Below are 977294 nucleotides of genomic sequence, written 5' to 3' on the forward strand. Positions count from 1 at the left end.
CTATACGAAGACTTGGACCTGCCTAGACAATTTTCTGTATGGTGGGCTGTAGTACCCAATACGAACTTTGAATACGAAATTTCAGACCATTTCGGTGAATATTGTACTTAAGGTCGTCAAAATACCTAATATCGGGAGCGACATTTCGAAATTTCGTATTTAAAGTTCGTAATGAGAACTACAGTCTATGTCAGAAAATTGTCTATGCAGGTCCAGGTATGCCAGATATGCGTCTTAAAAAAACCAAACTTCTTGGTCTGACAAACCCTTAAAGGGTCTTCTTTAAAACTCCTTTTTTTGTCTGAGAGTCGCTTAAAAGTCCATGCATATTGGTCTGACAGTCTTTTAAAAAATCCAAGCTTCTTGATCTGACAGTCTATAAAAAACGTCCTAAAAAGTCCACACTTATTATTCTGATAGTCCCGTAAAAAGGCAACACTTCTCGGTCTGACAGTGCCTTAAAAAATCTCCAAAAAAGTCCATGTTTTTTTTGTCTGTCAGCCCTTAAGAAACCTTCTTAAGAAGTCCGCCCTTTCTGACAATCTCTAAAAAATCTTCTAAAAAAGTCTAATATTTTTGGTCTGTCATTCCCCCAAAAATCTTCTTAAAAAGTACACTTTTCTTCGACTGACAGTCCCTTAAAAAAATCTCTTTAAAATTTTCAAGCTTCTCCAAAATTAATGATTAAACAACAACATAATTTATTTAAGCGAGGCGTCATGGAGCTGTTATTTTCTGTTATCAAAGGGTGTGGCTCCAATTTGGTATAGCTTGGCGTTGTTTTTTTTTCGGTTTTGTTTTGAGTCCGGCAGCAGCCGTTTGTTGCTCATGCTGTCAATTTCATGCAGACGATTACGCCGACATTCAAACCGAGTAAATAATGAAAATCAAATTTAAACATAATAATAATGGAGGATATACACACACACACACACATGCACACCGCAAATTGTACATAGAGCGATAATGATGATGACAGAATATGACGTAGCATTCATTCAACGGCCAGAAATGTTGGGGGGTGATGACCCCAAAAAACCACACCAAAGATGGGAATGAAATGGAGAGAACTCAAACAAAGCCAGACGTTGCAACAGAGATTTTTTGTTGGTTTTTGAATTATTTTTTACTTCGAGTTTTAAGGGAGTGGAGCCATAGAGGGGTCTTCTTTTTTCTGTTGGTGGGTAGGTTGGGTTAGGTTCTAATTAAATTTTGCAAAAAAAAAGACAAGCGTTTATTTTCCATAGAAAGTTTTGTTGTTTAGATTTGGGCTTTTTTCGTGTTGTTGTTGCTGTTGTTCTGAAAGTTAATTAAGGCTAATATGACCAAGTAACCTTGTAAACGGTTTGTTAGCAACAAGCCCAACCGACCGGCTGACTGACAGACTGACTACTGCCACTCGTCTGCTAGCCCATAATTGTTTGCCTGTCGTTCTCTAATGCTGTCATTATGCTATTTTGTTACACTCGACTGTAATTAACAGAATTGTGCAAATGTGGCGTTAAATGTTTTCTGAACTGGACATCATTATTCTCACGCATGTCTCTCCATTGTTTGTTTGTTGTAATGTTTGTTGTTGTTGTTGTTCTTAGTTTAGATTTGCATAAAAATGTAAGCAATTGTTTGTTTTTCATTTAATTAATTCGTTTACACCCTGTTTTTAATCTACGCCGCGCCGGTTGGAACTTTGTAGTTTTTGAATTGTTATTTTGAAATTTTAATTGCGTCGTTTTTTAGGTTAATTTAAAACGCTCACGTGATTCTTAAAAAACGGAGGTGGCAAGAAGAGAAACTAAGTATAGTGGGGAAAGGAAGAAAATGTCCCTTTAGAGCCATTTTATCGGAGGTAGAGGCCGGTCAGGAGCATTATATCGGAAATAATATACGGTCGGAACAATTATCTCGGAGATAATGGCTGGTTAGAGCCATTATCTGTGAGATAATGGCCGGGTAGAGCCATTATCTGGGAGATTATGGTCGGTCTTGACCATTATCTGGAAGATAATCGTCTGTCAGAACCATTATAAGGAAGATAATATCCGGTCAGGATATTATCTGGGAGATACTTTGCCATTATTAATGGTCCTGACCACTATATTGTAGGTAATGGTCAGTCAGGACCACTAAATTGGAGATAATGTCCGGTCTGCATCATTACCTCGGATATATTGTCTCATTATCTCGAAGATAATGGTCGGCCAGGAACATTATCTCGGACATAATGGCCGGTCAGGACCATTATCTGGAAGATAATGCCCAGTTAGTACCATTATAGGGGAGATAATGGGCAGTTAGTGCCATTAACTCGGAGGTAATGGCTGGTCAGGACCATTATCTGGGAGAAAATGGTCGGTTAGGACCATTATCTGGGAGATAATGGCCTGTCAGGACCATTATCTGGGAGATAATGGCCGGTCAGGACTATTATCTGGGAGATAATGGCCTGGCAGAACCATTATCTGGGAGATAACTGCCGGGTACAGTCGTTATATGAGAGATAATGCCCGGTTAGTGCCATTATAGGGGAGATAATGGACAGTTAGTGCCATTAACTCGGAGGTAATGGCCGGTCAGGACCATTATCTGGGAGATAATGGCCGGTTAGGACCATGGCCGGTCAGGACTATTATCTGGGAGATAATGGCCTGGCAGGACCATTATCTGGGAGATAATGTCCTGGCAGAACCATTATCTGGGAGATAATGACCGGGTAGAGTCATTACCTGGGAGATAATGCCCGGTTAGTGCCTTTATAGGGGAGATAATGGGCAGTGAGTGCCATTAACTCGGAGGTAATGGCCGGTCAGGACCATTATCTGGGAGATAATGGCCAGTTAGGACCATTTTCTGAGAGATAATGGCCTGTTAGGACCATTATCTGGGAGATAATGGCCTGTTAGGACCATTATCTGGGAGATAATGGCCGGTCAGGACTATTATCTGGGAGATAATGGCCTGGCAGAACTATTATCTGGGCGATAAGGGTGGGCAGGACCATTATGTGGGAGATAATGGCCGGTCAGTACCATTATCTGTGAGATAATGGACGGTAAGTGCCATTATCTGGAAGATAATGGTCGACTAGTGTCATTATCTAGAAGATAATGGTCGGCAATTGAAATTATTTGGGAGATAATGGCCGGCTAGTGCCATTATCTCGAAGATAATGGCCGGTCAGGCCCATTATCTGGGAGAAAATGGCCGGTCAGGACCATTATCTGGGAGATAATGGCCGGTCGGAAGCATTACCTTGGATATAATGAACGGTCTGGCGCATTATCTCGGAGATAATGGCCGGTCAGGAGCATTATCTTGGAAAAATAACTTGTTAGGTGCATTAACTCGGAGATAATGATTGGTCAAGACCATTATCTCGGAAAAAATGGCTGGTCAGTGCCATTATCTGGAAGATCATGGCCGGTCAGGACCATTATCTGGAAGATCATGGCCGGTCAGGACCATTATCTGGAAGATTATGACCGGTCAGGACCATTATCTGGAAGGTAGTGGCCGGTCAGGACCATTATCTGGAAGATAGTGGCCGGTCAGGACCATTATCTTGAAAAAATAACTTGTTAGGTGCATTAACTCGGAGATAATGATTGGTCAAGACCATTATCTCGGAAAAAATGGCTGGTCAGTGCCATTATCTGGAAGATCATGGCCGGTCAGGACCATTATCTGGAAGATCATGGCCGGTCAGGACCATTATCTGGAAGATTATGACCGGTCAGGACCATTATCTGGAAGGTAGTGGCCGGTCAGGACCATTATCTGGAAGGTAGTGGCCGGTCAGGACCATTATCTGGGAGATAATGGCCGGTCGGAAGCATTACCTTGGATATAATGAACGGTCTGGCGCATTATCTCGGAGATAATGGCCGGTCAGGAGCATTATCTTGGAAAAATAACTTGTTAGGTGCATTAACTCGGAGATAATGATTGGTCAAGACCATTATCTCGGAAAAAATGGCTGGTCAGTGCCATTATCTGGAAGATCATGGCCGGTCAGGACCATTATCTGGAAGATCATGGCCGGTCAGGGCCATTATCTGGAAGATCATGGCCGGTCAGGACCATTATCTGGAAGATTATGACCGGTCAGGACCATTATCTGTAAGGTAGTGGCCGGTCATTATCTGGAAGATAGTGGCCGGTCAGGACCATTATCTGGAAGATAGTGGCCGGTCAGTACCATTATCTAGAAGATAATGACCGGCTAGTACCATTATCTGGGAGATAATGGCTGGCTTGAACCATTATCTCGGAGAGAATGACCGGCTATCGCCATTATCTGAGAGATAATGACCGGCTATCGGTATTATCTGGGACATAATGGCCGACTAGTGCCATTATCTAGGAGATACTGCCCGGCCAGGACCATTATCTGAAAGATAATGGCAGGTCAGTGCCATTATCTGGATGATAATGGACGATCAGGACCATTTTCCGAAAGATAATGGCCCCTCAGTGTCATTACCTGGAAGATAATGGCCGGCTAGTGCCATTATCTGGAAGATAATGACCGGCTAGTGCCATTATCTGGAAGATAATGGTCGGCTAGTGCCGTTTCCTGGGAGATAATGGCCGGTCTGGACCATTATTTGGAAGATAATGGTCGGATAGTGCCATTACCTAGAAGATAATGGTCGCCTAGTGAAATTATCTGGGAGATAAAAGCTGGCTAGTGTCATTAGCAGGGCCATTATCTAAGAGTTAATGACCGGTCAGGCCATTATCTGGGAGATAATGGCCGGGTTGTGTCATTATCTGGGAGATAATAACCTGTCAGGATGAATAATCTCGGAGATAATAACCTGTGAGGATAATTACCTCGTTGAAGATAACCCGTCAGGACAATTATCTCGGAGATAATAACCTGTCAGGACAATTATCTCGGAGATAAAGGCCGGCCGGATCACGATTAAAATTCGTTTTTTAGCCACAATGTATATAATACGTACTGTCACAAAGACCAGCACATTGATCTGTGCGAGACCCTAGAGATTTCTAAAAAACAAGCCTTTAAAGGGTTCTTTAAGTTATTCTTAACATAGCCCCATGCTCCGCCATATTATTTATGATTTATTCCATTTCAGCTGTTCTCTGTTTTGCAGATGACGAATTCCTGTCTTTGTTTAAATGTAATCACCCCTGCCACATAAATGTATTTATTTTTTTGGACTTAGTTGCTTTGGATGATTCATTCAACATGACAGACATTAAGACAATTTAGGGGGGGAGACTGCCAACTACAAGTAAATCCTTTTTTTCAGCATTTACTCATTAATGTTGCTGCACCCACCCTGGACGATTCGAAATTTCTTGAATTCACCAAAAAAAAAAAAAAAGAAAACTGCAACCACCCCAAACAGAAGTTGTGGCTTAACATTCGAGGACGGATATTTTGTGATTCGATTAAGGAAATGCACATACCATAAGTATGTACCCATCATTATAATGCGGGTGGAAGATGGTCCTACATGTGTACATACATACTCCACATATGTACATGTGTATGTCTGCATGCACATTTTTGTATTTTTTTGGGATATGTTTTCGGGAAATAAAATATTGCAACTGCAACATAATTGAGCTACGGCAAAACCATAAAGGCGTGGTTGAGTGATTGAGAGAAATGAGGAGCATGGCTTCCATGGTCGAGTGGCTATGACTTTTGCTTTCTTGCCAGCTATTTTCGGTGTGTGGAGACTCATGCCCCCAACGATCAGTATGAAGGGTATATTAATTCAATATAGTTTTGTACGTGGTCTTTATGTAAGCTTTAGAGATTTCTATTATAAATGGACCTGAAAATAAATAGCATTGGCCTATGAGGCAACAGACCACAATGGTTAAGTTGTAGATGATGTTAATTTTGAATTAATAGATTGCGGCTATAACTCTGCAGAGGTTTGAAAAATAGAATTATTTAAAATTATTCTGCACCAAGAACCAACATTCCAGTGGCTATAATCTGTAATGCTTTACGTAGCCACAAATGGATCATAAACTGACACACATACACAAGCTAAGCAAATTTATAGGCATAAAATGAAAAAAATCAGATGTCAATTTTTTATACAGGGTGAGATAAAAAAAACTGCAACAAAGTCAAACGTCATAACTTTTACATTTTTTTAATTTTTTTTGAATGAAGGCAAAACTTGTCGGACATAGCATCAAATTTTAGAATAAGTTTAGATTTGTTCGAATTATGGCCTTCAAACGGCCAATGAAACAGTCACACGCTGCCCGAATATTGCTCTGCCATATTTGGACATATTCCCTGGCGAAGCGCTTGCTTGAGGTGATCGACACTTTGGCATTTTTAGTGCCAACCTTGCTTTTCAAAATACTTCAAAATACAGAATAAAGGGAGATACCGTTGTATGGGGGCTATACAAAGACATGGACTTGCATAGACAATTTTCCGCCATAATTTTTATTGAAAAATGTGGCTCAAATCGTGAAAATACCGGAGGTACCGTTAGATGGGGGCTATACGGTCTCGTGGACCTATATATACAAAGTGAGATAAAAAAATGCTACAATAAAGTCAAACGGCATAATTTTTATATTTTTTCTTAATTTTATTGAATGAAAGCAAAAAATTTGGGAAATAAGTTCAAAATTTTAGAATAAGTTTAGATTTGTTCGAATTGGTCACCTTTGGTACGAATTATGGCCTTCAAATGACCAATGAAACTGTCACACACTGCCTGAATGTTGCTCTGCGGTATTTTGGCCCATTCCCGGCGAGGTGAAGCGCTTGCTTGAGATGATCGACACTTTGATATATTTTAGTGTCAACCTTGCTTTCCAAAATCTCTCCAACGGATTGATATCCGGAGATTTTGGTGGCCATTGTGCGCTTGGAATGAAGCGAGGAACCTCATTTTGTAACCATTCTCCTGTTGGAATGACCAAGGTCTACGGCCAAAATGTTGGCGTGCCCAAGGCTTGAATACACCCTCCAGAATATTGTCGCGATAATATTCGGCATTTATTCTGATGCCATGGACGATTAATACAAGTGAAAAGCGACCATCGGCTGTTATGGCGGCCCACACCATCTCCATGGCCGGCGCTTGAGTTCTGGTGGCCAACTGAAGGTGCACATTTTCATCTGACCTCTTTGGCAAGTAAACACGACCATTTTGTTTGTTTACAAACAGCTGGGCAACGACAACGAATGTTTTCTCATCGAAGAAACCCAAATTCGGCAGTTCACTCTTTAGCTCTTTTGAGTCTATTTTCTTTCTGCTGCGGTGTAAGTTCTTGCACTTTTTGGAATTTCAATGGCTTTATCCCGAGCTCTTGATCATTTTTCAATATTTGCCGAATGGAATATTGCGATATTTTCTGCTCACGAGTCATTTTTCGACCATTGCGACGCGGGTTTTCGGTTTCAAGTCGCTTTTATACTTTTCGAACCATTTCTGCTGATGTTGCTGTTGCTGTCTCCCGTCCACTTCCTTGACTTCCTTGTCGGACTACGCTACCAGTATTACGGTAACGAGCGATGGTACGAGACACAAAAGATTTATTCACATTTAAATGCTGGAGTGCTCTAACGATCGCCACTTGTGGTTTTCCAGCCAAATATGAAGAGATCACACTATCACGCTTGAATTCCACCACGAATAACTTTTTTTCCGGAAAATTCTCACCAAAATGCTTTTGTACGCTAATTTTAACAGCCGTCGAACGAGTGGCTTAGAAATGACAGCAGTCTGAAATAGGTTGCAGTCTTTTTCGTCTCACCCTGTATGCATCTGATTTTTAAATGAAAAGTAGACAGATTATCAAAGTATTTTTTTTGTTGTTTCTTATTTTTTTCGGGATCCAGCTCTATGCATTCATTCAATACCAAAATTTGTACCATTAGTACTTTTCGTACAAATATAGGACGAATTTCCGAACCACCACCACATCTCAAACACAGACACCAGCAGTAATCTAAATATCAAGTTTTAGAATTTCATCACGATCCTGTCACCCGATACCAAGCACAGTACGATTCATTATTTTTCGTACAATTACAGTACACATTCCTGAAACCTCCTCTATGCCTTTACCAAAAACTCTAACAGTGACATCTTGCTACCTTTCGACTATTTGGTACTTTTCGAACAACTAAAGTACGCATTTCTACACCCACCACATTCTCTTAACCTCTGACACCAACAGCCACCTCATTGTAAAATTTCAGGATTTCAGCTATATTCCTTCACCCAATATGAAATATAGTACTATTTAGTACTTCTCGTACAATTATAGTAGACATTTCCGAATCAGCTCCATAACTCAATTCTACATACAAACAGAGACCTCAATATTAAATTTCAAGATTTCAGCTCTATACCTTCACCCAATACCAAATGTAGTACCATTCGTACAAATATAAGACGGATTTCCAAACCACAGGCAAATATCAAACACAGGCACCATCAGTCACCTAAATATCAAATTTCTGATTTTTATCCTTATTCCTTCACTCAATACCAAATATAGTACCATTCAGTACTTTTTGTACAATTATGGTGCACATTTCCGCAACAACCTTCATATGTCCAGCCCTAAAACAAAATTTCAGATTTCAAGCTCTATCTGTTCACCCAATACCAAATTGTACCAAACATAGTACTGGCTAGTACTTTTCGTGCATTTATAGTACACAATTCCAAAACCACCTCTTTATTACAAACCTAACACCATCAGAGACCCCAATACAAAATTTAAAAAAAATTCCAGCTCCATCCCTTCACCCTAAACCAAACTATTCCATATTTAAAACCCTACACTCTGCCAGTAATATTAATATCGAAATTCAGGATTCCAGCTCCATTCGTTCCTTCAAATTCAAATTGTACCAATTTTAGTACAGTTTAGTACTTTTCATATACATGAGTATACACTTCCTAAACTACCTCCTTACATAGACTCTACTCCTCAACCTTGGTTCCCACTCCAAAATTTCAAGTTTTTAGCTCTCACCGTCCACATGATACGAAATAGTACCAAATGTTGTACATTTTAGTACCTTTCGTACATTTATGATGTGAATTTCCAAAAACGCTTTGGTACATCCATCATCATACACTCCATCAGTGACCCTCATTTCAAGATACGAAGATGTATATGGGGTCAATGTCTAAATTTAGGACGATCGCCAAATATTTTTATCTGTTTTCGGCATTTGTGTAAGTTTTTTTACTTTTGGTGTATTCTGAGTCCTAGAGTAAAATTTTGGGACAAAAATGTTTTTGGAATATTTTAAGCTGATACGACCACGTCGTAGGGGAGTTTTTAAACATTTTTGAAACAAGTTAAAAAGTATCAGTCGGTATTGCCGCCAGATATATACCTATGTTCGATTATTTAAATATATTTTGACTAGTTTTAAGATTATTCAAACGTTTGACCCTCTATGGAGCAGGTCCCGAAGGAATGGGCCAAAATTGCCCATTTCCTATCGGACCCAGATGTGCCAAGTCTAAATGGCATCGGATGTTAATTTGTCGTTTTATGAGCTTCATGGTTACTCAAAATGTCAATATTTTGTGGGGGAGGTACCAGAAGGAGTGGACCGATGTATTCCCCCTTTACATCAGACCATGGGTTAATACAAATATTAGAATGTGTGAAATTTGAAGACAATCGGACTTTTACATCACATTTAATGAGATTGAAATTATTCAAAATTTTGACCATTTGTGGGGGAGGTACTTGATGGAGTGGACCTATATTATCCATTTTTGCACCTGATCTAGATCTGACGTAAATATTAAGATTTGCAAAGTTTGAGCAAAATCGGGTTATCGTTTCTCTTTCTGTGCAAAAAATATTTATTTGTTAAAATTTCGACCATTTAGTGGGGTAGGTACCAGAAGGAATGGACTGATATATTCCATCTTAACATCAGACCTTGGGCTAACATAAATATTGGCATGTGTGAAATTTGAAGGCAATCGGGCTCTAACATCACATATTATGAGAGTTGTAATTATTAAAAATTTTGACCATTTGTGAGGGAGGTACTTGATGGAGTGGACCGATATTGTCCATTTTCACACTTGACCTAGTACTGACACAAATATTAAGATTTGCAAAGTTGGAGCAAAATCGGATTATTGCTTCTCTTTCTGTGCAAAAAATACATTTTTTTAAAAATTTGACCTTTTGTGGGGGAGGTACCAGAAGGAGTGGACCGATATTGCCCATCTCCAAACTCGATCTAAGTTTGACAAAAATATTACGATGTACCAAGTTTGGACCAAATCGGATACTCCCTTCAAGAGTTATCGTGCGCACTAACCAGACAGACAGACGGAAGGACGGACATCGCTAGATCGACTCCAAATGTTCTGAAACGGATTTGGTCCAAAGAGACCTAGGGTCTAAAACCGTTATTTCGACTAGGCACGTTTTGACCGTATCAAATGATATATACCCTCTGTAGCCATATGGCTGAGGGTATAAAAATGACCAAAAATACATCTTGAATGACTCTTTTTATTAGTTTAAAAATTCGGACCAAACTAATCTTTGTATTGTTATCTGTAATATTGCCAAAGACACTGTATATCTAAAATGAACGGATTCCAAAATGTTAAAGAGTACGGAAATTATTCCTTTATTTAAGTTACTTTTAAAATTCCGATACAGGAGTCTTCTATTTTTAGCTTTACTCTTATATTCGACGGAGTTTATCCTGTAACTCAATGAAACTTAATCTCTAAATATAGAACATCCAAATCTTCCTATAGAAAGTCGTCGATTATTTCACAATTCATGCATTGAAAATTGCTTTTTCCATTTTCTCCCAAAAAAGCATGCCGTCAAACTTTACCAAAAATTAATTAGTTTTCCCCCAAAAAATTAAAAATAAAATTACTTTCAAATTTGCCAAAAACGTAGACAATGTGGTCCATTAATTTTCAACTTCAAAATGCATTAAAAACGATACGAAGAAAATGCTTATTCTTCGTATGGTAGAAATTCAAAAAAAAAAAAAAAAAAAAAATACCGAAATAAAAAAGAATTTTAACAATTTTCTTCCATTTAACGAAACAAAACTTTTTTCATTGCCAACGAAAAGCAAAAACCAAAATCAAAAAAAAAATTGAATAAATATTTTATTACACGATATCAACGCTAATGATCGCAAAATGTGTTTGAGCAGCCATCACTCATGCCGATTATAATCACTCATAATCGTGATTTATTTCACAGTTTTTTTTTCTTTCGTAGACTTTGGCAAATTAAAACAGAAAAGAGAAAAAAAAAATCTCAAATATAGTTGGTACCCTACAAAACTGCAAGGGGTAAATTAATTTAAAATACGATAGAATTATAATTTATAATTTTTATACCCTCCACCATGGGTAGGAGGGTATATTAACTTTGTCATTCCGTTTGTAACACCTCTAAATATTCGTCGTAGACCCCATAAAGTATATATATTCATAATCAGCTTAAAATTCTAAGACGATTTAGCGATGTCCGTCTGTCCGTCTGTCTGTCTGTCTGTCTGTCTGTCTGTTGAAATCACGATAGAGCCCACATTATTTGACGTAGACCTTTGAAATTTGGCACAAGTGTGTGTATTGTCCCTAGGATGGTTGGTATTGAAAATGAGATATATCGGTCCACGTTCTGGTATAGTCCCCATATAACGGTACCTCCCGATATTCGGTATTTTGATGATTTATGCCACATTTTTTCACGGATTTGTCTGAAAATTGGTATTTGTAGGTCACAACGGGTCCCTGAGCGTGTGGCAAAACATTGCATGTATAGGTCCACGTTCTGGTATAGTTCCCATATAACGGTACCTCCCGATATTCGGTATTTTGATGATTTATGCCACATTTTTTCACTGATTTGTGTAAAAGTTGGTATTTGTGGGTCATAATGGGTCCTAGTTCGTGTGGCGAAACATTGTAATTATAGGTGCACGTGTTGGTGTAGCTTCTATATAACGGTACCTCCCGATATTCGGCATTTTAATGTTTTTTGCCACATTTCTTCTAATGTTCTTTTACCCTAGGGTGGAGGGTATTAAAAGTTTGGCCCGGCCGAACTTAATGTTTTTTACTTGTTTTTTTTATAATTTTTTCGGAGATCATCAAACTTTATATAATGATTTTTTAATTAATTTTTTTCAGAGATATAAGAATATAAGATTCGTAAACGTGAAACTGCTCTAAAGCCGAAATACGCATTCTAAAACAAGTTAAAAAGCAGTAAATTCGGCCAGTCAGAACTTTGAATACCCTCCACTATTTGGAACGAATTTGGAAATTTTCGAAAAATAAAATCCTTAAAAAATTCTGTTAAAATTTGAAAAATACCGAATATAGCCGTTATATTGGGGTCTTTACGACGTGGACCTACATAGGCATGGTTGGTCATAAGCCATTACCATATTCAAGTTCGAAACTTGAAATAAAAAAACTTCAAATACCAAATTTGAAGCAACTCCGGTGAATAATGTCGCTAAAATCATCAAAAATACCGAATATTGGGAGGTACCGTTATATGAGGGCTATACGAAGTGGTGGAGGATATAAAAAAGGTTCATAGTTGGTATAACCTAATTCATAAAAATTCAAATAAATTCCCAATATAAACGTTTCTTTGTTACGGGTAGCCCTACTAAATATGCAGTGGTGTAGGGTATCATATAGTTGGCCTCGTCCTTTTGACCTTTCTTTATTGGTTAGGGATCTCTAGTCTCTCTCTGAAATTACTGACAGAGGAAGAAACATTTGAAGCTGGAATCTTGAGATTTTGCACAGTCTTGGTGCGTAGGCGTGTGATGAGGCTGGGTTTTGAAAATACATACTGAAATGGTACGAAAAGTACAAAAATTTACACAAAATTGAATACTTAATTTTTGAAATTTTTGAAGGTTTGAAATTAAGATTTATATGTGACGGTTGTTCTGGAAATGTGTACTAAGTGTACTAAATGGTACAAAATTTGGAACAGTTTGGTTAAGGGTGAATAGATGGAGGTGGAATTTTGAAATTTTGTATTGAGCCCCCTTTTGGTGGCAGGTTTGTGATAGCAAGGTGGTTTTGGAAATATGTACTACAAGTGCACGAAAGGTACTAAATAGTAATAAATTTAGTACAATTTGGCATTGGAAGAACCGAAGGTGCTGGAAAACTGAAAATTGGTATAAGGGTTGCTTTTCATGTGTAGCCTGAACACATATGGAGGTGGATTTTGAAATTTGTACTATAATTGTACAAAAACTACTGACTACGAAAAGTACTCAATAGTACCAAATTTAATATTAGATGAAGAACTAGAGATAAAATTAGGAAATTTGATATTTAGATTATTTATAGCTTCTGCGTGATTTAATGGTTTAATGGAATTGCGTCCTATATTTGTACGAAAAGTAATAAATGGTACGAAATTTGGTATTGGATGAAGGGATAGAGATAAAATTCTCAAATTTCATGCTTATATAACTGATGGTATCTGTGTTTGAGATTTGACAGTGGTTATGGGGTAATGTGTACTAAAGTTGTACGAAAAGTACTAAATTTTACTAAATTTGGTCTCGGTTGAATGGATAAAGCTGAAATTCTGAAATTTGATATGGATGTCACTATTGGTGTCTGTGGTTGAGAGAAGGAGCTGGGTTTGGAAATGCATACTATATTTGTAATATTTGGTACTAAATTTCGCAATGGGGGAACTTACAGAGCTGAAATCCTGAAATTTGATATTATGGTCACTGCTGGTATCTAAGGATGAGATATGGAGATTGTTTTGGAAAATGCGTATTATAATTGTTGGAAAAGTACTAAATATTACTAAATTTGGTATCTGCATAAGGAATGGAGCTGAAATTTGATATAGATGCCACTGTTGGTGTCTGTGTTTAAGAGATGGAGGTGGTGTTGGAAATGTGTGCTATAAAAGTACTAAGTGGTACTAAATTTGGTATTGGGTGAAGGGTCTGAGGTGATTGAGGTCTCTGTTTGTATCTGGGATTGAGGTATGGAGGTGGTTTTGCAAATGCGTACTATATGTGTGCGGAAAGTACTAAATGGTACTAAATTTGCCGTTGAGTACTTAGATAGAGCTTAAATTCTGAAATTGATGATATTATGACCACCGTTAATTACATATGGAGACGTTGGAAAAATTTTGAGCAGAAAAATTAGATGTGTTTCCATTGTGCAGTAGTTTCGCTAATATCCTCTTCGGTAAACTTCAAAATTAAAGATTTTGAAGACTTTTTGGTGTTTTGGTTAACATTTTCCTATTATTTTTTCCGAAATAAGTAAAAAATGAAAATTATACATAAACCTTGAATGTCTGAAAATTCAGAACGATGTATGAAGTTTTAATTAAAAATTTTTGTAAAACTGAAGAAATTGTGCAGTTTGAGTACTAACAAGTAAAAAGGCTGTAAGTTCGGCTTGGCCGAAGTTTTAATACCCTCCACCATTTGGTACAAATTTGGCAATTTCCAAAAAAAAGCCGTTAAAAATTCTGTTAAAATCTTAAAAATACCGAATGCTTATACGTCGACGTGGGCCTGCATAGGCAACTTTTGTCATAAATTATTACAATATTTAAATGCGAAACTTGAAGAAAAATCTGTTTATAATGTAGCTCGTCAAATCGTCAAAATACCGAATATGGGGGGTACCCTTATATGGGGGCTATACGAAGACGTGGACCTGCACAGACAATTTTCTGGCATGGGCTGAAGTATCCATTACGAACTTCACATGCGAAATTTGAAACAATCCCTGTAAATAATGTCGCTAAAATCATTAAAATACCGAATATCGGGGGGTACCGTTATATGGGGGCTATATGAAGACGTGGACCTGCATGGCTCATTTTTTGACTTTGGATGAAGTATCCATTACGAACTTCAAATACCAAATTTGAAACGATTCCGGTAAACAATGTCGCTAAAATTATCAAAATACCGAATATCGGGGGGTACCGTTATATGGGGGCTATATGAAGACGTGGACCTGCACAGATAATTTTCTGTCTTAGGCTGTAGTATCCATTACGAACTTCAAATACCAAATTTTAAATAGTTCCGGTGAATAATGTCGCTAAAATCATCAACATATTGAATATCGGGAGGTACCGTTATATGGGGGCTATATGATGACTTGGACCTACATGGCCCATTTACGAACTTAACCTGCCTAGTGGGAAAATATACATGTGTGCAAAATTTTAGCCTTCTATATCAATTTGTTCGAAAGATAGCGTGATTACAACAGACAGACGGACAGACAGACAGACAGACAGACAGACAGACAGACAAACAGACAAACACACAGACAGACAGACGGACATGGCTAAATCGTCTTAGAATTTTACGCTGATCAAGAATATATATACTTTGTTGGGTCTGACATGAATATTTCGAGGAGTTACAAACGGAATGACAAAATTAATATACCCTCCATAGTATGGTGGAGGGTATAAAAAAACGGAATTTAGCCATTATATTAGCCTGCATAGGCAACTTTTACCATAAGCCATCAAATGCGAAACTTAAAAAGAAATCGATGGATAATGTAGCTAAAATCATCAAAATGCGGATTATCGGGATGTACCGGTATATGGGGGCGACACGACACAGACACAGGGGCTGCACAGACAATTTTCTGTCTTTGGCTGTAGTATCCATTACGAACTTCAAATACCAAATTTGAAACAATTCCGGTAAATAATGCCGCTTAAATCACTAACATAACACCGAAAATAGGGAGGTACCATTATATGAGGGGCTATACCAAAACGTGGTCCTACATGGCCAATTTCTAATTCCAAAAGTCCTGCAGAGATAATATACATGTAAGTAAAATTTTATCAACTTACCTCATTTCGTTCGAAAGCGAGAGTGATTTCCACAGACGGACATAGCTTTAGAATTTTATGCTGATCAAGAATATATATACTTTGTGGGTTCTAAAATGTATATTTCTAGGTGTAACGAACGGAATGACAAGCTTATACCCTTCATACTATGGTGGAGGGTAAAAAAGGCATAACAAGAACTGTTGCAACGAATCTAAAATTTTAAAGTGGACTTTTCGCTGACGAAGTCTCGGGCACTAGCTAATAGGGCCATATGTATGTAGTTTTTAATTTTTTCGGAGATTATCAGTTTATAACCAATGATGTTTTAACGATTTAGATTTATAAACGCGGGTTTTTGAGGATTTTTTAAACAACATCACATAAAAAGGATATAGTCCTTTATTCTGAAAAATCTTTGTTTTAAATTTTTTTAATTTTATTTTTTCAAATACCAAATTTCTTACTGTAGCGTATCCAAACATCCCCACCCTGACTAAACTCATTTTAGTTGTATTTTTTGTTCAAAATTTTTTAACAGCATTGCCACGGTCTGTTTCATGGATATTTAAAAGCGTGTGAAAACATTCCACGCTTTTGTAAACGTCAAACAAAACAGACAAAAAAACTAAACATCCAACTCTAAGCTTTTGTTTAGACTTACGTTGTGCAGCTGTTAAAACAAATTAAAACAACAAAAACGTTATATTGCAGGTAATAAAAAAAAAAACTATTAATTAGAGGTTGCTAATTTTGATTAGAGTTCGTTATCTGCGATATTTCTTGTTTTTTGTTGTAAGATCAGATCTGATTTCATATCTTAATTGTAGTTTAACACATTTTATTGTGATCATTAAACAATAAATAAAAAAAAAATGGAAAATGTATTCGATAAATTAATTAAGCAAAGGTGTGTAGGGGGTGGAAATTACTATAAATTAATAAACAATACATAGAAATAAAAAATATAATGAAATAAAATAAAAAAATTAAATAAAATAAAAATAATCAAATTACCGTTAAAAATCAATAATTAAATGTCTAATTAAAAAAAAAAAAAAACAGTTAAAAAGTATCAGTCGGTTTTGCCAACAGATCTATACCCTTAGCCAATGTTCGATTATTTAAACATATTTTGACTTCTGTTATGATTATTCAATGTTTGACCCTCTATGGAGTAGGTTCTGACGGAGTGGGCCAATATTTTCCATTTTGTAAAATTTTGTGTGGACAAAAATGTTTGGATGTGTGAAATTTGAAGAGAGTTGGATGCTTATCTTGCTTTCTTTAAACGTTTTGTTTTTCAAAACCATGAACCCTATGTGGGGGAGGTACCAGAAGAAATGGTTTGATCTCTATTATCTTTACAACAGATCTTGTGTGATGGAAATATTGAGCTGTGCCAAGTCTGAATGGAATCGGATGTTAATTTTACGTTTTATGAGCTACATGGATATTGAAAATGTTGACCCTTTGTAAGGTTGCTACCAGAAGCAGTGGACCGATATTTCCCATCTTCTCAGCAGATCTTGTGTTAGTAAAAATGATGGAATGTGTGAAATATAAAGAGAACATGATTTATTTCGGGTTTTATAAAAGTTTTGGATATTCAAAACATTGACCATTTGTGGGGGAGGTACCAGAAGGAATGGTCCGATCTCTACCATATTTTTAACAGATCTTAAGTGAACTGATATATTTCATAGTCACACTAGTCCTAAAGTTAATAAAACTATTGTGATGTGTGTAATTTGAAGATAATCGGATGCTTGTTTCGAATTTTATGATCGTTTTTTGTTATTCAAATCTTTGACCCTTTGTGGGGGAGGTAACAGAAGGAATGGTCCGATCTCTACCGTTTTTATAAAAGATCCTGTGTTTATAGAAATATTCAGATGTGTTATGTCTAAATGGAATCGGATGTTAAGTTCGCGTTTTATGAGCTTAATGGATATTCAAAATTTCGAACTTTTGTGGGGGGGTAACAGAAGGAGTGAACCGACATATTCCATCTTCACACCAGACCTTGGCTCAATAAAAATATTGGGATGTGTGACATTTTAAGATAATCGGATTCTGACATCACATTTTATTAGATTTGTAATTATTCAAATTTTTTCCCCTTTGTGGGGGAGGTACTTGAAGGAGTGGACTGATATTATCCATTTTCGCACCTGACCCAGCACTGATGCAAATATTAAGATTTGTAAAGTTGGAGCAAAATCGGATTATCGTTTCTCTTTCTGTGCAAACAAAAAAAAAATATATATTTTTGAAAATTTGGACCATTTGGTACCTCCCCCGTACCCTAAAGAGTAAACCGATATTTTCCATCTTCACATCAGACCTTGGGTCAATAAAAATATTGCGATCTGTGTAATTTGGAGACAATAACAATAATTATTCAAAATTTTGATCCTTTGTGGGGAAGGGCCTGTTGGAGTGGACCGATATTGCCCATTTTTGCACCTGATGTAGCACTGACGCAAATATTAGGATTTGCAAGGTTGGAGCAAAATCAAATTATTGCTTCTCTTCCTGTGCAAAAATATTTTTTGGAAAATTTCGACCTTTTATGTGGCAGGTACCCGAATGTGTGGACCAAAATATTCCATTTTAACACCAGATCTTGAGTTAATAAAAATATTGTGATTTGTGAAATTTGAAGACAATAGGACTCTTACATCACATTTTATAAGAGTTATATTTATTCAAAATTTTGACCTTTTGTGGGGAGGACCGATATTGTCCATTTTCGCACCAGACCTAGCACTGATGCAAATATAAGGATTTGCAGAGTTAAAGAACAATCGGATAATTCTCTCTCTTTCTGTGCAGAAAATGATTTTCTTTGAAAATATTGGCATATTTTGGGGGAGGTACTAGAGGGAGTGTATCCATATTACCCATCACCGAGCTCGAGCTAAGTTTGATAATAATATTATAATGTACCAAGTTAGGACCGAATCGGACACTTTCTTCGAGAGTTATCGTGCGCACCAGCCAGACAGACGGACCAACAGATATTGCTAGATCAACTCCAAATGTCCTGAAACGGATTTGGTTCAAAGAGACCTAGGGTCTTAACCCGTTATTTCGATAGGGCACGTTTTGGCCGTATCAAATGATATATATCCTCTGTAGCTATGTGGCTGAGGGTATAAAAAATGTAAAAATTATGGTTTTTGACTATGTTGTAGTTTTTTTAATCTCACCCTGTACTTCCAAAACTAAGTACTTACATCGACTCTACCCTACAACCTTGTTAGCCATTCCAAATTTCACGTTTTTAGCTCTAAGCTTTCATATGATTTGAAATGATACCAAATGCAGTACATTTTAGTACTTTTCGTACATTGGTCGAATTTAAAAAAAAAAACCTTTGGTACATCTATCATACACTCCCTCAATGACCCTCATTCCAAATTGAAGAATTCTGGCTCTACTGCTTCCTCAAAAACAATGGGTACCATATTTAGTACCTTTTAATACTTTTCATAACGTACTAGTACGAATTTCTTACCCCTTCGGACCAAGAGTGATCCTCACCCAAAATTCTAGCTTCGTTTGGGTGTTGATGAATCTTTAAATCAATCAGTCAGTTAGTCAGTCAGTCAATTACTTTACTATTTTATTAATATAGATTGTTTATACGCATTTCAACCCTTAGAATAATAAATATTCCAAAAATTTCAAAACAGATAACCCATTTACAATAACAACAGAAAACTATCACCCAATACGTGTTTTATTCCACATTATTTAAAAAAAAATAATTATTTACATTTTGAAATTTATTTACAATCGTTAATATGGAATTCGAAATATTGTTCAGCCGTTAGCTGAGAATCGATGACTCAGTGTTGTTATTAAATCGTGCCTAAAGACGCTCTTTTCAATTTGCATTCCAACGTCAACTTATATTTCCCATATTTTGTTTATGAATACTCAGTGTGTTTGGTTTTTGTTGTATTTTGTATTCAATGATGTGTTTCAATTCGTTTATATTTTGAAATGAAATGAAAAAAAGCAAAATTCAAATTGCCGTTAAACCCCCCAAAGGTCTCTTGGCTACTAGCGTTGTCTCAATGCCGATGGCGTTGATGATGATGATGACGCTGATGAGAATGATTCATAAAAATTTCAATTTTATTTAGTTTTACTCATACCGTTTTGTAAAAAAAAAAAATAATATTAAAATAAATAAGAAGTGTGTAGATCGAGGTGACTCATTAAAATGTAGTATGTCGTAGTAGAAATAGATATTGGTTTTATTGAGTTTTTGAAAATAATAATAGAAGTTCGATGAAATAAATGGGTCAGTGAGTTTGAAAAGAGGGCTGAAAACCTCTATCGCTAAAAAATAAAAAAAAATTAAATTAAAATAACAATTTAAAAATATCACTGGGTTTTGCCGATAGATGTTCGTTATGATTATTGAAATGTTTGGCCCTCTATGAAGTAGGTCCCGAAGGAATGGGCTAATATTAAATATTTCGTATCGGACCTAAATAAATATGATACTAATATTGGGACGTTCCTTCACTTTATATGAGATACGGGTAATTTTTAGAAAATATTGAAATGTGCGTATCATAGTCGACCGATACCAGATATAGTCGACCGAAGTATATCATTTTCATGCTTCATCATGCTATGGAAAAATTTCAATTTAAAAATCGAAAATCTATATCCAATTTTATGCGAAATCATAAGTTCGCAAAGTCGTAAAGAATCCCTGAGTTGTTTTGCAATTTATGACAGATAAAAGTATTAAAAATTGTGACCCTTTGTGGGTGAGGTAAAACAAGGGGTTCGCAGGTACATATCATGTTTACAACAGATCTTGGGTTAGCAAAAGTCTTTGTTACCATGTCTTGAATGGAATCGGATGTTAATTTCGCTTTTTATGAGCTTCATGTATATTCCAAATTTTGAACCTTTCTGGGAGAGGTACTAGAAGGAGTGGACCGAAATATCCATCTTCACAACAGATCTTTTATTTGTGGAAATAATGGGATGTGTGAAATATAAAGAGAAAGTGATGCCTATTTCGGATTTTTTAAACGTTTCGGTTGTTAAAAACGTTGACCTTTTGTGGGGGAGGTACCAGAAGGGATGGTCCGATTTCTACCGTTTTTATAAAATATCCTATGTTGATAAAAATATTTAGATGTGCCAATTCCTAATGGAGTCTAATGCAAATTACGCGTTTTATGATATTCAAAATTTCGACCTTTTGTGGGGGAGGTGCCAGAAGGAGTGGACCGATATATTCTCAACACCAGATCGTGGGTTTACAAAATTTTGGGATGTGTGAAATTTGAAGACAATTGGATTCTTACGTCATATTTTTTAAGAGTTATAATTATTCAAAAATTTTACCCTTTTTGGGAGAGGCACTTGATGAAGTGGACCGATATTATCCATTTTGGCACCTGACCTAGAACTGAGGCAAATATTAAGATTTGCAAAATAAGAGCAAAATTAGATTATTGCTTCCCTTTCTGTGCAGAATATTTTTTTTGAAAATTTTGATCTTTTTGCTAGGGGAAGCACTAGAGGGAGTGGACCGATATATTCATCTTAACAGCAGACTTTAGGCTAATAAAATTATTGGGATGTGTGAAATTTGAAGGCAATCGGACTCTTACATCACATTTTATAAGAGTTGTAATTATTCAAAATTTTGACCCTTTGTGGGGGAGGTACCTGATGGAGTGCACCGATATTGTCTATTTTCGCACTTGACCTAGCACTGATGAAAATATTAGAATCCGCAAAGTTGGAGCAAAATCAGATTATCATTTGTTTTTCTGTGCAAAAAATATATTTTTTGAAAATTTCGAACTTTTGTGGGGGAGGTTCCAGAAAGAGTGGACCGATATATTCCATTTTCACACCAGACCTTGGGTTAGTAAAATTATTGACATGTGTGAAATTTGAAGACAATCGGACTTTTACATCACATTTTATAAGAGTTGTAATTATTCAATATTTTGACCCTTTGTGTGGGAGGTACTCGATGGAATGGATCGACATTTTCACACCTGACCTAGCACTGACGCAAATATTACGATTTGCAAAGTTGGAGAAAAATCGGATTATTCTTTCTATTTTTGTGCAGTAAAATATTTTTTGAGAATTTCGACCTTTTTTTTGGAAAGGTACCAGAAGGAGTGGACCGATATTGCCCATCACCGAGCGCGATCTAAGTTTGACAAGAATATTACGTTGTACCAAGTTAGGACCAAATCGGATACTTCCTTCGAGAGTTATCGACAGACGGACGGACAGCCAGACAGACGGACGGACATCGCTAGATCGACTCCAAATGTTCTGAAACGGATTTGGTCCAAAGAAACCTAGGGTCTAAAACATATATGTCGATAAGGCACGTTTTGGCCGTATTAAATTATATATACCCTCTCTAGCCACATGGCTGAGGGTATAAAAAATGTAAACATTATGGAGTTTGTTACTCGTAAGAATTTGCAAACTCTCAACAACTCTCCTATAAAAATGGCACTCCCAACTCTCTCTCTCTCTCTCTCTTTCTCTCTTATTTACTGAACATTTGAGTTAACGAACCACATCTAGTAACAGTTTGTATAAATTGTTACTTATTATTGCAGTATCAAAACATAGAGTCCTCTTTTTTAAACATCTTTTTTTTAGGGGAATTATTAATGTAAATTTATTTTGCATTTATGTTTATTGATTAATATTTATTGATTAATTTTAAGCCATAGACTTAAGAACTATTGTTAGATAATAAGTTATTGAATAACTATGTTTAGAGATCGATGGAAAAAATAAACTTGAAACGGTATCAAAACACACCTATGAGCGATTCAATCTCAAATCTTTTTCATTGCACGTACATATTGTCATCAAATATAAAAAAAGATATTTATCTTTCACAGCAATTTAACTGGGGCCTCAAATAAAAAATAACTGCTTCACAATTTTTTTCCCATTTTTTTTTTTAAAACCTTTCCATACACTGCCTTCAAGCTCCGAATATGGATACGATGAAGAGTGAAAGGAAACCCGTAAAAATACAGTTGTGACCCAGTAACTAACTTTGTTGGTGGGGTCATTGGCACACATTTCACATTTTCCCATCAATTGTCTATTGGCCATTCACTTTTTTATTTCTCCCCAACCGAATGGGCGCATTTTGTTATTCATATTTGATAAAAACGCTTGTTTTTCTGATTTTGTTATAACTTCAAAATTCTATCAAATGAAAAAAAAAAACGGTGATGAAAAAGTGTCATATAACGGTTCCGAACTTGGTTTCATTTCTTAAACAAATGCAAAGTTATTAGTTCACGCTTCTACTTCTGCTGCTTCGTCTTAAAGTTGATGGCTTAATTTAATGAAAAAGTAAAATACACAAATTTTGATTGATTCGCCTGTGTCGAATGGGAATAACCTTTGGCCATTAAAGTCGCATCAACAAACATCTGTTGATGCTATTTTTATGGACCCCATGCAGCTAATTTGATTAGCTGTTTTGTATTCGAACAGGTGCTGTTGATGTTTACAAAATATTTTTTATTTAATTTAAAACAAAAAGTTTTTTAAAGTTAGATGGAGTGAAAAAATAATAATAACAGTGTCTTAAGTTCAGGGTATATGTTTTAGGCAGAATACCTGCAGATATGGTCAAAAAGGTCTCAATTATGGGACTTTTCTTTCGATGGATGGATGCTTATAAATTGGGTTATTCAGAGAGGAAATATCCCAAATCTCTTCTTAAGAAAATTCCACCAATAGCCGTACATACAATACCATCAGATAAATCTTCTTTAAGAAGAGATTATTACACTGTGCGACAAATGCATTTAGACCAGATCAAGTAAAAAAGAAGCTAAGTTCGGGAGGGCCGAATTTTTTTATAACCTCCACCATTCAGAAGTAAATTGAAAAATTAAAAAAAAAAGTAAAGAAAGTCTTAAAGTCGGGCGGGTCCGACTTTTTGATACCCTACACCGCTTTGCTAATTTAGTAGAGCTCCACTTAATAATTAAAAGTTTTGATGGGAGAATTGAATCATACACGCTATGATTATAATTTAAAGTTCAAAGGACTAAATATGCCGAAGCATTTGTAACTTTTAAATTCGGACATGTGTTGCCCATTTGGTGCACAATTAATTTGAAATCGGATAAAAATATATATGGGAGCTATATCCAAATCGGAACCGATCTCGATAAAATTTGGCAAAGATATTTCTGAGCTGCATTTAATATATTTCCCTGAATATCATTCTTACGAAATGCATATTATGGCTGTGGGTAACAAATACAACTAATCGGATGAACAATATATATGGGAGCTATAGCTATATCTGAACCGATCTGAACCAAATTTGACATACTAGCTTCTAGACAAATTCGGTCGTATGTCCATCCCATTTGGCCAAATATTAGACGTTTGGTGCACAATAAAAGGCAAATCGGACGAAGTTATATATGGAAACTATATCCAAATGTGAACCGATCTCGATAAAATTTAGCGGAGGTATTTCTGAGTTGCATTTGATAAATTTCCCCAAATATTGTTGTTACAGAGTGCATATTACGGCTGCGGAGGACAAAAATAACAAATCGGATGAACAACATATATGGGAGCTAAAGATATATCTGAACCGATTTCGATCACAATAAAAGGTAAATCGCACAATAAAAGGTAAATCGGACGAAGATATATATGGGAGCTATATTTAATTTTTTACCGATTATCTCGAATTTCAATAGGGTTCGTCCTTAGGCCAAACAAATGATCTGTGCAAAATTTCATCTGGACCGGGCAATAAATGCGACCTGTACTTTGTTAACAAAAATACATGGACAGACGGACGGATGGACAGACGGACGGACGGACGGACGGACGGACAGACGGACTGACATGCATAAATCAACTCAGAAAGTGATTCTATGCAGATCATAAAAAGGAACTATGGGTCTATCTCGTTTCCTTTTGCCTGTTACAAACAAATGCACAAAGACATAATACCCTGACCACCTTGTGGTGTAGGGTATAAAAAATATTTTTTTCAAGACCCATAAACGTTGGTAAAAAATATTTTTCCTCGAGCCACAACAGTGGAATTTTTTAAAAAATATTTTTCCAAGACCCTTAGATCAATAAACGTGGATTTAAAAAAAAAAATATTTTTCCAAGACCCTTAGATCAATAAAAAATATATTTTTTTCAAGAACCTTAGATCAATAAACGTGGATTTAAAAAAATATATTTTTACAAGACCCTGAGATTAATAAACGTGGATTTAAAAAAATATATATTTCCAAGACCCTTAGATCCATAAACGTGGGTTTAAAAAAAAAATATATATATTTTCCAAAACCCTGAGATCAATAAACGTGGATTTTTTAAAAAAATATTGTCACAAGACCTTTAGATCAATAAACGTGGAAAATATATTATTCAAGATCCTTATATCAATAAACGTGGATTTAAAAAAAATATATATATATTTTTCCAAGACCCTTGGATCAATAAAAGTGGATCTTTTTTCCAAGACTCATAAACGTGGAATTTTTACAAAAATATTTTTCTATGGTCTATAGTCCCATAAAAAATTTTTCAAGACCCATGGATACATAATTGTGTGTTTAAAAAAATATTTTCCAAGACCCATAAACTTGGATTTTTTAAACAAATATTTTTCCAAGAGCCACAACCGTGAATTTCTTAAAAAATATTTTTCCAAGAGAGACAACCGTGGATTTAAAAAAAAAATTAAAAATTTTTAAAAGAAATTTTTCCATTTATTTCATTTTTCGAATTGGAATATGACAAACAATGTCTATGTAGGCCCACGTCATATAGACCCCAATATAACGGCTATATTTGGTATTTTTAAAATTTTAACAGAATGTTTTAAGGATTTTATTTTTTGAAAATTTCCAAATTCGTTCCAAATGGTGGAGGGTATTCAAACAGCTTTTTAACTTGTTTTAACTTTTTATATGCCATTTCATTGGAAATATTTATTTATATATTTGTTTATATCATTCAAATAGTTTTGACGTAAACCTAGAAATGATAACGTTCTTTCCATAAAATTTTTATCTTGGCACCGAGGGCGTCATTCTCAAAGTAAGAAAAATCATTTAGATAGTCAAAGGTCTATTTTTTGCTGAATGGTATAATAATTTTTTTTTATTAATATCTCATGATATAACAAATTGAAATCATTTCGAAGGCAGATAACGAACTTTTCATGGCCAAAAATGGAACGAAATCGTTCAAAAGATTAGCGAGCGGTAAAAAAAACGCCAGTTAATCTTATCATAATTTTATTTCAATGACTGTTTTATTTCCAAAAGCAATCTTTTTCTAAAACCCAAATATTATCAAGAACTGTGGTTGGAGTGCTTAAAAGAAGAATATGACTAAAATAAAATATGATTGAATAAAAAAAATTGAAAACATGAAGGGCCCACTGATAATTGACCAGAAGTATTTTGGACAATGTCAAAGATAGGCTGCTGCTGCTGACACATGCTTCAGTTTATTCTTTTAAATTCCAGAAGCCATAATGAGAGATATAATTTATTTTTATTCTGCCTTTTGTTTATAAAAATAAACACAAATTTCAGTTGCATTAATTATCTGCATCACCACTTGCATTATTTTGTCAAAAAAATGTGGGGGTTATCGAAAAAGGATGTTGTTTTTTTTTTTTTTTTTTTTTTTTGTTTCAGGGGATTTTTTTTTGGTCACTTATCCACTTCCAAATGTTATCATCTGTCTGCCTGCCTACCAGCCAGCATTGAATGGTACCTCCTTGGGTTATCATCAATTGGTTACTTAAAGAGCAAAAAAATAAACATAACAATAAAAGATCTTTAAATAAAGACTGCGGGGATAGGGGTACTTGAGGCTAGAGTTTATGACACAATGAAGTTTTATGAGGCGGCACCGAAGTATGTATGTAATTCGTTTTCAAATAAACAATTACTTTTTTTAAATATTTGAGCATGAAATTTAGAAAAAAAAAAAACAAAAAAGCTATAAGTTCGGCCGGGCCGAACTTTGAACACCCTCCACCATTTGTTACAAAATTTAACAATTTTCAAAAAAAAAAAAATCCGTTAAAAATTCTGTTAAAATCTTAAAAATACAGAATGTAGCCATATATTAGGATCTATACGACCACGTAGACCTGCATAGGCAACTTTCAAATGCAAAACTTGTAAAAAGAAAAACAAATCTGTTTATAATGTAGCTAAAATCATCAAAATTCGGAATATAGGGAGGTACCATTGGGGTTATAAAACGTGGACCTGCACAGACAATTTTCTGTCATAGGCTGTAGTATCCATTACGAACTTCAAATACCAAATTTGATACAATTCCGGTAAATAATGTCGCTAAAATCATCAAAATACCGAATATCGAGGGGGGGTACCGTTATATGGGGGCTATACGAAGACGTAGACCTACATGGCTCATTTCCTGTCTTAGGCTGTAGTATCCATTACGAACTTCAAATACCAAATTTTGAACAATTCCGGTAAATGATGTCTCTAAAATCATCAAAATACCCAATATTAGGAGCTACCGTTATATGGGGGCTATACGAAGACGTGGACCTACACGGCTCATTTTTTGTCTCAGGATGTAGTATCCATTACGAACATCAAATACCAAATTTGAAACAATTCCGGTGAATAATGTTGCTAAAATCATCAAAATACCGAATATCGGGGGGTACCGTTATATGGGGGCTATACAAAGACGTGGACCTACAAGACTCATTTTCTGTCTTAGGATGTAGCATCCATTACGAACTTCAAATACCAAATTTGAAACAATTCCAGTAAATAATGTCGCTAAAATCATCAAAATATCGAATATCTGGAGGTACCGCTATATGGGGGCTATACGAAGACATGGACCTACATGGCTCATTTTCTGTCATAGGATGTAGTATCCATTACGAATTTCAAATACCAAATTTTAAACAATTCCGGTAAATAATGCCGCTAAAATCATCAAAATACCGAATATTGGGGGTACCGTTATATGGGGGCTATACGAAGACGTGGGCCTACATGGCCCATTTTCTGTTTTATGCTGTAGTATCTATTACGAACTTCAAACACCAAATTTGAAACAATTCCGGTAAATAATGTTGCTAAAATCATCAAAATACCGAATATCGGGGGGTACCGTTATATGGGAGCTATACGAAGACGTAGACCTACAAGACTCATTTTCTGTCTTAGGATGTAGCATCCATTACGAACTTAAAATACCAAATTTGATACAATTCCGGTGAATAATGTCGCTAAAATCGTCAGAATACCGAATATCGGGGGGTACCGTTATATGGGGGCTATACGAAGACGTAGACCTACAAGACTCATTTTATGTCTTAGGATGTAGCATTCATTACGAACTTCATATACCAAATTTGATACAATTCCGGTGAATAATGTCATTAAAATCATCAAAATACCGAATATCGGGAGGTACCGTTATATGGGGGCTATATGAAGACGTGGACCTATATGGCCCATTTTCTGTGTTAAGCCGTAGTATCTATTACGAACTTAAAAAACCGATGTTCGATTATAAAAAAAAATATGTTGACTTCTGTTATATTATTAAAATGTTTAACCCTTTATGCAGTAGGTTCCGAAGGAATGTAGATTCTATTTCGTATCGGACCTAAATAAATATGATAAATATTGCGACGTACTAGGCTCGGACTGTGTTGTGTTGATGGAAATATTTGGATTTATGAGCTTCATGGATATTGAAAATTTTGAGCCTTTGTGGGGGAGGTACCTGAAGGAGTGGACCGATGTATCCCATTTTCACAGAGGATCTTTTGTTAGTGGAAATAATGGGATGTATGAATTATAAAGAGATGTTTTTTTCGGATTTTATAAACGTTTTGATTATTTCACACTTTGACCCTTTGTGGGGGGAGGTACCAGAAGAAATGGTCCGATCTCTACCTTTTTTTTTTAACAGATCATGTGTTTATAGAAATATTCAGACGGGCCAAGTCTAAATGGAGTCCGATGTTAATTTCGCGTTTTATGAGCTTAATGGATATTCAAAATTTTGTTCATCCGATTTGTTATATTTGTTACCCACAGCCGTAATCTGCACTCCCTAACAACGATATTCAGGGAAATATATCAAATACAGCTCAGAAACATCTTTGCAAAATTTTATCGAGATCGGTTCAGATTTGAATATATCTCCCATATATAACTTCGTCCGATTTACATTTTATTGTGCACAAAACGTCTAATATTTGCCCAAATGGGATGGAATTTGGCACTTACAACCGAATTGAGTCTAGAAGCTAGTATGTCAAATTTGATGAAGATCGGTTCAGATATAGCTATAGCTCTCATATATATTGTTCATCCGATTTGTTACCTACAGCCGTAATATGCATTCCGTAACAACGATATTCAGGGAAATATATCAAATACAGCTCAGAAACATCTTTGCCAAATTTTATCAAGATCGGTTCAGATTTGGATATAGCTTCCATATATATATATTTTTCGGATTTCAAATAATTGTGCACCAAATGGGCAATACAAGTCCGAATTTTAAAGATACAAATGCTTCGGCATATTTAGTCCTTTGAACTTTAAATTATAATTATAATCATAGCGTGTATGATTTAATTATCCCATAAAAACTTTTAATTGTTATGCGGAGCTCTACTAAATTAACATAGTGGTGTAGGGTATCATAAATTCGGCCCCGCCCTACTTTAGGACTTTCTTTACTGGTTTTATCTGTATTAGATGAAGTATGAAAATGGAATACTTCGGTCGGCTATATCTGTTATATCTCATATAAAGTATAGGAAGTATAGTTTAAATCTGGCACGTTGTAATATTTTAATCAGTCTTAGGTGAGATACGAATTGGTCAATATTGGCCAACTGCTTGGGAACCTCCCTCGTAAAAAGTCTGGTCGTGGAAAAATATTTTATTTGATAAATATTACGAGAACCACGTTTGCAGATCTTATATTGCTTGAAAACAATTTTTCGTAAAAATCCATTTTTTTGATCTGAGGTTTTTTTTTTTTTGAAAAATGACCACATCAGGGTCATGAAATGATTTAACATTATTTTTTGACATTATTGATAAATTAATGTTTATGTTTTATTTTTTCCTCAGAATGTGGTAAATCATAAATTAGTCAACACTTAAATTTTTTCAAATATTTCATTCAACGATAATTTTTGTAAAGATAACAGAACTATTACTCACAGGGTCTTTGACATTCGACATACCCTTTCCAAAGAATGTAGTTTCTCATTCATTTTCAATTTGACGATAACTAATCATCCTCCCTCTCTCTCTCTCCCTCTCTCTCTCTAACTTCTCCCCCACCCCTTCTTCATATTTCAAAATGTTAGTCATTGAAAAGTGGTGTATGATTAAACTATTTACCAAGGCCTTATATATTTACAGCGAAATTTCCCTTAATATTCCTCCGAAAATTGTTAACAACAACACTTCCAATCACATCAATTTCCAAAATTCGGAAATGACCGTTAAGATAATGAAAAACGATAAGAATTGCTTGAAACGAATTGAACAGAAATAGAAGTGAATAACCGCAAAAAAATATGTGAGGCTAAGGCACAAAAGAAAACCGGGTCGGGGCCGACTTTATGATACCCTACACCACTTTGCCAATTTAGTAGAGCTGCGCATACTAATTAAAAGTTATTATGGTAGAATTTAATCATACACGCTATGATTATAAGTTCAAAGAACTAAATATGCCGAAGCATTTGTATCTTTTATATTCGGACTTGTATTACCCATTTGGTGCACAATTAATTTAAAATCGGATAAAGATATATATGGGAGCTATATCCAAATCCGAACCGATCTCGATACAATTTGGCAAAGATATTTCTGAGATGTATTTGATATATTTCCCTGAATATCGTTGTTACGGAATGCATATTACGGCTGTGGGTAACAAATATAACAAATCGGATGAACAGTATATATGGGAGCTATAGCTATATCTGAACCGATCTTCACCAAATTTGACATACTAGCTTCTAGACTCAATTCGGTCGTAAGTGTCAAATTTCATACAATTTGGGCAAATATTAGAAGTTTGGTGTACAATAAAAGGTAAATCGGACGAAGTTATATATGGGAGCTATATCCAAATCTGAACCGATCTCGATAAAAATTAGCAAATGTATTTCTGAGATGTATTTGATATATTTCTTCAAATATTGTTGTTACAGAGTGCATATTACGGCTGCGGAGGACAAAAATAACAAATCGGATGAACAATATATATTGTAGCTATAGCTATATCTGAACCGATTTCGATCAAATTTGGCATACTTATTTTCAGGTCCAATCTGATCGTATGTGCAAAATTTCATACTATTCGGGCTGATATTACACGTTTGGTGCACAATAAAAGGCAAATCGGACGAAGATATATATGGGAGTTATATCTAAATTTTGACCGATTATCTCCAATTTCAATAGGGTTCGTCCTTGGGCCAAACAAATGATTTGTACAAAATTTCATCTGAATAGGGAAATAAATGCGAACTGTACTTTGTTTACAAAAATACATGGACAGACGGACAGACGGACGGACGGACGGACATGCATAAATCGACTCAGAATGTGATTTTATGCAGATCATCAAAAGGAACTATGGGCCTATCTCGTTTCCTTTTGCCTGTTACAAACAAATGCACAAAGACATAATACCCTGACCACCTTGTGGTGTAGGGTATAAAAATTGGACAACCACCACCAGCCACCCTCATTTCTTTTCGAAACCACCCTCATTGTTTTTACTTTTTTCTCCTGCTTGAAAAGGAGCCTGAGCCTTCGAAATGAAAGGAAAAACTCAATACATTTTTATTTCTGTTATTTATTTGGATTGTCAACTTCTGCCATTACGATTGCTCCACATTGAATGCATTAACCTAGGCCTTAATCTCCCTTCTTTGGTATGGTATGGCATCGGCTTAATAATGTTCCGGCCGGATTGGGAATTATACTTTTTTCTCTTATTTTTTGTTGTTGTGGTACGTTGGGTACTTAAATGTTGTTGCATTTTATTTGTTATTGCGCTGCCATCTGATGATGTTGATGTTGTTGCCAACATATGACTCACTCACATGTGTACAGATGGTGGGACCATGAAATCGAATACCCTTTTTGGGAATGGAATAAACGGGAACAAAAGGGTGGGTGGGTGATGGTGGTGTTCTTCAATTTTTATGGTGGTAGGTTAATGGGAGAACATTGGAGAATGAAATTTATTTTCCTTCAAAGAGTATTTAAAAAAAATATAGACTTTCAATATTTTCGAACAAAATCGGAAGTATGGCCGTAATAGTCCTCGCAAAATAATTCTCAAAAAATAGTGGTAATCTCTAACACATTTTTTGAGTTACCGACAAATATCGATAAAATTGAAAAGAAAAACCAATAAGGAAAAGTCAAAAGTCGGGCGGGACCGATATGATATCCTACACCACTATGCATATTTAGTAGAGCTCCCGTAACAAAAGAGTTTATTTCAAGTAGATCATACCGCCTATCAACATTTGGCTTTAGAGCAGTTATAGTTTGCTTGATATCACTTAGAGAAAGATTGGAGTCGAGTTGGACAAAATGGAAACGTACGTCCCGAAATTCATTCCATTTTGGACTGATATTAGCCATTATTTGCACAATAAACCTGAAATCGGATTAAGGATATATATCCAAATCTTAGTCATTCTCGATGAAATTTGGCAAAGGTATTTCTGATCTCCATAAGATATCCGGTATCAGAGATCATTGTTGTGGAATGCATATTACGAATTTGAGTGACTTAAACACGAAATCGGATGAAACATATATATGGGTGATATAGCTATATCTTAACTGATTCGATGTACTTGCTTCTAGCCTATATTCGGTCGGATGTGCCAAAATTCGGGTGATTTGGACTGATATTGGCCATTTGGTGCGCAATTAACCCGAAATCGGTTGAAGATACATTTGAGACCTATTTCAAAATCTGAACCGATCTTGATAAAATTTGGCAAAGGTATTTCAGGGCTGCATCTGATAACTGGTATCAAATATCATTGTTGTGAAATGCATATTACGAATATGAGGGACTTTAAATCGCAAATCGGATAAAACATATATATGGGAGGTATAGCTATATGCGAACCGATTTTCACCAAATTTGATGTGCTAGTTTCTAGCCTGAATTCGGCTGGATATACCAAAATTCAGTCCATTTTGGGCTGATATTAGCCACATGGTGCACAAAAAAAAAAACTCACATCGGATAAATATATATATGGGAGCTATACCGCAATCTGAACCGATCTCGATGAGGTTTGAAAGAGGTATTTTCGAGCAGTATCTGATGTCCAGTACCAATATCATTCCTCTGGAGTGCATATTACGCATGTGAAGGACTTTAAACCCCAAATCGGATGAAATATATATGTATGGGAGCTATAGCTATATCTGAATCGATTTTCTCCAAATTGTACCAAAATACAGGGTATTTTGACTTGTATTAGTCATTTGGTGCACAATTAACCCGAAATCGGTTGAAGATATGTGGGAGCTATATCTAAATCTGATCCGATTATCAGCAATTTAAATAGGGTTCGTCCTTGGGCCAAACAAATATTGTTTGGAAAACTTTAAAACAATTGGACTCTTATATAACCATTTTTAGGAGTTACAATTATTCAAAATTTTGAACCTTTGTGGGGGAGGTACTAGAAGGAGTGGATGGGATATATCCCATCTTCACAGAAGATCTTGTGCTAATATAATAATGGCATGTGTAAAATATGAAGAGAACCGGATGCTTATTTCGGATTTTATAATCGTTTTGGTTATTCAAACCTCTGACCCTTGTTGCGGGATGTACTTGATGGAGTGGACCGATATATTCCATCTTTACACAAGATCTTGTGTTGATGGAAATATTGAGGTGTTCCAAGCCTGAATGGAATCGGATGTTAATTTCGAATTTTATGAGCTTCATGGATATTCAAAATTTTGACCCCTTTGTGGGGAGGTACCAGAAGGGGAGGACCGATGCAATTCACATTTACAGCAGATCTTGAGTTGGTAGAAATAATGGGATGTGTGAAATATAAAGAGTATCGGATGCTTATTTCTAATTTTATGATCGTTTTGGTTATTCAAAATTTTTACCCCTTGCAAGGGGAGGTACCTGAAGGAGTGAACCTACGTATCCCATCTCCACACAACATCATGTGCTAAAAAAATATTGAAATGTGCTAAATCGGAATTTTATTTCACATTATTTAAAGGTTATAATTATTCAAAAATTGTAACCTTTGTGGGGGAGGTACCAATTTTCTTACCTGACCTTGCACTGATGAATATATTGAGATTTGCAAAATTTGCGCAAATTTGGCCGATTTTTTTCTTGTTCTTCTAAGTAAATTATTTTCCGTGAAAATGTTGACCTTTTGTGGCGGAGGTACCAGAAGGTGTGAATCGATATTGCCCATCTCCGAAATCGATCTAATTTTGATAAAAATATTACGATATACTAAGTTTGGCCCAAATCCGATACTCTCTTCGAGAGTTATAGTGAGCACCAACCAGACAGACAGACAGACATACGGATGGACATCGTTAGATCGACTCCAAATGTCCTGAAACGGATTTGGTCCAAAGAGATCTACGGTCTAAAACCGTAATTTCGATGAGACACCTTTTGGTCGCATGAAATGATATATACCCTCTGCCATATGATTGAGGGTACAATAAGTCAGCTTAGATCTCTCTCATTGTCTCTTTCCCTCTCGTTATTCAACCATCTCCTTAACTGCAATGTTTTGCGGCACCCGCTTTCCATTTAGAAGAACCGAGTTCAATATCCTCATTTTATGGACATTTCTTATCGATCTATCAAAATTGCCCTTTTCCCCTTCACTAGTTTTCCAATTTTCACACATCCACAGCCCACATCGAAACAAAATAAAAATGGAAACACTTCTCATGGGGGTGTTTCCACTATCCTTAATATTTTTTTGTTGTTTCTAGTTTTCAACGAAAATCTAATTTTCATTATTCTCAAAAAAACGTGATGGGATGATTGGAATACGCCATGTGTAATTTTCGGAAATCTACGTTTGAATCATTGAATGGTTCACACTTCTCTTTTGTTGCATTTGGCTCATTAAAACATTTCACAAAGGATGTGCGTGCATGTGTGTGTGTGTTGACACGTGTCCTTAGACAATGGAAAAGAAAAGGAAAATCCAGACACAAACAGTACCTACCACCAAAATATATTAATTTTTTTGCTAATGGCTTAAATGGCCCGTTGGAGGTTTGACAAGTCATCAATAATTTGATTTTCGTAATGAGACAATCGGAATCACAATGAGTTTCCCATTTTCCGGATGTTTGTTTTAAAAATTAATTATTGTGGATGCAACTTAGAAACATGAAAATTAGAACAGCTGAAATGTTATTTTATGTCCTCAGCCATACGACAACACAGGGTACAGATGATTTGATAGGCCAAAACGTGCCTCATCGAAATAACGGTTTTAGACCCTAGGTCTCTTTGGACAAAATCCGTTTCATGACATTTGGAGTCGATCTAGGGGTGTTCGTTCGTCTGTCTGGCTGGTGAGCAAGACAATTCTCGTAGGGAGAATCCGATAGAGTCTAAACTTGGTAAATCGGAATATTATTATCAAACTTACATCGAGTTTGGAGATGGGCAATATCGGTCCACTCCTTCTGGTACCTCCACACAAAAGTTAAAAATTATGCAGAAAATAATTTGCCTCATAGGAAGAGAAAAAAACCATCCGATTTTCTGTAAACTTTATAATACCCTCAGACACATGGGTAGAGAGGGTGTATATCATTAGATACGGCCAAAACGTGTCTCATCGAAATAACGGTTTTAGACCCAGGCCTCTTTGAACCAAATCCTTTTTAGGACATTTGAAGTCGATTTAGCGATGTCCGTCCGTCCGTCTGGCTGGAGCGCACGATAACTCTCGAAGGGAGTATTCGATTTGGTCCAAACTTGGTTAATATTCGAAGATGGCAATATCGGTCCACTCCTTCTGGTACCTCCCACACAAAAAATCTAAAATTTCAAAGAAAATATTTTACTGCCCAGAAAAAAAGGATAATTCAATTTTCCTCAAACTTTGCAAATCCTAATATTTGCGTCAGTTCTAGGTGAGGTGCGAAAATGGACAATATCGACTCACTCCACCAAGTACCTCCACCACAAAGAATCAACATTTTATTTTATAATGGCTCTTATAAAATCTGATGTAAGAGCCCGATTGTCTTAAATTGTACACATCACAATATTTTTATTAACCAAGGTATGGTGTGAGAATGGAATATATCGCTCAACTCCTTCTGGTACCTTTCCACAGCGGGTTAAAATTTTAAATATCCATGAAGCTCATAAAACACGAAATTAACATCCGATTCCATTCAAAGTAGGCACATCTCAATATTTCTTTCAACACAAGATCTTTAACAACAAGTATAAAAACATTAAGTTCGGCTGGGCCAAACTTTTAATACCCTCCACCTTAGGGTAAAGGAAAAATTAGAGCCCATTTATACCCACAAATACCAATTTTTAGACATATCCATGGGAAAATGTGCCAAAAATCATCAAAATACCGAATATCTGAAATACGGCTATATGGGGCTATACAAAAACGTGGACCTAAACAAAGGAGCTAGAACGCCAAAGGAGCAAGAACCCATTAGGATCCACAAATACCAATGTTTAGACAAATCGGCGAAGAAATGTGGCAAAAACCATCAAAATTCCGAATATCGGGAGGTACCGTTATATGGGGGGTATACCAAATCGTGGACCTATATATGCAATGTTTCGCCACATGAACTGGAACCCATTATGACCTATAACTACCAATTTTCAGATAAATCCTTGAAAAAATGAGGCAAAAACCATCAAAATGGTAGAGATCGAACCATTCCTTCTGGTATCTCTCCCACCATTAATATTCCAAAAAGTGCAAGAACTTACACCGCAACAGAAAGACAATAGATTCAAAAGAGCTAAAGAGTTGCTTTGCTTGGCCGAAAGTGGTGAACTGTCGAATTTGGTTTTCTCCGATGGGAAAACATTCGTTGCCGTTGTCCAGCAGTTTGTAAACAAACAAACTGATCGTGTTTACTTGCCAAAGAGGTCAGCTGAAAATGTGCACCTTCGCCACCAGAACTCAAGCGCCGGCCATGGTGATGGTGTGAGCCGCCATAACAGGCGATGGTCGTTCTCCGCTTGTATTTATTGACCTTGGCGTCAATATAAATGCCGAATATTATCGCGAAAATATTCTGGAGGGTGTATTAAAGCCTTGGGCACGCAAACATTTTGGCCTCAGACCTTGAACATTCCAACAGGACTCAGCACGCGCCACCCAAGAATGGTTACAAAATGAGGTACCTCGCTTCATTTCCAGCGCACAATGGCCACCAAAATCTCGGGATACCAATCCGTTGGACTATTGTGTCTGGAGAGATTTTGGAAAGCAAGGTTGGCACTAAAAATATACCAAAGTGTCGATCAGCTCAAGCAAGCGCTTCGACGGGAATGGGCCAAAATACCGCAGAGCAACATTCGGGCAGCGTGTGACTGTTTCAGTGGCCATTTGTAGGCCATAATTCGTGCCAAAGATGGCCAATTTGAACAAATCTAAACTTATTCTAAAATTTGATGCTATTTTTGAGGGTATAAAACCTCCACCATACCATGGAGGGTATATTAACTTTGTCATTCCGTTTGTAACTCCTCGAAATACTCATGTCAGACCCAACAAAGTATAAGTCTTGATCAGCGTAAAATTCTAAGTCGATTTAGCCATGTCCGTCTGTCTGTCCGTCTGTTTGTTGTAATCACGCTATCTTTCGAACGAATTGAGATAGAAGGCTAAAATTTTGCACACATGTTTATTTTTCCAGTAGCAGGTTAAGTTCGTAAATGGGCCATGTAGGTCCATGTTTTCATATAGCCCCCATATAACGGTGCCTCCGGTTATTCCATATTTTGATGATTTTGGCGACATTATTCACCGGAATTGTTTCAAATTTGGTATTTGAAGTTTGTAATGGAAGCTACAGTCTGTGACAGAAAAATGTCTATACAGGTCCAGGTCTTCGTATAGCCCTCATATAACTGTACCTCCCGATATTCGGTATTTTGATGATTTTAGCTACATTATTCACCGGAATTGTTTCAAACTTGGTATTTGAAGTTCTTAATGGATACTACAGCCTATGTCAGAAAATTGTCTGTGCAGGTCCACGTCTTCGTATAGCTACGATAGAACGGCACCTCCCTATGTACGGTAATTGGATTATTTTAGCTACATTATTCACCGGAATTGTTTCAAATTTGGTATTTGAAGTTCGTAATGGAAGCTACAGTCTGTGACAGAAAAATGTCTATACAGGTCCAGGTCTTCGTATAGCCCTCATATAACGGTACCTCCCGATATTCGGTATTTTGACGATTTTAGGTACAATACTCACCGAAATTGTTAGAGATGTCGTATTTCGAGTTCGTAATGGATGCTATAGCTTGTGGCAGAAAATTGTCCATGCAGGTCCAGGTCTTCGTATAGCTCCGATATAACGGTACCTCCCTATATACGGTATTTGAATGATTTTAGCTACATTATTCACCGTTTATTTCAAGTTTCGAATTTGACTATGGTAATGGCTTATGACAAACAAAGCCTATGTAGGTTCACGTCGTAGAGACCCCAATATAACGGCTGTATTTGGTATTTTTAAGACTTTAACAGAAATTTTAACGGATTTTATTTTTTTGAAAATTTCCAAATTCGTTCCAAATGGTGGAGGGTATTTAAAGTTCGACCCGGCCGAATTTACTGCTTTTTACTTGTTCTACCATGAGTTAGTTATACACTCCATGTAAATCAAAAGAGATGTTTCAACTAGTTTATCGTTGGACTAGTTTATCGTTCACACTGCTGGCTGGCGAGGAATCGTTTCACTGCTCGTAGTTTGTCTTCAATCGATAAATAATTTGATAAAAGTACTACTCGCTCGCTCACCTCTATGAAACCCTAAAACTCGCTTACAATGAAGCTTGTTTCCACATTCTAGTCCTACTTGTCACACGTCCATCGTTGTCGGTTGAACAACTGCCTAAATTGTAACAGTACAGAGCAAGCATTTTAATCAACGATTGTAGACAATTGACGTGCCCCACGGTTTTATTTTATTGTAGTCTAGTCTTGTTCAGGCATATGTTTATAATTCCCACGATTGTATCTATTTTATTATTTATTGGTTTTTAGTACATTTATCTTAAACTTGGCAATGTATGTTTAACTTAAAGAGTTTTTTACCTTTAAAGCCTTTTTTATTTAGGAAAACCTCTTCAAATAATGTCAGAGTTGTTATTCGGCTGCATGTCTGTATCTACTGTTGTTATTGTTAATTTTGTCGACAGGTTTTGTTGTTTGCGATGAGAATTTAGTTATACCGTAACTGTTGTCGATAACAGACGTTAAAGTGCGGTCGGTGTCAATGAGAGAGAGAGAGAGAGAGAGAGAGAGAATAACTGTCAAAAGAGAACATTGTTGAGAGGCATAGAAATAGGAATTTTGTAAAGAACACAAAGTGAAGAGGTAAGGAATATTAAAAATCGTATTCCACAAATATTAATAAAATGTCTGATTTTAACAGATGTCTGTCAAAAGAAGTCGAGCTTCAGCCAAACAAATCCAGTATTTGGTTGATTTCATGGCGCACAATAAAACATTTGCCAGCGGAAAATTTGCGATATTGCATGGCAAACATGCGAGCAATAAGAAATGGAACGAATTGGCCACGGCACTCAATGGTCTGGGAGGGGCAAAGAAATCGGTAGCCCGATGGCATATAGTAAGTTTGTTTGGTTATATATATATATATATATATACAGGGTGAGATAAAAAACTGCAGCAACGTCAAACGCCATAATTTTTATATTTTTATACCCTCCACCATTCTATGGAGGTTATATTTTAACTTTGTCATTCCGTTTGTAACTCCTCGAAGTATTCATAATATGCCCTACAAAGTACATATATTCTGGATCAGCTTAAAATTCCAAGACGATCAGACGAACATCGGTCTGTCCGCCTGTCGGTCTGTTGTAGTCACGCTATCTTTCGAACGAATTGAGATAGAAGGCAAAAATTTTGTATACAATCATAGTTTAGCAGTAGGCAGGCTAAGTTCGTTAATGGGCCATGTGGGTCGTATAGCCCCCATATAACGGTACATCCCGATATACGGTATTTGGATGATTTCAGCAACATTATTCACTGGAATCGTTTCAAATTTCGTACTGGAAGATCCTAATGGATACTACAACTTATGGCAAAAAAAAATCGTATGCAGGTCCACATCTTCGTATAGCCCCCATATAACGGTACCTCCCGATATTCGGTATTTTCATGATTTTGCCGACATTATTTTCCGGAAATATTTAAAATTACGTATTTGAAGTTCGTAATGGGTACTACAGCCTATGACAAAAATTTTTGTATGCAGGTCCAAGTCTTCGTATAGCCCCCATATAACGGTACCTCCCGATATTCGGTATTTTCATGATTTTGCCGACATTATTTAGCGGAAATATTTAAAATTATATATTTGAAGTTCGTAATGGGTAATACAGCCAATGACAAAAATTTTTGTATGCAGGTCCAAGTCTTCGTATAGCCCCCATATAACGGTACCTCCCAATATTCGGTATTTTCATGATTTCAGCAACATTATTCACCGGAATCGTTTCAAATTTCGTACTGAAAGATCTTAATGGATACTACAACTTATAGGAAAAAAATGCGTATGCAGGTCCACATCTTGGTATAGCCTCCATATAACGGTATTTTCATGATTTTAGCGACATTATTCCCCGGAATCGTTTCAAATTTCGTACAGGAAGATCCTAATGGGTACCACAACTTATGGCAAAAAAAATCTTATGCAGGTCCACATCTCCGTATAGCCTCCATAAGACGGTACCTACCGTTACTCCATATGTTCATGATTTTTGCGACAATATTCACGGTAATTGTAACAAATTTCGTGTTTGAAGTTCGTAATGGGCACTACAGCCTATGAAACAAAATTTCGTATGCAGGTCCACGTCTTTGTATAGTCCCCATACAACGGTTTTCATTTAAGTGGTAGTTTTCGGATTTAATTTTTTTGATATTTTTCAATTTCCTTCGAAATGGTGGAGGGTATGAAACGTGTGACGGTTTCATTTGGATGTTTGAAGGCCATAATTCGTGCCAAAGATGACCAATTCGAACAAATCTAAAATTTGATGCTATTTCCGACATTTTTGCTTTCATTCAATAAAATGTAAAAAAAAACACAAGAACTTATGAAGCCTAGTTCGGCCCGGCCGATTTTTAAAATTTTATTGAATAAAAGCAAAAAATGTCGGAAATAGCATAAAATTTTAGAATAAATTTAGATTAGTTCGAATTGGTCACCTTTGACACAAATTATGGCCTTCAAACGACCAATGAAACCGTCACACGTTGCCCAAATGTTGCTCTGCGGTATTTTGGCCCATTCCCGGCGATGCGCTTACTTGAGGTGATCGACACCTTGGTATTTTTTGGTGCCAACCTTGCTTTCAAAATACTCCAGACACAATCCAGACTAGGTCCAACGGATTGGTATCCGGAGATTTTGGTGACCATTGTAGGCTGGAAATGAAGCGAGCAACCTCATCTTTTAACCATTCTTGGGTGGCGCGTGCCGAGTGCCATGGTGCTGAGTCCTGTTGGAATATCCAAGGTCTGCTGCTAAAATGTTTGCCTGCCCAAGGCTTTAATTCGCCCTCCAGAATATTTTCGCGCTAATATGCGGCATTTATTCTGATGCCACAGTCGATTAGTACGAGCGCAGAGCGACCATCGGCTGTTATGGCGGCCCACACAATCACCATGGCTGGCGCTTAAGTTCGGGTGGCCAACCGAAGGTGCACATTTTCAGCTGATCTCAATGGCAAGTAAACACGATCATTTTGTTTGTTTACAAACTGCTGGACAACGTATGTTTTCTCATTGGAGCGGAGAAAACCAAATTCGGCAGTTCACCACTTTCGGCCAAGCGAAGTAACTCTTTAGCTCTTTTGAGTCTATTTTCTTTCTGTCTGTTGCGGTGTAAGTTTTTGCACTTCTTGGAATTTTAATGGCTCTTACAGCGATCTCATTTTTCAATATTTGCCGAATGGAATATTGCGATATGTTCAGCTCACGAGCCATTTTCGGCCACTGCCACGCGGGTTTTCGTTTCAAGTCGCTTCTTTACTTTTCGAACCATTTCTGTTGATGTTGCTTCTCCGTCTTCTGTCCACTTCCTTGACTTCACGGTAACGAGCGATGGTACGAGACACAAAATATTTATCCACATTTAAATGCTGGAAAATAATAATAAAAAGAAATAGCCACTTGTGGGTTTATAGCCAAATATAAAGAAATCACACCATCGCTTGAATTCCATCCCGAATAACTTTTTTCCGGGAAAATTCTCACCAAAATGCTTTTGTACGCTTGTAAACAATATAATGAGCTGTCACTGGAATAATTTTAATAGCTGTCGGATGAGTGGCTTAGACATGACAACAGTCTGAAATTGGTTGCAGTTTTCTCATCTCAACCTGTATTACATATACATTTTTTTTAAAGGTATGGAGAGATCTGAAAAGTCGTATCAGCCAGAAATACAGAGAGAAAAAACGTGAACAGGCTTTAACAGGGAACAGAACATTAACCGATGATCTCATGACAGATGTAGAGCTGAGAGTTGTGAAAATTTTGGGTAATTCTTGTATGGAAGACGATAACTTAGTACAGGAAAATGTGGTGGTGAAAGAGGTAAGCTAGCGTCATTAGCTTGAAAAAAAATTCAAATTATACATATATATATATATTTACACAGGAACCGCAACTACAATATATAGTAAACGAAATCCCACAGAGTCCAAGTACACCAATAGAGCAAGACCCTAGAGAAACTAGAAGGAGCGAGGATAAAGAAGAAGTGCTATCGAAAATTTTGGATATTGTAAATAAACAGGCTGAATCGTTAAAGGTAAGGAGGATTTGGTCCAATTGCTATAAGTTCTCTCAAATTATCTCCCTCTCTCTCTTTTCTAGAACTTGACCGAGTGCAACGCAACTAATGCTGAGAGCATTAAAATGATGGCTCAAGCTGTGCAAACGATGGGAGAGGGTTTCAAAGCCACTGCTGAATCCTTGAATAACATATCTAAGGCTCTTAATAATATGTATAAATTTAATTAATAATATTTAAGTTGAGTTTATCTTTACTATTCTTCAATAAATAGATTTTAAGAACAATTGTTATTTCTTCATTTTATAAAAATTATAATAAAAAATAATAAAATTATAAATTCCATATGTAACAAGTAAAAAAAGCAGTGAGTTCGGCCGGGCCGAACTTTGAATTTCCTCCACCATTTGGAACGAATTTGGAAATTTTCAAAAAAAAAAAAAATAAAATAAAATAAAAAATCAGTTGAAAATTCTGTTGAAATCCTATAAACGCCGAAAATAGCCATTATATTGGGGTCTTTACGAAGACGTGGACCTGCATAGGTATATTTTGTCATAAGCCATTACAATATTCAAATGAAAAAAATCCTGTGCATAATGTAGCTCAAAATCATCAAAATATACAGGGAGGTACCGATATATCGGGGCTATACGAAGACCTGGATCTGCATAGACAAAGGCTGTAGAACCTAGTAGGAACTTCAAATATGAAATTTCAAACAATTTCGATGAATATTATGCCTAAAATCGTCAAAATACCAAATATGGGGAGGTACTGATATATGGGGCCTATACGAAGACTTGGACCTGCTCAGACAATTTTCTGGCAAAGGCTGTAGCACCTATTAGGAACTTTAAATACGAAATTTCAAATAATTTTGGTAAATAATGTCCATAAAATCGTCAAAATACCGAATATAGGGAGGTACTGATATATGGGACCTATATGAAGACCTGGACCTGTATAGACAATTTTCTGTCACAGCTGTAGTACCTATTAGGAACTTCAAATACGAAATTTGAAACAATTTCGGTGAATATTGTACCTAAAATCGTCAAAATACGGAATATAGGGAGGTACTGATGTATGGGGCCTATACGATGACATGGACCAGCATAGACAATTTTCTGGCACAGGCTGTAGCACCTATTAGGAACTTTAAATACGAAATTTCAAATAATTTCGGTAAATAATGTCCATAAAATCGTCAAAATACCGAATATATGGAGGTACTGATATATGGGACCTATACGAAGACCGGGACCTGCATAGACAATTTTCTGTCATAGGCTGTAGCACCTATTAGGAACTTCAAATACGAAATTTAAAACAATTTCGGTGAATTTTGTACCTAAAATCGTCAAAATACCGAATATAGGGAGGTACTGATGTATGGGGCCTATACGAAGACGTGGACCTGCATAGACAATTTTCTGTCATAGGCTGTAGTGCCTATTAGGAACTTCAAATACGAAATTTCAAACAATTCCGGTAAATATTGTACCTAAAATCGTCAAAATACCGAATATAGGGCGGTACTGATATATGGGGCCTATACGAAGAACTGGACCTGCATAGACAATTTTCTGTCATAGACTGTAGTTCCCATTACGAACTCTAAATACGAAATTTGGAACAACTCCGGTGAATAATGTCACTAAAATCAGCAAAATACCGAATATAGGGAGGTACTGATATATGGGACCTATACGAAGACCTGGACCTGTACTTATTAGGAACTTCGAATACGAAATTTCAAACAATTCCGGTGAATATTGTTCCTAAAATCGTCAAAATACCTAATATAGGGAGGTACCATAATATGGGGCTTATGCGAAGACTTGGACCTGCATAAACAATTTTCTGTCACAGGCTGTAGCACCTATTAGGAACTTCAAATATGAAATTTGAAACAACTCCGGAGAATAATGTCGCTAAAATCGTCCAAATATCGAATATCGGAGGGTACCGTTGTAAGGGGGCTATACGAAGACGTGGGTCAGCATACACAATTTTTTTGTCGTAGTACCCATTACGAATTCTAAATACGAAATTTGAAAAACCCTCGGTGAATAATAATCCCAAAATCATCAAAATACCGAATATCGGGGGGTACAGTTGTATATGGGCTATACGATATCGTGAACCTATAGATATTTCTATCCGTGGGGTAAAGTGCAAGTACAATTCCATTAAAAAATGTAGCTAAAATCATCAAAATACCGAATATATGGAGGTGCCGTTATGTAGGGGGATATACGATATCGTGGACCTATATAGGCAATACTATTCCAAGGGGGTAAAGTACTCAGAAGGAGCTCCTTGTGTGGATTTTAAGACAATTTCATTGAACAATTAGGCTACAATCATAAAAAGACAGATTATCGGGGAATACCGTTATATGGTACCGGACGGTCGGACAGTTCTAAATCGTCTTAGAATTTCAAGCTGATCATGAAAATTACGCTGTTATGTCTAAAATTATTATTTCGATGAGTTACAAACGAAATAACGAACTTAATATACCCTCCATACTACAGGGTGAGATGAAAAAACTGAAACCAACTTCAGACTGCTGTCATTTCTAAGCCATTCGTCCGACAACTGTAAAAATTATTCCAGTGACAGCTCATTATATTGTTTACAAGCGTACAAAAGTATTTTGGTGAGAATTTTCCAGAAAAAAGTTATTCGCCATGGAATTCAAGCGTGAAAGTGTGATTTCATTATATTTGGCTGGGAAACCACAAGTGGCTATCGGTAGAGCACTCCAGTATTTAAATGTGAATAAATCTTTTGCGTGTCGTACCATCGCTCGTTACCGTGGCATCAGCAGAAATGGTTCGAAAAGTAAAGAAGCGACTTGATCGAAACCCGCGTCGCAATCGCAGGCTGAATAATGGCTCTTGAGCCGAACACATCGCAATATTCCATTTGGCAAATATTGAAAAATGAGCCCGTGGTAAAGCCATTGTAATTCCAAAAAGTGCAAGAATTTACACCGCAACAGAAAGAAAATAGACTCAAAAGAGCTAAATAATTGCTTCGCTTGGCCGAAAGTGGTGAACAGCCGAATTTGGTTTTCTCCGATGAGAAAACATTCGTTGTCGTTGTCCAGCAGTTTGTAAACAAACAAAATTATACTGTTTAATTGCCAAAGAGGTCAGCTGAAAATGTGCACCTTCGGTTGGCCACCAGAACTCAAGCGCCGGCTATGGTGATGGTGTGGGCCGCCATAACAGCCGATGGTCGATCTCCGCTCGTATTAATCGACCGTGGCATCAGAAGAATAAATGCTGAATATTATCGCGAAAATTTTCTGGAGGATGTATTAAAGCCTTGGGTTTGCAAACATTTTGGCCGCAGACCTTGGACATTCCAACAGGACTCAGCACCATCGCACCCAGCAGGCGCCACCCAAGAATGGTTACAAAATGAGGTTCCTCGTTTCATTTCGAGCGCACAATGGCCACCAAAATCTCCTGATACCAATCCGTTGGACTATTGTGTCGGGAGTATTTTGGGTTGGCACTAAAAAATACCAAAGTGTCGATCACCTCAAGCAAGCGCTTCGCCAGGAATGGGACAAAATACCGCAGAGCAACATTCGGGCAGCGTGTGACGGTTTCATTGGCCGTTTGAAGGCCATAATTCGTACCAAAGGTGACCAATTCGAACAAATCTAAACTTATTCTGAAATTTGATGCTATTTCCGACATGTTTTGCTTTCATTCAATAAAATTTAAAAAAAAAAATAGAAATAATGGCATTTGACTTTGTAGCAGTTTTTTTTATCTCACCCTGTATGGGGTCTATACAAAGACCTGGACCTGCATAGACAATTTTCTGTCATAGACATTACGAGCTCTAAATACGAAATTTTAAACAACTCCGGTGAATAATGTCGCTAAAATCATCAAGATACCGAATACAGGGAGGTACTGATGCATGAGGCCTGGATCATAGAAAATTTGGGGGCTATACGATATCGTCGACCTATATAGACATTTCTCTTCAGGGGTAAAACGCTTAGAAATAACTTCTAGTATTTATTTTTAGAAAATTCCATTGGAAGATGTAGCTAAAATTATCAAAATACCGAATATAGTACCTTTATGTGGGGGATATACGATATCGTGGACCGATATAGTCCATCTTCAAACTTGATCTGCCTGCAGACAAAAGACAGTTCTGTGCAAAATTGTAGCTTCCCATCTTTATTCGTTTTGACTCTAGCGTGATTACAACAGACGGACGGACGGACAGGGCAGTAATCGTCTTAGAATTCTACGCTGATCAAGAATAGATATACTTTGTTGGGTCCAAAATTATTATTTCGATGAGTTACAAACGGAATGACGAACTTAATATACTCTCCTATGTGTGGTGGAGGGTATAAATAGAGGTATTTTTAAAGACCTTTCAAATCAAATCTAAAAACCTGGATTAAAAAAAAATTCAAGCCGTTTTTAAATTATTGGATTTACCTACGTCCATTATTTTAGTTTATTTTAAAATTTAAAATTTATTTTTAAAAATTATAAATACATAGTCAAAATTCTCAATTTTTGTTTTCTCCTCCCCGTTTCCATTTTCACTTCCGATTTCTGAACTATTAATAAACCATTAAAAACAGTAATAAATCATAAAACAAAAAACAAGAAGTAGAAACTCTTCAAGCCGACTATAAATAAACCCACATTTTCAATTTAAAATTTTTAAATGCTAACGGACATCCCGACAAATTAGGAATGCACAACGCATTCACACATTTCACGAACGAAACATCAATGTCCTCTCCTTACATCCTCAACGAATATCGGAAGACGACGACGGATGGACGTGTGGATGGCTGGCTGAATGGAGGTAACAACTACAACAATAAAAAAATATATGTTCATAAATTTTACAGAATATAATTATCCACATAACTTTGCTATTGTTGTTGCTTGGTGCTTGACATTGATTAAAAATTCTCAAAACGTACAATAAGCATATAAAAATAAAATACACACGACTCGGACGACGAAATTTAAAAAGGCATTCAACGGCCGTTTTGTGGATATTATTCAAAATCTAAAAAAAATAAATAAAACATTGAAAACCATGCCAAGAAGGAAGACCTTAAAAGGCAATAACATAATCCCAAATGCAATACCAAAAAAAAACACAACTTTAAATCGAAAGAGAGACGCAAAGCATTTCCTTTAAGAGCAACTTTTTTGATGGAGAGAGAGAGTGAGAGAGAGCGAACTATTTCGTTGAATGACCTTTTGGGTGGTGGTCTTAGCAACAACAACACCACATAGTTTGACTTGGATGGGTGCCCGATAATCCCCCTCCGAAAACGTTGATTGTTTATTCATAATGCCGGCCGGCCGGCCGGCATTTTATTCCTCCATTTAGTCACTTGGCTTCATCGTCGCATCGCCGCCAACAAAGAAGAACTATTGACAAATTGTCTGACAATAGTTGAGAAAAAAAAAAACCTATGAAAGAAAATACAAGCAATTAAGTCGTAGTCTCCATGGGAGGAGGATGAATTTAAAGTACAATGGTTAAAGAGGCGCATTGTTGAGGATTTTTAAGGGCATTTTTCAGGGACACAAAAATAACTATTGAAATGAAGATTTTTTAAGCAAACTTTTTGGGGACCTTATGAACTCTGGAACCTATAATATTAAATTTTTTTTTAAAAATCCATTTATATGGATCCTTGAAAAATATTCATTAAAAATCCACAATTATGGATGTTAGAAAAATAGTTTTTTTTTAAATTATGAGGACCCGTAGAGTCCTTCTAAAAAATCTTAGAAAATCTATGTTTGTGGCTCTATGGTGTCTTAAAAATATTCCTTACAAAAATCACGTCTATGGATCAATGGGTCATGGAAAAATAATTTTCAAAAAAACCACGTTTATGGTTCTGGATCTTGGAAAAAAAAATACTTTAAAAAATCCACATTTAAGACCTTAGGTTTTGGCAAAAATATTTGGAAAAAAATCTCTATAAAATCCACGTTTAAGACACAGGTTTTGAAAAAGATATTAAAAAAATCTTTAAAAAATCCACGTAAGACCCTGTGTCTTGGAAAAATATTAAAAAAAAAGTTAAAAAATCCACGTTAAGGACCCTGGTCTTGGGAAAAATATTTGAAAAAAATCTTAAAAAATCCACCTTAAAGACCCTGGGTCTTGGGAAAAATCTTTAAAAAGTCCACATTCAGGACCCTGGGTCTTGGAAAAAATCCACGTTTAGGACCCTGGGTCTTGGAAAAAATCCACGTTTGGGACCCTGGGTCTTGGGAAAATCATTTGAAAAAAATCTTTAAAAAGTCCACGTTTAGGACCCTGGGTCTTGGAAAAAATCCACGTTTAGGATCCTGGGTCTTGGGAAATCATTTGAAAAAAATCTTTAAAAAATCCATGTTTATGGTCCCGGAAATATATATTTTTTTAAAAAAATATTTTAAAAAAATCCACGTTTATGGTCCCGGATATATATATGTATTTTTTCAAAAATACTTTTAAAAAATCCACGTTTATGGTCTCGGAAATATATTTTTTTTCAAAAATATTTTTTTAAAAAAATACACGTTTATGGTCCCGGAAATATATATATATTTTTAAAACATTTTTAAAAAATCCACGTTCATGGTCTTGGAAATATATTTTTTTTTCAAAAATATTTTAAAAAAATCCACGTTTATGGTCCCGGAAATATATATATTTTATAAAATATTTTAAAAAAATCCACGTTTATGGTCCCGGAAATATATATATTTTATAAAATATTTTAAAAAAATCCACGTTTATGGTCCCGGAAATATATATATTTTATAAAATATTTTAAAAAAATCCACGTTTATGGTCCCGGAAATATATTTTTTTCAAAAATATTTTATTTTAAAAATACACGTTTATGGTCCCGGAAATATATATAATTTTTTAAAATATTTTTAAAAAATCCACGTTTATGGTCCCGGAAATATATATATTTTATAAAATATTTTAAAAAAATCCACGTTTATGGTCCCGGAAATATATATATTTATAAAATATTTTAAAAAAATCCACGTTTATGGTCCCGGAAATATATTTTTTTCAAAAATATTTTATTTTAAAAATACACGTTTATGGTCCCGGAAATATATATAATTTTTTAAAATATTTTTAAAAAATCCACGTTTATGTTCCCGGAAATATATATTTTTTTTCAAAAATATTTTAAAAAAATCCACGTTTATGGTCCCGGAAATATATATTTTTTTAAAATATTTTAAAAAAAATCCACGTTTACGGTCTCGGATATATATTTTTTTTTCAAAAATATTTTAAAAAATCCACGTTTATGGTCCCGGAGATATATATATATATTTTATAAAATATTTTAAAAAAATCCACGTTTATGGTCTCGGAAACATATTTTTTTTAAAAAAAATATCATGGCCTTAAGTCCAGGAATATAGTTAAAAAAAATATTTTTTTAAAAAATCCACGTTTATGGCCTTCGGTCTCGGAAATATATATTTTTTTAATATTTTTAGAAATTCCACGTTTTTCGGAAATATTTTTTAAAAACAATATTTTTTTAAAAAATTTACGCTTTTGGCCTTGGGTCTCGGAAATTTATTTAAAAAAATATTATTTAAAAGATCCACGTTTCTCTGGGTACTGGAAAAATATTATTTAAAAACAAATCCACGTTTCTCTGGATCTTGAAGAACTATTCTTCAAAAAAAATCACGTTTGTGGTTCTATGGGTCTTGGAAAAAAATTAAATCCACTTTTATGGCTCTATGGGACAATGAAAAACATTTTTTAAAAAATCCACTTCTGTGTTCCTATGAAAAAAATGCAATAATAGGTACTACCTTCTATAACAGAAAATTTCCTATACAGGTCCACATCTTCGCATATGTCCCTTATAACTGTACCTCCCAAAATTCGGTATTTTGATGATATTAGCCACATTTTTCAACAAAATTATCTCAATCTTGGTATTTGCACCACCTTCTCTGGCAGATAATTGGCTGTAGGGATCCTTGGTTTATCGAAGGCCCCATATAACTGTACCTGCAGATATTTGGTCTTTTGATGATTTGTGTCACACTTTTTATCAGAATTATTTCAAAATTGTTATTTGGTTTGTAATTGGTACTATCTTCTATGATAAAAAAAATTCTTATACAGGTCCACGTCTTCCTATAATTCCCATAAAACTGTACATCCCTGTATTCTATATTTTGACGATTTTAGCAACACATTTCACCAGAATTATTTCAAATTCAAAATTAGAGTTCGTAAGGGGTATTACAGCCTATAGCTGAAATTTGCCTATGCAGGTCCACGTCTTCGTATAGCTTCCATATAATGATACCTCGAAATATTCGACATTTTGATCATTTTAGGGGCATTATTCATCAGAATTGTTTAGAATATCATATTTGAAGTTCGGAAATAGTGCTACAGCCTATGACAAAGAATTAGTAATAAAGGATCACGTCTTCGAATAAGCTCCATATAAGGGATTTCATTTGACAGGTATTTCTCTGTGGATCTGTTTTTTTTCTTTTTGATATTTCTTTGTTCCTACGAAATGATGGAGGTACGAACCTGTCGAACTTATAGTACGTTTACGCTGTAAAGGATTTAGAAAACCCAGTCGGTTTAAATTGTCAATTCCATTGCATATACCTCAAATAAATCTTCATGACGAAGGTTAACCCGGAAAAATGCTCTAACGTAAACATGCCTTTAGATGATTATTTTTACTTTTTTACATTTTGCAAGTTCCTTCTAAATGGTGGAGGGTATTAAAAGATAGGCACGACCAAATTTAGCTGTTTTTTTTTAATTCCCTCCACCAAACATAGTATGGAGGGTATATTAAGTTCGTCATTACGTTTGTAACTAATCATTTAAGACCCAACAAAGTATATATATTCTTGATCAGCGTAAAATTCTAAGACGATTTAGCCCTGTCCGTCCGTCTGTTGTAATACGCTACAGTCAAAACGAATTAAGATAGGAAGCTAGAATTTTGCACAGATCTCTCTTTTGTCTGCAGACAGGTCAAGATGGGCTATATCGGTCCACGATATCGTATAGCCCCCATATAATGGAACCACCCGGTATTCGGTATTTTCATGATTTTAGCCACATTTTTTAATCTAATTGTCTGAAATTCCACACTACGATTTCTTTGTGAGTACTTTACCTAAAGATATAGATTTGTCTATATAGGACCACAATATCGCATATCCCCCCATATATCGCCACCTTCCGATATTAGGAATTTTAAAAATTTTAACAGAATTTTTAATGAATTTTATTTTTTGAGAATTTTCTTATTCCTTCCAAATGGTGAAGGGTATTCAAAGTTCGAACTTACTGCTTTTTTTACTTGTTACTTCTTAACTCAACTTTCTTAATCTGCTGGGCTTTTCTAGAATTTTTGAAAATGTTGAGTTTGAAGCTATATTGAAAATAAAAAAGCAAACACTGCTTCAAAAACTGTTTTTAATAAATCCACGTTATGGGGTCCGGGCAAAATTTCTCTACAAAAGGTTACGTTTGTGGGCCCTGAAAAAATATATCCTTAACCAGTAAAGAAAGTCTTAAAGTCGGGCGGAGCCGACTTTATGATACCCTACACCACTTGGCTAATTTAGTAGAGCTCCGCATAGCAATTAAAAGTTTTTATGTTTAGTTTTTATCATACAAGCTATGATTATAATTATAATTTAAAGTCCAAAGGACTAAATATGCCGAAGCATTTGTATCTTTTAAATTCGGGCTTGTATTGCCCATTTGGTGCACAATTAATTTAAAATCGGATAAAGATATATCCAAATCGGAACCGATCTCGATAAAATTTTTCAAAGACATTTCTGAGCTGTATTTGATATATTTCCCTGAATATCGTTGTTACGGAGTGCATATTACGGCTGTGGGTAACAAATATAACAAATCGGATGAACAGTATATATGGGAGCTATAGCTATATCTGAATCGATCTTCACCAAATTTGACGTACTAGCTTCTAGGCTCAATTTGGTAGTAAGTGCCAAATTTCATCCCTTTGGGCAAATATTATATGTTTGGTGCACAATAAAAGGTAAATCGGACGAAGTTATATATAGGAGCTATATCCAAATCTGAACCGATCTCGATAAAATGTGTCAAAGATATTTCTGAGCTGTATTTGATATATTTCCCCAAATATTGCTTTTGCAGAGTGCATATTACGGCTGCGGAGGACAAAAATAACAAATCGGATGAACAATATATATGGGAGCTATAGCTATATCTGAACCGATTTCGATCAAATTTGGCATACATATTTTCAGGCCTAATTTGGTTGTATGTGCAAAATATCATATTATTCGGACTGATATTACACGTTTGGTGCACAATAAGAGGCAAATCGGACGAAGATATATATGGGAGCTATATTTAAATTTTGACCGATTATCTCCAATTTCAATAGGGTTCGTCCTTGGGCCAAACAAATGATTTGTGCAAAATTTCATCTGGATAGGGCAATAAATGCGAACTGTACTTTGTTTACAAAAATACATGGACAGACGGACGGACGGACATGCATAAATCGACTCAGAATGTGATTCAATGCAGATCATCAAAAGGAACTATGGGTCTATCTCGTTTCCTTTTGCTTTTTGCTTTGTTACAAACAAATGCACAAAGACATAATACCCTGACCACCTTGTGGTGTAGGGTATAAAAATCCATATCGGATGGTCTTCGAAAAATGATTCTTAAAAAATCTAATTTTGGAGGTCCTTGTACAAAAATTGTCAAAAAAAAATCTAGTTTTGTAGGTCCTTTAAAAATATACCTTCTTAAATGCAATTTACAATTCAAAATTTTCATTTTTGCTTCAAAATCTTTAATTTTGAATATGTCCTTTAATTCATTTCAATATTGTCGTTTATAAAATTCTTCCTTTTTTGAATAATTTTCATATTTCCAAAGATGTGTTTTCTTTTGGAGAGTGGTAAAAGTTCAAGTTCAAATTTATGTCTTCTTCAGACTTTCAAAGTCTGGGTACATTTTGTTAACGTCTGTCAAATGGTGGTGGTGGCGTCGGCGTATGTGAGAATGTGTGACTCACATGAGGAGAGGAACAAAACAATGCCGGAAGTTATGTTTTTCGGTTATGGTAAATTTTGTTTTTGGGACTCTGACAAACCGAAAAAAAAATACAACTGCACATTGTGTCATTGACAGTGAGGAATGAAGAATAGAGGGAAGAGAATCGAAAAAAAAACAATGTGGGGTGTTGTCACTCTACTCTAGTGGCGGGAACACATGGTGTGGCATGGCCAAATGTCGATGATGAGGGTGGGTGGCGGCGGCGGTGGTGATGACGATAATGCCGGCAAAATGCCACAGATGATGGTGGTTGCCGTTAATATTTGTTTTAGAGGGTAAGGTCCTTTTGCAAATCCTCTGTACATACACATACATATATTTACATTAATATTAGGTATATATTTTTATTTGTGTTTTTATTTACCCTACTTTACTTAGACCTGCTCTTCGGTGCGGGAACGAAGAAAAAAGGTTCTGATTTTTTTTCGTGTGGAAAATTTCGCTTATTTTATGTGTAAATAAGATCCCATGTAGTACATGGGTGAAAGGTCTTGTTTGTCTCCTCTACACACACACACACATACATACATACCCCGCAATGTATGTAAATATGTTCTGCATTTTATGTATTTACACACCCATTTACCAGGCAGCAGCAGGGTGCGGCTTTATGCTTTTCAATGTAAATACAAGGAATGAAATGCAAAAAAGGTTCCCCGGGACTAGGACTTTGGCCTGGCACCCCTAACTCACCCACATGCGTCTCCTATTGCGGGAATACCAAAAAAAAGAGACATTATAGTTTTGTTTTATTTTTATTTTTTTTTTTTTTGGTTTTTGCCGCTGTAGACGAAAAAAAGGTCCTGTGGCGCATGTTTGGTTTATATTCGCCACCAGCAGACATTGGCACGCGCTCTTCAACTCCTCGTTCTCAGACAACAAAACGGACAGACGCATAAAAAGTGAAATTTTTCCAATCCTCAGCCGGCAGACAATGACATTTTTTTTGCCGAGAGACAGAGATGGTGGTGTTTTTAAAACCGTAGAGCCGCTCCCTTAAATCTCATCCATGGCAAAATGATTAAGGGTATGGGGGAACATTCTCAGAGGGTAAGTTGTGCAAATATGTATCACAAAGAAATAACAATTTTGGGAGTGGGCAAATTCCTGGCAACAATAATAAGAGAATACTTGGAGGATTGGAAATTGTCATGCTCTTCTAAATGTGGGACCATCTAATCACAGATTGCGCACATGGTTTTTTTCGCGATAAGATAATCTTTTGGGTAATAAAGAGATAAAATATTAATAAAAGATTGAAAAATAATAATAATGATTAACATTGTTATATTGAAACTATGTATTTATCAGTTATTTAGAAATGCTGTATTCCTGGTCAAAATTCGATAAGCGTTCTGTAACAGACAATTATCCAGAATGTTATCCCTGAGACTCAACTCAACGTCAAAGTTCAACTTTTCGTAATTTATTTTTAGTTTTTATAACCTCCACCATACTTAGTATGGAGGCTATATTATGTTCGTCATTCCGTTTGTAACTCATCGAAATAATAATTTCAGGCCTAGCAGAGTATATATATTCTTGACCGCGTAAAATTCTAAGCCCTGACCGTCTGTTTTAATGACGCTAGAGTCAAAACGAATTAAGATAGGAAGCTTAAAATTTGCACAGATCAGTTTTTCGAATGCCGGCAGGTCAAGTTGGAAGATGAGCTATATCGGCCCATGATATTATATAGCCCCCATATAACGATACCTCCCAATATTCGGTATTTTGATGATTTTAGCTACATTATTTACCGGAATTGTTTCAAATTTGGTACTTATAGTTCGTAATGGGTATTACAGCCTGTGACCAAAAATTGCGTACGCAGGTCAATGTCTTCTTCATATAGCCCCCATATAACGATACCTCCCAATATTCGGTATTTTGACGATTTTAGCTACATTATTTATCGGAATTGTTTCAAATTTGGTACTTATAGTTCGTAAAGGGTAATTACAGCCTGTGACAAAAAAATTGCGTATGCAGGTCAATGTATTCATATAGCCCCCATATAACGATACTTCCCAATATTCGGTATTTTTAAAATTTTAACGACATTATTCTGCAGAATTGTTTTAAATTTCGTATTTGAAGTTCGAAATGGATACTACAGCCATTGACAGAAAATTGTCTGTGCAGGTCTACGCCATCGACCCATTTAACGGCACCTCCAGATATTCAGTATTTTGATGATTTTAGGGACATTATTCATCAGAATTGTTATAAATTTCGTATTTGAAGTTCGCAATGGATACCACAGTCTATGACAGAAAATTGTCTGTGCAAGCCCATGTCTTCGTATATGCCCCATATAGCGATACCTCCCAATATTCGGTATTTTGTCAATTTTAGGGACGTTATTCACCGGAATTGTTTCAAATTTGGTATTTGAAGTTCGTAATGGATGCTACAGCCTGCGACCAAAAATTTCGTATGCAGGTCAATGTCTTAATATAGCCCCCATATAACGATACCTCCCAATATTCTGTATATTGTTAATTTTAGGGACATTATTCACCGGAATTGTTTCACATTTGGTATTTGAAGTTCGTAATGGATGCTACAGCCTGTGACAAAAAATTGTGTATGCAGGTCAATGTCAGCCCCCATATAACGATACCTCCCAATATTCCGTATTTTTATAATTTTAACGACATTATTCACCGGAATTGTTTCAAATTTGGTATTTGAAGTTCGTAATAGGTATTACAACCTGTGACAGAAAATTGCGTTTCCAGGTTCATGTCTTCGTATAGCCCCCATATAACGGTACCTCCCGATATTCGGTATTTAGATAATTTTAGGGACATTATTAACCAGAATTATTGATATTTGAAGTTCGTAATGGATACTACAGCCTGTGACAAAAAATTGCGTATGCAGGCCCATGTCTTCGTATAGGCAACTTATAACGAGACCTCCCGAATTTGTAGCGAGATTATTATTTACCGGAATTGTTTCAAATTTTGTATTTGAAGTTCATAATGGAAACTACAGCCTACGACAGAAAATTGACTGTGCAGATCTACGTCTTCGAATAGCCCCCATGTAACGGCACCTCCAGATATTCAGAATTTTGATGATTTTAGGGGCATTATTCACCAGAATTGTTTTAAATTTCGTATTTGAAGTTCGTAATGGATACTACAGCATACGACAGAGAATTGCGTATGCAGGGCCACGGCCTCGTATAGCCTCCATATAACGGCATCTCCCGATATTCGGTATTTTGATGATTTTAGCGACATTAATCACCGGAATTGTTTCAAATTTCGTATTTGAAGTTCGTAATAGATGCTACAGCCTATAACAGAAAAGTGTCTGTGCCTGTCTACGTTTTGGTATAGCCCCCCTATAATATATATATTTATATATATTTTTATTAACCCAAGGTTTGATGTGAAGATAAAATATATCGATCCACTCCTTCCGGCACCTCCCCTACAAAGGGTCATATATGAGTATCCATCAAAGCTCAAAAAACACGAAATTAACATCCGATTCCATTCAGACTTGGTACATCTCAATTATTTCCATCAACATAAGATCTGTTATACAGATGGTAGAGATTGGACCATTCCTTCTGGTACCTCCCCACAAAGGGTCAAAGTTATGAATAACCGAAACAATCATAAAATCCGAAATAAGCATCTGGTTCTCTTGATATTTCACACATCCCATTATTTCTACTGACACAAACTCTGCTGTAAAGATGCAGTATATCGGTAGACTCTTTCCGGTAGCTCCCCCACAAAGGGTCAACATTTTGAATATTTTTGAAGTTCATAAAACGCGAAATTCGGTCAGGCTTCGTACATCTCAAAATTTCCATCAAAACAAGATATGTTATAAAGATGGTAGAGATCGGACCATTTCTTCTCGCACCTCCCACATAAGGTTCAAGATTTTGAAAAAAAAAAAAAAACGCTCAAAGGCAGCTAAATAAGCATCCATCTCTCTCTCTAAAATCGAGGTATGTTCTGTCATCAGAGGTCATTTGCTGCCGACCTGCTTCTGCATACACTCTCTGGTCATTAAAACTGCCAGCACTGGTTAGGTTAGGTTAGGTTAAAGGAAGTTTAGTTGACTTAAGACACTCGAAGATCTGCTGGTATAACACTGAAATTTATTTAATGGAAAATTAATTAAGTGTTTTTAGGGCCGCTTGGCTATCGATGAATATAGTCACCGTATGTGAATGTGGCCTAGTGACTTGAAGTTCAGCCGTGATGACATATAATCACTGGTTTTGACCACGCCTTCTATGTGCTCCACACACCCTAAAATCGCTGAAAATGCCCAAAAATTGTCTGAGCCATTGGTTTAGTTTTCTGAATCTCAGGACGCACCTGACTGCCTATTTCTCTACAAAAAGACTCAATGGATTTAAGTGAAGTTGGGGGGGTTTCCAATGCATCTTGGATAGCTTTATCAATGCAGCTGTATGATTTTCCTTGCGAATGCGCTCAAAATAAGAGCAAATTTTCTTTACCGCTCTGATCTACATATGTATGATGGGTTGTATGAAGAAGTTCTTGACCACAGAAGTTCTTGAGCCACAACAACGTATCGTCAAAAATTCTATCTATGACCGGGGGGAACTAGATCGCGGGCATATTTGGTCCAAATATCTAATGGTTTGAGGGCTTCCATCACTGTTTCTCTCAGCGTGGATGGGCACAAACCAAAGAACGAATTTCTATTTGCTCCGTAGATGAAATACATTTATCATTTTATTTCGTGCTGTATAACTAAGAGATTTTGTGTCCATCACTCTCTTTCTCTTGTGCGATAAATTATCTGGAAAAGAGATTTTTAGATAATTTTGATTTCTTAAGAAAAACTTTCGCTTAAAATTCAAAAATATGAATATATACCAGTGATATCTTGGTAAATCCTATTCCCTTTTTGCTCTTCTTTTAACCACATGAAATTTGGCAACATGGCATTTTAACTCTCTAGCTAATATTCTCTCATGGGACATGCGTTGACAGTGTTTCAACTACCCTTTGAACTTTTGCCGGTTTACCTTTCACCCTTGCTCTCTCTCTCTCTCTCTTTGTGTATTGCTCTTTTGTCTGGAACAAAACGGGAATATTTCCATACTCTCTCTCTCCTCCGAAAAAGTAGCAATCACATGGAGAGGGAGAAATGGCAATTTATTCCCGAACAATTATTATTTTTTTTTTTCGCCGCACTCTTCCTCATTCTCTGTGCATTTGCCGGCAATTGTGTGTATTGATTGTCGTTGTATTTATTAGGTACATACATACATATGAGTGTGTATATGTGTGAGTGCGAACCATTTTTCCATCCATGTCCTTTTACGGAAGTTTAAAAGGATTCAATGAGTACAATGTGCCCGATGATGTGCTTCTTCTTGCATTGCAGACTTGTCCTATGGGCGGTGGTTTTTTTTTTGTTGGTTGCGATGGGTTGATTTGATTTTGCAGATGCCTGGCCACCCACTTTTTACTATGGCTTAGAAATTTGCACTTGGTAACTAAAAAATCCCGCCGTTTTACAGGGTATTTTCCTTTTTTCTAGACTGTCATACAAATACATACATACACACACACATAGGAATACACACATTCTCATCGACATTGCTAGGATTCCTGTAATCAATGATTGTTTTAATTATTAATTTTTAGATTATGTTTGTCTTTAACCTTCGCTGTTGATTCTATTTCATTTCAATTTTTTTCCCATATCTCCTGCCATAGCCTAATCAGCAATTGAGTTTTCTTTGCCTGGGTAATTCACCTTGATTCGTGTGTGTGTTTTTTTACAACACCATGTCATGATTATGAGTTTTATGAATTTTTATCAGTCACCTGTTCTCTGCTGCGCCCTTTACTCCTGCTCCAGCTACTTTAACAATTTCAACGTGACCAATTATTCGAGCAATATCATTCATGATATGACTGAAATCATATCAGTCAATCGGGCTATTGCGATATTATTAAAAGAAAAGAGGGCTCTTGTCGCCATATCACATGAATTTAATGAACACCAACCACCAGCTCGGCTGACGATGATGACATATTTTTGGGGTTTTAGCTTGGGGCCTATGTCATAAATTATGTATCGGGGTTAATGGTTTGTTTTCGCCTCTTTTGTGTGATAAAGTCGGTTTTTTTTGGGACTTCCAAAAAAAAAAAAAAAAGATTTATAAAAGATTTTCTATAATTCCAATTTTAATTCGCCTGACTTATACGGTGGAGGTTTACTGGGTGTTTGGGGCTTTGGTCAGACATTATGAGAGAAGAACAAGTCATGAGATTCAAATTAAAAAATCCCATAGGCTGTGTAGGCTAGTTCTGATAAAGTCTAAGGATGACTGGAAGGGTGGTGTCATCCTGTGAATGGTCTGGTTATATCTGCAGAGGATTTCTAGGTGGATGGATGTACTGATGCATGTGTGTTCCGCTCTAAATCTCTTATTAATAAAACAAAAGAGGACCGCTGGAATCATCAAAATACCGAATATAGGGAGATACCGTTATATGAGGGCTATACGAAGGCGTAGACCTGCACAGACAAATTTCTGTCATAGGCTGTAGTATCCATTACGAACTTCAAATACGAAATTTGACGCAATTCCGGTGAATAATGTCGCTGAAATCATCAAAATTCCGAATATCGGGGGTACCGTTGTATGGGGGCTATACGAAAACGTGGACCGACACAGACTACTTTCTGTCATAGACTGTAGTACTTATTAGGAAGTTCAAACTCGAAATGTGAAACAATTCCGTTGAATAATATCGCTGAAATCATCACAATACCGAATATCGGAAGTTGTCGTTATATGGTGGCTATACGAAGACCTGGACCTGCATAGACAATTTTCTGCCATAGGCTGTAGTAGCCATTACGAACTTCAAATACTAAATTTGAAACAATTCCGGTGAATAATGTCGCTAAAATCATCAGAAAACCGAATATCGGGAGGTACCGTTATATGGAGTCTATCCCAAAACGTGGACCTACATGACCCATTTTCAATACCAAAAGTCCTGCAGACATAATATATATATTTGAGTAAAATTTAATCAACCTACTTCATTTCGTTCGGAAACTAGAGACGGACGGACATCGCTAAATCGACATAGAATTTTATGCCGATCAAGAATATTTATACTTTGTGGGTCTAAAATATATATTTCGAGTTGTTACAACCGGAATGACAAACTTAATATACCCTCCATACTATTGTGCAGGGTATAAAAATATATATCGGAGCCAAGTTTCGAACATCTCGAAATTTATTCCATTTTGGCTGATATTAGCCATTTGGGGTATAGCAAACCTGAAATCGGATAAAGATATATATGGGAGCTATATCCAAATCTATAGCTATAACCGATCTCGATAAAATTTGGCAAAGGCATTTCCGAACTTCATAAGATATCGGGTACAAAATATTATTGTGGAGTGCATATTACGCATGTGACCCAAATCGCATGAAACATATATATGGGAGCTATAGCAATATCTGAACCGATTTTCGCCAAATTTGATGTACTTTCTTCTAGACTCAATTCGGTCGGATGTACCCAAATTTAGGACTTTTTGGCAGATATTAGTAATTTGGTGCACCATTAACCCGAAATCGGTTGAAGATATCTATGGGAGCTATATCTAAATTTTAACCGATTTTGATACAACTTGGCAGAGGTATTTCTGGGGTGTATCTGCTATCTGGTACCATATATCATTCTTCTGGAGTGCATATTACGCATGTGAGGAACTTAAAATCCCAAATCCGATGAAACATATGTAAGGGAGCTATAACTATATATGAGCCGATTTTCATCAAATTTGATGGCTAGCTTCTAGACTAAATTCGGTGGGATGTGCCAAAATTCAGGTAATTTGGACTGATATTGCCCATTTGGTGAACAGTTAACACGAAATCGGTTGAAGATATCTATGGGAGCTATGTCTAAATTTGAACCGATTCTCACCAATTTCAAAGGGGTTCATCCCTGAGCCAAACAAATATTGTTTAGAAAACTTCATCTCAATCGGATAATAAATGCGACTTGCATTTTGTTCACAAAAATACATGGACAGGGGGACGGACAGACGGACTGACATGCATAAATCAACTCAGAAAGTGATTCTATGAAGATCCTCAAAAGTAACAATGGGTCTACCTCGCTTCCGTCTCCATTTTACAAACAAATGCCCAAAGACATAATACCCTTACCACTCTATGGTGAAGGGTATAAAAGGTTGTTGGTAGACGTTATGAAATTTTCTGTCATTCCAGAGATGACATCGAAATATTTTACTTCCCAACTCTAATTTGTAATCGAACTGCCATGCCATTCAATTTACAATTCTTTCATTCAAAATAATGATGTCAATTGATTGGTACTCCGAATAGTTTTCCTATCTTATCTTTTTCTATTAGAATTCTTTACAATGTTTTCAATGTAATTACAGCTAACGATTTCAAAAATGGTTGTAATTGTTTTTAAAACAACAAAACTCTTATCAACTGAAACCCAAAATCAACTGCTGATCGGTAATGAAGGCTATGTGTAATGTCTTACAAATAACAGCTACCAAATGATCCAACTATAAGGCTAAACTAAATGCTAAATTCTAATTCACTAAAAAAACAAGTAAAAAAGCAGTAAGTTCGGCCGAACTTGGAATACCCTCCCCCATTTGGAACGAATTTAGAAATTAAAAAAAAAAAATAAAATCCGTCAAAATTCTTTTAAAATCTTAAAAATACTGAATATAGCCGTTACATTAGGGTCTTTACAAAAACTTGGATCTGCATCAAATACGAAACTTGAAAAAAATCCGGTGAATAATCATTAAAATACCTTATATCGGGGAATATCATTATATGGGGGCTATACGAAGACGTGGGCCTGCACGGAAAATTTTCTGTAATAGACTGTAGTATCCATTACAAATTTCAAATACCAAATTTAAAACAATTCCGGTGAATAATGTCGCTAAAATCATCAAAATACCGAATATTGGGAGGTGTCGTTATATGGGTGCTATACGAATACGTGGACCAGCACAGACAATTTTTTGTCTTAGGCTGTAGTATCTATTAGGAATTTCAAATACGAACTTTTTAACAATTTCCTTGAATATCGTACCTAAAATTGTCAAAATACCGAATATAGGAAAGTATTGATATATGGGACCTATACGAAGACCTGGACCTGCATAGACAATTTGCTGTCATAGACTGTAATTCCCATTACGAACTCTAAATACGAAATTTTAAACAACTCCCGTGAATAATGTCGCTAAAATAATCAAAATACCGAATATTGGGAGATACCGTTATATGAAGGCTATACGAAGACGTGGGACGTACGCCATTTTTTGTCATAGGCTGTAGTACCCATAACGAATTCTAAATATGAAATTTGAAACAACTGCGTTCAATAATTCCCCTAAAATTGTGAAAGTATCGAATATGGGGGCCGTTGGAAGTGGGCCATACGACCTATAAGGACATTTTTCTTCCAGGAGGTAAAGTGTTCAGAAAGAACTTCTATTTCTAGTAGCGACTTGATCTAGAAGTGGCCGAAAATGGCTCGTGATCTGAACATATCGCAATATTTCATTCGGAAAATTCTGAGAAATGAGCTCGGGGTAAAGCCACTGAAAGAAAATAGACTCAAAAGAGCTAAAGAGTTGCTTCGCTTGGCTGAAAGTGGTGAACTGCCGAATTTGGTTGGTTTGGTTTCGTTGTCGTTGTGCAGCAGTTTGTAAACAAACGAAATGATCGTGTTTACTTGCCAAAGAGGTCAGCTGAAAATGTGCAACTTCGGTTGGCCACCAGAACTCAAGCGCCGGCCATGGTGATGGTGTGGACCGCCATAGCACCCAATGGTAGCTCTCCGCTCGTATTAATCACCCGTGGCATCAGAATAAATGCCGTATATTATCGCGAAAATATTCTGGAGGGTGTATTAAAGCCTTGGGCATGCAAACATTTTGGCCGCAGACCTTGGACATTTTAACAGGACTCGCAACAGCACCATCGCACTCAGCACGCGCCACCCAAGAATGATTACAAAATGAGGTTCCTTGCTTCATTTCCAGCACACAATTGTCACCAAAATCTCCAGATACCAAAATCTGTTGGACTATTGTGTCTGGAGTATTTTGGAAAGCAAGACCTCAAGCAAACGCTTAGCCGGAAATGGGCCAAAATACCGCAGAGCAACATTCGGGCAGCGTGTGATGGTTTCATTGGCCGTTTGAAGGCCATTATTCGTGCCAAAGGTAACCAATTCGAACAAATCTAAACTCATTCTAATATTTGATGCTATTTCCGACGTTTTTTGATTTCTTTCAATAAAATTTAAAAAAAAAAAATGTAAAAATTATGCCGTTTGACTTTGTTGCAGTTTTTTATCTCACCCTGTATACTTTGTTATGTCTAGAATTATTACTTCGATGACTTGCAAACGTAATGACGAACTTAATATACCCTCCATACTATGTATGGTGGAGGGTATAAAAAGGATTGAAAAATTTACTAAAAATGTTTAAACTTCTAAATAAATAAATGTTAATTATTTTTAATGATATGCCTTCAAATCTCTTACAAACGTGCTCTGCTGTCTTAAAACTATTTCCGTAAAAGCACATCTGAAATATATCAATTGATTTCCTTTCATTTTTTTTATTTTACCAAATATGAACAAAAACAATTTCTTAAGAAAACAGTTATTATTTGTCTGTTTGTTTTTTTTTTATAAAAAAATACTATTCTGCAACCATATTTGTATTTACGTTGCTTTTTTCAACTAAATTTTACCCCACACCTCATCAGCCACTGAAATAGACAATTTTCCAAAACCGGTAAAATATTGAATTTTCCATTGGCGTCACAAAGTCTCCGAGCAGACTGGCTACCCATTTTTTCCACAATTCAACCAGTTAATTAAGAGTTTTTGTTTTTGTATTGACTAGGAAAGCAAATTAAACAAAAACACTACTAATCTATGATTAATTAATTAAACTTTTCAAAAAGTTTGCCACTATTTCAACGAAATAAAATGCAGCCATATATGGTGTGGATTTTTTCAATGCATTGTCTGACCAGAGTATGTGGTTTAATAGCCAAAATCATTTGGCTGTTGTTGTTGCTGCTGCCTCGGCTAATGTACCGCCAAAAAAAGATTTTGTTTTATTTTTTGCATTCACGACTGAATGCCTTTGAATTAGAGGCAAATACAAAATCAAGCGCCAAAAAATTACAAACAATTTACAAATTTGGTCAAATCTTTAATACGCTCAACACTAACAGCAAGCAACACACACACATACATGAAAGCTTTGTGGGGACTCCAACCCCATAGACTTGAGGCAAAAAAATGGAGTGTTGTTGATTTTTCGGATATGGTATCGTTGCTGGCTTTTAATCAAAATAAACCCAAAAAAATGAAAAAACACACAACAACAATTCAATTTTAATCCACTTTTTTTTTTTTTTTTCAAAAGACCCGCTCAGTATTAGAGTGATTTGCCATATGAATATCCCATAAAGAGGTTTTTCTCTATGTCTGGTCTGGTTGTTTTACCACCACATGGATACTCGTTTGTTTGTTGAATGGATGGCTAGTTGCCCAAAAGATGAATGAATCAATGGCTGAATGAATGTTGTTGGCGTTGCTGTTTTTTTTTTCTATAGCCGTCTTTAACAATTCATTTAAATATTTTGCTCTAATTTGGATGTGTTTTGTTATTGTTGTTGTTTGCTTTTTGTTATTAACGGCAAATATTCAAACTGGTTTTTTTCAAATATATACCATACCATCTGTTAGCTATCGATGTTTAAAAGCGGTGTGCTTTTCAAGCTGTCATAATTTCATACCAGTTCAAGTTATTAACAACAGGTCGTTTGAAGAGGGTGTACAAATCGGAAATTGTGACTAATTGCCGACATGTGTAATTAAAAAATCTGTTGGGAGAATAGTGCGGGAATGTGGTAATACCTTCTATGACTAATTTTATACCTATGTGATGAATATTTCTAAATGGTACCTTTATATAATGCTTCGTAAGTATTATCATAGAAGTAGCATTCGAGACTCCATTTGGAACAGAAAAAACATTGGAAGCTTTGCGATGATTGGAAGTCTATTGGAAGTTTTACGTAAATTTAGGATTCTTTTTCCATCATATGTTATTGTCTATTAGGTTAAAATTCGGTAAAAGAACTTGCGGTTGCATTAGGGTAACCGCTCTACTCGGAGACCTGATGGTCCATTGTGTTCATCCTAAATTAAACAAGTAAAAAACCACCATTTGGAACGAATTTGGCAATTTTCAAATATGTAAAATAAAATACGTTAAAATTCTGTTCAAATCTTAAAAATACCGAATGTAGCCGTTATATTAGGGTCTTTACGACGACGTGGACCTGCATAGGTAACTTTTGTCATGAGGCATAACAATACTCATATACGACCTGCAAAAACAGTTTTCTGTTCTTGGGCTGTAGTATCCATTACAAACTTCAAATTCCAAATTTGAAACAATTCCGATGAATAATGTCGCTAACATCATCAAAATACCGAATATCGGGAGGGACCCTTATAATGGGGGCTGTACGAAGACGTGGACCTGCATAGACAATTTTCTGTCATAGGCGGTAGTATCCATTACGAACTTCCAATACCAAATTTGAAACAATTTCGGTGAATATTGTCGCTATAATCATAAAAATACCGAAAATAGGAAAGTACCATTATATGAGGGCTATACGAAGACGTGGATCTCCACAGACAACTTTCTGTCATAGGCTGTAGTATCCATCAAAATCTTCAAATACCAAATTTGAAAATAATTCCATTGAATAATGTCGCTAAAATCAACAAAATACCGAATATCGGGAGGTACTGTTATATGTGGGTTATACGAAGATGTGGAACTGCACAGATAATTTTCTGTCATAGGCTGTACCGAAAATAGGGAGGTACAATTATATGGGGGCTATACCAAAATGCCAAAATGTGAATGCCTTACAGAATCTTGGTGGTTTTTTAACCTGACTTATTTTTGAAGTTGGTCAAAGCTTGTAAGGCTCCTCGATTCTTATTCCAAGGAGTATCTTTACCCATCTACAACTAGACAGTATAAATTTTCGGCTGTTATAACGAAAAAAAGTCTAAAATATTTTAAATCTCTATATCATTCTTGCGACAACCCTTGTTCCTTTACCACTCCATACTTTTTCTGAAAAAAATAACCTAACTCATTCTTCACTTCAGTTCATACAGTATAAAAGTGTGGCAGGACCAAAAGCAATAACTGGAGTCTACCGTTTCATGGAGCCACCGCCATTTCAGGGGGCTGTGAATGTCTTGATTTCAAGCTAGTCAAAATATATAATACTTGTAGCGTATTCGACTATTCTTCCAAGGAGTGTTGTTTCTTATATTCCCCTTCTTTCCACTATTTTAAACAAGTTCTAACAGAATTGGTTGTTCTTTCGAATTTCCAGTTCTCATTGGCAAAATAGTTAGGGTCTTGGCAAATTTTAACATATCCCTCATATGATAGTATGCGACGCCGGAAGATTAAAGATATCCAAGTTGAGAATTCCAATTGTGTCAAGATAAATATTTCTTATGGGATCTACGTCAATTTAGAACTAGTTAGTAAATATTTTCGATTGTTAGATTGGAACAACAATTTTTGTTTTGCAGTTTGTCTTGTTTTTCTTTTTTAATTAACAGATTTTTGGTTTCTAGCTTTCCTCTTTCACTTGTTCTTTATATTCCTACTTTCAAGCATTAGAAACAAACTTACCACATAAGTCCTTTCCATTATGTTGAACATTTTGTAACAGAATTAGATGTTCTCTGTGATTTCCAGTTTTCACAGGGCAAAATAGTTAAGTTCTTGCTAATTTTTAACATATCCTTCACATGACGGTATACGGTGCCGGAAGACTAAAGGTATGCAAGTTTCGTTTGGAATTACAAGGCGAAATTCATTAATATGTGTAGCCGAAGAATAACTAAGATGGCTAAGAGTAGTACTGAAAATCTTTTTCTTTAGATCATAGTATTGAACATCCGTATGAGTTTTCTTTGTCACACCTTCAGCATTCACCTGTTGAACAATTATAACATTAACAATGCGAATAAAAAAATATCATTTTAATATTAACCTTTTTTGATAGCCAGAACGGTGGATTCCTTACTCGTGGGGAATTTCAATGAAAAGGAAATCATACAGCAGGGACTTCGACATTCAAACGTGACCTTATTTAAATATGGACGTTCAGAGGTATACCAAACAGAAGTTCACTTCTTATAAGGATCCGCCAAATATATTTTGAAAGTCGATTTAGTTTCGGCTTCGCCGTCCTATTGACACCAAATGTTGCTAATATCCTCCTTTTAAGTTTTTGTGAACAAATATCAGTTCAACATGGCCGTATAATGTAACGGCTGTTCCTTTATTATTTTCGAAGAAAATGGCCATTTGCCTTTGGGCCAAAATCCGAACAGTGTCTGGTTTTGGGTGCATATTTCATATTTCCAATAACATTTAAGTTTTCGATAAAGTGTCGTTGCAGTATTGGCGTCTTCAAACTTCCATATGACAAAACGCTTATTTCTGGGATGTCATTATCTGAACATTACCATCTCTGCTACTGCAGACTTAATTCCTTGCTTGATTTTTGCTAAGTTTTGATAAATTATAAGTTACACCACTATATGTAATAGATTGCACGAATTCTATTAATTTCTATTATAAGTTCATTTATTTATATTTTATTCCGTTTTTTAAGGATTCTGCTTTGCTTTTTGGCACAAAAGCTATTTTAGGAAATAAATTGCGCCATTTCCTGCTTGTCTTGTTTCAACTGTCAAATTGTCTTTTCTCAATTTTACTCTTACGTTACGTTCTCTCCCATAATCGGTTTTCTCACTTCTATGTCGTCTATTGTTAATGAATGCAACATAGCTCATATTTAAAAAAAACACTTTTTTTTTTCTTTTTAAGTTTGGATTTGTGAATTTTTACATACTTATTAAATTACGCTTCCTTCAAAAAATCAATTCTTGTTTAATTTTAAATTTAAAATTTTTAACTTGTTTATTGTTTACGCTACGTTTCCCCAATAATCAACCTCTCTCTCAATTGTGAATGACCCCTGAGCTAACAGCTGTTAAGACACATTGTGGTGACAAAATATCGATAGTTATTGCTGTTGTTTTTGCAATCGTTACTCTTATTTATCGACTGCTTACCATTTCTAGTGGAGGCCGGGGCACTGCAACATTTGGGTTGTAAAATTAAAAGAATTGAATGAAATTTTAACATAAAATGGCATTTAGCAGTCTTTTGGTGAAAACACAATTACCCCAAAGCCTACGGCAATCAACCCCATTGATATTGGCATGTCGTCAGGGACATACGGTACGTGGTAAGCCTGTCGGTGTAGCCAAAACATTGGAACAACGTTTGGCAGGTGAGAAATTGTTTTGTAATCACCCACAAGAGAATTGAATAAATAATTTTATGTTTAATTTTATTCAACACAGAGGAAAATAAACAGGATCCCGAGCTGACAGCTCGCGTTAATATTGGCTTGCCCAAATTGAAACAATCACGTTCTGAATTGTTCAAAGATCGTTGGGCTCACATTAAGGCACAACGTGCCAACACAGAATTGGAGAAGAAGACCAGGAGTCAGCAGTGTAAGTAAAAGCAACAAAAATTGAATGTGTTGTAATTTGGATATTCATTTTTTTAAATATCACTCTATTCAATTTCAGTACTCATTGACTTGAAACAAGTTGACCAGGATTATGGTCTGACAACTCGTGGTTTTGATTTGCGTGTTATTGCCGATCATTATGGCATTTTTGAAGATTTGTTTGGTGCTGCCTATTTTATACCCAGAGTCAATCTTAATATACAGGTAAATATAAAATTTAATTTTATTATATAAAAAAAAACTGTTAAAAAATTATTTTGAGTCCCGCTTAATAGATTAGCAGTATAACTAACATACCAGCAATAGGTAGTCTATTGATCAGAATAAACAGTTAAAAAACCAGAGAAACTGCGTGAACTTCCAACTTGTCGAATTTATCATGCCCTACCCCGCGAAGAGCACCACATCGATATTAGCTACAGACGAGGATAGATGATGATATACTACTGATTAAAGGAAGGAAAAAGAGATGATGATCCGATTTTGCTCCAACTTTGTAAATCTTAATATTTCCATTAATGCTACGCCAGGTGCGAAAATGGACAATATCGGTCCACTCCATCTAGTACCCCTCCCCCAAAGAGTCACAATTTTGCCTAATTATAACTCTTATAAAGTGTGATGTAAGACTCCAACTGTCTTCAAATTTCACATATCACAATATTTTTATTAACCCAAGGTCTGGTGTGAAGATGGGATATATCAGTCCACTCCTTCAAGTACCTCCCCCACAGAGGGTCTAAATTTTGAATATCCATGAACATTATTGAACGCGAAATTAACATCCAATACCACTCAGACTTTTCACATCTTCTATCGACACAAGATCTGTTATAAAGATGGACAAGATCGGACAATCTCTTCTGATACCTTCCCCACATAGGGTTTAAGATTTTGAAAAACAAAACGCCCAAAGAAAGCGAATTAAGCATCCAACCTTCTTCAAATTTCACACATACGATCTGTTGTGCAGATGATATATATCTGCGAACTCACAAAGGGCCACAATTTTCATTTTTTTTTATACCCTACACCACAAGGTGGTCAGGGTATTATGTCTTTGTGCATTTGTTTGTAACAGGCAAAAGGAAACGAGATAGACCCATAGTTCCTTTTGATGATCTGCATAGAATCACATTCTGAGTCGATTTATGCATGTCCGTCCGTCCGTCTGTCCGTCTGTCCATGTATTTTTGTAAACAAAGTACAGGTCGCATTTACTGCCCAGATGAAATTTTGCAAAGATCTTTTGTTTGGCCCAAGGACGAACCCTATTGAAATTGAAGATATTCGGTCAAAATTTAGATATAGCTCCCATATATATCTTCGTCCGATTTGTCTTTTATTGTGCACCAAACGTGTAATATCAGCCCGAATTTTATGGAATTTTGCATATGCACCCAAATTAGGCCTGAAAATATGTATGCCAAATTTGATCGAAATCGGTTCAGATTTGGATATAGCTCCCATATATAACTTCGTCCGATTTACCTTTTATTGTGCACCAAACGTCTAATATTTGTCCAAATGGGATGGAATTTGGCACTTACGACCGAATTGAGTCTAGAAGCTAGTATGTCAAATTTGGTGAAGATCGGCTCAGATATAGCTATAGCTTCCATATATATTATTCATCCGATTTGTTATATTTGTTACCCACAACCGTAATATGCACTCCGTAACAAAGATATTCAGGGAAAAATATCAAATACAGCTCAGAAATATCTTTGCCAAATTTTATCGATATCGGTTCAGATTTGGATATAGCTCCCATATATATCTTTATCCGATTTCAAATTAATTGTGCACCAAATGGGCAATACAATTCCGAATTTAAAAGATACAAATGCTTCGGCATATTTAGTCCTTTGAACTTTTAATTATAATTATAATCATAGCGTGTATGATTGAATTCTCCCATAAAAACTTTTAATTGTTATGTGGAGCTCTACTTAATTAGCAAAGTGGTGTAGGGTATCATAAAGTCGGCCCCGCCCGACTTTAAGACTTTCTTTACTGGTTATCTGTCATAACTTGCGATACAAGTCAGCGATTCTTTACAATTTGCTACATCTAAATATTTCTCTCCAATATAGTCTAAACCTGACATGTCGCAATATTTATATCACATTTGTTTATTGGCAACAATTTGAATAATCATAGGAGAAGTCAAAATATATTTAAATAATCGAACATTGGCTGAGGGTATACATCTGTAGGCAAAACCGACTGATATTTTTTAACTTGTCAAATAACACAAATATATTTTCCCGTTTTAGTATGAAGCTGATGCCGAAACCCTGGTACCAGTTTACAATGGCAACGTCATTAAACCGAAGGAGGCAAGGAATCAACCTTTGGTAAGCTTTGATGGTACCACAGATCCCATTACAGGAAAACCACAAAAAGAAGATTCCTATTGGACTCTGGTTGCCACAAATCCTGATGGCCACTTCAATGAAGGTGATAAGGAATATGTACATTGGTTTGTGTAAGTTAATAAACACATTTTGTTAGAGTAAATAACTCATTATTTTCAATTTTTCTATCTTAAAGATCCAACATTCCTAATGGTGATGTACAAAAGGGTGATGTGATTGTTAATTATTTGCCACCATTCCCACCCAAAGGCATTGGCTATCAACGTTTCGTATTCATTTTGTATAAACAAAATAAGAAACTAGATTTTAGTTCCTTGAAATTGGCCGAGGCTGACTATGCGAACTTGGATAAACGTACATTCAAGACCTATGATTTCTATCGTCAATATCAAGATGAGATAACGCCAGCTGGTTTGGCTTTCTATCAAACGGATTATGATAAATCGCTGACGAAATTCTATCATGATGTGTTGAGTAAGTTTTTGGTTACTTTTAAAAATTAAATTTAAAATTTATGTATTTTCCAGACCTAAAGGAACCCATTTTCGAATACGATTTCCCCGAACCCTATCTGGCTGACCAGAAATTCTTCCCCCTGCGCCAGGCCTTTAATTTGTACATGGATCGTCATCGTGACATCAAACAAGTGAACAAAGAATATTTGGAGCAAAAATTGGCCAAAACACATCCATTCAATGGCCCAGAGCCCGAGTTACGTTATCCTAACGCCCATCCCATTAAGAATAAACCATCATGGTTACGTACCGAAATCAGAAAGCAACGTTTGCGCATGGGCCGCATTAATGATTATGTGAATTAAATTGTTGGTTACTTTATTTATAATTTGTTGTGCTTTGATATTCAAGGGATGGAATAAACAAATGTAATTTCGAAAGCTGCGAATATGGAGAATAGGAGGCAAGACGTTTATTTAACTTAGCCGGAAATTTTGAGAATTGTATGTCATACTTACACATAGCTACATTCAATCTAAATTTAGCGTGATGTAGGGTGAATGTACCACCTTAATACTAAAATGACATTTTAACAAGTTCATTTTGACAGTCTCGTTGAATAAGCAGTTTCTGGATCACTTATCTGCAAATGTTACTTAGATTAAATATCATCAAATTGGTACTTTGGTTTTGCCGACAGATGTATACCCTCAGCCAATCTTCGAGTATTTAAAAATATATATTGACTTATGTTATGATTATTTAAATTGTTGATCCTTTATGGAGTCAGTTCCAAAAGAATGGACCAATATTATCCATTGCGTATCAGATCTAAATAAGTATGATAGAAATATTACGAGGTGCCAGATTTTGACTATACAGACTTCACTTTATATGTGATGTGTGATACTTTTTAGAAAATGTTAATATGTGCATAAGGTACCAGATATAGTCCACCGAAGGATTCAATTTTCACACATCATTTAATACAGATAACAAATATCGGAATGGGCAAAATTTCAAGAAAATCTAATATTTATATACGATTTTATGCGAAATCATAGATTACACATTCTTCTAAGGTTTCTGGTTGAGAGAAATTCGTAGATATAGCAAGTTGTGAAGAATCGCCGACTTGTTTTACAAGTTACAAAAAAAAATTGTCACCTTTCATTAGTGAGGTACCAGAAGGTGTTCGCAGATATATATCATCTTCACAACAGATATTGTGTTTGCAAAAATGTTTGTATGTGTGAAATTTAAAGAGAGTTGGATGCGTATTATCGCTTTCCTTGAGCGTTTTGTTTTTAAAAATCTTGAACCCAATGTTGGGGAGGTAGCAGAGGAAATGGTCCGATCGTTACCATTTTTATAACAGATCGTGTGTTGATGGAAATATTGAGATGTAACAACACTGAATGGAATCGGATGTTCATTTCGCGTTTTATGAACTTCATGGATATTCAAAATTTGACTCTTTGTGGGGGAGGTACCAGAAGAAGTTGACCGATATATTCCATCTTCACACCATACAAATATTGCGATGTGTGTAATTTTAAGAGAACCGGAGGCTTATTTCGGATTTTATGGTCGTTTTGTTTATTCAAAAATTTGACCTTTTGTGGGGAGGTATCAGAAGGAATGGTCCGATCTCTACCATCTTTATAACAGAACTTGTGGTGAAAGAAATATTGAAATGTGCCAAGTCGGAATGGAATCGGATGCTAATTTCTTGTTTTTTGAGCTTCATGAATATTCAAAATTTTGAGCGTTTGTGAGGGAGGTACCAAAAGGTATCCCATCTTCACACCAGACCCTGGGTTAATGCAAATTTTGTGATGATGAAGACAATTGGGCTGTTACATCACATTTCAATAGAGTTATAATTATTTAAAATGTTGACCCTTTGTGGGTACTTGATGGAATGGACCGACATTGTCCATTTTCACACCTAACCTAGCACTGATGCAAATATTAGGATTTGCCAAGTTGCAGCAAAATCGGATTATCCTTTCTCTCTCTGTGCAGTAAAATATGTTCTTTGAAAAAGTTGGCATTTTGTGGGGGAGGTACCAGAAGGAGTGGACCGATATTGCCTATTTCCGAACTCGATTTAAGTTTAACAATAATATTACAATGTACCCAGTTCGGACCAATTCGGATACTTCCTTCGAGAGCTACCGTGCGCACCAGCTATCCAGCTAGAAAAACGGACGGACATCGCTAGATCAACTCCAAATATCCTGAAACGGATTTGGTCCCAAGAGACCTAGGGTCTAAAACCGTTATTTCGTATCAAGTTATACGTAGCCTCTCTAGTCATATGGCTGAAGGCATAAAAATCGGAATAGGCTCACTTAGTTGTTGCTGTAACAGCTAAAATGTTTTTTTGTTAATTTCTGCCTATCCGGTTCTAACTCCAGGTTCAAAAATTCGGCTACTTTCGTTAGCTGTAACCAAAGATCTTCTGGAGTGTGTGGGTTATGGGTGGTTTCCAATGTTGCAACACTTCAAATAGTTTAGCCACTTTTTCCTTTTAGAAGTAGTCTGTAGCAACAGACCGAAAGCTTAAATTACTGTTCCATAACCTCTATTTATCGCGAGATTTTACTTCCAATTGAAGAGGAATTTTCCTTATTTATTGGCCTAACGATCCCTTTGATTATGAAGGCTATACGTTACCTAAAGTCGAACCAAACTTCCTTTCTTCATTTTCCACTTCTTTTGGTCTTCTTCGCCTATTCTTTTAGTTTTTAATAAAAACAACTTGAAATTACAATTTTCATTGGAATAATTTCCTGTTTTTTTTATTGAATTTTAAGGTTATGTATTAATGGGTTTGTTTTTAAAAACATTATTTTCGGTTTTAAATAAATATATATTTGGCACAACATTTGCACGATCCTTTAAAAAAAAGATCGAATACATTTTGTAAATGAAAAAATATTAACTGGAGTTTCAATAAATTAATTAAAAAAAATAAATAAAAGTAGTTAACAATAATAATAATTGAAATAAATAAATAAATTTATTATACAAAAGTAATTGAAACTAAAAAGTTTAACATTCGACGATAGGCATCTCTTACAAGGTATGAGGATTATTTGAGATAATCGTATTTTCTTTTCGTTGTTAAGATGACCCATCCTCCTTCTTCTCCTCATGTCGTCTTGAGAGTTATCACCCGTTTTGTAAACTGAAGTACATTATGATTGCTATTATATAGGTATTTGTAAGTATGTGTGTGTGTATGTGGTTTTGAAATCGTTTCACATGATTAAAGCGTAATTACTAATTATGCCATGTGAAGAGAAATGGGTGATTTGGATGTTATATTCAGACTTTCAATTAGTTTACTTTGGGAATTTGAATGTAAATAATAATTACTGAATTTTTCTGATACACTTTCGCATAAACATACAGAAACAGTTCCTTAACATAGGGCAAATTTTTTGTATTTGATATCGAAAAAATGTCGATTGAAATTAATGTCTGTATGCTCTTCTTAGATAAATCAAGTAAAAATAGTATCAGGCGGTTTTGCCGACATTTATTTATGCCCCCAGCCTTGAGTTATGATTATCCAAACTGTTGACCCTTTATGGGGGGAGGTTCCGTAGCAGTTGGCCAATATTGACCAATTCGTATCTGACCTAAGACTGATAATAGGAGTGGACCGATATATCCCATCTTCACAGCAGACCTTGGGTTAATAAAAAAATTATGATGTGTGTAATTTGAAGAGAACCGGATGCTTATTTTGGATTTTATGATCGTTTTGGTTAATCAAAACTTTGAACCTTTGAGGGGAAGGTACCAGAAGAAATGGTCCGATCTCTATCATCTTTATAACATATTTTGTGTTGATGAAAATATTGAGATGTGCCAAGTTTGAATGGGATCGCATTTTAATTTCTTGTTTTATGAGCTTCATGAATATTTAAAATGTTGTCCCTTTGTGGGGGAGGTATAAGAAGGAGTTGACCGATATATTCCATCTTCACACCAGCCCTTGGGTTAACAAAAATATTGTGATGTGTGAAATTTGAAGATAATCGGACACTATTATCACATTTTAGAATAGTTGTAATTATTTAAAAATTTTACCCTTTGTGGGAGAGGTACCAGAAGGAGTGGACCGATATATCGCAATTTCACACCAGACCTTGGGTTAATAAAAATTTTCTGATGTGTGTAATTTGAAGAGAATCGGATGCCTGTTTCGGATTTTATGATCGTTTTTTGTTATTCACAATTTTGACCCTTTGTGGGGGAGGTACCAGAAGGGGTGGACTGATATATCACAATTTCACACCAAACCTTCGGTTAATACAAATATTGTGATGTGTGTAATTTGAAGACAATCGGACAATTCAAAATGTTGACCCTTTGTGGAGGAGGTACTAGAAGGAATGGTCCAATCTCTACCATCTTTATCACAGATCTTAAGTTGGTGTAAACAGTGTGGTGTGTCTAGTCTGAATGGAATCTGATGCTAATTTCGTGTTTTATGCGCTTCATGAATATTCAAAATTTTGACCCTTGGTGGGGGAGCTACTCGATGAAGTGGACCAATATTGTCCATTTTTGCACGTGACCTAGCACTGATGCAAATTTTAGGATTTGCAAAGTTGGAGCAAAATCGAATTATACTTTCTCTTTCTGTGCGGTAAATTATTTCCTTTGAAAATATTGACTTTTTGTGACTGGTGGTCAATTCCAACATTTAAGTCGCTTTTAACTAAATCTTGGCATATTCAAATTCATTTCGATCGAACTTTTTCGATGTCGAATGAAAGAACTTGTCCCTTGTATTTGGAACTATGTTGGACACATGGACTATTTAATAACATTTAATGAATTAATTCCTTATCGAAAGTATAAAATTATAAAATTTCGAATTTCACCATTCTCTTCACATGGCCTTCTACTAAAATTCTAAAACTTATCGCGTTTTTTTCTTTTCTTTCTGTTAACAATAAATATTTCAATTTCATTTCCTTTTTTTCGAAATTCCCCTTCATAATCTCACTGTTTCTTTTACGTTTCAGCCTTACCATATGCCCCCACCGGTGGCCTGTACATAACCGGTAGACTTAATACTTGTGGCAAATTGAATGCATATTTACGCTTATCGATACTCTTGAATACGTTGTCCATGCGACAGCCTTCGCTACGCATTGTATTCAAAATTTGTGGTACATTTTTGGCTGGCAATTGGAATTCCTGCACCAGGACACGACATTGTTCCAGAGTAACAGCCATTCCGGTTCGATCTTTGGCACTTTTACATGAGGTAAATCTCAGACCAGACATAAGACGACAGACGTCCTCTACCAAATGTAAGATTTTAACATTTTTCGATACGTTCGCCTTGAGTTGATCCTCGAGGAAATTTAAAATATTCGCCAGTATTTGTGGTGCTGGCATATGGGGTTCATGTTTGCTGGGTGTTTCCGGCAGGGTTAGGGGTAATTTACGAAAACGTGTATAGTATTGTTTGAGCCGTACATAATTATCCCAATTTGAACGATGTTGTTCCCGCGTTCGATTCATTGCTTCGGCCAGGGTGGCTTTTTCATTGATGCCGATGTTAAAGAATACGGGAGTTACTTTGAAATTTACCGTTTGTTTGGTGGGTAACAGGGCGTAGACATGTTCCGGTACTGGAAGATAAACGGTAAGGGATTGCCGTGAACCCGTTATGCGAGGTGTGGGTGTTGAATCATTGCTGAAAAGACAGAAGAAGAGGGGAGAAATTAGTCCATAAGCCATGAAAAGAGACAATGCGCTGCATCACCAAATGTTCTTCGCATTTTCTCTTTCTGCGAGACAAAAATTACAGGAAAAACTAAAAGTTTATGAAAATAGAGCTAAAAATATGAGACACGTGTATGGGCGTTTTGAATATATACATCGGGATGTATCCAAAATGGGGTAGAGACCATATTTGAAACAATTCCAGTGAATGGGGGCTATGCGAAGACCTGGACCTGCACAGACAATTTTCTGTCATAGGCTGTAGTATCCATTACGAACTTCAAATACCAAATTTGAAACCATTCCGGCAAATAATTTAGCTTAAATCATCAAAATACCGAATATCGGGAGATGTCGTTATATGAGGGCTATGTGAAGTTGTGGACCTTCACAGACAATTTTCTGTCATAGGCTGTAGTATCTATTACGAACTTCAAATACCAAATTTGAATCCATTCCGGCAAATAATTCAGCTTAAATCATCAAAATACCGAATATCGGGAGATGCCGTTATATGAGGGCTATACGAAGACGTGGACCTGCACTGACAACTTTCTGTCTCAGGCTGTAGTATCTATTACGAACTTCAAACACCAAATTTGAACTAATTCCGGTGAATATTGTCCCTAAAATTATCAAAATAACGAATATCGGGAGGTGGCGTTATATGGGGGCTATACGAAGGCGTAGACCTGAACGGACAATTTTCTGTTATAGGCTGTAGTCTCCATTACGAACTTCAAATACCAATTTTGAAACAATTCCGGTGAATAATGTCGCTAAAATCATCAAAATACCGAATATCTGGAGGTACCATTATATGGAGGCTATACGAAGACGTGGACCTTCACAGACAATTTTCTGTGATAGACTGTAGTATCCATTACGAACTTCAAATATCAAATTTGAAATAATTCCGGCGAATAATTTAGCTAAAATCATCAAAATTTGGAATATCGGGAGGTACCATTATATGGAGGCTATACCAAACCGTGGACCTACATGACCCATTTTTAATACCAAAAGTCCTGCAGACATATTATGCATTTAAGTAAAATTTTATCAACCTACTTCATTTCGTTCGGAAGCTAGAGTGATTTCCACAGACGGACGGACGGAAATCGCTAAATCGACATAGAATTTTATGCTGATCAGGAACATATATACTTTGTGGGGTCTTAAAGGTATATTTCGGAATGACAAACTTAATATACCTTCCATACTATAGTGGAGGGTATAAAAACTTACCCATTGCACCGCACCAGCTCAAAATCAACACCCAACAGATCTTCAATGGCAATACACATATCGCCCCACATATCAATTTCACTGCCATGCAACGAGAGTAGACCCTCAAAATAGGCCAGTGGACCCAGATCACATAGGATGCGTATGAAATTATCGGTTATCTCATTGCCCCACAATTTGCCCATCAGGGCAGTTATCAATGACGTCAGTGATTGCGAGAAACAGACATCACGACGATACATTGTTTCCAGATTTATGCTAATCCTTTGCATATCCTGTTGTAGACGTTGTACCGAATGCATTAGACGGGCCGTCTTCAATAGGCCATCCATGGCATGGCGTAACTTACGCATAGAGGGACGTAATTCGGAGGCCCAATCGGTTGTTAGAGATAAGTCCAGACCTGAAATGTGGGAGATAAATGAAATTTGATGTCTTCATTTTAAAGGAGTTATGGTTACGAACCATCGGTAAATTTGTTTCCCTTTTTAACGGGTTGATTCTCCAGGCCAGCAGTTTGAGTTAAATCTAAATTCAAACCATTACTATTGCCATTGGGTGAGGTACCTTCAAGATTGGATTCTTGTTTCGTCTCATCTTGCGTGCCATATTCCAGAGCTGGAGAATTACCATTATCCACAACATCAGGCACGGGGTTGTTATTAAAGCCCGAACGTTTCATTGAACCCTTGGCATGTCGTAACCGTATGGCCGGTGAACCACAGCGTCCACACAGAAATTTAATTTTACTAACCAAACACATGACACTGGCCTCAATATTTAGTTGTGTCAGATCCAATGGCTCCGGTTCCTCTGTGGGCCTGTAATAATTGGCCGAGGGTGAGGTACTCATCATTTTCGTATCCAAAAATCTGGCATTGTGCGTTGCTAAAATGGAACAATGTGATGATGATTCATAATCATGACTGAAATTAGGCGGCATGGAATTGCGATTGGAAGTAGTCCGTATTGGTCTCGAGGATGTGGTTGGTATATCCGACAACTGACTAGTGGAATTATTTTCATCTAAATCTATTAGTTTTATGGAAGTATTCATTTGTTCTTCATCGTTATCATCTTCAATTTGGCCCTCCTCTTCCTCGTGGAGTTCATTGAAATTGGGTTCATGGTATTTGGTTTGGGAATTTATGTAGACTGGCAGAGATTGATAGGTTGCCTCTTCATCATCGAGGTCTTCGATGGGTTTTTGCATACGATTAGCAATCTCTTGTTTTGCCTTCCGCTGCAAATGTTCATTGTAGGCCCTTACCGTGTGCTGGAGATTGTGTATGGCATCAATGTCGAGATTTAGTGATGGTGATGTTCTCAATTGTGTCAAACTATTGGAACGTATCAAACGATTGCCCCCATAATGAGCTGTGGGAGTTTTTGCCCTGGGCCATAAATCTGGTGGGGCTACCACAGGTGTAGAGAAATCTTCCAATTCAGGAGATTTTAATTCCAAATCATTCAACTGTTGAGTGATTTTGCGGAATGGTGACATTGGCTGAAAAGGAAATGAATTTGAAATTAAAACAAATTTAATTTTGGGTATGTGTGTTAGGGATCTTACCATGAGGACATTATCTGGCTCCTCAATGATCCTGTGTTGTTCTATAAACGAAAATGCCTCCTCCACAAGACTAGGTTCCCAAATATTCAGCAAGGTCTTGGTTTTAGTTATCATTTCATTGCACAAGGGCATCATACCTTTGGGATTCTTAGACTTGGCCAATGTCAAGAGTTGTGACATGATTTCAACAATTTCCTTGCGCAAATGTTTTATCGCCTGAACTGCATCATTGGCTGCCAAAACTTTGCAATTGTTGCTGGCTTCAAATTTCGAAGGAGATTCTTTGGTGTCTTGCAAAAGTCTGTAAGAAAAAAAAATGATATTGGGGTATAAATCAAACCTATATAAACTGGGATTTCGGGAATATATTTCAACTTTTTCGACTTTAAATATATTGGCATAATAATACCAGATAGGAAGGGATCTGAACCTTTAAATATATTTTTCTCGAAATGTTATTCCACGAAAAAAAAAATTTGGCTAGAGCCCTTACTTTATTAAACCGCCAGTCCTTTTCTTTAGACCCGCATGCCGGGTAAATGCCCCCACGGTGACAATATCCAAAACCGCCGAACGATTTAGAGAGTCATTTTGTACCCACATACGTTGGAAATGTAAATTTACTGGTATAAACTCCAACGATTCATCTGTTTTGTCCGATGAACGTTTGAAAAATGGACCTAAAATCAAAAAAGGTTTTTAAAACCCTAACCTCAAATGAGAAAAACATTTTTGATCATTACCCTCCTCCTTTGTTAATTGTTGTAGATTTTGTTTGGCCTGTGAATAGTCTTTAAGCAATTTCAAATGTTTATCGAGTAGATCCATTTGGCGTCGTCGCCATTCACCACCCAATTCACCCATGCCCGATATTTCTTGTAGCAACTCCTTTTCACGTAATATCCAAATGGATCTGGAAGGAGATATGAAATAAAAAAAATGTTAGCAAAAGCATGCGAGGGGCGATTTACAACTTACAACAACTGCTGTGGTATATTAAAACACAATTTTGACTCCATCATTGTTTCATGGACGCTTATGTCAGCTCCTAAACTGGAATTCAAACGATAAGTGTGGATCTGGAAAAATTAGAGATAAAACATGTTAGAGAGGGGAGAAACAGAGAAAGATATTGAAAAAGACTACTTTTTTAAATTGATTGGGAGAGGGGCAGTAAGCATCGAAAACATAACCTAAATAATATAAAGACATAGGAAAGCCACCCGGTGGGAAAAATAAAATGTCCCACTGGTCGTCCCGCACCAGTTTTGAATACGAGAGTACTCTCCTTAGTATCAGATATCTTCCCGCCGAAGAGTCATAAAAACCTTTTACCATGACTGATGTTGGAAATGTGATCCAAAGCGGGCCCGGGGGAATCTCAATGCAAACGTTAAAACAGCTGTAAATGCCGGGACTTGAATACCTGACAAGTACTCAACCTGTTGTTCCTGAAGCCTGGAAAATGCGTCGAATGGTCCCGCCTATGAAGCCAGTCGAGGATGTCAGCAAAGACGAATCATACAGATCGATGTCCCTTTTGTCGCCAGTAGTGAAGATTCTTGAGGCTTTATTCCTCCCTAGCATTAGAGGAAGCCATCCATCATCAAAGCGGATTCAGTACACAATATAGTACGTTTTGCGAAATGCTCCCTTAGACGGCATTGAGATCGTAACTTATGCGGATGCTTGCACGATGATGGTTCCCACCGTAGATGACATATGTGTAAGGCTGAACACTTATCGCAGCACTTGCAGCCTTCCTCCAGGCGATGAATATTAAATTATACGCCATTAAGTCAACGGCTACACTTTTGACTACATGAGAAATTTAATTTCAACCAGGGACTATCCCAAGATTCTAAGGATCACATTCGACATCATGTTTAATTCGTCAACGTAAGCCACAGGTATCTGCCATAAATTGAAGAGGAGGAACAAGTACAGCCGGCTAGTGCCTTTAGAACTTTGGATGCAGACAAGGAGACCTTATTGATCTCTTGTAACGCTATGGGCCGGTCTGTGGTGAGTTATGTGGTCCCAGTTTGATCAGCGTATACAAATGATACGCTGTGGAAAAATATCCACATTTGCAAGAATGCTGCCCTGAGAACTGCAAATGGGTGCCTCCTCACGACAGCATAACCCTATGCTTTCGTTGAAGTACCAGGCAAGAGCCTATAAATTAAGAAGCCTATCTAAGTACCATTCACGCTGTTGGCATTAGAAATTCATTGCAGCTAAAGAACGTCGGCTGCCTTGACAAACCAGGTTATTTTTGACTCCATTACGTTCAGGATGGTGCACTCACCTAATTTCGCATTGAGAACGAATTGTGATGATGTGCGAAAAATCTGCCCAACGTGCGATTCCCTTTAACAATTCCACAATATGATGCACCCTTTTAATTGCCCTGCTAAACTTTCCCGACTCACTCCACAAGCTCTTTGGTTATAGTCTGCGAAGGTAGCCGAATTTTTGAATTTTTTGAACCACCCTAGTATAGCTGTTGAAACAACAACACAAATCATTAAACTACCGAATATAGTTAGGTATAGTTCTCTGGGGGATATACATATAATTTTCTATCAGAGAAGATAGTGCCATTTGTCAACACCAAATACCAACATAAAAACAATTCCATTGAACAATATCGATAAAATCATCAAAATGCCGAATTTAGAAAGGTCCATTGCATGGGGCTATACGAATACGTGGACCGGTATCGGCAATAATAGGTGTAACCCATTACAAACTCCAAATACCAAATTTAAAAAGTGTGGCACAAATCATCAAAACACCAAATTTTCGGAGGTACATTCATATTGGGTCTATAACAAAACTTGGACCACCTCCGCGATAATTTTTCCTATATACTGGACACAATAAGGTAGCAATATTCGGTTTATAATTGTAAATAAAACATCTTTCATCTGTCGGTACAGATATATGGGAGCTGGACCAAAACGTGGACCTATATTCCAATTTTCAATGCCAAAAATTATACGGACCGAAAATACACTTGAGTGAAATTTTAGCACCATTCCGTTCGGAAGCTGTTATTGGGCATTGAGTTTCAAAATTCCCTGCATCTCCAGAAAGAGTCACACGGATAATTCTCTTCTATAAAAATTTAAACTATTAGCTCTTTATATTAATATTAAGAATAACCAACCTATATTCCATTTCAAATCTAAAGCTTGTTGCCTGTGTGTCACACCGATTTCCTTACATGTGTAGTTGCCCTTTGAAAAACACTTACCCTTGGATTTGCAAAGACCCTTTGTATGCTGCCTTGAAATGGTACAAACAATTTGACACCCAACTTGGGTGGTAGCGATTGTGTGCGGCGATGACCTTTGCTCTGTTGCTCGAATACCTGTGTCGTTGAACGTGGCGGTGGTTGCAACTGCTTGTCGGTGTCAGGGGCCCATGAGGCAATATTAATGAAACCACAATCACCATGTATCGAACGTAAGGGTAGGCGAAAACGTGTGGCATCCTATTACAACAGAAAATATATTAATTCTCAAAAGAAGGAAAGTTTTAAAAATTATTGTTTTATTATTACTTGTATGGCTCCCAAAACCACTTCCGCATAACCAATTGGCACTGAGGTCTGTGAAACCTTTTCACGGACATCGTATACGGTAAACCTGAGCGGAGTATCAGCCGTAAAACCATCGCTTTGTTTAAAAACTAAAGTGCACAGGAATTGAGGGTTTGCAGAATTTTCAATAATTTCGGTGCGTGCATAATCCTGCCATATGATGTCATCTCCGGATCGCAGTGTAGAGCATACAACACGAGGACATGGCAGACGGCCATTATCGGCACTGGGTAGATTATCACAGGATATGGCCGATTCACACAAAGGTATCTCGGAGAGATCTAGGCAAAAGAAGGGAGTAGAAAAACGGAAGAAGTAAGAAAATATTTAATTATTTGTTTTTTGAATTACCTCGAGATTTGTTTTTGTTGGTTAATAATAAAAAATCGTTAGGAATTTGTGTTAAATTATAAAAACTTAATAGTTTATTTTTAAATTCAATTTTTTTTATTTTGGTTTCTTAAAAATAAGTAAAAATAATTTTTATAAAATTTAAAAAAATAACAGAATTTCAGACTCCTGGATTTGGTTTTTTGGAAATCAATTTTAAAAATATCTTTTTACAACTCTTTCGCGTTTTTAGTACTCTATAATCAATACAAAATTTTACTGTAGTAAATAATTATAAATTAATACAACCAACTTATAGTCCCTGTTTTCTTTTTTTAATTACATATTTTTTTCATTGTAATTATAAACAACTTAAATTTATTTTGTACAAAGAAAATTAAGATGTGTTTTTCTTTTTTTTAAATCTGGTGGGAAAGAAACGATGGAAGGCAAATGAGGGTTTGGTGAGAAGGCTATTTACACACTTTGTTTTTAATAAATTTCAATAAAATGGGAAGTGTAAAACCAGCACCATATGGGTAGAAGGATAGTTAAAAACCTTCATTTTTATAAATTAAAAAGGTTTTTGTATAAAATAATAACATAATTTTTTATAAAATCTTATTTGGTTTTCCATAATTAAAGTATGTTGACATAAAACGACGAAAACGACATTTAAAATACATTTCCTTTTTTTTTAGTTCTTATACCCACACTATGTGTTGGGGTATTTTAAGTTTTCTGGACCAAAAATTATTTAACACCTCGAAATATTGGTTCCCCACATGGGAACCTACATATGGATCTTCTTATCTCGCCGAGCTGAGTCGATCTAGCTATATATATCCGTCCGTCCGCCTGTCCATGTTAATTTATAATCAAGCTACAGGTTGCAATTATGGCCCGATCCTCAGGAAATTTAAAATGTAGGTGGGGTTAGGGTCAGAACAGAAGCCTTGGATATGATCGTTAAAAGGGACCAAAAACAGAAAAAAATGAATTTTTCTGTTGCTCTAGAGGCCATAATTATAGACCAATCGACACGGAATTTTGCATGTAGTTGGAGTTTAGAGCTGGCAGAGGCCTACCAAATTGTCATCGGACAATATTTAGCGAGTAAAATAAAACATAACTTTTATGTAGAAAAATAAGAAAATTTTAACGAAACCACGAATATTTTTTAACCCGAAAAAATCACAAATACAATAAAAGGTCACTTCAGAACATTATAGTTATGCTGATTGTCAAGATGTCGGATATATAGGAAAATAGGTAGAATATATGTAAAAGAAATATATCTTTGTTAGTTTAGTTTTTACAATTCTCATCAATTCGTAATGGTCCCTTGCCAGAAAAGGGTAACATCCAAGAAAATCGCGTTAAAATAAGACAATAAAAAAGTGATAGATATCCTCAAGATGGGACAACAGTGTTCCTGGCTACTGTAGACAACATGAAGATGAAGAAGAAGTATAGACGATTGCACATTTAATTTGCTGATGACCTTTGCTATCCAACAAGACTATTTGGCAGGTGGGAGATAGAAACTCTTAGGCTCTTCTCTAACATAAACCCCATCATCATTGACAAAGGAATTTCCTTTCTTTCCATCTAGAAGAAAATAACAACCTCCCTTCTATCATTTAGTGGGCCTGATCTAAGAATCGTGACTGGTCACTGCAGTATTAGATATCTGACCTCAAGATGGGACAGTAACACTGTTTCCAGGCTATTGTAGACAAGATGAAAATTAAGAAGAAGTAGAGAATATTGTACATTTACATCGCAAATGACCTGTTATCCAACAAGAGACAAGAAGTTATTTGGCAGGTGGAAGATAAAAACTCTAACGTTCTTCTCAGACATAAATCCCATCATCATTTATCAGTTTGCTGAAGGCATTCCCTGTTTAGGCAGACCATTCCAGCTGGAATAAAGTGGCAACAATAAGCTATTATGTCTGGCACTTCGAATACGCTGAGGAGTTCCTAAGGCCATGTGGCCGGCAATCTAGAGCAGAAAAAACTCACTTCTATCACTTAGTAGGTCTGGCCTAAGAATTTTGGCAGACATACTACGATATTTGCTCTCAAGATGGGACAACAGTGTTCCCATATGTAAAGATGAAGCTTTGCATATGATCCATGTTATCCAACAAGAGAATAGGTTATTTGGCAGGTGGAAAATACTCTTACGTTCTTCTCAGACAAATATCCCATCATCATTTCTAAGTTCGCTAAAGGCATTCCCTGGCTAGACAGACCACCATGCTAACTATTCTGCTCTCAGTAAAACTTTTCCTCTCCTTCTCGCTTCTAAATTTCTACTATTCCCGAAAATGTTTATTTCTTTCTAGGACTAACACAAGTGAGACAATTTTCGAGTCAAACCAAAATAACTTTCAGGACTTCTGGAGTTATTCTACATGGAAGACTATATAGTATTCTATAGACCGAAGGCAATTTGGTCTAGAGAAAGAAATCTGTTTGTACGAAGAATTTGACACTTGGGCATCTGTGCGGTAATCTCGAGGAGAATAACAAGCTCCTTCTATCAATTGGTAGATCTGTAATGGGATTCTCTAATTAATTTTTAAGTTACCGACAAAAATCGATAAATTTAAAAAACAATTGTTTTTGACATAAAAAAGAAGTTAATGTTGTTAACATTGGTATCTATCGGTAGGTCTTAGCGACTACTTTGATTTCGTCGGTAACATAGTGATAAGTTTCCTTAATTACCGAAATTATAGGCATTTTAATTTTACCGGTAACTCAAAAAATGAGTTAGAAAATTCCACTACTGATCAAATCCGAATCCCGTGTAACTTCACATCCTTAAACCAAACAAAACCAAGATATCTTTCTGGACTTCTGGAGTTGTTGTATATAGAGGACCATACAGTATTCTATAGATATAAACCAATCCGACCTATACATAGATGCCAATTTGAACATTTACGGTTAGAATTCTTGTGGTCTTCTATATGCATACCCATCTTGATATCTATTGGGGGAATCACATTTGGCCTTCTAAGGACAAAGGTTTGTTTTTTAGCAGTTTATGACTAAGAGCTCATTGTTTCATATTGCGTCCACATTTGAAACATTTGTCTTCCTTATGCCATGTTTACGTTAGAACTTTTTGTAGGGTTAACCTACTTTGAGAGGATTTATTTGAAGTAAAAGTAATGGATATGACAATTTAAATCTAAATCCAGTGGGTTAACCCTCATATATATAAACGTACTATTAGTTAGAAATATTTCTGATCCCCTTGATCCTTCCATAAATAGAAGGCAGAGTTCTAACTAGCCTCCAATAGATAGAAGATCCTTAATCTTCCAGGCATGAACGGCTCTCTGGCCTTTTTATAGAGGAGAGAACTATCTGTGATATTGATATGATGATAATATGGCATCTGCTTTTGTTTACAAATGGAACCCATTTTAACAGAGAGAAGGCAATGTCAACACAAAAATTATTTTTTTGCCATGCCCGGGTAAAAAATATGTTCTTCAGCTTTTAATGACTCGGTTAATAATTTAATCGGTAAATATATAATGAAAAAGAAAATGAGTTATTCAAAAAGATGAAATATGTATGCCAGATGGTTCTACATTTTTGTGGTTTTTCTGTGTCAAGCCTGTTGGACAAATAATTTTTGTGTACAGCTCAAAATTAAAAAAAAAATCTCCAACACCAAAATCATTTCCTTCCACCGATACATAAATAAAAATAATAGAAAAAAATGGAACAAAAAAACAACACCAACTTAAAATTGTATAAGATCACCTTCTTCAACTTTTGTAACAGCCTTCGCATTTGATGTTGTATTTAAATCCAATAGACCAGCCATTAGAGTAGCATCACTGGCTGGGGCATAGAGGGGCAGACCCTTTTCTATGCGATTGCCCATGGCTAAGGCGATTTGTTCTTCCAAATATTGTATTTGGCGATTTAAATATGAATAGGAAGCTAATTGAATGCTTTTCACCCACTCCAAACGTTCCTGGGAGGTGCGTGTTGAAATGCGTTGCGGTAAACTGCCTTCAAATTCTAAAATTGAAAGAGAAACATTAAAATTTATTTCACTTTCTAGAGATATTGAATAGTTTTAAGCTTACCTAATATGAAAACATAACCATCAAATTCACGGGCTTCATTGCGTATAAATGGTCGACAGTTTTCCAGTACCAAAACACCGGCCGGCTGGGAATTTGGATCGTGATCCTTTAGATAAAACAAGAGATTGCCACGTAATTTGCACCAACGGGGATAGTTGACTGTAACAACAACAGATCATAAATCATTGGATTCCAGGAGAAAATTTCAAATTCTGTCTTCCAACTTACCATCAGCTTTGCGAAAGAAACCTTCTTGGCGTTCGGTGATAATCAATAAACCTTCTTTTTCAAATTTTGTTGCTGAATTTGAGACCAATGTTGCTAATTCGGCCTTATTGAAACGCATATTTTTGTGGTTTGTAACGCAATAATGATGACGCTGCTGCTCCGGCTGCTGTTCTCGTTGGTGCAAAATCTACCACTGCATATGGTGGAAACATGTAATCTCATCAATGGCAATGTTATCCAAAAGAAGATATAAAACAGAATAGTTGTCGATCACCAAAATGGATATTTCAAAACCACACACGTTGTTTGTCTGATCGCGAGAGAGAACAATAACAACTTGAATGAGTCTTTAAACGGGCGTGAATTGTAGAACGACAATTATGGAAAACTGTCAGTGGTTTTTATTGCCTGCTTTTCTGTTTTCAATGTGCAATGTTATTATCTGCAATTAAAAAGACAGAAAGAAAGAAAAAACAAAGAGATTAAGAATAATGTAAAAAGTGCAAGTGTTGGAGTGATCCGATAAAGGTAAATAAATAGAACAAGAGAAGAGCACTACTTTGAACACAAAGTAAATTGTTTTATATTTCTTAGATCACTTTCAAATTTTAGTATGGCAATATACAAGAACGTAAGATCTGTAGGAGAAGGTCTGGATATATTTTCGATGGCTAGAAAACCTTATATTCGAATAGGGGGTGAAACTGTACAGGGTGAGATGAAAAAAACTGCAGCTAACTTCAGGCTGCTGTCATTTCTAAGTCACTCATCCGACAGTTGTTAAAATTATTCCAGTGACAGCTCATTATATTGTTTACAAGGGTACAAAAGCATTTTGGTGAGAATTTTCCAGAAAAAAAGTTATTCGTGATGGAATTGAAGCGTGATAGTGTGATTTCTTTATATTTGGCTGGAAAACCACAAGTGGCTATCGTTAGAGCACTCCAGCATTTAAATGTGAATAAATATTTTGTGTCTCGATCCATCGCTCGTTACAGGTAGCCTAACCCGACGTCCAGGGAGTGGATGGAAGAAAACAGCAACATCAGCGGAAATGATTCGAGAAGTAAAGAAGCGATTTGATCGAAACCCGCGTCGCAGTGGACGAGAAATGGCTCGTGAGCTGAACATATCGCAATATTCCATTCGGCAAATATTGAAAAATGAGCTCGGGATAAAGCCATTGAAATTCCAAAAAGTGCAAGAGCTTACACCTCAACCGAAAAAAATAGACTCAAAAGAGCTAAACAGTTGCTTCGCTTGGCCGAAATCTGTTGCAGTGGCCGAATTTGGTTTTCTCCAATGAGAAAACATTCGTTGTCCAGCAGTTTGCAGCAGATAACAAACAAAATGATCGTGTTTACTTGCCAAAAAGGTCAATTGAAAATGTGCACCTACGATTGGCCACCAAAACTCAAGCGCCGGCCATGGTGTTGGTGTGTTTGAGGACTTTTGTAATTGAAAATAGGCCATGTAGGTCCACGTTTTGGTGATTTAAGCGACATTATTCACCGGAAATGTTTCGAATTCGGTATTTAAAGTTCGTAATGGATACTACAGCCTACGACAGAAAATTGTCCGTGCAGGTACACGCCTTCGCATAGCCCCCATATAACGTCACCTCCCGATATTCGGAATTTTGATGATTTTAGCGACATTATTCACCGGAAGTGTTTTAAATTCGGTATTTGAAGTTCGAAATCAATACTACAGCCTATGACAGAAAATTGTCTGTGCAGGTCTACGTTTTGGTATAGCCCGATTAAGGAGAGAGTTGGGTGCTTTTTTCGCTTTCTTTGGGGGTTTTGTTTTTCAAAATCTTGAACTCTATGTGGAGGATGTAACAGAAGTTAATTCGGGGTTTTATGAGCTTGAAGGATATTCAAAATGTTGACCCTTTGTGGGCAAGGTACCAGAAGGAATGGTCCGATCTCTACCATATATTTAACATATCTTGTGTTTATGGAACAATTGAGATGTGCCATATCTGAATGAATCAGATGTTAATTTCGTGTTTTATGAGTTCCATGGATACTCAAAATTTTGACCCTTTGTGGGGGAGGTACCAGAAGGAGTGAACTGATATATCCCACCTTCATAGCAGATTTTGTATTAGTAGAAATAATGGGATGCGTGAAATATGAAGACAATCGGATGCTTATTTTGGAGTTTATAATCGCTTTGGTTATTACATATTTTGACCCTTTGTGGGGAGGTACCAGAAGGAGTTGACCATCTTCACACTAGACATTGGTTTACTAAGAATATTGTGATGAGTGTAATTTGAAGAAAATCGGACTCTTACGTCATATTTTATAAAAGTTATAATTATTCAAATTTTTGACCCTTTGTGGGGGAGGTACTTAATGGAGTGGACCAATATTGTCCATTTTCGCATCTGCACTAGCACTGATGTAAATATTAGGATTTGCAAAGTTAGAACAAAATAGGACTATCCTTTCTCTATATAATATTTTTTTTTGAAAAGAGACCTAGGGGTCTAAAATCGTTTGCAGTCAGGTCAAGTTCGAAGGTGGGGTATATCCGTCCACAATATCGTATATCCCCCATATAACGGTACCCCCCGATATTCGGTATTTTTCATTAAATTGTCTGTAATTCCACGAAAGGAGTTCCTTCTGAGTACTTTACCCCCTGTAAGAGAATTGTCTATATAGGTCCACGATGTCGTATATCCCCCATATAACGGTACCTTCCTATTTTCGGTATTTTGAGGATTTCAGCTGCATTATTCAATGAAATTTTCTAAAAATACTAGAAGTTCTTTCTAAGCAATTTACTCCCTGGAGGAAAAAATTCTGTATTGGTAGACGATATCGTATAGCCCACATACAACGATAACCTCTCTGCGATAATCGATATTTTGACGATTTTAAGGAAAATATTCACCAGAGTTGTTTCAAATTTCGTATTTAGAATTCGTAATAGATCCAACACCCTATGCAAGAGAATTGTCCATGCAGATCCAGGTCTTCGTATAGGCCCCATATATCAGTACCTCTCTATATTCCGTATTTTTACAATTTTAGGTACAAATATTCATCGAAATTGTTTGAAATTTGGTATTTAAAGTTTCTAATAGGCACTACAGCCTATAACAGAAAATTGTCTATGCAGGTCCAGGTTTTCGTATAGCTCCGATATAACGGTATTTACCATGTTGGTTCAGTGGGTGTTGTAGCTTCCAAAATAAAAGTAAAATAAACTGAAACTTGACATTTCATTTTAACAAGGGAAATTGATTGTTCCATATTCTTTGTTTAATTTTTCGGAAGAAAATGACCAATCACCGAATTTTTCGTAATATTTGTTTGATTCGGGTAAATATCTTTGATGGCTCGTGGAAGTGTAGTCATTTTGTTTCTCTGAAAGAAGTCCCATTGTAGATTTAGAATGAAAGCCCTCCTTCATTTCATAACACACTTATGTATGTACATAAATTACTCTTGAATTACCCTACTTCCATTAACAAAACACAGCAAACCCCCCAAGCCCTCCACAACACAACTTTGGACATTAAGTCAATTGTTTATGTTAAGACACAAGTTGCAGTTGGTTGGTTGTAAAGACGACAAGTGATGTTAATTCTTTTGCGATTTGATGTTACACTCGCTCACATATCAGTCGAGATATGTATTTGTTCTTCTAGGTTGCATTACATTTCATTCCCCTGCTAGAATCTTGATTGCCAGCGATGGAGGAGAACTGCATAAAGGCTGAAAGTGTTTTTTGGAGGCATTCTGGCGCATTCAGGCCTTACTTCTCTAGTCAAGAAATGATGTTTGGTGTTGTTTTGCAAAAAAAAAAAAAAAATAAATAAATAAATAAAAATCTTATAAATATTTATATAAACATTTGTATTTGTTCCATTATTCCGCAAACGAAGACAGACAATGTGATGGTGACTGCAATGGTGTGCTGGAAGTTTTTTTTGTGTGCTTTTTGCAAAGCGTGGGAAGTTCTCTTCAGAGTATTAATTTGGCATAGTTATATGAGTAGGATTGTTGAATAAGCACAAAATGTGTGTGTGTATCTGTACGTATGTATGTATGCATTTAATGTGTCAGTTTATAGTTTTGCATGATGTCGTACAAATCTGTGCATAATTGCGGTCTAAATAAATGCGTTGTGTGGTGCTAAATTATACAATTTCAGAAACACACAAACCCCTCTTGACATTGAAAATTCAAGTAGAAAATTATTTAAATTATGACAATTGAAATGGTGGAGGCGATGATGAAGGGGGTTAATCAAGTCTCGTAGTGGACAGATAATATCAACATAATAGGTCTGGTTGACAACTTCTTAATTTTAATAACAAAGAGAGAGAGAGCAAGAGGGAGAAGTAGTAAAGCAGAGAAAAATTAAAGGTATTTTCATTTATTTTAATTTTTATTAAATTTCAAAAATTTCCCTACAAATTTCAAATTTACAAAGAAATCGCTAAATAAAAATTTCCGATTTAGGATTTTTTCGAATTTTTTGAAAAGTTATCGCTCAATTTTCTCAGTTTCTTTTTAGTGGGGTTTAAATGTAGAGTTGGGGGTTTCAAACTTCTTCAATGTACAGGGTGAGATAAAAAAACTGCAACAAAGTCAAACACCATCATTTTTACGTCTTTTTTAAATTTTATTGAATGAAAGCAAAAAATATAGGAAATAGCATCAAATTTTAGAATAAGTTTAGATTTGTTCGAATTCGTCACCTTTGGTATGAATTATGGCCTTCAAACGGTCAATAAACCGTCACACGCTGCCCAAATGTTGCTCTACGGTATTTTGGCCCATTCCCGGCGAAGCGCTTGCTGCAGGTGATCGACACTTTGGCAGTTTTTAGTGCCAACCTTGCTTTCCAGTCTCAATAATCCAACGGATTGGTATTCGGAGATTTTGTTGGCCATTGTGCGCTGAAAATGAAGCGAGGAACCTCATTTTGTAACCATTCTTTGGTGGCGCGTGTTGAGTTGAGAGTCCTGTTGGAATGTCCAAGATCAGTGGCCAAAATGTTTGCGTGCCCAAGGCTTTAATACACCCTCCAGAATATTTTCGCGATAATATTCGGCATTTATGCTGATGCCACGGTCGCTTAATACGAGCGGAGAGTGACCATCGGCTTTTATGGCGGCCCACACCATCATCATGGCCAGCGCTTGAGTTCTGGTGGCCAACCGAAGGTGCACATTTTCAGCTGACCTCTTTGACAAGTAAATACGATCATTTTGTTTGTTTACAAACTGCTGGACAACAAATGTTTTCTCATCGGAGACGGAGAAAACCAAATTCGGCAGCTCACCACTTTCGGCCAAGCGAAGCAACTCTTAAGCTCTTCCATAACGAATAACTTTTTTTCTGAAAATTCTCACCAAAATGCATTGGTACGCTTCTAAACATTGCTGAGAGCTTTCACTGGAACAATTTTAACAGCTTTCAGATGAGTGGCTTGGAAATGACAACAGTCTGAAGTTTGTTACATTTTTTTCATCTCACCCTGTAATTTTTTATTATGTTTTTATTTAGCAATTTCATTGTAAATTTGAAAATTTGTACGGAAAATTTTGAAATTTGATAAAATTTAAAATAAATAAAAATACGTTTAACTTTTTTCTGCTTTTTAACCCTTTCTGAACGGAAAAAAATCACATTGGTTTGTGTCTTTGATAATTAAATTTATATTGACGGACATAGACGAAACGGCAAAATCTTGAATCTTCAAACTGCACGAGGGTCAGTATTGGTATGGTACGAAAAGTTCCAAAAGGTACTAAATGTGGTACGCTTTGTATTTGAAGAACCAGTAGAGCTAGAACTCTTAACTCTGAGGGTTACTGATGGATGTATTAAAGGGTTATTAGAAATTCAAAGTATAAGTGTACGAAAAAGATTATAGTTGACATATGGAGTTTGATATTGAGATCTTTGTTGATGTCTGGCGTTAAGATATGGAGATGATTGTTCGAAAAGTACTCACTGGTGATGATGGAGGTATAGGGCTGGAGTCCCTAAATTTCATATGGAAGTCTCTGTTTATATTTGTGATTGAGGGGTGGGTTTGGAAATGCGTTCTATTTTTTTTACGAAAAGTACTAAATAGTACCAAAATTTGGTATTGAGCGAAGGGATTAAGATTTAATTTACTTTAATTTAGTATTGGGTTAAGATATAGGGCTGGAATCTTCAAATTTGATATTGAGATAGATAGATAGATAGAGAATAGTTGTATACGAAATACTAAATTCGGTATTGGGTGAAGGAATGAAGATGGAATCCCGAAATTTGATGTTGAGATCTAGGGTATACATATGGAGACGGTGAAATAGTTTTGGCCAGCGAACTTGGATGTGGGTCCATTGTGCAGTGGTTTTACCAATATCCTTCTCGGAAAACTTCAAAATGAAAGATTTTGAAGACTTTTTGGTAATATGGAAATATATGAAAATATATAGAAGCTTGAAAGTCTGAAAATTTAGAACGATGTATGTAGTTTTGATTAAAAATGTTTTTTGAGTACCAAAAACTTGGAACTCTTGACGCGAATCTAAAAATGTAAATCAAAGAAGCAAGTGCTTTTTTCACTCATTGATCATTAGACGTGGATTTCTTCTATATTTCCCATTAAAATCTATCAACGGTACATCAATTTGAGACGTCTGTTACTTAAACACTTCGTCCATTAGTAGTAAAAAGGGTCAGTTATTTTCGTAAGCGATAATTTAAATCTTAATGACATTCTAACAGAACTGAAAATTTCGAAACTGAAATTTCGTGGTATTAGTAAGTTTTTCTAAAAGTCAATGGCCTCCCAAATCCTCTATTACCCAAAACACACAGAAAACTTATGCCTATGAAAAAGTTTATAATGCGTCTTCAAACAAAAGGTTATTTAAGAATTGAATTCGATGACAATTACCAAAAACCACTAATGACAAGGGAAAGTCCACAAATGGCAATAAACTTTGTATGGACGTCGGTACTATGTAAATAATCAATTTTCTTTGGCTCATGCTAGACATGCCAGCCAACTAATGCCGGGGAACGGTAATTGCGGTGAATTCAACACCCCAAAGGCGGTCAAATGTTCAATAATTGTGAATGCCAACAAAACAAAGTCAAAGAAAGGTATGCATGTATGTATGAGTATGTGTACCTAAAAAAAATACACAAACATGTCACATATATTTTTTCTAAATTAATAATTCATAAAGACGTGTACACGGGCCAAGCACATTTTTTTGGAAGAAATAAGTTGTTACGTTTACCAAATGTTTCCAAAGGCCGGGTCATTACATGAAATGCCTCCCACAAAAAAGGCAAAGATAGGCAATATATCGTCATATGAAATCAAAAAAGGCGTAAGTTACAAAAAATTCAAAATCGACTTTTTGATTGATTACTATGTAATGCATCAAAATACACGTACCTGCTAAGTTTTACAGTCGTACGACTAAAAACGAACATTTTATTAACAAAATTCTAAAAGCCGTAACTGCAAGCGCAAACATTTCATAAACCAAACAGGTAACTTACGCCTTTTTAAAAAAAATAACTACCGCAAGTGAAGAAATAGAATAGAAAAGAAACAGACAAAAGAAGAGAAGCATGCCATGGGTTTTTAAAAACAGTTAGTTTTTGTTTTATTGTTTTTGTATTAGAGATCTTTCTGTTTTTGGTATTTCTGCATTTTTGGTTAGCAGTTAGTCTTTCTTTCATTGTGTTTCTAATAAAAACTATTTCATAAAGCAACTGCTTGCTTTTTCAAAGTTAAATAAAAAATCTCGATTAAAGTGCATTAATTTAATATGGAAATTGAAACAAATTTAAATATGTTAGTTAAGGACAGAAAAACAAATCAAAAACATTTAAATGCTAAAGACCGAATGACTGGTAAAATGTATACAGGCCTCAATAAAGGAATTGTGTGTGTAAAAAATCCTCGAATAATGGGAAAAATATGTCAATCTAAATTTTGTGAAAAGAGCTCATTGCGTCATTGCTCCCACTTTGCTGAAAATATACGCCAACAAATATTTGATCGATTTTGGAATATGACGTGGGGAGAAAAAAAGGTGTATGTAAGAAGTCACGTGGTCGTTTCTGAAAAAGCACGTAATGAGAACATTATTTCAAGGCGATCGCTTTCCAAACGTTATTATTTGCAAGCTAAGACAACACGTATCCAAGTCTGCCAGAAAATGTTTACGTCAACTCTTGGAATAACTGAAAAAACTGTAAGAAATTGGGTAGATGAAATCTTTTTAAACAGGGAACAACCGGATTTAGCTATTCCGAGAAGAAATACCTCGATTAAAGATAAAAAATACGAGAAGCGTCATAACTTTTTAAAAAATTGGTTAAATGATATTCCGAAACTTGAATCCCATTACCGAAGGCAGTACACCAAGAAACTTTATTTGCAAACAGATTTAAGATCATACAGCCAAATTTATAAATTATATTGTGAAGAATGCATTAAAAATAGCGATGATGAAGTTTCTGCAGTATCGTATCCAAAGTTTATGCTTACAGTAAAAGAACAAAATATTACATTATTTAAACCAAGGAATGACATGTGTAATACTTGTGTATCATATGAGGCAAGAAACATAACTGAGGATCAATATATCAGTCATAGATTAGAAGTTGATGAAATGCGAGATGAAAAAGCAAACGATATCGAAAATGCAAAGTCTGGTCTTTGCTTATTATTATGCATGGATATGCAAGCCGTAAAATTGATTCCTCAAACAAACGCAAGTGCTTCATATTATAAAATGAAATTGCAGGTACACAACTTTACTATTTATAATATCATCAGCCATGAATCTGACAATTATATCTGGGATGAATCTGAAGGGAATTTGGTAGCGTCTACTTTCACAACATGTATTATAAAACACTTAAAAAAATGTATACTTCAGTCACCAGATATTAACCATATTATAATATATTCGGATGGATGCTTTTATCAAAACCGCAATATCATATTGTCAAACGCATTACTATCCCTGTGTATTGAAAAAAACCTAACAATTGAGCAAAAATATTTAATAGTTGGACACACCCAAATGGAATGTGATTCAACTCATTCGATAATCCAAAGAAAAATAAACAATAAAAAAATTAATCTTCCTTCTCAATTCGTTGAATATGTAAACGATTCCCGTAAGTCTCCATTTCCACTCAACACCCATCATCTTACCCATTCATATTTTCTGGATTATGATTCTGTTCCTAAGCTTTACTCTTCCATTCGTCCAGGTAAAATTGTGATAATAAATATTTATGACCTGTTAATACAATCAAAAATATTTTACAGGAAAAAAAGCTGGAGATCCCACCGTTAACATGATTCGAGCATTGGGATACGATACGTCTGGAACTATTTACTTTAAAACAAACATTAAAGAGGAATATGCAATTCTTCCAAACCGAAAAGAAAAAGATACTTATAAAAACGAACCTGCTCCATTACATTCTCAGAGACTAAAAATTTCTAAAAAAAAGTGGGAACATCTCCAGGATCTTAAATCCTTCATACCAGAAGATTGCCATGATTTTTATACAAATTTGCCCTATGAAATTTAGCAATCAAACACTATCCTATACTATATTCTAATTTTTATCTATTTATGATATGAAATCTTTTTACTTTAAATGTTGTTTTTTTTTTGCTGAATTACTTTTTATGTTTTTTGTTTACTATAAGTATGTTAATAAAAAACAAAATAAAATAGTGAATCTAATTAATGAAGAACATTGGAAAACACTTCCTACATCGTAGCTAAATTGTTTTTATTGTAACTTACGCCCTTTTCGGATTCAGAAAATCTAATCCTCAAAAGGCGTAAGTTTCATAGCTCTGCAAATAATACAAAAATTCAAATTTTTTCTTCAAGTACTAATTCGATAGTGACAACTAAGCTTAACCTACAAAAATTTTGAAACAATTTTGTGTATTATCCATTTTCGGAAGTTTTTTGCTTCTCCTCTAAAATTTTTGAAATGTAAGTTACGCCTTTTTTGATTTCATATGACGATATTCTCTTGGCATATAGGCAAGTGAGAAAGTGTGTGTGAGTTGGGCGGTCATGTGCATGTAAAATGTGATGCGGTGTTTACCTCACACTGAGAATGCCAAGATAGAAAATGCCAAACGTTCATCTGTACGAAAAATGTGACGACAAAAACCAAAACAGTCCCACTCACATTCCCAACCCCTCTCCCCCAAATGCCAAACAAATGGTTGCATAGAATGAAAAGAAAAATCTGTACAGTGGGACGAAAAAGCACATATATTGAAAACTAAAACAAATCAATGGGGTTTATTAGAATTGGAATGGGGGAGTCTTCGATGAACTTTATTGGCAACGAGCTGAACATAAATTCTTTATTACCGACAAGCTTTAGGCAAGCTGTATCAATGAAAAAATTGATTCTGAAATCTTTCAGCAGCCTCTTTAATTTCGGCATATAGTCTAGAGTATTTTGCACGGATTTTATTCATTTTTCAAAAAAAAAAAAAAAAAAAAAAAAATGGTTAAAAAGTATTTGTTATTTTTACCAACAGATGTGAACCCTCAGCCTACAGGATGAGATGAAACCAGTAAAGAAAGTCTTAAAGTCGGGCGGGCCGACTTTATGATACCCTACACCACTTTAATAATTTAGTAGAGCTCCGCATAACAATAAAAAGTTTTTTATGGGAGAATTCAATCATACACGCTATGATTATAATTATAATTTAAAGTTCAAAGGACTAAATATGCCGAAGCATTTGCATCTTTTAAATTCGGACTTGCATTGCCCATTTGGTGCACAATTAATATGAAATCGGATAACAATACATATGGGAGCTATATCCAAATCGAAAGCGATCTCAATAAAATTTGGCAAAGATATTTCTGAGCTGTATTTCATATATTTCCCTGAATATCGTTGTTACGGAGTGCATATTACGGCTGTGGGTAACAAATATAACAAATCGGATGAACAGTATATATGGGAGCTATAGCTATATCTGAACCTATCTTCACCAAATTAGACATACTAGCTTCTAGACTTAATTCGGTCGTAAGTGCCAAATTTCATACCATTTGGGCAAATATTAGACGTTTGGTGCACAATCAAAGTTAAATCGGGCGAAGTTATATATGGGAGCTATATCCAAATCTGAACCGATCTCGGTAAAATTTATCAAATGTATTTCCGAGCTGTATTTGTTATATTTCCCCAAATATTGTTGTTACAGAGTGCATATTATGGCTGCGGAGGACAAAAATAACAAATCGGACGAACAATATATATATGGGAGCTATAGCTATATCTGAACAGATTTCAATCAAATTTGGCATAATTTTTTTCAGGTCCAATCTGATCGTACATGCTAAATTCTATACTATTCGGGCTGATATTACACGCTTGGTGCACAATAAATGGCAAATCGGACGAAGATATATATGGGAGCTATATCTAAATTTTGACCAATTATCTCCAATTTCAATAGGGTTCTTCATTGGGCCAAACAAATGATTTGTGCAAAATTTCATCTGAATAGGGCAATAAATGCGAACTGTACTTTGTTTACAAAAACACATGGACAGACGGACGGACGGACGGACATTCATAAATCGACTCAGATATTACACGCTTGGTGCACAATAAATGGCAAATCGGACGAAGATATATATGGGAGCTATATCTAAATTTTGACCAATTATCTCCAATTTCAATAGGGTTCTTCATTGGGCCAAACAAATGATTTGTGCAAAATTTCATCTGAATAGGGCAATAAATGCGAACTGTACTTTGTTTACAAAAATACATGGACAGACGGACGGACGGACGGACATTCATAAATCGACTCAGAATGTGATTCTATGCAGATCATCAAAAGGAACTATGGGTCTATCTCGTTTCCTTTTGCCTGTTACAAACAAATGCACAAATACATAATACCCTGACCACCTTGTGGTGTAGGGTATAAAAACTGCAAACAACTTCAGACTGCTGACATTTCTAAGCCACTCGTCCGACAGCTGTTAAAATTATTCCAATGACAGTCTATTATATTGTTTATAAGCGTACAAAAGCATTTTGGAAAAAAGTTATTCGTGATGGAATTCAAGCGTGATAGTGTGATTTCTTTATATTGGCTGCAAAACCACAAGTGGCTATCGTTAGAGCACTCCAGCATTTAAATGTGACTGAATCTGTTATGTCTCGTAATCGAAACCCGCGTCGCAGTGGCCGAAAAATGGCTCGTGAGCTGAACATATCGCAATATTCCATTCGGCAAATATTGAAAAATGAGCCCGGGGTAAAGCCATTGAAATTCCAAAAAGTGCAAGAACTTACATCGCAACGGAAAGAAAATAGACTCAAAAGCGCTAAAGAGATGCTTCGCTTGGCCGAGGCGGAAAGTGGTGAACTGTCGAATTTGCTTTTCTCTGATGAGAAAACATTCGTTGCCGTTGTCCAGCAGTTTGTAAACAAACAAAATTATCGTCTTTACTTGCCAAAGAGGTCAGCTGAAAATGTGCACCTTCGGTTGGCCAACAAAACTCAAATCTCAAGCTGGCCATGGTGATGGTGTGGGCCGCCCAGAACAGCCGATCGTCGCTCTCCGCTCGTATTAATCGACCGTGGCATCAGAATAAATGCCAAATATTATCCCGAAAATATTCTGGAGGGTATATTAAAGCCTTGGGTACGCAAACATTTTGGCCGCAAACTTTGGACATACCAACAGGACTCAGCAACATCGCACTCAGCAGGCGCCACCCAAGAATTATTACTGGAATGAGGTTCCTCGCTTCATTTCCAGCGCACAATGGCCAACAAAATCTCCGGATACCAATGGAATACTGTGTCTGGAGTATTTTAGAAAGCATGGTTGGCAATAAAAAATAACCAAAGTGTCGATCACTTCAGACAAGCCAAATGGGCCAAAATACCGCAGAGCAAAATTCGGGCAGCGTGTGACGGTTTCATTGGCCGTTTGCGGACCATAATTCGTGCCAAAGGTGACCAATTCGAACAAATCGAAACTTATTCTAATTTTTATACCCTACAACACTATGTGTTGGGGGTATTATATGTTTGATTGGGCCAAAAAATAATGTAACACCTCGAAATATTGGTTTCCCACACAGGAAAATATATATGGATCTTCTTATCTCGCCGAGCTGAGTCAATCTAGCTATGTATGTCCGTCCGTCCGTCTGTCCATGTTAATTTGTAATCACTCTACAGGTCGCAATTATGGTCCGATCTTCACGAAATTTAGAATGGAGGTGGGACTAGGTACCCTATTTCTTTTGGAGATAAATCTAGGTGTTGAAATGGACCAAAAACTGTAAAATTTCCTGATTTTGCAGCTGCTTTACAGGTCGCAATTATAGACCAATCGAAGCGGAAGTTGACATGGTTCTAGAGCTTAGGGCTGGGCAGAAGCCTTCCAATTTTGATGGTCATCGGGTAAAATTTAGTGGGTGAAATAGGCCATAACATTTGTGTTAAATAAAAATCAAAATTTCCATTAAACCGCGAATATTTTTAATCCCGGCGAAATCTCAAATAGACGAACATGTCAGTACTGACCGTTACCTAGGATGCCGATAGTAAATATATATCGGATATATATAGCGAAATATATACAAGGGAAGGAAGTGGATGTTAGTTAGAATGCTTATATCTTAAGAATGGGTGGACCGATTTTGACAAATTTTATCAATTCGGAATTTCCTCTAACAAAATCGCAGAAAAATATGCCAATATTGATGTTAATATAGATTTTGTAGTATTTTGTGACATTATTTTTATTTTTTTCATATTTTTTCTCACAGGCGATTTTTTCAATTTCACTTAAAATATTTTGTAAATTTTTTTAACCTTACAACACAGGTTGGGGTTATATTCAGAAGGGCTAGGCCTATTGTTTTCAAAGATGTCCGCAATGTATTAGGGGTTGAAATGGTTGAAATGGACCAACAACTAAAAATTTTCCTGGGTTTGCAGCCGTTATAAAGGTCACAAATTAGGACAGCGGGTACAATGGACCACTAATTTTGTATGAAAAAATACCAGCATTACTTACAGGCGATATCCGAAATACACAAAAGGCGATCTTCTGGCTTTTTTTAAGCTGACATATTGCAGTGTTGTAGGGTATAACGTAGTCGGCCATGCACGACTATAGCCTTTGCTTACTTTTTTTTTTGCTTTCATTCCATAAAATTTAAAAAAAATGTAAAAATTATGGCGTTTGACTGTGTTACAGTTTTTTTATCTCACCCTGTATAACAAATTTAGTACCATTTAGTACTTTTTTAAATATCAATCCTAAACACTAGCAGAGACCCCAGCCTCAAAATGTCAAAATTCCAGCCCTATCCGTTTAACCAAATTCAAATTCTACCAAATCTAGTACCATTTAGTGCAGCTTGAACAATTAGTACAAATTTCCAAATGGACCGTCTTATATCTCCAACACAATTCTTATACCAAATGTGAAGATCTTAGCTCTATCCGTTTACATAAATGGTACCAAAATGTTCAAATATTTCGAATTTCAAAAAAAAAAAACGTTTAGTACATCAATCCTACATCCCATCAGCGACACTCATTCCCAATTTCAGAATTCAGTACACTTATTGTTCGGATTTCCAAAAACGCAGCCCTATTTCACCTATGTACACCAATATTGATCTACATGCACATTTTCTAGGCTCTAGCTTCAGCTGTTTCTTCTGGACGTTGATGATGCAGAGACGACGATTGTTTACAGACTTTATTCAGTTCCACCCTGAAGACATGGAACCCATGGTACAATAAAAAGCTAGGGTAGAGCCACCAAGACGCGTACATTGCGAGACGCGCATTAAAGCTATTCGCCAGTTTTACCATGGAATTGAAAGATAGAACTGTCTCGATCATATTTTTGAAAGAAAATCCAGGCATTTCATTCATTTTTCCCGCTGTATATCTGGTTCTAAAAATAAGGAAAAATATTGAATAAATTAAAACAAATTGTTACATGCAAATTTGACAGGAAGCGGGCATAGCCTCAGGGCTGTATTTCTGTAGTTTTACGAAGCAGTTCTAACTCCTTATTGTACCATGATGGAACCTTGTGAAGTCCCTTCATCTCGCCTATAATTTGAGTCTTAATGCAGTGCCTATAAATCTCGTCTAGGGAGTTTCTCTCTGCGGGTTCTTTCTAGCTCGCCAAAGCAATTCAGAGGCTCTTAAATTCAGCTTGTCTAAAAAAGGTGATTTTTAATGACTCCCACCATCTCACCTTTGAAGACTCCCTGCCTCCAGTTGTTCTCAACAAACTCACTTCAGTTTTGTAGGAATTTCGACTTAATGTGAGTCTGTAATATTACATTTCAGCTGATTCGGTTCGAATTTTTTAGCTGAAACATTCAATCATCAAATATTTTAAGGAAAAGTTGCTCATATAGGGGAATATAAACGTAAACCTTTAAAGACAATATTCAATACAAATATCTCTAGTCGTAATACCCTTTATTGTGCCAAATTTCTTCTTTAAAGACTCCCTTCAATCCTTTGTCTGCCCACTGATTCCAACATTCTAAAAGATTTTCAAAATACAAAATTTAATATCCAATTTAACCCACTGTTGTTCGCTGCTTTGCTTTGAGGCACAGACATTGGGACACCGACACTTAAACTCATCAAGCAATTAGTAAAACGGATGGAAAGAATACATCTCCCCAGGTACGTGCCTACGTCTGCCAAAAGAGGAAAGAACAAAAAAGCAAAAATTTGGTTGGTTATGGTAAAAGCAATGTCTAGCGTGGATAGAAAAAGGTAAATAGATTGGCCACAAGGGGCGGAAAATATCACCATTAGAGATGGTTACACAAAAATTATTTGAGTCGAAAAAAAGAAAAGAACGACAAACATAAAATGTAAATATTACGGTATGTTTTCCCCAAAAAACAGGGACCGAAATAAAAATGAAAAACATGCAAAGGGGACGAAGGAGGATGCAGAGTTGAAAGATTTTTGGTACACTGTAGGCAAAGATATCACGTCCTGGCATGATAGTAACAAAGCCATAAAATGTCCTCCCACAATATATGCTGTCCCAACCTGTAATTGTATTGGAATTTGAGAGGTAGTTTTGTATATGATAATGGAGGAATGAAACAAAAACTAGTATAAAAAATTAATATGGAAGGACCCCAAGGTCAGGATAAACATAAATGGAAAAAGGTTAAATTGATTCTCAAAAATGATATTTTCTCTGGCCTAGACGGATACTTGAGATGTTCACAGGGCCAACTCTCTTCTCTCCAATTTGTTGGTATAGTGCAATTCAGCATTTTCCATGCAGTTTCCCTACCGCCAACACCACTCTGGTTATTCGTCCTCGTCGGGAAATTGTGTAATTTTCCTATTAATTTAATTTAATTAATTAATTTAATTTAAATTAATTTAAAAATACGTTGATTTATCCAAAAAATGGTAAAAATCATTAATATTAAAAAAAACTATTTTTCAATTAACCCCTTGCGCACCAACACAAAATACAAGTGACTTGTGTCTTTGCATTTATATTTTAAAATTTATCTTCACGGGCATCTTCAGACTGCTGTCATTTCTAGGCCTCTCGTTCGACAGCTGTAAAAATTATTTCAGTGACAGTTCATTATATTGTTTACAAGCACACAAAAGCATTTTGGTGAGAATTATCCAGAAAAAAAGTTATTCGTGATGGAAATCAAGCGTGATAGTGTGATTTCTTTATATTTGGCTGGAAAACCACAAGTGACTATCGTTAGAACACTCCAGCATTTAAATGTGAATAAATCTGTCTGTGTCTCGTGCCATCGCTCGTTATTGTGATACTGATACTGGTAGCGTAGCCGGACAACGAAGTCAAGGAAGTGGACGGAAGAAAACAGCAACATCAGCAGACATGGTTCGAAAAGTAAAGAAGCGACTTGATCGAAATCCGCGTCGCTGTGGCCGAAAAATGGCTTGTGAGTTGAACATATCGCAATATTCCATTCGGCAAATATTGGAAAATGAGCTCGGGGTAAAGCCATTGAAATTCCAAAAAGTGCAAGAACTTACACCGCAACAGAAAGAAAATAGGCTCAAAAGAGCTGAAGAATTGCTTCGCTTGGCCGAAAGTGGTGAACTGCCGAATTTGGTTTACTCCGCTCCGATGAGAAAACATTCGTTGTCTTTGTCCAGCAGTTTGTAAACAAACAAAATGATCGTGTTTGCTTGTCGAAGAGGTCAGCTGAAAATATACACCTTCGGTTGGACACCAGAACTCAAGCCTCAAGCCGGCCATGGTGATGGTGTGGGCCGCCCACAACAGCCGATGGTCGCATAAATTCCGAATATTATCGCGAAAATATTCTATAGGGTGTATAAAAGCCTTGGGCACGAAAACATTTTGCCCGCAAACCTTGGACATACCAACAGGACTCAGCACCATTGCACTCAGCAGGCGCCACCCAAGAATGGTTACTGGAATGAGGTTCCTCGCTTCATTTCCAGCACACAAGAATAATTGCCGAATATTATCGCGAAAATATTCTGGAGGGTGTATTAAAGCCTTGGGCATGCAAACAATTTGGCCTGAGACCTTGGACATTCCAACAGGACTCAGCACCATAGCACTCAGCACGCGCCACCCAAGAATTGTTACAAAATGAGGAATGGCTACTAAAATCTCCGGATACCAATCCGTTGGACTATTGTGTCTGGAATATTTTGAAAAGCAAGATTGGCACTAAAAACTACCAAAATTTCGATCACCTCAAGCAAGCGGGAATGGGCCAAAATACCGCAAAGCAACATTCGGGCAGCATGTGACGGTTTTATTGGCTGTTTGAAGGCCCTAATTCGTGCCAAAGGTGACCAATTCGAACAAATCTAAACTCATTCTAAAATTTGATGCTATTCCCGACATTTTTTGCTTTCATTCAATCAAATTTAAAAAAAAAATGTAAAAATTATGGTATTTGACTTTGCTGCAGTTTTTTTATCTCACCCTGTACATACGCAATTACAGGATTAATGCCATCCTCGGAGTCCACCCCTCCTCCACCCCAGCTGAAGAACGTCAGCTACGTAGACAAACCATCGTAGTTGTGGATGGTGGAGTCGTCTCAATTCGTATTGGGCACGAATTGACGATGATGTGCGTGACGTCAGCCCGGCGTGTGATGCAGGCCTGCACAATACGCTTCACATCTTTTATTGCACTGCCAAACCTACCCAACTGACTCGAGAAGATCTCTGGTTACAGCCCATTAAGGTAACCGATTTTTTAAACCTAGAGCTCGAACATCTGCATGTATTACTGCTACACCAACAATAAATTTTAACATATTTGTTAGAAAGAATTAGCTTTTTTCGCTGATACCAAGACTTCTCATGCCGTATTTTGAGTGATATTTTCTATAGTTCAAGTCATCAAATAAGTCGATTTTTCTACAGAGCTTTAAATGCCGAAATTCCTCCGAAAATTTTACGATCAGCAGACGCCTTGGACCTTGTAAACATTTGCATCTTTCCAGCCTCTTAAATCGCCACCAAATAAACAAACAAACACAACATCTGTTTGTTCGACCGAAAAAAAATCTTTCACTCTATGTATCTACCAAAAGACATTGAATGAATGGGAATATACCACCTCCCAGCAGGTGACGTCCAAAGTGTTCCAATTTATTCGACCACAGCATATAATAAAAAAAAGAACATCATCGCTAGGCCCGAAAAGGGAGGTAGTTATATACATATATATAAAATGAACAAAAAATAATGAAACCACAAAGACATAACCCAAATAAAAGATGGAATTGCCAGTTTGTTTCTATTCACAATCTGTGGATGGAGGTCATAGGGTGGTGGTAGTAAAACAAAAAAGAACACCGCACACATAAACATGCCGACAAGTGCATAGATGCAGATACAGCAGATCTGAATCGATGGCGCAATACTTACTGCAGCGTCAGAAGTCTTTGGGCTGTGTCTACTGCCAAATGAAATGAAGATGTCATATCTACATAAATAATTTGCATTTTTTTCGTGTTAGCTGGTGGGGAGTTATGTCGTTAGGGTAGGTTCCAATGGTATTCTAATATGGAGGGGAATCTGCTGTTTTTTCTGTTTTGTTGCGGTCGCCAATTTTTCGCGTACATCATGAAATGGCATTTTTAATTGACCAATGTAGCCTAATTAAAATTTTAATTACAGATTTCATGCTGTTTTTTAGTTGCAATGGTTGTGGGAGGTATTCATTATCATTTGTGGTGTCTTTATGCATTCCTTATCTTTATTAGAGAATGTTCGAGAATAAAGCGTGTGAAATATATGTTATATTTTTTTTATAGGATTTGGGTACTTTTATACCCTCCACCATACTATGGAGGGTATATTAACTTTGTCATTTCGTTTGTAACTCCTCGAAATACTCATGTCAGACCCAACAAAGTGTATATATTCTAGATCAGCATAAAATTCTAAGTCGATTTAGCCCCGTCCGTCTGTTGTAATCACGCTATCTTTCGAACGAATTGAGATAGAAGGCTAAAATTTTCCACACGTGTTTATTTTTCCAGTAGGCAGGTTAAGTCCGTAAATGATTCATGTAGGTCCACGTTTTCATATAGCCCCCATATAACGGTACCTCCCGATATTCGGTATTTTGATGATTTTAGCGACATTATTCACCGGAATTGTTTCAACTTTGGTATTTGAAGTTCGAAATGGATGCTACAGCCTATGACAGAAAATTATCTGGGCAGGTCCACGTCTTCGTATAGCCCCCATATAACGGTACCTCCCTATATTCGGTATTTTGATGATATTAGCGACATTATTCACCGGAATTGTTTCAAATTACGTATTTAGAGTTCGTAATGGGAACTACAGTCTGTGACAGAAAAATATCTATGCAGGTCCAGGTCTTCGTATAGCCCCCATATAACGGTACCTCCCTATATTCGGTATTTTGATGATATTAGCGACATTATTCACCGGAATTGTTTCAAATTACGTATTTAGAGTTCGTTATGGGCATTACAGTCTGTGACAGAAAAATGTCTATGCAGGTCCAGGTCTTCGTATAGGCCCCATATATCAGTACCTCCCTATATTCGGTATTTTGACGAGTTTAGGTACAATACCCACCGAAATTGTTTGAGATATCGTATTTGACGTTAGTAATGGATGCTATAGCCTGTGATAGAAAATTGTCTATGCTGGTCCAGGTCTTCGCACAGCTCCGATATAATGGTACCTCCCTATATACGATATTTTGATGATTTTAGCTACATTATTCACCGTTTATTTCAAGTTTCGAATTTGAATATGGTAATGGCTAATGGCAAACAAGGCCTATGTAGGTCCACGTCGTATATACCCCAACATAACGGCAATTTGGTATTTTTAAAATTTAACAGAATTTTTTAAGGATTTTATCTTTTTTTAAATATCCAAATTCGTTCCAAATGGTGGAGGGTATTCAAAGTTTTGCCCGGCCGAACTTACTGCTTTTTAACTTGTTTCTTCTAATGACATCCTTTGAGAGCTTGAATTGACGTATACCCCCAATTTTGAGTTATGATTATTCAAACTGTTGACCCTTTATGGGGGAGGTTCAGAAGCAGTTGACCCTTATTTACCAATTCGTATGTGACCTAAGACTGTTATTACAGCGTGTCAGATTTGGACTATATCGACTGATTTCTATACTTTATACGAGATATGTGCCAATTTTTGAAAAATGTGGGAAAATACGTGATGTAACAGATATAGCGGACCGAAATATTCCATTTTCTTACTTCATCTAATACATATAAAAAAGTTGCAAAGAAACGCCGACGTGTTTTGTATGTTATGGAAGATACAAGTATTGAAAATTGTGGTGAGGTACCAGAAGTGGTTCGCAGATATACAGCATCTTCTCAACAGATCTTTTGTTAACAAAAATGCTTGTATGTGTGAAATTTGAGGAGAGCTGGATGCATATTTTGTTTTCTTTGAGGGTTTTGTTTTTTAAAATCTTGAACCCACTGTGGAAGAGGTACCAGAAGAAATGGTCTGATCTCTACCATCTGTATAACAGATCTTGTGTTGATGGAAATATTGAGATGTGCCAAGTCTGAATGGAATCGGATGTTAATTTCGCGTTTTATGACCTTCATGGATATTCAAAACTTAGACACTTTGGAGGAGGGACCAGAAGGAGTGGACCGACATTTCTAAGTTACACACCAGACCTTGGATTAATAAAAATATTGTGATCTGTATAATTTGAAGAGAATCAGATGCTTACTTTGGTTTTTATGATCGTTTTTGTCATTTAAAATTTCGACCCTTTGTAGAGGAGATTCCAGAAGGAATGTTCCGATCCCTACCATATTTATAACAGATCTTGTGTTTATGAAAATATTGAGATGTGGCAAGTCTGAATGGAATCGAATGTTAATTTCGTGTTTAATGAACTTCATGATTATTCAAAATGTTGACCCTTTGTGGGGGAGGTGCCAGAAGGAGTGGACCGATATTGCCCATCTGAACACCAGACCTTGATATTGAGATGTGTGAAATTTGAAGATAATCGGACTCTTATATCAAATTTAATAAGAGTTATAATTATTCAAAATGTTGACCCTTTGTGGGGGAGGTACTTGATGGAGTGGACCGATGTTGTCCATATTCGCACCTGACCAAGCCCTGATGCAAATATTAGGATTTGCAAATTTGGAGCAAAATCGGATTATCCTTCCCCTTTCTGTGCAATAAATTATTTTTGAAAATGTTGACAATTTGTGGGGGTGGTGCCAGAAGGAGTGGACCACCTCCGAACTCGATCTAAGTTTGACAATAAAATTACGATGTACCAATTTTGGACCAAATCGGATACTCTCTTTAAGAAGTATCATATGCCATCTTCGACTCCAAATGTCCTGAAACGAATTTGGTCCAAAGAGACCTAGGGTCTAAAACCGTCATTACGATGGTTTTGGTCGTATCAAATGTAATATACCCTCTGTAGCCACATGGCTTTATAATGTAGTATGTATTTTATACCCAATATGTGTTCTTTTTCGACATTTTAGGTGATTTTCAAAAAGTTTCGGTACAAAAATACCAATTCTCTTGTATTATTCCGGAACTGGTTTAAACAACACCATCATATTACCACTTTGGATATATATTTTCATAAGCTTTCAAATGACAGCGATTTTGTAGAAGTGCATAAATTCCAACTTTTTTGTCCGAACTTTCGGGTCGAAAAACTGGGAGTTTCCCTCATATTGTAGTGTATGCAGATGAAAATATTAGTTTGCCGTAATCAGGTTAAAAAACACCGAAAGTGGTTCCTTTTAAAGGGGAATATACCACAAAGGGGCCCACATTTAATACTTTTTTGGATTTGAAATTGTGATTTTAGATGTTGATTTGTTTATACAGGTGGCGCAAATCCTCCTCTCAGAAAATGTTATAAATTTGGCCCCTAACGTTTTAATAACAGCCGAAAACATCGGAATGTCTGTTAAGTACATATGTAGGTACAAAGTAAACTTCCGATTTTTTGGCTGCGATTAAGACTTTAGGGGCCATTCGTAAAATTTATAGCATTTTCTGATAGGAGGATTACTTTTACGCCGTGTTTGGATAAACACGATCTGATTTTACATAAAAATATCCCTGGAGTTGTTCCCAATTACATGTCTTAAAACATTAGAAATTTAAGTTATTATAGATACTGTAAGGACATTCATATGCCTATTTTTAACGCTAATTGTTGGATAGAAATTCATGCCAAAGGTCAGGTAGCAATTCCAAGCTTGGAATCCAAAAATGATTTGATAAGTTTGGACAAAAGAAATGTCAAGACACATCAAATGTTCCGATTAAAAAATCGACATTTTGCCGTTTACGTATACTGTTGAAATTAGAATCATAGGTGTTGCTGGAGATAAAGGCTTCACAGCCGGATTTTGCGTTTCAACAACATATATTTTGTGACTCCAGCCAAGTCTCTATCATGGCTTATGGTTCATTCACGGATAATTTTTAAAATATTAACACACCTAGCTCTTGGGCTTTACTTACAATAATGTAAAATTGTACTTGCAGAAGTTTCTAATATTCGGTCCATATATCGGAAAGTGTGGACCTCCAAGTTTTGTAAATTTCGTATATTTTCTCAAATTTTATTCTCATAGACGGGGTGCTATCGATATCATTTAAAACTCTTCACTTTCTCGCGTTTTATATTTCCAATTGTTTCCTGTATTCCTGAATACCACATGCAAACGTCGTACCACTCCCTCATTTGATAACGAAATCATATAATTTGCAAAAATATTTCAAAAAATTTCATCAAGACTTCTTTGCACACAACCAACATTCTGTTACATGTTAAGGTGACGTTGCGTTAACCCGTTGTCTATTTCTTATACCGTTCTTTCACTTGCAGAGAATTATTTCTTTTTTATTTTCTTATCAGATTTGTTTAATTTGCCTTTGTTATTGTTGTTATTTTGTTGTTGTTTCGTGTGTGTGTGTGCGTTTTTTTTTCTGATTACACTTGCTCTTTTCTCTTGTATTAAGAAGTAATCACTCATTCAACTCACTTTTCATGAAATAAATTGTCTACGTTGTTGTTTTTTTGTTTTTCTTTATTTCTCCTGGTTGATACACTTTCGAAAAAGAAGACTCTTTTTATTAACAAATTTTTGCACTTTTTATGAATATCAATTACACTTTTTCTCAATTGTTGTTTTTGGTATAAGTTGTTAATTATTTGTTTTATATGTCTTTTTTTGCAACACTTCCAAACGGCATACACCCGACACGACCTTTTACAACAATAAAATAATTTTGAAGACTGTCGTTTTTCAAGGGATATCTACGTCGACTTTCGACTCTAGGTGTTCAAAAGTCTACACACAGTCATTCAAAGCTGTCGGTTTATCAGTAAAATCGATTGTTTCAGTTGTTTGGGTAGTTTCAAGGTAGAAAAATGTAGGTAGACGCATCGACAATGAACTGTCAAATCAATTTTGGAACTGAAAATGTTGAATGAAAAATTATTTAAATTTGTAAAAATTGTTGAAAACGCGAATAATAATAACTTCCGTAAAACATATATGAATCTACTTATATTTGAAAAAACATGCAAAATGTTTTGACATACAATGTTCCCAAGCGTTGATGCATCTATCTGTATTCTTCTACCATGGGTAGGATGCGATATAAGCATCCAACTCTCTTCAAACATCCAAATATTTTTGCTAACGCAAGATTTGTTCTAAAAATGATATATATCTGCCATCCGCTTCTAGTACCTCCTCCACAAAGGGTCACAATTTCCAATACGTATATCTGCCATAACTTGCGAAACATGTCAGCGATTCTTTACAACGTGCTATATATAAATATTTCTCTCAACCAGAAATCGGATATCAATTTGTGATTTATCGAAATTTATGATTTCGCATAAAATTGGATCAAACTTATCGCACCTTGTATTTATTGTACTATGATTATTTACACAGTCGTTAGCTTTTGCATGCATCATACAACGTTGTTGTCTTAGATGAATCAGTATGGGTACCATCATAATAAAAGATAAAGTAGATACTTTATCTTTTTCGCTTGCAGTGTCATCTATTAGAAACATTCCAATTTAAATTTGCATCGTTGTTTATGTCTTTGCTAGAACAGCATCGAATACACAAACCTTCCATTGACGACTTCTATTTAAGCGGAATATTGTGTAATGCAACCTAATGCCTGTGAATTTTTATACCCTCCACCATAGTATGGAGGGTATATTAAGGTTGTCATTCCGTTTGTAATACCTCGAAATATACATTTTAGACCCTACAAAGTACATATATTCTTGATCGGCACAAAATTATATTTCGATTTAGCGATGCCCCTCCGTCTGTCTGTCCATCTGTGGAAATCACTCCAGCTTCCGAACGAAATGAAAAAGGTTGATAAAATTGTACTCAAATGTATCTTATGTCTCCAGGACTTCTGGTATTGAAAATGGGCCATATAGGTCCACGTTTTGATATGGTCTCTATATAATGGTACCTCCCTATTTTCGGTATTTTGGTGATTTAAGCGACATTACCCACCGAAAATGTTTCAAATTTGTTTTTTGAAATACTTAATGGATACTACAGCCGAAGACTGAAAATTGTCTGTACAGGTCCACGTCTTCGTATAGCCCCCATATAACGGCACCTCCCGATATTCGGTATTTTGATGATTTTAGCGACATTATTCATCGGCATTGTTTCAAATTTGGTATTTGAAGTTCGTAATGGATACTACAGCCTATGACAGATAATTGTCTGGGCAGGTCCACCCCTTCGTATAGCCCCCATATAACGGTACCTCCTTATATTCGATATTTTGATGATTTTAGCGACATTATTCACCGGAATTGTTTCAAATTTGTTATTTAAAGTTCGTAATAGATACTACAGCCTATGACAGAAAATTGTCCGTGCAGGTTCAAGTTTTGGCATAGCCCCAATATAATAGTATCTCCCAATATTCGGTATTTTGATGACAACAGGTCTATACTGTCTTAAGTGTATGTCCTCCAGAATGTACGGTGGCTCCTCATTTCAAGCTAACCTAAGATAGCATCCATACTATGTGTGGTGGAGGTTATAAAATGTTAAGGTGAGAGTACGTAAGAGGCTTTTTATTAATTGGCTTAATTCATCGACTGGCTCATTCGTAAAATAACAAAGGAGTTTTAGGTTGACATAGTTCTAATTTGGTCTTACACTCCTTTGTTCTTTTACGTAGCAGCCAGCCGATGACTTAAGCCAGTCCAAAAAGCCTTTCATGTACTCTCACCTTTAAGCCTTTGCATTTTGACTGCCTTAAATGTACTTTCACCTTTAGTCATTAAATGCCCAAAACTCCTTTAGAAAGACAAAAATCAATTTGCTGCCACTAATTTAGTTAAGTAACCACATTTTCCCACTGGCTACTTAAAAAATACATACACCTTAACATTTACGACTCTGCATTGCTTGCATGCACTGAGAGATGGAGAGAGAGAACACATAATGTAATGACTTGTTAAGTGATGCACTTTAGTTTCTCATTAAATTAAGATCACTTGTTCTACCCATAACAAAACAAAACACACACACCTATATCTCTCGTGCAATGAGAAGTTGATTGGTGTGCTCTTGCTCTCCATACTAGTTTATTTACTGTAGGTTACGGATGTTGTTGTTTGGCTGGAGAAAGAAGTCCCACTACTATCTCTCCCACTCTCTCTTCTTTGTCTTTTTCCCCAGCTCTCAGTACTCACGTAAGTAGAACCTTTTTACAAATTAGTTTTTAGTGGTCGGCCCAAGCAATATGACGTGACGTGTTTTGGAGTACGGGAGAAAGGTAAAAAAACGAATGTCAATGTGCGAATGAATAGAAAACACAGCAAACCCTTGAGCAAAAAATAGCAATAACAACCATAGTGTAGTGTTTGTCCCAAGCACAGTAAAAGTAAGAAATTCAAAGAATTGTGGGTTTTGCAATAAAGAAACGACCAAGAAAAAAGGTTTTGTGTGTGTGTGCGTGTTTCGAGCGGTTCGTTCAAGTAGCAGGAGGCGGTTTGGCTGATTGAAAAAGTAAACGTAGCCTGCTTTGCCATTTTATTTCAAAACAAGTGTTAACATCTTAATGGCCAGTAAAAAAATAATAATAACAACAACAACAGCACATTATTAATCTACGTAGCTCGGTCAAAATCGGTACATGATTTATTGTGAATTTAAAGCAGCGCAGTCGTCAATGTTGTTTGTGTGTGTGTGTGTGAAAATATTTAAAATGTGCTAATTAATGGGAATAAATGAAGAATAGTGCAACCACAAAAAAGTCATAATTAATTGTGAATAAGCAAAGTTTGTTTTTTTCCCAATCGTTAATTGCATAGCGTGAATTTGGGATTTATTTCTCCTACCCTAGAATGTAATCTCGAATTACAACAAGTTGAAGTGTCATTTTATAAATGAATGAAATAAAATATTGAATTAAATTACCGAATAGTGTTTTTATTGTTAGTGTAAAATAAGTGGATTAGTTGGGTTCAAAAACCTCTACACAAAGCCAGCCAATCAATCGTGTCATTTTATTAATTGATTTCGATTTTGACTAGATTTACATTTTGGAATAAACAGCAACATCGGCAGCATCGGATTTCGAATCAAAATCAACGTTAAAAAATTCAAACAAAACTGGTAAGACAATAGACCCCCACTTCTCTCTCTGATCCCAAACCGAAAAATAACAATAAATTTATTCACATCAATAGTTTCTTTTTTAATTTTGATTTTTGTTTTGTTGATTTTTTCAAATCATAGTCAGAAGTTTTTTGAAATGAGCATCGAATACCATTTCTGTCTTATCATTATCTACCTGTGTTTCAACAAATAGTTAACCTATCAGAAGTAGAGAGACAAAAACACCAACATTCATTTATCTTCTTTCCATTCTCTTTGTTTATTTTTTTTTTCTTTGACTTAAAAATCTTGTTTTGAATGTGTGTGACACAATGCCGCTGGACAGAGAAATTGATGAAATAAAATGACATTCTTCTTTTGCTGGGTGTTTTGTTCTCATCTCTTTATCTCTCTCCTGGCTGTGATTTCAAAACGTAACGTCTTTACGTAGTACACATACCTATGATGTACGTATGTACGATTGTGCATTATCGTGTATTCTTTGAGAAGTACCAACCAGTACACTAGTAGCTTCACTTCCAGCTCAAGTCGCAGAGCATCCAAACTTCGTTGGTGTTGTACTTTTTTCTACGCTTGAAAGAAATTCGTTGTGTCACTGTCAAATGCCGGCAAGCAAACCGGTCTTCTATTGGCTCTCATCACATACAGTGTTGCCAATTTAGAGTTTTTCTACCAAAAGAAATGGCAACAAATGGAACACCTCCAAATATACATTTTAGACTCCACAAAGTATATATATTCTTGATCAGCATAGAATTCTATGTCGATTTCGCGATGTCCATCCGTCTATGGAAATCACTCTAGCTTCCGAACGAAATGAAGTAGGTTGATAAAATTTTACTCAAATATATATTATGTCTGCAGGACTTTTGGTATTGAAAATGGGCCATGCAGGTCGACGTTTTGGTATAGCTCTTATATGACAGTACCTCCCTATTTTCGGTATTTTCGTTATTTAAACGACATTATTCACCGGAATTGTTTCAAATTTGGTATTTTAAGTCTACGACATAAAATTGTTCGTGCAGGTCCACGCCTTCATATTTATAGGCCCCATATAACGGTACCTCCCCATATGCGGTATTTTGATGATTTTAGCTACATTTTTCACCGGTATTGTTTCAAATTTGGTATTTGAAGTTCGTAACGGATACTACCGCTTAGGACAGAAAATTAGCCGTGCAGGTTCACATCTTCGTATAGCCCCCATATGATAGTACCTCCTTATTTTCGGTATTTTGGTTAATTAAGCAACATTATTCACCGGAATTGTTTCAAATCTGGTATTTGAAGTTCGTAATGGATACTGCAGCCTAACGCAGAAAATTGTCTCTACAGGTTCACGTCTTCGTATAGGCCCCATATAAAAGTACCTTCCCATATTCGGTATTTTGATAATTTTAGCGACATTATTCACCGGAATTGTTTTAAATTTGGTATTTGAGGTTAGTAATGGATACTACAGCCTATGACAGAAGATTGTCTGTGCAAGTCCACGTCTTCTTATAGCCCCTATATAACTGTACCTCCCCATATTCGTTATTTTGAGTTTTTTAAATACATTATTCACCGGTATTGTTTCAAATTTGGTATTTGAAGTTCGTAATGGATACTACAGCCTTTGAGAAAATTGTCTATGCAGGTCCACGTCATCGTATAGCCCCCATATAAAGGTATCTCCCCATATTCGGTATTTTAATGATTTTAGCTACATTATTCACCAGAATTGTTTCAAATTTGGCATTTGAAGTTCGCAATGGATACTACAGCCTAAGACAGAAAATTGTCTGTGCAGGTCAACGTCTTCGTATAGCCCCCATATAACGGTACCTCCCCATATTCTGTATTTTGAGGTTTTTAGATACATTATTCACCGGAATTGCAACTAATTTGGTATTTGAAGTTCGTAAAGGATACTACTGCCTATGACAAAAGATTGTCTATGTAGGTCCACGTCTTCGTATAGCCCCCATATAAAGGTACCTCCCCATATTCGGTATTTTGATGATTTTAGCGACATTATTCACCGGAATTGTTTCAAATTTGGTATTTGAAGTTCGTAATGGGTACTACAGCCTATGACAGAAAATTGTCTGTGCAGGTCCAGGTCTTCGTATTTCCCCCAAATAACGGTACCCCCCGATAATCGGTATTCTGATAATTTTTGCGCATTTTCATAATGGGTACTACAGCCTAAGACAGAAAATTGTCTGTGTAGGTCCACGTTTTCGACCTCCATATATTCGGAATTTTGATGATTTTAGCTACGTTATTCACCGAATTTTTTTATTCTAGTTTCGCAATTCGTGTTTCGAAGAAAAAAGGTCCGAAGACTCCTCCAGCAACACCACACCATACAGTGACTTTGAGCGGGTATAGTGGATCCTCGTGGGTTACACCCGGATTTTTAGCGCCCCAGAAGGGTAAATTTTGCTTGTTTGCGTAGCCGCTATGATCACTCATGATTATTTTTGTTGAAAAATCATCTTCTTCTTCTTGTTAGTGATTAGGGATGACTTGAGCGTATGTTAGATGCGATTGGTAGTCAGCAGTTGATGCACCATCTGGACTTTGTACGGATACACCATAAAATCTTGCACCAAAATTCGCTGTAAAGATCGTCGACTGACACCCATTTGCGTGGCACGTCCTCTGGTTGATATCGACGGTGCTTCCTTGACATCCTCGGCTACAGCAGCAATATTTTCTGCAGAACGTATACTCCGCGGTCTGCCACGCCTGGCAGCATCTTTTGTTGTGCAAGTCCCCTCGAGGTATTTCACCAGTAGGCGTTGGACGGCATGGAAATCTGCGACGAAACTCTCATTGTGCCAAAGTCACCGACCGATTATTGGTCAAATAAATAGTCAACCATATTCCGCGTTCTGGAGCAGTGTAGCGTAACATTGCTTATTAACGTGAATTTCGCAAACGAAAATATCAAAACAGAACTGATATTAGGGAACTTGATATTATAGCATTTTCTGATAGGAGGATTATTTTGCGCCACCTTGTATATACACTGGTGGCCAAAAGCAAAGTAAATGAACTTACAAGAAGAATAAATGCCCTGTAACTTTATTAAAAATTAAGAAAATGAGAAAGTTTTTATGAAAGTCGGTTTTATGAAACTGGAGGGGTAGTAACAGTCTATAACGGATGAAGGCCGTTTATTTTACGGTGAGAAGACCAAAAAAAAATGAAAGACTCAGCCGCAGTGCTGCAAGGATACAGTAAAGCATGAGGGAGGCATAAAAATGATATGGCGCTGCTTTTCTTTCTATGGACTTGAGCCTATCCATGAAAAAAGAAAATTATGGATCAGTTTGTTTACAGAGATGGGTGTTGCTGCATGACAATGATCCCAAACATGCATCAAAACTTGTCAAAGATTGGTTGCTAGAGTCAAAAATCGGTGTTTTATCATAGCCGGCACAATCATCTGACCTAAACCCCATAAAAAACCTTTGGAGTATCATAGATAGGAAGATCAAGTGAGATTCGGAAAGAAATAAACACAACATTTTCTAAAGAATTCAAGGTGCCTGGAAAAGCATAGCTAAGGATCAAATTGAGCGTGTTATAGATTCAATGCCTTATAGGGGTGCAACTGCTATCAAAAATAATGGATGCTATCGACTACTAGCCAAATTTTAATTATTTTAAAATAAAAAATCAAAAAGTTGCTTTCGTTTTGACCAAACAAAAATTGGGTCATTTTAGTTTTCCATATATTATTTTTCATTCAAAATTATTTTTGTATCCTTATTTGTAATTTTTAAAAGCGAATTAAGTACCTTATTTAAAACTGAAGAAATAATTACGATTTGTTTATTTTTGTAAAAGTTACAGGACATTTATTGTTTTTGCGATTTTAGTTGCTTAAGTTTCCAGTGTATAGCTCTTTTAATGACTGCTGTTGGAGGAACTCTTGATATTGTCTCATATTTATGAGAAAAAAAGTCTCACTAACAAAAATCTGGCAACTCCCCGCATCATCAAAATAATCAAAAATTTGCGCAAATTCATGCAATTTCATACTCTTTTTCCAATCATCGCCGACGAAGTTGCTTGCAACTCACATATTTTGCCACAAAAAAAAAAGTCCCTCAACTAACCGGTATGGAGACGGACGACAGCAGGCAGACATCTCACTGTCTTTTTATTCAGGTTGTTTTGGCATGGCTGGTTGGATGGATGGACGGACGGCCGAACATACATGCATGTCGATCGTACGCTGTGCTAACCATCATTAATGCTGATCACTTTGGTATGTGATCGGTCGTTTTACCGGTTTATGTTGTGTGGCACACGTTTTTTTTTTGCAGTTCACTCTGTTTTGGATGAAATAAGGCCAGAAGAAGAAAAAAAAAAAAAAAAAACAGAAACACAACAAATCCGAATTGTCTTTCCCCATATATGCTCCTCCGTCGGAGTCTAGTTTGGAGTTTAAGGACGGACTATGTACACCCAACCAATTTGGATGATACTTGAATTGAACACACCCGCATTTTGCGTTGAATGTTGTAACTAGTAAAGTTGAATGGCTTGGTGGAGGTGTCTTCTTAAAGACAGAGAAAACGAGGAAGAATGGGCAATTTGGGAACTGGAAATGTTGCACACCAAGAGAGGTAGATTGGACACAATGATGGCATATTAAATAAAGTGCGTACAATATCGGTTAGAACTTCAGTTCGATGTGAAATTGTATTCTCAACAGGTTGCTCTGAACTAATGAGTATCAGACACGAAAGGTATGTGATTATGATTTTCCTACAGTTGCTGGGATAATGTTGCGCCCTGGATGGAGCCGTCTCTATCACGTTAAACCTTCGATTTTGTTGTCATTCAGTTCGATGATCTTAAATTTTAATGAATCAAAATTGTTTCCTTTACCCTCTGAAACCACTCCATTCATCTAACACTACGATCAACTGTGGATAGTGGTTAGAAAATTCTCCTCTTAGCCAGATTTTAGCGACAAATTTAAATTTTTATACCCTGCACCACATAGTGGTAAGGATATTATGTCTTTGTGCATTTGTTTGTGACATGAAGAAGGAAGCGAGATAGACCCATACTTACTTTTGAGGATCTTTATAGTATCACTTTCTGAGTCGATTTATGCATGTCAGTCCGCCCGTCCGTCTGTCCATGTATTTTTGTGGTCGCATTTATTATTCGATTGAGATGAAAGTCTCCAAACAAAAATTTTTTGACCCAAGGACGAACCCAATTGAAATTGGTGAGAATCGGATAAAATTAAGATATAGCTCTCATATATATCTTCAACCGATTTCGGTTTAATTGTGCACCAAATGGCCAACATCAGTCCAAATGACCTAAATGCTGGCATATCCGACCAAATTCAGTCTAGAAGCAAGTACATCAAATTTGGTGAAAATCGGTTTAGATATAGCTGTAGCCCCCATATATATGTTTCATCCGATTTGGTGTTAAAATCCCTCACATTCGTAATATGTAATCTACAACAATTATAGTTCATGCCAGATATCTTATAGAGCTTCGAAATGCCTTTGCCAAATTTTATTGAGATCGTTCAGATTTGGATATAGCTCCCATATATATCTTCGACCGATTTCACGTGTACAGGGTGAGATAAAAAAAACAACAACAAAGTCAAACGCCATAATTTTTTAATTTTTTTTTTAATTTTATTGAATGACAGCAAAAAATGTCGGAAATGGCATCACATTTTAGAATAAGTTTAGATTTGTTCGAATTGGTCACCTTTGGCACGAATTATGGCCTTCAAACGGCCAATGAAACCGTCACACACTGCCCGAATGTTGCTCTGCGGTATTTTGACCCATTCCCGGCGAAACGCTTGCTTGAGATGGTCGATACTTTGGTATTTTTTTAGTGCCAACCTTGCTTTCCAAAATAATCCAATAGTCCAACGGATTGGTATCCGGAGATTTTGGTGGCCATTGTGCGTTGGAAATGAAACGAGGAACCTCATTTTGTAACCATGCATGGGTGGCACGTGCTGAGTGCTGAGTGCGATGGTGCTGAGTCCTGTTGGAATGTCAAAGGTCTGCGGCCAAAATGTTTGCGTGCCCAAGGCTTTAATAAACCCTCAAGAATATTTTCGCGACAATAGTTGGCATTTATTCTGATGCCACGGTCGATTAATACGAGCGGAGAGCGACCATCGGCTGTTATGGCGGCTCACATCATTACCATATGGCCGGCGCTTGAATTCTGTTGACCTCTGCAAAGGTGCACATTTTCAGCTGACCTCTTTGGCAAGTAAACACGATCATTTTGTTTATTTAGAAATTGACGAACAACGAATGTTTACTCATTGGAGCGGAGAAAACCAAATTCGACAGTTCACCACTTTCGGTCAAGCGAAGCAACTCTTTAGCTCTTTTGAGTCTATTTTCTCTCTGTTGCGGTGTAAGTTCTTGCACTTTTTGGAATTTCAATGGCTTTACTCCGTGCACACTTTTTTAAATATTTGCCGAATGGATAATTGCGATATGTTCAGCTCACGAGCCATTTTTCGGCCACTGTGACGCGGGTTTCGATCAAGTCGCTTCTTTACTTTTCGAACCATTTCTGCTGATGTTGCTGTTATCTTTCGTCCACTTTCTTGACTTCCTTGTCGGGGCGCCACCAGTATCACGGTAACAGGCGATGGTACGAGACACAAAATATTTATTCACATTTAAATGCTGGAGTGCTCTAACGATAGCCACTTGTGGTTTTCCAGCCAAATATAAAGAAATCACACTATCACGCTTGAATTCCATCACGAATAACTTTTTTTCTGGAAAATTCTCACCAAAATGCTTTATCACGCTTGTAAACAATATAATGAGCTGTCACTGGAATAATTTTAACAGCTGTCGGACGAGTGGCTTAGAAATGACAGCAGTCGGAAGTTGGTTGCAGTTTTTTCATTTCAATTTGTACGTTTTATCCGATTTATATATTAAATTCTTCAAATTGGCAATGCGAAGTCCAAAACAATGATATTTTGTATCAGATATCTCATACCACTGCCAAATTGTATCGAGATCGGTTTTGATTTGGAAATAGCTCCCACATGTCTTCGTCCGATTCCAATTTTATTGGGCGCCATATGCTCGAAGGTTAAAATTGTGTACCAAAATATTCCTGGTATTTTTAACTGCAATATTGCCAAAGACACCATATACCTAAAATGCACGGATTTCGAGGAATCTTAATTAAGGTTGCTTTGCGATGTAAATCTCAAAACGTTGATACACGTGTTTTCCTGTTTTAGCTCTTGAACACTTTCCATCTAAAAAAAGTCCGAGGAAAAATTTATAAAAAATGGAAAATATTTTTGGGAACTTGTGGGAACATAGGAAAATAATTTTGATTTGCTACGATTCCGTTTAAAAAATATTCCACGAATTTTTATCTGCCGAAGACACTATATACCTAAATAGCACGGATTCCGAGTGGAAATGGTGGGGGAACTTGTCCCCTCTATTTGGGCTACTCTGCGAGGTAAACTATCAAAATGCCAATGCCCGTGTCTTCCTTTTTAGCTCTACTTACATAATCTGCTGTATATTCCCTGTGATTATTGAGAATATTTAATTTTGTCGCACAGTGTTATTATCATCACTGCCATACATTTCAAACCACCCGAGTTCCTCCTGCATATCTAAGCGTTCATTTAACTTTGATTTTGTGTTTGTTTGTTTGTAAGTATCTATTTCTTCTCCAAAAAAGAGATCGTCAAGTAGAGCCCAACATTCAAGGCGGAGGTGTCATATTGAGCCACACCATCCAACTACCTACGCATTTCTTTGAGTCTCTTATAAATTCTCTGTTTCGTGGCAATGAACCTTTGTTTTCTGCTTCTTGACTTGATGTCGTCTTTGAAGCGTGTAAACACATATTGATGTTTATCGCTTTTGAGAAGAAGTCATGTCACGTCAGAGCAATAAAGAAAAGGTGAGATTTTTAGTTGTTTTAGATTTTTCAACAATTTCTTCTTCGGGTAGAATGGTTGAATTAAGAAGGTGAAGTCAGGCGTCTTTACAATTTTTTTAAATAAAAAAATATTCATTTGATAACGTCTAATTGTTAAAATGTAGATCTACAAGGTGAGATGAAAAAACTGAAACCAACTTCAGACTGCGGTCATTTCTAAGCCACTCGTCCGGCAGCTGTTAAAATTATTCCAGTGACAGCTTATTATATGGTTTACAAGCGTGAAAAAGCATTTTGGTGAGAATTTTCCAGAAAAAAACTTATTCGTGATGGAATTCAAGCGTGATAGCGTGATTTCTTTATATTTGGCTGGAAAACCACAAGTGGCTATCGTTAGAGCACTCCAGGATTTAAATGTGAATAAATCTTTTGTGTCTCGTATCATCACTCGTTACCGTGATACTGGTAGCGTAGCCCGACAAGGAAGTCAAGAAAAGGGATGGCAACATCAGCAGAAATGGTTCGAAAAGTAAAGAAGCGACTTGATCGAAACTCACGTCACAGTGGCCGAAAATTGGTTCGTGAGCTGAACATATGACAATATTCCATTCGGCAAATATTGAAAAATGAGCTCGGGGTAAAGCCATTAAAATTCCAAAAAGAGCAAGAACTTACACCGCACCGGAAAGAAAATAGACTCAAAAGAGCTAAAGAGTTGCTTCGCTTGGCCGAAAGTGGTGAACTGCCGAATTTGATTTTCTCCGATGAGAAAACATTCGTTGTCGTTGTCCAGCAATTGGTAAACAGACAAATGATTGTGTTTACTTGCCAAGGAGGTCAGCTGAAAATGTGCACCTTCCGTTGGCCACCAGAACTCAAGCGCCGGCCATGGTGATGTGTGGACCGCCATAACAGCCGATGGTCGCTCTTCGATCGTATTAATCGATTGTGGCATCAGAATAAATGTCGAATATTATCGCGGAAATATTCTGGAGGGTGTATTAAAACCGTGAGCACAAAAATATTTTGGCCGCAGACCTTGGACATTCCAACAGAACTCAGCACCATCGCACTCAGCACGCGCCACCCAAGAATGACAAAAGAGGTTTACAAAAAGAGGCTTCTCGCTTCATTTCCAGCGCACAATGGCCTCCAAAATCTCCGGATACCAATCCGTTGTACTATTGTCTTTGGAGTATTTTGGAAAGCAAGGTTGGCACTAAAAAATACCAAAATGTGGAAGCGCGTCGATGGGAATGGGCCAAAATATCGCAGAGCAACATTCGGGCAGCGTGTGACGGTTTCATTGGCCGTTTGAAGGCTGCAATTCGTGCCAGAGGTGACCAAATCGATCAAATCTAAACTTATTCTAAAATTTAATGCTATTTCCGATATTTTTTGCTTTAATTCAATAGAATTTAAAAAAAAAAATTAAAAAATTATGGCGTATGACTTTGTTGCAGTTTTTTATCTCACCCTGTATATTTCCAATGTATCTACACAAATCAGAGATGGAAAATTGAAATTCTATTGCTGCTGGAATTAGTTGCATTGGGAGTTTTTGGAATTTTTTCTAAGATACCCATAACTCTGGCCAAGTGTTGGTAGTGGTTGTTAAAACTATAGTCTCATGAATCTATGACTTAATTCCCAATGTTTGTGGTTTGAGCAGTGGAATTCCATGGCTGAGTTCTTTTCATAGACTTTGTGCTCATTAAGAGGGGGTAATTAATATTTAATTTGCGGTATTAGTTTCCTTTTTGTCCGAGGGTTTCCACCATTGCGTAACCTCAGTTGCAATGTGTCTTCTTCCCCCGGGGCGTGTTTTAATTAGGTTCTTAAACATGTATGTTATTTAAGTTGCTATTTTTTTCTCCCACTTCGTGGTTCTTAAGAGTTCAATGACAGTTTTGGAATATGCAGGCGGATCACCAGAGTTGCCATTTTTAAAGGCAAATAAAAATTTGCAAAAATGATTTTTAGATCTCCGACATTTTTTTTGCGTTCCTGTGAAATTTGTAAAGTAGGGTGGCATTCATTGACTGTAAATGTTGATGGTATCTGTGAGTGCATCAGAATGAATGCCACTAAGAACTGCCTGATAAGCTTCTTGATCTAGAGGCTCTCTCTCATAGAGTTGGACCTCTACCTCTCTATTAAAATCTTAAAAATACCGAATGTAGCCATATATTAGGGTCTATACGACGACGTGGACCTGCATAGGCAACTTTTGTCACAAGCTATTACAATATTCAAATGCGGAACTTGATAAAATATAATAATGTAGCTAAAATCATCAAAATACCGAATATAGGGAGGTATCAGGGGGCTATACGAAGACGTCGACCTGCACGGACAATTTTCTGTCCCAGGCTCTAGTGCCTATTACGAACTCAAAATACCAAATTTGCAACAATTCCGGTGAATAATGTCGCTAGAATCCTCAAAATATGGAATATCGGGAGATGCTGTTATATGGAAGCTATACGAAGACGTGGACCTGTACAGACAATTTTCTGTCTCAGGCTGTAGTATCCATTACGAATTTCAAATACCAAATTTGAAACAATTCTGGTGAATAATGACGCTAAAATAATCAAAATACCGAATATAGAGGGTTCCGTAATATGGGGGCTATTCGAAGACGTGAACCTACATGGCCCATTTTCGGTTTTATGCTGTAGTAACTATTACGAACTTCAAATACCAAATTTGAAATGATTCCGGCGAAAAATATCGCTAAAATTATCAAAATACGTTTTTTTTTTTTGGGTGGGGGGGGGGGTTACCGTTATATGAGGGCTACACAAAGACGTGGACCCACATAGCCCAATTTCAATACCAAAAGTCCTGCAAACATAATACACATTTAATTAAAATTTTATCAACCTACTTCATTTCGTTCGGAAGCTAGAGTCATTTCCACAGACGGACAGACGGACGGATATCGCTAAATCGACATAGAATTTTATGCTGATCAAGAATATATATACTTTGTGGAGTCTAAAATGTATATTTCGAGGTGTTACAAACGGACAGACAAACTTAATATACCCTCCATACTATGGTGGAGGATATAAAAATAAGTTTCTGTACAAAATTTTACGGGCGGCCAATTCCCCCCTTTTCAACACTTTTGGAAAATTTTCAGATGAAGATTCCTTGAAATTCGCGCATTTTGGGTATATAGTGTCTTTGGCAATATTTCAGGTATACGAGGAATATTTTGATGGAAAATTTGCACCCTCGAGCGAGTCATCAAAGGGTTCTTTTTGGTCCTTTTTCACAAAATATGCTTAAAACTCCCATTAAACGGTATCATAGCAAGTCAAAATATTCCACAAAATTATTTGTCATAAAATTCTACTATAGGTCCTAGAAGACGTCAAGTGTCTAAATCGTAGCTAGACGCCAGGAATTCAAATATATTAACTAGGCATTTTAGGGTTAAAACTGTTTTTTGTTCCCCCTATTTCAAACTTTTGGAAATGTTCGATTTTAGATTCTTCGGAATCCATGCATTTTAGGAATATAGCGTCTTTGGGAATATTGCACGTAAAAATATGAGGAATATTTTGGTGCATAATATTAAACCTCGAGCGAGCCAAAAATGGATCTTTTTGGTCGATTTTTCTAAAATATGGTTAAAAACTCCCTTTAAACGGGATCGTAGCAAGTCAAAATAATCTACAAAATTACTTATCATTAAAGTCTATTATAGGTCCTAGAAGACGTCAGGTGTCTAAGTCGTAGCTAAACGCCAGGAATTGAAATATATTAACTAGGCATTTTAGGGTTAAAACTGTTCTTTGTTCCCCTATTTTACACTTTTGAAAATGTTTGAATTTAGATTCCTCGGAATCCATGCATTTTAGGAAAATAGTGTCTTTAGGAATATTACAGGTAAAAATATAAGGAATATTGCAGGTAAATATTTGAGGAATATTTTGGTCTAATATTTTAACCTTCGAGCGAGCCAAAAAATGGGTCTTTTTGGTCGATTTTTCTAAAATATGGTTAAAAACTCCCTTTAAACGGGATCGTAGCAAGTCAAAATATTATACAAATATAATTGTCATAAAATACTACTATAGGTCTTAGAAGACGACAAAGGTCTAAATTCTACCTAAACTCCAGGAATTCACATTTTAGGGTTAAAACAGTACTTTGTTCCCCCTCTTTCACACTTTTGGAAATGTTCGAATTTAGATTCCTCGGAATCCATGCATTTTAGGAATATAGTGTCTTTGGGAATATTGCAGATAAAAATACGAGGAATATTTTCGTCTGATGCTTTAACCTTTGAGTGAGCCAAAAAATGGGTCTTTTTGGTCCATCTTTTAAAATATGGTTAAAAACTCCCTATAAACGGGATCATAGCAAGTCAAAATATTCCACAAAATTATTTGTCATAAAATTCTACTATAGGTCCTAGAAGACGTCAAGTATCTAAATCGCATCTAAACGCCAGGAATTCAAATACATTAACTAGGCATTTTAGGGTTAAAACCGTATTTTGTTCTCCCTCTTTCACATTTTAGGAAATGTTCGAATTTTGATTCCTCGGAATCCATACATTTTAGGAATAAAGTGTCTTTATTTGGTATTTATCCTTCTTTTAACCTTAGAGCGAGTCAAAAAATGGATCTTTTTGGTCCTTTTTTTAAAATATGGTTAAAAACTCCCTATAAACGGGATCATAGCAAGTTAAAATATTCCACAAAATTATTTGTCATCAAATTCTACCATAGGTCCTAAAAGACGTCAAGTGTCTAAATCGTATGTAAACGCCAGGAATTCAAATATATTAACTAGGCATTTTAGGGTTAAAATCGTACTTTGTTCCCCCCTATTTCACACTTTTGGAAATGTTCGAATTTAGATTCCTCGGAATCCATGCATTTAGGATATTGTGCCTTTGGGAATATTGCAGATAAAAATACGATGAATGTTTTGGTCTGATACTTTAACCTTAGAGCGAGCCAAAAAATCGGTCTTTTTGGTCCTTCTTTTGAAATATGGTTAAAAACTCTCTATAAACGGGATCGTAGCAAGTCAAAATATTCCACAAAATTATTTGTCATAAAATTCTACTATAGGTCATATAAGACGTCAAAGGTCTAAATCCTAGCTAATTCCTGGCTAATTCTGTGCATTGTAGGTATATAGTGTCCTCGACAATATTGCAGATAAAATTGGGGGGAATAATTTGGTCAGTTATCTCAATCCTCGAGCGAGTCAAAACAGGGGTCTTTTTGGTCCTTTTTTTAAAACATGGTTAAAAACTCCCTTTAAACGGGATCGTAGCTAGTCAAAACCCAGGGTGAGATAAAAAAAAAACTGCAACAAAGTCATACGCCATAATTTTTACATTCTTTTTTTAAATTTTATTGAATAAATGCAAAAAATGTCGGAAATAGCATCAAATTTTTGAATAGGTATAGATTTGTTCGAATTAATCACCTTTGACATAAAAAATGGCCTTGAAACCGCCAATGAAACCGTCACACGCTGCCCGAATATTGCTCTGCGGTATTTTGGCCCATTCCCGGCGAAGCGCTTGCTTGAGGTGATCGAAACTTTGGTATTTTATAGTGCTAACCTTGCTCTCCAAAATCTCTCCAGACACAATAGTCCAACGAATTGGTATTCGGAGATTTTGGTGGCCATTGTGCGCTGGAAATAAAGCGAGGAACCTCATTTTGTAATCATTCTTGGGTGGCGCGTGCTGAGTGCGATGGTGTACTGGTGTTGGGTCCTGTTGGAATGAACTGGTGCTGAGTCCTGTTGGAATGTTTGCGTGCCCAAGGCTTTAATATACCCTCCAGAGTATTTTCGCTATAATATTCGGCATTTATTCTGATGCCATGGTCGATTAATACGAGCGGAGAGCGATCATCGGCTGTTATGGCGGCCCACACCATCACCATATGGCCGCGCTTGAGTTCTGGTGCCCAACCGAAGGTGCACATTTTCAGCTGACCTCTTTGGCAAGTAAAGACGATAATTTTGTTTGTTTACAAACTGCTGGACAACGGCAACGAACGTTTTCTCATCGGAGAAAACCAAATTCGGCAGTTCACCACTTTCGGCCAAGCGAAGCAACTCTTTAGCCCTTTTGAGTCTATTTTCTTTCTGTTGCGGTGTAAGTTCTTGCACTTTTTGCAATTTCAATGGTTTTAGCCCGAGCTCATTTTTTCAATATTTGCCGAATGGAATATTGCGATATGTTCAGCTCACGAGCCATTTGGCCATTTCCGCCACTGCGGCAACGCGGGTTTCGCTTTCAAGTCGCTTCTGTACTTTTCGAACCATTTCTGCTAATGTTGCTGTTTTCTTCCGTGCATTTCCTTGACTTCCTTGTCGGACTACGCTACCAGTATCACGGTAACGAGCGATGATACGAGACACAAAACATGTATTCACATTTAAATGCCAGAGTGCTCTAACGATAGCCACTTGTGGTTCTCCAGCAAAATATAAAAAAATCACACTATCCCGCTTGAATTCCATCACGAATAACCTTTTTTCTGGAAAATTCTCACCAAAATGTTTTTGTTCGCTTGTGAACAATATAATGACCTGTCACTGGAATAATTTTAGCAGCTGTCGGACGAGTGGCTTAGAAATGACAGCAGTCTGAAGTTGCTTGCAGTTTTTTCATCTCACCCTGTATATACTTTGTAGGGTCTGTAATGAATATTTCGAGGAGTTACTAACGGAATGACAAAGTTTTTACACCTTCCATGGAATGCTGGAGGGTATAAATTCTCACTCGAGGGTAAAAATTCTATTCGAATGTTTTTCTCGTATTTTCGTCTGAAATATTGCCGAGGACAGTATATACCTAAAATGCACGGATTCCGAGGTATTTTAATCTGAAAGTGTCCAAAAGTGTGGAAAGGGGGGGGGGGGCTTGTTTGCAGTTTTTTCAGCTAACCCTGTTTATATCCGTATATTTTAACATATTTTTCGCAATATTTAGGATGGAGCTTTGAAATTCGACAGAGATATTTGAATTACACCCAAAATTATTGGTACAGAAAATGGGTCAGATCGGTCCACTTTTTGGAATATTCGCCTTGCAATGATAACTAAAGCATGGTACAATAAGGAGGTAGAACAGCTTCGTAAAACTGCAGAAATACAGTCCTGAGGCTATGCCCGCTTCCCGTCAGAATTATTCAAAATTATAGGCAACAAGTTGTTTTAATTTATTTGATATTTTTTGTTCATTTCTAAAATGAGTCAAATAACGCGAACAATGAATGAAATGCCGGGATGTTCTCTCAAAAATATGATCCTAAGTGTTCAATCTTTCAATTCCATAGTAAATCTCGTTAATATTATTAATGCGCGCCCCGCAATTTAAGTTTCTTCCAATCATTGATTTAGAAAATATTTTGTTTTTATTTTTCAAAACAACAAATACATACACAAAACTGGCAGAAGTCGGGCACACTTGGAAAAAAATTGTAATCAGCTGGGAGCTCTACCTTACCTTTTTATTGTACCATGAACTAAAGTATTTTTACGTTTTTTTGCCATATTTCCCATTTAATTTCACCAAATGTTGACACTATTTACAAAAACTATCAATTTTATATTATTTTCCATTTTTCGCAAACCCCCAAAAAAACGCCAATTGGCAACCCTGCCTTAGGTTTTTATTCCATTCTTTCATTCTCTTCTTCATCGTTACAACGATTTTATGTTAACCGGGTGAAATTCACGCACGCACGCCTGCGCCATAGAAAAAACATCGTGATATTTAATACACCGGATTCGGTTCGTGACAATTTCTAAAGAAGTTGGCAGCTAATAAAGAGAATTTTATTTAGTTTTCAAAGAGGCGAAAAGAAGAAAGAAAAAAAAACCTGAACATTTTCTGTGTGACTTTTGTGAACGGGGAATATAGAATTACACTAATTACCGTCATTCGAAAGGAGGAATAATGATGGGGGAACAAAATGCGAAGCACAACGTGAATGAGGTATTTGTTTTGTTTTTGACACAAAAAGGACTATTCGGATATCCTTAAAAATTTTAACGGAAGTCGTTTTTTCCAAAGGCTTAGTAGCAGCTGGAATTTTGAAAAAAAAAAAATCGAAGGAACGTGTTATAGAAGAAATACATATCACCTGTTTATTTAGAACGCAATTGAATTAACAGCTTCAGCAAATACACCCATAGATTGAAGAAAATGTTGATCAGAAATTATTTTCTGGGAGATCCTCCAATTATGTGTTTGAAACGAATTTGAAAAGTCCAAGTAAGTAACTACGCGAAAAGTCTACCCTAAAATTTTAGTCATTCCACGGTTCGTGTTAAGCCTTTTTATAACATCCACCAAGTATGGAGGGTATATTAAGTTTGTCATTCCGTTTGTAACACCTCGAAATATACATTTTAGACCCCACAAAGTATATATATCCGTTCTTTTATCCGTCTGTGGAAATCACTCTAGCTTCCGAACGAATTGAAGTAGATTGATAAAATTTTACTCAAGTGTATATTATGTCTGCAGGACTTCTGGTATTGAAAATGGGCCATGTAGATCCACGTTTTTGTATAGCCCCCATATAACGGTACCTCCCGATGTTCGGTATTTTGTTGATTTTAGCGACATTATTCACCGGAATTTTTTCAAATTTGCTATTTAATATTCGTAACGGATACTACAGCCTATGACAGGAGATTGTCTGTGTCGGTCCACGTTTTCGTATAACCCCCCTTTTACGGTACCTTCCGATATTCGGTACTTTGATGATTTTAGCGACATTATTCACCGGAATTGTTTCAAATTTGGTATTTAATATTCGTAACATATACTACAGCCTAAGATAGAAAATTGTCTGTGCAGGTCCACGTCTTCGTATAGTCCCCCTTTTACGGTACCTCCCAATATTCGGTATTTTGATGATTTTAGCGACATTATTTATCGGAATTGTTTCCAATTTGGTTCGTATTTGAAGTTCGTAATAGATACTACAGCATAAAACAGAAAATAGGCCATGCAGGCCTACGTCTTCGTATAGCCCCTATATAACGGTACCCCCCGATATTCGGTATTTTGATGATTTTAGCGACATTATTTACCGGAACTTTTTCAAATTTGGTATTTGTATTCCATAATGAATACTACAGCCTATGACAGAAAATTGTCTGTGCAGGTTCAAGTTTTATAACCCCCATGGTACCTCCCTATATTCGGTATTTTGATGGTTTTAGCTACATTAAAAACAGATTTTTTTTCAAGTTTCGCATTTGAGTATTGTAATAGCTTGTGACAAAAGTTGGCTATGCAGGATCACGTCGTCGTATTGATCCTAATATGCGGCTACATTCGGTATTTTTAAGATTTTAACAGAATTTTTAACGGATTTTATTTTTTTGAAAAGATTTTCTGGTCTTTTATAAATGTCATGTTTTCCTATTCATTCATGTTTTTCTATTTTCGGAACGAATAGTAAGAAAATGTTTACCTTTTACACCAGAAAGTCTTCAAAATCTTTAATTTTGAGGATTATCAAGGAGGATATTAACAGAAGCATTGCACAATGGACCTACATCCAAATTTTCCGTTCAAAACTATTTCAACTTCAAATTTCAGAATTTCGGCTCTATTGCTGAACTCAATACCAGATTTAATAACATTTAGCATATCTAAAACAATATAGATCCCCCTATTCTAGATATAAACAGTAATCCAAAATTTCTACCATTTAGTATTTTTCGAACAAATATACCAATACCTCCACCAAATACCAACACAGACTTCAATATCAAATATCGGGATTCCAGCTCTATAGATTCACTCAATACCCAATTTATTACTACTTAGTACTTTTCGAACAGTTTAAGTTCACATTTCCGAGTGAATAACCTCCATATCTCAATTCCAGATACCAAAAGTAACATTTATATCAAATTTCAGGATTTCAGCTCTATTTCTTCGCCCAATACCAAATTTAGTACTATATGTTACATTTCGTACAATTATAGTACTCATTTTCAAAAACACCACCATACCTCAATTTCAGTATCAACAGTTATCGCAAGGCAAAATTTCACGGTTTCAGCTCTATCACTTCACCCAATACCCAATTTGGTACGACTTAGTACTTTTTGTACAAATATAGGACGCAATTCCAAACATACCTCCATATCTCAATTCCAGGTAACAACAGAGGCCTCAATAACAGATTTTAGGATAGGTTAAGCAGTTCACTCAATACCAAATGAAGTACACCTCCATATTTCAATTTTAGATACCAACGGAGACCACATTAACAAATTCGCGGATTCCAGCCTTGTCCCCTTACCCAACACCAAATTTAGTACCATTTAGTACTTTTAGTTTTCAAAACAACCACTCTATTTAGATTCCTGATATCAGAGACGTCAATATAATCAATTTTAGGATTCCCTTCATCCAATATAAAATTTGGTACCATATAGTACTTTTCGTACAATTATAGTACACATTTTGAAGACCACCTCCATATCTTAATTGCAGATGCCATCGGAGATCTCAATATCAAATTTGACGACTCCAACCCAACCCCTTCATCCAATACCAAATTTAGTACCAATACCAAAGTACATTTTCGTACAAATATAGGACGCATTTCCAAAATCACATCCTTATCTCAATCCCAAATACCAATAGAGACCTTAATATCAAATCTCAGGATTTAAGCTCTATCTCTTTACCCAATACCAAATTTAGTACTGTTTAGTACATTTATTTAGGGACCTCGATATCAAATTTGAAGATTCCACCCCAATTTATTATCATTTGTACTTTTCGTTCAACTAAAGGACGCAATTCAAACTTCCGCCAAATCTCAAACACAAATAGCATCAGTAATCTAAATATCGAAAATTCATCTCCATCCCTTTACCCAATTTAGTACAATTCAGTACTTTCCGTACAATTATAGAACACATTTCCGAAATCACCTCCATATATCTCCATTCTCCATATATCTCCATTCTGCTCATGAACAGCGAGCTTATACCAAATTTCACATTTCAAGCACCAGCTGTTCATCCAATACCTAATTGTACTAAATATAGTACTTTTCATGCACTTGTGGTAGCCCAATACAAAATATCAAAAGTCCAGGATCATCCGTTCACCTAAAACTAAACTACTCCAAAATTTAGTTCCATTTAGTAAAGTTCGCACACTTAGTACCGATTTCCAAATCCACCTTTAGAATTTCAGTCCTTTTCCAATACCAAATTTAGAACTTTTTGTACAATTATAGTTCAGATTACCAAAACCACCACCATATCTCAAGCCCAGATACCAACAGAGGACTCAAAATCAAATTAGGGTTACAGCTCTATCCCTTCTCTCAATACCAAATATGGTACTATTTAGTACATTTCCGCCAAATCCAATTTGAGAATTCCAACCCTATCCTATCACCCAATACCACATTTAGTATTAGTTAGCACTTTTCATACAATTAAAGGACGCAATTCCTAGCCACCGCCAAATCTCAATCCCAGATACCAACAGATACCTCAATATCAAATTTCATGACTTAAGCTCTATCCCTTCGCCAAAAATCTAATTTAGTACCAATCAGTTTTTCAGTTCACATTTGCAAAACCACCTTCACATATCTAGGCTATACATGAACAGCGACTCTTGTACCAAATTTCAAGCACTATCTGTTCAACCAATACCAAATTGTACCAAAAATATATAACTATTTAGTACTTTTCGTGCATTTTTAGTACATTTCCAAAACCACCTCTTTTTCATAAACCTACCACCAACAGGGAGCCCAATATAAAATATCTAAATTCCAGCTTCATCCGTTCGTTTACCATATACCAAATTGTTCTAAATTTAGTATCAATTAGTACATTTCAAAAACAACCTTCATGTATCAAACTGACATTCCAACCTTGATTCTTGCACCAAATTTCAAGTTTTTAGCTCCATCCAATCAATGATACCATTTTAGGAGTTTAGTGCTATTTTAAAACTTTTTGTGACTTTACAGTTCGAATTTCTAAAAGTCACTTGGTACATTTAATTGTAACTTTGAGAATTCTAGCTCATTCAGTTTGCCCAGGACTAAGTTAAAATTTTTAGTACTTTTCGTACCCTTTAAGTACGAATTTCCAAAAAAATGGTACATCTATCCTGCACTCCGTCAGTCACTCTCATTCCAAACTTCAGAATTCTAGCTCATACCGTTTGTCCAATACAATTCTTCGTAACCTTTTAGTACGAATTTCCAAAAAACCCAGCCTTATCACCCACCTTCGCACCAAGACTAACCCTTTGGAAAATTTCAACATTCTAGTTTCAGCCGTTTCGTCTGGGCGTCGATTTTCTTTCAGTCGAATTATTTAAAAAAATGTCTCTCGGTACCTAGTGACTCGCTTGAGGGTTAAAATTTTCCATCATAACGCTGACTGCCGACCGATTTCAAGTTTTGAATATAAATTAGAGTGACCATCTTGTTTTATTTCTGTTGCAATTGTCGTACACAGATTATCTACAACAACAAAAAACTGCTCCTATATTGTTGTTGTGTTCTCTTTTCAAAATACTCTTATCTGTCCTTTACTCAATTCAATTAGGCATTACAAAATCCATGCAGATTACAACACGACATGACATGGTAAGAAAATTATGTTTGAACTTCATTTGAAAAAAACAAAAACATTCACGTTTTTTATTTGGGTGACTGTGTGTGTTTGACTTCTCTCCCACAAACCCATCACAGCAATCAGTGAGAATTATCATCAGAATTCATTTGGAAAAGTAAACAACAATTGAAATGTGCGTTTCACTCACACATAAATCTGTCATCAGAGAACTAAACTAGAATTTCAAATGCATTGCAACACAACATTGCCGGGAGAAGGGGAGAGAGAGAGAGAGAGAGTGCGATTAGCCTAGGTAATGAAAAATCATTTCCCAATTGTTGTGTTGTGTTACATTCACATTGCGACTGGTCAACCAAGGTCATTGGTTCGATAACTACAACAAAAACATATCCGACCTATTTGATATGGAATTGTTTGGTAACACTGATAATATTGGAGTATTTATTATTTTTTAATCTATTTCTTTTTTTAATTTTAAAGGTAGTTATTAATACAAAGACTAACTAATGACAAAGCAATGACTATTTAATGGCAAGTTTTTTTAATTATACCCTCAGACATAAGACTTCTAAGGGTACATATTATTTAATACGGCCAAAATGAGTGTCTGTGTGGCTGTCTGGTGCCTACGACAACACTCCAAGGGATCTAAATTTCTGAATTACTAATATTTTAGTCAAACTCAAATCAAGTTTGAATATGGGTAATATTGGCTCTCCTTGGACAAATTGTAAAAATTAAGAAAAATACAAAAATTTGGTATCTCGTAGAAAGTAAATAAGTTATCCGATTTCATTCATATTTGGAATATACAAATCTTTTTAACATGCCTAGCTTAGGTTGACATGCCGACAAAGTCGTCCCACTTCTTCTGGCACCTTCTTCATTAAGAGCCGACATTTTGAATAACATAACATAATTCTTATTAAATGTCAAAAGAATTACTGATATTCTTCAATATTGGTCATATTGGTCCACTCCTCGTGGTACTTCCCCCGCAAATTGTCAAATATTCCAAAAAATTATGAATCTCAAATAAACCGTTAGGATTTCCCGATTTTCCGATTTCCATGAATCTTCAAGAATCGTAATATTTAAATCAATATTTTAAGTCAGGTACGAAAATCGGCCAACTTCTTCTGGTAACTCTCCCATATGGGATCGAAATTTAAAAAAAAGGTCAAATAGTATCAGTTGGTTTTGCCGACAGATGTATACCCTCAGCCTTCACATTTAAACTTTTGACTCTTTATGGAAAATTTTCGAAGCTGTTGACCAATATTGAACAATTCGATTGATATAAATGTATTCCATTTTCATACTTCATCTAATACATATAAAAATATCGATATATGTAAAATTTGAAGGAAATCCGACATCTACTTCTAATTTTACGCGAAATTATAAATTTCGATACATAACATATTTAAATCCGATTTCCGGTTAAGAGAAAAATTTAGATATAGCAATTTGTAAAGAATCGTCGATTTTTTCGGAAGTTATGACAGATATTAGTATTGGAAATTGTGACCCTTTGTGGGCGAGGTACCATAAAGGGTTGGCATACATCTGCCATCATCTTCACAACATACCTTGTGTTAGCAAAACTGTTTGTGTGTGGGAAATTTGAGCAGATGGATGGATGGATTTGCATGCTCTTTTTCGCTTTTTTTGAGCGTTTTGTTTTTCAAAATCGTTATCCCTATTTGGGGGAGGTACCAGAAGAATACTGTGATATGTGTAATTTGAAGAGAACAGGATGCTTATATCGGCTTTTTTGATAGTTTTGGTTATTTAGAATTTTAACCCTTTGTGGTGGAGGTACCAGAAGGAATGGTCCGATCTCTACCATCTTTATAGCAAATCTTGTGTTGGTGGAAATATTGAGTTGTTCCCAGTCCGAATGGGATCGCATATTAATTTTCTGTTTTATTAGCTTCATGAATATTCAATATTTTGACCCTTTGGTGGGGGAGGTACCAGAAGGTGTGGACCAATATATTCCATCTTCACACCACATCTTGATTTAATAAAAATATTGTGATGTGTGTGATTTAAAAAAAAAAAAAAAAAACGGATACTTACTTCGGATTTAATGATCGTTGTGGTTATTCAAACTGTTCATCCTTTGCGAAGGAGGTACCAGAAGGAATGGACCGATATATTCCATCTTCATGCCAGACCTTGGATTAATACAAATATTGTGTTATGTGTTATTTGAAGCCAATGGGGCTCTTACATCCCATTTTATAAGAATTATAATTATTCCAAATTTTGACCGTTTTGAGGTACTTGGTGGAGTGGCCCGATATTGTCCATTTTCATATCTGACCTAGCACTGATGCAAATATTAGAATATGCAAAATTGGAGCAAAATCGGTTTATCCTTTCTCTTTCTGTGCAGTAAATTATTTTCTTTGAAAATATTGACATTTTGTGGGGGAGGTACCAGAAGCAGTGGACCAATATTATCCACTTCTCATCCCAATTAACTTCCGATTTTGACTATTTTTATGTGAAATATGTGATATCATAATTTTGGAAAATCTTGAAATGTGCGTGTGGTACCAAATATATTGGACTACTTCCACTTCTCCACAGATGAAAATACGAAAATCAGACATCTATAACCATTTTTTTGGTAATAATTATCAATCATAAGTTTACCTTTTGTCGGGGAGGTAGGAGGAGGAGTGATATTATTTACATCAGATCTTTTATTGAGTTAAATATAAATATATGCCAAATTTGAAAATAATCGCCGACTTTTTTTTGAGCTATAAGTATTGCAAACTCTGAACCATAGTGGGAGGGGGTAGTCCTATATCATTAATTTTCATACCATAACTTGGATTAATAAAAATATTGGAATATATGAAGTTTTAAGAGAATCGGATTCTTGTTTCGCATTTAATAAAAGAAAATGTAATTATTCAAAATTTTGACCCGTTTAGGGGGGGGGGGGGAGTAAGGTACCAGAAGGAGTGGATTGATATCTACAATCTTTACACCAGATCATGTGCTAGTACAAATATTGGGATGTGTGAAATTTGAAGAGGATATGAGGCTTTTTACGCATTTTATAAGATATATAATTATTAAAAAAATCTGACACATTGTGGAGGAGGTACCAGCTGGAGTGGTTCGACACATTCCATATTCCTACCGGGTCTTGTGTCGATAGAAATATTGAGATGTGTCGAGTTTTAAAGAAATCCGATGTTCATTTTGCGTTGTACGAACTTTATGGCTATTAAAAAATTTTGACCTGTTGTGGGGGAGGTACCAGAATAACTGGACCTATATATTCCACCTTCACACCAAATCATGTGTTAATAAAAATATTGACATGTATGAAATTTTAAGGCAGTCGAACTCTTATTTCCCTTTTTATTAGATTTATAATTACTCCATATTTTGACCCTTTGTAGGGGAGGTGCTTGATGGAGTGGGTCGGTACTGTTAATTTTCGTACTTGACAAAAATATTGCTATTGCTATGCAAAGTTTGCACAAAATCGAATGATCCTTTCTCTTTCTATCAAGGAAATTATTTTCTTAAAAAATTTTTACCTGTTCAAGGAGTGGACCGATATTGCCCATCTCCGAACTCGATTTTAGTTTGATAATTATATTACGATGTACCAAGTTTGGACTAAATCGGATACTCCCTTTGAGAGTTATTGTGCGCGCCAGCCAGCCAGACAAACGGGCGGACGGACAGTCGGACCTAGCTAGATCGACTTCAAATGTCCTGAAACGACTTTGGTTCAAACACGCCTAGGGTCTAAAATCGTTGTTTCGATGAGGCACATTTTGGCTGTATCAAATGCTATATAGAAGGTATGGCGGGGGGTATAACAAAAACTTAAAAAACTATGCCTTAAATAAAATGCTATAAGGAATTCACATCAATTCGATTTTTCTTGGCTACTCCGTACCAAAAGAATTTATCTCCTGTTTTCCATCCAGTAGTGAACCTCACAGAAAAAAAGAACATATATGGCGAATCTTCAATAATTCCATATCTTTACAGTCATTCGATACTGTCAAGTGACAGCCGTCTCCGCTCCGCTACAAAACAACGTCACTGCGTTTAAATTTAGGTTATCGCACAATTAGTCGTTGGAAATCTTCCCTCGACGCTTTTTAAGTGACTGATTAAATCATAAAAAGAGCTAGATTTGCAAACAACCCAAGAAAAGCATGGCATAATGTTTATTTAAATGTTGGAAAAAACATAATTTTTACATTAGTAACATGTTTACAATGGTTATCCCCTTCCGCAACCCTACAGAAGGGGGATTTTGTTTTAAACGTTTTTTTTTTTCGTTTCATCATTCATTTGACTTTCTTTATCTCCGCCACCTGTTAAGTTCTCCGTGTAGTTATACACATACTCAAGTTTTTTTAAAATACTATCTTATCTTCGGAATACAATCAAAACAATGAACACATATCTGAATATTTTCATTTCTCAGCCATTTCATTTTAGACCAGAATTTATATGCCCCCGAGACTTGTAGAAATAATTCAAGGAATTAACTTTCAGTTTTTTTTTTCAGAGATAATTTGTCGTTCATAATTCATTTTTAGATTTTTTTAGTCACACATTCTAATGAAGTGGTGATTGTACTCGAATGTGGGAAGGAGGAAATGGTCGCATTTTTACTGAGTCAGGTAGACTTGGACTCATTCAGAAAGTTTTAGAATGTTTTTTTCAGAATATTTTTTTTCAATAGAGCAAACAATTTGAATTTTTTGAAAAAAAAAAAAAAAACAAAAATATCAAAGGAGGATACATTTTTCCTGAGGTTAATATTCGTCAGCATGTTTAGGTCACCCACGCAAGTTACAGCTATCTGCCACAAAATGAAAAGTAGAAAAAAGGTCCTGAAGGGGCCAACCGGCAGCACTTGGGGTGCGGACAAGGAGAACTTGTTGACCTCTTATAACGCGAAAAGGCCATTCTATGGTTAGGTATGCGGCTCAGTGTGGTCTGCGACTATATAAGTGCTACGAGGTGAAAGACCTACAATATTGCTGCCACGAGAACTGCGAAGTCATCTACATGACGAGACAAAGATCCTTCCCATAAGTCAACATAATCATATGCTTCTGTTACAATACCTGCTTGGCTGCTATATGAATGGTGGATAAAACTCCCACACCCAGGCGGGACAGGAAGGATATACACGATCTAAAGAAAAAGGGCTTCAACGCTATAATTAAGAGCCTCTAGATCAATAAGCCTATCAAGCAGGTACGAGTGACATTCATACTGATGCCGTCACAAATGCCATCAACAAATACAGTATGAACAAGTAAAAACAAATAAAAAGGCCGTAAGTTCCGCCGGGTCGAACATTGAATACCCTCCACCATTTGGTACGAATTTGGAAATTAAAAAAAAATAACTTTCGCCAAAAATTCTGTTAAAATTTTAAAAATATTGAATATAGCCGTTATATTGGGGTTTAAACGAAGAAGTGGATCTGCATAGGCAACTTTTATTATAAGCAATTACAATATTGAAATACGATACTTGAAATAAGGTCTGGACCTGCATCGACAATTATCTATCATAGACTGTAGTTTCGAACTCTAAACTCCGGTGAATGATATCGCTAAAATTATCAAAATACCGAATATTGTGATGTACTGTACAGGCAATTCCATTGGAAAATATGGCTAAAATCATCAAAATACCGAATATCGGGGGGTACTGTTGTATAGAGGCTATGCGATATCGTGATACCGATATAGCCCAGACAAAATACTGATCTGTGCAAAATTGTAGCTTCCTATCTTTATTCGTTTTGACTGTATCGTGATTACAACAGACGGACGGACAGGGCTAAATGAGTTACAAACGGAATGACGTACTCAATATACCCTCCATATTATGTATGGTGGAGAGCATAACAAGTAAAAAAGTATCAGTCGGTTTTGCCGACAGATCTATACCCTCAGCCAATGTTCGATTATTTAAAAATATTTTGACTTTTTTGATTATTCAAACCGTTTGAGTTCCATGGAGTTCCAATAGAGTGGAGCAAATAAATATGATGTAAATATTGCGACGTTCCAGGTTTATTGCGACGTTCCTTCATTTCATATGGGATATGTGATAATTTTTAGAAAATGCAGGGTGAGATGAAAAAACTGCAACCAACTTCAGACAGCTGTCATTTCGAAGCCACTCGTCCGACAGCTGTTAAAATTATTCCAGTGACAGCTCATTATATTGTTTACAAGCGTACAAAAGCATTTTGGTGAGAATTTTGCAGACAAAAAATTTTCCGCGGTTGAATTCAAGCGTGATAGTGTGATTTCTTTATATTTGGCTGGAAAACCACAAGTGGCTATCGTTAGAGTACTCCAGCATTTAAATGTGAATAAATCTTTTGTGTCTCGTACCATTGCTCTTTACCGTGATACTGGTAGCGTAGCCCGACGTCAAGGAAGTGGTCGGAAGAAAACAGCAATATCAGCAGAAATGGTTCGAAAAGTAAAGAAGCGACTTGATCGAAATCCGCTTCGCAGTGGCTGAAAAATGGCTCGTGAGCTGATCATAGCGCAATATTCCTTTCGGCAAATATTGAAAAATGAGTTCGGGGTAAAGCCATTGAAATTGCAAAAAGTTCAAGAACTTACACCGCAACGGAAAGAAAATAGACTCAAAAGAGCTAAAGAGTTGCTTCGCTTGGCCGAAAGTGGTGAACTGCCGAATTTGGTTTTCTCCGCTCCGATGAGAAAACATTCGTTGTCCAGCAGTTTGTAAACAAACAAAATGATCGTGTTTACTTGCCAAAGAGGTCAGCTGAAAATGTGCACCTTCGGTTGGCCACCAGAACTCAAGCGCCGGCCATGATGAAGGTGTGAACCGCCATAACAGCCGATGGTCACTCTCCGCTCGTATTAATCGACCGTGGCATCAGAATAAATGCCGAATATTATCGCGAAAATATTTTGGAGGTTGTATTAAAGCCTTGGACACGCAAACATTTTGACAACAGACCTTGGACATTCCAAGAGGACTCAGCACCATCGCACTCAGTACGCGACACCTAAGAATGGTTACATAATGAGGTTCCTCGCCTCATTTCCAGCGCACAATGGCTACGAAAATCTACAGATACCAGTCCGTTGGATTATTGTGTCTGGAGTGTTTTGGAAAGCAAGGTTGGCACAAAAAACTACGAAAGTGTTGATCACCTCAAGCAAGCGCTTTGCCGGAAATGGGCCAATATACCTCCGAGCAACATTCGGGCAGCGTGTGACGGTTTCATTGGCGTTTGAAAGCCATAATTCGTGCCAAAGGTGACCAATTCGAACAAATCTAAACTCATTCTAACATTTGATGCTATTTCCGACATTTTTGGCTTTCATTCAATAAAATTTAAAAAAAAAAAAACACGGAAAAAATATGGCGTTTGACTTTGTTGCAATTTTTTTATCTCACCCTGTATACCTTCAGCCAATTTTCGATAATTTAAAAATATTTTGACTTCTGTTTTGATTATTAAATCCGTTGGAGTTCCATGGAATTCCGAAGAAATGGGGAATGTTCCGATCTCTATCATCTTTAACAGGTCTTATGTTAATACAAATATTGAGATGTACCATGTCTTAATGGAATCGGATGTTATTTTCCCGTTTTATGAGCTTCGTGGATATTCAAAAATTTCACCCTTTGTGGGGGAGGTACCAGTAGGAGTAAACCGATACATTCCATTCTTACACCAGACCTTAGGTTAATAAAATTATTATTATGCGTGTAATTTGAAGACAATCAGACTTTTACAACACATTTTATAACAGCTATAAAGTTTGGGCCTTTTTGGGGTAGGTACTTGATCGAGTGCACCGATATTGTCCATTTTCACGCCTGACCTAGTGCTGATGTAAATATTACGATTCGCAAAGTTGGAGCAAAAGCGGATTACCCTTTCTCTTTCTGTGCAGTAAAATAGTTTTTTTTTGGACAATTTCGACCTTTTTTGGGGGAGGTACCAGATGGAGTGGACCGATATTGCCCATCTCCGAACTCGATCTAAGTTTGATAACAATATTACGATGTACCAAGTTTGTACCAAATCGGACACTCTCTTCGAGAGTTATCGTGCGGGGCAGACGGACGAACGAACATCGATGGATCGACTCCAAATGTCCTGAAACGGATTTGATCCAAACAGATCTAAAGTCTAAAGCCGTTATTTCAATGAGGCTCCTTAAATGACTAGCCTGATTTCTACCACGCAGACTACTAGTAGTTCTTCTAGATATCATCTAGAGGCGGAAAGCTAGTCATGAAACTCGATTTTTTGTTGTTTCACTTTTTGATAGAACTTCCTGTCCAGTTTTTTTATCTTCCTCCCACGAATCTCTCTTTTTCGTCTCACACGCTTCCTAAATATTGTACACCTAATGAATACTCCTTCCTCTTCATTCGTTTGTTGTGCATTTCTGGTATTATCAATCAACCAGGTCTTATTTGTCATTTTCGCTGACAAATTGACATTTGTTTCAGAAAAATAACCAATCCATTGGACGTTGGATAACCAATAATGAGATTGTCATTTTCAAATGACAAAACATAAATTTCTTGTCAAAGTTTTTAATTCATAACCAAAATTATCTTTTATTTTTCACCACCACCGCTGATAAATCATATCTTCATTCGTGGCCTTCTTCCCCTTCCTCCATACGTAGTTGATTGGCTGTCTCTCGTTTGGTTTTTTTTTCTTTTTTTAATTTAATTGAAATCATATTTTTATGCCAATATGTCAGTCGGAAAAGATAAGTCCACAAGACCAACAAAAAAACAGAGACATCATTTGAAATTATTCAATTTTTGTTTGGTTGATTTTTTTTCATTCTAGGTAGTAGTCATTGTCTGAAAATTTGCTGTCATAAAAAATATATTTTCAAAAAAAAAAAAAAAAAAAAAAATGGAACAGTTATTTGTATGCATGTTGCCATTCTGGGGCACAGTGCAGTTGAATAGATCGTTTTTATAGCTTACAATGTACATGGCCTACACCACATAGTGGTAAGGGTATTATGTCTTTGTGTATTTGTTTGTAACATGGAGGAGGAAGTGGGTGATAGACCAGTAGTTACTTTTCAGGATCTTCATAGAATCACCTTCTGAGGCGAATTATTCAAATCAGTCCGTCCGTATTTTTGTGAATCAAATGCAGGTCGCATTTATTATCCTATTGAGATGAAATTTGAAATTGGTATGAATCGGTTCACATTTGGATATAGCTCCCATATATACAGGGTGAGATGAAAACAAGTAAAAAAACATTAAGTACGGCCGGGCCAAACTTTAAATACCCTCCACCTTAGGGTAAAAGAAACATTAGAAGAAATGTGGCAAAAACCATAAAAATGCCGAATATCAGGAGGTACCGTTATATGGGGGCTATACCAAAACGTGGACCTATAATTTCAATGTTTCGCCTCACGAACTAAGACCCATTATGACCCACAAATACCTATTTTTAGACAAATCAGTGAAAAAATGTGGCAAAAACCATCAAAATATTGAATATTGGGAGGTACCGTTATATGGGGGCTATATCAAATCATGGAACCATACATGCAGTGTTTCGCCACCGGAGCTGGAAACCATTATGACCCACAAATACCAATTTTTAGACAAATCCGTGAAAAAAATGTGGCAAAAAAACTAAAATACCGAATATCGGGAGGTACCTTTATATGAGGGCTATACCACAACGTGGACCTATACATGCAATGTTTTGCCACACGCACAGGGACCCGTTATGACCTACAAATACCAATTTTCAGACAAATCCGTGAAAAAATGTGGCATAAATCATGAAAATACCGAATATCGGGAGGTACCGTTATATGGGGACTATACCAGAACGTGGACCGATATATCTCATTTTCAATACCAACCATCCTAGACACAATGCAAATTGCTCTGCTAAATCTTGGGCAAATAATGTGGGCTGTATCGTGATTTCAACAGACTGACGGACAGATAGACAGACGGACAGACATACAGACGGAGGTCTTTAAATCGACTTAGAATTTTATGCTGATTATAAATATATATACTTTATGGGGTCTAAGACGAATATTTAAGGATGTTACAAACGGAATGACGAAGTTAATATACCCTCCTTTCCAAGGGGGAGGGTATAAAAACAGTAACCAACTTCAGACTGCTGCCATTTCCAAGCCACTCATCCGACAGCTTTTAAAATTATTCCAGTGACAGTTCATTATATTGTTTACAAGCGTACCAAAGCATTTTGGTGAGAATTTTCCAGAAAAAAAGTTATTCGTGATGGAATTCAAGCGTGATAGTGTGATTTCCTTATATTTGGCTGGAAAACCACAAGTGGCTAATGTTAGAGCACTGCAGCAGTTAAATGTGAATAAATCTTTCGTGGTTCGTACCATCGTTCGTTACCGTGATACTGGTAGCCTGGCCCCACGTCAAGGAAGTGGACGGAAGAAAACAGCAACCTCAGCAGAAATGGTTCGAAAAGTAAAGAAGCGACATGATCAAAACCCGCGTCGTAGTGTCCGAAAAATGACTCGTGAGCTGAACATATCGCAATACTCCATTCGGCAAATATTGGAAAATGAGCTCGGGTTAAAGCCATTGAAATTCCAAAAAGAGCAAGAACTTGCACCGCAATAGAAAGAAAATTGACTCAAAAGAGCTAGAGAGTGGCTTCGCTTGACCGAAAGAGGTGAACTACCGAATTTGATTTTCTCCACTCCAATGAGAACACATTCGTTGTCGTTGTCCAGCAGTTGGTAAACAAACAAAATGATCGTGTTTACTTGCCATTGAGGTAAGCTGAAAATGTGCAACTTCGGTGGGCCACAAGAACTTAAGCGCCGGCCATGGTGATGGTGTGGGCCGCCATAACAGCCGATGGTCGCTCTGTGCTCGTATTAATCTACCGTGGCATCAGAATAAACGCCAAATATTCTGGAGGGTGTACGCAAACATTTTGGCCGCAGACCTTGGATATTCCAACAGGACTCATCTCACCATCGCACTCAGCACGCGCCACCCAAGAATGGTTACAAAATGAGGTTCCTCGCTTCATTTCCAGCGCACAATGGCCACCAAAATCTCCGGAAACCAATCCGTTGTACTATTGTGTCTGGAGAGATTTTGGAGAGCAAGGTTGGTACTTAAAAATACCAAAGTGTCGATCACCTCAAGCAAGCGTTTCGCCGGGAATGGTCCAAAATGCCGCAGAGCAACATTCGGGCAGCGTGTGACGGTTTCATTGGCCGTTTGAAGGCCATAATTCGTGCCAAAGGTGACCAACTTGAACAAATCTAAAATTATTCTAAAATTGTATGCTATTTTAATCCTAGAAATCTGTTCAGATATAGCTATAGTTCCCGAATATATGTTTTATCCGCATTGGGGTTTAAAGACCCTCACGCACTTAATATGCACACCAAGAATGGTATTTGGTACTAGATATTTGGTATTTGGTACATGGATTTCAAAAATACCGCTGTCAAAATTAATCGAGATCGGCTCAGATTAGGATGTAGCTCCCATATATATTTTCAACCCATTTCGGGTTAATAGTGCACCAAATGACCAACATCAGTCCAAATGACTGAATTTTGGTTCATCCTACTGAATACCGTACCAGATATCTATAGAGCTCAGAAATACCTTTGCCAAATTTTATCGAGATCGGCTAAGATTTGGATATAGCTCCCATATATATCCTTAATCCGATTTAAGGTTTACTGTGCAAATAATGGCTAATATCAGCCCAAATGGAGTGCATTGGCAGAAATCTGCTCCGATATACATATTTGTATACCCTCCACCATAGGAGGGTATAATAAGTTTGTCATTCCGTTTGTAACACCTTGAAATATACATTTTAGACCCCACAAAGTATATATATTCTTGATCAACATAAAATTCTACACCGATTTAGCGATCCATTCTTCTGTCCGTCTATCCGTCTGTGGAAATCACTCTAACTTCAGAATGAAATGAAGTAGGTTGATAAAATTTTACTCAAGTGTATATTATGTCTGCAGGACTTTGATATTTGAAGTTCGTAATGGATATTATAGCCTGTGGCAGAAAATTGTCTATGCTGTTCCACGTCTTCGTATAGCCCCCATACGACGGTACCTCCCGATATTCGATATTTTGATTATTTTAGCGACATTATTCACTGGAATTGCTTCAAATTTTGTATTTGAAGTTCGTAATGGGTACTACAGCCTGTAGCAGAAAATTGTCTGTGCAGGTCCACGTCTTCGTATAGCCCCCATACAACGGTACCTCCCGATATTCGATATTTTGATGATTTTAGCGACATTATTCAGCGGAATTGTTTCAAATTTGGTAATTGAAGTTCGTAATGGATACTACAGTTCATGACAGAAAATGATCTGTGCAGGTCAACATCTTCGTATAGTCTCCATAAAACGGCACCTGCCGAAATTCGGTTTTTCGATGATTTTAGCGATATTATTCACAGGAATTAGTTCAAATTTTGTATTTGAAGTCCGTAATGGATACTACAGCCTATGCCGGAAAATTGTCTGCGCAGGTTCACGCCTTCGTATAGCCCCCATATAACAGTACCTCCCGATATTCGGGGTTCTGATGATTTTAGCGACATTATTCACCGGAATTGTTTCAAATTTGGTACTTGAAGTTCGTAATGGATACTATAGCCTATGACAGAAAATTTTCCGTTCAGGTCCACGCCTTCGTATAGTTATTTGGTATAAAATATAAAAATGTCTCCGTCAGATTATGTGAAATGTGAAACCAAATTATAACTGCTCTAAAACAAAATGTTGGTAATATTAAATAGTTGGTTGGGAATATTTAATAGTAGTCCCCGCACGGCGATTGACTTTTCCTTACTGGTTGTAGTTTATACTTGATATACTGTCATCGTCGGCACCTGTCTCTTTGGAGAGCACTACACAAATGTTCATATACAAAATGCGACAATAGCAGAGACACGAATTGGTCTGGGTATTGATGTCTGATGTCCATGCCTACCAAGTACTTAGAACATGTGCCATGCTCTGATATCCATTCTTTAAAGCAATACGCTTTCTCTATTTTTATAACACTAAATTCAAATGACATGCAAGTAATGTTGTATAGTATTATTCTATGTCATCTTAGACACATGGACTGGGCGGAGGAGATTCCGAAATGTTTATGTCGGTCATACTACGCAAATGACAAACATGAATAAGCTGCACACCATGACAGACATGCGGCACATGTCGAAAAGTTTATTCAATTCGGGCAGTTCATTTCCAATTCATCCAATTCATTCAATTCGTGCATGCAGTTCATTCAATTGTTTCACACCTCAATTTGAACATATATTCCACGTTTCCAATGCACACATAAGTCCTTACAAACTAGCCTTTTTGTAATTAAATATTCATAGATAAAGGCTTTGAAAAATAAATATCATTAAGATGTCCACTCCGTCTATTCAAATCATTACAGAATCGCTTACCTAGCGATCTCTTGTATGAGACTGTCTCCATGTAAATGAATACAATACATCTATCCACATCTTTATCCGCAACATATATCACACTGGTCACATTTTGTGAGTGATCTCACAAAAGTATGGCAATGCGTTGCTGGCCGACCGACCGGCCAGCAGCCCGTTTGCGGCTTGCCGATCATCTTGGGCTTTTCAGTTCAGTGTCATTATTATTCGCATGTGAACTGAACTGAACTGTGTGTGTGCGCATTGCTAAATTGTCATCAATTGCAGCCAATTTAAATATGAAAAGGCGAACATGTCAAATTCTCGACTCCGCCAGCGATTATCAACGCAGTGAGTGGTTGTTCCTTTGCTGGTTTGAGCTACGGAAGATAAATGTTCTCCTAAGGCAAATTCAATGGAATTTTAACAAGACAATGAATAAAAAATGAATGGATGAATGCATAAATGAATGAATGAATGAGAAGAGATGTGAAAAGATGAAACAAGGAAAAACATTTGTACTGATGGGGATTATTTGAATTCGTAACTACTGATGGCTGTAGATAGAAGATGAGAAGAGGCTAAAAATAGGTTGTGAGTTGCCGTTTTTGGGGAAATCGGGCCAAAAAATGGTCAAGTGTTTTAAGAAAACCTCAAGGTATCAACGATGGCCTTGCTTTCCAATAAGCACTATGGTCTACAACAAAAATGTGCGCAACTAACTTGAGAGTGAATGTATGAGCGTAACTGGGTCTTCACCATCAAACCAGTAAAGAAAGTCTTAAAGTCTCCCGACTTTATGATACCCTACACCACTTTGCTAATTTAGTAGAGCTCCGCATAACAATTAAAAGTTTTTATGGGGAATTCAAGCATACACGCTATCATTATAATTATAATTTAAAGGTCAAAGGACTAAATATGCCGAAGCATTTGTATCTTTTAAACTCGGGCTTGTATTGCCCATTTGGTGCACAATTAATTTGAAATCGGATAAAGATATATATGGGAGCTATATCCAAATCGGAACCGATCTCGATGAAATTTGGCCAAGATATTTCTGAGCTGTATTTGATATATTTCCCTGAATATCATTGTTACGGAGTGCATATTGATGAACAGTATATATGCTATAGCTATATCTGAACCGATCTACACCTGATTTGAGATACAAGCTTCTAGACTCAATTCGGTCGTAAGTGCCAAATTTCATCCAATTTGGGCAAATATTAGACGTTTGGTGCACAATCAAAGGTAAATCGGACGAAGTTATGTATAGGAGATATATCCAAATCAGAACCGATCTCGATAAAATTTGGCAAAGATATTTCTAAGCTGTATTTGATATATTTCCCTGAATATCGTTGTTACGGAGTGCATATTACGACTGTGGGTAACAAATATGACAAATCGGATGAACAGTATATATGGGAGCTATAGCTATATCTGAACCGATCTTCACCAAATTTGACATACTAGCTTCTAGACCCAATTCGATCGTAAGTGCCAAATTTCATCCCATTTGGGCAAATATTAGACGTTTGGTGCACAATCGAAGGTAAATCGGACGAAGTTATATATGGGAGTTATATCCAAATCAGAACCGATCTCGATAAAATTTGTCAAAGATATTTCTAAGCTGTATTTGATATTTTTCCCTGAATATCGTTGTTACGGAGGGCATATTACGGCTGTGGGTAACAAATATAACAAAGCGGATGAACAGTATTTATTGGAGCTATAGCTATATCTGAACCGAACTTCACCAAATTTGACATACTAGCTTCTATACTCAATTCGGTCGTAAGTGCCAAATTGAGTCCCATTTGGGCAAATATTAGACGTTTGTTGCACAATCGAAGGTTATTCGGACGAAGTTATGCATGGGAGATATATCCAAATCTGAACCGATCTCGATAAAATTTAGCAAATGTATTTCTGAGCTGTATTTGATATATTTCCCCAAATATTGTTGTTACAGAGTTCATATTATGGCTGCGGAGGACAAAAATAACAAATCGGATGAACAATATATATGGGAGCCATAGCTATAACTGAACCGATTTCGATCAAATTTGGCATACTTATTTTCAGGCCTTATTTGGTCGTATGCGCAAAATTCCATACTATTCGGGCTGATATTACACGTTAGGTGCACAATAAAAGGCAAATCGGACGAAGATATATATGGGGGCTATATCTAAATTTTGACCGATTATCTCCAATTTCAATATGGTTCAAACAAATGATTTGTGCAAAATTTCATCTGGATGGGGCAATAAATGCGAAATGTACTTTGTTTACAAAAATACATGGACGGACGGACGGACATGCATAAATCGACTCAGAATATGATTCTATGCAGATTATCAAAAGGAACTATGGGACTATCTCGTTTCCTTTTGCCTGTTACAAAAAAAAATGCACAAAGACATAATACCCTGACCACCTTGTGGTGTAGGGTATAAAAACGAAAAGAGAAGGCCCGTATAACCATCCTGTAGGAAGGCTGTCGTTTTTTGTCTCTATGTTACCAATTTTGTCTACAAACTATGAGACAATTGCTCTGTTTCAGAACTGCAAGAATGTTAAAGTTTTTGGTACGATAAACGATTCTCTCTTTATATCCTCAGCCCATGTTCGATTATTTTAATATATTTTGATTTCTGTTATGATTATTAAAATTGTTGACCCTCTATGGAGTAGGTTCCAAAGGGATGAGCCAACATTATCCATTTCGTATCGGACCTAAATAAATATGATATAAATACAATTACGACGTGCCAGGATTGGGCTATATCGATTACTTCTTTCACTTTATATGAGATATGTGATAGTTTTTAGAAAATGTTAAAATGTACCCTTTTGTGACCCTTTGTGTATGAGGTACCAGAAGGGGTTCGCAGATATATGTCATCTTCACAACAGATCTTGTGTTGGCAAAAATTTTTGGATGTGTGAAATCTGAAGAGAGTTGGATGCTTATATCGCTTTCTATGTGCGTTTTGTTTTTTTTTTTTTTATCGTGAACCGTTGTGGGGCAGGTACTAGAAGAAATGGTCCGATCTCTACCATCTTTATAACATATCTTGTGTTGAGGGAAATATTGAGATGTATCAAGTCTGAATGGAATTGGAAGTTAATTTCGTGTTTTATGAGCTTCATGGATATTCAAATTTTGACCCTTTGAGGGAAAGGTACCAGAAGGATTAGACCGATATATCCCAACATCACAGCAGATCTTGTGTTAGTAAAAGTAATGGGATGTGTGAAATGTGAAGAGAACCTGATCGGATTTTCTAATAGTTTTGGTTATTCAAAAGTTTGACCCTTTGTGGGGGAGGTAGCAGATAGAATGGCCCGATCTCTACCATATTTATAACAGATCTTGTGTTGATGGAAATATTGAGATGTGCCAAGTCTGAATGGAATTGGATGGTAATTTTGCGGTTTATAGCCTTCATGAATATTTAAAATGTTTAACCTTTGTGAGGGAGGTACCTGAAGAAGTGGACCGATATATTCCATTTTACACCAGACCTTGGGTTAATAAAAATATTGTGATGTGTGTAATTTGAAACCAATCGGATTCATAGGTCACATGTTATAAGAGCTATTATTATTCAATATATAGACCCTTTGTGGGGGCAGGTACTTGATAGAGTGAACCATTTTCGCGACTGACATACCACTGATACAAATATTTTGATTTGCAAAGTTAGAGCCAAATTGGATTATCCTTTGTCTTTCTGAGCAGTAAAAAATTTATTTGAAAATTTTGACCTTTGGCGGGGGAGCTACCAGAAGGAGTGGGTCGATATTACCCATCTCCAAACTCGAACTAAGTTTGATAATAATATCACGATGTACCAAGTTTGGACCAAATCGGATATTTCCTTCGAGGGTTATCGTACTTACTAGTTAGCCAGAAAGACGGACGGACATAGCTAGATCGACTCCAAATATCCTGAAACGGATTTGAGCCAAAGAGACCTAGGGTATAAATCCGATATTTTTAAGATGTACGTGTTGGCCGTATCAAATTATATACCCTCTAGCCATTTGACTGAGTTGTATTTCTAACCATTGTCCTGCAGTTGGGTCGGAAAAATGAAGCCAGGATACTGTGAGGAATCTCTATGGGTTTGCTGTTGGAATTTTATTGTCTAGAAGCATCATCGATGCTCTTTTCCAAAATAGATACAAAAAAGTTGTATTCCAGACCTTCTTCTTACAGAGGATCCCAAAAAGTTTCATTTAGAAATTCCAATATTCCGACAATTTTACTTTGGCTATTGTAAAGCTTGATAACCCAAAATCTCTGGCCTGAAAATATTTTTTTGTGCTCCTACTGGAGGCCTAAACCAATTTCACCTGCGAAAATCCATGTAAAAAGTCTGACCTTTGTGAGTCTTCACGATTGGCTGTTCATCCCAAAATTTAGTGTAGAAGCATTTGCGATTATCTTTTCATCCTCAGTCATTCGGCTACAGAGGGTATATATAATTTTTTACGGCTAAAGCGTTCCTTGTCGAAATAACGGCTTTAGACCCTCTCTTTGGTCTCTTTGGACATTTGGAGTCGATCTAGCGATGTCCGCCCGTCTGCTTTGCTCGTGCGCCGATAACTCTTGAAGTGTTCATCGATTTGGTCCAAATTTGGTACATTGTAATCCTATTATTAAATTGAGTTCGGGGTTCTGTACCTTGCTCACAAAAGTTCAAAATTTTCCAAACTTTCAAAATCCTAAAATTTTCATCAGTGCTTGGTCGAGTACGAAAATTTACATAATCGGCCCAAGTACCTCTCCCACAAAAAGTCAAAGTTTTGCATAATTCTTACTTTTATAAAATGTGAAATAAGGGTTCGGTTGTCTTCAAATTTCGCACATCTTAATATTTTTACAAACAAAATATCTGCTAATAAGAACGGATAGAAAGGTCCACCATTGGGTCACACAATGGGTCACAATTTTTAATAACACATGGGTGTTTTGGTCAAGGTCATTGTTCCGAATATATTTTTAGTTTTTCAATAAATAAATATTTTGGGTATTTTTTTGGTCATTTTAAGTTCGAAAATAATCTCGGGCAACACTGGCAAAAAGTTTGACAAATTGAACGCCATGTAGGCGATTGTTATTAGCACCTTAAGCAGCACGTGTCTTCCGTAATGTCTACATTCAAAATAGGGGCGGCAATTGTGGATATTACATCTTTGTCTTTTGTTTTCGAATACATTTGATTTCCGTTAGCCCCCATCATAGCCTCATAACTTCATCCACTTAATATCCCCCCAAAAAATATGCATTCTAACTCAAATTTTTACCCCAAGCATTTTCAGTAGTGATTATCACATTAAATTCTTGTTTTCTCACTTTCTGGGCTTCGTGTTTTGCAGCGTCTGCTTGTCTGTCTGCCTCTCTGCCTTAATCTATGGTCAAGGTCAAGGTTATGTTTGTAGTTGTATTTTCTTCTTCGTCAGCATCAGTTGATAACCCAATTTTCTCTGATCGCTGTCTGATCTCTAATGGACATGCATGCCAATGGAGATGCCATAACCATTGAAACTCTAATGGAATGGTGTGTCGTAGGTAGCAGAGAAAGAGTTAATTGGTTTTTAATTGTCTTGACAGTAGCTACTACGCCTCAAATGAACGAACGAACGAACAAAATGAAGACCTATCGCAATAATTACACTTGTCTGGGCAAAAAAACACCCTAATGGACTCAATCAAAAACATATTCAAGATATTATAAATGAGCGGATAAATGAAAAAACAGAAAACCTAGAGAAAATTTTCGATTTACTGTCCTACTGCAGCACGCGCAGTGTGAAATGGGGTAGATAACTTTAGGTTTAATTGGATAGATAAAATATCCAAATATAACAAGCAAAAAAGCAACTAAGTTTGGCCGGAGCGAACTTCTAATACCCTCCACCATTTGGAAGGTCCTTCAAATTTTTGAAAAAAGAAATTCGTCAAAAAATGGTTGGTTGGTGTAGCATTTCTACTTCCAGGTCGCCGTTCGTTTGATGTCCTCAAGAGTTTGTCGAGCAAACGTCGTATTCTCTACATCACCACTGCCTGCCTGTGTGCCACGCTGCTAATTATAAGTAAAAAAAGCAACAAAGGTCGGCCGCATCGAACTTCTAATACCCTCTATCATTTGGAAGGACTTTTAAAAATTTTGAAAAAAGCAATTCGTTATGGGGCCGCAGACGGATTACGGATTTTTTGTCATAGCCTGTGGTACCCATTAGGACCTTTAAATACGAAATTTAAAACAATTCCGGTGAACAATGTAGCTAAAATTATCAAAATACCGAATATGGGGAGATACCGGTAAAAGTCACTTAACCTGCCTACTGGCAGATAGTCTCATTCAAATAGCCCCTTCAGATATAGTTAGAGAATCCATGCTCAGATGGAATTTTTGAAAAATATTTTGAAAAAATCCTAAAAGACTTTCAAAAAATATTTTCAAAAAATTAAAAAAACACAAATCGGAAAAAAATGTGGAAAAAAGAATAATTTATTTTTTAATAATTTTTTAATTTAAAAAAATATTTTGAAAAAACCAAAAAAGACTTTTCAAAAAAATTTTCAGAAAATTTAAAAAATCCAATTCGGAAAAAAATTGAAAAAGAATAATCTACAATAAATTTCATTTTCAGACAAATTTTCAAAAAAGTTGAAAAAATGTTCCTTCCATGAAAGATTCATAAAAATCCTCGTGTAATAGGTACTTCAATTATATTCTGAAAAAGTCAGAAGGTCTATTTGACGATGTGCGTGAAGATAAAAACGTTTTTAATTTTCGAACACTTTCAGTTGTATAACAGTGTATAACAGTTCAAAAACGTTTTTGTATATGAACGGAAAATAAAAACGATTTTCTAGGTTATAATAAAAACGTTTTTCAACGTGTTAGACTTTTAATCTTAGTCATTTGTTTGATTTACGAAAAACGATTTTTATTATCTCCTAGTAAATAAAATACTAATACAATACAATATGTATTGATCTAAGCATTTCATTGTAGAAATTTTGAGAAAAAAATTTATCATCGAAAAATACGATTTTAAAGGACAAAATATGTTTTGGCCTATATCTCAGGATCAAAAAAGGATACGCGTATATGGAAGGTATCGTTAGAAAGGTGATTGCTTCTACTTTCCGAATATGTATTGATCTAAGCATTTCATTGTAGAAATTTAGAGAAAAAAATTTATCATCGAAAAATACGGTTTTAAAGGACAAAATATGTTTTGGCCTATATCTCAGGATCAAAAAAGGATACGCGTATATGGAAAGTATCGTTAGAAAGGTGATTCCTTCTACTTTCCGAATATGTATTGATCTAAGCATTTCATTGTAGAAATTTTGAAAAAAAATTTATCATCGAAAAATACGATTTTAAAGGACAAAATATGTTTTGGCCTATATCTCAGGATCAAAAAAGGATACGCGTATATGGAAGGTATCGTTAGAAAGGTGATTCCTTCTACTTTCCGAATATGTATTGATCTAAGCATTTCATTGTAGAAATTTTGAGAAAAAAATTTATCATCGAAAAATACGATTTTAAAGGACAAAATATGTTTTGGCCTATATCTCAGGATCAAAAAAGGATACGCGTATATGGAAGGTATCGTTAGAAAGGTGATTCCTTCTACTTTCCGAATATGTATTGATCTAAGCATTTCATTGTAGAAATTTTGAGAAAAAAATTTATCATCGAAAAATACGATTTTAAAGGACAAAATATGTTTTGGCCTATATCTCAGGATCAAAAAAGGATACGCGTATATGGAAGGTATCGTTAGAAAGGTGATTCCTTCTACTTTCCGAATATGTATTGATCTAAGCATTTCATTGTAGAAATTTTGAGAAAAAAATTTATCATCGAAAAATACGATTTTAAAGGACAAAATATGTTTTGGCCTATATCTCAGGATCAAAAAAGGATACGCGTATATTGAAGGTATCGTTAGAAAGGTGATTCCTTCTACTTTCCGAATATGTATTGATCTAAGCATTTCATTGTAGAAATTTTCAGAAAAAAATTTATCATCGAAAAATACGATTTTAAAGGACAAAATATGTTTTGGCCTATATCTCAGGATCAAAAAAGGATACGCGTATATGGAAGGTATCGTTAGAAAGGTGATTCCTTCTACTTTCCGAATATGTATTGATCTAAGCATTTCATAGTAGAAATTTTGAGAAAAAAATTTATCATCGAAAAATACGATTTTAAAGGACAAAATATGTTTTGGCCTATATCTCAGGATCAAAAAAGGATACGCGTATATGGAAGGTATCGTTAGAAAGGTGATTCCTTCTACTTTCCGAATATGTATTGATCTAAGCATTTCATTGTAGAAATTTAGAGAAAAAAATTTATCATCGAAAAATACGATTTTAAAGGACAAAATATGTTTTGGCCTATATCTCAGGATCAAAAAAGGATACGCGTATATGGAAAGTATCGTTAGAAAGGTGATTCCTTCTACTTTCCGAATATGTGCTGATCTAAGCATTTCATTGTAGAAATTTTAAGAAAAAAATTTATCATCGAAAAATACGATTTTAAAGGACAAAATATGTTTTTGCCTATATCTCAGGATCAAAAAAGGATACGCGTATATGGAAGGTATCGTTAGAAAGGTGATTCCTTCTACTTTCCGAATATGTATTGGTCTAAGCATTTCATTGTAGAAATTTTGCGAAAAAAAATTTATAATCGAAAAATACGATTTTAAAGGACAAAATATGTTTTGGCCTATATCTCAGGATCAAAAAAGGATACGCGTATATGGAAGGTATCGTTAGAAAGGTGGTTCATTCTACTTTCCGAATATGTATTGATCTAAGCATTTCATTGTAGAAATTTTAAGAAAAAAATTTATCATCGAAAAATACGATTTTAAAGGACGTAATATGTTTTGGCCTATATCTCAGGATCAAAAAAGGATACGCGTATATGGAAGGTATCGTTAGAAAGGTGATTCCTTCTACTTTCCGAATATGTATTGATCTAAGCATTTCATTGCAGAAATTTTGAGAAAAAAATTTATCATCGAAAAATAAAATTTTAAAGGACAAAATATGTTTTGGCCTATATCTCAGGATCAAAAAAGGATACGCGTATATGGAAGGTATCGTTAGAAAGGTGATTCCTTCTACTTTCCGAATATGTATTGATCTAAGCATTTCATTGCAGAAATTTTGAGAAAAAAATTTATCATCGAAAAATACGATTTTAAAGGACGAAATATGTTTTGGCCTATATCTCAGGATCAAAAAAGGATACGCGTATATGGAAGGTATCGTTAGAAAGGTGGTTCATTCTACTTTCCGAATATGTATTGATCTAAGCATTTCATTGCAGAAATTTTGAGAAAAAAATGTTAAAAAAAAGCCGTCACTTTTATGCGAAGAATCGTAAATTTTTGGACTTTTTTGCTTTGGGAAAATTTTCAAAACAGTTCCCAAATAATGGCACCATATTGTGTTAGTTTCATTTTCGAAATGAAACAAGAATATATGAAAGTTTTTGGTAATATAAAAAAATAAAGCTTATTACAATTTTATAACAACGTCCATGTCGGGATTTGAACCCACGACACAGTAAATGTCAACAGAACTACTTAGCCGACTCGACCACAGCTTCGGTATGGACGGGTGGTATACTGTTGTTAATACTACTGAACGTAGGATAATACGTAGATCTCTTTTTGCTGTTGTCAACTTCGAAAATCAACACAAAATCGGTTACGTTAATCTCATTGATTTAACCCCTTAGACAGTGTGTTACAGGTCAACGTATGTAGGCATGTTTAAGAAACTACATATTCGCAACTATTTTGGTATTTATAATAATAATTGTACTTTTATTTTTAATTTGTATATATTTAAATTCTATAAATTATCCTATAAATTTATTGATTTATGTTAATATTTGTATAATTCCGTATTTATTTAATTTTATTCCGTATTTATGAATTAAATTTTTTGTACTGATAATTATTTTTATATTTCATTTAATTATTATATACATTTTTACTGGTAATTTTATTTTAATATTTTTATTTATTTTTATCATTACAGTTTTACGCTTGCATATCTATATTTTTACGTTAATTTATATTCGTGTTTTCATATTTTTATTTACGGTTTTATGTACAGTTATAACTTTTTTTATATTTTTGTACTTATATTTATATGTTTATTTTATTTATTTTTATACTTAAAGTAATACCTTTTTACATTTTTATTAATTTTGTTGTTAAATTTAATCATTTTATTGTATTGTAATACCAACACCACGTTATTTTACACATGCTGGTATCACTTCATATTTTTTATCCATTTGCATTTATGCGGCATGCCCTATCTAAAAAGCAAAAATGCAAAGAATGTGTGAACCGTTACTTTTCGCACGTACCATTGTTGTTGTGTGTGTTTCAAGTTGATCGTTTGACAAACAACCCTTTTTTATGTTCCCACGAAAAAAATGTTTATTTTACTTTTACAATTCTTGTTCCCCGTCACTGCGAGCAAGTGATAGCTCAAGTGGTAGAGCGGTTGTGTTTTCGTGTCCTGTGTCGCGGGTTCGAGCCCCGGTCAAGGTTTAGTTTTTTCTAAATATAATTTTTTTGAATATATTTTTTATTAAGAAAAATATTTTTCAAAGCAAGTACAGAATACAACTACTGTAGTACTCTTATATGGATTTATGTAAGTTCTATTATTGAAGTTTATATGTTGGTTGTATGTACTTATATGTATGACGTTTTAACGGTATGCAAGTTATTTGTAACTGATACAGTAACCTTATGTTGTATAACTTATTCTGCAAAAAATTTTCGTTAATAAAAACAAAAATAAAAAAAAATCCTATTTAAAAAAAAATGAATAAACACACCATGACCGGGGCTCGAACCCGCGACACAGGACACGAAAACACAACAGCTTTACCACTTGAGCTATCACTTGCTCGCAGTGACGGCGAACAAGAATTGTAAAAGTAAAATAAACATTTTTTTCGTGGGAACATAAAAAAGGGTTGTTTGTCAAACGATCAACTTGAAACACACACAACAACAATGGTACGTGCGAAAAGTAACGGTTCACACATTCTTTGCATTTTTGCTTTTTAGATAGGGCATGCCGCATAAATGCAAATGGATAAAAAATATGAAGTGATACCAGCATGTGTAAAATAACGTGGTGTTGGTATTACAATACAATAAAATGATTAAATTTAACAACAAAATTAATAAAAATGTAAAAAGGTATTACTTTAAGTATAAAAATAAATAAAATAAACATATAAATATAAGTACAAAAATATAAAAAATATTATAACTGTACATAAAACCGTAAATAAAAATATGAAAACACGAATATAAATTAACGTAAAAATATAGATATGCAAGCGTAAAACTGTAATGATAAAAATAAATAAAAATATTAAAATAAAAGTACCAGTAAAAATGTATATAATAATTAAATGAAATATAAAAATAATTATCAGTACAAAAAAATTAGTTCATAAATACGGAATAAAATTAAAAAAAACGGAATTATACAAATATTAACATAAATCAATAAATTTATAGGATAATTTATAGAATTTAAATATATACAAATTAAAAATAAAAGTACAATTATTAGTATAAATACCAAAATAGTTGCGAATATGTAGTTTCTTAAACATGCCTAGTTTCTTAAACATGTAGTTTCTTAAACATGCCGTTGACCTGTAACACACTGTCTAAGGGGTTAAATCAATGAGATTAACGTAACCGATTTTGTGTTGATTTTCAAAGTTGACAACAGCAAAAAGAGATCTACGTATTATCCTACGTTCAGTAGTATTAACAACAGTATACCACCCGTCCACATCGAATCTGTGGTCGAGTCGGCTAAGTAGTTCTGTTGACATTTACTGCGTCGTGGGATCAAATCCCGACATGGACGTTGTTATAAAATTATAGTAAGGTTTATTTTTTTATATTTTATTTCATATATTCTTGTTTCATTTCGAAAATGAAACTAACACAATATGGTGCCATTATTTGGGAACTGTTTTGAAAAATTTCCCAAGGCAAAAAAGTCCAAAAATTTACGATTCTTCGTATAAAAGTGACGGTTTTTTTCTTAACATTTTTTTCTCAAAATTTATTCGGAAAGTAGAAGGAATCACCTTTCTAACGATACCTTCCATATACGCGTATCCTTTTTTGATCCTGAGATATAGGCCAAAACATATTTTGTCCTTTAAAATCGTATTTTTCGATGATAAATTTTTTTCTCAAAATTTCTACAATGAAATGCTTAGATCAATACATATTCGGAAAGTAGAAGGAATCACCTTTCTAACGATACCTTCCATATACGCGTATCGTTTTTTGATCCTGAGATATAGGCCAAAACATATTTTGTCCTTTAAAATCGTATTTTTCGATGATAAATTTTTTTCTCAAAATTTCTACAATGAAATGCTTATATCAATACATATTCGGAAAGTAGAAGGAATCACCTTTCTAACGATACCTTCCATATACGCGTATCCTTTTTTGATCCTGAGATATAGGCCAAAACTTATTTTGTCCTTTAAAATCGTATTTTTCGATGATAAATTTTTTTCTCTAAATTTCTACAATGAAATGCTTAGATCAATACATATTCGGAAAGTAGAAGGAATCACCTTTCTAACGATACCTTCCATATACGCGTATCCTTTTTTGATCCTGAGATATAGGCCAAAACATATTTTGTCCTTTAAAATCGTATTTTTCGATGATAAATTTTTTCTCTAAATTTCTACAATGAAATGCTTAGATCAATACATATTCGGAAAGTAGAAGGAATCACCTTTCTAACTATACCTTCCATATACGCGTATCCTTTTTTGATCCTGAGATATAGGCCAAAACATATTTTGTCCTTTAAAATCGTATTTTTCGATGATAAATTTTTTTCTCTAAATTTCTACAATGAAATGCTTAGATCAATACATATTCGGAAAGTAGAAGGAATCACCTTTCTAACGATACCTTCCATATACGCGTATCCTCTTTTGATTCTGAGATATAGGCCAAAACATATTTTGTCCTTTAAAATCGTATTTTTCGATGATAATTTTTTTTCTCAAAATTTCTACAATGAAATGCTTAGATCAATACACATTCGGAAAGTAGAAGGAATCACCTTTCTAACGATACCTTCCATATACGCGTATCCTTTTTTGATCCTGAGATATAGGCCACAACATATTTTGTCCTTTAAAATCGTATTTTTCGATGATAAATTTTTTTCTCAAAATTTCTACAATGAAATGCTTAGATCAATACATATTCGGAAAGTAGAAGGAATCACCTTTCTAACGATACCTTCCATATACGCGTATCCTTTTTTGATCCTGAGATATAGGCCAAAACATATTTTGTCCTTTAAAATCGTATTTTTCGATGATAAATTTTTTTCTCAAAATTTCTACAATGAAATGCTTAGATCAATACATATTCGGAAAGTAGAAGGAATCACCTTTCTAACGATACCTTCCATATACGCGTATCCTTTTTTGATCCTGAGATATAGGCCAAAACATATTTTGTCCTTTAAAATCGTATTTTTCGATGATAAATTTTTTTCTTCAAAATTCTACAATGAAATGCTTAGATCAATACATATTCGGAAAGTAGAAGGAATCACCTTTCTAACGATACCTTCCATACACGCGTATCCTTTTTTGATCCTGAGATATAGGCCAAAACATATTTTGTCCTTTAAAATCGTATTTTTCGATGATAAATTTTTTTCTCTAAATTTCTACAATGAAATGTTTAGATCAATACATATTCGCAAAGTAGAAGGAATCACCTTTCTAACGATACCTTCCATATACGCGTATCCTTTTTTGATCCTGAGATATAGGCCAAAACATATTTTGTCCTTTAAAATCGTATTTTTCGATGACAAATTTTTTTCTCAAAATTTCTACAATGAAATGCTTAGATCAATACATATTCGGAAAGTAGAAGGAATCACCTTTCTAACGATACCTTCAATATACGCGTATCCTTTTTTGATCCTGAGATATAGGCCAAAACATATTTTGTCCTTTAAAATCGTATTTTTCGATGATAAATTTTTTTCTCAAAATTTCTACAATGAAATGCTTAGATCAATACATATTCGGAAAGTAGAAGGAATCACCTTTCTAACGATACCTTCCATATACGCGTATCCTTTTTTGATCCTGAGATATAGGCCAAAACATATTTTGTCCTTTAAAATCGTATTTTTCGATGATAAATTTTTTTCTTCAAAATTCTACAATGAAATGCTTAGATCAATACATATTCGGAAAGTAGAATGAATCTCCTTTCTAACGATACCTTCCATATACGTGTATCCTTTTTTGATCCTGAGATATAGGCCAAAACATATTTTGTCCTTTAAAATCGTATTTTTCGATGATAAATTTTTTTCTGAAAATTTCTACAATGAAATGTTTAGATCAATACATATTCGCAAAGTAGAAGGAATCACCTTTCTAACGATACCTTCCATATACGCGTATCCTTTTTTGATCCTGAGATATAGGCCAAAACATATTTTGTCCTTTAAAATCGTATTTTTCGATGATAAATTTTTTTCTCAAAATTTCTACAATGAAATGCTTAGATCAATACATATTCGGAAAGTAGAAGGAATCACCTTTCTAACGATACCTTCCATATACGCGTATCCTTTTTTGATCCTGAGATATAGGCCAAAACATATTTTGTCCTTTAAAATCGTATTTTTCGATGATAAATTTTTTTCTCAAAATTTCTACAATGAAATGCTTAGATCAATACATATTCGGAAAGTAGAAGGAATCACCTTTCTAACGATACCTTCCATATACGCGTATCCTTTTTTGATCCTGAGATATAGGCCAAAACATATTTTGTCCTTTAAAATCGTATTTTTCGATGATAAATTTTTTTCTTCAAAATTCTACAATGAAATGCTTAGATCAATACATATTCGGAAAGTAGAATGAATCTCCTTTCTAACGATACCTTCCATATACGTGTATCCTTTTTTGATCCTGAGATATAGGCCAAAACATATTTTGTCCTTTAAAATCGTATTTTTCGATGATAAATTTTTTTCTCTAAATTTCTACAATGAAATGCTTAGATCAATACATATTCGGAAAGTAGAAGGAATCACCTTTCTAACGATACCTTCCATATACGCGTATCCTTTTTTGATCCTGAGATATAGGCCAAAACATATTTTGTCCTTTAAAATCGTATTTTTCGATGATAAATTTTTTTCTTCAAAATTCTACAATGAAATGCTTAGATCAATACATATTCGGAAAGTAGAAGGAATCACCTTTCTAACGATACCTTCCATACACGCGTATCCTTTTTTGATCCTGAGATATAGGCCAAAACATATTTTGTCCTTTAAAATCGTATTTTTCGATGATAAATTTTTTTCTCTAAATTTCTACAATGAAATGTTTAGATCAATACATATTCGCAAAGTAGAAGGAATCACCTTTCTAACGATACCTTCCATATACGCGTATCCTTTTTTGATCCTGAGATATAGGCCAAAACATATTTTGTCCTTTAAAATCGTATTTTTCGATGACAAATTTTTTTCTCAAAATTTCTACAATGAAATGCTTAGATCAATACATATTCGGAAAGTAGAAGGAATCACCTTTCTAACGATACCTTCAATATACGCGTATCCTTTTTTGATCCTGAGATATAGGCCAAAACATATTTTGTCCTTTAAAATCGTATTTTTCGATGATAAATTTTTTTCTCAAAATTTCTACAATGAAATGCTTAGATCAATACATATTCGGAAAGTAGAAGGAATCACCTTTCTAACGATACCTTCCATATACGCGTATCCTTTTTTGATCCTGAGATATAGGCCAAAACATATTTTGTCCTTTAAAATCGTATTTTTCGATGATAAATTTTTTTCTTCAAAATTCTACAATGAAATGCTTAGATCAATACATATTCGGAAAGTAGAATGAATCTCCTTTCTAACGATACCTTCCATATACGTGTATCCTTTTTTGATCCTGAGATATAGGCCAAAACATATTTTGTCCTTTAAAATCGTATTTTTCGATGATAAATTTTTTTCTGAAAATTTCTACAATGAAATGTTTAGATCAATACATATTCGCAAAGTAGAAGGAATCACCTTTCTAACGATACCTTCCATATACGCGTATCCTTTTTTGATCCTGAGATATAGGCCAAAACATATTTTGTCCTTTAAAATCGTATTTTTCGATGATAAATTTTTTTCTCAAAATTTCTACAATGAAATGCTTAGATCAATACATATTCGGAAAGTAGAAGGAATCACCTTTCTAACGATACCTTCCATATACGCGTATCCTTTTTTGATCCTGAGATATAGGCCAAAACATATTTTGTCCTTTAAAATCGTATTTTTCGATGATAAATTTTTTTCTCAAAATTTCTACAATGAAATGCTTAGATCAATACATATTCGGAAAGTAGAAGGAATCACCTTTCTAACGATACCTTCCATATACGCGTATCCTTTTTTGATCCTGAGATATAGGCCAAAACATATTTTGTCCTTTAAAATCGTATTTTTCGATGATAAATTTTTTTCTTCAAAATTCTACAATGAAATGCTTAGATCAATACATATTCGGAAAGTAGAATGAATCTCCTTTCTAACGATACCTTCCATATACGTGTATCCTTTTTTGATCCTGAGATATAGGCCAAAACATATTTTGTCCTTTAAAATCGTATTTTTCGATGATAAATTTTTTTCTCTAAATTTCTACAATGAAATGCTTAGATCAATACATATTCGGAAAGTAGAAGGAATCACCTTTCTAACGATACCTTCCATATACGCGTATCCTTTTTTGATCCTGAGATATAGGCCAAAACATATTTTGTCCTTTAAAATCGTATTTTTCGATGATAAATTTTTTTCTCTAAATTTCTACAATGAAATGCTTAGATCAATACATATTCGGAAAGTAGAAGGAATCACCTTTCTAACGATACCTTCCATATACGCGTATCCTTTTTTGATCCTGAGATATAGGCCAAAACATATTTTGTCCTTTAAAATCGTATTTTTCGATGATAAATTTTTTTCTCTAAATTTCTACAATGAAATGCTTAGATCAATACATATTCGGAAAGTAGAAAGAATCACCTTTCTAACGATACCTTCCATATACGCGTATCCTTTTTTGATCCTGAGATATAGGCCAAAACATATTTTGTCCTTTAAAATCGTATTTTTCGATGATAAATTTTTTTCTCAAAATTTCTACAATGAAATGCTTAGATCAATACATATTCGGAAAGTAGAAGGAATCACCTTTCTAACGATACCTTCCATATACGCGTATCCTTTTTTGATCCTGAGATATAGGCCAAAACATATTTTGTCCTTTAAAATCGTATTTTTCGATGATAAATTTTTTTCTCAAAATTTCTACAATGAAATGCTTAGATCAATACATATTCGGAAAGTAGAAGGAATCACCTTTCTAACGATACCTTCCATATACGCGTATCCTTTTTTGATCCTGAGATATAGGCCAAAACATATTTTGTCCTTTAAAATCGTATTTTTCGATGATAAATTTTTTTCTCAAAATTTCTACAATGAAATGCTTAGATCAATACATATTCGGAAAGTAGAAGGAATCACCTTTCTAACGATACCTTCCATATACGCGTATCCTTTTTTGATCCTGAGATATAGGCCAAAACATATTTTGTCCTTTAAAATCGTATTTTTCGATGATAAATTTTTTTCTCAAAATTTCTACAATGAAATGCTTAGATCAATACATATTGTATTGTATTAGTATTTTATTTACTAGGAGATAATAAAAATCGTTTTTCGTAAATCAAACAAATGACTAAGATTAAAAGTCTAACACGTTGAAAAACGTTTTTATTATAACCTAGAAAATCGTTTTTATTTTCCGTTCATATACAAAAACGTTTTTGAACTGTTATACATTGTTATACAACTGAAAGTGTTCGAAAATTAAAAACGTTTTTATCTTCACGCACATTATTTGACGTAGATTTCCAAACAACATTCGTTCAATGAGTCCTTAAAAATTTTGTAAAGAAATGTAAGTTCAGATGGATAAAAAAAAATCTAGAAAAAATGACGCCAAAAGAATTAACTTCGTTTGAAAATATAATCCCGATTTAAAGATTCCGTGTTTTAATATTTCTTGAAAAAATATTTCGAAAACATCTACATGTGTAGCTTGGATAATCCTTAAAAAATATTAACTAAAAAAATAAGTCGATGAGATTTCAAATCTAAAAAAAAAGAAAAATAAATAAAATTGATCTGAAATAACCTTTGAAGATAATATGTAAAAGACCCTGTTTTAGCTAAAAAAAAAGTATTCCCAAAGAAAAAAAATTGAAATCCAGATAGTCCTTGAAAAATTCAGCGTTTTGAGCTCACATATTCCTTAAAAAGATACAGGGTGAGATAAAAAAAACTGGAACATAGTCAAACGGCATAATTTTTACATTTAATTTTTTAATTTTATTGAATGAAAGCAACAAATGTCGGAAATAGCATCAAATTTTAGAATAAGTTTAGATTTGTTCGAATTGGTCACCTTTGGCACGAATTATGGCCTTTAAACGGCCAATGAAACCGTCACACGCTGCCCGAATGTTGCTCTGCGGTATTTTGGCCCATTCCCGGCGAAGCGTTTGCTTGAGTTGATGGACACTTTGGTATTTTTTAGTGCCAAGCTTGCTTTCCCAAATACTCTAGAAACTACAGTCCAACGGATTGGTATCCGGAGATTTTGGTGGCCATTGAGCGCTGGAAATGAAGTGAGAAACTTAATTTTGGAACCATACTTGGGAGGCACGTGTTGAGTGCAATTGTGCTGAGTCCTGTTGGGATGTTCAAGGACTGCGGCCAAAATGTTTGCGTGCCCAAGGCTTTAATACACCCTCCAGAATATTTTCGCGATAATATTCGGCATATATTCTGATGCCACGGTCGATTAATACGAGCGATGAGCGACAATCGGCTGTTATAGCGGCCCACACCATCACCATAGCCGGCACTTGAGTTCTGGTGGCCAACAGAAGGTGCACATTTTCAGCTGACCTCTTTGGCAAGTAAATACGATCATTTTGTTTATTTACAAACTGCTGGACAACGAATGTGTTCTCAACGGAGAAAACCAAATTCGGCAGTTCACCACTTTCGACCAAGCGAAACAGCTCTTTAGCTCTTTGAAGTCTACTTTCTTTCTGTTGCGGTGTAAGTTCTTGCTCTTTTTGGAATTTCAATGGCTTTAATCCGAGCTCATTTTCCAATATTTGCCGAATGGAATATTGCGATATGTTCAGCTCATGAGCCATTTTTCGGCCACTGCGACGCGGGTTTCGATCAAGTCGCTTTTTTTACTTTTCGAACCATTGCTGCTGATGTTGCAGTTTTCTTCCGTCCACTTTCGTGGGCGTCGGGCTACGCTACCAGTATCACGGTAACGAGCGATGGTACGAGACACAAAAGATTTATTCACATTTAAATGCTGGAGCAAGTGCTCTAACGATAGCCCCTGGTGGTTTTCCACCCAAATATAAATAAATCACACTATCACGCTTTAATTCCATCACGAATAACTTTTTTTCTGGAAAATTCTTACCAAAATGCTTTTGTACGCTTGTAAACAATATAATGAGCTGTCACTGGAATAATTTTAACAGCTGCCGAACGAGTGGCTTAGAAGTGACAGCAGTCTGAAGTTGGTTGCAGTTTTTACATATTATACCCTGTACGTACAAATTTCCATAACCTTCATCATACGATCCAATAAAAAATATTAGTTCGCAATTACAGGATTCCTCCTCTTATCGGTTCATTCAAATCCAGATTGTACCAAATTTAGTACCGCATAGTACACAAAAGTACGAATTGCCAAAGCTTCCTACATACTCCAATCCTACAATCCCACGGTAATCCCAATTCCAAATTTTAAGATTCCATCCTAATCGATTCGCCCAAATCCAAAATGTATCAAATGTAGTACATTTTAGTACATATAAGTGAAAATTTCCTAAACTAATTCCATATCCCAATCCTGCACTCCGACAGCAATCTTTTTTTTTCCAAATTTCAGGATACCAGCTCTATTGGTTTACCTAAAATCTAAATTTTACCAAAATGTAATACCATTTAGTACACATAAGTAAAATGTCCCTAGCAACCTGCAGCATACGATCCAATGGAAATCTCATTTCTAAATTTCAGAATTCCAAATCTATTGGTTCTCCCAACATTTAAATGTAGTACCATTTAGTACTCATACGTTGTTCCAAATTTCATTATTCCATTTCTACGGGTTCTCCAAAAGTTTAAATTGTAACAATTTAAGTACCATTTAGTACACAATTTCCAAATTTCCGCATTCTAGCTTCATCGGTTCGCCCACACCCAATGTGTACCAAATTTAGTACCATTTAGTCATTTTCGTGCATATAAGTACACATTTCGAAAACTACATCCATATCCCAATCCTACATTCTGTCAGTATTGTTAATTTCAAATTTCAGGATTGTAGTTCCATGCGTTCCTCCAAATATCAATTGTTGTACCAAATTAGTGCTATTTAGTACAGATAAGTACAAATTCTCTTAACTGCCTACAGCACACAATTCAATGGAAATCTTATTTCCAAATTCCAAGTTTAGGATTCCAATTTTACGGGTTCTCCAAAAATTTAAATTTTCTCCCAAAATTTAGTACCATTTGGTACACATGAGTACGAATTTACAAAACTTCCTACACACCCCAATCCTACAATGCAATAGTAATTTTATTTCCAAATTTCAGCATTCCTTCTTATTTCCGAATTTCGTGATTCCATTTCTACCGTTTCTCCCAAAATTTAAATTTTCTCCCAAAATTTAGTACCTTTTAGTACTTTTCGTGCACATAAGTACAAATTTCGAAAACTAGCTCCAAATGCCAATCCGACACTTCGCCAGTAATGTTAATTTCCAAATTCCAGGATTTCAGCTCCATTCGTTCCTCCATATTCGAATTGTACTAAATTTAGTACTATTTAGTACACATAAGTGCAAATTATCTTAACTGCCTACAGCACACAATTCAATGGAAATCTTATTTCCAAACATTTAGGGTTCCAATTCTACCGGTTCTCCAAAAATTTAAATTGTACCAAATTTAGTACCATTTAGTACACATAGATACGAATTTTCCAAAACTTTCTACGTGCCTCAATACTATCCTTCTTATTTCCAAAATTCGAGATTCCATTTCTACCATTTCTCCCAAAATTAAAATTGTACAAAATTTAGTACCTTTTAGTACTTTTCGTGCACATACGTACAAATTTCGAAAACTAGCTCCAAATGCCAATCCGACACTGCGTCACTAATGTTAATTTCCAAATTCCAGGATTCCAGCTCCATTCCATCCTCCAAATTCAAATTGTACCAAATTTAGTACCATTTAGTACACATAAGTACACATTTCCTTAACTACCAACCTCATACAATTCAATATAAATCTTATTTCCAAATATTCAGGATTCCATTTCCACCATTTCTCCCAAAATTTAAATTGTACAACATTTAGTACCATTTAGTACTTTTCGTGCACATAAGTACAAATTTCGAAACTTGCTCCATACCCCCATTCCTACAATCCGCCAGTAATATTAATTTTTAAATTCTAAGATTCCAGCTCCATTCGTTCCTCCAAATTCAAATTGTACCCATTTAGTACCGTTTAGTACTTTTCTTATGCATGAGCACAAATTTACAAAACTACCTTCGTTATTCGATTGCCTTTCTCAACCCTGATTCCCATTCCAAATTTCAAGTTTTTAGCTCTAATCGACCACATGATACGAAATGGTACCACATGCCGTACATTTTAGTACTTTTCGTGCACTTGTGGTACTACTATACTATTTCCAAAAACCCTTTGGTACATCCATCATATACTCCATCAGTGATATGCTCTACTGGTTCGTCAAATACAAAGAGAACCATATTTAGTACCGTTGAGTACTTTTCGTACAGTTCTAGTACGAATTTCCAAAAACCCAGCCTTATCTGACTCCTTTGGACCAAGTGTGACCCTCACCCAAAATTTCAAGTTTCTGTCGATTCGTTTTTATGAATCGAAAGCTGTTAAAAAATATTTAAAAATATCTCGAAAATATATTTTGAAAAATCATTTAAACCCTGAATAAAAATTGATGAAAAATATTTTGAAAACTGAAAATTTAAAGCTCGAAAATTAATTTTTCTCTTTCTCTCTCTTTCAGAATCCGCCAAATGATAATGTTCAATAAAATATAGATGCCATAAAAAAAGTGAAAATAAAAACATTAAAAAAAATGTCCATAACTCCCCAAAAGTATCGTCCCAGTATTGCCTCCATTGACGAAGTAGATGATCGTAATTTAAAAATGGATGATGCCAAGCAACAGATCGAGGGTAGTGAAACTGCACCGCTGACCACAAATCAATTGAAATTGAATATCGATGCGAATGTGGCGGCCAAAGATTTGGAGGCGCAAAATGCTCAACATGAAAACGAAGCTCAGGCTGAGACACCAATATCCGGAGGGCCGGGATCGATAAATGGTTTTAGAGGTATACACCAGATTTTCTCATTTTCATTTCATAATTCACCTACATTTGTTGTAAATAATTCACATTCATCATTAATTCATGGACATTTTGTTGTTGTTGTTTTTCTTCGTTTGCTTCGGGTGTTTGGTTGGTGTAGCATTTCTACTTCCAGGTCGCCGTTCGTTTGATGCCCTCAAGAGTTTGTCGCGCAAACGTCGTATACTCTACATCACCACTGCCTGCCTGTGTGCCACGCTGCTAATTATCATCATCATGATGATTGCATTCTGGCCCGAAGTGCCATTCTATTTGAAGGCTGAGTTATGTTTGGAGAAAGAGTGCGTGGAGGCTAGTCGCCAGATACTGTTGTGGTCGAATACAACGAAATGTCCCTGCCACGAGACGTATGAATGGGCCTGTGGCAATTTCGATCGTGAATATGGTGAGAATGATTATTATGTCATCAAGAAAGGGGAATGGAATTATAAGACTTTTAATGAATATCAAGGTGGGTTGAACGAGAGAGAGAGAGACTTGGATGTGGAAAATGAGAGAGAGTAATTTTATGTTTTTATTTTCTTTATATTTCCAGAACTCAACGAATTAAATCGTTTCATATCCATGCTGCCAGCCTCGACGGGTTCATATTCCGTTGAATCAATGATATCGAATTTATATCGTTCCTGTCGCGAAATTGACTCCCTGGATAAGTCACAATCGGAAATGTTACTCAAAAAGGCAATGCAATCAATAGGTAAGTGATTTTTTTAATTCAGTTGACAATAAATTGAAAAAAAAAAAAAAAATAAAATAAATAATTTTTTTTCTTTCGGGAACTTAGATAGTCTTGGGAAATATTTAATTAATTCACGATTGAAGCTCGGTTATTCCTTAAAAAAATATTTGAACATTTCATGAAGCAAAATATATTAAATGCAGGCCTCCGAAAAACTCGCTCGAATCTGTACAAAGAGCATAGCTCACTCGAAATCGAGCGTGGGCGCTCCTGGGAGCAAAAAAAAAATCGAGAAAACTCTATTTTTCGATGTCTCTCGAATATTGGAGAGCCTATTTTCCCCGCTTTTGAGTGAGAGCAAAATTCGTTCAAAATCGAGTTCTCTTATTTTTTGTCATACCGTCAAACCCTCTGCCCTGTTGCTGTAACCAGCTAGACGGACGGGCATGACTATATCAACTCCAAATGTCCTGAAACGGATTTGCTCTAAAGAGAACTAGGGCTTAAAACCAAAATTTCGATGAGGCCGTATCAAATGATATATACCCTCCTCATCGAAATGTTGGTTTTAAGCCCTAGTTCTCTTTGAACAAAATCCATTTTAGGACATTTGGTCGATATAGCCATGTCCGTCTGTCCGCCCGGCTGACTCTAGCAACAGGGCTGAGGGTTTGACGGTAAGACAAAAACTAAAAGAGCGCTCGACAAGAAAAAATAGTGACGGAGAAGAAGAATCGTGAATTTGGAGATAGGAATAGAGAAGTTGGTAGGTTTGTATCCACGGTGTAATCAGCGTGTCGTTCTTAGCCATTTTAGTCTTCTTGTTAACTAGAGACTGACCACTGGCTCGGTTTCCTCCCTCGGGCAGAATTTGCTTACTCAGTAGCATCTGTGTCACTCCGATAAGAGTTGGGCAGTGGCAGAGTAAGTGCTTCACCGTCTCAGTTTTCTACTAGTCCTGACAAAGCCGTATGCAGTATTCACTATCGTCACCCCCCCATTTGGAAGTCATGCCCCAAGCCACAAGCTTCAAGTCCGACTTCGTCATGGATATGGGTGACCGTGATCTCCTTTCGGAGTTCACCGGCCAAATCTATTTGCAGATATTACATCCCCCTCCAGTTGGCCAGTTCTTTTGTAATCTCCCAAGATAATGTTTAGTAGTATCAGTATTTGGAAGAAATGGCATAAAGATGGCGGACGTCTGGCCAATGCCTCAGCGGACTCTTTGCCAGATATGTTACAGCGTCCAGGGACCCAACAGAGTTTGACAAACGACTTAACCTTTTCTAGAGCATTACTGCTATCCAGAACTGCCATAGATTTGATTGTAAAACGATTAAGAGCCTTCAGGGCCACTTGACTATCGACATATATAGTAGTCACCGGTCCATCCAGCTCATTGATTCTGTTTGCCAGCAGCTCTATGGCCTTCCTGACAGCAAAGATTTTTGCCTGCAGATCATAATATTTTTACTAACCCAAGGTCTGGTGTGAAGATGGAATATATCGATTTACTCCTTCTGCTACCTCCCCCACAAAGGGTCAAATTTTTGAATATTCATAAAGCTCATAAAACACGAAATTAACATCCGATTCCATTCAGATTTGGTATATCTCAATATTTTTAGCAATTAAAGATCTGTTATAAAGATTGCAGAGGTCGGAACATTACTTTTGCTACCTCCCCCACAAAGGGTCAAAGTTTTGAATTACCGTAACGAATTTTAAATCCGAAATAAGCATCCGGTTTTCTTCATATTTCACACATCCCATTATTTCTACTAACGCAAAGATGGGGTATATCGGACCACTCCTTCTGGTATCTCTCCCACTAGGTTCAAAATTTTGAATATTCATGAAGCTCATAAAACACGAAATTAAAATCCGATTTTATTCAGAGTTGGTACATCTAAATATTTCCATCAATGCAGGATCTGTTATAAAGATCGTAGAGATCGAACCATTCCTTCTGGTACCTACCCTACAACGGTCAACCATTTAGAACAATTATAGCTGTTATAAAATGTGAAGCATGAGTAGATGGTCTTGACATTTCGCAGGTCCTAATATTTCCTTAACAGAATATCTGGTATAAAGAACCGATATAACGGCCCACTCCTTCTGGTACCTCCCGCACAACGGGTCAAAATTTTGAATATCCCCGAAGCTAATAAAACACGAAATAAGCATCCGATTTTTTTAAACTCGGCACATCGGAATGTTGTTATCAACGCAAGAGCTGATATTGAGATGGGATATATCGAACCACTAATTCTGGTACCTCCCCCACAACGGGTCAAAGTTTTGCATAATGATAACTCTCATAGAGTGCGAAGCAAGCACCCGATTCTCTTTAAATTTCATACATTCTAATATTTTTAATAAGGCAAAATCTGGTGTGAAAGATGGCAGGTATCGGCCCACCCCTCCAGGTACCTCCCCCACAAAGGGTGACAATATTCAATACTTATATCTCTTATAACTTGGGAAATAGTTCAACGATTCTTTTCAAACTAAGTATATTTAAATATTTCTCCCAGCCAGAGATCGGATATGAATATGCAATTTATCGTCCCACACCTTCTCGTACTTCCTCATAAAAGTTCTCCATTCCCTTGCATGGAGCCCATAAAACGCGATTCCATTCAGACTTGGTGCATTTCAATATTTTTATCAACACAAAATGTGATCGGTCAAAGGGGTCAAAATTTGGAATAACCAAAACAATCATAAAATCTGAAATAAGCATCTGGTTCTCTTAGAATTTCACACATGCCTTATTTTTACTAACACAAGATCTGCTGTGAAAATGGGATATATTGGCACACTTCTACTGGTACTTCCCCACAAAGGGTTCAATATTTTGGTAATACTGGATCTGTTGTGAAGATGATGGATATCTGCCAACCCGTTCTGGTACCTCAACCACAGAGGATCACAATTTCCAATACTTATATGTGCCATAATTGCGAAATAAGTCGGCAATTGTATATAACTTTTTTTGTCTCTAAAAGGCCTGTGATATTCCCACTACCCATAGCAGGCTTTCAAATTTCTTCTGCCCAGATCTTTTTGGGTTTTTCTTGAAATGTTTAAAAAATTAAGAATTAAATATATATATTTTTTAAATATATTTTATTATTTTATGAAATACTTGATTTTAACAAAACTTTAACAAAATAAAGTTAACAAATAACGAAAAATGCTAATTTGCCTTTAATGGCTTGCCGGAGGCAAGTAGGCGGAGCTTTGGCCACCAACAAAGCCTGAGGAGGAGCCACTGGTGCCTCCAAAGGAACCCGAAGCTGCACCACCTCCCACAGCACCAGCGCCAGCACCATCCAAAATGCCCACAACAGATTGTTGGGGAGCCACACCGGCATCGGTGTGTTCCGAGGTACCTTGGATTTGATCGTATTCAGCTGGGAAGAGAATAAGTTAATAACAGTTATCTGAGGGTTCCCATTTTTTTTAGTCTGAATAATGCCTACCTTGAATTTGCCTCTGGGCATGTTGAGCCTCGGCTTCAGTCTTGTATTTGATGAAGAAGACCTCAGGTTTGCTTGGCACCGTGGGTGCTGGTGTGGCAATGTCATTAACTTCCAAGGCACTATCCTTTTTGGCCAAAACATAAATGACAGTCTTCTCCTCTTGGGGAGCATATTCAGCGGACAGCTTGACATTGGCATTGTTCGAAGAGGGAGCCTTAATGAAGACGACACGATAATTCTTTTGTGGGCGACCAATTACCAAATGTTTGGATTTGGATAGGCTATCATTATCCTCCGGAGCGGCAACGGTAATGAATTGTTTATGCACCAAGGGAGCTTCGAAATGACCACCGCTTTGGGCCACAGAGCCAGATTGGTAGCCGCCAAGGGAGGAGCCGCCGCCAAAGGAAGCACCGCCAAATGAGGAGCCACCGCCAAATGAAGAGCCTCCAAATGAGGAACCTCCTCCAAATGAGGAACCTCCTCCAAATGAGGAACCTCCTCCAAATGAGGAACCTCCTCCAAATGAGGAACCTCCTCCAATGGAGCCTGAGCCAAAGGAAGTTCCATGCCCACCAAACGAGGAACTTCCACCAAAGGACGAACCACCACCCAAGCCAATACCTGAGCCACCAAAGCTTCCCGAAACTCCAGAGCCATAGTTGTACTGAGGTTTAGCCAAGGTTAAGGCCACCAGGGAACACAGAACCTAAAAATAAAAATTGCATTTTTTAATTTTTTTTTTAATCCTTGATTTTTTTTAAACCAAAAAATATTTTATTTACCAAAAATAGACGCATTTTGTGAAGAGGAGATTTTTTTGGTTTGATCTGCAGCTGTCTTGAAACTGATACCCTCAACTGTAATTTTCAAGATTTTTATACAAAATTTCATAAATTGATATAAAATGTTGATAAATTGCAAGAAAATGGAGAAGAAGCAAAGGAAGGAAGATACATCTGCATCAGGTGTTTTCTTGCAGATTTTGGCTACTTCTTCTTTTTTTCTTGTCTTTTTGAATAGAGCACGCGCATGTCGGATTTTTTGTTTGTTCGTCTTCTTAAAAGGTTAATAATTATGTTTGTTTTTCCCCCACCTAAAAAGCGTTGCATTTCATCATTTGATGAATTCATTTGACAGCTTAATTTATATAATCGACAAATAAATAATGCGTTGTCTGTGCTCTGTCGAAATGGGAGGATAATGCGACCGTTTTTTTTTTTCAAAATTATGACTTAGCAAGGTTAATTATACTCTGATAAAATATATTTACTCTAAAGAACAAATCCAATGCAAACGAAAGAAGTTCAACATGAGCAAATGCTGTAAGAATGTTTCTTACCCTAAAATAATGAAAAACCAATAAGGAAGGCTCAAAAGTCTGGCGGGGCCGACTATATGATACCCTACACCACTATGTATATTTAGTAGAACTCTCGTAAAAGAAAGGTTTATATTGCAATTTCTGAGCTCTATGACATATCTGGTACAAAATATCACTGTGGTAGAGTGCATATCCCGAAGGGTGGAGATTTAAAAACCAAATCCCATGAAACATATATATAGCGGAGCAAATTTGAAATTCTTCCTTCTATGCTAAACTCGGATGAATTTCGAAAATTCACTCCATTTGGGCACAATAAACCTGAAATCGAATAATGATATATACGGAGGTTTTTATTCAAATCTGAACCGATCTTCATAAAATTGATAACAGCTATTTCTTGGCTGTCTCTGATATCTGGTACCAAATATTATTCTTGTATCGTGCACCAAATTTGAGGTACTTATTTCTATACTAAATTCGGTCTGAAGTGTCAAAATTCACACCATTTGGTCTGGATATTAGCCATTTGGTGCACAAGAAACCTAAAATCGGATGAAGATATATATGTGGGTGCTATATCCAAATCGGAACCGATCTTGATAAAATTTGAATCATAAATTGCTAGGCTGTATCTGATATCTGGTGCAAAATATGACCTCTCGTGGAGTGCATATTACGAATGTGAGGGACTTAAACACAAAATCGGATGAAACATATATATGGGAGCTATAGCTATGTCTCAACCGATTTTCACCAAATTTAAAGCACATGCTTGTAGGCTGAATTCGGTCGGATGTAGTAACTCCATTTGGACTGATATTAGCCATTTGGTGCAGAAGAAACCTAAAATCGGATGAAGATATATATGGGAGCTATATCTAAATTTGGACCGATTTTCACCAATTTCAATAGGGTTCTTCATTGAGCCAAACAAATGTTATTTAGAAAATTTCAACAGTGACAGCTCACTATATTGTTTAAAAGCGTACAAATGCATTTTGGTGAGATTTTTTGCAGAAAAAAAGTTATTCGCGATGGAATTTAAGCGTTATAGTGTGATTTCTTTATATTTGGCTGGAAAACCATAAGTGGCTATCGTTAGAGGTCTCCAGCATTTAAATGCTTGTTACCGTGATGCTGGTCGCGTAGCCCGACAAGAAAGTCTAGGAAGTGGACGGAAAAACCAAAAAAAAGCAGCAACATTAGCGGAAATGGTTCGAAAAGTAAAAAAGCGACTTGATCGAAACCCGCGTCCCAGTGGCTGAAAAATGGCTCATGAGTTGAACATATCGCAATATTCCATTCGGCAAATATTGAAAAATGAGCTAGAGGTAAAGCCATTGAAATTCCAAAAAGTACAAGAACTTACACCGCAACAGAAAGAAAATAGACTCAAAGTTGTTTCGCTTGGCCGAAAGTGGTGAACTGCCGAATTTGGTTTTCTTCGATGAGAAAATATTCGTTTCTTCGATGAGAAAATATTCGTTGTCGTTCTCCAGAAGTTTGTAAAGAAACAAAATAATCGTGTTTACTTGCCAAAGAGGTCAGCTGAAAATGTGCACCTTCGGTTGGCCACCAGAACTCAAGCGCCGGCCATGGTGATGGTATGGACCGCCATAACACCCGATGGTCGCTCTCCGCTCGTATTAATCGACCGTGGCATCAGAATAAATGCCGAAAATTATCGCGAAAATATTCTGGAGGGTGCATAAAAGCCTTGGGCACGCAAACATTTTGGCCGCAGACCTTGGACATTCCAAGAGGACTCAGCACCATCACACTCAGCAAGGGCCACTCAAGAAGGGTCACAAAATGAGGTTCCTCGCTTCATATCCAGCGCCTAATGGCCACCAAAATCTCCGGATACCAATCCTTTGGTCTATTGTGTCTTGGCACTAAAAAATACCAAAGTGTCGATCACCACAAGCAAGCGCTTCACCGGGAATGGGCCAAAATACCGCTGAGCAACATTTGGGCAGCGTGTGATGGTTTCATTTGTCGTTTGTAGGCCATAAATCATGCCAAAAGTGACCAATTCGAACAAATCTAAGCTTATGCTAAAATTCGATGCTATTTCCGACATGTTTTGCTTTCATTCATTTAAATTTCGAAAAGAAATCTAAAAATTATGGCGTTGGACTTTGTTGCAGTTTTTTTTTAATCTCATCCTGTATATATCGTACATACAGGGTTGCCCATATTCGACGTACCTTTGGGTCCTTTGGGCTCATTCCAATCGACGAGGCTTGTCCGCAGGCAACATTCTTTGCGTCAATTGAATTTTGTACGGGAACAAATGCAAATCAATGCGAATAATCCGTTGTAAAGTGGACCGAGGCATGCTCAACTGCTGAGAACGGCGTTTTTGGGATGTTCTTGGGGACCTCTCAACACTGGCTCGTACGACAGCGATATTCTCGGCCGATCGCCTTGGTCGACTTTTATATGGCCTCTTCGGATTAGAAAGAGCCTTACCAGTCGAAAACTTTTCGTATAAACGCTTAATGGTGTTCTTAGAAGGCGCACTTCTCACATTTTTTAATGTTTTAAAAGCACGTTGAGTTTTCACAATTGACTTCTTCTGTTGAATGTAAATTTCAACTATTTCAGAGCGCTCGCGTGGCGTGTATTGGTTCATGGTAAAAATCTGCTTGGACTGACGCTTCAAACGCGGTATGTCATTAAGCGATGTGACATATCTGTCAAAAGTTATGGCGTTGCCAGATGGATCCGTCGGATATGGGCAACCCTGTATACCATTAGTAAATATAAAATATCAAATTTCGGATTTAATCCCTATGCCTTCACCCCATATCAAATATAATACCATTCTGTACTTCTCGCACTATCATAGTACACATTTCCAAAATCACCTTCGTATGTCAGGCTACACATAAACAGCGACACTTATACCACATTTCAGATTTCAAGCACTTACGGTTCATATTGTACCAAATATTGTACTATCAAGTGCTTTTAGTGCACTTGTGGTACATATTTCCAAACAAACCTCCATATCTCAATTCCAGAGCCCAAGAGAAACTCCAATATCAAATTTGAGGGTTCCACGCCTTTTCTTTCATCCAATACCAAACTTGGTACAATTTAGTACTTTTCATAAAAAATAAAGGACGCCTTTCCATACCACCAACAGATATCAGCAGATACCATCAGCTATCGAAATATTTAAATTTTAGAATTTACCGAATATGGTACCATCCAGTACTTTTACAATTATAGTACACATTTCAAAAACCACCAGATAGCAACAGAGACCTCACTATCAAATTTCGCGATTCCAGCTTTATCCCTTCACCCAATATCCAATTTAGTACCATTCTGTACTTCTCACACTATTATAGTACACATTTCCGAAACCACCTTCGTATGTTAGGCTACACATGAACAGCGATACTTATACCACATTTCAGATGCCAAGCACTATCTGTTCGCCCTGTACAAATTGTACCAAATATTGTACTTTTCTTGCACTTGTGGTGCACATTTCCAAACAAACCTCCATATCTAAATTCCAGAGGCCAAGAGAAACTCCAATATCAAATTTGAGGGTTCTACGCCTTTTCCTTCACCCAATACCAAACTTAGTAAAAATTAGTACTTTTCATAAAAAATATAGGACGCCTTTCCACACCGCCAACAAATACCATCAGTTATCGAAATATTTAAATTTCAGAATTTCATGTCTATCCCTTCACCACATCAGTACTTTTCGTACAAATATATCTCAATCCCAGATAGCAACAGAGAATTCACTGTCAAATTTCGCGATTCCAGCTCTATCCCTTCACCCAATACCCAAATTAATACCAGTTAGTAATTTTCGTACAATCATACTTCACATTTCTGAAGCCACCTACAGGCTATAGACCGATGTTCATGCGACCTTAATACCAAATTTCAGATTTCCGTCACAATCTCTTCACCCAATATCAAATTGTACCAAATACATATTTTCAAAACCACTTCTTTATCCTAAACCTACTGCCAACAGGCATCCCAATACAAAATGTCAAGGTACCCCAATACAAAATATCAAAAGTCCAGCTTCATCCATTCACCCTAAACCAAGCTGTTCCAAATTTAGTACCATTGTGTACATTCTGCACACTCTGTACACGTTTCCAAGACCCCCAGTCGTACATCAACCTAACTTTTCAGCCTTGATTCTCATAAAAAATTGTTAGCTCTATCCGTTCACATTCAAATGGTACCAAATTAAAAGTTTAATACCAGTTTAGGACTTTTCGTAACCTTAAAGTTCGTATTGCCGAAAACCCTTCTGTACATCCATCCTACTCTCCATCAGTGACTCTCATTCCAAATTTCTGAATTCAAACTCATTTCGTTTGTCCAATACAAAACATTAAATTATTACTACTTTGTATGCTCCGTTAGTAAGAATTTCTAATAATCCATATATATCGGAGCTAGAGCTGGACCTTCTTGTTTAAAGTTCCTCCATATATGTTTTAATACCCTTTACAAATAATAGAATCCAATTACACCATTTTTACAAAATTTATTTTATTCGATATTGAAAATATCAGAACATATATTGAAATTAATTTTCAAAATTATAAAAAAAAAACATAACAACAAATTCGCCTCCGTTCCGCTAATGGCATTTATTTGCCTGGTGGCAAATACGAAGAACCGGCATTAGCAAAGCCGCCGGAAGATCCAGTGCTGGCAAAAGAACCAGATGAACCCGAACCGATGGAAGCACCAGCACCACCATTGTCCAATACACCGACCACAGATTGTTGGGGTGCAACACCGGCATCGGTGTGCTCCGAGGTGCCTTGAATTTTGTCGTATTCGGCTGTAATGAAAGAGGGAGGGAAAATTCGATTTATATGTCTTTAATTTTCCAAGGGTTTTAATTTAAGGTGTCTAGAAATTGAGAGCAAGATGAAGAGAGAGACAGAGAGAGAGAGTTTATGGGAGAGTAGGGCTCCCTTGTTAAACAACGGATGGAAAAGAGTAAAAATGTTGGGTTGTTATTATGGTACCGTGTATCAATGGATACCGATGGTTTTAATGAATTTGTAGGTTTACGACACTGTGTTGTAAACGTCGTAAAATGTATAAAATATTTAAAAACATTAAAGTATTATGTCTTAAAAATAAATTCTATCGGTATTCGACTATTTTATAGTGTGGAAGAATTTTCAATCCATTTTTTTACGTTTACGACAGTTTTATACATGTATAAAACCTATAAATGTAAAAAATATTGTATAAAAACATAAAATAGCGTGCTCATTTATTCCGAAAGTCATTTTATGGACATATTATAGGTTTACGACATTATGTCGTAAACGTCGTAAAATGTAAAAATGTCAAAAAGTATAAATGTTGAAAATATGTTGTATAAATTGATCTATTTTGTTAAAATTCGTTCAGAAAAATGTTTTACAGGCATATTATAGGTTTGCGACATTATGTCGTAAACGTCAAAAAATTTATAGAATGTCAAAAACATTAAAATACTATGTCATAAAAATAAATTCTTTCATTATTCGACTCTTTTAACAAAGTGGCAGAATTTTCAACCACATTTTTTACATTTACGACATTTTTTTACACGTATTAAATGTATAAATATTAAAAATATTCTATAAAAGCACGAAATAGTGTGCACATTTAATGAGAAAGTAATTTTATGGATATACTATAGGTTTAAGATACTATGTCGTAAACGTCGTAAAATGTATAAAATGTCAAAAGGTGTAAATGTTGAAAATATGTCGTACAAATTGATCTATTTTGTTAAAATCTGTTCAGGAAAATGTTTTATAGACATATTATAGTTCTACGACAGTATGTCGCAAACGTCAAAAAATGTATAAAATGCCAAAAATATAAAATTACGGTATTATAAAATAATATTTTACTGGTATTCAATTGTCGAATGGTATTTAACAATTATTTAAACAAGTTTCTTAAATTTGCGACATTTATACCTGTATAAAAGGTGTAAAAATGTCATTTTAGACATTTTCACATGTATAAAAGGGTGTAAATGTTGAAAATTACATTTACACAATTTTATATCGTAATGAATAACATCCAGAACTCATTTTCATTGTAGATTTTTGATTCTACGTCACATGTCGTAAACGTCATAAAATGTAATAAACTTCATTTTGCAACATTATGAACATAGTTATGTCATTATACGCCAGCTTTTACAATTTTACACATTTTTGTACATTTTTCAAACTAATTTTACAGGTTTACGACATGTATCGTAAAATGTATAAAACGTCAAAAACCATTATTTTACCTCATTATGAACATAGTTTATTTGTTATGGGTCTACCAAATGGTTTATGACATCTTTGACGGATTGCGACATGTGTCGCAAACCTTGTAAAATGTATAAAACGTCAAAAATTTGAGTTACCGAGGTGTGAAATGAGTTCGGCAGATGTAAAATGGAGATTTTGACGTTTTTGACAAAATGTATAATTGTGTCGTAAAAGTCGAAAACATGTATAAAACGTCAAAAACTTGTTTATATCACATTTTGAACAAATTCTAACGTTATATTACTCTGTCGTAAACATTGTAAAATGTATAAAACCTTAACAACTTGAGTGTATCGAGGTGCAAAATCAGTTCAATAGATATAAAAGAGTTGTAATGGCGTTTTGGACAGAATGTATAATTATGTCGTAAAAGTCGAAAACATGTATAAAAGTTCAAAAACTTGTTTATATCGAATTTCTAACAAATTCTACCGTTGTACGACTCTGCAAAGGTTTACGACGTTTTTGACATTTTTTCGACATGTGTCGTAAACGTCGTAGAATGTATAAAACGTCAACAATTTGAGTATACCGAGGTGTAACATGAGTTTGGTAGGTGTAAAAGAGTGGTAATGACGTTTTGGACATAATGTATAATTATGTCGTAAAAGTCGAAAACATGTATAAAACGTCAAAAACTTGTTTATGTGGTATAAACAAAAATGGAACAAATTCTACCGTTATTTGACATTGCAAAGGTTTACGACGTTTTTGACATAATTTCGACATGTGTCGTAAACGACGTAGAGTGTATAAAAAGTCAACAACTTGTGTATATCGAGGTGAAAATGAGTTCGGTAGGTGTAAAAGAATTGTAATGACGTTTTGGACATAATGTAAAATTATGTCGTAAAGGTCGAAAACATGTATAAAACCTCTAAAACTTGTTTATACCGTATTTTTAATAAATTCTACCGTTATGACTCTGCAAAGGACTTACGACGTTTTTTACATAATTTCGACATGTGTCGTAAACGTCGTAGAATGTAACAAACGTCAAAAATTTGTGTATACCGAGGTGTAACATGAGTTTGGTAGGTGTAAAAGAGTGGTAATGACGTTTTGGACATAATGTATAATTATGTCGTAAAAGTCGAAAACATGTATAAAACGTCAACAACTTGTGTAGACCGGATTTCGAACAAATTCTAACGTTATATGATTCTGCAAAGGTTTACGACGTTTATTACAAAATTTCGACATGTGTCGTAAACATCGTAAAATGTATAAAACGTCAACAATTTGAGTATACCGAAGTGTAAAATAAGTGCAATAGGTGTAAAAAGTGGGACTATGAGGTTTTTTACATAATGTAAAATTATGTCGCAAAATGTATAAAACGTCAAAAACTTGTTTTTACCACATTTTGCACAAATTCTACTGTTATGTGACTCTGTAAAGGTTTATGACGTTTTTGACATAATTTCGACATGTGTCGTAAATATTGTAAAATGTATAAAACGTCAACAACTTTAGTATACCGAGGTGAAAATGAGTTCGGTAGGTGTAAAAGAGTGGTAATGACATTTTTGGCAAAATGTATAATTGTGTCGTAAAAGTCGAAAACATGTAAAAAACGTCAAAACGTTATACTGCATTTTTCGTTTTTGCTATAATGTCACATACTAATTTGAAAAATATTTCTATGTTGTAAAAAATGTATAAAACGTCAAAAGCTTGATTATACTACATTATTGAAAAAATTCTACCGTAATATACCCCTTCAAAGGTTTGAAACGATTTTGACATACTGTCAAATACAAATTTCAATAAATTTTCTCGGTTGTAAAAAATGTATAAAACGTCAAAAACTTGATAATACCGCATTTTGAACAAATTCTACCGTTATATGCCTCTTCAAGGGTTAAAAACGTTTTTGACATATTGTCAGAAAATAATTTGACTAATTTTTCTGTGGTGTAAAAATGTATAAAACGTCAAAAACTTGATTATACTGCTTTATCAAAACAATTCCACAGTAATATACCTCTTCAAGGGTTTAAAAAGTTTTTGACATACCGTCAAATACTAAATTGAAATTTTTTCTAAGTTGTAAAAAATGTATAAAACGTCTAAAACTAGATTATACCACATTATCAAAATCAAATCTGTCATAATATATCCTTTCAGAGTTTTAAAATGTTTTTGACATAATGTCAAATACAAATTTGAAAAAATTTTCGCGGTTGTAAAAAATGTATAAAACGTCAAAAACTTGATTATACTGCAATATCAAAAAAGAGTAACCTAATATACCTCTTCAAAGGTTTAAAACGTTTTTGACATACTGTCAAATACTACTTTGAACGATTTTTCTCTGTTGTAAAAATGTATAAAACGTCAAAAACTTAGTTATATATCTTTCCAAAGGTTTTTGTCATTCTGTTCAATACTGTCAAAAAAATGTCAAAAACTTGATTATACAACCCATTCCTGACATAATGTCAAATGCTTTTTTGAATAAATTTTCTCGGTTGTATAAAATGTATAAAACGTCAAAAACCTAATTTTAATTATTTTTTTTCTGTCCCCCTGTCATTTATGATTTTTGACGTTTTCGACATTATGTATAAAACGGTATATGATAACCTTCCCTCCTGGCATGTACTTACATTGAATCTGCCTCTGGGCATGTTGGGCCTCAGCTTCGGTTTTGTACTTGATGAAGAAGACCTCAGGTTTGCTGGGCACCGTGGGTGCTGGTGTGGCAATGTCATTAATTTCCAAGGCGCTATCCTTTTTGGTGAGAACATAAATGACAGTCTTCTCTTCTTTGGGAGCATATTCGGCGGACAGTTTGACATTGGCATTGTTCGATGAGGGAGCCTTAATGAAGACGACGCGATAATTCTTTTGTGGGCGACCAATTACCAAATGTTTAGTTTTAGACAAGCTTTCATTATCCTCGGGTGCGGAAACGGTAATGAATTGTTTGTGCACGAGGGGAGCTTCAAAGTGGCCAGAGCTATGAGAACTGCCATGATAACCGGAGGAAGCACCGCCAAAGGAAGAGCCCCCGAAAGAGGAACCACCAAAGGACGAACCACCTCCTAAGGAAGAAAATCCGCCGGAACCAAAGGATGAACCTCCACCAATTGCTCCAGAGCCTCCAAAGGATGAGGCTCCACCAAATGATGATCCCGAAGAGAAACCACCACTGCTACCACCAAATCCTAGACCACCACCAAAACCTCTGCCACCACCAGAACTGCCAAAGGTGCCGGACACACCACTGCCATAGTTATATTGGGGCTTAGCCGCGACAAGGGCCACCAAGGAGCACAAAGCCTGTCAGAAAAAAGGAGATTGTATTAATAATAGGATAACTCCTCCTTACCTCCCTCCCTCCCTCAATTTTAAACTTACCAAAAAGACACGCATATTGTTGAGATTTCAAAGTTATGTTCAATCTGCCACAGCTACTGAGGAGAACTGTTGATTTATTCCAACTCCGGCCAGAGTTTTATAGCCAAAAAGAAATTCCAAAAAATGTTTGAAAAGACAAGATCAAGCGATTGATAATTGCCCAGCCAAAAAGTCAAGAAACTCCATTATCATGGAGGTTTACTTCCAAGAAATCAAGCATCACCACCTTAGCCATCAGTATCGTTGCCATCGCCATCACCACCAATCGCAATTTGTCCATTAGCCCTTTCGTGCTGCGCGTGTGTGGATGTGTGCGTTGTGTCAATGCAATCGGGTGCGACCACCATTATCATCATCACCATCATCCTCATCATCATGGTTTTTTTTCTGTAATACCATTTGATTTGCATACCGATAGTATTCAAAATTTATTAATTGCAGTTATAAAAATTATTCGAAATCAGATGCAAACGCAACTGGAAATTTGATGATTGGAAATTACCAGTCCAGCACCTGGTTTTTAAATTTCATTCATCACTTTGACATGTTATGTCAGTTTTTCGATGCGATGTGTTTAGGTCATGGGGCGTCTGGCTTTTATTTCGAGTCAGCGTGACGCTTTGTTGCGCTAGCTCAGACAAGCTAAGGTTTAGAGTTCCAAATCCGAGCTAAGTGTCCAAAACGTGGTCAGTAGCAGAAATATTAGAATAAATTGGTAATTTATGGAAAATGGGGTTCGACAGTTAGAGAGTAAAGTAATTGACTGACTCGAGGATTCGTCAATACCTAGAAAATTATTAAAATTTTGGGTGAGAGTCTCTATTGGCCAGAAGGTGTCAGATAAGGCTGGGTTTTAGGAAATTAGTACTAAAACGGTAAGAAAATGGTTAAAAGGTACTAAATATGGTACCCTTTGAATTTGACAAATCAGTAGAGATAGAACTCTTAGATTTGGAATGAGGGGCACTATGAGTGTAGAACAAGTAAAAAAACATTTAGTTAGGTCGGGCCTCCACCTTAGGGTAAAAGAAACATTAGAAGAAATGTGGCAAAAATCATCAAATTACCGAATATCGGGAGGTACCGTTATATGGGGGCTACACCAAAACGTGGACCTATAATTACAATGTTTCGCCACATGAACTAGGACCCATTATGACCCACAAATACCAATTTTCAGACAAATCCGTGAAAAAATGTTTCAAAAATCATCAAATTACCGAATATCGGGAGGTACCGTTATATGGGTGCTATACCAAATCATGGACCCATGCATGCAATGTTTCGCCACCGGAGCTGGAACCCATTATGACCAACAAATACCAATTTTCAGACAAATCCGTGAAAAAATGTTTCAAAAATCATCAAAATACGGAATATCGGGAGGTACCGTTATATGGGGACTATACCAGAACGTGGACCGATATGTCTCATTTTCAATACCAACCATCCTAGACACAATGCAAATTGCTTACCGAATATCGGGAGGTACCGTTATATGGGGGCTATACCAAATCATGAACCCATACATGCAATGTTTCGCCACCGGAACTGGAACCCATTATGACCTACAAATACCAATTTTCAGACAAATCCGTGAAAAAATGTTTCAAAAATCATCAAATTACCGAATATCGGGAGGTACCGTTATATGGGGGCTATACCAAATCATGAACCCATGCATGCAATGTTTCGCCACCGGAACTGGAACCCATTATGACCTACAAATACCAATTTTCAGACAAATCCGTGAAAAAATGTGGCATAAATCATCAAAATACGGAATATCGGGAGGTACCGTTATATGGGGACTATACCAGAACGTGGACCGATATGTCTCATTTTCAATACCAACCATCCTAGACACAATGCAAATTGCTCTGCTAAAATAATGTGGGCTGTATCGTGATTTCAACAGACAGACGGACAGACAGACAGACGGACAGACAGACGGACGGACAGACAGACAGACGGACAGACAGAAAGACGGACATCGTTAAATCGACTAAGAATTTTATGCTGATTATGAATATATATACTTTATGGGGTCTAAGACGAATATTTAAAGATGTTACAAACGGAATGACAAAGTTAATATACCCTCCTTTCCAAGGTGGAGGGTATAAAAAGTACTAAAATGTACCATTTGTAAAATTTGTATCATGTGAATGGTTAAAACTAAAAACTTCACATTTTGGAATGGGAATCAAGGTTGAGGAGTAGGATCGATATAAGGAGGTAGTTTTGAAAGTGTGTGCTCACGTAGACGAAAAGTGCTAAACGGTACTAAATTTGGTACAATTTGAATTTGGAGGAACGGATTGAGCTGAAATCATTAAATTTGAAGTTAACATTACTGGCGGAGGGTAGGGTTGGAATTGGAGGTACACGAAAAGTACTAAATGTACTTAATTTAGTAAAATTTTGATTTGGATGAACCGATAGAGTTGGAATGCTAAAATTTGAGAATAAGATTACTGTCGAAGTGTAGGATTGGGAATAGAGGTGGTTTTGGGAATTCGTACTTTTGTGTATTAAACGGAACTAAATTTGGTACAATTTCGTTTTGGGCTAAACCGATAGAGTAGTAATCCTGAAATTTGGAAATAAGAATACTAGTGCATTGTAGGACTGAGGTATCTAAGTAGTTTTAGAAATTCGTACTTATGTGTACTAAATGGTACTAAATTTGGTACAATTTCGATTTGGGTGAACCAATAGAGCTGAAATTTTGAAATAAGATTACTATTGTATTTTAGAATTAGGGTATGTAGGAAGTTTTGGATATTGGTACATATGTGTACTAAATTTGGTACAATTTAAATTTTATGAAAAACGGTAGAATTCGAATCCTGAACTTTGAAACTAAGATTTCTATTGAATTGTATTTGTTCTTAGGTGTACTAAATTGTATTAAATTTGGTACGATTTGGATTTGGGCGAACCAATAGAGCTGGTATTTTGAAATTGGGAAATTAGAATTCTATTGCATTGTTGATTTATGGTATGTAGGAGGTTTTGGGATATTCGTACTTATATGTACTGAATGATACAAAATTTGGTACAATTTAAATTTTGGCAGAAACAATAGGGGTGGAATCTTGAAATTTGGATTTGGGATTACTGGGATTGGGATTACTGTGGGTCTAGATTTGAGTATTAAGGAAGTTTTGGAAATTCGTACTAAATGAAACTAAATTTGGTACAATTTAAACTTCGGGAGAACCGATAGAGTTTGAGTCCTGAAATTGGTAAATAAGATTTCTATTGGTCTGTCTTTTGCAGATTGTTATGGAAATTTGTGCTTGAGTGTACAAAATTGTACTAAATTTGCTACAACTTAAAGTTTTGGTGAACCGATAAAGCTGGAATTCTGAAATCTGGAAATAAGGTTTCTATGGGTTTGTGTTGGAGTATAGGACAATATATTATAAAAGAACTCTTGGAAATTCGTATATATGTTTACTAACTACTACCAGATTTGGTACAAATTGGATTTGAGAGATCCTATAGAGCTGGAGTCCAAAAATTTGGAATTATTTTTGAAAGTAGTACTACACGGGAACAGAATTTAGTATTGATTTCACAAAGAGAATTAGATTTCTGAATTTTAGTGTAAGGACCAGAATCGGCGTGTAGTGTTGCGATATTAAGGTGGTTTTTGAAAAACTTACCGAAGATGTACCAGAGTTACTAAATGGTACTAAAATTTGAATTATATTTGATATCAGGGTGTAGACTTGAGATTTGAAATGGTTTTGGAAATGAATACTTATGTGAACGATACGTGTATAGGAATAAAGCTGAAATCCCAAAATCTGAGATCTCTGAGCTAAAGAGTTGATTCGCTTGGCCGAAAGTGGTGAACTGCCGAATTTGGTTTTCTCCGATGAGAAAACATTCGTTGTCCAGCAGTTTGTACACAAACAAAATAATCGTGTTTACTTGCCAAAGAGGTTAGCTTAAAATGTGCACCCTCGGTTGGCCACCAGAACTCAAACGCCGGCCATGGTGATGGTGTGGGTCGCCATAACAATACATGGTCGCTCTCCGCTCGTATAAATCGACCTTGACATCTGAAAAATGCCGAATATTATCGAGAAAATATTCTGAAGGGTGTATTAAAGCCTTGGGCATGCAAACATTTTGGCCGCAGACCTTGGACATTCCAACAGGACTCAGCACCATCGCACTCAGCACGCGCCACACAAGAATGGTTACAAAATGAGCTTCCTTTCCAGTGTACAATGGCCACCAAAATCTCCGGATACCAATCCATTGGACTATTGTATCTGGAGTATTTTGGAAAGCAAGGTTGGCTCTAAAAAATACCAAAGTGTCGATCACCTCAAGCAAGCGTTCGCCAGGAATGTGCCAAAATACCGCAGAGCAACATTCGGGCAGCGTGTGATGGTTTTATTGGTCGTTTGAAGGCCATAATTTGTGCCAAAGGTGACCAATTCGAACAAATCTAAACTTATTCTAAAATCTGATGCTATTTCCGACATTTTTTGCTTTCATTCAATAAAATTAAAAAAAGTAAAAATTATGGCGTTTGACTTTGTTGCAGTTTTTTTTAACACACCCTGTAAATTCTCTTCAATATCGAATTCTTCCTTTTTTTATTTCTAAGAAATTTCAAATTTTTTGAACTTTTCCATTTGTGGTGGAAGAATCAGAAGAATTTGACCGATATATCCAATCTACACTTTAGATCAGGTTAGGGTCAAATAGTTGCACTTTTGCATTCTCCCAATCTATTTAATCTCTGATTATGTTATCTCTCAATGCTGTTGATTGAGTGTGAGGAGAGAGTTACGATCATTGAAGGCACCCGTGCCTGTGTTTGCCTGTCTCTGGTCTAAATCTTATGATGGTAGAAATATTAAAATGTGCAAAGGAAGGAAGTCGAAGGATTTATTCGCATAATATTTCGGTTATAATTATTTAAAATTGTTGAAATTAGTTGTGAGAACCTCTGTATAGTTGACAGGTCTCAGAACTAATTCCAACAACTTTAAATAATTATAACCGAAATATTATGCGAATAAATCCGTCGACTTCCTTCCTTTGCACATTTTAATATTTCTACCTTTTCTCTGAAATTTTCCTAAGGCGGGCCCCCAGTATGACTTTTTTTGCACATAATTGGAAAGTAGTCCGTGAGACTATTTCTTGGAAAGATGAAGAGCAAAGGAAGTAGCCGATTTCATTAAAACTTGGAATAGCGCAATATTTTTATCAGGTCTAAGTAGGTGCGAAAATAGTTTGATCAGCTTAAAATAACGCAAATCCCAATATTTCTAGCAACTCTATATGCTTTATGAAGATGGCATAGATCTGACCATTTCTTCTGGTACCTCCCACACAACGGGTCAGCATATCCATAACCCTCATAACATGCAGAAATGGCATCCGATTCTATACAAACTTGCCATATCCCAATATTTCTAACTTTCTAACCACATTCTAACAAGATCTGATGTATAGGTGGGATATATCGGACCACTCCTTCTGGTTATTTCCCTCTTTCTCTCTTTCCCTCTCTCTCTCTCTCTCTCCAATTACCATTTCTGAAACCTTGAAGATAGAGAGTGGTTTGTATCTTTACTAGATCTATTTTTAATTATCTTTTCGGTCATTCATCCGTGATCACCCAAAGTGGTTCCACTGTGTAACTATTTCTAACTATTAAAAATTATTTTCTTTAAAATTTTTCAAGATTTTTGTAACAAAAATATTTTGCTAAATTATTTATTTTTAAAAAATTTTTACTATTTTTCCAAAAGAAAAACAAAAAATAACAAATAAAACTTGTTAGTTTCAAAATATTAATGGGTGGTGGTGGGTGGCAAATAGGCAGCTGATTTAACAGCAACCGAATCGGAATTGCCAGTAAAGGAACCAGACGATCCACTACCGAAAGATCCCGAAGAAATACCACTGCTTCCAGAACCAACAGAGGAACCACCAATAGACGTAGCAGCACCACCAACATTGCCGCCATCCAAAATACCAACAACCGATTGTTGGGGAGCAACGCCAGCATCGGTGTGTTCAGAACTGCCTTCAATTTTGTCATATTCAGCTGGAGGGGGGAGAGAGGGGAGATTTATTTTTTTATGTTTTGATTTAAGATTTTCTAATTAAACTCACCTTGAATCTGTCTCTGGGCATGTTGAGCCTCTTCTTCGGTCTTGTATTTAATGAAGAAGACCTCCGGTTTGCTGGGCACAGTCGGAGCTGGGGTGGCAATATCATTGACCTCCAAGGCATTGTCGTTCTTGGCCAAAACATAGATGACAGTCTTCTCTTCTTTGGGTGCAAATTCGGCGGAAAGTTTAACATTGGAACTGCTGGCCGATGGTGCCTTAATGAATACGACGCGATAGTTCTTTTGTGGGCGACCAATTACCAAATGTTTAGTTTTCGATAAACTATCGGAGTCTTCGGGGGCGGAGACGGTAATGAATTGTTTGTGGACAAGGGGGGCTTCAGCAGCAGCATGACCACCGGAATAGCCCTGCTGATAGTTGTTGCCATGTTGGGCGCCAAATGAAGAGCCACCAAATGAGGGAGCACCACCAAGAGAACCACCAAATGATTGTCCTGCTCCAAATGCGGGACCTCCTCCAAATGAGGAGCTACCTCCCACAAGGCTGCTGCCGCTGCCAAATGAAGCACCACCTCCAATAAGACCGCTGCCACTGCCAAATGAAGAGCCACCCAAGGAGGAGCCCGCAGAGAATCCTGCACCAGAGTTGCCAAAGCTACCCGATACACCATTGCCATAGTTATATTGGGGCTTGGCCAAACCCACAGCCACCAAAGAACACAAAGTCTAGGAAATTGAAAAAATCCACAGTAAATTTTCAAAATAGGCCTTCTAAAATCTGAGGATGATCGAAAATTACCAAAAACACACGCATTTCCTTTCCTGGTACTTTAATGACAGTCGTAATAAAACTGATACTCCAACCCAATAATTTTGCTCATTTTATAGTTCCCAAATCAAAAGATGCCAAAACAAGCAGATATTAGTTCAAGAATGGTTTAGATGAAGTTCACGTCAGTTTTTTTTTTTGGTTTTTTGGCCAAAATGTCATGTCATGTCAATGAAGATGACTAATAACCACCGGCTTTATATTTGGTGCGCGTGCGAATGTATGTGTGAGTGTGCGTTTGATTGTTTTCGGAGTCTCTGATTACCGGCGATATGTTTTCCTGTTCGCATAATTTATGAGTTTGGCTTTGTTTTGTTTATCTTAATCCCAAATTTTGTTTACATTTAAACGGGTCACCCTATAGATGGTAGTTCCTACCTAATATTACATTCTGATTTTTCATATTTTGTTCCAAATTTTCAGTTAAATAAGCCGAAATAATTTAATTTTATTTCATTTAATTCTTTTCTAATCGTTACCGAGCTCGCAGTTTAAAAACGGATCGAAAAAACGTGACATTAACATTTGAAAATGATTTCGGGCATATGGGCACCGCGGCTGTTTTCTGACGAAGTGCATTCTGGACGTCCAATTTTTGGCCACTTTTTCGAGCACTGCTGGCCGTATGTCACGAAAAACACGAACAATGCTGGCCTCCAAGGCGTCAATTGTTGCTGGTTTATCAGCATAAACCAGTGACTTTACGTAGCCCCACAAGAAATAATCGAAAGGTGTCAAATCGCACGACCTTGGAGGACAATTGACAGGTCCACTTCTCGAAATCAAGTTATCGTCAAATTTTGATTTCAATAAGTCGATGGTTGTGTTCGCCGTATGGCACGTAGCGCCATCCTGTTGAAACCACATCTCCTCCGGATCAATGTCATCCATATTTGTAAACAAAAAATCATTGATCATGGTGCGGTAACGATCTCCATTGATTGTAACGCGAGCTCCGGCCTCATTTTTGGAAAAATATGATGCCACCAGCGTGAAAACCGCACCATACGGTGCATTTTTCTGGACGTAATGGAGTCTGTAGGGTCTCTTGTGGATTTGTCTTACTCCATATGCGGCAATTTTGCTTATTAACAAACCCGTTAAGCCAAAAATGCGCCTCATTGCTGAACACAATTTTGCGATAAAACAACGGGACATTTGCCAACTGCTCTAGAGCTTGATTTTCAAAGTAAATCTGGATAATTTCGTAGCGTTGTTCAAGCGTGAGTCTATTCATGATGATTTGTGTGAGTATACTGAAGTTTCATCACAATTTAATTTTTAGTGTTACTTTTTACAATTTAAAGTTCTATCTACCTTAAAAAAAAACACCCTTTATAAACTATTCTATTTTAAGAAGTCAGTACCCGAAATAAACTTTATGTACGGAATTTCAAACAATCCCATTTAAAAGTGTGGCAAAAAACAATAAAATACAGAACATCGGGTGGTACACTTATATGGGAATTATACCAGTAAAGGAACCAGACGATCCACTGCCAAAGGAACCCGAAAAAACACCACTACTTCCGGAACCAACAGAGGAACTTCCAATGGAAGTAGAAGCACCACCAGCATTGCCACCATCCAAGATACCAACAACAGATTGTTGGGGAGCAACACCGGTATGGGTGTGTTCAGAACTGCCTTCGATTTTGTCATATTCAGCTGGAGGGGGGAGAGAGGGGAGATTTATTTTTTATGTTTTAATTTAAGATTTTCTAATTAAACTCACCTTGAATTTGTCTCTGAGCATGTTGAGCCTCTTCTTCGGTCTTGTATTTAATGAAGAAGACCTCAGGTTTGCTGGGCACAGTCGGAGCTGGGGTGGCAATATCGTGAACCGATATATCCCATCTTTGAACTTGACCTGCCTATATATATATATATATATATATATATACACGTGTAGTGTCTTAAATCATTATTTCGATGAGTAACACACGGAATGACAAACTTAATACGCCCTCCATAGTATATATGGTGTAGGGTATAAAATGGGCTTCCAATAAGAGGTGCTAACATTTGAGTTTTGAAATGCTCGGTCGAATTCGAGGAGAGAACTAGTTTCACTCTCTACTCGAATTCAAGCGGGAGTACTCTCACGAGTAGAAAGAAGTAAAATCTGAGTGTCTTTGCTCGTTTTCAAATTGGTGTCAAAAATGCTGTAAATCGAGCTGATTCTACTATTGGCGAGTACTCTTTTCGGTTTTGTTATACCACCCAGTCCACATCTACATTCAAAACTGCTTGTACACACAAATCTATAAAAAATATATATTTATTTTTCCAGAGTTAACTCATTCTCTATTTCAAACATTTTGACTCCCCCTCTTTTTTTTTTCAAATAAGTCTACTCGCAATCGAGCATGAAAAAAAAAACGGTATGTTAATATCCTTCGTACGTTTCGAGTACTTCAGTAGCAAGAATTTTTTTCACTCGGAAGTGAAGTCGAAGTAATCGGACCTCTTGTTACAAATACCAATAAAAAATTATATTTATGTTTCAAAACCAAAAGGAAGGTTTGTCGTTAGTAACGAAAAATTATATCTACCGAATGTCCACAATCAGCACCCCCATAGGTCCAAATCCTTGTTATGAAATTTTGGAATAACCAATTTGCGAGTGACATGATCCGAAAATGTTTCTTGTAAAAAGCAATAGCTTCGTTGCTTGTTTAGTATGTAGCGCCATAGTGTTAAACGTAAACGTTGTTCTGTTCAATACCATCCACCTTCGATTATGAGAGAATTCCCAGTTATTGCTGGGCCTGGCTTTTTCGAGTATCAGATTCGAAAATTTTACTCGATGTAGCTACCGAGGTGGAAAAAATACTTTAGTTTTGCGGATTTTTTACATTTTGTAGTGAATTATAATAATCTCACTGCGTTGTAGAAGTATTATTCGATTCTTATACCTCACAATAGCGATGCTTATATATTTTACATGGAAACAATTTTTTTAGTTGCCTCTGCGAAATTGTTTCGAAATACGCCCTTATCCTGACATGTTGTGAGAGCATTATGCGTTTGTTTAGACCTATTATATTATTATGGGTCTATTATATCGCGACGAACTGAGTCGATCGTGTTACGTGTGCCGGTCGGTCGGTCCGTCTGTAAATGTTAAATTACGTCCTGTTGAGTCACAATTATACACCGATCCACACGAAATCAATGTGCGGTCAAAATAGAAGCCTATAATTTTTTGATTACAGAATTTCCCCAAGGGGAAAAAAATGGACCAAAAACATATTTTTCCTGATTTTTTTCTGTAGCTCTAAATGTCGCAATTTTAGTTTAATCACTGCAGGATTATAGCATGGAGTCAGAGTATAGGAAGGGGTAGTATGAGAAATGGTTCAAATGAGCCAAAATAAAGAAATTGACACTTCTGACCTCTTTATTATCGATGGTTAGATATTGGAGACAGAAAATTACACACACACATACATAGAAAGATTCAAATACTATGGATAAACTGCAGTGTAATCTTGAACAAATTCTAAGAGGCCTATCCCTCAGTCCGTTTGTCTTTCCGTCTATTGAAAAAGTTTATACATTTTCTTGTTTTGACTACATTTTCCAACAGAATTAGCAACGTTTTCATGGGTGGACCGATATTGTTCGTTTTCTCACCTGACCTAGCACTGACAGAAATATTGGTATATATAAAGTTTACACAAATCGAATGATTATTTCTCTTTCTATGAGGTTTGAAACTGTAGACCTTCTGTGGGAGAGGTACCAGAAGGGGTTGGCCGATATTGTCGATCTCCGAACTTGATCCAAGTTCGACAATAGATAGATCAGATACTCCCTTCAAAAGTTATAGTGCGCATCAAACAGACAGACAGACGGACGAATGGCATCGCTAGCTCGACTTCAAATGTAATGAAACGGATTTGGTCAAAGAAGTCCCAGGGTCTAAAAAAACCGTTATTTCGATGAGGCACGTTTTGGCCGTATCAAATGATATATACCTTTTGTTGTCATATGGGGTATAAACAGGCTTTCATTAAATTTTTAGAAAACTAGAACCATTCCTATTGTTACCTAGGGACATATGCTGAGTATGAACAATACTTGTCAATGTTGAGTGATATTTCGTTAACTTTTTTCGAAACAAATTAATTTTCACGACGTTATGTCGCTTTATAACTACAGTAGGGTACCCTAACTTTAGCTTCTGACCCATGACAACAACTTGTCAATGATTTATTATCACTTTTCATTTCATTCAGCCTATCGTTGATTTTTTTGTAGTATTTTTATATTTTTTTCTAGTTAATTTGAGCTGCTTCCTTCCCCCTTTTTTCTGCTAATCCAAAAAAAGGTTATGCTATGACCTTAATGTGTAAAAAACACCAATCAAACGTAATTTATTATAAACTTTGATAAAAGCAACACCTCACCATTAGATCAGCTGTGAAATCAGCTGGTTTATCTGAAAAACAAAAAAAAAATAAATAAATAAATAAAAAAATACAATTTTAGATAACACCAAGCAATAAGAAATTCAATTTGAACCAAAAAAAAAAAATGGGAAAAATAAAATTTTGAAATCTTTAAAGAAAAATATATTGTTGCCACATTGATTGGCGTATTTTTTCTACCAAATGATAAATGGGTCAAGAAAAAAGTATTTTGAGAATATAAAAGATAAAAAACCTGTAAGTTCGGCCGGGCCAAACTTTGAATAACCTCCACTATTTGGAATGAATTTGGCAATTCTCAAAAAAAAAAAAAAATAAATAAATAAATAAATAAAATAAAATCCGATAAAAATTCTTTTACAATCTTAAAAATACCGAATGTAGCTGTTATATTAGGGTATATATGACGACATGGACCTGCATAAGTAACTTTTGTCATAAGTCTTTACAATATTCAAATGTGAAACTTGAAAAAAATCTGTTTATAATGTAGATAAAATCATCAAAATACCGAATATAGGGAGCTACAATGGGGGTTATAAAACGTGGACCTGCACAGACAATTTTCTGTCATAGACTGTAGTATTTATTACGAACTTCAAATACAAATTTTGAAACAATTCCGTTGAGTATTGTCGCTCAAATCATCAAAATACCGACAATTTTCTGTCATTGGCTGTAGTATCCATTACGAAATTTGAAATAATTCCGGTAAATAATGTCGCTAAAATCACCAAAATACCGAATATTGGGAGGTACCGTTATATGGGGGCTATACGAAGACGTGGACGTGCACAGACAATTTTCTAGCATAGACTGTGGTATCCATTACGAACTTCAAATACAAAATTTGAAATAATTTCGGAAAATAATGTCGCCAAAATCATCTAAAGACCGAATCCCCCCGATATTCGGTATTTTGATATTTTTTTCCCGTTATATGGGGGCTATGCGAAGACGTGGATCTGCACAGACAATTTTCTGTCATAGCCTGTAGTATTCATTACGAAATTCAAATACCAAATTGGAAATAGTTCCGGTAAATAATGTCGCTAGAATTATCAAAATACCGAATATCGGGGAGGTACCGTTATATGGGGGCTATACGAAGACGTGGACCTGCACAGACAATTTTCTGTCATAGGCTGTAGTATCCATTACGAACTTCAAATACCTATTTTGAAACAATTCCGGTGAATAATGTCCCTCAAATCATCAAAAGACCGAATCCCCCCGATATTCGGTATTTTGATGATTTTTTCACCGTTTTATGGGGGGTCTATACGACGACGTGGACCTACATGGCCCATTTTTCGTTGTATGCTGTAGTATCTATTACGAACTTCAAATACCAAATTTGAAACAATTCCGGAAAATAATGTCGCCAAAATTTTCAAAATACCGAATATCGGGGAGGTACCGTTATATGGGGGCTATACGAAGACGTGGACTTACATGGCCCTTTTTCTGTCATAGGCTGTAGTATCCATTACGAACTTAAAATGGGAAATTTGAAACAATTCCGGTAATTAATGTCGCTAAAATCATGAAAATACCGCATATCGGAAGGTATCGTTATATGGGGTCTATACGAAGACGTGAACCTACTTGGCCCATTTTCTGTCTTAAGCCGTAGCATCTATTAAGAACTTTAAATTCCCACTTTGAAATAATTCCGGTAAATAATGTCGCTAAAATCATAAAAATACCGAATATCGGGTGGTACGGTTATATGGGGGCTATACGAATACGTGGACCTGCACAGACAATTTTCTGTCATAGGCTGTAGTATTCATTACGAACTTCAAATACCATATTTGAAACAATTCCGGTAAGTAATGTCGCTAAAATTTTCAAAATACCGAATATCTGGGAGGTACTGTTATATGGGGGCTATACGAAGACTAGGTGCACGCCTTGGTACATTTTCAATATCAAAAGTCCTGCAGACATTATAAACATTTGAGTAAAATGTTATCAATCTACTTCAATTCGTTCGGAAGCTAGAGTGATTTCCGCAGACGGACGGACGGACAGAATTTTATGCTGATCAAGAATATAGATACTTTGTGGGGTCTAAAATGTATATTTTGAGGTGTTACAGACGGAATGACAAACATAATATCCCCCCAATCTATGGTGGAGGGTATAAAAGGACAACGAAACCTAATAAAAATCCAAAGTCTTTGGGCCCCAAAAAAGAGCATGTCCTTACATAAGCCTGGGAGATAAAGGTCTTCTTTACATCTTGTCACATATTTGTATCAAACCACCTTCCGAATAGGTTTGATACAAAAAAGTTTATGTGACAAAATGTTAAGAAGACCTTTATCTCCCAGCCTTATGTAAGGACATGCTTGGGGGCCTAAAAGTAGAAAATTTTATTGGAATTTTTCATTTTTTAGTGGTGCAGGTTGCAATTAGAAGTTTGAAAATATTCTAAGGAAAATATTGAGAAATATTAAAACCGACCATTTTCCCCATAGAAATATAAACCGACCAAAAATTTTACCCCCAAAATTTATTTCCCTCGAATTCCAAATCCATCTTCCCAACATTAACTCAGAAAATGATTAATCGCTTGTTTTTGTTTGTTTTGTTTCTCTGCATTTATTTGTTATTCGCCAAGCACGAATTAAAACTCAATACATCATCCGACGGACATTCAAAAACTCTTAAAGAAGCGAAGAAAACTCCTTGGCTCATGAGAAGCCTCAGTTGAAAAGATGATGTTTTGATTAAAATTAGTAACTTTTTTTTCTTAAGAAAACTAAAAACCAGTAGACCCTAATCAGTATTTTATGTAAAATAGGCAAATACAAAATGCTCAAAAAAAAACTTCTAACAAAAATACTAACGGAGTTGATTTTTGTAAAAACTAATTGATGCCTCTTCCAATTAATATTTTTTTGTTTGAGAATAAGTTTGTTGCCCTTTGAGGAGTTTGAAAAATTCAATTCAATGTCATTGTCAGTTTTAGCCGAAGGGGGCTGGTGTCTACCAAAAGATGAATGAATTTCTTGCAAGCTATAGATGTATTTAAATATGGGTGTGTAAATGTGACAGGGATGCGATAAAACAGATTATGAAAATCTTATACATAAAATATAAAAATTAATTTTTTTTTCAATAATTACGGGAAATATCCAGCAGATTATGAAAGTAAAGCTAATAAAGAGGACACGTGTATTGGCGTTTTGAAAGCTTACAGCGCAAGGTAATGTAAATGGTGGGGCAAGTTCCCCTCTCTTCCACATTTTTTGGAAATTTTTTGATTACGATTCTTTGGAATCCGACATTTTGATGTATATAGTGTCTTAGGCAATATTGCATATAAAAATACGAGTAATATTAGGGTCGACAATTTTAACCTTAAAACGAGTCAACAAAGGGACCTGGTATAAAACTCCCTTTAAACGGAGCTATAGCAAGTCAAAAAAAAAAAAAAAAAAAACAAATTCCACAAAGTTATTGTTCATAAAATTCTACTATAGGTCCTTGGAAACTTCAAAAGTCTTAAACACATCTTAAAGTCAGGAATTCGCAAGAGACATTTTAGAATTAAAACCCTACTTTGTGTGATTTTGTGGGAAAATCTCCAACAAATCATCATTTTAGAAGGATGATGCCAAACCAAACATATTCTTTTTCTATTTTGCTATACAGGGTAAAAAAAACGGCAAAAAAGTCAAACGCCTTAAATTTAATTTTTTTTTTTTGTAAATTTTACTGTCGGAAATAGCATCAAATTTTAGAAAAAGTTTAGATTTGTTCGAATTGAACCTTTGGCACGAATTATGAACGGCCAATGAAACCGTCACACGCTGCCCGAATGTTGCTCTTCGGTATATTGCCCCATTCCCGGCGAAGCGCTTGCTTGAGGTGATCGACACTTTGGTATTTTTAAGTGTCAACCTTGCTTTCCAAAATACTCCAGATACAATGGTCCATCGGATTGGTATCCGGGAGATTATGGAGGTCATTGTGCGCTGGAAATTAAGCGATGAACCATATTTTGTAAACATTCTTGGGTGCTGAGTGCGATGGTGCTGAATGTCCAAGGTCTGGCTTTAATACATCCTCCAGAATATTTCCGAGATCATATTCGGCATTTATTCTGATGCCACGGTCGATTAATACGAGCGGAGAGCGACCATCGGCTGTTATGGCGGCCCACACCATCATCATGACCGGCGCTTGAGTTCTGCTGGCCAACCAAAGATGCACATTTTCAGCTGACCTCGAATGTTTTCTCATCGGAGAAACCCTAATTAGGCAGTTCACCACTTTCGGCCATGCGAAGCAACTCTTTAGCTTTTTTGAGTCTACTTTCTTTCTGTTGCGGTGTAAGTTCTTGTACTTTATGGAATTTCAATAGCTTTACTCCGAGCTCATTTTCAATATTTGCCCAATGCAATATTGCAATATGTTTAGCACACGAGCCATTTTTCGGTCACTGCGACGCTTCTTTACTTACAAGTCGCTTCTTTACTTTTCGAACCACATCAGCAGATGTTGCTGTTTCCTTCCGTCCACTTCCTTGACGTCGGACTACACCACCAGTATCACGGTAACGAGTGATCGTACGAGAAGACACAAAAGATTTATTCACATTTAAATGCTGGAGTGCTCTGACGATAGTCACTTGTGGTTTTCCAGCCAAATATAAAGAAATCACAAAATTCTCACCAAAATGCTTTTGTACGCTTGTAAACAATATAATGAGCTGTCACTGAAATAATTTTAACAGCTGTCGGACTAGTGGCTTAGAAATTACAGCTGTGTGAAGTTGGTTGCAGTTCTTTCATCTCAACCTGTATTTCATCTTCATGAAGGCAAAATTCTGAAATTGTCACTTTCTCCGGTTTGCAAAAAGATTAAAACTTCATATTACTTGAAGGGACTGTTCGAAAGAAAAATCGCAACAATTATATTACTCCCAGCTAGGTATATGGGGCTAAAAATTTTGAATACTACCAACTCTCAAAAAGCTGTAAATTTGGACTATGATTTCCCTCATCCCAATGTTATTATCAACATTGGGCCAACATGACCTCCAGTTTTGGAAATTAAAAAAGTAAATAAATAAATAAAATAAAATAAAATAACATTGGTTATCTTAATCTTAAAAAAAACCGAATATAGCTATTATATTAGGGTCTATAAGAAGACGTGGACCTGCATAGACAACTTTTGTCATAAGCCATTATCAAATTCAAATACGAAACCCGAAAAAATCATCAAAATGCCGAATACCGAATATAGGGAGGTACCGTTATATCGGGGCTATACGAAGACCTAAACCTACGTAGACAATTTTCTTTCACAGGCTGTAGTACCTATTAAGAACAAAAAAATACGAAATTTCAACCAATTTGGGAGAATGTTGTACCTAAAATCGTCAAAATACCGAATATAAGGAGGTGCTGATATAAGGGGTCTATAGTAAGACTGGAACGTTATATCGGGGATATACGAAGACCTGAACATAGACAATTTTCTGTCACAAGCTGTAGTACCTATTAACAACATCAAATACGAAATTTCAACCAATTTGGGAGAATGTTGTACCTAAAATCGTCAAAATACCGAATGTAGGGAAGTGCTGATATATGAGGTCTATACGAAGACTGTAGTCCGGCGAATAATGTCGCTAAAATCATTAAAATACCAAATATTCGGAGGTACCGTTATATGGGGGCTATACGATGACGTGGGCCTTTATACGTCTTTAGGCTGTAGTACCCATTACGAATTCCAAATACGAAATTTGAAACAACTTCTGTGAAAAAGTCAAAATATCGAATATCGGGGCCTATCGTTATATATGGGCTATCCGATATCGTGGACCTTTATAGACATTTCTCTTTCAGGGGGTAAAGTGCTTAAAAAGAACTTCTAGTATGGATTTTCAGACAATTCCACAAAAAAAATGTAGCTAAAATACCGAATATAGGGAGGTACCGTTATGTGGGGGATATATAATATCGTGGACCTATATAAACAATACTCTTCCAGGGGGTGAAGTACTCAGAAGGAACTCCTTTTGTAGATTTTCAGGTAATTTCATTAAAATTTTTGGTTACAATAATCAAAATACCGAATATCGGAGGGAGGGGGTGGGGGTTACCGTTATATGGGGGCTATACTATATCGTCAACCGATATAGCCCATCTTTGAACTTGACCTGCATGTGAAAAATTTTAGCTTCCTATCTTTATACATTTTGACTATAGCATGATTACAACACACGAACAGACGGACGGGCAGGGCTAAATCGACTTAGAATTTTATCAAGAATATATATACTTTGTTATGCCTAAAATTATTATTTCGATGAGTTACAAATGGAATGTCGAACTCCATGCTATGTATGGTAGAGGGTATAAAAATTGTGTACAGAAATATATCTACAACCCTGGATTTAGGCCTCAATTTCGTATAGATTTGCAAATACCATTTTCACATTTGGAAGATGATTATGAATTGTATAGTCATTATGAAGTTTATATCATTTAATAAATGCCTAAAAGTATGCAACATTATTCTAAGATGTGGTGTTGAATGCATTAACCAATAAACAATCGGTTTGGCGAAAGATGTATGTACTCAACATATGGTGATTATATATATATATATATATATATATATATATATATATATATATATATATAATAGATATAATCCAAAATATTCTGGAAATAGCATTTTGTAAAAAAATCTTAAATATATTCTTAAAAAAATAATGCACTTTTGCCGAATTGTTTTCTTTTTTTAATTATCTGAAAGAAGTTGGACCTGCGATATGAGTATTACAATGATGACCTTAATTAGAATGGTACTAAGGTGCGTAACTGACCTAAACCAGACATAAATATTACAACAGTCGAATTTGGACTATATCGAGCACTTCCTTCACTTTGTATGAGATTCGTGATAATATTTGGAAAATGTTGAAATGTGCTTCGTCTAATGTTGATTAAAATATTGCGATGAGCAAAATTTAAAGGAAATCGAACATTTATTGCCAATTTTAATCGAACAATTGCTAATTTTTAAATCAACATTTTATCCGTTTGGCTGGAGATCCCAGAGGGAATGGGCTAATATATTCCATATTCACATCAGATCTCTGGTTGAGTGAAATATTTAGATACAAAGAAGTTAAAAAACAGTAAATTCGGCCGGGCCGAACTTTGAATACCCTCCATCATTTGGAATGAAATTGGAAATTTTTAAAAAATAAAATCCTTAAAAATTCTGTTTAAATTTTAAAAATACCGAATATGGCCGTTTTATTGGGGTCTTATGACGTGGACCTACAAAGGCATTGTTTGTCATAAGCCATTACCATATTAAAATCCGATAACTTGAAATATACGGCGAATAATGTAGCTAAAATCATCAAAATATCGTATATAGGGAGGTACCGTTATATCGGAGCTGTGTGAAGACCTGGCCAGCCAGACAATTTTCTGTCAGAGGCTGTAGCATCCATTACGAAGTTTAAACGACATCTCAAACAATATCGGTGGGTATTGTACCTAAACTCGTCAAAATACCGAATATGGGGAGGTACTGATATATGGGGCCTATACGAAGACGTGGACCCGCACAGACAATTTTCTGTCATAGGCTGTAGTATCCATTACGAACTTCAAATACCAAATTTTAAACAATTCCGGCGAATAATGTCGCTAAAATCATCAAAATACCGAATATAGGGAGGTACTGATATATGGAAGACGTGGACCTGCACAGTAATTTTTCTGTCTTAGGCTATACTATACCTTTGGAACTTCAAATATCAAATTTAAAACAATTCCGGTGAATAATGTCGCTAAAATCATCAAAATAGCGAATATAGGGAGGTACAGTTATATGGGGATTATAGGAAGACATGGACCTGCACAGACAATTTTCAGTCTTAGGCTGTAGTATTCATTACGAACTTCAAATACCAAATTTGAAACAATTCCGGTGAATAATGACGCTAAAATCATCAAAATACCGAATATCGGGAGGAACCGTTATATGGGGGCTATACGACGACGTAGACCTGCACAGACAATTTTCTGTCATAGACTGTAGTATCCATTACAAACTTCAAATACCAAATTTTAAACCATTCCGGTGAATAATGACGCTAAAATAATCAAAATACCGAGTATTCGGAGGTACCGCTATATGGGGTCTATATGAAAACGTGGACCTATATGGCCCATTTACGAACTTAACCGGCCTACTGGAAAAATGAACATGTGTGCAAAATTGTAGCCTTCTCACAAAGTTAATATACCCTCCATATTATGGCGGAGGGTATAAAAAGGAGCGCTGAATTGTTTGAGGTACCAGAAGGAGTGGGTGGATAAATATTATGATCACACCAGATCTTGTATTGGAAGAAATATTGGGATGTGTGAAATTTCAAGAATTGTAACCCCTTCTGGGGGAGGTGCCAGAAAGAGGTGGAACGATATAGCCCACCTTTACACCATGCCTTGTGTTAATAAAACTATTGTGATTTATGAAGAATTATAAAATCGGATGCTTATTTCGCGTTTCAGAGAAGAGAAGTGAGTATTCAAAGTTATGACCCGTTGGGTGGAGGTATAAGAAGGAGTCGCCCGGTTTATTATATCTTCACACAACATCTTGTGTTGATAGGAATATTGGGACGTGCCGAATTCGAAAGGAATCAAATGCTCAGTTCGGATTTTCAGAGCTTCTTGATTATTTAGAATTATAACTCTTTGTTGGGGAGGTTCTTCTTCTTCTTCATATCAGACCTAGAATTGTTGGAAATATGTATTATGATATACGAAATTTCAAGAAAATTGGACTCCTATTTCACATTTTATGGGCGTTAAGATTATTCAAAAATTTGGCCCTTTGTGAAGGAGTTACGAGAAGAAAATATTAGGATTTCCAAGGTTCCTTTCTAGTTCCATGAGATAAATTATTTTCTGTGAAAATTTTCACTTTTTGAGGGAAGCTACCAGAAGGAGGGAATCGATATAGCCCAAATACGAACTGCCTTCGACAGTTATCCTGCGGAGTACCAACATCGACTTCAAATACCCTAAAACAGATTTGATGCAAAGAAACCTAGGCTGTTTTGAATATGGTAGATATCGGATCATTTCTTCCAGTACCTCCCCTACAAAGGGTCCACTTCTTCTTGTACCACCCCCCTACAAAGGATCAAAGTTTTGAGTATCAATGAAGCTCATAAAACGTGAAATTTACATCAGATTCCACTCAGACCTCTGGTGCATCTCAATATTTCCAACAACACTCATTCTGGTATCTCCCCCACAAAGGGTCGAAATTTAGAATATTTGTGAAGGTCATGCAACGTGGAATTAACATCTGATTCTATTCAGACTTGGTACATCTCAATTTTCAAGATCCGTTATAAAAATGGTAGAGATCGGACTATTTCTTCTGGTACCTCCCCCACATAGGGTTCAAGATTTTAAACAAAACGCTCAAAGAAAGCAAAAAAAAGCATCCTCTTCATACTAATATTTTTGCTAACGCAAGATCTGTTGTAAGGATATCTGCCAACCCCTTCTGGTACCCCACTCACAAAGGGTCGCTATTTCCAATATTAATATATGTCTTAACTTGCGAGATAAGACGGCGATTCTTTTCCTGAAATGTGATATGAATATGTCATTTATCGGCATTTATGATTTCGCATTGAATTGGATACAAATGTTCGATTCGAATTCCCATTATTACAAAATTCCAAAAATTTCGATTTCAGTTCGTTTTATTTTCCTTATTCCGATTTTATTTAAATTCGTAATACACAATTCAACAAATAACTTGTGATAAAAATACGGCAAACTTTGGTCTTGACAAAGTTTTGCACACATTTTTAAACAGTTGTGGGTGGCAAATAAGCGGAGGCCTTGTTGCCAGAGCTGCTAGAGGTGCCAAAGCTACTGCCGCCCAAAGAAGAAGAGCCACTGGTGCCGAAAGAACCACTGCTGCCAAAAGAGCCACTGGAGCCAAAGCTACCACTGCTACCAGCATTGCCGCCATCACCCAAAATACCAACCACCGATTGTTGGGGAGCAACACCGGCATCGGTGTGTTCAGAGCTGCCTTCGATTTTGTCGTATTCGGCTGAAAAGGAAAGATTTTCATTGAATTCGAAATATTTTTGGTATTTTTGTCTTAACCTCACCTTGAATTTGTCTTTGGGCATGTTGGGCCTCTTCCTCGGTCTTGTATTTGATGAAGAAGATTTCTGGCTTGCTGGGCACTGTGGGAGCTGGGGTGGCAATGTCACTGACCTCCAAATTGTTATCGTTCTTCGAGAGTACATAAATGACTGTCTTTTCTTCTTTGGGAGCATATTCGGCGGACAATTTAACATTGGCATTGCTCGATGAGGGAGCCTTAATGAAGACAACACGATAATTCTTTTGGGGACGGCCAATAACCAAATGTTTGGTCATTTCCAAATTTTCATTGTCTTCGGGGGCGGCAACGGTAATGAATTGTTTGTGCACCAAGGGAGCCTCAAAACCTTGGCTGCCAGCCGAGCTGGAACCAAAGGAAGCACCGCTGGAGCCAAAGCCGGAGGAGCCGCTGGAACCGAAGCCAGAACCAAATCCTATGGAGCCAGAACCAAAGCCTGAGGATCCAGAACCAAAGCCAGATCCAAAGGAGGAACCTGAGGAACCAAAGCTGCCGCCTCCCACAGACCCAGAGCTAGAGCCAAACGAGCCTCTTATTCCCAGGCCACCAAAAGAAGATCCTCCTCCAATCGAGGAAGAGCTGGGGAATTTTATGGCTCCCGAGGAAGAAGAGCTGCCAAAGGTACCGGATACACCACTGCCATAGTTATATTGGGGCTTGGCCAAAGCCACAGCGGCCAGACAAGAAAGGACCTAAAAAAATATGAGTCCTCATCACGTTTTATCGAATTCTTTATCTCTTTAAAAATAATTACCACAAACAAACGCATTTTCTGATATTTTTTTTTCGTTGAAACACTTTTTGCTTCGGAAACTCCTCACTGCAAACTGATGCTGCACCTTGCGATTTTGGTGATTTTTATATAAAAATAATAAAACCTTCCCCAAACTTGGCTGGCTGTCTGACTGGCCAATCAATAATCACAATTTTTTGATAAGATTTAACGCATCAAGAAGCCACCTGTCAATCATTCTTTTGTCGATTTTCTATCTCCTCCTCTTCCATGGCTGCGGGAAGCTGCAGCCATTGTCATTTTCTAACGAGATTCTCCCCAAATTTTTCTTAGTCAATATTCAGCTTCTAATTCAGAAAACATGACATTTCTTGTATTGCTGCTGCTGCATACCAGCTAAACTGGTTGCTTCTATTTTTCCCAGGCCATGTTCTTGACTTCTTGTTCTTGTTGTTGTCGTCGTCTTCGTTGTTGTCTTCTCGATTTTTGTTGTAGCCACATCAGCTCTGCGGCTAATTATGGTTTCTCACCGCAAATTCTTTTGCGGAAATATGCGTTTCCTTTAATTGTTACTTCGAAAATCACACCTTCTTCTTTGTCTTTTTCGTACAACAACATTTTTAATTCGACCTTTAATGTCAACAACAACATCAACAGCTATAATTATTGTATTTGTCTTTTCATATTAATAACATAATTAATATAAAATCTGAAATGTGTAAACAAACGAAAGATACGAGGTTCGGTGGGCATGTCATGCAAAAACTGCTGCACAGTGGGTGCAATGAAATAAAAATTAACAAAAAGGTTATACCTCATCTCTAGGTTAGCATCAGAGGACATGTGCCTATAGATACAAAGGGGCTAATTTGGAGCAAATGTGTTATCCCCTCAGTTTAAATTGGGATGAATTTTTATACCCTTCGCCATTAAAAAAAACTGCAAAAACTGATGCTTTTAAAACAGCAACATCAGCAGAAATGGTTCGAAAAGTAAAGAAGCGACCTGATCGAACCCGCGTCGCAGTGCCCGAAAAATGGCTCGTGAGCAGAACATATCGCAATATTCCACCGAACTTACACCGCAACAGAAAGAAAATAGATTCAAAAGAGCTAAAGAGTTGCTTCGCTTGGCCGAAAGTGGCGAACTGCCGAATTTGGTTTTCTCCGATGAGAAAACATTCGTTGTCCAGCAATTTGTAAACAAACAAAATGGTCGTAGTTACTTGCCAAAGAGGTCAGCTGAAAATGTGCACCTTCGGTTGGCCAACAGAAATCAAGCACCGGCCGCCATAACAACCGATGTTCGCTCTCCGCTCGTATTATCGACCGTGTCATCAGAATATATACAAATCTAAACTTATTCAAAAATTTGATGCTATTTTGCATATTAGCTTGCATTGTATGTCGGAAGTAGCATTAAATTTTAGAATAATTGGCCTTCAAAGGACCAATTAAACCGTCACACGCTTCCCGAATGTTGCTGTACGGTATTTTGGCCCATTCCCGGCGAAGCGCTTGCTTCAGGAGATAGACACTTTGATATTTTTAGTGCCAACCTTGCCTTCCAAAATACTCCAGGCACAATAGTCCAAGGATTGGTATCCGGAGATTTTGGTGTCCATTGTGCGTTGGCCACCAAAGCGAGGAACCTCATTTTGTAACCATTCTTGGGTGGCGCTGAGACCCGTTGGTGGTGCTGAGACCCGTTGGAATGTCCAAGGTCTGCGGCCAAAATGTTTGCGTGCCCAAGGCTTTAATACACCTTCCAGAATATTTTCGCGATAATATTCGGCATTTATTCTGATGCCACCACCATCGATTAATACGAGCGGAGAGCGGCAATCGGCTGTTATGGCGGCCCACGCCGTCTCCATTGCCGGTGCTTAAGTTTTGGTGGCCAACCGGTGCAGGTGCACATTTTCAGCTGACCTCTTTAGCAAGTAAACACGATCATTTTCTGCTGGACAACGAATGTTTTCTCATCGGAGAAAACCAATTTCGGCAGTTCACCACTTTCGGCCAAGCGAAGCTACACTTTACATCTTTTGAATCTATTTTCTTTCTGTTGCGGTGTAAGTTCTTCCAATTTTGGAATTTCAATGGCTTTACCCCGAGCCCATTTTTCAATATTTGCCCAATGGAATATTGAGATATGTTCAGCTCACGAGCCAATTTTCGGCCACTGCGAAAATTTTTCGAACCATTCCTGCTGATGTTGCTATTTTCTTCGTCCACTTTCTTGACGTTGGGCTACGCTACCAGTATCAGGGTAACGATGCCGGAGTGCTCTAACGATAACCACCAGCGGGTTTCCAGCCAAATATAAAGAAATCACACTATAACGCTTGAATTCCATCACGAATAACTTTTTTTCTGGAACATTCTCACCAAAATGCTTTTGTACGCTTGTAAACAATATAATGAGCTGTCACTGGATTAAGTTTAACAGGTGTCGGACGAGTGGCTTAGAAATGACAGTTGTCTGAAGATGGTTGCAGTTTTTTCATCTCACCATGTATATCATTTGATGCGGCCAAAATGTGTCTGATCGAAATAACATTTTTAGACCCTGGGGTCGAACTAGCGATGTCCGTCTGTCTGTCTGGCTGGCGCAATACGATAACTCTCGAAGGTAGTATTCAAACTTGGTGTATTGTAATATTATTACCAAAATGTCAAAATTTTCAAAGAAAATAATTTACTGCACAGAAAGAGAAAGGGAAATTCGAAACCAACTTTGTAAATCCTAATATTTGCATCAGTGTTAGGGCAGGTGCGAAAATGGCCAATATCGGTCCACTCCATCAAGTATCTCATCCAAATGGTCAAGTTTTCAATATTTATAATTCTGACATTTAATCTTTTTATTGTTGTTTTTAAAAACAAACAACGTTCGTTTATTAGTAGAGAACGATGGTAATGTTTACCAGGGGGTAAGGCAGGGAATACCTAGGTTTCGGAAAGAGCCACCAATCCTCATCAGTTCAATTTGTTTTTGTCTGGGATATTCTCCCCAGAAGTTATTTTAAAAATAACTTCTATGACAAAAAACTTTTTAACCCAAGTGACGAGATCGTAAGCTCAATAGAAGAGGTGTGAAAATGAGATTTATCGGTCCACTCCTTCTGGTACCTCCCCCAATAAAGGTCAAAACTTCGAATATGCATAAAGCCCATAAACCCCGAACTTAACATTCGATTTCATTCAGACTTGATACATCTCAATATTTCTATCAACTCAAGATCTGTTATAAAGATGGTAGAGATCGGACCATTCCTTCTAGTACCTCCCCACAAAGGGTCATAGTTTTGAATAACCAAAACGAGCATCCGATTCTCTTCAAATTACACACTTAACCATATTTTTATTTACCCAAAGTCTCGCGTGAAGTCGGAATATATCGGTCCACTCCTTCTGGTACATCCCCTACAGAGGGTAAAAATTTTGAATAGAGATGAAGATCGTAAAACGCGAAATTAACATCTGATTTCATCCAGACTTGACACATCTCAATATTTACATAAATACGATATCCGTTATAAAGATGGCACAGATGGGACCACTTCTTCTGGTATCTTCCGTACAAAGGGTCCACATTTTGAATAACCAAAACGATCATAAAATCCGAAATAAGCACCCGTTTCTCTTCAAATTACGCATGTCACAATATTTTTATTAACCCAAGGTCTGGTGTGAAGTCCAAATATATCGGTAGAGGTGGAGATCGTAAAACGGAAAATTAAAATCCGATTCCATTCAGACTTGGTACACTTCAATATTTCTATCAACTCAATATCTGATATGAAGATGGTGGATATTGCAACATTTCCTCTGGTACATCCCCCACATAGGGTTCAAGATTCTGACAAGCAAAAAGCTCAAAAAAGTAAAATAAGCATCCAACTCTTTTCAAATTTCACACATACAGACATTTTCGCTAACACAGGATCTGTTGTGAAGACGATATATATCTGCGAACCCCTTCTGGTATCTCACCCACAAAGTGTCACAATTTTGAATACTTTTATAGAAAGAATATTTTATTTCACATTTTAGTACGGAATTTACATAACTTATATAATAGCTGATTTTCTGTATATTTGTGCTTCATTTTTTTACCGATCATTAATACTAGTTTACTCGTTTTCTTTACAGGTAAGCGTTTGCTCAAAAGTCAATTGCAATAAAATTGTGTAAGTATTGCTAGTAAATTTATTCTAAATGTTTCCACAATAGCTGGAAGTAGCTACGTTTAGAATAGATAGATTTTTTCGATAAAAAATAAATTGAAATGTACATCAATGTCACTTGCCGGTTAATTAATAGAAACAAGTTAAAAAGTATCAGTCGGGGTTTTTATTAAAATATATTTTTACTTGTGTTCACTCCCATTATGAGGAAGTTAACAAAGGGAGGAGTCTCAAAATTACGAAACATGAATTTTGGAATACATCGACTACTTCCTCCATTTTAACGTTCGTGACGGAGGTACCAAAAAGAGTGGACCTAATATTCCATTCTCCAATACTGATGAAAACATTGGGATGAGCAAAGTTTACTTTCAATTTTATGCAAATTTTGATATTTTTTTAGATAGGTTGGTAGATATTGTTCCACTCCATCTGATACCCCCTACAAAGGAGTCAAAATTTTGAATAGCCATGAAGCTCGTAAAACTCCAAATGAGCAGCTGATTAATCACAAACTCGGCACATCTCAATATTTCTATTAACACAAGATCAGATGTGAAGATGAAATATGTCGGACCTCTTCTTCTCCCCCACTACGGTTCTACATTTTGGATGACTGTATCTTTCATAAAATACAAAATAAGCATCCGATTCTCATTGAATTTCACACATCCCAATATTTCTACTGACACAAGATTTGCTGTGAAGATATATCGGCCCATTCTTTCCCCCACCAACGTCACAATTTTCAATATTTACATACCTCTCATAGCATACGAAACAAGTCTGCGATTCTTTTAAAATTTGGTATGTCTTAGATATTTCTCTCAAACAGAAATCTGATGTTAATGTGGAATTTATAGGTCAACTCCTTCTGGTACCATCTCCCCCAAAAAAGTTCAACATTTTGATTATCATTTATTCGCATAAAATTATAAATAAATAATAAATATTCTTTTAAATTTTGCTCATCTCAATATTTTTATCAATATTAGATGAAATGGGATACTTCGGCGCACTATGTCTGGTACCGGACGCACATATCAAAATTTTCCAAAAATTGATGTATAAATCATATAAACTGAAGGAAGGAGTCGATTTAGTCCAAATCTGGCACTTATGACTTAGGTCAGAAACCCAGTGAAAACATTGGCCCACTTCTTCGAAACATCCCCCATAAAACGTCGACTAAATCTTCAGACTTTGAAATTTTTTTGTACGATTCAATATTTTCCTTTTCCGGAAAGAATAATAGGAAAATGTTTGCCTTTAACACCAAAAAGTCTTGTAAGTCTATCATTTTGAAGTTTACCAAAGAGGACATTATACCTAGGAGCCAACATTGGTGACTTCAATATGAAATTTCAGAATATCAACTCTATACCTTCAACCAATAGCAAATTTAAGATACCAGCCTCATCCATTCACCCAATACCAAATTTAGTACCATTTAGTACTTTTCGTAGAAAAATAGGACGAATTTCCAAACCTACCTCTAAATCTCAATCGCAGATATCAACAAAGACATCAATATTAAATTTCTGGATTCCAGCCCAATTCGGCACCACTTAGTACTTTTCAAACAATTTTAGTACACATTTCCAAAAGCAGATACTAATAGTTACCTCTGTATTAAATTTGGGGATTCTAGCCTATTCCTTCGCCCAATACTAAATTTAGTACCATTTAGTACTTTTCGTAGATAAATGGGACACATTTCCAAACCCACCTCTAAATCTCAATCTTAGAACCATTTAGTACTTTTCATAGAAAAATTTAACACATTTCCAAACTCACCTCAAAATCTCAATCCTAGATACCAACAGTAACCTTTATATCGAATTTCTGCTCTTTAATTTGCCCCATTACCAAATTTAATACCATTTAGAACAATTATAGTTCGCCTATCCAAAACCAGCTCCTTCTCTCAACAACAAACACCGACAGTGACCCTAATATCAAATTTCACGATTTCATCTCTATTCCATCCCCAAATACCGAATATATTGGAATTTAGCACTTTTCGTACCATCATAGTACACATTTTCAAAACTTCCTCCATATCTCTTCAATATCAAATTTGACGATTCACTTACCCAATACCCCCCCACCTTGGAATGGAGTGTATATTAACTTTGTCATTCCGTTTGTAACATCCCTAAATATTCGTCATAGACCCCATAATGTATATATATTCATAATCAGCATAAAATTCAAAGCCGATTTAACGATGTCCGTCTGTCTGTTGAAATCACGATACAAGCCACATTATTTGACGTAGAGGGTCAAAATTTAGCAGAATAATTTGTATTGTGTCTAGGATGGTTGGTATTGAAAATGTGATATATCGGTCCACGTTTTGGTGTAATCCCCATTTAACGGTGCCTGCCGATATTCGGTATTTTAATTATTTTTGCCACATTTATTCACGGATTTGTCTAAAAATTGTTATTTGTTGGTCATAATGGGTACTAGTTCGGGTGGCAAAATATTGTACGTATGGGTCCATGCTTTGGTATAGCCCCTATATAACGGTACCTCCCGATATTCGGTATTTTGATGATTTTTGCCGCATTTTATCATGAATTTGTATAAAAATTGGTATTTGTTGATCATAATGAGTTCTAGCTCCGTTGGCGAAACATTGTAGGTATAGGTCCTCGTTTTTGCATAGCCCTATATAGCGGTACCTCCCGATATTCCGTATTTTGATGATTTATGCTTCATTTTCCCACGAATATGTCTAAAATTTTGTATTAGTGGGTCATAACTGGTTCTAATGTTTCCATTACCCTAAGGTGGAGGGTATTAAAAGCTCGACCCGGCCGAACTTAATGTTTTTTTTACTTGTTAAAACTACCACAGATACCGAAAGTAACATCTACACTTAATTTCAGGATTTCAGCTCTTTTCCTTCACCCAATACCAAGTTTGGTACTATTTAGTACTTTTCGTACAGTTATAGTATACATTTGCAAAAACACCTCCAGATCTCAATACCAGATAAAAACAGGGAACTTAATATGAACTTTTGGTATTCCAGCTCTATCCCTTTACCCAATATCAATTTTAGTACCATTTAGTACTTTTTGTACAAATATGGGACAAATTTCCAAACCACCGCCAAATCTCAAACATAGAAAATACCATCAGTAATCTAAATATCAAATTTTAGAATGTTATCTCTATCCCTCCACCCAATACCAGATTTGGTCCCATTTAGTATATTTCGTGCAATTATTGTAAAAATGTTCAAAATTAATCACAGACACCAAAAGTAACATCTACATTCAATTTCAGAATTTCAGCTGCATCCCTCCGGCCAAATCCAAGTTTGGTACTATTTACTATTAGTACAATTAAAGTACGTTCTTCCAAAACCAACTCCATATCTGAAATCCATATACCAACAGAGACCTCAATACCAAATTAGAGAATTTCTGCTCTATCCCTTCACCCAATACCAAATGTAGTACCATTTAGTACTTTTCGTACAATTATAGGATGCATTTCCAAACCACTGCTAAATCTCAAACATAGATACCATCATTAATCTAAATATCAAATTATAAAATTGTATCCCTATTCCTCCACCCTATTTGGTACTATTTTTTGGTTTGGTACTATTTTCTACATTTCGTGCAATTATGGTAAAAATGTTCAAAACTACCTCAAAACTAACCACAGACACTAAACCTAACATCTACATCAAATTTTAGAATTTCAGCTGCATCCCTCGACCTAATACCAAGTTTGGTACTATTTAGTACTTTTAGTACACTTTGATATTGAGTGAACAGATAGAGCTTCAATTCTGAAATTTGGTATTAGGATCGCTGTTCATGTATATGAAGGTTGTTTCAGAAATGTTTACTTTAGTACACATGTGTAGTAAGTGCGAAATATCGTACTATTTGGTACGTTTCGTTCACTTATAGTACACACTTCCAAAACTACGTCTTTATCACAGAACTCACAATAAGCAGAGACCCCAAAAACAAAGTTTTAAATTTCAGAATTCCAGCTTATTTCGTTTGTCCAATACAAAGTATTACATTTTTAGTACTTTTCGTACCTTTTTAGTACGAATTTCCAAATTTACATAATTTTTTCCTCTTCAGATACCCCTCAGACATATCTTGACTTGTGTGTTTTTAGTTTTCGTTTATTTTAAATTCATTAATTTTAGTTTCAACAAAACTTAACATTTGGACAAAATACTTTTTTTTAGTGACCAGAGAACATTTTAAACAGTTGTGGGTGGCAAATAGGCGGAAGCCTTGTTGCCGCTGGTGCTGCTGCCAGAAGTAGCAGTGGTGCCAAAACCAATGCTACCCGAGGAAGAAGTACCACTGCTACCGAAAGAACCACCAGTGGTGGTAGTGGAACCAAAGGAGCCAATGCTACCACCAATGCTGCCGCTGCCAGCATTGCCGCCATCACCCAGAATACCAACAACGGATTGTTGGGGGGCGATGCCGGCATCGGTGTGTTCGGAGCTGCCTTCGATTTTGTCGTATTCAGCTGAAAGGGGGAGAGAGGGGAGAAATGTTATTATTTTTTAGTGTCTCTTGTAGTAGTTGAGAAACCTACCTTGAATTTGTCTTTGGGCATGTTGGGCCTCTTCCTCGGTTTTGTATTTGATGAAGAAGATTTCTGGCTTGCTGGGCACTGTGGGAGCTGGGGTGGCGATGTCACTGACTTCCAAGTTGTTATCGTTCTTGGAGAGCACATAAATGACTGTCTTCTCCTCTTGGGGAGCATATTCGGCGGAGAGCTTGACATTGGCATTGCTCGATGAGGGAGCCTTAATGAAGACAACGCGATAATTCTTTTGGGGACGACCAATAACCAAATGTTTGGTCATTTCCAAGTTTTGGTTGTCTTCGGGAGCGGATACCGTGATGAATTGTTTGTGGACCAAGGGAGCTTCAAAACCGGCATGACCACCACCAACAGAGCCACTGGAGCCGAAGGAAGAGCCGCTGGAACCAAAGCTAGATCCACCGGAACTGAAGGAGGGACCCGAGCTGAAGGAGGAACCACTGCTGCCACGAGAGCCAGAACTAAAGCTAGAGCTGCCACCACCCAAGGAGCCAAATGAGGGCACGGAGCCACCAAACGATGAACCACTGGATCCCGAGCCAAAGCTGGGACCACGGCTAATGGAGCTGGTGCCAAAATTGCCACCAGCAATGGAGCCCAAATTTCCACCGGAGCTGCCAAAGGTACCGGAGACTCCGGTGCCATAGTTATATTGGGGCTTGGCCAAGGCCACGGCAGCCAAGGAGCACAAGGTCTAAAATTAAAACCAAAATTGGTTAAAAAGTCCATTATATATCCTTTGATAGTCCTTTAAGGTAGCTCTTCGTTAGCTGATCCAATTTAATTACCAAAAACAGACGCATTTTGTCAGCAAATGGCAGAGATATTCCAAAACAAATGTTAATTTGCAGATGTAATTCGAAACTGATGATTCCATACCAAATACCCAACGTTTTTATAGCCAGTGCAGAAACTATTTTCTGCGGAGAGGTCAGTTTCGAAGCAAAACCCCAAATAATTTACCGGCAAAATTTCTCATTATGAGAAGGAAAAGAAGAAGAAAAAATACTATCCACAATAAATTATCCATCCAAAAAATTTTTGAAATGGTCTTGGAGATCTCATAATTTTCGTATTGCCATTGTTGTTGTGAGGGTTTCCTATTTTGTTGTTATTTTTGTTATTGTTGTTGTGACTATTTTAATCTCTTGTACTGCTATTTTTGTTGTTGTTGTTGCTTTATTAATTGATCAATTAATTTTCTCGGTAAACAAGCATTGTTAACTAAAAGAGGGAGAAAAAAGTCAAGCGTGTCTGGTGTTAATATCTTCAAAACCATACCCTGCAGTCTAAACCGACAAAAAATTCAGAAATTGTATGAAACAAGTATTTCTGTTTTTTTTTCTAATCTTTTTTTTTTTTTTTTTTAAAGATAATCTTAGTCTGACTTGTTCAATAGTTTGCCATTATTTCGTTTTTCTTGTTCTTTTATCTAAAGGGGATTTTGTTGCTTATCTTTTGATATGTCTTCCTTCAAATCCGTTTGTGTGAATCATTAACTCAGACCTTTTGCTGGAGGGGGGTAGTTGGCTACAAGCAAAAAGCTCAAAAAAGTAAAATAAGCATCCAACTCTTTTCAAATTTCACACATACAGACATTTTCGCTAACACAGGATCTGTTGTGAAGACGATATATATCTGCGAACCCCTTCTGGTATCTCACCCACAAAGTGTCACAATTTTGAATACTTTTATAGAAAGAATATTTTATTTCACATTTTAGTACGGAATTTACATAACTTATATAATAGCTGATTTTCTGTATATTTGTGCTTCATTTTTTTACCGATCATTAATACTAGTTTACTCGTTTTCTTTACAGGTAAGCGTTTGCTCAAAAGTCAATTGCAATAAAATTGTGTAAGTATTGCTAGTAAATTTATTCTAAATGTTTCCACAATAGCTGGAAGTAGCTACGTTTAGAATAGATAGATTTTTTCGATAAAAAATAAATTGAAATGTACATCAATGTCACTTGCCGGTTAATTAATAGAAACAAGTTAAAAAGTATCAGTCGGGGTTTTTATTAAAATATATTTTTACTTGTGTTCACTCCCATTATGAGGAAGTTAACAAAGGGAGGAGTCTCAAAATTACGAAACATGAATTTTGGAATACATCGACTACTTCCTCCATTTTAACGTTCGTGACGGAGGTACCAAAAAGAGTGGACCTAATATTCCATTCTCCAATACTGATGAAAACATTGGGATGAGCAAAGTTTACTTTCAATTTTATGCAAATTTTGATATTTTTTTAGATAGGTTGGTAGATATTGTTCCACTCCATCTGATACCCCCTACAAAGGAGTCAAAATTTTGAATAGCCATGAAGCTCGTAAAACTCCAAATGAGCAGCTGATTAATCACAAACTCGGCACATCTCAATATTTCTATTAACACAAGATCAGATGTGAAGATGAAATATGTCGGACCTCTTCTTCTCCCCCACTACGGTTCTACATTTTGGATGACTGTATCTTTCATAAAATACAAAATAAGCATCCGATTCTCATTGAATTTCACACATCCCAATATTTCTACTGACACAAGATTTGCTGTGAAGATATATCGGCCCATTCTTTCCCCCACCAACGTCACAATTTTCAATATTTACATACCTCTCATAGCATACGAAACAAGTCTGCGATTCTTTTAAAATTTGGTATGTCTTAGATATTTCTCTCAAACAGAAATCTGATGTTAATGTGGAATTTATAGGTCAACTCCTTCTGGTACCATCTCCCCCAAAAAAGTTCAACATTTTGATTATCATTTATTCGCATAAAATTATAAATAAATAATAAATATTCTTTTAAATTTTGCTCATCTCAATATTTTTATCAATATTAGATGAAATGGGATACTTCGGCGCACTATGTCTGGTACCGGACGCACATATCAAAATTTTCCAAAAATTGATGTATAAATCATATAAACTGAAGGAAGGAGTCGATTTAGTCCAAATCTGGCACTTATGACTTAGGTCAGAAACCCAGTGAAAACATTGGCCCACTTCTTCGAAACATCCCCCATAAAACGTCGACTAAATCTTCAGACTTTGAAATTTTTTTGTACGATTCAATATTTTCCTTTTCCGGAAAGAATAATAGGAAAATGTTTGCCTTTAACACCAAAAAGTCTTGTAAGTCTATCATTTTGAAGTTTACCAAAGAGGACATTATACCTAGGAGCCAACATTGGTGACTTCAATATGAAATTTCAGAATATCAACTCTATACCTTCAACCAATAGCAAATTTAAGATACCAGCCTCATCCATTCACCCAATACCAAATTTAGTACCATTTAGTACTTTTCGTAGAAAAATAGGACGAATTTCCAAACCTACCTCTAAATCTCAATCGCAGATATCAACAAAGACATCAATATTAAATTTCTGGATTCCAGCCCAATTCGGCACCACTTAGTACTTTTCAAACAATTTTAGTACACATTTCCAAAAGCAGATACTAATAGTTACCTCTGTATTAAATTTGGGGATTCTAGCCTATTCCTTCGCCCAATACTAAATTTAGTACCATTTAGTACTTTTCGTAGATAAATGGGACACATTTCCAAACCCACCTCTAAATCTCAATCTTAGAACCATTTAGTACTTTTCATAGAAAAATTTAACACATTTCCAAACTCACCTCAAAATCTCAATCCTAGATACCAACAGTAACCTTTATATCGAATTTCTGCTCTTTAATTTGCCCCATTACCAAATTTAATACCATTTAGAACAATTATAGTTCGCCTATCCAAAACCAGCTCCTTCTCTCAACAACAAACACCGACAGTGACCCTAATATCAAATTTCACGATTTCATCTCTATTCCATCCCCAAATACCGAATATATTGGAATTTAGCACTTTTCGTACCATCATAGTACACATTTTCAAAACTTCCTCCATATCTCTTCAATATCAAATTTGACGATTCACTTACCCAATACCCCCCCACCTTGGAATGGAGTGTATATTAACTTTGTCATTCCGTTTGTAACATCCCTAAATATTCGTCATAGACCCCATAATGTATATATATTCATAATCAGCATAAAATTCAAAGCCGATTTAACGATGTCCGTCTGTCTGTTGAAATCACGATACAAGCCACATTATTTGACGTAGAGGGTCAAAATTTAGCAGAATAATTTGTATTGTGTCTAGGATGGTTGGTATTGAAAATGTGATATATCGGTCCACGTTTTGGTGTAATCCCCATTTAACGGTGCCTGCCGATATTCGGTATTTTAATTATTTTTGCCACATTTATTCACGGATTTGTCTAAAAATTGTTATTTGTTGGTCATAATGGGTACTAGTTCGGGTGGCAAAATATTGTACGTATGGGTCCATGCTTTGGTATAGCCCCTATATAACGGTACCTCCCGATATTCGGTATTTTGATGATTTTTGCCGCATTTTATCATGAATTTGTATAAAAATTGGTATTTGTTGATCATAATGAGTTCTAGCTCCGTTGGCGAAACATTGTAGGTATAGGTCCTCGTTTTTGCATAGCCCTATATAGCGGTACCTCCCGATATTCCGTATTTTGATGATTTTTGCTTCATTTTCCCACGAATATGTCTAAAATTTTGTATTAGTGGGTCATAACTGGTTCTAATGTTTCCATTACCCTAAGGTGGAGGGTATTAAAAGCTCGACCCGGCCGAACTTAATGTTTTTTTTACTTGTTAAAACTACCACAGATACCGAAAGTAACATCTACACTTAATTTCAGGATTTCAGCTCTTTTCCTTCACCCAATACCAAGTTTGGTACTATTTAGTACTTTTCGTACAGTTATAGTATACATTTGCAAAAACACCTCCAGATCTCAATACCAGATAAAAACAGGGAACTTAATATGAACTTTTGGTATTCCAGCTCTATCCCTTTACCCAATATCAATTTTAGTACCATTTAGTACTTTTTGTACAAATATGGGACAAATTTCCAAACCACCGCCAAATCTCAAACATAGAAAATACCATCAGTAATCTAAATATCAAATTTTAGAATGTTATCTCTATCCCTCCACCCAATACCAGATTTGGTCCCATTTAGTATATTTCGTGCAATTATTGTAAAAATGTTCAAAATTAATCACAGACACCAAAAGTAACATCTACATTCAATTTCAGAATTTCAGCTGCATCCCTCCGGCCAAATCCAAGTTTGGTACTATTTACTATTAGTACAATTAAAGTACGTTCTTCCAAAACCAACTCCATATCTGAAATCCATATACCAACAGAGACCTCAATACCAAATTAGAGAATTTCTGCTCTATCCCTTCACCCAATACCAAATGTAGTACCATTTAGTACTTTTCGTACAATTATAGGATGCATTTCCAAACCACTGCTAAATCTCAAACATAGATACCATCATTAATCTAAATATCAAATTATAAAATTGTATCCCTATTCCTCCACCCTATTTGGTACTATTTTTTGGTTTGGTACTATTTTCTACATTTCGTGCAATTATGGTAAAAATGTTCAAAACTACCTCAAAACTAACCACAGACACTAAACCTAACATCTACATCAAATTTTAGAATTTCAGCTGCATCCCTCGACCTAATACCAAGTTTGGTACTATTTAGTACTTTTAGTACACTTTGATATTGAGTGAACAGATAGAGCTTCAATTCTGAAATTTGGTATTAGGATCGCTGTTCATGTATATGAAGGTTGTTTCAGAAATGTTTACTTTAGTACACATGTGTAGTAAGTGCGAAATATCGTACTATTTGGTACGTTTCGTTCACTTATAGTACACACTTCCAAAACTACGTCTTTATCACAGAACTCACAATAAGCAGAGACCCCAAAAACAAAGTTTTAAATTTCAGAATTCCAGCTTATTTCGTTTGTCCAATACAAAGTATTACATTTTTAGTACTTTTCGTACCTTTTTAGTACGAATTTCCAAATTTACATAATTTTTTCCTCTTCAGATACCCCTCAGACATATCTTGACTTGTGTGTTTTTAGTTTTCGTTTATTTTAAATTCATTAATTTTAGTTTCAACAAAACTTAACATTTGGACAAAATACTTTTTTTTAGTGACCAGAGAACATTTTAAACAGTTGTGGGTGGCAAATAGGCGGAAGCCTTGTTGCCGCTGGTGCTGCTGCCAGAAGTAGCAGTGGTGCCAAAACCAATGCTACCCGAGGAAGAAGTACCACTGCTACCGAAAGAACCACCAGTGGTGGTAGTGGAACCAAAGGAGCCAATGCTACCACCAATGCTGCCGCTGCCAGCATTGCCGCCATCACCCAGAATACCAACAACGGATTGTTGGGGGGCGATGCCGGCATCGGTGTGTTCGGAGCTGCCTTCGATTTTGTCGTATTCAGCTGAAAGGGGGAGAGAGGGGAGAAATGTTATTATTTTTTAGTGTCTCTTGTAGTAGTTGAGAAACCTACCTTGAATTTGTCTTTGGGCATGTTGGGCCTCTTCCTCGGTTTTGTATTTGATGAAGAAGATTTCTGGCTTGCTGGGCACTGTGGGAGCTGGGGTGGCGATGTCACTGACTTCCAAGTTGTTATCGTTCTTGGAGAGCACATAAATGACTGTCTTCTCCTCTTGGGGAGCATATTCGGCGGAGAGCTTGACATTGGCATTGCTCGATGAGGGAGCCTTAATGAAGACAACGCGATAATTCTTTTGGGGACGACCAATAACCAAATGTTTGGTCATTTCCAAGTTTTGGTTGTCTTCGGGAGCGGATACCGTGATGAATTGTTTGTGGACCAAGGGAGCTTCAAAACCGGCATGACCACCACCAACAGAGCCACTGGAGCCGAAGGAAGAGCCGCTGGAACCAAAGCTAGATCCACCGGAACTGAAGGAGGGACCCGAGCTGAAGGAGGAACCACTGCTGCCACGAGAGCCAGAACTAAAGCTAGAGCTGCCACCACCCAAGGAGCCAAATGAGGGCACGGAGCCACCAAACGATGAACCACTGGATCCCGAGCCAAAGCTGGGACCACGGCTAATGGAGCTGGTGCCAAAATTGCCACCAGCAATGGAGCCCAAATTTCCACCGGAGCTGCCAAAGGTACCGGAGACTCCGGTGCCATAGTTATATTGGGGCTTGGCCAAGGCCACGGCAGCCAAGGAGCACAAGGTCTAAAATTAAAACCAAAATTGGTTAAAAAGTCCATTATATATCCTTTGATAGTCCTTTAAGGTAGCTCTTCGTTAGCTGATCCAATTTAATTACCAAAAACAGACGCATTTTGTCAGCAAATGGCAGAGATATTCCAAAACAAATGTTAATTTGCAGATGTAATTCGAAACTGATGATTCCATACCAAATACCCAACGTTTTTATAGCCAGTGCAGAAACTATTTTCTGCGGAGAGGTCAGTTTCGAAGCAAAACCCCAAATAATTTACCGGCAAAATTTCTCATTATGAGAAGGAAAAGAAGAAGAAAAAATACTATCCACAATAAATTATCCATCCAAAAAATTTTTGAAATGGTCTTGGAGATCTCATAATTTTCGTATTGCCATTGTTGTTGTGAGGGTTTCCTATTTTGTTGTTATTTTTGTTATTGTTGTTGTGACTATTTTAATCTCTTGTACTGCTATTTTTGTTGTTGTTGTTGCTTTATTAATTGATCAATTAATTTTCTCGGTAAACAAGCATTGTTAACTAAAAGAGGGAGAAAAAAGTCAAGCGTGTCTGGTGTTAATATCTTCAAAACCATACCCTGCAGTCTAAACCGACAAAAAATTCAGAAATTGTATGAAACAAGTATTTCTGTTTTTTTTTCTAATCTTTTTTTTTTTTTTTTTTAAAGATAATCTTAGTCTGACTTGTTCAATAGTTTGCCATTATTTCGTTTTTCTTGTTCTTTTATCTAAAGGGGATTTTGTTGCTTATCTTTTGATATGTCTTCCTTCAAATCCGTTTGTGTGAATCATTAACTCAGACCTTTTGCTGGAGGGGGGTAGTTGGCTACAGCCAACATACAAGCGGTCTTCGTCATGTTGCCTCAACACATGTTTCGGTTTGATAATTTCAAGGGATTCCGTATTTTTTTTTTTTCGAAAAAAATATTTTTAATTTTTTTGTGTTTTTTTTTTTAATTCGTCATGACGGCTAACTCAACACCTTAGTTTTTTATATTTTCTGATAGTATTTGACCTCTGTTACATATTATTTATTTCAATTCGATTATCTTGTTCCGTTGCAATGTTCCAATATGTTTGAAATAAAATAAAACGACATTGGGTTTGGCTTAGTCGAAATTTTATTCGATGGTGGACATGTAAACTTAAAACTTTTGGGCCACAATCTTCAAATTTTGCATTTAGGTCAACATTGATTAAAGGCATCAGAAAAAGTGATTTTCTTGGAAATTAGTTTCAAGTAGGTCCTAAATATTAGTGTAAGGGTTCTGAGAGGTGATTTAAATATTTTTCTGGTGATGCAAAAATATTCTGTTGTTATACCAACAATGGTTGTAAAAGGTTACTTAATTTTATAAATGTAGGTAGTATTTAGCATGGTGGTCGGTTCTGGTGTGATATTAGGAAATTTTGCTAACAACTTTAAAATATTAAAATTACTAAATAATGATATTGTACATTTGGTACTAAAAATTACCAAAATCTGTGCTTTTTAGATTTAAGTTCTCGCAATAAGGTGATAATTTGCGGAAGGCATCAGAAAAGGAGATTCGTTTCAAAAAGGTTTATTGCCAGAGTTAGGGATCTGAAAGGTTATTTAAATATTTTTCTGGTGATACAAAAATGTTCTGCTTTGCTACAAAAATGCTTCTAAAAAGACACTAAATGTGAAGTAACGTAGATAGATTTTTATTGGGGTCTCTGTAGGTGTGGAGGTGTGATATTGGAAAATTGTACTAAAAACTTCAAAATATGGTTTCGGGGAAGAACAAACATAGGTTTTCTAAAAAAAGAAAAACATATTTTGAAGGACCTACAAACGTGGATTTTTTTTAAAAACTGTGTTTTTCTCCTTGATTTTTATAAAAAATGCTTTTCAGGAACCCATGAGTCACGGATTAAAAAAAATATATATATATTTTTGTTTATATATTTATATATTATATATTTCCGGTACCAAAAATTCGATGATCCTTTAACATGTCTAGTGTAGTTAAGAATATTTCTTAAAAATATTTTTCAAGGACCAACAGACGTGGATGTTTTATAAAAATATGTTTTTTTTTTTTCAAAAACCAGCAAACGGCAATATATATATTTTTTAATGAACAACACATGTGGATTTTTTAAATATTTTTGTAATAACGCGAATTAAAAAAAAGATTTGAAGACCAAACAAATGAGCATTTTTTAAAGTATTTTTGCGAAGACGAATTTTTGTTTAAAAATATTTCTTTTCGATTTTGATTTTTTAAGGACCCAAAAATCTGGATTTTTTAAAAATAATTTTAAATACCATAAAAACGAGGATCTATATATTTTTAAGGACCTACAAATGGGGTTTTTTTAAATATTTTAATGGACTTGAATTTATTAAATTAATTTTCAAGGGACGTGGATTTTTTAAACAATTTTCAAAGGACCTCGATTATTTTAAACAATTTTCAAATGAATTGAACTTTATAATAATTTTCAAAGGACTTCGACTTTTTTAAACAATTTTCAAATGATGTGGATTTTTTAAAACAATTTTCAAAAGAAATGAAGTTCTTAATAATTTTCAAAGGGCGTTTGTTTTTTGATAATTTTCAAAGGACGTGGATTTTTCAAACATTTTTGAAGGACGTGGATTAAAAAAAATGGAAGACGTGGACACTTCAAAAAAAAAAAAAAAAAAAAAAAAAATAAGGTCGTGGATTTTTCAAAAAATTAAGGACTTGAATGTTTTAAAAAAAAAAATAAGGACGTGGATGTTTCAACAAAAACAAAAAAAAAATAAGGACGTGGATTTTTAAAAACAGAATTGAAGGACATGGATGTCTTAAAAATAATTTTTAAAGGACGTGGATTTGAAAAAAAATTAAGGACGTGGTTGTTTTAAAAATATTTTTTAAAGGACGTGGATTTTTAAAAACAGAATTGAAGGACATTGATTTTTAAAGGACGTGGTTGTTTTAAAATCATTTTTAATAGACGTGGTTGTTTTAAAATTAATTTTTAAAAAATGTGGATTTAAAAAAAATTAAATGACGTGGAAAAGGACGTCACGTCACAAAGGACGTGGATGTTTAAAAAAAAATTAAGGACGTGGATTAAAAAAAAAATAGAGGACGTGGATTTAAAAAAAATTGAAAGACGTCGATTAAAAAAAATGAAGGACATTGATTTAAGAAAATTGTGGAGTGGATTTAAGAAAAAATAAAATAAAGGACATCGATTAAAAAAATTGAAGGACGTGGATGTTTTAAAAATCATTTTGGGCGTGGATGTTTTAAAAATAATTTTTAAAGGACGTGGATTGAATTTTGGCATTTTTTTTTTAAGTATTTGCATTTTTTAAGTAATTTTGAAAGGCGGATTTTTGTTTAAATTTTTTTCTTTCGATTTTTATTATTTTTTTGAGGGCCAACAAATCTAAATTTTTTGTTTAAATAAAGGATTTATATATTTTTAAGGACCTAGAAATGAGGATGGCGTGGTTTTATTAAATTAATTTTCAAGGACGTGAATTTTTTTAAACAATTTTCCAAGGACGCGAATTTTTTAAATTATAAAAAGAACGTCGATTTTGTTTAACAATTTTCAAAGGACATGAATTTTTTAAATTTTAAAAAGAACGTCGATTTTGTTTAATAATTTTCAAAGGACGTGGATTTAAAAAGGCTGAAGGTCATGGCTGTTTTAAAAATAATTTTTAAAGGATGTATTTTTTTTAAAGGACGTTTTTTGACAATTTTTTATTGGACGTGGATTTTTTACAATATTTTAATGGACGTTGATTTTTAATATATATTTTTAAGAACGTCAATTTTTTAAAATTTTTTTTAAAGAACGTTGACTTTTTAAATGTTATTTAAAGGACATGGATTTTTTAAATATTTTTAATGAACGAGAATTTTTTTAAATATTTTTAAAAAGATGTGGATTTTTTTTTAATTTAATTAAATTTTTATTCAAAGGACATTGATTTCTTTTGAATATTTTTGAAAAGACGTGGATTTTTAAAATTATTTTGTGAGTATTATTTAAATGTCATGGATTCTTTAAATACTTTTAAAGGACTTTAATGCTTTTGAAAATTTTAAAGTGTTTTAATTTTATTTCTAAAGGATATGTATTTTTAAATGTTTATAAAGGACATACAAAATTTAAAAGTATGTTTTCAAGAATTTATCCTCGTTTTTTACTATTATTTTGCTAATGGATATTTCCACAAACCATGTGCTTAGCACAAGTACGAATTCTATTGAAATTGGAGATATCGGTCCAAATTTAGTCAATTTTGGTGAAAATTGGTTTAGATATAACTATATAACGTCGGCTCAAATTGCATGGATTTCGCCGCATGCAACCGAATTTATCCTGGAAGCAAATGCGACATTCGGTGAAACAGTTTTTCCTTTATATTTAAAGCTCCGATAGTAATTTAATTTGGTACGAGTGGAACTGGTGCCTCCGTAAAATTTGGCGGAAAAATAGTGAAATAACTGACTGATCTAAAGTCAATGCGCCAGGGAAGTTAGAATCTTGAAATTTTACACGAGGCGTGTGATAAGGCTGGATTTTTGGAATTATTTGTAGTTAGCTTTGAAATTTGGAATGAGAATCATTGAAGGCTTGTACCAAAGGGTTTTTAGAAATTCGAAATTTAAGTATACGAAAAGTTCTAAAATGGTACTAAACTTTTAAAATGGTACCATTTAGTATTATGTGAAATTTTGTTTTTGGGGCCTCTGTTGGTGGTAGGTTTGTGATAAAGAAACGGTTTTGGAAATGTGTACTATCAGTACACGAAAAGTACTAAATAGTAATATATTTCGTTCAATTTGGAATTTGGTGAAAAAAATTCTGAAATTTGGCATTAAGGTCGCTGTTAATGTTTTTCTTTAGAAAAAAAATATTTTTATACTCTCTCAAAGTTTCTTGCAGTATTTGTAATTTTTAAAAGCTTTTTGACTTTCGGTCCCAAAACAAACGTCTACAACCCTTCTGCTTGTGAAACAAATACTTAATCCGCAGATAAATCAAGTTTCCTCTCTGAATCATCAATGTCCAATTAAATTGATCGAAAAAGTATTAGATGATTTGATCATGATTTCCTCTACCCATAATTGATGTCGAGAATAGCGAAAGATGAATTGCACATCATGTCATGGAATAGTGACATGAATTTGCATTAAATTCGCATAAATTTGTATTTTGTGGTTTCATTATTTTTATTTATGTCATTTCGTTTAATTCTATTTTTTTTCGTTTGGCTGTGTTGTTGGATATTTCCTTCTGTTTTTTTTCTCTCTCCTTTTTTTATCTGAAGAAGTGCATTGAGCTTATGCAAATTTTGACAGCTAAAGACTTAAACGGAACTATGGCCCGGCAGCAAAGTATCATTTAATTAATTTGATTTCCCAAAAAAAACGCACAAACAAACACATTCACACACACACACTTGACAATTTAACAATGGCGCCTAAGAAAGATAAATGTGCAGTATAAACCCAGCTACTCTCCTCCTCCCACCCTCTAACAAAACAAATAAATCATATGTAAATTGGCCGCCGTCTTGGAAGATTAACGATGCATTCAAATTTGCCATTCGGCTTCATTTCTTCAACCACAATATCTCAGCTCAACAAAATGTTTTCCTAAATGACCATTTAATTTATAGCAGAAAATCTGCTTAAAAAGAGCTTTACAAACTTTTAGGTATTGAGAAAAAATAATCTGCAAAATACGAATAAAAGAGGTTTAAATGTCACACATGACGTATTTCGTTTTTTCGCCAATTTTTTTGCACCCTGCAAGGTGATTATTAGTTGGAGATGATAAATATGATTTTAATAAAAAGTTTATGTCAGGTCAAATCATCAATGAAATTTATGTTTGAAATAAATTGCCATCAAATAAAAAAATATGTTTCAAATTTTTATAGGGGCTGTCTTTAAAAATATACATATCTTTGAAGATAATCAATTGAAACCGTGGGATTAGGGTTAATAATTGTGTTGATGTCGCTTTGTATAAACATGAGATGAAAAAAACTGCAACAAAGTCTAACGCTATAATTTTTACATTTTTTTTTAATTTTATTAAATGAAAGCAAAAAATGTCGGAAATAGCATCAAATTTTAGAATAAGTTTAGATTTGTTCGAATTGGTCACCTTTGGCACGAATTATGGCGTTCAGGAATAACGGTCAATGAAACCGTCACACGCTGCCCGAATGTTGCTCTGCGGTATTTTGGCCCATTCCCGGCGAAGAGCTTGCTTGAGGTGATCGACACTTTGGTATTTTTTTAGTGCCAACCTTGCTTTCCAAAATACTCCAGACACAATAGTCCAACGGATTGGTATCCGGAGATTTTGAGAGCCATTGTGCGCCGGAAATGAAGCGAGGAACCTCATTTTGTAACCTCGAGGAACCTCATTTGGTGGCGGGTGCTGAGTCCTATTGGAATATCCAAGGTCTGCGGCCGAAATGTTTGCGTAACCAAGGCTTTAATACACCCTCCACAATATTTTCGCGTTTTTTCTGATGCCACAGTCGATTGGTGCGAGCGGAGAGCGACCATCGGCTGTTATGGCGGCCCCCACCATCACTATGGCCGGCGCTTGAGTTCTGGTGGCCAACCGAAGGAACACATTTTCAGCTGACCTCTAAACACGATCATTTTGTTTATTTACAAAGTGCTGCACAACGAATATTTTGTGTTCGGAGAAAACCAAATTCGGCAGTTCACCACTTTCGGCCAAGCGAAGCAACTCATTAGCTCTTTTGAGTCTATTTTCTTTCTGTTGCGGTGTATGTTCTTGCACCTTTTGGAATTTCAATAGCCTTACCCCGAGTTCATGTTTCAATATTTGCCGAATGGAATATTGCGATATGTTCAGCTCATGAGGCATTTTTCGGCCACTGCGACGCGGGTTTCGATCAAGTCGCTTCTTTACTTTTCGAACCATTTCTGGTGATGTTGGCTATTTTTTTTCCTCCACTTCCTAGACGTCGGGCTACGCTACCAGTATCGTAACGAGCAATGGTACGAAACACCAAAGATTTATTCACATTTAAATGCTGGAGTGCTCTAACGATAGCCTCTTGTGGTTTTCCAGCCAAATATAAATAAATCACACTATCACGCTTGAATTCCATCACGAATAACTTTTTTCTGGAAAATTCTCACCAAAATGTTTTTGTACGCTTGTAAAATATATAATGAGCTGTCACTGGAATAATTTTAAGAGCTGTCGGTTGAGTGGCTTAGAAATGACAGCCGTCTGAAGTTGGTTGCAGTTTTTTCATATCACCCTGTATTTCCAAAACCATCTCCATACCTCAACCACAGACACCAAGTGTAACATCCATATCAAATTTCAGGATATAAGCTCTCTTCCTTCACCTAAAACTAAATTTTGTACTATTTAGTACTTTTCGTACAATTGTACTACTATCTCAATCCCAAGTACCAATAGAAATCTCAATATCCAATTTGAGTTTTGCAGTTCTATCCCTTCACCTAATACCAAATATAGTACAACTCAGTACTTTTCGTACAATTATAATACAGCTTTCTGAAACCACCTCCATATGTCCAGGCTCTCCACGCTCCCCCCAATACCAAATTTCAGAATTCAACACCATCTGTTTACCCAATACCAAGTTGTACCAATTATGGTACTATTTAGTACTTTCCGTACAAATTTAGTACACATTTCCAAAACCACCAACAGAGATCTCAGTATCAAATTTTGGAATTCAAGCCATATCCTAATACCAAACTTAGTATTACTTAGTACTTTTCGTATGAATATAGGACGTATTTTCAAACCATCACCAAATCTCTAACACAGTAATCTAAACATCAAATTTCAGATTATCTCTATCCCTTGAACCAAGAACTAATTCAGTACCATTTAGTTCTTTTCGTAAAATTTTAATACACATTTCCAAAACCCACCTCCATATTTTAATCCCAGATATCAACAGAGATCTCAGTATCAGATTTGAGGATTCCAGACCTATCTCTTGATTTAGTATCAAATTTATTTTATTTTATTTTATTTTGGTACTTTTTATAGACCTATAGTACGCATTTCCACACCCACCTCAACCTCAGATACCAATAGTTATGTAAATATCAAATTTTAGACTTTTATCCCCATTCCTTCATCTAATTCCAAATGTAGTACCATTTAGTACTTTTCGTACAATTATGGTACACATCTCCGAGACTACCTCCATCCTTCCAGGCTACACAGGAACAGCGACCCTAATACCAAATTTCAGATTTCAAGAACTATTTGTTCACCCAATGCTAAGTTGTACCACATACACGTACACTTGTGGTACACATTTCCAAAACCATCCTTTTATCAAAAACCAAAACTACCTCGTTATTCCAAATTTAGTACCATATGTTCAACGTACTTTCCAACCTTAATTCGCCTACCATATTTGAATTTTTAAGATCTATCCGTTCACCAAATGGTGCTATTTTAGAAATTTAGTACCATTTTAGAACTTTTGGTAACCTTAATGTTCGAACTTACCAAAATCCATTTTATATATATCCTACACCATCAGTGACTCTCATTCCCAATTTCAAAATTTTGGCTCATTCCGTTTGTCCAATACAACGTATTAAATTTTTAGTAAATTTAGTACTTTTCGTACCATTTCATTACGAATTTAAAAAAAAATTATTCAAATACTCTTTTATATGATAGGCAAAACCTACTGATACTTCGTAACTTGTTTACTTGGAGTTTGACAAGGATTAAAAATAAACAGTGTATTGAGTTTTTGAAGCACTTCAAACTATGCATTATTAAGTTTTGTTTGAAAACAATATGATCTAATGATCGAATTATAAACATTTATTAAAACACAGGTTTTCAATGGAACTAATCACGGAGAATATGGAAGAGAATTATCGCTTTGATTAATTGAAACCATTTTTAATGCCAATTTTTATGAATTAAAATTCATTCAATATTTTTTTCATTTGGAATTGACTTGTTTCTGGTTTTTGCAGAAGTATGAGGAAGTTTGTGCAATTTTTTGACGAATGCTTCAGCGTTTTAGATTTATATTCGCTCTGGTAGAAACGTGAAATAGTGGAACCAATAAAATCGGGTTGTATTCATGGATGTGAAAAAATCCCTATTTGTTCTGAACTTATAGGAAAAATCGTCACTTCTATGTTGGAACCAAATGGAATTTTTATTCTCTATAGTATGTGTTGGGGGTATTAAAAGTTTGATTGGGCCAAGAAGTTTGTAACACCTCGAAATATTGGTCCTGCACATAGGAAACTAAATATGGATCTTCCTATCTTGCCGAGCTGAGTTGATCTAGCTATGTATATCCGTCCGTTCGTCATGTTAATTTGTAATCTCGCTACAGGTCACAATTGTGGCCCAATTCGTAGGAAATTTAGCATGGGTCAGAATAGAAGCTTAGAGATGATCCCAAAATATTTAGGGGTTCAATTTTAATATTTTTTTTTGGAATTTTTGAATATTTTTCCTAGATATTTCGAATTTTTAAAATGCAACATTAAACATGCAACATTAAACGTTGTTTTTATAAAAACAACAATTAAGGGATAAAGCCTGACCATTTTGCAACAGCAAATTTTTAAAATTGTTTTAAATTTTGGATAATATTTCTTCAAGATACCTTCCATCAATAAATAACGATTTTTGAGAATATTTCTTGAAGGACAATCTGATTAAGAAATCTTGGATATTGGGAATATTTTTAAAGGGCATCTGATCAAAAAATTCACTATGCTTAGAAATGTTCTTATGGACCCTCTGTTCAATAAATTAAATATTTATAAGGCTATATCTTCTATGACTAATAAATTGTGGTTTATTGAAAATATTTCTTTATGGGTCATATGGCCAACAAATTTAAGATTTTTGAGAATACTTCTTCAAGGACCAACTGACCAAGAAATCGTGAATATTAAAAATATTTTTCCAAGGGCCATCTGATTAAAAAAATCATGACTTTTGAAGAATATTCCTTCAAAGATCATCTAATTTAAAAATCCTGGAATTTTGAAAATATTTTCCCGAGGGCCGTGTGACTATAAAAACGTAAATTTTTAAGAATATTTCTTTAAGATTAGAAATCCTGGAATTTTGAAAATATTTTCCCGAGGGCCGTGTGACTATAAAAACGTAAATTTTTAAGAATATTTCTTTAAGATTAGATCGAATTCTGGATTTTTAAGATTTCGAGGATTTCTAAGAATATTTCAATAAAGGGCAACTTACCAATTGCCATCTGATTTAAAACACTTGGATTTTGAAGCGACAGGGGCAATCTGTCCAATGAATGGTAAAAATCGACCATTGTTGAGTTCTGAAAATATTTCATTATGGGTCATCTGACCGAGAAATTGTTAATTATTGAGAATATTGTTTTAAGGACCCTTTAACTAATAAATCATGGATTTCAAAGAAATTCCCGAAATTCGAAGATTTTTCTTTAGGGGTCAGAAGACCTTGAATAAAAATCTACAATTTTAAGAAAAATTCTCAGACAAATATATCGTGAATTTCTACGAATATTTCTTGAAGGACAATCTGACGAAGGAATCGTGGATTTCAAAGAATATTTCGTTATAAAACATTTGTCCCCAAATTCGTAGATTTTTCTTCAGAAGCCAATTGACCAAGAAATCGTGGATTTTGAAGAAAATTTGTTCAAGGACCTTCTGACTAATAATCGTAGATTTCTACGAATATTTCTTCAGGGACTATCGGAGCAAGGAATTGTGGATTTTTAAAAAATAATTTCTCAAGGACCCTCTAAAAAAGATATCGTGGATTTCTCAGAATATTTCTGAGCAATGAATCGAATCGAAGAATATTGTTTCAATGACCAAAATATATTGAATTGGATTCTTCAAGGACCATTTGGCCACGAAATGGTACACTTTCTTCGATAGCAAAAAAAAAATGTCAACAATTTAAAATATTTTCTTTAGGACCACCTCACCAAGATAAGTGGGTTTAAGGATTTTTTTTTTCGAGGATGATAGAAATGATAGAATTTTAGCGAATAAGAACTCCTGACATTTTAGAAATACATAAAAGAAAGAAATGTTAAGATCCCTTATGACTAAGAAATAGTGTATTTTTGAACATATTTTTTTTTAAGACCAAGAAGGACATTTACGTTTCTCGAAGACCATTTGACCAGAAAATTTTGAATTTTTAAGGAATTGTTTTCTTTAAGAAACATCTGACAAAAAACTTGAATATTTTGGAATATTTTTTGAGGTCCGCCTAAGAAGAAATATAGTTTTTAGGAGTCTTTCTTAGAGGACCACATTCCCAAGATATGTGGAGTTTTAAGAGTAATTTTATTGTCAAACTTAGATCTAGTTCGGAGATGGGCAATATCGGTCCACTCCTTCTGGTACCTCTCACACAAAATGTCAACATTTTCAAAGAAAACAATTTACTGCACAGAAAGAGAAAGGATAATCCTATTTTGCTCAAACTTTGGAATCATAATATTTATATCAATGCTAGGTCAGCTGCGAAAATGGACAATATCGGTCCACTCCATCAAGTACCTCCCCCACAAAGGGTCAACATGTTGAATAATCATAACTCTTATAAAATGTGATATAAGCGTCCGATTGTCTCGAAGATGAGATATGTCGGCTAACTCCTTCTGGTACCTTCCCCACAAAAGGTCAAAATTTTGAAAATCTTTGAAGGTCATAAAACCCGAAATTAACATCCGATTCCATTCAGCCTTGGTACATCTCAATATTTCCATCAACACAAGATCTGTTATGAAGATGGTAGAGATCGGACCATTCCTTCTGGTACCTGTCCCATAAAGGGTCAATGTTTTGAATAACCAAAACGATCATAAAATCCGTAATAAGCATCGGGTTCTCTTCAAATTACACACATCACAATATTTTTATTAACCGAAAGTCTGCTGTGAAAATGGGATATATCGGTCCTCTTCTTATGGTACCTCCCCCACAAAGGTCCAAAATGTTGTATATCCATGAAGCTCATAAAACGCGGAATTAAAGCTCCCAAGGCCATTTAGACTTTGTACATCTCAATGTTTCCATAAACGCAAGAAATGTTAAAGAGAATTTAGAGATCGGACCATTTCTTCTGGTACCTCCCCCACATAGGGTTCAAGATTTTGAAAAAAAAAAAAAAAACGTTCGAAGAAAGCGAGATCCAAACATTTTTGCTAACGCATTGAAATCGAATCAAATAATTTTTTAGGGACAAATCATGGATTTTTAGGAATATGTTTAAAGGTCAAGTAGGACGTCAAATGGCCATTGGACTAAAAATTATTTTTTTTAAAGATCATCTGACCAGGAAATTTTAGTTGTTTTTAAGAATTGTTTTATTTTCAAAACAATTTTTTGAATATTTTGTAGATTTTTTTGATGATTTTTTGATTTGAAGAGTATTTATACCCTACAACACTATGTGTTGGGGGTATTATAAGTTTGATTGGGCCAAAAATTATGTAACACCACGAAATATTGATTTCCCACATAGGAAAGTATATATGGATCTTCCTAGCTCGCCGAGCTGAGTCGATCTAGCTATGTATGTCCGTCCGTCCGTCTGTCCGTCTGTCCATGTTAATTTGTAATCACTCTACAGGTCGCAATTATGGCCCGATCTTCACGAAATTTAGAATGGAGGTGGGTCTGGGGTCAGAATAGAACCCTATTTCTTTTGGAGATGATCGCCAAATGTTTAGGGGTTGAAATGGACCAAATACTGAAAAAATGTCGGATTTTGCAGTAGCTATACAGGTCGCAATTATAGACCAATCGACGCGGAATTTCGCATGTAGCTAGAGTTTAGGGCGGGGAAGAGGCCTACCAATTTGGGTGGTCATCGGATAATATTCAGCGGGTAAAATAGACCATATCTTTTGTGTTGAAAAAATTCAAAATTTTTCATTAAACCGCGAATATTTTAAATCCCGGCGATATCACAAAGCCATGACAAGGTTACTTCTGACCTTTACATTGATGTTAACATCCAACAAAACGGATATATAGCAAAATATGTGCGATATATATGTCTATCAAAGAAGATATGCTTGAAAGATGTCATATATGTCGAGAACGGCTGAACTGATTTCGATAGTTCTCATTAATTCAGAATGGCTTCTTGGCAGGAAAGAAAAAACGTCTAAAAAAATCGCATAAAAATATCACTCTAAAGATGAAAATATTGATTTTGTAAAATTTTCTAATATTTTTTCAATTTTGTCATATTTTTGGCATATTTTCATTTTGAATTAAACATTTGGTAATATTTCTACAGCTAACAAAACTAAGTAGTTAGGATATCAGGATATCATATACAGATCGCATTTATGGCCCGATCCATACGAAATTTTGCACGGAGATAAGATGAGGGTCAGAATAGAAGCCTACTCTTTTTGGAGATGATCGCCATATATTTAGGGGTTGAAATGGACCAAAAAACTGCAAAATTGTCAGCAGGTCGTAATTATCGCCCGATTCTCACGCACATTTGAATGGGGGTTACCGGGCAAGCAGTTTTGGATGGCCATCCAAAAATATTCAATGTGTGAAGTAGTTTGCCAACTTTTGTAGACAAAATACGAAAATGTCCATTCCAGTGACTTTTTTGACACAAATACTGGAAAGACGCACTTTTGACTATTTCGTTAACGCTGATTTCGTTGAAGAATATATTCAAATATCTGTATCTCATATAGATGCGTTTCAGTCAAAAACCAATAATAAATGTTAGTCTTTTGCCACTTCTGAGAGTTTATAGGTCTTTAGGAAATATTGGTTCAAGATCTAGTAAGACCATTTACGTGCAAAACTTACCAATAAATTGGAAATGAGCAAATTAGTTTAAGTTGCTATTATTCGAAAATTAGAGAACGAAACCCGATGGTTTTCTTTTATTATTTGTCACAAAATCTTGCGGAATTCTTTCGAGTATCTCGCCTATATAAACTGTATGGTTTATTATAGTGTTGTAGGGTATTCAACGGTCGGCCCCGCTCGACTGTAGCCTTTGCTTACTTGTTTTTTAGGTAAAATCGAGCCAAATTTTTTTAAGGACAATTCATCGATTTTTAGAAATATGTTTGCAAGACAAGTAGCCATCAAATGGACATTAGACGTAAAATTAAATTTTTTAAAGACCATCTGACCAGGAAATTTTAATTGTTTTTTAGATTTGTTTTCAAAACAATTTTGGGATATCTTGGATTTTTTTTTGACCAAGATATGTCGGATTTTTGAAGAGTATTTTTTAAAGTCCACCTGTAATATTTTTGTTAAAGACCTTCAGACCATGCATACCTTATTTTTTTCTTTTGAGGATTTTTTTCAAGGACCAATTGTCATCCAATTGTCAAATTCATTAGGGTTATAGTTATTCCGGCCTAAAATCTTCCCTTTATCTTGAAATGAAATAACTTCTAAGAAAACACACTTAATAATCCATTGCAATTATTATGCCTCTGACCATACACATAACCTTTGAATATAAATAGGAACCTTATCAATCCGGTAGAAACATACAGCTAGCAATTAGAATCTTAGAAATTTGTAGAACACTTTTTATATCTCACACAATTTTTTCTCTTCATTTATTCACCCCAAAACCCCAACCAGAGGATTCACCAGAATTTCATTCAAGTATTCTAACACGCAACGTACAATTATTATCAAATTTAAAATTTCGTCATAAGTTCGATGAGCTGACCGTTGATACCTCCCATCTTGTTTGTACAATATTAGTTTTTTGCTGTTCATCTTTTGTTTTTTAAGAAATCCCCTAATTGGCAATAATGTTCAACAAAATGATTTTTATTGTTGCTAATTTTGCTTCTTTTTGTTAAACGAAATGAAAAAAACGTGTTAGAAATTCCCAACTATTTCTAGTTAGTTGCAAAATTTTATTTAACGTGTTGTGTTAACAAATTATTTATGACATAAAAATGATGGATGTTTTCACATTCGATTAGGATCTGGTTTAGCTACTTGTCGAAAGAAGACAAAAAATAGATATCGGGACGGTAAAAGTGTGTGTGGATCAGTTTATGGCTATTTAAAGATTTGAATAGGAATGACATTAATTTAGGAAAAAAAATATTCGAAATTGGGAATGCTAACAATGATGGTAGATTGGAGTTGTGGGTCTCAGAGTTCCAAGTATTTTTAAATGGCTGTCAGTGGCATTACTTGGTCCGTTGGGAGAGATTCTGCTGCGTCGGGTTTTTTTGGATTTACGGAAGTCAAGCATCTCTGTAAAATAGGATTCCATTGAGAAAAATTAATAATATTTGAGGTAATGAAATGTTTGTGTTATGTCGACTTAAATTTTGAATGTTAGCATTTTTAAAACTATTTATTTCCCTGGAAAGGATTCGCCTCCAAAATCGTTGAGTATTTCTCGTTACTTAGTTGGATTTTCTTAAAATATATTTTCAAGGATAAATAGGATAAAGATAATTGTGAATATTTTAAAAATATTTTCTCCAGGACTATCAGGCCCAGAAATGATTTTGATAATAGTTATTCTCAAAAAAAATCAAAATATTGTGGTTCCATGAAATTTTTTGAACAACTGTCCAAATAATCGTGGAATTTTAAAAATATTTCAATGCCATAACTGACCAATAATTTGTGGATTTTAAAGATTTTTTTCCAAAGGATTTTCTGGCCAATAAATCGAGAATTTTTAATGTTTTTTTCTTAATGGCCCTTTGACAAAGATATCCTGGGTTTTCAGATTTTTTCTGAAGGACCCTCTGAAGAATAAATCGTCGATTTTAGGAATTTTGTTTTTTTTTTTTCGAAAGTACCCTCTGATTTTTTCTTATGGACCCTATGGCCAGTAAATCTTGGATTTTTAAGAATTATTCTGAAGGGTCCTCTGAAGAATAGATCGTGAATTTTTGAATTTTAAGATTTTTTTTAAATGACACTCTGACAAAGGGATCGTGGATTTTTACGTTTCGTTTTCGAAGGGCCCCTGGTGAATAATCTGTGGATTTTAAGGATTTTTTTCAAAAGACCCTTTGTCAAAGAAATTTTGGATTTAGGATTTTTTTTTTAAGATTTTAAGACTCTTTGACATAGAATGGATTTTAATTTTTTTTTTTTTCCAAAGGACACTCTTATAAGGAAATCTTTGATTTTTAAGATTTTATTTTTATAAAAGAACCCTCTGAAGAAGAAATTTGACATTTTAAAGGGCCCCCATATAAAGAAATCGTGGATTTTTTAGTTTTTTTTGTGAAGGATCTTCTGGCCAGCAAATCATTTATTTTATGATGTTTTAAAGGATCCTATGGTAAAGAAATCGTGAATTTCAGGAATTTTTTCTTAAGGAGGACCCTCTGACAAGTGAATCATGGATTTTATAATTTTTTTCTAAAGGACACGCTGACAAAGAATTTGTCGGTTTTTAATTTTTTTCCGAAAGACCGTTTGACGAATAAATCGAGGATTTTAAGATTTTTTCCAAAGGACCGTCAGATAAAGAAATCGTGGTTTTTAAAGAATTTTTCTAAAGGACCCTCTGATAACGAAATAGTTGATTTTTAAGATTTTTAATCATCCTCTACGAAGGAAACGTGAATTTAGGATTTTTTTCTCAAGGACGCGTTGGCTAGTAAATGGTAGATTTTAAAAGTTGTTTTTTTAAAGGACCCCCTGATAAAAAAAAAATCGTGGATTTTTAAGATTTTTTCTAAAGGACGCGCTGACGAATAAATCTTGGATTTTAAGCTCTCTGGCAACTAAATCGAGGAATTTAATATATTTTTTCTGAAGGACCTTCTGGCCAGTTAATCGTGGATTTTAAGAATTTTTTTCTGATAATAAATTGGAATTTTTAAAATTTATGAAGGATAAACTGTGGATTTTTTAAAGGACATCGTGGATTTTTTTAAAGGACCATCCGACGAATAAATCTTGGATTTCTGATTTTTGATTTTTCTTTTCTAAAAAAAATTTTGACAAGTAAGTCGGCATTCTGACAGTTAAATTATTGATATAAGATTTTTTCTTAAGGACCCTTTGACAAAGAAATCCTGGACCCTCTGACAAAAAAAAACCGTGGCATTTGAGAATGTTTCCCAAACTATTCTCTGACAAGCATATCGTGTCTTTCTAAGATTTTTCTTCTAAAGTACATTATGATAAAGAAATGGTAGATTTTAGGAATTTTCTCTTATAGACCCTCTGACCAGTAAATCGTGGATTTTTAAGGCTGTTTTTTTGAAGGACCCTCTAACCAACAAATCGTGGATTTTAATAATTTTTTTTCTCTGACGAATTAATCGTGGATTTTAGGAATTTTTTTGTTAATTGCCCTGTGACAAGTAAATCGTAAATTTTTTTTCCAAAGGACCCTTTTTGAAGGACCCTTTGACCAAAAAATCCTGGACCCGGTGACAAAGAAATAGTGTATTGTAACATTTGTTTCTAAATGACTCCCTAATAAAGAAATCGTGTATTTTTAGGATTTTTTTCTGAAGGACCCTCTGACCAGTAAATCGTGGCCTTTAGGAATTTTTTCTTAAGGACCCTCTGACAAAGAAATCGTGGATTTTCGATTTTTTTTCTGAAGGGCACCTTGCAAGTAAATTGTGGTTCTTAAAGATATTTTTGAAGGACCCTCTGAGGAATAAATCGTGGATTTTTTAGTTTTATGTTTCTTACGGATGCTCTGACGAATAAATTTGGATTTTTTCTGGACCCTTTGACTAAAAAACGTGGATGTTTAAGATATTTTCTGAAGTAACTCGCCAGTAAATCGTGAATTTTTAAGAATCGTAAATTTTAGATTTTTTTTTACAAAGGAACCTCTGAGAGTTTTTAGCTATTTTTCCTGAAGGATCCTCTTGCGAATAAACAAATTGAAGATTTTTTCTTAAGGACCCTTTGACAATGAAACCGTGGATTGTAAGGGTTTTTTTTTCTAAAGTAGACTCTGAGAAAGAAATCGTGGATTTAAAGATATTTTCCTTAAGGACCTTCTGAAAATAAAGTCGTTGAAGAATACATCTCTGAAAAGTATACCTTGGATTTTATGATTTTTTTTAAGGACTCCCCAAAGAAATCGTGGATTTTAAGATTTTTTTTCTAAAGGACATCTGATAAAGAAATTTTGGATTTAGGATTTTTTCTCAAGGACCCTCGTACATTTTAAGATCTTCTCATAAAGAAATTCTCGAATACAGACATCGTCGATTTTTAAGATTTTTTTCTGAAGGGCCTCTGACGAATAAATCGTAGATTTTAGGAATTTTATCTTATGGACCCTCTGATCAGTAAGTCGTTGATTTTAAGTTTTTTTTTTCTCAAGGAGCCGCTGACAATGAAATTAAAAATCTCCCTTTGAAGTCATCTCACCAAGAAATCGTTCGTTTAGGTATATATTTTAATTTCGGGTTTAAGAATATTTTCTTGTGTATTTTTAAGAATATAACTTCATAAATCATCTGACCAAGGATTTTTGGATTTTTACGAATATTTCATTAAGAGTGATTTGACTGAAAATCGTAAAGTTTTAAGAATATTTCTTTACGGTTTTAATTTTTAGGATTTTTTTCTTGAAGACGCTCTGATCAAGAATTCGTTGATTTTTAAGAACATTTCTCTTGGAAACACACCGTGGATATTTTTAGGAAAAAATAAAGGGCCTTCTAAACTAGATATGGCGGATTTTTAATTTTCTTACTGACCATGTGGCCAAATATCAAGGATTTTAAAGATTTTTGTTTTTTTGATCATTTGTCCAAGATTTGTAAAATTTGCAAATAGTCAATATTTAAGAATTCCTTTTTATGGACAATTTAACCAAAAAATATTTGACTATGAAAAGTATTTTTTTTTAATCCAAAAAATCATCTGATTTTTAAGAGTAGATTCTCATTGTCATTTCAGGACAAAAGTGTTCAAAGAACCACAAATTGTTAATTTTTTTTTTGTATAATTTTTTAGAGGACTTCTGAGAAAGAAGTTGTTTAACCCTTTAACATTTCGTCTATTTCTTACAATAAGGTTAAAAATATTTATATTTCTTTTTTTTCTATTTTCAGGTAAGGCTGAACCAAAAATCAGGTTTGAGTTCTTAGAATTTAATAATGGTTATTAGCATAAATTTTCCTAAGTCGATTATTTTAAAACAGTAAACTATTATATGACACTTCATCACAAGCATTAAATTCCGATTCACTACCCATTACCTCAAAACAAAAGACTTGGACAACAAACTTGATTTATATTTTTATATTTTTGTAATTTCTGTTATACCTATAATTTCCCGCTTAAAATTAACCATGAATACCTGTATCTGGCCTACCAAACATTTTTTAATGGCCATACTTTTGTCTCTTCGAATTACCAAGAAATACATCGCCTAAGGTGTAATAAATCATAATTTTTTTGTTAAATTAGTTCTATGCCTACGAGGTAGTGTGGTCATTAATTAATAACATAATTAATCATTAATAGGTTTTTTGAACCATACAGACGTCACATCTAGTCATAGTTATATTTTTATGAAGTAGTCATTTTTTGTTCATTGTTTCTTTTGTTTGAGTGTCTCTCTTCTTTTCTTTTTTCTATTCTTCTTTTGTTTCATGGAAATTATTAGTTTTTCTCTGTTTTCTTTGGTGGCTTCTTTTGATTTTATGTAAATTTTGAAGCTGGCTTTGCAACATGTGTGTTATTATATGTTTGTTTGCAACATGTTTTGTTTCCAACCCTTTGGTGTGATAGCGAACATGTTGCGGTATGATTGTGCTGAAATTTAATTTTTAATTTTTGAATAAAATCTTCACATGTTGGCTCATACAAGTTTGAGTTGCATCATGTATTTATTGATACTTTTCGAATGCTTTATAAATTGTGTGCAGTCAAATCGCAGGTCATAGTCTTTTGGATAGCTTTCAAAGAATAAGAACTTTAAGAGGTGGTAAAGATTCGAGGTTTGGGTGTAGAGGATAGGACTTAAAATTGATTTCAAAAATTATTTTGGAAATATTTTCTTTTAAAAATTAAAATTAGAGGTTAATTTCAAACATCGACTTAGGGGTATAGTATGATTGTCAGTTGCTGTATAGTCTCTTTAATTACTTCAAAGTATGAGTCCAAAAGTCAACACTCATAACACTGTGCGACAAAATTTAAATTGTTTTTTTTTTCAAAAATTCCAGCAGAAATGAAAGTAGTGTTCAAAAGAACAAAAAAAAAAAGGGAATTGGCATTTCGAAAGTTATCATCGCACAGTAACATAAAAAGAGGGGGCAAATTCATCCTTCTTTCACTTTTTTTGAAATTTCCTTGGAATATTTACATTCTAGGAATATACTGTCTTCGGCAATATTTTTAATAAAAACGACAGGATTTTTTTTTTTGATTGAAAATTTTAACCTTCAACCGAGTCAAGAAAGGCACATTTTTGGTCATTGGTTAATGCCCTCAGCCATATGGCTACACAGGGCATATATCATTTGATACGGCTAAAACGTGTCTCATCGAAATAATGGTTTTAGACACTAGGTCTCTAGCGATGTCCGTCTGTCCGTCCGTCTGACTATCTGGTACCTCTCCCACAAACTGTCAACATTTTAAATAAAATTAGAAATAAGCATCCCCGGTTCTCTTTAAATTACACACATCGCAATACAGGGTAAGATAAAAAACCTGCATGAAAGCAAAAAATGTCGGAAATAGCTCCAAATTTTAGAATAAGTTTCGAATTGGTCACCTTTAGAACGAATTATGGCCTTTAAACGGCCAATGAAGTCACACGCTGCAAGAATGTTGCTCTGCGGTATTTTGGCCCAGTCCCGGCGTAGCGCTTGCTTGAGGTGATCGACACTTTGGTATTTTTTAGTGCCAACCTTGCTTTTCAAAATACTCCAGACACAATAGTCCAACGGATTGTTATCCGGAGATTTTAGTGGCCATTGTGAGCTGGAAATGAAGCGAGGAATCTCATTTCGTAACCATTCTTGAGTGGCGCGTGCTGAGACCTGTTGGAATGTCCAAGGTCTGGGGCCAAAATGTTTGCGTGCCCAAGGCATCCTTCAGAATATTTTCGCGGTAATATTCGGCATTTATTCTGATGCCACGGCCGATTAATACGAGCGGAGAGCGACCATCGGCTGTTATGGTGGCCCACACCATCACCATGGCCGGCGTTTGAGTTCTGGTGGCCAACCGAAGGTGCACATTTTACGCTGACGTCTTCGGCAAGTAAACACGATCATTTTGTTTGTTTACAAACTGCTGGATCACGAATGTTTTTTGCGTCGAAGAAACCCAAATTCAGCAGTTCACCACTTTCGGACAAGCGAAGCAACTCTTTAGCTTTTTTGAGTCTATTTTTTTTCTGTTGCGGTGTAAGTTCTTGAACTTTTTGGATTTTCAATGGATTTACCCCGAGCTCATTTTTCAATATTTGCCGAATGAAATATTGCGATATGTTCAGCTCAAGAGCCATTTTTTGGCCACTGCGACGCGGGTTTCGTTCAAGTCGCTTCTTTACTTTTCAAACCATTTCTGCTGATGCTTTTTTCTTCCGTCCACTTCCTTGACTTTCTTGTCACATTATCACGCTTGAATTCTGATAAGGAGATGGTTTTGGTAATGTGTACTACAAGTGCACGATATTTGGTATTGAGTTAACATTTAGTGCTTTAAATCTGAAATTTGGTATTAGGATCGCTGTTCATGTGTAGCCTGGATATATGGGACTAATTTCGGAAATGTGTACTATAATTGTACGAAATGTACTGAATGATGCGATATTTGATATTGGGTGATATTTGGATTACTGATAGCTTCTAAGGTTTATAATGGTTTTAAAGTGTCCTTTGTTGGTGTAAAAGGTAGAGATTTTCCTATTATTCTTTCCGAAAATGGAAAAAACTTCATTAATATATAAGACCTTTATTACACACCTGAAATATGGACCATTATCCCCCCGCCATCCCCCACAAGAGTTATAACAAGTACGCGAAGGTTTTAGTCGGGCTGGGCTAGGCTGGAAATTCCTAAAGATGTGATTCCCTCGGAATGGCATTAACAAATTTCTCAAGATATTGGTATATATCGGTCCACTCCTTCTGGTACCTCCCCCACAAAAGGTCGAAATTTTCAACAAATATATATTTTTTGCACAGAAAGAGAAACGATAATCCGATTTTGCTCCAACTTTGCATATCCTAATATTTGCATCAATTCTAGGTCAGGTGTGAAAATGGACAATATCGGTCCACTTCATCAAGTACCCCCCCCCCACAAATGATCAACATTTTGAATAATTGCAACTCCCATAAAATTTGATGTAAGAGTCCGATTGTCTTCAAATTTCACACATACCAATATTTATATTAACCTAAGGTCTGGTGTTAAGATGGACAAAATCGGCCCACTCCTTCTGGTACCTCCCCCACAAATGATCAAAATTTTCTGCACAGAAAGGGAATCAATAATCTATTTTTGCTCTAATTTTGTAAATCCTAATATTTGCGTCAGTTCTAGGTCTCGTGCCAAAATGGATAATATTGGTCCACTCCATCAAGTGCCTTTCCCACAAATGGTCAACATTTTGAATAATTATAACTCTTAAAATATATGAAGAGTCCGATTGTCTTAAAATTTCACACATCCTACTATTTTCATGAAACCAAGATCAAGATCCTCCCCCACAAACGCTCAAAATTTTGAATATCCATGAAGTTCATAAAAAGCGAAATCAACATCCGATTCCATTCCAGACGTGGTACATACATCCATCATACATCCAGTCTGTTATAAAGATGGTAGAGGTTGGACCATTTCTTTTGCTAACGGCGCAATAAGCATCCAACTCTCTTCAAATTTCACACATACAAACATTTTTGCTAACATAAGATCTGTTGTGAAGATGCTATACATCTGCGAACCCCTTCTGGTACCTCATCCACAATGGGTCAAAATTTTCAATATTTTTATCTGTCATAAATTGTGAAAGAACTCAGAGATTATATATATATATATATATATATATATATATATATATATATATATATATATATATATATATATATATATATATATATATATATATATATATATATATATATATATATATATATATATATATAATATATATATATATATATATATATATATATATATATATATATATACATATAATACTATTTATGTCACATACGAAATCGACTATATTGACCCATTCTTTCCAAACCCACTCCATAGAGGGTCAAGAGTTTGAAAATTCATAACAGAAGTCAAAATATTTTAAAATAATCGAAAATTGGATGTGAGGGTATACATCTGCCGGCGAAACCGGCCGATACTTTTTTACTTGTTAAACGAATTTTTAATAGTAATGAATCTGTATTTGTCGAAGCACAGCTACAGCACCGCAAGTGGCTCCAACAGAAATATCTCAATACTATATTTTCTAAGCACAATGAACATTTTTATTTTATAATTTTAACAATTTCGGAATTTATCACATAACCATCCAATGACCATCCAAAATTATTGGTCTCTATCCTGTCCTGAAATCCAACATCATGGTAAATTTCGAGGCTATTGGTGGCTATTGCTACAGTTCATTCTTTCCCTATCAAAAAGTGTAAATATTTTTCCTGCAGTTACTGGATTTCTTAATTTTATATATTAATTTCTAATTTATTTTATTATTTTTATACCTTTTCACATCCTCTCGGAATTCTGTACATATGTATATATTGCATAAATATGTATTTGTCACTTTTAATATTGAATCAAAAACACACGTCGCCTCCTTATCAATAAATCAACGGAGTTTAAAAAAATGTGAAACTTGTTTCATTCTATTCATCCTCGAATTTCATTGAAGAATAAATCTGCACCAATAAATCAAATATTTTTTATGTGTCCATCAACAAAAAAATTTCATTCAATTTTATTTTTTAAGATTTTTTTTGTGCAAAAAGAAACCTATTAATGAAAACAATGGCTAATAGTTTTAAATGTCTGTTGTTCATAAAAAAGTAGCCATTGTATAGAACTAAAAAACAAACAAAACTGAAAGTAAATTGATATGAAGATGAATGTATGTGTGCGTATGTCTTTTGAGAGTGTGTGAGTTTGATTGATAATTCAATGACTGGGTTTGTTCTAAAGCATGTGTCGATATCTGAAAGAAAGCCTTGGAATTTAAATGTGGTTTCTTGAGAGAAGGTATCTATTTTTGTTAAATTCTTGGTGAATGAAGATGATAAAAACTAGTTAAAAAGTATTAATCGATATTGTCGACAGATGTATACCCTCAGCCTGGGTTCGTTTATTTTAATATATTTTGACTTACATTATGATTACATAAATTGTTGTTTTCAAAACCACCTCCATATCTCAATTCCAAATACCAACACACACCTTAATATAAAATTTGAGGATTTGAGCTCTATTCCTTGATTAACCCTCAGCCATATGGCTAGAGAGCGTATATATTATTTGATACGGCCAAAACGTGCCTCATCGAAAGAACGGTTTAACACCCTGGGTCTCTTTGGACCAAATCCGTTTCAGGACATTTGGAGTCGATCTAGCGATGACCGTCCGTTCGTCTGTTTGTCTGTCTGGCTGGTGCGCACCAAACTTAGTACATCGTAATATTTTTGTCAAACTTAGATCGAGTTCGGAGATGGCCAATATCGGTCCACTCCTTCTGGTACCTCCCCCACAAAATGTCGAAATTATCAAAAAATATATTTTCTGCACAAAAAGAGAAAGAATAATCAGATTTTGCTCCAACTTTGCAAATCCTGATATTTGCGTCAGTGCTAGGTCAGGTGCGAAAATGGTACCATCAAGTACCACCCCCACAAAGGGTCAACATTTTTAATAATTACAACTCTTATAAAATGTGATGTAAGAATCCGATTGTCGTAAAATTTTACACATCCCAATATTTATATTAACCCAAGGTCTGGTGTTAAGATGGAATATATCGGTCTACTCTTCCTGGTACCTCCCCCACAAAAGGTCGAAATTTTGAATATCCATTAAACTCATAAAACCCGAAATTAACACCCGATTCCATTATCACTTGCCACATTTGAATATTTCTATCTGTTATAAAGACGCTAGAGATCGGACTATTCCTTCTGGTACCTCCCCCATAAAGGGTCAAAGTTCTGAATAATGAAAATGATTATAAAATCCGAAATAAGCATCAGGTTCTCTTTATGTTGTGAAGATGGGATATATCGGTCCTCACCTTCCGGTACCTGCCCCACAAAGGCTCAAAAATTTGAATATTCATGAAGCTCATTAAAAGCGAAATCAACATCCGATTCCATTCCAGACTTGGTACATTTCATAGGGTTCAAGAGTTTGCTGAGGGTATACATCTGTCGGCAAAACCGACCGATACTTTTTTTCTTGCTCAATACCTAATTTAGTACTTTTTGTACAATTGTAGTACGTTTTTTTCGAAAACACCTCTTTGTGTTCACGCTATACATGAACACCGACCATAATACCAAATTTTAGATTTCAAGATTTATCTGTTCACCCCAAACATTTCCAAAACCACCTTATTATCACAAACCTACCACCAACAGTGATCCTAATATAGTATCATTTAGTACAGTTTCCACACTTAGTACACACATCCAAAACCATCTCTATATCTCAATTCCAGACACCAACAGATGCTCAATATTATATTTGAGGATTCCAGCCTCATCCTCCATCCCTTCACCCAATACCAATTTTAGTTCTATTTAGCAATTGTCGTACAATTATAGTACACATTTCACTGTTCTTATATAGCCTGGACATATGGAGGTCAGGCTACACAAGAACAGCGACCCCAATACCAAATTTCAGATTAGAAGAACTTTCCGTTCACCGAATATCAAGTGTAGTACTATTTTGTTTAAAAACGAATCTTGGACCCGGATATTTTAGTCAAATACCGGATCAGTCCACCGAAAAAAATACTTTCCCGGGATCAGGATAAAAATGCATAACTAGAAGGTCCGGGTCTAACACGAGTCATGAACGCGGATATTTTGGTTAAATATCCGGATATCCGCATCCGTCCCCCAAGAAAAAATACTTTCTCGGGAACAGGGTAAAAATACATACCTAGAAGGTCCGGATCTAACACGGGTCTTGGACACGGATATTTTGGTCAAATATCCGGATATCCGGATCCGTCCCCAAGAAAAAATACTTTCTCTTGATCAGGGTAAAAATACATACCTAGAAGGTCCGGATCTAACACGGGTCTTAGACACGGATATTTTGGTCAAATATCCCGATATCCTGATCCTTCCCCCGAGAAAAAAATACTTTCCCGGGATCAGGGTAAAAATACATACCTACAAGGTTTGGGTCTAACATTGGCCTTGGACCCGGATATTTTTGACAAATATCCGGATCCATCCGCCGAGAAAAAATACTTTCCCGGGATCAGGGTAAAAATACATACCTAGAAGGTCTGGGTCTAACACGGGTCTTGGACCCGGATATTTTGATCATATATCCGGATATCCGGATCCGTCCCCCGAGAAAAAATACTTTCTCTTGATCAAGGTAAAAATACATACCTAGAATGTCCGGATCTGACACGAGTCGTGGACCCGTATATTTTGCTAAATATCCGGATATCCGGATCCGTCCCACGAGAAAAAAATACTTTCCCGGGATCAGGGTAAAAATACATACCTACAAGGTTTGGGTCTAACATGGGCCTTGGACCCGGATATTTTGGACAAATATCCGGATCCGTCCCCTGAGAAAAAATTCTTTCCCGGGATCAGGGTAAAAATACATACCTAGAAGGTCCGGGTCTAACACGGGTCTTGGACCCGGATATTTTGATCAAATATCCGGATCCGTCCCCAAGAAAAAATACTTTCTCTTGATCAGGGTAAAAATACATACCTAGAAGGTCCGGGTCTAAAACGGGTCTTGGACACGGATATTTTGGTCAAATATCCGGATATACGGATCCGTCCCGCGAGAAAAAAAATACTTTCCCGGGATCAGGGTAAAAATACCCACCTCTAGAAAATTTCAAAAAACCGAAAGTTTTTACTAATCTAGAGTTGCTCCACACCGCATCAGTGATCCTCATTCCAAATTTAAGAGTTCTAGTTCTATTGGTCTGTCAAATACAAAAGGGTACCATATCTAATACTTTTCATACCGTTTTAGTATGAATTTCCAAAAACCCAGCCTTATCACCCACCAAGACTGACCTTCGTCGCAAATTTCAAGATGTTAGCTGTAGCCGTTTCGTCTGGGCGTTGATTCTAAGTCAGTCAGATATTTCACTACTCTTTTAAGTGGTAGGCTTCTGCCCGGTCCTAATCTCTAATCCCTCCCAAAATTACTCTATAGTTGTGACTTATATAGCAATTGGAATATCAGCAAAAATTCAAATTTTGTCTGTTCCATCCTCTTAATATTTTGCGATCATCTCCCCAACAATAGGCTTCAATTTTCAAAATTTTATGCAAAAATTCATGAGGATCGAACCATAATGGCGATTTGTTGAGTTAATTAAAATTAATATGGACAGACGGACGGACGGACGGACGGACAGACTCACATAGCTAAATCGACTCAGCCCGGCTAGATAGGAAGATCGTGTGATCGGGTGTTTCAAACATGATGACCTAATCAAAGTCTGATACAATGCGAAATCATAAATTTCGATAAAAATTTACGTTTATATCAGATTTCTGGCTGAGAGAAATATTTAGATAAATCAAGTTGTAAAGATCGCTGACTTGTTTCACAAACTATGGCAGATAAAAGTACTGAAAATTGTGACCCTTTGTGGACGAGGCACCAGAAATGGTTCCTAGTTATATATAATCTTCACAACAGATCTTGCGTTAGAAAAAATATTTGGATGTGTGAAATTTAAAGAGAGTTGGATGCTTATCTCGCTTTCTTTGAGTGTTTTGTTTTTCAAAAACATTGATCCTTTGTTGGGAAGGTACTAGGAGGAATAGTCCGATCTCTACCATCTTTATAACAGATCTTGTGTTTATGGAAATATTGAGATGTACCAAGTCTGAATGGAATTTGATGTTAATTTCGTGTTTTATGAGCTTCAAGAATATTCAAAATGTTGACCCATTGTGGTGGAGGTACCAGAAGGAATGGACCCATATATTCCATTTTAACACCATACCCTGGGTTAATAAAAATATGGTGATGTGTGTAATTTGAGGACAATAGGACACTTACATCACATTTTATAAGTGTTGTAATTATTCAAAATGTTAACCCTTTGTTAGGGAGGTACTTGATGGAGTGGACCTAGCATTGATGCAAATATTAGGATTTGCAAAGTTGGATCAAAATCGGATTTCCTTTCTCTTTCTGTGCAGTATATTATTTTCTTTGAAAAATTTGACATTTTGTGTGGAAGGTACCCGATGGAGAAGACCGATATTGCCCATCTCCGAGCTCGATTGAAGTTTGACAATAGTATTACGATGTTAATATATTTGGATCAAATTGGATACTTTCTTCGAGAGTTATCGTGCGCACCAACCAGACAGACGGACGAACGTACATCGCTGGATCGACTCCAATTGTCCTGAAACGGATTTGGTCCAAAGAGACCTAGGGTCTAAAACCGTCAATTCGATGAGGCACGTTTTGGCCGTATCAAATGATCTCTGGCCATAGCCATATGGCTGAGAGGAAAACGTTTATTTTTGTCACACAATATGTTAATAACAGCTCTAATTTTTTCAAACTCGGTCTTTCTAACTTTTCCTTAAGAATTTAGCGCTCTGTCTTTCAAAAAAAAGGACAAAAAAAAAAAATAAATAAAAATGTCCTTACCTTAGAATTACCCCGATCACATATCTCTCAGCAATTTGAAACGTCAAAGTCAGATAACAAACGCAACCAAACAACTTGTTCTCGTTGAAAAGATAGCTAACAACTGATTTCACTTTTCTGATAACGCAAAATATCTTCATAATCTATAAAAAAAATAATTTCGCCCAAAACACAAACAAGAACACTAAATATTCATGTGGCTGTGTTGGCATGGCCAAAAAGAATGCCGCCGCCGCCTCAAACACAATCTCGAACTAATTACCAATTCAGTGCATCTTCGATTTAAACACTCAAAGCGAAAATCACTCAAAATTAAAAAAAAAAATACCGAATTGAGTGATTTCCTCATTGATGCTGATCCACATTCCATAATCGGCGCTTCGCCGGCCGTTTGCTTCTTTAGGGGTTCTCGTCATCTTGTTTTTCTTCTATTTTTGGTCACCTCTGTGGAATTTGAAAAATCCACAATTTATGGGAATTCCATGGTAATTTGTTGTGATTTTTGATAACGGGAGCTAAATGGACCTGCATCATCAACAATGTCATCTGGAAATTAAAGCCATATTTGAACTTGAAATATTTTTCCTTCTAAAAAAATGAAGATACTTTTTATGGCTTTGGGAGGTCAAGTTGTTTTTTTTTTATTTTTGTTGTCAACGCCTATTTGGGCTGCCATAAAAAGTCAGCGCCAATCATCTAACCCTAGTTGTTTTTGTAGTCTTGCTCGTTTATTTTCAATCGACCAATAACCAACCAACCAACCACCTTGGTGGTGGTGGTGGTGGTTGGTGGCTGTAACAACTTAATTGAAATTTATTTATTGGAAAATAATTATTGGATCACATTCGTTTTTTGGCAACAAGCTAATCAGCTAAATGTTTAGCGGAATGGCGGAAGGGGTGAGGTGTTTGGGGGGAGGAAACCTCTAATTGTGTATGGGTGTTGATAATGTTACCGGTTTCTTCTTCTTTCGGAAATCGATGCTTCTTAATTAGTTTTTGTTGTTGTTGCTATTTTTCCAAAACAAAATCTCATTGATTTATGGGACAGTTGTACCTTGATTCAATTTCGTTAAGCCAGAGACACGACTACACCTTTACGTTATAAAGCCGAATGGCTTGCCGTCGCCTCTGCCTGTCTGTCTTTGTTTTTGGACTAAAAGAGTTTTGATGGGAAATTCCAGAATTTCATATGCAAAGTGCTTGACTTTTTCACCAAAAACGCACAGTGTTACAAATTCGAAAAAAAGTGTGAAATCTATTTTTATTGTGAAAAGTAGGAAAAGTACTAAATGGTACTAAATTTGGTACAATTTCCATTTTGGGTGAAACGATAGAGCTGGAATGCTAAGATGTGGAAATAGGATTACTATTGTATTGTAGGACTAAGGTATGTGGGTAGTTTTGGGAATTCGTACTTTTGTGTACTAAATGGTACTAAATTTGGTACAATTTAAATTTTTATTAGAATCGGCAAAGTTGGATTTCTGAAATTTTGAAATAAGTTTTCTGTGGGATTGTATGATGTAGGTAGTTATAGAAATTTGTACCAATGTGTACTAAATTGTACTTAATTTGGTACAATTTGGATTTGGGTGAAGCGATAGAGCTGTAATCCTGAAATTTGGAATTTACTTTTGGATGAAGGAACTTTTGGAAATTCGTACTTATGTGTTCTAATTTCGAGTTATTTTGGAAAATGAGTACTACAAGAATACCAAAATATACTAGAGGTATTAAGTGGTACTAATATTTAAATTACGGTCGATATTGGTGTGTAGGGTTGAGATATGAAATATTTTTGGAAATGAGTACTTCCTTGAATGAAAAGTACCAGTAACAGTAACAAGTTACGAAAAGTACGTAAAGTAAGAATACTTTGCATTGATAAAACGAAACGACCTAGATTTTGACTAAAATTCGGAATGATTTTCACTGATAGAGTGCAGGATAGATGTACCAAAGGGTTTTCCGAAATTCCTACAATAAGTGTACGAAAAGTAATAAAATATTTGGTACTATTTCATATCATATTTTGGTTTGAGCAAAAAACTTGAAATATGGAATGGGAATCAAGGTTGAGGAGTAGGGTCGGTGTAAGAAGGTAGTTTTCGAAGTGTGTATACGAAAAGTACTAAATAGTACTAAATTTAGTACAATTTGATTTTGGAGGATTCCAATGGAACTGAAATCCAGAAATTTGAAATTAATATTACTGGCGGAGAGTAGATTGGGATATGGAGGTAGTTTTCGAAATTTGTACCTATGTGCACAGAAACGTACTAAATGGAACTAAATTTGGTACAATTTCGATGTAAAGTGAACTGATAGAGCTGGAATGCTAAGATTTGGAAATAAGATTACTATTGCATTGTAGGACTGAGGTAGGCAGGTATTTTGGAAATTCGTACTTGTGTGTACAAAATAGTACTAAATTTGATACATTTTAAATTTTGGGAGAACCGGTAAATTTGGAATTCTGAAAATTGGAAATAAAATTTATATGGAATTTCATGATGTATATTGTTATGAAAATTTGTACTCATGTGTACTAAATTTGGATGAACCAATGGAGCTGGAATTCTGAAATTTCGAAATAAGATTAGTATGGGATTGTGTGATGTAGACAGTTATGGAAATTTGTACTTATGTGTACTGAACCGATAGACCTGTAATCCTAAAATTTGGAATTGAGATAAATATAAGATTGGAGTATAGTATTGGGTTATGAAGGAACTTTTGAAATTTGGATTTGGGTTAACCGATAGTCCTTAGTACTAAAGGTACGGATAGAGCTAAATTCCTAAATTTTGGTGTTGGTTTAAAGTTATCATACCCCATTTAGATGTCATGGCCCCAATGTTACAGTGACCTGTGATTGAAAGTTGGTTTGTTACAGGTCCGGTCGTGCCTGTCTGGTATGTGGACGTCTAGTAGCTTAAAGTTCAATAGTGGAGATATATAATCGCCGGTTTGGAACCTGCTTCCTATGTGCTTAAAATCGTATAATGTCCAAAGAACATTCTCTGAGTCCCCATGCGCATCTAGCTGAATTTAAGGGATTAAGTGTCTAGTGCAGTTTGGGCTGTATTCGGGAATTAATCTGTGATCAATAGAGATGACGTTTTTTATATCCTCCACCATACTTTGGAGGGTATATTAACTATGTCATTCAGTTTGTAACTCCTTGAAATTTTCTAAGCCGATTTAGCGATGTCCGTCTGTCTGTCTGTCCCTCTGTCTGTTGTAATCACGCTATATTTCGAACGAATTATAGAAGGCTAAAAGTTTGCCCACATGTTTATTTTTCCAGTAGGCAGGTTAAGTTCGTAAATGGGCCATGTAGGTCCACGTTTTCATATAGCTCTCATAAAATGGTACCTCCCGATATTCGGTATTTCGATGATTTTAGCGACATTATTCACCGGAATTGTTTCAAATTTGGTATTTGAAGTTCGAAATGTATACTACAGCCTAAGACTGAAAAATGGCTGTGCAGCTCCACGTCTTCGTATAGCCCCCATATAACGGTACCTCCCAATATTCGGTATTTTGATGATTTTAGCGTCATAATTCACCGGAATTGTTTCAAATTACGTATTTAGAGTTCGTAATGGGAACTACAGTCTGTGACAGAAAATTGTATATATCAGTACCTCCTTATATTCGGTATTTTGACTATTTTAGGTACAATACTCACCGAAATTGTTTGAGATGTCGTATTTGGCGTTCGTAATGGATGCTATAGCCTGTGACAAAAAAATTGTCTATGCTAGTCCAGGTCTTCGCACAGCTCCGATATAACGGTACCTCCCTATATACCAAATTTTGATGATTTTAGCTACATTATTCACCGTTTATTTCAAGTTTCGAATTTGAATATGGTAATGGTTTATGACAAACAATGCCTATGTAGGACCACGTCGTATAGACCCCAATATAACGGCTGTATTCGGTATTTTTAAAATTTTAACAGAATTTTTTAAGTGTTTTATTTTTTGATAATTCCAAAATTCGTTCCAAATGGTGGAGGGTATTCAAAGTTCGGCCCATCCGAACTTACTGCTTTTTTACTTGTTTAGCTTTATTAATGCTTCTCTTGTAAGATGTTTTCCCCAACTAGTGTAACCAACGTGTGCTCCATATGTGTTTTTGTAACTATATTTTTCCGTTTGTTCGCAAATTTTGTCGAGAAGTAAATGCTTTTTCCGTAACTAACACATGCAGCTTTTATTTTCCCTTCTTGTGACAAAAATGTAAAAAAAAAAAATGTCACAAAATCACGCTAAAATTGTATAATCTGTTGAAGTTGGCATGATCACAAATTTTCTATTGGTGCATTTGACAGGACCACGTTCTTCTAATATTTTCTACACAGTTTACAGTTTAATTGCACATTTTTATAAATCTTAAATTTATTGGGGTTGCCACAACCTTAAGAGAAATATTAAAAAATAATAAATAAAATATAAAATTTGTTTTATACTAATAAGAAAAATATTATCTTAAATACAGTTGTTTGTTTAAATTCTTCTACATTTCACAACACTGTGTTGGCACCTAACCCTCAATAACATTTAGACTAAGTATTAAAAAAAAAACAATGTATAAATTTTCAATAACTCATCAGATTTTGTCACGACAAAGTGATTTTAAGCGTCGGTAATTACAAAATAACAAATACAAATAGGCCGAAATATAGATAACCTTGTTTTGAGATTAATTTCATTTGACCAAGTCGTCAAAGAAATAAAAACAAAGGGTTGTCGTATTGTTATTAAAAAAAACTAATTTCGGAAAATTTCGGATTATGTCAAAATTTTGAAAAACAAAAAAAGGAAAATGTAAATGTTTATAAATGCGGTAGTAAGATAAGGAGACTTTCCAAAATAATTTTAGTTTTATTTAATTCTTTGGTTCCTCTTCTATTGAGCTTACGATCTCGTCATTTGGGTAAACAATATTTTTTTTTTGTCATAGAAGTTATTTTTATAATAACTTCTGGGGAGAATATGCCAGACAAAAAACAAGGGGACTGATGACGATTGGTGGCTCTTTCCGAAACCTAGGTATTCCCTGCCTTAGCCCCTGGTAAACATTACCATCTTTCTCCACTAATAAACAAACGGTGTTTATATAAAAACAACAATAACGGGATAAAGCCTGACCGTTTTGCGACAACAAAATACTACGGTATCCGGAACAAACAAGCCAACACTGTTCTATAATTTTAAAAAACAATAGATTAAACATAAATATATTTTCTTCGAACGCTATTATAATTGAATGGCCCGAGAAGTTGGGTGTCCTTCTTTTCATACCTACCTCTTAATAGTTCAAATTTTGTAATTTGTATCTCAAAGGCATGAAGTTGTTGCGAAAGCATATCAGGACCATGCCGATTGTCAAGCGGAACTCAAAGCTATCACGTAAACTGTCATTAAATCGAGACTCACTCTTGACTGGAAGAAAGTCCTCCTTGAAACACGTGGACTCATTAAACTTTGTTGGGTTCCAGGATACAGCAATGTAGTAGGCAATGAAGGGACTGATGAATTAGCAAGCGCATTCCAGTAGATTGATGAGACTGTTAATCCACAAATAAGCTATTACATTAGCTGAATCAAAAAAATCTCATCGTAGAAGCCAGAAGAAGATGGCATTTGAAACCCAGTTGCAGGTTATCTAAGATCATTTGCCCGGCAATTTCTAGGAGAAGAACGAGCTCCCTTCTATCGCTTTGCAGGTCTGATTTAATAATCTTGATGGGTTACTCCTTATAGGACGGGACAACAGTGTTTCTGACTTCTTCCCATATTAAGCCATTTCGTTCCGAGATTTAATTAAAATTAAAAAATACTTTTTTAGGGTAATGTGGGCTTACTGATGTCAAAAATTATTTCAGAAAAAATTTTCGATTTTTCGTTTTTTCGTTTTTTCTAGAAACCAGTGTTCGAAATCTCGAACTGTTGACTGTGGAAATCACTCTAGCTTCCGAACGAAATGAATTAGGTTGATAAAATTTTACTCAAATGTATATTATGTCTGCAGGACTTTTGGTATTGAAAATGGACCATTTAGGTCCACGTCTTCGTATAGCCCCCATATAGCCCCCGATATTTAGTGTTTTAAGCGACATTATTCACCGGAATTGTTTCAAATTTGGTAACGAATGCTACAGCCTATGACAGAAAAGTGTTTGTGCAAATCCACGTCTTCATATAGCCCCCATATAACGGTACCTCCCGATATTCGGTACTTTGATGATTTTAGCGACATTATTTACCGGAATTGCTCAAATTTGGTATTTGAAACTCGTTATGGATACTACAGCCTAAAACCAAAAATTGTCTATGCAGGTCCAGGTCTTTGTATAGCCCCCATATAACGGTACCTCCCGATATTCGGTACTCTGATGATTTTACCTACATTATTTACCGGAATTGTTTCAAATTTGGTATTTGAAGCTCGTTATGGATACTACAGCCTAAAACCAAAAATTGTCTATGCAGGTCCACGTCTTTGTATAGACGTTACCTCCCGATATTCGGTACTTTGATAATTTTAGCGACATTATTCACCGGAATTGTTTCAAATTTGGTATTTGAAGTTCGTAATGGACACTACAGCCTATGACAGAAAATTGCCTGTGCAAGTCCATGTCTTCGTATAGCCGCCATATAACGGTACCTCCCGATATTCGGTGTTTTGATTATTTTAGCTATATTATTTACCTGAATTGCTCAAATTTGGTTCCTAATGGATACTACTGCCTATGACAGAAAACCACATGGGTACCTTTTTTTTTGTTTTCGTATACTTAATGTCATAGATTCCCAAAAAATGATTGAATGAATTTACTCTACTCCAATGTGAGACCTCTAAAAATCCAAATTTTTGAATTCAAGCTCCATCCAAATGGTATCATTTTTGGTAGCTTTATAGCAGTACAAACGGTAGCATATTTAGTACTTTACGATGGAGCTTGCACTTTAAAAATTAAGAGCATTGGATGTTTCAAATCAGCTGTAATTTGACATTTTGCGATCTTTGTGTGTATATTATTTTTACTGCCAAAATGGCCAACATATATAGAGCCCCATATAAAAAGGGGCTCAGCAGGACTAAATCTTATGTCTTTTTTGATTTTGATATTTTGAATATTTTTCCCACATAGAATTCTATTTTGATCTGTTCCAGAACTGCAAGAATGTACATTTTTTGCTGTGAGAATTTTATGAAATCAAAAAAAAAAAAAAAAAAAAAAAAAAAAATGGTAGATTTTTGCAGGTTCTGGAACAGAGCATTTATTTAATTTTCAAAATCTCACCATTTAAATTATTATTGGTCCATTGAAATATACAACCTCACATGGCAACACTGCTGCTCACTCATGTCAATACCATCCAAATTTAGAAAACTCTCCACACATTACTACCTATGCGATCGGTGGCCTCCCCCTCGACGATGCAAAAACCCCATCCAATATTCATTCGGAAATATTTATGTTTTCTCATTTGCAAATTGATTAACAGTTTGGCATTCATTTTATCGTTTCTTTAAATTTTCGTAAATATTAATTCTCCTTTTATTTTCGACTTTGTCGGCAAAATTTACAAAATGCTTTTTTAAAATTCAATAAATTCAATTTTATGCATTTTTAATACGAATTCATTTTTTCCGCCTTTGATTTGAGTTTTTTTTTTTCTTAGCCTAGCTTAGCTTAGCTGTGGTGGCACAGCTGTCAGACAAGCTGGGGCGATTGAGAGAGGTGTTGTTGTTGGTTTTGTTTTTTTGTTGTAGATAAAATTATTTTTGGAATTTTTCAGCGTATCATTGCTTGGAATCATGATTGGTGGGCATATTTGAACCAAAGGGGAATGGCAGAGAATAGGGGAGAATGAGGGGGGCTGGGTGGTGGATTAGTCGTCTTCGGTGAATATTTATGGGGAGTGAAACAATTATGATGATTTTGGCAAATTATAAATGTTTTTCTAGCACCGTTTGTTGTTATCCAAATTATTGTTGAAAGAGGCCGGTCGGGCCGAGCCATGCCGCCAAAGTGTGAAAAACTATTTTATTTTCTGAGGGCGGCCGTTATCTTTTGATCTTTGATTTGCCATCATGTCCCATGATCCAAGAGATCTGTTTTAGATTCCATTCGATAATCGTTTAGTTTGAAGTTTTCGATTCGTGTCGTTTATAAATGGCGATTAAAGAACTCTCATCTCGGCTAAACAAAAGACTTAGGCAACAAACTTGTTTTCTATTTTTTTTTTTTTTTTCAATAGCCTAGACACCACTGTCACAACCAACTAAAAATGTTTCATTTGATCAATTCATTTCAACGCAAAAAAAAAGCTCAGCTGCCTGCCTCTGTGTGTGCGTGAGGTGTGTTGGTTTGTGTGCCAGCCGCCGAGCCAATTAAGGGTTTATATCCGCTATTGACGTTGTGGCTAATTTAGCAAAACAGCAAAGAACCGGAAGTACGCCCATCAGCAAATTTGTGATTGTATTTTTTTTCTGCAAATCTCGTTGCCTGGCAGAAAAACATTCTAAGCAGAGCACTTGGCGCCCAATTATCAACGGCTTAGAATAAATTGTGACATTTTCTTTTTGTTGTTATTTTTTTTTTGTTTTTGGTGTTTTTTGCGAATTTTAAGAACATAAGGAAGTAGCCAGCCGTCTGTAGACTTTATGAGGATGGGTCATTGACACAAATGCTGTGATTCGTCGTCGTCGAAATCATTGATGGTTTTTTAAGAATGCATTCTAATTCCACTTAAAATTGATGAAATTCAATGAAAACCCGTTGAGACAATAACAATTAGGCGGAATTATAATTTATTTGTGAGAAATATTTTGAAAATTTATTCAATTGACGTAGTTGGATTAGTTGGCGGGCGATATGCGAAATAAGTTAAAAGCTCAAACACTGGGTAACAAAATAAAACAAATATGCCATTTTTGTAGAAAAAAAAAACAAGTTAAATAGTATCAGTCGGTTTTGCCGACAGATGTATATCCCCAGCCTAGACTTATGATTATTCCAACTGTTGACCCTTTATGGGGGAGGTTCAGTAGCAGTTGGCCCATATTTTGACCAATTCTTAAGCGACCTAAGACTGATATAAATATTAAAACGTTCCATACTTGGACTATATCATCTACCCCCTATACTTTATATGAGATATGTGCACATTTTTGAAAAATGTGGAAATATGCGTGTACCAGATATAGCGGACCGAAGTATTCCATTTCACCTCTAATACAGATACAAATATTGGTATGTGCAAAGTTTAAAGGAAATCGAACATTTATATCCAATTTTATGCGAAATCATAAATTCTGATCTATTACATATTCATATATGAAATATTTAGCCATAACAAGGTATGTGGGTGAAGTAGCAGAAGCGGTGCGCAGATATATATCATCTCTATAACAGATCTTGTGTTTAAGGAAATATTGAGATGTGCCAAGTCTGAATGGAATCGGATGTTAATTTCGTGTTTAATAACCCTTTTTGGGGGGGAGATACCAGATTTAGTGGACCGATATTGTCCATTTTCGCACTTGACCTGATGCAAAGTAGGGGCAAAATCGGATTATCCTTTCTCTTTCTGTGAAATAAATTATTTTGTTTGAAAATCTTGACATTTTGTGTGGGAGGTACCAAAAGGAGTGGACCGATATTGCCCATCTCCGAACTCGACCGAAGTTTGACAATAATATTACGATGTACTAAGTTTGGATCAAATCGGATACTCCCTTCGAGAGTTATTGTGCGCATCAGCCACACAGACGGACGGACGCTAGATCGACTCCAAATGTCCTGAAATGGATTTGGTCCAAAGATATCTAGGATCTAAAATCGTTATTTCAATGATGCCGTATCAAATTATATTATTATAAAAAAACAAGTTAAAAAGCAGTAAGTTCTGCCGGGCCGAACTTTGAATACCCTCCACCATTTGGAACGAATTTGGAAATTTAAAAAAAATGTAATCCTTAAAAAATTCTGTTAAATTATAAATATACCGAATATTGCCGTTATATTGGGGTCTATACGACAGGAGCCTACATAGGCATTGTTTGCCATAAGCCATTACCATATTCAAATTCAAAACTTGAAATAAACGGTGAATAATGTGGCTAAAATCATCAAAATATCGTATATAGGGAGGTACCATTATATCGGAGCTGTGCGAAGACCTGGACCAGCATAGACAATTTTCTGTCACTGGCTATAGCATCCATTACTAACGTCAAATACAATATCTCAAACAATTTCAGTGGGTATTGTACCTAAACTCGTCAAAATACCGAATATAGGGAGGTACTGATATATGGGGCCTATACGAAGACCTGGAACTGCATAGACATTTTTCTGTCACAGACTGTAGTTCCTATTACGAACTCTAAATACGTAATTTGAAACACTTCCGGTGAATAATGGCGCTAAAATCATCAAAATACCGAATTTTGGGAGGTACCGTTATATGGGGGCTATACGAAGACCTGGACCTGCATAGACATTTTTTTGTCACAGACTGTAGTTCCCATTACGAACTCTAAATACGTAATTTGAAACAATTCCGGTGAATAATAGCGTTGAAATCATCAAAATACCGAATTTTGGGAGGTACCGTTATACAGGAGCTATACGAAGACGTGGACCTGCACAGACAATTTTCTGTCATAGGCTGTAGTATCCATATCGAACTTCAAATACCAAAATTGAAACAATTCCGGTGAATAATGTCGCTAAAATCATTAAAATACCGAATATCGGGAGGTACCGTTATATGGGGGCTATATGAAAACGTGGACCTACATGCCTACTGGAAAAATAAACAGGTGTGCAAAATTTTAGCCTTCTATCTCAATTCGTTCGAAAGATAGCGTGATTACAACAGACAGACAGACGGACAGACAGACGGACAGACAGACAGACAGACGGACATGGCTACATCGACTTAGAATTTACGCTGATCAAGAATATATATACTTTGTTGGGTCTAACATGAGTATTTCGAGGAGTTACAAACGGAATGACAAAGTTAATATACCCTCCATAGTATGGTGGAGGGTATAAAAAATAGAAAAAGTTTCCCGCATAGCCCCCAAAAAGATTTCAAGAATTTTTTAGGTTCTAGTCAACATTTCGCTAAAATATATTAAGTTCGGAGCTAGGCATTATCGGTCCACTCCTTCTGGTACCTCTATCTCTACCACAACCCGTCATCTATATTAATAAAAGAGTAAAGTAATTGACTGACTGATTTAAGGATTCATCAAAGACCATACGAAAAGGCTGAAGTTAGAATTTTGAAATTTTTGGTTCGAATGGATCAGATAAACCTGTGTTTTTTTTAGAAATTTGTATTTGAGGAAACAGTAGAGGTAGAGCTCTTAAATTTGGAATGATGTTCACTGATAGAGTGAATGATAGATGTACCAAACGGGTTTTTGAAAATTCTCAACATGAGTGTACGAAAAGTACTAAAATGTACTTTGGTTGGTACCATTCTAGTATCATGTAAACGGTTAGAGCTAAAAACTTGAAATTCGGAATGGGAATCAAGGTTGAGGTATAGTCGATTTAAAGAGGTAGTTTTGAAAGTGCTTACTCATGTAAGCGAAAAGTACTAAGTGTTACTAAATTTAGTTCAATTTGAATTTGAATGGAGCTGGAATCATGAAATTTGAAATAAATTATTAGTTTTCGAAATTTGTACTTACATGCTCGAAAAATACTAAATGGTACTAAATTTGGTACAATGACAATTTGGATGAACCGTTGGAGCTGCATTATGCATCCTAGGACTGATGAATGTATGTGGTTTTAAAAATTCGTACTTATGTGTACTAAATGGAACTCTGAAGAGCTGGAAATCTGAAATTTAGATATAAAATAACTATTGCATTATTGGACTGAAGCATGTAGAATGTCTTGAAAGTATACTATATGGTACTAAATTTAATGCAATTTAAACTTTGGGTGAACCGGTAGAGTTGGAATCCGGAAATATTAGAAAAAGATTTCAATTGGACTGTATGATGTAGGTAGATAAGAAAATTTGTACTTAAGCGTACTAATTGGTACCAAATTTGGAGTTGGGTTAACCAATACAGCTGGTATCCTGAAAATTGGAAATATGTACTTTTTTGTACAAAAATGTACTAAACAAAGTAAAATTTGTATTTGGGCCGATCAACAGGGTGGAACCCTAAAATTTGGAAATGTGACAGTGTAGGATTTGGGTATGTAGAAAGCTTTGAAAATACGTACTTATATTTACTAAATTATACTAAATATGGTACAAACTGTCATTGTTATGAACCGATAGAGCTGGAATTCTGAAATTTTGGTATAAGAGTCTTTGTGGTGGCTTCGAAAATGTGTTCTATAATTATAAGAAATGTACCAAATGTACAATAATATATTTGGCATTGGGTGAAGCGATAGAGATAAAATTCTAAAATTTGATATTTTGATCACTGTTGGTATCTGGTTTAGAAATTTGGCGGTGATTTGAAAGTGCGTTCTATATTTGTCCGAAAAGTACTAAATGGTTCTAAATTTGGTATTGGGTGAAGGGTATTAAATTTGGTAATAGGGGAAATTACAGACCTGAAATGTTGGAATTTGTCTGTGGTTAATATATGGAGGTACTATTGGAAAGGGTTACTATAACTGTAGGAAAATTACTAAGTTGGGCTGAGCTGGAATTTGAAATTTGATATTGAGGTCTTTGTAGGTATCTGGTGGTGGTCTTGCAAAGGCGTACTTTAAGCGTACGAAAAGTATTAAGTGGTACTACATTTGTTATTGGGCTAAGTGATATGGCAGTTGCTATCTGGAGATGGAGATTGAGAGATGGGTGTGGTTTCAGAAATGTGTACTATAATTGTACGGAAAGTACTAAAAATCCTAAAATTTGATATGGATGTCACTCAAAGGACTAGTTTTGAATATGTGTACTATAATTGTACTAATTTGATACTAAGGTCACTGTTGGTATCTGGGGTTTAGATATGGAGATTGTTGGTGTCTTGGATAGGGAGATGGAGGTAGTTTTGGAGATGCAGAGTATAACTGTACGAAAAGTATGGTAAAAAATTGAGATTGGGTACTACATTTGCCGTTGAGAGAATAGAGAGAGCTTGAATCCTGAAATTTAAAACTAAAAATTAATATTGACAATTTCGGTGAATATTGCACCTAAAATCGACAAAATACCGAATATATGGAACTACCAAAATTTGAAACAATTCCGGTAAATAATGTCGCTAAAATCGTCAAAATACCGAATATTGTGAGGTACCTTTATATGGGGGCTGTACGGAGACTTGGACCTGCACAGAAAATTTTCTGTCGTAGGCTGTAGTATCCATTACGAACTTCAAATACCAAGTTTGAAACAATTCCGGAGGTATCGTTATATGGAGGCTATACCAAAACGTGGACCTACATGCCCCATTTACGAACTTAACCTGCCTATTGGCAAAATAAACAGCCTTTTTTCTCAATTGGTTCGAAAGATAGCGGGATTACAACAGACAGATGAACATTGCTAAATTGGCTTAGAATTTTACGCTGATCAAGAATATATATACTTTGTTGGGTCTGACATGAGTATTTCGATGAGTTACAAATGGAGTGACAAAGTTAATATACCCCACCCCAAGTATGGAGGAAGGTAAAAAAAAGGACCAAAAAGACCTCCTTCTTGACTCGCTTAAGGGGTAAAATTTTCTACCAAATAGTCCTCGTATTTTTTCTGCAATATTTCCAAAGAGAGTATGTACCAAAAATGCATGGATTTCGAGGAAACTTAATTCGAAAATTTCCCAGAGTGTAGAAGAGGGCAGAACTTGTCCCCACTATTTTAGATACTTTTCGATGAAAACTTTCTTTATCTCGTAATATTTTTTTGCACAGTAATATTGTATTGTTGTTCGTTTTTTGTGCATAATGATATTGCCTAAGGCACTAAGTACCAAAAAGGAAAGAATTCCAGGAATCTTAACACTAGACTTCCAAAAATTTGGAAAAGGCCGAACTTTTCGCTCTGGTCTGATTAATTTGCTATTTAAACTTTAAAACCCCCAAATAGAAATGTCTTCTCTTGTCAGCTCAACTTTTATAATCTGCTGGATTTTTTTAATGTAAATATTTTTTGGGTTGCACTGTGTAATTAGATTAAGGGAGTTCCCTAAATTTTGTTTGTCTAACAGAATGTTAATAAGGTATGTCTGTCCGCTCAAAATTTATAGCATATGAAACTCTTGGCGCCGTCCTAACCCCTTTTCCCATGGTCATTCATGACATGTCCCACTGTATTATGTTGCATGCGTATTTATTGTTATTGACCTGCAAAACTATTAGCAATTCCATTTTTTTATAGCTTTTTAATCCCACCATAAAAAAGGTATTTGGCTAATTGAAATTAGGGATTTCCTGCACAATAAAAGCCAATGCAAAAAATAAATCGCATAACACCAAAAAAAAACACATCCATATAAATATTCAATAAAATTTCATTTGGCCTTGTGGGGCCTGCAACACCTAATCGTCTACACTTAATACCGATAATGAACCGATCAAAATTTTAATGTCCCCCCCTCGAAACATGACCGAAAACGCACTCATGTGCGTCATTGCCATGAAGAAGAAGACGAAGAAAGAAAAACAAAATGTTGTATTTTATGTGAGCGTGTGGCATTTTGATGATTGACTACTGGTGGTGAGGGTGGAAGTGTGGTGTGCGATGCAGGCTGCCCGAGAGACTGGCCAATGCAAATAAACAAAGTCATCATCATCGCCAATCAATATTTCAACAAATATTTTGACACATCCAGCAGACGGTAATTAATTAAAATGTGAAACGAAAAACAAAGTGAGGCGCCTACGCACCCACAGAGCCATCCCCCACCTCCCCCCTCGCCACACCGAAAGCCACATTAAATGTCTGTGTTGGTAATCAATCTTCGGTCTATAATTTTTGCATATAAATCGATTTTAAAGTTTTTTTTTAAATAGATTTTCAACAAAACAAAACAATATCAATAAAAATGTTGTTTATTTTTATTGTTATTGTCTTTTTTTGTTTGTTTTTTTTTTTCTTATTTGAACAAAGCCGATGCCGGTGCATCGTAAAGTGGATCAAAATTTGCATGATTTTGCATTTGAAGACATCTCAAGTCGGAAGTTGCGGCCAATGGTTTTGATTGCATTTTCTGCAACAAATCGTTTGATCTACCAGGTGTTGGCATGATGTTGAATTTTTTGTTATTGCCGTTTTGCATCCATTTGCCATTGGTGTCTGTAACGGCTGCCAGAATCGACCAAAGGTCTCACAAATCTAAAATGAAACAGGAGTGCTTATAATTCCTATAATTTGTATACCCTCCAACATAGTGTGGAGGGTATATTAAGTTTGTCATTCTGTTTGCAACACCTGGAAATATACATTTTAGAACCCACAAAGTATATATATTCTTGATAAGCATAACATTCTATGTCGATTTAGCAATGTCGTCTCTCCGTCTGTGGAGATCACTCTAGCTTCCGAACGAATTGAAGTAGATTGATAAAATTTTACTCAAATGTATATCATACCTGCAGGACTTTTGGTATTGAAAATGGGCTATATAGGTCCACTTCTTCTTATAGCCCCCATATAACGATACCTCCCGATATTCGGTATTTTGAGGATTAAAGAGACATTATTTAACGGAATCGTTTCAAATTTGGTATTTGAAGTTCGTAATGGATACTACAGCCGGAAACAAAAAATTGTCTATGCAGGTCCACGTCTTCTTATAGCCCCCATATAACGATACCTCCCGATATTCGGTATTTTGAGGATTAAAGAGACATTATTTAACGGAATCGTTTCAAATTTGGTATTTGAAGTTCGCAATGGATACTACAGCCTAGGACAAAAAATTGTCTATGCAGGTCCACGTCTTCGTATAGCCCCCATATAACGGAACCTCCCGATATTCGGTATTTTGTGGATTAAAGAGACATTATTCACCGGAATCGTTTCAAATTTGTTATTTGAAGTTCGTAATGGATACTACAGCCTAAGACAAAAAATTGTCTATGCAGGTCCACGTCTTCGTATAGGTCCCATATAAAGGTACCTCCCTATTTTCGGTATTTGTTATGATTTAAGCGACATTATTCACTGGAATTGTTTCAAATTTGGTAGTTGAAATTCGTAATGGATACTACAGCCTAAGACAGAAAATTGTCTGTGTTGGTCCACGTCTTCGTATAGCCCCCATATAAGTGTACCTCCCGATATTTGGTATTTTCACGATTTTAGTGACATTATTTGCCCGAATTGTTTCAAATTTGGTATTTGAAGTTCGTAATGGATACTACAGCCTAAGACAGAAAATTGTCTGTGCAGGTCCTCGTCTTCGTATAGCTCCCATATAATGGTACCTCCCGATATTCTGTATTTTGTTGGTTTTTGCGACATTATTCACCGGAATTGTTTCAAATTTGGTATTTGAAGTTCGTAATGGATACTGCAACCTATGACAGAAAACTGTCTGTGCAGGTCCACGTCTTCGTATAGCCCCCATATAAGGGTACCTCCCGATATTCGGTATTTGGTGATTTTAGCTATTTTTAGATTTTAACAGAATTCTGAACCGATTTTATTGTTTTTGAGAATTGCCAAATTCGTTCCAAATGATGGAGGGTATTCAAAGTTCGGCCAGGCCGAACTTGTACCTTTTTTGCCTGTTATAATATTCTGGTATCTACAGTACGAATAATATCTGGGGAGTATGGAATGGAATATATAATAAGTGTACTGCCTCGTTGGGGGTATCGGCTCGTTGGCAATTGGGTGTTGTTGTCAATTCCATGGTAGTCGACCTGAGAATTTTGTTTTTCAAAAGAAGTGCACCGACATATTCCATCTTCACAGCATATGTTGTGTTAGTCGAAATAATGGGATGTGTGAAATATGAAGAGAACCGGATGTGTATTTCGAACTTTATAATCTTTTTGGTTATTTAAAACTCTGACTCTTTGTGGGGCAGGTACCAAAAAGAAAGGTCCGATCTCTACCATCTCTATAAAAAATCTTGTGTTGATGAAAATATTAAGTCTGATTGAAATCTGATGTTAATTTTGCATTTTATGAGCTTCATAGATATTCAAAATTTTGACCCTTTGTAGGGGAACTACCAAAAGGAGTGGTCCGATATATTCAATCTTCACACCAAACCTTGGGTTAATAAAAATATTGCGATATGTGTAATATGAAGTCAATCGGACCCTTGCATCACATTTTAAAAGATTTATAATTATTCCAAAATTTGACCCTTAATGGGGGAGGTACATAATGTTCATTCTCGCACCTGAACCAGCACTGATGCAAATATTGGGATATCCAAAGTTGGAGTAAAATTGGATTATCCTTTCTGTTTCTGTACAGTAAAATACGTTTTTCAACCATTTGTGGGGATGGTACTGCAAGGAGTTGGACGATATTGCCCATCTCCGAACTCGATCTAAGTTTGAGAAAAATATTGCGATGTACCAAGTTTGGACCAAATCGGATACTCCTTTCGAGAGTTATCGTGTGCACCACGCGGACTGAAATCTCAAGATCGACTCCAAATGACCTGAAACGGATTTGGCCCAAAGGTATCTAGGGTCTAAAACTGTTATTTTTCTAGCCATATAGCTGAGGGTATAAAAAGTGACACGTGTATCGGCCTTTTGAGGATTTTCATCGAATAGTAAACAAAATAGAGGAGGCCAGTTCCCATACTTTTGGAAATTTTGCGGGTTAAGATTCCTCGAAATCTATGCATTTGAGTTAGACTTTTTATGTATTCTGGGACCTATAGTATTTTATGCGAAATAAGTTTGTTGATTATATTTTCCTGCTACGATCCTGTTTTAAGGGAGCTTTTAACCATATTTTGAAAACAGGACCATAAAGACCCCTTTGACGACTTATTTTAGAGTTTAAATATTCGTCCAAAATAATCGGTATATTGTTGTCTGTAATTGTGCCATCTAAAGGGTACGGATTGCGAGGGATACTAATCTGAAAACTTTCAAAAGTGTAGAAGAGGGGGGAGCTTGCCCCCTCTATTTTGGTTACTTTCCGATGCAATCTTTCAAATTCGACTATATTTTCCTGCTACGATTCTGTTTTAAAAGGAGTTTTTTTTTACCATATTTTGAAAGCAGGACCATAAAGACCCCTTTGACGACTTATTTCAGATTTAAATTTGTATCCAAAATAATCGGTATATTGTTGTCTGTAATTGTACCATCTAAAGGGCACGGATAGCGAGGGATCTTAATCTGAAAACTTTCAAAAGTGAGGAAGAGGAAGGAACTTGTCCTCTCTATTTTGGTTACTTTTCGATGCAATCTTTCAAAACGCCGATACACGTGTCATTTATTTTAAGCTCCACTTTCATAAGCTACTAGATTTTTCCTGTAATTCTGTGTTCCACTGTGATACACACCTATCAGGGATCGGTCTCTGTCATCACCTCAAAATTGTCAATTAATCTCGATTTCCGGTAGAAAGGGAATTTTTGTGTCATGCAAATAATTTAATTCCCCGTTATATATTCTCCAATTCAAGTCAAAATATTTTGAGTGTCCCTGAATGCGATGATGATAAAGATGATATATTGCCGATTATGTTTTTTTTTTGTTGTAGTTAAAACAATATCTGCCAACACCCATATTTCAAAAAATCATGGCAAAAGTGAATCCACAAAAACCGTTTCTTTACAAATCCAAACAAAAGACTTAGGCCACAAACGTTAAAGTCCCATTGTCTGACCAACACAAATCAGGCTTAATTTCATGATTTGTTACTCTTTCTATTGTCTCTTTTGTGTGTGTGTGTTTGTGTATCTGCGCGAAGGTTCCGAATTGCGTTAACACCAGTAGTTTATTTTCATCTGAATCTGTTAAATTTTATTGACCAATTTAACAGTTTTCAATACTTTGGCCGGCCATTAAAATGTTATTTTTTTAAGATGTTCTCATAACTTTTTTTTCTGATTTGATTTCAAAGGTCAGTTAGGCGTTGACATATTTAAATCGTTAAACATTTTTATTTAAAATTCAAGATTTTTTTATGGATTTCTTTTGTTCGAATTCACTGTGGGTTGATGCGATAGCTAATAGCCTATCATTTGGTTTTGCGTTTTTTTTTTATTTTTTGCAATTTCATTGTTTAAGTGTTTCCTTATGTTTCCACTTTTTCATGAGTCGAGACGAAAAGCAGAAGATGGCTTTTAAGTTTTTGCATAGATTAAAGCATTTGGGCATTCCCCGTTATAATATATTTAATTTATTGCGATAGATTTAAATTAGAACATTGAAATATATAAAAGATTGATATTTATGCTTTTTGATTTGTTTGCCATAAATGGGTTAGGCCTTTTGAGGGGGAATTTTTGGAAAGAACTATATTTGTATTTGAAGGTGTAATGAGTTGATTAAGATTCAAATTTTGTTATGAATCAAAACAAAAAAAAAAAAAAGAATATATTATTCATACCCACCTTATGTTCTCTTCATTTATTTAATAATATTTTTTCCTCTTTTAGGTAAGTCTCGTCGGGCAATAGTTTTTTTTATGAATATGTAAGGAATGTTCTGGTAAGTAGTATACCTCTGACTATTTCAAATTCGATACTTAGAAGACACCTGAAACAATATGCTGGTTATTGAACAATTCTTGAAAACACATATACAGGGCGAGATAAAAAAAACTGCAACAAAGTCAATAATTTTTATACCCTCAGCCATATGGCTACGGAGGGTATATACAATTTGATACGGTCAAAACGTGCCTAATTGAAATAACGGTGTTAGACCCTGATCTCTATGGACCAAATCCTTTTCAGAACATTTGGAGTCGATCTAGCGATGTCCGTCAGTCCGCCTGTCTGTCTGGCTGGTTGGTGCGCACGAAACGAAACTCTCGAAGGGAGTATCCGATTTCGTCCAAATTGGGTATATTGTAATATTTTTGTCAAACTTAGATCGAGTTCGGAGATGGACAATATCGGTCCACTCCTTCTGGTACCCCCCACAAAAGGTCGAAATTTTCCAAAAATATATTTTCTGCACAGGAAGAGAAAAGATAATCCGATTTTGCTCTTACTTTGCAAACACTAATATTTGCGTCAGTGCTAGGTCAGGTGGGAAATGGACAATATCGGTCCACTCCATTATTACAACTCTGATTGTCTTCAAATTCCACACATCCCAATACTTATGTTAACCCAAGGCCTGGTCTTAAGATGGAATATATTGGTCCACTCCTTCTGGTACCTCCCCCACAAATGGTCGAAATTTAAAAAATATATTTTTTTTCTGCAAATAAAGAGAAACGATAATCCAATTTTGCCCCAAATTTGCAAATTCTAATATTTGCAACAGTGCTACGTCAGATGTGAAAATGGACAATATCGGTTCGCAGCATCAAGTACCTCCCCCAAAAAGGGTCAACATTTTGAATAATTACAACGCTTATAAAATGTGATGTAAGAGTCCGATTGTCTTCAACAACTCATGCTTCAGATGAAGCATGAAAATAAAACCAACAGTGAACTCAATATCAAATTTTAGGATACAAGCTCCATTCCGTCAGCGAATACTAAATTTAGTAACATTTTTCCAAACAAATCTACATCTCTCCATTCTAGGCACCAACAGGGCTCCAAAATTAGTAACATTTAGTACTTTTTGAACAATCATTGTACGCACTTGTCAAACCACCAACAGAGATCCCAAAATAAAATTTCAGGATTCAAACTCCGTGCATTGACTCAATGAAAAATCTAGTAAAATTTGGTACTTTTTGAACAAAAATTTTGAACACATTTCCAAAAGAATTTCCATATCTCAACTTTAGCTATCAACAGTCGTTTTAATTTTCCCCATTTCCAAATTTGGTACTGTTTGGTACACATATTCAAAGTCAGGACCTTCTTTTATCCACAGAAACCACCAGTGATATTCCTATCAAATTTTAGAATTTCAGCTTTATTCCTTCAGCCAATACCAAATTTAGTACATTTGAATACTTTTTGTACAATTATAGTACACATTTTCAAAACAACCTCCATGTGTTAACCACCTCAATATAAAATTTCGGGATTCGACCTCTATCTCTTCACCCAATACCAAATTTAGTACCCATTGGTACTTTTCGAAAACTTATAGCACACATTTCCAAAATCGCCTCCATGTCTTTACCATAGACGCCAGCCGTGACATCTATATGAAATTTAAGCATTTCAGCTCTATTCCTTCAGCCAATACCAAATTTTGTACATTTTAGTACTTTTTCGTACAATTATAGTACACATTTTCAAAATAAAAGTCCACATCTCAATCTCAGATACCAGTATAAAATTTCAGGATTCGAGCTCTATTCCTTCACCCAATAGCAAATTTAGTACCCATTGGTACTTTTCGTAAAATTTTAGTACACATTTGCAAAATTGTCTCCATTTCTTAACCACAGACGCCAGCAGTGATATCTATATGAAATTTCAGGATTTCAGCTCTATTCCTTTACCCAATACCAAATTTAGTACTACGTAGTATTTTTCGTACAATTATAGTACACACAATTGAGCTCTATTCTTTCACCTAATACCAAATTTAGTACTCATTGGTACTTTTCGAAAAATTATAGTACACATTTCCAAAATCGCCTCCATACCTTAATTTCAGGATTTCAGCTCTATTTCTTCACCCAATACCAAATTTAGTACTACTTAGTATTTGCCCACAATTATAACACACATTTCCAGAAACCACTTTCATATCTCAATTCCAGATACGACCAGAGACTTTAAATTAAAATCTCTTGAACAACGACCCTAATACCAAATTTCAGATTTCAATCAACATCTGTACAATTTAGTACCTTTCTTACGCTTACTGTACGAATTTACAACCCCAACTCTTTATCTAAACCTTAACAATCTGCAGTGACCAGCTCATTTCGTTCACCCAAATTTAGTACAGTTCTAGCTTTAGCCGTTTCGCCTAAGCGTTGACGGCCAAAACGTACCTCATCGAAATAACGGTTTTAGACCCTAAGTCTCCTTGGATCAAATCCGTTTTAGGACATTTGGAGTCGATCTATAGGTGTCCGTTTGTCTGGCTGGCTGGTGCGCTCGATAACTCTCGAAGTGAGTATCCCATTTGGTCCAAACTTAGTACATCGTAATATTATTTTCAAGCATAGATCGAGTTCGGAGTTGGGTAACATCGTTCCACTTCCTCTGGTATCTTCTGGTACAAAAGTTCAAAATAATCCAAGAAATGGACAATATTTGCCCCTCTCCATTAAGTACCCTCCCACAAAGCCTCAACATTTTGAATAATTATAAATCGGATAAAATATGAAAAAAAGGGTTCGATTGTCTTCAAATTTTCACATCCATACAAATATCTGGTGTGAATATGGAATATATCGGTCCACTTTTTCTGGTATCTCCCCCATAATGGGTCAACATTTTGAAAAATTCCCTTGAAATTTCACACATCTCAATATTTCTACCAAAACAAAAGATGAAATATAAAGAATTACTACTTTTGGTACCTCCCCTACAAAGGTTCTAAAATTGTATATTTACTAAAATGCGAACCAATTATTTGATTACTTTTAAAATTTAGTGCAATTCTTACACTAAGAACGCATTTCCAGAACCATCTCCTTATATCAACTATATTTCCATATCTCAAATCTGGTGATATAATCGTCAGAATAATGAAGATTATACCTAAAACATTTGCGGGCATAAACCCCATTACGGGGTAGGTATTGTTAACCTGACTACAATACCTTTTTTTTGTGGGGGAAAACTTATGGGAATGCTTACCCAACAAGTGATCATTTGATGGGGTTGTTTGAACCGGTTCCGGAGCAATACAAGAAAATTGGTATTTTTGTACCGAAAGTTTTTGGGGTATTAAGATATTCGCCGATATATGCCTTTCCAAAATGTTTTCAAATTTGCTGATACATCTTATAGTTTTTGGATAAAAAACCCTTATTTTAAATCCGAACTTTCGGGACGAATAACCGGATATTTCCTCCACGAAAAAATACTTTGCGTAATAATATCTACTGTGATAAAAATTTCAATTTTTCATTATATCAAAATTTCAGGTCAATCCGAGCACAGTCTGTAAACTCAAGAACTCATAGGCATTATGTCTGTTTTGGAGGCGGAAATAATCCTCAAATTATTATGGGGGTTATAAAAAAAAGAAGCGGCCATAATCCCCATAATTGCAATGTGTGTTATGTCCACGGGGATTATGTCCGGGACCCTGAAATATTATTCTAAATTTCAGGATTTTAGCTCATTCTCTTCACATTTTGATATTATGCTAAAGTTGAATCAGTCAGTTACTCAATGATATATTTGCAGAGATCGTTTATGCATTACAAAAATTTGTTCGAAGCTTTCCAGAGAACATCAATTACTAAAACAATGCAACTTTTTATACCCAAGATAAGGGTATAGAGGGAGGGTATAACAAGGAAGGATAGGTGTTCGATGGTAAGAAGAAGGTTTTTTTTTTTGTTTTTTTTTTGTTTTTTTTTTTTTTTTTTTTTTGGGATGGGGGAGGTCTTTCTTTAAATTTGTAGATTCTGAAGGCCTTTTATATAAATTACAAAAAGTTCGCACTATCAATCTTCCTTGAGGTGTTTTCAAAGGTGTGCTTTATACAGATAATGGCCATAATAGAGTGAAGAAGAAAGCTCCTTAAGTGGATTTTCCGATGAATCCTTATCTCGAATAAAAAAAGTCCTCTTAAAGTATGCTCTTCTAGACAAGACAAAAGGGTATAGTAGATGTCTCCCTAAAATATGCCAACCAATTAAATAGGTTGATATTTTATGGGTTAGGTTTACTCCAAATTTGGACTCCTGCAAACTATTTTCTGAATATTTTTTTTTTTTTCAAAATAAAAATTAATAAATAAAATCGTTTGTAATTTTCGCTAAATTATTTACATAAAATGTATTTCGTATATTTAAAACAGGAATAACAATGAAAAAAAAAAAAACGATTCAAATAAAAAACAAAAAAAGTAACAACAAAGGAACTAAATAACCTAAAATCAAAGCAACAACTCAAAATTTGCCTAGAGCCTATTTAGTGATAGGAGGCAAATATTGGCTGATGGCGGATTTTTCCGAAGAGCTGGGGGCAATGGGTTGATAGTTGTAGGCACCATCGGGAGTAAGGCCATCCAAGGCACCAACAACGGAAGTGATGGGAGCAACACCTTCATCGGAGAATTCGTTGGTGCCACCCAATTTGTCGTATTCATCTAAAGAGGGGAGAAGATTTTCGATTAAAATTTGAAAAGGAAATTCTTGGGAGAGGAAATAAAAACTTACTTTGAATTTCTCTTTGGGCAGCCTCAGCCTCTTCGGGGGTCTTGTATTTAATGAAGAATACCTCAGGTTTGCTGGCCTCTGTGGGTGCTGGTGTGGCAATATCGCCGGCATTCAATTCATTATCCTTCTTGCTCAATACATAAATGACAGTCTTCTCCTCTTGTGGAGCATATTCGGCCGAGTATTTGACATTGGCATTATCCGAGCCAGGAGCCTTAATGAAGACAACGCGATAGGTTTTTTGTGGGCGGCCCAAAACCAAATGTTTCTGTTTGGGTTGGTTTTCACTGTCATCGGGTGCCGAGACCAAATAGAATTGTTTGCGCACCACAGGAGCTGGGGTTGTGCTGGCGGGTGGCAAATATTTGTCACCACCCTGATATCCGCTGCTGGCAATGGGGGCACTGGGCTGGGGTTGATACACCACGGGAGCAGGTTGTTGGACTTGTTGATAGCCATAACCACCGAATTGTGGGGCAGCTGAGGCCACGGCCACCAGGCTGAGGGCAACTAAAGCAAAGGTTCTCATTGTAATTTTTTCAGTTTTTTTTTTTAATTTCTGTTTTTTTTTTCTTTTCTTCGTTTCTTCGTTTTTTCAACTTCTTAACACACTTCTTTGTCTGAATGTCTGTATTCCTGAACTGTTTCGGTTGCACTGTGTCTTCTGCCAGTGGCTGCATAAGTATTTATTTGAATGCGAAATTTTTTTCACCATCCAACTAATTTTAATGCAAATCTAGATCGGTTTATGTTCGGCCATATGTTTTTTTTTCTAATTCGAATTCTATTGTGACGGCATTGTTTTGGTTTGACAATTTTTTTTTTGTTTTTGAGTCATTTGTGTATTTTTGTTGTTGTCGCCGTGCGGCCTGAGTCACATCATTTGAATATAACTCAATTGTGGCTAAGGGTGAGAGCTGAGCTTAACTCAAAATTTGTGACCATTTTTGGTTTGGCTTTTTTAGAAGGGGTTAATAAAGTTGGAGCTTTAATATTTTTTTTTTTTTTTGCATAAAAATCTGACGAAAGATCTGCCAACGATTTTGAAATGTCATTAAACTTTAATCTCTTTAACGAAAATTTGTGATATATGCCGCTGATCGTGATTAGTTGTCACGCTTGTCCACAAATCATTTGTTTGGAATTTTTGTGTTTGCGCCCAGAGACAATGACAAATATTATAAAAATAAAACAAAATATTATAATTATATATTTTAATTTTTATGTTTCCAAAAAAAAAAAAAAAAATCCCGTCCGCTAAATATTTCCGGATATGATACATTGAGATGTTTGGATACCACCCAAACACAGGCCAGTCGTTAATGTGTCATCTAGTTATACATTCCTCTGTACGTACTTATAGCATGGGAATTTAAGTTCTTGACCACTTGAGGGCCCCCTCCTCTAAAAGGATTTGAAAAGGGCATTTCTGCCTACACTCTACAACACATAAAATAATTACAGAAAAAAATCCAGCAGATTATGAAATTAGAAATAACAAGAAAAAAGGCTGTATGTTCGGCCGGGCCTAACTTGGAATTCCCTCCACCACTTGCAACTAATTTGGAAATTTTCAAAAAAAGGAAAAATAAATAAACAAATTTAAATAAAATATAAATTAAATAAGAACTATTAAAAGTTCTGTTAAAAGTTTAAAAATACCGAATATAGTCGTTGTATTGGGGTCTAACGTGGACCTGCATAGGCAACTTTGTCATAGGCCATTACAAAATACGGCATGTATGTGGGGGTTATACAAAGACCTGGACCTGCATAGACAATTTTCTGTCACAGGCTGTAGTACCCATTAGGAACTTCGAATAAAAAATTTGAAACAATAGCGTTAAATATTGTACCAAAAATTGTCCAAATAATTTTTTAAAAATGTTGACCCTTTGTGGGGAAGGTACTTGATAGAGTGGGCCGGTATTGTCCATTTTCGCACTTGAATTATCACTGAGGCAAATATTAAGATTCGCAAAGTTAGAGCCAATTCCTTCTCTTTCTATGTAATAAAATATTTTTTGTGAAAATTTCGACTTTTTGTGGGGTAGTTACCGGTAAAAGTGCACCGATATCGCCCATCTGAGTCTTTGAAAAAAATTAAATTTGTGTATTAAATATGTGCTATAGAAAAATATTACGAACTTTTGTTTACCTTTTATTTTCGGCAAATTAAGCACTTTTTTTAAATTTGCTTCGATTTTTTTATTTTCACTGTCAAATAGTCAGTTTGGGTTGTGAAAAATTCCAAGTGGATTTGAATATCGAGTTTTTAAAGACATATTCTTTAAAATTATTTTTAAAGACATACTTTATGTGAGTTTATGAAAAATTATCCTACAAAGCATCGCTTTACAAAGATGATGTCTAAGACAAAAAATGTTCTGCATCCAATTTATCTATAAGTCACCAAAGAGAAGAAGTTTCTATCTATATCTATAAAAGAGAAGAATGTTTGTATGTTTGTTTGTAATTTATGGACTCGAAAACAGCTGAACAGATTTTCCTAAAAATTTCCAAGTATACTACAACATCGCCTGAAAGTAACATAGGCTATATAAAATTTTGAATTTCCACTTGAAACTGGAGATATGGCATCCGAATCGGAGGTACCTCCAAAAATTTAGATTTTATATGCACATATCTATTGACAGATTGCAGACATAGTCTTCCAAATTTGGAATGCATAACGGAATTTGGAGCAAAAATAAATTTGCCAAATTATATTGAAATCGGTTCAGATTTGGATAAGCTCCCATATATATTTTCGGCCGATTTCATATATTTGATGCATTTAACACGTTGATGCTGTGATGGAATTTGTCTAAAAAAAAAAAATACTTGCCAAATTATATTGGAATCGGTTCAGATTTGGATATAGTTCCCATATACATAATTTCGACCGATTCCGTTTATTTGATACACCAAACACGATATATATGTTCTATTTTAATGAAATTTAGAATGAGGGACGGGATTTGATAAGAAAATAAATTTGCAAATTATATTGAAATCGTTTCAGATTTGGATATAGCTCCCAAATATATAATTTCCACCGATTTCGTTTATTTGATGCACCAAACACGATACGTATGTTCGATTCCAATGAAATTATGAATGTGTGACTAAATTTGGTACAAAAATAAGTTTGTCAAATTATATTCAAATCGTTTCAGATTTGGATATAACTCCCATATTTATTTTCGGCCGATTTCACATATTTGATGCACCAAATACTGTATGTACCTCCAATTTCAATGAAATATGCAGGGTGTGACGGAATTTGGTGTAAAAGTAAATTTACTTTAATTATATTGAAATCAGTTCAGATTGGGATATGAATGGTATTAGGCTAACAGTAAAAAACTATACAACAATTTAAATGAGGATACTATTATTACGGGAATGTGTGTTGCTACCTCGAATTCTCTAATTGCACTCAACTTCAAAAGATTATAGCTTCCTGTACGCTTGGCATTTGTTATAAAATTATTAAATCCAAAGGACAAACCTCTAGTGTATGCGGACTAAATGTGGCATGTTCCTACTTTTCTCCCGGTCAGCTGGTTCTGGCATGTTCACCCGTTGGAAGACAGAGCTATTTGTTTGTTTACGCATACAAGTATTACAATAATAACATTTTTTATAGTATTTGAATTTATAAAATTTTGAAGGCATATAAAATCAAAAGGTGTAGCGAAGCGCACCGGGTTGAGCTAGTTTCCCTTATATATCAGGACAATATTTGCAACAATTACTTATACAACTTATCAAAAAACAAGTAAGCAAAGGCTATAGTAGTGCGGGGCCGACCATGTGATAACCTACACTACCAAATGTTAGAAGCCACCTTGTGTCCAAATCCATTTTGGAAGATTTCGCTTTTGAAATTTTGTCACGAAGCACTGCCCAGATATTAGCCTTAGCATTTTGACCAAGGACATTTGCCCAATATTTACGCACTCCGCCGTGCTGCTAGACTTTTTCCCTGTCCTTAACTCTCTTCTCATGCAATTGGTTTCAATTTCAATTAATTTGAACCCCTAATTATTTTGTGATCATCTCCAAATGCAAGAGGCCCCTCTATATCTCAAAATTTAAACTCATCTATATGATTTGCTTGTCTACGATATTTGGCTATATTCGTCAACGAAATCAGCAAAAAAAGCCAGAAGTTCGCCTTTTGTGTACTTCGGATATCGCCTGTAAGTAATGTTGATACTTTTTCACACAAATGTAGTGGTCCATTCTACCCGCTGTCCTAAACTCTAACTTCATGCGAGATTTCATGTTCTTTAGTTTCTATTTGTGACCTTTATAGCGGCTGCAAAACCAGGAACATTTTTAGTTGTTGGTCTATTTCAACCCCCAAATATATTGCGGAAATCTTTGAAAACAATAGGCCTAGTCCTTCTGAGCCTAACCCTTCTGAAAATTTTCGTGGGGATCGGACGAAAATTGCAATCTGCATATAATAACACCAAACTGTGTTGTAAAAATAAAAAAATATTACAAAATATACACTTCAATATTTTCAGTCAAATTGAAAAAAATCGCATGCGATTAAAAATATGAAAAAATAAAAAAAAAAAAAAAAAACGTCACAAAATACTACAAAATCTATATTAACATCATTATTGGCATGTTTTTATGCGATTTGTTTAGATTTTATACTTTTATGCCAAGACAAAATTTATCAAAATCGGTCCAGCCATTCTCAAGATATAAACATTCTAGCTGTCATCCCCTTCCTTTGTATATATTTCGCTATATATATCCGATATATTTACTATCGGCATCTACGTAACGGTCAGAATTGACCTATTCGTCTGTGATTTCGCTGGGATTAAAAATATTCGCGATTTAATCGAAAATTTTACTTTTATTTAACACAAATGTTATGATCTATTTCACCCACTAAATATTACCCGATGACCATCAAAATTGGAAGACTTCTGCCCAGCCCGAAGCTCTAGCCCCATGCTAACTTCGGCGTCTGTAGCAGCGACCGGTAGAGCAACTGCAAAAGCAGGAAATTTTCCATTTCTACCCTTAAATATTATGCAATCATCTCCAAAAGCAATAGGGTTCCATTCTGACCCTATCCCCACCTCCATTTTCAATTTCGTGATGATCGGGCCATAATTGCGCCCTGTAGAGTGATTACAAATTAACATGGACAGACGGATAGACGGACATACATAGCTAGATTGACTCAGCTGGGCGAGATAGGAAGATACATATATACTTTCTTATGTGGGAAATCAGTATTTCGAGGTGTTACATAATTTTGGCCTCATCAAACTTATAATACTCCAACACATAGTGTTGTAGGGTATAAAAAGACCAAAAGACTTGAGCGTTAAAATGTTCGACTAATTTCTCGTATTTTTATTTCAAATATTGCCAAAGACATATACCTAAAATGCAAAAATTTCGAGGAATCTAAATCCGAAAATTCCCAAAGTTGTTGAAAAAGGGCTAACTTACGCGGCTCTATTTTTATTACTTTGCGATGAAAACTTTCAAAACGCCGATATATGTGTCTTCTTTTTTAGCTATTATTTTATAATGTGCTGAATTTTTCTCCTTAATTATTTTTTGTGTTGAACAATGTAAACAAAGTGGTGCATAAATAGATTATTAGAAATTCAAAGGGGTACATAAAGGGTATGCTTGGTATTAAGCTATAGTTCTGATTTTTTCCACATTTCCACGTACTATATGTGTACAGGGGGTTTCTTTTTATAACGGACCCAATGACACTTCATTGAAATTTTGCTATTGGAGTGTAATAGTACGAGAAGTAAGTTTTGGCGCAAATGCTGTGCAGTACCAGTGCTATATCCTAATTTTCCCATATTGAAAAAGAATTAAATATTTATTCATTGTTATTTGCAATATTTAATATAGTGTAGAAGTATAAAATAACCAACTTTATATTTTTCATCTTTATTAAATACATTTTTTTTTATCATTTTTTAAATTATCGTTTTTATTTTTAGAACAATGCCAAAACGATACTAAAAATATCAACTCGAATTGACAAAATATCAATGTGTTGTCTTTTGACGTCTTTCCGTCACCCACAACTCGAGACTGAACAAAAAACAAAAAAATTGTTGATTGAATTTTTATTTTTTCAATAGCCATTTGGTGGCCAACAACAAAATATTAATCACTTCTTGATTGAATCGAAATTATGCAAATTCCTTTTTTGTGCGGCGTGAAATTAATTTGCTCTCGAAAGCCATGATGAGTGTGGCTGTGTGTGGTCTGAGACGACAAGGCGGATATTTAAATTTTGGTATCTCCGTCTTTTTTTCGGGGAGGAAATGTTTTTTTTTTGCGCCATTTAAAGTCGACGTATTTTCCCACAGTTTTGTGATTTTGTTGTGCAAAATGGTACATTTCCAAAATTGGCATGCCAATGCGTTTTTTTTACGGGCAATGAATAACTGTGTAGAAAAAGGTTGGAAAATTGTGCATAATGTAATTGATTTGCTATATCTGTATAAATAAAGCTGTATACCTTTATTATTTATTGATAGCCTGGGGTTGACTCCTGACAGTAGATAGGATACGGGGAGAAAAGCAGTGAGTAGATAGATTTTGGGGATGTTGAGTTTTCACCACGGTAAATTTTTATGGGGATGCTGACACGACAAATTCACTACGGTAAAATTTGATGGGGATGCAGAATTTACAAGTTTTACTATGTACCACTAATGGCGCTGCTTTTTAATTTAGCGTAGACACACTCCAAAACTGCTGTAATTCATATGACAGCAGTGATTTGAGAATCGAATCCAATGTTGCTCTTCGATTGTCAAGCATGGTCAGAGGATCAATGTTAAAATGAGAAGAGAATACAACCGCTTCCCTTGGGTGTAGATTCAATTCCAGTTATACCCTCCACCATACTATGGAGGGTATATTAATTTTGTCATTCCGTTTGTAACTCCTCGAAATACTAATGTCAGACCCAACAAAGTATATATATATATATATATATATATATATATATATATATATATATATATATATATATATATATATATATATATATATATATATATATATATATTCTTGATCAGCGTAAAATTCTAAGACGATTTAGCCATGTCCGTCTGTGTGTATGTCTGTCTGTCTATCCATCTGTCTGTTGTAATCACGCTATCTTTCGAACGAATTGAGATAGAAGGCTAAAATTTTGCACACATGTATATTTTGCCAGTAGGCAGGTTAAATTCGTAAATGGGCCATGTAGGTCCACGTTATCATATAGCCCCCATATAACGGTACCTACCGATATTCGATATTTTGATGATTTAAGCGACAATATTCACCGGAATTATTTCGAATTTGCTATTTGAAGCCTAAGACAGAAAACTGTATGTGCAGGTCCACGTCTTCGTATGGCCCCATATAACGGTACCTTCCGATAATCCGTATTTTGAATGCCTGTAGCTACATTATTCACCGATTTTTTTCTAAGTTTCGCATTTGAATGTTGTAATGGCTTAAGAAAAAAATTACCTATGCAGGTCCATGTCGTCGTATTGACCCTAATATAACGGCTACATTCGGTGTTTTTAAGATTTTAACGGATTTTATTGTTTTCGACAATTGCCAAATTCGTTCCAAATGGTGGAGGGCCGAGTTTATAGTTTTTTTACTTGTTTTTATTTAAAAATATGTTCCTTCAGTACTACCGAAATATGTATAATATATCATAACCTAATCGCAGCCACACAATTATTCTTATTTATTCTAATATTGAATGGAGAACATTGCAGGGCTGCCTGTAATTTTATTCAAGTGGTCTTGTACATCTACAGAGCGCATCGATATATGTGCGTGTAGGCCATAACCTTTACTATCTCACACATTATCGTATACGTCAGCGCACAAAATCACCGAATTGTTGACTTGTAATATTTTATGGCTGCTGGGAAATATGTAATTTTAGAATATTTATTGTTTATTGCTAGATTTTTCCAGTGCCTCAATCGCACACAAAAGTATGTACAAAATATTTTGTACAAGCAGTTTGGAGTGTGAATATGGGATGGTGAAATTACAAGTTTCAATACGAAGCACTAGATGGCGCTGTTTCTGAATATAGCATAGGCACACTCCAAACTACTGCAATATGATCATATCGCATAGCATAGTAATTTCAACATCCCCATTAAAATTTACCATGGTGAGTTTCTCCTGTCAACATCCCCATCAAAGTATACCGTGGTGAGTTTCTCGTCTCAACATCCCCAACAAAATTTACCGTGGTGAAATGTCAACATCCCCATACTCTATCTATTCACCGCGTTTCCAATCGCTGGAAATGGACTTGAATTTGTTTGCTCTACATAAAAAGGGTGGTCATTATTGCTCAATTGATGTTTTATCTTTCAATCCACATAATAATATTTTTTTTTTTGCTTTTAAAAATTATTATTGAAATTGTTCAGCAGACCATTTTTATGACCACACAAATTCGATTATAACCGACATCATCTAATCCAGTTTACTCTGAAAAGCGATTAAATGTAGCCCAATATCGTCAATAAACACCTTGTATTTTTAATTGAGTATTTAAAAACGGTAAAAAAAGCGCTTAATGTTTTTCCTATCATCACCTAGTGATTAATGTTGAACCATAAAGACTGACTGGTACTCGTATGTAGATGCGTCGTTTTTAATAGACACATAAAATCGACGGCAAATAAAACACATCTTTAACTTTGACATAAGCGATTCAAAATGATTCAAAAAAAAGTTGAACAAGAAATATATAAACTTAAAGAAAAAAAAAATAGAAAAAGGTTATTTAATAAATGGCATCGGTTAAGATGATCAATAAAAAAGAACAAAAGCCACAAAAAATGAAATCAAATGATAAGTTAAAAAAATCCGTTAGAGAAATTACAAAACAATGGAGATCGACAAGAAGAAGCTTTAAATTCGTTATCTAAGGAAAAACTGAAACATTGAATATGTAAAAATTTCAGAAATAAAGGTCAAACATTCAGAGGCGAAATATTCCATAGCATGAAAAATCTATCTTACAATATATACAGGGTGAGATGAAAAAACTGCAACCAACTTCAGACTGCTGTCATTTCTAAGCCACTCGTCCGACAGCTGTTTATATATTGTATCATGTAGTTGTATTATATTATATTACACAAGAATGGTTACAAAATAAGGTTCCTCGCGTCATTTCCAGCCCACAATGGCCACCAAAATCTCCGGATACCAATCGGTTGAACTATTGTGTCTGGAGTATTTTGGAAAGCAAGGTTGGCACTAAAAAATACCAAAGTATCGATCACCTCAAGCAAGCGCTTCACCGGGAGTGGGCCAAAATACCTCAGAGCAACATTCGGGCAGCGTGTGACGGTTTCATTGGCCGTTTGAAGGTCATAATTCGTGCCAAAGGTTACCAATTCGAACAAATTTAAACTTATTCTAAAATTTCCGACATTTTTTGCTTTCGTTCAATACAATTAAAAAAAAATGTAAATGTTATGATGTGTGAAATATGAAGAGCACCGGATGCTTATTTCGGATTTTATGGTCGTTTTGGATATACTTTGACCCTTTGTGTGGGAGGTACCAAAAGGAATGGTCCTATCTCCATCATCTTTATAACAGATCTTGTGTTGAGGGACATTTTGTGATGTGACAAGTCTGATTCTGTTATTTTTGTGTTTTATGAGCTTAATGAATATTCAATATTTTGACCCTTGGGCGGGAGGTACCAGAAAGAGTTGACCGATATAATCCATCTTCACACCAGACCTTGGGTTAATAAAAATATTGTGATGTGTTTAATTTGAAGACAATCGAACACTTACATCACGTTTAATAGGAATTATAATTATTCAAAATGTTGACCCTTTATGGGGGAGCTGATGCAAATATTAGGATTTGCAAAGTTGGAATAAAATCGGATTATCCTTTCTCTTTCTGTGCCGGAAATTATTTTCTTTGAAAATATTATTATTTTGTGGGGGAGGCACCAGAAGGAGTGGACTTATATTGCCTATCTCCGAAATAGATTTAAGTCTAGCAATTACGGTGTACCAAGATTGGATCAAATCGAGAGTTATCATGCGCACTAGGCAGACAGGCGGACGGACGAACATCGCTAGATCGACTCCAAATGTCCTGAAATGGATTTGGTCCAAAGAGACCTATGGTCTAAAACCGGTACCAGGCACGTTTTGGCCGTATCAAATGATATATACCCTCTGTAGCCTATTTGACTGGGGGTATAAAAAATCTTGTTCTTTCACGTCATACTTCTAAAAACTATGCATTGTTGGAGACTTTTTTAAAAACTCAATAAGGGAATATTTATTTATTTATTTTTTTTTTTTTTGGACATTGGGGCTAATGTTTTATTTTTAATATGCATCGGAAATAGAGATTTCCTGTCTTTGCTGACTTATAGTAAAATTTAATGAAGAATATTTTTGCCATTGACGACATATTTCTAAAATTATGAATTGATGGAGAGTTTTGTACAAACTCGAAAAAGTCCGAGAAAAAATTGATCACAGAATATTGAACTAATATATTGTGCTAATATATTGAGCTAAAACATTGAGGCTAATATATTTTTCATACACAGTTGAAATGGAGATTTCCTTTGTTTGGTGACTTATAGTAAAATTTGATGAAGAATAATTTTGTCTCTGACATCTTCACTCTAATATGACGCTCTGTGGGAGATTTTTGTACAAACTTGAAAAAAGTCCGTAGAACAATTGATGAAAAAATTAGGGCATATTTTCGTTTTTGTTTTTTTGGGAACATTTTGATACAGAGTGGAATTCCAGTCTTTGGCTACTTATGGTAAAATTTTATGAAGAATAATTTTTTTCTTTGACTTCATCCTTCTTGTGAATGATGCTTTGTGGAAAATTTTGCATACACTCACACAAGTACGTCTTTAACCCTAAAATGTGTTTTTAACACATATAATTTCTGGCGTTTAGGTAAGATTTGGACTTTTGAGGTCTTCGAGGACCCTTAGTGGAATTTTATAACAAATAATTTTGTAGAATGTTTTGATCCCGTTTAAAGGAAGTTTTTTTACCCTCGGTTCCAGTTTCGATCCCGCTTAAAGGAACTTGTTTACCGTATTTTAAAAAAGGACCAAAAAAGGATTATATGTTGAATCGCTTGAGGGTAAACATTCCTCGCATTTTTATCTCCAATATTGCCGAAGACACGATATACCTAAAATATACGGATTCCGAGAAATCTTAATCCGAAAACCGTGACCAAAGAGTGCAAGAGGGGGAAATTGGCCCCTCAATTTTTGGTTACTTTTCGATGTCGATTTAAAAGAGCCGATACAAGTTTCTTTGTTTTTATAGCTCTATTTTAATAATCTACTGGATTTTCTCCGTAACTATTGCATTTTTATTGAATTTTGTCGCACAGTGTTATAGACCTAACTGAAGATGATTAACAGTGAAACAAAACACGGAAAGTGCGTGAGTTGTTTAAACCAATGTTGTCAAAAAGATAATCGCCCAAAATTCACCCTTTACAAGGTTTATACATATTTTGTTGCAGACCCATATAGGGGAACCCCTTAAATTTCAATATTTTGAAGGTTTCCAACTTCTAATCAAAATGGCTGAAATTTGATATTTCAGTTTCTTTGGGAGTATATTATCTCCTGCGCTCCCATGTATGCATCCCTGTCCTTTTTATACCCTACACCATACTATGGAGGGTATATTAATTTTGTCATTCCGTTTGTAACTCCTCGAAATACTCATGTCAGACCCAACAAAGTATATATATTCTTGATCAGCGTAAAATTCTAAGACGATTTAGCTATGTCCGTCTGTCCGTCTGTCTGTTGTAATCACGCTATCCTTCGAACAAATTGAGATAGAAGGCTAACATTTTGCACACATGTATATTTTGCCAGTAGGCAGGTTAAGTTTGTAAATGGGCCATGTAGGTCCAAGTTATCATATAGCCCCCATATAACGGTACCTCCCGATATTCGGTATTTTTATGATTTTAGCGACATTATTCACCGGAATCGTTTCAAATTTTGTATTTGAAGTTCGTAATAGATACTACATCCTAAGTCAAAAAATGAGCCATGTAGGTCCACGTCTTCATATAGCCCCCATATACCGTACCCCCCGATATTCAGCATTTTGATGATTTTAGCGACACTATTTACCGGGATTGTTTCAAATTTCGCATGTGAAGTTCGTAATGGATATTTCAGCCCATGCCAGAAAATTGTCTGGGCAGGTCCACGTCTACGTATAGCCCCCATATAACGGTACCCCCCATATTCGGAATTTTGATGATTTTAGCGTGATTACTCACTGGAATTGTTTCAAATTACGTATTTAGAGTTCGTAATGGGAACTACAGCCTATGACAGAAAATTGCCTATGCAGGTCCAGATCTTCGTATAGGCCCCATATATCAATACCTCCCTATATTCGCTATTTTGATGCGTTTAGGTACAATACCCACCGATTTGAGATGTCGTATTTGAAGTTCGTAATGGATGCTACAGCCTGTGACAGAAAATTGTCTATGCTGGTCCAGGTCTTTGCACAACTCCGATATAACGGTACCTCCCTATATACGATATTTTAAGGATTTTAGCTACATTATTATTTTTTTCATTATTCACCGTTTATTTCAAGTTTCGAATTTGAATATGGTAATGACTTGTGACAAACAATGCCGATGTAGGTCCACGTCTTCGAATAGCTACATTATAAACATTTTTCTTCAAGTTTCACATTTAAATTATTGTAATAACTTATGACAAAAGTTGCCTATGCAGATCCACGTCGTCGTATAAGCATTCGGTATTTTTAAGATTTTAACAGAATTTTTAACGGATTTTATTATAATTATTTTTTTTTGTTTGGAAAATGCTAAATTTGTACCAAATGGTGGAGGGTATTAAAAGTTCGGCCCGGCCGAACTTACAGCTTTTTTACTTGTTCAACCTCAGAAAGGAATTTTTCACCCCCAGGCATTTGGTGTTTTTTAATTGTTGAAAATAATCTTTATTTTCTAGAATTATTTTCATGCAATTCTCCCTAAAACTAATTCTTATTGGCCAAGGTCAGGGTCAGCCCTGTTAACGATCATTTTCTTCTTCTTCTTTTTTTTTTGACAAATATCTTTGCGAAACAAACATATGTTTCTAATTAACATTGGATATTCTCACAAAACCAAATCTTTTTTTAAATGACTTTGGGACCAAATTTGGTGCCTTTTCGAGGCAAACCTAGCCAACACTCTGCACATTATTTCTCTCAGGCCTAATTTCTGTGGGTGTGGACATCAATTCTAAGTTTTTTTTGTTTTTGTTTCAAAAACTAATTTTTTATTCCCCTTAATTTACATTTCGTTGCCGTTGTCGTCGTGCCACCGGACAAGTTAATTTGGTCAGTGTGTTTGTTCGTTGTTCGCCTCGTGACCTTCTTACTATTTTTGGATGATCATAATTTAAATATATTTGTTGTTGGTGGTTGTTGTTTTGTTTTTTTTTGTAAATCTTAATATGATTTATTGTAAACGGCCAAGTGACAAAAAGACAATCAAATTGAGGTAGGTAGGTGTCGGCGCGACTCAAATAGAATGTTTGTGTCTTAAGTCTTTTGTTTGCTGGTCTCTTGCGTCTGCTGTAATTCTTTGATGTAACCAGAAGGTAGAGACAGATACAAAAAGCGAACGCAAGTTGCTGTTGCCATGCCACGCCATGCCATGGTTAGGGGACCTCACGCGGTTGAATACATTAAACATTCCATTGAGTATTAAAATTAATTTATTATGAATAAATATCAATTCTTCTGAGAATTCAAATAAACAATGATTATTTCCATTATCACAGTGCGTGGTGTTTTTTAACATTTTTTTGGAATATTCAGCTTCATGGTATTCATCACATGTTAGATGGGAAATGTACCATATCAAAAGGACGGGTTTGGACAAAGCTAATTTTGGAAGATTTCCAATCAATGCTATTACATATTATTTTCGTTAAATCGGTGCAACTTGTTTTCATCATCGGCTGAGGCAAACTTGATCGCTGACAAGTTCTCCATAAAAATCCAATAAACTTTATAAAAACAAGATTAGAATTTTCCTCTCCTGGAGGTAACAAAAAATTACTATAGGTACCAGAAGACATAAAGAGTCTAAATCTAACCTAAACCCCAAGAATTCCTATAATACAGGATGACACCAAAAAAACTGCAACAAACTCAAATGCCATATTTTTTACATTTTTTTTAAATCTTATTAAATGAAAGCAAAAAATGTCGGAAATAGGATCAACTTTTACAAATAAGTTTAGATTTGTTCGAATTGGTCATCTTTGGCACGAATTATGGCCTTTAAATGGCCAATGAAATCGTCACACGCTACCTGAATGTTGCTCTGCGGTATTTTGGTCCATTCCCGGCGAAGCGCTTGTTTGAGGTGATCGACACTTTAGTATTTTTTAGTGCCAACCTTGCTTTTCCAAATTCTCCATACACAATAGTATAACGGATTGGTATCCGGAGATTTTGGTGGCCATTGTGGGCTGGAAATGAAGCGAGGAACCTCAGTTTGTAATCATTCTTGGATGGCGCGTGCTGAGTGAGTGCAATGGTGCTGAGTCCTGTTGGAATGTCCGAAGTCTGCGGCCAAAATGTTTGCGTGCCCAAGGCTTTACCTCCAGAATATTTTCGCGAAAATTTTCGACATTTATTCTGATACCACGGTCGATAAATATGAGCGGACATCGGGCATCGACTGCTATGGCGGCCCACACCATCACCTTGGCCGGCGCTTGAGTTCTGGTGGCCAACCGAAGGTGCACATTTTCAGCTGACCTCTTTGGCAAGTAAACACGATCATGTTGTTTGTTTACAAACTGCTGGACAACGACAACGAATGTTTTCTCATCGGAGAAAAACAAATTCGGCAGTTCACCACTTTCGGCCAGGCGAAGCAACTCTTTAGCTCGTTGGGGTCTATTTTTTTTCTGTTGGGGTGTAAGTTCTTGCACTTTTTGGAATTTCAATGTTGTTGCCCCGAGCTCATTTTTCAATATTTGCCGAATGGAATATTGCGTTATGTTCAGCTCACGAGCCATTTTTCGGCCACTGCGACGCGGGTTTCGGTCAAGTCACTTCTTTACTTTTCGAACTATTACTGCTGATGTTGCTTTTTTCTTCTGTTCACTTCTTTGACTTCCTTGTCGGTCTACGCTACCAGTATCATGGTAACGAGCGATGGTACGAGACACAAGATTTAATCACATTTAAATGCTGGAGTGCTCTAACGATAGCCACTTGTGGTTTTCCAGCCAAATATAAAGAAATCATACTATCACGCTTGAATTCCATGACGAATAACTTTTATTCTGAAAAATTCTCACCAAAATGCTTTGGTACGCTTGTAAAAAATATAATGAGCTGTCACTGGAATAATTTTAACAGCTGTCGGACGAGTGGCTTAAAAATGGCAGCAGTCTGAAATTGGTTGCAGTTTTTTCATCTAAAATTTGATGCTATTTCCGATATTTTTTGGTTTCATTCAATAAAATTTAAAAAATATATATATAACAAGTTAAAGAGTTCGGCCTGGACGAACTTTGAATACCCTCCACCATTTGGAACGAATTTGGAAATTTTCAAAAAATTAAATCCTTAAAAATTCTGTTAAAATTTTAAAAATACCGAATATAGCCGTTATTTAGGGATCTGTACGACGTGGAGGCATTGTTTGTCCATATTCAAATTCAAAACTTGAAATAAACGGTGAATAATGTAGCTTAAATATTCGAAATGTCGTATATAGGGAGGTACGGTTATATCGGAACTGTACGAAGACCTGGACCAGCATAGACAATTTTCTGTCACAGGCTGTAGCATCCATTACGAACTTCAAATACGACATCTCAAACAATTTCGGTGGGCATTGTACCTAAACTCGTCAAAATACCGAATATAGGAAGGTACTGATATATGGGGCCTATACGAAGACCTGGATCTGCACAGACAATTTTCTGTCATAGGCTGTAGTATCTATTACGAACTTAAAATACCAAATTTGAAACAATTCCGGTAAATAATGTCGCTAAAATCATCAAAATACCGAATATCGGGAGGTACCATTATATGGGGGCTATACGAAAACGTGTACCTACACAGACAATTTTCTATCACAGACTGTAGTTCCCATTACGAACCCTAAATAGGTAATTTGAAACTACTCCGGTAAATAATGACGCTAATATCATCAAAATACCGAATATTGGGGGGTACTATTATATGGGGGCTATACGAAGACGTGGACCTGCACAGACAATTTTCTGGCATAGGCTGTACAATCCATTACGAAATTTAAATACCAAATTTGAAACAATTCCGATGAATAATGTCGCTAAAATCATCACAATACCGAATATCGGGGGGTAACGTTATATGGGAGCTATACGAAGACGTGGACCTACATGGCCCATTTTCTGTTTTATGCTGTAGCATCCATTACGAACTTCAAATACCAATTTGGAAACAATTCCGGTGAATAATGTCGCTAAAATCCCCAAAATACCGAATATCGGGAGGTACCGTTATGTGGAGGCTATACGAAGACGTGGACCTGCACAGACAATTTTCTATCTTAGGCTGTAGTATCCATTACGAACTTCAAATACAAAATTTGAAACAATTCCGGTAAATAATGTCGCTAAAATCATCAAAATACCGAATATCGGGAAGTACCATTATATGGGGGCTATACGAAGGCGTGGACCTACATGGCCCATTTACGAACTTAACCTGCCTGCTGGAAAAATAAACATGTGTGCAAAATTTTAGCCTTCTATCTCTATTCGTTCGAAAGATAGCGTGATTACAACAGACAGACAGACAAACGGACGGACAGACGGACGGACGGACAGGTGGACTGACAGACAGACGGACATCGCTAAATCGACTTAGAATTTTACGCTGATCAAAAATATATATACTTTGTTGGGCCTGACATGAGTATTTCGAGGAGATACAAACGGAATGACAAAGTTAATATACCCTCCATAGTATGGTGGAGGGTATAAAAATGATGGCTTTGGACTTTTTGCAGTTTTTTTTTATAATATTGACCAACTGCTTCGGAACCTCCCCCATAAAGGGTCAACTGTTGGAATAATCATAATTCAAGACTGGGGGTATACATCTGTCGGCAAAACCGACTGATGCTTTTTAGCTTGTTTCGTACCAATTTGATAACCCTCTATCCATTAACTTTTATATCTTGATTATCGACTAGAAAAAAAAAATAAATGAATAAACATTCAAGCAATTTGCAAAATTCTATGAAATATTATCAAGCTATGATATTAAATTCTTATTAATCATATAATGGGCTCTTTTTCTCGGTCAAAAAATTCAAAATTAAAAAAAAATCAACAACAAATACCACTCAAACGATTTGTCTAAAAGTGTCTAAATTTGGCTATGAAACTATAAACTTTGTCTACATATCTATTTGGCGAATTAAGAATTTCGGATCTTCATCCAAAAAAAAAAAAAAAAAAACTAGAAACTGAAATTAAAACTATTCTACAAAACTGGCCAAGAGCTGTTTCACTGATATCGAGTCGATCGAATTTTTTTTTTTTTTTTGGTATGCAAATATATTCAATGTATGGCCAATGTGTTGATATTTTGATGTTGTGATTATTGCGAATGGTAAAAGATTGCCAAGCCACTATTCTCTTGGCATCCTCTCCTCCCCCACTCATTAATTTCATTGAATTTACATAAACACGTTTTTTTTTGTTGCAGTTTTTGTTATATCTTAAAGTTTTTTTTGTTCTCCATAATCTCTTGTTGCTATTTTGTTTGTTTGTAATCAAAGACAACGGCTTATCTGTCGCCGTTCAAATTCAAGTTCAATGCTAAACTAATTTGTAGTTTTAATGACATGCGATTTTTTTTTTTGGCTGCCTAACGAAGTGGGAATTGGTATTTTTTGTAATACCTTAATAATCCACGGAAATTAGCTGGCTATTAAAAGATTTAGAGTCGCATCAAACGATTTGCCGCATTTAAAGATATCGAACATTTGACGATGTCAGATTATACTATATCCGAATCATGGACTTATTATAGATTCATATTGAAATAGAAAAACCTAATCGATTTTTTTTTTTGGTGTAGGATCAAATATTTTGGAGTAATGAAAAAAAAAAAAAAACATTTGGCAAATCGAACATATGACAACTTATTGAGGATATTTCTCTAAAGATGGCGAAGTCGATGGTAGTTTGACCGGTCATTTATAATTTAAATATGTTTCCCTGTTTTTATACCCTCAGCCATATGGCTGGAGAGGCTATATATCATTTGATACGGTCAAAACGTGCCTAGTCGAAATATCGGTTTAAGACCCTAGATCTCTTTGGATCAAATCCGTTTTAGGACATTTGGAGTTGATCTAGCGATGTCCGTCCGTCTGTCTGTCTGGCTGGCGCGCACGATAACTCTCGAAGGGAGTATCCGATTTGGTCCAAACTTGGTACTTCATAATATTTTTGTCAAACTTAGATCGAGTCCGGAGATGGGCAGTATCGGTCTACTCCTTCTGGTACATCCTCCACAAAAAAGTATCGGTCTACTCCTCTGGTACATCCTCCACAAAAAATTCAAATTTTCTAAACATATATTTTCTGCACATAAAGAGAAACAATAATCCGACTTTGCACCAACTAAGCAAATCCTAATGTTTGCGAAAGTTCTAGGTCAGGTGCGAAAATGTACAATATCGATCCACTCCATCAAGTACCTCTCCACAGAGGGTCAAAATTTTGAACAATTACAACTCTTATAAAATTTGATATATGAGCCCGATTGTCTTTAAATTTCACACATCCCAATATTTATGTTAACCCAATGTCTGGTGTTAAGATGGAATATATCGATCCACTAATTCTGGTGCCTCCCCCAAAAAAGATTGAAATTTTTAATAATATATATTTTTTTTTTTGCACAGAAAGAGAAAGAATAATCCGAGTTTGCTCCAACTTTGTATATCCTAATATCAGGTGCGAAAATGAACAATATCAGACCATTCCATCAAGTATCTCCCCCACAAAGGGTCAAATTTTTGAATAATTTTGGAAGAGAAATTATTATCCGATTTTGCTCCAACATTACAAATCCTAATATTTGCATCAGTGCTAGGTTAGGTGCGAAAATGAACAATATCAGACCACTCCATCAAGTACGTCCCCCACAAAGGGTCCAAATTTTTGAATAATTATAGCTCTTATAAAATGTAATTTATGTGTCCGATAGTCTTCAAATTGCACACATCACAATTTTTTTATTAACCCAAGATCTGGTGTGAAGATAGAATACATCGGTTCACTCATTCTGGCACATCCCCCACAAAAGGTCGAAATTTTAAAAAAAAAATATATTTTCTGCACAGATTTTGCTTCAACTTTGCAAATCCTAATATTTGCATCAGACCTAGGTCAGGTGCGAAAATGGACAATATCGGTCCACTCCATCAAGTACCTCCCCCACAAAGGGTCAACATTTTGAACAATTACAACTCTCATAAAATGCAATGTAAGAATCCGGTTGTCTTAATGTTTCACATATCCTAATATTGTTACACAATCAAGATCTGGTATTCAGATGGAAAATATCGGTCCACTTCTTGTGGTACCTCGCCCATTAAAGGTGGAAATTTTGAATATTTTATAAAACTCAAACTGAAAATCCGATTCCTTTTACACTTGGCACTTCTGAATATTCCTATCAACACAGGATCTATTATAAAACCGGTAGAGATCGGACCAATCTTCTGGTACTTCCCCTACTAAGGGTTAAAATTTTGAATATCCATGATGGTCATAAAACGTGAAATAAGCATCAGGTTCTCTTTATATTTCACACATGCCATTATTTTTACTAACACAAGACCTGTTGTGAAGATGGGATATATCTGTCCACTCCTTCTGATACCTCCTCCACATAGGCTCAAATTTATATTATATTCATGAAGTTCATAAAAAGCGTAATTAACATCCGATTCCATTCCAGACTTGGTACATCTCAATATTTCCATCAACACCAGATCTGTTATTAAGATGGTAGAGATCGGACCATTTATTTTGCTACCTGCTACCTAGAAAAAAACAAGTAAAAAAGTTATAAGTTCGGCCAGGCCGATCTTTGCATACCCTCTACCATTTGGAACGATTTTGTCAATTTTCAAAAAAGAAAAAAAAAATGCGTCCTCTTAAAATCTTAAAAATACCAAATGTAGCCCTTATATTAGGTTCTATATGACGACGTGGACCTGCATAGGCAACTTTTGTCATAAACCATTACAACACTCAAATGCGAAACTTGAATTCGGTGAATGATGTAGCTAAAATCATCAAAATACTGAATAAAGAGAGTAACCGTTATATTTGGGGCTATACAAAGAGTAGTCCTGCACAGAAAAATTTTTTTCATCGGCTGTAGTATCTATTACGAAATTCAAACACCAAATTTGAAACAATTCCGGTGAATAATGTCGCTAAAATCATTAAAATACCGATTATCGGGAGGTACCGCCATAATGGGGGCCATACGAAGACGTAGACCAGCATAGACAATTTTCTGCCTTAGGCTGTAGTATCCATTACGAACTTCCAATGCAACAATTGAAACAATTTCGGTGAAAAATGTCGCTAAAATCACCAAAGTACCGAATATCGGGAGGTCCCGTTACAGGGGGGCTTTACCAAAACGTCGACCTACATGGCCCATTTTCAATACCAAAAGTCCTGCAAATATAATGTACATTTGAGTAAAATTCTATCATCCTACTTCTTTTCGTTCAGAAGCTAGAGTGATTTCCACAGACGGACAAACGGATAGACGTACGGACATTGCTAAATCGACACAGAATTTTATGCTGATCAAGAATATATATACTTTGTGGGGTCTTAAATGTGTATTATGAGGTGGAATGACAAACTTAATATACCCTGCATACTATGGTGGAGGGTATAAAAATGCAATTCTACAATAAAATATAGAAAATATTTCTGAATAATCAATATATTTATACCCTACAACACTATGTGTTGGGGGTATTATAAGTTTGATTGGGCAAAAAATTATGTAACACCTCGAAATATTGGTTTCCCATATAGGAAAGTATATATGGATCTTCCTAGCTCGCCGAGCTGAGTCGATCTAGCTATGTATGTCCGTCCGTCCGTCTGTCCGTCTGTCCGTCTGTCCATGTTAATTTGTAATCACTCTACAGGTCGCAATTATGGCCCGATCCTTGCGAAATTTTCCACGAAGGTGGGGTTAGGGTCAGAATAGAAGCCTATTTCTTTTGGAGATGATCGCCAAATGTTTAGGGGTTGAAATGGACCAAATACTGAAAAAATGTCGGATTTTGCAGTAGCTATACAGGTCGCAATTATAGACCAATCGACGCGGAATTTCGCATGTAGCTAGAGTTTAGGGCGGGGAAGAAGTCTACCAATTTGGGTGGTCATCGGATAATATTTAGCGGGTAAAATAGACCATGTCTTTTGTGTTGAAAAAATTCAAAGTTTTTCATTAAACCGTGAATTTTTTAAATCCCGGCGAAATCACAAAGTCATGATAAGGTTACTTCTGACCTTTACATTGATGTTAACATCCAACAAATCGGATATATAGCAAAATATGTGCGATATATATGTCTATCAAAGAAGATATGCTTGAAAGATTTCTTATATGTCGAGAACGGCTGAACTGATTTCGACAGTTTTCATTAATTCAGAATGGCCTCTTGGCAGGAAAGAAGAAACATCTAAAAAAATCGCATAAAAATATCTCTCTAAAGATGAAAATATTGATTTTGTAAAATTTTCTCATATTTTTTCAATTTTGTCATATTTTTGGTATATTTTCATTTTGAATTAAACATTTGGTAATTTTTCTACAGCTAACAAAACTAAGTAGTTAGGATATCACGATATCATATACAGATCGCATTTATGGCCCGATCCTTACGAAATTTTGCATGGGGATAAGATGAGGGTCAGAATAGATGCCTACTCTTTTTGGAGATGATCGCTATATATTTAGGGGTTGAAATGGACCAAAAAACTGCCAAATTGTCAGCAGGTCGTAATTACCGTCCGATCCTCACGCACATTTGAATGGGGGTTACCGCACATTGCAAAAGCCAAGCAGTTTCGGATGGCCTTCCAAAAATATTCAATGTGTGAAATAGTTTGCCAACTTTTGTAGACTAAATACGAAAATGTCCATTCCAGCGACATCTACCAATAAATTGGAAATGAGCAAATTCGTTTAAGCTACTATTATCCGAAAATTAGAGAACGAAACATGATGGTTTTCTTTTATTATTTGTCCCAATATCTTGTGGAGTTCTTTCGAGTATCTCGCCTGTATAAACAGTATGGTTTATTATAGTGTTGTAGGGTATTCAACGGTCGGCCCCGCTCGACTGTAGCCTTTGCTTACTTGTTTAATAAAATATAACATAATTCTTTAATCACCAAAGAAAAACCAAATTATATCTTTGCGTCATAAACAAAACAAAAGACTTAAGAACCAAACCTTATAAATTTGCCACATATAAGGAAAAAGACTTAAGAAACAAACCTTCAAATGTTTGATTTACTCCCAAAAACATTTCTCTCTCTCTTTTTCTCTCTGAGTCCACTCGTACCAGTGTTTGCAAAAACAAAGCATATATTTTTGCGCAAAAAACGAAAGACTTAAGAAACAAACTTCAAAGGCTAAACATAAAGACGACAAAAGACTTAAGAAACAAGCGTTAAAATTTTCTTCTTCATTTCGATACTCTTAATCATGCTAGCAACAGCAAATCTTTTTCACCCAAAAAACGAAAGACTTAAGAAACAAATTTTTGAAATTATGCGAATTCTTTAGCAAATAACAACAAAAACCTTAGGAAACAAATGTTAATCATTTTTTTCTACATTCCCCGCTAAGGTGACATTTTTATTATTTAATTTTTATTGTTCTCTCAAAATTTATGACAAATATTAAAAACTAATTATAGACAAACTAAATCACTTTCAGTTTCACAACAAAAAAATAATTCTTGGCGTTGATTAAAAATAAACGTTGGCCAAGTTATAGATACGTTGAAACTTCTTGTGTGGTAGCGGTTTTTTGGTTTTATTTTAATTTTTTTTGCTGGCCATCTTAGCTTGAAATCGAAATTGAAAATTTACATAAATTATGGGTCAACTTAATCAAATGGCAAAAATTCCAAAACTAGCTGACGGCTGCATGGACAACCACAACTCAACTCATCTCATCTCGAAAAAAAAAAGATCAGAATCAATTCAATAATCTAAAACAACAACAACAATAACAATGCTAATAATAGTAATGCTATCTGGTGACACTAACAAAAAACCAAAGGCGTAAAATTGTCTTTCAGCCAAATCACCTTAAGAAATCGAAAAAATAGTAGAGTAGGCTTCAAATTCATTTACGAACATATTTACCTTTTGTTATTCATTTGGGATAATTTGCATATTTTTTTTTTAACTTTTTTGTTGTTTATCAATTTGTTGGACGATGGGGACAAGTTTTGAGAGCTACATTGAAAATAATTTATTTTTTGATATTTTCGTATAAAAGTTGAATGATCTTCGGGAATTAGTATGCAGTGAAGTGTAACAGTTCAAGAGACAAAGAAGTCTCCAAGACAAAAAAGTAAAAAAGACAAGAACTACAAATTTAGAAAAAAAATCGAAACGAAACGAAAAAAGTGCAAAAAAATCGAATTAACGAAAACCGAACGAAATCCTTTGAAAATGCGTGCCTTGATTGTGTTCTCAGCATTGTTGGCAGTTTCCTGTGCTGCCCCTCAATATGGTTATCTGCAACCCAACCCCCATGGATTACCTCCCACCGTTGCCAGCCATCGTGGTGGTGATAAATATTTGCCACCTCCCGGCAAACCCCTGGATCCAATTGTACGCAAGCAATTCTATGTGATCTCAGCTCCCGAGGATAGCGACAGCCAACCCAAACAGAAACATTTGGTATTGGGTCGCCCACAAAAGAACTATCGTGTTGTCTTCATCAAGGCTCCCAACCCTGGTGCTGGTAACGTTAAATACTCTGCCGAATTTGCGCCACAGGAAGAGAAGACTGTCATCTATGTTCTCAACAAGAAAGAAAATGAATTGGATGCCAGTGATATTGCCACTCCAGCACCAACTGTGCCCAGCAAACCCGAAGTCTTCTTCATCAAATACAAGACCGATGAGGAGGCTAAACAGGCTCAAAAGGAAATTCAAGGTAAGTAGCCCAAAAGGACAATCTATAGAAATGGAGCATAAAATAATTGTTGTTTTTTTGTACTCCTTCCAGATGAATACGACAAATTGGGTGGCACCAACGAACTTGCCGAAGAAACCACTGCCCCCATCACCTCAGTCATTGGCTCTTTGGACAGCCTTAATCCTGATGGCAGCTACAATTACCGTCAAACCAACGACAATGCCGGTTTGGTTGAAAAACCCACCAGCCAATACTTGCCCTCGTTGTTGAAACATTAAATATTGTTTTTGTTTTTTTTTTTTTTTAGTTTAGTTGTTAGTTGTTTTTTAGTTTTATAAACAAATTGTTCATTTTTTCATTGCCATTATTTTCATAGGAATACTTCAATAAAGTGTTTAGTTAAATTTTATAAAAAAAACTTATTTTTTTTTAATTTTGTAGAAATTATTGTTACACCAAGGGATACAATTTCTAGATTAAAAAAGGAAACCTTGGTTTACCTTGGCAATAGTTCTGAAAATTATAAAAGACAGATTTTAAATGGAAAACCAAAAATATCAGAATTTTAACCTCACAGTGTTTCAGAATCTTGTTCAATAAACTGCAACCTTTTTAATAATATGGTTAAAAACTACCTTTAATTAGGATCTTAGCTAGTCAAAATTCTACACAGTGACCTGTCATACAATTTTACTATAGGTCCTGGAAGACTTCACAAGTCTAAATCACACCTCAATGCCAGAATTGGACTTGTATTCGGACTTGTATTGCCCATTTGGTGCACAATTAATTTGAAATCGGATAAAGATATATATATAGGAGCTATATTCAAATCTGAATCGATCTCGATAAAATTTAGCAAATGTATTTCTGACTGTATCTGATGTATTTCCCCAAATATTGTTGTTACAGAGTGCATATTACGTCTGCGGAGGACTAAAATTACAAATCGGAAAAACAATATATATGGGAGCTATAGCTATATCTGAACCGATCTTCACCAAATTTGACATACTTGCTTCTAGGCTCAATTCGGTCATAAGTACCAAATTCCATCCCATTTGGGCAAATATTAGACGTTTGGTGGACAATAAAAGCTAAATCGAATGAAGTTATGTATGGGAGCTATATCCAAATCTGAACCGATATCGATAAAATTTAGCAAAGATATTTCTGAACTGCATTTGATATATTTCCCCAAATATTGTTGGGGCTGTGGAGGGCAATAATAACAAGTCAGATGAACAATAAATATGGGAGCTATAGCTATATCTGAACCGATTTCGATCAAATTTGGCATACTTTTTTTCAGGCCTAATCTGGTTGTATGTGCAAAATTCCATACTATTCGGACTGATATTACACGTTTGGTGCACAATAAAAAGCAATTCGGACGAAGATATATATGGGAGCTATATCTAAATTTTGATCGATTATTTCCAATTTCAATAGGGTTCGTCTTTGGGCCAAACAAATGATTTGTGCAAAATTTCATCTGGATAGGGCAATAAATGCGAACTGCACTTTGCTTACAAAAATACGGATGGACAGACAGTCGGACGGGCATGCATAAATCGACTCAGAATATGATTCTATGCAGATCATCAAAAGGAACTATGGGTCTATCTCGTTTCCTTTTGCCTGTTACAAACAAATGCACAAAGACATAATACCCTGACCACCTTGTGGTGTTGGGTATAAACACATTATGGGCTTTAAACCCAACTTTTTGCGAGTTTGTGCAAAAATCTCCAACAAAACAATGATTTTAGAAGGATGACATTCAAGACACAAATATTCTTCATGAAATTTCACTATAAGTCACCAACAAAAAGAAATCTCTACGGGGTGAGATGAGAAAACTGCAACTGCAACTTCAGACTGCTGTCATTTCTAAGCCACTCGTTCGACAGCTATAAAATTAATCCAGTGACAGCTCATTATATTGTTAACAAGCGTACAAAAGCATTTTGATGAGAATTTTCTAGAAAAAAAATTATTCGTGATGGAATTGAAGCATAATAGTGTGATTTCTTTATATTTGGCTGGAAAACCACAAGTGCCTATCGTCAGCCAGAGCACTCCAGCATTTAAATGTGAATAAATCGTTTGTATCTCGTACCATCGCTCGTTACTGTGATACTGGTGGCGTAGCCCGACATGGAAGTAAAGGAAGTGGACGGAAGAAAACAGCAACATCAGCAGAAATGGTTCGAAAGGTAAAGTAGCGACTTGATCGAAACCTGTCGCGTCGCAGTGGCCGAAAAATGGCTCGTGAGCTGAACATATCGCAATATTCCATTCAATCCAACAATTTCAACAATCGGGCTGTTAATTCACATATTATAAGAGTTATATTTATTAAAAATTTTGACCCTTTGTGGGGGAGGTACTTTATGGAGTGGAGTGGTCAATTTTCTCACCTGACCTAGCACTAATGCAAATATTAGGATTTGCAAAAAGATGGAGCGAAATCGGGTTATTCTTTCTCTTTGTGTGCAGTAAATTATTTTCTTTGAAAATGTTGAAATTTTGTGGGGATATTGCCCATCTCCAAACTCGACCTATGTTTGACAATATTATTACGATATAACAAGTATGGATGAAATCGGATACTCCCTTCGAGAGTTATCTTAAACTCCAGCCAGACAGACATATTTTGAGAAATAAATTTGAAATGAAGGCGACATTGCTTTATATTTGTTAATTTGTTGCAATCTGTTAGAGTTAAACATTTAAATGAAATATTTATAAATCAATTAGCTCTTAGGCCATATATATGATTATTTTCCGAAAAAAAAAAAAACGTAATCGCATAGACATACTTGTCGGTTAAAATAAAATGTTTCAACTGCAACTCTTAGCTTGGAAAGCTAAAAAAAATTAATTAACCCTCAGATACTGCATGATGTCTGGAACTTATTTTCTTTGTTTTTTATGTACAAAATCCACAACTTTATTCAATTTTTATATCTTTTCACCAGAAATAAAAAAAATAAGGTGTAAGGATGTTACTAATAAATCCCTTATTTGGTAATCATTTTTTTTTATTTTCGATATTTCAAAATTTTTTTTATTCTAAATATTCCAACCATTATGTTGTCTAATTGAATTGAAAATTGCCGTAGCAAACATTTTCACATCGATCTACTTTTTGACTCTGATCTAAGGTGTTTTTTTAAAGTCTGGATCATATTTTCCTGCTGAAGAGGATGTAATGTGATGGAAACAAGTAAAAGAGCATTTAAGTTCGGCCGGGCGGAACTTTTAATACCCTCCAGCATTTTGAATTAACCTGAAAATATTCAAAAAAATCTGGCTAAATATACCGCTCAAAGGTAAACCATTATATGGGCGCTATATGTAGACGAGATTCTGCATGAGTAATTTTTTATCATCGGCTGTAGTGCCGATTCCGAACTTCAACATAGAAATTTGAAACAATTCCGGCGAATAACGTCGATCATATCATCAAAATACCGGGTAAAGGGAGGTATCGTTTTATGGGGCCTTTATAAAGACATGGACCTACATAGACAATTATCCGTCATAGGCTGTATCCATTTCGAACTTTAAATATGAAATTTGAAACAACGGGGTACCGGTGTATGGGGGATATTCCATATCGTGGGTCGATGTAACCCATCCTTGAACTTGACCCGCCTGCAGACAAAGGACTAATCTGTGCAAAATTTTAGCTTCTTATCTTAATTCGTTTTGATCCTAGCGTGATTGCAACAGACGGACGGATATGGCTAAATCGTCTTACAATTTTACGCTGATCAAGAATATCTAGACCTAAAATTATTATTTCGATGAGTTACAAACGGAATGGCAAACTTATCTTGTATGGTGGAGAGTATAAAAATACATCCTTGCAATAAAATTGTGAAAGGTGCTGTTTTGGAGTAGTAGGAATTGGAATTTTCACTTCGTAACGGGTCGAAATTTGATTGGCAAAAATTTAGAGTACTTTTACTAGATAACATGCCATATCCGACCCAAAATAGGGCCAGCCCGTTTTGCACGTACCTTCTGATATTACAGTACTACGGAAGTTTCAATCTCAATTTGCAACCGAATTGACTGTGCTTAATTTTCAGACGAAGAGGGTAAAATTTTTAAATCATAATGGATAGAGCCCACCCTTGTTATAAATATTTAACAGGACAGTTCAACAGTTTCTTTTTTTTTTTTGGGTTCAAATGCTACTAGTGAAAATTTTAAAATATTTTACCTTTGTAGTTCATATCCAGAGCACAGATTTGCTCGCGAACAGGATTGTTCGAAGAGTGGGAGTATATTTAGGGAATCTACTCTTCACTCTTTTGTTTTATTTGGGAACACTCCTGAGTCACTCATGAAAAAAACTTAAGAGTGGAAGCAGAATCGCTGAAAATAGAGCAATGGTTTGCTTGTAAATAAGTGGATAAAGATGTTTAGTTCTGTGATTCGTGTGTGTGTAACAGAAAACGGGTTTTGAGGGTGGTTTTGTACAGAAAAATGAAAATGTACAGAAATAGAACGACGGTATAACAAAAACAAGGAAAATACAATAACTCATATTCGAGCGATATCGAAAAATTGAGTCCGCTCCATTTTTTCTGCTCCCAGTAGTGCACTCGCTCAAATTTGTTTAAAGAGTGAAAATCACTTAGGCAAATGAGATATACAGACATCCCTTAAAGGTGGGGGAAAATATTTCTTCATGGAATTTTAAGAAACTTCCCGTTTTTCGATTTTGTTAAGAATCCCAAGAAGGGACAAATTGATGGAGGAAATCGGAAAAATTAATCTGTCATGACAAGAAATTGTTATTAAGAAATATTTAAAATTGCTTTCAAAGTAAAATTCAGAGGGGTGGGGTGTAACACATACAAGTGTGTATGTATATAACATATGAATGTAGGCACCCTCTGGTGTGATTGAATAAACGTAGGCATTCCATGGATAAAAGAAGAATCATATGAAAAAGACCTCTAGGTCTTCTAGGGGACTAAGACCACTAAATCTTCTAGGCGAAGAAGACATCTAGGAAGGTCTTGTGTGATCAGAAAAAGAGAGTTCTTCTTTGACTAGAAGACCAAGAGGTCTTCTTAGCTCAGAATACCTCTCCTCTTCTGATCACACAAGACCCCTAGTTCAAGAAGACCTTTAGGTCTTCTGGGCCAAGAAAATCTCTTGGTCTTCTAGGGGAAGAAGACCTCCGGGTCTTCTAGAAGAAGAAGACCTCTAGGCCTTCTAGTCCAAGAACACCTCAAGGATTTTTAACCGAAGTAGACATCTGGGTCTTTTAGTCTTTTTCGTCGAAGAAGACCTCAAGGTCTTCTAGTCCAAGAATACCTCTAGGTCTTCTAGTCGAAGTAGACCTCTGTAGGTCTTCTAGTCAAAGAAGACATTGAGGTCTTCTAGTCGAAGAAGACATTGAGGTCTTCTAGTCGAAGAAGATCTAAGATAAAATATACAGAAATTAAAGAAATACATTTTTATTGGATTTTTTTTATTTCTTTATCAAGTATACAACATTACAAAAATATCAATTTAACAACAAACACCACAAATATTTCTCGAAAAAATAAAAAGCAAATTAATTATCAATTCAATATCACCTCAAAATGCAAACTTATTTATGATTGGCTGGCAAATAAGTTTGTTGAGTATTGGTGCCGGTGTGGGCAACTTGAACGGGACCAACATATTGACTACCATTGTCACCATCCACCAACTGGGAACCGGCGCTACCATCATCCCCCTCAGAACCACCACCCAAACTGCCAATTACCGATGAAACTGGAATGGGTCCCTCATTGCTGACATCTGAGCTACCGCCCAGAGCATCATACTGAGCTTGAATGGTATGTTGGGCATGAATGGCCTCCTCGGGTGTCTTGTATTTGATGAAGAACACCTCGGGTTTGTTATTAACTGGAGCTGGGGTGACAACTTCAGCGCTGACATCCAAAGCATTGTTCTTCTTGGAGAGTACATAAATTGCGGTCTTCTCTTCGGTGGGTGCAACATTGGCAATAATCTTAGCCTTGTTGTGGGTGTTCGAGGGTGCATCAATGAAGACAACACGATAGTTCTTCTGTGGGCGACCAATGTTGACATAGCGTACAATTTGTTGTTCATCACTGTCGACGGGAGCGGTGTGCAGATAGAAATGTTTGGTCACCAACGGAGCTTGATGATTTTGTAAATGGCCTAGGAATGCCTGTTGTTCTTCAACATTTACAGCGGAATTTTGAGAGAAGGATGAGCCGGAATTGTATTGTGAATTGCCAAAGGAACCACCGACGGAGCCGCCACCAACACTGCCTCCGCCAACACCAAAGCTGCCAAAGGATGGAGCAAATCCAGAGTTTCCGAATTGTCCCACCGATGGTTGGGAGGCAAAATAGGCATTACCGGAGGCGGTGGGGCTATAGGAGGACGAAACGCCGCCGGGGGCACGCAAAAATGAGCCGCCTCCACTGCTATGGCCTTGATTGTAACGATAGCCCAGGCTCAGATCCGGACGGGCATTGGCACAGCTTAAAAGCACCGTAGCGCAGGCAAATAACTGAAAGGAAAAAGGGAGAAGGATTAGAAATGGCAGAAAATATTAAAACAATTAAAAAATCGAATTAAATAGAAATCTTTTAACTCAATAACAAGAAAGCCTCCGAGAGCTTTACGAAAGTTTCCGTGAGCTTTTTTAAATGGTACTACATATGGTACCCTTTGTATTTGAGGAAGCAGTAAAGATAGAACTCCTAAATTCGAAATGAGGGTCACTGATGGAGTGTATTATGGTTTTTGGAAATTTGTACTAGAAGTGTACGAAAAGTACTAAAATGTACAACATTTGGTAGCATTTCGTATCATGTGAACGGTTAGAGCTATAAACTTGAATTTTGGAATGGGAATTAATGTTGAGGAGTAGAGTCTCGATGTAAGAAGGTAGTTGTGGAAGTGAGTACCCATATGTACAACAAGTACTAAACAGTACTAAATTTAGTACAATTTGAATTTGGAGGAATGGATGAAGCTGGAATTCTGAAATCTAAAATTAATATTATTGTCGAAGTGTAGGATATGGAGGCAGCTTTCGAAATTGGTACAATTTAAAGTTTTTGGGGGAACAGTGTGGCTTGTATGTTCGGGATACCGTAGTATTTTGTTGTTGCAAAATGGTCAGGCTTTATCCCTTTTTTGTTGTTTTTATAAAAACAACGTTTGTTTATTAGTGGAGAACGATGGTAATGTTTACCAGGGGGTAAGGCAGGGAATATCTAGGTTTCAGTTCCCTTGTTTTTTGTCTGGGATATTCTCCCCAGAAGTTATTTAAAAATAACTTCTATGACAAAAAACATTTTTTACCCAAGTGACGAGATCGTAAGCTCAATAGAAGAGGAACCAAAGAATTAAATAAAACTAAAATTCTTTTGGAAAGTCTTCTAAATCTTACAACCGCACTTATAAACATTTACATCTTTCTCCACTTGTTATGCTTTCGTTCAACCTGAACGAAGTAGCAATAGAGTTGGAAGCCTGACATTTGGAAATAAGATTACTAATGGATTGTAGGACAGAGGTATGTCGGTAGGTTTGGAAATTCGTACATTTGTGTACTAAATGGTACTAAATTTGGAAAAAAATTAATTTTGGGTGAACCGATAGAGTTGGAATCGTGATTTTTTTTTAGGTAGTTATGAAAATTTGTAATTAAGTGTTTTGGAGAACCAATAGAGTTAGATTGGAGAACCAATAGAATTGGAATTAATCTTACTATTGCCTTGTAGGACAGAGGAATGTAAGTAGTTTTGAAAATTCGTACTTATACGTACCAAATTGTACTAAATTTACAAAAAAAAATTATTTTGGGTGAACCGATAGAGTTGGAATCCTGAAATTTGAAAATTAGATTTCTATTGGCTGTAAGATGTGGGTAGGTATGAAAATTTGTACTTAAGTGTACTAATTGACACTAAATTTGGTACAATTTAGATTTAGGTGAACCAATAGAGCTAGTATACGGAAAACTGGAAATAAGATTACTGTCGGAGTGTAGATTTGGGATATGTTGGCAATTTTGGAAATTTGTACTTATATGTACTAAAATGTACTAAATAAAGTACAATTTATACTTGGGAATTGGAATTGGGATTACTGTGGGAGTGTAGAATTGGGGTATGTAGGAAGGCTGGGAAATTCGTACTTATGTGTACTAAATGGTACTAAATTTGTTACAAATTGGAATTGTGAAGAATCGATGGAGCTGGAATTCCAAAATTTGGAATGAGAGTCACAGACGGAGTGCAGCATAGATGTACCAAAGGGTGTTTGAAAATCGAACTTTAAATTTCGAAAATGTTCTAAAATGTTACTAAACTTCTGAAATGGTACCATTTTGTACAATGTTAACGGAGAGACCTAAACATTTGTATTTGATTTGAGAACCATCGTTGGAAAGTAATTTTCAAAATTTGAAGCTGGTTCGGTAATGTGTACTAAGTGTGCGTACTGTATTAAAAAGATCTAAATTTGGAAGCGTTTGTTTTGGTTTGAACGTATGGAGGTGGAATTTAAAGAAAAAATTATTAGGCTACCGGTTGGTGGTAGGTTTGTAATAAAGATGTGGTTTTGGAAAAGTGTATTATAGGTACATGAAAAGTACTAAATAGTACAATATTTGGTACAATTTGTGCTTAAAATCTGAAATAGGTACAGATAGTGCTTAAAATCTGAAATTTGGTATTATGGCCGATGTTCATGTGTAGCCTGGACATATGGACATGGTCTCGGCAATGTGTATAACTATAATTGTACTAAAAGTACTTAATTGTACTAGCTTTGGTATTGGATAATGGAATAGAGATAAAATTCTGAAATTTGATATTTAGTTCACCCATGGTATCTGCGTTTGAAATTTGGCGATCGTCCAATATTTGTACAAAATGCGTTCAATGTTTGTACGAAAAGTACTAAATGGTACTAAATTTGGAATAAGGTGAAGGGATAGGGCTGGAATCCTCAATCCTCAATTTGAGTTTGAAGTCTCTATTAGTATCTGGAATTGAGATATGGAAGAGGTTTGGAAATATTTACCATAATTGTACGAAAAGTACTAAATTTGCTATAGGATGGAGGAATCCAAAAATTTAATATAGATTTCACTGTTGATATCCGTGGTAAACATATGGAGGTGGTTTTGGAAATGTGTACTATAATTGTACGAAAAATACTAAATAGCACTTAATTTACAGTTGAGTGAAACAAAGGAGCTGAAACTCTGAAATTTGATATTGAGGTCTCTGTAGTTATCTTGAATTGAGATATGAAGGTGTTTTTTTAAATGTACTCTACAATTGTTCGAAAAGTACTAAATGACACTATATTTGGTTTGGGTGAAGAGATAGAGTTTAAATCCTGAAATTTGATATACATATTACGTTTGTTGTCTGTGGTTAACATATGGAGATGGTTTTGGGAGTTACTACTATAATTGTATGAAAAGTACTAAATAGTACTATATTTGGTACAATTTGGTATAAGGTGAACAGATAGTGCTTGAAATCTGAAATTTGGAAATATGGTCGCTGTTCTTGTGCAGCCTAGACCAATGTAGCTGGTTTCGAAATGTGCACTATAATTGTACGAAAAGTATTAAAAGGTACCATATTTCGCTGACGAAGTAGCGGGCAACTGCTTGTAAAAATATTGTTTTATTATTCTTTTTTATTTGCATAATATAAAAAACGCTAAGTTGGATCCGTTTTGCCTTCGGAGCTTTGTAAACAAAATGTCCATGGATAAATGCCGGAAAAAGCATTTTGGAAAAATTTTATTATATTTTTTCATCAACTGATTATTGGCTTTTTTTAAGTCTTTTCAACTTCAGGCATCAGCTGCAAATTCCATCAGTTTTTTTCTTGAAAACTTCCAAAGCTTTTGTTCCTTTTAAGGCTTTCACTAATTCGAACCCGAAATTTAATTCGAACTCGAAATTTTTTTATGGATAAATAAACTTAAAGCTTTTAAAAGCTTCAATATGAAATATTTTTTTTTTACATAAATTTTGTTTTGAAGCTTTGTTTGAGACTTTTTCGATTAATATTTTTAAGGATTAAAATGAGTTTGTTTGCTTTTATAGGCAATTTTGATATTTATGTCAAAATAATTTATAACAACTTAAGCCGAATTTTTTTGTCTTCTGAGCTTTCTTAATTGATATTCGTTAAAGTTTTTGCCTTCATATTTTCTAAACAGATTTATGTATGTAGCTTCCAAGTAACTTATCTGTATAAAAGCTTTCCGTTTAACGGCTTGAAATCGAATCCTTCTCTAAATAATTAATATTCATATGAAACAATTAACTGAAAATATATTTTTTAACTTTGATATTTATAAAAAACTTTAACTGAAAAGCTTGGAGAGAAAAGCTTTGGAAATTTTCATACTTGATTTTAACACATTTTATTTAAAAGCTTCTTTGATTGAATTTTTATATCGCAAAAAGCTCATTAACTGAACTTTATATAAGCTTAGAGTGAAAAGCTTTGGGAATTTTTGGGTTAGATTTTAACACATTTTATTAAAAAGCTCTTTTTGTTCGATTTTTAACTGATAAACTTGGAGAGGTCTGTTTTGAGATTTTTTGCACTTAATTTAAATACATTTTATTTAAAAGCTTTTTTGATCAAAATCTAAACTTCGGTGCAAAGCACTTTACATACTAACTGGTATTTATTAAAGCTTGGAGTGGAAAGCTTTGAGCGTTTTTGCGATTGCTTTTAACACTACCTTAAAGCTCGTTTGGTTAACATTTTAACTTCAGTGAAAAGCTCTGATATTTAACTGATACTTATAAAAGCTTAGAGGGAAGTTTAGGGAAGCTTTCAGAATTTTTTGCCCTGGATTTTTTAATACTTTTTTAAAAGCTCTTTTGGTAGACATTTAATGAAATTTAATATTTATAAAAGCTTGGAGCGAAAAGCTCTGGGAATTTTCGCGCTTGGTTTTAACACATTGTATTTTAAAAGCTCTTTTGGTTAAAATTTAAAGTTCGATGAAAAGCTCTATATATTGCATATGTAACTCAAGGAGCTTTTTTCTAAGTTTTCATTTTCACATATTTCACAACACATTTTGAAACACTGTACACTGTTATCCTTTAGTTCTCCCAATGTGTAATCCAAATCTAGTAGCTGTTGTTGATTTCTTTTTTGTTCCACTTTCAAACTCACCACAAAAGAATTCATGCTCAGGCTTAATTTAAAATCCTTCCCTCTAAACTTAAGGACGAAAAATCTGTTCTCTCTAAGACAGTTGTTGATGAACTACTGATACCAAATACCAGCCAAACAAACAGTTTTATACCAAAACTTTTCGAAATCGAAATCCAATCAATCGAACGGCTAATAAAAACTCCCCCAGAAGTTCCGTCCATAGCCGCCATGTAAGAAATGTCCAACAATAAAGTCTAGGAACAACAAATTCACAAAATCTTTAATTTAAACTAATTAAAGAAATTTCAAACAAAAAAATCTCACCAGAAGGCAGACATCATCACCAGCAAAGTGTCATAAATCGATGACTCCAAAATGTGTACGATGTCCGGTATTTCCAAAATGGTCTAAGCTTGGTGTTCTCCAACAATATTTGGCATCAATAGTTGCCCAACTGGTGGCACTAAAAGGTGCTAATTTTTTTCAGTTTGACAGGTTCAATTTGATGTTGCTCTTGATGGCTTTAGATCAAAATGGCAAGGGGGATTTGTGTCCAAATCGTAGAGAGTAGAGTCACCGCCAACTGTTGGCTTTGTCACACAATTAGTTATTAATTAATACAATTCTGCATATGATGAGCCAAAGAGTGGTGCGGGATATCGCGACATAACTTTATTTTCTGATTTTTATTGATAATATGTGATTTTATTTAGAGCTCCGCTATTGTGTCGAAATGAATGCATGACACAGAGAAATCTATTGTTTTAAGTTCAATGATATTTATATTAACACTAATTAAGTATTTTTTTTTTTTTCATTCCAAACCAGAAATGGAAAATTTAGTGATGCATGTAATCAGCGCGTAGACAGGATGCATAGTTGGGGTGACGTGGGAGGGGAGAGAAGAGTATTTGAGAGACCTTTTAATTTTTTATTCTTTGAGAAGACCAATTGCTCTTCTTTGAGAAGACCACTTGCTCTTCTGTGAGAAGACCACTTGCTCTTCTGTGAGAAGACCAATTGCTCTTCTATGAGAAGACCAATTGCTCTTCTATGAGAAGACCAATTGCTCTTCTATGAGAAGATCAGTTTCTCTTCTATGAGATGACCAGTTGCCCTTCTATGAGAAGACCAGTTGCTCTTCTATGAGAAGACCAGTTGCTCTTCTATGAGAAGACCCTTTGGTCTTCTATGAGAAGACCCTTTGGTCTTCTATGAGAAGACCCTTTGGTCTTCTATGAGAAGACCCTTTGGTTTTCTATTAGAAGACCCTTTGGTCTTCTATGAGAAGACCCTTTGGTCTTCTATGAGAAGACCCTTTGGTCTTCTATGAGAAGACCCTTTGGTTTTCTATTAGAAGACCCTTTGGTCTTCTATGAGAAGACCCTTGGGTCTTCTATGAGAAGACCCTTTGGTCTTCTATGAGAAGACCCTTTGGTCTTCTATGAGGAGACCCTTTCTTCTTCTATGAGAAGACCTTTTAGTCTTTTAGGAGAAGACCATTTGGTCTTCATCACCTAGTTATTCTGACAGCTTTTGAGACATAGAAAGCAATGCCTTTAGTCTTTGTCAGAGCGGCCATGGAGATATCGCCAACTCCAATCACTAGGAGAGTGCCATCTTCTCCTCTCTGTGGAAGACTTTCTATCTCTTCACGTCCAAAGTCTTGTTTTGTCTTCCAAATACTTCGATCATACGTTCGCTCTCGAAGTTGGTGCCAAATCCTCTGACGTACACAGTCGTTTTAGTTAGGCGAGGAATTTCGCTCCTCCTCATCAACTTAAGGCTACCGTTTTCCCAAGGTGGTTTTATCTTACCGAAATCTCCCTTAGGACGGCAGTGTTTGCATGTGCAGCAAGCTTAAAGAATATGATGGGAAGTGGCTTTATCCCGAGCTCATTTTTCAATATTTGCCAAATGGAATATTGCGATATGTTCAGCTCACGAGCCATTTTTCGGCCATTGCGACGCGGGTTTCGATCAAGTCACTTCTTTACATTTCGAACCATTTCTGCTGATGTTACTGTTTTCTTCCGTTCACTTCCTTGACTTCCTTGACGTCGGGCTACGTTACCAGTATCACGGTAATGAGCGATGGTACGAAAAACAAAAGATTTATTCACATTTAAATGCTGGAGTGCTCTAACGATAGCCAATTGTGGTTATCCAGCCAAATAAAAAGAATTCACGCTATCACGCTTGGATTCCATCACGAATAACTTTTTTTCTGAAAAATTCTCACCAAAATGCTTTTGTACGCCTGTAAACGATATAATGAGCTGACACTGGAATAATTTTAACAACTGTCGGACTAGTGGCTTAGAAATGTCAGCAGTCTGAGATTGATTGCAGTTTTTTCGTCTCACCCTGTATATTTCTTGGAGCAATATTTCACGGTGTTATATACTTTTTTTGCCCAGTCAAACTCATAATAGGTCCAACATATTGTGTTCTGGAAAAGCAATACTTTTACGCCGAAACATAGTAAAGGGAGATATATAGAGATATGGGAAAGTTAAAATTCTGAAAAAATGAAATATTTATCTGAATTGTCATTAAGGTCCATATAATTTTATTTTTGAAAATTGTTTCATGCAAATGTTGACCGCGACTGCGCCTAAAATGATACATCCGCAACATTGAAGCATGTAATTGTGACATACCGGCCGAAATGTTGGAAAGAGTATGCCAAAGTTGGACTAATCGGATAGACCATTTGTGGTGCAGTATCGGTCAGTATTTGCATGAAACAATACTCTAACATCAAATGATACAAATGGACCGTACTATCAATTTAAATAAAGTATTTTTTGATTTTTTTTTCCGAATTTTATGTGCTTTTTTAATTTCCTATTTCTTCTACACCTTTCCAAAAAAAAAAAGTCTGGGAAAGTATGCCAATTATTTTTCATTAAATATTACATTTACTATTTAATACATAGAAAGAGAAACTACATACATATTCAGTTCCTAGAAATGTGAAATCATACAAAATCTCAAAATTCAAAATTTTATTTGGCGCCATATTAATTAAACACTACAATTTTTTTGTTATTGCAAAATCACCTTGTAACACTTTTGTTTTAATTTAATTATCACTAATTCTGAAATTTTATTTTCTTTCTTACTTCTTCTTCTATTTACAGAGGGTTGGCAGGCATTACGCGATACCAAGAGCATACAATTTTGGGATTATCGTAAAGCGTTGGTTCACTTACAAGCGGCCTATGGCATATTTCCCTACTACAAGGTTTCCGTTGAGAATCGGTATGTAGAAAGAACTTATTACCTATGATTTGAGGCCTATAACAATTCTGTTTTTCGTTATTTTTATTGCAGTTTCAACAAGCCCCACGAATACATTATTACATTAGATGAAGGAGAATTCGGTTTGCCGGACAAATATTTCTATAATGCCGATCGAAATGATGAGGTGGGTAGTTTTTGTATAAACAATATTGATAATTTTATTTAATATTTTAATTTTTAGTTATTTAATTCGACCTTTATTTTTAATTATTTCGAGGCATTTGTTTTTTTTATTTTTTTTATTATTTTCGATGGAAAACATCATCGGGAACAATAATATTTAAACATATAACAAAAATGTACAAAATCTTGCCAAGTGCCGAAAGTGAGTGACGAAATATCAAAAATAATAATGTCTTTGTACATTTGTTTTTAACAGGCAAAAGGAAACGAGATTGATTATCTGCATAGAATCACATTCTGAGTCGATTTATGCATGTCCGTCCGTCTGTCTGTCCGTCCGTCTGTCCATGTATTTTTGTGAACAAAATGCAGGTCGCATTTATTATTCGATCCAGATGAAATTTTGCACAAATCATTTGTTTGACCCAAGGACGAACCCTATTGAAATTGGAGATAATCGTTAAAAATTTAGATATAGCTCCCATATATATCTTCGTCCGATTTGCCTTTTATTGTGCACCAAACGTGTAATATCAGCCCGAATATTATGAAATTTTGCACATACAACCAGATAAGGGCTGAAAATAAGTGTGCCAAAGTTGATCGAAATCGGTTCAGGTATAGCTATAGCTCCAATATATATTGTTCATGCGATTTGTTATTTTAGTCCTCCGCAGCCGTAATATGCACTCTGTAACAACAATATTTGGGGAAATATATCAAATACAGCTCAGAAATACCTTTGCTAAATTCTATCGAGATCGGCTAGGATTTGGATATATCTGCCATATATAACTTCGTCCAATTTATCTTTTATTGTGCACCAAACGTCTAATATTTGCCCAAAATGGGATGAAATTTGACACTTATGACCGAATTGAGTCTAGAAGCTAGTATGTCAAACTAGGTGAAGATCGGATCAGATATAGCTAAAACTCCCATATATATTGTTCATCCGATTTGTTATATTTGTTACCCACAGCCGTAATATGCACTCCGTAACAACGATATTCAGGGAAATATATGAAATACAGCTCAGAAATATATTTGCCAAATTTTATCAAGATCGGTTCAGATTTGGATATAACTCCCATATATATATATATATATATATATATATATATATATATATATATATATATATATATATATCAAATGGGCAAAACAAGTCTGAATTTAAAAGATACAAATGCTTCGGCATATTTAGTCCTTTGAACTTTAAGTAATAATTATAATCATAGCGTGTATGATTGAATTCTCCCATAAAAACTTTTAATTGTTATGGGTATCATAAAGTCTTTAAGAATTTAAGACTTTCTTTACGGGTTTTTAAACTTACATTTAAAAGAATTTTTAAATATTTTTTTCGAACATCTTCTTCTACGGAAAAAAGAAAATCTAAGAAAAAATTGCCCATTCACTTTTTTTCTTAACTTATCAAATTTATATTTCTTTTTCTAGATTGTCAAAGGCTATATTTTGTTGCTACGCGATTTTGCCATTAACATGGGTAAGTCCTCAACGATTAAAAATAACAATTTTTTATTTATTTAATTTTTTTTATTGATTTTCAGGCATTGTTTCCAAACAGGCTGAACTCTTTGCCGATGATGTTTTCAATTATGAGAAACGTATTGTAAATCATTTGGATGTTGTCAAATCGTCATCTGGAGAAAAACGTTTAAATGAAATCAAGACTTTAGTGGAAATAAAAACCATAGCTCCATCGGTAAGTGAGAATATTAACAAAGGCATAACAAATCATAAAAACGTATCCATAAGCGGTCAAACTAACATCCCCTTCTTTGATATATGAAATTGTATATATTTTGCTATGTATGCGATATATGGGATGTATGTCTGACAATGTAATTGTCAGAAGTGACATTTTCGTGTATTTGTGATTTCGTTGAAATTTAAAATATTCGCGATTTAATGGAAATGTTTAAACTTTTTAATATAAAAGATGTTGTATATTTCACTCGCTATATATTATTCGAAACTCTAGCGCCATTCAATATTCCGAGCCGGTTGGTCTATAAATCATTTCAATCCCTAAATATTTTGCAATCATCACGCCCAAGAATAGACTTCTCCATGCACAATTTCGTGAGGATCGGGCCATAATTGCGATCTGTAGAATGATTACAATTTAACATGGACAGACGGACGGACGGGCACAAAAAGCTATATCGACTCGGTGAAGATCCATGAAGATCCATATATACTTTCCAACCAATATTTCGAGGTGTCCATAATTTTTGGTCCAATCAAACTACGGCACTTTAATTCCATAACACATTTTTTCCCACATTCTATGATTTTGAGATTTTAATAATCCTTTATACCAATATTAGATCCGAAAAGTACGATTTTTATGCCCTCGGCCATATGGCTAGAGAGGGTATATATCATTTTATACGGTCAAAAGTGCCTAATCAAAATAACGGTTTTAGACCCTATGTCTCTTTGGACCAAATCCGTTTTAGGGCATTTTGAGTCAATCCAGTGATGTCCGTCCGTCCGTCTGCCTGGCTGGTGCGCACTATAACTCTCGAAGGAAGTATCCGAATTGATCCAAACTTGGTACGTCGTAATATTATTGTCAAACTAAGATCGAGTTCAGAGATGGGCAAAATCGGTCCACTTCTTCTGGTACCTCCCCCACAAAAGGTCGAAATTTTCAAAAAAAAATATTTTTTTTTTTGCACAGAAAGAGAAACTATAACCCGATTTTGTTCCAACTTTGCAAATCCTAATATTTGCATCAGTGCTACAGCAGGTGCGAAAATGGACAATATCGGTCCACTCCATCCTGTATCCCTCATAAAGGGTCAACATTTTGAATAATTACAACTCTTATAAATGTGATGTAACATTTTTAAAAACCAAAGGTCTGGTGTTAAGATGTAATATATCGGTCGACTCCTTTGGGTACCTACCCAACAAAAGGTCAAAAGTGACAAAAAATAGTTTTTGCACAGAATGAGAAAAGATGATCCGATTTTGCTCGAACTTTGAAAATCCTAATATTTGCATCAGTGCTACGTCAAGTGCAAAAATGGACAATATCGGTTCGCTTTATCTAGTACAACTCTTATAAAATGTGATGTAATAGTCCGATTATCTTCACACAACCCAATATTTTTATCAACCCATGGTCTGGTGTTAAGATAGAATATATCGGTCTGCTCCTTCTGGTACCTCCCCACACAAAAGGTCGAAATTTTCAAAAAATATTTTTTGCACAGTATGAGAAAGGATGATCCGATTTTGCTCGAACTTTGCAAATCCTGTCTGTAGTATCCATTACGAACTTCAAATATCAAATTTGAAATAATTCTGGTGAAAAATGTCCCTAAAATCATTAAAATACTGAATATCGGGAGGTACCGTTATATGGGGGCTTTACGAAGAGGTGGACCTGCACAGACAATTTTCTGTCTTAGGCTGTAATATTCATTACGAACTTTAAATTCAACATTTGAAACTATTCTGGCGAATAAATTGTCTAAAATCATCAAAATACTGAATATAGGGAGGTACTGTTATATGGGGGCAATACGAAGACGTGGACCCACACAGACAATTTTCTGTCATAGGCTGTAGTATCCATTACGACTTTCAAATACCAAATCTGAAACAATTCTGGTGAAAAAATGTCCATTAAATTATTAAAATACCGAATATCGGGAGGTACCGCTATTTGGGGACTCTACGAAGACGTGGACCTGCACAGACAATTTTCTGTCTTAGGCTGTAGTATCCATTACGAACTTTAAATTCCACATTTGAAACAATTGCGGTGCATAGGTTCGCTAAAATCATCAAAATACTGAATATCGGAAGGTACCTTTATATGGGGGCTATACGAAGACGAGGACCTACACAGACAATTTTCTGTCTTAGGCTGTAGTATCCATAACGAACTTCAAATACCAAATTTGAAACTATTTCGGTGAATAATGTCGCTAAAATCATGAAAATACCGAATATCGGGAGGTACCGTTAAATGGGGGCTATACCAAAACGTGGACCAACATGGCCCATTTTCAATACCAAAAGTCCTGCAGACATAACATACATTAGAGCAAAATTTTATCAATCTACTTTAATTCGTTCGGAAGCTAGAGTGATTTCCACAGACGAATAGACGGACGGACAACGCTAAATCGACAAAGAATTTTATGCTGATCAAGAATATATATACTTTGCGGGGTCTAAAATGTGTATTTCGAGGTGTTAAAATGAAATGACAAACTTAGGGTATATTAAGTTTGTCATTTCATTTTAATACTATGATGGAGGGTATAAAAAATATAGCTGGTGTTTTTTGCACATACATATAAAAAGCCCTTTATTGTTTTATAGCACAAAATAATTGGATTTACTCTTTACAGCTACCCATAGCGGAAACCTTGCAAGCTCTCTTCCCTCATACCAAAATTAACGATGATACAGAAGTTTTGGTAAGAGATGTTGATGTGCTAAATGAACTGTCTACGATTGTTTCCACCTCTGACAAAAAGTAAGTCCAATTTCTCTACAATTTTAAAATTTACCAAGTTCTAAATAAAAAAATAATTTTCCCTTTACAGGCCCATAAATAATTTCATTATTTGGTCGCTGGCACGCCACCTACTTCCCCATTTGTCAATGGAATATCGTAACCTGGTAGAGGCCTTTGACCACTCAGTGTATGGAAGGACTTCCACATATCCACGATGGATGGTGTGTGCAAAAACTGTTCGAGATTGGTTACCCTTTGCCGTGGATGCAGTCAAGCAGAAAAATCAAGAGGAATTGGTAAGGGATGGTATTTGATGAAGGAAGGAGATTTTGGTAATGATGTGTTTTTTTCGTTTTTCCATAGGCATCGAAGTTTCTGCCCTCTCACCTTAAGGACAACAATGGCTTGAATAAAACATCGGGCAATGATGAGTTCTTGAAGTTGATGTACTATAGTTTACGCAATCAATTGGAACAATCTGTTGAGGAAGCCAATTGGATAAGTGGAGATGTTAAGAAGTACATCAATGAAAAAGTAAGTCCAGTGGGAATGTTTTTAATGATAATTGTGTATAATATCTGTTCCGTATCTTCCAGCTTACCACAATGCGTTTACAAATTGGCATACCCGAAGAAGTTCTATCGAATAAAAGCTACACCAAGGATTACTACAACGAACTGCTGCTGAGCAATTTGTATTTTGTCGAACATCTACAATCGATTTGGAGTTTTCGTATGGCTCGCATGGAAGATAAACTCAAGGCATTGAACATCATTGATACGTAAGTGCCGAAATTTTGAATTAAAAATCTAAAAATTAAATATATGAAATTTTTAAAATATTATTTTGAACAAAAAGCTCAAAAATTTAATTAGCATTCAAAATTAATTATATGTTTTTATTTAATTATATTTCCGGGTTATAAATTTAGATTAATAAGTGCCGACATTAATCAGTGTGATTGTGAAAATTATTTTGATTTTATTTATTAGCTTCATCGAAAAGCAAAATTGTTGCTTTTAAGCGAAGAGGTACATTGCACATGTCGTAAATTAACACCTTGGTGCAATCGTCAGGGGCATTTTAATAGGTAAAATATTTCGAAACGCAATCTATGCATTTAAATAACCGGATCAATCTGGAAGTTTAAGAAAATTATTTAAAAGGCCAAAGAGTACACAAATGAGGATTTTCCAAGAACAGGATTACAAAGATCAACAGACCCACAAATATAGATTTTTAAAAATATTTTCAATGACCAAATAACCTAGAAAACCCCGATTTCTTACAAATATATCAAGGATCAAGAGATCCACAAAACAAAAGTTTTTAAGCGTATTTTTTTCAAGGGCCTGAGTAGACACAAATTTACATTTAAAAAAAAAATTGACCAATGGAACCGCAAACCTGGATTTTTTTTATTAAATCTTTCAAGGTCAAATGGAGCCACAAATGAGGTCTATTGAAAATGTTGTTTTTTCTCGGAGACACAAAATACGCATTTTTGAAAAATATTGTCCTGATTTTTTTTAATTTATCCACAAAGTGTTAATAGATCCGCAAACGTGGTTCTTTTCCGATAATTTATTCAAAGAGCTATGGAGACACACAAGTGGGATTATTAAAGATTATATTTTGAAGGACCAATAGTAATGCCAATATCGTATCGTGGATTTTTTAAAGAGTATTTTTGTGGGTTTTCAAAGAATATTTTTTTAAGGGCCAATGGAGCCACAAACGCCGATTTTTTACGAATATTTTTTCAAGGTCCAATTAAGGCACACTTGTGCCTTTTTAAAGAATTATTTTTCTAGGATCAATGAACCACACATCCGTGGATTTTTAAAGAATATTTTTTTAAGGATCAATGAACCACATACCCGCGGATTTTAGAAGAATAGTTTTCGAGGACCAATCTTGGCACACTAGAGGATTTTTTAGATAATATTTATTGCTAGACCAATGGAGGCACACGCGTGGATTTTTAAAGAATTTTTTTTTTTCAAGGAACAATGGGGCTTTCAAAAATCGTTTTTAAGAGTCACTGGAGCCCAAATCGGCTATATTTTACGAATATTTTTTAAGGATCAATAGTGGCACACTCGGGGATTTTTAAAAAATATTTTTAAGGATCAATGGTGGCACACTCGTGAATTTTTATAGAATATTTTTTAAGGACCAATGCAGGCCACTCGTAGACTTCTAAAGAATATTTTTTCAGTGGCCAATATATATTTTTTAAGAGCATCTTTCAAATAAATTTAAACAAAATATAAGGACCCAGAGGCGCAATCGATGATTTTCCAAAGTGCTAGTATTTTTTATTTATTTTTTTTTAATATTTGTCGGGCTAATATTTAAATTGTTAATATTTTTTATGATTTTTAAGATTCTTTTCCTCCAATATTTAAATATTTAGTAAATCCTAGAAACCAACAGTGAACCTCAATATCAAATTTGAGGATTGCGGCCTTATTTCTTTACACAATGCCATATTTAGTAACATTTAGTAGTCATATCCCAATCAATGTACTTCTCTCCAGCCTAGACACCAACAGTTATTCAAAATTGGTACAATTTAGTACTTTTTGAACAATTCAAGTTCGCATTTGCAGATCTCAACACCAGATACCAACAGACACCTCATTTTAGAATTCCAGTTATATACATTCACTCAATAACAAATTTAGTACTATTTAGTACTTTTCGTACAATAATAGTACAAATTTCCAAGCCAACGCTAAATCTTAAACAAAAACGACAACAGTGACATTCATATCAAATTTCAGGATGTCAGCTTTTTTCCTTCACCCATTACCAAATATAGTAACATTTAGTACTTTTCGTACAAATATAGGACGTATATTAACCCACCGCAAAATCTCAAAAACATATATCATTAGTAATGTAAATATCAAATTTGAATTTGATTTCAATTATGGTACACATTTCCAGAACCACCTACATATCTCAATTCCAGATACCAACAGAAATCTCCATATAAAATTTGAGGATTCCAGCAATATCCCTTCACCCAATACCAAATTTGGTAACATTTAGTAGAAATTTCCAAACCCACCTCCAAATCTCAAACTTAGATACCCACAGTTGCGTTAATATCAAATTTCAGGATTTCAGCTCTATCCTTTCACCCTATACCAAATATAGTACCATTCAGTACTTTTCGTACAATTATAGTAGACATTTTCAAAACCACATCCATATCTTAACCACAGACAGCAACAGTGGCTTCCATATCAAATTTCAGAATTTCAGCTCTTTTTCCATCTCTCAATACCAAAATTTAGTACTATTTAGAAATTTTCATTCAATTATAGTACACATTTCTATAAGCCAGCGCCATTTCTCAATCATACAGACCTCAATGTCAACTTTGAGGATCGGTCCACACAATTTTCAAAACTTCCCCCAAATTTCAAAAACATACCCCAATCCTATAGTCCAAATTTCTAAACAATCTCATAGAAGTATTATTTCTAAATTTTCAAAATTCCAGCTCTATTGGTTCACCATAATTCCAAATTGTACTAAATTTAGAACCATTTAGTACACATAAGTACGAATTTACAAAGCTTCCCGCATGCCCCAATCCTACACTCCCATAGTAATCTCAATTACAAATTCAGGTTACATCCCAATCGGTTCACGCAAATTCAAATTGTGTGATATTTAGTACCATTTAGAACACATAAGTACGAATTTTCTAAGTTTCGTACATACCTCAATCCCCCAATCCGGCACTAATCTAAGTTTCAAATTTCAGAATTCCAAGTGTATCGATTCACCCAATTCCAAATTGTACCAAAATTAGTACCATTTAGTACACATAAGTTCGAATTTCCCAAACTACGGACGTACCTTAGTCCTACAATAATACCTCAGTCCTCAGTAATATTATTTCCAAATTTCAGCATTCCAGCTCTATTGGTTCACTCAAATCCAAATTGTACCAAATTTGGTACTATTTAGTAATTTTTGTGTACATAAGTACAAATTTCGAAAACTTTCTCCACATAACAATCCAACACTTCGCCACTTTCAGGATTCCAGCTCCATTCGTTCCCTAAATTCAAATTTTACCAAATTTAGTACCATTTAGTACACATATGTACGAATTTCCAAAACTACCTGCATACCATGATCCCACATAGCAATCGAAAATTATTTCCAAATTTCACTCCATCGGTTCACCCAAAATGGTATTATTCAAAATTTAGGACCATTTAGTACGTTTTGCGTACATAAGTACAAATTTCGAAAACTTCCTCCATATTCCAATCCTACTCTCCGCCAGTATTGTAATTTAAAATTCCAGGATTCCAGCACCATTTGTTCCTCCAGGTTCAATGTGTACTAAATTTAGTACCATTTAGTACTTGTCGTACACTTAAGTACACATTTCCATATTTAACTTCATATCCCAATCATACACTTCGCCAGTAATGTTAATTTCAAATTTCATAATTGTGGTACATTTACTACTCATCGTACACTTATAGGGCCGATTTCCAAAACCCCTTTGGTACATCTATGCTGCAGGCCAACAGTGAGCCTCATTCTAAATTTCAGAAATCTAGTTTATTCCGTTTGCCCAACACAAAATGTTAATTTTTTAGTATATTTTAGTACTCTTCGTACCCTTTTAGTACGACTGGCCTTCGTGCAAAATTTTAAGATTCTAGTTTTAGCCATTTCCGTCTCAGTCAGTTATTTCACTATTCTTTTATAGAGTTCTACAAACATAACCCAGTGATTTTAAATCAATTCCAAAAATTTTACAATAATTGACTTTAACTTTCTATTATTCCAGCATCATTTCCGAAATGTATACCTCCGAAGAACCGCCATTGGTTGCCTATTCCAAACTACTCAATATGTTGGTCATATCCCGTGGCATAGCCTCATCTGGTTATTACGATTATCGCTATCCAGTTGCTGTTAATTTTGCCCGTATCGGCTCCGATATCTTGGAGGTCCTAATGGATGCTGTAATGACCTTCGTTGAACAGTACAAAGCCGATAACAATGATTTACATTTGCACATCGATTTGGGTAATGTTGATATTGGTTGTATCACCGCTGAGGAGCATAATCGAGAGGAGTTACAAGAATTATCAACGAATGCCCTCAAAAGTTTCCACATCACACTGAGTGGGGCAAAAATTACAGCCAAGGCATTGAGCTCATTTCTGGCGGCCATTGACACGGCTTCACCCATTGTGGGGGCCTCTTTCGACCAGCTGCATACCTATGAAAGTTTAAGGCTTACTCAACGTCTACGCATCCCCGGTCTGAGGTCTTATAATGAAAATGAACTCTTCGCCTTAGCCTATATGCAGAAACATTGTAGTACTTCAATAGCGGATAAGGATTATGCGAAAATTAAACCCCATGTCGAACAACAATTGGCTGAGAAATACTTGTGAGTAGAGATGTGGAACATTTGGAATTTAATATTTTAATACTTTTTTCTTTTTGTTTTTTACAGATTTAATGCCACCTGGAATCATATACAATTTCTACCCCTCGCCTCTAGTTGTAGGGTTCCACCAGTACGCTGCTCAAATATTCTATAATTTATTATAAATTTTTTTTTAAATTTCCTAACTAGACTTTGATGCCTGAATTTCAATAAAATGACAAGGCTAAGGGCAAAATAGAGGTCCAAAAAGGTTTTATGATTTGTTTGATTTTGAATTTTTGCCAGAAAGTGATTTGTATCCAAATTGTATTGGCTAGCAAAATTCTTTATCAAACGAGCTCATAAGACCTTCAAACACCTTATCCCACAACTTGCCATTATCCAATTTACACATAAAAAGAAACATACACATACATATAAATATGTAACACCACACCACACAAATATGTAACACCACCATCATTCCGATTCTCCTCTTATTTCCATACCCCATAGTTCCATAGTTTTCACAGTTTAGACTAAGAGACAAGTTTTTTTAAGTATTTTCCTTCTAAATATTTTTTTACACAATGTTCACATTTAACAATTCTAGTTTTATATATATATATATTTGTATATCTATAAATACTAGTATTTTTTAAATAACTTCTGATACTAGAAATCACAAATTTTTGAAATTTTTTTTGTTAACTATTCCATAGGTATAGAGTTTAAACACCTACGACTTACATTACAAACAAATAATTATAACTGAAAAAATAAAGAAAATAAAAAAAAAATAATTTATTTTTATTTTTTTGTAGAATTAAATACAAATTTAAATTAGCAATACAAACAAAAAAAAATAATACATTTTGTATGAGATATTAAGAATAATATTTAAAGTAATTTATATACTTTTGTCATAAAATTAAAATTAATAAAGAATATTTAGTGTGTGTATTGACACTAAAAAATAAATTATATATTTGTTAAACTATTTTTCTATAAAGAAAAATGTATAGAATGAAATATAATGATGTGTAATTGTGGATTTAAGGAATATTTCGACGAAGATTTTTACGAAAATTTTTCTCAAAAATCAAACTTTGATTTTTTTAAGAATATTTTTTAAATAGTATTTTTTGGGGAGTTACAAACAAGAATTTTTAGGAATATTTTTTCCAAGTATACTTTTAGGGAATATAATTGGAAGAACCATCATAACTGATCAGGGGTGTCACAAACTAAATTTTTAGGAATATTTTTTCAAGACCATTGATCTTGAATTTTTATGATTTTTTTTTAATTTTTTTGTGAAATAACAAGGACTAACGGAGACACAAACATAGATTTTATAGAATAAAATCTATTTTTTTTTTTAACAACGATGCCACCAACACGAATGGTTAGGACTATTTTTCCAAGGCCACAAACGATTATTTAAGGGAATATTATTGGAAGGACCAATAGAGCCACAAACATGGAGTTTTTAAGAATAAAATTTTAATTTTTTAAGAATATTATATAAATAGAATTTTTGGGGGACCAACTGAGCCACAAACACAAATTTTTAATTTTTTTTTTTCCAAAGCCACAAACGTTTATTTTAGGGAATATTTTTTGGGAAGGAACATAAAAGCTGAAAATAATATTTCAAGGATCAAGGGTGTCTTACACGTAAATTTTCAGGAATAAATTTTCAAGACCATAAACGCGAATTTTCATGATGTTGGGAGATCAAGGATCAACAGAGCCACAAACATGGACTATTTAGAAATATGTATATTTTTTTTCAAGAATTAAATTTTGATTTTTTAGGAATATTTCTGAAAGAGTATTTTTTGAGGGGAAAGATTTTTACAGGGGGACCAAAGGAGCCACAAACAAAAAAATATTTTTCCATTTTTAAAAATATTTTTCCAAGGCCCAAAAAAGTTTATTTTTGGGAATATTTTTTTGAAAAGACCAACAGAGCTGAAAAAAAATTTCAAGGATCAATGGTGTCACAAACGTAAATTTTACGGAATATTTTTTCAAGACCATAAACGCGAATTTTTATGATTTTTTTAAATTTTTGTTTGTGGAAGAGCAATGAATAATAGATCCACAAACGTGGAGTTTTTAAAAATATTTTTTTCAAGAATCAAACATTGATTTTTTAGGAAAATTCTTAAAGAGAATATTTGGGGGACCAACGGAGCCAAAAACACTGATTTTTAGGAATATTTTTACAAGGCCACAAACGATTATTTAATGGAATATTTTTAAAAGGATCAACAGAGCTGAAAATGATATTTCAAGGATGAATTGTTTCACAAACGTAAATTTTGAGGAATATTTTTTTCGAGACCATAAACGCGAATTTTCATTTTTTTTTTTGGAAAGGACTTCAGAGTCACTATCGGGAATTTTTAAGAATAAAGAAGATAGCAGCCACAAACCTGAATTTTTAAGATTATTTTTGAAGGGACCGTCAATGCCACAAACTTTGATATTTTTGGATGGAAATGCGAACTTATTAAAGTATATTTGGAGCCACAATATATTATTTCAAAGACCAATGGACCAACAAACGTGAATTTTTCAAGTGGCCAACGGAACCATGAATTTGGATTTTTAGAAATATTTTTTCCAAACCATAAACGCTAATCTTTATTAATTTTTTGGAAGGACCATCAGAGACACAAATCGGGACTTTTAGGAATAATTTTTCAAAGAAAATAGCAGTCACAAACTTGAGGGAATGTAAGAAAATTAGTCCAAAGACCAATGGACCAAAAAACTTGAATTTTCTCAAAATATTTTTAAAGGACCAACAGAACCACGAAATTGGATTTTTGGGAATATTTCTTCAAGGCCAGAAAGGTGATTTTTTTAGAAAATTTTTGGAAGGAAATTTTAGAATATTATTTCACAGATCAATGGATCATGAACCCTAAATGGGAATCCTTTAAGTAATATTTTTGAAAAGAGCAGCATTGTCAGAAATATGGATTTGTTTTTTTTTAATATTTTTCAACAGAATAACAAATTTGAATTATATTTTAATATTTTTTAAAGCCACAAAAAGTGAAATTTTAAGCTTATTTTGTCACGGCTGGAGCCACGTACTCGGATTTTTAAGTCATTTTTTCATGGACATGTGGAGCCTGTAACCTTGGTTTTTAAGAATTTTCTTTCAAGAGCCAATGGAGGTACAAATCATATTTTCGGAGCAACAAAGCCTCAAATATAAATAAACACCATTTTTCCAAGGAGCATTTTAGTATGAATTTCCAAAAACCGGCCTTATCTCACTTCTACATACCAAGACTGGCCCTCATGCAAAATTTTAAGATTCTAGCTTCAGCCGTTTCGTCTTGACGTTAATTCTTCTCAGCCAGTCATCACCTAGAAAAACTCCTTTGTGACGTCATTCACATCTGAAAAAGTTGATTTTTTGCAATTTCACCAAATACCAGGCAACCAGAACTAAAACGTAAGTATACGTAATGGCAAAATAATTCTTTACACACACTGTTTTGCCTGGCAACTCCGTGTACGATGATAAACCACGTTGCAAAGCATGATTTCAGGCGCCAATTGAATTTGTATTGTAAAGAGGGTACGTCCTCCCCAAAAATAATTTTATGCTATATGATCAAATAAAAATTTTCGAATCCCAAATAGATTTTTTCATTCAGATATTTACTTAAAATTTAAAAAATTGCAATATTGCAATAACTCCTTAAATATTGACATTGCGGTTTCTTCAACATGTTTTTTCATTCAGGCATTAAAGGAGGAAAAACAGACTATTTTAAAACTGCCATAACTCCTGAAATATTGACATTTCGGGGTTTTTAGCATATTTCTTCATTAAGGAGGAAAAATGGATTTTTTTAAATTTGCCATAACTCCTTAAAAATTGAAATTTCGGGTTATTTACCATATTTTTTCAGTCAGAATTTTTAAGAGGAAAATAGGCTCTTTTGAAATGTACCCATAACTCCTTAAATTTTGACATAACATAACATAATTCCTTAAATATTGACATTTCAGGGTTTTTAGCATATTGACGATATTAAATGAAAAATATGGTCGAATAGTAAAAAAATTCTTGAATTGGGAGTTGTCCTTACATGGGGACTATTCCAAAAAGTTGATTGGTATGTCCCATTCTTTGTACCAATGACTGTGAATTAACGACCTTAAGAAACGGCTGAAGCTAGTATATTGAAATTTTTCACGAGGGTCAGTCTTCATGCGTAGGCGATGAGGCTGGGTTTTTAAAAATTCGGACTCAGAGGGTAGGAAAAGTACTAAAGTATACTTAAAATTTAATACTTTGTATTGGACAACTGAACTATCTAAAATTCTGAAAAAAAATGAAATTAAGGTTACGAAAAGTATTTTAGAACTTTTTAGTACTAAACTGCTAAATATTACTATATTTGGTACAATCTGGTATTGTATGAACAGGTAGTGCTTGAAATGTGAAATTTGATATTAGGGTACCTGTTCATGTGTAGCCTGGACATTTGTAGGATGATTTCGGAAATGTGTGCAATATTTGTTATTGGGTGAAGGTATAGGGATTAAATCCGAAATTTCATATTTTATATTTTCTGAATTTATATGTGTTTGAGTTTTGGCGGTGGTTTATAAATGTGTCCTATATTTTTACGAAAAGTACTAAATGATACTAAATTTGGTGTTGGATGAAGTGATAGGGTTGTGATTCTAAAATTTTAAATTAAGGTGTCTGTTGGCATTTTGGAATTTAGATATGGAAGAGGTTTTAGATATATGTGCTATAATTGTTCGAAAAGTTCTAAGTGGTACTAAATTTGGTATTGAGTGAAGGAATAGAGCTAAAATCATGAATCTAGGCGTTTGGCCTTAGACCTCGAAATTTCTATGGAGTTTTCATCTACAAACTAGTACTTGCTATTGTTCTGTGAAAATATGAGGATTTTTTTTTTAAATTTAACAAGTTTTTTTTATTTACAAAAGCTGCTGATATTTTTTTAGGGTATACATTGAATATACAAATTTCTTTTATTCAGCGACTGACAATGAAATTCGATATAGAATAATTTTTACTTAGACACTTTTCCCAAAAAAATTAGATTTTGACTCGGATGGGATACGTATTAAATTAACAGTAAGAAAAGCAAAGACATAATTTTCACTTTTTGTACATGCATTTTGAATTTAATTTTCGGAAAAAAATATTTTACCCAGGCATATACTTTATTTTGAGATTTATAGTGAAGTTTTTAGAATATTTCCACTTTAGGGCACCTTTTGCCTAAAATGAGATTTTATGTTACATTCAGGCGTAAACTCGAAAAAAGACCAATGAAAATTTATCAGACAAAATTAGGAAATATTTTCGCGTATTTTTAGAAGATTTTTGCACAAATCCGCTTTAGTCCTAAAATGTGTTTTTAAGAAACAATGATGCAAATATTTTTTTAATATCCAATGGAAATAGAGTTTTCTTTTCTTCGATGACTTATAGGAAAATTTTATGAAGAATATTAAAAAAAATCTAGAATATTTGGCTAGCTACGATCCTGTTTAAATTACGTTTTAAATAATATTTTGAAAAAAGAACAAAAAAAAAAAATAAAATAAGTAAAAAGCTGTAAGTTTGTCCGGGTCGAACTTTGAATACCCTCCACCATTTGGAACGAATTTGTCACTTTTCGAAAAAATAATATTTGTTAAAAATTCTGTTAAACTCTTAAAAATACCGAATGTAGCTGCTATATTTTAAGGTCTATACATATACTTGTCATAAGCCATTACAATATTCAAATGCGAGACTTAAAAAAAATCGGTGAATAATGTAGCTATAATCATCAAAATACCGAACAGCGGGGGTACCGTTATATGGTGGCTATACGAAGACGTGGGCCTGCACAGACAATTTTCTGTCATAGGCTGTAGGATCTATTACGAACATCAAATACCAAATTTGAAGCAGTTCCAGTGAATAATGTAGCTATAATCATCGAAATACCGAATATTGGAAGGTAAGGTTATATGGGAGCTATACGAATACGTGGACCTGCATAGACAATTTTCTGTGGACCTACATGACCCATTTGTAATACCAAAAGTCCTGTAGACATAATATACATTGGAGTAAAATTTTATCAATCTACTTCAATTCGTTCGGAAGCTAGAGTGATTTCCACAGACGGATAGACGCACATCGCTAAACCGACATAGAATTTTATGTTGATCAAGAATATATGTATTTTGTGGGGTCTAAAATGTATATTTCGAGGTGTTACAAACGGAATGACAAACTTAATATACCCTCCATACTAAGGTGGAGGGTATAAAAATCTTGAGGTTTGGAGAAATTGTTTCAAAACGCCAATACACGTACCTTCTACAACCTTCTATTCTTAACTCTTTTAATTTAATTTGGCAACACCGTATACAAGAATAAACCAAAAAGCAGAGCATGATTTTAGGCGCATATTGAATTAGCTTTTAATATATTTGAACTAATGTTGAAATTTATATTAAAGTTAAATTTTCTTTTAAATTACATATTTTTTACCCTGCATTTTTTTTTTTCAAAACTATTGGAAGTTTTCAGGTCATTTTTTGCATGAAGAGTTTTAAAATGTTCCTTCTTAAATAATATAGTACATCAAAACTTACCTTTCCATTTTCCCAAAATTCTACAACAACAAATGAAATTAAAACAAACACGTATGTATTTTTTTACAATAATTTATTTATTAGTTTTCTTGTATTTTTATTAAATTTTTCATTTATTTATTTTATTGTATCATAAAGGAATGCCTTTGTTTTTTTTTTTCTTGGTAATGGAATTTTGAACGGATGGGGTTTGGGGGGGGAGGGAGGTATGAAAACAAAAAATGAAAACATAATATTTGCTATTATTAAAAATAAAAATAAAACTGATTCTATGTTTTCAGTATTGAGTGGTGTTTTTGTTGTTTGGTCATTATGGTAGTGTGGGTGTGTGTGTGTGTGTCTGTGTGTCTGTAGTGTATATCTTTTTCTTTTTGGGATTTATAAGTCTAACATTGTTTCTATATTTGTTTTATTTTGCAAAATATGGACTCGTTTTTGTTATAGAATTTAAATAGCTTGGACTTGGACATTAGATTTTGATTATTTTTGCCTTTGGTTTCTGCGCTCTATAGAGTATTCTTCTTTCCTAAAGTTTTGTGTTGTTAGTTTCTTTTGTGGAAAATGTGTGAGAAATTTTGTTAAAAAAATAAAGTATTAATAATTAAAAAAAAAATAAATGTTATTTTTTATGTGAAGGAAAAAGGGGGAACTTGGTTGGAGGAAGTTTAGTTTATTTAGTTGACATTTTTTCGGATTTCTGATAGATTAGAGTTTTTTTGTTGGTTTTTGGTTTTAACGATTTATAAAACTTTTTTCTTTAGAATATTAACAACATTTCTTTTTTTTTGGTTTTCTTTTGCTTTTGGTTTTTCATATTTTCTTTTGGTTTTCCTCATCGTCGTGTTTTGTAATTGTTTTTTGTATTTAGCCATTATTTGTTGGTAATTATTTCTTCTAATGATTTGTTTAGCTTTGACTAGCGTTAATTATTTAGTAAAGAGTTCTTTTTTGGGGGGGTTATCTTTGGGTCATTCCTTTCCTAAGTGAGGATAGGAGGCAGGAATATCCTCGTATTTTGTTAAAGAGTGAAGTGTATTGTATGTGTGTGTTTGTTTGTTTTTATTTTGGGGGGACCAAGGGATACTTGTTTTTGTCGTCTTGTCGTTATCGTTTTATTTTTGTGGAAATTGTTTTTATTTTAATTTTTTTTTTTTGTATTTTTTTCTTTTTGTTATTGTTATGTTTTGTTTGGTTGAGTTCTTGCTTTTTTATTTATTTTTTTTTTTGTGATAAATTTACATTAGATTTTTTTATTTGTTTTCTCTTTGGTTTTGTTTCATGTTTGTGGTAGTTACAGTTTGTTTTTGTAATTTTTTATTTTATTTTTTAATTTGTTGTTCTTATAAATTTTATAGTTAATACTTTTGAGGGATTTATTTTAATGATTTGCTTTTTTATTTATTATTATGTTTTTAATAGTTTATTTATTTCTTCGTTTTTTTTTTTTGTTTTTACTAAATTATTATTTTTTTTGTATATATATTTTGTTTTTTTTTTGTATTTAATTTAATTATTACATTTAAAAAATATCATAAGCATCATTTGTTTTTCTTCATTTATTTTATTCATAATTTTTATTTATTATTTTGCAATCTTACATTATTTGAATTTTTTTTTTTTTTTTTTTCAAAATTATGTAAAAAAAAATTGCTCAAGAATATGTAAAATTTGGAAAAAACATTTTCAAAGACTGTAATACAAAAATGTAAGAAATAAAATAAAAAAAATAAAACCAAATAATAATTTTTTGATCAAGAGATTTTTGGAAACATTTCAAAGATTGTAATAAAAAATGTAAAAAATTACATAATTTTAAAATTAATATTTTGTTGATGTAGTTTTTGATCAAAGATTCTTTTTATAAAGAAATATATTTATTTGAGACCCAAAAAGAAATAATTCTTAAACACCCAAGAAAGGGACAATTTTTAATAGAGTTCCTTTTCATTTCATGAAGTCCGCAGTGTGTATACACATATAGGACATGGAATTGCTGCCGGAGAAATCTGATATTAAGTTCTCACGATACATACTTTTTCAAATAAATTGAATTTAGAATCGCGGAAAAGTTCTCGTTAATTGCAAAATGAAGAAGGTATAGTCTCGCAATTTAGGATGGACATTAAAAGACCATCGGTGGATATTTTTTAAATTTGGTCATTGAAGTTTTCATGACAAGATTCTGAACCCCGCTCAGTGAATTTCTCCAAAAAAATTTTTTTCTAGAGATGGTGAAATATACCGACTTAAATGCCAATCTCACATTTGAACTCAGATAACATTGATTAACAATTTTCAAAAATTTTCGATAATTATTGGAAATATCCTGCAGATTATGAAAATAGAGCTAAAAAATAGATCGACCTTAGAAATGAAGACACGTGTATCGGCGTTTTGAAAATTGACATCGACATGTAACAAAAATAGAAGGGGCTAGTTTCCCCCTCTTTTATATATTTTTTAATTGTTCGGATTAAGATTCCTCGGAATCCATTAATTTTTGGTATGTAGTGTCTTTGGAAATATTTCAGATCAAAATACGGGGAATATTTTGGTCGAACATTTGAAACCTCAATAGAGCCAAGAAAGTGTTTTTTTGGGCCACTTGTTTTTTGGCATTTTAAAAGTTTATATCGCAAAGCTATCTAAATAGAAGGAATCTTCCTCTTTTACATTTTTTTGATTTGTTCGGATTAAGATTCTTCGAAATCCATACATTTTAGCCATATAGTGTCTTCAGAAATATTTCAAATAAAAATAGGTCAATATTTTGGTAGACATTTTTAACCCTCAAGCGAGTCAAGAAAGAGGTCTTTTTGGTACTTTTTATAAAAAATGGCTAAAAAGTCCCACTAAACGGATTCGCAGCAAGTCAAAATATTCCACAAAATTATTTATCATAGAATTGTGTAAGAGATCTAGAATAATTCTTCCTTTGAAAATTTTTCCAAATTGAGTGAAAAAAAAAAATCCTTATAAAACTATTTATATGGTTTATTCTGAGATCAATAGTAAAATATTCTATAGAGTATTTTTTTCATTGACACCTTTCGCCTAAAACGAAAATGTATGTCAATTTCAGACATCAGTTCGAAAAAAGCCCGAGACTAAATTGATAAGAAAAATAGGCAATATTTTTGGGTTTTTTTGGGAACATTGATGGAAATATTTTTCAAATATATAATCGAAGTAGAGATTTCTTTTCGTTGGTAGCTTATAGTAAAATTTAATAAAGAATATTATTTCTTTGAATTTTTCAAAAAAAAAAAAAAAAAAAAAAAATAGAGAATATTTTCGGTTTATTTTATTTTTTTTTTTTTTTTGAACATTGATGCTAATATTTTTTGATACACAATCGAAATAGAGATATTTTTACGTGGATGACTTATAGTAAAATTTGATGAAGAATAGTTTTGTCTTTGACGGCATACTTCAAAAATAATGCCTTCTTGGCGAGATTTGTTCAAACTCGAAAAGAATCAGTGGAAAAATTTATCACAAAAATTAGGGAATTTTTTTTTTTGAAACATTTACGGGTTAATATTTTTTAGATATAGATTGGAAATACAGATTTCTGTTCTTTAGTGACTTATAGTAAAATTTGATGAAGAACATTTTTGTCTTTGAAGGCATATTTCTAAAATTATGCATTGTTGGAAAAAAGAGTCAGTGGAAAAATTGATCACAAAAATTAGGAAATAGTTTCAGTTTTTTTTTTTGTTTTGGAAATATTTTTTGATACAAAGTCGAAATAGAGATTTCTTTTCTTTGGCAGCTTATAGTAAAATATGATGCAGAATATTTTTGTCTGTGGCATCATCTTTCTAAAATCAGGCTTTATTGCACAAACTCCCACAAAGCACTTTTTTGCCCTAAAATGTGTTATTAATATATAATTGTTGGCGTTTAGGTTAGATTTAGACTTTTGAAGTCTTCAAGGACCTATTGTAGAATTTTCTGGTAAATACTTTTGTAGAATATTTTGAATTGCTACGATCCCGTTTAAAGGAAGTTTTTAGCCATATTTAAAAAATGACTAAAAAGACACCTTTATTGACTCGCTGGAGGGTTAATATTTCTGACCAAAATATTCTTCATAATTTTATCGGCTATATTGCCGAAGACGCTATATCCTACAACACAGGGATTCCGAGGAATCTTAATTCGAAAACTTTCAAAAGTTTGGAAGAGGGGAGAACTTGGTCCCCTCTATTTAGGTTACTTTGCGGTGTAAACATTCAAAACGATAAAACACACGTATCTTCTATTTTCAGCTCGACTTTCATAATCTTCTGGATTTCCCATGTAATTATTTTTTGTGTTGCACAGTGTAATCTTAGAATGATATTTTTTTATCCCTCAAATGACTTTCCTAAAAACAATCTCTGATCAAAATTTTGTTTGAAAATAAAATTAAAATTTTTTTATTTTAAAAATAATTTTCTAAATAAAATTAATATGTTTAATGAATTTAATTTAAATTAATTTTATTTTTTATTTTAAAATTAACACTTAATGAAAGCAATATTAATAGAATTGACTAATTTGTTGGTTGTAGTGTGCAAAGGTAGGCAAAACATAAATACTTTTTCAATATTAATATTTTTTTTTGTATTATTTTCGTTTGTTTCATGCATTTGATTCCAGTCTTTGTTGAAACTAACATAACTTTTAGTTTTTTTGCTGTCATTTAAAAATAAAAGAATGCGGAAAATATGTTTTAAATGTTTTTTTTTTCGTGGTAGTTTTTTAATTATTTTTACAAATTTTATTAAATCTGGCAAAGCTCTGTTATTGTTTAGTATTTTATTAGATTAAAGTCATAAAATATTATTATGGAGATCATTTGTAAATCTTTGTTTTTTTAGATGAACTATTATTTGGTGAATTTATTATTTTTTATTGTTTAATACAATAAGTTTTGGCAAGGTATTTATTTTTATTATATATTATTTGTTGCTTTTTTAATATTATTTAATATTTGTTGTAGTATTTTCATTTCTAATTATGGTTTTCCTGTCTCTGATGATGATTTTATTGACTATTTTTATTAACTATAATAATTTAGGGCTTGCATTAGTTTTATTTTAATGGATTTTTTTAATTAAGCTACTCTTTTCTTTTTTCATATATAAAAGAAAAATACTAGAACATGGGAATTGCTTGCTTTTTTATTATATATAAAAAAAAACGGAACTAATAAAAATAATGTAATTTCGATATGTTGATTTATTAATACAAAATAAAATTCCATTCTAATGATTAAATTTCTAGTTGAGTTTTTTTCACCTCACGGAAGTAAAGCTATTAAAAGTATTGGAAAATTAATAGAAAAACAATGTTTTACATAAATTTTGAACTTTTTACATGAAAAATTTGGTAAGAATTTGGAGTTAATTAATTTTCCCTTTTTTTGTTACTCTTATATTTACAATTTGTGGAAAAAGTCAAATGAAATTGTCTTAGTCAGTACAAAAGAATCTCTAATGGCAGCTTTATGTTTTTTGTTTTTATTTTGTTTTACATTTTATTTAAAGAACAATTTGTTTAAGAAGTATATAAAACAATCAATGGCGAAGAAAAAATAATTGAAATAATGATTTGAGCTAATGTTATTTTGTATATAGAGAGCCTGAAAGTATGCTTTGAATATTGAACATTTATTTCTTTGATTAATGGCAGTGTTGCCTTATTTGTTTTTTATTTGGAAAAAGATAATCGTCCAAAAACCAAATCCCCTAGAAATCAGTAATTTCTTAACTTGGTGTTTACACTGTTTCAAATCAGTCATATCCAACAGCTAAATACTATACTATACTGCTGCTATTACTTTCGCACTAGTCGAATATTTTGCAAACACAAATTCTAACAATTATAGATATTTCGAAAGGAAGCAAAGACATGTAATATAATAACATTACATGGGGCATTACATTATTAATTTTCTGCAATAGAAGGCGTTGGTAGTGGAAAAATATGTTATGTCACGATATCGTTACATAGCATTATGTTATAATTTAACAGATATGACACATTTTAAGGGTTGTTGTTGATTTTTATGGATTGAATGTACAAGGAAATGCTCTGGAATAGATTTTTGAGAGCATGTCTATCATACCTGATATTTTTTCGGCGATATCGGAATAACATATTTTTTTAAATTTCCAATGCATTTCTGTTATGTGGCCTGCCATCTATTACCTAATAGAAAAAGTAAAGCCCAAATGCATTTTCTCTAATCTTTATAGTTTTATGTCTTTGAAGAGAGTCTCTGCAATCGTTTTATGACATTGAAGTTTTATTTACAAGTTGACACGGTAAAACAAAAAAAAAAAAAAAACAGAAAAACGTGAAAGACAACAGGAACTAGATAAACTAAAAACTGGATCTAGTTTCGATCGTTCCTTTGGCGGAATAGTTTATTCGAACTAGTCCATTTCGGAACAAACCAACTCTAATTCAGTATATGCGTACAAGAACGCGAAAGTTAAAGAAAAGCGTACCAATCTATGGCAAAACATAAAATTAAAACTTATGTTGAAATATTTAAAAAAAAATTGAACAAAAATAAATTGTTTGTTTCAAATTAGTAGCAAAGATTCATTTAGAAGAGGTGTGGAAAAAACCAACTAAGGTTCACATGATGTGGAAAATGACATTTGTTCACAATCTCAAATAATTGAGAAAAAATTTTACTCTGTACAAGAAATAATTAGGTTTTTTTTTTTAAATTTTTATTCTTTTTTTATTATTTGTGAAATAGGAGTTAATTTTTTTCCATATAAATTGAAATTAATTCAAATCCATTTATGTTTGCTTTTTGAAGGGACTGCATTTTTCATTATACTTTGAAAACCGAAAACCGGTAAATAAGCTATATTTTTGGATGCAAACTTTTTATTTGGAAGTTTATTTAAATAAGAACAATTTAAGTCAGATTGGGTTTGGTAGTACTTGAGAACATTGTTAAATAAAAACCAGAATTGATTTTACACTCGAACGTGTATCTTTTCTCGCTTTTACAATTTCGAAGATTAATGTTTTCAATTTCCCACTAAATCTAAATTTTGTCCATGTGCAATCGGACACACAAAAAAGAGTAACTACCCAGTCAGTAAAAATGGTTTAAATATGGAGCCCATAGGAACTGAAATAATTCAAGGTCTGTAAATTGTTCCTCAGTCAAAATCCAAATACCGGTTATCGGATAAAGTTCACTCTTTATAAAATTCAGAAGGGCTAACCTTAACGGAATGACTTTTAAGGGAAATTCACTTAGAGATCCATAATTTACCTCTCAATTAATGCTTAAATTGACGTTTTGTGTTGTAAAGTAGATGTCTTCTTGCTAAGCTTTGGTACTTAAGGTACGGTCACACTGGGCAAATATCTGATATAAATTTGTTTTATACAGAGTTGATTCGGTGTTCATATTACACTCAAATATTTAACAAACTTTGCTTATCAAATAGCGTCAAATAATGCTATGCGAAAACACGTTTGGCGTGTATTCTCCAAGGTAGAATTAGAAAGGTAAAGTCTTGCAATCATAGGTTTACAAATTTTTCAAAATTATTCATTTGACAACATCTCATTGTCAAAATTTATATTTATAAATCTATTGTATACAAAGAAATCAGAGATGGGAACCTGTTTCTTATTATGTGAAATTTGACAAGGTAAATTACAGAAATGCAGAGATGGATAGTCTTATTTGAAATGAATTTCCCTTCTATATTTTGCCGTGGTATTCACTTTTGAAAAAAAAAAATATTTGATACATTGAACTTGTTTTATTTGATGATTTATTTGACCGGGGGGGGGGGGGGGGGGCGAATGAAAAAGAGAAAGGAAAGAAAGAAAATGGAGTTCTGTGTACTGTTTGCCTTAGAGAAAGACAAGTTATTAAGGAATGAGTGTCTTTATAGTCTTTTAAGCAAAACAGTAGCAATTTAACTTGTAAAGATAAATCGGTAGTAGGAGTTCTGTAGACAAGTTAATTATTGCATCGAATTTAAAATCCTCTTTCATTCCACTTTCCTTTTATTTTCGTTTGTACAGATTTTTGCCGTTAGTTGGAACCAAAATTAAAATAAGGATTTTATTTCTTATGCCCTGGCTAGATTTAATTTTTTTTAATACCATTTGTTGATGTTACATCGCTTGGAGAGAAATGCACCGGGTTTCATAGTGTCCTGTCCATGACAAAACAATAAAGGTATACTATTCTGCTAAAACGAATATAGCAACCCTTTTATGACGTACTCGATATTGTCATTTTTCGAATAACATTTATTTTCAAATCTTAAATATTTAGGTATGTCGAGTGGCATATGTTATAATAATATAATAATAAATCATCTATTATATATATATTTTTCCAAGGTCCAAAATGGGTGACAACATTTGGTCGGATATAAATATAAATTTCTTGCCAGCTGTACGTCCATATTTAAGGAAGAATTACAAAATATAAATTTGGGACATAAATTAAAACAATTGTAAACGTTTGCTTGCATAAGATCAACATGGTCCTGCTTTAAAAGCACAATGCTCAAATATGAGTGGATAATATTCTACTAATTCGTCGAAATATCCAAAATCTGAAATGTATATATTAAACGTTAAGAATTGGTCTATTTTTCAGAAAATCAACAAAATGAACATTATTGACAACACTGAACATCAAAATTTTGTTATGGCAATGCTGTAAGCCAAAATAAAAAAAGTTTGATACATATCATGGTCTACTTTAAGCAGTAATGTAATATGTTGACTTGTAGGTCGTTCCTAACGCTTTGTGTTGCATACTTTCAGGCATCATTGAGAAAAATAACATTTTATGTGAATTTCAATAATTTTTATTTTTGATTATTATTTCTCTTCGGTTAATCATCTAAAAAAACTTCAACTTTTGCTAGAAAAAAAGAGATTTTTATATTTTTTTGTATGGGATATTTGAAATTATTTTCAAATGAATTTTCTAAATAACAATTTAAAAAATTTTAATTCATTTCGTAATTTACACATAATTTGTTTTTAATTCAATTAAAATAAGGCCTTGTTAAAATTATTCAATTAACTAACTAATTCATTATTAATTTGTTTAATAAATTTTGTTTGTAATTAAATATATAATATCTGGTTGTTGTTTTGGTTTCCTTTCGTTCTTGGTTTTTGGATGTGTGTATGTTGGTTGCTAGTTGTTGTTGTTGGTTTTGCTGTTTTAGGTTTCAAAATCATTTCATATTTTTTTGGTTTTTGTTTTGTTTGTTTTGTTTTTTCCATTTGGTTTGTTGTTGTTGTTTGTTTGTTTCATGCAATCGCGTGGACGGTATTCAAAGCTTTTTTAGATAACATTTTATGTTTGTTGTTGTTTTTATTTTTTTTTTGTTTTTTGTTATTATTTTTATTTAGTTTGGTTTTATACATGATTATCTCTATATTTATAGTATTGTAAATGGTTATTGTGATTTTATTGTTTTAATGTTGTTGTTGGATTTTTTTCAATTAGTTTACATATATACATTATTTTGGGTTTTTTAATAATTAATAGTTTTTTTTTTGTTTAATTTTTAATCATAATAATATCATAAGAAGCTGAAAAAACCAGGATCAAACAAAAGGTCATTAATTTTTAATTATTTTGAATACAATATGTAAGAGTTCCAAGCTTCGAGATCATCAAACTTTTGTGATCGGTTTGAAATATTTTAATATTTTCTTATTATTTAGAATTATTTCTGAAGGAAATAACTTTTAAGCAGCTCTTATAGAGATCTCGAGGTTATAGAGCACATTGGAAGTAATTGTGTATTGAAAAATTACCCTCAAGGGTTCTTCTTCTGAGAGATATAATGTGGATAGAAGAAGGACTTATAGAATAATTTAGTAAAGCCCTTTCAAACAGCCTTCTAAAGACATAACGCCTCTTTATGTGCCCTTAAAATTTAGATACTTTTTTTTTGCAAAGATCTAAAGGATATCTCTAATTGTCGATTTTTTGCAGAAGGCTCACGTACCTTTACTGTATATAATTCTCTCCTCCCACACAATCAGAAGCATTGAAAAAATATATATAATCTGTGAGTAACAAAATTGTAAGAGCATAAAAATGCGTTTCTCTTCCCGCCCTTGTTCTAGTGTTGACTTTTCATAATCGACTTCGATTTTCATATGCGCCAAAAAGTATGCAATGACTTACTTTTTCGACTTTGTGTGGAAAGTTAAATTAAATTTTTATGTTGAAATTAAATTTTGAAATTCAAATCTGAAAAATTACAAAAATGGATTCGAATTCCAGATGAAATATTTTGAATTTCTAATAGAATTTAAAGAATTAAAATTTGAATTCTCGAATTACTGAAATCTCTGAATTCGTTTATATGAAAAATCTGTGTACGAGTGATATGAAATATCTGAAATCACTCATACTTTTAGAAACTGGTGTACTGAACCAATGACGTGCATAACTAAATTGAGAATGACTGTATGAGCGTAACTGAGAATTAATCATTAAAAATCGATGGCGAAAAGAGAGAAGAGAAGACGAGGTTAGATTAAGATCCGTAAGATTTTATTTTAGCACCAAGTTCCCATCTCTTCCAAATTATTTGAAATTTTCGCTTAAGGTTCTGGAGGGATGTACCAGAAGCAGTGGACCGATATATGCCATCATAACACCAGATCTTGCCTTAGTAAAAATTATTTCGTATTTCATGAGAGATATAATTAATCCAAATGTTGACCCTTTGTGAGGGAGGTACTTGATGGTTGCACCGATATTGTCCATTTAAGCCCTGACCTAGCACTAACAAAAAATATTTGGGATTTTGCAAAGTTTGCACAAAATCGAATCATCCTCTACCTTCCTATGAGGTAAATTATTTTCTTTGAAAATTTTAACATACAAGCGATGTTGCTCATCTCCGAACTCGATCTAACTTTGACAATAATATCACGATGTACCAAGTGTGGATCAAATCGGTTACTCCCTTCCAGAGTAATCGTGCGCTCCAAACAGGTAGATCAACTCCAAATGTCCTGAAATGGTTTCGGTCCAAAGAGACCTATAGTTTAAAACCGCTATTTCGTTGAGGTACGTTTTGTTCGTATCAAATGAGGGTATGAAAATACTTGAGATCTGGGTTTACCTTTTCAAGTATTTTAATAACCTACACCATACAATGGAGGGTACATGTTAATGTAGTCGAATACCCCAAAAAGTATATACATATCAGAATAAAATTTTAAGGCGATTTAGCGATCTCCGTCTGTATGTCTGTAACGGTACTTGCCTATTTATCTTTTTTTTTTGAAGGGTGCTACCACAATTTCCAACGAAATCATGGGAAACTTGACAATTGGGGTTCTCAGAATGTCTATTCCTTCTTTGGTATAGCCCCCACATAACGGTTTCTCCCGATTTTAGTTATTTTGAAGGTTTCTGCCACAATTTCCAACGAAATCACCTGACAATTGGGGTTCTCGATAGCTCTGTTCTCTCCTTGCAAAAAATGTTCCATTCAGGTCCACCAATTGGTATAACCAATATATAACGGTTACTCCCGATTTTCGAAATTTTTGATGTTTCAACCACAATTTCCAACAAAATAAAATGTGGCGTTCTTGAAAGATCTGCTCTCTCTTGGAGAAAAATTTTCGATTCAGGTCCACTATAGCGATACCTTCCGATTTTTGTTATTTTGGAGGTTATTGCCAGGTTATTATCGAAGAAATCAGATGACAATTGGGGTTCTCGATAGGTCTGTTCTCTCCTTGCAAAAAATGTTCCATTCAGGTCCACTAATTGGTATAGCCCCCATGAAACGGTAGTTGCCGATTTTCGGTATTTGTAAGGTTTCAGTCGCAGTTTCCAATCAAATTCGATGAAACTTTACAAATGGGGTTCTTCCAGTTCTCTCCTGGCATAAGATATTCGATTCAGGGTAACTAATGGGTATAGCACCCATATGACGGTACCTCCCAATTTTCGGTATTTTGAAGGTTTCTGCCATCATTTCCAACCAAATCAGCTGAATATAAATATTTGGGATTTTTAAACGGTCTGTACTTTCCTGGCGAAAAATTTTCGATTTAGGTCCATTAATTGGTATAGCCCCCAAATAATTGTACTTTTCGATTTTCGGTATTTTGAAGGTTTCTGCCCCTATTTCCAACAAAATTAGGTAGAAAGTGTCGGTTTTTGGGTCAATTTTTAATAATTGAGTTAATAATTAAAACGGATTGATATTCTAAGTTAAGACATTCGACTCTTTTCATTATTTTATTTTACTTTGAATGGTGTTTTTCTTCATAAGGACTATATTTTTTCTTCCAAATATTTCGATACATTTTCAAATATATCTCAAAACATTGGTGTCCCTTTGTATATGGCCACAGCTACATAAAAGACTTCAAAAACCTTTTTTGAGTGCTATCAAATCCACTTGAAATTTTTCACAGCAGAGGCTATTCTACCAATTTTAAATATGGAAATTTTTTGAAAAATTTGAATTCGAAAAAGTGCAAAATTTATTGAAAATAAAAAAGGGATTTTTATAAATCCAAAATTGATGATATTTTTGAATGGTACATTTTGGGTATATACATTTAAGGTGTTCTGGGACTCACATTAAAATTTGATCTAGAATATTTCTAAATTCAATTAAAAATAATCCGAACTCAAGGGGACATCTAAAATCCACACCGATCTACGTATGACAATCTCAATGCTCTTTGGTCAGTAATCGAAAAGTGAATTGAGTGCGGTGAATTTGAAATATATTTTTTTGGGTGAAATTGTGTATTCCTCTTTTATTGTGGTTGTTGTTCTTCATCAGTTTTTTATTTTTTGCTGTGAGTTATTTATTTTTGGGTTCAGTCATTTTATTTTTAGAATATTTGATTATTTTTTTTTTTTTTTTTTTTTTTTTTTTTTTTGGTTTATATATATAATAATTTGTTATTTCTTTTTGTTGCATTATTTTATTTAGGATATTTTATCAAAAAAATTATGGTCCGAAAGATAGATAGATAGACAAAGACAGAGTAGAGATAGAGTAGAGAGAGATAGTAATAGTTAGAGTATTGTAGTTCATCAACATCATTATCATCGTCGGCATTGTCATCATGATCATCATCATTATTAGCAGGGTTATTATCATCAGTAGTTCCTTTGTTGTTGGTTTTTTTATTTTATTTAAATATTTTGTAGTAGATTTCATAAATAATTTGCATTTAACCTGATGTCTGACACAATAAAGCGCAAATAAAGTTATAAAAATATTTCTTTTTTTTTTGTAGAAAAAAAAAAATGCAAAAAAAGTATATAATTTTTTATTATTTTTATAAAAAAAAAAATAAATAAACTAATGGTAGACAAAAGTTGAAGTATTTTTGTTTGTAATTTATATTTAATATCTTTCGCTTGTTGCTGTTATTGCTGCTGCGGCTTAGTTCAGTATTTTACAATATTTTTTTTGTATTCATATTTTTTTATTTTGTTATTTTTACAATAATAAAAATTATTATGAAATAAAAAACAATAATAATAACAATGTATATAGCATTAAACTTAGTGGGCAAAATTGATTTTTCCTTTCTTTTTTGTTGCTGCTGTCTTATCCACATTATTTGTTTGTATATTTTTTGTTATCATTTTTAGCAGCATCATCATAATCATCATCATCATAATTTAATAATAATATGCAAATTTTATTATCTTAGAAGTTTTGTTGTTTGTTTTGTTTTTCTTTTTCATTTGACTTGAAGATGGAAGATTCATTATTGAATTTATTGCATTAAATTATTGATTTATTTTTTATTTGTTTTTTGCATATTTTTAATTTCATTTGCCTAGTATTTACAGTTTTTGGTTTTGGGTTTTATGTTTGTCTTTAAGGTATTTTGTGTTTCTTTGTTTTAAATTATTTTCATATTTTTTTTTTTTTGGGTTTGTAATATTATTTAAATTAACGGCAGTTTTGTTTTATTTAATTAGCATTTATTCCTCTAATATCGTTTTGAGAAAACAAAACATTATTAAACATAATTCACTTTCTTTGTGAGGGGGTTTATTTTAATGAAAAAAAAAAAATAAATAAATTTAAAAATATATAAATCAAAAAAATCAAAAAAAAAAAAAAAAAAACAACGAAGAGAGATTTTTTTGTTAAGACATAATTTTCAGTCTTATGTTAATATTAATTTATTTAGCTTTAAAAAAATTAAATATTTTTTTGTTAAATTTGTTTTGATCGTACTGAGTTCCTGATTGGCCTTTAGTTATGAACTCTTAGTTACCAAAAAAATAAAAAAAAGAGAAAACATTATGAAATCGATCCACTCTATGTTAGTTTTTTATGGACATTGTGAGTGGATATTGAAACTTTAATTGCAAGAGAGAAGTCTGCTAACAGAATATATAATTATCACCAAAAAAGATTTTAGTTTCCTTTTTCTCCTAGTTTCCCTTTTCTCCACAATTTGCGTTAATTTCTCTTTCTCTCTTCCTAAGTAGACAAACTTTTTCACAATCCAGCACCAATTTAGTTTTTTTTTTTGTTCTTCGTCTCACTCTCTTCTAATCATCGATCATCGAACGATAATCGATATATGATTCTTTAAGAGAGTGAAATTTGTTTGGTATAGAATACTATCGATTTTAAAAAGAATATCCATAATATACAATAATATATAATATATAAAGTTCGAGAAGTTTTTATGGATAGTTTTATCTTTCGAAAGGACGTGAGAAGATACAAAACGTTTCAAGAGTTATTTTTTCATAAATTCAAATTTATTGTCTTATTATTCTCTGCTTTAGCAATATTTGTTTGACAAAATCTCTTACACTCCATCATCAATGGGGGTGGTTAATTTTGCATTTTTTGTTTTGCCAAAGTCTTTGGCCACAATATTGATTTTCAAGGGAAAGAGACTTCTGAGAATAAGAATATTTCGAATATCTACTCTAGATCTTTTGTATATAAAAACAAGTTAAAGATGTATACCCTCGGCCAATGTACGATTACTCAAAAATATTTTGACTTCTGTTATGATTATTCAAATGTTTAACCCCTTATGGACTAGGTTCCGAAAGAATGGACCAATATTGGCAATTTCGTATAGGATTATAGGATAAATATTGCGACGTGCCAGGTTTGGACTATATTGTTAAATTCCTTCACTTTACATGACATATATGATAATTTTTAAAAAATGTTAACGTGCGTGAGCTACCAGATATAGTCGATCGAAGCATTTCATTTTCATACTTCATCTAATACATATTAAAAAATATTGGTATGAGCAATTTTATGACCAATTTATGGGAGATCAAAAATTCCATACTCATTTAAGGACTCTGGCTGAGAAACATATATTTAGATTTAGAGCAAGTTATAAAGAATCGCTGAGTTATTTTCTAATGCTTATTTTGGATTTTATGAACAAAAATTTGACCCTTTGTGGGGGAGGTACCAGAAGAAATGGTCCGATCTCTACCATTTTTAACAGATCCTGTGTTGATAGAAATATTTAGATGTGCCAAGTCGAAATGGAATCCGTCCATATTCAAAATTTTGACCTTTTTTGGGGTGGTACCAGAAGTAGTGGACCGATATTTCCCATCTTAATAACAGATCTTGAGTTAATATAAATATTAGGATGAGTAAAATTTGAAGTCATTCGGACTCTTCCAGCACATTTTATGGGAGTTTTAATTATTCCAAAATTTGGCCATTTGTGGGGGAGGTACTTGATGGAGTGGACCGATATTGTCCATTTTCTCACCTGACCTAGCACTGATATATAGATTTGCAAAGATGGAGCAAAATCGCACTATTGTTTCTCTTTCTGTGCAAAAAATATATTTTTTGAAAATTTCAACCTTTTGTGGGGAGGTACCAGGAGTGGACCGATATATTCCACCTTAATACCAGATCTTGTGTTAATATAAATATTGGGATGTGTGAAATTTGAAGACAATCGGACTCTTATATCACATTTTATGAGAGTTGTAATTGACCCTTTGTGAGGGAAGTACTTGATGGAGTGGACCGATATTATCCATTTTAACACCAGATCTAGCTCTGACGCAAATATTAGAATTCGCAAAGTTGGAGCAAAATCGGATTATCGTTCCTCTTTCTGTACAGAAAATATAGTTTTTGAGAATTTCGATCTTTTGTGCGGGAGGTAGTAGAAGGAGTGGACCGATATTGCCCATATCCGAACTAGCCGGACAGACAGACGGACATCGCTAAATCGGCTCCAAATGTCCTGAAACGGATTTGGTTCAAAGAGACCTAGGGTCTAAAACCGTTATTTCGACTAGGCACGTTTTGACCGTATCAAATGATATATACCCCTTCTAGCCATAAGGCTGAGGGTATAAAAACAGTCGTAGAATACAAAGAAAAAGAGAATATTAATTTTCTCTCAAATGTTCTCTTTTGGGATCTCAAGTGCTAGCACAAGGTTTTGAGCAACTATATTATGATTGTTTGTTTTTTTCTTTGTGTTTCGCAAGAGAGGCATAGAGTGGTATTTTTATTTCTTCTTATGTTTGCAAATATGTGAGTCTATTCAGCGTTGTTCAAAAACCAGACCTCGCTCCAATACTCGCCCAATTTTTCTTAGTTGTCAAATCATCAAAAAATCTGTGTTAAAATTTATTTAATGTATACAAATTTTTAAATAATTGGCTTTATTAATAATTTTGGAAAACATTCAAGTTTAAAAAGAATGAATGGATAAAAACTTTTTACTTTTTTACTTTCTCTTAAATAATCTCTTTTTTGGACTCATGTGCTAACACACTGTTTTGAGCAGTAATGGTAAATTGCTGCAATGCTCGAAAGCCAAACCTCCCCCACCAGTCCAATTTTTCTCAGTTTTTAGATGAAAAATCAGTGTTGAAAAGTAATTTATAATTTTTTACAATAATTCGCTTTATTTAGAATTTTGGACGTAATCAAAATTTATAAACAATTGATTTGCTTTTCAACGGCTCTATATGTATTAGAGAGCAGCCTTGCTACAATCTGCTTACGTTTCTACGATCGCGAAGTTTTTAAAAGTTTTTCTTTAAAAAAAAAGCGTTGTCTACCTTTCAAGATGACATTTAAAACATTTTTCTATAAAGGGATGCTCTTCGCTCAAAGTTAGTGTATAATACATGTGCTAAATCATTAAGAGGTTTGCAATTGATGGAGGCCTGGAAAAGACGCAAGCCATCCAAGAAGTTCTCTTGGGAATTAATTCCCATCCACAATGAGGTAAACTAGTTAATAATTCACTCATAAAAAATTGAGACGTAAGTAATGTCTTAAAATGTAAGCCCTTTAGAAAATCAAGCTCTAAAAATGAAATATTTTAAGACATTTTATAATTGAGTCCTATCCCGAAATGTGGTGCCATAATAATATCTTTTATTGCTCTACACTCATACCCTTTCCAAAAATAGGTATTGCTTCTTTTGCCATTTTCTTGTTCTTTCCGATCACCTACTATCCGATCGTCATAAGTTTCTTCTATGGTGAGACAACTAAAATTGCGTGGAATTTGGTAGTGATCCAAAATTTCGTCCATAGCGTGATTAGATGGCAAATATCTAGATCGATCCTTTCCACATATTAGTGTAAGGTATAAAAATATATAATTACCCGGAATTTGGCCACAGTCCAATGCTTTAACTGGATCAGAAAGTGTGACCTTCAGAAGTGTTGTGAAGTGCTTTTTTCAAAATATAAATTATAAAGTTTGATTTTTATTTTTTTCTTATGCAGTTGAAAGATTTGAGATCTTAATGATTGAAAACGGAGCTTTCAATTCTTTTCATGATTTGCAGTTATTATCCCAGCACAAAATTTCAGAATCATAATATGATAAAAAATAAAAAATGTTGCATTTCAAAATTAATTTTTCTTATGTTTTTTGAGCAAATTTCTTTTTTTTTCCATATAAAAAAACAAGAATTTTAAATTAAAATCCTAAATAATACCCCGTTTCAAAATAGTGAATCATGTTTCATATGGTTTTGTTTATTTGTCTTTTGTTGTTTTTTTTGGTTTGTTGGTAGTTCTTTGTTAATTTTAATTGTCTATATAAATTAAAAATTTGAACATAAATTTTATGTAATAATAATAATATTTTCATTATTTATTATTTTGTTTCTTTTTTTAGTAATTTTATTAATAATAATAATAATAATAATTGTAATAATTTAAAATTAATATCTAACATTTCACATCAGTGTGTGTGTTTGTTTGTTTCTGTGTCTCCTCTCTTTGTGTGTTGTTGTTGTTTTTTTATTTATTTCTCTTTTATTTGACTATTAATTTGTTTTATAAACCAATTGTTCTAATTAACCTTTGTTGTTTACTTCTTTTGTTGTTAATAAATTTAAGCTAATTTGATTTATATTATTTTTATAATTTTTTTCTTGTTTAGCTTTTCTTAAAAAAATTGTTTTTGCTTGTTTTTATTTTCTTCTAGATTTTTATATATTTCCGTTTCAGTTATTTGTGTTTTTTTTTTTTTGTTTACTTTAATATTTTTACTAACAGTGATATTTGCTAAATGTTTTCAAATTTATTGAATTTTCTTTTTTATATTTGGTTGTCTAAAAAATTAAATTAAAAAAAATTAAACATAACTATAATAAATATAAATTTATTGTTTTCTTTTACTTCTCGGCTTCATCTGTTGCTTATTTGCTTTTGTTATTTGTTTTCTTTTTTTTTAATTAAATTTATTTTTCCTCTAAAAAAAGAAAACAAAAAAAAATATTTTTACTATTTTGCTTTTTGCGTCACTTTCATTTCTATTCTATTTATGTGTCTTCATCATTTTCTTTTCGTTTTCTCTTGTTTTTTTTTTTTGTTTCGAGTTGTGTTTGTTTGTTTTCTTTTCTGGTTTTGTAATAATAAAAACATTCATAACAGCGCGATCTCTTAGACCGCCTTTGATGTTGTTTCAGGCATCCAGCGTAACATTTCACGACGCCAATTAATACTATGCTCCACGTTTTTTACTGAAAGAGAGATAGAGAGAGAGGGAAAACTATTAATTTTATGCCTGATTAAATTTATTTTTAATTAATAAAAAAATATCACTATTTTTTCACAAAAATTAAATATTAGAAATTAAATGTTGTTTATTGGTAACCTTAAGAGCTTAAATCCCATAAATTGCCACATCGTCTGAAAGATCTGACAAAAATTGCTGGATATCAAAAATGAAGAAGACAAGTTCAACGAAATTCACTTCTTCTATTTTACTAGCAAGTGGTCACTACTTCGTCAGCGAAAAGTCCATTTTATAATTTTAGACTCGCTCCAAAAGTTCGTGTTAGGCCTTTTTAGTACTCAGAACGCACATTTGTTCAGTTTAATTTTTTTTTTCAAAACTTCATTTGGCGTATGAAATTTTCCGATTTTCAAGATTTTATATATTATTCAAATTTTTCCAGTTTCGTTAAGAATAATAGGAAAATGTTTACCTTTTACACTGAAGTGTCTTCAAAATCTTTAATTTTTAAGTTTACCAAGGATATATTGGTAAACCCATTGCTCAATGGACCCACATCAATTTTTTTTGTCCCAAAATATTTCAACTCTATATGTAAACCTTGGAAATTAACAGTGACCTCAACATCAAATTTCAGCCCATCCCGATACGAAATTTAGTAACGCATATTCAAAACAATCTACATCTATCCATTCTAGACACCAAAAGTGATTCGAAATTAGTACAATTTAGTACTTTTCGAATAATTATAGTACGTATTTCCAAAACCAACACCAAATACCGACAGAGGCCACAAAATCAAATTTCGCGATTCCAACTCTATGCGTTCACTCAATACCAAATTAAGTACCAATTAGTAGTTTTGTATAATTTTAGTACATATTTGCAAAACTGTTCCATATCTTAACCTCGGATACCAAGAATGACTTTAATATCAAATTTAAAGATTTCATCTCTTTAATTTCGTCTTATCCTAAACTTAGTAGCATTTAGTACCTTTCGTATTTTTCGAATTTCAGCACTTTTCCTTCACCACATACCAAATTTAGTACCAATTAGTATTTTTCTCACAAATATAGTACAAAAATTCAGAACCACATTCATACCTCAATTCCAAATAACAAGAGTCCGCAGTATCAAATTTGAGAAGTCCAGCTCTATCCCTTCACCCAAAACTCAATATTATACAATTTAGTACTTTTCGTACAAATGTAGTACACATTTTCAAAACAACCTCCACATCTCAATTCCAGATATCAACAGAGTCTTCAATATCAAATTTGAGGATTCCAGCTCTATCCCTTCACCAAATACTAAATTTAGTACCATTTAGTACTTTTTGTACAAATATAGCACGAATTTCCAAAACCACCTCCATATCTCAATTCCTCAATACCAAAGAGTCCTCAATACCAAATTTGAGGATTCCTACTCTGTTCCTTTACCCAATACCAAATTTATTACCAAACTTAGTACCATTTAGTACGTTTCGTATAATTCAAGTACATATTTCCCAAATCACCTCCATATCTTAACCACGGCTACTAACAGAGACCTCAATATTAAATTTGAGGATTCCAGCCCCTTCACTCAATACCAAATTTAGTACCGTTTAGTACTTTTCGTACAAATATAGCACGAATTTCCAAAACCACCTTCATATCTCAAGTCCAAATACCAACAGAGTTCCAATACCAAATTTGAGGATTCCTACTCTGTTCCTTTACCCAATACCAAAGTTAGTACCAAAATTAGCACAATGTAGTACTTTTCGTATAATTCAAGTACAAATTTCCCAAATCACCTCCATATCACCTCTTAACCACAGATATCAACATAAAATTTGAGGATTAGGGATGGAATCCTTTTACCTAATACCAAATTTAGTACCATTTGGCACTTTTAGTACAATTATAGTACACATTTTTGAAACCACCTCAATATCTCAATTACAGATACCATCAGTAATCTAAATATCAAATGCCACAATTTCAACTCTATTCCATCACCCAATACCAAATATAGTACCATTTTGTACTTTTCGTACAATTCAATACACATTTTCATTTTCTCCATATGTCCAGGCTACACATAAACAGCGGCCCCAGATTTCAAGCACTCTGTTCACTCAATACTAAATTGTACCAAATATAGTACTATTTAGTACTTTTTTTACATTTATAGTACCCGTTTCTAAAACCTTACTTACTTTGCAACCTTGATTCTCTTGCCAAATTGTAAGTTTTTAGCTTTATGCTTTCAGAAAATATGAAATGGTGTCATTTTAGAAGTTTAGTACCATTTTAAAACTTTTTGAAACCTTAAAGTTCGATTTTCCCATAACCCTTTGCTACATCTATCCTGCACTCCATTCCAAATTTCAGAATTCCAGCTCCATCGGTTCATGACAATTCCTATTTGTACCACATTTAGTACCATTTAGAATACATAAGTACAAATTTCCAAAGTATCCTACATACCCCGATCATACATTCCCACAGTAATCCCAATTCCAAATTTTTGGATTACATACCCGTTGGTTCTTCCAAATACGACATTATAGCACATATATGTACAAATTTCCAAAACTATCTACATATCCCAATCCTATATTCCGACAGTATTTTTTTCCAATTTTCAAGATACCAGCTCTATTGTTTCACCTCAATCCAAATTGTACCATAATTAGTACCATTTAGTACACTAAAGTACAAATTTTCATAACTACCTACATCATTCAGTCCAATTGAAATCTTATTTTCAAATATCAGGATTCCAACTCCACCGGTTCACCCAAAATCTAAATTGTACATTTTTTTAAAACTAACTACATACATCAGTTCTACATTGCAATCGTAACATTATTTCAAAATTTGAGGATTCCAATTTTATTGGTTTTCCCCAAAAATTAAATTATACCCAATTAAGTACCATTTAGTACACTTAAGTACACAATTTCCAAAACTACCTACATACCTCAGTCCTACAATGCAATAGTAATATTATTTCTAAATTTCAAAATTCCAGCTCTATCGGTTTACGTAAATCGAAATTGTGCCAAATTTAGTCCCATTTAGTACTTTTCGTACACATAAGTACAAATTTCGAAAACTTCCTCCATATCCCAAATCTCCACTCCTCCAGTAATGTTAATTTCAAATTTCAGGATAACAGCTCATTCCCTTCCACCCAAAATTAAATTGTACAAATTTAGTACCGTTTAGTACTCGTCGTATACATGAGTACACATCTAAAATTACCTCCTTACATCAACGCTACTCCTCGACCTTGATTCCCACTCCAAATTTGCAAAGTTTTTAGCTCTAACCATTCACATGATACGAAATGGTACCAAATGAAGTACAATTTAGTACTTTTCGTACACTTATGGTGCGAATTTCCAAAAACTCTTTAGTACATCCATGGAATACTCCATCTGTGACCTCTATTCCAAACTTAAGAGCTTTAGCTCTACTTCCTCTTCCTCATAAATAAAGGGTATCATATGTAGTACCTTTTAATACTTTTCCTGCGAATATCCAAAGACCCAGCCTTATCTGACCCCTTTGGACCAAAAACGACTCTTATGCAAAATTCCAATATTCTAGATTCAGCCGTTTCGTCTAGGTGTTGATGAATCGTCAAATGCAGTACATTTTAGTACTTTTCGTACACTGAAAGTGCAAATTTCCAAAAACCCTTTGGTACATCTTTTATACATTCAAACAGGACCCTCATTCATAATTTAAGAGTTGTAGGTCTACTTCCGCTTCCTCAAGTACAAAGGATCCAAAGCGACCCTCATTCCAAATTTAAGAGTTCTACTTCCATCGTCAAATACAAATGGTACCATATTTAGCACCTTTTAATACCTTTCGTACGAATTTCCAAAAAAAACCTGCCTTATCTGTCTCTTTTAGACCAAGAATGACTCTCATCCATAATTTCAAGATTCTAGATTCAGCCGTTTCATCTGGGCGTTTATGAATCGTCAAACGTAGTACATTTTTGTACTCTTCGTACACTTAAAGTCCGAATTTCCAAAAACCCTTTAGTACATCTATCATAGGCTCCATCAGTGACCCTTATTCCAAATTTAAGAGTCTGGGCTCTACTGCTTCCTCAAATACAAAGGGTACCATATTTCGTACCTTTTAATACCTTTCGTACGACTTTCCAAAGATCAAGCCTTATCTGTCTCCTTCAGACCAAGAATGATTCTTATTCAAAATTTCAAGATTCTAGCTTTAGCCGTTTCATCTGGGCGTTGATGAATTGTCAATTGTCGTTCAAAATTCAAGGCTCAAAAAAGGTTTCAGCCGTTTCGATTGGACGTTAATGAGTCAAACAGATTTTGAAATATTTTTAATTAAAAAATAAATAGATTTTTTCAATACTTACCCAGTAGTCAGACATCGGTTTCAATACTGACCGCCATGGCACTATTGTGCCTCTGATTTAAATTGCTAGACCCTCGAATGCCATTCTGTTGAGGTTGTTGTTGCTGTTGTTGTTGTGATTGGAGCTGCAGCTGTAGCTGCTGTTTTTCGAATGACTGTTGAGTCCTTAGAAATGGCGCTAAATGACGACCTGGATGATCAGTCAGGCCCGGTGTACCGATGCCATCATCTAAATCCATAATATCTGACGATGATTCAGACAAGGAAGATTTTCGATAATGTTGACCTGTGAGGACGACAGATTACAAGTGGATTAGATTTTTGTTTTCAAATATTGGAAATAGTTTACACAGAGAAGAGACAATGGGAAACTATTCTACAAAGAGTACACTAAGAGAGAACGGGTAGAGAGAGACAGTGACAGAGACAACAAAAGGGTGACAGTTACCTAACGCACCAGGCATATATGAACAGCTTGTAACGTGATTGAAGTTTTGACTTTGCATCTCCTCTTGATCCGTTTCGCGATGGTAGAAATAATTGAAATTACTCACAATAACGGGTACGGGCAGAGCGATTGTCAGCACACCAGCTATCACACATAGCGAACCAACGATTTTGCCCCAGAAGCCAACGGGTCTGTAGATGGTGTTTTTTGTTTTTTTTTTAATTTAATGAAAAATAGTAAATATTATTTAAAAATATTCAAGAGATTTTCAGAAAGAAGGGGTTAGAGAAAGAAGGATAAAAAATCATACAAAAAACAGAAAATATTAAAAACACAAAACAAAGGAACGTGGGAAATAAAATTTTAGTTTTTTTTTTAAGAAAAGAGAAAGGGAGAGAGAGACAGAGATTTACAAAAAAGAAAACAACTCAAACGAAACTCCAAAGTAAAGACACCAATTTACAAAAGACTCAAAGAAAAAAAATGAATTTCAAAAAACTAATGAAAATTTGTTTGAAGTTCTAAAAAGAGATTTAAAACTAAACGAAATATTGAAAAAAGAAATGAAAATTTACACTTAAAGTTCAAAATGAGCGACATTATGAGAGTTAGCGAATGAATAGATACATATCTAAAGAGATCGACAGAGAAAGAGAGATAGAGAGAGAGGGAGATAGTTACAGATACAACGACAAATATTTGCTAATGAATGAGAGAGAATGAGAGTTGAAATGATGATCAGTTAAATGTTTGTTATGACAAGAGCTTTTGAAATACAACTCAAAAGAGGGAGACATTTATATAACGAGCGAGCGAGCGAGAGAGAGAGAGAGGGGGGGCTTTACACATTTCATGAAACAATTAGTGATTTACTGAGGGCGAGCGAGAGATTTGTTTTAAATTATGAATGATACACTCAATCAATTTCGTGGACACTATGTTCTCTTCGGGTTTTACTCTCGGTATTCGTTGAAAGTCCATCTCATTGTTACAATTCTTTTACTGGTTGCTCTTCTAGATTTCCTAAGGCTACAGGATCTGTATTCGGTGTTATTAATACACTCACACACATATAAATAAATATATTTACCATTTTCTTTCATATTTTTTTTAAATTATTTACATACTTAATAAAAATTATAAAACATTAGCATTCAATAAATCGAAAAAAAGCTTTAAGTTATTTTCTCTTGCATGGCAAAGCTTTATTTATTTATTTCTTTTAATTCTCAAAGGCAAACTCGTGCTTAATGGCTCTTTTAGAACTAGCTAGCTTTTTTTTAAAATCAAACATAACTTTCAAAAGCTCATGCATTTGCAAGGTGCTTTCGTTATAAAAGTAAGATGATCAAGATTTGTTGATGATTATTTGTTTTTTCTTCTTGGGGGTTTTGGGGGAAAAGTAGAGGGCTAGGGGGTGGTGGTGGTAGTGTCATTGAAAATATTTTTTTTTTTTTGGTGAAATAGATGATTTGCTCAATATGAATAATTTAGCTTTTTCTAGATTTTTTTTGGTGTTTGCAGATTATTTTTTTCATAAAAAGTAATAGTGTAGACACAGATAGAGCTTTCACAATAAAAACTTAGTTTTTGCTACAGAATGAAAAAAGTTAAAAAGTTTCAATTAGATTTTGTATATAAAAATATCACGTTTGTCACTTACCCAATTACCTGGATGTTGTTGCATGGCCTCCGTAAGGTTGTCAATATTTTTTTTGTTTATTTTTTAACTACTAATTTCATGGAAGTAACAAATGGTATTCAAATATCATTTAAAAGAACACATAATGCTATGTTGCCTAAATTATTAATAAGCCTTAATATTTTCCACTTGATTCTAAACAAATAAATGTGAAGCGTTAATATTTAAGCATAGCTGAGCTTCCTATAAGTTTAACTAAAATAACATTTTTGGCACTATTTAGAGCTAAATGGTTTGAACATTTCTAACACCTAACCAACAAATGAATGCTTAACCAAATGTTTAACCCTAGATAGACCTGTCAAGTAATATATTGCCTTGGGAGTTAAAATATGTTCCCAGATTATTGAAAAGAAGGGCTTACCCTGGCTGGAGAATTTATAATTTTGTTCGACTATGTAGAGGCAGGATGAAGGAAATTATTTTGGAAAATCTTTTAAGGATGGTTTCGTCCAACAGAAACAGTAATAATTATTGGGAGAACCTACCAGATTATGAAAATAGAGAGTCTAAAAATGGCTTAAAAACTAATTATCGGTTAAAATTCTACTATGGTCCCCAGAAGACGTCGAACACTTTATATTTTTATCAAATCACACATTTTAGAGCTTTTATCCGAAGTTATTTTAGAAAGATGATGTCGAAGACAAAAATATTCTTCATGAAATATCACTATAAGTTACGAAAGAAAATAAATCTCTATTTCCAGTACTTATCAGGAAAACATTTGGTTCAATGTTGCAAATCATTGAAGGTGAAAATATATCCTATATTTTACTTTCGATTTTTCCTCAGTGTTTCTTATCATTTGATACCATTTGATACGTTATATATCATTTGATACGACCAAAACGTGCCTCATCGAAAATAATGGGTTTGGACCTTAGTTCTCTTTGTACGAAATCCGATTCAGGACATATGGAGTCAATCTAGAGGTGTCCGTCCGTCCGTCTATCAGTCTGGCTGGTACGCAAACTGTCGAAGGTAGTATCCATCGTAATATTTCTGGCAGCATAGAAACTGGTTGCAACAACGGACATAACAGACCACTCCTTCTGGTACTTCCCCCGCAATGGGGTCAAAATTTTTGATAACAAAAGGCTCATAAAATGCGAAGTAAGAATCCGATTCTCTTCAAATTCCACGCATCCAAATATTTCTTCTAACACAAAATTTGCTGTAAAGACGCGAAATATCGGCCAACTTCTTTAGAAACCTCCCCCACAAAGTGGTCAACATTTGTCGAGATCAATCTATATTTAATTTTATATAGGAATCTAGTATTTTAATGGGAATTGGTTATAATTTGGTATTTATGGTTATTTGGTATTTATGGTTAGCATTTGGCATTGGAATTGGTTATAATTTGGTATTTATAGTTCTCATTGAAAATGCCAACCCTGGAAAATAGAGTGTAGGTTTGGTCTAGCCCTAAATTTGTTTTCCGATTCCAGGTATATTTTTGGGGGTTTCTACTTATTTTGGTCAGATATCTTTTACAAATTTATATTTAGAGATTTCAATTGATATTAAATATCGTAACACAAAGTATCCTCATCGGCTTTTAATTGGATATGAATACTACATATAACGGTACTATACGAAATTCGGAAATTCGAGGGTTTAAAAACATTTAATAATCATATGGATATTTATTTTCTAATATTTTCATTCCAGAATGGTGGAGTACATCAATAGTCTGTCTCTACCGAACTTAAAGCCTTTTTTACTAGTTACAGATACAATTGGACGATAATTAAGGGCTTTAACAGAAAAATGTAAACAAGTGGAATTGTCCATGCCGTCCCCCATATGGACATCTTGTTTTGGTCAAATCAGTTATCCACAAAATCCCGAACATTTATAAGGGAGTTGTATTTAAAATGCTTATTTTTGGAAATAGAGCAAAAACTTTCTTTTAGGAATTTAGTAAGATCCTAAAGATTCAAGGATGAGTCGTGTAGCATAGTGGTGAGAGTGCCCCCTGACTTTTCCTCTCTACAGCAAATTCATATCACTCATCACGAAAGAAAAATAAAACAGTTAGAAATAATTTGGGGGTCAGTAGGTGAAGCCACTAAAAAATTAAAAAAAAAAAAGATTTCTTTTTACTTTCTATGACCACATCTAAAGATTTTTGATTTTTAAATATTTTTTCTGAAATTTCAAATTTGCGATTTTTTTATTAATTTGTGTTTCGTGGAGAATATTGAATCTTCTTGAAGGACATTACAAATATTTTCTAAAAATATTATAAATTTTTATTTATTTTAAATTCTTCAAATAAAGGAAGTTGTCATTGCCTCTGCAGGGTAATTTTTACATTTTCTATCAAGGCAATATTGGCCATTTCCAAGATAGTTCTTAAAAAAATCCTTTGAAAACTACTGATAAAATCATACCGTTATATTGGGTTCTATACGAAGACGTTGATCTGTATATGCAACTTTTTTCACAAGCCACGACAATATTCAAATATGAAACTTGATCGCTAAAATAATCAAAATACCAAATAAAGGAAGCCAACGATACATGGGGGCTATACAAAGATCTTAAATTTTTTGTCAGAGGTTGTAGTACCCATTAGAAAAATCAAATACGATATTTGATACAATTCCAGTCAATAATGTCGATGAAATCATAAAAATGCCGAATATCGGAAGGTACCGTTATATAGGGGCTGTACGAAAAAGTGGACCTATATAGTCAACTCTATGCAAAGGTATTTCGTACATAAAAGCAACACATGCTGCCAATTTACAACAAATTCGGTTTAAAACTTTGACTAAAACACCAAAAAAAAAAAAAAAAAAAAAAAAAAAACAGTAAAGAAAGTCTAAAAGTCGGCCGGCACGACCTTATGATACCCTACACGCCTTTGCATATTTAGTACAGCTTCATATAACAAATCGGTTGAACAATATATGGGAGCTAAATCTGAACCAATTCGACATACTTGTTTCTAGGGGTTGCCCATATTCGACGGACCTTTGGGCCCATTCCAATCGACGAGGCTTGTCCGCAGGCAACATTCTTTGCGTCAATTGAATTTTGTACGGGAACAAATGCAAATCAATGCGAATAATCCGTTGTAAAGTGGACCGAGCCATGCCCAACTGCTGAGAACGGCGTTTTTGGGATGTTCTTGGGGATCTCTCAAAACTGGCTCGTACGGCAGCGATATTCTCGGCCGATCGTCTTGGTCGACTTTTATATGGCCTCTTCGGATTAGAAAGAGCCTTACCAGTCGAAAATTTTTCGTATAAACGCTTAATGGTGTTCTTAGATGGCGTGTGATTCTCACATTTTTTGGTGGTGTTCTCACATTTTTTAATGTTTTAAAAGCACGTTGAGTTTTCACAATTGACTTCTTGTAAATTTCAACTATTTCAGAGCGCTCGCGTGGCGTGTACTGGTTCATGGTAAAAATCTGCTTGGATTGACGCTTCAAACGCGGTATGTCATTAAGCGATGTGACATCTCTGTCAAAAGTTATGGCGTTGCCAGATGGGTCCGTCGAATATGGGCAATCCTGTATGCTCAATTTGGTCGCAAGTACCAAATTCCATCCAATTTGGGCTAATATTACATGTTTGGTGCACAATAAAAGGCAAATCGGAACCGATCTCCATAAAAACAGGAAAATGTATTTATGTAATGTATTTGATATATTTCCCAAAATATCGTTGTTACTGAATGCATATTACGGCTGCGGAGGACAAAAAATATCAAATCGGATGAAAAATATATATGGGAGCTACAGTTACATCTGAACCGATTTCCATCATACTTATTTCCAGGCCTAATTTGGTCGTATATGCCAAATTCCATACTACTTGGACTTACATTACATGTTTGGTGCACAAAAAAAGGCAAATCGGACGAAGATACATATGGGAGCTGTATCTAAATTTTAACCGATTTTCTCCAATTTCAATAGGGTTTGTCCTTGTCAAACAAATAACTTGTGAAAAATTTCATCTCGATCGGGCAATAAATGCGACCTGTACAAAAATACATAGACAGACATCAAAGGGAACTAAGAGTCTATTTGATTTCCTTTTGCCTGTTACAAATACATACGCAAATACATAATGCCCTGACCACCTTGTGGTGTAGGGTATAAAAACATTAAATATGTGGGTACAGTTACCAGAACGTGGACCTATATAGCCCATTTTCTACACCAAACGTACTACAGACCCAACATACATCGTTCGGGAGTTAGTGTGATTTCTACAGATGATGATTATTCAACTTCTCATAAAAATTTTGTCAGAAGCATTATAGATATGTTCTGGTAGTTATAAGGATTTCCAAGGAATCCCCTTTAAAAATTTTGAAAATGATATCTTATTGTACTTCTGAGGCGGTATATTCTAACTATCTATATTTCTAAATAGTTTGACATAAAAATTTCTCAGAAATTTTAACAATTCGTTGCCCCAAGATTAATAATAAACTGCATTATTCTTAATTCTACAGTTCGAAAATTGTACTTCCTTGAAAATTACTGCCTCAATTTATTCTGCTACAACGAGAAAACAATAATACCAACAGACTTTTCTTTTTAAAAACTTCCCAAATTCTCATACTTCGTCCATTAAAAACTAATATGACACATAACTATGGTACGTAACCCAGTAAATGTATGAGGTTGCGTATACGTTATTTTTCATATTGAAGCTTATAAAGTATACGCCACCTACTTCAATAAGGCAATGCACTAACTCATTTTTTAAACTATACTCTCATTGGCAATTAAAAACGTAACGTAATGCCAAAAATACCTTAACAATTGTTTAGTTAAAAGAATAAATAAATAAAAAATAAATGGAGGAGAATTTATAATTCTATTCAATGCGCACGGCTTCTCACTATTCTTTTTGTATAGCTATATTCCTATATGAAATGATAAAGTCTTACTCTAATAATATTTTTTTCGGAATAAGCCGCAAAACAAAAAAAAAAAAAAAAAAAAAATACAATAAAACAACCAATTGAAGACATGACATCTCGTATTTTTTTTTGTAATTTTTTAATAATTTTTATTTTTTTCTTCTCTTTTTTCGCAAATCACTTAATGTTGGTTGTTGTTTTTTTTTTTTCATTTTTTGTGTTAAGTATTGTTATTATTATTATTATTGGCTTCATTTGCTTTGTTGATTATTTGTGTTTTTGTTTTAAATATAATAATAATTATAATTTATAAAGAAATTTTTGTTGTTATTTTATTATTATTATAATTTTTTGTTGCTGTTAATGTTAGTTGTTATCATAATTATTTTCTTTTGCACTTGTCTAATAATAAATAATATTTAGTTTTGTTGTTGTTTGTTTGTGGTAGTTGTTGTTATTTTTTAGGTTGTTAATAAATTAGCTTAGCATTGAGTTTTGATGTTGTTGGTTTTTTCTTTCTTATTTTTTTATTGAAAACGCAGTATTTTTTATTTGGTTTTAAAAAGAGGGGATTTAAGTTAATATTTTCATTTTGTAATCAGCATATGTTTTTCTTCTTCTTCTTCTTTTTTTGTTTTTCTTAGAGAAGGGAAGTTTTATTGAAACTAATATCCAGTGTAGGTGTTTGAGTGAATTTCTTTTTTTAATTTATTTTGTTTTGGTTTTAATGATAACGATTATAAAACATTTTTTGTTATTATTTTTTTAATTCTTAACAACAATTTTGTTTTGTTTTTATTATAGTATTAAGCTGGGATTATTTTGGATGTTATTCCTTTTTTTCAGAATAATACAAAATAATAAATTTGCAAAATTTTTTCAAATGTTATGTGTTTGTATTTGTAATATTTTTTTGTTTAAAGTATTACTGGCATTGTATCTATTTTTGGTTTATTTGTTTTTGAAAAATACCTTTTCATTGTTGTTAATTATATTTTTTTTTTCAAGTTAGGACCATTTTTGCAAATAATTAAACAATAAAAAATATTTGGCTAACTAAATTGAAAAAAAAAAATAATAGAAATTAAATATGTAATGCCTATTTATTTAAATTATTTATTTTTTCATTTGCGTTTTATTCTATTTTCCAGTCTTTATATCTTGTTGTAAATAAATTAATTGTTGTTTTTCTTTTGTTCTTTGTTTGTGTTTTTCCTTTTTTCGGAATAAAGATTAAATTGAATTTTATTTATAAATATAAAATTTAATATAATTTTTTGTGTTATTTAGTTAGTGGAAAACTTGAAACGATTGTTTTGAGTTTATGTTACAAAAGAGACTGATTTGTTTTTGGGCTGTGATTTAGGTAATTATTTATACACACCGTAAGTTTAAGGTTCCGAAAAAGGGAATGCAAAGTCATTAATTCGAAATTTCAAAAAAGTTGAGAAATGTTGTAGGAAAATATAATTGGAACCAAATTTTGGAAATTTGTAAAAAAGACGGAATGTAATTAAAATCGTTTGTTATTCAGATAGGTCAGAAATTTGTAATCATTTAACGAAAGATCATACCTAAAAAGGATACATGGAGGTATACGTAATACTCGCTAGTTATTAAGAATACGTTAAAATAGTCCCTCGGGAATGCTCATGTTGAGAATGAAACTTCGAGTTCTACCGGTAGCACTACAGGTAGCAGAAAAAAATCGAGCATACTCTATTTTTCGATGTCACTTGCAAAAGAGTAAAATTCTCTCAATAAAATTCTCCCATAATCGAGTAGATTCTACTCTTGCCGAGTACTTTTTTAGTTTTTGTCATACTGTTATTGTAATTTTAGATATGTTTATTTTTAATGTTGAAGAGCATGAGCAAAACTCACCGTCCCACTGTTTCTTCTCTATTTATGCTTCTTGGCTTTTGTGGAGAGTAAACTTCATATAAAGCTCCCGCTATTCGAGCACTCGCGCTCGTGATTGAAAACTAGCAAATCTGAACACTGATTAAAATTCATCGAGTGTTATAGAAGTACGAAGATACAATATTTAAGAATATTCCATTTCCTTCGGACGTACATGACTATGTCATATCCGACACCGAAAAGTAACAAAAGAAACAAAATTGTACAACTTTGTTTTCTGACCAAACAACAAGTCTTAGAATATCGCACATTATGCAGAGGGTCACTCATTGTTGAGGCGCGGCAGGATTTTCGCAACAAAGATCTTTAAAGGTGGGTGTGACTTTAAAAATTTCGTATTTTAGAGGCACGAAATGTAATGAAAGGTACAATAAGGTACAGATTTATTACACAACATAATAATTACAGAAAAATCTAAGCAAAATAAGTCACGTACATCGGCGTTTTGAAAATTTACATCGAAAAATAACTCGAAATGGAAGGGGAAATTTTCCACTACCTCTTTCCCTTATAAACTTCAAATTTCTTTTAAACTTTCAGACTAAGATTCTTTATAATCCGAGTATTTTAAGTATAGGGCAGCATTACTGATAATAATGATAGATTTTTTTGGTGGAAAATTTTAACTCTCTATAAAATCAAATTATGGGTAAAAATTCACTTTAAATAAATAGCTGTAGGTCTCCAACTTGGTGGAAAGCCAGTACAAATTTAGGGCCTGTTCCATGTGCTAAAATCTTTTAGAACATTGAACTGTAATCCATTCAGATGAGGAAATGAATAGAACCTTAATAATATCCATATTCAGGAGGTTACCATTTTATGGGGTCCAATCCATTATCTCGACCTAAATTGAGGAATTTTTATTAGGATGTCTTCTATGCATTAAGAAATGGTAGAGTAGTGAAATAAAAGACTGACAGACAGACTGACCGAGAATTAACGCCCTGCCGAAAGGTTGAAGGTAGAATCTTGAATATTTGCACGATGGTGAGTCTGCTTGGGTTTTTGGAATTGCGTACTAAAAAGTACTAAAATGTATTCAACACTGAATACTGTACATTGGACAAATGAGAGTGACTAATGAAAGGGCTTTGGAAATTCCAAGTGAAGGAGGTTTTGGAAATGTGTACTGTCCTAAATGGTACTAAATTTGGAACAGTTTAGTTAAGGGACAACGGATGAAGCTGGAATTTTGAATTTTTTTTATTGGGCTCCCTGTTGGTGGTAGGTTTGTGATAATAAGATGGTTTTGGAAACGTGTACTACATGAGCATGAAATTTTTGGAACAATTTAGTATGGAGTGAACATACAGAGTTTGATCTGAAATTTGGTATAAGATTCGCTGTTCATGTGTAGTCTATATAGTTGTGCGAAAAGTACTAAATGTTACTATATTTCGTATTGGGTAAAGGGAAAAGGATGGGGGTGGGTCTGGAAATTCGTACTATAGTTGTTCGAAAAGTACTAAGTGACACTAAATTTGGTATTGGATGAAGGGGTAGTGCTGGAATCCTCAAATTTAATGTTTCTGTTGGTTTCTGAAATTGAGATATGGATGTGGTTTTGCGAAATATTTAATATAAGTGTACGAAAAGTACTAAGTGGTACTAAATTGGGTATTGGGTGAAGGGATGGACCTAAAATCCCAAAATTTTAAACAAATGTCATTGTTTGTATTTGTTGGTGGTTTGGCAAATGCGTACTATAATTTTTCGAAAATAACTAAATTGTACTGATTTTGAGTCATTGTTGGTTCCTAGGATGAGGAGATGTATGTTGTTTTGAATATGCGTACTAAATGTGACATTGTGTGAAGGGATAGAGAATTGATATTGACGACGCTGTTGGATTCTAGAGTTCTCATATTCAGACGTTCAAATAGTCTTGAACGGAAAAATTGGATTGGGTCCGTTGGGCAATTGTGCATTTTTTGTACTAAAAGACCTAACATGAACTTTTGGAAAATTAAAAATATAAAATTTTAAGGTGAACTATACGTCGACGTAGTAATGGGCTCTTGCTAGTGGAGTGAAATTTTATTTGATTTAAGTTTATTGTGTCTTTGACATCATTCTTCTAAAATGATACTTTGTAGGAGAACTTTGCATTAAATCGTTAGGAGTACGACTTTTACGAGTTTTTTAAATTTATGAATTATTGGCTTTTAAGTAAGAGCTAAACTTTTTTATGCCTTGTGGCAAATAAATTTGTAGATTTTGACTCGCCAGTTAAAGGGAATTTTTAAATACTCCTCCAAAAATACTCCTTTGGTGACTGGCTTGAGGGTTAAAACTCTAAATAAAATAATCCTCGTATTCTTATCCATAGTATTGCCGAATACACTAACAAATATGGAAAGGGATAATTAGGTGCCTCCATTTAGGTAACTTTGTTATGTAAACTTACAAAGTACATTTGCCTATACAAGTTTCTTCTATTTTTTTAGCTCTACTTTCACAATATACTTATCTTTTTCTGTAATCACTTATTGTTTTGCACAGTGTTGTAATAATACGTTAGTGTTAGGTCAATCTAGTTCAAAGTTCAGTGCACCAAGACGTATAAGTGATTTTATCAATTTCATAAAACTCATACGCAGTGTTTTTCTTTAGGACAGCTGATGGTATTCGTAATGTGTGTTGTCAATATTACGTATACGCTCCACATAACATTTTTAAAGAGTCTTAAAATGTTTTTAAATTTTAAAATTGTATTTTCAAATACGATGATTTTTACGATGTTATTTATATTTAAATAAGGTATATTATATAAGAGGCTGTTATAAATCGCTTAGCTTTAAACTATAATTGAAAGTTAAGATAACGGAGTGCTGAGTTTTTCAAGGAATTTTAGTTTTAAGGGTTTTTTTATTTCAACGATATGTTTGCTTCTTTTCTACTTTTTTTTGCTTCTTATTTTCTTTTGAAAGAAATGCTAAGATTGGCTTGGGACTTAAGCAAGAAAAATAGTTTTTTGTAATATTTTTTTATGGGGAAATGCATAACATGACCGACCGAAATTATTATGTTAAGCTAGACTATTGAGAAAAAATAAAAAAAGAAATAATTAAAAAAAATTATATTAATATTTCGTTAACGTGTTATCTGATTTTTGTCTTGTTGTTGTGGTTGTTTATTTTACTCTGGCATTAGTTTTGTTTTCTGTTTTCTTTCCATCTCTATTTACATATTTTACATGAAATTATAAAAAAAGTGGCTAAACTTAGCTCTGATTTTATTGGCTATTTACATGTGGTTAATGGCATTTTCTGTGATATCTGTTAATATTTTTTTTTTATATATTTATATAATTTCAAATTACAAATAATCTAAACTACATTTACTAAGTAAGTTTTTGTTATTTTATTTTAAATTTAATTTTAAGCGTTTTATTTCGAGGGTGTTACAATACAATAACAGAACAACATTAAAAAAAATAAAAGTAAAACAAGTGATAAAAATAAATAAAAATTAATATGTAGTTTGCAGGTTAAGTCTAAGAGCAAAATTGAAAATACTATATTTCTGGTATTGATGTTTATCTAGCTGGAATATTTTCCAAAATTCAAATAAAATTTGATTAAAATAAGGTGATTTTCTTAAACTTTTCCGAATTCGGATGAAATAACTAATATCCTACATCAGAAGAATTCGATCAATATTTCCAATCCTCTCACTAGATAAAATATGAGCAAAAATATTGTAATGTTTTCAGAAAATCGGACAAAGAATTTCCAATTTCATATTTTTTTTCATGAAGGGTGTGCAAAAGGAGCAGACCTTTGTTGTCCATTTTTGGATCGGATTTGGGAGTGATATTATACATATCAGATTTACACCTTGCTTACTGTACGTTATGTAACCGTCACAAAATTTGAAGAAAATCGGTAAGTTATTTCGCATTTTATATGAGCTAAGTTTATACCCTACGCCACAAAGTGATAAGGGTATTATGTCTTTGTGCATTTGTTTGTAACAGGGAGAAAGAAGCGAAATAGACCCATAGTTACTTTTGAGGATCCTCATAGAATCATTTTTTGACTCGATTTATGAATCCCAGTCCGTCCGTCCGTCCATGCATTCTTGTGAACAAAATGCAGGTCGCATTTATCATCCCATAGAGATGAAATTTAGCAAACAATGTTTGTTTGGCCCAAGGACGAACCTTATTGACATTGGTGATAATCGGATCAGATTTACATAGATATAGCTGCCATATATCTCCAAGTGATATCATGCACTCGATAGCAATGTTATTTGGCATAAAAGGTTGGGTTTATAGATGGGCCATTTCTGTCTACATTGTCGTATAGCCCCAATATAACGTTATCTCCCAAGATTCGGTATTTTGATGTTTTTAGATACATTATAAGCAGGAATTGTTTAAAATTTCGTATTTGAAGTTCGTAATGGAGACTACAACTGTGACAGAAAATTGTCTATGCAGGTCCACCTCATCGTTTAGCCCACATATAACGGTACCTCCCTTTATTCGGTATTTGGCTTTAGTGACATTATTCACCAAAATTATTTCAAATTTCGTATTTTAAGTTCAGAATCGGTACTACAGCCCTTTGACAAAAATCTGATGCAGGTCCACGTCATCGTGTTTTCATTTAAGCGCCATTTTTTTCGACACATTTTTTTATAATTTTAAAGTTCCTTCGTCCTGGTCGAACACACTTCTGTTTGGCTTGTTAAATTGGTTATGAGCAGTTATAATTTGGAATCAGAGGGAACTGCTATATGAGAGGTATATCCAACTCTGAATCGATTTCCACCAAATTCGATGTAGGCATTGTACCTCTCCTACCAAATTACATTGCCATAGAGTGGATGATAAGACTTCGAGAAGGATTATATAAAAAGACATATATATGTATGACAAAAACCGGAAATCGGACCATTGTACTGTATCATTGTTGTACAGTGCTTACCACACCGGATGAAACATATATATGGGAGCTCAAGGCATATATTAACAAAATTTGCTTGTAGTCTAAATTCGTTCGTATTTTTCATAATTCACTTCTTTTGGACTGATATTAACCATTTGGTGCACAGTAAACCTGAAGTGAGACGAAAATATATATGGGAACTTTATCCAAATCTGAACGGATCTTGATACAATTTGAGACAGGTATTTCTGGATAGCACATAATATCTTGTACCGAAAATCATAATTACGGAGTGAATATTCCGGATGTGGAGGACATAAATATGAAATTGAATGAATCATAGACATGGAAGCTAAAGCTACTTCTGAATCGATTTTCACTGAATTTTAAGTAATCGGTTCAAAGCTCAATTCGGTACGATATGCCGAAATACGTCCATTTGCACGAATGCTACGCATTTGGTGTACAATACTTATGAAATCGTTCTACACTACATATATGGGAGTTATAATCACATCTGATCCAATTATCACTAATTTCAAACGGGGTCGTCCTTGGATAAAGCAAATGACGGACATCTATATATCGACTCAGAGAGTCATTCTATGAGGACCTTAAAAAGTAAATATGGGTCTATCTCGTATTTTGCAAAAAAATTAAGAAGGGCATAATACCCTGACCCCCGCGTGTGGTGTAAGGTATATATGAAGAGAACACACAATGTTTGTTATACCCACTCTGTGGTAATATTCCAGAAACCTTTATTCCAAGACACATGTAAAACTTAGATCAAGCTCCAGGCCCATTTTTTTTATAAAATTTCAGGCGAAAATGGTTTGTCGAACTAGAGACTAAAAAATGTCATTCAGTGTCATGTGACTCAAGTCATAAATTGAAACTGTCCGTGAAATTTAAAATTTATTCCTCTGACAGAATTCCGTCTATCTAAACAAAAAGGATTTTTTTTCATACTCCAGACAATTCTCTATTAAATCAAACAGGAGTCGATTTTTAATTGTTTATAAAATATTAAATGCTTTGATATTTACAAAAGAAATTCCATGAAATTGTGAAATTTGTATTTAAAGGATTTTGAAATTGTGATATCCTCTTGGATATCGAAAATAATGATTTTCGATTTTTTTCTAATGATTTTCAGGATCTTAGGCTTTATTTTGAGATCTAAATGTAGAAAAAAATTCAAAAAAAGAAAAAATCTTATTAAAAAATATTTGGAAGCTACAAAACTATTGCGATTTCTATCTCTTTACTTTATTTACTTTTTTATCACAAATTATTCAAAATAGTTAATTACCTCTCTTATTTTTCATTTTTTTCTATCAAGCTGACCAAAATTTGCAAAATATTTTATAAATTTATTAAATGAAACTGAATTATTTTTTAAAATTTTGTTTTGTGATTTTCAGACTAGAAACTAGCTAATAAAGAAATCTCTCCATTTGAAATATTCTGCAAATATTTAGAATTAATCTAAAAAAAAGAATAAGCATGGCTAAAATTACAAAAAAAAAAAAAAATATATATATATAAATAAATAAAAAAAAAAAACGATAAATTACTTTGTTAAACTAAACGGACGGAAGTGCTGTGTTGCTGTGGAACAAAATTAATAAAACAAATAATTGGTACAGAACAAAAAAAAAAAAATATAATAACAAATAAATAAATTGTAAAATTAAAAAAAAAAATGCAAAAAAGCATAATTAAAAATAAAACTAAATAGGAAAAATTAAAATACAAGAAATAATAATTTATTTTCTAAATCACAACAATAATAATGAAATTTTGAAAAATAATAACAAAATCAAATTCTTTTTTTTTTAATTTATATAAATTCATTTTTATTTTCTTTCTTTCATTTTTTTCATTTTATTATATTACTTTACTTATAATTGTTAATCTAGGCTATAATTATATTACATTTCTGGTTGTTTTGCTTTCTTTAATTTATAATATATTTACAAAGGTTCTTTTAGTTTATATTAAATTTATTTTACATTTGATTTTGTCGTATTAAATACTCAAATACAAGGTTTCTCTTTTTGTTGTTGGTTTATTACATAATATTAATAATAGTAATAATAATTAATTAAATAACATTATATTTAAACATATAATAACATGGGATTTCATTTGTTGTTTTGTTTTTTAATTTAATTTAATTTACTTGCATTATTATAATTTTTGTTATTTAGTTTTTGAACACATTTATTCCAAACTCTCAAAAAACACATTCATATTTTTTTCTGGTAGGATTTCGGTAGTTGTTTTTTTTTTTAGATTTTTTGCTGTGACAATTTTTGAAATAAAAAAAGATTTTGTCAAAGGGGAAGTTTTGATTCAGCGGAATTTTAAAAGGGGAAAATTAAATGAATATTTTTCTAGAAAAATTATTTAAAAATATTAAGCGAATAATTATAAATTTTATGAATTTCAAAATTTAATAATTCCAAAGAACGAAATTTTTTAGTTGTGAACTTTGAGCAACTTGCAAGGAACAATTTTTGCAGAATTCTTGGGACCGAAATTCTATTTTTTTTTTGGCATTGCCATACTTCTATAGACTTGCCACTATACCTCCATTTCAAAAAAGCCGTTAAAAATTCCGAAGTTTTGCAAAATTCTGTTGACAAATATACCTAAAATCTTCGAAATATCCGATATAGGAAGGTACAATAATATGGGAGGTATACGAAGGCGTGGCTCTGTACTTTTCATTAGTGGTATTACCCATTACGAACTCCAAATACCAAGTTTCAAAAAATTCCGGCGAAAAGTGTGACACAAGACATTGATATACTGAACATCTGGAGGTTATATAGGGTCTATATCAAAACTTAAACATATATGGTCAGATCTATGTAAGGATGTTTCTGGTTAAAATTGTGACTAAAACAACCAAAAAGCCTTTAATCAACCTGTATAGTTATATTGGGGCTACACGAAAACGTGGACTTATATAGCCCATTTTCAATAAAAAATCTGAGAAGAATTGTATCAACCTAACTTCATCTCGTTCACAAGCTAAGAATATCGATATCGAATTCTACATCGATTTATCAATGCCAGTCTATCGTGTCTAAAAAGTATACTTCGAGGTGTCGCAAATGAAATGACCAACCTAATAAACCCTCCGTACTATGGTGGAGGGTATAAAATACTTGTTCTAATTTCTTTTATTGTGTAAATATTTCAGACAAATCCGTAATAGCAATTTATTCAAAAGTAAATTTTTAGAGGCTAATTATATAAAAAACACTTTCTTTCAAATGTCGAATTCAATCCCTTTATTTGAATTGAATGAAGAAATGTTGCTTTTTACACGAGCATGAAGCATTTTTATGATAATTTCAATAGTGTAAATTTAGTTTAATTTTCCCATGAGCCTAAAAGTATGCTACGGCCAACGAGCTTTTACTCGAAATTCTGTTTTCCCATACCATATCTACTTACTATGACTCTAAGATGCTTGTTATTCAGTTAGAGGAACAGTTTTTTTTTTTTTTTTTTTTTTTTTTTTTGAAAAAGCTGTAAAAATTGGATATGAGTAAAATTTTTCTAGGGTTCGGCAACAGAGCCTCTCATTTCTTTAAATCAATTATTCAAAAAATTTCTTTTCCAAAGTCGAATTCAAATGACTTTTTCGTAACCGACATTCAATTATGTGATAAAAGTTTTCTGACCGATTGTTAATATTAGATTTACACTATTACAATTTTTTCAATATACTTCACACTCGTGTTAACACCAACATTTATGGATCAAAGTATTGTTCAATAAATTTTGAAAAAATGGAGGATTTTGAAGAGAATTTTTATTATAAAGATTTATTTATTGGGGGAAATCTAGTTTAATTTTCCCATGAGCCTAAAAGTATGCTATTATTAACAATTTTTTACTCTAGGTTATGTGTTCCCATACTCTACCTATTACTAGGGTAGGTGTTCCCATACCCTACCTACTTACTATGAATTACTTCAATTACGGAAAACAGTTTTTTTACCGAAACAGTTTTTTGAAGTAAAAAACTGTAAAAATAAGAAGTGTGTAGTACATTTTATGCGTTCGGTAACAGAGCCTATCATTTGCTAAAACTGATTTAAGTATACTTTGAATTAAAAGTAAAATAATCGATTATTAACTGATTGAAGTAAATCGAAAAGTCTACTTTTATCTGAAGACCAGAGTCGATGGGTTTAAAAATGGGATGTATATTAATTTTCGTAACCAACATTCGATTATAAGATCAACGTTTTTTGGCCGGTTGTTACCTTACCTACTTACTATTACTCTGTGTTTTGTTAGTTATTCAGTTACGGGAACAACATTCGATTATGAGATAAACCTTTTTTGACCGGTTGATAGTTTTCCCATGAGACCAAAAATAGGCTACGATTTACGAGCTCTTGCTCTAGATTCTCTTCTTTTATCACAATTACTGTTTCCCCATACTTTATCTACTTACTATGAATCATAAGATTTGCTAATTATTTAGTTACGGGGAAAAAACTTTGTTTAAGATATTTATGTTTTTTTGTAGGATTTCAAACTTTCCAATGACCCTTAATGTATGCTACGATTTAAAAGTTTGTACTGTACATTATCTTCTCCTATCCCAATTGCAGTTTCCCCATACTCTACCTACTTACTATGACTCGTAAGTTTTGCTAGTTACTCAGTTACGGGAGCAACATTCGATTATGAAATCGACGCTTTTGACAGGTTGATAGTTTTCCCATTAGACTAAAAGTATGTTTCGATTAACAAGTTTTACCCCTAGATTATCTTGTTCTATCACAATTACTGTTTCCCCATTATTTACTTACTACGACTCGTAAGTTTTGCTAGTTATTCAGTTACGGAAACAAAAATTGATTATGAAGAATTTCAAATTTTCCCAAGAGCCTCAAATTATGCAACGATTTACAAGTGTTTACTGTAAATTATCTTTTCCTATCATAATTGCTATTTCCCCATACTGTACCTACTTACTATGAATCGTAAGTTTTGCTAGTTACTCAGTTACGGAAAAACCATTCGATTATGTGATCAAAGATTTTTTCACCGGTTGTTAATTCTCCCACGAGCCTAAATGTATGCTACGATTACAAAGTTTTTGCTCTAGATTCTCTTCTACTATTATATTTGCTATTTCCCCATACATTATCTACTAACTATGACTTTTTTCCAACAAGCCTAAAAGTATACTACGGTTTACAAATTATTACATTAAATTATCTGCATCTGTGACAGTTTCTGTGTTGCCATACCTTATCTACTTAGTTTGGTTATTTTTTTTTTAGTTATGGGAACAGATTTAGTTTTAGTAAAAATGGGTACCTCCGAAATTCGGTATTTTGATGATTATAGAAACATTTTTTAATGGAATTGTCTGGAAATTTACACAAGGAGTTCTTTATGAGTGTTTTCCCCCTGGAAGAGAATTATCTATATAGGTCCATTATATCGTATATCCCTCATATAACGATACCTACCGATATTCGGTATTTTGATGATTGTACCCAAATTTGTCAATGGAATTGTCTGAAAATCCACACAAGTAGTTCCTTTTGAGTAGTTCGCCCCCTGGAAGAGAATTGTCCATATAGGAACAAGATATCGTATATTTCGATGATTTTAGCCATATTTTTCAACGGAACTGTTTCAAATTTCGTATTTTAAGTTCGAAATAGCTGCTACAGCCTATGACAAAAAATATTATGGAGGTCCACGTCTTCGTATAGCCACCACATAAGGGTTTTCATTTAAGTAGTATTTTCCAAGGAAATTTCTTTTTTTGAAAAAATTCAAGATCCTTCAAAATGGTGGAGGGTATTAAAAATTCTGCTCGCCAGAACTTAGCTGCTGTTTTACTTGTATATTTTTTAAGGTTGTAAGCTTTCGAAATTTTTACTTATTTTAATATTCCTACACAATTTTTATAATAAAGGCAGAATTTTTCCCCTTTTAAAAATTCCTTTTAATCCAAACTAAGCCTTGAATGTAATTATTATAATTTTTTCACTAATTTTATAATACTAAAATGTATTAATAAAAAAATTCTCATTATTATTTTTTTACTTTTCTTTTTTTTTAATAATTTTTAGGTTTCCTCCAATTGTTTTTTTTTGTATTACATAAAATACTAGACACTATCATTTGGTTTTAAATAATTTAATTAAAAATTTATTGGATGTTGTTTTTTTAATTTTTAAATTATTTTGTTTTTGTTTTAAGAATTTTTGAAATTTTTTTACTCATAGTTATAGTTTTTATTCTTTAATTTTTTGTTTTGTTGCTTGTTGGTGTTTTTGTTTGTTTGAATATTTCTAGTATTATTATTAATAATAATAAATTTAATTTTTTTTGTATGTTACTTAAAGTTAAATTAAATTTGATTTAATTTTAGAATTTTTTCATCAAGTTTAGTGTTTTTTTTCTGTTTTGTTTTTTCTTTCTGAATTTCCTAAATTAATTTAGCTTTAATTTTGAATTTGATAATTATAAGGATTTCAATAAAGATTTATTTGAATTAATTATATAGGTTTTGTATTTTTTCTTTTTTTGTACAAAAACAAATGCCTTTCATGAAACAAATGAGTGTTTGGGGAGTGGAGCACGAAGGTGAGGGCAAACAAAAGGAGAACGCGCCTAACGAAACCAAATTAATTCGTGAATGACGTGGGGTTTTCTGCTGCTAAATGTTGGCGATGAATCGATTTACTATTGTTGCTAACTTTAATTTGGAAATATTATTTTACAGCTGCACACATAGTTCTTTTTCTGAGTTACAGTCAAGATTTTGCCACTGGATTAGGGTGTTGGACTTATATAAATTCAAAGGTCTCCAAAAAAATAAAAAAAGAAACAAAAAATAACAGGTTCAGTCTTTCTTATAAACAATGCAAGATTTTTGAAAATTTATTCTCTCTTTTATCCACAATCCGTTAAATTTTGTACTCATTCATAACTCAATGATTTTTTGAGTAGACATTTAATAATTTTCTTTAAATTTCCTGATTTTTTTTTGCAATTCGTTAAAATTTTCTTCAATATTAACGCATATTTGAACGTCACCTACATATTTCTCAAAATATATATTCTAATACAGAATAAATTAGAGAACGGAAGGAATATGTTTCCATTTTCTAAGGATAAAAATAGAATTATTACAAGGGTGAGTTCAAAAAACCCTATTAAAGAAACTCCATAGCGCCATCTAAATGCAAATGCCAAATATATTCCTTCGTGAAAATCAAATAAAGCAGTAGACTACCCTTACACGAATTGAGCAGAAAGTATTCAGGCCAATATACTTCTTTTGAAACTTATTTTTAATAAATATCTTTTTGCAAGTATAGTATGGTCAGTATCAGCATTAAGATGGCGCTCAAAGATTACCACTCTACCAAATGTCGTAACTAAACTAAAAAATGCTTTTGTAATAACTAATAATTAATATTTATATATTTACGTTCTTCCACCTCAAAAGAATACTCCACACTTAAGTTTCTTAAACAAAAATACTACTTCGTGAAATATGAAATCTAGATGGCATTTTATATGAATGACCAAAAATAATTTTCTTCCTTTCGAGCTTTTTTGTTCTGTAGAAAATACCTCAAATTAAAGCTTCTCGTTATCAAGATGCCATTTTTATTGCCAAGAATAATTTCGCAAATTTTAAATTATATTTACATGAATTGGGCGATACGAATTTGGTCAATATTATCGACAAGATGGCGCTCTTTATAACCAAGTTAACAATTCACACTACCTTTGTGAAGAATGTCATAGAAAAGGTACATTTTCTTGCTCAGAGAGGGAGGTCTGGCAATAATTCCTATTAAGAATTTTTCTCAAAAAATTCTATCCTTCTTTTTTTTAAAAAAAACCCTATTTCACCAAATATAAAATCAAGATGGCGCTATTTATAACCAAGTTCACAATTCACACAACCTTTGCGAACAATGTCGTCGAAAATTTTTTTGTTTTACGAAGACTAGGAGGTCTGTCAGTAATTCCTGCTTAGAATCCTTCTTAAAAAAATCCTATCCTTCTTAAAAAACGCTCCTTCTGAAAGCAATACACTCTTTCACCAAAAATAAAATAAATTATAAATTGCAAAAAAATAACTTTGTCTATTTCGAAATGTAGGTAATTTTCCAGGACATTGTCATTTATATTTCATTTGAAGCCATTGGTAGAATTCCGGTTATAAGTTTTTCTCATTCGATCACTGTAAGTGCTGTGCTCCTTGTAACAAAGGTAAGAAAACAAATGGCTGTTAACCATTGTATAAGGATGCTTATTAATTTAGGTTTCACCCAATGTCGGGATGTAAATGGCGCCCAATACAACACATGGTATGGTAACTAAATCATTTTCGGATACAAATTCCTAAAATCTCTACGTTAGCTCCTACCAACTCCTCATTAATTTAGGTCTCGTCGAATACCAGGATATAGATGGCGCCCAATACAAAGTTATGGCATTGCCACATTTTTCCAAAATTAATTTCTAAAATTCTCACTCACAATTGAAATCAACTAATGCTTCAAATCATCCGCCAAACAATATGCCTACTCAAAGTCTGAGTAGATTACTATTCTCTTGTCTAATATCAACATAAATATGACACTACTTAAAACATAGAGTTTAATATCGATCGCTATCTCATATGCTGCTTTTTAATTGTGGCATCGCTCAAGTAAAATTTTAAGACCTTAGTTTGGCCACTGGTGAACTGAAAATTTGATTGACGATATTTAGAAAGCTTAATGTGAATTTCATATCTGAGGATCAAAACTCATGGGAAGTACACCAAAAACTTATCCTACTTGACTCTTATCTATATTTTTTATCCGATTCTCTCATTGTTTGTATAATTTCTTTAACCGCCTAAAAGGTATACTCATCGATTTATATGTTTGCAGGTAACTGCTCCTTTCCTCTCTCTCTCTCTCTCTCTCTCATTTTTCATTTCTAACTTCAGTTTTTAATTCGATTCTTTAACCGCCTGAAAGTATACTCCTCGATTTATATTTTGCAAATAACTACATATAGATGGCACTTTTTGGAACAAAGAGCTCGACACGAATTCTTACCTCGCATTCTGCTTCTTAATTGTGGCGAAGCTCAAGCATAGTTTCAAATTCTTAGTTTTAGTCTGAGCACTGCTGAACTTACTCTCACTTTTTAAAGCCAGAAAATTTAATAGGTGGTATTTCCAAAACCTCAATGTGAATTTGATGTCTGAGAAATTTAACCGAAACATTGGCCTATATGCCTCCCCAATAGACAAATTCTATCATACCCATTTTAAAGAAAAATCAAATAAAATTTCTGAAAAAAAATTTTATTTGGTCTGAAGAGTCCCGATTTTTTTTCTACTTAAGTTACTCTTTTCTGTTTGGAAATATGGGTTTTTTACGAAAGTAAAATGTCTTGGAAACGCAGATATATTTCAAAAAATCTTGCATTGTAAAGCCTTAAGATTTCGCAAAAATAAGAATTTTTACTAAAAAAATACTATTAGCCATATTTATAAGAGAACATAAGATTTCATGTGCGCGTGGACGGTTTTCAAAGCTTTTTTTACACAATTTTAATTTTTCAATTATTTTTTTTTCTTATTTTGTTTTGGTTTTTATTTAAGTATTTACAATACATATTTTGATATTTATCAGTTTAAATAATGCAACTTAAATATATTGCATATTTAGTCAGTCAATATATATTTTAATAATTCTTTTATACACAATAGAAAAATAATAATTATTAAAAATAATAATTAAATTTTTTATTATATTAAAAATATATGAAAAATAATAAATACATTGTAATAAATAATAATAATAATAATAATATTAATATTAATAATAATAATAATAATAATAATAATAATAATAATAATAATAATAATAATAATAATAATAATAATAATAATAATAATAATAATAATAATAATAATAATAATAATAATAATAATAATAATAATAATAATATAATAATAATAATAATAATAATAATAATAATAATAATAATAATAATAATAATAATAATAATAATAATAATAATAATAATAATAATAATAATAATAATAATAATAATAATAATAATAATAATAATAATAATAATAGTAATAATAATAATAATAGTAATAATAATAATAATAGTAATAATAATAATAAAAATAATAATAATAATAATAACATTAAAATAAAAATATTAATTTAATAATAATTAAAAAATAATAATAACAACAATAATAGTAAGAATAATACAAATAATAATAAAATTAATAATTATAATAAAAAATAGTAATATTAATAGATAGATAAACAGAAAACTAATTAATATAAAAATTAAAAAAAAGACTGATTTATTAATAAATAATTATAACAATATTTTTCAAGTTCAACACCCAAATCCATTGCCTTAAAAAACCTTGAAAAACCTACAGTAATTTGCTGAAATAATATTCTTCCATTCTTCCTTAAAAATTTAAATCATAAGAGAATTTTTCGTGTTGTTGCTATTTTTTAATTTAATTTTACTCCTTTAATTGCTTTTACGGTTATGTTTTTTTTATTATTTTGTTTAATATTTTACATCTGTTGTTATTGTTTTATTTATTTTTTTCCTTTTTTTATCTGAAGATTTGTACTATATTTGATCAGTATTTAAATGATGGGAACTGGATGGCTGGCGGCGGGGGGACAGGGGGTGTGGTGTGTGATGTTAAGCAGAAACATGTGAAATAATTTCAAAATGTGAGTTATTTACTTGTTTTTTTTATAACTGACTAGTAAAGCTGTTTTGTTGTAGTTAATTTTTTTTTTAAGTTCTTCTTCATCATCTTTTTTACAATGGGGACAAAAAGTTAATTTGGGAAGCCAAAAATTTAAATTTGAAGTAGTACCCTTGCATTTAATATTGTTTTAAGTTTTATTTGCTATTTTAGTATTGTTTTTTTTTTTGTAGTTTTTGTTGAATGTTTTTTTTTGTTAAATGCGTTGATTTGATTTTAAATTTTTCTATATTTTATTTATGTATGTATGTGAGGGTGTCATGTTTGGGTGAAATGTTAGCTATTTTTTATATTTATTGACTTTAATTTACATTTAACAATTATAATTATTATTTTTAGTTTATTTATTTATCTTGTTATAATCTAATTAAATCTGACTATTGAACCTAGTTTAAGAAGTTGTCCTTGTTGGTTGTTGGTTTATTTTCTTTATTTATTAATAATTATTGACGGCAGTATTTATACATGTATATATTTATTTTTTGGGGAGTTTTTTGAGGGATGAATTTGAATTATCTGATTCTTGAAAAAATATAAAATAATAAATTTGAATTATAACAAAAAAAAAAAAAAAATAAATAAAATAATAATAATAATAATAATAATAATAATAATAATAATAATAATAATAATAATAATAATAATAATAATAATAATAATAATAATAATAGTAATAAATAAAAAATAATAATAAATAAAAAAAAAAATAAAAGAGAGGATTCGTTTCTAGTCTTAGAGAGAAATGGTTTTAATGCAAATTAACACAGACAACGGCTAAAATGTTTTGAAAACAATTATATTTAATTGGTAGGCAGCAAAAATGGCATTTGAAAAGATTTATTTTTTTTGTTAAGAATCCCTAGGAGGACCCCTTTTTATGAATATTCACTGATCAAATGTTACAGAATTATGGTTCAGAAAAAAAGGATTCTTAATCACCAACATTTTTCAACAAGCGCCGAAGATCAGCAAAACTTAAATTTGGGTTGAAGGCTATTGAAAGATCAAAAGTTACAGAATTATGGATTGTTAATTCTTCTGTAAAATGTTCAGAACTTGCGAAAAGATCAGCAAAAATCACATCTGATTTTTTTTATAAAAAATCCTTAGGGTATTTTTTAACTATTAAAAGATAAAAAAATAAGAAATATGGTTTAGAAAAAAGGATTCTAAGTCACCCTTTCTGTAGGCTAACACTCTGCATCCTTAGATCTTCCAATAGCCAAAAGAGATCCTTCTTAGGATCTGTCGCACAAAAGCTAATTTACTTGCACTGAAGATCAGCAAAACTGACAGATCAAATGTTACAAAATTATAGTCTGGAGAAAACGTTTCTGAATATCTCTTTGTTTTGCAAAAGGTCTTTAGAAGGACCTCTTTTGGCTATTAGTAGATGAGAGCTTGCAAAATTATGCCCTAAACTTTTGATATTTTTCATAAAAAAAATATATAGAAGGGCACTCTAAAAATTCGACCATACAAATGCAGACCAGACCTCCCAAAGGCCGTATATGGGTCATCAATTCAAAGAGGATTTCCCCACAAAGAATACTTTCCTAATGTGATCAAAGCAAAGTGGACCTAAAAAGGATTTTTAATAGAAGAGACGTCTTCTAAATATGTTCGCCTAACTATCGTCTATTTATAGAATGTTTTTAAAGGCCAGTCACAGAAAAATTATCGTCCAAAGGACATTAATTGAAAAATAACCTGTGGGGCCTTCTATAGAAAGGCAAATCACCAAAAGAAAAAATCCAATCTTTTTCGTTTCCTTTCTAAAAATACCTTTTGAAGGCCTTCACTAAAAAAAGATCGTCAAACTGGCTTCTACAGAAAAAATAACAGGGGACTTCAATAGATGGGAGACATCCTAAATCTCTTCTATAGATAGGTGATAAAGGTTGTGTAAAAATCTTCTACACAAGGAAGACCTTCTTAGAACCTTCTATATACATAATATTCTTAAAGGAAGGGTCTTCTAGAGAAAGAAAAAAAGATATTTTTTAAAAAAGGCACTCCAAAAGGTGGTTCTATCAAAAGAATAAAAAAAAGCCATTTCAAGAGCCGCCATAAATATAAGGTTAGAAAATATGCTATATACAGGGACTTCAAAAGACGACCTTATTAAATCCTCTTTGATCTATGTATCGTATGTACGTGTAATTTTTTCCATACAAAAAAAAAAAAAAAAAAAAACATTTTAAATATTAACTATAAAATAACCTTCTTTCTGTCCAAATCCGTAGAAAATCTTCTAAAGGTCGTATCCGTAGAAGACTTTCCAAAGAGGTTTTCTGTAGAAAGAAGACCTTTGAAGTGTCTTAAATAAAATTATCAAGTCGTGCTCTTAATGTATTCCATAAGAGATACAAATATCGCCTTCAATGAAAATCTTCTACTTATAGAAGATAATCTAATCGTTTTCTACGCAAAGACTTTCGGAAGTTCTTATCCCTAGAAGACTTTCCGCAAAATTTCTCTTTAAGGTTCAAATCCTATCATACCCCAAAAAACATATTGTTTTGCAGAAGAGTTCTAATTTCAGTTTTCAAAATGGAAACAATCCTCTTTAATATTTTAAAAATTTATGACAAATTTCCTTATAGACATTGTGAATAAATTAAATAAAAAAATGAAAATAATATTTTTCTTTACATATTTATCTTATTGCTGTATTATATTTTCTCTCAAATCATTCATTTCTATAACTATTTTCAGCTGTCTGGATCACCCGTTGTAGATCAGTTGAGTGTGTATGTGTTGGCTCTTCTATTTTCTGTTGCCAAAAAATACTCCATAATGCATTTATTGAGATCATAAATGTGGGGCGATGTTGCCTATTACTTTCTGGGCTGCTTACTATTGTTACTATGTCATATGTTACAAGTGTATGTGTGTATCTATGTATGTAGTGTTCCATTTACATTCGTTTTTTGTCCCACAAAGGAAACTATTTAATTTTCCTTTTTATATTTTTCTGCTATTTTATTAACTATTTTCTGAGGCATTTATTTATAAGCCACTTTTTATTTGGTTTAACTTCGATTTAATACTTTTTTTTTAAATGACTGCGACTTTTTCGCTCAAAATAGGACAGCTCTCTTTATCTACAATTTTGGGGGGGTGGGTGGTGGTTTGATGGTGTATTTATCTGTACATTATTAATATCGTTGCTGTATGTGTGTGGGTGTGAGTGTGTGTGTTTGGCTTTGTAAAATTTGGTTGTTTGACGATCGTCAATGGCACAGTGGTTTCAAAAATCGGGGGAAATATGAGGAGGAGAAGGGATAGACTGGCGTCTGTCTTCTTCTTTTGAATTGTCGGAAACAAATATATCTCAAACTGTAGAGGACCTTTTCTATGTGGTCAAAACTCTAACAACCTTTTGGCTGAAGAACCTAGAACTGTATGCACTTTTTCTATGGTACATATTAAGTATACAAATTTCATTTGTTCAGAGACTTACAATGAAATTTGATCTAGAATAATTCTTACTTTGACATTTTTCCCGAAAAATGAAATATGAAGGGAGATTTTAACTTAGATTGAATATGTCTTAAATTAACACTGAAAAAAGACAAGACATAATTTTCACTTTTACTATATGTATTTTGAATGTAATTTCCATAAAAACTATTGCACCAAAATATATAGTTTATTCTGAGATTTATAGTGAAATTTTGTGTAGAATATTTCTTCCTTTTACATCTTTCGCCTAAAATGAAATTGCATGTTGCTTTCAAGCGTCAATTCGAAAAATGACTAAGGATAATTTGATCAGAAAAATTAGGGAATATTTTTTTGGAACATTGGTGGAAATATTTTTTTTAATACATAGTGGAAATAGAGATTCCTGTTCCTTGGTGACTTAAAGTAGAATTTGATACGGAATATTTTCGTCTTTGGTGTCATCTATTTAAAATAATGCTTTATAGGAGATTTTTGAGTCATCTCACAGAAAAATCCAGGTTTAACCATAAAATAAAATAATTTTAACTTTTAGTACATACATTTTAAATGTAATTTTCATAGAAACTATTACACCTAGACATGTGGTTTATTCTGAAGTTCATAGTGAAATTTTGCATAGAATATTTCTTCTTTTAGAATCTTTTGCCTAAAATGAGAATTTATTTTACTTTCTGGCGTCAAATCGAAAAAAGTCGGAGGAAAATTGATGAAAAAAAAAAAAAAAAAATAGAGAATATATGCTGGCTTTTCGGTAACATTGATGCAAATATTTTTTAATGTACTGTGGAATTAGGGATTTCTTTTCTTTTGTCACTTATAGTAGAATTTGATGCGGAATATTTTTGTCTTTGACGTCATCCATTTAAAATCATGCTTTATTAGAGATTTATGAACAGAAACCCTAAAAGTGCGGTATTAACTAGACTAAAATAAAATATTTTTTCACTCTCAGTACATACATTTCGAAGGTAATTTTCATAAAAGCTATTGCACCTAGACATATGGTTTATTTGGAGATTTCTTGTGAAATTTTGTCTAGAATATTTCTTTCATTGACACCATCTGCCTAAAGTGAAATTTTATGTCACTTTCAGGCGTCAACTCCAAAAAAATTCCGATGAATTTTTTTTTTTTTTAATTAGTGAATATTTTCGGTTTTTTTTTTTGGGAACATGGTTTTTTATTATACAGTGGAAATAGAGGTTTCATATCTGTGGTGACTTATAGTAAAATTTGATGGAGAATATTTTTGTCTTTGACGTCATCCATCTAAAATTATGCTTTATTGGAGATTTTTGAACAGAACCCCTAAAAGTGCGGTTTTAACCCAACAATAAAATAATTTTCCCTTCAGTATATACTTTTTGAATGCGATTTCCATAAAAACTGTTGAACCTAGAAATGTGGTTTGTTCTGAGATTTATGGTAAAATTTTGTGTTTAATATTTCTTCTTCTGACACCTTTCGCCCAAAACGAAATTTTATGTTACTTTCATGCGTCAAATAGAAAAAAGCCCCAGGAAAAATTGACTAAAAAAATTAGTGAATATTTTCAGTTTTTTTGGGAACATTGATGGAAATATATTTTTAATAAACAGTGAAAATAGAGATTACTTTTTTTTGTTGAGTTATATTAAAATTTGATGAAGAATATTTTTTTCTTTGACGTCATCCATTGAAAATGATGTTTTATAGGCGATTTTTTCACAGACTCACAAAATGTACTGCTTTAACCCTAAAATAAAATATTTTTCACTCTCAGTACATACATTTCGAAAGGTAATTTTCATAAAAGCTATTGCACCTCGATGTATCGTTTATTTGGAGATTTCTTGTGAAATTTTGTCTAGAATATTTCTTTCTTTGACACCATCCGACTAAAGTGAAATTTTATGTCACTTTCAGGCGTCAATTCCAAAAAAAGTGCGATGATTTTTTTTTTAAATTAGTGAATATTTTCGGTTTTTTTGGGAACATTGACGCAAATGGTTTTTTATTATACAGTGGAAATAGAGGTTTCATATCTGTGGTGACTTATAGTAAAATTTGATGGAGAATATTTTTGTCTTTGACGTCATCTATCTAAAATCAGGCTTTACTGGAGATTTTTTGAATAAAAACACAAAAAGTATGACTTTAACCCTAAAATGTGTTTTTAATGCATATGAATTCCTGGCGTTTGGGTAAGATTTGGACTCTTGACGTCTACGAGCACCTATAGTGGAATTTTGTGACAAATAATTTTTTAGAACATTTTGACTTGCTACGATCCCGTATAATGGGAGTTTTTAGCAATATTGTAGAAAAAGTACCAAAAATACCCATTTCTTGACTCGCTTGAGGGTTAAAATTTTCAACCGAAATTTTTTTTACAATTTTTAGGTGCAATATTGCCGAAGATAATATATACCTAAAATGTCCGGATATCGAGGAATTTTAATTTGAAAATTTCCAAAAGTGTGGTGAGCGGGGAACTTGCCCCCTTTATTTTGGTTACTTTTCGTTGTAAACGTTCAAAACGCCGCTACATGTGTCTTCTTTTTAAGCTCTACTTTCATAATCTGGATTTTTTACGTAAATTATTTTTTTGAGTCGCCCAGTGATATAATTTCAATATTGACTTTTAAAGCCTTTATGTGACAACCCTGCATGCAATACCAGAATTTATATATTTATGAATTATTATGAGATTACAATTTCGCTCAAAATTTGAAACTCTAAAAATAAAATTAATATTGGAATATAGTAAAATGCCAATATGATAAATTTTTTAGAAATTCTAAAATTGTTAAAAATGTCCCCGTCACTTCCCCGTTTTTTATTTGGAAACCACTGTGCTCATTTGTATCACTGCTGCTGCGGAAACTACTCTATCTCTGGAATTTTCTGGCTTGTCAAGGCTACCTAACAAAACCTAGAATTTTTTTTTTAAATGAAAATTGAGTTTTTCTATTTTTAACCTTTTCACCATGATAACATTGTTGTTGTTATTGTTTCCTTATTTTATTGACAATGTTTGAGTTTTGCCTTTAAAGAGTTGGTAGTGTAAGTATGTGTTTGTTTTTTTCCTCTAAGTATTTTCAAATACAATCCTTTCTGCTATGTGACTAATATCCCCAAAAATTTCGGAAACTATTCGGTGTGTGTTTTTCTTTGGTTTCAAAAACAAATTCATATCATTATTCGTTTTGTTTGGGATTTGTTCATGAATGGCTTGTTTTCTGTTTTTCTTTCATGCTTTGCTTTACCTTTTCTTGCAACATTTCTTTTCAAATGTCTTCTTCTATTGAAATCTTTAATATTTCATTACTTTTTTCTTTGAATTTAAATTTTTACCTATTTCAGGTTTAGGTTTGTTTTTTTTTAATTTTTATAATTTTATATTATTTATTTGCTAGCTTTGTTTTTATTTTTTAGTGAATTTTTCGATGTTTTTTTGTTCTGATTTTAAATGGTTTTGCAATTTTTTTGTTCTTCTTAATAATTTTTTCCTTTTTTTTTTGAAATTAATTAATTAAGACTTTTTGTGTTTTTTTTTGTTTTTTTGTTCAATTTAATTAAATTACTACTTAAAATTAAATATTTGCATAAATTATTTTTGTTTTATGTTTAAACAGCTTTGGTAGTCGTTTCTGGCATCCAACGTATTGTACAAGGCCAAAATATCGCACGTAACGTCTTTTTTACTATAAACAATTTTTGATAAATCGTAATACGGTTTTCGGTTTCGATTTCAGATTCAGTTTCAGGATAGTGGGTGCCGTTCAAAATTTGTTTGGTTTTGATTTGATAGATTATTATATTTTGGATTTTTTAATTTTTCGGATTCGTTTTGTTTTTTTTTTTGTTTTTGAAATGCAAAAGAAAATAAAAGCTCAATTTTATTGTAAAGATTTTTGTAAAGATTTAATTTTATATTGCAAGAATTATATATAAAATATATAAATAAAAATTAAAAAAAAAATATCCATCACAAATCTCTTATGCTGTTTTTTTTTAAATGAAATAAAACTCTAGAAATTATTGCAAGCCGTATTGTCATATAATAGCTCCAATTTGTTAGAACTAGTTTTACTTATTGTATTACTTAAATAGAAAATTATAATAGTTGTAAGGGTTATGACAGGATATATTGTTATATTAATAGATTTTATTAATTTATTTAAGTGTACAATAAAATCATGGTTTTGAATTCGTTATTAATTTTAATTTATTTATTTTTTTTTTTTAAATTTTTAAGTCCTACAAAATTTAGATTAACATTTTTATTTGACTCTGAGAATACCCTGTAACGACGAAATATAGTATAAGGGAAAAATATCGAAGAATAGTTTTTTCGAAATTTTCGAAGCACTGTAGCCAGATCCATCTACTATGAAAATAGGAAATATTTTCTATAAAAAAATACATTTGTTTCCAAGATCAAATATAGGCATGTATGGAAAGATATGACAAATATGTGTTTCATAGAACAAATCGATCTAATTCTTATAGAGAAGCTACATAATGAATAAAACTTATTCCAAAATATATATATAGTCATAAGGCTACAGAGGGTATAAATCATTTGATACGGTCAAAACGGGCCTAGGCGAAGTATCGGTTTTAGACCCTAGGTCTCTTTGAACCAAATCCATTTCAGGGTATTTGGAGTCGATCTAACGATGTTCGTCCGTCTGTCTGTCTGGCTGGTGCGCACGATAACTCTCGAAGGGAGTATCCGATTTGGTTCTAAATTTGTACATCGTCATATTTTTATCAAACTTAGATCGAGTTCGGAGATGGACAATATCGGAAGAAATATTTTCTGCACAGAAAGAGAAGCGATAATCCGATTGTGCTCCAGATGCTAATATTTACGTCAGTTCTAGGTCTGGTGAAAAAATGGATCAAATCGGTCCTCTCCATCAAGTACCTCCCCCACAAAGGGTAAAAATGTTGAATAATTACAACCCTTATAAAATGGGATGGACATTCCGATAGTTTCCAAATTTCACACATCCCAATTCTTTCATTAACACAAGTTCTGGTGTTAAAATGGAATATATCGGTGCACTCCTTCTGGTAACTCCCCCGCAAAAGGTCGACATTTTCAAAAAAAAAAATATTTTTTTCTGCACAGAAAGAGAAGCGATAATTTACGTCAGTTCTAGGTCAGGTGCAAATATAATATTGGTCCACCCTATCAAGGGCCTCCCACAAAAGGAATATTTCTATCAAGACAAGATCTCTTGTAAAGACAGTAGAGATCGGACCATTCCTTCCGATTCCTTCCCCTCAAACGGTCAAATTTTTGAATAACTAAACCGTGAATAAAATCCGAAATAAGCATTATGTCCGTTTTTATTTCACATATCCCATTATTTCTAAAAAGACAAAATCAATTGTGAAGATGGGGTATATCGGTCCACTCCTTCTAGTACCTCCCTCACAATAGCTCAAAATTTTGTAAATCCATGAAGTTGATCAAACGCGAAATTAACTTCCGATTCATTAAGACTTGGTACGTCTCAATATTTCCATCAACGCAAGATCTGTTATATAGATGGTAGAGATCGGACCATTTCTTCTGGAACCTCCCTCACATGGGCACCTAATGTCTTTGAAATATTATTCTAATATGGGTGCACAAATTGATATAGCTTTCTCGGGAAAGGAAGAAATCTACACATTTGATAACCTTAAGTGGATCGTTAAAGAGATCCTGGCTAAAATTAAGCTTACCTCAGCCGACGAAAAAATCACGTTACAGTAGATTCCTTCACGACTAAAAAACTTTATTACCAATAAACTTTCATACAGAAAATGTATTTTTCTTTTGGCCTCCGCTTTCATTTATCAATTTTTCATATCAATGTTGAGTACTCACTTTTATATCTTAACGTAGATTCAAAACCATGAAAGCCAATATTATTTTACACTTATTAACATTACTCCATATTGTAAAGACATTGCAAATGATTGAATTTTAATGAAGAGAGGATAGATTTATGCTTCAAATTTACTCTTCCTAGTCATTTCAATATAATTGTAAGAAGAGATTTTCATTATTCTTAATAAAATGTGAAAACTTTTACTTTTATAAATAATGACGATAGAAGAGAGTTTTCATATTACCATTAAGAAAAAACGGAAACTCTTTATTTTACTCCAAGAAGAGGTCATTTCTCATGTTTATCTCTTGAAAAGAGTACATGATCAAATACACTCTTATTGAGTTGTGAACCGTTCATTTTCACACATGACTAAAGAGACACTTAAATATTATTATGAGAACAAGAGACAAGATAGTGTTGTATTAGAAAAGAGGTTATTTATCTTAACAACAGTTACAAAAACAAGTTAGTTTTGTTGTACGTTTTAAGAGCGTACACAGGATGAGCACAAGAAATCAGTTACACACAAAATACACAGGATAAGAGATCGTTTGTTTTATTTAATTCTAAAAAAATACTTTTTATTTTCGTTTTATATTTTAATAGAAAATTAAAATAAAAATTACATTAAATAAAAAATGCAATACTTTATAATTACGAGAATGAAAAAAATAAGAAAAAAATAGAATATTTGATAACAAAATGGACTCGGAGAGCCCAACACTTACCCAGTAGTCAAACGTCGGTTTCGATACTAACGGCCAAAGCATTATTATGCCTATGGGTCTGGATGTTACCACTGCTGGTAACACTGATGGCAGATTGTTTATAGCCATTTTGCAACTGGATTTGTTGTTGCTGCTGTTGCAACTGGAGCTGCTGCTGTTGTTGTTTGTTGTCTGGCGTCGGCGTTTGTTGCTGTAGCTGTTGCTGAGGCGTTGCTGGCAGGGTTGTGGTTATAGCAGACGCCGCCGTATTATTGGCGACGGCAGCGGCGGCGGCGGCTGTGGCGTTAGATGCCGTTGGAGCTATATGAGAATGTTGCTGATGATGGGTGGCTCCCAAAAATGGAACCATCGAACGACCAGGATGCGTATCAGTCAGTCCAGGCGTTGACTCGACACCATCATCCAAATCCATCATATCTGATGAGGACTCAGACAACGATGATTTCTTTAAATGTTGACCTACTTGGATAACAAGGAGTAACGTGGGGAGGGCGGTTACAATTACAAAGTTGTGACACAAAAAAAAAAAAAAAAGAAACGCACGAAAAAAACAAGAGGGATGAGCAAAAACAAAAGAGAGTTGTTTGTTACAGGATGATGGCAATGATGGAGCATTAATTACGTGAAAGTGGTGTTGTTGTTGTATTTTTCAGACCATTTCATGTTGTAATATTTTGTTGTTGTTGTAGTTGTGTTTTATTTTATTGTTGATGGGAGTAAAAAAGAAATACAAAAAAAAAACATAATTTGAGCAAAATGTAATTTTATTTTCTTTATTTGGAACATTCAGAAATGAAAGCATTACTTCGTGGAGATTGATTTCTGTCGGGGATTTTCCAGGAAGGGGAAATCGGGAGGAGAGAGGACAACGAAGGAGACTCTGGGAGCATCTTGGATGTTATGATGGTTTGAAAAAAAGTGTGCGTGTGGATTAGTCTAACTACAGGTGTATTAAGTTCTTGTGTGCCTAACTACTGAGAGCGAGCGAGAAAGATAGCTACGGAAAAAAGAGAGAATGACTCTCTCTTTTTTCGTTTACTGTTACTGTATTCGGGTTGATATGTTTCTTGGATTTGTTGTGTTTGGTTGGTTGTTGTTATAAAAGGAAAGCATTTTAAAGAGAACAATATATATATGTATAGAGAGAAGAGAGCACAAAAAGAAAGGTGTTATAAAATTAAACTCAGACTTACCTAATGTACCAGGTAAATATGGACAACTAGTAACGTGATTGAAGTTTTGGCTCTGCATCTCCTCTTGATCCGTTTCACGGTGATAGAAATAATTGAAATTACTGACAATAACCGGTACCGGTAGAGCGATTGTCAAGACACCAGCAATGGCACACAGTGATCCCACAATTTTTCCCCAAACTCCGACCGGCCTATTTTTGCAATTCAACCACAGTGACACGCACACAGACACACAGATATTTTCAAAATTCGTTTTTGGTTTTCAAATTTGTAAATCGTCGATTGTGTTTTGATCATTTTACAATTGTTTTTGTTTTTTGGTATTGCATATTTGAGCAGCAATGTTGTGATGGTGTCGGTGATAGAATGGGAGAGAGAATTTCGAATTCGGTTAACGGGATTGAACGGTTATTTGGCCATTGTTTTGCACAGGCAAAGTTATTGTTATATTTTGGTATTTGGATTTTTTGTTTGGAACATTTGGACAATTTTTTGTTTGGTTTATTTCGATATTTGGAATCATTGTTTTCGATATTTGGTTTGGTTTTTTTTGTTTTGACGACATGAAGAGAAAGAAGAAAGAGAGTACGTACGATGTATATAAACGAACGAACGATAAAAAAAAAAAAAAAAATGAAAATACAAATATAATATAAATTATGGAGCAAAAAATTTTGAAACATTTCTTGATATGTTTTTTCAATATTAATATTATAAATATATATTTATATATATAGGAAATAAATTGAATGTAAATGTGTTATATATTTGAAAAAAATGTTTGTTATTTATATGTATATATAAAATATGGTAGACAATTAATACATATTTTTGTAAGTATATACGCATATGTTATTTATTTTTATATATATGTATAATAGTTAGAAAAAATGTAGGAAGTAGTAGAATGTATGTTAAAAAATGTTTAAATATTTGTTAAAAATAAATTATTGGAACTCAATATTAATATGAGATTGGTATTACAAGACAGTATATTATAATTAGTTGAGGACAGACTGAGTAGTGTGTGAGCGAAAGCCAGAGAGAGCAAAAAGCTTTGAATTGAGTAATAACAACCTGATACTTAATATTTGACGAAGAAAGGGAGAGAGAGAGACTGAGCTATTTCGTGATTTTATAACTTCACCATAAAGAAGGTTTTAAAATTGAATCGAGGAGTTTTTTTTCCTAAAAATGTTTGATATATTAATAGTTAATTTGGAGATTTAATTATGGCGAAAAAAATTACCCTATATACATATCAGATAATAAATTTTTTATTTTTTTTAGAAAAAAAAATTGTTATAAAAAAATTGTCTCCAAAGGGGTGCAAACGAGAATTGACACATTCTCCGGCACATCTTACTATGGATCAACCAAAGGATTTGCGTAGTTAACAAAGTTATCTCATTGATATATAGAACTTATACTATTGTTATTTACGATAACAATACAACCACAAACCGAATTCAACACAAGAACGAATAAGTAATAAAAGTCTTCCAAGCTAATAATATTTATTTATATACGACGTAGAGAATTTCGGATTTTGTATCACTCGTATGCAATTTTTTTATTAAATATTTTTGGGACTCAATTGAATATTTTATTTTAGTGATTGGAATTTATTGTTAAAAAGTAAGAAAGGGATATAGTCGTACGGAGTCACCAATGTGATAACCAACACCTCAATTTCGAACTTCTTATACCCTCAACCATTGTATGGAGGTTTGTCATTCTGTTTGTAAAACCTCGAAATATACATTTTAGAAGTATAAAATTCTATGTCAATATGCGCATTTTCTGTGGAAATCACCTTAGCTACCGAACGAAATGAAGTGGGTTGATACAATTTCACTCAGATGTCTTTTAGGTCCATAGAACTTTTAGTATTGAAAATAGCCCATGTATTTGTGTTGCCAGTACTTAGGAAACATCTTTGTATTGAATTGTCCATATAGGTCCAAGTTTTGGCATAGTCCTTGTATAATGGTACTGTGTGTCGAACTTTTCACCAGATTTTTTTTTTAATTTGATATTTAGAGTTCATAATTGGTGCTTACTCTATCACAAGTATGTTGACGAATTTAGCCACAATTCTCACATAAATTAAATTCGATATTTGGAATTCACAATGCGTACTACATTCTATGAGGGCACATTTCCTGTAGAGATCCACGTCTTCGTTAAGCGTTACCTCGCCATATTCGATATTTTGATAATTTTTACGAATTTTAGAAGTGTTTGAAATTCGGGTGAAATTTTGTTTTAATGGGCTTCATGGATTTTTGAAAAAAAGACAAGGAACATCCCGAACAAAAATCTTTCATTACAAAAAAATGTAAATGGGCTGCTGATCAGAAACCGTAGAATATTCTAAGAAATCTATCAATTGTGGCCTTTTATAATAATAATAAATAAAACGCCTCTTGGTTTTTAATGGACTTCTGGACCAAAAATCGTCAATTTTTCCCATACCCCATATTTCTTGAAAACAAGTTTCAAAAATGTCCCGTCGATATTTTTAAGAAACTTTTTAGAGACATACTTTTTAAAAAACTTAGAGGTGTTGAGCAAATCGTTGATTTTTAAAATAAACATTCAAAGGACTTAATGACCAGAAATCGACGATGTTTAAAATAAACATTTAAAGGACTTCAATCGAGGATTTTTAGAGAAAACATGGAGCTCCTCCAGACCAAAGATCTTTTATTTTTTAATATTTTTTTTTAAGGAACCTCCAAAATTTGTTCTGAATCGAGGATCGAGACAAAAAATTTTTCAATTTTTAATAAAAATTTTCAAAGAGTCTCCTGTTGTTGAAGGATTTTTCAGAAAAAATTTTAAAGGATATCCTAACCGAAAATCTTGAACTTAAAAAAAAAATTGTTTAAGGGATTTCTGATTGAAAATCGTAAGAAGAAAAGAAAACTTGATTAACAATCATGAAATTTTTAAAAACAATCGAGCTAAAATCGTAGTAATTTTAAGAAAAAATATTTTAAAGGTTTCCTGCCTAGTGGTGTAGGGTATCATATAGTCGGTTCTGTCCCATTTTTTGTGCTTTTCTTACTGCAACATAAAGGCGGATTGGTCGGCCTTGGATTAAAAAAAAATTTAAGGGTATCTTGATTCAAAGCAATGCATTTAAGCAAATTTTAAAATACATCCTAAACAGAACACGTTTATTTTAGGATTAAAAGAAAAATAATTAAAAAAAAAAAAAAACAAATAATAGGATTTCCTGTTCAATATTCGTGGACTTTTCAATATTTTTTTTTTAATTTTGGAAGAATATCACGGATTTTAAAGAAAGTGTTGAAGGAACTTTTCACCAAATTTTTAATAAAACTCTTTTTTCATTAATTTGAAGATAAAATATTTAGGGTCCTCCTGACCGAAAATCTGATAAATGTTGTGGGTGTTTTGAGAAAAAAAATTAAAGGGCTTCTAGAAAAATATTTTTAGATTTCTTAAAAAATATCGAGGTTTTTCTAAAGAAATACCGAAGTAAACATTTTTAAGAAAAAAATGTAAAGGACCTCCTGCAGAAAAAATCGTTTGAGAAAACTTTTTAAAGGACCATTCGATTAGCAATCGTGATTTTTTAAATAAATGTTTCTTAGGGACACCTCCACCAAAAATCGAGGATTTTGTTAAAGAAAAATAATTTTATGTGTAGTAAGACCGGCGTAGGGTATCATGAAGTCAGTTCCGACCTATTTTTGTTATTTCCTTACTGCAAGAAAAATTCCATATGAGAAGAAAAATTATTCGAAATCGCTATTCGGTAAAATTATATCCAAAAATATTATTGATTAATAATTGATCATTTTTTTTTAATTTTCAGTTTTTACTCAGGCTAAGAAATCTGATAATTATTCTGGGGGACAGAAGAATATTAAAATATTAAGATATGACAACAAAAGTTTCTTTGTTTCCACAAAAAAAAGAACGCTTTCTGAAATCCTGAAAAAAATTTAAGATTAGATTTGGTGAACGAAAAATATTTCAACATAATTTTCAAATATTTGAAGAAAAAACAAGAGTTAACATGACTAAAACTCACTTTTTTATTTGGCCTACATTTCGTTTCAATGAATAACCAAATAAAAAATATTGAAAATATATACGGGCCACCAACGCAGTGGGCCAGTAGGACGGTATAACTGATTTCTTTGCTCAATAGTTATTTTCAATACCTACAATTTTTTAAACCTATCTAAATATATATCAGCTAATGAAAATTGCAACCCAGCAAAAACTTTCATTAAAGTATAAATTTTAACAAAAATGTTATGGTAGAACAAACTTTTTATTTTTTTTATTGATATATTCAAAATTATGGAAACGGTTACTTACCTCGCTGAATTTAAATTCTTATAAATATTTATTTAATATTTGAGAAAAAATTATTTTTAAAATCTTGTATGAATATAAATATTTTTAAATATCAAAATGGAAAGCTCTTATTCTTTATCTAAGCAAAAATCGTATAAATTCTGTAACTGAAGCATATCAACGTTATATATATTTTTTAGGGTGATATTATGTTATGTTAAAAAAAACTATTATTGAAGCTTATTTAAGAAAAATTTGATATTTGTTCTAATCTTGTATCTGATTTTGTAATACGAAACATTTGCAAAAAGGCAAAAAAAGGAAATATTTTTAAGGCAATGCTCTTTGAAATAGGTCTTGATTTGGCATGTACTTACCAAGTTTTTGCTGGGTAAAAAAATTAGTTATTAATTATTTTGTTTCAGATGGGTTTCAAAAAGGTCTATTTTCACTGTAAAAATTACCGAAATACTATCTTATGGATTAGCCTGTGATTCCATTGGAGATCCTCTAAAAAGTTCGGATATTGAAAAATAGTGTTATTTTATATTTTTACAATGTTTTACTGATATTCATATAGGGATCCATTTGGTATCATTTGATATAAAAAATGGGATTTTAGAATATTTTTTGGGTCGATAAAATATATTCATAAAAACGACTTGTCTAAACTTTACTTTTCTTTCTCCCAATTTGTATTTAAAACACCCTAAAACCGTGGCCCATATATTTCGAATATTTCAAATTGTTTCATTAAATGTCACATTGCCGATAACTGCAATCGAATTCCCCGGTACCGCAAGCAATTCGTTATTGTCGTATCGCAGCTAGAATTCAGTCAGCATCCATTATCCGAAAATTTGCCAACCTTTGGGCTAGGCTCTGGGAAACATCAAAATCACAAATATTAATTTCCGTTTCAATCCAAAACTACAAAATTTATTTATCTTGATCTCGTAAGACATGAATATGGAGCAATGATACTGACTAGCATTTTATGGCTGCGGGCCACTGCAAATGCTTTGACAAAATTCTAGCGATACATAGAGAGAGAAAGAGAGGCAGACAAATAACGGTGTAATATGTATGCTATGCAGGTGTGGGGGACATTATGTTTTGGTATAGCAGACATTTTAGTCCGATATATTTTGTGTATGGCGGACAGAAATACAAAAAACAGTTACTTACGACAAAAGACGTATGAGAGGAGAATATCTTTTTTCTCTCATTTTTTGTAACTAATTCTCTTGGTAATCATAAATTCGGCTACAGGAACCAGGAGGATAAACATGTAATTAACCTTGCTATTTTTCAAAGTTCTACCATTAATTTAATTTATACGTTTTTATTTAGATTTTAGAAAAATTCATAACATACCCCAAAAACTCGCTCGAATTGAGAGAAAGAGTGAATTTCGCTCGAAGTCCAGAGGGAGCCAACTGTCACTCTATTTCGAGCGATTTTTCTCCGAATCTAATTCTGCAAACGAGAATGACTCGGAAGCGCTCCCACACTAAACAAACGAAAAGAGAGTTAATTCCGTATAAAACTCTCCCTCTTCGGGCAATTATACTCGCGGGCAAATTTCACTCACGAGTAAAAACGGAAAAACCTGTGCTCTGATTCGTGATGACATTTTCAAGAAAATACTTACAGAGACAGGAGGAAAATTTTTCAGTTTTAGCGTTCGGGCTAATTTGAGTTTTCCCGGAAGTATTCCGAAATGTTTTAAGAATTACTGAGAGGTTTGAGCACCACACAATTATGGGGAACCGAACCCACGTAATTCTTACTTTTCTGAAATTTGTAGTAGTTTTTCCATTGGAAAATTAGTTTTTGACCTGTTGGGCGCCACATCTCTCGAGATGGGTTCGAAATGAATTTCTGGTTACGTGCCGGGCCACATATTATGGTACCTTCTTATTTCCAATATTTTAAATGTTTTACTGACAATTTTGATTCGAAAGATTTTCAATTCTATTTCTGCAAGAAATTTTAGTTTCATTAGATTTGGAAATTAGTTTTTGACCAGTTGGGCGCCACATCTGATGAGGTGGGTTTGACGTGAGTTTCTGGGTACGTCCTGAGCCCCAAATGATGCTACCTTCTGATTTCCGAAATTGTTAATGTATAAGTCACAATTTCGATTCGAAAGATCTTCAGATCCATTTATTGTTCCAAAAATGATTAGAAGTATTTTGAAGACTTTGAATGTTCAATAAGTAATAATGGATTTTAATGTAGCCTTTAAATTTATAAAGGGACACAAATGAAGCCCATATAGCAGTACAACTTGGAAATCGGTATTTCGAAGATATCGGCTGAAATTTTTTTACATTTCGACATAAAACCGAGTAATTTCTTTCCGTAATTTTTTGCTCGTTTCTCATGGAAAAATAAATATTTAACTAGTTGGCCCCTTTCTCGAAATTCTGTTCAAATACATTTCAAGGTACTTTGCTGAGTCCTATAAATCTCTTTAGATTTTGTGTTTTGAGGGTTCAGGCTATATCTTCCATACAATTTGAGATTTTGAGACCCCCATTTTTTGAAATACTTTCCTGAGTTCTATGTAGATGTTTTGAAGTTCCTGGCTACATCTTGCAGGTGAAGTGGCTGTAATTTGAGATTTTAGAGTTTGAAGAACACGTTTAACAAAAAATTATTTGGTTTTAATTCTAGTTCAATAAAAACTCATAGGTATTTTTACCTTGATCTCGGGAAAGTGATTTTTCATTGCGGAATAAACCTGGGTATTCAAATATTTGGGTTCAATCCTCGGAGAAGACCCACCTAGCCAATCAAAAAAAAAAAAAAAAAAAAAATCTTATGAAAATGCCTACCCAATACCTGTAATTGGGTCTTTTTGAGCCGGTTCACAAGTTACAAAAAAAACAAGTTAGCAAAGGCTACAGTCGAGCGGGGCCGACCGTTGAATACCCTACAACACTATAATAAACGATACAGTTTATATAGACGAGATACTCGAAAGAATTGCACAAGATATTGTGACAAATAATAAAAGGAAAACATCAAGTTCCGTTCTCTAATTTTCGAATAATAGCAACTTAAACTAATTTGCTCATTTCCTAGATCTGGAACCAATACTTCCCAAAGACCTATAATCTCTCAGAAGTGGCAAAAGATTAACATTTATTATTGGTTTTTGACTGAAACGCATCTATATGAGATACAGACATTTGACTATATTCTTCAACGGAATCGGCGTTAACGAAATAGTCAGAAGTGCGTCTTTCCAGTATTTGTGAATTCTCCAAAAAGTCACTGGAATGGACATTTTCTTACTTTGTCTACAAAAGTTGGCAAACTATTTCACACATTGAATATTTTTGGATGGTCATCCAAAACTGCTTGGCTTTTGCAATGACCGGTAACACCCATTCAAATGTGCGTGAGGATCGGACGATAATTACGACCTGCTGACAATTTTGCAGTTTTTTGGTCCATTTCAACCGCTAAATATATGACGATCATCTCCAAAAAGAGTAGGCTTACATTGTGAGCCTCATTTTATCACCATGCAAAATTTCGTAAGGATCGGGCCACAAATGCGATCTGTATATGATATCCTGCTATCCTAACTACTTAGTTTTGTTAGCTGTAGAAATATTACCAAATGTTTAATTCAAAATGAAAATATGCCAAAAATATGACAAAAATTGAAAAAATATGAGAAAATTTTACAAAATCAATATTTTCATCTTTAGAGAGATATTTTTATGCGATTTTTTAGACTTTTTTTCTTTCCTGCCAAGAGGCCATTCTGAATTAATGAGAACTGTCGAAATCAGTTCAGCTGTTGTCGACATATAAGAGATTTTTCAAACATATCTTCTTTGAGAGACATATATATCGCACATATTTTGATATATATCCGATTTGTCGGATGTTAACATCAATATTAAGATCAGAAGTAACCTTGACATGGCTTTGTGATTTCGCCGGAATTTAAAATATACGCGGTTGAACGAAAAATTTTGAATTTTTTCAACACAAAAGATATGGTCTATTTTACCCGCTAAATATTATCCGATGACCACCCAAATTGGTAGGCTTCTTCCTCGCCCTTAACTCTAGCTACATGCGAAATTCCGCGTCGATTGGTCTATAATTGCGACCTGTATAGCTACTGCAAAATCCGACATTTTTTCAGTATTTGGTCCATTTCAACCCCTAAACATTTGGCGATCGTTTCCAAAAGAAATAGGCTTCTATTCTAACCTTAACCCCACCTTCGTGCAAAATTTCGTAAGGATCGGGCCATAATTGCGACCTGTAGCGTGATTACAAATTAACATGGACAGACGGACAGACGGACGGACGGACATACATAGCTAGATCGACTCAGCTCGGCGAGCTAGGAAGATTCATATATACTTTCCTATGTGGGAAACCAATATTTCGTGGTGTTACATAATTTTTGGCCCAATCAAACTTATAATACCCCCAACACATAGTGTTGTAGGGTATAAAAATGATTTTTGAATTTGAACAGAAGTTTTTTATAAAATCCTCAAAACGTCGAAAAAGGATCTATTGGGCATTAAAGGTATAATTTGAATAAAAAAATACCATCCGTTATAACCGAATTTTTGAACCGGGGTTTTTAAGAAAAATATATGCATTATCCGAAATTTTACGAAAAGACGTATTCAATTGCTTTAATTGCATAATTTGAACCGGTTCGGGATTTATAGCCAAAATATCGTTTTTATGACCCGGAGCTTTTATGAAATTCTTAAAATTTCGAAAAAGGGTGCCTTAAGCAATATAAATATCCTTTGTATATAAAAAACTATACAAAAACTGTGGATAGTTTATTTAGACAGGTTCGGGAATTTTTACAGATTAAATTCTAATTTTTTTAACCCGGTTTTTTATGAAACCTCCACAAAAAAGGAAAAAGGGGCCATATGAAAAATATTAAGTTCCATTTTATATTTTATGAAAAAAACCTATCCAATACCTATGATCCGGCCAATTTAACGGGTTCGGGAATCATTGTCGAAAAAATTGATTTTTTGACCCGGAGTTTTTTGGATATTCTCAAATAGTCGAAAAAAGGCTTATTAGGAAAGTGGTATTATTTGAATTAAAAAAAAAACCTGCAGTTGTTTAATTTAAACCGGTTTGGGAGTTATAACCAATTTTATACAATGTAGGTATCATTTAAAAAAAAACAATACCTGCCATAAGATTTTGATCCGGTTTTTTATGAAACCCCGAAAAACGAAACAAGGTCTTATAATGAAAGTAGGCATCATCTCAAATTTTACGAAAAAAAACCTATACAATAGCCATGGTTGGATCATCTAAACCGGTTCAGGAGCTGTAGTCAATAAACCGATTTTCCAAAAAAAATATAGTTATCATTTGAATTAAGAAAATACTATCCTACATCTATAGTTCGTTCAGGAGTTATAGACCGGTTTAGGAGGTAAAACTGAATAGTCAATATATGATCCGATTTTTTTATGAAACCCCATAATCGGTATAATTTGCAATTTTACAAAAAACCTATCAAATAGCTATTATTAGGTCGTTTAAACCTGTTCGGGAGTTCTACCCAAAAAATCGTTTTTTGATCAGTAGTTTTTATGAAACACCCAAAAATTCGACAAAGGCTTATTAACATTTGAATTAAAAAAAAATATATGTAACATCTGTAGTTATAATATTTAGACCGGTTCAGTTATGAGCCCTATACAAAATGTGAAAAGGGGCTCATTGGACAAAATAGGTACTGTTTTCTATTTTACGAAAAAAAAGCTTTATAAAAGCTATGATTATTTCATTAAAACCGGTTTGGGAGTTGTAGCCCAAAAATTGATTTTTGATCCGTAGTTTTTATGAAACGTACAAAAGCCGATAAAGGCAATATCGGTATCATTTTAATTAAAAATAATCTATGCAACATCTGTAGTTGGGATATTTTGACCGGTTCAGGAGTTATAATCAATATTTGACCAGCACTTTTTACGAAACCTCATAAAAATTTAAAATTGACCCATTAGACAAAATAGGCATTATTGGCAATTTTACGAAAAAAAAACCTATTAAGTAGCTATGATGGGGTCATTTAATCCAGTTCGGGAGGTGTAGTCATAAAATTTGTTTTTTTTTTTTTTTTTTTTTTTGATCCATAATTTTTATGAAACCCCTAAAAATCATTTGAATTAAAAAAAAAAAAAAAAAACTATACAACATCTGTAGTTGGGATATTAAATTTTTATGAAACTCCACAAAAATATTTAAAAGGGGCCCATTAGACAAAAACTATTACATTTTTGGGCTTCACAACATGTATGCCAGTTAAATCAAAATTTCTAAAATGTTGCCATATGAACCAATATGAGGTTTAATTCAGTGATTAGAGTATTTTAAACCCTAAAATCCTATTCGGTTCTTTTGGCGACTTTGCATATAAAAAGATTTAGTAAGAATACCCGATATTTTATTTGGAAGGACAAATAAAAATTTAGGATCAAATTTGGCTTCAATTTGAACCTGCACCAAAAGAAGTTGGATATTTTATAATATAACAAATTTATTTGAAAATATTGAATATGATCCTAAAATTTTCGAAGTTTACATTGGTGCCACATATCACCCTCGTATGTTTTTGTTTTTAATTTAATTCTTGCAATTTTCAAATTTTTATAAACGTTATTCTTTCGATTTAAGAAATATTTTAACACTTCCCAAGCATATTTTATTTTCAGCTTAGAAATGATATTTATAATTCAAAAATTTTCTACAAAATATTATTCGATACACTGTCACCAGTGGACTTTTCATGTAATTTTCCCTTCAAAAATTGCGATGATTCTGGGAAATATTTGAGATTTTGCTGTAATTTTCAAATATTTATCCAGTTCGACTTCTAACGTGAAATAAATTCTTGCTTTATGGAAGACTAAAAGGAAAAACTTCGATCTTCATTCCTTTTTTTTAATGAAATTGAATTCGCTTTGATGACGAGACTGACATAATGTCTTAATTTTTTTTTTTTAATACTGCCAATGAAAAATTATTTGGTTTGATCATTGAAATATGTACTTAAATTAAAGATCATGCAAATAAACGTTGATAAATATCATAAAATAATATTCTTGTATAAGAAGCATAATATCAATTGATTTCATTGATAAATTGTTTGGCAGATTTTCAGTTTACAAAAAAGCAGTGTGAAAATCATTTTAAATGTAGACCGATTAGTTTTTGGGGTTTTCTTTTGAATGGATTCAAATTTGTTTTGCATTTATTACTAAAAAGCGATGTTAGCTTATTTTGAGGGGGAATATAGCATTGGTGCGTTTTGAGTTTATATCAGATTTTTTTAATGCTGTAGTTTTAATTCCGTCGATTTAAGTTTTCAATAGAATTCAGGTATTATTCTTCTGTATTCCCACAAACTCCCTTCCATTTTAGTGTCCAATGGAAAAAATAGGTTCGATTTTGAATGTAAATTTAGAAACGTAGTGTAATATCAGTGAATAATTTAATAGATAACCTATCAAAGACAGATATATGTTTGTGGAGGGCCTGTACGAATATATTAAACCTAGTAAAAGAACATGTCTCCTAAGATCATGGGGGTCTACAAAATGGAAAAAGAATGTTCCAAAATACTGCAGAATTTTAAAAAATATATATTTTATACATTTATTTTTTTATTTATTCTTAAAAAATTCTATAAAAATTATACTTCCAAGCCGCTAAATGTTTTTTTTTTTTTTAGAAAAAAATGGCACTTTCAAGGGCACTGTAGATTTTTTCTATAGAAGGCCAATGAGGAATATTTTTCCCACAAAAAAAAAAAACAGTTCCAAGGGAATGCTGATGTATAGTGTAGCAATAATTTTAAAAAGAAAGCAGACCTAAGGGCATGATTTCAAGGAGCAATAGATTTACAAACTTGGATTTTGGAAGATCTTCTCTTCCAAGGATCTAAAAACGTTACTTTTTTAATAATATATTTTAATGACAATCATTTTAATAATCGTAAAATATGAAAAAATTGCAAGGAATATCAGATCTATAAAAGTTGATTTTTCTAAAATATTTTTAATGGACCCGAATTTTTCAAAAAATATTTTGCCGAGGACTACTAGAAATCCAAATTTATGAACTTGGATTTTTTAAAAAATTTTTGCCAAGGACTACAAGATTTATGGATCTGGTTTTTTTCAAAATATTTTACAAGAGTCATTAAACCTTCGAACCTGGCTTTTCGATGAATATTTTTAAAATTCCTTTTATGAGAGCATTTTTAAATGGGCCTTCAGATCAATGGCGACAAATAACAGTGACATTCAGACTAAAATATTAAAAAATATTTTTTTTATTCATTGGATGTTTTTTTTTTTAATCTTTTTTGCTGGGTCATAGTTATTTCAAGTAGTTTTAAAGGACCTCCAGCCAATAATTGTAGATTTAAAAAAAAGTTTCTCAGAACCTTAACGATTTTTGTGTTCTTTGAGAAAATTCTTTTCAAGGATATTCTGCCAATGATCGAAATTTTTTAATTTTTTTTTGCAAGGACCTTCAAACAATAATAGTGAATTTTTCTAAGAATATTCTCTTAAAGACCTTTAAGCCAACAAATGCGTATTTTTAGGAGACATATTTTAAGGATTTTCAGGTCAGGATAAATGTGGACCTTAATCAAGTACTAAGGGATTTTCCTTAAAATATTTTTTTCAAGGACTCTGAGACCAATAAACGTGGGTTTTAGAAATAGTTTTTAGTTGTAATGGATCTAAACTATCAGGATGATAAGCGGAACAAATTTAAGGAAAAATGTTTTTAAGGATAAACAAAAATTTTTTAAGAATATTCCTTCCAGGGACTTATAGCCACAATTCGTGTATTTTTTCTGATTTTGTTCCTAGAACCTTCAGGATATTTTTATGATTTTCCCGAAAATTTTTTTCAGGGACTCTGAGATGTGGTATTGCTGGGAATGGATTTTTGAATTAATTCGAAGTTTTAGAATATTCCCATATTTTTCAAGGACATTGAGACCCACAAACTTGGATTTTTAGCAATATTTTTTCGAGTTACCATGGGACTAATAAAAGAGAACATCCCAAAAATATTTTTCTTAAGGACCTTGGCACCAATGTAAGTGGATTTTTCAAACCTATTTTTTCGAGATTCTGAGATGTTTTTATTACTAAGAATAATTTAAAAAAAATCATTCTGAAGATTTATGGTATGGCTTTTGTTTAATATTTTTTCCAATGATATTTTATCAGGATATTTTAAGTATTTCCCCAAAAATATTTTTCGAAGGACTCTGAGACCAACAAATGAGGATTTTTAACAATATTTTTTCTAGTTACCTTGGGACAAATAAAAGTCAACTTCCTCAAAATATTTTTTCCAAGGACCTTAAGACAAATATTTATGGATTGCCTAAACATTTTTTTCAACACCGGTTAAAGTGGTCATTGTGCATATTGCTTATCTTTTTTCTATGAACATTTTGAATATTCTGAGGATTTCCCCAAAAATATTTTGAGATCATATTTCTTAACGATTTTTTTTAATTAACGTGGGACCAAAGAAAGGGGTTATTGTAAAGAATATTTTTCAAGGACCTTTAGGATATTTTTTACATTTTCTAACATTATTTTTTTCAATTATCTTGGAAGCAATGAAATTGGATTTTCAAAAAATATTTTTTTCCAAGGACCTTAAGAAAAGAATATTGCGAGATAAACTATTTTTTTCCGGGAATAATAAAGAATATTTTTTCTAAGGACTTTAAATTTATTTTTGTAGATTTCCAAAGGTACTTGAGAATATTTTTTTAAGTATATTTTCCCAAAGGATATATCAAATCGTAGAGCTTCTTTAAAATTTAATTTCTTTAAATATTCATGATATTACACTTCGCTTCCAAAAAAAAAAAAAAAAAAAAAAAAAAAATAAATAAATAAAAGTAGCTTTTGTTATTTTTAATATTTTTTCCAAGGATATTTTAGTATTTTCCCAAAAATATTTTTTCGAAGGACTCTGAGACTAACAAACGAGGATTTTTAACAATATTTTTTCCAGTTACCTTGGGATAAATAAAAGTCAACTTCCTCAAAATATTTTTCCAAGGACCTTAAGACAAATATTTATGGATTTCCTAAACATTTTTTAAGGACTTTCAGACCGGTTAACGTGGTCATTGTGAATATTACTAATTTTTTTTCTATGGATCTTCAGGATATTTTGGGGATTACCCCAATAATATTTTTTTCAAGAACTCTGAGATCATATTCTTTAACGATATTTTTTAAAATTACCATGGGACCAAAAAAGGAGGTTATTGTATAGAATATTTTTCAAGGACCTTTAGGATATTTTTTACATTTTCTAACATTATTTTTTCCAATTATCTTGGAAGCAATGAACTTGGATTTTCAAAAAAATATTTTTTTCCAAGGACCTTAAGAAGAGTATATTGCGATTTTCATAAACTATTTTTTTCCGGGAATAATAAAGAATATTTTTTCCAAGGACCTTAAATTTATTTTTGTAGATTTTCAAAGGTACTTGAGGATTTATCATGGTCGTAAAATTCTGTAAAATTTCATTTCTTTACATATTCACGATATTACACTTCGTTTCCAAAAAAATCTATTTATTGTAGGGGATCTTAACCCATAAACATTTTAATACCATTTTTGTAGCACTTCCTCTCTCCAATTTGAGTAAATCAAAAAATTGAGTGATTTTTTTTTCAATGTTTTCCCTATCTTAAATTATTTTCTCCCAAGCATTAAATAAATGATTCAGAATTTCTCTCTCTTCCTTTGTTGGCTGATGTTTGGGGCGGGTCATTTTTGTATTGTTGTATCCTACAACGGAGAACCCTAACTGAATTTACACATTGATAGACGGAAAAGTTCAAGAAGATGGATGGACTTATTTGATTTGATTTTGAGTGAGAGAATTGAGAATAAAAAGTGGTTTGATGTTGCAGTTGGAGGAAAATGCAAATGATGACGATGACAATAATGGTGGTGGTGGTTGTGGTGGTGATACATGACATGATCGAATGTTGAAAACCAATTAGTAGAGTTAGTTTATTGTGTTTGTTGTTATTTTTTTTCTTTGTTAGAATTTACAATATTTTGTTTTTTTTTTTTTGTTCGAAAGCTTGTGAAAGCCAGAGTAGAGAGGCCATGCAAAAACAGATGAAAATAAAAATAAAATAAAGTAAAGCTTTTTTTTTTGTTTTTTGAAAGAGAAACCGATTTTTTTTTTTTTTTTGGAAAATAGTTGAGTCACAGATGAAGTTGATGAAGAAATTGTTTTGAGAAAATATGCAAAAAACATGCAACAAGCTCAGAGATATATTTTTTCATAATGCATGAGAAGAAAGCAGGAAAGTTAGTTAAATGAATTGGAAAAAAGAATAGAAAAAGTTTTGAAAAAAAAATAGAAAAAATAAATTTATATAAATTGAAAAATAAAAATAAATTATGCTCGCCAACGAAAAAAATTAAAAAAAAAATGGTGCAGTTTTTGGTTGAGGAGGTTCTTATTTTGCCTCCATTTTTTTGCTTGGGCGGTGCCGGGTTTATAGAAAAAAATTGAAAAGTTTTTTTTTATGTACAGTTACGTTTGAAAATCTGTGATTTTTTTGGAAAATGATTTACATAATTTTTTGTTTGGAATTTTAATGATTGATGCTTGTGATGAGATGAGCACAAATGTCGCTTGATTTGTTTTTTTTTTTTGGGCAAATCAATATATAGAGGGGGCGGGGGAGTTGTTTTGAAAAAAGATTTTGATTTTGAACATGTGCAAATTATATGAAAAATATAATGATTTTTTTCGTTTTTTTTTTATAAGAGACAAAACACATAATTTTTTATATATCACAAAATATTCAAAACAGGAGGGTGTTAAACAGGAAACAAAGTAACACAAAAAAAAATTTAAAATAAAAATTAATTTTAAACAAATTTTTAACACAAGCAAAACACAAAAAAAAAAAATTAAAAAAAATTAGTTTTTTGTTATTTTTTTAAAAAGAAAGACAGAGTAAAAATTAAAAAAAAAAAAAACGGAAACAAGAGGTAGAACAGAAATTAAAGTATTAAAGTTTTTGCATACGTCATGTCACCATATCCAACGGTTGTCATGGTGACAACAGCCCACCAAAATGCATCGGGTATGGACTTGAAGAAGGAATTTTCGCTTCCAGCTTCCGCAAAATAAACCGCCGATGAGAAGAGTACAACGCCTAGAAAATTTCAAATTGTTGTTGTTGTAGTTTAAAAAATAGCGTTACTGTTTTTTAGAGGTATTGTTATTGTAATTATTATTAGTTGTTGTTGTTATTGTATTAATTATGGAAAGAAAAGAAATGATTGAGGGTTTTTTTGCTTTTTTTTTGCAAAGGATCAACAAGGAATTGAAAGGATAATGGGAGTGATTTCCAAAAAAGGCCAAAGGTTTTACAATTTTTATTTCAATTTTTTTTTTTTCATTAATTATTTGTTAAGTGTTAGTGGAAATGATGTGTTTAGTTTTTTTGTTATAAAATTAGTGTGTTTTTATTTTTCTCTCAATTACCTAAAATATTAAAAAAAGATTTAATAAATACATTATTATTTTTCATTTATGTAATGTTAAAATGGAACTGAAACCCTATTTTTTTTTGCAAAATTTCCCAAGCAGAAATATGTATTTTTTAATCTAGGCGTTTTGTTTTTCTTTGGTGACTTATTCTAAAACATTTTATTGAGGCGCTGGTTTTCTTTTAATAGGCTGTGTTGTATTCTTCCATTTCAATGTCATTGTATGCAAACGAGGGAGAGAGACAGAGAATAGAGTAGTTATAGAGGCAAAAAAATATATTAAAAAAAAAATTTATCTGAGAAATTCCGTTAGATATTTCTTCTGTCCGGAAATGGCGAGTTTTACCACGAAATATGGTGATATTAGAGGGCTTAAATTTTTTTCTTGTATTTTTTTGGATTTCTTTCATTTTCTAAATTTTTTCCAATACAAAGTCAAAAAAAAAAAGGAAATTCCAAATCAATTTTGAATTAAAATTAAATTTTGAAAATCATAAAAAACACATGCCAAATTGAAATCAATATAAAATAGAAACTTAAGAAACCATAGAAAGAAACAGAAAAAAAAGTAAAGACGAAAAAGAGACAGCGGTTAAATATATATAGAGAGAGTTAGACAGAGAGAGATATAGAGAGCGAGATATAGAGTACAGACAACATTGAATTTGAGATTTTTTGTTTTTACAATATTATTATTATTTCGCACAATTATATGTCAAGAAAACATAGTTATAGACAATTATTTATTAGAAACCGTTTTTTGTTAAACGTAACATAATATTAACATAAAAAAACGAGTATAAAAATAATAATAAATAAATACAAATTTTTATAAGGAATTTATACAATTTGTTTGTTATATTATAAGACAGGTCAATATACAATATAACATTTTTTAAAAATAGAACAATGTGGCTTGTTTGTTCGGGATACCGTAGTATTTTGTGGTTGCAAAATGGTTTAAAAATAATTTTTATTCAACACTTTACAAAATTTAAGTAAAAAAAAATTGAGAAAAATTACAAATTTGAAATTTTAGAATCGTTTTTGTAGGTCCCTTTTCCCAACAATCTACGCTGTAATAAGCCTGTTTCGGTAAGTCCTGGTTATCAGAAGACTGATTATTATTCAAATGCCGTTCCAATTTTCAGTTGGGAGGAGGATGGCGAAGCTGTATTATAGAATTTAAAACTAAGAAGAAAAAGTTCAATTAACTACCTAATGTTGTCTTTTTCGGAATTTCGGAAAAAATTGAAATATGAAAAAATTGTCGGTTTTTTAAGCCCAGGCCTCAAGCCAAACAAATCAAAAGAAAATTCTTTGATGCAAGGTCAACATTAACCATACAAAATTAATAAGTCTCTTAACGACATTTATTGAAAGATAGCGACCGAAATTATATATGCTCATAACACCATCTATATTTGAATTCTGACTACTGCAACTCAACTCATTCATGGACATTTTAGAAATTAATATTTCACATTGTTTGTGTACTCTCTTCAATTAACCCTTCATGGCCAAATGTTTTGGAAGAATAAACATCGTTTCAAGACTTATTCGGAAACATATAATTTAAAATATGCACTCATACTTGACCGCCACATTGATGTCGAGTATACGAGTAGTTTTAACAATGTATAAATTAGAAAGTATAATTCTAGGACATTTAAAAATTTGATTGAAATGTGCCAAATATTTTTGGCAAATAGAAAAATGCTAAATAATCAAGGTCTGAGTGCTTCGCACGTAAGGTCAATACGCAAACCTACTAATATGAGCCATAAACGACCTAAATGTATACGTTCATAGCGCCATCTATATTTATATCTTATCTAACTATACTAAAATAATAAGTCTCTTAACGACATCTATTGAAGGATAGCGAATCGTGTATGTGTAGATGTTTCCACTGTTAAAAAATACTTCAAAATTGAAGCAGGAAGTGAACAGCACCTCTTTTCAATATCGAACCACAAATATTTTGGGAGTCTATCCTTCATTCCGCGATTTGTTCATAAATATTGAGTTTAATATAAGCACACATATTTGAGCGCCATCTTGATGGAGAATGCACAACAAGGTAAGAAATATATAAATTACAGATTATACCTTTAGGCGCCTAAAAAAATTCTGGAAATATCAAAACAAAGATTAGAACTCGACTGACTGAAAGACTTATTACAGAGAATGGATTAAAATTCAAATACTTTCATCAAATAAAAAATGGTAAATTAGCGCAAGTCTACTAATACGAAAACTAGGGACCTAAATGTATACTTTCATAGCGCCATCTATATTTGCATGCTATCTATTAATAGACTATTTAACAAATACTATATAGAGTTTTTTTTACAAAATCTCTTCAATTAACCCTTTATGGTCAAATGACTATCTCTCATTTCACGACTTTTTTGAAAGCGCATAATTTGAAATAAGCACTCATACCTGACCGCCATCTTGATTTCGGGTTGTACGAGTAATTTTGAAATATATAATTTAAGCGTTTAAAAAGTTGACCGACTGAAATGTGTATTTATTACCAGGAATGGACTAAAATACAAATTTTTTTTTGCAAATAGAAAAAGGCTATATAACGAATCGAAAGTGAAGTCAAAGCGCAATACAACTAATACGATTAATAAACGACTTACATGTGTATGTTCATCTATACTTTCACTCCATATATTATCTATCTACTGCAACCCAACTCTTAGAAAAACAGTTAAGGAATAGTATTTCAAGTTTTTTGATTACTCTTTTTAATTTACCATTTGTGGTCCAATTATCATTCCACGATTTGTTCATAAATGTAGAGGTTGATATATGCTCACATATTTTACCGTAATCTTGATTTCGGTTATACGAGTTGTTTTAAAAAATGTAAATTGGAAAGTATACTTGTAGGCATTTTAAAGTCTGGAAACATTATTATTTCGATTGGCTGAAATGAGCATTTCTAGTCGATAACGGACTAAAGACCAAATATTTTTAGCTAAATAATGGAAATCTGAATAAATAGAACGATAGGCCAAAGGCCAAGCCTACAAATACGAAAAACTCAATGATAATTGTTTGACCGAACACAACTTCCAACTTCAAATGGCTAAATCTGGCCTTTTTAACATTTTCTGGATCAAATTTATTACTTTGGGGAGCGACATCTATCCTTCAATTTGATCATATTGCATTTGAGGTATTTTTCCTACTTTTAATGGCAATAACTAATAAATACTAGAAAATGCCAAAGAGATAAGACTGAAAACTAAAGCCATTGAAATTCTAAAAAGTGCAAGAACTTACACCGCAACAGAAAGAAAATAGAGTCAAAAGAGCTAAAAAGTTGCTTCGCTTGGCGGAAAATGGTGAACTGCCGAATTTGGTTTTCTCCGATGAGAAAACATTCGTTGTCCAGCAGTTTGTAAAAAAACAAATTGATCGTGTTTACTTGCCAAAGAGGTCAGCTGAAAATGTGCACCTTCGGTTGTCCACAAGAACTCAAGCGCCGGTCATGGTGATGGTGTGGGCCGCCATAACAGGCAATGGTCAGAAAAAATGCCAAATATTATTGCGAAAATATTCTGGAGGGTGTATTAAAGCCTTGGCCACGCAAACATTTTGGCCGCAGACCTTGAACATTCCAACATGACTGAGGACCATCGCACTCAGCACGCGCCACACAAGAATGGTTTCAAAATTAGGTTCCTCGATTCATTTCCAGCGCACAATTGTCACCAAAATCTCCAGATACCAATGCCAACGGGTTGGTGTTGTGTCTGGAGTGCCAACCTGGAATGCGAGGTTGGAACTAAAAAATACCAAAGTGTCGATCACCTCAAGCAAGCGCTTCGCTGCCAAAGGCGACCAATTCGAAAAAATCTAAAGTTATTCTAAAATTTGATGCTATTTCCGAAAATTTTTGCTTGTTTGACTTTGTTGCAGTTTTTTCTTATCTGACCCTGTACCTGAGCTTTGTAATTATTTCAAAAGATTTTATTCGAAAACCATTTCACTTTTCTTTAATTTTTTAATCGTAAAACTGGCAAAAGAAAGAAATGGAAAATTCGGACAGTTAGAACAAATTTGACCAGAAATTACGAGAACAAGAAACTGGTATACAGCAACACCATATCTAAAGGCTATATATATGGTAAATATACCTGAATACTTTTTGGCCAAAAATATATTTTTTGCATAATTTTATGTGAAAAGGCTTAGATGAAGCACGAAGACATACATATTTAAAGTCAAGGTGCTACATAAACCGGGAAAATGTCATTTGTGTTGTACTTTAGATACGAACGCCACCTACACTTGAATTTTTTATTATTTAAAAAATGGGATTTCAGAACTATTGTATTTTTTCTTTATTTCATTAGTTTTTAGCTGTAAAACTGAGAAAAGAAAGAAATGGGAAATTCGCTCTGAGAGAAAAAAAATCAACCAGAAGTAAAAATATCAAAGCTAGATGGCGCTACATAAAATCGTTAGATGCCAATCAGCAGCTGGCAGTTGAACTTATTTAGAAATTAGTTCAAATATCATATTTGTATGCTTTTTCTAATTTTGTTAAGCAATTTTGATGACTTCTTTGGGTAAAATAATGATTTTCTTGTAAAACTTTTCTGATTCTTGCCTGTTAAGGAAAAAATCGATGTATTTGATGGTTTTTTAAACCGTTTTTACACTCTATTGTCAAAAATTATTCCATAATTTCTACGAAGAATTCCAGATTGTTCTCATGTATTTTGGGAAACATTATTTTTTAGTGATAATAGATATACTTAGGGCCCTTGCCGAGGACATCAAAATACATTTTTCTCTAAAGGTTGCCCTGAATTTTGACTTCTTAAATAATCCTATCAAAGAACCTATAGTGCCTATCAAAAGTGTATCTAAAAATTTAAAATTGATTAATTGCTGTTGAATACCAATTTTTCAAAACAAGATCTGAACGACTGACTCCGGTATTGAAGGACATCTTCTCAAATATATACAACTTTCTTCGGAACAAGAGATGTTCTCTCTTAATAAATTTTAACTTAATTTTAACAATTTATTTTTATATATTGACCTGTCTTATAAAATAGTTGGCATATACAAAAAATAATTACAATTTATTGTTTTTTTGTTCAAGTTGGAATTATGTTATATTGGACAATTATTTGCATTAGTTTTGCGATTAATTACGATTTATTTACTACATTTATCGCACAAACACAGAGACACAGGAACACACACGCACGTACGTACATTCATTACAAACAAAACGTTTAGTAATATTTCAGCGTCTTTTAAAATTCTTTCTTTTTTTTGGAGATTTGTTTCAATAAATATACATTTTTTCAAAAATCTTTTTGCACGCCATTATGTTAAATTGGTTCAAAAAAAAAAAAAAAAATAAAATTTTAATTAAAAAAATTATACAATTAAATAATGTATTATATATAATGTTATATATAACATTTTGTTATTTATACAATTAAATAATGTATTATATATAATGTTATATATAACATTTTGTTTTTTGCAATGCTCCATATTTTACATGTGTATTTTTTTGTTCGATTTATTTTACGATATTTCATTAAAAAGAAAAAATACAAAATTGTAATTTTGCTATACCTCATATCACCATATCCCACAGTGGTCATAGTTACAACAGCCCACCAAAACGCATCCGGTATCGATTTGAAGAATGACACTTCAGCACCAGCCTCCGCAAAATAAACCGCCGACGAGAATAGTACAACGCCTGTATTTAATTTCAGGAGTAGGAGGAGGAAATTTCATACAGACATATATACAGATTATTATTTTTATTAGTGTTAAATCGAGGAAATTATATTTTTTAAAGGAATTAATTTTATTTTGCATTGTATTTTAGAGAAAGAGAAAATTTATATATCGGATTAGTAAAAAAAAATATTTTTGCAAATATTTTGTGTGACCTCTTGTGTTAAATACATTTCTTTTTGGATATTCTGCTTGGGATATTTTTTTTTCTGTATTAAACTTATATTGAATGATTCAATGAGTTGAAGGTAAAGCACATTAGATATTTGTGTTTATACAATGTTAAGTTATTAGATTTTTCATTACAATAGTGATTAAAAGACGAGTTATAAAGTCATACACCACAATAACGGAGAGCGCCATCTAAATGTCGGCTTTACGACAATCGATAGTATACTTTTAGGTGTTTGAAAGCTACTGTATAGATTCAAAAACAATCGAAATGAAATATGCTCTTAATGCTGAGAAACAGTTAAATATGAAATGATTTTAAAAAGTAAGTACCTTTTAATTGAATCGAAAAAAGTTTGGATTTTAAAAATGTGTGTATGGACCACTTTTAGGGTTATAGAGAGCGCCATCTATACTTTAATTTTGAGTGCTATACAGATCGCGGAAAATTTTTGTTTAAATATAAAGAGAGAAGAGTAGAGAGCAAATCACAGAAGAGAGACAAATGGAGAGAAATATAATTGTTGGAAAGTTGTTTAAAAACCGGTTTTCAAATACATCTCAAGGGTATTGCACCTAAACATATTTTAAATCCATATACTATTTGTGAAAGATTTTCAGAGTTAAAATTTTAATTTTTTTAGATTTTTTTATTTCTTCGGGTTATAATATTTGAAAAATATGAAGGACGCTCAGAGAGAGAGAGAGAGAGAGAGAAAGACCAGAGATGTAGAAGTACAATTCTCTACAAGAATTTTAAAATAACACTTTGGACTTTTCCATAAAAGTTTTAGGAGGATGCTCAGTGGTGTAATCGTCGAGTTTAAAAAAATAGGACGTCTCTTAGCGCTGTAATCGTGAATTTTTCCATTAAATGTTATGAACATTTAAGATTATGTAATCCGTATGTTTATGGAAAATTGAAAAAAAAAAACTCTCAATACTTCAATCCTGTTTCTTTTTATTAAAATCTTTAGAAAGACTCTAAATTTTATGATTTTTTCAGATTGACTCTCAATGCTGCAATCCGAGATTTTTCTGTAAAATTTCTAAAAGTACTCTTAATGATGTAATCGTGTATTTTTCTACAAAGCTTTTAGGAGTCAGAGCTGTACTCGTATTTTTTTTTAAACCTTTGGAAGGACTCTCATTTTTATGACATTTTTTTGAAGCACCGTCAAAGTTAATATCATGGATATTTGTGTAAAATTTCTAGAGGGACTCCCAGTTCTGCAATCCTGTGTTTTATGAATGTTTAAAAGACCTCTCAATGCTGTAATGGACAATTTTATGGACAATTTAAAAGAATGTTCAACACTGCAATCCTGGACTTTTCCCCAAAAGTTTACTCAGTGATGTAATCCTCGATTTTTTTTAGAAAAATTCGCAATTTCAGAATTAAGAGTCCTTTTCAAAATTTTATAAAAAAAAAAGAATTACAGCACTAAAAGTCCTTCTAAAAATTTTATAGACAGAGAATCCATTAAAAAATAATAAAATAAATTCCAAGATTTCAACACTGAAAGTTCATCTAAAAATTTACAAGAAGTAAGAGTCCTTTTCAAAATAATATAGAAAAATCCACAATTACAGCATTGAGAATTCTTCTTCTCTCTCTTCTCTTCTAAAAATTTTATAGAAATATCCGTTAATAGAACGCTGAGAGGGATGCTAATATTTTTTATAGAAAAGTCCCCGATTATAGCACTAAAAATTCCACCGAAGAAAAAAATTATTGCAGCACTGAGGGTCCTTCTAAAGATTCATAAAAACTACTAGGAATTCTTCTCAACATTTTATAGGAAAGACTTAAATTTTATAACATAGATATCTTCTAAAAATTCTATAAAAAATTCCGATTATAGCTTTGAGACTCTTAAAAATTTTGTAGATTACAGCACTGATAATTCTTCTAGAAATTTTACAATCTCGGTCCTTCTAAAAATGTCATAAAAATGAGAGCCCAATTCTTTTCATTTTTCCATAAAAAGACAGGATTACAGCATTGAGAGTCCTTTTAAACTTTCTTATAACACAGGATTACAGAACTGGGAGTCCTTCTAAAAATTCCATGGAAAAATCTACTATTACAACGCTGAGATACACTGAGAGTCCTTCTGGAAATTTTACAAAAAAAGGTTCTTTCAAAAATTTCATGAAAGTGAGAGTCCTTATAAAGATTTTATGAAAAAACAGGATTACATTACATTCTTTTAAAATTTTTATAAAAAAAATCCTAAATACAGTGCTGGGAGCCGTTCAAAAATTTTCAAAATTTCTAAAAATAATCCACCATTACAGGGCTGAGAGACCTCCTAAAAACTTCATAAAAAATGGAAGAATTTCTAAAAATTGTATTAAAACCACGAAATAACGTGAGAGCCCTTATTTTCGGAATTTTTTTAAAAAAATACAACGATCTTGGATTTTTCTACTCTCAGTTCTGTAATTCTGGATTTAAATTATTTTTAAAAAAATTATTTTTGAACATTTATTTCTATGAAATTTGAAATTTCCTGAAAAATGCTGATAGGACTTTCGTGACTTTTTCTTGAAAATTTTAAAAAGAAAATTAAATTTCTTACAGAATTCTTAAAAAAATTCTACAAAACTCCATGAGTTAAATGTTTCGAATTTTTTCTCAAAATGCCATCGAGAAGTTTCGTAAAAAATTTAGTAAAAATTTATAACGCGCTAATCCTATATTTCTTTCAACAAGCATTCTTAAAGAATATAGGTCTTTCATTACTAAAAAAATTATGTAAGATTTTTAGATTTTTATTCTCGTGAACTTCAGGGATGCTCCATATAACAAATTCTGGGATCTCTCTAAAATTTCGTTTAGGTTTCATGTTGCTATTTTCGTAGTTTCTTTACGATATTTTCTGGGGGGCTACTAAAATACTCTATGATAATTAATTCTTAACAATATTCCTTGAAAAATTCCTAGAAATATCAAAAAATTTGAAATTGTTTATTATACAGACTATCCGTAGATTTTTTCCAGTCATAAATTTTAGAAGGGCTCTTAATATTTTAAATTTTTAAATGATTTCTAAGTAAAAGATACAAACTATAAAGACGATATTTTGTGAAGGTCATTCCGGACCGTCAGAATAAAAAAGTTTCCATCTTTGGAGGCACATTGTCTTCAAGTACAAAACTATCTCAGAAATAACTCCAATAGTTGCAATAGTCTATGTTTCATACAATCTATTCCCTATAATGTATACCGTTCTCTTAAACCAGAGCTCCAAAAGAAGAAGAGCTTTCTCTCCCCAGTATAATTTATCTTATTACTTTCACATCAATAGAATTTTTGTTTTGTTTTGTTTAACTTTTTACTAGTCCCTCTAATTGCAACTTTCTCTTCTGTAACTTAATCTCTCTATTTATCTTATATCAGCGGTGCTCAAGAAGAAGTATCTCTTTTCAGTCAAATTTCTCTTTGCTTATTTAAATCAAGAACAAAACAGTGTTAAGTCATTATTTATACAAATATTTTTATCCTTTTGCTTTATAAATTATTTTGGCAAACATTCGTTTAAAAACAATTAAAGAGAACCGTAAAATATAAAGAAAAATAGAATTTTAATTTTCTCTTAAATTATCTCTTTTTTTAAAATACGCTAGCGTTTGTGTCTCTTATTCTCTGTCATGATAATAAACATATTTAAACGAAAAGTTTTCAACAATTGTTTCTATGAAATATTTTTTTTGAAATTATTTTGATTATATTTTTGTTTAAAAGTTATTAAAAAAGAGAACAGATAATTCGAGAGAGTTGTTTTAAAAGTCTCTTAACAATGTCTCTTTAATTATTTTGCCCATCTATACACCTAAATCAAAATGTAACTATGGTTAACTCTTAGGTAAACTCTTTTTACGATTTGTTCAGTTCTGTTCTACATCTAAATGAGAATACGTCGTATCGAACAGTTTTTCATCTTTAAATCATGAAAAATATTTTATCATCAAATATAATATATTACTCAAGAGAATTTAAGATTCTAACTACAACGCACTCAAATTAAGGCTTCTGTCAATGTGGTGTTGGATAGTTAACTGTACTCATTTAAATTTATTCAATTATTAATTTTTTACGGAATTTTTATTTATTTTAGAAAAAAATATTCAAGAAAATCTCTCACAAACAATTATGGGAGATAGCTTTAAATTCCGTTAATTAAATATTAGTTTAAAAATTATGTTCAAAATTTTACAACTGTACATTACAAAAAAAAAAAAAAAAAAAAAAAAAAAAACAAATCGAATGTGCTTTACAATCCTTTGATGAATATTTTCATATTTCGACGATGAAAATGACTTTAATTATATTCTGAAAATTTACTTTAAAATAATATTATTTTATTTAATATATATAAAAATACAATAGTATATGTAATAAATAGATTTAGATTTTTAAAGTTTTTTTTTTTTTCAATTTAAATATAGAATTCAACTAACTACTGACTAATTGTAAAAAACGGTGCTATCTAAAATAAAAAAAGAAATATTGAAATCTTGGAAAAAGATACAAAAATTTCATATAAAAAATATATATTCTCTGTGATTCTAAAAGGAAACAAATGGAGAAGAGCGATAGTTAGAGGGATGAGGAAAAAGAAAAAGAAAACTAAAGTGCTTGATTTTTTTTTCTACCAAGGAAAAAAAGTTATATATTCGTGAGGATGTTTAGTATTACATTTTTTAAATTGGGATTAGTAAATTAATTAAAAAGATAAAAGACAGGATAATTAATTTAAATTCCATAAATAAAAAAAATTTGTTTCACACATATTTATTTATATAGACATATGTCAAATTGACGAAATTTATACTGAACCTTGTTTTAAATATACGTATGGGATTTCAAATCGACGTAATATTTTTTTTTTGTACAGAAATCTTTTTGTTTTCATATATAAAACTATATAAAATTGGCTGAAAAAATTTGCTAAAGTTATTGAAAAAATGGGGGTTATACACAATTAACTAGAAGATATCAATGAGAATAGTAGTTGTATAAGAATAGTAGTAGTAGGTTTGTTACACTGTCCGTTTTTTGTTTATAAAAAAAAGATAGATTATATATTTTTTGGAGAATAATCAACAGCTAAACTACTCTACAAAATATAATTGTCATAACAGTATTACATAGATATTAATTATTGTATATATTGGCTTGTAAATTATTGCGTTGCTAGTTAAATATTTTGAATAAAAAAATATAATTAAAACGGTGTAGAAAAATAAAAAAAAAATAATTTTTTAAGAATTTTATTTTTTATTAACTGCCTAGTGGAGTTAATATTGTTTGCATTTAGTTGATATTTGCTTAAAGGTGGTATGACATATTAAAAAAAAAAACATATTAAAATGGGGTAATACCCATATTAATTCCGGATCAAAATATTATAAGCCCTACTTTGCCTAGACATTATCCATAGGATGTAATGTCTTCAAGTTCCCCAAATGGTTAATAGTTTTAGAATGGCAGTTATGGACAATAAAATTGATGACAAAAATCCATAAATGAAGATTAATATAAATTGCCCCACTTATCAACGTCAGTAGCTTAACATTCAAATTTGCTTAACATTCAAATTGTTATCCGCGAAGATGGATATACAAGGACTGAAAAACATTTCTTGAAACGAGATAATAACATCAACACAATCGTGAATAAATTTATCCACAATTGAGAAAACAATATATATATATATATATATATATATATATATATATATATTAGCCCCCACCCCATCGATCCACATGTGTTGGATGAGGAATTATCAACAGACAAATTGTACACAAATGTGGATATAAAAATGATTCACAGACGTGGGCAAGAGATTATCCACAAATGTGGATAAAAAATAATCTACAAACATTGATAACAAAATTATCCATAAACATTGATAAAAAAATTATCCACAAATGTGGATAAGAAATTATGAACAGACGTGGATAGAAAGTGTTTCTGAAAACTTGGATAATAAATTATCCATAAAGGTGGATAAGCGATTTTCCACAAAATGAATAAGAAATTATCCACAAATGTGGATAGGAAGCTATCTTCAAACGTGGATAGAAAAAATTATACATAGACGTGGATAAGGGATTAACCACAAACGTGGATTGAAAATTATCCACAAAATTGGATGGGACATTACTCACAAACAAAGATAAAATCAAAATGGAAGATCTCTGTAGACACACTTCTATTAGACGACTTCTGGGTAGGTCTGCTGAAAATTCCATAGGTTTTCCATCGGATAATATATTTTCTTGACATTAAAGAGTTTTTGCAAAACTTATAAAACTGGATATCTTCAATGGTTTTTCTAGAGTTAGACGACTTCTAAGTACTTAAGATTTGTTCTTCCAAAAATAGAAGCACTTGGACAGATCTTCTGCAGATGGGACACCTTTACAATGCCTTCTATGAAAATAAGAACTTCGATAAGTTTTTCCAAAGAGAGCAATCCTTTCACAGACAAATTTTGCAATAGCAGCCCTCGTATGGGTGCTGAAAATATAAGTTGTATAAGGAGTCCTCTGTAGACAGACTACCCTCGATATATCTTCTAGGGGCTAAAAACCTTCAAATGTGAGTTTAAGAGAGACGACTTTATCCAGGTTGTTTTTTGATCCTCGACATATCCTCTGAAAATTGAATAAATCACCATAGGTTTCGAAAGAAGAATAACGTCAGAAGAATACAATTTTAAACAGGAACTCTGGTATCAGAGAACCCTTATCATTCTCAAGTTCTCCATCAGAGATTGACGAGTTTTTGCAGAATATCTAGCTGAAAATCTTCAGATACACTTCCAGAGATAGACAATTTTCAATGGTTCTGTAGAGATAGAAGGCATTCCAGGCGCCTTCTTCAAATCGAACTGATTTTTTTGGTGGGAGAAATACCCGGTTAATCGACCCAAAAGTTCGGATACGAAATCCGGGTTTTATTCGGCTCTCCAGCATAGATTTGTAAATGGGTATCATTTTAATGCTTATGGAAATACCTATCCAACAAGTGGTCATACGATGGGTTTGTTTGAACCGATTCTGGAATAATACAAGAAAATTTATATTTTTGTACCGGAACATTTTGAAAAATCTCTAGAATAGCATTACAACATTTCATCCTACACTATTTTCTATTCAAAATGATAACTTCGACGATATCTCTTGTAGTTCCAAAGATAGTTCATGCTGGGGCGTGACATTTTCTTCTCTGGGGTACATCCAACACCGGCAACTTTTGTAAGTATCTGTGATAACAATTACAGGTCAATAGCCCCTAAAAATATCTGATTTTCGGGTTACCCGATTTTTCGACCCGAAAGATTGGATACAAAATACGGATTTTATCCGGGTCTACAAAATTAGTATGGTTATGAATATCATTTAAAATTGATATACCTACCCAACAAGTGGTCATACGATAGGGTCGTTCGAACCGCTTCCGGAGTAAAACAAGAAGAGTACTGGAACTTTTGAAAAAAAAAACCTAAAAAGGCGTACTAAGAATCTATATTAGACTACAGTCTTAACTATCCAAAATGTTACTAAGTGTGCTGATATCTTTTGTAGTTCCGAAGATATTAGTGAAAAGAAATAATGAGACCTTAATAGCATTTTTTAAGTAGACGGCCTTCGTCCAAGGCTTGAAATATTCTCCTCTGACGATCGGCTACGCGATCCATAATTTTTCTAAAATGTATAACTTTTATATGTACCTGTATAGGTCAATCCGAGCATAGCCCTAAACTCAACTGAAGCCTTGTTTTCTTTCTTTCGGGGGATTATGTTTTCGGACATAATTCTTAATTTCCACTTTATTATAGGGGGCCTCTACCAAAAAAAAAAAAAAAAAAAAAACGTTAATAATTGCATTGGGGATTATGAGGTGTAATTTAATGAGGTGTAATTTAAAGTTTTTGATTCTCTGTGGGTAGATAAACTCAACGCTAAACTATAACGCTTAGTATTTATTTTTCATATTTTTTATCGCATGCGATTTTTTTCAATTTGACTTAAAATTGAAGTATATATTTTGTCAACCTACGAAATACACAAAACGCGAACTTCTGACTTTTTATGCTGATTTCGTTGACGAATAAAGCCAAATATCGCAGACAAGCAAATCATATAGATGAGTCTAAATTTAGAGATACAGAGGGTCTCTCGTTTTTTTGGAGATGATCGCAAAATATTTAGGGTTTCAAATGACCCAAAAACAGAATAAATTTCCTGTGCGATCAGGCGTGAAGTCAATCGACACGCCTGAGAAGAGAGTTAAGGACAGGGAAGAGCTCTAGAATTTTAGATGGCCATGGTATGGGATTATATTTTGCTATAAAATGGACCACAACAGCTAACAGCACGACGTAGTTCGTAAATATAGGGCAAATGTCACTGATCAAAATGCTTAAAGTATGCTTATCATTAGGTGTTTATAAAAATTTTCCTAACCTGACTTCCCTACTAGAGTGTTTTTATCTATTTATTTATTTAGTTTTTTTTTTTTTTTTTTTTTTTTTTTTTTTTTTTTTGAATATCACGTTCTTTGTTTGCTTCACGTGTCATTATTATTTTGATATTATCATTTACGAGAAATTCTATTTTATTTATAAATATTTTACTAATTTAGTTGTCATACCACCTTTTGTTCAATTTCATGAGCATTTACCCTTCTTTTTGTATACCAAATATATATCACTCTAAGCTCTATGTTGATAATTATTAATATAATATTTATAGATATTGAAAATCAAAACAAAAAATGGTGCACGGTTATTTCTAAATCATTTACATTGAAAAAAAATAGGAAATAAAACTAAAAGTTTGGAGACTAAAACAATTAAGGCTATATTAGAATTATCTCAACTATAAAAAAAAAATAAGTAAAACACAAAAGCTTGAAGCTCTAGCTAACTATGTTAATTGGAATAATATTATTATGGAATATCACAATACATTTGCATTGAAACGCAATGGAACGGAATTGTTTGGAAACGAAACAAAACAAAAGTAAACCAAAAATCAATTAAATAATTATTATTACTAATGGTGTCTACTACAACCACACATTTGCATTGTCATGTAAATGTATTGAGATATTTGTTTTTGGATACGGTGGTTATGGTTATTTATTAGATATAGATATATTTATATATTTTGGTTTTTTGTTTTTGGTTAATTAGGCACACACGTTAAGAGAACTCTAGAATACTATTTGTCAAAGAAAAGCACGCAACATTTACAAAATTACGAAATTATACAATGATTATTGATATTACTTCTGGTTTTTGGTTTTTGGTTTTTTTTTTTTTGGATGTATGTATATGGTTTAGATTTTTGTACTTTAGCTATCAAAAATGCACAAATATGTATACAGAAAATAAACACACACATATAGGCGTTTACATAGACAATTAAATTTTGGACATGTCTGAACATTTTTGAAATTCGCACAACAGAAGTGTTGTATTTTTAATTAATGCAACAAATCAAGAGAAGTGATTTGGAAAAAATGGATTTTTGGGAATTTTTTTCTCAGTCTGAAATTTTTATTTTTTTTATTATTAATTATATTATTTTATATTTTATTTAACAATAAATTAAGAATTAATTCAGTTTTTTTTTTTAATTTATAATTTTTAATTATTTATTTAATTAGTTAATTAGTATTCTCCCCTGATTTGTTGCTTTAGCTAAAATTAAAATTACAACCGACTGGTGTGGGTAAAAAATTTCTTGTCATTTCTTTCGCTTTTTTTCAAATTTTACTCTGCCATGTATATCTCGAGTAATAGACTAAAATTCGAGTAATTTTTTTCCATAAATATTATAGATCTGCATTTTATTTTTTTTTGCCGCTAATACTGTGTTAATACGGAGTATGACACACATACATCAAAAATTGTCAGTAGTGATTACACCTATGTTGACTAAATCCACTATATTTTAACATACACTGTTATATATTTATATTTATTTATTTATAGATGTCAGTAGTTGTAAAAATACCTAAATACTTTTTTTTTACTTTTTGTTTGTTAATATGCCATCCTAATCTAGAGTACGACACGTGGAATATAGTTATTATATTTGTTCTTCTTTTTTGTTTTTTTGTTTTGCTTTCAAGGTACAGTACAAATACTATTCGAGGTCAATAGGGAAGTGTGTTCAAATTTCGCGGTGATTATGGTTTGCCAGTTGGCTTTCAGTGATAAATCAAAGGAAAATGTTAAAAAAAATTTATTAATATTAAATATAAAATTAAATATAAAAATGATTTTTTCAATAATTTTTTAGGGGTGTCGGGGTTGAAATCTCCCATGTCTTTTTTACGGATTTTCCAAAACTATGATTCGATAGGTTTGTAAACGTGGAATTTTATGATAATGGTTTGGAGACTAAGGAAAATACAGTCTTTAGGTTGTTTTAAAAATGCACGATTATGACACAGGAGATTCCCTTAAAAATCAGCGTTCTTAAAAATCCGCAATTACATCCCTGAAATAAAATTAAGAAAATTAATATAATTAATAGGCCTAAATATTTTAAATGCCCAAAAATGGCGTAGATATTTTTAACCTGATTAGGGCACCGGTTACTCGGTTATTCGACCCGAATGTTAATAAAATGAAAAATTTCGGTCAAAAATTAGGTATTTAGGTATAGCTCCCATATACATTTTCCTCCAATTTGCCCTATATTGTGCACTAAACTTGTAATATCAGCCCAAATAATCTGGAATTTTGCACATACGACCAGATTAGATCTGAAAATAAGTATGCCAAATTTGATCGAAATAACGATATTCTGTAATAACGATATTTTGTGAAATATATCAAATACAGATCAGAAATACCGTTGCTTAAATTAATCGAGATCGGTTTGGATTTGGATATAGCTCTCACATATATATTGGTCCGATTTGCAATTTATTGTGCACCACACGTGTAATATTGCCATCCAAATAGGATAGCATTTGGAAATTACAACCAAACTGAGTTTAGAAATAAGTATGACAAATTTGGTGAAAATCGGTTCGGATATAGACTTTCTTTACTGGTTAATAATCAGATTTCTGGTATGACACAGGAGATTTCCTTGTAAATCGGGTTTCTTAGAAATCCACGATTACATCCCTAAAAAATGTCGATTTAATAGGCTTAAATATTTTAAATGCTTAAAAATGGGGTAGATATTTTTAACCTGATTAGAGCAACCCGGATACCGGATTTTATCCGGTTCTACAAAATTGATATGTACAAATGGGTATCATTTGGAATCTTATTGAACCGGTTCCGGATCATGTAAGTTCCGTCTGTCCATGTCCATTAGTAATTACGCTACAGGTTAGGAAAGGAAATAAGCCTATTATGTTTAGAGATAATCGCAAAATATTTAGGGGTTAAAATGGACCAAAAACAGAAAAATTCCTGATTTTGCAGTTGCTCCATAGGCTCCCATTTTTCGAAATTAATTTCAATTAAATCATTATAAACGTTTATGAAATATTTACACGTTTTTTAACTTTTCTGAGATATCCATTATTCTTTTTTATGTCTGTCACTTTGGAAAGGAGGGTATATTCAATTAGCCTCCATTCAACCATACCTCCAGATATTTTGTATTTTAATGATTTTAGCCCCATTTTTAAAGTACTTATTAAAAATTTGATATTAAGAGATTGTAACGCGGTCACCCTCAGAAAGGTGAATATAGCCTGTATGGGTCCATGTCTTGCTATAGCATCCGTATAAGGATATACTGTATTTTGACGGTTTGAGTCATATTTTCTAAGAATTCTAAGAATATATCTAAAATTTGGTATTTTTCGTTCATAATGGATTCGAGCTCTGGTAGCTGAATATTGTCTATACAGGCCCATGTTTTGTTATAATGGCACCTTCCGATGTGCCATTTTTTTTGCCAGAATTTGATTGTGATCCTGAAATGCATCACGAATTTGCAACTTGTGTAGCTTATTGTTGAGAGTAAAGAGTGGGTGAAATCAAATGAGATTTTTTTTTTGAATATTTTGTCCTTCTAACTCGATTACGTCCATCAAACTGCAAAATAAGTTCCACATGAGGAGATTTTCCCCATAAAAATATTCTATAAAAATGTTGCTCATAAAATACGAAATTTTTTTAAACATTTGACGAACAATTGCCAATATTTATTTTTTCTGGTAGCTTCAAAGCTTAACAATTTCCGAAAATCATTTCAGATTGTATAAATTTTTCGTTTAACTATTTTAGGTCCAGTCAAAAATTCCTTGAAAAATTAGATTTTGTGTAAGGGTATAAAGATATCGGCCCTCGATATCGTGTAGGCCCCATATAACCGTACCCCCGATATTCGGTATTTTCATGATTACAGCCAAAATTTTCAATAAAATTGTCTCAAAATCCACAAAAGGAGGTCCTTCTGAGTACTTTACCCCCTGGAACAGTATTGTCTACATAGGTCCACGATATCGTATTTTCCTCATATAACGTTACCTCCCTATAATCGGTATTTTTATGATTTTGGTTACATTTTTCAATGCAATTGACTACAAATCCATACTAGAAGTTCTTTCTTAGCACTTTACCCCCTGGAAAAGAAATGTCTATATAGGTCCACGATGTCGTATAGCCCAAATACAACGGTATCCCCTGATATTCGATATTTGGACGATTTTAAAGACATTATTCACCGGAGTTGTTTGAAATTTCGTGTTAAAAATTCGTAATGGGCATCACAGCTTATGCCAAAATGTTGCGTAAGCAGGTCCACGTCTTCGTATAGCTCCCATATAACAGTACTTCCCAATATTAAGTATTTTGATGATTTTAGCGACATTATTCACCGGAATTGTTTCAAATTTCGTATATAGAGTTCGCAATGGGAACTACAGTCCATGACAGGAAATTGTCTGTGCAGGCACATGTCTTCGTATAGACCTCATATATCAATACCTCCCTATATTCGGTATTTTAATGATTTTAGCGACATTATTCATCGGAATTGTTTCAAATTTCGTATTTAGGTTTCGTAATGGAAACTACAGTCTATGAAAGAAACTTGTCTATGCAGGCTCATATCTTCGTATAGACCTCATATATCAGTACCTCCCTATATTCGGCATTTTGATGATTTTAGGTACAATATTCATCGAAATTGTTTCAAATTTGGTATTTTAAGTTCGAAATGGACACTAAAGCCTAAGGCAGAAAATTATCTTTGCAGATCCACATTTTGGTATAGGCCCCATGTAATAGTACATCCCTATATTGATGATTTAGCTACATTTTGCATCGATTTTTTTCAAGTTTCGGATTTGAATATTGAATATTATGCAGGTCCAAGTAGTCGTTTAGAACCTAATATGAGGGCTATGGATTTTATTTTTTTGAAAATTTCCAAATTGGTTTCAAATGGTGGAGGGTATTCAAAGTTCGGCCTTGCCGAACTTACACCTTTTCGACTTGTTATTTTTGTTTTTCGGGATTAACCCATTATCTTTGACCTGCTGGCAATGCAGAATGTTTTAATGGGTTATTCGTCTTACACATACCCAAAGTTTTTTCTGGGTGCTAATAATTTTTTTTAAGGTAAACATTTTTTTCCTTGCGTTTTTTTATTTTTTACGGCAAGTTGAAAAGTTTAGGAAAAAATATTTATCCTATGAAACGAATGTTGAAAATTAGTTCCATATAGGAGGCTTTTTTATTTTACTTCATTATATTCTATTGATTTTTGGTATAATTTCCCATAGATTTATCACTGAAACAACGTGCTTTAATACCTGATTTTTATATTGAACACACTTGATGGTAATTATTAATAATTAATAGTAATATTCATTTTTTTTGCAAAAATTAAAAATTAAAGCCATTGTACTAAAATATATATTTTTTGTTAATGCTCTTCCATAAGACATATTATAATATACGAAATACCAAAAGCTATATATATAGAGGAAGGAAAAGGGGGAATGTAGAAAGTTGAGAACCGAAAACAAAACGAAATTCTTGAAAATAAACTCTAACTGGCGATGATTTTTAGAAAAATAAAATTAAAAAAAAAATATATATATATATATTTCAAGTGCTTATAGACCTGGCCACAGAAAAGGATTTCATTTCTGTTGATTAAAATTTTTTGAAAAGATAACCTATTTATTTTACGACATAGAAAAATAATATTCATACAATACATATAATTATAAAAATAATATTTATACAAAAATTCACAACCTATTATTTTTGTTGGATTTTTTACACCTGTTTTCTGAGACGGTTTCTTTGTGAAAAATTAAAATCTTTTTTTTTAATTTTTTTTTAAATTTTTTAATTTTTTTTATTTTTTTTTTATTTTTTTATTTATTTTTTTTTGTTTTTCATTAATTTTTTTTATATTTTTTTTATTTACTTATTTATTTATTTTTTTTTTTTTTTTTTGATTAACTGAAGATTTGATTTCCCACAGAGAGCCAGTCTTGGATTTTCTAATATTTATATATTTATATTCTTTTTGTTTTTGCTTTTTTTGTTTTTTGGAAAAGTGATTTAGAAAGTTGGTGTTTTGTAAAAATTATTGTTGTTTTTGTAAACAAGTGTTTTCAGTGTTAATTATGTTTAAGTAGCTGTGAGTGGGGGTTTTTTGTTTTACTTGTTTTTTTTTTTATTTCAAGTAATTTTTTGGGGGGAATTTAAGCAGTTGTTAGTATGAAGAGAGAAAGAGTATAGTTGTAGTGAGTTTTTGTATATATAGTTGTATATAAAGTTGTTATTGTTAAAAATATTTTTTTTATTTTTTTGTAAAGCCTTTTTTTAGATTTGGTAAATTGGTAGTGGTGTTTGTTTGGTTTTAATGTTGTTATATAAAAAAGCAATATTTTTTGTTTGTGTTTTTTTTTGTAATTGTAGTTTGTTTGTTTTTTTTTTTTTTGAGATATTCGGAAACTTACCTATAAATAAGAAAAATATAAGTAAACCTAATTCCCGCATAGAGGCTTTGAGGGTTCGTCCTAAAATTTGTAAACCCTTCGAATGCCTAGATAACTTAAATATTCGAAATACTCGAACTAATCGTATCACTCGTAATATTGCCAAGGACATAGCCTGATTCGATGACTTGTCCTAAAAATTACAATTTAATAACGTATTTTACAAACAATTAATTTGATTTTGGTTTTTAATAATAATAATGATTTAAAAACAATTAATTATGTAATAACAAAACAAAAAAAAATCATAGAAAATATTTATATATATATGGAATAACATTGACCAAAGAAAAAGTATTATTAATTTTTTCAACGAAAAATAAAAACGTAATAACAAAAAATATATTTGTTATATATTTAATTATATATATGTATGGTATATATATATATTGATCAGCGATCATGTAGATATATAGTTTGCATTTTCAGGCATTTCAATATTTAAAAAAAAATTATAAATAAAATCATATTTTTTTTTTTCATCAATTGTTTACTGTCAAAACTAAAAACTCAATTGCAAATTTAGTATTTTTTTACTATGTATGTTTGGTTGTTGTATTTGTTATTATTTTTGCGGTTCGTTTTTTCGTGTTTTCCAAATATTACTTTTGTGTATTTGTTGTAATTAACATTTAACACAATCATAATAATAACAATAAGTAAAGGCAACAAAAAACTTAAAACTGGTCGCTAGGTCAGTTGCTCAGTCTGTGTGTGGGTGTGGGTGTGTTTGTGTTAGTGTTTTGTGTTATTTGTATCCGTCCCAATGTCGTCTGTGTGTGACTATCCGTCTGTGTATCTGTGTCGGGCAGTGTAGGTCATTTTCAGTGTAACGTCCATTTTGAGTTTTTAGATATTTTCATTTTCATACATATATGTTGTTGTAATACTATTTTTTGTTGTTTTTTTTTTTGTTATTTTCAAATATTTCTTACAAAGACATGTAAACAAATTGAACGTACCTGTGGACTAACTGGCGCTTTTGGAAGATTTAATGTATCCTCCTCTTCGGCTACGACAGTACCCAATGTTATGAAATAAGGAATGATGGCGATTATGTCGATAACATTCATGACATCCCTGCAGAAATTTAATTTGTTCGGACATGCGAGGAACCTATTTGTTTGTTTCATTTTTTTTTCGGTTTGTTGTTGTTGTAGTGGTTGGTTTTTTTTTTCAAAAAAGTAAACGATGATTGAAATTGAAATAAAGATTAATTTGCAAGTTGTTGTAAAAAAAGGTGGGGTATTTTTTTTTTTGTAAATTGTTGTTTTTGGTTAGTATTCGGAGTAGAAAGAGAGATTTTGGTTTCAGAGAGATTTTGTTTGGTTTGGTATGGACAGAGACAGAGAGTTGTGGCGTTAGAGTTCGTTGGAGTTGTGTGTCAGGTTTGATGGCTTTGTTTCCTTACTCAGAGAAATTTGAGGATCGTTTATTTCAGAGAAATGTTTTGTGTTCAAAAAAAAAAAAAAAAAAAAAAAAAAAAAAAAAAAAAAAAAAACAAAAAAAAAAAAAAAAAAACAACAAAAAAATTAATTAATAATTACTATATATTTTTATACCCTACACCACATACCCTACACATTGGAGAAGGATGCGAGATAGACCCTTAGATACTTTTGAGGATCCTCTTAGAATCACTTTCTGAGTCGATTTATGCGTGTCAATCGGTCCGACCGTCTGTCCATGAATTTTTGTGAAAAAAAATTCAGGTCGCATTTATTATCCGATTGAGGTGGAATTTTCCAAACAATGAAATTGAAATTGGTAAGAATCGGTTCAAATTTTAATATAGCTCCCATATAAATCTTCAACCGATTTCGGGTTAATTGTGCACCAATCTCAGTCCAAATGACCTGAATTTTGGCACATCTGACCGAATTAAGTCTAGAAGCAAGTACATGAAATTTGGGGAAAATAGGTTCAGATATAGTAATAGATCCCACATATATGATTCATCCGATTTTGGTATAGAATATTTATCTTTATTTTTTATACCCTCCACCATAGTATGGAGGGTATATTGTTATTCCTCCTCTGTAACACCTCGAAATATAGATATTAGACCCCACAACGAATATATATTCTTGATCAGCATAAAATTCTATGTCGATTTAGCGATGTCCGTCCGTCTAGCCGTGTGTCCGTCTGCGGAAATCACTCTAGCTTCCGAACGAAAAAAAGTAGGTTAGTAAAATTTTACTCAAACGGTACCTCTCGATATTCGGCATTTTGACGTTTTTGGCGACATAATTCACCGGAATTGCTACAAATGTGGTATTTGAAATCTGTAATGGATTCTACAGCCTATGACAGAAAATTGTCTGTGCTGGTCCACGTCTTCGTATAGCCCCCATATAACGGCACCTCCCGATATTCGTTATTTTGATGATTTAAGCGACATTATTCACCGGAATTATTTCAAATTACGTGTTTGGAGTTAGTAATGGGTGACAGAAAATTGTCTATGCAGGTCCAGGTCTTCGAATAGGCCCCATATACCAGTACCTCCCTATATTCGGTATTTTGACGAGTTTAGGTACAATACCCACCGAAATTGTTTGAGATATCGTATTTGAAATTCATAATGGATGCTACAGCCTATGACAGAAAATTGTCGATGCTGGTCCAGGTCTCCGATATAACGGTACCTCCCTACATACGATATTTTGATGATTTTAGCTATATTATTCACCGTTTATTTCAAGTTTCGAATTTGAATTTGGTAATGACTTATGACAAACAAAGCCTATGTACGTCCATTTCGTATAGACACCAATTTAACGGCTATATTTTTAAAATTTTAAAACAGATTTCTTTAATTTGGATTTTCTTCCAAATTCGTTCCAAATGGTGGAGAGTATTCAAAGGTCGGCCCGACCAAACTTACTGCTTTTTAACTTGTTTTTTTTTTATTAATTTTTTTTTAATATATTTTTGAAGAGAAATATTCTTTTTCTTTTAATTAAATAAAAAAATACGAAGGTATTGTCTCTTCTTTAATTTTTTAAATTATTTTTTAATTTTAATTTTTTCTAGAGACCTTCTTTATAGAGGCTCTTTAAAATGGTATTTTCTCTTTTTGAGTAATGGCGTAAATGGGCAAGTATGCACGCTACCGTTGATGTCTCTTATTCTCCTTCAGGGGTAAAATATCAACAAACATACATATATGAATAATTTTTAACAATTGTTTCTATTAATTAATTTTTTGAGATAATTTTAGATAATTGTTATTCTATTGTTCTTTAAAAATTTATTAAATAAATAATAATTCAACACAGAAAGGGCATTTAAAAATTCTCTTAAGCATTTCTCTTCCATTATTTTGCCCATCTATGGTAATGGTTAGCTCCATATTCTCAATTGAGAAGAAATCCTTTCTCTTTTTTCTTTTTTAGATATGGTGACGAAATATTTTCTCTTTAAAAGAGAAAGTGCTAAGGAAACAAAGCCATGTTGTGACGTTAGTAGGAAAATCGAATATTTGTTGTGTTAGTATGATGTTCTGTTTTCTTTTTGTTTATCAAAAAAGTGTTCATTTTGGTGTGATGGAACTTTTGTGTACTTATTACTATTTGTATGGCGTTTCACATATTAAAAAAAAAAAAAAACATTGTTGCCACATGCATTTACTTTTTTTTGTCGTTGGCATTTCATTTCCGGGGGAAACGCTCACATATCAATAATAACAATATCAAGAACTCCATCACCAAGATTCAAATCGTTGTATGTTTCCAAAAAAAAAAAAAAGAAAGGGCAGGCAGGGTTTGGGGGGTCGATCGATGACAGCGAGAGATAAAATAAAACTTAAAAAGGTTGGTTTTTTTTGGTTTCTTTTTTTTTTTGGTTTTTTTGAAGGAAAATTGTGTGTTCACATAGTTCCTGATACATTTCTTATGTTTGGCATGTCCGTTAAACTTTTTGCAAGAACACAATTGTAGAATTGTGTTAAAAATGGTGTCCTTTGCCTCTGTGGGCAAAACATTTCATTTCAGAGGACGTATTTTTAACAACTTTCGTTAAAATGATTGAAATGATTTGGTTGTTGAAGATTACTACCATGCCACAAGAAGATTCGCTACATTAGACTATGGGAATTCTATGAAAACGAAATCACTTCAACTAACTACACAAATTTGAAAGAAACGTAGAAGGGGGGGAGGACGGAGGGCCCATAACAACTGGGGGTTGTTATTAACCGAAAAAAAAAAAATAGAATTGGAAAAAGAAACGAAACGAATTTCAATTTGAAAATTTCAAATTTTGTAGATTTGCTGATTGGTTTCATACATTCAAGACAGTAACAGAGACATAGACCACTAAGACTATGAAAGGGAAAAAAAACGAAAGTAAAAATTCAAGAAGAAAAACTTAAGATTAACAAAAAGTTTCAATCAATCAATCAATTAAAAGAGGGTCTTTTCTACGGCATGCCATGAGTTTTGGGAGACGCTTTGCTTGATTTGTAACAATTCAGTTTTTTTGGAGGATTTTTTTTTGCTCTGGGTTGACTGCGGATGCCTTAAATCTGTCCAAAATTCTCCCAATTTGTGCCATATGTTGTTGTAGCTTAAAAGTTCCAGTACAGTTTGGTCATCAGTAGTTATGCTATTCCACACACAAAAAAACTTGGCATAAATAGGCAAGTAAGATATATACGATATAGAGAGGTAAGATAGCTTAGAAGAAAGGCGGAAAGGGGGGGGGGAAGGTATGGCTAGAAATAGCTATTTAATAATATTTTACAAATTCTCCTGACATGGTTGGCATTCGAAAATAAAATGAAATTATTTAAAATTAAATTATTTGTTAAAAAAAGAAAATATCACCCATTAACAATTAACACATTTGTTTGGCAAGTTCCATCACACCAAAATTACACGGGTTTCTGTGTAGCGGAGTAATGTTGCTGGTTTGGCGTCTCTCTCTTTTTTTGTGGGTTGCGCATGCGCACTGTGCCCGTGTTGTTTAGCTTACCTAACAGTGAGTTCAAATGTAAACCAAATAATACATAACGTTTCTATAAGGAAGAAAGGATCTGTGATGTCAGGCACCTCGTCTTCCTCGATTTTTGTGCCATTTGTAGTTGTGTTGAACACCTATAATGATATACACATATATTTATATAGATTTATTGTAAATGAAAAAGGAAGAAAACAAAAAAAAAAAAGACAAAGACAAAAAAATAAATAATTCATAGAATAATGATAATTGAAACCTGAAAATATATATTCCAAGAAAATAATTTACATTGAGGAATAAAAGTAAGGGGTGAGAGGGGAGGTGGGGAGAAATGTAGTCTATATAAAATGGAGAAGTATCTACAAAATATATTCTATTTCAAAAAAAAAAAAAAAAAAATACCCAAGTGATTTAATAATGATACTATATAGTTGGGTTATAGGGAACTGGATATTATTTCGTTTTGGGAAAGAAGACATTGGAACTAACTATTCGAAATGCAAGAGAATTATCAACGGTTTTATCCCAACTACTTACAGGAGCTTAGCAATAAAAATTATGCATAGAATACCAATGAGTTGTAAAAATTTCTAAAAATTATGCTTAGAATATTAATGAGTTGTAAAAATTACCAATTAGCAATATTTGATGTTTCTATTCTCATGAAGAAAATATATCCAAAAAAATAAAAATATAAGCTCTCTTTTTTTACATTGCACACTGATAGCGGACGTCAAACCTAGAATTTTGTTATATAACTTATTATTTATTTATATGATTTTAATTTATTATATTATTTTGTTATTATATACAATTTGGGTTTTTTATTTTCATATATTTTGTTAATTGAATTTTTATTTATTTTATATATATTTTGTAACTTTATTTTTTTTTTTAAATAAGAAACCTCCGATGCCATTTTAAATGAAACAAATGGAAGTGGAACAATATATATTTTACTATTGTATAAAAGTTTTAATTTATTATTACATTATTATTAATTAATTTTTATTTTTGTTCTTAATTAATTGTAATATAAAATATAATAATTTCTTATTTTGTTATTAATTATGTATTTATAAATTATTATATTAATTTATTAAAAAAATAATTGATTTTCTTTTTTGGGGTAGATTTGCACTCTTATCCATATCCCACAAGAATGTTACATAGACTCACTTATATTATATATTGTATGCAATTTTTGAAAAAGGAATTTATGTTAATTAAATTTATGTGCGATTTTTTACCCTCAATAGAATTTAGTACTCCCTACAGAGTTTTTTTTGGTACACAACTATCCGCTGTCTAACGCAGAGCTACCCTCATAGAAAAATGCATAAGTTTAGCTCTTCTACTAAATTTAGTACCATTTAGTACTTTTCGTACACGCCGCCTTATCTTTACATCTTACATTCATAGTGATCCTAATGCCAAAAATTCATATTTCCAGTTCTATTCATACACTACCTTTTAGTACTTTTTTTTACCCAAAATCATATTGGTAACACAATTTAGTAACATTTAGTAGAGTTCTTACACTTAGTATACATTTAAAAAACCATCTCCTTCTATCAATTCTATTCTCTTCTTCTCTATCCATTCATATAATTAATTCTAAAGAGTTCTATATTTTAGTAAATTTTTGGTACACTTTTTATTCAAATTTCCAAAAACCGAACCGAAAAACCGAATTTCCGAACCTCATTCCAAATTTCATATTTCCAACTCTATTCCTTCATCATAGTGCCAAATTTAGTACTGTTTAGTACTTCTCGCATTTTTAGGTACATATTTCTAAAACCACCTTTAAATTTCAACTCTACATCGTAACAGTGACTCCAACATGAGCATTTCAAAATTTCAGCTCCATCCATTCACCCAAACCTAAATTGTACCAAATTACGTACCATTCAGTACAGTTCTTACATTAAGAATGCTTTGCTAAAAAAAAAACACCTCCTTATATCGAACCTACTCCCTCAACATGATTCTTATACTAAAATTAAAGGTTTTATCTCTATCCTTTCAAACAATTCTAAAGAGTACTACATTTCAGTAACTTTCGTACACTTTTTATTCGAATTTCCAAAAATTCTTTAGTCCATTTATCCTACACCCCGTCAATGACCAACTCAATTTCTTTTTCACATATCAAATATATTTTTAGTACACATTTTCAACATAAATTTCAAATCTCAACCCTACACCCTAGGAGAGAATTTCAAAATTCCAGCTCTATTCGTTCACCCAAATCCCATTTAGTACAGTTCTTACACTTAGTACACATTTCGAAGACAACCTACGTTTTACTATTACACCCATATAAGGGTATCTTGACGATTCGGTATCTTGACGATTGAAGCTAAATTTTCTAACGAATTTGTCTGAAATTTGGTGTTTGTAGTTCGTAATGGGTTCTAGATCCGTTATAGCACCCACATTGCGGTACCTACGGGTATTCTGTGCTTTGGTCATTTTACCTACATTTGCTTAACGACATTTCTTTGAACTTGGTATTTATAGTTTGTTATGGATCTTACCTTCTGTGGCATATCATTATCTATATAGGTTAAACTTTTTCCTATAGGTTTTATATAATCGTACCTTTTGCTTTTTTTTCCTAATGGTGGAGGCCTTTGAAAATTCTTACGTTTTTTAATGGTAATTTATTTACTCAGGTTCTTTGACTCTTTCTTCTGCAGGAGCTTCGGACGGCTGTTTCGCTGGAGCTTCAGCTCATTGAACCGTATTATAGATAAACATTGGTTGTTAATTAGAGGTAGTCATTAACCGCAGTGCTAGCTAGAATAGTTTTAAACGGCTAAGTCCAAACATACCCACAGCGAGCTGCCAAACCCATCAATCGCTGATAGCCTGGACATCTGCTTCCGAACATATCCAGAATTAGCTGTTACCGAATCTGAACAACTTAAGACGCCCTGGATATCTTCTACCGACTGAATGGTCTTCCATCAACGATTATACCACGAGTCCCCAATTCATCTCCAAAGACCTGGACATCACAATGCCAAGCACCTACACCGTAAACCCTCATTACCACCACTCGTCTGTTTGATGACTTCATATAAGCTGGAGTTTTTGGAAATTTGTAAAACTGTACTAAAAGTACAAAAGAGTACTAAAAAGTAATGATTTTTTTGGTTTTAAATTAAATATTTTTGGACGTAGAATCTTATTTATATCTGTATTTGGGAATCTGTACACGAAAGGTGAAAAAATGTACCAAATGTTGTACTTTTACATCGAGAATCCTTAAATTTGTTATTTGCCTTTGCCAGGCAAAATAATTAATTTTGTTGTAAATTATTAATGAAATTAAATTGTAATTTAATTGTTTAAAACAATAATTCATAGTTCGTATTAAAGTACCAAAATATACTTTTATTTAATTGGTACTAAAACGTACAAATTACAGGTTTTTTGGAGGTGAAATCTTGAATTTCCGCTTTTGTAGGCCAGCATTGCTTGAAGGCTTCTGAAAATGTGCTGTTTTTAGGAATATACACGTAAAAGGGTACTAAAAAGTCCCAAATATTACATTCACAACTCTTGCATTTGATATTTACTTTTGTCAAATAATGGAAAATATTTCCTGTGAAAATCGTTTATTTTTGGTACTAAACTAGCAACAAAATGTACTCTTTTTAAAAACTTGTACTAAAACGGCACCAAAATCTGTGTGTTTTGTATCTAAATTCTATTATTTTCGATGGTAGCGCACAAGGCATCTGATAAGGGACCGTGTATAAAAATAAGGACTAAAAAAATGTACTAAAACTACCAAGTATATTACTTTTACAGCCAGAATTCTTAAAATTTATATTTTTTTCTATTTGCAAAATGTTAAAACTTATAAAAATATGTGAAAATTAAAAAATGTACCAATATGTACTTTTTTGGAAATTTTTACTAAAACGGTACAAGAAAACACAGGAAACTGTGTTTTTGAATTTAGATATTATTCCTTTACATACATAATCTTAAAATTCCTCATTTAGATCAGTTTTGGAGCATAATTTACCGTTTTTGGGAATCTGTGCTAAAAAGTACCAAATCTGATAGTGTAGGGTGTTTGGGAATTTCTGCATCAAAAAGTACCAAAAATTCTTACAAAATGTAGTCTTAACGCCAATGAATTAGTCGAATTTTATTCGTCTTAGTTCCATGACTTTAATACATTTTTATACCCTCCACCATGGAAAGGAGGGTATATCAACTTTGTCATTCCGTTTGTAAAATTCCTAAATATTAATCGTAGATCCCTAAAGTATATATATTCATAATCAGCTAAAAGTTCTAAGTCGATTTAACGATGTCCGTCTCTCTGTCCGCCTGTCTGTCTGTTGAAATCACGATACAGCCCACATTATTTGACGTAGAGCGTCAAAATTTTAGCAACACAATTTGTATTATGTCTAGGATGGTCGGTATTGAAAATGAGATATATCGGTCCACGTTTTGGTATAGTCTCCATATAATGGTACCTTCCGATATTCGGTATTTTGATGATGTTCGCCACATTTTTTCACGGATTTGTCTTACAGTTGGTACTTGTAGGTCATAATGAGTTCCAGCTCGTGTGGCAAAACATTGTATGTGTAGATCCACGCTTTGGTATAGCCCCCATATAACGGTACCTCCCGATGTTCGGTATTTTGATGATTTTTGCCAAATTATTTCTCGAATTTTTTTAAAAATTGATGTTTGTGGGTTCTATGGGTTCTAGCTCGTGTGGCAAAACATTATATATGTAGGTCTACGTTTTGGTATAGTCCCCACATAACGGTACATCCCGATATTCGGTATTTTGATGATGTTCGCCACATTTTTTCACGGATTTATCTAAAAGCTGGTATTTGTAGGTCATAATGAGTTCTAGCTTATGTGGCAAAACATTGTATGTGTAGGTCCACGCTTTGGTATAGCCCCCATATAGCGGTACCTCCCGGTTTTCGATATTTTGAAATTGGGTTTTGATTTGGTTTTTACCTCATTTTTCCACAAATTTATTTAAAATTGGTATTTGTAGGTCATAATGGGTTCTAAGGTGGAGGGTATTTAAAGTTCGGCCCGGCCGAATTAATGTTTTTTTACTTGTTTTTTTTTATCACAAATTTTGTTGTAAAAAATATGCTTATGTTTATTTTTATTTATTTATTGTTTTTATTAATATTTTAATATTTATCTAAACTTTGTTATGTTATATCAATATTATTTATATTATTGTTATGATGATTATTATTCATATAACTTTCTTATGAAATTTTGACAATAAAACGACTTACTTCTTGTTCCAAGACCATTTCTATTATTGAATTTGGAAAATCTGGTTGTTTCTGTGTAACAAATCCAATTGGAAACAAAAAATAAAATTTGAATTAATACTATTTTGAAAATTTATTTCGGCAAAAAATCCCCCACTGTGCACAAATGTTGGGAAAGAAACGTCATGTGCAACATGTTTGCTAGCCTAAGAACTATGGTCAAAAATAACTCTAAACTATTTGCTAAAATGCATGGGGTAGGTGATAGAGTTAAGGGGAAAAGGAGTTTTGGGGGAGGAGGGTAAGAAGAAATATGGGGTTATATTATCTGAAAAATATACTTCAAATTTAAATATTATTTTTTTGATTTTTTTTTGTATTTTGGGTATTAGTATGTTGTTTGTTTGGATTCAAATGAAAATTGTTCCTCAAGGATATATACAAAAAAATTAAAAATAATTATAAGTTTTAATAACTAAATTAAAAATAATTTACAAAAATTAAAATTATTTTTGAAATGAAATCAATTAACGCACATTAACACATATCTGTTCAAATGGCCTTTGGCCACGTTTGGTTAGTTGGTTGGTTGGTTTGGTTGCACTTACCTTATAATGCTTAAATTCGGGTAATGTTTCTAGACAAAATATAACAATTGATAGCAATATAACAAATACACTAATTATGGCTACAACTCTGGCGGCTTGTGAACTTTCTGGATACTCAAAAAGTAACCAAACTTTTCTTTGATTTTCATTATCCGGCAATGGTCTTTCCTCTTCCTTAATAAAGCCTTCATCCTCTCTAAAGGTGATTGAAGAAGAAGAAATGGGAAATAGAGAAAAAAACGGTAACATAGAAATAGAAATTATACAATAATAATAAAAGAGAAGTAACACAAATATTTCAAAAAAACAATATTCATTTACATTTTATATAAATAAATAAATAACTACAACAAAGAATATTTTTTTTTTTCAGTTTTTTTTTTAATTTAATTTTTATTTTTTTTTTGCTATTTTGGCCAATTCCACTAGGTTATAATCAAATCATATCGACACAAATCCAGGAAAGGAAGAAAAATTCAAAGACGATACGGCAGCCTTATTCATATTTAAACACAATCACCAATTGTATCAAACTTTGAATTTTTTCAAAATTGAAAAATAAAAATAAAAAAATTTAAACAAAAAAAATAAAAAATCAAGGTATAGGGAAACGAAAAAGTCTTAGAATATGAAGAGCACACGACTGTTCGATTTTGTTTTGAGTTTATTTCTGTTTTAACGTTCTTCACATGTACAGGAAGGAGTGTCTTGGGCTGTTGAGTCATATCCTTGCTTGTGTGAAGTGTTGTTAGTAATCGGCGTTTAAATCAGGGATATATGGTCGATGTCGAAATGAAGTCGATTTAGTTAAGACTTTTATATATTTTTTAATTTTTTACAAAATTCCATAAAAAATCCATCCCTAGAGAGCCTTAAAAATTCTTTAAAAAATCCACGCCTATTAACCAGTAGGAGGTCTTTAAAAATCCTTTAAAAAATACACACCCATTGACCACTAGGAGGTCTTTAAAAATTCTTTAAAAAATCCAAGCCTATTAACCAGTAGGAGATCTTTAAAAAGTCTTTAAAAAATCCACGCCTATTAACCATGGGAGGTCTTCAAAAACTCTTTAAAACATCCACGCCTATTAACCAGTAGGAGGTCTTTAAAAATCCTTTATAAAATACACACCCATTGACCAGTAAAAGGTCTTTTAAAATCCTTTATATTATACACACCCATTGATCAGTAGGAGGTCTTTAAAAATTCTTTAAAAAATCCACGCCTATTAACCAGTAGGAGGTCTTTAAAAATCCTTTATATTATACACACCCATTGATCAGTAGGAGGTCTTTAAAAATTCTTTAAAAAATCCACGCCTATTAACCAGTAGGAAGTCTTTAAAAATTCTTTAAAAAATCCACGCCTAGGGACCAGTAGGAGGTCTTTAAAAATTCTTTAAAAAATCCACGCCTATTAACCAGTAGGAGGTCTTTAAAAATCCTTTATATTATACACACCCATTGATCAGTAGGAGGTCTTTAAAAATTCTTTAAAAAATCCACGCCTATTAACCAGTAGGAAGTCTTTAAAAATTCTTTAAAAAATCCACGCCTAGGGACCAGTAGGAGGTCTTTAAAAATTCTTTAAAAAATCCACGCCTATTAACCAGTAGGAGGTCTTTAAAAATTCTTTAAAAAATCCACGCCTATTAACCAGTAGGAGGTCTTTAAAAATTCTTTAAAAATTCCACGCCTATTAACCAGTAGGAGGTCTTTAAAAATTCTTTAAAAAATCCACGCCTAAGGAGCAGTAGGAGGTCTTTAAAAATCCTTTATAAAATACACACCCATTGTAGCAGTAGAAGGTCCTTAAAAATTCATTAAAAAATCCACTCCTAAGGAGCAGTAGGAGGTCCTTAAAAATTCTTTAAAAAATCCACGCCTAAGGAGCAGGAGGTCTTTAAAAATTCTTTAAAAAATCCACGCCTAAGGAGCAGTAGGAGGTCTTTAAAAATCCTTTATAAAATACACACCCATTGACCAGTACGAGGTCCTTAAAAAATCTTCAAAAAATTCACGCCTATTAACCAGTAGGAGGTCTTTAAAAATTCTTTAAAAAATCCACTCCTATTAACCAGTAGGAGGTCTTTAAAAATTCTTTATAAAATACACATCCATTGACCAGTGGGAGGTCTTTAAATTTTTTTTAAAAAATCCACTCCTATTAACCAATAGGCGGCTTTTAAAAATCCTTTATAAAATACACACCGATTGACCAGTAGGAGGTCTTTAAAAATTCTTTAAAAAATCCACGTCTTTAAAAATTCTTTAAAAAATCCAGGCCTAAGGAGCAGTAGGAGGTCCTTAAAAAGTCATTATAAAATCCACGCATAAGGAGCAGTAGGAGGTCCTTAAAAATGCAGTAAAAAATCTACGCCTAAGGGCCTGTAGGAGGTTCTTAAAAATTCATTAAAAAATCCACGACTGAGGACCAGTAGAGGATGTTTAAAAATTATTTAAAAAATCCACGCCTATGGACCAGTAGAGGATATTTAAAAATCCTTTAGAAAATACATACCCATTGACCAGTAGGATGTCTTTAAAAATCCTTTAAAAAATCCACGCCTATTGACCAGTAGGAGGTCCTTAAAAATTCATTAAAAAAAATCACGCCTATGGACCAGTAGAGGATATTTAAAAATCCTTTATAAAATACACACCCATTAACCAGTAGGATGTCTTTAAAAATCCTTTAAAAAATCCACGCCTATTGACCTGTAGGAGGTCCTTAAAAATTCATTAGAAAAATCCAAGCCTAGGGACCAGTAGAGGATGTTTAAAAATTCTTAAAAAAATCCACGCCTAGGGACCAGTAGAGGATGTTTAAAAATTCTTAAAAAAATCCAGGTCTATTAACCAGTAGGAGGTCTTTAAAAATCCTTAATAAAATACACACCCATTGACCAGTAGAGGATGTTAAAAAATTCTTTAAAAAATCTACGCCTAAGGACCAGTAGAGGATGTTAAAAAATTCTTTAAAAAATCCACGCCTATTGACCAGTTGGTCTTTAAAAACCCTTTATAAAATACAAGCCCATTGACCAGTAGGAGGCCTTTAAAAATTCTTTAGAAAAAAACACGCCTATTAGCCAGTAGGAGGTCCTTAAAAATTCTTTAAAAAATCCACGCCTATTGACCAGTTGGTCTTTAAAAAACATTTATAAAATACAAGCCCATTGACCAGTAGGAGGTCTTTAAAAATTCATTAAAAAATACACGCCTATTGACCAGTAGTAGGTCTTTAAAAATTCATTAAAAAATCCACGCCTTAGGACCAGTAGTAGGTCTTTAAAAATTCATTAAAAAATCCACGCCTATTGACCAGTAGGAGGTCCTTAAAAATTCATTAAAAAATCCACGCCTAAGGACCAGTAGTAGGTCTTTAAAAATTCATTAAAAAATCCACGCCTAAGGACCAGTAGGAGGTCTTTAAAAATTCATTAAAAAATCCACGCCAAAGGACCAGTAGGAGGTCTTTAAAAATTCATTAAAAAATCCACGCCTAAACACCAGTAGAGGATGTTTAAAAATTCTTTAAAAAATCCAGGCCTAAGGGCCAGTAGAGGATGTTTAAAAATTCATTAAAAATTCCACGCCTAAGGACCAGCAGGAGTTCCTTAAAAAATCATTTAAAAATCTACGCCTAAGGACAAATAGGAGGTCCATAATTTTTTTTAAAAAAATCCGCGCCTAAGGACCAATATGGGGTCCTTAAAAATTCTTTAAAAGATCCACGCCTAAGAACAAGTAGAGGATGTTTAAAAATTTCTTAAAAAGTCCACGTCTAAGGATTTTTCAAAGAAATTAAAAATTCTTTGAAAAATCCACTCCTAAGGACCAGTAGGGGGTCCTTAAAATTCATTGAAAAATCCACGCCACCCTTCGAGGGTCTTTAATTTTTCTTTTTGAAAAAATCCAAATTAATTGTTTTATCTTTGGAATATTGAACCGAAATGGTTTCGATTTTTCACAACTCAATTTAACGACACTCGACCCATATATCCCCGGTGTATTGAAGTTATTTTGTATTTTCTTGTGACATTTACATGTGTATATCATGTTGTCTATTGGTTTTGGTTTCTATGTTTCACATGTTGTGGTGGTACTTTGCAAATGTTCATTCTTATTGTGATCAAAAAACATGCTCTCAAAATTTGTATGCGATTCTTGAGAATTTTGTTTTTTGTGTCACAACAAGAATGCAGAGATCGTCGCTTGAGTTGAGTCAAGTGATTTATTTATTTTTTTTTTTTTTTTTCAAATTTTCTTTTACTGAACAGAGAACGAACACAGCAAAAACACATCACATTTCATTTATCTAAAAAGCTCATGCAATGCTTTACTAGCATTCTTGCTTTGGTTGCCTTTTCTTGCTACAAAATGCTTGTGGGCGTAACATGCCGGACGCACAGAGGCCAAGCGCTCTATCACACACACACACGCGTACAACAACAAGTCAAGAGAAAATGTTTTCACTTTTTGCCAAAAGTGAAAAACATTTCCCAGTTCATGTGTTGTACGGTTGGATGTATGGATGGCTGCCAAGTGGGGTAGGTTGCGCCCACCGGTGGGGTGTATGTTGGTGTGTGTGTCTTCATTCATTATCGTATTTCAAAAACGAACGTGTTGGTTTGTGGGTGGTTTATTTCTTCTATTTTTTGTTTGTTTTTTTTTGTGAATTTATCTAAATTCAATTCATTGCTTTTTCGTTCAACTTGATACCACGGGCCGGCCCCTTTGTCGTATGAACAAAATTTTAAGCTGGTGGTCAAGTGAATTAATGTCTAAACAACAATGCTTGCTGGGTGTGTGTGTGTGTGTGTGTGTATACGAGTATGTATGTGTTTTTTGTATGTGTCAGGTGTGGTTGTGTGTATTTTCTAATGTTTGTATTGGCATATTTATGTAGTTTCATTGGGTCAGATTATGGTTTATTTTTTATGTGGCATTTTTTTTTTAATTTTTATATTTTGTTTTATTACTGTAAACAAACAATAAATCAATTTTTTAATTTGTTCAAATTTACTTTCTTGTAGAATACGAGGAGAGAGCGTTAAGTTTGGTCAACAAAAAAAAAACCTATTCGAAAATTGCTGAGGGAATCGTTCTTCAATAACTAATTATAAATGTGGGAAGATGGAGAATATATCTTATTTTAAGATGGAACAAGTAAAAAAGTATCGGTCGGTTTTGCCGACAGATGTATACCCTCAGCCAATGATTATTATTTTAAAATATTTTGACTTCTGTTATGAATTTTCAAACATTTGACCATCTATGGAGTGGGTTTGGAAAGAAGGGGTCAATATTGTCCATTTCATATCGGACCTAAATAAATATAAATATATAATAATATTAATTATATATATATATATATATATATATATATATATATATATATATATATATATATATATATATATATATATATAAATATAAATATAAATATATATATAAATATAAATATATATATATATATATATATATATATATATATATATATATATATATATATAAGAAATCGAACATTTAATCCAATTCATGGTAAATCACAAATTCCATATTCATCTCAGGATTCTGGATAAGAGACATACATTTAGATATAGCAAGCTGTAAAGAATCGCAGAGTTTTTTTGCAATTTATGACTGATAAAAGTACTAAAAATGTTGTACCTTTGTGGGTGAGGTACCAGAACGGGTTTGCAGATGTCTATCATCTTAACAACAGATCTTGTATTAGCAAAAATGTTGTATGTGTGAAATTTAAAGAGACGTGGACGCTTATTTCGCTTTCTTTGAGCGTTATGTTTTTCAAAAATTTGAACCCTATGTGGGGCAGGTAGCAAAAGAAATGGTCCGATCTCTACCATCTTTATAACAGATCTTGTGTTGATGCAAGTGAGATGTACGGAATGTATGGAATGGAATCAGATGTTGATTTTTATGAACTTCATGCATATTTAAAATTTTTAGCGTTTGTGGGAGAGATACCAGAAGGAGTGGAACGATATACTCCATCTTAATACCAGATTTTGGGTTCATACATATAGTAGGATATGTGAAATTTGATAACAATTTCATCACCAATATTATCAATTTTGATTATTGCTTCCCTTTCTGTGCTGATTTTTTTTCAAATTTCGACCATTTGTTGGGGAGGTACCAGAAGGAGTGGACCGATTTTGCCCACCTTAACACCAGACCTTGGGTTAATATAAATATTGGGATGTGTGAAATTTGAAGAAAATTGGACTCTTACATCACGATTTATGAGAGTTGTAATTATTTAAAATTTTGACCATTTGTGGAGGATGTACTTGATGGAGTGGACCAATATTGTCGATTTTCACACCTGACATAGCACTGACGCAAATATTAGGATATGCAAAGTTGAAGCAAAATCGGAGTATCCTTTCTCTTTCTGTGCAAAAAATAAATATATATTTTTTTCAAATTTCGACCTTTTGTGGGGGAGGTATCACAAAGAGTGGACCGATGTTGTCCATCTCCTAACTGGATCTAAATTTGACAAAAATATTACGATGTACCCAGTTTGGACAAAATCGGACACTCCCTTCGCGAGTTATCGTGCGCACCAGCCAGACAGACGGACGGACGGACGGGCGGACATCGCTAGATCGACTACAAATATTCTAAAACAGATCTGGTCCAAAGAGCCCTACGATCTAAGACCGTTATTTTGACTAGACTGAGGGTATACAAATAAATATATAGGAACCATGACCCCTGAAGAGGACACTGGAAACCGGGACCTTCCGAAATGATTACTATTAATTTCATATTTAAACTTTTATGTGGCAAATTTATTTTTTTTCAAGTCCGAATGGTTCGAAAAGTAAAGAAGCGACTTGATCGAAACTCGCGTCGCAGTGGTCGAACAATGGCTCGTGAGCTGAACATATCGCAATATTCCATTCGGCAAATATTGAAAAATTAGCTCGGAGTAAAGCCAATGAAATTCCAAAAAGTTCAAGAACTTACACAGCAACAGAAAGAAAATAGACTCAAAAGAGCTAAAGAGTTGCTTTGCTTGGCCGAAAGTGGTGAACTGCCGAATTTGGTTTTCTCCAATGAGAAAACATTCGTTGTCGTTGTCCTGCAGTTTGTAAACAAACAAAATAATCGTCTTTACTTGCCAAAGAGGTCAGCAGAAAATGTGAACCTTCGATTGGCCACCGGAACTCAAGCGCCTGCCATGGTGATGGTGTGGGCCGCCATAACAGCCAATGGCATTAGAATAAATACCGAAAATATTCTGGAGTATTAAAGCCTTGGGCACGCAAAAATTTTGGCCACAGACCTTGGACATTCCAACAGGACTCAGCACCGACGAACTCAGCAGGTGCCACCCAAGAAAGGTTACAAAATGAGGGTTCACTCTTTATTTCCAGCGCACGATGGCCACCAAAATCTCCGGATACCAATCCGTTGAACTACTGTGTCTGGAGTATTTTGGAAAGCAAGGTTGGCACTAAAAAGTACCTCAAGCAAGCGCTTCGCCGGAAATGGACCAAAATACCGCATTCGGGCAGCATGTGACGGTTTCATTGACCGTTTGAAGGCCATAATTCGTGCCAAAGGTGACCAATTCGAGGAAATCTTGAAATTTTGATGCTAATTCCGACATTTTTTGCTTTCATTCAATAAAATTTTAAAAAAGTAAAATTTATGGAGATTTATTTTGTTGCAGTTTTTTTTATCTGACCCTGTGTAGGATCCTGATATGACCTTCTGTCGCAAGGTTTTTTTTGGGACAAATTATAAATATTATTATTTTTTTTTGTATAGTTTAGTTAATTTTTATTTATTTTTTATAAATTCCTTTATGAAAAAAAAACACCCACACTTAACGCACCCTCTCTTCTCGCACTCGCATTTTTAGTATTTGAATATTTGTTTTAAAATGTATTTTGGTTTTGAAACGAATAAACAACAATTGCATAAAAACCATAAAACAAACTACGACAGTTTTATAAATTATAAATTCAAATTCATTACTAAACATGGAAAGCAAATTTGCAATAAATTTTAATTTCTCTCTAAATAACCACAACAGAAAAATGAATTGGTTAAAACAACATAAAATAAAATATTGCAATTGTGTGGATATTTCATACAAAAAAATAAATAATTATCATTATCATTAATTTATATCAATCAATTAATCATTCCAATACACAAACAAAATCAAGGAATTTTTTAAACAATAAAAAAACTCTGTTTGCCAATTACAAGAAAATAAACTTAAAAATAATGCAGTTTTGATTTCAAAATTTGGCACAAAGAATAAATTTAGGCTTTTTTTTTCGTTACAAAAAAAAAAATAAAATTTTGAGATTTTCAATATTTTTTTTTTTTTAATTTTTGACAAAGTCTGTAGTTATGTATAAAACTCAACGATTAACGTACATTTAACGCAGTTAGGTGGTAAATTAAATCTTACCTGAATTTATTAATTGCTTGATCACCTAATTCATAAAATTTTATTTCTTCACTAAATACGTCTAAAGGGACATTGACCGGTCTCCGTAGTCGGCCACCTAGAAATTTCATATTTTCATATTTTTTTTTTTGATTGGTTGGCAGGCAGCAGTCAGACAGGCAGGCAGGAGAATCGTAAGGAGGATGCACAACAGGATAACATAAATTACGTTTTGGGAGGGGACAATTGGTAACACACGAAAATAAAAATAAAAAAACCATTTAAATTAAATATAAATAAATTATAAACAAAATAAAAAAAATAATCAAATGATAAATAAAATAAATACATATTTCATATAAATATATTATTTGTTGTTATCGTTGTAGTAGTAGTAGAGGTTGTTGTTGAGTTTTTGATTTTTGGTTAAATATTATTATTGGTAATATAATATAAAAGAAGAGGAGAAAAAATATATTTCAAGATTAGTTAGTATATGGTATAATTATATATTATTATAATAAAAAAAATTAAATTATTTTTTAGTGTCACCAAGTTAGAGATCCTGGCCTGGTGAGCAATGCTGTAAAAGATTTAGAAGAGTAATGGCAACTTTTCGAACTTACCACTTTGATAATAGTATAAAATAGCATCGAAGCTCGGTCGACTACGGTCAAAAAAATATTCGTTTCTCAGCGGGTCAAAGTACCGTAATCTCCGAGCTGGATCCCCCAGTAACGTATCGGGGAACTGATTTAACGTTCGTAATTGTGTTTCAAACCTTAACCCGCTTACCTGAAATGGGAGGAGAAAAAAGAAAATAATGAAACAATAACAAGTAAAAAAGCAGTGAGTTCGGCCGGACCGAACTTCGAATATCCTCCACCACTTCGAACGAATTAGAAAATTTTCAAAAAAAAAAAAAAAAAAAAAAAAAATACATGGAAAATTCTGTTAAAATCTTTAAAATACCTAATATTGGAAGGTGCTGATATGGGGGTATATGCAATATTGTGGACCTATATAGACAGATCTGGGGCTAAAGTACTCACAAGGAACACCTTGTGTGGATTTCAGACCATTCCATTAGAAAATGTGGCTAAAATCATCAAAATCCCGAATATCGGTGGGGGGAGGGGGGATATCGTGGACCTATATAGATAATTCTCTTCCAAGGGATAAAGTACCCACAATTCCGTTGAAAAATGTGGCTAAAATCATCAAAATACAGAATACGGGGGTGTATCGTTATATGGGGGATATACGATATCGAGGACCTATATAGACAATTCTCTTTCAGGGGGTGAAATACTCACAAGGAACTCTTTGTGTGGATTTTTAGACCACTCCATTAAAAAATGTGGCTAAAATCATCAAAATACCGAATATCGGGGGGTACCGTTGTATAAGGGCTATACGATATCGTCGACCTATATAGAAAATTCTCTTCCGAGGTATAAAGTACCCACAAGGAACTCCTTGTGTGGATTTTCAGACAATTCCATTGAAAAATGTGGGTAAAATCATCAAAATACCGAATATCGGGGGGTACCGTTATATGGGGGCTATACGATATTGTGGACCATCTTTGAACTTGACCTGCCTGCAGACAAAAGACATGTGTGCAAAATTTTAGCTTCTTATCTTAATTCGTTTAGACTGTTGCGTGATTACAACAAACGGACAGACAGACAGACAGACGTCTTAGAATTTTACGCTGATCAAGAATATATATACTTTTACAAACGGAATGACGAACTTAATATACCCTCCATACCATGTATGGCGGAGGGTATAAAAACAGTAATATAAGGTCCTAGATTAATTGCTGCTGGATATTTGGTGGGCTGTGGGCTCGAATATTGTGTGTCATGCATGCATCAATAAAGAGAAGACAGATGATTGGCAAAACATGCCATTGAAAGTGGTAGCAAGTACGAATTCCAAAAAATAAATTTCGATTTTCGAATTCCGTCGAAAAATGTGATATAAATCATCAGAATCCCAATTATGGTTAGTTGCGTGGTATGTGGACCTGTATTCTGGACATGGATTTTTTTTTATCAGAGAAGACAGAGATTATCTTCAATACCAACTCTGAAATAATTCCCTCTAAGATTGCCTCTAAATTTACCAAAGTACTAAATATGGGGAGGTACCATTATATGTTGGCTATACAAATACATGGACCTGCATAGACAATTTTCTGTTAGAGGTACCCATTACGAAATTAAAATAATTACGGTTAAAAGGTGGCTAACATCATCAAAATACCCATTAGTTGGAAGCGCCGTTGTATGAGGTCTATACGAAGACGAGGGTTTGTATAGGCATATTTCTGCCCGAATGTTGCTCTGCGGTATTTTGGCCCATTCCCGGCGAAGCGCTTGATTTAGGTGACACCATCACCTTGGCCGGCGCATGAGATCTGGTCGCCAACCGAATGTGCACATTTTCAGCTGACCTCTTTGGCAAGTAAAGACCATCATTTTGTTTGTTTACAAACTGCTGGACAAGGAATATTTTCTCATCGGAGAAAACCAAATTCGGCAACTTACTAATTTTGGCCAAGCGAGGCAACTCTTTAGCTCTTTTGAGTCTATTTTCTTTCTGTTGCAGTGAAAGTTCTTGCATGGTACGAGACACAAAAGATTAATTCACATTTGAATGCTGGACTGCTCTAACGCAGACAGAACTTGTGGTTTTCCAGCCAAAATATAAAGAAATCACACTATCACTCTTGAATTCCACAACGAATACCTTTTTTTCTGGAAAATTCTCACCAAAATGCTTTTGTGCGCTTGTAAACAATATAATGAGCTGTCATTGGAATAATTTTAACAGCTGCCGGACGAGTGGCTTAGAAATGACAGCAGTCTGAAGTTGGTTGCAGTTTTTTTCATCTCACCCTGTATTTAAAACGATTCGAAAATTATTCGGGTTATTGAAAACGCTTCAGCAGTTAAATCAAAATTATAGGTTCATGTCCACAGTCCCATATCTCTATATCCAGAATAGATGAACATATTGTTTGGAATGTTTGCCATAATTTGTCATATACTTTGTATATGCTATAGTGAACCCTTACTTGATTTTTTTGGGGTTATATAAAAAATTCGAGTTCAAAAACTCGATAATCTAGATATAACTTCCGAATCATATGACTAACTTTTCACTATTTTCCTTAGATTTTCTATAATATCTGTATTGTCCATATCGGTTCAGTAGCTCCAGGTCATAAGTCCCCAAGTAAAAATTAATTTCCCGACACCATAATACAAAAAAAAAAAAACTTACCTCTAGAAAAAATTCAGAAAAATCTGATTTTTTACTACACTGGAGGTCATTATATACAGGTCGTAATTATCGTCCGATTCTCACGAAATTTTGCTTGGGGGTAGGGTTAGGGAGAGAATTGAAGGCTATTGTTTTTGAAGGTGTATATTTAGGGGTTAAAATGAATCAAAAAATTAAACATTTTCTGATCTCACAGTCGCCGGTCCAGTTAGCACGACAGAGGGCGTAAATATAGGTCAAAAACCAAAGAAAAAATTTTTGAAGGACTGTTTTGCATGATTTCAAAGACGAAAAAGACCAAAATTGGGTTGAACGTAAGGGGGGTTTTCCAATATATTATAGTGCTGTGAACTATCACATCAACGGCCCCGCAAGATTATAGCCCTCGCTTGATTGTTTTGTGCATTTTTCGTCAAAATTCGGTTCCAACAATTAAATTCTGGCAAACTTTACCACATTTTTTTAAATATATATTTTATATTTAATTGCTTTAGACTCATTTCCAGGAGTGGTTCCCCTCCTGCCTTTCTTAAATATGCTAATTTCCATTTCAAAAAACTCCTACTTAAAGTCCTGGTCTTAAAATCTTGAGATAAAATATAGTTATTATTCCCATCCCAATAATAAGATATTTTAAGAAATTGCATTCGGTTTCTTTTTCCTTAATTTTTGAAAAATTACACTAACCCATTAATATTTTTTTCCCAAGAAATAATATTAATTTTCATCAACACCCGCCCAACTGCCATTAATGAACATTAATGCTTATTTTTAGCATTCTTAATGTTCTATTTATGCTAGGAACCCATCTTCCATCTGCGTGTGGATAGAGCATCTTTCCATATTAAATTTCAAGAAAATTGGTTAATTTCCTGTTTCCGCAGCTGCTTGTGTTTTCAGTTGGGGTAAATATATATTTTTATTAATAGGACAATGAACTTTAAATATTAACGCTAGATTAACTTCAATGACTATTTATAATTTAAGCAAAGAAAAAAGGGAAATTTTTGATAAGAAGGGGTGGAGGGGAAACTGAGGAGGGAAGGAAACGTTTTTTTTTTACTGTAGTAAACAAAATTAAAAAAAAAAAAAAATAACCAGAAGAAAAAAATTAAGAGAAATATGTATATAAACAGAGATCTCAATATCGAAAATATTTCATGAAAATGTGTGGGTAGCTTGTAGCACTTCTTAAAAAGCAGGAGGAAAAAAGAAAAAAGTTGTAAAAAGAAAAACAACAGTTCTATTATTCTGGATCTCGTGTATCAACAAAAAAAAGTTTCATAAAAATATTAGGGTGGCTTAAAACACTTTCTAACCAAATTAAAAAGTATCAGTTGGTTTTGCCTACAGATGTATACCCTCAGCCTTTGTCAGTTTATTAAAATATGTTCTCACTTACATTATGATTATGACAAATATTGACCCTTTTTGGAGGATATACCTGAGGAGTGGTCCAATATTATCCACTTCTCATCTGAATGAACTCTGACACGAAGAGTTCCACTTCATCTAATACTGATACGAATATTGCGATGTGCAGAATTTAAAGAAAGTCAGGGTATTACTAATTTCATGGGAATAATTGTAAATTCGTAAATTTAACCGTTGTCGGGAAGCCGTTCAACTCCATTTCCGCGTCAATCGCTCATTTTTTTGCAAGTTATTAGAGATATAAGCATTTAAAATTGTTCCCTTTGTGGGGGAGGAGCAAGAAGGGGTAGGCCTATATCTTTTATCTTCATGCCAGATCTTAAATTTATAAAAATATTGCAATGTGAGGCATTTGAAGAGAATCGAATGCTTATTTCGCATTTTAGGAGCCATTTGCTTATTCAAAATTTGGAACAATTGTAGGGGGAGGTACCAAAAGGAGTGGCCCGATATATTCTATATCCACAGCATATTTTGTGTTAGTAAAAATATTGGGATGTGCGAAATTTGAATAGTATCGAACGCTTATTTTGCATGATCGTTTTATGAGCGTTTTGGTTATTCAAAGTTTTGACCAGTTGTGGGGGAGGTACCAGAAGGAAGGGTCCGATCTCTACCATCCTTATAACAGATCTTTTGTTGATAGAAATACTAAGATGTGCCAAGTGTTAATAAAAACGGAAGTTAATTTCTCGTTTTATGAGCTTCATGGATATTCAAAACTTTGACCCTTTGTGGGGGAAGTACCAGAAGAAATGATGCGATCTCTACCATCCATATAACACATATTGTGTTGATAAAAATATTGAGATGTACCAAGTCTGAAATGTTAATCGGATGTTAATTTCGTTTTTTTTTTTTTGGGTTTCATAGATATTCAAAATTTCGATCTTTTCTAGGGGACATACCGGAAGGAGTGGATCGATATGTCCCATTTTCACAGCATATCTTGTGTTAGTAGAAATAATGGGATGTGTGAAATATAAAGAGAACCTGATGCTTAATTCCTGTTTTATGAGCTTAATGACTATTCAAAATTTCGACCTTTTGTGAGGGAGGTACTAGAAGGAGTGGACCGGTATATTCCATCTTAGCACAAGATCTCGAGTTTATAAAAATATTGGGATCGGTGAAATTTTCAGACAACCGGACTCTCACATCACATTTTATAAGAGTTATAATTATTCAAAATTTTGACCCTTTGTTGGGGAGATACTTGGTGGAGTCGACCGATATTATCCATTTTCGCACCTGACCGAGAACTGAGGCAAAGATTAGGATTTGCAAAGTTAGATCGAAATCGGATTATTGCTTCTCTTTCTGTGCAGAAAATATATATTTTGAAAATTTCGACCTTTTGTGGGGTATGTACCAGAAGGAGTGGACCGATAATTTCCATCTTAACGCTAGACCTTGGGTTAGTAAAAATATTGTGATGTGTGTTATTTTAAGGCAATCGTACACTTTTATCACATCTTAAAGGAATTACAGTTATTCAAAATGTTGACCGTTTGTGTGGGAGGTACTTGATGGAGTGGGCCAATATCGTCCATTTTCGCACCAGATCTAGTACTGATGGAAATATTGGGATTTGCACAAAATGTAATGATATTTTTTCTTTTAATGGGGCAAATTGTTGTCTTTGAAAATATCGACCATTTTTTGGGGAGGTACCAGAAGGAGTGGACCAATATTACCCATCTCCGAACTCGATCTAAGTTTGGCAATACTATTACCATGTACCAAATTTGTATCAAATCGGATACTTCCTTCGAGAGTTGTGGTGCGCAGCAGCCAGTCAGACAGACCGATGGGCGAACGGAAGGACACTTATAGATCGACTCCAAATGTCCCGAAACGGATTTGGTTCAAAGAGACCTAGGGTCTAAAACAGTTATTTCGCTGAAGCATGTTTTGGCCGTATCAAATGATATATACCCCCTGTAGCCATATAGCTGAGGGTATAAAAAAGAGAAGGTGTAAAAAGGAAAATAACACTCAGGATCGATAGATTTTTTTGACGGCTTGTAGAGGTTATTTCAGATATCTTAAATTAAAAAAAAATATTATATTAAAGTCCTTATAAAATAAATGGCTTATAAAAGTTCCTTATCCTTTGAAAGACCACTGAACCCCTTTTCGAAAAATTATTTTCAAGCTTAAAATAAACATGTAAAAACCATTTGCCCTTTTATACGAATAACAATGTTCATGTCACCTCATATTTAAATTTAAATACCACTTTGCCCACCACCAAATATCCACTTCGAATTAACAATAATAAAAACAAATTGTTTAAACCAAACAAAAAATCAAGAGGCAATAAAAAAAGTCATACTTACATTTATAACAACTCTTTCGCAAAAATCATGATCATGAGGAATGGGTTCAAAGTGTTGTGGCCCGCCACCATAGCCATGACCAGCCCCCCCTTCTTCGTCTTGACTGCTCAATTTGGGTAAAGACCTAAGGGAGAAAAGTAGAAAAACAAAAAAACAAATAAATTATTATCATTATGGTTTTTTTTTAATATATGAGAAATGCAATTTAAACACTTAGCCTATGGAGAATTGTTTTTTGTTGTTGATTTGCTTTACAAAAACTATAAAAATCCTTGTAAAACTGTAAAGCCTTCTTCAGCCATGAGCCAAGTGGCAAGTCTGTCATCCTGCCAGTTGCTCTTTTGCATGTTGCCAAAAAAGGGAAGGAAAAACCCAGCCAAACCAATGCTTGAAAGCCATGTTTGTTCAACCACTTGTAAGCAACGTCATCAACAATTGCAATCACAATTTGTAACCCACACACACATACACACACCGAACATTGCGAGCAATAGGTCGGCTCCAAGTTTTTGGCTCGTTGACAAAAACCCAAAAAAAAAGTGTGGTTGTTAAAGTTCACACTGTAATCTAAATCAATTTAGCCATAATTGTAATTTGCCACATAATAAAGCTGATATGTTTTTTTTAGTTTCTTTTCAATAAAAATGGAATGCCATTTTAAGGAGAGGTTTTCGGTTCTTTGTTGTTGCACCTTGTGCCTATGCCAGCAGCAAGCCATTATATTGCCATAAATGTTTAATTGACCTGAAGTGCTGGGAATAATTTTTAATACTCAAAACACAGGCAGGAAATAAGAAAACGTAAGAACATTTAAATGTTTAAAATAGTGATAACTTAGGGTTACTCAGGAGAATATTTTTGAGGCATTCTAAACAAGGCGACCATCACAGAGCGAATACCGCTTTGGTGTCTTCTAAACATAAATAATTTTTCGGAACACATGCTGGGAGTTTCAGGAACCGAAAAGGGTATATTAAAAGCATATATTAAACATTTACAATATAAGCTTGGATAGCTTTACAACGAACGAATTGGAATTTGGAAAATACCGAATATAGCCGTTATAACGGGGTCTATACGACGTGGACCTACATAGGCATTGTTTTTTATAAGCCATTACCATATTCAAATTCGAAACTTGAAATAAACGGTGAATAATGCAGCTAAAATCGTCAAAATTTCGTATATACGGAGCTACCGTTATATCGTAGCTGTACGAAGTCCTGGACCAGCAAAGACAATTTTCTGTCATAGGCTGCAGCATCCATTACGAACTTCAAATATGACATCTCAAACAATTTCGGTGGGTATTATACCTAAACTCAAAAAACCGAATATAGGGAGGTACTAATATAGGGGGCCTATAAGAAGACCTAGACCTGCATAGACAATTTTCTGTCACAGACTGTAGTTCCCATTACGAACTCTTAATACGTAATTTGAAACAATTCCGGTTAATAATGGCGCTAAAATCATCAAAATACCGAATATAGGGAGGTACCGTTATATGGGAGCTATACGAAGACGTGGACCTGTCCAGACAATTTTCTGTCTTAGGCTGTAGTATCCATTTCGAACTTCAAATACCAAATTTGAAACAATTCCTGTGAATAATGACGCTAAAATTATCAAAATACCGAATATTGGGAGGTACCGTTATATGGGGGCTATATGAAGACGTGGACATACATGACCCATTTACGAACTTAATCTGCCTACTGGAAAATTAAACACGTGTGCAAAATTTTAGCCTTCTATCTCAAGTCGTTCGAAAGATAGCGTGATTACAACAGACAGACGGACAGACTAATCGACTTAGAATTTTACGCTGATCAAGAATATATATGCGGAATGACAAAGTTAATATACCCTGCATAGTATGGTGGAGGGTATAAAAACACGATTCAAGTCCCGAACTCCCATTATAAAAACCTGACGACTAACTTAATGCTCCGAAGGTATCAGATAAGGCTGGGTTTTTTAAAATTCGCACTAGAACGAAAAATACTAAATGGTACTAAATTTGGTACAATTCCGATTTGGGTGAACCGATGCTGAAATTTTGATACAAGATTGCTATTGCATTGTAGGATTGACGCATATAGAAGTTTTGGAATTTTGAACTTATGTGCACTAAATCGTACTAAATTTCGTACAATTTAATTTTTGGGAAAACCGGAAGAGTTCGAAGCGTAAAATTTAAAATTGGATGGATACTGCTTTAAATCTGGTTTTGGAAATACATACTAAAAAGTATAAAATTGTACTAAAATTGATATTTGGATAGGGTATTGACTTGGACCACTAAACTTTGGCATTGAGATCATCTTCTGTGCTGTTTGGTTGATACATGGCAGAGGAATTGGAAATAAGTACTAAAAAGTACGAAGATTACTAAATGGTATTAACATTTATATCTGGCGAAAGATAGAGCCGAAGGTCTGAAATTTGGCGTAAGAGTCTTTGACATTGTGTAGTATAAACAAGACAAAGGATTTCTTCCAATTCTAACCAAAAGTACTAAAATTCACTAAATTTGGTACCATTTGGTATTATGTGAACGAATAGTGGTAAAATCTTGAAATTTGGTATAAGAATCAATTCTTGGAAGTGGGTCGATTCCTTACATCAGGAGGGGTCGAAATTGTGTAATAAGTGTAAGAATTTTACTAAATCGTACTAAATTTGGTACAATTCCGTTTTGGGTGAAGATAAGAAGCAGGTAATTTGAAATGTTGGTATTTGGTGGTAAATTTTGTTGGTGGTATATTTGTGATAAAAAGATGATTTTGGAAATATGTTCTAAAAGTGCACGAAAGGTACTAAATAGTACTTAATTTGGTACAATTTGGTATTGGTTGAATATATTGTGCTCAAAATCTGAAATTTGGTATCAGGGACGCTGTTCATGTGCAGTCCTGACATAAGAAGTTTGTTTGAAAAATGTGTACTAAAATTGTACAAAAATAACAAAATGGTACTAAACTTCGTTTACGGCGAAGTAATAGAGCTGAAATCCTGAAATTTGGTGTTGGTGTCATTGGTTAAGATATAGGTGACATTGGTTAAGATATAGGGGTGGTTTTAAAATGCGTCCTATAATTGTTCGCAAAGAACCAAGTGGTACTAGGTTGGGTATTGGATGCAGGGATAGAGCTCAAATTCTGAAATTTTATGTTGGTGTCTCGGTTGGTATCTAGAATTGAGATATAGAGGTGGTACTAAATTGGGTATTGGTTAAAAGAATAGTGCTGGAATCCCGAAATTTGGAATTGATGTCTCTGTGGGTATCTCATGGAGGTTTTGCAAATGCGTACTATAATTATTTCAAGAGTACTAAATGGTACTAATTTTGGATCACTGTTGGATGTAGAGATGTCGATTGTTTTACATATGCTTACTAAATGTTACTAAATTTTTGTATCGGGTAAAGGGATAGAGCTGAAATTCATTAATTTGATATTGAGATCTCTTTTGTAGACTACCTGAGAAGACTGTGGATAAGTTTTGGAAGTCCACCATTAAAAGAATACCTTTTACATGGTTTCTTTGAAGAGAGGAACTTCAATCGGTCTTCTATGTATAGAGGACCTTCTATAAGCTATCTATGTAGAAAAGGCATTTTAAAACAGACGTGAGCAATGATGTGTTGTACGCATCCGGCCAAATGCTCATAGTTTTTGTTGAACAACGAGTCAATAACTAAGTAAACGTTGTAACATGCCATAAAAAATGCTTTCGTTAGGTACACGTAGAGATGTGTCAATTTAGTTCATAGTTAAGTACACCGGCTCCTAAACGTATGAGTGATTTCATAATCTTCATATAAATTGATATCACTCATACGCAGAGTTGTCCACGGAGTGGAACAAGTATTTAATGGATTAGGTGTTCTCTGAGGGTCTTAAAAGAAGAGAAAGTCGTTTACAAGTCTTAAATGAAAAAATAAATTTTATATATTTTCGATAACTAGACCGAAAATCCAGCGTAGAATTTTATAAGGGGAAAACCTTGGAAATGTCTCCTTAGGATACAAGACCTTTAAACAATTTTTTCGGATTTGGAAAATTTTTGGGAGGTCTTACAAGTCCTTGGGGAGCTCTTTAATATAGAAAAGCTATATGTTGGGATACTTATATATAAATTACCTTTGGGAGGTTTCTATAGGTTATGGAAGTCTGTGTAATTCAGTTTTTTTTTTAATATAAAATATTGGGGAGATGGGGTTTTGGTACAGTACTTTTGGTAGGTATTCGGAAGATCTTTGGCTGAATATAAAATACAATATAGACGGAATACTTGTGGGAGGTTTTATATATATGGAGAAACTTTGGCAGCACCTTCTTATTGAGATCCGCTTTAAATAGAAACCCTTTGAATAGCTTCTAAGAAAACATTTATGGATATAAGGCATTCTATGGGTAATAGACCATGGGATGACTTCTATAGGCAGTAGACACTTGAAGTTATAAGTGAAAGTCATTCCCGTGGTCTTAATCATCTAGAAGATTTTTAAAAGTCTACTTAAGGGTGAGAACATTTCATCAGCTTGATGTTACCTTTAAACATAAAATTAGTTTGTTTCTCATTCATTTTCTCAAAAATATTCGGATTTTTTTTCTCATTTCCATCATCATTTATTGAGCAGCTCTAACGTTTTCTAGCCGTGACACCTCACCGACTGTGGTATTAAAAAAGAAAATGCATAGCTGTTGAAAAACTAAACGCTTCATGCATTTCCATTGCACTTTTGCCGAGTACATAGAGCGAGATAGAGAGCTATGAAAGAAACATAGCACTGCTTAACACTGTAGGTTATACATAAAACTTAGATATATAGAAATGGAAGTATATATGCGGCATGTGACGTCATAGACTGTTGTATATAGGTAAAGGGAGAATGAAACAGAAACAGAGAGAGAAAATATCAATCAAGAAAAGAGATTGAGAAAGAGAGTGGCAGTGGCATTAATACCCTATGACCGCCTTATGAAGAAAGTGAATGACGTTTTAATACCGTTTGTTCAAAAGTTGACGTTAATGATTTGTTTTCATGAACCGCAATAGGGAGAAAGAGAAAGAGAGAGCGAGAGAGAACTGAATGACGAGCGGCCTCACTGAGGGTTTAACATTTGACCCAATTTCAATGTAAATGAATGCATCTACAATGCACACACACACACAGAGAGAGATTTAAAATCCAAAACATATATATGTATATATGCACGTTCATTCGTCAGCATTTTATACAGCTGTAGATAGGAATATACACACACAAACACCTGTATATATAGGCAGAATATACATAATTTTTTGAAGTGTTTTTATTATCGGTTTCACAGTCTAAGACCAGCCTAAGCTGATTGGAGGGATTTGAAAAAATAGATGCCAGTCGTATTAGGTGGAATTAATGGGAGCTTGGAAATATTAAAGAAAAACCAGTAAAGAAAGTCCTAAAGTCGGGCGGGGCCGACTTTATGATACCCTACACCACTTTACATAGTTTAATAGAGCTCCACATAACAATTCGAAGTTGTTATGGGAGAATTCCAATCATACACCATATGATTATAATTATAATTTAAAGTCCAAAGGATTAAATATGCCGAAGCATTTGTATCTTTCACATTCGGACTTATACAGGGTTGCTCATATTCGACGGACCTTTGGGCCCTTTTGGGCCCATTCCAATCGACGAGGCTTGTCCGCATGCAACATTCTTTGCGTCAATTGAATTTTGTACGGGAACAAATGCAAATCAATGCGAATAATCCGTTGTAAAGTGGACCGAGCCATGCCCAACTGCTGAGAACGGCATTTTTGGGATGTTCTTGGGGACCTCTCAACACTGGCTCTTACGGCAGCGATATTCTCGGCTGATCGCCAATTGACTTTTTCTGTTGAATATAAATTTCAGAGCGCTCGCGTGGCGTGTATTGGTTCATGGTAAAAATCTGCTTGGACTGACGCTTCAAACGCGGTATGTCATTCAGCGATGTGACATCTCTGTCAAAAGTTATGGCGTTGCCAGATGGGTGCGTCGAATATGGGCAACCCTGTATTGCCCATTTGGTGCAAAATTAATTTTAAATCGGATAAAGATATATATGGGAGCTATATCCATATCTGAACCAATCTCCAAAAAATTTAGGAAAAATATTTCTGAGCTGCATTTGATATATTTCCCCAAATATTTTTGTTACAGATTTCATATTACGGCTGCGGAGGACAAAAATAACAAATCGGATGAACAATAATATATGGGAGCTATTGCTATATCTGAACCGATCTTCACCAAATTTGACATACTAGCTTCTAGACTAAATTCGGTCGTAAGTGTCAAATTTCATCCCATTTGGGAAAATATTAGACGTTTGGTGCACAATAAAAGCAAATCGGACGAAGTTATATATGGACGCTATATCCAAATCTGAACCGATCTCGATAAAATTTAGCAAAAGTATTTCTGAGCTGCATTCGACATATTTCCCCAAATATTGTTGTTACAGAGTGCATATTACGCCTGCGGAGGACAAAAATAACAAATCGGATGAACAATAAACATGGGAGCTTTAGCTACATCTGATCGGATTTCGATCAAAAATGGCATATTTATTTTCATGCCTAATTTGGTTGTATGTGCAAAATTCCATACTATTCGGGCTGATATTACACGTATGGTGCACAATAAAAGGCAAATCCGACGAAGATATATATGGGAGCTATATCTAAATTTTTACCGATTATCTCCAATTTCAATAGAGTTCGTCCTGGGGCCAAACTAATGATTTGTGCAAAATTTCATCTGGATCGGGTAATAAATGCGAACTGTACTTTTTATTACAAAAATACATGGACAGACGGACGGACGGACGGACATGCATAAATCAACTTAGAATGTGATTCTAGGCAGATCATCAAAAGGGAATTATAGGTATATCTCGTTTTCTTTTGCCTGTTACAAACAAATGCCCAAAGACATAATACCTTGACCACCTTGGGGTGTAGGGTACAAAAATGCACAAAGACATAATACCCTGACCACCTTGTGGTGTAGGGTACAAAAATAGGAGCTCTTACTTTTTCAGAATTCCTCTTAGGTGTTTACCGATTTTGTATAAAGTAAAGATAACTTGGTTTTGGGAAGAACTCGGATTTTGTGAATGTGGGAGATACGTTTTCATTTAAAGATTCCCGGCTCTTCTCAAAACCTCTTTCCAATACTGCGGTTAAAAAAATTCCCAACTACAGTTGGAAAGTCAAAAAGGTTATTTCTTAGTATATAGCGGCAAAAATACAATGCAGTGCAACCCATACATTCACATCTACACATACGTGTACATACCTACACCTAACTAAATATATGTGTCATCTATATATAGATACATAACTAAAAATAGTTTAGCCTTGTCTATTCTCTCTCTCTCACCTGGGGACAAGGTGAAAGGTAGGCAGGCAAGCAGGCGAACGAATAAAAAGAAGGTTGAATTTGACTGTTGCGCCTGTTCTAGCATTTAATTGATGACAAGTAGGTACCCACCCTCTCTCTCTTTGTCGCAACAGCACCTACATCAACAAGGTACACTACGAGACATGCGGAAAATGCAGAGCGGCAAAAATGCCAAAACGGCGTCATAGACAAGTGCAATTACATTTGCAATGTTAATTTCAATACGAAAGCAATGAACTTTTCAATTCGATGACTCAATAAAATGCAATTCAGAGATATATGTATGTAAGTCGAAATATGGATTTGGGCTGAAAACATTGTTATATTTATATTTTTGTTCACTTTGAAAATTTGGAAAATAATTTTCGGCGATTTCGTTAAAAAAAAACAAAGGATTCAGTAGATTCTTGAGTCGTAGAAATGCGATGACCACACAACACTTCTCTGGATAAATATTTGATCTGGTCAAAAAATTATACTCCACAATGTATAACAAAAAAATTAGAACGAGTTTAAGAATAGCAATAACGGTCCATAGCTTCTTTTACCTCCTAAATCGGAGGACACAAATTAAGAAAAAAAAAACATTCTGAAAAAATTTAAATATATTCTCGATTTTCTTAAAACTTCGTACATTGCAATAATTCTGGCAACATGTGATCAAGGACGAAGTTGCGGTTTGGTGGTATCGTCTGGTACGGTCTGAAACCTTCCCGATAAATGATACATATTTAAAATATCTATCAAATATGGACACCTAATAGTTCTATCAATGTAAGGCTAAGATCAAATGTGAAAACGAACAAAATCGGTTTACCCATATTGTAAAGCTCCTCACAGAGGGTCAAAAAGTAAAGCTAACAATAGAAGGTATATATATTGGCGTTTTGAGGGTTTACTTGGCAAAGTAGCCTAAATTTTTAAATTAAATTTTTTGTATTTCAATTCCTTGGAAAACTTGAATTTTAGGTATACTGGGAGAGATGAAAGAAACTGCTGTCATTTCTAAGCCACATGTTAAAATTATTTCAGTGACAGCTCATTATATTGCTTACAAGCGTACGAGAGCATTTTGGTGAGAATTTTCCAGGAAAAAAGTTATTCGTGATGGAATTCAAGCGTGATAGTGTGATTTCTTTATATTTGGCTGGAAAACCACAAGTGGCTATCGTTAGAGCACCCGAGCATTTAAATGTGAGTAAATCTTTTGTGTCTCGTACCATCGCTCGTTACCGTGATACTGGTAGCATAGCCCGACGTCAAGAAAGTGGACGGAAGAAAACAGCAACATCAGCAGAAATGGTTCGATAAGTAAAGAAGCGACTTGATCGAAACCCGCGTCGTAGTGGCCGAAAAATGGCTCGCGAGCTGAGCATATCGCAATATTCCATTCGGCAAGTATTGAAAAATGAGCTGGCGGTAAAGCCATTGAAATTCAAAAAATTGCAAGAACTTACACTGCAACAGAAAGAAAAAAACTAAAAAAGCTAAAGAGTTGCTTCGCTTGACCGAAAGTGGTGAACTGCCGAATTTGGTTTTCTCCGATGAGAAAACATTCGTTGTCGTTGTCCAGCAGTTTGTAAACAAACAAAATGATCGTGTTTACCTGCCAAAGAGGTCAGCTGAAAATGTGTACCTTCGGTTGGGCACCAGAACTCAAGCGGCGGCCATGGTGGTGGTGTGGTTCGCCATAACAACCGATGGTCGCTCTCCGCTCGTATTAATCGACCGTTGCATCAAAATAAATGCCGATTATTATCGTGAAAATATTCTGGAGGGTGTATTAAAGCCTTGGGCACGCAAACATTTTGGCCGCAGACCTGGAACATTCCAACAGGACTCAGCATCATCCCACTCTGCACGCGCCACCTAAGAATGGTTACAAAATAAGGTTCCTCGCTTCATTTCCAGCGCACAATAGCCGCCAAAATTTCTCCGGATACCTATCCGTTGGACTATTGTGTCTGGAGAGATTTTGGAAAGCAAGGTTGGCACTAAAAAATACCAAAGTGTCGATCACCTCAAGCAGGCACTTCGCCGGGAATTTGCCAAAATACCGCAGAGTAACATTCAGGCAGCGTGTGACGGTTTTATTGGCCGTTTGAAGGCCATAATTCGGGTCAAAGGTGACCAATTCGAACAAATCTAAACTTATTCTAAAAGATGATGAAATATCCGACATTTTTTGCTTTCATTCAATAAAATTAAAATTAAGTAAAATTATGGCAGTTTTTTATCTCACCCTGTAGGTCCATAGATTATAGCCCACATACAACGGTAACCTCCCGATAGTCGATATTTTGACAGGACATTATTCAATTGTTTTGAATTTCGTATTTAGAATTGGTAATGGGTACTAGAGCCTACGACAAAAAAACTACGTATGCAGGCCCAAGTCTTCCCATATCCTCCATATAACGGTACCTTCCAATATTCGGTACTTTAATGATTTTAGCGAAATTATTCACCGGAGTTGTTACAAATTTTGTATTTAGAATTCGTAATGGGTACTACTGCCTATGACAGAAAATTGTCTATACAGGTCTAGGTCTTCGTATGGGCCTCATACATCAGTACCTCCCTATATTTTCACGAATTTAGGTACAATATGCACCGAAATTGTTTGACATTTCGTACTTAGAGTTCGTAATGAGAACTACTGTCTTGTGACAGAAAATTGCCTAAGCAGGTCCATGTCTTCGTATAGGTCCCATACAGCAATACCCCCCTATATTCGGTATTTTAATGATTTTAGCGACATTATTCACCGGAGTTGTTTAAAATTTCGTAATTAGCGTTCGTAATGTGAACTGCAGTCTATGACAGAAAATTGTCTATGCAGGTCCAGGTCTAGGTCTTCGTTTAGTCTCCATATATCGGTACCTCCCTATATTCGGTATTTTAATGATTTTAGGTACAATATTCACTTAAATTGTTTGAAATTTCGTATTTAGAGTTCGTAATGAGAACTACATTCTATGACAGAAAATTGTCTATGCAGGTCCAGGTCTTCGTATGGTCCCCATATATCGATTTTAGGTACAATATGCAACGAAATTGTTTGAAATTTCGTATTTAGAGTTCGTAGAGGGAACTTCTGTCTTGTGACAGAAAATTGTCTATGCAGGTCCAGGTTCAAATAGCGCCCATATGGCCGTACCTCCTTATATTCGAAAATTTCACGATTTTATGTACACTATTCGCCGACATTGTTTGAAATTTCGTATTTGAAGTTCCTAATAACTACTACAGCATGTGACAAAAAATTGTCTAAGCAGGTCCAGGTCTTGGTATAAGCCCCTTATATCAGTACCTCCCTATATTCGGAATTTTAACGATTTTAAGTACAATATTCACCTAAATTGTTTGAAATTTATTTGAAGTTCATAATAGATACTACAGCTCTTGACAAAAAATTTTCTATGCAGGTCCAGGTCTTCGTATGGGCCCCATATATCAGTACCTCCCTATATTTGGACCATTTTAGGTACAATATGTACCGAAATTGTTTGAAATTTCGTATTTAGAGTTCGTAAAGAGATCTGTTGTCTTGTGACAAAAAAAATGTCTATGCAGGTCCAGGTCTTCTTGTAGGCATCATATGTCCGTACCTCTTTATAATCGGTATTTTGACGATTTTAGGTACAATATTCAACGAAAGCGTTTAACATATCGTATTTGAAGTTCCTATGTTCCCTAGAGCCTGTGACAGAAAATTGTCTGTGCAGGACCAGGTCTTCGTATAGCCCCGATACAAAGGTACCCCCCTATATTCGGTATTTTAGGTGATTTTGGCTACATTATTCACCGAAATTGTTTGTATTGAAGCATGTGACAAAAAGTGTCTTTCCAGGTGTAGGTCCAGGTCTTCGTATATCCCCGATATAACGGTATCTCCTTATATTCGGTATTTGGGTGATTTCAGCTACACTATTCAACGTTTTTTTATACCCTACACCACATAGTGGTAAGGGTATTATGTCTTTGTGCATTTGTTTGTAACATGGAGAAGGAAACGAGATAGACCCATAGTTACTTTTGAGAACCTTCATAGAATCACTTTCTGAGTCGATTTATGCATGTCAGTCCGTTTGTCCGTCCGTCCGTCCGTCTGTCCATGTATTCTTGTGAACAAAATGCAGGTCGTATTTATTATCCGATTGAGATGAAATTTTCCAAACAATATTTTTTTGGCCCAAGGACGAACCCTATTGAAATTGGTGAGAATCGGATCAAATTTAGATATAGCTCCCATATATATCTTCATCCGATTTCGGGTTAAATGTGCACCAAATGTCTACTATCAGTCCAAATTACCTGAATTTTGGCACACCCAACCGAGTTCGGCCTAGAAGCAAGTATATCAAATTTGGAGAAAATCGGTTCAGATATAGCTATAGCTCCCATATATATCTTTCATCCGATTTTATTCTTAAAGTCCCTCACATTCCTACTATGCACTCCACAACCGTGATATTTGGTACCAGGTATTAGATGGAGCACAGAAATAGCTGTTTCAAATTTTATAGAAATCGGTTCAGATTTGGATATAGCTCCCATATATATCTTCATCCGATTTCGGGTTAATTGACCACCAAATGGCCAATATCAGCCCAAATGGCCCGAATTTTGGCACATGTGACCGAGATTAGCCTTAAAGCAAATACAAAAAATTTGGAGAAAATCGGTTCAGAAACAGCTATAGCTCCCATATATATGTTTTATCCGATTTGGTGTTTAAGCCTCTCACATTCGTAATATGCACTCCACAAGAATGATATTTGGTACCAGATATAAGATACAGAAATAGCTGTTTGTAATTTTATCGAAATCGGTTCAGATTTGGATATAGCTCCCATATATATCTTCAGCCGATTTCGGGTTAATTGTGCACCAAATGGCCGATATAATTCCAAATGGACTGAATTTTAGTACATCGGACCAAATTCAGCCTAGAAGCAAGTATATCAAATTTAGTGAAAATCGGTTCAGATATAGATATAGCAACCATATATATGTTTCATCCGATTTCAGGTTAATTGTGCACTAAATGGTCAATATCAGCCCAAATCACCTGAATTTTCATACATAAGACCGAATTCAGTCTAGAAGCTAATACGTCAAATTTGGAGAAACCCGGTTCGGAGGTAGCCATAGTTCGTAAAATGCACGATAGAATTAGATAGATTTTGATTTTGTACCAAATATCTCATAGAGCTCTGAAATGCCCTGTATAAACCTTTTTACGAGAGCTCTACTAAATATGCATAGTGGTGTAGGGTATCATATAGTCGGCCCCGCCCGACTTTTGAGCTTTCCTTACTGGTTTTTTTTTTGAGTTGCGTATTTGAATATTGTAATGGCTTATGACAAAAGCAGCCTATGCAGGTCCACGTCTTCGTATAGATCCCATTATAAGGGCTATATTTAGTATTTTTAAGATTTAAACAGAATTTTTAACGTTTTTTTTTTTTTTTTTTTTTTTTTTTTTGAAAATTTCCAAGTTCGTTCCAAATGTTGGAGGATATTAAAAGTTCGTCCTGGCAGAACTTACTGCTCTTTTACTTGTTTAGCTTATGTTTGATCACATATTTCGTATTTAAAGTTCATAATGGGAACTACGATTTATGACAGAAAATTGTCTGCGTAGGTCCAGGTCTTCGATTAGGCCCCATATATCAGTATCTCCCTATATTCGGTATTTTGATGATTGTAGCTACATTATTTACCGGATTTTTTGTTTTCAAGTTTAGTATTAGAATAATCTAATGGCTTATAACAAAAGTTGCCAATGCAGATCCACTTCTACGTATAGACTCCAATATAAGGACTATACTCAGCATTATTAAGATTTTAACAGAATTTTTAATGGATTTTTTGAAAATTTCAAATTCGGCCCGTCCGAACATACAGCTTTTTTACTTGTATTCCTTATGTTTGATCACATACAAAATCAAGTAAATATTCTTGTATACCGAAAAAGTAGCTTTTGGTACATTTCGTAATATTTTTAATGGCCCTTATCACCACTATCTTCATAAGAGGAGATGCTTCCTCACATAGGAGATGCTTCCTCACTAATTAAAAAGTATCCTTGATATTCGAATACCTAACCAATCCACTCTCCAGGATTGCATTCCCGGTTATTGTTGTCGTCATTATGTACAGCGATACACAATTATGTACTGACACTACTACTACCACCACAATAACCGAATGCCACTTCCTATGTGTCATGAAAAAGTAGAGAATACTCTGACGTCATAACCCAGTTTATATAGGTTACTCGTATATATACATGTGCGTATGTGTAAATGCACAGAGATGCTCTATGTATTGTTTCCTGACAATGAGATAAGAAAAACAATAGAATTTATCCGGAACTCCAGAAGGATTGGTGTGTGTGTGCGTAGAGGAATGCCAGCATATTCGTATTTCAATATGAAGCTATTTATGCTCCATAGAAAGAGAAAAACAAAAACGATGACATTTCTATGCATCCTTAGGATAGTTTTTTTATATCCTCCACCATAGTATGGAGGGTGTATTAAGTTTGTTATTCCGTTTGTAGCACCTCGAAATATACCCCACAAAGTATATATATTTCTGATCAGCATAAAATTCTATGTCGATAGGTAGATTGATAAAATTCTACGCAAATGTGTATTATGTCTGCAGGACTTTTGGCATTAAAAATTGGCCATGTAGGTCCACGTCTTCGTTAGCCCCCATATAACGGTACCTCCCGATATTGGGTATTTTGATGATTTTAGAGACATTATTCACCGGAATTGTTTCGAGTTACGTATTTAGAGTTCGTAATGGGAACTAAAGTCTGTGACAGAAAATTGTCTGTGCAGGTCCACGTCTTCGCATAGCCCCCACATAACGGTACCCCACGATATTCGGTATTTTGATGATTTTAGAGACATTATTTACCGGAACTATTTCAAATTTGGTATTTGAAGTTCGTAATGAGTACTACATACTACGACAGAAAATGAGCCATGTAGGTCCACGCCTTTATATAGCCCCCATATGAAGGTACCTCCCGATATTGGGTATTTTGGTGATTTTAGCGACATTATTTACCGGATCTGTTTCAAATTTCGTAATCGTAGTTCGTAATGGGAACTAAAGTCCGTGACAGAAAATTGTCTGTGCAGGTCCACGTTTTATAACCCCCATGGTACCTCCCTATATTCGGAATTTTGATGATTTTAGCGACATTATTTACCGGATCTGTTTCAAATTTCGTAATGATAGTTCGTAATGAACACTGCAGCCTAGGCCAGAAAATTGTCTGTGCAGGTCAACGCCTTCGTATAGCCCCCATATAACGATACCTCCCGATAATCGGTATTTTGATGATTTTAGCGACATTATTTACCGGAACTATTTCAAATTTAGTATTTGAAGCTTGTAAAGAATACTACAGCCTATGACAGAAAATTGTTTGTGCAAGTCCAGGTCTTTGTATAGCCCCCATATAACGGTACCCCCCGATATTTTTATGATTTTAGCGACATTATATACCGGATCTGTTTCAAATTTCGTAATGATAGTTCGTAATGAATACTACAGCCTGTGCCATAAAATTGTGTCGGTATTTTAATGATTTTAGCTACATTATAAACAGATTTTTTTTTTCAAGTTTCGCATTTGAATATTGTAATAGCTGGTGACAAAAGTGGCCTATGCAGGTCCACTTCGTCGTATAGACCCTAACATACGGCTACATTCGGTATTTTTAAGATTTTAATAGAATTTTTAAAAGATTTTATTTTTTTTTTGAAAATTGCCAAATTTGTACCTATTGGTGGAGGGTATTCAAAGTTCGACCCGGCCGGACTTACAGCTTTTTTACTTGTTTTCCCTTTTTGTCTATCAGCATTGTTGTTGCTGCTATAATTGTTGTATTGATCTATCAGCTGTTATATAATAACTTGTTATTGAGTTTATTGCAATTCTTGAGCCAAGTATTTGATGGGCACCCTTCAGAACCTGCTGTTCACAAGTTGCCTAAGTTTCCTTTCACTGTTTCTGCTACTGTTTTTGTATTTTCTTTTTTTTTCTTGAGTTCATCTTCAATAAAGTTGCTGAAATATTCAATATGAATTATAGTTTCCAATAAGAGATTTTTGATTTTGTCCTGACAACCGTACGATATTGTCTCCTTGTGTAAAGGGATTGCCTGCCTCGGCTTATGGGAATAGGTTTAGGGTGGGACTAATGCTCTGCCACCGTTGCGAATGGATAATGACAACGATGGTTGCATTGTCTTTGCTAACTTTGCAAGGCTAAGCATTGGGTTGTTGTTGGCATCGTTGTTGTTGTTGTTGCTGCTGCCAACAAAGCCTTGAAACTATTTCTTGAAGATTTCTTGTTTTTTTTTTTTTTTTTTTTTTTTTTTGATTCAATCCTCCGCCCTGACTTGAGCACAAATATTTGCTACAACTTTTGAACGGGGAAATTAAATTACTTAGTTGTCGTTGTTTTGTTGTTCTCTTTAGACGCTGAGACGTGGTCTTTGCTCGTCGCTGAGTAGGATAAATTATTTATTTTTTGTTTTCTAGTGCCAAGGATGCTTCGTGTTCTCTCTGGTCTCGAAGGAAAAAATTATCTCATAATGATGACCGTTAGAAATTGTTGGCTTTGGATTTTTTTTTTTTTTTTTTTTGGATTTCGTTGCCTGATTAAGACACCGTGGACTGGATAGAGAAATTATCTATTTTCCTGATGATTGACCCACTTCTATGGTACAAGGGTGGCATTTTCTCCTTGCTTTTCCCCTTCTAAGTTTGGTAATGAGTTAAAGCATTTATTAACGACAATTTGGTAATCAAGGTCAAAAATAATAAATTTCGTAACTTCGTGTTCCTTCTAGGCGAGAAGAATTTCAGATCTAGGAATTTTTCGAATTTTCTAAAAAAAAAAAACAGTAAAGAAAGTCTTAAAGTCGGGCGGGCCGGCTTTATGATACCCTACCCTTTGCTAATTTAGTAAAGCTGCGCATAACAATTAAAAATTTTTATGGGAGAATTCAATCATACATGCTATGATTATAATTATAATTTTAAGTTCAAAGGACTAAATATGCCGAAGTATGTGTATCTTTTAAATTCGGACTTGTATTGCCCATTTGGTGCACAATTAATTTGAAATCGGATAAAAATATATATGGGAGCTATATCCAAATCGGAACCGATCTCGATAAAATTTGGCAAAGATATTTCTGAGCTGTATTTCATATATTTCCCTGAATATCGTTGTTACGGAGTGCATATAACGACTGCGGAGGACAAAAATAACAAATCGTATGAATAATATATATGGGAGCTATAGCTATATCTGAACCGATCTTCACCAAATTTGGCATACCACCTTCTAGACTAAATTCGGTCGTATGTGCCAAATTCCATCCCATTTGGGTATATATTAGACGTTTGGTGCACAAAAAAAGGCAAATCGGACGAAGATATATATGGGAGCTATATCCAAATCGGTACCGATCTCGATAAAATTTAGCAAATGTATTTCTAAGCTGTATGTGATATATTTCCCTGAATATCGTTGTTACGGAGTGCATATAACGGAGTACATGTAATCGGATGAACAATATATATGGGAGCTATAGCTATATCTGAACCGATCTTCACCAAATTTGGCATACTGGCTTCTAGACTAAAACCGATTTCGATAAAATTTAGCAAATGTATTTTTCAGCTGTATTTGATATATTTCCCCAAATATTGTTGTTACAGAGTGCATATAACGGCTGCGGAGGACAAAAATAACAAATCGGATGAACAATATACATGGGAGCTATATCCAAATCTTAACCGATTTCGATCAAATTTGGCATACTTATTTTTAGGTCCAATCTTATCGTGGATGCAAAATTCCATACTATTCGGACTGATATTACACAAAAAAGGTGCACAAAAAAGGCAAATCGGACGAAGATATATATGGGAGCTATATTTAAATTTTTACCGATTATCTCCAATTTCAATAGGGTTTGTCCTTGGGCCAAAAAAATGATTTGTGCAAAATTTCATCTCAATCGGATAATAAATTCGATCTGTACTTTGTTTACAAAAATACATGGACAGACGGACGGACATGCATAAATCGTCTCAGAATGTGGTTCTATGCAGATCATCAAAAGGAACTATGGGTCTATCTCGTTTCCTTTTGCCTGTTACAAACAAATGCGCAAAGTCATAATACCCTGACGACCTTGTGGTTTAGGGTATAAATATCGCCAATTTGAAGGAAATTTCACATATATTTGTCCAGCACGCGGCACCCAAGAATGGTTACAAAATGAGGTTCCTCGTTTCATTTCCAGCGCACAATGGCCACCAAAATCTCTGGATACCAATCCCTTGGACTATTGTGTTTGGAGTATTTTGGAAAGCAAGGTTGGCACTAAAAAATACCAAAGTTTCGATCACCTCAAGCAAGAGCTTCGCCGGGAATCGGCCAAAATACCGCAGAGCAACATTCGGGCAACGTGTGACGGTTTCATTGGCCGTTCGAAGGCCATAATTCGTGCCAAAGATGACCAATTCGAACAAATCTAAACTTTTTCTAAAATTTAATGCTTTTTCCGACATTTTTTGCTTTCATTTAATAAAATTTAAAAAAAAAAAATTAAAAATTATGGAATTTGACTTCGTTGCAGTTTTTTTATCTCACCCCTATACTACAATTGTTCGAAAAACACCCAATAGTACTAAAAATGCTATTGAGTGAAGGTATTGAGCTGGAATCGTGAAATTTGATATTGAGGCCCATGTTGGTATGTGATATTTAGATATGGCGGTGGTTTTTGAAAATATGTGCAATAATTGTTCGAAAAGTACTAAGTGGTACCATATTTTGGTATTGGGTGAAGGGATAGAGGTAAAATTCTGAAATTTGATATTTGCACTACTGATGTCTGTGTTTGAAATTCGGTTGTAGTTTGTACTTAGTATCGCTTGAAGAAATATAGGTCGAATTCTCCAATTTGATATTGAGGTCTCTGTTGGTATCTGGAGTATGTTTTGGAAATGTGTACTTAATTGTTCGAAAAGTACTAAATTTGATATTGGCTGAAGGAATAGAACTAAAATACAAAAAGTTGATATAGATGTCACTTTTGTTGTCTCTGTTTAAGATAAGGAAGTGGGTTTGGAAAATTGTGTTACAAGCCCACCAAAGGTACTAAATAGTACTATATTTGGTATAATTTGGTATCGGGTGATCAGATAGTTGACATTTTGATCCAAAGTCCTCAAAAAAAAATTCTAATTTATCTCAAAATTTTGCGATTGCTTTGTAGATGTTCAAGCCAAAAGTCAAATGTTGTATTTTTTTAAATAATTATAGACAAGCTGGAGTAGAAAGTAAGTCTCTATGGAGGAGCTGGAGGGAAAGGATTCTCTATCGACGAGCGGGAGGGAACATAGTCTGTATAGACGAGCTGGAGAGAAGGGAGTCTGTATAGACGAGTTGGAGTGAAGGGAGTCCGTATAGAGAAGCTGGAGGTGAGGGAGTCCGTATAAACGAGCTGGAATGCAGGGAATCTGTATAGATGAGCTGAATGTCAGGCCGTTTTTAAAGGCGAACTGAAGGCCAGGAAGTCTTTATAGACGATCAAAAAAAAAAAAAAATTAATTTATCTCAAAATTTTTTGATTGCTTTGTAAATGTTTAAGCGGAAAGGCAAATGTTGTAATTTTTTTATACCCTCCACCAAAAAAGGTATGGAGGGTATATTAAGTTCGTCATTCCGTTTGTAACTCATCGAAATAATCATTTTAGACCCAACAAAGTATATATATTCTTGATCAGCGTAAAATTCTAAGACGATTTAGCCCTGTCCGTCCGTCTGTCCGTCTCTTGTAATCACGCTACAGTCTAAACGAATTAAGATAGGAAGCTAAAATTTTGCACAGATCTCTCTTTTGTCTGCAGGCAGGTCAAGTTTGAAGATATCGGTCCACGATATCGTATAGCCCCCATATAACGGTACCCCCGATATTCGGTATTTTGATGATGTTAGCCACATTTTTCAATGGAATTGTCTGAAAATCCACACAAGGAGTACACTGCGGGTACTTTATACCTCGGCAGAGAATTATCTATATAGGTCCACAATATCGTATAGCCCCCATGTAACGGTCCCCCACGGTATTCGGTATTTTGATGATTTTTGCCACATTTTTCAATGGAATTGTCTGAAATTCCACAAAAGGAGTCCCTTGTGGGCATTTTACCTCCTCAAAAAGAATTGTCTATATAGGTCCACGATATCGTATATCCCCCATATAACGGTACCCCCCGATATTCGGTATTTTGATGATTTTACCCACATTTTTCAACGGAATTGTCTGAAAATCCACACAAGGAGTACATTGCGGGTACTTTATACCTCGGCAGAGAATTATCTATATAGGTCCACAATATCGTATAGCCCCCATATAACGGTACCCCCGATATTCGGTATTTTGATGATGTTAGCCACATTTTTCAATGGAATTGTCTGAAAATCCACACAAGGAGTACACTGCGGGTACTTTATACCTCGGCAGAGAATTATCTATATAGGTCCACAATATCGTATAGCCCCCATGTAACGGTCCCCCACGGTATTCGGTATTTTGATGATTTTTGCCACATTTTTCAATGGAATTGTCTGAAATTCCACAAAAGGAGTCCCTTGTGGGCATTTTACCTCCTCAAAAAGAATTGTCTATATAGGTCCACGATATCGTATATCCCCCATATAACGGTACCCCCCGATATTCGGTATTTTGATGATTTTACCCACATTTTTCAACGGAATTGTCTGAAAATCCACACAAGGAGTTCCTTGTGGGTACTTTATACCTCGGCAGAGAATCATCTATATAGGTCCACAATATCGTATAGCCCCCATATAACGGTACACCCCTATATTCGGTATTTTGATGATTTTAGCCACTTTTTCCAATGGAATTATCTGAAAATCCATACAAAGAGTTCCTTGTGAGTACTTTACACGCAGACAAAGATTTGTGGACCTACAATATCGTATATCCCCCCATATATCGGCACCTTCCTATATTAGATATTTTAAAGATTTTAAAAGAATTTTTATTGGATTTAATTTTTTTGAAAATTTTCTAATTCGTTCCAAATGGTGGAGGATATTCAAAGTTCGGCCCGGCCGAACTTACTGCTTTTTTACTTGTTTTTTTAATAATTAGAGATGAAATTTTCCACCACGTCATAAATAATTCAGAATATTTCACACCGATAGTCAAAGGCTTATAAGGCATTTCCTAATCATTAATGAATACAAACTTTTAATCATCTTTAATATTTTTTTGCTAGGCATTTCAATTCATTTATTTAAAATGCTATACTGCCCCTTTTGCAATCGAAATAGACTTCCTCACATGAATTACTTAAAATAATTCAAATATTGTTGGGGTTTCTCAAAATACACAAGATTTTTAGGAAATCATAATGAGAAAGATGCATTTTTTTCCCAAATGTTACGTATACGTATGACTTCTGATGTTACTCATACGCCATGTATGTCCCCTTACTCTCTACTGCGCCTAAAAGTAGGCAACACACAACAATTTGATGCCAACACCTTAAAAACGGAAAGCAAAAAATCAAAGCACAACACACTAACACCCACAAACATTTGGCACAAAAAACAACAAAATTATTTAACACAAATAAACGCATAGTCAGTCCAAACAACAACAACGACAACAAAAATAGAAAACGACAAGTGCAACAAACACTCCGGCAATGACGACCACCAGAACGACACAAAACGACATTTCAAGTAGCGTAAGTACCTGTAAACAGCAACACTCTGCCATGCTGGCAGGATACTTGAAAAATGCAATATGTGCCAATGTTTGTGAGGGTGTGTGTGAGTGTGTGTGTTGGTGTGGGTCTGAGTGTACGAGTTTGAGTATGCCTTACTCACTCACTTGCAACATCATCAACCTATATAACAGGTTTTTTTGTGGGGCTTACTACAGACGCACTTGTAGCAGTGCATAAATGCACATAGCAGTAGAGGAGCAAAAAAACAGCAGAGAATATCTGAAAAACTACAATACAAACATACACGCACGCACACACACACAAACAAGTGAAGAAGCCAACAAACACCCTCTGACATAATACGGAATATTTAAACAGCATACGGTGGGTGTAATGCTTTAAAGTCCTCCACGAGGAGACATAAGCTATGACAATACATACTCTCTCCTTCTCCACCTGTCCATAGTATTTTCAACAACTACCTCTCGTTCTTTTTTTCTTGTTGCGCTGAAGCGCATAAAACAAAAGTGACTTAGTTTTTATCTCTTTTTTTTTTTTAAAGCAACAACTATCCGACAAGAACTAAGCTCCTGTTCTGTTGACTTAGACGGCACACATTTATAGATAGGTGGGTTGGTTGTGTTTCAGACAAACATAGAATTCTATGCAACTCAACTATCACTTCAGTTCTGTTCTGTTCTCATCTGTTTTGTTTGTTTTTCTTGTTCTTGACGTTATTGTTACGACGACACATTGAATGTCGTTTGTGACGTCATTAAGTCATTTAATATTTTATATTTTTTTCAATTCATTCATATTCTCGCCATTAGACATGAGGAGCTATTGTGTTTTTTTCTTATGTTGTAGGGGAGGTTTCGGGAAGGGGGGTGAGGAGGCAAGGGGGAAAAGTTGTGACACATTTTCAAAATGGAAATTTAAAAAATTGAATTGAAATATTTGCAATCGCAATACACCCCGAAAATTAGGAAAAATAATATTGACCATGACGAGCCTTCATAGACGAGCTGCAGGAAACTTTTATAGACGAGCTGTAGGGAGAATACATAGACTATAGTAAGGGAGTCTATATAGACGAGCTGAAAAGACTTTGTGTACACGACAGAAGAGCTGGAGGCCAGGGAGTTTGTATAGACGAGCTGGAGGCCAGGGAGTCTGTATAGACGACCTGGAGGACATGGGTCTTTATAGACGACCTGGTGGCCAGGGAGTCATAGTCAAGCTGCAGGCCAGAGAGTCTATATAGACGATCTGGAGGTCAGGAAGTCTTTATCACGAGCTGTAGCGCCAGGGAGTCTCTATAGACGAGCTGGAGGTCAGGAAGTCTTTATAGACGAGCTATAGCGCCAGGGAGTCTCTAATAGACGAGTTGGAGGCCAGGGAGTCTCTAAAGAATAGCTGGAGGCCAGGGAGTCTCTAAAGACGATCTGGAGGCCAGGGAGTCTCTATAGACGATCTGGAGGCCAGGGAATCTCTATAGACGAGCTGGAAGGGAGTCATTTGGACGAGCTGGAAGGGAGTCTTTATAGACGAGCAGGAAGGGAGTTTTTATAGACAAGCTGCGAGGAGTCTCTATAGACGAGCTGGTGGACCAGGGAGTCTCTATAGACGAGCCGGAGGCCAGGGAGTCTCTACAGACGATCTGGAGCCCAGGGAGTCTCTATAGACGATCTGGAGGCCAGGGAATCTCTATAGACGATCTGGAGGCCAGGGAGTCTCTATAGACGATCTGGAGGCCAGGGAGTCTCTAAAGACGATCTGGAGGCCAGGGAGTCTCTAAAGACGATCTGGAGGCCAGGGAGTCTCTATAGACGATCTGGAGGCCAGGGAGTCTCTATAGACAAACTGGAGGCCAGGGAGTCTCTGCAGACGAGCTGGAGGCCAAGGAGTCTGTATAGACGAGCAGGAGGCGAGAGTCTCTATAGATGAGCTGGTTCGACAGGGAGTCTCTATAGACGAGCTGGTGCGACAGGGAGTCTCTATAGACGAGCTGGTGCGACAGGGAGTCTCTAAAGACGAGCTGGAGGCCCGGTAGTCTCTGCAGACAAGCTGAAGGCCAGGGAGTCTGCATAGACGAGCAGGAGGCGAGAGTCTCTATAGATGAGCTGGTTCGACAGGGAGTCTCTATAGACGAGCTGGTGCGACAGGGAGTCTCTATAGACGAGCTGGCGCGACAGGAAGTCTCTATAGACGAGCTGGTCGACAGGAAGTCTCTATAGACGAGCTGGTGGGCCAGGGAGTCTCCATAAACGAGCTGGTGTGACAGGGAGTCTCTATGGACGAAATGAAGGCCAGGGAGTCTCTATAGACGAGCTGGAGGCCAGGGAGTCTCTACAGACGATCTGGAGCCCAGGGAGTCTCTATAGACGATCTGGAGGCCAGGGAGTCTCTATAGACGATCTGGAGGCCAGGGAGTCTCTATAGACGATCTGGAGGCCAGGGAGTCTCTAAAGACGATCTGGAGGCCAGGGAGTCTCTATTGACGATCTGGAGGCCAGGGAGTCTCTATAGACAAACTGGAGGCCAGGGAGTCTCTGCAGACGAGCTGGAGGCCAAGGAGTCTGTATAGACGAGCAGGAGGCGAGAGTCTCTATAGATGAGCTGGTTCGACAGGGAGTCTCTATAGACGAGCTGGTGCGACAGGGAGTCTCTATAGACGAGCTGGTGCGACAGGGAGTCTCTAAAGACGAGCTGGAGGCCCGGTAGTCTCTGCAGACAAGCTGAAGGCCAGGGAGTCTCTGTAGATGGCATAGAGGTCAGGGAGTCTCTATAGTCGAGCTGGTGGGACAGTGCGTCTCTACAGACGAGCTGCTGGCCCAGTGAGTCTCTATAGACGAGCTGGATGGCCAGGGAGTCTCTAAAGACGAGCTGGAGGCCAGGTGGTCTCTGCAGACAAGCTGAAGGCCAGGGAGTCTCTGTAGATGATAATGGGCCAGTGAGCCTATAAAGACGCCCTCGAGCTCGCCTATAAAAACTCCCTTGAGCTCGTCTATAAAAACTCCCTTCCAGCTCGTCCATGAAGACTCCCTTCCAGATCGTCTAAAAAGACTCCCTTCCAGATCGTCTAAAAAGACTCCCTCCAGCTCGTCAATAAAGACTCCTTTCCGTCCGTCTATAAACAATCCATTCGGCTGGTATATAAAGACTCTTTTCGTCTTCTCTTGGCATTCATTTATGTTCCTTACACATAAATTTCGATACTATTTCGCAAGTCCGCATGCACATGTATCTGACCTCATATTCTTTTCTTAATTAAATTCCATTATTAATGGATGCAAAACATTTCATATTTTGACCTCTCTCTGGGCATGCATATGAATGTGTGCAAAATTGTTATCCTCAATTAGTCAACCAATTTCAAATAAATTAACTTAAACAACAAATGCCAGAGGACTACTTTATGGGCTATTTGAAAAATTCAATATCGAGAGAAAAAAAATTGTAAAATTAAAATCACTTCACACCACCACATATCTATGGGCAAACATGCCGCACACCACACCAGAACATAGTCAAATATGTATGAATGGCAATATGTCAAGTAAGGACAATTTGTTGTTATATTTCATACATATACATACAAATACATGTGTATACGTATGTGTGTATGTGGCCTACATACTCCATACTGACGATGTTGTTAAGGAGATTTAAAATAAATTGTATACATTGATATTTATAGCAGTTACTTAAAGTAATATATTTGCATGTCAGTAAATGGACACACATACACACACATATGCATATTTATTATTTCATTCATTCCGAGTCATTGGCAATGTGGTCGAATTTCAATTATGTGCATATGTTCTTTCGGGGGTAAAAACATTAAATTATACATTTTATTGCCTACATTTAGGCATGGCAACAGAAACAGTAAAAAAATTGTATTTAATTTTGTGCCACACATAGATACAGATACACACTCACTCAAATGTACTTGCATACATCCATACACACATATTGAATTGGTGTATTGCCTTATTTGTTTACAATAAAATTGTATTGAACAGGAAACAAGTGAATTGGAAATACCGATATATGATGATGATGCATTGTGTGTTCTCTTCTTCTCTCTCTCTCTCCCTCTCCCCACAACCCCTAGCTTCTCTTTGCAAAATATAAAATGAATACAAATTTCGCCTCTCTACAATTGTGAAGTGAAAACTGCAGAATTCACATTTGTTTGTATTGGTGAAACTGGTAAATAAGTATTTGGTCAAAAGAGTTAAAAGCACCACTGGACAATACACGCACACACAGGCACACACCCCAGTATGGCCACACATCAACAACACACATCAACGAGCTGGATGGCCAGGGAGTCTTTATAGACGAGCTGGAGGACAGGGAGTCTTTATAGACGAGCTGGAGGCCAGGGAGTCTTTATAGACGAGCTGCATGGGAGTCTTTATTGACGAGCTGCAAGGGAGTCTTTATAGACGAGCTGCAAGGGAGTTTTTATAGACGAGCTGGAGGCCAGGGAGTCTTTATAGACGAGGTGAAGGCCAGGGAGTCTTTATAGACGAGCTGGATGGCCAGGGAGTCTTTATAGACGAGCTGGATGGCCAGGGAGTCTTTATAGACGAGCTGGAAGGGAGTCTCTATGGACGAGCTGGAAGGGAGTCTTTATAGACGAGCTGGATGGCCAGGGAGTCTATATAGACGAGCTGGATGGCCAGGGTGTCTATATAGATGAGCTGGGTAGCCAGGGAGTCTTTATAGACGAGCTGGATGGCCAAGGAGTCTATATAGACGAGCTGGAGGCCAAGGAGTCTTTATAGACGAGCTGATGGGCCAGGGAGTCTTTATAAACGAGCTGGTGGGCCAGGGAGTCTTTATAGACGAGCTGGTGGGCCAGGGAGTCTTTATAGACGAGCTGGCGGCCAGGGTGTCTTTATAGACGAGCTGGCGGCCAGGGTGTCTTTATAGACGAGTTGAAGGTCAGATAGTCTTTATAGACGAGCTGGAGGCCAGGGAGTCTTTATAGACGAGCTGGAGGCCAGATAGTCTTTATAAACGAGCTGGTGGGCCAGGGAGTCTTTATAGACGTGCTGGCGGCCAGGGTGTCTTTATAGACGAGCTGGATGGCCAGGGAGTCTTTATAGACGAGCTGGATGGCCAGGGAGTCTTTGTAGACGAGCTGGTGAGCCAGGGAGTTTTTGTAGACGAGCTGGTGAGCCAGGGAGTCTTTGTAGACGAGCTGGTGAGCCAGGGAGTCTTTGTAGACGAGCTGGTGAGCCAGGGAGTCTTTGTTGACGAGCTGGAGGCCAGGGAGTCTTTATAGACGAGCTGGTGGGCCAGGGAGTCTTTGTAGACGAGCTGGTGAGCCAGGGAGTCTTTGTAGACGAGCTGGTGAGCCAGGGAGTCTTTGTAGACGAGCTGGAGGCCAGGGAGTCTCTATAGATGAGCTGGAGGCTCGGGAGTCTCTATAGACGAGCTGGAGGCCAGGGAGTCTTGATAGACGAGCTGGAGGCCAGGGAGTCTTGATAGACGAGCTGGAGGCCAGGGAAACTTTATAGACGAGCTGGAGGCCAGGGAGTCTTTATAGGCGAGCCGAAGGGAGTCAATTTAAGCGGCCCGAAGGATGTCTCTATAGACGCGCCGAAAGCAGAAAGGAATCTCTTAATCATCGAGAAATTAATGTATCATCGGTCGTATGGCTAGGGAAGGTATATACAATTTGAAATCGAAATAACGATTTTAGACCCTGGGTCCCCTTTGGGCCAAATCCGCTTCAGGACATTTGATGTCGATTTAGCGATGTCCGTCCTGTCTGGCTGGTTGGTGCGAACGATAACTCTCGTAGGGAGTATCCGATTTGGTCCAAACTTGATACATCGTTATATTATTTTCAAACTTAGATCAAGTTCGGAGATGGGCTATATCGGTTCACTCCATCCGGCACCATCCCAATTTTCAAAGAAATTTTTTACTTCGCAGAACGAGAAGGGATGATCCGATTTTTCTTCAACTTTGCATATCCTTATATTACCATTAGTGCTAGGATGCGAAAATGGAAAATATCTGTCCACCATATCAAGTACCTCCCCTACAAAGGGTCAACATTTTGAATAATTATAACTCTTATAAAACGTGATGTAAGAGTCCGAGTGTCTTCAAATTTCAAACATCCCAATATTTTTATAAACTCAATATCTGGTGTTAAAATGAAATGTATCGGCCCACTCCTTCTGGTACCTCCCCAACAAAAGGTCGAAGATTTGAATATCCATTAAGCTCATAAAACGTGAAATTAACATCCGATTCCATTTAGACTTGGCACATTTGAATATTTCCATCGGACCTTTCCTTCTGGTACCTCCCCTACAAAGGGTCAAAATATTGAATATCCACGAAGGTCATAAAACCCGGAGAAGCTTCAGGTGCTCTTTATATTTCACACATCCCATTGTTTCTACTAACACAAAATCCGTTGTGAAGACGGGATATGTCAGCCCTCACCTTCTGGTACCTCCCCCACAAAGGCTCAAAATGTTGAATATCCATGAAGCTCATAAAAAGCGAAATCAACATCTGATGTCATTCCAGACTTGATACATTTCAATATTTCCATCAACACAAGACCTGCTCTAAAATGGTAGAGATCGGACCATTCTTTCTGGTACCTTCCCAACACATGAATTTTGAATATCCAAAAAGGATTATAAAATCCGAAATAAGCATTTGGTAATCTTCATATTTCCCATATCCTATCATTTCCACCAATACAATATCTGCTGTGAAGATGGGATGTATCGGCCCTCCCCTTCTAGTAACTCCCTCACAAAAGCTGAACATTTTAAATATCCATGAAGCTCATAAAAAGTGAAATCAACATCCGATTCCATTCCAGACTTGGTTCATTTCAATATTTCCACTATCACAACATCTGTTATAAAGATGGCGGAGATCAGATCATTTCTTCTGGTACCTCTCCACATAGAGTTTAAGGGTTCACAGGTTTTGAAAAGCAAAACGCTAAAAGAATGCGATGTAAGCATCCAAGTTCATTCTTTCAAAACCCACTCCATAGAGGGTAAGGAGTTTGTCAAATTATTTTTAAATAATCGAACATTGGCTGAGGGTATACATCTGTCAGCAAAACCGACCGATACTATTTAACTTGTTGTCTCTGTATTGGATGAGGTGTAAAAATGGTATACTTCAGTCGTACTACATCTGGTGCCTCACGCACATTCTAACATTTTCTAAAAATTATCACATATCTCATATAAAGTGAAGGAAGTAGTCGATATAGTCCAAGTCTGACACGTTGCAATATTTATATCATAATTATTTAGTTCCGATACGAAGTGGACAATATTGACATTTTCCTGCGGAGCCTATCCCATAGAGGTTCAACAATTTCAATATTAATAGCAGAAGTCAAAATATATTTATATAATCGAACATTGGCTGAGGGCAAAACCCGCTGATACTTCTTATTGTAAATCCACATCAGTGGACCCTTTGGTTTTATCATTTTGGTCATAAATCCTGAAAAAGTGGCAACCCTGCTTTGGTGTGTTCTTGTAAATATAATAAATAAATTGTAAATTGTGATGCTTGAAAGCCTTGGCATACATCCCTTAACCCTGAGGCATGCAATTTTCACTCTCTCACACACATGCATACATACGGACACACACATTCACACAAACACTTAGCCACTGGTAAATGGTGGCAATTCAAGCCTCGATACACAAACATCCACACACAGAGAGTTTTATACTAAGCAACAATGTGGCCATGCATGAATGCCAGAACAGAAGTGAGGGCTTAAATATATAAAAGGATGTGTGTGTGTTTACACACACACTCACTTCTACATGCACTCATCTTTGTGTTGCAGACATGCATTTTTCGTCTAAACAAACACAATCGGCTTTGTACACACTGATATGCACACACACACATACTTACATGTGGACAAACCCATGGTTGCACATAGGAGCCTTTCATGATGATGATGATGATGTTGAAGAAGACGGATTATTATTCGTAAATTCCCATTTGCTGTTGTTATGTCTATGGGATATATGTGTGTGTGTGCGTATGTGTTTGTATTGGTGTACACACACGAAGCTTAGATAAAATGTGAATTTTGAACATACTTTGCATGCCATTAGCCGTGATTCAAGCATGGGGGAAAGGGGTTGAGGGAAAGGCGATTTAAGAAGTTCTTTGGCTTAAATTTTGATTTTTGGCAAAATGGGTAAGACACCCAACAAGGGATACCACAGTCAAGAAAATTGTTATGACCTCAGACTGGTTAGGATGCCTTACTTATACAAATACTGAGGTCTAAATTTGTAAGGACATGGGAAAATCTTTATGGTGTTTCAACTACAGGTTGAGATGAAAAAACTGCAACCAACTTCAGACTGCTGTAATTTCCAAGCCACTCGTCCGACAGCTTTTAAAATTATTCCAGTGACAGCTCATTATATTGTTTACAAGCGTACAAAAGCATTTTGGTGAGAATTTTCCAGAAAAAAAGTTATCCGCGATGGAATTCAAGCGTGATAGTGCGATTTCTTTATATTTGGCTGGAAAACCACAAGCGGAAATCGTTGGAGCACTCCAGCATTTAAATATGAAAAAATCGTTTGTGTCTCGTACCGTTACCGTGATACTGGTAGCGTAGCCTGACGTCAAGGAAGTAAACGGAAGGAAACAACAACATCAGCAGAAATGGTTCGAAAAGTAGTAAAGAAGCGACTTGATCGAAACCCGCGTCGCGGTGGCCGAAAAATGGCTCGTGAACTGAACATATCACAATATTCCATTCGGCAAATATTGAAAAATGAGCTCTGGGTAAAGCCATTGAAATTCCACGAAGTACATCAACTTACACTGCAAAAGACAGAAAGAAAATAGACTCAAAAGAGCTAAAGAGTTGCTTCGCTTGGCCGAAAGTGCTCAACTGCCGAATTTGGGTTTCTCCGATGAGAAAACATCCGTTTTTTACTTGCTAAAGAGGTCAGCTGAAAATGAGCAGCTTCGGTTGGCCACAAGAACTCAAGCGCCGGAAATGGTGACGGTGTGGGCCGCCATAAAAGTCGACGGTCGCTCTCCGCTCGTATTAATCGACCGTGGCATCAGAATAAATGCCGAACATAACAGCCGACAGTCACTCTCCGTTCGTATTAATCTACCGTGGTATTAAAATAAATGCCGAATATTATCTCAAAAGTTTTCTGAAGGGTGTATTAGAGCCTTGGGCACGCAAACATTTTGTCCGCAGACCTTGAACATTCCGACAGGACTCAGTACGCGCCACCTAAGAATGGTTACAAAATTAGGTTCCTTGCTTCATTTCCAGCGCACAATGGCCACCAAAATCTCCGGATATCAAGCCGTTGGACTATTATGTCTGAAGTATTTTGGAAAGTAAGGTTGGCACTAAAAATACCAAAGTGGCGCTTCCCCGAAGTAAGCGCTTCACCGGGAATGGGCCGAAATACCGCAGAGCAACATCGGGCAGCGTTTGACGGTTTCATTGGCCGTCTGAAGGCCATTATTCGTGCCAAAGGTGAACAATTCGAACAAATCTGAACTTTTTCTAAAATTTGATGCTATTTCGATGTTCAGCAGTTTGTAAACAAACAGATCGTGTTTACATGACAAAGAGGTCAGCTGAAAATGTGCACCTTCGGCTGGCTATCAGAACTCAAGCGCCACCATAACAGCCGATGGTCGCTCTCTGCTCATATTAATCGACCGTGGCATTAGAATAAATGCCAAATATTATCGCGAAAATATTCTGGAGGGTGTTTTAAAGCCTTGGGTAAGCAAACATTATGGCTGCTGACCTTCGACATTCCAACAGGACTCTGCACCATCGCACTCAGCACGCGCCACCCAAGAATTGTTACAAAATGAGGTTCTTCGCTTCATTACGAGGGCACAATGGCCACAAAAATCTCCGGATACCAATCCGTTGGTCTATTGTGTCTGGAATATTTTGGAAAGCAAGGTTGGCACTAAACAATACCAAAGTGTCGAACACCCCGGGAATGGGCCAAAATACCGCAGAGCAACATTCGGGCAGCATGTGGCGATCTTATTGGCGATAAAGTGACCAATTCGAACAAATCTAAACTTATTCTAACATTTGATGCTGTTTCCGACATGTTTTGTTCTCATTCAATAATTTTTGTTTTAAAAAAATGTTAATAATTATGGCGACTTTGTTGCAGTTTTTGTAACTCACCCTTATATTTTCGAAATACCGGCTAATTTTCTGGGAGAAAATTTCAATCGCTCTCTGAACATATTTCCAGTACCGAAAGTTATGGAAGGTATTAGCGTTTCTTTCTGTTATAAACAAAAAAAAACTTCTACTTAAAACCCTTTACACCACTAACGCATGTCCCCCCACTAACACATGTCCCCCTCCCCATAAAGCCGACATGTTCCAAGCCTTGTTTTTCCTGTGGTTATGTTTCATGCAGTCCATGTCCGTGTTGGGGTGCCCTGTAGTTGTTACTTTATTTTTGTTGTTTTTTTTTTTTCTTTCTTTTATTCCATTGCACTGCGCAGTTTTTAAAGTTGTTGCAGTGTAACCGAATGACCAAACATTGTTTATGGGTTGTTAAATTAATTAAAATTTAAGTCAATTTTAATTGGTTGCATCACACGAAACATGTTCGAAGTGTTCACATCATTTTGCGGGCAGGCTGGCTAGTCGAGTGTGTGTGTGTGTGTGTGTGTGTGTGTGTGTGGACACGTTGTTTTTGGTCTCTTGATAGATCTTACCAATACAGAAACAAACCATGTACTGCAACTAAGAGCCAGTTGCCATAAAACAACATGTTTTTCCTTTTTTTTGTTGTTTGGTATTGAACAAGGCTCACTGAGCTGTCAGGACCAGTTAGCTTAGACATGGTTAGATGTTTAAAAATTTTGAGGAGAAAAAAAAGCGACAAAGAAAATAAAAGCCAAAACAAAACATGATGCTAATTTTTGTGCAGAGAAGTTGAAGGACATTGATTTTTTTCAGGGAAGGGAGGGAGAGAAGGTAGAGGGTTTTTTTTATAAATTTAAAGTTTTAATCGTCTGTCGAAAGGAAAACCAACTGAAAATATTGATTACAAAAAATAAGTAATAGGAAGGTTTACATTATAGCTTAACCTAAGAAAAGTTGGGTGATTTCCCCCTAATGGACATGTTTTAAAATTTTCGGATTTAGATTCCTTGCAATCCTTTCGCCGAAGGTATATAGCGTCCTCGGTAGTATTGCTGATGGCAATACGAATATTATTTTGGTCGAAAATGTTAACCCTCAAGCGAGTCACCAAATAGGTCTTTAGACAAAGAATTCAAAAAAAAATTAGCCTACGAACCCGAAAATCTTTTGAGGTCTTTCCCTTCAAACCGATTACTATTCAATTTATTAGGAACTTTTTCCAAACCAGGATGACTATTGGGCAATGAAATTTTGCAGCGAATTCGGCAAAGTGCTTGATTCGTTGGAAATGGAAAAGGGTTTATGGTTTGTACCCAAAATTAGTGATATTTTTAATAAAAGATATTTAAAATACAGGAGATTTGACTTATTTCCCAAAAAATGAAGGTCGATTTTGACATACATATAATTATCACTTATAATACATAAATATCGAATGCTATTTTCCTACAACTAGTATATTCTGAGATTTATAGATTATAGATACATACTATATTCTGAGATTATACACAAAATATTTTTATTTTGACATATTTTGACTGAAACGAAGTTAAATGGTACTTTCCCGCATCAATTCAAGAAAACCCCAAAGAAAAATACATAAACAAATAGGAATTTTTTTCTTTTTTTCCAACATTGTTGCAATTGTTTTCTTTTTATACCCTCCAGCATAGTATGGAGGGTATATTAAGTTTGTCATTCCGTTTGTAACACCTCGAAATATACTATTTAGACCCCACAAAGTATATATTCTTGATCAGCATAAAATTCTATGTCGATTTAGCGATGTCCGTCCGTCTTTCCGTCTGAAATCACTATAGCTTCCGAACGAATTGAAATAGATTGATAAAATTTTGCTCTAATGTATGTTATGTCTGCAGGACTTTTGGTTTTGAAAATGGACCATGTAGGACCACGTTTGGGTATAGCCCCCATATAACGGTACCTCCCGATATTCGGTATTTTAATAATTTTGTGGACATTATTCACCACAATTATTTCAAATTTGGTATTTGAAGTTCTCATTGGATACTACAGCCTATGACAGAAAATTGTCTATGCAGGTCCACGTCTTCGTATAGCCCCCATATAACGGTATCTCCCGATATTTGGTATTTTGATGATTTTAGCGACATTATTCACCGGAATTGTTTCAAATTTGGTATTTAAAGTTCGCATTTGAATATTGTAATGGCTTATGACAAATGTTACCTGCGCAGGATCATGTCGTCGTATAGACCCTAATATAATAGCTACATTCGGTATTTTTAAGATTTTAACAGAATTTTTAACGGATTTTTTTTGTTTTTGAGAATTGCCAAATTCGTTCCAAATGGTGGAGGGTATTCAAAGTTCTGCCCGGCCGAACTTACAGCTTTTTTACTTGTTAAATAATGTAAATAGATATTTTTCTTCTCTGGTGATCTATAGTGAAAGTTGATGAGGAATACTTTTGTCTTTGACGTTATCCTTGTAGTAGTATTTTGCATAAATTCCCATAAAGTACGGCTGTTGACTGGCTTGAGGGTAACAATTTATGACTAAAATAATCCTCGTATTATTATCTGCAACATTGCCAAAGACACTTTATACCCACAATGAATGAATTCCAAGGAATCATAATCCGAAAATTTCTTAAAGAGGAGGGAACCAATCTTGGTTATTTGAAAAAATAAACTTTCAAAACGTGCTTTCTATTTTCCGATTTTCTTTCAAAGTGTGTTGAATTTTTACTGTAATTATTGAAAAAATTAAAATTTTGTCCATCTAGATATCAACTTTCTGAACAAAAATTAAAAGAATTACATTGATAAGCAATTGTGCTGTCTCTCTCTCTCTTTTTAAAAAAAACATATATTTTTTACAGATTTTTATTTTTTTTTTCTAAGAAATTTTTAAAATTTCCTTCAAAATCCGTTACTTTTTTACTTGAAAATTTTCCTTAATACTAGAGAATTTTTTTTTTTAAAGTAACACTTTGTGGTCGCTAATCAAAAATATTCAAAAAATGCAATAAGTTAAAAACGGTTTTTAAATCCAAAATTTTGATTTCGATTATCCTTTTTTGGTCAGAACACTTTGTAAAACATTTCTTGAAAAAGACGAAGACAAGAATCCTCGACAATGGTTTCTTTAAAAATCAACGATTTTGGTCAGAATGTCTAAACATTTTTTCTGAAAACAACATTTCCTTAATATGTCTACGAATTTTGTATAAAAAACAATCGAAAATATTTTTGAAAGAGATCGGTGAAAAATTGATAAAAAAAAATTGGGATTTCTGTTATTTTTTGACAAAATTTATTCAAATATACATTTTTTTTGATATATCATGGAAATATTTATTTCTTTTCTTTGGTGACTTATAATGAAATTCGTTTAAGAATATTATTTTCCTTAACGCTGTCCTTCTAAAATATTGCTTTGTAGTTGAATTTTGCATTAACTCGCCTGTAGTACGGTTTTTACCCATAAATGTGTTTTTAATATTTGGGAATTTCTGGCGTTATAGTAAAAATGCATTCTGAGACTTATAGTAGAATTTAATGATGAATAAGTTTCTAGAATTTTTCGAGTTTTTATGATGCCATTTATATAAATATTAAAAAAAAAAAACGACCAAAATGACCTTTAGTTGATGCCAAGATGCCAAGTTTCTAGCAATTTTAATCGGAAATTTAAAAAAAAATTCGTTGTTATTACTATTTTCATTATCTACTTGGGTTTTCCTGAAGTTATTGAAAAATATTAATATATAATATATAAATATTTTTTAAAAAAATATACGCATATTACTCCGATGGTTCTTTAAAAATAAAATATCCAAGCTTATTGTTCTTCCGGTAATTTAAAAAATATCCTTAAAAAATCTACGCTTATTGTTTTTCTGTAGTGGAATTTTCTAACTCATTTTTTGAGTTACCGACAAAAGTCGGTAAAATTAAAATGCTTATAATTTCGGTAAAGAGCGAAATTTATCAGTAAGTTAGCCACGAAATCAAAGTAGTCGCTAAGATCTACCGATAGATACCAGTGTTTTCAACCTTAATCTTTTATATTAAAATTTTGGGTTTCAAAGTTAACGATTTTTGTCGGAAACCCAAAAAATGAGTTAGAGAATCGCACTACTGGTCTTCAGAAAAATATTCTTAAAAAAATCTACGATCCTTGAAAAAATATTCTTAAAAAAATCTACGCTTATTGTTCTTCTGGTCTTCGGAAAAGTATTCTTAAAAAATTCTCGCTTATTGTTCTTTTGGCCTTTAGAAAAATATTCTTAAAAGAATCTACTATCCTTGAAAAATATTCTTAAATAAATCCACGCTTATTGTTCTTCTGTTCTTCAGAAAAATATTAAAAAAAACACGCTTGAAATGATCTTTGAAAAAATGTTCTTAAAAATTCATGCGTATGTTTTTTCGCAGATGATGATTGAAATATATTCTTTTTAAAAAAAAAAATATTCCTACTAAATCCTAAAAGTCCTTGAAAATTATTCTTAAAAATCAACTCTAGGTGTCTTGCATGCTTATTGGCCTTTGGGAAAATAGGGTCCTAGAAAAAATATTCTGAAAAAAAACATTAGTTCCTTAAAATATTCTGAAAAAATACTTGCTTATTGGCAAAATGGTTCTTCTTAAAGAACTCAGGATTGTAGTTCTGGTAGCCTCGGAAAATATTTCATAAAGAAAATTCTTCAAATAAAAAGCCAACTCATTTCTATATTTTCACAATTGTTTCTTTTTTATTGTTCTTTGGTTATAGAAAATAAAATTATTCAAATAAAAACAAAGTTTGTTATACTAATGGTCCTTGAAAAAGAAATATATTTTTTTTTTATATTTTGATCTTAAAAATATATTTCTTAAAATATGACTTTATTTTTCTCTAACAGTCTTACGAAAACCGTAAAAAAACGGTTTTGCTCTGATAACCCTAGTTATGACAATCTGGTAGTCCTGGAGAAAATCTTCAAAATTTATTTTTTTTTGTGCTTTAAAAAAATCCTAAATTATTATTCATAATCCACGTTTTTTGCTGTGGCATTCCTTGAAAGATAGCTTTAAAAATCCCCATTGTTTGTTCCTTAATTCCTTAAAAAATTTTTATGAAAATTCATTTTTTTATTCTATTCCTTAAAAAAAGTATTAATAAAAATGCACGATTTTTATTCTGTGTCCTTGTCCCTGATTAAAAAAAAAAACTATTCTTAAAAATTTTTATTTTCTAATTTTTATATTTTTCCTCCACATGCATTTTCAATTAATGTTTCGCTTGCCAACATCCAAATGCTGTCCATGTGTCCAAAATTCAATTCATTCAATTAATCTGATTTCTTGTTGTAATTTCATTTTTCGAAAACAATCATCAAATGTAATGCACAATCAATTTTTGATCTCATCATTTTCATCTACGCCAACAACTACAAGTGTTCGCCTCCAACACGAAACAAAAAAAGTTTTGATATTTTGCTTTCTTTTCAAACCAATTCACCCACTAGAAACATTTTAGTTGTAAAAATAAACAGTTTTTTTCTGATTTTATTTTTATATCTATTCTATTTATTTTTAGTACACAAAACAAAAAAAATGAACGAAAAACCAAAGATGTCTTAGCAACAACAACAGACATGTTGGCAGGCTGGCAGTCAGTCAGTTGGTCAGCCAGGCAATCAGATGAGCGTCCAAGTAAGCGAGCACCCATGAATTGTGTCGTGTCTGTGGCACATGTTGTTTGCCACACTGCCAGAGATCGTTGGAGGAGGACAAGTCGGTGCACCACCACCAGGAATACCAAAAAAATACTCTCACTTGGCATTGCACTAAGATTTGGATGATAAAACCAAAAAAATATGTTTGAGTGCATCGGTGTGAATGTGTGTGTGAGTTTTTGTGCATTCGTTTATAATTCTGTATACAACAAAGTTCGTTTGTTGTCGTTGCTTTGTGTTTACATTTACTTAGTGGTTGGGTGTGTAAAATTGGCAAAAAAAAAAAACATGTTCTCCTGGGAATCAACTCTCTCTCTTTCACACACAGAGACACATAATAAATGACTTAATGCAGAGCACTACAAAGTGGGGACAGCTATCGCACATGCAATCTGCTCGTATGCGGTTCCAAAAAAACACGAAGAAAATGAAGATACAACGAAAAACCAGCAACAACAACAACAAAAAATCTGCAACAACCCAATCAGTGGTTGTGGAATGTTGTTGTCATTGTTGTTTGTTTCTTGTTTTTTTTTTTCGTAATGGCTGGCTGCCATTGGTGTTAGTGGCTGATGGTGCATCATGAAGATAATTATTTATAGTTAATCTGAAAAAATGATTTACATTTACTTGATGGGATGGTTGCTTGTTGTAGTTGTTGTTGTTGCACTGAAAGTGTGTAAGGTTATTTATGCGTCAGCAAAGAAAAATACATTTTATGGGAACTAGAGTTGCCACTATAAGTTGGGGACAAATACCAAAAACATACAATAAGGGAATTTGGTCGACTTTTGAAATCGAAGAATCCAAAGTACAAATTCTCAAGCTAATCGCTTGGAAAATATGGCCAAGAACCTTGAATAAATCAAAATCAGAGGATATATTTTTGCAAAGGCTATATCAAAACATGGACCAATTTTGATGTTTTTTATTTTTATTTATTTATTTATTTTTTTTTTGCAAGAAGGGCTTCTTCAAAACACTGTGTGACAAAAATAAATTTTTCTCATAATTACAGGCAATTTTTTTTGCAATTTTCAAAAAAAAAAAATCGAATCCGTTAAAAATTTTGTAAAAATCTTCAAACTGCATAGGTAACTTTTGTCATAAGCCATTACAATATTCAAATGCGAAACTTGAAAAAAAAATCGAATATAAGCAGGCACCATCATATGGTGGCCATACCAAAACGTTGACCTGCATAGACAATTTACTCTCATAGGCTGTAGTATCCATTGTAAGCTTCAAATACCAAATTTGAAACAATGCTGGTGAATAATGTCGCTAAAATCAACAAAATTCGAATATATGGAGGTGCCGTTGTATGGGGGCTATATGAAGGCGTTGACCTACACGGACAACTTCCTGCCATAGGCTTTAATAACCATTGCGAACTTCAAATACCAAATTTAAAATATTTCCGGTGAATAGTGTCGCTAAAATCACCAAAATATCAAAAATAGGGAGGTACCATTATGTGGGGGCTATACCAAAATGTGGACCTACATGGCCCATTTTCAATTTTCAAAAGTCCTGCAGACATAATATACATTTGGACAAAATTTTATCAACCTATTTCATTTCGTTCGGAAGCTAGAGTAATTTCCACAGATGGACGGACATCGCTAAATCGACGTAGAATTTTATGCTGATCAAGAATATATATATATATATATATATATATATATATATATATATATATATATATATATATATATATATATATATATATATATATATATATACTGGTGGCCAAAACTAAAGCAACTTAAATCGCAAAGACAATAAATGTCCTGTAACTTTTTCAAAAATAAACAAATCGTAATTGTTTTTTCAGTTTTAAATGAGGGGTATAATTCACTTTTAAGAAACTAAAAATAAAAATACCAAAATAATTTTGAACGAAAAATAATATGTGGAAAACTAAAATGACCCAATTTTTGCTTGGTCAAAACTAAAGCAACTTTTGCTTTTTTTTTAAAAATAATTAAATTTTGGCTAATAGTCGATAGCATAACCATTATTTTTGATAGCAGCTGCACACCTACGAGGCATTGAATCTATAACACGCTCAATTTGATCCTTGGGTGTGCTTTCCCAGGCACACCGAATTCTTTAGAAAATGTTGTGCTTATTTATTTCCGAATCTCTCTTGATCTTCCTATCTACGATACTCCAAAGGCTTTCTAAGGAGTTTAGGTCAGGTGATTGTGCCGGCCATAACAAAACATGAATTTTTGACTCCCGCAACCAATATTTGACAAGTTTTGATACAAGTTTGGGATCATTGTCATGGTGAAACACACAAATCAGCCCAATATTTTACTCAGCGTAAGGGAACAACGTGATGTCCAACACATCTTTGTAAACAAACGGATCCACAACTTCCTTTATTTTATGGATAGACCCAAGTCCATAGAAAGAAAAATAGCGCCACGCCATTTTTGACCCTCCCCCATGCTTCACTGTACCTTTGCAACACTGCGGCTTGAGTCCTTCATTTTTTGGTCTTCTCACCGTTAAATTTTTCATATCTGAGCCTTTAATATTAAACGAAGACTCACCCCAGAATAAAATGCTTTTCCATTGAGATGGATTCCAATTAATATTATCGTTTCCGAAAGTTTTTCCGATTTTTCATATATAAATGGCTTTTTTGGCGGCTTACGAGCATGAAGACCAGCTACCACTACTAGTCTACGCACTGATCTCGAGCTTATATCTAATGATAGCTCTCTCACTAATCCAGTTGAACCCTTTAATGGTTGTTTTTTATTTCTCTCACAATTTGTTGATCAGTATGGGCTGACGATTTTCACGGTCTTCATCCGTTATAGACTGTTACTACTGATCCAGTTTCATAAAACGGACTTAGTATACAAAAATATTTTTGAAATCACTGAAATATTTATGAAATATTTCTCGGAAATCATTTTCTGTGATATGTTGTTGTCATACTCACTGGTAATTTGTTGTTTTATTCATGTACTGTATTTGTTTCTAGCCATTTTTTAACTTTTTTGGGCAGTACTTAAAAAAACGAAAAAAAAAAACACAAGCTGTTGTAAAAACTTCTCAAAACTGATTTATGACAAGCGAAATTGTCGAAGGAAGCAAAAAGCGATAAATATCACAGTAAAAAAACTGAAATTGCAGCGATCACATGAATGTACAACAGAGTTGCTTTTGTTTTGTCCAAGCCAAAATCGTGTTGATTGACTTTACAATACGTTATTTTTTATATAAAAATGAATTTTGGTTTTTTGTTTTAGGTTTTTAAAAAGTGAATAAAGTGCCTAATTTACAGCAAGAAAAACTTTCTCATTTTCTTAATTTACAGGGCATGCATTCTCCTCGTAATTTCAGTTTATATACACATATATATATATATATATATATATATATAATGTATATTTCGAGGTGTTACAAACGGAATGACAAACTTAATACACCCTCCATACTATGCTGTAGGGTATAAAAAATAATTACAAGGAAAATCTAGCAAATTATGAAAGTAGAGCTAGGAATAGCTCTTTGAATGTTTACCTCTCAAACTAACCTAAAGTGAGGATATAAACTCCCCCTCCTCCATATTTTTTTGCACTTTGCATATTAAGATTTCAATGAATCCGTTGATTTAGGTATCGCGTGTCTTTGGCAATATTGCAGAAAAAATACATATATTATTTTCGATTAACACATGTCGACCAACAAAATTGTCCTATTTTTATCTGCAATATTGCCAAGGACACTATTCCTAAAACGCATGGATTTCGAGAATTTCCGAACATTTCTAAAAGTGTGGTAAAGAGTTACTTTTTGATGTAAACTTTCACAACGCCTGTACACGTGTCTTCTTTTTTTAGCTCAGCTTTTGTAATCGAATTTACCCCGTAACAATTAAAAAAATTAAATTGGTAAGGTGGTCAGAGAAGAAATCATACCTACAATTATTGGAAAATGTTTTTAAAACTCCAAGACTATTGGTCTGAAGGTGGTGAAGAATCCGTGCTTTTCTGCCTCAACTTTTCAGAGCATTGGAAAGGTAAATTATATTTTAATAAAAAAATATTTATTGACGGACCAGAGGTCCTTGAGATTATCAACAGGCCTTTTAAGGTGATTTCTATAAGAGACATCATTGAAAAGTTCATAATTCGCCTTTAGGGTCTTTGATTGTTTTCGAATCAGTTAATAGGTGTAGGATTATTTCAAGTTCCAGAAAACTAATTTTAAGATTTTTTTCTTGCCTTCTTTTCTTTCAAATTTCGATAGTGGCAACTCTGCCTTCCACATACAATTTTGCAGTGGTATTATCTATCACACCGCAGTTGTTGTTGCCTTTGTGTGTCTGTCTGTCGGACTGACTATAAGCTTCGAACTTATTGCTTAATTGTTGTTGATGTTTTCTCTCGTTGTGCCGCCGATAATAATAAACAATACCGAATGGTAATGGAAGCTGTTAATGTTTTTTATGGCATTTTATTTTAGTGGCGTTGTCAAGGTCATATGGGAACAGCAGCCGCATCATCGTCATCATCATCGGCATGAATGGCATAGATATTTTTTATGTTAATTTAAATGTGAGCCATAAAAATTTGATTTTGAAATAAATAATAAAATCTATGAACAGACCATAGCGGCTGTTAATTCTTAGGGAAACCGATTTAGATTCGATCGTACAAAAAAAATGTTCCACATTAATAAAGATTCTTTACAAAGGTATTTTTAAAAACTCCACAATGTAGGAGGTTCTAAAAAATATTTAAAATAAAAACCGAAAACCGTTAATGATCCTTAACGAATAATTTAAAAAATCCATTTATAAACTATGTCTTTGAGAAAGTCCTTGAAATGAAGGTCCTTCAGTATTTTAATAAAAATTCACTGTAGCAAAAGTGACTTATTATCTTCAAAGCAACTTAAGTCCTGGAAAAATAGTTTCAAAAATCGACGCTTATGAATCTTATTGAAAAAAAAAATTTGTAAAAATCCATTTTCATAGCAGTCCTTGAAAAACTATTTTTCAAAAATGCACATTGATGAGAAAAATTAAAAAAAAATATTTTTAAAAAAATCAACGTTGATGAAGAACTTTAAAAAAAATATTTTCAAAACAATCTATGCCACTGAAGGTCCTAAAAAATATTTTTTTAGATAAAAGTTGAAAAAGAACTTTAAAAAAAAAAAAAATTGGAGGAATGTTTAAAAAAGAATTTATGCTAATGAAGGCTCTTAAAATAGACACATATTCTTGAAAAATATATTTGTAATAATCTGTGTCGTTAAAAGTCCTTAAAAAAATATATTAAAAAAACCACCTTAATGAAGACCCTAGAAAAATTAATTTTTGAAAATCTAGGTCAGTAAGGTTCCTCAAATAATATTTATTTTTAAAAAATACATTATTTAAGGTCTTGAATTTTAAAAAAAAATAAAAATAAAAAAGCCATTTAAAGCAAAAGAAAATAAAAATATTTTTAGGAAATTAGCGTCGTGGGACCATTTGCAAGAATCCTTTAAAATATTTTTAAATAATCCACGTAAACCTCTTCATAAAATATATTTGCAAAAATTCTCTTTGAAAAAAAAAAATAATTAATAATGCCACTGAAACCCCTTAAAAATATTTTGATTTCAAATAAACCTTGATGAAGATCCTTAAAAAGGAATTTTTAAAAAGTAGAGAAAGATCCATAAAAAAATATTTTTAAATAATATAGGTTTATGAAGAACCTAAAAAATATTTTTGAAAATAGCCGTAGATGGAGATATTTGAAAAATATATTTTTAAAAATCTAAGTTGTTAAAGGCGTTAATTTTTTTTTAAATCCACGTTATTGAAGGCCTTAAAATCATATTTTTAAAAGTATACGTTGTTAAAGGTCCTGAAAAAATTTCCGTCTGTCTGTCCGTTTGTTGAAATCATGATACAGCCCACATTATTTGACGTAGAGCGTCAAAATTTAGCACAACAATTTGTATTGTGTCTAGGATGGTTGGTATTGCAAAATGAGATATATTGGTCCACATATAACGGTACCTCCCGATATTCGGTATTTTCATGATTTTTGGCAAATTTTTACACGGATTTGTCTGAAAATTGTTTTTTTAGGTCATAATGGGTCCTAGTTCGTGTGGCGAAACATTGGTTTAGCCCCCATAGCTATTGGTTTGGTATAGCCCCCATGTACCATGTAACGGTACCTCCCGATATTCGGTATTTTGATGATTTTTGCCACACTTCTTCGCAGATTTGTCTAAAAAATTGATATTTGTAGGTTCTAATGGGTTCTAGCTCCTTTGGCGAAACATTGTATGTATAGGTCCACGATTTTCTATAGCCCCATATAGCGGTATTTACCGATATTCGGTATTTTGATGATTTTTGCCATATTTTCCCAGGAATATGTCTAAAAATTGGTATTTGTGGGTCATAATGGGTTCTAATGTTTCCTTTATCCTCAGATGTTAATTTTTTTAAAAGTTAATATTTTTAATAAAGGGTTTTTACTTGTTTTTTAATATACAATTTTTATGATCTTGAAAAAAATAAAATATATATTTCGTTTGTAAATTTGTAAGTATCCCTAAAAACTCTACTTTTACAGAAATCGTTAAAAAAATATTTAAAAGTTTTCAGAAATTTATGGAAGAAATCGAAAACTCATCATTGATGAGGGGTTTTAAAAAAGTATTTAAAATATGTAAAACTTTATTTTTAAAAAATCCAAGTTGAAGATAATTTATGATTTTTTTTTAAATTATACATTTTATTGATCTTTAAAGTAATATTTAAAAAAAAATCCATTAAGGTGAATGAAAATATCGTGATTAAAAATTTCGGTGATCATGTTCCACTTCTCCGTAGAACGTCCCTAGAAGGCCATCTATATTTAACAGGGTTTATCAAACAATTCCGCCTTTAGGAAACTATTTAAAATAACCGATCTTTAAGTAGGCCTAGACGTTATACTGCCTACATAGTATTTTTAGAAGCTCTGTTTTCTATAGAAGATCTTTTGGAACTCTCCTTTACATATTAAATTTGTGGTGGATGTGTAGTGTTAACACTACAGTCGGACGTTGAAAAGTTCTTGTAAAAGATATTTTGTCTATGAAAAATGAGAGAAATATTTCTACCATTAAAGAGCATGTCTTACTCTTTTAGAAGATCATTTAAAAAATATTCGTATATACCCTTCTCTTTATAGTTGACTTTAAAGAAGTACTATTTCTGTCAATGATTTAAAAAAGCTCTTCTGTAAATAGCTGACCTTGTAATTTATAAAACATTTTTGAATGATGATAACCTCAGAAAAGAGTTATACTAATTTTAAAAATTTATAAAAAGCTTAAAAATCGGAAAAAAATACAAAATAAAATATCAGAAATTTTTTTTCTATTCGCGATATTCTGTGATCTATGAAAGACTTCAACGTTTTTCATTTACAAAGAATTTTTTATGGGAGACAACCTCTGGTAAGTCTTTTATCAATTGATTACGTTTATAACAGGGATATAAAAATTGGAAAATTTAAAAAAGGGAAAAACCAGAGATTTTTCTTTCATGCCGTTCGACCTCCAACAATTTTATAAATATTATTTTTCCTATGTGATTTCCATCAAAATAGCTTCATAGCATTTCCCGGCAACATTTTTTATGACGGTCATAAATCTATTTTCTATTTTCCTTAAAGTACTACTTGAAGTACTCTATAAATCGATAAAATCGAAAAATTATTGTGATTCGCTGAAATAAAAACAAACGTCAATTAATGCCATAACAATAATTTCCTGCAGCAGAAACATCAAATCATCATCAAAATCATGGAGAAAAAACACTAACATGCTTCACATGCACATCATAAATTACAGCCAATCATCGCACATATGAGTAATGAAGAGGATGTAGTTTCTTTTTTGGATTTCAAAATCTTTAAAAAAATTTCAAATTGCAAAAATAATCGCTTCCATCAATTTCTATTAAATAAATAAATAATAGTTTTACAACTCGTCATCATCATCATTCTCAACATCGACGTCTTCGTCTTCGTCATCATCATCAATGTCCTCATCAAGAAATGACCTTGAAAGTGTTTAAGTTCATACACACATATACATGTGTATATAAGTACTTATACCACCACATGTCTATGGCATGCAAAGAAAAATTCTTGTTAATTGTTAAACGCCAAACACGGAAACTTTGTGTTTTTTTGTTTTGTTGCCGAAAACTAAAATAAAGTCCACCATCACCACCGCCACCGCCGCGGAGAGCAATGCTTGCTTATTTGGGTGAGGGCATGGGTCAGGCAAAAATTTGAATCTACGAAGTGAAATGCATTCATGGCATACTAACAACAACAGTGTGTGGATTGTGTGTGTGTGTGTGTGCGCTACCCAGTGAACACATTTTTTTCAAATCAAATATTTGAGTATTTTAGAACTTATGATACACGTATTGTAAGAATTTCGAAAAACCCTTAAATTTTTATATCCTACAAAAACATCAAAGACTTCTCCAAACACCAAAGTTAATACTACTCAGTACTTTTCGTGCTTTTTAGTACAAATTTTAAAATTTCACGCCAAACCGCACAAAAGGAAATCCTAACGAAAAATTTTATACTTTACCCTTTTAGACGTTCCAAATTTAGTACCATTTAGTACTTTTGGGTACGTGTTTCCACAACCAACTCCAAGTCTCAAACCTATACACAAATTGTGATCCTAATGCCAAATTGTAGATCTCAAGTGGTATCCGTTCACGCAATACCAAATTTTGTACCATTTAGTACCTTTGGCACACATAAGTACAATTTACCAAAACTTACGACATATTCCAATTCTACACCCCCACAGTAATCCCAATTCCAAAGTTCAGCATTCCATGCTTATCGGTTCGCCTAAAAACAAATTTTTCCAAATTTAGTACCATATAGTACAGATAAGTACGAATTTGCAAAACTTTCCCAATCCCACACTTCAAGAGTAAGCTTAATTCCAAATTTCAGAATTCCAGCTACATCGGTTCACATTAATTCAAATGTACCTACATATCCGAATCCTAAACTCCGACAGCAATATTATTTCCAATTTTCAGGATACCAACTCCATTGGTTTACCCAAATCTAAATTGTAACATTCAGTACTTTTTAGTACGTTTTTCCAAAGCCACCTCCAAATCTCAACCCATTATAAAAACTGTGATCCTAATGATAAATTTCAGATTTCAGGCTGTATTCGTTAACGCAATACCAAATTTTGTACCATTTAGTACATTTGGCACACATAAGTACAATTTACTAAAACTTACGACAAATACAGATAAGTACGAATTTGCAAAACTTACCCAATTCTACACTTCAAGAGCAAGCTCAATCCCAAATTGCAGAATTCCAGCTATATCGGTTCATATTAGCCCAAAATGTACTAATTTTAGTATATTTTAGTACATATAAGTACAAGTAAATTTTCAAAGCCACCTACATATCCGAATCCTAAACTACGAAAGCAATATTCAGGTATATTCAGGATACCAACTCCATTGGTTTATCCAAATCCAAATTGTACCAAATTTAGTACCATTTTGAACTTTTTATGTACGTGTTGTACCAAATTTAGTAACATTTAGTGCACTTTAGTACAAATTTTCATTTGATAAATTTAGTACCACTTAGTATTGGCCATCTTTGGCACGAATTATGGCCTTCGAACGGCCAATGAAACCGTCACACGCTGCCCGAATGTTGCTCTGCGGTATTTTGGCCCATTCCAGGCGAAGCGCTTGCTTGAGGTGATCGACACTTTGGTATTTTTTAGTGTCAATCATGCTTTCCAAAATACTCCAGACACAATAGTCCAACGGATGGGTATCCGGAGATTTTGGTGGCCATGGTGCGCTGGAAATGAAGCAAGGAACCTCAGCGCGTTTTGAGTGCGATAGTGCTGAGTCCTGTTGGTATGTCCAAGGTCTGCGGCCAAAATGTTTGCGTGCCCAAGGCTTTAATACACCCTCCAGAATATTTTCGCGATAATATTCGGCATTTATTCTGATGCCACCCACGATCGATTAATAGGAGCGGGGAGGGACCATCGGCTGTTATGGCGGCCCACACTACCATCATGGCCGGCGCTTGCATTCTGGTGGCCAACGGAAGGTGCACATTTTCAGCTGAACTCTTTGGCAAGTAAACATGACCATTTTGTTTGTTTACAAACTCCTGGACAACGAATGTTTTCTCTTCGGAGAAAATCAAATTCGGCAGTTCACCACTTTAGCACTTTTGAGTCTATTTTCTTTCAGTTGCGGTGTAAGTTCTTGCACTTTTTGGAATTTCAATGGCTTTAACCCGAGCTCATTTTTCAATATTTTCCGAACGGAATATTGCGATATGTTCATCTACACGAGCCATTTTTCGGCCACTGCGACGCGGGTTTCCATCAAGTCGCTACTTTACTTTTCGAACCATTTCTGCTGATGTTGCTGTTTTCTACCGTCCACTTCCCTGACGTCAGCTACGCTACCAGTATCACGGTAACGAGCGATGGTACGAGACACAAAAGATTTATTCACATTTCAATGCTTAGCCGATAGCCACTTGTCGGTTTCCAGCCAAATATAAAGAAATCACACTATCACGCTTAAATTCCATCACGAATAACTTTTTTTCTGGAAAATTCCCAGCAAAATGCTTTTGTATGCTTGTAAACAATATAATGAGCTGTCACTGGAATAATTATAACAGCTGTCGGACGAGTGGCTTAGAAATGACAGCAGTCTGAAGTTGGTTCCGGTTTTTCTATCTCATCCTGTACAAGGGTACCATATTTAGTACCTTTTAGTATTTTTCGAACCGTTCTAATACGAATTTCTAGAATCCAAGCATCTTCCGACCCCTTCGTATCTAGAGTGACCCTCACTCAAAATTTCAAAATTCTAGCTTCAGTTTCGACTGGGCTCTGATGAGTCGTTAAGTCAGTCAGTCAATTATTTAACTCTTTTCTTAATATGGATATTTGGGTCAAAGGTCGAATAATGTTAATAAAATTTTAATTTTTAACTTTATAGCTACAAACTCCTGGGTTTATGGTCTACTGAGTTTATATCTATATATCTTATATCCCGATTTCACACTTTCCAGAAAACTATGTTAAGATATCCAAATTGGAAATATTAGCAGTGAAATTTTACCAATTTTCTAAGGAAATAAACACCTTCACTGGGCAATGTCAATCGCTCAATTTTCCATGCATTTTAACTTTGTCTGTGCATGCCTTTCATTTATATTCCTGGTATTTCTGGCATGTTTGTGCTATGCACTTTTACATGGGTCACCATGTCTAATACTCTCCCCCTACCCTTCCCCGCCCAAAAATGTTAGACTCTCTTTTTAGTTTAGTTGCCATCATCAGCAGCAACACTTCTACCGTTGTTGTTGCCTCTGTTGTAGTGGTTTATTGCAGTTGCTGTCGTTGAATAATATTTCTATGTTAAGTATTATTCTGAGAGTGGGGGGGGGGTAGCGGGGCGTAGGACAAGTGTCAGCGTGTAAGTGTTGTTAATCTCAGTGATAGTTCGTGACCAGTCATAAGGGTTTGCTATTCGATGCCGTTGTCAGTAAGACGTGAAGCATGGAAAAAATAGAAAGAAGTAAGTAATTCCATGGAACTTGGCGAATAGTAGACGGAAGGGATGGCATGGAAATTATTTGATGTGAAAAATGTTGAATTTTAAATTTGTCAAATGCAATGAAATATTTAAAAATTTGGCTTTAAATCTAGAAATTAAAAGTTTTACATTGGCATCAATGAATATTTTGATTTTTAGCTCGATTTTCTTGAAGATTTATTTTTTTTTTTTTTTGAAAGAATTTAAGGAAATCCCTAATTCATTGAAAAGCCGATGATCTAAAAAACATCATAAAATGGGGCCATTTTGTCGAAAATGAGCAAGGAGTAGTCAAAAGAGCAAGTGATATTGTTATCCGGCCATTTTGAACGAAATTTAATTCACGAAAATTTAACATGAAGGTTTTGGCAAAATTTTGTTTTAATACGACAGCGCTACTTTCCCCATGCAATTTTTCAAAGAAAATAAAATATTTTTTTTTTTTTTCAAAAAAATGTCACCTGCATAAATCTGCAACATTAAAACATTTTCGTAAAATATGATTTTTTTTTTTGGAAATATTTTGCAGATATTGGAGTCTCAGTTCAGTACTTTAGGAAAAGCAAGACTGTTATGATTAGTTATATGGAAAATGCTCCATAATATATGAATATCGATTGAAGTCAACATTGACCACTTTTATGACAGCCATCTCTCTAAGCAAAGACAAGACGGAGTAAAAATATGGCAACCCTGTGAAAATTCCTTTGTTGTTATGATATCATAAGAACATTGTTTCCAATATTAACTGAGATAAATAGCTCAGGCAATATGCAAATTATTTGAAGGTCTATGGAAAACAATTTTGAAACCAAATTTTTCGATTTTTCAAAATTTTATTTATCATTTTTTTCTGTAATTGTGGTTTATATACACAAACCATTTGTTCAAAACGCATTTTGTCTCGTCTTTACCATTTACGGTCTTTGCTCTAAGACCTCCACCTATATTTGTATGGGCACTTACCGAAATTTTAATTACTTTTACGACTTTTATCATCATCAACAGAACACTTACCTAGAAAGAAACATGAAAATATAGAAATATTAATTAATAAACTTTGAAAATAGATTTAAAATTATGAATATTATTAAAAAATAAACAATCTTAGCTTTCATGGGCAGCTAATTTTGTGGACGGAAAAGTTTCACATATGCTCTTAAGATATTCTAGAAAAATTCACGTTGAAAACAGTCCTTATTTTTTTTAAATCCACGTTGATAATTGGTCTTAAAACTCATCTCAAAATAACAAAAAAAAAAAAATTGGAAATTAAATAGAAAACATAACAAATACGTGAAAACGGGTTTAGCCCTTATGGAAGGACTAAAACAAAAGCTGGATCGACATGGACCATTTTTTAAGCCAATGATTCCTGAAGCAATCTACATTTTTGTAAAAATCTATATTAAATGCTGTGAAATATATCCCTTCTTTATTGGCAAAAAAGCCCCCAAAAGTCGCTTTGGAGAAATTATTCTTCAAACCGATTACTATCAAATCCGCTTGGAATTTTCCAAAACCCAGTGATAGCTATTGGACAATAAAATTATATAAAAGTTTGCAGCAAATTCATTAAAAAAATCATACTTTTCGAACATAAACTAGTTAAAAGGTAGCTATGTTCGGTCGGGCCAAACTTTATATACCCTCCACCATTTGGAAGAAAAAAAAATCCAAAAAAATTTAAAAAAAAATTAATTTAAAAAAAATCCGATTATGTGATGTTACGGTTATATGAGGCTTAAGGCAACGTTATCTACCAGAAGATGCCTATTACGAACTCCAAAAAACAAGTGTAAGATAATTCGTTTGAAAAATGTTGATAAAATCATCAAATACCAAATTTTGGAAAGAAGAGTTATATGGGGGCCACACGAAGACGGAACTCGTAATTGTAATTTCCTTTCGCAGGAAGCAATTCCCAAATTCCGAATATAGAATGCTTTTGGTAAAAGGTGACGAAGAAATCGTCCAACTATTGAATATAAGAAGGTACATTTTTTCGGAAGCAATACGCAAATGTGGACCTGTATATTTTTCTATTTTCTATTGTAGGAGTTAGTAACCATTACGAAGTCTAAATAATACATTTTAAACAATTCCGGTGAAAGCTGTAACACAAATAATCAAAATGGCGAATATTAGGAGGTACAGTTATATGGGGTCTATCTTTCCAAAATTTGGGCTATGAACAATTTTCTCCAAGGATGTTTATTACATACTGGGAACACTTATTCCCAACATACAGCAAATTTTGTTTGAAGCATAAAAATAACCTTATATCTGCCCATGCAGTTATATGAGAGCTATACTAGAATGTACGTCTATATGTCACATTTCGATACTAAAAATTATATGGACCTAAATTACTTTTTCGTGAAATTCTGTGCTCCTTCTTTAGTCTGTTCGGAATCTAAAGTGATTTCCACAGATGGAAGGAATGGTTAAATAGATTTTAAATCGAATACTGTTCAAGAATATATCTTTTATATACTTTGTTGAATCATAAAAAAAATATTTCTGACAGGAGGCCCTGAAAAAATTTGCTTAAAAGCTTTCCCGATTTGTGGCTAGAAAGTTCCATAAAAAAATTCCTAAAAGGTCCAATTAAAAATCAACGATTTTTCGTTCGGAGATCATTAAAAAGAATCCACAATTATTGTTCTAAAAGGCCTTGAAGTTTTCTATGATACACCATGTTTTTTGTGAGGAGAAATACGATTTAGTCAGAGGGTCGTTGAAAATACTTTTTCTATAAAAATTAATTTTTTTAAGAGGGTACTTCAATGTATTTAATAATTTGATTATATTTTTTGATAAATCCAGAAAGTCATAGATTTTTAAAATTAATCCACGATTTCTTGTCAGCAATTGCTGGAAAAAAATCTTAAATTCACTGAAAAAAGTTTTCTTAAACAATCCACGATTTGTAATGAAAAATTTGTTGAAAAACTTTCACGACATTTGGTTAGAAAGTCCTTCAAAATGTCCAAAAATCCTTGAACAAGTTTTCTTGAAATCCTTCAAGGAATGTTATTAAATAATCCACGAATTTTGGTGAAAGTTTGTTAAAGTTATCTATTTAATACACGGTTTTTGGTGAGAAAGAAGTAAGGAAGGACGATTTTTGGTCGGAAGGTACATGAACATGTTTTCGTAAAACATCCTTGATTTGTGGTCAGAAGGTCCCTGAAAACATGTTCCTATAAAATCGTCGATTTTTGTTCAGGAAATACTTCAGAAACCAGAAAGTCATTAAAAAAAGTTTGTCCAAAAGGATCAAATTAAATAAATTTTCTTAAATTCTTGAATAAATTTCTTTAAAAAAATCAATTTTTTTTGTGAAAAGTCTTTCAATATTTTTTTTTTTTAAATATTTTTAGAAAAATTACAATTTAACAATTTATACCAGAAGGAGGCTACCGATATTGTCCAATTCTGAATCTGAGCAAAGTTTTATACAAACTATGTTCGTCTTAATTATTTTTTTTATTAAAATATAATTTCCATCCCTTTTATTCAAATACATATCAATATCCTCACGTTCTTTTTTTTTGTGTGTGTGTGTGTTGGTGACCACCTTTTATTTATATATTTATTATTACAATCGACGACGATGATGTAAAACGCCATTGAACTTTGTCTCACATTACATTGTGCGTCATCCAATGTCAATAAATCTAAACCACAAAATCAATGTCCTTACATCCTTTTGATGTTATTTTTTTGTTGTTTTTGTATTCGTTTATAATTTGTACGGCAAAGTAGATTGATCAAACCGATAATGAGCTATAAATATTCCAAAATAAAACAAAACAATGCTGACTATTGTCAAAGGCCATCTGTGAAGTGTTATTATATATGTATGTATAATCGATGAAAAATGTGTGTATGTGTGCGAGTGTGATATTTTTGTAAATGTAATGTATTAGCTGGAAGGTTTTTGAAAAGACCGCAGGGTATTAAGGGAATTTGTGATTATTCATATATTATATTTAATTAATTTTTAAGTTTGATAATTGTCTTTAAAATGTTATTGAATTGTGGTCAGGGTGACGTATACGCAACATTGAAACAATTGGCCAATGGTGCGTATGATTAATGGTATTAAACACGGTATTGTGTAGAATGCATTGTAATATGACAATTTTCTTGATGAGCTAATACAATGGTATGGAGAAAAGCTGATTGGGCTATGCCTGAAATATATAGGGTGAGATAAAAAAGCTGCAACAAAGTCAAAACGCCATAATTTTGCCATTTTTTTCAAAAAATATTTTTTTTAAGCTTTAGGTCTGGGTTTTTCTTTATTAAAATCCGATATTTCGCAATGGGTTACATTGCATTTTCAGGGAGATCTGATATAAGGACATCTTGCGCTGATGATTTCCAGCTATGAAATTAAGACCAATACGTCTGAAAATTCAGGAATTTTTTCAGGAATAAGAACAGTGGTGGCATGTTTGTTCGGGATACCATAGTATTATGTTGTTGTAAAATGGCCAGGCTTAATCCCTTTATTGTTGTTTTTTTATAAAAACAACGTTGGTTTACTAGTGGAGAACGATGTTAATGTTTACCAGGGGGTAAGGCAGGGAATACCTAGGTTTCAGAAATAGCCACCAATCCTCATCAGTTCCCTTGTTTCTTGTCTGGGATATTTTCCCAAGAAGTTATTTTAAAAATAACTTCTATGACAAAAAACATTTTTTTTTACCCAAGTGACGAGATCGTAAGCTCAATATAAGAGGAACCAAAGAATTAAATAAAACTAACATTCTTTTGGAAAATCTTCTAAATCTTACAACCGCACTTATAAACATTTACATCTTTCGCCACTTGTTATGCATTCATTCTGCCTGAACGAAGTAGCATAACCATGTAGGTTGGTTTTGGCTGTTACAAAAAAAAACCCCTTCGTCGACCGTGCCTTGTCTATTAATTTTAATTTTAGAATAATTTTAGATTTGTTCATCTTTGGCACGAATTATGGCCTTCAAACGGCCATTGAAAACGTCACCCGCTGCCCAAACGTTGCTCTGCGGTATTTTGGCCCATTTCCGGCGAAGCGCTTGCCTAGAATACTTTGGTATTTTTTAGTGCCAACCTTGCCTTCCAAAATACTCCAGACACAATTGTCCAACTGATTGGTATCCGGAGATTTTGGTGGCAGTTGTGCCCTGGAAATAAAGCGAGGAACCTCTTTTTGTAACCATTCTTGGGTGGCGCATGCTGAGTGCGATAGTGCTGAGTCCTGTTGGAATGTCCAAGGTCTTCGGCCAAAATGTTTGCGTGCCCAAGGCCTTAAACCTACAAAATAATTTCGCAATAATATTCGTCATTTATTCTGATGCCACAGACGACTAATACGAGCGGAGAGTAACCATCGGCTGTTATGGCAGCCCACACCATGGCCCATTACGAATTATGGCCTTCAAAAGGCCAATGAAACCGTCACCCGCTGTCCGAATGTTGCTCTGCGGTATTTTGGCCCATTCCCGGCGAATCGCTTACTTGAGGTAATCGACACTTTGATATTTTTTAGAGCCAACCTTGCTTTACAAAATACTCCAGACACGATAGTCCAACGGATTTATATCCGGAGATTTTGGTGGCCATTGTCCGCTGGAAATGAAGCGAAGAAGCTCATTTTGTAATCATTCCTGGGAGGCGCGGGCTGAGTGCGATGGTGCTGAGTCCTTTTGAAATGTACAAGGTCTGCGGCCAAAATGTTTGCGTGCCCAAGGCTTTAGTACATCCTCAAGAATATTTTCGCGATAATATTCGCAATTTATTCTGATGCCACGGTCGATTAATACAAGCGAAGAGCAACCATCGGCTGTTATGGCGGCCCACACCATCACCATGGCCGGCGCTTGAGTTCTGGTGGCCAACCGAATGTGCACATTTTCTACTGTTTGCGTGCCCAAGGCTTTAATACACCCTCCAGAATATTTTCGCGATAATATTCGGCATTTATTCTGATGCCACGGTCGATTAATACGAGAGGAGAGCGACTATCGGCTGTTATGGCGGCCCACACCATCACCATGGCCGGCCGGCGCTTGAGTTCTGGTGGTCAACCCAAGCTGCACATTTCCTGCTGACCTCTTTGGCTAGAAAACATGATCATTTTGTTTGTTTACAAACTGCTGGACAACGAATGTTTTCTCATCGGAGAAAACCAAAATTCGGCAGTTCACCACTTTTGGCCAAGCGAAGCAACTCTTTAGCTCTGGTTTTTAACCGAAGGTGCACATTTTCTGCTGTTTGCGTGCCCAAGGCTTTAATACACCCTCCAGAATATTTTCGCGATAATATTCGGCATGTATTCTGATGCCACGGTCGATTAATACGGAGAGCGACAATCGGCCGCTATAATGGCCCACATCATCACCATGGCCGGCCGGCGCTTGAGTTCTGGTGGCCAACCGAAGGTGAACATTTTAAGCTGACCTCTTTGGCAGGGTAAACACGATCATTTTGTTTGTTTACAAACTGCTGGGCAACGAATATTTTCTCATCGGAGAAAACCAAATTCAGCAGTTCACCACTTTCGGCCAAGAGAAGCAACTCCTTAGCTCTTTTGATTTTTTTTTCTTTTTGTTGCGGTGTAAGTTATTGCACTTTTTGGAATTTCAATGGCTTTTCCCCGAGCTCATATTTCAACATTTGCCGAATTGAATATTGCGATATGTTCAGCTCATGAGCCATTTTTTGGCCACTTAGACGCGAGATTTGTTCAAGTCGCTTCTTTACTTTTCGAACCATTTCTGCTGATGTTGCTGTTTTCTTCCGTCCACTTTCTTGACATCGAGCTACGCTACTAATATCACTGTCACGAGCGATGGTACGAGACAAAAACGAGTGTTTTCTCATCGGAGAAAAACAAATTCGGCAGTTCACCGGCAGTTTCGGCCAAGCGAAGAAACTCTGTAGCTCTTTTGAGTCGATTTTCTTTCTGATGCAGTGTAAGTTCTTGAACCTTTTTGGAATTTCAATTACCCCGAGCTCATTATTCAATATTTGCCGAATAGAATATTGCGATATGTTCAGCTTACGGGTCATTTTTCGGTCACTGCGACGAGGGTTTCGATCAAGTCGCTTCTTTACTCTCCCGGAACAATTTCTGCTGATGTTGCTGTTTTCTTCCGTGCACTTCCTTGACGTCAGGCTACGCTGCCAGTATCACGGTAACGAGTGATGGTACGAGACATAAAAGATTTACTCACATTTAAATCCTGGAGTGCTCTTACGATAGCCACTTGTTGTTTTCCAGCCAAATATAAAGAAATCACACTATCCATCACGAGTAATTTGGTTTCTGGAAAATTCTCACCAAACTGCTTGTGTACCCTTGTAAACAATATAATGAGCTGTCACTGGAATAATTTTAAAAGCTGTCGGACGAGTGGCTTAGAAATGACATCAGTCTGAAATTGGTTGCCGTTTTTGTTTTTTTTTTTTTTTTTTTTTTTTTTGAAAAAAAAGTGTAATATTTTCTACTGATGTATTCCTTCTACAATTCTTTCTCATCTTAAGACATAAATCGGTAATCTAAGACTTTTCTAATTTTCATACAAAAAAGAGTTCCAATAATGCAGAATTGTAATAGGTTTGAGAAGACAAAACCCCCAATACAATACTGGAACCCTCATCTATTGTCTTTTTTTATTTATCATTTTCCTTTCGGCCCATTTAACATTTCTTGGTCAGAGTTAACAAAAAAATGTCAAATTCAAGAGGACAACAAAAAAGCCCTTGATGAAAATAATAAAAATAATAAAAAAACACAAAGTTGGCAACAACAGTTACCCAAAGTACAATCCAAAGCAGAAGCAGTAGACAATTGCCAACAACTACAAGCGAACAATAGGCCATAGAAGCTAGATAACAATGATTATGCTGACGCCGATGTCAATGTGTGAGGTCCAAAAGTCAAGTGGCATTTACATGTGTAATGACAAAATGCTAACAATACATAAGTACAATATAGGTGTAGTAGTTGTAGTGGTGGTGGTTACAAGTAATGCTAGCCATAGTGTAAATTATAATGAATTTTTCCACATTCAAAAAGATAAACGGTGGGCGGGAAAATCAAGGAATCAAAGGACATGGATATGCTTTAAGTGACTTTAAGAAATTTCATTCTTTGTGGTATATTGATTTTTTTCAGATAATAGTTTGATAGCATTATTTATAACAAGTAAAAATTAGAGGATAAGGAAATAATAATATGGAATAAGTTTTATGAAAATATAAATCACTCATGTTTGGAAATAATTAAATTATTTTGAAATGCATTCTGCTCAATGACCTCCATCAAATAAATTAGAATCAGTCGTTGTACTAACAGATATATAACCTCAGCATATTGCTAGACCTTAGATTTCTTATATTGTGATATACACAGTTTTATAAAAATTATGGACTTCGTTTAGTACATTTGCAATTTATTTCGAAATGTTAACAACTAATTTCTCAATTTTAATAAGCAACTATTCAAAATTCTAAAATTTATTGGTGGAAATAGGAAAAGGTCTGGACGGCTGACTTTCAATGTGATCTAGCTTTACTAGAAATCTTTTAATGCACAAAGCTTGAGGAGAGAGGGAAAGATATTTTACGTTTGGGCGCAGTAGAGAAAAAGTGGACCCATAATGCTCGTACCTGACATAATTGTGATAGTATCATTACGATATACAAAGATAAGGTCGGGTAGTAAAAGTGCACGCTTTTTAAAAAAATTAAGCTAAAAATGTAATGTTGACCTATAGTGGGGGAGGTGAGAGTAGGAGGTACGAGTAGCATTGGTTGGTGAGTCTCGTAGGTACCCTATGTTGGAATCAGACGATTATTAAACAAGTAAAATAGTATCAGTCGGTTTTGCCAATTGTTGTATACCCCAAGCTTTGAGATATGATTATTCAACCTCCATGGAGTAGGTTCCGAAGCATTTGGCCAATATTGACCAACTCGTATCTGACCTAAGATTGCAATAAATATTATAACGTATAAGATTTGGACTATATCGACTACTTTTTTTACTGTATGTGAGATATGTGCAAATTTTTGGAAAATGTGGGAATATGGTGAGGTAGTAGATGTAGTGGACTGAAGTATTTCATTTTCATACTTCATCTAATACAGATAATAAATATTGTTATGTGCAAAATTTGAATGAAATCGAACATTTATATCCAATTTTATGCTTAATCAGAAATTCTGATAAAATCCATATTCATATCAGATTTCTGGTTAAGAGAGAGATATAGCAAGTTGTATAGAATCGCCGACTAGTTTCGTGAGTTATGAAAGATATAAGTTTTGGAAATTGTGACCCTTTGTGGGTGATGTACCAGAGAGGGTTCGCAGACACATATCATCTTCACAACAGATCTTCATCTTCACTGATGCAAATGATATGACTCGCAAAGTTGAAGCAAAATCGGATTTTTGTGAAGTAAAATATTTTCTTGAAAATGTTGATCTTTTGTGTGGCAGTTACCTGAAGAAGTGGACCGATATTGCCCATCTCCGAAATCGATCTAAGTTTGAAAATAATATTACGATGTACCAAGTTTGGACCAAATCGAATACTCCCTTTGGTAGTAATCGTGTCCACCAGCAAGACAGACGGACCGACGGACATCGCTAGATTGACTACAAATGTCCCGAAACGGATTTGTTCCAAAGAGACCTGGAGTCTAAAACCGTCATTTCCATGTGGCACGTTTTAGCCGTATCAAATGATAACTACCCTCCCTAGCCATATAACTGAGGGTGGGAAAATATATACCTTAGGGGGGGGAGTCAACAAAAAGTGTGGGGCGAAGACATGTGGGTCGAAGACATGTCGATGATTTTTATTTTTTTTATAAATTTTTCTGGACCAACCCCAAATATCCTAAGACTGACAATGTTAAAGGATATATGCATTTCCTGCCCGAAAACCATGGAATTTGGACTATCCTAGAGTGGTTTGCAGGTGGAGAAACACGTTTAGAGTCTATAGAGTTCTATCGAATTTATGTACTGTCGGAATTTTTTTGTAGAGGACTTTTCCGACACGTTATCTGCTTCTCAACGGCTTGGAGAGCAATAGTTGTTCTAAATCACCTAGAGTTTTGCGAAATTAATTAAGTTGAAGCGAAAAACTTGTGTTTTTTCTGAAGAAAGTCGACTGCGTGTCAAACATTAGAAATGTGAGTCTAATATATTCTTGTATTTGTAAGGAAAAGTTACGATTTTCTTTTGAAGGCAGGAGATGGACAACAACGGCCTACTCCTTCTAGAACCTCCCCCAAAAAAGTCAACATTTTCTCAGAAAATAATTCACAAAGTCGGTAGAACCGACAGATTCTTTAGAGAACATTGATTCGAATATTTTTTGATGCACAATGAAAAAGGTTATTCTTCTTCTTTGGCGACTTACATTGAAATTTACTGAGGAGTATTTTTGTTTTCTACGTCAGTTTTTAAGAACCATGTTCTTTAGAAGATTATTGCATAAACTCACGAAGAGCACAGTTTTAACCTTAAAATGCGTTTTTTAATATATAGAAATTCCTGACGTTTAGGTGAGATTTCTACATGTGATGTCTTCTAAGACTTATAGTAGAATTTTATGACAAATAATTTTGTGGAATATTATGACCGGCTACGATCACGTTTAAGGGGAGTGTTTTCCCATATTGTGAAAAAAGGACCAAAAAGAGCCCTTTGCTGACCCCCTCGAGGATTAAAAACCTCCACCAAAATAATCTTCGTGTTTTATCTGCATTATTGCCAAATACACTATATACCTAAAAAAAACAAGGATGCTATGAAATGTAGATCCAAGCATTTTCAGAAGTGTGGTAGCGAGGGGGAACCTGCCCCATATTTATACCCTACAATACTATGTGTTGGGGGTATTATAAGTTTGATTGGGCCAAAAATTATGTAACACCTCGAAATATTGGTTTCCCACATATGAAAGTATATATGGATCTTCCTAGCTCGCCGAGCTGAGTCGATCTAGCTATGTAGGGGGGGGAAGAAGCCTACTCATTTGTGTGGTCATCGGATAATATTTAGCGGGTAAAATACACCATATCTTTTGTGTTGAAAAAAATCAAAATTTTTCATTAAACCGTGAATATTTTAAATCCCGGGGAAATCACAAAGCCATCACAAGGTTACTTCTGACCTTTACATTGATGTTATTATCCAACAAATCGGATATATAGCAAAATATGTGCGATATATATGTCTATCAAAGAAGATATGCTTGAAAGATCTCTTATATGTCGAGAACGGCCGAACAGATTTCAACAGTTCTCATTTATTCAGAATAACCACTTGGCAGGAAAGAAAAAACGTCTAAAAAATCGCATAAAAATATCTCTCTTAAGATGAAAAATTGATTTTGTATAATTTTCTCATATTTTTTTCAATTTTGTCATATTTTTGGCATATTTTCATTTTGAATTAAACATTTCGTAATATTTCTACAGCTAACAAAACTAAGTAATTAGGATATCAGGATATCATATACAGATCGCATTTATGGCCCGATCCTTACGAAATTTTGCATGGGGATAAGATGAGGGTCAGAATAGAAGCCTACTCTTTTTGGAGATGATCGCCCTATATTTAGGGGTTGAAATGGTCCGAAAAACTGCAAAATTGTCAGTAGGTCGTAATTATCGCCCGATCCTCTCACACATTTGAATGGGGGTTACCGGACATTGCAAAAGCCAAGCAGTTTTGGATGGCCATCCAAAAATATTCATTGGTGAAATAGTTTGCCAACTTTTGTAGACAAAATATGAAAATGTCCATTACAGTGACTTTTGGAGAATTCACAAATACAGGAAAAACGCACTTCTGACTATTTCGTTAACGCTGATTTCGTTGAAGAATATAGTCAAATGGCTGTATCTCATATAGATGCGTTTCAGTCAAAAACCAATAATAAATGTTAATCTTTTGCCACTTCTGAGAGATTATAGGTCTTTGGGAAATATTGGTTCCAGATCTAGGAAGACCATTTACGTGCAACATCTACCAATAAATTGGAAATGAGCAAATTAGTTTAAGTTTCTATTATTCGAAAATTAGAGAACGAAACCTGATGGTTTTCTTTTATTATTTGTCACAATATCTTGTGGAATTCTTTCGATTATCTCGCCTATATAAACTGTATCGTTTATTATAGTGTTGTAGGGTATTCAACTGTCGGCCCCGCTCGACTGTAGCCTTTGCTTACTTGTTTAATTACTTTGCTATGTAAGCTATCAAAACGCCGATACACGTTATTCTATTTTTAGATCGACTTTCATAATCTGCTTGGTTTTTCCTATAATATTTTTTATAATTTCACACATCCAAAATCAGATTTTGTGCTACAAACACCTACAATTGTGACAAAATCCTGATCCATACATAAAGTGAAGTCGTATTCGTAGAATATAATAATATTTTTTTTATAAAGTTTGATTTTTTAATAAACCACAGATTTTGTTTTTAAAGTTTCTATATTTATTCCTGTCTCTCAAAATCATATAAAGTTCATATAAAGTTGTCGAAATCCGAGTTTGAAGAACTTGTTCCATTTCATGGTGCATTGACCTATTTCTGGTCTTATGTTAACACATCCATGGGTAAATAAGTTTTTTTTTAAGAAAAAATACCATTTTGAAATATTTACGAATGACTTAAATCGAAAACCTATGCCACTAAATATATACCTATGAATCAGCCCCATTGACATTTTTTCCTTAAAATTTTCCCACCATATATTAAAACAATCAATACATTTTTATTTTTCAAAACGACGATCTCCCCGTCCCTTTCAATTGCCACAGAGGCAATAATGATGTCAATAATCATTTCACCCCTTGGCCAAGCCAAAAGACAATAATGAAGTAACTGACAAGAACCGATGATGATGATGATGATGATGAAGCTGATGATTATTATATATTCAGTAAGCGCGTTAATGAAGACAAGGATGATTGGTGTCATTGGTTCCGATGGTTGTGCGGGATAGCATTACACCTCCGTTTTTTTTTCTTTCTGGCTTTTTGCTGTTGCAAAAGGTTATTGTCATCATCGACAGCAGCGATGACATTCTGTATTGTGTGTGTGTGTGGTTCTTGTTCTCTTTCATCTTTTACTTTTTGTTCAATGTGTTCTTCTTTTTTTCTCACACATTTACTTTTTGCTTACTTTCACTCTCTTTTGTTGCTTCTGTTGTTGTTGTTGCTGGCGTTGGCATTTCTGTTTTATATTTACAGAAATACTATTTCTGTTTGTGTTACGCTGTGCTGGTTTAGCGGTCGAACATTGTATGCGCTGTTGTTGCTTTTGGTTTGTTGGTCATATTTGTTCGCAGCGTTTGACGTCATAGCTGTGAGGTGCTGGGCGATGATGCCAAAGAATAGAATAAAGTTGTCGCCAAGCACCCCGGCTCATCCACCCAATGTGATACATTTCTATGACCCTAGCGTAATTCTAGTTAACTTGGTAAGTTACATCTCGTTTAAAGTGTTAGTAACAAGCGGTCATGTAAAAATACACTAAAAATATCGAGAAGGGAACAAAGCACTTCGTTAAAGTTACGAGATGTCTGCTGTGCCAGTTTTACAAGATTATAAATGAAATAGTATGTCAAGAATGCAAATACACTTCAATACTGAAAATCAAATTAAAAAAAATCATGCAATAAGAATATGACAAAAAAAAAAAAAAGTAAGTTTGGCCGGGCCGAACTTTGAATGCCCTCCACCATTTGGAACGTATTTGGCAATTCTCAAAAACAAAAAATGCCGTTAAAAATTCTGTTAAAATCTTAGAAATACCGAATGTAGCTATTATATTGGGGTCAATATAACGACATGGACCTGCATAGGTAACCTTTGTCCTAAGCCATTTCAATATTCAAATGCGAAACTTAGAAAAAAATCGGTGAATAATGTAGCTAAAGTCATCAAAATACCGAATATTAAGAGGTACCGTTATATGGGGGCTCTACGAAGGCGTGGTCCTGCAGAGACAATTTTCTGTCATAGGCTGTAACATCCATTACGAACTTCAAACACCAAATTCGAAATAATTCCGGTGAATAATGTCGCTAAAATCATCAAAATACCCAATATCGGGAGGTAGCCTTATATGGAGGCTATACGAAGACGTGGACCTACACAGACAATTTTCTGTCATAGGCTGTAGTATTCATTGCGAACTTCAAATACCAAATTTGAAACAATTACGGTGAATAATGTCGCTAAAATCATCAAAATACTGAATATAGGGAGGTACCGCTATATATACGAAGACATGGACCTGCACAGACAATCTCCTGTCATAGGCTGTAGCACCCATTACGAACATGATTTGAAAGAATTCTGATAAATATTGTCGCTAAAATAATCAAAATACAGAATATCGGGAGGTGCCGTTATATGGGGGCTATACCAAAACGTGGACCTAAATGGGACATTTTCAATACCAAAAGTCCTGGAGACATAATATTCATTTGAGTAAAATTTTATCAATCTACTTCAATTCGTTCGTAAGCTAGAGTGATTTCCACAGACGGACAGGCGGATAGACGGACGGAAATCGCTAATCGACATAGAATTTTATGCTGATTAAGAATCCCATTTGAACTGATATTTCGATGTTTAGCCACCATAAATGTGAAATCCGATGATGGAATCTCAATAAAATTTACCAGAGGTATTTTTATGATGTATCTAATAGATCGGATCACATATCGTATTTGTTGGCAGCATTTTACGGGTGTGAGAAACATAAATACAAAATCGGATGAAACATATATGGAATCTATAGCTATGACTTAACTGATTTTCACCCTACACCCCATAGTGGTAAGGGTATTATATCTTTGTGCATTTGTTAGTGACATGGGGCAAGATGGACCCAAAGAGTCGATTTATGCATGTCAGTCCGTCTGTCCGTTCGCTCGTCCATTTATTCTTGTGAACAAAATTAAGGTCGCATTTATTATCCGATTGAGATGAAATTATTGCAAACAATATTTATTTGTCCCAAGAGCGAACCCTATTGAAATTGCTGATAATCGGATTTTTAGCCACCAACAAGAGGTAATTATGAAAATGCGTAGGGCCGCGGGCCAATAATCTAAATTTTTCGTCACCTATTTTTAATTTCTATATGAAATTTGATAGAAAATATACTGAAAATAAGGAAACCAAAAAATTAGCTCAAAATATTGGAAGGAGTCGGACAAACTACTATTTTCTCCATTTTGAAAAATACGTAATATTTGCAATTTTCTGGAGAAAAAATTGCTATTTCCCGACAGCATTGGATATACAGGGTAAGATAAAAAAACTGCAACGAAGTCAATTTTACATTTTTTTTAATTTTATTGAATAAAAGGAAAAAAATGTCGGAAATAGCATCAAATTCTAAAATAAGTTTAGATTTGTTCGACTTCGTCAACTTTGGCACGAATTATGGCCTTCAAACGGCCAATGAAACCGGCACACGCTGCTCGAATGTTGCTCTGCGGTATTTTGGCTCATTCCCGGGGAAGCGCTTGCCTGAGGGGATCGACACTTTAGCATTTTTTAGTTCCAACCTTGCTTTCTAAAATACTTCAGACACAATAGTCTAACGGATTGGTATCCGGAGATTTTGGTGGCCATTGAGCGCTGGAAATGAAGCGAGGAACCTCATTTTGTAACCATTCATTTACTATCGGCATCTGCGTTACGGTCAGAATTGACCTTTTTGTCTATTTGTGAACACAAATGTTACGGTCTATTTCATCCACTAAATATTACTCCATGACCATCAAAACTGGAAGGCTTCTGCCCAGCCCTAAGCTCTAGCCCCATGCTAACTTCCGCGTCGATTGATCTATAATTGTGACCTGGAACAAATTAGGAATTGCGACAAAATCAGGAAATTTTGCAATTTTTGGTCTGTTTCAACCCCTAATATTTTGCGATCATCCCCGAAAGCAATAGGCTTCTATTTCGACCATAACCCCACCTCCATGCTAAATTTCGTGAGGATCGAGCCATAATTGCGACATTGATTACATTTTCCAATATATTTGACTTATGGGACACTAATTTTTGGGAACGCCTTTTTTTGCGATAAAATAATTTATTGTTACCTCATAATATTCCCTCCATGGGAATGGCAGGTGCGACAAGGCACAGTAGTGAACCATTACTTCTCGTACCTTCCTAAAAAACACTGTTCGAATTTCGATATTTCCACAATTTCAAGAACTTTCTTTGTGAATGGTCGGGATTTGGAAAAAATAAAACAACTGTTAAAAGCGATATCATTTCCTGATTTTTAAGACCACACTTACTCCTCTGCTATGGATTTGTCTAAATATTTTCTAAATATTTTGCGATCATCTCCGAAAGCAGTATGCTTCTACTTTGACCATAACCCCACCTCCATGCTTAATTTCGAGAGGATCGAGCTATAATTGCGAGCTCTAGCGTAATTACAAATTAACATGGACAGACGGACGGACGGACATATATAGCTAGGTCGCCTCATACTTTCCTACACATAGTGTCGCAGGGTGTAAAAACCCAAAACTTCTTGAAAAATAACTCTATATTGTCGATCAACGGTACTACTTGCAAAAGTGACTTTTAAGAATTTTTTGAAATAACAAACTTTTCTTAAACATTTCTCAATTTAATTTCAATAACATATTTTAATATTATTATTTTTTTTTTTAATTTCTTGAAACCCACATTATATTCTCTTAAAAATATTGCCTAAAATATTCCCAAAATTGTTTTGAAAATACTATGTGTTATCACTTATCCCTCCAAAAATGAGCATACCCTTTTCTAATATACGTGCATTGTTAAACATCACATAATTTAATGGAAATTCCATATGGTAATCCACCATTGGAAAATTTTGTATTCAAATCCTTTTAGTCCTTTCATTCCACTTCCATGCACTCACACACACATACTCACTCCTACATTTACAATGGCAAACAAACACTATTTACAATTATCTTTTCAATCGCACAAATGTAAACAACAAACGGTGATAGTTTAATTGCTCCGAATAATCACAACAAATAATTTCACCATAAAAACTAATCGGTTCAGCGACTTTCAAACAACCATGACTTTAACCCCCAAAAGAGAGGGAGAGAAAGAGAGAAGGGGGAAGGGGTTCAGGACAAAAACCCCAAAACCTCTTCCCACAATCCATTTAATGCCATGACATGGCATTGCAATCAACCGCTATTAACGCCACACAAACACACACACTCACATGCAAACAAACAAACAAAGCGAAACCCCAACCAACTACCAATGTAATTGTGGCGAAAAAAAGAAAAAAATGAATGACAAAAGGCAGTGAAATGGAAAAAATATAAATAACCAGGCGAGCGAGTATTGTTCCGACACAGCAGCATTGTAGAAATTGTATTTATTCTAAAATGAAAAAAAAAAAGACAAAAACAAAAAAGCAAATGAACACAAGAGGAACAACAAAATCAAACAAATAGACCCAACCAAAAGCAAGTTGATGTGTCTGTCTGTCTCTCTGTTCATCTGTGTATGTATGTGTGTGTGAGTGGCAATTTCATTTTAGTTCATGTCACTAAGGGCAAATATCTCTCTGTCTAAATGAACAAAATATAACAATGAATGACAACCTACCTCCCCCCCAGCCCACTTTGTTCTCCATTTCGCTTTTCGATCATAGACAATTGTAGAATATTTTATTTTATTCTATTTTTTTTTTTTTTGTATTTAAATAAGTAAGTGCAGATATGTTCGTTCCATTACATATGTATGTATATGAATATAAATAAAATGTAACTCACATATAAATAGCTAACATTGTTGTTTTGTCTCTAAAAATATTGGAATATAGCCAAACTGTAAGGCTATGATTGTTAACAAGCTCGTCGCAAGCAAATGGTGATACAGTTATGAAATATCAAATATGTGTTATGTTCTACACCACGGGTGGGGATGAGAGGTGGTATATTAATTGTTATTTGTTACAAAATGGTTGCTGGGTTAGTAAAGACAGGATTCGACAATTGGTTACACCAAACAATACCTATTTTTTGTAGGCTATAAAAGGCTTCATAAAATCTATGAAGGAACAAGTAGCAAAGGCTATAGCTGTGCGGGGCCGACCATGTGATACCCTACAATACTACAATGTGTTAGAAGCCCTCTTTTGTCCAAATCTATTTGGAAGATTTCGCTTTTGAAATTATGTCACAGAGCACTGCCCAGATATTACCCTTTGCATTTTGACCACGGACATTTGCCCAAAATTTACGCGCTCCGCCGTGCTTTTAGTTGTTGTGGTCCATTTTACAGCTAGATATAAACCAATAGTCATCCAAAATGCTAGAATTCTTCCCTGTCCTTAACTTTCTTCTCAGGCGTGTCGATTGGCTTTAAGTATGTGATCAGGATTTTTTTCTTTTGTTGGTTCATTTAAACCCCTAAATATTATGCGATCCTCTCCAAAAACAATAGGGTTCTATTCTGACTCTATCCCCACCTCCATTTTCAATGTAGTGATGGTCGGACCATAATTGCGACCTGTAGAGTGCTCACAAATTAATATGGACAGACGGACGGACGGTCATACATAGCTAGATCGACTCAGCTCGGTGAGATAGGAAGATCCATATATATTTTCCTATATGGGAAACCAATATTTCGAGGTGTTACATAATTTTTGGCCCAATCAAACTACCCTCAACACGTAGGGTATAAAAATCACGGATTTATCATTATTAGAGCTGTACTTGGAGATTTCCAATCCATAAGCATTCTTAGGCTCATTTTCAATATTTTTACACAACTTGACATCGTTTCATTATATTGATCGCATTTTGCAATTCTTTTGGGCACTTCGAATCCATAAGCTTTAGGAAGAATTTTCGTAATTCCATTTTCAATATTTTTACAAACCTCGGCATAGTTTCAATACATTGATCACATTTTCCAATGGATTTGACTTGGGGGACACTAAACATTGGGAACGGCATTAGTTCCGATAAAACACCATCTTGTTACCTCATAATATTACCTCCATGGGAACGTCAGTGCGAGAAAGGCCGAGTATCGGATCATTTCTTTCCGTACCTTCCTAAAAATCAGTGTTCGAATTTCGATTTATCCACAATTTCAAGTACTTCCTTTGTGAATGGTCGGTATTTGAAAAAAAAAAACGATTTTAAAAAGCGATACCATTCCCTGAGTTTATAGAACTCAAATATGCTAAAGATAAATAAACCTTTTAATTATTCTTCAGAATTTTAAAAATTGCTAAATCTGATATAATGAGCATTTATTACATACAATTTTTTTTCGAAAAATCCAATTTTTTTATAAATCGGAGAATAAAATACCTTCTTTTTTCCAGGATTAAAAGAAAATATAATATTTTTTAAACTTTTATATTTTTTTAAAGAAGTTATGCCCACATATCATGGATTACAAAAATATATTTGGCAAGAATTTGGAAACTCATAGTATTTTTTATATCGAAAAAGTATTTTTTTTTAAAAATCAGAGAAATATTTTCTCATATTCTATTCTCAGAACTTTTACGTATTGGTCAAGAATATTAGGTTATAGCATAGATGCACAAAAAAAGTTAAAATATTTTGTGGCCAGTAATGGAGAATTTTAGGCTATTATTTTATTTTTAATTCGTAGATTTTTGAATGTCAAATAAGTCAGGAATCGAGCTTTTTTTTCAATAACAAACTTTGGCTGGATCGTCCGTGCGTCCGTTCGATTGTCCGCTGGATGGTGCGCACGATAACTTTCGAAAGGAGCATCCAATTTGGGCCAAATTTGGTGTCATCGTAATATTATCATCAAACTTAGATCGAGTTCGGAGATGAGCAATATCGGCCCACAACTTCTGGTACCTCCACCAGAAAGGTTGAAATTTTCAGAAAATATTTTACTGCACGGAAAAAGAAAGGATAATCCAATTTTGCTACAACTGTGCAAATCAGGTCAGCTGCGAAAATGGACAATAACGGTCCACTCCATCATGTAACTCCCCACATCCCCTTATTTCTACTGACACAAGTTCTGCTGTGAACATGGGATACATCGGTCCACTTCTTCTGGTATCTCCCCACCAAAAGGGTCAACATTTTGAGTATCCATGAAGCTCGTAAAATGGGAAATTAACGTCCGATTCCATTAAAACTTGACACATCTCAATATTTCCATCAACATAAGATGTGTTATAAACATGGTCGAGATCGGACCATTTCTTCTTGTATCTCTCCCACATAGGGTTCTATATTTTGAAAAACAAAACGCTCAAAGAAAGTGAAATAAGCAAAGCATCCAACTCTCTTAAAATTTCCAACTCTCTTGAAATTTGGTGCATTCCTTCGGAACCTACTTCAGGGAAGGTCAACCATATGAATAATCACAACAGAAGTCAACATATATTTTAATAATCGAACATCTGCTGAGGTTATACATCTTTCGGTAAAACCAACTGATATTTTTTACTTGTTTTCATTCCTGACTATACAAAGATCGCCCACTCTTTCTGATACCTCCACCGCAAGAAGTCAAAATTGTCATAGAAAATATTTTTTCTCACAGAACAAGAAAGGATTATCCAATTTTGTTAAAATTTTGCAAATCCTTAAATTTGTATCGGGAAATAATTATAGCTCTTATAAAATGTGTTTTGAAAGTCCGATTGCCTTCAAATTACATTAAATTAAATTATATTGTCCTTTACACAAGATCTGGTACGACGATGGAATATATCGGTCTACTCCTTCTGGAACATTCCCAACAACATGTCAAAAAATAGCCATGAAGCTCGAAAATCAATTCCTTTAAAACTTGGCACATCTCAATATTTATATCAACAGAAGTTCTTACATGAAGATTGTATATATGGGTTCACTCCTTCTTGTACCATCCCCTCAAAGAACCAAAATTTTGAATAAGTATGTCTCTCATAATGTGCGAAATAAGTCAATGATTCTTTTTAAACTTGGTGTATCTGAATATTTTACTCACAAGCGATTTGATGTGAATATGGAATTTATTGGCCGAATTCTTCTGGCATCTCTTTTTGAATAATTATAACCCTTATAGGTGCGAAAAAAGTCAGCGATTTGAATCAAACTTCGTGTATCGAAAAATTTCTGTCATAGCCATGGCCATTTATTTGATATATATTTCGATCCACTACTTAAGGTTAAACTTTTGATTTACAATTTTTTTATAGACTAAAAAATAAGTATTTGATTTTTTAACAAGTTTTCAAAAATTTTCACATATCTCATATAAAGTAGAGAATAAATCTGGCACTCGCAATATTTATATCAGACATAGTTCCAATATGAAATGGACAGTTTTGGCGAATCCTTTCGGACCCTCCCCATAAAGGGTCAAAAACGTGAATAATTATAACAAGCCGACATTGGCTGAGGGTATACATCTGAAGGCAAAACGGACTAATACTTCTTACCTTGTTATAAAAAACAATGGGATCACTTTTCCCTTTTTATGCAATAGCAAATAACACGGTCTGAATTTTTCGTTCTAAAAAATCTGAATTGAAAACTTCTAGAAATTCTAGAATAAATTTAGCGATATGTTTTAAATTCTGTGATGTAACTTTGCTAGATTTGGAAAGTTGAGACACTAAACCCATCATTCAAATGAAAAGTTTCAGAAAAAAAATTTTTTTCTTTATTTCATATAAAATAAATCCAACGAGGTATTCAAAATCGGACTTAAATCTCCCAACATGGGACGTATTATGTGGGACTTTGCTACAAATCAGAAGTTTGTGATGATTTAAACTAGTTGGAATTTTTATAAGAAATATGACGACTTATATGATATTAACGACTTTTTGATGGCGGAAAACATAAAAAAAATGTCCATAGATCGTCCTATGGTGCGTATGATTACTATTCTTTTTATTAATTTGTGCTAGGGTGCGTATGAGCAACACTAATTTCTATTCAAAATTTTATTTTATCGATTTTCTTTAATAAAACCCCTTAGAAATCTTCTTCCAAACACATTCCATTTCAGCACCCCGCAGGAACAAAAGTGTCATGTCAGTTAACTCAAACACCATGACAATACATACACTCATACATATATCTTGCAACAGAATACAGATCAAATTGTTGTACCTACAAACACACACAAGTAGTACATTCACATACAAATGACATGACGCTATTGTAAATGAAATACTGAATATATATGTGTCTGAATGTATGTGCAGCAACATATTTCGAAATGTTTAACATTTTATTTGATTTAATATTGAAAATGTTAAAGGAATGAAAGAGGCGTTATTTGTACAGCAAATACAAAGGCAGAGATTTCTTCTCCTTCTTGCTTTTGTATTTCGCCAAGAGGATGGAAATAGATGATGTATCAACTAGATTTGATATTAAATAGAAAAAGATAATTGATTTTTAAGAAACAACGCAGAGAACGGAATGGGAAATGTATAAGGAACGAAAAAAGTAAAGGAACCCAATATTTGTTTAAAATTTCAGTTAAAAAATATGTCAAAAAAACTTTAACAAGTAAAATAGTGTCAGTCGGTTTTGCCGACAGTTTCGATAATTAAAATATTCGATAATTAAAATATATTTTGACTTCTGTTATGAATATTCAAATTATTGACCCTCTGTGGAATAGATTCCGAAGGAATGGGCCAATATTGTCTATTTCGCATCGGACCTAAATAAATATGATATAAATATTGCGACGAGACAGGTTTGGACTATATCGACTACTTTTTTTCACTTTATATGAGATATAAGATAATTTTTAGTAAATTTTAAAATGTACGTGAGTTGCCAGATATAGTCGACGAAAGTTCTCCATATTCATACCTCATCTAATACAGATAAAAAATTTTGGTATTGGTAAAATTACCAGAAAATCAAAAATCGATATCCAATTTTATGCGAAATCATTTTCCGTATTCATCTCAGGTATCCGATTCAGAAAAATAATTATATATAGCGGCGACTTCGCAATTTATGACAGATAAAAGTATCGGAAATTGTGACCCTTTGTGGGTGAAGTACCAGAAGGGGTTCGCAGATATATATCGTCTTCACAACAGATCTTGTGTTAGCAAAAATGCTTGTGCGTGTGAGAAATTTGAAGAGAGTTGGATGCCTACTTCGCCTTTTTTGAACGTTTTGTTTTTTAAAATCTTGAACCCCATGTGGGGTTGTCCGATCTCTACCAACTTTATAACAGATCTTTTGTTGATGGAAATATCGAAATGTACCCAAATCTGATGAAATAATGGGATGTGTGAAATATGAAGAGAACCAGATGCTTATTTCGGGTTCTATAATCGTTTTGGCATTCAAAGCTTGACCCTTTGTGGGGAAGAACCAGATGGAATGGACCGATCTCTACCATGTTTACAACAGATCTTGTGTTGGATGGAAATATTGAGATGTACCAAATCTGAATGGAATCACATATTAATTTTGCGTTTTATGAGTTTCATGGATATTGCCTTTGTGAGGAAGGTACCAGAAGGAGTGCTCCGTAAATCGGATGTCAATTTTCCGTTTTTTGAGCTTCATGCATATTCAAAATGTTGACCCTTTGTGGGGAAGGTACTAGAAGGAGTGGATCGAAATATTTCATCTTCACACCAGATCTTGGGTTTATAAAAATATTGTGATGTGTGTAATTTGAAGAGAACCGGTTGCTTATTTTGTTTCGGTTATTTAAAACTTTGACCCTTTGTGGGGGAGGTACCAGAATAAATGGTCCGATCGCTAACATTTTTATAACAGATCTTATGTTAAGGGAAATATTGAGATGTATCAAGTTTGTATATTTCATTTCGTTTCGTTCATTTCGATATTCTGGGAAATTTAAAACTTTGACCAGAGCTACCAGAAGGAGTAGACCGATAGACCATCTTCACGGCAGATCTTGTGTTAGTAGAAATAATGAGATGTATGAAATATGACGAGAACCCGATGCTTACTTCGTGTACTATGATCATTTTGGTTATTCAAAACTCTGACGTTTTGGGGGAGGTACCAGAAGGAATGGTCGGATCTCTACTACCTTTCTAAAAGATCTTGTGTTGATAGAGATTTTGAGATATACCAAGTCTGAATGGAATCGGATGTTAATTTCGCGCTTTGTAACCTTTATCGGATGTTTCGGATTTTATATTTGTTTTAGTTATTCAAGCCTATGACTCTTTGTGTGGGAGGTACCAGAAAGAGGGCTCCGATCTCTACAATCTTTATGACAGATCTTGTGTTGATGGAAATATTGTTATGTGCCAAGTTTGAATGGAATCCGATATTAATTTCGCATTTTATGAGCTTTTTGGATATTTAAAATTTTGACCTTTTGTGGGGGCGGATACCAGAAGGAGTGAACCGATATATCGCAACTTTACACCAGACCTTGGGTTAATTTAAATATTTTGATGTGTGTCATTTGAGGACAATCGGACTTCTACATCACATTTTATATAAGTTATAATTATTCAAAATTTTGACCCCTTGGGGGAGAGGTACTTGATGGAGTGGACCGGACTTTGGGTTAATTTAAATGTTTTGATGTGTGTCATTTGAGGACAATCGGACTTCTACATCACATTTTATATAAGCTATAATTATTCAAAATTTTAACCCCTTGGGGGAGAGGTACTTGATGGAGTGGACCTGACCTAGCACTGATGAAAATTTTACGATTTGCAATGTTGAAGCAAAATCGGATAATCCTTTCTCTTTCCCTGCAGTAAAATCTATTTTTTGAAAATTTTGTTTTTTTGGTGGAGGTACATGAAGGAGTGGACCGATATTGTCCATCTCCGAACTCAATCGAAGTTTAATAATAATATTACGATGTACCTATCGAAATCGAATGCTCCCTTCTAGAGTTAGGTATTCATATACTGATTCCGGGAAGGTATTTTTTTCCTTGGGGGACGTATCCGGATACCCGAATATTTGCCTCCAAATCCGGTTTCAATATCCAAGTTAGATCTGGATCTTCTAAGCAAGTAGGTAATAATATTTTAAAGCTAATGAAAATACCTATCTAACAAAGTCACATGAGTAGGTTAATTTAAACGATTCAGGATATATGTCATAATCGATTCGATATCGATTTTTTTGATAATACCGATCACTGAAAAAAACTCGATTTTTTCTTAACTAGAATTTTTTCACTAGTATTTCCGATTTTATAAGAGAGGTCCAGAAGGAGTGAACCAATATTCTCTAACTCCGAACTCGATCTATGTTTGACAAAAATACCAAGTTTGGATCAAATCGGATACTCCCTTCGAGAGTTATCGTGCGCAGCAGTCAAGCAGACACCCTTAGATCGACTCCACAAACCCAGCAGCCAGACAGGAAGACTGTGGGACGGACGGATACCCTTAGATCGACTCCGAATGTTCTGACACGAATTTGTTCCAAAGAGACCTAGGGTCTAAAACAGTTATTTCGATGAGGCACGTTTTTTTTTTTTTTGTCTAGCCATATGGCTGAGGATATAAAAATATAAATATGTAGAGTTCAATTTGAATATGTGACTAAGTCTAAGGTTCCGAAAGGTTTTCAAAATATTGTTTGTATTTTTTTGTTGTTGTCTTTTTTCTTTTCAAAATCAAATGCACCAAAAAAATATGTGGATCAATCTTACCTATCACGCAGAAGAGGGGGCGATGCTTCGGAGAGATTTTCACCGCTTAATGGTTGTTCCTGTCGTGGCCGCAAGACCGGTGTTAGGCCCCATCTTTCGATGAAATCTATGCGAGAAATGGTTGATGATGAGCAGGTAGGAGGTATTTGCAGCTTAGCCAATTTTTTGGTTTTATGAAATTTCAATAGGAAAACCAAAATGTTCGTGGTGTGGTGTGACAAAGGGGGAGAAGAAATTGAAACAAATCAACGCTCTTGCGCTCTCCTTACAACTGTGATTGGGGGTTTCTCTCGTCTTCTCCTGGGAGGATTTAATCCTTTTGCTTTCTTAAGACTATAATACTGAAAGTTCTTCGAGGGGTGGGGTTTTCAAAATGATATAGCAGCAATAGAAGTTTTGGCAATTGGGAAATAATTTCCATTGAAAAATATGTATATCCTTTTTTGTCCAGATGATGGATGGGTGGGTGATATCCTTTGAGGGTTGTCCTTTACAAGTTCAGCTGCGGGTCTTTCAGACGTCCTATGGCATTAAGTGTTGTAAATGATATTTGTTTTTGTTGATATATATTTTTTGTTTGGATTGTTGTATATTTTTGTTGTTGTTGTTAACAAATTTTTTTTTTTTAATAAATTTTATCTTAGAGATGTTTGTTTTTTTTTTGTTGTTAGTTTAGAAGATAAAGGTAGGTAAGTTAAAGGTACTTAATTTGTTTGTGTTTTTGTTGTTGAGAGAAATTTGTAGGGCCTTTTTGTTGTAAAATTTGTTGAAAGTTAAAGAAGAAAAAAATATGTTTTATTTTAGGTTTCTTTGTTGTTGTAGTTGTGTACTTTGTAGTTGCTGTTGTTATTTTTGGGGTTTTGTTCTTTTGCGTTTCCTTGTAGTAAAAGAGGAGGAGGGGGGCTTGATATTATCTTAAATGCATATTTAATATGTTTTGGTTTTGTCGGCTTCCTCTTTTTTGTTGTTGTTGTTTCGGTTATTCAGCAATATAATCCTTCTTGGCTAAGGCTGGCTTAATCCTTGATTTGTTTTTTTTTGTTTTACTTTTTTTGGTATTCGTGGTCGTCGTAACTTTCAGCTTTTTTGCAGGCTATTTTTTTACTACTGTTGTTGTTGTGGTTTTTTTGCTAACACTCAGCTTCTAATTGTTGTTATTTTTCCATTGGTTCTACACATATTTTTCTATTGTTGGTGTGATTTTTGGGTTTTTTATTTCCATTATAAAAAAAAATTATTTTTTTGGTTATTTTGGCAGTTTTGTTATTTGTTTTTTTTTTATAGAATTATTGGAAAAAAATCATTTGTTTTTTCTATTCATTTGAAATTATTTGGTTACTGTTGTTGTTGCGATTTGTTGTTGTTACATTTAATACTGGTTGCACTTTATTGGTTGTTGAATAAATTTGTATTTTCCTTATTTTTTTGTTGTGTGTTTTTTAGTTTCCAAATAAATTTTGTAAATATTTATACAGCTTTCATTTTTATTTTATTTTAAATATAGTTATAGTTGATATGGTAACACTGGAGAAATCAGATATTTTATTATTATTTATTTTGTTTTTTTTTGTTTTGTTTTCGAATGGCTGTTTAGCAAGTGCTGTTGCAAAGTCATATTGTTGTTTAGAATATTTGTCATTTAGAAGCAAGATTTAAAATATTGACAATTTTGTTTCAGAAAAACAAGGCCAAAATGCATCCAAATCATCGCGAAAAATATTCTGATTTGGACATAAATTAAGAGGATTGTATTTACTACTTTAAATACATTTAAGTCAAATGTAGTCATCTGACATCAAGAAAATGAGAATCGATTCAAATAAAAAAGTCTTTTTTCAGAAAATACTTAACTTATATTTAATTGGCAATTGCAAAAAAAAAAAAAATCAAAAAAATGATTTTTGGAAAGATATAAAGAACTTTTTCCAAATGATAATATATAGCCATTTGAACATTTCATGACCCTATTTAGATTAGGGTATGTTTGGTATGTCTTTTTTAAACAAATCATTAAAGCCTAAAATTGTCTTTTAATATTCCTTTATAAATAATCCTTGAGATATCTTTATACCCTCATCCATATGGCTAGAGAGGGATATATCATTTGCAAAGGCCAAAAGGTGTCTCATCGAAATAAGGGTTTTAGACCGAAGGTCTCTTTAGATCAAATTCCTTTCCGGACATTTAAAGTCGATCTAGGTCCGTCCGTCTGTCTAGCTGGTGCGCATGATAAATTTGTGAATGGAGTATCATTATCAAACTTGGCTGGTATTCCGAGATGGGTAATATCAGTCTACTACCTTCTGGTACCTTCCCCACAAAAGACGACATTTAAAAAGAAAAAAATATTTTATTGCACAAAAAAAGAGAAAGCATAATCCGATCTTGCTCCAACTTTGTAAATCCTAATTTTTGCATGTGCGAAATTGGGCAATGTAGGTCCACTCCATCAAGTACCTCTCCCCCACAAAGGGTCAACATTTTTTATAATTTTATCACTTATACAATTTTATGTGAGAGTCTGATTGTCTTTAAATTACCCACATCGTAATATTTTTTATTAACCCGAGGTCTGGTGCGAGGTTCTGGTACCTTACTCACAAAGGGTCAAAATTTTGAATAATTATATCGTTAATAAAATTTGAACTAAGAGTCCGATTATCTTCAAAAAAATATTGAAATATTTCCACTAAAAAGGTCGGATTGAACGGTCCACTCCTTGTAGTAACTCTCCCACAAAGGCGAAATTTTTAATGCGAACTTTTCGTAATATCAAATATCTCATTTAAAATGAAGCAATTAGTCAATATTAAATGCAAATCTGATTCGTTTTAATATTTTTATAAGACTTAGGTGAGATACGAAATGGAAAATATTGGCCCACTCCTTCGGAACCTCTCTTATGAAGGGTCAATAGTTTGAATAATCATAACGCAAGTCAATATATACAGGGTTGTCCATATTCGACGGACCCATCTGGCAACGCCATAACTTTTGACAGAGATGTCACATCGCTTAATGACATATCGCGTTTGAAGCGTCAGTCCAAGCAGATTTTTACCATGAACCAATACACGCCACCCGAAATAGTTGAAATTTACATTCAACAGAAGAAGTCAATTGTGGAAACTCAACGTGCTTTTAAAACATTAAAAAATGTGAGAAGTGCGCCTTCTAAGAACACCATTAAGCGTTTATACGAAAAATTTTCGACTGGTAAGGCTCTTTCTAATCCGAAGAGGCCATATAAAAGTCGACCAAGGCGATCGGCCAAGAATATCGCTGCCGTACGAGCCAGTGTTGAGAGGTCCCCAAGAAGATCCCAAAAACGCCGTTCTCAGCAGTTGGGCCTGGCTCGGTCCACTTTACAACGGATTATTCGCATTGATTTGCATTTGTTCCCGTACAAATTTCAATTGACGCAAAGAATGTTGCCTGCGGACAAGCCTCGTTGATTGGACTGGGCCCAAAAAAAACATGGGTCCGTCGAATATGGGCAACCCTGTGTTTAAATAACCAAACATTGGCTGAGGTTTTACAGCTGTAAAAAAGCAGCTAAAGGGAGCTACAGTTATATGTGGGCAATACATAGATATAGGCCTGCTTAGGCAATTTTCCGTCATAGATAGTAATAGAATTTTACAGTTATCAATAATATATACATATTGTTAGGTCTAAAATTATTATTTCGATGAGTTAGAAATGTGTGTAAAATCGGATGAACATATATATGGGAGCTATATCCAAATCTGAACCGATCTCTATAAAATTTAGCAGAGGTATCTCTATTCTGCCTCAGATAGCTGATGCCAAATATCAATATCAAATATCATTTTACGAGTGTGAGAAAATTAAATACATACAAAATCGAATGAAACATTTATATGGGACCTACAGTTTAATCTGAACCGATTTTCACCATATATGACAAACTTTCTTCCAGGCAGAATTCGGTCGTATGGGCCAAAATCTTCTTAATTTGGTATGATATTAAACCTTTATGGCACAATAAATCTCAAATTGGAGAATGATATATGTGAAAGCTATATCTAAATCTGAAAAGATCTGGATAAGATTTGGTAAAGGAATTTCTGAGCTGTATTTGATACTATTTCCCAAATATACTTGTTATGGAGTTCTTATTAAGGCAGTGCGGGAAAAATAATAAATTCCATATAGGTTCTATATAGGTTTCAACATCGTTAAATCGATTAGAATTTAATGCTGATCAGAAAAATACATATAACTTTATGACGACTCTGATGATTAATTTTTTAATTTTTGACCCTCCGTTATCTTTAAACATATTTAGACTACGAAAATATTACTTCCGGAAGCCGGGTTAGAAGAAATTGTTAGACTCCTATTCATAGACTTCATCTCCGGCTCCGATATTCTGTTTTGTCCTTTTTTAACACTTTTTTTTAATTCTACCCTATAGCACTTTGTGGAGAATTGGGTTAAAAAACTTGTTAAGCTCCTAAAGCCACCAACTGGTATGCTGATCAACATTTTTCCATATAAACTTTTAATCACGTTACAGTTCACATTCACATACTTCATAAGGGGTTCTACAACCGGTGTTCATATTAGTCCTAGTCATCCTAGTCACATTTATGTACAATTTGGTATTTAAGACTAGCAATAGATTACAATCGTGTAGTATAAAATTGTCTATATAGACTCCCGTTTTAGTATGGCCCGTTTACTGGAGTTACTGGAGTTTATAGTTTAAAGTGGAACGAACACGTTTGAATCCAGATACTTTTGCATAAAAATGCAAAAAAATGTGATTTTTGAATCACTTCGTGCACAGGGGCTTCGTAAAAACGGCTTTTGTTGTTGTATGGTCAAGTTGATTCACAATAAATGATCACAAGTTGTTCCTATAAAACCTCAACTCAGTTGACCAGAATTTCTTTAAATCACTAAAATATTTCCCTTCATAAAACTATGACTATGACATCTCTCTGCTTACAACCATGACCACAAAATGCACCATCAACGAAAAGAGGATCGTCAAATTGTATTGCCCGTCTTGTGGCAGCAACGACAGGTTCTTTTGAATCGCAAAGAGAAGTTAATTTCCGTTAGTGAAAGAGGCAAATAGAAAAATAAAAAGGCACTAAATAGTCTCTAATAAACCACAAACATAGAAATACACACAAAAAACTCGCAAATAATCAAGGAAGTGATGTTGAGAGAAGACAACAACAACAGCAACAACGACAACAAATATAGTTGCGACAAATATTTTCAGAAAAACGACATCAGACGAAAAAAATCTATGTCAAGAGGAAATTATAGTGTCATACGGTAATGAAAATGAAATTGAATTCCAGAGAAAATTTAATATCATCAATGGATGGAATTTTTGACGAAGCGAATGAAATTTTCAAAGATCTGAAGAATTTTATTCAAAGAGAAAAATAATTTAACTAGAAAAAATAAAAAACACCAAGTAACTTGGAGCATGTTTTATATCCAATACCATAAACTGGAGTGAATATTATTTTATTTCTTTTAATTTTAAAACAAGTAAACAAAGGCTACAGTCGAGCGGGGCCGACCGTTGAATACCCTACAACACTATAATAAACGATACAGTTTACATAGGCGAGATACTCGAAAGAATTCCACAAGATATTGTGACAAATAATAAGAGAAAACCATCAGGTTTTGTTCTCTAATTTTCGAAAATAGCAACTTTAACTAATTTGTTCATTTCCAATTTATTGGTAGATGTTGCACGTAAATGGTCTTCCTAGATCTGGAACCAATATTTCCCAAAGACCTATAATCTCTCAGAAGTGGCAAAATATTAACATTTATTATTGGTTTTTGACTGAAACGCATCTATGTGAGATACAGACATTTGACTATATTCTTCAACGAAATCAGCGTTAACGAAATAGTCAGAAGTGCATCTTTCCTGCATTTGTGAATTCTCCAAAAAGCCACTGGAATGTACATTCTCCTATTTTGTCTACAAAAGTTGGCAAACTATTTCACACATTGAATATTTTTGGATGGCCATCCAAAACTGCTTGGATTTTGCAATGTCCGGTAACCACCATTCAAATGTGCGTGAGGATCGGGCGATAATTACGACCTGCTGACAATTTTGCAGTTTTTCGGTCCATTTCAACCCCTAAATATAGGGCGATCATCTCCAAAAAGAGTAGGCTTCTATTCTGACCCTCATCTTATCCCCATGCAAAATTTCGTAAGGATCGGGCCATAAATGCGATCTGTATATGATATCCTGATATCCTAATTACTTAGTTTTGTTAGCTGTAGAAATATTACCAAATGTTTAATTCAAAATGAAAATATGCCAAAAATATGACAAAATTGAAAAATATGAGAAAATGTTACAAAAATTTTTATGCGATTTTTTTAGACGTTTTTTCTTTCCTGCCAAGAGGCCATTCTGAATTAATGAGAACTGTCGCAATCAGTTCAGCCGTTCTCGACATATAAGAGATTTTTCGAGCATATCTTCTTTGATATACATATATATCGCACATATTTTGCTATATATCCGATTTGTTGGATGTTAACATCAATGTAAAGATCAGAAGTAACCTTGTCATGGCTTTGTGATTTCGCCGGGATTTAAAATATTCGCGGTTTAATGAAAAATTTTGAATTTTTTCAACAAAAAAGATATGGTCTATTTTACCGGCTAAATATTATCCGATGACCACCCAAATTGGTAGGCTTCTTCCCCGCCCTAAACTCTAGCTACATGCGAAATTCCGCGTCGATTGGTTTATAATTGCGACCTGTATAGCTCCTGCAAAATCCGACATTTTTTCAGTATTTGGTCCATTTCAACCCCTAAACATTTGACGATCATCTCCAAAAGAAATAGGGTTCTATTCTGACCTTAACCCCACCTTCGTGCAAAATTTCGTAAGGATCGGGCCATAATTTGCGACCTGTAGCGTGATTAAAAATTAACATGGACAGACGGACGGACATACATAGCTAGATCGACTCAGCTCGGCGAGATAGGAAGATCCATATATACTTTCCTATATGGGAAACCAATATTTCGATGTGTTACATAAATTCTGGCCCAATCAAACTTATAATACCCCAACACATAGTGTTGTAGGGTATAATAAATGTTCAATACTTTCCTACAATTAAATCCTGAAAACTACCAAAAACTTCCATCTTCATTCCGAAAAAAAAAAACATTTCCCAAAAATAACTAAAATCATTTTCCATCCTTTTATCTGTTCCATTTTCATTTCATTTCCCTCTTTACTTCATTTCACTTTCATTTTCGAAACAACGAAAATAAAGAAAAATAAAAAAAAAACGCCAAACAACATTCTTCTCCATTTCATTTTCACTTGACTGTTATTGGCCCGTTTCCCTTTTGAGCCTGAGAGTGTTACGTGTGTGTGTGTGTATTGGTGTTGACAATTTCGTTTGCCATCCATCCACCAGAAAGGACCAAACACAACATTCGTACGTATTCTCTTCAATTATGCTTTGCTATTGTCAACCTTGAACAATATTTTTTGTTGTGTTCTGGTACTGGTGTGTGTGTGTTAGTGTGTCTGTGTGTTGGTGTGATTCTCGGCCATCTACGAACACCAGTGGCACACTCACAAACTCTCAACAGAAGTTACTCACACAAATGTAATGGCTAGATATGTTTGAAACGACAACAGCAACAACAACAAAAACTTGTGTGCGGTAGTCGTGAAGTTGATGCCAAAAAAATTTCGATTTTTATTGTTGTTGTTTTTGTTGCTGCTAGAAAATCTAATTATTTTTCGTGTTCCTTTCTTCTTTTTTGGCCAAATTCCCAACAAAATAGAAACATACGCACACACACAGACAAACACACTCCAAAGGAGGAAGAAGAAGCATAGGAACATGTGAAACCTAAAAAGGAAGTATGTAATACAAAGTGTGGCTGGCTGATGGAACATGTGTAAAAAAGTCGGTACACAAAAAATAGCCCAGCAAGCATTCATTCTCACTTGGAGAGTTAACAAAAAAATAGAAATGGTTCACTAACACACACACCGACACAGGGACACAATGAAATGAACGGAAACCTTAATTATATCCGTTTCGAATATAGTAACACAACTAAAAATAATTTTGTTGTTATTTTAGGCATAGGTATTAATGGTCTTTGTGGGTAACTTATTTATTTTTCAAAATTTGCACTATATTTTTGTTGTTGTCTTCATCGAAATTGTTTATATTTCGGATTTTAATGGCGGTTTCTTGAAGGCTTCATTCATTTATATTCAAAAGAAATCTAGTTTGGGTTCCAGCCATAGATGGTGCATTTCACTGTTATTCAAATGCTCGACTGTCGAAAAGTTGTAAATCTGTATAAAACTTCAGAAACTTCTCAAAAATATATTAATATTCCACATAACACATTCCAAGTTGGTAGATAAAAGTGTAGGACATACTTTTCAAACCTTGCTGATCATAATAATGATAGTTTCCTACCAAATCTAGCAGTTTTATGAAAATAGGAAATTGTATACCCTTCAGCACTATGTGTTGGGGTATTATGAGTTTGATTGGGCCAAATATTATATAACACCTCGAAATATTGGTCCCCGACATAGGAAAATATATATGGATCTTCCTATCTCGCCGAGCTGAGTCGATCTAGCTATGTATGTCCGTCCGACCGTCTGACCATGTTAATTTGCAACCTAGCTACAGGTCGTAATTATGATCCGATCCTCACGAAATTGAAAATGGAGGTCAGAATAGAAGGCTTTTGCTCTTGGAAATGATCGAAAAAAAATATTTAGGGGTTGAAATGGACCAAAAACGGAAAAAATCGTGATTTCGTTGTTGCTCTACAGGCCACAATTATAATCCAATTGACGTGAATTTTGCATGGAGTTAGAGTTTAGGGCTAGGCAAAAGCCTACAAATTTGGATAATATTTAGCGGTTGAAGTACACCATAAATTTTATGTAACAAAAATATCAAGACTTCCACTAAACCGCGAATATTTTTGAATCCGACCAAATCACAAATAGATTAAAATGTTACTTCTGACCATTACAGTGATGCTGATAGCCAAGATATGGGATATACAGCAAAATAGGTACTATATATATTAAAAAAATAGATCTTTTTATTGATTTTCACAATTCTCATCAATTCGGAATGGTCTCTTGCAAAAAAAGGATAAAAGCTAAGAAAATTGCTTAAAATATGACAATAAAAAAGTGAATATTTTTTGTTACAATTTGACTTAAAAGTTTGAATTGTAAATTTTTTAAGGGTTTTCTACAACCCCCAACACTATTTGTTAAAGGTATTATATACAGGTCGTAATTATCGTCCGACCCTTACGAAAATGTGTATGGGGGTAGGATTAGGGTCAGAGTTAAAACCTATTGGGCTTAAGAAGAACATTTAGAGGTTATAATGAACTAAAAAAATTAAAACTTTCTAAGTTTGTAGTCGCTCTATAGGCCACAATTGAAAACTAATCGACACAGAATTTCGCATCAACATATAGTTAAGGACAGGGAAGAAGTCTAGCATTTTGGATTACATTTAACTGTAAAATGGACCACAACTTTCGTTCGAAATTTTTTTGAATACTTAACAACACTAGGGAGTGCGTAAATATTGGCCAAATTCTTCGGGTCAAAAACCTTAGGGTAACCTCTGGGCAGAGCTCTTTGACATTATTTTAAAAACGAAATCTTCCAAAATGGATTTGGATTTAAGGGGACTTCGAAAATATTGTAGTGTTGTAGGGTATCATATGGTCGGCCCCGCATCACCATAGCCTTTGCTTACATGTTTAACATAAATTTTTATCAAAAAATACTTTTGAGGCGAATCGGTTAGAAATTTGGACAAAAAGCGAATATCAAAGTTTTATTGTATCATTATTATGACCTTATACTTGAAAATTGAAATATAGGAAAAAATCAAAGTATCCGTAAGATTACAATTAAATATGTACAAGATTAACAAGGATAGCAAAAATTAATGTTGGTGGGGAAATATGACAACATTTTAGGGAGAAATATCTATTCTTTCAAGGACTAAAAATGAATCGAATTTTCAAAGAATTGTGCTTAAGTCCAAAAGAGGGCGACGAAATTTGGTGGTTGATAGAACGTTGATACACGTGTCTCCTATTATGACCTCTACAGTCATAATCTAATGAACTTTTCCAGTCGATATTAAAAAAATTGAATTTTGTTGCTTACAGTAATTTACAAATTTAAGTCAAAAATTTTGAATGGACATACGCCAGCGTCGAACTTTTATAATTATTACAATGTGAGAAATTGACATTAAATCTGGGACTTTTTATTGCATAAATATTTATGATTTTTCTAAATATATTCCAGTTGGTCTTTCCATCTTTTACCCACCCATAGTTCCTTTTGATGGTCTTCATAGAATCACATTCTGAATCGTCCGTCGGTATTTTTATAAATAAAGTACAGGCGGTATTTGTCTGATTAAGATGAAACTTTCCACAAATCATTTGTTTGGCCAAAAGATATACCCTATTGAAATCAGAGATAATCGGATTCGCTTTTGATATAGCTCCCATATATAGTGTTGTACGATTTTACAAGTATTGTACACCAAATGCGTAATGTCTGTCCAAATTAAGTGAATTTTAGCACACACTGTTAGGTTCAGTCCTGAAGTATGTCTGCAGATTTTGGTGAATATCGGTTCAGATTTAAATATAGCTTCAATATATATATGTTCGTCCGATTACAATCGATTTCGTTCAAAAGAAATGGATTTCGGCACATCCTATCGAATTTAGACTAGAAGCAAGTATCTAAAATTTGGTGAAAATTGGTTCAGAGAGACCCATAGCTCCCATATATATGTTTTATTCGATGTGGGGTTTAAGTCCCTGATATTCGTAATATGCCCTTCACAACAGTTATATTTGGTGCCAGATATCATATAAAGCTTATAAATATCTCTGCAAATTTTATCGAGATCGTTTCAGATTTGATTATAGCTTCCATACACATCTATTCGATTTGATTTTTTTTTGTACACTAAATGGTTAATATGAGACCAAATAGAATGGATTTTGGGTTATATGACTAATTTAGGCAAGAAGATAGTGTGTCAAATTTTAGGAAAATCGGTTCAGATATAGCTATAGCTCCCATACGTTTGTTTCATCCTATTTTGTGTTTAAGTTCAACACATTCGTAGAATGCACTCCACAAAATCGATATTTGCTATTAGATATCAGATACAGCTCAGAAATATCTTTGCCAAATTTTATCGATATCGGTTTAGATTCCAATATAGCTCTTATATATATCTTTTTTCGATTTCAAGTTCGAGTTGTTCGCCAAATGTGTAATATTGTACCAAATGGGAAATTTAATCTATAATCAATTGTGTTAAATTTTGGTTCAGATATGACTATAACCCCCATATATATGTTTTATCCGAGCCACTCAAATCCGTATAATACACTCCGTAAGAAGGATTTCCTAAAAATAAATTTTCCTAGTTTTGTCGAGATTTTTTCCAAGTCTTTGGATGTAAAACCAGTAGTAGTTTAAAATGACTAAAGCAATCTGAAAATAAGGTCTCCTTCAGGAAATATCAAGATGTGGCATTTGATAGGGGCCATACGAATTATAAAATGCACAATTGAAATTTGTTGCAGAAAATAAATTCCAAAATGCTTCAATCTATGGGGTTACTATAAAGAACCAAATACAGAACCACATAGAGAAGTTAGGCATGCTTCTGAATATTATAAGCAAGTTGCCAATCTCTGTCTAATACTGAAGTTTTTGTTTTTAATTTTGTATTGCGATTTCTTATCACACTCGCCTAGGCGTCGAAATTCTGAAAATAATTCACAGGAAGTCCATAAGATTTGTATATTGATTCCCAGAGAATTATTTTCTATAAAGAAACACCAAGGGTTTTTTTTTAAAAAAAGCAAGAACCGACACGAACTTTGAATACCCTCAACTAATGAGAACCTTCAGAGCTACAAACGTGGATTTTTTAAAAATATTTTTTCAAGGACCATCAGATTTACAAACGTGAATTTTTTAAAAATATTTTTTCAAGGACCATCAGAGCTACAAACGTGGATTTTTTAAAAATATTTTTCAAGGACTTGGAGAGCTATAAACGAGGATTTTCAAAGAATATTTTTTCAAGGACCATCAGAGCTACAAACGTAGATTTTTCAAAGAATATTTTTTCAAGAGCCATCAGAGCTACAAACGTGGATTTTTCAAAGAATATTTTTTCAAGGGCTTGGAGAGCTCTAAACGTGGATTTTCAAAGAACATTTTTTCAAGGACTTGGAGAGCTACAAACGTGGATTTTTCAAAGAATATTTTTTCAAGGACTTGGAGAGCTCTAAACGTGGATTTTCAAAGAATATTTTTTCAAGGACTTGGAGAGCTCTAAACGTGGATTTTCAAAGAATATTTTTTCAAGGACCATCACAGCTACAAACGTGGATTTTTCAAAGAATATTTTTTCAAGGACCATCACAGCTACAAACGTGGATTTTTCAAAGAATATTTTTTCAAGGACTTGGAGAGCTCTAAACGTGGATTTTCAAAGAATATTTTTTCAAGGACCATCACAGCTACAAACGTGGATTTTTCAAAGAATATTTTTTCAAGGACCATCACAGCTACAAACGTGGATTTTTCAAAGAATATTTTTTCAAGGACTTGGAGAGCTCTAAACGTGGATTTTCAAAGAATATTTTTTCAAGGACTTGGAGAGCTCTAAACGTGGATTTTCAAAGAATATTTCTTTAAGGACTTGGAGAGGTCTAAACGTGGATTTTCAAAGAATATTTCTTTAAGGACTTGGAGAGGTCTAAACGTGGATTTTAAAAGAATATTTTTTCAAGGACCATCAGAGCTACAAACGTGGATTTTTCAAAAATTATTTTTTCAAGGACTTGGAGAGCTCTAAACGTGGATTTTCAAAGAATATTTTTTTCAAGGACTTGGAGAGCTCTAAACGTGGATTTTCAAAGAATATTTTTTCAAGGACTTGGAGAGCTCTAAACGTGGATTTTCAAAGAATATTTTTTCAAGGACTTGGAGAGCTCTAAACGTATATTTTCAAAGAATATTTTTTCAAGGACTTGGAGAGCTCTAAACGTGGATTTTCAAAGAATATTTTTTCAAGGACTTGGAGAGCTCTAAACGTGGATTTTCAAAGAATATTTTTTCAAGGACTTGGAGAGCTCTAAACGTGGATTTTCAAAGAATATTTTTTCAAGGACTTGGAGAGCTCTAAACGTATATTTTCAAAGAATATTTTTTCAAGGACTTGGATAATTTTGTCAAAAAAAAATCCGTTAAGATAATACTGTTGATATCATAAAAACACCGACTATAAGTAGTTACCATTATTATTGGGGTCCATACGAAGAGGCCGTGTGTCTGTCATACAACATTACGATATTCAAATACGAAACTTGAAACAATTCCCTTGAATAATGTCGCTAAAAAACTTCAAAATGCCGAACATAGAGAGGTGGAGGCCATACAAACACCTGAACCTGCATATGCATTTTTCTGTCAAAGGCTGTAGTACCCATTATGAAGCTCAAATACGAAATTTAAAACTAGGCCGTTGCACGATAATATCATCAAAATACCAAATACCTGGAGGTAAAGTTATATGGGAGCTAAGATTTGGATCTGCGTAGACAATTTTCGGTCACAGGCTGTAGCACCCATTAGAAACGTATAATACAAATTTTGAAACAATTTCGGGGAATGAAATCACGAAAATACCAAATATGATGAGGAACCATTATATGGGGACTATAAGAATATGTGGACCTGCATATGCAATTTCTTGTCATAGGCTGTAGTACCCATTAGGAACTTCAAATGGAAAATTTGATAAAACCAGCAAAATACTGAATATATGTATATACCAATTATAAAATAATATGGAACCCATACAAAAACTTGAACATTTCTATGGAAGGAAGCAAACATTTCTTTGGGAGGAAGTTTCTATCATAATGAGATTTCGGCTGCTGATTTCGGGTTAAAATTGTGAATAAAACTCCCAAAAAACCTTAAATCTGTCGATACAGTTAAATGGGGGCTATACTAAAACGTGAATCTATATGGCCCATTTTCAATACCAAAAAAAAAAAAAAAAAATACCTGCAGACCTAACACATGTCTGAGTAAAATTTTATCAATCTTCCTCATTTTGTTCGGAAGATAGAATGATTTCTACGGACGGACAGATAGACGGACGGACATCGCTAAATCGACATCGAATTTTATGCTGATCAAGAATATACAAGGTGAGATGAAAAAACTGCAACCAACAGCTGTTAAAATTATTCCAGTGACAGCTCATGATATACTACAAAAGCATTTTGGTGAGAATTTTCCAGAAAAAAGTTATTCGCGATGGAATTCAAGCGTGATAGTGTGATTTCTTTATAAGTGGCTGGAAAACCACAAGTGGCTACCATTGGAGCACTCCAGCTTTTAATGTGAATAAATTATTTGTGTCTCGTACCCTCGCACGTTACCGTGATACTGGTAGCGAAGCCCGACATCAACGAAGTGGACGGAAGAAGAACAGCAACATCAGCAGAAATGTTTCAAAAAGTAAAGAAGCTACTTGATCAAAACCCGCGTCACAACTCGTGAGCTGAAAATATCGCAATATTTCATTCGGCAAATATTGAAAAAATGAGCTCGGGGTAAAGCCATTGAAATTCCAAAAAAGTGCAAGAACTTACACCGCACCATAAAGAAAATAGACTCAAAAGCTTTTCTTGGTTTTGCCGAAAGTGGTGAACTACCGAATTTGGTTTTCTCCAATTGAAAACGTCCGTTGTCTAGCTGTTTGTAAACAAACAAAATGATCGTCTTTACTTGCCAAAGAGGTAAGCTGAAAATGTGCACCTTCGGCTGGCCACCAGAACTCAAACGCCGCCCATTGTGATGGTGTGGGCCGCCATAACAGCCGGTAGTCGTTCTCCGCTCGTATTAATCGACCGTGGATCCACGAATATTATCGCAAAAATATAAAGCTGAAACATTTTGTCCGCAGACCTTGGACATTCCAACAGGACTCAGCACGCGCCACCCAAGAATGGTTACAAAATTTGGTTTCTGGCTTCTTTTTTAGCACACAATGGCCACCAAAATGTCTGGATACCAATTCGTTGGACTACTGTGTCTGGAGTATTTTGGAAAGCAAGGTTGGCACTAAAAAATACCAAATTGTCGATTATCTAAAGCAAGCGCTTCGCTGGTAATGGGCCAAAATACCGCAGAGCAACATTCGGGCAGCGTGTGACGGTTTCATTGGCCGTTTGAAGGCCATAATTCGTGCCAAAGGTGACTAATTCGAACAAATCTAAACTTATTCTAAAATTAGAGCTATTTCCGACACTTTTTGCTTTCATTCAATAAAATTTAAAAACTATGGCGTTTGACTTTGTTGCAGTTTTTTTATCTCACCCTGTGTATGTACTTTGTGGAATGCGAAATGAAATTTATATTTCGAAGTGTTACAAACGGAATAACAAACTTTACATGCCCTACATACTATGGTGGAGGGTATAAAATATTATCAAGATTCCGCCCTAAGGAAACACTAAACTTCATTCATTTATTGAAACAATCTAGTATCGCTTCCAAAACGTGTATAATTAGGAATCATCGAATAAATATTGTGGCTTAAAGGAAAAAAATATCCATGAGTAAAAATTTTCAAGGCTTCTGCAGATGTGTTTATTTGGATCCAGGAACGGTTCAGGTGCATCACACATAAACTTTTATTGATATTAAATTTTTGGTTTAATATTTGATTTTTTCTTGGTTTTTTTCGATTTCGAATTTTTTCCCACAATTCACTGATTCACTCTATTTGTAGCTGTGTTACTTAATTTTATTTAACAAAATTCTTTGAATTTTTTCATTTTCACATAATTTCCGTTTGTGTTGTTTTATGTTTCTTTGTATTTTTTTTCTCGTTTTGTTTTTTTCTGTTTTTTGTTAACAACAAAATAACAAATTCACAAGTAGTAAACTTTCACTGAAGGTCTGGGTTTTCTGTTGTGGCACTCAATGTGTGTACACACACATAAATCGAGGGTAGACATATTTTCTTTTTTTCTTTTTTTTTTTTTTTTGGTTAGATTTTTTGTTTTGTGTGAAATTCTATACACTTCTTCGGCTGATGTTTGAAATCTAATTGTGTTTTATTTTGCATTGAGGCACACACACACACACGTATTTCTAAACAACATCGACACTTTGCAACAGCACTTGTTTTTTAAACAAATTAAAAAAAAAACAACAATAAACACAAAAAGTTAAATGAAATAGAAAGAAAACATGACAAAATTCCAAGGCAATTTCACCAGTCAGTTGTTGTTGTTATATTTCTTGTTTTTTTTGTTGTTGTGGGGGAGTATGCGAATAAAACCGGAGGTATTCTTTTTTTTCTTCTGTTTTCATGGCAAATTTGAATCACAAAATGAAAATGTTTTTCTATTTTTTATTGCTATTTTCACTACAATTGTGTTTAATTACGTTTAAATTAACAGCACTTGGTTTCTGGTTATCTTTTCGCGGAAGTTGTTTCTTAATATCATTTGGTTCGCTACGGGTCTTGTAGTTTTTCCATTGCTCTTTGCCGTGTTTCTTTTTTCGAAAACATAACGAACGAACGAATGAATTTTGATTACATTTTATTTTTGGTTGTGTCCTTCTTCATGTGCTTCTTCTTTCTTTTTGAATACGACACGGCCGCGTGTCTATGTGCGAGTGGTAGGTAGTAGCCAGCTATTATGCTCTTCGTTTTGTGTGTGTGTGGAAAGTGTGCTTCTTCCTCTTTGGAGCTTTTGTTGTTGCTTTATTTGTTGGAAAAAAACATCTGAATAGAATATAGCGTTGCCACATGGATTTGAATTGTAAGCAGGGATGGGAGAGGAAATAAAAAGGACCAAAGGATAGGTGAATAATTCAAGAGACTAAAGACAAATAGCCGTTAATTTGTTTAAAACATTTTTAAGGACAAACAACAAAATTATAATCCTGATTTTTTTTCTTCAAGGATCAATCGAATAATTTTTTAAGAATATTTTTTAAATTTTCTCAAGGATAAAGGACTTTAAAAGGAGTATTTCAATAAAAGACTTTTTCAAAGATCAGCAGACCAAAAATCGTGGAATTTTAACATAATTTATAAAAGGACCAAGAGACCAATATTTTGAGGATTCTTAAGAATTCTTTCAAGCACCAGCAGAACAAAAACAGTGTTTATATTTTTTGTATGACCAACAGATCCATAAGAATAGATGTTTATAGAATAGTTTTTCAAGGACAGATAGATTATTTTGGAATTTTTATGAATATTATTTTAAGGACTAACCGGCAAATAATCGAGGATTTGTTGAGAAACAGGGTAATTATCGTTGATCTTTTAAGAATAACTTTATAGGACCATCAGACCAACAATTTTGGATTTTTCTGCATATTATTTTAAGAATTAACGAGGAGATTTAAGATTCGGTTTGAAGGGCCAAAATATAAGATTTTATTTTTAGAAAGTATTATTGCAATGATCTCGGAATTATTAAATTTTCTTTTCAAGTACTAACAGGTCAATAGTCGAGGAGTTTTTTTATTTTATTTTCATATTTGTGTTATTTTAAAGAATTTTTAAGGATTTTTGAGTTTTTGTTAAAGGCAAATAAACCAATAATCTTAAATTTTTAAGAAACAAATTTAGACAAAAAATTCGTGGATTTCTTAAGAGTATAAAAAATAGGTCATGCAGAGAAGTAATATTTAAAAAAATATAGTTACTTTGAAGAAAACGTTCGTAAGCCAACAAAATTATTGAAGCAATCCACAGATCTCTATACATTTTCCGAGTTCAAAATATTGGAGTCCCTTCGAATATGGTTATGCTAAGATGTGTTTTCAAGGACTAACAGACCAACCATTTTATTAGGAATATTTTTTCATGGACTCAAAGACCATGTGCAAGTCCATAATCGAGGATATTTTGAATATTTTTTTCTTTTGCAGACTACAATAGCAATAATCGAGGGCCGTTTGAGCTTTGGGGGTCTAGAGGACTAATAATTGTGGATTTGAAGCATTTTTAAAGATCAACCATCTGGTTTAATAACTAAAATACCAATAAACGTGAATTTCTTTAAGAACAAAGATGCCGTGAAAATCAATCATGTATATTCGGGGATTTATAATCGTGATTTTTTTAGGGGTATTAAAATTTTTTTTAAGACTAACAAACAAATTCTCTGTAAAACAGAAAATTTTAAGGGTTTCATTTTTTTTAATTTTTTTATGATTAACAAACAAATTATATTTGATTTTTAAGAATATTTGAAGGGACAAAATACTAATTTTCATGGATTTCTTAAAAATATTTTATAAAGGTCTTACAGACGAGTAATTTTCGATTCTTAAGACATGTTCAGGGACCAACGGAATTCTTGGAGTAATCAAAATCCTTCTATAAATGTTCAAAGCTCTATAGCTAATATTGCGAAATATGTCTCAAAACATTGGGATCCCCTTGAATTTGGTCGAGGCTATACAAAAGCCAACATAAAAGTCACAGCTAAAAATGGATATTGAACAGTGATTATAAGACAATTTTTCAAAAAATTTGGGAAAGTGTTAAATTTGTCGAAAATAAAAAAAGGATTTTTATAAACAAAAATTGGAGATGTTTTTTATGCTATGTATTCGATATTTAAAATTTCGTTTGTTAAGAGGCTTATAATGGAATTCAATCTAGAAAATTTCTTCCTTTCACACTTTTTCCAAAAAAAGAAGTATGAAGGGAGATTTTGATTTGGATTTATAACGTGTTAAATTAGCAGCAAAATACTGTAATGCATAATTTTCACTTGCAACATGAAAGTTTCAGACATAATTTTCTTAAAAAAACCATTAAACTTAGACTTATAGTTTATTTTGATATTCATAGTGAAATTTTGTGTAGAATATTTCTTATTTTTGAAACTTTTTACCTAAACTGTAATTTTATATTACTTTCACGCAGCAAATCGAAAAAAGACCGAGAAAAAATTGATAAAAAATCGGAAACATTTTCGTTTTTTTTTTTTCAACATTGATGCAAATATTTCCTTGATATGAAATAGAAATATAGATTTCATTTCTTTGGTGGCTTATAGTGAAATTCGATGGGGAATAATTTTGTCTTTAAAGTCATCCTTCTAAAATGATGCAAAGTAGCAGATTTTAGCATAAAAATTGTATAGCTTTATCTTTAAAAAGCATTTTTTTAACAATTATGCATTTTTAGACTTTTTATGCCTCATAGGACCTATAGTAGAATTTTATAACAAATAAATTTGTAGAGTATTTTGACATGCTATGATACCGCTTAAAAATATTTTCAATCATATATCTGAAAAAGTACCAACAGAGACCCCTTTGACCTACCCTAATATGTTTTTGATATGTGTGAATTCCTGGCAAAATGTAGACATTTTGTTTCCTATGTATACTATATACCTATAGTAGAAATAAATTTTGTAGAATAGTTTGATTTACTTAAGTCCCGTTTAAAGGGTGTTTTAAACCATATTTGGAAAAAAGGACCAAAAAGACCCCTTAGGTGGCTTACATGATGGAAAATTGGAGGGGGTAATTTGCCTTGCCATTTAGTGGACTTTACGATGTAAATTTTCTTTTCTCCTTTTTTTTACCTTTAATTTCATAATTTGTTGGGTTTTTTCAGTATTTTTTTTTGTGTTGCACACAGTAACCGAGAATTTCAAGAATATTTTTTCTAGTACCAACAGCATAATATTTTTTCTAGTACCGAGGCGAGATCTCGGGAATGTTTCTGCAAGGACAAATTAATTAATACAAGTGGATCTTTAAGGATATATTTTTCCAGAACCAATAGAAAAAAATTATCTCTAGCTCTTAATGGTTTTATCATGGATTCTCTGAAGAAGGATATTTTTCCCAGGATCGCTAGAAAAATATATTTTTTCAAGGATTCATTAGATTCTTTTAATAGTCTCTGACTTTTTCAGAATATTTGTTTAAGGCTTGATAAGAATGAATTGCTTTAGAGATCTTCAGAAGAATATTTCACAAGGATTAATGGAATAGTAATCGTGAATCCTTAAGTATATTTTTTCAAGAACCAATAGAAAAAAATGAAATTCTTACGGATTTTTTATGAAGGACTCTACAAGAATATCTGGCTAGTAACTATTGATGTTGAGGACTTTTTAATTTTTTCAGGTATTTTCTGATGAAGGATTTTTTTTATCGATCAATAAGAATATTTTAATCAAGGACCATTTGAATTGTAGTTGTGTAGATTCTTAAGGATATTTTTTCAAGGATTATTTAGATTTTCTTAAAAGGAAAGGAAACCACTAATCTCTTAATTTTCCCTGAAAATTTTTGGTCAAGACTCTATATTTTTTTTGAAGATTTTCAGAATGATTTTTTTTGCTAGGATTAATAGAATTGAAATCGTGGATCCTTAAATGGATTTTTTTCATGAGCCAATAGAAAATATAATTGTGGATTCTTAAGGATATTTTATCAAGGACTCTTTTATTTTTTTTTAAGAATCATTGAAAAGATAAATCATTGATTTTTTTCGGAATTTTTTTAGAGGCAAGAATTTTTATAAAATATTTTTAAGGCTCAATAATCCCGGTTTTTTAGATAGCTTGAAAGAAGCATATTTTTGCAAGGACCAATTAAATAAAAATTGTGGTTTCCTTTTCAAAGACTAATTGAATAACATTTTGGAAACCTTTTTTAAATGATTTTAAAAAATATTTTGTTAAGCAAAATTTACTAAAAATCGTGGTATTTTTAAGGAAATTTGAGAACATATTTTCAGAAGTCCTTCGAAAGAACTCCTGACTAATGAATCCCTAATAATAATGGTGGATTTTCGACTACATTTTCCACAGCCCGATACTTAATATTTCTGGTTTTTTAAAACAATAATCGAACAATGGTTGCAAATTTAAGATATGTTTTCTTTATCTTTAGAAAATATTCTACTTAAAATACCATTGAAACATCTTTTATATTACATTTTCCGACCAATTACTTGAAATATGGAACAAAACGGCAACCTTTATTCAAAAGATGAAAAGCGTAAAAGTAGATGTCGAGGAATAAAGGAGCGTAACACACAAAGAAGCAAAAAAGGAAAAAAAGGAACTACACCAACCGTACCCGTATTTGTGTTGCGTTGGCATTCGTCTCTATTATTGTCATCGTTGTCTTCATCGTTGAACTTCGTTGTTGTCGTCGTTCTCCAACGGCAGAGAGACACACACAACATAACCATGGTTGTGTGGTGAGGAAAAACACACAACACACACAGTTTTCGTCGGTTGGCGGCTGGAAAATAACGAAGAAGTGCAAACACATAAATACACAATCATCAGCAACATCATCATCATCGCCATGGCTGTCATCCTCCATACACATGACATTCCAATACCAATTCAGCCGCATGTGTGGCAGCACACACACATACTATCACACAAATCTGAGAACATTTACACCCAAAAGCCTGACCATCCAACCAAACAGAACACCAGTTGTCCTTTTCACACCTACATTATTGAATTTGTAAAAAATGAGATTTATTCTCACTCTCTTGTTGTCGTTGTTGTCTCTTGTTCTTCTTCGTCCGTTGCCTTAACGAGTTTTACACCAACGTACAACAATGCCAAAACGCAAACGGTGGTAATGTGAGAAATAAATATGGTCAAAAAGGAAGTGTAAAGGATAACGTTTTTGTGTGGCAATTGTTGTAGTCTAGCCATACGCATGCCATTCATTGCCAGAGCTTTAACTGGTGAGTGTGTGTGTGTGTGGTTGTGAGTTTGCATATTTTTCTGTTCCTATTTTTGTTTTTGCGTTTTTCCTTCTTCTTCTTCTTCTTCTTCTTTGGGCTATGAATGCGTTCTTTTTTTGTTGGTACTGCTTTCACCAACATTCATTATCAACAGCTGCGCGTTCAAGTGTTTGGTAAAGTGAGAGAATTTACACCGCAGCACAGTAAAATGTAGTGTGTAAGGATATGATAAAATAGTAGAGTTGCCGATGCAATCAAAAAAGAGTCATGTTATTAGGTTCGAGTTGTTGTGAAGTTGTACGGGGTAATAAAGATTGAAAATTATTTTTTTTTTTTCAAAAAAAGTGATTAAGTTGAAGCTTTAAAATGTAAAATGTTATCAAGTGTCCAAACATTTAAGGGGAGAACTAATCATTGGATTTGACGGAAATATACAACATTTGGTCTTCGCGGTATTAGTATCTCATATTTCAGATTTATAAGTTCTAAAAGCATAAAATTCTAAAAATCTTTCTAGTAGAAGGGAAAATCGGGTGTTCAGCGAAATACAAAATCATGTACCAACGATTTGTATTGCAGTAATGAAACGTCAGCCTGTGAAACTAAAACAATTTGAGGGACACGAGACAAAAGTTTTGAATGGAAGTTAGGAAGATGTTTCACTATCTTACCTCGAACATCTTGCCATTCAGGTTCAAATTATTTGGTTTACAATGTCTTAATCCATTTGTGGAGGAGGAATTGGGATTGCGAGGATACCTGGAGTTATATATGAACTCTTATATCCTGAATAGCAGCGAACAATTTTATTGAGAGAAAATTTTATCTTTATATCAGAAATAGGCGGTGGGGTGGAAGGGTTCTACAAAAACCAAAAATAATCTTAAGAGCACTAAAATGAAAATGATTTTTTGCCGATCCAAGCAATAAGTCACCATTTCAGGATTACAACAGCAATTAACACTCAAATTAAGTAAAAACTCGAGGATTTTTTTACATTTTTTCCTGAGGTAGTCACCCTGATTCCGGAAAAGCATTTATATTTGATCCAAAAGACCGAGTCCAAAATCCATCTTACATACGGATCTAATAAACCGATCTGGACAATAATATTTGAAAGAAATATAAAATAATTATCCAGCAATTGGTCACATTTTGGATTTTTTTTTGGTTGATTTTTGGACCCGAATTTAAATTTACGAAATTTAACATGTGTCGTAAATTATATAAATATATGAAATTATAGCTTTCCGAAATGCTACAATATGTGCTATTAACTTTTATGATCCAAAGCTATTAGTTTGTGAACCCAGACAACTCCATTGTGTTCAGTACAGGGTTGCCCATATTCGACGGACCCATGGGCCCATTCCAATCGACGAGGCTTGTCCGCAGGCAACATTCTTTGCGTCAATTGAATTTTGTACGGGAACAAATGCAAATCAATGCGAATAATCCGTTGTAAATGGACCGAGTCATGCCCAACTGCTGAGAACGTCGTTTTTGGGATGTTCCTGTGAAGCTCTCAACACTGGCTCGTACGGCAGCGATATTCTCGGCCGATCGCCTTGGTCGACTTTTATATGGCCTCATCGGATTAGAAAGCGCCTTACCAGTCGAAAATTTTTCGTATAAACGCTTAATGGTGTTCTTAGAAGGCGCACTTCTCACATTTTTTAATGTTTTAAAAGCACGTTGAGTTTTCACAATTGACTTCTTCTGTTGAATGTAAATATCAGAGCGCTCGCGTGGCGTGTATTGGTTCATGTTAAAAATCTGCTTGGACTGACGCTTCAAACGCGGTATGTCTCTAAGCGATGTGACATCTCTGTCAAATGTTATGGCGTTGCCAGATGGGTCCGTCGAATATGGGCAACGCTGTACATTCTACCTAATCCCTCAAATATAAGGCAAGGTACGTGCCTCATCGAAATTACGGTTTTAGACCCTAGGTCTCTTTGAACCAGATCCGTTTCAGGACATACGGAGTCGATCTAGCGACATCCGTCCAAACCCAAAGTGGTCCACACTTGGTACATCGGAATATTATTATTTAACTAAGATCCAGTTCGGAGATGGGCAATATCGGCCCACTCCTTCTGGTATCTCCCCCAGAAAAGGTCGAAATTTTCCAAAAATATTTTACTGCACATAAAGAGAAAGGACAATCCAATTTTGCACCAACTTTTCAAATCCAAGTATTTGCATCAGGGCTAGGTCAAGTGCGACAATATGCAATATCAGTACACTCTATTAAGTACCTTCCCCACAAAGGGTCAAAATGTTGAGTAATTATATCTCCTCTAAAATGTGATGTTAAAGTCCGATTGTTTTCAAATTACAAACATCACAATACTTTTATTAACTTACGGTCTGGTGTGAAGATGGAATATATCGGAACACTCCTTCTGGTATCTCCCGCTCAAAGGGTCAAAATTTTTAATATCAATGAAGGCCATAAAACGCGAAATTAAAATTTGATTCCATTTAGGCATCTCAATGTTTCCATCAACACAAGTTCTGTTATAAAGATGATAGAGATCGAACTTTTCCTTCTGGTACCTCCCTTTGTGAATAACAAAAACAATTACAAAAAGCGAAATAAGCATCCGTTTCTTTTCATATTTCACACATCTCATTATTTCTACTAACACGAGATCTGCTGTGAAGTTGGGATATATCGGATAACTTCTTCTGGTACCATTTCCACAAGGGGTCAAAATTTTAAATACCCATGTAGCTCATAAAACGCAAAATTAACGACCGATTCCATTTAGACTTGGTACATCTCAATATATCCATCAAGACCGTAGAGATCAGACCATTTCTTTTGGTACCTCCGCCATGTAGGGTTCAAGATTTTGAAAAACAAAACGCCCAAAGAAAGCGAAAAACTCAACTTAAATTTCACACATACAAACATTGTTGCTAAAACAAGATCTGTTGTGAAGATAATATATATCTCTGCGAATCCCTTCGCAGACCCACAAAAGGTCACAACCTGAGATATATATTAATTTTATGATTTCGCATTAAATTGAATATAAAAAGATTCGATTTTCTTCTAACTTTGCCCATACCAACATTTATATCTGTATTAGATGAAGCATGAAAATGGAATACTTCGGTCGACTATAACTGGTACCTCACGCACATTTTAACATTTTCCAAAAATGATCACATATTTCATATGAAGGAAATAGTCGATATAGTCCAAACCTAGCACGTCGCAATATTTATGTCCGATATGGAATGGACAATACTGGCCCATTGCTTTGGAATCTACTCAATAGAGGGTCAATTTTAGAATTGTTAGAAAAGCGTTGGACTAAGTGTATTGAAGTTTCAGGAGATTATACTGAAAAAAAATAAATTTTTGAAAATCTAACTATTCTCTTTCATTTATGGCCTAAGAAGTTTCCGAATCGCCCTCGTATACCTAAGTTACAAGGATTTCATGAAATCTTCATCAGGTGTAAAAAAATGTGGAAGAGGGAGGCAAATTTTCACCGCTTATTAGGATACTTTGCGATTTAGATCTTCAAAATGCCGATACATGTGTCTTTCATTTTAATATCTTCTAGATTTTCAGACTAGATTTTTTTCATAACCTGGACCATAACAACTTTCTATATCAATTGTGAAAAAATATTAGTGAAACCGCATTTTTACGTCTTCAAATCTGAGTTTATGAAATTGTCAACTCTCCGAGCGGAAAAAAACGAAAATTTATATAAAAAAGGAAATGCTTTTATAAAGGGAAATCAAAAACAGAGCTGGAGAACCCAATGAATACTTATTATCTTTGCATTCTTTTTTCACTTCTCTCCCTACGTGTATTCACACACAAAAAAAAAATATATATTGTCCTTTCATTTTCTTCTTTCTTCACTTCTTTTATTTACGCTATTTATACATCAACATTTCGTAGTGAGTAAGGGCCGGGTTTTATTTTCAAAATTTTGCGAGAGAAAGTTGCCAAACTGAAGAGAGTTTGAAGACAAAACAAGTCAGCGTTTGGAGAGCAAGGTTAATATACATTTATTTTCATGCTTTTATTTGCTTCTGCTTCTTCTTTTCATTTTCTCTTGCTTTCACATTTCCTTTCGTGGTTAATTCTAGTGTTGTTGATTAAAATTCATGGTGTTGTTGTCTACTGATATTTCTCTCTTTTCCATTTCTCTTCTTTGAAATATATATTTTATTCATGCTCCGCCAAAGCACATTTTGCGTTGGTTCTCCTCATTTTATTTAACATTCATTTTTATCATCATTATCCTAGCTTTTTTCGTTGGTTATTTCTTCTTTGTCTTCATTTAGCTTTACATTTTTCTATTTAATGTAATGTTGTGCTGTTGTTGTTGCTGTTGTTGTTATTATTTTTATTTATTGTCTGCCTGAGTAGTGTTTTGTGTTGGATGTATGAGTGCGTCTGAGTAATTATGTTTTCCTTTTTGTCTAACGTTTATTCCAAATGCCACACATCTTCGTATATCCTGTATACTCTTTTTTGTGTTGTTGTTTTCTTTTTTTGAGAAATACTATTAATATAGTCATGTGTGCGGTCCTATTAATTGTAGGGAGATTTATATTTTTTATATTCTTTTGGTGAAAAAATTATTAATTAAGGCTGTGAAATTGGCGTGAAGTTATTATGAACAATTTAGCATTTTATAAAAAAGCCCCTAAAGGCATTGGCTCTTAAAAAAATTTAGAACAAATTTATATTTTGATATTTGAATACTATTTACGGACTTCAAGATAATGTTTCATCAAATTTGTTGAACATTGTGTCAAATCCTTTCATTCGATATGGAAAAAACGTTGATCAAATTAGTTTTAACATTTAATTTTTAGTCTGATTTATTGCAAATTTCTGTAACAAAGACTAACTATTGAATGTTCGCGTTAAGCACTAGTAGTTTCCACCAAAATTTTCGTTTTCAACAAAATAAAATAATACTCATTTCGATTCAAACTTTTTCGACGTCGAATGAATAAACCTCATATAAATTATAAAATCTCTGTTAGTCAGGCCAGCATTAATAAGCTGTTAATAAATATTTATGCTTTCAAGTCAAAGGACTCTTTACTAAAAGTGGTGCTACGGAAAATTCTGGTAAGGAAATATAAAAAACTAAAGTCTCATTAAAAAAAAAAAAATAAATAATGTTCCGGCGTTTTTATTTGTTTTTTCAAAAAGCTCTTAAAACATGAGATGACGTAGTTTTCAGAAATATAACGCATTTGAAGTCATTTTCATAATATTTGAAGGTCTCAATAATCTCAGAAATGTTCAAATAGTTTTGAAGGTGTTTGGAGAGAATAATCTAATTAGTTGTAACAACATTAACATTGAATGCTGGCCTTGAACTGTTTTGCAGTTTGGTCCATTGTAACCTGGGACTTAGCTACTTAAAAAAAAAAATATTGAAAATGTAATTAAAATTGAAAAATATTTTTTTAAAAAATATTAAACACGTTTTCACATATTGTTTAAATTATAGTCATTCTGTAAGGACTTTCACTAAATATCATGTAAAATATATAGGGTCCACCAATTATTTTTATTATTATTATTATTATTATTATTTTTATTGTTATTGTTATTATTATTATTATTATTATTATTATTATTATTATTATTATTATTATTATTATTATTATTATTATTATTATTATTATTATTATTATTATTATTATTATTATATTATTATTATTATTATTATTATTATTATTATTATTATTATTATTATTATTATTATTATTATTATTATTATTATTATTATTATATTATTATTATTATTATTATTATTATTATTATTATTATTATTATTATTATTATTTATTATTATTATTATTATTATTATATTATTATTATTATTATTATTATTATTATTATTATTATTATTATTATTATATTATTATTATTATTATTATTATTATTATTATTATTATTATTATTATTATTATTATTATTATTATTATTATTATTATTATTATTATTATTATTATTATTATTATTATTATTATTATTATATGATTATTACTACTACTATTATTATTACTACTATTATATTTATTATATTATTATTATTATTATTATTATTATTATTATTATTATTATTATTATTATTACTACTATTATTATATTATTATTACTACTATTATATTATTATTATTATTATTATTTATTATTATTATTATTATTATTTTATTATTATTATTATTATTATTATTATATTATTATTATTATTATTATTATTATTATTATTATTATTATTATTATTATTATTATTATTATTATATTATTATTACTACTACTACTATTATTATTATTATTACTACTATTATATTATTATTATTATTATTATTATTATTATTATTATTATTATTATTATTATTATTATTATATTATTATTACTACTACTATTATTATTATTATTATTATTATTACTATTATATTATTATTATTATTATTACTACTATTATATTATTATTATTATTAGTATTATTATTATTATTATTATTATTATTATTATTATTATTATTATTATTATTATTATTATTATTATTATTTTTTTTTTTTTTAATTCGACTACATGGCATGATAACGTAACGGTCACTCCATACTTATTTTTGAAAAAAATGACCGAATTATTCGAAACAATACAAAAACAAGTTGAAAATAACAATCAAAAAATAATAACATATAAATAACAAGTTGAAAAAAAAAACGTAGATTGCGGACCCTATACATTTGGATTCTGGTATTATCTATATTCAGGATGAGATGAAAAAGCCACAACCAACATCAAACTGCTGTCATTTCTAAGCCACTCGTCCGATAGCTGTTTAAAATTATTCCAGTGATAGCTTATTATATTGTTTACAAACGTACAATACCATTTTAGTAAGGATTATCCAGAAAAAAGTTATTCGTGATGAAAATCAAGAGTGATAGTGTGATTTCTTTATATTTGGCTGGAAAATCACAAGTGGCTATCGCTCGAGCATTGCAGCATATGAATGTAAGTAAATCTTTTGTGTTTCGTACCATCGCTCAAGGAAGTGTACGGAAGAAAACAGCAACGTCAGCAGAAATGGTTGGAAAAGTAAAGAAGCGACTTGATCGAAACGAAACTCGTGGCAGTGGCCGAAAAATGGCTCGTGAGCTGAACATATCGCAATATTCCTTTCGCAAATATTGAAAAATGAGCTCGGGACAAGGCAATTGAAATTCCGAAACGTGCAAGAACTTACATCGCAACAGAAAGAAAATAGACTCAAAAGAGCTCAAGAGTTGCTTCGCTTGGCCGAAAGTGTTGAACTACCCAATTTTATGTTCTCCGATGAGAAAACATTCGTTGACCAGCATTTTGTAAACAAAATAATAGTGTTTAGTTGCCAAAGAGGTCAGCTGAAAATGTGCACATTCAGTTGGCAACCAGAACTCAAGCGCCAGCCATGCTGATGGTGTGGGCAGCCATAACAGCCGATGGTCGCTCTCCGGTCGTATTAATTGATCAGAATAAATGCCGAATATTATCGCGAAAATATTCTGGAGGGTGTATTAAAATCTTGGACACGCAAACATTTTGGCCGCAGACCTTGGACTTTCCAACAGGACTCAGCACCAACGCACTCAGCACGCGCCACACAAGAATGCTTACAAAATAAGGTTCCTCGCTTCATTTACAGCGCACAATGGCCACCAAAATCTCCGGATACCAATCCATTAGACTATTGTGTCTGGAGTAGTTTGGAAAGCAACGTTGGCACTAAAAATACGAAAGTGTCGATCATCTCAAGCAAGAGCTTTGCCGGGAATGGGCCAAAATACTGCAGAGCAACATTTGGGCAGCGTGTGACGGTTTCATTGGCCGTTTGAAGGCCATAATTAGTGCCAGAGATGAGCAATTCGAACAAATCTAAACTTATTCTAAAATGCGACATTTTTTGCTTTGACTCAATAAAATTGAAAAAAAAAAAAAAAAAATATGTACAAATTATGGCGTTTGACTTTGTTGCAGTTTTTTTTTATCTCACCCTGTACATATTAGACCCCACAAAGCATATATATTTTGGATCTGCATAAAATTCTATTTCGGTTTAGCGATGTCTGTCCGTCTATTCGTCTTTGGAAATCACTTTAGCTTCCGAACGAAATGAATAGAATTTTACTCAAATGTGTATTATGTCTGCAGGACTTTTGGTATAGCCCCCATATAATGGTACCACCCTATTTTCGGTATTTTGGTGATTAAAGCGACATTATTCACTAAAATAAATCATTTCAAATTAGGTATTTGTAGTTCGCAATGGATACTACTGCTGAGCCTATGACGGAAAATTGTCTGTGCAGGTCCAGGTTTTGGTATGGCCCCCATATAATGGTACCTCCATATATTCGGTATATTGATGATTTTAGCTATATTATTCGCCGATTTTTTATTCAAGTTCGCATTTGAATATTGTAATGGATTTTAACGACAGTTGCCTATGCAGCTCTAAGTCATCGTAAAGACCCTAATATAACGGTTTCATTCGATATTTTTAAGATCTTTACAGAATTTTTAACCTTTTTTTGAAAATTGCCATATTCCTTCCAAATGGTGGACTTTACAGCTTTCTTACTTGTTAGTATTTTAAAGGCTCTAATGAGCCGGTATAATAGTTACTCCAAATAGACTACATTTGAAATTGAGGACGCTCGATTTAATATAGCTCGAATATGGGCTTATGTAAAATCATTTCACGAAAAATCGTATTAAAATTTTAACAGGTGAAGGTCTCCTTTATGTGATTAGAAAGTCTTCTTCTTTTACAGAAGGCCAGAAGGATTTCTTATTAAGAAGAAGCTCTTCTCCTATGGAAGATGAAAAAATCTTCCGATTGGAGATCAAAAGTTATTCCCATAAAAGACCAGGAAGTTTTCTATCGAAGACCAGAAAAAAATCAGTATTCCGACCAAGAAGTCTCCCTATAGAAGATCATAAGGGCTTCTTATGGAAGTCCAGAAGACCTTCTGGCAGAATGGCTAGAAAATTCTTCACAAAGAATTTGTAGGGATTTCTAGTAGCTCTTTATTTTTTTCTTAGCGGAATAGGGGGAATATACAAGGTAATGAAATAAAACTTGGTAATTGGGTTGAGGGTAGAGCTAGAAGTCTAGATTTAGGAGTGATGGTCTTTGATGTTGTGTAAGTTAAGAGAACGAAATGATTTTTTGATATTCTAACTAAAAGTATTAAAAGGAACAAATTTTGGAATGGTTTCGGATATACGATATATAAAAGTACGAAAATAGCTGGACGTCTAAGTTTAACTATAGTCTCTACGTTAAAAGTGCCAATGCAGGTGTTTTAAAGATACAAACTCGTCTTAGGACCTTATCCAGACAGAAAGTCTTTGGAAATTCTTCTCTAAGTAGATAAGAACCTACTTGGGGTACATATCTTTCCATATTTCAATGTCTAAAATAATCTGGAAACCCCCAAAAATAATTTTATATTTTTACAATTTTTTGAAACATCTGCATCTGTTATTTATTTTTTTTTCACCTTCTCCATTGGTGTCCACTGGATAATGCCCCAAAAATGGAATGGCATATAATATTTATGACATTACATTGACACAGAATATATTAGAATATCATCTAAGGAGATAACATGAAATTGACCTAACCTCTAAGCTGCTTAAGAAGCAGGCAAACGAGAAGAACCTACAACAACAAGAAGATAAAAAACACACTTAGAAGAGAGTGAGAAAGCGACATAGATAAGGAAACCGAAAGAATAAAGACATTTTTGGCTTTGTAAATAAGGTTACACACGTGTATGTTGCTCTATGGCATCTACCTTTAGTTTTACTTTTTCGTGTTTTTCACAGAGTAAGCAAACGGTCTGTAGATGTATGAGTGTTGCCACACAAAATGAAAAAAAGGAAGAGCAAAATATATGTTTTGTATATATTTCCAACACCTAACCTGTGTGACACGCTCTCACGAAAATTCACTCACTCACTAAATCACCGAGAAATTTCTCACAGGGTTACACACACACAACAACCTCTTCAAGTTCTGGTCATACATTTTTTTGAAAATGTTTCAAAACACACACACATATACATGGATACATTTGTATCTGTATGTGTGTTTTTGTAACTCTCTCTATTTGACTGCTTATGTGCGTGTGTTTTGGCAGGATGTCTGAAGGATGTGTTTGAGTTTTTGGACATAGACTGCTATAGCTTGTATTTCCATCTATGGCTGTATGTCAGTTTGTTTTTCTGTTGTTGTTTTGTTTTCTTTGCTTTTTGCATTTGTATGAGCTGTGGCGTTAACATTCTTTGAGTTGTCTTAAATGTTGCTTTTTTGTTTCCTTTTAGTTCCTTTCTATTATTAAAGAATCTCCTTTCATAACATTTTTACCTTGAATTGTATTCTCGTTTATATTTTTGTAACCATTTGTTTCTTTTGTGTGAACTTTTTCGTTGCTTGATTTTTTTGTCAATTTTTTTGTCGTTTTGGTCGTCAAATTTTATAAGCATTTGTATATGATTTTTTTTATCAGATATGATGTCTCATTTTTTTCTGATTTGAAGTAGAAGATATTTCAGATAGTTAGAGGAAAACTTTTGATAAGAATTTTTTAAATGAAAAATGTGGTTTAGTTGATATTGTAAGGATCTCCAAAAATTCTTCTGTCTATGAAAGTCTTGTAACGACTTCAAGAGTAAATTTGGAAATATAAAGAAACAACATTCTGCAGTACCACTAAGATAAAAATAATGGGTTTTCCTTAAAAAATTGCAAATCAAAAGAGCTTTTTCGACCCAGAAAAAATTTTGATAGCCATATGTGCCACTTTGGTAGCCATATGTGCCACTTTGTGCCACTGCACAACTGCATATCATCTGCCTTACAAGAACTACAAAAAAAAAAAAAAAAAAATAATGAGTTATTCCTGTACAATTTAAAAAATAACAAGTAAAAAGGCTGTAAGTTCGGCCGGGCCGAACTTTGAATATTCTCCACCATTTAGTGCAAATTTGGCAATTTTCAAAAAATTAAAATCCATTAAAAATTCTTTTAAAATCCTAAAAATGCCGAATGTAGCCGTATATTAGGATCTATACGGCGACGTGGACCTGCGAACGCAACTTTTGTCATAAGCCTGCATAGACAATTACGAACTTCAAATACAAAATTTGAAACAATTCCGGTAAATAATGTCGCTAAAAACGTCAAAATACCGAATATCAGGGGGTACCGTTATACGGGGCCTATACGAAGACCTGGATCTGCATAGACAATTTTCTGCCTTAGGCTGTCGTATCCATTTCGAACTTCAAACACCAAATTTGAAACAATTCCGGTGAATAATGTCGCTAAAATCATTAAAATACCAAATATGGGGAGATACCGTTATATGGGGGTTATACGAAGACGTGGACATGCACAGACAATTTTCTGTCTAAGGCTTTAGTACCCATTTCGATCTTCAAATGCCAAATTTGAAACAATTCCGATGAATAATGTCGCTAAAATCCTCAAAATACAGAATATCCGGATGTACCGTTATATGGGGGCTATACGAAGACGTGGACCTGAACAGTATTTTTTCTGTCTTAAGCTGTAGTATCCATTTCGAACTTCAAACACCAAATTTGAAACAATTCCAGTAAATAATGACGCTAAAATCATCAAAATACCGTATATCGGAAGGAACCTTTATATGGGGGCTGTACGAAGACGTGGACCTATATGGCCTATTTTCTGTTCTATGCTGTAGTATCCATTACGAACTTCGAATACCAAATTTGAAACAATTCCAGTAAATAATGTCGCTGAAATCATCAAAATACCGAATATAGGGAGGTACCGTTTTATGGGGGGCTATACGAAGACATGGACCTACATGGCCCATTTTCAATACCAAAAGTATTGATATAACGATAATAATATGTAAAAGACATTTGAGTAAATTTTTATCAATTTACTTCATTTCGTTCGGAAGCTAGAGTGATTTCCACAGACGGACTGACATTGTTAAATCGATATTGAATTTTATGCTGATCAAGAATATATATACTTTGTGGGGTCTAAAATGTATATTTCGAGGTGCTACAAACGGAATGACAAACTTAATATACCCTCCATGCTATGGTGGAGGGTATACAAAAAAAAAACTTACTTATAACTGAACAGGATAAGTTGTTGATGTGGATGTACGACATGAAACACCCTTTATTTTCGGACTACAAGCAGTTGATTTGCTCGTTTTCACTCGAAAGTGAAATTTTCTAAATAATATTTGTTTGGCCCAAGGACGAACCCTATTGAAATTGGTGAGAATCGCTTCAAATTTAGGTATAGCTACCATATATATCTTCAACCGATTTCGGGTTAATTGTGCAGCAAATGGTTAATATCAGCCCAAATGACCTGGATTTTTGCACATTTGACCGAACTCAGTCTAGAAGCAAGTACATTAGGTTTGGTTAACATCGATTCAGATATAGTTAAAGCTCACATATACAGGGTGAGATGATAAAACTGCAACCAACTTCAGACTGCTGTCATTTCTAAGCCACTTGTCCGACAGCTTTTAAAATTATTTCAGTGACAGCTCATTATATTGTTTACAAGCGTACACAAGCATTTTAGAGAGAATTTTCCAGAAAAAAGTTATTCGTGATGGAATTCAAGCGTGATGATGCGATTTCTTTATATTTGGCTAGAAAACTACAAGTGGCTTTCGTTAGAGCACTTCAGCATTTAAATGTGAATAAATATTTTGTGTCTCGTACCATCGCTCGTTATCGTGATACTGGTAGCGTAGCCCGACGTCAAGGAAGTGGACGGAAGAAAACCGGGAAATCATCAGAAATGGCTTGAAAAATAAAATAGCCACTTGATCAAAACCCGCGTCGCAGTGGCCGAAAAATGGCTCGTGAGCTGAACATATCGCAATATTCCATTCGGCAAATATTGAAAAATGAGCTCGGGGTAAAGCCATTGAAATTACAATAATTACATTAACTTGGACCGAAAAAGGAAGAAAATAGACTCAAAAGAGCTAAAGAGTTGTGATCGAATTTGGTTTTCGCCGATGAGAAAACATGCGTTGTCCAGAAGTTTGTTAACAAGTAAAATGAGGTCAGCTGAAAATGTGTACCTTCGGTTGGCCAGCAGAACTCAAGCGCCGGCCATGGTGATGGTGTGGGCCATAACAGCTGATGGTCGCCTCCGCTCGTATTAATCAACCGTGGCATCAGAATAAATGCCGAATATTATCGCGAAAATATTCTGGGGGTGTATTAAAGCCTTGGGCACGCAAACATTTTGGCGCAAGCCTTGGAAATTCCAACAGGACTCTGCACCATCGCACCTAGCACGCGCCACCAAGAATGGTTACAAAATGAGGTTCCTCGCTTCATTTCCAGCGTACAATGGCCACCGAAATCTCCGGATACCAATCCGTTGGACTATTGTGTCTGAAGTATTTTGGAAAGCAAGGTTGACAGTAAAAAAATACCAAAGTGTCGATCACCTCAAGCGTGCGCTTCACCGGGAATGGGCCAAAATACCGCAGAGCAACATTCGGACAGGGTGTGACGGTTTCATTGGCCCTTTGAAGGCCATTATTCGTGCCAAAGGTGACTAATTCGAACAATTGTAGACGTATTCTAAAATTTGATGCTATTTCCGACATTTTTGCTTTCATTCAATAAAATTTATAAAAAAAAAATTAAAAATTATGGCATTTGACTTTGTTGCAGTTTTTTTATCTCACCCTCTAGATGACATGTAGAAACTATAGAAGACCTGTTTAAAATTTTTAAAAAGTCTTCTATCCGTAGGAGACAAGTAAAAGCATGGTACAATAAGAAGGTAGAACAGCTTCGTAAAACTACTGAAATGCAGCCCTGGCAAACAAGTTATTTTTATTTATTCAATGTTTTCCTCATTTAAAAAAAAAAAGGCCAAACCGCGCGAAATATGAATGAAATGCCTGGTTTTTCTTTCATAAATATTATCTAAATAGTTTGATCTTCTAATTACATGGCAAAATTCGCGAATAGCTTCAATACGGGTCCCGCAATGTACGTTTCTTCCAATCATTGATTTTTAAAATATTTTCTTTTAATTTTTCAAAATAATAAATACATACACAAATTTGGCAGAAGCCGGACACACATAGAAAAAAATTGAAATCAGCTGGTAGCTTTACCTTACCTTTTTATTGTACCATGCGTAGAAGGTCTTCTCTTGACAGTAAACCCGTAGGAGAAAATCTATCGACATATGACCAATAAAATTATTTTAGCCTAAAAAAACACCTTATGGTATGTCTATCTATCGAACTGTCTATATATGTGTAGGGAATCTATTGAAGGTATTTAAGCTATTAACGACATTCACAATCTTTTAGCTATTGCAGATAGGTAAAACGTCTTCAAGCTTTAAAATATTTTGTTAAAGATATTGGAAGTTCATAGAGGGTCTTAAGCTATAGAGACCCTACAGAAGATCTATAAAAAGATTTCTAGTTATATACGATTTGTAGAAAGTTCAAGGTCAACATTTTCAGAGGACCAATTTTTTTCGGGCTCTGATCTGAGGACCGAAATAGACCTACGATTTCAAAAAATAACTTTCTAAAGCATATGAATATTTTATGAAGATTAAAATGACAAAAAATTAATTCAAAGAAGGAATCAAAATTCTTAATGGTTTCCCAGATCAATCAAGGCCCCAATTTCTTGGGCCTTCTTCTCTTTCCTTTTGTTTTTCTATCTTCGCTATATAAGCCCTTCTATCTGAAGAAAAACTTGCGTAGCCTTTTATTAATATAAAACTTATTACGATTTCGAGATCATAAAAGAAACGTACAGTATCATAGACCACTTGTAAAAAGTATACTATCTCTTAAAAAAAACTTTTGGAAACCTTTTTTTCTTTAGAAGACCTAAATATTGTTTTTTTTTCTCCTTAAATTTCATATGATTTGTTTCTTCCAATAACTCTACGAACACTTCAAAAATCTCATTTCTTCTCAAACTCACTCTTCACAGCACTCACATACCCACAGACAAACAATATCCAACTACCAACAATGATAATATGACCATTTCTCGAGTACAACAACTAAGTACTTATCGTAAACGTACTCATCACACTCACACACACACACACACACATTGTTGACTACAACAAGACACACGGCGAGTAACGTTGAAAAATGCACTTAGAAGTACCAAAAAAGAAAAAAAAATTTTCTCGTTCTTATTTTTCTCTGCAGTAAATGTATATGAATGTGTGAGTGTGTGCGTTTGTGTGATTTTGTCGTTCAAGTAGAAGATGGACTGAATATTTCGATTATATGTACAAAGTACAAATGAGATATGTGTATGATGAATGTCTGTACGTCAAGGTGTTTGTATGTTTGACTAGTGAAATAAAGAAAAAAAAAACAAATGGATGTTTGTAGATAGATGTGGTGACTTGTTTTTTCCGAAAAAAAAAGATTCTCCCCTCCATTCATAGTGTTTTAAGCTTTAAAATGAGAAACACCATTACCAACCAACACCATCCTCATAATCAGCAGCTTATGAATCAGTTAAAGCATCAGTAGCTGTAAAAAAATGACGAAGATGTATTAGATGTACGAGGAGCGATTGTCTAAGGACAGAATTTAGTTCTTTCGAGAAATGTTGGAAAAAAAATTCAAATTCGATATTTAGGTATATATTTGTTTCTATTTTTGAATTTACTGATAATAATGGAATGATATCCTTTAAAAATTAAAAAATGAGTTTCTAAAGGACCCCAGAAAAAATATCATCAGAAAAATATCCGTCATATCATTAAAAATCCTACTTTATTTGTTTGAAGGTCCTTGGAAACAATTGTTCTTTTTAAAATCCACATTTTGTGTTCTAAGGGACATTAGAAAAAATATCCTTAAGAAATCTATAAAAATCTTTTTTTTTTAATGTTCTAAAGTTTGTATCCTGAGGGTTCACAGAAAAAGATTCTTAATAAATCTTGATTTGGAGTTTAGACATCAGAACAAATATCCTTCAAAAATATAAGATTAATTCTCTGAAGGACTCCAGAAAAAATATCATTAAAAGTCCGATATTATCATAAGGTCTTTTGAGAGAACATTTTGTGTTATAAAAATATGCTTAAAAATCCACGATTGTTGTTATGGGCAACTCAAACATGTATATAATTCTAATTTTGTATTTGAAAGGATCTTGCAAGATAGGTCAATAAAAACTCACGTTTGATGTTCAAAAGAATCTCAGAAAAAATATCCCTTAAATAATCGATATTTGATGTTTAAAGGATCTTCTATGAAATGTACTACAAAAAAAAAAAAAACGTTTGGTGTTCTAACAGACCCATAGAAAAAACTATCCTTAAAATCCATATTCAAAACATCCTTAATATCCACATCTGATGGTTTGATAGTACTAGGAAAAATATTTTTTTTGCAATACTCAGGTTTTAAATATCCTTAAAAATACTCGGCAGTTAATCGAATGGTTCATTCTTAAAAATCACGTTTGTTGGTCGACTTGTTCACGGAAAAATTATATTTTAATTATCCTTAAAAATCCACCGTGGTCTGGTGGTTCTCTGTGTGATATTATAAATATGTTGGTTGTCTGAAAATATCCTTTAAATTTTCGCAACTGGAGGTCTGAATGTTCTTGGAAAATATTCTTAAATAATCCACGTTTGTTGGCCTGGTCTACAAATCAATGATTATTGGTCATCACTGATGAGTGGGACAAATACCCTTTAAAAATCATCGCGTCAAAAATATAAAATATCCTTAAAAAATATTCTTTAAAACTTCACGCTTGTTGGTCATGAAGTCCTTGTAACGAAATATTCTTTAAAAATCCACGCATGTTGGATATAACGTCCTTGGAAGGACAAATTCTTTAAAAATCCTCGTTTATTGGTCATGAGGTCCTGGGAAGGAAAAATTCCATGTCGGTTGGTGATAAGGTCTTTGAAATAAATATTCTTTAAAAATCCTTATTTGTTGGTCATGCAATTCTTGGAAGAAACAAATTCTTTAAAAATCCACGTTTGCTCCTGGGAAGGAAAAATGGTTTAAATATCTATGTTAATTGGTCATGGATCTCATGACAGGACAGAAAATTATTTAAAAAGTTTAGTTGTTTGGTCATGAGGTCCTTGGAAGGAAAATTTCTTAAAAACTTCTTGGGAGGAAAAATTCTTTAAAAATCCTCGTTTATTGGCCATGATGTCCTTGTAAGGAAAAATTATTTAAAAATCCACGTTTGTTGATCATGAGGTCCTTGAAAGAAAACAAATTCTTTAAATATCCACGTTTGTTGGTCATGAGGTCCTTGGAAGGAAAAGTTCTTTAAAAACCACGTTTGTTGGTCGTCAGGTCCTTGAAAGGAAAAATTATTTTTAAATCCACGTTTGTTGATAATAAGGTCCTTGAAAGAAAAAATCTTTAAAAATACACGTTTATTGGTCATAAGTTCCTTGAAAGAAAAATTCTTTAAAATGTTATGTTTTTTGGTCATGAGGTCCTACAACTAAATATTCTTTAAAAATCCACCCTTGTTGGTCAAGAGGTCATCGGGAGGAAAAATTCTTTAAAAATATACGGTTGCTGAGATCCTTGAAAGGAATATACTTAAAAAATCCAAGTTTTGTGGGTTATGAAGTCCTTGGAAGAAAACATTCTTTAAAAATCCTTGTTTATTGATCATGAGGTTTTTGAAAGAAATATTCTTCAAAAATCCAAGTTTGGTTTGATCATCAAGTCCTTGAAAGAAATATTATTTACAAATCAGCGTTTGTTGGTCATGGGTCCTGTATGAAATATTCTTTAAAAAAATCACGTTTTTTTGGCGTGAGGTCCTTGGAAGGAAAAATTCTTCTGAGGTCCATGAAAGAATTACTCTTTATAAATCCACGTTTGTTGTTCATGAGGTCCTTGGAAGGGAAAATTTTTTAAACATCCTAGTATGGAGGCAATGTGCTCCTTGACTTGTTTTAGTCAGGTTTGTTGATCTGGAGGAATATACTGAAGGAATATACTTAAAAAATCCAAGTTTTGTGGGTTATGAAGTCCTTGGAAGAAAACATTCTTTAAAAATCCTTGTTTATTGATCATGAGGTTTTTGAAAGAAATATTCTTCAAAAATCCAAGTTTGGTTTGATCATCAAGTCCTTGAAAGAAATATTATTTACAAATCAGCGTTTGTTGGTCATGGGTCCTGTATGAAATATTCTTTAAAAAAATCACGTTTTTTTGGCGTGAGGTCCTTGGAAGGAAAAATTCTTCTGAGGTCCATGAAAGAATTACTCTTTATAAATCCACGTTTGTTGTTCATGAGGTCCTTGGAAGGGAAAATTTTTTAAACATCCTAGTATGGAGGCAATGTGCTCCTTGACTTGTTTTAGTCAGGTTTGTTGATCTGGAGGCCCATAAAAGAAATATTGTTAAAAAAAACACGTTTGTGTAGCCATGAGTTTCTTAAAAGGATTGTTCTTTAAAAGTCCTATAGTTTATCATGAAGTCCTTAAAGTAGAAGACATTCTTTAACGAGGTCCTTGAATAAAATATCCTTTAAAAAATCCACGTTTTTTGGTCATGAGATCATTGAAACAATATTTGTAAACCCACGTTCTAATACCTGTTTAGATCCTTAAAAATCCCCACTTATTGACCTGATGATCCTTAAAAAACCTTGGAAAACATCAAAAATCCATATTTTGAAATTAGGCGGTCAAGAAAAAGCCTTCAGAAATTGAGGTGCGGTGTGCCGGAGGTTTAGAAAATATGTAGTAAAGAATCCACAGTTTGGACGAAAAAACCATCAGATCTTTGAACAAAGGTCCTAGTAACATTTATTTCCAAAAAATACTTGTTTGTTGCTTTGAAATCCTTGGATTGTCCTTAATCAGAATTCTTCAAAAACTCCGCCATTTACTGTATGATTGTCCTTATTCTTTATTCTTAAAAAAAATTTTTGGCCCGGATTGTCCTTGAAAAAATGCCCTTAAAATCCAAATTTTTTGCTGTGGTCGTATTTTAAAAAAATTGTTTAAAAATTTCACTGTCTTCGAAAAAAAAAACCTTTTTTTTAGGAACCCATATTTCTAATTGTTTTTTTTTTTAATGCACCTTAAGCGGTCTGATTGCCCTTGATGAAAAATTTTATGTGTGGTAATCCGATGACCCTTGGAAAAAATGTCTTAAAAGTCCACATCTCGCGATCTTGGTATTTAGACCTTAGAAGTTATCTTCATTACATGTTGGACCAATTTTTTAGGTCTACAGTTCCTATTGGACCAAATAGGGGAAAATCTCTTAACTTGAGACCGGTAGGGTATATAACTACTTCTATCGTTGATTTTCTTGCCCTAACAGGTAAGGTGACTATTTCGATCGATACTTTAGTGTCATCATTTATTGGATACATTTTCGCCTCAATATCTCAAACTCTCTTAGTTGCCCTCGTTATTTCGAATAGAAATGAAAAACATTTGGAGCTACTTTCGGTGCTACTATAGAAGGACATAATTGAAAATGAGTTGGATATTTTTTCTCTTTCGTTTTTTGTCATTATAGTTGCTTTTGCATTCCTCCAAGCATGCCATTTGTCATGTGTGAGTTGGAATGTCTGTGTGTGAAAAAGTTAAGGTTTCACTTTTGGTTTATCTCCGTGGTTATAAGACATACAGGTGATGCAGGCTAGTTGGAAATGGAAAGTATGCAATTTTTTAATATCATACCAAGGATCATTCATTTTTACTAAATCTACTTTTTTTCTCAGAGGGTGTTAAAAACTCTTTTTCAGGGGATTTTAATAGATTTTAATATTTTTTAGACTAATTCCCAATTGTAGTGGAGTAGAGTATCGACTCAGCTCCGTCTTAGCCCTTTCGTACATGTTTTCTCTTTCAATTTGGCCTTCTAGAAAAATGTCATATCTTTTTATGAGTTTCTAATACGTGGAGTCATCTGTAAGTCGCAACATCTCTAAGGAAACCAACACCATCTAAGCTGTCATTAAAGTACAGCTAAATGTAATGTACACACACACATACACACCCATACATGTAAACATAGATACAAAATATGGCCACTCGGTGGCTTGGCTGTCCATGTGTGCTGAACATAAATTTACATGTACATACATTCATATGAATGTATGTATGCATATATGTGTGTGTGTGTGCGTGTGAAAAAAACTTGGTTTGTTTATTTGTTTCGTTTCGTTCTTTTTTACATTCTCAATTTTTTCCTTATGTGTGTGTGCACGACGATGACGTTTTGGCACGTTTTTAGTGCTAAACTATGCGAAAAGGAATTTTTGCAATTTAAAAACGTTCTCTCCATTCCATATGCTTATGAGAATTGCCTGGCGAAAGTGTGTAGAGCGAATACTTTCCTTAAAAGCATTTCTTCTGCGTATTAAGGACAGTTTTTGGTTTCGTCTTTTTGGTCGTAGCTTACAAAGTGTTTGATTGTATGACAATGGTTTAAAAATCTTCACCCTTCGTAGAGTGAGAAAAACAAAGTTCAAAAACAAGGGGGATAAGAAGTAAACAAAACGGAAAAAGGGTTTAACATTTGAATTTATAAGCTGACAGTTGCCATAAATATGTGTGGAAGTTCGGTTTGTTTAGCCATTTTTTGTTGGGAGATTACACTGTGCGAAACAAAAATAATTATGGGAACAATGCAGCAGATTTTAAAAGTAGAAGTAGCTAAAAACACAAGACACATGTATCGGCGTTTTGAAAGTTTACATCGCAAAGTAACCAAAATAGAGGGGACTACTTCTCCCTTCTGCAAAACTTTGGGAAATTTTCCGATTACGACTTCTCGGAATCCATACATATTAGGAATATAGTGTCTTCGCCTATATTGCAGATAAAAATACGAAAAATATTATTTTTGGTCGAAATTGTTACCCTCAAGTGGGTCAACAAAATGGTGTTTCTGTCCTATTTTTAAAATCGGGTTAAAAACCTCCTTTAAACTTAATCGTATCAAGTCAAAATATTCTATAGAAGACTTTTTCATAAAAGAATATACTATAGGTCCTGTAAGACGTCAAGAGGCTAAATCTTCAACTTATTAAAAACACACTTTAGGGTAAAAGAAGGCTTTTATGAGTTTGTGAAAAAATCTCCTGCAAAACATCATTTTAGAAGGATGGCGTAAAAAAACCAAAAAAAACATGTAAATCTTCCAAAGTTTTTTAACCATCGAAGGTTTCCAAAAGGGCTTTAGTTTTTTGTTATTATACCTCGAAATCTGCACATTACAGGTATATAGTGTCTTCGGCAATATTGCAGATAAAAATATGAGGAATATTTTGGTCGAAAATTTTAACCCTCAAGGGAGTCAACCCTTTTTTGTACTATTTTTAAAATCGGGTTAAAAACTGTCTTTAAACGGGATCGTGTCAAGTCAAAATATTCTACAAAAGACTTTTTCATAAAAAAAATATACTATAGGTCCTATAAGACGCCAAGAGTCTACATTTTAAGCTCGACTTATTAAAAACACATTTTAGGGTAAAATAAGTTTTTTTAGAGTTTGTGAAAAAATCTCCCGCAAGACATCATTTTAGAAGGAAGGCGTCACTGCTGCCCGTAGAAATCCTTTGAGAGGCCTTCTGATGTAGAAATGTCCCTAGGAAACAGTTCTTTTGTTATTATTAAACCGTATTTGAAGTAATAGTTGGGAGGACCTCTTAAACCCATCGAGCAACCTTTGTTTGTAAATTAGTGATTTCTGTACCAATAAAAAGCTCTTTATAATTAAATATTGCAAAATACAGTGTGAGATGAAACAACTGCACCCAACTTCAGACTGATGTCATTTCTAAACCACTCGTCTGACAGCTGTTACAATTATTCCAGTGAGAGCTCATTATATTGGTTACAAGCCTACAAAAGCATTTTGGTGAGGATTTTTCAGGAAAAAAGTTATTCGAGATGAAATTCAGGCGTGATAGTGTGATTTCTTTATATTTGGCTGGAAAACCACAAGTGGCTATCGTTAGAGTACTCCAGAATTTAAATGTGCATAATTCTCTTGTGTCTCCTACCATTGACCGGAACCCACGTCGCAGTGGCCATGAGCTAAACATATCGCAATATTCCATTCGGCAAATATTAAAAAATAAGCTCGGGCTTTACCATTGAAATTCCAAATAGTGCAGGAACTTTCACCGCAACAGAAAGAAAATAGACTTGAAAAAGCTAAAGAATTGCTTCGCTTGGCCGAAAGTGGTGAACTGCCGAATTTGGGTTTCTCCGATGAGAAAACATTCGTTGTACAGCAGTTTGTAAACAAACAAAATGATCGTGAACTCAGAACTCAAGCGCAGGCCATGGTGATGGATACCAATCCGTTGGACTATTGTGTCTGGAGTATTTTGGAAAGCTAGGTTGGCACTAAAATGTACGAAAGTGTCGATCACCTCAAGCAAGCACTTCGTTGGGAATGGGCCAAAATACCGCAGAACAACATTCGGTCAGCGTGTAACGGTTTCATTGGCCGTTTGAAGGCCATAATTCGTGACAAAGGTGACCAATTCGAACAAATCTAAACTTATTCTAAAATTTGATGCAATTTCCGACATTTTTTGCTTTCATTCAATAAAATTAAAAAAAAAAAAAAAACAATAAAAATAATGGCATTTGACTTTTTTGCAGTTTTTGAAAATGGGCTATATAGGTCCACTTTTAGTTATAGCCTATATATATAGCATATTCGGTATTTTGATAATTTTAGTGACATTGTTCACCGGAATTGTTTCGAACTTGGTATTTGAAGTTCGTAATGGATACTGCAGCCTAAGACAGAAAATTGTCTATGCAGGTCCACGTCTTCGTATAGCCTCCATAAAACGGTACCTCCCAATATTCGGTATTTTGATTATTTTCATCGTCATTGTTCACCGGAATTGTTTCAAATTACGTATTTAGAGTTCTTAATGGGATCTACATTCTGTGACAGAAAATTGTCTGTGCAGGCCCAGGTCTTCGTATAGGACCCATATTTCAGTACCTCCTTATATTCGGTATTTTGACGATTTTAGGTACAATACTGACCGAAATTGTTTGAGATGTCCTAATTGAAGTTCGTAATGGAAGCTACAGGCTGTGACAGAAAATTCTCTATGCAGGTCCAGATCTTCGTATAGTTCCTATATAACGGTACCTCCCTATTTACGGTATTTTAATGATTTTGGCTACATTATTCACTGTTTATTTCAAGTCTCGAATTTGAATATGGTAATGGCTTGTGACAAACAATGCATATGTAGGTGCATGTCGTACAGGCCCTAGTATAACGGCTATATTCGGTATTTTTAAAATGTTAACAGAATTTGTGGTGAATGTTATTTTTTTTAGAAAATTTTCAAATTCGTTCTAAATGGTGGAGGGTATTCAAAGTTCGGCCCGGCCGTACTTACTGCTTTTCTACTTGTTTAAACATCCTTTTTTTGTAGAAGATCTATGGAAGATCCTTTGGAAGGGGTTAAATCGATAGATATCGATAGATAGGCGCTTCCTCTACGCCTTCTCTCTTGAAAAAGTGTTTTAGAGAGTCTTCTATGTATAGATCAATTTTAGATGGGTTTCTATTTATATAAGACCTTCTACAGAACGTAAAAGACATGCAGGTCTACTATCTTTTAAAAATCGTATCGTGTATCATATTATTGCAGAATTAATAACGCCTCTTATGCCAAAAAATACAACTTGTATAAATGTCTACAAAAGAAATTAAGAAATGTCCCTCTCTCATTCTCTTTCTCTCTCTCTCTATAGTTGAACTGTAAATCTTCTATGAATGACCTATAAATTCCTTATACCAATCTAGGCCAGATTTTGATATAGCCAATTTATCCCACTTATAACGTTAGCAGCATCTTCTAGAAAACGACCGAATGTCTCCAAAGTTATATATAGATTTAAGAATTACCTAACATATGGGTGGTTCCATCGCTATAAAATATCAGCCTTGCCTTTATTTTGCTAAGCATTTCTACAGAAAAAAAACTTATTAACTGTCTTATATTATTTATTCTTAGGAGAGGACCAAAGAGGGAGATTTGATATAATTATGTTATTAAAAAATTAGAAACACAAATGTTAGTAAATTTTCTAAAAAAAAACAACCAGTAAAGAAAGTCCTAAAGTCGGGCGGGGCCGATTTTATGATAACCTACACCACTTTGCTAATTTAGTTGAGCTCCACTTTATAATTAAAAGTTTTTATGGGAGAATTCAATCATACACGCTATGATTATAATTATAATTTAAAGACTAAATATGGCGAAGCATTTGTATTCGGACTTGTATTGCCCATTTGGTGCAAAATTAATTTGAAATCAGATAAAGATATATATGGGAGCTATATCCAAATCTGAACCGATCTCGATAAAATTTGGCAAAGATATTTCTGAGCTGTATTTGATATATTTCCCTGAATATCGTTGTTACGGAGTGCATATTACGGCTGTGGGTAACAAATACAATAAATCGGATGAACAATATATATGGGTGCTATAACTATATCTGAACCGATCTTCACCAAATTTGCCATACTACCTTCTAGACTAAATTCGATCGTATTTGCCAAATTCCATCCCATTTGGACAACTATTAGACGTTTGGTGCACAATAAATGGTAAATCGGACGAAGTTATGTATGGGAGCTATATCCAAATCCGAACCGATCTCGATAAAATTTAGCAAAGGTATTTCTGAGCTGCATTTGATATATTTCCCCAAATATTGTTGTTACAGAGTGCATATTACGGCTGCGGAGGACAAAAATAACAAATCGGATGAACAATATATATGGGAGCTATAGCTATATCTGAACCGATAAAATTTGGCATACTTATTTTCAGGCCTAATTTGGTTGTATGTGCAAAATTCCATACTATTCGGACTGATATTACACGTTTGGTGCACAATAAAAGGCAAATCGGACGAAGATTTATATGGGAGCTATATCTAAATTTTTACCGATTATCTCCAACTTCAATAGGGTTCGTCCTTGGGCCAAACAAATGTTGTTTGCAAAATTTCATCTCAATCGGATAATAAATGCGACCTGCATTTTGTTCACAAGAATACATGGACAGACGGACGGACGGACAGACGGACGGACGGACGGACATGCATAAACCGACTCAGAATGTGATTCTATGCAGATCATCAAAAGGAACTATGGGTCTATCTTGTTTCCTTTTGCCTGTTACAAACAAATGCACAAAGACATAATACACTGACCACCTTGTGGTGTAGGGTATAAACATCTTAGCAGGATGAACTATTTCTTCTATATTATATTTCCAGCTCATCTTCCTAAGAATTTTTTTTTTTTAGAAAAAATACCTTGAGTTTTTAATAGCAGATTTGGAATAGATTATTTATTCCATTTAAAAATGGATGAAATCCCCATTTATTTCTTAAAATCAGTCTTCCACAGCTTCCTAAAAAATCCTCAAAAATATCTGTCTACATTTGGAGATAAAAGTTTTTTGTTAAATTCATCCGATACCTTGCGGATTCGCATCCAACCCCTAAACCCCTACCACCTAATTCTCACTGCAAATACGATAATGTATTTCCAAAAAAGCTCAATTCCCCAGATGTGTTTCCAGTGAAATAACGTCCACTACATCCTAATATCCTTGTCCACTTTTCAGTTTTGTTTTTGTTTGTGGACCATTAGAGCGAAAGAAAGAGAAAAAGAGAGAGCAAAAAGAGTATTTAAGGAGGTCATATTTAAATTGCTCGTTTTTTGTATTCAATGTCCTTTTTTGTCATTTGATTTTTTGCCATTTGTTGTTTTGTTGATTTTTTTTCTGTTTGCTGTCGTATGGACAGTATTGTAGTAGTTGTTTTTGTTCTTGTGTTATGTGCTGCATCTGCTTTCTATTTATGTTGTGTGTATGTGTGTGCATTAGTTTTCAGTCGTATTCTTTTTTTGATTCTTTTTGTAAAATTTTAATGAAATACCCAATGGCAATATAAATTATTCCTTAACAAAAGATAAAAATAGTTAAGAAACAGTTTTGCTGGCTTGTCGTCTTGGCTGGTGTTGGGTGGCGTGTTGGGCTTGGATTTTTTTTTTGTATGTCTCTTGGGATTCTGGGGGAATATAATGTGAATTAGTTGATTTTGTACTTTAGATATAGGGTGATCAGAAGTGGGATTCTCTAACTCATTTTTAGAGTTACCGACAAAAGTCGGAAAATTAAAAAGCTTATAATTTCGCCAAATTAACGAAATTTGTCGGCAAGTTAGTGATGAAATGATAACAGGCGCTATGGTCTACCGACAGATACCAATGTTGTCAACCTTAACTTTTTTATATCAAAATGTTGTTGTCATATCAAATTTTGGATGCTCTGTTCCAGTTCCTGCAAGAATCTACTACTTTTGCCATTTTCTTCTTATAGTAAAGGGAAAATCGGCTATCGACTGATGTATACCTCAGCCAATGTTCGATTAATTAAAATTATTTCGACTCCTGTTATAATTATTCAAACGATCGGCCCAATATGCAGTAGGTTCTAAAGGAATGGGCCAATATTATCCTTTGCGTACCGGACCTAAATAAATATGATATAAATATTGCAAATTGCCAACTTTGGACTGCACTGTAGAAAATGTTAAAATGTGCATGAGGTGCCAGATATAGTCGATGGAAGTATTCCATTTTCAAACTTCATCTAATACGGATAAAAATATTGGTATGGGCATAATTACAAGAAAATTGAAAATCCAATTTTATGCGAAATCATAAGGGGTTTCTGGCTGAGAGAAGTACTTAGAAATTGCAAGATGAAAACTTATGACTTATTTCGCCGTTATGACTGATAAAAGTAAAAATTTTGGGTGAGATACCAGAACAGGTTGGCAGATATCTATCATCTTCACAGCAGATTTTGCGTTAGCAAAAATATTTCGATGTGTGAAATTTGAAAAGACTTGGATTCTTATTTCGAGATTTATGAGCATTTTGTTTTTCAAAATCTTGAACCCTATTATGTGGGAGGTACCAGAAGAAATGGTCCGATCTCTACCATATTTGTAAAAAAAATTTGTGTTGATGAAAATATTGAGATGTACCAAGTTTGAATAGAACCGAATGTTAAATTCGGTTTTTTTTTAAATTTCTTGGATATTCAAAATTTGACCCTTGTGGGGAGAGGTACCAGAAGCAGTGAATCGATCCAATTTTTACAGCAGATCAAGTGTTGGTAAATATAATGGTGTGTGCGAAATTTGTAGAGAATCCGTCGATTATTTCGGATTAAATGATCGTTTTTGCCTAGCCTGAATTGAATCGAATTTTAATTTTTCGCTTTGGGAACTTCATGGATATTCAAAATTTTGACCCTTTGTGGGAAGGGTACCAGAAGGAGTCGACCGATATATCCCATCTTCACAGCAGGTTTTGTCTTAGTAAAAAACATGGGATGTGTGCAAAATGAAGAGAAACGGATGCTTATTTCGGGTTCTATAAAAGTTTTAGTTATTCAAAACTTTCACCCCTCTGTGGGCGAGGTACCGGAAGGTGTGGTCCGATCTCCACCAACTTTATAACAAATCTTGTATTAATAGAAATATTAAGATGTACCAAGTCTGATTGGAATCCGATGATAATTTTTCGTTTTAGGAACTTCAAGGATATTCAAAATTTTGACCCTTTGTGGGAGTGGTACCAGAAGTGAGTGAACCGATATATCCCATCTTCACAGCAGGTTTTGTCTTAATAGAAATCATGGGATGTGCGAAAAATTAAGAGAACCGAATGCTTATTTCGGATTTTATAATAGTTTTGGTTATTCAAAACTTTGACCCTTTGTGAGGGAGGTACCAGAAGGTGTGGTCCGATCTCTATCATCTTCTTAACAGATCTTGTGTTGATGGAAATATTGAGATGTGCCAAGTCGGAACGGAAACGGATTTTAATTTCGAGTTTTATGAGCTTCATAGATATTTAAAATTTTGACCATTTTTGCGGGAGGTACAGGAATAAGTGGACCGATAAATCCCATTTTCACACCAGACCTTGGGTTAATAAAAATATTGTGATGTGTTTAATTTAAAGACAATTCGACCCTAAAAACACATTTTATAGGACTTATAATTATTCAAAATGTTGACAGTTTGTTGGGGGAGGTACTTGATGGAGTGGAGTGCAACTGACCTCGCGCTGATGCAAATAATAGGATTTGCAAATTTGGAGCAAAATTGAATTATTCTTTCTCTTTCTGTTCATTTTTTTTTTTGACCTTTTCTTGGGGAGCTACCAGAAGGTGTGGACCGAATATTCCATCTTCACACCTGCCCTTGGTTTTCTAAAAATATTGTGATGTGTGTAACTTGAAGACAATAGGGCTCTTATACGAGTTGTATTTATTCAAAATTTTGACCCTTTGTGGGGGAGTGGACCGATATTGTCCATTTTCGCATCTGAAGTAGCACTTATGCAAATATTAGAATTAGCAAAGTCGGAGCAAAATCGGATTATCGTTTCTCTTTCTGTGCAAAAAATATATATTTTTCGGCCATTTGTGGTGGAGGTACCCGAAGGAGTGGACCCATATATCCCATCTTAACACCAGACCTAGCGTTAATATAAATATTGGGATGTGCGAAATTTAAAGACAATCGGACTCTTATATCACATTTTATGAGAGTTGTAATTATTAAAAATTTTGACCATTTGTGGGGTAGGTACTTCATGGAGTGGACCGATATTGTCAATTTTCGCACCTGACCTAGTACTATTGCAAATATTGAGCAAAATCGGATCATTGTTTTTCTTCTGCACTATAAAATATTATTATTATTTCGGTTTTTTGTGGTGAGGAACTACAAGGAGTCGGTCGATATTGCCCATCTCCGAACTTGATCTAAGTTTAATAATAAAATTACGATGTAGCAAGTTTGGACCAAATCGGGTACTCTGTTCAAGAGTTATTGTGCGCACCATCCTATGATAATAAAATTACGATGTATTAAGTCTGGACCAAATCGCATAATACCTTCGAAAGTTATTGTGAGCACAATCAAGACAATCGAACGGAGGCTATCATTAGATCGACTCCAAATGTCTTAAAACGGATTTGGTCGAAAGAGACATAGCGTCTAAAACCCCCATTTCGATGAGGAACGTTTTGTCCATATCTAATGATATATACCCTCTCTAGCCATATGGTTGAGGGTATAACTACCTCTACATATCAAATGCCTTTAGAGGAGATTCTCGAAGGACCTTTGTGAGCCCTTCAAAATGATTTTTTTTTATTTTTTATTATTGTTTTCTTTGAAAAAATATTTTTTTTTATGCCCTCCACCATAGTGTGGAGGGTATATTAAGTTTGTCATTCCGTTTGTAACACCCCGAAATACACATTTTAGATCAGACAAAGTATATATATCCTTGATCAGCATAAAATTCTAAGTCGATTTAGCGATGTCCTTCCGTCTGCCCGTCTCTGTTCCGAACGAATTGAAGTAGATTGATAAAAATTTACTCAAATGTATGTTATGTCTGCAGGACTTTTGGTATTGAAAATGAGCTATATAGGTCCACGTTTTGGTATAGCCCCCATATAATGGTACCTCCCGAAATGCGGTATTTTGATGATTTTAACAACATTATTCACCGGAATTGTTTCAAAATTCGTATTTAAAGTTCGTAATAGATACCACGGCTTAAGACAGAAAATTGTCTGTGCAGGTCCACGTTTTGGTATAGCCCCCATATAATGGTACCTCCCGAAATGCGGTATTTTGATGATTTTAACAAAATTATTAAACGGAATTGTTTCAAAATTCGTATTTAAAGTTCGTAATAGATACCACGGCCTAAGACAGAAAAATTGTCTGTGCAGGTCCACGTCTTCGTATAGCCCCCATATAATGATACCTCCCGATATTCGGTATTTTAATGATTTTAGCGACATTTTTTACCGAAATTCTTTCAAATTTAGTATTTAAAGTTCGTATTGTATACTACAGCCTAAGACAGAAAAATTGTCTGTGCAGGTCCATGTCTTCGTAGAGCCCCCATATAACGGTACCTCCCGATATTCGGTATTTTAATGATTTTAGGGAATTTATTCACCGGAATTATTTCAAATTTGGTATTTGAAGTTCGTAATGGATACTACATCCTATGACAGAAAATTGTCTGTGCAGGTCAACGTCTTCGTAGAGCCCCCATATAATGGTACCTCCCGGTATGCGGTATTTTGATGATTTTAGCGACATTATTCACCGGAATTGTTTCAAAATTGGTATTTAAAGTTCGTAATAGATAGATAGAATTGTTTCACTTTTGGTATTTGAAGTTCATTATGGATACTACATCCTATGACAGAAAATTGTCTGTGCAGGTCCACGTTTTATAACCCCCATGGTAACTCCCTAGATTTGGTATTTTGATGATTTTAGCTACATTATAAACAGATTCTTTTTTAGTTCCGCATTTGAATATTGTAATAGCTTGTTACAAAAGTTGCCTATGCAGGTCTACGTCGTCGTATAGACCCTAATATACGGCTACATTCGGTATTTTTAAGATTTTAATGGATTTTGTTTTTTTGAATAATGTTAAATTTGTACCAAATAGTGGAGGGTATTCAAAGTTCGGCCCAGCCGAACATACAGCTTTTTTACTTGTTTTAATTACTTATTTATTTATTTATTACTATTATTTACTTATTTTTTTTTTTTTTGGAAACATAAAATATATTTGTTTAGAATTTTATTTGCCGGAATACTTGAACATCGTAACTAATAGATCTTTGCGTATAAGTAACATGACTTTAGTGGCCATTACTTATACGCCAAATAACCATGTTTTCTATTTTTAGTACGTTATTACCCGCAACCCCTTTAACAAGAGCTAATTATTCCAAACAAACTACTTTAGAAATGAAGAAAATAGCATTTTCATCATTACACAGCATACAAACTAACACATGCCGATCTAACCACCCACACACATAGAGGACGATATATGCAATATCCTTCACATGGTAACACATTTATTCATAATTTTTGTCCAAAAACCAAAAAAAAGGAAAGCAATTCAATGCCAACCATAGCAAACCATTCATATTGGCTATTTATACAGCCTTGTCACATAATGGACTTTGGTGGTGGCGGTGGTGGTACAAACAGTGGTAATGGTTATGGTGGCTAAGGACATGGCCGAGTAAATTATCAGCTAAAAATTATTTTATACAAATCATAAACAAATATAAATTTATATGCTCCATGCATTGCCATACACCAACGACCGGAAACCCCACAAGCCGCACACACACACACACACACCAATAAAATAACAAAAAATACAAACGAAATGAAAAACATACACGCTGGGCCATTCCTCGCGGGAAAAATTCAGTGATAATGGTTAGCTAGTTTGGTTTTTGGTTGGAATGAGGGTGGTATCGTTTAAAGTGAAAATTGCTCGCTCTCTTTCTCTCTCTTCCCACCAGCTGCATTTCATTGAATTGGAGTTGTTGGTGGTGTCACCACTCATTGGTATTTTGGACATGTGGTTATTTCTTTTGCCCAATTGGTTGTTATTCCTCCCTCCCCATGAAAAATGGAATGAGATTGCGGTTGCATATGTTGCTGGTTAATAATATTCAACCAATGCTCTCCAGCAAAAGGGGATTTCCCCAAATGCTCACCACCACCCAAATTCATATTTGAAATGAGCGTCGGAATGTGCCCATGGCAAGACCGAAAAAATTATATGCTAATATTTAAACTAAACGAATAGTTGGTGTTGTTTTAGTTCGCTTATAACGGCAGATATAATTATGGATCAGCACTACACTAGCATGCCATATATACCCCATGTGTTTTTAATGTACTGCATGGCAAAATATATGTCACAAAGGACTTATATTTTTTATGCTTGAAATTATGCTGAAATATGAATCGCAACATTAGTATGGAGGACACTCAAAGAAGAGAAAATAAATAAAGTGACAAAAAAAGAAGAAAAATAAAAGTAAAGAATATTGAAAATGAAAATTCCTTCAAAAAAAAAAAAAAAGCTAAATTCTGCCGGGCCCAAATTTTAATCCCCTTCACAATTGGAAGAAGCTACAAAATTAACAAAAAAATCCAACAAATTGCAGTTTTTTTAAGGATTGAATATATAGAAAAGTAAAGAATATTGAAAATAAAATTCCTTCCACAAAAAAAAAAAAAATAAATAAATAAAAAAATAAATAAAATAAAATGAAAAAATGATCGCAGCTAAATTCTGCTGGCCGAATTTTTAATCCCCTTCACAATAGGAAGAAACTGCAAAATTAACACAAAAAAAAAAATCCAACAAATTGCAGTTAATTTTTTTTTTAAAGATTGAATATACAGTTATATGGAGCCTATACGAAAACGTGAACCTGTGTAGCAATGTGGGAGATATGCGAAGCCGTGGACCTGTATAGGAGAATTTTTGTCATGGGAATTATTCCCGATCTCCAAATACCAAAATTGAAGTGATTCCATCGAAAAATGTGACATAAGTCATCAAAATATCGCTTATCGTTAGGTACAGATATATGAGGGTTATACAAAAAGAGTTAGCCTTTGTCGATAATTTTCTGTAAAAGAAGTTAGTACTTATTTTCAATAAATAACAACTTTGAAATAATTCCGTTGAACACTTTCGCTACAATCGTCAAGAAAAAAAAATCGAATAGAGGGAAGTAGCGTTATATGGAGGCTATATAAAAAGCTCATCTGGACAGAAGAGCTTCTGCAGGTATTCTATAGATAGAAGACCATCTGAAGCTCTTCTATGGATAGTATACCTGCTGAAGCTCTTCTATAGATAGAAGACCTTCTGAAGCTCTTCTATAGATAGAAGACCTTCTGAAGCTCTTCTATAGATAGAAGACCTTCTGAAGCTCTTCTATAGATAGAAGACCTTCTGAAGCTCTTCTATGGATAGAAGACCTTCTGAAGCTCTTCTATGGATAGAAGACCTTCTGAAGCTCTTCTATGGATAGAAGACCTTCTGAAGCTCTTCTACGGATAGAAGACCTTCTGAAGCTCTTTTATGGATAGTAGACCTTCTGAAGCTCTTCTATGGATAGAAGACCTTCTGAAGCTCTTCTATGGATGAAAGACCTTCTGTAGATCTTCTATAGATAGAAGACCTTCTGAAGCTCTTCTATGGATAGAAGACCATCTGAAGCTCTTCTATGGATAGAAGACCATCTGAAGCTCTTCTATGGATAGAAGACCATCTGAAGCTCTTCTATGGATAGAAGACCATCTGAAGCTCTTCTATGGATAGAAGACCATCTGAAGCTCTTCTATGGATAGAAGACCATCTGAAGCTCTTCTATGGATAGAAGACCTACTGAAGCTCTTCTATGGATAAAAGAACTTCTGAAGCTCTTCTATTTATAGAAAACATTCCGAAGCTCCTCTATGGATGAAAAACCTTCTAACATATATTTTTAGTGACTCTTTGTAAGTTTTTTAATATTGGGGATCTACGTGTCTTTTATTTTTATCTCCACTTCTATAATCGAATGGATTTTTTGTCTGTAATTTTAAACAAGTAAAAAAGCTGTAAGTTCGACCGGTTCGAACTTTGAATACCCTCCACCATTTGGTACAAATTTAACAATTTTCAAAAAAATAAAATCCGTTAAAAATTCTGTTAAAATCTTGAAAATACTGAATGTCGTACATAGTGTCCATACGACGACGTGAACCTGCATTGGCAACTTTTGTCACAAGCTATTACAATATTCAAATTCGAAACTAGAAAAAAAATCTGTATATAATGTACCTAAAATCATCAAAATACCGAATATGGGGGGGGGGGTAAATGGTGGTTACAAAACGTGGATCTGCACAGACAATTTTCTGTCATAGGCTGTAATATCCATTACGAACTTCAAATGCGAAATTTGAAAGAATTCCGGTAAATAATGTCGTTAAAATCATGAAAATACCGAATATCGGGAGGTACCGTTATTTGAGGGCTATACGAAGAAGTGGACCTCACTCAGAAACTTTTCTGTCATAAGCTATAGTAATCATTTCGAACTTCAAATACCAAATTTGAAATAGTTCCGGTAAATAATGTTGCTAAAATCATCAAAATACCGAATATCGGGGGGTACCGTTTTATGGGGACTATACGAAGACGTGAACCTACATGGCTCATTTTCTGCCTTAGACTGTAGTATACATTACGAACTTCAAATACCAAAATTGAAACAATTCCGCTTAATAATGTCGCTAAAATCATCAAAATACCGCATATCGGGAGGTACCGATACGAAGACGTGGACCTACATGGCCCATTTTCAATTCCAAAAGTCTTGCAGGCATAGTACACATTTGTGTACAATTTTTTCAATCTACTTCATTTCGTTCGGAAGGTAGAGTGATTTCCGCAGACGGATAGACGGATGTACGGACAGACGGACGGACATTGATAAATCGACATAGAATTTTATGCTGATCAAGAATATATATACCTTGTGGGGTCTAAAATGTATATGTCGAGGTGTTACAAACGGAATGACAAACTTAATTTACCCTCCATACTAAGGTGGAGGGTATAAAAAAATTCGGGACGGGTAGGCGGTCTAAAAATTATTATTCCCATGTAAAATGTACCAAAAATGTCAGACAACAGATCATTTCGGACAGGTTCCCAAATTATCAATCACAAAGGAAAGGGTACAAAAATACTGCCAAGTCATCTACCAGTTCTGTGTCCAAAATATAAAATATTACCACATTCAGTAGTTTTTGCAATCTCTGGAGACCCATTGAAAAATTTTTGTGGGGATGATTGGAATATAAAAAAATCATAACAATAGCCGTGGATTTTTAAAGAATATTTTTCAAGGACTATCAGAGCTATAGTCGTGCTTTTCAAAAAGTATTTTTCAAGGACTCTTAGAGCAATAGTCGTGTATTTTCAAAAAACAAAAACAAGGAATACTACCATGTCTTAACATTTCGTCACATTTAGACATTGATAGTGCTGCCAAATAATAGTACAAAAAGCACGATTTTTATTTTATAATAATATACCCTCCACGAACTGGTGTTCTGAATTCGAATATCACTAACACTCCCCTTTTAAAATCAAATTTTTCATAGCCCATAATAACAATAATATAAAAAATATTTAAATATGTTAAACCTGTTAAAGGTTTCTTCTGCTACGTATCATTGAAGCTTTAAATCGAGCACCGATTAGAATACCAAACGACATATTTATGCAAAAAAGGATAACAAACAAAAACAACAACAACGACAACAACGACAACAACATTATGTGTCGCATTAAGAACTGTGCCGCCACATGATATAGGCGGAAAAAAGTGTATATTATAATTATGGTGAGCTGATATGCCATATAATGAATATGCAACAATCGGCGAGAATAATGGGAACAAAAGCACCAACAACAAAAAGACCATACACTAGTAATTTTTTGCTGCTTTATAGCACCTACAATGCGGAAGGTATTTTGAAAGGCCCATTCAAGGATGTGGAATGAAGGAAAAAAATATGGAAATTTAATTCCGATAAAATTAAAAAAAAAATTTTTATTCCAAAAAAATGTGGAGTAGTTACATCCAAATTGGAGAGGAATATTCCGATCAATATCACATATAGAGGGTGAGATGAAAAAACTGTAAGCAACTTGAAACTGTTGTCATTTCTAAGCCACTCGTCCAACAGCTGTTAAATTAATCCACTGACAGATCATTATATTGTTTACAAGCGTACAAAAGCATTTGGTGAGAATTTTCCAGATAAAAAGTTATTCGTGATGGAATTCAAGCGTGATAGTGTGATTTCTTTACATTTGGCTGGAAAACCACAAGTGGCTATCATTAGAACACTCCAGCCTTTAAATGTGAATAAATCTTTTGTGTCTCGTACCATCGCTCGTTACCCTGATACTGGTAGCGTAGCACGACGTCAAGGAAGTGGAAGGAAGAAAACAGCAACATCAGCAGAAATTGCTCGAAAAGTATAGAAGCGACTTGATCGAAACCCGCGTCGCAGAGGCCGAAAAATGAGCACGTGAGCTGAACATATCGCAATATTCCATTCGGCAAATATTGAAAAATGAGCTCGGGGTAAAGCCATTGAAATTCCAAAAAGTGCACGAACTTACACCACAACAGAAAGAAAATAGACTCAAAAGAGCTAAAGAGTTGCTTCGCTTGGCCGAAAGTGGTGAACTGCCGAATTTGATTTTCTCCGCTCCGATGAGAAAACATTCGTTGTCCAGCAGTTTGTAAACAAACAAAATGATCGTGTTTACTTGCCAAAGAGGTCAGCTGAAAATGTGCACCTTCGGTTGGCCACCAGAACTCAAACGCCGGCCATGGTGATGGTGTGGGCCGCCCTAACAGCCGATGGTCGCTCTCTGCTCGTATTAATCGACCGTGGCATCAGAATAAATGCCAAATATTTTCGCGAAAATATTCTGGAGGGTGTCTTAAAGCCTTGGGCACGCAAACATTTTGGCCGTAGAACTTGGATATTCCAACAGGACTCAGCACCATCGCACTCAGCCCGCGCTACCCAAAAATGGTTACAAAATGAGTTTCCTCGCTTCATTTGCAGCGCACAATGGCCACAAAAATCTCCGGATACCAATCCGTTGGACTATTGTGTCTGCAGTATTTTGGACAGCAAGGTGGGCACTAAAAAAATACCAAAGTGTCGATCACCTCAAGCAAGAGCTTCGCCGGGAATGGGCCAAAATACCGCAGAGCAACTTTCGGGAAGCGTGTGATAGTTCTGTTGGCCGTTTGAAGGCCATAATTATTGCCAAAGGTGACCAATTCAAACAAATCAAAACTTATTCTAAAATTTGATGCTATTTTCGAAATGTTTTGCTTTCATTCAATAAAATTTGAAAAAAAGAAATGTACAAATTATGTCGTTTGACTTTATCGCCATTTTTTTTACCTCACCCTGTATATACCTCAATTTAACTTTACCCCCTTAAACTTTGACAACAACAACTCAAAACTAAAAAAACTAACCCGAAAGCCAACCGACCACAAAAAAATATATGAAAACAAGTAAGCAAAGGCTACAGTCGAGCGGGGCCGACCGTTGAATACCCTACAACACTATAATAAACGATACAGTTTATATAGGCAAGTTACTCGAAAGAATTCCACAAGATATTGTGACAAATAATAAAAGAAAACCATCAGGTTTCGTTCTCTTATTTTCGAATAATAGCAACTTTAACTAATTTGCTCATTTCCAATTTATTGGAAGATGTTGCACGTAAATGGTCTTCCTAGATCTGGAACCAATATTTCCCAAACACCTATAATCTCTCAGAAGTGGCAAAAGATTAACATTAATTATTGGTTTTTGAGTGAAACGCATCTATATGAGATACAGACATTTGACTATATTCTTCAACGAAATCAGCGTTAAAGAAATAGTCAGAAGTGCGTCTTTCCTGTATTTGTGAATTCTCCAAAAAGTCACCGGAATGGACATTTTCGTATTTTGTCTACAAAAGTTGGCAAACTATTTCACACATTGAATATTTTTGGGATGGCCATCCAAAACTGCTTGGCTTTTGCAATGTCCGGTAACCCCCATCCAAATGTGCGTCAGGATCGGGCAATAATTACGACCTGTTGACACATTTTGCAGTTTTTTGGTCCATTTCAACCCCTAAATATATGGCGATCATCTCCAAAAAGAGTAGGCTTCTATTCTGACCCTCATCTTATCCCCATGCAAAATTTCGTAAGGATCGGGCCATAAATGCGATCTGTATATGATATCCTGATATCCTAACTACTTAGTTTTGTTAGCTGTAGAAATATTACCAAATGTTTAATTCAAAATGAAAATGTGCCAAAAATATGACAAAATTGAAAAAATATGAGAAAATTTACAAAATCAATATTTTCATCTATAGAGAGATATTTTTATGCGATTTTTTTAGAAGTTTTTTCTTTCCTGCCAAGAGGCCATTCTGAATTAATGAGAACTGTCGAAATCAGTTCAGCCGTTCTCGACATATAAGAGATCTTTCAAGCATATCCTCTTTGATAGACACATATATCGCACATATTTTGCTATATATCCGATTTGGTGGATGTTAACATCAATGTAAAGATCAGAAGTAGCCTTGTCATGGCTTTGTGATTTAGCCGGAATTTAAAATATTCGCGGTTTAATGAAAACTTTTGAATTTTTTCAACACAAAAGATATGGTCTATTTTACCCGCTAAATATTATCCGATGACCACCCAAATTGGTAGGCTTCTTCCCTGCCCTAAACTCTAGCTACATGAGAAATTCCGCGTCGATTGGTCTATAATTGCGACCTGTATAGCTACTGCAAAATCCGACATTTTTTCAGTATTTGGTCCATTTCAACCCCTAAACATTTGGCGATCATCTCCTAAATAAATAGGGTTCTATTCTGACCTCAACCCCACCTACATTCTAAATTTCGTGAAGATCGGGCCATAATTGCGACCTGTAGAGTGATTACAAATTAACATGGACAGACGGACAGACGGACAGACGGACGGACGGACATACATAGCTAGATCGACTCAGCTCGGCGAGCTAGGAAGATCCATATATACTTTCCTATGTGGGAAACCAATATTTCGAGGTGTTACATAATTTTTGGCCCAATCAAACTTATAATACCCCCAACACATAGTGTTGTAGGGTATAAATAGTTGAACAAAATATGTAATAATAAAAAAAATACCATGCAGTCGTTACTACACTTTAATGATACTTGACAGTCATTGCTGTATGACAGTAGGTTGAGTGTGCAGAAGAAATAAAAAAATAACAAAAACAACCACAACAACTTGTGAACAAACATTCCGTCAGCTATGACAGCAGCCTCATATGCATATGAAGGTATTTTTTTTTGAAGCTGTGCAACAAGAAAGGAATGTTTGTGAAAAACACATTTTTTTCAGCAACTAAGTTTTTTGCTCTTCATTTTGGCTTTGTTTTTTTCTCTCTCTCACTCAACAAACTTTTTGCATGGTATACAACACATACATATGTATGTAAGCTGTATGAGTTGCTGTATGTATGTTAGCTGTATGGATTTCTAAAGGCGCTTGTGATTGCTGCCATCGTAGGTGAGACGATGATGGCTGACAGTTAACAGGGCTAACAAAACAAAAGTCAGTCACAGCATGAACCTGAATATTAAAACTAAAAAAGTGTCTTTTGTGCCTTTTTTGTCTTGTTAGAAATAAGTAGATTCTTAAAATTGCCCCTAGTTTAGCCCATAAAACTGGACTTTAACAACGTTCGCTACTAAACGTGAAAATTTTACTATTTGAGTAATTGGCTCAAAAATTGACCAATCTCTAAGCTACAGGATCGATTGAATCGTCACTTAATTTTAATCAACGTTGAATGGCACAAAAAAGTCGATACTTATTTTGGGATGCTGTGGGCAAAGTATCAAGGTCTTATTTTTGACATATATCTATGAAGGATTATATCAAAATAAGGACCAGATAATACGAGTAGAGTATCTAAGAAACTCAAAAAATTCTGGAGTTATAGCCAGATTAAGTTATGTGTTCGCATTTGCGACTCTAACCATTTTGTAGACTCGGTAACTTCTGAATTTGAGGTTCATATATTATTCATGTGGTTTTATTTCCTACCACGACATAGCACTGAAATAACAATTTAGAAATTTTCATTAGATTTTAGACAGTTTTAAAAACAGTGAACCGATATTATCCATTTTCTATACCATTGATTCTGGATGTATACCAAAGATATCTATCAAATTTCAAAGCTGTAGCAAGAATGTTTGCGAAACATATCTCAAACTATAGGAGACCCTTTATAATGTTACGGTCAAAACTATATAAAGGCTTTAACAAAATGTGACCTAAGAACTCAAAACTTCTTTGGGCTTTTAATCTAAAAACGAGTATTAGGAAATCTTAAAAACTTTGAAACTTTCCACAGCCCAGACTATTTGGTTCGAACTTTCAATACCCTCCATTATTATGTAAAAAAAAAAATATAAAAAAAAGTATCTGGATTCAATAGTTGAACAAACTCTTATTTAAACCAGTAAGGAAAGCTCAAAAGTCGGGCGGGGCCGACTATATGATACCCTACACCACTATGCATATTTAGTAGAGCTCTCGTAAAAAGGTTTATACAGGGCATTTCAGAGCTCTATGAGATATTTGGTACAAAATCAAAATCTATCTAATTCTATCGTGCATTTTACGAACTATAGCTATCTCTGAACCGGGTTTCTCCAAAATTTACGTATTAGCTTCTAGACTGGTGATTTGGGCTGATATTGACCATTTAGTGCACATTTAACCCGAAATCGGATGAAGATATATATGAGAGCTATATCCAAATCTGAACCGATTTCGATAAAATTTAAAACAGCTATTCCAGTGCTCCATTTAATACCTGGTACCAAATATCACGGTTGTGGAGTGAATATTACGAATGTGTGGGACTAAAACTCTAAATCGGATGAAACATGTATATGGTTGCTATATCTATATCTGAACCGATTTTCACTAAATTTGATATACTTGCTTCTAGGCTGAATTTGGTCCGATGTACTAAAATTCAGTCCATTTGGACTTATATCGGCCATTTGGTGCACAATTAACCCGAAATCGGATGAAGATATATGGGAGCTATATCCAAATCTGAACCGATTTCGATAAAATTACAAACAGCTATTTCTGGGCTGTATCTTATATCTGGTACCAAATATCATTCTTGTGGAGTGCATATTACGAATGTGAGAGGCTTAAACACCAAATCGGATGAAAGATATATATGGGAGCTATAGCTATATCTGAACCGATTTTCTCCAAATTTGATATACTTGCTTCTAGGCCGAACTCGGTTGGGTGTGCCAAAATTCAGGTAATTTGGACTGATAGTGGACATTTGGTGCACATTTAACCCGAAATCGGATGAATATATATATGGGAGCTATAGCTGTTTCTGAACCGATTTTCTCCAAATTTGTTGTATTTGTTTTAAGGCTAATCTCGGTCACATGTGCCAAAATTCGGGCCATTTGGGCTGATATTGGCCATTTGGTGGTCAATTAACCCGAAATCGGATGAAGATATATATGGGAGCTATATCCAAATCTGAACCGATTTCGATAAAATTTAAAACAGCTATTTCTGTGCTCCATCTAATACCTGGTACCAAATATCTCGGTTGTGAAGTGCATAGTAGGAATGTGAGGGACTTAAAGATCAAATCGGATGAAAGATATATATAGGAGCTATAGCTATATCTGAACCGATTTTCTCCAAATTTGATATACTTGCTTCTAGGCCGAACTCGGTTGGGTGTGCCAAAATTCAGGTAATTTGGACTGATAGTGGACATTTGGTGCACATTTAACCCGAAATCGGATGAAGATATATATGGGAGCTATATCTAAATTTGATCCGATTCTCACCAATTTCAATAGGGTTCGTCCCTGGGCCAAAAAAATATTGTTTAGAAAATTTCATCTCAATCGGATAATAAATGCGACCTGCATTTTGTTCACAAGAATACATGAACAGACGGACGGACGGACGGACGGACAGACGGACTGACATGCATAAATCGACTCAGAAAGTGATTCTATGAAGGTTCTCAAAAGTAACTATGGGTCTATCTCGTTTCCTTCTCCATGTTACAAACAAATGCACAAAGACATAATACCCTTACCACTATGTGGTGTAGGGTATAAATACAAATACCTGTGGGATGGGTTTTAAAATACAATAAAGTGGGTGGAAGCATTATATGCACATCATCTGCTTTGATACCATTTTGTAGAAACCATTATGAACTACCAATACCGAATTTGAAACAAATCCGATAGAAAATTTCGTAAATCGTAAAAATACCAGATAGCTGCTGTGACCGTTATATAAGGACTTTAGGAAAACATAACCTATATAAACAATGATAAGCCGCAGGAGGTACAAATTAAAAAAAAAAAAAAAACATTTGAAAGCAATGTTACTAAAATGTTCAAAATACCGAGTATCGGAAAGTACTGTTATATGGCTATAGTAAAACGTGACAATATACAGACAATGTCCAGCCACCGGAGCTAGAACTCATTACGAACTACAAACACCATGTTTTAGACAAAATCCTGAGACAATGTGGCTTGAATCGTCATCATACCGAATATCAGGAGGTATTACACCTTGAGCGCAACAGGAAAACGAGGACCCATAAAGATAATATTCTACCACTAGAGCTAGAGCCCGTTAGAAACTCTCAATTCCGTGAAAAAATGTGACTAAAACTAAGAGGTGTATCGAACGGCATGACAAATTTAATGGACCCTTATTTCCAAGGTGGAAGGTATAAAATACCTAGGTTTCAGAAAGAGCAACCAATCTTTGGGTACAAAAATAGGAGTCATAGGAGTTATTTTGAAATAACTCCTTGGGAGAATATTCGCAGACAAAAACAAAGGGAAATGATAAGGAAAATCTAGTAAAATCTCGAAATATTGGTCATAGACAAATGAAAATATAGACAACGAAATGCTCTCACCGTTTATCTTCGAAAAAAATCGGATCAGCAGATGTCGTCCATATCGTTTCAGGGGTTTGAGTGGGAATTTTGAAGTCACTCAATTCAAAAATGTTAAAAATTAAAAAAACTGTAGGATATTTGTCAGCCGAAAATTATTTCATAATAAAAGAAATGTGAAAAGTACGTGATGACATCGAAAAATATGGGAACATTCCAGTGAAATTCTTGAAAAACGATAAAATGTGTTTTCGAAGTCGAGTGGCTTGAACGCGTAAATCAGCATGTTGACTATGCAAAACACGATGAGAGCCATCTGGAAAAAATACAAAACTAACTTTTCGTTGTCTATATCTTCATTTGTCTATGTATTGGTCTCCGTCAAAGGAAACTATATATGGACCTTTCTATCTCGCCGAGCTGAGTCGATCTAGCTATGTCCGTCCGTCCGTCTGTCCATGTTAATTTGTAATCGAGCTACAGGTCGCCATTATGGCTCGATTCTCATGAAATTGAAAATGGAGGTGGAGTTAGGGTCAGAATAGAAGTCTATTGTTTTTGGATATTATCGCAAAATATTTAATGCTCTACAGGCTCTACAGGCCACAATTATAAACGAATCGACGCAGTACTTTGTATGTAGTTAGAGTTTAGGGCTAAATAGGACCTTACCAATGTGGACGGTCACCGGACAATAATTAGGGTGTAAAATAAACCATAACTTTTATGTCATAAATACAAAAACTTCAACTAAACTGCGGATATCTTTAATCCCGGCGAAATCACAAATACATTAAAAGGTCACTTCTGACTATTACAGTGATGCTGATAGCCAATATATCGGATATATGGCAAAATGGGTAAATATGTACAGGAAAATCATGTTAGTTATTCTGCTCATAAGTTAAGAGCTGCTGGACTGATTTTCAAAATTCTCAATAATTCGGATTGGTCTCCTGCCAGAAAAGGATAAAATCTAAGAAAACCGGGTAAAAATATACCAATAAAAAAGTGCGTATTTTTGGTTACATTTTCTTCAAATGGACCAAAAAATTAAAATTTTCCTAATTTTGTCGCTCTACAGGTCATAATTGAAAACAAAACGGCACGGAATTTTGCATTGGAAGGGAGTTAAGGACAAGGACGAAGTCTAACATTTTGGTTTACCATTGGATTATATTTAGTGGGTAAAATTGACACAACTTTCGTGTGAAATTGTTTAAAATACCTAACAACACGACGGAGTGCATAATTATTGGGCAAGTGCCCCCGGTCACAAAATCTAAGGACAACATCTGAACAATGTTCTATGACATTATTTCCAAAACGAAATCCAAACGAAAAAATTGATTTGGACATAAGGGGGCTTCCAATACATGTATGTGTTGTAAGGTGCCACATGGTCGGCACGCCCGACTATAGCATTTGCTTACTTATACTAGCGGAGTTTTTCAAGGGAATTTCATTACATTTTTCAAATTGTCGAGATATATGAAATTCTGAAACTCAGTTTCCTCGATTGAAAAATATTTCTGAGTACTCCTATATATCTGTAGGGACACAGGCCGAATTTTTAGTACTCTTTCACAAATTTACATTTTTTGTAAATTTTGCCTTTGTGGGAAGAAATATATCCGCCAACTTTAACACTTCAATGCAATTTTACAATTTATTCCGTGAAAATACGAAAGTTTTTTTTTCTATTCCGGTCATGGGCCAATATGGAGGCTCAAAAAAAAAAAGATAAAACAGGTTATTATTTAGAAAATACAAAATTTGGTGATTTAGAGAAAGAAGTTGAACGAATATTCTCTTTTAATGCCAAAACCTGAAATAAGTTTTGTTTTCCAATTCAAAATTATTTTGACGTTAATATTCCAACTGTCTTTCTATCCTATTTTTAACCTCTGCAATTTATACCTATAAAAATACAAATCCGTACTTCCTTTTGACAATGTGTGTCCCGTTTTTCCGATCTATGATTATTTTCTGCTGTCCAACTTTTAACAAACGACATATTTTGTTGTTACTGCTGTTGTCGTTGTGCGTTGTTGGTTATGTTGAATTGTTACGCGTATGAAATTGCCTTTGGAATGTCCTTAAGAAGGACAGGTTTATAAATGAATAACAAGGAGAACAACAACAAAAAAAATCTACTAGATATATACATTTGTATGCATTGTTGGAACGTACATACATACGTATATACATATATACAATGTGAAAAAATTACATATATATTTTTATATAGATATATATTGAAATGAAAGGGAAAACGAAAATGCCAAAAATGTAATGTAATGAGAAAACAATCCAAATAAATAATTAAATTGGTAGTTTTGCAAAAGGCACCTACAATATGTTTGGAATTTTTTCGAAATTTAGTAGATTTTATGGGTTGTAGATTTTTCTTTGGTGTATTTCGTTTGTTTTTTGGGGGATAATAAATTCAAAAATTATTTCCATTTGTTTGGATAGTTTAATTCTGATTCTTTTGCTCTTGTGCTTCTTCTTCGTCGTCGTCGTGTCGTAGTATTGTTGAAATCATTATTTAGATTATAATGTTGTAAACATTTTTGTTGTTGCTGGTTTTGGATTTTTCCTTTTAGTTTTCTTTGTTGAATTCATATATATGTGAGTTTAATGGAGGACCACTGAGAGCAAGAGAGCTGGAGAGAGTGAAAAGTTGCCTCTTTGTTTTGGGATTTTGTAAAACTGTTTTTGTTGGATGCTGGAGATGTTTTCCATTAAAATTACACAGTGGGAGAGCAAGTGAGAACAATTAGTGAGAGGGTACTCATTTCACACGCGTATATTCCAAGAGAGAGAGCGAAATATATGTATATTTTTATGGGAGAGAGTTACGCACACAAATAAATTTGCATTGGGGTTTTGACAATATTTTTCCAGTTGGGATGGACGTTTTTTGATTATTTTTTAATTATTACTTTTTTTTTTGCTTTTTAAATTGGTTTAAATAATAATTTTTTTGCTATTTTTTGGGGATTAATATTTTAATATATTTTGCTTTGGCTTCTCCTCTTTACTATCTTCTGTTGGTATTGAAATATTGTTCATCCATTATTTTCCTTTCTTTTCAGTAGTATATAGAGTGGTAGAGTAGAGTTGTCTTGTTGTGTGATATGTCAAGGTTAAGTAGCAGCAGCAGCAGCAGCCAAACGAAAGTGTGTGTTTTTTTGTAAATTTTTTATTGTTATAAAAAAACAATCAAAGAAACAGCACTGCATATATATTTATAAAAAATTTTTTGCTCACTTTTTCTTCTTGGAAATTTTGTTTTAATTTTTCTTTAAATTATTTTTCTTTTTTTCAGAAAATTGGCATTTTAGGATTTGTAAATTTGTTGCACTCTTTTGAAAAAATTGTAAGTTATTTTAATATCATTTTTCAATTTTATTTTTTATAAATAAACACATACATTTTTTGTTTTTAAACACTTTCACTTTTTTTACCCACTTTTAGTTTTCCACAAAATTTTGGTTTCTCCGCATCATTTTTCTGGTAGTTTATTTTTTTTCTTTTCCGTTATTATCAATTTTTCAAAATTGTTGCCTTCAACACTTCTTGTTTTTCTTTTTTTCTATAAAAATTTTTATGTTTTTATTTTTTCATCATTATTTTCTTTTTTTAATATTTCATTTTTTTAATCTTTTCTTTTCTTGGGATCGCTCACAAAACAAAAACGGCATCCATCCGCTGAACGTGCCATTACAGTTTAACGTTATTCACATTACTTTTGTTCGTAAAATTTACGTTAAACACACATTCCGCTTTTCGGAGGCTCTTCAAAGAAGCACCAAACAACAGAGGCAAACAGGCAAAAGCAAAAGTATCAGCCAGCTGACAGACACAGCATCAGCAGCCTCAGCCTCAGTGCGATAATGAAGTTTGGCGGGGAGGCGATAATGACATTGTGGATGATGTTGATACATTCCGAACAGAATGTGCGGTAGGAAAATTTATCTAAAAACACACACACGGAAAAATCATAGAGAATCTTTCATATTCCACATTTCGTGTTGAGGGGGGCTATCTCTCTCTCTCTCTCTCTCTTGTCGTTTGTTTCATTTTCATGGCATTCCGCTGACAACAAACAAGAAGATGAAAATGTACGCACTGCTGAGAGCGAGGAGCATTGCCATTTTGGTAGTGAATTTCGACCAAAAACAAAAAGGAAAAGGAAATTCAGCAGGAGATAACGGTTTTTCAAAAGAACACCAAGGGATCTACATGCTAAGAATCTTCAACGAAGTCTTAGAGACCAGCATGAAAACGCCAAAAAGACTTTAATAATAATAATACTAATAATAATAATAATAATAATAATAATAATAATAATAATAATAATAATAATAATAATAATAATAATAATAATAATAATAATAATAATAATAATAATAATAATAATAATAATAATAATAATAATAATAATAATATAATAATAATAATAATAATAATAATAATAATAATAATAATAATAATAATAATAATAATAATAATAATAATAATAATAATAATAATAATAATAATAATAATAATAATAATAATAATAATAATAATAATAAAATAATAATAATAATAATAATAATAATATAATAATAATAATAATAATAATAATAATAATAATAATAATATAATAATATAATAATAATAATAATAATAATAATAATAATAATAATCATAATAATAATAATAATAATACTAATACTAATACTAATACTAATACTAATACTAATACTAATACTAATACTAATACTAATACTAATACTATACTAATACTAATACTAATACTAATAATACTAATACTAATAATACTAATACTAATACTAATAATAATAATAATAATAATAATAATAATAATACTAATAATAATAATAATAATAATATATATAATAATAATAATAATAATAATAATAATAATAATAATAATAATAATAATAATAATAATAATAATAATAATAATAATAATAATAATAATAATAATAATAATAATAATAATAATAATAATAATAATAATAATAATAATAATAATAATAATAATAATAATAATGAATAAATAATTAAAAAAATAAATCATAATATATCAGACTAGCAAATGCCAAAAATTTTGTCAGCGAAAAGTCCTCTTTAAAATTTTTTATTCGCTCCAACAGTTCGTGTTAGACATTTCAGGTAGTTAAAACGCAAATTTTTCTAGTTTTATTTTAATCAAGACTTCATACGTGAAAAAAAAATTAATTTTATTGATTTTTTTTTTTTTTTCAATTTCGAAAAGAATAATAGCACAATATTCATCTTTTACACCTAACAGTCTTCAAATTTTTTCATTTTGAATTTTGCCCAACAACTCTTTATCACACACTTTCCTCCAACAGGGACCCTAAGACAAAAATCCAATATGCCTTCAAAAGACTACAAATGACGTCTTCATAAAAATACCGAAAGTTCTTAATATGAGTGCCAAATTAGTTTTCGAATTAATAATAAGGGGTCTTCATAAGATTGGAAATAAAAAATATTAATAGGAAGACAAAAATGCATCCCTAGGAACTTCCAGAGGACTTAATAAGAATGTCATGAGATTTTCATAGAAGGATAAGATGTGTTTATTAAAGAACCAAGACATTTTCATAAGAAAACCAAAACTCAATGGAATTTTCAAAAGAAGAGAAAGAAGTCTTTATAAGAAGTCGAGGGGTTCTTGAAAAATTATCAACAGTTTTTCGTAAGAAAAATAGGAGGTCTTCATAAAACTTAAAATTAAGACCAAGTAGTCTTCACAAGAAGTCCAAGGATTATTCTCTATAAGAAGATAAGTGGTTTCCATAAATCTCCCAGATGATAATAACAAGATGACCAAGAGGTTTTCATATGAAGATCAAGAGGTCTTACCAAAAAGGTCCTCGAAAAATTGATCACCAATTATTCGTAAGTAGAGTAGGAGGTCTTTATAAGTAATCCAAAAAGGACTTCATGGAAATAAGTCGAAGAAGTGGTACATTATTTGAACGAGGTCTTTATAATATATTCTTGCGATTTTCATAGGAAAGTCAAAAATTTTTCACAAAGAGACAAAAAAAAAATGAGAAGAAGTAAAAGATCTTCATAATAAGAACAATTAGTCTTCATAAAAATATCAAGAGATAATAATTGTTTGTTCGGGATACCATAGTATTTTGTTGTTGCAAAATGGTCAGGCTTAATCCCTTTAGTGCCGTTTTTATAAAAACAGTGTTTGTTTATTAGTGGAGAACGATGTTAATGTTTACCAGGGGGAAAGGCAGGGAATACATAAGTTTCGGAAAGAGCCACCAATCCTCATCAGTTCCCTTGTTTTTTGTCTAGGATATTCTCCCCAGAAGTTATTTTAAAAACAAGTAAGCAAAGGCTACAGTCGAGCGGGGCCGACCGTTGAATACCCTACAACACTATAATGAACGATACAGTTTATATAGACGAGATACTCGGAAGAATTCCACAAGATATTGTGACAAATAATAAAAGAAAACCATTAGGTTTCGTTCTCTAATTTTCGAATAATAGCAACTTTAACTAATTTGCTCATTTCCAATTTATTGGAAGATGTTGCACGTAAATGGTCTTCCTAGATCTGGAACCAATATTTCCCAAACACCTATAATCTCTCAGAAGTGGCAAAAGATTAACATTAATTATTGGTTTTTGAGTGAAACGCATCTATATGAGATACAGACATTTGACTATATTCTTCAACGAAATCAGCGTTAAAGAAATAGTCAGAAGTGCGTCTTTCCTATATTTGTGAATTCCCCAAAAAGTCACTGGAATGGACATTTTCGTATTTTGTCTACAAAAGTTGGCAAACTCCTTCACACATTGAATATTTTTGGATGGCCATCCAAAACTGCTTGGCTTTTGTACTGTCCGGTAACCCCCATTCATATATGCGTGAGGACCGGGCGATAATTACGACCTGCTGACAATTTTGCAGTTTTTGGTCCATTTCAACCCCTAAATATATGGCGATCATCTCCAAAAAGAGTAGGCTTCTTTTCTGACCCTCATCTTATCCCCATGCAAAATTTCGTAAGGATTGGGCCATAAATGCGATCTGTATATGATATCCTGATATCCTAACTACTTAGTTTTGTTAGCTGTAGAAATATTACCAAATGTTTAATTCAAAATGAAAATATGCCAAAAATATGACAAAATTGAAAAAATATGAGAAAATTTTACAAAATCAATATTTTCATCATTAGAGAGATATTTTTATGCGATTTTTTTAGACGTTTTTTCTTTCCTGCCAAGAGGCCATTCTGAATTAATGAGAACTGTCGAAATCAGTTCCGCCGTTCTCGTCATATAACAGATCTTTCAAGCATGTCTTCTTTGATAAACATATATATCGCACACATTTCGCTATATATCCGATTTGTTGGGTGTTAATATCAATGTAAAGGTCAGAAGTAACCTTGTCATGGCTTTGTGATTTCGCCAGTATTTAAAATATTCGCGGTTTAATAAAAAAATTTTGAATTTTTTCAACACAAAAGATATGGCCTATTTTAACCGCTAAATATTATCCGATGACCACCCAAATTGGTAGGCTTCTTCCCCGCCCCAAACTCTAGCTACATGCGAAATTCCGCGTCGATTGGTCTATAATTGCGACCTGTATAGCTACTGCAAAATCCGACATTTTTTCAGTATTTGGTCCATTTCAACCCCTAAATATTATGCGATCATCTCCAAAAGAAATAGGGTTCTATTCTGACCTAAGCCCCACCTCCATTCTAAATTTCGTGAAGATCGGGCCATAATTGCGACCTGTAGAGTGATTACAAATTAACATGGACAGACGGACAGACGGACAGACGGACGGACGGACATACATAGCTAGATCGACTCAGCTCGGCGAGCTAGGAAGATCCATATATACTTTCCTATATGGGAAACCAATATTTCGAGGTGTTACATAAATTCTGGCCCAATCAAACTTATAATACCCCCAACACATAGTGTTGTAGGGTATAATAACTTCTATGACAAAAAATATTTTTTTAACCCAAGTGACGAGATCGTAAGCTCAATAAAAGAGTAACCAAAAAAATAAATAAAACTAAAATTCTTTTAGAAAATCCTCTAATTCTTACAACTGAGAGAAATAAGTTTTTAAAAAGACTTCAAGAAGAAGTCTTCACAAAGAGAGGATGGCGATTTTATATTAAATCAAAGTTGTTCTTAAAAGATAATCAAGAGGTGCTCATAAAAAATGTAGTCTTTATAATGACAACGAGAGGTCTTCATTAAAACGGAAAGAGGCCTTTCTTGAAAACCCAGAAAAAGAACCAACATTTTTCATAAGAAGAGGTCTTCGTAAAAAAAAACAAAAGATTCAAAATGTATTCAGAGAAAGTCTTCTATCGAAGGCAAAGACTTTCTCAGAAAAAGACGGAAATTTATGGCACAATGCAACGTAAAAAATGATTACAGAAAAAATGTGAAAATTATGGAGATAGGTCTTAAAGAAATAGAAGACCTGTGACATTTTCGGATTAAGATTTTTTGGAATCCTTCCATTTTAGGTGTATATATTCGACAATTTGTCTGATAACAGTGGGAGAATAATTTAGGTCAGTTATCATAACCCTCTAGTGAACGCAGCAAATCCAAATTGCTCCATAAAAATACAAAAAAAAAATATATATATATATTTACAGGGAATAAGCAGAATAGAAAAAGAAGACACGTGCGTCGGCATTTTGAAAGTTTTAATCGCGAAATAACCTAAATAGAGGGATATATTCTGGTTTTCACATTTTTTTAAATTTTGGAATTAAGATTAATTGGAATCCTTTCATTTTCGTCTTCGGTAATATTACAGACAAAAACACGACGAATATTTTGGTCAATAACTTTAACCCTCAAGCGAGCGACCAAAGGGGTCGTTCTGGTCCATTTTTCAAAATATGGTTTAAATGGGATTGTAGCAAGTCAAAATATTCTACAAAATAATTTGTCATAAAATTCTAATGTAGGTTACCTAAACGACAGAAATTTACAAATATAAAAAAAAAACATTTTGAGGTTAAAACCGTACTTATTTTTAACAAAGCATTATTTTAGAGGGATGACATCAAAGACAAAAATATATTTCATCAAATTTCACTTCGAGTTAGCTAAGAAGAAAAATCTCTATTTACATCAATTAAATAATTGAATCAATGTTGCTAGCAAAGGCAAAATATTTTAATTTTCTTTTAAATTTTCCTCTGCCTTTTCGAGTTAATGCCTGAAGGCAACATACAATTTTTTTTAGGCAGGAGGTGTCAAAAGGAGAAATATTCTACACAAAATTTCATCCTAAATCCCAGGATAATCCACTCATATAGGAATAATATTTTTTTAAGAAAATTATATTCGAAATTTGAATATCTTTGTCTTACCAATCTTTGGTACAGCCCTAACATAAGGGTAGAACCTGATTTTAATATTTTTTATGTTCCACGTATTCCATATAATTTCGCCAAATTTTGAATATTGGGTTCTTATTATGTAGAAATGATACCAACTAAAAATTATCAATATGGGTCCACGTTTTGGTCCAAAGGCATTTAATGGAAAAGTGAATGAAAAAAGTTATTGGAAAATGAATCACCATTTTAGAAAATATTTTCGAGTGCTTTTTGGCTACATTAATGTAAATATTTTCTCGATATATAATGAAAATAGAGGTTTCTTTTCTCTGGTGACTTATAGTGAAATTTGATGAAGAATATTTTAGTCTTTGACGTAGATTTTCTAAAACGATGTTTTGTATGAGATTTCTGCAGAAATTCACATAAAGTACAACTTTAACCCTAAAATGTGTTTTTAACTTATATGAATTCCTGGCGTTGAGTTAGGATTTATACTTTTGATATTTTCTTGATTAGTAAAATTTTATGACAAATAATTTTGTATAATTTTTTCGAATTGCTACTATCCCGTTCAAAGGGAGTTTTAAACCATATTTTGAAGAGAGAATCCAAAAAGAGCCTTTTGGTAACTCGGTTGAGGATAAAAATCGAAGATAACCCCAGTATTTTTACCAAAGATATTGTCGAGGTATTATATACCTATAAGGCAAGGATTCCAGGGAATCCTAATCTCCTCCGTTTAGGTTACTTTGTAACGCAAAATTTCAAAAATCTGACAAATGTGTGTTCTATTTTTAGCTCTATTTTAATATTGTACTGAGTTTTCATTTAATTATTTTTTGTGTGGCATTGTATTTGAAGACCAAATTATTCTCTCAAGCAGCCCAAAAGGTCTCCATAAGAAAAAAAAAAGATTTCATAATAAGAAAACAAAGATGGGTACCATGAGAAGCCCAAAAGACCAAGAAAATTTCATAAGCGGACTGCATAAAATTTTCAAGAGAACTTCAAAAAAGTGAGAAATCTTCTATTGGGAGAAGACCTTTGGAGGGGTCTTTAAATTACTTATATTGCTTCCCTTAAAGACGTCATAGTTTTCCTCTAAAGACACCTTCTCAATACGGAAAATACCTTTGATGTGTCTTTTATGTTTAGATCATTCAATGGGTCCTCTATAAAACATTGATAGCTCTCCTCTTAATTCATGAAAACCTTACTTAGGTGATGCCATATCACTCGTATTTGGTTATTTTGCCGCATTGTATTACCATTTTACTACCAAAACAAGAAAGGGCAACACTCAAGCAAGCGAGAGAGAGAGAGGCAACATTTTGAAAGAGAAATATTCCTCATTTGCACTTGTCAAAATCATATCTGAAAACTTTATACAACGTTATCATGGCTTGACTCCTCTCTCTCCACTCCCTACACACAATTTCTCTATCGCCCTCCCTCCCTCCCTCCCTCAAACAGTTTCCTGCACTGTCCGTCTATCGCATATTTATAAAACAATTGACAGTTCATTTTGTTTTGTCATGTTGCTATTGGTCTTCGTTATTTAAAACTAAGGTCGCTGGTCCATCAAATTGATAGCTTCGTGACGTTGCTGTTATTATAACAGCAACCAACGATGAAAGAGACGATGATGACGATGATGAAAATGATGCTGCCGATAATAATGAGCTATGCGTATATTTTCCGTTTATTGCGAAAATAAAAGCATTTCGTAGATATTTTTTTAAGTTTATTTTTTCGGTTTACATACATCCATAAATATTTCCGTTTTTTATTTAAGATTTCATATGAGTTCTTTGAATTGTTTTATTTTTTTGTTCGTTCATTTTTTTATTTTTATTTTTTTTTTTCATTATTTTTTTGGTGAATTGTTGTATAGCCATTATTTTCACACATTTTCTTGGTATCGTTTTTGTTGTTATTTTTGTTCTTTAACACTCAATTTTTGATGGCTATTGGATCTGCATTCTTCAGCTGGTTTTTCTGCTGTTGTTGTTGTTGTGCTTATTGTAATTTTGTTTAAATAATTTGTGTGTGTGTGTTTTTTTGCGCCTTTTTCCATAATCCCATTTGGTTTTCGTTCAATTTACATCAAACAAAAGATGACCGTAAATTATTATTTTTCCATTTTGAAAAACAAATTGTTTTCGTCAAGAGAAGAATATGTTATAAAAATGATTTAATGCCATGAAAGTGTCATGTACAGCGGACCATATTGCACTTTTTTTTATTTTGATAAATTAAATAAAACCTTATTAAAATAAGGCATAAATAACTTATCGTTATCTCTGATCATTTTATTAATGTATAAATAAACAAGTAAGCAAAGGCTATAGTCGTGCGGGACCGACCATGTGATACCCTACAACACTACAATATGTTAGAAGCTCCCTTATATCCAGATCGATTTTGGAAGTTTACGCTTTTGAAATTATGTCACGAGACATTGACCAGAGAAATTCGCCCAATATTTAAGCACTCCGTCATACTGTTGGTTGTTGTGGTCCATTTTTCATCCAAAATGCTAGAATAATTCCCTGTCCTTAACTCTCTTCTCAGGCGTGTCGATTGGCTTCAATTGTGTGATCAGGAAGTTTTTTTCTGTTTTTGTTTCATTTGAACCCCTAAATATTTTGCGATCATCTCCAAAAGGAAGAGGCCCCTCTGTATCTCAAATTTGACCCATCTATATGATTTGATTGTCTACGATATTTGGCTATACTTGTCAACGAAATCAGCATAAACAAGCCAGAAGTTCGGCTTTTGGTCCATTCTACTCGCTGTCCTAAACTCTAACTTCATGCGAGATTTCGTGTCCTTTGGTTTCTATTTGTGACCTTTGTAACGGCTGCAAAATCAGGAACATTTTTAGTTGTTGGTCCATTTCAACCCTCAAATATATTGCGGACATCTTTAAAACCAATAGGCCTAGCCCTTTTGAGCTTAACCCTGCACTTATGAAAATTTTCGTGAGGATTGGACGATAATTGCAATCTGTATATAATAACCCCAACCTGTGTTGTAAGGTGAAAAATTAATTCAAAATATACACTTCAATATTATAAGTCATATTGAAAAAATCGCATGCGATAAAAAATATGAAAAAATATAAAAAAATGTCACATAATACTACAAAACCTATATTAACAGCATTATTGACATATTTTTATGCGATTTTTTTAGATTTTATACTTTTATGCAAAGAGGGCATTCTGAATTGAAAAAAATTGTCAAAATCGGTCCAGCCATTCTTGAGATATAAGCATTATAGCTAACATCCCCTTCCTTTGTATATTCACATTGTATATATTTCGCTATATATATCCTATTGGGATCGACATAACGGTCAGAATTGACCTGTTCATCTGCTTGTGACTTCGTCGGGATTAAAAATTTTCGCGGTTTAATGGAAAATACGACTTTCATTTAACACAAATGTTATGGTCTATTTCACCCACTAAATATTACCCGGTGACCACCAAAATTGGAACGCTTCTGCTCAGCCCTAAGCTCTAGCTCCATGCTAACTTCGATTGGTCCATAATTGCGACCTGTAGAGCAACTGGAAAATCAGGAAATTTTTCAGTTTTTGGTCCATTTCAACCCCTAAATATTATCCGATCATCTCCAAAAGAAATAGGGTTCTATTCTGATCATAACCCCACCTCCATTTTCAATTTCGTGAATTGCGACCTGTAGAGTGATTACAAATTAACATGGACAGACGGACAGACGGACGGACGGACATACATAGCTAGATCGACTCAGCTCGGCGAGATAGGAAGATCTATATATACTTTCCTATGTGGGAAATCAATATTTCGAGGTGTTACATAATTTTTGGCCCAATCAAACTTATAATACCCCCAACACAAAGTGTTGTAGGATATAAATATATTTTATTAACTTAAGTTCTAAATTCAAATTAAATAAAAAATGATTGAGGAGTTTAAAAAAAATCTAGAAAATATGTAATAATAAATGTTCAGTAATAATATTTTGAGTTTTCTGCTAGAAAATTGAAATGTAAAATCTTGGCGAATTAAAGAACAATTTCAAAATATATTAAAAACCAAAAATTTTTTTGGGAAGGGAGTAGTTCTTAAATAACATCAGAATAAGATTCTTACCAGTCGTTCGAAAAAATAAAATTTTGGTCAGGATCTACGAAAAAAAAAAAAATTTAGTTCGGTCGGGCTGAACTTTTAATACCCTCCCTTAATACCCTCCTTCAATGGAAACAATAGAACCAATTATGACCCACTAATACCAAATTTTAGATATATTCGTGGGAAAATGTGGCAAAAATCATCAAAATACCGAATATCGGGAGATACCGCTATATAGAGCTATAAAAAACGAGGACCTATACATACAATGTTTCGCCAATGGAACTAGAACCAATTATGATTAACAAATAACTATCTTTAGACAAATCCGTGAAAAAATGTGGCAAAAATCATCAAAATACCGAATCTTGGGAGGTACCGTTATATGGGGGAAATACCAAAGCGTGGACCTATGCCTGCCATGTTTCGCCACACGATGTAGGTCCCACTATGACCTACAAACACCAAATTTCAGACAAATGCGTGAAAAAAAGATGGCAAAATCATCAAAATACCGAATATCGGAAGGTACCGTTATAGGGGGCTATACCAAAACGTGGACCGATATATCTCATTTTCAATACCAACCATCCTAGACACAATACAAATTATTCTGTAAAATTTTGTCAAATAATGTGGCCTGTACCGCGATTTCAACAGACAGACAGACGGACATCGTTAAGTCGGCTTAGAATTTTATGCTGATTATAAATATATACATTATGGGACCAAGACGACTATTTAGGGATGTTACAAACGGAATAACAAAGTTAATATACCCTCCTTTCCAAGGTGGAGGGTATAAAAATATTCCTACAAATATCTAGGAAATACCTAGGAAAATTGGACAAAAAGTGAGATATTATTATCGGGCGGGGCCGACTTTATGATACCCTACACCACTTTGCTAATTTAGTAGAGCTCCACATAACAATTAAAAGATTTTCTAGGAGAATTTAATCATACACGCTATGATTATAATTGAATTTAAAGTTCAAAGGACTAAATATGACGAAGCATTTGTATCTTTTAAATTCGGACTTGTATTGCCCATTTGGTGCAAAATTAATTTGAAATCGGATAAAAATATATATGGAAGCTATATCCAAATCGGAACCGATCTCGATAAAATGTGGCAAAGATATTTCTGAGCTGTATTTCATATACTTCCCTGAATATCGTTGTTACGAAGTGCATATTACGGCTGTGGGTAACAAATACAACAAATCGGATAAACAATATATATTGGAGATATAGCTATATCTGCACCGATCTTCACCAAATTTGGCATTCTAGCTTCTAGACTCAATTCGGTCGCATGTGACAAATTCCATCCCATTTGGGCAAATATTAGACGTTTGGTGCACAATAAAAGGTAAATCGGACGAAGTTATATATGGGAGCTATATCCAAATCTGAACCGATCTCGATAAAATTTGGCAAAGATATGTCTGAGCTGCATTTGATATATTTCCCCAAATATTGTTGTTACAGAGTGCATATTACGGTTGCGGAGGACAAAAATAACACATCGGATGAACAATATATGTGGAAGCTATAGCTATATCTGAACCGATTTCGATCAAATTTGGCATACTTATTTTCAGGCCTAATTTGGTTGTATGTGCAAAATGCCATACTATTCGGGCTGATATTATACGTTTGGTGCACAATAAAATGCAAATCGGAAGAAGATATATATGTGAGAGCCATATCTACATTTTTACCGATTATCTCCAATTTCAAAAGGGTTCGTCCTTGTGCCAAACAATCGATTTGTTCAAAATTTCATCTGTATCGGGTAATAATTGCAAACACATAAATACATGAACAGACGGACGGACATGCATAAATCGACTCAGAATGTGATTCTATGCAGATCATCGAAAGGAACTATGGGTCTATCTCGTTTCCTTTTGCCTGTCACAGACAAATTCACAAAGACATAATAGACCACCTTGTGGTGTAGGGTATAAATAAAGAAATTTTACTAATTCAAGGTTTTCAAGAAATTGTTCTGAAAATAATATCTGATTACACGTAGTTTAAGATTCAATGTTTCAAATAAAAAACATAAATAATGAAATGAAATAAAATAAAATAAAATAAAGAAATAACTAAATAAATACAAAAATGAATTTTGCTTGAAGAAAGCCAAATGTCTCGGGTCTTTTAAATATCTACGAATTTCTAAAAAACAAATTAAGTATTAAATTTAGGAAAACTTATTTTTTTTTATTTAATCCTTATTTTTCTCAAGGACTTTATAACATATTTTTAAACTACAAAATTTATTTTTAATAATGTTTTAAAATGAATGTTTAAAACAGTTCGACGATTTTGGATGGGGTGGACCTTACAAAAGCTCTTGAAAATCCCACTGTTATTCACCCTTTGGCAATGTTATTTGGTACGAGAGGTATAAGTTCCTCAGTCAAATTTGGTGGAAAACGACGACTAATTGAATGGAAAAGGAGTCGGAACCACAGGAGTCACATTTTTTACCAGGCTCAGATTCAAGAGGATTTTTTTTGACTCCGTTACAAATTTCCAGTTCAATCTGTAATCCTTTAGATTTTTTAAATATCAACTTTTATCGCCGAGGTTTTGAAAATTTTTAATCGATCCATCATTTAAACTGATTGAAATTTAATCAGTTTCTTTGACAAGAAAATATATCTGACAGTGGAAATTCCACCATTGTCAAATATCGCTCCTTTTCCTCCAACTTAGAAATAAAATATTGACTCAAATATGTGATTATCCAGAGTGGAAGTCAAGTTATTCTTCTCGATCTAAACAAGTTTTTTCGAAGCCAACTGCAGACTACCTTTCTGATACCGCCAACATGCTATTGTAAGATCTTTCGATCGTCATTAGTTTCCCAATTTTTTATTGGTCCTTTTCCCTAGAGTTAATTAAAAGAAGACCTAAAGGGAAAATCAAATTAAGTTCGAATTTCTCCACCTAGAATAGCTTTTTGAAACGTCATAGACGACGACATTCCCCCACCCCCCTTCCATTCAACCTGCACCGAAAACTGCATAGGAGAAAAACAATAACAACCCCAACAACAAAACATAATTTAAAACTTCAATGAAAAATGATTTCAAGGTTTTCGACGATGAAATAAAAATAGAAATGATTTTCCTTGAAATCAAAGGCAAAACAAATACAAAGAGGAGAGGAGCGAGAGAGGGCACAAAGAACAGTGCAAATAACAGCTAGGCGATTCATTCATAACTAGGCGCCCTCTTCACGGTAGTCTCTAGTGGGGCGTGTGTGTGTGTGTGTGTCTGTGTGAGTTTTGTTGACTTTCTGTCAACTGTCAAAAGTGACAAAAAAATCAAACAACAAAAGGAAAGGAAGCGAAGCTTTTGAACATAGCACAGCTTCCGGTTGCTGTTGACTACAAGAAGCTGTGGAAAGTTTCTAAAGGATGTGACACAAAGCTTTGAGCTTTTTCTGCCTAGCGTAATGTGTTGAGAATATTTTCCTCAAAGAGCTTTCACTGTTCTGTAAATAGACAACAGATTTTGGTTAAGAGGATTTCTGTTGTAAAGGATGATTTCGGAGGATGTTATATATCATTGACTACCCTCCACTAGATGGCTTTGATGTAATTTTTTTCAGCTTTAGCGGCAAGCTTTGTAAAAAGCTTTAAAGCATTACTTGCCAGCGAACATGGAATCAAAATAAAATCCAGAAATAATTTTTATCTATTTTCATTTGCCGCAAGAATTTTGATCAAAACAGATAACATGATAAAGTGTGAAACAAAAAGCAAAAGGACCAAAAATAAATTAAAGGAGAAGAAGAAAAAAAAAAAACAATCACACAAACAAGTAATAATAATCTGGAGGAGGAATAAAAGAGAATCACATGATGGTGGTAAGAAAGCTAAAAACAAATACAAAAAACCCGAAGAGGTAAGGGACACAATGGGAAGGAAGAATAGGAAAAACCCGCCAGTGCATATTAGTAACATTTTATACGTAGTAAAATAACATGGCTCTTGTTAATAGTATTAGTGAGCACATGTGTGTGTGTGGGGTGTGAATGTTGAATGTAGAATTCCAAGAGTGAGGAACAGAGAGAGATAGACTGAAATTTACACCATGAGTTACCTCCAGCGTTCGTACTATGACTGACCTAGCACGTGCAATACTTTGTTGTCCGTTGAGTGTGTGTTTTCTTTTTGTTCTATTTCTTCGCTTTCGTCTCCATCCTCGTCTTGTTATAATTCATTCAAACACTTGGGAAATTACATAAATATTGTAAATATTATTTACCCAAACACACACACACATGGAAAGGAAGGTATGGGGTAAAATTTGCCGCAACAGGAAATAACTTCGAATAACAAATGATGAACGTAATGCGTACATAGTGTTTGCATTATGAATTTTCGTGGTATTATTGGTGGGAGTATGGTTTTGAGATAAATGGAGAATTTTCAAAGTATTATAAAATGTATACTTTTTAAGGGAGATCTATAGGAAGTCGTCGATTTGAACAATGCCAGTGGAAGATATGAAGATATAAGAAAAGTATTTATGTAGGTCCTGCAATTCACAAATTATAGTGAAAGGATAAATAACTGCTTAATCTTTTGAATTGATGTAGATAAATTCCTGTAATTATTATAATTTCATAAAAACCCTTGAGTTACCCTACAACACTATGTGTTGGGGGTATTATAAGTTTGATTGGGCCAGAATTTATGTAACACCTCGAAATATTGGTTTCCCATATAGGAAAGTATATATGGATCTTCCTAGCTCACCGAGCAGCGTCGATCTAGCTATGTATGTCCGTCCGTCCGTCTGTCCGTCTGTCCATGTTAATTTGTAATCACGCTACAGGCCGCAATTATAACCCGATCCTTACGAAATTTTGCACGAAGGTGGGGTTAGGGTCAGAAAAGAAGTCTATTTCTTTTGGAGATGATCGCCAAATGTTTAGGGGTTGAAATGGACCAAATACTGAAAAATGTCGGATTTTGCAGTAGCAATACAGGTCGCAATTATAGACCAATCGTCGCGGAATTTCGCAAGTAGCTAGAGTTTAGGGCGAGGAAGAAGCCTACTAATTTGGATGGTCATCGGATAATATTTAGCGGGTTAAATAGACCATATCTTTTGTGTTGAATATGAAGCCATGACTAGGTTACTTCTGACCTTTATATTGATGTTAACATCCAACAAATCGGATATATAGCAAAATATGTGCGATATACATGTCTATCAAAGAGGATATGCTTGAAAGATCTCTTATATGTCGAGAACGGCTGAACTGATTTCGACAGTTCTCATTAATTCTTTCCTGGCAGGAAAGATAAAACGTCTAAAAAAAACGCATAAAAATATCTCCCAGAAGGAAATATTGATTTTGTAACATTTTCTCATATTTTTTCAATTTTGTCATAGTTTTGGCATATTTTTATTTTGAGTTAAACATTTGGTAATATTTCTAAAGCTAACAAAACTAAGTAGTTAGGATATCAGGATATCATATACAGATCGCATTTATGGCCCGATCCTTACTAAATTTTGCATGGGGATAAGATGAGGGTCAGAATAGAACCCTACTCTTTTTGGAGAGGATCGCCATATATTTAGGGGTTTAAATGGACCAAAAAACTGCAAAATTGTCAGCATTGTCACGCACATTTGAATGGGGGTTACCGGACATTGCAAAAGCCAAGCAGTTTTGGATGGCCATCCAAAAATATTAAATGTGTGAAGGAGTTTGCCAACTTTTGTAGACAAAATACGAAAATGTCGATTCCAGTGGCTTTTTGGAGAATTCACAAATACAGGAAAGACGCACTTCTGACTATTTCGTTAACGCTTATTTCGTTAAGGAATATAGTCAAATGTCTGTATCTCATATAGATGCGTTTCAGTCAAAAACCAATAATAAATGTCAATCTTTTGCCACTTCTGAGAGATTATAGGTCTTTGGGAAATATTGGTTCCAGATCTAGGAAGACCATTTACGTGCAACATCTACCTATAAATTGGAAATGAGCAAATTAGTTTAAGTTGCTATTATTTGAACATTAGAGAACGAAACCTGATGGTTTTCTTTTATTATTTGTCACAATATCTTGTGGAATTCTTTCGAGTATCTCGCCTATATAAACTGTATCGTTTATTATAGTGTTGTAGGGTATTCAACTGTCGGCCCCGCTCGACTGTAGCCTTTGCTTACTTGTTTTTTTTATAAAAAAGTAACACTGTGCGAAAAAGTTACTTTTTTTCAATTATTGCGGTAAACTCCAGCAGATTATGAAAGTAAAACGAAAACCAGTTATATACCCTCCGAGAGATGTATACGCCCAACCTTGAGGTATGATCAAATTGTTGTCCCTTTATTTGGGAGGTTCCGAAGCAGTTGGTAAATATTGTCCTATTCGTATTTGACCTAAGTCTGATATAAATATTACAATGTGTAATATTTGGACTATACGGTCTTCTTCCCATACTTTACAAATGTTTGCAAAATGTGGAAATATGCGGCAGGTACCAGATAATACAGATAAAAATATTGGTAAGTTCAAAATTTAAAGGACATCGAACATTTATAAATTTTATATTCATCTCAGATTTCTGGTTAAAATAAATATTTAGATGTAGATATAGAAATAGAAAATTGTATAGAATCGCCTACTTCTTTTGCAAGTTATGACAGATATAACAATTGTAAATTGTGATTCTTTGTGGGTGAAGCATTAGAAGGGATTGACAGATATTTAGCATCTTTACAGCAGATCTTGAGTTAGGAAAAATATTTGGTGTGTGAAATTTGAAGAGAGTTGGATGAGAACACGAAATTTCGTTGAGCGTTTTGTTTTTAAAAAAAAAAAAAATGTGAAACCTTTGTGGGGAGAGTACCAGAAGGACTGCGCCGATATATTCCATTTTCACAGCAAATCTTGTGTCGGTAAAAATAATGGTATGTGTGAAGTATGAAGAGAACTGGATGCTTATTTCGTATTTTATAATCGTTTTGGTTATTCTAAATATTGACCCTTTGTGGGGGAGGTACCAGAATAAGTGGTCAGATCCCCACCAGCTTTATAAGAGATCTTGTATTAATGGAAATATCGCATGTTATGAGCTTCATGGATATTCAAAATTTTAAACTTTTGTGGGGGAGGTACCAGAAGGAGTAGACCAATATGTTCCAACTTCACACCAGACCTTGGGTTAATAAAAATATTGTGATTTTTGTAATTTGAAGACAATCGGACCCTTACTTTGTGGGAGAGGTACTTGATGGAGTGCACCGATATTGTCCATTTTAGCACCTGACCGAGCACTGATATTAATTTTGGGATTTGCAAAGTCGGAGTAACATCGGATCATTCTTTCTCTTTCTGTGCAGTAAAATATGTTATTTACATTTCGACCTCTTCTGGGGGAGGTACCGGAAGGACAGACGGACGGACATCCCTAGATCGAATCAAAATGTCCTAAAATGGATTTGGTTCAAAGAGACATAGGGTTTAAAACCGTTATTTCGATGCGGGACCGTATTTTGACCGTCTGGTACACCGAGCTCGGAGATGGACAACATAGGCTTATTTCGTCTGGCACCTTCCCCACAAAAGGTCCATATATCCAATGAACATAATTTACCTTATACAAGGAAAAAGGATCGGTGGATATGTCTGTCAGTGATATGTAAGGTGCGAATATGGATAATATCGACCCACTCCATCAAGTACCTCGCCCACAAGGGGTCAACATTTGGAGTAATTATAAGTCTTATAAAATATGAAATTAGATTCCGAATGTCTTCAAATTTCACACATTCCAATATTCGCATTAACACAAGATCTGGTGGGAAGATGTGATATATCGCTTCACACTTTCTGGTAACTCTCCCACGAAAGGCCAACCTTTTGAATAACCAAAACGATCATAAAATGCGAACTGAGCACCTAATTATCCGCAAAACTTTCACATGTCCCAATATTTATACTAAAACAAGATCTGGTGGGGAGTTGTCATATATCGGCCCACTCTTTCTGGTACCTCCTCAATGTCGGGTCAAAATCTTGAATAATTATGTCACTCATAAAATCCGAAACTAATAATCCGATTCTCATCAAATTTCAATATTCTTATTAACATCCGGTGCGAAGATTTGATATATCGGTCCACTCTTTCTGATACCTTCCTCACAAAAAAAAGCAAAATAACCTACTAATTTTCTTCCAGTTTTACTATCCCAAAATGTACACTAAATAATGATACAAGTCGGCCCACTCCTTTTTGCTATATTCGCACAATTTTCATTACTTGCGAAACAGAGATTCTTGGAGCATTTAAATATTTCTCTCAACATGAAATTCGATCTGGTTCCGTTTCATTAAGAATTATTCGCATACAATTGGAAAAAATTGTTCGATTTTTTATACATTTTAAAAGATTCTCTCGTATGTCTGAGGTACTTTTTTCTTAATTGTTCACCGCTTTATTAGAGACTTTTATTAGAGCTATTACAAACAAATTATACCAAACAAAGAGATCACCAGAATTCCTTCTAACCTTAGAAAACCTTCTGGCTATAGACAAGGCAATGACTTTTATATAGCCCTATAGAAGTGGAAGTAAACCTCATGGTCATAGGAGACCTGCAGTTTTTTTTTTTTTTTTTTTTTTTTTTTTGATAGAATAAAAACCTTGAGAAAATATAATGGCTACCATAGGCCTCCAGAAAGCTTTCTAGGACCGATTTCCAATATCAATTTCATCTTCAACTTTTTTTCTTCAAAGCTTTTTTTGGGCTCGATCTCAAGAAAACGGAATGCATTCTCCTGAAATAATTACAACAACAACAATACAAATTAACAAAACCTACAAAATGCCTTCAGGTCATACAATAAAATTAGAAGACCCTTTGGTCATAAAATACCCCTAGAAGGCAATGAAAGCCCTCTGAATAGCCTCAAGTGAAAGGTTATAGAAGTCGTCCAGGAGTTTCGTGATATAAAAACAACCTTCAAATGTTCTTATGCCTATGGATGGACTCTTGAAGAGGCTCTAACCTCCCTCGATTTCTACAAAATCAATTCCATACCCTTCCTTTCCGTTTTTTTTTTGTACAACGGTTTCCCTCTGAAGCAAAAACATTGACTCGAAAGACCTTCGTAGAGGATAAGTTCAAACCCCTTGTTTAATAATCAAAATCATGCCAATTAACAAAAAAAAAAAAAAATAAATAAAATTAAAAAAAAAAAATAAATAAATATAATAATAATCTAAACGTTTTTTTGTGTCCATAGACATCAATCGAAACACTACAGAGGTCTAGATAAAGATATCTACACTTAATTCTGTTAGATTTTTGGTTTATGTTTCCTTGTATATGTTTTACTTGAACTCCACTATTGCATTTCCTCGTTTTACAGATTTATTACAATGTTTATTTTCAGCAAAAAAAAGAGGAAAAAAAAAACTGATACGGCTATCTATTCCAATCGTGATTGACATTAATTGATTTTATGATCCATTGAAAAGTTGATGTTTCTCTTTTTTTTGTTTGCCACCAGACAGATTTCACCATCAACTTGACTATAAAATGCATCGGCTGCAACAGTGTCTGCATACCGACATTGAGAGTGAGAGAGAAAGAGAAAGGCAGATGCGATTGCATTTCGTTTGAAATGTCAATAGGAAGTTGGTTTGCAAAATGTGGCACACGCCATTGCGGGAGAGTAGATTTTCATTTCCAATGAATGTTTGTTTCTCCCAAAAAATAATAATGTCACAGTGAGAATAATTTAAATAAACCAGCGGTACAACAAGTTTTAAACGATGTGTGCGAAGGGGTGAAGGTGGATTGGGAAATGAGATAGTATTGAAATTGTGTAGACTATTTCAAATGGATTTTAGCATAATTTTTTAGAGGATTGATTTATCCTTATTTTTTAGTTAAATAAAGAAAACAAGTTTAAAATTATCAGTTGGACAGATGTATACTCTCATTATTCCATTATGTTCCATTATTTGGATATATTTTGACTTCTATTACGATTATTCAAATTGTTGACCATATATGGAGTAAGTTCCGAAGGAATGAACCAATATTGTCCATCTCGTATTGGACCTAAATAAAAATGATATGAATATTGCCACGTGGCGGATTTGGATTGGTAACTTCATTCACCTTATATGAGATATGTGATAATTTTTTTGGAAAGGATAAAATGTGCGGCATGTGAGATATCATATATAGTCGAGCGCAGTATTCCACTTTCATACATATCTACTACAGATAAAAATATTGAAATGGGCAAAATTACAAGAAAATCGAAGATTTATATACAATTGTATGCGAAATCATAAATTCCATCTTCATATCAGGTTTCTGGTTGAGGGAGAAATATTTATATATATCAAATTGTAAAGAATCGCTGACTAGTTTCGCAAGAAAAGTATTGAAAATTGTTACCCTGTGTGGGTGAGGTACCAGAAGTGCTTTATAGATATACATCATCTTCACAACAGGTTTGGTGTTAACAAAAATGTTTGTATGTCTGAAATTTGAAGAGAGTTGGATGCTTATTTCGATTCCTTTGAGCGCTTTGTTTTTTAAAATCTTAAACCCTTTGTAGGGGAGGTACCAAAAGAAACGGTCCGATCTCTACCATCTTTATAGCAAACCTTGTGTTGATGGAAATATTGAAATGTACCAAGTCTAAATGGAATCGGATGTTAATTTCGCGTTTTTTGAACTTCATGGATATTCAAAATGTTGTCCCTATGTAATGGAGGTACCAGAAAGATTGGACCAATATATCCCATCTGAACAACAGATCTTGTGTTCGTAGAAATAATGGGATAGATGAAGTATGAAGAGAACGGGATGCTTATTTCGGATTTTATGACCGTTTTGATTATTCTAAGCTTTGACCCTTTGTGGGGAATATGAAGAGAACCGGATGCTTATTTCGGATTTTAGGCTTGTTTTGGTTATTCCAAACTCCAGTCTTTATAACTGATCTTTATAACTGAATGTAATCGGATGTTAATTACGGGTTTTATGAGCTTCATGAAAATTCAAAATTTCGACCCTTTGTCGGGGAGGTACCAGAAGGAGTGGACCGATATATTCCATCTTCAGACCAAACCTTTAGTCAATAAAAATATTGTGATGTGTGAAATATGAAAAGAGCTGGATTCCTAATTCAGATTTTATATAGCTTTGCTTTGTGGTCTAGGTACCAGAATAGATGGTCCGATCTCTACCATCTTTATAACAGCTCTTGTGTTTATGGAAATATTGAGATGTGTCAAGTCTAAATGAAATCGAATGTTGATTTCGCGTTTATGAGCTTCACGAATATTCAAAATTTTAAGCCTTTGTAGGGAAGATTTTAGAAGGAATGGTCCTATCTCTACCATCTTTGTAACAAGTCATGTCTTAGTTGAAGTAATGGGATATGTGAAATATGTAGAGAACCGGATGCTTATTTCGGATTCTATGATTGTTTTGGTTCCCAGTGTGGCTGAGTTACCAGAAGGAATGGTCCGACCTCTGTCATCTTTATAACAGATCTTCTGTTGATAGAAATATTGAAATGTGCCAAGTCTAAATCAAATCGGATGTTAACGTCGCGTTTTATGAGCTTCATGGGTATTCAAAATTTTGACCCTTTGTGGGGAAGGTACTAGAAGGAGAGGGCCGAAATATGTCATCTTCCCAGCAGATCTTGTGTTAGTAGAAATAATGGTATGTGTGAAATATGAAGAACGCCATATGCTTATTTCGGATTTTATGCTCGTTTTAGTTATTTTAAGCTTTGAACCTTTGTAGGGTAGGTACCAGAATAAAAGGTCCGGTCTCTTTCCATCCATCCACAATTTTTATAACAGAAATCTGCTAATGGAAATATTGAGATGTGCCAAGTCTAAATGAAATCGAATGTTGATTTCGCGTTAAATGAGTTTCACTGATATTTAAAATGTTGACCCTTTGTAGGGGAGGTACCAGAAGGAGTGGACCGATATCATCTTCACACCAGACCTAAAGTTAATAAAAATATTGTGGTCTGTATAATTTGAAGACACTTGGGCTCTTACATCACAATTTATTACAGTTTTTATTATTTAAAATGTCGACCCTTTGTGGGGGAGGTACTTGATGGAGTGGAGCGATATTGTCCATTTTCGTACTAGACCTTGCACTGATGCAAAATTAGGTTTTGCAAAGTCCAAGCTAAATCGATTAATTCTTTCTCTTTTTCTGCAGTAAAATATTTTTTGTTTTTGAAAATTGTGATCTTTGTGGGGAGGTATCAGAAGTATTGTGATATGTGTAATTTGAAGACAATCGGGCTCTTATATTTTATTAAAGTTTTAATTATTAAAAAATGTTCACCCTTTGTGGGGGAGTTGACCGATATTGACCACGTTCGCACCTGATCCAGCACTGATGAAAATATTAGGATTTGCAAAGTTGTAGCAAATTCGGAGTATCCTTTCTCTTTCTGTACAGTAAATTAATATTTTTTTACGTTTGACTTTTTTGTGGAACTTATCAGGAGTGGACTGATATTGCCTATTTCCGAACTTTATCTAAGTTTTATAATAGTATTACGATGTACCAAGTTTGGATCAAATTGGATACTTGCTTCGACGGACATCGCTAGATCGACCCAAATGACCTGAAACTGATTTGGTCCAAAGAGGCCTAGGGTCTAATACAATTATTTCGATGAAGCATATTGTGGCCGTATCAAATGATATATACCCTCTGTAACCATATGGCGAGGGTCTAAAAATAATTTTAAATACATATCCTGGTAAAGCTGTCGTTCACAGCAGCTTGTGCTTTTTTTATACTTTTTTTAATTTTGGCAATCATTTTTCACAGGAGTGTCAGGAAACCATCGATTCTTACTTAATCTTTTCATTTAAAAAAAATACATTTTCAATACATATCCTTGTAACCCCGTCATCCATTATATCTTCCTCCTCGCTCCTTCTAATTTTAACCTTTTAATTAACATAAAAATAAAATTTCACACAGCTAAAAATATATATGTTTATCAACTTAAAAAATCTAATGTGTTAAAATTGTCGATTAATGTGTGAAAATACACAAACACACACACACACTAAGCAACATACTCAGCCACCCATACATATGGTCCCGCATGACATTCTTTTCTTCTAACCCCCATTTTGGATAGAGCGTTAAAATGTTGTATTATAAATGACAATACATGGCACTAAACCCTCATAAAATAATCGAGAGTGTCTGAAGAGGGCTACTAACAGCTGAACATCGTTACAAACTCCCACACAAAAACACACACTCACACACGCAGTGTTGGCAATAAACCCAGTTCGAGTGAGGGAAAATGGGTTAGCCGAGTTCAAACACACACACACTCTCACCCGAGTGCAAAGAAAACTTTTTAACATTCGCTTAACCCACCTAACCGTTGATAATCACATTTAACCCCATACACATTCGTTGTTGTTGTCGTTGTCGTTGTTATGGAAAAAAGGGAGCATCGTAGAGATGCAGAGATAAGTGTGGATGGAAGAGAAGTAGCAACAGTGGCTTATATTTAACATCAACAACATTCACACACACACAGCCATACATGCGGGGGGACAACCTTGAATACGATTATCATCAATGAAGAGCACAACATCGTCATTGCTGTCACCATCATTATCAGTGGGGAGCAAAAAAAAAAACTCACACACCCACACACACTTGACATATCACACAAACACACACATAACCGATTGTCAACGTTAAATCACTGCGGTGTTGAACTCTGCGCGTTTGAATGCTAGTGTCCCGGTACACTAACACAATAACAAACTTTATATGATTGCTGCTCCTGCTGGGCTATGCGGCCATAGCAATGTTGTTAAGGTAGGATATTTAGCAGCAGCGACAGCAGCATCATCTCAGTTTGATTGGGAAGATAAATGTGATTTAGATGATATGACACTAGGTCAACATATTTTCCAGTAGATGCGGGCGGGTTTCTTTCTATTGCCTCGTTTGCTGATGGATGTGTGGGGTTAGTATATGTGGGTGTGAGTGTTTTATGTTGATATGTGTATGTGTCTCTCTTAGAGAATTAATATGCGTTTATAACATTATGTTGATATAAGTTAGAGATATGTGGGAAAATGATCAAGAGATGAAATCGGTGCAAGTTAAATTAGTTAGCAAATCTTATATAGGTTTCTAAAAAATAAAGTAAATAAATTAGAATATTAAATAAAAAATAAAATAAATAACGTTTTGGACAAAATGATTAATGCTATAAAATCTAAGATAAAGGGGTTTTGATATTATTCTTAAAATGTTATGACAAAGCTCCTTGTTATATCTTTGATGTTTACAGTGTGAGATGAAAAATCTGCAACCAACTTCAGACTGCTGTCATTTCTAAGCCACTCGTCCGACAGTTGTTAAAATTATTCCAGCGACAGCTAATTACATTGTTTACAAGCGTACAAAAGCATTTTGGTGAGAATTTTCCAGAAAAAAAGTTATTCGTCATGGAATTCAAGCGTGATAGTGTGATTTCTTTATATTTGGCTGGAAAACCACAAGTGGCTATCGTTAGAGCACTCCAGCATTTAAATGTGAATAAATCTTTTGTGTTTCGTACCATCGCTCGTTACCCTTATACTGATAGAGCAGCCCGACGTCAAGGAAATGGCCAGAAGATAACAGCAACATCTGCAGAAATGGTTCGAAAAGTAAAGAAACGACTTGATCGAAACCCGCGTCGAAGTGGCCGAAAAATGGCCCGTGAGCTGAACATATCGCAATATTCCATTCGGTAAATATTGAAAAATTAGCTCGGAGTAAAGCCATTGAAATTCCAAAAAGTGCAAGAACTTACCCCGCAACAGAAAGAAAATAGACTCAAAAGAGCTAAAGAGTTGCTTAGCTTGGCAGAAAGTGGTGAACTGCCGAATTTGGTTTTCTCCGCTCCGATGAGAAAATAATCGTTGTCCACCTGTTCGTAAACAAACAAAATTATCGTGTTTGATTGCCAAAGAGGCCAGATGAAAATGTGCACCTTCGGTTGGCCACCAGAACTCAAGCGCCGGCCATGGTGATGGTGTGGACCGCCATAACATTCGATGGTCACTCTCCGCTCGTATTAATCGACCGTGGCATCAGAATAAATACCGAATATTAACGCGAAAATATTCTGGGCGGTGTATTAAAGCCTTGGGCACACAAATATTTTGGTCGCAGAACTTGGACACTCCAACAGGATTCAGCACGCTCCACCCAATAATGATTACAAAATGAGGTTCCTCGCTTCATTTCCAGCGCACAATGGCCACGAAAATCGCAGGAAACCAATCCGTTGGACTATTGTGTCCGGAGTATTTTGGAAAGCAAGGTTGGCACTAAAAAATACCAAAGTGGCGATTACCTCAAGCAAGCGCTTCGCCGGGAATGGGCTAAACTACCGCAGAGCAACATTCGGGCAGCGTGTGATGGTTTCATTGGCCGTTTAAAGGCCAAATTTGTGCCAAAGATGACCAATTCGAACAAATCTAAACTTATTCTAAACTTTGATGGTATTTCCGACATTTTTTACTTTAATTTAATAAAATTGACAAAAAAAAAAAAATAAAAATTATGACGTTTGACTCAGTTGCAGTTTTTTTATCTAACCCTGAATATAGCGTAATATATGCAATGAGTACATTCAAAGGAAGGGGATGTTAGGTAGAATGCTTATAACTCAAGGATGGCTGGACCGATTTTGATAAATTTTGTCAATACAGTATGCCCTCTTGGCACAAAATATAAAATTAAAAAAAAAAAAAATCGCATAAAATGTTGCCAATAAGGATGTTATTATAGATTTTGTGGTATTTTTTCCTATTTTTATCGCATGCGATTTTTCCAATTTGATTTATAATATTAAAGTGTATATTTTGTAATATTTTTTCACCTTACAACACGGTTTGGGGTTATTATGTACAGATTGCAATTATCGTGCGAGCCTCACGAATATTTTCACAAGAGGTAAGGCTTAGAAGGGCTTGGCCTATTGTTTTCAAAGATGTCCGCAATATATTTAGGAATTTAAACGGGCCAACAACTAAAAATGTTCCTGATTTTGCAGCCGTTATAAAGGTCACAAATGGAAACCAAAGGACACGAAATAAAGGTAGAATGGACCAATACTTTTGTGTGAAAAAATACCAACATTTCCATTCTACCGAAACGCCGAAAATAACTTACAGGTGAAACCCAAAATACACAAAAGGCGAAGTTCTGGCTTTTTTTATTCTGATATCATTGACGAATATAGCCAAAAATCGTTGACAAGAAAATCATATAGATGAGTTACGGATGGGTCTCTTGCTTTTGGAGATGATCGCAAAATATTTAGGGGGTCAAATTAACCAAAACAGAGAAAATTTCCAGATCACACAGTTGAAACAAATCAATTTTGGATGACCATTGGATAATATTTAGCTGTAAAATGGACTACAACAACTAACAGCACGACGGAGTGCTGGTCAAAATGCTGAGGGTAATATCTGGCCAATGCTCCATGACATAATTTCAAAAGCGAAATTTTCCAAAATGGATTTGGACATACGGGGGGTTCTAACATATCGTAGGGTTGTAGGGTATCACATGGTCGGCCCCGCACGATTATAGCCTTTGCTTACTTGTTTTCTATTACGATTGATGCTCTGTTGATTTTCGAAGAAATATTCTTAATAATCAAGAAATATTAATAAAATTTAAGGATGATTTAAAAAAAAGTTGCGATTAATACTCTTTTAATTTTCGAAAAAAATATTTTTTAAAATTCCAGGTTATTAATTTGGCTTCCTTTTTAAGAAATAATTATTCCTAAAATAATTAGGATTATTCGTTTATAGGTTCTTTAAAGGAATGTAAAAAAAAATCATTTCGATTGATACGCTGTTGATATCCGAGGTAATATTTTTATAAGTCAAGATTATTGGTCACTATAAATGAAATAATTCTAAAATATTCACGAGGATCTCTAAAAATGCAAATAAAACGGATATTGAGCGGCTTGTGCCCTGAAAAATATTCTCAGCTATGTCTGCTGGTTTTGTAAAAATATGTTAGAAGATTCCACCATTAATGGTTGGTTGGTCTTTGAAAAAAATTATTTATAATTATAGAACAGTGTTGGCTTGTTTGTTCGGGTTACCATAGTATTTTATTGTTGCAAAATGGTCAGGCTTAATCCCTTTATTGTTGTCTTTATAAAAACATCGTTTGTTTATTAGTGGAGAACGATGGTAATGTTTACCAGGGGGTAAGGCAGGGAATACCTTGGTTTCGGAAAGAGCCACCAATCCTCATCAGTTCCTTTGTTTTTTGTCTGGGATATTTTTTTAAGCAGGATTTAGAACTCGATAAATAAATAAATATTGACCGATTGGGTTTTACCTATCCTATCAAAATGTTCCTAAAACGATACTATCATTGGTTTATTGGTCCTTGTTGTCTTTTGATCCTTGATAAGTATTTAACAAAAAATAATTTATTTGCAATTGAGAACTTTTGTTTCAAAAAAACACTTTTTTTGGTGTGGTGGTCATTGACCCATTTTCTTGAAATAGCCTGTCGATCCAGTAAAATTTATTTTCCGAATCCCCTCGTCCTTACAATTTCAAAATTCTTTAATATTTTTTCTCTAATACCCATAGATTTAAATCAATTTACTCCACGATAATATGCCTTTGAAATCATTTCATTTGGAAAAAAAAACGCCAATTTCTTTGTATTAAATCCATTTTCATTTAAGCGAAAAGTCAGCCACAGCTTAAAATGTTATCACAACTGACAGCGCACAATAAGAAAGTTAACAATGTGCAGCAACAACAACAACAACAACAAAAGTGAAAACTGAATGATAAGAATCTAAATCAAATTTTCAAAAAAAAAAAAGGAAAAAGTTTTAACACATCAATGCACGGGACAAATGGAACGCCATAGCTGTTTACATGCCGGGCTATGGACGGAAAGAAGTAGCATGAGAAAGAAAAAAATACAACAACCGCACAACAAAAGTTTCCTTAAGTTCAATTTAAAGTATGTCAGGGTATTTTTTGTTGTTGTTGCTGTTGTTGTTTTGCTGCTTCGAAATGAAAAAATCAAGCAGAAGATTTATGTGTTTACTGGAAGCAGAAAAATAGAGGAAAGTATTGTTTATTAAGAAGTGGGGAATTTTTGTAAACAACACATAATACGCTCGGAGTTACTTCCTTAGGTCAACTTGATTAGTTTTAGACATCTTAGAGATCAATTCTATATTTTTTGCTTAATGAATTGGGGTTTCGGATTTATTTTATTTATTTATTTTTTTGAAATTAAAATAATTGAAAATTTATGAACGGTTGTAATCAGAGGTTGTAATCGAGGCGACGATGGATATGCTTTGAAATATAAATATTCTTTTTAGAAAATTTAATTTTTAAGGACTTTTAAGGAGTAAGCCATTGGAAGATTCTACCATATATTTTTTGATTTTCGATAATATACAATTTTGGGCCTTCATCTGCCATCTAATTTAATTTAAAAATCCTTATCAATTAAGGTATTTACTTATAAAGATTATTTTTATTATTTTAAAAAATAATATTATATTTTTTTTTTAAATTATAAAATTATTTTTATTTATAAAAAAATCCTTATCTATTTAGGCATATTTTATTATTTATTTTAAAAATTGTTATTATTTATTTTTAAAAAAAATATTTATACCCTACAACACTATGTGTTGGGGGTATTATAAGTTTGATTGGGCCAAAAATTATGTAACACCTCGAAATATTGGTTTCCCACATAGGAAAGTGTATATGGATCTTCCTATCTCGCCGAGCTGAGTCGATCAAGCCATGTATGTCCGTCCGTCCGTCTGTCTGTCTGTCCATGTTAATTTGTAATCACCCTACAGATCGCAATTATGGCCCGATCTTCACGAAATTGAAAATGGAGGTGGGATTGGGGTCAGAATAGAACCCTATTGATATTAGAGATGATTGCAACATATTTAGGGGTTGAAAAGGACAAAAAACTGAAAAAATCCTGATTTTGCAGTCGCAATTATAGACCAATCGACGCGGAAGTTAGCATGAGGCTAGAGCTTAGCGCTGGGCAGAAGCGTTCCAATTTGGATGGTCATCGGGTAATATTTTGTGGGTGAAATAGACCATAACATTTGTGATAAATAAAAGTACAATTTTCCAATAAACCGCGAAGTTTTTAATCCCGGAGAAATCACAACTAGACGAACAGGTCAATTCGGACCGTTACGGAGATGCTGATAGTAAATATATCGGATATATATAGCGAAATATATTCAATGTGTACACTGTGAGATAAAAAAAATGCAAGAACGCCATAATTTTTACATTTTTTTTAATTTTATTGAATGAAAGCAACAAATGTCGGAAATAACATCAAATTTTAGAATAAGTTTAGATTTGTTCGAATTTGACACCTTTGGCACGAATTATGGCCTTAAAACGGCCATTGAAAATGTCACACGCTGCCCGAATGTTGCTCTGTGGTATTTTGGCCCATTCCAGGCGAAGCGTTTGCTTGAGGTGATCAACACTTTGGTATTTTTTAGTGCCAAGCTTGCTTTCCAAAATACTCCAGACACAATAGCCCAACGGATTGGTATCCGGAGATTTTGGTGACCATTGTGCGCTGGAAATGAAGCGAGGAACCCTATTTTTATTATTTATTTAAAAAAAAAAATTGTGGGTCATATTTTGTGGGTCTGCGACCAAAATGTTTGCCCAAGGCTTTAGTACACCATTCAGAATATTTTTGCGATAATATTCGACATGTATTTTGATACCACGGTCGATTAATACAAGCGGAGGGCGACCATCGGCTGTTATGGCAGCCCACACCATCATCATGGCCGGCGCTTGAGTTCTGGTGGCCAACCGAACACATTGGTGAACATTTTCAGCTGACCTCTTTGGCAAGTAAACACGATCAACGATCCTTTTGTTTGTTTACAAACTGCTGGACAACGAATGTTTTCTCATCGGAGAAAACCAAATTCGGCAGTTCACCACTTACGGCCAAGTGAAGCAACTCTGCAGCTTTTTTTAAACTATTTTCTTTCAGTTGAGGTGTAAGTTCTTCCACTTTTTGAAATTTCAATGGCTTTATCCCGAGCTCATTTTTTAATATTTGCCGAATGGAATATTGCGATATGTTCAGTTCACGAGCCATTTTTCGGCCACAGAGACGAGGGTTTCGATCAAATCGCTTCTTTACTTTTCAAACCATTTCTCCTGATGTTGCTGTTTTCATCCGTTCACTTCCTTTACGTCGGTCTACGGGCTACGCTACCTGTATCACGGTAACGAGGGGTGGTACGAGGCACAAAAGATTTATTTGCATTTAAATGCTGCAGTGCTCTAACGATAGCCACTTGTGGTTTTCGAGCCAAATCACACTATCACGCTTGAATTCCGTCGCGAATAACTTTTTTTCTGGAAAATTCTCACCAAAATGCTTTTGTACGCTTGTAAACACTGGAATAATGTCACTGGAATAATTTTAACAGTTGCCGGACAAGTGGCTTAGAAATTATAGCAATCTGAATTTGGTTGCAGTTGCCTTTGGTTGCAGTTGCCTTGTATATTAAAATATTTTCTAATAAAGAATTATTTTTGCAGTATTATTTATTTTAAAAATTAATATTATTTAGATTTAAAAAATTATAATATTATTTTTATTTATAAAAAATCCTTATCTATTTAGGCATTTACTTATAATTTTTTTATTATTTATTTTGAAAATTATTATTATTTATTTAAAGAAAAAATTATTAAATTATATATTTATTTATAAAATTATATTTTTTTAATATTTATTTATTATTTTGTTTTAATATTTATTTATTTTTTAATCCACGAAAAACTTTCCCACGAAAAGTCCCTTACACAATTCCACAAACAATGCACACTCATAAATACATGAATGTGTGCGTGTGTCCAATGCATCATATTTTGTGGGATACTCTTCTACATGAATAACCAATTTGTGCGAGTGTTATAATAAGAGAGGGCGAGAGAGTGAATGAGTGAGCAAATGAAAATTGTGGTTTTTTTCAATGGTCTGCAAGTGTAAGAACATTCCTCTTAACGAGTCAATTAGTGTCAATGATGGCTACATAATTGTATGTATATGTTCATTCATACATATATGCATGTGTAGATAGATGTGCGTGTTATGCCCTAGGGACTTGTAGTTTGGTCACTTGTTTATTGATGCATTTCGAAAAGTAAATGGGAGATATGGTTAATTCTGTGTAATTCGAATTGTTGTCAATTAGAGAACATGTTTTTGGTTACATTTGTTGTAGTGGGGAACCTTGAATATTTTATGGTTTGAGGAAATGTCATGAAACAGAAATATGTATCTAAAACCAATATTGCAAAAAAATAAAATTGCGAAACATGAAAATGTCAAAATAAATGGTGGAGTCTTGATATTTATTTGCCTACTTGTACATACGACTATCTGTCTGTTAAACTCGTGATCCAGGACAGATTAATATAGAGATGTGATACTCGCTACAAAAATATCGATTATATATTCATGTTTAGATAAAATCCCCATATAATATTTTCGGAATTCTGCAACAATTTTTAGGCGAATTATCTGAATAGTGAGACTTCTTTTGGCCAGGAGGAAGTATTTCTATTTACTTAAAAATTTAATACTGATCCAATATTTGGTGGTTTTGCAGATTTTAGATGAATATTTGCTCAAAGTAGATATACGTTGCCTGTAAGGTTTTCAGTAGAACCTTACCCTACCCTCACACACATTTCCAATAAGGATCAATGGTCTGGTGTTTTGTATGTCCTAGCCGTACACTTTATATTTTAAAATCTATATATGATTGGTAAATAGGCGGTGATAAGGCTGGGTTTTTGGAAATTCGTACTAAAAGGGTACGAAAAGTACTAAAATGTAGCAAAAAATTCATACTTTGTATTGGACAAATAAGCTGGAATTTTGAAATTTGGAATGAGAGTCACTGGTGAAGTGCAGGATAGAGGTACCAAAACGTTTTTTGGTAATCCACATTCTAAGGTTACGATAAGTTCCAATATAGTACCAAACTTTTAAAACGGTACCATGAAGGCAATGGAGTTCAATGGGGATACTGATGGAGTGCAGGAGTTAAAATTAGAAGGTTACGAAAAGTTCTGCAAGGGTACAAAACTTCTAAAACGGTACCATTTGGTATAATGTGTACGGATAGGGATAAAAACTTGAAATTCGGTATGAGAATCAAAGTTGGAAAGTAAGTTTGATATGTGAGGGTGATTTGGAAATTTGTTCTGCAAGTGCACAATAAGTACTAATTAGTACTATATTTGGTTCAATTTGGTATTGGGTGAACAAATAATGCTTGAAATTTGAAACTAGGGTCGCAGGGTGTAGCTTGCGGACATATGGAAATGGTTTCTGAAGTGTGTACTAAAAATGTACGAAAAGTACTAAATTGATATTAGGTGAAGGGATAGATATAAAATTCTGAAATTTGATATTTATATTTAGTTGTAGTGGGGTCCCTGTCGGTAATTAGTTTGTGACAAAGATATAGAATTAGGGATTGGTACCAAAATTGCATAAAAAGTACTAAATAGTACTATATTTGGTACAATTCGGTATTAAGTGAACAGATAGTGCTTGAAATCTGAAATTTGGTATCAGGGTCGCTTTTCATGTGTAGCCTGTGGACATATTTTGGAATGTGTACTATAACTGTACGAAAAACACTAGATGGTACTAAATTGGGTTTTGGCGAAGATATATTGCTGAAATCCTGAGCTTTTTTTATTTAGAATTCTGATGGTATCTACGTTTGAGATTTGACGGTGGTGGTGGAAATGCGTCATATATATGTACAAAAAGTACCAAAAGGTACCATATATATGTACAAAAAGTACCAAAAGGTACTCAATTTGGTATTGGGTGAAGAGATACTGCTGAAATCCTGAAATTTTATATGAATGTCACTGCTGGTGTCCCTGGTTGAAATATGGAGTTGGTTTTGGAAATGTGTACTATAAATGTTCGAAAAATACTAAGTGGTACTAAATTGGGTATTAGAAAAATCACCTCCATATATCGATTCCAGATACCAACACAGACCTTAATATTAAATTTAAGGATTTCATCCATATAGAATCCTTAAATTTAATATTAAGGTCTGTGTTGGTATCTGGAATCGATATATGGAGGTGATTTTAGAAATGTGTACTATAATTGTTCGAAAAATACTAAGTGGTACTAAATTCGGTATTTGGGATAGGGCTGGAATCTTTAAATTTGATTATGAGGTCTCTCTGTTGGTATTTGGAATTGAGATATAAAGGTAGTTTTGGAAATGTGCTCTATAATTGTACGAAAAGTACTAAATAGTACTAAATTTGATATTGGGTGGGAAAAGGGCTGAAATCCTGAAATTTTATATGGGTAACACTAGTGCCTGTGGTAAAAATGTGAAAGTGTTTTCGAATTGTATATCATAAATGTACGAAAAGTACTAAATAGTACTAAATTTCGTATTTGGTGAAGGGTTACGGCTGGAACCCTTTAAGATTATATTGAGTTCCCCGTGGGTATCTGGAATCGAGTATGGAGGTGATTTTGAAAATTTGTGATACTAAATTTGGTATCTGAAGATCTGAAGTCTCGAAATTTGATACTGAGGTCTCTTTTGGTATCTGGAATTGAGGTGGTTTCAGAAATGCGTCCTATATTTGTACGAAAAGTGCTAAGTGTTACTAGATTTGGTATTGGGTGCAGGAATAGGGCTGGTATCCTCAAGTCTGATATTGAGGTGTCGGTTGGTATATGGAATTGTGAGATGGGGGTGATTTTGGAAATGTGTACTATGATGCTGCGAAAAGTACTAAGCAGTACTACATTTATTATTTGGTGAAGGGATAGGGCCTGAATTCTCTAATGAAAAAAAAAAATTGATATTGAGGTCTCTCTTGGTATCTAGAATTGAGATTAGGACATGATTTTGATAAGGCGTCCCGTATTTGTACGAAAAGTACTAAATGGTACTAAATTTGGTATAGGGCTAAAATCCTGAAATTTTATATGGATGTCACTTTTGGTGTCTGCAGTTAAGATACGGTGACGATTTTGGAAATGTGCACTATAATTGTACTAAATTCCGTAAGGGAAGGAATTAAGGATCTGAAATACTGAAAGTTGATATTAAGGTTACTGTTGGTATCTGAGGTTAGAAATTTGAAAAGGATATAGCAAGAATTCTAAACGACGACCTTAAGGTCGTCTATAGAGATAAGATGTTATAATTGACGACATTAAGGTAGTCTTTATAGATGAGCTAAGGGTTATCTTCTCAGACGAATTGGAATTGATTGGCTTCACCTAAATTTCCTATGCCACCTGCATAAAAAACTCCTCAATTCCTTTAATTCTTAATTAATCCTTCCGCAGTCAATACACCCCTCTTTCCGTTAAAATGTGTTACAAGGCTTTGCAGAAAATAAAATGCAATAAAGAAAGAGGAGAATTTTCAATTTGCCTTAAAAGCAGCCGTACATTATAGGTCTTGTGGTTATAAAAAAATATATACTTTATATCTACACGTACACACACATACGTATATATCAATATTTATGCAGATCTCCCACTTGGTTAAAAGTAAATGACATGCAAATATTGAATATTCCTATTCCTTTTCCATTTACTACTGACTGCATCCATGCCAGGCAGTCAGCATGTCAGCGGGCCAAAAACGCAGAGCTAGTGACCAACATTTCAGTTCAGTTCAGTTTTTGTTGTTTTGCCTTCCTTCCACGTCCATATTCGCCATCATTAAAATGCCATGAAGCCGAGCCGAGCCGAGTACACCAGTCAAGCCATCATGGAGTTCAAGCTGTGCCAAACAAGTGTTCGAGTCAGTTATGTCAAAGGACGTTTTACTTCTGTGCGGCCCCCTGTAATGCTTCTTTTCCTCCCTCCCCGCCTCATTTCCTCGAACGTTCCCTGTTGCAACATTTGCTTGGGTTCTGCAAATGCAAATATAAAAAAAATATGTCTATAGCAGCAGCAGGAGGCCGGAATGAATGTGTACAGGATACAGGCCTTAATGTCGGATCTCATCTCAACAACACATGAAAACGGAACGACGAGCGAGCGAACAAAATAAAACGAAAGGAAAGCAAGAAATGCTGTTGCACATGGTGCATTATTATTATTTTGTGTGTGTGTATTTCTGTTGCTTGTGTGTGTGTGTGTGCGTTTCGAACCATCACAACAGAGTGCCAAATGTAAGTGAACGACTGAATAAAGCGAGTGCATAAAACATGAAATTTTTAGTGTCATGTTTTACATTTGTAATGTCTGGCATGTTGTTAAGGGGTATAGCCAGTAGCAGCAGCATCTGTGTTGCTGCTGGAACAATAGACTACGGTAGCTCTACGAAACTTCAAGCGAGTCTGTTTTGAAAGATAAAAATTTATGTTCGGCAGCATATTTTCACTTTAACACAAACCCGAAAAAAAGAAAACAAAAAAAAATGGTCAGGATAAATTACTCACCCATGAATTGGATACTTGTGTCGGGCAGTCTATTCTTGGCTTTTTCTCCCTTTTGCAAAAAAAAAAAAAATAAATAAAATAGAAGGAAGGTTTAAAGAAGAGCGGGACCGACTTTGTGATACCCTACACCACTTTGCTAATTTAGTAGAGCTCCGCATAACAATTAAAAGTTTTTGTGGGAGAATTCAATCACACACGCTATAATTTAAAGTTCAAAGGACTAAATATGCCGAGGCATTTGTATCTTTTAAATGCGGACTTATATTGCCCATTTGGTGCACAATTAATTTGAAATCGGATAAAGATATATATGAGTGCTATATCCAAATCGGAACCGATCTCGACAAAATTTAGCAAATGTATTTCTGAGCTGAATTTGTTATATTTCCCTGAACATCGTTGTTACGGAGTGCATATTACGGCTGTGGGTAACAAATTTAAGAAATCGGAAGAACAATATATACGAGTGCCATAGCTATATCCGAACCGATCTTCGCCAAATTTGACATACTAGCTTCTAGACTCAATTCGGTCGTAAGTGCCAAATTGCATTCCATTTGGGCAAATATTAGACGTTTGGTGCAATATAAAATGTAAATCGGACGAAGTTATGTATGGGAGATATATCCAAATCCGAACCGATCTCGATAAAATTTAGCAAGGGTATTTCTGAGCTGTATTTGATATATTTCCCTAAATATCGTTGTTACGGAGTGCATATTACGGCTGCGGAGGACAAAAACAACAAATCGGATGAACAGTATATATGGGAGCTATAGCTATATCTGAACCGATCTTCACCAAATTTTACCTACTAGCTTCTGGACTCAATTCGGTCATAAGTGCCAAATTTCATCCCATTTGGACAAATATTGGACGTTTGGTGCACAATAAAAGGTAAATCGGAAGAACTTATATATGGGAGCTATATCCAAATTTGAACCTATCTCGATAAAATTTAGCAAAGGTTTTTCTGAGCTGTATTTGATATATTTCCCCAAATATTGTTCTTACAGAGTGCATATTACGGCTGCGGAGGACAAAAATAACAAATCGGATGAACAATATATATGGGAGCTATAGCTATATCTGAACCGATTTCGATCAAATTTGACATACTAGCTTCTAGACTCAATTCGGTCGTAAGTGCCAAATTTCATCCCACTTGGGTAAATATTAGAAGTTTGGTGCACAATAAAAAGTAAATCGGACGAAGTTATATGTGGGAGCTATATCTACATTTTGCCCGATTATCTTTCTAAATTTTGACCGATTTCAACAGGGTTCGTCCTTGGACCAAACAAATGATGTGTGCAAGATTTCATCTGGATCGGGAAATAAATGCGTACTGTATTTTGTTTACAAAAATACATGGACAGACGGACGGACCAATTTACATGCATAAATCGACTCAGAATGTGATTCTATGCGCATCATCGAAAGGAACTATGGGTCTATCTCGTTTTCTTTTGCCTGTTACAAACAAATGCGCAAAGACATAATACCCTGATCAACTTGTGGTGTAGGTTATAAAAGAAACTTTTCGGCTGTCCAGAATTTGCAGATCCCGCATTAAAAGGAAAATATATGCGAATTTATGTTACTAATGGGAATTTCATTTTCAAACAACAAACAAAAAGCGACTTTTTCTCTGTTATTTTTGTTATAAATGCAAGAGAAACGGAATTTTTGTGCAGAAAAGTTTTCATGGAATTTTATTGTTGCATTCCATTCCAAATCTAAAATGCAAACTGAAAAGTTTGCATACAATAATTGTTGCTAATGGAAAGGTCAATTAACTCTGTAATGCAAATGGCTGACCTATTTTATTATTCAGATCGATTTAATGGGAAGATCATTTCGTTAAAGTTTCCGGAGTGAATAATCGTTTAAAGTTTAATCTTTACTGGTCCAAAATATTTACTTTTCAACTGGCGCAGATATATAAGTTTTCTTAATTATCCGACATTTTTAACAAGTTAAAAATATCAGTCGGTTTTGCCGACAGATGAATGCACTCAGCCAATGTTCGATAATTTAAATACATTTTGACAACTGTTATGATTATTGACATTTTGTATTATTTATGGTTTAGGTTCCGAAGAAATGGACCAATGTTGTATAGTATCGGTCCCAAATAAATTGTATGTAAATATTGTGACGGTTCAGACGGAAGTTCGGACGGACATCGCGAGATCGACTTCAAATCTCCTGAAACTAATTTTGTGCAAAGGGGCCTTGTACAATTACAGAACGTATATCCAAAAGCATCTCCTTCTCTCAATCACAGATAACAGTGTTTGGATTTCAGCCTTATTCCGTCACCCAATACCAAATTTAGTACTATTTAGTACCTAAATGTCGAATTTCGGATTTGTTATCAACCAATTAGTAATTTTCGTACAATTATATTACACATTTTCGAGACCACATCCATATGTCCAGAACATATATCCAAATATCAAACTGTACCCTATATACAGTACTATTTAGTACGTTTTATACGATTACGGTGCACATTTCCAAAACCACCTCCATAACTCAATTCAAGATATCAACAAAGACCTCAATATACAAATTCAGGCATTCCGCCCTATCCCTTCACCCAATATCAAATATAATATCAATCAGTATTTTTCGTAAAATACGAAACCAACTCCATGTATCCAGTCTACGCATGAACAACGAGTATGATACCAAATTTCAGATTTTGAGCATTATCTGTTCACCCAATACCAAATTGTACCCAATATAGTACTATTTAGTACTTTTCGCGCACTGGAAGTACCAATTTCCAAAACCACCTCTTTATAACCAACAAACCACAAACAGGCAGACCAATGCAAAATTATAAAATTGCACCTTCATCCGTTCATTTCAAAACCAAACTATTCTAAATTTAGTACCATATAGTACAGTTCGCACACTTAGTACATATTTCCAATTCCGCCTTCATATGTATTAAATTATTACTTTCCAACCCTGATTTTCATACCATATTTCAAGTTTTTAGCTCTATGCGTTCATATATTACCAAATTGTACCATTTTAGAACTTTTTCAAAACTTAAAGTTCGCATTTCCAAAAGCCTTTTGGTACATTAATCCTGCATTCAGTGACTATCGTCCTAAATTTCAGAATGCTAGCTCAAATGTTTTGTACATTTCGTACCGTTTTTGGTACGAATTTCCAAAAAACCTACCTTAACACACGCCTAAGCATCAAGACTACAAACTTTCAAGATACCTGCTCCAGCCGTTTCTGCTAAGGGTTGATTCTTCGTCATTTCTTTCGCTTCCCTTATTTATTGGAGTTTTAGAACGTTTTAGAAGAAATGCTCCAAACGACCAGTTTGATGACTCGAATAAGGGTTAAATTGGTCCATGCAAATATTTTTCGGACTTTTATCAGTTATATCGCCGAAAACACCATATACTTGTAGCGCCTGAATTCCAAGGAATCTTAACTCAAATATTTTTAAATTTAATTTGGTCAAGCGCTAATGTAAGCGTTCAGAGTGCTGACATATGTATCTCATATTATTAGCCTTACTTCCATAATCTGCTCAGTTTAAGAAGCTTTTAAGAAAAATTAAAATATGTGTCTTATATAGGTTACTAGCTGGCCCGGTCCGCGTTGCCGGCCCGAAGTTTTAGTCTTTAATGCAAATTTTGCATAGCATAATATTTCACAAATCTAGCTCATGAAGGTGAACAAATTTTAATATAAATATTGATTCGACTAAATAGAAATAAATAACTATGGAAGGAGGTCAAAATAATTTCTGAATAGTCAAAGTTAATTACGGTTTTACACCCATTACCATAGCACCTTAAATTGCGCATTAGAGTCCCCAAAAAGTCTATGTTCTTGTTCATAGAAAAATTCAATGACGATTAAACAATACCCGCGTTGTTGTCCATCAATCGGTAAACATCACTATAGATCGGCGGGCCTGGGGACTATATGGGGACTGTACCAAAATATTTACGTATGTTGACATTTTTCTGTAAGATGGTTCTCTACTCACAAAGTAGCCTAAATACAGCAAATAATTGCCAAAATAGTTGAAAAATCAGGGATACATTAATATAAGGGTTATACCAAAACGTGGCCCAACCAATATTCTCTTGGGGGTTACAAATTCAATAGAAAACAAAATTTTCTTTTCTGACCACCAATTAGATGTGAAAGTGGACTTGGGGATACTCCAATATGAGGACTTTACTTAAATAAATTCCTATGTGGCAATTATCTGTATGGTGGTTCCCTACCCCAGAGTAGCATAAATACAATTATTAACCAAATCAATTAATGAATGTGGTCAAGACCAAAATGGGCCCAACTCTGAAAATTTCAAACTTTATCTCTAGCTCCTTAGAAACAAAGATGCCAAATAATGGCAAAAATATTAATAAAGTGACCAAGACACCAAAAATAGCTTAAATCATACGATGGTTATATAAATATGAAATCGGGTTGTACCCTTATCCGTGGGTTATGATCGATATCATGACCTGCAAAAGCCATTTAAGGTATCTTGAATGTTTGGGAAGAATTTCTGGAAGGATAGAAATCCTTTTCTTACTAAGAATCCCATTCGCTCTACTATTTTCCACCCTTTATATTTGGTATTTTTCTGATTGTACATTGGACGGATTATTGTGACAGGAAATAAGTAGTTCCACGCTTTGAAATGAGCCCCATTAGGCTTTTTCGGTCATTTTTGTTTGTTTAAATGTGTTCGTATCTTCCAGCTGAACCACGATGTAGGCCCTGGAGTTGAAAGGTAGATGTCAGTTAACATCGTATTTCCCACTCATTTCATTTTTTGGTGAAAATTTGTATATAGTGAAAAATTATTCTTTATTTTGTTCACAAAAAAATTTACTGAATTCAATTGGATAATACAAATTGAAAAAAATGACAAAACAAGAATAACACATTGAAAAAATCTTCAACTTGTTCGCTGATTTTTAAAGCAAATGTTTAAAGATCCTTATATAGTTTGTCAATAGAATGTACTTCTATTTTAAAATTCGATTCCATTAAATTATTTCGACATCATCTATTCCGTTTCGCCACCACATAATTTGGTACTACATTTCCATGTAACTCGCCATCAATTTCATTTCTCAAGAAATCAAGTCAATTAAATAATTTGGTATTAATATTTGAATTCAAAAATAAAAAATAAAAAACACTACAAATGTACATTAGAAAAAAGTAAGTCAAAATGGAAAAAAATCATGCAAAATAAAACATTACTATTGTACAATTCAAAAGTCAAAATGAAAATGTTAAAATATCACATTTTTACGCGATTTTTTTGGATATTATCCTTTTCGGAGAGGAGACAATTCCGAATTTGTATGAATCGTTAAAATCAGTCCAGCGGTTCTTAAGTTATAAGCGTAGTAACTAACACAACTTTCTTTTATATATATAGATTTCAACACAATAAATTGAATTTTGTGGTTTAAAATATCTTCCCACCTCTCAATGAGAACACCTTAGGCCATGAAAAGTGTTTTCAACTTTAAATGTTTTAAAGATATGTTCAGTATGATTGTAATATTTTCTCACATTACCTTACATCGCTCAACATATTCTTGGTTTTGTGTGATAGTCTTCATTAGATGCCTTTGGTCAAATAGGCCTTAGGATGTTATTCTCACACATAATATTATGCTGTAGTTAGTGATTTTTTATCGAATTTAAACTAGAAACAATTCTGCCTTAGAGTTGTATGTGGGTGTGTATGTCGACAGAAAGTTACACAGCATGATACATGACTTGGGGAAATTTAAAGATCTTTTTGTGGGCTCATCACAACAAGTAAGAATTTCATTGGGTAGCAGCTAACGAGTTTATCGGAAAAATAAATATTATACTTTCTTGAGTCGGTCAATGACAGGCGATTGAGGCAAAAGCCCTAGGACTGAATTTAATCTTTGTTTGAAAAAAAAAAGAATTTTGACATCACTTCAAGTCCTATACAATATCTCCCATATAATGAAAGAAATTCCTTCTAGAAGGTTGTAAACGTCAATATATATACAGGGTGAGATAAAAAAAATGCAACAAAGTCAAACGTCATCATTTTTACATTTTTATACACTCCACTTTGGAAAGGAGGGTATATTAACTTTGTCATTCCGTTTGTAACATGTCTAAATATTGGTCGTAGACCCCATTAAGTAAATATATTCATAATCAGCATAAAATTCTAAGTCGATTTAACGATGTCCGCCTGTCTGTCTGTTGAAATCACGATACAGTCCACATTATTTGGCGTAGAGCGTCAAAATTTAGCAGAATAATTTGCATTGTGTCTAGGATGGTTGGTATTGAAAATGGCATATATAGGTCCACGTTTTGGTATAGTCCCTATATAACGGTACTTCCCGATATTCGGTATTTTGATGATTTTTGCCACATTTTTTTTATGGATTTGTCTAAAAATTGGCATTTGTTGGTCATACTGGGTTTTAGCTCCGGTGGCGAAACATTGCATGTATAAGTCAATGTTCTGCTATAGCCCCCATATAGCGGTACCTCCTGATATTCGGTATTTTAATGATTTTTTACACATTTTTTCACGGGTTTGTCTGAGAATTGGTATTTGTAGGTCATAAAGGGTCCTAGTTCGTGTGGCGAAACATTTTATGTATAGGTCCACGATTTTGTGTAGCCCTATATGGCGGTACCTCCCGATATTCGGTATGTTGATGATTTTTGCCACATTTTCCCAGGAATATGTCTTAGAATTGGAATTTTTGGGTCATAATTGGTTCTAATGTTTCCACTACCCAAAGGTGGAGGGTATTAAAAGTTCGGCCCGGCCGAACTTAATGTTTTTTTTTTCTTGTTTTTTTAAATTTTATTGAGTAAAAGCTAAAAATGTCGGAAATAGCATCAAATTTTAGAATAAGTTTAGATTTGTTCAACTTGGTCACATTTGGCACGAATTATGACTTTCAAACGGCCAATGAAACCGTCTCAGGTTGCCCGAATAATGCTCTGCGGTATTTTGGCCCATTCCCGGCGAAGCGCTTGTTTGAGGTGATTTGAGTTGCTTTCCAAAATACTCCAGACACAATAGTCCAACGGATTGGTATCCGGAGAAATTTTGGTGGCCATTGTGCGCTGGAAATGAAGCCAGGAACCTCATTTTATAACCATTCTTGGGTGGCGCGTGCTGAGTACGATGGTGCTGAGTCCTGTTGAAATGTCCAAGCTCTGTGGCCAAAATGTTTGCGTGCCCAAGGCTTTAATACACCTTGCAGAATATTTTCGGGATAATATTCGGCATTTATTTTGATGCCACGGTCGATTAATACGAGCGAAGAGCAAGCATCGGCTGTTATGGCGGCCCACACTAACTCCATTTTCAGCTGACCTCTTTGGCAAGTAAACACGATCATACACGATTTGTTTACAAACTGCTGGACAACGACAAGGAATGTTTTCTCATCGGAAAAAACCAAATTCGGCAATTTACCACTTTCGCCCAGCCCAAGCAACTTTTTAGCTCTTTTGATTCTATTTTCTTTCAGTTTGTTGCGGTGTAAGTTCTTGATTTTTTTTTGAATTTCAATGGCTTTACCCCGAGGTAATTTTTCAATATTTGCTGAATAGAATATTGCGATATATTCAGCTCACGAGCCATTTTTCGGTCACTCCGATGCGGGTTTCGATCAAGTCGCTTCTTTATTTTTCGAACCATTTCCTCTGATGTTGCTGTTTTCTTCCGTCCATTTCCTTGACGTCGGGCTACGCTACCAGTATCACGGTAACGAGCGATGGCATGAGACACAACAGATTTATTCACATTTAAATGCTGGAGTGCTCTTACGATAACCACTTGTGGTTTTCCAGCCAAATATAAAGAAATCACACTATCCCGCCTGAATTCCATCACGAATAACTTTCTTTCTGGAAAATTCTCACCGAAATGCTTTTGTATGCTTTTAAACAACAGAATGAGCTGTCACGGGAATTATTTTAACAGCTCTCGGACGAGTGGCTTAGAAATGACAGCAGTCTGAAGTTGGTTGCAGTTTTTTCATCTCACCCTGTATATCCTTAACCGCATACTTCGTTCGATATACAACGGAACGCTATATATATATATCCGACCCAATACTAAACCACTTATCGTTTGGTTTCACATGACTGCCAAAGATTTAAGTCTCTCAACACCAATTCGAAGCGATAATACTTCCTTCCGCCTTCATTCCTTTTTTCCTGGGAACCAACCCATATTTCATCTTCGTTTCTTCTTTTCGAAAAAAAAGAAATCGAATTTTGATTTATTTGCCCTTTTTTCAGCTCACTTTAGCCTATTGTTGATGGCTTAATTAATCATAAATTTCCTTTGGGGAATGTTGGCGACAATTCCGTAAAAAAAACTTTGAACAGCAGAGAAAAAAAAACTCCTTCGAAAAAGAAAAATGAAAATCGAAAATCGTTGACTTTATGCCAATTTCCAGCAGTTACAATTTATGACTAATGTATGTATGTGTGTGTGTGTGAATTTTTCCTGCAATAGATTCCAATACTCTTTGCTGCCTTAAACTATGCAATGGAAAATAAAGTTGCTGGCATAGCTGCACTATACAGCAGGAGGATTTGCATTTTTTGTTTATCTGTTTATACAAGAGTGTTAATTTGTTAGAATGTTGTTTTTTTTTTGCCTTGCCTACTTCCTTCCTGCCGCCTGACGGCCCACCTACCATTACAGCTTAGCCAACAGCAATTTTTATTTTCTTCCGAAAGTTTGTTGTTGGAATCGAGTTGGGTGGGCATTCAAGGGATTATAGGCTGCAATTCAATGCAATTTTTTTTCTTTGAGCTGCATAATTTTCAGCTTGGAGGAAAGCCGAAACGATAAATGTTCGTTTGGCTGTAGTGCAACTACTGCTGGTACAAATATTCATAAAATTGAGATTTTTATGTTAACGAGGGCGTTTTAATTGGTTATTCAATAAATTTGTGTGAGTGTTTTTTTTTTTTCTTATTTCGCAAAGTTTTGGTGAAAGGTTTTTGCTTTTTGCTCTGTGTGGTCTTTGGATTTTCTTAGTCGGCTAATATGAATAGGGAAAGGGAAATTTGAAGTAGATTTAAATTTATTCGCAGGATTGCAGTGACATGAATAATTAATATTTGCTTTTTTTCTTTGACATTTGGAATAAATTTAAAAGTAATTTATTTTAGGAGGAATTTGTTTTAAAGGGAAGGTATTTCCAAGGCATTGGGAATAATCTCGGTACAAAAGAGCATAGAGGGTGAGATGAAAAAACTGCAACCAAATTCAGACTGATGTTATTTCTTAGCCACTCGTCCGACAGCTGTTAAAATTATTCCAGTGACAGCTCATTATATTGTTTACAAGCGTACAAAAGCATTTTGGTGAGAATTTTAAAGAAAAAAAGTTACTCGTGATGGAATTTAAGCGGGATAGAATGATTTCTTTATATTTGACTGGAAAACCACAAGTGGCTATCGTTAGAGCACTCCAGCATTTAAATTTGAATAAATCTTTCGTGTCTCGTACCATCGATCGTTACCGAGATACTGGTAGCGTAGCTCGACGTCAAGGAAGTGGACGGAAGAAAACAGCAACATCAGCAAAAATGGTTCGAAAAGTAAAGAAGCGACTTGATCGAAGCGAAACCCGCGTAGCAGTGTCCGAAAAATGGCTCGTGAACTGCACATATCGCAATATTTCATTCAGCAAATATTGAAATGTGAACTCGGGTTAAAGCCATTGAAATTGCAAAATGTGAAAGAACTTATATCGCAACAGAAAGAAAATAGACACGTTGCTATGCTTGACCGAAAGTGGTGAACTGCCGAATTAGGTGTTCTCCGATGAGAAAACATTCGTTGTCCAGCATTTTGCAGAAGGAAACAAACAAAATGATCGTGTTTACTTGCCAAGGAGGTCAGCTGAAAATGTGCACCTTCGGTTGGCTATTAGAACTCAAGCGCCGGCTATTGTGATGGCCGCTCTTCGCTCGTATTAATCGACCGTGGCATTAGAATAAATGCCGAATATTATCGCGAAAATATTCTGGAAGGTGTATTAAAGCCTTGGGCACGCAAACATTTTGGCCGCAGACCTTGGACATTCCAACAGGACTCAGCACCATCGTACTCAGCACGCACCACACAAGAATGGTTACAGAATGAGGTTCCTCGCCTCATTTCCATCGCACAATGGCCACTAAAAATCTCCCGATACCAATCCGTTGGACTATTGTGTCTAGAGTATTTTGGAAGGTAAGGTTGGCACTAAAAACTACCACATTGTCGATCACCTCAAGCAAGCGCTTCGCCGGAAATGGGCCAAAATACCGCAGAGTAACATTCGGGCAGTGCGTGACGGTTTTATTGGCCCTTGAAGGACATAATTCGTGCTGAAGGTGACCAATTGGAACAAATCTAAACTTATTCTAAAATTTCATGCTATTTCCGACATTTTTTTGCTTTTATTCAATAAAATTTGAAAAAATGTAAAAAATATATGGTTTGACTTTGTTGCAGTTCTTCTATCTCACCCTGTATATTGACTGTGGTCAATATATTGACCAGACTCTGGTCAATATACTGGTATTGACTCTGGTCCATGTATTGAATCTTGTCAATATTTTGACTCCCGTCAAGGTATTGACTCCGGTTAATGCAATGACTCCGGTCAACATATTGACTCCGGTCAACATATTGACTCCGGTCAACATATTGACTCCGGTCAATATATTGACTCCGGTCAACATATTGGCTCAGGTCAATATATTGACTCCGGTCAATGTATTGGCTCAGGTCAATATATTGACTCCGGTCAATGTATTGACTCCGGTCAATGTATTGACTCCGGTCAATGTACTGACTCCGGTCAATGCATTGACTCCGGTCAATGTACTGACTCCGGTCAATGCATTGACTCCAGTCAATGTATTGACTCCGGTCAATGTATTGACTCCGGTCAATATATTGACTCAGGTCAATATATTGACTCAGGTCAACGTATTGACTCAGGTCAACGTATTGACTCCGATCAACATATTGACTCCCGTCAATGCATTGACTCTTGTCAATATATTGACTCCCGTCAATGTATTGACTCTTGTCAATATATTGACTCCCGTCAACGTATTGACTCTTGTCAATATATTGACTCCGGTCAATGTATTGACTCCCGTCAATGTATTGACTCCGGTCAATTTATTGACTCCGGTCAATATGTTGACTGCTGTCAATATATTGACTCCGGTCAATGTATTGACTCCAGTCAATGTATTGACTCTAGTCAATATATTGACTCCCGTCCATGTATTGACTCTAGTCAATATATTGACTCCCGTCCATGTATTGACTCTAATCAATATATTGACTCCCGTCAACATATTGACTTCTGTCAATATATTGACTCCGGTCAACATATTGACTCCGGTCAACATATTGACTCCGGTCAACATATTGACTCCGGCCAATATATTGACTCCGGCCAATATATTGACTCCGTTCAATGTATTGACTCCGGTCAATATATTGACTCCAGTCAACATATTGACTCCGGTCGATATATTGACTCTGGTCAACATATTGACTCTGGTCAACATATTGACTCCGGTCAATATATTGACTCCGGTCAACATATTAACTCCGGTCAATATATTGACTCCGGTCAACTTATTGACTCCGGTCAATATATTGACTCCGGTCAATTTATTGACTCCGGTCAATTTATTGACTCCGGTCGATATATTGACACCGGTCAACATATTGACTCCGGTCAAAATATTAACTCCGGTCAACATATTGACTCCGGTCAATATATTGGCTCCTTGTCAATATATTAACTTTTGTCAATGTATTGACTCTTACCAATGTATTGACTCCGGTCAATGCATTGACTCTTGTCAATATAATATATGGAATTATTCCAATACATTTACAATGGTCGAGGTGTTGACACTATATCTGGTTCATATCTTGGAGCTTCAATATATTCAATATTCTCAAAAGTAATTGGAATTGGTTTCCATTTAAAACATAAATTAAATTTTTTCCCGGCAATTTAATAAAATTCATTACCCCAAAGGATGAGGAAAAAGAGCGCAATGAATTCAATTCTCACAAATATTCACAAAATTCCGCACTGACAGCACACACTGATGGGCGAACAAGTGGATGGGGATATTAAATCGAAAATAAAATCATCAATGATTTATGCGGCACCAAACGGAGAACATTTACTATGCAACACATTTCACAGATTTATAACATCGTCATCATCTGTTTCCCGTAGAATAGACAGTGGTTGTACAATGCTTGCTCAGATCAAATTTCTACCGTTACCACAATACGAGGAAGAAGAAAGACAGTTAATAGTGATTGCTGTGTGTGTGTGTGTGCGGGAGTCATTTCATGGAATTGGTGTTGTGGGAGTACCACATGGTTGTGACAATGTTAAATGTTCGTGGTCGTTGGAAGAAGAAAAAATGACACAGTATCAAAGTCAATTTGGAAGGCATTTATTCTATGATAGCATACGGTGGCGAATTGAAGGTGTTACGGATGTTGGACATGCTTCTTTGGTGTGTATGATTTAGGAAGTGGAAATAATAACCAATAAAGAGATCAATGGGCACAAAACTGAACAGAAGGAGAATATTTGTTATGTAAGAATTGTTCTAAGAAAGAGAAAAAAAATGGTTTTCCGAGGAAGTGTGGAACATTTAATTTGACTGTTTACAAATTTTCAGGATATCAATATTTTATGGCAAAAAAGTATATAAAATAAGCACGGGTGGAAAAACTTGAATATTTGAAAAAAAAAAAAAAAAAAACAAGTAAGCAAAGGCTACAGTCGAGCGGGGCCGACTGTTGAATACCCTACAACACTATAATAAACGATACAATTTATATAGGCGAGATACTCGAAAGAATTGCACAAGATATTGTGACAAATAATAAAAGAAAACCATCAGGTTTCGTTTTCTAATTTTCGAATAATAGCAACTTAAACTAATTTGCTCATTTCCAATTTATTGGTAGATGTTGCACTTAAATGGTCTTCCTAGATCTGGAACAAATATTTCCCAAAGACCTATAATCTCTCAGAAGTGGCAAAAGATTAACATTTATTATTGGTTTTTGACTGAAACGCATCTATATGAGATACAGACATTTGACTATATTCTTCCACGAAATCAGCGTTAACGAAATAGTCAGAAGTGCGTCTTTCTTGTATTTGAGAATTCTCCAAAAAGTCGCTGGAATGGACATTTTCGTATTTAGTCTACAAAAGTTGGCAAAACTATTTCACACATTGAATATTTTTGGATGGCCATCCGAAACTGCTTGGCTTTTGCAATGTGCGGTAACCCCCATCCAAATGTGCGTGAGGATCGGGCGATAACTATGACCTGCTGACAATTTTGCAGTTTTTGGTCCATTTCAACCCCTAAATATACGGCGATCATCTCCAAAAAGAGTAGGCTTCTATTCTGACCCTCATCTTATCCCCATGCAAAATTTCGTAAGGATCGGGCCATAAATGCGATCTGTATATGATATCCTGATATCCTAACTACTTAGTTTTGTTAGCTGTAGAAATATTACCAAATGTTTAATTCAAAATGAAAATATGTCAAAAATATGGCAAAATTGAAAAAATTTGAGAAATTTTTACAAAATCAATATTTTCATCTTTAGAGAGATATTTTTATGCGATTTTTTTAGACGTTTTTTCTTTCCTGCCAAGAGGCCATTCTGAAATAATGAGAACTGTCGAAATCAGTTCAGCCGTTCTCGACATATAAGAGATCTTTCAAGCATATCTTCTTTGATAGACATATATATCGCACATATTTTGCTATATATCCGATGTGTTGGATAATAACATCAATGTAAAGGTCAGAAGTAACCTTGTGATGGCTTTGTGATTTCGCCGGGATTTAAGATATTCACGGTTTAATGAAAAATTTTGATTTTTTTCAACACAAAAGATATGGTCTATTTTAGCCGCTAAATATTATCCGATTACCACCCAAATTGGTAGGCTTCTTCCCCGCCCTAAATTCTAGCTACATGCGAAATTCCGCGTCGATTTATCTATAATTGCGACCTGTATAGCTACTGCAAAATCCGACATTTTTTCAGTATTTGGTCCATTTCAACCCCTAAACATTTGGCGATCATCTCCAAAAGAAATAGGGTTCTATTCTGACATTAACCCCACCTACATTTTAAATTTCGTGAAGATCGGGCCATAATTGCTACCTGTAGAGTGATTACAAATTAACATGGACAGACGGACAGACGGACGGACGGACATACATAGCTAGATCGACTCAGCTCGGCGAGCTAGAAAGATCCATATATACTTTCCTATATGGGAAATCAATATTTCGAGGTGTTACATAAATTCTGGCCCAATCAAACTTATAATACCCCCAACACATAGTGTTGTAGGGTATAAAAATGAATCGATTGAATATTTAAAAAATCTAAACAGGTTAAAATTTAACTAAAATTATTGAAAATCCTTCCCGATAAATTCTTAATAATTTAAGATAATAGTTCCATAGGCTTCTAGGTACGCCACAGATGGAATTATTACCTTCGCCAACAAAAAGTTTATCATCGAAAATTCCTAGTTTGCCTGGTTAAATTTTAGTCTTTAATTTGTGTTCCAAATATTCCATCGATTGTGTAAGCCCTCGAATCAAATTACAGCACAGCATCAAGTGACGTGTTTTTATGTTAGCATCATCTGGCGTAGAATACATGTTTTTGTCTTCCCCTTTTTGGGGAGAATATTCTCACGAAAGTACATTCAGACTATGGCGAAGTTATGTGTCTGCTGTTTGTTTTTTCTCTTTTAATTCACATGGCGTACGTGATTGTGATTTGAAAAACAAAAAATACGTTTTTTTTCATTGTTTACAATGAACAACAATTTCGGAGACATCATGGCGTCATAAAGCAAAACCGCCAGACAATATGGAATCTCAAAAAAAAAATCCTATACGTCTTACCTACATACATTCATAATGTACATGTTGTGCGTGCTGTTTTGTAAAGTGAGATTGTCACAGTCGTGTCCAGATGGGAAATATAGAACAAATACAGGGTGAGATAAAAATTCTGCAACCAAATTCAGACTGCTGTCATTTCTAAGCCACTCTTCCGACAGCTATTACATTTATTCCAGTGACAGCTCATTGTATTGTTTACAAGCGTACAAAAGCATTTTTGTGAGAATTTTCCAGAAAAAAAGTTATTCGTGATGGAATTCAAGCGTGATAGTGTGATTTCTCGATATTTGGCTGGCAAACCACAAGTGGCTATCGTTAGGGCACTCCAGCCTTTAAATGTGAATAAATCTTTTTTGGCTCGTACCATCGCTCGTTACCATGATACTGGTAGCGTAGCCCGACGTCAAGGAAGTGGACGGAACAAAAGAGCAACATCAGCAGAAATGGTTCGAAAAGTAAAGAAGCGACTTGATCGAAACCCGCTTCGCAGTGGCCGAGAAATGGCTCGTGAGCTGACCATATCGCAATATTCCATTCGGTAAATATTGAAAAACGAGCTCGGGGTAAAGCCATTGAAATTCCAAAAAGTACAAGAACTTAAACCTCAACTTAAAGAAGATAGACTCCAAAGAGCTAAAAAGTTGTTTCGCTTGGCCAAAAGAAGTGAACTGCCGAATTTGGTTTTGGTGGGTCCGATGCGAAAACATTCGTTGTCCAGCAGTTTGTAAACCAACAAAATGATCGTGTTTACCTGCCAAAGAGGTCAGCTGAAAATGTGCACCTTCGATTGGCCACCAGGACTCAAGCGCCGGTCATGGTCATGGTGTGGGCCTCCATAACAGCCGATGGTCGCTCTCCACTCGTATTAATCGACCGTGACATCAAAATAAATGCCGAATATTATCGCGAAAATATTCGGGAGGGAGTATTAAAGCCTAGCACGCGCAAAAATTTCGGCCGCAGACCTTGGACATTCCAACAGGACTCAGAACCATCGCACTCAGCACATGCCACCCAAGAATGGTTACAAAATGAGGTATCTCGCTTTTTTTCCAGCGCGCAATGGCCACCAAAATCTATGGATACCAATCCGATGGACTATTGTGTCTGGAGTATTTTGGAAAGCAAGGTTGGCACTAAAAACTACCAAAGTGTCGATCACCTCAAGCAAGCGCTTCGCCGGGAATGGGTGTGATGTGTGATGGTTTCACTGGCCGTTTGAAGGCTATAATTCATGCCAAGGGTGACCAATTCGAACAAATCTAAACTTATTCTAAAACTTGATGCTACTTCCGACATTTTTTGTTTTTATAAAATTGAAAAAATGAAAATGATGGCGTTTCACTTCGTTGCAGATTTTTTTTTATCTCATCCAAGAGACCTCAATATAAAATTTAAGGATTCCTGCCCTATCCATTCACCCAATACTAAATTTAGTACCATTTAGTACTTTGCGTACAAACCACAGATAGCAACACTGATATCTATATCAAATTTCAGGATTTTATATTCGACCCTTGAACAAGGCCAAAATTGTTACCATTTAGTAATTTTCAAACAATTATGATACACGTTTTTAAAACAAGAAAGCCATATCTCAAAATCAGATGCCAACAGAGACCTTAATATCACATTTAAACATTCCAGCTCTATCCCTACACCTATTAACCAATTAAGTACAATTTACTACTTTTCGTACCATTATAGAACACATTTCCAAAGCTCCAGCTCCATGTTTTAACCACAGAAACCAACTGTGGCCTTAATATCAAATTTTTGGGATTAAAGCTCTATCTCTTTAGCTAATACCGAATTTAGTACCATTTACTTCTTTTCGTACTATTATAGTACATATCCCAAAAACGAACTCCATATGCCAATCCCAGATATCAACAGAGACCTCAATTAAAGGATTAAAGCACTATCCATTTACCTCATTCTAAATTTAGTACCATTTAGTACTTTTCAAAAAACTATAGTAGGCATCTCTCAACCCATCTTTATAACCACAGATACCAATACAGACACAAATATCAATACTCAGAATTTTATCCCTATCCCTTCGACAAAGACCACAATTGGTACCATTTAGTACTTTTCGAACAATTATAGTACACATTTTCAAAGTAAGCTCCATTTCTTATTTCCAGAGAAAGATCTCAATATTAATTTTGAGGATTACATGCCTAACCCTTCACCCACTACCAAATTTATTACCATTTAATACTTTTCGTACAGATATAGTACATTTTTCCAAGACCACCTCGTACGATTATAGTACCCATTCCAAAAAAACCCTCTATCTCAATTCCAGACCTAAATATCAAATTTCGGTAATCCAGTTCAATCCCTTCACCCAATACCACATTTGGTTTCACTTAGTACTTTTCGTACAAATACAGTACAATTTTCCTAAACCACCTATATATCTCAAAAGCAGACACACCTCAATATAAAATTTCGGGATTTTAGCTCTTTCCCTTTACCGAATACCCAATTTAGTACCACTTAGTACTTTTCGTTCAAATTTAGGACGTATCGTCGCCAAAGACCAGACCAGATAATTAAAATACAATATTTCAGAGTTGTATCGCATACCTTAACCCTATAATAAATTCAGTACCACTTAGTACTTTTCGTATGATAATAGTACATATTTCCAAAACCACCTCCACATGTCCAGGCTACACATGAAAAGCGATCTTAATACCAAATTTAAGATTTCAAGTACTACCTGTTTACCCAGTGCAAATGTACAAAATAAAATACTTTTTAGTACTTTTCGTACATATATAAGACGTATTTCCAACACCATCTCTATATCACAAACCTTCCACCAACAAGGACCCCAGTACAAAATTTCAAAATTCCTTCTTCATACGTTCATCTTAAAACACACCTTTCCAAATTTAGTACCATTTAGTACAGTTAGCACACTGGGTACCTATTCCCAATACTTTTCAATTTTGAAACTCATACCAAATTTAATCTTCTTAGCTCTAGACGTTCAAATAATATCAAAAGGTACCATTTTAGAAGTTAAGTGCCTCTTTGGGGTTTTTCGTAATTTTTGAGGTTGAATTACCAAAAAACCTTCATTCCAAATTTCAGAATTCTAGCTCATTCCGTTTGTTCACAACAAAGTATTGCATTTTTCGTATCTTTTAGTACTTTTAGTACACTTCTAGTCCGAAAATCCAAAAAACCCAGCAAAAATCAGACGAAAAGCCGCGGCTGGAATCTAGAAATGTTGCACGAGGGACAGATTTGGTGTTTAAGCGATTAGGCCCTCGTGCAAAATTTCAAGATTCTAGCTTCACCATTTCATCTGGTCGTTGATTCTCAGTCAGTTGGTCATTTATATACATAGCTGGCTTAAAATCCCGTCTGAGGAGAATTGGAAATATTAGCTTTTGGAATTCCACCTGAGTATTGATTAGCATCGCTAATATTTTAAGCCTTGGCAGATTGTTAAAAAAATATATTAGGCTAAATATGTCTCACCATAAGATCCTCCCTTCTATCCCTTGATTTAACCCAAAAAGGAAATCGCATTTGATTTCATACTCATTTGAGACACTTACAAGAACTAAACAGCCAACATATCGCTCATAGATTTCAAATTTCCATATGACGTTTTTGCCTTTCTTAGGCGCCCAACGTTTCCGCGGCAAGCTTGTCTTTTTCCTGCTTTAAATCCCACACAGAGGCAGTAGCAATGTGACAGTGCAGACACACACACACACACAGCAACAGCAAGCAATTTGCAAAACATCCATCTATTCAAAGCTGTCAGCCATGCAACCATTCTGCAATCTAACCATTCTGCCAATTTAGCCAGAACCACGAAGAGCACTCATCCACTTAATAAGGCAATTGCCAACTGGCAGGGAAGAAATGGAAAAAAAATCATCTGTATTTGATGCCGATTCTGCCATAGGTGACTAGAACAAGTGGCGCCACTGTGGAGCTGTACCGAACTATACGTTTTTGTTGTGTGGTGCTTTTCTAGGAAGCATAAAAACAATAATTTGTCAGCTATCTACCATGTTTTCTGACTTGTTCGTGTGGTTGTGTATTTCTGTGAATTTTGAGGTTATGTTGTTGTTACAATGTTGATAACCAAAGAAATACCATAATATAAGTTTTTTTTTTTCTAATTTTTTACATTGGTTTCTATCGGTTTTGTATAATTTCATTATTTCAATTTGTAACACAGCATTGAGGTTTTGTTGTACTAAGATTCAGTTCAGAGAAAAAAAATCAGATACATCAGAGATGGGAGAAAGTAAAATAGGAGGAGTTGCGAATGATTAAAAACAAAGACAACAATGTAAAAAGTTTTAGTTGATATTGTCGACAGATGTATACCCTCAGTAAACGTTCGATTATTTAAATATCCCTCTTTTTAATTTTAAGCTTTACGAAGCAAAACCCCTGACCATCACCCATCATTACTGCAAGTCCTGTCAATGATGTACTCATGTGGTTTCATCATCATGTTGTTGGTTTAATTGCTTGTTACACGTTTTGTATTTTGCCGGACGTGGGGTTATTCGTTATGTAATAAATTAATAAAAAAATAATGTTATGTTTTTGTTGTTGTTTCTGTGTTTTTTGTCAATTCAACGCCTGTGTATTTTTTTCTTCATGTTTTACATCACGACTTTGGGTAATAATTTAATTGAAACTCATAATGACGTTGATGATGTTGTTAATGCATAGTAACACAGAGAAAATAAAACAATTAATTGTCCTTGTTTTTTTTTTTACAATCGCAAACCAAAGTGTTAAAATCCCATGACCTTACACTCGAAATGTTGAGGGCGATTATAAAAAAATTATTAATTCTCAGAATTGAATAAAATACATATATGCATACATGAATTACATAAATTCACAATATTATTTTAATTCTATAATCATACAAAGAAATACATGTCGGTATTTATAGAAAATGTTGTTATGCGACAAGTAGATCCAGAAAAAATGTATACGGTAAACAAACCAGAAACTCGAATAAATACTCGATTCGATTAATTTTTGATATAAAGATATACGTATGTGGTACTTTTGATTAAAAAGTTAAATATTTGTTCACACATTGTAAAAAAGTAAAATTTAAGAAAAATTATTTTTTACTCACGGCTTACATAGGGAGTTTTATAATAAAAACGTTCACTTACCTAAAAAGGAGAAAAAAGAAGGGGTTATTATAAAATTATTTAAAAAAATTAAATAAACTTATAAATTTAATTATTTGATTATATATTTACCTAAAGCTATTGATAGGATCTTCATAATCTTAATAATACCATCAATACTGAATTTTTTTTTCAAATCTCAAAACTTTCTCAAATATTAAATACGAGGTTTATTCAAAAAGTTTAATCATTTTTGTATTTCTTAAGTAGGTGTCAATTTAGAATTAATACTAATATATTGCCGCACATTAAATGCAACAAAAGCTGGTAAAAACGTAAAAAATTGACTAACGGTCTAATCGGTTATCCTCTAAATTACTGCAGCAAAAAAAAAAAAAAAATATATATATATATAAAAAGTCAGGCGGGGCCCACTATATGACACCCTTCATCGATATGTATATTAAGTAGAGCTACCCGTAAACAATATACGTTTATATTCGAAATTTATATGAAGTAGATCTTACCAACCATGAACCATTTTTAAATGTGCATTATTGCTTTTAATTTGAAATCAGAGGTACAGGGTTGCCCATATTCGACGGACCCATCTGCCAAAGCCATAACTTTTGACAGAGATGTCACATCGCTTAATGAAAAACCGCGTTTGAAGCGTCAGTCCAAGCAGATTTTTACTATGAACTAATGCACGCCACGCGAGCGCTATGAAATATTTGAAATTAAACATTAAAAAATGTGAGAAGTGGGGCTTCTAAGAACACCATTAAGCGTTTATACGAAAAACTTCGACTGGTAAGGCTCTTTATATATGGCCGAAAAGGCCACATAAAAGTCGACCAAGGCGATCGGCCGAGAATATCGCTGCCGTACGAACCATTGTTGAGAGGTTCCCAAGAACATCCCAAAAACGCCGTTCTCAACAGTTGGGCATTTGTTCCCTGCGGACAAGCCTCGTCGATTGGAATGGGCCCAAAGAGTCATCGAAATGGCCGAAAAAAAAAAACATGGGTCCGTCGAATATTTAATATATGGGAGGTTTATCCAACTCTAAATTGATTTCAAGCTAATTTAACGGAGACATTTGACCCTCTCGTACAAAATGATATGATTTGGAGGAGAATTATTTTAAAAACAAGTAGCCGTGCGGGGCCGACCATGTAATACCCTACAACACTACAATATGTTAGAAGCCCCCCTATATCCGAATCCATTTTGGATGATTTCGCTTTGGAGAATTATTTTAAAAACAAGTAACCGTGCGGCCGACCATGTAATACCCTACAACACTACAATATGTTAGAAGCCCCCCTATATCCGAATCCATTTTGGAAGATTTCGCTTTTGAATTTATGTCACGGATCACTGTCCAGATATTACCCTTAGCATTTTGTCCAGGGACATTTGCTCAATACTCACGCACTCCGTCGTGCTGTTGATTGTTGTGGTCCATTTTACAGCTAAATATAATCCAATGGTCATCCAAAATGCTAGAAATATTCCCTGTCCTTAACTCTCTTCTCAGGCGTGTCGATTGGCTTCAATTGTGTGATCAGGAAATGTATTCTGTTTTGATTCATTTGAACCCCTAAATATTTTTCGATTATCTCCCCTCTGTATCTCCAAATTTAGTCTCATCTATATGTCTACGATATTTCGCTATATTCGTCTACCCGCTGTTCTAAACTATAACTGCATGCGAGATTTCGTGTCCTTTAGTTTCCATTTGAGACCTTTATAATGGCTGCAAACCAGGAACATTTTTAGTTGTTGGTCCATTTCAACCTCTAAATATATTGCGGACATCTTTGAAAACAACAGGCCTAGCCCTTCTGATCCTAACACTACCCTTTTCGTGAAGATCGGACGATAATTGCAATCTGTACAAATTAAACCCAAAATGTGTTGGAAAGTGAAAAAATATTACAAAATATACACTTCAATAATAAGTCCAATTGAAACAAGTAAGCAAAGGCTATAGTCGTGCGGGGCCGACCATGTGATACCCTACAACACTAAACTATGTTAGAAGTCCCTTTATGTCCAAATCCATTTTGGAAGATTTCGCTTTTGAACTGAGCACTGACTAGATATTACACTTAGCATTTTGAACAGGGAAATTCGCCCAATATTTACACACTCCGTCGTGCTGTTAGTTGTGGTCCATTTTATAGCTAAATATAATACAGAGGTCATCCAAAATGCCTTCTTCCCTGTCCTTTACTCCTTCTCAGGTGTGTCGATTGGTTTTAATTGTGTGATCAAGACATTTTTTCTGTTTTTGGTCCATTTAAACACCCAAATATAAATATAAAAATAATAGGCCTAGTCCTTCTGGGCCTAACCCTACCCTTGTGAAAATTCTCGTGAGGATCAGACGATAATGGCAATCTTTATATAATACTCCCAACCTGTGTTGTAAGGTGAAAAAATATTACAAAATGTATACTTTAATATTATAAGTCAAATTGAAAAAATCGCATGCGATAAAAAATATGAAAAAATAAAAAATGTCGCAAAATACTACAAAATCTATATTAACCTCATAATTTTTATGCGATTTTTTTTAGATTTTATTCTTTTATGCCAAGAGGGTATTCAGAATTGACAAAATTTGTCAAAATCGGTCCAACATTTCATAAGATATATGCATTCTAGCTAACACCCTCTTCCTTGGTATATACACATTGTATATATTCGCTATATATATCCGATATATTTACTTTCGGCATCTACGTAACGGTCAAAATTGACCTGTTCATCTATTTGTTATTTCGCCGGGATTAAAAATATTCGCGGTTTAATGGAAAATTTGACTTTTATTTAATACAAATATTGTGGCCTATTTCACCCACTAAATATTACCAGATGACCATCAAAATTTGATGACTTCTAGCCACCCCTAAGCTCTAGCTCCATGCTAACTTCCTCTTCGATTGGTCCATTATTGAAACCTGTACAGCAACTGAAAAATCAGGAAAATTTTCAGTTTTTTGGTTCATTTTAACCCCTAAATTTTATGCGATTATCTCCGATTGTCAGCAGTATGCTTCTATTCTGGTTCTAGCCCCATTCCTCCATTCTAAATTTCTTGAAAATCGGGTCATAATTGCGACCTGTAGAGTGATTGCAAATTAACATGGACAGACGGACAGACGGGCGGACGGGCATGCATAGCTAGATCGACTCAGCTCGGCGAGATAGAAAGATCCATATATACTTTCCTATGTGGGAAACCAATATTTCGGGGTGTTACATAATTTTTGGCCCAATCAAACTTATAATACCCCCAACACATAGTATAATAAACGACTCTTGGAACGTACCGATATATGGGGCCTATACGAAAATGTGGGCCTACATATGTAATTTTTGTGTCATGGGAGGATGTAGTACCCATTACGAAATTTATATACCAAATTTGGAACAAATCCGGTCTGTGATGTCTCAAAAATTATAAAATATCGTATATTGGGAGGTACGGTTATACACGGACTATACAATTTTTATACCCTCAGTCATATGGCTACAGAGGGTATATATCATTTTATACGGTAAAAACATGCCTAGTCGAAATAACGGTGGTTTTAGAGCCTAGGTTTCTTTAGATCAAATCCGTTTCGGGACATTTGGAGTCGATCTACCGATGTCCGTCCGTCCGTCTGTCTGTCTGTCTGGCTGGTGCACACGATAACTCTCGAAGGGAGTATCCGATTTGATCCAAACTTAGTACATCATAATATTTTTGTCAAACTTAGATCGAGTTCGGAGATGGGCAATATCGGTCCACTCCTTCTGGTAACTCTGCCACAAAGGGTCAACATTTTCAATAATTATAACTCTTATTAAATGTGATGTAAGGATCCGAACGTCTTCAAATTTCACGTATTCCAACATTTTTATAAACCCAAGATCTAGTGTTAACATGGGATGTATCGGTCACTCTTTCTTGTACCTCTCCCACAAAGTGTCGAAATTTTGAATACCCATGATGCTCATAAAACGCCAAATTAACATCCGATTCCGTTTAGACTTGGCACATCTCAATATTTCTATCAACACAAAATCTGTTATAAAGGTGGTATAGATTGAACCATTTCTTCTCCCCCATACATAGGGTTCAAGATTTTGAAAAACAAAACGCTCTAATAAAGCGAAATAAACATCAAACTCTCTTCAAATTTCTTGCTAACACGATATCTGTTGTGAAGTTGATATATATCTGCCAACCCCTTCTGGGGTCAAAATTTTCAATAATTATATCTGTCATAACTTTCGAAACAATTTAGCAATTCTTTACTATATGCTTTGCTCAAATATTTCTCTCAATAAGAATTCTTATATGAATATGAAATTTATTTGTATCTTGGATTTCGCATAAAATTGGACATAAATATCCTTTCTTGTAATGTTACCCAATATTTCGCTCAATATTTTTTATTTGTATCAGATGGAGTACAAAAGTGGAATATTTCGGTAGACTCTATCTGGTACATTACGCGCATTTTAACATTTTCTAAAAATTATCACACACCTCATATAAAGTGAAGTACTGAGCCGATATGATCCATACCAGAAATGTCGGAATATTTATATCATATGTTTGGGTAATTGTAAGACTAGTCAAATTATTTTTAAATAATCGAACAAAGGCTGAGGGTATATATCTGTCGGCAATACCGACTGATACTTTTTAACTTGTTTTCATAGGTTGTAGTACACATTTAGTTCTTCAAATACAAAATTGGAAACAATTCCGGGTACTAATGTCGCTAAAATCATCAAAATCCCGAATATTGGGAGGTACCACAATATGGGGCTTTATGAAAACGTTTAACGACATAGCCCATTTACGAATTTAACCTAGCTACTGCCAAAATAGATATGTGCGCAATGTGTGTAAGCCTTCTATATCAATTCGTTCGAAAGAAAGACAGACAGACATACAGACGTCGCTAAATCGAATTTTACACTGATCAAGAATATATCCTTTGTATATCTGTTTGTTGTTGAGTATTTCGAGGAGTTACAAACGGAATGACATAGTTAATATACCCTCCATAGTGTGGTGGAGGGTATAAAAAAGTAATTTTAAAAATAATTTATAGCAAGTATTCACCTTTCATTAAAGTAATACTGTCACTGTTTATTTCAATATGAAATAGGTTTTCCAGCAATGGACCCTTACATAAAAACACGTAAGCTGATTACCATTACGCCCATGTATATTCTGATGACTAAGGCGATTACATTTCACTTAAAAACAAGTGGGTAGTTCCCTTTAAAGGAAAAAAACAAATAAAACAAATAACCAACAAAAGAATATCTGCAACTAATATTGTTTGATAGATTCTTTCCAATCATGCTTCAGTTAATTTTATGTAAATATGCCCATGATGGGGAGAATATCCCAGGCAAAAACAAGGGAACTGATGAGGATTGGTGGCTCTTTCCGAAACCTAGGTATTCCCTGCCTTACCCCCTGGTAAACATTACCATCGTTCTCCACTAATAAACAAACGTTGTTTTTATAAAAACAACAATAAAGGGATAAAGCCAGACCATTTTGCAAAAACAAAATACTACGGTATCCCGAACAAACAAGCCACACTGTTCTATTAATAGACAAGGCACGGTCGACGAAGGGGTTTTTGTTGTAACAGACAAAACCAACTTACATGGTTATGCTACTTCGTTCAGGCTGAACGAAAGCATAACAAGTGGAGAAAGATGTAAATGTTTATAAGTGCGGTTGTAAGATTTAGAAGACTTTCCAAGAGAATTTTAGTTTTATTTAATTCTTTGGTTCCTCTTCTATTGAGCTTACGATCTCGTCACTTGGGTAAAAAAATGTTTTTTGTCATAGAAGTTATTTTTAAAATAACTTCTGGGGAGAATATCCCAGGCAAAAACAAGGGAACTGATGAGGATTGGTGGCTCTTTCCGAAACCTAGGTATTCCCTGCCTTACCCCCTGGTAAACATTACCATCGTTCTCCACTAATAAACAAACGTTGTTTTTATAAAAACAACAATAAAGGGATAAAGCCAGACCATTTTGCAAAAACAAAATATTATTTTTTTTTTTACTTATTTGGTTAATTGCTTGGCTTAGCTTAAGGTCATTAAAAAACTATGTTTTTATTTTTGAATTTTTCCTTTTTTTATTCATCCAATATTTCGATTTCCTCCGGAAATCATCTTCAGGGATCTGTTTTACAAAAAACACAAATTACAAACTGATTTTAACAATATATAACACAATAAATAACATACATTTTTAAAGTAAAAAGCTCATCTATTGAGTTTAAATGTCACTATCAAACTAAGTTTTCCTTCGTCGGTGTTTATGAACTAGGCTTCTGTAAATGTGAGCACAATGGTCTGTATCGGTTTTATAATTAATTCGTTTGTCATTTGGTAAACTTATAATATGTAACATTTCCAATGTAAATCGTCTTTTGTAATTATTTTCTTGTGCTAATATGTCGTCTGTTTTAAGGTCGGGTTTATGTCCTGTCAATGTGCAATGGGCAGCTAAAGCAGTCTTCTGTTCGAGAGGCTTGTCACTTTTTTGATCCGATTTATGTCCGGAAAGTCTAGTTTTTAATTTCGTCTTTGTCGTGCCGACATATGACTTTTGGCATACGTCAGCGTCGTCCCCATTACATGTTATCCTATAAACTACATTGCACTTATCCTCATTCTTAATTTTAGATTTTGTTTTACTAAACAGACTGTCGACATTATTACGAGATTTAAACGCTAATTGATAGTGGTCCTTATTGTAGATGTTTGATTTACCAAGTCTTTCTGAGAATCCCGGGATGTAAGTAACAGCTTTATATTTCTTTTCTTGTCTTGCCTCCTTTATTTGGTCCGTTTTTGCGTGTATAATTAGGTCGTCAATGGTGCTTTTTGGAAAATCATTTTGGCTTAATATGTGGCGTATTTTTCTTTCGTTCTCTGAGTGGAATTGTTCGTCACTTATATTGAAAATCCTTTTGATGAAATTAGTCGCTGTGTTTATTTTTATTCGTCGGGGGTGTTTAGAATAAAAATTAATCAATCGTCCTGACGCCGTTGGTTTTTGGTACCAATCTAATATTAGTTTTCTTCCTTGTCTGATTATTATTGAGTCCAAATAGGGTAGTCTGTCATTTTTCTCCAATTCGTGTGTAAATTGTATGCTCGGGTTGAATGTATTTAGGATATTTAATGTGGTGTTGATATCCGATTTCTTCATTATACAAAAAATGTCGTCTACGTATTTAGTTACTGCTCTCGGCTTTGTCATCAGTTTTTCTAAAGAAGCGTCCAATAATTCCTCCATTACGATGTCAGCAATGATCGGTGACGCTGGTGATCCCATAGGAAGTCCTTTTCGTTGTTCGTACACCTTGTCCGACTATATGAAATATCTACAGTCCTTTATACAAAAGGTCAGATTTTCTTTAAAAACATCTTTAGGTATTTTCGTATTTTTTATAAATTATGGCCATTGGTTTTTTGCTATTGTTAAAATAAAAGTAATACGGAATATGACAACGAACAAGGTTATGATGTCGCCAAATTGATTTTTTTATTTTATTTATTAAAAGTAAAAAAAAACGTTCGAACGGTAGTATAGTTTGTAATTTGTTTTTTGCTAGTTGAACAATTTTCAATTATCATTTTTAAGGTTAGGTATAATTACAAATTTACATATTATGTATATGTATACATACATATGTACATCACTCTAGGTATATACCAGAGGGCTGCAACGAGTATGCAAAAATTCAAGCATACTCGGTTTCTTACATAATTTTTGTTGATGCAGTCGTTTAGTTTGATGCAGCCGTTTTCGCTTCTGATCGAATCGAACGCTCAGTTTGAATCACTTCACTCACAGTCAAACATGAGCGTTCGAGACGGTTTGATGTGTTCAGCAACATGAGTTGATCGAAAACATGAATGTAAATGAGCAATCACAACCGTGATTGTCTTCTTTGAATCGAGTTCGCTCGACGTCATTGTTTATTCAACCATTTGATCAAGTTGGGACAGTTTATTTTGACTTTTTTAATATTTGAAATGGAACAATATTGTGATAGTGCGACCGAAATTGTTGCAAGTAGAAACTACACAGGTGTAGGTAAACGAAAAGGTCGAAGTTTGTGAAAAATCTTGACCAATATTGTAAAATAAAAAAAATATTTAAACATTTTTAGTTTTCTAAATACCAATGATGTGTTTCTTTATTAAAAAATTTAATTTTGTTTTTTTTTTTTTCAAATAAGTTACTGAAGTCTAGCATACCAAAAACCCAAATAAAATGAAAAATTGTATGCTTATTAAATATAATTTGTACCAATTTATTTAATGGGGACATCTTTTAGTTATGAAATCCTTAGTAAAATTACAATCATGATTTCGCTCAAATTCGAACATTTGTGTTTTAATCAAATCACTCACTTAACTAGGATAAATAAAACCGATCAGACTCATCATAGATGATCTACCCGTTATGAACAATTCAACATAAGTTCGTAAACAAATAACTCATGTGAGCTGTTTGATTGCGATCACAAAACTTCGATCAATACATGTTTGATCACAACTTTTTCTTTTGGCTTGATTAACTCGAATGAACATGTTGCATCTGACCGACTGATTGGATTTGATTGTATTTCCACTGTGTGTGATCAAGGCTACTCAATCATACTCATTGCAGCCCTCTGGTATATACCAATTTCAAGTTACACCACAAATGATGAAGTGCCATAAATTTTGAGTGATAGATGTTAAATGAATTTGGGAGATTGTAAAAGTGCGCAAGACTATGGTGAATAGCAATGGCCGGAAAAAGACATGCAATTTTAATTTTTGCAAATCAAAATTTCCTGTTTTCTAAATACCTGGAAATTTGCCAACTTAACAGACAATTGCTTAATAGAATATTCAAAGACCAAATTTTAAGATTTGTAAAATTTTTTCTCACTATCGGCGAGATATGACCCATAGTTATTTTTAAGGATTTTCATAGAATCATTTTTTGAGTCGATTTTGCATGTCATTTATTTTTGTGAACAAAATGCATGCGACCTGCATATACGTTTGATATGAAATTTTCCAAACAATAATTTTTGGCCCAGGGACGAACCTTTTGTTGAGAATCGATTCAAATTTAGATATAGCTCCCATATATATCTCCAACCGATTTCGGGTTAATTGTGCACCAAATGGCCAATATTAGTCCAGACCTGAATTTTGGCACATTCGATCGAATTCAGTCTGGAAGCAAGTACATTAAATTTGGAGAAAATCCGTTCAGATAAAGCTATGGCTTCCATATATAAGCTTCTTTCGATTTGGGGTTTTAGATCTTTCAAAAATACCTCTGTCAAGTTTTATCGACATCGCTTCATAGTAGGATATAGCTCCCATAAATATCTCTATTCGATATCAGATTTATTGCGTATCACATTTATATTATCAGCCCAAATCAACGGATTTTTGGATTTTTGAGATAAAAAAACCGCAACAAAGTCAAACACCATATTTTTTTTATTTTTTTAGTTTTATTGAATTAAATCAAAAATTTCGGAAATAGCATCACATTTTAGAATAAGTTTAGATTTGTTCGAATTGGTCACCTTTGGCATGAATTATGGCCTTCAAACCGCTAACGAAACCGTCACACGCTGCCCGAATTTTGCTCTGCGGTATTTTGGCCCATTCCAGATCGACACTTTGGTAATTTTTAGTGCGCACCTTGCTTTCCAAAATACTCCAGACACAATGGTCCAACGGATTGGTATTCGGAGATTTTGGTGGCCATTGTCCGCTGGAAATTAAGCGAGGAACCTCCCCATTCTTGGGTGGCGCGTGCTGAATCGTGTTGGATGGTCCAAGGTCTGCGGCCAAAATGTTTGCTTGTCCAAGGCTTTAAAACACCCTCCAGAATATTTTCACGATAATATTCGGCATTTATTCTGATGCCACGGTCGATTAACACGAGCAGAGAGCGAACATCAGCTGTTATGGCAGCCTACACCATCACCATGGCCGGCGCTTGAGTTCTGGTGACCAACCGAATGTGCACATTTTCAGCTGACCTCTTTGTCACGAAAAACGGGATCATTTTGTTTGTTAACAAACTGCTGGGCAACGACAACAAATGTTTTCTCATCGGCGAAAACCAAAATTCGGCAGTTCACCATATTCGGCCAAGCGAAGCAACTTTTTAGCTCTTTTGAGACTGTTTTCTTTCTGTTGCGGTGTAAGTTCTTGCACTTTTTTGAATTTCAATGGCTTTACCCCGAGCTTATTTTTCAATATTTGCTGAATGGAATATTGCGATATGTGCAGCTCACGAGACATTTTTCGGCCACTGCGACGTGGGTTTCGATCAAGTCGCTTCTTTACTTTTCGAACCATTTCTGCTGATGTTTTCTTCCGTTCACTTCCTTGACGTTACGTCACCAGTATCACGGTAACGAGCGTTGGTAAAGATTTATTCACATTTAAATGCTGGAGTGGTCTAACAATAGCCACATGTGGCTTTCCAGCCAAATATAGAGATATCACATTAGCACGATTGATAATCATCACGAATAACTTTTTTTCTGGGAAATTCTCACCATAATGCTTATGTACGCTTGTAAACAATATAATGAGCTATCACTGGAATACGTTTAACAGCTGTCGGACGAGTGACTTAGAAATGACAGCAGTCTGAAGTTGGTTACAGTTTGTTTCATTCGATTTGGAGTTTTAGATCTTTCAAAAATATTGGGATATTTGGAATTTGTAGGGAATCGGATGGTTACCATGACCTATTCTGGGGAATGTACCAGCAGGGTTGGACCGATATATCCCATCTTCACACCAGGTCTTGAGTTAGTTGAAATATTGGGATGTGTAAAATTTCTATCGAAACGAGTGCTTATTTGGCAAGCTATAAGAAATATACAGATTTAAAATTTTGACCCTTTGTAGGGGAGGTACCAGAAGGAGTGGTCAGGAATATATTTTATTATGTGTTCATAAAAATATTGGGATATGTAAAATTTCAAAATTTAAATTTGAAAGGAATCGGATGCTTACTTCGCCCCTATAACCGTTTTGATTATTCAAAATTTTGACCCCCAATTTGGGGGGAGGTACTAGAATGAGTAGGCCGATTATGTGTTGATTGAAATATTAGGATGTGTGAAATTTGAAGACAATCGGATGCTTATTTCGAAAATTATGAGAAATAAAATTACTCAAAATTTTAACCCTTTGTGGGGGAGGTACAAGAAAGAGTTGACTGATATATTCCATCATCACATCAAGCTTTGTGTTAGTAGAAATATTGAGATACATGAAATTTGAAGATAATCGTAATGAAAAAAATCGCTATTTCATATTTTGTATGAGTTATAAATATTCAAAATTCTGATCCTTTCTGTGGAAGGTACATGAAGTGGGAGTATATTGTCTTTTTTCGCACATGACATAGCACTGATACAAATATTTGAAGTTGTAAAATTTGAACAAATCTGAATGAACGAATCTATGAGGTAAATTATTTTCTTTTTGAAAATGTTGACCTATTGTGGGGGAGGTACCAAATGGAGTGGACCAGTTGTGTGCATCGCGAACTCGATCTAATTTTGACAATATTTTTAAGATGTACCAAATTTGGACCAAATCGGATACTCCCTTCGAGAGTTATCGTGCACCCTAGCTGGCCAGACAGACAGACGAATGGGCACTCCTAGATCGATTCCAAATTTCCTGAAACAAAATTAGTCCAAATGTATCTAGGGTCTAAAACCGTTTTTTCTACGAGGCACATTTTGACCCTATCAAATAATGTATAGCCATGCAGCTAAGGGTATAATAATGCCTCGTGTTGTTATCAGCAATGTTTCCGTAGACCCGTTTATACGAATATACGAGTATTACCAGGAGTTGTAATCCCAAAATTAAAAAAAAAATGTCGAGATAGGTAAAATAGGGTGGGATCTTGCGATGTAAACTTTCAAACTCAGATACACGTTTCCTCTGTTTTCAGCTGAATTTTCAAAATCTACTTGGTTTTTTAACTCTTCAATACGCCAGAAAAAAAATCACCATTCACATTTTTAAAGTTGTCTCCTTTACAGCCAGTGAACTTTTAGCGGAAACAAAGAAACATTGAGAAAAGTCATTAATTCTCTTTTATATCGGACAAACAATTGCAATTCCCCAAAATGGAGTAGCGAGAAAATCACACACCGACACACACATACAGGCTCACATACCATACTTGACCAAAAGAAAACAAAAACAAAATAAAAGTAATAACCGAAAAAAAAAACACGTTATCGAATACCAGCCAGCCTGGTTGGCCAGAAAGAGCAATGACAACATGAGTTGTTGGTTGCTTGGTTTGTTTATTTGTTGGTCTGCTCACAACAACGAAAAAAAGGACCATCACATACTGCTAAGGATACTTCCAATAACTTTCCAATGGACATTTTAACTAAAGTGTAATTTTTCTTTTCCGGTTAGTGCCTGCTGTTGTTCTTTTTCTGTTCGGGTAGCAGCAAGAAATTGCCGAATAATGGTCTGCAGCACATGACAATAGTGCGTGTGGATGTATATTTTGCTGAATCTAAAGTGATATTTTTTATAGCAGCTCCCAAAAAAAATAACAAACTAACCAAAAGATTGCATTGAAATTAAAGAAACCCCTTTTGCAATAATTTCTGGTTGGGCAAAAAAAAAAAAATAGAAGCAACAACAAAAACAAAGACCATGCCGCCACAACGAGTGGCAAAAACTAAACTTTTCTTATTATCCTCCATAGACGTTGTTGTGAAAGCAAAATATGAGAGAGAGAAAAAACAACAACGTTAGGATTTTTTGGAACCGGGCCAAACACAATGTGGCAACTTAGAACCAGTAAAGAAAGTCTTAAAGTCGGGCGGGGCCGACTTTATGATACCCTACACCACTTTGCTAATTAAGTAGAGCTCCACATAACAATTAAAATTTTTTATGGGAGAATTCAATCATACACGCTATGATTATAATTTAAAGTTCAAAAGATTAAATATGCAGAAGCAAGCACAAATAATTTGAATATATTATAATAATTTGAAATCGGGTAAAGATATATATGGGAGCTATATCCAAACCTGAACCGATCTCGATAAAAGTTGGCAAAGATATTTTTGAGCTGTATTTTATATATTTCCCTGAATATCGTTGTTACGGAGTGCATATTACGGCTGTGGGTAACAAATATAACAAATCGGAGGAACAATATATATGGAAGCTATAGCTATATCTGAACCGATCTTCACCACATTTGACATACTAGCTTCTAGACTCAATTCGGTCGTAAGTGCCAAATTTCATCCAATTTGGACAAATATTAGACGTTTGGTGCACAATAAAAAGTAAATCGGACGAAGTTATATATGGGAGCTATATCAAAATCTGAACCGATCTCGATAAAATTTAGCAAATGTATTTTTGAGCTGTATTTGATATATTTCCCCAAATATTGTTGTTGCATAGTGCATATTACGGCGGCGGTGGACAAAAATAACAAATCGGATGAACTATATATATTGGAGCTATAGCTATATCTGAACCGATTTCGATCAAATTTGGCATACATATTTTCGGGCCTAATTTGGGTGTATACGCAAAATTCCATACAATTCGGGCTGATATTACACGTTTGGTGCACAATAAAATGCAAATCGGACGAAGATATATATGGGAGCTATATCTAAATTTTGACCGATTATCTCCACTTTCAATAGGGTTCGTCCTTGGGCCAAACAAAAGATCTTTGAAAAATTTCATCTGGATCGGGCAGTAAATGCGACCTGTACTTTGTTTACAAAAATACATGGACAGACGGACGGACTGACAGACGGACGGACGGACATGCATAAATCGACTCAGAATGTGATTCTATGCAGATCATCAAAAGGAACTATGGGTCTATCTCGTTTCCTTCTGCCTGTTACAAACAAATGCACAAAGACATAATACCCTGACCACCTTGTGGTTTAGGGTATAAAAACAAGGATACAGATCGTGAGGACGAACAAAGTACCCTATATGTACTTGGAAATATGGGAGTAGGAATTTGATATTAGAGTCAGCATAATATCAGATGTAGGGGATTAAGGACAAAAATTGATTCAGGAATTGAAATAGAGAAATGTATTAAACTCTAGACCCATTTTAGTTTCTGGCTGATGTAGTGTAGGGTGTAAATACCTCACATTGAAAAAAGCAGAATATATCTGCCAATGGCATCACACTAAATGCAAGAAACACATTATGAAACGGAAGTTAGATGACAGACAGACAGTCGAGTGAGACCTCCAAAAAACAATGGTTATGAATTCCAAAGCAAACACACTTGAAAAATATTACATTTACACATATACATACATCGTACAGAGTGGTATATGTGAGAGAACATATCACGGCAAGCCAAGGCGGAAACTTTGGGGAGCACTTACGTGTGAATTTACTTTTATTTGACCAGGAATTGTGGCTTCCGAACAGCGAGAAATAAAGAAAAGGTTTATTTTTTGACCTTAAACGGTCTTCTATGTATAGAAATCTTTGGCCAGGTCTCATATATATGACCACTCTCAATAGGTCTGCAATTTATACAAAACTTCTAATTGGTTTTCTGTGAATAGAAAACCTATAAACGGGATTCTGCATAAAAAAGGAATATAATCGGTTTTAAACATATTGAGACCTTGAATCAAAATACAGAATTTTGAAGAGCTTCATAGACAGAGGAAGTCTTGAAAACGGATTTTGAGCACAGAAATCTCTAAGAAAACGGTGTCGGTTTTGCCGAAAGATGTTTATTTAAATATATTTTAATATCCGTTATTATTATTCAAACGCGTGAGCCGTTATGGGGTAGACTCCGAAGGCGTTGGCAACTTCGAATCTGACCTAAGATGATGATACAAATATTACAACGTGCCAGACTTGGACTCTATCGACTACTTCCTTAATTTTAAATGATATACGAAATAATTGTTGGAAAATGTTGAAATGTGGGTGGGGTACCAGATGTAGTGGACCGAAATATTCCACTTAATTTAAAGCTGGTAGAAATATTGGAATGTGCCAAACTTAAATAAAATCGAACATCGAAGTGGATCTATTATATCCATTTCCAAACTTGATTGATATCCGGAGATTTTGGTGGACATTTTGCGATGGAAATGAAGCAATGGTGCTGAGTCCTGTTGGAATGTCCAAGGTCCAAGGTCTGCGGCCAAAATGTTTGCGTGCCCAAAGCTTTAATACACCACCCAGAATATTTTTAGCATTTATTCTTATGCCGCGGTCGATTAATACAAGCGGAGAGCGACCATCGGCTTTTATGGCGGCCCACACCATCACAACGACCGGCGCTTGAGTTCTGGTGACCAACCGAAGGTGCACATTTTCAGCTGACCCCTTTGGCAAGTAAACACGATCATTTTGTTTGTTTTTTTATAAACTGCTGGACAACGATTGTTTTCTCATCGAAGAAAACCAAATTCGGCAGTTCACCACTTTTGGCCAAGCGAAGCAACTCTTTAGCTCTATTGAGTCTATTTTCTTTCTGTTGCGGTCTAAGTTCTTGCACTTTTTAGAATTTCAATGACTTTACCCCGAGCTCATTTTTTTAATATTTGCCGAATGGAATATTGCGATACGTTCAGCTTACGAGCCATTTTTCGGTCACTGCGACGCGGGCTTTGATGAAGTCGCTTCTTTATTTTTCGAACCATTTCTGCTGATGTTGCTGTTTTCTTCCGCCGACTTACTTGACGTCGGGCTACGCTACCAGTATCACGGTGCGATGGTACGAGACACAAAAAATCTGCTGGAGTGCTCTTACGATAGCCACTTGTGGTTTTCCAGCCAAATATAGAGAAATCACACTATCACGCTTGAACTCCATCACGAATAACTTTTTTCAGGAAAATTCTCACCAAAATGCTTTTGTACCCTTGTAAACAATAAAATGAGCTTTCACTGGAATAATTTTAACAGCTGTCGGACGAGTGGCTTAGAAATGACAGCAGTCTGAAGTTAAAGTATGAAATGAGCCCCATAACGCTTTGTCGGTCATTCTTGTTTTTTTTTTAATGTGTGCGCACCTTCCAGCTGTGGGGATACATGAAGTCACTGGTTTACGTGGATATACCACCAACGAGTGCTTAAAAAGTTGTTCGAAAATTTGATCTCCAAAATGACCTTTGCCCAAAATAGCAGTTATTTTTTTATTTATATTTTTTTACTATTTCGTACTTTGGCAAGATCTTTGAAAACATCCTTTAGATGGTGTCTACTTAGCAGGACCTTCTAGATGTTTTCTATACACCAAGGACATTTCGAGTTCTACTATAAACAGAGGACAGAGAGTTGGATATCATCTCTCGGTAGCCCTCTCCATTCACAGTTATGAATGGCATTATCTTCGAATAATACAGAACAATGAAGGCAAACATCCCGCCAAACTGATTTTCTGAATGAATTGATCGATTTTGCAATGCTTCTGGTTGATCTTCAGTCCAAAATAGACAAATGTGCTTATTTACGTACCTATTGAGCCAAGAACGAGCTTTCTCCCTGAATGCAATTTTTCAATAACAAAAAAATTGATGATAGACCATTTTCTCAAGAGTCCATTCATCAGAAATTCTACGTTGTTTTAGCTCGTTCGGTTAAATTCTTCCACCAACTGAAAACGGCCGTTTAGTCTTGGTACGCAGGCGTGCGGTAAGTCTGTGTTTTTGAAAATTCGTAATAAAAGGGTACGAAAAGTATTTAAATGTACTAACATTTACATACTTTGTATTGGGCAAACAAATTGATCTGCAACTCTGAAATTTGGAATGAGAGTAACTGATGGAGTGCAGGGCAGATATACCAAATAGTTTTTAGAAATTCAAAATTTAAGATTACGAGTAGTTTTAAACTGATACTAAACTTCTAAAATGCTACCACTTGGTGTTGTGTGAACAGATAAAGCTAAAATTTGGGATGAGAATAAAGGTCGGAAAAGAGGTTTTAGGTATGAAGGTGGTTTTGGAAATGTGTGCTATCTTATACTATTGGTCTCTTGATATTTGGAAAACATTTTTTTCATACAGTTCCTCGTGACTAGAAGGCTTAAAAAGGCTACTGTTAAAAATTAGCTTTTTACGTTGAGGTCCTATTTTTGCGGAGACAGAAGTGATTAAAAAACTTTTATATTTCTTCATAAATGGTCTTCATTTTTATAAACTAATTGATGTATTGCAAATTTCATTTAAAACCTATTTTCTTTCTTCCTTTTTATAGCATATTGTCCTTCATTTTTTCTTTCTTTTTTCTGATTTAAAATTAATTCATTTTCTTCCAATCCCCTTTCTTGTGCTTATTTACTGTCATTATTAATACTACTACTCATTCATCCTTTCACTTTGCTTTATATCATCCTCTTTTTTTTTTGGAAAAAGTGACATTTCGGCATAGTCATGCACACATCCTTTGAACATCATGAGTCGAACAAAAAGCGGAGTGACAAGAAAAGAAGGAAATGACGTAATTTCATTTAAATATGCATCAGAATGCACAGCGTTATTTTTTCTCCCCCTCTCTCTCTCTCTTCTCTTTTTTGGCTTTTAGTATTCTTCTAAGGGATTTCTTTATTTTGCTGTTGGGGGAAGTGATGGGGCCTTTGTGTGTAATTTAGGTTTGCTTTCTCAGAAGTGGGTAGCGAAATTGAGGCCTTCATAAGGAGGAAGCGTGTTGGGTAGATAGTAGAATATAAAAGCTGAGATTATAAAAAGGGTGTGATTTTTCTAAGAAGTCTCTGTGTGACATGATTTTGGATTTTTAAGAAAATAGTTTCGAACCACTTCTGCTGATGTTGCTGTTTTCTTCCATCCACTTCCTTGACGTCGGGGTACGCTACCAGTATCTCGGTAACTAGCGATGGTACTAGATACAAAAGATTTATTCACAATTAAATGCTGGAGTGCTCTAACCAGGTATGAAGAAATCACGTTATCACGCTAGAATTTCATCGCGAATAATTTTTTTCTGAAAAATTCTCACGGAATGTAAACAATATAATAGCTGTCGGACGAGTCTGAAGTTGGTTGCAGTTTTTCATCTCACCCTGAAATAATTTGAAAAGAATCAAGGACCACGGAATAATCCTGGGTTTTGAAAAAATATTTTTTTAACGCTGGAATATTCGTGGATTAAAAAAAAGTGTTTTCAAAGACCTTGGAATAATAGTGTATTTTTTTAAAAAATATTTTTAAATGACTTTGGAATAATAGTGTATTTTTTTAAAAAATATTTTTAAATGACCTTGGAATAATCGTACATTTTTAAAAAAAATATTTTTTTAAACTCTGGTACAGTATAGTAGTGGACTTTTAAAAATATTATTCAAAGACCTCCGAACAATGGTGGATTTTTTAAAAATAGTTTTCAAAGAACCTCGGATAATCATAGATTAAAAAAAAGATATTATTTTTGGAATAATTGTGGGTTTTTAAAAAATATTTTTTAAAGGCCTTGGATTAATCATGGACTTTTAAAAAATATTTTCCAAGGACTTTGGAATAATCGCGGATTTTAAAAAATATTTGTCAAAAACATTGGAATAATCGTGGATTTTTTAAAAATATTTTTCAAAAACCTTGGAATAATTGTGGATTTAAAAAAAATATATATATATTTCATAGACCCTGAAGTAATCGTGGATTTCAAAAAAAAAATTTTTTTCAAAGACCTTGTATCGAACGTGGATTTAAAAAAAAAAATATTTTTCAAAGACCTTGTATCGAACGTTGATTTTTAAAGAATATTTTTCAATGACCTTGATACAATCGTGGATTTAAAAAAAAATATTTTTAAATGACCTTGGAATAACCGAGGGTTTTTAAAAAATATTTTTCAAATACCTTGGAATAACTGTGGATTTTTAAAAAATATTTTTCAAAATCCTTAAAAGTTAAAGTTATGGATTTTTTTAAAATATTTTCAACGTCCTTGAAACAATAGTGGACTTTTAAAAAATATTTTCCAAAGACTTTGGAATATTCGCGGATTTTAAAACAAAAATATTTTTTAAAAGATCTTGGAATAATAGTGGATTTTAAAAAAAAAATATTTTTAAATGGCCTTGGAATAATCGTGGATTTTTAGAAACTATTTTTCAAATACCTTGGAATAATTGTGGATTTTCAAAGACCTGGGAATAATCGTGGATTTTTAAAAAATATTTTTCAAATACTTTGGAATAATAGAGGATTTTTAAAAATAATTTTTAAAAGACTGTGCATTTAAAAAAAAAATCAAAGCCGTTGAAACAATTGTGGATTTAGGAAAAATAATCGTAAAATTTTAAAAAAAATATTTTTCAAATACCTTGCAATAATTGTGGATTTTTAAAAAATATTTTTCAAAGACCTTGGAATAATCATGGATTCTTAAATAAAATATTTTTCAAAGCCGTTGAAACAATTGTGGATTTTTTAAAAATATTTTTCAAAGAGCTTTGAATAATGGCTTTTAAAAAAATATTTTCCATGGACCTTGGAATAATCGTGGATTTTTAAAAAATATTTTCCTAAAACCTTGGAATAATCGTGGATTTTTAAAAATATTTTCCTAAAACTTTGGAATGATCGTGGATTTAAAAAAATATTTTCCTAAAACTTTGGAATGATCGTGGATTTAAAAAAAAAATATATATTTTTCAAAGGCCTTGGAAAAAAATTTTCCATGGCCATAATCGTGGATTTAAAAAAAGTAATTTTGAAAGACCTAAGAATAATCGTGGATTTTTAAAAAATAATTTTCAAAGTCCTAAGAATAATCGTCAATTTTTAAATAAATTGTTCAAAGACCTTAGAGAAATTGTGGATTTTTAAATAAATTGTTCAAAGACCTTGGACAAATCGTGGATTTTTAAAAATATTTTTCAAAGACTATAAAATAAATGTGGATTATTTAAAAATATTTTCGAAAGTCCTTGAAATAATTGTGGATTTTTAAAAATATTTTTCAAAGATCCTGGAATAATTATCGTAGCTAAATCAGGAGTCATGGATACTTTTTATATCCTCTCAAGGATAGCGATTTTTTATGAGTTCCTTAATGATTACAATACAAAGTTAGTTGATTTGAATTTGAATAAATCACAAGACTAAGTTAAAGGGTTATTAAATACATTTTTTTGAAGATCGTAGGGCCAAAACCTATTTTTTTTTATATATTTTTACAATAAAGAGGATAGGTTTTTAATACATTTTTTTTAAATTAAAACATATTTTAAAAAATCACAGCAAATGTATTTTCTTTTTTGAAATCTTGCTCCCTATTCACTTCCTTATTGCCATTCTCCAAATTTGCATTAGCATATTTGGTTCACTGACTTAACAAATATTAAACTTAATTTTAGTTTTTACTCCCCAACCAAAAAAAGTAAAAAAAAAGAAAAACTAATTTCAGTTTGCCGCATAAAAGTTTACGACAGGAGAAGAAGCAACTGAAAAAATGAGAACTCGAAAAAAACCGAAAACGAAATACTTGTCTTCTACTGAAAAAGGAAGCCTTTTCTGTTGGGCGCCATGTGCTGACATCCTTGTGCGTCATCATAACGTGGTGCTAGTAGTGGAGTTTTAGTTACCAACTCAAGCATAAAATTAACCTAATTTTATGTCATTTATTTGTATTTGAGTTTTTTAACTTTCCTTGCCAAACACACACACTTTCTCACTCGCACAAACGCCAATCTCAATATGGGATTGCGGTGAAATGATTTTTTTTCTTCTACGTTTTCTTTGGTTAAAACGAAACCACATGTGTCATATGTGCTGGGGAATACCTATGAAATTTAATGGCAAAATATATTTGGGTTATATGAAAAGTGAGCGAATTTCGTGGTAGGAGATATCTTCCATTTTAACTGCTTTTATAGATTTAATATTAAAAATTAATGGGGCTTGAAGAAATCACATGGAAGGGAAGATTTGTCATGGAAGAGATATAAAATATTTATATTGGAATGTTGGTATAGGTAGGATATAAAATTGAGCATTTTGGTGGTTAAAGTGACCATAAGAGAATTTTTCTAAAATATTTTTAATGGTAATGGAAATATATACTTTTACCTCTAAAATACTTCAATAACTTCAATTTTCAAACTATTTTTTTATTTAGTGCCCAAAATCGAATCTTAATTTACAGCGTTTCACATATGTGGTCTTCTGTCTCTCCACACTCCATTTTCAATTGTCAAAGGCTTTAATGTATCCCAAAAAAAGTTATAGTAAACTTTTTGGTAGTAATGGAGGTATCCTAATTTCAAAAAAAAAAAAAAACGAAGCAAACCCCAAATTTGTTAGAAAAAAATGAGAAAAAAACTCGTAATCCAGCAGAAGCAAATAATTATCAGGGCCTCTGGTGTAATACGAATACCTTCTATTTTTGTGTTTTAGCCTTATTCCAGTATCCACTTAAGCCATACGTTAATTCCAACTGGGAATTAAAGTTTATCATGTTGCTTTTAATGCCAAAAAAAAGGCCACCACATTTTGCAGAGAGATGGTGAGGATGTTAAAAGGGGTTATTGTTTTAGATTGGAGCGGCAGCAAAAAATTAAATACAAATTAAATGAAGTATGAGGTACAGGAGTATCCCGTTAAACCCCATGGTTATGGTCCTTCAACTTACATTGGCAAAATTTGGAATTCATTGGAATTTAACAAAAAACGCCACAATCCACTTATTTCATGGATTTTTTCTGGGGCCCTTTTCCCAGATTTCGGCATCTTTATTTGTTAGTTTGTGAAAATTTTTCCTTTCAGAATAATGCAAAAATCCAGAATTTTTAAAAATATTTATTATCACCTATCGTGAATTTTTTGTAAAGATATGTTGAAGGACTGTGAAATAATTGTGGTGTTAGGAAAAAAAGACCACGGAATAACCATGGACTTTTATAAAAATATTTTTCAAAGATGCTGGAATAAATGTTCTGGTTAAATCAGGAGGCATGGTATACTTTTTGTATCCTCTCAAGGATAGTGTTTTTTATGAACTTCTCAAAGATTACATTAAACAGTAGTTGATTTTATTTTATTATTTTTTTAAACAAAAGACCAAGGTACCGGATTTTTTATAGATAGCAAGTCATTCCCGAATAATGTAAAAATGTGAATTTTTTAAAAAATATATTCTGAAATACCATGGGACTAACGTGAATTATTCAAAAATATGTTCAAGTAACTGAAAACAAGCGTGGGTTTAGAAAAAATTCAATGACCACAGAACATCATGGACTTTTTTCAAGAGTCATGGATATTTTTTGTATCCTCTCAAGGAAAGTAATTTCTCGAAGATATCAAGAACACCAATTTTTTTTAATCGGAATTTTTTTTATAATTTTTTCTTGGAGATCATATTTCAGGATCCTGGATTTTTTTTTTTACATATTTTTTAAGCAAAGGTCATATGATGATGGGCAATATCGGTCCAATCCACTCAAAAGGTCGAATTTTTCCGATTTTCGATTTTGCTCCAACTTTCCGATTCTTCCAACCGAATAATCCGATTTTGCTCCAATTTTGCAAATCCTAATATTTGCATTAGTGCTAGGTTAGGTGCGAAAATAAACAATATCGGTCCACAATTTTGAATAATTACAACTCTTCACATTTCACACATCCCAATATTTTTATAAACTCAAGGTTTGGTGTTAAGATGGAATATATCGAACAACTCCTTCTGGTACATATCCCACAAAAGGTCGAAATTTTCCAAAAAAAAAAAAAAATATTTTCTGCACAGAAAGAGAAGCAATAATCCGCTCTATATAGCTCTAACTTTGCAAATCTTAATATTTGCCTCAGTGCTAGGTCAGGTGCAAAAATGGATAACATAAGTGTACTCCATCAAGTGCCCCTCCCAAAAGGGGTCAAAATGTTGAATAATTATAGCTATTATAAAATGTGATATAAGAATCCGATTGTCTTAAAATTTCACATATCCCAATATTTTATAAACTGAAGATCTGGTGTTAAGATGGAATATATCGGTCCACTCCTTCTGGTACCTCCCCCACAAAAGGTTGAATTTTTCAATATCTATGAAGTTCCTAAAATTCGAAATTAACCCCCGGTTCCATTCGGATTTGACATATCTCAATATTTCTATCAACACAAAATCTGTTATAAAGATGGTAAAGATCAGATAATTCCTTCTGGTACCTCCCCCATGAAGGATCAGTGTGTTGAATAACCAAAAATCCGAAAAAAGCACCAGTTTCTCTTTATATTTCACATATAAAAACACTTTTGCTTGCCCAAGATCTGTTGTGAAGATGGGATATATCGGTCTTCTCCTTCTGGTACCTCCCCATAAAGACTCAAAATTTTGAGTAACCATGAATCTCATAAAATGCGAAATCAACATCCGATTCCATTTAGGCTTGGCACATCTGAATATTTCTATCAACACAAGATCTGTTATCAAAGTGGTAGAGGTCCGACCATTCCTTTTGGTACCTCTCCCGCAAAGAGTCAAAGTTTTGAATAGCCAAAACGGCTATAAAATCCGAAATAAGCACCCAGTCCTCTCGATATTTCACACGTCCCATTTTTTCTATCAACACAAGATCTACTGAGAAGATACCCCACCCACAAAGGGTCAAAATTTTGAATATCTATTAAGGTCAGTAAACGCGAAATTAACATCCGCTTCTATTCAGGCATGGTACTTCTCAATATTTCTATCAACGCAAGATCTGTTATAAAAATGGTAAATATCGGACTATTTCTTCTGGTACCTCCCCTCGAAACAAACCAAACGTTTATAAAACCCGAAATAAGAATCCGGTTCCCTTTATATCTCATATATTCCATTATTTCCACTAACAAAAGATCTGTTGTGAAGATTGGATATATCGGTCCATTGCTTCTGGTATCTCGCCTACAAAAAGACCAAAAATTTGAATATCCATGAACCTCATAAACACGAAAATAACATCCGTCTCCATTCAGACTTGGTACATCACAATATTTCCATCAATACAAAATCTGCTAAAAAATGGTAGAAATCGGACCTTTTCTTTTGGTACCTCCTCTCCCACATAGTTTTCAAGGAAGCGAAATAAGTATCTAACTATCTTCAAATTTCACACATGTAATCTGTTATGAAGAAGCCCTTCTGGTACCTCACCCACAAAGGGTTTCAATTTTCAATAATTTTATCTGTCATAACTTGCGAAACAAGTCAGCGAGTCTTTACAACTTGCTATATCTAACTATTTCTCTCTGAACCAGAAACCTGAGATGAATATGGAGTTATGATTTCGCATAAAAATGGATATAAATGTTGGATTTTCTTGTAATTTTATCCACATCATAAATAGTCGAACATTGGTTGAGGGTATACATCTGTCGGCAAAACTGACTGATACAGGGTTGCCCATATTCAACGGACCCATCTGGCAACGCCATAACTTTTGACAGAGATGTCACATCGGTTAATGACATACCGCGTTTGAAGCGTCAGTCCAAGCAGATTTTTACCATGAACCAATACACGCCACGCGAGCTCTCTGAAATAGTTGAAATTTACATTCAACAGAAGAAGTCAATTGTGAAAACTCAACGTGCTTTTAAAACATTAAAAAATGTGAGAAGTGCACCTTCTAAGAACACCATTAAGCGTTTATACGAAAAATTTTCGACTGGTAAGGCGCTTTCTAATCCGAAGAGGCCATATAAAAGTCGACTAAGGCGATCGGCCGAGAATATCGCTACCGTACGAGGCAGTGTTGAGAGGTCCCCAAGAACATCCCAAAAACGCCGTTCTCATCAGTTGGGCATGGCTCGGTCCACTTTACAACGGATTATTCGCATTGATTTGCATTTGTTCCCGTACAAAATTCAATTGACGCCAAGAATGTTGCCTGCGGACAAGCCTCGTCGATTGGAATGGGCCCAAAGAGTCATCGAAATGGCCGAAGATGACGAGCAATTTTGGAACAAAATTATCATATCCGATGAAGCCTATTTCACATTGAATGGGACCGTAAATAAGCAAAATTGCCGTTTTTACGCCACTGAAACCCCTCAGGAGATTCAAGAAGTGCCTCTTCGTGACGAAAAAGTCACAGTTTGGTGCGGCGTTAGTGCGAAAACGGTCATTGGGCCGTTTTTCTTCCAAAATGAAAATGGCCATGCTGTTACCACCAATCAGGAGCGTTATCGCGACATGATGACCACTTTAGTGATGCCAATTATTCGTCGAAAGCGTATGAGGCAGTTCTGGTTTCAACAAGACGGCGCTCCACCGCATACAAGTCGCATAAGAATCGATTTTCTGAAGAATTTGTTTCCGGGCCGTTTGATGTCGAAAAGTGGTGATATGGACTGGCCACCGCGTTCGCCCGATTTGACGCCGCCTGACTTCTTCTTGTAGGGATATTTGAAGTCAAAGGTTTACGTTAACAAGCCAAGGACCGTAGAAGAGCTCAAGGACAACATTCCTGAAAAAATAGCCGCTATTCCGGCCGAAATGTTGGCAGAAACGATGGAAAATCCAGCAAAAAGGGCACAATACGTCATCAACGCCAGAGGCGGCCATTTGAGAGATATCATATTCAAAAATTGATGTAAACAAATCTACTTGGAACAAATTAAATGATTAACATTGCCAACCGCCGAATTTTTATTTTTTCTTTGATTTTTTTAAAAAAAAAAAAAACATGGGTCCGTCGAATATGGGCAACCCTGTACTTTTTTAATATTTTTTTTTATTTTTTAATATTAACAAGTAAGCAAAGGCTACAGTCGAGCGGGGCCGACCGTTGAATACCCTACAACACTATAATAAACCATACAGTTTATATAGGCGAGATACTCGAAAGAATTCCGCAAGATTTTGTGACAAATAATAAAAGAAAACCATCGGGTTTCGTTCTCTAATTTTCGAATAATAGCAACTTAAACTAATTTGCTCATTTCCAATTTATTGGTAAGTTTTGCACGTAAATGGTCTTACTAGATCTTGAACCAATATTTCCCAAAGACCTATAAACTCTCAGAAGTGGCAAAAGACTAACATTTATTATTGGTTTTTGACTGAAACGCATCTATATGAGATACAGATATTTGAATATATTCTTCAACGAAATCAGCGTTAACGAAATAGTCAAAAGTGCGTCTTTCCAGTATTTGTGTCAAAAAAGTCACTGGAATGGACATTTTCGTATTTTGTCTACAAAAGTTGGCAAACTACTTCACACATTGAATATTTTTGGATGGCCATCCAAAACTGCTTGCCCGGTAACCCCCATTCAAATGTGCGTGAGAATCGGGCGATAATTACGACCTGCTGACAATTTTGCAGTTTTTTGGTCCATTTCAACCCCTAAATATATGGCGATCATCTCCAAAAAGAGTAGGCTTCTATTCTGACCCTCATCTTATCTCCGTGCAAAATTTCGTAAGGATCGGGCCATAAATGCGATCTGTATATGATATCCTGATATCCTAACTACTTAGTTTTGTTAGCTGTAGAAATATTACCAAATGTTTAATTCAAAATGAAAATATGCCAAAAATATGACAAAATTGAAAAAATATGAGAAAATTTTACAAAATCAATATTTTCATCTTTAGAGTGATATTTTTATGCGATTTTTTTAGACGTTTTTTCTTTCCTGCCAAGAAGCCATTCTGAATTAATGAGAACTATCGAAATCAGTTCAGCCGTTCTCGACATATATGACATCTTTCAAGCATATCTTCTTTGATAGACATATATATCGCACATATTTTGCTATATATCCGTTTTGTTGGATGTTAACATCAATGTAAAGGTCAGAAGTAACCTTGTCATGGCTTTGTGATATCGCCGGGATTTAAAATATTCGCGGTTTAATGAAAAATTTTGAATTTTTTCAACACAAAAGATATGGTCTATTTTACCCGCTGAATATTATCCGATGACCACCCAAATTGGTAGGCCTCTTCCCCGCCCTAAACTCTAGCTACATGCGAAATTCCGCGTCGATTGGTCTATAATTGCGACCTGTATAGCTACTGCAAAATCCGACATTTTTTCAGTATTTGGACCATTTCAACCCCTAAACATTTGGCGATCATCTCCAAAAGAAATAGGGTTCTATTCTGACCCCAGACCCACCTCCATTCTAAATTTCGTGAAGATCGGGCCATAATTGCGACCTGTAGAGTGATTACAAATTAACATGGACAGACGGACAGACGGACAGACGGACGGACGGACATACATAGCTAGATCGACTCAGCTCGGCGAGCTAGGAAGATCCATATATACTTTCCTATGTGGGAAATCAATATTTCGTGGTGTTACATAATTTTTGGCCCAATCAAACTTATAATACCCCCAACACATAGTGTTGTAGGGTATAAAAACGAATAGGCATAATTATTCTTAATAATATATATTTTTGGACATATGATGGGTATACATAAATGTCGGCAAATCCTTTCCTCCTACTGCCGACTGATCCTTCCCCCTTCTCTTTACATAAATACAATATCGTAAATGATGATAAAGCATGACCTTTTGTTCAAATATCACGTATTCATTTATTTTTTATTGTTGCTGCTACACACACACACACACATACATACGTACATGTAGAAGCACGTACATTTGTTATTTGCAGATTTAAATAATCATCATAACAAAAACAACAACAAACACATACACTACATTACACAATCGGTAGCATCCCAACATACCAAATTGACTTGAGAATAATATTTTAATAAGCTTTCAAAAATAAGCCTTAAGCTTGAGAAAATCTTGAGAATGTATTGAGAAATGCTTGTTTAACAATTATAGAATAATCGAAAGGGAACCCTTATTCATAAGCTTATTCTTGTAATTGCAGAATAAGCTTTCAAAAGTAATATTATATCAAGCTTTTTTTCAATGGTATAAAATATTTATTTTCTAATTATTTTACACATTTCATTCATTGATCGCCATCCCAGCTGTCGCTGCCTCATGTTGCATTGATACCTAGATGATTTCTTTCCCCTTATTTGAGCTTCCGCATCTCCTCCACTAATTCTTCACTTCTCTTGAATTCTTGCAACTTTTTGACGCCTCTATTATGAAATGAGATTGAAATAATAAACACTACAGATTCCCAGATTTATTATTCATCATTACCTTAGAGTTTCGTCCAGAAATGGGTCTTAAATTCGCGTGATTTTGATTTTAACCAAAGAAAATATTTTTTTTTGTCAACAATTTTCACAAAAAAAAAAAAAAAATCAAAACAAATTTGTCAACAAAGGACAGATTTGAGAAAAGTTTGTGCAAAAAAGTTTTTCTCTAGCATTGTTGAGGAATTCTTACGATAAACTATTTTCATAATATTATTCTCAAGCTGTATTGTATTTTTGGTATGTTGGGTTGACTCAACAATACATTCACACATGTAATTGTTGTAAATATTAAGCTGAGGTGGTCCTGATGTATATTTACTCGGTAATTTAACTACTTTGTGGGTGTAGTGGTGTGTCACACATATGTTTCATCATCGGCCGTTCTTTTTCGATACGTGAGCATTTCTTTATGCCCTCTTTGTGTTTCCTTGTGTTTTACCATGTCCTGGCAGCACGTGACATAATGAAGTTCATGTAATATGAGAGAATTATTGATAATAATTCGGGCTTGTCCTGTAAGGATAAATTTATTCAGCCCCTCTGACATCCCTTGCCGCTAAGTTTCCGTGGGGCTGGCTGACTGGCTGCCCGGCAGGTTAGCTGTCAATATTACTACAACAATGCACGTTGTCAGTGTCAATGTTGCTTGATGTCGGCTGCAATGTAAATTAAGGACAACAACTACAAGGATAATTGTATTTTGTTGTTGTTGCTGTTGTTTCTCTGTGCTTTTGGGTAATGTTTTGTTTTGTTTCGTATGCCTGCCATGTTTTGTGTCATAGCTGCTGCTGTGGTTCCTTCTGGTGATGCAGGTTGTTGGTGCTGTTGGTTTTTTTTATACCCTACGCCACAAGGTGGTCAGGGTATTATGTCTTTGTGCATTTGTTTGTAACAGGCAAAAGGAAACGAGATAGACCCATAGTTCCTTTTGATGTTCTGCATAGAATCACATTCTGAGTCGATTTATGCATGTCCGTCCGTCCGTCCGTCCGTCTGTCCATGTATTTTTGTAAACAAAGTACAGTTCGCATTTATTACCCGATCCAGATGAAATTTTACACCAATCATTTGTTTGGCCCAAGGACGAACCCTAATGAAATTGGAGAAAATCGGTAAAAATTTACATATAGCTCCCATATATATCTTCGTCCGATTTGCCTTTTATTGTGCACCAAACGTGTAATATCAGCCTAAATCTTATGGAATTTTGCACATACAACCAAATTCGGCCTGCAAATAAGTATGCTAAATTTGATCGAAATCGGTTCAGATGTAGCTATAGCTCCTATATATATTGCTCATCCTATTTGTTATTTTTGCCCTCCGCAGCCGTAATATGCACTCTGTAACAACAATATTTGGGGAAATATATCAAATACAGCTCAGAAACACCTTTGCTAAATTTTATTGAGATCGGTTCAGATTTGGATATAGCTCCCATATATAACTTCGTCCGATTTACCGATTATTGTGCACCAAACGTCTAATATTTGTCCAAATGGGATGGAATTTGGCACTTACGACCGAATTGAGTCTAGAAGCTAGTATGTCAAATTTGGTGAAGATCGGTCCAGGTATAGCTATAGCTCCCATATATATTATTTATCCGATTTCTTACCCACAGCCGTAATATGCACTCCGTAACAACGATATTTAGGGAAATATATCAAATACAGCTCAGAAATATCTTTGCCAAATTTTATCGAGATCGGTTCAGATTTGGATATAGCTCCCATATATATCTTTATCCGATATCAGATTAATTGTGCATAAAAACTTTTCATTGTTATGTGGAGCTCTACTAAATTAGCAAAGTGGTGTAGGGTATCATAAAGTCGGCCCCGCCCGACTTTAAGACTTTCTTTACTGTTTTTTTTTTGTTGTTAACTTTAATTTACAAAACAAAACTAAGAACAGCTACAACGACAACAATTTTGTTGAACAAAAACGTTTTTGAACTCATCATCAACTTGGGAATGAAAAGAAGTAGAAACCTACGAGTTTTTGTTTTGTTTGTTGCTGTCTCTCTCTCCTTCCCCCCATTCTCAATCAATCCTTTGAGAAATTAGACAATAAAACAATTGCAGCTGAATGGAAAATGGAACAATAAGAAAACATCAGCAAAACTTTGCCTTATAGTTTGTCGCGTTAGATTTGATGGCTTTGTGTGCGCGTTTTTGAGTCTGTGTGTGTGTGTGTGTGCGTTGCGGGTGCTGAATAATTTCTTCCCATTTAACAAACTAAATGGCACATCCTGCTGATGATGATGCCACAATGCCGTTGCCATTGCCAACTCGTAGCGGCAATGAATTAAATGCTGCTGTTCATTTCCATGGAATGGCTACAAAGAGATTTTTTGTTGCCAACAATTTGCCTCAGATATAATCACGGAGAATTGAATGTTTTTGTTTTTTTTTTCTGTTATTTTCAGTAAATGAATGCAATACTTGAGACATTGCAAATGAACTGTACTTGACAAGCGATTTTCTTTTTCATATTCAAAATGAGTTTGAGTCTGAATCCCTACTCTGCAGAGCTCTGTTGGGAAATTTGCCATTCATTAGACATTTTGCGAGGAAACGTTGAAATTTTAATATTTTAGTTAGACAGCTTTGAAAATGAAGAACAATGGAGAGGCCTCTATAGAGAAGATGCATAATTCAATATATGGGACCCCAAAAGATAATATTTTGAGAAAAATCTTTGATTCAAATTGAAGTTTCTCTACAAAAATATTCTAAAGCCTATGATTCCAGCTATGTATGTTAAAATATATTCTCTAAAAAATCCACAGATTCATTATCTGACATTCCCTTAAAAATATAAAAATCGACGGATTCATTATCTGACATCCCCATAAAATAATATTTTAGAAAAAAAAAAAAAATCCACGATTCCAAGTCTGCCGTATTCATCAGAATATTCTTAGAAAAATATCAGATTTCAATTTCTAAAAAAGTCTAGATTTTAGCTCTGAAAATAAAAACTGAGAATAATCATAAAAATCCACAAAATAATTATTTAGCTCTAAAACACTTCAAAACACTTTTTTGTCCACAAGAGTTCTTCAAAACCTTATCCTACGAAGCCAGGATTCAAACCTTACAGTTCCAGCTCATGTATTTTTTTAAGTCTTAAGATTGTGACCCTGGTAGTACTTCAGAATATGGCCATTCCCTCCCTGTAGTTTTCCAAAAAATACTCTTAAAAATAGGTACGTCTATATGGAGACTATACCACAAAAAACGATTATAAAATATAAAAAATTGGACCAATACGATTACCTCTACTTTGAATTTTTAAATTGCTTCAGAAGATGGACCTGGAAGAAGATGGACCGTTATTTATATGAACTTATACTGTCAGGGACGTCTGCTTCGTCAGTGACAAGTCCAATTTTAGATTCGTTCCAAGAGTTCGTCTTAGGCCTTCTTTGATATTAGTAGAACTGTTGCACACTGGAACCACATCCAATATTTCTGACCAAAACTGTTTCAATGTCTCCATATGTAGACCCTAGAAAACAACAGCGACCTCAATATCAAATTTCAGAATTTAAACTCTGTAATTTTCCCCATTACCAAATTTATTGCCATTTAATACAATTATAGTCGGCATATCCAAAATTAGCTCCATCTCTCAGCCACAGACACCAACTGTGACATCCATATCAAATTTCGGACTTCCAGACTTCGTATAATTTTAGTACACATTTCAAAAACCACCTTCAGATATTAACAGAGACCTCAATTCCAAATTTCGGAAATCTAGCTCTATAAAATCACCACTTAGTACCTTTCGTAATCAAAATCGTCTCCACATGTCCAGGCTACAAATGAACAGCGGCTCCAATACCAAGTACTACCTATTCACCACCCTTTTGGGATTTTTGTCTATTAAACGAATACGATAACCCTTCAATTGTAGTACAGTGTATATGGTTTCCTGGTCCTTGAAGCAATACTTTTAAATAATATCCCTGTCTTTGTACGTTGTTCCTCGAGGGATTATTTTTTATAAATCCACGGCTGTTGCGTCTGTCGGTCCAAAATCCATAATTATTGGTCTTTGAAAAAATATTTTTTTACAAAATCCACGATTATTGGTCTTTGAAAAAATATTTTTTACAAAATCCACGATTATTGGTCTTTGAAAAAATATTTTTTAAAAAATCCACGATTATTGGTCTTTGAAAAAATATTTTTTAAAAAATCCACGATTATTGGTCTTTGAAAAAATATTTTTTAAAAAAAATCCACGATTATTGGTCTTTTAAAAAATATTTTTTTAAAAAAAATCCACGATTATTTGTCTTTGAAAAAATATTTTTTAAAAAATCCACGATTATTGATCTTTGAAAAAATATTTTTTAAAAAATCCACGATTATTGGTCTTTGAAAAAATATTTTTTAAAAAAATCCACGATTATTGATCTTTGAAAAAATTGATCTTTTTTAAAAAAATTAACTATTATTGGTCTCTGAAAAAATATTTTCTAAAAAATCCACGATTATTGGTCTTTGAAAAAATATTTTTTAAAAAATCCACGATTATTGGTCTTTGAAAAAAATTTTTTTAAAAAATCCACGTTTATTGGTCTTAGAAAAAATATTTTTTAAAAAATCCACGATTATTGGTTTTTGAAAAAATATTTGTAAAAAAATCCACGATTATTGGTCTTTGAAAAAATTTTTGTAAAAAAAAAAAACGATTATTGGTTTCTGAAAAAATATTTTTAAAAAATCCACGATTATTGGTCTTTGAAAAAATATTTTTTAAAAAATCCACGATTATTGGTCTTTGAAAAAATATTTTTAAAAAAAAATCCACGATCATTGGTCTTTGAAAAAATATTTTTTAAAAAATTCACTATTATTAGTCTTTGATTTTTTAAAAAATCCAAGATTATTGGTTTTTGAAAAATGTAAAAAAAATCCATGAATATTGGAATTTCAAACAATATTTTTATAAGAAAACCACACTTATTGGTCTTTGAAGAAATTTGTTTTAACAAAATCCCTGAGTATTGGTCTTTAAAAAAATATTTTTAAAAATTTCATAATTATTGGTCCATGTATTTAAAAAATTTCATAATTATTGGTCCATATATTTAAAAAACAATTTTTATTGCTTCTTGCAAAAATATTTTTTAAAAAGATCCAAAACCAATAATGTCCTTAAAAAAATATTAAAAAAATCTATAATTATTTGCCTTTGAAAAAAAAAAAAAATAAATCCACGACATTTGGTATGTCGGTTCTTTTAAAAATACTTAAAAAACACGATTTCTCTTCTTTGAATAAAAATAACATTAAAAAAAATTAGGAAAAAAAATTTAAAAAAAAAAATTTAAAAAGAAATCAATAATTATTAGTCTTTGAAAAAATATTTTTAAAAAATCCATGATTATCGGTTTTTGAAAAAATATTTTAAGAAGTCTATGATTTTTGTTCTTGGAAGAAATATTTTCAAAAAAATCCGTCTTCAGAAAAAAATATTTAAAAAAAAATCCAATAGACCAATAGTCTTTGAAAAAAATAGTTTTTAAGAAACCCATGATTATTGGTCTTTAAAAGAAATGTTTTTAAGAATTTCTCGATTATTGGTCAGTCTTTACTTGACAAAAAAAAAATATATATATTCAAAACCTACGATTTTTGGTCAGTTTTTCGCTGAAACAAATTTTCAAAACGGTTAGTTTTTTGCGGACTTTTGCGAACATTTAAGATAATTTGTTTCAACGAAAGACTGAGCAATAATCGTAGATCTCTTAACTTTCTCCAGACCATAAAAAATTACCATAAGATGCATTTACGAAAAAATATAAAAAAATCCGAGATTTTTGGTTTATTGGCCTAGAAAAAAATAAAAATCCATGATTTGTACATTTACAAAAGAAGTTTTTTACAAAAAGTTTTTAAAAATCGATGACTACAGACCAATAATTGTGGATTTTGTAAAACATTTTTTCAAGGAGCAACAGACCAATAACCTGATTTTATTTAACATGTTTTCAAGGACCAAAAGACCAATATTGGATGTTAAAAAAAAAATAAAGCACCAATTATTTTAAAATATTTTTTCAAGGACCGAAAGTCCAATAATCGTGTGTATTTTAAAATATGTTTTCAAGGATCAACAGACCAATAATATTGGATTTTTTATTATTTTATTTTATTATATTTTTCGAGTATTTTTTTCAAGGACCAACAATTGTGGTTTTTCTTTTAATATTTTTTCAAGGACCAACAGACCAATAATCGTGGATTTTTTATTTTTTTTCCAGTGACAAACAGACAAATATTCGTGGATTTTTTTTAAATATTTTTCAAGAACCAACAGAATACTGATTTTTTTAAATATTTTTCTAGAACCAACAGAATAGCGATTTTTTTTAAATATTTTTCAAGAAACAACAGAAAAATAATTTTGGATTTTTTAAAATTATTATTTCAAGGACCAAATGGGCAATTAAATAAAATTTCATGCATCAAAAGACCAGTACTGGTAAATGACTACTGAGTCTAAAAAATGGTTAAAAAATTATAAATTATTAATCTTTTGGTTGCAGAAGAAATAGTTTCAATAGGTCTACAATAATTGGTAAATTTCTTTCTTAAGAAAACTTGTTTTATAAAATCAATGATTATAGGTCTATTGATCCTAAAAATATGTGATTGTTGGTTGTTTTAAAAATTCTTGTTATCTATAGATTTAAAAAAAATGTTGTAGTATAAAAATTTAAATAAACGGTTTTTGAATAAAATTGAAAAAATATAATATATTAAATATTTTCAAAAATTCGACAATCTTTTGAAGACTTTTTAATTTTTTTCTTTAAAAAAACACGACTTTCTGTTCGCCGGAAACGTCTTAAAAATTCTTTATTCATTTTCCGATAGTCCTTAAATTTCGAATTTATAAACATTTCTCATATTCATACATTTAAACTTTTACTACCAAAACCAAAACTTCTCACTAAGAAACTAAATATGTATACAAATCCATGGACCCCAAACTAATAACCCTCTCTCAAAAGTGTTAAATAAATAAACACAAGTATATTTAGTATTTACTGCTGGCATTAACTATTTTCATTTTGTCTTTTGTTGTTTACACTTTCAAATGGTATTACACATTTGAATCTCTTAAAAGTTGAGTAAGTCTGAGACTCTAAGGCATACGGTATGTGTGTGTGTGTACATAAGTATAAATATAAGATATACTTGTTTACACAAATGTCCATGTGTGTGTGTTTGTGTACAGCTAAGGACATTTAACACTTAACACATAAACAAACACCCAACAAATTACACACTCACACATAAGCATGAACACAACCATGTATGGCATGCATGTATGAACGATGTGTTACATAACTCTTAAACAAATGTAATGAACAACAGCGTCAAGCACAACTACAACAACAAACTAACGACAAGAACACTAACAACAACTACAACAACATTATATCCAATATGTAAAAAGTCGAGCATTTAATACTCAACGACAAGCAAAATATCTTGTGTGTTTTGAGATAAGTGGTCGCCTTCGTCTGCCATGGAAGGAAATCAAGGATCACCAACATATATATTCAGAAAATTCAAATGTACAAACACACACAAATACGTGGCTATGTAAGTAGATGTAGTGTTGTGTGGGAAAACACACTCCCACATCTTAAAGAAGGTGGGTGTGTGCGTCTATTGTCTATGGTAGTATAGATTTTTTGGTGTAAACACGCAAACACACACACACATCCAGATACACGTTCGCCTGAATAGACAGTTTTAACAATTTCCTTTATTTGATCAGAAACAAAAAAGACCATATCAAATGAAAAAGTACCGAAAACAAGAACGACAATCAACGGGACAACGTGAACTTTCAAAGAGAAACTACAATTAGGGCATGCATGACAAATGTTCGATGCCCGGTGACAAAAGCGATGGTAGACCAAAGCGGAAAAATGGAAAAAATAATTGCTGTTCCCTCAATGCAAGTGCAGTGGAGGATAACTAAAGACAGGTTCACAAAAATGCCTTCCAATAAAAATTTTTAAAAAATTGCTTCGTAACCCCAATTTGATTTCATATTTCCAAAATATTGGATTTTTTCAAAGACCATTTTTCAGGTTCAGGAATCATCGTGGATTTTTCCAATGACCATTTTTCAGCATTTTTTTAAATTTATTTTTTACAATGACCTTTTTTTTTAAAGACCAATAATATTTTTTCAAGGTCCATTTTTTTATTTTCAAGGACCAATAATCGTGGAGTTTTTATAATACTTTCTTAAGGAACATTTTTTTAAGGATCAAGGACCAATAATCGAAGATTTTTTTAAATATTTTTTTCAAAGACCAAGAGAAAATTCTTTTATTTTTAATCCTTTTTCAAGGACCAACAGAGCAATAACCGTGAATTTAAATTTTTTTCAAGGATCAACAGACTAAAAATCGTAGATTTTTAAAATATTTTTTCAAAGGATCGAAAGACCAATAACATTGGAATTTTTTAAATATTTGTTCAAGGACCAACAGAACAATTTTTTTCAAGCACCAACAGACCAATAATCCTGTATTTTGTAATTATTTTTTTAAGCTACCAATAATCGTTGACTTTAAAAAATAATTTTCCAAGGACCAATAATCGTGGACTTTTTAAATATTTTCTCAAGGACCAACAATCCTGAAGATTTTTTTTTAATATTTTTTCAAGGGTGAGGATTATTTTTGTTAATATCTTTCCAAGGGCCAACAATCGTGGATTATTTAAATATTTTTTCAAGGACCAACAACCGTGGATTATTTAAATAGTTTTTCATGGACCAACAATCGGGGATTTTTTATATATTTTTTCAAGGACACACAGACCAATAATCATGGATTTTCATCAAGGACCAATAGACTAATAGTCGTGGATTTTTAAAACATTTTTTTTAAAGACCAACAGACCATTATTTGGGAAGTTTTTTTTCAATATTTTTTCAAGGACCAATAATTGTGAATTTTTTCAAAACATTTTTTCAAGGACAATAAGACCAATAATTTTGATTTTTTTTTAAATATTTTTCAAGGACCAACAGAACAATAATCGTGTATTTTATTATATATTTTTTCAAGGACCGAAGGACCAATAATCGTGGATTTTTTAAAATATTTTTTTAAGGACCAATATAACAATAATCGTAGATTTGTTGTATATTTTTTAAAGGACAATAGACCCATAATCATGTATTTTCTAAATACTATTTTAAGGACAAATAGACAAATAATCGCGATTTTTTTTAATATTTTTTTCAAGGACCAACAGCTCCATAATCGTGGATTTTTAAAATATGTTTTCAAGGACCAACAGATTAATAATTTTCAGTTTTTAATATTTTTTCAACAGACCAATAATCGTGGAATTTTTAGAATATTTTTCCAAGAACCAACAGGTCAATAATAGTGGATTTTTTAAATATTATTTCAAGGACCAATAGACCAATTATGGAGAATTTTTTTTTAATATTTTCCAAGGACGAACAGACCTATAATCGTGGACGTTTTTTTAATATTTTTCCAAGGATCAACAGACCTACAATAGTGGACTTTTTAAATGTTTTTCAAGGACCAACAGACCCACAATCGGGAATTTTAAAATAGTTTTTCAACGACCAACTGAGAAATAATCGTGGATTTTTTTAATACTTTTTCAAGTACCAACAGACCAAATATCGTGAATTGTTTAAATATTTTTTCAAGGATCAACTGAGCAATAATCGTGGATTTTTAAATACTTTTTTAAGGACCAACTCAATAATAATCTTTGATTGTTTCAATGTTTTTCAGGGACCTACATACCAATAATCGTGGATTTTTTAAAATATTTTTTTTAAGGACCAAAAGCCCAATAATCGTGGATTTTTTTTTTCAAGGACCAAAAGAGCAATAATCGTGGATTTTTTTTTCAAGGACCAAAAGAGCAATAATCGTGGATTTTTTTTCAAGGACCAAAAGAGCAATAATCGTGGACTTTTTTTTTAATATTTTTTTCAAGGGCCTGCTGACCAATAATCTTGGATTTTTTAAAATATTTGTTTAAGGACCAAGAGAGCAATGGTGGTGATTTTTTTAAAGGACCGACGAGCCAATAATCTTGGATTTTTTACAATTTCAAATTTTTTTCAGGATCAACAGACCAATGATCGTGGATTTTTAAAATATCTTTTCAAAGGACCAATAATTTTGTGTTTTTTAAAAAATAAATTTTAAGGAACAATGGACCAATTATCTTGGATTTTTTAATATATTTTTAAACAGAACAGTAATCGTGGATTTTTTAAAAATAATTTTTTAAGGAGCAGCGGGCCAATAATCGGGTATTTTTTAAAATATTTTGTTAAAAATGGAACCGACAATAATATTTCGCGCCAAATTTAATCTTTTTCAATAATTACAGGGAAAATCCAGCAGATTATGAACTAAAAACAAAAGATATGTGAATCGGCGTTTTGAAAATTTACATCGCAAAGTTACTAAATAGTGGTGATAAATTCTCCCATTTCCACACTTTCACAAATTTTCAGATTAAGATTCGTCGGAACCCGCATTTCCATTTAAGATATATAGTGTCTTCGGCAATAACTTCAGATAAAAGTGAGAAAAAAAAAATATTTTGATTGAAAAAATTAACCCTCTGGCGAGTCAACAAAGGGGTTTTTTGGTCCAATTTTTCCAAATATGGTTAAATGTAAAATTTTTGTTCTTTCCGGTTTTTTTAAGAACCTGCTGGCCAATATTTTTGAGTTTAAATAAATATCGAGATCGGATCAGATTAGAATATATCGCTCCCATATATGTACATTTATCTGATATCAGGTTTGATGTGAATCAAAGTTCCGTCTGAATTCATCCTAGAAACAATTATTTCAAATTTGTTGAAAATCGTTTCAGTTATAGCTATAGCTCCCATATATATGTTTCATCCGATTTGGTGTTTAAGTCCCTCACATTCGTAATATGCCTTTGACAACAATGATATTTGGTACAAGATATCAGATACAGCTCAGAAATACATCTGCCAAATTTTATCAAAATAGGTTTCAGATTTGGATATAGCACTCAAATATATTTTCATTCGATTTCGAGCTGATTGTGTACCAAATGGCCAATATCAGTCCAAAAGTCCTGAATTTCGATACATCCGACCGAATGCGGACTAGAAGCAAGTACATCAAATTTGGGGAAAATCGGTTCAGATATAGCTATAGCTCCCATGTACATGTTTCATCCGATTTAAGGTTTTATATCCCTCACATGCGTAATATGCACTCCACAAAAATCATAGTTGGTACCAGTTAACTTATGGAGCTCCCATATATATTTATCCGATATCAGGTTTATTGTGCACCAAATAGGTAATATCTGCCCAATTAACTTGACAATTCCGACTGAATTCATCCCAGAAACAAGTACTTCAAATTTGCTGAAAATCGTTTCAGATATAGCTATAGCTCCCATATATATGTTTCATCCGATTTGGTGTTTAAGTCCCTCACATTCGTAATATGCACTCCAGAGCAATGATCTTTGGTACCAGATATCAGATACAGCTCAAATAAGTGCCTAAAATGTTGTTAAGATCGGTTCAGACCTGGATATACCTCCCATATATATCTTTTTGCGTTTTCAGGCTTTTCATGCACCAAAAGCCTAATACCAGCCCAAATGGGGTGAATTGTGTCACATCCGACCGAATTCAGTCTAGAAGTAAGTACATCAAATTTGGGTATAATTGTTTCAGATATAGTTATAGCCATACATATGTTTCATCCGATTTGGTCTTGAAGTTCCTCCCATTCGTAATATGCATTCGACAACAATGATATTTGGTATCTGATATCCTATAGAGCTCGGAAATACCTCTGCCAAATGTGATCAAAATCGGTTCAGATTTGGATATAGCTCCCATATATATATCTTCAACCGATTTCGGGTTGATTGTGCACCAAATGGCCAATATCAGTCCAAAAGTCCTGAATTTCGGTACATTCAGTCCTCAATTTCGCATTCATCCTAGAAAAAAGTACTACAAATTTGGTGAAAATCGGTTCAGATCTATCTATAGCTTTCATATATATGTTTCATCCGATTTGGTGTTTAAGTCCCTCACATTCGTACTATGTATTCGAAAACAATGATATTTTGTGTCTGATATCTTATAGAGCTCGGAAATACCTCTGCCAAATTTTATCAAGATTATATCTTATTTCGTTTTCAGGTTTTTCGTGCACCAAAAGCCTAATACCAGCCTAAATGGAGTGAATTGTGTCACATCCGACAGAATTCAGTCTTGAAGTAAGTTTATCAAATTTGGCGAAAATCGTTTCAGATATATTTATAGCCATACATATGTTTCATCCGATTTGGTCTTGAAGTTCCTCCCATTCGTAGTATGCAGCCAACAACCATGATATTCGGTACCAGATATCTTATGGAGCTCGGAAATTTTATCGAGATCGGCTAAGATTTCAATATAGTTTCCATGTATATCCTTAATCCGATTCGAGGTTTATTACAGCCCAAATGGGGTGAATTTCGGGACGTACGTTTTCGTTTGGTGGAACTCGGCTCCGATATATATTTTTTGATTATAATCCTTCTCGAGGTGATCTCACCAATGTTATTTTGTATAAAAGATAAAAAAATCGCCGTCAAATTTAGTGAAAATCGACTCAGAATTGTATAGCCTCACATACATTAGCTTAACTTCTCTACAGCCAAATGTTGATAGGTGATATAATCTACTTCAAATAAATTCTCTTGTTATAGGAGCTGTACTAAATAAGCATAGTGGTGTAGGGTATCGTAGGGTAGGGTCGGCCCTGTCCGACTTTTGAGTTTTCCTTACTGTTTTAAGGATATTTTTTATTTATTTTAATTTTAATTAAATTTTCCTTTGTTCATTTTTTCTTTGAAAAATTTGTCCTTAGCATTTAACCAACCAATTGCATCTTTGCATAGCCAATAAAAACTAAATTTAGATGTAAAACAAAATGTACACACAGCTGAACGCACGCTTCAGCCATTCGTTTTAATATGACCTCCGCAGAAGGTTGCTAGACAATCAAATATCGTGTCAAATGACGTATAGTGTTGGTCAACAATTTGTGTTCCTTCTCTGTCGCTCACTCTGTGGGTGTTTGTGTGAAGATGGTGGAAGAGGGGGTGGGATTCTGATCGCTTGCTCTGACTTATTTCCTGATAGTTTAGCGGCACGAACAACGTTGACAATTCATTTTAATTGTAACTTTAACAAATGTTATGGCCCAAAGGCACGTGATGGCCTCATTGTTGGCCAACGTTTTGGTGGTTACGATTTTTTGTGTTTGGTTTTGTCATCATCATCGATTTCTCCCGTTTCTTTTCATTGGCTATGAGGTTGGAGAAGAAGTTGTTCCAACCCCTTCCACGAATATGTGAGGACAGCGCCTTGTTAATAACCTTTGAAAATTTTTTGGTCTCCTTTCATTATGCAATTTTATGGCTCTCTCGGGTGGGTGGCTTCAACAAAGAGGGAGGCATTATTTATGGGCTTCTTTCTCTCTCTTTTTTTGTAGTTTTATTTTTAATAAAGTTTTATTAAATGTTATGTGTTGACTTAGTAGAGGCGCTTTTCGCCTCCCTTGTGAAAGTGAAATATGTGCAACACAATGCATTTTTGGCGAGAGGCAATATTTGTGTGGGCTCTGGTGTGTCTCTTTTAAAATAAATTTTTGCTGATGATAAATGTTAATGGCTTTCAGCCATTATTACAGGCCATGTTGCTTATTGGAGTTTCTGTTTTTTTTTTTGGGTATTATAATGCACATTGTGAGATGCACCCTACAATGGGGATGACTATTCTAAGGAAAGATCATCAATAGATACAAGGTATTTTGAAGGTCCTTTGTGGGTAGAAATTGTTTTAAGGATATTCTACAAGCAGGAGTCTTTCCAAAGTTCCACCATAGGAATTTCTGAGATTTTCGGTAGACAGGATACTTTTTACAGATTTTCTATACACAAAATCTGTTACACAGGGGTTTCTTAGATTTAAAAGTTTATTGGTATTCCATGGATGCGGGGGTATTTACAGGTCTTCTATAAAGGGAAAATTATGTAGGTCTTCTTTAAACTGAAGACCATTCAAAGGGGAAGATTCTTTTATCCCTTTAATGGGCAAAAGGCAGGAGGCCTCGCAGGTATTTTCTAGCCACACGATCTTGTACAGCTCTTCTAAAGACAAGACCTTTTTAAAAGCTTTATGGAGATATATAGACAACATATTAACCATAGATCGTCTATAGAGAGGAAAAATCCATGTAGTTCTGGTATAAAAACATGACCATTTAAATATCTATTTTAGACAGGAGAACTTTCAAAGGCGCAGATTTTCTATATACAGCAGTAATTTTAGTGCTCACTTTTAGATGGAAAATATTACTGGCACAACATAGGCGTGAGAATTTTAAGAAGTGTTCTATGGACAGAATTATATGTAGGTCTGCTTTAAACTGAAGATCTTTTAAAGGAATTCTCTATAAAAGAAGGACTTTTATAGTTCTTCTATGGGCCAAAGACAAGAGCCTATACAGGTATTCTATGCAGGGTGAGATATTTTTTTTACTTTTTTTAATTTTATTGAATGAAAGAAAAATGTCGGAAATACCATTAAATTTTAGAACAAACTTAGATTGGTTCGACTTGGTCACTCTTGGCATGATTTATGGCCTTCAAACGGCCAATGAAACCGTCACACGATTCCCGAATGTTGCTTTGCGGTATTTTGGCCCATTCCAGGCGAAGCGCTTGCTTGCGTTGATCGACACTTTGGTATTTTTTAGTGCCAACCTTGCTTTACAAAATACTCCAGATACAATAGTCCAACGGATTGGTATCCGGAGATTTTGGTGGCCATTGTGCCCTGGAAATGAAGCGAGGAACCTCATTTTGTAACCACCACAGTTCACCACTTTCGACCAAGCGAAGCAACTCTTTAGCTCTTTTTGGTCTATTTTCTTTCTGCTGCGGTGTAAGTAAGTTCTTTCAATACTTGCCGAATGGAATATTGTGATATGTTTAGCTTACGAGCCGTTTTTAGGCCACTGTCTGAAGTTGATTGCAGTTTTTATACCCTCAGCCATATGGCTACAGAGGGTATATATCATTTGATACGGTCAAAACGTGCCTAGTCGAAATAACGGTTAGGTCTCTTTGGACCAAATCCGTTGAGTCGATCTAGCGATGTCCGTCCGTCCGTCTGTCTGTCTGGCTGACTGGTGCGCACGATAACTCGCGAAGGGAGTATCCGATTTGGTCCAATCTTGGTACATCGTAATATTTTTGTCAAACTTAGATCGAGTTCGGAGATGGGCAATATCGGTCCACTCCTTCTGGTATCTCCCCCACAAAAGGTCGAAATTTTCAAAAAAATTATTTTTTGCACAGAAAGAGAAAAGGTAATCCGATTTTGCTCCAACTTTGCAAATCTTAATATTTGCGTCAGTCAAGTGTGAAAATGGAAAATATCGGTCCACTCCATCAAGTACCTCCCCCATAAATGGTCAAAATTTTGAATAAGTTGTAATTTATAAAATGTGATATAAGAGTCCGATTGTCTTCAAATTTCACATATGACAATATTTATGTTAGCCCAAGGTCTGATGTTAAGATGGAATATATCGGTCCACTCCTTCTGGTACCTCCCCCACAAATGGTCGAAATTTGAAAAAATATATTTATTTTAGTGTTTGTTTTCTCTTTCGAGACGAGCTTAATGATCTGAAATTTGCAGTGAAAAGGAAAGCCAGATAGACACTATCACACACTCACCACTATGCGACGCGTTTCGCCGTTGGTTAAGCGGCTCATCAGGCATATGATGTGGATGATGGCTTACAAGGGCCGTTCTCTGGAAAGTAGTATGTATTTCGAACTTATTGCAAATTAGCATATGCGAATTATACACTAGAAACTCTCCAGGTTCGACTCAAGTTCTATTGGCAGATCTTTTTCACAGCAACGTTTTGTTTTTGTAGTGATGGATTTTTTGTCCACAACAACTACATTGCTTCCAATGCATACACTTGTTTTAGTGCTGCTTTAGGAAGACGGGTTAATGGTTCTGAACGTAGAGACGGCAACTTCTAGTTGGCTGCACACAGAGGTCCGCGGTTCAAATCCCACAGCCAGGCTCGGCCGAATTTTTGAGTTTTGCCTTGTTAAGGTATTCCATCGATATTTATTTTATTTGCACAGAAAGAGAAACGATAATCTGATTTTGCTCAAACTTTGCAAATCTTAGTATTTGCGTCAGTACTAGGTCAACTATGCAAATGGACAAGATCGGTCCACTCCTTCTAGTACCTCGCCCACAAAGGGTCAACATTTTAAATAATTAAAACTCTCATAAAATTGATGTTAAAGTCCGATTGTCTTCAAATTTCACATATCCCAATAATTTTATGAACCCAAGGTCCGGTGCCAAGATGGAATACATCGGTCCACTCCTTCTGGTACCTCCCCCACAAAGGGTCAACATTTTTAGTATACATGAAGCTCGTAAAACGCAAATTTAACATTCGATTCTATTCAGTATTGGAGCTTCTCAATATTTTCATCAATACAAAATCTGTTTGGAATGGAAATATGTCCTTTTGATGTACTTCTATAGACTAAGCTGCCATTACAAGTCGTCAATGGTCAGATGAACCTCGTCTAAAAACCTTTTACCTCTGAATGTCTTCTAGAAGCAAAATACATCCCTTGGATAGAAGGCCTTTTATAGATGTTCTGTAAGCAAAAATCTTTTGACAGGTCGTCTATAGTCGGGCCACCTTTTTTAGGTCCTATATGGAGGGATGATTTTTTAATGCACTTCTATAGACTAAGGTCCGTTAAATGTCTTCTAGGTCCAAAATACATCCCTTGGATAGAAGTTTCTCTTTAGCCGCTCTTCAAGAAAATCTATAGATAGGAGGATCTATTTATTTAACTGCAGTGTAGCTTAGGATATCCCTTGGTCGACCATGCCATTCCCTTTGCCTAACTACAAATTCCTTTAATACAAAACTCCAAGTGTAGGAGGGTATTTACAGGTCTTCTATAAAGGGAAAATTATGTAGGTCTTCTTTAAACTGAAGACCATTCAAAGGGGAAGATTCTTTTATCCCTTTAATGGGCAAAAGGCAGGAGGCCTCGCAGGTATTTTCTAGCCACACGATCTTGTACAGCTCTTCTAAAGACAAGACCTTTTTAAAAGCTTTATGGAGATATATAGACAACATATTAACCATAGATCGTCTATAGAGAGGAAAAATCCATGTAGTTCTGGTATAAAAACATGACCATTTAAATATCTATTTTAGACAGGAGAACTTTCAAAGGCGCAGATTTTCTATATACAGCAGTAATTTTAGTGCTCACTTTTAGATGGAAAATATTACTGGCACAACATAGGCGTGAGAATTTTAAGAAGTGTTCTATGGACAGAATTATATGTAGGTCTGCTTTAAACTGAAGATCTTTTAAAGGAATTCTCTATAAAAGAAGGACTTTTATAGTTCTTCTATGGGCCAAAGACAAGAGCCTATACAGGTATTCTATGCAGGGTGAGATATTTTTTTTACTTTTTTTAATTTTATTGAATGAAAGAAAAATGTCGGAAATACCATTAAATTTTAGAACAAACTTAGATTGGTTCGACTTGGTCACTCTTGGCATGATTTATGGCCTTCAAACGGCCAATGAAACCGTCACACGATTCCCGAATGTTGCTTTGCGGTATTTTGGCCCATTCCAGGCGAAGCGCTTGCTTGCGTTGATCGACACTTTGGTATTTTTTAGTGCCAACCTTGCTTTACAAAATACTCCAGATACAATAGTCCAACGGATTGGTATCCGGAGATTTTGGTGGCCATTGTGCCCTGGAAATGAAGCGAGGAACCTCATTTTGTAACCACCACAGTTCACCACTTTCGACGAAGCGAAGCAACTCTTTAGCTCTTTTTGGTCTATTTTCTTTCTGCTGCGGTGTAAGTAAGTTCTTTCAATACTTGCCGAATGGAATATTGTGATATGTTTAGCTTACGAGCCGTTTTTAGGCCACTGTCTGAAGTTGATTGCAGTTTTTATACCCTCAGCCATATGGCTACAGAGGGTATATATCATTTGATACGGTCAAAACGTGCCTAGTCGAAATAACGGTTAGGTCTCTTTGGACCAAATCCGTTGAGTCGATCTAGCGATGTCCGTCCGTCCGTCTGTCTGTCTGGCTGACTGGTGCGCACGATAACTCGCGAAGGGAGTATCCGATTTGGTCCAATCTTGGTACATCGTAATATTTTTGTCAAACTTAGATCGAGTTCGGAGATGGGCAATATCGGTCCACTCCTTCTGGTATCTCCCCCACAAAAGGTCGAAATTTTCAAAAAAATTATTTTTTGCACAGAAAGAGAAAAGGTAATCCGATTTTGCTCCAACTTTGCAAATCTTAATATTTGCGTCAGTCAAGTGTGAAAATGGAAAATATCGGTCCACTCCATCAAGTACCTCCCCCATAAATGGTCAAAATTTTGAATAAGTTGTAATTTATAAAATGTGATATAAGAGTCCGATTGTCTTCAAATTTCACATATGACAATATTTATGTTAGCCCAAGGTCTGATGTTAAGATGGAATATATCGGTCCACTCCTTCTGGTACCTCCCCCACAAATGGTCGAAATTTGAAAAAATATATTTATTTTAGTGTTTGTTTTCTCTTTCGAGACGAGCTTAATGATCTGAAATTTGCAGTGAAAAGGAAAGCCAGATAGACACTATCACACACTCACCACTATGCGACGCGTTTCGCCGTTGGTTAAGCGGCTCATCAGGCATATGATGTGGATGATGGCTTACAAGGGCCGTTCTCTGGAAAGTAGTATGTATTTCGAACTTATTGCAAATTAGCATATGCGAATTATACACTAGAAACTCTCCAGGTTCGACTCAAGTTCTATTGGCAGATCTTTTTCACAGCAACGTTTTGTTTTTGTAGTGATGGATTTTTTGTCCACAACAACTACATTGCTTCCAATGCATACACTTGTTTTAGTGCTGCTTTAGGAAGACGGGTTAATGGTTCTGAACGTAGAGACGGCAACTTCTAGTTGGCTGCACACAGAGGTCCGCGGTTCAAATCCCACAGCCAGGCTCGGCCGAATTTTTGAGTTTTGCCTTGTTAAGGTATTCCATCGATATTTATTTTATTTGCACAGAAAGAGAAACGATAATCTGATTTTGCTCAAACTTTGCAAATCTTAGTATTTGCGTCAGTACTAGGTCAACTATGCAAATGGACAAGATCGGTCCACTCCTTCTAGTACCTCGCCCACAAAGGGTCAACATTTTAAATAATTAAAACTCTCATAAAATTGATGTTAAAGTCCGATTGTCTTCAAATTTCACATATCCCAATAATTTTATGAACCCAAGGTCCGGTGCCAAGATGGAATACATCGGTCCACTCCTTCTGGTACCTCCCCCACAAAGGGTCAACATTTTTAGTATACATGAAGCTCGTAAAACGCAAATTTAACATTCGATTCTATTCAGTATTGGAGCTTCTCAATATTTTCATCAATACAAAATCTGTTTGGAATGGAAATATGTCCTTTTGATGTACTTCTATAGACTAAGCTGCCATTACAAGTCGTCAATGGTCAGATGAACCTCGTCTAAAAACCTTTTACCTCTGAATGTCTTCTAGAAGCAAAATACATCCCTTGGATAGAAGGCCTTTTATAGATGTTCTGTAAGCAAAAATCTTTTGACAGGTCGTCTATAGTCGGGCCACCTTTTTTAGGTCCTATATGGAGGGATGATTTTTTAATGCACTTCTATAGACTAAGGTCCGTTAAATGTCTTCTAGGTCCAAAATACATCCCTTGGATAGAAGTTTCTCTTTAGCCGCTCTTCAAGAAAATCTATAGATAGGAGGATCTATTTATTTAACTGCAGTGTAGCTTAGGATATCCCTTGGTCGACCATGCCATTCCCTTTGCCTAACTACAAATTCCTTTAATACAAAACTCCAAGTGTAGGAGGGCAAGTACAATTTTATGGCAGCAATTTTTGTGGCAATGAATGTGGCTTTCCAGTTGACTGCAAAATATTTGAGAGTCTTTTCTCACTTCTCCTACCCGTCCCTCTCTTCTCCACCATTTGTAAAGTATTTTTCCATTTACAAATTACTATGACCTGCTATTATTCAATAATGTTTTTCTTTCACTTTTTCATTTGGAATTTTTGGAACAATGCTTTTTTTTTCCTTTTTTTCGCATTGGCCAGGACAAAAGGCCAAAGTGACAAAAATGGTGGGCAAATAGATGAGATTTCCTGTTTTTCTTTTTTTCATTTTTTTGGAATTGTTTTCAAATTCTTTGGAAGTGTTAAAATGTTGGATGGGGTTTTTTTTGTTTCCTATTTTCTTTTTTTCCTCCATTTTTTCTACAAGACAAAGTGACAAATTTATTTGGGTCATTTGTTGGGCCAGCAACAAGAACAACCACACTTTTTTACATATATATCTATCAACGATTTAACTGTCACTTATTCAAATGAATCCAATTTGGAGAGAGATGTCCTTAGCCGAAGGCAATGTTGCTATTGTTTTTATTTTTGTTTTGCGGGAAAGCGGTGGCAAGTGGTGGGAGGCAAGTAAATTCCATTTCATTGTCAAAATCAATTTTATTGTTGTGGTAATGGTTGAGAATCGTCAACCATGGCCAAATTGCAAAATCTTGTCCATAAATTAGTCACTGTCAATTAGATTCGATGGCACTTCTCTTAATGGCGGAGGTTTGCAGACAAATTGCATAGCAATGTTTTATGGTCTTCGAGGAAATTTCGATGTTGCTGAGTTGGTTTTATTTTGGGGAAGGTTAAGGGAATGAAAGAAAAAAATGTGTGTGATTATAAATAGATCTAACTAAAGCGTCCATTTTTCAAGATGCAATTATCTTAATTTTAAAACTTTCTGTTAGAAATATAATCCAGTAAAATTGAAAAATAATCTGGGTTGTAAAGTACATAGCCACGGAACGACAAATAAGGCAGAGGAAAATTGCAGCTGAAATATTAAAAATATTTAAAATCGGAAACAACAGACAAAATATCTAGACAGGCAGTATGAGCGATTTATGCATGTCCGTCCGTCCGTCTGGCCATGTGTTTTTGTGAACAAAATACAATTCGCATTTATTACCCGATTCAGATGAAATTTTGAACAAATCATTTGTTTGGCCCAACGACGAACCCTATTGAAATTGGAGATAATCGGTAAAAATTTAGATATAGCTCCCATATAAATCTTCGTCCGATTTGCTTTTTATTGTGCACCAAACGTGCCCGAATAGTATGGAATTTTGCTCATACAACCAAATTAGGCCTGAAAATAAGTAGGCCAAATTTCAGATATAGCTATAGGTCCAATATATATTGTTCAACCGATTTGTTATTTTAGTCCTCCGCAGCTGTAATATGCACTATGTAACAACACTATTTGGCGAAATATATCAAATACTGCTCAGAAATACCAATGCTAAATATTATCAAAATCGGTTCGGATTTGGATATATCTACCATATATAACTTCGTCCGATTTACTCTTTATTGTGCGCTAAACATCTATTATTTGCCCAAATGGGATGAAATTTAGCACTTACGACCGAATTGAGTCTAATAGCTAGTATGTCAAAATTGGTGAAGATCGGTAGATTCGGGCTGATATAGCTATAGCTCCCATATATATTGTTCATCCGGTTTGCGTTTTTTGTCCTCCGCAGCCGTAATATGCACTCTGTAACAACAATATTTGGGAAAATATAGCAAATACAGCTCAGAATACCTTTGCTAAATTTTTATCGAGATCGGTTCGGATTTGGATATATCTCCCATATATAACTTCGTCCGATTTATTTTTATTGTGCACCAAATTTCTAATATTTATCCAAATGGGATGGAATTTGGCACATACGACCGAATTGAGTCTAGAAGGTAGTATGCCAAATTTGGTGAAGATCGCTTCAGATGTAGCTATAGCTCCCATATATATTGTTCATCCGATTTGTTGTATTTCTTACCCACAGCCGTAGTATACACACCGTAACAACGATATTCAGGGAAATATATCAAATACAGCTCAGAAATATCTTTACCACATTTTATCGAGATCGGTCCAGATTTGGATATAGCTTCCATATATATATTTGTATCATAAAGTCGGCCCCGCCCGACTTTAGGACATTCTTTAGTGGTTTTAACGTTGATTAAATTTGAAAGTCACAAATCGAATGGGTGTTTTTTGTCCGCATTTATTTCCTCATCATCATACAGAAAAAGGCCCTAAAAGTCTAGGTCGACTTGCATAACCCAGAAAATGAGTAGAAATTCTCGTGTTATTAGCTTTGATTTTTATACCCTCCACCATAGTATGGAGCGCATATTAAGTTTGTCATTCCGTTTGTACCACCACGAAATAGACATTTTAGACCACACAAAGTATATATATTCTTTATCAGCATAAAGTTCTATGTCGATTTAGCGATGTCCGCCCGTCTATCCGTCTATGGAAATCACTCTAGCTTCCGGTTTCGGTACTTTGTTGATTTTAGCGAGATTATTCAGCGGAATCGTTTTAAATTTGGCATTTGATGTTCGTATTGGATGCTACAGCCTATGACAGGAGATTGTCTGTGCAGATCCACGTCTTCGTATAGCCCCCATATAACTGTACCTCCATTTATTTGGTATTTGGATGATTTTAGCTACATTAATCACCTTTTTTTTAAGTTTCGCCTTTGAATATGTCCTATGACCTATGCAGGTCCATGTCATCTTATAGAATATAACAGCTATATTTGGTATTTTTAAGATTTAACAGAATTTTTAACTGATTTTATTGTTTTTGAGAATTGCCAAATTCGTTCCAAATGGTGGAGGGTAGTCAAAGTTCGGCCCGACCGAACTTACAGCTGAACTACGCATACAAAAATTAAAAGAAGTAAAAATAATTGTAAAAAATGTCGTTTAGCTCGTTAGAAAAAAGTCGAAGAACCTAAAAGATCCAGACAAATGTCGAAAGGTCGACTTATCCAAAATAAGGCTACGATATTCGGTATTTTGATGATTTTTGGCACATTTTTTCACGGATTTGTCTAAAAATGTTGTAGGTCTTGATGGTTTCTAGATTCGGTAGGAAAACATTTTATATAGAGGTCCGTGTTTTTGTATAGCCCCCATATAACGTTCCTCTCGACATTCGGTATCTGCATGATTTTTGCCACATTTTTTTTTAAAAATTGGTGATTGTGGATAATAATGGATTCTAGGCCCGGTGGCAAAACATTGTATATATGGGTCCATAAGTGGTTTGGTATAGCTGCCAAATAACAGTGCCTCCTAATATTTGGTATTTTAATGATTTTCGCAATATTTTTCCACGGTTTTCCCTAAAAGTTGGTATTTGCAGGTCAAAATGGATTCTGGCCCCACATAATGGCCTCACTCACTTCATGTTTTTTTTTTTTTCGAAAAGTTTAAAGCATAACCCAAACGGTCTTGACAGTGTTTGCAGTTTAAAGTGGAGCACGTTTAAATTCAGATACTGCTTATGCTGGAGGCAAGTTTTTGGCCGTATCAAATGATATATCTCTAGCCATATGTCTGAGGGTATAAAAAACGTTAGATTGCGGAACCTATCTTTTATACCCTCACCCATATGGCTAAAGAGGGTATATATCATTTGATACGGCCAAAAACTTGCCTCACCAAAATAACGGTTTTAGAGTCTCTTTGAAAAAAAAAAAACCGTTTCAGGACATTCTGAGTCGATCTAGCGATACGTCCGTCTGTCTGCCTGGCTTGTGCGCACGCTAACTCTCGAACGGAGTATTCGATTTGGTCCAAACTTGGTACATCGTTATATTATTGTCAAACTTAGATCGAGTTCGAAGGTGGGCAATATCGGTCCACTCCTTCTGGTACCTCCCCAAAAAAAAAAGATCGAAATTTTTCACAAATATTTTTTTCTGCACAGAAAGAGAAATTCTAATGCAAATCCTAATATGTACGTCAGTTCTAGATCAGGTGCGAAAATGAACAATATCGGTACACTCCACCAAGTACCCCCCTCCCTCACAAAGGGTCAACATTTTGAATAAATACAACTCTTATAAAATGTAATGTAAGAGTCCGATTGTCTTGAAATGTCACACATCCTAATATTTTTATGAACCCAAAATCTGGTATTAAAACGGAATATATCGGTCCACTCCTTCTGGTATCTTCCCACAAGAGGTCCAAATGTTTATATCCATAAAGCTCATAAAATGCGAAATTAACATCTGATTCCACTCCGAGTTGGTATATCTCAATATATCCATCAACACAAGATCTGTTATAAATATGGTAGAGTACGGACCATTTCTTCCGGAACCTCCCCCCTGGCATATCGCAATATTTACATCATATTTATTTAGGTCCGATGCGAAATGGACAATATTGGCTCATTCCTTTGGAATCTACTCTATAATGGGTCAAAAATTTGAATGATCGTAACAGAAGTCTGTCGGTAAAACTAACTGACACCTTTTAACTTTTTTTTTAATTCAAAAATTAGGAAACGTTTTGAATTCGTAAAAATATAGAGTTTTAATTTAATCGGAAAAAATGTAACACTCACGCGGAATTTTTTAAATCAAATGTTTAGAGTGTACGAGAAATTCACATTTCGGTTGGATACTCTTTGGGCCAAAAATTCACTCACCAAACCAAAATCCTGAAATATGACTTTTCAGATGTTCGAACAACCCAACTATTTTAATAAAATGTCTATAAGAATGTGAATTAAAGTACAATTTAAATATAATTTTTTAAAATTTCTCAATAAAATACTTAATAGCATACCCTTCAAAAGATGCCCTGGCCATTAGGGCCTCACGGGCCAATTTGCGATCGGCCAGCTTCCGCTGTTCCTCCTTCTGTTCGCGCTGTTCCTGTTGATGGGCCTGTTGTTGCTGCTGCTTTTTGCGATGTTGGCGATCTTCGCCCAGGCCATATAAACCAGCTACGGCCGCCATGATTGTTGTTGTGTCGGTGTGTGTTTGTGTTAATTTCAATTACAACAACAAGAACAAATTACACTATATAATAATTAGCTAAGCTAATTTCTAGCAGATTCTGTTGACCAGAATCGCATAGATGCACATTTATAGATCACAGCTCATACAACCGAGTTCCACCACCACCGAAACGATGGAGCGATGCGAGAACACAAAATTGAAAAAAAAAAATAAATCGCGAAAGGAAATCGAATAACGGACGCTTACGTCACCGACACGTTCTAACACGTAGCTACGATGACTCCGACTCAGGTCTTGGGTATATCAGTAATGTGAAGAAACGACATTATGTTTTGTGTAGAATTGTTTTTTTATATTTACTATTTCTAAAGCATACTTTAAGGCAATGTTTACATAGCATATTTTCGGGCTTATCACTTTCTCTGCAATAACAAATATTTCAACATTTTTCTTTTCTCGCAATTCAAGACTTCCGATGAGTGGTGAATAAAAATCTAAAACTAGATATCTACGATGTTGAGTTTTTTGTATTTTTTTTAAAGCATTTTTTTTTTTTTGTTAAATCTATGAAACTTTAAATGTAAAGCATAGTTTGGGGCTTAACATTTTATGTGGGTTCGTGTTTTTTTTTTGCTGCTGTTGTTGTTGTGTGTGTGTTTTATTATTTATTCTAGAGGTTTTTATTTTTTGTATATATATTTTTTACAGTTCTCTTTCAATTCTTTTATTTAAGGAACCAAGTAATATTTGGGTTGGGTTGAATTGAGGGTTTTGGTTGCTGTGGATTTACGACTGACGGCAAGTGTTGTTGTATTTGTTGTTTCAGTTTCGGTGTGTCGGAAAGTTAAAGTTTTTTACGTTTCATTTTGATCGGTTTCTGCGGTGTTATTTAATTATTAAAATGCAATTTTCATTTCCTCTCTGTCTCCCCCTCTCTTTTCGCCGTTGGATTTTTTGGCCTTTTGCTTGACTGTTGTGTATCACTTATGTATCTTGTTTTTTTGGTTTGACACAATTTCGATTTTTTGTATTCCCTTTTGTTGTTGTTGTTGCTACTGTGTTGAACTGCTACAATCTGCTGTTGGTTAAGTTGAAAAAGAGAATTAATAGTGTAAGGATACTCCTGATGTTCGTTATCTTCTGCCATTCGATTTTTTTGGCGGACGTGCTGGTTATCTCTGTGTTGTTATCCGGTATTCACTTTAAAGGCATTTTCTTTGGTTTTATTGTTGTTGTTGTTGGGTGAAAAAAATTAACAATGAAAAAACATGAACGGTTGTAAAATTTTATAGTTGTTGCTGTCATTTTCGGTCTGTTGTCGTCACTGCCTTTGTCACAGTCTCTCTGTATTTTGGCCGTTGGGGGTTGGTCCGGTAGGTATTGTGAATGGACTCCGAGTATAAAATAGATTCATGCATTGACTGCTACCGAATTATTGCTGGGAGTGATGAGCATTAAATTTTCCCCGCAGGGAAAATAACATTCCAGTGCAGAATGGAAATTATTATTTTTTAGGCAGCTGAAGTTGTCTGCTTAGTGAAATAATGTTTTGGTTTCAATAAAACCTAGGAAAATTACTTTTTCTCCAAAATGAGGATTTAATGACTTGGGTGGTGGGTTTATAAATAACATAGATTTTTTTATAAATTGCCAGCATAAAAAATAATCGAAATAAATATTTTTTTCAGGCCACTAAAAATCGATGAAAAAGTAAGTTCTCATCAAATCGAATTTTAGTGGTCAAAACAATGACATTTTTAGACCGAATATTCTTGACTTGAAAAGAGTATTTTTGGTCGATCCAATTCTACTTGGGTCCTCATGACATTGGATCATAAATACTTCTTGTGGTATGGAGTATAGGGAGGTACCGTAGGGAAATACAAATTATAAATTTTATATAAATCCGGTGAAAAATCTTAAAAACACTGAATAAGGCGAGGTACAGTTATGTAGGGACTATAAGAAGATCAGGACTTATATAAAAACACCTACAATTTATTACGCAGTTTCTGTCATAGGAGGTAGTTCCCAGCGCGAATTTAAAATACGGAATTTAAAACGATTACGTTGGAATCTTCGATACAAATCATAAAAGTACTGAAAATTTTGAGGTACACAGTAAGGACTGATATGAAAAATATTCTTCAAGGAACCTTATATTCCGGTGGTATTGAGTTCTGTTGGAATGTTTAAGGTCTGCGGCCAAAATGTATGCGTGCCTAAGGCTAAATTACACCCTCTAGAATAATTTCGCTTTAATATTTGGCATTTATTCTGATGCCACGGTCGATTAATACGGGCGGAGAGCGACCATCGGCTGTTATGGCGGATATTGAATATCTCAGAGTTCCTCGATAGATTCAATACACGTTAGACGGTTCTGTCGAGATTCGTGGATTTTGTGACGCGTCGGAAAGCGCGTATGGAGCCACTCTTTATATTCGGGTGGAAAATACTGACCATACCACACAAACATTCCTACTAGCGGCAAAGACTCGTGTCGCGCCAATTAAAATTGTATTTCATACTGGGAATACAAACTGTCAATTTACAGGAAACACCTAAAATCTGTCATTTTTCAATACTGAAAGTCCTACGGACCTATAAATATTTAAGTAAAATATTATCTATCTTCTGTATTTCGTTAGGAAAATATAGATGGAAGGATGTGACTAAATAAATATAGAATTTTATGCTTATTCAGATAAAATTTCGGATTATTATTCCTTGGAAACCTTGCATTTAAGGTATAAAGTGTCTACGATAGAAGGAGTTACCAAAGGGAACATTTTCTCCCTTCTTCAAAATATGACTAAAAACTCCCTCGAAACTTCATCGCAGCAAGTAAGAATATTCTACAAAATTATTTTCTCTAAAATTCTAGTATAGGTTCTAAAAACATAAATAGTCTAAGCCTTACCTAAATGCTAGAAGTACATCAATAAAAAAAAACGACAAAGACAAAATTATTCTAAACAAATTTTACTACAAGCCACAAAAGAAATGCAGTCTATACAGGATTAGATGAAAAAACTGCAACCAACTTCAGACTGCTGTCATTTCTAAGCAACTCAACCGATAGCTGTTAAAATTATTCCAGTGACAGCTCATTATATTGTTTACAATCGTACAAAAGCATTGACAATTTTCCAGAAAAAAAGTTATTCGTAATGGAATTCATGCGTGATAGTGTGATTTCTTTTTATTTGGCTGGAAAACCGCATGTGGCTATCGTTAGAGCACTCCAGCATTTGAATGTGAATAAATCTTTTGTCTATCGTATCATCGCTCGTTATCGTGATACTGGTAGCGTAGCCCGACGTCAAGGAAGTGAACGAAAAAAAAAAAAAAACAGCAAAATCAGAGGAAATGGTGCGAAAACTAAAGAAGCGACTTGATCGAAACCCGCGTCGCAGTGGCCGAAAAATGGCTCGTGAGCTGAACATATCGTAATATTCCATTCGGCAAATATTGAAAAATGAGCTCGGGGTAAGCCATTGATATTCCAAAAAGTGCAAGAACTTACACTGCAACAGAAAGAAAATAGACTCAAAATAGCTAAAGGATGCTTCGCTTGGCCGAAACTGCCGGTGAATTGTCGAATTTGGTTTTCTCCAATGAGACAACAACGAATGTTGTCCAGCAGATTGTAAACAAACAAAATGATCGTGTTTACTTGCCAAAGAGGTCTGCTAAAAACGTGCACCTTCGGTTGGCCATCAGAACTCCAGCTCCGGCCATGGTGATGGTGTGGGCCGCCATAAAAGCCGATGGTCGCTCTCCGCTCGTATTAATCGACTGTGGCATCAGAATAAATGCCGAATATTATAGCGAAAATATTCTGGAGGGTGTATTAAAGCCTTGGGCACGCAAACATTTTTGCAGCAGACCTTGGACATTCCAACAGGACTCAGCACCATTGCACTCAGCACGCGACACCCAAGAATGGTAACAAAATGAGGTTCCTCGCATTATTTCTCATATACTTTATATGAGATGTGTGCAATTTTTTGGAGAATGTGGAAACATGCGTGAATTACCGAAGTATTTTATTTCAATACTTCATATAATACAGATAAAAGTATTGGTTTGTACAATTTGAAGGAAATCAAACATTTATATCCAATTTTATGCGAAATCATAACACAAATATTAGGATGTGCAAAGCTGGAGCAAAATCGGATTATCGTTTCTCTTTCTGTGTAGAAAATATATTTTTTGAAAATGTCGTCCTTTTGTACTTTTTGGGAGGTACTAGAAGGAGTGGACCGATACATACCATCTTAATACCAGACCTTGGGTTAATAAAAATATTGGGATGTGTGAGTTTTGAAGACAATCGGACTCTTACGTAACATTTCATAAGAGTTATAATTATTCAAATTTTGACCCATTGTGGGGGAGAATTTGAAGGAAACGGCCACTAAATATTTTTAGATGCCCGTTAAAATGGTAGGCTTCTATCCTGTTCTAAGCCCTATACATATGCCAAGATCCACGTCGTTTGCTCTTTATTTGTGACCCATAGAGCAATTGTATAACTCACATCTATACAAAGAATAGGCCTCTATTCTGACTCCAAACCAGGAATGTGGACGGATGGACACAGATTTGCGAAATAGGAAGATCGATGTAGGACTAATACTTCGAGATGGTGCAAACTTTTTGGCCCAATCAAACTTATAAAAAAAACCTTGATAAATGGCATCGAAATATATAATAGAAAAATTGTATAATAATTCTAAAGGATCTTCGTATGGAAAAATATGTATTTTATGTTTTACCTTGATGATTTTTATGAATATAATTATATAAAACGGATCGACGAGATATGCAATTGACAAAAAGTATCTGTACGACGTTCCAATTAAAAGGTCTCTATAAGGTGAATGCCTCTAAAAAGTCATATATTTCAGAATGTCTCTCGGAAATATTTTTAAAAGGCATGTGGAAAGCTCCAGGGTCATTTATATATCGAAGTACCATAAAAAGTCTTCTGCAAATATAAAATCTCTAAAAAATATTCTAAATGTTGCAAACCTTGTCTAATTAACATTTTTAAAATCCAATTTATCTCTAACACATCCATCATCAATTAGCCCAAAACCACAAACATGCACATTTACAACAGCTGCATAGTGACATTTTTCATTTAATTTATCAAAATAGATGATTAGAAAAACCCCAAAACGCAGACTGATACACACAAACACACACTACAACACATGGATGTCAGATATATATAAAACCATTAGATTTTAATTTATAATTGTCATAAACAGTTACAATTAATGTGTCAACACAATTGCCCAAAGATATGCTTTTATTATTCTAATAATATTTTATCTATAAAAGAGCGGAGAATATGTCAAGCGCACATACACCCACACTCACACCACCCACCCACCGACAATGCATTATTGGCCCAATTTCTGTTTTACTCTCACACAGCACAAAAAGTGAAACAAAACACTTACTCTCACTTCTGGTTGTTGGTATTGTAATAAAACTCCTTCCCATACAATAACAAATACAATTGCATACATATGTTTGAAATGAACTCAGGAGAACAACAACAAAGCTAACAATAAACGAATGAAACATTTGTCATGGAAACGAATGAAAAACGAATCCTTTGAACTTTCACAATAATAGCGCAATGGTGGTATTGGTGAATGAATGAAACCTGGTTGGGGGTGGGGGAGGCAGCAAATAATGCACTGCAGTTCTTGTTGTTGTTGCATTGCAATGTTGAGAGCTGGCGCTCGGTCTATGAGACGAACATTCTACAGTTTACAAATAAACTAGCAAATCCATGTAGTTTAAAGTTCTATTTTCAACCTAGTTAAAGGTTAAACAATGACAATAGAAATTCTCTGAATCAGACTCAAGTCGTCCTTTGTGTGTGTGTGTGTGTATGTGTGTGTTTCATTGTGAGACTTGTATTAAAAAAAGAAGCAACGAAAAAAATAGAACGACACAATAGCCAACTATCACAGTTGCCGAAAATAGAAAACAATATTGCCGAAAGTAGTTGATTTTGTGTGTGTCTATGTGTGTGTGTGTACACATTAAAATACAATGAAGATGCAAGCTGGGTATATTAAATTTTCCTTCACTTCCCCATAAAAACAGACAATGGTAGTGGCAAGTCAAAAATTTACCGAGAAAATCATGAAATTGAAGAATAATGCCATACGAAATGAAAAAAGTGTTTATGTGGTTCAATTTCGAAAAAATGAGGGTGAAAATTGTGTTTCTTATAAGAGATTTTCTCAGTAAAATTAGCAAAAATATTTTTACCCTCAAAACCCTGTCAGAAGCTATCCATGACTGCAGTAAAAATGTTATACTTTTATTTTATATCAGATTTAAAACAAGTAAGCAAAGGCTACTGTCTGGCGGGACCAATCATGCGATACAGCACTCCACTATACATTGCGCTAAAGTTTCTGTAGATCTGATAGTCCTTGATTAGAATGAACGAATCTCTCATAAAATAGGGATTCACGCATAGACCTATTAAAAATCATTCTACTTATGACTAAAAATTTTGGTCGAGAAAACTATATTCGTTAAAAGAATACTTTGTATATTTCATTAACTGAAAGGTTACCTTGTTTTTTGATCGAGTAACGGGACCATTTAAAATTTCGTTGCAATTATCTTATATTTACGCCTTCTATCCTGCTAATGGGAATTCAATATATTTCCAAATTTAGATTCCTGTATAAATACTACTATATCTCGATACGTCAATGAAATCCATATCAAGGTCAAAATGTCCTTTCCAGCATTAAAAATATATTTCAATAAGTGGAATTTTTTTATGGTCTATTTCATGAGATGACCATCAAAACTGAGCCTTTCCTCATATACAATTTGCGTTGGCTGGCTATAATTGTGGAAAAAAAACAGAGGATGTCTGCTGGTTTTACAATGTTAGTACATATACTGCAATGTGCGAAGTTTGAAGAGAACTGGAGAATAAAATCGAATTCTGTGAAAGTTATAATTATTATGTATATGCGAAGATTGAAGAAAATCGCACATTCAAAAAGTACGATATGCCAAGTTTAAATTACATCAGGTACATCCTTAGCTCAAAATAAGATTTTTATGTTTTTGCTTGCCCACATTTCTGAACTTTTGTGGGGAATGTACCAGATACAGTGAACCGACATACTTCATTTTAACATTTGCTTCAAAATACGTACAGAGCGAATTTACTCCCAGTCCATTTTTAAACGAGAGCGACTCGAAAGCTCTTCGACACAAAACAAAAGATAAAAGAGCAAATTCCGTATAAAACTCCCACAGTTCAAGTAATTTCCCTCGCGCACCCGTTTAAAATTCTGTTAAAATCTTAAAAATACCGAATATATCCGTTATAATGGGGTCTATACGACTACATAGGCATTGTTTGTCATAAGCCATTACCATATTCAAATTCGAAACTTGAAATAAACGGTGAATAATGTAGCTAAAACCATCAAAATATCATATATAGGTAGGTACCATTATATCGGAGCTGTGCGAAGACCTGAACCAGCATAGATAACTTTCTGTCATAGGCTGTAGCATCCGTTACGAACTTCAAATATGACATCTTAAACAATTTCGGTGAGTATTGTACCTTAACTCGTCAAAATACCGAATATAGGAAGGTACTGATATATGGGGCTTATACGAAGGCCTGGACCAGCATAGACAATTTTCTGTCACATCCCCATTACGAACTCTATATACGTAATGTGGAACTATTTGAAACAATTCTGGTGAATAATACCGCTAATATCATCAAAATACCGAATATAGGGTAGGCACCGTTGTTTGGGGGCTATATAAAAATGTGGACCTGCTCCATAGTATGGTTGGTGGTATAAAACTGTTCTAATTTGGTTTTTAAAAATAGTATTTTATTTTCACCAAAATTCTTCCCGAATAAGCCCCAAATTCTTTTATAATTTAACTGTTCAATATCCAATAGGAATGTGGAAAATTCTAAGTGGATTTGATAGTTCTCGGTTTGTAGGGCAAAGCTTCAGATGATTTTCATATTTCTAAGCCAAATATCTTAAAAACTTTTGACAATATTCAAAGGGAACCTAATATTTCCGCAACGTTTCGTATAAAGCATTGAAAATTTAAAGAACCATTTAATTTGCCATATCATAAAAATATACTCTCTGTTTTTACTCATTTAGGAGATCTTGACAATATTTTCAGGTCGGATATCCCGAAAATTTGTATTTTTCAAATGCTTCGCCTGATTATACCAATGACTTATATTGCCTTCGCAAAAGTTTTTTTTTTTAATATCGAATGTAGCTTCGTCAATGTGGAACGTAGAACTATCGTGTTGCAAACTCCTCTTCATGTTTTGTAAAAAAAAATCGTTCACATCGTTATATCGACTTAGAATTTTATACTTATTATGAATATTTATATTCTGTGGTATTTAGATATATTAAACACTGGATGACAAATTTCATATACCCTCCTTTCCATGATGGAGGGTATGAAAATGTTAGAATGCGGGCCCTTTACAATACCTAGCTGTTGGTTTTGTGTTATGACTACACGCGGCCGTTGAAGTGTATGAGTGAACAAAATAAATATAACTCATACGCAACATAGCTACACACAATTTCATAATCAACAACAAGACATTGGAGCGTATGATCTATGTTGTAATACAGATTACCCATACGTACGAATGTTAAGTGTAAATTAAGTGAGTTTGAAAAAAAAAATCTATTTAAAACTTTTCATTTAGGCAATGAACCAAAGAATATTTTTTTTTATTTTCGTCCCTGTAATCTTCATCCCAAACAAACACCTTAACCGTATTACGAACATCACCCCTTCAGGTGGTAATAAAATGTCCATTCTTGCCAAAATTACATTAATTTTTTTTTGCAATTACATTGACGTTTTTATTCATTATCATGCAATTTCAATTGTAAGGTATCCAAAATTTTATGGCCATGCCGATTAATATTAATACCAGCAATTCTAAAATAAATCGATAAAACGAACTTCCATTAAATAATTCTAATCCTGTACATTGAATGCTGTTTTAATGTAGGTGAAATCTTTTTATGGCGATTTGTTTTTTGTCCTTTTTTACTTCTGTATTTTATGAGCCTTTGCATACAAATTGTTTTATTAAATTCTAATTTCAAATTATTTCATTTTTCAATGTAAATATTTGCAAAAAGAATCATTGAAAGAATCATTGAAAGGCCCAACCAATACGAAAACCAATGGAATTTACATTGAGCCACAATTTGGTAGCCCAGAGATGTTGACTAAGTCATTTTTAAGATGTGGCTCTTGGAAATATTTATTTTTGGTTTGTTTGTTATGGGGTCCTTTAAGCCGATGATGTAAGAGAAAAAATATACAATGTGATAAAAAAATTATGGGTTTGGAAAATCATTCCCATTGTATTGATATTCCGAACTTTTTAAAAAAACATACAGAATATTTAATATAAGGTTTACTAATATAAGGTTTATAAGGCAAATTCCTAGAAGGATCATAGTATTATTATTTAAGAGAGTGTATCATTTTATTTTTAAGAAAGTGAAAGTTCCACTTCTTATACCCTCCACCATAGTAGGGAGGGTATATTAAGTTTGTAATTCCGCTTGTAATACCTCGAAATATACATTTTAGACCCCACAATGCATATATACATATTCCTGATCAGCATAAAATTCTATGTCGACTTAATGATGTCCGTCCGTCTGTGAAAATCACTCTATCTTCGGAACGAATTGAAGTAGGTTGATAAAATCCTCATATTCGTTATTTTAATTATATTAGCGACATTATTCACCAGAATTATTTCAAATTTTGTATTTGAAGTTCCTAACAGGTACTACAAAATATAACAGAAGTTTGGCTATGCAGGCCCACGTCTTCGTAAAGGCCCCATATAACGTTACTTCCCTATATTCCGTATGTCGATGATTTCATTTCAGCGACATTCTTCACCAGAATTATTTCAAATTTCGAATTTAAAGTTCGTAATGGGTACTACAGCATGTGACAGAAAACTGCCTATGCATGTCCAAGTCTTCGTAAAGACTCCAGTATAAGGATAACTCCGTATATTCGGTATTTTGATGATTGATATACCGTCACCCATATGGCTAGAGAGAGTATATATTATTTGATACGGCCAAAACGTGCCTAACCGAAATAAGGGGTTTAGACCCTGGGTCTCTTTGGACCAAATTCGCTTGAGAACGTTTTAGGTCGATCTAGCGATGTCCGTCGGTCTGTCTGTCTGGCTGGTGTGCACAATAACTCTCGAATGGAGTATCCGATTTGGTCCGAACTAGGTACATCGTAATATTATTATCAAGTCTAGATCGAGTTCGGTGATGAGCAATATCGGTCCACTACTTCTGGTACTTCCTACACAAAATAATTTTTGCTCCAACTTTCAAATCATAATATTTTCTTCAATGCTACGTTAGGTGCGAAAATGGACAATTTCGGTCCACTCCATCGAGTACCTCTCCCACGAAGGGTCAGAATTTTGAATAATTATTATTTCTACAATATGTGATGTAAGAGTCCGATTGTCATCAAATTTTACACTTCTCAATAATTTTATTAACCCAAGGTCTGGTGTGAAAATAAAATTTATCGGTCCTCTCCCTCTTGTACCTCCCACACAAAATGTCGAAATTTCAAAACATATATTTTCTGCACAGAAAGACAAAAGATAATCCGATTTTGCTCCAACTTTGAAAATCCTGATATTTAAGTGAGTGGTACATCAGGTGCGAAAATGGTCAAAGGGTCAAAACTTTGAACAATTACAACTGTTATAAAATGTGATGTAACAGTCGGATTGTCTTGAAATGTCACTCATCCCAATATTTTTTATCAACCAAAGGTCTTGTGTTAAGATGGAATATATCGGCCCGTTCCTTCTGGTACCTCCCCAACAAAGGGTCAAAGTTTTGAATAACCAAAACGATTATAAAATCCGAAATAAGCATCCGGTTCTCTTCATATTTCACGTCTTTCATTATTTCTTCTTATACGAGCTCTGCTGTGAAGATGGGATATATCGGTTCACTCCTTCTGGTACCTCCCCCCAACAAAAGGGTCAAAATTTTGAATATCAATAAGCTCATAAGACGCGAAATTAATATCCGATTCCATTTAGACTTTGCAAATCTCAATATTTCTATCAACACAAGTTCTGTTGTAAAGATGGTAGAGATCGGACAATTGCTTGTGGTATCTCCCCACCAAAAGGGGCAAAATTTTGAATAATTACATCTCTCATAAAAAAAAGCATCCGACTCTCTTCAAATTTCACACATCCCAATATTTTTACTAACACAAGATCTGGTGTGAAGATAAGATATATCAATCTACTACTTCTGGTAACTCCCCCACAGGGGGGTCATCTTTTTTAATAACAAAACGCCTTAAATAAGAGTTCGATTCTTTTCAAACTTCACACATTTAAATATTTTTCTTAACCCAAAGTCTCGTGTGAAGATGATAGATATCGGCCTACCCCTTGTGGTACCTTCCCCACAAATGATCACAATTTTAGAAAACGAAATCTCTCATAATTTGCTAAACAAGTCAGCGGCTCCATTCAAACCTGGTATATCTTAATATTTCCCTCAACAAGAAATCTGATGTGAATGTATTTTTTGCCCACTCCTTCGGATACCTCCTCCCATTAAAAAGTTGATTTACAATTATTTGTATAAACTTGAAAATAAATGTTCGATTTTATTATATATATTTTATTTATATCAGACTTATGTCAAAGAGAACTTGGATAATATCTGCCAACCCCTTGGAAACCTCTTAAAAATAAAATATCTTCGGCAATTTTTATCGGTCTTTGTAATTATCATGCAGGTGCCGAAAAATTACTACCACCAGAAATAAATCTTTTCTCAAAATCTAAATTCGGAGACCGATTTAAGAAGGAGCCACTCTTTTTTTTTTTTTTTTTTTTTTGAAGAACTGGAGGCTATGCAATGCTATAGCAATTCCAGATAAAATACTATTTTTCCCTCAATACGATGTGACGAATATGAAGTTTGCTCTATAATGATTTTTTTCTCAACAAAATCTAATTTCGGAAACCGATTTCCTTTTTTAAGAAGAACCCACTCATTTTTTTATTTTTGAAGATCTGGAGGCTTTGCTATGCTTTAGAACAAAATATTCTTAGCAATTCCAAGATTAACTATTATTTTTTCCTCAATACAATGTGACGGATTTGAAGTTTGCTCAACAATAAATGTTTTCTCAAAATCTAAATTCGGAAACCGAATTTTTAGAAGACGAAGCCATTATTTTTTTTGAAGAGCTGGAGGCTATGCAATGCTATAGAACAACATATTCTTAGCAATTCCAAGATTAAATATTATTTTTCCCTCAATACGATGTGACGGATATAAAGATTTCCCAACTTTAAAACCCGTTTTTTACCATTTCAAAAAACGTTTTTTGTTGGTTTTGTTCATTTCCCATAATCCTGTTTCCTGACCACGTACACACACATGCATGCATACATGTGTATGTGAGTCACTCCGATTTGTAAAACGTATCCGCATTGGTTTTCCTGCTGCTGTACTGCCAGTGTTAGTTTTTATTTACGGTTAACCCAAAAGGAAAAACCACATCATCCCGTTGTCGTTCACCTTTCGTTCGTCCATGAAACAACAAATAAACATTGACACGGTAAAAACAACTTTTTGCCGTTGTGGTGGTGCTGTTGTTATTTGCGTTTTTGACAGTTTATTATTTGGGCAAATAAACAAATAAATCCTCGGCCACCCCCCTCAAAAAAATTGTTTTTAATACAATTCATTGTGGGGTTCCACAATGTGGTTTTGGAGGTTGTCATACAAATTTGTGTGTGTGTGTGTGGGAATAGTTTTTGAGTGATGTGGGGTGGACTTATGAATATGGATGAACTATCAGTGAATTAAGAGTCAATGATGTTTGATTGACTCTCATTGTTTTCTCAGTCATTTTTTTTGCGTGGTGGGGAGTTTTAAACAGAAAAGTTTTATGAATTCAGGTTGATGTGGCTTTGTGATGCATGATTTATGAAAAAATTACTGTGGAAGATTATGAAAGATCATGAAATTTTACATCACAAAATAACCAAAATACCCAATTTTCTAGGAAGGATTATTGTGGTAGAAATTTCAAAAATATCGAAGAGGAGACAAGTCTTACTTTTGAGAATCTTTATAGAATCACTTTCTGAGTAGATTTTTTACATGTCAGTCCGTCTGTCCATGTATTTTTGTGAACAAATTGAAGATCGCATTTATTATCCGATTGAGATGAAATTTTACATTTGGCCCAAGGACGAAACCTATTAAAATTGGTGAGAATCGGTTCAAATTTAGATATAGCTCCCATATATATCTTCAACCGATTTCGGATTAATTGTGCACCAAATGACCAATATGGGTTCAAATGACCTGTATTTTGGCACATCCGACCGAATATAGTAAAGAAGCAAGTCCAGCAAATTTCTTGAAAATCGGTTTAGATATGTGTAGTTATAGCTCCCATATGTATATATATTTCATCCGATATGGGGTTTTAGGTCCCTCACATGCGTAATATGCACTCCTCATGAATAATCTTTGGTACCAGGTAACTTATGGAGCTCAAAATTACCTCAGTCAAATTTTATCGAGATTTGATCAGATTTGGATATAGCTCCCATATATATCTTTATACGATATCAGGTTTATTGTGCACTAAATGGCCAATATCAGTCCAACTGACCTGAATTTTGTAATTCCGATTTAATTCATTCTAGAAATAAGTTCTTCCAATTTGTTTCATACAATTTGGGATTTTAAGACCTTCACATGCGTAATATGCACACCGCAACAATGACCTTTGGTAACAAATAACTTATGGAGCTCAATATTAGGATATAGCTCCCATATATATCTTTACCCGATTTCGTATTTTTTGGTGCACCAAATTGCCAATGTCAGCTCAAATGGACCGAATTTTGGCACTTCCGACAGAATTCAGCCTAAAAGCAAGTGCTCCAAGTTTTGGTGAAAATCGGTTCATATTTCGAATTGGTCACCTTTGGCACGAATTATGGTCTTCAAACGGCCAATGAAACCATCACACGTTGCCCGAATGTTGTTCTGCGGTATTTTGGCCCAATCCCACCGAAGCACTTGCTTAGGGTGACCGACAGTTTGGTATTTTTTAATGCCAACCTTGCTTTCCAAAATACTCCAGACACAATAGTTCAACGGATTGTTATCCGCAGATTTTGGTGGCCATTTTGCGCTGGAAATCAAGCGAGGAACCTCATTTAGTAATCATTTTGGGGTGTCACGCGCTGAGTGGGATGGTGCTGAGTCCTGTTGGAATGTCCAAGGTCTGCGGCCAAAATGTTTGCGTACCCAAGGCTCTAATACACCCTGCAGAATATTTTCACGATAATATTCGGCATTTATTCTGATGTCACTGTCGATTAATGCGAGCGGAAAGCGACCATCGGCTGTTATGACAGCCTACACCATCACCATGGTCGGAATTTTCAGCTGACCTCTTTGACAAGTAAACACGATTACTTTGTTTGTTTACAAACTGCTGGACAAGGAATGTTTTCTCATCAGAGACTGAGAAAACCCAATTCGGCAGTCACCACTTTCGGCCAAGCGAAGCAACTCTTTAGCTCTTTTGAGTCTATATTCTTTCTGTTGCGGTGTAAGTTCTTGCACTTTTTGTAATTTCAATGGCTTTACCCCGAGCTCATTTTTTAATATATGCCGAATGGAATATTGCGATATGTTTAGCGCACGAGCCATTTTTTCGGCCAATGCGACGCGGGTTTCGATCAAAAAAAAAAAAAAAAAATTCTCACCAAAAATGCTTTTGTACGCATGTAAACAATATAATGAGCTGTCACTGGAATAATTTTAACAGCTGTCGGACGAGTGGCTTAGAAATGACAGCAGTTTGAAGTTGGTTGCAGTTTTTTCATCTCACCATATTGATAGAGGACCTTCTACAGGTCTCCTATGGAGAGAAGATTGTCAATGGGTCTTTAATAGACAAAAGACCTTTTACTGGTATTCTATAGACAGAAGACTTTTTCAGGAACTTCTGAAGACCTTTGGAGGATTTTCAACAGACATACAACCTTTTCCATGCTTTGCACAGTCGACATGCATTTTACAGTCCTTCAGCCATAGGGTCGTTTACAAAGTTGTAGATAGCTATGTGCTTGGAAGACCTTCCATGGTATTAAATACCTAGAAACTTTATGCAGCTCGTCTGTTGGATCCTATAAGTCTTCTGTGGCCAAACACTGGTCTTCTATGGCTAAAAAAAAATTTACAGGTCTTTTGTGACTGAAAGGCTGAATCACAAATAATTATTGCGGAAAGTATGCAGATTATGAAAGTAGAGCTTAAAATTTTACATTGCAAAGTAACCCAAATAGAGGGGGACAAATAAGTATCTGGTGTCTTCGGCAATGCCACAGATAACGAAACAAGGATTACTTTTGTAAGGAGTTGTAAAATTCAACAGAGTTAACAAAGGGCTCCGTTTGGTCCTTTTTGTAATGAAAATGAAAAACGTTGTTTAATTCTTTAATAAAACGGAGACAATAATCAAAATTCGAAAAGAATAAGCAATTATAGATAGAGCCAGTTTTTTATATTTTCTTATTATATCACTCCTACACACACATACATGTATCTATCACCCCATATACATATGCTCCCGAAAAGCCCGCAAAGCAAACAAACCAAACCCCAAACAAATCAAACTTTTAATGATTCAAACAACTGGGGATCAATTTATCATATTTCTCGATTATTGTTTGGCTTTGTTTTCTCTGTTTTTTTTTGTTTTACTTTAATAAGAACAACAATGGCAATTTAGTTTAACTCAAATTGATTTGCTGCCATACCAAAAAAAAAATCTGAATTCTGGTAGAGCAACAACAGCAACAACAACTTAAGCTTTGTTCGATTTGTAATGGCCAAAGAACAATAAAAAAGCAACAAAAAAAATTGATTTAGATTTCGAATGTTTATTGCCAAAAGTTTTGTAATGATACTCGGTTCGAATATATTGCTATTGTTTTAGTTGCTGTTAGGCTTATTCGGGCAGGCATTTGGTTAGCGTTTTATTGTCATTAATGGTTTGTTGTGTCGGCATATTGTCCTTGTCATTTCTGTGAATAAACAACAGTTGCTTATTTACTTGGGACAGGCTTTGCGTAAAGAGGATAGAGAAATCCTATTTCGAAATTAAAGCACTCAGAGTTCTTATAAAGGCTTATCCGGAAAGATAAGATTATATAATTAAGGATTTATGTAATTATTTTATAAAAAATATCCCAGAAGGAGTCCTTATAAAGGCTTAGAAGTCCTTATAAAGGCTTATCGGAAATATAAGATAATATAATTAAGGATTTATATAATTATTTTATAAAAAATATCCCAGGAGGGACCAAGGGTCAAAAGACATTATTACAAAATAATCCAATAGATTATAAAAGTAGAGCTAAACAAGACATACCTATCGGCTTTATAAAAGTTCTTATCGAAAAGTAACCAAAATGGAGGAGAAAGTTACCCACTTTTCCATATTTATGGAAAATTTCGATTTAAAATCCCCTGGAATTCATACACTTTAGGTGTAAATTGAAAATGGGAAGCCTTCTTTTTAATTTAATTTAAAATTCCTTTTAAAGGTTATAATATCAAGTCAAAATATTCTACAAATTTAGTGGTCATAAAATTCTACTATGGTTTCTAAAAGACAACAAAATTCTAAATCTCACTTAAAAGACACGCCATTCTTGTATAATAACAAGTTAAAAGGTATCAGTCCGTTTTGACAACAGATATATACCCTCAGGCAATATTCGATTTTTTAAATATATTTTGACTTCTGTTATGATTATTCAAATGATTGGCCCTCTATGGCGTATGTTCCGAAATAATTGATCAATACTGACCATTTCGTATCGGACCTAAATAAATATGATATAAATATTGCGAGGTGCCAGGTTTGGACTATATTGCTTACATCCTTCACTTAATATGAAATATGTGATAAATTTTAGAAAATATTAAAATATGCGTGAGGTACAAGATTAGTACGGCGAATCATTCGATTTTTTTACTTCATCTAATACAGATAAAAATATTGGTGTGGGCAAACTAACAAGAAAATCAAACATTTGTATCCAATTTTATGTGAAGGTTTCTGGTTGAGAGAAATATTTACAGGGTGAGATAAAAAAACTGAAACGCCCTAATTTTTAATTTTTTTATTTTATTTTTAAATTTTATTGAATGAAATCAAAAAATGTCGGAAATAGCATCAAATTTTAGAATAATATTAGATTTGTTCGAACTGGTCACCTTTGGCACGAATTATGGCCTTCAAATGGCCAGTGAAACCGTCACACGCTGCCCGAGCGTTGCTCTGAACTATTTCGGCCCATTCCCGCCGAATCGTTTGTTTGAGGTGATCGACACGTTGGTATTTTTTAGTGCCAACCTTGCTTTTCAAAATGCTCCAGACACAATAGTCCAACGGATTGGTATCCGGTGATTTTGGTGGCCATTGTGCGCTGGAAATGAAGCGAGGAACCTCATTTTTGTAATCATTCTTGGGTGGCGCGTGCCGAGTGCGATGGTGCTGAGTCCTGTTGGAATGTCCAAGGTCTGCGGCCAAAATTTTTGCGTGTCCATGGCTTTAATACACCCTCAAGAATATTTTCGCGATAATATTCGGCATTTATTCTGATGCCACGGTCGAATAATACGAGCGGAGAGCGACCATCGGCTGTTATGGCGGCCCACACCATCACCATGGCCGGCGCTTGAGTTCTGGTGGCCAACCGAAAGCAAGTAAACACGATCATTTTGTTTCTTTTACAATCGACTGGGCAAAGAATGTTTTCTCATCGGAGAAAACCAAATTCGGCAGTTCACTACTTTCGGACACGCGAAGCAACTCTTTAGCTCTTTTGAGTCTATTTTCTATATTGGCTTTACCCCGAGCTCATTTTTCAATATTTGGCCACTGCGACGTGGGTTTCGATCAAGACCCTTCTTTACTTTTCGAACCATTTCTGCTGATGGTGCTGGAGGTACCAGAAGGAGCCGGCAGATATATTCCATCTTCACAGCCGATCTAGTGTTAGTAGAAATAATGGGATGTGCAAAATATGAGGAGAACCGGATGCTTATTTCTGATGTTCTGATCGTTTTTGTTATTCAAAAGTTTGTCCCTATGTGGGGAGGTACCGGAAGAAATGGTCCAATCTCTACCATGTATATAACAGATGTGGTGCTGAAAGAAATTTTTAGATGTGCTAAGTCTGAATGGAATAAAATGTTATTTCCCCATTTTATGAGCTTCATGGACATTCAAAATTTTGACCCTCTGTGGGGGAGGTGCCAGAAGAAGTGGACCGATAAATTCCATCTTCACACCAGACTATGGTGTGTAATTTGAAGACAATCGGATTCTTTATCACATTTTATAAAAGTTATAATTATTTAAAATATTGACCCTTTGTGGGGGAGGTACTTGATGGAGTGGACCGATATTGCACCTGACCTAGCACTGATGCAAAAATTAGGATTTGCAAATTTTGAACAAAAATTGGATTATCCTTTCTTGTTCTATCATGAAATTATTTTCTATTTAAATTTTTACGTTCTGTGGAGGAGGTACCAGAAGGAGTGGGCCGTTATCTGCCATCTTCTCAAGAGATCTCGTGTTGAAGGAAATATTTAGATGTCTAAGTCTGAATGGAAAATTTTATGAGCTTCATGGATATTCAAAATGTTGACCTTTTGTGGGGGAGGTACCAGAAGGAGTGGGCCAATTTTCGCACCCGAACTAGCACTGATACAAATATTTGGATATGAAAAGTTGGAGTAAAATCTAATTATACTTTCTCTTTCTATGCAGTAAAATATTTTTTTTTTTTTTTTTGAAAATGTCGACCTTTTGTGGGGGAGAAGGTCCACTCCTTCTGGAATCATTTCGATATTGCCCATCTCCGAACTTGATTTAAGTTTAATAATAATATTACGATGTACCAAATTTTAATGAAATCGGATAGTCCCTTTCGAAAGTTATCGTGCGCGCCAAGCAGCCAGACCACAGAAGGAAGGAAGGACATTTCTAGATTGACTCCAAATATCCTGAAACTGATTTGATCCAAAGAGACTTAGGGTCTACAACCGTTATTTCGATAAGACATGTTTTGGCCGTATCATATGATATAGCCTTATGGTTGAGGGTATAATTGACGGACCATGGAAGTCTTGGTCAACATTTGCATGAAATCAAATCAAATAAAGATTTTAGGCATTTTTCTGAATTTTATGGTTCTTTTTCAATTTTCCTATAGCTCTTAAAAATCAGGCTTTATTTCAGCCTTTTATTAACTTTGTCATTCCGTTTATAACATTCCTAAATATTCACCGGATACCCACCCCATAAAGAATATATATTCATGTTCAGCATAAAATTCTAGGTCGAATTAGCGATGTCCATCTGTCTGTCCGTTTGTCTTTCCGTCTGTCTATCTATCCACTTGTCTGCCTACGTCGTCTACAGCCTTCATTATTTGTCGTAGAGCTTCAAAATTTCCCTGAACAATTTGTTTTGTGTCTAGGCTGGTTGGTGTTGAAAATGAGATATATCGGTGCACGTTTTGGTATAGCCGCCATATAACGGTACCTCCAGATATTCGGTATTTTGATGATTTTTGGCACATTTTTCCACGAATTTGTCTAAAAATTGGTATTTGTAGGTCATAATGGATTCTAGCTCCGGTGGTGAAACATTGTAAATATAGGTCCAGGGTTTTGTATAGCCCCCATAAAACGGTACCTCCCAATATTCGGTATCTTGATGATTTTCACCAATTTTTTTTAAAAATTTACATTTTTAGGTCCCAATGGATTCTTGCTCCGGTGGCGAAAAATTGTATGCATAGGTCCACTTTTTGTATAGCCTCCATATAACGGTACCACCCGATATTCGGTATCTTAATGGTTTTCCCCACAATTTTCCACGAATTTGTATAAAAATTGGTAATTGTAGTTAACAATGGGTTCAAGCTCCGGTGCGTCCATATAACGATATCGAACGACATTCAGTATTTTAATTGATAATCTTAGTCACATTTACCCACGAAATTGTTTCAAATTTGATATTTAAGAAGATTTGGTAGATGACAATCCTTGAAGTATAAAATTGCCTATAGCGGTTCCCGTTTTGGTATGGCCCCCACGTAACGGCCTCACACACTTTATGGTTTTTTGAAAAATTTAACAGCATTATTCAAACGGTCTTACTGTAGTTTAAAGTGGAACCCATTTAAATTCAGATACTTTTCTATACAAATGTTTCCTTTACCCACAGGTGGAGGGTATCAAAAGTTCGGCCCGGCCGAACTTAATGCTTTTTAAACTGTTTTTTTTTTTAATTCTAAATAATTTGTGTCGGTTTTGAGTGCATCTTTTTATCATCTCCTAAAGCCTTCTCAAAATTGCCACTTATATCCTAATTATACATATGTGTACCCTAAACCAATAACCCTTTGGCCCAAAACAAATAAATTTACATTTGTATGGAGAGGCACGTTTCATTGGTGTTTGTTTATGACAAACACGCATGTACACTATTTATGTTTATTTGTGTTAGTGTTGTTATCACACATATGTTTATATGCGAGTGTGACTGGATGTTAATGCTGCTGATGTTGTTGTTGTCGCTGTTGTTGCTGGTGTGTGTCATTTTTAAAATTAAGTAAATTATGTATGAAATTCATAAAATTATTACAGTTGATTACACATCAACTATTATTAAGTATCATAAAATTTATTCAAATGGAAAAATGGTAGCCGTATTGAAAATTGTTGAAACAACAACAACACTGCTAAACATAAACCACAAACAGAAAAATCACAGCATTTTAAAGGATTTTTGGTTTTGTAAATTTAACAATTTGAAAGCCCAGAAATGTTGATAATCAATATGATTTTATAATCCAGTGTTTTTAAGTAATTCCCATAGATATTATAATAGCAGACACGTACGTTCAGTAAATTACATTTTGGCCGCCATCAAGTCTGAGAATAGCAAATATTTTTTAGATGCTTACTTTCGAACGCATGTAATGTCCTTTAAATGTACTTTTTGGCAAACACTTTTTTTACTTTTTTCTTTAAAGGTTATTTATATGATATGATATTTTAAGTTGGAGAAAAAAAACCCCACCTCGTGGAAGAGCAAATAAAACAAATAGCCATGTAAAGCTGTGAGGCAACTATCCAGTCAGGCAGCTAGCCAGCCAGCCAACCAACGAGCCAAGCATATGATTTAACTTGATGTACATAACCACACATATAATTTTATTTTTCTTGAAATTTATTCTCTGCTTGCCATGGTAAGCGCACATACATATGCATGGGCGTAGACAGACATTCATATATTTTTCTTAAATTTGAAATTCATTCTCTTGGCCATGGTGAGCGGTGTTTGTGGATTTGTAATTTCATATGGGGTTGTAAATCTTTTTAAATAACAAAAAAAAGAGGAAAAATGTTTTCCACGAGTTTCCTTTTAATTTTGGGTTTTTTCGTTTCCCCTATCAAAGATTCTATGACGTGATTTTTTTTTTCAGAAAAGCATTTTTGTAAGGATTTTAAAGCAAAAAAAAAAAAAATATATCCTATGGTTTGATTCTCTCAATTATTCTCCGATCCCTACGAAATTTTGCAAAAAGTTCAACTTCGGGCCAGAATAGAAGCCTATTAGATGATCGCAAAACATTTGGAGGTCGAAATGACCCAAAAACCGACATTTTTTCTGATTTCACAGTTGCTCTACCGGTCACAATTATAGACGTGAAACTTTGTATTGGTTCAGAATTTAGTACAGGGCAGAAGTCCACCTATTTTGGTGGTAATCGAGAATTAGAATTAGAGAATGAAAATGAAAGAGGATTTAAATATGGGGTAATTGCCCCGAACATTTTTATTGTCTCGTCGATGCGCTCGAAAAAAACGGAGATAATCCTTTTATAGGAATTAAATGGGTCAAACATAAAATACTATTCTGACGAACGTAGTTTTTATAGACTCCACCTTTCTATGGAGGGTATATTAACTTTGTCATTCCGTTTGTAAGTCCTCGAAGTATTCATAATAGACCCACAAAGTACATATATTTTGGATCAGCGTAAAATTGTAAGACGATCTAGCGATGTCCGTCTGTCTGCCTGTTGTAATCACGCTACCTTTACAACGAATTGAGATAGAAGGCTAAACTTTTGCATACATGCATAGTTTACCAGTAGACAGGTTAAGTTCGGTTCACGTTACGTTACCTTTCCAACGAATTGAGATAGAAGGCTAAACTTTTGCATACATGCATAGTTTACCAGTAGACAGGTTAAGTTCGGTTCACGTTTCCGTATAGCCTACCTGTAACGGTACCTCCCAATATTCGGTATTTTTATGATTTTAGCGACATTATTTAGCGGAATTACTTCAAATTTTTTATTTAAAGTTCGTAATGGGTACTACAGCCTATGACAAATATTGATGTTTGCAGGTCCACGTCTTCGTATAGACCCCATATAGGTTAAGTTCGTAAATGGGTCATGTCGGTTCACGTTTCCGTACAGCCGACCTGTAACGGTACCTCCCAATATTCGATATTTTTATGATTTTAGCGACATTATTTCCGGAATAATTTTAAAATTTCGTAATTGAAGTTCGTAATGGGTACTACAGCCTATGACAAAACAATTCGTAAGCAGGTCCACGTCTTCGTACAGTCCCCATTTAACAGCCTTCATTTAAGCAGTGGTTTTCGGCATTTTTATACCCTCAGCCATATGGCTCCAGAGGGTATAAATCATTTGATACGGCCAAAACGTGCCTCATCGAAATAACGGTTTGAGACCCTAAATCTCTTTGGACCAAATCCGTTTCAGGACATTTGGAGTCGATCTAGCGATGTCCGTTCGTCCGTCGGTCTGTTTGTCTAGCTGGCGCACGATAACTCTCGAAGGGAATATCCGATGTTATCCAAACTTGGTACAGCTTGATTGTATTATCAAACTTAGATCGAGTTCGGAGATGGGCAATATCGGTCCACTCCTTGTAGTACCTCCCACACAAAATCTCAAAATTTTCAAAGAAAATAATTTATTGCACAAAAAGAGAAAGGATAATCTGATTTTGCTATTTTCATCAGTGCTAGGCCAGGTGAGAAAATGGACAATATCGGCCAACTTCATCAGGTACCTCCCCCACAAAGGGTCAAAATTTTGAATAATTCAACTCTTATAAAATGTGATGTAAAAGTCCGATTGCCTTCAAATTTCACACATCCCAATAATTTTTTTTAACCCAACTCCGGAACCTCACCCACAAAAGGTCAAAATTTTCAAAATATATATTTTTGCACAGAAAGAGAAACGATAATCCGATTTTGCTGCAACTTTGCAAATCCTAATATTTTCGTTAGTGCTAGGTCAGGTGCGAAAACGGAAAATATAGGTCCACTCCATCAGGTACCTCCCCCACAAAGGGTCAAAATTTTGAATAATTACAACTCTTATAAAATGTGATGTAAAAGTACGATTGCCTTCAAATTTAACACATCCCAATATTTTTTTAACCCAAGGTCTGGTGTGAAGATGCAATTTATCGGTCCACTCCTTCTGGTACCTCCCTCACAAAGGGTCAAAATTTTGAATAATACACGAAATTAACATCCGATTCCATTCATACTTCTCACATCTCAATATTTCCCTAAACACAAGATCTGTTATAAAGGTCAGACCATTCTTTACGGTACGTCCCCCACAAAGGGTCAAAGAGATGAATAACCAAAACGATTATAAAATCCGAAACAAGAATCCGGTTCTTTTCATATTTTACACATCCAATTATTTCTACTAAAATAATATCTGCTGTGAAGATGAAATGTATTGGTCCACTCCTTCTGGTACCTTCCCCACAAAAGGCTAAGAATGTTGAATAATCATGAAGCTCATAAACTTGAAAATAATATCCGATTCCTTTTAAACTAGCCATTTCTATCGACACAAAAAAACCCCTAAATAGGGTTCAAGATTTTGAAAAATAAAACTCTCAAAGAAATCGATATAAGCATCGGACTCTCTTCAAATTTCAACGAAAATATTTGCTAACACAAGATCTGTTGTAAAGATCATATATATGTGCGAACCCCTTCTGGTACCCCACCACCAAAAGGACACATTTTCAATACTTTTATCTGTCATATCTTGCGAAACAAGTCAGCGATTCTTTACTTCTTTCAATATTTTTTTTTTCAATTTTCGCTTTAAGATTCCTCGAAATCTGTCCATTTTAAGTACATATTATCATGGGCAATATTAAAGGCAACAGTACGAGTATAGTTGTTTTTACAAAAATTTTAACACTTAATCGAGTTGCCAAAGGGGTATTCTTAGTACTTTATTCAAAAGATGGTTGAAAATTCCCTTTGAACGAGATCATAGCAAGTTAAAATATTTCACAAAATTATTTGTTAGAAAATTCAATTGTAGAATACAACAAAAGTGTAGTCAAAAGTCCAATCTTCAATATTTCAATTGCAAATTAACTGGTTGTTTTTTACTGATAATTTAACACGTTTCCACTCTAAGTTAAAATATCCCTTAATACCCTATTTTTGGGGGAAGTGTCAAAGAAAGAAATATTCCTAATCAAATTTCGTTGTGAAACTCTGAACAAATGGAATTTCTATATTTAGTGTACATCATAAAAATATCACTAATTTTGGAAAAACCTTACTCATTTTTGACAGTTTCGGCTTTTTGGGGATTCTCTACAAAATATTTGTTCTAAAAATATAATTTCTAATTGCACATCTTAAAAAATTTTAAAATGGCAACCCTGCCTAACAATTTTAAAAAAATATTATGCATGTCTCTGCTCGGAAAAAATAATAAACAAAATATTTTTCTCCCTTCCGAAAAAAAACAATTTCATATTCATTGTTTGCTCAAGCAAATGTGTATGAAATCCAGCCTTGTTTTTATTAGAAGGGTTTGTTTTTGTTCTTTTTTTTCAATTTTTTCTTATTTTTATTTTTTTCCTGTAAAATAGCAACATTGAATTTTCTTTTCTCTCCACACACAGACACATACACATATATGAATAATAATATCTTTGTATGCTCTTCATTTTTATCTGTGTCTTCTGATGCAATACAATAATAATAAATGAGGGTAATAAAATATGGAATCTCATCGCACAATCACTCTCACACACTTGAAACTGTTTAACAATCCTTTCGACAAAACGAAGAAGAAGAAAAATAACAAGTGTTTTATAAAAAAAAAAAAAAAAAAAAAAACAATGATGAAAAGGGTTACTGGCATAGAAGTGGTGAAAGCAATTATATTGTTCGATGCATAATTTTTATATCGCAAGGTAACCTAAATAGAGAGGGTTGGAGGGGGGAAAGTTATCATCTCTTCCACATTTTTCGAAACGTTCGGTTTAAGATTCCCTAGAATCCTTTCATTTCGGGTATAGAGTGTCTTCACCAATGAATTTATATAAAGAGAGCAGTGAAATATCTGAGTGATTATCTGACCTAGAATTAACGAAACGGCTGAAGCTAGAATCTTGAAATTTTACACGAGGATCAGTTTTACTGCGTATACGTGTGATAAAGCTGGGTTTTTTGAAATTCGTTCTATAAGGATAGGAAAGGTACTAAAAGTTACGAAAGATTGAATACTTTGTATTGGAGAAATGGAAACTGAGATTATGAAATTTGATGGAGTACACTGTCTAAGTACAGGGTAGATGACCAAAGCGTTTTTTTTTTTTTTGGAAATTCGAACTCTAAGGTTACGAAAATACTAAAATGATACTAAACTTCTAAAATGGTACCATTTTTTATGTAAACTTTAAATTAAGTATAAAAATCAAGGTTGGAAAATAAAATAGACATATAAAGAGAGTTTTGGAAATGTTTACTAAGAGATTGCGATCTGTACTAAATGGTACTTAATTCGGAACAGTTTTCATAAGGTTAAACGCATGAAGCTGAAATTTTGATATTGTGTATTCGGGTCCCTGAAGGTGGTAGGTGGTAGGTTTTAGCCTTGGGATATGAAGGTGGTTTTGGAAATGTGCACCATAATGATACGAAAAGTACTATATCGTACTAAATATTAGGAATTGGTGAAGAACAAAAATAAAATTCTGATATTTGATATTTAGACTATTGATGGCATCTGTATTCGAGATTTGGCGGTGGTTTCATAATGCGTCCTTCATTCGTACGAGAAGTACTGTACTAATGGTACTATATTTGGTATTGAGTAAATTTATTGAGCTGGAATCCCGAAATTTGATATTTAGAATACTGACGGTACCTGTGTTTGAGATTTGGCGGTGGTTTAGAAATGCGTCCATTATTTGTACAAAAATTACTAAATAGTAAAAATGTATAAAAGGAGAAAGCTGAAACCCTGAAATTCGATGAAGATGTCACCGTTGATACCTGTGTTCAAGATATGAAAGTCGTATTGTAAAAAACGTGTACTAAAATTACACGAAAAGTAGCAATAGTACCAAATTTTGTATTGGGTGAGGAGATAGGAATTGAGGTATGGAGGTAGTTTTATAAATGTGTACTATAGCTGTACGAAAAGTACTCAAATGAAAAAATAGTGCTGAAATCCGGAAATGATGTATTTTAGTTGGTTTCGGTAATATGTATTATATTTGGTCGAAAAATACTAAGTGGTACTATATTTGGTATTGGGTGAAGGAATAGAGCTGGTATTCCGAAATTGTATATAGAGGTATCTGTTGGTATCTGGGATTGATATTTGAAGGTAGGTTTATAAATGCGTCCAATATTTATACGAAAAGTACTAAATGGTACTAAATTGGCAATTAGGTGAAGGGATAGGACTGGAATTCTCAAGTTTGATATCGAGGTTTTCGTTGTTATCTGGAATTGACATTTGGAGGTGGGTTTTCAGGTTTTCGTTGTTATCTGGAATTGACATTTGGAGGTGGGTTTTCAAATGTGTCCTATATTTGTACGAAAAGTACTAAGTGGTACTAAATTGGGTATCGTGTAAAGGGGTAGCCCTGGAATCCCGAAATTTGATATTGTGCTCTCTGTTGGTGCCTGGACTGGAGTTATGTAGGTGGTTTTGGAAATGTGAAGAAAAGTACAAAATAGTACTAAATTTTTTACTGGTTGAAGGACTGGATCTGATAATTCGGTATTTAATATAGAGGTCTCTGTTGGTATCTGTGCTTGAGATTTGCAAGTACGATTGAAATGTGCACTATATTTGTAAGGGTATAGTGATAGAGCTATAATCCTGAAATTTTATGTAGATGATACTCTTGGTGTCAGTAGTTGAGATATGGAAGTGGTTTTGGAAATGTGTACTATAATAATTCGAAAAGTACTAAGTTGTACTAAATTTGGTATTGAGTGAAGGAATAAAGCTGAAATCCTGAAATTTTATAAAGACGCCACTGTTCGTGTCTGTGGTTATGATATGGAGTTTGTTTTGGAAATGTGTACTATAATTGTTCGAAAAGTACTAAATGGTACTAAATTTGGTATTAGGTGAAGGAATATAGCCGGAATCCCGAAATTTGAGATAGAGGTCACTGTTGGTATCTAGAATTGATATTTGGAGATGGGTGTGAAAAAACGTCCTATATTTGTGCGAAAAGTACAAAAGAGTACTGAATTTGTTATTGGATGAAGGAATAGAGCTGGAGTCCTGAAATTTGATATAGATGTCACTGTTGGTGCTTGTGGCTATGATATGGAGTTGGTTTTAGAAATGTGTCCTATATTTGTACGAAAAATACTAAATAATACTAAATTTGGAGTTTGTGTGAGGAAATAGAGCTGATAACTCGAAATTTGTATATAGAGGTCTCTGTTGGCATCTGGAATTGATATATGGAAATGGGTTTGGAAATGTGTACTATAGCTGTACGAAAAATGTTTAAGATATGAAGTATTTTTCGGAAATTACTAAGAGGTACTAAATTGGGCATTGGGAGAAGGAATAGGGATGGAATCCTCAAGTTTGAAATTGATGTCTCTGTTGGTTTAATGGAAATTTTCGGATTTTTTTTTTTCACGCAAAGATTATGGTTTATTTCACACGTTAAATAATATTCGATGACCATCCAAGTGGGTAGCCCAATACAAAATTCCGAGTCGATTGGTCTATAAACTGCAAAATCAAGAAATTATTCTGGTTTTGGTTCATTTCGACCCCTGAATATTTTGCGACTATCTACCACAACAATAGGCTTCGATTCTGACCCTAACTCCAAATCCATGCAACTTGAAAATTTGGATTTTTGGCTATTTTTGGTCCATTTTAATACCTAAATATTTTTTGCGATCATCGATTTCAATAGGCTTCTATTTTGGATATAACCCATCCTCCAAGTGAAATTTAGTAAGGAGCGGGCCACAATAGCGATTTGTAGCAAAATAAAAAATTAACATGGACAGATAGACAGACGAACGTGCATACATAACTAGATCGACTAAGCTCGGTGAGATGGTAGGATTCATATATAACATCCTATGTGCAGGATTAATATTTCGAGGTGTAATATAATTGTTGGACCAATCAAAATTATGACACCCCCAACACATAGTGCTGTTGGGTATAAAAAATTCCAAATTGAGAAAGATGTAATATTTATTTATTTACCATTTATTTATTTTATTTTTTTTTGTTTTGAAAATGGCTTCAGTAAAATTCCTTTCCTAACACATATGAAATTAAAATTTAATTTTTATTTTTCTTCGAAGTTTCTTTGCTACTTTACGTCTGCTAATAGATATATTGCTCCACTTTATCGCCACCGCTAATAATGCCATAAAATATCCTTTCTCTTATTTATGGTTGACTTAATCAAAAAATGACAAATTACAAAAGATTCACAAAAAAATCCTATAAATATTATTTATTTGTTTTACAACCTATAAACGCACCCTGTTCCTTGCTCATATGAGTCAGCCAGTCAGTCAGTAAACATGTGTTATAATCCAGATATAGCCCATATAAATATTCGCAAGTCGTAATTGTTTGTGTGTAGGTGTTAAGTTAAAATGAAACGAAGCGAAATGTTTTCATGCGACAAAGTATCTTCACAATTCAAAACGAATGTGTAAACGGGGCGAAAAAAATTTTGAACATTTTTATGTGGAGAGGAGAAAATAAAAAAAAAAGTTTTCATGCTTGGATTGAGTCAACAAAAACAAAGAACAACTAACTAAAAGCTTGGCAGTAAGGCTTGTTGTTACTATGGCGCCAATTTATTTTGTGAAAAAAAAAAAAACTACGAAAATCGTATGGAGATGGGTTTGGCACAGCTAATGTGTAAAGTGGTTGGGGAGGAAGGTGAGGGGGTGCTAAGGGAAATTAAAATATTGCAAAACCACAAAAACAAGCAGACAGTGGTTGTCGGAAAATGAAATGTGACAAGAATTTGGCAATAGCTTGGAGTAATCTTAACCGGTGGGTATTTCGATTCAAGAATTTCCATCTATACAATTTTGGGTGAGGGTCACTCTGGGTTCGAAGAAGTCAGATAAGGATGGGTTTTTGTAAATTCGTAATAGAACTATACGAAAAGTACTAGAAGGTACAATATATGGTACCCTTTGTATTTGACGTAACAATAGAGCTAGAACTCTTGAATTTTGAACAGGCCACAAATGGAGTGTATGATGGGTTTTTTGGAAATTCACACTAAAAGTGTACGAAAAGTACTAAAGTGTACCACATTTTGTACCATTTCGTATCATGTAAAAGGTTAGATCTAAAAGCTTGAAATTTGGAATGGGAATCTAGATTGAAGAGTAGGATCGATGTAAGGAGGTACTTTTCAAATTGTGTACTTATATATATGAAAAAGTACTAAACGGTACCAAAGTCGGTACAATTTGAATTTGAAAGAATGGATGGAGCTGGAATCCTAAAATTTGAAATTAGAATTACTCTTTCTTTGTATTTGACGAGCCAGTAGCGCTAGAACTCTTAAATTTGTAATGAGTCCCTGAAGGAGTGAATGATGGCGTGCCACAGGGTTTTTTGGTAATTCACACTATAAGTGTACAAGAAGTACTAAAATAAACCACATTTTGTACCATTTCGCATCATATAAAAGGTTCGAGCTAAAAGCATGAAATTTGGAATGGGAATCTAGGTTGAAGAGTAGAGTCGATCTAAAGAGGTAGTTTTCGAGTTGTAGACTCATTTATACGAAAAGTACTAAACGGTACCAAAATTGGTACAATTTAAATTTTGGAGGAACGGATGGAAATGGAATCCTGAAATTTCAAATTCACATAACTGTTGAAGTATATGACTGGGATATGGAGGCAGTGTTCGATTTTTTTTACTAATATGCGTGAAAAGTACTAAATGGTACTATATTTGGTACAATTGGAACGATGTAAGTAAACCGATAGAGCGGGAATGCTGAAATTTGTAAATAAGTTTTGGAAATTCACACATATGTGTACTAAATGGTACAAAATTTGGTACGATTTCAATTTTGGCAGAACAGGTAAAATTGGTATCCTTCGTACTTATGTGTACGAAATGGTATTAAATTTGATACAATTTAATTTTTGGAAGTAGAGGTAAAGTTGGAATCCTAAACATTTGGAAATAGGCTTACTATTGCATTGTAAGATTGGGGTATGCAGATTTTTTTTTGAAAATTAGTACTTATGTGTACTAAATGGTACTAAATTTGGTGCAATTTATATTTTGGAAAAATAGGTAGAGTTGGTATTCTGAAATTTGTAAATATTCTTTCAATTGGATTATACGATATGGGGGTTATAGAAATTTGTACATATACGTACTAAATAGTACTAAATTTAGTACAATGTGGATTTGGGTGAACCAATAGAGCTAGTATTCTGAATTTTATATACAAGATTACTGTATGGAGTGTAGGATTGGGATATGTGGGACTATGGGACTGTATAATGCAGGTTGTTATCGAAATGTGAACTTATGTATACTAAATGGTTCTACGTTTTGTACAACTTGGAATTGTAATGAACCGATAGAGCTGGAAGTCTGAGATTTGGAAATAAGAAGTTTTGAAAAACTTGTACATATGTGTACTAAATTTGGTACAATTTGGATTTGTGTGAACCGATAGAGCTGGAATCCTCAAATTTGATATAGAGGTCTCTGTTGGTATCTGGAACTGCGATATGGAGGTCGTTTTGGAATGTGTACAATGATTGTTTTAACATTGGGTAAAGGAACAGAGCTAAAATCCTCAAATTTGATATAGATGTCGCTGTTGGTGTCTGTGGATATGGAGGAGGTGAGGAGATACGGAGGTGTTTTTGGCCAATCTGTACTATAATTGTACGAAAAGTACTGATTGGTACAAAATTAGGAATTTGATGAACTGATAGCGCAGAAATTGCGAAATTTGCTATTGAGGTAAATGTTGGTATCTGGAATTAAGGTATTGAGCAGGTGTCTGAAATCTATACTATAACTATACGAAATGTACTAAATAGTACTAAATTTTGGTTTCAGGTGAGGGATCCTAAATTTGATATAGATGACACTGTTGGTGTACAATAATTATACGAAAAGTACTAAATTTGGTATTGGGCAATGGAATAGAGAGAAAATCGCGAAATTTGATAAAGATGTCACGGTTGATGTCTGTGGTTAGAATATGGAGGTGGATTTGGAAATGTGTACGAAAAGTACTAAGTCGTACTAAATTGGGTATTTGATGAAGGGATAGATCTGGCACCCCGAAAGTTGATATAGTTTTTACTACTGGTATCTGTTGTTAAGTTATGGAGGTGGTTTTGAAAAATTTGATTGATGTACCAAATAGTACCAAGATTTAGGTATTTGGTGAAGGAACAGAACTAAAATCGTGAAATTTGATATAGATTTCACTATTATTGTCTGTGGTTAAGATATGGAGGTGTTTTTGGAAATATGTACTATAATTGTTCCAAAAGTACTCAGTGGTACTAAATTGGGTATTTGGTGAAGGGATAGAGCTGGAACCTCGAAATTTGATGGAGATGTTCCTGTTGGTATCTGTTGTGAGATTATGAAGGTGGTTTTGGAAATTTGTACTATAAATGTCTGAAGTACTAAGTGGTACTAGATTTGGTATTGGGAGAAGGGATAGAGCTGAAATTTGCTACTGAGGTAAATGTTGATATCTGGGATTGAGATACTGAGCTGGTTTTTAAAATCTATACAAATAGTACAAAATATACAATGTACGAAATAGTACTACATTTTGGTATTGGGTGAAGGAGCGGAGCTAAAATTCGCAAATTTGACATAGATGTCACTGTTGGTGTCTGCGGTTGAGAAATGGAGGTATTTTTGAAAATGTGAACTATAATTTTTCGAAAAGAACTAAATGGTACAAAATTGGGTATTTGGTGAAGGGATAGAGCTGGAGCTCCGAAATTTCATGCAGATGTCACTGTTGGTGTCTGTTGTTAAGATGTGGGGATGGTTTTGGAAATGTGTACTATATATGCTTGAAGTACTAAGTGGTACTAAATTTGGTTTTGGGTGAAGGGATAGGGCTGGAATCCTCAAATTTTATATTGAGATCGCTGTTGATAACAAGAGTTGCGATAAGAGGTGGTTTTGGAAATGCATGCAGTAAATGGCAAACATTTTGAATCGCAGTTCGTGTCATAGAATGTAGAGATGTAGATTGTTTTGGATATCCGTACTAAATGTTACGAAATTTTGGTATTGGGCGAAGGGATAAAATTTTAAATTAAATTTTGAAATTTGATATTGAGGACATTCGTGCTTTCTAAAGTTTACATGGGGAGACGTTGAAATTATTTTGGACAGAAAAATTTTATGTGGGGCCATTGTGCAATGGCTGCACTAATATTCTCCTCGGTAGACTTAAAAATGATAGTTTTTGAAGACTTTCTGGTGTAGAAGGTAACCATTTCCTTTAATTCCTTCGGAAACAGGAAAATTTTGAACAATTTATAAAACCTTGAAGGTCTGGAAATTTAGTAAAATTTATGAAGTTATGATAAAGAATTTCGTCCAACCGAGAAAATTGTGCCTAAAAATAACGAATCTAGGTGGACATTTCGCTGAGAAGGAAGCGACCAATGACAATTATGGATCTAAGAGCAATGTGACTTAAAATATAAAATAAATTACTTTTTTATTTTTTTTTTTTAATTTCGAGTATACACTTTTATTCAGAATTCATGGCCTAGTATCCTTAGACTTTCGATTTTCATACAGGTTTGATTGAACATTTTCATTGTTTCCTTAAATTTTGTTTACCATTGCAGAGCAGTGATTAGATAGAGGGTAATTGATCCCACTGTCATTTGTTTGGAAAACCCCACACATCAGCAAAACAACCAGAAGTAAAACCATTGAAATCTGTTGGTGGGTTAGTTTTTTTTTTTTTTTTTTTTTTTTTTTGAGTTCTGCCGTAATTATGGCATTGCATGTCATTATGCTGTTTTGTTCACAACTTACAATTCCACAACAAATTTAACATAAATTTCGATTAGTGTGTGTTATTTTTGCGAGTGGATGATGTCTATGTGAACATGTGTTAATGACAGAACGCACACACGTATGTGTGTGTGAAAGTGCGGACAGTACATATGTTGTTTTTATTCCTACATTGCAAATCTCCATTTGTTTGGTTAGCAGTTTTTTTTGGTGTTTTTGGAATGACATGTGGCCGTGGTCTTCATAACCCATACTCATGTAAAACGCACACTCTCATACATTGTACACAAAATTACACACAATTTCACTTAAAAATTACAATTAAATTGAAATTGCATTTTATGTAACATAATTTTGTGCGCAGCAGAAAAAATATGTATGTGTGTGAGCGGAAAAAGTTCGTTCTTATTGTTCACTCTGCACAATTATTTGTCAGGGTGGTTGGTTGTTGGATGGATAGACAAAAGTAAAACTTTTGGTGTTGAATATATTTAAAGTTGGAAAATCATAATTATTTGTTGTTGTGCATTGACATTTACATATTTTTTTTGGTATCCATGGAATAAGCATAATAACGGAAAGTTAATAGGACGTCAGGCGTGAAGGAGTTTAAATGTTAAAAAAATATGGGGAACATGGAATTTAAATAGAAATGAGATCTAAATGGTATATTGGATTTAAAAAAAAAAAAAAAAAATAAAAAAAAATGTCCATGACAATCATTTGGCAAAAAAAAAATTAATTGAAGGTTAGGGGAAGGAGGGGAAAATTCAGAGGAATCAATACGACAATAAGAAACCCATCAGGAATTAATTATTATTTCAATGGATTAATTAATGCCAAAAAGCATGTCCCATATTCCATATCATATACAGGATACTATGAAATCCACAAAGTTTTTTCTATACATTTACGTAAGTGGATAATCATTCTCATACCTGAGCGAAATGGTGCAACATTCAAATCCCAAAATTAATTTTCATTAAATTTTATAAATTCCACAGTTTATGTTACAAATACGAATTAAAACAAGTAAAATGGTGGCTAAGAGCAGAACTTTCAATACCCTCTTCAATTTGGAAAGAACTTGAAAATTTTCAAAAAACTTCTGGAAACTACCTCTTAATTGAAAACTGTTATATGGAGGCTATACGAAAACGTGGACCTGCACAGACAATTTTCTGTCATAGGCTGTAGTATCCATTACGAACTTCAAATACCTAATTCTGGTAAAAAATGTCCATAAAATCATTAAAATACCGAATATCGGGAGGTACCATTATATGGGGGCTCAACGAAGACGATTTTTACGATTTTTTACGATTTTTTTTGTCATAGGCTGTAGTACCCATTGCGAACTTCAAATACCAAATTTGAAACAATTCTGGTGAATAATGTCGCTAAAATCATCAAAATACCGAATGTACCGCACCGTTATATGGGAGATATACGAAAACCTGAACCTTCATACGATTTTTTGTCATGGGCGGTAGCACCCATTACGAACTTGAAATATGAAATTTGTTACAACTCCATTGAATAATGTCGCACAAATCATAAAAATACCGAATATCGGGAGGTACCGTTATATAGGGGCTATACGAAGGCGTGGACCTGTATACAAAAATAATTGTCATAGGCTGTAGTACCCATTTCGAACTTTAAATATGAAATTTGAAAAAATTCCAGTAAATACTGTCGCTAAATAATCATGAAAGTACCGAATACCGGGAGGTACCGTTATATGGGGGCTATACGAAAACGTGGACCGACATAGCCCATTTACGAACTCATCCTGCCTTCTATCTCAATTTGTTCGAAAGATAGCGTGATTACAGCAGACGGACGGACATTGCTACATCGTCTTAGAATTCTACGCTGATCCAGTATATTTGTAGGGTCCATTATAAATATTTCGAGGTTGAAGAAATAGAGCTGAAATCCTGAAATTTGATATATGTAGATGTTACTATTAGTGTCGGTGGTTACGGCATGGATTTGGTTTTGGAAATGTGTGCTACAATTGTTCGAAAAGTATTAAGTGGTACGAAATTGGGTATTGGGTGAAAGAATTAAACTGGAATCCAAGAATTTGATATAGAGGTTTCTGTCGGTATCTGGGATTAACTTCTAGAGGTGGATTTCGAAATGTATCCTACAGGGTTGCCCATATTCGACGGACCCATCTGGCAACGCCATAACTTTTGACAGAGATGTCACATCGCTTAATGACATACCGCGTTTGAAGCGTCAGTCCAAGCAGATAAACCAATACACGCCACGCGAGCGCTCTGAAATTTACATTCAACAGAAGAAGTCATTAAAAAATATGAGAAGTGCGCCTTCTACGAACACCATTAAGCGTTTATACGAACAAATTTCGACTGGTAAGGCTCTTTCTAATCCGAAGAGGCCATATAAAAGTCAATCAAGGCGATCGGCCGAGAATATCGCTGCCGTACGAGCCAGTGTTAAGAGGTCCCCAAGAACATCCCAAAAACGCCGTTCTCAGCAGTTGGGCATGGCTCGGTCCACTTTACAACGGATTATTCGCATTGATTTGTTCCCGTACAAAATTCAATTGACGCAAAGAATGTTGCTTGCGGTCAAGCCTCGTCGATTGGAATGGGCCCAAAGAGTCATGGGTCCGTCGAATATGAGCAACCCTGTGGTGGTGAAGGGTACAATAAAGTCGGCATCGCCCGACTTATGGCATTTTTTAATGATTTCAATATATTTTAAGGTTAATTTTTCAGATGAATTTTGAGGGACTGTCAGAACTTCAAAAGTAGATTTTTGAGAGACTATTAGACATACATTTTTGGTGTTGAATTGATTTTTTGGGTTAATATTCCAGGGATTATTATATTCTCATAGGTGAATTCTATTTAGACCTTCAGAGTTTCCAAAATGGATATTTTGGATGTCTTTTTCATTGACTAGGATTTGAGGATTTTCAATATGATTTCAGTGGATTTTCGTTATAAATAAAAGTGATATATTTTGAAATAATACCCTTTGAGGCTTATGACTTAAAATTAAAGTGAAAATATGTAATGTACTCCTAGAGGTTGAACCCCAAATGCGTCTGCTTTATTATTTAATAAAATTGTTTTATAATTAATACTCAATAATTAATTACTAATTAATTACATCACCACAATATTACCCTTTCAAATTAAATCATCCAATTTGTCCCGGCCAGGCTTATCATTCGGTGACACAACATTTTGTGACACATTTTGCTGATAACGAGCGGACATCGGCAATAGAGACATGAAAAATGCCCAGCACGTGCCACCATCACCTATTGAAACATTTAAGGAATGTCTCTCCCTCTCTCTCTCTTGGAATTTTCCTAAGCATTCTCTATTTTTTTTTTGCTGTTGTTGGTTTCTATTCAATTTAATCAATTTACCATGGCCCAAAGAAAAGATATTGACCAAAAATTTTGGTTTTAATTATATTTTTGGGTTATTGATAGCCACGGCGTTAGTCAGTAACCCAGATAGCGTTTTGCTAACTTTATCGAAATTAAAAAAAAAAAGAGAGAACAAACTTTGCTTCAAAAACTTGTGCGCTGGTGTTACATTCTTCTATTTCGCCACGTATTTCAAAGCATGCCTGTAAATGGCGTGCCAAAAACCTTAAGGGAAGATAGAAAATAGAAGTTTCAACCGAGCACAGGAAAATGGAAAGGGGTAAGGGGGCGTTGGGGTGAAAAAATACAATAAAAACCCCAGCACAAGACCACACGAAATATTTAAAAAGAACACATTATGGACAGGTGGATAGATGGATGAATGGATGGCTGGATAGATTGACGCCTGAGTGAATGAATGCCAGAACGAGGGAGCCAGCGAACGAATCAGGCTACCCACAACGAATGGGTTGAAATGATATAAAGCAGCATGTTTGGATAGACGTAAATGAATGCTTCGCTGGCAATGGGATTTTGTTGCCGTTCTATGGACTATTCTTTGCTGGTTCGACAAACAACAAGAACAACAACAACAAAAAACAACCACACAATAGCTGAAAAGAAATAGGTGAACAGCCGGTTAAAACACCAGAACACCAGCAAGCTAGCTGGCGTAACAAAACACTTAAAGTGAAAGCAGCCAACATCAAGAATTTTGATGGAGGGAGCGCCTCAGTTATGCAGAAACTTGAGGAAACAACAAGGAGCGCTTTACTACTTGAGGATGAGTGGGTGGTGTTTGTCGATGAATTTTCTCCTCAATTATTGATTAATTTGTTGTTATTATAATGTACTGCTGAAGAGAGAGAGAGCGAGAGAGAGAGAATTTTTGAAAAAAGTATAATTTTGTTTTATAAGTTTTCTCTAGAATAGTTTCAAGTCTTACACACACACACACAGCAATAACCCATATTCACCATTCATGCCCGTTGAGCATAGAGGTCAATAGTAAAAAGAATAAAGTTGAAAATAAACAAACCAACAACAACAAATAAATTATTTCATTTGAATGGAGCTCGAATGCAGCATCAAATGTTCTGCTGTTGTATGTGAATAAATGTATGAGTATTAAATGAGACACAAATGTACACAATGCGAACTGCATAGATCATTTCAATTAATTTAATTTGTTTACTATTCCCAACGGAACGAAAACTCGTTGGGCCACAGAGAACGGAATATTCTTTAATATTTTTAAAATTTATTCAAACAAATTTATCAAGAAAGTATCATCCAATTTTGTTCAAATTTTTCAAATCCCAATATTTTGTGCAAATACATGTCGGGGGCAAAAATGGACAATATCGACTCACTCTATCATGTACCTCCCCTACAAAGGGTTAACATTTTGAGTCCCTCAAAGGTGTCCCTCAAGCGTCGTTAATTGATTTTTTAGACGAATTTTTACATTGTTATACCCTACAACACTATGTGTTGGGGGTATTATAAGTTTGATTGGGCCAAAAATTATGTAACACCTCGAAATATTAGTTTCCCACACAGGAAAGTATATATGGATCTTCCTATCTCGCCGAGCTGAGTCGATCTAGCTAGGTATGTCCGTCCGTCCGTATGTCCGTCTGTCCATGTTAATTTGTAATCACTCTACAGGTCGCAATTATGGCCCGATCTTCACGAAATTTAGAATGAAGGTGGGGATAGGGTCAGAATAGGACCCTATTTCTTTTGGAGATGATCGCATAATATTTAGGGGTTGAAATGGACCAAAAACTGAAAAAATTCCTGATTTTGCAGTTGCTCTACAGGTCGCAATTATAGACCAATCGACGCGGAAGTTAGCATGGGGCTAGAGCTTAGGGCTGGGCCAATTTTGATGGTAATCGGGTAATATTTAGTGGGTGAAAAAGGCTATGATATTTGAGTTAAATAAAACCAAATTTTCCCTTAAACCGCGAATATTTTTAATCCCGGCGAAATCACAAATAGACGAACAGGTCAATCCTGACCGTTAAGTAGATGCCGATAGTAAATATTTCGGATATATATAGCGAAATATATACAATGTATATATACAAAGGAAGGGGATGTTAGCTAAAATGCTTATATCTCAAGAAACCGATTTTGGTAAATGTTGTCAATCTAGAATGCCCTCATGGCATAAAAGAATAAAATCTAAAAAAAAAAAAAACGCATAAAAAGACGCCTATAATGATGTTAATATAGATTTTTTAGTATTTTTTGACAAATTTCTATTTTTTCATATTTTTTATCTCATGCGATTTTTTCAATTTGACTTATAATATTAAAGTGCATATTTTTTAATATTTTTTCACCTTACAACACACGTTGGGGATATTGTATATATATTGCAATTGTCGTCCGATCCTCACGAAAAGGGTAGGGTTAGGCTCAGAATGGCTAGGTCTATTGTTTTCAAAGATGTCCGCAATATATTTAGGGGTTGAAATTGACCAACAAAAAATGTTCCTGATTTTGCAGCCGTTATAATACAAATAGAAACCAAAGGATACAAAATCTCGCATGACGTTAGAGTTTAGGACTCTGGGTAGAATGGACCACTACTTTGTGTAAAATATACCAGCATTACTTACAGGCGATATCCGACGATAGCCAAATATCGTAGACAGGAAAATCATATAGATGAGTCTAATTTTGGAGATTCAGAGGGGTCTCTTGCTTTTTGAGATTGTTCAAATGAACCAAAAACAGAAAAACAATCCTGATACACAATTGTAGCCATTCGACTTGCCTGGGAAGAGCGATAAGGACAGGGAAGAATTCTAGCATTTTTGCACAACAACTAACAACACGACATAGTCCGTAAATATTGGGCAAATGTCCCTGTTCAAAATGCTAAGGGTAATATCTGCGCAGTGCTCCGTGACATAGTTTCAAAAGCGAAATCTTCCAAAAGTGGATTAGGTCATAAGAGGGCTTTTAACATGTTGTAGTGTTGTAGGGTATCACATAGTCGGCCCCGCACGACTAAAGCCTTTGCCAACTTGTTTTTTTTTTTCTTTATGGACATATTTATCAATATTTTTAATAAAAACCAATTTTATATTTTTTGGAAAATATTTTTTAAGAAATCAGAAGCTGAGCATGGGAAGAATGTCTTCCGAGCAACGAGGATTGATTAAAAATAAATTAAAAAGTATCGAACAGTTTCGCCGACAAATTTATACGGTCAGTCTGGCGTTATGCTTCATCAAACATTTGACCCTTTATGGGGGGGGGGGGGGTGGGTTCCGAAGGAGTGAGCCAATGTTGTACATTTTCTACCAGACCTAAATCTGATATAAATATTACAATGTACCAGATTTGGACTGGATCGACTACTTCCTTCACTTTATTTATACATGAGATATGTGATAATTTCTGGAAATTTTTGAAAAATGCGTGAGGTCCCAGATATAGTTGACAGAAATATTCCACTTAATATAACACAGATAAAAATTTTGAGATGTGAAAAATTTTAAAATGGGAATTTTATGCAAAATGTTTCCAATCAAAATTTTAACCTTTTGTGTGGAAGATACCGAAAGAAGTCGGTCGATAAATGCTATTTTCAAATTTGATCTCTGGTTGAGATAAATATTTTGATATACCCACAACAAATCGTAGTAATATTGAACCTAATCGGATACACCCTTCGAGCGTTACCAGTCAGCCGTCAGTCGGACAGATGGGCAGCCCAAAGAGACCTAGGGTCTAAAACCGACTTTTCTAAAATCTATCCAAAGAAATTTTGCTCGGCAAAACAAATGCGGTTCTAATTACTCACGTTCAGCAGCTTTAATGGTGATGCAATAAAACTTGACAAAAATTACTTTGCGGTGCTAATGGTGGCTTACAATAAAGAAAAAAATGGCTTAAAAATAATTTTTAAAAAATCCAAGTTTGTGGCTCTAACGGAGACTCAACAAATATGTCATGGCTTAGATGGTGGCTCAAAAAATATTTTTAACAAATCAATATTTGGGGCAGTAAAAATATTTATAAAAAACTCTAAAAATGGCTCCAAAAACTTTTTTAAAAAAGCTCTAAAAATAGCTCGAAGAATTTTTTTTTAAACAAAATCTCTAAAAATGCCTCAGAGTATTTTTAAAAAATCCTTATTTGGGGCGTAAAAATATTTTTAAAAGATCAACCAAAACAAGTTTGTAACTCAAAAAAAATATTTAAAAAAAATCATATTAGGGCCCCAAAGGGTATTTTTAAAAAAATCACTTTTTGGGTCCCCAATAGTGTCTTAAAAATATTTTTATAAAATCCACAAAAAAAGGATAATTAGGACGCTACCAAAAAAAAAATCTTTTGTGCCTCTAATGGTGGCTCAAAAATATTTTTTTTAAATCCAATCATTTTGCTAAATCCCTTAAACATATTTTTAATTTTAGAAACTCTTCGTTCATGGTCTTAAAAGGTGCCTAAGTTCAAATTTTACAGGCTTCAAACCGAAACTCTGGGTGAGGTTTTTTAAAATTTATTTTAGAGACTCAAACCAAAAATTTATTTTACAAAATCCAAGTTCGCATTTCGGCAACCCCACGTTTAAAGACCTGGCCGTTTGATTAGATTTCGTTCTCCAGCCCAAACTTTAAATCTTGGCAAGCCATTTAAAATTAGTTTAGGTTCTCCATAACACTTGTTTTAGAAACTCACCATTTGTGGCCCTGGAGGCTCTGGAAACTTTAAATTGAATTATTATATGGCACCTTAAAATTAGTTTTCTGAACCCTTACTTTAAGCCTTGTATTCCCATATTCTATTCGTTTAGAAAAACCATGCGTTTAGCATTATGAAAACTTATAATTAATTATTTTTTTAAATCCCGATATTGGAGCCCATGAAGCCCTTTATGCTTTCATTAGAAATTCTTCGTTGGAAGCCATAAAGAATACCACATCTAAAAATTCATTTTTAAACCCTCGAAATTTAAAAAAATATTTTTTTGTTGTTGCAAAATGGTCTGGCTTTATCCCTTTATTGTTGTTTTTATAAAAACAACGTTTGTTTATTAGTGGAGAACGATGGTAATGTTTACCAGGGGGTAAGGCAGGGAATACCTAGGTTTCGGAAAGAGCCACCAATCCTCATCAGTTCCCTTGTTTTTGTCTGGGATATTCTCCCCAGAAGTTATTTTAAAAATAACTTCTATGACAAAAAACATTTTTTACCCAAGTGACGAGATCGTAAGCTCAATAGAAGAGGAACCAAAGAATTACATAAAACTAAAATTCTTTTGGAAAATCTTCTAAATCTTACAACCGCACTTATAAACATTTACATCTTTCTCCACTTGTTATGCTTTCGTTCAGCCTGAACGAAGTAGCATAACCATGTAAGTTGGTTTTGTCTGTTACAACAAAAACCCCTTCGTCGACCGTGCCTTGTCTATTAATAGAACAGTGTGGCTTGTTTGTTCGGGATACCGTAGTATTTTGTTGTTGCAAAATGGTCTGGCTTTATCCTTTTATTGTTGTTTTTATAAAAACAACGTTTGTTTATTAGTGGAGAACGATGGTAATCCCGAACAAACAACGATGGTATCCGATGGTATCCCGAACAAACAAGCCACACTGTTCTATTAATAGACAAGGCACGGTCGAGGAAGGGGTTTTTTGTTGTAACAGACAAAACCAACTTACATGGTTATGCTACTTCGTTCAGGCTGAACGAATGCATAACAAGTGGAGAAAGATGTAAATGTTTATAAGTGCGGTTGTAAGATTTAGAAGACTTTCCAAGAGAATTTTAGTTTTATTTAATTCTTTGGTTCCTCTTCTATTGAGCTTACGATCTCGTCACTTGGGTAAAAAATGTTTTTTGTCATAGAAGTTATTTTTAAAATAACTTCTGGGGAGAATATCCCAGACAAAAACAAGGGAACTGATGAGGATTGGTGGCTCTTTCCGAAACCTAGGTATTCCCTGCCTTACCCCCTGGTAAACATTACCATCGTTCTCCACTAATAAACAAACGTTGTTTTTATAAAAACAACAATAAAGGGATAAAGCCAGACCATTTTGCAACAACAAAATACTACGGTATCCCGAACAAACAAGCCACACTGTTCTAAAATATTTTTTTCTAAAAATCAGAAAAAATAACACTCCTGCGATTCTCAAAAATTATTTCTATAAATTATAAGCATGACATTGAACAAAAGTATCTCATATGACCTTATTAAGTCCGAAGTGACCCCATTAAAAAAAATTCTTGACATTTAATCAGATTCCATTCAACTTTCAAATTAAGTAATAAAAGAGAAAAAGTAAAAATAATGAGTTAAAAAAACTATTTAAAAAATATATCTCTTCGCCCGGCAAACTTTTCAAATAAGAAGACCCACAAAATGAAAGAAAGAAAGACAGACCGAAAAAAAAGTATCACATGTAATGTTTTAGACAAATGTTTAGTTTAGCCAAAACTTTTTTAATCCTTCTCTCATCCTTTCTGGGGCTCTTTGTGTTGGGCGCCAAGTATGCTGAACTTGTTTGTTGGACTTTGTGTGCTTGCAAGCAAACAGGCAGGCAAAGCTTGTGAAAGTGCAGTCTGTGGTTTTCAGTTTGTTTGGTCAAAAATGCAATTTTTATGTTCGTTCTCTCTTGTTTTTGCTTCTGCAGATAAATGTGGATTTTTTTGTATTGAAAGCCCAAAAAACCCCTAGTACTTTGTGTACAAAGTGTGTTAGGTTTTTGTTGAGATGTGTTTTTTTTTTTTTTTTATAAATTTAAAAATGATTTTTATTTAGGCAAAAGATAAATGTTGGCCATGGGATAATCTAAGATTTTCATTAGGAAAAGAAATAAATAACCATATATATCTACATGAATGTATATGTGAGAAATTTGGTACACAGATTTGCATATTTATTAAAAATTTTATATATTTTTATAATTCTGAATTGAAAATGAAGGAAACATACCGAAATTTATGATGATTGTTTAGAAGAAAGTGAACCAGTAAGGAAATATAAAAATATAAAAAATATTCAATTTGGGCTGATATTACATATATGGTGGCCAGTAAATCGGATGAATCGAAGGTATATAAAAATCTAAACCGATATCGATAAAATTTGGCAGAGGTATTTTCGAGCACTATCTGATGCCCTGTATCAAATATCATTTTTGTGGAGTGGATATTACGCATGAGAGGGTTCGAAAAGTAAAGAAGCAACTTGATCGAAAGCCGCGTCGCAGTGGCCGAAAAATGGCTCGTGAGCTGAACATATCGCAATATTCCATTCGGCAAATATTGAAAAATCGAAATTCCAAAAAGTGCTGGAACTTATACTGCAACGGGAAGAAAATAGACTCACAAGAGCTAAAGAGTTGCTTCGCTTGGCCGAAAGTGGTAAACTGCCGAATTTGCTTTTCTCCGATGAGAAAACATTCGTTGTAGAGGAGTTTGTAAGCAAACAAAATAATCGTATTTAGTTGCCAAAGAGGTCAGCTGAAAATGCGCACCTTCGGTTATCCACCAGAACTCAAGCGCCGGCCATAGTGATGGCGTGGGCCACCATAACAGCCGATGGTCGCTCTTCGCTCGTATTAATCGACCGTGGTATTAGAATAAATGCCGAATATTATAGCGAAAATATTCGACATTTTGGCCGCAGACCTTGGACATCCCAACAGGACTCAGCACGCGCTACCCAAGAATGGTAACAAAATGAGGTTACTCGCTTCATTTCCAGCGCACAATCGCCACCAAAATCTCCGGATACCAATTCGTTGGACTATTGTGTCTGGAGTATTTTGGAAAACAAGGTGGGCACTATATAATACCAAAGTATCGAGTACCTCAAGCAAGCGCTAAGCCGGGAATGGGACAAAATACGGCAGAGCAACATTTGGGCAGCGTGTGACAGTTTTATTGGCAGTTAGAAGGCCATAATTCGTGCCAAAGGTGACCAATTCGAACAAATCGAAACTTATTCTAACATTTGATGCTACTTCCGATATTTTTTGCTTTCATTCAACAAATTTACAAAAATGTACAAATTATGGCTTTTGACTTTGTTGGAGTTTTTTGATCTCACTCTGTATGTGGTGTAGGATATAAAAAGGGAGAGCATCACTGCTACATTTTAAACAGCCCAGGATTGTTTTGAAAACATTCATTTGGAGTAGTTCACGAAGGGTCCTTAAAAATTAGTTTTGAGTAGTCTACAGAAAGTCCTTTAAATGTCCTTATGAATGGTCCGTTGTTGTAAAAAGTCCTTAAAATTATTTTCAAATTGCCCAAGGTGGTTCCCTAAAATGTTGTTTAAAATAGTCGACTATGGGTCTTGGAAAATTCTTTTCAGAGAATCTATTATTCTCTCTAAATTTAGTTCTTAAAACCCCTAATAGAGGCTTAGATGGTCTCTTCAAAATTCATTTCGGAATTCGTTTTTAACATACAGGATTTTTAGACAATTTTTAAAGGATCCAAATTGGAATCCCCGATATTCTTAGACAAAGATTTCCTCCTCCCTTTTTGTGGCCTAATCATTACAAAGATTCAAAATTACAGGATTCCTTAATAATTGTTGAAGGATCCACATTGAAATCTCTGATATTCCTATGAAAAAAAACTTCTTCTTCCTGTTTGGCGACATTTTAATTCGATTCATTACTTTTCTTTAATCTGTCCTTATTGTCTTTAATTTAATTAAAAATTTATTTTAAATATATAGAATTTTTAAATAATTATTCAAGGATCCACATTGGAATCCCTAATATTTCTGTGAAAGAATTCTTCTTTTTTGCGACATTTAATTTAGAATCATTCTTGATCCAGTCACAACAAAGATTCAAAATTCATTTCGAAATTCATTTTAAATTAAATAATTTTCAAGGATCTACATTCGAATACCTGATATTCAAATACAAAAATCTCATCCTCCCTCTTTACGACATTTTATTTCGAGTCATCGTTCTTCTTTTAATCTTGACCTAATCACCACAAAAATATAAAATTCATTTTAATCACACAGAAATTTTAAATAATTTTTCAAAAATCCATATTGGAATTCTCGATATTCCCTAACAATTTACTCAATTACTCCTCCCTCTTTGCGACATTTTATTTCGAAACATTCTTCGCCTTTAATCATGACCTAATCACCACAAGCTTCAAAATTAATTTTAAAGATACACAACTTTTAAAAAATTGTTCCAGGATCCACATAGGAATCCCTAATATTCCTGTGAAAAAAGAAATCTCCTTATTTGGCGACATTTTATTTCGAGTCATCGTTCTTTTTGTAATCTTGACCTAATTACCACATATATTCAAAATTCATTTCGAAATTCATTTTAAATACCCAGAATTTTTAAATAATTTTTCAAAGATCCGCATTGGAATCCCTAATATTCCTATGAAAAAACTACTCATTCCTCATTGCAACTCGTTTTTAGGCTTGACATTATTGCTTCAAAAATTCAACATTCATTTTAACTATGCAGGATTTTTAAATATAATTTTTCAAGGATCCATATTGGAATCCCTAACATTCCTTTGAGAAAAAAATACTTCCTCACCATTTGCGGTATTTGATTTCGAGTCATTTCCCCTTTAATATTGACCCAATTACCACAAAGATTCTTAAATAATTTTTCCAAGGATCCACATTGGAACCTCTGATATTCCTGCGAGAAAACCTCTACTCCCTTTTTGCAACATTTTATTTCGAGTCATTCTTTCCCTTTAATCTTGACCTAATCACCACAGCGATTTTTTCCCTTTCATTTAAACTTTCAACCCTTTTAGTGATTCACCTAATACCCCCATGGCTTCCCTGGCTTTACTATGCCAAGTTGTAGCCCCTTTTGTTTTTGTGGTGCGCACCATACAATAATTATCCTTTAATCAGCAAATCAAGTAACTAACACAATTCCACACGCACACACATTTGCAAACATTCCTCTTTTTTTGCATTTCACTCTCTTGCTCACATTCTCACACGTACTTCTCCTCCTCCACAATATTCAGCTTTTCATAAATTTGCATTCATTTCCCAGACTCAGGAAGAATGGCATAATAGAAGTGGAAAAGAAACAGAAGGGGGGGAGGGAGAAAGTAACATTACTAATGGTTTCGTTGAAAACGTAAATGTGTTGCGATGGACGAAAGGAAAATCTAGACACACCAAATTTTGGCTTGCTCGGGGAAAACTAGGAAATGTAATTTGTGAGAACTCACATTATTAGTGAGAGCGAGAATTCTTCATAATCCAGGGAAAGTTTAACAAAAGTTTTTTTTCTGAAACAAAACCGAAAATAGGGGAGTTTCCATATTATGGCGAATGGCATTACTGAGGATGATGATGAAGCATATGTTTTGGGTGACTGGTGTTTGTTCCATTTTAACCCATTAACACTTTCCATTTATCACATTGTCAAGTGTGCGAAAAAGGGCATTATTTAGGCTAACTTTCTTAATCTTGACAATTGACATAATGTCTGTTTGGGTGTGAGTTTCGAAAAGGGTAAAGCATGTATATGGTGATTGAAATGTTAAATAGTTATTAACCTTTGGTTATAACCTATGAAAATAAAGAGAGGAAGAAAACAAAACATGAAGCAGAATATTCCAAATACCACCCATTTTCCCGCAAAAATTTACTAGAAAAATTGAATCTGAATTCCTCAAAAAATCCCCTCAAATATTGAAAATTTTAAAATTTATTAAAAAACTCGTAATTGATATTCACAAAAATTTCTCAAAATATCCTTAAAATGTTGTTAAATGTTATGGTTTACATAAAAAACTCTCAAAATTCTTAAAAAATGTCTTCAAATGTAAAAAAAATAAAAAAAATATACGTTTCTTAAAATGTAGCGTTTAAATCATAAAAACGTGATAGAATTTAAAAATGTTGTTTAAAAAATGCTTTATTGTAAATTGTAGCTGTAAAAAAGTAATTTAATATTTTGGAATCATCACAGATTGAAGTTCTTACCTTCTGTCAAGAAATTTGGAAAATATATTTTTGAAGTTCTGACAGTCCTAAATAGGTCATCGGAAAAACTAAATATCATGTTCTCATAGCCATAATTCTCAATAGAAGAGGATGGGGATACTGGGGTATACAATTTAAAAATTATAAGAAAAAATTAATTTGAATCTCCGGATTGTGACCATCGATTGTAGTAGAAACATCGGAAAAATAAATTGAAATAAAACAAATTAAAAAGTATCTGTCGGTTTTTTTTTTTTTTTTTTTTGATGGAATCGACCGATATAATTTAATTTTGCACCTGACATTGAACTGACGCAAATATTAAGATTTGCAAATTTGGAACAATCGGATTATTGTTTCTCTTTCTGTCCAGAAAACATTTTTTTTTTTTTGATTTTTTTCTTTTGAAAATTTGACTTTTTGTGGGGCAGGTACCAGAAGCAGTGGAGCTATACATTCCATCTTCACACCAGACCTTGGGTGAATAATACTATTGGGATATGCGATTTTTGAAGACAAACGGTCTCTTACATCATATTTTATAAAAGTTGTAATTATTTTGACCCTTTGTGGCACCTGACCTAGCACAGTTGAAAATATTAGGATTCGCAAAGTTGAAGCAAAATCGGATTTTCCTTTCTCTTTCTGTACAATAAATTATTTTCTTTGAAAATTTTTGACATTTTGTGTGGGAGGTACCAGAAGGAGTGGACCGATATTGCCCATATCCGAACTCTATCCAAGTTTGATAATAATATTACGATGTACCAACTTTGGATCAAATCGGATACTCCCTTCGAGAGTTATTGTGCGCACTAGCCAGATGGAGAGACAGACGGATGGACGGACGGGCATCGCTAGATCGACTCCAAATATCCTGAAACGGATTTGGTCCAAAGGGACCTAGGGTCTACAACCGTTATTTCGACTAGGCACGTTTTGGCCGTATCAAATGATGTAGCCATATGGCTGAGGGTGTAAATGGGCATCTGAAGATCTGAAAAATCATTTAAATTTGACTAAAACTCCTTGAAAGTTTGAGTAAAAATCCACGTCTAAAATAGTCTACGCTTGGCAATTTACTTAACAATCCACGTCTGATGATCTGATAGTCGCTTACAAATTTGACAAAAAAAAAATCTTTGAAAGTTTGTTTTAGAATCCACTCTCAAAAATCTACCTCCGAAATTTTGATAGGTGTTGGGAAAATTATTAGGAAATCCATGCCTGAAACTCGGTTACTTCCTTACAAATTTTTAAAAAATACACGTCAGAATCTTGAAATGTATTTATAACCCCACGTCTGAAGCTCTGACCGTCCTTTGTTAATTTGAGTAAAGATATTTCTATTTCTGAAGCTCTGATATCAGCATAAAATATGTTTATCAATCAACGACTGCAACTCTGATATTAAAAATTCACATCAAAGGCTCTGGCAAACCATTTAACATAATCCCTTGATTTATTTAAAATTGTTTAAAAAAATCTATGTATGGTGCTTTAATAGTCCCTTTTAAATTGGATTAAATATCCATGTTAAAAGTTGCTATATGTCCTTGAATATTTGTTTAAAAATCTACGGCTGAAGCTCGGATGGCCCAGTGGGAATATGATAAAAGAAATCCACTACTGAAGCTTTTGTAGTTCCGTAAAATTTGGAAATGCATTAAAAAATCTCTTTTAGGATACTCCCTGCAAAGTTTGTTTAAAAAACTAAGTATGGTCCCTGAAATAATAAACAATTGTAGTTTTAATAGTCCCTAATGTTTTTTCCAAAAATTCATGTTTATAGTTTCGGTAGGGTTTTATGAAAATGAAAATAACTCTGGTCTATGAACATTTCTTTCAAAAACCCTTGTATGAAGAAGTGATTACTCTTCAAACATTAATTAAATTATGAACACTTGAATTTCCAATAATTACTTAAAACATTCACAATATACACATCCTCCCAAGAGGGAATACAAAAAATTGAAATTCTTATAGCCCCTTAAGTTTTTTTCCAGAAAATATCTCAATCATTCATTTGATAATTCTTAAGAATCTCCTCAAAAATCAAATCCGAGGCTTTGATAACCTTTTTTCCAAAAATACTGACTTTGATAGCTGTGTTAGTTCCTTCAAATGCTTCCTTTATTTTAATTCCAATTTTTCCCTCTAAAATTTAAATCGCAAATATAAGCCCCTACCCCGTTAGTTTTCACTATTCGTTTTCCAAGTAAAAAGTTGAAAAAAAAAAACTACACAGGGAAAAAACAAAATCAAATATTAAAATAACCCACACAAATGCACTACAAATACACGTGCTTTGAATTTATACTCTCACGAGTTTAATTAAAACATTTGATGATGGGTGTGAGTGTGTACGTGCGTGTGTGTGTGTGTTGTAGGTGATGATGAGTACTGTTTTTTGTTATGGAAAACCCCTGCATACACGGACGGTATAGCATTTTTATTCAGTACGCTACTAATTGCGTTGTGTGAGAGTGGGTGTAATATATATTTTCCTACACACATAGGGTAGGCATGAAAACTAAACTACTACAAAAAACTTGTGTTGGTATGTGGTATTTTCACTTTGAGTAGAATATAGAAATGTGTTATGAAATGCCAAAAAAGCAACGAATATTTTTAAGGGCTTAATTCTAAAAAAATCTTTGATTGAAAAAGAGAAATGTTTTAACAATAAAATAATTATTTTGGAATTCAAAAAGATATATTTTTTATATACATAAATGCTAGTGAGAAGGAAAATTTTTAAATTATTTTTTAAAGATTGTTTGACTTTAGTCGTGGATTCCAAAGAATAATTGTTCAACGGCCGTCTGTATATTGCTTTGGATTTTTAGGGAAAAAAATTAATAAATATTAATGTAATACAAATATTAATGTAATACAATAAAAATCCACATCTGAAGATCGGATAGGCCTATGGATTTGTTTTAAAGCCACGTCTGAAGAACTGACAGTCCCTTAGAGTTTATTTAATCCATGTCTGAAGTTCTGAAAGTCCATTTTAAATTACATTAACATATTAACAATAATATAAGAATAAACAGCGGGAATTATTTAAGAATATATTTCGGTGGACATATCGTGGATTACTTTTAAGACATTTTTCTGAGCCTCACAAGTATTTTTTGGGGGAGTATCCGAGGGACCGTGAATTTTTAAAAAAATACTTGTTAATGAAGCATCGGAGCTAAGAACTGCTACTTGTTTTCTAATGCCCTATCAGGGCTAAAAAATGAGCTTAAAATTGAGATAGTAAGTAGATTTTCAAACAGCTGAGGACTTTCACGGAAGTCTTGGATGCAACATGGATGATCCGACCCTTGCGGACTAAATAATTGGATTTTAGGAATAGTTTTGAAGGAATTTAAGAACCAAAAATTGGTTTTTCGTACCTTTAGAAGGATTGCGAGACCCTTTTTGAGAAAATTCAGGGTCAAAAAAAGTTTTAAGCGACAATTCAGGTCGGATTTTAAGCAATACTTTGAGGGATTGGAAATCTTACAAAATGAAATTCAAACAAGCCCATAAATTGTGGATTTCCGAAAAGTTTTTGGGATACTATCGAGGACATATAAGGACGACAAACGAGGAGTTTTCAAGATATTTTTGAAGGAATCTAGCCTCGAAGTTTGCTTTTTCAAGAATACTTTAAAGGACTATTGAAACCACGGACTTTGAGGAAATATCAGAGCCACAAATATGGATTTTTAAGCGGAGATTTTTAAAGACTTGTGTCTAACTTGTGACGAATTTTCATTTCCTTTAAAAGGTTATTCTAAACATATTTTTGAATACTTTTTTTCAAAAGTTTAAATAAAAAAAGGGTCGAAAATGCGAAATAAGCGTTCGATTCTCTTCAAATTACACAATTCGTTATATTTTTGTTAGCACAAATATCAGCTTTTCACGTGTGGTACCTCCCCCACAAACGGTTAAATTTTTAATAAACAATTATTCACATAAAATTAATAAAAGGTGTCTAATTTTCTTTAAATTATGCACATTATAAGTTATTATAAGTAGAAGATGAGGCGGAAACTTTGGTCCACTATATATGGTACCTCACACGTATATCAACATTTTCGAAAAATTCTCACCTATTTCATATAAAAGGAAGGAATAGTCAATGTGGTGAAAATAGGGCACGTTGTAATATTTATATCTGAGTTAATTCAGACGTAAAGTGAATTGGTCGAGTCCACCGGTATCTCTTTCATAAGGGGGCAACTTTTTGAATAATCATAATTTATGTCAATATATACAGGGTGAGATGAAAAAACTGCAACCAACTCCAGACTGCTGTCATATCTAAGCCACTAGTTCGATAGCTGTTAAATTTATTCCAGTGACAGCTCATTATATTTTTTACAAGCGTACAAAAGCATTGTGGTGAGAATTTTCCGGAAAAAAATTATTCGTGATGGAATTCAAACGTGATAGTGTGATTTCTTTATATGTGGCTATCGTTAGAGCACTCCAGCATTTGAATGTGAATAAATATTTTGCGTCTCGTACCATCGCTCGTTACCGTGATACTGATAGCGTAGCCCGACGTCAAGGAAGTGGATGGCAAGAAACAGCAACATCAAAAGAAATCTTTCGAAAAGTAAAGAAGAGACTTGATCGAAACCCGCGTCGCAGTGGCCGAAAATGGCTCCTGAGCTCAACATATCGCAATATTCCATTCGGCAAATATTAAAAAAATGAGCTCGGGGTAAAACCATTGAAATTCTAAAAATTGAAAGAACTTACACCGCAACAGAGAGAATGATTGTGTTTATTTGCCAAAGAGATCAGCTGAAAATGTGCACCTTCGGTTAGCCACCAGAACTCCAGCGTCGGCCATTGTGATTGTGTGAGCCGCCATAAGCTGCCGCTCGTACTAATCGACCGTGGCATCAGAATAAAGAGGAATATTAACGCGAAAATATTCTGAAGGGTGTATAAAAGCCTTGGGCAAGCAAAAATTTTGGCCGCAGGCCCTGGACATTCCAACAGGACTCACCACCATCGCACTCAGTACGCGCCACCCAAAAATGGCTACAAAATGAGCTACGTCGCTTCATTTCCAGCACAAAATGCCCACCAAAATCTACGGATACCAATCCATTGTACTATTGTGTCTGGAGTAGTTTTAAAAGCAAGATTGGCACTAAAAAATACCAAAGTGTCGATCACCTTGAGCAAGCGCTTCGCTGGGCCAAAATACTTCAGAGCAACATCCGGGCAGCGTTGGCCGTTTGAAGGCCATAATTCGTGCCAAAGGAGACCAATTCGAACAAATCTAAACTTATTCTAAAATTTGATGATATTTCCGACATTTTTTGCTTTCATTCAATAAATTTAAAAATTATGGCGTTTGACTTTGTTTCAGTTTTTTTTATCTCACCCTGTATTTACATAAATTGACATCTATTGACGGTTGAGGGCAAAACCGACTGCTATTTTTTCTTTAGACGAACATAAAATTTTAAAAAATGTGTGGATTTTTTTTTTTTTTTTTTTTTGAGAAACCACCAATTTCACAATTGTTGGCCATTTTAAAAACAACTTGGAAATTTGAATCTAGTATTTCGAATCTCTACATCCACAAAGATTTTAATTTTGTATACAATCCATTTTATTACCGTACCACCCATGACGAATTTAATTCCACATTTCACCACCGAAGTTTTCACCATATATCACCTTTCTTCCTATCTTTTTCTGGAGTGTTTTATTGACAATGGGAAGTACTTCAATGAAAATAAATCCATATTAATTTTTGCTCATTTATAAGTCCAATTTCTCAATATATCGCTTAGAGTTGCCTTTCCTATCAAAAGAAAACCACTTTTCTTTATCTCTTAAATTTGTTTATATATTTTCACACATTTTCATTGCCCTCAACTTGTTCCCATTTTACGTAGGACTTATGGGCGCTGAACTCTTGACCCTTTTTTTCACTTCCAATGGTAATCCGACGGCTCCTTAATATAACCACTAGTTTCATATAATCTAATTTATTTGATTTCGCAATTCTCAAACAATGGAAGCTTTTAACTTTTATGAAGCAGCAGCAGCATTCATGTACATATACATACATATACTAATCTGCGTATGTATGCAGGTACATACATTTCAGTTTTTCACAAACGAAATGTAACTAACCACAAAACAATAGGAAAAACAAAAACAAGCAAATAATAGCAACAACAACGTCAAAGAAAAACAAAAACATATGAAATAAAATGATTTGTTTTCATTTCATGGGATAAACTGAATAAACGACCGACAAAGCGATCGACTGACTGACTGACTAGGTTATTTTATTTATTTATATTGATGCTTTGAATGTGTGTGTGTATTGTATATATTCATGTATGGGTGTGTGTGCATGTATATTAGTGTGTTTATAAATTGTTTGTTCGAAAAAAGGATTTGTTTTTTGTGTTTTGCAATTTTTTTGTTGATAGGAGTTTTTATACCCTCCGCCATATTATGGAGAGTATATTAACTTTGTCATTTCGTTTGTAACTCCTCGAAATACTCATGTCAGACCCAGCAAAGTATATATATTCTTGATCAGCGTAAAATTCGTAGTCGATTTAGAGATATCTGTCTGCTTGTCTGTCTATCCTTCTGTCTGTCCGTTAGTCTGTTGTAATCACGCTATATTTCGAACGAATCGAGATAAAAGGCTAAAAGTTTGCCCACATGTTTATTTTGCCAGTAGGCGGGTTAAGTTCGTAAATGGGTCATGTACGTCCATGTTTTCATATAGCCCCCCTACAACGGTACCTCCCTATATTCGGTATTTTGGTGATTTTAGCGACATTATTCACCAGAATTGTTTCAAATTTGGTATTTGAAGTTCAAAATGGATACTACAGCTTATGACAGGAGATTGTCTGTGCAGGTCCACGTCTTTGTATAGCCCCCATATAATTCTACCTCCCTATATTCGATATTTGGATTATTCTAACGACATTATTAACCGGAATTGTTTCAAATTTGATATTTTAAGTTCGAAATGGATGCTACAGCCTAGGACAGAAAATTGTCTGTCCCGGTCCACGTCTTCGTATAGCCCCCATATAACGGTACCTCCCGATATTCGGTATTTTAATGATTTCAGCGAAATTATTCACCGGAATTGTTTCAAATTTGGAATTTGAAGTTCGAAATGGATACTACAGCTTATGACAGAAAATTGTCTGTGCAGGTCCACGTCTTCGTATAGCCGCCATATAACGGTACCCCCCGATATTCGGTATTTTGATTATTTTAGTGACATTTAATTTAGAGACTGACATTTAATTTAGAGTTCGTAATGAGAACTACAGACACGAAATTTTTTATGCAGGTCCAGATCTTCGTATAAGCCCCATATATCAGTACCTCCCTAATCGGTATTTTGATTATTTTATCGACATTATTAACCGGAATTGTTGCAAATTTGGCAGTTGAAGTTCGTAATGGATACTACAGCTTATGACAGGAAATTGTTTGTGCAGGTCCACGTCTTCGTATAGTCCCCATACAATGGTACCTCCCGATATTCGGAATTTTGATGAGTTTAGCGACATTATTCACCGGAATTGTTTTAAATTTGGTATTTGAAGTTCGAAATGGATACTATAGCCTATTGCAGAAAATTGTCTGTGCACGTCAAAAGTCTTCGTATAGCCCCCATATAACAGTACCTCCCGATACTCGGTATTTAAATGATTTTAGCGACATTATTCACCGGAATTGTTTCAAATTTGGTATTTGAAGTTCGAAATGGATACTACAGCTTATGACAGAAAATTGTCTGTGCAGGTCCACATCTTCGTATAGCCCCCATATAACGCTACCTCCCGATATTCGGTATTTTGATTATTTTAGTGACATTTAATTTAGAGACTGACATTTAATTTAGAGTTCGTAATGGGAACTACAGACACGAAATTTTTTATGCAGGTCCAGATCTTCGTATAAGCCCCATATATCAGTACCTCCCTAATCGGTATTTTGATTATTTTATCGACATTATTAACCGGAATTGTTGCAAATTTGGCAGTTGAAGTTCGTAATGGATACTACAGCTTATGACAGGATATTGTCTGTGCAGGTCCACGTCTTCGTATAGTCCCCATACAATGGTACCTCCCGATATTCGGAATTTTGATGAGTTTAGCGACATTATTCACCGGAATTGTTTTAAATTTGGTATTTGAAGTTCGAAATGGATACTATAGCCTATTGCAGAAAATTGTCTGTGCACGTCAAAAGTCTTCGTATAGCCCCCATATAACGGTACCTCCCGATATTCGGAATTTTGATGATTTAAGCGACATTATTAACCGGAATTGTTGCAAATTTGGCAGTTGAAGTTCGTAATGGATACTACAGCTTATGACAGGAAATTGTCTGTGCAGGTCCACGTCTTCGTATAGTCCCCATATAATGGTACCTCCCGATATTCGGTATTTTGATTATTTTAGTTACATTATTCACCGGAATATTTTCAAACTACCTATTTAGAGTTTGTAATGGGAACTACAGTCTGTGACACAAAATTTTTTATGCAGGTCCAGGTCTTCGTATAGCCCCCATATAACGGTACCTCCCTATATTCGGTATTTTGATTATTTTAGCGACATTATTCACAGGACTTGTTTCAAATTTGGTAATTGAAGTTCGTAATGGATACTATTTCCTGTCATAAGGAAATTGTCGGTACCGGTCCACGTATTCGTATAGCCCCCATAAATTAAAACTGTACCTCCCAATATTCGGTATTTTAATGATTTTAGCGACATTATTTACCGGAATAGTTTCAAATTACCTATTTAGATTTCGTAATGGTCTGTGACACAAAATTTTTTTTGCAGGTCCAGGACTTTGTATAGGCCCCATATATCAGTACCACCCTATATTCGGTATTTTGACGATTTTAGGTACAATACTCACCGAAATTGTTTGAGATGTCGAATTTGAAGTTCGTAATGGATGCCTGTGACAGAAAATTGTCTATGCAGCTCCAGGTCTTCGTATAGCCCCGATATAACGGTACCTCCCTATATAAGGTATTTCGAACGCGCTACATTATACCCGTTTATAATATCGTAAGGGCTTATAAGAAACAATGCCTATATAAGTCCACATCGTATATAACCCAATATAACGGCTATTTTTATTTTTTGAAAACAAAGACCCCAATATAATGGCAATTTTTATTTTTTTGAAAATTACCAAATTCGTTCCAAATGGTGGAGGCTATTTAAAGTTCGACCCGGCCCGGACTTACTGCTTTTTAACTTGTTTTTTTTTGCCTTCTTTTTTTATAACTGAGTATCCCTTTTTTTCTCCGGCTGCGTAACAATTGCCACCGAGAGTATGGGTAGGTATTTTGCGGCTTTTTGTATTTTGCTTTCTTTTTTATGGCAAACGGAATAAATACGGATTTGTGCATCTGTGCCATCAGAAGATACACACACGCGTATATATGTGTCTGATTGTATGCAGGCATTTGTTTAATACATTTTATTGTTATTACCCATTGTTGTTGTACGGCAGGGGACGGTACTGTTGCTTTTCCACATATGTGTGCTGTTTTTCTTGGTGTGAGAGCACATTTCCTTTTATTATTAGTCACAGTGGCTATACAGACATTGTTGTAGTCCTCAACATCAGAAGCAGTATTGGTGATGTTGCTGCTAGTCCAAGAAGAGTCAGTAGACATCTATTTCAACAGGCCCTCCTGCCTTTGGTTCAAATGTGTTTTGCTTTTTTGCCCAAGCCTTCCTACTTGAATTTCAAATTTATTTTTATGCTACCTTTCTTTGCTTCATTTTATTGTTCTATTTTTGTATATATACGTTTTGCTGTGTGTGTGTTAGTTTCTTTTTTTTCTTTTACTATTTGAATTATTTGCAGAAATTTTAATGAATTGTTAGCTATTGTTTTTTTTTCTTCTTTGCATCTGAATGGGGAGCACCTCTGTCTAACCCGCTCTTCTGCTTTGAGTTGGCAAATAATTAAAAGCAAACATAGTTAATTATCTTGACACGTTCCATTGCGGCATATATGGGGGAAATATTATGGCAACAATTTTGCTAAATGATTTGTGGCCCCATTTTCGGTTTAGAATAAATATTTCAGGTGAGAAAAATTTTAAAACAAAGATTGATCTTGAAGTAAATCTAAAGGAAAATACAAAAAAAACAAAGCTTAGGAAAAGTCTCCAAATGTTAAATATAAATAATAAAAATTTAAAAAAATAAAAATATTTTAGAGACAATTTTAAGGAATTTTAAAGAAAAAATTGGGAATTGTCATTGTTATAAAAGTGAATTTCAAAATATATTGTCTAAGGTGCGATAAAAAATACAGACATGAATTTTAAAGTCTTTTTGAGGATCATTAAGGATACCTTTCGAAAAGATTTAAAAGTCACACGATTGTTTTAAAGGCAAATCTGAATAAAAAATATATTGTTTAAGGATACAATCGAAGAAATGTTTGGTTAACATACTTAGATTAACCTGGTTTGGTCCTCTGCTTGATTTTTCAAACAGCAAAAATATATATGTAAACGAAATTAAACACAGTAAAACTATTTATGTATGAAAGTGGTAAAATTTTAAAGAAATTTAAAAATACCCCCCATATATATTAATTCCCACCCCCTAAAAATATCCTCCTCCTCTACGATGGTAGAGGTACATTTCTCAAACCCATGTATATGGATACTTTTGTCTTCCATGTCTTCCACCATAGTATGGAGGATATATTAAGTTTGTCATTCCGTTTGTAACACCTCGAAATACACTTTTTAGACCACAAAGATATATTCTTGATCAGCATAAAATTCTATGTCGATTTAGCTATGCCAGTCCGTTTGCGAAAATCACTATAGCTTCCGAACAAAATGAAATAAGTTGACAAAAATTCACTGCAGGACTTTTGCTATTGAAAATGGGTCATGTAGGTCCACGTCTTCATAGAGCCCCCATATAACGGTACCTCCCGATATGCGGTATTTTAATGATTTTATGGACAGAATTGTTTCAAATTTGATATTTCAAGTTCGTAATGGATACTACAGCCTACGACAGAAAATTGTCTGTGCAGGTCCACGTATAGCCCCCATATAACGGTACCCTCCGATATTCATTATACCCTACAACACTATGTGTTGGGGTATTATAAGTTTGATTGGGCCAGAATTTATGTAACACCTCGAAATATTGGTTTCCCGTATAGGAAAGTGTATATGGATCTTCCTAGCTCGCCGAGCTGAGTCGATCTAGCTATGTATGTCCGTCCGTCCGTCTGTCGCAATTATGGCCCGATCTTCACGAAATTTAGAATGTTGGAGATGATCGCATAATATTTAGGGGTTGAAATGGACCAAAAACTGAAAAAAATCCTGATTTTGCAGTTGCTCTACAGGTCGCAATTATGCGGAATTACGCATGTAGCTAGAGTTTAGGGCGGGGAAGAAGCCTACCAATTTGGGTGGTCATCGGATAATATTTAGCGGGTAAAATAGACCATATCTTTTGTGTTGAAAAAATCAAATTTTTTCAATAAACCACGAATATTTTAAATCCCGGTGAAATCAAAAGCCATGACAAGGTTACCTCTGATCTTTACATTGATGTTAACATCCATCAAATCGGATATATAGCAAAATATATGCGATATATATGTCTATCAAAGAAGATATGCTTGAAAGATCTCTTATATGTCGAGAACGGCTGAACTGATTTCGACAGTTCTCATTAATTCAGAATGCCCTCTTGGCAGGAAAGAAAAAACGTCTAAAAAAAAATCGCATAAAAATATCTCTCTAAAGATGAAAATATTGATTTTGTAAAAATTTCTCAAATTTTTTCAATTTTGCCATATTTTTGACATATTTTCATTTTGAATTAAACATTTGGTAATATTTCTACAGCTAACAAAACTAAGTAGTTGGGATTTCAGGATATCATATACAGATCGCATTTATGGCCCGATCCTTACGAAATTTTGCATGGGGATAAGATGAGGGTCAGAATAGAAGCCTACTCTTTTTGGAGATGATCGCCATATATTTAGGGGTTGAAATGGACCAAAAAACTGCAAAATTGTCAGCAAGTCGTAATTATCGCCCGATCGCATTTGAATAGAGGTTACCGGACATTGCAAAAGCCAAATAGTTTTAAATGGCCATCCAAAAATATTCAATGTGTGAAATAGTTTGCCAACTTTTGTAGACAAAATACGAAAATGTCCATTCCAGTGTCTTTTTGGAGAATTCACAAATACAGGAAAGACGCACTTCTGACTATTTCGTTAAGGCTGATTTCGTTGAAGAATATAGTCAAATGTCTGTATCTCACATAGATGCGTTTAAGTCAAAAACCAATAATAAATGTTAATCTTTTGCCACTTCTGAGAGATTATAGGTCTTTGTGAAATATTGGTTCCAGATCTAGGAAGACCATTTACGTACAAGATCTACCAATAAATTGGAAATGAGCAAATTAGTTTAAGTTGCTATTATTCGAAAATTATAGAACGAAACCTGATGGTTTTCTTTTATTATTTGTCACAATATCTTTTGGAATTCTTTCGAGTATCTTGCCTATATAAACTGTATCATTTATTATAGTGTTGTAGGGTATTCAACGGTCGTCCCCGCTCGACTGTAGCCTTTGCTTACTTGTTATTTACCGGAATTGTTTCAAGTTTCGTATTTGAAGTTCTTAATGGATTCGATTTAGCATTGTCTGTCCGTCTATCCGTCTGTCCGTGTGTGGAAATCACTCTAGCTTCCGAACAAAACAAAATAAGTTGATAACAATTTACTCAATTTTACTTTATAAACAGTCTGCAGGACTGTTGCTATTGAAAATGGGTCATGTAGGTCCACGTCTTCGTATAGCCCCCATATAACGATACCTGTCGATATTCGGCATTTTGAAGATTTTAGCAACAATAACTACCGGAATTGTTTCAAATTTGGTATTTTAAGTTCGTAATGGATACTACGGTCCATGTAGGTCCACGTCTTTGTATAGCCCCCATATAACGGTACCTCCCGATATTTGGTATTTTGATGATTTTAGAGACATTATTTACCGGAATTGTTTAAAAAATTGGTATCTGAAGTTGGTAATGAATACTACATCCTATGACTGAAAATTGTCTGTGCAGGTCCACGTCTTCGTATAGCCCTCATATAACGGTACCTATTGATATTCGATATTTTGATAATTTTAGCGACTTCGTCGTATAGACCCTAATATGCGGCTACATTCGGTATTTTTAAGATTTTAAGAGAATTTTTAACTGATTTTATTTTTTGAAAATTGCCAAATTCCTTTCAAATGGCGGAGGGTATTCAAAGTTCGACCCGGCCAAACTAACAGCTTTTTTTACTTGTTTAAGTTTTCTAAGGATCCTTAGGAAAGCTCTCGGAGGGATTTTAGAGTCACACACTTTTTTTAAAAGCACAAAGAAGGCAAATAAGAAAAAATTATATTTTTTAAGGATCCAATCGAATACATGCTTGGTCAACAAACTTGGTTTAACCCATTTCGCTCCTCTTTTCGATTTTTCTAATAATAAAAACATAATTAAAAATAAAATTTTAAACAAATTTAAAAAAATCCCCCCTAAAAATACCTCCCTTCCCCACGATGGTAAGAGTCACACAATTTTTAAAAAGCACAAAGAAGGCGAATAAAAAGAAAGTATATTTTTGTAAGGATCCAATCGAATACATGCTTGGTCATCAAACTTTGTTTAACCCATTTCGCTGTTCGATTTTCTAATAAAAAAAAAAAAATAAATAATTAAAAATAAAATTTTAAACAAATTTAAAAAAAATCCCAGCAAAAATACCCTCCTTACCCACGATGGTAAGGGCACATTTCTGAAATCATATTTTTAGATACTTTTTAAAATAATTGGTGAAAATAACTAAGAAGAAGTTAGTGAAGGCTATAATGTGATACGATACAACACAGCAATATGTTGGAACCCCCTCATGACCGAATCTATTTTGGAAGATTTCGATTTTGAAATAATATCATCGAGCCCTTCACAGATGTTACCCTTAGTTTTTAACCGGGGGCATTTTTCCGGTATTTTCCGATATCCATTATCTTGGCTATAAGCATCACTACAATGGTCAGAATTGATCTTTTAATGTATTTGTGATTTTGAAGGGATTAAAAATATTAGCACTTTAATTAAAATTTTCGATTTTTTTACATAAAAGTTATGTTTTATTTTTAAACGCTAAATATTGTTCAATAACCGAACAATTTGAAAGTCTTCTACCCAGCCCTAAATCCTAACACAATCCAAAATTTGTCGGTTGGTCTCTAATTGTGGCCTGTAGAGCAACATCACAATCACGAATTTTGTGCTCCATTTCAACCCCTTAATATTTCACGATCATCTCCTAAAACAGTAGACTTCTATTCCGACCCTTACCCCACCTACATTTTAAATTTTATTACGATCGGGCCATAATTGCGATCTCTAGCTTGATTACAAATTAACATGGACCGACCGAAAGAAAGCGTGCCTTTACAAATGTATAAACCTGACATATATGTGTAAAGATGACATATATCTGCGAACCCCTCCTGGTACCTCACCCACAAAGGGTCACAATTTTGCCCATTTATTTTTTATTTGCCATAAGTTACGAAATAAGTCAGCGATTTTTTACAACTAAATATTTCTCTCAACCAGAAACCTGGTATTTATATGGAATTTATGATTTCGCATAAAATTGGATATAAATATCCGATTTTCGGCTGAACTCTTAACTCTTAATTTTTTTCAAACAATTTTCCAGTTGTAGGTATTTTTACCCTGATCCCGGGAAACTATTTTTTTCTTGGGGGACGGGCCCGGGACCCAAGATTTTTTGACCCGAAAATCCGGGTTCAAGACCCGGCCTGGACACGGACCCTATTAGCCGATATAGACAATATTGGTATCGTTGGAAAGCTTATGAAGCTATCCAACAAGTGGTCACATGATGGGTAAGTGGTCACAGTTCGGAAGTTATAGTCAAATTATCGATTTTTTGGACCTGGATTTTTTATAAAACCTTTAAAAACGTCAAAAAAGGACCCATTATGGGGGTCAACAAAATTGATGGCAATTTATAGCTGATACTCTCACCTTTCCAAAATACTACAATTTGTGCTAATACCTTTACTGAGTCCAGAGATATGGGTCTTTCCATCCGCATAACCCGATTCTAACCAGTGACCACTTGTTGGATAGGTATTTTCGTAAGCTTTCCAACGATACCTATATTGTCTATATCGGGTAATAGGGTCCGTGGCCAGGACGGGTCTTGAACCCGGATTTTCGGGTCAAAACTCTGGAGTCCCGGGTGTGTCCCCCAAGAAAAAAATTGTTTCCAGGAATCAGGTTAAAAATACATACCTCTGAGAAAAAATTCAAAAAATCGAAAAGTTTTTACTGAACTAGAGTTGTTCCCGATTTTCCTATAATTTTGTCCATAACAATATTTTTATCTCCGTTAGATAAAGAATGAAAATGCAATACTTCGGTCGACTATATCTGGTACCTCACGCATAATTTTACTTTTTCTAAAAATTAGCACATACTTCAAATAAAGTGAAGGAAGTAGTCGATAAAGTCCAACATAGAACGTCGCAATATTCATATCATATTTATCCATGTCCGATACAAAATGTACTATATTGTTCCATTCCTTCGGTACCCACACCATAGAAGGTCAAGAATATAAATAATCATAAATCAATTCAAAATATATTTAAATTATCGAACATTGGCTGAGTGTATGCATCTTTCGGCAAAACCGACTAATACTTTTTAACTTGTCTTTTTTTTTGTAATTTTAAAAATAATATTGAATTTTGTCGCACAATATAATATACAAATATTTCTCCCCACACCACATCACGACAGAGTACATTATAGCGTATGAACAACATTATTGATACGCACTGGTGTACCACATGGTTTCTATCATCATCTTTTTCCGAAACATCAATTCACCGACAGACAATAACGCAGTCATTGCATACATTTGAATACATTGACCGAACTCTGTTAACAACAAAACAGAATAAACCACAATTTGTTTACCGAAATATTTTTGGCTTCCGAAAAAGGAAAGAGAAGTAACATAACAAAAAACATAATCATAAATGAAATTTGCATAGAATTCGCATAAATCGGTAAAACAGTTTTGCAAAAATTTTCCACAAGAATTATTATTTTCTTCTTCTTCGTCCACCCTGTTTTTCTTTCACCCTAAAGCAGAAAAATTTGTTTTTTTTTTTCTTCCATCACGCCAGGATGTGACAAAAATCACAAATTCAGCAATGGTGGTTGGGCAGGATGAAGGAAAAAAAGCAATTTTAAACTTTTCAAAGATGTGATCTCAACGAGGCAAATATAAGAAAAAAAAAACAAACACAAATCGAAATTGAAACGAGAAAACTCTTAGCAACCGAATAAATACTGGCAATAAATGTGTCACATATACATATGTGACACACACATATGTATGCACAAATGTGTATATGCCATTTGCAATACAAACACACAAACACACTTTTTCACTTAACCATATAAACTCCAAAGTGGTAGCAGCATTGCGGTCTTAGCATAAACTATGAAGTTCGATAAAAAAAATAAGTTGTAGTATAAAGAAAATTTTGGGAAGGATAAAAACAAACTGAGTTTTGTTGTAGAAAACTTAAAAATCGAAATAAATTGTAAAAAGTTTTTTTTTAGTTTTCAGGTGGCAAATGATTTTGTTCTGAAGAGGGACACAATCAAAATATTTAAATAAAAATTGAAATCAAAAACTACTTTTAGCACCGATACGTATTAAGAATTGTACCAGTCCAGTATCTTCACCAAAAATAATTGAAAATATATCATTACAAAATCGAAATATATTTGCAAAAACAATAGGCAATTTTGTGTGTGTTTTTTTTTTTTTTTAATTTTTCATTATATAATAATTAAAGGTGTATAAAACACTTATATTATTTGGGAAGTGTTTTCCCAATTTTTTTTCTACCGACATATGGAAGCTAACTCTTATAAAGACATATAATTTGAATTCGTTTATGTTAACCATTTGTGGGAGAGGTATCAGAAGGAGTAGTTCATTCAATTCTCCTTTCATACCTAGAGTTGGTAGATATATTGGGAAATACGCCAAACAATGGGGCTCTTACGTCACATTTTACAAAATATTATTATTCAAATTTTTAATCCCCTGTTGGGGAGGTATCAGAAGGAAGATATTAAACGTTTTCTAATCATTAAATACCGGGTAATGGTTTCAATTACGACGTTTAAAGCTGTTCTAGCCATACCCTCAAAATCATGTTCGGAAGAACCTTTAAAAGTAACAAAGAATATCAAATTGCCCTCAATTTCTGACGATTTTCAAAAGAAAATTTACATTCAAGAGATTCTTAAATTTAAAGGACCTTCAAAAGGTCTTCTAGTAAAAACGGTTTTTTATAATGTAATTCTTTAAAAGCTCTTTTAGTGTCGAAGATTTTGTACGGGTTCTCCACTACAGTAATTTAAAAGAACCAACGAAGGTGACCTTAAAAAGATCTTATTTTACAGAAGAACATCAAGCCATCTAAAGGAGACATTAAAAGGTATTGTAGAGGAAATAAAGGGGATCTAAACCCTAAAAAGTAGGTACATTTGTAAAGGGGAATCTATTTCCTTAAAAAGTAGATAGAACACTTTCAAGTTGTCTTTTGTAGCACCCACAGAAATTATTTAAAGGGAGGTTTTCAGGTTTAGAGTACCTTCAAAGGTCTTCATAACTCTCAAAAGGTTTTATAGTGTATGTGGCATTTAAGACGTTTCCCATTTTAGAATTCATTCAAGTTGTCTTCTACGATGAAAGGTCGTGGGACTATAAAATACCTTAGAAGCTACTCCCAGTATTGGGGGATCATTAAAAGGTCATCTACTAAAAAAGATCTTAAAAATGTCTTTAGGTTTTGACGACTTTCTAAAGTTCATCGCCATTGAAGAGATCTTTAGGCATAAAAAAACAATTCAGAAGGACTTCCATTAAAGACCCTTTTTAGACTAGATAATTCTTTAAACAACTCTAATAGCATCGAGAATTTTGTAGGGGCTTCCAAGGTACATAATTTAAGGGTTCCATAGATATAGAACTATTTTAAGGGACCTTCAAAAGATCTTTTTTTGTAAAGAAGAACTTTCAGGTTTTATAATCTAGAAGACCTTATAAGGGCAAGAAGAAGTTCTTCTGCTTCTGCCTTCAAAGGCGTTTCTAGTGCAGAACGTCTATAAGAAGTTTTCTAGGGCAGAATATTTTCAAATCGGCTTTTATTGTTAAAAAACTTGGTCATAGGTTTTTAAAGCGGGGCATAGGCAGGTTTTGGTGGTTTACCCCGACTTCAAGTATTTTTCTTTTTCGTAGCCATATTTTAATATTTCGTCAAATTTTGGATATTTGACTTCTTAGTAATAAGAAACCATCCTAGCGAAAAAATATCAATATGGGTTCAAGTTTTTGTATCTCCGGTTCTCAGCAATTTTCTTCAGGTCCATATTTCTCAATTTGGCCCATAAATTTACCCTCTATTTTCACATATTTCGAGGGTATTGACCACATTTCATAATAGATTTGGCTACAGATTTGTAATTAGGCTATTTTGGGGGGAGAAGACCAACTTACAGAAAAATGTCAATATAGATATATATTTTGGTAGAGTCTCCACATAACAATACCTCCCAAGTCCACCTTCACAAACTATATTCTCTGGCGGAAAAATCCAAATGGAGGTGATGGTGTTTGGTCAAAATAGTAAAACTAAAAATTGATTTTCAATTCTCAGGCCGAATTTGTATACTCTACATCACATAGTGGTAAGGGTATAATCTCTTTGTGCATTTGTTTGTAACATGGTGATGGAAGCGAGATAGACCCATAGTTACTTTTGAGGATATTCATAGAAACACTTTCTGTGTCGATCCGTCTGTCCGTCTTTGCATGGTCCGATTGAGATGAAATTTTTTCAACATCTGTTTGGCCCACGGACGAACCCTATTGAAATTGGTGAGAATCGTTTCAAATTTAGATATAACTCCAACTTATAATAAATATAATTGTACACTAAATAGCCAATATCAGGCCAAATGACCTGAATTTTCATTCTAGAAACAAGTACTACAGACTTGGTGAAAATCAGGTTTCAGGTATAACTATATCTGCCATTTATACGTGTCATCCGATTTGGTGTTTAAGTTCCTCACATTCGTAATATGCACTCTACAAGAATTATATTTGGTATCAGATATCGGATACAGCCCAGAAATACCTTTGCCAACTTTTATCAAGATCGGTTCAGATTGGGATATAACTACCATGTATATCTTCAACGGAGTCCGAATGACCTGCATTTTGGCACATTCGACCGAATTCAGTCTAGAGGTAAGTGAATCATATTTTGTGAAAATTGGTTCAGATTTAGCTATAGCTCCCATATATATATTTCATCCGATTCGGTCTTTAACTCGAAATATGCACTCCACGTGAATGAAACCTCTGCCAAATGTTATCGATATCGGTACAGATTTTATATATACATCTTCATCAGAAATTGTATAGATTTTGTATAGATTTTTCCATATTCAATCGAATTTTACCATTAGGTGAAATTCGGTCCAGTATATCTTTGCTCCAATATATATAGTTTAATATAATCATTATGGAAGTGTGATATACAGCAATGTTATTTGGTACTGGAGGCACAAGAGCCTCCGTCAAATTTGTTAAAATCGATCCGGAGTTTGATATAGTTCTCAAATTGTGACTGCTCTAAAACCATGATAGGAATTCAAGCAAGACTCATAGTGGGTATGATCTTCCTTACATAAATTCCCAATATAAACTTTATTGTTACATATAGTCGTCTTCGCCCGATTTTTGACCTTTGCTTACTGGTTTATTTTGTGATGTAGGTTCCATAAAGCTGTAACTCTCAGACCAACGCTCCCAACAAATATTGTGGGGGGTTGTGAAATTCTGAGTGGAGGTAATCGTATTGTATAATTTCAGAAAAAAAGGGCTTTGAATTCTCATGTCAACTTTTTATAGTATAGTCCCCATATATAAATTTTTTAATATTTATGAATTACTGGTGCACGATTTAGGCTTTCAGTTTTTTAAAATTTTATAACAAAAGGGCTAACTAGCGTTCTGTAGGTGAATTTTCCATGAAAACTTTTAAAACGCCCATACAATTTTTTAGCTCTACATCCATAATTTACTGGGGTATTTTCTTGTAAATATTTTTTGTGTTATTTAAAAACAAAAATTTTCCTTAAATAAAATTTAAAATAAAAAAAAAATTGTTTATAGGTCACCCATGTTGTGCTGCATGAAATCCACTTCCCCTCCATTTTTAACAACATTTCTTACCATAGAAAGCAAATTCGTTTCATTCAAAAGTCAATGATGGACCTGTCATAATTTCTAAGAAAAACAAAAATTCTGAACATAAAAAATGAAACGAAAGAAAACGTGGCCACATCCTGTGCACAGCACAGCACCGCACATGCTCTATGACATTTTTGACAGAAACATTTGCTGCGTTTGTACTTTTTTTGTTTTCTTTTTGGTGCTCTTTAATGGCAAGGCAACTTTGTGTTTTTTTCTTTTTTTATCGAACTTTTGCAAACATAATATGAAACAGAATTTGGAGAATGAAATGTGAGCAAAACTGTCTAAACCTAAAACACGTTCGGTATACAAATGGAAAAATATGTTTTTTTTTTTTTCATTTTTCAAATAAAGGTTATGCAGGGGAAAAACGAAACGAAATCTAATGCAATGAAGGTACACATTTTGCAACATTTTGTGTTTAGTTGTGGGGAAATGGAAATAGAGGGCTGAAGAATTATATAAAATATATCAGGGTATAGTATGGATAACTGAACATAAGTTATAAAATATTTTGCCAAATTTTTCGAACAATACAATTTGGATTCTAGAAAAATTATTTTGGTGTTTTGGTATGAAATTATTTTGGTATTTTGAACCTAAGCCGGATTATTCATATCGCTTAAGCATATCGTTTTCATTAAATTCTGGAAATTTTTGAATATTTTCCAAAGACAAAACAAGTTACATTATCAAGGTTCTACTGTTAAAAATACTGAATCCGGAAACAGCAAGAACTCCGAATAACTAGCTTTTTTTTAAATTTAAATTAATTATACCTAATTTAATATCAATCTTTGTACTCATTTTCCTGCCAAGTATCTGTATTCTAAAAACAATATCCACACAGCGGCCACTTCGAATGACACCAAATCATTGTCCTACTTTCAATTGCAGCATAATTGCGTATTTCCATTATTTGTATAATCTTAATCTTTAACTTATCTCAATAAAATATTTTTATGGTGTTATTAGGAATGAAATAGGAATAATGCAGCAAATGCCAAGATTTTAGATTATTTTCCGAGTTATTTATGTTTTGGGTGATGATGATGTTGTTGTTGTGGTTTTGTATTGTATTTTTATTCAAACAGGCATTACGAATAATTGCAAAATGTTTTTTTTTTTTTTGCTTTATAAATGTTCTTCTTAAGATGCTCATCTACTCTTGTAGTTTTTGTATCGTTACAAAAAAATTGATGAGTTTTTTCTTTCATTCAATTCCTTGGCACAAGGAGTTAAATGGAAATGAAGAAAATTATGCCAGACATTGTGGTGTCAGTGGTGCCTGTTTCTTTTCTAGTTTAATCTTTGCCATTATCCTTCTGTTTTATTATTCTTTAATTTTTAATACTGCATTCTAATTTATTATTGAAAACAAAAAAAAAAAAAAAACGGGGAAATATTGTGGAGGAAAACCACTCAATATGTAATGCAAGAGGTTATGCGTAAAAGTACTTAAGCATAATTACAAAAAAAGTATAATTTTACTGCGATGTGTTTTCTTCGAATTCTATATTCGTTTTCAAGCAATATAATTAAATTTTCAACAAACATTAACAATTTTAATAGAACCCCATTGCCATTATAAACTCAACTCGAAAGAGAAAATTATCAAATAACTAGCAAGCTACTTCAACAGCGAAAAGTCCATCTAAAAATTCTAGATTCGTTCCAACAGTTCGCGTTAAGCCTCTTTTGTACCCAAAATTCACAATTTTTTCAGTTTGACAAAAAATGTAATCAAAACTTAACACACTATACTAAATTTTCAGAATTTTTGGGATTTATACTTTAGCAAAGAATAATAGGAAAATTTCTACTTTTTACACCAAAAAATCCTCAAAATCTTGCGATGTGGATATTACCAAAACTATTGCACAATGGTTACACATCCATCCATAGAATACAAGAGAAAGGTCTTCTCTGAAACGACCCATATAAGAGACCTGTAAAAGGTTTTAATGCAAAGGAGATCTCTAAAAGTTCTCCAAACTATGGAAAACTTGCAAAAGCCCTTCTATGAAGGCAGGACTTGTCACAAATGTATTATCTGTTGAAACCTAATGAAACCTTTACGAGTCCTAGCATTCAAAATGGGTGTTTACTAGCCAAAAGAAGTCTATAAAAGGTAATTTAGCCAGGGATGACGTAGAATGATCTTATAGCCACATTAAAAAGGTGTTTCAGCCATAGAAAATCTCTTAAAGATCATTTAGCCATAAAAAACAGGCCAGGATCTCCTAGCAACAAAAGATCTATGAAAGATGTTATTGCAAACGTCGTCCGTCTTCGGAAGTCTTTGAAAGGCACAAAACTCATAAGAAGTCTTCCAGCATTAGAAGACCTATAAGAGGCAATCTAGATATAGAAGACCTCGTAGACCTAGTTTCGTAGTTAATGTTTATAACAAGTTCATATTCTCTAAGGATGACCATCAATAACATAAATATCAAATTTTAGAATTTTATCTCTTATCGCCCAGTACCAAATTTTGTATTATTTAGTACTTTTCGTATAATTATAGTACACATTTCCATTAACCACTTCCATATCTCAATTCCGAATACCAACAGAGAACTCAATAGAAAATTTGACGTTTACAGTCCTATCCCATGAATACCAAATATAGTACCATTTAGTACTATTCGGACAAATAAAAGAGACAATTCCAAACACCTTCAAAGGTCCAGGCTACACATGAACAGCGACCCTAAAGTCAAATTTCAGATTTTGAGCACTACATGTTCGTTCAAAACCAAGTTGTACCAAATATAGTACTATTTAGTACTTTACGTGCACTTGCAGTTCACATTTCCAAACCTACTTCCATATCTTATTTCCACATACCAACGGGGAGCCCAATATTAAATTTGAGGATTCCAGGCCTATTCATCTAGTTTTATCCCAATCCCCTCACCCAATACCAAAGTTAGCACTATTCAGTACTTTTCGTACAAATATAGTACCCATTTCTCAAGCCATCTCCAAATCTGAAACACATATACCATTAGTTATCTAAATATCAAACTTCAGAATTTTACATCTATCCTTTCATCCAATACCAAATATAGTACCATTTAGTACTTTTTATACAAATATGGCACACATTTCCGAAACCACCTCCATATGTCCATGCAAGACATTAACGGGGATCCTAATATAAAATTTCACATTTCAAACACTAACTGTTTATCCAATATCAAATTGTATGAAATTTAGTACCATTTAGTACACATAAGTACACCTTTTCATACCCCAATCCCAATCCAATTAAAATTTTCAAGATTCGATTCGCTACGTACAAATTGTACTATATTTTGTTCCATAAGTACGAATGTCCTAAAGTTCCTACACACACAAATCCTACACTCCAACAATAATCGTAATTCCAAATTTCACGATATCATCTCTGTTGGTTCACCCAACTCCAAATTGTACTATTAAGTACACATGAGCACAAATTTCGATGACTCCAAATTTCAGGATTCCAACTTTACCATATAATATAATTTAAATTGTACCAAATTTAGTTTTATTTAGTACATCCAACACTACGTACATACCTCAGTCATACAATGCAATAGTATTCTTATTTCCAAATTTCAGTATTCCAGATCTATCGGTTCACTCAAAATATAAATTGTATCAATTTTAGTACACGAATTTCCAATTTCAAGATTTTAACACCTAATGTTACCGTTTTAGAAGTTTAGTACAATTTTAGAACTTTTCGTAACCTTAGAGTTTGGATTTCCAATAACCCTTTTTTACATCTATCCTGCACTCACATTGCTTATTTCTGAATTCTAGCTCATTTCGTTTGTCTACTATAAAGTACTTTTTTAGTATGGATTTCAATAACCCAGACTTTTTAGACGCCTATGCACCATAACTGAATGTCGTACAAAATTTCAAGACTCTAGCTTCAGTCAGTTTTAGCGCAAACGACTGTCCAAAATTTATGTCAATAATATTTTAAGTGTTGACATCTGATTTGGGCTACTTTCGGTCCGTAGTTATCACACAATGTCATATTTTTTTATTTTTTCAATATTTAATATCGAATTAATAATATAAAATGTTCAATGTAATTTTATTTACATCTTCTGTTCCCATGCACTTAATCTCGGCTAGTGTGAAATGAAAAATCTGCCAGTATCCTAATAAAACTCCTACTCCTATTTCTTGCCAATTCTCCCAAACTTCCATTCCTTCTTATAAAGTTTTCAAAATAAAACAAACCTCCATTGAACTCCCTGAATTCTAAAGTGCAATATCAACGAAAATAATTCAATTTAAAAGAAGATAAACACCGTATTGATTAAATCACCAGAAATTATGCTGAAAATGGTGAACTGACCCCTTCCAGTTTCAATTTACGGACACCCACACACACACTCGTTTATTTTCCCACATTACATTTTGCCCAAAGACTATTTGTTGTTCTTGCTGATATACTCCATGTTGTTGTTGGTTTTGCTCTTGCTGTTCAAAACTACTCGAGTTGTGTGGCATAATACACAAACAAATTATTCACATTCTCACTGAAAAGAAACAAATATCGAGGCAAAAATAAACAAAAACACAGTCCACACAAAATTCACAGCATAACCGAGAGAGAGCGAGTGCAGCAGAGAAGAGGAAGAATACGAAGTGCCCAAAAGCAGCAGAAGTCGCATGCCAAACAGCCAAGACGACACAACCGACGACATCAACTTTGTTATTATTTGTATGTTTACATAATAAGCTTCTCGTGCTCCTCCTGCTGCCACGGCTGCCGATGCTACAATTTTGTACTTTATCTGTATCAGTCTGCCACAGCCATAATGGAGACGTCGTTTCAATCATGCCAGCCAGCCAGTCAGCCAACCAGCCCAGCCCAGCCATCTAAAGCAATGAGCAATGTCTTGTGGTAATTTCCCACGCTTTGCTATGCTTTAAGTTGGGCCATGTTTTCTTGCTCTTGTGTTTGACTTTTGGTTAATATATAAGTGAGAGTGTGTGTGTGGGTGTGTGCGTTTTAATATTAACCACAAATATGCAAACCAAAATTTTATAAACACACACATACACACACTCTCTCAAACATAGATGTACCCAAGAGCCACACACTCAAAATTTTAACCCACTTATTTGTACTTAGTTATCACACAGCACAAACATTTGTACGTAAAACAGAAATCTCAAACTCTTGTACTTGGTTTTGAAATCAGAGGCGTAGGAGGGGGATGTATTTCCAATGTATGTATGATTGAATGGAAAGGAGCCATGTAAAAGGATTTTATTATTAGGATTCGGTAATAGGTTCTTCTGCTTATATAGAACAATTTCTACATAAGCCAGCATTTTTCTATTGCCCCTATCCTTCGGATATTCGTTATTTTGATAATTGTAGCCAACTTTTTTACAGAACTTTTTGAAATTTTAATTAGATTTTCCTAATAACAGAATCATCATGCATGCATCACTACTCCTCGAGCAATGAAATTTACATTAGCAAAAAGTTACTAAACCTGTAGAAGCGCTTCTATGTACGAAAGACTTGATAAGGCTTTATGGTAGACCTTGAAACCACCAGAGGGCTTGCGAAAGGCTTTTTAGCCACAGAAACCATTCAGAGGGACCTCCATGCACAGAAATGGTCATATAGCTACAGAAGACCTCTACAACTTCTTCTAGCCATAGAAAAAGATCTGAAGATAGTCTTCCACATATAAAAGACATGAAGGATATCTTCTTTCGATAGAAACTCTATAAAAGATATGTCGGCTATGGAAAGCATGGAAAAGTTCGTATTTTTATTGTAAATCCTAAAAAGGTTTCTAAAATTGCCTGAAAAAGTCATCCGTATATGGATGACCTGTAGACGGTACACCATCTATGGTACACCATCAAAATCTCTCGTCTATAGAACACCTGTAGAAAGTCTTCTATATGTAGATGACCTGTAGAAGTTCTTCTGTCTACAAAAGGCCTATAGATGGTCTTTCGTCTACAGAAGATCCGCAGATCTTCTGTCTATAGAAATTTTCTATATAAGGAACCTCTAAAAAGTCTTTTATATAAGAAAGACCTCTAAAATGTCTTCCATCTATAGAAGACCTGTAGAAGGCCTTCTATCTATAGAAGACCTGTAGAAGCTCTTCTGTCTGTAGAAGACCTGTAGAAGTTTCTCTGTCTATAGAAGACCTGTAGAAGGTTCTCTGTCTTTAGAAGATCATCTGTCTATAGAAGACCTGTAGAATGTCTTCTGTCATTAGAAGACCTGTAAAAGGTTTTGTGCTTATAGAAGGCATGTAGAAGGTATTCTGTCAAAGAAATCCTGCAGCACGTCTTCTGTTGAAAGAAGACCTTTAGAAGATCTTTTGCCAACAGAAGACCTTAAGAAGGTCTTCTGTCGATATAAGACCTTTAGAAGGTCTTCTGTCGATAAAACCCCTTTACAAGGTCAGCTGGCAATAAAAGGCTTTAAGAAGGTCTTCTGTCTTTAGAAGACCTGTAGATTGTCTTTTGTTTATAAACCTGTAGAAGATATTCTATCTCCAGAATGTCTTCTGTCTTTAGATGGTCTGATAAGGACCTTCTTCTGAAAAAGGCTTTGAAAAAGGCTTCATCCATGGATGCCTGTTAAAGTCCTTCCTTCTCTAGAAGACTTGAAAAATTCGTACATTTAATGAAACAATAAAATTATATATTTTTAATTATCTTATCTAGAAAGGAGCTTTGAATGACCTTCCCTGAACAACCTTTAAGATGTCATCTTTACATAGAAGACCTTAAGAATCTCCTTTTTAAAATGAAGTTCGGGATTCAAGCTCTATTCCTTCACCAAATACAAAATTTAGTATCATTTAGTACTTTTCGCATTTTCAAAGCAATGTCAAATCCCAAAAACAGACATCCTTCAACCAAGACCTAAATTGGTACCATTTAGTACTTTCCGTACAACCATAATACGCATTTCCAAAACTAGTTCCAAATCAAAAAAGACACCAACAGTGACATCTATATCAAATTTCAGGATTTCAGCTCTGTCCCTTCACCAAATATCAAATTTAGTACTATTCGTACAGTTATAGTACACATTTTCAACATCACCTCCATATCTCTATTCCAGATAGACTTCAATGTGAAGGTTGAGGCTTTCAGCCCTATCTCTTTGCCTAATACGAAATTTAGTAACATTTAGTACTTTTCGTTCAAATATAGAATGGATTTCAAAACCACCGCCAAATCTCAAACACAGATGGCATTAGCAATCTCAATATCAAATTTCGGATTTTAACCTCTCCTACGTCCTTCGGATTATATTAGTAATATAAATACAAAATTTCAGAATTTTATCTCTTCTACGCCTCTGTGCTCCCACCATGAATTCCAAACTTTAGCCTTAGCTGGAGATTGTATAATTTAATGTGAATTTTGTCTACTCTTATGTTAATGTACTCGAGTGTGTGTGTGTGTTTGTGAGTGCGTGTGTTTGTGTGTATACATGTACATGTAATTGTTTAAATTTCTTTGGCTATGAAAGATGAGAGTTCATGTACATCGGCCATAAAATTGTGTGTGTCTGTGTGCGTGTTGTGTTGTTTTGCTTTCTGAGAGTAGGTTCATAAAAGATAGCCTGATTTAAATGCCTTTGCTTTGTTTTGCTTATTTGATATTTTCACAGTCACGAGAGTATGCAATGGGGAAATACTCGAGTGGTTGTGTGTGTGTGTTTATATCATACTATGTGTGTGTTTGTCCATGTGTGTTGATAGTTTTTCATTGCACACTAGTGAGCCATAAAATACGAATGATTTCCACAAAGAAGTGAAAAGCAAATGTTTTTGCTTAAAAGTGTTGGGGGTTTTATGTCTAAGAAATACTTGATTTCACTACAAAATTCTCCATAAATGTCTTTCGAATTTTCACAAAAATCTGGAAATGCGATTTTCTTTGCTGGATTTGTTTGGATTCTAAGAAATGGAAGATTTGTGATGGTCCTACAGATTTTAGCAGAATAAATGTAGATTAAAATTGCAATTGGAATGCTGGACAAGATATACTAATCATGACAGAAGATGATTTTGCAGGTAGAACAGGAAACGATTTTTGAGCGGAAATTATTTGTTAAAATGTTTAAAAATTTAAAAAAAAAAATAATGTTTTAAAATTTAAAATGTTTTAAAATTTAAAATGTTTTAAAATTTAAAAAAAGATTGGTTCTCCAATGGATTGCTAACTTCAAAAAAAATTTCTACTTTAATTAAATAAAATTTGTCTGTGGCCTATACCTTAAGTCAGAATATATCACATAGCTTATATATCTCTAGAAGATGGACTAGAAGAATATTTGTCATAGATTCTCGTTTTTATACCTTTAGCTATATGGCGAGAGAGGGTATAGATTATTTAATACAGCCAAACCATGCCTCATCGAAATAACGGTTTTCGACTCTAGGTCTCTTTGGAACAAATCCGTTTCAGGACATTTGGAGTCGATCTAGCGATTTCCGTCCGTCTGTCTGACTGGCTAGTGGCACGAAAACTATCGAAGGGAGTATTCGTTTTAGTTCAAACTTGGTACATCGCAATATTATTATCAAATTTAGATCAAGTTCGGAGTTGAGCAATATCAGTCCACTCCTTCTGGTACCTACCCCACAAAGGTCCAAAGAGTTTAATTTAACGCAGAAAGGGAAAGGATAATCGAATTTTGCTTCAAATTTGCAATCCTAATATTTGCATCAGTGCTACGACAGGTGTGTAAAAGAATAATATCGGTCCACTCCTTCTGGTACCTCCCCCACAAAGGGTTAACAATTTGAATAATTATAATTCTTTCAAAATATGATGTAAGGGTCCTTGAAATTACACATGATACAATATTTTTATTAATCCATGGTCTGGTGCGAAGATCGAATATATCGGTCTACTCCTTCCGGTGCCTCCCCCACAAAGGGTCAAAATTTTGAATACCCATGAAACTCAAGAAATGCGAAATTAACATCCGATTCCGTTCAGACTTGGTACATCTCAATATTTCTATGAACATAATATCTGTTATAAAGACAGTAGAGATCGGACAATTTCTTCTGGTACTAACCCCACAAAAAGGTTCAAAGTTTTGAATAACCAAAACGATTATAAAATCCGAATTAAGCATCCAGTTAACTTCATATTTCACACATCCCATTATTTCAGCTACCACGAGATCAGCTGTGAAGATTGGATAAATCGGTAAACTCCTTTTCGTACCTACCCCAGATAGAATCAAGATTTTTAACATCCATGAAGCTCATAAAACGCAAAAATTCGATTCCATTTGAATATACCACCTTTTCTATCTAAAGACCTGTTTTTCGAATACAAATATATGGGAATTTATAAAAAAACACACTAAACAGGCCGTAAAGTTAACCACTTTTGTTCTCCTCACCATTGACCCACAATCCCTCTCCCATTGCAATATTTCACCCAAAACTGTCAATCCTTCACTGAAAAATTTCCTGTTCCATTTCATCCAAGACCGATGACCAGTTGTGGAAAAAATGTACTTTACGATAATTTTTGATTTATTTGCCTGCGAAAGTATGTTGTGGCTGTTGTTTTTCTTTTCTCTCCATTGCCTTTTTCAGTCGAGAATTTTTTGTGATTCCGACCTCTTTTTTTTTTTTGCTATTGCATGAATGCATGTTCCACACATATTTTGTATTTCAAGTACAACACACATAAATTTTTCTGGTTAAGTACATTCTTGAAATTGTGGAAAATAGTAGAGGAGCGGTAGCAGAAAAACGCATATGTTTAAATGCGTTGAACTTTAAGTGTTAATGAAAAATATGAAATATGGTTCGTTGGAACATGCATTTTATTAGGTTAATTAATTCCGTTTTGTAGGTGAACGCATAACAAATTAACGGAAAAAATAGATAAAAAAATTGAAGTAAGAAAATTATTTGATGTACCTTTATATAATATATAAAAATTTATATAATATAGTACTTTGCTTTGATTTATAAATACATTAAAAACTATAGAAAATTTAAAAACAATTCTCGGGATCGAAAAACTATAATAGGGGTCCGCTTTTACATTTTTCGAATAGTAATTATTTTGTGAGTAGTAAAACTTTGATCAGGTCTGATTGAAAAAATAAATAGTTTTATCTTTTTATTATCCTATCAACGAGAAAAGTTATATAAAGGCTTCAACAGCGCCGGGTAATATTGCGACTTTGAAAATCCCGACAATGTTACAGAATGTGTGCGAAAATTTGCTTGCAGGTTATTGAAGTAGAGAAGAATTGTCAGCTCCGTATATTCCTTATTATGTAAAAAAAGTGGAACAAACTGACATCCTCATCGAAAGGCCAAAGATAGTGCATACATTCCATCAATATAAGTTTTCCGGCATTCTCAACAACTGAACATATCGGAGAGACGAATTTTGCATAAAGACCTTTGAACGACGTCATAAAAGGTCCAATTTGCTCAGGAGTTGAAGCCAACTGACAATCCAATGAGGTTTCGCTTCGCTAAAAGGGTCTGAGATAGAATTACAGAGAATGCCGATTTTGAAAAAAAAAAAATAACGAAATTTTTTGCGGATTCGTGCGGAGTTTTGTTAAGAAGCATAATTGGATTTTTTTTTTTTTTTTTTTTTTTTTTTTTTGAAAATGAGAATGGAATTGCCTTTACATTATCGGGTCACGTTGAAGAAAATTTTGATCACACAACTTGAAGAGGAGGATACTGGCAATATGTGACTGCCACACAGCCGAAGCTATACTTGATGTTTTACGCCCTAATTTTGAAGTAGAAAAAGCTGTATCAGCCGCAGAACTGATACCTCGGGCTGCCAAGTGTTACGCCGATAAGCCACAAACCTAAAGCGCATATTATTGGACAATATTAGTGAAGCAATTGGAGTAATACAGCCAACAAAATTGATAATGTGCTCACAAATTAGACCGATTCGAGAGGCTACTGCTTGGGGAGGCATAGACATAGACTTCATCATATTGTCTATGCAGATCCATGTCTTTACGCATAACGGGTTTCACTTATATAGTATTTTTCGACAATTTTTTTTAATTTGTTTAATTTCCTTGCAAATGGTGGTGGGTATTAAAAATTCAGCTTTGCCGAACTTAGGTACGTTTTTACTTGTTACCGGTTAAAAATGGCTCAAAAGACTCGTTGTATCGGAGTTTTTAAAGCTTAAGAGCAAGATTCAAATCTCAACCCTCACACTTACGACGATCCCAATATCAACGTTCTAAAATTTCAGCACTATCCGTTCATCAAAACTCAAATCGTAAGATCTTAGTTCCATTATATTATAATAAGAATTTTTCAAACATCTATCCAAGAATTGTTCCAAATTTCAGAATCCTAGCTCTAAAAACACCCTTATCTTACCTCAACATATCAATATTGACCCACGTTCAACATTTCATGATTATAGCTTCAGCTTTTTCGCTGAGGCGTTGAATCAGACAGTCAGTTATTCAAGTGACTCAATCGAGCATTTTTTGCTATTTTATACCCTACAACACTACAGGGTGAGATGAAAGCATTGCAACCAACTTCGGATTGCTGTCATCTTTAAGCCACTCGTCCGACAGCTGTTAAAATGTTTCCAGTGACAGCTCATTATATTGTTGTTGTAGCATACAAAAGCATTTTGGTGAGAATTTTCCAGAAAAAAAGTTATTGGTGATGAAATTCAAGCGTGATAGAACGATTTCTTTATATTTGGCTGGAAAACCACAAGTGACTATCGCTAGACCACTCCAGCATTAAAATGTGAATAGATCTTTTATGTCTCATACCATCGCTCGTTACCGTGATACTGGTAGCGTAGCCCGACGTCAAGGAAATGGACGGGAAAAAACAGCAACATCAGCAGAAATGGTTCGAGAAGTAAAGAGGCAACTTGATCGACACCCGCGTCCTAGTGGCCGAAAAATGGCTAATAAGCTGAATAAGCTGACGCAATATTCCATTCGGCAAATATCGAAAAAAGAGCTCGGAACAAAGCCATTGAAATTCCAAAAAGTGCAAGAACTTACACCGCAACAGAAAGAAAATAGACTCAAAAAAGCTAAAGAGAGCGAAAAAGGTGAACTGCCCAATTTAGTTTTCTCCGATGAGAAAACATTCGTTGTTCAGCAGTTTGTAAACAAAGAAAACTATCGTGTTCACTTGCAAAGAGATCAGCTGAAAATATACACCTTCGGGTGGCCACCAGATATCAAGCGCTGGCCATGGTTATGGTGTGACCATCCATAACAGCCGATAGTCGCTCTCCGCTCATATTAATCGACCGTAGCATCAGAATAAATGCCGAATATTATCGCGAAAATATTCTGGAGGGTGTATTAAAGCCTTGGGCACGCAAACAATTTTGGCGGCAGATCTTGGACATTCCAACAGGACTCAGCACCATCATGGCACTCAGCACGCGCCACCCAAGAATGGTTACAAAATGAGGTTCCTCGCTTCATTTTCAGCGCACAATTGTCACCAAAATCGCCGGATATCAATCCGTTGGACTATTGTGTCTGTAGAATTTTGGAAAGAAAGGCTAGCACTAAAAAATACCAAAGTGTCGATCACCTTAAGCAAGCGCTTCGCCGGGAATGGGTCAAAATACAGCAGAGCAACATTGGGGCAGAGTGTAACGGTTTCATTGGCCGTTTGAAGGCCATAATACGTGCCAGAGGTGACAAATCTAAACTTATTCTAAAATTTGATGCTTTTTCTGACATTTTTTGCTTTCATTCAATAAAATTAAAAAAAAAAATATATAAAAATTATGGCGTTTGATTTTGTTGCAGTTTTTCTATATTACCCTGTATATTGCCAAATACACTATAATATAAGGATTCCAAGGAATCTTAATACGAATATTTTCAAACAGAAGGAGAGAAGGGAACTTGCTTCGTCAATTTAGGTTATTATGCGATATAAACTTTCAAAACGCCAATAAACATGTCTTCTAGTTTTATCTCCACTTTCAGAATCTTTTGATTTTTTCCTGTAACTGTTAAAAAATTTGATATAATTTCAGTTTTAAATTTTGTATTGATAATAAATGTTTTCGCTATTTGGACCCTTGAAAATGTTTAATTTTTTTCGACAACTTTCTGCAGGGGAAAGTTTCTTCCACAAAAATATCTTTGAATTCACAATCCTTTAGTACATACTAACAAGTAAAAATGCTGTAAGTTCGGCCGGGCCGAACTTTGAATACCCTCCACAATTTGGAACGAATTTGGCAATTCTCAAGAACAATAAAATCCTTTAAAAATTCTGTTAAAATCTTAAAAATACCGAATGTAGCTTTTACGTTAGGTTCATACGACCACACAGACTGTCATAAGACATTGCAATATTCAAATGCGAAACTTAACAAAAAAAAAATCGGTGAATATTGTAGCTAGTCGTCAAAATTCGGAATATAGGGAGTTACCGTTATATGGGGGCTATACGAAGACGTGGATCTGCACAGAAAATTTTCTGTCTTTGGCTGTAGTATCCATTACGAACTTCAAATACCAAATTTGAAACAATTCCGTTGAATAATGTCGCTAAAATCAAAAAAGAATCGAATATCTGGAGGTACCGTTATATGTGGGCTATACGACGACGTGGACCTGCACAGACAATTTTCTGTGATAGGCTGTAGTATTCATTTCAAACTTCAAATACCAAATTTGAAACCATTCCGGTGAATAATGTCGACAAAATCAACAAAAAGAATCGAATATCCGGAGGTACCGTTATATGGGGGTTATACGAAGACGTGGACCTGCACAGGCAATTTTCTGTCATAGATTGTAGCATCCATTTCGTACTTCAACTACCAAATTTGAAACAATTCTGTTGAATATTCTCGCAAAAATCATTAAAATACCGAATATCGAGAGCTATCGAGAGCTATGGGGGTTATACCAAAACGTGGACCTACATGGCCCATTTTCAATACCAAAAGTCCTGCAGATATAATATACATTTGAGTAAAATTTTAGCAATCTACTTTAGTTCGTTTGGAAGCTAGGGTGATTTCCACAGACGGAAAGACGGACGGACATTGCTAAATCGACATAGTATTTTATGCTGTTCAAGAATATAAATACCTTGTGGGGTCTAAAATATATATTTCGAGGTGTTACAAACGAAACAAACGAACAACTTGAATATACCCACCATACTATGGTGGAGGGTATAATTTTTAATTATTTATTAAATTTTAAAATTCAACAAATACGTGACATAAATGTGACATTAATTTTAAACACCTCTGCAGATCTCTAAAAAGTTATAAATCCACAAAACTGAAGAAGAAGACATCTTAAGGTTGTGGTTGCTGTTAATTTCGGTAACGGTTAATGTGCATATGTTTACAAAAATATCAAAAATTTGCGTTGATGTTAGTTAGGGTGGTGGTGTCTGTGGTTTAATGCGGCCGCAGTGTCGTTTTGTTGTTATTAAAATTTGCCACAGAGGAATGCGTTGTCGATGCTCTTTGTCTTTGGTTTCGAGTTGTGTGCTTTTGTGAAGCACGTGCAGACTCACACACATACACACACACGAACACTGAAACGCACAATCTCGGAGGCAACAATCGTAATATTTTTGTTCGAATGTATTTTCGGGGGGATAGCAGGCAGACAACATGGCATTGTTAAGGGGGGAGCAAAAAAGTTTACAACATCGTAGACAACCAGGCCTCTCTGTCTCTCTGACTGACTGACTGACTGACTGACTGGTTCAAATCATGGAAATATGATGCCCTTGTGATTTTTCCTGGTTATTGCTGTTGTTATTGTTACTCTTGAATAAATAGGCTTACTTTGTTGTTTAATGAATATTTTACTTCATACCCTTCCCTCTCCTATGCCTCTTCAGGCTTCATGTAAAATAAAGCAACAATGTGAAAAAAAAAAACGCCTGATGAACCCACAAAAATGTCTACCAAGCATTGTTAAGAGGGGTGAAGCGGAAATTTATGTTTAATAAAATTTTCATAAAAAGAAGGGATTTTCTTTGGCCACAGATTTTTCTAGCATTGGCCTCTGTTTGAACTAGATTTTTCTCTGCTCATCTTCGTTCTACCACTTCTTCTTCTCCTCCTTTGTTTAATGGCTCTGTTGAATGTTATATAAGAAGAATTGCGAAACAAACAAAAAACCCCCCGAAAACAGCTGCTTCGTAGGTCGCCCAACCGGTGGATGGAAAGTAGTTAGGAATGTGTTTAGGAACTTCGTCAAAGTACGTGCCTTGGCATCATTTAAAAACTCATCAGAATCTTAAGTAGAAGAGAGAGGGAGAAAGAGAGAGAAAACACTATACTACCTCTCTCTCGCCCCCTTTAATAATGACATTTGACGAAAGCAAACAATCGGCAAAGGAGAAGCTGACAAAAATATTTCCGAGTGAAATTCCATAATGCGAGACGCAATCTTCCAACTAAGGCAAGGTATCTGCTGCGTATACTTGTCGTGGTGAACACACAACATTTCATCAAACTTCATTGAGTATACGTCACCCTGCCAATGATTATTAATATTTTGTCAATGGCTGCAAATTAAAACCTGTGAAAGGTATTTATTTATTCAACAAAATAGAGTTCATTATCTAAGAAATGTTAATATTGAAATAGGTATTGAAAATGTCAAATTTGGCATTAGTAATTATGAAAAATGTAAATAAGCCAAGGTAAGTAATTAAATTGAAATTCTGGGAATAATTCAAAAGGGCTGAGGAGGGAAGTGGCAAATGATTATATAATAGTTATAGTAATGAAAGAAAATTCCTAAAAAGGTGACATCTATTTGAGAATTAGGGATTTTTTTACTACTTTCAAATGGAAGTTTATTTTTTCATTCAATTTGGGAAATCGGTAAGGGTCCAAAAATAATAGTCGAGGATCTTCAAAGACTTTTATTGGGGACCAATTATGATTATTTAAACTGTTGACTTTTGGGGGAAGGAGCTCTAACGGAGTGAGTAAATATTAACCATTTCGTATCTGACCTAGATCTTATATAAATATCACAATATGCCGGATTTGGACCATATCGACTATTAAATTGTGAAATATGTGAACATTTTTGGAAAATATTGAAATGTGCGTGAGGTACCAGATATAGTGGAACGGAGTATTCCCCTTCATCTAATACCTAGAATATTGGTTGTGGTGGTTCAAATAATTGTTAATCAAAATTTTAAAATTTTGTCGGGAGCCATTAGGAGAAGTGGTCCAATAAATTCCACACTCATATCAGATCTCTGGTTTAGAGAAATATTTAAAAATATATTCCAAATATATATCCTTTTTTTGGGAAGGTACCAGAAGAAGTGGGTCGATGTCTATTATCGTCACACAAGAACTTGTGCTGGTTAAAATATTGGAATGTGTAAAATTTGAAGACAATCGGACGCTTATTTTGCATTTTATAACCATTATTTACAATTTTGGTTCCTTTAAAAAGGGGAAGGAAACCGAAAGAGAAGGAGTAATTTTGACCCTTTATGGGGGAGAAGTTCTGGACCGATATATACCGCCTTCACACCAGATCTTAGGCTGATACAAATATTGACATGCTATCTTTGAAGAAATATTTTTCGTTTTGCGTTTTTATGAGATTCATGTCTTTTCCAAATGTTGACGCTTTGTATGGGAGGTTCCAAAAGAAGTGATCTGATCTATCCCAGCTATATGCTGGACCTAGGGATGGTAGAAATATCTAAAACAAGTACAATCGGACACTTATTTCACATTTTATACGAATCATAATTATTCCAAATTTTTAACCAAGGGTGGAGATATTTCATGAAGAAGACTGATATTTTCAATTTTCACACCTGACCTAGAACTGACAGTAATATTCAAATTTGCAAAGTTTGCACAAAATTGTATGATTTCTTTTAATTCCAGAAATTAATTGTGAAAATTGTGACCTTCTTTTAAAAGAAGTTTTCAAGGATCTATAAGCGTGGATTTTGGAAAGTGGACTTTTTGGTAAATAGGTTTTTTAGAACTAAATAACCGTGGATTTTCTCTACTGTATATGGATTTTTTAAAATAAGATTTCAAGGACCAATAAATGTGGATTCTTTTCTAATGCTTTTCTAGGAAAAACAAACATGGATTTTTCGGAAGTATTTTTAATTTTTTTGCAAATATTACCATTTTTGGAAAATATTTTTCAGTGACAAATAAACATGGATTTTATTTGAAAATATTTTTTAAGACTGATAAACGTGGATGTTTAGAACATATTTTTCAAGGACAAAAAAGTTGATTCTTTAGAAAATATTTTTAAAGGTTTTTTTTGAAAATAATTGTAGGACCAATAAACGTAGATTTTGATGAATTTATTATTTAGGACCAATAAACGGGATTTTTTGTTGAAAATATTTTTTTTACTGACAAATAGAAGTGGACTTTTGCGAAAATATTTAAAAAAACGTAGATTCTGTTCAAAGACTTTTTAAAAAATATATATTTAAGGACCAATATATGTTTTTTTTTAATAAACGCGAATTTTTAGAAAATATTTTCAGTAAACGTGGCTTTTTCGAAAATATTTTTTTCAGTGACTATTAAAAGGACCAAGAAATGTGGATTTTTTAAAGAACCGACAAACATGGATTTTTTATATATTTTTTCACTGACTAATAAAACTGGATTTTGCGAAAATACTTTTATAAAATATATTGAAGAGCCAGTAAATATGGATTTTTGTAATGTAATGTAATAATTTAAGAAAATAATTTTCAATTAAAATGGCTTTTTTGAAAATAGTTTTTTTATAAAGGAGCATTTTGCGAAAATTTATATGAAGGACGCAATTTTTTTTTTTTTTTTTGAAAAAATGAAAGGAACCAATAAACAGGGATTTTCCAAAATTTTTTTCTTTCAAGGACCAATAAAAATAATTTTTTTGGAAAATATTTTTTTTATGAAAATTGATTTTTTAATATTTTAGCAAAATCCGATAAACGTGATATTTCAAAAATATATAACTGAAGATTATCAAAATCAATAACAATTTTCTTAACAAAAATATTGATTTTTTATGGTTGGCAAAGACTCTAGATTTTTTCTTTTAAATTAGAGGACATCTTTATATAACGGTGGTACCAAAAGGTGGACCTATCCTAGTAATGTTTTGATGGTAGAGTTTATACATAATAAGACCACAACATGCTAAAATTTGGTGAAATTAAATGGAAAACAAGGTCAAACATAAAAATATTTGAAATTGAAGTTCTACTTCCATGGTGACTATCCCAAAAAAGGTTACAACAGTCATTTTCTGTGACTCTAGACATAATTCAACGTTCTCTATCAAATTGCAAACCTCTATCTTGAGTATTGCGAAATATAACTCAGGTATCATTGTATATGGTCAAGACTGTATAGAGGCCTAGGAGTCCGAAAGTCTTTTTGGGTTTTTATATACAAACCGAGTGCAATCACATCCGCCAAGAAAGAGTGCCAAAAAACATCATTGTAATTAAAATATATATTCAAAAACATTTTTTTTAATATTAAAATCTCTTCCCTTTTTGTCCAAATGGAAATTCTCAAATTTCCCTCCTATTCTTTTTTTGTTCATCGCTAAAATTGCCATGATATTAATGACGAAATCCAATCCAATGAACATTAAAACAAATTATATAAGAATGCCAGTAAAGAAAAAATTCAGACGAAGAAGAAAAACACATAGAAAAAACAGCACTTCAAACTAACAAACCATTTAACTATTTTCAACATTTCTCTTTTTAACCTCTCTATCTCTCTCTTTCATGGTTGTGGGAAAAGTTCTTACTACACTTGCCATACACTGACTGACTGACTCTCCTTTTGGTTTGATGTGCGTGTTTGTGTTTTTAATCGAAAGATTAAAATGACACGATATGGAAATGAAAAGAATCGTATGAGTGTGTGTGTGAATAAGTCTGTGTATGTGTGCTCCTGAAAGCAAGAATTGCAGGAAATTAAAATCAAATGTTTAAACTTGAGAATATTGCTGATCCACCAAGGATATTAGGGATAGTCCATCTACTATTTGAATATGTTATCGAGGAAAGGAAAATGGAAATTAAAATTGCTTATTTTGAGTTGAGGATTTAAATTCTGGGATTAAGATATAATAATTAAAAAAAAATGGAAATGGGAGCCCCTAAATGTATGTATGTGGCGGTCGCAACACTTTGCCAGACAAATCCAATATAAATTCATATGTTACAAAACATTTCTAAGGATTTTTTTTTTTTCTAAAAAATATGTCAGATCAATAAATATTTTTTTATTTGGCAACCCATAGGGATAAAATCAAAGATTTAAAATTGAAATAAAAGAACAGATTTTTTATAAAATTTTCAAAATAACCACAGGCCCCTAGCTTTGATTTGTTTATGAATCTTTTAGGGATTAGTCGGAAAATTATTTACTACCGAAAAAACAAAAAAAAAAAAAAACGTTTCATGTAAATCGATTGGATTGGATATAGACCATCTCCTCGCAATAACTGAAATCAGAGAGTTCAAATTGCGGACCAACATTGATATTTCTTCCCTTTAGAGTTCCCTCAGAAAAAAAATCGTTAAAATTCCAAAATTTGTCGAAATGAACAAATTATGAAAACGTAAAAAAATACCTGACCTCGGACTTTTTCTCCCATAGGCGCTATTCCAAAAACTGGATCGATATGATCCATTCTCTGTACTTATGATTCTAGGTGAATTCCAAAAAAAAAATTCAAAGCTCTAAAATTTTGCGAAACGAATTCCAAACTAAAGAGGTCCCTAAGTACCTTTTTTTTTTGTTTTTATCAATTCTAGAGTCGTATGTAACGTGTAATTTTTTGATTTCAAAAACTAAAAACTAGATCACGGAACGAAATGGGTTAATGGAGTTTTTGAAAAATTTAAAGAAAATACCTAAAGATGCCTCTACTGAGGTTTAATTTATTTTTTAAAAAAAATGTTCTTTGTATTTTTGCAGGTAACATTGTCGAAGGCACTATATTAGGCGAGATGAAAGAACTGCAACCAACTTCAGATTGCTGTCATTCCTAAGCCACTCGTCCGACAGCTGTTAAAATTATTCCAGTGACAGCTCATTATATTGTTTACGAGCGTACAAAAGTATTTTGGTGAGAATTTTCCAGAAAAAAGTTAATCGTGATGAAATTCAAGCGTGATAGGGTGATTTCTTTATATTTGGCTGTAAAACCACAAGTGGCTATCGTTAGAGAACTCCTGTATTTAAATGTAAATAAATCTTTTGTGTCTCGTACCATTGTAGTCCGACGTCAAGATAGTGGAGGAAGAAAACAGCAACATCAGCAGAAATGGTTCGAAAAGTAAAGAAGCAACTTGATCGAAACCGCGTCGCAGTGGGCGAAAAATGGCTCGTGAGCTGAACATATCGCAATATTTCAATCGCAAATACTACAAAATGAGCTCGGGGTAAAGCCATTAAAATTCCAGAAAGTGCAAGAACTTACACCGCAACAGAAAGAAAATGGACTCAAAAGAGCTAAAGTGTTGCTTAACATGGCCGAAAGTGGTGAACTGTCGAATTTGATTTCCTCCGATGAGAAAACATTCGTTGTGCAGCAGTTTGTAAACAAACAAAATGATTGTATTTACTTGTCACAAAGGTCAGGTCGGTTGGCCACCAGAACTCAAGCGCCGACCATGGTGATGGTGTGGGCCGCCATAACAGCCGATTGTCGCTCTCCGCTCGTATTAATCGACCGTGGTATAAGAAAATATTCTGAAGGGTGTATTAAAGCCTTGGCCACGCAAACATTTTGGCCGCAGACCTTGGACATTCCAACAGGACACAGCACCAGGACTCAGCACGCGCCATCCGAAAAAGGTTACAAAATGAGGTTCATCGCTTCATTTCCAGCGCAGAATGCCCACCAAAATCTCCGGATACCAATCCGTTGGACTATTGTGTCTGGAGTATTTTGGAAAACAAGGATTGCACTAAAACATACCAAAGTGTCGATCACTTCAAGCAAGCGCTTCGCCGGTAATGGGCCAAAATACCGCAGAGCAACATTCGGGAGGCGTGTGATGGTTTCATTGGCCGTTTGAAGGCCATAATTCGTGCCAAAGGTGACCAATTCGAACAAATCTAAGCTTATTCTAAAATTGGACGCTATTTCCGACATTTTTTGCTTTCATTCAATGAAATTGAAAAAAAATGTAAAGATAATGGCGTTTGAATTTGTTGCAGTTTATTATCTCACCCCGTATACTCTCTCTAGCCATATGGCTGTGGGTATATGGTATAAAATAATAGTAGTTCATATAACCAACATCTTCTTTTTCGAAGACCGTCTCATCAACAATCGTGAGTTTTTTTTAAATATCGTTTTAAAGATAAATAATGTTTGATCTAGTAATAGTATTTTTTAAAGGAGCTCCCAATCAGAATTCGTGATTTTTTTAATAATTTTTTTCAAGGAGGAGGATTCTTTAGAATATTTTCTGAAAGAATCGAGGAGTTTTTACTAATATTTTTCCAAAGGAACAACATAAACTAATAGTGGATTTTTATTAATATTTGTTTTCGAGAGCCATAGGCCAATAATCATGGATTTCTTAAAAATATATTTTTTAGAACCGCAGACAGTGGGTTTTGTAAAAATACATTTTAAGGGCCAGGTATCTAAGAATATTTTTAAGGACCAATAACCAATAATATTCAAAATATTTTAATGGACCGGGGTTTTACAACAATCGTGGATTTTTATGAATATTTTTTCTTGGATTTTTCCAAAAAATATTATTTCAGGGATCAGCGGTCTGTTGATCCTGGACATAATATTTGTAGAAAGATCCAGGAAGAGATATTCTTAAATTACGATTTTTTAACGAGACTTTTTCAAGGACTAACGAATTTTTCATGAAACTGTTTTTAAGGTTTAGTAGAACAATAATCACGAATTAAAAAAAAAAATATAGATATGTTAATAAGGACCTAAAAGACTAACCGATGATTTATAATTTTGTGAGAAGATATTTTTAAGGTATTAACAGATCAGTCAGTAATCGTAGTGTAAAAAATATCACTGCAAGTACCATAACAAACAAGTAAAAAAGTAGCTAAGTTCGGCAATTCTCTTTCAGGGGAAAAAGTACTCACAAGTAACTCCTTGTGTGAATTTTCAGACAATTCCGTTGAAAAATGTGGGTAAAATAATCAAAATAACGAATATCAGGTGGTACCGCTATCGGAAGGTACCGTTATATTGAGGATATCGAACTTGACCTGCCTGCAGACAAAAAAAACATCTGTGCAAAATTTTAGCTTCCTGCCTTAATTCGTTTTGACTGTAGCTTGTAGTATTCAAGAAATGAAGACGGACAGATGGACGGACAGACAGGGATACATCGTCTAAGAATTTTACGCTGATCACAAATATATGTACTTTTTTGGGTCTAAAGCTATTATTTCGATGTGTTACAAACGGAACGACGAACTTAATATACCCTCCATACTATGTATGGTGGAGGGTATAAAAATCGGGAATTTTTAAGAAAAGTTTTCAAGAACCAAAAAAAAGGACGAAATCCTTTAATTTCTAAAATAACTTTTATAGATACTAATGAGTATTAATCTCAATTATTCGTCACTGCCCTTAAATTCTTAATTTTTCTTCTCTGTCATAATCTAAAAAACTATCATTTGCCCTCCTGAGAGAATATTTTCAAAAATGATTATGGTGGTTAGCACAAGACTATGCCTTTCTGACTTTGTCCTGTTTTAATTGTTTTCCATTTTTTCCCAAGTTCCTTTTTTCATTCACTTTTTGTTGTTGTTGTTGCCTTCTAAAGTCTCCAAAGGCTTCGATTGCGTTCTATTCGATAAGTTTATCCAGCCTTAATAGACTTCTGTTTATCAACGAAGCGTTTATTGAATTACGTCAATTAATTTGTTGGCATTTCCTTTTTTATCTTTCGTGCCAATGTCTTCGTTTTCATTTTTTTACATTTTCATGTTTTGTTGTTGTTGTGGAGGAAAATATAACAACAAAAGGCAGTATAAATTACAACAACTTTGATGTTCTTCATTATTGTCATGATGACGATGATTATCCTTTTGCTGAGTAATTTATTTTTAAGTTTAACTATTATTTTGTTGCCTAAAGGCAAGAACAACAACAACAATAACAACAACGACAAATGACATATTGACAAAAATTCCGGTAGTGTGGGTGATGTTTTTCTTTTTGCCATGCCGTTGCCATTCATGCGTCTGAGGCCGTCTCCACCTCCCTGATAACCAAAAACATTTGTCGTAACATGAAAGGCACCCCCTCCCTCCCCCCACTAAATGGGAGCAGCAGCAGCGGCAACATTTAATGAATCATAACAAGGAATTGTGTTGAAGAGCCAAGTTTTCCCTCTTAAGCATTATTTCATTACAAAAACAACAACATCGAGACAAGAAAAAAAACGAAAAGTGCGAGGAACGAAAAAAAAGGAGTAACAAAACAGCAGCAACAATAAATAAGGCCATTAAATGGAGTGGGCGAATGTTTTTATAACAAAAACAAACAAACAACAGCTCTTACAAAAAAAATTGGTTCTCAAGGTCATAGTTTAAGGGTATATTTCCTTGTATGCTTTCTCCTTTTTTTTCTGGTCTTCCCTTTTGTGTAACATTTTCTTTTGCCACATTTTTTCCCATATTCTTTGTCAACATACTTTGACTTGTCTTCCTCTTCAGTTGCTGTTGCTCTTCAAAGTAAAGCTATCATTTTTCATTGATATTTTTGTTGAGACATGAAACCAAAGTTTATCACAAAATAAAATATCCATGAAAAGAGGCGGACGGCATCGCATTGATGATTTGTTAACTGGAAAGCCTTCAGAAAAGTTTTGTTGTCTCTCCTTTCGTTTGGCATTAAATTGCCATCAGGCTACCGGTCGAACGGTGTGGAAAAGTAAACAAGAGTGTGTGAGGGTGTGTGGGCGTGTGAGTGTGCGTGCGTGTGACGACAACAAGTTTGATGAGGTTAAATAATTTTCGGGGATTTATTTTAAGTGCTTGAAAATAAAACAGATTTTGCAATTAATGACATTTCCTTGGTCATGCTAGTGGGGGGAGGGAGGTTAGTTGCTTTGGACCCCGCCAATGTGGCCATAAGTTATGTCCTTGCCAACTAGACTTAGTTAGCATCCAGCAAATGATGATAATACAACTTGCCGGCCTAACAACCACAACTGTCAAACTTAGATAAGTAGTTTTTTTGTTGTTGTTGTTGGTGTGTTGGTCCTGTTTAATTCATGAGGATTTCATTTAATGTTAAAATTATGCAAATGAACATTTCATGAAACTACTTTGGAATATAAAATGAAAATGGCTTGAATTGTGTCTGTGTGTGGCCCTCGTGGAGAGAGAATTTAAATTTGGAATATCCTTAAATTTAGGTGAAGAAAAGGAGGGGCATACAATTGTTTTTGGGAACCAGATTTTTGAAGAAATTTTGCATGCATCGTTTCGACTCTATGTTGCCATAAAATTATAACTTTCGTTAGAGGAGAAAAGTACCCTTTGATGGCCAAGTAGTCACAATCAATCATCCACGGATTTTTGTAAATGCTCAAACGGAGATGTAATGCTGCAAAATTTCAATTGTGTTATTCAAAGGACGAAACCTTTTGAAATTGTATTGATGTTGTTGGTGCGACAAAAGCGGTTGTTTGTCCGATAGATTGTAAATAGCTGTCCTTTTCCCGGTTAATTTTCTAAGACATTTTTTTTAATTTTTGAATTCATGTTAAATTACTTCTCCAAAGGCAACTGTAGTGGACTCGCTCATAAGAAACCTGTTCAGCCACATTATACAATGAAAAAGCTCAATAAACCGTTCAGGATACTTTCAATGGAATGTAAAACCTGAAAAAGTTATTATTTTATAAAACGGATTGTATCTTATCGCCAAGAAATCAAACATATAGTAACTATCGATACTGAGATTAAACAATAATTTTCTTAAGAAATACTGAAAGAAATAATAAATATTAATTAAAAAATATTTTCAGGTGCCACTTATACCCCTTCAAAGCCACACAAATATCGCCATATATGTAAACATTGTTGCGTATGATTAATACAAACAATATGTATTTAATAAGTATACGCACAAGAGCCTATTATTTAAACATTTTTTAACAGCGTTATGCGAGTCTAAACTCTTCCACATTTCTTGACATTTTCTCCTAAGAATATATGGATTTTAGGTATTTAGTGTCATTAGAAATTTCCGGACAACTTACGAGAATTATTTTGGTCGAAATTTTTAAGGCCTAACGTGTTAATAAAGGGACCTTGCTGTTCATTATGCACTCAAACATATGGCTACAGAGGGTATACAGGGTGAGATGAAAAAACTGCAACCAACTTCAAACTGCTGTCATTTCTAAGCCACTTGTCCGACAGCTATAAAAATTATTCCAGTGAGAGCTCATTATATTGTTTACAAGTTTACAAAAGCATTTTGATGAGAATTTTCGGGAAAAAAAGTTATTCGTGAAGGAATTCAAGCGGAATAGTGTGATTTTTTAATATTTGGCTGGAAAACCACAAGTGGCTATCGTTAGAGCACTCCAGCGTTTAAATGTGAATAAATCTTTTGTGTCTCGTACCATCGCTCGTTACCGTGATACTGGTAGCGTAGCCCGACGTCAGGGAAGTGGACGGAAGAAAACAGCAACATCAGCAGAAATGGTTCGAAAAATAAAGAAGCGACTTGATCGAAACCCGCGTCGCAGTGGCCGAAAAATGGCTCGTGAGCTGAAAATATCGCAATATTCCATTCGGCAAATATTGAAAAATGAGCTCAGGATAAAGCCATTGAAATTCCAAAAGTGCAAGAACTTACACCGCAACAAAGAGTTGCTTCGCATGGCGGAAAGTGTTGAACTGCCAAATTTGGTTTTCTCCGATGAGAAAACATTCGTTGTCCATCAGTTTGTAAACAAACAAAATGATCGTGTTTATATGCCAAATAGGTCAGCTGAAAATGTGCACCTTCGGTTGGTCACCAGAACTCAAGCGCCGGCCATGATGGTGAAGGTGTGGGCCGCCATAACTGCCGATGGTCGTTCTCCGATGGTATTAATCGACCGTGGCATCAGAATAAATGCCGAATATTATCGCGAAAATATTCTGGAGGGTGTATTAAAGCCTTGAGGGCACGAAAATATTTTGGCCGCAGACCTGGAACATTACAACAGGACTCAGCACCATCGCGCTCAGCCACGCCACCCAATGAATGGTTACAAAATGAGGTTCCTCGCTTCATTTCCAGCGCACAATGGCCACCAAAATCTCCGGATACCAATCCGTTGGACTATTGTATCTGGAGTATTTTGAAAAACCAGGTTGGCACTAAAAAATACCAAGGTGTCGTTCACGTCAACCAAGCGCTTCGCCGTGTGACGGTTTCATTAGCCGTTTGAAGGACATAATTCATGCCAAAGCTGACCAATTGGAACAAATCTAAACTTATTCTAAAATGAGATGCTATTTCCGACATTTTTTGCTTTAATTCAATAAAATTAAAAAAATGTAAAAATTATGGCTATTGACTTTGCTGTAGTTTTTCTATCTCACCCTGTATATTCTAGATCAGCGTAAAATTCTAAGTCGAGTTAGCGATGCCCGTCCGTCTGTGGAAATCACTCTAGCTTCCGAACAAAACGAAGAAGGTTGATAAAATTTTACTCAAATGAATATTATGTATGCAGGACTTTTTTTTGAAAGTGGGCCATGTAGGTCCACGTTGTGGTATAGCCTCCATATAATTATGCCTCCCTATTTTCTGTATTTTGGTGATTTAAGCGACACTATTCACCGGACATGTTTCAAATTTCGTATTGGAAGTTTGTAGTGGGTACTATAGCCCATGCCCAAAAATTTTGTTTACAGATCCACGTTTCACTATAGCCCCCATATAACGGTATCTCCCGATATTAGGAATTTTGATGATTCTAGCGACATTTTGCACCGGATTTGTTTGAAATTTGTTATTTGAAGTTCGTAATGAATGCTACAGTCCATGACAGAAAATTGTCTGTACAGGTGAACATCTTCGTATAGCCCCCATGTAACAGTACCTCCTGCTATTCGGTATTTTGATTATTTTAGCGGCATTATTCACCGGAATTGTTTCAAATTTGGTATTTGAAGTTCATTGTGGATACTACAGCCAAAGACAGAAAATGTTCTGTACAAGTCCACACCTTCGTATAGCCCTTATGTAATGGTACTTCCCGCTATTCGGTATTTTCATGATTTTAGCGGCATTATTTACACGAATTTTTTTAAATTTCGTATTCAAAGTTTGTACTGGAGACTACAGCCTGTGCCCAAAAATGCCTATGCAGGTCCATTTCTTCGGATAGCCAACATATAACGATATCTCTCTCTATTCAGTGTTTTGATGACTTTAGAGGCATTATTCGCCGGAATTGTTTCAAATTTCGTATTTAATGATTATAATGGGTACTACAGCCATGTCTTCGTATAACCCACATAGAATGTTACCTCCCGATATTCGATATGTTGATGATTTTAGCGACATTATTCACCGGAATTGTTTCAAATTTGGTATTTGAAGTTTGTGAAGGGTACTACAATCTATCCATAAAACAAATTCCTATGCATGTCCACGTCTTCGTATAGCCCCCATATTACGGTTTCTCCTGATATTCGGTATTTTGATGATTTAGCGATGTAATTTACCAGAATTGTTTTAAATTTTGTATTCGAAGTCTGTAATGGGTCCTACAGCCTATGCAGAAAGAAATAGCGTATAGCCTCCATAAAACGGTACCTCCCGATATCCGATATTTTAATGATTTCACTGAATTTTTTTCCAGATTTCGCATTTGAATGTCGTAATGGCTTATGACAAAAGTTGCCTATGCAGGTCCACGTTGTCGTGTAGACCCTAATATAACAGCCACATTCGGTATTCTTAAGATTTTAACAGAATTTTTAGGGTATTTTATTTTATTTATTTATTTATTGTTATTATTATTATTATTATTATTATTATTATTATTATTATTATTATTATTATTATTATTATTATTATTATTATTATTATTATTATTATTATTATCATTATTATTATTATTATTATTAAAATTAAAATTATTATTACTATTATTATTATTATTATTATTATTATTATTATTATCAATATTTTTTTTTTTTTTTTTTTTTTTTTGAAAATGGGAAAATTCGTTCCAAATAGTGGAGAGTGTTCAAAGTTCGGCCGGCCGAACATACAGTCTTTTTTCTTGTTTTTTTTTTCTTTTATTATATGGTAGTACCACTACCTCTATTTTCTCAAGTGTTAGAATATTTCCCAACATTGCCCTTCTCTATGTATTCGAACCACAACTACCACTGAAATACTGCTGCTACTCCTCCACCATGTAATTAAAATGTTACTATGTCTGTCATTTTAATGACATTTCAATTCTAAGTTTGGATTCCATCATTCTTGTTATGGTCAACGTTACTTGACTTGAAGTCAAATGATAAATGGGAAAATGTGTTTGGAATAGGAAGACCACACACACAGCGCCACTAACACAAATTCATTGGGGTACTCAAACACACAGACACACCGACACACACAAAAAAACTACATTTGCACTTTTATACGTCTTCGAGGGAATAAATCAAGTAAAGTAATTAAAAAGTACTTTAACCAGTTGCCACTATAAATTGTCATTAGTAAATGAAGGGTGATATAATGGTCGATAGTTAGGGGGTTTTTCTCGTTGCTGTTGTTGTTGTTTGTGTTATTATTATTGCGGTAGTTGTGGTTGTGCTCGCTCTCAATGTGAAGCACTTGACATTACTGCAATGGTCACATAAAAAATATATACAAATATTTATTAGAATACGTGTGTGTGTGTATTGGTGCGTGATTTCTATTTGCATAGGAGGCAAATGGGTGAGCCTAAATAGAACGATTTATATTTTTTGGATTTTTTATTTGAGTTTGTAGGCTTCTCTTTTTTGTTGGTCTTTTTCTTGCCATCCAAACCCCATCCCAAATCACCATTTAAAAAACAATTTAGCCCCAATGGCTTTGATAAAACCCCAAAAAATAATAATGCCAGATTTTATCTATTATCATTTATCAATTACAAGGCTGTTGTTGCCGTTTCCGTTTTTATATTTTTTGTTTTGTCTTGCGTTTGTTCATCTATAAACCACTGCAATGTTATCCTTAAAATACGTTTTTGTCATTTGATTTCCAGTGTCTTGGTGTGTGTGTGTGAGTTGCCTTTTTGTTGAAGAGTAAAGTCTTGTTTTCAATTTGTGAAATGGTTTTTGGCTTGTTTATGTCCTAGGCGGAAATGGTTCATGTGAAACGGATATTACATTATAACATATCTTTGCCAAAAACTGTCGTATAATATAAGCCATATTGGAGACATTTGTTTTTGTGTTATCATTAGTTTGCCTCTTTATATTTTTTCGTTTCTTTTTTTTCGAAAAGAAACGCATTTTTTATTTTGAAATGCGTTTTTTTGTTGGTGTGGGCATGACATCAGCATTTCCCTTTGTTTTTTGTTGTTGTAGGACTGTGTGATTGTGACATTTTGGCTTGAATATGTAGAAATAGTTTTACTCTTTATATTTCTTTCTTGTGCATCATATATTGTTCTGTAAGGACTCCAAGGTCGTTTTCCATGGGAAATCAAAACAAAGGCTATACTTTGTGAGCAGAGTGTCATATTTTCTTACAAAAATAACGCCAAAAAGGGAATTTTTGGCTCTGTCTCTGGGTACATGGTGTCTGGAGGAAATGTGGTTTTAAATGTATTTGATATAATATTGAAATAGACAGGTTTTATTCTCAAGGATTTAATTGAAAATTAATTCTTATTTGTGGTCCACAACGCACTTAAGTAATATAAAAATATCTTAAAAAATATATGGATGTATATGGGCTTACTAATCGAAGATAGACTCACACTTTGCTCAAGAGAGACTTTTAAATTGTAATGAATAAAACATGAAATTTTAAGGAATATATGGATCGATTTTCACCTACCATTATTACATCACAGGGTTCCAGTAAAAACCTTTGTTTTTTCTTTTTTTTTTCAAAAAAAGAGGCATTTGAGTTAAGGAAATATATATATACGCTTTGTTTTATATTATTTCCAATATCAATGCCAAATTTTGAAATCCGAAGTAAAAACCTTACAGTATTTTGCCGGTTTGAACGGTTTTTGGCCCTATGAGCCATCTACTGCACTGCACAAGCAAAAAAATAAAATCCATTAAAAAAATCTGAATCGTTCAAAGGATAATTTTTGTAGTTCAGCTCATAATTCCTTTTGACGGTTTTTTGGAGAAACAGATTTTTAATCAATTTATGTATGTCTGTATGTCATTCCTCCGTCGATCCATGTATTTTTGTGAACAAAGTACATGTCTCATATATTGTCTGATTGAAATGAAATTTTCCAAAAGTCATTTATTGGGCGCAAGGACGAACGCTATTGAAACTGGTCATAATCGGCCTAATTTTAGATAAAGCTCCGAGAAATATTTCCGTATAATTTTCAAATTATTGTGGGTTATATGTGTAATATCACCCCAAATAGGATGGGTTTTGTCGCATATGACCTAATTCAGTCTATAAGCAAATGTGTCAAATTTGGTAAAAATTGGTTAAGATAACTGCTTCATTCGATTTTATATTTATTTCCTTCGTAGAAGTAATATACACTCCATAACAAGGATATTTTGGACAATATATCAAATATAACACAGAAATGCTACTGCAAAAATTTTTCGAGATCAGTGCAGATAGCAGTCATATATATCTTTATCCGATATCAGATATCAGATTATTGATTTCGAGAACAGTGTCGATTTGGATATAGCTGTCATATATATCTTTATCCGATATCAGATTTATTGTGCACCAAATGGTTAATATCAACCTAAAAGCAACTGTGTCAAATTTAGTGAAAATTGATGATTTTTGATGTTTTTGGAAGATTAATAATAAAGAGCCTTTAAATCCATAATAGTAGATTTTAAAGAAAAACATTTCAATAATTTCCTCAAAGACCCAATAGGGCTATATTTAGGAATTTTTTAAGAATTTTTGGGAAGTCTTCGAGTCTTTGATTTTTGATGTTGTAATTGTGGATTTTTTTGAGAATTGTTTCAAGAGTCTATAACCGCATGTTTCATAAGATTTTTGTTGGAGTCATTAAGATCATAATCGTAAATTTTGAAAGATTTTTTAATGGACATTGAAAACGCAAAGAAAATTAAAAAAAAAAAAAAAAAAAAAAAAAACATAAAAACCTTAGAAACAAAACTAATGGGTTTTAAAGAAAATTGTTTACAATTGTTTATTGAATATTTTTTAGAGCCATTAAGTCCACAATCCTGGATTTTTAAGGAATAATTTGTTTAATGCCATTAAGACCACATTCAGGGCTTCCTAAGAAATCGTTCATTTTAAGTATATATCGTCCTCGGAAGTCTTGAAAATAAGAATAGGAAGATTATTTATTTTGGTAAAAGCAAACCAAAAAGTGATCTATTGGGATCAGATTTATTTGTCATTAAAGAAGACAACAAATGTCCTAATCTTACCCAAATGCCAGGAATTTATTAATATATTACAACACATGTTAGGGTTATGCTAAATTTTCCTACAAAACACTAATTTAAAAGATTGTCGTCAAAGACATAAATATTTAGAGTATTTATTCCTTCGATTCTTTATCCAAAAAGAGATCTTGAAAGAAATGGTGTCAAAAAAGCTGTAAAAAAATGAGTTCAAATTTGTCAATTATATGCTATGAATTTTGAATGTAATTAAATCTGTTTAAGTTTTATATTCGGTTTATTTTGAGAATTTCAGTGGAATTTGGTGTCGAATATTTTTTCATCTCTTGAGACTTTCTCAAAAAAAAAAATAATAATAATAATAATAATAATAATAATAATAATAATAATTAACCCTTTCAGTGTCAATAAAAATTTTTGTCGAGATAAAAATCTGAAATTCCGTACTAATTTACTAAAATGTGCTCAGAAATTCGAAAACGAAACTAATAGAATAGAACTGCAATATTTTTAAATAGCGAACGTGTCTGTTATTAAAAAATACCAAAAATAACGGTTCGTAAGAAAAACAAAAAATGGCAAAGAAAGAGAGTACTTTTAAATGTCAAATATATTTGACAAAAACACTGAAAGGGTTAAGCAGTAAATAGATGTGTGTCAATAGATGTGTAGTACACCAGTTCCTAAACGTATGAGTGATTTCAACAAGTTCATATATTTCATATCATTCATACGTAGCGTATTCATACAAACGACCGGTGTCCACGGAACTATGTAAGGAATTAGTTCGTCCGATCGAATTAGATTGAGAATTAGACTGTAGTAGTATGGAAGTCTTTGACTTGGAATCGAAACGTGTTAATCAAAGAAGTATACAATTTTCACTTGCAATCTCCAATTTTCGAATCTGATTTTCTTATAAACTAATTAAATTGTATATTTTATGTATTTTAGATTGTTAGTAAAATCTTGTGTAGAATATTTGTTTGTGGGGCACAGGAAGCCTAAAATGGAATTTTATATTACATTTATCGCCAACTTAGAAAAAGACCAATTGATCAAAAAATTAGGAAATATTCTCGATTTTTTTTTTTTTTTTTGGCAACATTGATGCAAATATATTATTGATATATAATGGATATAGAGTTTTCTATTCTTGGGTGAGCTATAGTAAAATTTGATGTAAAAAAATGTTGTCTTATAAACTCTCATAAAATACGGCTTTAAAATGGATTTTAAATATAGGTGTTTAAGTAATATTTAAACATTTGCTTTCTTCTGGCAACTATGTTGGAATTTTATGACAAATAAATCTGTAGAATACTTACAGATTACGACAACGCTAAAGGTTCATATTTTGAAATATATATGAATTTCTGACGGTTAGGTAATATTTAACTTTATTTAACTAGATTTCAGAAATATATTGATGTGGAAATTTTTATATAAAAAAATATTATTTTGACAGTATACGAGCAGGTTGAGTTGAGTTTTTAACCATATTTTGAAAAAAAAGACTATGCTGACTCTCTTGAGGGTTAGAATAATCATATTTCGAAATATGAATGAATTCCTGGCGTTAAGGAAAGTTTTAGTCTTTTGACATCTTCTGGAACCCATAGTAGAATTTTATTTTAACAATATTTTGAAAAACAAGACTAAAATACCACTTTGGCGAGGGTTAAAATAGTTCAGGTTTTTGATATCTTCTGGGACCTCTAATAGACTTTATGACAACGGAGATTTAATCACATTTGGAAAAAATACCACTTTGGTGATTCACTTGAGGGTTAAAATTATCAAAGGTTAAGGCAAGATTTAGGGTTTTGATGTCTTTTAGGAGCTATGGAAAAATAAATGTTTAGATTATTTTCGCAGGCTAGAACCACGTTTAAAAGTGAATTCTTAATCATATTTTGAAATATGCATGAATTCCTGACGTATATGTAAGACTTAGGCATTTGATGTCTGCTGAGACCTAAAATTTTATGACAAATAAATTTATATAATATTGTGAGTGGCTACATCCATCTATAAAGGAAGTTTTTAACCATGTTTCGAAATAGTCAAAAAGACTCGCTTGAGTGTTATTTTTACCAGTAATATTTCCGAAGATACTATATACCTAAAATGGATGAATTGCAATGAATCATTATCTGAAAATTTGAAAATATTAGGAGGATGAGGGTCTTGTCCCCTCTACATTGCAACGTAAAGTTTCAAAACGCCGCTAGACGTGTCATCTATTTTCAGCTCTGCTTTCAACATCTGTTGGATTTTCTGATTTGATTTGATTTTTGATTTTTTTTTCAAAGGTAAACATTTGATGGATTTTTTACAACGGTTCCGTTTATCCTCTGTGAGAGGAAATTTGGAAAAAATGTGGAAAAAATCTTGAATGAGGCCTATGCCAAAATAGGGTGCAACCCAATACATATAATTTTGAAGGGGGTCCAGTATTTTGTTGTCTCTGCAGAAAACAATTCTGAGAGGAAAAAAAGGGACTATGAATTTGCACCATTTGAACCAAAACAGGGCCGGACAACAAACATTTATTGCTGTTGTTCTAAAATTTTGTGATCAGAATTTTCAGGTTCTTATATACTATTTTTTCAACATTGAAAATATGAAATTATCAAAAGTTTTTAGAGAGAACGGAATTTAAAGGTAACTCTGGATAATTCTTCCTAAAGGGAAGGTCCTTGGCACCAAATTTGCATAATTTGCACCAAAACCGAACCGGAATGCTTTGTAATTTTGTCTTCACAATATTTTATTTATTTTTTTCATTCAAAATATGAAGTAAAACATTTTTTACAACAGTTCCGATTATCCCCTGAGAAAGGAAATTTGTCTAAAATCTGAAAAAGATTTTGAGCCAGGCCTATGCCAAAATAAGGAGCAACCCAATACATGACGTTTTAAAATTTGGCAAAAATATGGGAAATACATTGAGGCAGGTCTATGCCAAAATAGGGAACAACCCAACATATATCATTTTGAAGGGCTCCAGTACTTCTTTTGTCTCTGCAGAAAACAAATCTGAGAGAGAAAAAAGGACTCTGGGTGATTTTTCGAAAAGAGAAGGTCCTTGGTACCAAATTTGCACTACTTGCACCAAAACAGGGCCGGACATGTTTTAAATTTTTATTGTTATTCTTTTAAATTTATGTGATTTGAATTATTAGGTTTATATATTTTTTAACATTTAAAATATAAAAATGATTAAAATTGTTAAATTTAAGGATTATGTATTTTTTATTTTTTTATTTATTTAGTTTTTTATTTATATTTTTTATTTATTTTATTTATATTTTGTAATTATTTGTTTTATTTTATGTATATTTTTAATTTATTTTATTTTATTTATTCATTTTATTTTATTTTTTTTTTTTTTTTGGAATATCGAAAATATTTCAAAAATCAAAACATTTCCCCATACCTTTTTATGGAAGAAACAATTTTGCCATTGAGTTAGAAAAATCATACATTGTATATTATTTTCCTTTGGCTAAAACCGATACTCCCTCTGGACATTGTTAAAAGCCATATCACGTTACTTTCAAACCACAATCAAATAGACTAATATTTGAATGAATACAATCAAACGTGGACATTAAACCATGTCTATGTTAATAAATACCAAATACAATGAAACATTGTATAAAGTAAATAAATAACCGGTAGAAAGGTGGTAAAATAACAATAGGAACGAAAATCAGTCATTGGTAAAACCAAATAGCCGAAAAAAGGACGTGGAGAGAAAACAATGGTTTAAAAATACGAGAAAAAAAAACTCGTCATTAATAAGGAAATAAAATTTTTGGTGGAGGAAGGGGGAGGATAAAAAACCTGGGGGGAAAACCATTGGGTCACATAAAACTAACTATATTTCGGGTTCCATTTTGGTTTGCCTCACACATGTGTATATATATAAATTTTACCAAAGTATATACGTATTTATGTGAAATGGGCTATGTACCAAGGTATATATGTATGTCAGTTAGTCAGTCAGGTAAGTTAAGTTTGAGTTGCTTTTTTATTGTTAATTTTTTTTTTTTTTTGTTTATTATTACAGATATAGAGCTTGAGTATTGTTGTCGTTGTTTCTCTGTTGTATTTTCATAAATAATTAATAACTTTTTTTTTCGTGTGTGTGTGTTATTGTTGTCGTTGTTAGCACGCCTGGTATATAACACTCATACATTCAAATAATAAAAAAGCCATTTGTCGTTGGTATGTATGTCTGTGTGTGATGTGTTATATTATAGTTTTCGTTTTTTCCATTTATATATGTATGGGTGTAGGATGAAGTTTGAAGCCAAGACACGCAGACACCCCTCCTCCTCCTGTGGAGGTAACACGCTTTCAAAGTAATCATCATCATAATCATCATCATCGCTGGTGGTAAAAGTCAACGTTTTTCAAATGCTAGACGTTAAAATTAACGAGAGCGAAAGAGTGGGATTTTTTTTTTTGATTTTTTTATTTTAGTTTTCCATGAGTTAATCACCAAGAAAAAATTTCGATTTTTTCATCGTTCCCGCACGAATTGTCCAATATCACACAAAAAAAGGAGACGGAATTAATGACGGCAACAACGCATTTAAAAAATTTTCGATTTTATTTTGGAGGGTAAGAGAGATTTGGGAATTAATTTATATTTATTTAATACATTTTTTTTCAATTTTCAATATTTTTTCCTAAAGCCTTTAAATAGAATACTCTTGATAACAACACAGAACCAATTTTGACACAGAAACAATTTTTTTTAATTTTTTTTTAATTAAAAAAAATAATTTTTATAATTTTTTGACACAAATTTTTAAATACTTTAATTTTCAATTCATTTAATTTTCACCAACAAACCTTTTAACTATTTTTTGTTTAATTTATTTTATTTTTTTATATTGAATTATGGAATTTTTTACATAATTTGAAATTTTCTTAATTTTTTTGAAAACTTTTAATTAAACACTGATTAAATTTCTTTTAATTTCGGGACACCTTTCCCCTTTCGAATATATAAATTTGGTTTTCATATGTGTATATATATATTTCACTTCAATATATATATTTTTAATTAATATTTTTTTTTATTCAATAATTATTTTTTTGGGGTATTAGTATTTTATTTGAGAAGCCGCCTAACGAATGAAGTGTGTTTTGCTACTAAACTACACAAAACTGCGCTCGCACCGCTTAACCAAACTGCAGTGAGACAAAAACACTCTCACACACCGATATACGGGCAACTATAACGAAACATCAATACGAATATAGGGAATTCAACACACTCGCACAGGCACATGAGAATCTCTTCATTATGGTTGCTGCTGCTGTTGTTGCTGGTGTTTTCTCCCAAAAAATCGAGGAATAACATGAACAAAACGCCGTTATATGAATGTGTGCGTGCCTAAAAGACATTTAAGCATGACATACCACACACACACACACTGCACACACCATTCACCAAATTCACCACACAACAACAAAGAGCAAAAAAACACAAACAGAGACTAAAGTCTCAGGGAGCACAATTTCGAAAACAAGGAAAATAGAACACGAATTGAGAAGAGGAAATAAATGAAAGGAAAAAAAAAACAAAAACAAAATGATGGAACACAACAACAGAAAGCCGAAGTCATGGCAGCAGCTTCTGAAACATTAAACGAAAACGCACAACGAACGACACAGACACCAACAACGACGAGTGAACTACGAAATGTGAAAGAAAACGCACAAACACACTCTCCCCCGGTGCATACGAAAAAAGGATAAACCAAAAAACACCGACACGAATAGAAAACCCGAAAAACAACAGCAACAATGAAAATCAAGGAATTTACCTCTCCCCTCCCACTTGTTATCCTCTTTTTCCCATCTCCTTTCATCGTGCCGTTATTGTGAATGTATGTCGCTAGGTCGGCTCAACTCTTCGGCAAAAGCATGATTAAAAGGGAAAACGAACCAAAAAAAAATCTATTATAGCAAAATACGTAATATTAACTTTAACAGAACTCTGTTAATATTGCCGGAGAGCAAGGACTGAGCAAATGCGCGGGTGAGAGTCAGAAATTAACATATATGTATAGTTACGTTAATACACCACACTTGGAGGTAGCGAGCACAAAAAAAAAAGGATAACATGTTTGATACACTTAGGTCTCGTTTTACGTTGGTGTTTATACCCTACAACACTATGTGTTGGGGGTATTATAAGTTTGAATGGGCCAACAATTATGTAACACCTCGAAATAATAGTTTCCCACACAGGAAAATATGTATGGATCTTCCTATCTCGCCGAGCTGAGTCGATTTAGCCATGTATGTCCGTCTGTCCCTCTGTCCATGTTAATTTGTAATCACGCTACAGGTCGCAATTATGGCCCGATCCTCGCGAAATTGAAAATGGAGGAGGGGTCAGGGTCTGAATAGAAGCCTATTGTTTTTGGAGATGATCGCAAAATATTAAGAGGTTGAATTCGACCAAAAACAGAAAAACTTCCTGATTTTGCTGTTGCGCTACAGGCTCCAATTACAGAAATACGAACATTTCCACTAAACCGCGAATATAATTAATCCCGGCCTAATCAAAAACACATTAAAGGGCCACTTCTGACTATTACAGTGATGCTGATAGCCAAGTTGTCGGATATATAGGAAAAAAGTTACAAAATATATTTAAGTTATTCTGCTTATAAGTCAAGAGGCGCTAGACTGATTCCAACAATTCTCAGCAATTCGAATTGCTCCTTTGCCAGAAAAGGATAAAATCAAAGAAAATCGCTTTGGCAATAAAAAAGTGATTTTTTTTTTATCAAATTTTGAATTTTTGTCATATTTTTTTATTACATGTTATTTTTTTAATTTGACTGAAAATTTTGAATTGTACATTTTATAAATTTTTTTTACTTTCCGCAACACTATGTGTTGAGGGTATTGTATACAGGTCGCAATTACCGTCCGATCCTCAAGCAATTGGCATGAGGAATTTAAGCCTTTTTGGGGTTCAAATGGACAAAAAAATAATAATAAAAAATAAATAAATAATAAATAAATAAAAAAATAATAAATAAATAAAAAATAAATAAATAAATGTTCCTGATTGTCCTGTTGATCTACAGGTCACAATTGAATTTTTGCGCGAGAAGTGAGTTAAGGATAGTTGAGAAGTCTAGCATTGTGGATGGTCACTGGATTATATTTAGCTGTAAAATGGACAACTTTCGTGTGAAATTGTTTTGAATACGTGGCAACAGGAAGGGGAGCAAAAATATTGGGCATATGCCGCTGGTCAAAAAGGTAAGGGTAATTTTTGAGCAGTATTCTATGGCATCATTTCAAAAATGAAATTTTCCAAAATGGATTTGGACATAAGGGGGCTTCCAACATATTGTAGTTTTTGTTGTAAAATATCACATGAGCGGCCCTGCAGGACTATAGGCTTTGCTTACTTGTTTTTTACAATAATTACAGGAACAATCAGCTGATTTTTTACACATTTTTTTTTAAATTTAAAAAAAAAATTGAGTTTAAAATTAAATTTTATTTTAAGATTCCTTGGAATCCCTGCGCTTTAGGTATTTAAAGTATACTGCAATATTACTGATACCAATGAAGATATCATTTATGTTGAACATTTTGAAGCCTCAAGCTATTCACTAAAGGAATCATTTTTGTCCTTTCATCAAAATATGGTGCAAAACTACCTTTATACGGGGTCGTATTAAGTCAAAATATTCTACAAAATTATTTGACATAAAATCCTATTATAGGTTCTAGTAGAAAGTAGAGTCTAAATCTTACCTAAATGCCAGAAATGCATATATGTTAAAGAGACAATGTAGGGTTAAAGACGTACCTTGTATGAGTTTGTGGGAAAATCTCCAAGAAATCAACATTTTAGAAAACTGGAATCAAATCAAATATTGAGATGTGCCGAGTTTGAAAATATTTGGATCATCATTTTGCTTTTTATACCCTCAGCCATATGGCTACCGAGGGTATGTACAATTTGATACTGTCAAAACGTGCCTAGTCGAAATAACGGTTTTAGACCCTAGGTCTCTTTAGAATAAATCCGTTTCGGAACATTTGGAGTCGATCTAGCGATGTTCGTCGATCCGTCCGTCTGTATGGCTGGTGCGCACTATAACTCTCGAAGGGAGTATCCGATTTGGTCCAAACTGGGTACATCGTAATATTTTTGTCAAACTTAGATCGAGTTCGAAGATGGGCACTGTCGGTCCACTCCTTCTGGTACCTCCCCCACAAAAGGTCGAAATTTTCAAAAAAAATATATATTTTTTGCACACGATTTTGCTCCAACTTTGCAAATCATAATATTTGCGTTAAGCAAGGTCAGGTGTGAAAGTGGACAACATCGGTCCACTCCCTCCAGTACCTATCCCACAAAGGGTCAAAATTGTATATAATTACAATTCTAATAAAATGTGATGTAAGAGTCCGATTATATCCAAATTTCGCACATCCCAATATTTATATTAACCCAAGGTCTGGTGTTAAGATTGACAATTTCGGTCCACTCCCTCTGATACCTCCCCCACAAAAGGTCGAAATTTTCAAAAATATATTTTTTGCACAGAAAGAGAAACGATAATCCGATTTTGCTCCAACTTTGCAAATCATAGTATTTGCGTCAGTGTTACATCAGGTGCGAAAATGGGCAATATCGGTCCACTCCATCAAGTACCTCCCCCACAAATGGTTAAAATTTTGAATAATTACAACTCCCATAAAATGTGATGTAAGAGTCCAAATTTCACACATTCCAATATTTACATTAACCCAAGGTCTGGTGTTAAGATGGGCAATAATATTTATATTATATTTATTTAGGTCCGATACGAAATGGACAATATTGACCCATTCTTTCCAAACCCAATCCATAAAGGGTCAAGAGTTTGAAAATTCATAACACAAGTCAATATATTTTAAAATAATCGAACATTGGCTGAGGGTATATATCTGTCGGCAAAACCGACCGATACTTGTTTTTTTGGATGGTTATTTAAAATATTTACCCCTTTGTGGGACACATACCAGAAGGAGTGGTTTGAAATTGAAATATTGGGATGTGTAGGATGACACTTTCTGGTTCTTTACGGTAAATTTGCTTTTAAAATGTTAACCCTTCGCCCATCTCCGAACTCGATCTGACTTTAACAATAATATTACGATGTACCAGGTTTGCAGATCAGCCTAAATTTGTTTGGCATGTTGCTTAAGGCTTAAAGTTGTCCAATAATTCCAATGTATGTATGTGTTGTGGAGTGGAGCAAATAGGGCTAAAATAAAGAGATCTTTAAGGACGACTCTGTATATTCAACCAAGAGAAATACAGTTCAGGTTTTAGACAGTCAAGGCAGGCATGATGAAGAAAGCGATGGAAGAGTGGATCAATGGAGTTCACACAACTTACCTTGAAATGGATACACAGATTACTATAGTAGATTCAATAATGGGTAATATTGTTTACAAAAGCAATCTGAAAGGACTGCTCACAGTTTGGAAAAAGAATGGCCTCTTAATATTGGACCTGGAGATGGAAATCTCTCTCCGAAAACCGTACCTCATTACGGTTCTCCAGGCGGAAATCCAAGCAATTACAAAGGCTGGTTTAGCATGAACAAAGGCTGGTCTTCTAGGCATGAAAGATTTCACAACCCTTCCTTGCACAAATAATTGGTAGAGCACACAACTGACCGAATTTCAGGATCGCCTTGTTAATATCTGTATAGACAATAGAGTTTTGTCAATCTAGTACATACTTCAGTACACCGGTTCCTAAACGTATGAGTGATTTCATACATTTCATATGTGCATTCATATCACTCATACGCAGAGTTTTCATACAAACGACCTGAGTCCACGGAACTAGCTTGTTTGATCTATCGAAATTGGCACGAATAGACAAGTTAAAATGCATTTAATTTTTATCCACTTCCAGGATTATTGATTAACATTTTTTTCTATCAAAAAATTAAAATAATTGATACTCCTTATTATTGATCCAGACCTTTGTGTGCGTGTATTTGGTTTATACCATATTCAATGCATAACTAAAAAGAGCACCTCTTTGTTTTTAAAAATATATTTGAAAGATTTCAGAAGAGTTTACGAGTATCAGAACATATTTGGCAATATGGCCCACTTTCAATCTTCCACTATCAGCAATTACTTGTCAACATAGAGGTGGATATTTTTATACCAGCAATGGGATCTAGATATTGGAATGGTGAACATATCTGCAGCACATTACATATTCGTCTGATTATATGAAAAATGTCTGAGATCAGTTGAATTTAATTAATTTAGTATTCCAATTTTATTAAATTTAATTGATAATTGACAAAAGTAATAAAAATGCATAAAAAATAATTAAAAATCTATTTAAAAACAAGTTAAAAAGTATTTCTCGGTTTAGCCGACAGATGTATATCCTCAGCTAATGTTCGATTGTTAAAATGTATTTCGACTTGTTTTATGATTATTCAAATTGTTGGCCTTCTATGCAGTAGCTTCTGAAGTAATTGGCCAATATTGTTCATTTTGTATTCAAAATTTCGACCTTTTGTGGGGGAGGTACCAGAAGAAGTGGTCCGATATATTCCATTTTAACTGCGGACCTTGGGTAAATAAAAATATTGGGATGTGTCAAATTTGAAGACAATCAAACTCTTACAACGCATTTTATAAGATTTATAACTTTTCTAAATTTTGACGCTTTGTGGGGGAGGTACCAGAAGGAGTGGACCGATATTTTCCATTTTCGAACCTAACGCAAATATTTGTCATTGTAAAGTTGGAGCACAATGGCATCATCGTTACTCTTTCTGTGCAGAAAATATTTTTTTTTGGGAAAATTCCGACCTTTTGTGGGGGAGGTACCAGAAGAAGTGGGCCGATATATTCCATTTTAACGACGGACCTTGGGTTAATAAAAATATTGGGATGTGTCAAATTTGAAGACAACCAAGCTCTTACAACAAATTTATTCAAAATTTTGACCTTTTCTGCTGGAGGTACTAGAAGGAGTGGACCAATATTGTCCGTTTACCTGACCTAGCACTGATGGAAGCATTGGGATTTGCAAAGGTGGAGAAAAATCGAATTATCGTTTCTCTTTCTATGCAGAAATATATTTTTTGAAAATTATGAAATTTTGTGAGGGAGGTACCTGAAGGAGTGGACCGATATTGCCCATCTCCGAAATCGATCTAAGTTTGACAAAAATATTACGATGTACCAACTTTGGGCCAAATCGGTTACTCCCTCCGAGAGTTATCCTGCGCATCAGCCAGCCAAACAGGCAGACATACGGGCGGACGGACATCGCTAGATCGACTCCAAATGTCCTGAAACGGATTTGGTCCAAAGAAACCTAGGGTCTAAAGCCGTTGTTTCGATTAGCACGTTTTGACAGTATCAAATGATATATACCATATGGCTAAGGGTATAAAAATATTTTACTGCACAGAAAGAGAAAGGATAATTTGTTTTTGCCTAAACTTGCGAAAATGGACAACATCGGTCCACTCCATCAAGTACCTCCCCCACAAAAGGCCAACATTTTGAATTATTGATTATAACTCTTATAAAATGTGATTTACGAGTCCAATTGTCTTCAAATTAAGCGCATCGCAATATTTTTATTAACCCAGATCTGGTGTGAAAATGGAATATATCGGTCTACTTCTTCTGGTATCTCCCCCACAAAGGGTCAAAATTTTGAATATCCATGAAGCTCATAAAACGCGAATTCAGAATTGGTACATCTCAATATTTTTCTATCAACATAAGATATCCCCCACATGGGGTTCAAGATTTTGAAAAAATCTGGGACCTCCCCCACATAGGGTTCAATATTTTGAAAAAATCTGGGACCTCCCCCACATAGGGTTAAAAATTTTGAAAAACAAAACGCTCATAGAAAGCGAAGTAAGCATCCAACTCTCTTCAAATTTCACACATACAAATATTTTTGCTAACACAAGATCTCTTGTAAAGATGATATATATATCTGCGAACCCCTTCTGGTAGCTCGCTCATAACTTGCGAAACAAGTCAGCGATTCTTTACAACTTGCTATATCTATATATTTCTCTCAACCAGAAACCTGAGATGAATATGGAAGTTATTTTTATGGTCAATTCAAAATCTTTGGATACCCAGCTCTAAATAAATGCCCAACACATGCCAGAAAAATAATTATAAAAGGGAAGTAAAAATATTTTAAATAGAGTGCCGATGAGAGTAACCACACGTAAAGTTACTGCTTATATTAATAACAGATTAAGAAATCAAATCTATCCTCCTTAAATATTTTATTGGTTATAACAATGTTAGTATTTTGACGTCTGTTTTATTTAATTTTTTATAAGGCTTTTTACAAGGCATTCTGTTTTTAGAACACCATCAGAGGTTATTTCTTAAAATAGCTGCAGAAGTTATTGCCGTGAACAGCGAAATGGGAAATGTTAACCGGCAAAGCGAAAACTTTTTTCTCGACCGCAGATAGCTATTGACCCCTTTAAAACTGGAGAAGAGAGTTATTTAAGAAGCTTCCACAAAATATTTTCTATTGCGAAAATATATGTAAAATTTGGGTGTAACAAATCGAACATGTAGTTTTCTTTTTTTGAAACTTTCTTTCGACTCTAACCAAAGAAAAAGAAACATTTTCCCCAAAACTTCACATACTATGTATGTGTGAGTGTGTGTTACATCTATCCTTTATTTATTACTCTCTTCATGAAATCTTTTACAAAAGCTTGAACATTTTCCGGTTATGTGCACAGTAACCTACTTTTCTATTCCCTTTTTCATTTTTCTTCCAATTTGATGTTTTTCTTTTCGATTTTTTTTTTGGGAGTTCCCGCCTTTTGGAATGGACACCGAGCATTTAACTGTACACGGAACACATTACTGCTGCACATTACATAACTCCAAAAATGAAAACGAAGATATGATAAAGAGAGAATTCGGCACAAACCGGGACATACAGTACAACAATAAAAGCAACAACTTCATGTTAAATTGTAACATTTCTACATTCACGTTGAAAAGATGCGGCATTTTCTGGCACATCCAAAGAGAGCGAGAGATAACAACAAAGAAAAAAGGAAAACTAAAACAACTATCACTTGTCGTCATCTCTCAATGGTGCTGCTGACCTCTTCAAGTGTAAGTGATTTTCCGTGTAAAGCATTGAAAGAGACGAACCAAAGAATGTTGACGAACATTTTTTTAGAGAAATTAAACACTATTATTACTAGCTCTCATTACATTGTTTAAAAAAGGGAACAGGGAATTCTTTTTAAGATTTACAACACACAATGGATGATGCCAAAAAATGGTAGGGGAAAAAGGGGGAAATTCAAAGGATGGGGGAAATATTTCACAATTCTATGATGCCTACGACAATGTCTTTGATGTCAACCTTCAAAGTACGATGTTATGATTCGTTGTTGTTAAATAAGTTTTTTTCGTAGTTCTTTATTTATATTTAAATTTGGTTCCTTAGAAAATCTAAAAACCTTTATGTTAAGAAACAAAAGTTTAACGCTTTTCCCGTTTTGAGCTTTGGTTCGCTTTTTTTGTATAAAGCTAGTGTTTTATGTTATTTTAACAGACAAATAACATTGTGTAGATTGTAAAGCTTTTTTTACAGTACCTAGACGTACATAACAGACAAGACAATGCTCAAATAATGTAAGAGCTGCAAAAAGTCGTCTATTCATATCCATCCTTATCTGTAGAAAACCCTTTTTGTGGGTCTGTTATAAACAAGCATTTCTTGAACAATATTCAATCTATAAAAGCGCAGAAGCCGAATTCAGGACAGGCAATTAACTAAAGATGTACAGAGTTGGACATATTCGACGGACCCATCTGACAACGCCATAACTTTTGACAGAGATGTCCCATCGCGTTTGAAGCGTCAGTCCAAGCAGATTTTTACCATGAACCAATACACGCCACGCGAGCGCTCTGAAATAGTTGAAATTTACATTCAACAGAAGAAGTCAATTGTGAAAACTCAACGTGCTTTTAAAACATTAAAAAATGTGAGAAGTGCGCCTTCTAAGAACACCATTAAGCGTTTATACGAAAAATTTTCGACTGGTAAGGCTCTTTCTAATCCGAAGAGGCCATATAAAAGTCGACCAAGGCGATCGGCCGATCGGCCAGTTGTGCATGGCTCGGTCCACTTTACAACGGATTATTCGCATTGATTTGCATTTGTTCCCGTACAAAATTCAATTGACGCAAAGAATGTTGCCTGCGGACAAGCCTCGTCGATTCGAATGGGCCCAAAGAGTCATGGGTCCGTCGAATATGGGCAACCCTGTACAGGTCTTCTAATTTTGGGAGGCCTGGAAAAAGATTTATGGAAACGAAGGTCTTATTTATATGTTTCCATCTACAGAAAATCTTCTATTTATGGAGGACCTACAAAATGCTTCATGTAACTTCATAAGCTCTGTGTAGGGACTTATTTCTTTCAAATTCTCACTAAAAAAGTTTGAAAATATCAACCGACAGATATATATTCTCCGCCAATGTCCTTTAATTTCAAATAAATGTTGACTTCCGTTATGATTATAAAAATAATGTCTCTTTGTAGGACTGGTACCAACGCCAATATTTTCCATTTTGAATCTGAATCTAAATATTGCAACGTGTCAGACTTAGCCACTTACCATGATACTGGTAGCGTAGCCCGACGTCAAGGAAGTGGGCGGAAGAAAAAAGCAATATCAGCAGAAATGGTTTGAAAAGTAAAGAAGCGACTTAATCGAAACCCGAGTCGCAGTGACCGAAAAATGGCTTGTGAGCTGAACATATCGCAATATTCCATTCGGCAAATATTGAAAAATGAGACCGGGGTAAAGCCATTGAAATTTCAAAAAGTTCAAGAACATACACCGCCACAGAAAGAAAATAGACTCAAAAGGGCTAAAGGGTGCTTCGCTTGGCCAAAAGTGGTTAACTGCTGAATTTGGTTTTCTCCAAAGAGAAAATATTGTTCAGCAGTTTATTTGCCAGAGAGGTAAGTTGAAAATGTGACCTGTGATTGGCCACCAGAACTCAGAGCCGGCCATGGTGATGGTGTGGGCTGCCATAACAGCCAATGGTCGCTCTCCGCTCGTATTAATCGACCGTTGCATCAGAATATCGCGAAAATATTCAAGAGGCTGTATTAAAGCCTTGGGCACGCAAACATTTTGGCCGCAGACCTTGGACATTCCAACAGGACTCAGCACCATTGCACTCACCACCATCGCACTCAGCACGCGCCACCCAAGAATGTTTACAAAAAGAGGTGCCCGCCTCATCTCTAGCGCACAATGGTCACCAAAATCTCCGGATACCAATACCGTTGGACTATTGTGTTTGGAGTATTTTGGAAAGCAAGGCTGGCACTAAAAAATATCAAACCAAGCGCTTCACCGGGAATGGGCCAAAATACCACAAAGCAACATCCTGGCTGGGTGTGACGATTTCATTGGCCGTTTGAAGGCCATAATTCGTGCCAAAGGTGAGTAATTCGAACAAATCTAAACTTATTTTAAAATCTGATGGTAATTCCGACATTTTTTGCTTTCATTCAATAAAATTAAAAAAATGTAAAAATCATGGCGTTTAACTTTATTGCAGTTTTTTCTTCTCACCCTGTACAATATCTTCTGTCCATTTTATAACCATAAACGGCATGTGAAAACTCTTTTATGTATACATGCCTTGTGAGAGACCAGCTATATATAGTTACCAATCTACAAAAGGCCCATAAAATGTCTTATTTCTTTACATGACCTAAAAATGGACTAAAAGCTGTTAAAGGTCCGTTATAAGTAGATACACAGTTAATAGGTCTTCCATTCCCAGTGGCTTTATATGTTAGGAATGTTGCCGCAGAAAATCCCTGCCTGTTTAATAAATTTCTCGATTGACATCACTTTGGGTCTTGAAATCTCCTCTACCACTCCTGAGAGCCTATTCGCTGAGCTTGGATTGTAGTGAGAGTATTCCATTTCTTACCAACTCTCTCAGAAGACCTTTTTTCACTGTTCGGATGAAGAGAGAGGCATTCCAGGCAGTGGAGCTTTTCTGACTCTGATCGCCTTGTAACTTCTTCGGATTCTTTTTGGAACTACTTGTTAACAGTCTCTCACCCTGCCAAGGCCAAAAAAAGTAGCTATCGTTTCCGAACGATTTCGGGTTTGCATTTGTAGTTTTACACCCATACAAACAGTGGCCATGTGAAAATCTTTTCTTCTCGTTCACACAAGTTATGCAATGGTTAATCTGTTCCCAAATTTCTTGAAACATATATTAAAAAATGCTTCGCAAAGCTTTCTATCCCATGAACATCCGTAACTTGCTTTTCACTCTGTGAAAGTCCTGTATAAGGTCTTCGATTTAAAGTTAAAAGGTCTTCTGCTTATGACAAATCGAAGGAGGTTTTCCGTTAATAAAAAAAATTCCAAAGGGTTTCTATACAGAACCTCTAGTATAAGATATTCATTCAGTATAAGATATTTACTATTTTTAATAATGTTCTGTAAAAGTTCTTCTACAAATGTAGAGCTTTAAAAAAATATCAACTCTTACAGAGGGTTTCTTTGGTAAAAAATATTTTTCATTTTCTCAGCTTTGCAATCTAATTAAAAGCTTTCCGCACATTTTTTTTACAAAATATACGTAGCTTTGCTTTGCATGCATTCACATTCTTAGTTTTTCTGGTGCAATGTAACAGTGCGACAGTTATAAAGCTATTAAAAAACTAGCTTTAAGCTTAACATGGAATCCACATCTGTTAAAGGACTTATTAACATCACGATACATGTGAATTGTGTGGTAAACACAAGGTGCGTGAGGGGAATATACTCCATTTACCACCTGCTTAATTAACACAACAAACTCTGTTAAGATATTTGTCAACAACGTTGAAATTATGCTATGAAATAATGAATTTCAAAGAGATTTGCAATTTTGTTGGACATGTGGAGTGAAAATAGAACAAATATTTCAATGTATTGTTAAAAAGTTTTTAAAAATAATTTCTGCAGATTATTAGAGTTAAAAAAATGTATAAATAACAAGTAAGCAAAGGCTATAGTCGTGCGGGGCCGACTACAATATGTTAGAAGCTCCCTTATGTCCAAATCCATATTGGAAGATTTCGCTTTTGAAATTATGTTTTTTTGTCCAGGGCCATTTGCCCAGTATTTACGCACTCCGTCGTGCTGTTAGTTGTTGTGGTCCATTTCACATCTAAATATAATCCAAAGGTCAAAAAAAATGCCAGACTTCTTCCCTGTCCTTAACTCTCTGCTCATGCTAAGTTCTGTGTCGATTGGTATCAATTGTGTGATCAGGAAATTTTTTTCTGATTTTGGTTCATTTGAACCCCTAAATATTTTGCGATCATCTTTAAAAGCAAGAAGCCCCTCTGAATCTCCAAATTTAGACTCATCTATATGATTTGCTTGTCTTCGCCTACTTGGAATTTCGCCAGGATCAAAATATATTCGCGGTTTAATAAAAAAATTTGACTTTTATTTAACACAAATGTTGTGGTATATTTTACCCACTAAATAGTAACCGATGACCATCCAAATTGGAAGGTATCTGCCCAGCCCTAAGATCTAGCGCCATTCTCACTTTCGCGTCGTTTGGTCTATAATTGCGACCTGTAGAGCAACTGCAAAATCATTAAATTTTTCAGTTTTTGGTCCATTTTAACCACTAAATATTATGCGATCATCTCCAAAAGAAATAGGGTTCTATTCTGATCCTAACCCCACCTACATTTTAAATTTTGTGAGAATCGGGCCATAATTGCGACCTGTAGAGTGATTACAAATTAACATGGGCAGACGGACAGACAGACGGACGGACATACATAGCTAGATCGACTCAGCTCAGCGAGATAGGAAGATCCATATATACTTTCCTATGTGGGAAACCAGTATTTCGAGGTGTTACATAATTTTTGGTCCCTGTTTATTTGTGAAAATTTAGCAATTTTTCCCAATTTGGTGCACTTTTTTTTAAGTTTCATTGTATAATAGACAGTCTGGGATGTGGAAAATGCTAAGTGGCCTTGATAATATTCACTTTTAGATAAAAACCGCAAAAAAGACATACCGCGTTTGAAGCGTCAGTCCAAGCAGATTTTTACCATGAACCAATACACGCCACACGAGCGCTCTGAAATAGTTGAAATTTACATTCAACAGAAAAAGTCAATTGTGAAAACTCAATGTGCTTTTAAAACATTAAAAAATGTGAGAAATGCGCCTTCTAAGAACATCATTAAGCGTTTATACGAAAAATTTTCGACTGGTAAGTCTCTTTCTAATCCGAAGAGGCCATATAAAAGTCGACCAAGGCGATCGGCCGAGAATATCGCTGCCGTACGAGCCAGTGTTGAGAGGTCCCCAAGAACATCCCAAAAACGCCGTTCTCAGCAGTTGGACATGGCTCGGTCCACTTTACAATGGATTATTCGCATTGATTTGCATTTGTTCCCGTACAAAATTCAATTGACGCAAAGAATGTTGCCTGCGGACAAGCCTCGTCGATTGGAATGGGCCCAAAGGTCCGTCGAATATGGGCAACCCTGTATTTACAAAGGAAACCCTATAGTTTGAGTTATATTTCGGAAAGAACTTTAAAATTTGATAGAGATCGTTGGATTACAACGAGAATCATTTGTACAGAACATAGGTCATATCGATACACAATACAAAATTTAGACTCTTGACATCTCTCTTCCTCTCTCTCTCTCTCTCTCTCTTTCTCAATATTAGATTTTTATGACAAATAACTTAGTAGAATAATTTGCCTTGCTGCGATCTTGTTTAAATAGGGTTTTTAACCATATTTTATGAAAATAACCAAAAGACTCGCTTGAGGTTTAAGATCATCAACTATATCCCCCATTTTGTATCTGCAATATTGCCGAAGACACAATTTTCTGAAAATAAAAGTAACCTGAGGAATCTTAATTCGAAATTCTCCAAATGGGTGGAAGAGGCTATTTTGGTTACTTTCCAATGATAAACTCTCAAAATGCCGATACACGTGCCTTTGTTTATGGCTCTACTTTCATAAGCTGTTGGGCTTTTCCCGTTATTACTGAAAAAAGTTGAATTTTGTTGCACAGTGTAATTATTGGAATTTCACATTTAAATCTCTCTAGAAAGCCTAACATTATGGTAGTGCTAAAAGAAAAAAATCCATGTGAGCTATCACGAACAATATCATATTGAATGGCTTTAACAGCTCTAATAGATGTTAGTAAATCAACAATTGGTAATATGCACCATCATCATCTATGCAGAATGGGAACAGTGTTCCAAAAGCTGGTTTTAATCTTTAAACTAAAATACACCTAAAAATAATGCTTAGTCGTAAAGGCTTTTTAATAATAATTCCTTAAACTCCAAAGTATGAGGCTTACATTTTTCTGTTCCTGCAACATAAGAAACATCATTCTCCATCCAGTCATGTCTTTGTCCACCGTGTTCAATAACGGGCCCATCAATTGCTAGTCACTCAAATCTCAAGCATCTGCAGGCCAAACGACTGCAATGGTCTCGTTTAAAAATCACTTGATTTTTGCCCCATAAATGCAGCCAACAACAACAACAAGAACGTCAAATCAAAACTGAATAGAGGAGTGAACGGAAGTTTTTCTTCTTTCGTTCGTTTTTTTCCCTTGCTCCCCGATAGTGCCAGTTAATCAATAGCAAACAATATAAACAAGACTGACATGACACACTCTGCGAGTATTGACACTGATGAAGAACATCAAAACATGCAGGACAGACAGACAGACTCATTGATGAGCAGACAAACTGAATACAAGAGACCGAGAGGGGGACACATTGCAGCAACAGCATGCAAGAACATCGTTAGCATCATTCTCATCATTATTATTAAGCCTATCAATATTCCAACAACACAGCCACGATGGGCCATTTTTTCACTACAGTGAATAGGGTGAGATGGCGCCCAACGTTCTGGGAGAGAAACACACACACACACCGGATGATATGCAACCATCACCCACAGAGTTGTCTAAGAGAGCGTGAACGAGAGTGTTTGTCGTGATTTGACAAGGGGTTAAACTTTGGTTAACATGACATGAATATTAATAAATGTGACGATGTGGCCTAGCAAACCATGAAGTCACGTTCCGGAGAGTTTGTCAGACGATGAACGTTCCCACCAAAAAAAAAAACATGACTGCATCCTTTGAAAAAGGGAGCCAGTGGAGGAGAAAAACCAGAAGAAGAAACGGAAGTATTATTTCATAGTTATTGATTGATGGATGGATGGGCAGACAGAAATGATGACGGAATGATGATGAAGCATGCAGGGTAAAAACACATTTGGAAGTACTCAAGTTAAGGATATAATAGTCAAAAGGAAGATTAGGTTGGATGCATGTAACATTAGTGAGCAAAGGAGGAACGTATTAAAAGACGGGACTTGATTATCCATAGAGTACCTCATTAAACAAGTTAAAAAGTATGAGTCGGTTTTGCCGACAGATGTATACCCTCAGCCAATGTCCGACTATTTAAACATATTTTGACTTCTTTTATCACTATTCAAATTATTGACCCTCTATGGAGTAGGTTACGAAGGAAAGGGCCAATATTGTCCATTTCGCATCGGACCTAAATATATATGATATAATTATTGCGACGTGCTAGGTTTGGACTGGGTTGTGTTAATGGAAATATTGGGATGTACCAAGTCTTGAATGGAATCGGATGTTAATTCCGCTTTTAATCAGCTTCATGGATATTCAAACTGTTGATCCTTTGTGGGGGAGGTACCAGAAGGAGAAGACAGATATGTCCCATCTTCGAAGCAGATGTTGTGTTAGTAGAAATAATGAAATGTGTGAAATATACAGTGAACCTGGTGCTTATTTCGGATTTTTAATCATTTTAGTTGTTCAAAAATTAACCCTTTATGGGGGAGCTACCAAAAGGAATGGTCCGATCTATACCATATTTACCAAAGATCTTGTGTTGATAGAAATATTCAAATGTGCCCAGTCTAAATGGAATTGGATGTTAATTTCGTGTTTTATGACCTTCATAGGTATTTAAAAATACGGCTATTTGTGGGGGAGGTACAAGAAGGAGTGCACCGATATATTTCATCTTCACACCAGAATTTGGGTTAGTAGAAATACGGGAATGCATGAAATTTGAACAGAACCAAATTATTATTTCGGATTTTACACTCGTTTTGCTTATTCAAAATTTTGACCCTTTGGGGGGAGCTACCAGAAGGAATGGTCCGATCTATACCATCTTTACAACAGATCTTGTGTTGATAGAAATATTGGGATGTGCCAAGTCTGCAGTGGAATCGGATGTTAATTTCGCGTTTTATGGGTTACATGGGCATTCAAAATATTGATCCTTTATGGGGGAAATACCAGAAGGAGTAGACAGATATATGCCATCTTGGAAGCATATGCCGTGCTAGTAGAAATAATGGGATGAAAGAAATACAAAGAGAACCGGATGCTTATTTCGGATTTTATAATTGTTTTGGTTATTCAAAACTTTAGTTCTTTGTAGGGGGAGGTACTAGAAGGAAAGGTCCGATCTCTACCATCTTTACAACAGATCTTGTGTTGATAGAAATATTGGGATGTGCCAAGTCTGCAGTAAAATCGGATGTTAATTTCGCGTTTTTTTGGGTTACATGGCTATTCAAAATATTGATCCTTTGTGGGGGAAATACCAGAAGGAGTAGACAGATATATCCCATCTTCGAAGCATATGTCGTGTTAGTAAAAATAATGGGATGCAAGAAATACGAAGAGAACCGAATGCTTATTTCGGATTTTATGATTGTTTTGGTTATTCAAAACTTTGGCCCTTTGTGGGGGAGGTACCAGAAGGAATAGTCCGATCTATACCATCTTTACAACAGATCTTGTATTGATAGAAATATTAGGATGTGCCAAGTCTGAATGGAGTCGGATGTTAATTTTGCGATTTATGAGCTTCATGGATATTCAAAATTTTTACAATTTGTTGGTAGAGCTACCAGAAGCAGGGGACCGATATATTCCATCTTACCACCAGACCTTGGGTTAAAAAAATAATTGGAATGTGTGAAATTTGAAGACAATCAGACGCTCACATCATATCTTGTAACAGTCAAAGTTTTTACCTTTTATGGGGGAGGTACTTGATGGAATGGACCGATATTATCCATTCTTGCACCTGACCTAGCACTGACGCAAATATTAGGATTTGCAAAGTTGGTGAAAAATCAGATTATCGTTTCTCTTTCTGTGCAAAAAATATATTTTTTCAAAATTTCGATCTTCTGTTGGCGACGCACCAGAAGGTGTGGACCGATGTATTCCATCTTAGCACCAGGCCTTGGGTTAATAAAATTATCTTGGATATGTGCAATTTGAAGATAATCGGACTCTTACACCACAATTTGTAAGAGTTTTAGTTATTCAAAATTTTGACCCTTTGAGGGGGAGGAACTAGATAGAGTGGACCGATATTGTTTCGCACCTGACACAGACCTGATGCTGATATTAAGATTTGCAAAGTTGGAGCAAAATCGCTAAATCCTTTCACCTTCTGTGCAGTAAAATATTTCTTTGAAAATTTTGAAATTTTGTGGGGGAGGTACTACAAGAAGTGGACCGATATTGCCCATCTGCGAAATCCATCTAAGTTTGATAATAATATTACGATGTACCAAGTTTGGACCCAATCGGATACTCTCTTCGAGAGTTATCGTGCCCACCAGCCAGCCAGACAGACGGAAGGACGGACATCATTAGATCGACTCCAAATGTCCTGAAATGGATTTGGTCAAAGGGACTTAGGTATAAAACTGTTATTTAGATAAATGACGTTTTGGCCGTATCATTTGATATATATCCTCTGTAGCCATATGACTGAGGGTATAATGATGGTCGTATCAAGAGACGAGATTTGATTATCCATAGAAATGCTCATAAGGTAACGTCGAGGACCTTCTGTATATCTATCTTCCTAAGGGAAAACTCTTATGGATTCCATATATGGAAAAACTCAGAAGTCTCCGGCCATTAGAAAACGTCCAATGTTTCCTGCCTTTAGAAGACTTCAACGCCACCTTTGGAAGACCTCAACACATTTCACCTTATCTATGTAACCCAATATTAAAAAAAAATAATAACAATTGGAATTACTTAAAAGATTCTAAGGTCTTAAAAAATATCCCATGAAACCTTCTACCCAGAATTGCCTGCACTCATAATAAATAAATTTTAATCACGACCTTCAATCATTCTTGCGATGTTTTTAATAGCTCTATAATAGCCACACGCACGCACACACACACACACACAAATAAAACATAAAAACTTATTACACTTTTAATTATTCAAATAATCCTTTTGTGAACAAATTCATACACCTTCCCCCCTCAAACAGAACTCAGAACAAATCTCCAAAACCAAGTATCGGTCAAACTTGTCGCTCACAAAAAAAAAAAACCCTCAGAAGAACAAAAACTGTTAATTTTTCCAATTTAATCTTTTGTTAAACATGGCAGCCATGAAGAGGAAGAAGAAGAACCAGAAGCCCAAGAAGAACAACAACAAAAAAAAATATGAAAACATTTTTGCCTTCAACTAAATTGTGTCCTCGGGTCTTAAATTTCATGTTGGCCCAAACAAAGCAACAATGTCAAGAAATTACTAACCAACCAACAGCGACGACCAAAAGACTAGCAAAAAAAAAACAACCCAGGCAAAGGAAACAGCAACAGCAACAACAACAATAATATGGGCAAAAACGCAAAGAAATGTTAAGTGTGGCATTCTCAACTTTAACAATAGACCATGACTATGAGGTTTTGGCCCTCTTTCTTGGCGTTGCTGGGAATGGGACACTGGCTATGGCCATTGTCATTTCAATAGCCAAGTTTTATTTTTTCGTTGGCTTTTTTTTTTGCTGTGCAACATGACAGCCTGAATTGAAAGGCAACAATGTTGACAAACTTTGACAGCAGTGAGCAAGTGAAACATATAACCCATAATCATATAATTGACGTTGATGTGACATTGGCTATGATGATGATGATGTGGATGATGAAGTGCCACAGATTGGGGGGTTTTGAGGGAAAGAAGGGAACATGTTTGAGGCATAAGGTTTATTTACATAAATCCGTTGTAATTATAGCTTAAGCAACAATGTTGGAGGTAGGGCTAATAGACTTGCAATAGTTTCGAAAATCATAACATTTTTGAAAAAAAAAAAAAAATAAATAAAAGGTATTAGTCGGTTCGATTATTAAAATATATTTTGACTTCTCTTATGATTATTCAAATTGTTGACCCTCTATTGAGGAGGTTCCGAATAAATGGGGGAATATTGTCAATATCGTATCGGACCTAAATAGATATGATATAGATACTGGCACGTGCCAGGTTTGGAGTATGTTGAGATATGTGATAATTTTTAAAAAATGTTAAAATGTGCGTGAGGTACCATATATAGTCGGCCGAAGTATTCCATTTTTATACTTTATTTAATACAGATAAAATTATTGGTATGGATTAAATGATAGGAAAATCAAACAAATTTTATGCGAGTTCATAAATTCCATATTCATCCCAGGATTCTGGTTGAGAAAGAAAACATCTAGATATAGAAGTTGTAAAGAATCACTGACTAGTTTCGAAAGTTATGACATATAAAGTTATTGAAAATTGCGACCATTTGTGGGTGAAGTAGCAGAAGGGGTTCGCAGATATATATCATCACAGCAGATCTTGTGTTAGTAGAAATAATGGGACGTGTGAAATATGAAGGGAACCAGATACTTATTTTGGATTTTTTAATCGTTTTGAAAACCTTTGTGCCCTTTTGTGAGGGAGGTGCCAGAAGAAATTGTCCGATCTCTACCATATTTATAACAGATCTTGTACTGATTGAAATATTAAGATGTACTAAGTCTCAATAGAATCGGATATTAATTTCGCGATTTACGAGCTTAATGGATATTCAAAATTGTTAAGCTTTGTGGGAGGACACCAGAAGGATATCAGAAACCGATATATTCCATTTTAACACCTGAGCATGGGTTGATAAAAATATTGGAATGTGTGACATTTAAAGAAAATCTAGCTGGTACGTCACATCTTATAAGAGTTATAATTATTCAAATTGTTGACCCTTTGTGGGAAGGTACCTGATGTAGTGGACCGATATTGTCCATTGTCGCAATTGACCAAAGTTGGAGCATAATTAGATTATTCTTTCAATTTCTGTCCAGTTAAATATTTTTGTTTTTTTTTTTTTGTTAGAAATTTCGACAATTTGTGGAGGAGGTACCAGATAGAGTGGCCCGATGTTGACAATAATATTAGCACGGGCTATGCAGTCGGACGGACGGACACCCCTAGATTGACTCCAAATGTCCTGAAACGGATTTGGTCCAAAGAGCCCCAAGGAACTAAAACCGTTAATTCGACCCGTTTTGATCGTATCAAATGATATGTTCCCTCTGTAGCCATATGGCTGAGGGCATAATAAAACATACATATATGTAGTGATATCTGAACCGATTTACATCAAACTTGATATGCTCGCTTCAAGGCTGAATTCGGATGTGTATGCCAACAAATGTTCCTATTATGACTGATATTGCACATTTGATGAAAAATACGGGGTAAGAGGAAAAAACTGCAACCAACTTCAGACTGCTGTCATGTCCAAGCCAATTGTCCGGCAGCTGTTAAAATTATTCCAGCGAAAGCTCATGATATTGTTTACAAGCCTACAAAAGAATTTTGGTGAGAATTTTCCAGAAAAAATGTTATTCGTGATGGAATTCAAGCGAGATAGTGTGATTCCTTTATATTTGCCTGGAAAACCACAAGTGGCTATCGTTAGAGCACTTCAGCATTGAAATGTGAATAAATTTTTTGTGTCCCGTGCCATCGCTCGTTACCGTGATATTGGTAGCGTAGCCCGACATCAAGGAAGTGGACGAAAAACAGCAACATCAGCAGAAATGGTTCGAAAAGTAAAGAAGCGACTTGATCGAAACCCGCGTCGCAGTGGCCGAATTTGGCACGTGAAATGAACATATCATATAAATATTTGACATTCGGGGTGAAGCTCGGGGTCAAGTCATTGAAATTCCAAAAAGTGCAAGAACTTACACCGCAACAGAAAGAAAATAGACTAAAAAGAGCTAAAGAGTTGCTTCGCTTGGCCGAAAGTGGTGAACTGACGAATTTGATTTTCTCCGATGAGAAAACACTCGCTGTCCATCAGTTTGTAAACAAGCAAAACTATCGTGTTTACTCTCCAAAGAGGTCAGCTGAAAATGTGCACCTTCGGTTGGCCACCAAAACGCAAGCGCCGGCCATGGTGATGGTGTGGGCCGCCATAACAGACGATGGCCGCTCTTCGTTCGTATTAATCGACCGTGGCATCAGAATAAATGCCCAATATTATCGCAAAAATATTCTGGAGGAAACGCCAAAATTTTGGCCGCAACAGGGCTCAGCACAATCGCACTCAGCACGCGCCACCCAAAAATGGCCACCAAAATTTCCGCATATCAATCCATTGGACAATTGTGTCTGGAGTAGTTTGGAAAGCAAGGTTGGCACTAACAAATACCAAAGTGTCGATCACCTCAAGCAAGCGCTTCGCCGGGAATGGGCTAAAGTACCACAGAGAAACATTCGGGCAGCGTGTGACGGTTTCATTGGCCGTTTGAAGGCCACAATTCGTGCTAAAGTTGACCAATTCGAACAAATCTAAACTTATTCCAAAATTTGATGCTATTTCCGACTTTTCTTGCCTTCATTCAATTAAATTTAAAAAAAATGTAAAAATTAAGGCGTTTGACTTTGTTGTAGTTTTTTATCTTACCCTCACAACATAATTTTAAAAAATAAGTTTGTTTTGAATTTTCTGTCAAAATAGTTTTGGTTGAATATTAAGTTTTATTCGGGCAGTTGATGAGGAAAGTGCTGTCGAATATTTTTGTGAATACACCGTAAGTAATATTTATGTGAACTTTATAGATTTTTCGGAGGAATGCTTGGGTCATATCGAATGCACACTTCAGCACTGTTCTGTTCTGATTTCAGAGAAAGGTGTGGCAAAAATGGAGATTTATGTATGCGTTTAAATTTACTCTCACACAAAAAAATATTTTCAGTTTTATTCTATAGTGAATGACAAAGGTCCTAAATAACTTTTATTTTAACTTTATATTTAAAAAAAAATGGCTGATTTTTACGGGGCCAATTATTCATAATTTTTTCTTAAACCATTATTCATATACGTAGCTTCTAACATTAAAAAAAAAACTTTGTGAAAAATTTAAGATCAAAGTGCCCTTTTAATGCTTAAGGGTTTTAATATTTCACCTGACGATTCAAGAGTTTAGTCTATATTTCAAAGGTTCATAAAATTTTCTAAAATTAATATATTGCAAACTAATATATCTCTCAATTTCAGATTATTTTCGTCGTTGAAAGTGACAGAAAGTGGGCAATTTTCGATAAATAAATATTTTGAAAATACAGGTTTAAAACTCTACATATCAAGCACCAGTATTTGCATTAATAATATCCGCCTTTAATCATTTAAATTATTCAGAAAAACAAAACGCGTATTTTTAATTTTATAAAAAATTATAAAATTTGAAAATCCAATAAAATGTCTTATGTTAGGAGATGTCCCAACGCTGTATTACACTTGAAAAATAATTCATTGGGAATTTACAAATCCATTAAAAATGTTTCGTTAAATAAATATACATTTTTTTATAACCAGTATTTTATATACATATATTTATATTTTTAATTTAAACAATTTTTTTCTTTTATTTTTTTGAAAAAATATGATCAATCAATAAATGTAGCATTAAGGTGTGGTTCAAAAAACACAACTTCAACCATATTAAAAATTTGACATAAAAAAGTTTTAATTGTAAAAAACCCCGTTTTCCTTTAACAGCTTAAAACTTACAAAATTACAATTAATTACCCTTATCAAATTTAATCAATTAAATACTATAGATAATAAATAGCTTTTAAAATTGTGTTATACATACCTGTGATAGACGCCATAGAACAGGAAATATTGCGTGTGGGTAAAGGGAAGAAAAGAGAACGGGGGAATATATTAAATTGGTATGTTGTCACAAAAATGGAGATGTATGTACATACATTTATTATATATTGCTTACGACTACAATAATTTCAAAAGCAATTAAAGCGGTAGTAGATAAAAAAAAAAACTTTAAACTATAATTACCATAGACGAAAAAAACGACAATACAACTACAACTACGAAACACACAAAAAAGGTATTTATTTAAACTAACTACTTTTTTTTAAAGACAATGCTTTATTTATACTAAAAATTGAAATTGTGTACTACATATGTATATTTTTTTTTTTAAATTGTAATTAATATTGGGTTTTTGCCATAAAAACTTTTAAATTCTCTATATTGTAAAAAAAAGAACCGAAACTCCAAAAGTCATTACTTTTTGGCATACAGGATTTAAATTAAAATATATATTTCATGCCTTTATAATGGTTTAATCATAAATTTAATTATTTTGTAAATATGATTTTTTTTTTACTTGTTTTAAGTTTTACTCCAGAATTTTACAAGACCATTACTCACTATTTTACCTTCAGTTATTTCGGTATTTAATTAAATTGTATTTAAAATTAAAATAAAAAATTAATTTTTATTTGTAAATAATTTTTAAGAAGTTGATCAAAATATTATAAAAAAGATAAAAATCGATATCCGTTTTATACATCAATGGTAGATGAAAAATATATATCCTTTTTTGGGAAAATTCATTTAAATTCCTATAACTCTTAGCTCGTCTGCCTCGAAAATCAAAGCTGTTTTCGAGACACTAAAAATGCGGGTATGATTTCATAAAAAGAAATTCCCTGGAAAATGCCTTCAATGACAACGTGATAATTTTATTTTTGTAAACCCTTAAAAGATTTTTATTTGAGACTGTGGAAAATGTTTTTTTTTTTTTTTTTAATTTTAAATACTCTTCTAAAAATTAAATGAGTTCAAAAGTTTCAATAAAGAGACAAAAGTCCACTGACTACTTCGTTACGCTTACTCGACTGATAGAATTGAATGAGCTCTGATACTGTCAGAATATACCCACGGAAATTTAATTTCGATAACAATTTTTCCTGAGGCCAGGAAAGGAAACGGTTTCGATATTTGCCTAACCTAAGTATGCCGTCCCTACAGGATGAGATGAAAAAACTGCAGACAATTTTAGACTGCTGTCATTTCTAAGCCACTCGTGCGACAGCTGTTAAAATTATTCCAGTGACAACTCAGTATATTGCTTACAAGCATTTTGGTGAGAATTTCCCAGAAAAAAAAGTTATTCGTGATGGAATTCAAGCGTGATAGTGTGATTTCTTTATATTTGGCTGGAAAACCACAAGTGGCTATCGTTGGAGCACTCCAGCATTTAAATGTGAATAAATCTTCTGTGTCTCGTACAATCGCTCGTACCATTTTGGCCGTAGACCTTGGATATTCCAACAGGACTCAGCACCATCGCACTCAGCACGCGCCACCCAAGAATGGCTACAAAATGAGATTCCTCGCTCCATTTGCAGCGCACAATGGCCACCAGAATCTCCCGATACCAATCCGTTGAACTTTTGTATCTGGAATATTTTGGAAAGCAAGGTTATCACCAAAAAATACCAAAGTGTCGCTTCGCTGGGAATGGGCCAAAAAACCGCAGAGCGACATTCGGGCAGCGTCATTGGCCGCTCAATCGTTTCGAAGGCCATAATTCGTGTCAAATGTGACCAATTTGAACAAATCTAAACATATTCTAAAATTTGATGTTATTTCCGACATTTTTTGCTTTCATTCAATAAAATTAAAAAAAAAAATTAACAATTATGGCGTTTGACTTTGTTACTGTTTTTTTATGTCACCCTGTATGTCTGATTGTCTAAATCTGTAGTTCTCGCCTTGAAATCAATTTTCAGGCTTGATTTTTTAGGCTTGATTTTTTTTTTCGAAAATTCGTACTAGAACGGAAAAGTACTAAAAGGTACTAAATATGATACCCCATGTATTTGACGAACTAGTAGAGCTAGAGCTCCTAAATTGGGAATAAGGATCGCCGATGGAGTCTATGATGTATGTACCAAAGGGTTTTTGGCAATTCTCAGTATAAGTGTACGAAACGTATGAAATGTACTACATTTAGTACCATATGGTATTATGTGGCTGAAACTTGTTATAAGAATCAAGGTTGGACAGTAAGTTTGATGTCTTAAGGTGATTTTTAAAAATATCGGCTAACTGTGGGAACTGTACTAAATAGTACTAAATTCGGCACATTTTGGATTAAGGTGAACGGATGGACCTGAAATTTTGTATGGGAATCCCTGTTGGTAGAAGATTTGTGCTAAATAGGTAAATTAGAAAATGTGTACGACAAGTACTAAATGGTACTTTTTTCGTACGATTCGGTGTTGGGTGAACACATAAGGTTGGAAATCTTAAATTTGACAATAGGCTGTTCATTTGTAGTCTGGACATATGGAGGTGGTTTCCGAAATAATAGTACGAGGAGTACTAAATAGTACTAAATTTGACATTAGGTTAAGGAATAGAACTGGAATAGCGGATTTTTTTTACTGATGGTGGTGGGTTTTGAAATGCGTACTGTATTTGTACGAAAATTATTAAAATGATACTAAATTTGATATTGAGTGAGGGAATGGGGCTGAAATCCTGAAATTTTATATGGATGTCACTTTTGGTGTTTGGGGTTAAGATGTGGCTTTGGATATATCTAATGTTGATTTGTAATGTGTACTATAATTGTATGAAAAGTACTAAATGCTAATAAATTTTGTACTAGGCTGGTATCCTTAATTTTCATATTGAGCTCTCTCTTGGTATCTGGATTTAAGATATGGACGTGGTATTGGAAATGTGTACTATAATTGTACTAAAATTACTAAATTGTACAACATTTGGTATTGGGCGAAGTAAAATAGCTGAAATCCTGAAATTTAATGTAGATGTTACTATTGGTGTCTGTGGTTAAGATGTGGTGGTGGTTTCGAAAATGAGTACTATATTTGTACGGAAAGTACTAAATGGTACTAAATTTGGCTTTGGTTGAAGGGATAGGGCTGTAAACCCCAAATTTTATATAGATTTCTCTGTTTGTATTTGGAATTGAGATATGTAGGAAATTTTGGAAATGTTTACTGTAAAAAGTACTAAATAGTACGACATTTGGTATTGGATGAAGGACTAGAGCTGAAATCCATAAATTTGACATAAATGTTACTGTTGGTGTATCTGGTTAAAATTTGGAGGTGGTTTGAAAATGAGTACTATATTTGTACGAAAAGTACTAAATCATAAAAACTTGGATATTGGCTAAAGGAACAGGGCTGGAATCCTCGAATTTGATATTGAGATCTCTGTTGGTATTTGGAATTGAGATATGTCGGAAGTTTTGGATATCTGTACTATAATTGTACAAAAAGTACTAAATTTGGTATGGGATGACGGAATATATGCTGGTTTTGGGTGAAATGATGGAGTTGCTCTGTTGGTATCTGGAATTGAGATATGTAGGAGGTTTTTCGCAATGTGTACTATAATTGTACGAAAAGTACTAAATTTGGTATTAAGTGAAGGAAACGAGCTGAGATCCCAAAATTTGACAAAGATGTCACTGTTGGTTTCTCTGGTTAAAATATGGAGGTGATTTCGAAAATGAGTACTATATTTCTACTAAAAGTACTAAATGGTAATAAATTTGATATTGGATGATGGGATGAAATTTAATACTGAGGTCTCTGTTGGTTGTGCAAAAAGTACTAAATTTGGAATCGGTTGGAGGAATATATCTAAAATCCTGAACTTGTAATAGATGTCACTTTTGTATTTAGAATTTATATATGGAGGTGGTTTAGAAAATGTGTACTAAAATTTTTCAAAAAGTACTAAATAGTACTTAATTTAGTACTGGGTGAAAGGATAGGACTGGAATGTTCAAATTTGATATTTAGCTCTTTGTTGGATGGTTTTGATATTTAGCTCTAGAAAAAGATGGTTTTGAAACCGTGTACTTTAATTGTACTAAAAGTACTAAATTTGATTTGGGATGAAGGGATAGATATGGAATCCTCAAATTTGATGTGAATGTCACTGTTGGTGTCAGTGGTTGAGAGAAGGAGTTAGTTTTGGGTATGTGTACTTTATTTGTACTAAATGGTACCAAATAAGGTAATAGGGAAAATTATGAAGCTGCAATCCTGACATTTTATATTAGGTTCAATGTAGGTTTCTAGGGCTTTCAAGGGTCTGGAGACGTTAAAATAGTTTGGCACAGAAAAATTCGATTTGGGTCCATTTTGCATTTCTCCAATATCCTCCTTGGTAAAATTCTAATTGAAAGATTTTGAAAACTTTTTGGTGTAAAAGGTAACAATCTTCCAATTATTCTTTCCGAAAAAGGAAAGTCTTAAAATTTAGAACGATATATGAATTTTTGATTAAAAAAATTAAAATCGACAAATTGTGAATTTTGAGTACTATAAAGACCTAATACGAACTGTTGAAATAAATCTAAAATATTAGAGTGATCTTTTCGCTGACGCAGTAGCGGATAGTTGTTGCTTTTCTTATAAAAGAAATAACCCCTTCAATGATGGAACATGTTACTTATAAAAATATTTTCAAAAGTGTTACTTTCCCCATAATTATTGAGTTAGGCCGAACCATAGAGCTTTTTCAGTATCTAGTTGTAAAATTACTACTTTTATAAAAATGTATATAAGAAAGACAGCAAAAATCTAAACTATATACCAACAATTTTAAATCCTGATAATCAATGACCAATAAATTTTAAAATATTGTTTATGGGTTTCTTCTAATTTTTTTAAGTTTTTTTAATTTGTTTTAATTTTTTATTTTTTTTTATTTTAAGTATATAGTTATATTAATTTTTTTTCTGTTACGAGTATAACAATAAAATTGTAAAAATTTTCTAAAAAAAACACACGTATATGAAAAATAACTCTTTTTTTTTTTTTTTTTGAAAATGAACCAACAACTTGAGAACTTACCCTCCGGCAACAAGTATCATCTGCATTTTGACTTATATTTGTAAGGCTTAGTTTTAGGCGTAAGATTATTGTAACTCTTATTATTATATTTATTATTAATATTATGATTATTATTATCATACACACATATATAAAATATAATTACAAATAAATATATATTTATATATATTTTATATATTTTGGGTTAATAGAAAAAAAAAAAATTGCATTGCAGGCGATGAAATTGGAATTCGTTGCGTTGACATTGATTTTGAGAATGCAGCTTTGATTATTTTTTGGATAATTGGGAATTTTGTTTTCACTTGGTTTGCCATGGATTTGATATTTTTTCTTTCGGAATTTATATTTTATTTAATTATTTTTGATGCCTTGATTAGAGATGGAAGTCAATGATGGTAGTTACATGTTGTTGTAGCGATCTTGGGTGGCTAATAACTATAAACAGGCCATGTTGCAAGTTGTGAACAGTAGGTTGCAGTTGTATTGGTTAGAGTAGTTGAATAGTAGTAGTAATAGTTGAAATTGTTGCAATATTTTCTTTAGGAGATTTTTGTTTTGTAATAATAGTAATTTCTTATTTTCATTAGAATTTTCAATGAAAAAGCCATAACACTGTAAAAAGATATTGACATTCCACAATAAAAATTATTTGAACATTTCGTTGCTTAAAAATTAAAGACATTTTGATAAAACAAACGTTTTTTTATAGGAAAATATTAAAATGTCAATTAAAAAAGTATATTTCTACATGTCAAACAAAAAATATAAATTAAAATAAAACTACTAAGTATTTTGAGATAAAGTTTTGATAGCATTCCTGTGACGTAGATGAAGTTAATTTTTAATATGGTAGATTTTAAACCTTCCGTTGGAAATTTTTTAAATAACATATTACTTTGAAGCAGAAAAATTATTAACCAAATTCATACAGCGCAGCATCTTAAAAGACCAAAAAAGTCCTTTGGCAATTTTGGAGTCGATGATTAAATTTAATTGATTTTAAATGTTAATAATTTTATTTCTGTATGAGAATTGCTGTTACTGTGCCTCAGAGAAAAACACAAAATTCTAAGTGATATGCAAGACATGAGCCGCGCAATATGAGTCTATGAACATAAAAGCCCAAAATTCGGGGGACTCATTACATCCAAAGTTCATGAGATATGGACAAAGGGCAAAACTCTTTTTTGGCCTTCTTTCCAGTTGCGGTGTCAGAATGAGGTCAATAATCTTCGACTTAAAAAATACATAAATCGTTATTTAAATATATTTAAACAATTTTAATAATATTCAAAGCAAAGTATATTTTTCGGGACTTAATTACGTTTTTCAAGTTTAGACATTAAATTCAACTCGCTAGAGCAATACCCTCTTTGTGCTTATATAACTGACCCCGAATATGCAATTCGAAACATTTTTATTGTAACTTGAGAATTATTTTTGTTTCCAAAAAAAAAAAAATAATAATAATAATAATAAAAAAAATGAAAATTATAAAATTGGAAAAATTCGAACTACAATTGGAATAATTGAATTACAACTGAAAACTGTAACTTGAATTAAAAATGAAACAATTCGAATTAAAATGGGATTCTCGAATCACAAACGAAATGTTGCGAATTGACTGCAAAATTATTCGAATTACGACTGAAAAAAGACTTCCATATAAATGACAGGGATATCTGGACCCGGAACAGTCCATCTTTCAATGGTGTACCGATAATTCAGATATAAAGAATGGGTCTTGTGCAAAAGCCTTAATATCAGAAAATCCTTCCAATTTAAAAACAACAATTGCAGCGTATTCCAGGCAGAAAACACTCATAGATCTACTGCAAACAGAAATAGTGGACGGAGCGGTTCGGTGACTATATATGCCCCGAAAAAATTAAATTGATGTACCATTAAATCTATGGCATTTTTGGAGGATAGGAATGCGTTGGATAAAGCTAAGTCGTCCATTAGTGGGATTGCAGGTCATGCAACAATTCTGGCAATTAATCGGCATATGTATTGACAAGACTTGGGTCCGAGTCAATCGACCTGGATATCGAGAAATAGTTGAAGCCGCCATTGTGCCACTGCATCCGAGTGATTTATAAATATCTCCTCCCGGAATTTGAACAAAACTGGTTAGTGGGAAGGGGATACAATGTGTCCAAGAAAATTTAGCCGGTGCTCCTAAGAATAGATCAATATCGCTCACAACCATGGCGAAACCAGACCTAAAATTGTAGTGGGAATAATCACACTCCAGCTGAAATGGCCATGACTTCTAAGTGGGTTGTCGACGACACCGATTACTGTCAAGATAAAAAGGAAAGTGAAAAGGTATAGAACTTACTCTGCCACTGAGCAAATCTTTTTGGTGTTAGACATAGGCTTATAGGGAAGCAAATTCTGCACATTTTTTTTTTCGTTCTCCGAAAATGAGCCAGCAGTCATGCCTCGGTTACCCAAAAGATTACAGTTTTCTCTTCCACTGAAATTTGATATTTTTTTAATGTCACTTCACAGAAATATTGAATATTTACAATCAGGATGGTGTTCCGTACTTATTTATTTCTGGATAATCAAGCGGAGCTCGGTACTGCAAGGATAGTTAAATATTTAGCAACGAGCATTCCTATCGGAAAATTTAACGAGTTTAGGGTGAGTGATTCCATTTTAATATTTTCTGGTATCTCTGCGTAAAGCACCGTAGCCGAACGATTATACTACGAGTACCCATTCCGTCTCTGAAGACTTGAACATCAAAGTGGACATCTGGACATCGAGAGGGCAGAAACATTTCTCGTTGCTTTTAAAAATAAAAGTATGTCCGATGGCCTCCTATCCAGGTCGGTGGCCTGGAATAAGCTTCAGAATATAAAAAACCTAATTGTGATTTCAAATTCAAAAAAAGTGTACTAAGCTCATTTCATGCTGTTCTAAGGTCAGTAGAATACCTCATGGTGTTCCAAGGTCAATAGAAGATCTCATGGTGTCCCAAGGTAAATAGAAGATCTCCTGGTGTCCTAAGATCAATAAAAAAACCTCATGGTGTTCTAAGATCAATAGAATTCTTCATGGTGTCCTAAGGTCAATAGATCCACTAATGGTGTTCTAAGGTCAATAGAACATGTCATGGTGTTCTAAAGTTGGCAGTAAGCCCTACCAAGTTTGATATCAAAAACCTAATTGTGATGTGAAATTCAAAGAAAATCTACTAAGTTCATTGTCAAATTGTTATCAAAAGTGGTCTTCTTGGCCGATTTTACATAGTCCTTGATTCCACAGTGTTTGGTATATATCGAATTTTAGGGTTCCCCCACATGGCCACATCGTTGTATAGTAAATATTCATTCGCATTCTGAAAAAAAAAACTCAAAACTTCCTTGTTTCCCAAAAACACAATATTTTCCTTGTTATTCACTCATGCTTCAAATCGAATTACTGGGTGGAAATGGCGCACACTTTTCTTTTTACCATGATTCACATTTTTTTTTAAATTTCTTATGTTGCCGCTTTTTTTATTGGTGCGGGTGCAAAAGAAAGGATACATCATGCATAAAACAGCATAGCCGAGATATGGTCAACAATGGAACGAGCCTTAAACAGGATATTCATATAAAAAAAATGGCGCTTTGTGTTTTTTAAATTTTTTTTGTGGAAATTTTGGTTGTTGTTATTGTTTTTTTTTTCCATACACAAAAAACAAGATTGTTAAAAGCCTCAAAAATAAGAATAAAACAACAACAACAAAAGAGTAAACAGACGAGTGGAAAATAAAATTTATGAAACAACAACAACAACATGACGTTCAAATTCATATTCACATGCAAACATGCGGTTTTATATGAAACATGTTTACATGTTTACATTTCATAATATGCTGCACATAAAAGGCACACCAACACACACACACACATACAAGTATATTTCGGATACAAAATTTAAGTTACATATATTTGAAAGTATTTTTTGTTTATATGAGAAATTTTATAAAAAAATTATTATTTTATTTTTTAATAAACAAATGCTAAAAAATAATATGTTAATGAATATTAAAAACAATATTTTAGGCAGAATCGCTGCCGAGAGAGCAAAATATTATTATTTCTCTGGTACGAGAGAACTTAAGAAGATCCATGGTGTTCTAAGGTCAATAGAAGACCCTAGAGTGTTCTAAGATCAATGGAGGTCTTCCATGGTGTTCTAAGGTCAACAGAAGACCTCATGGTGTTCTAAGGTCAATAGAAGACCTCATGGTGTTCTAAAGTCCATAGAAGACCTCATGGTTTTCTTAAGTCAATAGAAGACTCCATGGTGTTCTAAGGTCAATAGAAGCCCTTAAGGTGTTCTTAGGTCAATAGAAGACCTCAGGGTGTTAAAAGGCCAAGAGAAGACATCCACGGTCTTCACGGTCAATAGAAGTTCTCATGGTGTTCTAAGGTCGATAGAAGACCTCATGGTGTTCTAAGGTTAAAAGAGGAACTCATGGTGTTATAAGGTCAAAAGAAGACCTCATGGTGTTCTAAGCTCAATAGAACCCTTCATGGTGTTCTAAAGTCAATAGAAGATTTCATGGTGTTCTAAGGTCAAAAGAAGACCTCATGGAGTTCTAAGGTCAAGAGAACAACTCATGGTGATCTAAGGTCAGCAGAAGACCTCTTTCTGTTTTACGGTCAATAGAACCCTTCATGGTGTTCCAAAATCAATAGAAGACCTCATGGTGTTCTAAGGTCAACAGGCCTCATGGTGTTCTAAGGGCAATCGAAGACCTCATGGTTTTCTAAGGCCAATAAAAAACCTCCTGGTATTATAAGGTCAAGAGTGTTCTAAGGTCAATAGTAGACCTCATGGTGTTCTACGGTCAGTAGAACACCTCATAGTGTTGTAAGATCAACAGAAGACCTGATGGTGTTCTAAAGTCAATAGAAGACCTCATGTTGTTCTAAGTCGAAAGATCTCGTGGTGGTATAAATTCAGTAGAAGACCTCATGGTGTCTAAGATCAGTTGAACACCTCATGGTGTTCTAAGGTCAATAGAACACTTCATGGTGTTCTAAAGTCAATAGAAGATCTAATGGTGTTCTAGGGTCAAAAGAAGGCCTTCTAATGTCAATAGAACCTCTCATGGTGTTCTAAGGTAAATAGAAGCCCACATGGTGTTCTGCGGTCAATAGAAGACCTCATGGTGTTCTACGGTCAATAGAAGACCTCATGGTATTCTGCGGTCATTAGTAGACCTCATGGTGTTCTAAGGTCAATAGAAGACCTCATGGTGTTCTACGGTCAATAGAAGACCTCATGGTATTCTGCGGTCAGTAGAAGACCTCATGGTGTTCTAAGGTCAATAGAAGACCTCATGGTGTTCTACGGTCAATAGAAGACCTCATGGTGTTCTAGGGTCATTAGTAGACCTCATGGTGTTCTAAGGTCATTAGTAGACCTCATGGTGTTCTACGGTCAATAGAAGACCTCATGGTGTTCTACGGTCAATAGAAGACCTCATGGTGTTCTAGTGTCATTAGTAGACCTCATGGTGTTCTAAGGTCATTAGTAGACCTCATGGTGTTCTACGGTCAATAGAAGACCTCATGGTGTTCTACGGTCAATAGAAGACCTCATGGTCTTCTAAGGTCGATAGAAGACCTCATGGTGTTCTAAGGTCGATATAGAAGACATCATGGTATTCTAAAGTCAATAGAAGACCTCATGGTGTTCTAGGGTCTATAGAACTTCTCATGGTGTTCTAAGGCCAATAGAAGACTTCATGGTGTTTTAAGGTCAATAGAAGTCCAAATGGTGTTCTGAGGTCAATAGAAGACTTCGTGGTGTTCTAAGGTCAAAAGAAGACCTCATGGTGTTCTAAGGTCAAAAGAAGACCTCATGGTGTTCTAAGGTCAATAGAAGACCACATGGTGTTCAAAGGTCAAGGGAACACCTTATGGTGTTCTAAGGCCAATAGAAGACCATACGACGTTCCAAGGTCAATGGAACACCTCATGGTGTTCTAAGGCCAATAGAAGACCATATGACGTTCCAAGGTCAATAGAACACCTCATGGTGTTTTAAGGCCAATAGATCCCTTCATGGTGTTCTAAAGTAAATAGAAGACCTCATGGTGTTCTAAGGTCAAAAGAAGGCCTCATGGTGTTCTAAGGTCAATAGAAGACCTCATGGTGTTCAAAGGTCAAGGGAACACCTTATGGTGTTCTAAGGCCAATAGAATACCATATGACGTTCCAAGGTCAATAGAAGACCTCATGGTGTTCAAAGGTCAATAGAAGACCTAATAGTGTTCTAAAGTCAATAGTAGATCTCATGGTATTCTAAGGTTATTATTTTTCTGAAGTTTGTTATTATAAAACCTTTTGTCTGTTCTAATTTTCTAGTTATTTTCACAATTTGTCTCTATTTTCTCCCAAAATCCACCCCACTGTGCACCAAGTAAATAAAAATAACCAAACACACAAAATATCAAATTGAATAAATAACTATCATTGCGTAAATGTATATGTGTGCATGTATGGCCGAAAAAATACACCAACATCATATCATCAGAGGACATATGTCATAGTAAAAAATAAATATGTATCACAGACACACACACACATGTACGCACCATCACCACCGCAACAAAAAGTGCATTCAATTAAAACGATAAAAATGCTTTTGGCCTTTTATTTTATTTAATTTAACTTCATTGTTGTTCTTGTTAATTTTACTGAAAGCAAATGATACGCTATTAAACGATCGAACAATAGCATAACCTATATTGTATCCTGTTCAGTCCAGTGGCCGTTAGAAATATGTGTGTGTGTTCATTTATCTGTTACAGGCAATCTGCTTGCAGTGAATGGTGACGTATGAGTTATATTTGAACGAAGGCCCAACATTATCATTAATCATACGCCCCATTGGCATGTGAAGAGATGGATGGAGCAAAAAAAGATGGTAGTCGCATAGGAGAAAGTGCGGATTTATCGGAATTAATTAAACGATGGCAATCTTAATGTGGCTTGTAAAAAACGGAAATTGGCGATTTGACTTAATTGAGTTGTGGTTTTTCTACTATTTTTGTAACAAAAACGAAACATATTTTCAGTGATGAATTAGGAGTATTGACAGAAAAATTGGGATGTATTTTTCAGAAGTTAAAGATGCACCCTCTAATTTTGGCGATGCCCTAGAAGACTAAGGGTACGTTAAATTAAGTTGAAATAAAGTCAAAATACGAATTACAAAAATTTGAAGGCAATGACAAGAATTGAATAGAGCTTGAAAGGAAAATTAAATTCATTTTAGTTTTTGGTAAAATACCATAAAAATCCTTCAAAAAATTGTCTTAAAATAACAACTAAAATACTATTTAGCTTGAACAAAAAATTTGGAGAGCTTTCATGGGAATTTCTCTTTCAAAAGTAAGTAATAAAGATAATGTCCAAGTCCGGTGTCATAGTTATATACTAAAAATTTACAGATACAAGACAAATATATAATGCAGAAGGTATTAATTGGGCCAAGTTCTTGGTACAAATCCACAATAGCTCTTTCACTGAAAAGGTCAAAACACGAAATTAAAACAAAAGCAGTTAATAAAAAAACTCTAAGAATTTTAAATAACCCACGAGAACGATATGTACTTAAAGGACTGCTTCCAACATTTTGGAAGTTTGGTAGAAAGAATCAGAACCAGAAAATTATAATTTTGAAGTTCATACATTTTGCATTGTTCATCGATAACACTATGGAACACAAAAACTATTCCAAAAACCTAATTTCTAGCTGCTTTTTCCGCAATCTAGAATAATTTTCGACATCTAAAGTGATCCGCAGTGTATTTTTCCCCACCGATTTTTGTCTACCAATTTTCTGAAGATGTATATATCTTTAACATTTCTCAGAAGAGGTCATCTTCTATAGAATTATCAGAATAGAAATTAAAAACAGTCTTCTTTTATAGAAAACCTCAAAAAGGTGCGTTTCTACACTTGAAAATCTCAGAAGTGGTCTTCTTCTTTGGAATTCCTCCAACGAGATCTTTGAGTAGGCCTTCTTTTCCGAGAGAAGTCCTTGGAAAACGTCTAATGAGGTCTTCTTTGAAAGGAGACCTTAGAAAAATTCTATTCTATAGATCAATTGGAAGCAGTACTTCTTTTATGGGAAGGCCTTTTAGGAAAAACCTCAACGAAGAAGTGTCCTTCTTGAATAACTGAACACTTGTCCTATCGACGAACTTAAGGACTTTTGTCTATTATGTTAAGAAAGATCCCAAAAGAGGCGCTCTTCAATAAAATATTTCAAAGAATTTGAAGACAGAACTTATATTAGCTCAAAACAGAGGTCTTCTAAGGAGACCTTAAAGTGGTGGTATATTACGGAAAACCTCAAAGGAAAAGTCTCCTTCCATAGAAGGTCTCAATTCGTGGTTTGCTATAGAAGACTTCCAAATTATTATTTTTCTAGGAGAATTTCAAAAGCGATATTGATCTATAGAAGACCTCTACAGGTGCATTATGTTATATAAGACATTTAAAAAGGTCTCCAACTATATATGACCCAAAAGTGTACTTTTTGTCTTCTACAGATGACCTATGGATATTGTGTCTGGTACTATGGAAGACCAAAAAAATGCCGTTCTTCGATGAAACAGACCAAAAGAGAGAAGAACTTCTGTAGAATCCCTCAAATAGGATTAGTGAATTTGAATATGCCTTCAAATGAGACATTTTTTACAGAAAACGTATATGAGGAACTTTTTTTTGGGACGACCTCCAAAGATATGTTTTACAACAAAAGACAGAAAAGATGGATTTTTTTATAAAAGAACCCACAATATTTTAAGCAGAGGTTCAAAAGAAGATTTCAAAAGGAATTTATCCTTAAAATGGAGGGCTTCTTTTATAGGAGAAATCAAGAGACATTTCCTCTCTCATATCAGATTTTAAAAACAGGTCTTCTTCTTTGAGCTATGCCTAGAGCGAAATCGAAAGAGTTGTTCTCATTTATAGAACTGATTCCACACAAATGAAAGACTTCTTCAAACACCTCAAACGACCATCTTTAAAAAAATTCAGAATTTTGGCATCCTTCTCTAAAGAAACCTATCAAGGGCTTCTACTATGGAAGATGTACTAAGAAAGACGTCAAAAGTCTCTTAAAAATTGGAGGACGGTTTCCTATTATATGAGATATGCCTTCTTAGATAGATGACTTCAAAAGACCTGTTTTTATATTACGGATCTAAACAGGACCTTTTCTATAGAAGAGCTCAAAAAAATGTTCTGTTTTTTTTTAAGGGTAGACTTTCACTAGAAAACTCTAAACGAAAGAACTTCTTAAAATGAAAGCCTTCGGCCAAAGAAACAGACCAATTTTTAGGAGAATTTAAAAACATACCTTTTTCTATTGAAGACATAAGAAAAATATCTTTTTATGGGAAAAATAGATTTGTAAATAGGAGGACTCAAAAAGGAATAGGGAAAAATGTTCCAATTGAACTTAAGGAAGGCCTTCTTGTATAGATAGATAGCCGTTTTATTATTGACTTCGGAATGGAGACTCCTTCAAAAAACATATTTTAAATAGAATAGAAAAAGTTATTGAAATAATGCAGAGATAAAAAAAAAATTTAGATGGAGGGACATAAAATAGGAAAGAGCTCAATCCGTTAGGTCAATGAAGAGAATTGTTTTTGCTAAAAACTGGAATCTTAGAAAATTTTTGAGAAAAAACAGCAGGTCTTCATTTTATTTATGAGTTTCTCTGTAGAAGTAAATGGTAATAACGTTAGGCGTCCTTGATGACCGAAAAAGTCCGGTTCAATTACAAATTATTTACATTTTCTTTATACTATCCTATTCACCATATATTTAAAATTGTAATATTTGTCGATTTAAATTGTTATGCAAATTTCAGTTCGTTTATTTTGCACAAAATGTTAATAGACAATTAAAATTTAAATCAATATCGCGATATAGACAATAACACTATAAAATTTTAACCACAATCTTAATTATCCATATCTCATTACATATCAATTTGAGTTGATAATAACAAACACACACACACACATAAGTGCCATCATGTGTATAATATGTTTAATGGTTTGTAATTTAATTCAATGAACCCATTTGTGCATAGATGTGTGGATAAATCTAAAACACAAAAAAAAAATGGAGGAAAAAAATTATTATGGGATTTGGGGTTGTTAATGAATTTGTAGTTGTTGTTGTTTTAGGTGGATAGCCTTTTTATACCCTCCACCATACTGGGGAGGGTATCTTAATTTTGTCATTCCGTTTGTAACTACTCGAAATACTCATTTCAGACCCAACAGAGTATATATATTCTTCATCAGCGTAAAATTCTAAGTCGATATAGCGATGTCCGTCTGTCTTTCCGTCTGTTTGTCTGTCTGTCTGTCTGTCTATCTGCCCGTCTGTTTATCTGTCTGTCTGTTGTAATTTCGAACGAATTGAGATAGAAGGCTTAAATTTTGCACACATATATATTTTTCTAGTAGGCAGGTTAAATTCGTAAATGGGTCATGTAGGTCCACGTTTTCATATAGCCCCCATATAACGGTACCTCCCGATATTCGGTATTTGATTTTAGCGACATTGTTAACCGGAATTGTTTCAAATTTTGTATTTGAAGTTCGAAATGGATACTACAGCCTATGACAGAAAATTGTCTGTGCAGGTCCACGTTTTCATATAGCCCCCGATATTCGGTATTTTGATAATTTTAGCGACATTATTCACCGGAATTCTGTCAAATTTGGTATTTGAATTTCGTAAAGGATACTACAGCCTATGACAGAAAATTGTCTTTGCAGGTCCACGTCTTCGCATGGCCCCCATATAACGGTACCTCCCGGTATTCGGTATTTTCATAATTTTAGCGACATTATTAACAGGAATTGTTTCAAATTTTGTATTCAAAGTTCGCAATGGATATTACGGCCTATGACAGAAAATTGTCTGTGCAGGTCCACGTCTTCGTATAGCCCCCATATAACGTTACCTCCCAATATTCGGTATTTTTGATGCTTTTAGCGTCATTACTCACTGGAATTGTTTCAAATTACGTATTTAGAGTTCGGAATGGGAACTACAGTCTGTGACCGAAAATGGTCTATGCAGGTCCACGTCTTCGTATAGCCCCCATATAACGGTACCTCCCGATGTTCGGTATTTTGATGATTGTAGCGTCATTACTCACTAGAATTGTTTCAAATTTGGTATTTGAAGTTCGAAGAGGATATTACAGCCTATGACAGAAAATTGTCTATGCAGGTCCAGATCTTCGTATAGGCTCCATATATCAGTACCTCTCTATATTCGGTATTTTGGTGAGTTTAGGTACAATACCCACCGATTTGAGATGTCGTATTTGAAGTTCGTAATGGATGCTTCAGCCTGTGACAGAAAATTGTCTTTGCTGGACCAGGTCTTCGCACAACTCCGATATAACGGTACCTCCCGATATTCGGTTTTTTTATTATTTTTGCGAAATTATTAACCGGTATTGTTTCAAAAATTGGATTTCAAGTTCAAAATAGATACTACAGCCTATGACGGAAAATTGTCTGTGCAGGTCCACTTCTTCGTAAAGCCCCCATATAACGGTACCTCCCAATATTCGGTATTTTGGTGATTTTTGCGTGGTTACTCACTGGAATTGTTTCAAATTGCGTATTTAGAGTTCGTAACGGGAACTACAGTCTGTGACAGAAAATTGTCTACGCTGGTCCATGTCTTCGCACAACTCCGATATAACGGTACCTCCCTATATACGATATTTTGATGATTTTAGCTACATTTTTCACCGTTTCGAATTTGAATATGGTAATGACTTATGACAGACAATGCCTACGTAGGTCCACGTCGTATAGACCCCAAAAATAACGGCTATATTCGGTATTTTTAAAATTTTAACAGAATCTTTTGAGGATTTTATTTTTTTGAAAATTTCAAAATTCGTTCCAAATGGTGGAGGGTATTCAAAGTTCAGCCCGGCCGAACTTACTGCTTTTTTAACTTGTTTATGGATGAAATACGTAAGGCATTTTTGGTATTATGGGCATAGCGGATTGTTCTTTTGTCATGTAGGTATATAGGGCCCTAAAGGGGGAAATTCTTCCTTGTATTTTTGAATGTTTATTATTTTAATAATTTCCGTAGAGACATAAGGGTAGCAGGCCCTTGCGGTTTATCGTTCGTTTAAAAAGATATTGAATCCTTTTTGGCGAATTATCTTAAGGAAAAAGGTGATTTTTTTAAATATTGTTAAAAATATTCAGCTTGGTTTTTAATAATGGGAATATTAACAATGTCAAAATCTACAAAAAATAAATAAATAAAAATAAAAAATATCGTTATTAATATTTTAACAAATATATATTTATTAACATGTATAAAATATTGTAATTAATACGAATTAATATTATTATATTAAATTTATATATAAGTATTAATTAATAAATAAAAGGAAAGTTGATAAAACGTAAGTCATTAAATTGCAGTTCATTCAAAAAAAAAAATATTGCATATTTTAGGGAGACCCCTTAATTTGAGACAATGTGCAATGATCGACATCAGACACCAAATGCAACATTCCAAAATTGCATTAGCCATAATAGCAGCCATATTTATAAAATAATATAAAAATGACAACAATATTGAAATAAAACATTCACAACAGTCGGAGAATATTCAAACAGCAGAGAAAATCCATTTATCCATAATGTAAAACATTCAGCATGGAAGAGCAGCAAAAAAAAAACACTCATGCCTTTGGCAGCCATACGCACACACACACACTTCACATGCCAAGCACACAGCCATGCTTGCTGCACACACACCCACAAAAAATATCAAAAATTGCAGTTTTTTTATTGGAACATTCAAAACAGAGAGCGAGAGAGGGAGAGTAATATCAATCGCAAGCAAGAGAAACGAGAAGAAAACACATCCAGCCATTGATTGTAGCACTTAAATTGATTGTTCTCTTTTTTTCTGTTTGGTTTGTGTTTCTTAGTAACGTTAGCTGCAATTGGAAACTAACATTATCGTTATCGCCTATTTGCATCCTTGGACAATTACAGGGTACTCCAACTTCTCTTCATCATCATCATCGTTATCTTAGACTATTGGTGTTGTAAGTGAAGTTTTTCGTATTTTTTTAAGGTTTTATTGTCCTCCTTTAGGTGTTATTGCATTTTTGTTTATTTATGTGTCTCTATTTGTTTTATTGCTTTTACTTTTTGTACTTTTGGTTCAGCAAAACTCTCACACACACATAGACACACTCAGTTTCATACAGAGTTTATATTGTCATTCAAAGGCAAAGCGGAATTGTTTTGATTTGTACCATCAGTTCTAAATTTAAGGATGCCGAAAGTTTAAGAGATGTTTTAAAAATTAGTATGGTGATGTATGTAAATATAAGAGGGGTGCAGAAAGGTCTACGACTCCAGACACTTTTTTGGAGAAACATAAAGAAATGATTTCATAGGAAACCTAGATTCGGAGGCCTCTTCTATAGAAAACAAACGAACTCAGAATGGCCTTTAAAAAATCGAATGAAGATATCCTTCTATAACTAGGCCTATAATTTTCTGAGGTAAACCTCTTAGACAGAATAGACTTAGGAAGGCCTCTTTAAATAGAAGATCACACAACGGAGACCTTCTGTTATAGACAACCCCATACAGGGTTTACATTGTCATTTTAAGGGCGAAGCGGAATTTGTAGATTTAGAGTATCAGATGCAATTACAAATATCAGGAAGTGTCAGAGAGCTGTTGATGAATTTGTATGATGATTTTTTACGTATATTTTATATATAAAAAGAATACGACTTCAAAGCCCTTTTTGGAAAAATATAAAAAAGTATTCGTTTTAATGGAAAACCTCTATTATGAGGGCTCTTTTATAGAATACATTAAATGGCAGGACTTGTACAAAAGACGTACTCAAACTGGCCGTCCAAAATCCGAATGAAAATATCCTTCTATAAAAAACCCTTTTATTTTTTGAGGAAAACCTTTCAAATAGAGTAGAGCGGGATGAATTTTCCGATTGTGCTGAAGGACGGACTTTATACATAGAAGACCATACAACGGAGACTTTCTTTTATTGTATTGGTATTCAAAGACACAGCTGATTTTAAAGATCTTTATCATTTTTACCATCAAATGTTAGGAAATTTGAGAGAGTGTTTGATTTATTAGTATGATAATATATGTATACATAAGAGTACTGTGGAAATGACTACCAGATCCTTTTTAAGATGCTTAAAAGAGCGGTGTTTTTTATGGGAAACAACCATTTTGAGCCCCTTTCTAATGACAATTTTTATTGGGAGGATTTATACAAAAGAAGAACTCAAAATGATCTTTTCAAGAAAACCAATCAAGATAGGCAAAGTGGAATTTTTAGATTTATAGCATCAGATCTAGCTGTCTTTTTCAGATCTTCAAAGATGTAAGGAAGTGTTTGAAAGTTTCTAATTAATTTGTATGATGAAATATGATATATGTATAAGATGTATGTATATATATGAGGGCCGCAGAGACGTCTATAACTCCAGGGTTTTTTTTTTTTTTGAAAAATGTAATATAAATATTTTTTTGAAAAAAATGACAGAACAGTTGTTTTTGTAGGAAAACTCAATTAGATGGCTGACCTCCAACCCAAAAAAAAACAATTTAAATATCCTTCTATTACTAGACCCATTTTTTATGAAATAGAGGGAGGGTGAATTTTTCCCATTGAAGACTTTTTATATAAAAGGCCACATAACGGAGACCTTCATTCATTGCCATTTTCACATAGAATTTATATTGACATTTCAGGAGCAAGTGGAATTTCGAGGCTCTCACCATCAGATCTGACTTCAGATATGTCTGAAAGCTTTTGATGCATTTATATTGTGAATATGAACTATGTATATGTATATATATATATATATATATATATATATATATATATATATATATATATATATATACATATATATATATATATATATATATATATATATATATATATATATATATATATATAATATGAACTATGTATATATATATATATATATATATAATATATATATATATATATATATATATATACATATATATACATATATATATATATATATATATATATATATATATATATATACATATATATACATATATATACATATATATATATATATATATATATATATATATATATATATATATATATATATATATATATATATATATATGAGGGCTGCAGAGACATCTATGACTTCAGACCTTTTCTAACGGCGAAACTAATTTCCATATATTTTGTTTATATGCGACTTAAAAATGTAACCAACCCAGTGGCCATTAAAATTCAAGTGTTTTGAATGCATGTTTTAAAAGAATATATGCTTTGAGAGAAAAACTACATTTTTAGGGCTATTTAAAAAAATGAAATAGGACCTGCATCTTTAGGTTACATCATAACGGAGGCTATACACAAAGGAAGGGGTTAAATTGAATGCAAAAGGCCTTTTAAATGGATTAAAGGTGGAAGAGAAAGTAGATCTACAAAACGGAAGACTTTTTTAATTGAATTCCTTAAAAGGAATACTCACTTTTGCAGAACTCAACAAAGGCTTTGTGAGCAGGTACTTGGACGAAAATTACGAACATTTTTCTTTTTCACAGAATTATTTTTAGAAGCTAGTAACTTCTAGACAAGCTTTTTAGCCCTGATTAATTATAATCGGATATCGGTTCACATCTTCTGGTACCTCCCCCCAATGCGAAATAAGCATCCGATACTCTATAAATTTCACACATAACATTATTTCCACTAACAAGAGATCTTCTGTAAAGATGGTAGATCCAGTCCTTCTGGCAACTTCATAAAACACAACATTGTCATCTGATTTCTTTAAAACTAGGCACACCCCAATATTTATAACAGCTCAAGATCTTCTATTAAGATGGTACATACCGGTCCACTACTTCCGATATCTCCCCCACAAAGGCTCAAAGTTTTGAATAAAATCCTCCTAAATATTTACTTCCCCCGCAAGGGGGTCAATATTTTAAATAACAAAGTACTTATAAAAGCGATAAAAGAATCCGATTCTCTTTTCACACACACCCAATAGTTCTACATGCGAATGATGTGAAGATGGTATATATCCACTCCTTTTGTAACATATAATGGGGTCTACATTTTGAAAAATTGTATCTCTCTTAAAATGCGAAATAAGCATCTGATTCCTTCTTAAATTCTCACTTCCCAATATTAATACTAACACAAGATCTGGCGTGAAGATGATAGATATCGGTCCACCCCGCAAAGGGTCACAATTTCCAATACATATATCTCTCACAACTTTCGAAACAATTCAAAGATTTTCTTCACACTTGGTATGCCTTAATATTTTCTCAAACAAAGATCTGATGTTAGTATGAAATTTATCGGCCTACTCTTTCTGATTAATCCCCCACAAAAGTTCAATTTTTTTATTATTCGTATAATATATAAATGCCGACCCAATATTTTTATCATCACTATATCTGGTTCCTAAAGCATATTTCAAATTTACCAAAGAATTATCATATAAAATGAAGAATATAGAGGTTTTAAAGAAAGAAGACACATTGTATTGGCATCTCTTTGAAGGTATTAGGGATACATTTTGCCGAAGAAAGATTTTTTCGGGTTTCTGGGATTACAAAATTATCATTTTCAAATCTTTATAAAAATTATTCATAAAATACCAAAATGTGGCAAAGAATACTTGACAACGGCTTCCATTTATTTCAAGGATATTATTGAAAATTAAATCATCCTTGTATATAAACTGCAAATTCATTTATACCAAAATAAGACCTTAAACCCTTTCAATCTTGGTACGAAACAAAAAAAAAACTACCCCATTTGCCAAAGCCAAACCGGCGACAGTCTACAAAATTTTCTTATTGTTTTTCATTAATTTCCAAGGCATGCTTTTTGTTGCTTCTGCTGTTGTTTTGTAAACCTGTCGTTTTTTGCCAGATTTGCAATAATTCACATGTGCTGTCGAACACATACATACGACTTGTACATAAGTATTATTGATTACTTTTTTTTTGTTTTTGCTGTAGTCGTAGTGAGGGTCATACTCCGTCTTTCGTTTATTTCGTTGATGAGGAATCTATATTAAGAAGTTTGCCAGAACTAGAAGGTATTGAATGCAATCGACGTAATAACATCATGAGCAAGCCAAGAGCAACCCCTTTTTTAATTCTTGGAGAGTAGAACAATTTTTTGTTATTTGGTAGATGTTGTTTTATTGGTTGGGCGGTCGGTCGGTTGGTTGGTTGGTTGTTTGGCTGGTGACTGTGTCGGTGTACGTTTGTTGTTTGGTAGCAGGAAAAACAGCATCCAATACAACCAACCAGTCATCAAACCACATGCACACACACACACACACACTCACCCAACCAACCATGCAATGAGGCCGCCAAAGGAAAACGCCAGAGGTTGGTTGTGTAGGTAATTGTTTGGCTTTTAAGAGTTTTCACAGTTTTTTTTATTGTTTTCGAATAGATTTAATGTGGCGTAAATACACTTGAAGAAATTCGATTCAATGGGGAAATGGGTGACAGGTTTTTGTGAGTGAAAAAAAAAAAAAACTATAATAAATGAAAGTTAATATATGAGGGATCAGGAATATTTCCTAGGAAATAGATGCTAATTCCACATAAAACAATTAGAGGACAAATCAAGCCTATTATGAAAGTAGAGCCAAACATAAAAGACACATGTATCGGCGTTTTGAAAGTTTACATCGCAAAGTAACCCAAATAAAGGGGGCATGTTCCCCCATCAATTTTTTTTTTTTTTGAAAACTTCGGTTAAGATATATTGGAGTTTCCTCATTTTTTAGGTCTCCAGCAATATTGCTGACAACACCACTAAGATTATTTGAAAAATTTAAGCCTCATACGAATCTCGAAATGACAACTTCCACTTAAAGAAATAACTAAAATCTGCAGCTGTACCAAAATGTGAAGCTATATTGATAATTCTTTGCTGATCTTCTTACAGCAAGAGCTCAAAATACCAAAATCTTGCAGAATTAAATGGAAAATCTGACTAAAACGTGGAGAATGCTTTAATTTGGTATAGGGATTTTTTTTTTAAATTCACCAACATGACCCAGTTTTTATACCCTACAACACTATGTGTTAGGGGTATTATAAGTTTGATTGGGCCAAAAATTATGTAACACCACGAAATATTGGTTTCCCACATAGGAAAGTATATATGGATCTTCCTATCTCGCCGAGCTGAGTCGATCTAGCTATGTATGTCCGTCCGTCCGTCCGACCGTCTGTCAATGTTAATTTGTAATCACATTAATTTACAGGTCGCAATTATGGCCCGATCTTCACGAAATTTAGAACGGAGGTGGGGCCAGGGTCAAAATAGAACCATATTTCTTTTGGAGATGATCGCATAATATTTAAGGGTTGAAATGGACCAAAAACTGAAAAAATTTCTGATTTTGCAGTTTCTCTACAGGTCACAATTATAGACCAATCGAAGCGGAAGTTAGCATGGGGCTAGAGCTTGAGGCTGGTCAGAACCCTTTCAATTTTGAAGGTCATCGGGTAATATTTAGTGGGTGAAATAGACCATAACAAATAAAAGAACAGGCGAATTCTGACCATAACGTAGATGCCGATAGTTAATATATCGGATATATAGCGAAATATATACAATGTGTATATTCGAAGGAATAGGATGTTAGCTAGAATGCTTATATCTCAAAAATGGCTGAACCGATTTTCAATTCAATTCAGGATGCCCTCTTCGCACAAAAGTATAAAATCTAAAAAAAACGCAGAAAAATATACCAATAATGATGTTAATATAGATTTTGTAGTATTTTGTGAAATTTTTTTTTTTGTTTTTTTTTTTTTCATATTTTTTATCGCAAGCGATTTTTTCAATCTGACTTATAATATGGAAGTGTACATTTTGTAATATTTTTTCACCTTACAACACAGATTGGCGTTATATACAGATTGCAATTATCCCCCAATCCTCACGAAAATTTTCACAAGGGTAGTTTTAGGCTCAGAAGGGCTAGGCCTATTGTTTTCAAAGATGTCCGCAATGTATTTAGGTGTTGAAATTGTCCAACTACTAAAAATGTTCCTGATTTTGCAGCCGTTACAATGGTTACAAATAGTAACCAAAGGACACAAAATCTCGCATGAAGTTTAGGACAGTGGGTAGATAGCGATATCCGAAATATACAAAAGGCGTACTTCTGGCTTTTTTGTGCTGATTTCTTTGACGAATATAACCAAATATCGTAGACAAGCAAATCATATAGATGAGTCTAAATTTGGAGATGCAGAAGGGACCCTTGCTTTTGGAGATGATCTTAAATATTTAGTGGCTCAAATGAACCAAAACCAGAAAAAATTTCCTGATCACACAATTGAAGCAAATCGCAACGTCTGAGAAGAGAGTTAAGGACAGGGAAGCTGTTTAGCATTTTAGATGACTGACTTATATTTAACTGTAGATGTAGATGACTTATATTTAACTGTAAAATGGGCCACAACAACTAACAGCACGGCGGGGTGCGTAATTATTGGGCAAATGTCCCTGGTCAAATTGCTAAGGGTAATATCTGGGCAGTGCTCCGTGACATAATTTCAAAAGCGAAATCTGCCAAAATGGATTTGGATATAAGGGAGCTTCTAACACATTGTAGTGTTAGGGTATCACATAGTTGGCCCTGCACGACTATAGCTTGTTTAAAATGTGCTTAACAATTTCCTCTTAAAGCATTAACTAAAATCCGCGCTGTAACAAAATATGGACCCATTATAAAAACTCAAAATACCAAATTCTGGTAAAATCAGACAGAAAGTCTGACCAAAGTGTGCGGAATTTAAAAAATATGGTATTGGGACTTTTCCAAAAAGAGCATGATGAAGTTTTTTAAGCAAATATTGTTTGGATACCTTCAGAAATCTATATATTTTTCAGAGCTCTATACTAAATGTTAAAAAAACGAGGCTAGAAAAGGCCATAAAAAGTTTGGCATAAGAAACCGAAACTATTTTGGGGGTTAGGTCTACAAACCGAGTATTATTTTTAACAACCCGGGCGGGTCATTTGGCAATGAAAAAAATGAAAGAACCAGTGAAATCGGAAAATGTCCTGAATTTATCAAAATGTAGCTAAACAAGTCCCTGGTCGAGAATCAATGCCCAGACCAAACGACTGACGTTAAAATCTTGATATTTTGCACAAGGGCCATTGTTGGTGCGAAGGCGTGTGATAAGCCTGGGTTTTTGGAAAGTCGTACTAAAAAGGTATGACAAGTACTAAAAAATACTAAAAATTTAACAAACGAAATGAGGTATAATTCTAAACGATATGATAGTCACTGAGGGAGTGCAGAATAGATTTACCAAAGGGGTTTTTAGGGTCCTTGTGGGTTTATGTTTTGTGATAAAGAGCTGGTTTAGAAAATGTATTTACAATTGCATGAAATGTACTAAATAGTACTATATTTGGTATAATTAGACATTGGGTGAAGAAATAGTGCTTGAAATCGGAAATATGGTATTAGGGTTGACGTTTATATTTTGCATGGGCAGATGAAGGTGGTTCTTGAATTAGGATACAGAGTCCCTGTTGGTGGTACAATTTGGTATTGAAATCTGAAAATTGGTAGGGTCGCTTTTCATGGTTATCCTGGATATAAGTGGTACTAAATTTGTTCTTGGGTGAAGTAATAGAGTGATGGAATCCTCAAATTTGTTATTGAGATCTCTGTTGGTGTACTCTGTTATGTGTACTATAATTGTACGAAAAGTACTAAATGGTACTAAAGTGGAGAAGAAATGCGGTTAAAATCCAGAAATTTGATATATATGTAACTGTTGGCGTCTGTGGTTAAGATATGGAGGTGGTAGTAGAACTGTGTATTTTATTTTTAAGAAAAATACTAAATGCTACTACATTTCGCATTGGGTGATAGCATAGAATTGCAATCCTGAAATTCGATAAAGATTTAACTGTACTGTAATAGCACAACATTTACTATTGGGTGAAGGGGTAGGACTAGAATCCATAAATTTGATATTGAGGTCTCTTTTGATTGGAAATATGTGTCACTGTTGGTGTCGGTCGTCGTCGTTATGTGTCACTGTTGGTGTCGTTAAGATATGGAGGTGGTCCTTGAAATGCCTCAAATTTGATATTATGGTCTCTGTTGGTATATGGAATTGAAATATGGATTTGTTTTTGGATATGTGTACTATAATTGTATGAAAAGTACTTAATAGTACAAAATTTGGTATTGAGCAAATGAATGAAATTGAAATCCAGAAATTTGATCAAGTTTTCACAGTTGGTGTCTGTATTTAACTTTTTAAGAAAGTACTTGATGGTGCAAAACTCGGTATTCAGTGAATGTATAAAGATGGAATCCCGAAATAAGGTATTGATGTCTTTGTTAGTATCTGGAAAAGTGTACTATAATTGTACGAAAAATACTAAATGATACTAATTGTGTACAGACATAGTTGGTGTCTAGGATGGATAGATGTAGATTATTTTGGATGCGTACAAAATGTTACTAAATTCGGGATTGGGTGAAGGGATATCACTGAAATTCTAAAATTTGTTTTTTTCACTGTTGGCTTCCAGAGTTTAAATATGGACACGTCGAAATAATTTTGGACACAAAAATAGGATGTGAGTTCATTGTACAATGGTTTTTCCTCAGTAAACTTCAAAATGAAAGATCTTGAAGATTATTTGGTGTAAAAGGTTAACATTTTCCTATTATTCTTGAAAAAAATATAATAAAACCTCGGAAAGTCTGAATATTTAGTACGGTATATGAAGTTCTGCTTGAAAAATGTTGTCTACCTGAACAAATTGTGCATTTTGAGTCCTGAAAAAGCCTAATGCGAGTTGTGGGAACGAATCTTAAATTTTAAGATGGACTTTTCTCTGACTGAGTAGTGGCTCTTTGCAGGTCCGTAATAATTCTAAAGACACTCTACACTTTAAATTTGGGGACTCCAAGGAATCTTAATCCTAAATTGGATTAGAATTTATCCGAAAATTTAGATCAGAGGATAAATTTCCCGCTTCGATTTAAGTTACTTTGCGATGAAAACTTTCAGATAACTGTCTTCTATTTTTATACCCTCCACCTTGGAAAGGAGGGTATATTAACTTTGTCATTCCGTTTGTAACATCCTTAAATATTCGTCGTAGACACTATAAAGTATAAATATTAATAATCAGCATAAAATTGTAAGCCGATTTAACAATGTTCGTCTGTCTGTCCGTCTGTCTGTCTGTTGAAATCACGATACAGCCCACATTATTTGACGTAGAGCGCTAAAATTTAGCAGAGCAATTAGTATTGTGTCTAGGATGGTTGGTAATGAAAATGAGATATATCGGTCCACGTTCTGGTATAGTCCCGCATAACGGTACCTCCCGATATTCGGCATTTTTATGATTAATGCCACATTTTTTCACGGATTTCTCTGAAAATTGGTATTTGTAGGTCGTAACGGGTCCCTGTGTGTGTGGCAAAACATTGCATGTATAGGTTCACGTTTTGGTATAGCCCCCATATAAAGGTACCTCCCGATATTCGGTATTTTAATTTTTTTTGCCACATTTTTTCTCGGATTTGTCTAAAAATTGGTATTTGTTGGTCATAATGGGTTCCAGCTCCGGTGGCGAAACATTGCATGTATGGGTCCATGATTTGGTACAGCCCCGATATAACGGTACCTCCCGATATTCGGTATTTTGATGGTTTTTGCCGCATTTTTTCACTGATTAGTCTAAAAATTGGTATTTGTGGGTCATAATGGGTCCTAGTTCGTGTGGCGAAACATTGTAATTATAGGTCCACGTTTTGGTATAGCCCCCATATAATGGTACCTCCCGATATTCCGCATTTGATTGGTTTTTGCCACATTTCTTGTAATGTTTCCTTTACCTTAAGGTGGAGGGTATTAAAAGTTTGGCCCGGCCGAACTTATTGTTTTTTACCTGTTTGTTCTACATTCAAACCCCCGTAGTTATTTTTGGTGCTGCTTAAACTAATTAAAATTTTTATGGTAATAACACTAAAATAAAAATTTTAATTAGCTGACCTAATACAAATTGAAAACGTGGGAAATGTTGTCCTTAATTCTAATGTTGCGAATAAAGTTGTCACTGAATTTCGTACTGATTTGAGATAAAGCCCTTCAAATGAGATGCAAAATTAGTTATTTGATATAATATTGCCAGACACAACCACGTTCCATTAATGAATATAGTTGAACATACTTTCCATCGAGATGAATACGAAAAGTCGTGGTAATATTGAAGTTGAGAGACTCAAAATTATGGCAAATGTTGACAGTTCACAAACACCAAAATTTTAGTTCCAAAGACGAACTATCTTTAAATGACGAAATTTGTAGTTGAAATTGGGAACTCCGGGAAATTTTTAAATTATCACACATACACTCCTCACCGATAAACTCAGTAGAGATAAAGCTTCTTCAATCAACATATTTGAACGACAACGATATTTTGAAAAATGATTTTCACTTTATTCCTTAAACAGAATGCATTAAACCATTTTCACTGACATTTGGACGCTTACACACATACACACGCAATATAAATTGCAATTTCTTGTGCAAACTTTTTTTTTTTTTTTGTTGCCGCTATATACGATTTTTTATATATATAAATAATAACTGACCTCTGTCAGTGTTCATAAATCAAAGTCATTTAACACATGTATTTCGAGCGAACAAACAAACGTACATACACCCTCACACACAAACACAAAGTCACTCACAAACCTAGTAGCCATGTATTTATTGGTGAGAAGGGAGCGAGGGAACCTCAGCAACAACCGTAGAACACAAACACTCTCATACACAAACACCGACACACACTCTCGCTCACGTAGAGGAAAAAGGCAAAGAATTGACAAATAAACAGCACACTTGGCCCACATACATGGGGGGTACAATCAATTAAACAGAAGGTCCTTTTTGTGGTTCACACCAATCGACCTCTATTTTTAATTATTTGGTTTTAAGTGGATAACAATTTTTTTGGAAATATATAAATTTTAATTCTTGTCCCCTCTTTTTAGGGGAAATACATACAAAAACTCATTTGTCATTATATGGTATTTTTAATTCTATTTTTTAAAAAGGTTGGTTGTTTGGGAGTATCACTCTTAGAGAAAAGAAACCATTAGATGCTTAACTGGCATCCTTTGAGATAACTTTATTATTCTGTTGTTATAGATTTTCATTTCACTTTTTTCCATTGCCTTTTGATTTCACTATCTTTTTGGCACTTTTGTTGGGGTTTTGTTTTTCTAGGAAAAGTTGGAAAACGAAACACTTTGGGAGTTTTTTTTTTTTTTGGCTTATAAAAATGAACTATTTTTCCTTTTTCTTTTTGTATATTTCAATGGCCTTTTTTTACTATTTTATTCAAAAAACTCCTAATACTAAGTTTGTCGTTGTCTTTTCCGTTTTTGGTTCTATTGACATTTTCGTTATTTTATTTATTTAAATATTTTCTTTTTTCGTTTGCATTTTTCTCGTGTCTCTTGTACGTGTGTTATTTGTTTAATTATTGTGTGTTTTGTGTGAAGCACATGTTTTGCGTTTCGGTTTCTCTTCAAGTTTGTTTCTTCATCTTCTGCTTCTTTTGCATGCTCTGCGTTGTGTGTTTTGGTTTGGAAGTTTGAGTGTGTGTGTCTGTGAGATCTATGTACTTCTTTTTTTGTGTTTTTTTTTTTTTTTTTTGCATTAGAGGATTCTGTGTTTGTGTCTGTGTGTGTTTTTATTTCATCTTCGTTTTGTCCATACAAATGCTTGTTCTTCTTCATACACACACACTTTGTTTGATTCTTTTTTGGTTTGATTCTTCTGTTTTTGCGCTACTTCTACTCGCAAATGCTTGTGCTGCTTCTTCCTCATCACCATCGTCATCGTCGTCATGTTTTCATCATCGTTTTTGGGGTTCTCCTCCAATTGGCACCATGACTTATTGAGTGAATGCATATGCCGTGCCTTTGAGTGTGTGTGTCTGTGTATGTGTCGTGAAACTTTCCCCTCTATTTTGTTGATTTTTTATTTTGGTTTGTTTGTTGTTATTGTAGTTTTTTTGCATTAAGTCTATATGTGGCGCTTGTGAGTGAATGTTTGTCTGTGTGCGCTGTGTGTTTGTTGTGTTTTTCTCTTTCAAGGTCGCTTCCATAGTATGGCGCAACGAGCATTGTTGTTGTTGTTACGCCATATAGTCGTCTCTATTGCTCACTGACCAACCATGGCTCAGTGGGAGAAACAAAAACAAAAACTTTCTCTCCAAGGAAAGGAGAGAAAGTTCACTACACATATACAGAGAGAGTAGTTGAGAAAGCAATAAATGTACAACTATAATTGCAATAGAGAGACACACACAGGTGTTCTCTGAGCAGAAAATGAAGAGGCAATTGGTTTGAGAGTGAAATTCACTGTAAAACACATGCAATTGAGTTTGATTTTTAGATTTTATTGCAATTTTCATTGGTTTTGTGTTTTTATGGTACAGGGTTGCCAAAAAACATTTCTAAACCTTTACTTAAACTTAAATTAAAAAGAAACCATTTAAAAAACTAAGACCTATATAAACAATATTTTGCGAGGGATTCGAGATTTCAGACATAAAAATTCTAATGAAAAAATTTGGAAAAAACGCCGAGAAATGGAGGGTATGATATTAATATGGTTTATACATACACCTATTGGCAATCTACCTCGATCGAATGTACTAGCTACCTATCTCGTGGACTAGGGTCCACGTTTGCGTATGAGTGATATTAAATATATGAAATAACTCATACGTTTAGGAAATCGTTTACTGAACTGTGAACTTGATTGACACAACTCTACCTATAGGTCCTATTATGAATTTTACATATCCTATTCTAAATCATTGCATTAAAAATCGGACTGATATAATAATATCAGTCTGATATAAGAAAGATCAATAACTCATTACGAACTAAAAATAACGAAATGCAGACAATTTCTTTACAACATTGAACATTTGAACATTTGAATGTGCAATTATACCGTGGACCTATAAAATATTGCGGACCGAATTGTTCTAAAATGTTACGCTGAAAAAAAATATACAGGGTGAGATAAAAAACTGCAACCAACTTCAAACTGCTGTCACTTATAAACCACTAGCCCGACAGCTATTAAAATTATTCCAGTGACAACTCATTATATTGTTGACAAGCGTACAGAAGCATTTTGTGTGAGAATTTTCCAGAAAAAAAAATTTTTCGTGATGGAATTTAAGCGTGATAGAGTGATTTCTTTATATTTGGCTGGGAAACCACCACAAGCATTTAAATGTGAATAAATCTTGTGTCTCGTACCATCGCTCGTTACCGTGCGTAGCTCGACGTCAAGGAAATTTAACGAAGAAGAAAGAAACATCAGCAGAAATGGTTCGAAAAGTAGAGGCGACTTGATCGAAACCCGCATCGCAGTGGCCGAAGAATGGCTCGTGAGCCGAACATATAGCAATATTCCATTCGGCAAATATTGAAAAATGAGCTCGGGGTAAAGCCATTGAAATTCCAAAAAGTGCAAGAACTTACACCGCAACTGAAAGAAAATAGACTCAAAAGAGCTAAAGAAATGCTTCACTTAGCCGAAAGTGGTGAACTGCCGAATTTGGCTTTCTCCGCTCCAATGAGAAAATATTTGTTGTCCAGCAGTTTGTAAATAAACAAAATGATCGTCGTGTTTACTTGTCAAAGAGGCCAGCTGAAAATGTGCACCTTCGGTTGGCCACCAGAACTCAAGCGCCGGCCATGGTGATGGTGTGGGCAGCCATAACAGTCGATGGTCGCTTTCCGCTCGTATGAATCCACCGTGGCATCAGAATAAATGCCGAATATTATCGCGAAAATATTCTGGAGGGTTTATTAAAGCCATGGGCACGCAAGCACTTTGGCCCCAGACCTTGGACATTCCAACTCAGCACGCGCCACCCAAGAATTGGTTACAAAATGAGCTTTCTCGCTTCATTTACAGCGCACAAATGCCACCAAAATCTCCGAATACCAATCCGCTGGACTATTGTGTCTGGAGTATTTTGGAAAACAAGGATGGCACTAAAAAATACCAAAGTGTCGATCCGCCTCAAGCAATCGCTTCGCCGGGAATGGGCCAAATTATCGCAGAGCAACATTCGGACAGCACCTGACGGTTTTTCATTGGTCGTTAAAGACCATAATTCGTGCCAATGGTGACCAATTCGAACAAATCAAAACATATTCTAAAATTTGATGCTATTTCCGAAATTTTTTGCTTTCATTCAATAACATTTTAAGAAAAAAATGTAAAAATTATGTAGTTTGACTTTTTTGCAGTTTTTTTTTCATTCCACCCTGTAAACAATATTGGGCTACTCCTTTGGGTATAATCCCTACAATCTGTACAACGTTTACTTTATAATAACTCCTCTGATGAGGAAAATAAGCATGTATATATTTCTTTAGTGTTTCTACGATATACCTTAAACACAACTTTTTTGGATCAACTACAAAGGGCCTCCCTGGATCTCTACAATAGGTTGTCGAATGTTTAGGAGCAGGAAAAAGAAAATAACAGAACCTGGGTAAAATATTCCTGAGGAATCCATTTTAAATTGCAAATGTCTGGGATATCGGTAGTAAAATGGAGTATAGCCCCATATACCGCCGGTGGCGATTATCGGGGGTATATAGCACTACACCGAAAAGGGGTACCTTAAAGAAATCTTTTCTGAATCAACGACCAAGGGTCTCTCTGGATTTCTACAATAGATAGTCGATATTTTAAGAGGAGGAAAAGAAAATAGTAGAACCTGGATAAAATATCCCTGAGAGTTCCATTTTAAATTCCAAATGTCTGGGATATCGGTTGTAAAATGGAGTATAGTCCCATATTCCGCCGGTGCCGATTATCGAGGGTATATAGGACTACATCGAAAAGGGGTACCTGAAAGAAATCTTTTATGAATCAACTACGAATGACCTCTCAGGATCTCTACAATAGATTGTCGATATTTTAGGAGGAGGAAGAGAAAAAAGAAAATAGCAGAACCTGCATAAAGTATCCTTGAGAGTTCCATTTTAAATTCCAAATGTTTGAGATATCGGTAGTAAAATGGAGTATAGTCCCATATAACGCCGGTGCCGAATATCGGGGGTATATAGGACTATACCGAAAAGGGGTACATTAAAGAAATCTTTTCTGTATCAACTAAGAAGGGCCTCTTTGGATCTATATAATAAATTGTCGAAATTTTAGGAGGAGGAAAAGAAAAAAGAAAATAGCAGAACCTGAATAAAATATCCCTGAGAGTTCCATTTTAAATTGCAAATGTCTGAGATATCGGTAGTAAAATGGAGTGTAGTCCCATATGTCACCAGTGCCGAATTTCGGGGGTATATAAGACTACAACGAAAAGGGGTCCTCCACAAAAAAATTGTTGCGGATAAGCTTTATATATTTCTGGCTAGACATGTGTACATTTAAATGAATGCTTCTTTATATTTGGCTATTTTACAAGACCTTCTTAGGATATTTGTGGTTTGCATTTATAAACCTCAAAGTTCTAGAAAACTAACGTTATTTGTGGTAAATGAAACGCACTATTGATATTCTCTGAAATAATTTTTTGTTCTAAAAAGGGTCCCAGAAAACATGATTTTTTTACTTTTTAATATTTCACTACTTTTATTTAATTTGTGGAGAACTCGCAGTTGTTCAGTAAAGAAGAAATAGAAAGAGACTTAAAGCTAAATCAAAGTCTTATAGAAATTTCACACATAAATCTAAGTTACCCCTTAAGATACGAACGATTTTTCGAAAATATTTCGAAATATTTCCATATTTGATATACCTTCCAAATCAGGAATTCTTTTACATACAGGACAGTGCTACTGACTCATTTCATTCCAGGCCAAAATTTGACGCTGTCACATAAATAACAAACATCAACACAAACAACCACCATTGGACAACTAATTAAAACCAATCATACGTCATTCAGTCAATAAAACAAGAGCAAATAGTTTGTTGTCAGGACAATGACAGTCAACAGCACATCGATGGAGGGTATATTAATGACACCAGTTAAAGAGTGGTAACATAATAAATTACCATTAAACAATTTTGTCAAGCTCTTAACATGAAGGGGGGGACAGAAGCAAACCCCCCCCACACACACACACTCATATAACCACCAGACATTACTAAACACAACAGCCAGAAAAAAAACACACAGAGCACATAATCAGATTGAAAAAGACAATAAAGAAGACGCTGTGACACAAAAACTAGATACAATGGAGAGAAAAAAACGAAGAAAGAGAAAAAATAAATAAATTGACCGCCATAAATGCGGCAACAATAGTTTCCTATTTGCTTGTGGCTACAAGCCGACAGACGGACGGACAGACAAATTGAACTAATATGGAAGGAAGACCAAAAAAAGACAATAACACACACTACCGCATACCAATACATTTTGTGTGTGTGTATGCATGTGTGTGTGTGTTTGTGTTGGGGGTGCATAAACCAACAGCCATAAAGTCACATAACATAATGCCATCATTATCAACAGCTGCCTTCAGGCAACAAATAAATTATAAATAAAGGACATTATAAGAAATACAAATATATACACACACATATTTTGTACTGCTGCACACACACACATAAGCATACAAATATATTTCGTACATTGTTACATATTGTTATACACCAGCACAACAATATTCAAACAAAATTATGTGAACAGTGGTTCCGATATTCGGTATTTTGTTGATTTTAGCGACATTATTCACCGGAATTGTTTCAAATTACGTATTTAGAGTTCGTAATGGGAACTACAGTCTGCGACAGAAAATTGTCTATGCAGGTCCAGGTCTTCGTATAGGCCTCATATATCAGTGCCTCCCTATATTCGCTATTTTGACGAGTTTAGGTACAATACCCACCGAAAATTGAGATGTCGTATTTGAAGATGGTAATGGATGCTATAGCCTGTGACAGAAAATTGTCTGTGCAGGTCCACGTCTTCCTATAGGCCCCATATATCAGTACCTCGCTATTCGCTATTTTGACGAGTTTAGGTACAATACCCACCGAAATTTGAGATGTCGTATTTGAAGTTCGTAATGTATGCTACAGCCTATGACAGAAAATTGTCTATGCTGGTCCAGGTATTCGCACAGCTCCGATATAACGGTACCTCCCTATATACGATATTTTGATGATTTTAGCTACGTTATTCACCGTTTATTTCCAGTTTCGAATTTGAATATGATAATGGGTTATGACAGACAATATATTCGGTATTTTTAAAATTTTAACAGAATTTTTTAAGGATTTTATTTTTTGAAAATTTTCAAATTCGTTCCAAATAGTGGAGGGTATTCAAAGTTCGGCCCGGCCGAACTTATTGTTTTTTTTTTTCTTTTTGGTTGAAAAGTTAACCATCAACCGAGTCACCAAAAGGGGTATTTATGGACCTCTGCTTAGAATGCCCCTTCAAAAGGGATCGAAGCAGGTCGAGGAGTCTACGAACTTATCATAAATATTTACAAAGAAGTAGTAAAATAACTGACTGACCTAGAATCAATGCCCAGACGAAACGATTGAAGCTAAAATCTTGAAATTTTGAAAAAAAAATGAAACAAGGGTCAGTCTTGGTGCGTAGGCATGTGAAAAGGCTGGGTTTTTGGAAATTCGTTCTAAAAGGGACGAAAAGTATTAAAATGTACCAAAAATTTAATACTACTAGAAATCAGAAATTTGTACGAAAAGGGAACGAAAAGTACTAAAATGTACTAAAAACTAAATACTTTGTATTGGACAAACTAAATGAAAGTTAATTGGATTGAGGATAACTGATGGAGTGCAGATTAGATGTACCAAGGGGTTTTTGGAAATTTAAACTTTAAGGTTACGAATAGTTCTAAAATGGTACTGAACTTTTAAAACGGTACCATTTAGTATTATGTGAAATGATAGAGCAAAAAACTTGAAATTTGGTAAGAGAATCAAGGTCCTGAAATTGGAAGTTCGTATTAAAAGGGAACGAAAAGTACTAAAATGTACTAAAAATTTTATAATTTGTGTTGAATGAGAGATTCGATAATTGGATTGAGATTTATTGATAGATAAGATAAATGTAGCAAAGGGTTTTGGGAAATTCAAATTTTAAGGTTACGAAAAGTTCTAAAATATTAAGAAAGTTTGATATATGAAGGTGGTTTTGGAAATGTGTACTAAGTGTAAGAGCTGTACTAAATGCTACTAAATTTAGAACAGATTGATTTAGGGTGAACGGATGAAGCTGATTTTTGAAATTCTGTATTGGGGTCCTTGGTAGTAGGGTTTGTGATATAGAGGTGGTTTTGGAAATGTGTAGTACAAATGTACGAAAAGTCCTAAATAGTACTACATTTGGTACAATTTTGTATTAGGTGGACTGATAGTGCTTGAAATCTGAAATTTGGTATTAATGTCGCGGTTAATGTATAGGCTGGCCGTATAGTGGTAGTTTCGGAAATATATTCCATAATTGCCGAAAGTACTGAATTTGGTATTGGGTGAAGGACATATATTCAATTTTGACATTTGATATTTGGATTACTGACGTTGTCCGGGTTTGAGAGTTGAATGTGGGTTAAGAAATGTACGAAGAAAATGTAGTTGTACGAAGTGTACCAAATGGTACTAATTTTGATATTGGGTGAAGGAATAGAGTTTAAGTCCTGGAACTTTAAATGGATGTCACTGTTGGCGTCTGAGGTTAAAATGTGGAGGTGATTTTGAAAACTCGTACTAAAAGTGAACGAAAAGTACCAAATAGTACTATATTTGGTCCAATTTGGCATCGGGTGAATTGATACTGTAATTTAGTATTAGGGTCAATACAGAAATTTCAGATCTGAAATTTAGTATTAGGGTCAATATTCATGTGTAGTCTGGACAAATGGAGGTGGCTTCGGAAATGTGTACTACAATTGTATGGAACTAATCTAAATATTATTTGTTGAAGGGATAGGGTTCGAATCCTCAATTAGATATTCGGGTAGCTATAGGTATCTAAAGTTAAGAGATGGATGCGGTTTTGGTATTGGCTGAAGGAATAGTGTTGAAATCCTGAAATAGGACATAGATGTCACTGTTGGTGTTTGTGGTTAAGCTGGTTTTTGGAAATTTGTACTAAATGGTACTAAATTGGGTGAAGGGATATGGCTGGAATCCTCAAATTTCAAAATGGAGGCCTCTATTGGTATCTGAAATTGAGGAGGTGATTTGTACGAAATGTGCTTAAAATTTACTAAATTTGGTATTTGGGGGAATGAATGGAGGTGAAATCTAGAAATTTGATATTGAGTTGAGGGTTTCAAAACCCTATAAAAGTTTTGAATTCCTTTGGCCAAATTAAGGCCTTCATAAAGCCATGACGATGTACAAAGGCACACACATAGTTTGAGATATAATTTAATATAATTTAATAAAGGCCTTTGATAATTCAAAGGAAGCTGCGGATTACTTCACAAACCATTGGTTTAAAAATAGAGTCATGTTTGAGGGACTCGAGAAGGATTTTCAATTCCCATATTCAAAATGGAATTGTATAAGCCTTTCATAATATAAAACTATATTAGGGGTACTTTATATCATCTAATTTTCTTTAGGAAGATGTATTGATAATTCTGCATTTTGGACTTATAATCATTTGAGGAAAGATATTCAGTTTTTTAAAAGTTCTTGGCATATCGCTCGTATAATGAGCCGGTAGCGGTAGTTCAATGAGCAAACTAATAGATCTTTAAGCTAATATTTTGGCTAGGAGTAGCAAAAGATCAGAATTAATGACTCCTTACAGGTTTTCCATTTAAAAATTCCTTTAGAAGTCCTTTGGCAGGAATTCCAGTTCTAGAAATACTTTAGAAGGTAATTTAATAAAAAGAGAGCCTTCTATAAGACTTTTTGTGGAAGAAATATGAAACTTCTCTGGACCGCCTTTAGTATAGTTTCTATATATGGGGTCTCCTCTAGAAGGTGTTTTTCCTATAGAAGACTCGTATGAGGTTCTCTCTCTCTATGGAAGACCTAGAGACTGTCGTCAGTTATAAAAGCCCTCTTAAAGTGTTCTATCTTTAGGTGCCAAATGAAGGTCTTCTATCTGCGGGAGTTAATAAAAAGGCCTTAATTTCTAAGATAAAAGAAGATGGTCTTCTATCCATAGAAAGCATATGAAGACCCTCTAAGGTTATTGAATCTATGGAAGACCTTTTGAAGTCGCATATATTCATTGTATGCCTTCGAAAATACCCATCAATAGAATGACCTTTGTATGCCTTCTATATGTTAAAGACCTTTTACATCAGGGCTTGGATTTGCTTGTTTTTACTTGCGAGTAAAAGCAAAGCTCGCTCTCCGTTCTTCTGTTTTTATGTGGAAGTGCTTGCGAGAAACAAAAAGAGTTGAAATCGAATTTACTCTTAAAGTAAAAATCGATTGGGAGTAGAGGGGGGATCCCTTCTAAATACCCATTGCAGGTTATCTGACCTTTTGAAGGTCCTTACTCTATGGAAGGCCTATTATAGATATCTTTAAAGAAATATCTTTTAAAAGCCTTCTATCCATGGATGACCTTGTCATTCTGAAGGCCTTCTGACAATATCTTAAGAATGTCTTGTCAGACATATAGGAGACGCTTAGAAGATCCTCCATTGTTCGATAGCTATATCATTCAAAGAAGGTCTTTTATTCATTAAATGAATGGCAAAGTTTTACATCCTAACGAGAGGGACTTAAGATGTATTAATTTATTGGATTTAATTTAATATCTAACAACAGGATCCTGATAAATGTTTTCAACCTATTTTAACCACGGTCCCCGATGTCTGATAATAAAAATAATAACAATAAAATATTGTTATGAAGGAATCATAAAATATACGAACAAACAATATGGGCGAGAATAACTATATCAAAAAGGAATACGTAAAGGAACATCATTACATTCAATGTAACACCTCTCCCGCATGAGTTGGCCACTTGAATTGGAGGGTCCTTTGTGACACAAAACACCAACACACGCACACACATACAGAAACAGAAAATAACAGTTGTTTACATTACGAAACCGGGTTAGCAGTGACAAGAGCGCCGAGTAAAACAAAAAAGAGGATGAAAACAAAAACAAAAGACAACGAGAGAGCGAAAGGCTCTCGTTGTATGTGGAGAGAAAAACTACAAGAGAAGTACTCATCAAATATAGAGAACATTTGAGAAGTTTCTCAACAAAACAAAAATCGTGTCAATGAGAATACGAGAAAATGTGAACGAGAGAGAGAGAGAATAACAAAAACAAAATAGAATTGCATTGAGAAAAAGCGCAGGTTTGTTATGGTCGCCTTTTGTGTCTGAAATGTCAGAAAGACGTGCTTACCGAAATGTCAGAATATTGAAAAGGCAATAGTGACAAAAAAAAAAGAAAATAAATACCCATACTATGGCAAACACACACACACACATAAAAACACTTGTACGTGTATATCGAATGTCGTGCGTGTATGTGTGAGTGTGTACAAATGTGAATCATTTAATCTCCATAGAAGATTCATCACACACATATTTGCCAAAGATTACCAGCGCAAAAAGTGAACAAATAAAAATTTATTCAGTGATTATCATTGCAACTAAATGTGTTTTTATTATTTTGATAAATTTTGCAAATATTGACAACAGTCACAAACTCGAACAAACAAAAATGCTCAGTTTTCTGGCATAACGACAATTAATTAATAATAATTCATATTGGATTTTCAATGTTAATAACGGCCAGGGGCGTAGATGGCAATCAAGATCTATGCCAATATATTCCACTTTAAAAATAAATCAAAGAATCTCTTTTTGCTGCTCCCCCTTCTTAAGGCCCGCCCTGTCCCCTCTCACAAACAAAAACTTCAATTCTTAAGTATAGGCTTTTGCGGTTTAATAAGCATGTATATTTTAATTGCATTTCTCTGCCATAACACACCATCGCACACACCCACCCGCTCTTTGGTTTTGATACTAAAAATAGAAACCAACACCACAACCCCTCTCCTATCCCCTCCCCACCCATACACTTCAAAAAAACAAATCAATTCTTACTCTATATTTTTGTAGTAGTTGTTGTTGTGGCTCTTGCCATTTTTTTCGAAGAGATTTATGGAGTATTTTTATGACTCAATTGCATAATGATGGCAATAATGGTTTTGTGGGCCCGAAAAATGAAAGCTAATGACAGCGGTCAAGGCGGCCAAAACACAAATTAGTCATAAACAGCAAATAGCCATTAAATTGGCTAGCAAACATAAACACATACATGAGAACGAGAACAACAACAATAACAACTAGAAAACGATTGTTGCATTTAATACGACATTTAATGATGACATCAAATTGAAATTGCCTAACCGATAATGAGGGTGATTTAGTTGCTATAACATCGTTGTTCGATGGGCAAATATTTGTGGCATGCGACGGTGTCCACTTCTTATATCTTATCGATGAGATGAACTACAGATATATAAAATGGAAACTATAGATATATAAAATTACTATATAATTGCATACTATGTTTTCGTGGCTATAGAGCTATTTTGCAGAATCTTGAAAATTTTCCAAAAAATTCCATCGGAGAATACCGCTCCAAAGAAACCCATTACATGGGGGTTGTAGTGCCGAGCTTCAAATACGAAGTTAAAAAAAATCCGGTGAATATTGTCCCTAAAATTAAAATTCAGAATATAAGGAGGTATCATTATATGAGGGCTACGTGACAGGTCCACGGACAATTTGTCATAATGTAGCTAAATTCATCAAAATACCGAATATCGGGAAGTGCGTTATATGGGGGCTATACGAAGACGTGGACTGGCACTGACAATTTTCTGTCTTAGGCTGTAGTACCCATTACGAACTTTAAATACGAAATTTGAAACAATTCCGTTGTCGCCAAAACACATCAAAATACCGAAAATCGGAAGGTACCTTTGTATGGGGGCTATACGATATCATAGACCTATATGTACAAATCTCTTCCAGAGGGTAAATTACTCAAAAGGAACCCCTTGTGTTGAGTTTTAGACATTTCCGTTTGGCTGAAATCATCAAAATACCGAAAATCGGTGCCTACCGTTGTATGGAGGCTGTACGATATCGTAAAGCTAAATAGACAATTCTCTTCCAGAGGGTAAATTACTCATAAAGAACCCCTTGTGTTGATTTTTATAAATTTCCATTGAAAAATTTGACTGAAATTATCAAAATACTGAAAATCGGGACCTACCGTTATATGGAGGCTATACTATATGGTACACTTCTATAGACAATTCTCTTCTAGAGGGTAATATACTCAAAAAGAACTACTTGTGTGGATTTGCAGACGATTCCATTAAAAATTGTGACTAAAATCTTCAAAATACCGAATATCGAGAGGTACCGTTGTATGTGGGCAATACAATATCATTCAATATCATATTCTAGAGGGTAATATACTCAAAAAGAACTACTTGTGTGGATTTGCAGACGATTCCATTAAAAATTGTGACTAAAATCTTCAAAATACCGAATATCGAGAGGTACCGTTGTATGTGGGCAATACAATATCGTGGACTTATGTAGACAATACGCTTCCAGGGGGTAAAGTACTCAGAAGGAACTCCTTGCGTGGATTTTCAGACAATACAATTGAAAAATGTGGGTAAAATCGTCAAAATGCAGAATATCGGGGAGTACCGTAATATGGGGGACTATACGATATTGTGGACCGATATCGCCCATTTTCGAATTTGATCTGGGAGGTATCATTATATGATGGCAATACAATATGGTTGACATATACACAATTCTCTTCCACGGGTTATTGTACTCAGAAGGAACTCCATTGAAAAATTTTGGTAAAATCATCAAAATACAGAATATAGGGGGGTACCGTTATATGGAGACTATACAATATTGTAAACCGACATAGCCCATCTTCGAATTTGATCTGCCTGTAGACAAGAGACTGATCTGTGCAACATTTTAGCTTCCTACCTTAACTCGTTTTGGCTCTAGGATGATTACAAGAGATGGACAGACTGAAGGACGGACAGGGTTAAACCGTCTTAGCATTTTACGCTGATCAAGAATATATATATACTTTATTAGGTCTACCATTATTATTTCTATGAGTTATAAGCGGAATAGGGAATTAATATACCCTCCATAAAAAATTACCCAAATAGCAAACCCATACTATCATCTAGTTTGGTAGGAAATTGTTTGAGAAAATTGAAAAATATCGAAAATCGGGAGCTACGCTTATATGGGGGCTATAACATTTAGTGGACCTATAGCGAATACTTTTCTGTTGCAAGGAATAAAAAAATATCTACTGAGAACCCCACTTGTCAAGTTTCAGCTGATTTGGTTGGAAATTGAGGTAGAAATTTCAAAAATACCGAAAATCTATAGGTACGGTTATATGGGGGCTATGCCAATTAGTGGACCTTAATCGAACATTTTTCTCAAGAAGAAACAGATCTTCATAGAATCCCAAATATCATGTTTCAGCTGATTTGGTTGGAAATTGGGATAGTAACCTAAAAAATACCGAAAATCGGGAGGTACGGCAAAAGGGGGGCTATACCAATTAGTGGACCTGTAGCGAATATTTTTTGGAGGGAGAAAACATACCTTTCGTAGCGAAGTTTTTTTATATTTTGTACAGGAAGAGAATAGATCTTTTAAGAATCTCAAATGGTTAGTAATTGTGCCAAAAACCTTCAAAATACCGAAAATCGGGAGTTACGCTAATATGGGGGCTATACCTAAATATAGACCAATATACCCATTTTCACTACAAAACAACCTGCATACAGCATAATTCTTTGTGGCAAAATTCAAAGCACTAGATTAAATAATGTGGACTTTATAGCGATTTAAATAGACAGCCGGAAATCGCCTCATAATTTTATCAAGATCAGCAATATATATACTTTTTTGGGTCTCCGACGAATATTGCGAAGTATTGCAAATAGAATGAAACATTTAATTTAACCTCCACCATAGTATGCAGGGTATATTAAATTTATCATTCCATTTGCAACACCTCGAAATACGTCGTAGGATGTCGTAGGATGTAGTGCCATAAATTCAAATTTGTGGCCATGAAATCGAAATATGTATCTTTGTACGAAATCCGTTTCAGGACATTTGAAATCGATCTACAGCTTTCTGACCTTGTGGCTGGCTAGTGCTCACGATGACTCTGCCATGATAACATGCGAATCAATTAAGCGATTTTCCTCAAACTTCGTATATTGCAATATTTTCACTGACCATCATGACCATGTGAATATGGGGAATATAGGTCCATTGCTTCTGGCACTATCGCTACAAAGGGTGAACATTTTGAATACTGATAACTCGCATAAAATACGAAAAAAGTTAACGATACATCACCTATCCAGAGGTGAAGTTGTATCAATCTAGTTCATAGTTCAGTGCACCAGATCCTAAACGTATGAGTGATTTCATAAATTTCATGTCACTCATACGCAGAGTTTTCATACCAACGACTTTAGTCCACGGACATACATAAAGAACTAGTTCGTTCGATCGAACTAGACTGATAAAGCTCTAACCAGATGTGTCTGATGTGAATATGGTGTACCCCCTCTGATATTTACACCACAAGGGATTAAAATTATCCGTAATTATAAGGCGCATAATATTTAATATAATTCACTAACATTTCCTTTAATTTCGCACACTCCTATACAGGGTGAGATGAAAAAAAACCTGAAACAAATTTCAGACTTCTATCAATTTTAAGCCACTCGTCCGACGGCTGTTAAAATTATTCGAGTGACAGCTCATTATATTGTTTACAAGCGTACAAAAGCATTTTGGTGAGAATTTTCCAGAAAAAAGTTATTCGTAAGGGGATTCAAGCGTGATAGTGTTATTTCTTTATATTTGGCCGGAAAACCACAAGTGGCTATCGATAGAGCATTCCAGCATTTAAATGTGAATAAATCTTTTGTGTCTCGTACCATCGCTCGTTACCGTGATACTGGCAGCGTAGACCGACGTCATGGAAGTGGACGGAAGAAAACAGCAACATCAGCAGAAATGGTTATAAAATTAAAGAAGCGACATGATCGAAACCCGCGTCGCAGTGACCGAAAATGGCTCGTGAGCTGAATATATATCGCAATATTCCATTCGGCAAATATTGAAAAGGGAGCTCGGGGTAAAGCCAATGAAATTCCAAAAAGTGCTAGAACTTACACTGCAAAAGGAAGAAAATAGACTCAAAAGAGCTAAAGAGTTGCTTCGCTTGGCCGAAAGTGGTGAACTGCCAAATTTGGTTTTCTTCGATGAGAAAACATTTGTTGTCGGTGTCCAGCAGTTTGTTAACAAAAAAATTATCCTGTTTACTTGCCAAAGAGGTCAGCAGAAAATGAGCACATTCGATTGGCCACCATAACCGACTCAAGTGCCGGCCATGGCGATGGTGTGGGCCGCCATAACAGCCGATGGTCGCTCTCCGCTCCAATTTATCGACCGAGACATCAGAATAAATACCGAATATTTTAGGGAAAATATTTTGGAGGATGTATTAAAGCCTTTGGAACGCAGACCTTGGACATTCCAACAGGACTCAACACCATCGCACTCATCAGCACGCGCCACCCAAGAATGGTTACAAAATGAGGTTCCTGGCTTCATTTCCAGCGCACAATGGCCACCAAAATCTCCGAAGACCAATCCGTTGGGCTATTGTGTCTGGAGTATTTTGGAAAGCTAAATTGGCACTAAAAAATACCAAAATGTCGATCACCTCAAGCAAGCGCTTCGCCCGGAATCGGCCAAAGTACCACAGAGCAACATTCGGCCAGCTTTTGACGGTTTCATTGGCCATTTGAAGGCCATAAATTGTGTCAAGGATGACTAATTCGAACAAATCTAAACTTATTCTAAAATTTGATGCTATTTCCGACATTTTTTGTTTTCATCCATAAAATTAAAAAAAAAATGTAAAAATTATGGCTTTCGACTTTGTTGCAGTTTTTTATCTCACCCTGAACGTATGATTTATTTTTGTATTTTATTGGAGTGGATATTGGAAGTTATTATTATTCGAAATTTCGACCTTATGTAGGAGAATTAGAAGGAGAATTTTTGAATATTTGAACTTGAATCCGCACAATTTGAGTTTTTTTTTGCCATTTTTTTAGGTTTCTTTCAAATTAACTGAAACATATTTATCCCCAAAGAGACCTTTGTCCTCAAACCGCTATTCCGATCACTGTTAAAGATACCTTACTTAGATATTAAGCTAAACAAATAATAACACAGTTGGGCTCGTAACGTTGGCAACGAATTTCAGACCCCTTATCATTATACCCTACAACACTATGTGTTGGTGATATTAAAAGTTGTATTGAGCAAAATATTATGTAACACCACGAAATATTGGTCCTGCAAATAGGAATATCGATATGGATTTTCTTACTTCGGCAATTTTAGATCAGTCGACTCCAAATTTTGCATGGGGCCAGAGGTTAGGGCTGGGCAGAAGCCTACAAATTGGGTGAATTGACAAAATATAGCGGGTGAAATAGACCATCACTTTTACGTAAAAATATACGGCAATTTTTACTAAATCTCGAATATTTTTAATTTTGGCGCAATCTCACATACTGGCCTCTTACCAGAAGAGGATAAAATCTAAGAAAATATGCCAATTATTATTATTTTTTTTTTAATTTTTGTCATATTTTTTGATTTATATTTTTTTGAAAGTTTTTTTTACAACCTACAATACTGTCTATATACCCCCTATTTGGGGGGGTAGGGGTAGGGTCAGCATTGAAGCCTTTTTTTTTTGTTTTTTGAATAAAAAAAGAATTTTAGATTCTCTACTTAATCTCCACCTTATCCACGAAAAGCGACAATTTTTCAGTTCAGCATAAAGTAGCTAAAATCTGAAATCTGAGTTATTTTCTTATATATTTCCATATCCACATTTTATCAATCATCTCAGGATCCCAATTTAAAATTTTCAAATCCCTAATGCATTAGTAATGTCCCCAAAACCTGTTCAATACATCCTCACATTACATACACATGCCCCAACACACATACACACGTTCAAACCTTTCAAATGCTTCCCAAAATTATTTTAAAGTGCTAACCCATTTAAAAACGTTTTCCTCGTTTCACGATTATGTAAAAGTATCCTTGCTTATCATTGCCGAAATGAGTGCAAACTTGAAAACGAAAAATATATGTAAATTAAATCTTTACGTTTTACCCCCCAAGCAGTAGTTCACTATTTGTCGTGTTTTTGGGGAGAAGAATTAGGAAAAATCAACGAAATCATTTTAAATTAAAATGTCACGACGTCGGAGGACGACGAAGAGGAAAACGAAAAAAAAAAGATTGAAATTCAACAAACAATCTGCATTTCGTACTTTTTTGTATTTTTTTCCGCTCTTTATGACGACAAAAATCAATAGTCGAGCCAAAGGATAGCTGGGAGGACACAAAGGATTACAAAGAGGAGGAGGGAAGCTAGCAAGAAACAACAAATGCTTAGCACGCAAGAGGAAAACGGAACGGAAATCCAACCGAAAAAAAATTAAAGCAAACACGGACACACACACACACACACACACAGCCACCGACAAACCGAATGCACAAAACGAAAGTGGGAAACGGAAGTGGAATAAAGTGAAGTTCATAGACAAAAACAACCGGTTTACAATAAAAACAAACAACAAGGTGGCCATAAGTAGTAGCAGCAACACAAGTGGCAGCAGCAGTAGTAGTGGCAACAACAACAACAACAACAACGACAACAGTAACAACACCACCACGACCAACTAAAACAACAAATGCCACAAGGATGAGTATGACGAGCATGACGATGACGAAGTCTTCGTCGTAGACTATACTCCAACTGTGGGGCCACCAGCCACTAACTAAACTGACACGCTAAGCAAAGTTTTTTCTCCTTTTTTTTTTGGCTGTGTAGTCATTCACACATAACCATACACACACAGACAGCTACATTTATTTCAAATTTGTTATATACATACATATATGTATATCTGTATGTACATACCAGATAGTAAAAGTATATGAGAAAGTTTATATGTACACATGAGCGTGTGTGAGTGTGTGTGTGTGTTCGTCACAAAAGCAGGTTAAACAGCCAAACAATGCTGAGAAAGAACCACGTAGAAAAGACAAAAACAATAACGAACGAACCAATGAAAAAATACCGTACGATGCGGTACAACATGGTGGCAGCAGGATCATGTTTCTTCTGCCTTTTTTTGTTGATTTTTTTTTAAGAAACTTAAAAAAAAACTTTCCATATTCTCGATGCCAATAAATGCCACGAATGGAGAAAGCAGAAATTGAGGCACTGTAGTTTTGAAGAGCCGGATTAAGGGCATAACAGGGATTAAGTTCGGTTTTCATGTTGAACTATATAAAATCCAATCAGACATTATGGTATTGTGGTCATACGATATTTAAGATTAATATGGAGTCTTTGTTGATCTGGCATCTAGCGACAATTAAGCATTTTTATTCCTTCCACTATAGTATGAAAGGTATATTATGATTGTCACTCCATTGTAACACCTCGAAATATATATTTTCGACCTCACAAAATATATATATATATATATATATATATATATATTTGATCAGCATAAACTTCGGATGTCTTTCCGTCTGTCACTCTAGATTCCGAACGTAACGAAGTAGGTTGATATAATTTTATTAATATGTGTGTTAGTTCTGCAGAATTTTTGTGCTACATATGTCCCTGTATCGTTATAGGCCCCAAATAATTATACCTCCCTATATTCTTTATTTTAACGATTTTAGGGACGTTATTATTATTTAAAATTTCGTATTTTAAGTTCCTAATGGGTACTACGGCCAATAACAGAAAATTGCATATGTAGGCCCAAGTTTCGCATAAACGACACCTCCCTGTATAATATAAGTATTGTTCAACATATTTTTTTTTTTTTGTTTTTTTCAATTTGCAATTTCCTCCCAAGTAATGGAGGGGTTTCAACTTGACCTGTGACCAGTCTGAACTTACTACAATTTTTTTTTTTTTTTAGAAAATTTGCAATTTCCTCCCCAATCGTGGAGGGTTTTCAAGATTTGACCTGTCTAAACTCACTAGTTTCGTTCAGAATAGTATGAGGAAAATAATACAAGTACAATTTTCCTTTTTGTTTCCCCATTGTTTTCAAATCTTTGTCGACGTAAACCCTCTTTAAAAATGGTCTTCCGACAGTACCTTGTCAGAACATACTTTTTGTTGATCTTCAGTGCAGATGTAAGAACTTGTACAGAAGACGTGATAGTCCTTAATACATGGAGATGGAGATCATCCTTATATCCTTTCATTTAAAGATATATATATATATATATATATATATATATATATATATATATTTTTTTTTTTTTTTTTTTTTTTTTTATAGAAAATAACTTATCAGGGCAAATCAACAAATCAAAGCACGACCATAATTTTCTTATACCAAATTGTAAACATTTTATATAAACAATTTAAAATGTATTAGTCAGATCAATAAATAGGTCAGTTGTAATATGTTTTGACTTGTGTTATGACTATTCAAACTCATGATCATTTATAGGGGCGGTTCCAAAGGATTGAGCCAATGTTTTCCATTTCGTACCTTACCTAAGTCTGATAAAAATAATATGAACTGCCACATTTGGAATATATCCTTCACTTTATATGGATTTATGATAACTTAAGGACATTTTGAAATGTCCGTGAGGTACCAAATATAGAGCATTTAAGTATTCCACACCTTATAATTCCAATAAAAATATAAGAATTAGCAAAACATAAAGAAAGTCGAATGTTTATTTTTGAATAATTGTTAATCAAAAATTTAATCTTTTATGGGAAGGTACGAGGGGGAGTGGGACGACTAATTCCATCACTTCATATCTCTGGTTGATAGAAATAATTAGATATACGGAGTATGAAAAAAATCGCTGACTTGTTTCGCAAGTTATAACAGATATAGAGACCTTCTGTGGGGTGGGGAGGTACAAGAAGGTGAGAATCGATATATCCCATTTTCACAGCAGATCTTTCGTAAATTAAAATATTGGGATGTGAAGAGTTTGATAGTAATCGGATGTTCATTTTCAAATTTTGACCCTTTGTGGGGGAAATACCAGAAGGGGTGGACCGATGTATGCCATCTCCACATCATATCTTGTGTCATCAAAATTATTGGGATGTGTGAAATTAGAAAACAAACTTATGCTTATTTTACATTTTATAAGGAATACAATTATTCAAAATTTTGACGTTGTTTGGGAGGTACTAGAAGGAGTGGTCTGGAAAATTCCATTTTCACACCTTAATAGAAGTATTGGGATGTGCAGAGTTTGAAAGGAATAGGATGTTAATTGAACTTACCAAATGGAGTGGATCGATATCTACTATTTTCTCACCAGCAATAAATTTAGGTATGTGAAAGTTGCAGAGAATCGGATGCTATTTCGTTGTTATGAGAGAAATTAGGATATGCCAAGTTTGCATAAAATAGGATGATTACTTCTTGTGCTATACCTTATATTATTTTCTGTAAAATTGTTGACCCATCTCCGAATTAGATCTAAGTTTGACAATAATACGACGATGTACCAAGTTTGGATAAAATCGGTTTGGATATACCTTTACTAAAACATTTAAGAATGTACCAGTGCTGCCTAACCCCAAAAAGAAATTAATTTTTTAATTTTTTTTTTTAGCGAAATGGATAAGCAAATTTGGCCAATACTAATATCAGGTGGCGGCTACTTCAAAATATTGACCCACACAGAAAAATATCTGCAAGATGTGTCTTGCTCCCCATGTGTCTTGCTTCTGCCCAAGACTCTTGAACTAGCTATTCCAAAACGAGAATCCATTTTGATATCTTTTTTGCATATAATTGTTACAGGTGGACCAATTTGACCTATATTTTATAGAATTATTTCTGGATTCAGTCCAAAAATCTTTATCTAATTCAAAAGGCCTATCATAAATTTTGCTAATTTAGAGAAAATTAAAAGAGACTAGTTGTATATGGCTAAGGCTATATTTACAAAGGGCCCTTAAAAATGTTGGCCGGAGAGCCCGAAACCATTTTGCGGGATTTTCATCTACTCAAAATCGAAATCTCTTACCCCAACTCGAAAATTCCCATATGACACGAAAATTAGGGGACAGTGTAATTTGTCGCAATAACAGTTTGTGTGCGCCTATATATGTAGAGATCTAAGACGATATTGGGATATTTATCCCTTCGTCTGTTGAAATCACCCTATCTTACGAAAGACTTGTACTAGGCAGCGGAATATATGTGTCCAACAACTACATGTGGGAATTTCGTAGATGGACTACAACGCTCATATATGGCCTATCGGAAATTGTGATATATGTCAAAAGTATGTCATACAACTTTTCCCATGTATCATACATACGTCGAAAAGACTTAAACATAGGCTAATAAGAGATTTTTTTTTTGACAGAAACACGGGGTGATTGAAAATTAGTCAGATTATTAATGAAGTCGCTCCATACATTTCACGAATAGCTTGGTAGGAGGAGACCCCCTCCAGGTAATGCTAGAACGACCCCCTCCAGTAATGCTAGAACGATGAGCTACGAATGTAGTCGTTTTTATACAAAATTTTCATAGGTTAGACAAAATCCAACCTCAAGTTTTAAACTCTGTAATCTAATTTTGCCAGATATGGAAGATTTACACAAGGAAACTACCATCATTATGTTCAGCGAGGTTTGAATACTACTACCAACTTGTATTATGTATTCGAAGTTAATGACTTTTTAGTATATCTTCCATATAACAGTACCTCCCGATCATAGTTTTTATTTTTTTTTCTAATTTTTTTTTCAACGGAATTGTTCCAAATTTGGTATTGAACATTTGTAATGGGTTCTATCCCCTGTGGCATAACATTGTCTACATAGGTCTGCGTTTTATTAAGCCCGCTATGACGGTACCTCCAGATATTCGGTATATTGACAATTTAAGTCGCATTTTTTTAACGGGGTTCCACCATTGGTGGCAGATCATTGTCCGGTTTCATTTAAAAGCCTATACAATATTCCATATTATTCTGATAGATGAAAATATTTATAACAAGTAATTTGCATTGTCTCCTTAAAAAATCGATGGAAAAAAACAATAATTCTGGGTGTCACTACCGTTGTTCCTTCCACACTCATTCCTGCAAATAATAGTGTAAATATCTAATTAATTTGATAGGTACACACACAACACAAAAGGGGACTGTCAGTGACAAGCGTTGACAAATAATGAACATTAGTACAGGAATGGACGAAAAGTACAAAAAAATGTGCTGTTCATTGAATGAGTGAGAATTGAGAATTAATGAGGGTATAATTAACTTAGCTGTAACAGAATAAATATTGTTAATGACAAATAATGTCGCCGCAATTCAATACACTACATCGGGGATTCCACGACGATTTTACACACAATATTGCAGTGTGGAGAGTGATATTTTTTGTAGGGGAAATATTTTAAGGAGTGGGCGGGAACATAATTTTTCATTAATAGATTTCGTATTGGTAGAAATATTAAGAACGGAGCACAAATTTTACAGTCATTGAGGGAAATTATAATCTTGTATTTATTAAATTGACCCTTAACGGATGAAGTAGACCGGTTTTGTCGATTTTCATAAAATAGAAAATAGAACTTGAAAATTTACAGAAAGTCCCTCTAAACGTGTACATCCTTATTTCAAGCATTTTTATGTTTAATGATATACAGGGTGAGATGAAAAAACTACAACCAAATTCAGACTCCTGTCATTTCTTAGCCACTCGTCCGACAGCTGTTAAAATTATTCCAGTGACAGCTCATTATATTGTCTACAAACGTACAAAAGCATTTTGGTGAGAATGTTCCAGAAAAAAAGTTATTTCTGATGGAATTCAAGCGTGACAGTGTGATTTCTATATATTTGGCTGGAAAACCACAAGTGGCTATCGTTAGAGCACTCCAGCATTTAAATGTGAATAAATCTCTTGTTTCTCGTACCATCGCTCCGCTACCGTGATACTGGTAGCGTAGCCCGACGTCAAGGAAGTGGACGGAAGAAAACAACAACATCACAGAAATGGTTCGAAAAGTTATGAAGCGACTTGATCGAAACCCGCGTCGCAATGACCGAAAAATGGGTCGTGAGCTGAACATATCGCAATATTCCATTCGGCAAATATTGAAAAATGGGCTCGGGGTAAAGTCATTGAAAATCGAAAAAGTGCAAGGACTTACACCTCAACAGAAAGAAAATAGACTCAAAAGAGCTAAAGAGTTGCTTCGCTAGGCCGAAAGTGGTGAACTGCCGAATTTGGTTTTCTCCGATGAGCCGATAAGAAAAATTCGTTGTCCAGCAGTTTGTAAACAAACAAAATGATCGTTTTTACTTGCCAAAGAGGTCAGCAGAAAATGTGCACATTCGATTAGCCACCATAACCGACTCAAGTGCCGACCATGGTGATGGTGTGGGCCGCCATAACAGCCGAAGGTCGCTCTCCGCTCGTATTAATCGGCAGTGGCATCAGAATAAATGCCGAATATTATAGGAAAAATATTCTGGAGGGTGTATTAGGTACGCAAACATATTGGCCACAGACCTTGAACATTCCAACAGGACTCAGCATCATCGCACTCAGCACGCGCCACCCAAGAATGGTTACAAAATTAGGTACCTCGCTTCATTTTCAGCGCATAATGGCCACAAAAATCTCTGGATCCCAATTCTATGAACTATTGTGTCTGGAATATTTTGGAAAGCAAGTAAGCAATACCAAAGTGTCGATCGCCTCAATTAAGCGCTTCGCTGGGAATTGGCCAAAATACCGCAGAGCAACATTTAGGCAACGTGTGACGGTTTCAATGGTCGTTTAAAGGCCGTGCCAAAAGTGACCAATTCGAACAAATCTAAACTTATTCTAAAGTTTGATACTATTTCCGACTTTTTAGGGTAATGGAAACATTAGAACCAATTATAACCCACAAATTCCAATTTTCAGACAAATCAGTGAAAAAATGTGACAAAAACCATGAAAATACCGAATATCAGGAGATACATTTATATGGGGGCTATACAAAAGCGTGGACCTATACATACAATGTTTCGGCACACGAATTAGGACCCATTATGACCTACAAATACCAATTTTCAGAATAATCCGTGAAAAAATGTGGCAAAAATCATCAAAAAACCGATAATCGGGAGGTACCGCTATATGGGGGCTATACCAAAACGTGGACTTATAGATGCAATGCCTCGCCACCGGAGCTAGAATCTATTATGACCAACTAATTCCAATTTTTAGACAAATCCATCAAAAAATGCGGCAAAAATCATCAAGATCCCAAATATTGGGAGGTACCGTTATATCGGGGCTATACCAAAGCGTGGACCTATACATATAATATTTCGCCACACGAACTAGTACCCATTATGACCTACAAATACCAATTTTCAGACGAATCCGTGAAAAAGTGTGGCAAAAATTATCAAAATACCGAATATTGGGATGTACCGTTATATGGAGACTATACCAAAACGTGGACCGATACATGTCATTTTCAATACCAACCATCCTAGACACAATACAAATTATTCTGCTAAATTTTGACGCTCTACGTCAAATAATGTGGCCTGTATCGTGATTTCAACAGACAAGCGGACAGACCGACAGGCGGACATCGTTAAATCGACTTAGAATTTTATGCTGATTATGAATATATATACATTATGGGGTATACGGCGAATATTTAGACATGTTACAAACGGAATGACAAAGTTTATATACCTTCCTTTCCAAAGTGGAGGGTATAAAAATTAAGGCTTTGACTTTGTTGCATTTTTTATCTCACCCTGTAAGTCGGTGTTTTAATACAGACACTGCTAAAACATACACTTTGATTATAGTCATTGTGGCGGTCTTTGCCATATTTTCATATCGAGTTGGTATTTTTGTTTCTTTGGGGGTAGAAAACTTTTCGACAGAAGGAGGGCTAAAAAAAAATCAAAAAATTAGATTTTTAAATAAAATTCTCTAAAAATTTACTATTTTCCTGACTATGTCGGTGAAACATATTTCGGAATAGCTCCCCAAATAATGGTACATCCGAAGATCATATACCCAAGCAATTTGGTATGGTGTGCGAAAAATTATAAGTGGAGTTGTTGGTGTTAGGTTGGAAAAGAAAAACTCCAAAAGGGTTTTCGAATCCCTAACTAATTTTTAATTTTATGGCCTTTTATGAATATAAGTTTTAATTTTGGGGGCCCTTTATTAAATACTTATTTAAAATACCGACTGTCGGTAGGATTCTTGCACATAAAAAAATACTAAATTCATACACCACCTTAACCACTGTGTTTGGATTACCACATAAAGTAGAAAAGAAACAACTAAAAACAAAACAGCAAATAGCAGCAACAACTAACTACACCCCTCTTTTGGAACAACAATAAGAAAACAACGGAAAAATTGGAAAGTATTAATTTGATGTATTTAAACATATAAGGCTGGTATAGCAGACACACGCACACACTCTTCAACCCTCAAACCTAAATATCCTGTATTTGATAATAACTTAAGACATAAGACACAAAATTATATATTCACTCATATCATCGACCCCCCACCCCTTACTCAAAAACACAAAAAGACAACAAAAATAAAGCCAATAAAACGAAAATTAAACACAAAACTTTGAGTAGGAGTTACATTATTTCTTATGATATCATTCATTCAAACAAACTCTACTTCATAACAGCTACAGAGAGATAGAGAAAAACAGAGCAGACAAGCTGACCAAACTCCCACACTCTCTCCGTGCAGCAGGCAAATTGGCTTGATTTCGATTTCAATAACAAATTTCGATTGACATTTTTGTTGCGCATTTGACATACTTTCCCATTTTTACTGTTTCCAATACCACACACACACACACACTCATGCACAGAAGAAGTTGGCTCCAGACATAATGAGATTTTTCGAAGAAAATCATAGGAGATGAATGTTGTGGGAGCGAGAGGGAGAGAGAGATGCAAGTTCGTATTTGGTTTTATCATTTTGTGATATTAGTTTTAAAATTAATTGAATAGTTCTTAAGGACGTTCGCCGACGTGAGTGGAAGGGGGGAGAAAGAGTTGTACAAGTACAAAGAGTATGGGTAAGGTGTTCAATATAGAAAATATGGGTACAAATGCAGTCCAAGAAATTTTAAAGAAGAAAAGTGTCTTCAGCAACATTACTAATATCAATAAGGCGATGATTCTGCTCGAAACGATAAACCCTCAAGTGAGTCACAAAATGGGTATTTTGAATTTCCTTTCAAAATATGATAAAAACACCTTTTAAACCAGATCGTAGCAACTCAAAAAATTGTGCCAAATTTTATGTTATTAAATCTACTATTTTAAAAGCTATTCTTAAAGATTTGAAACAATTCCGGTGAATAATGCTGACAAAATCACGGAAATACCGAATATCTGGTGGTACCGTTATATGGGTGCTATACAAAGACGTGGACCTATGTAGACAATTCTCTGCCAGGGGGTAAAATACTCACAAGTAAACCCTTTTGCGGATTTTAAGACAATTTCATTTAAAAATTGGTCTAAAATAGCGTAAATACCGAATATCGGGGGTACCATTGTATGGGGGCTATACGATATCGTGGAGTTATGTAGACAATCCTCTTTCAGGGAGTAAAGTACACGTAGAGAACTCCTTGTGCAGAATTTCAGACAATGCCAGGAGGTAACGTTATATGAGGTTATACGATATCGAAGACCTATGTAGACAATTCTCATTCAGGGGGTAAAGTACTCAAAAGGAACTCCTTGTGTGGAATTTCAGACAATTCCATTGAAAAAATTTGGCTAAAATCATCAAAATACCGAATATCAGGAGGTACCGTTATATGGGGGCTATATGATATCGTGGACCAATATAGCCCATCTTCGAATCTGATCTGCCTGCAAATAAAAAAAAAGGACAGATCGGTGCAAAATTTCAGCTTCCCATTTTTATTTGTTTTGACTCTAGCGTAATTACAGACGGACAGACAGTGCGTGTATTATAAACGTGACACCAGGAACCATATATCGATCAACTTCTGGCTATAAAGCTTAACCCGATTTCTTTTTCTACGTTTTACTCATATTTATACTCTCAGCCATATGGCTACAGAGGATATGTATTATCTAGGTCTCTTTGGACCAAATCCGTTTCAGGGCATTTGGAATTGATCTAGGGGTGTCCGTCCGTACTTCTGTCTGTCTGGTTGGCTGACTGGTGCGCACAATAACTCTTAAAAAAGAACATCCGATTTTTTCCAATCGTAACATTATTATAAAACTAAGACTGGGATGCGCAATATCGGTCTAATTCTATCTCCCCCTACCAAAAAAGTCGACATTTTCATAGAAAATAAGTTACCTTATAGAAAAAGATAGTAACATTAAATTTTGTGCCAGTTTTTCATATCCTAATATTTTTACCATCGACCAACTCCATCAAATACCTCCCACACAAAGGGTCAACATTTTAGATAATTTCAAACTCTTTTAAAATGTGGAATAAAACCCGATTGTCTTCAAATATCTCAATATTTCTATATATTCAATATATAGTGGGAAGATGGGATATATCGTTCTACTCCTTAGAGTAACTATCCCACAATGGGTCAAAATGTTAAAAAATTATATTTCTCACAAAACGAGTAATTATCATCCAACTCTCTTCAAATATCATACATCCCAATATTTTTAATTTAAAATGTTTTTGTTTATTGTTGTAAATACGGAACATATCGATCTACTCCTTCTGGTACATCCCCCACAACATGTCAAAATATTGAATAGCCATGAAACTCATAAAAGACAAAATGAGCATCCGATTAGCGGCACATATTCATATTTCTATCAATAAGAGATTTGGTGTAAAGTTGAGATATATAAATCTACTTCTTTTGGTACCTCCCAAACAACGGATCAACATTTCTAACTCAATATGCGATTTAAGCATCCAATTTTCTTCAAATTTCACATATCCCAATATTTTACCAATGCGAGATTTGCTCTGAAGATGGGATATATAAGCCCACTTCTTGTGGTACCTTTGCCTCAAAGGTTCATTATTTTAAACAATTATATTCCTCATAACTTGCGAAACAGGCCACAGATTATTTTCAAACATTGTATATCGAAATATTTCTCTCAACCTAATGTAGTTCCTCCCCCCAAAAAGGGCTAACATTTGATTACCAATTATTCACATAAAATTGGAAATATTTGTCCGATTTTCAGATACGAAATTGACAATATGTTAGACTAAAGAAACCCCATAAAGGATCAACAGTATAAAAAATTATAATGCAAGGCTGAGGTGTCAATAAGCAAAAAACAAAAAAAAAAACTCTTAAGTTCCCAGTTTTAATATTCTCCACTACTAGGAAAAATATTTCTCTTCCCTTATAATTTATTAGATATCCATTTGACAAATCCAAATGGCAAAATGGAAAAATGTAATCCAAGTAGATCCCTTATAGTTAGATGATTATTTATTATTAGGATTACGTCAAAATGTTTCAAGAAACCCAATAAAATAATAATATGCTGACTATTATTAGAAAAAAATAAATATCTGACTTAATTCATCAAAATGTCGAATAATGGGGGGGGGGGGGGGTATTATTATTAGAGATGAGGTAATACGGGGAAGACAATTCCAAAACACATTAAAATTCCGAATAGCTTTTTATATGGGTGCTATATGCAATCGTAGGTCTATTTACACAATTTTTGATCAGATCGGATTCCGGACAAATCCATTGAAGAATATAGCTAAAATCTTCAAAACATCGAATATTTAGGGGTTACATGATATCGTGACCTTTTTTCAGGGTGTAAAGTACCTATAATGAACTTTATGTGCAGAATTTCATACAATTCTATTGACCCACAAAGGGTCAACATTTTGAATAACCAAAACGATTATAAAATCCGAAATAAGCATGAGGCTCATAAAACGAAGTTAACATCCGATTCTATTCAGACTTGGCACAGCTCCATATTTCCATCAGCACAAGATCTACTGTAAAGATAATAGAGATCGGACCATTTATTTTAGTAACCCCCCTTTCAACATAGGATTGAAGATTTTGGAAAAAATACCGAATGTAGCCGGACCTGCATAGGCAACATTTGTTACAATCACTAGTTTTTCGAATATCTGGTGTTACCGTTATTTGGGGGGCTATCGGATATAGTACTCCTACTTCCTCAATTTTTCATTTGACTCATGAGTGCCTATTAAAAATTTCACAAATTGGATTCCAAACAAATCAATTGAAAAATGTGGCTAAAATCATCAAAATACCAATATAGCGCATTTTCGAACTTGACTATCGATGTGTTACAAACGAAGTGACAAACTTAATTACCCTCCATTCTAAGTATGTGGTGGGTACAAAAAAAAAATAAAAAAAGTAAAATATACAATGTTAGGAAAATAACCATTTCGTAGGGCACTGACACTGCATAAGTTACTAGTCTCAAGTCTCCCGATATAGAGGTCAAATATTCCTATTAGTCACACAAATGGAACCATGAACATATTCTTCCAGAAGTGAAAAACAATAAAACAGTTCAATTGCCCACAAATCAACTGCAATACTGCGGATACTGACGTAATCAAATTAAAGTGCGACTCTGTGGGAAAAATGACTTATAAGATAAGTCATCAGGCACCACTCCGAATACAACGATTTAATTGCCTGCTGTGGGCGAACAAAAAACACAAGAGGACCGTATAAAAAATTAGAATTGAATTTCCGCTAATATTGTCTTTGATTTACAACAGAGGGAAGGCTAAATTAAATTTATTAAATTTTTAAATTATTTCTAAGATTTTTTGGAGGTCTATCCCTCAAAATATTTCGAATAAAAACAACTCTATAACCGAATTAAGATAGTAACAATAAAGAAGCATCCGTTGTACAATTTCCAAGCGAATATATGGGCATAGACCTTAGAAATACATAAAAAAATTTAAGACTGTTTCAAGGCCCCGAATATTTTAGGGGTTCTCAAGGAGGCTTTTTTAAACAATATCATGTTTTTTATGTTTTCTCTACAGGAAAATACAAGAGAGGCATAAAGCTAGTTTTTGTCACTATTTTCGAATTACGTTTTTTTCAAGATTTTTTTCCCTCCTTAAAAACTCGAATAAAAATTATTCTATAACTGAATTAATATAGTAGCGACCAACAAGCATTCGTTGTACATTTTCCAAACGAATATATGGTCGTAGACCTTAGAAATACAGAAATTTAAGGCAGTTTCAAGGCCCCGAATATTTAAAGGGCTCTCAAAAAGGTTCTTTTTAAACAATATATATATTTTTTTGTTTTCTCCACAGGACTCAATAACCGAATTACGATAGTAGCGATAAACAAGCATCCGTTGTGAATTTTACAAGCGAATATATGGGCATAGACCTTAGAAATGTATATAAAAAATGTAAGACCCTTTCAAGGCCCCAAGTATTAATGGCGCTCTCAAAAAGGTATTTTTTAAAACAATATATTTTTTATTTTCTCTACAGGAAAATACAGAAAATATGAGCATGTCCCAATGAAAAATATTATTTTTTACATTTTCTAAAATACAACAAATAACGGTCGTTAAAACGACATTCAATTCTGCTTAAATTTTTTCACTTCCCCAAAAATACCGATAACCTGCCCGGCACTGGTGTGTGTATTACAATTTTTCTTGCTGTGCATTTGCCAATGTCAACAAAATTATTTGGCAACAAATTCCCATTAACGTCATGTGCTACCAAAACTTTTTTAATAAACCAAAATTAAATTAAGGAAATTAAATCAAATTTTTGAATCGAATTATATGTTACTTTTAATATTAGTGACAATTTACACTCGTTGTTGGGTATTTTGAATATATATTCCAATAGATGGGTATTTTATTTTGAATTATTTGATTTTTAATTTTTAAATTATTATTATTTTTTCTAATTTTTAAATTATTATTATTTTTTTAAATTTCAAATTTTTTCCATCATTTCCATATTTTTTTCAAATTTTAATAATTTATTTATTTATTTATATATTTATTTATTTTTTGAATTTTCAACACAAAACAAAAACGAATGCAATTATGCTTTTCTTCAAACAAAATTCACACAAATTCTTTTTCTTTCTTTTCATTTTCTTTTGCGATTCTTTGGGACTTTTGAGAACATAAACAACAACTGCTTTTAATATCTGACAGCCAGTGACAGTGACAGCGGCAGCAGTAGCAGCATCAGCATCACTTAATTAATATTCCAAAATAGGGTATTTCCTTTGGCATGTTATGCCCGTTTTCACTTTCATTGATTGATTAAGGACGGAGAGGAAGCTGTGTTGTTGCTGTTGTTGTTTGTTATTTTTTCCGTGGCATGGGATGTTGTTACACCATAAACATAAACAACGACAGCAAAGAGCGAATGACGGGGACGAGCAACATAAATCCGAGTAACAACGTTGTGCCGACAATTACCGTTAATTTTTTTTTTCATTTATTTCTTGTTGTTGTTGCACGTTTACATTTGCTACCTATTTCGGTATTATTACATTTGAAATTCTACATACACACACATATATATATTTTTTGGGTTGTATTTTTCCACTTATTTGACACTCTTCAGATCTTCGAATTTCGGATTTTTTTTCCACACACACATTTGATTTCCCCACTGGTTTCCAGTGCTTTCATTGACTTGATATCGTCGTAGTGGCGATATGAAAACAAGTAAAACTCAGCGTCGAGAATTTATCTGGAATTTGAAAACGATGACAAAAAAACAAAGGCAAAACACATGAAAACCCGATTTCCTCAGAGCTGGATACGAGGATGGAGCGCGCGCCTGTATTTGTGTGCGTACGAGATGTGCCTTTTTTTTTGTTGTGGCTCGTCCAAGTGGGAGCACTCACTCAGTCGCTCACTCCGTGTGCGTGTGTGCGTACGTGTGCCTCGATGAAGTAACACAAACACAACTAGTAAAAGTGTAATCCAGTCGCGCGCGTTTAAGGCCAAAACAGAAACGTTAACTGTCTAATACAACATAAAACGTAACCTAGTGCAACATACCGTTATGGCACAAGCAGAGAAAACAAATTCTCACAGAGAAAGAGAGTGAGAGAGAGCGTAAAGCATACATAACTACGACCGACTATGGCAACAACAGTATTAACATGAGTGGCATCATCATCGCCATCATCAGTTTTCGAAGGCAACCCATATTGCCTGCACATCGGGGAAACCCAAAACAGCAGTAGCAGCAACAACAACAACCACAACAAATCAACATTATCAATTGGGATATTTTTTTGTTGTTGTTGGGACATGCTTCCTTGCAACATGTTCGTCGTCGTCGTTGTTGTCATCCTAGTAGTCTTCGTTGTGGTTGTGCTATGCTCTTGTTGAAAGCCAAGTATGACACAACAACATTCGATTTTCTCTTTTTTTGGCGACCAACCAGTCGGCCAGCCTGTCCGCCCGCCATCCATCCATCCCCATGGGGCATATTTTATGTTATTAATGGTTAAGTTACTCAAAATATGTTAGATGCACATTATAAATAACATTTGTCAAGGACGGACCCTATAGAAATTGGTGAAAATCGGTCCAAATTTAGATATAGCTCCCATATATATCTTCATCCGACTTTAGGTTTCTTGTGCACCAAATGGCTTATATCAGTACAAATGGTGTGAATTTTGCTACATCCGACCGAATTCAGCCTAAAAGCATGTGCTTCAAATTTGGTGAAAATCAGATCAGCTATAGCTCCTATATATATGTTTTATCCGATTTGGTTTTTAAGTCTCCAACTTTCGGAATATGCACTCTACCATAATGATATTTTGTATTTGATATATCATAGAGCTCAGAAATTGCAATATAAACCTTTCTTTTACGAGAGATCTAATATGCATAGTAGTGTAGGGTATCATATAGTCGGTACCGCCCGACTTTTGAGCCTTCCTTACTGGTTCTAAAATGTTGTTTTGTTGGAGATATTGGCATATACACACATAAAGTACGGCTTTAACCCTAAAATATATTTTAATTAATAATTAAATCCTGGCATATAGGTAAGATCCATATTTAATGCCTTTTAGGACCTATAGTAAAATATTATGATAAATAATTTTGTAGAATATTTTGACTTGTTATGACTAACGGGAGTGTTTAACCATACAACAGGACAAAAAAAAGAAAACTGCAACTAACTTCAGACGGCTGTCATTTCTAAGCCACTCGTCCGACAGCTGTTAAAATTATTCCAGTGGCAGCTCATTATATTGTTTACAAGCGTACAAAAGTATTTTGGTGAGAGTTTTCCAGAAAAAAATTTTACTTGTGATGGAATTCAAGCGTGATTGTGCGATTTCTTTATATTTGGCTGGAAAACAACAAGTGGCTATCGTTAGAGCACTTCAGCATTTAAATGTGAATAAATCTTTTGTGTGTCTCGTACCATCGCCCGTTACCGTGATACTGGTAGCGTAATCCGACCTCAAGAAAGTAGGCAGTAGAAAACAGCAGCATCAGCAGAAATGATTCGAAAGGTAAAGAAGCGACTTGATCGAAACCCGCGTCGCAGTGGCCGAATAATGGCTCGTGAGCTGAACACATCGAAATATTCTATTTGCCAAACATTTAATAAAAAAGAGCTCGGGGTAAAGTCATTGAAATTCCAAAAAGTGCAAGAACCTACACCGCAATAGAAAGAAACAGAAAATAGACTCAAAGAAGCTAAACAGCTGCTTCGCTTGGCCCAAAGTAGTGAACTGCCGAATTTAATTTTATCCGATGAAAAAACATTCGTTGTCCAGCAGTTTGTAAACAAACAAAATGATCGTGTTTACTCGCCAAAGAGGTCAGCTGAAAATGCGCACCTTCTGCTAACCACCATAAAAGCCGATGGCCACTCTTCGCTCGTATTAATCGACCATGGCATCAGAATAAATGCCGAATATTATTGCGAAAATATTCTGGAGGGTGTATTAAAGCCTTGGGCACTCAATAATTTTGGCCGCAGACCTTGGACATTCCAACAGGACTCAGCACGCGCCCCGCCAAGAATGGTTACAAAATGAGGTTTCTCGCTTCATTTCCAGCGTAAAATGGCCACCAAAATCTCCGGATTCCAATCCGCTGGTCTATTGCGTCTGGATATTTTGGAAAGCAAGGTTGGCACTAAAAAATACCAATGTGTCGATCACCTCAAGCAAGCGCTTCGCCGGGAATGAGCCAAAAAACCGCAGAGCAATATTTGGGCAGCGTGTGACGGTTTCATTGGCCGTTTGAAGGCCAAAATTCGTGCCAAAGGTGACTAATTCGAAAAAATCTAAACTTATTCTAAAATTTGATGCTACTCCCGACATTTTTTGATTTCAATTTTTTTTTTTTTTTTTTTGAAAATTTCGACCTTTTGGACCGATATATTCCATCTTGGCACCAGACCTTGGGTTGATAAAATTATTGGGATGTGTGAAATTCGAAGACAATCGGACTCTTAAATCACATCTTATAAAAGTTGTAATTATTCAAAATTTTGACCCTTATTCCAAATTTTGACCCATGAAAGATGGAGTGTACCGATATTGTCCATTTTCGCAACTGACCTGATGGAAATATTAGGATTTGCAAAGTTGGAGCAGAGCAATCATCCTTTCTTTTTCTGTGCAATATAATATTTTCTTTGAAAATTTCGACATTTTGTGGGGAGGTACAAGAAGGAGTGGACCGATATTGCCCATCTCCGAGCTCGATCCGAGTTTGACAAAAATATTACGATGTACCAAGTTTGGATCAAATCGGATACTCCCTTTGAGAGTTATAGTGCGCACTAGCCAGACAGACGGACGGACGGACATCGACTCCAAATGTCCTGAAACGGATTTGGTCCAAAGAGACCTTGGGCCTAAAACCGTTATTTCAACTAGACACGTTTTGACCATATCAAATGCTATATACCCTCTCTAGCCATATGGCTGAGGGTATAAAAATGTAAAAATTATGGCTTTTGACTTTGTTGCAGTTTTTTTTGTCTCACCCTGTATTGAAAAGAGGACTCTCCTTAAAAAAAATAGAAATAGAGGACTTTTGCATCCTCTAATCAGGCAACTTTGCGATTAGAATGAAATGTTCAATGTTTGATAAAAAAGACCGAAGTCAATTTAACTTTTCATACGAGGGAACTAATGATACTTTTTATTTAGAAAAAATGAGCCTCAAGAATTGAGAAGACTTTTTCCTTTAGAAAAAATCTATTTCTGGAAGCAATGAGGAAATTTCTTTTCTTTAGAAGAAAATTTCCTCAGAAACTGAGGAGACTTTTTTCGATAAAAGGAGACTTCGATCAAAAAAAATTTCCTCAGGAACTGAGAGACTTTTTTCGATCGAAAAAAAATGTCCTCAAGAACTAAGGAAACTTTTTTCGATCAAAAAAAAAATTCCTCAGGAACTAAGGAGACTTTTTTCGATAGAAAAAAATTTCCGAATTATTTAGAAACATTTCCTTTTAACATTTTTATAAATTATTCACATATTTATGGACTATCGAAGATCAGTATCTAGTAGTCGATTTAGAAATCTTGCAAATTCGGGAACTTGGATAACTTGTAAAGTTAGCCAATTTTTATACATATTCGTGGGAAAATGTGGTAAAAATCATCAAAATACCGAATATCGGGAGGTACCGCTATATAGGGCTATACAAAAACGTGGACCTGTACGTACAATGTTTCGCCAACGGAGGTAGAACCTATTATGACCAACTAATTCCAATTTTTAGACAAATCCGTAAAAAAATGTGACAAAAACCATCAAAACACCGAATATCGGGAGATTCCGTTATATGGGGGCTATACCAAAGCGTGGACCTATACATACAATGTTTAGCCACACGAACCAGGACCCATTATGACCTACAAATACCAATTCTCAGACAAATCCGTGAAAAAATGTGGCAAAAGTCATCAAAATACCGAATATCGGGAGGTACCGTTATATGGTGGCCATACCCAAAATGTGGATTTATACATGCAATGTTTCGCCAACGGAGCTATAACCCATTATGACCAACAAATACCAATTTTTAGACAAATCCATAAAAAAATGTGGCAACAATCATCAAAATACCGAATATCGGGAGGTACCGTTATATATGGACCGATATATGTCATTTTCAATACCAACCATCCTAGACACAATACAAATTATTCTGCTAAATTGTGACACTCCACGTCAAATAATGTGGGCTGTATCGTGCTTTCAACAGACAGACGGACAGACATACAGACATAGGATCATCGTTAAATCGACTTAGAATTTTATGCTGATTTTTAATATATATACATTATGGGGTCTACGACGAATATTTAGAGATGTTACAAACGGAATGACAAAGATAATATACCCTCCTTTCCAAGGTGGAGGATATAAAAATTGTATAGCCTTGAAAATGCATTAGACAGGCGAATATCCAATATTAAACTCCCTCAGATATTGCAAGATAGATCCATCATTCCAAATAATATAGTTTTTTTATTTTTAAAACCCATATTTGTATTATAATGTCACCTATTAATGGTTATAGGGTATCATTTTAAATTACTTTTCCCCCATTGCCGATTATTTCAGCCATACACACACAAACATTACCAACACAATTTTGAGTTAAAAGCACTGCACAACAAACAAAAGGAGGCTAGTGATGACGACTATAACGGCAATGACTGAATTTTTGAAGAAGAAATTAAAAAAACCAGAGCGCACACACACCGACACACACTCGCACACCCAACCATTCACTCGACAAGTTGGTTGCCATCTTCTAATGGTTCGTCGGTTGGTTCGGTTTGATATGAATTGGTTTGATTTATTTTAAATACCGATTAAGAGTAGAGCAGCCAGCCAGTAACACAGCATGTTGTATGTATGTAATTGCGGACGTTGCAAGTCCAATTTTTTACAATATCTTCATAGATATGCGTATATGTGTGTGTGTAAGTAAATGAAGGAAATTGTATTTGTGTGTGTGTATGCTGTTGTCGCCGTCACATAAGTATGACCACATGCAGTGTTGTTGGCTGTCTCCAAAGACATTTTTCATGGCGAGCACCACCAAAACAAAAATATGAGTCATTTTCAATGAAATCGTCCATGGGAATGCCGATGGAATTGCGAGGAAAATGAGATTTGAAATGAAATATTTCGTATGTGGCACGAGATAACACTTTAAAATCAACAAGGGGTTAAAATGATGTATTGAAAAAAAAAAAACATTGTGGGAAATCATTGGGAATTAGGTTAAAACTATTATTCCTTTAAAAGGGAATATTTTTTCTAAAGGGGGTTTGGAGACTGAAGGGGAATTATTTTTTATTCTTATTTATTTTTAAGACTTTTACACTTTGGATAACATTTTTATGGAGTATTTGAATAGTTTTTGGCGACCACGTCAGGCAAAAATATATGAGTCTATAAATTACTCAGTTGATGTAAGTAGGTTAGAAATATGGAAATTTAGAGAGTTTCCGATCTCGTCACTTGGGTAAAAAATGTTTTTTGTCATAGAAGTTATTTTTAAAATAACTTCTGGGGAGAATATCCCAGACAAAAACAAGGGAACTGATGAGGATTGGTGGCTCTTTCCGAAATCTAGGTATTCCCTGCCTTACCCCCTGGTAAACATTACCATCGTTCTCCACTAATAAGCAAACGTTGTTTTTATAAAAACAACAATAAAGGGATAAGCCTGACCATTTTGCAACAACAAAATACTACGGTATCCCGAACAAACAAGCCACACTGTTCTAGAGCAAGAAATATATAAATGTATTCGACGCTTTCAAATACTTTTGATTTAGCGCCGGCTAATAAGCGTTAGATCACTATGTACAATCTAGTTCATAGTTCAGTACACAAGTTTCTAAACGTATGAGTGATTTCATATATTTTATATCACTCATACGCAGTGTTTTCATACAAATGGCTGGAGTTCGCGGAGCTAGATAAGGAAATAGTTCGTTCGATCGAACTAGATTGACACAACTCTACTTTCCAAGAGATTCAAATCCATCGCAATAAAGCTCAAAATTAGCACTGCCAGATTTTGATTTTGGATAGTCGAAATCATGTTAAGGCTGTACTATTGCGGAATTATAAAAACGCGGATTATTAGCAATGATGTATTTTATTCCATCAATTTAAATCAAGGTTTTTTAGATGACCAAGGAAGAAAATATGAATATGGTCAAAGTGCACCCCATCGAAATAAGGGATTTAGACACTAGGTCCCTTTGGACCAACTCCATTGCAGAATCTATCTATTGGTCTATTTGCTCGACAGGTGCACACAAGAAGCTTCAGCGAGGGCATGTTATATAACTCAAACATTTAACATTGAATTATTTTTGAAAAACTTGGTTTAGGTTCGCAGGTAGACAATATCGGTCCACTACATCTATCACCTCTCAATATCCGAATTCAAAATAAATAACACTGTGCTACAAAAAAAAATATTTTAAAAAACCGCTTGTAATCTCCACTGTAAATGGTTATGGCTATTTAAAGACCTTAAAAAAGTTTATCCTAAGAACCCGAAACACCTTTGGGGTTTTCATCAACAAACCTAGTACCAACAAATCTACTTAGAATTTTCCACAGCCCAGACTGGCTAGCGGACAGTGAAATTATAAGAAATAACTAACTAATAGCAGTATTAGTCGGATTTGCCGACCTCAGCCCTCAGCCTTGTTCGATGAAAAAACTGCAACCAATTTCAGACTGCTGACATTTCGAAGCCACTCATCCGACAGCTGTTAAAATTATTCCAATGACAGCTCATTACATTGCTTACATGCGTAGCAAAGCATTTTGGTGAGAATTTTCTAGAAAAAAAAAAATTATTCGTGATGGAATTCAAGCGTGACAGTGTGATTTCTATATATTTGGCTGGAAAACCACAAGAGGCTATCGTCAGAGCACTCCAGCATTTAAATGTGAATAAATCTTTTGTGTCTCGTACCATCGCTCGTTACCGTGATACTGGTAGCGTAGCCCGACGTCAAGGAAGTGGACGGAAGAAAACAACAACATCAGCAGAAATGGTTCGAAAAGTAAAGAAGTGACTTGATCGAAACCCGCGTCGCAGTGGCCGCAAAATGGCTCTTGAGCTTAACATATCGCAATATTCCATTCGGCAAATATTGAAAAATGAGCTCGGGGTAAAGTTTGAAATTCCAAAAAGTGCAAGAACTTACACCGCAACGGAAAAAAATAGCCTCAAAAGAGCTAAAGAGTTGCTGCGCTTGACCGAAAATGGAGAACTGCCGAATTTGGTTTTCTCCGCTCCGATGAGAAAATATTCATTGTCCAGCAGTTTGTAAACAAACAAAATTATCCTGTTTACTTGCCAAACATTCGGACAGCTTGTGACGGTTTTATTGGCCGTTTGAAGGTCATAATTCGTGCCAAAGGTGGCGAATTCGAACAAATCTAAACTTATTCTAAAATTTGATGCTATTTCCGACATTTTTTGATTTCATTCAATAAAATTAAAAAAAATGTACAAATTATGGCGTTTGACTTTGTTGCAGTTGTTTATATCTCACTGCGAATAAGGCTTACTATTTAAAGTGTACCTATATGATATCCAACCTACAGAAGAGAAGAATGTCCTTTAGAAAGTCCTCTATGCAACAAAGATGTTGAAAAATCGGCGTTTAGAAAGGCCTATATTTTTTATGGATATTGTACCTAAAGAAAGATATCAAATGATAGAAATGGCCTATGTAAAATCCTATTTTCGAAGGCCTTTTTAGAACTATATTAGGGTTGGTATATAAAGCGGAGCTATAAAAGGTCCCCTATGGAAATCCAAACCCATAGAAGTCAATATTTAAATATCCAAAATTGAGACTCTCCTCTATGGCCGAGTATCCTTTGGAGAGACCTCAATGAATAAAGGTCTTGTAAGATCGGAGTGTAGGTGGATCTATATTTTCTTGGGATAGTGGACCTAAAGGAAGCGATCGCTTGAAAGAGTGGTCCTTGTTCTTTATAAAGAATATAAAGAAAGCCTATAAAATGCTTTCTATGAAAATCGAAACATACAGCAGACAATCTATAAACATCCAACTTAGAAAATGTCCTCTATGGACGAATGTCCTATAGAAAGTCCTCTATGAATCAAGGTCTTGTAAAATCGGCTTGTAAGAGCAGCTATCTTTTTTCTGGATAGTGAACCTAGCTATTGAAATGACCTATGCAAGATCCTAATTTTAAAGGCCCTCTATAGAACTATATAAGCTTTACTAAGTATTACAGGTATTGTAAAATCGGTGTGTGGGAGGACCTATAGATTTTTTATGTATAGTTGACCTAAAGGAAGCTAAGATAGAAATGACCTATGTAAGATCCCATTTGGATAGTGGACATGTCGATGGCCCTTTAGAGAACCATATAAGGCCTGCTACATAAATCATATCTATAAAAGGACCTCTTTGGAAATCCAGGGAAATTAAAGAATATCTGTGGATGAATGTTCTATGGGATGTCTTATATGAATAAAGGACCTGTAAAATTCCTTCCTTAGTTATAATGTCTTCGATGGAAGATCATTTACCCATAGTGACTCTCCAAGGATATAGAGTGTAGAAGGATATAAGTTCTCTAAAACGTCTTCTATAGATCTACAAAAAAAATTAGAGGACTGTCAGTATTTACAAACAGAAGGTTGGCTACAGGTCTTCATTCAGAAAGACTCAATGAAGTCTTCCCTGAAAATATAATTTTTATCTAGTCTTCTATCGATAGAAGACTTGTAATATGTATTCCATTGATAGAAGTTCTCCAAAAAAGAGCAAAAAGTAAAAATTTTTCCTTGTGCGCACATTTGCATATGTGTGTGCAAGTAGGAGAATATATAAGTGTATGTGTAAAAATATCCCCCAATATATAATCCCTAAAAAGCCACATAACGAAAATGTGAGGATGATTCATGATGATGACTTTACTGTAATAGCCGGTTAACAACTAAAGAGGAAAATTATTAATTTTTATTGCAAATTTTCCAAAAGAGATTAGACGTGCAATATCAGACGCATACAGAAGGCACACTACGTCACGCACACACACATATAATAAAATGAAAATAATGGGTAAGGCGATTATTTCAGCAACAAATTTTTCTCATTTCATTCCTTGGGTATTTGGCTTTTTTGGGCAAACTTTTTACGATTTTTTTTTCATTTTCTTTTTTTCCTGATAACACTTTAAACTTTTATGACATTTCCTCGTTTTTTTATTGGGTGGCAGCGATGCTGTTGCTGGCTGCCTTTCATGCGTTTTATTTTTTTCTTTTTTTTTCTAACTTCTTTAAGCTTTTGCATTATATCACATTTCTTTTAGGCGCGCGCATTTTTTTTGATTATTTCTCGAATATTTTCTATTTTTTTTTTTGGGGGAGTGCTTCTCATGCTAGATTGAATTATGATTTTCGATATTTATTCGCTGAGGCGCAAAATTAAATTTTCTTATATCCATTGCTGGCGCTGTTATCATTTTTTTAATTCGAACCAACGAAAATACGAAACGCCGTTTTATGCAACGTTTAAGGATTCACTTTTCGGTCGCTCGCACGCTCACCAACCGGCAGCCGTACAAAATGTAGACTATTTTGTTTTTCTCAGTTGGCTGACGTTTGGGTATTTTCTTTGTTTTGTTGTTGTTGCTGCTCCTGATACCTTTTTGGCACCTTTTGCTTCAACTTGTTTTGTTACCAAACCGAACTCGACGAGGCGTAAGTGACTCAATGTAGGAAAAAAAAAAACACAAAACCCAAACAAAAGCAACAATGGAATAGACCCAACATTGACGCCGCCACCGAACCGACCAACACCTCTGCCACCGCCACCGTTCAATCCACAACAATGTTATTTGCATGCCTTTTGCCTTGCTACTAACTTGTTGTTGTTGTTTTTGTTGCTGTTGTAATGAAAAGTTTCCTAATACATTCTGTGTTGGTTGGTAGGTAGGTAGGTTCATTCGCATTTGTTGCTGTTATTTCATTATAACTCAAATTCCTTTACATGTGTCGGAGTGTGTGTGTGCGCGCAGTTTTTTGTCTGCCCATAAATATGTAGATCCCCACACATACATATGTACAAGGAATCTAAATGTCGGTGCATTCAAGAGTGCAGATATAGGTGGTGGTGGATCCTTCCTCCTCACCACTCCCCACACAAGTCGTCATCAAACGTAATCAAAAAGCACATCTATTTACAGCTGAGAGCAATGGAGTAGATTTGAACCTTGGCAGGGTCCTTTAAGAAGGAAAGGATTAAGGAAGGCTATCTATGACTTCAAATCCTACCCAAGACTATCATAAAAAAGGGTTTAGGGTCACTATAGGGATATAGGACCTAAAAAATGACCTCAAGGGATGGTGGTACAAATAAAGGATATAGAAGGCCTTAAAGATTTGCCTGTGGAAGGTTAGAGTTACCAATGACAGTCATCTATAGTCATAGGACCTTATGATAGTTCTTTGTGGATAGAAAAGAAGCCATTGATTGGCAAATGGTCAGTACCAGCTTCTTCATGTATAAAGGACCTATAGCAAACCTTTAGGTTTACGGGAAGTAAAAAATTCCGATACGGATAGAGGACATTAAGATGGCTAATAAAAATAGATCACCTCTAAGGCACCATTGGTATTATTTGGATCCAAGAAAGTCCCATTAGAAAGGGTGACCTCCAGGGGATCCTTGAAACCTAAAATGTTTTGCGAATAGAGGGAACTTAGAAGTACCATTTGTAGAGGCGACCTCCACAAGGCCCCATGAAGGTCCTATGTAATATCCATTAGGGTTTTTGTGAATGGGGGGAGGTGTAGAAGTACTTATAGTTCCTTATGCGGACAGACGACCTTTAGATAGTCCAATTAAAACTTTTTGAACCTATAAATCCTTATGCGGATAGAAGACCTTAGAAGGTATTATTTGGATAAATATGGTGTGGGCGAATCTATAATTATTTAGGATAGAATTGGATAAGGGTATTTATAAAGTTAAATTTCGGAAGGCGACCTCCAGAGGCCCCCATGAAAACATATCCATTAAGGTATTTTTTGGATAGAGGATAGATGACCTTAGATAATATAATGATTAAAAAATTCCGATTAGAATAGGGGAAACATGGAACCTAAAATTCTTTATGCTGATAGAGGAGCTTTAGTAGACATTACACACAATGGAAAAAATTACAAATTGCAGTACTCTATGGGTATCCAACCTATAGAAAGCCCTCTATGGATGAATGAAAAAAGATCCTGTAAAATTTCCTACGTATAGGACAACCTACGGACAGTCATCTATGCACGAATGTCCTATGAAAAGACCTCTATGAATAAGAGAATTTTAAATGTCCATTATAGAAGGAATTCTATCGATCGAGTTCCTGTAGTAGACCCTCTACCTACAGTGGTCTACAGGACATGGGAATATCGGGTGTGTTTCTAAGGACCTATATTTTCTTTTAAAGAAGGTTCCCTATGGATAGGGGAACTATCTCTATTAAAGATAGGTTCTATAGAAGTTGCCTTATAAATAGATAGACCAACATTAGGCAGGTCCTTTACATTTCTAGAAAGTTATTGCGATTGAAGGCCTCCTTGAGTATTTCCGAAAATTGAGGACCTTTGTGTTCTCCATGAATACTGTACCTATAAATATAGAATCTATTAAGAAACACCTTCAATGAATGAAAAATAGAGAAAGCATATTAGCCTTTAAGAATATTTTATGTGGGAGTGGGCGGTCCTTTATGGGTAGAAGGCCTATAGAAGGTCATCTAGGAAAGAAGCCCTAGAAATGTCTTTTACGAAAAAAGGACCGAAAGATGGATCCTTATATTTATTTATCCTCTATGTTTATTTATCCTATATGTTTCAAGGATCTACGTAAGCTTCCTTGGAAATGGAGGAGATGCAGGTTCTCTATAAATAAAGAACCTATTTCAAAAAGCCTTTAATGGGTAGAAAATAAAGAAGGTCTGTGTTAGGGCCTTGATATAGTCCTTTGTGGATGGTGGACGTAAAGAAAAGATGCAACAACGAAAGGCCTTTAGAAGGTTATTTATGGATGAAGGACCTGTAGATTAACCAGAGCGACTAGCGTACCTATATGAATCCTATAAGGGTAGAGGACTTTTTAAATGTCTTATTTGAATAGAGGACCAATAAAAGGATCTTTAATCCTTTATGGACATTTTAATAGAGATATCCTGTGTACGGCCCCATAGGGGTATTGAATATTTAGAAGACTCTTCAAAAGCAAATATAAAGCTCTCTACCTAGAATGGAAAACCTATAGAAGGTCCTCTACGGACGAAGGTCCTATGGAAAGACTTCCACTGATAAAATACCAAATAAATGTCCTCTATGGATGGATAGATTAAAGAGTCTTCAAAGGATAGAGTGAATATAGGAGACATTCTTAATGCATTGGACCTATGGAAAGGCTTCTATAAGCAGAGGGCCTTTTGGAGGTCTTCCACGGAGGACTTCTTTGACGGAAAAAGTACCTAAATAAGGTCATCTAAATGCAGTGTACCTATAGAAGTCCCTCTATAAAGAGAGGACTTTTTGGAGGCCTTCTGTATAATTCCTAGGATGGATAGGTGACCTATATATTCAGTAAACTAGAGAGGCCCCTATATGGACAGATGACTTAAAGGGGGATAATTTGCATGAAGGGATAACGTATATAAAGGTATATATACTAAAAATATAGGACACTTTGGAGGTCTTCTGTATAAGTCCTTCGATGAATAGGTGACCTATAGATTCAATGGACCTATGAAAGGGAACATATAGAAATCTCTCTATAGATAAAGGTCCTGTATTAGAATCTATATAAATAAATATATTAAAGTGCTTAGAGGTGGATGACCGATAAGGTGGGATGACGTATAGATAGATGAAAGGCCTCCATTAGAAAACTTATTGGTGGGCTTCGGCATAAATCTTTCGATTGAAGGGTGATGTACACATTTAGAGGCCCTACGAAAGGTATATGTACAAAAAAGCATGGGAGGCCCTTTTGTATATCGTGAACCCACAGAAAGCCTCAAGATAAGCTAGATCAAGATAAAAGTCCACATATAGACAAAGGTCCTGTAAAGAACCCCTACGTAAACGTGACAAATAAAAAAGTCCGACTGATATGGATGCCGAATTTCTGAAAAATCTCCAAGTAAAAGAAGGCAAATATAGGCCTCTCTGTGGATAAAGACCTTAGGTAGGTTATGTATGGCTGGATGACTTCACTAAGGTCCTATATACATAAAAGACTTATATAAGGTCCTTCAATATTTTCTTCAGGAGATAACCTATTGAAAGAGTACCTATAGAAATTGTTGGTATTTTGTGACTGTAGAACCAATAACAGGTTTTCTGCGTATAAAGTCCTTTTAGAGGCTTTATAATACACAAAATTGGTAAGAGGCTTTCTAAGAGAAGGACACTTTCTAAATTTTGTTCTACGCATAAAAGACTTTTATATGTATAAATTGCAGGATCCTATAAGCTCTTTATGTATAGAAGACCTATAAAATATCTTACCACCTAAATGATTCGATAAAATAAATTCTACACACAGAAGGTTTTAAATCCTGCATAGAATATATTTACAAAACTTTATTGAGCCATATATTTATTTTTCCTCACCTTATAATTTATTTTATTTTTGTAACAAATGTTGCTAACATTTCATCCACTACTGTTCACACCTATTTTACATGAAACACAAAAAAAATGAAAATACAATGTGTTGATGTATTTTATGGCTGTATGTCTGTCCTGTTACACTTATAGTCAATAATAGTATCCTCCATATGCCATTTTTGTAGGCATCCAATATTTATGTTGGTGGTTGTTACAATAAAAACAACAAAAACACGTACACACACATACACAAAAGAAATTAACATATATACGCAAATGTGTATGGTAGTAGTTTCTAGACAACAATAGTTAGTTGTTGCTTGTCTGTTCTGTCTGGCAAGCCAAAACTGATGTGACGTGACGTGATCAACGTAGCAACCAACCTACCAACTACCCAACCTAAACGGAGCTGAACATTTTAAAATAACTGTTATACAATTTTGTTAAAATTTCGTCATGCTTTTGTTTTTTTCTCATTTTTCTGTAGAACATTTAAAATATTCTCACCGTTCCAGTGAACAGTGGCAATGGGCAGGAATATGAGTGATGGCAAGGTGTTTAAAATTGGTAGTTGTCCAATTCATACCTCGTACTGTAGCATGTAGCCTTCTAGCCTAATTGCGGTAGAGTGTGAGCGGTATATTAAACAACTAAAGTTTTTTTATTATAATTTCTCTGTGTAGTAGTTGTTGTTGTTGCTTTTATATAGTAGGCCTAAATGCTTTCATTTAGCTATGTAACAACTAAATTGTATTATTTGTATTTAGTTACATATGCGATTATTGGGGTGTAACGAGAGAATTAGAAAAAAAAAAACAGAAAAATAAAAAAAATAAATCTTAAATTTAAAAAATCATTTTGAGAATTTTAAGGACCATTGTTGGTGAATCTTTGCAAATTTAGCTCCGCCATACTATAGATGATAGGTTAAGTTTAAGTTTATACTTCCGTTTGTAACTCCTGGAAATACACATTTTAGACTCCATAAGGCATAGATGTTTGATAAGATTAAATTATATGTCTAGTTAGCTGTTCACTTGTCTGTCTAACTATAGCAACCGAAGGGAATGTAATAAGTTGATAAAATTTTACACAAACCTATGTGTAAGGTCAGTGAAATTTTTGGTATGAAAAATGGGACTTATAGATCTATGGCCCTAATATAAAAAGGGCCTGTCCGATTTAAGGTATTATAGGGGTTTTAGTTTTATTTTACAAAAGTTGGTAGAATGTTGTTCTAGCGGAATACAAGCCCAATTACAGATATTCGGAATTTGGTAATTTTCGTATAGCTCCGATATTTTTACAACTACACTATAAAACACAGATGTTCAACGAAATTGTTTCAAATTTATACACCTTATATTTCAAAAGTACTTGAACCCTTACCGTACGAAACCGAAAAAAGGCCTATAGAAGGTACCTGCAGATTAGCCAGTGAGTCCTAAATGAGTTATGTACAGATGGGGGACCTTTAATAGGTCCTATTTGGATTGATGTCCTATAGAAGGACCTTTAATCCTTTATGGAGCTCTTGACCTGTGTGGGGTCTCATCGGGGTAGTGGACATCTAAAAGGCACTTAATGGGCCTCCGTTTAAATAGGACCTTAAGAGGATCCTCTTTCAATATCTAACCTATTAAAGGTCCTCTACGGACAAAGGTCCTATTGATAAAAGGCATATACAATGTTCTCTATGGATAGAGTGATTATAGGGAGTCTTCCACAGGACCTCTAAATACTCTATAAAAAGAGGACCTTTAAGAGATCATATAAATAAGTTCTTCAAAAAACATGTGACTAATAAGCCCTTTTGTGGATAGATAACCCAAAGGCGCAGGAGAAGCCCTCTATGAAAGGGGGACCAATGTAAGACCCTCTGGCAATAGAGGACGCACATGAAAGGACTCATATAAGACCCCATATTAATATAAGGCCTATATATGGGTAGTTGGCTTCTAGATCGCTTTCTATTCAAAGATGATGTATAGAAGGTCATCATGAACATGGGAATGAATAGAGGAATAAGCCGCGCCCTCTATGAGAGGAACTCATACGGCAATCTAGGACAGAGAGAACATATAGGGCAATCTATGAATACGGAAATGAATAAGGAAATATCTAAGGCTCTTTATTAAAACGGGCCCTCCGAAAAAAGATACATGACTCTCTATGAAAAAAGGACCAATACAAGGAGGAACTATATAACATGTATAAGGCTATCAGTGGATATACGAATAAATAGAGGACGTATGTCAGGTTCTCTCTGAAAATAGGACCCGCATAAGCCTATGAAAAGAGGAACTATGTGTAGAATCCTTTATGAATGGAATTGGAATAAGGCTCGTTGTAAAAGGCGGACCCATGTAAGGCCATATATGAATAAACGACTTATATAAGATCCACAATATATAGAGAACGCATATAAGGTCTACCCTAAATGGAGAACCCCTATAAGGCTATTTTTACATGTAGCACTTATAAAAGACAATATAAATGTATGACCTACATCCTATACAACAGAAAATATGAAAAAAATCCCAGCTAAAGACTAAGAAAAATATGACCAAAAAGTAAAAAATCATTAAAATCGGGATATACCCTTGTAGAGGACAAACTTTTTAAAACAATTATTCTTGAAATGATCCAATGCTCTCTATAGGTTTTTAAAGCCCTATTTTAATGTTGTGAGAAATATTTCAGAAGACAGTATGTCTCAGATCTTATGGAAGTTTAATATAAAAACAGAAGTTTTACAAAAAAATCAAGCTAATTCAAAAAAAGTGCATAATTTCTCGAAATTAAAAAAAAAAATAAATCAAAATTAAATATATATTTCTACTTTACGTATCAAGTATGGACACCTCTTTTTTTAGAGACTCGCAATGAAATTTGTTCTAGAATATTCCCCCCCACCAAAAAAAAAAAAAAAAAATTAATGGAGATTTTGACTTAGAGTGAAACGTATTTAGTGGTAAAAACTTAAACACAATATATTATCAGCAATATCGAATTTATCTAAAAAAAAGTTCTGTCGAAAAGATCACAATAAACAAGTTTTTCTCTGGTGTTTTGAATATGACGATTTTTTTCGTTTTTTAAAGAAGGAATACTTTTTAAGGTCAGAGTACACAGCATTAAGATACATATTTATATAATTTGTATACGGGTGGCATAGGGATGAAGGTGGACAAATTAAGACCTAGCACAATGGGAAGGAAAGGATTGAAGGTAAAAAATTGTGGACCATATTTCCATGAAGCCTCCATAAAACGAAGCCAACAATTCATGATATTCCGAAGGATAACATTTAACATATCCCATTTATATTTTCAAAATTTTGTCAACTTCTCCTTCGGTACACCCTAATATAATAATTACATATATATGCATAGATTTCACTCCATATACCAATGTGTGTAAATTTGTGGTCCTCTTTTTTTTTGTAAAAGTTTTACATTTGTCTGGCTGCATTTGAATATAACTGGCCAATTAAGGACACACAACCACGAATACAACGAAGAATCGAAAAAAAAAAAACAAAAAACGAAAAAAAGACCCAAAAACCATAAATGTTACAAAATGTTTGGTTTGTTTAAAGTTCTTCTGATGCTTCGTGACCACCACCAGCACCATCATATATAGGTTTGGTTGTGCTCTACTCCAGGTGTAAAGTGAGTGTCAAAAGACGACGCCCCACATACCATCGCTTTTGGCACATATACAAATATACTTTTATTTTGATAATAAATAACATTCAAATTGGGTATAGAACAACAACAGCAGCAGCAACAACAACAACAAAAAGTAGAGGAGGAAATTAGCATTTTATAAAATGCCAAGCATGTCATGCCAGTCGGTCAAAAAGCAATTTAATTATAATCAACGATATGTGGGGGAAGCCGGCATGTGTGGATACCCTACATTTTGAAAATTTGCAATTTGAAGAAGAAAAATAAGGATTTGAAGATCTTGGGGAAAACAATAAGGCTATGTTAGGATCGCCATAGAAGATAAAATAAACCAATCGCAAGACTGAATGAATCTGATTTTTGAAATATTAAGTTCGGACTCATATTTTCGATTTTTTTAAAAAAAAAAAATTAAAGCAAAATTAATTTCATAACATCGTGTTGTAGGGTGCCAATGAACAATAAAATGCAGCTATTCAACTTTGGTAACACCATCACCAAATCCAGTGCCAAAATGTCTGCTGTCAAGAGCAATGCCAAAATATAAATCGCTTTTTTTCACAATTAAAAACGGCAAACCTCAAAACAAGAGAATTGGTGAAAATAACATGGAAAAAAGGTGAGATAAACAGCCCAAGGGTGGTGAGTTGGAAATTGTTTTGTGAATTATTCCAACACTTAAACCCTCTACCCCTTGTTATGTGACACCATACGCCCCTGCCCAAAATATCCTTAAACACTTTTTTTTATATCGTTTACCAATTTTTGTGTGTTTACATGCGATTCCCTTAAAAGAGACTACATTTAATCCACAACACAACAACAACAAAGAAATATTCGCTAACCACGAAACGTTTAAAAACGAAAAAACATCGAAGGCATGGAAGCCATGACTGACTGACATATGGTCAGACAGAAACTGTTGGAAACCAACAATGAGGATAATGTGTAAATGCATTGAAGAGAACAACAACAATAACACAAATAGGAAAAAAGACACAAAAAACGATTACCAGTCAGAGTCACACATCAGGACGTGCACTGCAGCAGAACACGTATGTGTTCGTGCAAAACAAAAACAAAAAAAAAAAAAAAAAACAAAAAACAAAAGATATGTTCATGTCCGCATCATATGAGCATTTGGTGTCTACGCCGCTCATGGATACGAATAACCTACAATTACAGTTATTTGGACAGATGTGGAAATGAATGAAATCACTAAAAGGAGGAAAGGGCGTTTTGAAAGCCATACTAAGGGGTCTTCTATAGGAAGACCAGAGTGGTCTTCTATAGGAAGATTATGCGGTTTCTTATAGAATGACCAAGTGGTCCTCTTTAGGAAGACCTTATGGTCTTCTCTAGGAATACCTTATGGTCTTCTCTAGGAATACCTTATGGTCTTCTCTAAGAAGACCAAGTGGTCTTCTCTTAGAAAACCTGTTGATCTTCCCTTAGAAGACCTAGTGGTCTTCTTTTAGAAGACCTGGTGGACTTCTCTTAGAAGACCTGGTGGTCTTCTCTAAGAAGCCCAGGAGCTCTTCTCTAAGACTATCCGGCGGTCTTCTCTAAGAAGACCTTGTGGCCTTCTCTAAGAAGACCTTGTGGTCTTCTCTAAGAAGACCTGGTGGTCTTCTCTAAGAAGACCAGGTGGTCTTCTCTAAGATGACTAGGTGGTCTTTTCTTAGAGGACCCGGTGGTCGTCTCTTAGAAGACCAGGTGGTGGTCTTCACTTAGAAGACCAAGGGGTCTTCTCTTAGAAGACCAAGTGGTCTTCCCTTAGAAAGCCAGGTGGTCATCTATAGGATGGCCAGGTGGTCTTCTATAGGAAGACTAAGTAGTCTTCTATAGGAAGACCAAGTGGTCTTCCCTTAGAAGATCTGTTGATCTTCCCTTAGAAGACCTAGTGGTCTTCTTTTAGAAGACCTGGTGGACTTCTCTTAGAAGACCTGGTGGTCTTCTCTAAGAAGGCCAGGAGCTCTTCTCTAAGACGACAAGGCGGTCTTCTCTAAGAAGGTGGTGAAGGTGGTGATATCCCCTAAGAAGACCTGATGGTCTGATGGTCTTCTCCAAGAGGACCAGGTTGTCTTCTCTAAGAAGAGCTTGTGGCCTTCTCTAAGAAGACTTTGTGGCCTTCTCTAAGAAGACCTTGTGGTCTTCTCTAAGAAGACCTGGTGGTGTTCTCTTAGAAGACCAGGCGGTGGTGTTCTCTTAGAAGACCAGGCAGTGGTGTTCTCTTAGAAGACCAGGCGGTGGTGTTCTCTTAGAAGACCTGGTGGTCTTCTCTTAGAAGACCAGTTGGTGGTCTTCTCTCAGAAGACCAGTTGGTGGTCTTCTCTTAGAAGACCAGTTGGTGGTCTTCTCTCAGAGGACCAGGTGGTGGTCTTCTCTCAGAAGACCAGGTGGTGGTCTTCTCGTAGAAAACCAGGTGGTGGTCTCTCGTAGAAGACCAGGTGGTGGTCTTTTCGTAGAAGACCAGGTGGTGGTCTTCTCATAGAAGACCAGGTGGTGGTCTTCTCCAAGAGGACCAGGTGGTCTTCTCTAAGAAGGCCAGAAGACCTTGTGGTCTTCTCTAAGAAGGCCAGAAGACCTTGTGATCTTCTCTAAGAAGACCTGGTGGTCTTCTCTAAGAAGTGGTGAAGGTTTTGATTTCCCCTAACACGACCAGTAAGTTTTCAAGGTGGTCTTCGCAAAGAAGACCAGGTGATCTTCTCTAGAAAGGCTTTGGAAGAGCAAGAAGTTTTGTATAGGAAGACTCTCTAAGAAGTTCAGATGGTCTTCTCTAAGAAGACCAGGTAGTCTTCTCTAAGAAGGTCTGGAGGTCTTCTCTAAGAAGGCCGGTTGGTCTTCTCTACGAAGAATACAAGTTTTTTTTAAATATTTTGATCTCCAAAAAAAAAATCCTCCATCCCACTTGATATTTAAATCAACTTGTTTCCTATAGCAAGTCTACGTTTTTATTAATTTCTCTAGTTTCACTTTCGAAGTTTACACTCCTTCAAACATTCGCAGTAGTCATCGTCGTAAATTTACTGAATGCAATCGTTCGTTTAAGTGTAGCTTCGATTGGACATGGATGCCTAAAATAAAATGACACTTTTGGTTCGACTCAATAAATTTGTCTGTCCACCTCTACGGATATGTGTGTCATGCTGCCATTACACTTCGTTTATAATCGTCTGTGTGCTTTTCGTCGGGCCAGTCCTGGTGATTGTCGTCACCATCGTAATCATCATCATCAGCGCCATCACCATTCGTAGTATCATCACAGAAATCATCATCTGATTATCATTTAGTGTCGCTTTTGTGCCATAGTTTATGACTCTCCGTTGACTGAATGGCAAATGAAAGAGGAAAGTGCAACTAACGTGGCCGAGAAAGAAACGGGTTTATAAATAAAACGTAAAAGTGCTGTTTTGTTTATAGAAAATACGAAATACAACAACGAATAAACTCAACCCTTTTTTTGGCCAGAGGTTACTATTTTTGTAAAGCTTTAGCCATGACAGTGTCGACGAGAAGTCTCTATGCGACTGGTGGAGGTTTGTGTTTTTCCGTTTTATTTCATTTCATTTTTTGGTTTTTTTGAGGGAAACGTTATTGCCACATGACTGGCGTGTTGTTGTTGTTTATTGTTGAAATGGAAAATCCGTAAAGCTTTTTTATAACAGCGTTGAAGTGTTGCAACTGAGACTGTTATGAGCTTTTTTTTCGATTATGACTAAATTATGAGATTTAAAAATTGAAATGCCATATTTCACATTTATGGAGTGTCATAAAAATCCTTTTGCAGTAGTGTTAACATTTAGAACGGATTTTCGTTGAACTTTATTTAAGGGTACTGTTCAAAGAGGCACTTCAATTTTTAAGTTGATTTGAGTAGTTAATGTTGTTCAGTTGAAATTATGGAAGGCGAGGAATATATATTGGCATTGAAAAGATTTTTAGCTTTTAAATGATTAGTTCAAAATTATGTGCAATGTTGCAATTATTTCATACATACAGATTTTGTGACTAAGATAAATAAAAAGTATTGAGAAAAACTCATTTTTCACCAAATTTTAAAATAATTAAAAAATTTTCAAATTTAGCAATAAATTTTTTTTATATATCCGCCTTTAGTGGTGGAGGGTATATTAAGTTTGTCATTCTGTTTCTAACACCTCGAAGTATAAATTTTAGACCCCACAAATTGTATATTCTTTATCAGCATAAAATTCTATGTCGATTCAACAGTGTTTGTCCGTCTGAGAAAATCACTCTTGGTTCCGAACTAAATAAAGTAGATTGATAAAATGTTATTCACATGCGTTTAAGGTCGGTAGGACTTTTGATAATAAAAATTGGCTGTATAAGACCACGTTTTGGTATAAAAGTTCCTCCAGGCCGAATTTTGCATCTTTTGTGCATGTTTATTCTGGTGGAAATGTGTTCCAGTATAGTATATTAATATGGACATCAAAAAGGTAAATGCCGAATATTATCGCGAAAATATTCTGGAGCGTGTATTAAAGCCTTGGGCACGCAAACATTTTGGCCGCAGACCTTGGACATTCCAACAGGACACCATCGCACTCAACATGCGCCACCCTAGAATGGTTACAAAATCATCATAGAAAGGTTCCTCGAATCATTTCCATCGCATAATAGCCACCAAAATCTCCGGATACTAATCCGTTCGTATATTATGTCTATGTTTATAAGCGATTCGGAAATTACAATATTATTTATAAGATTTTTTATAAGACCTTCAAAAAATCGGAAAAGGATCCAGCTGACACTCTTGCCTTTCCATGATGCAACAATATGTGCTAATACCTTGTCTGTATCATTTTGGAAAGGTGGGAGTGTCAGCTATAATTTGGCATAAATTTTGTTGACCCCTATAATGGACCCTTTTCGTTTTTGGGGGTATTATAAAAAATCGGGGTCCAAAATAACGATAATTTGCCTATAACTTCCGAACCACTTTAAAATATGTGGTAGGTATTTTCAAAAGCTTTCAAATACCTATATTGTCTATATCGGGTAAGTGAATCCGTTTACCGGAAAATTTTGAACCTTCTTGAGCCTTCCAATATTCGGAATTTGAAAGGTTTCAGCCACAACTTCCCATAGAATTGGTTGTAATTTGACATTTTGTGTTTTCATTGGACGATGATGATCCGCCAAAAAATAAGTAGACCTTAGTCCACGTTTTGGCATTGGTACCTTATAGCCGTACTTTTCAATTTAATGCATTTTGACCTGATCACAATTTCCATACAAAGAAGCTGCTATTTGATATTTTGGATCCACGCAAATATGTGGAAAGGAGTATCCCAATAGATCCAAACTTGGTACAACTTAATACTATTAGATCTAGGTGGGAATTGGAAAATGCCGCTCCACCCCACACAGAAAGTCGACATTTTCACAAAAATAATATTCAACTTTTAAAACAAGAAAGGACTATCCAATTATGTTCAAACTTTGCAAAACTTAATATTTTATTAGTACTAATTGAGGTGCGATCTGTACAATATCGGCCCGCTCAAGTACCTCCCCCACATAGGGATAACATTTTGAATATTTAAAAATCTTATAAAATTTTATATAAGAATCCCCCCATAGGGACAAAATTTTGAATATTTAAAACTCTTAAACAAATTGAGAAAGAATTCGTTAGACTTAAAATTTTGCACATATCAATATTTTCACCAACGCAAGACCTCGTGTAAGGAATGGATAGAACGGACCACTAGTTCTAGTACCTCCTTCACCAGGAGTCAAAATTTCGAATAAAGCATGAAGCACATAAAACGCCAAATTAGCATTCGAATCCATTCAAACTCGGCACATCCCAATTCTTATATCAATACAAGATCAGGGGTGAAGATGGAATATATCGATCCACCTTTTATGGTACCACACCCGCACATGGTCAAACATTTTTGAATAACCAAAACGCTTATAAAATGCAAAATAAGCATCCAATTCTCTTAAAATTTCATTCGTGCTAATATTTTTGTTAACACAAGATCTGGTGTAAAGATGTGAAATATCGGCCCACTCCCTCTGGTACCTCTCGTAAGACTCCGATTCTCTTCAAATTTCTCGTTAGACTCCGATTCTCTTCAGATTTCACTTATCCCAATATTACTTCCAGCACAATATCTTGTCTGCAAATAATAGATATCTTCTGGTACCTCACCCATAGAGGGTCACATTTTCCGTACTTAAATCTCGAATAACTTGCGAAGAAAGTCTCTTCAAATTTGTTTTCTTCTATCCACAGATCTGATATAAATATGAAATTTATCGGCAAACTCTTGCTGGTACTTTTATTTGTTTTATTTTGTGAACACTCAAATCTTGTCCGATTTGAAAGAAAGTTAGTTTAATTTTTCCGATGCACGTATATGGTTGTGTATGCATTGTTATGACAATTATGGTAAAGTTCCAGAATTTGTGGGAAAATGACGAACGTAGAAGCGCCGTCAGCCCCGTATGTAAAGTACCAAAATTTTCGGATTTTTGTCGAAAATGGATTTTTTTCAGTTTTTATACCCAACAAAGCTATGTGTTATATAAGTTTGATTGGGCCAAAAATTATGTAACACCTCGAAATATTGGTTTCCCACCTTTTGCCCATGGAGATGATCGCATAATATTTAGGGGTTGAAATGGACTAAAAACTAAAAATATATCTGATTTTGCAGTTGTAAAGTTGACATTGGGTTAGAGCTTAGGGCTGGGCAGAAGCCTTCCAATTTGTGCTTGAAATAAGAGTTTAGGACAGCTAGTAGAACGGACCACTACTTTTGATGAAAAAAATACAAACATTTCCATTCTACCGAAACGCTGAAAATAACTTACCGGCGAAATCCAAAATACACAAAAGCGAACTTCTTGCTTTTTTGTGCTGATTCCGTTGACAAATATGGCCAAATATCGTGGACAAGCAAATTATATAGATGAGTCTTAATTTGGAGATACAGAGGAGCTTCTTGCTTTTGGAGATGATCACAAAAATTCTAGGGGTTCAATATGGACCACAACAACTAAGAGCACGACGGAGAGCATAAATATTGGGCAAACGTCCGTAGTGAAAAAGCTAAGGGTAATATCAGGACAGTGCTCCGTTTCAAAAATTTCAAAAGCGAAAATGGATTTGGACATAAGGGGGCTTTTAACATGTTGTAATGTTGTAGGGTATCTCATGGTCGGCCCCGCACGACTTTAGCTTCTTTTTATTTAGCTTCAACTATAAAATTTCTTTTTAATTCCTGGCACTTCTGTAAGATCTAAGCTTTTGACGTCTTCTAGGATCTGCAGTAGAATTTTATGGCAAATAGTTTAATACGTTCCCGTTGAAAAGAAGATTTTAAACATACATAAAGAAAGGGCCAAAATACATATTTCGCTTAAGGCTTTTTACCCGCAATATTGCCAAAGACACTACATATCTAACATGTAAGAATTCCAATATATATTAATCCCGAAATTTCAAAAAAAAAAAGTGGAAGATAAAAATGTTTAGATAGACCAACTTAGTGACTAGCTAGAGGGTTAAAAATCTCGACCAAAATATTCATCATGTTTTTGTCGGTAATATTGAAGCAGACTCTGAAAATGAAAGGATTACCAGGAATTTTAATCCGAAAATTTTTTTGATTTGGGGGCAACTTGCTTCGCTCTATTTAGATTACTTTGAGGTATAAACTCTCAAAACTCTGATACAGGTGTCTTCTATTTTTAGCCTTATTTTCATAATTTGCTGGATTATTCCTGTAATTATTGAAAAAAATATTAAATTTTGTTGCTGACTGTAATATTTCCCAATCAGAAGAAACCGAATCTAGGCCTTCTCTTTTAATCTTTACATTAACCTTTTATATTCCATTATTCCCAATTTTCTATATCAATTTATGTATAAAAAATTTTCCAGTATTTTTCAGTTCTCAAATAATATGTTTCACTCATTCTCAAACAAATTTCTGCTCTTAGCTTCAATTACTAATATTATTGATTACGATGCACTTCATTGGTCATTAGATTTTGAAATATTGCCTGTTGTCGTCAAAGACTTTCAAAGACTTTAAGGCGTTTCTTTTGTAGCAATTTTATCTAATCTTGCAGATATAATATCCTCTTTCATTCGTTACAGACACACAGCATAAGAAGAAAAAAAAACAAACACCTTGAAATAATCTTGGAAAATAAATTTTGGCAGCAAATCTTTTAAATCAATACACCAACAACAATAACAATACACTGTACTCTCATATATATATATTCGGTTTACATGATGAAGAAATGCCAATACCAAAAATTAAATCACAATTTTGACAATGACAATTTATCAGGACCTTTTTTGCAGCTCATGTGATTTAATGATGAGAAGGAAGATTGGGGTATCTTCGATGATTTTGTTAAACTTTTTTTTTTGATTGGCCATCAGAAAAGAGGTTGATTTGGCTGTGGTTTGGATAAATGACGTAGTTTGTAAAAAAATATTTTGAAAATTAGGAATGATTGAAGTGATCTGAATATGCTTGTTATTTTGTCGTCATGGAAGATATGAAAGATGTCGTATTTTGTATCTGGGTATTACCCATAATTTTTTAAAAGCCTCCCAAACCTATAAATGGGTCTAGTTTTTTCCAGAGATTTTTTTGGGATATCCTTCACATTATCAATTTTCAGTGAAATCTACGACGATATTTGTAGAAAATTCCGAGGTACATTATATCTATAACAGGTAAGGGATTTTCAAAAAAAAAGTGAGAAGGCAAATTTTAAGAGAAAAAAGTCGGGAAAAGAAGCTGCTGAAAAATAGACAAAATTTTAAAATTAATTGAAAATCAAACCCAAGATATATGCCAGAGAAAAAAAAGCGGTTTAATTAAATCACAATTTTGACAATGACAATTTATCAAGACCTTTTTGCAGTTCATGTGATTTGATGATGAGAATAAAGATTGGGGTATCTTCGATGATTTTTTAATTTTTTTTTCTTTGCTGGCCATCAGTAAAGGGTTTGACGTGGCTGTGGTTTGGGCAAATGAGGCAGTTTTGAAAAAAAAAAAACATTTTTAAAATGGGAAATGGTTGAAGTGATCATCATTTGCATGTTTGTGTTTTGTCGACATGGAAGATGTCGTATTTTTTACCCATAATTTTTTAAAAGTCTCCCAAGAAAACCTATAAATGGGTTCAGTTTTTTCCAGAGATTTTTTTGGGATATCCTTTACATTATAAATTTTCAGTGAAATCTACGACGATATTTGTAGAATATTCTGAGGTACATTATATTTATAAAAATTAGGAAATTTTCAAAAATTTGAAGAGGGCAAAGATTAAGAGAAAAATCGGAAAAAGAAGCTGTTAAAGAAAAATAGTCAAAATATTTAAATTAATTGGAAATGAAACCCAAAATATATGCCAGAGAAAAAAATGCGGTTTAAGGTTAAATGATAATATATGCGTACACACAAAGTAAGGCAGGCAGCCAGAACGCAGAAATAAAAACAAAACCAAAAAAAAAAATGAGAACAAAATACGACCAACAACAACAAAAAAAGGGGAACATTGAAAACGGGGTCAAAGGGTAAATACGTTGAATAGTATAAAAAATTAATTATTATTAATTATAGTAGAAATTATAGTAGAAAGGAAATCGTAGTTGAAGAAGTGAAAGAGGCTGAGAGGCAGAGGTAATATTGACTTCAGAGAGGAAAGAAGAAAAACAAAAAATTCAAATTCCTGCTGAGTGCAAAAATAGGCTAGAAAAATTTGATGATTTATAAATCGTTTAAAAAATATGTTATATTTAAAGGAGAGAAAGAGAAAGAGAAAGAGAGAGACAGAAAAAGGATATTTAGAAAAAAACTAGATTAAGGATATCGAAATATGGAAGGGGGAAATATAAATATTTACAGTTTTTCGAGACCATTTTTAATGGCGTTTACTAGGAACATGATGCTAAGATGCTAAGCAGAGAGAGAGCAAATTTCAATTGCTGCTCCTCCTTTGCTGGGTTACTGCAGGACCGCTGGGAATTGAGACAAACTTGACATCCAAACGAGATAATATTTTTTTTTTTTTTTTTTAAACAAAACAGGATTTTCCTTTAAATCCTTTGACACTTTACATATTTTTTTCCATTTAATATTTTAACATAGATTTTCTACAACTCTAATGCTTGGCATTAGCTTCCGCTTTGCCTTTCTTTAAAATCGTGACATTTTCCGGAGGAAGTTCCTCCGATTTTTTTCTTTTGCAATAATTTGCAATTTTTTTTTTTACATTTATTTATTTGACACCATAACACCACATAAACAACATCACCAACCAACCGAAACGTATGGGACGAACGTGGCAACGAACACTCGTGCGGCTGACTAACAAAACAAAAACTTCCGTTTCCGTTACACGTTTTCAACAACCACGAACAAATCTTCTATATTTTGGTTTAAAGGACTTTTTTTTTGTTTTCAGACGGTTTTTTTATTGTTTCAAAAATTAAATTTAATTTTCCTGTTTCACTTCTGCCTCTTGGTTTTAATCACAAAAATTTAATATTTTTTTCCTTAATATCTTCTCGGACTTTTCTTGAGAAACAACTGAAACGGCTTTTGCTACCGTCGCCAGGCAGAGAACACCACTACTGCGACTACCACTTCCACTACATGACACACTAAACACTTCTACTTTTTTTGGCAATCGCAAAAAAATAAAAAGCGTTGTCAGTACGCTGCTAACGCTGCAAACTATGACTGTGTCCTGTCACTTTTTAGTATTTTTATATTATTTTTATGTTTTGTTCGCAAAGCCACCATCATCTAGCTGGGTGATGTTGTTATTGGTGTTGTTCTTGTCTGATGTTGCCTTTATAGTATTTTAGTATTTACTTGTTTTTTTTTTTTTAATATTTTTTTGGAATCTCATCCGTGGGTATAGTATGCATCACAGTGGGGGATAGGATGTAAAATTATCACCTGTTTTAAGTAAGTTAAGATTTTGGGTACAGAACCAGAAGAAAATTTTTTTAGAAGAGGAGAAGGACGTTCTATAGAAGACCACAATGTCTTCTAATAGATGAGTAGAAGGTCTTTCTTAGAAATCAAGTAGGTCTCTTTAGAGGATAAGAAAACGAGGAGGACTTCTTTCAGGAGACCAGAAGGTCTTCTTTTGACAGACCAGGAAATTTCTTCGGCAAGGCCAGGAGGACTTCTCTTAAAAACCCCGACGGACTTCTAATAGAGGACGAGAAGGTTTTCTTTAACAAGACCAGAAGGTACTCTCTGAGCAGAACGTCTTCTCTGAGAAGAGCAGAACGTCTTCTCTGAAGGTCTTCTTCTAGAAGAACAGAATGGTATTCTCTTCTAGAAGAACAGAAGGTATTCTCTTCTAGAAGAGCCGAGTGTATTCTCTTCTAGAAGAGCAGATGGTATTCTCTCCTACAAGAGCAGACGGTATTCTCTTCTAGAAGAGCAGACGGTTTTCTCTTCTAAAAGACAAAAGGTCTTCGCTTCTAAAAGACAAAAGGTCTTCGCTTCTAGAAGAGCAGAAAATCTTGTCTTCTAGATAAGCAGAAGGTCTTCTAGAAGAGCAGAAAGTCTTGTCTTCTAGATAAGCAGAAGGTCTTCTAGAAGAGCAGAAGGTCTTCTAGAAGAGCAGGTCTTCTAGAAGAGCAGAAGGTCTTCTAGAAGAGCAGAAGGTCTTCTAGAAGAGCAGAAGGTCTTCTAGAAGAGCAGAAGGTCTTCTAGAAGAGCAGAAGGTCTTCTAGAAGAGCAGAAGGTCTTCTAGAAGAGCAGAAGGTCTTCTAGAAGAGCAGAAGGTCTTCTAGAAGAGCAGAAGGTCTTCTAGAAGAGCAGAAGGTCTTCTCTTCTTCTTCCTCAGAAGACCAGGAGGTGTTCTTTTTGAAGGACATCAGTTTTCTCTGAGAACACCTGGAGGTCTTTTCTTAGAAGAGCAAAATGTCTCGGAGAAGAGCAAAAGGTCTTCTCGGAGAAGACTGAAGGTCTTTTCGGATAAGAGAAGAAGGTCTTTTCGGATAAGAGAAGAAGGTCTTCTCTGACAAGAGCTGAAGGTTTTCTCTGAGAAGAGCAGACGGTATTCCCTGAGAAGAGCTAAAGATCTTATCTCTAAGAAAAGTGAAAGTTCTTCTTATAAAAGAGCGAAAGGTCTTTTCGTAAAAAAGCGAGAGGTTTTCTCATAAGAAAACGAAAGGTCTTCTCACAGAAGAGCGAAAGGTCTCACGGAAGATCGGGGGTCTTCTTCGAGAAGACTAGAAAAATGTCATCTCCTAGAATAAGAAGGTCTTATTCTAGGGGAAGGTCTTCTTCGAGTAGAGTAGAAGAAGGTCTTCTTCTAGAAGATCTGAAGGTCTTGTTCTGGAAGACCAGGAGGTCTTCTTGTAGAATACCAGAAGGTCTTCTTGTGGAAGACCAGAAGGTCTTCTTCAAAGAGGTCTTCTGCTAAACGACCAGAAGAAGGTCTTTTTCTTCTAAAAGACCAGAAGAAGGTCTTTTTCTTCTAAAAGACCTGAATGTCTTCTTCTTCCAGAAGACCAGAAGAAGGTCTTCTTCTTCTTCTAGAAGACCTGAAGAGGGTATTCTTCTCTTCTGGAAGACCAGAAGAAGGTATTCTTCTGGAAGACCAAAAAAAAAGTCTTCTTCTGGAAGACCAAAAAAAGATCTTCTGAAAGACCAGATAAAGGTCTTTTTCTCAGAAAAGACCAAAAGAAGGTCTTATTCTATAAGACCAGAAGATGGTCTTCTTCTAGAAAACCACAAGAAGATCTTCATCTAGAAGACCAGAAGAAGGTCTTTTCTCGAAGAAGGTCTTCTCATAGAAGACCCGTAGATGGTCTTCGTATAGCAGACCAGAAGAAGGTCTTCTTATAGAACACCAAAAGAATGTATTTTCATAAAAGACTAGAAGATAGTCTCCTAATAAGAGACCCGAAGAGGTATTTATTTAGAAGACTGGGAGCTCTTTTTCTTGAGGTTTCAAAATAAAAATTCTCCCACTGTGTCGTTTTCATACGTTTCAGAAAAATACATGTCCGTCTGTCGGCCTATTCTCTTAATTGTGGGTATGTGTGTATGTTTAGCCCTGTTACCAGCCTTATTGCTTTTGTTACAGCCACACAGTCTTCTGCTGCTGCTGTTTTGGGCCACATTGTGTTGCAGCGCAAAACGTCGAAATGCACTTTTTTTGGAATTTTTGGTAGTAATTGAGTGTCATTTGACAAATGTATGCTTATATTTTGGGCAGGTTTTTAGGTTTAGTTCATTTTATTTTTCATTTCACATTTCACTGCCGTGGCTAATGTCATCTGCTCGTAGTGTTGTTGTTATTGTTGGTCTTTTGAAAAGCTTTCTTGCCTGTTGGCTGGCTGGCAGGCACGCTGGCTAGCTGTTTGATAGGCTGACTGGATGATTTTCTTTCTTGAGTTTTTGGCATTTATTGTCCATGTCCTTTATATTTTTGGAGCCCTTTTTGCCGCTGCTGTAGCTGCAACAGCCACTGCTGGTGTTGTTTTCCTACTCTCATATAGGCCTGATTTACGCAACAACAACAACAAGACGTAATGTAAAAATTCTTAAGTCTCATTGGTGTTGTTGTTCCCACTGCTGTGCGGCTGCTGCCATTATATTTCGTATCATGGCTTTTCTATGTAGTACTCCAAAAAAATTGGGAAAAAAAGTTGTAAAGTGCAAAACCACGTTAGTGGAGTAAAGTTTTTCCTTTTCTCCGGTTTGTTGTTGTAAAGTTCATGTGTGTGTGTGTGTCTGTGCTGTGTGTTGTGTAGTTTTGTCAACTCATACTCAGTGGTCCCATGATATATAAACTGTAAATATGGCCCTCAACCAAAAACCACATTGCACGATAAACACACACACACAGATACGCACTCACATGCACACACAAACTCCACAACTACCTTATTTTGTACTTACAATTACTGACCAACTTTAGGTCTTGTTTGGCCACAATAAAACACACACACACTCATGCCTATGGCCAGAGGAATAAAACGGGCCAGCAGTAGTTTACAGCTCATCTTAGAGCCATCAGTGTCATCTTTAGTCTCTGTGGAATAACAAGTGTCTAGTATAGAACCGAATGTTACCGTTTCAGTGGCATTCTCGGCTCACAGTCGCATCATTTTGTTGCTGACGACGAAAACGATGATGTTGATGTGAGGAAATTTTCCTTTTTTCATAGTTTTGCTTGAAGTTCGTGTTGAGGATTTTGAATGAACATTGCAATATTTGTCACAAAATAATGTAAGAAGTAATTTGTACGTTGCAATTTCAAAGTTTTTATTTCAGAATTACTTTGAGGAAATGGCAACTAATGTGTTTTTAGGGATAATAAATAAAATACAATACCAGGATAATACCACTCAGGTTTGTTTAGATATTGAGTCCTTCAAAGTCCTTCTAAGTGTCTACTATGGAAGAAAGATTTTCCGGTGATCCTATAAGTATTTTTATACTCTACACCACAAGGTGGTCAGGGTATTATGCCTTTGTGTATTGGTTTGTAGCAGGCAAAAATGAAACGAGATAGACCCAAAGTTCCTTTTGATGATTTTGTAAACAAAGAACAGTTCGCATTTATTATCCGATTGAGAAGAAATTTTGCACGAATCATTTGTTTGCACCAAGGACGAACCCTATTGAAATTGGAGATAATCGGTCAAAATTTAGATATAGCTCCCATATATATCTTCGTCCGATTTGCCTTTTATTGTGCACCAAACGTGTAATATCAGCCCGAAAAGCATGGAATTTTGCACATACAAACAATTTAGGCCTGAAAATAAGTATGCCAAATTTGATCGAAATCGGTTCAGATATAGCTACAGCTCCCATATATATTGTTCATCCGATTTGTTGTATTTGCTACCCACAGCCGTAATATGCACTCTGTAACAACAATATTTGGGGGAAATATATCAAATACAGCTCAGAAATACATTTGCTAAATTTTATCGAGATCGGTTCAGATTTGGATATAGCTCCCATATATAACTTCGTCCGATTTACCTTTTATTGTGCACCAAATGTCTAATATTTGTCCAAATGGGATGGAATTTGGCACTTAGGACCGAATTGAGTCTAGAAGCTAGTATGTCAAATTCTGGTGAAAATCGGTTCAGATATAGCTATAGCTCCCATATATATTGTTCATCCGATTTGTTATATTTGTTACCCACAGCCTTAATATGCACTCTGTAGCAACGATATTCAGGGAAATATATCAAATACAGCTCAGAAATATATTTGCCAAATTTTATCGAGGTCGGTTCCGATTTGGATATAGCTCCCATATACATTTTTATCCGATTTCAAATTAATTGTGCACCAAATGGGCAATACAAGTCCGAATTTAAAGGATACAAATGCTTCGGCTTATTTAGTCCCTTGAACTTTAGATTATAATCATAGCGTGTATGATTAAATTCTCCCATAAAAACTTTTAATTGTTATGCGGAGCTCTACTAAATTAGCAAAGTGGTGTAGGGTATCAAAAAGGCGGCCCGCCTCACTTTGAGACTTTCTTTACTGGTTAGATATAGATCTTATAGCCAGCATCCTATGCAGACTTTCTACAAAAGAATTTTAAGACAACTTATCGAGGTCACCTAAAGTAGTTTTCCTTTAACAAGATTTCTAGGAAATCCCTCTAATGCTAGGATAGACTTTTATCGATAAATAACTCCATACTCCAACAAACCAGAACTACGAAATTATCCAATTTTATAATTGGGCTAAAAAGTATCAGTCGGTTTTGCCGACAGATGTATACTCTCAGCCCATGTCTGATTATTTAAATATATTTTGCCCTCTGTTATGATTATTAAAATTGTTGACCCTCTATGGTGTTGGTTTCGAAGGAATGGGCCAATATTGTCCATTTCGTATCGGACCTAAATAAATATTGCTATGTGCCAGGTATGGACTATATGGGTTACTTCCTTCACTTTATATGAGATATGTAATAATTTTAGAAAAAGATTAAAACGTGAGTGCGGTACTAGATATAGTCGACCGACGTATTCCATTTTAATACTTAATCTAATACAGATAAAAATATTGGTATGGACAAAATTTCAAGAAAATCGCACATTTATATCCAATTTAATGGAAAATCATAAATTCTATATTCATCTCAGGTTTCTGGTTGAGAGAAATATTTAGATACAGCAAGTTGTAAAGAATTGCAGACTTTTTTTTCGCAATTTATGACAGACAAAAGTATCGAAAATTGTGACCCTTTGTGTGGAAGGTATCAGAAAGATCTTGTGTTGATGAAAATATTGAGATGTACCAAGCCCGAATGGAATCGGATGTTAGTTTCGCGTTTCATGAGCTTCATGTGTATTGAAAATGTTGACCCTTCGGAAAGATATCAGAAGGAGTGGATTTATATATTCCATCTTCACAGCAGATTTTGTGTTAGTAAAAATAATGGGATGTGTGAAATATGAAGAGAACCGGATACTAAATTCGGTTTTTTTATCGTTTTGTTTATTCAAAACATTGACCCTTTGTGGGGGAGGTATCAGAAGGTATGGTTCGATCTCTACCATCTTCATAGCAAATATTGTGTTGATAGAAATATTGAGATGTGCAAAACGGAATGGAATTGGATGTTAATTTCGCGTTTTATGTCATGAATATTCAAAATTTTGATATTTTGTTGGGGAAGTACTAGAAAGAGTGGACCAAAATTATTCATCTTCACACCAGACCTTGAGTTAATACAACTATAGTGATGTGTACATTGTAAGACAATCGGACTCTTACATTACATTTTATAAGAGTTATAATTATTAAAAAGTTTGACCCTTTGTAGGAGAGACAATTCATGGAGTGGAACGATACAGTCTATTTTCGCACCTGTCTTAGCACTGATGCAAATATTAGGTTGTATAAAGTTGGAGCAAAACCGTATTATCCTTTCTCTTTCTGTGCAGTCCGATATTTTTTTTTTTTGAAAATTTCAAGCTTTTGTGGGGGAGGTTCCAAAAGGAGTGGATCGATATTACGCATCTCCGAACTCGATCTAAGTCTGAAAATAATAATACAATACCAAGTTTGGACCAAATCGTATACTCTCCTCGAGAGTTATCGTGCGCACCTGCTAGACGGTCGGACATCGCTAGATCGACTCCAAATGTCCTAAAACGGGTTTGGTTCAAAGAGACCTAGGGTCTAAAATGCTTTGGCCGTATCAAATGATATATACCCTCTCTAGCCATATGTACCACAAGTACCCCCCTCATGAATTTTTTTTTTTTTTTTTTTTTTTTTGAAATTTGCAGATTAAGATTCTCTGGAATCCGCTCATTGGAATATAGTGTACAATTTTTGAGTGGAACTCGATTTAAAGGGAACGTAACAAGTCAAAATATTTTAGAAAATTATTTGTTATGAAACTCTACTAATCCACTCCTTCTGATATCTACTAAGAAGATGTCGAAATGCTTTCTAAACGCCAAGAATTCATAAATATTTAAAAACACATTTTGTTTTATATGAGTTTATGCAAAAATCTCCGAAAAAACATAATTTGGAAGGATGATATCAATGACAAAAATATTCTCTAGCAAGTATCACTATAAGTCATCAAAAAAACAAACAAAATCTCTATTTGCACTCTAGATAAAAAAAGCCAATAATATTACAAAAAAATTGAAAAAAATTTCCTAACGATCTGACCCCTGAAAATAAATAAATATCGTTTTATGCAAAAAGTGTCAAAAGAGGAAATATTCTCCCATAATTCATTATAAGTCTCAGAACAAGCAATATATCTGGGCAAAACAAGTTTTAAGAAAATTACATTTAATTTTTTTTAAATTAAGTTAAAATTATGACTTTTTGTGTTTACGGATAATTTAAAACTTTTCTATTCCAAACAAAAACAATACCTTATTTCTTCATTTTTAGGAAAGTGTCAAAGGAAGAATTAATCTAGATTAAATTTAATTATGAGTCTTCGAACAAATGAAATGTGTTAAATTAATACGTTCCAAATAAAAAAGTTTACAATTATTTAGGTTTATAACAAACTTTTTTTTTATTTATTTTTTTATTGGGTTTCAGGTTCTCATGCCCCACTCTTTTTAAGGCCTTTATATAACTATGGCCACGTGTTCCTTTTATTTTGAGAGTATTTCGTAACATTTAATAGAGAGTTAAAAAATTGAATACATAGCTTCGGAGTACTTCAGGTATTAATGGTTTTAAAAAGTGGGCATGGTCAATAGAGGCAGTCATTTGAATTTTTATTTTTATTATTTTCCATTATTTTACTTTCTAATTAAAAAAGGAATTTTGAGAAAATATTCAGAAGCTTTCTATAGAATTAAAAAAGCTCCTTGTATAATGCTACCTCAGACTTTATTTATTTTGTTGGTCTTGACCACAATTTCTAATCAAATTGTCTAAAAATTAATTATTCCGCTCATACATTCCCAATGTATTTCTCAGATAAAAGGTATACTAAAAGTTGGAATTATTTCGTAAAATTAGGAAAGAGAGGCATTAATTTATTGAGAACCAACAAAAGCATCGATTTGCCTATATATGCCATCCTAATCACAACGTGATCCTCCATAATCCAGGTTTTAATATCAAAGCTGTTGAAAAATGCTGAAATATCATGTAACAGGAATTTGCTCAAGGATCCAATAAACTCGAAATATGTCTTTGCACTCAGTTTCTGCAGAGTTTCAATTCCTCTGTAGGGTTTCCATTAATCTTTCATGACCCCCACGGATATAATCCATATTAAATTTGAGGGGATTATGACTGTTTTTTTTTCGACCATAACCCCCATAATGAAATAGAAATTATGTAAAAAACATTGGTCATAATCCCCAGAAAGAAGCGGGACATAGTCTACATATGCAGATTATGTCCTAAAATGATTGCGAACATACACCGCATTATGGAGTAAGTATTTGTAACCTGATTATGGCAAATACCTGGTTACCCGATTTTTCGACCCGGAAGTTCATATACAAAATCCGGGTTTTATTTGGTTCTACAAAACTATTTATGGGTATCAATTGAAAGCGTATGAAAATACCAACCCAATAACGGGTCATACGATGGGATTGTTTGTTTGTCCGGTTCCGAATCAACACCTAAAAAGGCCAAAATTCACCCCATTATTGGATATTAACATTAACCTACACTCTTGCTCTTCCAAATTAGTTCCTAATCTGCTGATATCTCTTGTTGTTCCTAAAATATTAATAAAATTGAGATTTCCTCCACTAACATGTATTTTTTAGCTTTTTAAATAGCAGATCTTCGGCCCCAGCTTGATATTTTCACCTCTGGGGTATGCCCACATACCGCTTTCGCGTTCCATAGTTTTTCTAAACATTATAACTTTTCTAAACTCAATTAAAGACTTAATAATTTATGGGCTATACATCACATGGGGATTATGTTATGCGAAAATAATCGCCACTTTTTTGAGGGATAAAACAAAAAAAAACATAATTATAATTGGGGAAGGGGGGTTAAAACTAGGTACCACCGTGGCCTAAAATATAAGATTTTCAACATCATCAAAGTCTTACATTTTCTCCCCTACAACAACCTTAAATTGTTCAATAATATCGGATTCGAAAATACTCCCCAATAAATCCTTTATTATTGACCCATAACTACCTTCCCCTTACCCCACTTTAAACCCCTCTCACACTATTTCATTGCGAAACAATGACTCAATTGCAATCGATTTCCACGGGGCTATAAGTGACGTCGACATTTCTTGCCATTTTACATTGTTCACATGCACTATGACGTAGACCTTTGATCTACAATCGGAGAGATAGAGCGAGTGAGAGAGAAACAAAACAGGTGACGACGACGACAACGACAAACTGCGACAGACACACAGACTCAAATCAAAATATCGATTTGAACAATTTTTGGCATAAACATGGCAAATAAAGTGAAGTGAAATTACTCGTAAAAGTGACACACGACGAACCCATTGCCTGACATTCGGTTTAGATTTTTAAAAGTGTCATTGTCTCAGCAATAAACCATTTGTAATTTATTGACACATGTACACACACACGTACGCACACAGACACAATGATAAAGGCCTATGCATACAACACACACACAGAGAGAGAGAGACATACATGCATTTGGATGAAACGAAACAAATTATAATGACCTCGAGAAGTAGGTGATGACAAATGTAGTAGGCTTTTATAAAAGAATGCGACACTTTGCGTCGTCATCGTTGTTGATGTTGTTGTTGTTGCTGCCAAATGCAAATTATGCCATTTAATCCTGTTTAGTATTTAAATTAAATCGTTTCAAAAGTTATAACATTTTTAATGTAATGCAGTAAAGATGCAAATTTTGAAAATGCCTCAAATCAGATTTCCTGCTTAACGGTTTTGGGATTTTTGCTTTTTCCAACTTTTAATTTGAAAGAAACTTTTAGTTGGTAAATTCAATTGTTGTTTATTTTCTTTGCCAAGAAATGTTTCCTCTTTATTATGGTCATATTTCTGGTGTTTTACAGAATGTTATTAACAGAAATATCTTTGGATATAACAGTCAAAGCTTTTTGCGAGACATAAAAGCTATTTTGGCTAGACAAAAGCTTAGTTGGAATTAAACCGTTAAAGGCAGTTAAGTTTGTAACGTTGAAATATGTGGGGACTTGAATTGTAATGAAAGTCATGTAAAGCTGATATCATAAGGGATGTAATTTAAACGAATCTTAATCCGAAAATTTTTAAATATGTGCAGGAGTGAGGAACTTGCAACCTTTCCTCAGGGCATTTTACTTTTAAAAAAATAAAAATGCCGACAACCTGTCTTCTATTTTAAGCTCTACTATCATAACACTGTGGAACACAAAAAATAATTACTGGGAAAATCCAGCAGACTATGAAAGTCGATCTAAAAAAGAAGGCACTTGAATCGGCGCTTTCAACGTTTACACAGTAATCTTGATAGAGGGGACAAATTCCCCTCTCTTCCAGATTTTTTAAAATTCTCAGATTAATATTACTTGGAATCCCTGCATTTTAGGTACAAAGTGTCTTCGGCAATATTGTAGATAAAAATATCTATTATTTTGCTTAGAAATTTTTACCATCAAGTGAGTCAACAAAGGGGTCTTTTTAGTATACTGTAGATCCTAGAAGACGTCAAAAATCTTAATCTTACCTAAATACAAAGGAATTCACATATAATAACAAGTTACAAAGTATCAGTCGGTTTTACTGTCAGATGTATACCCTCTGCCAATATTTATATTTATTTTATTTAATATACATAAATCTGTCGATAAAACCAACTGATACTTTTTATTTTTATATTTTAACTTACGTTATGATTATTCAAATCGTTGACCCTCTATGGAGTAGGTTCCGAAGAAATGGACCAATATTGTCCATTTCGTATCGGACCTAAATAAATGTGATATAAATATTGCAACGTGCCAGGTTTGGACTATATCGACTAATTCCTTTACTTTATATGAATTTTTAGAAAATGTTAAAATTTCGTGAGGTACCACCAATAATCAACCGAAGAATTCCATTTTCACAGTTCATTCATAAAATATTCATATTCAGTAAAATATTGGTATAGGATTTCATGTTTAATGAGCTTTAGGGATTTTGATTTGATTTTGATTTTGACCCTTTGTGGAAGATGTATATTGTGGGACTGGACCGATATATCCCGTTTTTATAGCAGATCTGGTGTTAGTAGAAATAAGGGGGTGTGTGAAATATGAAGAGAACCGGATTCTTATTTCGGATTTTTATGATCGCTTTGGTTAGTCAAAACCTTGACCCTTTAAGGGGAAGGTATCAGAAGAAATTTCCCGATCTCTACCAATTCATAACAGATCTTGAGTTGATGGAAACATTGAGATGTACCAAGTCTGAATGGAATCGAATGGTATTTTCGAGTTTAATGAGCTTCATGGATATTAAAAATGTTTATCCTTTATGGGGGAGGTACCAGAAGGATACATTCCATTCCACAGCAGATCTTGTGCTAGTAGAAGTAATTGGATGTGTGAAATATGAAGAGAGCAGGATGCTCCTTTCGGATGCTAGGAGCGCTTTGATTTTTCATAACTTTGACTCCTTGTGAAGGAGTGGACTGATATTGACCATCTCCGAACTCGATGTTTTACAATAATATTGCGATGTACCAAGTATAGACCAGCCAGACAGACAGACAGACGGACGGATATTGCTAGATCGACTCCAATGTCCTGAAACGGATTTGGCCGTATCAAATGATATATACCCTCTATAGCAATAGGGTAGAGGATATAAAAAATCGAATGCTAAGAAAATATCCCAAAATCTTACTGAAATGTATTCAAATTTTTATTAGAATCTTTTCATGCAATTTTTCTAGATCTTTTACTTTTCTGACAAAAGACCACCCAGATTTGGTAAGAATTTGCAACATTTTGAGATATAAGTTGTCTAACTAACACCCCCTCCCTTGATATATGATATTGTGTATATTATTGTATAGGTGTCATATCTTGGATATCAGCACCTTTTCTTGTATGTATTTGGGATTCCGCTGAAATTAAAAATATTCGCGGCTTAATAAAAAACATTTCGTATTTTATACGTAAAAGTTATGGCCTATTTCGCCCGCTAACTATTGTTCGGTGGCCATCTAACAATTTATTAGATAGGCTTGTAATACAGGCAGAGAGACAATTCAACAGCCGCGGTGGCCAAATTTGCGTTCTAGTTGGGACACCCTTTATACAAACGAGTAATGAAATAACTGACTGACTGAGAATCAACCCCCGAAGCTAGACACTTGAAGTTTTGCACGAGGGTCAGTTTTGGTGTGTAGACCTGGTTTTTGGCAATTCGTACTAATAGCTTACGGAAAGTACTAAAATGTAATAAAAATTTAATACTTTGTACTGAACAAAAGGGATGAGGTAGAGTTTTGAAATTTGGAATGAAAATCATTAATGGTGTGCAGAATAGATGTACAAAAGAAATTTTGGAATTTCCAACTTAAAAATTACGAAAAGTCCTAATATGTTACTAAACTTCAAAAATTTTACCATTTGGTATTGTGCGAATGAATAGAACTAAAAACTTGAAATTTGTTATGAAAATCAAAGATGTAAAATAAGTTTGATATGTGAAGGTAATTTTATAATGTGTACTAAGTGTGCGAAGTGTACTAAATGGTGCTAAATATGGAACAGTTTGGTTTAGGGCGAACGGATGATGCTGGTATTTTGAAAATTCGTGTTGGGGTCCCCGTTAGTGGTAGGTAGGTTTGTGATAAAGAGATGGTTTTGGAAATTTGTTCTACAATTGCACGAAAAGTAAGAAACAGTTGTATGTTTGGTACGTTTTCGTATTGGCTGAACAACATTGAATCTGAAATTTGGTATTAGGGACGCTGCTCGTTGATAACTGTTGGTATCTATGGTTGAGATTTGGACGTGGGTTTGGAAATGAATACTAAAATCATAAGAAAAGTAGTAAATGGTACTAAATTTGGTATTGTGATATGAAGGTCCTTTTTGGTATCTGGAAAGCACTAAATTAAACTAATTTTGGTGTCAGTAGAAAGGAAAGAGCTGAAACTGAAGCTGAAAATTTTATATTGCGATAACTGTTGGTGTCTAGGATTTAGTTATGGAGGGGTTTTGCAAGGTGCAAGTGCTAAAATTATTGTCAAAATTGTCAAACTAAAAAATTTGTGAATTTTGAGTATTAAAAAGACCTAAAACGAACTGTTGGAACGAATCTAAAGTTTAAAGTATACAGTATAAATTGCTATTTTTTTATTATTTATGAATTAGATATTTTAAAAAATTACTTTCTTAAGGATCTGACTTTCTGTCTGACTTTTTTTTTGTTATTTTTTTTCAAGCACCAATACTTGTAGATTTTTTTAAAAAATAATAATCGTAGATGTTTTTTTAAATATTTTTTTTCAAGAACCCAAAATAGAGTATTTTCTAAAAAAATTTTTTCAAGGACCAAATTTCGTGGATTTTTTAAAAATACAATTTTTTAAAGGACAAATAATAGTGGATTTGTTAAAAACATTTTTTTAAAGGACAAATAATCGTGGATTTGTTAAAAGCATTTTTTCAACGACGAATAAATGTGGATTTTTTAGAATATTTTTTTAAAGACCAAACGTCATGGATTTGTTTAAAACCTTTTTTCAACGACGAATAAATGTGGATTTTTTAAAAATATTTATTTTAAAGACCAAACGTCGTGGATTTTAACAACAAAAAAAAAAAAACATTATTTTCAACGACGAATAATTGTGGATTTTTAACTCTGCAAAACTATGTGTTGCGGGTATTATAAGTTTGATTGGGCCAAAAACTATGTAACACCTCGAAATAATAGTTTCCGACATAGGAAACCGTGTATGGATCTACCTACCTCACTGAGCTGAGTCGATCTACCTATGTATGTCCGTTCGTCCGTCTGTCCATGTTGGTATGTAATCACGCTACAGGTCGCAATTATGGCCAGATCCTAGCGAAATTGAAAATCGATAGGCTCAAAATAGAACCCTATTGTTTTTGGAGATGATCGCACAATTTTTAGAGGTTAAAATGGACCAAAAAAAAAAAAGAAAATTTTACTGATTTTGAAATTGCTCTAAGACCACAATAATGAACCAATCGACGCGGAATTTTGGATGGAGTTAGAGTTCAGGGCTAAATTGGACTTCCTATTTTGAATTGTACATTCTCTAAAGTTTTTCTACACCCTTCAACACTATGAGTTGAGGGTATTACATACAGGTCGCAATAATCGTGCGATGCTCAAGACATTTTTTAGGGTCAGAATTAATGCCTACTCTATTTGAAGATGTACACATAGGGGTTTAAATGGACCAAGTACTTAAAATTTTCCTGATTTTGCAGTCGCTCTACAGGTCAAAATTAAAAAGTAACCTACACGGAATTTTGAATGAGTAGAATGTTAAGTACAAGGAAGAATTCTGGCATTTTCGATGACCATTGGATTATATTTAGCAGTAAAATGGATCGCAAATTTTGTGTGATATTGTTTTGATACCTAACAACATGGGGGAGTGGGAGTGCGTAAATATTCCGGTTAAAATGATTTTGGGCCTTATAAAACATTATTATGGGGTCAATTATCGTGGATTTAAAAAAAATTTAGGAGCCAATAATGATGGATTTTTAAGAATATTAATATTAATGAATTAATATCAATGATATTAGTATAAATAATTAATTAATATAATCGTGGATTTTTTTAAAATATTGTTTCAAGGTTTCGAAAAAAAATGAAATTTAAAAAAAATATATATATTATTTTTACTCCCATTTGCGGATTTATCAAAGAATTAACAACAAATTATGGATTTAGTTTTTATAGAATATATATTGTTAAAAACATATATTTTTTTTTTTTTTTGAGGACCATCACCTCAGTAATCGTAGACGTTTATTAGTTTTTAAGGAGCAACAGCCAAATAAATGTGGATCTTTAAGGAGGATGATTATATTAGTGGATGTTCAATATTTTTTCAGGGCCAGTAGATAAATTCCTGTAAAGGTTTTACGATTATGATGATCAAAATACATGAGGAATACATAAGGAATGCTGGGCTTTTTAATTTTTTAAAGAACTCGATTTGTATTTTTTATGATTTTTTCCCAAACATTCAAGTAGGGTTTTCTCTGAAAGTTGAAACTTGGATTTGGGTCAAAATGTTTGCACTTGCCAATCGTGACACATTATTTTCCATAGTTTCTTAAATTGAATTTTAAGCTCAATAAGCGTGTAACCTTTCGACTATGGGGTGGTAGCGATAATTCAATGCTGGCCCAGTGGCATGTGTGCTGAGAAATGCACTGCCAAACGGAGGTCTTTAAAACAAATTACAAGTTGCGAAATAATATTTCGTTTCGCATGCCACAACAACATAATGCCAATACCTTTGAACAGACGAACAACAAAAAATATGTGCATTTATTTAAATTCACAAACGCAAGAACAATGTTACGCTCAAAACGTGTACATATTTAAGCGTAGATACAACTACTGACGTTGTTATTGCCGATGGCGGCAATGCAGGTGGTGGCGATGGTGGTGTTGTACCGAAAATAAACTATTTCCTGTGTTAAGGTCATAATCGTTTTAAACACTTGCAAAAAAAAAAAAGAGATGGAAAATAAAAAAAAAAAACAAATAGACAATGGAAAATGTGTAGATATGTATATCTGCCTGTCTGTCCGAGTTGGTATTTAAGGGCTGGGGAGGTTGTTTGTTGTTAAATTAGTAAGTTAAGGAAAATTACTCAACGTTATACTTTAAAGACGAAAATGTAAAGATACCCATAAGTCTATAAGGGGAGTTTTAAGAATTTCTGATTTTTTTAAACAAGGACAAACAAACTTGAAGTGTAAAAAGAAGAACCAAGAAACGTGGAGTGTAAAAATAAGGACCAACAAACGTGGATTTTTTAAAAATGTATTTAAGTACAAATAATCGAGAATTTTTTAAAAATATTTTTAAAGGACAAAAAATCATTGATTTTTTTAAATATATTTAACGGAGAAAAAATCATGGATTTTTTAAAAAATATTTGTATGTATTTAAAATATTTTTTTAACTACCATTTGACCAATAATCATGGATTTTTTAAATATATCTATTGTTGTTAACAAATGTTGATTTTTAAAATAAATATATTTTAAGGACAAACAAACGTGGATTTTTTAAATAAATATTTTTTTAAGGACCAAACAAACGTGGTGATAAATAAATGTTTTTTTAAGGACCAATAAACGTGGTAATAAATAAATAAATAAATATTTTTTTAAGGACCAATAAACGTGGTAATAAATAAATAAATATTTTTTAAGGACCAATAAACGTGGTAATAAATAACTAAATATTTTTTTAAAGGAAAATTTTAAATTTTTAAAAAATTTTTTAAATTATAAGGACCAACAAACGTAGATTTTTAAAACAAGAACCAACAAGCGTAAATTTTTAAAAATTAATATTTTGCTAAGGACCAACAGATATAGATTTTTAAAATAAATGTTTTTTTAAAGGGCCAACAAACGTGGATTTTTAAAATAAATATTTTTTTAACGACTAACAAACGTGTTTTTTTAAATAAATATTTTTTTAAGGACCAACAAATGTGGATTTATAAAATAAATATTTTTTTATAGACCAAGAAACGTGGATTTTTAAAATAAATATTTTTTTAAGGACCAACAAACGTGGAATTTTAAAATAAATATTTTTTTAAGGACCAACAAACGTGGATTTTTAAAATAAATATTTTTTTAAGGACCAACAAACGTGGATTTTTAAAATAAATATTTTTTTAAGGACCAACAAACGTGGAATTTTAAAATAAATATTTTTTTAAGGACCAACAAACGTGGATTTTTAAAATAAATATTTTTAATGGTCAACAAGCGTGGATTTTTTCTTTAGTTTTCCGCGAATTTATCCAATAGAGCCCCCCTATTGGAACCTCGGATTTTTAACAAACAAAAATGGATTTTTTCTTTAGTTTTCCGCGAATTTATCCAATAGAGGCCCCCTATTGGAACGTCGGATTTTTAACAAACAAACGTGGATTTTTGAAATAAATATTTTTTTTAAGACCAACAAACGTGGATTTTTGATATAAATATTTTTTTAAGACCAATAAACGTGGATTTTTGAAATAAATAATTTTTTCAGGACCAATAAAAATGGATTTTTCAAAAACATATTTTTTTAATGACCAATAAAAATCGATTTTTCAAAAACGTATTTTTAAGGACCAACAACAGTGATGTTTTTTCAGAATATTTCATCATGAACGAAGGGTGAATTTTACAGAATTTTTGTTTAGACATGTTTAAGAATATTTTTCAAGGATCAACAGAACAAAACATATTTTTAAAGATCAATTTTCCAAAAACAAGATTTCTTAGGTATATATCGTCAAATAATAACAAATCAAACCACATTTAATTTTTTTTCAGAGGTGTTTGACGAATATCTAAGGGATAAAATGGAAAAATCCTCAATTTTCCTGAATTTGCAGTAGCTTTACGGGTCGCAAATATTGACCAATCGACGCGAATTTTGCATAGAGTTAGACTTTAGAATAGAACAGAAGTCTACAATTTTGTAGTTTTTTTTTTTTAATTATTAGAGCATTTTAATTGAATTAATTGAGATGCAATACATTGATTTGATGGCAAGATGTAATTATTTTGCACGTTAGTAGCCTGAGGGAATTCATTTGTCAAAAATGTCCCAGCCCCGTTAAAAGGTTTTCAAGTTCATTACCCCTCTAAACAAACTCTTACACAACTTCATTGTTCTCCTTGCGTACAATCCCCAACATAATTCCTCTGAACTCTCTCGCAGTAGTTAACTTAAATTTATAGCAATATATATCAACTATCACATAAAATAACATGCTACACCCGGTGTCATGCCATACGACTTATATAGACCGCCCCTTAAGAATCACGATGGCATGACATTGCCTACAGAATTCTGCCAATTATATAAATTGTAATTATTTGCATGAACTTATCACGATTTGCTTGGTTTTCCGCGAATTCATCCAAAACAGACCCCCAACGGGTGACCTAAATTTCGATTTTGCATGTTCTGTAACAACCAGTGCCAACATTAACGCATTGTCACACACTCACACACACAATTGCTTTCGTAAGGCATAATTACTCATTTAAAAATGTTACTTCGTTAACATATTTAATGACAAACGAAAAAAAAATAGCAAGTCATTTTCTTGCCCTGCACAGTCATTTTTCGGGCGATGGTAATCAAAATGGGACTACGTCACAGTGATTTAATGGACGAAAACAGGAAAGAAAATTCACTTCTTCATAAAATAACAACATGCACACATTCAGAGCAATGGAGAGAATCAAAAAATGAAAACTAAAGGAATGAAAGAAATGAAAGAAATGTAATAACAACAATATTCAAATTATGCCTACAACTTTCTCTCACATATACACACAAACACCAACACACTCAAGGGCTCAAGGTCAGCTCTCCTCGTGTTTCAAAAACTCCATATAATGAAGAAAATCGAAAAAAAAACAACAACAATAACAACACCATACGTTAAATGAGTCAAAGCACGAAACTCACTACACGCCACCAATCCACAAAGCAACACGAGGAAGGAAACCAATAAAAACAACAAACTCCATTACCACCCAACAATGTTGTTGGTCTAAATGACGAGAGAGAGAGAGAGCGAAAATGGGAGAGATTGAGAACTCGAAACAACAACTTCATATGTTTTTAATAAAAAGAGATTTTCAGGAGTTTACTACTTCGTACAGTAACATTTCGAGAGAAGAGAAAAAGTACTCTTCTTTTTGTTTACATCTCTCTAACAACAACTTCATATTTGTGGGGGCCTTGAAGAGAAGAGATTTTCACGAATTGAGTAGTCTCATCGTAGAAAAATGTTAGCTCCAAATAATAGAGTTTCGTGAGAAGAGAATGTACTCTTTTTCATTCCACATCTCCATTGCCTTTGCAGTGGGTTGTAACTCTGCGTCACATCAAACACATTTGGAATTGTGATTGATTGTCAAGCTGTTTCGTAACTGTAATAAATCAACTGAAAAATATGCAAATCATCACGGGGGAGGGAAAGTTGGACAATAAAAAAGGGAATAAATTGAAGTAGAGGGAACAGTAAATGTGTCCCTGTAGGAACCCATAATTAGGACGTTCTACTCAACAAGTTGTGTTGTGCTGAGGTAAAAATAACTTATGAATAAAAAAAAAATTATATAAAAAAATTCTGAAAGAAATCTATATATAAATACGTGTGACTCATCGCCTCCTTAATGTTCATGATAAAAAGCTTAGGTTGGGATATGAAATTTCCAATATGGGTAGTTCCCGAAATTTCCAATATTGCCTTGCTGGGAACTAAGATGGGTTTTCTATATACTACTATATTTTCAATATTTTCAGACCCACAATCCTTTCTCCAATATTGATACGAGGCTGTTTTTTTTAATATATTGTATACTGAACAAGTAAGAAAGTTTTAGTTTCCCATCCCTAAAATTATTAGGAAATTCGATTATGTTACGTCCTCGTCATGCAGTATTGCTTTAAAGGAAATTGCGGAACAATTTGAGAAATTTAATGATTATTAAAAATTTGTATTGTTTGTAGAGGAGGTACCAGAACAAGTCGACTAATATATCTTTATTCGAAAACTGTATACATTTTGATGCATACATTTTGTATACGAGAAACTGGGGTCCAATATTTTTCATGCTCTCTCCTAAGAAATATTACCAAAAACCAAATTTGGTCTTTATGGAGCACTCCATTGATTTTCTATAAGATATATAAATGCCTTTTTTAGAACCTCAGCAATATGGCTATCATTTGATACGGCCAAAACGTGCCTCATCTCTTTTAACCAAATACGTTTGAGAAAATTTGCACGGCTGGATGGTGGGCACAATAACTCTCGAAGAGAGTATCCGATTTGGTACATCGTAATATTATTATCAAACTCATATCGAGTTCGGAAATGCGCAATATTGGTCCACTCCTTCTGTGATCTCCCCCACACAAGGTCTAAATTATCAAATACATTCTTTATTTCACAGAAAGAGAACGGATAATTCGATTTTGCCCCAATCTTGCAAATCCTAATGTTTGAATCAATGCTAGGTCAGGTGCGAACATGGACAATGTCGGTTCACCCCATCAAGTTCCTCCCCGCAAAGGGTCAACATTTTGAATAATTATAACTCTTATACAATGTGACGACAGAATCGGATTGTCTTCAAACTAAACATATCTCATTACATTCCTAATATAACATCTCTTGTGAAGATGGGATATATCAGTCTACAGCTTATGATACCTTCTTCACAAAGGGTCAAAATTTTTAATAACAAAAACGAGGATAAAATCCGAAATAAGCATCCGATTATCTTCATATTTCATACATCCAATTATTTCTCCTAACAAGATATCTGCTGTGAAGATGGGATAAATCGATCCATTCCCTCTGGTACCTCCCAAAAGGTTTCCACAAAGGGTCAAAAATTTTAATACACATGAAGCTTATAAAACGCGAAATTAATATGTCATTCCATTCTGACTTCACACATCTCAATATTATTACCAACACAAGATCAGTTATAAAGATAGTAGGAATCGGAACATTCCTTCTGCTACCTTCCCCAAGAAGGAGCAAAGTTTTGAATAACCAAAACGATCATTAAATCCAAAAAAAATATCCGGTTATCTTCATATTTCACACATCCCATTATTTCTTCTAACAGAAGATCTGCTGTGAAGATGGAATATTTTGGTCGATTCCTTCTGGTACCTCCCCCACAAAGGATCAACATTTTGAATATCATTGCGCTCACAAAACGCGAAATTAAAATCCGATTCCAATCTGACTCAATACTTCCATTAACACAATATTTTTTATAAAGATGGGAGGGATCGGACCTTTTCTTCTGGTACCTCCCCCACATAGGGTTCAAGATTTTGAAAAAAAAACCAAAAGCTCAAAAATCATCCAAAGCATAGTTATTTAGGTCCGATACGAAATTGTCAATGTTTGCTCATTCCTTCGGAGCCTACGCCATATAGGGTTAACAATTCGAATAATCATAACAGACGTCAAAATATATTGAAATCATCGTACATTGGCTGAGGGGAGGGCTGTTTTCGGCATTTGAAAGGTTGGGTTCGCAGCAAATACAATTTCTTTCTTTCTTTCTTCTCGCAAATGAATCTCAATATTTCTCCTCTTGATTTTTGCTATTTTAAAGGTTTCTGCCACAATTTCTATCCAAATGAGCAAAAAAGTAACGTTTCGTTTTTCCTCTATTAGCCTCCTTGGCAAAGCCTCGCAAACAAATTCCGAAATTTAGGTATCACCCTCAATAAACCATGAATTTATATTATCAACAGGTAGAGTATTTATTCGAAAAAATATTAAGTATAGGACTAGCATTTCGGATAACTTCCTTAAAAGGACACCTCTTGATTTCCGCTATTTTAGAGGCAACAAAGCAAGCCTTCATTGATTCTTCATCTGATTTCCGACATTTTAAGAAGTCTGGCAATTTGAAGGCCCTAACCACATTTATTACAATTTAGCATTTTTAAAGCGTCTGACATTACGAAATTTACGATTACAATCCGAACAACAATACAAAAAGAAACTTTCTGACGATGAACGTACAATTCAAAACCCATCTCTGAACATACCACCCTTCGTAACATTTAATTGTTATTTTCATTTCTGTTGCAAATGTTCGCCGCCATACACAATCGCTAACTCTGCTCTGTGTTATTTTAAGTGTTATTGGCATTCTTTGTTCATTTCGTTTAAAGTTTTGTATAAAAATTAATTACTCACAGCAATACAATCAAACACACACAGAGAGAGAGAGAAGGAGAGATGGACAGAGAATAACAATTATGAAGAGTAGAATGTTGATGTGGTAACAGTTTATTTGTTTGTAGTGCATTTTGTATCGCATAAGTAGTCAGTATATAAATGTGTGGAGAAAACAATGGGTAGCTATGTTTGTGTAGTTGTTGGCATGTGTTAACGAATCGTTTTATTACAAAAGGCTCGTGAAACAACATATACATATGTATATGTGTTTGAAAAAAACAGGGGAGTTCAATGTTTATTACCGTTGCGTGTTCGAAGACTTTCCTTGATAGTTGCCGCCACCAGCGCTGTCGTTGTTGCTAACTATACCACACACACATGGACTTGTGGGCCAAACATTTGTGTCAATGTCAACGATTGTTTGCTCTTTTTTTTTCTTACCTCTATTTCTCAGCGTGCGTAAATTGTGTGAGTGGGAACAATTACAATTATTTGTTATTTTATGTGTTTCAGTTGGAAAAATCTCTGGCTATGGGATTGGGTATTTTATATAGTTCTTAGATGGGTTTTTTATGAGCTGAGTTATTTTGAGTGCGGTTTTATGATACGATCACCAGCTCATTGGCCTTAGAGGACTTACATAGTCATAATAGGCGAATTAAACAGGAAAAAATATAAGTGTGGTTTTTCAAGAATATCCATTGAACGATTATCAGACCCATATTTTTCAATTATGGTACATTTTCACGTAGATCATAAATATAGCAGTAATTTAATAATAATATATTTCAAGAAGTTTAAGGGTTACAACAATGGAATTTGAGGTATATTTTTAACTGGACTAATATCTTTGATTTTTTTTTTTTTTGGTATTTGTTTTGATTTGATGATTTTTTTTTTTTTTTGATATTAAAGGATAGTCCCACAGAACATTAGACCTCTTATAATGAATCTTAAGTATATATTTTTTATCAGGACCAAAGTAACCTCATTTGTGGATTTTGAAGAATATTTTTTTCAGATCTATACAAATGATTATCATGGATGTTAAGAAAGGTCTCCCTTAATTATCGAGAATTATGGAAGTAATAAATAATTCTCGTTATTTGAAAATAATTTCAAGGATCACAGGTGCCATAGCCATGGAGTTTTAAGAATATTCTTTCAAGGACTATCAGAGCCACACTTTTTAAGTATGTGGCAAGTATGAATGAAATCGGATGCTAATACCGCGTTTTATGAGCTTCATGGATATTTAAAATTTTGACCCTTTATGGGGGATTTACCAGAAGGAATGGACCGATATAATCCACATTCACACCTGATTATAAAGAGAACCGGAAGCTTATTTCTCCCCCTTTGTGGGGGAGGCACGAGAAGGAATGGTCCGATCTCTACCATATTTATAATAGAATTTGTGCTGATGGAAATATTAAGATGTTCCATTTCTGGTAGGGAGGTACCAGATGGAGTGGACCGATACACTCCATTTTCACAACAGGTATTGTGCTAGTAGAAATAATTGAATGTGTGAAATATGAAAAGAACCTGATGCTTGTTTCGGATTTTATAATGGTTTTGGTTATTCAAAACTTTGACCCTTTGTGTGGGAGGTATCAGAAGGAGTGTACCGATAATTTCCATCTTCGCACCAAATCTTGTGTAAGAATAAATATTAGAATAAATATTGAGAATAAATATTGGGATGGGATGAAGAATAAATATTGGGATGTCAGAAATTTGAAGAGTATTGGATGGTTATTTCTCCAATTAATAAATATTTAGTTATTCAAAAGGTTGACCCTTTGTGGGGGAGGTACCAGAAGGAGTGGACCGATATATACCACCTTCGCATCAGGCCTTGTGTCAGTAGAAATATTGCGATGTGTGAAATGGGAATAGGATCGGTTGCACATTTCGCGTTTTATGAGCTTCATAGTTATTTAAAATTTTGAACCCTTTGTGGGAAGGTACCAAAAGGAGTTGACCGATACATTCCATATTCACACCTGACTATGTGTTGATAGAAATATTGGGATATGTGAAATTTGAGAAATTTGGATGATTATTTGGCAAATTATAAAATATGGAATTATGCAAAAATGTTGATCTTTTGTGGGGGAGGTACCAGAAGGATTGGTTGAATATATTCCTTCTTTACACCAGGTCTTATATTAGTGGGAATATTGGAATGTGTAAAATTTAAAAAAGATCGGATGCTTAGTTTCTATTTTATAAAAGTTATAATTATTCAAAATTTTGAGCTCTTGTGTGTGAGGTACAAGATGAAGTGGGTCGACATAGTTCATTTCGCACCTGACCTAGCACTGATACAAATATTGGGATTTGCAAAATTTGAACAAAATTGGATAATCCTTTCTTGTTGTATACGGAAAATTATTTTCTCTGAAAATTTTGACCTTTTGTGGGGGAGGTACCAGAAGGAGTGGACCTATATTGTCAATCTCCGAACTCGATGTAAGTTTGACAATAATATTACGATTTACCAAGTTTGAATCAAATCGGTTACTCCCTTCAAGAGTTATCGTGAACACTAGCCAGATACACAGGCAGGCAGAGCGACGGACTCCTCTAGATTGATTCCAAATGTCCAGAAACGGATTTTGTTCAAAGAGACCCAGGTCTAAAACTGTTATTTCGATTATGCACGTTTTGGATGTATCAAATGATATATACCCTCTCAAGCCATATGACCTGAGGGTACAATAAAAAAATAAAAAATTAATAAGTAATATAATTAGAAAACAGGGCCAAGGTCCTTGAAATTAATTAAATCAGGGGGTACATTTATAATTGGTCTACATCAAAACTTGGACCTATATTGATAGTAATTTGCGAGGGCTTTTTCCGTAATTTAAGAATTAGAGATACCAGAAATTCATTCATTCAATTCATTGAATTGAAACTATAAAAAACATGACCATAACGCAAAAAATACTCGGAATCGGAGATCACTTTTAAAAAGAGCCTATGCCAAAAATTGACCACCGTGAAAATTTTTAAACCAATAAATCTTGGAATAATCCGAAACACTATATAAAATTTCACACCTCTATATTAAGTGTGGCGAAATAGGTCTCAGTATATTGGGGTAGAATTTAATAAAGTCAAGGCAAAAAAAAGTTGCCTAGGAACTCAAATCTGTTTTGGGGGTTTGATCGACAAACTGAATACTATCAAATAAATTTAGAACTCCTCACAGATGTTGCAGACTTGAAAGGCTGCCTGGCTTTCAAGTCTGCAACTTTAATTTTTAGTCTTGCCTTTCCTATGGACTTCCTAAAAAATAGATTTTGAGGACGAATTTTGTTTCAAAGATGAAAAGAACTACCAACTCTGATTCGTCTATTAAATGTTCAACCCAAAGTTCCCACCTATTAAACCCTTAATGCCACGTTGTATAGATATCATATCAATTTCAAAAATTACAAAAAAGGCAAAATTATTGCAGTTTTTTTTTTTAATGTAAGCAGGTCATAACCATGAAACTCCACAATTTATTGATTGACCGTGGGCGGCTCCACACACTATGTTTTTTTTTTTTTTTTTTTTTTTTTTTGAATCAGATAAGCAACAATCAACAACATACCGCGGAATTTTTCGCGCATACATGGTTTCGTGGTCCTTTACATACCTACCAACTGCTACTGCAATTTGCATTAGATTCGTTCAAAATTGAAATGAAATGCTACTTTGTGAATAGAAAATGAAAGTTGTTGTTTTTGTGAAATGAATAATTCATCAACTCCATTACATATTCCCCTGTTTTACAGTGGCCTCTAAAACTGGTGTTGTGCTCCGTATTTGATTTTTTCTAAAAGTCACGTGATATGAATTATTATTATAGGGTGGGAGGGCAGAACACAACCACAAAACATAACAAGAACTTTTTTTGCAGAAAAACTCCATTAGCAACAAATCTCCTTTAAACGTGACAACAATTTTTTAAATATTCCCTGAAAAAAAGGCAGCAATCACTCCATCTGTTTTGCAAAAGTTTCCCAAAATAAAAATCTTCAACCAAAAAAATAGATTTAACAAATTAAACCTTTGGGCAAGTTGTTTGAATTTTATGGCGTCTAATAGACGCTCAAACTTAACTGATTCAGCAAAAAGGCATAAAAAGCATAATAAATTTTAGTGGAAAAAGCAAAAAGCACACACATAGACACACTCAGACATCGGCAGCAGAATAAAAGCCAAAAAACAGGAGCAAAAAATAAAACAAAAACCTACAAAAAAATCATCAGCCAAATATTTTCCATAAAGGAGATGATAAGGCAGTTCCTCCTCTATGCACAGCAGACAAACCATAAAATTCTATCACAAAATTGGCACCGAAATTATGTCTGCAAAGAAGAAAAACAAAAAAAAAAAACAACAACAACAACAAAATTCCCAAAAATATCATCGACTTCCTAAAACAATTCACAACAGCAGCAGAAGAAGAGAAAATAAAAGCCGAAAAATTATAATAAACGAACAAAGGATGCCAAGAAAAAAAATGGTATCTCAATGCAGGAAATTGAAAAGGAATCAGCCAGGCGCGCACACCGATACACACACACAGCCACCGAGAAATAGACATATTTATATACACATGTACAAAGTTCAACGACATCATCACTTCCGCAAATATATTAATCATTCTGGCCATTAGGGGAGTAGCGAAGCTGCAGAGCTGACAATAATGGTTCAGAAATCCATTTCAAAAGCTTGGGGAAATTCAATTTACTGGGAATTTCAAAGAGAAACCACAAGGAGTAAGCTAATTAATTATTCTTCTCCCTGTCCCTAAAATTTGGGACAAGTCTTAAAATTGCAAAGAGCAACCCCAAATTCGATTTAGCTAAGAACCAATTTTTTATCATCACTGATTTTTAAAACATTAACGGCATAGTATAGAAATTTGCATTTTTTGCATAGGAATAAATTTCTGCGATGGCTGATTTGGAAAATGGTTAATGTCGCTCCACGTTAGGTATAGCCTTAACTACTGAATTTCAGGTATTTAACAAAGTTTTTATCCATTAGAGCTATAAATTGAACATTTGGGTTTTCAGGGGATAGTTAAAAATATATCGCCAAAAATATTCAACGTAGTTTAACTAACTGGTACGTCTCAATATTAAAGGCACACATTGAAGGCACTCCTTTTTCATACCCTCAGCCATATGGCTACAGAGGGTAAACAGGGTGAGATGAAAAAACTACAACCAACTTCAGACTGCTGTCATTTCTAAACCCCTTGTCCGAGCTGTTAAATTTATTCCAGTGACAGCACATTATATTTTTTACAAGCGTTCAAATATATTTTGTTGAGAATTTTTCAGAAAAGAATTATTCGTGATGGAATTCAAGCGGGATAGCGTGATTTCTTTACATTTGGCTGGAGAACCACAAGAGGCTATCGTTAGAGCACTCCAGCATTTAAATGTGAAAAAATCTTTTGTGTCTCGTGCCATCGCTCGTCACCGTGATACTGGTAATGTAGGCCGACGTCAAGGAAGTGGATGGAAGAAACCAGCAACATCAGCAGAAAATGTTCGAAAAGTAAAGAAGCGACTTGATCGAAACCCGCGTCGCAGTGGTCGAAAAATGGCTCGTGAGCTGAACATATCGCAAATATTGAAAAATCATCTCGGGGTAAAGCCATTGAAATTCCAAAAATTGCAAGAACTTACACCGTAACAACAGAAAGAAAATAGACTCTAAAGAGCTAAAGATTTGCTTCGCTTGGCCGAAAGTGGTGAACTGTCGAATTTGGTTTTTTTCCGATTAGAAAACATTCGTTGTCCAGCAGTTTGTAAACAAACAAAATTATCGTGCTTACTTGCCAAATAGGTCAGCTAAAAAAAGTCCACCTTCGGTTGGCCACCAGAACTCAAGCGGCGGTCATGGTGATGGTGTGGGCCGCCATAACAGCCGATGGTCGCTCTCCACTCGTATTTATCGACCGTGGCATCAGAATAAATGCCGAATATTATCGCGAAAATATTCTGGAGGGTGTTTTAAAGCCTTGGGCACGCAAACATTTTCGCCGCTGACCTTGGACATTTCAACAGGACTCAGCACCGTCGCACTCAACACGCGCCACCCAAGAATGGTTACAAAATGAAGTTCCTCGCTTCATTTCCTGCGCACAAAGACCACCAAAACCTCCGGATACCAATCCGTTGGACTTTTGTGTCTTTGGAAGGCAAGGTTGCCATTTAAAAATACCAAAGTGTCGATCAAGCAAGCTCTTCACCGGGAATGGACCAAAATACCGCAGAGCAACATTCGGGCAGTGTGTGACGGTTTCATTGGCAATTTAAAGGCCATAATTCGTGCCTAAGGTGACCAATTCGAACAAATCTGACCATATTCTAAAATTCGATGCTATTTCCGAGATTTTTTGCTTTCGATCAATAAAATTAAAAAAAAAACTGTAGAAATTATAGCGTTTGGCTTTGTTGCAGTTTAATATCTGACCCTGTATATCATTTGATACGGCCAAAACGTACCTCATCGAAATAACGGTTTGGTCTCTTTGGACCAAATCCGTTTCAGGACACTTGGGGTCGATATAGCGATGTCCGTCCGTCCGTTTGTCTGTCTGGCTGACTAAGGCGCACCATAACACTCGAAAGAAGTATCTAATTTGGTCCAAAACTTGGTACATCGTAATATTATTGTCAAACTTAGATTGAGTTCGCAGATGGGCAATATCGGTCCACTCCTTCTGGTACCTCCTCCACAAAAAGTCGACATTTTCAAATTAAAAAATTTTACTGCATAGAAAGAGAAAGGATAGTCCGATGCCAACTTTGCAAATCTCAATATTTGCATCAGTGCTAGGTCAGGTGCGAAAATGGACAATATCTGTCCACTCCAGCAAGTACCTCCCCCACAAAGGGTCAACATTTTGAATAATTATAACTCTTCTAAAATGTGATGTAAGAGTCCGATTGTCTTGAAATTTCACACATCCTAATATATATATCCAGCCGAGGTGTGATGTGAAGATGGAATATGTCGGTCCACTCCCTCTGTTACACAAAGGGTCAAAAGTTCATAAAACGGAAAATTAGGACTTAGCACATCCCAATTTTCCCATAAACGCAAGATCTGTTATAAAGATGGGACCATTCCTTCTGATACCTCCCCCACAAACGGTCAAAGTTTTGAATAACCAAAACGATCATAAAATTCGAAATAAGCATCCGGTTCTCTTCAAATTACGCTCATCACAATAGTTTTATCAAACCAAGGTCTGGTGTGAAGATGGAATATATCGGACCACTCCTTCTGGTACCTCCCCCTCAACAGCGCGAAATAAACATCTGTTTCCATTTAGACTTGACACATCTGAATATTTCTATCAATAGGATATATTCTAAAGACAATAGAGATCGGACAATTCCTTCTGGTACATCCCCCACAAAGAGTCAAAATTTTGAATAACCAAAACGTTTATAAAATCCGAAATAAGCTTCAGGTTCTATTCAAATTTCACATATCGCAATATTACTGTTACCTCCCCAAGGAAGGGTCAAAATTTTGAATATCCATGTAGCTCAAAAAACGCGAAATTAACATCCGATTCCATTCAATATTTTCACAAAATCTGTTATAATGATTGTAGAGATCGGAACATTCCTTCTAGTACCTTCCCCACATAGGGTTTAAGATTTAAAGGCAGTAAAATAAACATCCACCTCTCTTCAATTTTCACACATACACAATTTTTTGTAAATACAAGATCTCTTACGAACCATCTTCTGGTACCTCAACCACAAAGGATCACAATTTCCAATACTATTATCTGTTATAACAAGTCGAAACATGTCTTTACAACTTGCTATATCTAAAAATTCCCTCAACGAGAAACCTGATATGAATATGAAATTTATGATTTCGCATAAAATTGGATATAACTGTTCGATTTCCTTTAAATTTTGCATATTCCAATATATTTTTCTGTATTAGATGAATTGAAATATTCCGGTCCACTATAACTGGTACCTCACGCATATTTCTACATTTTCCAAAAATTTGCACATATCTCATATAAAGTATAGGAAGTAGACGATATAGTCCAAATATGACTCAGATCTGATACGAATTGGACAATATTTTCCAACTGTTTCGGAACCTCCCTCATAAAGGGTCAAGAGTTAGTATAATCATAACTCAACGCTTGGGGTATACATCTGTCAGCAAAACGGACTGATACTATTTAACTTGTTCTATCAAATTTAGGTCGAGTTGGACGATGGGCAAATTCGGTATACCTTCCTAAATATCTCAAAGATGACGAAGGTAGCGCCTGAGTTGGTTCAAGCTTTGTACAAATCCAGTTTTGTTGTGATTCGAAAGAAAGATTATTCGAAAGATTATTGGGCATTTCTGAAGAGTCTTAAGCAGTGTGTTAACATTTTGAATTATCATAACCTTCAAAAAATTAACTTCAAATGGAAGCAAAATCTGAGGTACTGAGAAATCCATATCTGAACTAAATATTAAACTACAAAAATTAATTTATGTTGTTATATAACCTCAAATTAATTACTCCCCTACACATATAAACTTGACGTCACACTGTAAATTTCAAAACTGTCAAAAAGCTAAAAAAAATATTTTCATTTTCATACATAAATAAATTGTCAATAATAATGGCAAAGCTTTTAACGAAATGGACACTTGCATAAATGCATTTTTCTCTTCTCTTCTCATTTCTATTACTCTGACATTGTTGACCCATCGAACGAGCGGCCGACAGGCGGAGAGACAGACAGACAGACAGACAGACAAGCAACACAAAATTTATATCATAACATATTTGAAAATTGAACAAGACGACATAGGCACACACATATAGAAATCTTTCACACACACAGCCTGTTAAAAACAGCCAACCACACACACACACATACAGAGAGAGAGAAATTGTTATTGCAGTCGTAGTATGTGCGTCTCTTTGTGTGTCTCTATGAATTTTTAAAATAACCAATAATGAATTATCGTCCATATTTAAAAAGGGGTGATAAGGGTCATTATTGTCTTTCCATGCCCTGACGCATGGATGGATGGTGGTGGTGCTGGTGCTGGTGCTGGTCTCGAGAATAACCTTAGAAGCACTCACATTTAACCTTCGACCACCAAGACATTTAATAAAATATTTATTTAGCACAAAATTAAATTAGTTATGCCGACAGCCGTAGTAGCTGTAGCAGCACCAGCAATAAAAAATGGCAAACAACATAGGCCAAAGAAAATTTTTTTGCGAAAGCAAAAACCAATCAAGAATGCCCAAAGGGGAAATGAAGGAATAAAAAAAGTGATTGGCTGGTGCAATATTGAATTTTGTTGTAATATGAATTAGTTATTATTCGGCAATGGTGGCCACAGAGATGGCTATTCTTTGGATGAAGGATTTCAAGAATATATGATTGCATTATTGGACAGTATTTTTTAAGGATTTTCACAGTTTTATCCGTGTATTTCAAAATAATTTCATTAAAGGATTAACAAGGTCGTATCCGCAGATTTTTTTCAAAAAAAGTAAATAAATGAATAAATAACACAAATAAAAAAGACATGTACATTGGCGTTTTTAAATTTTCATCGCAAAGTAAGCTAAATAGAGGGGACAAGTTCCCTGTCTCAGTTTTTTTTTTTGGAAATTTTCGAATCCTTTCATTTTATTTATACACATAGTGGTTTCAGAACTATAAGTAATAAAACAGCAATATATTAAAACCAAAACTTCGATAATAATGATTTTTTGTTGCCAGCTCTTCTAAATAATATAGACTCAAAATATCACAATTTGGCAAAGTTAAATAGAAAATATGTCTTGGAACTTTATACAGCCTATACTGGCTATTGAACAGTGAAATTACAAGAAAATTTACAGTTAAAAAAAAGCCAAATTTACCGAAAAACGATTTTTATACCCTCAGCCATATGGCCACAAATGGTATATATCATTTGATACGGCCAAAAGTGCCTCATTGAAGCAACGTTTTTAGACCCCAGGTCTCTTTGGACCAAATCTCTTTTGAGGATATTTGGAGTCGATCTAGCGACGTCTGTCCGTCCGTCCGTCTATCTGTCAGGCTGGCGACATATTATTATCAAACTATGATCTAGTTTGGAGACGGCCAATATCTGTCCACTCCATCCGGTACTCCCCCACAAAAGGTCGAAAATATATATTTTACTGCACCGAAATAGAAAGGATATTCCGATTTTGCTCCAACTGGTCTTAATATTTGTGTCAGTGCTAGGTCAGGTGCGAATAGGACAACATCGGTCCACACCACCTCTCCCAAAAAATGTCGAAATTTTGAATAATTATAAATCTTATAAAATGTGATGTAAGAGTCCGATTGTCTTCAAATTACACACAGCACAATATTTTTATTAACCCATGGTCCCGTACCCACTCCTTCTGGTACCTCTCACACAAACGACCAAAATTTTGAATAACCCTAAAGCTCATAAATCGCCAAATTGACCACCGATTCCTGTAAGACTTGGGACATCTCAATACTTCAACACAAGATCTGTTACAAAGATGGTACAGATCAGACCATTCCTTCTGGTATCTCCTCCACAAAGGGTCAACGTGTTGAATAACCAAAACGATTATAAAATACGAAATAGGCATCCGGTTCTCTTCATATTTCACACATCCTATTACTTCTTAAAACTCAAAATATGTTGTTAACTTGGGATATATCGATTCACTCCTTCTGGTACCTCCCCCACAAACGGTCAAAATTTTGAATAACCAAGAAGCTCATAAAATTAATTAACACCTGATTCCATGTACCTGATTGGTACATGTCAACAATTTTATCAACACAAGATCTGTTATAAATATGGCAGAGATGGGATCATTTCTTCTTGTGCCTCTTCTACATAGCGTTCAAGACTTGAAAAACAAAACGCTCAACGAAAGCGATAAGCATCTAACTCTAATTTCACACATACAAACATTTTTGCCAACAAAAGATCTGTTGTGTAGATGATACATATCTGCGAACCCCTTCTGGTACCTAAGGCACAAAGGGTCACAATTTTTAATACTTTTACTTTTAATTGCTATATCCAAGTATTCCTTTCAACGAGAAACCTGAGCTGAACATGGAATTTATGATTTTGGATAAAATTTGATATAAATGTTCGATTTTCTTGTATTTTTATACCCTACACCACAAAGTGGTCAGGGTATTATGTCTTTGTGCATTTGTTTGTAACAGGAAACGAGATAGACCCATAGTTCCTTTTGATGATCTGTACAAAATCACATTCTAAGTCGATTTATGCATGTCCGCCGTCCGTTCGTCTGTCCATGTATTTTTGTAAACAAAGTGCAAGTCGCATTTATTGTCCGATCCAGATGAAATTTTGTACAAATCATTTGTTTGGCCCAAGGACGAACCCTATTGAAATTGGAGATAATCGCTCAAAATTAAAATATAGCTCCCATATATATCTTCGTCCGATTTGCCTTTTATTGTGCACCAAACGTGTAATATCAGACCGAATAGTATGGAATTTTGCACGTACGATCAGTATGCCAAATTTGATCGAAATCGGTTCAGATATAGCTATAGCTCCCATATATATTGTTCATCCGATTTGTTATTTTCGTCCTCCACAGCCGTAATATGCACTCTGAACCAACAATATTTGGGGAAATATATCAATTACAGCTCAGAAATATCTTTGCCAAATTTTATCGAGATCGGTTTAGATTTGTCTTCGTCCGATTTAACTTTTATTGCGCACCAAACATCTAATATTTGTTCAAATGGGATGAAATTTGGCACTTACGACAGAATTGAGTCTAGAAGTTAGTACGTCAAGTTTGGTGAAGATCAGTTCAGATATAGCTATAGCTCACATATTTACTGTTCATCCGATTTGTTATATTTGTTACCCACAGCACTCCGTTACAACGATATTCAGGGAAATATATCAAATACAGCTCAGAAATATCTCTGCCAAATTTTATCGAGATTTCAAATTAATTGTGCACCAAATGGGCAATATTAGTCCGAATTTAAAAGATACAAATGCTTCGGCATATTTAGTCCTTTGAACTTTAAATAATTATAATTTTCATAGCGTGTATGATTGAATTCTCACATAAAAACTTTTAATTGTTATGCGGAGCTCTACTAAATTAGCAAAGTGGTGTAGGCCCCGCCCGACCTTATTACTTTCTTTACTGGTTTTCTTTAAACGAAGTATGAAAATTTGGTCGAATATATCTGATATCTCACATACCACCGCCACTATACCATCACATATCTCATGTAAAGTGAAGGAAATCACCAATATAGTCCAAATCTGGCAAGTCGAAATATGTATATCAAATTTATTTAGGTCCGATACAAAGAGCATTAATGGACCAATACCATTACTCCCTAGAGGGTCAACAATTTGAAAAATCATAACAAAAGTCAAAATATATTTAATTAGTCGAACATTGGCTGAAGGTATACATCTGACGGCAAAACCGACTGATACTTTTTAACTTGTTAGTTCTCTTTTAGGAAGTAGCAAAAATTATTCGTCTGACTTTAAATGTATTTTTAATGGATTATCATAGATTTAATGAGTATTTTCGAATCGTGAATTTTTAAAGGTAATTCTCAAGGTTTATCATAGTTAGATCTCAAGACTAGACTTGCTCTCGCCTTAGTTAAACCCCAATTTTTTAATAATACTCTGGACAAACACAATTTTTCATTTATTGCTCCATGTGCAATATAAAAAAAAAATAACTCTCCCCCATGCCACTGGTAGGGTGTCCAACCAAAGCAAACCACCAAAAATAGATATTGCCTCCATAAAGTCAATAAATATTGACAATCGTGTGCTGATTGCATTACGTGCCGGCTTTCCATGGCGAACATGGGTGTAGGAACAACAAAAAAAAAAAAAAAAAACACAAACCAACGAACAACAGCATAAGGATGAGACCAATGTTAACATTTTGTTGTTATGCCTATAACAGGTAAAATATGTCATAGGAAAATACATAAAAAACTAACAGCAAAAAAAGAAAAGAAAGTAAAGCACAGCACAGCGGGAGAAGAAAATGCAACCAAAGAACGGCGAAAACATGTCTCAATTCCCTCAAAATATTGATCAAATAATTGAATTGGCTGTGTGTGTGGTTGTCGTTGCTGTTGTCGGTGGTGGCAGGCGAACATGGATAAAGCAAGTGGCATGTGGCTTGTGACTTGTGGTGAGATACAAAGGTTGATGTCATATTGAGCCGTCAAAAATAAACGGAACACGAGACAATTTTTATTTTTACTCCTTGTACATTTTTTTTGGGGATGATTGAAAGAGATTTTGTTTATTTTACCAATGGGAAATCTTTGCCGACATGCCGTACTCTATAAAAAGCATCGATCAAAAAATGTCGAATGATTAATATTAACCATTAAAAAGGTCATGTATTTTCGTTAATAATTTGTTTTGCAAATTAAAACAAGTAAGCAAAATCTATAGCCGTGCGAGGCCGACCATGTGATATCGTACAAAACTACACACTATGTTGGAAGCCCAATGATGTCCAAATCCATTCGGCAAGATTTCGTTTTTGAAATAATATCATAGAGCCCTGCCCAGATGTTACCCTTAGTTTTTTGACCAGGGGTATTAGCCCAATACATACGCACTACGTCGTGCTGATAAGTATTCAAAATAATTTTATATGAAAGTATTGGTTCATTTTACAGCTAATTATAATCCAATCATAAGCCAACATTTTACACTTCTTCCCTGACCTTAACTCTCTTCTCATGCAAAATTCTGTGTCGATCGATTTTTAATTGTGACCTGTACAGCGACAGCAAAATCAGGAAAATTTTAATTATTTTTGGTCCATTTGAACCCATACATGTACATCTTCACAAACAAAATTTCGTAAGGATCGGACGATAATTGCAACCTGTATATAATAACCTCAACACATAGTGTTGCGGAGTGTGGCAAAACTTTAGAAAATTTACAATTCAAAATTGTAAATCAGATTGAAAAAACCGCATGCGATAAAAATATGACAAAAATTGAAAAAATTTAACAAAAAATATTAACTTTTTACTATTTTACACTTAGATTTTAACCTTCTCTGGCAAAAGACCATTTCCAAATTGATGAGAATTATGAAAAACACCTTTTAATGTATTTGTGATTAAAATATTCGCGGTTTAGTGGAAATGTTCGATTTTTTCTAAACAAAAGTTATTGGTTTTTGTTATAAGCGTTAAATATTATCCGATGACCTCCAAATTGGTAGGATTCTGCCAAACCCTAAACTTTAACTCCATACTCAATTGCGACCTGTAGAACTGCTACAAAATCAGATCCATTTCAAGCCCTAAATATTAGCGATCATCTCCAAAAACAGTATTTTAAATTTCAGAATTCTATCTCCATACATACACTCAATACCAAATTTAGTACTCAATACCACTTAGTACTTTTCGAACAACTACAGTACACATTTCCAAAACCACCTCCATATCTCAATCTCAGATACCAACAGAGCTCTCAATATCAAATTTCGGGGTATCAGCTCTATACCTTCAGAAAATACCAAATTTTGTATCACTTTGCACTTTTATAGGACACATTTCCATAGTCTTAACAGCAGACACCAACAGTGACATCTAAGTTAAAATTCAGGATTTCAGAAAAATAAAGCACAATTTAGTACTTTTCGTACAATTATTGTACGCATTTCCAAACCCGCCTCCATATCTTAATTCTAGCTACCAAAAGAGACCTTAATATCATATTTAAAGATTCCTTTCTTATCCCCTCACCTAATATCAAACTCAGTGCCATTTAGTACTTTTCGTACAAATATAGGACGCATTTCCAAACCACCGCTATATCTCAAATAAAGCTGCCATCAATAATCTTAAAAACACATTTTAGAATTGAATCTCTATCCCCTCACCTGATACCAAATAAATTAGCATTCGTAATCTTCGTATAATTATAGTTCACTTTCCTAAAAAGAACCTCCACGTGTCCAGGCTACAAATTAACAGCGACCCTAATACAAAATTCTTAACTGCAAGCAATTCAAATACTAAAGTTTCAGCCATTTCGTACAGGCGTCGATTCTCATTCAGTGTTTTATATACAGCTAGCCGGACATAGGCTGAGGGTAAACAACCGACTATTGCTTTTATTATTATTATTATTATTTTTTTTTTTTTTTTTTGGAAAAAATCGTAAGAAATTTTAGATTGCGGACCCTATCTCCCATGTGGTTTCCCCAAACATGGTGTTTGCGTTGTTATCTGCAAAAATTTCTTGCAAAATATTATGAATGTAGATAAAAATTTAGCTTTAAACCCTTTATAAAGATATTCCTCGATTTTAGGTATTTCGAGGGTCTTGACCATATTTCCAAATCGATGTGGCTTATTAATGCGTTGGCAGTAATTTTCAATGAAGGTCAGTAATTCGGAATAAAACAAATATTTTTGAAGGACTATCGACTCCATTATCTTTTTTTTTTTTTTTTCAGGAAAAATATTTTTGAGGGACAATCAGGGTACAAATCGAAGATTTTAAAGGATTTTTTTTTGTGGGGCTATCGAAGATTTTTTAAGAATATTTTTGAGGGAGCATCGAGGATTTTTTGAGGAACTATAATCGGGACTATTTGTCGATTTTTTAAGAAATATTACTGAAGGACTATCGATGCATCATTTTTAAGGGACTATCGAAACAACTTTTTTGAGGCACTATCGAGGATTTTTTAAGAATATTTTTGAGGGACTATAGAGCCAATAATCGTGGATTTTTTAAAGAATATATTTGAGGGACTGTCGAGGATTTTTTAAAGAATATATTTGAGGGACTAAAGGGCCAATAATCGTGGATTTTTTAAAGAATATATTTGAGGGACTAAAGGGCCAATAATCGTGGATTTTTTAAAGAATATATTTGAGGGACTAAAGGGCCAATATTCGTGGATTTTTTAAAGAATATATTTGAGGGACTATAGAGCCAATAATCGTAGATTTTTAAAGAATATATTTGGGGGACTATAGAGCCAATATTCGTGGATTGTTTAAAGAATATATTTGAGGGACTATAGAGCCAATAATCGTAGATTTTTAAAGAATATATTTGAGGGACTGTCGAGGATTTTTTAAAGAATATATTTGAGGGACTATATGGTCAATAATCGTGGATTTTTTTAAAGAATATATTTGAGGGACTATAGAGCCAATAATCGTAGATTTTTAAAGAATATATTTGAGGGACTGTCGAGGATTTTTTAAAGAATATATTTGAAGATTTTAAAGGATTTTTTTTTGTGGGGCTATCGAAGATTTTTTAAGAATATTTTTGAGGGAGCATCGAGGATTTTTTTGAGGAACTATAATCGGGACTATTTGTCGATTTTTTAAGAAATATTACTGAAGGACTATCGATGCATCATTTTTAAGGGACTATCGAAACAACTTTTTTGAGGCACTATCGAGGATTTTTTAAGAATATTTTTGAGGGACTATAGAGCCAATAATCGTGGATTTTTTAAAGAATATATTTGAGGGACTGTCGAGGATTTTTTAAAGAATATATTTGAGGGACTAAAGGGCCAACAATCGTGGATTTTTTAAAGAATATATTTGAGGGACTAAAGGGCCAATAATCGTGGATTTTTTAAAGAATATATTTGAGGGACTAAAGGGCCAATATTCGTGGATTTTTTAAAGAATATATTTGAGGGACTATAGAGCCAATAATCGTAGATTTTTAAAGAATATATTTGGGGGACTATAGAGCCAATATTCGTGGATTGTTTAAAGAATATATTTGAGGGACTATAGAGCCAATAATCGTAGATTTTTAAAGAATATATTTGAGGGACTGTCGAGGATTTTTTAAAGAATATATTTGAGGGACTATATGGTCAATAATCGTGGATTTTTTAAAGAATATATTTGAGGGACTATAGAGCCAATAATCGTAGATTTTTAAAGAATATATTTGAGGGACTGTCGAGGATTTTTTAAAGAATATATTTGAGGGACTATATGGTCAATAATCGTGGATTTTCTAAAGAATATATTTGAGGGACTATAGAGCCAATATTCGTGGATTTTTTAAAGAATATATTTGAGGGACTATAGGGCCAATAATCGTGGATTTTTTAAAGAATATATTTGAAGGACTTTCGAGGCAATAATCGTGGATTTTTTAAAGAATTTATTTAAGGGACTGTCGAGGATTTTTTAAAGAATATATTTGAGGGACTATAGAGCCAATAATCGTGGATTTTTTAAAGAATATATTTGAGGGATTGTCGAGGATTTTTCAAAGAATATATTTGAGGGACTATAGAGCCAATAATCGTTGATTTTTTAAAGAATATTTTTGAGAACTATCGAGGAAATAATTGTGGATTTTTATACCCTACAACACTATGTGTTGGGGGTATTATAAGTTTGATTGGGCCAAAAATTATGTAACACCACGAAATATTGATTTCCCACATAGGAAAGTATATATGGATCTTCCTATCTCGCCGAGCTGAGTCGATCTAGCTATGTATGTCCGTCCGTCCGTCTGTCCGTCTGTCCGTCTGTCCGTCTGTCCATGTTAATTTGTAATCACTCTACAGGTCGCAATTATGGCCCGATCTTCACGAAATTTAGAATGGCGGTGGGGCTAGGGTCAGAATAGAACCCTATTTCTTTTGGAGATGATCGCATAATATTTAGGGGTCGAAATGGACCAAAAACTGAAAAAATGTCGGATTTTGCAGTAGCTATACAGGTCGCAATTATAGACCAATCGACGCGGAACTTCGCATGTATCTAGAGTTTAGAGCGGGGAAGAAGCCTACCAATTTGGGTGGTCATCGGATAATATTTAGCGGGTAAAATAGACCATATCTTTTGTGTTGAAAAATTCAAAATTTTTCATTAAAACGTGAATATTTTAAATCCCGGGGAAATCAAAAAGCCATCACAAGGTTACTTCTGACCTTTACATTGATGTTATTATCCAACAAATCGAATATATAGCAAAATATGTGCGATATATGTGTCTATCAAAGGAGATATGCTTGAAAGATATCTTATATGTCGAGAACGGCTGAACTGATTTCGACAGTTCTCATTAATTCAGAATGGCCTCTTGGCAGGAAAGAAAAAACGTCTAAAAAATCGCATAAAAATATCTCTCTAAAGATGAAAATATTGATTTTGTAAAATTTTCTCATATTTTTTTCAATTTTGTCATATTTTTTTGGCATATTTTCATTTTGAATTAAACATTTGGTAATATTTCTACAGCTAACAAAACTAAGTAGTTAGGATATCAGGATATCATATACAGATCGCATTTATGGCCCGATCCTTACGAAATTTTGCATGGGGATAAGATGAGGGTCAGAATAGAAGCCTACTCTTTTTGGAGATGATCGCCATATATTTAGGGGTTGAAATGGACCAAAAAACTGCAAAATTGTCAGCAGGTCGTAATTATCGCCCGACCTCACGCACATGTGAACGGGGGTTACCGGACATTGCAAAAGCCAAGCAGTTTTGGATGGCCATCCAAAAATATTCAATGTGCGAAATAGTTTGCCAACTTTTGTAGACAAAATACGAAAATGTCCATTCCAGTGTCTTTTTGGAGAATTCACAAATACAGGAAAGACGCACTTCTGACTATTTCGTTAACGCTGATTTCGTTGAAGAATATAGTCAAATGTCTGTATCTCATACAGATGCGTTTCAGTCAAAAACCAATAATAAATGTTAATCTTTTGCCACTTCAGAGAGATTATAGGTCTTTGGGAAATATTGGTTCCAGATCTAGGAAGACATTTACGTGCAACATCTACCAATAAATTGGAAATGAGCAAATTAGCTTAAGTTGTTATTATTCGAAAATTATAGAACGAAACCTGATGGTTTTCTTTTATTATTTGTCACAATATCTTGTGGAATTCATTCGAGTATCTCGCCTATATAAACTGTATCCCTTATTATAGTGTTGTAGGGTATTCAACGGTCGGCCCCGCTCGACTGTAGCCTTTGCTTACTTGTTTTAAGAATATATTTGAGGAACTTTCGAGGCAATAATCGTGGATTTTTTAAAGAATATATTTGAGGGACTGTCGAGGATTTTTTAAACAATATATTTGAGGGACTATCGAGGCAATTATCGTGGACTTTTTAAAGAATATTTTTGAGAGACTATCGAGGCAATAATCGTAGATTTTTAAAAGAATATTTTTGAGGGTCGATAGTCACAATAATCGTTGTTTTTTAAAATAATATTTTTGAAGGTCGATAGACCCAAAAATCGAGGATTTTTTAAAGAATATTTTTGAGGGTGGATAGTCCCAAAAATCGAGGATTTTGTAAAGAATATTTTTGAGGGTCGATAGTCCCAATAATCGAGGATTTTTTATAGAATATTTTTGAGGGACTATTGTGGCAATAATCGTGATTTTTTAAAAAATATTTTTGAGGGTCGATAGTCCCAATAATCGTGGATTTTTTAAAGAATATTTTTGAGGGTCGATAGTCCTAAAAATCGAGGATTTTGTAAATAGTCTTTAATCGAGGCTATGTTCGATTTATGAAGAATATTTTTGAGGAACTATCAAGGCAATAATCGTGAATTTTTTTAAAAAATATTTTTGGATTTAAAAAAAAAATGATGGGGGTATATCGTGGTAATAGTCGTGGATTTTTTTGAAGAATATTTTGAGGGACTATCGAGGCAAAAATCGTGGAGTTTTTGAAGAATATTTTTGGGGGAATATTGAGGCAATAATCGTGAATTTTTTAAAGAATGTTTTTGAGGGACTATCGAGTGAAAAATCGTGGATTTTATTAAAGCATATTTTTGAGGGACTACCAAGCCAATAATCGTAGATTTTTTAAGGAGTATTTTTGAGGGACTAACGTGGCAATAATTGTAAATTTGTTGAGAATGTTTTTGACTGACTATCGAGCCGCAGATCGTGGATTTTTTAAAGAATATTTTTGAGGGACTTTCGCTAAATTTTTAAAGAATATTTTTGAAGGACAATCGAGGCAATAATCGGCGATTTTTACGGGAATGTCCCTATCGAGGTAATAATCGTGGATTTTTTAAAGATTATTTCTGAGGATATATCGAGGCAATAATTATGGATTTTTAAAGAATGTTTCTGAAGGACTATCGAGCCAATAATCGTGGATTTTTTTAAGAATATTTTTGACGGACTACCGATGCAATAATTGTGATTTTTCTATCAAAATTAAATATTTCCTATTTTAAATTTATTTTCGTTGTTTTCAAGACTTCCCATAGTCGCTGCATAAAAACATATTAATTTTTAAAAACTTCTTAATATTACTTTTAATATTAATCTTAAATATTAAAATATTGCATATTTGTGTAAAGCTCAACACGTTGCTGAAAACTTCAATTGCCATCAAAGCTAAAAAACCAAAAAACTAAAAAAAATTGCGTATCAAAGCAAAATTGTTGATATTTTGAAAGGAAAAAAAAACATATGGAAATGGTGTAGTCTCTCAAAATTGGTTTTTCTCAAATTTTTACAGGTGTCAGTAACAGGGTGCGGATTTTGTTTTTTTCTAATTTAAAATTGTCGACTATTCATAATAAGTTGTTGGTACATATTATTGAAAAATAAGCATTTTGAACTTAACCTTTGGCCTTTTATGGAAGTAAGCTTTCCATACAAAAATCAAAAAATAAAAGTGCAACAAAATTGTGATAAAAAAGCGTTATTTTTTATTCCAAAAACAATATTTCAACTAAAATTATTTTTTTTTGTTTCATATTTTTTCTTTGATTTGATTCGATTTTGGCATTTGCAAAATATGGTGAGCCAGAAAAGTTAAAGATAAATAGGTTTTTTGCTAGTAGATTTTTGAGTGAGTGAATACTTGTCATGTTGTTCCGCAAGGGCCTGCAGCTGCTGCTCATACGGATTCGGTTCATCCTTCTTCTTGTTGGTGTTGCGTCGCGGACGATTCATCATGGGATCTTCCATTTGACGAGAATTCTGATTTCTGGCCTGTGGCGGTGGACCGGGCGGCTTTTTCTTTTCCTTCTTCTTTTTCTGCTGCTCGTAGAAGGCAGCATTGGCCGAGGCAACGGCAGCTTCTCGTTCCATTTGTTGTTGTTTCTTGGCAGCCAGAGCCGCAGTTTGAAATTGTATGAGATGGGAACTGCGTCGCCGCAACGCCGAGGCATAGGGTCCACCACCACCCACGCCAAAGAGACGTTTGATGCGACGTTTATTTATAAAACCCAAGCCAGAACTTATGGTCGAACTACCGCCTTCACTGCTGCCCGCAACCATGCGACTAAAATTCGAATCCAAGTCGCAAGAATGGCTGCCATTGAAGGTCACACCGCCTATGGTGCCGGCCGAATCGGCACCACAGGGAAAGAGATATGTATTGAGGGTGCTCAAGGTTGTGGAGGTGTGTTGGCGTGTCAGATCACCACCACCGACAGCGCCGGCCTCTGAACCACCGCCACCACCTCCACCTCCGACATAGCCGTTGTTGTTTTCATGATCACCATGGCCACCACCCAAATTGCCACCCCCTGCGGTGGTGTGCTGCAGCGACACCGCTTGGGCCGTTGATCCTGTGGCAGTGTTCTGAGAGGCTGTGGTGTTGGTTAGACTGGTGGCAGTGTTCGTGTCGTATGAATGGGGATTGACATAGATGTGATTATTGTTGTTGTTGTAGACATAGTCTCGTCCCAGTTGTGGAGGTGGAGCATGAGCCGGTTGCTGGTGCTGCGCCGGTGGTGGAGGCTGCTGCTGCTGCTGTGGATGGGCGGGCGGTTGCTCCGGATTGTTGTTGGTCAAATTCAGGTGAAGATTGACTTGATTGACGTAGTGGGCAATGTTACGTTGTTGGGCCAAATTTTGTGGATTTGCGTGTGCAGGCGGGTTGTTGTTGTTATTATTATTGTTGTTGTTTTGCTGATCTTGTACATGTTGGGGTGGTCTTGCCTGTTGTTGGCCAGGTGGTCTTGGATTATCCGCACCGCCACCGCCAGCTGCTTGCTGTTGTTGACGTGGTTGGGCGGCAGCTGGAGCTGCTGCTGCCTGTTGTGGTGGAGGCCCCGCTGGTAATATCGGTTGTATGGGTAATGGTGGCAAATGTGCTCTCTGCAGCTGTTGTTGTTGCTGTCGCCGCTCTGTACTCCCACCACTTGATGTGCCACAGCAATCACACGTTCCCGAATCATGTGAACCAACCATGTTGTCGGTTGGGGATTTGTTATTTAAGTTACAAGATTTTTCTTTTTTTGGTTTATATTTAGCGTTTCTTTATGTTGTAGATTTTTTTTTAATAATTTATTATTGCATTTTTTTGTTGCTGGTTTTCTGATATGCGTTTTTAGCCGTAAAATTTGGAAGTTTTGTTTAAAAAATAAATTGCTTGTGCTGAAAACCAGTTTTTTCGGTTGTTGTTTTTTTTTGTTGTTGTTTTTCCTTTTGTTCTATTAAACTAAAGCTTTGCTTTTTATTTTTTATTGCAATTTTAGGAATTGTTGTTTTCGATAAGCGTTTATATTATTTTTATATATGTTTTGGTTTCTTAGTTTCAATTTTTTTAGGAACTGCAAAAAAGTGTTATAAAATATTTAACATTTTCATTAATTTGTTGTTAACGAAGATTAGAGTTTTACAAAGTCAATATTTTGGATCCAGAGGCTAACCAATTAGTTTTTAATCGGCATTTATAATTTAAAGGCGAAAAGAACAATTGAATCTAAGGAAAGTCTGGGATGCAAAATAATCCATCTGAGGTCTGTCCGTTTTTCCACAAGATGTGATATATCATACAAATCTTTCTCAGATCAAACCACACTACTTTGGAAAACCTCGACGATAATTTTTCAGACAAAAAAAATCCGTAAACAATTCTGGCCGAACTATAAATACCCTCCACCATTTGGAACGAATTTGGCAATTTTCAAAAATAATAATAATAATAATAATAATAATAATAATAATAATAATAATAATAATAATAATAGTAATAATAGTAATAATAGTAATAATAATAATAATAATAATAATAATAATAATAATAATAATAATAACAATAATAATAATAATAATAAATAAATAAATAAATAAATGGCCGAACTTTGAATAGTCTCTACCACTCGGAACAAATTTGGCAATTAAAAAAAAAGCCTTTAAAAATTCTATTAAAATCTGAAAAATACCAAATCTAGCCGTGTATTAGGGCCTATACGACGACTTGGACCTGCATAGGCGATTTTTGTCATAAGCCATTATTCAAATGCGAAACTTGAAAAAAAATTGGTGAATAATGTAGCTAAAATCATCAAAATACCGAATATCGGGAGTTACCGTTATATAGGTCTATACGAAGATGCACAGACAGTTTTCTTTCATAGACTGTAGTATCTATTACGAACTTCAAATACCAAATTTGAAACAATTCCGGAGAATAATGTCGCTAAAATCACCAAAATATCGAATATCGGGAGGTGCCGTTATATGGGGGCTATACGAAGACGTGGACATGCACAGGCAATTTTCTTTCTTAGGCTGTACCAACTCCGAATACCAAATTTGAAACGTATGCGTTGAATAATGTCGCTTATATCACAAAAATACCGAAAATAGGGAGGTATCATGGGGGCTATACCAAAACGTGGACCTACATGGCGTATTTACAATACCAAAATCCTGCAGATATAATATATACATTTGAGTAAACATTTATCAACCCACTTTATTTTGTTCGAAGGCTAGAGTGATTTCCACAGACAGACAGATGGACGGACAACGCTAAATATACTTTGTGGGGCCTACAATGTATATTTCGAGGTGTTACAAACAGAATTGGTACACAACAACCGAAAAATCGGATGAAGATATATACAAATCCGATATCGATAAAATTTGGCAGAGGTATTTCTGAGCTGAATCTGATATGTGGTACCAATACAGGTTTGCCCATATTCGACGGACCCATCTGGTAACGCCATAACTTTTGACAGAGATGTCACATCGCTTAATGACATACCGCGTTTGAAGCGTCAGTCCAAGCAGATTTTTACCATGAACCAATACACGCCACGCGAGCGATCTGAAATAGTTGAAATTTACATTCAACAGAAGAAGTCAATTGTGAAACCTCAACGTGCTTTTAAAACATTAAAAAAATGTGAGAAGTGCGCCTTCTAAGAACACCATTAAGCGTTTATACGAAAAATTTTCGACTGGTAAGGCTCTTTCTAATCCGAAGAGGCCAGATAAAAGTCGACCAAGGCAATCGGCCGAGAATATCGCTGCCGTACGAGCCAGTGTTGAGAGGTCCCCAAGAACATCCCAAAAACGCCGTTCTCAGCAGTTGGGCATGGCTCGGTCCACTTTACAACGGATTATTCGCATTGATTTGCATTTGTTCCCGTACAAAATTCAATTGACGCAAAGAATGTTGCCTGCGGACAAGCCTCGTCGATTGGAATGGGCCCCAAAGGGTACAAAGACCCGTCGAATATGGGCAACCCTGTATTTACGAATGTGAGGGACTTAAGCACCATATCAGATGAAACATGTATGTTGGAGCTACAGCTGTATTGAACCGATTTTCACCAACTTTGAAGTATTTGCTTCTAGGCTATATTAAGTCAAATGTACCAAACAAACTTCACATCAGATAAAGATATATAAGGCAGCTATATAAATCTTAACCTATTTTCATGAAATTTGACAGAGATATTTCTGAGGATTTTTCCATATCTTATTATTACGAATGTGAGGAACGCAAACTCTGAATGTGCCAAAATCCACTCCATATAAAATATATATGAAGGCTATATCGAAATCTGAAGAGATCTTAATAAAATTTTGCATAGGTATCTTTAGAAGATCGTATATTTCCGGACTGAATATGACCATGAAATACTGATAGTACGCATTTGGTTAACAATATTTACTACACTATATGGGAGCTATATCCAAGTCTAATAGGGTTCGTCATTGGACCCAACAAATGGTATGTTTAAAATTTCATCTCAATGAGACAAAAAAATGTGACCTGTATTTAATGGCAGAAGTTCATGGAACGGAAGAGGAACGAACAGTGAGACAGATGGACATGTACAAATCGACTCAGAATGAGATTTTTTGAAGATCATCAAATCAGAGAATCAGAGGTTGAGCAAGAGTTCTTCAATTATTTATTATTATTATTATTATATTATTATTATTATTATTATTATTATTATTATTATTATATTATTATTATTATTATTAGTATTATTATTATTATTATTATTATTATTATTATTATTATTATTATTATTATTATTATTATTATTATTATTATTATTATTATTATTATTATTATTATTATTATTATTATTATTATTATTAGTATTATTAT

At 34.3% G+C, this 977294-nt stretch overlaps 11 protein-coding genes across 19 annotated transcripts; 4 read left to right on the forward strand and 7 right to left on the reverse strand.

Annotated features, from left to right (window-relative positions):
• Nucleotides 1–39444: 39444 nt before the first annotated feature.
• Nucleotides 39445–43302, forward strand: LOC101900044 (uncharacterized). The gene is made up of 5 exons (XM_005186546.4): nt 39445–39610; nt 39669–39866; nt 42680–42868; nt 42933–43085; nt 43151–43302. The coding sequence occupies exons 2-5, from the start codon at nt 39669–39671 to the stop codon at nt 43295–43297; spliced, it is 687 nt and encodes a 228-aa protein (XP_005186603.1). The 5' UTR covers nt 39445–39610; the 3' UTR covers nt 43298–43302.
• Nucleotides 43303–69504: 26202 nt separating this feature from the next.
• LOC101899876 (large ribosomal subunit protein mL38) lies at nt 69505–73277 on the forward strand. Its single transcript, XM_005186545.4, has 6 exons — nt 69505–69744; nt 69818–69973; nt 70052–70197; nt 72273–72484; nt 72550–72848; nt 72902–73277. The coding sequence occupies exons 1-6, from the start codon at nt 69600–69602 to the stop codon at nt 73192–73194; spliced, it is 1251 nt and encodes a 416-aa protein (XP_005186602.1). The 5' UTR covers nt 69505–69599; the 3' UTR covers nt 73195–73277.
• A 2904-nt stretch (nt 73278–76181) lies between these two features.
• Nucleotides 76182–113604, reverse strand: LOC101900216 (inositol polyphosphate-4-phosphatase type I A). Its single transcript, XM_011295469.3, has 13 exons — nt 113361–113604; nt 89705–90146; nt 89477–89635; nt 89145–89408; nt 84982–85301; nt 84673–84912; nt 82389–82489; nt 82154–82323; nt 81904–82090; nt 81411–81711; nt 80303–81344; nt 79838–80240; nt 76182–78560 (listed from the first exon to the last, which is right to left on the reverse strand). Exons 2-13 carry the CDS (start codon nt 89820–89822, stop codon nt 77870–77872), a joined length of 3996 nt encoding a protein of 1331 aa, XP_011293771.1. The 5' UTR covers nt 89823–90146; nt 113361–113604; the 3' UTR covers nt 76182–77869.
• Nucleotides 113605–116107: 2503 nt separating this feature from the next.
• On the forward strand, nt 116108–330434 carry LOC101892772 (protein gone early). 5 transcript variants are annotated; one of them, XM_059121935.1, is made up of 15 exons: nt 116108–116393; nt 116921–117002; nt 173508–173838; nt 173975–174325; nt 174410–174571; nt 319452–319572; nt 319645–319738; nt 321199–321247; nt 321312–321466; nt 324138–324265; nt 324336–324543; nt 324611–324781; nt 324844–325028; nt 329079–329690; nt 329757–330434. In XM_059121935.1, the coding sequence occupies exons 3-15, from the start codon at nt 173580–173582 to the stop codon at nt 329842–329844; spliced, it is 2583 nt and encodes an 860-aa protein (XP_058977918.1). In that variant the 5' UTR covers nt 116108–116393; nt 116921–117002; nt 173508–173579; the 3' UTR covers nt 329845–330434. The 5 variants fall into 5 exon arrangements, with proteins under 5 accessions (XP_058977918.1, XP_058977921.1, XP_058977919.1 ...); XM_059121936.1 differs by having other exon boundaries at nt 116112–116160; XM_059121934.1 differs by having other exon boundaries at nt 116138–116160; nt 116827–117002.
• LOC101888395 (keratin, type I cytoskeletal 9-like) lies at nt 210342–211439 on the reverse strand. Its single transcript, XM_005174966.3, has 3 exons — nt 211425–211439; nt 210654–211362; nt 210342–210592 (listed from the first exon to the last, which is right to left on the reverse strand). Exons 1-3 carry the CDS (start codon nt 211437–211439, stop codon nt 210342–210344), a joined length of 975 nt encoding a protein of 324 aa, XP_005175023.1.
• Nucleotides 219841–221003, reverse strand: LOC131802119 (keratin, type I cytoskeletal 9-like). Its single transcript, XM_059121506.1, has 3 exons — nt 220989–221003; nt 220184–220894; nt 219841–220135 (listed from the first exon to the last, which is right to left on the reverse strand). Exons 1-3 carry the CDS (start codon nt 221001–221003, stop codon nt 219842–219844), a joined length of 1020 nt encoding a protein of 339 aa, XP_058977489.1. The 3' UTR covers nt 219841.
• On the reverse strand, nt 226304–227465 carry LOC101892085 (keratin, type I cytoskeletal 9). Its single transcript, XM_059121507.1, has 3 exons — nt 227451–227465; nt 226624–227356; nt 226304–226581 (listed from the first exon to the last, which is right to left on the reverse strand). The coding sequence occupies exons 1-3, from the start codon at nt 227463–227465 to the stop codon at nt 226304–226306; spliced, it is 1026 nt and encodes a 341-aa protein (XP_058977490.1).
• Nucleotides 280398–281268, reverse strand: LOC101892259 (uncharacterized). Its single transcript, XM_005176499.4, has 2 exons — nt 280725–281268; nt 280398–280654 (listed from the first exon to the last, which is right to left on the reverse strand). Exons 1-2 carry the CDS (start codon nt 281251–281253, stop codon nt 280473–280475), a joined length of 711 nt encoding a protein of 236 aa, XP_005176556.1. The 5' UTR covers nt 281254–281268; the 3' UTR covers nt 280398–280472.
• LOC101892429 (uncharacterized) lies at nt 303946–305386 on the forward strand. Its single transcript, XM_005176500.4, has 2 exons — nt 303946–305113; nt 305186–305386. The coding sequence occupies exons 1-2, from the start codon at nt 304624–304626 to the stop codon at nt 305371–305373; spliced, it is 678 nt and encodes a 225-aa protein (XP_005176557.1). The 5' UTR covers nt 303946–304623; the 3' UTR covers nt 305374–305386.
• On the reverse strand, nt 310615–316467 carry LOC101892600 (uncharacterized). The gene is made up of 2 exons (XM_005176501.4): nt 316324–316467; nt 310615–311657 (listed from the first exon to the last, which is right to left on the reverse strand). Exons 1-2 carry the CDS (start codon nt 316336–316338, stop codon nt 310719–310721), a joined length of 954 nt encoding a protein of 317 aa, XP_005176558.1. The 5' UTR covers nt 316339–316467; the 3' UTR covers nt 310615–310718.
• A 24456-nt stretch (nt 330435–354890) lies between the features above and the next one.
• LOC101892946 (potassium voltage-gated channel protein Shaker) lies at nt 354891–974339 on the reverse strand. 5 transcript variants are annotated; one of them, XM_059121942.1, is made up of 12 exons: nt 972786–974339; nt 460067–460190; nt 453620–453788; nt 453015–453111; nt 444548–444743; nt 438667–438788; nt 434649–434802; nt 433648–433819; nt 412231–412360; nt 360231–360412; nt 359775–360059; nt 354891–355377 (listed from the first exon to the last, which is right to left on the reverse strand). In XM_059121942.1, exons 1-11 carry the CDS (start codon nt 974120–974122, stop codon nt 359782–359784), a joined length of 2961 nt encoding a protein of 986 aa, XP_058977925.1. In that variant the 5' UTR covers nt 974123–974339; the 3' UTR covers nt 354891–355377; nt 359775–359781. The 5 variants fall into 5 exon arrangements, with proteins under 5 accessions (XP_058977925.1, XP_058977924.1, XP_058977923.1 ...); XM_059121941.1 differs by having other exon boundaries at nt 360222–360412; XM_059121940.1 differs by lacking the exons at nt 354891–355377; nt 359775–360059; nt 360231–360412 and adding exons at nt 391481–391637; nt 394556–395014; nt 395749–395939.
• Nucleotides 974340–977294: the final 2955 nt, after the last annotated feature.

This window comes from Musca domestica, unplaced genomic scaffold (assembly GCF_030504385.1).
Source record: "Musca domestica strain aabys unplaced genomic scaffold, Musca_domestica.polishedcontigs.V.1.1 2, whole genome shotgun sequence".
NCBI classification, from domain to species: domain Eukaryota; kingdom Metazoa; phylum Arthropoda; class Insecta; order Diptera; family Muscidae; genus Musca; species Musca domestica.

Bases quoted from the DNA above. Each gene is read 5' to 3' on its own strand.
- LOC101899876 (XM_005186545.4), top strand. From the start codon at position 69,600: ATGGCATTTAGCAGTCTTTTGGTGAAAACACAATTACCCCAAAGCCTA. The intron at 69,745-69,817 runs GTGAGAAATTGT...TATTCAACACAG, and splicing joins ATTGGAACAACGTTTGGCAG to AGGAAAATAAACAGGATCCC. The intron at 72,849-72,901 runs GTAAGTTTTTGG...TGTATTTTCCAG, and splicing joins ATTCTATCATGATGTGTTGA to ACCTAAAGGAACCCATTTTC.
- LOC101900044 (XM_005186546.4), top strand. From the start codon at position 39,669: ATGTCTGTCAAAAGAAGTCGAGCTTCAGCCAAACAAATCCAGTATTTG. The intron at 42,869-42,932 runs GTAAGCTAGCGT...ATATTTACACAG, and splicing joins AAAATGTGGTGGTGAAAGAG to GAACCGCAACTACAATATAT. The intron at 43,086-43,150 runs GTAAGGAGGATT...TCTCTTTTCTAG, and splicing joins AACAGGCTGAATCGTTAAAG to AACTTGACCGAGTGCAACGC.
- LOC101900216 (XM_011295469.3), bottom strand. From the start codon at position 89,822: ATGCGTTTCAATAAGGCCGAATTAGCAACATTGGTCTCAAATTCAGCA. The intron at 85,302-89,144 runs GTGATCTTATAC...TCTTTTGCCTAG, and splicing joins TGTTACAAAAGTTGAAGAAG to ATCTCTCCGAGATACCTTTG. The intron at 84,913-84,981 runs GTAATAATAAAA...CTGTTGTAATAG, and splicing joins TGGTTTTGGGAGCCATACAA to GATGCCACACGTTTTCGCCT.
- LOC101892772 (XM_059121935.1), top strand. From the start codon at position 173,580: ATGTCCATAACTCCCCAAAAGTATCGTCCCAGTATTGCCTCCATTGAC. The intron at 174,326-174,409 runs GTGGGTTGAACG...TTATATTTCCAG, and splicing joins GACTTTTAATGAATATCAAG to AACTCAACGAATTAAATCGT. The intron at 324,266-324,335 runs GTAAGTCCAATT...TTCCCTTTACAG, and splicing joins GTTTCCACCTCTGACAAAAA to GCCCATAAATAATTTCATTA.
- LOC101892085 (XM_059121507.1), bottom strand. The intron at 226,582-226,623 runs ACTAAAAAATAA...TCCCCCTTTCAG, and splicing joins TCTCAACTACTACAAGAGAC to CTGAATACGACAAAATCGAA.
- LOC131802119 (XM_059121506.1), bottom strand. The intron at 220,136-220,183 runs TTTCTCAACTAC...ACATTTCTCCCC, and splicing joins AAAGACAAATTCAAGGTAGG to TCTCTCCCCCTTTCAGCTGA.
- LOC101888395 (XM_005174966.3), bottom strand. The intron at 210,593-210,653 runs GTGAGGTTAAGA...TTTCCTTTTCAG, and splicing joins TGCCCAAAGACAAATTCAAG to CCGAATACGACAAAATCGAA.
- LOC101892429 (XM_005176500.4), top strand. From the start codon at position 304,624: ATGCGTGCCTTGATTGTGTTCTCAGCATTGTTGGCAGTTTCCTGTGCT. The intron at 305,114-305,185 runs GTAAGTAGCCCA...TACTCCTTCCAG, and splicing joins GGCTCAAAAGGAAATTCAAG to ATGAATACGACAAATTGGGT.
- LOC101892946 (XM_059121939.1), bottom strand. From the start codon at position 974,122: ATGGTTGGTTCACATGATTCGGGAACGTGTGATTGCTGTGGCACATCA. The intron at 433,820-434,648 runs GTACGTTCAATT...TGTAATTTTTAG, and splicing joins AAGCGCCAGTTAGTCCACAG to GACAAGTCATCGAATCAGGC. The intron at 395,940-412,230 runs GTATGCAAAAAC...TTGCAAAAATAG, and splicing joins GTTGGATATGGTGACATGAC to GCCGGTCGGAGTTTGGGGAA.
- LOC101892259 (XM_005176499.4), bottom strand. From the start codon at position 281,253: ATGAGAACCTTTGCTTTAGTTGCCCTCAGCCTGGTGGCCGTGGCCTCA. The intron at 280,655-280,724 runs GTAAGTTTTTAT...TCCCCTCTTTAG, and splicing joins TGCCCAAAGAGAAATTCAAA to ATGAATACGACAAATTGGGT.